The sequence below is a fragment of the Vanessa cardui genome, chromosome 3 (genome assembly GCF_905220365.1).
Source record: "Vanessa cardui chromosome 3, ilVanCard2.1, whole genome shotgun sequence".
NCBI lineage: Eukaryota > Metazoa > Arthropoda > Insecta > Lepidoptera > Nymphalidae > Vanessa > Vanessa cardui.
In genome coordinates, this window is record NC_061125.1 from 1,511,472 (window position 1) to 2,664,904 (window position 1,153,433).

The 1,153,433-nt window shown below is 33.1% G+C and overlaps 32 protein-coding genes, 1 non-coding gene and 1 pseudogene across 55 annotated transcripts; 20 read left to right on the forward strand and 14 right to left on the reverse strand.

The window, feature by feature from the left end:
• Positions 1-33,412: 33,412 nt before the first annotated feature.
• Positions 33,413-36,993, forward strand: LOC124543854 (annotated as a pseudogene).
• A 64,942-nt stretch (positions 36,994-101,935) lies between these two features.
• LOC124543855 (histone-lysine N-methyltransferase SETMAR-like) lies at positions 101,936-102,988 on the forward strand. The gene has a single exon (XM_047122175.1). The coding sequence runs from the start codon at positions 101,936-101,938 to the stop codon at positions 102,986-102,988; it is 1,053 nt and encodes a 350-aa protein (XP_046978131.1).
• A 122,917-nt stretch (positions 102,989-225,905) lies between these two features.
• LOC124543802 (epoxide hydrolase 4-like) lies at positions 225,906-231,877 on the forward strand. The gene is made up of 6 exons (XM_047122107.1): positions 225,906-226,259; positions 226,475-226,785; positions 228,281-228,404; positions 228,980-229,088; positions 230,001-230,189; positions 230,922-231,877. The coding sequence occupies exons 1-6, from the start codon at positions 226,044-226,046 to the stop codon at positions 231,035-231,037; spliced, it is 1,065 nt and encodes a 354-aa protein (XP_046978063.1). The 5' UTR covers positions 225,906-226,043; the 3' UTR covers positions 231,038-231,877.
• Positions 231,878-232,566: 689 nt separating this feature from the next.
• On the reverse strand, positions 232,567-244,416 carry LOC124543500 (adhesion G protein-coupled receptor A3). Its single transcript, XM_047121723.1, has 9 exons — positions 243,939-244,416; positions 243,666-243,731; positions 243,371-243,586; positions 241,893-242,770; positions 241,429-241,577; positions 240,236-240,415; positions 239,457-239,685; positions 238,700-238,831; positions 232,567-237,665 (listed from the first exon to the last, which is right to left on the reverse strand). The coding sequence occupies exons 1-9, from the start codon at positions 244,157-244,159 to the stop codon at positions 234,838-234,840; spliced, it is 4,899 nt and encodes a 1,632-aa protein (XP_046977679.1). The 5' UTR covers positions 244,160-244,416; the 3' UTR covers positions 232,567-234,837.
• A 340-nt stretch (positions 244,417-244,756) lies between these two features.
• LOC124543808 (kinesin-like protein KIF20B) lies at positions 244,757-253,054 on the forward strand. Its single transcript, XM_047122113.1, has 14 exons — positions 244,757-245,212; positions 245,330-245,584; positions 245,871-245,999; positions 246,242-246,358; positions 246,444-246,594; positions 246,898-247,090; positions 247,730-247,878; positions 248,456-248,585; positions 248,906-249,050; positions 249,280-249,372; positions 249,505-249,540; positions 249,780-249,864; positions 250,134-252,150; positions 252,760-253,054. The coding sequence occupies exons 1-14, from the start codon at positions 244,859-244,861 to the stop codon at positions 252,899-252,901; spliced, it is 3,996 nt and encodes a 1,331-aa protein (XP_046978069.1). The 5' UTR covers positions 244,757-244,858; the 3' UTR covers positions 252,902-253,054.
• Positions 253,055-254,417: 1,363 nt separating this feature from the next.
• On the forward strand, positions 254,418-266,113 carry LOC124543707 (pre-mRNA-splicing factor Slu7). The gene is made up of 11 exons (XM_047121980.1): positions 254,418-254,756; positions 255,095-255,246; positions 256,070-256,162; positions 256,586-256,775; positions 257,342-257,424; positions 261,950-262,095; positions 263,128-263,457; positions 264,581-264,686; positions 264,975-265,068; positions 265,219-265,400; positions 265,904-266,113. The coding sequence occupies exons 1-11, from the start codon at positions 254,588-254,590 to the stop codon at positions 266,075-266,077; spliced, it is 1,719 nt and encodes a 572-aa protein (XP_046977936.1). The 5' UTR covers positions 254,418-254,587; the 3' UTR covers positions 266,078-266,113.
• A 544-nt stretch (positions 266,114-266,657) lies between these two features.
• LOC124543668 (sorting nexin-12) lies at positions 266,658-271,421 on the forward strand. Its single transcript, XM_047121929.1, has 4 exons — positions 266,658-266,938; positions 267,109-267,204; positions 267,483-267,585; positions 270,153-271,421. Exons 1-4 carry the CDS (start codon positions 266,768-266,770, stop codon positions 270,278-270,280), a joined length of 498 nt encoding a protein of 165 aa, XP_046977885.1. The 5' UTR covers positions 266,658-266,767; the 3' UTR covers positions 270,281-271,421.
• Positions 271,422-272,256: 835 nt separating this feature from the next.
• On the reverse strand, positions 272,257-286,038 carry LOC124543585 (cAMP and cAMP-inhibited cGMP 3',5'-cyclic phosphodiesterase 10A-like). Its single transcript, XM_047121829.1, has 15 exons — positions 285,693-286,038; positions 284,856-284,954; positions 284,076-284,278; positions 283,636-283,809; positions 283,299-283,447; positions 278,226-278,395; positions 277,257-277,390; positions 276,698-276,816; positions 276,011-276,248; positions 275,453-275,608; positions 275,185-275,286; positions 273,810-273,887; positions 273,444-273,542; positions 272,838-273,007; positions 272,257-272,482 (listed from the first exon to the last, which is right to left on the reverse strand). The coding sequence occupies exons 1-15, from the start codon at positions 286,018-286,020 to the stop codon at positions 272,368-272,370; spliced, it is 2,334 nt and encodes a 777-aa protein (XP_046977785.1). The 5' UTR covers positions 286,021-286,038; the 3' UTR covers positions 272,257-272,367.
• Positions 286,039-287,492: 1,454 nt separating this feature from the next.
• On the reverse strand, positions 287,493-290,029 carry LOC124543519 (ashwin-like). 2 transcript variants are annotated; one of them, XR_006967480.1, is made up of 4 exons: positions 289,838-290,029; positions 289,423-289,761; positions 288,967-289,090; positions 287,493-288,009 (listed from the first exon to the last, which is right to left on the reverse strand). XR_006967480.1 is itself a non-coding variant. In XM_047121743.1 (3 exons), the coding sequence occupies exons 1-3, from the start codon at positions 289,928-289,930 to the stop codon at positions 289,028-289,030; spliced, it is 495 nt and encodes a 164-aa protein (XP_046977699.1). In that variant the 5' UTR covers positions 289,931-290,029; the 3' UTR covers positions 288,349-289,027. The 2 variants fall into 2 exon arrangements, 1 of the variants encoding a protein (XP_046977699.1); XM_047121743.1 differs by lacking the exon at positions 287,493-288,009 and having other exon boundaries at positions 288,349-289,090.
• A 217-nt stretch (positions 290,030-290,246) lies between these two features.
• On the forward strand, positions 290,247-347,145 carry LOC124543517 (blood vessel epicardial substance-like). Of its 2 annotated transcripts, XR_006967479.1 has the most exons (7): positions 290,247-291,096; positions 320,788-320,945; positions 339,279-339,381; positions 339,923-340,063; positions 341,602-341,737; positions 343,548-345,363; positions 345,826-347,145. XR_006967479.1 is itself a non-coding variant. In XM_047121741.1 (6 exons), exons 1-6 carry the CDS (start codon positions 290,611-290,613, stop codon positions 345,888-345,890), a joined length of 1,089 nt encoding a protein of 362 aa, XP_046977697.1. In that variant the 5' UTR covers positions 290,247-290,610; the 3' UTR covers positions 345,891-347,145. The 2 variants fall into 2 exon arrangements, 1 of the variants encoding a protein (XP_046977697.1); XM_047121741.1 differs by lacking the exon at positions 343,548-345,363.
• A 1,087-nt stretch (positions 347,146-348,232) lies between these two features.
• Positions 348,233-349,584, reverse strand: LOC124543518 (dnaJ homolog subfamily C member 25 homolog). The gene has a single exon (XM_047121742.1). The coding sequence runs from the start codon at positions 349,443-349,445 to the stop codon at positions 348,426-348,428; it is 1,020 nt and encodes a 339-aa protein (XP_046977698.1). The 5' UTR covers positions 349,446-349,584; the 3' UTR covers positions 348,233-348,425.
• Positions 349,585-349,950: 366 nt separating this feature from the next.
• Positions 349,951-353,610, forward strand: LOC124543856 (DALR anticodon-binding domain-containing protein 3). The gene is made up of 5 exons (XM_047122176.1): positions 349,951-350,702; positions 351,146-351,330; positions 351,533-351,666; positions 352,429-352,599; positions 353,437-353,610. Exons 1-5 carry the CDS (start codon positions 350,059-350,061, stop codon positions 353,608-353,610), a joined length of 1,308 nt encoding a protein of 435 aa, XP_046978132.1. The 5' UTR covers positions 349,951-350,058.
• A 347-nt stretch (positions 353,611-353,957) lies between these two features.
• On the forward strand, positions 353,958-643,163 carry LOC124543943 (max dimerization protein 4-like). Of its 2 annotated transcripts, none has more exons than XM_047122275.1 (7): positions 353,958-354,163; positions 354,294-354,387; positions 354,498-354,527; positions 593,692-593,806; positions 622,253-622,487; positions 639,456-639,616; positions 640,134-643,163. In XM_047122275.1, the coding sequence occupies exons 1-6, from the start codon at positions 354,109-354,111 to the stop codon at positions 639,614-639,616; spliced, it is 690 nt and encodes a 229-aa protein (XP_046978231.1). In that variant the 5' UTR covers positions 353,958-354,108; the 3' UTR covers positions 640,134-643,163. The 2 variants fall into 2 exon arrangements, with proteins under 2 accessions (XP_046978231.1, XP_046978230.1); XM_047122274.1 differs by having other exon boundaries at positions 353,964-354,163; positions 354,279-354,387.
• A 140-nt stretch (positions 643,164-643,303) lies between these two features.
• LOC124543771 lies at positions 643,304-650,000 on the reverse strand. The gene is made up of 7 exons (XM_047122071.1): positions 649,710-650,000; positions 649,515-649,633; positions 649,356-649,436; positions 648,707-648,815; positions 647,979-648,067; positions 647,297-647,444; positions 643,304-646,229 (listed from the first exon to the last, which is right to left on the reverse strand). The coding sequence occupies exons 1-7, from the start codon at positions 649,735-649,737 to the stop codon at positions 646,075-646,077; spliced, it is 729 nt and encodes a 242-aa protein (XP_046978027.1). The 5' UTR covers positions 649,738-650,000; the 3' UTR covers positions 643,304-646,074.
• Positions 650,001-651,590: 1,590 nt separating this feature from the next.
• LOC124543600 lies at positions 651,591-665,554 on the reverse strand. Its single transcript, XM_047121849.1, has 12 exons — positions 665,150-665,554; positions 664,641-664,714; positions 662,630-664,567; positions 661,665-661,747; positions 661,533-661,590; positions 660,375-660,567; positions 659,427-659,603; positions 658,068-658,185; positions 656,416-656,628; positions 654,874-654,969; positions 652,660-652,874; positions 651,591-652,105 (listed from the first exon to the last, which is right to left on the reverse strand). Exons 1-12 carry the CDS (start codon positions 665,524-665,526, stop codon positions 651,904-651,906), a joined length of 3,744 nt encoding a protein of 1,247 aa, XP_046977805.1. The 5' UTR covers positions 665,527-665,554; the 3' UTR covers positions 651,591-651,903.
• A 3,528-nt stretch (positions 665,555-669,082) lies between these two features.
• Positions 669,083-673,438, reverse strand: LOC124543584 (PWWP domain-containing protein 2A-like). Its single transcript, XM_047121828.1, has 3 exons — positions 673,277-673,438; positions 671,859-673,188; positions 669,083-669,536 (listed from the first exon to the last, which is right to left on the reverse strand). The coding sequence occupies exons 1-3, from the start codon at positions 673,426-673,428 to the stop codon at positions 669,378-669,380; spliced, it is 1,641 nt and encodes a 546-aa protein (XP_046977784.1). The 5' UTR covers positions 673,429-673,438; the 3' UTR covers positions 669,083-669,377.
• A 600-nt stretch (positions 673,439-674,038) lies between these two features.
• On the forward strand, positions 674,039-685,581 carry LOC124543797 (sideroflexin-2). Its single transcript, XM_047122102.1, has 9 exons — positions 674,039-674,197; positions 675,378-675,538; positions 676,190-676,360; positions 680,133-680,334; positions 681,313-681,391; positions 682,470-682,557; positions 683,418-683,543; positions 683,991-684,038; positions 684,298-685,581. Exons 2-9 carry the CDS (start codon positions 675,381-675,383, stop codon positions 684,407-684,409), a joined length of 984 nt encoding a protein of 327 aa, XP_046978058.1. The 5' UTR covers positions 674,039-674,197; positions 675,378-675,380; the 3' UTR covers positions 684,410-685,581.
• Positions 685,582-689,080: 3,499 nt separating this feature from the next.
• Positions 689,081-788,250, reverse strand: LOC124543116. 5 transcript variants are annotated; one of them, XM_047121186.1, is made up of 6 exons: positions 787,814-788,250; positions 693,819-696,276; positions 692,870-693,489; positions 692,232-692,544; positions 690,973-691,309; positions 689,081-690,119 (listed from the first exon to the last, which is right to left on the reverse strand). In XM_047121186.1, exons 1-6 carry the CDS (start codon positions 787,946-787,948, stop codon positions 689,711-689,713), a joined length of 4,272 nt encoding a protein of 1,423 aa, XP_046977142.1. In that variant the 5' UTR covers positions 787,949-788,250; the 3' UTR covers positions 689,081-689,710. The 5 variants fall into 5 exon arrangements, with proteins under 5 accessions (XP_046977142.1, XP_046977133.1, XP_046977151.1 ...); XM_047121177.1 differs by having other exon boundaries at positions 692,870-693,492; positions 787,814-788,248; XM_047121195.1 differs by lacking the exon at positions 787,814-788,250 and adding an exon at positions 778,896-779,236 and having other exon boundaries at positions 692,870-693,492.
• A 4,570-nt stretch (positions 788,251-792,820) lies between these two features.
• Positions 792,821-794,418, forward strand: LOC124543495 (protein FMC1 homolog). 2 transcript variants are annotated; one of them, XM_047121712.1, is made up of 3 exons: positions 792,857-792,996; positions 793,070-793,133; positions 793,763-794,418. In XM_047121712.1, exon 3 carries the CDS (start codon positions 793,771-793,773, stop codon positions 794,092-794,094), a length of 324 nt encoding a protein of 107 aa, XP_046977668.1. In that variant the 5' UTR covers positions 792,857-792,996; positions 793,070-793,133; positions 793,763-793,770; the 3' UTR covers positions 794,095-794,418. The 2 variants fall into 2 exon arrangements, with proteins under 2 accessions (XP_046977667.1, XP_046977668.1); XM_047121711.1 differs by having other exon boundaries at positions 792,821-792,996; positions 793,070-794,046.
• Positions 794,419-794,467: 49 nt separating this feature from the next.
• Positions 794,468-805,592, reverse strand: LOC124543494 (short/branched chain specific acyl-CoA dehydrogenase, mitochondrial). The gene is made up of 9 exons (XM_047121710.1): positions 805,345-805,592; positions 805,131-805,254; positions 800,298-800,398; positions 799,504-799,710; positions 798,591-798,761; positions 797,039-797,202; positions 796,144-796,288; positions 795,485-795,620; positions 794,468-794,800 (listed from the first exon to the last, which is right to left on the reverse strand). The coding sequence occupies exons 1-9, from the start codon at positions 805,372-805,374 to the stop codon at positions 794,622-794,624; spliced, it is 1,257 nt and encodes a 418-aa protein (XP_046977666.1). The 5' UTR covers positions 805,375-805,592; the 3' UTR covers positions 794,468-794,621.
• A 5,892-nt stretch (positions 805,593-811,484) lies between these two features.
• Positions 811,485-832,708, forward strand: LOC124543499 (Hermansky-Pudlak syndrome 1 protein homolog). Its single transcript, XM_047121722.1, has 12 exons — positions 811,485-811,688; positions 812,033-812,179; positions 814,249-814,361; positions 814,440-814,661; positions 814,733-814,863; positions 815,456-815,591; positions 816,708-816,831; positions 817,238-817,513; positions 818,375-818,533; positions 820,059-820,258; positions 821,048-821,343; positions 832,645-832,708. Exons 1-11 carry the CDS (start codon positions 811,593-811,595, stop codon positions 821,223-821,225), a joined length of 1,782 nt encoding a protein of 593 aa, XP_046977678.1. The 5' UTR covers positions 811,485-811,592; the 3' UTR covers positions 821,226-821,343; positions 832,645-832,708.
• LOC124543498 (BRCA1-A complex subunit Abraxas 1-like) lies at positions 823,963-826,234 on the reverse strand. Its single transcript, XM_047121721.1, has 3 exons — positions 825,978-826,234; positions 824,904-825,899; positions 823,963-824,375 (listed from the first exon to the last, which is right to left on the reverse strand). Exons 1-3 carry the CDS (start codon positions 826,059-826,061, stop codon positions 824,259-824,261), a joined length of 1,197 nt encoding a protein of 398 aa, XP_046977677.1. The 5' UTR covers positions 826,062-826,234; the 3' UTR covers positions 823,963-824,258.
• On the forward strand, positions 826,728-883,914 carry LOC124543496 (cytosolic purine 5'-nucleotidase). 7 transcript variants are annotated; one of them, XM_047121714.1, is made up of 14 exons: positions 826,728-826,918; positions 827,170-827,391; positions 854,221-854,294; positions 861,034-861,151; positions 863,245-863,340; positions 864,028-864,174; positions 865,634-865,910; positions 871,316-871,490; positions 875,318-875,540; positions 879,695-879,842; positions 880,213-880,367; positions 881,668-881,779; positions 882,644-882,752; positions 883,758-883,914. In XM_047121714.1, the coding sequence occupies exons 2-13, from the start codon at positions 827,195-827,197 to the stop codon at positions 882,743-882,745; spliced, it is 1,824 nt and encodes a 607-aa protein (XP_046977670.1). In that variant the 5' UTR covers positions 826,728-826,918; positions 827,170-827,194; the 3' UTR covers positions 882,746-882,752; positions 883,758-883,914. The 7 variants fall into 7 exon arrangements, with proteins under 7 accessions (XP_046977670.1, XP_046977669.1, XP_046977674.1 ...); XM_047121718.1 differs by lacking the exons at positions 826,728-826,918; positions 827,170-827,391 and adding exons at positions 841,154-841,289; positions 842,200-842,459; XM_047121717.1 differs by lacking the exons at positions 826,728-826,918; positions 827,170-827,391 and adding exons at positions 841,177-841,289; positions 842,158-842,459.
• A 1,742-nt stretch (positions 883,915-885,656) lies between these two features.
• Positions 885,657-894,333, reverse strand: LOC124543581 (protein FRA10AC1 homolog). 2 transcript variants are annotated; one of them, XM_047121825.1, is made up of 5 exons: positions 894,106-894,333; positions 891,100-891,384; positions 889,869-890,028; positions 887,224-887,454; positions 885,657-886,002 (listed from the first exon to the last, which is right to left on the reverse strand). In XM_047121825.1, exons 2-5 carry the CDS (start codon positions 891,370-891,372, stop codon positions 885,932-885,934), a joined length of 735 nt encoding a protein of 244 aa, XP_046977781.1. In that variant the 5' UTR covers positions 891,373-891,384; positions 894,106-894,333; the 3' UTR covers positions 885,657-885,931. The 2 variants fall into 2 exon arrangements, with proteins under 2 accessions (XP_046977781.1, XP_046977780.1); XM_047121824.1 differs by lacking the exons at positions 885,657-886,002; positions 887,224-887,454; positions 889,869-890,028; positions 891,100-891,384 and adding an exon at positions 891,437-894,029 and having other exon boundaries at positions 894,106-894,328.
• A 1,325-nt stretch (positions 894,334-895,658) lies between these two features.
• On the forward strand, positions 895,659-899,473 carry LOC124543598 (ribonuclease H2 subunit A). 2 transcript variants are annotated; one of them, XM_047121847.1, is made up of 5 exons: positions 895,659-895,945; positions 896,130-896,359; positions 897,517-897,660; positions 898,125-898,272; positions 899,161-899,473. In XM_047121847.1, exons 2-5 carry the CDS (start codon positions 896,135-896,137, stop codon positions 899,427-899,429), a joined length of 786 nt encoding a protein of 261 aa, XP_046977803.1. In that variant the 5' UTR covers positions 895,659-895,945; positions 896,130-896,134; the 3' UTR covers positions 899,430-899,473. The 2 variants fall into 2 exon arrangements, with proteins under 2 accessions (XP_046977803.1, XP_046977802.1); XM_047121846.1 differs by having other exon boundaries at positions 895,661-895,941.
• Positions 899,474-901,992: 2,519 nt separating this feature from the next.
• LOC124543712 (pH-response regulator protein palI/RIM9) lies at positions 901,993-905,302 on the forward strand. The gene is made up of 3 exons (XM_047121985.1): positions 901,993-902,877; positions 903,320-903,455; positions 905,145-905,302. The coding sequence occupies exons 1-3, from the start codon at positions 902,070-902,072 to the stop codon at positions 905,167-905,169; spliced, it is 969 nt and encodes a 322-aa protein (XP_046977941.1). The 5' UTR covers positions 901,993-902,069; the 3' UTR covers positions 905,170-905,302.
• A 5,610-nt stretch (positions 905,303-910,912) lies between these two features.
• On the forward strand, positions 910,913-962,516 carry LOC124543814 (protein unc-13 homolog 4B). 7 transcript variants are annotated; one of them, XM_047122118.1, is made up of 19 exons: positions 910,913-911,117; positions 915,744-916,768; positions 941,627-941,894; positions 948,534-948,880; positions 949,446-949,493; positions 949,564-949,723; positions 951,777-951,956; positions 953,239-953,440; positions 954,177-954,609; positions 954,682-954,939; positions 955,460-955,751; positions 956,501-956,733; positions 957,476-957,566; positions 958,178-958,387; positions 958,737-958,823; positions 958,977-959,051; positions 960,215-960,521; positions 961,303-961,426; positions 962,264-962,516. In XM_047122118.1, the coding sequence occupies exons 2-19, from the start codon at positions 915,897-915,899 to the stop codon at positions 962,499-962,501; spliced, it is 4,425 nt and encodes a 1,474-aa protein (XP_046978074.1). In that variant the 5' UTR covers positions 910,913-911,117; positions 915,744-915,896; the 3' UTR covers positions 962,502-962,516. The 7 variants fall into 7 exon arrangements, with proteins under 7 accessions (XP_046978074.1, XP_046978073.1, XP_046978075.1 ...); XM_047122117.1 differs by lacking the exon at positions 910,913-911,117 and adding an exon at positions 914,616-914,704; XM_047122119.1 differs by lacking the exons at positions 910,913-911,117; positions 958,737-958,823 and adding an exon at positions 914,617-914,704.
• LOC124543815 (succinate semialdehyde dehydrogenase) lies at positions 938,374-940,697 on the forward strand. The gene has a single exon (XM_047122125.1). The coding sequence runs from the start codon at positions 938,633-938,635 to the stop codon at positions 940,154-940,156; it is 1,524 nt and encodes a 507-aa protein (XP_046978081.1). The 5' UTR covers positions 938,374-938,632; the 3' UTR covers positions 940,157-940,697.
• A 12,118-nt stretch (positions 962,517-974,634) lies between the features above and the next one.
• Positions 974,635-982,069, forward strand: LOC124543648 (palmitoleoyl-protein carboxylesterase NOTUM). The gene is made up of 3 exons (XM_047121907.1): positions 974,635-975,037; positions 980,386-980,486; positions 980,789-982,069. Exons 1-3 carry the CDS (start codon positions 974,981-974,983, stop codon positions 981,930-981,932), a joined length of 1,302 nt encoding a protein of 433 aa, XP_046977863.1. The 5' UTR covers positions 974,635-974,980; the 3' UTR covers positions 981,933-982,069.
• On the reverse strand, positions 982,065-1,005,121 carry LOC124543649 (PI-PLC X domain-containing protein 3). Its single transcript, XM_047121909.1, has 8 exons — positions 1,005,043-1,005,121; positions 997,725-997,811; positions 996,032-996,180; positions 994,008-994,252; positions 987,954-988,166; positions 985,399-985,486; positions 984,433-984,667; positions 982,065-982,790 (listed from the first exon to the last, which is right to left on the reverse strand). Exons 1-8 carry the CDS (start codon positions 1,005,104-1,005,106, stop codon positions 982,447-982,449), a joined length of 1,425 nt encoding a protein of 474 aa, XP_046977865.1. The 5' UTR covers positions 1,005,107-1,005,121; the 3' UTR covers positions 982,065-982,446.
• Positions 1,005,122-1,009,401: 4,280 nt separating this feature from the next.
• Positions 1,009,402-1,028,834, reverse strand: LOC124543949 (glutamate receptor ionotropic, kainate 2-like). Its single transcript, XM_047122286.1, has 17 exons — positions 1,028,522-1,028,834; positions 1,028,139-1,028,246; positions 1,026,787-1,026,858; positions 1,025,967-1,026,272; positions 1,024,095-1,024,186; positions 1,023,212-1,023,328; positions 1,022,225-1,022,416; positions 1,020,946-1,021,104; positions 1,020,458-1,020,649; positions 1,019,412-1,019,669; positions 1,018,867-1,019,090; positions 1,018,660-1,018,797; positions 1,018,119-1,018,317; positions 1,017,223-1,017,451; positions 1,016,644-1,016,759; positions 1,015,926-1,016,078; positions 1,009,402-1,009,796 (listed from the first exon to the last, which is right to left on the reverse strand). The coding sequence occupies exons 1-17, from the start codon at positions 1,028,613-1,028,615 to the stop codon at positions 1,009,611-1,009,613; spliced, it is 2,835 nt and encodes a 944-aa protein (XP_046978242.1). The 5' UTR covers positions 1,028,616-1,028,834; the 3' UTR covers positions 1,009,402-1,009,610.
• Positions 1,028,835-1,029,133: 299 nt separating this feature from the next.
• On the forward strand, positions 1,029,134-1,046,799 carry LOC124543861 (glutamate receptor ionotropic, kainate 2-like). Its single transcript, XM_047122184.1, has 15 exons — positions 1,029,134-1,029,296; positions 1,029,570-1,029,673; positions 1,029,925-1,030,087; positions 1,030,230-1,030,444; positions 1,031,015-1,031,164; positions 1,032,681-1,032,881; positions 1,033,560-1,033,760; positions 1,034,430-1,034,663; positions 1,035,174-1,035,397; positions 1,041,266-1,041,403; positions 1,041,470-1,041,668; positions 1,042,492-1,042,720; positions 1,043,996-1,044,111; positions 1,044,698-1,044,847; positions 1,046,540-1,046,799. Exons 1-15 carry the CDS (start codon positions 1,029,134-1,029,136, stop codon positions 1,046,735-1,046,737), a joined length of 2,685 nt encoding a protein of 894 aa, XP_046978140.1. The 3' UTR covers positions 1,046,738-1,046,799.
• Positions 1,046,800-1,067,873: 21,074 nt separating this feature from the next.
• LOC124543966 lies at positions 1,067,874-1,067,980 on the forward strand. The gene has a single exon (XR_006967509.1). It is a non-coding gene; the product is annotated as a U6 spliceosomal RNA (small nuclear RNA).
• Positions 1,067,981-1,098,787: 30,807 nt separating this feature from the next.
• Positions 1,098,788-1,123,148, reverse strand: LOC124543892 (glutamate receptor ionotropic, kainate 2). Its single transcript, XM_047122211.1, has 18 exons — positions 1,123,073-1,123,148; positions 1,121,687-1,121,842; positions 1,120,944-1,121,128; positions 1,119,796-1,119,953; positions 1,118,930-1,119,071; positions 1,114,013-1,114,180; positions 1,113,919-1,113,939; positions 1,112,892-1,113,044; positions 1,112,226-1,112,444; positions 1,111,433-1,111,683; positions 1,108,834-1,109,013; positions 1,108,158-1,108,289; positions 1,106,581-1,106,779; positions 1,105,768-1,105,999; positions 1,104,697-1,104,812; positions 1,100,281-1,100,436; positions 1,099,832-1,099,840; positions 1,098,788-1,099,761 (listed from the first exon to the last, which is right to left on the reverse strand). The coding sequence occupies exons 1-18, from the start codon at positions 1,123,146-1,123,148 to the stop codon at positions 1,099,615-1,099,617; spliced, it is 2,700 nt and encodes an 899-aa protein (XP_046978167.1). The 3' UTR covers positions 1,098,788-1,099,614.
• Positions 1,123,149-1,153,433: the final 30,285 nt, after the last annotated feature.

Sequence of the window (1,153,433 nt, forward strand, 5' to 3'; positions counted from 1 at the left end):
GCTTCTGTTTAATAAATATTTGAATTAACAATTACTTCATAAGTATTGTATTCTAAATGATTAATTGAATTTATTAATACTTTTTCATAATAATTAGTTTTTAAACACAATTATATTTTTTGTCATGTCCTAGAATTTAAACTATTATATTAACTTCAAATCTAAATTCAAGACACGAAGCATTATTAAAATTATTTTAATAGTAATAATTGTACCAATTGCATATTATTATAATAAATATAACAAAAAAGAAACATTTAAAAACAGATTAAAAAATATACATATTTTATAATATCATAAATAGTTTAAAGTTTGAAATTAATTAGTTTTTTTATGTTTATTTTATAAGCAAGGGTGTAGTGTCTTACATTTTCATTCTTGGAAGATTAGTTGTAGGTTCCTTACTGATTCGTAAAGTATACCTATCTACGTTTCATAAAAGTTAATATGTTGTAAATAAGTTGTTTATGAAATTTTGGTCGTGTAGGTAATTATTTTTACTAGTACTAGAACATAAATGTATTTTATGTTTATGATATTTAAAACATATATAAAAACAACAAACGAGGCTCTACTAAAATGACATATAGAGCCAACAATCCTTGTTGTGTTGTTAACAATAGATTAGTTTACGATGTTTTGATTACTTCAGTGCCCTTTCAAACTATACCACGAAGGTGTGATCTGTTATGACAAAACCCTTTGTCACTGTATCAGTAGATATAAACCTTAAGGCTATCGTGATAAGTACGATGTTATAAAAAATATTCGAAAAGGTAACTTTGTAAAAAGGTGTTTATCCTAATGCGTATTTTAAAATTAACAGAGCGTGTATTAAAGACGTCTTAAGATGTTTTAAGATAAAGGAAGGAAAAAAAAGATATCATTCGAATAGATAAATATCGTTTATACGACAACAGAGTCCATGGTTACTTTCGTGATATTTTAATACGATACATTATAGATTGGATTTAAAAAGAATATGATATAAATTTCAAGTGTTGTTAAAAACTCTTTTTATTTGATACCGTTCCAATTTTAAAATATTTTCATTTATTTCGAAATGACAACACCGTTTTTTTTTAAATAAATACTAGTTAAGTCCAATACCTTACTTGTGAATCTGCCTTTATGAAAAAAAAAATTAAGTAAAAAGTTAATCAAATTTGTTTGAACTATTAATATTTCAATGTTAATTGAAATAATCGCATAGCCTTTGTGTGTGAATAGATCTATAATTATTTCTGGTACTTGTCGCTTTATAATTAATATATTATCAGATGTTACTTTTTAACATACAAATGTAAAGATTCCGTAACAGTAATACAGCTATAATTATTCGTATACACGCACACTGGATAAAACAAAATTATGTAATGAATTATGGTCGCTGTCAGTTCAAAATCCAACAGTAGAATTTAAAAAATAAATAAAGGGTAATCAGTCATTGGAAGATAAAAAAAAATGTTATATTAACAAACGAATATGTTTAAAATTTTTAGAACATACGATCCCATACAGAAAGCCTTGTCGGATTATAATGACCTAACTATCTATATCAGCGGCTAATATATCAATGAATATGTACATAGTAAAGGGTATTTTATATAAAACAGCTAGCTAGCTAGCTAGCTAAGGAGGGCTATATTAAATAATAAAAATCAGATCGCCTCTACTTATTCCATTTATTTGATTCAAAACTGAGTTTTATTACTGAAATAAAAAAAATGTAGAGATTTAATTAACGACTGGACGCTTGCCAAGGGCTGTCATTCTTAGTAGGTTCTTAAGATTAGGTTGGCTCACACGGTTATTGTATTTACGTGCTATAAATCGCCAGTGTTCACCTAACCTTATCGCTTTAATTCTCAAGACGGATCTACAATGACTTAGTAAAACATTTTGTATTGTGAGACTTAGTGTAATGTAACAAAGGAATTATTATATTTCTCTAAATCAACCACTGTAACGAATGGTGTTGCCACTGTTTAAAAAAATATTTATAATCTATTGCTCAATTGAAATTCGCAAGCAATTATTTGTATCATTCGTCATTGCCCAAACATGTAGACGATATACTATTTAATGAAATATTATAATTTATTAGTTAAGTAGGTATGGTGCTCTAGAAATCTCGTAGAAATAATGTATTTGAGTTTATAATAGATAGATATATAAAGACCTATTCAAATTCATTCACTCCACTCAACACCGAACTTTATGCGCAACAAACGTTTCAAGTTAGAAAGAAAAGTTTCAAAAACAAAATATCATACAAACAATCAATCAACAGCCTATGAATGACATATAGCCAGGTTTAGGATTACTCTTCGTGTGAGCTTCTTCTTGGAGCTTATTCCGATACGCTATTCCAATCCAAACGCAGGTGGAAACACATTTGGTAAATACGACACATACATTTTGCATTACGGCGATTCCTACATTGCCGAATGCAAGATAGATTATAAACAAAGGTTAAGCAGTGATAATTTAGTGGTGTTCATCTAGATTTGAACTCGCAATGATCACTTAGTTTCATGTAATCCAGCAACAATGATAGTTACAAATAAAGTAAATTTATTTTAAAAATATTTTTTATTTTCAACTGGAAATAAAAGTTAATGGTTCGCAGACAGCGGGCAACACTCGAAAAATGGCGCGAAGCTGTTATTATGTTCAGAGTTTCCGTTTTCATCGCATCTATAAGAGATGAGATTTTATAAGATTGCTATTTACATAATGGAGATGTTGTAATACCTTATTTTGTTGAAGAAAATACTTCCTTTGAGTTATTTGATCTACCTATATCTTAACAGTATTTTTCTTTTATCTTTTTAGCTAATGCTATAAATATATTAAAGGATTAGTTTATAAATATTTTACAGCTAGTCAAAGGCTGCTGCAGGTTTCCTCGTGGTTTAATTCTTCATTGTCAATCAAGTCGTGAATTATAAATACACATTTTTTTTTATGGTATAGGTTGGCGGACGAGCATATGGGCCACCTGATGGTAAGTGGTCATCATCACCCATAGACAATGACGCTGTACGGAATATTAACTATTCCTTACATCGTCAATGTGCCACTAACCTTGGGAACTAAGATGTTATGTCCCTTGTACCTGTAGTTACACTGGCTCACTCACCCTTCAGACCGGAACACAACAATACTGAGTATTGTTATTTGGCGGTAGAATAACTGATGAGTGGGTGGTACCTACCCAAACGTGCTTGCACAAAGCCCTACCACCAAGTATGAACTAGTGCGTGATCAGGCTTGGTATCAGAATATTCGGATAAAATTAGCATGTACTAGCTACTGAGTCATCTAAACTTTCTGTTTGTGATAATAATAATTATTTATCAAAACTTTACCCACCACATAATCTAAGATACCCATAATACCTTAAATACCTACTTCTCAATCTGTTAGGAGTTATGTTATACGAAAATCCAAACAAAATATAGGTAGGTACCTATTTTATTCGCTCTTATAAATAGCTTAGAATTATTTTGACAAGAATTTATGACGCTTTCAATATTAATAACATAATTATTAAAAAAAAAAAGTTTGTTTTAGCGAAGTCATTGAGTTTGAACCGTTGGAAAGTTTATAAGAAAATAATATTAATAATTTAAGTATAATCGCCGACATTCACTGAGCAGATGACGATCAGATGGTCACGCGGCGGTGCCTCGCTTACATAAACATTAAAGTTAATACTACGGCTGTGGCTTCTTTCGCTATACTCATCACGGAATACCTTCAAACGACTTTACTTACCAAATACGGTATGACATACTTCTCACCCGGGAAGGTACCACCCAGTATTTCTGGCGACTAGCAGTATTAGCAGTATCTACATTATATATTTTATATTTTGTTTAATTGTTTGGGTCTTAGGTATTATGCTCATTTATGATTTGGGTTAGTAAGTTGAGTCTCTAAACGATTTATGGGTCAACGTAAATATTTAATCTAAATGATAACCAAACGTTATTAAACTGTACGTATCAAATGTTTGTTACTATTTATTACAAAGATACTATCAGACTTTTGGAATTAAATTTACTGGAACTATAGCTGGAAGATCCGAGATGGCAGAACGCGTGCATCTTAACCGATGTTTGCGGGTTCGAATCAAGGCAAGCACTACTGAATTTTCATGTGCTAAATTTGTGTATATAATTCATCTCGTCGGAACTAACTGCATGCATTGAAGTAGCGAGGTGGAATGTGCTCCAAAAACGTTCTCCTCACGGGAAGATGAGACCTTATCCCAGCAGAAGAAAATTTACAGGCTTATGTAATGTTAGAACTTTAGAATCTACGTCTTATATGGCAAACCTTAATAGACCATTTGTTGGATATTTCATTGCGAAATATATAAAAAAACGTAACTCACCACAACATCATAACACGCTCAGCAAATAGGATCAATATGAGTATCCCGTATCGTGTATTGTTATATTATAAAAGTATCACATTTCATACCGAATTACATTCTTTACGATCTATGGTTATGTTCTTTGATTCGCGCAGACAGTGGCATTGTGGTCAAATCCGAAGTTACGAAATATGATACACGAACGATGCTTTCAAATTCGTTTTAACTAAAATCCTTATCCTATTAATAGTAGGAATTATGGTTTTTGTTCAGTAATTAAAAGAATTCGAGCAAATGGACACCGTTTTTGTTGCTAGTAAATGCTTTTATGCATTCCTTAGAGTGTTTACCTCTTTTGGTATAACTTTTTACTATATATATTATATAATGTACCACCTGATGATAAGTGACCACTACGCTGCCCATAGACATTGGCGCGGTCAGATATATTAATAAGAAATAATAATCATAGTCCACAGCGTCAATTCGTAAACAGCTTTGGCTAAGATGTCAGATGCTTGTACTTACGACGGCTCACTCTTCAGATGAAGACATGATAATGCTTTCTGTCAAGCCTCAGTTACGAAGGTAGGTGGCGTAATGGTGTGACGTGAGTAAATTATATTATTTCATACAACGCCAATGTCTATGATCGGTGTTGATCGCTTACCATAAGATATTAAATAAAAAAAAAAGTCGAAATGTCAAAGTCAATTGACGCCTACTTTTAATTATAAACAAATTACTTTAGCTACACTCTAGATAACGTGTTACTACATTTAGAATTATGTACTCTATTATATTTCTTGGCAATATTCATTTTATTTTTAGTAAAAATGATAAACATGCATATGTTTTTTTTATAATATTTTTTTTAAAATGATTGTAAATCAAACTGGGCATATCGACACAGATGTTTTTAGATTTAAAAATTGTATCAAGTTTTTATTAAATTCAGCATCCATTAAGCCATAAAGGATGTTATATATGTAATTTGATTTACTAAAACGTCCCCTAAATAATGCTGACGTCACGCTGATGTCAATTACAATGCAACCAATACATTGTAACGTTTCTTACCATAGACAAAGCGTTATTTAGAAATGGCATTGTAATAAAATCATAAATTTATGTAATTAATATTGCTGATAATACTTCTATTTATAATAACATTTTTCACTCCTATCAAATATAAACAATTATCTTAAACTTAAAGTATACGGATCCGGTCTCATTATTGGGTGTAAAAATAAATAACAAATTTTATGAATGATTTCAATCTGAAGTGTAAAAGAAAACTGCTCCTGTTTATCTATTTTGCTACACTTATATCAATGTTTGTTACAAGCGAAAAATATATTGTATATATTTATACATAACGATTCAATTTAATTATTGTTTTGTGGGGTTTAAAATATTGTTACAGCATTTGCATTTAAAAGCAATTAGTTACATATGTATTTACACTTTATTTATTTATTTGTGTTTACTTGCGAAATTAAAACTTAATTAAAACCTTTGGGAAGAACAGGAAAGTTTTAAGTGTTCACAAAAATGGACAAAATATACCTGTATCGATGGACAGTTACAATTATATGTGTATAATTGAAATAAAGCATTGCAGTGTTAATGTACATGTACAAAAAGGAATAATTAAACAAGACCACATATTTTTCAAGTTTGGAAATCTACTGGTGGATTTTATTATTAATTTAAAAGCAATTTACTGCAGCAAGTTGTATTATGATAGTCGAAACAAATGTATTGATATTTACGATATTATTTACACAAAACTTAAAATCTATTTATTACATTACATTTTTTTTAAATATTTTTATTTTATTTATATATATATATTTTTTTGCCTTTTCGGTCATATTTAACAAATGTCGTTCTTCAACTTATTTACACAAAAACCCTTAATAAATTATATACCTCAACCTTTTATGAATCTGTCTGTGTACTAATGAAATCCGTTCAGAAGTGTCCTTTCAGACGGACGGAAAATTCACAAAAATTCCGTAAAATAATTTGTCAATAAGTAACATATTAACAATCTTGTAATATTATAAGTTGAGCCATGTTCTCAACTAGCACCGCCACCCGCCGCGCCTTGTGACACAGGCGACGCGGCGCGGACGTAACGAATTCATTCAGTGTCAGCCCCATTGTGTCACGTAATTATGCTATGTGGCATTCATGGCGAGGGGACGACATAATCACAATAGTTCATGTGATATTTAGTAATGTACTGCGCGACACGCCCCGGTTATACTTTCTATTTGTGGGAGAGAGACGGAGGTATACGAAGCGATACGATTGCGGAAGATTTTTATCTGTGCTTGTAAGATTTAAAAAATAATTTCATGTAAAACTGTCTGTGGGAAATTTATTTAATATGACGGTTTCGATTTATAAAAAAACGTTTGATGTGTACCGCTGTTAGTTAGTTCTTTAAATAATTTGATTTTAAGTATATATATGAAAAGAGTTACATACTCAGTTAGATCTAATTCTAAAAAAAATTACACTGGTGGAAAGTAATATTATTCATGCATGTTATACGATATAATTTATATTGATATCATATAATTTCCTTTATAAATGAACCCGTGCGATGTCGGGGCAGATTTGCTAGTGAAATACAAAATAATAAGTAACTGTTCTTTGTTAGTCTTGTGAATACGTAGGTATTTCCTTTCTTCATTTTACTTTGACTATTTTCAATGAAATAGGGAATTTTATTTTCCACAAATAGGTAGTATATGCATTCACAACATTTATTGTTTAGTTAAAAAAAATCTTAATGTAATTTAAGTTTTATCATTTGTGAAAGAAGGTTTCATTGGTTTTATTACTTTTTATTTCACTATATTAAAATATTTATTTATTCCAGTATTAATCTAAACATATTCATATACCATATTAATATACTATTAAGAAATAAAACTGTCATAGTAAATAATTATGTCTGTGCATGATTTTAACTTAATTTATATCTCATGGTTTATAATTGATGGTAACTCAATCAAGAATATTTTTAACGAGTTAATATGTTAAAGCGATGTAAACCGATGCCGGGTAGCGTTGGGTTGTAACGCGGTTATTCCAGTCAATTACCCCCCATTAGCGGATAATTCCGGATCTAACCGGATCGGGTTACTGGCTACTGTAATACAACTATTTGTAGTTTTGTGTGACGGAAGATGTCGACAAAAAATTTTGATGAAGAATGACAGCCGATGTTCAGTTATTGATCGTTAATTTTTTTTGTCCGTCTGTTTATAATGTTTTAAGACGATCACGTTTAGCTTGGCCTGACATATATATTAAGAAACGATGTAATTATGGATTAAGTAGGTATACATTATTTATCAATTGTTGGACGACCTCCGTGGTCGAGTGGTGTGTACGCCGGTTTTCATAAGTACGCCACTCGGAAGTCCCGGGTTCGATTTCCGGCCGAGTCGATGTAGATTATCACTAGTTTGCTATGTTGTCTTTGGTCTGGGTGTTTGTGGTACTGTCGTTATTTCATATTTTCCAAAGTACAAGTGCTTCAGCTACTTACATAGGGATCAGAGTAGTGTATGTGATGTTGTCTCATATTTATTTATCTATATGGATTTTAAAATCTTAATATACAAAAAACAATGTGGTGTGTGGTTATTCCCGCTCAGGTTTAACTATTTGATAAAGATGATAAACTTTTGGAGTAAATCTTTTTCGTAGTTTGAATTCTCATTTAGCAAGGATTATCCGTTTTTTTTTTAATTTGTATTATCATCTCTATAGTCTTTCTGTCTGTAACATCATTGATTCGATCCGTTAAGAGCGTGAATCATTTACACCCACAAAGATAAATAAAATATAATAATAAATAAATAACTATAACGGTACCCTGTATTGAATAAAACTTTACTTCGAATTTCGTTTTGCACGCAATAAGGTATAGCAGTTATTTTGTATCATATAAAAAACATACTTATATATCATAAAATAATGATATATATGTATGTTTTATAATAAGTGTAATTGAGCCAAGTCCTTATCTTGTCGGGATATTATTAATTAAATAGTTTGCACCACATTCGTGCCTGAAGTGTAGCCTTTGAGTGTCAGGAATATGTAACATTTCTGACACTCAAAGGGTATAAAAACTTTGCTCATAAATTTGACCTTTCGTTATTTTTCCTAACGCTTTGTGATAAGTTATTAATACGCGCTTACAGTGAAGTAGTTGATATTAACAGTATATAAAATAAACGCACTTTAAATGTCTATAAGAATTTACACTAATATTATAAATGCTAAGGTAACTCCGTCTGTCCGTTACTTCGTCACGACTAAGCCTTGTGTGTAACTTGATATTTAAGACTCATCTAGTATGAAGTACTCACACTCTACCTAGAATGAAGTAGGGGGGAGCAACTATATATAAATAATATATAAAAAATTTGGCTAATATTTTTTCTATATCCAATAAATTTTTAATTATCAGTTTAATCTTAGGGGTAATACATAAAGACTATCCCGTCAGACAGTACAGTAGGTCACATAATTTCTATTGAACAGTCCGAATCACGAGTAGCTCGTAAAAATATTTGAAAAGCAAACGTTTGATCTGAGTATCGTCACGTGGTCACAAGTATAATCGCGGATGTAATAATCGATCCGATCGGAGGCGTCCGTCTGTGCGCGGATAATGGTCGGGCGGCGGATAATCCGCTTATCTGGAACGCTGTACGTGCCCAGGTGCGCTGGGGGGCAAGTGGCGAGCAGCAGCGGCTGCGGTCAGCAACGCTACATCAATTATACAAATGTTATTGTCCAAGAGATATAAAATTATTTAATTATTGATAGTTTGAATCGGATAAATTAATAGTCTGGTCGTAATTATGATTGTTTTAATAACTGTTAGTATTACGATAAAATAAAATCAAAAAATCATAATCAAAATAAACTATATTCAAGTGGGCATTTCCAATCACTTTTGAATCGTCAATTAACAATTAAGTGAAGGTACCACCGGTTCGGAAAGTAGATTTTACCGAGAAGAACCGGCAAGAAACTCAGAAGTTACTCTTTTTCAACATTTTAAAAATACAAAGGCATGTTAGTTAATACAATTATTTAAATTAATATATCCTGCGTGGAAGTCAACAGGTATTAATTCCACGCTTGTTTATCATCTATAAAATCTTGCATCGAGTAATACGCCCTTTTTACCAAGGTATGTTTTATAAACGATTTGAATTTACGAAACAGCAAAGTTAAAAATGTTAAAAATAGTGACAATTGTGAAAAAGGTGTCGAGTAATCTTAGTCAATACATATAAAATTTAGTATTAGTTCAAATACAGTACTAACTAACGCAACCTAGCATATCAAGGAATTATTGTCTCGATACAAATATTAGTTGAAAAAGCGGGTAGTTAATATTGCCTGTCCGGCAAAGGCCTCAGCACCTGTACACAAATTGCTTTCGGACAGGAAGAGCTAGCACAAAACAATTATACTGAGTGATATTTCAACAGACGCTATAACGATTACATAATATATGTATGTGCAAAAAAATAATATTATGTTACCCATGTTAAAAAAAACTTATTTAATACATTCGATCTTTAAAACAAATTAAAATTTAAAGCTGGAATATTAAAATCGAATTTATGATATACGTAATATTATTTTTATTTACACCAAACCCAGCTCGTGAACGTATTCTTTTAAGAAAGTGTCAATGCAACCTTTAAAGTGGCTCTACAATGATCTTTGTGATAGCGTGATACACATTGTGGTCCGTGGTCATCAGCTTTGTGTCCAGTTAAACGCTTCGCTGATCCCGTTTAAGATGTATTCCTATATTTTTTATAACTATTCGTGGAATATATTTTGGGTTGTTGAACATCACAGATTATAAATTTATCTTTTTTGACACATAGCTATCAAGCCGTAAATGATGTTTATCTATATCTTTTAAAGGATGGAGTTTTCGATACGTCCACCTGGGAGGCGTTTTATGTAACCATAATCCTCATCTCTTAAGAGAGCTTTAAGATTCATGTCAATACCTAACTTAATTTCTTTTAAATTTTTTCTTAAAATAACTAAAGGTAAGATATTTTTAATTGAAAATATAATTCATCGAGCACTCAGTTGCATTATTTAGTCTTGGATCGTGGGATCAGTAGGCTACCTTAGGCAGTTAGGAAAATGTCCGAACAGCGGCAGAGGAATTGTTATGCGCACTGAGAGAAAAGTAAAGAAAAACAACAGATTATATTTTAATTCTCAATTCTTTTATTCAGCTTATGACTCTTATGTTTCCATTGCCCAATCGTTATTATGTTAAGGGCATTGTACAGGCAAGGAGCACTTATAGTTTATTGGAGTATATTTCATAGAAATATAACCACACTATAAATTAATAATCTAATCAGTACGTACAGCGCTAACGCGACTTCCATTATCATGTACAGGGGTGCTACACCGTCATGGGGTCATGAAAATCCCATAGACATATAGTTTTAATTCCCTCTACCAAATATAAGCTTTAAGTAAACATAAACATTATTTTAGTAACCCGATGAGCTTAGCACGAAAGCTCCCACAAGCGATTAGCTGAACCCCCTGTATAATCTTTACTACACAACTCATGGAATAAGTGACGCTAATTTATACTTTAGCACCATTGATATAAAGACTATCTATTTTACCCTTTGATTGACATTGTATGACTGACAATAACAGATTTGTATGCTATGTTGCGTGTTTAAGACTTTATTACAATGGAATAAGGCTTACTATTAGTCGATTTTATTTTAGTGACTTCATATGTAGGCTTGCTGTTTTCTTTACTAGCACTTGATACAATGTTATCTTTATTGCTTGATATTAAGGTTGAATTTGGTCTGCCATGCTTAGAATAATACGATACTATGAAATCTCCTTTATATCGACTCCATTATTTGGTGATTAATTTGTAAACTTGGTGGTGATGGGGTGAATAATTTACGGGTATGATGATTTTATGGTATTAGTGATTTGAATTTATTGGTAAAGAGATATCTTCGGATATCTGAGCCAAATGTTATGATATAAATGGTCAATGTCTGCATGTTTTAATACGTTACGAATCTCGACAAAGGTGAAAAGGTTTTTTTTTTTACAATAACGGCATTAGCAATTTTACTTACTCAGTAACTTACAAGTGAATAGCGTGAAAATCATGTCATAATGCTGGACTGGTTAGGTTCTCTGATTTTTGAACCACTCTGCTCAGATATTCTTGTGTTTGTCATCAAAGGTCTGGCCCTTAGCTTCACTCAGACCGTCTCGCTCACCAGACCACCGGAATTCTATCTGAGCACGCTGCAGTCAGAACCTACTGAAGAATGAAATAAAATTAAGTGAATTTTGTACCTTAATTAATTATTCGTATGGTATAAAATGTAAAGTTATTCAATCAAATGATGAAACGTACTGAACAGCATGGTCATAGTCAATGTAGGCAGTTTGAAACAACTTTTTATTACTTTGCAACAAACATATACATCTATAGTCAATTCACATTCAATCGTATAGTAGGCCTGGCTTCAATCCCTTTAGAAGCACGGAACCCTAAAATGTAACAAGATTTTTTAAACAAAACACCACGAGATTGCTACCGCATGTATTACCAAGTTTTTTTCATCTCCTTCCAACATGGAGGCTAAGAAAGGGACGGGAGACGAGGGTGAGCAAATCCGCCTGGTGAGTGACAGTTGACAGCTGACGCTAACCTCAGTTACTGTAGCTTAACGCCCCTTCACACTGCGATATAGAAACAATAAGAAATAATGTTGATAATATATTGCTTTTAAATTATTTTCACTGAATGGAACTTTCTTTTCTAGCTGCTGTAGGTGCCGGTGTAATTACCAGCGCCATGGGAGAGGATGGCGGTTTAAAGTTTAACCACAGGATGGACGACGAGCAATAACAACAGCGTAGAAAGTATAAACAACTCTTTAAGCTGACTATTCATAAAGGCGACTAATTAAGACATGAAGCCCTTTGTAATTACACTGGTTCACTCACACGACAAACCTGGTTTTAGTTATTCCTTCGAAGCCATAGACCTCATAAGGTTACAGAGTTAATTTTGGTAGATGGATATAGTCGGTTTAAGTCGCTGCTCTAACAGCTGATGAATCAATTTTAGTCCTACACACAAAGATACTGACTCAATGTTAAATTGAATACTTTTATTTCCAATTTACGTTATCGATAAAATTAAAGCTTGTCAAAATATAATGTATAATATGTAATAATATTATTAATGCATATGCAAATATTTGCCAGCTACATAAATTAACTATTTTTTTTTCTCTACGTTCCTTACTGTAACCTAAAATTTAATTTAATCTTCTAACACGGCAATTACTATAGATATATGAATACTTCTTTGATTTAAGTATATTTTGATTTATTATAATTATTAAGATAAATTTTTGAATTCGTATTCTAGATTTATACTATAACATATATTCTACGGGCGTGCAAAAAATATTTCCATTTTAAACAAGCATGTTATGATTTACTCTTTATTGAATGTTTTTATTTAATTATCATGTGGGATGCTGGGACTGGAGAGTAAAACTTTGCAATACTGTGGGATTACAGCTTATTGAATGCTAATGCCCCGAGCAAATGTTAGCGTCACAGGATAGATGACCGCGTATCCATTATCGCGGACGATACGATAGCCGAAATATATATTTATTGCCTTTTTTTAATATAATTAAATACAGTATAATTGACTAGAAATATTGTTGGTATTTTAGGCTTCGAGGAGTGTATACTTTTTAACTTCTTTGAATGTTATTTTTTTAATTTCAGTGTTCGTTTGATATTTCATAGGAACGACTTCGGCATCTAGGTGATGCTAATCATCCTTATGTTAATCTTTATATTGATACTTTGTAGAGCTTCAAATTGTTCTTGTCTGAAGGCCCATTGGGCCAGAGTAAATTAAAATCAGAAATTATTGACTGTGTTTTTAGTAATTAACACATACTAATGACGACCTCCTTGGTCGAGTGGTGTGTACATCGGTTTTCATGGGTACGCCACTCTGAGGTCCCGGGTTCGATTCCTGGCCGAGTCGATGTAGATTACCATTAGTTTTCTATGTTGTCTTGAGTCTGGGTGTTTGTGGTACCGTCGTTACTTCCTATTTTCCATAGCACAAGTGCTTCAGCTACTTACATTGGGATCAGAGTAATGTATGTGATGTTGTCTCGTACTCATATATTATTATATATATTATCATATATATTATATATTATTTAATTGCACTGGAATGAAAAATAACGTGATGAACACGTGTAATGGAAAACGTTCCCGAGATTAACTCCGGGCGTCAAATATCTCGGTATTGTATTTACTGTTAATGCACTTAGCTAATGCGGATAGATGTAAATAATTACACCCCCTCCGATCCCCCGGCTGGGAATTTGACTGTTAGAGGTTTTCATTAAATAAATAATTAACCATTAAAATTGTTTGAATCTGTGTAATATATATCCTATTACATTTACAAACTACTTTTCACTCGCGTTTCGAGTGTAGGTTTTAAGCATAAAAAGTAGGCTTTATCTTTCTTTGGGGTTCAAACTTACTTCATAGTATCAGTTGAACAGATACAGTCAAATTCCTAAGTATTTATAATATTAGATAGATAGATATATAAAAAAAATAGCAAAAGCCACATTAGGTCTGTGCGGTTGCAACTTCGGAAGCTAGTTTAATTTATATTTCAATAAAGGTTTTTAGTAGTATTGCCTTTGCTGAGCGGCGGGACTCTCACAGATTAGTACAAGTGGTCAAACAAGTCATTTCGAATTAGCATTAAGCGCCCAAACAAATGTCAACACGACATTTCAGTAATTTATGGGGTTTTTCCCCTGATTACACTGGCTCACTTAGGCTTCAAACCGATATTTGAATTTTGCTGCTGTGTTTATATGGACGAGTTTTCATTTTCTATCTCTTATTTAAATACGCCATTAGTATGTTTTACATATTTATACTTATTAATAATATGCTCTTTTGCAGAAAAGCTTATATTCATAAATTTTATTTCATTTAACAATATTGGAGGCAGTTTTGAAGCTATCCGAGGTCGTTTTGATAAAAATCTTCAATTGGGAAATTGTGATTTATTATTATGAATTTTGGTGTTGAGGTTATTTATTTATTAACGAAGTAGACTGCTACTAAATGGATATCAATAGCTCTTGTGGCTCAATTACCTATAAGCCAAAAATAAAAAAAAAATACTTGTAATATTAACTGTTTTAAAACGATAAATCAATCTGAGTTCCACAAACGCATACAGCTGCGTTACACTTTCCTAAGGTTTTCTATTATAGCCGTGATTTTCTAGCTGAACTGATGGGCGGTTTGGACTGTCAACGTGACAGACTGACAAGGCTATTAACGCAGTCACAATAAGGGCCATATCATAAAGTCTAGCCGCTTCGCCGACACCCGCCGCACAGCTGAAACCACGATGTTACTTCATGATTCATGTGTACGGAGAGATAATACAAGTTTTATGTGACTGTTAGAAAGGGTGCACAGATCAGAGTATGTTTAGACAATTCAATCGAAAAATATTTATGCTGAAGAGTTATTCGACCCGAATAAAATAAAATCGATAAGAAAATGTAAATATTAAGATAGTAGATTAAATGCAATGTGAAATCGTTAATAGATGACGTTTAAATTAAAGTAACAGCCTATACATTTCCCACAGCTGAGATAAGGCCTCCTCTTCCATTACGGAGAGGGTTTGGAACATATTCCACCACGTTGTTTCAATGCGGGTTGGTGGAAGGCACATGTGGCAGAATTTCAATGAAATTAGACACATGCAGGTTTCCTCACGATGTTTTTCTTCATCGCTGAGCGCGAGATGAATTATAAAGACAAATTAAGAACATGAATCAGCGGTGCTTGCCTGGGTTTGAACCCGCAATCATCGGTTACCTAAGATGCACTCGTTCTAACCACTAGGCCATCTCGACTCCATACATTACTTACCCATCCCAACGTTTTACGTTAAAAGCATTTGATGTAAATTCTAAATAACGACATTAAATTAGGTATATGATTAAAATATCTGAAAGCACTGTTTTAATTTAGTAATAAAGTAATTCAATACTTATTTTAAACGAGCTTAAATTTCGCTGGGAATATCCAGACTAAGATTATTTTATAAAAGTCAACGTTAATGGATTAACTATTTTTTGAAATTCCAACATAAATAATAATTAAAGATACGATAATATTGCTTTAACATTTTTAGACCTGAACTTAAAATAAAATAATTTGAAACAGTTCAGAGGAAGCTATTAATTTGTGTAGCCGTGTCTAAATGTTCGTAATGCGCAAAAGCCGGCCAGTGAAACAGTGTCACATAAACTAATCGCCGGTTGATATACGACGACGTGCTCTGATAGCTGCGCCCGCGCAAGCACCCTTTGTGTGTTGCGGTCACGCACTTTTATAAACGAGGTTAGGTAATATTACCTTTATGAGTTTTTTAAGTAGCTGTAGTAGTATTTTAAACATTTTTATTATGAAAATGCAATCCTTTTTGAAACCTATTGAATGAGTAAATTAGTATTCTTAGTTAGTAACACAGTACTAAAGTTAAATCTATTGTAACATGTTACCATTTAAATGTTTTTTATTAATGAGAATAAGTTTTGACATATTTTGCCATATACTTACATCATGAAGGGAATAGAAGCAAATATAACAACGACTTTTCTGTTAATTTTTGAATACTTCGAGATGAATCATGATCATATATCTGAATCATAAAAACTTGGTGATGTTTACATAGATGAAAATGCCCAAACTTCAGTAAGAGCACAAATTCCTTTGATGATTAATAATCAATACTTGCGATCCAGAACATACCTCAGACCTGAGAAGAACTGGCGGTAGAAACTCAACTCCTGCTAGTAAGTGAAGTCTTAGAATATAATCTAGTGTTAAATGTTAGTAAACATTCTAGAACAAATCTTTAACACGTGGTTTTCAATAGTGATCGTTCGCATGCCCAGGCGACGGGAGCGCGGGCGCGGGGTCGGTATTAAACACGAAATAGCTTTCGCTAAACTGCCGCGGAACAAAGGGCACTACGAATTGTATGGTGTTGGTGTTCGGTCCAAATTACAAGATGCTAGAGTTTTTAAAGATATCTTAATATTGGGTACAGACTGTCTCTCCCAATATGCCGCTTCATGTGGTGACAATTGCTAAGAAACCTGCTCAAAATGGATGAAATCTGCTCAAAAGTGTCAACAGTTCGCGCCAAAGTTCCTCTTCTTGGGTTTTAAATTCAAGAAAAACCTTCAACCATCCAGTGACATGAAATAATTACCAATTACATAATAATATGTAACACTATTATTGTATAAAGTAACACATTGTCAGTCATATCAGACTGGGTTATCCCCCATATGACATATTTGAATATTGTATATCACTATTGAAATGTATTATTTATTTAAGCATTTGTCATTTTTTGAATTTAATAGAATATCTTTAAGTAATCGACTATGTTTTACGATTGAACTGGGATAAACGTTTTGGCCCATGAAAATCGCTTAAGCTTTAAAAACCGCCATCGCTCACCCCTTAAGCCTTAATAAAGGACGGTGATAACAAAACATCGCGTAACAGCGGAAGGCCTACCATCGCAGAGTGGCCTTTGTGGGTGTTCTATCACAATGGAGTGGTACTTCGTTCCGACACCATGACGCGAGCGACTCTATGCGATGTGAAGTTTTATGAACGATATGTACTTGTTAAACTTTACGATTTTTAGCCACTCGCCGTTTGAAAGAATTTCTTTATCTCCGAGTTAAAAGTAATTTTGTTTTTGTTCCATGAGCTTTTATAGCCCAGTGGTTAGAACACGTGCATCTTAACCGATGATTGCGGGTTCAAACCCAGGCAAGAACCACTATATATATGTGCTTAATTTGTGTTTGTTACCGTCCCAGGGTCAGAACATTAAAAAGTTATTTTAAAAATCCGGATTTTGTTTGTACTTTGGTTTTGGTTTGTACTTTGTGGTAGGACTTCGTACAAGCCTATTTAGGTAGGCACCATCCACTCATATATTGTACCGCCAATCAGTTATATTTAGTATTGTCGTAGTCTAGATCGAAGGGTGAGTTAGCCAGCGTGACTATAAGCATACATCTTGGTTCTCAAGGTTACTGGCATTTTTGCAATGTAAAGAATTGTTAAATTTTCTAACAGCACCAATACGAGTGTGCAGTGGTGACCACGTACCAAAAGGTCATTGTCCTACTTACGATAATGGAGAAAGAAAGATTGGTAGTGTAATGATCATTTGCAGAATTTTGAAAAGCATTTTGATCTGCCGGTCTACTGGAACTCTTTCAATAGATATTGAGTTGTTGACTTACCGTGTTAGAGTTAAGGATTAGGCGCTGCGTATTGACCAACTGATCGTTCCATCCGATCACTTATTACTAAAACTTTGATATCAAAACAATATGAAAATTGTTATCGTGTATCAAATGCCTTCATGTAAATATTGAGGAAAATATAGTCCATACAACTTTGATGTCCGATGGTCTATTGAAATGCATTTAGCGTTATTTCACGTACGATTACATCTAAAGTTATTGTTCGATAGGTAGCGATGCTGATGCGATCTGAAAGCTATTATATTATCACGAATGATAGTAAACTTTTCGGTTGTGCTAGAACTAATGGTTGAGGAAAACAAAAAATATGATTGAATATATTAAACTCACGGAAGTCACTTAATTTCTTCTTAGTAAATTGTGTTTAACTGATTCATTAAAACTGTTCTAATGTAGCATTTAATTTAGTCGAATTTTTTATATTTATTATAATTCATTTTATAGAACTACGCGAATTATTAAAATAATATCTGATTGATTTGTTGCAACACTTTACTAACAAACAACAAAAGAACATATTTTGCAATAAACAAATCTATCGTTATCACAATATAATTTGACGTCACGGATCATCGTCATGATAAATTTTAGTTTTAACAACTTATAGAGAATACATATTTAATATCTGTTATATGACAAAATATCAATCTGCATGTATTTCTTCATAATCGCACCCTTAACCAATATATAACAGTTACTCGCGTAATAATATTATAGCAATATATGTTCGTATCTCCTGTCAGACCTTACCCTGCACCGGTTCGGTCGGATCGACCGTCGGTCGCAGCTAACTAACCGTGCTGAAGGGTTACATTCTCTGTCATCATTTCGGTTTCATTTTTGGTATTCTTGTTATGCAGTCGGGCGGTTGATAGTCTTTTGATTGTGGTTGCAGATAGGGTTACATCTATATCCAAATATTAGGGTAGCTGAAATGATCTAAAATTGACTTTGAATGTCAATTGAGCATGGCCGAGATGGTCATTTGGATCTCGGAATGATGATAATTATAAAGCAATTTTAATAATATGAAAGAATTTTAAAATTATTTTTATTTTATATTAATTAAAAATAATAACTTCCTAAATATTACTTGGTAAACATTCTAAAATAAAAAAACATGGAAATTATCTACCTTAAAAAAACCTCATTTATTTATGATACAAGAAAAATAATTGCAATGGTTAATTTAACGCCATTAAATTCTCTACTAAGTAGGTATACGCGCCTGTTTAATACTTACCAGTGGAAAGTATGCATATAGACTAAAATCCAATATCAAAATATATCAGTGTGTTATAGCGTTTAGCTCCAAAGCCGACATCATAACAACGTAGTACAAAACCAAACTAAGAAACACTATAATATTTTACAAATGATTTTTGCTAAACGTGTGTCAAACGGCTAGCGATATCTGGCGGCAGTAAAAAGTAACGCTTGACGTATGGCTCATTGTTTCAAAACAAATTTACTCACGCGGGTCGTAAAGGCCCACACAGCCGGCTGACTGGTTGTATCCTCTGACTAGAGTTGATTTTACCTTAGCGTCTCGTAATCTGTATGAATGGTAACGTTACTATGTTGCAATTTTGCGTCAAAGTGTCTTTTAAATTTACAAATATAAACGGCATATTGTATTCGGTAGCTGTCTGCCTTTTATTTCGTACGTTAGATTCGAACTCTTCATTCTTCGGAATATCGAAACACCAGAATGGTCTTTTGTTAGACGTCGCGTGAAGCTCATCGTTGACATACTTGAAAATATTCTCTCTAAATAAAGAGCATGCGTTTTTCAGTACACGTGAGTGTGTAATATAACGAACGTTAATTTATGAAACGTTGCTATGAGATTTGGAAATTGTACTTCCATTACGCCCAAAGAGGTTTCACTTCTGAAATTGTTTTTTTTTTATAAAGTGTCTTCTAACCATCGATGTGAATGTAAGAAAAGGCGTAATCTGATTGTAACTTTAGTTTCCGTATATTAGCTCTTACTGCTCGCGAGCTCTAACCGTTCTCCTCAAATGGGTGTAAAGTTTCCTCAATAGAGGAATATTAACAGGTTGTTTGTTTCTTTTAATCTAACTTTTACTGAGAAATGCGTAAGGGTTTTTTCCAGCGAGAGCCGAAAAGCGCTTTATCTATGGTACCAGACCTCATCATCATCAGCGATGCAGCCCCTCACGTTAAGTACGACTATACGAACAGTGTATAAAATAAAAAGGCTGTTTGATTGGCTGTGTTTTTATACTGAAGCTAATTCGAAATAAAAAAAACAGGGGAACGGTTGTTTTGTTTGTTAGAAAGTTTAATTGTTATATAATTAGCTTTCTAACTAAATACGCTTACGGAGTATTTAAAAACATTTATAGAAGTACTGCGTTTTCAAACGTTCCACCTGTTTGTAAGACATTTCAAAGGTAAGACGGCCCGACGTATAGATGTTTAAAAAGGCTTTCGGTATTTATCAAATTAATATTGATTAACTTAAAAAGAAAGGTATTATCATTCATACGAGCGGCTGTTTGTTTGGACTATTAAGGAAATTTAACTTAATTTCGTTATGAATTCCGTTTAAACGTAAACTAATTATCTCTTGAAATGTTAACTAAGCGCTTTGAGTCGTGTGCCCTTCTAACTGTTCGAAAATAGACAAATTACTTCTGAGAAATATAAAACAATACTTACTAGTACAAACAGTCACGTAATTTCAATATTTTTATATGGAAATAAATATTCAGGAATGACGATAATAATAGCTTGGAGGGAAAGTTCTGTCGTATTTTAAAGAAGCTATTTCAATTCATTTATAAAAATATGTATTTGATATTAATCAATTATTATAAATGTCTCGTTATTTGTTACAATTTTTTAAGTAAATGCCAATTACTCTTCAGCCAGATTTTTTATTTTTATTAACAAGTAAAACCTGCTTACTTAAAATACAACAGAAAATTTTCTCCAACCTAATATATTCAACTTTTGTTACTGTCTTATTACTAGTGATGAAACGTAAAATCCATGTGAATGTCCTATTGATGCATCTCCTAGACTTCAAATATCCACCATGCTGCCCCAATTTTTCTTCCAATCTCAGCCGACACGAGCATGTATAATTACGATCCTTTTCTTTACAGCTTAGCTAGAGTTACACAGGCTACAAACAGGGGGTTATAGCCTGTATTGATGGTAGGGCTTTGTGAAAGCCCGTCTTTTTCGGTACCACCCACTCATCAGATATCGTACCACCAAACAACAGTACTTGGTATATTTGTGTTTGAAGGGTGCGTGAGCCAGTGTAACTATAGGCATAACATTGGACATAACATTTTTTTTCCAAGGTTGGTGATAATGTATGGAATGGTTAATGTTTCTTAAAGCACCATTGTCTATGGGCGGTCGTGACCACCATCAGATGACACATATACACGTCCATCAATCGATAGCATAAAAAAAACGGAATTTCGAAGATTTATTTTGATACAAAGTTTCATATATAGCAGTTTTACCGTTTAATATTGCTAACGTCCTAACGCCCACCGACAACAATGTTGACATAATCCCAAAAAACACGTTGCATACAGATGTCCTAATTAGCCTGTGTCGGTCTTGAAATTGTATACCAATTAATATTTCCATATCAATAGACTTAGTTTTGCGTGAATATTAATATGATAAGCAGAAATTAAATATTTATATAAAATATATAAATACACCATTAAGGAATGTGCATATTATACAATTGTAACAAACAGCGTCATTTTAGTCGTTTTTTGAAATATTGTTTCGATGTTTTTGTAGGCAATTAAGGAGTTATACGTATTTCATTTTTAGTTATATTAGTATCATTGTAAGCGATATAAATTATTTTTACATTGTAACTGCGCGACAACCGTGGGACTTGAGCTCCTTTTGAATTTAATATAAGTCAGATATTCACAGCCATAAGTCAAAGCATTCAACAGCATGTTATAAAAGAAATTATATAATTAATACAATCGTATAACAATAGGTCTCCGACTGGGAACACCGCTGTGCCTTGAGCACAGATGCCCGTGTGTGGAAAGGAGTAGTGGGTTTTTCTAGTCAGAGTAGTTTAGATAGGCTTTTCCGTCATGGTTCTCCTATTAGGCGTTTCTGGTCATATTGAGGCTTCTAGAATTAGTAGGGGTGATAGTGAAGACCATCCGTTGAGACATTGTCATTACGAATACTGATGTATCGTATCGGCCAAATGGTAGGTGGATTATTTGCAAACACATCCAAACTATACTCAATTAATATACGAGAAATGTAAGTTATTCTACTAAAATATGTTATAAATGTATGTTATCGTAATTTAATAAATTCTAAATAAATTAACTTTTTTAGATGGGGCATACCGAATAAGTGCTCGTCAATATAATTATTGTAAATACCTCAGTCATTAATAGAAATATTATAAATGCGAGAGTAACTCCGCCTGTGTGGCTGTTGCTCTATCACGGCCAAACTACTGAACCGAATTTGATGGAAATTAGTATGAAGTAAGTTTAAACACCACGGAAGGACATTGGCTACTTACCATAGCTTCAAATCAAATCAATTTTATTCAAGTAAACTTCACAATGAAGCGTTTTTGAATCGGCAATAATCAAATACTACCACCGTTTGGGAAAGCAGCTTCTAGCGAGAAGAAACGGCAAGAAACTCGCATAGTTGCTCTTTTCAAATAAACACATTTACAATGCTGTTATTGACAGTAATTAGCGTCCTATGATGGAACCCGAGCCTAACTCCAGGCGTTTCTTTCTAAAAAGTACTCTTTTAATGAATAGTATGATTTATTTATTAATTTAGTCTTAATAATATTTTTAAATTTTGAAAATGGTAAATTGATTATATTTTCCGGTATCTTATTATATATGCGTATACCATTGCCCAAAAACGTTCTATTTACCGTATGCAAACGGAAACTGGGGGTTACAAGTTTATTCTTATTTCTTGTATTAATAGTATGTACATCAGCATTGATAGAATAATTTTTAATATTCTTTTGCATAAAGATTATATTATCATAAATATATTGTGAAACAGCCGTTAATACACCTATTTCTTTAAATTTTTCGCGTAATGATGTCCTGGAGCTAATATTGTAAATAGATCGGATAGCTCTTTTCTGTAGAATAAAAACAACTTCAATCTCTGCTGCATTACCCCATAACAACATTCCATATGACATAATACTGTGAAAATTACTAAAATAAACTAATCTAGCAGTACTTATGTCCGTAAGTTTTCTAATTATTTTTATTACTTAGTTTTCTTGCCATGGCATACAAATGGTTGCCCCACTGCAGTTTGGAGTCAAGGGTTATCCCTAAAAAGACCGTCGACTCAACAAACTCAAGCCTTTCATTTTTCAAAGTTATTGCAGAAGAATTTGATTTGACTTTTGGCAAGGAAAACAAAACACATTTCACACTTCTTGTGCCTAACACCTGACGGCCAACGCGAGAACTGGTTATTTATAAATGGAAACTGTTTAAGTAATAATGAACATTATGAGATTAGGTGATACCTTCCACTTACAAGCAAAACTGTTCAGGGTGATCTTATGACTGAATCCAGGGTGTTCCAAAAACAACTCATACAAGATCGTCCACTGTGGAGGAATTCCTTCGGCACCTTGCTCGTAGGATGTTAGCTGCGGATAATGTGTGAGGACATCTCCATGATAGAATATCGCTACTATGCTCGACCACGAGGTCTTGTATCGGTACTTCAACTGTCCTACTGTCCTACTGTCCCACTACTGCCCCATTTCGAGCATCGATGGCGGTGACGATGAGAAATCCAAACGGAATTTATAAACCCCGGATTAGATATCTCACCCGATTGCGACATCTACTAGGACAATTTTGATCCTAGTCTGCTGATGAAAAGCCCGAGTAAGGAGGAAATCCTCGAGGCTCTTAATCAGAGTGGCTTTTATTTAGGCCAGTCAAGAAATAACCTGCACTTAATCACACGAATATAATATTGCGTTCGCCAAAAACGAAATTAGCTTTATTCGAGAAACTCATCCGTTATTCTACCGCCAAACAACAGTACTCAGTATTGTTGTGTTCCGGTATGAAGGGTGAGTGAGCCAGTGTAACTATAGGCACAAGGGACATAACATCTTAGTTCCTAAGCTTAAGGAATGGTTAATATTTCTTACAGCGTCATTGTCTATGGGATATCATCAGGTGGTTCAAAAAAAAGAAAGCTTTAAAATATTTTATTCACACTTATACATGACTATATAAAATTTAGATTAAACACGGTTTCGGAATCTGTTCCTGATAAGATTCTGGGAAAGTTTAAAAAAGTTAACAAGCACATGTGTTCAATAATTTTATAGCAATAATACATACTTGATATCAACAATAATATTGTATAAATACGAGAAGAAATACTTAACATCAGTCTTTATATTTCCAAGGCGTTCGTTTCTATAATAAAATTCATCAAATACTTTTAGCTTTACTAATTAATAAATTAAAATCTTTTGTAAAAAAATATTGATTAAAACGGCGTGTTAGTTATTCATTCGTTGATTTTTATGCGGGATATATAATTAATTAATTAATTGTAGGCAGAAGTAATTTAATTGTCTGGAAAGAATGTATAGTACGACACAAATTAGATGTAACATCGGAAAATGCAATGGAATGAAAATAAAACCGATTACTACCGATTTACACAACCAATAGAAATAGCTCCCTATCGCGCCATTCGACGCTATTCGTCGCTATAGATTCACGCGTCAGAGAAAGCAAGTGCATGCAAATCGACGCGTCAAATTGACGAATATATTAGGTCATATGATATTACAAGTTATTACGTTTATGTAAAGATCATATTCGCATGAGAAATAAATATTGATAATTTGGGATACCGTAATTAATTCGGATGTGATCGGTTTTACGAATTTAGCCGATGCGACATCTAAGTTGTGTAGTACTATACAAAGTTTCTCGCCGCGGGTTCATAATGTACGTTCCAAGTGGGTGGGTTCCGCATACACATTGGCCGCTATATCTTCCGCGCAGATTCCAAAACCTAGAATTATAACGCGTAGTAATATCGAACCCTAAAAAAAATTACTTGCTAATATACGTTCCATGAACCGGTGGTAGCTTCACTTAATATAGTTGTCAAATGACGATACAAAAGTGCTTGTAAAAGCCCACTTGAGAAAAGTATATTATGATTTTGATTTTTCCTGTAAAGGATAAGAAATACTGTGCTAATTTTCCCCATTCAAGATGAGCATTGAGTCAGTTAGTTAGTTATTTAGTCAGTCAGTAATTATAATTTTAATGAAATAGATAAGTTTATTTTATGTGTAATCATAATACTTTTATTATTAATAAACTTATTTTACCGTTCTTAATATTTTTTATGCTATACGTATGTCTGCCTTTTACCAGGACGTTAATCAATTTATACTTATAGAAAAATAAAATAATTCTGTTTAAAATTTCAAATGCAATTCAGTACATTTATTCTTTAATTTAAATGATATTCCATATTAAGTTTATTGAATAATTTATAGCAATTGTATTCCTGCAAATGTATCATCTATCGCCTTTTACGGCGACACAAAAAAAAATCTATCGAGAATATTGTTACGGCAATTCTTTTGATGTCAGTCTGTTCGGGATATAATTATTATATTATACTGAGTGATTGCATTTGCAAGATAAGGTTGTAATAAAGTATTTCAGCTTACGGAGTTAATTGTTTTCAAAATATTTTGCTTACTTAGAGTGGGTATTTATAAGATATTTTAGGATATTAATATTAACGTTTTTTTTTAAATGATAATTTAGGGTGTTTATTCTTTTAGGATTAAGCTGAGATGACCCAGTGGTTAGAACGCGTGCATCTTAACCGATGATTGCGGGTTCAAACCCAGGCAAGCACCACTATATATATGTGCTTAATTTGTATTTATAATTCATCTCATGCTTGGCGATGAAGGAAAACATCGCGAGGAAACCTGCATGTGTCTAATTTCATCGAATTCTGCCACATGTGCATTCCACCAACCCGCATTGGAACAGCGTGGTTGAATATGAAAAACCAAACCCTCCAAACCCTCTCCTTAATGGAAGAGGAGGCCTTATCTCAGCAGTGTACAGGCTGTTACTTTATTCTTATAGGATTGGGTATATATTTTGAAATTATCGTTTATGGATGAGAATTATGGATATTTAATTTGAAATTAGTTTTTCATCTTATTTCATAGGATATTTTGATCAGGATGTTGAACTATAAGGAAGTCTATACTCTTTTCAGGAGAACACCTGACAACCAGCCCGTTACGAGCAGGGTCACGTGCGGTAGCTAGTTCTGGACAGTATTAACACCGTGCTTTTTACCAGCTTTGTAATTTTGTTTTCTGTTTTATATATTTTATATATTTATAACAATTTTATCCGACTTGAAAAAGGAAGATACATTGACTGCGGTCAAATGGGGAGCTTCGAATGAAGCAAATTTGAACCTTGTATAGTTTCGAACAATGACATTCCTTCATGGGTTTATTATATGCTTTTTTATTTAAAACCAATTGTATATGGTTCATTATAACTATAATGGGGTCGAATCTCTCTAAATTTTTTAAGATTATAAATATTTTATTTTAAAATAACTTTTAAATAGATCTCTCGCCAAAGTTAAGGTAACAGCGGAATTATATTATAGATCTCGCTCTAGGAATGATTTATCGACTTTATAGAGTTGGAAACTTACTGTTGTAAGTTTATATAACACACCCGAAGTATATTAGTGCATTTAGGACGCTCGATCATTGCAGGGATATATGAGAGTTGGTTTTTAACTTAAAACATGTTTGCCTGTTGGTTCAAGTTCACAATTAATCATTCTAATTTTTTTTTAATTAATTTATCTTTTCTTTTATTGATAATACAGAATATAGTTAAAATAGGAAAATAAAATTACCAAAATCTTATGTCTTTGTCTAATTGAAAAAAAAACCCACTAGATACTGGAAAAATATTTTACCCTTTAATAATCTTTTGACGCATAATCCAAATCATTCTTCTACAAAGAAAATGCGTGTTTTATATTTTGCCGATACGCATATTTCGCGATGATTTCTTTTGCGGTTGAACTTAATTGGCTATGACTTCGCGGAAGGTTCACGTTTCATGAAGATATTTTACAGGTACCAAGACCATGATGAGCCACGGCATATAATCTTAATATCTAGAATATATTCCACACTACCAGAAACTTTTTAAGCGTAAGGTGGCTTACGGGCTGTCCAATTCCGTGGATTGGAATTGGATATGTTTCTAACTTCAATATTCCTGGCCGCTATTGAGATTTTTTCCACATAAAACTGACTCTTTTTTACCGCCGAATCTAGGTTTGAACTTAGGATTTTAGGATAGGTCTTGAGTCTAGACCGTTATAAGTTTTACAGTTTTCAAACACTTTATTGTTCAATATATGTTAAATCTTGTAACAAAGAAGATTAAGATTAATTTATTATCAACGTTGTATAATTTATGAAGTTCCCATCTCAACAATAGAAAAGTATATTCCAACATCATAAATCATTGAATCCCGGTTATAGACCACACCCCTAAGATTTTATATCCAAACAAAGATACACCCTTCCACCCTCTATCGATCCACCCTCCCACCCCTCGGGGTGCTGAACAGAAGGCCTGACACGATCCGTTCATAACACCAGGAGACTCTTCACAGTAGCCACTTATGAAGTATATTACGAGCACGGTCGTTTCGATATTCTTAGAAAAAGTTTTCATATATACATACATAATTATATTGGCAAATAGTTTTTAACCAAATTTTTATAATGTCTGTTGCGTTAAAAATGAACTGACGGTTTTCGTTCACTTTTGTTATTAACTTTTTTTTTCATAATTCGATTTCAAGCCAGGTTCAAAACCACAGTCTTTGCATAAGATCCATTCATTCTGATCATCTGATAGTAATAAAATAAAATACTCATTTGTTTAACATTAATAATTAAAACAGAGGCGTCGAGTTATATTATACGCTTATTTTCATAGCATACCTATATAGTAATGCAAATAGAATTTTTATGTAATGTGAGTAATTTATTTAATAAAAAAATAGTTTATCATTCATACTTTTCATTCCAAGCTATAATTAATAATTATATATTTTTAATCTATATGAAGGTTTAAAATTTCTTTGTAACGGCCTTTTTGAATATATATTTAGCATATCAATTTAACATATTAAAAAAAAACAAGAACATAAATAACTTTAATCAAAATATAAACAATTTCAATCATTTACAATTAAAACAAAAACAGTTCTAACTCCGAAAATATCTGAACATAAATAAATCACCAAATCATACATATTGAAGTAAATTACTTAGTTGAGCTTACAAATCGTAATAAACACAAATAACACTTATAAGTTATGACAAAAGTCGCGCTATTTCGCGTCCAAAAAAAAAAAAAATGACGTCTTGATACGGTTTCGCGCGCTTTTGTATTTTTTTTAATTTTATTCTTTCCAGCCAGTTGTATAGTTAAAGGAATCTCCTAAGTATATATAAATTTAGTTTGTCCTTGTCCATTTAAAAAACGATCTGAGTTCAAATTCGAAAGCCAGACTTGATTGATTTAATATAATGCGTTAGTACCTACTAGCTGCAACATCGCTGCGACAAATCGATACTCAGAAATCTTCAACGAAACTTCGGTTTTAATATTCAGGTTAAGACCTCAAGTTTGAGTGAATTAATAATGATAACATTCGATTTAATGGAGAGACTTTTTAACTTTCTCAAACAATTGGCAGCATTTCGTTATTCTAATAGAAGTATAATAAATTATAAATAAATCGTAGAGTGATTTTTAAGTGAAGGAGTAGTTTTCAAAGGTTCTTTAGGAACTTGTTTAGGTTGTAGTTTTTCATCGCCAACTATTTACTTACGTTTCTTTATGAAACTTAATCTACTGTCATTATATATGATATTATATTATAGGACATAAAGAGGACTTAACTTTAGGTATAATTAGTGTAAAGGCCTATCTTTGTCGCGATTCTGGTGATTTGTTAAAGCTTGCCCGAGGATCATCTTAAGACCTCGTTATATATATATATATATATATATATATATATATCTAAAACAAGATGAAAAGGACAACTGCTTGTCTAGTTTAGTTTCATTATTTGTTTATGATTAGTGGAATCTGGATATATATACTTACTCAAAATATATTCTACCATATAGCAGCAATCCTTTGTATTATCCAGTTTAACTACAGGGACAAGGGATATAAAACCTTAGTTCCCAAGTGTAATGAAGTATTCACGATGTAAGGAATGGTTAATATTCCTTACGGTTTAATGTCATCAGACATCAGATGGTCTATTCGACTGCCCGTTTCACTAATTTATAATAAAATATATAAATTTACTTTTTTATTTTCATTAAATATTAGGGTTGGATTTGAGAAGGGTTGTTTATTAAACAGGTGAATAGGTGTAGGTATAGATAAATTATTGAAAGTCTTTTATTTAAATATGTACTCATATATACCTCTATAAACACTTTCTGCAATCATGTAAGTTTCATGACGACATTTAATTTAATTTGTTTGACTTCTTAATAATGCGTTGCACTTACAACGATGACACTTATTTACAAGTTTGGCGGGACGCAGACTCAAATGCAGTTGAAATACTATTTAATAAGGTTATCACATATATTTCATGTCATGTGATACAGATACCCTATTCCCTTGGATCCCACCTTGGAACAAGTACAAACTATTAGGTATCTTCTTAATTCGTTGTCCTTTATGAACAATGTAACGTAGCACTGTAAGATGTCAATGTATTAGTATAACTGATAAGGCGGCTGACTGACCGAGCATCGTGACAGGCTCGCTACCAACAGTACGACTTATTTCTTACAAAAAGCGTTATTCATAATTCAAAATACCTTCGAGCAATTATTGTACTTTATTAAAGATTATTTAGAGATATGAACATGTTTTGCTAATACAAAATATAAACAAATACCAGAGTAAGATAAATATATTTTATATCATGTCGGCGGGTTTGTTAGTCTCAATAAAGAATGCAAACAAGATATATATGGAATTAATACACCATTAAGTTCATATTTATATATGTGAAATACAATTAAGGACTTCATTATCAAGATTTTATCAAAGAATATTACATTTTTATACAAAGCGGTTACATGTACGCGTCACGTCATAGCGCGTCAACATGACTGCGTGTGCGCATGACAGCTGGTCGCTCGCATCGTGACGACACGAGTCAGTGTACACTTTATCGAATGCTCTGCACAACACAAAGTAGCGGTTTGAGAGTTTAGATTTCACATTTATAAACACTATGAAAGATACTGCTTACCTAGTACATATTTAGGCACATAATAGATTATGCATAGGTATATTTAAAACAAATCATAATTACATAAAATTATTACAGTTATTATATACAAGATATTTACCATGTTTTTTTATTTTTATTCGGTGGAGCTCGATATTTCGATATTATTCACGAATCAGTCTCGTTCACGTGAAAAAAAATTAAAAACATAGTAAAAATTAAAAACAATATGTAAATATTTAATAATTTTAAATAATAAAAATAACCATGTTAATTTAAGATCTTACATAAAATTATTTAATTAATAGCCTACGTTAACAAATTCCGCTGAGCCTGTCTGTTGCACTCAGTGTATCCTATTTTAGGATCCAGAACGACTAACAATAGTTACCACTTTTGGCATATTATGTAGGACTAGTAGGCTAGGCTTAAAGAAGACGGTTCCTTTGCTGGCTGAATATTGATTTTTCTATATACACCACGAGTGTATCCAGTCAAATATCTTAGAAATACGTTTGATAATTAACACAATTCATTAATCGTGTATTCTACCGGAAGAACTGACATGTGACTCTACATACTTATATATCGAATGAAAATAAACTGTCTTTAATTTTACATAAAGTTACCATCGGTGTTTGTAGATTCTAGTAAGAACGCGCTAGAACGCCAGCATTTCAAACAAGTATCTCACGCGACGGTAAGTGGTCAAATAGTATAGTTATGCCTTATTCTCATTATCAATGCACAACGATAGGATCTAGTCCGTGTGTCTCTTATTGAATTGGCTAATTGATATTTGATGGTGGATAATTTTAAGTGAGTTCGTTGTCAACACAGAGAGCCCGTATAAAGTCCTATTATCCATGAAATTGGAATCCAACATTATTTTTAAATTACGAACCACCAGGCTGCCAATTCCAAGGTTCGACCTCCTTTATGCCAATTAAAAGTTTTTCGCCAAATTTTGTGAAAAAAACTCGATATTTAAAAATCTTCAAAGCATCAATCAATCGTCCTTTATTGTGTGCCTAAGAAGCATCGGTCTGAATATTCTCCGGCCGTGTCGGATTGCTGACCGGATCGGATTATGAGAATGAGAGATAGAGAGCGCACCTGCAAATCGGACAAGGCAACATTATAACGGTCGCTATGCCTAACTATAAAATGATATATTTCATTAGGTAATTTGTAAAAAAGATATTTGTTAAAGTATTCTCGTATTGTCTTTTGATTGATATACTGTAGGGTTTTCTTGGCTGACACCGACTCCAAATGTAACAATAACTATAATTACGTTATATGTATAATCGTAAATCGACTTCTAAGTAGTCCAATATTTTTCATTTCATTTTACTTAGGAGGACCCTAAAAATATGTTGAATATCCAATTATTTTATTACTTTTTAGTGCATATTTATTTCTTTTAAAATAGTGTTTTGTTTGAGGTCGGTTTTTCTTTTTGTTAAAATTTTTATTTATCATAAATTACAAGATATAGGAAGGTACTTATATTAATATACCCTTATACGCAGTAGGTATATGTTGAATACATATTTAATCTCCATATAATTCAAGCCCCAATAAACAGAAGTTCATTGTTAGTCGAATTAATCTCAGGGAAGCTCTTAAGTAGATTTGCAAATTGATGAAGTAACGAAATCACTCTGAATAGATCTGAATTTAACACAATAGCACTCCGTAGCTTCGGTGCAGAAGTGTGAATTTTTAGATGAATTCATATGTAAATAACTACCCAGATATATCTTATAGCTGAGCAATATATAAGGTCTTAATTTAATCTTGTTTAATAACTTAAGTATTATAATTAAATCCGATTAAACTACTGACCTACAGATTCCTTTCAAGCAAACTAACGACATACGAATAAAATATAACAAACATAAAAGAAACTTAAATTTAAATCATGTACAACGCCATCTCTCGTCCGAAACATGAAATAACTTTGTAGTCTTTATTAAAACTACATCTTGATCATGGCTACTATAAAACTTATAGGTACCTACTATCGTATGTCAATAACTTCGGGAAAACTTTTTGAATTTGAAAATTTCGAATTCTTAGACGACTTATATACCGTTGAGTTTATATAATAATAATAATAATTAATAATGAAATCTTAATTTAAAATCAATTTTAAAATATTATTTATTAAAGTGCAGGCAAATTACTATTATAATTCGATTGTGTGTTGGTGTAGTTGGAAAATCTACAAAGCGTCCGAAAGTTAATTTGTCTGTGTATATATATTTTTAATACCAATAAACAAACGTCCATATTCGACGTACGCAAAAAAAAATAATCAACGAACCATAAACATTTCACAGAACTGAACTCAGCAATTATATGAACATCAATCGAAACCTAATCCATTCGACGGCAAAAAATTCTATATTTGCAGTGAAAATCTATATCGTTCCCGTAATCTGTACCAGCGACCCCCCCGGGGGTGGGGGTGAGTTACAGCGGGGTGTGGTTTGCCGTTCAATAACTTAATACTGTGGAAAGGCTTTCACGGTGAAATCTCGCGCTGTAGCGTGGCGGGGCTGTCTTGAAACTTGGGAATATTGCTTTGAGCTTATTGAAGTGACTCTACACGAAAACTCAAATGCTTACGAATCAGTTTAAATGCAGGAAATGAAGTTGGTAATGATGGTTACGGTTTTATTATTAATGTCGACTCGCCAACGTGTAACTACAAGCGAAAAGTATTCGTATAACCCGGCAGTGACGTGACCCGGCCGCGTGCACTCTCTGCCTTATCATATTGGTATCTCTACATTTCAGTTACACTTAATATTTTAAATTGTCCCCAGCCCTTTCGAGCAGCGTGACGCTATGCGGGACTCGGCCGTGGCGATGCGCGTTTTACAATAATTTCATCGGTAATTATGTTGGTAAATTATATAGTCATTGAAAAATAATTTGAAATGTTTTAACGATCACCTGGACGTTAATTAAGTAGGCGGGAATGCGAAGCGGATTAACCGATATAATTTATCGATCGGTAGCGGCACATCGGGCAAATAAAAGCTCGTAATCCACCCGGATGAATATATGGAGGCTATTAATTGCAGGCTCGCAGGTAATCTATCGAAGCGGCGCAGCGGCGGCGGCGGCGGTGGCGGCGGTGGCGCGGGCTCAGGGCGCGTCGGGCGGCGTGCGCGGGGCGTGCGGCGCGGGGCGCGCGGCGGGGGCGCGCGGTGTGCGTGACGGATCATGGCGGCGCGGGGGGGCCGCGCCCCGCCGCCCTCGTTAAACGCGCCCGCCGGATACGCGCCGCGGCGCGGTTGAAAGCTATCCGGCCCCCGGGCGGGAGGCGCGCGCGATTGGCCGCCGCGTCGAGCGCACCGTAACCGATAGCCAATCGCTCGCGGCCCCGAGCACGCCCCCCCGGCCGTTCCCGGCGCGCGCTCGGTCGCCGGCTCAAACGGCGCGCGACTCCGGCGCGCACACTCGCACCGATGCGCGGCTCCTGGGACGAGTCCACGACGGCGGCGCTGCACGCGCGCATCCTGGAGGCGCACCGCGGGCCCGCCGCGGCCGATCGCGCCGCCGAGCCCGCTGCCTGCGCCGACCCGCCCGCACCGCTCACGCTGGGCTCGCTCGAGCTGGCTGCCCCAACGCCGCTGCTGCCGCTGCCCACGCTCTCCTTCAGCGCCGCTCAGGTGGCCACCGTCTGCGAGACGCTAGAGGAGAGCGGCGACGTGGAGCGGCTGGCGCGCTTCCTGTGGTCGCTGCCGGTCGCACACCCCAACGTCGCCGAGCTGGAACGCTGCGAGGCCGTGCTTCGGGCGCGGGCCGTGGTCGCCTTCCATGCGGGACGGCATCGCGAGCTCTACTCGATCCTCGAGCGACACCGGTTCCAGCGCTCGAGCCACGCGAAGCTTCAGGCGCTGTGGCTGGAAGCGCACTACCAGGAAGCGGAGCGCCTCCGCGGTCGCCCGCTCGGGCCCGTCGACAAGTACCGGGTGCGGAAGAAGTTCCCTCTGCCGAGGACTATTTGGGACGGCGAACAGAAGACTCACTGTTTCAAGGAGCGAACGAGGTCGCTCCTCCGGGAATGGTATTTACAAGATCCTTATCCGAATCCAACGAAAAAACGTGAACTCGCAGCGGCTACGGGACTGACGCCGACGCAGGTGGGCAACTGGTTCAAGAACCGACGACAGCGGGACCGCGCGGCCGCCGCCAAGAACCGCTCCGCCGTGCTCGGCAGAGGGTTCGCGTCGTCGTCCACCTACGACGAGGACTCGGCCGACTCGGAGATCAACGTGGACGAGGAGTAGCGCGGTGGTGACCGGTGGCGACAGGTGGCCACAGACTGACAGTGTAAATATTACCGGTGCCGCCCGTCGCGCCGGCGGACGTCTCAGTGCGGTGGCGGCGCGGCGTTCCGTGGAGTATGTGGTGTGGAGGCGTAAAGTTCACTAGGTATTGTTGTCGTTGTGTGTTGAGCGAGTGCTCGAGTCGGCGCTTCGGCATCAGGTACGTGCAAGTTCAGTGAATTCAGAGATCGTCTCGATGGCGTAGAGTTCCGTTCGCAACGAACTTCATTGAGGATAAGACAGGGTTGATTTATAGATTTTATTTCGGTGGCTAGTTCTTGCCCACCCCGAGGGTCAGTAAATAGTTTATTTATTAAATAATCCACAATTTATTTATCTTAGATAATATTGATATCTTCTGAGGCATTTATCCAAATTTTTTATTCGCTACCATTTTGTATTAACGAAGAGAATTTATTTATCAAAATATGTTTTACTTGTAATATATTATTAATCTGTAGATAATTTCGTGGTATATAGTATGTATTGCTATAGAAGGCTTGTACCTGACGTATTTGACTTCGATTTAGGCGGCTACGTTCTGATCGCAATTGTACAATGTAACAAGAAATGCTGTAACAACTTGTTAGGGTTCCGCTGATAGCAGCGCGACATGCAATAGGCCTAACGGATACTTTTAGCGGATTGTGTCTAGGCTGTGAGTTTTATGCTATTGTTTATTATAGTCAAAGTCATAATTAAAAAAGTAGCTCATTTTGTAGAACAATGATATTTTATATTCCTTTTATTTCTCCATTTTATGTGGCTATTGTATCAATATATACAATTTTTGTTTATAAAAAATTCACGTTATTAAATTAACACATAAATGTGTAACTTATTCATTTATGATGATTAAACCGTTAACTAGGGGTTAGTTAACCAATTCTTATCATAATCATATAAAGTCTACGGTTTTTTTTATAAAAAACATAATGTTCAGGTTGGTTGCCTCGTTAGATTTAACCAACCAATATAACTTGAACCGTGTGCCGATAAAAATATTTACCATTATAAGACCAAGTTACACTTTACTCTCAAACCCTTTTGATGCTCCAATAGCTTTGATATTAATAAGTAACAATACTGCTATTTAAATTCACAATAAGAATGATATAGCACAATAATCATGAGGAATTTAATTTACAAAAAAAAAAAACAAATAATACGAGTCCATATAAAATACAATAGATAGGTAAATATGTACACATAAATACTAAGATTTATTTTCGCGATCATTGCCCTCAATTTTTTGATATTAACTTGCGACTTAGGCATTAAGGAAAAGAATGTCCGTTTGTATCTTGAAACAGTTAATTTAAAACTACTGTGATTGAGAAATATCGCTTTGTAGTAGGTATTTCAAAGAAAAGAAAATAATAGATTCCGTTTCCATGGTAACCAATTTTCTTAAGTAACTTTTAAAGCATTTCATTCAATTAATAACAACAAATCAGGCATTATTCCTACATAAGTTTGCACTTTGTGTTGCATACAATTTGTTCCAGTTATTAAATGTATCACTGATTACAAGACAGAACGTTTTATAGTTTTTTTTTTAACAATAAATCAATTATTAATATCATCATAGCGAGTGATAAATTTAACAAAGACGCTAATAACTATATCCATGCTACCTAGGTATTAATGACTGTTAATTATAGTTAACTATAGCGGTAGATGTTATATTTTTCTCGGATGATTTTCCTTATTGCTGTAATGTCTTAATCTGTTAAATCCAGCGTCATTTATTTATGAAAATATATTTAGTCTGTGCCCTGTAATATGTGTGTGATTAGTGTTGTAAAAAGTTAATTGACTACAGTGAATTAGTGTTTCAAAAAAAAATAGCATTGGTTTTTTGTGCGTAATAAATGTCACATGTCATTCTTAATAGCTTATAATAGCAGACGATTTAACAATATAATACGTAATCACGGGCCTCCTAAATTATTATCTATTGACAAATGTGTTTAACAAAATCAAATCAATTAAGTTTTTGATATTATGACCAGTTTTTGGTTTTATCGTAAGTTTTTTTTTCTCCTACTTACTTGCTCTATATTTGTGGTGAGAAACACAGAGGCTTATCATACTACTCTTGTTAGGATAAAAAAGATAGATGAATAGATAAATTTGAATAATGTTCTTACTTCCCGTCAATAAAGGATTAGTCGTTTAATCTTTTGAAAGAAATTATTTCACGCACAAACGATTACGACACATTTTGATTTCATAGATATTATAAAAAATGTAGAGCGAAAAATGTATCCGATAACTTGTATTATTGGTAAACTAAAATATACTTTAAGTAAATCATGGATAGTTTCAACATAACCTGAGTTAAATTTTTATATTTTATTATAGAACTGAAATAGAAAATATGGGTATAGTTCACCAATTGCGGTTAGTGTACTTACTGTCCCAGTTTTTACACGAAATAGGAATACATATTAAGATATTGAAAAACATAATTATTTTACCAAATGTTGTCATAAGCCGTTATCGTTTCTGTATTGTCTGAAATTCATACAACGACAAATTTGCTTACGTTTCACAATTACTAAATAACGATTATTAATTATTACTATTGCAAATATATTTACATCGTGCTTCGGTATTTTTTTAACATCCCGCCGTTTTGAATATTGCAGTGATCGTTGCAACCGTTTAGTTAATACTCTCTTGAAAATAATTCAACTGAAATTAATAATTTTTTTTAGGAAACTTCGTCTAATTATGGCGTTGAATTTAAATTAAACAAGCTTTTAACATTTTATAAAATTATCGTAGTTACAAATATATCTACCGAAACATATTACCTAAATAACAAAACAATAATTACTTTAAACGGGTATATTTTTAGGTAAAATTATTGCAAGAATAAAAATAAACTCTAAAGCATTCTGATTAATCGCTTCACAATTATAATACACTAAATTTATTTCTTTCACTAAATTCTTTATTCATTGGTTTATGAAAGAAACCTTAAGAATACTAGTAAAGCACAATAACAAACAAACGATAGGGCGCGAAATTGGTAACTACAAAATATATCCTGAGTCAGTGTGTACGACTATTTTCTAAGCTACGGGCATTATAAAGTACCTTTTTGGACGAGGGCCTCCTAAGTCCTGACTCCCAACATCTGGATTGTATTCCATTAATCGCTTTCCCATCACGCTATATTGAAGTTACGCTATGAAAGTTTATATATCCAACAGTAGGTATTTACAGTCCAAACATATTACTATGGTGGATGGTAAATAACTATCATTTCTATACAATACCTATGTATTTTCTGTACAGTGATCGTTATACAATATTACTTACAATAATAAAATAAAAATGTTTAATACATAAAGTTATTAGCAAAACTTTTGATATAGAAAAAGAATGATAATTTCAAATAATGACATCTTTGAAACTTTAAATAGGTATCATTTAACAGGTGGTAGGGCCTTGTGTTAGCTCGTCTAGGTACCATCGGATCATCAGTTATTTTACCGTTAAATGTAAATACTTTGTATTGTTGCGTTTCAAATGACATTCCATTTTAGATTCAACGCGTGGTAGCGAATTGATGATGTAGGAGTAACTAACAGTTAACACTACTCGGTGTGTCTCTACCTATCTGTTATATATTTTTCAATAACAAATTAGAGACCTATTACCATAGTCGTTGTGCAATTTGATTAAATATAAAACAGTCGAAAGTATCAGTAAGTATATAAGATATAGTATTTCAGAACTCACCGCGAGCGCGCTCGGTACCCGGCGATGTAGGCGCGATCATGCTCCGTGGTTACAATTACGTAAATAATTAATTATCATTGTTTTTTCTGTCCTACACGCTTGATTGTCTCATGAGTGCGTAGCATAGGTTGTGCGTGATGTACATGTGTATTTATTTATTACTTGGTAATTCACTTTGAAGTTTGTTATGCGATATCAAATACAATAATAATTAAAATACAAATTTTATATTTATGTTCATCAAAAAATCATTTTCAACGCCTGCCGAATAAAATGACGTTGGCAGGTTTAACAGAACTCATTCAATTCTTTCATTTTATTAGTCGCGTAAGTGATTTTTCAATACTTAGCTTGTTACCCTTATTAAAATCACACAAAAGAAAGATAAATCAGTTCCAGTCAGCTAAAATAGTTTTGCGAAACAATATTCAACAATATTTATTATGTTTAATCACGCCATGCCATAGGGAATTCTATAATATCACTTAAATTCTGCATAAAATATACATTAATCAGATTCGTTAAGGAAGGCAGACGAACAAATCGTTTACCTGATAGAATGTGGTCACTACAGATTAGCATGGTCATGTCATTAATACCCCACATAGCATGGGAACTATTAGGGAAGACAAAAATAATGATAATTCAGCTTTATCCAAGACATTTTTATGGTATAGGTTGTCGGACGAGCATATGGGTCACCTGATGGTAAGTGGTCACCATCACATAGACAATGACGCTGTAAGAAATATTAACTATTCCTTACATCGTCAATGTGCCACCAACCTTGGGACCTATGATGTTATGTCCCTTGTGCCTGTAGTTACACTGGCTCATATACCTACATCATTGTAACCAAGCAATGAGGCTGTTTGTGACGACGTTACCGACAGCACTCAGCGCTGTGTTCTCAAAAACTATATCTTAGTCTCCACTTGCGGCTAATTTATTACTGGTCAACTTGCAACATTACGCATATAGAATGTCTTATCTGTTATGTGAAATATGTTATATGCGGTCATATAGACATCGACACTGCTTCGTTTAAACCACTATTTACAAAGCTAACGCGCCATCCATCATTGGATCAATGATGTGACGTGTTTTGTGCTTTGAATTAAACTTTAATAGTACGGGGCAATAGTAAAGTATGTATTGCTATTAAGCGGTATTATTTGTGATAGCTGTTATGAATCAAAATAGTCTTGTATGGCCCTACTGCCAAGGACAATCCAAACTAGAATCAATAACATTAAGATTGCCTTCAATCGCTTTAATACATTTTCTTTGAACTTTGAATATATGTCTTATATATAAATTAAGATATTATCATAAAAGTCAACAACCTACAATTCGATGATGCCTACACTTTTTATGATTAAACAAAATAAAATTAATAAAACATAGTTATGTAAATAAACTACATATATGATAAGTTATTTTAAATTTCATAGAAAATGTGCGAAAACTGCGTTTCAAATCACGTAGATCTTAACCAAACGTCGCAAGTTCGACTTTTATGTGCTTTTCATGATTTTTGTTAATAATTCGTTTCATTAACTTTATTGGGAATAGAATAATTTAATCTTCTGCATATGACCGATATCTAGTTTTGAGTATAATAGCACAGCTGGAAAAATTATTAGTGTTTAAAAAAATTTAAATTGATTTGTTGGTTTTTAGAATCAACAACGGAAGCACATGACTTAATAATTGACGTGTAATAAATTAAAAACCAGAGTTAAACATGTTCACTGTATGTAATTCGACCATATTCATATTTTTTAAATCAATATTGTTCAAAAATATAATACCTATTTATAAAGGCATTTAACAGAAGTAGGAATAGTGATCGAAATGATATCAGGGAAAAATATAATAATACTGAACAATGGATTTTTTTTATTAATTTATTATTATCTGTGAATGGATCACGTCTAAACAATTGTTACCGTAAAGTTTCTTTCTTAATAAAAGATTTGCAAGCAACAGGCAGCTCATAACTCGATAACAATACGACGTACGGATTTGTAAAGCCGCAGCCAGATCTGATAAATAAAAGATACATAAAAGTGATTAATTTGACAACTGCGTGCTTACTACAGATTAATTTGAAAATAGATGCTTTTAAATTATTAATTTCAAAAAAATGTTACAGTAATTAGGGTATTCGGAGGCTAAATAATAAGTAATATAACTATGGGACCTAATGCAAGCAGCATCGCATTTAATTAATGATCTATAAAAGTATCAAAATAAATTAATCAATGAACGTTTCAATTCAAAAGATAATTCAATTAAAATAAAATTAGAGCTAATTTTAGTTTCGTCAACCACATTATATAGTATCTAGTAGTAGGTACATAGTCTGCGTAGTTAGAAATCATAACAAAATTACAATTTACCAATAATGTTTTCCAAAATTACCATAGCAAAATACTATAACTATTCTAAAATTTAGCTTAAATGTATGTTTTATAACTATTTAATTTTTGAACGTTTTGCTAACCGATTAAATAAAAACTACACGTACCGGCGAATACGCGTCTCCCATTGGTTATTACAAATAATCCCATTACGTTGAACTTTTTGTCATCCATTGTTTGTAGGTCAGATTATAAATAATTAATAAAATTAAAAGGCCAATATAAATTTTAAATAAGGCGCAAAAAGTCATCATGTCACGGTTTGTTCATATAATTGAATGGAAAGACATAATTAAGTAAAATGATATTAATTAATTATTAATTAATAAAATGTTGTGACATTAAAATTCAAAAATTTAATTGTTTTACAATAAATTATTTCATTGTCTATTCATTGTTATTTGTCAAACGTTTAAATTTAATTATGGAATTCATTATTTGTATTTGCGTCATTCTTGACGTTGTTTATTATTATAATTTTTATACATAAGAAATAATACCTTCCAGTCGATATTTTATATTAAAAAAAATTACACAGATTAAATATGTCTAAATTAACTGTTAGGTATATGAAAACTCTTTTGACATAACTATTGACGTTAGCATTGTACGTCAGCTATTTTAATTTGAAAAACTAATAGAACAGAAGAAGTATTTATATAAAATAATCTTGGCTGTATTGCTTAAATAAAATATGATTGACTTGATAAAAAACACATATTTGAGTTGATTTTTATACATTATCAATATTTTATTTTCTTAGGTACATAATGAAATAATTTAAACACTATAAATAGATGTCATTTTTGACACTTTACGTTCAAGATAATTTAATAATATTACAGAAATTCGGAATATTACCAATCCAAATAAAATATGAACAGTTTTTAAATAAACTTAGAATAATAACTAAGAATTTAAAATCAATTAAATCCAAATAAAATATTATTTAATCTAGTATAATATTACAAGCACTCAATCAATTAACGTTAGGTTTTTTTTAATTTGAAATCAATTTTCTAAAGAACTTACTAGTTTTTCTTTTTCGCAATTACTATTCCAGTGTATAAATATAATGTTAAAATGAGGTTGTTAAAGGTACCGAGAAAGTAAATATTGTATTTGTGTATATTCATTTATACTTTTATATATAGTTCGATGATTCATATAATTCGACACATGAAAATTACTTCATATGAGCACAATAAATCCTTGATAGAATTCAGTGATACTTGGTCTTCAGTTGAAGTATCAGCCGACAACGATGATATGTAATCAATTGCAATTTTAACAATTTACGAATTCAAAATGTTCTCGATTAGAAAACAATTTAATAATGCGTGTAAACACGTTACGGGCTGTGTTTATACGGTTAATGGTCGACCGGTCACAAATAGGAAACCAGGCACACTCATTAATACAATCGAATATAATTTAAAGCGATATGAAGCCAATTTCGAAAGAAACCTTTTTCTTCGTAACTTCTTTAAAAAAAACGGAATCGTGTATCCTTCGTATCGATTATTTATTGAATTTATTTTTGTAAAAACACACTGAACGGAAAAGTATCTAAAATTTGCTTTTATCAGCCATTGTGTTCGTAATGTTGCAATCTATAACCTAGGAGCCAAGGAATCATTAAGGCATAGATTTAAAGAAATTAAGATATTGACTGTTGCTTCTCAATACATATTTTGTAATGTTTTGTATGTACGGAAAAATATTAATGTTTTTATGAGAAAATGTGATTCTCATAACATTGGTACAAGGAACAAACACAATCTTGTTACTCCTGTTACTCGACTGCATAGAGTCAGTAACTCTTTTGTGGGGCAATGTATACGCTTCTACAACAGGATCCCAGAAAGCGTTCAAAATGCTTCTGTTGCCAAATTTAAAAAAATTGTTAAGGAACGCTTGTGTGCAAAAGGTTACTATACAATTAGCGAGTTTATGTTTGATAGCACACCTTGGGAATGAAACGATCGCCTCCTGGCTATTTCTAATCATATACTACTATGTACCTTATAAATTTGACAAAAAAAAATAACAGAAAAAAAAGACCCGCTGAGTTTCTTTCGCCGGTTCTTCTCAGGTCAGGGTGTTCCTTTTTCCGAACCGGTGGTAGTGTTTATTTGACAATCAATAAGTAAGTGTAATGCTTTTATATTGAATAAAGGAATTTGAGTTTGAGTTTGAGTTTGAATGTAATTAAATTTAAATAGGTATATATTTTTATCCATGTTTATTAATATTAGTATTGGATTTGAATAATTATTTTTGCGCCTTTTCGTCCGTCGGAAAATTGTACGTAATATTATAATGTTATATGTTGGTAAGCAGCAATCATGAACGTCAAATAATATAGCAAAGTGTATGAAACATTCGTATAATATAATTGGATCGAATTAGTTGCGTCGTTGACGTCTATATATGTATAGTACCTACTACATGTAATGATAACATATCAGTAAAATCAGTCTATATCAATAAGTTGTCGACATAAGCAAAATTTTCGACATATTTCAAAACAATATTCATATATCCTAACAAGCGGGTTAATTTTAAGTAAGTATACCTACCTATTTAAAAAGAGGTTTTAACTATGGAAAAAAATATTAATTTGATAAGAATCCAATCGAATTCCTTTCCGGTTTAATTATGATAATACTTTACAAAATAAAAATTATTAATGCCCAGGGGCGTCGAAACAGAATTTTTAATTTTTTGCTGGCTATACAAATAGACAATTTTATTTATATTTTATTTAGGCATTACTATTTAAAAATATATTTAAGCAGTGTAAATTAATAAAAGTTGAATATCGAATACTTACATAACATAATAAAACAAATCAAAATTATTTCGAATAAGAAAAGTGTTTTTTTTTTTATTTTATTTTAATGGCACTAGATCACAAAAATGGAGCCTAATAAAAAAAGTATTTATTGAAAATGACAATATAAGTTATAACATTGATATGTTAACAGTAAATTAAATAATTTAATTCTAAGTGAAATTATACCACTTACTGACCTTTTATGTGTGTTAAGTTTTTCTTAACACAATTAATTCGCGCCTTTACGTGAGGACATTTCACAGGATGGTTGCATTTTGTCTTTGACATGTACATGTATGAACAAAATTGCGGCAGTGCGGTAACCCTTTACTACAACTTTTTAATGACTTTGACTATAATATTATAAGGTTGATACTAAAAATTCTATTACAGCATTTCTTATTAATATTTATGAACAATTATATGGCGTTACAGAGACGATTACCTTTTAAACATCCATAGTTTTATATAAATTAGCAATTTTTTCATTTTTTATTATAATATAATTTTGTGCATATTGCTGGAACGATGTTATGTATAGACTAGGCATAGACTCGTGAGAGATTTGTAAAAATGTAAAATAAATTAACGTAAAATGTAAATATGATATCGAATACAGTACAGTCATTAAAGTAAAATTGTTAATAAAATTATATTCATAAACAAACACATTGTATTATTTTAATAAAACCTCTTTACTGTTAACCGTTCTACGTCACCTACTCGACGAAAAATCGTTTAAGAAATAAGAACAATCGTGTTCCCACAGATAATTAATGGCACAAAAAAAGGATAAAACAAATTGACTACATTATCAATTTATATCTACGACGAATAATATTAAAGTATAAATTGTTGTTTTTTTTCAATGTAATTTCATTTTAAATAAGTTTAATCATTAATAAAAAAATTATAACAATAAAATAAAAGGTACGTTATATTTAATAATCCATTACACAATTAAAATATTAATGGACGATAATGTTCACGTCCACACCCGAACACTTTTTACATTTTAAGTCTTACAAAATATACTCATATAACAGTAGGTACACACAATATAGCAATACGTTGTTTGTGTGTTTGATCGTTGTAAAATCAAACTGAAGTGGTAACAAATCTAAATACTACTATTAACGTAGCTTTTAAAAACAATAATTACTTTATATTGTTGAGAAATCATTCATTTATTTTTAGTTAAACTAATTTCATGAGAACTTATAGAAATATTTTATTTCATTTTCATATTAAATGCTATTTAACTTTTAAAGGTTCAAAGGGCATTCTTTAGAACAATTATATCCTCGAATTCGTTACATATGTATATGTTACAAATTTGCAAAGTGGAAACATCTGTTACAAAAACTAATGTTCAACCGACACAAGGACAAAACCAGACTCAAATAGTTGTAATTAGAATATTAAGAGAAAAATCCCTTTTAAAACACACACATATCCAGCTACCAGCTTCATTTGTTAGGCATATGCCAGAAATGCGGTCGGACGATGTTCCAAGTACCTCCACATATATGGCCTACTCACATTCAAGTATTCCTAAATGAATAATGAGTTCTTAGTATTTGTACATTTAAGGAGATCAGTGGATATGTCGCCGTAATTACGCGTCTAACTTACATATCGGATTATTAAGATTTGTCCGTCTTTATACTTTAAACTTTTAAGCGTGATTATCGCTTTTAAAATATTTAATGCTCGAATTTTGTATTCGGATTTTGAAATTACTTTTTTATAATTCTATGAACTCAATCGAATAAAGACCTTAGTGGGAAGTTCTTAATACTATTTAAGATCGGCTAAAAAATTAAATAGGTATAGTGTACCTATATTAAGGGAAATTTATCATTTGTGGTTAAAAGTGGACATAACACGAAGGAGGCTTATAGTGAGTATATTGAACAATAATATTAGTGTCTAAGTATAAATATGAAAATGAATGGGAACTAAGTAATCGTGACTTGTCATACATTCCTCGAGAAAAACGTAGCGAATGTGAAATCGTATTATTAATACCTTTGTCGTTAATAATTTGAATTCAGAATTATATTCTTTATTGTTTATTACTAGAAACCGAGCTGATAAAGAGACATGAATAAAAAAAGAAATTAGCTGGAAAATTATTTTCGAATAAAGAACTATGTACATAAATATGATAGGTGTAAAAGCTTTATTTTATGAAAGAAATCCTTTACAAATACGATTGAGAAAGTATATTAAGTTTGTCAAATTAGTACAATATTATTTTTATAACAAAATATTATAGTAGCGAAACCATTTGTTACTAACTTACCAATTTATTGGTTATTTGGTTTTTTTAATAATTAATTCTTTAATAACTAACAAATTTCAATGTTACACTTCAGTAAGACATTCCATAGCTGCCACATTTTTTAATAAATGACCAAAAATAATAAACTATTTAAACTTGTTGATGATGTTTAAAAAATTCGTAAATCGTTTCTTCAAACTAGTGATGACAAAACATTTATAAAAACATAAATGAATCGAGTTCAATGAATTATTCATCGAACAAATGGTCAATTGTATTATGTAAACGATTTCGTTTTAATTAATTCAAAATGTCCTACGTGTATAATTGCAAGGTACGTCTTGGCACACCAATTGATTTCAATAATTAGGGTTGTTGACACCAAAAAGTCGTCCTTTTATCTTTGTATATAGTTAATGTACATAGGTATATAGTATATTAATGTTATATATTATATCTATATAGTTAGATAGTTAGTTAGTTATGGTTATAATATATCATATAAACACAGTGTAAATGTTTACTATATTTGGTATATTCTTTCCTGTGTCGCATTTAACTCATAAATAAAAAATACTGATATTTTTGACTAACCTAACCTAACTTACTCTCTAAGTTACACCAACAGTAACGCAATCTTTAATAGTATAGGAAATCTAACATAAATAATAGTGTGTCTATTTCAAATCATGAACTTCTTACTCGTACAAATTCTAACATAACTTACTTATATCACAACTTAGTTTCCTAAGTACACAAAATGCATTGTTCTAAACATAAGTTAAACTAAGTACTTGGGTTTGAATGGACTTTCTGATGCTGTTTTTTGTTTCAACCTTATACATTTATTCACCCTTCAAGGAATTTTGACAGTGAGTGTTTGTGAGAGACTTAGGACATGATTATAACGTATAAAAACAGACAGAGTCGCAGGATGTGCGATGTTAACGCTAATTACGATGGCGTTGAACGGTTTTTATGAAAAACTGTAATCTCTTATTTGCATTTGCAAGACAGGTTTCAATTATTTAACAAAAACTAGTAATCCTTTCCGCCTTTGCTTGTGTTTTAGAATAAAAAAACAATTAGCTTAGCTGTCAAAGTGTAAAGCTTTGTTTTTGTTTGTTGGTGTAAATAAATTAAACTATGTAGATTTGAAAATATAAATCATTTGAGAAAATTTTAAAACATTCTTGACTTTATTATTATATTTATTTGATGCTGTATACAGATGTAGTGTAAATAGGTATATTATTATATTGCTTTTCGTAAATCATGATTAATTTAAAAAAATTCTAGTTGGTATATTAAATTATAAATTTTTAATTTACAAAATTACAAATATGTATCTAAAAAATATTTATTAAGCCGTATTTTATAAAATGTCTTTAAGATATATTATTTTATTTCTATAGATGAAACTTAAAGATCAGTTTCTAAGTTTTCTTAAAAAGGCTCGACTAATTAGACGTTAATCTACACTAAGTACAAATTCTTGTCATAATTTACGTCTCTTAGAAAAAAGCAGCGAGTGATCCAAGTAGTTCAATAAATCTACTCGAAGTGAGACTTATTTAAGAGTTCTTATATAACATTACTGTTTAAGAAATAATTAGTTTACTTAACATTTAAAAAAATATAAAAATAAATATATATTTAATATGATTTTTTATGGAATTCAATTCAGTATTCTTAAGATTTTGTGCTATACAGCTTCGGTTTCAATTTATTTTCGTAATTTAAACAATTTATCAGTGTCTTACTCTAGAGCGTTTAGATAAATTGTATCATTTTCACAAAGAAACAAACACACATCAATACTCAACATATTAAGGTATATATTAAATAATTAAAATCCTTGAGTATTGAAATTAAGACGACGTATGAATCTCCCATCTAATTATTATTATTTACCTGCGACGATATAAATGAGAACAAGTTTTTCAATTTACAAGAATTTTTCTGCTTAAAAGCTGTTTGCAGCTATTTTGTGAATGCTTCAAATATACTACTGCCTCACGCTACTTTCATGATCACTTTCATATCATAATACTAATGACTTTTCTCATTCTATTTGTATTATTTTTAAATTATTTAGAGTCAGCGCAGACCTATGAACCTATGAACAAGAATTTGGCGGACAGACGACGGGCTGGCTACTTGACGCTAGGCATATTGGGAATACTTTTGCTGGATTCGTATTACGCCCCTATACTCGAGGGTCGTTGTAATTTATGAATTAAAGCAATAACTCTACTACTCTCTACTCTACCAGAATATGCCGACGACGAAATTTACCTTAATAAAAAACCTAATGATATGTTTATTAAGTGTAAAAGTTATTTTCTAATTCAATTTTAGTCGATTTTAACACAATGTAATTATGAGTTTATACATTTCTTAGGTAAAGCTCTAGTCGGCATGATTTTTTTCAACATCTTCCAGACCATCGCCATATTTCATTCAATTTACATAGAACCTCAATGAATCATACGCCTAAACCTTTCTCATGAATCACCTTCTATTGGCGAAAACCGTATAAGAATCGACGGACGGGGCGGGTGGAGTATGTTGTATAATGTGATCATATGTAATAATCTAACAGTTTAAAAAAAGTTGATCAATATTAAGTTGGTAAATGCGCTGTCAAATCTGTATAGTTTTTTTTTTTGCTAAAACAAAATCTAAGGCTGGGCCTCAACAGCCAAGTTAATTGCAACTCAAACAAATTAACGGACGTATCGGTAGTTAATGAGTGTCTAGCGAGCTCGTGCTTGTTATTTTAAATGTGTTTATTTAGCCAAATTTTGTTATGACAATATAATTATATTAAACAATTATTTAGAAGAGTATAATACGTTCTTTTCGTTTTTATGGTTTAAAGCGTTTAGGTTACATATTTTTATTCTTTATACAAAATAATCCAATTTTTGTTACGCTATTATTACATAATATTAGTAAGGAGTACTATATTTATAAATAATAAATGCTACTATACATTTTCCACCTAGCCATCAGCCAGCCTAATGTATTATACTTAATACATTAGGTATTAAAGAGGAAATAAAATGTTTAAATATAGATGGCCATTTCAATCGAAATTTATTTATTTATTTTTAATATAAATACAGATACATATCTATAAACATATACATTTCGTATGTACGTGTTTATGTATGTATTAATGCTTAAAAAATTATAAAGGTGATTATTACTACTAGGTCCTATTATTTTGAGAATGTACCTACTTTGCTGTAGTTAAATTATTTTTATGGTATATCAATTTTTACATTTATAAAGTTACATTATTGTTACTCACGTAATATTTTACCTGTAGGCCTATTGAAGTAACGTATCGTGTTCCCGCCGCCGCTGTCACACTGTATGACAGCTTAATTTTTTTTTGTTTAAAACTTATTCTATTCAGCCATCTCTTTTTATTTCTCTTGGACGACGACCTCTTTAGACATATACGAGATTAAATCAGTTAGACAGTTCGAATATTTATATGTGTCAACAGCTGTCTTAAATAGGCGCCTTACATATTTCAAATGTAAATATGAGTATATTCAGTTTTAATTTTTAAAATCTGTTAGTTCAATAAAAATCTAGTAAATTATTTTATTTGGATATACTTCATATATATTAAAATAAAATATTTCTGTTAGTTCAATAAAAACCTAGTAAATTATTTTATTTGGATATACTTCATATATATTAAAATAAAATATTTTTATCATCAGTTAGATTTTTTTCGTAATTCACGCCATGCGTTATAGAAAACATAGTGAGAAAGCCTATAATTTCCTTAAGGCGTTAATCATTATAATATTTACTTAAAAATCTTTCCTTTTTATTGAAATTAAATGATAGATTAGGCTTTCCCCCTAGCAACTTCGATTATAATATACTTCTTACTTACTTTACAGCGTAAACTAAAAATAGTTCGGAAACAACAAAATTTCACTACAAATTATGTTGAGAAGACAGTATTAACTCATTTGTATATTCATAATATCAGCAGATAAACAAATTCCACTATTTATATGGGCATTATAATTTATTGAATATACTGCCTCGTCTATCATCGAGGCTAAATTATAAGCCGCCAGTTGCCGAGGTGACTTCCTGAGACTTAAATCCGGGTTACACCTACAAAAAGTAATTTGTTTTTCAGCGAGAGCTCGGAGTGAGTGTGACATTTGCCGTGATCTTTTTTATTTTACTTTATGGTAATTTTTAAGTGTATTATTTATAGCATTGACTATTTTAACAGATATCATCTTATTAAAAATAATGTTATACCTATGATATTCTGTGTATGTTTCTATTATAAATTTAAAGGATTAACGACACAAGTTAGGATTTTATTACCCGTAGAAATATATTAGTTTTTGGGATTTAAAAAAGTAAAATGGAAGAAAATAAAAATGGTGGGTGTTCCTAACTGATCACAAATATAAATAAAATACTTAAATTTAAATTATACGGTATTAAATTATTGTAATTTAAACGACTATTTACTTGATAATAATATGTATGATCCAAATTATTTCAATTAGGCTTGTAACTGCATTACTATCGTAAAATCTTGATAAAATATTTTACATTAATAAATACCTTAACTCTCGTAAATTTATGTTTAGGTTATAAAGATTTATTTGCATACGAATTATTTACGTTAAGGACTCGAGCCATATAAAAATCTAAATTAAAGATGGCTACTGTTTACATGAAGACCGCAAATCACAATTCCAATTCTGGGCGAAATATAAACCCTACCAGTGAAAACAAAAGTTTACTTATAGCTGTATGATATATATTAAACAGGTATGATAGATGTTATATGTAAAATATATGTATTGGTATTTTCTGTCGCTGCAAACATTAAGTGGATATGTCCGCGCAAAGCGCAAGAATCGTTTAATCCACAGTATTTCTCGTGTTGTTATTTCAGTTATGACAGTTGAGTGTATTTATTTTTTATTGAATCGAGTGGACACAAAACACGGGTTCCACAAAGCGCCCCTCGAAATATAATTTGAGGTAATTAGTTTCCGGACGGCCCTAGGCTTGTGATTAATAGTATTATTCGACGATCCATCATTGTGTAAGACCGACACGCGAAAATATTATCTAATATTGTAAAAGTGCTTGAACATAGACAATAATATATTTACAATTTTTTTTTTCGCTTTTTTCTTTCCTTAGAGGGAAAAGGCAAAGGTATTACACCGTACAGCCAAGTCTTTTGTAATTTTTATTCATATTCAATTAAATTGTAAGGCATAAAGCCATGTCTTCCGTTTAAAATATATTTATAAGTGTTCGTACAAACAAATGTCAATGTTTTGACACTTCGTTTTTTTTTTCTGGCGTGTATATTGACCGCAAAATATTCTGCCAATGCTTCTTGTAAAAGAGATGACACATATGAGATTAATTGGTTTCAAATATTTAAGAGTTTAAAACACTTTTCATTCTGTGATGTTAAACAGGTTGTAATATGATATGTTTTTAATATCTAATGGCGTAGCAGTGAAAGTTCCTAGCTTAATCGTATTGACACTATGTTAAATGGTATAAAACTAATTAATATATTGTGAGCATTTTTTTTCATTTATATAGTATTTGTAAAATGAATTTATTTGTGTATTATGCCTTGTATAACTTTATATATAAAAGCCTTTGAGGGTAGAATCTGTATAATACTAACAAGAAAGTATTTTTAAGGTTTGCCTTCGACAGTCTTTTGGAAATATGCTATTGTAAACAATTCATTCATTATTTTTTTCTGAATATTCTTTTAATCGCTAGCTAAGGTAAATATTTAAATTGAGAAACGATTCTCATTGTATAATTTATTACATTAATGATATATTAAATGTTTGATTAAGTGTTCATTCTTGATGAGTAATAATTATAAAACATCATATTGTTTGTCAATGTGTTTTTTTTTTCTTTTTGTCGCATTGGCGAGTGGACAAATGAGCTAGCTAATGGTAAGTGGTCACAACTCCCCATAGACTCTACCACTTTAGAAATATAAAATTTGGAATGATGTAAAATGAGATAATATGTGCCTCTAGTTATACTGTCCCAACTTTCCAGCCGGAACATCAAGATTAAGTATTTATATTTAGCCTAAAACTACGTTGCTTATAAATAAAAGAGGGGCTCTTGGCATAAACAATGGCGAAATGAACGAATGAATATTACAGAAAAAGTGCACAAGTGTTTGTTCCAAGTGCCAATTCTTAATAACCACTGAATTATAAAAACATTTAGGTTAAGCGTGTAGTGTTTTGTCCAAGTGCTTAGCGTTGTCAATCCAGGGGTGGCAGCTATAAAGTTGTTATTAGAGGCAACACTCAAGGCCCTCCGTGTAGACGCGACATTATTGTCATTTAGTCTATGTTATAAACGATTTGTTTCTCATGTAACGTAGGTGTAACGACTTCTTTTTTTACTTTAAATAATTCTATTAATACGTTTAAATAAATAAATATTGGACAACATCACATACATTACTCTGATCCCAATGTAAGTAGCTAAAGCTCTTGTGTTATGGAAAATCAGAAGTACAGAGGTACCACAAACATACAGACCCAAGACAACATAGAAAACTAATGAATTTTCTACATCGACTCGGCCGGGAATTGAACCCGGGACCTCGGAGTAGCGTACCTATGAAAACCGGTGTACACACCACTTGACCACGGAGGTCGTCAAATATAGGTATTAATACGTTGTAGATTCATTCATATTATTTCATATGTATATTATTAGATACCTATTTAATTTTATATATAACATATAAGTATATAGTATTTGCCTTCGTTATAAATCATTATGTAACGTACTGATTTTTAGTGAAATTTTCTACCCAGCTTCGCTTCTATACGTCTATATAAGTTTTATTAGATTCGTTTCTCTTCAAGTTTTGTCATAGATATAAAGTGAAAAATATTCGCTTATAACTCAAACCACAGGCAGTCCGTTTTCAATTAACCGCTATTTGTCAAAGAGTCGGAAGGCAGAGACGTTTAGCGTATTTTCACAGTTGATAGGTCGTCGTCCCGCGGGACAGGGCGGGACAGGGCGCGTCGGGTTGCGGGTTTAGCGTTACGTTGCTACCAATTTAGATAATTCGGCACACATTTTCATATAGAGTTACATGTGATTACAATGATAGCTGATATATATCACTAATAATTGACTTCTCGTCTGACTTCGACAAAAACGTTGTCAATATAAGTAGCTTGGTTCTTTGTATAGAGATGGTTGCTTTTGTTATTCGAGGAAACCTACACGTGTTAGATGTAATTCTGCTATGTAGCAGAATATGTTAGATGTGTATCTAATCTGTATGTGTATGTACACATGCAGATTAGATACGCATCTAACAACTTCCATTGGAGTGTGCTATAAGCTTCATACTTTTTTCAGAACCACAGGAACATCTAATAAAAATAGAAGCGGTATCCTCTCCCGTACCTTCGACGGGTACCATGGGATCGCTTTCGCGTACTACCGTGACAGCCTGACCAATGCATCGGCCCGATCTGTTCTGCCTGCCTCACTAACTACAACTAACAAGCTCCAAATCTAGCATGACAAAAGGTCATTGGACTTTTTTGTATTAACCTTATTTATAAATACGCTTGAGGGCATAAATCATTTTTTAAATTAAGCACTATATACAATGATAATAAATAAATTTACTAATTGAAGCAATAAGTAATGTGTAGCAAGACATTTTAAAAGATATAAATTATTATTGAAACACCTGAGTATTCCGTCAGTGTCGTTTTGTTAAAGCTAAAACCGATTACACTTGGCGAAGTTAAGCCGGAAGGTAGATAGTGTAAATACTTTAACTATCTTTAAGATAAGTTAAATTCATTCACCACAATGCTTGCTTACTTGCTAAACCAGTTTTCGTGAAACAGTTGAACGGTTTCTCGTTAGTTGTAATCTGTTGTCATATTTAAATCACGACTATAGTCTGTAGTAGTAGTTAGGAATATATGGATCAACTTATAAGAAGTAGCAAAATTGTCTTTGATACATATACAAAAAACTGAAACACATTCACAGACAAAAATATTTTTTACTATTACAGGCTTTATAATTATTTTTAAATTACTTAGCAAGAATGAACACCAAAAATAAATTATATATTTTTTTAATAAAAAATAAGACAATCAATTAAATAATAAGAATAGTTTCTTAAATTAAATATTTTCCTTAATTAGCTATTAGAAGGGTATTCTTAATTCATAATATATATACAGGTTTATTGGTAATTCGACGTAGGTATAGCCGTTAGGGGTTTCTGGGGACTAATTGCAATAATTTTAACCCCCATATGCATAGTGCAAAAATTAACCATTTTTGAGTTATCAATAACCCTGTATGTAGTAGATTATATATACTATTTTTAAGTATGTCATAGGGCTACGTTAGCATTGGGTCTATGCCGGAGTTTTCTACAAATCAGTAAAAAGTGAGTAAACATTTAATAATAATTATTCATAGACAATTAAAAATTTTACATAATATAACATACATGTAATAGGCATCATAATGGTAATCTGGCATATATTATACATATATTAATGTTATATAATCACAGTCGAAATTAGAAGGCTTTTACTAGCGTTTTGAAATCAATTAACAAGATTAAATGTGAGGCTGTCACACTGGTTCGAAATGTGGATTCATTTTTCATTTTTTTATGTTATAGCATGACGTACGAGCATATGGGCCACCTGATGGTAAGGGGTCACCATCACCCATAGACAATGACGCTGTAAGAACGCTGGATTCGGCCAATTACCAACAAGAAGTATACATAACCGGTGAGTTTTCTATACAAATATCACAATAGTGTCCGGTGTGCTAAAATAATTGTTATTAGTTATTTAAAGATCATATAGTTTTAAGCTGAAAAATCTTAATAGTTCTAGTTTGTTGGATATTGAAATATGTATATTTAAATAATAATTAAATAAATATGAGACATCATCACATACATTACTCTGATCCCAATGTAAGTAGCTAAAGCACTTGTCTTATGGAAAATTAGAAGTAACGACGGTACGACAAACACCCAGACCCAAGACAACATAGAAAACTAATAATAATCTACATTGACTCGGCCGGGAATCGAACCCGGGACCTCGGAGTGGCGTACCCATGAAAACTAGTGTACACACCACTCGCTCACGGAGGTCGTATTTACTTTATTACTAACAATACTGTTTATTTGTAGTAAAAGGTTTTTTAGCTTTATAATAAATTTTAATGTCCACAATATTTAAACACATTTTAAATTACTTCAAGTGTCACAAAGTCAAATTAATTAATTAACTTTTAATCCGAATTGTCATTAACAACTGTTGACATTTTCATAAACTGCAAATGACAACAATATTATAATTTGGTTTGGTCCTAGATGATATCTTTTTCTGATTAAAGTAGTTTTAATAATTTAAGAATTAGGCTATCGTGTCGGATTTTACAAAAGCTATCAATCTATCAATCTAATTTATAATTATCATTCGTTAAGAGACGGCCGTTTTATGTTGACCTGGATTAGTAAATATTGGTCAAGTCTGTGAAGATCAAGAATGGGTTCTGCATATATATATAGCCTGTGATTATGATGATGATGTAGATAGGATATGAGCTAGCTATTAGAATAATATCAAAGAGGATGCCATATAACGTTTAATGAAATTGATGTTTAATGATATATTTTCGCTGATATAATAAATTAAAAAAAATGTAATTAAAAATTAGAATAAAGAAAAAATATTTTTTGCTTATTCTATATGAAGACGTGTAAATAGCAAAACTGATAATTATTTACTAGATCAAAATTCCAAATGTTACCCGTACCATTTAATGCACCATAGCCCAATTTTTTTAGACATTTTCTGCCTTGCAAAACCACTAGGTAGCACCAGCTTTCGCCAGCGGTTTTGCCGAACCGATACGACTTAGGACCTTTAAGAAAAGACGTACTCATTCCTCAAAGGCCGGCAACGCACCTGCAATCCTCCTCGAACAGATCACCATGAGCGATGATAATCATTTTCCATCAGGTAAGCCTCCTGCTCGTTAGTCCCATATAACATAAAAAAAAAATCATTGAGTCAACATTAATTACTTCTCTTACTTCTAAAACATTAATGTCTTATCATTTCAAAGATAACCTTGAATATTATGGCTGTTTATGTATTCAATTCTCACTGCATTTATGAAAATTTATGGAGTTAAAAATCACAGAGTTTTTGTATTTTTTTTTCATAAAAATGTTTTACTAATTGATTCTAATTAAAACCATAATTTTTAAATGTCAGATGAATCAAAGTTTTAAGGTTACAGATATAATAACTAGCATTTACATTTATTTAAGAAAACAAGAGGATTTTATAGTATAGATACGGAACCCTAAAAATATCAATTTAAAATGAATTAAAACTAACAATTGTCCATTGTCATTACGTGATCGTCTTCGTCGTGTCATTCGTGATAAATGTGACTTGACGGGTATGTTTCGTGTTTCATTTATTTTTAATTGTTCTAAAAATCAATTGTTGATCTTTTTATATTTTTTAATTGTTTATTTACTGTAAAGTCACAACGCAGTACAGTATTTTGTTAGGACAAACTCGTAAATCGCGGTCGTGACGTGTCATCAAAAAATTGATTCTCAATAGATCACCAATCACGATTTCTTTACAAAAAAGGAAGAAAAATTGTGTCCAAGGGCGGTTACGTTGCTTGTAGCGATACGAGCGATAAATGATAATCAACCTTAAAGTAATTAAACAGTAAAGGAATATTCTGTAACTGTCCCATTGCTGGACTAAGGCCTCCTCTGCGTGTTATTGGAAACTCATGTGGCAGTTATTTAAATACGATACATGAAGGTTTCCTCTATCATATTTTCCATAATAACATGAATTGTAAAGACGAATTAAGTACATGGAACTTTAGTAGTGCTTACTTGGGATTGAACCCGCAATCTTCGACTAAGATGCATGTTTGTTAACCACTGTACTATCACAGCCTTTGTTAAAAAATTGTGCTTAAAGGGTCAATTCGTATATTGTGAGACGTACCTTTAATTGGGCATAATAAATAGATCAATTAATGTTCTTCCACAATTTTTTTTTATCCACCACAACACCACCCTCATTGAAGATGCGAGTTTCTAATCTTCTCTCCAAAAGGCAGAGGACGCCTTAGCCAATCAGGTAATTAATTCGGCGCTACTTTTTACAACTAGTCTCCTTTCAAACGTTGGTAAAATAAAACAATCCTTGTTTACAAACCAACATAATATATGAAATAATAAATAAATAATATGAGACAATATTACATACATTACTCTGATCCCAATGTAAGTAGCTAAAGCACTTGTGTTATAGAAAATCAGAAGTAACGACGGTACCACAAACACCCAGACCCAAGACAACATAGAAAACTAATGATAATCTATATCGACTCAGCCGGGAATCGAACCCAGGACCTCGGAGTGGCGTACCCATGAAAACCGGTGTACACACTACTCGACCACGGAGATCGTCAAATAAATGTAACATGCATCGGTTGATCCAGAGGACATGTTATAAGTAAACACTGTACCAGTACAAAATGATACAAAAAATATAAATGAAACCGTAAGATGTGACAACGACCCTGCATTGTGGCAAAGTGATTTAGGGCTGTTTTCTGTCGAGACAACTCAATAATCTCGATTGAGTCTGCGAGGGGACTGCCTCGGTCACAAATTGAAGTACAGGCACGAGATCATATATGTACATATAAGTTCGGAACATTCGGAATTAGGTTATTTTTTAAAATTAAATTTAAACTTGATAATGACAATATCTCAAGGTATTTGATGTTTGTACCATGTGGCGTTTGATCCAAGAAGGTCGATGGTGTTGACCCATAGAAGGAAGATTCTTTTCGTATTTTTGCTTTATCTGTAGGGTACGTTATTTCATATTGGAAAAAATTTCGAGCATTATCTATAATCAATTCGCTTCCAACTATGTTATCTTAGATTTTATGTCCTTTAAGAGCCAAAACCGCTTATGTGCAGCTATCGTTCCATAATCCCTGGGTCAAAAAACCGCATTATTATTACATATATAAGACTATATTTATATGCTAAATGTAGAAAAAGAGATAAGCCTGTACGCCAGATACGTTTCACAAATCCGTTACGTAGAAACGATCCACTTAAATATATACATATGCGTGTTTATATCATGGTGATATTACAAGTATTATTTGCGGTGTCAATATCCACAACGAGTGAGAAAATTCTGCAAATGACATATTAATGGGGATAGTAATGACTGCAATATCCTGTGCCGCGGGCTCTGGTCGGGGAGGGGGCGGAGGTGAGGTTGAACTTCATAGAGAAAAGGGGGTTGACGTATATTTAGCAGGTGCTGCATTTCAATATTCATAATTTATCTTTATAATTTATCTCGTGCTCAGCGGTGAAGGAAAACATCGTGAGGGAACCTGCATGTGACATATTTCATAGAAATTCTGCCACATGTGTATTCCACCAACCCGCATTGGAACAACGTGGGGGAATATGTTCCAAACCTTCTCCTCAAAGGGAGAGGAGGCCTTTAGCAGTGTAAATTTACAGACTGTTGTTGTTGTTGCATTTCAATATGGACTTTTCGAAAGTTTGTCGAAACCATATTAACTGTTTTTGGTTACTCGTCAAACTAATTTTCATTTCTAGGAGGCTCTCTATTTAGCAAAACGTGCGAACAGATCGTCAGCTTAGAAGGAAATGAAATCAAAACGAAACCTGTTATAGGTTTCGCCGGTGAATCACACTCTGGTAGAGTGGCTGTGGGGCACCAGAGGCATTCCCTGGCGGCGATCTCTTATTGTTTAGCGTGATAGCTGCCGAGGAAGCGAGAGGTGTTGGAAGTGGATGGTATCTTTCTACGGTTAAAGGTTAATAAAAATGAGCGGGCTCTTAAGGATTGCCTTCATAACCTTGATCCGTCGAAGAAGACCTGGGAGAAGGCGTCGGTGCTATGTATACGTTCTCTTCCGCTTTTTTATGATTTTCATTTTTATTTATTTTTTACTTGCCATCTAGTTTTTGCTACATTAAATATTTTTATTCCCATCCTTATATTCCAGTGTTTTTTTATTAAAAAGGAGCACTTTTTCCAACGAGCTTTTAGAAGAGGGCTAATTTTGTAAGTTTCGTGTTATGTGAATAATTTTATTTGGTTAGTTTATATCTGAGGTCGCGTGAGGTGAGTTTAAACTAGTAAAGTTTTATCATACCAACTACAACTACACAAATTTATTACAACTTTCTCCAATATCCAGGATATTTTATGACACAAACTTAGATTTATAATAAACTAGCGGCGCGTTCCAGCTTCGCACGAGTGGACACAAGTTTATTTACTATATATTTTTACTTTTTATTTATATTTATTTGTTGCGTTTATCAAAAAGTTTAACAATCATCTACTTCAACTTATTTACTCAAAAACCTTAATAAATTATATACTTAAACCTTCCTTATGAATCCCTCTATCTATTAATGAAAACCGCATGTAAATCCGTTCAGTAGGTTTGAGTTTATCGCAAACAAACAGACAGACAGATGCCGCTGAGGTACTTTGTTTTATAATATGTAGTGATCACATCATTAAAGACAAAATTAAAATCTAATCTAAATACATGAAGTAAAATTAAGTGAAAATGTAGTTCACACTCAACCCCGCCATCTGATGAGGCAACTGTGGAGTTTATGTTATGCACATATCTCATAGAGCTGAGATGGCCCAATGGTTAAAACGCGTGCATCTTAACTGATGATTTCGGGTGAAAACCCAGGCAAGCACCACTGTATATATGTGCTTAATTTGTGTTTATAATTCATCTCGTGCTCGGCGGTGAAGGAAAACGTCGTGAGGAAACCTGCATGTGTCTAATTTCATCGAAATTCTGCCATATATATAACAGCGGGGTGGAATATGTTTCAAACCCTCTCCTTAACGGAAGAGGAGGCTTTATCCCAGCAGTGGGAAATTTACAGGCTGTTACTTGACTTTACCTTTTTTTACATATCTCATACTATAGGATGTATAGGTCGACGATTTGTCAAATTGATTTGATTTGAAAAAAAAGTTTGTTGGTCACTATTTGTTCGTGCCATAACAACTCGCCTATATACATTTTCCGCCAGCATTCCTTTACATGGATAGAAACCCGTAATGATACAAAAAAGTATTTTTTGTAATTAAAACATAAATTGTATTTCACGCTATCCATTAGTTTGAGCAACCCTTTGGTGCAGGATCTAAAAGCGCCACCGGCTTGACGACAGTGGGTGACCCATTTTCTATGCCATACATGTAACCCCTTATTATGCAGGAATTTTGTAATTTATCAGCAATTGACATGCTATCTATCGTTGATGTAAGAAAAATATATCATTTTAATGACCAAGATAATTACTGTTGATATGTTCGGTAAATTTAGTGGTCAACATATTAAAACATTTGACCTATTTTTTAGAATATGTAGGTTTTAACCGTGCGAAATTAAGAAGGGTTGTTAATATAAAATAAAGCGTTACAAATGCTTGATTGGGACAAATAGTTATAATTAATATATATTTTAAATAAACATATATGCTTATGAAATTATGTGTTTTATTACTATGTTTTTTTAGAGATGTCTTTGAAGACGACGTTTAAATGAAAGCTTTATTTTCCGGTTACAAACGAACAGCAATTTTTCAATACTTTATCATTTTTTCGAAGTTTTTCTATGATTCCTACAGGAGTCAACGAAGTTTTTCTTTATATTTCTTACATAAATAAATGCTATACATAACGGCCATAATTTTAATTTCTTTATTATTAAAAAAATGTTACGTTTTATTAAGTCGTTTCAAGTAAGTCCACCTTTTGCAGAGGCCTTACCAGTACTTACTTAGCCTAACACCTACTATTTATATAAAAATCACCCAAGACACAGTTTTCTTAATGATATTTATTTGTATAACCAAATATAAGACTGACCATTGCTCAAGATTTGAACCAACTATCTTCGCTCGAGATCCATACATTCGATCGTGTAACACGTCGTTGTACTGATGCGTTTTTCGTAAAGAAACTTATTAACATAAACCCGTTTTAAAAGCCAACGTGTTTCGTGTATTTTTATTCACAAAACATTATTATAGATTCGTCTCAGTGACTTAAAGAATCAAGAACGGTTACATTATTCCAGTTATAAGTATAGTTTTAATAAATGCCACACTAATTATTACATATTAAGCTCACAAGCAAACACGTCGTAAAAACATTACACCAGGCTTTTTTTTTATTAAAAAACAAAGCGTTTTCAAGCGTAAATAGGCTACGTAATCTATTTCTGACATAAACCATGAATTATTTTTAAGCTATGTAACTGTAGGCGGTTTAATTCTAATAATATTGTCATCAATTGAGCTGAAATAGCCCAGTGGTTAAAACGCGTACATCTTAACCGATGATTGCGAGTTCAAGCCCAGGCAAGCACCACTATACATATGTGCTTAATTTGTGTTTATAATTCATCTTGTGCTCGGCGGTGAAGGAAAACTGCGTGAAGAAACCTGCATGGTTCTAATTTCATCGAAATTTTGCCACATGTGCATTCCACCAACCCGCATTGGAATAGCGTGGTGGAATATGTTCCATACACTCCCCTTGATGGAAGAGGAGGCCTTATCTCAGCAGTGGGAAATGTACAGGTTGTTACTTTACTTTTTTACTTTAATATTGTCATTTCATAGTTAGATAGAGGCATATCTACGAGTTACGAATTGTGCAGTTTATAGTTACATTCTTCTCGGAGGTGTTTGATGCTAAATATAAGAATCGTCAAATGATACCACAGATAAACTTTACCAACCAAATTCAATCTAATAATAACATACCGAGTAACTCTACATTTATTTTAGTTCCCTAAAATGACAATTCAAATATTACGTGTTTTTTTTTTCTAATAATTGCATATGTAGTCATATTTTGTTTGCGGGAAAGTAATCTTAATTATCACAATAAGTACGTATTAGCATCAAGGCTTTAACTATATACAAATAATAATTAAAAATAGTTACTGTACAAAACATGACCGCGTGGAATGGAGGCAAGAATGCTAGCAGCATTTACCCTTTGAATCGCAATTCCGATTCTCTGGGCAAAAAAATAACCATTCCTCCTGTCATCAGTGAAGACAATAAGGTGATTAATATATTATATATTAAGACAAGGACTGATTGTGAGTGACAAATAAATTGAGCTACAATTACTGCTATCAGTATTGTGTTTCGTTTTGGTTCCGTAAGTAATCGCAGATAAGACGAATTGGTTGAAAACGTTTTCAAACACTCCGGTACACGCTACGTAAGGAATTAACGAATAATGTGAAATACTTTCGTTTCCAAGCTAATTCTTTGATCAGTTTCCCTTCCGAAGTTGTGCACTCTGAGCTATGATTTGACCCAGGTAAATAATTCACCGATGGTTTTTAGTGGTTAGTCTTCGATGTACCTATGTCGGTCGCAGCACGATATGCTTGTTTAATATGTTGTTAGTCTTATTTAAGGACATCGTAGCTTGATGGCAATTTTTTTGTATAGCCTGTCGTGGTACACAGGTCATCAGATAAATCTAAAATACATTTTAAATTAAGAGCTGAGTTGGCCCAGTGGTTAGAACGCGTGCATCTTAACCGATGTTTGCGGGTTAAAATTAAGGCAAGCACCACTATATATATATATATATGTCCTTAATTTGTGTTTTTCGTGCTCGGTGGTGAAGGAAAACATCGTGAGGATATCTGCATGTGTCTTATTTCTTCGAAATTCTGCCACATGTGAATTCCACCAACCCGCATTGGAACAGCGTGGTGGAATATGTTCCAAACCCTCTCCTTAATGGAAGAGAGGCCTTATCTCAGCAGTGGGAAATATACAGGCTATTACTTTACTTTACTTTACTAAATTTTAAATTAGAGACATAGTTTTGGAACTAATTGCATTCTAGAAAACTTTTGAAAAATATTAAGTATTGATAAAATAACTTATTGTGACATACCCATACAAGAAAGATGTCAGGGATTTCAAAAATTGAAAGATGAAAGTTAATTTTCACTTATAATCGTATTCAGGGAATTTGTAATAACAAAAAAAACTAACCTCTTTATCACATTAGTATGCTAATTATCACTACAATTAATTTAAAGATATACGCTTGTACAATAAACATATTTGTAAAATACATGCATATTTTTTAAATTATGGCAAGATAGAGCCACAAGAAGCATTAGCAAGACGCATTCATTGTTAATGTTGCAAAAAATAAACATTGAAAGGTTATTAAATTGATTAACGACGTAAATTAAACGACTATTGGACATTTCTGACAGAGTACGCGATGAAAACGTTTATGGTAATAATATGCAAATACGGTCGTAACTCTAAAAAACCTACGTTGATTCTTCATCAGATAAGACATCGGCTGAATGTTTTGTTCACAAACAGAGCAAATATGGTAATTAAGAAAAAATCGCTGCATACTTTCGGATTTCTTTTCAAATAATTGAATGTATTAACATCGACTTGATTTTTTCCAGGATTCACATTATAATGATCAAATCCATTACAGCTTTGATAATTTGTTGTTTAAAATTAAAGCAGTTTAGTTTAGATTACATGTTATTGTTATTAATTATAGTTCATTGCAATCGAAGACTGAATTAAGATAAATAAACCATTATTAGCTCAGGTATTTTGAGCACATCTGGCGACTATATTAAAGTATAAATTATAGGATTAATAGTTCCGGTTGAATAAATAGTTATTTGTTTATGCTTTAACTTTATCTCCTACTTCTAATAAAAGCTGCGTCGATGGTCAAATCGCCATTTTTTATCGCAAATCCGTATTGAATATCATAGATACCTATTTGGGACACGTCACGTATAACTGTAGTTGTTCTTTTTCTTTATTTTTTTTGTATCGTTACTTTTTATTTTATTGTTCATTTTATTTCTTTTTTTTGTGTAAATGATAATTTATTAGTACTTATGTTATTTTTTTTATTATTATTATTACTTTTTATTTTGTACCAATTGTCATCTTGTCCCAAATAAAAGTGTTCTTTCTTTCTTTCTTTCTAGATTATTACAGGTCTTGGTACCAATGATATCGAGCTTACTTCATGACAAATGTTGTTTATTTGCCTTTTTCCGTCTTCACTTAATATCAGGGAGTCCATTTGGCATTATACAAACGTAAATTAAATATTAAAAGTAAAAATAAATGATTGACGCGTATTCATACGTGAGGGTAAAAACGTTTGTTAAAACAACTGTTATTGTCTGTTTGTAACACAGTATTAATGATAAAGTATTAAAAAAAGACGTAATAAGATTTCAAACAATTCTAGTAGGTACATACTCAAATTTTCAGTTATACGTTTAGTAACATCATTATTTTGAGGGACTTGCATTAAACTGTACACATGTATATAATTACGCAAACACACGCCACAAATTGAAAAACTGTCTTCTTGAATTTAAAATATACTTAGATTATACTACAGCTGCCAACCTAAAAAATACTCAGAAAAAAACTGACAAAGTATCGTAATGTTTCATGAGCATTATATAAATGTGAGAACAAATATGTTTTTGTGCAATTCATAAGCATGACAGTGAGTAGAAAGCTGTATTAAAGGTTGAGTTTGAGTAAAAACTCCTTAATCACATCGCTTGTTCCATTCCTTCATGATCGAATTTCAGTACGTAATTTCTCATGCAAAATGTTGCAACTATATTACGAGTACGAATTTCAACAACAACAACAGCCTGTAAATTCCCACTGCTGGGCTAAAAGCCTCCTCTCCCTTTGAGGAGAAGGTTTTGAACATATTCCACCACGCTGTTCCAATGCGGGTTGGTGAATACACATGTGGCAGGATTTCTATGAAATTTGTCACATGCAGGTTTCCTCGCGATGTTTTCCTTCACCGCTGAGCACGAGATGAATTATAAAGACCAATTAAGCACATAAATCAGCGGTGCTTGCCTGGGTTTGAACCCGCAATCATCGGTTAAGATGCACGCGTTCTAACCACTGGGCCATCTCGACTCGACTAGTACGAATTTCAAATAATATTATTTTGCTAAATATTCTTACAACAAGGTGTCACAATATAATTGAAATATAATATATGTTTGATAATCCATCAATACGCAATCACAAAATGAGCTATGCACATAATATGAGCAGCATCACGAAAAATGGACTAAACTTTCACCTCAAAAGGCTTCTTTAAAACGTTTCGTACATGGACATTCCTGGGCTGTTATTATTTATTACTATAAGGTATAATAGTCATGGAGCTACTGAAATATTTATATATTTACGTCATTTGTATCTAATTGACAGCGGATGTTTAATTTATGAAATGAAAAATTTTGTATGATCAGAAATAATAAAGTCGTGATGATATAAAACTTAATAATTGAGATACTGGTCATTTAAAAAAAAAAACTTGAAATTCCCAGATATTACCATAATGATTACCAAGTACAAAACAGCTGTCAGAAATACCATTTTTTTTGTTCTGAACGCGATGTCAAAGTATTTGTATACACAATATAATACTACAATATTGTCATTTATTAAATATTTTCCGAAGATTATCCGTAAAGTTATTCAATTGTGCATTGGAAACAAGTTCAGATGGTTCAATTTCAAAACAAACAAAAATAAAATAAATGCTGTTATTCTTGTGTTGTGATGGGGAATATCCTTTGAAAAACTTCGCGTTATTCATTGCTAGGTTGGCAGTAAAGGTGCTCCATTAGTGCTTCATATATATGTAAAGCAGTAAGCAATAGTTAGAGCCCAAAAATAATTAGCCACAAATAAAAGACAAATCAACTTTATAAAAGAGGTTCGTGTTCATTTAGAAAAGTATTAGTTTATGGTCTTTATCCATGGTTCTAAGCCGGTTATGATTATGAGTGTTGATGAAGGCCGTGCTCCTTCTGTATACAATAAAAAAAAATACAAATGACGATCGCAAATTAATAGTGACAATAATGCATCAAGTTTTGGTCTTTCTTATTAAGTGTCATAATTGATGGTAATCACCAACACAATTTGGAACCCGACTTGGAAGCTCAAGGGTACACTATTAAGGATACGATTGATGTACTAGTCGATCGTCTCAACATCGTCATAATGATAAAATAATTAAAAACGTAAAATCTACATGTGTGAATCTTTATTATTAAAGAATACTTCGTCACAAGTTCGTTGCCGGTTATACATAAACGAAAAATATGACGCACAACTGGAGAATCATATCTGTGTTTAGAAATAATAAAGTCGGAGTTGGTCAGGCTTTTACTTGACAGAGCAATGAGGTAGATTTATGTCTAATAATGTCGTAGAAGTCAGAAACATAAGCCGTCGCGTATATATATACCTGTCGCAGTGCATAATCGTGGTAGTCCCATTAACATCCTAAATCCATTATTACATTGGCTCCACACTCCACAGGGCCTTCGCTAAGTGTAATTAATACAAAAACTGTATGTACGCCATCCTCCAAAACAAATAAACACACTTTTTATGAAATTAGGTATGAAACAAACAAGTAAATCTAATACTCCAAACAGCACGATTCCGCTTAATGTGTTCGATTAGAATTAAATATAATCTATCCTACACCGATTGAAGGTAATAATTAAATTAAGTTCTGTTTTATATTAGAAATTTAAATGAAACATTATCGGCTATTTAATAAAACCTTATTTTTGGGATTATATAGCCAACACTCATATGTATCATCTCAATATTCCTGGTAAATCAAAAATAATATGTTTAATTAAAGAATGCAGGTAAAAGAGCAATTTAATTGTTTTTTTTTTTAATAATTGTACATCATACTAAGAGTTTCTGGAAACTCGATTCCTTTTTTAAAACATAAACATTTAACGTAGCAATATGTATCTCGAGTTTTTTCTAAACAATTATCGTATATAACTCGTGTGACACATGCGTTGATACCATATGACATTTATGAAAGTAATAGCTCTACACAATTTCAAGTTAATCCGATTTCAAAATCAAAATATATTTATTAAAGCAATGTAAACTCCTACATGAATGTACTTTGGAAAAGTAATTAAATGAAATTCAGTACCTACTCATCTATTCTTTCCATCAAAACATAGATATATCAATATGTTGAAACTAAATATAAAAAACGAAATAGGCACACATACCACAGTAAAAAAGAGGCCAAAAATTTGTTCCAAATATACATAATAAAATATAGCGAAGGTCAAAAGAATGTGACCGCAATCAGAAATTAGTTCACGTGTTACACGATCACTACAGACAGACCAGTGTACACATTGAGCTATAAAGTATTTTTTATAAAAAAACAAACGACCACTTTCTTCCATATTTATTTCTAAAGATACACTAACCGTAAAATCGTCACACACTTTTTTCTATGCTAAAGAAATCGCTATAAAAAATTCTACTTATACCACTAAATTATAGCGAACAATGCACCAGTAATCGGCGTCGTTTTTGTTATTTTCCTTTTTAATTGTGAAATTATTCACGGAAAAGGTCGCATCCCCACTTTATAATAACTTGTTGAATTTAATAAGCGAGTTTTTATCACTTATGACTTAATACCGGACAGGATGTACGGACGAACCGATAATTTTCTTATTATCATAAATGTCAGATGAGAATAAATGTATGCAAAACGAACGAGCTATTTATAAATATATTACATATTAGTAGATAATGATTTTTTGGGAGCTAGTTTCCTTGTTTACTTCATATAACTTAATATAATGTATGAAACATATCGGCGATATATATGGGACGGTTTAAGAAACCCTTAATTTGTAATTGCCCAATGTAGAAAGGTTGTTAAAGAAAAAAAAATAATCATCAACATTTATGTCACTAAAATTATATTCTATAATTCATCAATTCTAAAAAAACAAAATAATAATTCCCCTTATTGCACTGTGTATGGGGCAAAATGATATACCCTTTTGCGTATGATATGTCTTTTAGTCATCGATATCTTCAAAAGCCAGTTCAAGGCCAGTTGTGGGTAGGTTTGGTAAATATGCTCTTCTTCACCGTCACAACTACAATGCACCTAACAATTACTGGAATCTACTATCTCAAAATACAAATATAACAAGTACCTAATTGCCGAGCCACAAAATACAGCTCAGTATATCATTTAGTTTGTTAATATATCGTATAGTAATTATATATCTGTTTATAGATTATGCTTAAAGAGCACAGTAGTATAAACATAATCTATTCTTGAAAACTTTCGAGAAATTTTAAGTAACGTTTAATGAATCAATACATTCATATTGTATTTTTGACGACCTCCTTGGTCGAGTGGTGTGTACACCGGTTTTCATGGGTACGCCACTCTGAGGTCCCGGGTTCGATTCCTGGCCAAGTCGATGTAGATTACCATTAGTTTTCTATGTTGTCTTGGGTCTGGGTGTTTGTGGTACCGTCGTTACTTCTGATTTCCATAACACAAGTGCTTCAGCAACTTACATTGGGAATGTATGTGATGTTGTCTCATATTTATTTATTTATTTATTATTTATTTATATTTTATGATCTAAATAGAAGCAAGATAGAGCAGCGAGTCAGAGCCGGTTTGTAAGTATAATACAACGTTTTTATATAAATTCGAACTAACATAATTGAATGAAAGGGGAAACGGTATTATCGATTGACGTCACAGTTAAGAGGTTAGGGGTAATGGGTTGATCGTCGCGAGTGTCAATTTTTGTCCAATCTCTAGTATTTCCGGCGCCGGCGTTCCTTCCTGCGCGCGGAAACGAAGCGAGCGGCTCCGGGGTGAACTACTAGTGGAGTCGACTCCACGACTAGAATTGATTATTTCACGACACGAAAAGTTCAATTTACAGCAAGCCTTAGTAATATAATAAATATTTTAGTTTATAGTCTTTTGGTTCTTTAAGAGTAAAACTAAATTGGATTTTGGTCACTACTTATGTAACCGTAATCCAGACCAATACTGATATTGATATATATATATATATATATATATATATATATATGGTATAGCTTGGCGGACGAGCATATGGGCCACCTGATGGTAAAAGGTCACCATCACCCATAGACAATGACGCTGTAAAAAATAATAACTATTCCTTACATCGTCAATGTGCCACCAACCATAGGAACTAAGATTTTATGTCTCTTGTGCCTGTAGTTACACTGGCTCACTCACCCTTCAAACCGGAACACAACAATACTGAGTAGGTACTGTTATTTGGCGGTAGAATAACTGGTGAGTGGGTGTTACCTACCCAGACGGGCTTGCACAAAGCCCTACAACCGAGTAAGTAATATAATATATATTTAAAAACACCTTCAGTCGACTGCCCTATGACCTATCATATTAGGTCCATGTCTAATGTATAAATCGTGTGTTGGCTCACTCACCCTTTGGACTTGAACTTAGCAATGGATTACATTCCATAGCTAGTATTAATTTTACAGGTCTAATTAACATATGCGTGTTACTCTAATTAGAAACGATTTTTCTTATAGACCCCAGTCTCAAAAAACGGTGGCTAGCCTCGTTACTAATAAAGATTATATAAAAAGTTAATACATCTCTAGTTAGAGATGTTTTTAATGTTATTTAAAACGAAAGATTTTCTGTGTTGCCTACTGCGGCTCTTAATGTTTCATTTTAGATAGATAACTCTAAAATGTCATATTTGCAATACTTTATGAACTCTAAAAGGGGTCACCAACCTCAGTGTATTAAATGACGCATGAGGAAAAGTAAATTTTTCGCAAATACACGGAAAAGTAAAAACTCGTGTCGTATCGCAGGCGCGATGGTTATCCTGACTGAAAATAAAAAGTATTGCTTTAAATATATACCTCTTAATAAAAAGCAGCGTTTTATTTTTGTTGTTTATGATTCAATACTAATTTCCTAGCATATCATTTGGGTTGTCGTCGTAAAGAATCAGAGATCGACGGACCCTGAGCATAGAAATTCTGCATCACATAACCTTCACAGTATCATTTAGAAGCCACATTAAACACCGAATTGTAATAACAATTTAACCACAATATTTTCAAGGTGACATAATAAAACATAATGAGCGTTAGAAGCGTTAGAAGGTCACAATTCTAAATACACACGAAAAAGCAATTTATTTAATTCGTACTACTGACTACACAGATAAATAAAAAGATAGATAAACCTTTTAACAATATAACAGACGAAGACGAAAGTAATAAACTTACGGCGTGTTTATTTAATTGGGAAAATCAAAATACAACTTTACATTTTACAAGTTTTGTTTTGGAGTATTTTTGTAATAAGAATATATAATTTTATATGTATTACTAAGACTAAACACTTCGTCTCATCCCCATAATGAAAATAAAAACACTTACTACAGTGAAGTGGGGTCTCTCAAGCACCATTGAATCTTCATTTTAAATGTTTCATTTCTATTTGAAGCAAAAATTTTATACATCCTGCACAAATATCAACATCGCTCCACGTAATAGGTCTTATGTAACTTATTACCCAACGTACGATATGAATAGCTAAAATACGAATAATACTATATCATTATATTTTATAATCATTAGACTGGGTTGGGTTAGATGGTAGTTGGTACAATTTGTTTCTCTACTCTGGATCGCAAAACAAGCGAGGCAGTTCTTTGAGACGGTTGATTAACGAGGTGGTAGGTAGCTATTTTTTAAACATGTAATACATACAAACATACATTTTTCGACGATTATTTGTTTACATTTATGTTGAAGAGCATTTGATATATATTTTATCATTTTCTTAACATAAATGAGGGTGCAACTTTTTCAATTCTTATAAAGTTAAGGTGAAACAATAACGGGGGCCCCGTCCCGCTGTCCCGGGGGAGGCCTCGTCCCGCGTTTTATTGATTCGATTTGTGGGACGCTTGTATTGGATCTGAATTGATGGTTATCAACTTATTTGCACCTCATATTCTGAGATATTGCTATGCTATTTCTGTTAGAAAGTCTTGCATTGTAAAGTAGCTTTGCATTATATATTTCTTAAATATATAGTATTAAATACAATTAGTTTTCGAAAAATAAAAATGCCTTAACAAGTAGTAATATATTTTTTGTATCTGTATAATATATACAGCATAGTCATTACACTTTATTGTTTTGCACTCATAACCCGATAGGATGACAATCGGATACGACTCGATAGATTTCAGGAAGTCTACCTACGAGGTACGGGAGAGCTAACACTGTCACCTACTAAACTTCGAGCATATACTGCAAGTGTATTGAAAAAAGACCAATCGAACCTTCCAAATCGATCAATGAATCGAACCGGCATTTAAACCTAGGATATCGGTATATTAGCAACTGGACCATGGATTTAAGATTATTCATCATATATGTAGTTATATATTAGTCATATTAGTATTTTTTTAATTTTAATTACTTCCGAGTTAGCGAGTCGTAGATATTGTAAGTACCTGATATTAATGTAATTCAATCAATATCTTATATATTAGCATTTCTTTGTAAATCACTATATGTTATAATATTATATAATGGATTAAAATGTTCATGAGAAGCGAACGATAAGTGCAAATCATAGTTATTCTACGTGGTCGTTAATTGTAATCTATTTTTTTTCTAAAATTATTCATAATACTGATTATTTAATTGAATAAGAATTTACTCATAGCTTTCAAAATTATTGTTACAACAAAATATATTTATTAGGTAAAAATTTAATTATACTTCATGGATGTAAGACCTCGCGTGACACAAAAGTCTCACGTTAAAGCGAGCCGAGCGATCTTCAGAGCGAGACAGTATCCTTAGTGGTAAAAAAAGTTGACCATTATACAGAAGCAGTGCGGAACCCATCATTATGTCGTTGAGACGGCGATGATGGTGAGATGGCGGAGGCGCCCACCCAATAACAGTCTAGACTATTTTAGAATGTCAAAACCAATTATTATAATCGATGAACTCGAAACGAAATCAGTCAGTGATTATTTTCAATGCTATGTTTTTTATTTATTTTATTACAATAAAGCTATGAATATAGAAGCTTACGCCAACGGTTTCTATAGTGTAAAATTTGCAATAGGTAATTGCTGCATTAAAAAAAACTGTTTTTTTACTAATGTATTTGGTACAATTTGCGAGCGTCAATCAATTGGGGCGTGAACAAGAAAAAACATATAGTTATGACTTATAGTTACGTCTCCTTTAAGTACTGTGAGATAAAGTCATTTGTCGTGTTTGTTCGTATCTTGAATAACATTTCTAAACTAAGTGTTGGATTTTTAAGCAGTTTTTACCAATATAAATATTTCGTAAGGAATATTCTTGTTGATGATTTCTTAATTCTAATTTATTATAGATACGAGAAAGTTAATGTTGTCTATATAATACGGTATTTGGTAAAAAGAGTATTATAGACTTAACATCAAGAGAAACCTCAAATTAAAAAAGTTCTATTGTAGTGCTTAAAAATACTTACAGAAAAATATTCAATCGTTATAGACACACGTAACATTATTACAATCTAAATAAATAAAAGTAAAGTAAAGTAACAGCCTGTAGGTATTTCGTAGGTCCTTCTGCTAGGGTTGCCTTCTCTCCTTTTCGAGGAGAAGGTTTGGAGCTTACTCGAGCATATTGCTCCAATTTGGATAGTAGGTAGTTGGTGAATAAACGTGGTAGAATTTTATTTTCTACATGCAGGTTTCCTCTTTATGTTCTCCAGTACCTGGCTGGACATCAGTTGCAGTTGTTTATTTAAGTATTCATTACATTATATATTTTAAAAAATAAAAATATTATACTATTACTATACTACTATTTTTTCTTTTACATTGAAATTTCTTATTTTTCTTCTTCCACTTGCAGGAATGACCTGTAGTTATAATATTTTAATGCAATTATTCAATTCAATAAATATACATTTTTAATAATATAATTATTTTGTATATTAAGTAATTTATCCAAGGGAATTGGAATGGCGATTGAAACGGGAAAGCCCTTGGTATTCTGAGCGATGGTGGTTTGTGCTGTTAGTATTTTTACAATCGCTATTGTTTTTTAATGAATGCTCTACACGTACAAAGCCCGCGGTGCATCAGACAATTGTTACAAAAAAAATTAAAGAGCCATTTCAACTCCACAAAACATTAACAGCTAGTTCATACTCCGGTGGATATACATACGTGGAATAATTTACTTATTTATCTTTATTAATATTATAAATGTGAAAGTAACTCTGTCTGTCTATCTGTCTGTCACGACCAAACCGCTGAACTGAATTTGATGAAGTTTGCTATGAAGCAAACTTGAATTCCAAGAAAGGACCATAGGCTACATTTTTGCATGACACATGACAACCTTTTAAATGTGAGCGAAGCCGCGAGCGATTACTAGTCTAGTATAATAGCTATTTATCTGCAGACGGTAAGGTTAAATATTCGAATCTTAGCTAATACTAAGATGAACTAATTGAGATTTTCTGTTTTACAATCCTTAGTAGCAGTCTGGAGATAAGTAATTTTTTTTTTCATAAACTTTGTGGATCAATAAAGTATTTAAATAAAAATAAATAAATAAAATTATAGTACTGCAATAATCAAAAATAACCACTTATACTTGCACACACACACTAATGTAATTAATTCTGCACTCATGCCTAGATCTTGAGATTAAGCACTGTGAGCATCTGATACTCGGTCAAGGCTAGGTGAGGAAGGGCCCCGGTGCATAGAAAAAGAATCGGGCCCTCACCCCCTTTTCAATCCCTCTATAACTAATAATTACCCTTTAAAATTATAGATATCAAATAAGAAATCTTGTGCGCAGGGTTGTGATTTTCTAGCTTCAGAAGCTTAAGGTATAGTTAAGAGGGCCCCCTGACCTCCGGGGCCCTGGTGCATTGGACTATCTGGCCATACGATAGATACGCCAATGCTTCGATTGTGACAAAAGGTGTTTGAAGAATATTCTATACATTATTAAGAATGAATAAAGTCATGTAAAAATAGTTGTATAATACCAATCAGAAGAGCAACGCGAAAATAATACTTCAAAGGACCTTTGTTTATCAATTACTTGATAAAAAATGTATATTAGATTTAATTAAAGTTGTTTATTGAATTTACCTATCGGTAGTAATCAGTTTCAATAATGATGTAGTTATACTAATCATTATATAATTATACCTACGAGTGAATTATAATTTTATTTGCGTACTTAATGTCTTATTGTTGTAATCAATAGTTATATAATATGCTCATTATATTAGGTAACCAAGGTAAAATACTGAAATTAACGAATCCGTCTTCAATTTTAGTATTTTACCTTGGTTCACCAAACAATGTTCCAATCAAATGTGTATATAATATATGTATAAGTATATAAATATTAATTATTGTGTGTTGATGTGAAAATGACTTAATATATATTTTTATTATAATCTCAACTATATCTGAGTCACAAAAAAGAGGTTAGGGTCCTAACACTGACTGTTTACTTAAAATAATTTTCAGTGTTATTAATTTTTGTTTTAAACTCATGTCACAACACTATAAAGATAAGCATTATTTTTTAATTGTGCTTAAATATTTCTAAACAGGTGTCAGGATCAAGTTTACTTTAATTTTAATTATTATTTGTAAACTTATCTAGGGATATAAGTTATTAACAAACGAATTCTCTTGACATTTTCATTGACAGTTATCGTGCGCCATTTTAATAAAACTATATCTACTTACTAAGATTATTACCCTAACATAATATATAACAGTAACAACTTACAATCCTTTAATTGAAACAGCTATTACAATTGTGGCAAATGTGGTATGATTTGTTATATATAATATAATAATTTACACAAAAATATTATTCATTAACGTAGTATCGTTTAAGCACGTTTAAATCGTCATGTTATAGGACGCTCTGAAATGTAGATTCTACACAATAACTGGGAATAAATTCATCAGTCACTCTTTTCCCCTAAGTAGATCCTATAGGAATGTTAATTGAATACAGTTAAATATTGTTTATATACTAAGTGCACGCATTTTTATCATTTTTATTTCAACGTATAAAACTTCATATTGCTAATTCCTTCATGTACAAAGGTCTGTTGTGTAAGAAATTTCAATTACTTAAGACATCATTTTATTATACAATAATAAAATTGTAAGAATATTAATTCTATGTAATAAAATGTTGTTCGAAGCAGGTGGCAATTCATCGAAATCGATAAAAAAAACCTACCCACTAAAGATTTGATGCAATTTTATTCCGAGACGATTGTACCCATTTATAAATCGATAAGTGTAATGCTCCTAAGTGAATACGTAATTTGACATAAACTCTAATATATACGTCAGATAACATGCGCATAAAACGCTGTCGAATAAAAAATTATATTGAGTTACATAAAAATAAATAATATTCGAACGTACTCTGTAACATGTTACGATCGAATGGCTTTCAAAATAATTTCAGTATTTATCGGAAGTAGGTGCGCATTTATCGCGGCATCGAGAAATGACTTGAATATAACGTTCGTATCGTAATACATCGACTAGAACTACTGATATGCCGAGACACACGGCTCGGCCCAGCGGACATTACTTCTGCGCATCAGTTTTTAATTCCTTTTTAAATATACTTATTTTAAAACCATTTTTCTAAGTCTCATATAAAAATAAAGCTTACATGTTTTTAATATGTATCAGTAATTAAAGATACTTAAAAAATAAATGATGATATCAATTTTTAACCTATCATTTAGGCGGTAATTTCCATGGACATTACTTTTAATAATGATAATAATAAATCCAATGGAAAACCAATCACCATGATCCAACTAAGGATCTTACACGCGTTGGTTGCAATTGTAGGAAATATATAAATATAATTAAATAATATTAAACTCTTACATTACCTGCATCAAATAATCATATAAAACACAATAAAATTCAGAAATATTTGATTGTATTATAGAATTTGAATGAAAAAAGTGACCGTGCATTTTGAGAAGCGTTTCAATTGACTTACTGACTCTCGTTCTCAGTTCTGATCAGTCCAGAGCTCAGTAAAAAGGAGTCTATCGTTTAAAATAATCGTACGTTCTCGAGAGCGGTGTGTCGAAATGGGCATTGCTCGCGTTGTATAGCAAACTACATCGTATCATTAATCAACTTACTTTTTTCTGTGTAAATGCGATTTTTATTGTCCATTCGACTTCGAATCCATTTGTGTTAATGAGAGCCGCAAGGTGGCCTCATGCGTTAATTCAATGTCATTTCATAATAAAGTTTGTGATCGGACATCTTGTTTTTTATTCTCACAGGCGCATTGTGAAGATGAAAAAAGGCGTGCGAAATCGTCAGTTGCTCGTTGAAAGCCGACCGAGTTTTGAAACTATGTATTACATTAAGTCTTGGTTAAAACAAGGGGATTAAACAAATGCTATAAAAACATACCATTTTACATACGTAAGAGAGGTTTGCGTTGTGGCGCTAATTAATAAAATTTTTAAATATAAAATTTATTTCCACGACATTTATTTGATATAATTTGTTACTTGAACGCTATTTTAATGATCGCATATTAATTCCATATTATTGTATTTATGATATTATATTGATGATGTAGCTTTAAAATAGTAATAGCTATAGGCAAAAAATTTGAAAATTCGACAATGATTTTGTAAAAGTATCTCGTAAAGTTAAAACAACACAATTTTATAGACCCGTCGAGTTCCTAATTAAGTTTTCAAGCGTCGAACGCGGCCGGTAAGTGTGCGCCCGCGCCGGCGACGGTGACGCTGCAGTATGCACCGGCGCCGGCGCTCCGCTGGTATTCGGTGATTGCTTAGGACATTCCCACCGTACATTCTCACCATTAACACTTGTTAGCGGCAGGGAAAGTTCTAGAATGTGCTGGAACTTACTGGATTATCGTTTTACCGTTTCGGAATGTAAACGTTTTAATCAATTTCCTTCCGTTACAATCATTAATAAGGTATCCGTCCTCTACACAAAGGAAGACATTGCTGTTTTGCCAATAAACTTTTACTGTTTACATTCCTTAACTGCTATTAGAATATCTGTCAATACCATACGATCATATCGTTTGAAACGTGTAATTGCTTTATTTTATTAATTACTGTTAATACCTACAATTGTCAGACAATTTTGTATTTGCTAACACTTACACTTAACATTTGACTTTCGTTAATTTGATCATTATACAAATTGAGTATTAAAATAAAATGAATACATATTAAACATAATTAAAAATACACGTATAAGCGTATAAAACGATACAAATTCGTGATCAAAAATTCAGACAATCCAAATAAGACGTTATCCATCAATTTCTGATTAAAGAACGTGTAGCCCTGACTCGATCCGTCGGCTCGGGTCACGCTGCGAGATGCTATCTGCTACGAGTGCTGATCCCACTGTTACTGTGACGGCAAGTGGTGAAATGGTAACTCTATATTGATTAATAGACATCTCCATTGTTTATCAACTCTGTTTCTATTAATTTGACAAAATTCACTTTTATATTTTTATAGAAGAAGATGAATATTAAATTATATATGATCTTGCGACCCGGCCCGGCTTTGCACGGGTGCAATGATACTAAATAGGTATAATACAGAATGGTTTACGTATGGCATCACATTAGATACATCTAAAATGATCAGTGTTTGTTTAATATATTGTTCATGTATTATACACAAGAATATTCCTATCGAAACACTAAAAAAATCACTACAAAACTCGTTACTTAGTTTAAAGATGTAAGCATACATGGGGATATAGGGACAAAGAAAGCGACTGTTTTATACTATGTAGTGATTTCGTAAAAAACTAAAATAATGTATTGATATATCTAAAAAACTTTGTATAAATTTGAGTATGAGTCAATCTAAAGTTTGACATTAAGTGATTATCAAAGATCAAACACCAGAACATTTCTTAGCTGTCACGGCCGCTGACGCCGGTCATGACGCCGGCCGTAACGCAGGTCATGACGTCGATGACGCCAAACGTAAATACTGATCGAGAGATACATTGAATTAGATATGTAAAGATATTGATGCATCGTTTTATTTTTATCATGGAACTATTTTGATTACAAAATACATTGTTTGTTTAATTGAGAACTATACAAATGTTCATAATCATCGTCCTTAAAGTATCAATAAAGTAAATATGTACTAAATATATAAGGATTTATATATTATTTGATTATTTCTTTGAACATACTGTGTAAGAAACTGTAGTTACTGTCGGTTTGGAATGTGAATTAAACCGAAAAGAACCGGCCAGAACTTCTGCTTCGTAATATTTGTGCTAGAGTTCAAACCGGGATTCACAAAGATTGCCAATTTGGTAGGTGAACTATTATTAACATTAACAATAAATATTAACAATTTGTCTTTTATTTGAGCCTCGGGAACTACTTATGTTCCTTGAGCCTGTAATTAACCTGGTTCACTCATCCCTCAAACCCTATAAGACAGACACACTACGTCCTGCTGTTTAGCGGTAGGATAAATGCCTGTCCAGTCTGGGTTGCACAAAACCAAGTAAAGTTGTCTTAAACTTTACTTGGTTAAACGTTTTAATAAACCGTTTTATGATTCTCAATGTTAATGGTATGCAATTATTTAGAATTAGTAGTATAATCAATGTAATTAGAACAGAAAATTGCGACAATTATTAAAGTTATACCTTGCAAGTGCAGCAATAAATCAAATTGAATAATTACAAAACGAAGGCAGAATGAGCATATCGTAATGTTTCTAAAATTATTTTTCACATTTAAACATGATTTTAAAATTGATTGGAGGTTTAAATAGGTTATCAGATAGTAAGTGGTCACCATCGCCAACATACATTGTTCATATTAGAAATATTAACCGTTTCTTTAACCACTAATGCGCCGCCAACCTAAGTTATGACCGTTGTACCTGTAGTTATACCGGCTTATTCGCCTTTTAACCCCAAATACCAAAATATTTTTTATAAGCATTGCTGTTTGACGTTTGAATATGTTATATGCTCGTATTAAATATAATACAGCGGATGGTCACTTCGTACCACCAAGTAAATTCCGACCGTAACAAAGTTTATTTTCTCCACAAAAAGACATTCCAATCAAATTAACAAAGCGTATTCAATTGAAAAAGGTAAATAAGTAATTTATCTATAAAAACTTTGTTATAATATAAATGTTCAAAAACTAATTCGTTTATTAGAACATCTGTTGTAAACAATGAAATAAAAAACCATCAACGCAAACCGTAAACAAATCGCCAGCTTAAAACCTAATAAAATGTCTCGTCTAATAAATTGATTTCTGTTTAGAGTTAATTAATTTCGAAATGACCTCGCTAGTTTTTACTATATTACCATAAGAACCGACAATTTATCCATCACATCACCAATAAGGCATAAGATAAGTGGGATTATTTATGTGCAATAGTTGATGTAATCGCAGTTAATTTATAAGGTCTGCGGTCGGTTCAGCTGAAAAACCGGCATTTCCTTATACAGTAATTATAACTGTTTGGACGAAATCGGCACCGCTCGCCGAACGAGAAATTACATAAAAAAATTAAACAACTGTAATTAATAAATGGTTTTTATTTCTATACGATGTATGAATCGAGTGTTTACTTTGTAAAGGGTGATTTTTTAGTTTATATTCTGAGAAGGTGTAATTGCATGACACACTCACCCATCGGAATAAAAACAAATATATACGCAAGAAAAATGTTCTGCGCTAAATAACTAATATTTATAAAGAGCATTAAAATCGAAAGGTTTTACCGATTTGACAGCAAATACTTTTTACCTTACTAGATAGAAATAAGAGAATAAATAAATAAATAAATATGAGACAACATCACATACATTAGTCTGATCCCAATGTAAGTAGCTGTAGCACTTGTGTTATGGAAATCAGAAGTAACGACGGTACCACAAACACCCAGACCCCAAGACAACATAGAAAACTAATGGTAATCTACATCGACTCGGCCAGGAATAGAACCCGGGACTTCAGAGTGGCGTACCCATGAAAACCGGTGTACACACCACTCGACCATGGAGGTCGTCTTAAGAGAACGAGATACGACTTTATCTTTTCGAACTTCCTTTTTTAGTTAAACGATGTAAACCCTAATATTGTTTGAATCCATTTGTAAAGTAGCAATGTAAAGTGTTAAGAATGCCGATTGTTCTCCTTGGTTGAAAACTTACTTGGTGCGACGATTAAAGATAATCATACGAGCTGAAACCGTTTATGTAAGTGAATCCATATTTATTCGCTGTTGAATTAAACATACGTTTGATTGGTTTGTAATTTTCTTTTGCTTTGAATTAGATTTGTAAAAAATACTTTTGTTTGTATTCACATTTCACCCATCGATCATTTTTTTACTATTTTTATTTCCTAGTTATAGAGAGTACAGATTATAATTCCTATTTTTATTGACTTGATTTTGAATTGAATAAAGTTAATAAATAACAAAGGTATTTGAAAATACCTTAACATTCTATTTAAGATATTCAAACCAAAAATCACTTGGGGTTAATCTTCGTAGAACAGTTAATGAAATTAAAAATATAATATAGGTATATACATATACAGAAGTAAACGTTTGAAAATGAATACTCATCCTAATTTTGTTTTTTTTTTTTTTTTTTTTTTTTTTATATAAAAACTATTTTGAAATCAGGGTATTACCTATTTTTTGTTGATTTTAAATTTGAAGTATAATAATATAATAGATTAAAATTAAACGTGGTTATTTCCCATAGTTAGTGTACCGTTGTCTTATCGAGGCTACGGAGATGTAACATTTAGTTTGAAGAGGCCAAAACACGTCATAGTCTAGATAATTCCCACCAACGTTAATTGAGCGAAATAACCGTTATATTATTAGACATTACAACTATAGATTATAGTTTTTTAACGATTGATTCAATGTACAGGCAAAAAACTTCGCCAACCATCACTAAAAAGTCGTATTTCAATTCAGCTGACCGATCTAAGGCGTTCTCGATAACAAATAATAAAAACATCTTAATAAGAGACGAGAAGATGGATCGACAGAAATCGCCCGTCATCTCAGCGCCACAAAAAAGCGTATATCGGTAACACAATCTATGGATATTAAACATATAATACAAACAATGCTATGTTGATTGAAACGTCAGCGGAGGACCGATTGATTCCTGCGGGCCATTGTAATTATTAAGAGCGTAATTACGCCATGCTGCGTTTCATTTCTTTTTTTTTTTTCAAACAGATCACGATGATTCGGTCGTTTTCGGCCAGTGTTTTAATATCGATTTCCATATAAAGCCTTGTTCGATAAAAAATGATTGTTTTTTTTTATTGGACGTGTCAGATCGGACGTGAATGGATTGGACTGGATTATGTCTGTTTTGAATGTCATTTAGAATGTATAATGCTATTGGGACAATCGAATTGGTAGTTGATACGAGTATTAACGTTTGTCCGTTTGTCACGCTTTAAGCAACAACATTGATATGATGAGAATATTTCAGTTCAAAAGGGTTGTGTGTCATTGAAATAATATTAAAATAAAATAAGAAGGTAACACAAGATATTTATCTCCATCCATACAGATAATTAGAATGTTAAGACTAAACTTGTATGAATCATATATCTTTTCATGCAAGTTAGAACAAAAATAACACAAGTCAATAATCTCAATTATATATACATAGATGCATAGAACGGAGTGAATTGTGGATCTCAGAAGATCTAGTGAAAATATTGGACATTTTTCGCCCAGCAGTTTAATATTACTGTCTTACAACAACACAACTTAAACCTGGCTCTAACGTTTGGTGTAAGTATATATAGGGTTTTTAATTTTCAAACTTTATAAAAATTCGCTTATAACTAAACCGTTCGTTTTACTAAACTAAAAATAAAATATCACAATAAAGCTGACAAATAAATAAATAAGAAAAAGTACCTACCCATATGAATTATATTTTTATGAGTTTTGCACAAACCATGTAAATCTCCTACTGATGATGAAGATTAGTTCTTCAACGTGGGTTGTCAAAAAGTAAAATAAATATATTTATAACAGAAACATGTAATTATTGATTATTACAAAAACCTAAGAACCTGAGTGGTTGTTACGCATACAGCTAAATTTCATTCGACACGTATTCATTTCATTACAACGATACAAATACATACGATACAAAACCGGTACACAAGCATACATAATTATATATACTCAGTGATTCTTGTCCGGGTTTGAAACCATGCACTATGATCCATGTGCTCTACTCACTGAGCCATATGCGTTCTACAAACCTTTACATTTAAATTATTCTTAAGATTTAAAATAATACTGTAAAAAAAGATCCTTTAAAAGTTCCTATTTAAATGTTGGGCTTCTCCGTAATCGGTTAAAACTGTCTATCTGTTATAAATAAGCTAATGACTGATCAAAAAACAAACTAACGTTTCAATTTTGACTGCCACATGGTGGCGATGACTGGCAGCTTTGGGGAGGCTAAGGTACCGAACACACCTACGTGATCAGCCAAAGCGATGGACTGGAAAATATTATTTATTTATTTATATATCATTCCAATAAGAGGAGGTTGTTTTTTAATTTCTTTAAATTGTTGCTTTAAAACTCGGTAAATAATGAATAGTTTTACTATATCTTTTTATTATTCTTAGTTCATTTATAGTAGAAAATGGCAAATGCCACCGGCTCCAACTATAACAATAGTTGTGACTACGTATTACATAATCGTAAATCGACTTTTAAGTAGTCTAATATGTTTATTTCATTTTACTTAGAAGAAATCTAAAAAATATTTTGAAAACTTAATTATTTTTTTATTTTTTAGTGCATACTAATTTGTTTTGAAATAATGATATGCTTGAAGTCGGTTTTTCTTTTTGTTAAATTTTTTATTTACATAATATCATTTTAAATATTATTATGTAAAAAAGTATTATCATACCTACATACAACACCATTATACTTATATAGAATGGCATCAATAACTTATTTAAAAATATTTCTTATTTGAACATCTTTAAGAATCAAACATAAAAGTTTTACTGCTGTTTACACCACAAAAAATCTTGAGCATTTATCTCATAAACTCATTGAAGCAGTATTTTCTTTATAAATCTTTACAATAACTATATATTTTAAAAATATAAGTGTTCTTGAACTGCAAAAAATGTGATATAAAATCATTATACAGCAATAAATGAAATTGAGTTACATAGCCCAGAGACGGCCTGACCATACTGTTCATTTAGTGACTTCAATTTCGTCCAGGCCGTGCACAGTATTTGTCAATTACACATAAGATCTGAATATTATCGGGTCCTGGTATAAAGGACTTTGCCTGGTCTGCTAGATAAAAAGTTTATGTATGTCAATAAATTAGCCAGCGTTTTTAATGTTGGCAGTACCTGTAGAATGGTTTTAAAACTATAAGATATGGTCTCCTTTTATTGTAACTTTTTATAATGATAATATTTTTACTTTTATATTATTTTTTATTAATAATGAACAATATTCTTACAAGCTAATATAAAAGGCATATATTGTAACTCTCTTGAAATTAAACGTAGTTATGTTAATAAACGAATGTGGAAAGTTTTAATATGACTATTGTAGTAATTAAGTCTCTATATAAATATTAAATCTCATGTATTTTCTACTAGGCATATCATTGCTTAATAATGTACTGTGATAATTATAGATAAAAAAAAAATCATTATAGCCTAAAAGTCAATCAATTTATCCAATTAAATTAATACATAATACTCATTTAATGAGTTTAAAATTTAGCATATTAAAAAGTGACTCAGCTGCTTCACGAATGCAAGCTATGAGTATAATTTATTTCATATTATTATATTTTCAACCCTTTTTGAAAGCACTCGAGGTACAAAAGACGGTGGCCTATACCGACGGATTTTGTTTTACTGTTTGCGGTTTTCAATGGATGTTCCTTTTCAAGTGCCTTTAGTAACTTTGCAGTGATCTATAATGATGGTGTTTTGTATATAAAGTGTTATTGATGAAAGGATGTTACTTTTGTTATATTTTTTTTCGTTTGAAAAGTATCTTTACTTGGTTACAAGATATTAAGTTTTTTTTATTGTTTAATACTTTGTTTAATTTTTTTATGTTTTCTAGCGATTACACATCACTTTTTGTGCTTTGTGCTAGCCCTTGATTAGGTAGATACAAACAACTATTCTACCGTAGATGGCTATGGTAGAAGAAATATTATTTTGATAGTTTAAAGAGGGAGTAGGTCTAGGTTTTTTTTTCTTTAGTAGGAGTGTTGCTAATGTAAGGAATTGTTAATATTTCGCTCAATGTCAAAGTCTATGAGCTATGCCAAACACTTGCCAGATAACCTAATATTCAGCTGCCAATATCTGCTTATAGATTTTCTAGTTAATAAAAAAATAAAATTTATGGTTTTGAGAAAGAAATAACTACGCTATCTAAAGTTTTACTTGTTCTTTGATCAAATAAATTATTGAGCTCAATCTAGTACACATATAGAACTATGTATAAGTTTTATTAAACAACAAGCTTTCAGAGACGACTCATACACTTTCCATTTAATGTCTAAAATAAGTAATATGGCTAAAAATAAGTAGAAATATGATAGTGTACAATAGTGTGATACAATAGCTTAGTTACTTTCTGGAGTCAATCTCAAAAACATCTTGTACGGAAAATCTGAGACCATCGGAGACAGTTCACAAGGTTAAGCTCTGCCAACGTCTAAATTTCGGTCTTATTCTGGATTTTGTTGCAAAAATCAAATCTTTTAAAAAGTATTACATAGAAAAACGAGGCAGGTTAACTGACTGGGCTGAGCTTTGTATTATATTAATGTAATAATGGTTGAATCATGATTCCGAAACACTGGATTGTTATTTTGCTTCTATAAAAAAATTGCAATGACCTTAAAATCCACTAAAGATAACCTTCAAATGGCGAATCGGACGCTTTCAACCCCACCGGAGTGGATGAAACAAAGCGTTAATAACCACTGCGGACGTACGGTGTACCGTCTGTATCGCTATCCACTGTGCTTAGACGCTGGTCCGACTTGTAGCGGGTATCTAAAGCCGATTTTTTTTAATATTTTATTTCTTGGGTGCGATAATTGTATATATATACTACCTATATAGCAAATAAAAATTATAAAGTAAAGCTGAATGTAAAGTATCGTTTATTGACATTTTAAAATAATTTTCCAGTCGAATCTATAGAAACATATTGATTGCGCGGTAAGTGACACCATAGTTATATTTACTTCACTTTAAATTATCTGCTAGTATTTAATAGATATTATACTTCATAATCATATACTTTAAGTATGTGCGTTTACAGTACTAACGTCTTCAACATGCTGATTTTATCAGTTTTATTTTGATCTCAAGAAACATACTGTAACTATAATTTAATTCGGTTGCACATAATCCCAACAAAAAAAACTATAGTCAAACCTAAGGGTGTATTTGAAATTAGAGATAATAATAATTTAGCCTTTTCACGTGTCTTTAAAAGTTGCGTACAATCGAAATTATATCTCTATGTAAATAGCACATTAATATTAAACAAATTATATAGTAAGAATCAAATCAAGCTGGAATAGTTACAAATGTTTCGATAACGTTAAAAATAAAATAATATATAAGTGTTAGGAGTCGCTCGTAGCGTGGCGTACCTTTAGCAAGGCTTGAACATTGAAACATCAGTTGTGGGTGTTTCACGCGATTTTAACGCACAAAACGATCGTGTTTCGTAAGCACCTCTTCAAAAACTAGCAGGAGGGTTGAGTTGAAGGCATTTTAAGACTAATAAAAAGGGTTTATACTTATGTGTATTGAGTGCCATTATTTAAACATGCATTAACTATAAAACAAATAGCAACAGTTTTTTAGTCTACTATTTTGGAGAAAATTCTTTAAAATTAGTGCTGTGACAATTTGAAAGTATATAGTTTTACTTACTAAGCTCAACTAACATAAACGTTTATACTACTAGTTTTCACGTTGTGGTTGAATATTCTACTCATAAGGGAGAGGAGGTCTTAGCCCAGCAGTGGGGAAATTACAGGCTGTTGTTGTTGTTGCTGTTAGGGCACTAGTTGATCAATAATCGGATTTCCCATTTTTTCTGTCGTTAATCTTAACGTTATAAAATAATGTTTAAGACTCGAGAAATTTTACGTGTTTGATATGTATTAACATGAATTAATCTAGTGCTTAGTTATATGTATCTGATTTTAGCTAACATGAAATTAATTTCTATTATAATGAAATAAACATGTTTATCTTACGTCAATTAATTAGTCTTAAGTAACTATTTTAAAGCTTTTTTTTCTTTCGTGGTTTAAGTAGGCGGACGAGCATATGGGCCACCTGATGGTAAGTGGTCACCATCACCCATAGACAATGACGCTGCAAGAAATATTAACTATTCTTTACATCGACAATGTGCCACCAACCTTGGGAACTAAGATGTTATGTCCCTTGCGCCTGTAGTTACACTGGCTCACTCACCCTTCAAACCGGAACACAACAATACTGAGCACTGTTATTTGGCGGTAAAATAACTGATGAGTGGGTGGTACCTACTCAGACGGGCTTGCACAAAGCCCTACCACCAAGTGAATAAGTAAATCGCACACACACATCCTTCTTTAATATTCTGATTTTAAATATATATTTTTTAGGAATCTTTGTTTTATATATTTAAGCAAGTTCTTAGTGATTTTTAAACCGATTCAAAACAAAACACTAATGAAAGAGTATGTTAACCACTCAGTAATCTCCAACTTCAATTAACAAGGGTCCGTGAACGTCGAATAGACGTCAGTTTGACGTGCATCAAAACATGGGGACAAATTAAAATAAATGACGCGCGCATCCCCGTGTTTCCCATTGGTGCCTTAGCTTTAGCGGCCACGGAACAGCGATTACGTTAAAGGTGACATCCATTCTTGGTTAGATAAAAATTTCATCAGTGGAAAGAAAGGCTAAAGTGCTATTAGTTTTTTTTCTTTTCTCTGTCGATATATATATATATAAAGTATTAACTTTCATAAGGTAGTTATGTGATATTGTAAGCATAATATGTAGTTTTGCTGATATGTGTAGGAGTTATTTCGTGAAATGGAATGGGAAGTGTGTAGGAAACGCCTGCCATTTGATGAGACTGTTGCTCGCCATACTAGAGTTGACCGTCAGATGGTACCGAGCCATTCTCTGTAAATATTAGATCAATGTTCCTATTACCAAGACGAGATGACAATGGTACACATTGTTTGCGATCACGTTAGGTAAACCTCTTCGATTTTTTTCTCGTCATCAAAATATTAATGATTTTAGGCAACGGTTACCTTCTTCTAAATCGCGACTAACAATACCTGTTTCAAAGCAAAGATTTAGTGTAGAAATTACAAAACAAAATGAAACGATATAATACTACTACTACTAAAACTACTAGTACTAAGTGATGTCATTATTATGATCATTGGATATAGAGAATATGCGATCTTTCTTCCTCATTCTAACCTATCATGGGATATTAAATTGAACATGAACAGAAAGTATAGGCAGGATCTGAACCATACCATACCATGCGTGCTGTACAAAGAAAAACCCCTTTGTATAACCATTTTATATATTACATACCACGATTTATAGAATCCGCTATCACTTCTAAAACACATTACTCTCAGGATCACACGAGTGTTGTCAGTTTAAAAAATTAAAACGCGATTTGTGGGGCGTAAGCTTGGCGCATCTCAATCTGTCAATATAAACAACTATGTTTATATTTGGGCTCCCGATGCGCGCCCGTTTAATTAGTTTGTCCGAGGCGACAGTTTGTTAAATGTGACACAGATTGAAAATAACAGTAGTACCAATCCTCGGAGATAATCAAAATTGTGTGATTTAATAGGTAGGTATACTTATTTATTTTTATAAATTATGGAACGTGGCAGTTTACTCTGTAGGTATACGACAGTCAAAATTGTAATTATTTAGTAATGACAGCTATAGCGCGTCAAGAGTAAGTTGGCGTGTGGCAAAAACATGTACTAATTTTTTTTGTTCATTTAATATCTTATTTGTTTTATTTACCCTTATTAAGAAAAGTTACCCAAAATCTATTAAAAATGAGACAAAACAAAGGTGTAGCAGGTGCTGCCACAGGAACGCCAACTTATACTTGACAGTCTATATATGATAGTCTATCTCGACAAATAAATAATCAATGATTTAAAGTAATACAAAATAATATATTTCTGATGTACTTACATATAAAATACTAATAGTACGTACGGGTATGTCGTTCTAATTAAATTTCTTTAATCAAACCGAGCTGTAAAACACAATAAGTACTTTGTTTATAATAACTTTAGCATTAAATAATATTTTTTATATTTACCTTGTTTCATATGATCTTATTTTATTCATAGATTTTGTTAGATTATCTGTGTTTCCGGAACATTAACGCGCAAAAAGTAGCAGTTGATGTTAATACTAAGTTTATTTAAGTTTTCTTTTATATTAACCAATATTTCTTCTTAACTATATGGACTTATTAAACTAATTTATTTATATAAACATAATATGTTCATGTTTCTACGTTTATTAATATTAATACAATAATTTAACATGAGCGCATTTGTTTACTGGGTTTCTTGCGATCGTGAATTAAGTCACTTTTTATAATATTCCATACACAGACGGCGTTTGATTAGTATAAAATAATATATTTACGTTATGTTATGGCGTTACTGACAGAAATATTGAATTACTACGACGGCAGGGAATTGTTGAAACAGATTATAAAAACTTTAATATAAGTTATTCTTATTAAGTAATAATTCTTATTGTTTACCTTTTAATAACATACAGAAGTGCACCTTATTCAAAACATGTCAAACTCGTAATGTTTAATAAACAAATAACAACAGGAACCTAATAAACAATTTAAATAATTAGTTTCTTTTTTATAAAATGTAACTTTAAATTGTATTCATTGTCTAACTAGTTTTATTCTATGAATTAAAAAAAAAAAACAAGAGGAGTGACAGACAAATTGGCGGGAATTGGTTAAGCGGTTATAATATAATTGTATTAAAAATTGTATGAAGGTACTACATTTTTGTTAAAATGATCATAATTGTTCTCTTTTTTAGTTACTTACTTAAATATAATAATTAATGCAAACTCACCCCGTTTTCATTTTTCACATAGATCACCACATAATTATTATTTATTATCTTAGTATTTTATATTCAATAACCATAATACACCGCACCGCCATTTTTGCTTCTATTTATTCGTTTAGGATCAAGCGTCCCGGTTCGAATTACAAATTTATTAAAATACATTTTTTGTTTGAGTAATGTATGCGTGGGTACATGTTATGTGCCAGTATTTTTTATTTATTTATAATTTTTTTAGTGTTGATTTTTAACTTACGTAAAAACTACTTACACGTTATTGATTTAAAATTATAATATTTATTAAAAATAGTACATTACATTTTTTAATAAAATTTCTTTGTATTGTTTAAGGCAGAATGTAGTAAATACGGATTTGAAGTGAAAGTAAACGGTTCAGATAGTTATTTGTTTTTTTTTTTTATAATTACAATGATTCCATCCTTTTTTAGATTCAAATCTTGTACTAGAAAAAAAAAATGGGCCACAGATACTTTTTCGAAAAGCTTTGTGTTTCTAGTACGAGTCAATTATCTATAATATTCGGCTTTATGCTATATCTTCGTTTATATAAAACTTCCTTTTAAATTGTGTACAACTTTTTTTTATATAATACATTTAATATAAAAATAATACAATATAGGACAACACAAATTATCGTGTAGTAAGTATATGGTTGAATTTATCGGTAAGATTAAGTGGTATTCGAGAAATATACGATTAAAAAGACGATTTCTAATAATTTCTTAACAAAGTACTAATGACCTAATAATATACTTTTGGACGTATTCTTTTACTCTGTGGCGTTATTTTCAATCCAAACTGTAGTAATTGCGTGCGGCGTCGTATACTTGTGGATAATTCCTTCAATGGGATTGTACGAACGATTTGTTTGTATTGACATTAATTCGTGTACATAATGGCCGTGTCACGCGTTACGATCAATGTAACGCCCTTCCTTTGTCAATAAAACTATTAACTATTTATTGAACCGTGTCATAATTGTTCTTTGAATACTTAGTGTGAAATTGCCTATAAAATATAAATGTCAAAATCATAACCTCTTTTCGATTCGCTATAGTCGGGTAAATGACGATGTTAGTGCGTTTCAATGTAGGTTTTATTTAGACGTCCATCCTTACAGAATCAATTGCCAATCTCAAGGTTAGCTAGCACACTACGAGAGACATATTTTAGAGCACACGAATACGAATAAACACAGGTTCACTATGGGATGTATGGCAACTCTGACACGACCGAAAAGAGTTTAGATCCGATGATCTAAAGCCGCCCCTAAAAGCCGATGCTTTTAGGGGGTCTCGAGGCACGAAATTATACAATCTTTCAACTTCTTGATTACGGGCTGTAATGGATAATTTTTGAAAAGAAAACCCAATAAAATTTTATCGATCTGGGGTTTGAACCAAAAGCCATAGAATATTTGTCGTCATCGACTAACGAAGCAGTCAGCGGAGGTATCAATATAACAATATTAAAAAAAAAGTCGTTTGTAAATATCAAGCAAAATTAATTAGCTATATCTTGAATGTTTTAATTTCGACTAAATGAATGTAAAAAAATATGTAGTACTTGTACTTAGTTTTAAATATTCGACATGCAAATTTATAAACCTCACTTCTTAATACGATACAAGATAATTAGGTAGATAAAGATTGACAGATACTCTATGACACATCCGTAACATAATCTAGTCAAAACATAAAGCATTAATGACACAGATAAAAAATAATCACTTAATATCTTAATCTGTCAAATTAATATCGTTCCGAGAATTACAAGACTAAAAAAAAAAAAGAAATATATCGTATTTCACGTATCGGATGGTAACTTTTACATTATGCAAAGCGATACCTACCGTTGCGATTTGTAGTTTGTTCCTCGCGTTATATTTGCTTCATATCATTACACTTAATTGCAATTTATAGTATAAATGATTGAACTATTGCATATTTTTATAACACCAACCAGAGGACCAACAAATGGGTTTCGTTAGTTGTTACCACTGCCTATACATTGATGACGTATGTATGTGTGACGTAAGCAATGTTAATCATGTCTTATATCGCCAACTTGCGACCCATCCCGGCTACGCACGGGTGCAATGTTGATACTAAATATACTATAGAATTTGTTTATTTACGACACTTATTAGCTTGATTAGAAACTTCTAATATGACCTGTATTTCTTTACTATATTGGCCATGTATTATATACAAAATCATTCCTTTCGAATTAATGTGTCTATTGAAAAACCGCATCAAAATCCGTTGTGTAATTTTAAAGATCTAAGCATACATAGGGACAGATAGTGGTTAGTGACTTTGTTTTATACCATCTAATAATGATGCAGAAACAAGCTTGTGAACTGCCTCACTAGCTTGTAGTTACACTGGCTCACTCGCCCTAACAATGCTAAGTTTTACTCCTTGGCGGTAGAAAATAATAAAAATATGATTAGTGGATTGTACATATAAATTTGACCTATATGAGTGAAACAATGCTGAACTATTGTTATGTCTATCAATTGAATAGGCACTACATAGTGCATTGTTCTGTCTGATTTATCTCTAAATATGGTATTCAGTGACATTGGCTCACTTCACTATGGACTTAATTAAGCTGAAAAAAAAATCCTTTTTTATATTGACAATTGAGTGATACCAATTTAGTTGACCTCGCAGCACGTCATAATCAGAACTCACAGATTCATAATTAATAATAGAACGAATAAAAGGCTCTTGGCGTATATAAGCCATTGATTCGGATTCCCATATAAATCACTAGTATTCACCCGCGATTTTGCTCGCCGTTTAAGGTGTTGGTTGTGATGAGTTAAGCTATGTCCTTTCTTGGAATTCAAGTATGCTTTATACCAAATTTCATCAAATTCGGTTTAGCGGTATGGTATGGGAAAGAGCGTCACACATACAAAGTTACTTTGACATTTATAATATTAATATAGATTGATTGTTGAGTATTTAAGCGTGAAACTATGTAAACTATTAAAGTACAGTAAAGTAAAAAAAAGTATAGTAACAGCCTGTACATTTCCCACTGCTGAGAATTATCTCATCTCAGCAGTGGGAATCCTTAATGAGGGTTTGGAACATATTCCACCACGCTGTTCCAATGCGGGTTGGTGGAAAGCCCATGTGGCAGAATTTCGATGAAATTAGACACATGCAGGTTTCCTCACGATGTTTTCGTTCACCGTCAGCACGAGATGAATTTTAAACACAAATTAAGCACATGTATATATATATATATATATGTAGTAGTGCCTGGGATTGAACCCGCAATCATCGGTTAAGATGCACGCGTTCTAACCACTGGGCCATCTCAGCTCTCAAAGTACAGTACACGTATGTTTTATTAAGATCTCGAAGTACACTTTAAATCTTTTTTATCGTGTTGTATATATTTTTTTGTCTTTCGTCGTACGTATAGTATTTCCGGTACCCGGTGGTATTACGGAGTATGGGTTACATTGTCCTTCGCCTAATTAATTATTTGCAACTGGACCCTTTTTAAATGGTATTGGGTCACGAATCTATAAATAAATCTGTTTGTGTGGTACTTTCATTTATTTACGTATTATTTTAGTTAACACATTATTGAGATGCAAAGTTCACGCATGGTTATGTAGGTTTTTGATTGTTATGTATCTAGTTTAAGCAAATAATCATTTTGATTCAAAATTAGTTTAATCAATCGTAATACATACTTAATCTCTATATGTGTTACGTTAAAAGTTAATATTGTCGACAGATTAAATAGCATCTTTATCGAATATTAATTTGTATTTATCTTGGTAAGTAATAAAACCTCAAAATCAAAACCTTTTTTTATAATAAAAGCCTGCTTATTGATACGTATGTTAAAAAAAATTGCAATAGAAAAATTCTTGTATTTAGAACTAGAACATCATGACGCCATTCATACTTCCATCATACAAAGGAAACATGATATTTTTTTATTTAAAGATATTCTTCACGAGGTGCATTTAATTGGAAAAATCTCTCTAATGTGTCTATAACACAGTAACGCTCGTATCGTTATTTGATACTTATTATCGTTATTAGTGCGTTGATCTATCTAAGCAACAACAATAGATAACATGATAGATCTATCAGACTATCAATATTACGCAAGCTTAAATATACTAGCATAGTTTTACTTGAAATATTTATGAAAATCTCGGCTTCGCACAAAAAGTTTGTTTTATGCCAAATTTTAACAAATTAGGTTCAGTGGTATGGTCGTTAAAAAGCAACAGACAAATAGCTATTTTCACATTTATATTAATTTATCGTATACGATAGGTAGACTAGCCAAGTTTTGTCTCTCTTATAGGTGTTCTGACTCTATACAAATACAAACATATTAACTGTAGATCTCTAGTCTCTGCTCAGTACTAGAACCTTTACAGACTATTTACACGTTGGGATAGGCCTTTTTAGGTAGAATCATCTCTGAATAAATTCAAATATATGGTATTTTTGTGTAACATTTTTAAGACTATGTGCCTTGTTGTTAGTACAGGTACAAGGGACGTACGGGAGAGGCCGCGGACGTGCTGCGAAAGATCCCGTAGCCTCTCCGTTTTCCGTGCTGTGGCGGCCATCGCAGGAGGTTTTAGTGACTACAATCTCACATAACCTGGCCTCCCCCCCCAGGAGTTCGGGTATCTATGAAGATTTACCCTGCGTCAACAAAAAAAAAAAGGTACAAGGGACGTAACATCTTAGTTGCCAAGGTTTGTTACTGACTTAAGTAATAGGAAATGTTTCTTAAAAGACAAAGGTTTTGGTGACGGTGATTATTCACCATCAGGAGGCCCATTTCTCCGTACTTTCTTTTGCATAAATAAAACTTAAAGATATCATGTAAAGAAGAACGTCATGTCCTTTATATTTTCGTTATTTTATATATATTTATGTATAAAAACGCCGTAAATAGTTTATGTCTAAACAAATTCATGTCTGAGTTTTTCAAATCCCCTTTATAATTTTCAAGAGATTGAACATCAGAGACCATGAGACCATTAACCACATTTTAGGCATAAAAAGATAAGATTTTATTTTTCCGTCGAAACAAACTTACTTTGCGAAAACTTACTACCCAACTACAACCAAAAGGCAGTTTCTTCATTTAATAATAATCGATGCATCTGCCAGACCCACAATGCCCTAAAAAAGTGGCAGCGTGTAGGGCGCAGATAATTCGCGTTGTAATCCAATCAGGCGTTTTCGAAGCGGTTTTTAAACGTGTAAGCAATATTATAATTACAGTAACTGATATGTTAACGCTACGCGGACACAATGAGATCGAGACCAGCGGACCATCGGTTATTGCAAGGACGAGTAGCTAATGAGCTGAAAAATTAGGGTACTAAGACAGATTGGGTTACGGCGGCGCAAGTTAAAAGCGCGCTCGTTTCATCTTATGCAAACATCCTAGCAATCATTGTGGTTATGATTGCATTGTTTTTATTTATTTAGAATTAAACAAAAGTGATATGTTTTTAACTATGTCTTGCATTGGCAAGGATCGGCTGCTGCAAGTCTATTTCAAAGAGTTTTAGAACGTTTGCACTTAAAACTATGTTACATTTTATTTTCGACTCTAACTACACTCTTTAACTAATATTATAAATACGAAAATGAGTTTGTTTTTCATATTGTTAGGTTTTCCCGTCTAATTTACTCCACCGGTTATCACGAATCATTAATCATTGTGAAGCTGCGGCTAGAAACTTGTCTATTAGAAAATATTATAATTTGACATGTCAATATCTCAAATAAAAAATTAGTTTAAAAGTAAGTATGGAAAAAGCTAATTGAGAGTAACAAAGCAGTTCGGTAATAAAACGCAGTAGAATATACTTTGCTCCCGCGCGTCAATTAAACCACACCCATAAAATGTTTTACCGCGAAACGGCAAGCTCATTGTACGTAGAATCAGGGTTTTTGGTACTTTCAGTAACCTGATATGATGTTTTCTTTTTGCGATAGACAGCCGCCTGAATGAACGCAGAATTTCATTCAATATTAATTCAGGCTTTATAAGCCCACCGCCTCCTTAACGCGAGGGTCTTGAGTTATAGGGGATGCTTTGCGGACAAAATATTGTTCTATAGAAACATAAATACAGGTATCACGTAAATTATAGGATTGCACGCATATGTTACGTTTCTGATCCGAATGTGTCCTGCACGCACTTTCATTTTTATTTTAAGTTGTTTGAAGTCAATCAAATTTTTGTCTAGTTAAAGGTTCACCACTTGTTTTCCTATTCTTTTTTGAAGTTGGAAATAAATAAGTAAATAATTTATTAGTATACAAATTCTGGAAAAAAATTGGAGAGTTCATATTTGTTAACTTTGATGATGTTTTTGATATCACTCTCCAGGTCGATTAACTGCCGATTAGACTATTTGCTGGGTGAAGCCACGTCAGACGTTATACGAGCATCTGAGGCAGATGAAGATGTTGATTCGTTAAATTTTTGAAAAATTCTAACAAATAGCGGTTGGTAATACATAAGTACGAACACTGTAATCGTTATGTAATCTGTATTTTTTTATGTTTCGCTGCACCGTAGTTGCGTATAGGAGATAAAGATTCCGTTTTAACCTCAAAATGAAGTCCTCAGTATGTCAGACGTAAGGCAGGTAGGCCTGTAACCTGACACGTGTCGACGGTCGGCCGCTCCGACCACCTGGTTGCGAATTTGATCGCTGTTAATGTACCGGTTAATCGGCTAATAAGTGGCTATTTTGTACTGGAATTAACGCTCAATTTGTTACGAAATAAGATATTAAAACTTTATATTCAATATTTATTTACTAGCAATAGCCTTTGGCGTCGTTCGCTAAAACATTTTGCTTTTCAGTAACACTAAAGGAGTATAATTAATTCAAGTTGAATGTTTAAACAATTAATACTCTAACATTAATAATATATAATGTCAGTTGTTTTATACCTGTTTGATTGTTGCCAAAGTCATTAGCAATAATAAAATTACTTCTAAATATATTTTTTCTATGTAAGTGTTAACCTAAAGTTGAAATACGACATGGCAAGCGATAATCCTATGCTTAAAAAAGTAAAAAAAGACTACGATCCATAACGTCGAGACTGGAGGTTAAGGAATGAAAATAATAGCAAGATGACCTTTAACAAATTGCTCCATTAAATGGGAAAAAATGCCCGGAACAATCGAGCTCAACTATGTATGGGGAGCCGTAATAGTGTTGGTTTTGCGTGAATACTAATTCATATATCAGAATCATGCGAAGAGTTAAATCTATACCTTTATTATAGTCTGAAAGAGCGGTTGGTTCGAGGCGCATCTTCTTGTTACTGGCCCGATTTGAATAATACTTTTTGCGTTAGATAATAGACATAGTCATATCGACTGAGATATATTTAAGTACTTTTTGACTTAAAAAAAATAGCTTATATTATTATTTTTAAGAGTGGAAAAATAGAAAAATATTATGTTTGTTTTTTTTTTCAATTTTAACGCATGTGAAATTATAGTTTGGTAACGTATATGCCGATTTGATTAACAAAATCTTCATTTCACTATTCATCAATATAATATATCTCCCAGATTTGAGCACATTTGGATTTTCACCCACTAGCGTTAATTTCTAGATCGAGATATAATACTGATACAATTAATTGTTCTTCAATTTCTCAACACATCTCAGTAAAAATTGAAAATAAATAAATTCTAGTATTACTACCACTGGTATTATGGTAACCACCAGTGTTGCGTCCACTCTGACAATCGCTCATTGCATTTTGTTTCTGTGATGCTGCGTATAGGATCAGTGATCAGTCTAATTACAGGGATAAGGGATGGTAGATCTTCGATCTTATGTTATGCATTAATTAATTAATTAAATTAATGGTTTAAACAATGCTTATAAGGAGTGTACTCTCACAGTTGCAATGCCATGTTACCGATAGTGACCACTTACCGTCACGTGGAGCTGCCCTTTATTAAATATAAATAAGGACTTTAATACAGCAATTATCGAGCACGTTTTATTCTATATGCCCCTGTTAGAGTCATTTGATTACGATGAGCAGCAGAGTTCTTTTGCTCGTGCCCGCGAAGGATCCTGACAGCGCCCTTCACGTACCTATTTTATAGCCAGCACGTGACCAGGGAAAAGTTCAATGCGATTATTTAAAAAAAAACCTCATGTACGCCCGCGTAGACAATGATATTTGAATTATTTTATCTATAAATACTTGTTTATGTCGGGCGATATGTCGGTGATGTAATTAATACATATAAAAAAGGCTTCTTATAAACCGTAATAGTTAAGATCACTGATAGTCTCAATATGGTTATTTCAATTTATGTTTCTCTATAAAGCTTTAAACAATACAAACTGTTGAAAAGAAGCAATTATAGAAGAAATTCTAATAATGTGCTTACGTTGCACACGAATACCAAGCTTATTTCTTATTTAAGACTTGATTATCAGTCTATCATATTTGCTTGGAGACAGGGATTTGGATAGCCTAGGTATGTACCACCAAATCATCAGATATTATGCTCCCAAATTGATATTTGTTATTGATATATTTAATATAATTTTGTTCTGGTTTATAGGATGTGTGAGCCAGTGTAATCATATATCTTTGTACAAATAGGTATAGGAGAAGGCTATAAAGAGATATACCTATATATTTTGTTGTTGATGAGATCTTTTGTCAAAATAAATATAAATAAATAAATATGAGACAACATCACATACATTACTCTGATCCCAATGTAAGTAGCTAAAGCACTTGTGTTTTGGAAAATCAGAAGTAACGACGGTACCACAAACACCCAGACCCAAGACGACATAGATAACTAATAGTATTCTACATCGACTCGGCGTACCCATGAAAACTGGTGTACACACCACTCGAACACGGAGGTTGTCAAAAGAACTAGTTGTTAATGCTTTCAGATGATTTCATTGAATTGATCCACGTCTATAAATATTAGTGCGTTAAAAGAAAAAAATCAGCGTAATTTAAATAAATATTTCCTTAGTTACTTTGGTACGATGCTATATTTGAATTTGAAAAAAAATAGTTATTAATTTTTTTGACAGTTGAACATAGTGATTGCGACAACGTAACATTTGGATTTCATCGATTCGATTATTATCGACACTAATTGATTTGTAGTATCGATTATCGATTTCTGCCGTTGAATACAATTATTCTAGTTTAACTAAAAAAGGTTGCTTTTGTTCGTTTACTATACAATGTATTTATTAGTATTTAATGGAAAAAAATTGCAGCTATGTTAACTTTAAATTCAATTTTGCTTGTTTTTATTGCATATAACATCGTAAAAAGCATCGACTTCTTTGTCGTATCGATTATGTAGTACAGTATGTACTAAATATTAAAACATGGTTATTTTGTGCTTGACATTTAATGAAAGTTTTAAAATATCGAAATAAAAAGACATGACATCCGATAAAAGTTCAAAGTCGGTAGACTAGGAATAATAAATTAAGGTCAGTTTACTTAAACTACATTAAATTAATAATAATATTATTGTAATAGAACCTGTACATATTTATAGAGTTGTTAAATGTCTTAATATATAGTTATTAGGATTGCTTAATTTATATTTTTTAATATTATTTAATATCGATTATATAGAACGATTATTTTCGATTAATTCATTTGCAACGAATACATTCGATCACGTCACTGATGACGTAGAATGTATATTTATGACGCATCACAATTATCGCGTTAAAAAAACTAATTCATTCTCGGTATTGAAATGTTTGAAAAAAAGTCATAAATAAGAAAATTAAATAAGAAAAAGCAGCTTACTTATTTTTATTTTTAGATTAACTATTGAATTCGTAATCGTTACGTCTTAAGCCAAAAGTCTAAAACTGATTAATAGGTTGGTGGTATCGGTTAGACATATTTTATTACATATATAACAAAACATACTGTTCAGGGGAAGCAACATAGTTAAAAATATTATTTTTAATAATAATCATCAATATAGATTTCTTTTTTCAATAATAACTGACCATCTACGAATGTTACTTAAAAAATTAAAAGATATTATAGTCTAACGCATGTAGGCTGTGTGGCGTGAGCTAGTTACCAATAAATGTAACATGACGCATGAATAATTATGGCATGATCTCGTGATTCACAACATGACATCAATACTGCATTAAGTGATCCAATCATGTTTATTATTATTTGTTAATTACATTTATTCTACACTAGTTACGCGTCCCCACTTTGCACGAGTAAAATCTTTATAATTAAAACGTTTATATTGATGATTGAATACAGAGATATATTGACATTATGAAGGTTTATACCTAATACATATTCTTATCAGTATTACTTCAACTATGAATAAATAAATTGAAATCTTATCTTAAATTATAAAAATATATAGATGATATAAAAATGTTAATTTCGTATAAATTTCCATAGAGGATATAGTACCTTAATTGTATACAGTATGAATCTAATTTAAGTAAAAGTCTTATCTGAAAAAGAAAATTGAAATATAACGATATTTTTATCCATATTCGTTTTTTGTTATCGTATATAGATAGTCGGATGACCAAATGTTGGTAAGACAATGTGTCTTCATCTTAGAATCTAAGAAGTTAAGTCTCTTGTGCCTGTAGTTACACTGACTCACTCACCCTTCAAACCGGAACACAACAATACTGAGTATTGAGTCTTGCAATTAAATATCAGATTAGTGGATTTTACTTACCCAGATTTACTCGTATAAAGCTCTATCACCGAATATTTCAAAACCTTATTTGCATATTACCGTTAATATTAAAATTTATCCTAAAATTATGAATGCGAAAGTATTCATACTACTGGATCAAATTTGTTTTTTTTTATGGTATAAGTTGGCGGACGAGCATATGGGCCACCTGATGGTGAGTGGTCACCATCACCCATAGACAACGACGCTGTAAGAAATAGTAACTTTTCCTAACATTGTCAATGTGCCACCAACCTTGGGAACTAAGATGTTATGTCCCTTGTGCCTGTAGTTACACTGGCTCACTCACCCTTCAAACCGGACCACAACAATACTTAGTACCGTTATTTGATAGTAGAATAACTGATGAATGGGTACCTACCCAGACGGACTTAGACAAAGCCCTACCACCAAGTGAAATTAAATTTTGTGTAAAACAAACTCCAAGGAATTACATAAGAATATTTTTTTATGCGTAACACTTGACGACGAACCAAACCCTGAGTAAAGCCGCGAGCGACAATTAGTAGTTAATCAAATGCGTTAATGCAATGTTATAAACTATGTCCTCCATTTACGTGCGTAAATGAACATACATTGTGATCACATTCGCAATAGAGAGACAATGCCACGGACAAACTCACACGAAGTTCATAAAATTAACATTTTAATTATACAGAACTTTAGTTTTCCGGGTTTTGTAACTGTCAGGATATTTGGAACATCACTTATCTTATACATTAAAGTTATAATATAGTATCAGCTTCATCTATAAATATTTAAGCGTTGACTAGATAAATAATGCTGTCTTCTTTTATCGAATAACAAATGAATAATGACGGAAAGAGACAAATCAGTGTTTAATTAAATCGCTACACAATAACGATTGCAAATATTATTAACTGCCCAAGAGTTCAGCATCTACACAGGACGGCTTTACGTGTTTTTCGAGACACAAAACCGATTTTTAGACACGAAAGAAGACATAGAAATGAGGATATTCCGAAACATATAATAAACTTATACTGAAGTGGGCCAAAGACTTCGGATGTCAGAATTTGTGTCTTGGTAGTAGGTATAAAAATAGCAGTGTACAGAACACTTACAACTATGATTGCGGTCTCAAATCCGAACAGCATCACAGACTTTTATTTGCTATATTTATGTTTATAATTAATTCACGCTCCCAAATTAGGCCAGATGGAAAACTATGTTTTTAATAGTGAAATAAATTACAATAAACCTTTATTGTAATTTATTTCACTATTAAACCGCTCTGCAAGAGGTAACGAGGTAAGCAGTGTGACATCAAAAAGCTGTTAGTTGTGCACTATAAATTAGTTGTCTATGGCACTTTCTTTATGTTTGTTAAATTTAAATTAAATCATTATATCAAACTCAAAAGTGACGTAATAACTACGTAGTAAGGTCTAAAAGTTTCCGGCCTACCCGCTTTGGATTCATCAATGATATTAAACTAGCTTGACATTGAAAAATTACACTTTTGTGTTCTACCCACAATTTAAAATATTCTTCTATTTCATTTATTGTCAAAGTTATAACCCTTTGAAATCAGAAAGTCAGCAAAAAATTCGAAATGGATAAGATTGAGTATCGAGCCGTGATCAAATTTTTGACAAAAGAGGGGAGGACGCCGTCTGAAATCAAACAACGTTTGGATGCTGTATATGGACAATCCTCTCCTTCATATTCCACCGTAAAAGAATGGGCGAAACAATTTCGTTTAGGAAGACAATCAATTGAAGATGAACCCCGCCCAGGACGTCCGTCTGAGGCCATTACGGACGAAAACATTCAGTTTGTCGAAGAGAAAGTACTGGAGGACAGGCGGCTAAAGACAAAAGAATTAGCAGCTATGACGGGTCTTTCGAAAACAACTGCGCTCAGAATCCTCCATGAGCATTTGGGCATGAATAAGGTCAGTGCAAGATGGGTCCCAAAACTTCTTTCTGCTATTCAGAAGCAAGAACGTGTGAAGTGCTGTACTCAATTTTTATCTCTTTGTGAAGGCCGACAAAAAGAAGTTTTGGATTCAATTGTAACAGGAGACGAAACTATGGTTCTTTACTATGATCCTTTGTCTAAAAGAGAATCGATGGAGTGGTGTCGTCCAAGCTCACCACGGCCCAAGAAAGCCAAGGTGTCTCAGTCACAAAAAAAGATCATGGCCACAATATTTTGGGATTCCCAGGGAATATTACTAGCGGATTTTAAAGAGCGTAACACAACTATAACAGGCGAGTACTACGCTTCCTTACTACATCAATTGCGAGATGCTATTAAAGAAAAGCGTCGAGGAAAATTGTCTCGAGGAGTGTTGCTGCTTCATGACAATGCGCCGGTCCACACAGCGGGTGTTTCCAAGACTGCTATCAAAGAATGCGGGTTCACTGAGCTCGACCATCCACCATATAGCCCTGACTTGGCCCCAAGCGATTATTATTTATTTTCAAAACTGAAATCTGACTTGCGTGGAAAAAGGTTTAACACGGATGAAGAGGTGAAGTCCGCGGTTTTGGCACATTTTGAAGATAAAACTGCAGACTATTTTTTTAAAGGAATTGAAATGTTAGTAAAGCGATGCGAAAAGTGTATTCAAATAAAAGGGGACTATATTGAAAAATTATAAACGTTGTTTGAGATTTATCCTTCATTTTATAGTTCTGGCCGGAAACTTTTGGACCTTACTACGTACATAACAAATGATCAATGTAATAGAAACGGAATGTATTAATTAGTATGACAATCACTCAAACGGAAATTAATTTCGAGTATAAAAATTGAACACCGTAATTAAATTCTAGACAACGCACATATTAAAAACTTAGCATTATAATTCTGTGAGGAATTTCACCGACCTTTTAAAAAACGTTTAATATTTGCCATCACATGATCGACGATAGCAAAATAAACATATTATTGCGATTAATTTATTGTTGAATTAATTGCAACGCTTAATTACACCACTATTTACTACAACGATAAAAAAACACTTACAAAGAACCACTCAATTTAATGTTCTCGTCTGAAATAGATTAAAAAAAAAACTCATGTATACCAGATCGGATACTTGGACTAGATTTTCTGATGTATAACCGTAACTGGAATAAATATTTAATTTGTCACAGTATTTAATCGTTGTTACAATATCTATTTTTATACGTTTTTTTTCGTTTTTAATTACATGTACTTTGATTCACTAAGCATGACTAAGTAACTAATTTTAATTTCGAAAACATTATGTTAAAAATCAATCTTGGAATAAAATTATTTATTTGTTTCACATACTTTAATATAAATATTGATCTTAGACGCAAATATTTCCTTCAATGCTGTAGGTCATGACGCGATAGGGAATTTTTTATTAAAAAAAAAAAAATCGGGCGGAGCCAATTGTCCCCCAAAACATTAGATGATGTTCAAATAATCGTAAAACATTCGTGAGGATAAGTTCACATACCTATTACTGTGCAAAGCTAGTAATGTTACTCATAATATATAACGTTGAAATGACAAGTTTTAGGCCGGCTGGACATTCAATCGCACGAAGGACATTTAGAAAAATGTAGACTAAAAAATTTATAACAGGTTACGCTGTCAAGTAAATCCTGATATATTAATTACAGTCGAAAAACAAAACTTATTTATCTAAGTTTAAAAAGTAATGTTTTTTTTTTCAATCATATTATAAATATATAGAATTTTATAATGTTCACAGGTGATCTGGCAATTGGTCCTCCTGGTCTCCATAGAGGCTGTAAGAAGCATTAACCATTTTTTACAGCGTCAATGCATCACCAGTCTTGGGAGCGAAGATGTTATGTCCCTTGTGCCTGTAGTAACACAGGCGAAATCTGCCTTCAAACCAGAATACACCAATCAGCCACGCTGAGGAGCAATACTTAGCTATTGGTAGAACATATAAGGAGTAACTGGTACCCACTCAGACAGGCAAACACGAAACATTCAAGTATTTTGGCCATTTTTTTTTATATGAAACTCCATACCGCCTTTACTGCCCTACATCACATTCCAGTAATGCAATATTAATTTAAATGAATTAAATTAGCAAAATTATTAATTAAAAGCATCAAATAGACAAATGCGTACATATGCGTTTGCTACACTCGTATCTGTTAATTAGCTGTACGATAATCTTATTTAACTGGCAGGTGAACTGTCCAGTTAATTGTTTGGTTAATTAAACTGTTAATTGATGAGATTAGTTTCTTCAGTCTAGATTAGAACTAGATGTGATGTTTTTATATAGCACATTACAACTAATTATATAAAAGTATTCCAAGTAATTAAAATTCAGCGAATTGTTACAGGTGTTTAAGCATGTAATTATTTTCTTAAGAAGCATTTCTCCAAGTATGCTTGAGTGTGTTAACAATAATTCTAGGTACTTGTAAAATATAACATACTAGCTGTCGCTCACGGCCCTGCTTGGACTGGTAATTAGGTGTTAGGTATAAATAAGTTGAATATCCTTCGGGTTATCCTTGGGGTAACATTCGCATTTGTAATAATATATTATCATAGATTATATTTGCTTCTGCCTCAGCACATAATTAAGCAAGAAAAATTGATGTTACTTTTTTAATATACGAGTATGTTAGCTAGGCGGACTGGCGAGCCACCTGATCATCTGACGATAAGTGGTTACCATGTTTTTATATTCAATGAATCACAAATTTAGGAACTAAGAAGTTTTGTTGATCACAATGATACTAAGTGGTATTGCTTAGCGGTAGAATAACTGACGAGTGGGTGGTACCCAGAAAGGATTCGACTTAGCACGACCACCATCTAAAAAATAATAGGTTTGTTACAGCTAAACTTATATCTAAATTACTTATATTATCATAAAATATTATGAATATTTTTTAAATAAATCTGTTGTGTTTGAATTTTAATATTTTCGGTATTTTGTCATGAAAAAAGGAACAAGCACTTGAATATTCAAAACTATGCAATACGTAGTTTGACCCTATCAGATAAAAAATTAATCAAAGACTTGCAAGAAAACATCTATCCAAATAAAGCTATACACACATAACCGGTTCGAAAAAGCTAGTAATGTTGTTTGTAAATAATGTAAATAAACCCCTCATATGCATACGCTTAAAAATATAATTACTTTTACACAAGCGTAAAGATCGCAATCTACTTTATAAGCCGTTTCTGCATATCCGCGTATGTATCGACAATAACTCATGAAATTAAACTATCTTGTTTCATCTTGGAATATTAACACGCAATTCTAGAAAAAGAAAATTATGAATGATGATAATTGCTTTATTTAAATTAATTAATCCTACGATATTATATATGTTGTTGCTATATTATTGACCGTTAAATTATCGTGTCGAAAATCAATCAGGAGGATGATAATTTTTGCGACCTTATTTTGAAGATCTCAATATATACATCAAATATTTATTGCCATACAAAAGCTACATAATATGAAAAAAAAATCATGATATATAATATCATGATTTATAATATGATATGATTATATATGATAACGTACTCTCAGTCATATAACGATAAGGATAACCATACTCTAAGATCGGACAGGTAAGCGGGATCACATATTAAATTTGCAAATATTTTTTGCTTCATAGTCAGATGGACTTTTATGGAATTAGAAACATACGGTTTTAAAGCTGTGTTATTAAAATATTATGATATTAAGCACTATCTCGCTCACTATGAAACACCTTGTAATAATATATATAAACCATACACATAAATATTTCACCGAACACAATTATAAAATATAAATATATCTAGCTTGCAAATAGAAGCACCCGAAACCTTATACCTGTCGTTTTACATATATTTATACGAACTCTTTATTTTATTTTAAAATGAAGTATAGAATTATTGTAATATTTCTTGAATTTGTAATTAATCCAGCATTCTAAACGTTGACACCGGAACGTAGTAATATAATACGCTGTTCGCCATCGTTGCGTGCTGGTAGAATATTTGCTGGTATCGATTTATTACGCTTTGGTAAGGATATATAAGAAGTATATAAAAACACTACGCCATTCATATTCGACTTGCCTTTATACAAAAAGTAAGTAGATGAGACACAAATATAAATTAATTAAAGTAATATCATTTGTAATTATTGTGAATGTGTGAGAAATCATAAGTGAATTCGGTGTTTGGTGGAGATGGAAACAACCGTGAAAAAACAAAAATTTTGGAAGAAATTATATTAAATGCAACTCGAAATTAAGAGCCATGTAAAAATAATTTTACACATTATCCATAAAAACATCATCGTAGTGGTAATTAGTTATCCTTAGAGACCGTTGACCCGTTCTGCAATAAGTACCTACGAAATTAATATAAGTAATCTCTTTTCAGATAAAATGATCTTATGCGTCGTGATCAATACTATAATTAAAGGCATAGAATCTTTTGTTTACTGAACTAGAAAAATAGTTAATTATAATAACGGATTACCTTGACATGAATGTGTAAGATAATTACAGAAGCGACGATCACACGACTGCGGGCAGTCATTAATTAGTTACATCTCAATTCGGCGATCACAAAGGTTCCTGAGATCGGATTTCATTGGATCAAATTATGCAGTCTTCGCTTGTAGCGGTATTGCTTTTCTCTGTTACACGTGGTTGCAGCATCTGGCTTTGTTTTGTTTCATTCTTAATAAAGGTTAATTGGAAAGTAGGCAAGTGGGTCAATTAATATTGAAATTATTGAGGAAATATAAATAATTATTATGTTATATTATTATTGTTATTGTATTTTCGTTCCTAATAAAACGCTCAATCTGAATGAAACATAGAAATGGTTGTTTGAGGTAGAATAATGAAAAGAGCGAAAATACATTAAGAAAGATTTCTAATAAATTAGAACATGCTTCTTCGTTTCATAGTTTTCCATACCAAAATAGGAAAAATGAAGTCAGCCCAATAAATATAGAAAAATAACTATTTTGTTTTTGTGCACATGACTAATACATGAGTTTATTATTGTCTCAAAAATTTATTTTTTTAATTTTATCTTTATAAAAAATTTAACGTTTTTTGAGGGATTTATCGACAGGTACTAAACATAAAAAGTAACCTATGTCCCTGTAGATGAAGCTTGCTACATACAAAATCTCATCAAAATCGGTTCAGTGGTTTGGCTGTGACAATAACAGACAAACAGAACTGCTCTCGTATTTATAATATTAGTATTAATGTTACTTTTAGGAAAATAAGATATTTCAAGCGAATCTAACTGATTATAGCGGAACACAGCTTATGTGAATCTTTTGTGTATGTGACCACCGATGTCGTTTGACAATACCTTCTGGTACCGTCTCTGCTGGCAACAGAACACAATGGTGGTATTTAATATCTCATAAGCGGTACCTCACACAATGGTGACCACTAATTAGAGTCGGAAATAGCTCTGAGATCATTACGTGCGCATCGTTCACAGACGTTCAAAATTCATCGCGAATGTTTATCACGGGGCTATTCAATGGTAATTATGTTTTAGCTAATAGACACGGCGTTTATTTGCGAAGGCGTGCCATTACACACAAGCAATGTATCTTTTCAATGACATTGGTACACAGGAATTTTGGGTAGGATAGCAGATTGAGACATACCTATAACAACAACAACAGCCTGTAAATTCTCACTGCTGGGCTAAAGACCTCCTCTCCCTTTGAGGAGAAGGTTTGGAACATATTCCACCACACTGTTCCAATGCGGGTTGGTGGAATGCACATGTGGCAGAATTTCTATGAAATTTGTCACATGCAGGTTTCCTCACGATGTTTTCCTTCACCGCTGAGCACGAGATTAATTATAAAGACAAATTAAGCACATCAACAACAACAATCAGCGGTGCTTGCCTGGGTTTGAACCCGCAATCATCGGTTAAGATGCACGCGTTCTAACCACTGGGCCATCTCGACTCGAACGTTAGTAAAACTAGGTTTATTTTGAAGAACCTATGAAGAAAAAATGTTTCAATTTTTGAACTTTCGCTGGCATACGCGGGACACCTCGCCAAACTTTCATCACAATCATACCTACATATAATTTTGCAGAGCATAGAATACATAAACATCAATATTTATTAATTAACAAGATCAATATTAATACTGCCTCGCAGTTCAGTCGTTGAATTTTGGCGAGTAGCTTAAAGTGCTGCAAATCTCAAGGATCTGTTGTTTCCGGAGTTGTTTCAGGTCCATTTGAAAGACTGCGATTCGGGTCGAATATCAAAAAAGCCTGTAAATTGAGTTCTTAATAGGAAAAGTACGGAATGTACAATACCTGCCAAAAGGAGGAAAGTATCCAAAAAATATTGTAAGTCAATTAATTATAATAGTTACATTAAAAGTAATAAGTTTATAGTTACCAAATATAGTTGACATTCAAAATTACAAACAATCGTAATCGTGTAATCGTTATACTTACCAAATGTACATAATATATACTCATAGAAAATCAGCGTGGGCCTCGTCTTCCAAGAAGACGACTAGCTCCAGTGTGTGAAGTCTAGTAAAGATCTACTGATTTTCAGTTATAAAATAAAATATAAAACTCCAAAATGTATTCATTTAAGAAAAGACAAGTGCAGCCGTTAGCCCGTGGATGTTGTTAAATTATAAACATCCTTCATGAATGAACTACTTGAACTAAATATTGTTAACACCCATAAATATGTATTACCTTGAATGTTACATCAAATATTAATTTTAACTGTTTAGTGATGAGGTGTAACTTTCACAATAAATAAATAAATAAACAAACTATTTAAATGTGTGCCATAAACATTGTTTGGTAAAGATTTTATTGCTATATTTATGTGTTTATTCGAATATGACCACAGCGCCACACCTGACCATCTATGATTACCACTTCCTTAAAGATCTTACGAAACCCATCGCTGAGTTTAGTCACCACACCGTCGCGAATTAGTGACGCGGACGTCGCTCTAAACGTTTTTCCCAAACTCGTCATTAGTGTTGGGTCTTGGTTTAAAATATAAGAGACGTGACATAATTTTGAGGGGAATCCTATGGGGCATCATTTTCAAATCCACATAATATTTATAAACAATAACAAGAATGTCTATTCTTACGTACATGTTTCTGCCAGCTCTAGACGGTCGAATAAAAATTTCAACCTAGTGGTACATTTGAATTTGTCTTGTGAATTGACGGTTCCAACTTGCGTATTGATATGAAAAAAGCATGTATTTTAGAGTAAATTGTATACGATTGATTGTATTTAAAGTACCTACATAAAAAAATTAACGTTTTTTAAAATTAAGTTAAATAAAAATTTAAAAAAAATAGAAGGAAGTTGTAACCTTGTCCACCAAATGGAAGATACTCACACCATAACGACTACCCATGGAATATTAATCTATAAAAATCAATCCGATTAACGTTAATAAAAAATCAAATGCTATGGAAATGTAAGCTTTAGTACAAGTTACGAGGAAAATGTTTAATCGCTCAGTCTGCAGCTTAGACTGATCTTGAAAAATCATCCCAAGTTTTTACCGTAACGAGTGTATCAAATTTGATACATGTTGTCGAGCGCGGCATTCCCCCCGCATTCCGAAACACACAAATGGACCGCTCATAATTTTTATAGATGATATCCGATTCAGACGGCTCTGATTGATGTCTTGCAAACGTCCCGAGCTCTTAATACAGATGTAATGATTTGATACACGTATTGCTTTATTTCATCTCTGATATCAAAGGATCGAGGCTTTTATTTCTGTTATTCTTGTTCGACGATATTCAATGTCGAGGAATTTGCTTAGCGATAAACTTCGCTAAGATCGTCAAACAATATACATTCAATAATTTTACTTGGTGGTAGGGCTGGGTAGGTACCACCCTGTCATCAGATATTCTACCGCTAAACAACAGTACGCAGTATTGTTGGGTTCCGGTTTGAAGGGTTAATGAGCCAGTGTAACAACAGGCACAAGGGACATAGCATCTTAGTTCCCAAGGTTGGTGGCACATTGACGATGTAAGGAATAGTTAATATTTCTTACAGCGTTATTGTCTGTGGGTGACGGTGACCACTTACCATCAGGGGGCCCATAGGCTCGTCCGCCAACCTATTCCATGCGAGGAAAAAATGCCAGGCGAGGGAATTTCACCAATTTAATAATATTAATAATAAATTTATCGTCCCGTTACGGGATTATAGAAGTCAAAGAGTAAATAAAATTTATAATTAAATATATAAAAAGAAAAGTTTATAAATTAAATATATTATTCTTATTACCTATTATAATAATGTGTAGTTGTCACGCTAACACGAGGGATTAAGTAGCGGGGGAGTGTTCATAAGAGAGTGTCACAGCGTTTGCTGTCACGGCATACGACTCGATACATCAAAGGTGCATCACTAGTGCACACTATAACATAATATAAGTATCTAAGTAAGTTATAATATTAATAAGATTCGTTGCTTAAATATTTACAAATATATATATAATAGAATGCTATCAGCATTTCCACATTGAATCGCAATTTGTCTGTCACCAGTGGAGGAAATGAGGCAAGGTGTTATACTTTCTAAGTAAATGATGTGCAAGTAAAAAGCTTATCAGACAATACTCGTAAAATATTTGGAATAGAAACAAAATGAAAAAAAAAAAAAAATATTTCAACAAACATTGTAGGTCATTTTTGCAAAATTAAATGTAAACCTACCAACGGATCGGAGTGCTCGCATTATCGACTATAAGCTCAGTAGTGTTACCCTTCACCAATTAAATTCAATGGTATGTTAACTAAATACAATTAAATTATCACTCACGTGTATGTTGCATGAAAAGCAAGGAATACTTACCACGCTTTTTTGTCATTTCTATATGTCTTTTTTCGAGCAATTACGCTTTATTTAACAATGTTTTATAACATGAAATTTTAAATTTATTGAATGGAAAATTTAAACATGACCTATTTATTACCTATTTCCATGTAATCTTATTACTGAAAGGAATACAAGACTTCGGGAATTGCGGAGACCGTGCGATGTATTTTTTGTGCGACTACAAAATCAAGATCTAATATATTTAATGTGAATAGAACTTACTAGCTGTACTTGCGGTTTTATCCGCGCAAAATCCATAAATCACAAACTTTGAAAAATCCGTTTTTTAGCCGTTTACATCCTATAACGAAACTGTCAAATTTCAAGTTTCCGGATGTTACAGTTTCTGTGATTTAGTGAATTAATCAAAGACTAGTTTGGTTTAATATATACATATATAGATAAGTGTAACATTTTTAAAGCACAAATGTTATATTTCTGTCAAGAAGTCAAAGTTACAGACCCCTTAATATTTATTTTCCACGTCAGAACGAAAAGGTCAACTAAGCTTCGAAACACGAGCATGGTGCAAAGTATGCCGAACCCAATACAAGCGAAACCTAATAAGCAGCTATTTTTATAACACCAATTTAATATTACACCTTTTTGTTTAAACTTATTAAGACCCGAACGTCTTAATCTAGTAAAGCGACAACCAATTCCAATAATCTTAATTGAAATCGGTAATTTTAAACGATACCATCTTCGACTCACGTGTGTTTAAGGATAATTTAAATGTGTTTTATTTTATTTGTACTTTTCTTAATAAATATACAGTATATTAATATGAAGTAAATGCGACAGTGGTTAGAACGTGCGATGCTTGACGGATGATTGCGAGTTCAAAACCACAAAAATATAAATTATTATTTTGAATTAGTTCCAAAATTGTTGGATCATAATACAGGTTTATATTAAATGACAAATTATGTATGTAAATTTTTTTCTATCTTTTTTATATCTCTAACTGATTTTGCTGCAGAAGGTTTTACTTATTATGTATATATAAGTGTACATATACATTTTAAATTAAATTTCGTCTAAAACAAAAATAACTTTACATCATCAATTTATTAGTCTATCTAGAAACTGTTATGTGAAATAAAATTTATACCTATAAAAACTAATTAAGGATATCAAGTCCCCCAATATTGCAAAAAACTGAGGCCTACATTATTTTATTTTATTGGGTGATGTTAATGGAAAATACTTTCCCAAAGGGCTAACGGGAAAATAATGAAAGTTCCATTAAAATATTTTCATTATTACAAAAAAAACATGCGAAATCGTACACGACTAATGTAAATGAGCCCTTAACGTATCAATTGTATGTAATTACCGGTCGGAGAGACCGCCGCGGCGACACTAAGTGTTATTAATGTTTTACCGCGGTCACCACCCGCGGCAAATTAAACTTGCAGGTGTCAAAAGGTACACCGAATGCTACAAAAAAGGTCATCAGGCATAAAACGTCCGGGATCTCCGTCATAGATTAGTCTGGCAGATGCGGCATGATGCGATGAAATATGCCTTCAATACTGACCATAGCTTTTGCGTACGTATACATTTTGTATGTTGTGATATTTCTTTTGTAATTATGTGATCTTTGTTGCTTATAATAATTAATACATCCAGGGCATTATATTTTAAATTATTGCCATCATAATAAAAGTTCAAGTGGGCTGTACATCAATTCGCCTTGAACCGAAATGTTAATAACAGATAAAAAAAATGTTAGCTGAACACCCGTTTAACAAAGTTTATGAGGATGTAATTTACGAAAACGTTGCATCTACTAAGAGTTTAGTATATGGCAGAGACGCGCTAACGTTTCATATTATTATGAAAATATTAAATCAGGGGGCGGCCGACGGATGAAGATGATTTATTGGTCTTGTAACTCGAGTCAGCTCACTCGGTATAATAGCTGTCTAAAAACATAGTGAATTTTATCTATAACAAGGTTTTTCTTCGACTGCGCCGGAGTTCTTTTTCATATGATTTTTAAATCAATTAAGCGTTATGTTTTTGTTACTGAAACATATTACGTATGGCAGGGGTTATGGATAACTGTATATCAATTTAAAATACAAGCTTTATATTATTACTAAAAACTAAAGACGTTTTTTTAATTCCATCGATAAGAGCAAAATATAAAGGAACTGTAATTAAGTATATGTATATCCTACTTTTGGACAAATGGTTTGGTGATTTTTTGAATCCAGAAGGAGCAGAAATTTCTTATAATTTACCCCTTATATATGATATTTATTACTGCTGAAATAAACACAATAAATTGTTTATCCAATATGTTCAACATTGATTGATAAAATTCTAACATCAAATTAACCTACAAGCTAATTAGTAGTTACTCTTCATTGTGTTAAAATAAATATCTAGATTTACTTTGAAAAAATGGGCACAGAAAATAATTTCATTTATTTGATTTGCTTTGACTTGCAATAAGAATTTTTTAATGATAAACAATAAACTTTCGTATATTTTTATTACTCATCAATATACTTATAAACTAAATACTTCAATTTATAATTTTAAATATTATACAAGTTCTGTAATAATACCATTTTATCGAGTAATTAATTATAATTTTCATTAATTCATTATCAATTACAAGCGGAATTATAATTCATTATAATATGTAACTGTCATAGTATTGGACGGCATAAAGTTTAATTATTTTTTTTTATTATTCAAATATGTTTTATATAATTGCCAGCAATTAAAACTTATGATAGAAACATGTAAAGTTATAGCTTAAGGATATAGCAATATTAATGGAACAAAAAAATCTATTACCATAAAAAAATATTACATCTTTGATGTATTTTTTTCAATATGTAATGTTTTTTTAATCTGTAAATTAATTTAGTGTTGCTAGTAAATGAAAAGAACCGTGACCCTTAATTTTAATATTGCGTATCTGTGTAACAATTGCATGAATTATTACAGCGGTAACTTTGTTTTTTAGTAGTTTGGTTGATAGCCATTTCTCACGCTATATCCATCCTATATTATCTGTCAATTAACATACGTTGAAAAATGACATAGGTGTGGTACATGATTAAAAATATGAAGATTCTTCTAAATTATAGATTTAGTTTCAAGAAAATGACCTATTAATGTTCGTATTTACAGTAACAGCAGACTTATCGAAGTAACGAATCCTCAGGGAAAAGTTTCGCACCTAAGCAAAGTTCACAAGACAAAAATATTTGCTATTCAATTTAAGCTCACTCAAGAAAAAGATGTATATTTGCAGTCCTGTAAACCAAGAGACAGTATTCTGTAGGCTATTAATTTTATATAAGGTTACAGTCCTCATATTGGTTCGTAAAGTTGGTGATATGTGACACATTCACAAATCATTTCAATGGAAGTTTATTGTGCCGTAAGGCATACGACATGGCGTTTTTAATGAAACTTAAAAAGTGGTCTTTTTTAGTATTCCTTACTTAGAGTTGAGACTTGCTATTAGACATTGAAATAATTAGACGGTGATTGATCAATTCTTCTTTCTAGCAATTCATTCATTCTATCAATAGCAAATTTTGAGAGAATTACCAATGTAAGTATATTCATATTTATTTTACTTTCCAATAAGGCGAAAAACATGGATATACCAAATAACAGCGTGTGTAGAATATGCAAAAAGTCTAAATCATAATATAGTTAGGTTAGGTTATATTTTCACGTGACTTTGGCAAAATAATGTGTTCCCTTTTGGCACAAATAGAAGCGAAAAAGAAAGATAGATTTATGGGCGTTTATCTAAGTTGTCAAGTTGCAGCGCGCTCGGCTGTCACATGGGCCAGCCATGTCGGTCCGTCGGTGTTCTTTGACGCTGCAATGAATTTGACGTTTTGACTTATTCGACCCGCCGTCATTGATGTTTCATAAGATCCTCTCGCGGGTAACTCACATTGTTTCGTCTTAATTAAGAGCTCCCGCTCAATCGCTTGTTTACTGGCGTGCCACCCACTTGCCAGTATATATCGCCATACTATTGCTGAACATCAATAATTATATTCATGTATTTGAAAGGTACAATTATTGATGAACTGTTCAGGACTTATTAATTAATATATTATAGAATGTTAGAATTAAATTTAAAAATAGAAATAAAAACTTCTACTTTACTTTGATGAGCAACTAATCCGTAAGTTGCGTAAGTGATGGGCACATATATAATCGGTAATAATGTACTGTATTTTTAATTATATATTACATACCGCCAAATATCTATAGGATTGTTGTGTTCCGGCTTATATAGGGTGATTGAGCCAGTGTAACAACAAGCACAAGGGACATAACATATTTTTTCCAAGGTTGGTGGCACACTGGCGATAAAAGGAATGTCTAACTTTTCTTACAGCGCCAATATAACTACTAACCACTATTACCACAGGTGGCGATTTCCCAGTTTACCTACCTTTATATATTATACCTATTTAAATAAAAGTAACTTTATAATGTAAAACTTATTTACCATTAAATACGTTTAAGAATCTGCGGTATATTATATTTAGCAACGTTACATTCCAGCCATCACTATAAATTGGATCTCTTGAGATGTCGAAATAAAATAGTAATTTTAACTCCAACGTTGCGGAAAATAGCTTCTTACAATATATTTGTTGGAATATCTCCTGAAACATCCAACCAATTTCCATACGATTTCCGCAACATGGTGAAGCTTTGCGTCAACACTTTTCACATCATTACATTTGTATATTTTCTGATATATATGTATATATGATTATTTTGTCATTCTTTTAAGTGGGATTGTATAGCATTTGACCAATTAGTGTCATACAATAGTATGAGAAATATATTTATAATACTTTTTCTAATTTTTATATTTGCTTTTTACTGCTATATATTATTCTTTTTCTTTTTAACTTAATTGTATTTAAATGTTTCTTATTTAATAGCGCACAGTATGGTTTCCTATAATTGAAGAAGTATCCAATTATAAATCCCTTATAATGTTAAATTTCTGTATTTAAATTTTTTTAATATGTATGTATTTAGTCTGTATCTTCTGTTGGACACTCCGAAATTAAATTAATAAATAACAGATTAAATTATTCATAAAATGTGATTATTTTATCGCCACATTAAAAACTGAATTCTGTCGATGAGGCTTGAGACTGAGCTACAATATAATTTATTACATAAAGATGAAAACTGTTTGGATACGCTAGTCTTATCAAATTTTGATTAGTCGTCAGGTGTAAGGCATTAAAAAGGAGCCTTTGTTCTAGGGGTTCAATCTTGAATAACATTATGTATATAAATACATGAGTAATAGACAAACAGGCAGACGGACTGTATAGACGGAGTTACTTTCGAAATCAAAATATATGTATAAAATAAGGCTTCTAAGGAATGTCATGTAATGAAAGATCACGAGGTAAAATGCCAGCATCAGCAAGAGACCAGAAGATTGAAATAAGCTAGTCTTCTTAGTCTTGTGGGGTTTCCTTTGCCCAGCTGTGCGAACTTAACGCGGTAATATCCACGTCCACCAACGTCCTTGCGGACAGCCGAAAACGAAACGAATAGTTTCAATTATTTCTTTATAAGAAAAGATTTATTTTTCTATTCACGAACCTTTATGTTATTATTTTCCTCCAATTTATTATAGCTGGCAATCATAATATCCATCGGTCAATCATTCAGACAAAGCTGTGGTCAGACGATTGTCAAACACACTCTTTCTTCTCACGGACCTTTCTTTACAGTAATAAGCCTCCTACTGTTAGCACCACGATCGTATAAAATAATATTACAAGTGACATTAACTAACAGACGATTTTCACCTTTATATATAAAGATATAGATCATATTTTAAATTGCTATGAAATCAAAACGAGGATGTATAGAATAAAATAAAGCGGACTACGATACTTTTGATGGTAAAATGTAACAAACGACAATTTATTTTAAACAGATCTATGCTTTTATTCATTTATCATAAGGTCGATTTTTCTGCATCATAGGCTAAGTGTTAGTAAAGTTCTAGTTAGGGTGTCAAATCTATGAGCACTGTCATATTATTTTGGAGGCTAAATCGAAATAATGCGTCAGTGTCATGTTTTGTCTAGTGTGTATCGTCCACTGTTTTTCTTACTAATTGGGCGAGAAATCAGAAAGATGAGACAAATTGTTCGGAACAAGGAACAACAATGTCTATTGATTTCTATTGAAAGGAACCAATTACGTGGGAATGTTTAGAAGTTTACTTATATTAGACTGATTATTTATTTCAGAAATAATTAGGATATTGCTTATATTATGGTACTAAGTACGTATTGAAATGATACAATATAACACAGTGGATAAAATACATGTATTTTAGAAAAAATATGTCTGTCGGAACATCACTGTGCTTCATATTAACACTGATGAAAGCTACCTGTTTCAAATAAAATGCCGCCGTCACACGTATACAATATAAGAGTTAGTTTGGTGATACACAGCTCCACAATCTCCTGCGGAAATTAAACTTTTGCTGTGTAGCGCCTTTAAGTACTGCAACTAACACTATATATTCAGATCATTTGAAATTCAAAACGTTAGCATTAATTAAAACTATTATAAATCAAAATAAAAACTCCAATGTTTGCATAAAGCCATAATAAAAAATACATTGAACGGAAAAATGTGTTAGACCTTCACGGTTGAGCATTAAATAAATACACCTGTGTAAAAAATATATGTTAAAAAAATGAAAAGACTAATGAACAATCATGACCCATTCGAGTGTCACATTTCGCAAGAGTATTTGCACATTAGCTGGCATTATTCCCGTATCGAGTTTCATTCGTTCACATGAAACCGTTCATTCATCGAGTGAATGAAGATCACGGGCATTCAGCCGAAACAAAAGGGGTGAGCTGGGTAAATAAAATAATTAGTACGAGTGTTGAGTCGTTTAACGTTACCAGAAATAATTGATATTTCAATGGGGAAAAGATGACCCGGGTACTGATTGGCCCAAGTCAGTCGCTTAATTACAAAATCGATTTCAACGCAATCTTCACTGATAATAAAATAATTGACACAATGTTTAAAAAAATAGGAATAATGACAGTATCTTTATAATAAATCAAATTCTATAAAATGAAAATATTGTAGACAGAGTACAATTTCAGGTTTGTGAGGATTCTGAAAAAACTTCACTTTTATTAGTTATGAGCATTAGTACTTATATACAATACTAAAACGGGTTCATGGGGGGTGATTTAGCTTTATAAGCTAATAGTAGTCGCCATCAGCTCTGCTCGTTTTAGGGTGTTGGTTGTCATGTGTTGGCAGATAAAGTAACCTTTCTTGGAGTTCAAGTTTACTTCATACCGAGTTTCATCAAATTCGGCTCATCAGTTTGATCGTGAAAGACCGACCGACAGAGTTACTTTCACATTTATAATAATCATATAGATGAAATACTTAAACGGTATATCTAAATATATACAAAATTATTTAAGTTAATTTTATATGGAGTATATATTTTAGTATTGCTGGTAATTTTCATATTAAAATGTATATCGTCCCACGATGAAATGAGATTTCAGACGAGCAATTAAAGCGCACTAAATGATATCGTTTAGACCAACCGCGATATATTGTTGTGACGAATTAATTGAATTTTGAATACGCAGAGCGTTAAGCTACGACGCTATCAAATGTCGCTCAGCGTCTTTAGAACGGAAATGATCCGAACCTTTCTTTTACCTTTGACGTTGATGGATTGGTACTAATTTAGAGATCCCTCAGACTCTTCTAAAACTCACTGTCTTTTTGAGTTTAAACTTCGAACGTTAAAAGAATTAACATATTTCAGTTGAGAAACAGATTTATTGTTTACCTTACCTTGTACGCGTTTGAATTTAACAAAAAATATATATTATTGTAGCCTAAGTTACTCCTTATTATATTAGTTATCTGCCGATGAAAGTCCCATCAAAATCGACCCACATCCCAGTGATTAGCTGGAACAAACAGACAGACAGAAATAAATAGTAAAATATACACATATATAAGGGCTATTTTAATATTACAAACAGACACTCCAATTTTATTATACATATAGATTTATGTATTGTATAATACCTACTCGTACATGAATATTGTACGAAATCAAAATGTTTTTTATTTAAGCAGACACCTAAAAGCACTTTTGATTCTTTATGTAAAAAGTGTTAAATTAAATTTAAAGGACAAAAATAGGAAATCAAAATCCAAACAACCATATTGTAAGGCAGATTTTATTATATAAACTGGGTAGGTTGGTCCAGTAACTTGCACTCAAATATTAAGTACAGTTCCTGCACATTATAGTAGTGTATTGTTAAAATGATCACACAGATCCTGATCGTGGTACGATCAGGATCTGTGTGATCATTTTAATACTTTAATTTTTCTTGTATATTTTACAATGTTTATTATATTTATTCAAGCATAAAGCAATTAAATAATGTGTCGATTAAAAATAATGAGATAAACAACAAATTATGTTAGAGTTGTACAAAATTAGATAGCAACAAACTGCTAATAAATCCAGCTTATGTTTAAAAGTAAATGTGAATATCAACATTATGCAACGTATCCAATATTACGATACTTTTTTATGTGGTATGTGGTCACCACCGTCATGGTCAAGGGCACTGTTAGAAATATATATTACATACATGACATATGGGTTTACCTTCGGAACTAGGATATTACATGATGTGATGTTTCTTGTACCTTTGGAAGCTTTAATTTACTCACTCATTCAAACCGAAATAAAACAATATACTAATGATGGAAGATGGATGAGAAGGGACGAAGATCGAGCTCAGTGGAGCGTCTTGGGAAGTCCTATGTCCAGCAGTGGACTGATACAGGTTGATGGTGAATATGTGTTGAAAGTACCTCCATGTAAAACCATACAAAAACAACAACAACAACAGCCTGTAAATTCCCACTGCTGGGCTAAAGGCCTCCTCTCCCTTTGAGGAGAAGGTTTGGACATATTCCACCACGTTGTTCCAATGCGGGTTGGCGGAATACACATGTGGCAGAATTTCTATGAAATTTGTCACATGCAGGTTTCCTCACGATGTTTTCCTTCACCGCCGAGCACGAGAAGAATTATAAAGACAAATTAAGCACATGAATCAGCGGTGCTTGCCTGGGTTTGAACCTGCAATCATCGGTTAAGATGCACGCGTTCTAACCACTGGGCCATCTCGACTCTTGTAAAACCATATTAATTTCAAATCTTTCCCGAGATTGCTACAGAACCCTGACTATGTGAAGCTGTTTTGGTCTGTGTTTAAGTTAATGCGTATTAATGTGTTTCAAAGTTATGAGAGCTAGTGTGTACCTAATTCGTTATAGTAAGTAGTGATGACGACTGTCGGCCTCATTGCTAAATACGCGGGTGGCAAAGCTGTCGTGATAATACTTACGTGGGATCTCATCAACACCTCTCTCTCTCATACAGATAAACAAAATTGAAGTGTCTGTCTGTGATTTTTAAAGTTCAAGTTATAATGGTTTTTTGCAAGTTAATAATCCCATAGTTGTTAGCATAATTCTGATATAAATAAAAATAAGATAGTAAAAAATGTGTTTAAATTAAAAATTGGTTGGTATATTTCTGATGCCCTCCATAGATAATAAAACATACGAAAATAGTGGGGATGAGATATACAATATGCGTGTGTTATGATGCATATAACGTCATATTTAGACATTTCGAAGAAATTTTTAGTATAACGAATATTGTCATCGAAAAAGTATCCTAATTTTGTGTAATTGAAAATTAATGGTTTTTTTTAGGAATACTTAAATACCCCATCAGTTGCTTTGGTATCATGTTGATATACATATTTTTTTTTATTTAGGTAATTATGTTTTTATGTATATTATTTCATAATTAAAATAGTTTCCTTTCATTATCAATTATTTATTTTTTATGAACATAAATTAAATATTTATGCACTTTGTTCTGTTTTCAAAAAGGTTTTACTAACCGAGCCACAGATTATTTCAACAATATCACATAGAACAGAGATGAGCTGGTTATAGATCTTGCTTTTTCCATTATGTCCAACGCAAGTGTCAGATTATTACAAAACAACCTCAGTAATTACGAGCAAAGTGTTTCAGACAAACGTCACTACGTCGATATTTGTTTGTGTAACGATTAATAACATAGCATTATACGCTAATGGACGTCTGTCAAATTATTTAAAAAAAAAGTTTCAAATTGTCTGACGCGCTGTCTGGAATGTTGATACAGGGCGCAAAAACATCTAGGTATTTTGGAGAAGCAGTATATTATATATTTACATAATATATTCTACAAATTATGCTACAAATAAGACAGTATAGCTTAAAATTTTGTTAATTATGTAACTTACATGTTCTAAAATGTTAATAAACTTTTACCCAATAATTCCAGCATTTATAGAGAGTTACAGTAACTTATATTTTAGTCATTGAAGATACTTATTTTCATTTAACATATATGTTTTTATATATCAAATAGCATTTGGTGCTAATACCTGATAAAACCTTCGTAGTATCAAACCTCTTCGCTAACTTTGCCGTCGGCTATATCTCGGTGTTAATTTTAAATCAGCACTCATTCGGAATAAGGTTTGATTGAACATCTATTTTATGTCACATTATCTATATATTTACCTATACACACATATCAGAATTACAGATAATTACAGAATATTTTTCCAAAAAAAAAAAAAAAAACATACGAATGACGTTTAAAAAAAACTTACTGAGACTAACATCCAAATATTTTCAGCCAAAACAATTCGTGTATATAGCACAATCAGCAAACGTTTACAGATGACTGCTTCAAAAAAAAAAAATAACGAACATGATACCCGCTGGTGAAAACGAGTGCGTAATAAGATCGAGTAATGAATGAGACGAATACTGAATAATATTGTATTATAATTAAATGTTAATTAGCAAAAACATACAAACCGATCTGGCGTAATCTACAAGAGTCGATGATGAAATTTGTATTAATGTAATTGCATTACTTGGTTGCGTTAGGTTGGAATAAGAGATACCACTCGTCAAACAGTAACACATAGTATTTATGTGTTCCAGTTTGAAAGGTGAGCCAGGTGAAAAACTACACACTCAAAGGCCATCAAATCTAAGATTTTCAGGTTGGTCTCAAGGCAAGGAGTCTTTAATATTTTTACCAATGTGACCTATATGCTATGAGCGATGGCCTTGATGGTTTGACCATTTTCTATCAGATGGCCCATCCGACTTACATTACATTTTATATAAAAAATCTTTAATGTTTCCATTAAAAAGTAAAGTAAAAATCTGTAATTATTTCTTTGCTCAGCTTAAGTTCTTCGTTAAGATAAGAAGGTATGGAGTTCATTACACCAGGCTGTTCCAATACTGGTTGATAAATACATATGCTATAGATTTCATTCTAAGCTAGGCATGAATTTTAAACATTAAATAAGCACTTGAAAAACTAATAGAGCTTGCCCCGGTTTGAACCCACAATCTTCAGTTAAGATTCTTGTATTCTGACCAATTACCATTAAACTTCTACCTTTTTTGTTTTATTTGTTAGAGTCGCCGAATATGTAAGCACTGTTCGTTTACAACAAGTCGCGTATTTATTGATAGTTAAATCATTTAGGGTAGGCGTTGTCAGTTATATATTATATGTATATATTTATATATTCATGATAACAAGCGAGGCCTTAGAATTTATCGATTTCCATAATATACATAAAAATCGAAATTAAAATGGTGGTAAAGAGTAACTTCTGAATTACCGGGTGTTCTCGGTAGATTCTACTTCAATGTAATATCTTCAATTCAACAATGTAACATGACGATTCAAAAGTGATTTTATGGCCTGATTGAATTAAGAATATATTGATTTTACAATTTATTATTTTAGCAAGATTAGCAACAGTATTACAACGTTGGCAATAAACCCACACTGTAATAAATGTAAGGATCTCAATATTCTTCAAACCTACCGGTGACTAAGGTTATAGATGGCCGAGGTATATGGATTCTCATGTTATGAAATAAGAGGCAGATGAATCTCGACTAACGTTATAGTGATCAAAAGCCAATACAAAGTCAAAAGTGAATGCAAATTCCATTTCATTTAATGTGTGTAGTAATTGAAAAATAATTCATTATTAATACATCAATTGTACATAATAAAGTAGCACCACTTAAAACATATTGACAAAAAGACACGTCCTTACGCATTCTCTGATTACAACAACAACAACAACAACAACCTGTAAATTCCCACTGCTGGGCTAAAGGCCTCCTCCTCCTACGTTCGAGGAGAAGGTTAGGAATTCTCGAGAATTCTCTGATAAGTAAAGAAAAATATAATATTAAAAAAAAATCGCGTTAAAATATACAGATGCGTCTTGGAATAAAGTAAATTTCGATAAATAGTTCAATGTTTATTAATAAGTTGATAAACGATGAGCCTATTCCCGCTTCCGGACGTAATGCAGGGCACACACTAGCTGACAAAAACTAACCAGACCAGTTGTAACGGCGCGGCGCATCGCTACATCGCTGGCCGTATGGACATTTTTAGAGTTGATAATACCACAAAAAAAATACTATAATCTTGAATACTTTATATTGCCTCAGTTCAATGCTCTACAATAATTTGTATTATATTATTGTTTTTACTTACTTACTTGACTATTGTAGTTTTAAGACAATTTTTGTACGTCACTTAAAATAATACAATTATTAAGTTGAATAAGCATGTGAGAATTTGTAATGCGCAACATCAGATGATCTCTTTGTTGACCAGAATGCCATTTCCTTGAATCTTTCTTATACTATATTATAATTTAAATTTGATGGGATGGTAATTGCGCCATGAGTTTGTATATTTGGTTAGCAATAGTAAAGAAACTGAAATTATAACAGCTAATTTAAAACAACAAAGTATTTAATTTATAAAAGCATAAAATCTATATACAGAGTTGTACCAATTTTATTTTTAACAATTCAAAGACTTAGAAAACCTGATTATCACAGTACACTCCAGTTGGGGGTTGCAACACCTCTAGCGATTCCACGCCTCGGAACTGTTACAAAAATGCAATTTTTATGAAAAGGTTTTATAATTAGTTAAATAAGCAGCGAAGCAACTGCGCGGGCGCAGCTCGTATTAATTGCTATTGGATGAATTATGATCCGTAATTAGCAATTACACCTCGATCGTTCCGCACCAATAGAGGCTATTTCTCAAACTGAATTTTATCAGTATGATTACAAAAAAAAACGTAATATGTAGTAAAATTTAATTGGAACTATTAAATATAGGTTACTGTAATAGTTATCAATACACGATGCTATATTAGTAGAAGATTCTAAAACGTTAGAAGGTATATTATGAAGTAGCTTGATGTTGGGGCTCAATACAAACACTTCTTATTGGGTACCCATATGTCAGTTGTTCTACCGCTAAAGAGCACTACTTATATGTTTATATACCTACATATCTTCCTAGTTTCCAAAGATTGCAGATCATTTGCGAAATAAAGCAAACGTTTGTTACAGCGCCTATAGAAGCTATAAGCCAATATGTTTTTATGATTACAAATTAAATTAAAATAAATTCGGAATATTTTGAAATTGACAGTCTAATAAATTTTTACTTATGTTTATGGAATACTTCACTAATGTAAAACTATTACCAACTTAACAAATGTGTTTATTACTGTGTCTATGTATTACCAAAAATACGCAAAAAGTATAATTATAGCTAATTCGTACGTACAAACTAGAAATTCACCACAATACAATCAACAAAAGAAATTTATATGATACAATAATTATAAATAAAAAAAATGTCGTATGGCCTTTCATTTCACAAGTGTATTACAGAATAACTCAATATATCTCGTTACATAGTAACACAGTACAGTAATTGTGGGTTCAATGAGGACGTTATTTATTCAAATGATCAATAGTATAGAAAAAAAAAGATAAATCGGGTAACAAGAATCAATTGGCGTGACGATAATATTGTAAGGCAATATCGATGAAATCTTAGAAGTCACGCGATTTGCATGTCGGCTTATAAGAAGTAGCGGGACAGGGTGACCGTGTTTATCGACTGTTTTAATACATCCGTAGGACAGAGCAGTTGTCGCTAAAATAATGTGAATTATGTAGTACTAGTTGTGGCCTCTTTGCTCGCGTTTCAGGTTGTTGATTGTCATGTGTTAGGCAAAGAAGTAGCCTAGCTTTCTTGAAGTTTAAGTTTGTTGCATACCAAATTTCATCAAATTCGATTCAGCGGTTTGTTCATGAAATCATAAATCAAAATCAAAATATACTTTATTCAAGTGGGCTTGTTCAAGTACTTTTCTCTTTCTTTTCTTCATTTAATCGTCATATAACAATTAAATGAAGCTTCCACCGGTTCGGAAAGTAGATTCTACCGAGAAGAACCGGCAAGAACCTTTTTCAACATTTAAAACATGAAAGGGCGACAGACAGACAGAAAAAGTTATTTGTATTATATTTGTAAACTAGTATTGCAAAGACATAAGATCTATATTGTTTGTCTGTGTATTCATTGTCTGTATACATATCTCTTACATCCACACCCCGCATTGGAGCAACGTGGTAAATTTAGCGACCAATCTTCTTTGCAGGAAGAAAAAAGGGAGAGTATTACAGTCTGTCACCATAACCTGTGACATAAATGATACATTATAAATAAGTTAACATAATTTCAAATTACTGGTCACCCCAGTGATATGTAGATAATATGCACGGACGCAACACTGAATGCTAAGTAATTATACAGTTTCTTGTGAAATTCAGCTCGGACAACACCTTTAGTGGCTGTTTAGCAACTGTACTGTAAGCATGACCAGTAAATCGCCTCATGAATAATGTTAAATTAGAAAATGATAGTTCATTCGCTGCAGTAATAAACATACCATTATAAATGTTCAATATTTCATGACTTCTTTTTACAGGATATTGTTGATATTGGAAAAGAAACGCACTATGCGTTTCTTTTCCAATATCAACAATACGGCCAATAACCGACTTTTTTGATAAGGAGGTTTAAAATCAAAATAAACGTTATTCAAGTGGGCTTTAACAAGCACTTTTGAATCGTCAATTAACACTTAAGTGAAGCTACCACCGGTTCGAAAAGTAGATTATATCGAGAAGAACCGGCAAGAAACTCAGTAGTTACTCTTTTTCAACATTTAAAAAATAAAAAGTCATGTTAGTTAATACAATTATTTAAATTGATATATCCTGCGTGGAAGTCAACAGGTATTAAATTCACCACGCAGCTCCAGTGAGCAGATTTGTATAGGGCAGAATGTCCAGATTTCCTCCAAACGTACCTCAGATCTGAACTTCCGTCATATCCTTTCCACTTCATATTTGAATCATTTCACTAGGTTTTAATTACGTAGTAACTAATAATTGTCGAGTATTAACGTTTTTGTAATGAATTTAATAGCACTAAGGATCGAAAACATTCTTATGATCTATATTGTTTAAAGATTAAAGGAAAAATCTCGACTTTCCCGACATTCACCAGAGATAGAAATATCTGAACGATCCATCGAAATTTCTCGTACACAGGGCGATATGGGGCGGGATGCCGAGTCTCCTTATTGCATGGATTTTAAGTATCACAATGGTTCAAGCCATGTTGTCCGCCGTACCAGCTGCAGCTAATTCAGGAGTGCTCCTTTTATTTATGTCTTCATACGCACCGCCGATAGCCCCTAATTACGCCGCCGACGCAAAAACACTAATCGCACATCGTTTGTCGCATCTTCTTTTAAATAACACCATATTCCTTCTCCTACGCAGCAAATACCAACCTTAATCCAGTCAAATTAGATATCATTTTGCAAAACTTATGGAGACTCTTACGATACTTTTGATTAATCCACTTCTTCGAAATTGTCACCATAATGTCTTTAATCTCTTGCTTTTTATGAATCCAGAATGACCTTTTTTGAATGGAAATTGAGTAGCTTTTGAATCTAAATAAAATATGACATTATTCTACCAAAGACGGTTTATAATCGGAACTGGAAAAAAAGACCGTGAAGAGTGGCATTAAGGTTGAATTTTATGTGAATTTGTTGCTGGAGTTACGCCATCCGGGATTGGGTGTCAGAGTCGCGCATGAGAAGCGTTAATGAGCGCGGGTTCCTTCAGATTCCTGGCCAGCAATGTTAGTGTATCGGCTTTTGTCGGCGCGATACGACTTTTTGCGATGGTCAATGATAACAATGAGCGGTGTTAAGAAAAGACGCGAAATCCTTAAGAGATAATAAGAAGCGAGATAATGGGCTGTTAATTAATTAATGTGCACCGCTGAATTGTGTTTGAACGGCGGTTAAGTCGAACGCGCTTTCATGATTGCGATCTGAACACGTATTTAAGTAACATCGAAAAAATTTAACTCGTTTTCTTGATCGTGCATCTTTTGAACCTAAAAGAAAACCTCTATTGACCATGTATGTTACTATTATTATTATTAGTTAAATTTTGATTGTGAACAATCTCAATAACATGAGCAGTCTTCAGCAATAATCAATTAACCAGTGTATTGCTTGTCACGATTTGGTCAAATCACCAAATTAAATTAAATGAATTTCCTTTTAATTTGTATTTCAAGTGCAATTTCCAAAACTTATAAGGTAGAAAATATGAATTATATATGGACATGATCGACGAAACACGAATCTTCGACGCTCAGACAAGTGAGGACCACTTACCGTTCTAAGAATAAAATTGCTGTTTTTTTTCTCCATCTTAAATTGCTTAATGTACAGACAAACTTGTACAGAATTACTATAAGTATGTACAAAGATAGTTCGATGAAGGTACCTTTGCAGTCATCGACCTACATCTCGCCATATAGGCATGCAAAGAAATACAAAAGGCACATTCAGATAATAATTGTAGGCCCAATTTACCAGAAATAATTACTCATGTCCAAATCGAATGTTTATCACGTATCGAACCAAATGGAGTTATTTAATATTGGAACAGGTTCATATGGATACTTGCTTTTAATTGTAAGATATAATTCAATGGCCCGCGAAGTTGATTTTATCTGTTAAAGTTATGTATGAATATCTTACTCCCTAGCAAGCACCAATGCTTATTTGCCTTTTTTGTTATGAGATGCTCTGTCTATCTATTGAATAATTCAATTAGTTAGTTGTTTAGGTTTATTTGACATTGTTCCAAAATATATTATTTCAAGAATAAACGTAAATTGATGCTTTTTGTAGCCATTGATTATTCATAGCAAATTTTGCTTGTATATAAATCGTTGTTTAAAATAAATGTAAGGAGCTTAATTCAGCGATGATTAGGATCAACGATATGAATGCATTTAGATGAAGCATTTCACCTGTTCAATAAAATTCGGAACGGGTTTATAAGATGCGAACCAGCGATCTCCCATTGCAATTCGTCTTGCCATCCACTGGACTATCTCTGCTCTTGAATTGATGAAAAATAATTCAATACTAATGTGAAAATTGGCTGTTCAGATAACAAAATTACTTGATTATGAATTTTTCACGCAATATAACATATCGTTTCGTAAAATCGTATCTGCAATTGCGTATGATAAATTGACTCGTGATTTCGCACGCAACTTGTTTGCTGGCTATAATTCCTTCACAAAAAAAAAAAAAAAAACTGTGGGAACATGTAATACATTTTTTATCAATATTTCAGGTGACATTTAAAATTGGAATTTTCCCAAATTATCATCCTCGTTGCTTTAATACAAAAATAATATTTATTTTATTATAAGGTCTGAGAAACATAAGGAGATACGAAATAAATTTCACAGCGATACTTTATAGTTTGGATATATTTTATTATTAAAATAGGTGTCGATGTCGCTACGATAAACAATTTATTAATCACAGCGTTGCGAAACGAACACGGACTTGAGCGGTATCTCGAGATATCATAATTAAGTCGCATGGCGGCGTGTTCAAATTAAATTATGTCGAAATTAAACGTTACGGCGGCCATAAATTGGCGTGCCCAGGCGCCGCCGTTACGCACACCGATGATATATCGCGCCGCCGATAGCCGACGTCGGCCGACCGACCAAGTCAGAGACTTACTGAGCCGTCTCATTCACTGCCGAACTGATTCCAGATACGAGTGCGTATTGTATTTGGGAACAGTCACACAGAGTAAGAAGGTGTTTTCCCTTATTCCACAATGAGAGGGAGGGACAGAGGGATTACATATATTTTAGACCAAAAATCATAACCTAAAATTTACAATAAAAACAAGTCAATACACAAAAAAAAATTGGTTAAATTTACTTACACAGCGAAATGCTTACCACATGCTAAAATTTCACATCTTAATTCAATCTATACGGTAAATTAATCTATGTAGATCGACTTGAAACCGATATAGATATTATATAACTTGATATGTACATTTGATATAATTATAAACATATATAAGCATGTGTCTAATTTCATCGTAATTCTGCCACATGTGCATTCCACCAACCCGCATCGGAACAGCGTGGTGGAATATGTTCCAAGCCCTCTCCTTAACGAAAGAGGAGGCCTTATCTCAGCAGTGGGAAATTTACAGGCTGTTACTTTACTTTACTTTATAAACATATAATACAAATTCAGACCGGCCGATTCATTTGTTTTTACTTATACTGTGTATTCTGTAAAAAGCTGCGACATGCTCTTAACTTGAGCCAACCGCGAAACGAGAGAACAACTTAATCTGCACAACGCTTCCATTTAGTTGTGTGTTTGTTTTTGTTGTTACGAATCAATAACCGAGAACCGCATTCAATGCCGGATTCGAACCTGCGTCCATTGAGAAATTGAACAAGTTTTCCCGTATCTGTGAATCTTACATTTATTTATAAAACGTATGTAGACTAATTATGCTAATAATAAATTCACAATAACACAAGCTGTTATATTACAAGTGTGCTCATAATACTATTGCTGTCAAATGAAAATCTGACACATGGATTTTTCCTTAAGATGATTTCCTTCACCACTAAGCACGAGTTAATCTATACATATAATAAAATTGGAGTGTCTGTTTGTAATATTAAAATAGCCCTATTTTACTCAATGTATACATACACGACAGATATACCATTTTTTTTTTACAATTTTTGTCTGTCTGTCCGTCGGTTTGTCCCGGCTAGTCTAGAATGGCTGGACCGATTTTGACAGGACTTTCACTGGCAGATAACTGATATAATAAGGAGTAACTTAGGCGATAATAATATTTTTTTGTTAAATTCGTCTCGTTAAATTGCCAAGATCGTTGGCACAGCTTGTCACTAATAACACTAATAACACACTTGTCACTAATAACACATGAAAATTTAGCGGTGCTTACTGGACTTTGAACCCAGAATCTTTTGTTCAGATTCGAATATATACCATCGCAGCTCATAAATATTGGTATCTGTACGTTATTTATCAAAGGAATGCTCGAAGTATTTAAGGAAAATTACGGAATTCGGCGATTATTTAAATTGTAAGTCCTACTCTTCCTGAAATTTGTCGAATAATTCTCAATAAATAACGAAAACGACACTTTACAGTATATGTTTATCACATTACAAGCTTTATTCCTCGAATTTATCTGACAGGACACGTATAATATATGTATAATATTTAACAATATTTTTATATAAGCGTACGTTAAATATCCTATGCAAATATATTAGCCTAAATGTAACTAAAAGGTTCTTTGAATAAGTATGGTGTATTAATATCAAACTCGATAGTTTTGTTACTTATTTATTTGGCCACTGAAATTTTGTAATTTTTTTTATAAAAAAATATTATAATATTTTTACCAAAAACAATCGCAATCAATCGTCGAAACATAGTTAAAAAAAGTTAACGTAAAAAATTATCAAATCTTTGACCTTTGTCTTAAAGAGATTAAAAAACAAATAGACAACACCTTTCGTTTATGACAACTAACTCAGCTTCGACGTGGAATACAAAAACGCGCTTTCGAGACCATAAACGCTTAAGCCCGTTGTACACTCAATTTGCCGCGCGATTCATAGACCACGCTATAATTTTTTTTAATATATATGTCGTCGATTACGAATAAGTATTAACTCAGATGATTTTGTTGTATCTGTGAGGTGTGAACGCCGTGACATGAAGAGTCACGTGATCGGAATCGTTTGAAGGGACAACTGTCACATTTTATTAATTCCTTTCGAGAGCGACGAGTCGGAAGCTAAATATTATAAGAAGGAGAGATACAGTTCGAGCCTTCCAAACGGGACCGTTGGTTCACGCAACTGTGATAATTACTGCTAAAATTATATACTTACTTTATAATTTGTTACTGAATATAATACAGGAATTGTCATAATTGTCATACTGTATCGTTGTACTAAATTGCCTGAGACCTACGCCCTGAACCCTGTACCAGAATATCCTACTGATGACGAGCCTGCCACTGATCTACCGCAGCCGCCGTCATATATATACATTTACAGAACATAATATTTTGTGTGTTTTCGTTTATTGTCTTCAAGTCTAATAACGCACAATAACAATATACGGAAAAAATACATCAATTTATTTATTTGTTTTTAAATGTTTAAAAGAGTAACTACTGAGTTACAGTTTCTTGCCGGTTCTTCTCGATAGAATCTACTTTGCGAACCGGTGGTATCTTCACCTAATTGTAAAATGACGATTCAAGAGTGCTTGTAAAAGCCTACTTGAATAAAGTTTTGATTTGATTTGATTGATTTAATCTTGTCAATGTAGTAAAACTGATATCATTTTGAGCTTAGCATTTACTTGGAAGGAAAATAAAAACAAGAAAAACAAATGAAAACTATTTAGTTAAAGAAAAACGAAGAAAAATAAACTACATAATATCTTATGTTAATAATAATAAATCGATATTAGTGGGTTCATATTTATGTTTAACTATGTAACGCCAATTAACGTATAGCTTTTTTTTCTTAATTTATTTTATCGTCATCGACGTAAGTATTGCCTGATGTTCACTAAATAGATCGTATGTGAACCATAACTGCTAACTTCTATGATGACGTTTGGTAGCCTGAATATTCAAAAAAAAAAGAAAAGTAATAAAAAATACAGCACGCTTATATACATTGCAGGTACAGTTTACTGAATAGATCAACGCTCAGATCAATCATTATCTCTTCATCTATCTTTATCGACTTTGCTTGTTCCAGCTTTATCTATACATGTATCTCTATACATTATTGATGTAGTATAAGCTATGTTCTCATTAAATTTGTATGTTAATAAGCATAGCTTTTTAAGGAAAATATAAATATTTTTATCTTCTTTACAATACGAATAGGGTTTTGATTTCATATGCTGAATAATCAGTTGAATGAATGATCGATTGAATCTAGATACCGATGCAGTGACAGTTTTACATTGCAATGATTAAAATTTCAAGCATCTTTACTGAACTTTACCTTACTTGTTTCTAATGTATGTTGCTTAGTACAGCGCTGAAAGTAAATATCGTGATTCTAATATTTCTTGTGCCTTATTTTATATATTCATGTATGCCCACTAACACTTACCAGTGTTAATTAACTTTAAATCTTTTTAAAACAAGCAAATAAGCTTAAGCCGAGAATGGTTCGAGTCTGTTCCGTTACTATACGCGATAAGCGATTAGCTTAGTGGACTGCGTTCACTGCTGGATGCAATGAGCTCCATACTGCAGTCTCTGCAAAGAATATTAGAACAAACTAAAATACTTCCTAAAAATTTACACACGATTAAATATAAAATGTTAGGCATGATGGCACATGCCTTAGGTAATTCAGATTAAAAGCATTACAGTAAAAAAGGTGGCGGCACTATTTAAATTCAATTAACTAAACTTTTATCGGAGACAGCACAAAACATAGGAAACAAATAAATTAATGTTGACATTTGAAGTGTAAGTGCTGGCGCCGTGTGAGGTCTCCTTAGCCCTTCAGTCGGCGAACATACGACAGAGAGAAAGTAATTCAGGAAATAATCGATTAATATAAAGGTTAACTACGTGTAACGTATACGATAAACCGATAGCACGGGAATTTTTGATAACAGGCTCGCATACGGGGAGACGAGTGTCTGTCCGCAGCAGAACTGTGTAAAAAAACTAATTTAATATCGTTCGGATTTTATCTGCTATCGCTACTTTGATTTATTTTTAAGATTGTGTAGGTTTGCTAAGTACTTACTCGTTTGTAGTCGGCATTACATATATAAGACTGAATAAATATTTTGATATATATCAGAAATAAATCTCTCACTCGAATCCAAGTCGTCGAATTCGAATTCGATTTAGAAGCTTGAAAGCTTTGGATGAGAAAAGTACTGGAAAGAAGAAAGAGTAGGCAAACGTTATTTATAGGATCCTAGCTAATTCCCGAAAGTCGTTGCAAATTTTATTCAATTAATATTTTTTGTATTAAAAATATTTGATACTACACATGCGACACATGATTTGGTAACATTAATCAAATTTTTAGAGTTATAACTAAGTATTGGGTACAAATACATATAAATTAAGCTACATTTTATTTGACTTTGCATAAAAATAAATTTTGGATGGATTACATAATCCATCCAAAATTTACAGTACAGACTGATCTATTCATTGGAGTAATAAACTAAGAAATAAATTAGAAGAAAATGAATAAAATAAACTTCAAAATATAATATTCATTTGTCTCACGCACACTAAGACATGCTTAATGGGAAGTACGAGCGTCACACACTCACACTAATGCACGCCTGTAATAAGTAACCGAGGAGGGGCGCGCCTTGGTGAATAGACCTATACATATATCACAGAGGGCCGGCCTCCATTCCCGTGACACACAAGGTGTAGAGGACCTTTAAAGGCGCCGCAATGTAATTAAGTGTTTCCACAATACTAGAGCGGGGATCTCGCCAGATGATCGGGTCGAGAAAACGTTAATACTTAACTGGCTACGTGCACGCTCGGCCCGCGACACACGAATGGAAAGACTCGTGTGGCACATCCCAGACTAAACGAATTACACTGCTTAATAACCCTAACATAATTAACAGCAATTACAGCACAAAGCGCAAGTGAGTATTCGTTTTTAACATAATTATTGCTAAGTAGCATTGCGGCATATGAATTGATTCATTAACAATATGTAAGTCATTCCACTGTCAGTCACTCATTCAAAGTACAACGAGAAGGAATTATTAGGTAAGGTCAGACACAAGACCTATGGCTTTATGTGCTGAGATATGGAACTTTAACATCATCAATTTGAGAAACGCACTGAGAGAAAACTCCGATTCAAATATTAGGATTTCCAGACTATATACACAAAAGCACGCACTCTATAACCTGTCCAAGATAGCTTGATATTTTTGACAAACGGGCTAGTGATGGGAAACGGACTGAATTTTTGCAGATTTTTACAATTTTTAAAATCATTAAATTAACAAAATAATATGTTCATTCATCAGGTCATTGCAAAGTTATGTCGATCAAAAAAAAACTGTCAAAAAGATAAAGCTAAACTGGTTCATGGGCAATAACACTAACGCACTTATACATGCGCACGCACATACAAAACAATTATTTAAATTAAATTAAGAAAAAAGTATTCTATATTTAAACAATAATAAAGAACGTGGTGTGAGTTCGTACCGTGTGTAACGAACGCAAAGGCAGTAAAACGTTCAGTTTACGGGACTGCCATCAGATATTCACTTTGTTAGGCGCATGTTGCGGCTTACAACGTGTCAAAGAGTTACCGCGATAGCGAACCTGCCCCATGATTCATTAGTTTACTTATAAAGTAAAGAATATAAACGACATTATACTTCGTTAAGTTTATCTCTCAGTACGGGGACAACACAACGGGATCGCATATTCATTACAAACCAAACAATTACTTACATTTATAATAAAACAATTACTAATTGTTGTTATTATTTGACGACCTCCGTGGTCGAGTGGTGTGTACACCGGCTTTCATGGGTACGCCACTCCGAGGTCCTGGGTTCTATTCCCGGCCGAGTCAATGTAGATTATCATTAGTTTTCTATGTTGTATGGGTTTGGGTGTTTGTGGTACCGTCGTTGCTTCTGATTTTCCATAACACAAGTGCTTTAGCTACTTACATTGGGATCAGAGCAATGTATGTGATTTTGTCTCATATATAGTTTCAAGCAAACAAATTAAACAAAAGGGATAAATGTAACAATTTAGTTAAACTAAGATTGACGTCGTTTTTCTACACAGGGTTATGTATGTTAGACCCCTAGGGGAATACTTGATGAATAGATCTTCAGAAAATTTTATCTTGTTATAAACGTAGACACTTTTAAAAGTTATTTTCCGACTGCTAGATGAAAGCTTGCTGTCCTCTTAAGGAAATATAAAGCATATAACACTACGCTGCGAAAATTCCTACATTGTAGCGTGATGTGGTCTGCATAGGTGGACACATTTACCAGACTTTCTTCCATACATACTCCTCATCATTTTTCTTATCCTAGAAGAACTATAGATTTTGCTTGCACCTTCTTCGATTTGGGAAACTTTCTAACCCTCGTCTCCCTTTTACAACCTAAAACTCTTTCCCCGAAAAAGCCACTAATGAATAATACAACCATAAAGTGGTCGATTTTAACCTAATACTATAAACAATGAACATAATAAAACCTGACAGCCATTAAATCAATACCCGGTAACAAATTATTTGTAGCGTTTTTAAGCTAAATCTTGAATCTTCACTCCACCATGCTAATTTACCGATGGTAGTCCTACCACCTCCACCTACCTTTTATTGGTTAAAGGTGAGTGAACAAGTGAAAGCAAACACAAGAAACATTCTCGTAGAATCTATGATTCGTTAGTACATATTTAGCAACATATTGACTATATGAGAAAATATTAATGTTTTATAATAAATAACCAACTGCTTGCATGATTAGTGTATTTTCTGAAATTAATTTCAACACCATTCCCTAACATTAACACTGCACCACTAAATACTTTTTTCACCGTTATTGTTCGGATTAGATCCCGCGCTGACATTAAATTCCACCTCTAGCCACGGAGCCATTTCGATTACACGTATGAATATTCATGTATAAAAAACGCATACAGAGAAGTGTATGGTTACTAATCATGAGAACTAATGTAAATATAATGATTATCAAACAAGAAAGCACTACAGCGGTATATAATGTTGATACGACGGGCATATATTCAATTGAGTCGCTTACTCGTATCTCATTACCGATCGATGACTTTGTGGGACTTGACTTTGTGCACAATAATTAGCTACAATTATCGTTGATGCATTATATTCTATAAATTCATAGACAAAGTCGTCTTTTCTCACTGCAGGAACCTCGATGTATCATAGACAAGGATTATGTTGTAATATTTAGTTATTATTATTATAGTTTAGGTTTCTTAAGAAATAAACGAATTGGTAATCGACAGGAGCGATATAAAAGCACATTATATTGCATATTTATATTTACTTGCCGCGTTTTCAATAATTGATTTATTGTGATTAGTGATATCATAAATTAATTAAAAAAAAACGATTTCACTTGTAAAACACGATCGGAAAGATCATCATTTTGAGTAGAACGAACGTCAACCGTTTAACTCTTCAAATGTCCTTTCTATTTTTGTAGTTTATTAAATAACAGCAATATTTAAACCTAAAACTATTTCAATGATTTTTTGTTTAAGTAGAATAATTATTAAAATAAATGATAAATGTTTTCTTTATTATTTATTTAAATGTAGAAGCTTAAAAAGTAATAAGTGTTAAGGGTCACTGAGTATTATAGATTTAGGCTACTGAAATAGGTCATGTGAAACAGAAATTAAATATTTAATGCAAAGTGCAAGTGTTAAATTATTACTGAGCATAAAGAATGTATTGTATATAAATTTAAATTCTTATGCGGTTAGCAATTAACTCCGCAGTGCGCACAAACCACCGTACGGTCGTACGTCAGGCAGTTTTTTTGACTTGGAACTAGGGTTACCAGAACTTAAAATAAAATAAATCAATCTAATATTTACTTAGAAATAACGAATTCATTAATTAATATTAAAGAAAACTTAGTTTTGATAAATTGACATTTGTATATAAAAATGTTAGGTTAATATAGGCAATATTATTTTATAAATTGAATGCTATAAAATCGATATATCGAACTTAATTGGAGATAAAAAAGATTACTTCGAATTTCGTTATCAGTTATCAGTAAACTCTACACCCCGATCCCAAGCCGTTAATAAGCACCATCGCCTGTAAACTGTTATAAAATTAAGCTTGAGTGACATACTACACATTTTGGAAAGATTTGTAAATCATACAGACCTGTTCGCTCACGAAAGTTTTTTTTTTATATGTGTGAAGTGTTGCTGTTGGTCATACTGGCCTTTAGAGAGTCACCGGACGTTCGGGCGAGAAGTAATGTCCTCAGCGTTGAGGTTGGGCGCGGGGCTCGAATTTAAAGTTCGTCCTGAGGGTGTCTCCTATGAGATCGTACCTCGGCTCAGAACGAAGCAGTGTTATAATATTATAGGCATGCATTAGTATTTACTTTATGAGTGGCGTTCATCATGTCTATCTGTTATTTCTGACTGTTGTCTGATGCCCGCTGTTTTTTTTTTTTATTTATTAGAGCGAAAAAAAACAGTTACCTTCAGTAATATTTCAAATAATCCAATTTAATAAAATGTAACATGATAAAAGCACAACTTGAATTTAAAACGATCAGCACTGTCCTAAAATTTATGATGAACACAAACTAATTATTAAATTGAAAATTCTTTTTAGAATAGTTAAATTTAAAACATACGCCATATATGATTTAATTATTAAATTCTCGTTATGGTCACCCTACACGCGGTTCCGTTAAATAATGTGTGTAGGAGAGAACACTAATTGGCACGCTAAGATACTCCACAAAAACAGAGCGTTATAGCGGAAACCGACTGTGTCTATGTAAAACGGCGATACTCAAGACACATTCGATCACGATCTTGTAGCCTTCGATCTAAGAGAGAGAGAAAGATCTTCGAATAAGCTCCAAACCTTCTCCTCATTTGTAGAGCCTTAATCCTGTGGAATCATAACTTTAATTTATGAGAAATAAATCTTATTTTACAACCTACAAAACGTAGTCTTGTCTAGATTTAACTCGGTGTGCTTGGACGCACTCGGCGTCCTGGGCTCCGGGGAGAACCACGCCCCCCCCAACTCCATCACTTGGGGGAAGCGCGTAAACCGATTTTCCAGCGATAAATAAAAAAAAAATCAAAGTCCTGTCTAGATATGACAACGTCTTCTGATATCTCACGCGTCAAAGTTTTAATAATGATTGATTCTGCATTGTTCCTTTGTTGACCAAGTAATCAAGATAAATAACTGTAGTGATAATTATTATGACAAGTTATTATTTCACTTCAAAACTTGAAAAAAATATTTTAAAGTTTTTGTTTTTTTTTAAACCTATACATATTTCGTCCATACATGTATAAGTCCAAATTTTTGGTCTTCTCCGTAAAGCCCATAAGCACAGATCTGTAACGTTTACAGGCTGTTGTTCCAACTAAGAATAGAACCTTATCACTTCTTTCTTACTAGATAACCCCTAACCTACTAAGTTCCTTATAAAAATTTACAGCGAGAAGAAAGATTAACAAATGGGTATCTGATGGCAATCACTATGAAAATTAACCATTTCTAACCACAATAACCATTACTAACTATCCTCGTGTTTCTTCAACACCTTAAAATCACTTTTCTCACGTAGATGGGAGAAACCAACCCATCCGACTTGCACTACTCGTATTTATTTTTTTATGGTATAGTTTGGCGGACGAGCATATGGGCCACCTGATGGTAAGTGGTCACCATCGCCCATAGACAATGACGCTGTAAGAAATATTAACTATTCCTTACATTGTCAATGTGCCACCTACCTTGGGAACTAAGATGTTATGTCCCTTGTGCCTGTAGTTACACTGGCTCACTCACCCTTCAGACCGGAACACAACAATACTGAGTACTGTTATTTGGCGGTAGAATAACTGATGAGTGGGTGGTACCTACCCAGACGGGCTAGCACGAAGCCCTACCACCAAGTATAATTTCAATATATTCATGAATTGTTTGCTTTATAAAGTTTTATGGTGTCTGATCAAGCGATGAATCTAATAGCATGTAGCCAAGCGTGCACCGGCACGCTTCTAGAATGTTCCCGCGAGACACAAATTAATAATACGAGTTTACACAAAGTATTGTTAAGAATTATTATACAACGGTCCTCATAAATATGTATCTTGAATCTAAATACACTGTTTATTGATATTAAATTGTTAATAAAGTTGAGGTTTTGTTGGCTCATTTAGCCGTTTATTAAAAAAAAAAAAATATATCGTACATTGTATTGGTATTTTGGATTATATTATTATTACCGTATATTTTCCATTATTTCTTTATATTTTGCGTCCTTCCGGTTAAAAAAGTAACTGTAGTTCAAAATCAAAGTTAAATATACCTATAATACCATGAATGTATAATTCAAGTAAATGCAATAATAATGTTACAAGATAAATTAATTTTAATGAAATAATAATTAATAATTATACGTTTGATTACAAATGATAAAAAATAATTAATTGAATAAACATTATAACCGTACAATTGTAGTAATTTCTCTAAGGTATAATTGATAATTATTCTGCTCATTAGCAGTTATCGAATTACCTACGAGTATTATTGTTTTTTACAACTGGCATGCGGGCTGGCAAATGAGCCATCAGATAACATGTAGCAACCACCGGCATAGACACTGGCTGAGTGAGAAATATTAATTACTTTGTATTATATCTTAGGTACTAAGAGGAGTCTGTACTTTCATTGCCCCCCCCCCCACCTTTAAACACTGTTTGGGAGTAAAAAATACTTTAACAACAAAACAACAACAACAGCCTGTAAATTCCCACTGCTGGGCTAAAGGCCTCCTCTCCCTTTAAGGAGAAGGTTTGGAATATAATATTCCACCACGCTGTTCCAATGCGGGTTGGTGGAATACACATGTGGCAGAATTTCTATGAAATTTGTCACATGCAGGTTTCCTCACGATGTTTTCCTTCAACGCTGAGCACGAGATGAATTATAAAGACAAATTAAGCACATGAATCAGCGGTGCTCGCCTGGGTTTGAACCCGTAATCATCGGTTAAGATGCACGCGTTCTAACCACTGGGCCATCTCTGCTCAAAAATACCTTATGATTGATTATATAAATTTCGAAGACAGAAATTCACTAGTTTCAGTGGAATCACCCCCGAGTAATTTCTCTAAGGTATAATTAATTAATTATTCTGCTCATTACAGGATTATTATTAAAAAAGTTTATTATTCGACTGCATTGGTATGCTGGTCAGCCGTAAGACATCATCATCAGCAATGATAATTATCATAATTTTTATAGATATTTTGCAACAATTTCTACATATTATCATTTTTAAACTATAGAATTGAAACAAGGTAGTATAATACGTTGTGACGTAAAAACTTCAAAAGGTTATTCGTAATATTATGTTCGTCATAACATTGTAACTGTAAAAATTATGAATTCAGATTAAAATATATTTAAAAAAATCTTTTGCTGATCGAAGTTTCTTCACGACGCCCATCAAATTTATTTTTCACTTAAGAGCCCCTTGAATCAATTTAGTATGACTTTCTACAAATCGCCCGTAAACCTACTTGCCTCGTTTTGTCTCGATGTTTACATGTAAAGAAAACATGACGTCACTTCACCTCGTCATGTCCACCCCAATTTCGATAGGATTCAATTTATTTGAGCCGACCCGCTTCAATTTACGTCAGAATCACAGCGGGGCGCCGCTGATAAAGATCTCGGACTTCGGACAAGCGGAGTGATATATTTTGTGTGAGGTTAAAGTTTGGGCATTATTGTACAGCTTCGACTGTAGTGGTATGTTTCTACTGAGATAGTTGCTAACCTTTCGTTGAACTGAAATTGTGAATATATAATAATACGTATAGAACAAATCAATCCTGGTACTGCAGGACAACATCAAAATCAATATTAGACAACATCACATACATTACTCTGATCCCAATGTAAGTAGCTAAAGGACTTGTGTTATGGAAAATCAGTAGTAACGACGGTACCACAAACACCCAAACCCAAGACAACATAGAAAACTAATTAACTTTTTCTACATCGACACGGCCAGGAATGGAACCCGGGATCTCGGAGTGGCGTACCCATGATAATCAGTGTACACACTACTCGACCACGTAGATACTAGTAGATACGTAGATAATACTTCACACTGACACGGGTCCTGCAAGATGTCTGCTACGTAAATCACGGTCAATTACAACTTCAACGCGCCGCTAATCCTGAGAATTTTCCGCGGAAGGAAACCTCAAGATTTTTACGGCCTTTTTGCTTTTATTACACTGACTTACTCACCCTTCAAACTGTAATACAACATTATAGTGCTAATGTGTTGTGGTAATGTACCCTGCGTGTGGCTGACACACAAATATAATCCACTCAAATCAAATTTCAAAATAGAAGTCACAGGATCGGGCCGTGATTAGCTATAAAATCTGAATCTTGCTAACGACTCAGTGTTGAGCAATCTTCCATATAAACATAAGCATATGTTAAATTCAATTGATTAAACTTGAATAATCATACTGGATTTTCAAATTTAATCATTCTTACTCAATATATTATTCATAGTTACTCAAATCTGATATGAAAGAAGCAACAAGGATGAGTGATCTCGGTACGTCCAAGCGGTCGCCGCGTCAAAAGAGTGCCGAGGGCTGTCATCCTCAGCGGAGAGAAACATAATTCTCTTGCAGAGAGCTTAAAGAGGGACCAAGTACGTATCGTTATACAAATACGGACTTATGTTGGAAAAGTAGGATAAAAATAAATAAATTAATAAGGTAGTATTTGTGCAGTAAAAGTAAAGTAACAGCCTGTAAATACTCACCAGCATACCAGAGATGGTTTGGAACATATTCCACCACGCTGTTCCAATTCGGGTTTGTGGAATGCACATGTGGAAGAATTTCAATGAAATTAGACACATGCAAGTTTGTACACGATGTTTTCCTTCACTGGACCATCTCAGCTCTATAGCTATATCTTGTACGGTACCAGCATCAAACAGTAACGGCCTGTGAATTTTTCACTTCTGACCTCCTTTATCTTTGAGAAGAGAAAAAAAGAGAAGGTTCTGAGTATATTCCACCACGCTGCACCAATGCCAGTTGGATACACATGTAACAGAATTACGTTAAAATATGGCATATGCAGGTCTTCTCAAGACGCACTTTAACTAACCACTGAGCCCTCTCGACTCTTAGTAGCAGTATACTTGTTCATTTATTAATATAAAAAAATAACAAGCAACATTAATATCATAATTCAGGTATTTTCGGTATTTATTAGTACGCTCAAATCGATGGATTCATTTGATTACGACGTACAAAGTAAGTGTAACTCATTGTAGCGTTAGACATTCATACTTATTTGATAGCAATATAACTTGCGTTTATAACATTGTAAATATCTTATTCTTCTTTGTCTTAATATTTCATTCGTAATTCAATTCATAAGTATTATCAAATTTACAAATAATCTTAAAATAATCCTTATTTCATATTTTCTTATAAATGTTATTTATCATAAATAAATTAATTTAAGTACGAATGTCTATCGTAACACGTAATAAGGAAAGCGAACCGTCTGTCAGCAACCGGATAACTGAGATTTCGGCAACACCTCTTTGAATATTCAATTTTATCTACAACAGACAAACTACGCATACAATTTTCATGCCCATAAAGACCTATCTGCTATCCCTTTTTCTCTCGTTGTCATGTAATTCACTCAAACGAGATGGAACAACATTTTCCTAAAGAAATCCCGGTGAGCGAAAGGATCAAGAAGGGTCGAGTGGACGTTTCTTTTGAAAAGTTAATGTGCTATTTAGTCTTGATATTTGCTACTTTGAGGATTTTCACGCTTTTAATATTTAATTTACTCAAAACTGGTAATCTGTGTAAACAGATGTAGTAATGAGTTTTATAACAATAATAACCGCTCGGCTGCACGCGGGTAAAATAAGGATCTTTATAAACCCTTATACTGTATGACATACATAAGTGTAAAAATGTAACCATCAAACATATGTAAATGGTTCAGGAAGGCATAAAAGTCAAACATACAAATATATATTTTTTTATTTATTAAGATTATTTTTATTAATACCTTTACTTTAAAAATTAAATGTTTATAAAAGTACCAAAACCTAGGAAGGAATAAAATTTAGGAATAAGATTTGAACATTAAACATATACTATATTTCTTATAACCTACATCCTTTTGTTTTAGATTTATTTCTTCTCGCTAGAATCTTCATTACATTTGTACAGAAAGTAATTGTTTTTAGTGAAATAAAGTGTACATTATTGACATCTCTCTCGTAGGGTTCAAAAAGCGTTTGCAATGTAAGCACAAAAAGATATATTAATATACGACATCACAGTTCAAAAACGATTTTTGAGAAATGTCTTAATATGTAAAATATTTGTTGAAGAGAAGCCTGTTTCAAAACTTTCAAATCAAATCAATTTTATTCAAGTAAACTTCACAAAGAAGCGTTTTTGAATCGTCAACAATTAAATACTACCACCGTTTCGGAAAGCAGCTTCTAGCGAGAAGAAACGGCAAGAAACTCGCATAGTTGCTCTTTTTAAATAAACAGATTGGAATGCTTTTGTAAATGTGCAATTTACAGTAATTAGTGTCCTATGATGGAACCCGAGCCTAACTCCAGGAGTTTCTTTCTAAAAAGTACACTTCTTAAGGAAATGCTGTCCAACCGAAAGGAAAGACAACAGACACACAAAAACTCTTTATGGAGGATTTATAGATCCCAAAATGTTTATGGACCAGTAGTGTTTATGGACTTATAGTTATATAGTTAAAACAACAGTTTTTTGACGTAAATTTTATGAATAATAAAACTATAGCTTCTTAATTCTATTCTCTTATCGGACATATTAATATCTCTAATAACACAAGTAATATAGTAATTCAAAGCTTTTTCTACAATATTACCATTTAGCGGTATATACTATTTTTCGGTAGGCTTATGATGTCGGAACAGATATCTGTCAGGGTAAAAAATAATTAAAAGTAACGTATACATTTCTTATACTTACAGTTACAATTTCCAAAATCTCTTTATTTTTTTTTTTGTGAAAGGAGTTATTATGCTAAATTTCAAGTCTTAATATTACATTGTTTTCGTTTCTGATTATAAAAACAATATTAATCATGATTACTCCTTTAAAAACCCACTCGTACAGACACATTTCTGGTCCGTATTAATTTATAGTAGGAATGTCAACAGCGAGGGTCCTGAAGGGCCATTGTCTTAGCACTCGTCGTAATGGAGATCTCTTCCTTTGTTGCGCTTTTGACGCATAAGTGTTATGTAAATACTTACTTAATGTTTCAACTCTTATCCGATGTGTATAATCAACTAGTGTCCTGTATTAATGTTTTATGTTTGTTCCAGGAATAACTGGATATTCCAGGAATAAATCATGTTTCTGTTGTCGGTACAATGACAATTGCTCAAGAGGTAAAATGTAAGCTTTGATTGCTAACGTTTGTATCATTGATCAACTAAGCTAGATTCAACGGGATATATAATATTAATTACATATCCGCAACCGAAAGTACAAATACCTGCATTGGTCCTAAATCCTATCATTTTAAATAAAAATAAATAAAGCATATTTAAACACATATAAATATATGTATATCTTTCAATCTGAATAGTCTTGCTGTTAGAGTTGTCAATGAAAAGACCTGGAACTCGGAATCTTACAACGGCAAAAGCTGGTAAATTTGTTACTTCATGTTGCCATAACTGCTGAATGACTTTGAGTAAATGGTTCCAAATAATTCTGATAGAATATGATATAAATTCTTATTTCATTAGAAATCATTAAATTAAATTTAAAGTGTAATGAAGAGATAAGCCATTATTTTCGAATAACTACTCAACATTTTCAGCACAAAGGATTTGAATTTCGTATGAAATGTCCAATAAAATCGATACAAACGTCTATTAACCTACTAATATCGCTACATATTGTGTTTACAGTCTACTAAAGGTCAATCAGTTGAACGTCACTTCCGGCAAATACGAAACACTAATCCGTGACGGAGTGCTAAAAGAATCGCGCCCTCTGTTCAAACAGAGGGTGAAAAAATTCCTACCAATGAAACGAAACACAAGTACTAAAAACGACGTACATCTGACCTCTCTTTTCTTTTCCGTAGATTAGAGCTGCACAGGATAGTGATAATATTTTGGCGTTGCACTTGTTAGGTAACGTGGTACGGGGGAGGGCGAAGGGTCGTAGAATTAACCATGAACACAAGCGATTAATCGATTTCTCGACAATTGTTGCGGCGAAATCGTTTGCAGTGATTTTAACGGTCCACCAGATTTCAACAATATGTTCTAGTAAAGTAGCATCGCGTCGCTTGATGAATATATCCTACGCAGCCATTCGTTCCATCCTGACCTAGTAGCGATGTGTACTGGCTTTATGACACACTAGTTTTTGCCCGCGACTTCGCTCGTGTTTTATGGGGTTGTTTGTCATGTGTAAGGCAAAAAAGGCCTATGTTCTTCATTGACATTCAAGTTTGCTCCATAGCAAATTTCGTCAAATTCAGTTAATTGGTTTGGCAGTAAAAGTGCAATAGACAGATAGAGTTACTTTCACATCTATAATATTAGTATGAATTTAGGTTATATTATGGCAAATTTCAAACCAGAAAACAACAATACTAAGTATTATTGATCGGAAGCAAAGTATATGATGAGAGGAAGCTTTTTCCTGGTGGTAGGGTCTTGTGCAAGCCCGTCTAGGCAGATAGCATCCACTCATCAGATGTTCCATTTCCAAACAGCAGTACTCGGTATTTTATATTTATTTATAACATCTGAGTTCCGAAAAATGGTGGCGCATGAGTAATGTAAGAAGTGGTTAATGTTTCTTAGTCAGTGTCTATGGGTGGCTGTGACCGCTTGCAATCGGGTGGCCCACTCGCACTTACGCCTAGCAAAGTCATAAAACACCACGTGATTTTACAAAGTTAAATCTTACTTACGTCTTTGGTAAGTTGTTTGATTTTTTACGGATTTTTCTTTTTATGTATTATTATTCATATTCATTATTAAACTTATCATATTGATTCTTATTTTTCCTACGAAGTAAGAAGTATCTAGTTTTACATAATAGATTTATAATGATATTATGCGTGATGCAATTTCGCCATCAATATCAATATTTCTATTAGAAGGAAATCACTACACTCTGGCTTGGTACATATTAAACGCCTATCACTCAACCACAATTAACTATACATAGAATTAATAATAAAAACAACAACAACAACAGCCTGTAATTTCCCACTGCTGGGCTAAAGGCCTCCTCTCCCTTTGAGGAGAAGGTTTGGAACATATTCCACTACGCTGTTCCAATGCTCCAATGCGGGTTGGTGGAATACACATATGGCAGAATTTCTATGAAATTTGTCACATGCAGGTTTCCTCACAATGTTTTCCTTTACCGCTGAGCACGAGATAAATTATAAATACAAATAAAGCACATGAATCAGCGGTGCTTGCCTGGGTTCGAACCCGCAATCATCGGTTAAGATGCACGCGTTCTAACCACTGGGCCATCTCGACTCTTCAAAAATAAAAACAACCTGTATATAATCCAACGAACTTAACGTTATCATTACCTTCAATTTATAATTACAGATGGCAAATTCTCACTTGAAAAAAAAAATAGTCAAAACTCCATTCCTTTATAATTGATGATCAATTTTTTTTGCGTCTGTTCTCGATTGTAAATGGAAAAATAGTCACTGAGCTTGCATCCCTTTACACACTTAATTGTAGAAGCTTAAAAAACTCCACCGCGGTCGTGACATTCCCTACATTTCCCATAGATGACATACTGTTGAAATGTGTCACTTTTTGCCGGACGTAATAATATAATACAATCGAACTATTACTTTTTTATCGTTAAGGTAAATACAAATGTCTTTAAGTGGTAACCACTCACCATCAAGTGGAAGATTAACCCGTTCACCTGTCTGATTTAACTGAATCAAATTATATTATTATTAACAAACTTTCTTTTATAAAAAGACAAAAAACTAAATAATAATATTTTGTACAAAAGGGCAGACTTATGGATAATCATCCATCTCTTCCAGACAACGCAAGCTGAGAGAATTTGAAAACATAACCTGGACGTTGGTAGAGGAGCATTTAGATATATAAATTATTTCGAATGGTATATAATTTCTGGAGGAGCATACCATAACATTATTTAATAAGATTTAATTAATAAAAATCGTTGACAGACAATTAAAGCATAAGGTTATAATAATGAAATGTTCCTTTAAATACGAAGGAAAGCTATCATACAGTGCACAGTACAGGGATGAGAAAGACTATATACCAGTGACGAAGAACGTAAAGTAAAGAAGTTTAAACAAAACATGGTCATATTTTTGAAGTCAAAGTATGAATCGGGAAACAATATTTGCAAGTCGTTTAAGCATATTGCCTTGATTATCCAGAATAGGTAAGAGAAGAGAATTTGATAAGACAATTCTGGTAATTATTGAAAGTACTGATTGAGAATGAAAGTGCTCAGTGCAGTGAATTTCTTTTTACTGACTTATTTTATTTGCACGGGCCAAGATAATGTATAATCTAAATAAACACAAAAATATTCAATGGTAAATCTGAGCGTGTCACAAATTTTATAACTACGATGACATCAGTTATACTTAAGAATCATTTAGGGCGACCTTCGTGGTCGAGTGGTGTGTACACTGGTTTTCATGGGTACGCCACTCCGAGGTCCCGGGTTCGATTCACGGCGGAGTCGATGTAGTCATTTGTGTCAATGTCTTGGGTTTGGGTGTTTGTGGATCCTTCGTTACTTCTGATTTTCCATAACACAAGTGCTTTAGCTACTTACATTTGGATCAGAGTTATGTATGTGATGTTGTCTCATATTTATTTATTTATTATCATAAAAGGATTTTAAAAATAAATTATAGCTGTCTCTCTCTATCTCAAAATTAGTAACCATTAGATAATACCCCCTTTGTCTCGATTAACTACCCTTAAAGAGTTGTTATAGTTTATAAAGTCGTAATTATATGAATACAAATTAAGACAGCATATCCAGTTTATCTTTAGCAGAAACTTGGAGCACGCTTGGCCGGACGATATATCGTAAATCTGTGGTTACGGCATTGAGGTAATCCATTACCGTTGTTTTCTAATAATGAAACGAACTTTAACAACAATCTGAAATAAAATACAAAATATTAACAAACGAACTTTATCAACAAAAATTCGAAATGCCTGTAGTTAAACATCTCATTTTACTTTATAGGATAATAATTGTGAATGAAAATAATGTGTTTCTGTTTTTAATAAATAAATGCTGTGTAAAAATGGTAGGTAGTCTGTTTTTTTATAAAAAAGAAACAGGATCCTTATCGAATCAATGACTCTTGCTTTGGTGAATTGCTTTAATAATTTGTTTTATATTCAACAATTCATAGTTTGTCTAAATGTTTTTGTCTGTATGTCTACGTTATTGTTAAACGCACCGTACGTTACCAACGACCGTACTCAGACTTAATTAAAATATCTTACCTAGTGAATAACTTTCTTTACTTATTCAACGATACAATAATTGCCATATTAGTCATGACTAACTTATAAGGCTGCGATCATAAGTGAAGGGCACAAACGTGACTGTCTTTCAGTAATATGTTAGAAACATAACCTCTAAATTGCAAATTTACTTGATTATTTTTTAACCAGAAATACATTTAAAACATAAGACTTCATGTTAAACGTACACAAATACTATGTACGTATGACTATTTATCCTTAATCAGTTGTTCAAGCTAAAAACTATATGTATTACGTCATAAGTCTTCCTATGCCGGCAGATGCAGATCACAAAGTCACTTATCAATGACTATAGTGCCTAGTTTAGTACTGATTTGTATACATTTTATTTTTTATTTACTTACGTGACACACGTCTAAATAATTACAAAGACATTTAATCATAAGACGTAGTCGAACAGTTAAAGAGATTAGACAGATATCTATCAATCTTGATTCTTGATTTTATTACGCCTGGCATGTATGATATTTGAATTAAAATACATTATTATAGTTATAACAAAGTTTGGTTACAACGCGGAAGGCATATTTTTTATATTTTAAAAAATAAATATATTCTTTCAATCTATAGTAATTACAAAACATTTTAAGATCAATATCACCATACCTACTAAACGAAACATTATAACTATAGGTATATAACTAGAGTATATTATAAGGAAAGTATTTTCAATTCAATATTTATGCCATAGAAATATATTCATCTCAATTTATCGTTCATGACATCTATAGATGTCTCGGGTTATTCACTATGGATTTAACGAAGTCTCTATCGCCTAGACATCGAATTGGTAGTGGTGTCATTCAAGCCTTTCAGTCGGAGCTGAGACCACAGCGCCACCTGGGAAGCTATTCAAAACACCGATTCGAGATTTCGCGAAACGGCTACACTATAATGAGTGCCGTGGTTTATGTTACGAACGATTTCCCTTTATTACAAAGTGAGATATACATACATATAAAATTTTATATAAGAACTGTCTTCCGATAATTTCTATAATCTACTACTAACATAAGATTGTGAGAGGAAAGTTTTGACTTGCATTAATTAATTAATAAATATGTTTAAGTTTCACCCGCACCACCTCGATGTCCGAAAATTCACAACAGCGCGATTTCTAAGACATTTTCTGCCTCGCACAACCACTTTGTGGAACCAGCTTTCGCCGGCGGTTCCTTCAAGAAAAGAGCGTACTCCTTCCTCAAAGGCCGGCAACGCACCTGCTAGCCCCCTACAGATGTCCATGGGCGGTGGTAGTCACTTTCCATCAGATGTGCCTCCTGCTCCTTTGCCACCTATCACATAAAAAATAATAATAATAGAAATGTTGGACAACATCACATACATTACTCTGATCCAAATGTAAGTAGCTAAAGCACTTGTGTTATGGAAAATCAGAAGTAATGACGGTACCACAAATACCCACCCAAGACCACATAGATAACTAATGCAGTTTTTCTACATCGACTCTGCCGGGATCGAACCGAGGACCTCGGGGTGACGAACCCATGAAAACCGGTATACACACTACTCGACCACGGAAGACACATAGCTGAGAATAGGCACCGTTTGTTTTTAAAATCATCTCACAATATAAACATATTAGATCTGATGTGTTGATGCATAGCTAAACAAGGTTAATACATATATACTTGTGATTATATTACACTAAGGCTATTTCTTAAGGTGGCACAGCATGGACATTTCGCTTACTTTTCTTAGCACATGCACAATAAGCCACATAAGCCCGCTGCCGCCTGTCATTGGCGACGGACAGTAAGCGATATTAACTGTCATTCACAAGAATCGCAGGCTTGATTAATCGAGGCAAGACGTGTCGAGACGAGCGCAGGTGAGCATTCGTTGCGAGGTAATTGCGCTTTATACACTATTGTGTGTCATTAAAAGCTCGCTGTTTTAATTATTGGTGACCTCGTCATTATCGCCTGTGTGTGTGCACCAATGATAACGTCAATGTTACTTTATTAGAGCTTACATTGTATCTCATTCGTTAATTATTGAAAAACGACTTACGGTGATACTTAATTTGAAGCGTTTATCATATAAATGATAACCAAGAAACAGTTATTACTTTAAATAGTTTATTAAATTAGAGACATGAATTCGATTTTAAATTTAAATTTATTGTTAATAGATATTAAGTCATCTGAATATATGGCTATTGTTACTTGGATTCCTTTTTTGTATTTTCTTTTGGTTTTTCATGGTTTTCTTAATACTATAAAAAGTAGTTTATCTCGCTTTTCTCAATTCTGCAGTGGCGGATAAAAAATATTAAACGTATACATTGAGCCGAGATGGCCCAGTGGTTAGAACACGTGCATCTTAACCGATGATTTCGGGTTCAAACCCAGGCAAGCACCACTATATATATGTGCTTAATTTGTGTTTATAATTCATCTCGTGCTCGGTGGTGAAGCAAAACATCGTGAGGAAATCTGCATGTGACTAATTTCACATCTGCCACATGTGCATTCCACCAACCCGCATTGGAACAGCGTGGTGGAATATGTTCCAAACCCTCTCCTTAATGGGAGAGGAGGCCATTAGCCCAGCAGTGGGAAATTTACAGGCTGTTACTTTACTTTACTTTTAAACATTGTTTAAATATTAACGTGGATGTTATTAAAGAACATTATAAAGTGATTATTGATGTTATTTAAAACACAATAAGATCGTTATTTGTTATTTTTTTAAAGTTATTTTCAGACAGATGTTTAATAGTACCACCCATAGACAATGGACTTTACAACTTTGTAAGAAACATTAACTAGCTAATATACATCGCTAATGCATCGCCAAACTGAGATGTCTCTTATATATAGTATAGTTACACTGGATCCCTCATCCTTAAAGCCATATCGGAAAGAAACAAAGTAGTGCTACGTGGCGGTCAAATAAGTGATGTGTATATATAAAATCAGCTGTCTTATACAAACATCTACGAAAAACTTAACTTTGAATGTTGAAGAATGTTACAAATTAGATCGAAATGTTAAACTACCACGTAATGTAGTTTTTTATAAAGATGATTTGGCACGACTTATAAGTATACAATGCTGATCTACTAAGAAACCCTTCAACCATTATTGAAGAACTAACTCATCATTATTTAGTATGAAAAGTTCTTCAATAGCATATACTGATAAACCGAAGATAAAAGTATATTTTTTCTCTTTTACTTATAAAATCAAGCTTTATTTATAACTATTATTTGTACGCGTCTTCGCTCCTGTTTTATGGTTGGTTATATGATAGGCAAAAAAGTAGCCTATATTCTTTCTTGCAGTTCAAGTTTGCTGATACCAAATTTTATCAAATTCGGTCCAGCTGTTTGGTCGTGAAAGAGCGATAGGCAGACAAGCAGACAAAGTTACTTTCACATTTATAATATTAATATACATTAATGATCCACACGTAGTCTAAGAAACATAACTGTAATAATGATCACTACATTGAAGACAATTAATTTTACAACACGTCCAATTTAACTTGGCCTGGCCTATCTGACTTTAAATAAAACAAATAAAAATAAAATAAATATGAGACAACATCACATACATTACTCTGATCCCAATGTAAGTAGCTAAAGCACTTGTTTTATGGAAAATCAGAAGTAACGACGGTACCACAAACACCCAGACCCAAGACAACATAGAAAACTAATGGTAATCTACATCGACTCGGCCGGGAATCGAACCCTCGGAGTGGCGTACCCATGAAAACCGGTGTACACACCACTCGACCATGGAGGTCGTCAAAATATTGGAACAAGATAATAAATATATAATCTGACATATTATTGTCTTAAGTTGCCGCTTAAAACTGAAGAATTATAATTTTGGGCTTATCTAAAAGAGTTAGTGTAAAGAAGCAGAACTTGCTTGGAAAAACTAAGATCTAAATGGAGGTAATTGTGGTATCGCTCCATAAACTTTACTAAAAGTCGTGGATAATGTGCTTACAAGTGCTCATATTTGTAATAAAGGGCGCGTCATTTGTTAAATGAAAAAATAAAGAAATATTTTTACATTTCAAAATATACTTGACCTTTCATTTACTTCTTCTATTTAAAATAGTGAACGTACTTTGCGTCAACCTGTATTTTGAAGTTATTTTACTCGTCTTTAATCCAAATTATTTATTGCTAGTTATGTGTTTGAAGCCATTTATTTCCATCATATTGATACAATTATATATATTGCAGATATCGATGCCTCATAGCTCATTGGATAAGAGGATCAGATCCTAACTGATGGTCGCGGTTTGCAATCTACGCTAATACCTGTACTTCTACATAATTGGTTAACAATTCATATCGTGTCTAGTAACTTTGTATTGTATTTAAATTCTATCACACTAGTATCCAACTTATAGTGGTGAAATCAAGCTTCTCCTTAAGAGGCCTTGGCTCGCGCTCGCCTCCTTAAGACCCCATATAGAAGTTTTAACTCAAAGTATATGTACCTACCTATAAAGCTACAACCGAAATCTGTATTAAATAATCTCAATGTATCTAAAATATACCAATTTGCTTACAAGGAATAATTTAATTAATAGCCCGTCTCATAGCCAGTACTTTCAGATTAAATACTAATTAATTAATTTTCGCGCCTTTAAATGACACCTAGCTGTCATTTTTTTTTTTTAAACACAAATGTCAAAGGCGTCATCAGTTGGTTTTTAGGACGCATTTATGTAATTATTGACTTTAAGGATGTCATTTATGTATTAACTAACATGTAGAAAATACATTATTTTGCAGAAAGTTTAGTTTTTACATCCAATACCTATAAAAGACGGGTTATTTATGTGTCGTGAGCGATTGTAATAATGCTATTGTATTATCGGATTATTTGTTTAGGGCATAATAGCTATAATCTATCAACCTTAATTACGCCTAATACATACTAACAAGAATATTTCGAATTAGTTTGATAATAGTATTGTATGTGTTTTATTTGTTTCAGTAATATCAGCGTGATGCAACAAATTACTAGGTACTATTAGTATGATAAATAAAAAGTGTAAAAATCTAAAACTACTACAAGTATGAATTATCAATCATCAAGTATATACACGTCGCTTAATTACTTGTTCAGGATGCAAAACAGAATTCCTTTATATTATTTTAGTTAAAAAAAAAGTCAAGATGACTTCAAAACGATAAGCTAATAAATTCTTCATGCGTATCGAAAACGAATAAAATTTGATGTAATATATGAACTTCGTCATGCAAAGAATTATAAATGATATTTAATCAATTATAAAAAATAATTTTCTGCTTTTATATTTACCATTCACTATTTTTAATATTCCTTAAAGAATAGAATGTTGTTATAACGTGTTAAGGCGTGAATAATTTATAGATTTCTTGTAAGCACATTCGTTATCAAGACATAAATGCAAATTCGATGAAAAAAAAACTTCAATGTTTTACAAAGAAGCATACGTTCTAATAATGTCGCAATTTAACGCCGAATACGTTATATTTAACGGTTATAGAATATAAAGTACCTACTCGATTTCGATTTTATATTATTATCTGTGGAAAATAAAAACGATATAAAATTTGTTTCTTTTGTCAATGTTTGACTTACAAAAAACAAACTATCAATTCGTATCTTTTTTTTTAAATTATATTTCATTGGTGAATTTTATAATGTAATATTATAATGCGTTCAGTATAATATATTTTTTAATAACTTTTTCACTTTCATAGACCACTTCAGACAGAACTCTTATTCCAAAGGCGAGTATTGATAATTTTATTCTTTTTTTTAATTTAATTTACTACATCCACAGGCTCGCAGATGCCCGTGCCTTTTTTTACATTTTATATTAAACATTTTGGCGTTTTATATTTTATACTAAACATCAGCAGATTTAATAATATAGATAATTTTATTCATAAACTAATTAGAACTAATCATATGTGTTAATGAATAATAATGCATTTCAAAACGGTAATTCTACAAAGCTTATCGGCGATAAAATTACTTGGATACAGATTAATGTTCCGGTACAATACAGGCATCGCATATAAGGATCACAGAACAAGAATATCAGCTATACAGCTAATCATTATAATTAGGTACATTGTTTTTGTTGTTAAGTTTACTCTTATAATTAATATCTCCTTGCAATCAGGGCCGCCGTAAGCGGGGGTGCGACGCGTGCACCGCACGCGGGCGGCACGTCCAGGGGGCGGCAAATTGAGCAATACATCACGTACCTAATTCAAGTCATTATTATAAATCCCACAAATCCTTAAGTAAAATAAATTATTCAAAGCATCGAAAAATATCGCACTCAGTAAAGTTAAAAGTCCGTCGTCTGTTATCCTATGAAAAACAATACTGTCGAAGTTAGGAGAATCCCCTTTAGCTTCCTTATCAATCGGTAGATTAGGTATCCGTTACTTGTAGTAGGGCGTTGTCGTAGGGCGGCTTGAAGGGTATCGCGCCGTAAGTTATATTGGTGGTCGCTCGAAATAGCAGAGCTACGGGCACCGTTAAACCGGGCGCGGAGGGCATACGTTCGCTGTCGCAGGCGCAACGTGCTCAACGCAAACTTAGAGGTACACCTGTGGGATGCACATCGTCAGTTGAAAAAAGAGTTAGAAAAGGCTTTAAGTAAACAGAGAGCAAAGGGGCGCCCTATCGTGGTTTGCGAGGGTAGCTCCGAACATACGGCGCTCCTGTTACGGAATAACTACCGCCAGATCTCCTGCGACTGATCGGGGAGCTATTTCCGGGGAAAAGGGCGGGTCATTTAACCATCGATGCCCTAAAACACCCTGAAGACCCGGACAATGGAGGCGGTGATCCAAGGGAACGTAGTCCTAACGGTATCACCGGACGTGGCGAACGACTTCAATAGTCTTCCTTTCTTTTTTTCTTAATTTAATTTACGGCATCCACGGGCTCATAGGCCCTAGGCCCATGCCTTTTTTATATTTTACATTTATACACTTTGGCGTTTTATACTTTATATTTTTACTTAACATCAGCAGATATTCGCTAGACTTCAAGCTCGCCGTCTTCCTTTCGAGACCATAGGACCATTTCGATATCACGAGTTGCCTTCCTATCTCAGAAGGCCGTTGGGGCATACCTCCAGGATCAGGTGATCCTTTGATAGGGGGCGATGGACGACTTGTCCGGCGTTTGAAGTTGGTTTGACTGGCTCCTGCGGGCACCGACCTCGCCCGGGATGGGTGTGTTGTGTCACGGTGACGGAACGAACCTTTCAGATGGCGGCCCTAAAGTCGAAGTGTCGCTCACGGTGGATCGAATCGAGATGCTGGTCTTGATGGTTTCTCTAACTAAAACGAAGGGCCTCCTAATCCACGGTCCTTGCTGAGGTCTCCTCGAGGAGCGTCTACCGCCCTCCAAGAGACAGCAATTAAGGCGCAGACACATATGAAGGATCAGGGCCTCATCCTAGATGGAGCTTCGTGCAACATTTTGTCCAACTCAGCTTAAAGCTCATCAATGCCAACGTAGGAGGACCTCCTAAACCAAACACCTTGCCTGCGTGCGCTAATCCAATCCAGCCCATTTCCGGTCACTGCTGGATATCCAGTCTTATCCAATTGCACGCCACAGAGATCGTTCGCTCGTTCGATCGCTCCTCGCATCCAGCTCCTACCAGCCGTCTTGCGTAAGTCGTCACTCCACCGTGCCCGAGGACGTCCTACACTACGTTTGCCGAGACGCGGTCTCCACTCTAGAACACGTTTTCCCCAACGGTTATCGGTTCTGCGACAAATATGGCCCGCCCACTGCCACTTCATCTTATTAATCCGGTGGGCTATGTCGATGACTTTGGTTCTCTGGCGGGTCGCCTCATTTCTTCTGATGCGATCCCGCAGAGAAACGCCGAGCATAGCCCTTGCCATAGCACGCTGAGCGACTTTAAACTGGTGGACCGGCCTTGCCGTGAGTTTCCACGTTTCGGCTCCGTATGTCATGACGGGTAGGACGCACTGGTTGAAGACTTTCGTCTTAAGGCACTGTGGGATCGACGATGTAAAGATTCGACATAATTTTCCAAACGCTGCCCAACCCAGCTGAATTCTTTTATTCACCTCGTCCTCAAGGTTGTTTCTACCTAATCGCAAAGTCTGCCCATGGTAGATATATTTTTGAACAACTTCGAGGACGGTACCGTGTATCGCAATCGGTTCCGGTAGAACATGTTCATTGAACATGACCTTGGTTTTATCCAAGTTCATCCGTAGGCCGATACGCATAGAAGAATCAGCAAGCGTCTGCAAATCTTAAGTGAGAGATGTATTCGCCATTGATGTTGATGCCATGTCCTTTCCAGTTCAGCGTCTTGAACATATCCTCCATTGAATTAGTAAACAATTTGGGGGAAATAACGTCCCCTCGTCTCACACCTTGATGCAATGGTATGGGATTTGTTTGCTGATTCTGTACTTGGACGGAAAATACACCTATTTGGTTGGACTCCCTTAATGCTCGTAACAAGGTTCTTATCTTACGGGACCGTGGAAACAGTGCTGCTGACCCGCTTCGCCGAAGAAGACCAGTAGAAGAGGTCTTCGCTATGGATGTCTTCTCCTCCCGCCATAAGTGTCCCGGGGTTAAGGGTTTCTGTACCCTGAGAACTCCCTAGGAAGTGGAACTCCGCAGAGGTGAGCCTACCGTTAGGACGTCACGGTAGTATGCACAAAAGATTTCGTAACATCCTCCAAAAAGACAGAGTGGGTCGCTAACGTTGGTTTTTTAGCAGGTATACACCCCGCCCCCCACCTCATGTGGAGGAATAGTGTTATGCGTTTTTGCAGCGAAAAAAAGGGCGGCATAATAGGTATTGCACGCGGGCGACAAAACAGCTAGCGGCGGGCCTGCTTGCAATTTAATAATTTTCACTAAACCTGATAAAGCGGAGCCGGTCAGATCACTCTGAAGAAAACTGATGTCCAATTAACGCAAAAAAATCACAGCCAAACATTCAATCGGCGGTAGTCAGCAAAGAGGTTATGCTCGCAATGCGCCCGCGCCGTCTACAGAGCCATCTTTTTCACATTTAATTGCACTGTATCATCGCATACTGAAATACCATTAAATTTTTTACGATACACTCGTGTAATGACATAATCGGGACCTCGGTTTCTCGTACCGCTTTTTGTATTGTCGATACCAATGCAGCTTTATTTGTATCTATCTTTTGACCGTGACTGCACTCATGCTTGCACATACAATATACTACGCTTTTAATTCAGCTGAAAAATACCCTGCATTTAAATGTAAGCCGTTTATTACATGTATCTAGCACATGGATTTTGACATATGATGATATATATCAAAAAACCAGACGCATATTTTTTTTTAATATTTTTTGAATAAAGGTATATATATTCTTGAGTCTTAGACTTTTATATAGATTTAAATGAACCTATAAATTAATATTAAAAAAAAAGAAAGCTATATGCTTAGTTATAAAAAAGTTTAATAAAAATAAAATTATTTATGATTTTTCGTTAAATATTCAACGAACAAACCTAAAGGTTTAATCATATTAGTACAATATGAAAGTATTGTGGTTCACAGCGTCGCCGACATTACTTTGAAAATCGTGAGACGAATTCGACATCCCAGAGATTAAAGGTACGCGTTCGTTTCTCTCGTAAACATACCCTTTAAGGGAAATCGACGACGGATTCAAAGACATATATTTGACGTTTGTATGTTATTTTATGAATCTTAGAAACGTTTTGCTTTTGCTAAAAAAAAAAATACACGTCTTCGGTTTAAAAATAGAATGTGTACTTAAATTAGTTATTATAAAAACTATTTATATTATCAATTTTTTTTTATTTAGGGTTTACATATTAAAATATCTGTCAATTAAATGTATTAATATGTAGTTATTATTAATAAATAAACAGTTATGTATGTATTTGATATAACTTTACAACGGTATATTCAAGCACACCATATATTACGCCTGAAAAAAAATCATCATAAGAACCCGTGAATAAACTCAGCCATGTTCCGCCGCCATCTTACTCTTGTATCGTAATTACGCAAAATGGCGGCCGCGATTGGTTAGCGGGTAAAAAGTTAAGAAGTGCTAATCGCTCCAGATTCGTCGTTAACGAAGTGCTGTTCAGTATAATTACTCACTCACTCTCGCATAACTACATGCTATTAACAATAATAAGAGAGATATCGTGGGATAATGGCGTCAACTTAATGACTGTATATCATATAACACGCGATACTCGACTTTCAAAAAAGAAATATCACTTCAGCCCTTTGAAATTGTAATATTTTTAGAAATATATAATTATAATATTGAATAATATGTGTATTTATTTTGAGTTTTTTCAGTAGATATATATGTACGTATCTTTTCTAGGAATTGTATGGTACTCGCGCACTAACACCATTAGTACGGTAACTTTGGAAACTAAGGAAACCTACTTAAAATGGAACACCACAGCACAAAAATTGCAGTTTCACATTAGAATAACTGATGACCTAGCACCTACGATGACATTGACGGTTTTTAAAATAATTTCAATTTTATTTTTAAAATAGATTAAAAGGGACCTAGCAACACCCAATTTATAAATAAGTATATTTTTAAAATAAATAATGTTATTTTATTCCCAATTATCCCCTTGTAAATAAATTAAACATTAATTGTATCTGTGTAATTACAACGATTCCAACCTCATTCTTACAGCTGGCCAGTTGAAACAGCAATGCAATAATTGCTTGCGTGAGCCAGAAATTATATCACCAAATTACCTAGTAATTATCACAGAAAATGAGAACGACATTTTACCGAATACGAGGCGTGCTAAACGTTCCTGTAAGTGGACATCGCACGTCTGAGGCTCGTAAATTATTTCACATGTGCCTACAGCCCACTATAGTCTATATTACATACTTGTCATATGTTTGTTTGCTGTCTGTGGTATATATCGAAATCTATTTCGTCTAGTCTGGCAACACTTCAAAATGGTCAGAAATCAAAACTGTTACCTCTATGTTTTAATCGATTTATTCAATTACTATATGACTTGTAATTTATTCGCTTGTATTATATAATTTGAGCTCTTCATTAAATGTAAACATATACTTATTACTTAATCCATAAATTAATGATAATGCTTAAGTTTTGATGGGTTTGACATGCCAGATGGATAAAAAACCCTTAACAATAAAGTAGAAAAAAAAAAAAATTAATGAGAGAATAGTGAATTATTATCTCAATAATAATTACTTAGAGTTTTGTGCAAGTCCACCTGAATACTACCACCCGCTGGGATACGGCCTCCTCTTCCATTACGGAAAGGGTTTGAAACATATTCCACCAGGCTTTTCCAATACGGGTTTGTGGAACGAACATGTAACAGAATTTCGATGAAATTAGACACATGCAGGTTTCCTCCTCACGGTGTTTTCCTTCGCATCCGAGCTCGAAATGAATTATAATATTATATGAATTATAAACAAAAATTTTCAGGTTAAGATGCTCGAGTTTTAACCACTGGGCCATCTCATTAGATGTTCTGAAATAACAAACAGCAAATATTTAGTATTGTTTTGTTAATCTACCAGTTAAACTCCCCTTAAAATCGGTCTAGCCGCTCCAAAGATTAGCCAGAACAAACAGACAGATAGACAAAAATTGTAAAAAATGATAATTTGGTATGTGTACCGTATATACATATCTATGAATTTAATAAAATACGGATATTTTATATTACAAACAGACACGACAATTTTATTATACGTATAGATAAAATCTCAGGAGTGCACAATAGCTGAGTTATAAACAAATCGCAAATATAAGAAATACGTAAATCTTTATACCAAATTCTAATGGAATAGGCCATAAGTGATATTTCTTTTAAAAACTACCTTTTCGAATCATGATTCATACCGTATTTACTATCGTAATATTTCCACAAAATGCCATAAAATTTCCACACTAACATTTGCTAATGAAGATATTTATGTTATCTCGTCTTCAATAAATAAACGTCTCGCCTGCGGTATTCACACCCACCGGCCGTGTAACCTCTGCAATCGATACAACACACCGTATCAAACATTTATACCCACTTGAGGGAACGTTTAGCATTTAACAAAGATTAAACAAAATGAAATAGTATTAACCACAGATTAAAAATAGTACCATGACCTACTCAGACAGAAATAAAAATATTCTCTTCTTGAAATATTTCATCCCATAACTTATGTCTTAACAATCGACGGCTTGATGATAATGTATATTATTAAATGGTATAAAACAAAGCTTACCGCTGTCTATGTATAGTAATGCGGGTTTTTCAATAGATAGAGTGATTCGAGAGGAAAGTTTTTTTATATAATACATGGACAGTATAGTAAAGAAACACTGATAATTTTAGAAGTTTCCAATGTGATGTCGAAAATAAACAAATTATGTCGTATCAGTATAGCTCCGTGCGGAGTCGGGGCGGGTCGCTAATGAAATGATAAATATGAAATGATAGCGGTACCTGGCTACGTAATGATAATAGTTTACCCAATCGGAGAATACTGTAACTATAGGTTTTATATTTATGAACAACTCAACAAATCCCCAATTTATTAACTCCTTAGGGGATGAGTTTTGGAAAACATTTGGACGATAGACCTTTATTCATAAACGCTATCCAAACGTAGCGAATTTTCTATAAAAAACATTCGTCCCCAATTTCATCCTCTGGGGGTAATAAATTTTAAAAAAATATGAGCTATCTTTTATCAATAAACAAAAGCCTAAACATCGTTTTCCACATTCAAAATTTCCACTTTCTATCAGAAATAACCAATTTCCATACATAGTTCCGTCTCCAATTTTGGCTCTATATTTCAAGAAACAAGAAATACCTATACCATATTTCACCCTGTTAATTTAATAGGGCATTTATATAATCGTTTGGCAAAGTATTACTCATATTATTTCTCAATAATATACATAGAAATAAAAATTAAGGAAGTTGTCAGTGTACAAATCATAATCGCGTGGAATGGTGGCAAGAATGCGAGCAGCATTTCACAGTTGAACCGTAATTTCGAGTCGATAGCAAATAATAAACTAGGTCTCCTGTCACCAGTGAAGTATTATTAAAAGTTAGGTTTTTTTAGGGAAATGTCATTTTTAGTTCCCAATAATAGCGGCGGATTGGAAATCTAAAGATTGGTTTGTATTTCTTGCGGTGCCAATATCAATGATCAATACTTACCGTCAGGTGGCCTATTTGCTAAACTTAAGTATTAGCAAAAGTGAGACAATTTATGCATTTATTGCAATTGAGTAAATGAGTATGGTAAAAAAATTAATGTTGTTGGTATCGTAAGAAATTTAACAAAGTCTTATCATTGTAGAAAATGCACTCTTGCTCTATGACATAGATTACGCCGTAGTCTTCGAAAACAGACACTAACGTTGAACGCGATTGACACCACCCGGCAATGTAGCTAGCAATGTAGTTAGCAAATAATTATGCATCATATTGTATTATTTTCATTATTCTGATACTTTCGTATTTTTTTTTTTTTCATCTGGATGATACACATAAAAATACATTCGTAAGACATTCATACGATTCATATCGTCCGTTCCTCCGTGGTCTCGTAACGCATACAAAAAAACGGGCACAAAATACCACAGGTGCCTTAGATCACGACCAACAGCTATCCATTACATCGGCTATAATATATTACATGTTTTATAAAGAGATCGCATAATTCAGGGTTGTGTATCATCAGATTGGGCGGGACGATTTTAATGGCGCAGTAATTATCGGACTCGAGAGCTGTACGCGATAACTGTTTCAAACTTTGACTTGAATAACATTAATTTTATTGTAATGACGCTGTTTTGTTGTGTTATTTATTATCTGTCATAACACTTTCTAATTGCCTGCGTTAGGTTAGGTTAGCTTGACCAGGACTAGTTACTTTTCTCTTAGAAAGAATAATTGAAGATCGTATTCAAATTACTAATTAAATAATATATATATATATATATATATATGATTAAAATATGACAACACTGCTTTACTAATAAGCATGGAAGTTGGCACATAAATATATTAATTCGCGGGAAAAGGTATCATGCTACAAATCGGCACTAAAAACCGCTCATGATTTTTTTTTTATCTTTTGAAAATTTCAACATCAACACCAAAGCAGAAATATGATACTTGGTACTACTATGAAACTTTGTATTACCCGTACGAAAATTGAATGGTCAGCTATAAATAAAAATTAATAACTCAATGGTGCTTGCTTTGATCGTAATCCATGGTCACCCGCAAAAAACAATTTTTTACGTTTATCACTGTAAGCTCCCTCACCATTATTGCATTATTTAGCATAGTGGTATATACTTTAGTACATTACAGGTAGCTTTCTATACATACTGATTAATCCACCTGGGAACCTATCATCAAACACAAGCAGTCTTCCTTAATCGCAAATCTTTTAACAAGTTATCTATATATATAAAAATGAATTGCTGTTCGTTAGTCTCGCTAAAACTCGAGAACGGCTGGACCGATTTGGCTAATTTTGGTCTCGAATTATTTGTGGAAGTCCAGGGAAGGTTTAGAAGGTGAGTAAGTATCATAAAAATGCTAAGAATATAATAAAAACAACAACTTTGTTTTTCCTTAGAAATAGTTTTATTAGAGAATTATCATTGATTTTCTATAATTATCGATGTTAGACAATAAAACATTGATGTTTTAAAGTTGATTTTGCATTATTAAAACCATCGTTACATCTATTTTTCGAATCTATATATATAAAAATAAGTAGCATTTTTCGATGTCACTTAATAACTCAAGAAGGGGCCCACCTATCCAAACCAAATTTTCAGGGTTTGTTCGGTCTATTTAGTAGATGGTTTATGTGAAGTTTGCAAAGAATCGATCGAGTGGTTTTTCATTTATCACATTTTTAATGGAGACTTTTTAGACGGGGAATTGTGCTGTCAAATTATAAGTAAGTATTAAATAAAAATGAGTACAATTATCCCCCAGTTTCAATAGGTAATACGTCTTCTTTCAGTTTATTATTTCAAAAAAAAAAAAAAACATTCAAAAGTACAGCGGTTGCATTTATTTTCATATCTAAATACACAGAAAAAAGTTAATGCAATGAATTTTTATTCGTATCGAATGATGGTTCGACCACAAAAACAAAATTATATCTCGAGATGTGGTAAACTATATCATCAGTACATCGTTGACATTTATGCCAAAATAGAAAGTGAACGTCTTAATTTTAATCGTTTCAACCAAGCAAAATTAAGATCCGAAGAATAAATTCATTTGCAAGATGCGATAGCGAATGATGCTAATGTAAATGAGATCGGATGACTGACTATATTGCCATCTTCATTTTTTGGTTGCCCACGGCATATGAACGAATATGCACAAGACGCAATTTCTAATGTACGAAAAATGGTCGACCGGATCTGTTCATTACATTTACATGTAATCCGCAGTGGGATGATATTAAAAACAATTTATTTGACGAACAGTCGACAACTGATGTCATGGACATTACAGCACGTGTTTTTCGGCAAAAATTGAAAGAAATTATGGATTTAATTGTAAGATTATGTATATTTGGAGAGGTGATTCCATATGTACTCCATTCATTGGCAAAAAAGGGGATTGCCGTATGCACAAGTATTAATTTGGCGGGTACATAAAATAACTCCGGATCAAATCGATAACGTTATGCGGTGAGCTACATATGAGTTCGTTATATCTATTTCTCGAATTTAATAATTTCTTCCAGTCGCAAAAAAACACCGAGGTTATCAATTAACATCGATGTTTAGAGCTCCATAAACATCAAGATCAGTGTCGATATTGATGTCATTATCAACGCCATAATCATGTTTTTGTAACATGGGTAATCCCCATTATGTCAAACATTTGATGTTGCCCCCGTTATTCAGAAATCAAATTGAAAGAATATTTATATCTTTGTAACTACATATTAATTCACAGGAGGTACAAGAAAAACCTTAATTTTAACTAACTTCAGATATTTACTGTCTATCACATCATTGTTATCATTTATTTTATTTTTATTCATATATCGCCAAAAATAGCGCAATGGCCAAGATCCTACAGGTATGCAAATTTATTGTTTGGGACGAATGCACAATGGCCCTGGCCTTTTGCGATGACAATAAATAAATCGCAAGGCCAGTCGTTGGAAGTTTGAGGAATCAACTTGGAGTTTTCCTGTTTCGTGCATGGACACAAAAAAAAATCACACATTGATTAACAGAGTGTATCTTTACTGATTGTTTGTCAAATTTAAAACTTTTAAATAGCCAGTATTTTAGACTTAAAACTTATGGTATAGCCAATTTTCACTGAATAGTTTTGCAAACTTTATGTTATAAGGACTTAATCATAGCGACATGGCAATTTATCACGCAACCTCATGATTCCTGTGTCATTGAAAATATAGAAAAAATTATTGACAGTGTCGTTTTTAATGTAAGTATCAGTTATTTCACCGGTTTCCCTGCGTGCAATGGTTTCTATGCACATCACATTTGGACTAATTTAAGCATTTCGATTATGGCAGTACAAGGTTTGCCGGGTCAGCTAGTTAGATATAAAATCTTGCTAACAGTGTCTCTAAATATTAAGGCGAAAGTTATTATCAAAAACAGCTTTTAGTTAAGCGGTAAACTCTTAAAAATATACAGATCATTTTGATTTATATATATTAAAATAAATTATAAGTACTTAATAATCCAACAAAATCATTCGCTGTGTAAAAATACCTAAATGTATTTAAATGTAAGTTACGATTTACCTTATATACTAGTATGTCACTTAAAATATTATTTCAAAAATATTTATCAATGGTACCCTATGAATGACAATTTTACTGGTTTAATGCAAAAACGTAGGTACTAGCCCTACGTTTTTGCATTGCGAATAAATTTTAATATATCGTTTACGTTCTAAATTTAATGTGTCCTTTTCCTAAATGTATTAATATATTATTGGCTCGTATTAAAAGTTTAAAGAGTTTTAAGTCATGGCGCATGCACCTCACGTAATAGTTTTTCAGTCGTTACAAGGCAGAGACGATTATAATTCTGGGAGTACAATAAATATTCGCAGAATGTGTCCCATTCAGTTTGGACTTTTAAATTAATAAAAACTCGCAAGTAGGCAAATGTGATACCAAAATATGTGTATAATGTTTTATTGTATCATACAATAACTATATTACGACCTATTTCAGGCGCTTGCTACTCATATAATAAATACGGAATAATTGTAATATTATTCATAACGTCTGATACATGCGTGTACATTATTTGTTTTTGGTTTCTATTAAATAAATAAAATAAAAAATATTACTTTGTAAAGATAAATTATAATAATAGTTTTATCTCAGTATAAAAGTTCAGTGTCATACAGATTTCAAAACTTAATTATTTATAATTTTTATGTTATTTATATATTATAAATTTTGTGTTAAACAAATAATTTCATAAATTGTTAAATTTAATGACATCATATTATTTTAGAAGTATAGATATATATATAAAGATAATCCTCTATTTCTTACGCATTTCCAGCAATAACAAAAAAACATTATTTTAATAAAATAACACAATAATAAAACAAAAACATTTAATTTTCAACTAAATATATACATTCTAAAACTAAAAAACATCAACGACAGACATCGTACCGACTCTTTCTCATTCGAACTTAATTTATGGAATCGGTTAGATACAAATCGATATTTATACCGAAAAATTAAACGATTTACAGCCCGGAGCTCATGTTACGTCTATATTAACACCTTAGCAGCTTAAATTACAGGTTGATATTCAAATGTATAGCATTTCTCGGTTAATTGCCGTCGGCTGCGATACAACATTATTACGTAAAGACGGTGTTTAAACTGTCGATATTAATCATGTTATCCCGTTTAAACAATACCAGTCAAAGTGAGATGGATATATAGATGAGGTTTCATGTAGTTTTTGACATTCTTTTTTAAAACAAATATTATTAACTTAATAATTGAGTCAGGCAATTAAATATTATGGCGAATTCACTAGTGCTAGTTTGTGCCGTTTCATACTCCGCAATTTATAGCTTTTTTCTGTTAATTTATACAAACATTCTATATTAATATTATGAATGAAAAAATAACTGTCTGTCTGTCGATCTTTCACGACCAAACAGTTGAACCGAATTTGATGAAATTTTGTATGAAACAAACTTGAACTCCAAACGACATAAGTAGCCTATGCCTTTTTGACACTTTACAACCAATACCCTAATACGGGAAAGAAACCGGGGGCGACTGCTAGTCATAATATAAATTAAAGTTCTTTATTTAAGTAGAATATGGTAAAACGTACATTACGTGTAAAAAAATACTTACAAGGCACGTGACAATGTGAAAAACGTAAAGTACGACAAACACATTCTATTGTTAAAAAAGTAGAAGTAAATTAGCGATTAAGTGTTTAATGATCAGTTCTGCTCACGACTACGACATTGTTAAGGTTTTAACCAAACATGGGACCTAATTACAGCCTCGTGTGTAATTACCGGCTATTAGTAAAAACTAATGCGTTCTTGTGCAAAATTATCGAACTTATTTACTTTTTATCGATTTGTTCATTTAAAAAAAGATGTCTCTAATAAGCATTTTTGGTTAATTTAAAAAAATGCATTTACTTTTACCTAAGCATTAAATCTTTTTTAATTAACATATGATTGTAAGTATACTTACGGTTAGAAAAATAGAATAATGTTTGTCTATTTATTTTATGGATTATAGCTGAATATTAATTAAGAGTAGATATATTACCAATAATAAAAACCACTTCAGCCAGTTAGGGCGAGTGCATAGCGCACCTAAATTTTACCCCACAGGAATAGGACAAAGAATTCGCAAGAGAGATAAATAATATTAAAAATTAACTTTCCACATCTAACGTTCTAAGGTTTAACATCTATCTGCCAGTTAAACATATTCTTTTTCTGCATTTTTTATCAAAGTTGCATAATTTGTCTGAACCAAATCTGATCACATTAGCCCTGCTCGATAGACATGAGGCGAAGATTTTATATACTCTTGTTTCCTCGCCCTTTAATCCAGTAGAAGGGCAATCCAAGCATTAAGCCCAGAGCATACAGCTTTATGTAGTTTTCAAGACAAGAGACTGAAATCATTGCAAACTTCTACTACTACTAAGACTTTCTTAGTATAAGATCTTCTTTTTTATGGAATAGGTTGGCGGACGAGCCTATGGGCTACCTGATGGTAAGTAACGCTGTACGAAATATTAACTATTCCTTACATCGTCAATGCGCCACCAACCTTGGGTACTAAGATGCTATGTCCCTTGAGCCTGTAGTTACAATGGCTCACTCACCCTTCAAACGGGAACACAACAATACTGCGTACTGTTGTTTAACGGTAGAATATCTGATCAGTGGGTGCCTACCCAGGCAGGCTTGCACAAAGCCCTACCACCAAGTTCAAGTCCCGGGAGATCTAAATAAGAATTAGTCTTGAATAACTTCACCCTTAATGTTATTGTAATTAGCAATCGTTAATGAAATTGTAATACACTTATGTATTCGTTTATTATTAGTTAACTTGTAAACCGAATATGTAATACTCTAAAAAAACACTTAACTTATCTATATTGTGCAATTAAAGTTTTAATTGCTAATGCGATCACAATTAAGTTATTTTAAATAGATATAATAGATGTTTACGAAGCGAAATAATGTATACAATTAAACAGGCTATGGCATATTTTAATATAAAAATAATAGATCATTATTGCATGTTACCTTTTTAAACCACTTGTTAGTTATAAAAACAGTACTATTTGAGACTGTCTAAAGTGGAGGAATTATTTTCCCATTATACTTTCACTTACCTACTTAATGTTTTGTGTAAATATCGTAGTTTTTTTTCCGCTCTATATATATTTTACGCATCAATACAAGGCATTGACGTTTGGTGGAATTAATGACGCGTAAATAAAACCTTCGTACGTTGGAACTTCTTTAAAACAACGAATGTAAAAATAAATAATATTTCAGAACACTTTTGTACTTACCAAATGACACTTAAAAACCAATTTGAGTTTTTTTTTAATAATAATAGTAAACAAAACCGAGGGATATATTGAAAAAAGAACTAACGATAACAGTCTGTTAATGCCCCACTGCTGGGCTTAGATATCTTCTCCATTTGAGAAGAAGGTTTAAAGTTTACTCTACCACGCAGATCCAGTGCGAGTTGGTATGTTTCAGATACACATCTGACACATAGATACAGGTTTCTTTACACTGTTTTCCATCACCACCGAGCATGAGATGAAATACAAACACAAAGTAAGCACATGAAAAGACAGCGATACTTGCCCGGGTTTGAACCATTAGTTAGGTTAACATATTCTAATTATTTGACGATTTTGGCTCTCAACCATAGAATATATATCTTTATTAGAAAAGCAACATATATAAAAATATCTAAAATAACTAAGGATTCAAATTAACTGTTGTTTCACTGACTAAATTCAGATATAGGTGCTATCAAAAGAGCTAATGAAACATTTGTTGAATTTTTCTTTTTTTATTTACAGAACTAATAAACAACTGTTAACAATAAATTTCGAATGGAATGCAATGTTACGTGTCTACAATGACAATTAAAAAACAGACAAACATTACCAAACATTTTAAGGTAACATTTTATTACATTAAATTCCAACAAAGCTGACTAAACACGAAACCTGTAGATATAACATTGTAATGCCAGAACAGCGCTCGGCGTGTTAACGCACTGCCTTACAAGGCTAATGTTAGTGGTTAAAAAACGTTTTTCAGCGACACTTGTCAGTGACGTTAGTAATGTTTTTCTTTTAAAAAAATACATTTGTGAAGTAAATTATTCAATGTTTAAATATTTTGAAGCTTTTAAGAAACTTTCTATTGAAAAAAAAAACCTTTTGAATTTATTTTTAGCGCTGTCTGAAAGAAAAAACGACGCAAACACTCACTTACGAGTTTTATTCAACAGACATGAATTGCCAGGGCTGGTTTTGAAACGTTAGGTCATCAGATACCATAAAGCAATAAAAAGCCTTTCTAAGAAACTTGGTGACCCACGAGCTGGCGCCCACTTAGCTCAAAGACTGAGACTTGGCGATGCATAGAGGTGCCAGAAACCTGGATACAATGCCTCAGAAAAATTGTTTTCAATAATTAGAAATCATGACTATATAGGATTTTTTATTTAGTTTTTATTTGCTTATATATTTTTTAAATATTAAAATAAAAAAAAAAATAAAAAAAATGTAGCATGAATATAACACTGCATTTTGATAAAAAATAATTTTAGTGTATAGACTGAAAGAGAGCAATGTTCCGTCATGCAAGATCGTCGCTCAATTAAACCAATGTAAATAAATTTGATTGATTGTAAATAGTTTTTATATTGCTAGTCTAGTTCAGGTAGTAAAAATATTTGAAAGTTGTTTGCGTATTATTTTGAAATTATTAATTTTGTCTAAATTTAAAAATAAATAAAACATTTCAGATAAACTTTGTTAAGGCTTCTAAATAGGTTCCTAAGTAAAGTTTGCAGTGAAGTTTTGCATTATTCAACATAAGCACAAATAATCTAACTTAATATTTAACAAAGAAAATAAACGTTTGTATTTTTTGCAATTACGACTCGTTTATGTACGCCAAACCGACCCAGGATATGCGACAGACAATCACTCATAATGTCGCAGTTCTTTCTGTCAAGTTTCAAAATAAGAGACGCATCACCGCAAACATCACAATATCGTAATCCTTAATAACACAATAAGATAAATCGTTTACACGTATTAAAAATAGCAGAAAATTGATGCATTACAGGTTTTTATCGATATACGATTATATTTCTTCAAATCAATTTCAGGTAAACTTCACAATGATATAATTTAATTACGCTGATGTACAATTAATACCGGTCGTGGCCCAGCCTGAGTTATTTTGTTGAAAACTTTTATAGAGTTTGATCCGAAATGTGTTATTGAATACTTTTTCGATTACACTCAAAATTGAGTCTCATAATGAATTGGGATAATTAGTAGTAAAATTTAAATTTGGAAGGTTTCCTTGTAAATAGTAGTGTCCGTTCTTGGATTTCAAGTTTGCTTCATACCAAATTTCATCAAATTCTGTTTAGCGTTCTGGTCGTAAAAGAGCGACACACAGACCGACAAACAGGATTTCTTTCACATTAATATTAAATATAGATTAATAATGATGATTGAAGTTAATGTCATTTTGCAGTTATTGTTTTCAAATGACAAACTATTCATACGTTTTGACTAAAGCGATCTGTTATAGATGTTAAGTTTTACTGTATTTTCTACATTATCCATTACAGCTACATTTAATTCTATGAACCCAGTATCTATAGAAGATTATACTGATATATCATTATTAAAATCCCTACAAATAACGATATTATTTTCATAAAAGTATATAAATAAAAATTATATTAAAGGCATCCTACATCAGACGTTTAAACAAGTTACCATCCGATAATTATGGTCGGTACTTATACATTGATCTGATATAATCGAGTTCCACAGATAACAATTGAATAATGCGATCAATGGAAAGATGTAATGTCTTTTCGGGCTTTATCTTCTTTGTACTGTCTATTAATTATCCTTCAGCAATAGCGGATTTTCTGAGGAAGGCATATGAAAATTTATAATTGTTAATTAGTGGTAGCTGACTTAATGAAATACATGTCGTAATGTGTGTATTGAAATCAATATGGTTTCGTTATCTGTCTTATTTATATTATCTGTCTATCGTAATGTGTCTATCTGTGACAAATTTCATAGAAATTCTGCCACATGTGTATTCCCCAACCAAAGTTAGATTATTTGTGGAATATGTTCCAAAACCTTCTCCTCAAAGGGAGAGGAGGCCTTTAGCCCAGCAGTGGGGATTTACAGGCTGTTCTTGTTGTTGTTATCCGTCTTAAAAATATTGTAAACAAAACGACCAAACTAGTAGTAAACTTATGCTTTGCAAGAATTACACTAATATTTATTTATAAAAAAAAAACACTAAATAACTAGAATTCTATTCCGTCCGTCCGTTCCTTCGTTAGTAAGATCGGTTCATTAGTTACTGATAAATATAATAATCAATTGAATTTTTAAAATAATACTTGGATTTGAACAGCTAATTGCATGAATTATGAAATGTAAACTTTTTATAATTCATACAATTAACTATTTATAAGGCAAATTGTTATTCCTAATTTACACAATTTAATTTGAATACATTTAACATTCAGAAAAAATACTAAATGACAAAATAATTATAAGACCATAGTTTTTTTTAAGTTATACAATTTGCAATATTTTTTTCGTTTTTGAATAATTAATAGTTTCATAATATATGAGTACGCCTTAGGAGGATATAACCACAGGGATGCGTGCAATTAAAAATAATGGGTTGATAAGAATAGTGTTGTAACTAATGGCGGTGTTGGTCGACACGTGTGGATGTTACTTTAAGTTTAATTAGGCAGTAAACAAGATGCAATCAGTCAACATACAGTTGACTATGTTGCCATATAAAAAAATAAAAAGCGTCTTATTACTCTTTAATAAATATGACTGTATAATAATTTAAATTTAAATATTTGTACGTTCCAAATTTTACCTCCAAATAACAGTACTCAGTATTGTTGTGTTCCGGTTTGAAGGGTGAGTGAGCCAGTGCAACTACAAGCACAAGGGACATAACATCTTAGTACCCAAGGTTGGTAGCACATTGACGATGTAAGGAATAGTTAATATTTCTTACAGCGTCATTGTCTATGGGTGATGGTGACCACTTACCATCAGGTGGCCCATATGCTCGTCTGCCAACCTATACCATAAAAAAGAAAAAAAAAACCACGTGGAAAATTTATATCAGTGCCTATTGAGAATAAACAAAATTAAAGAAAACAAACCATATAATGTTGTTTTTGCTATCAATTACTATTTTTTTTTCGACTCCAAAACAATATGACGTGGAGGGCAGACTGTGTAGTTCATGGGCTGTCATGCAATTTATCTTATAACCTTATTAGGAAAAATCATCTTTGCCTAGCCTAGCACATTATCGGCTTGATAAATGTAAAACTTTTTATTCGTTTATGGTGTATTCTGTAGATAATGATATTTTTTTCCACACTTTATCGAAACAAATGTGTTAGCCTGTATTGCTAATTAAATAATTAGACGTAATTAATTAAAAAAGAGTAACTACAGAGTTTCTTGTCGGTTCTTCTCGGTAGAATTTACTTTCAGAACCGGTGGTAGCTTAACTTAGAATAGTTGTTAAATGACGATTCAGAAATGTATAAGCCTACTTGAAAAGTAAAATTCAAAAGTATATTATGTTTATATATGATTTTGATTATTATTATTTTTTATAATACAAGGTGACGAGCAAAGGGACCAACGAATGTTAATGGTCACCACTGACAATGATACTATAAAAATATATCCCATTCGTAACATTGTCAATATACCACCAAAGTGGGAACTGTTATGTTATAACGTTGTGCCTATTCTTACACTGACTCACTCACCCTTTAAACCAGAACAAATAATAATGAAATATGTTTTAATATTTATAAAAAAATACTTTTTTAAATAATATATGAAATTTGCTTTCGAAAAGGAAATAAATGAGAAATGTTTATGGTATTTTTTAAACTGCCCGTTTTTATGAACGCATCTTTACAACTAATTGGCGTGTAAAGAAAATGCCGGTCAATCGTCACTGGAAGGCAATTTGTTACTGTCCCTGGTCAGCGATTAGCTCTTACAATTTATTAATGGCACTTAACACATCCTCATCAAGCTCATTTTATGCAACATTTTTTATCTCGGAAGATTTACTATTTATTTAATTTATGGTATATTTTGTTGAGCTTAGTTTTTTACTTGTTTTTATTTTTTAAGTCTAGAAACTCTTATAATAAAAAACTAGTAATTTCGCTGCCACTTTACTCATAATTTATTATACATATATTAATCTATAAAAATATATTATTTTGCAAGTAAAGTCCAAAATTATCTTAAATACTTACTAGATATAGTTAGTTTATTTAGCCATTACCCTTAAAATAATTTATTTTTATCTATTAAGAATAAAAATATCGTATTTTTTAAATATTTCTTATGTAATAAACTAGAAACATAATAGTGGAACCCTCAACGCACTCCATCGTTTATAATGTTACATATTTGATAATTTTAATAGTGAATGAGTACCCATTTTTTTTTTAATAATAAAAATCTTTTATTAATCCAAGGCATAGGTTAAACGTAATTCGCGTTATCTTTGACAAATTTGCAATAGATATGTTAATATTTTAATTTTAAAAGTCTATATTTATGTTTATTATTTTATCTAAACAACATAAAAAACGACGACTCAGAAATATTAATCAAATAATCGATCATTTAATGTTACTATAATTAAGATCCCAGTATAGAAACGCCGTCAAAAAATGTGTCTAAACTTACAACGTACCTACTCAGGTTAATTTCACTTGAAATCTTTAATTAGTAATTAATGACTTCAAACAAAGTAAAACATTTATTCAAATTAGGTTGAATTTATTGTCTAATCAAAACATGAATCAAATTATAGTTAATAGAATCAGTGCAGCCATTAGTGCAGAGTTATACCTACTCGTATGTATTTATTTAGCACACACACTAATTACAGTCGGTAAAATAATATTTACAACATAAAAAATAAAGCTACATTATAATACTACACAATGTATCACTCCACACATCAGAGAACATTTTTTTGATTGATTGAGCAGGAAACTCAGCTGATGGAAAGAGACTACCACCGCCACCACCATAGACATCTGCAGCACCAGGGGGTTAGCAGGTGCGTTACCGTTCTTGAGGAAGGAGTACGCTCTTTTCTTGAAGGTTCCCATGTCGTATCGGTTCGAAAAAACCGCCGGCGATAGCTGATTCCACAAAGTGGTTGTGCGAGGCAGAAAATGTCTTAGAAATCGCGCTGTTGTTGATTTCGGACATCGAGGTGGTGCGGGTGAAACTTTGAATTTCAATGAGACGTCCGAAGCTGAAAATCAGCAGCCGGGATAGATCCGAACAATTCCTCGAAACATTTCCCGTGAAAAATTCGATAGAATATGCAGAGTCATCCAATATCTCTACGCAAAGGATCAAGCAGGTCGGAAAGGCTTGATCGTCGATAACTCGAGCCGCTCTACGTTGGATGCAGTCAAATGGAAGGAGCTGGTACCGGGGAGCACCAGCCCAGAGGTGAGAGCAGTACTCCATGTTAGGCCGGATTTGCGCCTTGTATAGTTTTAGGCGATGGGCCGACGTGAAATACTATCTGGATGTTCTCATCATGATGAGATACGACAAATGGTGGTATTTTCGAAGTTAACGCGCAAACTTACTTCTTTTTAGACTAGATTTAGCCGGCCACAGTTCAAGACTTCGTTTGACGAAGACTCGATTTTCACTCATTATTACAACATTACAAAATATCAGGTCAAAACTCTAGCAGTATTTTCTGCTAAATATAGATAATTTTTAACTCAGCGGAAAACTTTGAATGTGGTATGTGAATGTGGTATCTCAAAGCGTATTTAAAGAGATCATTGGTATTTACTAACCAGTCCCGATTAAATAAATACTTTTCATTAGAATTAACTGTATTGTATTTTTTTATATATATACCCGGAAAGGGCTCCTATACTAATTGTTATGAAAACAAATTATAGAAGCATTGCAACGCGTGCCGTGAATTAACTATTATTCCAAAGAACCAAATGGATTTTTAACTTAAGAAGTACCTTTTAAACAAACCGTAATCATTGAGAATCGACCAGTAAAATACTTAAACAAAAAAAATGAAACAACGCCGCGACTTTTTGCAATACTGTGAAGTTTCAACTAATTTTCTCATCAGAACTCCTTATAAAATATATAATTATACTTCCTTTTAAATCTAAAGACAATAAAAACTTATTGCCTTATTTTTAATAAAAAAACATCTGTAAACTACGTCATTTAACACTGTAATTGTTTAAATACTTTATTTCCATTTCACTTTTATTCATTTTTTTATATATCGCCATGTCCTGTCAATAAAATATAGAACATAAATACACCGTCTCAAAAGTTTTTTCTTTAATTTCTTTCTACACAGACTATTGAGCGTGCCTTTTTGAGTCCGTTATATGTAACGGGCTCGTTATATTCTTATTAATAATCTATAAATAGTATACAATTGAAATAAATTTATGCAAAATAATATTATTTAATAATTGTCGTAGTGACTAATAAAATAATGTTACCATAAAAAAGTCGCCTAGATTTGACACGCAGAAATTTTGTCAGTTCCTCAAACATCGCGATACTTCTAGTTTAAGGCTATTTCGAAGTTCAAAGTTTTAAAGCGTTGCTTGAAGCAGTTTCGACCTTCCGTTTAAAGAGAGTTATCTCAACTAGGTTTGTATAACATTTATTTGATGGAATTTTCGAATTTGTTTATTTGTTTTGTTATTAAAAATACATATTATATATGTAACATGATGTTAAAAAAAAAGTTGATCCCGCTGAAATTTTTTCGCCAGTTCTTCTCAGGTCTGTGTTAAATTCCGAACCGGTAGTAGATTTTTGACTATCAATAAAAAAGTGTAAGCACTTCTATTTTGTATAAAGATTTTGCCTTTGATTTTGACTTTGAATTCTGTTAATATCTAAATTTTATTTATTTTATTAATTATTAGTAGCAAAAATCTTGCATAAGGGTACCACAAATCTATACTTCCAACCTATGGCATTCCATATGTCTTGTTCTTGCTTTAATCGTTTAGTTATTTTGACAATGCAGCCAAATTCCTGCTTTCTTGATAATTACCTCAGTTTTCAATTTAAGCAACGTTACAGAATCTCATTATTCACGACCCAAATATCGTCGACTATCACGTAAATGAATCCTTTGTGAGCCAGACGTTATTATGGACGTTTAAATAACAATTAGATCGCATCTACGCCCGAGGATAACAATTATATCTCAAAGCGTCTCTGTGTCGACTCCTTCCTGAAAACGTCGCTAACTCGATTTTTGAACTGTAAAGCTTCTGCGGTTAATCGTAATATCTATGTTCTTGTTTCAAATTAATTACCTTTTATAATAAACTTGAAGTTAATCAGATGAGTAATAACGACTACGACTAACACAGATTGTTATATAATTTTTTTTATAAAAAACAGTTTCACCATTGAAAGAAAAATACACAAGATTTGCTTCTGAAAACTAGATATTTAAAATATTAATCTTATACAGACTAATAACAGAGAAGACGTAATCAATAATAATAACACACAACTTATAGATACACACTTCCAACTTGGAGACTGCGGGCCTTTACGGATAATTTTTCGACAGAGAACCCAAGAAGGTTCTATGGCCCGGACCAATTACTTGAACACAAAACCTCGGGATCTGTGGTCTTATTTAAAGACCTATAAGGCAGTTAAATACAATAACATTATAACCAATAATAATCACACAAAGTTTAAAGAATATCAAATAGTCATTTAATACCAATGTGTATGTTTTTCAATGAAAAGCATTTCGATCGAAGAACTGCCACTGAACACCTCATACAAGACTCAACAAGATTGTAACTGTACCTATGGTAGGAGCTTAAGTCTATGTTATATGTGACATTCTCCGTTTCATTCTAATGGAGTAATATCTTCTACTATAGATGTTACCTCACATTATTATTTATGATATCAGTTGTACTTTAAAAACACATAATTTGGTATAGAAAAACACCCGGGGAAACACCAACACAGATTTCTGTCTTAGGCGATGTCAATAATATTTTTTTAAATAATAAAGACAGCATCGGAAATATCAATTATATATGCGCATAATACCCCCAAAATACCCGAATAAATTAATTCTCAATACGATTAAAGCAGTTCGTCCCGCAATAAGCTTCGTCATTATATGCCCTGATGTGATAAACCTAACAATAGGGGACGTAACAAGATGAGTCGGGCACATCGTAGCCCGGGGCTCATGACTCTGTTACAAGTCTGCTTTGACATACTTTGTGTGTCAGACGGAGAAAAATCAATAGGACTGGATGTTTCTGCGTTGAAACCGCAATCTTATATAAAGCTATATGTGTGTGACAAGGTCATATTTGTAGGGAAAGTATTTTTTAATCAGATAACACACAAAGGACACAGGACAATTTTAAAAGTATCATATCATATTTTCCTTAACAATTTCACTTATTACCTTTTGCTGATTTTGAACAATGTCAGTCTAATTGATACCGTGTCATTCAATAAATGTATTTTAGAAATTAAGCAACATATTTTAGCAATTTGTGATAATTGATTAAATGAAAATAATTGATAAAAAAAAATAAACAGTGTCACACGTTGTAATATGAGAATTCTAATGATACCTACCATTCACTCTAATCGTTAAAAAATTATGATAGAGTAAAAAAAAGTCACATACATACAAACGTGCACTCATAAAAAAATAAACTTTTTTAAAACTTACCTAAAATAAGAAAATAATATATAAAAGTCACAAATATGATACGAAAAAGAGTAGAAAAACGATTATATTATTTAAAAATATAATAAGGTTTCAACATTCGTCGACAGATTAAAAAAAAAAATATTTTAAAATATCTTCGTAATCAATAGCCATAAAGACTATCGTTTTTCTTTTGTCGTATATATGCATATGTCAAAGCATCCAAAATTTTATTTATTTTTTTATTGTACATACTGGCAACATCAGTATGACGTAGAAAACATGTCAGCCGAAAAGTGATATTTGGATGGAATTTCGAAAGGAGGTATTACGAACGTGAACGACTAGACTGATATTTCGAATATCATCATATCTGATAACGAGTTGATGCCTAATTCCTCGTTATATATACCTAATATATAAACAACATACATGTTATCGCTATTTTTGGGGTGGGCAACATTATAAAAAAAAAGAAAACCCTGGCGGGAATTTGAACTCGCTCTCGGAAGAATACGCTGGAACCGGGAACATTGTGATAACTTTAATTTTCATTACTGTATCTCTTTATATCTTCTTTGCTTAATTTGAATAAAGAAGAACGTTATTAATTAATATCAAGAGTTATCTTTCAACAATTAATTAACAAAATAACTTTAGCTTACATACATGAGTAAAAAGATACTTTATTCAAATAATATCATTCAAATGTCGACAAAATAAGAATCGTATACTTTTTCACAGAATTCTGATCTATGCTGGCAATTTCACTTGTGAAATATACAATTTTTCGAACGCTAAAATCAGTTTCATTTTAGTATTCAGCCAAAATGCTCATGTAACACCTTTAACAAGGTACTCGAGCGTTTAACAATGCATCGCGGCCAAAGCTTAAGCGGCCATTAGTTTTAAAACGGGTCAAAATTGTTACATAATCTAACTACTGCAAGTTATATGAGCATATATAAAATATGCAACGAAAATGCGTCATTTCATATCTTCATTTTTAAAATATTATTTATGGAAACACTTGTTTCGAAACAAAAATCGAATCGCTAAACTCATTGATAAAACATTTACAGCAGACATCTTTAAAAATAATATACTATGTTTGGCTATCATAATGTTAAGTAGATTTGTATTTTCATGCGTAAACCGAAATTAAACTAATAAATATATTTACATCCTTATTATATTGGTATGAGCAATCTTTTATTTTTCGGTGTATTATATTTTTTTAATAAATTGTCAAATTTAAGACGTTACTGACAAAATTTTTGCATATTCAATAAAAAATTATCAAAATAAAAGAAACAATAACAATACAGCGCGGGCAGCGCGCAGCGGCGCGGGAGATTTCGTTAGGCGCGAGTTTCGTCAAAAATACGACTAATTTTAATTGCTATGTTGATAGAGTCTTCATTATCACATTATTCCGCTCCCCGGAACTGCCTCCCCGGCTGACATTGCTCATTCCATTTTTGATACTCTGATTTTTACTACAACCGTTCGCGTAGAATAAACTCTGTCGAGGGAACGGTTTCATTATTATCGTACGATATAAATACTTAATAGAATTACACTAGAAGTCAAACCAAATTAACATAAATACTTATGTTATTACTAGTGTATATTAATTTTTTATAAATAGTCAGTTAAACGGGTATACGTTTTTTGTATTTTAAATTTTAGATTTCCTTTTTTTTTCATTACATTACTTATGTTTAAATTTTATTGTTGGCAACACTTATATAAGATGAATATTGTCATTTCTATAATTGAAGGTATTATTGATCGTGATGTTCTAATTCTCTATTGAAAATTCCGATATAACAAATAATTGTATATACATTTGAAATAGAAAAAAAACAGGTTCATTGACACGAAACGAGGATAGTAGAGTAACTAGAATTTAATGTTAATTTTGGTTTGGTAAGGTTATGGTTCGTTTAGTAGTTAGATTAAATTCTCTAGTTTTTTCATACATCAGTATTCCGACTTGTAGAATTTCTTTCACGGTTTGAACTCTTCACGGTTTTTATTTTATCTGTAGCTATTCGAGCGTGTAGTTCGAATTAAAACGTAAGAGAAAAAGGTGTTACCATTAAGAAAAAACACGACATATATGGATTAACGATATTTGAAAGCAAAAAAAAAGTACAACCGCATTCTGTCAAACTTTATTATGGAATACCAACACTTTCTATTGTAGCAAGAATTGCCTCCAATTTATAAATTAATTTCATTCGTTATGTCAGTATGTCTTGCAATTGAATTTTAACCAGTTCCTCCCCTTAGCTGAACCCTTCAACTGAAAATTGTTACCATACTTTTTCTTGGTTAGTAGTCATATTTTGACGACAGTATATCCGAAATATTCCTGTTAACAACAATTACTATGATAATTTTGAAGTCAATCGGGTCAATCTTACATGACCGAAATGTGCTTTTCAATATTTACAGTTTATTACTCCGCGCTACTTCAATGTGATTTAGTGAATACAGACGTGTTACAAATGAAGGTTTCTTCTTTACGTCAACCTTTAATGCCGAGCACGAGATAAATTAAAAAAAAATTGGTATTCACAATCAATAAATAAGCTTCTCTTGTTATTCGGTCTGTGGTAGAGTTTTTGTGCAAGCCTGGAGGTGAGGTAAGTGCATCTTGAATCAAATCCATGATAGGATGAATTGGATTCATTCATCATAAGTGAATCAAATCAAATCAAAATAAACTTTATTCAAGTAGGCTTTAACAAGCACTTTTGAATCGTCATTTTACAATTAAGTGAAGCTACCACCGGTTCGGAAAGTAGATTCTACCAAGAAGAACCGGCAAGAAACTCAGTAGTTACTCTTTTTTAACATTTGAAAAATACAGTCATGTTAATTAAATACAATTATTTAAATTAATATATCCTGCTTGGAAGTCAACAGATATTAACTCCACACTTTTTTATCATCTATAAAATCTTGTATCGAATAAAATGCTGTTTCTATTTCTTGTATATTTTACAAACGATTTGAATTTACTAAACGGCAAAGTTAAAAATGTCTGCGGAAGGATTTTTAATTGGAGTTTGGAATTTAGCCTGATAAATCAGAGGTACTTGCGTGTTAGTGTAGTTTGTCTTGTTAGCTATTCTGATTGAAAACCCAGGTCGAGTCGATAAAACGTTACTCTCTGTATCTACCCGAAATCTGGAATAGATATGTATACACGCCGCTGCCTCGGATAGCATATAAAGCTGATGGTTATTCGCTTCGGATTATGAGAGTGTATCGATGTTTTTACACACACTTGTGAACTATAACCCTTGAAAGTAGCTCTATGGCCGAAATAGATCAGGACATCATCACCAACCAATGTTAAAAGATTTACATGAGCACGTATTTGAACCTCCAAACATAGGTTGACGAATGAACTTCAAAATAAAAGTCGCGAGTTTTCATGACCGCATGACCATGACCATCTTTGTTAAATACTTTTTTAAATAGAAACCATTATTGTTTGTACCACTAAAATAATGATGTTTAAAATCTTTTTTATTTAAACACGACTGTAATATCTTGTTAGTATTTTTAAATAGTATGCTGTAAAAGCACTTTTATATTTTATCCGTATATTTATACCAAATATATATAAATCTCCCGGAGACGAGAATCAAACGGATTGAAGATTGCTTTGGGGATCATCAAACAATATGTCGTCGGGATTGTTTCTGATTCGATTTAAGAAATAATCTACGTCTCGGATGCAGAGAAATAGACGACAATCGCTCGTTTTACTTTAAAACATATTCGATACTTGAAATAAATTAAAAAATATACATTATCAGTCATCTGGTTAGAAAATTGAATGTTTTAATGCTTTCATTTAATATATTATGTTGTCATTTAAATATAAATTAAGTAATAATAAAAATATCTATTAGTTTTGACTTTAGGTGTTGCCTGTTGTTATTTTTATTTTAGTACTTATGTGTTATTCTTTACTTGTGGAACGTATTCGTGTAGCTATGTATATTTGCTATTAAAAATCCGTATTATTAATTAATTTAATTTTCGTTAAATCAAGATTTTTTTGTAGTCAACACGGAGTTTTATAGTAATAAGACCATAAGTAGTTACAATAATAATATTGGTACTATTATCACAGACATATCTCATAATTAAATTCATAAATATGATTGAATGTAAGCTTAGAGATAATAATTGGTGCATGTTTAACACAGTGTGTCCCTCGGCTAGCCAAGAAGGCTGTATCTTGAGCTTTTATACAAATATAAATTACCAACTATAATAAACTTAACCTAGTTAAGTTTACATTTATTAAAGCAAAAATATAGTCTAATTCAGGCGTAAACATGTTATATTTAATTAATACACCAGTAGAGATGAATATTTATTTTTTTGTTTTATTTTTATAAAATATTATTGTCTTGAAGTAAAAATGAAATTAACAAAAATGCCCGTTGCGTCGTTCCTTCCATGCCCGACTCTCTTTTTAATCATCCGTTTGCTCGGGAAAACATGTTGTATTATTTTTTACAGCCATACGAATGGCGTTCTAAAATCAATTATAGTACGACACAACTAATATGTAGCATCGGCAAAATTCGTAAAACCGATCTCATCCGAATTGAGTACGCTATCCCAAATTATCAATATTTATTTCTCATGTGAATATGATCTTTACACAAACGTTATTAACTTGTAATATCACATGATATAATATATTCGTCAATTTGACACACCTATAGCGACGAATAGCGTCGAATGGCGCGATAGGGAGCTATTTCTATTGGTCGTGTAAATTGGCAGTGATCGGTATTATTTTCATTTCATTGCATTTTCCGATGCTACATCTAATTTTTGTGGAACTATACACTTTTATGAAATCGGATACACTATCAAAATATGAGTTTATTAAATATATTTTATAATATAAATGTATTAACATAAGGATGTATTTCTAACATATTTAAAAAAAATATTTTGTTGTTGAAAATGTAAATTATGAATGCTCATTGCAACCCACTTTGGTAATCCCAGCTCCTGCTCCGTTAATAATTCACTACAGCGCGCATCGTGCACATTACATTATCAGCCCGTCCAGGGCACACGGTCTAATTGTGTTGGGGTTGGATATCCAGTTTCTCTGGGGGTTGTTTCTTGAATATTATTCTATTAGCTCATATCTCAATATTAATATCCTTCAACTATATTTCAAATTGCATTTCATTTAATTCTCGAAAGTCGGAGAGATTATAACATTTATTTTGTTATTATTATTTTTTATATTTTTCAAGTACCGTTGTCATCTGTTATATTCCTATTTCGTTATTATTTTTGAAAAATATACACTGATATAAAGATAAATTATACTGAGATTAATGTCAAAAGGTCGACTTCTGGGAAACATCTTGGAGGCTGAATAGTAGACCTATTTGAAACACGATGGCAGATGGGATGCTATATATCTTTTTTTTTTAATTTCTTTTATTATTATTTTTTGTTTTAGTCGTATTTTATTTTATTGTTAAAAGTCAAAGTCCATATATCTAATATGGACTTTGACCTTTAACAATAAAATCTACCTTTAAGTGTGTTTATATGTTACTGTTTATAATAATAAGCCTCAATTTTGTTTCTTGTTGTTATATGCGACTTAAAATATAATAATGTAAAATTTTAACTAATCCTTTTAACACATACGAATATAATATACATACGTGATAGAAAATAATTTAAAAAAAAATAGCAAAATTATCAAAACAATACCACAATACCTACATACAAAGTATTGAAATTTAAAAATAATGAAAATTCAATATAAATATGAAGATTTCGAAGAAATTTAGTCAAATTCAAAAATCTAAATCAAAATAAACTTTATTCAAGTGGGCTTTTACAAGTACTTTTGAATCGTCATTTAACAATTAAGTGAAGCTACCACTGGTTCGGAAAGTAGATTCTACCCAGAAGAACCGGCAAGAAACTCAGTAGTTACTCTTGAAGTAAAGAGAAACATCAAATAATTCATAATATTTAGGTAATACAGTTTAAAATATTTTAATTTTTTAGTTTTTGTTACAATCGTCCATTATCTTCCGTATTTAAGCCCAGATTCATAATTCCCATGTCAATGTCATATTATTTTTCTACTTTTATTTATAAAAATGTCACCAAAAAGTGTCCATAACTTTTATATAATTCTGTGACTGAATATAACTCAATAACTATAAGTTATGCAGCCTTTCATGATTATTTACAAAATTTATACTTATTTAAAATGATTTATAGGCTTACATTACGTTTTACAAAATAAATACATTTCATCGTAATATATTACATATTAAAAGTAAAAACGAGAAATTACTTTTGAGTCCTTATATATATTCAAAAAATATTTATTAAAAACTTCAAAAATGATTGTAAGAACGTTCTTAAATAAATAATTTCGATTTTCATTCGTACAAAATACAACAAACATAGCTGACGGAATTAACTAGTTTAACTCCACTACGATGTTACATCGAATTTAATTTTTTCTCAACCTTGTAATAACGTTTTTTACTTTCATTGAAAGCTGCATCTTATACGCAAATATGCAATTGTATGTTTTAACGGCTCAATTAACTTTCGCATTGCCATCAATCAGTTTAATCGGGTGTAAATCATATGTTACCATATTCGTCGTCTTCATTAATGCCAACGTTTTAATGCAAATTATTATAAGAAGCAATAAAAAGGTGCAAAATGTCCAGTTTTGAGTTAAGAATGCAATTTAATTTTCTCCTATTTACATAACGTTCTGTGACCACATGCGTTGCGATTTATGAAGCATAGTATGGCAACACAGATGCTATCTTAACGGAATTTACAAACTAGTTTCGTATTATTAATAAAATATCTATTTAAAATCGAATAAAAAATAGCGTAACGCAATAAAAACTTAAGTAACATTAACTAGATTATAATGATACTAATTATGATTTTTATTTTATTAAAAGTTTTTAGTTATCTGTTTAACAACGTTTCTTGTTATCCAAAACGACAGAACATTTCTTTTATGGGAGAAACTTTTATGATGTGTGTAAAAATGTGTACAAAATAACATGTTTTTTAAGTAACTACAGGTGACGGCACGTTAATCATATTTGGTTAAAAAATAACTTTGCTATTAATTATCTTCAGAAGCGTTGCAGTTTACTACTTTTTAAATGTCAAAATCTATCATCAGCTTGTAAAAGATATCTATTCCTGACGACCAGTGACTCTGAATTTAATTTTAATATCTACAAAGTTGTCCATATAATTTCACTTAAACTATGAAATGTTTACTAGATTTTCTTCTTCATACTACGGGTTAAAATTGTTAACAGTGTTTCCTAAAAATTGCAATTAAATGGCATTAGTTTTTAATGTCATAATTAAATATTAACTAACATTTTTAAACTGTATTGGAAACAAGCTGAAGGCATTCGCAAATACAAGAAGTATAATCAAACGTCGCTTTTTAGACCGTCATAATTTGACGTTTAAAAAAATATATTTGAAGTCAACTAAAAGCCGTTAAAGCAAGAACTGAATTGAATTTATTTGAAGCATATTATTATATAAGTTTTAAAAAAAATTTGCAAGAACCATCAACATGTATTTCAACGATCTTAAATTATAACAGTCTTTTATTTTATACATTATTTATTAAAACTAATTTGATAAAAATAATGCCTACCATTTCATTGTCGAAATATTAAAAAAAAAAAACAATCACATTGCCTACTTGCAAAATTCACTTAATATTTTCTCACACAATTTATTCCTAAGCTTTAAATAACCGTCACATGATTCTTACAAGTATGAAGCAACAAACCAACGCGTTACAATTAAGCACACTTAATGAATATAAATCAAAAGAGCGCTCAAAACCAAGCGTCACTCGTCAACAAGTCAAAATTACAAGTCAAATACTTCCCACCGAAACAGTAAGTAACTATTTTATAATTCACCACAGTCCTTGACTAATCAAGGGGCCTTAAATGCCCTCAAAGACAAAGGGCCCCCATTAAACTGTATTTTGCAAACAACCCTCCGATACTCGGGTCAAGTAAACGCTTTGCTCTCGAGTTAACATTTATTTTGTTTCAGTTTTATAATTACTGCGCAGATTTCACGTGGGAAATTAATGTGGCATTCATAATTTGTAATGCCTAAGATTATAATTGACTGTGAATTTTTGAAGTACATTTAATTATCATGCTTGTTGATTAAAAAAATATTTCAATGTTTTTTCAAATAGTTTACGATGCATTCATTGCGATCAAGTATCTGATACCATTCTTATACATACATATGCATTTACGAAATGTACCGCATTGGAGTAACTAAGTATGTGCTTACTTAATATAAGAGGATGTCTTTGAAATTCTTCATAATAATAAACTTTGCTATATTCCCACTGCTTTTAACGGAGTTATGAACAAAGTTAGTTTTAAATAATAAATTACAAACATTTGTGAGGAATATTCACAAATTTAACGGCTTTAATTTTGAAATACTCAATAACAGGAGAAACATTGTGTTTGTGTGTAAAAAAATTACATATTTTCTAGACAAGAGCCCTGTTTGGAAATCTCGTATTTGTCCGAGTAAAATCTGAGGTATTTTACAGAAAATCCTAGATTTATCTTGACGAATATTTCTGAACCCAAACTGCTCTCCTCGGCGGCATCAGCATGAGGAAAATTTCAAGTTTTGCCTTCCGGTCTTTCTCGCTTTTATACTCAGCATTACAGGTCTTTGTCTACAAATTTTAAAATCAAACTCAGTCCAAATCAGAATGGTTGCAGAGGCAATAGGAAACTGGATAATTGGGTTAAGTATCCAGATTCCGATATTATGAATGAACAATAACGATTAAAAGTTGATATGTATTTCGAATTTTGGAAAGCTACTAATGAATCTGACAATGACGATTTAAAGATGCTAATAATAGCCTATTTGAATAAAGTATATTATATTGATTTCCATTTATATCGACCCGCAGGCATACAGGATGCACATTTGCTTACACAGTAAAGGCTAGCACAAAATTTAATCAGAATAAAAACCGATGTTCTAATAGTGATGTTTCTAGTTAGTTTAATAAAAAGTTAGAAAGTGATTACTAGAGAAGTACATTCATTTAAATAAAACCGAATTATTTCGGCTTTTCGTAGTTATGTTTTGAGTTGGCTATTGTACATTTTGACTTACATATATTTGAATATGAGCTCCTTTTCAACCGACTTCAAAAAGGAGGAGGTTATCAATTCGTCTGTATTTTTGTTTATAAAAATATGAACGTAAATCAAAATAAAATATACTATATTCAAGTAGCACTATGATTAGTTACAACCAGGTCGGAATATAGATTGTATCCACGAAAACGGACAAGATACTCAACAGTACCTCATATTCAACAATCATTAAATTATTACTAATCCCGCATGGAAGTCAGCGAATACCTCACTTTTGTGATCTACATAAAGCTTTATCGAGTTATACGACTTCTACAGTTTTTTAATAATGTTATTGAAATTTATGAAATAAAAAAAGAATTTAATTATTTTGATGTTCAATAGTATATTTTATAACGTATTAATAGTAGCCTTTATCTATCTTATAACTATGAGCTATTATATATTGTCTAAAGATTTCCTTCTGAATTGTGAATACATAAACGAAACATCCAAAACATTCGAATGATCGATTTTCAAAATTTGCAACACGACAAATCAAATACAATTTTTTCCCTCGCATGATTTTAAAGTCAACAGCGTAAAGGGATTCAGCCAAGCCCCGTCAAGTCTCCATAGTTTAAAGAGTTCATTACTGCGCCCCGCGTGAGGAACTGGTCTTATCGAGGGGTTGTGCGTACAGTGACAGTATCATGCAGTTATTTTTTTTTTATTTTACATAATGTTTTTGTGTGCATGTTTTACTTTTTTAAAACGACTTTTAAATTGTCAAATATTAATTTTTACAATTATTTTTCAATGTAATGTAGATGTGATTTTATTTACGTATTTTTATTTTAATTAGGTTATTTCATCAATGTTTTTGGATATAAAAAAATGTATTATAAACTTTATTATATTAGCGGATTTTTGTTTAATAAAATTAGAATGTCAATATTGAATGTTTATATTTAGTATATTTAAGTAATATTTCATACGATTTAGAAGAAAGAAAGAAAGCAACCATTAAGATAATACTTATCTTCCTAATCGTTTTGTTATTTAAAAAATGAATAATAGCAGCATCCCATTTTAAGGAAATACTAATGTTTCTATTTGCCCCTCCAATTAAATTTGTAGCTTGAGCTAGGAGTGGCGACATTTATATTATTTCTTAATGTTCCGATGCATTGGCTTAAATACGACTGCTTAATCTTGGTAATAATAAAAAAAAAAATTCTGGGCATTTAATTATTCACCAACGTTATTAATTCATTCCACTGTGTATGTTATTTAATACATAATATAAATAGACACCTCACTTTTTTTAAACATAGAATCAACCGGTTCGATGTTTATTTGTTATTTTCAATTTGGTGTTTTGCGCATGAAACCACCCAGTTTCGTTTGATGCGATGTTTTATGCGCCATCGGTCGCCGATCGCAGTCACCTCGTATTTGCTCAATCACGGCTCAGGGGCTAACAACTGAGCAACTTTTACTATTGCACGATGAATACAAACGATATGCTTTGGTATTTTTTGCTCGATTAAGCACGAACTTTACATTGATATTTTGATTTTCGTAATCATATATCTCCGTCGGGGAGGAGAGGAATATGTAACTCGTTTTGCTTTTTACGATTTGTCGAAGATTTGTTATGAGGATTTACTTAACTTGGTTCCCTCCATACGATGTCAGTTAACTGAAATAAATACATAAACAAAGGTGTGTAGTTTTTTTTATGGAATAGTTTGGCGGATGAGCATATGGGCCACCATGGGTGATGGTGACCACTTACCATAAGTGGTCACAATCGCCCATAGACAATGACGCTGTAATAAATATTAACCATTCCTTACATCGTCAATGTGCCACCAACCTTGGGAACTAAGATGTTATGTCCCTTGTGCCTGTAGTTACACTGGCTCACTCACCCTTCAAACCTATACACGACAATACTGAGTACTGTTATTTGGCGGTAGAATATCTGATGAGTGGGTAGTACCTACCCAGACGGGCTTGCACAAAGCCCTACCACTAAGCACTTATAATTTAACAATTCAAGAAATTGTCTCTTCGTAGAAACTATACACATTGTTCACTCCCCGCCCTCCTTTCTACCCTCCTACGTCACCATCATCAGTCTACAAGTGAACCATAAATTATTATCTCATTAGAGGTTGCTTAACTCACGTCAAACAACCATCTAGTTAATCCTCTGCCGATTGAACCCAAATATTAACTTAATTTTATTAAATGACAAAAATGATCATCAATTGTTTTTTATTTTTTCTCTGACCTCCACATAAATATATAAATTTGTATAAGTGAAATAAATAAAGTGATGCAGCAAACGGATTATCAATAAACTAAAGAAAATTACATTGCATAAGTGTTCCATTATACCTACTCTTTCTTTCTTTTTGAGAAGGCTTGGAGCTCATTTTACCATATCCGTAAATAGGTGAACACGTGACACAGTTTCTACCAACACATACAAATTTCCTCATGATTTTTTCCTTTACCAACAACCACGATTTATGTAATAAACACGAACAAATACGGGATATCTTAATACTAATTCTGCGGATTTGATGACAGAACTCGTTAAAGATTCATGTATTTTTGCCACTGAGCCATCCCACACAATAAAAAATGAGCACGAAATGCAAACCAAAAAAATTAAATTTGTTGATAAAAGCCCCGTTCACATGGTACAATGTAAGTGGATCAATATTAGATTGCTCAAAAAATTATTAAACTAAATTTTTATTTCACAGCTAATTTTTTGAAAACATTCTTGTTGCTTGAATTTGTTTAGGCATATTAATAAATAAAGTCGACTTGTATAAACCCGCTCTATAAGTAATAATAAAAAAAACTATAACTAACTTAAAAATATTCACAAAGTAAGAGTAACATTTAAAATCAGACATACTATATATAATACATTAAAGTAACTAAAATCCAATTAATAGTTCAACTATTGTATTACCACTAGCTTCACTATACGGCTCAAAGAAAATCTACAGCAGCCATTACCGATTAGAAAAAAAAGAACAAAATTTAAATGCATTTCCCGCCAGTTCGTGTTGCTATTCAAAATAGGAACGTATTAACCGTGAAAAGAACTGTCTCAAATTACTTCGCATGGCCTCTCCTTTTCTATCTCATTGTAAATTCAATTTCCATCCCGCTCTGATGCTATACAAACTCAGATAAACAAATACAAAGGGCCTAATTGAGTAACTAGTAAAACGAACATCTCCGTCCCGTCCCTTCGCATATTGAGACAACATAATCTATGCTGCTTCGAAACGTATTGTCATTGCAATATGTGCCTTAACACGTTCGAATAGAGGTTTAATTCAATAGAAGGGGAGTTATTATAAATTTGACGTTAACACAATTTTGGAGTCGCGCTCTCAAGTGGTTAGGGAGTTCAAGTCCGGGTAGGGAACTTAATTTGTCAACAATTTCAGATATTTGAATACGTTTCGCTGTTCAATGAGCTTCTGTCAGCTTAAATTGTTTTTTCTTTCTTTTAAATAATTTGACTTCCCGTCTTGTTAAAATATTTACAGCATTCCGATACGCGAGCTGATTGGATGCTTTTGACAATAAACTCGATTTGGGATAAACTTACTGATATTTATTAAATTACAAACAATTCAATACATTAACGATGAAATATCAGTGCATCATTAATATCCACACAGACACTGTTTATATTTTTAAGAAAACATGTGATTTAGGTTTTTAAGCATTTATATTACATAACTTTATTTCATATCAATACTTAGTATAAAACAAAGTTGCTTACTGCTCTCTGTCCCTATGTATGCTTAGATATTCAAAATTACGCAACGGATTTTGATGCGGGTTTTTTAATAGATAGATTAATTCAAAGATAAGTTTTATATGTATAAAATATGTATAATATAGTAGAAACAAAACACTGATAATTTTAAAGGCTTCTGAAGCGATGTCGTAAGTAAATATTTTTTTTGCGCTTATATTACAATATATTTAGTATCAGCATTGCGCCCTTGTGGGGCGGGTCGCTAGTAATATATAAATATGTAAGACAAATGTATAACACATCACATACATATCTATTCCTATATTTAGAATGAAGCCAAAGTTTTAACGTCGTGAAACGTCAAATATTTACCGTCTTAGTTCTCTATGACACCTAATTCAAAATTTTACTTTACTTAACCTATAAAATAAGTATTTTTCTAAAAATGTTATGCTTCAATAATTTGAAACCGTATTCGAAATATGTATGGCGAGTACTCTGAGGAACTATTTTCTCTAATTTCTCCCCCTTTCCTTCACAGATCCACGGGTGCTGGCTCGCGATGTCATCGCCTAACTGTGACATCTATCCCAACGCGCACAAAGAAATTTGGCAACTCTTTTCTTTGTCGCACCGCCAGGAAATGGAACTCTTTACCAGCACACGTGTTCCCCTCCTCTTATAACCTGGGCGCTAACGAGGCGTAAAGAGGCATCTAGCAGACCGGCATGGCGAGGGTGACTACAACAACAACAACAACAGCCTGTAAATTCCCACTGCTGGGCTAAAGGCCTCCTCTCCCTTTGAGGAGAAGGTTTTGAACATATACCACCACGCTGTTCCAATGCGGGTTGGTGGAATACACATGTGGCAGAATTTCTATGAAATTTGTCACATGCAGGTTTCCTCACGATGTTTTCCTTCACCGCTGAGCACGAGATGAATTATAAAGACAAATTAAGCACATGATTTAGCGGTGCTTGCCTGGGTTTGAACCCGCAATCATCGGTTAAAATGCACGCGTTCTAACCACTGGGCCATCTCGACTCTTGAGGGTGACTAGTGCAGCTCATTCTTGATGTTCGTACTAGTCGTCTTCGCGTTTGGATTCCATTTCCACTTACCATCACGTAGAGTGGAGTCATATGCCTAACTGGACATTATAAAATATATATATGTATATGTAATCGATTCAGAATATATACGATCGATTATTGGAGCTGGCAGATGCAAGTTTTCAATACGTTAAAAAGCATGTAACATGTTCAGTTAAATAAAACGATGTAAAACTAATACTAACAGATTTATAATGGAAACTAGGTATTTTAATGTGGATGTTATCTTTTTATTGTTATGAAATAACATTAATTCATACGATAGTATATGTCGTGTTTTTTTACAGCAATATTTTTTTTATTCTGTGTTCAAACTGCGCGCTCGAATAGATACAGATATAAATAAAAATTTTAACAAAAAGAAAAACCGACTTCAAACAAAACACAATTTTAAAACAAATGAATATGCACTAAAAAGTAATAAAAATAATTGCGTATTCAACCTATTTTTTAGAATCCTCCTAATTAAAATGAAATGAAAAATATTAGACTAGTTAAGAGTCGATTTACGATTATATAACGTAGCTATTATTTTTCTTTTTGTTTTTTTTTCCTCCTCCTTTTTGAAATCGATTGAAAATAAAAACCAGCAAACCAAAATGTGCTTAAATAAAACTTTTTTTAAATCAAAATAAATAATTTATTTATTACGGATTTCTTGCTATTTTTTCTGTTAGAATCTATTTTTTGCACTTTAGGTACATTTAATTCAACACTATTATATGACGATTCAAAAGTGCTTTAAGAACCTATTTGAATGAAAAATATTTTCATATTGATTTTTGAAGAACTTCTAATATATCCGTAGTAAATGAATGAAGTAAATGTTATTTATTATAATAAATATAATGCTATAATAAATTATGGTATTTATATTGAATTGATTGAAGTTTTATAATTAAAAAAAAATCCAGCGTACTAGATGTACCAAAAAGTTTTTATAGCAAAAGTAACAAAAAAATGTCGTTTCTTCCCACCATCTACATATTACCAGTAATATCTACACGCCTATTTATAGAGCCATTAGTGATCCGATGGGCGGTTGCAGATTGCCGGTATCCTGTCCCGGAATGAGGATGCTCAGCTATTGGCGGACGAGGAGCACTGTCGCGTCAATCTTTATTACTGGATTATATCTACCAAGGCAACTGACAATATAATAGAAACGCTCATACTTGTAATGATTATTTCATTTTTTTTTTATAACCAGCCTATCATAACTGGTTATAGAAATATATAAAAACTATTTTGTTTTCCAATTCCATCGTGATTAAAAACTATTTATATAATAGGTCTGTGTAGGATTTTTTTAATTACAATTTTCAGTTTTAGTATAAAATTTACTTCATCAATAAATACGATTATAACAAGACAGTTGTGTTCATACCTACTTGTATTTAAATCTCTAAGTACCGATAAATTTCTCACTTACTTTCTTATACTTAAACTATTTTTTTTTCTTTGGTAAGGTTGGCGGACGACCATATGGGCCACCTGATGGTAAGTGGTCATCATCACCCATAGACATAGACCAACCTTGGGAACTAAGATGTTATGTCCCTTGTGCCTGTAGTTACACTGGCTCACTCTCCCTTCAAACCGGAACACAACAATACTGAGTACTATTGTTTGGCGATAGAATAACTGAGGAGTGGGTGGTACCTACCCAGACGGGCTTGCACAAAGCCCTACCACCAAGTATAACTGATAATTGTGTTGTAGCTAATAAGGGTTTTATCAAAACACCGCTAATATAAATGTGTACGAATAATATTTATTTATTTGTTGAAAACGAAAATCAACCGGTTCGAACAGTCCCGTGAATCGGTCCGCTACCGGGGACTTCAAGTTTATTATCGAGTCAGATAATCTCCATATCTTTGCTCGTTCTGATTTTCTTTTTGTAGATCATGAGCTGATAAGTACTGAGTCATGAGAAATACTTGGAAATAATTAATTATATATATTATTAAATGGTATTAGAGCATAACTTACTTAGTAAGAGAGGCAATAATAGCCTCTGTCTAAAGGAACATAATTTGGCAAAATCATGACACGTTTTGCCATAAAAAAAATGCTAGAAATAAGTTAGGTATCAGTAATTTTCCTTCTTAATAAGAGTTCTATAAGAATTTTTATGTGTTTGTTTAAGAATATAATTAAAAATATTCCAAAGTTATTAAAAACATGAAATAAAATTTAGCAGCGTTTATAGGAACGTTTCACACACATCTCGAACAATTTGTACTTGACTCATGAATGTTACTAGATTTTGTTTAGTCAGAGAACTCATCAGATTGATGAGTCAGAGACAACAAGGTAAAATAAAATATAGGAGAAGTGGATTCCTGTTTTGTTATAATTAATCATTATTATTCCAATCCAACCTAAACATATATTTTCTCTATTATTGTTTTTTTCTAATCTACAAATATACAAACTTATTTATGGTACGACCAATCAATCTTCAATCTAAACGAAACAGGTCGTAAATCCATTGAGCGATTGTGCCGGTTCAACAAGGCTCGCCTTCCGCAGACAATTAGCCGCCGACGTTTGATCAATATTTGCCCAACACCTGAGTGGGGATACGACTGAACAAGTATACTGATTGAAAACTGTATATAAACCAGCACTACTATGTTATATAACTACAAACACTCATTGTAATTATTTTTTTATGATTTCAATATAAACGGTGATGGCAAGCTTTCAGATTTACAAACCCCGAAGTTCTGAGTTACTATTTTATTGGATTTTTTAAATTCAAAACTTTATCAAAGTTAAGAAATTGGCATTTATTTAACTCCTCTGGACAACCATTAGTCGGAAGCCTGAATTATTTTCGTTCGTGACGAATTATGCATTTTGTATATCCATCGAATCATTAGAATTGTGGATAAAGATATCATATATGTGGGATATAGATCGATTTAATGCATAACACGGTTTTTTTTAATTCATATTAACTTTATTATTTTTTTCATCAATCTTAGTGACAGACAGAATACAGAAACTGACCGACGTTTCTGACATTTCAAGTGGCCAGTCATTATCAAATACATAATATACTTAAAAAATATAAAAACTATTTCCACTTATATGTATTGCTTACTTGTTTGTTATGATATACCGTATACACAGTCATCGACGAAGACGGCGACAATATAAAGCTACACCAGCCATAGAATATAACCTAAATAAATACATGACCGCTAATGATAGATCAAAGTGTTAGGATAGTATATTTACTAACACTGTGATCTGAATATAATCTTGAGAAAATTCTTTTTCAGCATCAATGTAATTATAGTTTAACGTGAAACCAAATCGATAAAAGATTTAAATTAATCCCGTAATATTAATCTACCATCATACAAACTGTTATCGTTAACGAACATGATACGCGACCACGAAACTCACCGATCATCTCCGTCAGGGCCTGTCAGGGCTCAATACGCGCATAATAGGCCCAAATGCGCCTCGAATAAATAAAACCATTCTTCAATAAAAAGAAATAATCGTCGCGCGTCGGTAGCCATCGGCTTATTGTTGTCCCATCACTGTTGACTTCTCAAAATACTAACGACCGGCCTGTTTAGAAAACAATTTAAGAAGCTTCCGTTCGACTGTTTATTTTATATTTATTTACGCCTTCGCCGGTGCCACTAAGCGGATCGTTACCTAATTGTTACGCGGGTACGGAATGGATGAGAAACGGTCGGGTTTTTTTCGTTAATTAAATAAACATTAATATGTTGGGGAGCAATTATTGTGGCTTGTTATTTGGACTGCCTACTGACGTGTGAACGGAACGGATCAAACTAAGAGTCATGTGTTCGATACAAAGGGATCTGTACAAACTTTAAACAGATACGTATGGATATAGCTCGCTCTTTACGATTCAGATTATACACCAACATAGTATTGATTTATAAAGATTTATTTGTATTAACGTTTTTATGGATATGTAAATAGTAACATTTTTGTACAATTTATGTTTTGTATTTTGATACAAATTAAATTTATAATAAACAAGTAGTCAGTCGTGGCTACGGTTTTGGTTGTCATGTGTTAGGCAAAAAGTAGCCTTTCCTTTCTTCTTCAAGTTTGCTTCATACCAAATCTCATCAAATTTGGTTCAGCGGTTTAATCGTGAAAGAGTGACAGACAGATAGAGCTACTTTCACATTTATAATATCAATATAGATTTTGATAGTATTTTATTCTTTATATTTTTTTGTTATAAACAGCACGGATGTCACATTTCCTTACGGAAAAGGTATCATCACAATACAAAAAGCAACAGTCACATATCCACTATAAATCATTAGTAACGCTTATGAAATATACAAGCGAGCCTTATCTATACATATAATATAATTCGAGCGTCCGTCTGTAATATTAAAATAATCGATATTTACTAAGTGCATATGTATGTTAATTTTTCAATTGTTTCGATTTTCTCTCTGTCTGTCTGTTTGTTTGTTCCGACTATCTATCTATCTCTGGAACGGCTGTACCGATTTTGATGGCACTTTCACTCATTGATAGCTGATTTAATAGAAGTAACTTAGGTTACAACAATTTAACTATTTTGTTAAATTCAAACCCGCATGAAGTCGCAGGATCAGCTAGTTTTGTAATACAAATATACAAGGTACGTTTAAACGTGTACACAATATCTTAAGACTGACTTAGCCACCTTTAAGGTAAAATATAATTATTAATTCTATTAACGTATAAAACTAAAGGTAATTTATTCGTAAAAAAATATAGTTACATATTAATAATAATTCAATAAAAGTATTCTTAACATTAACTACTGTGTAGTACCTATAAGGGCATGTTACAACATAGTTGCGTCGCTTATATCCCAATATCATAAAAACTAATATTGACTTATTAACAAACTTTTATTTTAGTTCACGTGGTCGAAGCTTACAAGTTAATTTTATACCAGTTCCATAAACCGGTGGCTATCGAATTTTATCGTACGATGAAGGTGGTCTCATGATGTGGCCTCGAAACCCCTTATCTACAACAACCGCCTGTCAATTTCCCACTGGGCTAAGGCCTCCTCCCCCTTTGAGGCGAAGGCTTGGAACATATTCCAACGCGCTGTTCCAACACGGGTTGGTGGAATACACGTATGGCAGAATTTCTATAAAATAAGACTATAAAGTAAGGTTTGAATATTTTTGAATGTTTTCTGGGATCCTGTTTTATCGATACATTTCCCCAAAAATAGTTACTAGCCCAGTGTAATTGGGTACTTGAAGTAACAAGTTTATTCTCGTTCCTAGTATTAACAGAACAGAAAAATCACGTTTTCAGGAACATACATAACATTATCAAAAACAAATTGAGAAGCGACCTTCATAATTTTAGTTTCATTAAATTTACATATTAACGAATTTTGGACCCAGCTTATAAATTGCACGAATAGCCCTATTCTGCAATACAAAAATGGTATTAATGTCAGCTGCTTTACCCCAGAGTAGGATGCCATAAGACATTCTATTCTCTTAGTAATGTCCTGAATATTAATAATAATTGTTATACAATAAATAAGCTACTTATTATATTGTTGAGATAAAAAGAAAGTCAAATAAATGACGGAACAATTTTTAAAAGCAATGAGATTGTGTAAAACTTCAATCATGAAGTGTTGACAATTTATACCGATAAGCCATTTTGGTACGTGCGTCCTATAAATTTTATAATTATAATGGACAATATCGCATATAATATTCTAGAATTTTTATTACAGGATACGTCTGCTGTGTTAAAATTTGATAAATGCACGGTAAGGCATCTACTTTCAACAAATTCAAACATTGTTGCATAGAACTATTGGTTTAATTTGCTCAAAACTGCGACCAACCAATTTTATAATCTATACTAATATTATAAATACCTTGTTTATTATACTATACTAGCGCTCCACCCCGGCTTCGCATGGGTGTAATGCTCATACTAAATATGCTACAAATTGACAACGTTCACAGCTTTACAATCATTAGACAATGCATAGTTTGTAATGTTCTAAAATTATCAATGTTTCTTTCCTATATTGTCCATGTATTATATATTAAAAGCTTTCTCTCGAATCACTCTATCTATTAAAAAATCGCATCAAAATCTGTTGCGTCATTTTGAAAATCTAAGCATACATATGGACACCAGCGGTAAGTGACTTTATTTTATACTATGTAATGATGATGATAATTATGATGTATGTATATTGCGTACTATTAATGTAAAACAAAAATAGAAATTATATGTTTATTATCATGAAATGTGATACAAAAAAACCAAAACTCCAAAAGATACTAAAAATTCTAAAAATACTGAATATAAACACGATTCCTATTTAACACACACTATATGAAATTAACTGTAAATGTGTTTTATTATAAACACAAATACACATGAATCTTATGAAGTAAGACTTGAGTCCTTTTGGTAATTTAAAATTCTCTCCCAGGGCGTCATTTCCCCGCCACCCGTTGTACGCATTCGATCTCCCCCAACGTAATGGTGCGCGTAACTTATCACAGTATCAAAAAGCAACAAATCGCCGAATCCTTTGATCACGGCACCTCGCTAATTTGACAATTATACCGCGTCTGACGGGGACCGACGCGCGATAAATGGACCTTAGCGAATTTCCCAACGATCGAAATTTAATATTCATATTTTTTATCAAATATTTAATTATTGTGCCCATGACCTTAAACGCGTTTGAATTTAACAAAAAAAAATATTATTGTAGCCTAAGTTACTCCTTATTATATCAGTTATCTGTCAGTGAAAGTCCCGTCAAAATCGGTCCAGCCGTTCCAGAGATTAGAAGAAACGAACAAACAGACAGAAAAAAATTGTAAAAAATATCATTTTGGTAATTTGTAAAAAAGGGCTATTTTAATATTACAAACACAGACTGAAATTTTATTACGAGTATATGTATATATGTATATAAATTTTTACCAAAGCTTTATAAATAATTATGATTATATATCACAGAACTAACTAAAAATCCTGCCTGCGTTATGTAGACTATCTCAGGTCAGATCATCAGTAGATTTGGCACAAATATATTTTTTCATTGCAAACGAAATATTTTTCAATTTAACAGTGGCTGAATTTTAGGAAAATTACTCTTTTGATTAATCTCTATTCGCTAACGATATTCACTTTTCGCTAAGCTCGATCGAGAACCCCGTTTAGCGACGAGGTTACACAAAGGCGCCTGATGACGGGCCACGTGCGTCGACGCTATACTTAGCAAGTTATTCAACCCCGCGGGATGGGGTAGTATCAATGTACTGCTTCCGAATTATCATAGATTAATGTAATTGGATAAATTAATAAACTAGATTAAAACGAAATGTGATACCAATACAAATAATATACAATTGTAGTTGAAACTTTTTTATAGAATGTTGTCTTAAATTTTCGCGATTATTACACATATAAATAAAACTAGTTATAAATATATGGTAAATTTTACCCGTGACCACGAACGCTGTAAAGTGCTCGAAACGTCGGGATGTCCAAAATAATTAATATACGCGATTCAAATCCGTTATAACTAGTTTTTTTATAGAATCATTAATTTTTGCAATTATAATATTGTCCTTCTGGCCAAAATTTAACCAATGCACACCTCTTTCATACCACCAATAGGAAATTGTGAACAGAATACTGGCATCCGATTCGAACGAACTACGAACTCTAAAACTACATTAGACTACTAAGACAAGTGTATTCAAAACAAAAGAACAAGTTGCTAATAATTGATATATATTTTAGGATTACTTTTTTTAGAGAAATCTTTAATCATTAAAAAACAACTATTACTTATAAAGCTGCATGTTACAGTTATATCGTCGCCGTATGAGCGCGCATAAAACAGACCCAGAACCCTACCGACGGAATTTCAATGTCTGGATGCTCAAAACTTGTGAACAGAAAGCAGCCCATTCACTTTCCCTTCGCGCGGCCCTCGAAACGCGATAACCCTCAAATCAATGGGCAAAGAAGCGAGAAACCTTCCTACTAATTTCACCTCGAAATTTGCAGATCATCTTTCGCAGAAATACCGTCATAGAAATCGGTCGCCTTTGAGACTATACAATACTACGTTTCCTTGCTCCGTTTCCTTTGCACAATAGAGCCATTATTTTAGCCTTTTTCTTTGGTATTTTATTGAGCAATCACCGCTGGTATTATATGCTCATTTGGGGACGCATTCAGAGCGGCGGGCGGTGACACTTGGTGTATCCGGCGTGTTTTATCAATTAGCTCGCGGGGCTCGTTTGCCGCTGCGCCTCGCGAGAACTATGCTTTTAACTTGGAAACTTATGCGACGAATATTTAAGAATTAAACTCACAGTTTTCAAATATATTTTTAAAACTTGGTTCTCACCTTATTTTCAACTACATATATAAGATAATTGATACATTAAATATGAATTCCAATACCTGTTAATTCAACTTGAAAAAGTCTCTAAATGTTGTAGAATTATTCTGATTACTATATTGCTCCAAAGAAAATCCCTCGTCTCTCCCTGCACAACGCCATCTAGTGATTCACGAATTAACTAACAATAATTAAAATGTACATTATTTTATTATGAGTAAAAGTCACTTTATAGGTTTTTTATATAAAATATAGCTACTCAGTTTCAGTCAAAGCGAAATTAACTCAACGGGAGTTAGCAGAAGGTGACAAACGAACACTTTGATCAGTCGCGAGGTGTTTTGCGATCTAAAAGGGATTTTTCCTTTGTCAGTGCTCAATCGCGCGATGATTGACGTGCGATTCGCGGCGCGGATTATGTTACAAGTTTAAAATTACTCCCATAAGTCAACATTCACGCGAAAACATACCTAATCACAATGTCATAAGACACACATATCTGTATAACAAATATTTACAAATGAACTTTCAGATTTGTATCTGTATGAAGTTGCAATGGGTTTTAATCGATCGATTTACTTCTACCGTGCGATTTTAAGCCTTATTATCAAAAGAATAGAATTCATAAGATTCGATTGTAGTGTATTTTTATGTTTGCACGAGTGTAATAAGTCCTTGCGTCTTTGGAAAATGAGTTTCCTCGCGTACAGGGGAGTAATTGTCGCGAGTCGGCGTTTCTGATCTCGACCGCGGCGCCTTTTGATTGGTTTCCCGACGACTTCTGTTTTTGTTACCGTAATAGCACTACCGTAGTTTTTTCAGTTCAAATACAAACCACGACGTAATCGCAATAGTGATGAGACGTAATAACCTATAGTTATCAATCTTCGTGCACACGTTTTTAATGTAATCCTATAATTGTAATCGTTTATATAATGTTCTTTAACGTTGAATAATATTATGATAAACTATAACCGTATTATAATGGGTGCCTTGACTGTAATATTAGCTCGGTAAGCGGTGGTACCACCTGGTGGTAAATGGCCACCACCGTTAATAAAAAATTGATGCTGTTAGAAAGTTTAAACATTCCCACCAACCTTGAGAACTAAGTTATTATGCCCTTTGAATCTGGCTCAAACTAGAACAACAATACAAACAGTGCTTATGGTAGCATAATGTTTAGTGGGTGGTACCTATCCATACAATCTTGTACAAAGCCCTACCACCGAATAAAATCTCTTAGGTAGGTACTTAATATTACGTTGTAAACATAATAACAGTGACATAGCTGCTGTCCATGAAACTAAACTTAGTATCGAAATGTAGCTATTCCATTCCGTATTAGCTAGACAGCCATTGTCATCTAAGATGAATTCTATTTTTAAAATTTTATGAAAAAAATTTTATAAAAATGTAGACATTTTTCCCGCATGGAACCCTATGGAAATTACTGATATTATTACCTAGTATAAAACAAAGTCACCGTTGCCTGTCCCTATGTACGATTAGATCTTTAAAATTACTAAACGGATTTTGATACGATTTTTTAAATAGATAGAATGATTCGAAAGGAAGGTTTTTGTATATAATATATTGACAATATGGTAAAGAAACACTGATAATTTTAGAAGTTTATAAAAATTGTCGTAAATAAACAAATTCTGTAGTATATATTGGTATCACTTATTGCACTCATGCGAAGTCGGGGCGGGTCGCTAGTGTTATATAATTTTTTAAAAGATATCGAAGCGAAATTGAAGACAGACATGTGGAGATGACGATGTCTGAGTGTTTGTACTCGAGATGTTTTTAAACAACTACTCATATCGCGTTCCTATATTATTGGTAAGGGTTGCCAGATTAAAATAAAGTATTAAAATGAATGAATTATAAATTGTTTTTTTTTTTTTAAATATTAAACATTTTTTACTATAGCTATAAATATTGTTTCTTTTGATTTAATATTTTTACCCTTCTCATATATTTCACCATAAGTATACATTTTCTTGTATTTACTTTTCGCTACATTACAAAATAAAAGTAATAAATTTTTTTTTATTGCTGATCGAATCCTCTCTTCTTAAGAGAGTATTGGAGTATATTCTGCATCTCTTAGCTAATTCAATGCTGTTGGTAGTTAAGAATGTGGTAAGTTCCCGTACATTTTCCTTTAAATGTTTCCCTTCCCATCGATAGCAGGATTAAAGTCTCGGCCTAATCATGCCTGGGCCGGGCCTGATTTGAACCCATGATCTTCTGTTAAGGTATATAAATTCTAACCACTGAGCACTATAAAATTAATATATGTTCTAATAATTCAATATGTCAAAAGATTTTTACTGAAGTAGTGATATTATTATATATGAAATCCCCAGTGAACAAATTATAAATGTACAGAACTGTGTTAATCGTCACAATATCTTCCAATCTGAGTTTCATTGGATCAATTTCATACAGATTGGTCGGTCAAAAAACCAACTCGCTTCAAATATATTGCGTTGCTCCGTAACGGCCACTTTTAAACATTTTCGGACCGATGACGCCAAAAAATAGATAAACCGTCGATAAAGTATTTCAGTAACCGACCATAACTTACCACTTTTGTACAAAAAAAGAGAAGCTACGTGAAATTCTTTTATAGACAGCCCTATTACGGAAACATGTCAACGTGTCTTTAAAACTGAGTAAATATGAACCAGCTCGAGTTACGGGATCGATTTTAAAACAATATTCGTTTCCCGGCGGAGGCGCCTTCGAACAAACAGACCTCGCAAACAAAACTACTCACCATTGAAGAAAACAAAACAAAAATATGAACAAAAACCGTTCGTAAACGATGATAGTTTTGACCCTTCGTTTCACTATTTAGACACGACATCTGTGACTTTATTATGACTTGAAACATATTATTTGGTTATTTATATAATATAATATAATTGAGTGAGTATAATACGTTGAGTGAGTCAGTATTTTCATCCAACAAATGCCTCATTATTTGATCTAGTAACAATAGTTCCGTGAGCAAGTGACCCACGTTGCAGGCTCCTTATGTAAGGAATTTAAATTTGACATATGTTTAAATTCCTTGAGACTATAATGACTATTTACCATCAGGTAACAAATCAGTCAGTCTACCGATGGATTTCTTAAAAAAACTTACAAATTAAAATATCACCAAGGTCTACGAGCCGAGGTTAACTTACTCCGTAACCCGATTTAGAAAATAAGCACTAAATGTGCCACAGCTGGACAAATTCTGCAAAGATTAAACATCCTTACATAATCATCTCAACAAAAAGATACAAAACTTAGTCACTGCATGTGGCATTTCACGAGTGAGGCAAGTATCCTGGCACTGTTCTTCACTGTAGACGATATCAATATTAAACTTAACATAGAATAATTAAAAAATGTAAACGATTGTGATTAAAAGCCACAATCACTTTGGTAAACATCAAGTCAAAAACAAAAGAAGATCCTCTTTTCCATAATCTTATACCAACTATACACCGAATTACAACAACAGCCTGTAAATTCTCACTGCTGGGCTAAAGGACTCCTCTCCCTTTGAGGAGTAAGTTTGGAACATATTCCACCACGCTGTTCCAATGCGGGTTGATGGAATACACATGTAGCAGAATTTCTATGAAATTTGACACATGCAGGTTTCCTCACGATGTTTTCCTTCACCGTTGAGCACGAGATGAATTATAAAGACAAATTAAGCTCATGAATCAGCGGTGCTTGCCTGGGTTTGAACCCGCAATCATCGGTTAAGATGCACGCGTTCTAACCACTGGACCATCTCGACTCAATCTACACATAATTACCACCTAATTAACTAAATATACATCTTCGTTCATTATAAAACAATATCGTTCGTGTTTGCCGTCTATTACTTCCATGTCCATATAAGTGTGAGCGGTTCTTAATAGCTGAGTTATTAATAACCAATTTATATACAAGAATAATACATAAGGAATATAATATAGCGGAAATGTGATGATATTCCGTTTCTCAAAGATTAGTTCAACTAGACGTGCTGTGTATCTTTTTATTTACTTTCTTGATGGATGAAGAATTTGTGGTACAGAAAATTGATGACAATTACTCTTAGCTCATAGACAGTGATAAACCGGGAATTATAACTTCTATCAGTAATTCATAATCTGTCATCTTCGAAACAATAGTGCTCGGTGAAGCCAGTTCAAGTAAAACAAGAATTGAAGTGTTAGTTACCGTTTCAGTCAATCACAAAATATTTTTTATGCCAAAATAAAATGTCCCAAAATATGTGCATATTTTGTATCGCTAGCATTTTCTCTTTGCTTCATCATATTTAGTTAGTTTTGTGACTCCTTATCCAATTGTACTATATTTCATGAATCATTAGAACCAATATACCAAAAATTCACATTTATTGCAAACCAAACACATTTTTTCGTAGATAATCCACTCAAACCTGAATTTAATTCTTTAATCAAACCACTTGCCTCAACCCTATTACTTAATGTCGTATCTGGGTAAGCTGCACGGAGTGTTTCGTTACATAACCAGCTTACCTAACGTCAATATAATTAATTTTACCAATAGATTCTCCAAAAAAGTTTGGGTCAGGCACTGGCGTTCCTAATTCAAGCATGCTCCTGAAAATCCTAAGTTAAATATTTGGCTTACGATTTGTATGGTTTGAAACAGATTGCGTTTGATTTTGTCTAGTACTATTGCTAGACAAAATGTTATGTTAATGTTACCACTGGGTTATGCCCTAGCAAGTGTTGATGACTTTACTCATCAGCAACTATTTTCTTACTGAAGACCATCACAAAGAGCTCGCCGAAAAACTGTCTCACTCAAACTTTGCATGTGCCGAGGAACTATAGATTACTTGTTTTTTTATGTGTTTATGATACGTTAAACTTTAATATTAAATGTGACATTTATAAACAAATAATATATGTATGCATAAAAAACTTAAGTTACACAAGTAAGCCATATCTGTTTATTACTATGAATTTTAACGATTGTATGCATTCGTTAACCACACGGTTATTACAGATGTAACGCGTTTTATATCAACGCGTTACGTTCCTCACTAAGTTATGAACTCAATACATTATTCAAGTAAGGTTTTACAGGCACTTTTGAATTCCTGTCTAACTCTTAAATTTTTGTTAACAGAACGTATAATGAATTCTATCGAAAAAAAAACGGAAAGAAACATTTTCTTCCACATTAACTATGTGTTAATTAAATACAATTAAATTACTATAACATTCATGTATGCATTTTTCTACATGATGCCTATCTGTTTCTTACATTTCTTAAAAAAAAATACATCAAGAAGACAGTTGCAAACACGTGCGACAGTAAATTAACACGCCCATAAAAAATTGAATGAAGATTACATAAATAATGTTATTAGTGTAATTAAATCGCTTAATGTGACTTAATGGTACATTGGAGGCAATTACATTTATAATCCTGAATTTTCGATTACTGTCTGAAAATAAAACATGGTTACAGAAAAAAAAACTCGACCGTAATGCTAAAGACATACACTAAAACCACAGACAACACCTTTCCGCAGATTATATTCGAAAAAGTATATAGACTTAAAACGGCTGATTTTATTTTTATCTATATTTTTACCACATTACATATATCGAAATTTCAAATGAAATCAACAATATGACCAAGTAATGTTCGAATTTTGCTAATTCTGTGGTTGAAAATCTGTATATGTCATGGTTCAGATGGCTAACTATCATGAATGTGACTATATAAATGATTTTGCGAGGTTTAGAAAATGGCTATTGTGGATTTTCGTCATGTACATGTGACACTTGAAATTATGTCTGAGATTCAGCAGCCACAATTAATTCAAATCCAAAAAAGCCAAATGATCAAGCAAGATGGAAAGGGCTTCATGCGGTCAAATAGAAGAAGCTGGTACTCAGAAGCTCTCATCCAGAGATAAGGGCAGTACTCTATGTGAGTGTGTGTATTCTACAAGTTAATTGCATATGTAGAAAAAACAAAATAGGTGATAGTGTTGCACCTAGTGGGATACCAGATCTGAGGAATTCTAAGCATACACCGTCGACTTACATGCCGAAATAGCTATTAGGCAGGATCACTAGACCGTAATATTACATAACATTTTTTTTAAGTAATTTTTTTACAAGACAGACTTTATCTATACATATAATAAAATTGAATTATCTCTTTACAATAATAACTGCTTTATAACAATAGAAAAAAACATGATTGACGGCAAGAATCAAAAACAAGATTATACAGAACGAAAACTATGAGAGACACAAATCAAAATAATAATAACAAAGTGATTAACTTTAACGTCATCTTGTTGTTTATAATTTATTACAATACTTTTTTACAGAAAATTCCTTTGTAATTTTAAATTTTAATTCATTATATTAAATAATTAATACAATTTAATTATGAACTCGACATAATATTTTAAACAACAACTTGTCTCGTGAACAAGATATTCGTAGATAATGTCGAAATATCTAGCACCACCGAACAAAAAAAAATAACATGGTAAATATCCCGAAATTAATAACTTTAAGAACTTGACATAGACCACAAATTAAAGTGGCATGGTCCTCCTTTTTTAAATCCTGTCAAAATATGTTGTACAACTCTAAACAAAAGAACAATAAATATTTATACTTAAATTTATGAATTAAGACCTTTAATGATGTGAATGATCTACTATTTCAATGCAGCGTCGTCAATATTGACAGAATATTTTGCGCTCAACAAGCGTAAATATACATTAGAAAAAGAAAAACAAAACGAAAACGATAACAATAAAATTAACAGCTACTAATTTACGAAAGTAACAATATTATTATGATTAAACTGTATTTCTAATTTATTTCAAAAAAATTGTTATTGTCACTACGGAATTGATAACATTCTAGACCATTGTCAATCAGTAAAAAAGGACCCCTACAGACATAGCCTCGTTGTTGTATAATAAACATACCATATTTATATATTAATTTTATTCAAGCCGGTTAATTTATACATGTCACCAATTAATTTAAACATAAACAACGTAACAACGCATCGAGACAAATAAATATTGCCATATATGTACGTTTTTGAGATAAGGCCCTTGTGTCCCGCTGAAACGAACTAATATATTTCATTTTAATGTACACGGGCAAAGCCCCAACGTATAGTGCTTATAAAACCATAAAACATTTTTTATTTTGCATAACTATTACGCAATTTTTATCCAACACAATAATTGCCACATAACAAAATTATATATGTAGATGTGTACGTGTATATTAATTTATTTTTGTTAACGCATTTATTTGTTATTGTAATACACACGAATTGGATTAAATTGGACTTTTCACTGGCAGGTGCGAGGCGCGCAGTCATTAACCCCCCCGTCAAATATGTAATTATACGATATGACTTCATTCCATCACTTCCTTTTAATTAAATACAGATTAACTTTTTTTGCGAATGCAAACTTGACGACGTCATGATGACTCTATCCGAGGGGAGAGCAGAAATTTTTAACCGTTATAAATATATTTACAACAAATTACTTAAACGAAAATCAACGTTAACTTTATCCTGAATAAAGTAAGCTTTCAAGAAGATTAAATTATTTGCAAAGCAAGCACGGCTCTTTAGAGTCTAGTGAAGAGATACAGCAAGAAAATCAGTAGTTTCCTCGTCTACTTCCATGAGATTGGTTGATTAAATTAATATATAACTACATACATACATATATACATTTTAATCCCAGTAATAGTGGGACGATAGCTGCACAAAGAAAAAATACTTTTTGGTTATGGTCTCGTTATGAATAGCTCGAGACGTAGGTATATGTATGTATATAGAATTTAATATAGAAGATTCCTGATTGTAAATTAATAAAATTTAATAAATTATTAACTTTAGAGAGCGAATAAAAACTATTTGACGTTAAGAATTTCATTTAAAAAAAATTTCATCAGTCTACAATTAAATTAAATTAAAATAAAACATGCCAAACTATAGGTTTTGAAATACCTTAAAACTCTTTTGTAGAAACGTGAAGTTTCACGAGCGTCCAACTAGTATCGTTGAAGATTCACGCGCCCTAACCACTGGGCTACTATGAACAAACACTTATTATTCACTAAAACATTTACAATTAGTAGTCTTGTACTAATAAATAAACTATTTACATACAACATACTAAGCTGACGTAATACCTACAGCAGTGCAGTTTGCATAAGTAATACAATTATAAAACTCCGATTAATGAGAACTACACGCTCCATATATTTCTCCTTAACAGGGCAGACATTTGCCCAACAGCGAGACACTTGTCGACTTTAGCTTAATTACTATAATTCTAATGAAATTTTATAAATTAACTCATGCTGGGTCTTAATGGTTTATATTCAAAGAATTTTTCCTTTTTTAAAAAGAATTTCATATTCTATAACAGGAATACTGATGAGCTACTGGGCCGGCTTATAGCAAGCACTCACCTCTGCCCAGAAAAATTGGACCTGTAAGAAATATAAAGCATTATCCATACCATAACTGATTTCAGTCAAGTCAATCAAAGAATCTATAGTGTAGTGACCCTTGTACCCTTGACCCTTTATCAACATTCTAGCGACCCGCCTCGGATTCGCACGGGGTCAGTTTATTACTAAAAAATGATATGATGTAATCGTATATATCATTTATACCTTGAAAGAAGAAGTAATGTTCTATCAGTGAAAAATTGGTTTTATAGTTGCAGAAATTAACCTACATACAAACTAATAATATAGATAGGCTAATTCGTCGTGTACAGTACTCACTCGGGCTTTCACAATCCTACTAAAGTTAGTTTCATGTAATCCGTTAAAATAAACGTATATGTATATAATTTTTGTGCGTCTATCTGTTCTAATCTAATCTCTGGAACGAATACACCGATTTTGACGGAATTTCACTGGCAGAGAGTTGAAGTTATAAGGAATAACTTAAGCTACTTTAGTAAAAAGTCATACTGTAATTTCAAAATACTGTCCAGTATTGTATGCAGCCCTCATTCACACTACCACTCCACCCTCACGTTGGGTGTCTATTACCAACGACTTATTCATCACAACAACAACAACAGCCTGTAAATTCCCACTGCTGGGCTAAAGACCTCCTCTCCCTTATTAAGGAGAAGGTATGGAACATATTCCAACACGCTGTTCCAATGCGGGTTGGTGGAATACACATGTGGCAGAATTTCTATGAAATTTGTCACATGCTGGTTTCCTCACGATGTTTTCCTTCACCGCTGAGCACGAGATGAATTATAAAGACAAATTAAGCACATGAATCAGCGGTGCTTGCCTGAGTTTGAACCCGCAATCATCGGTTAAGATGCACGCGTTGTACCCACTGGGCCATCTCGACTCGATGATTGATTCATTACAAACGCTGCCTAATACAGAATTAATAAGTTATAGTAAAATCTGCGAAAATAATAATATACATACGTAATGATCAATAAATCAAATGTTTTTCCAACAAGCCTTAATATTGTATGTATCTATAACGACTAGTACATAAATCCTACTCTATTATTTAAAAAAAATTGGCGCCGGTGCATGGGAACTTTGTATTATGAAAACATTTAAATGGATACCGTAACGCTATACTTTAGAAGTTTTTGCAGGGTTTTTGTGGCATAGAGGAAGTGTCTCTGTGTTAGTTTAGGCTCAACTTGTAATAGAGAAAAATATTTAGTCATCTACTCCCAAATATCATAGACCGGGGCGAATGTTTTTGTTGTTAATAGAGAAAGTTAACTGTACATCAAATATCTCATACTAACTTTATACTTATAGTACCTAAAACATAAATTTTTCAATAATTTGTTAGGAGTAGGTATTTAATTATGGTGTAACATATATTTTTAAGTAACTTTTTACCTTAAATTTTAGCCCGATGTGTGATTATTGTTAGTATTCATTCATTTCTTTTTTTTTTTAATCTTTCCTATACCTACAATACAATACAAAATCGTGTTTGGAACTATAATTTCTTATGAAGAAGCTTGTAGACTTTTTATCTGAAAATGTGTTATGTATCTTTACACGTTTATTAAAATCGTATCTATTTAAGGAGCTGCATTGATTTTCTTGATAGGTAAGTGTAAATCGGCATTATGTTACAGATAAAAGCGGATGCGCTGGCGCCGCCACCAGTTGGCACTTGTCAGAACATGGCGCGCTGAAATATAGCGCGTAAGCTTTGAAATGAAGCGATTAGAAAATTAATTTAAAAATATTTTTAACCAGGATTAACTGAAATTATTTGTAAAAATGGCTACCTATAAACCATATTATAATAAATCCTTTTTTTTACAAATTGATCGCAAACCAATTGCTTATAAACTTATAGCAATTATAAATAATGATCAATAATTTTTCTTGATCAATATTGTAAGCTCGGGCCTAGAAGAGAAACAAGGACAGCACTAACCAGGCTCCTCATTCAAAATGGCGTTTTACATAATTGACAATATTAAATAAAGCAAAGCAACAAATCTTTACTTAAGTTTTGATTAATTTATTCCCTTCAAGATGGCGTTAATGACGCTAGCAACACCAAATAAAGCATCATTTCTAAAGGGCGTAAGTTTTGATTAATCTCTGTACCTGTTGTTACTACCTCTGTGAGATTTTCTTTTCTTTAAACACAACCGCTAACACATTTCACTTGTGACACACATCAACTGAAACTTAATCAGCGAGGTCGGGAGGTGATCGCATGTCTGAAGTCACTGTCATTTGAAATGAACTAAACGCGTTGTCGACACGTCACTAATGTAAATATAAACATTCCGGAATGTGGTTACCAAATATTGAGTTATAAGTACTATAAATAAATTGAGTATAGTTTTTATTTTGTTAGATCAACAAATCATTTCTGTGAATAGAGTTTGACTCTATGCGGAACCTTCCATCATTTAACCTTCTTGACAGCTGGTCGTGGTCGAGTAGTGTGTAGGTGTCGGTTTTTATGGGTACGCCACTCTGAGGTCCCGAGTTCGATTCCCGCCCGAGTCTATGTAGATTATTCATTAGTGTTGTGATACCGTCGTTAATTCTAATTTTCCATAATACAAATACTTTAGCTACTTACATTGGGATCAGAGTAATGTATCTGATGTTGTCCAATATTTGTTTATTTAAATGTCTTTATACTAATTTTAATACAATATAGTGGTCGAAATTTTACCATAATAATTAAGGATAAGAAAAAATTTGTATTTTACTCATATTACCAAAAATCAAAATGTTTTAATCTATTTTTACAGCTACGGAATTAAAAATAGGTTGGCAAACATACATCGCATTATCATTATTAATATTGTAGTCAATTTCACATAAGTTTCTGTATTTCTTGATAGAGTTTTACGTCGAGTTTCAATTTTATTTATACAAAATAACTCCACCAATAAAACTGTGTGTTTGGTTGATAGTTATAAAACTTTAGTCACAAATGATGTGTTTTATAAATCGCGTAATTAGAAAATGCCCTGAAATGCGATTCATGCTGTTTATGAAAGAAAATCAGTCTCGGGTGTAAAACGGCCATTTTGATTTCAAGAACGAACGAATTCAGCGCTAGATTTAGCAGTATTTTTCACTGTAGAAATATGTTTATGTGTAGACATACATTATAATTATAATGTATATTTATTAATACGTAAGGAACTAAAATTGTAATTATAATTACCTCGTTATGTTTCTTCTCCTTATATACTTTATTAGTCAACTCAACGTTTTTCAGTCTAATTATTCAATAATTAAAATTAATATTGGTTAATGCTATGATAATAAATACTACAATAATTACATGTGTTATATATTTACATTTATATGTTTATTGTTTTATGAATTGTATTGATATAACTATAAAAGTATAATTTTAGTCTGATATATATTTAAATAATTATAATATACACAAAAACAAATATATCTTTGTTTTTGTTTTTATTATATTTTATTGAATGTCAAATATCAAGTGCTTTCTTATACCAAACTAAACCATGCTATAGCTATATAGATAGTAATGTCATTTTATGTAAATACTTTTACTGTTCATAAAAAATGGTCCATACTAACAAAGAAGAAAAATAGCATAACTGTTGCATAATTTTGGTACTTACAATAATTTACGAACATTTTAATATTTTAACATATCATAAAGAAATAGGAACAAATTCATGCTTAGATTCGATAAATTATAAGTTTGACCTAAATAGGAATTCAACAAATCTCGTAGCATTAAAACAAATTGCGATAATAATGGATAACGAACACAGAAATATAAAATGAGCCTAATTCAGCGCTGTAACACTAACATTGTAATTTCACACAAAGCGTTCGCTTAACAGTAACGATTTGACGAATTAATTATATTTGCTTGCGCAAATCTAAACCCGTCAATGCTAATGAACGGTCCAAATTACCGGTGGAGTAATTCTAGCAAACAGGCCCCAAAACTGGTCATCTGGTGAACCCTTCGATGTTTGCGCGGGTCGCTGCGGCCCCGACGTTGAATTATTCATATACTGCGACAGCTAATTGTAATGAAATTTATGCCCCCCTCCCCGTGCCTCCGCTATTTGAGGCAGGCTTACATGTGTTTTAGGTCTCCAGATTTTCATGTAAATTGTGAATATGTTGTATAAACATGTTTTTTTTTTAATTTTATGGTAAAAAAATAGACGCTTAGATATATTATATATATTTAATATCTGTTTCTCTGTAAGTTTTGAAAAGATACCTAGCACTTTTTTTATATACCTACCTATATTTAAATGTAAAAAAAAACGTTATATAGGACGGCTGGGTAACTATTGGCTAAGTAACGCGATAATCGTATTAAAATTAGATCAATGGAGTTTATTTAAAAAAGAAACATTTAAAATTTTTTTCTATTACCTAAGCTCTGTGAGGTTAACACAGAACACATTACCTACTTACTAGTCACTACGAATCTGTATACAGCTGTTAAAGAGGAGGTTAAAGAGAAACAAAGGAGAATAAAAAGATCATTTTTTGTATAATCTAATACATATTTGAATAAACGAAATATGTTAAGCTTATTTCTTTTACAAAAATTAAATCGATTTAAACGACGTAAATATAAACTACTTACTAAAATCGTAAATAATCGTGAGCGTATCTACATTTTGATATTATATTATTTTAAATCGACAAACAAATGAAATGTACTGTATTCAAAAAAAGTTTACGAAAGGGTTTTTTTGTATCTTCAATAATTCAACTCTTGGTATTGGACGGCAGCCTACAGCGAGGAGAAACGCTCTACTTACCAACTATTTAAAATAATGAAATTTACAACGTGAAGATGTTATTATTCATAATTAATTATTAATCATTCCTTGGGCCCGAGCCTTAATCCAGTCTTTACCCACAAGTATTATAAAATTACAAGTACGTATAGTACGAGTATAATAAGATTTATTGATTAATTTTGTACTTAATCTACTTATAGGATTCGCATTAAAAACAAAACCTGTATTAAAAAAAAAAGATGCTTGCTTAAAATCTTCTATTTAAGGAGCTGCATAGTTTTTCTTGATAGGTAAGTGTTTTACAAATATCATCCTTTTTATATAAAATGTGTCATTTATATAAAGTGTATTATTATCTAATAAATCTATACAAGTAGAAGGTATATCCATCGTATTTACTGATTCAGCTTTTATCGAAACTGTATGTAACCCAAATCGAAAATAAAGTTAGACAACGAACGAGTCTTATTATTTTATTAGTTCACGCGCGATTTAATCACGATTGTTGGTTTTGGTAAGTTAATAAGCGGGAACGGGTTGAAGCCCCCGCGAAAATTTGACGCGGGCCTAAGAGGCACACTGCATACAAAGGGTTAACTGTCATGACTATTGTTAATGTCTACTCGAATTAAAAGGCCTACGGCATTCCCTGACATAATATGGTATTTTGATGGACTGATAAAATATATTCAGAAATTATGTAATCTTTTAATATTGTTAAAAATTTCATTCTTCTTCATATTACCTATTATGTTATTTTGTATTTTATTTAATGATTAATTACATTATACAATAATTGGACAAATACATTGTCTGTTTTATTTTTAGACATTCTTTTTACTCTACATTATGTGATATAAAGGCTTTTGTCTCGTTATAATACCACCCAACTCAAAAGTAAGATTAAAATATTTAGGAAAGCGTATAACCTTTACCGGAAATTACTTAGTCTAAGCCAAATATTAGACGACAAAAAAAAAATCCTTATCGTAGACATTTTGAATACTCAAAAGCCATCTCGGGGAGATCGTAACAAAAGATACAGTTCAATAGGGGTGTCGTCAGTCCTTTTTTAATACAAACCAACAATTTATCCATGCATTAAGATTATTTCTTTCTGGGGTATTTTGAGCTCTACGCTGGTAGGATAAGGGTTTGAATTTTTTTCTCAGTTATCAATGTGATTTTGTTGCAAGTAATTTAAGGGAGAGTGGGGCGTTATCGACCGTTGTATGTCCATCTATTTACTAATGACTTCCGGCGTCAGGTGCGCCGTGTCCTTTCTACGTTTTTTGTTAATTTGTTTAAGGTTGATGAAAAATGTTCGCAATTGTTACGTTATTTTAAATACCACTCTTGACGAATGCTTTTATATATACATATGACGTTATATAGTGAATTATTAATAAAAATATTTTTATTATAATACGATATATGAAATAAGTGCTATCATTTATGACAGCGTTATTTTTTTTATAAATTATTAATAAATTTACGTATCCAATGTCTAATATTTTATTCGTATAAAACATTTATTGCATACCTTAAACACACCTATATTTTAGATTAGGTATATAAAATTTAAAAGAAGACAGGAAGAGTAACGATAAAAAAAAAGTGTCAACAAAAATTCAGTACCGTATTTTATCTGTAGGTACATAACACAGGATCTATGTCACAGCACATAAAACATACATATATCATCTAACACTAACAACAATTGAGTCCAATCGTATCAATTACAGATACCATCACAACAAATATGTGCCCTAATCCTTGAAATAAAGAGTTTATTTTTCCCTGTACCGTGATGGAAGAACTAGGGGTATCGTTTACAAAAGTCGTTCAAACTGCAGAGGGATTTTCAACGTTGGTACACGATATTAGAGTGTATTTTAGATTGTATTATTTTGAGAAGAAATGTGGTGTCAGTTACAGGATTGGCTGGTAGCGACCCCGCCCCGGTATTACCTACATACACCCACGTGAATAAAGCTATTGTCGTTAATAAATATTATACAAAATCTAACCAATATTTATATTATGTAGGACCGTACCGATTGAGATGATTTTCTTAAATATTAAATAATTCAGTAGTGAAGAACAAACATTAGATTACAGCACATGTAATCAAATAAATAATACCTAGGTGTGCTTTATTGTGCGCTGTAAACAGTTATTGACAAACAAATATATACAATCCACATTAATTTTACTTCCATAGTTTGAAACGACTTTGCCGTCAATCGTAATGACACTATTTCACAAACACCGCACAATATTTAGATCTCGATCAGTGTTATAACCCGGGCGATCTAGACATTCGATGTCACATAAATTTACAAGCTGAAAATGCTTTCACTTCTTCAAAACTTAATTAAAATTAATATTCAGAAGTTACGAATCATTCTGGTACAACAACAACGAACAACAACAACCTGTATATTTCCCACTGCAGCTGGATTAAGGCCTTCTTTCCCTTTTGAGAAGAAGGTTTGGAACATATTCCACCACGCTGTTCCAATGCGGAATCATTCCGGTACATCAAATAAAAAAATCCAGATACAGATCTATTTATAATAAAACACTATTACAAAAAATTCCGTTAACAGTTTCGTTGACGTTCAAAACGCCATATTTTCGCAAATCCATTGATAAATCAAGCTATCGATCAATGATATTGCATCAATTTGCCGTCAAATGTTTTTTATTTGCCTTTTTTCTGTTCGGGTATGAATGTATGTTTTTTTTTAATTTTTATCCTATTAGCATTCAATAAAGAACACAACTATTATTTTTTAAATATGCACAAGTCTTTATATCGGTACTGTGAGTTCCAATTATCGTATCCAGTTTTTTTATTTGAATTTAATTTAAATAATATAAATACACAAAAAGATTTTTATTACTATTGTAATATAATAAAACGAAACTAAAATAAATCGCTTGTTATATTACTCTAAAATAAATATTATCAGAACGCGAGTCTTTTAAAAAAATATAGAGTCACGTTAATAGTAAAATATTATACAATAGTCCATCTCTTAACAAACAATTTTTCCCGAGTACCCCAATTAAATATTCAATGCGTCATCTCGACGCAATCAAACGGTCCAGTTGTAAAAACACACAGCATCCGTTTGCTTTGACAGCGTCCCCTGAATGTAGACTAAAAAGAATACAGATAATAAAAGACGTACGTGACCACAGACAATGGAATATTGTCCAAGCAGTAACGTCATACTACTGACCATTTAGAACATCTGACATCATTATAAATAAAAAAAGAGATGAATACATCGAGTTTAATATAGATATCTCTTTTTATTTATTGCGTATCTTTACTACGTATAGTTTAAGCTTAATTATAAAACTGACCATTCAATAATTTTAAGATTAAAATTCAAAACAGGTAATTTGGTGTCAGTTGTATTCCTTTAAAAGTGAATGCCTAGTTCATCACGTGTCATTATCTGTATAATTAAATTATATTATAATATAATTAGCATTGATTATGACGAGTAAGGCGAGGTCTAAATTATGTGTAATTATTATAAGGAATAATAGTACGAGTAGTACTACTACTACAAAGTACTTAAATACCTATACCTAGTATTGCTAGTTGAGATTGACAATGTCAGATCTCGGGTTTGGTCTCATTTCAGCTCCAGGATTCTTGATTTTAATTACTTATTAAACTGATACGATTTAACAGATAATTTTAGAGTGCGGGCTATTATACTGGCAGGTTAGAGAGGGCTACGGCTGTATAAGAAAAATAATAATAATTTAAAAAAAATTAACAATTTTCAATAAACTCGAATTCTAATTAAACTAATAATATTAAAATTTTCATCTAAAACAGATTTCATCATTTTGGCGCCCAAATAGATGTGCGACTTGCAGTACAATGAAATAAATTCAAACAAAACCTGACTAAATCATTCCGAAATTCCTAAAAAAAAATTGAATAAATTCAATTTCGATATGTATATATCGAGAATCTCTAACTTTTTACTGAAGAAAGTAACACAATAGATGTATCTTACAGTATACACATAGTGCTTATTGGGCTACAGATACAATAATTTGTAGTTGAAATTGGAAACTAATGTACGTTGAGTTACTCTATATACATTTTAGAAGCAAACTATTATCGTATATTGTAAATTTTTTTGCAAAGCAAAAATGCCATTTCGCACTTAACATTACTTTATATACTTTATATTAAAAGTTTTAGTTAGCAACGTAGCGCCGGTACCTTGTAATTGCGAGAATAGTTTTGTTCTTTATAATAGATTAAACATTACCACTTTTTTCCTTCAAATAACCTTTATATACTCTTCTTTAACTTTAAGAAGTTATAGTAACAGCCAGTCAAATATGTTGGAGAGGTTCAAGATTTTTAAGTCTATAATGTTCAAAGCCTATGGGCTGTGTATTGTATTGTATATGTATTCGTTATAAAATATCATATTTAGAACGTGGATTTATAAATTTTTTCAATGATAAGGGAAACCTCCAAGATATATTTTCTATCACAAAACTTTTGTTCGCAGTCTATAATTTCCAGTAAATCTATATCTTGGTACCAAAAAACTTCACGGATTGAAAATATTTTTTACTGTCCATTTTTAACAGAATATAACTTAGTTTTAATATTTATTGTTGTATCTAAAAGTATATGCCTACGCACTACTAAACTATCGTGCCGACACCAAAAAGGAACAAAAAAATAAAAATAATTCAGTAGAAAAGAAACTTATTCTTAATTTAAATTTTAAATTTTAAAAATACCTAATAATTAAAAACATTTTTAATTCGTAAATAAATACTCAATAATTATTAAAGTTATAAATTTCGATATATTTACCATGTTTTTTATTTTTGTTCGGTGGAGCTCGATATTTCGACATTATCAACGAATGTCTTGTTCACGAGACAGTCTCGAAATTTATAACTTTAATAATAAAAATAGCCATGTTAATTTAAAATCTTATACTTAATAATTATATTATTTCTTCTTATCAAAGCTTTAACAACAAATATTCGGGATCTTTATAGTAAACAATTACAACACCATCCATTAAATTTCACAAAGGTTACAACAAATAATTAGTGCACAAGCAACATAAAAATGAGCACATAAGTTTAGCGCACCGGGACACTTGGGTGCCTACTCGACTCGGTATAATTGTCTGCAGTTTTGAGCTTAACGAAGCCACTCTTGAGACGGGCACCTGCCTGTCATCGTACATCTGCTTCGTATTGTCACAAGATGTTTACTTATTACGAATTTTGACGAAAATCTCTTTTATTATGAATAATTTAATATATTTAGATATTGCTAATATTACAATAGCGAACGTTATACGTTATAATTTTTCTTACTTAATTTATGTAGTCTATAACTCTGCTATAAAGAATTTACATGTATGTATATATTTACTCATTTAATATAATAAATATTGTTGGAATAAACAAGCAACATCAGCGTCACACACAAATTCCCTTAAAAAAAAAAAGGCGGCAGATTCGTAGAGAGATCATTGAGAATTGCAATTATAATTATTACGGTGTAATGTGATTATTGATGGTTATTTGTGTTGTAAATTAAAGGTAATTGTTTTAGAGGTTAACCTACTTCCTACTTCTGGTTCTAAAAATATTATATTGAAATAACGCCAGATGTCTGACAAATAGAAGTTACCTCATGAATGTAATTTGACGTCCAAAAATATTACCTGAAGCTAACTAATAATTTATATATGTATATATTTAATTATCTACGAGTCTATTTCTACATTTGTTGTGATTTAGTAAACATATTTTGAATTTATAAAAAATCTTTTAAACGAAGTATCTACCTTAAACGGTTATATGACTAATTAAAAAATATAATCTTTAATCTTTGAGTGTTTCTCAATCATTGCTAAAACTCAAAAGGATAATTAACAATCGTATTTAATTAGATATATTCTGATACAATATTCGTAATGATAAAAATGGAGCGAATTAATTGCCGGACGATGTGAAGTTGGTTCGTACTCACTTCATTACTGACTCGCAAATTGACTTCGTTACGTTTCCGAACGGACGAGCGTAACTACCGAAATGTGCTCATATTTTCCGGCTGTTTTTTTATGTTCAGTAGTTATAAGACAAAAAAACTAAAACGCATAATTTACTTTGCTCACTACATACTATGTTGTCTGTCGTTTTGGAACTGTCAAAAATATTTAAATAACATTATTTCATCGTATTTATTCTTTTCCTATTTCAAGTTAGAAATAGAATGGTGCTTGAATCAAAGAAATGGTCTTGAAAAAAAGGCAAAATAAGTAATGTGGACTATGCCTGATGATCATGAATAGTATCAATCATATAAATTAAATACTAACACAAGTAATTAATATAAGCAAAATTACTTAATTTACAACAGTTTTTAACATTCAATTCGTTTAATTTTTTTACTTCACTGTAAAAAGAACTTGGAATAAATAAAGCCTTGTTATTATTATTTTTATGGAGAGAGCTATAATTCTAAAACATTTTTTTCATTGTTAGCTTTTAATGTAACTTAATAATGTGACTCAATAACAATCACATGCAATGCACCCTAAAATTGAACAAAATGGCGTCGTATCAACCGCCATAATTGTTATAGACAACATTTTTTTTGCATTGCCAAAGGCACAAAGTTCAAAATCCAACAAAAAGCTTTTTGTAATTTATTACAATTTCATTTTCACATAAATAGCGTCGTCACAAAAGAAGTACATAGAGGCTGGGTGTAAAATAACATTTTAAATGAATCTTTTCGTAGGGGCGCGATAATAGGTATTGCGAGCTCTCGCTACGCGTGACGCACCCTCTCGGTTGAAATCAAAATTTTGGTTTTGACATCGGAGGAAATTGGACACTCTTTATAGATATTGTAAGTAAAGAAGAATCAGTCAAAATAAGGTATTAAAATAACGTTAATATATTTTTTTTTATTGAGTTATTTATTAAATAACTATGAATGACCGAATGATTTAAAAATCCCAATTGTTCAGTTTTATTAAATGTCTTCTACTACTGACTACTATTTAAAAGAGAGTTTGGACTATATTGCATTACGCTACTCCATAGCTCTGTGTAGGATAAAAACATGTGACCAAATTTCTTTCTTTTCTTTTTTCTTTAATACTCTAAGTCTCGGCTAAGATGAAATCTACGCATGCAACAATATTACTTTATATCTTGATATAATATTTAAAGACAAAATGAAAAATAAAACTCAAGGCAACAAAATCGGAAACTATACCTATAGTATGAAGAAACTTTTATTTGAAAATGTTCCATATAAAATACCTTTTAAGTTAAATAAGCTATAAACCGTCATGCAAAATGAAAGTTAATAAAGTGCGCTCATAAAAGTCCTCTTCGCTCCATAGTACAGCACCCGACGAGGGTACGAGCACAAACGAAGTTACACAGTCAAGTAGGTAACGAGTGGCCTCTATTGTGCCCTACGTGTAATGCAGTCGTAACGTAACGTGGTTACCGGTCGCCGGGGCGCATGCTAATGCCACGTCCGAAAAAAAAGTAAAAAGTCAACTGTCCAGAGCGCTCCGTCAGTAAACTGAGTTGGTGGATTTTCTCTTTTTTGAATATGCTCAGATTCATGTGGCGGAATTTTTACGGTGTAAAATTTATGTGCTACTTCTTTTTTATCGTTTTATTTAAAACAACGAAATATAAAAGTAGTGTAAATTTAAACATAATTTGGCAAAATATTCATAAGCACATTTTACCTACATGTATATTTTATTCAACTAGAAAAAAAAACACAACACTATATTGGTTTGATGCAATTGTATCGTGTTAACAGATAATATACAACAAAGTCGATTTTAGAATTAACAAATAGAGATCAAATAAAATTTGTACCGTGCGACCGGGCAAGTTTCGCGTTACAAAATAGACGGCAACGCGACACCGCATACCTGGTGCATTATATCGAATAATTTGATAAATATCTCCATTACGGTTTGAAATTCAAAGCTTTTATGAGATTAACGAACGCTTTCAAATATGATTTTGTGAGACGCGTCAAAGGCGTTGAATTCAGATGTGGGTTTGCGGTGTTGCAACCCACGTTTATTTAATTTAAGATTTTGAGATATGACTCTTTTAGTTATTGGTTATTCGTGTTCTTTAGGCATAGCGGCCTAAGAAAATTATGAAGTAACTCCTTTTTTTATGGAAATTAAACGCGACTGAAATATATTCGTTAAACGAAAATTAATGCATTCGAACGAATGAAACACAGTCATAATGGTAGCTTAAAAAGAATCATCTTTCAATCAGCTAGGAGCGAGTCCCCGCACGTGATTATTAATCATCTCACGAAAGCCGATGGGGCGTGGACTGTCGTGTCCGTGTCGCCCCGTCGCGCCATTTACATGACAATCGCATCCCCCGGGCTTATGTACTCCTGGTAGATATCGCTAGCTTTACATTGCATATGCGACATTTTGAATATTTTGGCCATGATTTTCAATTATTAAGATCGGTTCGATTGTAACTTACTACTTATTCTTACATATTCATTAAATTAAAAATACTAAAAATAAATGATCATGAATGTTCCCATTACAACTTTTTGTTTTTTTTTTTATTATTGGATAGAAAGGTAATAGGAGTTACTGCCGCCCATAATGATATTGACGCCGTATAAAATTTAAGTCATTCCTTACATCTCCAATGCGCCACAAACTTGGGATCCAAGTTAATGGGACCTGTAGTGCCTACACTGGTTCACTCATCTTTCAAACTCTATAAATTGGAACACATCAATACAAAGTGTTGCTGTTTCACGATAGAATATATACCTAGTACGTGGGTGGTACCTAATCAACCCCAGGACTTCAACAAACAACCACTAAGTAAAATAAAGAATTACTTTTTGGATCAACACTATTCAAATAAAAATGAAAAAAAAGAATGATTTATTCGGGTTTTAAAAAAATACGCAGCTATTTAATATACAATTCAAATATTTGTTACATAATGTAATACTTTGTCAATATAATCACATCTACTTATATATACATAATGTATACTTAATGCTTACTTCACAACGGACGTGAGTTATAAAAAAAAATACAATGTAAAAATATTTACTAATCTGTATATTACTTAAGTTGATTCTTTTTTCAATTAAAAAAAAAGTATGCCGCACTACTTTGATTATAGATTAATGTATCAAGAATACTATACCTTTAGGTCGTTTTTATATGATTTTTATTCAAATTTCATTGTAAGATACAAGATCTACATCAGTAAGTTGAAAACCGATTACATTCTACCTTTTATCTACGAGGGAGCGTGAATAGAAGTGTCTAGTGATGCTGAGGCACGTTCCAACTCTCTGAAAACACTTGGTACAAGTAAGATTCGATAAAGATCTGTATCGCAGCGTATTTATAGGTATATCGTATTGTATATTATAATATATCGCCGGCTGCTTCGGTCGCAATTTAGGGAATGGGTTGTCATGTGTTAGGCATACACTAGCCTAGGTTATCCTTCCTTGGAGATCAAGTTTACTTCACACCAAATTTCATCAATTTGGTTTTTTTCTTGAAAAAGCGAAAGATAGATAGACAGATAGAGCTACTTTAACATTTATAATATAGATTATTATGTTCATCGTTACTTTTTGTTGTCATCGAACGTTGATTATTTAGCAACATTCATTTTATTTTCGTCTAAAATCTGAATATTAACTGATTTCTTATAAATTATTCTACCGACAAGAACCGGTATGGCATTTATTTGTGCTTAATTGCAATACATATGTTTATCACAATTTCATTTCTGTATTTTGATAAAAAAATCTACTATCCCGAAAATACAATTAAAAGCTATAGCTAAAGATATTTATGTAATACATCGAGCTAGTAGGATACAAATAATTTCAAAACAATTCGATGTTAATCGATCAGCCATCTTACCTACATGGCAGTTACTAAAATACTACAGTTTAAAAAATCTCTTCGGTCATATAAGACAAATGTTTCACTTTATTATAGTGTGCATATTTTATAGCTAACGTTGCTTGGAATTCAATAAATCGAAATCTGTGTTTATTTATAATTTTCTTTCCTTTTAGATCTATAAATACAATTTCCGAAAAAGTTACCTATTGGGCAGAATCAGAAACATAAATTCTATACGTTGCTTAAAATAAAAAATAAAGTTACAGACTTAACAATAATACTGAATACTTAACAATAGTACTGAATTAGACTTAAACTCAATTGGACTTAACAATAATACTGAATACTAATATTTAATAATCTATCAAATTTAAAAACAATAATAATCTTTAAATAAATAATTTTTAAATGTTCGTAACATTTAAAAATTATTAATTTAACGAGTTAGTTCACAATAAGTAACGCCATCTAGAATCTGCAACAGTAATCAACAATAAAATATGTATATGCATTGTGAATTCCATTGGATACAAAGCACTTCGTCATTCACAAGGCAATTTTTCAACAGTGGTATATTCTTATTGCTTTTACATTACCGTAGGCGTTTGACCGAACAACTGAGCAGATTTAAACTTTAGTGACTGGACACTCGTTAGCCCATCGTTAGCCACCGTGACTTGCCCTTTCAACGTTTGTCATTATGGTCTTACGCCTTGAGTGCCCTGTCTCGCAACCTTAATTTGTTTTCATATTATCCTTGAGAGTAGACATATTTTATTAAGATAAAACATTTATTTTTAATATTGTGAATTCTATTGTTATAATGTCGGTGGTCGGGTTGCAGTATGCAGCACATTATACTTGGTGTATTAGTAATGATATATGATAATATTAATTAGAAATTAAATATATCTGAACACATCCCAGCATATCTAAAATATTGACATTGACAGTTCAACTTCCACTGTTCAAACTTCATAATCTTACCGACATCCGTTTTATTCGAATCGACTCTGATAATTACTGATAAGAATGGGTCGTAAACTATAGATCGCGTACACTGAAAGGCTAAAGACTGTTTTCATTTAAAACGAAATATATTAAATGGGTGTTAAAAGAAAGAAAGTGTTAGATGTCGTGTCTGGGTGGGAATCTGTGGAGTTAATATTAAAATGTGTTTTTGTGGGTTTGTGGCAAATGATACAACTCTCAGTTCGAAGGTTATGGAAAGGGCACAGGAGGAAAGCATCCAAGAACTCGCCACCTGTCGAACTAACCGTAGATTCTTCTATTGGTATACACTGCTACATTAAAATTATGGTAAATAAATATATTGTTTCGTCTCGAGATGCTATTATTTTTTCTCGTACACGAGTTTTAAAATAAAAACTATATTATTTTATAAGTCTCTTGATATGTAGGTAGCTTAAAAAATATTACGCGTAATTTACATCATATTCTGAGAGGATTATTTTAATAAATAAAAATCTAATAGCTAGTAATGTAAATAAATAATAATTTTATACTTATTTTAGGGTGTAAAATATCATTATGTTGAAACTGGACCAAAAAATGGTCAAATAGTGCTTATTCTTGGTGATGCACCTGACACTGGAGATCTGTGGGTTCCAAGCTGGTCATCAGTAGTCAGGCGTTTAGCTGAACTTGGTCATCATGTCATAACCCTAGACCTTAGGGGTAATGGAGCGAGTGAACCAGGGGATAGGATTGACTTGTCTCCACCAAGGGCTGTTGAAGAGCTGAAATGTTTATTGACAGCCCTCGGTGTGTCTGAAAGTGATCCTGCTGTGGTCATCGGCTTTGGAATTGGAGGTATGCTCACTTGGTAAGTTTATTATGACACTATTAATTGTCTGTGCATTTTTGCTTACTTGAAACAGTAAATTTAGCATTTATCATTATACTTTTTCTGATAATGAAATATTTTTTTCTCTTATTAATGGCTTTTAGTCATCAAGTTACTAAGAAACTTTATGTATCATGTAAAACTGAGTCATCTGAAATTTTAAGAAGTTATAACTACATGTGAAAAACACTAATTAATTTATTTAATTGATATTACTAAATCAATAGTTCATTGACCCTGGCCTTATATCATATCTATCAATAATTGATATTAAAAAATATAGTAGTCTTATCACTTAGTAATTCAAAGTTCTCAGACCACATACTGATCATGTGATAAACATTATGTATGTCACATAGATATAATTAAAATATTTTATCTACAGTGTAAGATACATTACAATATATCCATAAAAAAATACACGATAAATATAACACACACTAGGGAATTATTTGTGTGCGAAATTTCGGACCTACACTTCCTCAATTGTTTTCTCTGATCCAACCTATGGTGCTCTGTATTTTTTTTTTCTTAAATTAATAGAAACAAGGTATGACTAGGTCTGCCACACACTCTCGCGACATGCATGTATTCGTTCATAACATTTTTCTAACGATTTATGTTACACTTGCGTTAAATTATCCCAAACGGAACTAGTTATCGTGAGGATAAAAATAAATGCTCCAACTCACCTTCCGACTTACACATAAGAACTGGCATTGTACGTAGAATATCTGTATAAAATCGTATGTCAAAAATATGCTTTGCGGAGAGGCAGATTCTTGGTCAGCAAGATTGAGCAATCGTGTTGGTGATGCTCCGCAGACGATCGACGTGAAGGACCGTGACCTCCTCGAAACTGTCGTGAACCAGAAGGAATCGGTAGTCAGGAATTGGGAAGGGCTAGATTGGCAAAGACGACGAAGGCGTCGTCTCGGCCCTCCCAACAAAAATAGGCACCCACCGTAATGTTGCGGACTCGTAAAATCAAGTCCCATTTCAAACGGCTCCAAGTTGGATGTATCGTGGTACCGTTTGCACTAGCGAGAAGAACGAGGGCAGGTGACGTAACCTTCGCCTCCTGACGAGAATTCAAGTGGCCTGTACCACATGCCGAGCATAATATGGAAGGAACAAAAGATCCGTTATGTAAATACCATTGAGTTCAGAAAAATGGGATCGATATGACCCACAAAAAAACAGAAATCAATACTCCATACCGATACTATGTCGTAGAAAATTTTATAATCTTTAAAAAGTAGAACGACACAAATTCGTGTATTTTTTATTTGTACTGTCTACTCTACTATTCTGTATTAAAGTTTTTACAAAACATCGACTAACTATTACATAAAGTTTAAAAACAGGAAAAAAATCAAACCTCATTTTCTCATGAATATGTGTAAGCGAAGAAATTGTTAATGCTACTGTCTTCGTCGTAATCAGATAAACATAGTAAAATGTTTGTTTGAAGGTATCTGGTTCATTGCGAAGGATCCTTGGTGAGCAAATTCGCGGTGATCGCAGCACCGCACCCGAATCTCTACTGGCAACACCCACCTGCGGCGTTTTGCCATCGGTCTTTACATTTCATTCAGGTAAATATAAGTTATATTACAAGATCCCTCTTCGCACAACTACATAAAAAAGTTTGTCATAATATACATCTACACGGATCGGCATAATTTTTCCAACTGTAAATTTTTAGCCAATAAACACAAAATCTTAATGAATCACACACCTAAACCTTCCTCATACTTCATAGTCTATTAGTGAAAACCGTATAAATATCGTTATACTTTTCGACTTTATTTTATATGTTTTGCTAGGATTATAGATAATAAATCTATAAATACTAAAAACTTATAAATGGAATACCTTGCCTAATAAAATACTTCATACTCAAATGGAAATCATTGTCCAAAATTTGGTCATTTACAGGATTCTTATTTTTCTAGTAATTTATTATGTATCTCATGTGTCTGTAAATTGTACTTAATTTGATGCACCTATACGAGCCTACATACAGCCTAGGTAGTAAAGTTCCGGAGATAATGACTTTGGATCTAAAACAATTGGATGAGATATCCGGGATTTGAATTCTTTCAAATTTCTCCGAAATAGTCCTTAATTAAAATAAAAATCCATTAGTCAAATCATATTGATATTTCAGTGGCCATATTTCCCGGAAAAGTGGCTAGCTGAAGGCGCCATGCAGGAAGGCAGCCAGTGGGCCAGCTCTCGTGCAAGGGACTGGAGCGGCGCCCTAAACTACGTCAGAAGTATGTGATGTATTAATATTTTAAACGATCATTGCATCTTGCAGCCAGCATTTATAGTTTCATGTTTGTTATTAAGCCAGAACGATCCACGTCTTTTAGTACAATTTTTATCACTTGTTTCTTTATATCGGTCCATTGACTGCTGAATGTTCCCTAGGCTTCATTTATTTATCGAAAATAGTGACCAAGGTTAACATCTGATTTCGATCTATTGCGCCCTCGTCGTTACTGCAATCTACACCGAGCCTGGCGATGAACCTGACCTACCAGGTTCCATTACGTAATCAGATATCATCGATTAATTCTTATCTATATGCAAATCATTGTGATACTTCAAAATTACATCGAAGATTTTTTTAAATACATTTGAAATATATATTTTTTTATATTTATGGTATAGGTTGGCGGACGAGCACATGGGCCACCTGATGGTAAGTGGTCACCATCACCCATAGATAATGACGCTGTAAGAAATATTAACTATTCCTTACATCGTCAATGTGCCACCAACCTTGGGAACTAAGATGTTATGTTCCTTGTGCCTGTAGTTACACTGGCTCACTCACCCTTCATACCGGAACACAACAATACTGAGTACTGTTATTTGGCGATAGAATAACTGACGGTACTTACCCAGACCGGCTTGCACAAAGCCCTACCACCAAGTTTCCAAAGTTTTTTAAGTTTTGATCGTACTGTACGTAAATGTGTACCGTGCCGCTCGATTCTCACGTCATCTGCGCTGTATTAAGCACATCAAGCGCCATGCGCAAGCATCGTTCGGGCGATCACCCCTTCTCCCAATTATTTGATTTTGTGGGAAGAGGAGAAACTGATGCAACAAGCGCCCGGGCGCAAGCAGCGACCACCCCTTCTCTGAGACTGATAGTTCCCCTGTGCGTGCGTGCGCAGGCGCAGCGTGGTACCGCATCGCGGGCGAGCACAAGGTGTCTGCGCGTGCGCTGCTGGCGGGCGCTCGTGACAGCGCCGCTCAGCTGGTGGCCAGCGCGCAGTTCTGCGCGCACCCCGCACTGCGCCTGCTGGCCGACCCCAGCCCGCGCGACAAGGACCTGCCCGCTCTCATCCTCGACTTCCTCGTGGGTGAGTCCGGCCGACATGTTTGTCCGACTGATCCGACTGACAAAAGACGATCGCTAGCGGCAGCTCAACTAAATATGTCGAAAACATAACTTTTATGATGGTCACGAGTTTAAACAACGATATTCTTCCAGATTAAAAAAAACAAAACAAACAAACATAAACATGAGACAACATCACATACATTACTCTGATCCCAATGAAAGTAGCTAAAGCACTTGTGTTATGGAAATCAGAAGTAACGACGGTACCACAAACACCCAGATCCAAGACAACATAGAAAACTAATGGTAATCTACATCGACTCGGCCGGGAATCGAACCCGGGACCTCAGAGCGGCGTACCCACGAAAACCGGTGTACACACCACTCGACCATGGAGGTCGTCAAGATTCATTTATTAGCACTATTTTCACATTCATTTTATCCACTATTTCATATTTTACAATACATCCCGTATTTTATATCTAAATTTAGCATCTCATTCTCATTATTTCCAAATCAATGATATAAATATCACCAAACATTGCCGTCGCATTCGATTTCTTGACATTCTCTTTCTTACCGGCCAGTATCAGACAATCGGCCAGTATTCATCGTGAACAATTAAAATATCACATTACAACATATTCTAAAAATAGTCAATCGACATATTATTAACTAAATTATTCTAATAAATTATAGTTATACAATTTATAACAAAAATAACTCTAACATAACTATATCTTATCTTCAGGTAAACAGAAACCGACGGAGGAGGTTTCGAAGGGGTTGATGGGCAGGGTTCTAGGGGCGGTGGCCGACCGGGGACGCGAACTCACTGCCCGCTTGGCGTTGCCGGCGAATGCGTGACGTGTACATTTGGTCTCCAAGAATTTTGGAGTTATTTAGAGAGCAAAAATGTGTTTAAAATTTTAATGGCATCTACTTTTGTAATAGCTAAGTTTAAAACTTTTATATATTTATAAGTATATGGCAATTTTTTTTAAGATTTAGAATAATATTGTAAATAAAAAATATAAATTTTATTTTATTAAAGTTCAAATTGATTACCGTTTATCAGTAATATTAATACATACATACATACCTAAAGAACTCAGTACTCGTCAACATATTTAATCAATTTCCCTGCAATTATTAGTTTGCGATCACATGACATGTCTTAACGACTGATAAAAGGTCACAGGGGATGCGAAATGCATTGATAAAAATATTGTTTAAAACGAGATAAATAACTGTTCAAGTAAATATTGTTCAGGGGAATCATTTTATATTATTTAAGTGAATATTTCATGTCTTTATTATAAATTCTGTAGCTTGGTGCTAAAAGAATAAAATACATTTTTTAGTTGCCATTTTACAACTGTTAAAAAAAATTAAATACAATATTATATATGTATATTAACTAACAAATGTACATAATTTATATTCTGTGCAAAATTAAAGGTGATCGTTATATGTAACACCAGGCCACAGAATTACAATATTATAAAAGTTCCTACTTGCCCTAAGTATGATGTGGTCACTTGTTTTTTTTTTTTTTAAATATGAAGTTATGTGCCAGATATATTACTGTAGATAATGTAACCATAATTTAAAAAAAAGATTATGTATGGATTGTGCTTAAAATGTAATGCTCTTGCATTACAAACATTATTTAGTTCCTAACAATTTGTTGAAAATTCAAGACTATAAATAATTTTCTTAATTTTAATCAAATATTAGTCGATCGGAGAGTTTATTTATCTTTTAAAATAATTTATAAAATGTGAATAAATATTGCAACCATTTGGCTATATTATTATTTATATTAAAATGTTATTACTAATCTTTTTAAATTAGTCAATATATATTGGCAACACTTAATTATTTTGTTTATGTAATTGTTTAAAAAATGTTATTGTTCAAAATGCATTTTTGTCTATTTAGCGGTACATATCAGAATCAAAGACTTGTTTAGTGTTAAGGCCAAAGATATTTCTATATTATTAAAAAAAATAAAACCACATGAGAAAGTGCAAATGCCCTTTTATTATGCAATATGCCCACAAAAAGCTAACCGTTTATAAATTTTCACTATTCATATATTCACAGTATATGTTAAAAACCACATCTACAATAAATTGTGCGCTCGATGCACTACAGTAACAATCGCATTGCGACAGACACACCATAAATAAGGGAGGGATATCAAAGGTCAAAGGACATTAAATCCATTCAGATAAGTGTGCATCATCTTTTGAGAACATGTTCTTTAAGTGTTTCATTAAATACTATTTAATTTTGATTTGAATAAATCATAAAATATGATATTAATCATTGATTTTCTTAAAAGGAGTGTGATAAATATAGAAGCAACAGCAATTATTGCCCTCAAAGATGAATTTATATAAACATTTATGGTTATTAAACATGCATCCCTGTTTGTGGACCTTCTCCATAAGAATTTCTTAAACCTATTATTATGTTTGATCAAATCTTACAACTGGATTTTAACCAACGTAGTTTGTCACCAGAACAAGTCAATCTAAAAAACAATCTTTTCTTTTAAGTATTTAAGAAAGTGATTTTTTAATTTTTTTTTTCTGTTATCAAATTACTCAGTAAGAAGAAAATTTAATTGATACATATTTACATCTGTCGCAATGAGACTGTTCCTTAAAAGAATTTTATATCACATTAGCTCTTATTTTAACATTTTCTAGTATAAAACAATATACAAAGAATGATGCTATTAAGTACATAAAGTGGGTATGATAGACATCGACATTTTTTTCTTTCATTGTGATTCTCTCAAGTAAAAAAATCATCTGTCAAGTTATATGGACCTTTGTATAGCCAACTTCTGTATTTTCTTCATACTAAATTCTTAAATAGTCTAAACACTTAAGTAGAAACGTTAGTGTTTAAGATTAATGCAACTACTTCTGCTAGACGCATCTCAAAATAATTTCATAGACAAAAATTCCTTCTGTGTCTATATCTTTCTTTTGTATGGATACAAGATACTAGTTGAGACACAATATTTTTAACCTTCCAAACCAGTGAAAATATGTATAGCATAACATTGCAAGTGTAAAAAGTCGTAAGTACAAATTAATTACCGATATAAAGCTTTCACATATGACCTTTTTCACTGAAAGCAAATCAATTGGCAATAATCCTACTACTAAGTTCAACACATTACCTTTTAGACTGACAAGTGTGAGAGAGATGAGACATACACACAATGAAGGAGAAAAACACAGATGTCATGTTTTATGGTGACTCTTAATAATAAAAATATTGTCTTTGACATAACATTTTATATACTGCAACAATATTTTACACACTGTACACTATGAAGAGTAAACTTTGATGTCACCGCAAACAAATCTATAGTCATCATGTATAAAAGACTTTTAAACAGTATCGATTATAAATATATACAAACATCAATGAGGCACACGTCGCACTACTTTCGATTCCATCGAAAAAAAATATTCAAATAGAACAAATTTTCACACAAAGTCATCGGAGTTATGAAAAAAAATGTTTAAAGTCAATCAAGCAGAATTAAAATGATGAACTGCTACCGAAAATAACATGTAGCTACAAAAGCGAGCCAAATAATTGGACTAGACCTTAGGCGGGCTGCGAATTCACTCGAATCCAATATAAACACTCAAAATGTCGAGTTTAAAAAACATTAATACAACATTCCGTTAAATATTTTGGCACATCACATCGTCTTCATCAAACTTTCATACCAACTACCGTTTATCAAGCCTACCACTGAATAACCCACAAAAATTTTACTTTTCATTATAAATTTTTGTCAAAATTTTCATTAACTAAATATTACTTAAACATTATAGTTTTATTAAAAATGTAAATATAAAAAACATTACGCATATTTACAATAGAAAATGTAAGAGATCAATATATACTATAATATTGCTTAGTTTACTCCTTTACTTATCAAAATAAGGTTATCTAAATAGCTTTTCTTCAATTTTCTAGTAATTTGGAATCATTTGTTACTTTTATAGTCAATTGTTGCAGAGTCTATCGGTTACTTGGAGCCCATCATCGCTAGCCATTGTTTCGAGTTAAAATTTGCAATTTTCACAATAATAATAAATGCCGTTGGCAATGCAGTGCCAAAGTCTTATTTCTCAAATAATCCAAATGTTTAGTTGAAGACATATTTTGTAATATGTGTTCTAGTGTAAAGTACTACACGAGTCTGCTGCTTCATTGATTAAGATCCACAGTAATGTTTTTTTATCTTTTTGTATCATAATTTAAGTTACTTAATGTTTTTTTTTTCTTTTCGATTATTCAGAGGAAGCTATGTCAAAATCATGAGTCAGCTCCATTTACAAATTAACAAAATAAATAATTTTACGGATAAATTACAACTTACAACTAGAATTATACAACCTAAAATTAATGGCACAAAATTTCGCCTTGATATTGTTTCATTAAAGTACAAAATGGCAGTATTCGAAAGGAGACTATTTATATACCTTCTTATATAATTACTATAGATTATAATATATTTGAATGAATATATTATAATCTCGAGTTACAGGCCGTTACAAACGATAATCGTATCTAAAAGAAGAATATATACACGAATGTTCAAGAAATTTCAAACGGTGAATGTTTCAGACCGTGGTTTCGCCCTTCCCTTCGACGTCGGAGACCGCTTCGCTGACACAGCTGTCACTGTCCGGCTTCAGCGTGACGTCACTGTTGACGGTGACGTCAGCTTCGAGCTCTTTGCGCGGCGTGCGGTCCTTGTCGCGACTCGTGATCTGAGTGTAGAGCTCGTCCAGTTCGCTCGAGAACGATATCGGACTACTGTCGCGATTCACTTCGGGACAACTCAACGCAGGCGTCGGCACATACTTCCCCAGTTTAGCATTGTTCTTTATTGTTTTACGCCATCCCGGATCGTAATTAACGTACTGGCTCTCTAAAGTCGAAACGTCCTCATTGCTGAAGCTGATTTCGTTTGGGCACATGGACGATGGCGACGGAGCGTACAACCCGTGGCTCCGTATACTAACTTCGGACATTTGGTAGTTTGGGCAGTAGATGTCGCTTTCGTTTTCGAAACCCTGTTCGCTTGCATTCGTGCTGCAAGTTTCGAAATCGTACGTCGTCTTTGCCATAAAGAACGTATCTTTGTCGTCGTCCATTTTCTCTTTCGAACCTTCCATGTCCATATCGGGGTTTTCGAGTAAGTGATCGATTTCTGTCAAACCGGCTTCTAAATTATGCGGCGTGCTTGACCGGTTGACTTCGTCGCTGTTCATGGTACACTCTTCCGATATATCCTGTAAAGATTTATCTATCTGATCTTTATTTTCGTAGACTTTGCTGGGCTGTAAGTAGTCAATGTATTGACCGAAGCTCTCCGTGTCAGTTATCTCGTTCGTGGAACATAACGCACTGTGGGTGTCTTGAAAAGACGTCATTTCCGAATGTGTGTTTAACGTTTGATCGGAACATGTGTGGGGCATCGCTATTTCGGACGCTGAGCTGTATTCTAGGCTACACTGTTGCGATATCGTCCTCATTTCAGGATGCTCGCTGGCGTGACTCTGCAAACACTCTTCTGAAACACTATTCCTTTGTCCATTTAAAGTTTTCTGTACATTGGCTTTAACAATTTGATGTTGGGGAACTTGAGTTTCTGGGACATTCGTGTAAATGTTTATTATCTGCCCTCTGCCATGTTTGGGATCCTCGTTTTTGTTCCAAGACTTCCGATCAGTCGAGTAGCTCTTGAAATTGTCCTTCGAGTCGTCTTCTAGAAGATTTGGATTCACAGTATTACGGAGTTCCTTGATTCCGTTGTTCGATCTTTCGACGTGTTGATTTGTGTTGTTGACTTTATTGCCAGCGTTGATGAAATTAGCCAAACCGTTATACGCTTCCTTACTGGGTAGTGGCAGAGAGATGTGAGAATCGTCGTCACAGTCTCGTCTCAGGGGTAATTCTAGGCAATTTCTCTTCATATTCTGTCTCTGTTTCTTAAAGAATTTCTTCGCGACGTTCATTTGATTTGGATTGTAAAACACTTCCGGCCCTATCGTTCCCGATTCCGGGTATGTCATCATGGAGTTATTCGATCTGTACTGCTGTCTGTGTAACACGACCAGATTTATGTTGGGGGTTTTTCCGTTAGTGTTTTTAAGATCTTTGGATAACGTTTGGCCGTTTAATTCAGCTCCGGCTTTAAAAGTTCCGCTGTTATTTGTTTTTGTGTTAGTTCGATTCGAACTGCGACTTCCTGACCGCGATCTGTTATCGTTCGGTATGTGCTGTGGCGAAGTTGTGGACGTTTGATTACCGGGTAGATTCTGTTGATTCGAATCGAAGACGCTTCTGTTCCTACAGCATTGCTTACTGGATTGCAAGTAGCAGTGCATCAGCGACCACTGCGCTCGCACATCACTTCTAGCGATCCCATAGAAGAATAATATAAATGTGCCCAGGACAGTCGAACAGACCGCATAAATTATGCTGCAAATATCTTCTTGGTAAGGAAGGTAGGCTGGCAATGGTCTGTATACAGCTATCGCCCCACAAGTCCAGACGGACATATATAAACACAGGACAATGACCTGAGCCCTCAGCTGAATGATCGGCGTGTGTTCAATATCGTCTATTTCTGAATCGACTACTGATTTCATACTCCGTCTCTCAGCACCATCGTTAGCTTGGTTCGGCTCCCACATTTCCAAATCCACATTCTCAGTCGCTTGGGTACCTTCCGATAACTGTACGTTCATATTTCTTATCGTACACCGAATCAAAAGAAATAGAATTAGGAGAAATATTAACAATATACCGCCCGGTATAAATAAAGCGCTCAAAGCTGGCGCCGTACTTAGGAAACACTGGGAATAACCGGCATAGTCTTTCAAATTAACAGCCCCAGAAATTCCACACACAATCAGAGCTATACCCCACCCAACCAAATATAGCCCCAAAATTGGTTTCTGTATCGGCACATCCGGGGGAATATCATCCTCGGGCGTCCTGACTGGATTGTGCGTCTTTGTCACCCACTTGTACATGTTGCTAGCCGACACACACATCCAGAGCAGACACGAGAGGGACAGGTAATGTATCAGGAGTCCCAATATTTGACACAACTTGACGTCCTCAGTCTGGTATATGCCCAGGGTGTACATGAAGCAGAGGAGGCCTATCGCTATCCAGGTGTTGATGAGGGCGTGCTTCGTCTTCCTGGCCATTTGTATGGTCGGGTAGCATATGATGTATGTGAGTGTGGCGCAACTGACACATCCGATGAGGATGAGGCTTCCGACGTAGACCGCCGGATGGGATACCTTGAACCGCGCCCCATCAGTTCGCGCCCCGTATATACCTGTTTCGACGTTTTGCAGGAGCCCTACGTAGGCCAGCCTCGTGCAAGTTATGATTATCATTTCGGAAACCACGTGGGACACTTTGCAATCTGAAATAAATTTTAGACACATGTAGATTATAAAAAATGTACCAAAATTATAAATGTATATTGACGACCTCCGTGGTCGAGTGGTGTGTACATCGGTTTCCATGGGTACGCCACTCTGGAGTCCCGGGTTCGATTCCCGGCCGAGTCGACGTAGATTACCATTAGTTTTCTATGTTGCCTTGGGTCTGGGTGTTTGTGGTACCGTCGTACTTCTGATTTCCACAACACAAGTGCTTCAGCTACTTACATTGGGATCAGAGTAATGTATGTGATGTTGTCTCATATTTATAAATAAACTAGCTTTTGCCCGCGACTTCGTTCGCGTGGACTTCAGGTTCGTCCCGTCTAGTCTAGTAATCGCTTAAAATCGCTTCGTAAATAAGTCATTATTTCTCGTACAAAGTAAAGGATAAAAAATGGTTATTCTGGGTTATTCCTAAGAGATAAACATATAACATCACGGACTTTTTTGTAGACCTTTTTAAGTTGTACAATACTGTAGTACATTGTTTTGATCTATATGGTAGGATTCAGTCAGCGTTTGCAATGTAAGCGCAAAAAATGTGTTTCTTACAACCTCACATTTTGTAACCTTTAGAAACCTCAAAAATTGTAGCCTATGTGTTATTCTGATGTATAAGCTATATTGTGGTAAAGTTTCATTCAAATCCATTCAGTAGTTTTTACGTGAAAGAGTAACAAACATCCATACATACAAACTTTCGCCTTTATAATAGTATATAAAATAAAATAAATAAAAATAGCCTTTATTTCTACTACTTACAACTTATACTTTTATAGTTTATATTGCTAGATCTAAATTCTATTTCTAAGTAAACAAGTGTATTATAAGGAAAAAAAATATATATATATTTTAAATTTAACAAGTAGTAGTCGCCTCTCTGGCTTAGGCCTCTCCTAAACCTTTCCACTCTTCACGTTCCCCTTTTTATAATAGTAGTAGGATAAAATAACAGACTGTATAAGTGAACTCCCCCCACCCGCTAATCACGCGTACCGTTGCTGTGTGGTACCTGAGGTGTTGTCGGTCCAGCGGTGGGCAGTGGGGTCCCACGTGGCGGCGCGCCCGTCCACGCCGCCCACCGTGCGCGCGCGCAGCGTGGCGATCACGGGCTCCAACAGTTCGCCCTGCAGGGACACGTTCGCTGCGGGACACAAGCTTACTTTAGTCACCCGTGGACGACACCAGTAAAGTAAAGTAAAGTAACAGCCTGTAAATTTCCCACTTCATAAGGCCTCCTCTTCCATTAAGGAGAGGGTTTTGTAACATATTCCACCACGCTGTTCCAATGCGGGTTTGTGGAATGCACATGTGGCTGAATTTCGATGAAATTATACACATGCAGGTTTCCTCACGATGTTTCCCTTCACCGCCGAGCACGAGATGAATTATAAACACAAATTAAGCACATATATATAGCGGTGCTCGCCTGGGTTCGAACCCGCGATCATCGGTTAAGATGCACGCGTTCTAACCACTGGGCCATCTCGGCTCTTGGACGACACCAGTACCCGCTCTTTTTAGAAAGAAACGCCTGGAGTTAGGCTCGGGTTCCATCATAGGACGCTAATTACTGTCAATAACAGCATTGTAAATGTGTTTATTTGAAAAGAGCAACTATGCGAGTTTCTTGCCGTTTCTTCTCGCTAGAAGCTGCTTTCCGAAACGGTGGTAGTATTTGATTATTGACGATTCAAAAACGCTTCATTGTGAAGTTTACTTGAATAAAATTGATTTGATTTGATTTGATTTGAAATACAGCTACTGACTCAGTTGGAACCCGATGACGGGTGACGTGATCTCCATATTCATGTCCTCTCGCTTGGTGCTCCTGCCGTAGTAGTCCTTCGAGCGGTGCCCGGGCGAGTGGCCGTCTTCCACTTCGGGGAGAAGCGGGAACATTGACCCGTCCTCGTACATCGATATCACGAGGTCGTGAACTTTGGTCTGCAGAAGGGTCCCGCTGTCCGTCGTGCTGTAGAGGAGAGATTGGGGTATCTGAAATCGATAAACGCAAAAATATTATTTTGTATGATTAAGAATGTTATTATTCGGTCGTCAGTAGTATCAAAATCAAAATAAACCTTAATAAATTTAAATAAAACTAGTTATTACGGATTTTAATCGCGTATATTAATTATTTTGGACATCCCGACGTTTCGAGCACTTTACAGCGTTCATGGTCACGGGTCTACCCGTAGGCTTTAACAAGCACTTTTGAATCGTCATTTCACAATTAAGTGAAGCTACCACCGGTTCGGAAAGTAAATTCAACCGAGAAGAACCGGCAAGAAATTCAGTAGTCACTCTTTTTTAAAATTAAAAAAAAAACAAAGTCATATTTATTAAAAACAATTATTTAAATTAATATATCCTGAAGTCAACAGGTATTAACTCAACGCTTTTTAATCATCTATAAAATCTTGTATCGAATATGCTTTTTCTACCAATGTATTTTTTTCAAACGATTTGAATCTACTAAACGACAAAGTTAAAAGCATCAAAGGGTAGAGTTGGGTTTGGGGGGGGGGGGGCGTCGTGTGGTCACCTGCACGCTGGCGTGTATGAGCGCGTCGGAGGCGCGGGCGAGCGCGCTGCGGTGCGCCACGGTGCGGTTGGTCGTGGAGCAGTGCAGGCGCGGCGCGGCGCCCCGCGCGGCGCTGTACCACACGCACGTCACGCCGCTGAAGCCCTCGCCCACCGGGAAGCGCTCCACCGCCAAGTTCGCCTGGAACGTCACACAAGGGTCAACGGTCTTAGCTAGAATAGGCTATTTGACTGGTTTTTAAAATCCATTTTATATTATTATTAGAGGTTAAGGAACCCAGTAAAAGTTGATTTATTTTATTTCCACTACATATTTGCCGAAAAATATCATATTCAAAATTCCATATTTAAATAACGCGCGAAAACGGTACCTGGACAATATGGCGCTGCAACGGGGTCGGTGACGTCACTTTGCTGTATTTTATTCTGTGGTACATATAATAGAAAAGCAAGGTTTACAAGAAAGTGACTTCATCATAAGCCCGGCCAATCAGGAGCGTTTTGTGTCACGTGACAAACGTTTGAAAAAATGCAGTTTTATTTATTGATTTTTGAATAAATTAAGTATTATTTTTAAGTTTCGTTAGTAAATAACCATTTTTAAACTCATAATATACACTGATTACAATAATTCACAATTTATTTTTCTCATTGTCAAATAGCCTTTTTAATACAGATTAATGCAATTGAGCCGATATGGCCCAGTGGTTAGAGCACGCGTTCTATATATTATATATTAAACGATGATCACGGGTTGAAACCAAGGCAAGCACCACTGAATATTCATGTCCTTAATTTGTTTTAATAATTCATCTAGTGCTCGGCGTTTAAGGAAACCATCGTGAGAAAACATGCATGTATCTAATTTCAAAGAAATTTTGCCACATCTGTATTTCACCAACCTGCATTACAACAGTGTGGTGGAATATGTTCTGAACCTTCTCCTCAAAGGGGGAGGAGGCTTAACCCAGCAGTGAGAAATTTACAGGCTGATTTTGTTATTGTTGAAGTAGAACTAATGGGTGCTCACCCAGTGCTGGGCAAAAAATTACTTCTAGATATAAGATTTTACTGTTTCATCTGTCATAATGCTTGTATAGTATATGGTAGTTTAACCAAAAGGACTGACAACAAGTGACCATAAGAGTTAAAATAATACATCATTTTTACACTCATATAATGATATTTACAAACCTTATGTCCCTGTACATTGCTGGTATAAGCTGATATCTCCTCTGCGGCTCTAACCATATCTGTACATGAGCCGTACAGTGTCTCTGCCTGTGACATGACTGACGTGGAAATATTCATAACTGAGCTTATCACATCCAACAGTGTAGAGCCTGAAATTAACAAAGTAAACTTACTAATAATACATTTTTTATACAATAATTGTCCTACTAATATTATAAATGCGAAAGTTTGTAAGAATGGATGTATGTATGTTTGTTCCTCTTTCACAACAAATACTCCTGAATAGATTTGGATGAAATTTAACAGTAATATAGGTTATACATCAAAATAACACATAGGCTACAACTCATAATGATTTTATGTAATTTAGTCATAATATAACGATACATATCAAGTAACCTTGTGAAACCAAGGCGGATAAAAGCGCTAGTCATAAATACAAAAACATTATTATAAATACATACCTAAGTCCCTCTCCTCTGATATATACTGCATATAGTTTCTGATTGCTTGTGCGATAAACATAACATCATCTGGATCTACAATCTCTGCCAAGGGGTAAGTCTTCTCTTGGATCAACATCGCTAATCGCTCTGTTGCATTCAGTGCGGAATATTGCACAAGGCTGACATTCAATAACGCAAATTGCTGTAGCAATTTCGTTATATTACTAATGTATGAACATTCCGAGGTGTTAGCTGGACCCCAGCTTGAATTTTCATTGCAAGTTCTATAAGCAACACCATCACCATTACGGCAAGGAATAATTGCCGTATGATTCAACAGTAACTGCGGCCAGGAGTACAATCCTTTATTGTTTATAGTATAATTGGTCAGGCAATACTGAGTTTGATTCGATAAAACAAGAACTTGCACTGTATAATTGTGTCGAATGTGGTTTTGGTCACTGTACATACAAGTCCAGTTACCGGTATGATGGTTTGTAATGTTTGGAAAGTATACTGTTGTTTCTGCTAAGCCTTCCTCTTGCATATCGGTACTTGTTACATTTACATCACATATTTCCAACATAGGATGTATCCATTTCAGCTCATACTTTGCTATTACAGATGCAAATGGGGCATTACAGGTTAAAACTAGGGTATCGCCTTCAAAAACCACTTGGTCATGATTCGGCTTCACTATCAGAGTATTAGACGGCAGCACACTTCCGCATACAGACAGATCGAGGAAAATTTTTAGTTTCCTGACTGTTTTATTGACCATGTTATCAGGAAATGCACATTTTGGGTTACCAACTAGTTTTACGCTGGTATTTCTGGACCAGTCTCCTACCCAAAGAAGTTCACAGTCACATATTAAAGGATTGTCGGTTATGTCTCTGAAAAAATAATTAAAAATATGTAAATATGATTGATCATTATAATACAAGTTGTGGAATATAAAGATATAAAAATTACAGTAGAAAGTAATACAAAAACAATTACTTTATCAATTAAAAGATAGTCAAAGATATTGAATTCTTTCTATAATTTAATAAGACATACCAAATGGTTCGATTATACTTCAATTTAGTTAATTCGAAGCAGTTTCTATTGTAAAAAGTAAAATAAATTGTATTAGGTGTACTGACATAACGAAAAGTAAATTATCTTTGTATGTATATTACTCCTTTAATTAATGTTTTTAATTTGGTGCAGAATTTTTTTTATTATCTTCTACTAAAGTTATGATTATTTTATACAATTAATAATATTAATACTACTACATAAAACCATTGTAATTTATCTTTAGTTAAGCACAACAGTAAATAGTATATTGTTAAATATAAACAAATGTATTATATTACTAGGTTTCAATTTATAGTATGACCCACATAGTTACAGGCACATTGATTCAAAATCTTCGTTCCCTGTTGTATATTTTATGTATTGTCAATGTATCTTTAAATTCAGTAGTAAAATAACATGAAAATACTTACATTTGTTTCAATCCAACAAGATAATCAAATGTTCCCATACTCAGAACAGATATATGGTTTTGTGATAAAATTAGTCTCTCTAGATTTACGAGTCCTTTGAAAATTTCCTTGTAAACATTACTGATCTGATTATACGAGAGATCTAGTCTTTGTAGTGATGTCATATTATAGAATGCATCAGATTCTATCAATGATATTTGGTTTCTACTAAGGTCTCTGTAAAAAATGTATACAGTTTTACATTCGTCAATATTCAAATACATAAAATTTATTACATGTTATTTGAGATACTTACAGCTTTTGTAAATTGGGCAGATGAAGATCTCTTGATAACGTTGAAATTGCATTTCCTGATAGATTCCTAAAAAAAATATGTTTGTGTTTACATTATAGAAATGATATATCATCACTTCCAAATTTGTTTACTATTTATTTTATATATAAATGTATTAATTGGAACGTAGTCTGTTTTTTGTTTACACTTAGTGATAGGTGCCACCTGTTCTTCAGAATGTTTGTTGATTTAGAACCATACCATTGATTTTAATTAAAACAAATGATGACTTACAAGCTTACAACAACGGTCGAGAGTTTGCTTAGATCGATTTCTTTGAGTTCAGTGATTTGTGCAGGGCTCCCGCCACATTTTAACTTCAATAGTTCTCCAGGTTGCGGCTCCGAAGTGACACCATCACTCGATCTGTTTCCTTTACAAGAACAGAGTGACGGACAGAAGCCTAGCGACCCCTCCACGAACAGGAATAGTACGACTATCGAGAAAAGCTTCATTTTGCCCCTTTTCAAATAAAATCGATGGCACAAAGCCAAATCCGAAAAATAATCACATCTTAATAAATTCCTCACTACGTCAATGTTACAATTAAATAATCACAAACACTGGTCACTATATTAATTAGTTATAATAAAAATAACTGTGTAAGGTTCATCTCGGTTTTGGCACTGGTTTAATTATTAGTAAATAGAAAAATAAACAATAATACGATGAAATACAAGCACTGATCCCGACATCATTAGAAATGACTGATTGGTGAATGGTGAATGGTGATTGAATGATTGAACTGAATATCAATCTTTAAAATACAGAGAATGAATGAAAGAATATGACGTTAACTCATAGAGAATAAACTAAAATTTAAGAAAGCTGTAAGAACCTAGCTGGCAGAATTATTGTCGAATAGTAATATTTTATTCTCTATTCATATTATACAAATGTAATATTAGGAGAAGCATAATTCAAGCTATATCATCGGATGATTTTGTTGTTTAAAATTTAAGCAATATTTTACCTACGTATAGAACTAGCTTGATAATCTGTGGATATGTATCAAAAAGCTGGAAGCTAATGCAATTTTTTTCTGGCAGATAAAAAAAAGTATCAAAAATTTAAAAATTAAAAGGGTTGAACCGTTGGTATTCGCTGAATGTTTGTTGTTATAAATGTTTTCATAGAGTAATATTTATTATATCATGTTCGATTCAAGGTGTTCTGAAAATGAAGTATCGAGGAGAGACATACCTTCTTTTATTGAACCTCGTCCTCCTTTGATATCGAACCCATTTATGAGACCTAGACCACAGAAGGGAACGAATTTATTAGAACTATTCGAAGAGGATTCAGATTGTGAAGAGCCAGAGTTAGTGCAAGTGTATCTTAGATTGAAACCGTGCAATACAGCCAGTAATCTCTACGAAGTTCGATCTGATCGCTGTTTGATAACATCTTTGGATACCACAACAGCAGGACATGGAAGAAGAACGCAGCACAATGTTTCGAAAATGTATACGTTTTCGCACATTTTTGGAGCGGATTCGAGTCAAAAAGTAAGTTTGAATTCAAATTACTGATAACAACCAATTTACATATTGCGTTTAAACATTACAACATTAATATAATTGCCTTTTTTTTAGAATATTTACTAAAAATAATTATATTTCTAGGAGATTTTCGAGCATGTCGTGAAAGAAAATCTGCAGAAGCTACCTGAAGGTAACAGCTTTACTCTCCTCACATATGGAGCATCTGGTTCAGGAAAGACATTTACACTTATGGGCACAGTTGCATCTCCGGGCCTGGTGCCGAGATCATTAGAATATGTGTTTAAAATTGTTGATGCAGCACAAAGACCACTGTTCAAGCCTTCTGAATCTGGTGCTGATAAACTGAGTCATGCTGAGCAGGAATATGAATTGCAGGTTTTTTAATTTTTCATTGCTACTATTATAATTTTGTAACCTGTGCAAACTTGTATATTTAAAATGCAATATATACCTAGGCTCAAGATACAAACAAATATATAACTGTTATTTATTTCATTATTATTGAAGTACTGTAACAAATCATAATGAAAACTATTGTCATAAAAAAAGTATTTAAAAATATTTTATAAAAGAATTTATATTTCCTGTTAAATGCAAAAATAAATTATTTTTCTGTCACAAAGTGCGATGATTATACACAAATGAAATGATTAACTTTCAGTGGGTAAAGAGACTAAGGCAAGTATCTGCTCCTTCAAGAGACAAATATCGGCGAATGAGTGCTCAGCTATTTGGTGACCTCACCTATAGTAATCTGGACCTCTCTAATAGAAACAGGCACTATTTATGGGTGAGTAAAAACAAATGATAATATCTAATTTAATTTCTATAACACAAATGCAAATAATGTGTCAGAACTAGTACAAAGTCAATATATCTTATATTGTAATAAAAATACACAAGAACAGTCTTAAAAAGGGACCTAATCCCAACAGCATGATTCACAATTAAATTGAAATATATGATAAGCTACATATATAGTGTGAGATGAGTTTACTATAACATTGTCTTATAATGACAATCCTTTTGCAGGTCTCATTTATAGAGATTTATAATGAAGGAATCTATGATTTATTGGCCCCCGGTGACAGAAGAAATGCTGCTAAGTTAGCTATCAGAGAAGACTCAAGTGGCAATGTATATGTTAAGGTAATTTTATTTAAGCACATAATATCAACAACAGTTATCCTCATTTATAAATTTAATGAATATGACTGAATGTAACAATCTTCAGGGAGCAACACAAACATTTGTGAGGTCGGGTGAAGAGGCTTACGACATAATGGTAGCTGGCAAACACAACTTGCAAGTAGCTGCTACGGGAATACACGCGCAATCTTCACGGTCACATTGCATATTCACCATCACTATGCTCACCGAAACGCGTAAGATTGATCTAATATTTTAAAAAGATGTTTGTATTCAAATCAAATAAAATCAAAATAAACTTTATTCAAGTAGGCTTTTATAAGCACTTTTGAATCGTCATTTTACAATTAAGTGAAGCTACTACCGGTTTGGAAAGTAGATTCTACCGAGAAGAACCGGCAAGAAACTCACTAGTTACTCTTTTTTAACATTTAAAAAATACAACATCATGTTAATTAAATACAATTATTTCAATTAATGTATCCTGCTTATTGTATAAGTTAAAGCATGTGTGTGTGTGACGATGTGTGCGTGCGCAGCGGAGGGCGTGGGCGGCGCGTGCGTGCGTCTGTGCGACCTGGCGGGCTGCGAGCGCGCGGCGCGCACGCGCAACACGGGCGCGCGCATGCACGAGTCGCGCGCGATCAACTCGTCGCTTCACGTGCTGGAGCGCTGCCTGCGAACGCTGCGACGCAAGCGCGGCACCGCCCGCGCCGCGCTCGTGCCCTACCGGTGAGTCTGAGACAACATCACATACATTACTCTGATCCCAATGTAAGTAGCTAGAGCACTTGTGTTATGGAAAATTATAAGTAACGACGGTACCACTAACACCCAGACCCAAGGCAACATAGAAAACTAATGATAATCTACATTGACTCGGCCGGGAATCGAACCCAGGACCTCAGAGTGGCAATGATATGTGCATATGAAAAGAAAATAGTAGCTATCAGATCTTTTAATACAGTACTTGGTATATTTTCACTTTTTTGATACTGTATATTACCTATCTACTTTTCTGTCTAGCAATCACAATAGACTTGGAGTATAACCAGGTGCTCAATTTTTTTTATTCTCATTTTCTTTTTCAATTGTTATCATAACAAATACAATATGGTTTGTTATTTTTCTCTATTTGTTTGCCACTAACCGGGTTTTCAAAACATACCACTCATCATATACTATATTTTAAAGATAACTAGAATTACGTTTTTAATTATAGGTTCTTTCATTATATTCAGTTACTCATGTCTTTCCCCATACTAGAATTTTTTTCTTTCTTCGTGTACTCTACACCATGATATTCATATTTAGTATTTTGTCATCGACCTGTTCTCTTACATACTCATCTATATATAAATTAACAAACAGGGAGTCGAAGCTGACGCGGCTGCTGGGCGCCGGGCTGTCGGGCGCCCGTGGGGAGGCGGTCAGCATGGTGGTCACGCTCAACCCGTCACGCGAGTACGCGCATGAGACTCGCCACGTGTTGCAACTTGCCGCCGTCGCCCGAGACATACGTGAGCATACATACAACATCGTACAACATTCATTTTGTTAATAGTTTTATTGACTTATGTGACTGGTGTGAGAGTCGAGATGGCCCAGTGGTTAGAACGCGTGCATCTTAACCGATGATTTCGGGTTCAAACCCAGGCAAGCACCGCTGATTCATGTGCTTAATTTGTCTTTATAACTCATCTCGTGCTCAGCGGTGAAGGAAAACATCGTGAGGAAAACTGCATGTGACAAATTTCTTAGAAATTCTGCCACATGTGCATTCCATCAACCCGCATTGGAACAGCGTGGTGGAATATGTTCCAAACCTTCTCCTCAAAGGGAGAGGAGGCCTTTAGCCCAGCAGTGGGAATTTACAGGCTGTTGTTGATGTGACTGGTATGTAGGTTGAGAATGTGTGTTATGTTATAGTTGCTGTCAGTCTATAAAATTCTAAAAGTTAATGATAATGTGAGCAAGAATTTAAAGCCTTTGTTTATTTACCAAATTGTTTTTACATGGTTGTATGATGGTATGGTGCAAAAACTGTAAAAATTATAAAGGTTTGCTCTAGCTGTAACTTTTTTCTTTCATTAACAGAAATCAACAACACCTTATCCGACTATCCGAGCACCTTGGAGAGCAGCACACAGGACAGCAGTTTCAACTACAACTCGGAAGTAATAAAACTACGGACTGAAAATGAACGCCTGCACTTTGAATTAGTCCAGTAAGTGAGACAAATCTAACATACAAATAATATAAAAAATAATAATCTTTGTGACCAAAATCTAAAGAAAATGTATTTTGATTATTTTTCCATAATTATTTGATAAACAGTTGAAAATTTAACCAACGGTGACCACGTCACATGATTGCCTAGTACAGCTTTTTCATCAATTATTGTCACCCCAAACAGTGTTACTTTGCATGGCTGTATTCTGATTTGGGGCCAAGGTGACCACTTACCATAACATTAACAATTTCTTCTCTCCTTTATTAAAATTGTAATTAGAAATACTAAAATCTGAAAATGTTTCCTTTGTCCAGGGCTCAAGCTCGTAACAAAGAGCTCTCTGCACACATGGAGCAACGTCAGGCTTCAGCTGCAGACACCATGCGTGAGCTCGTAGAGGAAGCCAAGGAGATCTCCAGGCAATACTATGAGGAGCAAATGCAGGCATTGCGGGCCGAGGTTATATACACCACATTAATAAAAATTACTGTTTGGGTTGTGTAGTGTAGAATAGTCAGCATTTTATGGTATACAAAAAAGTATATTAACGTTAATTGAATACATACACATTCTCAATATTTTCTATACATTATATAATGTACTATTTATTATATTTCTGTATGCTACATTCAAAATTACTGTTTAATTTTTTTTTAATTTCGTTTGTAAAAATCTATGAATTTTACAGATGGACGAAATGGCCGAAGAATATGAGAATAAACTAAGTTCGATTAAACATACTTCCAGCAGTGAAACTCCATCTAAAATATTGCAAAACAAGGTATGTAACAAAAAAAATCCATTTTATTTTACGCGCATATTACTTTCATTGCATATTATTTTACCAAAGTACCTTTACCAAATTAAGTTATGTGGTAGATATTTAATTATATTATGTGATGTTTTTTTTCAGATAACACAGTTGATGACCGAAATTGCAATATTAGAGGTAACTATAGTTTGCTTACCATAAGCGTAAAAAGTATATTAATGCTCCATAAATATGTAGTGCGATCTATTCAGGCTTGTCACAGATTATTGACAAAGACTCGATGCACTGAAAATAAACATTGAACCTTACAATAAATAAATGAGCATTTTTAATTTTTTTAAATGTTATAATTTGACAATTGACTTTCATCCTAGCCTTTTCTGCTACAAGAGCTATGAAAATGTTTGTCTTTTCAGGAGAATTTAACCGCTGAACGCTTGGCTCGTGCAAGGGCAGAAGAGGAAGTCCAACATCTGCGTGCATGTATCGATGAAAGAGATGGTTAGTCCAATTATATCCCACTCTTATGTCTCAACAAATGCCAATTTAATTAATTATTCCTCACAAACAATAATGTTGCCATTGTTATACAAATCTATATTCAACATTTGAAAGATGTTAAAAATTTTGCAAATTTCCAACACCAATTATACAATGTATTACGAAAGTAATCTGTACATGTTCTACTAGGATATTCCCCTAATAGATGCACCTTTTATGTACATGGTTGTTTTATCAAATATATATTGTTAATATTTTTGTTTTTTTAGAAAAAGCTGACAGTCAAAATCCGTCTAATGAAGATGTTATGTCAGTGACCGATAGCGATAACAGTGATGACGATGAAGATCCGTGTAACGAAAGTCTCGAGCCGACATTTAGGAAGGAGGACATAAATCGTTCTAGAATGTTAAGACAAAGTTTTGTTAATCACACGAGTTTCAATAGCGAACATTCTGAAGATGTCAGCGCTTTAGATAAAACCGGAGATACTCTGAAGGAAGAAGATGAAGGCAATGAAAGCCACGATAATGATTGTACATATGAGACTAGCAAAGATATAAGTGTGAATAGAGCAGATAGTGGATGCCTTAACGACCCTATGAGTGTGAGCAGTGATATGTTACCTGATAGCAAAGATTTGCAAGAGGTTAAAAAGTCATCTAGAAGTACATATTTTGTTGAAGATAAAGTAAATGAAATAAAAGATATTCCTTCAACAGCCAGTACTTTCAGCAGAGCTACTTTTTCTATGAGCAGTGCAGATAATAGTGTTTCTGAGTGCAGTAAGGATTCCGATGATCAAGATGACGTAAAAAAATCGCTAGGGCCAGATAAACTTGCAAAACCTGATGATAAGTTGTTAGAAACAGTACCTGATGATACTCTTGAACTTAATAAAAAATCGGGTATTTTTGTAAATAAAATAATAAGTTGTAATAAGAAATTAAGTGATGGTAACAACTCTTTAGCTCAATTCGAAAGCCTGGAGCTAGCTGCAAATGCATTTAATTCTGACATGGAACAAAATGTAGATGATAATTATTATTCTGACTTTAAAGTTGGAAACGAAAAAAGAAATTACTTTGACGAAGAATCTACAAATTTATCACCGAAAACACCAGCTACTGTAGTGAAATCAAAAGAAAAGAAAATATATTTCAATAATATTGACATCATTCGATCAAATAAAAAACATATCGACATTGAGGGTAAAAATCAAACTGACGATTACCGGTCACCGCCAATTGTAAAAGACGAAGTGACTAATGATTTTGAACCAACTATGATAAAGAAATTACTAGGAGAAAGTATTGCTAGACAAGCTGAAAGTATAAGTTCTGTGCATAAATTAAAACTAACGAAAAAATATGACTCTATTGACATGTTTGAAGGTCTCGATTCACCACAAGTGTTTAATGAAGTAAAGAACACAGATAATGTTAATGTTAACAATGTTACAAGCTCCATAGAGAATCATGCAATGGAAGACAAAGCTCCTCTCGTGGCACAAACTCAAATTAAAGTTGAGAGAAAATCGGAAACTGAAATAAAAGAAGAACCAGCAATGTCTGAACCATCACTTGTAGATGAAATTATTGAGACATTGCCAGAAAAACTAAAGGTGCAAGAAGTTTCTACAGATATTGCTACTGTAGATGACAAATCCATATCCAAAGAAGTTAATCTTCTAACGAATCAAGAAAAAGGACTTGAAGACGCAGTAAATGATGAATCTCAATTACAAATAAACAGCACAAAAGTTGATAACACAATTGAAGAATTTGAGAATATTTACAAAGATGTGTCAGCACCACGTGAAACGGAATTTGATTTACTTATATCTCGGGATGGTCAGGACACTACTGCGGATACTACTGCAGATACTAACACAAATAATGATGAAACCTCTGAAACAGATGAACTTAAATATAATTTACGACATAAATCGAAAATCGAAAAACCCAAGAATGAGAAAAGGGGTAAAAATAAAAATACCGACGAAGAGGTAATCATGGAAAGCCTTTCAAAGTGTGAGAGTAAACCAAAGCCGACGAAAAGGAATTTAAGATTACGCAGACGTAAGAATGCTTCCGAAGAAGAAGCTGATTTGCAGAAAGAAAATAAATTAAAGGATATTGTTAATCTCCAGACTGAATTTTCCGATGTTACAATGGACATTCCCGCTGCAATAAAACAAAGTAAAGATATACCTTCGCCAGAGAGAATGGCAGATGACGAAAACCAACCACCAATGTTTGGTATACAGAGCTGTCCGTCTAAAAGGTAATGAGATCTAATATATCTCTTATTAATTTAAATAAACACATTTAAAATAATGCACATTATTACAATAATAATAAAAATTCTTGGGTCTGGGTGTCTGTGGTACCGTCGTTACTTCTGATTTTCCATAACAGAACTGCTTTAGCTACTCACATTGGGTTAAGAGTAATGTGTGTGGTGTTGCCCAATTACGAAATAATCTGAGCCTTTAAAAAAAATTGGTTGCCTGTAAAGTCGGTATACGGGCGAAAGTTTTACGTGACAACGACTTTGAGTGGTAAAATAATTTTAATGTGAATATTCATTCGTATAGTAGGAAGAAGGATGAAATAGTAGTGACAATTTAAAACATTTATTTATACAAAGAATTATATTTAAAACATTAATTTATACAAAGTCTCTATAATTTATACAAAGTTTTATGTCTGTCTCTCTCGCTCTTAGGCGGGCTAACCATGCCCGAGTGGAAGGGACGCGTGCCTCTCGCTCGCTCTCATTGTGAGCGCATAACGTGAGCGGAGCGTGACGCAGTTTCTTGAAGTGTTACCCGGCAAACCAATTTATAAGACGTTGTCACGTCAATAATCTTATGATTTTTTTTTATGCCAGCATTACCAGAAGTCGTAGAAAGCTGTTCACTCCGCGGGCGGAACCCCTCGAAGAGAGCTTGAGTCAGACAGGAGACAGCAATGAACGAGTATACGTCCCGCGACCCTCTTACCACCGTCCCAGAGCTCGCCGCAAGCTATAAATGAAATGACTTGATGCTTATGATATTATTAAAAAATAAAAGTTTTTCGTTTAGTGCTCAATGATTTCACATGTTTCCAATAGTTAATTCCATAGCTAATAAATCAAGTTGCATTGAGGTAGGATAATGAATCATTCATTGTAATTAATTTAATTAATAAAATTATACCAGTTAATTGTTTTTTTTTTTTCATTTTATGCAATGCTACTCCAATAATTTCTAGAAACTGCTATGCACAATAATTTCTAGAAACTCAAAACTTTTGCCGCCATCGCCATAATATTGGGTAAAATTGATATTTTTCATTAAGTTACAGCATATTTTGTTAACAAAATACATAGAAACACATTGTACCTGCATCGAAACATATTGGACCAGTTATTTAATAAAAATCTAATAATTAATGTGAATATTTGTAATACTTATGAACGAATTACTTGGCAAAATATTATCGTATATATAAAAAAATCAATATAATTTTGAATGGTCTGCCTAGCGATGTAAGTATAGTACAACACAACTTGGATATAGCATCGGGAAAATTCGTAAAACCGATCACATCCGAATTAAGTATAATAGTATGACACAAATTAGATGTAGCATCGGAAAATGCAATGAAAGAAAAATAAAACCGATTACCGCTGATTTATACGAGCAATAGAAATAAATCCCTATAGGGACGCTAAAATCTATAGCGACGAATAGCGTCGAATGGCGCGATAGTGAGCTATTTCTATTATGTTCTTGTATAAATCGATTTTATTGAATTTACAAAATGCTACATCTAAGTTGTGTCGTACTGTGACAGGCACGATCCTTAAACTTATGGCAATAAACGGAAAGTAACAGGCTCGCTTATTACGCTATCGTCGTCTCCACAATCTTAGAACAAGCTTTATGCGTTATGGAGGATTATTGTTTATATATATTTTAAGAAAATATAAAATTATTAGTATCTGAATCTAAGATAAAAAAAAGGATACCATTGATTTTAACTTTTATGCTGTTCGTAAAAAAATCTGGTAATTATAAATATTAAAAATGTAAAACAAAACATAATTTTGTCGTACGAACAAATTTGCTACTAATATTTCTTCATAAATTCTACTTTTCCTTGCGTATTTACTGCAGATAGAGGATATTGCCCATAATTGCCACGCCACTTGTGACGCTGCTGCCCGTCATTGGCTTGTGGTGTTTAGCTACGCCTATTTTTTGATGTTTATACCGCCATCAGTCAGTCGCCAGAGCCTCTTTTGCTCGTCGGCAGGATGCACTAAGGCAGGTGAGGTTGGCTTGGGCCACTAAGGTGTATTTTGCGCCCCCTTACATCCTGACGATTTACCCAAGTCAGCAGCCAGGAGCTGGATGCGAGTAGCCGGAGAAAGATAACAGTGTCGTTCATTTGGTGGACAGACACGGGCTAATAATGATGAATGAATGAATGATGAATGATCTACATTTCCCGTAATCACAAAGATAGCACTTGGCAACACTATGATTTACTTTGTCAATATCCGATTCTTGTCAAATTGTCAATGTCAAAACACACTATTGTGTTTTGTTGGATTATTGTATTTTTAAAGGAAATAATGTAAAAATAAATTATTAAAAAAAAACTAAAATAACTGTTCCAAGTTTAGTAAGTAAGTTTCAAATAATCTTTACTTAAAAAATAATATAAAAATGACTACCAATGCGCGAGTGGCTGTGTCACAAATACTTCGCAATAAGGATGAAACTGCTGATGAAGAAGATGAACCTAAAAAGAAGTCCCGTGAGGACTGGAGGAAGGCTAAAGAGTTAGAAGAGGCCCGTAAAGCTGGTACAGCACCGGCTGCTGTTGATGAAACGGGTATGCATTGAATTTTAGTGTGTGTGTTTGTTTTTGGGTTGAAATAATGACGTAAATCAAATAGTACAATACAAAGCATAAGATGAAAGCCTATTTTCTTATTTAAATAACAATTGTTGATTATCAAGTACAATTCACCTTTCTACAAATGTTCAAAATATGCTTAATAATTCTAAATTTTAACTGTCTAAATTCAACCAATGTGTGCATAATTTTATTGTAATTTATACTATTCAAAGAGGCTTTTAAGTAATATCAAGAAGTTAAGAAAATATATGTATAAAAATCTATATTTATGTATAATCAGATAATGATGTTTATGTTTATTTATATTATAGGAAAAGATATAAATCCTCACATACCTCAATATATATCTTCGGCCCCATGGTACTATGGTACATCTGGGCCCACACTAAAACACCAACGGCCACAAGAAGACAGAGAGGGGCAGTTCACCAGACTTGACACATATTACAATAAAGGTGTTACAGTGAGTACATTATTTCCATATTATAACAAATGTAATGTAAAATTTTAGTATAAAATGATGAGCATAATTCCCTAATGTAAAGTTTCACTGTGTCTGAAACAAATGGATAAAAAACCTAACATCTAAATTGATTAAATATATTTATATATTCAAATACACTTTAAGCATCAAAAGTGCAATGGTTTATCAGTTGCCTACCACTGTAAAAGTGGCAGGTCTACGTGGTGGTAGGGCTTTGTGCAAGCATGTCTGGGTAGGTACCACCCCCTCATCAGTTATTCTACCACCAAATAACAGTACGCGGTATTGTTGTGTTCCAGTTTGAAAGGTGAGTGAGCCAGTGTAACTACAGGCACAAGGGACATAACATCTTAGTTCCCAAAGTTGATGGCACATTGATGATGTAAGGAATAGTTAATATTTCTTACAACGTCATTGTCTATGGGTGACAGTGACCACTTACCATCAGGTGGCACATATTATCGTCCGCCAACCTATACCATAAAAAAAAAAGTCAATCCTGACCTCTTGGGCTATTGTCGTACCCACTCCTAACACAAGTGATAAGAATAAAATGAGGGGTAAATAGGAATATTAGTAATTTCTTAATTCATTTGGGGTACCATTAGTATACTTAAAAAAACAAGAAGTGTTTTATTGTTATATATTATTATTATATTTAATGATTGTTATAGAAAAATTGCGATCTTAATTTCAAACCTTTTGTATATCTTGTCTGCTCTATGCTTAAATTTCTTTGGTGACTAATTAAAGGTATTTTTCTAGTTTTTTTATTTATGCTAAAAATGTTTGATGTTTTCAGGGGAATGTATCTATAAAGTTTAGAAAAGGAGCCTGTGAGAATTGTGGGGCAATGACACACAAGAAGAAAGATTGCTTGGAGAGACCCAGAAAAGTATGACTCTTAGTTATAGTTAATTCATTAAAACAAATATAAAAGCATTTATTTAGTTTGTACCGAGATGGCCCAGTGGTTAGAACATGTGCATCTTAACCGATGATTTTCGGTTCAAATTTATCTCATGCTTCGCGGTGAAGGAAAACATCGTAAGAAAACCTGCGTGTGTCTAATTTCATTGAAATTCTGCCACATGTGCATTCCACCAACCCGCATTGTAACAGTGTGGTGGAATATGTTCCAAGCCCTCTCCTTAATGGGAGAGGAGGCCATTAGCTCAGCAGTGGGAAATTTACAGGCTGTTACTTTACTTTACTTTTTTCTTATAAACAATTTTTAATGTTACATAAGCTTCAGTAAGTTTATTTGCTAATTAGATAATAGATATGTTAATATTTTTTACAATTAAATTAATTGCAGATTGGAGCCAAATTCACAAATGCGGGAATAGCTCCCGATGAGTTCAATCAGCCAAATCTAAACCTTAGCTACGATGGCAAGCGTGATCGTTGGAATGGCTACAACCCAGAACAGCACAAGGCTATCATTGAGGAGTACCAGAAAGTGGAAGAGGCTAAGAGGGAATTACGAGCTCAAAAACTAGAACAGGGTATGTTAATCAAAATGGTTTCATTATAATTAGACATATTTAAGAGACTCTTTCTAAGATAGACAATAAAACAATAATGTATTCTTAAATGCTTTTGTATTTATATGTAAATAAAAAGTATTTTCTTTAATTTGAATTCCACATATGAACTGTCATCGAACGCATCATGACAACTAAATTTTGTTAGCTATAAAAATAACAATAGCGAAGAATTGTTAGAAAAGTAAAGAATTTTGTAATTTAGTACAAGACATTGTTAATACTAACATTAAATGTCGTTTCTCTTACAGAGAAACTCAATTTTGTTTTATTAACTGTGTCATCCTAGTAAAAAGAATAAAATCTTATTTATTATGGAAGTAAATGTATAGAAAACAGACAAATGGTTAGTCTTTGGCAGTAACAATTTTATGAACTTAAGTAGAACTTAAATCACCATCTTCGCCATCACCATCACTATCTATTTGTAAAATAATAAAAATTTAGATCAAACGCTTTGAAAACATATCCGTGGAGAATAATTTGTAAAAAATCCACTGTCTCACTACCTGCTGTAATGTTTTTAGACCCAACTGCAACAGAAGAAGACGACAGAGAAGGGGAGGATGAAGACAAATATGTGGACGAAGTGGACATGCCGGGTACCAAAGTGAGTTCAAGTTTGTTTTTATATTTCATAGGCAGGTGGACAGGCAGACTTGCCTGACCTGACTTACTGGCACATGATCACCTCCGCCCATAGACATTGGCGTTGCAAAAATGATACCCAATTCAAACATCGCCATCTTGCCTTGGGAGAGATATGCTTGTACTTATTTACTTATACTCCAAACCAGAAAACAAATACTTAGTATTGTTATTACTTGATAAATGGGTATGGTACCGCACAAGCTAAGACGAAGCCCTACCAACAAGTATATAAAAATATGCATAACATTTACATTTTATCCCATAAAAACTCAAGAACTTTGCAACTACCTTTAACTACCTTTCAAAAATCAAAATCAAAATCAAAATAAACTTTATTCAAGTAGGCTTTTATAAGCACTTTTGAATCGTCATTTTACAATTAAGTGAAGCTACCACCGGTTCGGAAAGTAGATTCTACCGAGAAGAACCGGCAAGAAACTCAGTAGTTACTCTTTTTTAACATTTAAAAAATACAACGTCATGTTAATTAAATACAATTATTTCAATTAATGTATCCTGCTTGGAAGTCAACAGGTATTAACTCCACGCTTTTTTATCATCTACAAAATCTTGTATCGAATAGTATGCTTTTTCTACCAATGTATTTTTAACAAACGATTTGAATTTACTAAACGGCAAAGTTAAAAATTTCTGCGGAATTTTATTATAGAAACGGATACCTTGCCCCAAGAAGGATCCATTGACTTTGCGGAGTCGGAAACTTGGCGTTATAAGTTTATCCTTACTTCTAGTGCATATACAATGATTATCACTGATTTTATCAAAGTGATCAATGTTACTGTGAATATACATGATATTGTTGTAAATATATTGCGACGCAACAGTAAGTATTCCTACTCTGTTAAAAACATCCCGAAGAGAGTCTCTAGCTCCAAGATTATAAATAAACCGAATTGCTCTCTTTTGTAAAATAAAGACAGATTCAATATCTGCAGCGTTACCCCAAAGTAATATGCCATATGACATAATACTGTGAAAATAACCAAAATAAACTAAACGAGCGGTATCAATATCAGTTAGTTGTCTAACTTTTCTAACCGCGTATGTTGCGGAGCTGAGTCTTCCTGTTAGGGATGATAAATGAGAGGTCCACTGAAGTCTGGAATCTAATTCTATTCCTAAAAACACCGTAGTATCAGCTACTTCAAGACGGTCACCATTTAAAGATATATTATAATTTTGCTTGCTAACATTAGGTAGGGTAAAAACTACACATTTTGTTTTTTGAGCATTCAAAACTAAATTATTTACTGTAAACCAATTGTGTATCTGTGATAATGCACCGTTCACATCGTCATAGTCATTTTTTTTCCTGTCAACCTTAAAAATCAGCGAAGTATCGTCAGCAAACAACACTATATCACAAATACCCTTAACATAGAAAGGAAGATCATTTATATATACTAGGAATAGAAAGGGACCCAAAATTGAACCTTGTGGAACTCCCATTTTTAACGTAGATCCAGAAGACTTTATTCCATTAATGAAAACTTGCTGGATTCTTTGACTTAAATATGAAGCGATGAGATCAAGAGCTTTACCTTTAACACCGTAATATTTGAGCTTATAAAGAAGCGTTTCGTGTTCTACACAGTCGAATGCTTTAGATAAATCACAGAATACTCCAATAGCGTTCTGTGATTTCTCCCAAGCATCGTAAATATGTTTGAGAAGCGCAATTCCCGCATCAGTTGTCGAGCGACCTCTTCTAAAACCGAATTGCTCACCATGAAAAATAGCATTTGTACCGAAATGGACGAGAAGTTGATTTAAAATAATTTTTTCGAAAATTTTACTTAAAGATGGGAGTATTGAAATAGGCCTGTAATTACCGGGATCGCTTCTGTTTCCAGTTTTAAAAAGTGGTAAAACTTTACTACATTTTAACAAGTTAGGAAATGAACCCGTGTCCAAACTCTTGTTAAAAATTACTGCTATATACGGAGCAATATCGTATATGATGTTATTAAAAAATTTTACCGAAATGCCCCATATGTCGTTAGTTTTTTTAATATTTATAGTTTTAAATACTTTTATGACATCTATTGCAGAAACCGTTTCAAATGAAAAATCAATAACGCATTTAGAAACACTATTATTTAATAACCTAGCTGCATTTGATGTAGATGATTTTAAATGAAATGTTATTTTATGGGGTACTTTATCAAAAAATGATTCAAATAAATTAGCAACCTCTAATTCAGAACTCGTGTATCTACTACCTGTGTTCAATTCTATTGGTATCATTTCCTTTTTGTGTTTTCCACTAACACTACTAATAACATCCCATGTGGCTTTAATTCTATTATCAGAATTTAGGATTTTTTTCTTTAAATATAAGGACTTAGCAGAAATGCATACTGTTTTAAAAATTTTTGAATATTTAATGACGTATTCTAAAAAGGCTACGCTTCGATTCCACCGCCTCATATCATATAAGTCGTATAATTTATTTCTACTTTTATAAATACCAACAGTAGCCCAGTCACTAAACTTTAATTTTGTGTTACTATAACATGATTTCATTTTAAATATATTGTTAAATTCTTTTAGTATTACTTCAAAAAATGAATTATAAAGCTCATTTGGATCCTGTGTCGTAAGATCTAGATTAGACAATTTATACGCCACAATATCTTTAAAACAATGTAATTTGTTAGCCGTTATTGGCCTGTATGTTATTTTTTTTAAATGATTTATTTCTTTGTGTTTTAATGAAAACTTCTGACCACAATGGTCAGAAGTTAAATTATTTATAATTGATACTTCATATATTTCACAGTCACAGAACACATTATCAATACACGTAGAAGTGCCGTCGGTTATTCGCGTCGGTTCATTAACTCTATGAGTTAAATTAAATGACATAAACAAGGCAACCAACCGAACACTTAACGTAGTTTCTTTAAGTAAGTCGACGTTAAAGTCCCCACATACAATTATATATTTATTAGTTTTACATAGCTTTTTAAGAATGTCCTCCATAGTGGTTTCAAACAAATAATAATCTCCCGATGGGGGCCGGTACACGCAGACTATAATGTACTGTGGAAATTCCACGCAGGATAGTTCGATAGTACGTTCGATAGAGAGGGCCACAATATCTTTTCGAGATTTACAAACGATATCATTCCGTACTAATATTAATGAGCCACCACGAATAGCACTCCCTCTTACGAACGAACTTGACAGTTTAAAGTTTGAAATATTAAATATGTCAAATTTTTTAACCCAATGTTCTGTGAAACAAAATACATGTATTTTATAATACTCCGAAAATAATTCTATTTCATGATCTTTGCCACCTATGCCCTGTATATTTTGATGTATAATATTTAAGTAAGAGGGCGCAGATGTTGTCGTTTTATTTAGTTTAAACTATTAATTTGAGTATTTTTAATTTTGTCGGTGTTAATATAAATTAAATTATTATTTTTATTATACATATGATCCTTGGTAACATTACTTGTAAAATAATTTTTGATATTGTAGGCAATTAGGTTACCAATTTGTCTTTTCGATTTCATTGGTAGGTACATAGTATCCTCTGTCCACTTAAATCTATGAATAAATTTATTAATGTCAAATAACATTAAATCATTACTGCAATGTCGAGTCAAATTATATAGACATAGGTTTAAGTCATAAATATGTAAATTCTGTGCATCTGTCAAGGTATGTGAATATGGAAATAAACTAATTATAAATTTGCATTTCTTTTGATTTTGGATTTCAATTAATAATTTAATATCCTTAATTAAACTCTTTTTGTTTAGAGACAAACTGTCACCATGCATTAATACTACTACATTATTAGAACCCAGATGCATAGAATTTATTTTATTTATTTGGTATTGATAGGTTGCCCCGGGTGAGCATGTGTTAAATACATTTTTTATTTCACTTTTAATTATTGAGCCAAAGCCCTGTCCTAACTTATCCGATACTACAATAACATCTTTATTTAATTCTAACCCCAGTTTATTATGGTTATGGATCCCTGGTGCACATTGACTCAATTTGATAGGTGATACTTTGGTATTATTACTATTAGGAGGAACCAACTCATTTTCCTGAGTATGCATACAGTTAATTATATATTAAATATTAAATTATGATATTAAATATTTTATATTAAATATAAAATATATTATATATTAAATTATAGGTATAATTGCAACCTAAGGATAGATAATTTTTATGTAAAATATACACATGTAATTTTGTTGATGGTTCTTTAATAAATAAATAAAAAACTTCGTTTTGGAATATTTTGTTAAAGCTTGTAGAGATTGGTATAAAATTTTATGGATTATCTTGTTATATAATATTATTGTTACTTGTGAATAATATATAAGAAGTAGCTCTCAAAGTTTGTGTTAGTTCATCTAATTTCTTATTATTACAGGACTTATGAGTAAATATATATTTTGTCCTGATGTTCAATAACATTTTGCTTCCAGGTGGATTCCAAACAACGTATCACGGTCCGAAACTTGCGTATCAGAGAGGACACCGCCAAGTACCTCCGCAACTTGGACCTCAACTCCGCGTACTACGACCCTAAGACGCGTTCCATGAGGGACAATCCAATACCTGAGGCCTCTGAGTAAGATATTTTACAGCATCGGCGAAAGTCTGTGCCTACGTGACACGTGCGCTACAGACTTCGGGCACTAAGATATCCTCGTGTTTCAGGGCCGTATTTAGGGGAGGGCAACCGGGGCAATTGCCCTGGGGCCTCCACATTAGTAGGGGCCACAGTTTTCAGCAAGTTGACAAATACCGAGATATAGTCAAAATATAATAATGTTATTATTTAATATTTTAAAAGTTACCGATACAAATACGAAACAATTCATAGCTTACTGATTGAAATAAAAAAGTAATTAATTCATGATAATATACGTATTAGGTTGTTCACGCTTCTGTTTGTCTAGGGCCCCCACTGATTTGTGGCCCGGGGGCCTCCAGACCTTTAAATCCGGCTCGGCGTGTTTATGATTATGAGATACGTACAGCCATGTACTGACACTCACACAGATACACCATCATTAATACATGTTTGTATATGTAGCGCCACACATGGACAGAAAAAAACACACACATACCAACCTGTGCGTTGGTGTACTTATCTGTCAGAGACGCAATGACAGACACACCAAAATAAAGAGACATACGATCTATAGCACCACCAGCTGTAAATTTCCCGACCATGAGCTCCATTGCGACAATGCTTAGCAGGGCCGGATTTAGGGGAGGGCAACCGGGACAACTGCCCTGGGGCCTCTACATGAGAGGGGGCCTCCACATGAGAGGGGGCCACAGTTTTCAGCAAATTAACAAATACTGAGATATAGTCAAATTATAATAATGTTACTATTTAATATTTAAAAAGTTACCGATACAAATACGAAACAATTCATAGCTTACTGATTGAAATAAAAAAAAAACTAATTAATTCATAATAATATATTTATTAGGGTGTTCACGCTTCTGTTTGTCTAGGGCCCTCACTGCTTTGTGGCCCCGGGGCCTCCACACCTTTAAATCCGACTCTGATGCTTAGACTATTTCCCTTCAAAGAATCTCTCAGCCACAGCCCTGCACGGTCTCCTATAATCGTGTTCCGTTACCGCAGCTTCGAGTACGGCGGCGAGAACCTGTCGCGCTTCTCGGGCGACACGCGCTCGCACGCGGCCGCTCAGCTGTTCGCCTGGGAGGCGCACGCGAAGGGGCTCGACGTGCACCTGCTCGCCGAGCCCACGAAGCTGCAGCTGCTTCAGAAGCAATACGAGGACAGGCGCGACGAGTTCAAGGCGCGCGTCAAGCAGTCCGTGCTGGACAAGTACGGTGGCGAGGAGCACCTGCGCGCGCCGCCGCGCGAGCTGCTGATGGCGCAGAGCGAGCTCTTTGTGCGCTACAACCGCGACGGCAGCCGCGCCGCCACAGCCGAGAAGCAGCTCGCCAAGTAACCTCACCCCCCCCTTGTCGCTTATTCATTAGTAGCCATAACCAAATAATGGACATGCATATATATAACATTAGTCCTAAATAACTAACCTAACCTAACCTCACCCCCCCTTGTCGCTTTAGACATAGATCATATTCATTAGTAGCCGTCAAATAATGGACATTCATACATATAACATTAGTCCTAAATAACTAACCTAACCTAACCTAACCTAACCTCACCCCCCCTTGTCGCTTTAGAGATAGATCATATTCATTAGTAGCCATAACCGAATAATGGACATTCATACATATAACATTAGTCCTAAATAACTAACCTAATCTAACCTAACCTCACCCCCCCTTGTCGCTTTAGAGACCGGTCATATTCATCAGTAGCCACCAAATAATGGACATTCATACATATAACATTAGTCCTAAATAACGTGCGCTACAACCGCGACGGCAGCCGCGCCGCCACAGCCGAGAAGCAGCTCGCCAAGTAACCGCACCCCCCCTCGGGGGTTGTCCATTAATCACGTGATCTCTTTTTAGCATTTATTAACCCCCCCTCCCCCATTGGTGATACGTAGTGAGGTTTAAGACCACCCCCCCTCCCCCTTCTCAACATCACGTGTATTTTTAGTACCTACAACGAATCTTAAAATTTTCTGAATATTATCTTAATTTAAATACAGGTATAAACTATAATCTTATTTTATTCTGAAATTAAGGACCATATTTGTTTAAGAATCGCGCATTAGACGAAAAAATAAATACACGAGATATCTTACTACACCCCCCCTCCCCTTGTTTTATTTTCGTGATTTATATCAAACCCCTCCCCCCCCTTTCAAGCCTCACGTGATTAATGGACGGGGTTGTTGCTTTAGAGACCAGACATATTTATCAGTAGCCACCAAATAATGGACATGCATACATATGTCATTAATCCAGCATACATATAACATTAGTCCTAAATAACCTTACAATCTGAGCTTATTTAATCTATGAGTACAATAATAATATTGGTGATGATAAATAATATATTTAAAAAAAAACAGCTTGTTATATCCCTTTAAAATTGTTAGAGGCATACTTACAAAAACATGTAAATTAAATATTCTTTGACCACATTCCAGGAGTAAATATGAGGAGGATGTTATGATCAACAACCACACATCGGTGTGGGGTTCATTCTGGAAGGATGGCCAGTGGGGATACAAGTGCTGCCACTCCTTTATAAAGGTTTGATATATGAAAAACCTCCATATCAGATTGTTTCAATTACACAAAGACTTTATTATAATCATTCCTTATATACCTGTATTTAGACTGGTTCACTCACCCTTCAAATGACGCTGTAATAAGGAATATATTACTTATATTACCAGTGTCTAAAGGCAATAGTAACTACCTATCATTGATCTATTAATTTATTAAGTGTATCGGATATACAATTACACATACAAATAGTCATCTTTGCTATTAAGGAAAGTCACTGATACAATATATGGATGGTTAATATAATTTCAGATGTCATACTGTGTTGGGGAGGCTGGAAAATCAATGGTCATGGAAGTACCTGATACCAGCAAGGAAATAATTCAAAATGTTGAAAAGGAAGAAGGTAAGATTAATCCTTATCAAATTTTTAATAAATTATTACTTCCTTGAACTGATTTAAGTAATTTTTTTTTAAATAAAATTCCATTTGATTGTATGCATATAAAAATATATTGGAGATTTTGTAAACATTAAAATAAAATAATGAATTTAGTTCCAGAAAAATCTGAAAAGTCATCGTCCTCCGAGCACAGTTCCGATAGCGGTTCTGAATCAGAAAAAGATAAAAGATCAAAGACAGAAAAAACTAGCAAGAAAAAGAAAAATAAGAAGAAGTCAAAGAAGAAGAAAAAGAAGGAACAAAAGAAAGACAAGCAGGAAGATAAATTGAAAAAGGTATGAATACAGCGACATACAGGCATTTTTATGTTATTATTATTATTTAAAAATAACCTTTAGCATTGTATATTATTTGGAAACTATATGTATGTGCAAAGATATAAAATTATTATAAGACATATAATATATTGATAGGCAGCCTAACTCTCGATATCTAAACAACCCAAATTTACACACAATCTCAGTGAGAAGCCATAAAATTACAAACAAATATTTAAATATGATTTTACACAAATTGGTGTATATATGTATTAGTATCGATTTTTTAGGGACCATAAGAAATATAATTTACAACATAATCTGTCTTTTGTGAAAAAAAAAATAATTGAACCATTGTGATAAAATTTTATATATCATAATAAGCCTCTAATAAGATAGATGTTATTCTTCTGGGCTTAAATTAATTTGCCAAATTGTAACTTGAAAGTGGACATCTTGCGAGTATGTTATTAATACTTGCAGTGAAATAAATAATTCTAAAAGCAATGTTTATCTTTCAGGCCCTAGAGATGGAGGAGAGAAAACAGAAACATGCCGAGTATCTACTGTCTGTGGATGAAAGGAAACGTCCATACAACAGCATGATGGAAGTCAAGGAGCCCACGGAGGAGGAAATGGAGGCCTATATGATGAAGAGACGACGAGAAGAAGATCCTATGAGTCAGTTTATGTGAAATAATTTGATGCAATAAATATTATGTGTGAATCTGCCTTTGTTTCTTATTTTAATCCCATAAAAAAAAAATTATCTTTACTTCATATTTTTAACGAATTAATAAATGGATATTATGCGATGTACATATTATTATTAATTTTCTCTTTTAAGTGAATTAAAAGTACAATAACAGTTGTCGCTATAACAGTGCATCAACATTCTTAAAAACCAGTATCGTCATGATGTGACTCACAATTTAGCAGATAACGTCATTAAAAAATACCATACATTGCTTGTGTAGTCATATCTTTGTTCGTCACTAAATACCGACCAAGAAAAACGCCTACTTTATTTAGCTTTATTTGAAAAAGTAAGATCCTACTAAAATAGTAGTTTTCTTTGAATATTACCATTACACAACACTATTGCTCAATTATACAAAATAGAATAGTTTGAAATTTTTGTGTAAGAAAATGTATACTTTATTAAACTGTTATTTTTTTATTATAACTTTTTCATTAATAACAGCAAATCACAAGGGTGGGTTTGAATATCATTTTAGAACATTAGTAGATTTTTATGTTACCGAACGTGACATGGCCATATTTTTAGCTAAACGTCAAATTATGTTGCATTCATGTCAAATTCATTTGCTTTTTGATTAGTGAACCGTCTTTAGTACTTTGTGATTGTTTGTTTAAAAAGCGCTATGATGGCTGAGGATACGACAGCCGATGCAACTAGGCGTTTAAATGTTAAGAAACAGACTCTAGACGATGCATACGCTGCACCAGCCAACTTCTTAGAAATCGACGTGGTAAATCCAGTTACAATGGGAGTTGGGAAAAAACGCTATACTGATTACGAAGTTCGCATGAGGGTAAGTAGCTGCAGGATGCAGGCAATACCTTAAAACGGTAATTGGATTAAACACGGTCAATGTCGATGTTCTCGAGTCAATATTTGTGGGCGTATAAACGTTACGACTATGTGCTTGCGATAGCCGATTACCGATAATTGCTCTAATATAATTCTGTTTCCTGTATCCAGACCAACCTCCCAGTGTTCAAAGTGAAAGAGTCGAGTGTGAGACGACGATACAGTGACTTTGAATGGTTAAGAACAGAACTAGAAAGAGATAGTAAAGTGAGTATTGATAATAAGAATTGTTGTTATCAAATGAACAAAAACATTTATGTATGATTCATATATTATCTAAGCAATTCATTTATTGAGTTTTTAGTTAAATACTAAAGTTCGAATGTCATTCAGAGTCTGTTTATATCTCTTATTTTAAAACATTGCCTTTATTCTTTGTTTAAGTTGAAATATATAAAAGAGCAGTATTCTTATTGGATTAAATTCTGAGAAATGTTTTACAATGTTGAGATTTTAACACAATGAAATATTTTTTATTCTTATAGATTGTAGTCCCTCCTTTACCTGGTAAAGCATTAAAAAGACAGCTACCGTTCCGAGGAGATGATGGCATTTTCGAAGAAGAATTCATTGAAGACCGCAGAAAAGGTAACTGCTTTGTTATGCTGTATTTTGTCTTATTACACCTAATATAAGGTATTTAAATTGTTATAAACTGGTGATATTTAAAAACCAATAACTTAAGATAGTGAAGTGTCATCTGCTTTAATTCTGTTATGTAATTTCTTTCAAGTTACATACTCCATGAAAATAATTAATAAAGGTATATAACAAACAGGATTATTTTAAACATCTTATTTGTAATTTATTTCTAGAATAAAGATTATGATTATTATGCAAGTAACTCGTCTACCTTGTATAAAGTTGCACATTAATAATCTAATTATCAGGTTTAATGCTAGTTAGAATATGAATATGAAGCAAAGCCACATTAAATTGTAGAAATACCAATAAAATAATAGCAGAATGGTATTAATATTAACAGAGTGATAATAATATTAATAATTTATATCAAGAATAAAGTAAAACTACGAAATTGAGTATATATTATAAATAAAAACCACAAGATTTTCAAAGTTATATTCTGTGTGCGACATATTTACTTACCCTCACTCTGAAAGTATGAAAAATTCAACTTCAAGACAGGGAAGAGTAACTGTGTATGAACTTTATCACTACAAGTCATTATAGTCAGATATGATCAATTACAAACACAAATTATACTTCAATTAAGTCATTCTAATGACAACATGTAAATTTGGATTTTACTCATCATTTTATTGTAAATTAATTCCAGTCGATGAATATGTTAGATACGACCTCGAAATATTGTGAGCAATTTTGCATGCATTAGATATAGCTACATCTTAGTATATCAGTGAAATCATAGTAACAACCTCATTGCATGTTAGATATTATTTTATATAAGGTTTTAAGTCACTATACAATTTAATAATGACATTGTTACTAAAACTGGCTTCCCAAGCAATGACATTGTCACCCCCTTTATGGTCAATAATAAATACACTTACAAACCAATTTTAATACATTTGTAATAAATTTTGCATCAGATCTTACTTTCATCAGGTTATTATTTACAATGCCATGTCATAATTTTATCTAGTCATCATCCTCCTGCCCTTATCCCAATTTTATTTGGGGTCGGCTCAGCATGTCTTCTCCTTCCATACTTCTCTGTCAGACGTCATCTCACAAGTAACATTCTTTTTAACCATATCGTCTTTCACACAGTCCATCCATCGTTTGGCCGTCCTCTACCTCTATATCCATCCACATCCATGCTCAAGGCCTTCCTCACATCTAGTATCCTTCCTCATCTAGTATAAAACTATAAATGTATTTGAAAAGTGTCACACAGTATGATTATATGCAATATCATTATCAGAGATATTGTCTATGAGTCATTCCCGATAATTAGTCACTTGTAGTTGAGCTTTGTGAAAGTGAGGGTAGGTAACAGTAATTAGCAACCAGGTATTACTCGGTATTGCTGTATATCAGTTGTACCTTGTATCCTTGGGAACTGAGACCTTTGTATATCTTAGCTGTCAAGTATGGTGGTATGTTTCTTAATGTTTCAATTGCCTATTTCAGAATGCCTATTTGTCTGATCTACCACCATATATATGAAATATTTTATGATATTTATGAAGAATATAATTTATGTACATTTTTTTTATGAAAGCTAAAATTTACTCATTGCTAGAAACACAGTTGTATGCTCATAAAATGATTTAGGTAATGGTACTACTAAATAAGTATATAGTATTATACTTTTTAGTATATTTCATAAAGAGATTATTATTGTTTGGACGTTTACACTATTCATTATCACAAGGTCACGATACTGGCCACAAAATCATACGCCAATGACGAGGGCTATTGATCTTTACATTAAAGTTTTATATAACATGAGCTTATGACACGATTTTTTTATTTGAGGACGGTTTTAAGATATTATAAAGTTAAACAATGAAATGCAAATTAAATAAGTAGCATTAAACTCATTTTTATTACACTCTCAAGGTCATAGGTTACCCATTCTGCTTCTATAATTTATCATAAATATTGGGATTTTTGTCGAAAAAACCTCAGTAATAGTCCGGAATATTGAAGTTGGGAAAGTGGGCACTCACGTGCCTCGGAAGTATGGAAAACAGTTAGTCCGACACCTAAACTCTGTAATGTCTGTGTGTGCAGTGTTTGTTACCAGTTTATTAGTATGAGGGAATAGAGATGCACTTGTGTTTGTTCTGCGTAGTTAGCTTGGGGACTTATATATGCCGTGTGAATTTGTTACACGGCATATACATATTAGTCTAGCAGCATATACATGCATATCATGTAATTTACTTTTATACATAACGGTCTCATTCTTTCTACCTTCGATACAATGCACACTGCATCCGTTAGGGTCGGACTCGTTAGGGTCAGCAAAATCAAATTAAATTCTAGTTAAGTTTAATCGGAAATAAAAATATGTTATTAGTATAACATACCTAAGGGTTTTGTGCCTACGAGGGACTCTCTAATGTGTTTTGATTATATTTATTTTTATCATATTAGATCAAAATCATTCGAAGCGGACCTTTAATATACACTTGTGTACTACAAATTTGCATATATTTTTTCAGGTCTCGAGGTATTTATCAACAAGATAGCCGGCCATCCATTAGCGCAGAACGAAAGATGTCTGCACATGTTCTTACAGGAGCCTACCATCGACAAGAACTACGTACCCGGAAAGATACGGAACACATAACCGCCCCCCCACTTCGAACTTTAAGACGACTCTCCCTCGCCATTATCAAAACAACTGAACGTTGACGTTTAAGGAACTGTTTTGTATTGTCTGGTGACAATAGTGCTTCGAAAGTAATATAATTATTGTGTAGGCCGAAAAAAGGCCATATATGTACTCTTTCAATCATACGGTTTAGTATCATTGATCATTTATACCGAAAAAAAAAATCAAATGTTAAAAAAAAAAGTTTGTTACTCGGCGAGTATCCGAATTTGAAGAGGATCGTTTTAAAGTTCTACTTGTTAAATAAATTGCAGTAACTAATGGAGAAGCGATGAAAAAAAAAGTAATATTTTTTAATAAAATCACAAATCGCAATACATTCAAGTACATACTTCATTCCACTGATAGACAATTTATAAAATGGACAAAAATATTATCAAATAAAAAAACGTAGAGGCATTGTGTAAATTGTGTTAAACAAAGACGGTAAGAAAGTTATTGTTTTAAATTAAGCAATATTATAAAAAAAAAACTGTTATAATTGTTTATTCGTAAATTATAATCATAATAAATTTTTGCCATTTTGCGGTTTTGTTGCGAATACTTTTTGAAGTAAAAGTTAAACTTGTTTATGGCGTCATTTCGCGGTAACGCGTTAATATATTTATGCTTTATAAATCTCATTGTTTTAATCATTGTAAGTTTTGAAATTAAACGTATTTATTGTGTATTATTATTACTCAATGGATAGATTAAGGTGCTTCACATTAGCGTTCAAATATGGTGACATTATGCTTGTATAATTTATCAAATATTTTAGTTTTCTCCAATAGAATCCGTAGACTTTTATTTAAAAGTTTTTTTTTTTAACTTAAGTTATTTTTTTACTTTGTTTATGATTTATTTTATACTCTATATCGAGGATAATGTTGCCATCAATAAGACAATGTAATGTGTAGCGACGCAGACGAGTTCGAGAAATCTATAATGAAATATATAGATGTAAATTAGTTTTAGTTTTATTTTGTATAAAGCCGGAATGAAGTTATTATCGTGATGCGCAGAGTTTATTAAACGGTAAACTGATGACTTGGGCCGATGTTACAATATCACTATGCAAGTAATAAATATTCCTAATTAAAAATAATTGAAAATCTAACGTCTTTTCATTTCGAAAATTCTCAACCAAATGTGGTGCTATTTATTAAATACTTTTTATATGTTTACCAAATGTGTAAACAGGGGTTTTTATCGAAATAGGATTTTTGTACGGTGTTTAAAATAGCACTTCAAAATTATATATATCCTCATTAAAAAGTCACAAAAAATTATTTTGGCAACCACCTTTGCTTGCCCGAAAATGAAATTAAAATTTAATTAATCCTTTTTATTCCCGCAAAATACGCTGTCAGTCATTTTGGTGACGTCACACCTGCATAAATAACAGTCCATATTCATAAATACGGCCGGCATTCTGCTTTTACAAATCCGGTCTGCATTTTAATATGTAAATACGTACAAGTAAAATTAACTCTGATTTTATAAAAAAAATATGTTAAAGTAAATCTTTGAAGTAAAAGTTGATAGATATAGTGTAGCTGCTAATAACTTAACTCTGCACTGACCGTATATTCATACCGGCGGCGGCTCGATTTTAGGTCACGTGACATGTAGATTAAAAATTACGACTTTAATTTAGTATAATAAAGTAATAAAATGTTTTATGACTCAAAATCAGAATTTTTAAGTATATTTCTATATAATCTTTAAGTTTTATCAACTTTCATAATTTATTTTTCACAACCGAATGTACCCTATTGTATAAAACTAGCGTCACATCCCGGCTTCGCCCGCTTAAAACTGTCAGTGTTTCCTTACTATGATAACTGATGTGCATGTATCATATAAACCTTCCTCTTGAATCAATCCATCTATTAAAACAAACTTTATCAAAATACATTGTGTAATTTTAAAGAATGTAATGAATAATTATATTAAAATCACTATTAGAAATTTACGGGTGTCTTAAATGAAAAAGGATGGTAAATAATTGTTCAATAATATAATGGATAGTAATTCAGTTTTATTAGTTCAGTACATTTTTATTCCGGAACCTTCAGGTAGGGTCGGCTTCTCGTCCCGGGGATGGATTCATCCTGTCTCCATAACTTTTGACCGCGTATTTCTATTTCTTCGTGCCAGGCTTCCTGAGTTTTTCTGAGACAAAATAAAAGTATATTTAATGATATTTATTAAACATTTTCGATTACATCTATCTTAATTTTTAAATATATTTCTCGTCTGTACTTATTTTGTTTCATATTAGTGAAATGGTATAATTTCTGTTTCAAGTACCATAATGTCCCAAAAGAGCGAAAAATAATTCTAATTAAGTATATCGTTTGCTAGTTGCCGCCCCTGGCTTCTCTTGTGTTTTAGGATTTTGTCATCAAATGTCAGACGTAATAAAAGCCAAGCCAAGTTACTTTGGATTCAAACTTGCTTCATACTAAATTTTATCGAATTCGTCAGAATTTCCTCTCTAGGTGGTGTAGACTAGTTTTATTATTACCTGCAGTTATCTGTGAGTGGGCTCGTGTTAGGGAATATATTCTGCAGCAACAACAGGCACGGCACCACAACGACCGACAGGAACTGTATCTGTTCCGCAGGCTGGTTGACACTGCGGCGCCTGTCCATCATACTGAGGGGCGTGTAGCCCATCTCACGCTCTTGGTCGCCCTGGAGGCAAGCAAGTGCAGTAAGGTTACACGAAACATGAAACTTATTGGTGATTTATTAATTTTTTTTTATAAATATGAGACAACATCACAAACATTACTCTGATCTCAATGTAAGTAGCTAAAGCACTTGTGTTATGGAAAATCAGAAGTAACGACGCTACCACAGATACTCAGACCCAAGACAACATAGAAAACTAAAGATAATCTACATTGACTCGGGGCGGGAATCGAACCCGGGACCTCGGAGTGGCGTACCCATGAAAACCGGTTTACTCACCACTTGACCACGGAGGTCATCGATTTATTAATTAAATACCAATTTTTTTGTCTATGAACTTTCCATTTTTTTTAATAAAGGTATTTGGTAATTTCCTACAGGCGATAAAAGCTGTTTTTAGTATAAAATTAAACAGAATTTAATCTTTACAATGTACCTGATTATAAAACTCTTCGTAAACTGCCTCCGCTATTGCTTTTGCCACGCCGAAGGGCTTACAACACCCCGATAAATCGCTAGTCGTCATTAAAATACCCTAAAATTTAACAAACTCGTCTGTGTACAGGTTTATAAAATAAGGAATAATACATCTAAACAGGCGAAATTAAAAAATTGGAAACAAATGTTTCTTTCGTTTATTATTATTTAAATTTGCCAGATATAGACTGGCAAGAATATCACATAGGATGTCGTAATTTATATACTTATTTACACATACTTAAATTGGAAAAGTTGTCATAAGTTTCGAATTTTAAAATCATATTATTTACAATTCTTTAAAGTAAATCTGTAGGTTATTTACCTTTAACAATTTTCGGTGCGAATTATCAGCCCAGTCGAATGAACGTTCGGCTAACAACGGAGTGAGCTGCGCCCGTACCTAAAAAACGTCGCCTGTTATTATAAATTTTAGAACGTGATGTAGTCATTTTTTACTTGATAAATGCTCCAAATATGATATATCTTCAGAAGTACTAATACTATGATGACAGGTTCTTTATTGGATTAATTATATCATTACATAGTATAAAACAAAGTCGCTTACCGCTGTCTGTCCCTATGTATTATTATTTTTTTTTTATGAGTTAGTTTGGCGGACGAGCCTATGGGCCACATGGTGTGTTAAGTGGTTACCATCAACCATAGATGATAACGCTGTAAGAAACATTAACTATTCCTTACATCGTCAATGCGCCACCAACCTTGAGGACTAAGATGCTATGTTCCTTGTGCCTGTAGTTACACTGACTCACTCACCCCTCAAACCGGAACACAACAATACTGCGTAGTGTGTACTATTGTTTAGCGGTAGATTATCTGATGAGTGGGTGGTACCTCCCCAGGCGGGCTGGCACAAAGCCCTACCACCAAGTAAATCTGCTTCTGTCATTAATGTATGCTTAGATCTTTAAAATTACGCAACGGATTGTAATGCGGTGTTTTTTAATGGATAGATTGATTTAAGAGAAACGTTTATATGTACAATACATACACAAAATGGTAGAGAAACATTGTCAGTTTGAGACGTGCAAAGCCGGAGCGTGTCGCTAGTTATAAATATAATAAAATTATTTTTTTAATATACCTAAATATAAATATGAGACAACATCACATACATTTCTCTGATACCAATGTATGTAGCTAAAGCACCTATGTTATGGAAAATCAGAAGTAACGGCGGTACCACAAACACCCAGACCCAAGACAACATAGAAAACTAATGATAATCTACATTGACTCGGCCGGGAATCGAACCTGGGACCTCGGAGTGGCGTACCCATGAAGACCGGTGTACAAACCACCCGACCACGGAGGCCATTTTAGAACATTAGGTATCCTTATGAACGTCATCGTAAAATTTCAACAAGAGAAACAAACAGCAAATCTAAAATTAATTATAATGCATGAAGTATACGTTCATTTATATCAAGCGATCGATTCAAAATGCTACGGCATTTATAACATTTTTCACAGTGCCGATGTCTATGGGCGGTAATGTCCACACGGTATTACCCGGTGGCACATGGGCCATTCATTCAACCTATAATTAACAAATCTTTTAGTTAATAATCAAGGAATTAAGTATACTTAAGTGTGATATACTTCAAAATAAAAAATTGAACTGTAAATTTAATTATATCTAGGGCTAATAATTTCCTTAAAAATGGTTGAAATACTTGAAAATAGACGGCTAGGTCGGTGCATAGGATATCATATTTCATCTCTTGCATGATCCGGTCTCGGTCGGCTATCGACAACATACTTAGCAAGTTTTTGTCCTGAAAAATGTTTTTCCTTGACATAGTGTAAGAATTCGATTATAAGGGTATATATGAAATAATGAAAAGAAAATACACCAATCAGGTACATTTGGATTAAAGCAATGATATACGTCAAGAATATAATCTCTATGTTGTAGTTAATATAAGGGCTAATGATTATTACCTCAACGATTTTCTTAGCCAGGAAATAGTGGTGGTATTCCAACATTGAAGATTTGTACATTTGAGCTAACGGATGCTTACACAACGATAGGAAATTGTTGTTGTATCCAGGGTGGTCGAGATCGTGGCAGAGACCTGCCAGCATTAGCGCTGCTGTCTAAAATTAAGTTATTTTTTTAATTATTTACCTTGATTAAAAAGTTAGGTAATATTATAAAGCGCAAATCCTGAAATCCTGGAAAAACCCCAAACCCACAAAGAACCTTACAAATATTGTAAAACCTTTAGTTTCTTCCGATTATAATGAATATCCTTATCCATCAGATTATAAGAGTGAGAGAGATTGCACTTGTGCTATCACAACCACTTTAGTACCAACTTATCTTCTGCCCATTTAATCTCATCAAGGTCATTATTACTATCGCCATAGATATTAATGGAAGTGTCGTATTTGGCGAACCCTTGCTTGATCTCTGGTCATTTTCAACCATACAGAGAAGAGGTTAACATTAACAGTTTATTTATAAGAGATGTTCCTTTTTAATATCGTTACTCTCACCTCAACAAAATCAAAGTATCCAGGATTATTGATCAATATCAAATACATGGTATGTGTGAAACAGAACGCGTGCTCCGCGTTGTGGTAAGGATTGTTTCGATAACATCGCAATATTGTCAAGGAAAAATCGGCCAAGTTCTGCCTCTCAAATTGTCTGTCCGCGAATGTCTCGACGTACATGTAGCAGATCAGTCCCGGCATATCTTCCTTGCTACCTTCGCTAATATGGTAGTTATAGCTGTAAATTAATTTGAAATTTACGGAAGACGGTTTTAGAAGAAATTTGACAAAATAAACATTATCGTAACACATTTTCAAACTATTTCCAGTGATTTGGTGGTAGGGTTTTGTTCAAGCCCATCTAGGTAGGTTTCACCGTCAGGTGAGACAAAATTGACTGTAGAATATATGATGACTACATGAGAACATCATATATTCTACCGCCAATTTTGTGATCCGATTTGAAGGATAAGTGCCACTCTAAAAGAAAATCTTAGTTCTCAAGGTTCGTGGCGCATCGACGATGTAAGGAAAGGTGTAAGGAAAGACGATGTAACGCTATTTCTTCACAACGCTTATATTTAATAGGGGTTGGTGTCTATTAAAACAACCGTCTACTTATTTAATAAAAAACACTATTTCGACAAAGTAAATTAAAAATTGTTCCGTATTGACTTAAGATAGCACCTTTTGAAATTATGGGGCGGTAACACCATGCCGTTTGTTTCCATGATCTCATCTATGTCGTGGCGACACGGTGCTAGATGCAATTTCATCAAATCACGGAATACTTTATTCAAGTTTTCCTGAAAATGACAATTTTTAAAGACTAAATAAACTAAAGGTAGGAGATATTTTCAATTGTGTTCAAAGATTTAAAAGAACGACGGATACACAATATTCATAATCAACAAAACTGTGACAGATTACCTCAGCCTTCTGCCATCATGTGGAATGTTATCTAAAGCTTTAAACTAATTATTACAAGCTGGCGCCCGTGCCTTCACTCGCCTTTTAGGGGGTTTTGATATGTGTTAGGCAATAAAATTAACCTATATCCTTCCTTCGAGTACAAGTCTGCTTCATACTATATTTCATGAAAATCGGTTCATTTTTTTGGTAGTGAAAGAACGACAGACCGACAGATAGAGGTACTTTCATATTTATAAGATTATTATAGATTAAGTAACTTAAACACAATAACAAAGATTATAAAAATGGATGAAAGTATGTGCAATATAATTACGTGAAATATTTTGTACTGCTGCATGTTGTAGAAGTGCACTATGAGCGAGCAATAGTTGATGAACACTTGAAATATAACTTCGTCTTCCGAGTCGAATGGCATTGCGTTTGTTTTGTTTGTAAGTTGGACAATTCCTATAAAATTTGAATGAAGATTCAATTTGGCATTAAAAATTGGTAACTGTAAATATACATTGGTACTTTTTTACCAATTTCATATTATTCGATATAAGATTTTGTAGATGATAAAAAAGCGTGGAATTAATACCTGTTGACTTTCAGACAGGATATATTAATTTAAATAATTGTATTAACTAACATGACTGTATTTTTTTTAATGTTGAAAAAGAGTAACTATTGAATTTCTTGCCGATTCTTCTCGGTAGAATCTACTTTCCCAACTGGTGGTAGCTCCACTTAATTTTTAAATTACTTGAAAGAGTGCTTGTAAAAGCCCACTTGAATAAAGTTTATTTTAATTTTGATGTATATATTTTTTTGTTTTTTTATTCTAAAAAAAGGGCTTTTTCGTCTAAGCAAACATGGCACCCTAGTTGAGAATTCTTAGGAGGATACAAAAATAGAATATATTAAACTTAAAATTATACAAAAGTGCTTGTAAAAGCCCACTTGAATAAAGTTTATTTTAATTTTGATGTATATATTTTTTTGTTTTTTTATTCTAAAAAAATGGGCTTTTTCACATTAATCACAGGTATGACTTAATTTGGAAAATATTTTTGCGAGATTTGACTTTGGATCTGCCAGAATGAAATTTCATTGTCCAACAGACTTTATGTCTAAACAACAAACAGATTCGTTCTGAGCACATTCCATCAATACGTGCAAAAGATCATCAGGTACATTACAAGTTGAGCAGTTCGGAGAAGTATATCTGCATGGATGAAACTGGAATTTATAAGGGCATTTTTTCCAAATATTTTAAATTTGTAATAGAAAACAAACTAACCTATAACACCATTTTTGTCAACGATTGGTGAAACCAAACACGATCTGACAACAACGCCAGTGGTTGGATCGATTTCTTTCGAAAACCTCGGATCTTTGTATGCATCTCTAACGTTTAATGATTCACCGGTCTTGGCAACTAGTCCTGCTGGAGTCTGTTCTTGACTGAGACTTGATTTGAAACATCAAAAATTAAATGAAAAACGCAGCTTTAAGCGCGTTTTCTACTTTTACTAAACAAAATTCTAATTCCATTATTGTTAAACGGTTAAAGAATTCTTTGTTAAACTAAGGATATATCTCCACTTCGAATTTAGATTCGGTAGAGGCAGTACTGGTGGCGCCCCAATCCACCACCAGTGGCGCCACCAGTGCGAACGTTAAGAGTAGCTCCGTCAATTTTTGTTGTGATAAATAGTTTTAACCACCAAATGCAAGTGAGGATTAATAATCTAGCAAGACAAATGCATAGTACCTGCGAGTGAAATGAAGAACTAACTCATTCGAGACGTAAAAGTGCAAAAAAAAAAAAAAAAAAAAGTGTGAAACAATCGTGATCTAAATTGTGTTTATTTTCATGAAATTGATACCGCCCGTGAAGACAAAAGACTTAGACGTTGATGAAAGTAGCCAAAGTGAATAAATAAGCAATTTCCAAGACAAGAAAACCATGAAGACAAGTTTTTGTATTCTTACATAACATGTAAATTTGCAAATCATCACTCATTCTGCGGTACTATTTACTAAAAGCAGGAAAAGCGCCATCTATTGGTGAATAACGACTTCACAACAAGGTCCAAGTCGCAAGCGCATTCGGGACCTCGAGGTCATCGTGTTTCCACTACTACACGACAGGTGGAGCTATATTAAAATTGTGCATTAAACATTAAAACTTTTTATCAACCATCGAATATATACAATGGAAAATATTACAAAAATATTACAAAGCATTCAAAAAGACTTACAACAGCAGAAAACTGACATGAAGAATATGCAGGAAACTATCACAACATCAATAAATGAAAACATCAATTTACAGTTCCAAAAATTAGATAAAAGATTTGAGAATCTAGAAAAAAAAGTTGAAGAACAAGAGAAGTACATAGATATAATAGACAACAAACTAAGGAAGAAAAATTTAATATTTTTTGGTCTCGAAGAAAAAGAAAAATCATATCAAGAGTTGGAAGACGCTATTTTAGATGTTACAAACAACCTTTTAACAACTTCTTGTAAAAGATGGGAAATCGAAAGCGTAACACGCATAGGAAAGAAAGGACATAACCCCCGGCCAGTCATAGTTACGTTTAGCACGCTCGGGAAAAAAATTCAAGTTCTGAAGAGTAAAAAATATCTAAAAGAGCTCAACTGTGGATACTATATCAAGGAAGACTTTCCACCAAAATTAGTACAAAAAAGGAAAGAACTGCAAGAAATAGTCAACATAGAGAGAAAAAAAGGAATCAATGCTGTACTGCGCTTCGATAGAATCATTTATCCGAAACAGAAAGAGAATAAAGACCGCTCCAACTCGAATAACAAGAGAAACCAATCACAATCACCTGAGTACATAGCTGTTGGGTCTAAAAACGAAGACGAAATTTTAAACAAAACCCCCAAACACCCTCCTAAGAAAAATAAACATGACATAAGAAGCTTTGTAAATCGCAACAACAACAACAACAAGGAATAGCAATCAAAAAGGTCCCCTCTGATTCTCCCAAGCCGGTTGGTCACCGTGGGAGAAAATGACCGCAACCCTCCAGATATAACTAAGCAATTAAAAATCAACTCATATGAAAAACGCTGTCAAGATATTTATATTTGCTCATACAACGTGAGATCTCTCAGAGATGAGTCGCGTATGATTGAACTAGAGTCTGCTCTTAAAAAAGTAAAATGGGACGTAATTGGTATATCAGAAATAAGAAAGGAAGGATATGGAATTGAAGAGAGAGACTGGTGTATCTTTTACTATTTTGGTCAGACAAAAGGGCATAGAGGAGTTGGATTTTTAGTAAAAAAAGCACATAAAAGAAATATACAGAAATTCAGTGGATTTTCGGACAGAGTAGCTTTGCTCAATATTAGCATTCATAAAACAGAACTATCAGTAATACAAGTATACGCCCCTACTGAAAGTTCGTCTGAAGAAAACCTAGAACTTTTCTATTCTGATGTAAAAAAAGCAATGGAAAATTCAGGACAGAACATAATCATTATAGGCGACTTCAACGCCAAAATAGGTATCCCTAAAGTACCTATAGAACCTATAATCGGACCCTATGGCCTAGGTACCGGCAACGAACGAGGAGAAAGACTAACTGAATTCTGTTTAGAAGAGGAAATGGTCATACTGAACACTTTATACAAGAAAAAACTTAGCCAAAGATGGACATGGATGTCACCTAATAATACAACTAAAAACGAGATCGACTATCTGTTAACAAACTCAAGAGATTATTTTATTAATTTCGAGGTGCTAAGAAAAATTTCATTTCCTTCAGACCACAGATTAATAAGAGGTACATTAAGGATAAAAAACTACAAAAAATGTCGCAAAAAGTTCTCACAACATAACTCTTTGCTGAGAACAGAAAAAGAACAACTAAGATTTTTGGATACCTTGAAAAAAGCCCTTGAAGGCAAATCCTACAAAAATATGTCTACTCAGTGTTTGTATGACTACTTAGAAATAAGCATCATAGAGAGCCTGAAACAAGCAAGATCTAATGAGAAATTAAAAAAGTGCTTTAATTTATCAAAGGAAACTAGAGATTTAATTAAGAAAAGGCATACATTACAACTAAAAAATAATAAAAGCAAAGAAGAAAAAATTGAGCTAAAAAGTCTGTACAAAACTATCACTAAGGTTATTTATAAAGAATACGAAAATTACAAGCTAGATATCTATGAAAGTTGGTTACATAGAACAGGTAGTATAAAATCGGCGAATAAGTCACTACGTCAGTGTAAAATGTGGATACCAAAGATTAATACCTCGGAAGGCAGTTCGGAGAACAGAAATGACTTAGTTTTGTTGGCCACAAATTTTTACAGAGAACTCTATAGAAAGAGACCCTCTAAAGATGTATCAATAAACAGAATTTCTAAAGAACTGAATGTTGAAGCCGAAGTGAAAGACTTCTCCTTAACGGAAATTGTATGGGGTATCAGAAACCTAAATAATCGAAAAAGCCCAGGCCCGGATTCTATTATTAATGAAGCACTGAAAATAGGCGAAAAAATTATTTCCGCCTTAATTACCATACTATTCAACAGAATCCTGAAAGAACGGAAAGTGCCAGAGCAATGGACGGTATCTGAAATCATACTTATTTACAAGAAAGGAGATCCATCAGAAGTCTCCAATTACAGACCGATTAGTCTCATGGCTAGTTTGTATAAATTGTTCTCCCAATGTCTGCTGAAAAGAATTGGAACAAATATAGATGCGAAACAACCCATAGAGCAAGCCGGTTTTAGGACTAAATACTCTACAATAGACCACATTCACGTTCTCAGCCAAGTGATAGAAAAATTTAAAGAATTTAATTCCCCACTCTACATAGCCTTCGTGGACTACCGAAAAGCCTTTGACTCTATCTCACATGCGTCCATCAAAGAAGCTCTAGAATACCACGAAGTAGAGACAACGTACATAGACATCATTAGCAACATATACGAGAACTGCAAAAGTAAAGTCAGACTGGAGAGAACCGGACCAACTTTCAAAATAGAACGCGGCGTCCGCCAGGGAGATCCTTTGTCACCGAAAATTTTCATAGCTGTTTTAGAACTCATTCTTAAAGATTCAAGTTGGAGCAACAAAGGTATAAAAATAGACGACAAATACTTGAGCCATCTGCGATTTGCGGACGATATTGCATTACTAGCTAGCACCGCTGAAGAACTAAATGACATGCTAACAACCCTACATTTACAAAGCATTAAAGTCGGACTGGAAATAAATTTTGACAAAACAAAAATAATGACTAACAATACCTTAACACCTATTAAAATTAACGGCAAAAATGTAGATTATGTCAATGACTACATATACCTGGGCAAGCAACTGTCCTTTAGAGAGACAGACAAGGAAGAGGTGGAGAGAAGGATTGCATCAGCATGGAAACGTTACTGGTCCTTGAAACACATTCTGAAATCTAAGTTGTCCACCAAACTCAAAAAGAAAGTACTAGATTCTTGTGTACTACCCTGCCTCACATATGGCTGCCAAACATGGTGTCTAACAGAAAAAACGGCTAGCAAAATTTCAGTCTGTCAAAGAGCGATGGAAAGAAGTATACTGAACCTTAAGCTTTCGGATAAGGTAAAGAACACTGAAATTCGCAAACGAACACAGGTCTCAGACGCAATAACCCATGTTAGAAAGCTGAAATGGAAATGGGCGGGCCACCTGTCTCGTTATGAGGATGGCAGATGGACAAAGAGAATAACCAAGTGGAGAGGTCCCAGTACGGGCAAGCGACGTGTGGGCCGCCCGCTCAAGCGCTGGGCGGATGACATACGAGCTGTCGCTGGAGAGAGCTGGATGAAGGTAGCTCAAGAAAGAGAAAAATGGTCTAGTCTGGAGGAGGCCTTTACCCGCACGGGAGTTCCCTTTAAATGAGTGTAATTTAGTGTAATTTTATTATAAGTTAACTTAATATATAAATAAACATGAAACATTTTATTAACTTAAAATTGTGTAGTGCATGTTGGAATAAACTAAATAAATTTAATAGAATAATAATATAAACAATTAAATGTATTTTTTTAAATTAATCATTTTATAATTTACAACTGTGTAATGCATGTTTGAATATTTGAATATTATATTACACTAATTGATACAATAATAGTGCTATAATCAATTGAATTATATTATATTGTTAAATGAAATGTATTATTAACTAAGGGAATGAAATAAAAGGCTTATTATTATATATTATTATTATTAGAGGCAGTACACTGCTGCTACACTGAACACAGTGCACACAACCAACAAAAAATAAAATCTTTAATTTTGCATAACAAACTGTATACAAATTAAAATAAGTTGCATACTAACTTGACTTTAATTTTCTTTTTTGGTATCGAAGATTTTTCTGAACTCCATCCATCATCCCACATATCGGCTAAAAGATGTTCGCCAACATTCTCTTTATCTATTATGAAGAAACTGCTCCGCATAGCACCGATAAAAGATTTCACTACTGCCTAATGTACAATACATGTACATAATTTTAGTATTCATTATTCGTGTATAAATTCATAACATTATGAAACAAGCACATTGTTTAGGTAAGTATGATGATCCAGACAGTTTAAGGTGTTTATGCGATTCTTTGTTTCTTTTCACTATTTATCATATCATATTAATCTAAGTAAAACATATTATCACGTACCAGCATATCAGTAAGCATAGTGTCAATAGAAGCTAGGTCGCAGAAGTAGTTCTGCAGGAGCGACCGTAATTCCTGGTTGAGATGAGCTGTACGCTGTAAGGTGATGCGGGCTTGAGCCTGGTGGACCGCGGCACCCGCCCAGCAAGCTACACTTACCACCGTGTACACTATATTCTGTAGACAATGGGGCCTGAATTATTATTCTTACATAATAGAAAAGGATATGTCTTTCAAACTCATGATGTGAGTATATTTTTTTAAAGCTCGTAATATTATGACGTTAACAGGCCATGTTCTTTAGTTCACGTACATTTTGATAATTTATTTTCTATCTTTTTCCTATATAGAAATATAATTTATACAAACACAACAGTAGTAGGTAGGGCTTATAATGGATCTTTGCAGACACCCATTTAAACAGTTTACGATAAATTACGTACTTGATCATAAGGCTCAGCGTGTGACCGATACAGCTCAAGTACAGCGTAGCAGTCTCCATCCGGTTTTATCACGGGCATGCAGAGGGCTACCTTCGCGTCCACCCACTTCAGACCTTCAGCGAATCGTCTGTCGCGTTGCACATCGTCAATGAGCAAATACTCTTTCGTAGCTGCTACGTGTGCTGCCGCTATTTTACCCTCTCCTAAATATACAAATAGAAACAGATTGAACAATTTTAAGATTTCGCAGCACGCCAAAGAAATTTACTTTCAAACTAAGTTATATAAAACCGAGAATTCATAAAAATAATTACGACTTTGCATATAGTAATTTAAAGTAAGAGATGATTGCCCTCTTTAAGAATAACACTGCCGGTAGTTGATCAAACTTATTTTGGGAATCAATGACAGGGATAGATAAATCAGTGTTTAAATATAATTCCACTTGTCTTTTTGGCACAAATAAAAGACACAAAGGAAAAAAAAATAATTCCACTTCGTGGTAGGGCCTTGTGTTCTGTCTTCTGAGAGGTACCACGCACACATCCCATATTATACCGTCAGAAAGCAATACTCTGATTTGTTATGTTCCGGTTTTAAGGGTTACATTAGCTACAAAAATGACATCTTAGTTTCCAAAGTGTGTCGCGCATTGGTGTTTTAAGGAATGGTTAATATTTTTTACAGCGGCCATATCTATGAGTGTTGGTGATAAACATAACAACAGACTTATTTAATAATCTATTACATATGGTTTTAAGCAACTGAAGTAGGTTTTACCAATAGGTATGTTGATTTCGTAACGTTCAGGATTCTTGGTGGTTGGAGACATGAGCACTATTTCATTATTTACTTTGTTTACTATGTACACAAATACACCTGAAAATTCAATTAGAATATAGTATACCTACCTATATTTACAATACTTATAGTAAGTACTTGAAAGGTGAAACTCAAAAATTTGTCCAAATTGAACAATTTAATGAAAATCAACCTATTTGATATATTTGAAGCAAACATTTCAAATATAATTTTATTTTTAATTTCTTTGGTTTTAGAAGGTAGGATTAGTACTTAAGTAAAGTACAATCCACTGTCATAATTTGCCATTAACTAGCAGTGGTATTGTTGTCAGAGTCGGATTTAAAGGTCTGGAGGCCCTGGGGCCTCAAAACAGTGGAGGCCTTAGACCAACAGGAGCGTGGAGATCCTAATAATTATATCATGGATTAATGGATTAGCTTAAGCTTTTATTAATTTGAATCAGTAAGTATTTATTGACTGGTATCGGTAACTTTTAAAATATTAAGTAAGATTATTATAATTTGACTATATCTCGGTATTTGTTAACTCACTGAAAACTATTGTGGCCCCCACTCATGTGGAGGCCCCAGGGCAGTTGCCCCGGTTGCCCTTCCTTAAATCCGGCCCTGATTGTTGTGATCTGGTTTAAATGGTAACACAGTGTAGTGTAATTACAGGCACAAGTGACATCATATCTTATTCAGAAAATTTGAATCGCATTGTAATGCTTGGTTAATATTAATTACTTTTAGTGCACTAGACAGTGGTTGGAGCCAAAATATAACCATATCATAAATAACACTACAACCTTACCAGAACTGTTCGTTACCGCCTTAAGCACATTAGCAGTTTCATAAAATAATGAATCAAGGTCGATTGTGTCTTCCAAAAATATATTAAACCTATTAATGTCTAAATAGGTCCCTTCCTTAGTCTCGTCTTCTTTCATGCCCTTTCTTTCTATCTGGGCATAAGGAGCTATGACGCGCCTTGTTACTTTATCGAGCTTGTCTGATGGGACTAGAAAGTGAGACTGCACTTTCGAAAGATTGGGCAATTTCTTGCCGGAGTCATCCGTCTGATGGATCGTGTCAAGTCGACTTTTGACTGACTTAGCGCTTCGAGGCACTGGGTCAGTCATTTTTTGATTCTTATTAAACCAGTTACTGATTAAATCAACGGTTTTACGATTGTAAAACAATATTTGTAATATTGTGTAAGTCAATTTGACGACGTTTTGTGTCAAATTAGTTTTCCTTTTATAAAATTACGGCCAACGCGAATACTTTTTTTTGTGATACTTGTGTTTACGTTTACTTTAGGCGTACTTCAAAAATTGTTTCATTTCCTATATAGTGTATTATTTATGTTCATTTCGTTACAATTCTAATTTCAATGTGTAGTAAGATATGTGTTGGCATACACATACGAATTAGGGTTTAAATTTTAAAAAAGATAAAGCCACAAAAATATATTTTTTATTATAAAATTTATTACCAGTTCACATATGTATAAAGTTTGTAAGTAATAATGAGAGTTCTGTAAAGACATGATATATACTGTCTTTTAAAATGACACATAAATTATGGATTAATAAAAGTTAAAATAAAATTGCGTAAGTAAATTTATGAAGATTATTTTTGCAACTATATATTTAATTTAGATAAATCGTTGGTCTCCCATTTGGGTGTTCTTTTGTCACTAATAATAATCTGGGCTTTTGTGCGTTTGAGACACCGGGCACTGTACTTGGTCCTTCGAGCCGGATACGAAACATGACACCATCTTCATAATTTTACTTAACAAGTTTAAAGCTTGTAAAACCAAATTAAGCTTTATTTTTTAGACACACAGCATCTCATGAGTAAAATAATAAAGAAAAAGGTAATTTAGTACAGATTATAACATAAAACACTTAATGGACACATTATTATAATATAAATAATTTTTCATTACTACAGATGAGTAATATTCGTGCATAAAGTATTATTTCTTTATCTTGAATGTTCCAACACAGAATACATACTGATTATTCTTTCATTGCTTCATTTTTCTAATATAAAATAAATGGAACTTAGGTCTGTATAAAGTTATAAATTAGAATTCTATATTTGTATACAACATTTACACAAACAGTAAAGATATAATACAATGCTGAACTGTTTTTTATTTTTGTCTTCTAAATAAAATGTAAAATAATGTATAATTTGACTTTGTAAGTACGAGATAAGGATTTACCGTCTACTTCTAAACCCTGAAATGCATTAAACTACTTTTTCTAACATTTATTCTTACAATAGTAAAAAAATATACACGAAACAATGATATTCTAATAAACAGATATGTTATACCCATACTAAACAACAGAAAAAAGTGTGCCGCGCCGTGGACCGTTTATTTTTACATTTTGTTAAAAGTAAAAAGGATAGCTTGATAAAAACAATAAGTAAAAGGAATAACTAGATGTTTTAATTACGCAAAACGTATTACTACGTAAAACAACTAAAGGCAAACGTCCCAATTAGGACGTTTTCTAGTCTTCACTTTTTGCGCGTTAATAACATATCTGTTTACTACAACATCATTGACACAAAATAAAAAGTATTTCAGTACTAAGGCAATATACATACTTCTTTAAAGTTTATTTATTTAAATCTAACCCTAAACTATAAACATTGAGATTTTAAAACTGCATTAAATTTGAGACTGAATTAGTAATCTACAATTGCTTCGAAAGTATTATGGATAGGCAAATTAAACAACAAGCTTATTATTAAAAATAGCAAGATTTTTATCTATTGTCAAAGTTTAATTATGATTGTATATAAAATTCTGTAAAAGATATTCTATAGATACATAGCTATTGAGCACTTAGAAGCTCAGTGGCAGACATATAGAAATGCTTTTGAATTTTGAGCTCAACTAGGGTGCTGGGTCCCGAAGAATGATCTACAATGATTAGGAGATCATTGTGATGATCTTATATATTTATTACTGTTTTATTTCCAAAATGAATAAATATATTTATTTTCATCACAATTAATACATTTTGTTCCGTCTTATTACATACTTTCATTTCTATGTACATCATTCCTCTCCTTTTTGGATAATCAGAAAAGAATTACAGCATCTGAAAAGCAATTAGCATTAGGTCCATGAGTCACCTTTGATATGTTCAAAATGAAAACATTATAATGATATAGATAGAAAAACTATTATTGTCTATTCCAATGGAAGTAGAAAAAAACCCTTAGATGTAATCAGCTTATTTAGCTTTTTTTCATCTTATGGCTGGAATAGAGTATAGTTTAACAGTTGTTCAACCTGGTATGCAACACAGACACAACTTAAAAATCTTTAACTCTTTAAAAACATAATTTTAGTTATATGGGCCCATTAATTTATAACGTAAGACGATTTAGGGAGGAGGGGTGTCGACCATGTCTTATATCTGGTTACAACGGGCTGGGAAGGAGTTTCGACAGTTCTTAAGTAAGATAAAAAAAAACGTAAAATTAAAATTATTTGAAAAAGCGCGGGAAACCGGGCGATTGCCTAGTTACGCTCGGATCCGACGTTTAGAACCTAAAAAATTACAAATAACCATTTCAAAAAAATTATTACTTTGAAAATCAAACATTATACAAGCCAAACATGTATTCATGTCTTCCTTTAGATTCTTATGTAATAAATATTAAACAGTAGGAGGGGATCGGCATATTCTTTTTTTTTTTTAAAACAGGCCCCCTATAGGGGATTAAATACTAGCGAAAATAGTCTTACGTAATAAATGAATGGCCCCTCAGCTGTTACTTATATATTTTTTTAAAAAAATATATGGAGACCACAGATCACATAATGAATATGTTCACTTTGATTTTTAAGTGTATTCTAGCTTACATAATACTTGATTTTGTAAAAAAGGTACAATAGATTTGACCTATATGTGACTTAAAAAAGGATAATGTATATTTTTGTCCTAAAATCATTTTTGAAATTAACATTGATTTCAATATAAAACTCACATGGTAGAATTGTGTTAGTTATGAAAAACATCAGGTTAATTTGCTATATAGATAATGTTTACCTTAAATGTAAAGGTTAGAATTATGTAACATGATTTCTATTCATTATATACTCTTGAGCAATTACGGCCATGTTATTGGTTTTCTTTCCTTTTTAATTGGTGGACTGTCTGTGGGAGAGTTTACCTAAAAGAGTATTAAAATAATTTAAGTTTTATTCATAACACTATAAATCAAATAGAGATTATCTACAGAATTGTTTTAATTGATATTCTGAACTTTCTCATAAGCTTAGTGGTTAGTTTATAAACTGCAAATCTTGTGGTCTGTTTGCAGAAGCTCAGATCTCGTTAGTAGCCCAAAATTGGAACATTGAGTTTGTACTAATGTGCCTTAAAGCCTGTAAATCTAATTCAGCTAAGGACTTTCTAGTTGTATTGGATTGTATTGTTCTAGATAAAAAGAATAGTGTGCATTTGTTTTGTGGAGTTAAGTATGTTCTCTTCAGAAAGACTTACAGCATCAATGGACATTTTCCTCTTATTGCTATGGCTCTTATTAAAAGAGGTATTACTGCCGTCTAGCTTAATCCTTTTCATCTGGCCAGAGAGCATATCAGAAGAAGGCTTTAATCTTTCAGGGTTTGAATATGTTTTCTTTCTGTTATTTATGTGATTATTATTGACTACATCCAAGTTCTTGGCCGATTCAGCGTTCGACATACGCACTTCGTTTAAAATTTTACCTCGACCCGAATCACGATATTTCCTTTGGCCGTACGGGACACAAAATTGATGAAATAGATCTAAAAGCTCATCTCTTGCCTTTATTTGTAAATTATTTACTCGTAAATGCCTCTAAAAATAAATATATAAAGTTAAATACATAAAAAAAACACAAGTTTGTCGGTGTATTTATAGAACCCTTTTTTACCTCTTGAATGACTTGTATTAACTGCTCATTTGATAATAATTCTGGATGTAACAACATATCAAAAGGTACAGCCATTTTTATACATAATTTCATACATATTTTAAGATTAATATAATACGCAAAATACTCGATCTACAACAAAACAATGCGCGCCAGAAAGAAAACCTGTAAATGTCAACATGAAGTTAACACTTAACATAATGTGACAGTTAAGAAATGCAGCTTTTTAGTATTCTTTGTTATATTGAATTGTCGCTAATCAAAGTCACTTTTCATTAAATTTCACCTAATATTAAATAAGGATATTTTTTGGCACATATGTAATTGTTTCGTAAAAATAATTTAGTATGAATCAATATAATCGTAAGCATATTTTACAATATGGTAACATGTAATCGCTGTCATTTGTTATGTCAAGCGCTATTGCTGACTGTCATTCCGCAAGCTTCGATTGTTTGCTTCACTGTTTTTCTAATATTTATTTTGGACTCTTGACTGCATTTGTTGTCCCGCGTTTTGTTTAATAATTTTCGTCGTATGAAAGTTATGATTTTCCTGAAATAGTATCTTTGTGTTATTGCAGTTCTATTCATTTATTTAAATTAATAAAAAAAAAAACAGTTCGCAAATAGTGTAAATACCTTCATGTTACTAAATATTTTTTTAAGAACAGCTGTGCTTAATTGAGCTAAAAAATAGCGCGCCAATGCCAAACGTCGCCGGGAAAACGTCGATGCTTCAAGTGGATCGGAAGAGTTTTATTTGGTGGGACTATGTTGTTTCTCAGTGCCTTAGCCATCGGAATGATTACTGGCTTGCAAAATGTCACCACGGAGGTGCCGACAGCCGAAAGTGACGTAGGGACGACGGCGGTAACGGACGGCATGGGGTTGCTTGCGACGACGAAATCGCCAGCGGGGAACGACTTCGTAAACGTGACTATTCAAGAGCGCACATCGATGTGGGACTTGTACCTTAACCACTGCCCCAAGTGGCGTCCGATAAATCATATATTTTTTCAAGCAGCCAATGTGTTCTTCCTGCTATCCTTCCTGGCCCCACATACTCCCACCGGGCTGATATGGCTGAGAGTGGCTCTGGTACTGGGCTGTGCCTTTTCAGGCCTCTGGGCTTGGAGTATAGAGTGCTACTTAGATGCTGTGGTGTGGAACAGTGCATTTATAATTATTAACTTTGTGTACTTTGCTGTGCAATTTTATTTGATGAGGCCGATTAAGTTTCATAAGGATATCGAAGAGGTAAGTGTTCTTGTAAACAATTTAATATTTTATTTTAAAGAAAATACCTTTACATTCCATAAACCTGTTATGTATTCTCCCGCATGCAATTTGCATAAACATAACTCATAAATAATTATCATATTATTTACAATGATTAAGTTATTTTGTTCATAATATATTATTATATATACAATATTTGGTTTGGAGTGTGTGTGTCATTCAAACTTATCTAGATGTGTAACTAGTGCAAATTTATTGCTCTTCTGCTAATAACATTAAAATGTTGATTCAATTTATCTTATCAGATGCTGTTATATACATGTACTTGTGACATATCAATTCCTAAAATTATAACTGTTTATAAAAGCTATCATTAGGAATGAACAAAGTTATTACTTGGGCACACAGTTTAAATCTTATTCATTTAGATGATTATATAGGATAATTTGTATAACACACAGTACAGGATTGTAGAGAATATTTCTTTATTCTTCAGAAATCACTCAATACTTTTATTTTTCTTGTAAATTACTTACTAAATTCTATTAAAAATTTAAGATAAAAAGTTAAAATTAATAAAAATGTATATCAAACAGCACTATCTAAATTGTGAAAATAGTTTACTATTAAATATATGAAACTAGATCATTTTATTGATAGACTTTTCAGAGATCATTTCTAGATACAGTTAAAATGTTTCTTTCAACTTTACATGCATTCTTGACTGCCTGATTTATACCCGGTAATTTACGTAATTGCGTCACTTTTTAATTATAATTTCTGCTGTCAGTTTAGAGAAATAGAGTGTCCAAAAATGTCTAACTTGCCAAACTAGTGTTCGAATTTTGAAAATAGATTTTTTTTTTATATTGAACTAGGTTTGCACGAGGCTTAGCATGCGTAAGTGATCTCGTGACGCCACCCAAGAGACAGAGTGGATACCGATACTTTTTGAGTAGATAATTCGGTGTATTAGGGTGTGCTCTTCGCCCAGGGCTCCAGTGAGTCCGGATAGGCCCCACAATATTATGCGGGGGAAGCGCGTCAAGTGTTATTCCAGCGATTTGGAAAGGGTTACACGAGTTGGATATATATACTCTGAAAAACATCGCCATATTTCAGCCAATTTACACATATAATGAAAATATGAATTAATTATATATTAGAAAGGTTTAGTTCCTCATAAATCACTCACCATTGGTGATACCGTGTGAGAATCCTTTCGGTAGTTTAAGAGTTTGTAGACAGAAGTTTCGACTTTGTGATGGATATACTTTAAAATTTCGTCTTTAAATTTCCGTATGACCTCTTTCGTACAAGTACCGAAAAAGACGTAAAAGACCGAACCAGAGAGTACGGCCATTCTTTTAACGTAAATTATAATACTTTACCTAAGGAATTCAATAATGTATAACCATGTAAACAATGCAAAACTTGTTGTAACAAAACTGTATATGGGTCGCGATAAGTAAATCCAAGTCCACGCAAGTTCCAACTTGACTTTCAGCTTTTGACGTACTTGTTACTGGCACTAACCTGACTTTTAGTTGGCAAAGAAATCCGGAGCATATTTTCGGTATTCTACAATAAAAACCGTAAACTCTGTTATAAATTGATAATTTATATAAAATTTCTAACCATTTTTATATTTACCAAATTATTTTCTTACCTAATTCTGTCTTTGCTACAGATTTGTCAATCTTCAAACTTACGCAACCCAACCAAATTACCACAAAAGTAATATTAATTGTTAAATTTGTAAACGGTCAAAGTGACAAAAAATAGTCTCTTGTCTTTCGAGCAAGATCGATAACCTGATTTGAAATATTATGTATGACCAATTCAAAAATCGGTGTTGAAAAATGAGCCCGTACCTGAAAGATTGGTTTGGCAAGAAGTGGCATATAAAAAAGGCACCTTTTCGTGGTATTGATGTCATAATTAGAAGATTTTATGAGGTGAGATCGAAAGGACGAGCAGTGTTATAAGTGCCGTGTGGGATTTGTAAGAGAGAGAGAGTATGTGAGACAGAGATTGAGATGAATTGTAGAAAAACACTGCGTCAACGTCAGATATGGGCCAAGTATATGATATATCTGCCACGTATATCTGCCCCATTTGGTTCTATTAATCGTGACCTTTAATCTTTTCATATCTCAAAGATTAGCATCTAACAATATCAGAACTTGGCACGTTGTAATTTAAACTTGAATTAAAATTTAAACCATTAAGTTCTTGGCAAATTGCCAACATATCTATTTATAGGCCAACCACTTTCGTTTCATATATAGTTTTGATGTTTTATTATATAATGCAAACGAAAACTACAGTTTGTGAATGTCTTTACCTTTTCGAGAATATTCTACATGAAAATGATAATATTTTAGTATTTTTTTATAAAAGTCGTCAATCGTTGTCGTGATAAGACAGCCATATGGTGGACAATAAGTTGGCCCGTATACTTTGTGTCTTGTAAAGGTTTTATTGACAGAGCAATCACTATTAACTTTGAAGTGCTTTTGGTGTTGAGATGGTCGTAACTGTCAGAGTAGTGCAATTTATTTGGCCCACTTACCAAACGTATAGACATTAGCGGTGATGTATATGCTGTATATTTACTTGTATTCTATCATCGTATGTTGTATGTTAGGATTTTGCTGGCGCAATTTCTATCGAACCTGACTCAGCAACTAGCATCACACGCGGCTCGTGTTAATAAATTTAAGAGTCAGTCCATCACAAAATGCATATCAAACTCAACGCTAAAGCATTTCATACAATTTAATTTAACATTAATTTAGGATATCATAATTGAAAACTAAAATTATTAATGATAGTACGTATTTCGAAACTCAGTGTTGTCAGTTCTATTATTATAGTAATAATCATTACATAACAAACCTTCGACACTAAACTATCACCCTACTTTATATCATCAATATGTAAGTTTTGTGAATGTATTATCAATTTGATAATTATTGTTCCTGATGTCAATCTAAAATGTCATTGTAAATCTTTTTTTTTTCATCTTTTACAAAACAAGTGCCTTTTAGAAGTAGGTCAGAAAAACTTAGATCGACGTCATAATATTTGGCAAGTCAACAAACGTTTTGCTCAACAATGAATCATATTGGTTTCGAAAGCCAATAGATATGGAAGGGATATACGGCGCGCAATAGAGGCCTTTCAGTGCACGTTGGGTCCATGCAATGGAATATGTACAGTTAAATAAATAAATAAGCAACAATGATTCAAATATGGCGTGGCGTATAAACAACACACAAATTCTCTCATTTCGTGAAACTAAACAAAAGTTAGTAGGATAATATAAAAATTACATAATTATGTTATAAATTTATTTGGAGAAGGTTAGCTTCTCCACCTGATATAATCTAAGTTCTACATACTACATTTATGTATACTACATTTAATATAACCCTAAAATCTGAGGTTCGAAAGTGTTTAACCATCATACTAAGTAGATTATATTTTTCTAGTTTCACAGAACATAAATTTCGACTTGCATCCGCTTAAATCTTCTACCTTGTAACTTTAGCCGTCGCATTTAAGTTATTGCCTGAGCTGAGACAAATATTGTTGTCGTACGTAACTAATTTGTTTCTTCCTAATGCGCTCTCGCTACGTTACTAATTGATTTTGTAATTTGTTTAATTCAGAATCAATCAGGGCAATTGAAATAATTTTAAAATATCTCTTTGTTGCAATTATGCATATAATTACGGTACTTAATTAGATGCAAAAACAAATCGTATTGCGTTTAAAATAAATCTATCGAAAACAAAAGAAGACGAATTTGACGTCAAAACTGACCGTGACCTATTGAAATATCTAGTACGTTCACATATTCGAATCGAATCTCAGCAAAATACCACCCCCTGACCGTAAACTCGTTTACTGCAGGAAATAAACTATATCTTAGTAAGGAAATGGCAAATCCGCCGGCGAAAGGTTCTAAACTTCATTGTGTAACGTTCAAGTACAGACAACATGAGCAAGATCGATCATGCTGGCGTCTCAGAAGGATTTAAATTCTAATCTTGCAACGCCTTGTTACGGTTTCATCCATGAATTTTGTCATTAGTAGAATTAATTTATTATTTCATTGGTGTTTTCCAATCGTGTCGAATGTAATTTAATTTAAAAATGTCTTTAAAGGTTTTGTTTTGCACACACAGGGCAATGATTATTCACTATATAGGACACAAAGTAAAATATAATGATGTGTATCATAGTCTTAGATTTTGTAAGTCTTTTACTGTATGGTAGAAAAATATTTATATTAATATAATACGAATAAAATATCAAAAATCTACTTAAGTGTTAAGGCTTTGTGAACTTGAATGATGAATAAAACGGAAATTATTTGTATTGATATTAGACAGAGCCTGTGTTTAAAGGCATAAGGAACGTAATGTTTAATTAATAGTGCCGAAAGTTGGGGGCGGTACATGGTTAACTTATATTTGTTGGAAGATCGATATCTATGAGTGAAAACCAATTACCATAGTGTGACCCTTTACGCTTGCTTTTTTACATTCATTCGTTTGAAGTAACAGCGCCATTCCAATATAGACTAATTTTAGATTTAAATTCATAGTCATTTTATGTGGAGCGATAACTTCGTCATCGATTTTTGTGGTAAATCGAATAATTATTTAGCAAAGTGAGCCGAAATGGCCCAGTGGTAAGAATGCGTTCATCTTAATCGATGACTGCAGGTTCAAACCCAGGTAAGAACTACAGTATTTTCATGTGCTTAATTTGTGTTTATAATTAATCTCAAGTTCGGAGGAAAACATCTTGAGAGAACTTGTAGATGTCTAATTTAAAAGAAGTTCTGGTACGTGTGATTCTACCAAGCCCGCATCAGAGCGGCGTGGTGGTATGTTTAATAAATATACTCCAAATCATCTCCTCAAAGGGAGAGGAGGTATTAGCCCGGCAGTAAGAAATTGACAGGCTGTTTTTGTTGTCGTGAAGTTATATTTCCTATTAGATATTTAAATGAAACACTCCTATACTTAACTTTTTAAGAAAAAATCAGGTTAAATAAAAAACTAGTTTTTTATATTGCATAGTCCCAATAAAAGTACGGTTAAGTGGATATCTTCGTTGCACCGAAAACATAAATTTGGTTAAATTATACAAATGTTTCAACAGATCATTCTGATAATATATTTACCTATATTATTTATATTTTTATTGAAATGCGATAAAATCGTTCATGTTTCATTGATCGTATCTATAATTGCATACGGTATTAATAAATTATAGATATTATAAATATCGTTAATATTCAAATAACAAATCTTTATGACTACTAATTGTAGAAAAATCTAAGTGATAATGACGTTCGAAGTGTTTTGTTGAAAATGTGTTTTCTACCCCCATAAAATTTTCTATCCCCTAACAGCAATACCTAGTATCGTTGTGTTCTGAGTTAAAAGAGTGGGAGAAGCCAGCGTATCTACATGCACAAATGTCATAATATCTTAATTCCAAGGTTGACCGCGCATTGGCGATGTAAGGAATGGTGAATATGGTTACAGCGTCAATTGCTATTGAATTATCAGATACACAGGTCATATCTATAATATATCTAAATTCTCAGACCTGAGTTGGCATTTCCACACTCTAAAAGACAACATCTTGTTAGTTATAGCAAAGCCGCTTAATAGGTTTTTGATTAAAATAATTATAAATTTATGATTAAATAGGCCGTTGATAAATAAAATTACGCTAATCAATGTCACGATAACAAGCTGATACTATTCTGTTCTGTTTAAATGAACGGCCGTTCGACACACTGTGTGTTTTCGGATAATTATGACACGTTGAACGTGTGAACTTTCCCATGGAATCGAATGTAATATTAGTTTTACGACGTTAATGTTCGGTAGATGTTAGTTAAAAATGGTGTCACTTGAATATGTCCTCCAGACCGATTTCGGCCAAGGCGACCATGTTGAAGTCAAATTAGCCATCTGCGATGTATTATACTGTAAAGTTCGTGCGTTAACATAAATGGGTACCTCTTGTAAATGCCGTTGTGATGGGAAATCCAAAACGACTGAAAATAATTCAAGCGTAGTATCACGTAAGCTCCAACGTACATTTCAGTTGTTACTGAGACGTTCTACATAGAAAAATCAGTACAATTTTTTTAGTAGCCCAAACTGGTATCTAAATCCACAACCTCTAGGCCTGCAGCTTTAGATCACGCAACAGCAGGCAACGAGGCAGGTACTTTTTTAAATATCAATTAGTGCTGCCCGGCATGGTACCATCTGTTGACTTATTACATAATACTTTCAGTCTTGTCAGTAAGCGTCAAAAAGCAAGTTAAGGCTTACTCGCCTTAATGCCAATGTTAAAGGGAGCAAAGTCAAGTAAAAGCATTTATTTTTGTTGTTTTGACTTTTTTGACAGAGTGGTTTATCGTTTCTGATCGTGCTAATGGTCTAAGTAATGGTTACCTTCGCGGTATATTCAAAATATCATGATAAATTTTTTGTACTAAAAATATCCAAGTTTGTTGTTTGGTTGGCATTCTTCTATAACAAAGGAGGAGCTGCCTTCAACTACCTTACTTAACTTTCGTAAAGTATTTCAAAGAAGTGCTATAAGTGTTATATACAATAGAATCTATACCATCGATCCTATGAATCACTTATTTAGTAGAATCATGGGTATGTAACTCAAATTTTTTTTTATATAAGAACCCTGATTAATGGACTTGATAAAATATTGTTAATAAATTAACTTACCAATAAACTGAATTTAGATATACCAGTAGATTTAATTTTACGTATCCAAGGCTTCGCGTGTCCTTTTTATGTTCGCTGATGTACGCATTAGTGAGGAGTGTGGGAAAAGAGATTACCTTCGCTACTTGAGAAAAGCTCCGCTGAGACATGAGCGGAGCAAAATCGGCCGGATGCTTTACACCGACATAATTCCGCAGCCTCTACAAACCATACCAAAGACGGACCCGGTTTATTTGTCCAGGGTACATTTAGGATAGCTAAAACTGCGTAAAAAAATTTGATTGAATCTTATTAGATAATAACCGGTACAAATCCGGCAATGTACCACGGAATGTTCTTGTCAACACGTGAAGTTTTATTACATATGCATTTAACCGAATCTGAGCAGCGTTGGAAGAAGTGGGGCGTCTACGAGTTACAATGAACATTTTTATATTTTAATTTTATTTTATAATTCTTTGTCTCAAAAAAATAGAAAATGCTTTATCAGTATAGAATAAGAGAATGTTTGGTTTGAGTTTTTATCCGCTTTGTCCTCGAGGCACTTTTAAAATCCCATTTATAAAAATATTCGTGGTACCCTCTTCTTCAGAGTCAAAAGAAATGTAAAATAAAATAAAATATATTTGTTTAAAGCTTGAAAAGATAAAGGAATATAAAGTAAAGGACAATTTACAAACTAATGAATTTTATATCATACTATTCGAACTAAATATTTATCCATAATCCCCTAACCTGATATTGTCAATAATATTTAATTTTCCCCCTAAAAGTTACCTAGTTTAAGTGGGTCCCAAAAAAACGTAAAACTTTGCGTATTCGTAAAACCAATTACTGTTTTTGCAAGTGCCACTTGACGGATTTTACATTTCGAGAAATTATAGCCGGCAGTTTTAAAATATAAGTTTTATATTTGCACATAAAACCACCGCGTAGCTATTATTTTCTCATATTTGTAGTATATCGTCCATTTCAAGTGTTTATGTTTTGTTTTGGACATAAATTCCCGTATTAAAGTTTCCGGTCGGCTCATCACTCTTGTCTCGTAGTACGTTACTCATAGTGAATGATATTTTCTAAACGTAGTATATTCTACGTCACTTAGTAACGTATTTATCGGTGGTATCCCTTCGACCTTTTAGTTCGAACGGTTTCTCTAAATTTCTCTGAGTTTCTTTAGCTTTGGTATTTTTCTTTCTTAGCCTTTGATCCATTTTATGATACAACTTGGATTTTGAATATTTCTGTATGCAAATATTTGGTGTTTGTTATTTTCTTTAAGACGAAATCTTAGTGGTACAGTTGATCTTTATTTCAGCAGGATTATACTTTTTTGCATTAGTAAAGCTATCTTGTTTGTATGTCGTATATTATTTTCAAGATACGCATCCCTCTAACTGCTCGACATGAAAGACTGTAATTTATGTCTATGAAATTATTACGTACGCTGTGCCGTAATTTCTCGTCTCTGGTACTTTTTTTCTCGAATTTCATACGCTCTGAACATTACTAGTTGCCTTATATTCGCAGAAATTTATTTGACAAATAAACTTATTGAAAAAAAAACTGAGCGTAACGAGGAAATTGCAAATGTACTTTTAATATTCTCCTATTGTTATTTATCATTTATTGTAATATATTCTCGCTTATTAGTGTTAAATAATGAATATACTGAAGTAGTACTTAAGTGGATAGTTACCTTATTTTAACGAACTAAAACGTACGTTTTATTGCCTTAAAATATTATTTTATAGGCTTTCTAATTATACCTATAGTTCCAGTATTAGTAACTTCAACAAACGAAGCATCATTTCAGAACTCTATTGAAGTATCTTATATGCGAAAAGAAAGAGGGACAACTTGTTTGCTTCTATTTCTCATTGCAAATAAGTAGTAGTGTTCAGGCAAAGATCTCTGTTGGTCTTATAAGGAGTCTTTTTACATTTGATTTCAGTCTGGGTTAGTGGGGCAGGGTGAACGCCCCCACTGACGTCAGTAGGGGCGTGCGTGCGATGTAATTTTGCATTTTTATTAATGGATTTATTAATTGATACCAACATGGTTTTATTTTGTATCTTAATAAGCATAAATAATAGATTTATAGCAATTTATTTATTTCGTAAATTGTTTATTATCGTATCCACTTTTTGTTAAAGTTACAGCTCTTGAAGAATTGTTTAGCTTGTTTTTAACCAAACGTATTAAAATCTCGCTCTGCAAAATTCAAACTAAATATTCTCTGATTTATGCTGGAAACAAAGTTTCAAGCGGTGTCCAGTGCGGCTTCAGACTTAACTTTTGAGCTTATTTCAAGGATATTTGAGCCTGTATTGTTATTGTACCTGATTCTGTCATCAGTGTTGCCTAGGAAGTTTGACCTGATAAAGTTAAAGAAGAAGGTTACGTTCCCTTTACTTAGTTACAAACTATGATGTAACATTTATCGTTTATTGAAAAGTATTGATCTTAAGCTTCGTTTAAATCAGGTGACCACAAACATCATCATAGCTGGCTAGCAAATAATTAAGAATTAAAAATAAGAAAAAGATTATATTTATCGAATAGAACTTTCTAGAAATATCAAATTCGTAATAAAGTCTGCACGCAATGGTTGTTTGTGGCAGGTATTGATCTATGCAAGGTGTTGCACCCCAAACGCGATGCCCCAATATTGCAAGCGGTCTGATCCAGTTAACCTCTGTTATTTAGCTGCGATTGATTTTCTCTGCTTTCATAGCCTTTTTTACTCTGTAGTCAGTAATAGATGAATATATTAAGCGTTACTGTAATAACATTTGCTAATAATACATATACTATAAACTGTTTTTATGTGCACTATAATGTGTTATTAGTGTTTTGGTCGCTATTTTATAGATAAGGTATCAAATAATTTTATTCGGTATCATATAAAACCAGTGAACTTTTATATATGTTTTTGAGGAAAATTTTGAAGGTGACTGCATAAAGAGGAAGGCAATAACAGCTTTTACGAGACAGATAAGAAGGCTTGACTGGACCAAGTGTGACTTCAAGAGGACTTTAAATCCAGATCTTAAAGATGGTCGAATCGAAATTTAAAGATACGTTTTATTAGACGGGCACATTATTTTGGTACGTTAAAGTAATCTGGTGATTATTGCGTCTAAAGATAAGAGTGACATTGCTTTGAATAAAACTATACGTAATTACATAACGATGTACGTATTTTAATATAATTAAATCATATCGATAGTTCGTCGAGTCGGCGGCCTGTTTCATCTGAAAGAGTGTCACACACGACCCCGTGTTACTATCTGAGTTGAAATATCACTTTTAAATATTCTCCCTTTACATTTTTAATACATCTATACTAATATTATAATATATGAAAGCAAATCTGTCTGTGCGTCTTTACTGCCAAACCACTTAACTGGATTTGATGAAATTCAATACATATTAAGCTTAAGTTTCAAAGAAAGACATATGCTGCTTTTTATGCCTTACGTGACCGAAGTTGCGGGCGATATCTAGTTATACAAATATTATTTAAAACAATTCATGACCTTAACATATTTACGTCATCGTTACCGAAATCATCTTCTTATTAAAGGAAAACAAAAGCCGTATAATTTCAAATGTATTAATAAACCTCCTCAGGTTTCTCCTCCAAGGACGTCCTTATAAGAGGATCCACCCACTCTGCAGAAATTTTATCGCTGAGAGACAATGCTTTGTTTATGTGTTCCGTCGTAAAGTGTAAGTTAGCTAGTGTAGTTAAAGTCGAAATGAACATAACCGTTTAGATCTCACGGCTGGTAGAACACTGGCAATGAATGGAATGGTGAATTCTCCTCAATTTGCTCCGTTCCCTGGACAGAGATTAATGCAAGTCTATCAAGACTGTTTTGTTACTCATCTACTTTTTATCAAGTGGAGTTCTTGTTATTATTTTCATCACTACATAGTATAAAACAAAGTCGCTCTCTCTGCCCCTATATCTCTGTATGCTTAAATCTTTAAAACCACGCAAAGGATTTTATGCGGTTTTTTAATAGATTGAGTGATTCGAGAAGAATGTTTTTATATATAATACATAGACAATTTAGAAAAGAAACACTGATAATTTTAGTAGTTTCTGCTGTGATGTCATATCATTGCAACCGTGCGTAGTCGGGGCTGGTCGCTAGTGTTCAATAAAAAGTAATATAGTCTCCATGCTTACGGCGTGTTAGGTTTTAGAAATAAAGACGTAATAAGTCAAGATATAGCTTGCTTCGTTTTTTCTTCTTGATTGACATTGACCTCGCGACAGCTGAATCCTTCTATACCGGAAATCGAAACAATTGTACAACATCACATATTGTTATATTTCCTAATAATAATTAATTACTTCTTAAGTCCTTGGATCTAAGAACTAGCGCGCAATGGTAACTTTTGTCACGGTGACTGTTTCGTCACTCTTGTCGAGTCCATGAATATGTATGGAGATGCGCGCACATTACGACGTGCCATTTATGTCTGCATCTGTACATATTCACGGATTTGACAAGAGTGACGAAACAGTCACCGTGACAAAAGTTACCAGTGCGCGCTAGTTCTAATACAAATTGATACAGATATATTTTAAAGTCGTAATTTCTCGCCGTTGATACCAGTGCCTTGATGTAAATTCAATCAATAATAAACGTCAAGAACTTCTAGTTCATATCTACTGATTTAGTTCCAGTTACTAACTCAAATTTGTAATTTGTGTATTGCATTATTCAGTTAATTTTGTAATGCTTTGTGTTTTTATTTTTTCATAGTAAAGTTTTGTTTTAATTGGTCGCCCTTTGAAGGAGGTACTGTAATAATAATTTTATGAAGACTATAATGTAGTCAAGGGTAAAGCTCTATGCAGAACATATATAGATTCTAGGACACCGTTATAAAAAAAGTCAGTCGGTTGTGTTCAATCAATTATTATAAGCTTGCGGTTTGGTTATTGTGTTTGTTTTCTGTGTGCTTGTGTGTGCAAATCGTTGCTTTGCATGGCAATATAATGAACACGTAGGCGTACTTTAGAATTATATCATCTGGTAGGTAAGAACATTAATTTAACGCTTGTCACTCTGTCACGTCAATATTCTAAATTCAAAGCGACACTAGTTATGTGTACTCTATTAACCATAACAATTAAACGCGTTATCATTGGTCGAGCTTGATGTAACGATTATATTCACTATGGATTTGTAAAAAAAAAATGACGTTTTGGACTGACGATACTGCTATAACATAACTATAATAAGTAACTAAGTGTTCAAGTGTTGTATTATAAATAAGGATATAGTAAAGTAAAGTAACAGCCTGTAAATTACCCACTGCTAGGCTAAGGCCTCCTCTTTCATTAAGGAGAGGGTTTGGAACATATTCCACTACGCTGTTCCAATGCGGGTTGGTGGAATGCACGTGTGGCAGAATTTCGATGAAATTAGATACATACAGGTTTTCTCACGATGGTTTCCTTCACCGCCGAGCACGAGATGAATTATAAACAAAAATTAAGCACATATATATAGTGGTGCTTGCCTTGGGTTTGAACCCGAAATCATCGATCAAGATGCACGCGTTCTAACAGCTGGCCCTTCTCAGCTAAAATAAGGATATTATATTAGTTATACTTTCTTAGCAGTGCACAATATAGGTATGTGTTTAGAAAAACCCATGGAACAAGTAAATGTACGGTTTGTTTATATTGTTTCCTACTTCCATTGGAGTAGGCTATATGTAAAATGATCAACGAAAACTTTCTCTGAAAGGCTGTGTATTTTCAGGTATAATATTAATGTACACATTGGTTTAGTAGTTTCAGATGGGCAAACAAAAAGTTTAGTTCTCATTTATTCATGTAGAAAGATATAGATTTAAATCATATTACACTTGAAGCTATTTTCCATTTTTAATCGGAACACGGTTTTTTCTATATAATATTTATCTTTTGTAAAACGCTAACCCCTTTATTTAATAAGGCCTAATATTTTAGTTCTATAGACTTCAAGCATCGGAAGTATTGACTGGTGTCATGTTGTATATTGCATCAACCAATGGCAGTATTTTCTCGAACCTTTATTAATTATAGAAATACAAAATAATCGTTCAAAGATCAAAGCGAGCGTCTGTGCCTTGAAATGATAATATAGGAATTTCTGATCTCATCCAACTGGACGTTCAGAGAATTTGAATATCCAATAAACGAAACTACGCTGAAGCTGTATCCGTTATTCTTAATAAAAACTTGCATATTTTAATTGTGTAGTTTGTAATTTTTAATTATGCTATTTATTTTTATTGAATACATTATTAATAATTACAGGCAATTATTTTAATTGTAAAAACTTTTTCGTTCTTTCCTAACCTTTTCAATTAATCGTTTTTTTTTTATAATCTGTAATAATGTTGGAACTTTTTTGAGAAATATTATTTGGATTTGTTTGTATGAACATGCGGTTTGTATTCTGCGTTTAGTTGAAGCTTGACACTTAGACAACTGAAGAACTTAAAAGCATCCTTAAAGCCATAGACTACATTAATGCAGTCTGATTACTATAAAAAGGAAAATGATATAATGAATCACCGAGTGTAGCAAGCGCGACTGCTACATGGTATGTAAAACTGCGGCCACACCTGCGACCAAGATATACAACAAAGAGGCTTGAGCCTTTTTCACCTCAGTCATTACTTTGAAGTATTGAAATTATGACAAGCAAAAACGTAAATTGTAAACAAACTATTTATAGCCTTACCTATTATGAGTTGATGACTCCGTGTGATTTCTTTTTTGACGGTAATGATAGGACGAGACCATCGCTACTTAATATAAAACAGTGTGTACTTTTATGAGAGCATAATATGGTTGGTTGTATTATAAATTATTTTACATATAAAATATTACATAACAAAGTAAATTGGATTTTTATTTATAAATGTCGTTAAAAACATCGGATGTTTTTCTAAGAGATTTTAATCTACGACTAATGGAAATTAAGTAGAGCAAAGAGCATTAAGATCCCATTATAACACTGAGTGTTTGTATATTACATAAATCTTTCGTTTGTGTGTAATCGTAATCATTTCCCCTAAGTGGATGGAGCGTTTTTGATGAATTTTACTGTGTGGTGTCACAGGTGTCATTACGATTGAAAAGTCAATAAAACTCTTACCCATACGAAGTCGGTACGAGTAACTAGTTTTATAGTAATTTCTGGGTAGTTTTCTTATTTAAATATAAAAATGTTGTTAACATACCTATATGATTTAACACATTTAATTGCAATAAACTTCTGCTAAATAAAAGCTTGTTTAAATATAAATTTTAAGTTCTATACAAATGGAATGTTTACAAATTCGAATTTTCACCTAGAACGGGACTTAAATGGACCCATTGCCGTATTCCGGATGAATTGTGAGCGAAAACCAACACAAAGGGTCCCCCAATTAATATGAAATAGTGCCGTGGTCGACCGCGCTAATTGGTCAGCAGAACTCGATTATCTCTAGTATTCAAATGTTTTAACTGGAAATCAAAAGTGATAGGAAGAAAAAGTGCCTTGGCTCTCATAATACGTATAAAAGGTTATTGTACCATGGACGGATGGAATTGTTATAATTGAATTTGCTTGGGAAGAACAGGTCTCGAGATAGCGTGATATGTAACATACAATGTATGGTTTTCTTTTAAACAATGGCTTATTTGGCATAAAAATATTTTACTCATCATTTATTCAACCGCTAAATAGCACTCGGTATTGATGTGTTCCGGTTTGAAGGCTGAGCCAGTGCATTTACAGGCACAAGGGGTATAATTTCATAGTTCCCAGGGTTAGTGGTGCATTGTAATCAGTTTTCTTACATGCCAGTGTTTATGATGCAGGTACTACCTACAAAAATATACCTCTTTTCAGTTCACAAATAACTAAATAAAAAAACCATTTGAAACACAATGAGTACATTTGTATTATACCCTTTTACTGCTTTTCAATGATTCGCATCTTGCAACACAATCTCATGATTGTTTTCGTAATTGCTGATGAACGGTTATTGGCACTTATGAATTAAAATGTCCCATTTTAAAGTCAAAGCTCTGTGTGATAGTACGTGATCGCAAGAAACAAAGCGGTTTCCGATCAATTGACAACGGCATTACGGCTTTCCCATTCGATTGATTGTTATTTTGTAACAATTATGTTAACGATTTTTATTTTTTGATGTTATGAGAATTATTGATTAAGAATAGAACTTTTGAAATTGAATCTTTACTAAACCTTTTCTAAATTAGCAGTAGAGCTGTTCTGTAGACCAAACTCGAAAGTCATCATTGAAAGCGATCCTGAAATGTCAGTAATTAATATGATAAACGCATCTAATTACCATATTTTGGGCTCTCAGGGTAAAATACGAAGTGAGTTCGAACAGAGTATCTCTCCAGTTTTCATGTATCATGTTCTAGATCAAAATAGGCGAATAATTATACATAAGGTTATCCGAACATAATAAAAGTGCAGTTAAGGTATGAAGATGTCTTACAGCTACAAAAATGCCTTGAAACATGCCGTCTGTTGTTATTTATACGTTAGAATGTCTTATTTGAATAATGCAATAAAGATTATCTATTTGTCCTCGTGTCTGGAGTGTCTGAAACAGTCGAGACTTCGAGAGTACCTTGTTATATAATAAATGTTTACATAAGCACTGTCAAGATAAAGGTGTCTTGGGACCAATTTACGTGTGTTTATGTCAATCAGTGAAGCAGGAGGAAGTCAGATGGATTTTAGGAGTCTTTGTCTAATTGACCTTATTACAAAATCAAAATATACTTTATTCAAGTATGCTTTTACAAGCACTTTTGAATCATAATTTAACAACTATATTAAGCAAAGCTACCATCGGTTCAAAAAGTAGGTTCTACCGAGAAGAACCGGCACGAAACTCAGTAGTTACTCGTTTACAATTAATATAAATTTGAATTGCTAAATGTTGCCTTTTCATACATACTATACTAGTGTTCGTATTTCTCGTTTAGTATGTGCCGATGTTTCTTTGCTTTTTTCGAATTATGCCCATATGGAACCTAACCTAATTTAACCTAAAATGGTGACGTAAAGTTTAAAAGTAGATTTGGATTATAGCGTACGTTAGAACCGTTTGTTGTCTGACTCGATTACTTAAATCTAGTTTCGCAAAAGAACATCGTAGTTATGTATCACCGTCAACTGTTAACGTATGCGGTTGACAGGCGTTTGCAAAGGGTCAGGCACTCCAACCACATCGGACTACGAAAGCTAAAAAACAATATTTCGGCAGCAGAACGAAATCGGTAACTCACTCAAGTGTTTTTACAATAATTTAGTGGTAAAAAAGTTATTGGTCTTCTGTTTAAATAAAAATGAAAGGTTATCCATTCCTTTTTCTTGTTTAAAATATTTTTTTGGTCATTATTGGTACACCAACTCAAGCAGGTAGCCTTTTTTTGTTATTAACGATTCTCAACATTTTGACTGAAAAAAGTTTAACAAAAGAATTCGTGTTGTTACCTGAATATCAAAAGCGATTCCTTAGAATAGTTAACAAATAAATAATAAAGTCAAAATGGAGTGAGTCGTAGAAAACTTTCAGATTTATTGAAAATCTTGATGAAAGTCAGTTGGAATAAATAAAAGGTAATTTAATATTCTTCAATAAAGTGTGTTATTATTGAATACAAGTTATATTCAGACAATAAAATAGGTAAGGTTTTCATTTACTTTTATATAGTCTTGAAGACAATTGACAACTTAAAAATATTTAAAATTTTAGACATGAGTGATTTTGTTTCCTGTCACCCAGAAGACTCCACGTGAAGAGTCCACGTACCACGTACGTATTATATGTTCGAAATCGAAATCTCACTCTGTCGGAAATATATATTGTATTTTGTATTCGATTTAGTTGCTTTAATATAAATATTCTACCCATTTCATTTGTCTTTTGATTCATAATCTCATTATAGATCTTCGTTAATATGCATTAACAACATACCTTTTACATTTTCATCCTGATTAAGTTGTAGCGGAGTAGTGTATGATGTTGTAGATGAGGTTTGATTAAAACAAAGTTTCTTCCACTACTAATTTATTTCTCGTAGAAATAATAAACACGAAGATAGGCAGGCACAGCACAGAATAGAAATGAGAAGAAAGAAATATGAAGGTAAGTTTAGATGAAAGAAGGAAGTATGACTTAATACAAAGACTTAAGGTGCAAAATCGTGTAGCAAAATTTAAGCGATAAGCGACGTGCGTTCAGTACGAGATCTAGGATTCGACTGCTTGACGGAAGGCGGCCGAACCGATGCGCATACGTTTCTTTGTTCAAAGTAACGGTAATTTATTTAGAAAAGACATTTCTATTACACGATCGCGCGGCGACTGCCTTCCGACATTACATAAATTATTATATTATATTTTAATTATTTATATGATTTTTAAAGTGTAGATATTTATACTGTGTATAACATGTATATATAATATGTATTTATTATGTAATTTATATAAGTATATAAGTATTATAGTATACATATATAGTATAGTTATATGTACATATGTTATAGTAATATTTGTATTTATGTTACCTTTATTATTTAATGTATGAAAAATATATAAGATATTATATGATTATATGTATAATATTTTATTTATATAAGTTATATAGGTTGTAGGGATCTGGTAAGTGTCGCGTTCGCCACACCACTCCCCTCCAGAGACCGTCCTACGGGCGATAATAATCAGGTATGTGTACTGTTCTGCCCGATCGTGTCCTTTTGTTATTATTTTCCTTATCTTTAATTTTATCATCGTGATTTTTTATTTCAGGTGGAGTAGCAGGAGGAAGAGGTATATCCCTTGGATCGTCGTCGTCGGTAAGCATGTATGCAGGCTTCAGTCTTTCTATTGTTACAGAGGTAGGTTTTCCTCGGACAAGTATTTTGAAGACTTTTTCGTTCCTCGCCAGTACTTCATGTGGGCCAGTATAAGCCAGTTGGAGTGCTCCTCTGTTAGCATCTTCTCTGAGGTACACATGACTAGTCGTTGCAAGATCTTTGAATATGAAGATAGATTTCTTACAGTGCCTGGAAGCTGGTTGCGGTTGAAGGTTCTTCGCAATAATCCGAAGTCGTGCCATAAAATCGGTTATGTCATCAGACTTATTCGTGGATGGTTGAAAAAGTTCTCCAGGTAATCTAAGCGTCTCGCCATATACCATTTCTGCCGAAGATGCTTGAATATCTTCTTTAATTGCATTTCGGATTCCAAGCAACACCAATGGAAGTGATTCTGTCCAATGTGAGTTTTCATGACAAACAATGGCGGCTTTTAATTGGCGGTGAAATCTCTCAACCATGCCATTACATGCAGGGTGATAAGCAGTAGTTTTCTTGTGTTCAAAACCAACCATTTCAGAGAGGTGCTTGAAAAGGGCAGATTCAAATTGTCGTCCTCTGTCAGTGATTATAGCGGTAGGGCATCCAAAGCGTGCTATCCAGCCGGATATCAAGGCCTTAGCTACTGTCTCTGCTGTTATGTCCATAATAGGAATAGCTTCTGGCCATCTCGTGAATCTATCTACGGCTGTAAGACAGTATTTGTAGCCGTTTGAGATTGGCAGTGGTCCTATTAGATCGATATGGACGGTGGTAAATCTGGCACGTGGAAGTTGAAAATTCCCAGGACTGGTTGAAACGTTCCGAGTAGTCTTCGCTCGCTGACAGGCTTGACATTTCTTTGTCCATTCACGGCAATCTTTCCGTACGCCGGGCCATACGAAACGCTGAGCTACAAGTTTAGCAGTGGCATTGGCGCCAGGATGGCTGAGTGAATGTAAGCTTTGGAATACTCTGTAGCGAAACGGTGATGTGACAAAGGGTCTTAGAGTCTGATTTTTGTCATCGCAGTACAGCTGTATTTGCGTTCCAGGAATGATTGTCTTACGTAGATTGAGAGACGATTCTCCTTCTATCAGTCGTTTCAGCTCAAGATCGTCAGCTTGTGACTGTGCTAGCTCTGTCAAGTCTATTGGCTTTGTCAGTTCTTCAATCCTCGATAATGTATCTGCCACGACATTGTCCTTTCCAGATATATGCCGTATATCAGTAGTAAATTGTCCGATATAGTCGAGGTGGCGAAATTGTCGTGGTGAGCATTTATCCTTTCTTGTTGTAAAGGCGTAACATAAAGGTCTGTGATCCGTGAAAACGGTAAAATGCCTTGCTTCTAGCATGTATCGGAAGTAACGGATTCCCTCGTATATCGCAAGTAGCTCCCTGTCGTACGGAGAGTATTTACTTTGCGAAGGACTTAGTTTCCGTGAAAAGAAACCGAGAGGTTGCCAAGCATCATTTTTGTATTGGTGTATAGCAGCTCCTATTGCTTTGTCTGAAGCATCAGTTACGAGCGCGATCTTTGCATTCAAGTCTGGATGAGCTAAGAGTGTTGCGCTGCATAGACTGTTTTTGCATTCTTCGAATGCCTTAAAAACTTCACCCGTGATGTCTACTGGATGTGAGCCTTTGACCTTATCAGTGAGAAGAGAGTGTAGAGGTGCTTGAATTTCCGCGGCACCTGGGATGAATTTGCGGTAAAAATTCAGCATGCCTAAGAATCTTCTTAATTCTCTCACAGTCTTAGGCACAGGAAATTCTTTAATTGCCTCGACTTTGGATTCCAATGGTTTGATGCCATTTGATGAAACGGTATATCCCAAGAAAGACACTTCAGAAACTCCAAAGACGCATTTAGACGCATTTATTACCATCCCATACTCCCGAAGCTTATGAAACAGACTTCGTAAGTGATGTTGATGTGTTTCTTCATCAGGGGAAAATATGAGGAAATCGTCTAGGTATGCGTAGACAAAGTCTAAGCCTCTGGTCATTTCGTCAACAAAACGCTGGAAGGTCTGGCCGGCGTTTCTGAGTCCAAAGGTCATATATGGGAACTCATAAAGACCAAACGGTGTTGTGATGGCCGTCTTTGCAATGTCCTCAGAAAATACTGGAATCTGGTTAAATGCTTTCACGAGGTCGATTTTGGAGAAAACACGACAACCCGATATGTTATGCGTGAAATCGTGAATATTCCGAATCGGATAGCGGTCAGGAATTGTTCTTGCATTAAGCATCCGATAATCACCGCATGGACGCCATCCACTTTCCTTCTTCGGGGCTAGATGCAAAGGTGATGCCCATGGACTCTCTGATGGTCGAGCTGTTCCATTTTTAATCATAGCTGCGAACTCTTCCTTGGCTATGAGCAATTTATCTGGAGCCAAGCGACGTGGCGAGCAAGATACTGGAGGTCCAGGTGTAGTCCTGATATGATGGACCGTGTTATGGTTAACAACCTTCTCGTTTCCTGCAGGACGTGTGATCTCCGGAAATTGACGTAGCAGTATATGGTAGTTTGAATCACCGAGCAATGTCTTCACTGAAGAAATCGTGCTGGATGATGATACTGATTCTGCTGAAGTCGTCAGGGTTGTGGTGCTATCGATGAGACGCTGGTTACGGCAGTCGACTATAAGACCATAATATGACAAGAAGTCGACGCCAATTATAGCCTTAGTGACATCTGCCACTATAAATCGCCATGTGTAGTCTCGACGCAGGCCAAGATTCAGCTCGAGGTGAGCAAAACCATATGTTGAAATAGAAGTCCCATTCGCGGCATAGAGTTGGTAATTGGTCGGAGATCTTCTTTCACGTAGTGCTGTGCGAGGGAAGACGCAGAGATCGCTACCTGTATCAACGAGAAACTGCATCTTCGATTTTCGATCCGTTACGAAAAGGCGACCAGATACGTTATGGCTATCGGATGTCGCCATTACCGATTGCCTTGGTAGTTTTCCGACTTAAAATCGCATGGCTTCACACATTTATTGGCATTCTTTCCGTGTTTATTGTGATACCAACATAATGGAAATTTTCTGTAGTTGGACTGTGATCTCATTTGTACTGTCGGGCTACGTCGTCTTCTTGATCTCGATCTTGGTCTGTGACTGCGAGCAGACAGAGCTTTTACTTGCTTTGTGAGCTCATCTATTTGTTTCGCCATTGAATCAATGGTTGACTGGGGAGCAGATGTTGAAGCGACTTGAGGTGTGCACGGTACCAATTCATGTAAGCTGTCGGCTAAGTCAGCCAAAGCTTGAAGGTCATAAGTTTTCTGAGCCACAATAATTGGTTGAAGAGCAGTAGGCAGACGACTTATCCAAATAGTTTTAATAAAATCGTCTGGAACTGATGGACCTGCTAATCTTTGCAGGTGTCGGAGAAACTGAGATGGTCTCCGATCTCCTAACTCTTCGTGAACAAGTAATTGTTTTACCTCTTTCTCGCGCGAGGCTGACAGACGCTTGATTAATTCAGTTTTAAGTCGTTCGTACTTCCCTGTCTTTGGTGGTGAAATAATTATATCCTTCACTTCTGCTGCGTAACGGTGTTCTAATGTCGAAGTAACGTAATAAAATTTTGTATCGTCGTCAGTGATTCTCGACAACACAAAATTGCCTTCCAGTTGTGAAAACCAAACTGCAGGTTCTTCTGCCCAGAACGGTGGTGGTCGCACTCCGACTCGAAATATGTCGGTCGTGTCGTGAGGTGTAAATGGTCGTCGTGACTCGGCATTTAAGTTCGAGTTACCTTCATTTTGTGGTTCCATTTTATTCCACCAAATAATCTAGTGTTCCTTACTTGAGTTGGTTAATTAATCCTCTTCGTTTTCAGCTTCTTTGTTTTCAGCGGGGTCACCAATGTAGCGGAGTAGTGTATGATGTTGTAGATGAGGTTTGATTAAAACAAAGTTTCTTCCACTACTAATTTATTTCTCGTAGAAATAATAAACACGAAGATAGGCAGGCACAGCACAGAATAGAAATGAGAAGAAAGAAATATGAAGGTAAGTTTAGATGAAAGAAGGAAGTATGACTTAATACAAAGACTTAAGGTGCAAAATCGTGTAGCAAAATTTAAGCGATAAGCGACGTGCGTTCAGTACGAGATCTAGGATTCGACTGCTTGACGGAAGGCGGCCGAACCGATGCGCATACGTTTCTTTGTTCAAAGTAACGGTAATTTATTTAGAAAAGACATTTCTATTACACGATCGCGCGGCGACTGCCTTCCGACATTACATAAATTATTATATTATATTTTAATTATTTATATGATTTTTAAAGTGTAGATATTTATACTGTGTATAACATGTATATATAATATGTATTTATTATGTAATTTATATAAGTATATAAGTATTATAGTATACATATATAGTATAGTTATATGTACATATGTTATAGTAATATTTGTATTTATGTTACCTTTATTATTTAATGTATGAAAAATATATAAGATATTATATGATTATATGTATAATATTTTATTTATATAAGTTATATAGGTTGTAGGGATCTGGTAAGTGTCGCGTTCGCCACACCATTCAGTCAGTCACATTTATGTATATATTTATGTTTATAAGTTGTGAAATAATTACATTTCGACAATATTTTAAATACGGAAGTTTAATTTTCATATTCAACCGCACTTCAATCTTGATGGATATTTTTGTCGCGGTGAATTTTTTTCTCATCGAGTCTCAAATCACGTTTTTTTTTAAAGCAGTGGAACGGCGATTGGGTCACCTAATGGTAAGTAATCAATACTGCTAATAGACATTACCGCCGGAAAGTTAAACTATTCCTGACATGCCAATGCGCCGCCAATCCTGGGAACTAAGATGTTATATCGCTTGTGCCTGTAGTTACACTGGCAAACACATCCTTCAAACGAATCCAAAGTGTTCAGTTTTTCAGTGTAGCGTTAGAATAACAAAATAGTGTGTGGTACGTATGAAGACGAGCTTGCACACCTAGCGTCAAGTAAAATAAATCATTAATGCGTGGAATCTGTCATCTTACAAAAAAGCTACCACTCAATAACCGACAAGAATCTTACATACTTTTTTCACCTTTGTCATTGAATAGGTATTTAAAAAAATACTGGTAATCGATATGAACAAAAATGTTTCAAGTATGTACACTGTGTCTGACAATCCGCTTTCAGCTTTATTATAAATTTATGCACTTGTTTTCTTGAAATATGATCTCTCGACATTATCCCCACGACATACGGATAGGTACAAAGATTACTTCAATATTTATTACTGAATATTTCACAGATAACATAAGAAATTTAATATTAAATAGTTGTACAAAAAGCCTATATTTTGTTGCAATTTTATTGTACTAGTCGTCGTCCACGAATTCGCTTGCCGTTTTTTGTTTGTGTTAGTCGTCAGCTGTTGGTATAAAAAAGTGACTTATGTCTTTCCTTGGAGTTAAGGCTTGCTTCATTCTAGTTTTATAAAACTGGGTTCAATGGTGTAACCAATATAAAGCATTAGCATTATATATATAAACACACTTCATTAAAATTCACAATTCACTAAAAATATTAATTTAACAATAAAACAGTTTTAAATTAGTAAAATAGCCATTTCTGGACACGTGTTTTTCTTAAATTCGTGGTTTCGCGCCGACATATATAATATTTATTAAAAACAGAACGAAAATATATGCCTTAACTCAAACTTATTTGAAATTTAAATACGAAGTATAAATGTATCAGTATCATCAATAGTAATACAAAGATAAGAAACGCGAGGAAACCTGCATGTGTCGGGAGAAATTCTGCCAAGAACACAGATGATGGCAGAGCACCTTTGGATAGTCAAATCCAACTCTTATAGAAAGATATAAAAAAATCAACAAGACAAAATCAGCATACATACAAATTATAATGCAAAACAATGACTATTATTATCCCTCAAACACAACAGATACGAAATACATATATAATATATACGTATGATATAAGATTATTCTTTGACGAAATTTAATTGAACTATTCTATAAATATATTTAAAATTATTCCAATTATTCTGACTTTCTTCTAGGTTACGCAATTATGTACGTAGTTTTGAATCGGACAAAGGTATTATATAAATGTGTTTATCATCTCAGAACATATATCATACATAAGCCAGATGAAACAAGACTTATGTAATAGCTTTGATAAAATATAACTGAGGCTTAAGTGTCCAGCTGCCTGTACTCTTGTCTTTGTTATTTATCAATATTTTTCATTGTCTTTTGTGGAGCAGTAATCTTAATAGTATACAATATTTTGGCTACGTTCAAAAATAGGAGGTTTTTCTCAATTCAAATTCATTCGTTAAAATATTTTTTAGGACTTCTCTGATTTAATGATTCTTACCCATCCTTTGGTCAAGATCGTTAAGGACATTATGAAATACTTAAATTTATGACACACGACGCATAAGTTATCTTTCGTTTAGAAGATATCTTCAATCAAGAATTAATTTATGATAATGTCCGTAGTAAACGAGGTGAATGACATCGAACCCGTTGTAATATAATACGATTATTTTTAAAATATATTAAACATAAAACCTAGATGTTTTTGTGGATCCGAGCAAAACAGAGCCATTCCGAGAATGAATATTTGCGGATACCTTCAGTAGCGCACAATGCTCCCAGCACGTTCCGGCGAAACTAGAGCACGGTAAAAGGTATCGTATAGTTTTAAACATAAATATTGGAATTGTCCGCTCCAATTCTGAATTTGTACGTTTGTTACGTACAGCGACGAGGAGACGAACAATATGGGTGCTCTTAAAAAAAGTGATCCATTGTTTAAAGTTTGAAATTACAGTTGACGCCATTACTTTTAATGCTTACCCAATCTGCGATGGGAGTTTTGTTTCTGATTGCTTTCGAATTGATTATTTCGTTTTAAAAGAGGTGTTTAATTGAGGAATGAATTCAAAGCCAGTGTCATTCGGTATGAAGTAAGTATTTTAACGATACCACACATCCAAATATGTTTAAACGTATAAAAGTTATGATGGATTAAAAAACTCACGTACATACATGAGTCCTGTAACCTTAACCCATTTTTGGACAGTCGTATAAAAATCCCATTGTTTTATTAATAACTGTCTGCATCTGATCCTGACCGCAATTCAGTGAGATCGGAACTTTTAACTATTTTAATTTGAGGCAATTAGGCATGGTTAATAAATAGTAATGAGGTAGCAATTGTGAAGAAAAATTGTGTTATGTTTATGTAATCCTCGTAATATTAACATGTAATAAATTTGGCGTAGATAAAGAAATGAAAACATAAGTCGAATCTAATTATTACAGCGTATTTATAATTTACAAATATGATAAAGATAATAAAGCAATCTTGCTATTGATATTAATAATTGATTTACAAGATTAAATTAAAATGGAGTGAAGGCTTTTTTAAAATTATTCTGGTCGGACTTTGGGTTAGTAATAAAAAATTAAAGGGAGTATAACAACAATGAAATTGTTCACTAACTATTATATTAATTGGGTATATTTATAAAGGATCTCTTCGATGAAAGTTCGCTGAATGATTCGGTATGTATGTGTACATGTACGTGAATAAAGCAATCAGGTGCTGGTTATACGGTATCGATGTCTTTGAATGTGTAATCATTACCGATTGACTTACTAATGAGATTCATGGATGATTCCAAGTCAATGTCTTTAGATTTATACCAGTGTCGTCTATTTGCATAAGTTTATTGAGCTTGATAAACGTTTGTTTAAGTCGGTAACTTGTCAAGTCCATAAGTTACTTAGTATTGTTATTGAATTATATGTATATCGACTTAAATAATTATAAAATAATTATATTTATCTAATATATCATTAGCTAATAAATACTGTACTAAATTAATAATCTCCTGGAAGCTTTCCATAAGATGATCGCCGACTTCGAAATGTGTATATTTTTGATTTCTCAACTACAACTATAGCCTGTAAATTTCCCACTGCTGCGCTAAGACGTCCTCTCCCTTTGAGGAGAAGGTTTAGAACATATTCCATTTGATTTCTCAATTTTTACATTTTCTTACTTTTAGCTAAAACTTTCTCAATATATTATTTTTCTTCAATAACTTACTATTTAAAAGAAAATTTTTATATTATATTTTTACCCGTGCCAATTTTAAAAGCTGAGCTGAGATTGCCCACTGGTTAGAACGCGTGCATCTTAACCGATGATTGCGGGTTCAAACCCAGGCAAGCACCACTATATATATGTGCTTAATTTGTGTTTATAATTCAATTCTCGTGCTCGACGGTGAAGGAAAACATCGTGAGGAAACCTGCATGTGTCTAATTTCATCGAAATTCTGCCACATGTGCATTCCACCAACCCGCATTGGAACAGCGTGGTGGAATATGTTCCAAACCCTCTCCGGGCTGTTACTTTACTTTTACTTACTTTACAATTTTAAAATACCAGTACATATTAGCTAATAAAACGTTTGATACAGAACTAAATAAGAAAAAATTCGTATATTTATTTTGAATTCACTCACCGATTTGTCATATTCGTTAACGTCAATAAATCTCGTTTTATTAAAAGGTATACTCTGTTATAACAATTGGACCATTTCGTTCAGAGCTTATAAAATAACCGTCTTCATAATAAATAATAATTTCTTTTGAAATGCTTAAAGAAATAGTAACGATATACGGATGTTTACCTCTAACTACAACGGCTTAGGTCTTACTTCAAAGCTCCCTTATTGCCTTTAAAGTTTCTGTACGGTTTATTAAAAAAGTTCGTAATGGACGGTCAGCATCCTGCTCGATGGGTAATGAATGACACGTTCAAGATACACCATTACAGATTGTCTGGATGAAATGTTCATTTAAGTTAACATTCACCTGTTATAAAAAACAAACAGATCTCGATCAAATCAATGATAAGTTATCTAGTTCTAAAATTAACATATCATGTGAGGGGTCTCAATGGGGAGGAATCCGCTACTGGATATTAGTTGCAAGTAAACATAAGTACGTAATTGTCCGTTAAGCGATTTGTTTCTTTCATTATCGCCTCGTAAGAAATTTTGCTTATGTTTTATGGTCGATACGTCTAAGTTTCGTTACGGTCACGAATGCGCTATTTGTCCTCAACCTTGGCATATTTACTGCCCAATTCATTGTGTTATGTTTGCTTTTTTTCGTATAGGTAGTCGGACTGGTTAACGGATAACTCAATGAAAAGGGTCGCTATTGCCCATAGGTTTTAAGTACCAACTTTAGGAATTATTTGTCATTCCTCATATCACAAATGCACTAACAATCTTGGGAACTAAGATTTTGTATCTCCTTTGCCTGTAGTTACCCTGGCTCACTCTCCAATCTGGAGCACAACAATACTAAATAAAACGCTTTGATATAAATGATAAGTATACAGGTATACAGACGAAGTTGCCCAAAATAGTTTACTCAAATGTTAAAAAAAAATTGACTACTATTTACGAATATTTGATTGATTTAAATCATGACGAACTGTATTTATCCGAGATGACTTAATGCTTTCCAAAAATTTGGGGAACAAATCAGGACAAGTTCCACAGAATTTTCATGTATTATTTATTATATGTTATTTGTTTTATAAACCGTCTTTCTTTAAGCGTCGTAAAAAATATTTCGACCAAATCTGAAAATGAAAGATAGAAATCTGCCGCATCTGTACTTAACAACTTGTTAATTCTTCTGAAATCTATAGAAAGACTTAGCCCAGCCGTGGGAAATTTACAGTGTGTATCTTTAATTGATTGAATTCATTTTGCCGCATTGCCTCACCAAATAGCAATTGATCAATGATTGAATAACAGATCTTACAAATCTGCCAAAGTTTTGGACTGTATCCAGAACGTTCTGCATCTATATCATACCTTCATTGTGGCTTTGACCTACAATGTTTGTGTAAACAATTGATGGTAATAAAAATATCTTTACTAGAAAAATATGCTAGTGTACCTCGGGAATTCAACGATCGCCTCCTGGCAATTAAATATAAAAATGTCAATATGAAAATTGTAAACAATTGCTGAAAAATGCCAAAAAGTTGAATTTCATTCGTCTGTTCTTCTCGGGTCTTATGGTAGATTTATCTATACTAATATTATAAATGTGAAAGTAACTCTGTCTGTCTATCACAACTTTCACAACCAAACAGATGACGTGAATTTTATGATATTTGGTATGAAGTAAACTTCAACTCCTAGAAAGGACATAGGCTACTATTTTGCCTAACACATAACAAACAACGCGCGTTTTAGGTGTAGGTAAGACTACTAGTTTAACATACAAATAAGTTAAGTGTCGATAAGAGTTATTTGAATATTTCACGGTTAATGTTTTTAGTTTTTACAATTTAATCTAATTTTTGACATATAACGAAGTAAGGTAATGAGTCTTTTAGACGTATAATTGTATTTATGTTATGCTATCCTGAGCGTACCGCACGTCCGACGTGTTTGTCATGCGTTTGTTTAAATGTCTTGTGATTCTAAGCGTTCCATTTTCAAATTGCTAAGTGTAAATCGTTTTTTGGACAGATAAACAACAACAACAGCAACAGCCTGTAAATTCCAACTGCTGGGCTAAAGGCCTGCTCTCACTTTTTGAGGAGAATGTTTGGAACATATTCCACCACGCTGTTACAATGCGGGTTGGTGGAATACATATGTGGCAGAATTTCTATGAAATTTGTCACATGCAGGTTTCCTCACGATGTTTTCCTTCACCGCTGAGCACGAGATGAATTATAAAGACAAATTAAGCACATGAATCAGTGGTGCTTGCCTGGGTTTGAACCCGCAATCATCGGTTAAGATGCACGCGTTCTAACCACTGGGCTAACTCGACTTAGTATATCACAGACAGATAAAAAATGTAGTTAATATTGTTGTGTAGTTATTATCGTTTTCATTACGATTTATAGTGCATAACATATAAATGGAACTTTAATTATCGATTATTTTCTAATATTATGAAAAATCCAAAAATTGGCCATTGTTATAAATATTAGTTGGTTTTATCATGTACATGATATTATAAATGCAAGTAACTATGCTTGTCTTGTCTATATAATCACATTGTTAGTTCGTGTCTAACTTATCTAAGCAGTTGATAATAAAATCGTCGCTTGATGACCAATATCCTAATCTAAACATGTTTTTAAAAGATAAAATATCTATACACATATCGTTTTTTTTTTTTCATTTTCTTTTACTGCCATTTGTTATATAACCAAATAGAAAAGAAAAAGTTTTTACTAACATCAAGTATTAATAACATCGCAAAACATCCTATGAGCCAATACAAATTCTGTTCTGCGTCCAAATGCGCGGATGATATCTCGCACCCAAATCCAATACTATCAATAAACTAAACAATAACACAAATAAAAGTCGAAATAAAAAGGAGCTTGCGATACTTTAGTATAGTTAAGTCAATCCTGAACTAAATATACCTTTAAAAGAATAAAATTCAAAAAACTAACTTATCAAGCATTCAGCTACAAAACTCTTCCTTCCAAGGCATAACCCAAAACTACATCACTACATGAAAACAATGTCCTCCGACCGCGTCTCTCTGTCTGGTTGTTTGCGATAATATCCAAAACTACTGAACGGATTTTCATGTGATGTGATTCACTAATAGCGAGAGTGATTCGTGAGGAAGGTTGAGGTGTATAATTTATTAAGGTTTTTGTGTAAATAAGTTGAAATAGGATGGTAATTGTTACACTTTTTGGAAAAAAGTGTAACAATTTGAACTTTTCGGAAATGCAGTCTAATCCCTTATATAATAAAATAATGTATGGGGAGAATATTACTTTTATACATACATATCTACAGATCTACGTTAAATAAATATTATGTCCATCCGTGTGGAGCCGGGATGGGCCGCTAGTAATATATATTTGTAGCTAATTTTTGTTTTTCGTCTACAGGTGTACATAGCATTGTTCAAACCACTGCGGGTGTCGAGACGTCAGTTCAGGCGCGTTTTGATGTGTATGCGCAACGTGAGGCATCTGAAGTGCCACGAGCTGTACGCACACGAGAAGGTCACGAAGGTGGACAGCCTCTCTCTAGTGCTGTCTGGAAAGTGAGTAAATTTTACTATTTTGGGTGTAGCTGTTAAACAGTGTTTTGTCTTCTTCTTTCAAATTACAAATCATCATGACAAAGAGAGAAAATTGTGTTCAACTAAATATCCGTTAAACAAATGTTTAAGCCCGTTAATCATCAGCTTTAAAATTGTCTAAATAATAATTATGATTACTTTTATGAAACAATTCAAACAACCATATTTAATATTTGCTTGACAGATTTTTATCTGTCAAGCAAATATAAAGCGATTACGCTTATATAAAAAATATACGTGATATTTGAATATGAAATATTCGATTATATGCTTGCTATTTTCGGACTAGTATTGACCCAAAACCCTCTTGTATTGTTTTCTACTGGACATGCAACTTGATAACATACTATTTCTATATGCAATTATATCTGTACTGAGATATAACTAAATGGTATAGAATACTAAATGTAGTACTATTAACTCACCTACAGAGCTACTTGATATGTTTGTGGAAAGTAGGTCAGACATAATAATGAAATTCTGGTGTACAAAGTTTTATTGTATCATTTTATTTAATCAATTTACTAATTAGGTGTCAATATCAATTATCAATTAATTACCTTTCATTAATATCATACATGTGTCATTAAAGACCTAAGTAAATATACCTATTATTTTATAATAAGGAATAGTAATTAATTTGATAACAAAATTAATATATACAAAATGAGTATAAGCAAAGTGAAAAACTGTCGTGTCTGTGAGCGTGTGTTATTGGTTTCCTTTTTTCTGATTTTGTAAATCTTACCTGCATTACCATCTGTCAAACTCACCGGACACTGAATGGACTGTTAGACAGCAGATCCCATAGAGATGTTGGGAGATCATGTAATGCGTTCAGTGGCGTGATCGGTGCAAGTAGCCATTCTACGATACATATTATGAAGCCATTGTATATGGCTATACCATAATCACGCTCAAGATTATGGTTCAAGTATTAAACGAAACCGGTTTTAAAATAATTCAGAATAATCCATAAAGCGAAGAAATGTTTCATTATGGCCGCAAACAATAGATATGATGTGTTTTTTACATCACTTTATTCCCCCAAGGCCGACGAAAAAACAGTCGACTTGATAGTGTGTGGTTATCTTTTCCTATAGACACTGGCACTTCTTATAAAAGTAAAAATATTTTCACACATATTATATTAAATTAGAATCGAAAATATTACATCTTTTGTGCCTGTAAAGAGCCAATAGCTCACCCTTGAGTCGAGATAGCTCAGTGGTTACAACACTTCAAAGTCCATCCTAAAATTTCAGGTTTGAACGTAGGTTAACCACTTAGTATCATGTGCTTTAATTTGTAATTAATTTCAAGCTTGGCGAATATTATGAGGAGACCTGCTCCTGACGAATTTCCACTTCCAACTTAAGATGCAAATAGTAAATAAGCTCCAAACATTCACAACATAAAAGGAATCCTTAGGTCATCCGTGAGGCATTTAAAAATTGTTACTCTGATCACCAATCAAAGTGGAAAACAGCAAAAAACAGTGTGAATATGAGGTAAACAAGTAATAAGGGACTGGTTCCCACCTAGACAGTTTCAGCATTATTAAATCAGACACAATAGACTGAGGACCCTCTTAAGTTCCCAACACAATGGAAAGGTTCATGGAGTACCACTTCGACTATTTTACTTTCCTATTGTTTAGTGTAAAGTCCTCTTGTTAATAGTATATTTACGGATATTACTACTCGAGTTTCCATCCTCGACGCTTATAGTAAGAGGTCCACTTCTCATTAGGGTTTTTAGGTTCTTGTTCTATGTAAGTAGTAAAATTTATTGGGCTTCGAAAACTGACGAGAAATTTCTGTTAGTTATCCGGAGTCTAGAAGATATCAGTGCTAACTTGTGTGCCTCGGCACATACGTCATGTTGGTAGTCCTACGATCCGATCGTTCATTGTTCCGTTCGATGAGAGAATGGCAGCTGGAGCCAAACTCGCTCAAGAAGACATCGTCATCATCATTCATCAGCGGAAAGGAAGAAACGCTAAAGCTAAGCTAGAGCGTATTTCCAAGGCTAATAAAACATATGTATACATAGTTAATCTACCATAAAAGACAGTGTTACATTGAAAACATTTTAACACTAAAAAAATGGTGTCGAAACATGCAATCATTAATCCAATAAATTCGTAATTAAATTAAAACCGAATTAATTAGTCCATAAAACGCGTATAATTATATGATAGAGACATTATATTTAAATATAATAAAAAGTATTTGTATACTAGAATGTCGGTGTCGTTTTAATATTCATAGGTAACATTATTATTAGTAGCTGTTCCGGTTTCACTTAAGTTTATTATCGAAGAGTGCTCGACATTTTTCCCCTGTATTGTAACAGGAATCAATAACTATATTATGAAATTACTTATCCTTTGTTCTTGCAGTTTACATTTCGCCGAACCTCAAAATAAATGGAAGGAACACAAGTGAACGATGATTATGAGATTTTTCATGATATAGGTAGGCAGATGTGCAAATAGACCACCCATAAGTGGTCATTACACTGTTCATAGAAATTGTTATTACCAAGTAAATCCATTCTTTAAGGTTATAAAACTGAAGATCTCAAGACAGGGCCAATAAAAGTTATTCCGACAAGCCAGAATTCGGGAGTTGACAAAGTTTAATAACCCGTGTTTCGAAAATTACGTGAAGCCGTGCATTTTGTATAATTATTTTTATCTAAGATTGTCCTTCTATTTGATTATGAGGGAATATAAACTTGGCTGAAAGCGCCGTCGTGATGGACAGTAAGAGTTCATCATAAACAACATTTAATGATGACTCTGGAAACACTTTCCAAAATTAAAACACGTAGGATTTTTTATAAATCAATTTGCACGATAAGTAACAAACAAAGAAACATTTTAAAAATATGTAACTTAGCATTGTTACTCATACAGTTTACTTATACAATGATAAATCATTCGAATTCTTATCGTTTCCAATTAACTGAGCTGAGACGCACGCAGTTTGCGTCTGATTCACGTTTCTAAGAACAACATCTGGGAGTGAGTGTCGATCACTTGCAAATAAACCCTTTCGCATGCGAGCTTAACTCGGATCGCTCCATACTTTATCAAATACCATCGTCTCAAAATATCTCGGGACGTGTGAGGAGTTACTGTGTTATTTTGTTTAATGTTAAATTTAGGGACTAAATAATAAATTACGTCTTTGTCGAAACGGATAAATAACAAAACAAACAAAAAATATATTGTATTCAAATTAGCACTTATAAACCAGACAAGGTAAAGTCAAATACTAAAGCAAAATATTTGTTTTATTTAGAAGAAATACACTTACTTATAGATTGTTTAAAAATATGACTCGTGGGGAAAGACATACCTGAATTGAAAAGTACCGATGAGTTTACTCCTTGATTACCTTTTTGCCAAAATTGATGATCGTTCTATTCCCAAAAGACGTTATCATATGACAACAGGTTTACAGGATGACAGGCTTAACCAAATTTTTTGATCAAGAGGAATAGAAAATGGCATATTTTCAACAAATTTATAAAAAGGCTTAACTTTTTCTGCTATCTAAACGTTTGCATCCATTATCGGGGCGTAAAATCGATCCCACAAAAGAATAAAATATTAAGTCGAAGAGTGATTTTATTTGGTCGCGCTAATTGCAGGAAACTTTTTATGTGATTAAGTTTTTTTGCGCTTTGCCTTTGTTGAGAAAAATTTTAATTTTAAAAAGAGACTACAAACTAGAGCAGTTACGCATGACGCGAGCAAAATCAAACGGAGTCGCTAGCTAAATACAAACGTCTCAATTAAACTTTTGACATAAATTGCCTGCAATAATTAAATTAGGTTGAAATGATCGGACGCGCTAGAGCAGGGAATAAGTTCGCACTGGCTCGGTAAAGATTGCTATGATGTCATTGACCTAACATGGCGAATGTGTGCATAATTTAATTTGTTTGAAGATTAGATGATGTTTGCTGTTCCTGTTTAACTATCAGGGAGATGACGTTATATGTTACAGACATTTTACATTGGTTATCTTACATGCTACAAGCTAATACCTCTATCTTTGCCTTGTTTTATATATAGCATATAAGAATATATTAGCAACTAACAGTCGTCCCGGCTTCGCTTGCGTGTTAGGGTGTTGGTTGTTATGTGTCAGGCAAAAAATATGGCCTATGTTCTTTCTTGGAGTTCGAGTTTTGCTTCACATTATTCACATTTATAATATCAATTTTGATTATTCGTATAAACAAACGCACCATTTTTCTATGTGTAAATAATACTAAGCCTGAAATTTTCACGTAATGCCAACAACTGTACCAAGTTTCCCAATCGGACGAACGATGCGTGAATACGAATGTAAACAAAACAAGTATTTTTTTTTTTGTGTTTGAAATTCTATTGCGATGTTCAAATGACAATTGCAATGAATATAAAATATGTTACGCTTCTTTTATGATGTCCTATAGAACTTATATAGTTGGGCGTGATTGAGGATTGTTCTAATTGGTTTATAAATGCCTTGAAAATTAGAACTAATTTTAGGTTTAAAAAAATTAAGAGTCGACATAGCTTAATTTCTAGAATAGTTAAATATTAACACTCAAGCACTTTTGAGTTTTTATAAGTACCAATCATGTATCAATCATGAGATAAATTATGAAATATAAAGGATATTTCATAATTTATCTCATGATTGATTGTAACTGCCTCATACTCGTAAGTACCAAACCGCTTTGGAACATCGTGGTGAAATGAATTCCAAGCTAGTTAAAAATATAAAACCAATAACAAATTAAGTCAGTCAATTGGCTGTAAGATATGTATAAAACAAAGCAAGAATAATAAAAACATTAATATTAAATGGAGACAGTTTGTCGAACGGGAAATCGTCGTTAGCAAAACGAATACAACGGTTATCCTTTTTATTTGTACAACTGTTAACAGAACGCATCTGTAACTCATAAACGTCTGAAGTCTGAACGAACAGAAAAACTTTTATATCATCGATACGATGCGGGAAGATCAGGAACTGCGCTCGTTCGCTCGTTAAAACGGTGCATTTCACTTATAAGGGATACTTCCCATGATTAATGTTGCTTGCAGTCTTTTTGCCTGTCAAGTTGTCGTGTTATACCAATTAACGGTACATCGATCTTGTTTAAAGTTTAAGATCCACCAGCGGAACCGCTATCTGATGATTGACAGATTTATTGCTCATTTTCACTCGGAGGTTTTTCAGTTTCGCGTGTTTATTTGTCTTCAATTAAATTACTAAAATCATTAAGTCGCATTTTAAGTATAGGCAGTCTTGTAACGGGATTTTTTCATCGGTTCTCACCAACGTATTGAGCTGTTTGGGACACATGTGCAACTTCAATGACAATGCAATAATTAATACAATGATACCTGATGGGACTAAAGAAACTTCTCAACATATCTCCGTTGTAATGGAGTTTGCTGATTTGTCTTGACAAGTGCTGTAGACTATGATGTCTAGGGTTTCGCGATGAAGGGGTCGCAGTTCGCATTTGCACAAACATAAGTTCTAATTTTCAATTCTTCAACGAAAAAGCATACAAAAGACTTAACTTTCGTTGACTAATTATTAAATATAAATAATAAAAAAACATTTTTTCTACTTAAACTTATTTATTTATCTAAAACTAAAATTAAAATATATTCGATATATATGAACAACATATGATTACCTTAAAAAAATACGTTCTTCATTTCGTAATAATTACTTTATAAACACTCCCGCTAAGTGAAAAAGACGCTGCGCAAGTTTTTGTGAATGAAATCCAGTTGAAAGCAAAAGTAACGCGCCTTCTGTGTAACTCGTAGGCTGCATTACGTAAGGACCGGCTTGTTACAGGGACCTTGTGTTGCGATTGACTTGTTTTTATAACCAGACTATAACATTATGTGGGCATCATGTATGTGATTTTTTGTGTATACATACATAACTTATATTGACGTCTTGCTTCGATCATCTGTTGGTTAGCATATAAGGTACAAGACCTGGAGTTCTAGGTTGGAACTCCGTGTGGCATCAGAAAAGGAGGTTATTTGTGTTTTCTGTACAATTTTAGTATCCGCCAAAGGGTTTAAATTTAGTCAGGCACTTCTATATTTTGGAAAGCACTTAGATCATGCTTCTGTTTCTTTTCGCAGACTTCTTCTTGATTCTTCTTGATTCAGATCTTGTTGATTTCCAACTCTTTATATCGATTGTCGACTTTTTGTATTACAACAGTGAGGGAATATTAATTGCACATGTGTTTGTACCTTTATGATATGACTCGTGTACTTGTCTAGTACAAGTAAAGGACGGTCGCCGTGACTGAAATCAGTTATAAGAACATCCCATTGACGTTAATAGAACCATAACAATAATATACAGTCAGATACAGAGGAGCGTCTGTTTGTAATATTAAAATAAACGCTTCATACTAAATGCATTTAAAGATACACAATACCTATCCCAAAATAACATCTTTTACAATTTTTGTCTTTCTCTCTGTTTCTTTCAACTAATTTGTGCAACGGCTGGACCAATTTGACGGGACTTTCAAAACAGAAAGCTGGTGTGATAAGGAGACACATAGGCTACAACAAGACCTTTTTTGCTAAATTCAAATGAGCACAAAATCGCGGGCATAGCTAGTTACAGATATAACTAATGTAATATTAAACAGCAGTGCCTAGTATTGTTGTGTTCCGGTTTGAAGGGTGAGTAAGCCAAAGTAATTACAGGCATATAATAAGAGAAATTCCTAGTCTCAAGGTTAATGGCGTATTGACGCTGTAAGGAATGTTTATGGCAGTGGCCTTTTACCATAAGGTACCATATGCCAGTCCACCTACTTATTGTAAATAAATTAAAAAGAATATTATATACAATAACATATAAAAGTTTACGTTAAATGTAATAAGGTCATGGTCACTTCTTGGACAGACAACTCTCTCAACTTATAAATGAACGCAACTCTGACCAGTTCATTTTTTTCTTTATTATTTTTTAATTTTGACGACCTCCGTGGTCGAGTGGTGTGTACACCGGTTTTCATGGATACCATACTCCGAGGGCCCGGGTTCGATTCCCGGCCGAGTCGATGTAGATTATCCTTAGTTTACTATGTTGTCTTGGGTCTGGGTGTTTGTGGTGCCATCGTTACTTCTGATTTTCCATGATACAAGTGCTTTAGCTGCTTACATTGGGATCAGAGTAATGTATGTGATGTTGTCTCATATTTATTTATTATTTTTGAACCTAAGCTAATGGTATTAACTTTGGTTTTATAATATACTAATTTCTTTTTATTCGTTCTGGGTTGGTATATGACACCACTCCATCTGATGATAAGCGGAAGTGGAGTCCAAACGCGAAGACAACCAAAACAGTCAGTAAGAATGTGCTGCACTAGTCGCCCTCGCCATGCGGGCAGATGCCTCTTCACACCTCGTTTGAAGGCACCCAGGTTATAAGAGGAGGGTAACGAGTGTGCTGGTATAGAATATACATATAATACTAACGCTTTCAGTTACGTACCTTTAGGCTATGATAAAAGTCAAGATATATTTTGTGTGAATCATGAATGAGGTCCATAAGATTAAGCAAATAATTTATGGCTAATTACAAACTCTAGACATTATGAGTCTGAGATATCAGCAGAGCTAATTAACGCTAATTAAAAAAGTCGATCGTTATTTGTAGCCGATATCAGTAATTTTTTGTGTCACCGACAAGTGCATCACTGATTTCCTCTCATTAACATCCATGCTGTAGACTGATTTTGCATAATTAATTCCTAGACGTATCCAAAGAGCGGTTGTAAGTGGAATTTGAAATTAATTATGCCCCCCATTCTCAGATCGATGGAAATAGACGAACCATTAAAACGGTGAAGTTGCTTTTCGAATGGTAAACACATACGAAAGATAATATTGACAGACTTGTATTCGAAATTTAAAATTATATATTATATCAGACATGAAAACGTGTTTTTAATGATTATGTCAAGAGCAAGCAGTGAAGTCGAAAACAAAAAAAAATGGTTTTTTTTTTTATAAGTTTCGTCCAATGCCTTGATCATATTTTTGTCTTAAATGTTCTCTGTATTTAAGCGTGGGTGGTCGCTTTTCTTAAGCAATTATTTTCTTAAATTTTGATTTGTTTATTTATTTAAAAGAAGGTTAAATATTGTCATTTAATTGAATGTAACTTTATGAAATCAGAACAATTGATATCAAGCTCGCTCGTTTCTGACGTAATTGAAATTATATTTTAATGATATTTTTTACTTGATTAGAGATTGCTTATTTAATACATTTGAAGTTGATTTCTAAATTTTTCATGAAATATTATTATCTTTATTTTATTTTAAAATGTGTAAACACTGTAGTTATTCGTCAGAAGATACAACATAATACGCGTGCAAATTCCTTTTTAAGTACATTATTTTGAATGTTAAGGCGTTTTTTGATACAGCGCTTGTTTCTCTAATATTTTTTATCAATGGCAAGGTAAACTTAATTAATTAATTTACATGTCAGGTTTGATTTCTTGACATTGACGATTTACTAGTTTTTGTTTTACCTTTGCTGATGCAGTGGTATTGAATTTTTTTGGCTTTGATTTAAATAAATTATGACGTTTATAAACATCAGCCGATATAAATAGTGCCTTTAAAACAATGGTCGTGATGAAATAGCTAAATATGCATATCTATAAACGAGAGGCCGTTAAAGCACTCGTCTTAAGAGATGTCTTTGTAGCAGCGCAGAAGTGACATTTGATGTCTTAATGAAGAATGTTCTCATATTACTCGAAATGGAAGCTGTGTTTTTGATCACTTTAAAAATTAGGTCAGATCTCGAATTTGCATAAGTCATTTTGTTTGTTTTTTGACAGTTGCTTTTTAAAGGGTACGTATTTGTTTTCCTTTTTCTCGTTGTATTTTAATTTCGTTATTACTCGTTAAATTTGTTACGATAGATTATTTAACTTTGTAGATTTCAATAATATTCAAATTCGCCAACAACATTATCATCAGCCAATTGTATTCGACTGTTCAATAAAAAATAAAATTAAAAATTTCAGAAACCCCACTTTAACCCCCATAACTTTTAAACCGATTTTCATCAAACATGTCTAAGAACACTCGCCCGTAAAACACCTATACCTAATACAAAAAAAGTAAATTTAAATCGGTTCATTCGTTCGGGAGCTATGATGCCACAGACAGACAAGCAGACAGACATACACGTCAAACTTATAACACCCCTCTTTTTGCGACCGGGGTTAAAAAAAGGCTTGTCTCATCATGATACTTTTTGGTAGACCAAAGAGTGTCATGACGAGACTCGATTGGATTCCATATTCAAACGGCGAAACCCGGTGTCTTCCAAATCTACCCGGGTTGGTCGGGATGGCTGAAGGACGTAGCAACGTTGGCGCTGCGTTTCCTGTTTCACTCTACGAGTCGTTTCCTCTAACAGCTATGGGAGCTCGCTGTCAGTCCCATTTCAGTCTATTACCTAAAACCACAAAATGTACTTTCATCGTCAAAAACCACTTTTAATAAATCATAGTCAAATATTCTTCTGAATTGTAAATAAAACCGGGGGTAGCCTCACATAATATAGTTGTTAAATGACGATACAAAAGTTCTTGTAAAGCCTACTTGAATAAAGTATATTTTGATATAATAATAACATACGTCAAATAAATAGAGATCAGATGAGTTTTGCAAGATATAGCTTTAGTTAATGATTTTATAAGAATTTAGGAATATAAAAAGTTGCGAAGTTAATCGAATTAGAAACATTTGGATTAATTGGATGAAAAAGTCTGATACTCATTATATTTTAAGGCGAATCATTGGTCTTGAATGGCTTTGTTTATGATCTGAGACTAAAATTGAACGCACCAACGACTGGCTTAAGTCGTTTACTGACGGTAATTAAAATTATTCATTTGTATAAAATCTATGTAAGTTTTTAAATTGTTTCTCGCTTTCAAATGTCTTTTGATGATACGTAATAGTTTATTAATGTACATGTATTCTTTTTTTTATTGATTTGTGTAATTTTTATGTGGTGTATTTTTGTATGATTTGTAAAATTTAATACAATTTGTATAAACGGATTCCTAGGTATCTTTAATAATAATAGTGTATAAACAAAATATATTGTAGAAATATTCAACAGTAATAATTATTCCTTACTTTTTAATAATACGATTTATTAATAATTGAATACGATTAAAAGTATATTGTTCTAGTATTTATTATTATTAATCTATTTCGATTTCGGATTTAAATAGCTTCTTACTATGTGAATACAAAGTCAGGGATACAAGTATGTCGGTACAGGGAATCCTTGTGAGCTATTCAGGCATACAAAATTATTCTCTAAACCCATTGGTTTGTAACGTGATTAAATAAACTTTAATTTATCAGTTCGCTGTTACTGATACGATTTAATTCAATATGCAGTCATATTCAATACCGCGTACATTCTATCACCTTGGATATTGACACTCGTTTTTGGTGCAATTCGACCGCACCTTTTCCTTTCAGCCTCCGTAATGAACTCAGCGAAGCTTTTGATCTTTTTTATTAGACCTGCGAACGAGTCTATTGCTTGTGGAGTGCTTTTATAAGGAAATACACTTGTTCGAAATGCTTAGGAATTTCTGTTTTTCGAATTCTAATATGTATGATGTGTATTAATGTAAGTAAGTAATGGACAATTTAGGTCCTTCTTCAATTTGGTTAGTTAGTTAGTGGCCATTTTCAAGGAAATCTAGCCAACGGTACGAGGGGGTCTTAGAGTATACAAGTATGTTTTTTCTATTCCCTCACGTATTTTAATTGGATTCAAATCCTCAACAACCGGTGTCACTACAAATATACCAACGGATTTATGTGCTTTCCGAAGCATAGGGGCGTTAATATGGACTTTTAACTGTCAAACTTTGAATTTATTATTAAAAAAATTCACAGGAAAAATCATAAGTTTATTTAGGCTTAAGCTAGGTTTTCAAATGTAAGTGGTAGACCAATGAGGTGGTCAAAATTTTACATAAAACACAAAATCAAAACAGATCACAATTAAGATCAGTTTATCGCCTCTCTTTTACTTGTTCCGATAAACTAATTTAAGTTACAAGTTTAATCTTAATGTAGATAAAATGTAACAAGACACTCTATGAAACAGATTCATTCCAATTTTAGCTAAAACGAACCGGTCTCCCCTAATCTTCGATCTTAAAGACAAACGTTCTGTAAGTAATTGCTCATTTGTAGGCGTCTTTATGAGGATTCCGTTCGGAATAACTTTGCAATGAATATCTGATTGTTTCATGTCTGAGTCGCCTATGACATTTAGTTATTAGCGCTGATTGTGATCTAATGATATACCCGACATAGTAATCTGAAATTATGTCTAATGACCTGAAATAATGACGGACATGTGATTTTGATACAGACTAACAAGGTTTTTGTTAGTAGATACGACGACACGGTCTTAGTCCGATTTATTTGTTTATATATGTCGAAGCGTCAAAACGTTTAATTAGGATTTATTTAGTCTTTATCGTAAATACTTGCGACGTGAGTATGATGTAGAACATATGACAGCGAAAAAAGGCATATTTAAAAGGATATCGAAAGAAATATATAACGAACGTGAACGACTAGTCTTATATTTCGAATACCATCATGTCTGATAACGAGCTGATGCCTAACTCCTCGTTATATATATGTCGGATCGACAGCGACATCAGTACGATCGTCAGACATCATAGGGGCGTATTACTAGGGTGATCGAGCAAAGAGGAAACCGCGAATACAGAAACACGTTTAGTCTACGTTTAAAGTACTTAATACACTTAGTAGGAATTCAGTGTCACACTGTATCACACTAGGCAACGAAGCGAGTGACAGTTCCTAGGATGGAGGTACTGATCTTCACGAGAGCAGAATCGTAAGTGAGTCGTCTCTGAGCGCCTCCACCGGGTAGGCTCCGTCGTAGCACGAAATTAGTCGCGTCGTGACGTCACGATAGTGCTGCCGCCACGCGGGATTCGTGCCGCGCTTCGTTACGCTATGGAATTCATGACCGTCTCCGACATATACATATTTACCTCTTAATACGAATAATGTGACGTAACGTAAGTATTCTCACCTAACAAACATTTGACCTGAAATGTCTTTGGCCTCACCTTTATGATAATTACCATGTTATCTTATGACTCGGTATTACCTACTGTTAATATAATCATAGTTTAAATTATACTCGTTCATGATGACACTGTAAATAGAAGTGTATTATATTTAAGAAGTTATCGCCCGCGGCTTCGCTTGCGTTTTAGATGTTGGTTGTCATATGTTAGGCCAAATAGTAGCCTATGTCCTTTTTTGCAGTTCAAGTTTGCTGCATACTAAATTTCATCAAATTCGGTTCGTTGGTTTAGTCGTGAAAGAGCGACAGACAGACAGACAAATACACAGAGTTACTTTCACATTTATAATATTAGTACTAATAAGGTATTATTAGTATTAAATGAATGCGAAATTTGGAATAAATTGTCGTTATAGGACGAAAAGCAGACATGATGAAGATGAAGTATTTATTAGGAAATTTAATAAAGAAATAAACGTAACAAAGTAGGTTCTCCACATTTTGAATTTTCAACCAGTAAGCTTGATAATAATATTAATTAATGAATTGAAAGGGATAATTATATATACACAATAGAAATATTATTATGAAATAGAGTTTATTATTTATGAAGGAAAATTTGAAAAGACTTGGCACAGTCGATAATTATACAAAAAAAATTATTACATATGTGTCACAATTAAATTTTAAAAATATTTTTGGAACGCATGCTATTCCTGTTTTAATAGGAAGACATTGACAACACTGCCTTTCGTGGCAAAAATTGGTTCACCTTCCACCTATGGTAAAAGAAGTAATAGTTCACCGACCAGAGAAGGATGTAAAAAGTTCCAAAATCCTATGACTGTCTTTTGGCACGTTCTGAATCACAGATTCACGTCGTGTCGTGACGTCATCAATCAGACTTCAGACTGCAGTGCATTCTGTAAAAGCGTTATAGATATTTACTTACTTATGAAGGCGCGCCCCTCTACTTTATGTTATGATCGGCGTGCATTAGTGGGTGGTGGGTGAGTAACACTCATGCTTACGGTAGACGGCTGAAGAGTGAAAAGAACAAAAAAAAAATAGAAATTAAGTTTATATTTCTTAGGTCTATCTAATTTAAAAATATATTCTAAGTAGATCGGCGTGCCTTCGTGAGCTAATATATCTAAAATATATATCTAGAATATATCTAAAACGGTTACACTTTTCTGTTTAAGGCGGGCAGTAGGATAAAAAGATAAAACACGTTCGGTAAGTTTGGAAGTCATATGTCTCATACATAAACAAATGTGTCATATGTATCCTAAAATAAGCTGTTCTACAATAATGATTCGTTAAATATAGCAAACCATGGATAAAAGTTTTAATTATTATAATTAATGTTCGTATTAGTTTCGCGATCTACGGTAATTGTCGACTAAGTTATTACAGAATAGCTCAACTGGATTATTAAATGTGTTTTCATTGCAAAAGTGACGTGTGCGTCGATCACTTAACTCGCAGCGACTGGTCATTCACGCTGAAGTCGATTAGGATACAAATTGTAGCCTAGTTGTTTTTTTTCTAAATATTAAATAAGCGAAAGAGTCGTGCGGTTTCATCGCAGTTATATAAGTATCGTCTGTTCCATGTGATTTAACAGATGGTTGACGTTGATTGTAACTTAATATTATGATCATCTTCCTGCCCTAATCTCAATTATTTCTTAGTGATGGCGCCGCTTATCTGCTTTTATAATTTTCATTCTGACGTCATCTTTCACACAATCCATCCTTCGTTTCTGTGGTCCTTTATATCCCAACATGTCCATGCTCAAATGAACTTAAAATTATATAAGCAATGTATGCAAAAATCACGATAATCAGTTGATTAGTTAAAACTGGAACCCTAAACTAACTCACTATCAATAATTTCAACTTTATGTAGTTATATTATGTTAATTCCTTAATTAAGAATACTACGTTAATACTTTATATTATCCCTGAGATAAAAGTAATTGCAAGGAAACAATGACGAACCTTCTGTTTTTTACGACGGTTAAATATAAAAACGAAACAATGAGGTCATTGTTTAAATAAAATTTGCAAGGAACAAGATTGAATTATGAATATTGTATGAAAATTAAGGTAATAAGTATAATATCGGATCATGAGCTTTTTTTTCTGGTGTAAACCTATAGGAACAATATTTAAGCATATCATTCTCTAGCGGTGAAACCAGATTCTGAATTATATTTTCAACTCTACTCAAGCTCAATAGGTGCTAATGGGTTTTTCTGTCCAGAAATTTTCAATAGCAACCTGTCAGGAAGTTGACAGAGTCACTGATGTGCTTTGGAAAATGCGTACATTTCGATCGGTCTCGGTTTCTGTCCCTCGGATGAGATGAGAATATCCGCACGTGGCGAGCCATTGAACTTGTCGTCCGTTATCAAACCTCGGTCACGAGGACATTATAATTAATAACAGAAAAATAAGATTAAAGATTAACATGACATTTTAAGCACGCATTACCTGACTAAATCAAGTTACAAATAAATATTTCAGGTCTTAACTAAAAGAAAATACTACAGTAAATTGCTCGGTTACCTTTTCGTAACACGACATTTAATTTATTTTATAACGATAAATATACACTTAATCACTCAAGCTTTAATTTAAATATTTTGATTACCTTCGAAGGTAAAGTAAAATCGTTGTAAGTAAATTGAAAGGTACATGCTAAATAGAATAATTTTAATAAAAGTAAAAACAAGTCGGTACAAAAATAAGGGAACAGTATCGCCTCCAATTTTAATGAAACCTTAGAAATAAAACGCGTAACAAATACGTGAGAAGCCTCTTAATCAGCTTTGATAGGTCTAGACAGAACAGATATCAGGTTAAAGATATAACCAATTGAAAAATATAAAATACAAGAAAACTACAAAGATATTCTGATTGTTGGATAAGTGACACAGACAACCAATCGGCCTAACTTCGTAAAATTGTTTTCTACCTATTTAGTATTCTCTCTTTCTGATATTATTGATTTTACATTTCAGAGAAGAAACGGCAATATTTAACTAATTCCAATGTTGATATATAAGACGAGTCGTAAATTAAATTTACTCTCAATAGAAAAGGTTAAATGCTGCTAACCCAATTTATCTGAAATTTACCTATTGTAATGTTATTATACATGTTTATTAATTGCGTTCTTTTAATATCTAACTAACTATGTGAAGAGCTGTATCTTTAATTTTATGGTTTAAGTTGCAATGCGTGACCTAAGTCGGGATCATGCCCTATGTGCCCTATGCTCATAGCAATGTCAAGGGTAGAGGTGACCTCTCCACATCAGGTGGTCAATTTGCTTGCCGTAGTCTTGTTAATAAAATATAATCATACTAGTTGTCGCCTGCGGCTTGGCTCGCATTTTAGAAGTTGATTATCATATGTTAGGTAAAAAAAAGTAGTCTATGTCCCTCCTTAGAGTTCAGGTTTGCGTCACACCAAATTTCACGAAATTCGGTTCATTGGTTTGATCGTGAAAGAGCGTCAGACAGACAGACACACAAGGCTTCTTTCACATTTATAATATTAGTAGATTTTGACAGACGTTTCACGGTTTTTAAATTATTATTTAAGACTCATATAAAGAATTTGTAATCATCCTGATACAAGATTGAGTGGAATGTAAAGTTTCTTCTTCTTCTTTATTCTTCCCAAATGAGATACAATAAATAGGTGACTAACCTATATACATAAATCTGCATAAATTTGTTATGAAACGTTTTATGTAATGCACAAATTACCTCTTTTCCAGCAGCTTGTCGCCTGGGCCAAGGTCTGTTGTTACACGCTACGCTAGGATTTGACAGGTTGCCAGGTTTTTTTTCCGCGAGATTTAGCCGACCAACGGTTCTCATTTATCTTTAAAAATATTACGTATAATTAATGTTTATGTGTTTTATCCGCAAGTGTTATTTCACTAGATGAGGTTGAAATCAGTGTAGTGGGACGTTATTCGACAAACGATCTGTAAACGTATTTTGTTTACACTGATGTTTTCTGGATACTTTACGATAATGAATCGAAACGAAATACATCTTTAGCTAATAATTCTGACTCAATATCGTATTCCCACTATCATAAAGTTAAACTGATGTTTTGATTTGGTACTTTTGCATTGCCTATCAGCATTTTCTGAATTGAATAATTTACAAATCTAATTTCATAGTAGAATTTACTAAAAAAATGTCTTTTTATGTACTGCGTGTTTTGGAATTAAATTTTATTTCGGGTCATGAGACATTCGATCAAACTTGGCAATTGTATCTGTTTCCAATAATTAAGTATTCGTTTACTTCGAAACTTTCGCCGGAATTGATTGATTCACTTACAGATTCTGTTTTTACGTAAGTCACGTCATTATTTCGTTACGCTTCGAATAATGTACAAACGTTTTCGAATCCAAGTGGCTCACTTTCTTTTAAAAGCTTTCAAGATGTAAACGTTTTAGGTTACGAGCCTTGGGAATCCATTAGGGCGTAACCTTCACGATCGCAGCTTACAATAGATGAGTAAAGGTTATGATAATACGATACGGGAGTTAATGATGCATCTAAACCCTGATATTTGACACGACTAAAACCTTATACACGTGACCGCTGTAAATGGAAAAATACAGTTGCTCGACTTTGGTATCTTTAGTCCAAAGTACGTTACTAGTCTTAGTAACAGTTTACTGATATGTATATTGAACAACTTAAATAAATCTACAATCTAATATATAATAAAGTCCTAGTTGTCGCTCGCGGCTTCGCTTGCGTTTTAGAGGTTTTGTTGTAATATGTTAGGCAAAAAAGAGGCAAAAAAACTTTCTACCAAATTTCGTCAAATTCGGTTCAGCGGTTGGGTCGTGAAATAGCGACAGACACATAGACAGACAGAGTTACTTAACATTTATAATATTAATATTGATTATTCGTATAAACAAACACACCGTTTTTCTATGAAAAAGCGATAGAAAGACATACAATCAGAATTATAATATTAGTATATATCGAAATGAAAGTAGTCACAATTTTAAAGATAGGTATTTCAGTTGTTTTAACAAAAGCCGTTGCCTTCTAAGATAATAAAATGTAAATTGTTCCTATCAAGAATATATCGCAAAATGTTCATGAGGTTGTGATTTAATCATTCGTCTGATACAAGTATAAAACCATAGTATGACCGCTGCAGCAAAATGTATTCAAAGCGACATATTGACCTCGCTATATATTCACTAGACCAAATAGAAAGCAAGTTTTTCAAAATTCCATATAAATAATCGCGTACCATTTAAAAGGTTATGTTAGGAATTATTATTTTTTGTTCTTGTTTCCGCGACCTTTCGTTTTGTCCCGTGCTTGTTCTAATTAACCCGGTCTTACCGCGTATATTAAACTTTACATTAGTTTGTTCTCGTTTTGTTTGCTCCATTGTTGGTTCACCCTTTCGCCTACATCGTGAAAGGGATTTAATGTTTTGTCCAAGAAGTCTTCCCCGTAGCATGTGTGAACTACAAACTTAATGGACTCTCTACGTTTCTCTTAATAGCACTATTAAGTCGTCCGAAAAATGTTGTACACAATAAATAGCTGCTTGGACATATATTAAAACTACAATAAAAATGTAGGATTAAAGTAAAAATAGAAAAAACTTATCATATCTCTTATGCGAGATTTTAAATTGACATGGTTATTTTATTATTACAGTTCTTAATTACGGAATATTTACAATGTTTTTTATTTTTGAGCGGTGGAGCTCGATATTTCGACATTATCAACGAGTGTCTTGTTCACGTGAACAAAAATAAAAAAAACATGGTAAATATCCCGTAATTAATAACTGTAATAGTATCTCTTATGGTCTATTTTTCATTACATAGTTTTCAGGCATTAAGTCCGTCTTTTGTCCCATATGTATATTTATATATACATGGTGTTCAATAAAACAAAAAAAATAGTTTTGATAAATTGTTTATTTCATTCGTGTTACAGATTAAATTCACTTCAGTGATCATTTCTTAGTAGTGAAGCATCTTATCTACGTTTCATTTCTTTATTATTATATTTCCAGGCTTGTAGTGTCGCAGAATCAGCGCGCTCTTCACATCGTGTTTCCACACCACTTTCTGGACTCGCCGGAGTGGTTTGGTGTCTCAACGGATGAGTACTTCCAGGTATTTGTTACTAACTCATATTTGATGTCTGTTTTTTTAATACGACGCTTATAATAAGAACATAGTATTCTGCTTATCAATGATGTTCCAGTAAACAGATATGTCATTAACGCGCAAAAAGTGAAGACTAGAAAACGTCCTAATTGGGACGTTTGCCTTTAGTTTTTTTACGTAGTAATACGTTATAATACATCATAATTACGCAGTTATACGTTTTGCGTAATTTAAACATCTAGTTATCCCTTATATTTATTGTTTTTATCAAGGTATCCTTTTTACTTGTAACGAAATGTAAAATAAACGGTCCCCGGCGCGGCACACTTTTTTCTGTTGTTTAGTATGGGTATAACATATCTGTTTATTAGAATATCATTGTTGCTTATCCTATAAAATAAAAATAAAAAAACAGCCAAAAATATTCAGAATTTATTTACATTTCTCTAAATGTAATCTGTAATCGTCAAGTGTAATTACTAGTGAAAAATGGGATTGGGCGAATACTGGTCTGTTTAACGATGGACAAAATATGTAATATTTTCAGGTATCAATAATGGCAATGGAAGAATCACGTGTCCTCGTGTGGCATCGCGACAAACTGAAGCTTTCTATCATGTCAGACGCCTTCCTGCAGGCGGTCTTCGATCACATACTCGGTCGAGACGTCGTTCATAAACTGATGCAGGTTAGTTATTTTATGAAGAATAATAATATTTTACACCTATTTGAATAATTTAGTATGCGCAATGTAAAAAAAAAAGACTTTTAATAGATTAGATATATAAAATATTTTTATTAACAGTACTTTTAAAATATTTCGTATGGCTTGTGAGGTTTGTAATTTTGGTGATTGAAGGTTGAGGGTGGGAGTGCTTGGTGCCATCGTAATAGAGATAACATTAAAACTGTATGTTCCCCTTTTCAACCCTATGACACCATAGTTCACGTGTTACTTGGATACTATTTTGACCTATTTCAAGACAACGAATGACTTTACAAAATTTTGGACTCGACTAGTATGTTTATTTTGACTATCAAGAACGGTTTGATTTGAAATTTTTGGGACTAGCTACTGTAGTTAATGGCTAACTTTCTTCTCGTCATATTTTGTCGATGATTTTAGATTATTTGCTATCATGTTAATCTGCAGTAAAATCAGCTACATTTCACTTCCTAGACTTCTTATTGCCAAAAAAGGAAAAGGAAGTTGCATGTTTGGATACAATTGTGCACATAATCAATTATCATCGAAGAATTGAATAATTATTTCTTATCGAAGAGTTTTCACGACGATTCGATTCAGCACGATTTGATGAATTAGTACTTTCGTTTTTCTCATTTGTTACTTACATTGATCGTATCCAATAAAGCAATTATTTATTTGTGTCGCGGCCCACATACGAAACGCCTTGAAACGCTCTTTGCATATTGTTCATATCGTGTAACTAGTCACGAGCTTAAATATTATGGTATTGTCAAATATTTATTGGCACACTCGTAAATTAGTCAAAATTTCCAAAAACGCGATTGTTAATTGCTATTGATGATCACGCTATTATAAATATATTAAGATTTATTTAAGAACGTTAGGCCTCTTTTAAATCATTTTAGGAAGTAACTTGTGGTTACATATATGTATATAAGTATAAACAACACCATATGCAGTCTGACCATCGCCAACCATTTCATCTGATATTTCTAGCATGTTCCATATGCATACGGTATATATCTGTAGTTATTCTGGAACATTCTTCTAATCAGAGCGCAGTAATAGGAAGTATTGATGTTTGATGCTAGCATAATTGATGAGTGGACGGTATTCACACAGTCGAGTTTGCAAAGCCGTAGATCTATTTTGTCTAGTTCGTCGTTACCTTTACATTGGCTATCGTGAGAAGTACTAATAATTCTTTAGAAATTTTCAAAGAATACGTCATGTTCGCGTAAGCAGCACAATATTTATTTATTTATTTTAGGAAAAGTATAGTATAGTACATACAATAAATAACAAAATAATTCTAACATTTGTCAGCAAAGTTGTTGTTGCTGTTGCATTAAAACATGGAGTGAACTAAAATTAAGTAATAGAAGTAACAAATTAAATAAGGTTATCAAACATGAAATCAAAGATTAACAAAAAAAACTAAAGAAACAATACAATAAGCTCTAAATAATATTAATGATAAATATACGTAATTCTTCTGGAATATACTAAAATTACAGGTGAGCGAAACAATGTCAGTGAGCAATGGCCACCTTCCGAATAGCTATGAAGAGGGGGAAGACAAGCCAATGCTTGTGGTGAAGAAGGCTGGTGACGGTCCTGGGATCACAGCGCTGTTGAATCGACAGTTGCAAGGTAAAACTGTTTTTATTTGAAATTCGAATGTAATTTGCGTAATGCATGTGTAATTTTCATTGGTATAAATATTGGGAGACTTTTTTGTTATCTATGGCACAGATTATCTAGATCATAGACATATCCTGTGGAAGTAAAAAAAAAAAAACTCCTAACATAACTTCTATCGAAAGAATTTTTGTAATTAAGAATGACATGTGTAAACTTTAGCGAATATATTTGAAACAGGAAAAATTGAATCGTTAATCGAACGCCAGTGTCGCGTATAGTTTTTTGAGGAGTGTGTTTGGCTAAATAAAGTAGAAACGGATTGCATTATATGTTCACGTTAGGTAATAAACGGCTTATGTCCGATGGGTTGTACGTCACTGCAGGTAATATAAACCGGGTATTGTATAATAAAAGCAAGACTCGCATGAATACGCTTACTGTATTAGATGTTAGTCTGTTTTTGATGACTATAGCTAATGAAACCATCGTATGAAGGTATTTTGATAGAATTTTGTACATAGTAAAACATATGTTTGTGTAGCAGTGTGGTTTTAGATATGTTAATAATGTATTGTTAATTTATTTTGTTTAAATAGGCAAACATAAGATTGATATTTGATACTATATTTAATATTTTGTACCGCGCTAGTTAAAATTAATTTAGTATGTTTTATAAATGATATTATAATGTTAGTTATTTTATATACATTGAATCCGTTTATATCCATAACGTTATTATTATTTTTAATAACGTTATCTGCATTCCCAATAACGTTATTTTCATATACTTGTCGTCAAATGAATATATGATTCGCTTAAATGAAAATTGGAATGTGCATGATTTTTCTATAGCCTCGCTTTAATTTTTTTAACAATTGGGTCAATAAATTTAGTAGTCGGTACTTATAGAACGTATGAAAATGGCAAAGGAGAAAAAACTTTGGCTTGATTTTTTCTTAATGTTACCTTATATAAATAGATTAGATTTACAATCTAAAATGCCCTAACCGACGTGGCTCCTTTAATTGCATTTTTTTTAATCGTCTCCAACGGACAAGATAAGCCGTAACATATGTTTTGCATACATTCTGAATTATGTCTCATAATACTTAGATTAGAATAGAAATATCAGAGTTTTTTTATAAAGACATAATTTGACGTAAAATGTCGTTGAGAAAATAGTAACGACATATATTTCTTATTTTCTTACTGGTTAAGTTGAGGAGGTTCTTAAGGACGTAGCATCGTGTGATAGTTCGGTATAGACTCTAGCCAGACGTAGATTAGAATAACATGCATCCCCATAGTGCCATAGATGTATGTTCGGTAATCAAGATGTATTACAGCTCGTTGCTTTTGTAGGAAATATTTCAAGCATGTGATCTGCATCCGATAAACATATTTCAACGCATAGTATAGAAATTCATACCACTTTTTTTTAATACAATCTGGGGACTGATTTGAAAATAAAGTTCATCCTTGATTTAGTTTTATTAGCCATTTATTTTATTGATATATGATTAACATAGCAAGCTAACGTAATTAATATAGTATTTTTTAAAATTAATAAACTGAATCGATAACATGTCAATTAAAAATTTAGTTTAAAGAATTTAAAACCTTCGTTTAAAAACAATCAAGTCAGTCTTTCTATTATGATATACGTGTGTGATATACGTCAATATCGATATTATAATTTATAGATTATTTTATAAATTATTAGTTTTTTTTTCAATAGTTCATATTTAAACGTCATCGATTCAATACATCAATGCGTTGTTTAATCTATGCTTGTTGTCGTAACGTGTCGCTACTACAGGCGAGCACGCGCCGTTGCTGCGGCCGACGCCCTCCCACGCCTGCTGAACGACGGGATTTACCTTCATTATCCCTCCATCCCTACCTTACATCACACTTGCTAAATAATTTTCATATTTAAATATAGTCCTGCTTTATTCAGAAGGCTATTTTACACACACACACGCGCGCCTTATTCCACAAATAATAAACTCTACTAATTTGACAGGACTAAAAAATAATGCTATCTCTTTCTAGCGAATGGGGTAAAATGTATAGCAGGTCTCTTGGTCTTGGTAAATTAGAGAGAACAATAAATCCAATGTGACATCTGTCAAACTGAATATTTGTGATTCGTGACCGCGAGTGTGTTTGACAGTTAGCCTGACTTATTGATAAACGTTAGTTCATTGATAATTATGACAGCAATTCATGACTTACTGCAACAGTATTTTTTTATGTAATTTTATTTGAATTAGACTTAATAGTAGATAGTAGCAATCTATTTTAAATAGATAACGTTTATTAATAAGATTTTTTTTTTTTTTTACTAGTTATTGCAATTGCACAATTGAAATTTAAAATAAGAAGTTGAATTTAAAAAAGCAACAACTTTTAGGCTTGTAGCAATTGCACTAACATTTTTTGACAGTCGTTAATTTAGTAGAAATACGAATTAATTACTAAAATTAAAAAAAAAAAAACTTTTACGTAGTATTTTAAAACCAAAAAATCACGAATTTTTTAATGTGGTAATGACGATTGTCAATTTAATCATTCATTCCGTCCTTTGGCTCATCATTATGATCACGAAGTAAAAAGTGTAAATAGTTTTTCGTGCTTAATTTTAGGAATCTCCATTATATTTTTTTTAGATTTATTAATAAATAGTATTGTAATGCTCAATTTTACATCGTGATCTGCTTTATCTTCCTGTAGTTTGTATATTTTTATAATAACTCACAAGTACCTTTTATGTATCAGTGTGTCATATTAATATTAATTTTTCTATTAAGGTCGCTAACATAACTGTTTAAAAATAAAACTTAAATTTCGAATGTGTTCTGCGACTTTTTATACTCTGTTTAAATAAAGAATTAACAAGTACAATTTCCTTCTATATTATAATATTACCGATGAGTATTATTTTTACTACACTATAATCATATAGACAGCTTTTACACGAATTTACTACGGATTTCAGACAAAAATATAACTTTTGCAATTCAATATAAATTTAGCATAAAAGACAAAAGCAAAAGGATATTTTCCTGGAATCCAGCGCCGCATGTATTTATGATATCGGTCTAGTTCTATGTGTTTAGGTATTAACTGTGTGACTATATAATTACATATGTACATTTTTGAAGGGTCGAGATAAACATGCTTTGCCTAGTCATTGTTAATAGATGCTATTGTCAATTGATGTTGTGGTTTTCCCTGCACCTAGCGCAAGTCACTCGCATAATTTTAATCGAAACGACACAGCTTCACATTCACAGATAAACGAAAAAATTCAACTTGCTTTTTGGTTTGTAGAACAGATTATAAATAGTCGATAAATTTAATAAAAAAATATAATGTTACTAGTTCAAATATGTTTTAAAATATAATTTTGCAGTTTTTGTAATGACTGAAAAAGTTTCGTATATCTTGACCTGACACCACGATGCTTTAATTATCTTGTTACCTTCACTTGAAATATTAAATTAGGGTTATATAAGGTTATAATATTTATGAAGCTTTATAACAAGAATAATATTTTAATTGATATCCTTATAGTCCTTATCCTAAGTTCCAAAATCCCATAGCATGTTTGGAAGACCAAGAATTATCAGGTAATTTATAATTTCTTGATATTATTTTTTTTTTTTCAAAATTGCGCTTTTTTGTTGATTATTATTTAAAATTTACGTAATATAGAATAATTTCTAAGTGCACAATTAAATAGAAACAAGTATATTTCATTGACTATAAAAATTGGTTAAACTAAAGTTTGATTAAATTTTTATGCTTTTAATTGCTCCTGTTATGGATGTATGATTTTTTATTAATAATTAGTCTTGTTTTGAACCAAAAGCAAGTTGAAATAATCAAGACGTCTGTAAACTCTAAGAAATTTAATTTACTGGTAGGACATTTTTTACTAACAATATTCTTTATTTTCTGTTTTAAGCTTTTTTATTTATAGACAGATATTTAATTTATCCCTTTGCGCCTTCCTTTCCATTCCTTTTAACTGGGTAATGATTTCAGTTTATTACAAATTATTAAAATATGTTTTTTTTTTTCGTTTCCAGCCACAGATCCAAACGCCTGGCGTCTCGGGAGAATCGACGAAACTGACCACGAGACGCCCGTTTGAGGGCAAGCATTGCATCTAGCGGTGCGTCCGAGAAAACGCGACCGCTAGTGCATTCTATGCCATATTACAAGGGCCTACGGTCCAATCGAACTGATGCTTCGAGAATGTTGCCATATGTGGAAGATGAATGACGTGCAAACATGAACAGTGTCATACGATTAAGAAGATCGTAAGGTTCAAAATGTCTGCTTTTTTCGAAGGGCTTAAGGGTGTCCATTGAAAAATTAAGCTGAGCAATCTGCTAAGGTTATTTATCACAATCACTAACTAGTGGTAAGACTTATTGCAATACTAAGTCTGTCGTTTACAATGCGGGGAGTATTTTAAGCGACAGATTAATAAAAGATCTTAAATTAATAGGCTTACACTATAAATTAAATTTCCCGCTTAACTCTTATAATGGACACTCAGTTTTTGCTCGAAAAGAGCATGACTTTGTCTTACGAGTTTTAATTTTTCACGAAAGTCGACTATTTTGCTAAAAAGTACTGTTAACTAACAACTGACATTTTAACAAGCAATAATGATATAAACTCTAATTTTACTGAAATAAAAATATCAAATATTTAGCGCCAAAAGTACTGTCAGTCTGCTGTCAATAAAGTGCAGAACCAAATAAAAAAATAATTATTAAAAATATATTGAGAATATTTACTAGACCCGTTAGTGTAACAGTGTACGTACTACATAATAAAGATATTTTTTTGCGATATTAGTATAGTAGCAATACGGACGGTCACAAATAAACCAGAATTATTTTGTGTATAATATTTATGTAGATAGAAACTAACTAATCGATGATGAGAGTTTCTACCTTTGTATTTTGTAAGTGCAGTCTCTGTTTCCGTCTTTTAAAACTTAAAACTTCATATATTAAACCTCATTTCCTGAATCTCTTTACTAAATATGATTATTTTTTTCATCTGTAGCTTACGGAATGAAATATTAATAGTGTCTGCACTTATAAAAACAAATATCGTTAACGAACTAAATCGCAGTGTGTCTTGTTATGTGCTTATAAATGGTGTATCTGAACTATTGTAAATACAAGTAAAAGGGAACTATGTGTACAAAGTAAATTGAGTCTAGCTTAAATTGTAAGGAATTTAATCCAATTAATAAAAAAAACAAGTATTTATCAAAATTGCCAGTCTAAAATAATAGGAGTAAATTACTTACCATGAATAAAATAATTTCCATTTGAACGCACAAAAAGAGAATTGCTGATTTACACATGATCACAATGTATGAATATGAAAAAAAAAAAAACTAAAATACCATATATAGTAAGAAACTTAAAATTCCTAAATTAGGATAGTAATATTTCTACACAATAGATTCAAGAGAATGCAAATGAATATTTTTATTTTTGGTTCTACATTAGTACATTGAAAAATTGTTTTCAAGTTTGAAATTTTTTATTATGTTTATTTTGTACTGTTTCATTGAATAGACAACTTTTATTTTTTAATGTTGTATTTTAAATTAAAAGAAGGACAAATCTATGACTTATGATTATAACTGACTGTAATAATTAAATTTGACACACATTCCATTTATTAATAATTTACTGATTGGTGTGAATTGTAAATATAAACAGAAATGCCTGAAAGATTAGATTCGAAATAATTCACTCATTTATTATATGTAAACTCAAAGGAGTTATGATCAATAAAGTCAATCATACCTTATTTTTATATATATTTTTAAAACTATGTTTTTTCCGAATCGAAAGAAGTGTGATTTCATGTAAAATTATAAATGCACTGCCATTGCGAAATATACATTAAAATTTAATTTGTGAAAAGTTAAATAATAAGTACATAAGTGATCGTATAATAACACGAAAATAAGGATCTCGATGTAACTTTAATATGTTTACTTATCTGTAATAAATATTTGTTATGTCACATATACATACATCCCCATCGAGGGTAAGAATGTTTTAAATATATATAATGAAAATTCACTTCCAACTTTCAAATATTAGAAGTACATTTTTTTTTAATTTAAATCTAGATATTATTTGTTTTTGCTGTTTGTGAATATCTTGCTATTTATATGGAATTGAAGCTTGTGAAGTGACTTCTTATTTTACTGGTTGCTTCTGAACGAACAAATGTTATTACAGATTTGTTACTTGCCTTGGAGAATGTATAAACACCCGGAGTGTTTGCGTTGATTGCTACACAAAGCAAAGCATGGATGAATCATGCTGAGCTTTCGTGAGCTTTAGAATGCCTTACCGAATTGCCATTTGTGATGTTTGTAAATTTTGAATGTGTGATTATATCATTGTAGTACATGTTGAAATGAATAGAGATAAAAAATAAAATAATGAATTGTGTAAAAAGTTGGTTTTATTTATGTGCATTATTTAATTGGACCGTAACAAACAGATTTGGGAAACAGTATAAATAAATTATTCAACAATCCAATGCACATTCACTCTCATTTTATATAAATAATCCACAATTTCTTATCAACTACCTTCTTGAATATTGTTAAGATAAATTTAATAATAACAATCAAATATCATGAGTCGTCGAAGGTCATCCTACCTACTCCGTGTTGTTTAATATACCTCCTGTATTGCTTATATTTGTTGTTCTCTGCTAATGATTTTTTCGTTTCTTCGTCTTTCTTTTCTTTCCATACTGTAAAATTGTCCTTTATCCACAATTCTTCGTCTAAGTACTCTTGTTTCTCTTCATCCTCCAAGGCATTGAACTGGTGGAGACCCAGTTTCATATATTTTCTGATTATATACAACTTCTCCTCAGTTCCATATGGTTGCTTAAGAATAGTGAATTTCCAGAACCATCTTAAATACCAGTAAATATAATATGATATTGTGTATGGTAATATTACTATTTGTATCCAAAGTATGTCCACAATTTCGGGTTTAGCGTATGCCCCTTTTATGTCCATATTCTCTTCTATAACTCGTCTTATTATTCTGTCCTGTTCTTCTTTTAATTCTGCCTTAGATTTCTTTGGGCCTTTGTGTTTTACCTGTAATTCTTTTGCTTCAGCCTTAGCAATATCTAATGCACGGTTTCTGTACTTGGGAATTGTCATAAAGTATTTTATGGCTGTATCATACTTTGACCAAGCACTGTAATATTGTATTATGGATATAATGGTTATTGTTACAGCCAGAACGATCCTCACGTCTACTTTGGGTGCCAATCGGCGTCTGTAATATCTGTAATAATGAGCGTAGTATGACTGAGGATTATCCAACATGTAGTCATAATCTGTTCTTTCTTCGTCATCTCGAAGGATTTCGTAAGCGGTTGCTATTTGTTTGAATTTTTCTTCTGCCTCTTTCTTTTCTTTCTCACCTCTATGCAAGTCTGGGTGAAATCTTTTCGCTAATTGTCTGTAAGCTCTGCCAATCTCGTTCTTAGTGGCTTCCCTGGTGACACCCAATACTTCATAGCAGTTTTCTTTACCGCAATATATACCTTCAAGTAGGTGATCGGCTGAGAATGCCAACGTTATGTGACATACTAATATAATAAATATAACACCTTTATAAGAATATATCATTTTTAATTTATATCATATTCTATTTTATTAAATGCAATAAATATGACTAGTAAAATAAATAATTTAATAAAAAATAATTCATTAACCTCAATACTACACTACCAGACCAATCCGTCAGTCACTACTTGACAAAGCGAATGTCAACGTCATATCGACGTCAGCTAATTTATTTGATCATATAGCCGTACCGAAATAATGATGAAATACTGTTGACGAAAACTAAAGAATTGGAGTTTTTGTAACAGAACTTACATTGTTAACAATTTAACATTATTGAAATTAATTTGTGTTTTATTTTTTTAAAATAAAACACAAATTAATTTCAATAATGTTAGAAATTAATTTGATTAATTGAAAAAAATGGTATTGTATACATTATATAAAGTTGACTCATAGTAATTTAATATTTTATGAAAAAAAAATGGTTTTTCAATTATATTTTATTAAACACAATGTAAGTGTTCGACTGATATCCCTCGCAGGTTGTAATATGTGAAGATGTCATCATATGTCATTGATTCTGTCATAGTCACCATAGTGTCATATCATATTCAACATGTGAGTTTGAAATTGATATAAAAATAAAAACATCATATTTATAACCAATATTAAGATGTTACAAGACGATATACAAACTATTATATCTAATTTGTACAAGTATTTATTGGGAGAAGAAAAGTATATACACGGACTATTGGTGAAAAAACATTCTGGAAACTTGCAAAAACTGGGCGATTTTAGTTTCCCAAACAATGTGAAATCGTGGCAAGAATTTTTGAACTCAGTTCAATTACAAAACAGCTCGAACGAAGTTTCTTTGTTGAAATATATTAACAAAGATCTTACAAACCTAGTTGAAACGTCACAAAATTGGGACATACCGGTAGTGAAAGCTACAGAGCTAAACGAACGAATACATTTGTTTATCGACCGATTCAAAGCGATTCAGGTCTGTTTTCATAACGCATCGATCAACAATGAATTTATATTACAAAGATTACACGCAAATACAAAATTTGTAAACTTAGATCCCAGTTGCAAAAACACGAATTGTATAACATATTTACGAATAAAAATTTTAACTGATGTTATTAGAAATTTATATTTACTTGATATACGTCCTGAAAGTACTGATATAATAGTAACATTGAAATCTAAGTCTTATGTTAATTATAATAAATCAATTTTCTGCGGTACAGTTTTGAATGCAAAAACTGGAACTAAGGAGAATACTATTACTGCTGAGGAATACATAAGGTATGTATTTTTAACAGTAGAAAAAGGCATTACCTTAAAATACCTGTTTAAAAATAAATTAATAGTTATGGCCTCATCCCACTTCTGAATATGAAATATGACATTTTATTAATAATGCTTTCATTGGGAAATAGTATAATAAGTTTATTTTTTTTTCTTTCATAAATATCTGTCACATGAGATTACAAGATCATAATTTAAATAATATTTCAAAAATTCCCTCCTTTCCTCCCTTCTTTTCTCACCACACGTCACCTCACTACACCCCACTTTTTGCTGACCCCTTTTGGTCACCATTACAGAACATAATTATTGTTTGATTACATAATTTGAATTTTACTTTTTATTCAAATTGAGCATACTATTTACTTCTTATTTGCAATAAGAATTTTAAAGTTATTTAAATATAAAATGTATACTTAACATATTACTTTGTTTTTCAGGATAAGGCAAGATGAGTTGACTTTAATTGCAAAACATAAGTATGGAGTGCGAGTCTCCACTGAAGAAAAATGGAAAGAATTTATAGCTAGTCTAGGAGAATCAGCTGTTGCATTTGAATTACTACAAACAAAATGTACCAGCCCTGTTAAAATACAGTTTGATGCTTCAGGTGGATCTAGCAAAGGTAATTAATAGAAAACACTATAAGAAAACTAAAATATATTTTTTGTTTCCTTGAATAAACTAAATTAAAACTTTTCTTCTATTAAAACATTGTCAAATAAATGCATACATATGCATGTGAAGTGTAACAAAAATAATGTACAATAAAAACATATATTTTTTTAATATTATTCTAGTAAGATAAAATACTGTTTGTTTTACAGGTGCTGCATTCATTTTGTACAACTGTGCAAGATTGGAAACTATCATTAAGACTTTTAATGAAAAAGTAAATGAAGGAACTTACCCACAATTACCTCCATTTGAGAATGCAAACTTATCCTTGCTGTGTGATGAGGTAAAAATTAACACTACAAGCTATTATTTCTTTTGGGCATGTTATTCTATTTAAAGTATGAAAGACTTAATAATATTATTAAAATATATTTATATATTTTATAAAATTTGTATTTTATATTTAAAAATGTAATATATGAGTAAAAAAAAAAATAAAAAAAAATAAAAATAAAGTCTGCCGTAATAACTTCATCTAATTGAAGAGAATATTATTCTAGATGTGCTATTGCTAGGTTTATTTTGATTAGTTTGTGGAGCTCAATTTAAAGTAAAATATTTTTGTTAAAAACCATATCTATTTATTTAATATGCTTGTGTTCTGTGTTTGTGGAGCAAATGATGTAAACAATAATTTATCCAAATAGATAGCCTATTTGAATACTTTTAATTTTACGACTTTTGAAGTATCTTTACAAAATTGTAATTTTATGTTATCTTTAGTTAGGAATGTAGATTATACCAAGAAGATCCTATAAGAATTAACAAACATATTTAAAAAGTTGTGAATATATTTTAGTAGCTTGTGTAACTCACTTTTTTATGAAATATTTAAAAAACAAGTCAGCATAAAAGTTTATTTTGTGTTTATATTATTGTTTTAAATATTTCTGGCTGAAAAAGAGTTACTACAAAGATCCTTAGCAATTCTATTCAGTAAAATCTTTCAAACTAGTGATAAAATGTGAAACAAAGAGCTCACTAGATGAGGCTACTGAAATAAATTATGTTTTGATATATGAATAAAATTGCAATATACTTACAGGATGAATGGAACCTTATTTTTAATTATGTAATGGGTCTGCCATCACTGTTAAAAAGCAGTGTTGAAATTACTGAAGAAAAATGTGAATTTCGACCACATTTGATATGCAATTTTCTAAGCAGTATGGTGAAAATACTAAGTCAGTACTACAGGAGAGTCAGGATATTAACTGTAAGTACCTATTTCATTCTAATATTAATCTTGATATGACTTCTTAATTTGTTTAGTAGAAATTATTATGAATATAATAGAATAAAATAAATGGAAATTGAATACATATGCAATATCACAAAATATAATAATTAATCTGGTGTGATGAAGGCAATAAACCCAAAACTACAAAAATGTCTAAGAAACACATGAAAGATATTTTATTTTGATGTATGTTCACTAAATAAATTTAAGAATTAATTTTATTTAAAAAAAAAACTAATCTGTCTTCTTTTTTAGTGATTATAGCTGAAACAGTTGATTTAAAATAAACCAGAATTTTGGAATGATTAAAAACAAATTGATATAAGTAAAAGAAATGAAGTCATACTTTAACAAAACATGTTATAATTTTTACTCATCTCTGGGATGTTTGCAGGCTGTTACTGTAATATATTTGTAGTATAATAGCATAGCTTGTGTTAAAAAAACCCCAATTTATATAATAACCATTATAAATAAGCCATTGTATTTGTACAACATTGAATAGCCTAAGATCTAGTCTTAGGTAAATGTCTAAGTATAGTTTTCATTACCAATGTTGATACAAATATCTTTATTTTACAATCTAATCTTCTGAAACTTTGAAAATGCACTAATATAAAAATAGCTTCTCACTTCCCACAATATCCTATTAGATGTGCTAATTTATAATTAGAAAATACCAATAAGAAACAGATGCTTTGGGTACATTACACAATGCCCATTACCCAAATTATAAATACTCATAAATATGAATTTTGTTGGAAGATGGTTGTCTTCATACTTAAATTAAGATAATATTTTGTTTTGTTCAAGGAACCGCGAAAGCATCTGCTGCCAGTCATGTTTGCACGTATTCACTTAATAATTACATTAAATAATACATTAAAAATTTGTCTAAGAATATTAAATATTAAAAGCGTTTCACAAATGTATAGGACATTCATTTTATTTCCCCAATCCTTTGTAAATTTCAATAAATTTACGTAATAACTATTAGTTTTCTAATCTTGAGTGTGACCTAAAGATAAATTGTATGATATGATGAACATAACAATACGTAAGTTTTGAAATTTGTTGGAAAGGTTTCATTTAGTTATTGCGATGCAATTTATACCTAAAATATTCTCAGTTTTCGTATAAAATGTACAAAATAAGTGAATCATGTTGAATATTGCGAACCCTACTTGAAGCGTGTAAAAAAAAAATGTTTTGTTTGGAAACACAAAGTTCACGTGATTGACCCAGGTATTTTATTGTGGACAATGCTCGCGCGCGATTGGCCGACCGAGCGCTGCACGAGCGCAGCCGACAAATTACGAAGCGCTGTACACGGTCGCGCGTCCCGACTCGCCTAGTGTGTTTTTGACATCGGTAAACGCAGTCGTGAACTTCGGAGCGAATAAAGATACTTTTATTTATAGTTTTTAATCGAATAAAGTCGTGTGACGTTTGTGAACACCTGTGTCAAACCGGGATTTTATAAATATGAGTATTGCTGACCTGATCCAAGCTGCTGAATACATCGAAAGGCGAGACAGAGGTGAATTGGATTTTCTTTGTTTGAATTGTCAATCGAGTGCACTACTCGCACACGTCAACATGGCTCCCGTCTATTTTTGCCTCGCCATAATCAGCTGATTTTGACGGAATTGCAGTTTTCTTTGTTGCAGAGTCGGAACACGGGTACGCGTCGAGTTTGCCGGCGTACGAGGAGACTCGTGCTGGTGGAAGGCGGCCGAAGACGAAAAAATCGCAGGGCAGCAGGTGAGTGTCGCCCGCGAACTGGAAGTGTAGTGAATTGAGTGAATCGTGGTGTAAAGTGTTAATTGTGAAGTGTCGGTGGCCGGTTACAAATTGTTTGTTTTCTGTTCCAGGACCACTCATAACGAGTTGGAAAAGAACAGGTGAGTCGTTTGTTTGTTTTTATAGCTTAGTATATAGTGTTAGTAATGTATTTGGTACAAGCCGGTCTGTATCGTGGCGCGGTTGACCTTGGCGAATGCTAGCCGTGAAGGGAAAGAGTTTACAGTGCAGACTGTAATCACACTAGCCTCTAACGTAGATGACGCCTAGTTGTAACCTATTTGGCAGCCCAGAGTTGGGTTACGTCACTTACGACATGTTATCTGTTATCACCGAGAAACCATACATAAACCGTAGAATGTAAACAAATATTACGAAGGTTTTTGTGTTATAAAATGTGTCGATAATCCTATTTAGATTATTCTAGACTGCTAGGCGGCGAGGGAATTAACGATGAGGAAAAATTCTCAGTAACTTTTTCTTATCATTCATAATATATTTATATATTTCTTCCCTGTAAATTTTCATATAAATTTGGAAATCCCGGTTTTCAGTCAAAATAAATTTAATTTACTTTCAATAAAATTGTTATTTCTTTAATTAATTTAAAAATTTAATTATAATAGTACTATGTTTATAAAAAATATATAAATGTTAGATAAATAAAAGTATATTTGTTTTTTTTTTCTTTAAATAAAATGCGCTATGATAGTAAATAAATCTACGATTTAATTGTAGTTAAAATAATGATTCATTAATAGTGTTGTTTTGTCTACATTTAATGGATGATTGAAAGCTGTCGTTACAGATAAACAATACTTATTTATGCAGATAATCATATGATATTTACGTGAATAGAATTACATAATAAAATTCTTGTGTATTATATAATTATTCGATTTAAGTCGATGTTAGAAATTGAAGTTATTTTATTAATTATTATCTTACCTCAATGTGTTTCATTACTTGATATAATTTACTTTTATGCTAAATCTAATTGGAACCTATTAGCCCAGTATTTGAACAATAAACAAGACAAGTTATCATATAAATGATTATTATTATTATTAGGTACATAACTACTAGTAATCAGATATAATACAAAGGGACGGTCCGAATATATGATATGGTAATTTACGTAAACTAATAATTTGTTAATTACGTGTCCCGATTAGCGTCAGGTAACCATCAAAATCGTTAAGGCGTAACTGAAACTGTAGTATACATACAAAATTTGTTTTTTATTTTTATTTTTTTATAATTATCTGTTTCGATAAAATGTCAGTCTTCTCATGTTTTGTTCAATTCATTTTTGTATCTGTATTTTTTTTGTTACGAAAGTGGAATGACTAATAATTACCATTTCTAGTATATTATTATGTATTTTATGTCTGTGACATATATTTTATTAGTACATGTATGGAAAAAATATTATTTTTTACTTAAAATAATATGTATATCTAATAGTTTTAAAAGCATTATTACCTTATTATCTAATGTTTTTCATGTGACCCGTTCACATGAAAAACATTAGATAATACATATATATACAAAATACAAACAGCCAACCATACAGATACAAAAATATAATAGTCAAATTTAGTATATTACAAATTCCAATTTATCAATCGTAACCGCGCCATATTTAACATAATATGTATATAATAAATAGGTCCCAGTATAAGCAGTGTAATTTAATGATTAAACATTAAATATATCACACAGTCATAATTATTTTATTCTGAGTGGTTGAAGTGTTTTTTTTAAGAGGAATAATTGTGTGTTTAAAACGTAGGATGTTTGGACGCGGCATAATTGTAAGCAAATATTAAACTATGTAAAGAAGAAATGGTTACATAGTATTAAATGTGTAAGAACGATAGATAAGTCTATTTGAGACAGCAATCCTTGCTGACTACTATTCTTTTGATTAAATAATTGTTAATAAAATAATACGTGGCTTACAAAGCTTGTCCGATTTACTTTTATAATTTATACTTAAGATAATTAACATGTCTCATTTCACGATATAAATCGACTTTTATAAGAAAGTTTATTGGAATTGAATTATAGATATCCGAAATTATAATATGTTGAGAATTTCTAAATTGTTTTGTAATAGTTTTATTCATCGTTGCTATTACAAATTATTATATTGAGTAGGTGTACAGTGAATGAATATTTCAACTCTGTTCGTAAAAGTACGTTAATTAATATCAAAAACAAAATCATCTATATTTCTTTACGTAATGGAAGTTATGTAACTATTTATAATCTATATTTTATCCGTACAATAAACCGGAAATGGATCGTTATTTCTTTTTTTTAAGATTGATTAGTATCGAACTGGCTACAAGCGATAGGTCAAAAAACAAATTAAAAAAATTGATTTTACAAAAAAAGCGTACCCTAGTTTCGGCATTCGTAAATTAAAATTTTTTTATATATAATTTAGTTTAAATGTTTTCTTTAGTTTAATCTTAAATACAAACTAAACTAATCAAACTAACTTAGTAACTGAAATCGTTGTTGTTATTAGTCGTAGGTATTATAAACCGTTAACTCCTAGATTAATTATATAATACGCAACCCGTTTCACCCTTTGAGGGTCGCAAAGGTCAGATCAAAATCGGTCAAGTGTCAAAAATGTACAATTTAGGTAAATGTCCCAAAAATGTTATATTTATTTAACACTCTGAAATATTCTTGTAATTATAAGAACGAAAAGGACTGCTTAGATTAGCAATTATATAGTATCTTGATGTCTTCCAGCCTGTTTGTATAAGACTTTAATGTTTGATCAATAGATTAGAGGTGACATTAGGCTCTATGATGATTTCTTGACCTCAACCAATGTTAGATTTAAAAAGTTTTTGTGCACACTATGAAAGACTTCCACGTAAGAATTCTAAATTTAAAAATAACTAATAAACTGAGTGCTCATATTTGCTTATTTTCCATAAACGTGTTTACCCGTTTGTCATGTTTAAAAATATGTCAACAAGCTTGGGCACATGGTAACACGGGTCAGATTGGGTTTGCCATATTAAGGCAAAAAGTTTACTCATATGTTTTTAAACATAACTAACAATATGGAAACTTACCTTAGAATTAATATAAATTTTAGTAAAACTATTTTATTTTTCGTAAGAATGAAAACGAGTGTCATATTCGCTGTAGTTGACGATAACCAATTCTGATTATAATCCACTTGATTCAAACAAACTTGGAGTAGTGGTTAGTGGTTTACGTTCAAGTTTTAGTGTACCTAAAATTCCAAAAGTCAGCTCAATGTCAGTCAGTCAAGTTATATAAATAATAATGTTCAAATACTGGCAACAAAAAAATAAGACTATAATTATATACTTATGGTATCCCTTTTGTGTCGTCTGTTCATATTTTCTTGGTTCAACGTATGATGGATTTAAATTGCTTTACATTTAAGGCGAGGCTACACATTAATAGTTACCAATAAACGAATAGGCTTTATAGAGAATGTCACTTCAACCTTAACAAGGTCAAGAGTAACCTCCGCTTGACTTGCCTGACTCATTTTTATTATCTGTTGACGAATACATGTCTAAAATAACAGATTGTTTCGTGTAGAGGTGACATTTTATTAGCAATAGGAATAGTACTGTGTACAGACGCGTAGGTCTGGACTGGATTATATTCAAAGTAATATATAAATATAGTAAAAACATATTCGATATTTTTATTTTTTTAAGCAACAATTCACACGCCATATTGAAATACGGTAACGGGAAATTTAAGAGACAAAACTCGAATAAATTTGATACTGTATTACAAATAAATTAAAGGAATAAATATCTTTTTAAATGCCAGTTTTTTTAATGTCTGTATGTTCGAGAGTTTTTTGTAGAACTTTCTGGAGATTTACAAAACAATCGTAGAAATATTTAGTGTGTCTTTTGTCACATATATACGTGTGTTGACACAATAAGCTAATATATACTAATCTTATGTGAAAGTAACTATGTATGTCTGTTACTCTTTCGCTACCAAATCACTGAACCGAATTTGATGAAATTTAGTATGAAGAAAATTTGAAATCCAAGCAAGGACATAGACTACTTTTTTATGGTATAGGTTGGACGAGCATATGGGCCACCTGATGGTAAGTGGTCATCATCACCCATAGACAATGACGCTGTAAGAAATATTAACTATTCCTTACATCGGCAATGTGCCATCAACCTTGGGAACTAAGATGTTATATCCCTTGTGCCTGTAGTTACACTGGCTCACTCACCCTTCAAACCGGAACACAACAATACTGATTATTGTTATTTGGCGGTAGAATAACTGGTGAGTGGATAGTACCTACCCAGACGGGCTTGCACAAAGCCCTACCACCGAGCATTGTTTTGCCTAAGACAACTAAACCCCTAAAACGCGAACGAAGCCGCGAGCGACAGCTAGTCTTAATAAAACATGCAACATAACCTTTCTTGAAGCTATAAACTATTATAATATGAAAGTTTCATATCAACTAGATTAGTAGTAAGTGTTACCATTGTATAACCTGTTTTGTATCAATACTAAACCCACATTTTAATACCTATAATCATTATTCGTATAGATCATTTTATCTTTGTTTATATTTACGGTTTATTGAAACCCTTTGAGTCATGAATCTTAATCGATAATTGCAGGGCTTTATTCCGTAAGCACCACTAAAGTTTGATGTGCTTAATTTGTTTTTATTCATCTCGAGCTTTGGGAATTTGGCAGGAAAACAATGGAAGGATAAAACACGCTGAGGCCCTCTTTTACATCAAATATTATGTTATTTAATATTGCATGAAAAAAAAACAAAGTAATCAACAATCAAATCTTATTTTTAAGGTTCCGTAACCAAAGACCCCGTTGTCCGTTCGTCTTTCCGTTTGTCACCAGTACCTTGAAATTTTCACAGTCAAATTTAAATTTAATATTCTGATAACGATACAATAAAAACAAAATAACATACAAATTTAAGGGGGTCCCCAATACAACAGGTATGATATTTTTTTTATTATGCAGTTTTTTAGATATTGGTACGGAACCCTTCATGTTCGAGTCCAACTCGCACTTGACCGTTTTATTATTATAATATTGTAATGATTAAAAACGTAAAGAAATATTCATTATTAGTGAGATATACTGTTACATCCAATATGTTCAGTTCTGAAGGCATATGAATTCACAATGCCACGCCGACGTAATGATACTAAGTTATGTAATACACGCGACGGGGCAATTATTTATCGCAGCATAAAGAGATTATGTGACATTCTAATTTAGCTGTCTAACAATGATGTTGTATATTTTCGCTCGTAATAAATAAATTCTGACAACAATTATTGAATAAAAAATGAATTTAAAACATTAATGAATGTTTATATCTCTGTTCAAATGTGGATTTTATTTCCTAATGGAATTATTTGGTAACACACGACCATTCTGAAATGTTCAATTCTAAAACATTATAAGTCGCAATGTTGTCATTATAAGTATCGTCATTTAAGGATTATAACTTGCCATATGTTACCTTGAATTATCTAATCTTTTTAGTATTATTTCCAACAAAATAATCAGAGAATGAGTTCAAATGTTCATGCATTTAAAGCTTTATCAGTAAAGAGAAACATCCAAAACGAGACGAAACGAGATCCGAGCCTGGTCCGAACATGGTAGTTTTGCTAAATACATTTTGAACCAAATAATTGTCTCAAACGATCTCAAATTAAAACTCCATTAAAAACCAATAATAATTAAAACTATCTATTCAGCATGGCCCATGTTCAATTACCATTTGTAATTTAGAGACGAATGAAAATATAACTGTTATATATTTTATTACGAACATAAAAAATAAATTCACAAATGCTATTTTTATTAGTAAGTTAAAATCTATAGAACAGTAATGTCTTTCAACATGACATGCTGTACATGACAGCTTGTAAATTTCCCACTGATGGGCTAAAGCGTCCTCTTCCCTTTTTGAGGATAAGGTTAGTATCAGTCCCTCAATAATAACTCTTAAACTGACTATATAATTATGAGTTAGATCAGGCACATGTGTCAAATATGACAAAATCCACTTTTCAAGTTGTTCAGGAAGAGTCGGTAGGAAAGGCAGTAGTCACATTTGAAATTAAAAACACAGTATACAAATATATAACTACTAAATTAGTATCAACGAATAGGTTTATTCTTAGCCGTATAATATAAAAAAATTCATGTAATCATTACTCGTACAATTTTTATCTTTGTTTATATTTACGGTTTATAGAAATCTTGTGACTCGTGAATCTTAATCGATTGCCGGGTTCAATTCCGGGTAAGCACTAAAGTTTGATGTACTTAATTTGTAAATATGGTTTGGTGTAATAGTAAATTAATATCATAAAGATGGTGAGAAGATGTAAGTTCCTGTTTTGCTGGCTAATAGGTTTAAATTAATATGTAGTTACATAGTATTATTTAATTGGGGGCTTGAAGTAAAGTCTAAGAATCGAATTATTCATTAAATCTTCTCTATACTCAAACAGTTGAAATCAAAGTATCCTTTATTAACTCTACTAGCGTTTTCACTCAGGGCTTTACAACCAAATTCGAATCGTCATTTCAACTTTTAATTTGTCAATGGATTTGAAGATGTCCTTTTATTACATTTCGTAGTAAGACATTATAATATTCATCATTCATCATCATTAATCAGCAGCCCATGTTAGTCCAATGCTGGACATGACCTCTACAAATGCACGCCACTGTTGTCTTTCTTCGGCTACTCGCATCTAGTACCTGCCAGCCGTCTTGCGTAATTCATCCACTCCATATTATTTTATTATATACTCCTATAATAAATTACATAATTAAATATGAAATAAATTTAGTATAGGTATCTTAACAGAAGTCAATGACACTTATATCGTAAACATTAAAAAAATATGTTTATTATTCAAATTTATAACTACATTAAGTAGCGGTCACATTCCCGCTTGCAAAAACAATTTTTAGTATATTGAATATTTCTTGTTATAACTTTAAAAGACTCTTAATTATTACATAATGCCGAAATTTATTCAATTTCGTTTCTTAACTTTGATTGACAGATAATTGAACTAAGTTATCTATACTGTAATATTATAAATGTGAAAGTAACTAAAGTATACAACGAACCTATTTGGATGAAAATTGATGTGAGGCAAACTTGAAGTCCAGGGAAGGACAAAGGGTGACTGGTATGAAATAAAACAAAGTAACAAGTAATTATTTTATTAAAAAGTAGATAGTTAAGGAATGTTTGTTCTATAGGGATACTTCAAACGTAACTCGATATTGTAACATACATTGGAGATGAAACGATCGGGTCTAGCCTGTTTTAATTGTGGAAAACATACGAGCTTAGTTGCTTTTGCCGGTTCAGCTCAAGTCTGAGGTATTTCCTTCCGAACCGGTGGTTTAGACTTTGAACATGAGTTTGTAAGTTAAAATTGGGTCGGTTCGATAAGTTATTGGGTCTTTCCGTCAAGAAATTGCCAGTAGACCCAGAGTTTGGCTGTGTTAACATCCTAGGAATTCAATAGAAGCCGTTGGTTTGAATTCAATTCATCCAGTGTTATCTGTTCGCTGATTGAATTCTTCCATGAGGTTATGTAAACCAACATACTTTCTTACGATATCAATGCATCACTAGCCATGGAATTAGGATGTCACGTCCCCAGTGCCTATAGTGAGCCTAGTCCAATCACAAGTGGGCACAACTTAGATGGGTTGTAGTTAGTCTGGTCCATTTACGTTTCAAACAAAAATGTGTAGGGACAACCTAGCTGGGCTTGCACGAAGTAACCGCCAATAATGTCTCCTGCGCAGTTGGCCAGTCACCGTTGATAATGAAATTAACTGTAATAGATATTTTCTTATTGTCCGTCCGTGTGTATTTCACGCCGGCTAAATATATATTCACAATATAACTTTCGTTCCTCTTACATTGTAAAGTTCGCTTCTCTTGCAGTTGTGTTCATACAAAGTAGCGGAGTTTCTCAGTATGCAGACAATTAGCCACCCTAAGGTTTAGTCTTAGAGGCTATTTTTCCGTAATCCAAACGAGACTGCTTGTCGGAAACATGACATCAACTCTTTCGTGACACACTTTAGTTACAATGCATTTTGATGATAATTTTTATGAATGGTTTCATAATACATATACCTATTATGTTTATTGTTTAAGTAAACATTTTTAGGTAATTACAAGCGACCTGCCCCGACTTCGCACGGGTACTTGAATACATATCAGTTACCAAAGTTGACCAAATTGCATAAAATAATTATAAATTGTAGTCTATTTCTTATTCTATATAACCTATGTTACTGTAAAACTTCATCCAAATACTTTCGATAGCTTTTTCGTAAAATTGTAACAAACATACATACATCTATCCTTACAAACTTTCGCATTTATATCATAGTAGGATACAGTGGTTTTGTATATAACATTCCTTTATCTACAGGAGATAGGCAGTAACACACTTCTTGTCGTCACGGTAACTCTAAACTATAAGTATAGTTTTATGGGTTGTTAATAAGATGCCATAATACTAAAATTCTACCGAATTAACCTTTGCCTATAAAGATTAAAAAAAAAATTATCTGGTCGGTCTTGAAATTGAGCTCAGCTCATTACTTATGTTGGTTCCAATTTTGGGGGTGATTATCGTATATAATTCGACATAGGGCTTATTATAATCGAAGTAAAGTATTGCTGCATCTATAGAATAGTTAATAAGCTGTGTGTAAGTCATGTTTTTTCTTCCACGATGAAGCCAGAATGATTATAGTAACCTGTATAGAAGAAACAGTCTGTAAATTTCCCACTGCTGGACTAAGGCCTCCTCTCCCATTAAGAATGGGAGAGGGTTAATAGATGAAATTCCACCACGCTGTTCCAATGCGGTTTGGTGTAATGGATTTGTGGCAAAATTTCTATGAAATTAGACTCATGCAGGTTGCATAAACACACATTGAGCACATATACAGTGGTGCTTGCCTGGGTTTGAACTCGAAATCATCGGTTCAGATACACGCGTTCTAACCACTGGACCATCTCAGCTCTTGAATGAAGAATGATTATATGTCAAACAAATAGTTATCATGGGAGTAGCCTAAACGATGTCAAAATCGATTCATTCCCGGCCAACACCCTGTATATAATAAAAAGATAATCAATTAAACTAATTGAGATCGACGTTTAAAGTCGTTTGGTTCATATTTTAATCGCAAATAAATAAAGTCGTTTAACTACGTGATGCGAGCCGCGTAGACATTTCGAGTTAGGTATATTGCGCTACTGGAAACGGTGAGTCATTACCAATGCTATTATATTATTCTTTAAAAGGATCCATTTAAAAATACACTCGATACGTATGCAGTGCTGCTATCGTCAGGCGTAAATTCAATATTTTATATATTAAACTAGCGACACGAAATGTACTACAAAAGATGTTATGACATCACATAAGAAACTTCTAAAATTATCGATGTGTCTTTACTATATTGTCCATGTATTGTATACGAAAACCTTCCTTTCGAATCAATATGTGTATTAAAAAAAACTGCATCGAAATCTGTTGCGTAATTTTATAGATCTCTAAGCAAATATAGGGAGAGACAGCGGTAAGCGACTTTGTTTTATTATACTATGTAATGATAAGTCAAAACTTAGTTTTCAATCGTAGTATATTTTTATTTTCTGATGAAATCGAATAACGGTATTATTCAATTCGAAACATATTAATGGTTCTTCCATAAAGCTTTAGAAATATTATTACATTTTGTTATTCGCAGACTTCTTTATATAACCACACATTTGAGATAGAGGTTAATAAACCCCAATAACTGTTAGTAGTCTCGATCGAGGTTTTGTGGCCCTTTTGGCTGAGACTATTGGCGGTATATTTGCTAGCTTATATCTCTAGGTACTGTACTGTACTGTACTTCAAATTTTTGTGTTCTTGGTCCTCAGTGAGCACGTGGAACCACGTTATGATGCTGAGCTCTGATCCTTAAATTGCCCGCAATTTTATACTGGCAGCTTAATATCATTCTTTATTGCTATTGATATTCAATAAAATCTCTTTTTAAAACCAAATATAATTCTATAAAATATTTTTCCTTTGAGAAGTTTCTCATAATATTCATAAGATGCATAAAAATAAATTCAGTGTATTCTACTGAACCATATTATTGCATAATATCAAACAGACTTGAACGTATAACTTTTTCCAATCCAATATGATCCAAAATATATTTGGACATGACTAACATTGTTCATCTTCTGAAATTCCTAAATGAATTTAAATGTGATCGCAATAACAAGTATTGTTCGAGTCTGTAAATACTGTCTTAATAATAGTTCAACTTACAAATACAAAAACGATTTATGTGCTTTATGTTTTTACACAAAATGAAATTGTAATAAAATATTTATAAGATACAAATTTCTATGCTTTTGCAACATTGTAGTCCGACCTTGGCCTTTGTCGCCGGAATCCTATTGAAACTTCACAATTAGTAGGTTCTCAAGAGACGACAGATCTCTCTTATTAGCAGCATCACTGAAAGTAACTGGACCCTTGTGCCAAAAGTTTCTAGAGGTTTTCAATGGCTTAAGCAATTACGGAGATGAATTTAGGACATTTTCAACTTTATCCGTTGAAATATGAAAATATCGCTAACTATATTTATTTCACATTTTAAATGATGTAGAATATATCGATAACTTTTGTATTTTAAAATACATTAAGTCCAAAATCATAGATATTTCTACCTTTCCCTTTGTTAATTAATAAACTTATATAATCTCGTCAGGCCCGAATACAATATGGAAATTAAACATAGAGTACTTATATACGTCAATGTACTGTTCAATGGACAAGAAAGCCGTCGGTACTTAAATCGTCTCCTCCGGTATAATTACGAGCACGTGACAGCCATCAAGATAGCGATCTATTGGCCTCAGATCTGCCCCTCGCCAGCACACGGCGCTAGATAAGGTTTATTGATATTCAGCCTTGGAGACAATTTTGAATTTGAATTTCGAGTTACGAATTTCTTAGCGGAGTTTCTTAGTGATTTTCTCTTGCAAATATTTGCATTGGATTTTTGTATTTGCACTTTTTAAAATAAATCTTAGTCAGAATTTTTTAAATAATTTTTAGAGTTATTTTTTATATGTTAAAAAATTAACAGATTCACCAAGAATAGCATCTAGATTCACTTTACGAAATGAGTATGCACTGGTATTTGTGTGTTTTAATAAAGATTTTTAAATGAATTGTTTTAAATATATTTATGCTGTTAGTATAGTATTAGAAAGTGAATTAATATTTACTGTTAATTATATAGTCCAAATACGTAACGAATCATTCTTATAAATAAAAAAGGTTTCCATTCTTTGATTTGCTATACTGAAAGTCAACATTTTACATTAATTAATACAAAATCTTATGTTTTATAGTTTAATATTTGGCAGATCTCCTGCCGTATTATTTATTATACAACCTGCTCGCGCTAACTCGTTGCAGGTGAATTTGGCAACCGTCCAAAATAGATGATATAAGTATTAAATTGGCGCACACTATTTCAGAATTTACATGAATACAATACTGGCTCCTTTAATACAAACAGATCTGGCATCGTATACATATTTACTGGAATTGCAGCATCGTTGCAACCGGCGTACACTTTGTTGTAATGTAATTTGAATCGAGAGCGAAATATATAATATATTTAGTCCTAGACTTTAAGAAACGCAAAAGTATTTAGGTTTCATACTGAGCATTAAAGAAACTAATGAAAAAATTCCAGAGACACAGACGATGTTGAAAAATGTAATAAAGTCAATTATCCATTCAAAGACATTGTTTCATTAATTCTGTTAACCGAAGATGCTTTGTAGATGTTTCGGAGACACAACTCGAGAGTAAAGCAAGAAATACTAATTTTAAAGTATCAATAAACGTATCAAGAGCGTTTATTTAATGAATTAAATAAATTGTCTCGAGAGTGAGCGTACCGTCGACCGTAAGCGAGCGCTTCGCAAATTTAACTACTCACTACTCATTGGACAGTGGCCTCTGCGCTGCGTGTAACCTACATAGTAATGATGAATAATAAAGTGGTACAATTCACTGAACAACACTGTAACATTACCGTGTCATTACGACGCTTTGTCTAACCATCGCTTCACTTCACATCCTACAATTAGCTAAATGATAAAAATGCTAACAAGATCGCTTTATCCGCTAAAAGTGTGTAGGTTATAGTTTTAGAATCCATTGCCCTTAATGTGTAGCTATCTCCACTTGTTTACATAGATAAAACCACTTAAGATTGCTTAATATCCTTCCGTTTCTTTTATGTATTTGTCCTGTTTCATTTACATATTTCCCTTCATAGTTATTTACGTTGAGAAAATCTAGTATTTTAGATTTGTTTCTTTAAAATGTTAGCAAAGAAACGACTTACAATATAAGGATGTCAATATAGAATCGAGTCGAAGCCGGCACTCGAAATGGAAGACATAAGCTCTCGACAAAAGAGAGTCGAAGCGCCCACGTGCAGCGCATCCTACGCTAAACGATCAACTTTGTATGAGTCTATTACCCTCCGAGAATCCCTTAACAAACGAACAGAAATGTTGAAATAACTTGTTTTCACCACTCGTAGTCGAGCCGCGACTGGTTCCGACTGATGTTATTACTCGATACGCCGACTGTCCTTACAAGGTAAATTCTAGATACAGGTTTTTAATGGATTGAGAGATTTAGCGTTGCGGTAAAAATAGCCGCGAGATGGAGAAATTTAAATAATATGTGCAAATAACGTTTCCGATGATCGTGATAGCTGATTATTACTTAGATGATTTTGTAATGAAATATCAAAAGATATTCCGCGAAGTCTGGATGTTTTATCTAAGTTTAATTGTGAGGCAACGCAAGTAGTCCCGTATAATTTAATATGAGCGCTTCAAAGTTTTTTGTTTGATTGTACCCTCGGCTCCAACTTTCACCGTTGACGACGGAGCGCGTTGATGTTTCGTCAAGTTAAGATTTTTTGCCATCCGAACGTCGCCTTTTACAAGTTAAAAAAGAACTCTTACGGAGGCCGTGTTCTAACTTATTACAACTTGGTGAACTCTTGTATCATATTTTTGTCATCTCAAGTTTTTCTCTTTGTACTTTTTGTACTTTGAATTTTTCTAAATAAGCTTTGTTAGCTAGCTAAATGGAGCGAAAGTAGAATGCAAAGACAACGCTTATTATAATATTTAAGTGAGTAATTGAAAATATTTAATACGATGTAACGACCTCATGAATATTTATACGAATAATTTTATATTTTGAATAAACAATTTCTTAAATATTGTGCTAAAATAATTTGGTTGTTATGATAAAAGCATTTTAATTAATAAGCCCGTCTTTATTGTGTGTAGAATAAAAATTTAATATCAATTAGGGCAGCCTTAAAAATGAATAAAATATTTATGACAACCTATTTTGGCATTCGCTATACGCGTGTTTTTATTGTTAATAAGGTTCTGTGAAACTGTCTCGCCAGAGGATTACGGTCTCCATATTTGTCATGCCAAGCTCCACGCACGTTCACCACTTTCGAGGCACGGTCTACTTAGAAAAGTACATCATACATTACGCCCGTTATATTTGAGTACACATCATCTAAGTCCATTTGTGTTTGTCGGTTGTGCCGGTTTCTCACGGTTGTACGTTTTCTTTTTTTAATTTTATCACTATCCTCGGCTACGTATAATTTATTAACGTTTCTTTAAGAACGAATTTACTAACTACATTAAGTATTCTACAATTAACATTTTAATTTTTCGTCTACGTTTTCAAAATTATTACAGCTACAGAGACACGTTTCATATTTTATTCGGCGAATGGGAAAGAGTCGTTCGCGTGGTTTACCACTGATTGCGTACGGCTTATTGTTGACTCAAACTTTATTGTTGTGAAAACTGACTCGGCAGACAGCTGTCTGCTTACTGCGAAGAAAATTCTACGGCCAGTTTCTCCGACCTCGTTTGCGGTCGTGCTAGGCGATCGAATTGTCACAGCCGTACCATTATTCCGCTGCGAACCACCACGTGTCTATGACTAATTGACGCATCGATTTCAACGGCGGCGACGCCAATTTACAATTACACGTAATACTTTACTACGCTGCGGTAATATCGATTCGAGATTCGTTCGGTTTCGCGTGGAGTGCACCCGACACGAGTTGCTGTTTACGAAACATCGATGCGATCTCTAGAAACGGCACTGGTTCACCTTGACTTTTGGCGCGCAAATCGAACGCCATGATTGCTCGTATCGCTCACATCGACGGTCGGCAATAGTCGAAAACGCAAGTGAACGGACTGCATCGAGTGGCGGCCTTGCCGTCGTTTTTTTCTCATTACAATATTCGGCAACCTGATGACGTAATTCGGTGAAGTGATCGTGTAAATTGTTTTCTATAGTTGCCAACGGAAATATTTGCCAATTTTTCTATCGCGTCGAACTTTCTCTGTGTTTTTTAACGAACGAAATTTTAACGTTTAAAATATATCGGGAAAATTGATAATGTTTGTTTATTCGTTGATGATGACCAGACGGCTGCATAATATTAATGATGCTTTTATCATAATAGCTTATTTGTTTACTTTTATCTGACTGGACGCTGTTTATACTTCAGTTTAATGCGCGTAAAATACTGGCTTACTTTTTTTAAAAATAAAAAAGTATAAAGTAATAAAGTATGAAGACAGCGAGCACTAGCATTAATAGTTTTATTATCGACTAACGTGTAGCGGATGCACTATTTACATTACATTATAAGTCCCAACGAAAAAAAAAAAAACGAGTCCAAGTAAAAAATACGAGTAACCATTTAAAAATAAATATCTCAGCAATGTTTTTGTTGTGTACGGACGATGAAACATATCCACACGGTACTTTCTAAAAATAGCATGAAAATATTATGAGTAATACCTTGAGGCCAGAGCGCTACCTGATCCTATTCATGCGCATTTTTATAACAAAGCCTTTGCCCGTCTGCTTGTCCAATATTACTAGTTCCAGTGTCTGGTACATTGTTTGAAACTTGTTTATCATAAGCTTATAAATTCCGCAGCGGTGCGGAGGAGTACAAAAGGCACAGGGGGAGACATGCCCGTCTTGATTACTGCCATTGTCTTCGAAATCCGCGTTCCTTCGCTAGTGCTTTTGTCCCGTCTTCCTCTGTTAATTGGAGGAACCTAAAAATCGCCCTGAGAGGATTGTTGTTTTCGAATTAGGATGTATTCCATTTTTAACTCTTTTTTCACCGTCTGCATCGTAGCTATTCGGAATATCGAATGTCTTATATTTTATGTATCTGAATCATTTCGTTTATTCTTATTAACATTAATGCCTTAAAAATCTTCCAGCCTGCGTGTTCATCTTGTAAATATCCCAACAGCGTGTAAATATCCCATTGCTGCGCTAACGCCCTTTGATAAGAAGGTTTGGAGCTAACTCCACCACGCTGCTCGAATGCTGTGGATAACTTAACGAATTTATAATTTTTTTGTCAATAGCGTCGAAGGAAATAATGAAAAGCTGACGCTTTGTGCCATAACGGAAGCCATAATGACTGTTTTTATTGATCACAACATCATTCGTCAAAACCTTGGCCGTTTTAGGGCTATTACCACGTCCAGTAAATGACCCCTTATTGGTTTTTAGAACGTAAGAAAACGATTCCGTGAAAATATTAGTGATTTTGTTTGAAATAAAAAGAAAAGCAAAATTTCCAAATTACCAATACAATGGGCTATATTTCACAATGTCTTTCAAACTCAAACTCAAACTCAAACTCAAACTCAATTTATTAAATATAATATTATATAAACGATAAGGCATTAGTATTTTATATAAAGTATACATTTGTATCGGTAGACACGCTGGGAGACCGTTCCTATATGATCTTGTTTGGTTTTCCGAGATAGCTCGGTGTTATATCATCATTTCGCCAGACCGCAAATGCACTGTCATACACTGTTGTACTATCATATCCGTTTAAAACCTAAAACGTTCTCTATAACCAGAACTATCGAATTACATACATCTTTGAAAACAATAATTTTATACAGTTTTAACCTTATAATATCTTGAGGTAGACGTAATGTTAAGAAACTTAAAACACTTTTTGTTTATTACGGAACTGTTATACGAAATGTATTATTAATAACGTAACAATTATGTATGTAATTGTAAGTTATTTTCGTTATATGTTCTTATATCTCCGTACATGAGACTGTCTACCGTAAGATTCATCTAGTGATTTTCGGGGGAAATCTCGTACCGTAAGTAGTTCCCCATTAAGGGCTTGGAAGCGGGAGGTTCCGGAAGATCCGGGGCCAACCCTACCGGGGCTGATGATTGAGTGTTCGGTGGGCCGCGCTGCATTCATTATATAAGGCTCACTGAGCATTATTCGGTCGGCAGTATACGTTATATCTATGCTTACGCGTGCGTGAATATTTACGTTCTAAAACAATTTTATCTAAGTTATTTATGTTTGAGAAATTATTTTTCAGTGACGTCACTACTCCGCGTCGCGAATGTTGTATCAATATTTACGTCTTGAGATTAACATTTAATTTAGACGGGTTTTGGTTTGGAATGTTAAATTCTTTATATTTTATTTTGTATCCTTCCATATCTTTTACGTTGAATTATTACGTGACTAAATAAGGTGTGCCATCGAAATGTACACAAAGCCATCGAATAAAACAACACATTCTATTTCACAATTATACGTGGAAATGATAAAAATTAAAGTAAATGCAGATCTCGCACGAAAACGCTGAAATATCTTTTATTGTGTCAATTAGTTTGGACATTAGGCTAAATCCTGAATTTAAATGTAGTCATTAGGTCTACACTCGCGTCGTTAAGCTTTGAATAGAAAGGTTTTCGTAATAATTACATTTTAAGCAGAAACCTGTATTAAAGTTATCGCCGTATTAAATGTTTATGAGGCTTTTGAAGCTAGATTATAACGTTCGTGTCTACACGTTTAAACGTGTATTGACTTTAATATGAGATTAATTTGTATTACTTAGTTATAACAAACAATTTGTTTTGTACTTGTATTGTTACATTTGGAAAGACTCCGAAAATACAAGTCGTTTTGCCAATGTATTAATTTTGTTTTTATACTTCGGACATTTATGAAACAATTTGGAAAAATCATGGTTTGTTTGAGTATGCTTTATGTTTTGAATCCATTTTTTTTTCTTTTTTTGAAAAACTTTTCTATGTTAAAATATTATACTAAAAATATAAATGACATTGAGGAATAAGGTGTTACGTTCGTGAGATGTAATTTTCTATTCGTAAAGTAAAGCCTCCCATTGCCACGGCTGTTACTATTATTAGGAGAAGACAAGAAATTTATTGCATCACCGACCATGACCGTGCTTTCCTCGAATTTGAACCTTGATAATCGGTCAACGTTTCCTATCCACTGTGCCATTAAATTAACGAGACTTATACTGTCAATAAAAAATAATATACATTATATATTTTGTACCAGTTATTATAATAGATGGTCCGCTCTTAATACGAATGTACAAAATTCTGACGCAAAATTAAATCACGCACAATTGAGAATTAATTTATTGCACCCATTAATGTAAAACCAAATAATATAATGACGGTAGTTCAAAAAGTATTGTTATTTATTGCAGCCTTTTACGGTTTCGGTTGAGGATTCAAATAATTATGCTGTCTTTTCGTCTGACAAATGTTTTCAATTTTATTTAGGCGCGTTGTGCGATTTTTGTCAGGGGAAAACGTTATGGGTTCGCGCTACGAATAGTACATTTGTTTTGAGTATGACGTATTGTTCAATTTTAAGATTGAGATACTATGTTGTTTGACATTTAATTTCAAAACAAAAGTTGGCTTTTCGTTGTTTTTAAATTTCACACCTACGGCTGTTTTTGTTGCGAACATCTTATCAGAATGTAACGTCTAAATGATCATCTAAAGTAAAACTTCTTCAACGTATATACAAATGTTATAAAGAGGTAAAACTAGTTTGTATGTTGGGGGTAATCCCCGGAATTAATTATCCAATTTAGAAACGTTATCATTGGTAGAAAGCTACATCGTTTATAGGTTATATTTATTTCATATCATTTTCAGTGTTATTAGTACGCGAAAGCCGGGATGGGCTAATAACATATAAACAAAGAACACGTAGCAGAGTCGCGGTAATCAATCAATCGCTGCCGAGGCTAAATTACCAACTGATGAACATTCTGAATCAGTTATCGTATCGTATGGCTACGTGCTGGAGGAAATCAGAGCGCTGTGTCGATAGGGTACAAGCGATCTTATGACTTCAGATCAGGAAACACGTAACATTATGAAGATTTAGTAGGCAGATAAACATCAATTTTGGAATGATTGAACATTGAATTGAAATCAATATAGTACTTTTCTAGTAGTAGAATACAATTTAATGTTATATAACACTTTACCAATTGATAGTTGAAAATTACGTTGATAAGTAATTAAGAAATAAGTCAGACTAGTTGTTTAATTTCGATCAAAGAGAGATGTAGTTATTATCTGTTCGATAGTTTGATCTCAGTTTAGAGATCACGTAAGCACAGTAGATTATGAAATTTATGTTTCGTCTCGCTTAGATGCTTGCCTAGTGTTGCTCATGTAAATAAGCAATCTGTACTAAATGGGAAGGTTATAAAAGGATGAAACCGGGTCCGAGTGGTCGAATTATGAGCGGGCATGTACTTAAAAATGAGACTCGAACTACTTAAACGGTTACGCACGCGATGTTACTTGCTTAGCTTAGGGCGCCGCTTCTTCGGATTATGTAACCCCGCTAAGTAGGGATGTATGTCACACGGATTCCCAGCTAACGAATAATCAATGGCTTAAAAGATTTCTGATAACAATTGTAATTTGTTGCTTTTCCTTTTTTATTAAATTTGTGGATTTGTTAAAAGACTATGTTGTATTTTGATATAATTGAATTGTAAATAAACTTCAATTAATGTAATTATTTTTTATCGTTTCGTAGGAAAACATTTCGCGTGATACAAAAGGGACTGGCTATTTGCTTGTGATATGTAAATAAAACTAGTTATCGTAGCTTGCCTTCTCATATTTAATTTTTATTCATTAATGTTCAAAGATATAAAATAAATATGACGACATTCGGTCGAGTAGTATGTTCAACGGTTTTTATGGGTACGCTAATACGAGGCCCTAGGTTCGAATCTCGGCGGAGTCGATGTAGAATAAGTTGACTAATTTTCTATGTACTCTTTGGGTGTAGGTGTTTGTGGTACTGTCGTTACTTCTGATTTAATTCCATAACACAAATGCTTTAGTTAGCTAGCTTTGGGATCAGAGTAATATATGTGATGTTCAATATATGTATGTTATATTTAATATGAAGTTAATCAATTTCTTATATTAAAAACTTTTGTCCCTTTAAAAACAAATTCGTCCAAGTGACATAAGCTACTGTTTAAATGGTAGGTTTACTCCTGGCATATATACATGGAATTTCCAAAAGGTTGCCAATTAATACTTGGATCAAGTAAACCGGGTGCCGTATATTACGACAGACAGTGTCCGGTACTATAATGAATTAAATAATAAATTCAAGGATAACGATACCCCCGGGAAAAATATATTTCCATCATGACGAAGTGCCGAAATGATATATGAATCGTCATACGGTCGTAGACCCCTTTCACGGGGCGTCTGTCCCGATGTTCCACATCAAATTTTCAAGGAATACAAATTGCGTTATTGTTAACGAAATATTACTATGTTATCACGATGTTAACTCAAAATAAAATAAATAAATTAATATTGGATAACATCACATACATTACTCTGATCTCAATATAAGTAGCTAAAGCACTTGTGTTGTGGAAAATCAGAAGTAACGACGGTACCACTAACACCCAGATCCAAGACAACATAGAAAATTAATGAACTTATTCTACATCGACTAGGGAATCGAACCTGGGACCTCGGAGTGACGTAACCATCTAAACCGGTGTACACACTGGTCGTCAATAAAATACAACGAATGCTTTAATTTCAGTAAGTACATCATTTCAAACATAAGCGTTTTCAAACAATGAAGGTATCCAATCAAAATAATCATTGTTCTAAATTATAAATAAAAAATTGAAAAGCAAAGACATTTCATGGGTTCTTCATAGAAATTATAAAGCGATTACTTGCACGATTCGCAAACGGTATTTGGGCACATAATGTATTTGGACAAAATACATTGCGGCTAAGTTAATGACGTTTTGTTTCACAATACCGCAATGGATATTAGCCTTAACGAAATGTCTAAAAAGCGCGCTGGGGTCACATCGAGCACGGAGATCTTTCATAATACCAGTCTTACAAAATATTTTATAAAAATCTTTATCTAAGAATTACATATTTGGAGGTTATTCAATGACAATTGAGCCGAGATGGCTCAGTAGTTAGAACGCGTACTTTCTAACCTATGATTGCGGATTCAAACCCAGGCAAGCACTACTGAATTTTCATGTGCTTAATAAGTGTTATAATTCATCTTATGTTTGGCGGTGAAGGAAAACATCGTGTCTAATATCAAAGAAATTCTTTCACATGTGAATCCACTAGCCTGCATCGGATCAGCGTAGTGGAATATGCTCTAAAAAACCTTCTCTTCGAAAGGAGAGGAGGCTTTATTCCATCAGTGGGAAATTTACAGGCTATTGTTGTTGTTTTTGATGTTAAAGACAAATTATTTGTTAAAACCGGTTTTAGATATTCTGAGGCTTTATTGGGTATATTATCTTGTACAGCGTTCTATTTACAAATAAACAACAAAGTTATCGTTTTTTCATTTAATGTGTGATCATATGTACCTACAATAAATAACAGGATAATACCCTGTTTAGCTTCACATTAAGTTAATTGTACAGTTATTCTAGGACTCGTTATAAAAAGTTATACAAAAACCGGTTCGGAAAATAGACTACACGAAAAAGTAAAGTAATATCCATTAAATGCCTTGGGTAGATATCTTGTATTCTTAAGACGAAAATACGGAAATAATTACACGATGTCGCACCTTTGAGAGTTGTACACATATAATATGTATGTTTAAATATTTCTTCCAAGTCTTTCATGCTTCTTTACAACGGTTTTGTACGAGATAAATTTATGTGTTCAATTTTAGTAAATGAAACTGATTGGTTTGGCATTTATTAAGTCAAATGATATCTCGTGTTTAACAAAAAATGTAAGACAAATTTAAGAACAGATATAAAAAAAGGCTCATCAAAATATTCAGTACATTATTAGTTTAATGTGCAAACATATCGTTTAATAAACGCTCGGTTAAAATGTTTTATTTTTCAAATGTGGTATTGTTGGTTTAATTTATATACATATTATATACAAAGTAACCTAACAAATTTAATTATTATTATTTAATAAATAACTTTTCAAATAAATTATATGACTGGCAACAAAAATAGTTTTTTACTTTTGCTGTAAGTTGATTATCAAATTGTTAGGTGTTTTATAATAAGACTTTCTCAAGATGTGTAAAATAAATAAAATGAATTTGGTTCGAAAGGATAGCACTTGGCCCCAACATCACCAACGTCCAATGTTCGAGGAGAGTGACTCAACGTTTACAAGTATGATTAAATACCGAGCGCTCATGGATGGTTTCCGACGGTAACAAATGTGTTTTGTTGCTTCGTCGTTTTCACTTGTTTTTACTTGTGTATAAACGTTAGCTGGTACAGGTTCGAAGGTGAACTTTGAACACGCGAATTATAAATGTTTCAGTTATTTATCATTTTGGTTAATTTTTTACGCCAAACTTGGCTGCATTAATTTTTTGACGCCAACAATTTTGATTCTTTTGTTTTCTTCTATACATTTATTTGAATTTTGCTTTCCGGTTAAGAAATATATTTCAGTAGAAAACTTCAAGAAAAAGATTTATTATTTGTATAAAATTTATAGTAAAATTCCAAGCGAAATATATTGCTTGATATACTTATATTGTTATATACACTTTAGCGTTTGATCTAACATTTTAATCGCAATGGATGGGCGGGATATCGTAAAATCAAGCAGAACCGTTTCTCTTTTATAGTCGAATACGTCAGTGTTTCAGTAACGGATACTCAATTTGAACCGACTTGTGGATTCAAAACACTTACGTGTTAGATTACGTTCCTTTATGCGATAGTTAGATGTGTAAGGGTAAGCGGTATTATTTATTGCTTCATAAAATGTTTAAAGCACCTGCGGTTATTTACGTAGGCGCTAACATTCAACTTCACACGTAAAAATAACTTTATGCCCGTAGGCGGTTCGGTCGTTCTTCGCTTTTTGTAATCGACGAACCGGATTTATTTACCTATTACAATATCGCTACCGATACGAAATCGCCTTGAGCCTCGACGCTTTTTTGATGAAGGTAAAATTTGCGATTGAAAAATAGCGATGAAAACGAAAACATCACTTCTAAAACCGTACGTTGAGCGAGGGAATGTAGACGCGTATTCCATTTTTAATACCCCATGTGAAGACATGTTCCTAAATCCCCTTCCCAATAAGCGAAAGCGACGTAATAAGCCTCTGATATTTCCATCTCCCGACACCCTAAATGCAACTCTGAGAACAAATAAAAAGCGTTGTGAAAAAAGCGAGACGCTCTCCAACGTTGCTAGCTGCAAAATAGTCGTTCGTTTTCAAAGGCACGTCGTCGAGTGTGCACGGAACTTTGCTGAATTTATAATTGTTACTCGCAGCCGACGGCTTTCGTCTTGCCTCGACTTGTGTAATTAGACTTCTTATACATACCTCGGGTAATCTATATTGTTTCGACTCGTGGCGTCGCATGAACGGAACTCAAAGTCGGTGCGTGCAAGTTTCGAGTCGTATTTCGCTGACAATTTTATTTTTCGCCCCCGAGCTACGCGTGATTTTATTTCTGAATATGAGCTGTATTATGTCGTGAATGTTCAGGATCTAGGTATATTTTGTTTGGGCGTAAAGCGTCTGTTTGATGTAATTATAACTTATATGCTCTGATGTATGGCGTTGTATGAAATAGCTTCAATTTGCGAGGCCAAAGTATGTTATTTCATAATTATAGTCATTAATTTGCAAGCTTAATTACAACCCGAGGAAACAAGAGGTTACTTGAAAGATGTTAGCTGACGTACGATTAGACGGGAATAAATCTTAGATACGTATAATTTACTCTCATGTTTTGAACTTTATCAACAGCGCGCTACTATGCTTGTGGAATTTCCAAATCAGCTTACTGGTATATCTTTATATATAAAAGAAAGTGGCGTTAGTTACACTACTCATAACTCTAGAACGGATAAACCGATTTGGCTGAAAATTGGTGGAGAGGTTAGAACCAGTAGAAAGTTATAAGATACATTTGTATCCCGATCGACTGAATAGATAGTGTGACTTGAGAGGATGGTTTTTGTATATAATACATAGATAATATAGTAAAAAAACACTGATAATTTTAGAAGTTTCTAATGTGATAACGTAAATGAACAAATTCTTTAGTATATTTAGTATCAGTATTGCAGACGTGCGAAGCTAGCGCAGTTTTTTATGAAATATACATATATTTATATTCACAAAATGAATATATTTTTTAATCGCGATATATTTGAGAAGCAAAAGGTTCAATGTTGTCAGCATTATTAACATTTTAAGCGCTATCCACAATACAAGCGCTTGTCGCTTCTTTAAAGTTTATATCTCTGCAGCGGGTACGATTTAAATCAAGATGCGGGTTGAAATCGTAGTACTAGAATATTGTACCACTATTTCCAAGTCCCGTGCCAATTGGTGACAGCGTATCATTCTTTAAATAATTGGACGACGTTTGAGCTTTGCCCACAATGTTTCTTGCCAATTTTGTATGTACAATGTATAAGTTGGAAAATAAATAATTTACGTTACACGCTATTACTATCAAATGTATTTGAAATCCTCCGAGTATTTATCGAGAATTGGAACGAATGTGAATGATTCACACGAATATTTTCTTAGCTTTATATTATTCGTAGTCTACAGTCTTTGAGAGATGACGTTTATTACGAAGTGATAAAATATGAGAATATACAAAAGAATGGAAAATACTAGTATGTTTTTTTTTATTAAATAGTTCGATAGGTCTATTCGTGTTGCTGTGAAAGTCAGTTTTTAAACTTATTTGTTAAAGATTTCGCAAATAGTAAAAGCAAATGGACAATAATATCCGGTAAATGCGTTTATAGATAGATTGGTTTTGCAATCTTTACTACAATGAAAACGTGATTATTTTCAACAATTTTTTTTGTCTAAAAATATCAAATTTCGTACTGTTTGGGCTATAGTTCACCGATATTCTATAAGACTTCTTTTCGAATCACACTTGTGATATTATGGAAACTGGGGATTCGATGATATGATATTTTGATACTTGTTTCTCATAAATTATAACAACCAATATGGCATTTCACCGTGTCACGTTTTACAAGCATATTGAGCGGTGCTGTAGTATTTATTCTTAGAATAACACTACGTTGAAATCTTTCTATCGATATCTTCTTCAATACGTTTATTGCTCCCATTTTTTTGTCGAACTAACATTGATCGTATAGCAAAAAATGCTTGATAAATCGTTTAGCCGTCAAATCTTAAAAAAGTATATCTTTAGATAGAACATTTGTCGTCCCTTACAGTTTCTGAACGTATCATTTTCGTAGTGACAGCCATTGCTCTCAAATAATAAACTGCAATTATGTCGACCCACTTAATCATCGCCAATGTTCTTGTTGCCAATATTACAAAATTAGCTTGATAATATTGTAATAATTAAATAATAATGCTACATTATGCCCTAATAATATATTTGGTTTAATATAACGTAAATTTACCATAGCGTTTTTTTGTCCTATCATCGTGATTTCAATTATTTTTCCGGTCATATTTGAGTTCAGTTCGTAAAATATCGTGCAGACGAAATCAAATGAACTTTTTCGATAGTCGGACCAGATTTTCAATCGCAAGTGTCGATCGAAGTGAGAATTATGTTCAAAACATCTCTTTAAGAATGTAAGGCTATTCGTGTCGGTCTGAACGCCTGGAAGTCGCCTGGCAACTGAGCACGGTTGAAAACAATCCACCTCAGTAATTATTGCTTGCCGCCAAATAACATTATAATGGGCGACGTGCACATTATTTGTCCATTACGCCAGAAACGCGACAATACCCACATAACTTCATATATTTATCTGAAAAACTTACATATGAGTTTGTGTCTTATGATTATAGGGACAAGGCATAGTTGGGCTTGGTGTTAAATAAGTCGATAAAATGTAGATTATGCTTTATATATGACAAATTGTCACCTGTACAATCCAGGCCTCACGGTAATATGAAGATAATTTCCACTAAATCACTTTAAGCAACTTATGACTTCCAGAAATGTTTTGGTTATGTATTGAGATCAATGTTCGTGTTTTGAATTCGAAAGCGTTCATTGTTAATAGTATTCGAAAAGGGCGTTCCTGTGATGTCGATAACTGTCATACGAGCTAAGAGACATACAATATGGGTTTGGAAATTCCATATTGAATTTTGTCATTGTGTTACCAATAACCATTCCGAGGAAGATACAGTTGTTTGTGCTGTTCAGCTTTGTGTTATATAATTAATATAATGTTGTATCCACGAATGTTGTGATCTTTATTGATTACAAGTTTCAATTGATAGCTCTATGCTCTCTTGTTTCTGATGTAAATGGTATTATTAACTTTGAACCAGGACATATGATAAAACACGAGTTAAATTTAAATGTAATACCAAGTTTCGTTCTAATTATACAATCCAAAATTACCACGTCTGTCCGTTTGTTGCCTTTTCATTACAAAATGCTGAACCGAATTCAATGAGAATTATTTTATGAATCAATCTTGAACTTTTAGGAAGAGTTTTTATGCCCAATGCTTAACGACCAACGCTATACACAAGTTAAGTATCGGACGATAATTAGTGTTTTATAAATGATGGGTAAAATGATACAAATCAAAAATATTTTATATTGTTTTCTACATATAAAAGCCTTAAAGCTTTTACGAACAATGCTTATGTTCAGAAGACGAATAAAAACGATAATGAGTCAGAAAAACGGTGGACAGATTTTTACTCGAAAATCGCCAATTTTCTTCGTCTTTAGTACGTTCACGCTCAATAACGCGAACGACTCTAATTCAGACTAAACGACAAAGATATTTTACACTGGTGATTACTATAACGTCACGCGATCTAATTAAATATATATCTCAATTTATATTAATTTATGATGATATCAACGTTTCTTTGTAGTCGTCTGTTAACGTGAATTGTTATGTTTTTATCATTATTTATTAATGTCATGGAATTCTTTTAAATTTTTCCTTTTTATGATCTTTTGTTTGTTTCTTCAGGTGGATTTTGATGCGATGCTTTTAATACAAAAATTATAGAAGATTTTTGCATTTAATACGTGTACAATATAGTAAGGAAACACTGATAATTTAGACTTTCCCTACTATATTTAGTATAAGCATTGCAACACGTAAATATTCCACTGTTAGGAAAATGAGTATCTTAAGAGGCTCGGAGCTTATTCAGCCGCTGCAGAAATTTATTTAGGTAATTAAAGAGGTTTACGCGATCAATTATTAGTAATGCATGATTGGAATCCACAATATTCCATATCGATTATCGAAATGTAATAAACAAACAATTTACAAATAAAAATACACTTTTCCAGATGTACCAACAAATATAACTTGTTATAAAAAATAGAAAAAAAGTTACGACGAAATTGAAAGCAATCTTTAAAAGATATTTTAAAAGATTTTAATGTCCTGCATTTTTTATTAAGTTTTTTTTAATACATGAAATAGCGATAACGTTAGATGGGCGGATATAGATGAAGTAGATATAATGTATAATGTAGGCAGTTTGTTTGTCCAGGACTGCGGTTACAGTTCGTTCTAACGGTACGCAGCGGTACCGTCCTGTTGCGTGGTTACCACTCGACTAGGCAGGTCTAACCAAACGCAATTTGTAGGCTTCAATTCTTTTTAAGGCCTTAGTTTTGGGGATTTATATGTTTTTCATAGGAGTTCTATTGCTTTACTATTTGATATAGAAAGAGGATGAATATTATTGTACGTTATCCGTTATTATAAAACAAAGAGTATGGCTTATTATGAATGTGTAAAATATCAAATTAAGAGGATACTTGGCCTTTTAATTTTACGTATTCGGATTTAGAGGTCTAGGTTTGTTTAATAGACTTAAATTTTAATCACCCAGTTTTATTTTGCTAATGTATGTTCATATCGAGTAGAAAACTGTCATTACCATAAACAGTTTTAAGCGTAAACGCAAATGATATAGACGCAAGTTTACTCGAAAGTCAAGCTGAGCGCTTCTAGAAAGTTTCGCACCACGTGACTCTAGGCTCCTAATTACCCTATTCAAACAATCGCCTCGAAAGCGGTTAAAAAATTAACTCTGTCGACACGAAAGTCAATTTTGCCGAATTTGCATAAAGCCGAGTCGAGCTTTGACGTTTCGATTTTCGCTTAATTAACGCTCGTTGGGGTCGGATCCGTAGAAAGAGTTAGATTCGACGTCCCTCCTAACGATTTCGTCGCGACAACTTCATTTTGAATTTCACTCCGACTTTATTCGCTGGCAATAAATTGATGTCTACTTTGATAGTCCAATGATTTCAACCTCCATCAAATCCATTTTCTTCGCTTCGGGAAATGTTCGTAAATTATCTCCGCGAATTGAAACGTCTTTATTTAAACGTTTGTGTGTAAACATTTCCGTGACGAAGTTTTCGTAGGAGCGCCGGCGATGTGAGTCGGCCGTGGGACGTGCCCCGACATACGTGACTGTGAGATGACCGGGAGACTTGTCGACTATTTGAATAATAAGCCGCTCCGAGAGATTAAACTTTGGCGTATGACATCCCGGCTTCGGTTCGTATAATTCAATAGTGGCAACTGATTTCCAAGTCGCTATCCGGAACCCCGGCACCGCCCGAGCTTGCGTCGTGATTGGATGCGCTGATTTACGTTGCAAGGAAACGCGACCGCCGGCTATTTACTCCGTAACAGACGGCGTCTTTGTTGCTTCGTGCATACGAATGCGAGTATTGAAGGCGGAAATAATTACCCTATCTCCTTTATCGTGCTCATATTTAGCACGCATTCAGCTTATACAAAGGCACGTTCGCTTAGTTGTGCGTTTAAAAGGCCATTAAAATGTCACAGGCTTGATGTGGGTAAACTGAACGAGCGACGTCCCCCCGGGAGGCTCGGCACGGCTAATTAATTATTTATAGTTCTTATAAATGAAGCGTTCACGACCGTAACATCGGTTCAGATTTGCGGTTAGTAGCGAAGATTCATAAACGCTATAAATTATGCATTTATAAGACATTTTGGATTGCACGACAAACACACACGAGAATACAAATATCCTTATTAATTCCGGGCTTACGAGTCCGATTTGGGGATAGGGAGGAAATGTCCTCCGTCGATTGATAGACCGATCTAGTGCTCTCTCTATTCACCGGTCACTTAGAATGCGCCTCGTCTCTTCCCCCGTATCGACATGTCCGAATCGGAGCGGATGAGGGTCGTCGCAGAGGTCCGGCCTGTAATAAATACCCGCCCGGCCCACTCCACCGTTTCACTTTTCTCAATTTCGTTGACCCCATTAACGGAGACGCGATCCGTTTGGCTCCCGGCTGGCAACCCTCTCTCATGCGTACACTGTCACATTCATTGTCAATTAAACGCTCGGCGCTGCCACGGAACAGATCACGGACGGCTGAACTTTTGCGTTCCAATTGGAAATATCTGTAAGAGATTCGTTCACGCTCCGTTGATTCCAGAGGACGCTCACAAAAGTCGAGATGGCAGTGTGTGTGACGCTCGGAGACGAGACGCTGAAAACACTCGAGCGCTCCTCGAGGGCGGATAGGCAACAAGCGTTGCGTCGGCCGCGAGCCTCTTGAAACGCAATCCGATGCAGAAGACTGAATTACGGTGTCAACGTCTAGACGAGACGAGAGCGACACGCTGTTATCGATTATGCAGTTAGGAGAAATTATGTAAGCGGGGAACCTCACCCCGAGTTGTCCCGAGGGACTGTCGGCACAAAGCGTGGCTCGCTTCTTAATTACTTGTGACGCTATGGATATCTTTCCTTGACTGTTGCAAAGGGTGACAGTTGGAGGTCGCCGGGCTGTCGAGCAATTCTGCTCCTTGCGCGCAAATGGCCACAAATTGCGCGGCAGCGAGAAGCGAAATGTTTCGAGTGATGCGAGCTATGAAAACGTTATGACGTGCGGCCGCGGTGTTTGTGCGGGTTTGAGTTCAATTCGCGACAGGCCTTCGTTTAATTACACTCAGGACTGAATAATTTAAGGAGATTTATTTTCGATTGTCATCAGCGGTCAAAAACATGCTCGAGCACGGAAAGGGTCGGACGCAAATATACAAACGCCGTATATCGGGATTGTCCATAGCATTCGAACTTTTACAATTCAATTGGAACGTTTGGTGTAGTTCGTATTTGTGGGTTGTTGTTCACTCAATAATAATTTATAAAGTTCGGATGTCCTGCGGTCGGGTGCCGCCGGACATGAAATTCATTTAGCTGAATACGAATTACAGGGAATGAATTTATATGGAAGCAATCAAACTAAGGGGTTGCGATGCTCGCTGTGGAGTTTAATTCAATTAGGTTGCCTTGAATAATGGGACTCGTCAATGGCTCATCTCCTTTTTTGACGCGACTATCAAAACATTTGCATTCGTTTCAGACATTCATAAAGTTCCATGGAAAACAGGAGCGACACCCTATCTGTCATTTTGCTGCTTTCCGAATTAATTGTTTTGGGGTTAAATGTCGACGATGTTTCTCGAAATATAAAGTAGTTCGACGGACTTATTGTTTAAAAGGAAAATGATCAGTCTAAACTTAATATTCATTTGGGTTCTTTTGTTAGTAAATTAATCAAAAAGGCTTCCTTGAAATTTTGATGGCCTTTATTTATATGTAACTGGAATTATAAATACTGTAAAAGCTCGCATAAATCTTTCCACCTCGGAAATGTGTCAAATCGTCCTAAATCACTGGTCAAAACAATCGCCGCCATCGACGTTGGCCATTTGAAATAAAATAACACTCCTCTAAAACGAATATATTCCAAAACTGTCAGTAGATAAAATTGATAAATAGTGACACATTCTACATTTCATTTGGAAATCTAACAGTGTAGTCAGTATTACTATTCTGTAAGACTCGAAACTCACCGCAATATAATTGACAATACTAATTATAAAAATATGAAGGAAATTTCAACATTTCATGAGTGAAATACGAAGAAAAGTTTTATAGAATAGTACTGTTGATTTATGTAACGTTTTGATATAATAACGTTGGATAATATTTCGCAGGGTATCTTTTATTGTTCTACCAAATGAACTGATAATCGGTCAATGACACGAGATTTCGTTGCGCATTGATAAGCACTGATAAAACTGTAGGTTACTTTAATGTTAATAATATCACGTATATCAGCAATAAAACATATTTTGAATGTTTTATGGTCATTTTGAGAAATACAGCTGCGTGTATATTAATTTTCATCGTATAAATGCCATATCAGCATTACATAGTATAAAACAAAGTCGTTATGTATGTTAAGATCTTTAAAATTACGCAACGGATTTTGATGCGGTTTTTTTTTAACAGATAGATTGATTCACCAGGAAGGTTTATATGTATAATACATACACAATATGGTAGAGAAACCCTGATAATTTTAGAAGTTTCTAATGATTTGTCGTAAATAAACAAATTCTGTAGTATATTTGGTATCAGCAATGCGTGCCTCACCCGTGCGTAGCCTGGTCGGATCGCTTGTATATATAGTTAGTAAGTTGATCTTCGAATTACATTCATAAGAGATGTAATTACATTTATTATAATGTAATAGGTAAGCAGATGGTCATTTTTGCATTATTAGCAATAACACTGCAGCGATGCTCATATTCGTGTCATTTGGCAACTTCCTGGCATTGGCAATACGCTGCAATTATCACAGCTAGTAGCATGTTATCGAGCCTGTAATAGCACTGGCTTTCTCAAAGTATTATTGCTTCGGTAAAGTGTTCAATCAATACAACTATTTTGGTAGTCGTTTATATTTTTGTTTTCTGATTTTCTTTTATTATCTATCCCCTTCCATGTGCCTATGTGTTGTTATGTATCATTATCATTGTTGTAATATATGTTTTCATATAGGTACAAATGATACGTCTAAACAAAATTCAGTCGTTCCTTGATGCCGCTTTACACAGCGCTGGAATCGCTTTGTAGTTATATCTTCTTTGCTATTATATTTAGGAGGATTTTTATTTTTATTTAGCAATATAAATAAGTCGATCTTTTATGGAAGAAATTTATTAATATTTTATTAAGAAAATAAATTTAATGTACATATTAGGTTATAAAAATCACAGAAGCTCATATGCAATGACAAATTTTTAAATCGTAAAAGATTAAATTACGTAAAATAATTATGTTTTTAATGATAAGAAGAACTTCTAGTTGCAGGAATCGACACAAAAAAACAATTTAAAAATAAAAAACATGTGTTATTCAATTTTTATTTTTTACCTAAATTTCTACATTTTGTACAGTCATAGATATGGATCCCGAGGCTTAGTTGTTTCTCTCTATCTCCTCAAGATTAGGATCGGATACTTTTTTTTTATTAATATTTTCGGTCACGAGTTCATGAGACGAACGTAACGTAAATATCCACATCGCAGGTTGTCATTATCACGTAGTGAACACGTAACACGTAAACAATCCCAGCGCATGACGGAAAGATATCACCAAATGTCCACGAACAGTGACTGTACCACACGGTTCTGTTATTTAATATCATTATCAAGGGAATTTAGATCTTATAACAAATGTATTAGTGATCAATTTTATATGAATTGGATATAACGAAAAAGTAAGTAAATTAAAGTCGTGTTTAATTACTCAGTTTTAAATGACGTATAATTTAATTAAGTCATACAAGCTTTCTACAAATATGAACTCTGGGTAAGTGGAAGCAATAATTACAGACTAGTTTTTGCCCGCGACTCCATTCGATGAGGGCGGGTCGGTATTGAGTACTTTGTCTACCCTTTTCTATACTGAAAACGTATGTATATGCAAAATTTTATAAGGATCTATTAAATAGCTTAGACAAACAAACTGATCTATGCATTTATAACATTAGTAAGGTTAAATAATTTCAAAAGCGAAGAAGCACTTCCATATAAATAAACACGCTGTTTCAACTGTCCGCAACTCAAAATAGGAGCAAAGGCCACTAAATTGAATGGATTTCGTTGGACAATTGAAGTTTGTAATCAAGAACCACTAGTAAGAGGTTGGATGCGATCACGCGATTCTGTCCCCTGCGTGCATGCAATAAGATCAACAATAGAATGCATTTTGTTCATTAATTATTCCACTTTATTGTACGTGTACACGTGCCGGCCTTCGTGGTCGTCGTGCTGTCTAATGGCGATCGCGGTGCGCGTGCGCATTGCGTAACGAAGCTCTAAATAGTACATATTACGTCTATGCAGTTTTTTTTTATAAATAAGAAATATTTGGAATGCAGTCTGGCGATGTGAGTTGTATATTTAAAATAGTTATTTATATCTAATTTTGTGCCTCATTAAAGTGTTTTGTAAAAATAGTTGGTAACATTGCGATATATTGGAAAATTGGTATGGTGATACACAGTGATACATGCGACTTAAATTCATGTAATACTTTATTAATATGGCCATGTAGTCTCAATGGTTAGTGCTTAATTATAAAACTAAAATGGCGATCTCTAATATGATTTTTTCAAAAAAATCTATGTTCTTAACAACTCACATTGAAGCCTGGTGTGTAATCTCCAACCCTCGTGAGGTTTTGTTCTCATGTTTATGTTATAAGGTCTCGTTACACATGACATAGGTAGATTCTCTGAATAATTTTTTACACCAGGTTTTCTCTAATTGTATCCGTCAGTCTATATACCTGTTTTATTATCTTTTTTTTATTCTCTTATTTTGTATTTATTATCATTTTTTTTAATCTCTTATATTGGATTTTTTTTAAAATATTTTTTCCATTTTAACAATTGTCGTTCTATTTCAACTTTTTTACACAAGAACCTTAATAAATTATATGCCTAAACCTTCATTATGAATCCCTCTTTCATTTAGTGAAAACCGCATGAATATTCGTTCAGTAGTTTTGGAGTTTTGTAGCTTCGAACATACAGACAAATAGACGCTGCCGAGGGACTTTTTTATAATATGTAGTAATAAACTATCTTGACCGTGTAAATAACTTAGTAAATAACGCTTCTAATTGCAATTGATTTCATTTGGTTATTATTTATATTAAGAATCGTTTTATACACTTGTGTTTTAAATCCTTAAAACGACTACATTCCGCACTTTTTTATGCATTCATATAAATATGCCCGCATTATCAGCGAACACGTGCGAATCAATCTCTTGACACACTGGCAGAAAAAAAACGTGCTATTAAATTTATATAAGATATAAATAAAACTAGGGTAAATTTATAGCATTTTTTTTTCTATCAGTGTATCAAATATTGTACTTGTAGTCGCCCATGGCTTCGCTTCTAGTTTTAGGTTGTTGATTCTCATGTGTCAGACAAAAAGTAGCCTATGTCTTTTCTTGGAGTTTAAGTTTGTTTCATAGCAAATTTCATCAAATTCGGTTCAGCGGCTTGGTCGTGAAAGAGCGACAGACATAAAGCGTTACTTTTACATTTATTATAATATTAATATAGATTAATTATTAAACAAATTGCAATTTCACAGTTATATTAATATTAATTTAAATAATTGTATTAACTAACATCAACTAACATGACTGTTTTTTTTTAAATTTTGTTGCAGCAGTGCCAATATTTATGAGCGATGATCACCTACCATCAGGTAGACCATTTGCCTACTTACTATCTACTTACATATCTCTAATAAAAAAAGTTGTTATTTTTATCTCTTGTGATTTTCGGCATAAATACGTGAGTAACCCTTTAGGGGCCATTACGTAAGGCCATAATACCTTACCTACCTGCCTACTTTAATCGTGGATTATGAAATATAATGATACGCGTGACTAACAATATATAGTACCATCGCTGTTGTAGGCGTTACCTTGTACACGTGGTTCAGTGACCTTTTTTATACCCTGAGCCTGATTTAGTGCTAATAATAATAAATTTAAACGACGTATAACGCAAATTAACCATTGATTTATTAAATTTAATAATTTTGTTATACTTAGTCTTTGTTCGAGAAAAAATGACATCTTTAAATTATTTTACTGCTTAAGAGTCATAAATTAATTATCAACAAAACTCGTGTAGATACAAAATATATGCTATAGTGATTGGCAAATATATGTTCTTCTGTTTAACGATAAATATTCCTGCGTTTTATTGCTACATGTCAAACATATAAACAAATTACATAATTCACATACAACCTCATATATTTCTCTTATCGAGTATTACATGTTTATTTTGTTTCATTACATAAGTAGATAGATGAATATATGAGCCAGCTGATGGCAAGTGGTCACCACCCTTACATTCCCAATGAAATTTAGTAGGAAGCAAACTTGAACTCCGAGAAAGGACATTTTTGCTTGACACATGACAACCAACATTCTAAAACGCGAGCAAAGCTGTGGGCGACTTCTAGTTAATTATAAACACAATGTGGTAGGGCTTTGTGCAAGCCCGTCTGAGTAGTTACCACCCACTCATCAGTTATTCTACCGCCAAATAACAGTACTCAGTATTGTTGTGTTCCGGTTTGAAGGGTGAATAGTTAATATTTCTTACAGCGTCATTGTATATGGGTGATGGTGACCACTTACCATCAGGTGGCCCATATCCCATATGCTCGTCCGCCAACATATAATATAAATAAAAGGCCACGTAAAACTTGTCACTCCTCAACCGAATATAAACCTATGACTCACGTTGTCAAGGAGTAAGGGTCTCTGCTTGAATGTTACGTATATAACGACAGTTAATACACAATGATAACTGGGAAGGATGTTACATTCGATCTTCGGATTGGATAAATAATTCGTAAAAAAGAATCTCATATGATTCAAGTTACAAGTGTAATCCGATTACGTTAAATTAAATTCGCTTACATGGTAGCCCTGGGTCTGAAGTCAACCCTCATAAATCAAATGGCTTTTGCTTTCTATTTCGAAATTTGAATTTCGAATACGAATATTGTTAACTTTTTTTTACATAAGCCCTAAATGTATTTATGGATTAAATCAAAATATTTAAACACCTAGAGTATGTAATTAGTTAAGAAGTACAAGCTAAAAGGTCTCATGAATCTAGACATTTTTAACTTTGCCGTTACGTAAATTGAAATCGTTTGTATTAAATACATTTGGTAAGAAAGGCATATTATTCGATACAAGATTTTGTAGATGATAAAAAAGCGTGGAATTAATTACCTGTTCACTTCCAGAAATTACAAAACAAAACCATCACATACATATATAATTGTATTTAACTAATATGATTGTATTTTTTAAAAGTTGAAAAAGAGTAACTAACGGTTTAAAGTCTATTTGAATAAAGTTTATTTTGATTTTGATTTTTTTGATACTCATAGGTAAAGTTAAATGAAAGCTTGTACAAAGCTGAGAGGCAGAGGCACCTCTGTAAGCTTAGAAGCTGAAACATCTTGATGGTATGTACAGTCACGTTCTTATCTCAAAAAAATCGTTATCACAACTCGTATGAGTGTTTTCATCTTTCTATTTGTCCTTTTCGACATTTAAAATCAAGTCTTGTTTTGATTCGAATAGATAAATAACTTTTTTCATCTTTTTATTTATAAAATTTCTGTGTGAATATCGCTAGTTAAAAGTCAGGAACTGCTGAATGGCTTGGTCAATGCTGACGAGCCTTTTTTGATTGTGTACAAACGTGTTACTGGATGGATTACATTGACGTGGTGTTCCTATCGGTAGCCAGGATATATTTAGAAAATTTATACCTTACATGTATAAAAAATAATGAAATAAGTATATATAATATATATGTATCTTAGTCAATTTGTTTTATTAGTTGATATATTCATATGTGAATACTCAACTATTTTTATTCATTGTCCAAGACAGGCTATTAAATCTATACTAATATTAGAAATGTGTAAGTGAATCTGTCTGTCTGTCTGACGCTCTTTAACTACCAAATCGCTGAACCGAATTTGATGAAAATCGGTATGAAGCTTGAACTCCAAGAAAAGACGTATGCAACTTTTTGCCTAACACATGACAACCAACACCCCTTAAAAGCGATCGAAGCCACGTTCAACAACTAGTACTTTATACTTTATTAGATCGTAGATTAACTTAAGTAGTTCAAGTTCTATAAAATAGAAAAACATCGGTTCGTAAACAAATAATCTCTTAACTGTATATAATAGAATAATAGAGTTTAAACTTTAAATAAAAATACTTACAATCAAATATAAATTTGGATATTTACTCGCGTCTTGTAATAAGTAGTAACGCTTTAAATTCGCAAATACACGTCAAAATCGATACATGTATACGTTTAAGATATTAGCACAGAACAAATACAACTCCATACCTAGAAATACCTACTTGAAATCGAGTTCAATAACCTATTTACGAGTCGAGTCCCGCTCACTAATTGGAATGTTTGTGTGGGCCCGAAATTAATGGATTTATAACGGAATATATCTCTAAATTAATGATATATGATGTCTCCTCATTGTCCGACTGCTAAAACATAGGGAGACATTTTTAGTTTGCTAATACCATACGTGGTCGAGCCGAGATGACCCAGTGGTGAACGCGTGCGTCTTATCTGATGGTTGCGGGTTCAAACACACGGAATTTGCATGTGCTTAATTTGTAATAGATTTACAAACCTGCATGTGTCTAATTTTATAGAAATTCTGTCGCATATGTGGAATACATAATCAGAATCAGAATCAACCTGGAACAGCGTGGTAGTATATTTTCCAAACCTTCTCCTCAAAAGGAGAAGAGACCTTAGCCCATCAGTGGGAAATTAACGGGCTTTCGTTGTTGTATATGTGGTCGAAATTCGCACGTTACAAAAGAAAAATTTTATTCAATTAATTCCCTTTTCTAAAAACATTCAAGTTCCGGAGCTTATATATTATTTATTGCAAAGAAATTCTCCGAAGAACTAAAGTTAGGACATTTTAATATGTCAAACGTCGATGTCAATTATTATTATGAATAGTAATATTTATATCACTACGATCTGCGGTGCGATTCTGTAAGAATTCACTTTGTATATCATACGTGAAGATGACAAACGACTTGTATATCATTAACATTACATACTATAAAATGAAATCACTTACCGCTGTTTTGATACGGTTTCTTTAATATACATATATGGTGAATCCAGAAGAAGGTTTTTGTATATAATACACGTACAATATAGTAAAGAAACAGTGATAATTTTAGATGTTTCTAATGTAATGGCGTAAATAAACAAATTTATAAGTATATTTAGTATCAGTATCAGTACCCGTGCGAAGACGGGGCGTGTTGCTAGTAGGCTATAAACTTTATAATGATTAAACTCAATATCAATAAATTCTGACTTCACGCTATGCGATGAGATTCGAGTTTCTTGTTACGGAATAACCCCACTGTATTTAAATCCATGAATCGACCTTATATATCATTCCGACGTAGCGACACACATCCAACTCTTATTCACGCACACATGTAAATATACAAATTATTTACTCTCAAGTAAACATCGAGTATGTTTATTTGTTCAAATATAAAGTTATTATGTGATATTTTGTTTAACATTGGAGATATATTAAATATTTCAATGTAACATTCAACACATTTCTATATACATTTTCGGATTTTAGAAGGTGTTTTGTTTTTAATACTTTAACGATGTTGAGATTGAGCCTATCTGATAAAAAATTGACACACTATCAAAAACTTGAATCGCAATAGCCTTGTGGATATAAAACGTAAATCTTATCCGATTATTTTGAATTCAAATGTAAGTAAGCCCAGATAAATGTGCTTAATTATATTTATAATTCTTCACATGCTCAGCAGTGAAGAAAAACATCGTGAGGAAACCTGCATATGGTAGATGATAATCCGCCACGTATATCACCATCGTGGTAAAAGCTTCAATCCTTAAAATGGAAGGGTTTTGCCCAGCAGTGGGAAATGTTTTAGCTCTTTAATAAACTGTAATAGTACGTGCATAGTAAGTAAGGTTTCCATTTATTATTCCTATATACTGTATATAAACACGTGACGTGCGCCCCTAAAATGCAAACTACGAAACTTACTAGATATATTTGGATCGCTTCAGGGATCAGAAGTGGATGCCTTGCCTCATCGAACCGCCATTACCGTCCTATTACGCGGCTGGAGGAAAACTGTCCCTACATGACGTTTTAGTTTGGTCCGAGTGTTAAGAGGAAATACGTTTCTAGTTTACTTTGAAAAGAGCGTATGTTAGTCTAAATAGCTTAGTTTTTAAATAGTCATTTCTCGTGACATACATCCTTTATCTCTTGATATTTTTAGTCTTCAGAAAATCAATCTACTTTCTGGCTTATACGAGTCTAAGTAGCAATAATTAATATTTTTGAATTCCTGTTTGAAGGGACAAAACATCTTGAGTTCCCAAGGTCTCGGGTCGTTGTATTTTCGATGAAAAAAAACATCGATATTTAATTCAATAAATATTAATAATAGAGACAAATCCTTTGAATCTGTATACCTAAAAATTTTTGTCTTAATAATCCGTCTAATATAGGTGCTTACGCAATATAAACTTAGATTGGAAATTGGAATATATATCTTTTTTTTTAAACTGTCAATAGTCAATATGCGGTTAAATACCAAAAGAAATAATTCAACAGAACAGCGGTCAATGTAATTGAGTTTTGCAAAAGTCAGGGGTTCGAACCCCGCTGTTATTAAATGTTTGTACATAAAGCCATATAGGTGTTTGTTTGGCTAGTCGCGTTATGTATATGCATTCGACCCTCAGGGTATCTCGAAACCAGGTAAGTGTGAAACGTTATTAATTATAATGATGTATTTGCTAATATAATTGATGTTACCGTCTGTTAATATACTGCCTGTGGTGAAAGTCCGATCTTGTTAAGGTTTCGAAGTTAAATTATGATGTTATTCGATTGTGGTGTAGTATCATATATAACAGGTTCTTTTTTAATATAATGTTAAGACTTTATACGTAAAACGAAAAAATATATACAATTAGAATATCCATACAAATACCAACAGACCTCAAAATGTCAAAATTGAATCCTTAATTTGATCTGGAAAACTCCCAAATGGAAAATATTGTAATTTTAGTTTAATTAATATCTTATATTTATTGTTCTATTCACCTTGTTGTTACTTTATGTAGCCACGCCTGGGTGGGTATCACCTACTTACATTATTGTATCATAAAACATTAATCTTGTACTATACAATTCCTATGCTCCAGTTGAATTGACTAATGAAAATTATACGTCATCATCCTCCTGCCCCTATCTGAATTTTACTTGGGGTCGGCACAGCATGTCTTCTTCCATACTTCTCTGTCGGACGTCATCTCACAAGTAACATTATTTCTAACCAAATCGTCCCCTACCTCTATAACCATCTACATCCATGCTCAAAACCTTCCTCACATGAGAACCATGTTCCTCATACCTCGGCATAATATGCCCGTACTATGACAGCCGGTTTCACATAGTTTCTCGGTTACCGGTGCCAGTTTCAAACATGATTTTCAAAAATTAAAATTATACTTATGTGTATATTATATTAAATACGTACAATGTTTATAGTTTGCATGGACAGTAAAAACAGTGGTCTATGGGCAAAGTTGAAGAGTTACTATAAATATGTTCCCTCGTGTTCATTTACTTAAGGTAGAATAAATAAATGTAATATATCAAAGTTCGTCCTCTATCACACACACCACACCCATATAAAGAATCGAGCGATTTCTATTCATGACGCATGCACGCACCGACCGACACATTGCGTTTTATACTTTCTAACAGACTTAGTAGTTGGTGCCGAGACGACACTTGGATCGACTCCTTGATGTACATCGCTTATACGGACTTACTGCTTCTGATATATATGTTATCGATCAAGTGGTTAAATGGACATTATATATAATGCCCGGGAGTTTTGAAAAATAACCAATGTAAATACACGGGCTTTATTTATAATGCCTTGGGTAAAGTAATAAAAATACGTGTTTCAGTAATTCTGTTTTTATTAGTTCCGTAATCAAACCATACTCCAAAACGCGCTGCATATTATCGTATAAGTTTTATGCATATCGGTTTAGTAGTTTTTTGAGTTAGTAATTACAAAACCACTTCTGATTTCTTAGCATTTTTTAATATGTGTTAATAGATTAGCTGTTAGGTTCTGTAGAACTTGCTTCGTGTAATAGTGTAGACTTAACCTGTAAATGTCCTCAACCTTTAAGGCTTCGCTGCTGTTAAAAACAATTAGTTCATTACGCTTACGAATACTTATAACGTTTGTAAAGAATATAATGTAAACTTTACATTGACTTTATTCTACTAGTATTGAGTTTAATCTGTATAATATATATATAAAAAACGACATCTATACTTTTTCACCAATCACTATGAAAATTGCCACAGATACGTATTTTTTAAGTGTTTGTTTTTGTTTTTTATGGTATAGGCTGGCGGACGAGCAAGATAGGCCACCTGATGGTAAGTGATCACCATCACCCATAGACAAAGACGCTGTAAGAAATATTAACTATTCCTTACATCGTTAATGTGCCACCAACCTTGGGAACTAAGACGTTATGTCCCTTGTGCCTGTAGTTACACTGGCTAACTCACCCTTCAAACCGGAACACAACAGTACTGAGTAGGTACTGTTATTTGGCGGTAGAATACCTGATGAGTGGGTGGTACCTAGAGACTGAGAGTGGTTTATAGAGACTGAGATATATGTACTTAGTTTAATAGATGCTTAACAATTAGTATACACTTGAGCCCGGCGTATATTTTAGCGGACGTTTTTGACGTATAAACTTTAAACAGGCTGCAACATCTACATCTCATGCCTGACTGTAGATAGCAATTGATTAATAGCAATGGAGTCTCACCAATTGGTGAAATATCTCAGAACTTAGAATTGATTCTAATTTAAACACGTTTTATATTATTCGTGTATGTAAGCACATTTCACTTTTTCTCTTAAAACCTACTTTTTATTGTCGTTTAGCGCTATTTGTTTATTGCGTTTATAAATTAAAAAATAAAATTAGGGGATGGTTATATGAAGCATAAAATTTGGAGCCTTAAAAGATAAACTGTATTTTTGTGTTCCTAGACCACCGAGTTCGCTTCAGATCAGAAATGCGTCATGTGTTAAGCTCGAAAGTTCATACGTTTGTGTGAGTTACGCAAACATTGACACTGTCGGACACAGCTCGTCTTGTATACCCTGAACGTAGTACTATAGGTTATACCTAGCTTTACCTCTTTAGACGTCGTGTTGACTTAGGCTTGCGTCCATTCTTGTCCACGTTGTGTAGTATTTTTTGTCACTTCCACTGACCTTCTTTGCAAGTTTTTAAGAGTCATATTATTTGAACATTGATGTTAATATTTATAGACTGTCAAATATTTTATAGCTTATATATTCAAGAACATAATCTTATAAAAATCCAAAAATATTTACGAAACTTTCCTTGAAAATTAATAACCTTACAATAAGGCGTTTCCAGTGAAATATACCTAAGCGTCTATGCCCTGATATTAAGAATGAAATTTAACCTATCGACCTATTTTATTACTCGACGCAGATAGCACGGTTAAAAGTCGTTTCTAAGCATAATATATAATGTCATTCGATATCTCTAGACATTATAATCATATTACTAATTAAGATCTATCGTAACTAAATACGAGTGTATCTGCGTTAGAAACATCTCTTAATACATTTCTACTGGCACTTGAAAATAGACAAATATATACACAATAGTTACACAATAGTACTTTTACCAACAAATACGTTCCACTGTTATGCAGAGACTTACTCGTCGTTGAAGATGGAGTTTACTCCACTACAAGGCCCACTATCAAGATATTCGTAGACAGCAGTAATATTTAAAATTAGTGTTCCCGTTTAAATGGTGAGTGAGCAAGTGTAACATCTTAGCTTCCAAGATTGGCGCATCGGTCATGCAAGAAATGTTTAATGTTTCTCACGGCGCTAATGTTGGTAGGTAGATGACCACTTATATAGATCTCCTATTTCCTCGTCAATCTGCTTTTATTATAATGAAAAATCAACCGCCGAGTGTAAGATGACAATTATTATACGCACGAAGTCACACCAAATCTTAAATTAAGAGCGACGTTGTTTTATTCACTCGATCAAGTCGTTTCATTCATAAATCATTCCTAACAATACGTTTTCCTGTTCCCTCAATCCCCGGGCATATTTACATCCCAAATTTATTTCGTCGGTAGTGTTTCGTAACGCAGGTAGTGATTGTTTACATACTCAAGCTGCCCACTTCTCTTCTCACTGCCGTGAAATTACGTTGTTGACGCTAAACATGTCAGGTGCTATGTCCCTTGTGACTTGGTTAATATAACTAACGGTTTTACCAAATACAGCTTCTTCTAACAAACCGTACCCTGACGTCCGCAAAATAATGCGTATTCCTTCTAATATACAAATTTAGTAGGCTTATGCTTAGGAGGCAGAGGCGAGATGGCCCAGTGGTTAGAACGTGTGCATCTTAACCGATGACTGTGGTTTCAAATTCAAGCAAGCATCAGTGAATATTCATGTGCTTAATTTGTGTTTATAATTCATCTCATGTTTTGCGATGAAGGAAAACATAGCGAGGAAACCTGCTTTGGAACAGCACGGTGGAATATGTACCAGACCTTCTTCTAAGAGGGACGGGAGGCCTGTAACCAATGCTGGGCATTGGGAAATTTACAGGCTGTTGTTGTTGGGTAGGAGGTAAAGAGAGTTGTCTGAATATTTTTCAAATAAGCACACAAAGTCAAAAACTAAGCCAGGTTCCACTACATGAAGTTTTTATTGTATTGTGTATTGACATGTGATATTAATCATCGTTACACATGTATGAAGATAAAAAGATGTTATCACACATTTGATGTAAGACTTATTCGAGTACGGTGAAAGTATTTCAAGGTCGAATTTGATAGTGAATTCACTTGTGACTTAATGTTTCTGATGCAAAAAGTTGAGACACGTGTAATATTTTACGGTTAGTTTTTCACGTGTAACATTCCCCTCGCTTTCTTGCAATGTGTGACATTGATTTTATGAAAAGGGACGGAAATATGTAACAGGAAGTTGAGCGCGCGCTCTTTGATTTGACCAATTAGCGCGCTGCAAAAATTGCCCTTCACAGAGTACCAAACCTATTTTCCAAAAGGATATTAATGTTAGTATTGATAAGGTGTGATGTTATAATCAATGCACCTAGTGTAAGGCTCGCATGTTCTTCGTTACATAGTATAAAACAAAATTGGTACCCGTTGTCTGTCCCTATGTATGCTTAAATCTTTAAAATTACGCAACGGGTTTTGATGCGGTTTTATTTAATAGATAGAGTGATTCGAGGGGAAGGTTTTTGTATAGAATATATAAACAATATAGTAAAGAAACGCCGACAATTTTAGAAGTTTCTAAGATTATGTTGTAAATAAATAAATTCTATAGTATATGTAGTATCAGAATTGCACCCGTGCGAAACCGGAGCGGATGGCTAGTATACTATATTAAGTAACTATCACATCAAAGTTTATTAAATGCGTCACTACCGACGCCGGCGCAGTCATCGTACGGCTTTAAGTAAACATAATAAGCAAATATTATCCCGATGTATTTGGATAACTAATAGATTAATCCTTTGTCTTTTCAATTATGGTTAGCTGTTAAATAATTATTGTATAATTATCGCTTAACCTTCGTGGGTACATTGACCGCGTTTCATCGTAAAATTTGGTTACGTTTGCTGACGTAAATTATAATTAATCGCTCGATTGATTGAATATTGATGAATGTGCGACAAAATATTGATAATGTGATAACAACCTTATTGCTAATATGAAGACTGAGGCAAATATTAAAGGGCAAGGTTATCTAGGTCGAACTTTTTCTGCCACTCCTTAATATGAAAGATTACATATAAGACTAGCCAAGTCTTCAATATAATTTTCTGGACTTCTGTTCTTTCATAACCGAATATCGTTGATGGATAGTTTGTAGTTACAATAAATGTAAATAAATTTATTGACATGAAAAGTTAACATAGTCACAAAACATCCAGTGGTCCCGCACTAAGCAAGCCTGACTTGCGGGTACCAGCTACCGGTTACAATTTCAAGTTATTAACAGGAGTTCGAACTATATTATACGATCCCATATCCAATTATATAATAATACAGCATATATATAAGAAAGAGAAAAATATGTAATACCCAGAGAAACAAAAATACGTGGTTATAACTTGCCATAAGTCTGTATGCAATGAGTATAATGTCTCCTGATAAAAATTTCATCTTCACAATTTTTCTTATTTACAAATAATGATTCGCTTATGTTGTGATATACGAAATATTCTAAGATATTTTAGTCAGGGCCTACAAATGACCATTTAGTTTTACTAGTAGGTGTTAGTATATTGTGAAGTTCGCATTAAGTATGCAAATGGTGAGGCACGCGAGCGGCGTTTGGTAATGGCAACGGCAATAGTGCGGTCACGGTGTCAATGACCGTTCTATCAGGATTACCGAAAGTGACTAGATACACATACATCCTAATACGAGAAGATACGGCTCTTCTGTTCTATAAGTCGATGCAGTTAGCCTTGTTTATCTATAAATAAAAAGCCACGGATTCCGATGTAACAATATGTTCCACGATAGAATTTTAACCCAGTTGGAATTTAATCAAATCAAAATACAATATATTCAAGTAGGATTTTACAAGCAATTTTGAAATATTAAGTGAAGCTACCACTTGTTCGGAATGTAGATTATACCGAGAAGAACCGGCAAGAAACTCAGTACTCTTTTCTTTTGGTATAAGGTGGCAGTAGTCACAGTCCAGGGATTGTGTCTGTGAGTGTGACTCGGAAAGCACGTTGAGTTGTTGATTCCGCGCTGGATATATAACCCGTCGTTTTGGAACGTAAGATTATGTAAGAGTTAAAAAGTCGCGAGACACCTGTATTTGTGAACTATAATTTCTCCCGTTTAATTATTTTAGCCATTATTATAGGAAATATATTTGTGAAAAAAAAAACATTATGCAAATAGTAATCCAATTAATTTAAGTAGGTATACGATTTTGGCAACGTTTATTAAACTTAGTTATATATATAGAAGTATATAAATAGTTATATGAAACAAATAAGTTATTAATAGCGAGGCTACTACATCCTGGAAACCGTCCAAGTGAAAAGGAAACCACGTCTGATAGCCAAAAGTCCTCACAAATGTTTTCCAGTGTCAACATCTATACTACTATCACAAGCTATATCTAGTCACATTTATAGTATGTTAGTGATTTGTAGTTGTCGTGCACTAGCGGTGCCCACGACTGTGTGCGTGTTTGAATATAGAATATTAGTTATTATTGTGTTCTAAGTTACTCCTTATTACATCAGCTATCTACCAGTGAAAGTCCCGTCAAAATCGGTCTAGCCGTTCCAGAGTTTAGTTGGAAGATATTTAGTGCAAGTACAATATATACTCACTATATGTTATTAAAATATTACAAACAATCCAATTTTATTATATGTTATAGATGAAAAATCATGATGCTCAATCACTGAGGTCCAATGACACTTACTAACTCCGCTGACACGTGTAGGTACTGTTGAAAATATTAACCAATCGTAATACGCCTCATACATGACAACTAATATATGCCAATTGGCCTGTTAGTTACACTGGCTCACTCACCACTATTGTTATCTGCCCATGCGATGTCTAATGTGAACTTGGTTACTATCCAGACTCAATCCAGCATACCCGTAAGTCGTTTTTGGATTTCTTACGTGTGAGATACGAGTCGAGTTACAGAATAACACTGGCCGTTCAAGTGTGTTTCGTATATAGTCTAATAATGTCATAAGTATGCAAGTGATACAAATTGCGATACTGGCATTAAAAATGCAAATGGCATATCACGCGAGCGGTACGGTATCAGCCGGGGTCAATGACCGTTCAAGTAATCATTATTATTTTCATTGAAATTCATTTTTATCATCATCTTGAACTATGATTGCGGGTTCGAATCCGAGCTGTCTGAATTTGTTTCTAATCTGTGTTAATTTATGACATCAAACGTTCATGTGTAAGATAAAATATAGAGTAATCATCAATTGTTACCACCGACCCGCATTGGAGGGATGTGGTGGTTACTCCTCTCATCAATTCCGAATGAATGAATTGTCATAGACGGTTGTGGAAACGCAAATAGCAGCGTTTGAAATGTTCGTTCAAATCGCGAGGTCAACGACCGCTCAACGGTGATAACGTAATTGTTTACTTTGAACCTTTCCGAGATATGTTGTTGAACCGATGGGTCGGATTCGGGATCTAGGATTTGTATTTTCACATGTTGAACAAATATCACTAATGGAATTTTATATTCGTATGTTTATGTTGTCTTATATGTTTTAATAGTATTGAGAAATTATTTTTTTGTATACCTATGTAGTACGTAACTAAAATTTTACAAAAACAATTATATGGGAGAATTCGTAGATGTTTTTTGAAGGAAAAGAATCCAATACATAGATCCAAGTTTATAAAGAAATCTAGACATGATTAAAAATAAAACGAAATATATTTCACTTTTTAATTAGAAAAATGTGTATCGTACTCAAACTATTGGTACAAATATCTACAACTATGTAAAGGTGAAAATTGTCTGAAATTATTGACTACCAGGAACAACCATATCTAAGAGAGACAAGAAAGATACTAATGAATGATTTTGTTAGCACAAACTCGTTTACCTTATTCAATCAATATAAAATACTAAATGATATATTTAGAGAAGTATGTAAAAGTAAAATTTTAATGTTTATTTTTAGGCTGCGTACAGTCAGTCGTTGACTGTGTAGTATAGTATAGTAATATATTTATTAAACTAATAAAAAAAAATCAAGCAACGTTTACAGTAAATTAACTTTATAAATATGTGTAAGAGCAAAATCGCGCATGTAAATAATTACGTTCCAATTTTGAAATACTAACTCTTGTAATTTTAATGTATGAATTATTTAAAATTTGTAATAGCCATTAATTTTCCTTAAAAGTACTCCAATTATATTTTACATTTGAAGAGGCCTTCTCTAATATTCAACATAAACTTTCCATGAAATCGTCTGCGATAATATTTTTAATTTCATCTCGATTATTTATAGACTTTTTCTATTTTTGTAGTCGATATAAAACAACGGTCACACTAGCGTATAATACGGGATAGTATACATTAGTTACCACGATAACAAAAGAGGGGAAATGTTAATATTATAATAATAAAACAGGAAATAATCAGTATACATACAGTACTCGTGAAGTACGCTTTTTGTATCTATTATATAACATTCTTAATTTAAATATTTATGTTTGTGTTTTTTATCTGTCATGTGATTTTATCTTTATTTATGTCAAGTAAGTAGATCGATGAAACTGCCACTGCCACCGTAAGTGGTCATCACCGGCCATAGATATTAGTACTGTAATATGTATCATTTTATCCAGTATTTACACTGGCTCATTTATTCTTTATACCGAAACACAACTATCCATTGTTGTTGTTTGGGGATAGAATATATAATCAGTCGGTGGTAGCTTGCACAACGATCTACTACCAAATTATTCAATTATCCTTCCCTATTCCACAATTCACATTATAATTGTCTTTATGTCCTAAAATATGTACGTTTTTTGTCTAGAAAGAATTATTAACGATTCAAATATAAAAAGGTAAAGTAACAAGCGTGTAATTGTGCCGCTGTAGGACTCAAGCCTCTCCTTTTAGATGAAACAGTTTAGTCTATTCTACCACGCAACTCCAAACCGAGTTGGGACATTTAGATATACATAATCCGTAGATAACATACATAGTAAGCTTTCCTTACTATGTATGTCACCGCCGAGCACTCAATGAATTGTACTCGTATATTACAACAACAACAACAGCCTGTAAATTCCCACTGCTGAGCTAAAGGCCTCCTCTTCTTTTGAGGAGAAGGTTTGAAACATATTCCACCACGCTGTTCCAATGCGGGTTGCTGGAATACACATGTGGCAGAATTTCTATGAAATTTGTCACATGCAGATTTCCTCACGTTGTTTTCCTTCACTGCTGAGCACGAGATGAATTATAAAGACACATTAAGCACATGAATCAGCGGTGCTTGCCTGGATTTGAACCCGAAATCATCGGTTAAGATGCACGCGTTCTAACCACTGGGCAATCTCGACGTACTCGTATATTGTATTGAATATTTTATTCTAGTAACCTGCGTGCGGGGAAGAGATGTTTGCTTAGTTAAGACTAATGTAGAAGATCAATTGTAAATTTGTATGATACTAACTCCTCGATCGATAGTCGTGTAATTTGACCCACGGATAGCTAGAATAACATACAGAGGTTACGATTAACTCCGATATAGTCCACGCAATATCGAGTGACTAATTAATCAGCTGCTATGTATATAATGAATACCTAGATACTGACCTAGGGTTACATGATACATAGTGAGTTATAAACAAAAACACAACACGTACTTACATTTAGTATGATACATAGTTGCCAATAATACTATCGTCATTGAAACGTTACGTATAATTAAATATGCAACGAGACTGTGAAGTGCAACTTTGTCAATGTGAATGCAATCTGAGATATTGTGTAACGAATGTTCCACTGCTGGGCAAACACGTTTACTTTTAAGGGCTAGGTTTGGGCTTGTATATTGGCGTAGTATTTGGTCCAGCTTATAGAAGCTGAAATAGTCTCCACTAACCAATGCGATTAACCTTGGGAACTAAGATGTTGTGTTCATTGCCTGTCTTAATTACTATTCAAACCGGAAGACAAAAATACTAAGTATTGCTATTTGGCGGTACATCTATAATGAGTAAGTGGTACACTCTACCATCAAGTTAAATCACTGTGGGATTGACGTACCTGTGTAGATCAAAAGTCTGATTATTAAATTAAAATAAAATGTTACTTAAATGAAAGGAGAGATTTCCTGTCATGAATCTACGATCTTTGGTCAAATTCCCCGTGTCCTGTTGACCGAATCATTTTGTTTCGGTTTACGAGTATTACGATTTAGTTTTTGAAAACAAATGCAAATAGTATTAAAACGGTGACATTAGTTTTCATTCATATTAAAGCTTCTTCTACTTCATGTGCTTCATTGCTGCTTCTGAAATGTTTTCACCGATGTGACTAGCTTCCTCCACACCACTCTGCCCTCCGCTAGACTCAGGGCAGTCTGAATATGTGTTATTCAAGCACGATATTAATACATACATTGTATATTATTAATTAACGTACGACTCGCCGAATGAGTCCGGTGTTTCTTGCCAGGTTTTCTCAGCAATAATCTAATAAAAGCCGAGCTTCACAGATATTTAACATTATTAAATAACATTTCTGAAACGATTGTGTGACGAAATTAATTAAAAGAGGATATTATGATTTTGATATGAGGCGAGGTGACTCGGTCTAACCACTGGGCCACTTTGCCTCTCGTGCATCTTAACCGATGATTGCGGGTTCAAACGCAGGCAAGCACCGATGAAGTTCATGTGCTTAATTTGTATTTATAATTCTCTCGTTCACAGTAGGTTTGGAATATGTTCCAAACCTTCTCCTTAGAGGGAAAGGAGGTCTATAACCCAGCAGTGGGAAATTTACAGGCTGCTATTATTTAATTTTAATATTTTAAATAATAATACCGTCAAATCATTCATGGGTGATATGTTACGCTACACTCGTTTCGTAACTACGATGCGCAAACCATTTCCCGCCACGCCTTGCCTAATCGGAGTGGTGTAATCAATCGCTTCATTACTTGTATAATACTATTATACAAACAGGTAACGCCCGTCGGTTTGTCTATTTGTTTATCATGCATCGTATTCGACCCGACTTTGCCTCGACAGCCAGGTCAGAGGGAATTTTAACCAAGGATTATTGTTTAATCCATAAAACAATGTTGTTTTGAGGTGCATTTGTATTTAAAATTCAATGGTGAATGAAGGTTCGCGTAACGATACAGGGCCCTGAACTTGAGGGCCTCGCATTGCATTCCCTCAATGTCCGTATATCGTTAGAGTCGCTCGTCGATCACATCAAAAGAAGAAGAGATCGGCAACGTTTGGATGAGAAAGGAGACGCCTTTTTCATCCTTTAACTACATCCGAGCCTGATGAAATATATGAGTCCTGAATGCAAGTCTACCCCGAGGACTCTATGAGATTAAGAACAGATATGGTAGGCAGGCATCGTTCCTACACATTTTTCTCGGATATTCTACCTGATGAGCCTTACATTCTAAAATAGGAAATCTTTGGTTATAATGGATATTTACATGCTGTTATTTTTTTATATTACCACAGTTTTTTGGTCAATATAAGAAATCTGTTATCATGTGCCATCCAATATCAGTGGGATGAAAACCAAACGAATAAGACGAATGAGGGGGATAGAATGACAAAACTTAAGAATGTGAAAAGTCATGTAGTTCTTGACGTATATTTTCGTTTTTTGACTACATTTGATGAACCAAATTATACATGAGAATGTATAAAATAAGCATGAAGGGACGTCCCTCCTTCCTTGCAACTACTGAATTATAATTTTTAAATTTCGAATCAGTAATATTAGTTCTACTTGAAGCTACCACGTGTTCGGAATGTAAATTATCTTGAAACACAAATACAATATAACAATTAATAACTACCGTCATGAATATTGAACAGATACCGTTTAATTTATAAAACTGTATGAATATTTATGTATGGAAAAAAAAGTTGTGGAAGATTCACAAGATATTTAAAACAATGCAACATACATTCAAGATGAAATATTGTATTTATTGTGAATAGAATAATTAATCATATTTACAGTTGAGTTACAAAGTTTTGTTTGAATTAGTTGATAAAAATGCACCGGTACAATATAACCTTTTACATTGTGTGAACGAACCTTTGAATGTATGTTTGTCATATGTTAGGTCATAAATGTTTTATGGTGTATATTACAACTCATGTTGAAAATAAATAAAAGTACAAGCTGTTACCCGCAGCTTCGTTCGCGTTTTAAAAGTTGATTGTCAAGTGTTAGGCAAAAAAGTAGTATGTCCTTCCTTGGAGTATAAGCTTGCTTTATTACAAATTTCATCGAATTCGGTTCATTGCTTTGATAGTGAACGAGCCACAGACAGACGGACAGACAGATTTCATTTCACATTTATAATATCAGTATAGAAGTATAGAATGTAATGTTCAAGATAAGACTACAGTCTACAATTTAAATTATTATTACATCTATATCATGAGAGTGATGAAAAATACTAACTACTGACTTTCTTACCGGTTTTTTCGTTGTAGAATCGACATTGTAAACTGCCGTGCAATTCTGCAATAACCACATTAGGATTTGAAACAGTTTTCATTTCTTAACTCATATCGAAACTACCTTGAATGGAAAAATATTTGGTATTCCGTAACGATATGTCAAATCATGTGAAGCGAGATGCTATTGCGACTACCTTGTTGGATATAGCAATAAAAACAAATAGTAATAATTAAGATTTATTGTCATAGCAACACTAATTACTTAATATATTTTTTATAATATTATCTGCGGCCATCACCTCTTCCTCCTTGCCCTTGACCGTGTTAACTACAGGTGTGTTACAGAAGTGTTTCTCATAATAATAAACAGAGTTATTACACAGAAGATAGCTGTCTTATTGAATTCCCAAAATAACCTCAACATACCTTCTGGTTTTTTTTTATGGTATAGGTTGGCGGACGAGCATATGAGCCACCTGATGGTAAGTGGTCACCATCACCCATAGAAAATGACGCTGTAAGAAAGATTAACTATTCCTTACATCGTCAATGCGCCACCAACCTTGGGAACTAAGATGTTATGTCCCTTGTGTCTGTAGTTACACTGGCTCACTCACCCTTCAGGCCGGAACACGACAATACTAAAGTACAAAATTACTGTTATTTGGCGGTAGAATAACTGATAAGTGGGTGGTACCTACCCAGGCGGGCTTGCACAGAGCCCTACCACCAAGTATAGGTATACATTAAATACTCACGTACGAACAGAGCTTGAATACGGTATTCTTTGCTTAAAATTTATAAAAAACTCTACATATGTAAGTATGTGTATAGGAGGTTTGCGTAATGCTAAAATCAGATAGCAAGTGCTAAAATTAAATTTCATTAGAACATGAAATAGGCGATATCATTCTTGGAATTGTAACTTATTTACATTTCCTAGAATCGTATATTTATATCGAAATGTTAATACATTTATATGATTGTGATATACTTGAAACGTGCGTCGTGCATAATGTTATACTTTCATAAAAACGTCTTATCCAACCATGCAAAAAGGAATTCGTATCTATATATAGACTACCATTGCGTTTCTGACGGACAACGCCCAGTTTAAACGATTCACAGTAATTATAACCTGAAATCGTAAATAATTTCCTTTAGGGGGTAAATTTATACGCTTATTTCGATAAACGTATCATTCTTCATTGTAATTGATATGTATTTTGAAGTTTTTAAAAACTTCACCTTGAAGGAGTAAAATGAGTTTTTAAATTCGTATATGAAAATGTATCTGTATTAAAAGATAATCAAGTAGATTTATTTATTAGCTTATTTAATGATTGGACAGGATAACATTATACGGGAAGCTATCACACGTTTGAAACGTATCTACGTTTCGAGACGAGAAATCTTAAACATTTATACTAATTCTTAATAATCTTTCAATAATGAATCTGAAGGTATTTGACGATTATTTTTAAGCTTTTTAAGAGAGAGCAGAGGGATAAAAATTGACGATTATTTTTAAGCTTTTTAAAAGAGAGCAAAGGGATAAAGAAATTTTGTATGTTTTATTATTTTTTTGTATAATTATTAGATGGTAGACTGACTGTCTACCCGTGACCACGAACGCTGTAAAGTGCTCGAAACGTCGGGATGTCCAGAATAATTAATATACGCGATTAAAATCCGTAATAACTAGTTTTATTTAAATGTGTAATAATCGCGAAAATTTAAGACAACATTAAGTTTGTATGTGTTTTACGTAACTTTTTATTAATTATATGGACGGTGTCGAGTGAATAAGTTACTTTGTTTTATTGCGTGAATGCTCACGTCGCTATTGTGATAAAAAGTAACTTTTTATACTCGTGTGAAACGTCTAAGGTAGTGTTAGTCTCGGAGCCAATTATAGCGCGTAACATATAACGCGTTTTGTGTTTATTTGTTAAATAGAATATCACACACACACGAGCGTTAATTATTATTAAATGGCGTGTCACCCATACATACGTATTTATTACCACTAAAAAAAAATTAACAAGATTTTCTATTTTAGAGGGCCTTAGGTCTATGATATTAGTGTCTTCGTCATCTACTTGGTCAATCTTTACTGGTAGGTTCGAATCCTGTTGTATCATAATTTGGTCATAGATTATTTAGTAACACACGTCTGTATGGTGTTAGTATAAACCTACATATATATATTACTTCTTCAATTATTAAAATAAAATCAATTAATAAACATTATTGGTTCCAGGTACTTATGCTTCATTTGAAATAAAACACACTAGAGAAATAAAGTGAGTATTTTTGTAAGGAGATTATATTTATAAATGTTAAAGATAATTCATTAAAAGTGAATAGAAAATGTATAATGTATTAAGGCTTTGAACACACATGCGCGGTGAAGCGAGGTAATTACAACAAAGAGACTTGGTAGATGCAAAGGTGTGGCCGTCGTTTTACAATTGATTTCGCGCCGAGGACGCTTTCGCTTGGTCGGATATTCGATCATTAATTTTGATACTTTTAAACAAAGTTATTTTGATGTTAAGTGACTTTGAAGTTAATAGGTATATTGAAAATTAATAAATTCTTGTAAGTTTTTTATAAAAAAAATGTAGTCTGTATTTTTGCTACAGTTATTTATAATAAATTAAATATTAAAGAAACGTGTAACCTCTTTGAAAATAAAGAAGGCAGACTTAGTCATACATATACATAGCATGTTTTTTTTTTGATTAATATATCCAGCCCAAGATTAATATTTGAAAGCACATCGCGTTCATTTTGAAAATAACACTGACGTCATAAAAATATTCTAAATACAAAAACAGGTGTAAAGTCGTTAAATTCTAGCCTCTAGCAAACATCGCATCAATCCACTCACCAGAATCTCGGGACGCACGTAAACAAAACCCGCACATTTTTAACGTGCTATTTGATTAGAGGTCGTCCCGTTATAATGCTGTTACCACTGTAACCCTCCCGGGATATCATTATCTGATTGGATTGAGGCCTTTTTGTCACGCTTTGTCTCTTGATTCGTGTTTGTACACATTTGTTAGTGTTTTTTTTTACATGTTTTCAATTTTAATAAAAGCACCCGTCCCGATAATGCGGTTATCATTTATCTTCGAAGTTTTTACCGGAAAAAGTTTCGTTTTTTTTACGATATATTTAGACTTAAAAATTGTTTTATGAGTAAACGTATATATACTAATACTATAAATGCGAAAGTAATCTTTTTGTTCCCGCTTTAAGCTTAAAGCGCTGAATTGTTTTAGATGAAATTTCGTTTCGAGATATTTAAAGTAGGACATTTTTTTATTCGGAGGGGATATTGGGGGTGATGATTTTCGTGCTAAAGGGAAATTGTTACAAATTTCACGCGGGCAAAGCCGTAGATTCAGCTTGTATGAAATAAAAAATTCTTGTGATGTTATTCATATTTCGTTGAAGTGAAATATACTTTGAAAATAGACTAGGATTGAGGGAGTAAGCTTGCCTTACAAATAAAGTTGCCAGCGACGAGCAGACGATACTGCAAAAATGTATTACTCTCGTTTTGTTTATATAACGCCTTATTTAGAATGTTATTTGATTAGAATCGCTGTCCCGCAATAATGCTGTTTCCACCGCTGCCCCTCGGGACGCCACTATCTGATTGAATTGAGGCATTTTTGTTTCGTTATCGTGAATTTGTTTGCTCCAATTTCTTTTTGTTGTTTAATATTATGTTTATGACGAGATCGTAGGTTCAATTTCCAGATCGGGTTTGAACGTATTGTTGAGTTTTCTGACAGTTAATTCAGAAGCATATAGATTTGGATTTTAGTAATATTATATGCTCATGCCTCAGAACGTTCTGTGTTTAAACACACTCCATTGATGGCAGAAACCAAGTCCATTAGATTATGAAATAGAAATAAAGAGAGTTCCATCATACAGTCATGCTTCATATAAGATTACCTGTGCCCTTATTACCTTATACCTTACCATGATCTTCGTTATCCCAATAATTGATGATACAAGCCGAGATGGCCCAGTGGTTAGAAATCGTGCATCTTAACCGATGGCGCCGATCCAAACCCTGAATCACTGAATTTTCATACCTTCATTTGTTTTTTAAATTTCGACTGTCATATGTGTATCCACAAACCCGCAGCAGCAGCAGCATGGTAGAATGGAGCAGGGTGGTAGAATAAGCTCCAAACTTCCTCAAAAGGGAGAAGATTTTAGCCCAGGAGTGGTACATCTAGTGTCTGTGACAGATGACAATATAGCTAGCAATGTTTCGATTGTAAGCTTCGTTATTGGTTCCAGAATTATCTGCCATCGATGTCAACTTTATTATAGGGCATGTGAAAGTTACGATCGATGCGATGCAAAATTGGATATAAATGCTTCGTCGAATAGAATAAAATTAATTTAATATAAACATGAATATCATCCATACAAATTATTCATAGACACTTTGTTTTTTTTTTCTCGCTGGAAAAACGCATTACGCGCTTCCCCCACTTGATGGAAAGTGGGGGGGTGTGTGGGACTCCCCGGAGCCCTGGACGCCGAGTGCGCCCAAGTACGCCGGGTTTACCCACTAAAAAACCAGCGGTACCCTCTGCGTCTTTCGATGGACGCCACGGGATCGCTTACGCATGCTACCGTGACGCCCTGACGGTCGGCCCACCTATGCGGGCCTCTTACACCTAGGGGTGATTTCCGGGGTACTGGGACCCCCCTAGTCCCTGCGGCGCCTATTGAGGCGGTGGGAGAAGGTGCGCGTAGCGCCTTTTCCTCCTCCCCGGTCGTCTTCTGCGGAGCGAGTCAGCGGCGGCACTCTCTTCCCACTCCCGCTCCGCGGCTTCCTTCTGCGACATGACACTTTCGCAGAAGGAGCGCATCTCCGACCAGCACATCTCGCTACCGAGCATGGCGTTGATGATGCTCGGCAGCGAGAGGTCTCCGCCCATAGTCGCCGCAAGGGTGTGCCTCTGGGGCCCCCACGCAGCACACTCGTACAGGGTGTGGTACGCCGTATCCACTGGCGCACCACACTCGTGGCAGGAGGGTGTCTCCTCCCGCCGCGCTATCCCGTGCAGGTACTTACCGAAGCATCCGTGTCCAGTAAGTACCTGCGTCATTCTGTACGACAGTGTGCCGTGCTTCCTCTCGACCCAGCGACTCAAGTGGGGACGGATCGCCTCCACTGTCGCTAGGCCCGCCGTGGGTGACCCCAGATCTTCCTGCCATCGGACGATCAGGGCTTGCTGGGCTAGAGCCCTGATCCGACCGATCTCCGCCGACCCTGGACGTTCGCCGCGGTCCCTCGCCTCGACCCGGAACCGGTACACTTCCGCGAGCACCTCAGCCTGGAGCTCCCAGGGCGGATCGCCCGCGAGAAGTGTCGCCGCAGTCATATTCATAGACACCTAGCCAGTACTGCTCGAAATATTTGATGATTTTATGAGCTTTTAAAGGTCTTGAGCGTGGATGTGGATGGATGTAGAGGAAGGGACGACAAAAGAAACGATGGATAGATTGTGTTAAAGACGATATCGCTGGAAATAATGTTACTTGTGAGATGACGTCAGACAGAGAAAGGAAGAAGACATGCTGCGCCGACCCCTAATCAAATTGGGATAAGGGCAGGATGATAAATTTTACACAATACCAAATACAGGAACATTTTCACTAACTGGTATCACTTACCACGTATAATGTTTGAAAGCGAATGATTACAGTTAATTATAATATAATATTTTCGGTAAAATTTCATAACTGTTTTTTGGTACAGTTTTTTTAATATATTTTTTGACAAGGTCACATATACATTCACGATGTTTCAATAATAATACCTGTTGACTTCCAGGCAGGATATATTAATTTAAAAAATTGTATTAACTAACATGACTGTACTTTTTTTTAAATGTTGAAAAAGAGTAACTACTGTGTTTCTTGCCGGTTCTTCTCGGTAGAATCTACTTTCCGAACCGGTGGTAGCTTCACTTAATTGTTAAATGACGATTCAAAAGTGCTTGAAAAAGCCCACTTGAGTAAAGTATATTTTGATTTTTGATTGATTGAATAATCGATAAAATACCTATCCGAGTTTGACCCTTTGAATGTTTAAATATAATCTCTCATCTGAACCCTGTCTCGGAATCGTCATAACCGAATCTTAGCAATAATTGAGAGCGATACGTTCCCATTCGGAACCACAATGCTTAACATATACGCTAAGCGGTTTAACGCCGTCGCTCTGATTGGCATCGGCTGTGAAATCAAAATCTTATTAAACTTCACCATTGTTGCGTTCGGTTACTTTATCTGCTTCGTCCATTGACTCGTGCGAGCTGCTCGTGACAGATATTGCTTATTGCCCAGTCCCCGGGAAAAGGTTTAATAAAAGCTAAAATACTTTTCTTAACCCATAACATTATTTATTGTTAGCGGTTTCTGTGATGTTTTGTTGCGAGTTACACACGCGGGAAATTGTGCCTTGTTATATTATACGATATTTGTATTTATATTAGCCGGTGAAAATGACTTTGAACTGAACGGAGGGAGATTTATATTCATATTGATCTTTTTTATGGCATAGATTGTCGGACGAGCATATGGGCCACCTGATGGCAAGTGGTCACCATCACCCATAGACAATGACGCTGTAAGAAATATTAACTATTCCTTACATCGTCAATGCGCCACCAACCTTGGGAACTAAGATGTTATGTCCCTTGTGCCTGTAGTTACACTGGCTCACTCATCCTTCAACCCGAACACAACAATACTGGGTACTGTTATTTGGCGGTAGAATAACTGATGAGTGGGTGGTACCTACCTAGTAAATGTTATTTATCATTCACAACTTGATATTACTGCTACGGTTGTTTTATTCGCCCTTCTATATAACTAGTTGCTAGGATATTGTGCAGACCATTGATTCTGACTGAGTGCTCCGCATTCGTACAGAATCTAAAAATGTAATTGGATAAAGTGTTATAAGAGCTAAGTAAGTTAGCCGCGCATTGCTTGCTTACGGGTGAAATAAGAGCTCTATTTAAATTTGTTCTATAATTAAAATGTTCTGAAAAACTAATCTAATTTGAGCCATCCTCACACACAAATTCGCTAAAACACACACTTACAAAAGAACTGTACAAATATATAGGTATATTCGAATAAATAATGCATTTATATGTTAGGCGTCTCCAAAATTTGTTACCGTAAGCTATGTCTGCCAATCAATATCAACACGTTAATTCGAATTAAAAACTTAATCTGTTACAGTACGAATGCAACGTAGTATGTTATTAATAGAACCATTGCGCAAAGGTTTGTTGACATTTTGATAACAATAAGGGTAATGCCACGCTGTTCCACAGCGCTCGCTAAATTAACCGTCGCTCGTGTGAAGTGACCTTTATCTCTTGTTCTATTATTGTACCAGTTGCTTAATATAAGACAAGAGGATTATCATAAACGGTATGTTTGCCCGAGAGGCTCTCGTCCAATAATGTGTGTGGTCCCATATAATTCTATTGTTTGTTTTTAAGCTTGACACACAAAGGTTGGGTAGGGACGGACGTTTTTCGTTATTTCATTTCATATATCTTATATATAAGTGTAACATATAGTGGTCGGTTTATTTTGTTTATGAATACAAGAAGCAACAAACTTTACCGAATGAATAAATTGATACGTAAAAATGCAGACTTACGTAAAGATAGAGGTGTCATCGTTTTATTATTTTTAATTTTATCGTTTTTGTCCTTATAAATTTTTATTTTCATATGTTTTTTGCTTCATTCATTCAACCAATTTCATCAAATTTGATTCTTGCTTTGTTCATGAGAGAGCCACAGACAGATTTACTTTCGTTTATAATATTAGTATCGATTAAAAATGACTATAAAATAATTTCAGTATTCACTACAATGAAAAGTTATAATAAATTATTATACAAATTCATACTTCTGATCTCGGGTGAATACAAACAATTGTATAAATGACATTTTCTTAGAAAACTGTACCAAGTTATTGTGTTTGAGTAAACACAGAGTTGTATATAACGTAGCTATTTCTTATCTAATATTTACATGATAATAGTTTATGTTACAATAATTATTATTAATAAATTTACGGTACGATGAGGTTGAGATGGACCAGCGATTAAAATACTTTATTTTTTGTCATTGGTCGTGGGTTCAAACCTTATACCTGAATTTGTACCCGCAATTACTAAATTTTCTTATGCATAATTAACAGTGAAGAGAATATCTAAAGGCAGAAAATCTACATCTGATCGATTTATTTGAAACCTAAAATTCATCAAAATTAAAATTTATAATAAATCAGAGTAAAGTTATTCAAGACTGCAAATTAAATTACCTATATATGAGTTATACATAGCTATTTAGTATATTAACTAGTTTCCTTCTACGATTTCGCTCGTGTTTGGATTTGTGAGCGGAATATAGTGCAGGCTTTACACAGGTGTAAAGTCTGGTACCCCATGCTCTGTACATTATGGACAAAATATCAAGAATATCGGTCAAGTTAAGGCGTGAAAGCGTAACAAATATACATATGTATGTTACATTCGCATGCAAAACATTAGATATGATATAAGTATAGGTTATTTATAATATACATCCAATTATGCGAAAAAATACATTGTATTTTTGTTTCATACAAGTTTGTTATAAACGAGATAATTGGATGTTACGCGAGTGTAACGCTATTCTGCGCTGCGGTTTCTGTTCAATGCAACCATCTTGGTAATGGTTCATGTTATTTTTATGAGAAAAACCGCATTCGATACACGTTTTAAAACCATAGCAATTATAACGTTAACTTTGATATATCCGAGGAAGCCACTCACAATAGACGCACTTCTTTTCATTTTGGAAGCTAAGGCCACTGCTTTTCAGCTTGTAAGTATCCCATTGCTGGAGGTTTTGTAGCTTATTCCACAATGCAGTGATAATTTGGGTTGATGGATACACATGTGGCTGAATTTTCAGGATCAGACAGATTTCCTCGCGATGTTTTTCTTCACTGTCGAGCACGAGATTTATTTATATATATTATAACGCTAATTATTTGCTCGAATACTCAGCTGTGCTTGCCTGGGTTTGAACCATGACCATCTCGGCACACTGAATAAGTGTTGTGTGTTGTTGTGTTGTATGTGTGTGTGCTGTGTTCATATAAATAAGACACTAGCAGGTTTCCTTCAACGAGCCCAAGATAATTTATAAATATTACAAATTAAGCATGTAAAAATTTTGTCGTGCTTCAGAATTGAACCTACAACCATTGGTTATCATTTACGTTTTCTAACCACAGATCCATCTTAGCTGTAATCGTACAGATATGCAGCTTAATTGCGTAATAATAATAGCAGCGACCATTAAGTAAAGTTATCTCGCATAAGTTCGTAAGGTTTCGTTCGTGGTAATAGCATTCGCATTTGCTCGCTCTATCTAAACGCAGACTTTATTTGCTAACAAAACATCCAGCGCCGGTTTTCGACCAAGAGCTTTACTGATTTCATTCCTACAAACAGATATAGATAATGGCGATGTAAATGCTTTTGAAACCGAATGAGAGTTAAGAAATCATTTCGTTGTAATTGCGAGTAACTCATATCGAGATCCACGATGGCGTAGTAGATAGAACACGTGGAACGTTACCGAAGTTTGCGAGTTCAAGGCTAAGCGTGTGCAGTGTGAATGATGCAAGAAATTTCTAACTATATTTTTCTTTTTTTCGTCGCAACTATTGTTATCCTCATTGACAGCTTTGCAACTGAAATGGTATAACCAAAACTCTAGTAAATTTAATGTTGTAAATTTTGTGATATCGTACTTATGACATAAAAATATAATTATTTTTAAAATTATATTATTTAAAGATATTTTGAAGGAGGTTTTTTTTTTGATTTTTTCATTTTTCACAAATTAATTTTGTTGATGATTTTTTACGCACTTTAACAATTATTAGTATTTTTCTTCATCCAAGCAAATGTCTCCAGGTTTGGGCATACGATTTATACTTCAATAGAATATTAAATGAGCAATTCTTAAAATAAATATTTGTTTCGCGTAACTCGGATACAGCTCAGTGCTTTGACATATTTTTTAATATTTTTTTACTTTAAGTTTATCTTTAGCGTACTTAGGATGATGCATATATTGTAACGCTGTTAATTGACGTAAGGTGTACTTCCCTTCTCGTGTGGGCCGATGCAACATATGCATCGTGAGTGAGCCGCGTTTAAAAGTGAGCTAGTGTAACGAACTATTATCCTTCTCCTATTCTGCAAATAACATCGTATATCCTTTGGCTTGCGTTCTTCAAGTGTGTGAAGACCAAGGGAGCGCCCCCAAGAATAAAGTGTCTTGGAAACTTCCCTTTTTATTCACCATAAGTCCACTTACCCCTCGCGCGTGTATAATATATGTAAGTGTTTTGATTATTTCATGACAAATTATTAGGTACGCGTGAATCTCGATGCTCAGGTATTCACGATTGCGCTAGATGTTAGTCAAGTAAACAATCTTTTGTATGTAAATTAAATTATAGCGCGTGTAACTCAGACACGTGGCAGAAGCGAACGTTTAAACATCAGAAACGTTTCCTTCAAACGTTATGTACCAAATCGTTGCTCTACCTGGTGGTAGGGCTTTGTGCAAGCCCTTCTGGGTAGATACCATACACTCATCAGTTATTCTACGGCCAAACAACAGTACTTGGTATTGTTGTATTCCGGTTTGAAGGGTGAGTGAGCCAGTGTAACTATAGTCACAAGGGACGTAACATCTTAGTTCCCAAGGTTGGTGGCGCATTGGCAATGAAAGGAATAGGTAATGTGTCTTACAGTCTATGGTGGTAAGCACTTTCTATCAGGTGGTCCATATGCTAGTCCGCCAACCAATGGTATAAAAAAATGCAATCGAATTAAATGCCAAAAAATCGACAGATTTAAATATAAACAAAATAAATGATTACAAAAGTTAACATTTTACAATTTTGAAGCATAGGATTAAAATCGTTAACTAATAATGATAAACAGTTTGTGTAAGATTGTTCGAGGCGTTCTTCGTCTAGGCTTAACAACTTTGCACTAAGATGGCTTTTCATTTAAAACGAAAGCCATTAAACGAAAACTTCATAATGCAGAGATATTTCGTTACTTCTTGACTTTTACTTCTGAATTCAATTGTTTTAAACATATATATTATATATTTACAGTTACTGTACTGTTACTGTTTACGGAGAAAAGTATTACTAATGGTTTTGGTTTCCTGGTGGATTTTTTAGTTTATACGACTGTACATCTCTTACTTTGTGGTAGGGCTTTGTGTAAATACCGACAGTTATCAGATATTCTACTGCAAATCAACAGTACTTAGTATTTAGGTTTGAAGAGTCAGCGTGAGTACAACTACAGGCATAAGGGACAACATGGTAGTTCAAATGATGTAAGAAATTGTTCACATCCTAAAGCGCTATGCTTATGGGTATTGCTCATCACTTACCCTTTGGCAATCCTCCTATATTTTGTGACATTTACGATCCGTTCCCTTATTGCTTCCAGTTGAATACATGAAATTTTGGTAATTATAATTAATGTAAATAAACGTCAAACATTGCAAAGCCTCGAAATTCATTGTAAATTTGTAATTCAATTGAACACGTGGCGAAACATAAAGTGTTTCATTCAATTTACCGCTCGTCACAGCAAGGTGACCCATTTTCCGAATTATTATATAATGAATGTCGACAGTCGCATCACTCATGTCGAGTCGGATTTCGATATCAATTGTTCGTGTCGTATTCTAACGTCAATACACGCTTGTACAACTTCCAGAACACTGTAAACATTTCAGATTTTATTGTACTAGTGTGTGACATTATTTACACGCACACAAACACGTGTTAATTTCACTTAAACGTTCGAATTACAATCGAAAACTGCCTGTCACAATAATCAGGTCATTTTTATGGCACGTGTCGGGACTTGTTCGCCCAGCGAAGCCTGCTCAGCTGTTCTCGGGCGTCGACCGCTTGTGACGTCACTACCACCACGCCCTTCTCCCTCCCGTACCTACCCGGCCCCTTAAAGGACAATTATTTGCAGGATACCATTCATCAAACCCGAAACCTGGCTGTATTTCGAAATAGGGTGTTTTTTGCCAGAATCCTGTCGTTAGTTATATTATGTAGTCGCTTTAAATTGTTGCTATTTTAACTTCCGTCCGCTGGCCCTATCCAGATTTTATCTCATAAATTATATTTTTATTTTTGAGTGATTCTCTCAGATAGGTAATATGTTTAGTGAATATTTATAGGGCTGATGGTCTATTTGGGCGAAGAGTTGAATTGTTTTTTTTTTTATTACTAATTTAATGATTAAAGTAGGAACTACTCATATGTGTTAATTTTTATGTTACAGGAAATTAATACTTATAATAATTTATATTGGAAAGTAACAATGTCTATGTGTTTTCACGACTTTTATACGAAATCACTGAACCGATTATGATTAACTTTGTTAATGAAATAGCTTTTACTGTGGGAAAGGAAACGTTATGTTTTATGTTTTTTTTTTTTTTCAAATAAAATTCTAAGTATACGGTTAAACTTATTCAATGCGAATAAAGTCGCAGGTAAATGCTAGAAATATGAATAATAAATTATTATTTTTTTTGTATTACACTTAAGAAAACGAATATGTCAGAAATCGTTTAGTTTGGAATTATTTTGAAATCAAAATGCATTCTAATTGTTGAGTTTCTTATTTACATCCTAGACAGATTTTGATTAAAACATAAATTGTTCAGAAGAACGACAATAACGCCGGCCGTTAACAACTTTATCACTATGGGTATAATCCTAAAACAATAGTAAACTCCATCTTGCAATATAACCCGTAAACATAGGAATAAGAAAACTTAACTTATATGAACATATTCTGAGTCTGAATATATTTTCATCAAGAATCGATATAATTCTGTGGATTTAATTGTACGTTTGCTTATAGGAAATTAATGGTGACGAATACGAGTCAAATTATCAAAACGCTTTCGTAGTCTTGTTTGACAAGTAATATTACTTACCGAGCTAGCTGTAATCATTGATATTTCTCGTTAATTATACTAGTAATTTATACTTTTTCTTTTTATGTATTTCTTCGTTGAGACTCATTTAAGACCATTCTAGAAACGCGTATTAAAATGTTAATAATTGTAATCGCAATATTTCTTAGCAAAAAAAGTTCTCACGGGTACGGCGCGCCGGCGCAGCGAAGTGTCGGGCCGATGGCGTTCGGTTCGTAAATCGCGGCGTGCCGTTCTCGTGGTCGCTGCGTAACCTTGCGTATGATGATAAACACGTGACGTCACCGTTATTTTTAGCCATGTTTGTGTCGAGCGGTGCGCGTGCGCAGGGGTCAACACCCGCTCCTATCTCAACTGAAAGCCGCGGTTAGTGCGTTTGTACAGCGCCACGCATTATGCCAACTAGACAGAGTTTTAGATAACTTTACTTTTTCTTTACTATTTGCTCTTTTAATAGTTATTTTGTGTAAGCTTATCGAATATTTATGTCGTTTTATATTATGTTTTATTTACGAACATAATTTTGCGATAAAACATTTGTAATAATGGAAACAATGCAGAATTGCCGGGACGCGTTTCGAGTGACGACTTTAAATATATTTGATGCGGGACCTGTCCCGGGTAACAGATGTCAGCCTTCAGCGTGTTCAATGAAAATGCCGATAGTAGCTCATAAGGATGACTGAGCATGTTCCGAATCGGCATTCGGTTGTCGGGAACGCTTTGTTCGTTGTTATCTGAGCGCACAGCGATGCCAGTAAAACGCCAGTGAAAGGGCGATACGCGCTTACAAAGGATGTAGTTAATGCGATCCCACCGCGTCCCGGCGACGTCCCGTTTTACGGGTGGCGTCGCTGGAACGCTATTCGCCGGGACAGAAGGTTCTCGAGTAAGGCACAAAGGCGATTTCGAAACTAGCCGAACGTAATGTAAATGGTTGGTCTGAGTTTCGCGAACGCGGTTTACGTAAAGCGTTACGTAATGAGGTTATTGAACCCGACCGATTACTTTAATATATAAGTACTTTTTAAAACGTTATAATGCTGTTGTTACTGTGATAACCTAGAAGTTGGGAATCGTTCATCCCAATCGATGAGTTCGAGTTCAAACCCGGCCTTCGATCACTGATTTTACATGTGTTTAATATGTTTTTAATTAATTTTCTACTTTATAATGAAATAAAACTCGACAGACAATAGCCAGTCAACATACTTACGATAATTCTAAATGTTTTTTAAGCATCAGTTATGAACCTTATATACAGACACATATAGATAAAACAATATAATACGACAAAGAAAAGAAGTAGAAATTTTTATTGTGAGATAAATAATCATCACAGAAAAATGTGAATAAGTCTTTTATGTCAAAAATAAATACATAATTGTATTACTAGGAATGTTTTATCAGTCGATACTTGAATGCAATGATAAAGTAATCTACAGTAATACCAGCATTGTGATCATTGACATCACCAATCCCCACATATATGTACATTAAGCGACTATTTCTAGTCGCTTCATACTATACACCACGTTATACATAGTGCATAAATTAAAACTATGTCAAAATCAAAATTAAATAAAAAACTTTATTCAAGTGGGCTTTTACAAGCACTTTTGAATCGTCAATTAAAAATTAAGTGAAGCTACCACCGGTTCGGAAAGTAGATTCTACCGAGAAGAAGCGGCAAGAAACTCAGTAGTTACTCTTTTTCAACATTTAAAAAATACAAAGTCATGTTAGTTTATACAATTATTTAAATTAATATATCCTGCCTGGAAGTCAACAGGTTATAATTCCACGCTTTTTTATCATCTACAAAATCTTGTATCGAATAATAAGCCTTTTTTACCATTTGTCGTTTGTATGTTCCAATTAATCTAAAAAAAACAAAAGGTTAACATTTACTTACTAGAAAAGAAATGTTTGAGTATAATGATAATTTCTCTTTAAAAGTTCAAAACGAAAATTTCCTAATCACTATACGTCTATTTACTTGTGCGAATGCGGAGTCAGGCGGTTCGCTAGTTAAATATAAAAATAAAAAACCTGTCTCATATGGGCGACAAGATTCGCGGGGTCGTTGACACGATGGCGCCTTATGGAGGGAACATATACCTATGCTTTGACAGCTAACGGTACCTAGGCTTTATTAGGATTAGAGAAACGGTCTGTTAAAAACCTATTCGCTATTCTAGCATACTCATAATCTGTGCTATTAATTTTAATAAACTAATGAATTAGATATTTATTTATGTAAACAAATTAATCTTTAAAAAAACATTCGACAATCACGTGTGACAAACACAAAAAACATCTATTATAAAAGAAAGTTTTAAAAAGGATGCTATATATACCTATATATAATAATGTCTTTTTAACATTTCATTAATATGTATATAACTCAAGATAATAGTTTTTTTATACAAAATAAATATGTTTATATATTATAAATGTTTTTAACAGTTAAAATATTTATTTATTAAATATGAAATAATAAATTCGTAGTCTAAATAATAATCCCCATGACACAAAGTCCCGTTTCACTAGACGTAACGATGCAGTGTCTGCACACGATCGTACCGTCTGTCTATACGCATAGCCTATTTTTGATTTGACTTTCACTGTGTCACAGAGGTGAAACGATATGCGCTAAATATAAAAAAAGTTTATGAGAATCATCTAGATTGCTTGTACGGACCGCATCAACGTTTTAACGAAAATAACAGCCGACCTTCGCGCAGTTAATTTAGGACTTACGCAGACTTGCGACCACGACTACCTCACTATTACACACAAACACACACACATATATATCCCTTGTTTATATTTCCTCGAGATGTCTTTTTAAATTGGTTTTATATACATTTTTTTAGAAGAATTTCTTCGAATTAGAACCCGCTCATCATTATAATCCTCTTGCCCTTATCCTAATTTTATTTAGGGTCGGCGAAGCATGTCTCCTCCTTCTATACTTCTCCGTCGGACGTCATCTCACAAGTAAAATTCTTCCCTACCATATCTTCTTTCACACAAACCATCCATCGTCATCCATCTCTACCTCTATATCCATCCACATACATGCTCAAGACCTTCCTTACAACATGGTCCTCATTTCTCCTCATAACATGTCCATACCATGACAGCCGGTTTCCATACAGCTTCTCGAATCGAATTAGAACCCGTTATCTTTTGTAAACCTACACAGTTTACCTACCAAGCCCCTTCGTTTCTTTTCATCAAGATTCTCAGTAACGAGATAAACTACAAATAATTTTTTTTAAAGAAAATTAGTTTATTTTGTTCCGACTGCAACGCTTATGAATATACATGTATATAAATGATACATTGTACGAGATATAATTATCTCGAGATAATAAACAAACTAAGTATAGTATATTTGTTATACTATGATATATAAGCTGAAAGCAAAATTAATACAAAGTTGCCCAAATTACATAGTAAATAATATAGTTAAAATTTTCTATGTAAAAAGATATATTATATCACTTTCTCAGACCTAGTCTACCTTTAGTTATAACCTAAGCTGTTAAGTGCTTTTTAGATTAGTAAGTCCAACATGTGTGACTCCATAGTTGGTTACTCAGGGCTAGGTGGTGAGTTAGGGTTTTGTCCATCCGTCTATTTACCTATATCATAAAACAGCATTGTCAACATCGCAACTCGCATTGTAATTGGTATGATATGAACAGGATTCAAAACTGTCATCGTAATAAAGCTTTGCTCATATATTAACTGGCTACTGAGCCATCGTTTTATAATGAATTTTACGTACATATATTTTAATTAGATATGGGTTTATAAGTGTCACGAATGCTTGTAATCGCCCTAATTATTTTCGTGTTAGCGCGCCCGTCAGTCTCGAGTTATGAGATATAGGCCTCACATCCGCTCGTAAATATCACGAGTCCCGAAATCGCACGAATACTTCATCTAAAAATCCCGGACTCGGAATTCGAATCTTAAAAACGTGTTAAAAATATAATCGTTCAAATATCCATAGTATTTTCGTCCTTCATACTCAATGAGAGGGCGTACTTTCGCTTGACGTAATCAACGAATATTTCGGAATTCCAGCGCGAAATCGCAACATCGGAATTTTAACGTGAAACACGTGAAAATATTTTTATAATAACAAAAAAAAAACAAAATAATTAATACGAAAGTACAGCGTTATTTTAATTTTTTATGAGCCCGGGATTATTTGCTTTCATAAAATGTGATAGGTTTTTTAAACGATAGGTATAATTTGTGGAGCGTAACCCGAGGCATCGTCTGAGTGGATTATCTTAGCGCGCTTTTCATAGCGATTCTGTGAGTGGTCGAGGTGCGAAAAATAAACAAACTCATTTATAATTTATGTCATTAAATGAGGAAGACAAGTTGGATGAAAAATATTATATATTTTTAGGGTCCTCTAATATAACTAATATTATATATACATTTATATAACTGTCAGAACTACAGAGTTTCTAGCCGGTTCACCTATGTAGAATTTACTTTCCAAACAGGTGGTAACTTGGTAATTAATCTCGAAAAATGAAGATTCGGTAGTAGGTACAGTGAGTAATGAAAGCTATCTGTTATTATACTTTAATAATAATTATTTATTTAATTGTATTTACGTTAATATTCATATTGGTATTATATGTAAGGATTGTGTAGGTCACGCTGCCGATTACGTCAGGGTAAGTCGTCGTGTCAAGGGTGACCTGGTCACACATTAGGTCTAGTTAATTTTACAACCTTATCAATGTTCCGAGTCTACTTAGGCCAGTTGATAGAACGCGATCATCTTAAAAGAACACGGGTTCAAATATGGAAAGCATTACTAGCTCAACCTCCGGGGTCGAGCAGTGTGTACATGGGTTTTCATGGGTACGCTTCTCCGAGGTCCCGGGTTCTATCCCCGGTCGAGTCGATCCAGAAAAAGTTCATTAGTTTTCTATGTTGTCTTGGGTCTGGGTGTTTGTGGTACCGTCGTTAATTCTGATTTTCTGATAGCACAAGTACTTTAGCTACTACTGGGATCAGACTAATATATGTGATGTTGTCCAATATTTATTTATTTATTATTTATTACCTATTGGTGCTTGCTTTCATCAGATTTGAAGTTTAATTAGACGCACTTTTTAATGTAAGTAATTAAACATGATGTTAAGACATTGATTAAGAAGTGAGCGCCTTAAAGTATCCCAATATCAATACAATTCCATTTAGATAAAGACGTCGAAGTGGAGCGCCGGTTTCAATAAAGAACCTATTTCAATGGATAGGTTTAGCGCTTTCATCCCATCCTACAATGCCTAACACAGTATTACAAAGATTCAATATTCCTTCGACAAACCCTTACTCATTCCGGCCGTTCAAAAATCCTCAATTTTCCTATTGACGTAACTCTGCCTCATATTTTATTGTAAAATGAACTCAATTTGAAGGTGATAAAGTTTGCAGTAACAACGAATGTTACTTGTTACGTTACGTGCTTTCGGCAGATTTTAATACAGTTAAACGTAAGTCGTCGACTGCCTTTGAAGGGTATTTTGCGAGAACAAACGTTCGTTAATTACAACACTAGCTTATAATTTTATTAAAAACAGGTTAAGTATACAGATTTTTTATGGCAATAATATTTTTTAAGAATCTTATATAGTTTTATAAAATATTTGCTCCTAAATTATTAATAGCAATAGCTTCATATGAAAGAAGGAACCCTTTATGAAACAAAACTAATAATTAAGAAACAATAAAAATGTAAAAGAAATATAAAATAGGTAAAGTTGTATATATATGAAATTTTATAATTAAAGACTCGCTCCCAAAAGAGTTGAGTTATAATTATAGTGTTATATTTATGACAAATGATATGTGTTTATATTATATAAATTAACAATTTCCTAAATACCTTTAATATAAATTAAATAATAGGTATTTAAGAAATTAGAAATACCTTTAACTTTAATTATATGAAATTCGAATTTCACGATGCTATATACCGATAAATATTTAGATGGTAGATTACATCAATGAAAAGTCGATTCTATTGCGATTATATCCGATACATATCTGTTTAATTGTTTATACTTATTACTTACACTTTCGTGAGTCTAACCTGACGAGTGGATAGCGACGAGAAGACAATACCAAACGTCCCACGCTCTTTAAAAGCAATTAAGTTTCTTTTTTTATTCTAGTACATTTAATTTTCAACAATGCCTTTTTTTCTACATTTATTTCGATAAAAGTGCTATGTTAAGCGATTGGCACTGTTCATGTACATTCGAGCTGTAAGAAATATTCATCATTCCTTTCTCCACCAATGCCCTAACAACATTGAAAACGTGGGGGATATGATGTCAGCCCTTTTGTACCCGTAATTGCACTGAATGATTTTTATTAACTTTTAATAACGAGTATTCAATACAATTGACAAGTTATTATAAATGTGAAACCGGGATGTGGTGACCATAGCATCGTTAATTTGAACTATTCCATAAATTGGCAATGGATCGTCGATTTTGGCAACTGAAATATTATGTATTTAAACTGGCTCACTCATTCTTTAAACCGGACCAAAATACTAAGTGTAGTCGTTTGGCATATATGATGCTCTGCTTACTCAAAGCTCCTACAACAATTAATGAATGTTATTAATATTGGGTTATATATCTATATATACCTACCTGGTCAGGGATATATAGGATATATGGCGACTAAGTAAAACCATTTTGGTAAATACTATGAAATTGATTGTCGGCTCGCAATCCGCAACTAATGACCGCCTAACGACTTAAGTTCCGGACAGACGTTTGTGCCGAATAATTGATAGTACTATGTTTTTATAAATGGAATAGTGTTTTATTTCTTTCATCCATTTTATATATTTAATGGCGACCCGCCCCGGATTTGCACGGATGCAATGATCTGACATTACAGTAGAAATTTCGAAAATTATCAAAGTTTTTAATAATAATTTGTCCATGTTAGAATATATACAGAAACCTTTCTCTCGAATCATTCTATCTATTAAAAAAACTGCATCAGAATTTGTTGCGCAATTTTAAAGATCTAAGCAAACATAGGGACAGACTGCGGTAATAGTTTGATGACAATTGAGATTGTGAGGATGACAATTGTCATTCTTATATCGACTATCCAAAATTTCCAGTTTAAAGTTTTCTTCTTAAGAAGAGACTCCTTCATCCAGGATTGGGATATACATGGTGTGTTCCTTTATTATACTGATAATATCCATAAGCAGTGGCGGATTTACCAATAGGCAAGTAGGCTGGAGCCTAGGGCGGCAGATTTAGAGGGGCGGCAAATTTAGCCCAAATTTGTTATCATCTTACAGAAAAAAATTTCATATCATATCACCTAGTTTATAATCATACTAATAACGGGAAAAAGCCGATGTAATGAGGACGACAGAACACAAATCATAAAGTTGCAATGTCAGAATAAATGTAATTAATGTGATTGTGAACTAAACTAACGTATCGAATTTCAAGAGTCTTTAGGGGCGACAAAAATTGAATAGCCTACTAGTCTACTAGCGGAAAATTTGTAAATCCTCCACTGTCCATAAGTAAAAGACAGTGTAATTGTAAATTGTAATTGTAAATCTATTGTGGTGAGCAACCTAACTTACATTCAATCAAATCAATTTTATTCAAGTTAACTTAACAATGACGGGTTTTGGTAATCGATATTTAAATGTACCGCTTCGGAAAGCCTTCAGTTAGAAGAAACGGCGAGTCGCATAGTTGCTCTTTTCATATAACTGTTTACATTGCTGATTTTTTACAATAATTAGTGTCCAGCATTGGAACCCGAGCATGAATATAGGCGTTTATTTCTATTAAGTATTATTTTTAATGAATAATAAGATTTATTTATTAATTTAGTCTATTTATAAAGTTATAATTTAATCTTAGTTAATGTTCCTTGTGTATCTAATTACAATGGCTTACCATGTTCGCCTGGCATACCGTGCAACACAAAGAGTGATTGTTTGACGTTGGAATAACTGACGATAAGCCTGGCAGACGAGCGTGCTGCGAGGGAAATCTGAGCTATTATGTCCATTGTGCCGGCAAATGAAAACACTCACTCTTATATTTGTAGCAACACTAATGATCCTCGATCTTTAGCCAATATTCTAATCGCTGACGTCTTCATTTGAGGTTACCTATTACAGCTGATGATTTTAAATGCGCGATTCTTTTTCCATATAGGAAGTCTGGAATAACAAGTAATATTGTTAACAGTTATTGGTTCTTAGCCTTATTTCGGTCCTGTAGAATTAATTAGATAATTTCTTCCAATTCCAGATTTTGAATTGAATTGAATACAGAAACGGGTAGACTCTCAGTCTCAGTCTACCCGTGACCACGAACACTGCAAAGTGCTCGAAACGTCGGGATGTTTAAAAATAATTAATATACGCGATTCATCCGTTATAATTAGTTTTATTTAAAGGTTTGGAGCATATTCCACCACGCTACTCGATGCGGTTTGGATACACATGTGGCAGAATATTCGAACAGAATGGCATGTGTGGCAGAATTTTTAGACACATCCAGGATGCACACTATATTTTCCTTCACAACTGAGCACGAAATGAATTGTAAACACAAATAAAGCATATGAATATTCAGTGGTTCTGGCTTTGTTTTGAACCCACACTCAGCGGTTAAGATGCAAGCCTTCTAAAAATTGGACCATTTCGGCTCACTGAATGAGTATTGCTGTGAAACGAGTTTTTAGGTATATTCAGCAATTATTGAAGGCCTTAGAAATGTATGTAACATTCTTGTGTAATAACAAAGTTCGTCAAATATTTGATCGCGATGTTATTTTTCTATCTCGACTGGTACAAATGCTGTAGGTGCGGTAGTCTGAATATGCCACAAATAGCGACTAATGAGAGGCTAACGACTCGAGTTTCAGACGCAATAAGTTACCAGTATATATCCAATTGCGGGGCAAACCCCACCTCTTTTATATAATAGAAGGTTTACAGGTTGCACATATAGCAGAACATCACCTGAAACATCAAATTAAGCTAACTTATGTAATGGTACTTGACTTGAGTGTGTTTGTTAATCAAGCAAAAACAACTTAGATTTGTATAACATTTTATATTTATAGTGACTACTAGTGATTACTAGTATTTGGTGGTAGGGCTTTGTGCAAGCCCGTCTGGGTAGGTACCACCCACTCATCAGTTATTCTACCGCCAAACAACAGTACTCAGTATTGTTGTGTTTCGGTTTGAAGGGTGAGTGAGCCAGTGTAACTACAGGCACAAGGGACATAGCATCTTAGTTCCCAAGGTTGTTGGCGCATTGACGATTTAAGTAACAGTTAATATTTCTCACAGCGTCATTGTCTATGGGTAATGATGACCACTTATCATCAGGCGGCCCATATGCTCTTCCGTCAACCTATACCATAAGACTGCTGAACCAAGCCGTATGCGAATGTACGCGGCTTGGTTCTTGGCTTGGTTAGATGTCGATCACTGAGCGTGAGAGAAAAGCCTTCCTTCTTTGAAGTTTAAGCTTGCCTCATGCCAAATTTCATCAAATTTGGTTTAGTGATTTGACAGCTAAAGAGCAACAGTCAGACAGATACTATCGTAATATTAGGCACGAGTGAAATCGCGAGTGAGAACTAGTTAAGTTTAAATTTACTATCAAAAGTGTCATGCAATGTGCAATTCAGGACACGTTTCAGAAGCGTTTCGTGGTCGGTTAAACGAGAAAACGTTTTGTGAAAACTGAAGCATATGTACGTTGCAATCAATCTTGATACTTTACTTTCGCGCCCAGAAAATCCGTCAAAAACAATCTTGAAACAATTGTATTTTTATTTAAGTTTAATAATCATAGTTACATATCACTAACGCCGCACTATTTCACGTGGGGTACGAGTGTTTCGTTTTAACCGCGAATCGTAAATTCGTTTCACAGGCTTGCCAAAAATAACATTATCTCGTTAATTGATGCTGTACAAGCTTATGTAAGTATTGTTACTAAGATAAATTTCGGTTGGTTTTACACTTCAGTTTTGCCGTTTCCTGAAAATTGAGATTATTATATGTAACTACTGCCTACCTACATAACATCTCAGTATCCTGAATTGAAATTGTCGTATACATGATATAAGAAATGGTTTATATTTCCAAAAGCGATTGTCTATGGGCAGTAGTGACTATTATCAAGTGACCCATGGTGACACAAATGCCGGTCAATACTACAAATATAACAGCGTATCTAACCTTGTAGCTAAATATATGGTCTTAGTATCCAAGTCCTGGGTTCAAAACAATAAAAAGTTATTACCATATCATATGCATAAATTACAAAAAATAATACCTAACATATATAAACTAATATGTGAGTTAAAACGAAAAACACAAAATCATATTAATAATATTAACAGAAAACAAATATTTATCATTATTTCAAAGGTAATTTGAATAACAAAACACTCGATGAAATATCCAAAGCTCAGTAAACACGTACCTTATGTAATGGCAGTGTTTACGCGCACTGTTACACCAACGTCCGGTGTAACAGTGCCAAGATTAAGAGCTTTTTAATTTGGTCTCATAAATTGAAACCGGTCAATTTATCACACTTTCAGCACTGAAAATGCTTCATTATTTATATCTGTAACGTTATAGTTGAACGCTGTAGGTAGCGACTCTTTTGTTTTATTTCCGAGTATTTGTAGTCTTTTTACAAATATGTATATTATGTATATGTACATATGAGCTTATGAGTAATTACATTGGTTTTTTGTATCGAGATAAAAATATTGTTATGAGTATTTAATTTAGATAAAAAATAATGCAATTATAATTTTAATGCGATTTTATAAATTGTATTTGTTATTTGTAAAATAACGAGTTTGAATTTATTTTAATTATTAAGTAGAGGAAGTTGTATCTAAGAGCGAGTTATGGAGAGAACAATCCTTGGCGTATCTCTGATGGATCAAATCTGGATCAAGGTGATCCGACAAAGAAAGAAGGTCAGTGGAATAACCAGCTGAAATGGCAGTTGAGGCAAGAAGTCTCTAGAGTGGAGACCGCGAATTGGCAAGCGTTGTTTAGGGTGCCTCATGATACGGTGGAGTAATGATGTACGGCTTTTAAGGTGGCCTGTTGGAACATGGATGAGGAGGGAAAATTGGGCTCAATAGCGCGCTTTAAACAATGTCTTTGCCTGTGCCTACAGTCATCAGCCGTTACATTCCTCTGTTCATAATCATATAATGATGACGATGAACAATTCCACTCGCACTTATAGTGTTCTAATTCCGAGTATCAATTCAAATATTACTATAGGATACCTCAAAATGCTCACTGTTTAGATGTACCTAGTAGTTATATAATATAATGTACAGTGTGCAAGTCATATGTCCGTCAAACTCCTTGAAGTCCGTTAATTATGAGCTGTTCCCCCGCCTGCCATGCCGTCTGACGTCATTTTATTACTAAGTGGTCAATAGCAGTGACGTAGCATCGACGTTTAGTCAGGGGTGCTAGACGAAGTGCATTCGACAACTGTCACAGCGATATCGAACTTCTCTTTCGTCTAAATTATTCAATGCAATAATGTCCCTGATCACGTGATATGTCGAACACATACAACATTTCCATAAGTTTTGGTCTTTCGAGAAACGAAAGTGACGATGATTTCTTGTCAAGCTTATCAAATCATATTACTATCAGATTATAAGTTGAGTTAGTGAACCTTTAAACTACTTACAGAATTTTTCAAAATACTAGAAAAAAAAGTCTTCTTGGTGGTAGAGCTTCGTGCAAGCGGGTCTGGGAAGGCACAACTCACTCATCAGATATATACCGCCAAACGGCAGTACTCAGTATTGTATAATTACAGGTACATGGGATATAATATCTTACTTTGCAAGCGATACCATCGCATTGGTGATGTATGGAATGGTTAATATTTACAGCGTCATTGTCTATGGGCGAAGGTGACCACTTTCAGTCAGGTGGCCAATTTACTTGTCCGCCAAACTATAGCATAAAAGAAACTTCAATTTATTAGTTTATTAGTATATTTTAGTTATTATTCAAAAAGTAATTCAAACAATAACAATAAAAAGAAGTGAAGGTTAAAAAACAAATTTACAATTTTTAATTTCTTATATTTATGTGGCAATTAGATTCATTGAGGTTTTATATGTAAACAGTAATGCGAACAGAGTTATACAGAAAAAACTGGTTGAAATTAAAAAGTGAAATGACTCATTTGGAAAGCATTTTGAAATTGGAATCAATAAAGACAACCCTATTCTTAGTAGATAACGTTGTCCAACTATTTGGTATTCTCAAACAATTAGAACTATAATTGCTTGGCAAATACTTAGTTTTCGACTTGACTATGTGTCTTTTGTTTGATTTCGAGCTCGCGTCTTGTACTGTTTGGTTAGTCAAAATACAGTAATTGTACTAAGCGATTAACTTGTTCAAATAGAAAGTTAACTCGAGTTCATGGAATCGCATGGTTTTCGCTTAAGTACCATGAACAGTTTGGCTCAATGATTCCTTGCAAAATCTCAATACGAGGCTTTATTTTTTTAGGGTAATACAGAGTCTTAAAATTAATGTTCTATTTTTTTTAATACCTTAAAAACTATGGATCAGATTTGGATATTACAAAATGTTTTTTTTTTTAGTAGTTCTGTGTCATGGAATACATTTTCGTATCTATAATAATTCTAGTAAAGTTGTGCGTAAATCATTCGACCCAGTTTCTCATTAAAACTATTAACCCATTTGCGTTAATGACCAGATAATAATCACAAGACTAAGGGAAACTGAATAAAAACGAACCAACACAAAGGCCCCGCTTAAGTAAATTGTAACAAAGGAATAATGCAAGTCCAAATAACTGATCGGAATAAAATGCAGAAGTTTACCCTTCAAGATACTAATAAATTCTCTCGGAACACACCGAACGCTTTGACCCGACCGACGTGGACAATAGTTCACAGCAGACTTTCTCTGAAGTGGTATAAACAGTAAGTATAAAGCAAAGTGAACAGTGAACGTTGAACGGGAAGTAAATACAGGGTGTGTGAGAACAAAGAGCGGGTCGTGATTGTTATCGATCGGCGTCCTGCGCCCTGCGCCGCCCGCACAAAGGGCACGGACGACATACTGGCACTTCCACGTGCTAATGAGCCGTACTTGGCAATTAATTCCAAGTATTGACGACTTGATAGCTGGTCAGTTCCAAAACGAAGAACGTCCCAACGATTAGCAGGATCAGTAAATTCGTCATCAATTCCGAGGTTGTGTTCTAATTTCACTCAAAATTCTTCTAGAACTTTCTAGAACTAAAAGCAGAATACAGCTATAAAACGTCTTATCTACTGTTATGATATCATCAAATTCTGATAGTTACGGATCTCAAATTGTCTTAAATGTTTTTTTTATTTTTACGATAAATTAGTGTTTCCTTCACTTTATAGCTTTATGTATAAATAAGTCCAAACAAAGTGTGTTTGGAGTCGGAATCTTATCTTAATACGATTTCGACTGTTGTTGATAATGTATCTTACTGGACTATTATTAGCCCTTATCGATTGCATTTTTCAATGCCAAGGTCTTCAGGTAATGGTTTCAACTGATTACTAGTTGCTAATATTTGGAATCTTCTGTTGTACAAAAAAAATCTGTGTATTGCTTTTTTTGTATTTGTCGTCAAAAGTCCAAGATGAAAATGTCTTTATAGGTTTTTTGTGTCGTTAACAGTGATTGGTTATGATAATTACTCCTGACGATTGATTGGTTGGTTGATAAAATTTGTAGTTATGGTAAATTTGATTGGATTAATATAAGGTTTTAATCGCTCATTTATATAGATAGAAGATACCGGACTTTAGAGTTAACACGGAGTCTGAGGGAAAAACAAATTATAATTAAGCCTAATCTATTCTAAAAAGTCCTAAAGTACAAGCAATTTATTTTAAAATTCGTATATTTCAACGTGCTTTCAAAATCTGTCACAGACACACAAATCTATTACGCGCAAAATAAATGTAATAATTATTTAATTAATCACAAAAAACATCAAAAAAAATCAACGAATTAATAAAGCGAAGGTTTTTATGGAAATTAATTACACGAATATAATTTAAAATTCGAACGGCATTTCTCGTTTAGCGAGCGCGTATACCCGCAGCGCTCGAGCGCTGTGTTTACAGTGCAATTCGCGCCCGCTCCAACCAACCCGTCAACTCTCAAACCCACTCACGATAACTACCCGGTCGGATCGACCAGCCTTTACGTTCATTATCCACCCCAAACACAGAGCTAAGACAAGATATATAATTGTTTTTTTTTTTTTTTTATATTCATATATGTATTACTGTTATTTTACATTGTTTTGGGTAAGTTGTGTTGATATGCTTACGGATATCAAATTCAATATTCATACAAATTTTACAAATGCGAAAGTGACTCTGTCTAGTGCGTGACAGACGTCTCGCTTTCACGCCAAATCTACTGGAACGATTTAAATGAAATTTGGTAAACAAATAGTCTAGACCTTGATCAAGGACATAGGCTTACTTTTTTTGAAAACAAAGAGGAACTTTGTATACTAATCAAGAACGTAATACTTTAAGTTAATTTAAATATATTTAAATTCTACGCAAGCAAAGCCGCGATTAACAGCTAGTATATTAATAAACGAGAATAGGTCTTATTGTAATGCTTATTAAAAAAAATATGTTAACTAAGCATATAATTGTTATCAGAAAACGCAGCGTGTTTCGAAGAAGGTTTTAGTATCTAAAATTTTTTAAACTTATATATAATTAGCTACGTTACGATACACCCGCTTAAAAATTTTGACGATTGACACGCCGACAGGCGTAAATTTTATGTTCTATTAAAATATATTTCGTGTAAAATTGTATTTTTAAATATATAGTCTGTGATCAGCACAGTAAAATCTTACTGGTTTTTATCTATAGCACATAGAACAGATACATATGATAATCTACCTCCCACATTATGAAACCACCTTTGAAAATGGATTAATAGATTAAATACCAATAGAAAATATTTATACTAATTAAAAAGGCTATTTTGCAAGCTGAGATGTTACCTATATTCCTTGTGTCTGTAGTGACACTGGCTCACTTACCAAATATTTCTGTGCAGCGGTTTAATATATGTTTTCACCTACACAGATAACACAAAGTCTACCACTAAGTTAATGTCATTCTACACGTAATAAACACATCAGTCTCAACGATCCTAGCACAGATATGAACCCACGATCGTGTACTGTGAGTTTATTTGCCTATTTTGAATTTTCTTTTTCCGTCCCATCTTTTTAGTGAAGGATAACTAATTTTATATTATAAAAATAAAAAAATTTGCCAAGTTAAGCTCTTGATTACGCGTTTGTAGATTCTACTGGCACAAAGGTATTAGCGACGATCTACTTATTTGAAATTCTAATTTTTTGTACTTACGATGTTACTAAAGTATTTTAAAATCTAATTACTCTCGAGATTATTACGGAGCGATTATATCCTGAGCCCGTAAGTGCTTTAGTGGTGTTTAATTTTATAGTGTAATCTAGTTGGGTGATGGATTTGGGTATCAAGCGATTCGATAGCGCTGTTTAGCGCTGTATTTGATGGAAGTTCCTAGCGTGCAACGTGTTTTTTTTTCCATAATGCACTCTTAAAGAACCCCCGTCGCGCATTAAATATTAAACGGCCATTGGGCGCCATTTGCGTTCTGAATATGTCCCTGTTTACGAAATCCTTGTTTTAATACTTATAAAACCCTTAGAACAGTGACTATTTTAAAATAGTTATCGGAATCGTTCATGATTTTTGTTCACTTTTGATTGTATGTAGTACGATTATAATATGAGATAATTGATTGTTTTAATGTCGTATATGTGTGCCATTTCTGTTTAACTTTGTTCTAAGTAATAGGCAATTATTGACCCGATTCGGGAGCACGCGAGCGTAGGATCGACACGTGCGGTTTTAATTGCTAACTCCAAGATAAAATAGCTTTACAGTGTAATTTTGTACTGAAAATTATTGTAATTATATTATATACTATGTATTTAATAGTTATGTATAATGTACTAATTTTGAATACAAATGTATACAATTTTAGTTAGTGTTAACTAATATAATATAATGTTTGTTAAGAACTTTAGGTATACTGTCTTACTTCTATAGATAGATCCGATTCCCCACACTATCCGATACATCACTATTTTAAGAAACAAATAGCGCACATCGTCTCTGAAATAGCCACATCCCATTGCTATACATTGTTAGACCACGTGACGGCATTACCATCTGTAGTCCGTTTTGTGTCATAGAATATTTTATATATGTTAGAAATGTCATAAAGACTTTTTTTGGAATTATTTCTTACGTACTTGATGGTCAGCAGATGGTCTGATGCAGGTCTTTGAGGTCGGCATCTTGGGCATGATTTATCAGGCATGATTTATTCTACCGCCAAGCAGTAATAACTATTTAGCATTGTTGTGTTTTGTATGAAGAGTGAGTGACTGTGTAACTACAGGCACTACATACATAATACCTCAGTTCCCAAGGTTGTCGGTGCTTTGGCTATTTATGGAACAAAAATTTATTTTTCATTTTATTTTTAATATATAGAGTGATTCAAGAGGAAGGTTTTTGTATATAATACATGGACATTATAGTAAAGAAACAGTGATAATTTTAGAAGTTTGTAATGTGATGTTCTAAATAAACAAATTAAATAGTATATTTTGGTATCAGTTATTGCACTCGTAAAGCCGGGGTGGATCGCAAGTTTACTTATATAATGAAATAAATGACACGTTCCACTTTTATAATCATTATGTTCTGTGGCAATTGCCTCCACGTAACTTATAAAATATTTCGCTTTGTTTCAGGTAAGGACCCGCACGGGCACGTAGGGCGAATCACGATTCCATCCCTTTGTGTTCGTAATCTTTCCATGCACTGAGTTAAAAGGTCGGTGACGTTATTTACATTGCCGTATAACACGGTATTTTATCTCGTCATATTTTTTGCAGACGTTTCAAAATGTTTCGTTCATGTTTTATCTAACATTTCATACTCTTTAAATGCGTCGGATTATCTACACTAATATTGTAAAGAGGTAGAGTTTGTTTGTTGGGGTTTATCTTTGCAAATAATGAAAGAGGGAGTAAGCTACATTATTCTTTAGTGTTATGGGGGTAGAAATTTAATTTTGCACTAAATCTATTTCTTTATTATTAAATTATTTCACAATCATCGGATCGCTAGTAATAGTATAGCTTTGAATATATATTAATATTCTTATATTAAAATTTAAGTGACAAAAATCACATATTAAAGTGAATTGCGAACGTCTACAGTTGTTTATGAAAAAATAAAATAACGAAACGCAAGTACATTATAATCGTTTTACCGACAAACATTAAACCTAGCTATACTACAATTGAATTAATGACTTTTCCATAAAATTCAACAAATATGCAATCCATGCTTGTGTATCTCATGCGTAAGATCTCTTATTGACCAATAACCTTTAAGTTTATTATTAACTTAAAAAAAGGTTTTTATTTTATCATTTCCATTATTAGTTCAAAAAATATCCTTATTATTTATAAATAATAATCCTCCAAGCATCCTTAAGGTATACTTAAAATAAATCTGTTATTATAAAATTTATATTGAACATTTTTCACAACAAAATACGCCCACGGCCTCTCGGCACAGCTTAGCAATAAAAAATAATTCCTTCTCGACGAATCTATTGTTCATTGAAAAATAAAAATATATAACTTTACAGCGTTTAGTAAGTATATTATTATATCTTGATGCGGATTTGATAATTTATTACTCGTAATAATGTATATTATTCCGTTTGATTGAAATTTCACGTAAAATTTTCACCATCACTTAAGAACTGTCTTTGTATTTTGTCGCGTTTATTTCTAAAATATTTGAATTACAATTTTTTAAGAGAAAAGAACGAATTCGCAATCCGCTTTGGCTTAACGAAGATTATTCGGAATCGTTTTCTGGTTTTTATTTAGATCTGAAGTATTTCTTTTGGAAATCATAGAAGATTTGCTTTTACGTTTACGGTATTGGTAAGCAGATGACCAAATGGTACCTGATGGTAAGTGATCATAGGGACGGTAAAAAATACTAACCATTCCGGAAACTTCAAACCGGAACACAAAAATACTAAGTATCGGTGGTACTTACCCAGACAGACTTGTACTAAACACTACCACCATTTTCTTAGGCAGAAAACTTATGATGGTTCATGATTATGTTGATAGATACGATTCTTAGGTTGGTTGGTGGCTCGTCTGGCTGGGTAACCACGCCCTCGTTAATTATTCTGCTCAACGGAGTATTTTTTGTAAGTGTAAGTTTTCCGATATCCGGGCCACGTTAAGTGACGCGTGAAAGCACAAGGAATAGAACGCTTTAGAGGCTCGTAGCCGCCTCCCGAAAAAATAAGGAAAAACGAATTTATAGCGACCAACTGAGATAATAATTTTTTTCAAAGCTATTCGCCATGGGGGCACCAATTTGTCAGTATTATACTACGAATAAAAGAGGCATATGGGCGACTAAATTACATTTATCCCATTTCCTTTAAGGAACTTACGAAAACCTTGACTGAAACAACTATTTTTCTAATATGTTGAAGTAAAGTAAACTAACGCCTAGCCGGCTAAAAAGCCTTGTAAATTTCCCACTGCTGGGCTAAGGCCTCCTCTCCCATTGAGAAGAGCGTTTGGAACATATTCCTCCACGCTGTTCCAATGCGGGTTGGTGGATTGCACATGTGGCTGAATTTCGATCAAATTAGACACACGCAGGCTTCCTCACGATTTTCCTTCACCCCCGAGCATGAGATGAATTATAAGTACAAATTAAGTACATATATATATAGTGGTGCTTGCCTGGGTTTGAACCCGAAATAATCGGTTAAGACGCACACGTTCTAACCATTGGGCCATCTCAGCTCAATATTTTGAGCAACTCATAAATGTTTAAACAGTATTTCGTATCGTAGTAATGTCCGATGATCTCATTAGAATTATATATGACAATACATTCGATTGCTTTCTATTATTTTTTGTTGAAAAAGAGTAACTACTGAGTTTCTTGCCGTTTCTTCTCGGTAGAACTTACCGAACCGGAGGTGGCTTCACTTAAAATAGATGTTAATTTACGATTCAAAAGTGCTTGTAAAAGCCTACTTCAATAAACTATATTTTGATTAAGTGTTAATTAATTACTGTCATTTGATTCGTCATAGTAGGCATGTACATCAGATTTGGAACTACTTACTTGACTCCTGGAAGTCTTATTTACTTTGTAATCAAATATTTATTGAGTGAATTACTCGATTCTTGAAGTCTCTTCGAGTCTAAACAACAATTTACTTCAATTACATTCTAATTTTTTATTAAACCTACGTGACCAAAACAATTTACCTGGACATTAGCATACACAACGCCTTTTCAGTTCTCTGCCCTTACAATAAGGTTCAAAGTGGTCTGTCTCGTTCTTTACTATTCGTATAAAATCCACCCGAAAGTTTGTTATTTGAGCAAACAAATGCATCGATATTCGTATATTTGGACAGTATATTAACTCCGGCCGTATATTAGTTTAATCGCTCCGTTATTAAAAAGCTGAGCCGGTAGCGATTAAACGTTTATCGTTGCAGAACGTTCTCGGGTGCAATAAAATGTTCGGACCATTAATATGGTGTTCCGTACACTGTGATTTACGACGTGGAACCCTGATGTAGATACCAGATTTAAGAGATTTCGAGCGTTTGGATCGTTTGTTTGAATGGGAGAATTGTGAACTGATGTTAGATGACGTTTAACGCCGGAACCATTTTTATATTCATGAGCTATATTTATGGAATAATTTCTATAATAGGAAATGATAAATTTTCAAAATTTAACACATGTTTTATTGTCGATTTTTTTTTCAATTCGATGCGTTGTGAAATTTGTTTTGGATGTATTTATTTAATACTTTTAATGATTAGACGATGTTAACAGTTAATATTGCTGTGTTTGGCCTTATGAGGTATCGCTCACTAGTCATTCAAACCCATACTTCATAGCCAAAGTGACTTGCTCTAAGATCCCGTTATTAATGGTTAATAATAATAAACCGCATATAAGTCTGTGTAATTAAGAATTGACATTTATTGAAAAAAAAATATGAATATTTTTACGGTCGAAACACTGACACATTCTATTGTAAAAAGTAAACGAAAGACCTAAGTTTATTCCCGTGGGACTTCATAGCGCTGTACATACATCCCTGTCAAGCTAAAGTCCCCTGCTTCGAAATTCATCCGATTACGTGAGTTGAAATACAATTCGAAAACTTCAACGAACGGACCGATGTTATTAATCAACAATTAGTTATACACAAAATACTTAATTGAACAAAGTTAAGTATCAACTTGATCGTTGCGTTGTTATACTTGAACGGATTTGGGGAACGTGTTAGCTAACTTGAACATAAGAACAATAACCGTCCGGGATTCTATAACTTAGCTACCGTTTCGTGGCCTATTCTTGAAACAGAAATCATTTAATTAATAAAAAGTTTGAATTTGATTATTAAAACTTTTTGCAAATTAAAAAATAAATCAAACCCAAGATGGGTTCGTAACGTTCTTAGCCTTTTTTAACATAAAAAGTCTTACATTGAATCTGGTTAGTAATAATACAAAGATAATAATTGCTTTTTTATTACTTTAACCTTTATGTATGTATGGACTTTAAACACTTTTTCATACCAAGTCATTTTACGTAAGTACATATTTGCGAAATGCATGCGTACTACTGGCACCGCTACACGTGGCTCTATTCATATATTTTCTAGAAATTCGTGCGAAGAAATATCGTGTTGTTTACTCTCAATGTTTGTATTTGAAATATACACTTTATTGCACATCCTGTAGTTTATTTACAATATATTTTCAACCATTCAATCATCTTCAATCATCGTGAGAGTAGAGCTGAAATGTCGCTGTTTACTCACGCTGCATTTCCGCACGTCGTCCGCCATTTTAGATTAAATTGAAAACAAAATGGTGGACAGTGTTTGTTACTTATTTTTCGTGTAAGAATAGAAAATTTATTTCGCGCGAGGAAGGAAGTAATTAATTGGCTTCTTATGTGTCTTGTTTTCTTAATACAATGCCTCTGTACAAAATTTATCAATAAAAGTATAATGTCGCTGCAACTTAAACTACATTGACATTCTTTTTTTTTCTTTTTAATTTAAGACTGGCTGACACGTCGTACATTATCCTGCCTTAGCTATGAATATTCAATTCAGCTCAAATAAAAAAAAATCCTTATAATTATTGCAAATATGTCATAAACGCTTTTCCAATTTCCTACAAATTATCTCTTAATTTTTCTCTTTGCAAACAGTTTTATAAAACGAACAAGATTTTTTTTTTGTTTTTATTTTGAATCGGCAAAGTCGTTCTCGAGTTTATAGCGTGACCATGGAAGTAGAGAAATTTAGGTTTATATTGATTTTACACAGATCCTTGCAAATTTTATGGAAATAACACATCACAAAAGCCAAAAAATGTGCCTCTATGTAATAGCGTATCCTTTTAAAATGTGTAATTATATTAATTAGAACGTTCAATAGTAAATAATAATTAATTAATTTCGTAATCAAAGGTAATTTCATCGTGCGTAGGTGAGATATTATATCGAATCGAATCCGTAGTAGTCGTTTGGACATTCATGAAATATTCTGTAATGAGGTTTTGGACGAATTAAATTAGTTCAATTAAGTTTGCTCTTGTGTCTGTAATCGAACATATTTTGGTTATTCAAAGGGTTTTATACTAATTAGTATTCGAATCCGTATGAAATAATAATTCGAATATTCATTCGGGTATATTAATCGAGTTTTCATTCGATTATTGCTTTATTGTTAATGTAAATCAGTTATGTTCGATGAATATAATTGCCCTTTTTTGTGAATCAATCAGTTTGCTTTCTTGTGCTATCAATTTGGTGTTATTTATTAAGTACTGGAAAACTCAAAGCTATAAATCATATAGTAATCATTAAGCTTTATAAAATATTTTTATAGAAAATCATATAATTATCTAAAGCAGATAACTGTTGTTAGTGTCAAAACGTTGTATGTTCGTATTTGATTTAAAAAATATATTACAAAAATTGATGATTTTTGGACGTTACGAATCCGGCATGTTTGACTTTTAGGTATTCCAACCGGCGAATTTTATTTGATGTTTCCAGTCCGTACTGGTTCACATAATGTTGTCTTAAATTTTCGCGATTATTACACATGATTTTTGATGATGATATGATTTTCTTTTCTTATAATAGAAAAATCAACATAAAAAAATCGTTTCAAATAACGTTACACTGTTACACATACGTTATTTTTATTTTAGTTTCCTTAAGTTCTAGCTTTTTCTTTTAAAAACAAATCATGAATCGAGTATCAGTAATCGTGTTAATAAAAACAAAAAAGAAATACATATCCTTCAAAGAACAGCCGTATAAATCACGTGACTGCATCAACTAACACATCCTGTCCACAGCAATCGGTTGTCGTCGAACCGTCTGTCATGACGAGGCGTTCGCCAATTACTCAAACACCTGGCCTGGTGCGCTCCGACAACGATGTTATTATACCCTTCAATAAATCACGGCTGTTTCGGAAAATATGTTGAAAAACGTATACCGCGACACATACGATACTTCAGAATATAATGAAATTTTCTTGTAAGTAAATTAAATTGTCGTATCTAAATCGTAATATTATAAATGAGAGCCGAGGTGGCCCAGTGGTTATTTTGATTATGTTGGAAGCTGCTTTCTGAAACGGTGTTTGAGTTGAAATATTGATGATTCAAAAGATTAATTATAAAGTTCCATGATTGTTTTGGTTTTGATTATTAATAATATTAATAAGCACATAAAACCTTAATAAATAATAAATAAATAAATATGAGACAACATCACATACATTACTCTGATCCCAATGTAAGTAGCTAAAGCACTTGTGTTATGGAAAATCAGAAGTAACGACGGTACCACAAACACCCAGACCCAAGACAACATAGAAAACTAATGGTAATCTACATCGACTCGGCCGGGAATCGAACCCGGGACCTCAGAGTGGCGTACCCATGAAAACCGGTGTACACACCACTCGACCACGGAGGTCGTCTTAGTGATTGGATTTGAACTAATAAGCAGTCGTTTCGTAAATACATGTTTGATTCCCTCGACCGTTTTGGTTTTCGGAATACATGTGTTTTATTGACGTCACGAGCTATGACGTCAGAAGTTAAGTTTCACACGCATGGTATAGAGAAAGAATGTTTAAAATCTGTGAAACATTAATAAGGTTTTTTTATTTATTTAACCAGTGGAAATATCTGTTGAAGATATAAATATTAACCGTTTTTTTACATTTCTACCAACCTCGGGAACATAAAAATACACTTGACAATACAGAAATAAACCAAAAGGTATTGAATGCAAGTGTCTCCATGATAGTTGATGATATAAATTAAACATCCACGTAATAACAAATAAATAGTTTACACACAATTATGTTTCATATCTTGATAAAACATGTGTTGCAATACACTAAATATTTTTGTTTGGCGATAGAATGTGAGATATGATACCTACCTAAGCCAACAATTTGCACACTACCCTTTCACCAAGTAGGTAAATAATTATCTCTTTATTTAATTAGGTACCACATCGTATCTATAATTACGATTATTGTTTAAAAAAATATTTGTAGGGTATATAATTTATTATTATATTTTAGTTCACACCAATAAGGTAACGATCTATGTTTCAGATATTACCTTATTTATTTAAGTTGTCTTTCTCAAGATCTCATAGTATTAACTCATAAGAAACGCTATGTACTGCTAATTATCGGTAGAACATTTGATAAATTACCTCCTTAGACACAGCCTTAAAACCAAATCAACCGAATATCCTGTATTCGTCAATCTGATATCTCACACAATGATTCTAACATTAACTTTTATGCTAGATTTGTAACCAAGTCTATAGCTTAATCAACATTAATATATTTCGGGTCATAGTGTCCTCTCATTAGGGACGCCCTTATCCCTTCAAGGGATAATAACACTTTGAAGTTTAACCAACTAACTGAACGTAATGAGCCAGCGAAGGAGAAAATGTTTTTGTATATTATAATTAAGGTGTTTTATTCTCGTATTTATAGATTTTATTTATCGGACGAATTTCAGTCGAATCTTATGGAAATTATTGTTTCAAATCTTTTCTGACTGATCTTTGATTACTAGCGATCCGCCCGGCTCCGCACATGTTACGCAAAGCTGTTACTAAATACATATAATGCAGAATTATTTTATGTACTGTGTCTTCAGCTTTTTCATTCAATTTAGAGCCATATTGATCTATATGTAATGTACAATGTTTTTGAGGTACTTAATTGGATAAGGATTAATGTATAGCTTTTTTAGGAGATCGCTGTTTTTGCGATGATGCGGCCTCCTGGGCATATTGAATGTGATTTATGTGTTTAGTGGTGTACAATAATATTCATGAAAAATACTTTCCTCGTTATGGTGGTCCTGAGTACAGCCTCGTCTAATTATGTACCATATGATTTGATACCGATCAATTAATTTATTTATTTGCTGATAGAGACACATTAGGATAATTCATACATAATTTTTGCAGATGTATTAATATTTGACTCGTTTATATTTTATGTTTCAATACTGAGAATCGTTTTGGTGCTGTGGTTGATGACGTCAATCTTAAGCGATGAATCTGACTTAAAAAAACGGCCGACTGCTGAATTTGCATGTACTGCGGTGTGTTAGACGGTTAAGGAAAACATCACGGGGAAACCTGCCTGTGATGGATGAAAATCTGCCACGTGTATCCATCAACCAGAATAGGAGTAACTTGATTGAATAAGTATACGAAATTGCTCTTAAAAAGAGAAAAGGTCTTATCAACAGTGAGATTAAAACTACTTTACTTTATGATAAAGTATCACTTAGTTTATTTATTGTTGTGGCAAATATTAATACCTTGTAGTAGGTAATAATAATAATAATAATATAATAATATCACACTGTACTGGGACCGATCTATAATCACTGACAGGGCTGTTGTCTCCAACAAGCCTGATATAGTGGTGATAGATCGGTCAGAGCGCCGCACGATAATTGTTGACATCACCATTCCTCATGACGAGAATCTCGTGAAGGCTGAGAAAGATAAACAAATAAAATATCTTGACTTAGCTCACGAGGTTGTCGACATGTGGGATGTGGATACAGCAGTTATTGTGCCGATAGTTGTTTCAGCGAATGGCCTAATGGCCAAGAGCCTCGACCAACACCTTAAGAGGCTCTCGTTAGGTAGCTGGGTCAAGGGCCTGATGCAGAAGGCAATACTCCTCGGCACGGCTCGTATTGTGAGGAAGTTCCTCTCTCTGGGGCCCTGACCACCGGTGGCTTGGACCCTGTTCCCGCCACTGGTTGGCCTCTATATTTTATATGTTTGTATTTTATATTTAAAAATGTAATATTATATGAGAGAAAATAAATAAAAATAATAATATATTCTTTATTGTACACCAAGATAAGTATAAGTACAGGAAATAAATATAACAAAATAAAGCATGGCACAAAAGGCGGCCTTATCGCTGAAGAGCGATAGGTACTGTATTAATTTTTATTGTTTAAATAAAACTAGTTATAACGGATTTTAATCGCGTATATTAATTATTTTGGACATCCCGACGTTTCGAGCACTTTACAGCGTTCGTGGTCACGGGTAGACATCTGGGCCAATCAAATCAAATCATATCGAAATCACTAGCACATTTGAATCGTCATTTAACAATTTAATTCGGAAATAAGATTCTACTGAGATGCTTTTCATATCATTACAAAGTATAAAACAAAGTCGCTTACCGCTGTCTGTCCCTATGTATACTTAGATCTTATATTATTCAAAGAATTTGTTGTGTTTTTTTTTTAATAAATAGAGTGATTCGAGTATTATATGATTTGTATATATATAACAGGGACAATAAACACTGATAATTTTAGAGGTTTCTAATGTGATGTCTTAAATAGACCAATACTGTAGTATATTTAGCATCAGCATTGAACCCGCTAGTAGAATATACTATGATCTCATTATTGGGACCAAATTATCGTTGAAGTTTCAGAACTCTACATCAAAAGATATGTGTTGTTATCAAACGTCAGATGTATAAGACAAATCGATTATCTCACTTCATTAATATCTTATGTTTGGTCCTGTCAAACTTTTCGACATAATTTGACCTAAGCAAACCTTTACCCTGTGTTAACCTCTTGAGTTGGGATGAATTATCGTTTTGAGTGACGGCCTCAAGATGTTGTAATTAATTAACATTGCCATTTCTGTGCTCGTATGTAAAATTGATTATTATTTTATATTAATAATGTTACACGTCTTTGTGTATTATTGTAATAAGCACAAATGAGCTGGGACCTGGAATTTTTGACTCTTAGCTTGTTTTATTTGTGACCATTTAATTTAAGAGACACTTACTGCTTTTAATAGATAATAATAATGGATAACATCTTAATGCCCAGGTAACTATTGCGTTGACGGTCTGGGTATATATTTTATAATATGTGCCAATATAGATAAGCAATTAAGTCTGGTAACCACTTACAACTTTGCGGCCTATTTGTCTGTTTGTGCTTATTTAAAAATGATATATATAAATATAATCTTAACTATACAAACCAATCAAGTATCGTAGTAAGTAAGTATGTACATTTTATATGATAGATCAAAAAAATTGATACAATTTAATAACGATTAAAAGCGTAAATTTAAAAAAACAAGTTAAAAATTGTTATCTAACATGTATTTGATGTTGCATAACACATATTCCCCGGGTATGTAGTGTAATTTGCGAGGGTAGCGAGCGCTGCGTTGAATATTACAGCGCGATTCAATTTGTGGCGGCGCGCTGACTGATCACTTCAGCGTGAGAGCCGACAATGTTACGTTGCATATCCGCGTAAATTACTATTAGTATGTTGAGTCGATACCGCCGTAATAATACGCCACGCTCAAGACGTAAGTATTACTTTGTTTGCAGTTAAGTGCGTGGCTCGTGTTTTATTTCTTCGAGATTCGATTGTCTGACTGTTCTCTTATATGGTAGCATAAATATAAAAAAAATGTAAAGTAACAGCCTGTAAATTTCCTACGGCAGGGTTAAGGCCTGCTCTTCCATTAAGGAGAGGGTTTGGAACATATTCCACTACGCTGTTCGAATGCGGATTGGTGGAGTGCACATGTGGCAGAATTTCGATGAAATTAGACACATGCAGGTTTCCTCGCGATGTTTTCCTTCACCGCCGAGCACGAGATGACTTATAAACTAAAATTAAGCACATATATATAGTGGTGCTTGCCTGGGTTTAAACCCGCAATCATCAGTTAAGATGCACGCGTTCTCACCACTGGGCCATCTTAGCTCCGGTTGCATATTAACCAATAAATATTATTGGACGTAGTTAGACAATTGTTAGTGTATCAGTCCCGTGCCGTGAAAAACTATTTTTGTATATCTATTATATTTGGTGAATTAACTCAGTTGCAATTTTTTAACACATGGCTAGGAATAGATCTGACAAATTTCAAATCAAATTTCTTTATTCGATATATGAATCATTGTTTTCTAGTAAAAGATAACAAAAATTGATTGGCTAGGTAATAATAACAAAGCAGATTTTTTTAAAGGGTGTATGCTCATTGTGTATATATTAAACTCAACTCAAATTCACTTATTCTTAGAAGCATTACACTTACTTATGGGTGGTCAAGTTAAACAGTACCACCGGTACGGAACCAGTAACACCCTGACCTGAGAAGAAACGGCGAAAGAAACTCAGCGGGACAATATAACGCCTTTCCAACTCACCTTGTTGTCATTTCATAATCGATAATTTTATATACTTCGATATGATTTACTGAATCTATTATAATGTTATTGACTTATAATATATGAATATTGGCATATGTTTTATATGTTAATAACGTGTTCGAAGTCCATTAGCGCAGTCGGTGATTCTGTTTAATACTATGTTGTGACTTTGAAACATTTAAATATTAATATTGTGCATAAAAATATACTCGAATGATATTTAAAATATTAATAAAATAACGAAATTGTTTTTTTAATTTTAATTTCTTATAATACCTATCGGTACGCTTTGGTGGTAAAACATTTCTTTATCACTGTAAGAAATATTAACTATTCTTTACATCGTCAATGTGCCACCAACCTTGGTAACTAAGATGTTATGTCCCTTATGCCTGTAGTTACACTAGCTCACTCACCCTTCAAACCAGAACACAACAATACTGAGTGCTGTTATTTGGCGGAAGAATACCTGATGAGTAAAAGTAAAAACGGCCCCAACACATGCCGTGATGGCGAAAGATAATGCAAACGAAAGGACTTACTTAATATTCATAGATAACACTAGGTGTCGCTTGCAGCTTCGCTTGTGTTATAGGGGTAGTTCGTCAGTTCCTAGAAAAAGTTGCCTATATATTGTCTTGGAGTACAATATTTCTTATTAAAAATTTCATCAAAATGCTTCAGGATTCTCGGCAAACGTAGTGTAAGACGTCCTCAGGCACAGTGGAGTGACGATTTCCGCAAGGCGGCAGGCAGGAGCTGGATGCGTGTAGCCGGGGAAAGACCACAGTGGCGTGCACTTGAAGAGGCCTATGTCCAGTAGTGGACGGGTACGGGCTGATGATGATGATGATGGTGATGATGGTTCAGTATTTGACACTGGTTACTTTCGCATTTATAATAAAGTATAGATAAAACTTATTTTATACTTCTCTGCATTTATTATTAATAACTTTTATATAGAGTTCTGCGTATTTGGCGTTTATTTCTATACCATGAATATTATTATGAACGTTTCAAATATAATCTTGTTTCGTGTAACGAATATCTAATAATTGTATATAAACAGATGATTCTTGTTTTATACATAAATAAGATATGTATAATTATGTGGCTTATTTCAATGAGTTATTTTGAATGAGGCTTAATTACGCAATCTCTAGTAATGACATCAATTATAACAGTTGATAATGCTTAATAAGACTTACAGCCAATTATTGAAATAGTCTCAAATTATAAGATATTACCGTCTAGATTATAATGACTAGATATTACATATAGACTTATTTATTACTAATTTTTGCCCGCGGCTTAACTCGCCTTTTAGGGGATTGGGTGAAGCAAAAAAGTTGGGAGTTGGAGCAAACTTGGAGATCAAGTTTGCTTCACACCAAATTTCATCAAAATCGGTTCAGTGGTTTGGCGTTTCGAGACAGACAGACAGACAGAGTAACTTTCACATGTATAATATTAAATTATTAGATTTTGATTATATTTTTTAAAGTATTTTTTTTTAATCAAAAAGCAATTTATAATATTAATCTACAGGTTATATCTCATTTTCAAATCAAATCAAATCAAAATATACTTTATTTTAGTAGGCTTTTACAAGCACATTTGAATCGTCATTATACAATTAAGTAAAGGTACAACCGGTTCCGAAAGTGGATTCTACCGAGAAGAACCCGCAAGAAACTCAGTAGTTACTCTTTTTTAACATTGTAAAAGAAACACTTGTTTTTTACGAGGGATAGATAATACATAAGAAAATTACATAAAGCTGTTGCATAAGCGTAGTGGTAGTGTAGTTTGAGGATTTTGTTGTGAAGGTCGTGAACTGAATTCAATCGATTCCGCGCCTGGAATGCTGAAAGTGGGGCAAGGTTGGACCTTACGTTAATGTTGGTTATAGTTTTATTAATTTTGTATGAAAAATTAAATTATTTTACTCAACAAAGCACCTACTTGAACTTTGCAAGGACCAAGTTATGGATAAATTTATACTTGGATATTATACCAGGGTAAATTCATGCTAAGCGATAAATAGCATGATGGCTTAGTGGTTAGAACCCGCTCATCTTAACCGATGATTGTGGGCTCAAACCCAAGCAAGCACCACTGAATATTCATGTGCTTAATTTGTATTTATAATTCATCACGTGCCCGGCGGTGAAGGAAAACAACGATAGGAAACCTGCGTGTGTATAATTTCATATAAATTCTGCCACATGTGTATTCCACCAACCTGCATTGGAACGTGGTGGAATATGTTCCAAGCCTTCTCCTCAAAGGGATAGGAGACCCAGCAGTGGGAAATTGAAAGGCTGTTGTTGTTGTTAGCAATATCTCTCGTATTGTACCAATAAATATATAATGTACGGCGCAATTTTTTTTTGTCAAAAATTCATTTCCATCAAATTTTTATGAGCAGAAAATTGTATTTATTTCAATGAAGTCTTAATACAGCCTATTAATATTGTCTGAATATTAAATTTAACTAAACCGACAATTGTTTAATTTTCCCATTTAAAAAAGTGATTTATGTTGGAAATATATTACCGTAAATAATTTACAGGGAATTTTCGCACTATAATTTTGACATACAACGTTTTCCCTTATCGGTTATATTTATAGCGTTACATTGACATTAGAAGCTCCCTGAAAAATATAAAACATTGTTAATAATCTGTTGTTCTGATACTAGATATTATTCTAAGATGAGCTGAAAGGGCCCAGTGGTTAGAACGCGTGCATCTTAACCGATGACTTCGGGTTCAAACCCAGTATGCACCACTATATATATGCCCGTGCTTAATTTGTCTTTATAATTCATCTCGTGCTCGGCTGTGAAGGAAAACATCGGAAATTTACAGGCTGTACTTTATGAAAAGTCACGAACGTAGTTTTTTGGTGAATTTGGAATAAAATCTCAAAGAAAAATTAACCTTATTCTATGATACTAGAGTTCAATGTCCGATTCAACTTTAAATATTTGTCTAGTTCCGTTGAGAAATTCTCAATAGCAAAGTTTAAGTATGGTCTGTTTATCGCATCGAAAAGCCTCTGGTTATGCGCTCGGACTCTATCCGGTCGTGTCGATTTGCAATCCCAGCGGATTACTATGGGAATATTGAATGCAACTGTGTTTACGCATTTACGCATACTTAAGAACAGACCGACGAACGCATACTTACGAACGTGACTGAAATCAATCAGAAGGATATCACTATCACGATAGCTTTTAATTTATGATAATTTGAATTAAAATAGTTTTGTTAAGTTGTAGGTATTCCTTTCTATATTTTCTAATTACTATTGGTAATTCAATATCACGTTCCTCGCTATTAATATATGTATATTTTCACTAGCTTTGCTCGCGTTTTAATTTAACAATAATTGTCGTAGCCTAAGTTACTCCTTATTTCGTCAGCTTCCTGCCAGTGAGTGTCCCGTCAAAATCGGTCCAGCAGTCGGTGTATTTAATGTTTACACACGGTACACGATACATACATATGCATTTAGTAAAAAACTGATATTTTAATATTACAAACAGACAATCCAATTTTGTTATATGTAGAGATAAATTAATATTAAAATAACATCTATACTGTTGGCCATTCAGGTCTTTGTCAGGAGTCATTCAAGACATTGCATTAATTGTCATCAAAATTAAACGTGTTAAAATTTAACTCTGTAATAATAGTAAGTACTTAAAAGATTAAATCTAAGCAAACATTTCTAGTTAAATAAAAGCTTGTAAAAATAACCGAGTTCGTCTCGTCGTCTAAATAACATCGATTTTTACATAATATTATAAGTCCCCATTGAATTCTGTGCTGATAGCGCGTTGCACTCAACGCCCTCTTTATAAAAACCTTATCGCACAGCCAGACAGCTAAATTGGTTCCGATAAAAAGTTTCTCGTGATTTTTTTACAAACGTAAAATAGTATTGTCAGCCCTTCCTACGTCATATACATGGTTAATGGAATATGGGTCAAGTGATGCTGCGATCTGTTTAAACACGTGTAGTAGTTGCGTTGACTTTTTTTTATAAAATTTCCTCATAGAAATTGATGCCTCAATACTGAGTGTTGGAACAATATGTGCTAAGTGGCTGATACTAGACGGTTTTGCACCGAGCCTAAGTAATCTTCACGTGACCAGTTAATAATGGTCCGTGATGACCTAATGTTTGTCAAAAAATCCTTTATCAATAAGGTCAGAGTTTAAAATTCCTTCGGATCAAACCAATTGGTCAGGTTAGGCTGCTTTTTAATAGTCATGTTACAGTATTGAATTAATGTAAAGCTATATGTTATTTTACATCTTATCTAAGCTTATCTATAAAACGTTCTTCGAAAGACTATGGATCGTGTTAGTAGATGTTAGTAGTGCTTAGTATTCGTTTAAAGGTTTTTGCAGTTAGATCAACAAAAAAAACGTCTCCTTATTTATAGTACAGATTTAGATACAATACAAAATAGTGTTTTCCACACACTCCGATGCCACGTTCCAAAGATTCGTGGTCTGAAATGTTAATATTTCAAAGTTCAAAGCCCAATTCCAATAACATTAATTATAAACCTTCTTTCCAGCAGTTGAAGACATTAAGAATTATTTATGCCGACCTTTTCCAGATTTCTCTTTAATATTCTCTTAATGGAAAAGGATAGGGAGAGGTAATTAAATATTTCTTAAATATTAAAATTGGGACGCGAATGCTGTACTTTTTGGGATATCGTTTTTTTTATTGAAGCAAAAATCAATTTACTCTCCGTTGAGCTGAATTATGAAATTTACTTTTTCACAAAATATTTAACCTTTTATAAAATTACCATCATTACTATGCATCATCTGTTCGAAATAAAATATTAAAAACAGGTAAGATTTTACGACCGCTTTTGAAGTAATTTTACCATTTTAAAATGTATGGAATATATCAAGTATCCGTTTCATTCGCGGATAAATTAGAGGTTCACCTGTGATGTTTATAAAATTATTGGATATAAAAAACTATTATGATATAATCACTATCCAAGCATCATGAGTTAATTCAAATATCTTGTAACATTTCTGTAAGATAGCTTCCAAATTAAAAAAAAACACGTGGTCGAACGAACCATCATGCTTAGACTTACAGTTTTTAATTTCATTTAAATGAGATATTCTACACATTGTCATGTACACTGGTAATCGATGCATTAAACCTTCTTTCTCTACCACCTCATTTGCGGATTGTAGGTATTTATAAAAATAATGTCTATCATTCAATCATATTTGTAATGATTATTAGAAAGATTCAGATAAGTTTCAGCATTTTGCCACTTACTTCATTATTGTACATGAGTTCATCGTGGGCTCACATTTGCAAATTCTTTTAGAGTCAAACGTTAATACAAATATTTAAAACATATTTCATGTTTACAAAGTAACAGATACAAACGGCATTCGATTCCTCAGGTCGCGCCAAGTAAAGTTAGATCTTAAAAAAGATTTATACCCATCGTGAGACCATCCAAACCATTTTCATAATTCAGGAAAGTGATTTCGGTGAAATATTCTCTTAGTTTATTGTAGACATATTGTAAGTGGAATTATGTGAAGCGTGAACCGGTGAAGGCCAGACGGTTCTTTCATTACGGATACTAGAAATAGGCAAATTCGTTTTGTAATTTCTGCTAATGGTCTACATATATTTTATTAGTAAAAAAATCGGGCAGTAAAATTTGTACTCTCACTTTGTGGATGGCGCCGAAGATATGCCATTATGCTGACTTAAGATTTATACTTAGATCACGCCACATTCCCATACGACTGAGTATCGTAATTGCTGCGTTTTCAAATATTTTGATTGTATATGAAACTTCCTATTTATTTATTTATTCTTATTTAGAATTTCTTAGTTACTTTAATAAGCGATCTTTTTACTGCACTGTAATAAATTACGTGATTAATATGTATCATCTTATATAACAATTCAGGGATAGAAAAAAATCCTAGAGCTAAATTTTTAGCCCGAAATACCCAAAGATATAACGTCGGCTACGTGTTCTGCTTAAACTCCACATAAGCCTCAATATTCATGTGTAAGTCCGGTGGAAACGACGGCGCTATTTTTCAAGGAACCTCGTGTACCCAAGAGATGTAGACCAAACTTTTAAGAAATAGAAAGTAGTTGCTAAATAAAACTTGTTTACGGTTAAAGAATTTTCCGATTGTGAACACAAAACAAAGAGCTAGTATATTCGTTCGGTAAACCCCCGAGGTTTGACTAACGTTTAAAAGTTAGGCAGTTTCCAACGGAGGAAGTCTGTTCGGGATACAGGGGATTTTCAAATTTAGAACATATTTTGACATCTTTATAGCAAGAGGTTTAACGAAGTCGAAACTTCTCGAACCTAAATGTTAACGATCTTCATTAGCTTAGTAAATTGTTGTACCTTATCAAGATATTTTTATCGGATAAACTACAGGTTAGTTAGGATCTACCTTCAATCAGCTAAGTAAACCTGCCTGTAATGCATCTAATATTATAAATGCAAAAGTAAATCTGTCTGACCTAACTTGATTAACCTGATCACGACTTAACCACTGAACCGATCCTAATTAAATTTAACGTCTAGCTAACCTGGGACCTAAAATATAAAACGGTTTCTGGACTGGTGGACTAGTCTGTAGCAACTGGTGGTATCGGCCTAACTGTAATAGAAATCAAAACTTTTGGTCAGCAGATCATTAAAATAAATGTAATGTAACGGATTTCAACAATCAATACGATATTTTTCGATTCTTACATTAAGTCTATATGTACTTGAAATACCACTTATTGATTAATCAAGATATCTTAGAAAGGATAGGATAGGAAGGATATATATATAACATCTATAATCTTGAATCTGGTCAGTAGTTTCCTTATATATTATCTCATTTTATTGGTTATAGAACTCGTACACCAAAATCAGCGTCAGTTCGCAAGTAGACATTATTTCAAGACATTAAGTTTTAGCACTGACCAAGTTCGTGATAATGATATAAGCATTAGTATAAGACAAATTTATGATAGTTTGACGACCTCCGTCGACCAGTCGAGTGGTGTGTACACCGGTTTTCATGGGTACGCCACTCCGAGGTCCCGAGTTCGATTAGTTTTCTATGTTGTCTTGGGTCTGGGTGTTTGTGGTACCGTCGTTACTTCTGATTTTCCATAACACAAATGATTTATCTACTTACATTGGTATGCAATAATGTATGTGATGTTGTCTAAAAACTGTAAAACTGTATAGTAAGGAAACAAGTGGATCAGTTGCTTCAGTCGTTCCAGTCGTAGAATAACTGTGAATTAAATAATGCCTCATATAACTTTTATCTTATTTCCAGTGATCCTGTTGCGACTGCAAAATTCTATGTTGGTTGCATTTCCTCTATTTGAAGATGTCATGTATTAATTTAAAGCGTCAATAGCTTAACGGTATACGCGCTGCATAGCAATGTTCAGAGGTCCGCTTCTGCCCTCTATTGTAGTCCCCACTTTCAATACAAGCTTTTCGCTTATTTGGAGGGGAAAATATGGATAGATTAGTTTTTTTATAAATTATAGATTCAGTACTGCATAATATTGTATATCAATTTTAGTAAACGTGTGCGTATCCAAAGTCGTGGTCGTTTCTTTGCGTTTATAAATGTCTAGTAGTCGCCCGCGGTTTCCTTCGCGTTTTAGGGTCTTGGTTGGCATGTGTCAGGCAAAAAAAGTAGCCTAGCCTAGTAGTAGGAAGGATTCCTTGGAGTTCAAGTTTGCTTCGTACTAAATTTCATCAAATTTAGTTCTGCTGTTTGGTCGTAAAAGAGCGATAGATACACGGATAGAGTAACTCTTACATTTATAATATTAATAATGATAAATAGATTTGTATGTACGATGGAGAGTCATATATTGATTTGATTTTGATTTCGTTTCGAACATTTCTGTTTTTGTCTATTTGGCGGATTCGATGTTATGACAGTCAGTCAAGTTCGATTGTGATTATCTTTATCAAACGCGTTCGCGCGGAGGTCAACGACTTATTATTAGAACACTTATGTTTGCTGAATGCATTTATGTGTGCTATATTCTTAAATCAACTCTTTTCTTATGTGTTTAAAATTGACGTCGTTAATCTCTATCGATGATAATTTTCATTTTTTAAGATGAATCTTACTGTTTAATAACTTATCGAGTTACTTTGTTTTTAATGTTTATAGTGAGAAATATGATTTTTAATACACTTGGTAGAATTTTATGGTAGGCATCAGATATTCTACTACTATCGTGTGTGTATGTGTGTGTATGTGTGAGCCTGTGTGTTTGGATATCTTCTCTACCATTTTAGCACATTATACTGATAATGAATATGCAATATTTATCAACGCTAATGTCTATGGGCGTTGATGAGCACTTACCATCACGTCGCCCATTTGACCGTCCGTACTCTATATAAAATAACTCACAATTTAAAGTATATACACAGACATTTGTATATTAATACATATGTGTGTATATACGTCATACAATATTGTCGCGACACATTCTCGAGCCATAAATAGTGTAGTCATAAATAAAAATGAAGAAATGGTAACAGTCGGGTCGTATTTTAATCAAATACGAATTCGAATGGGAATACAAAGTGCGAATGCCTTTAAGGCAAATAGGCACGTTCTACGATAAAACTAGCACTCAGACCAGACAAGCGGAGCTACCGTCAGGGTCACTATGAAATTGGAAAATACAGGATAATAACTTTGTTTTAAAACAGTAGTAAACAAGAACACACTATATATGATCAAATTTTAAAGTCAATTGTTTTCTTAAGAAGTAGTACTTTATTATATTAATGTTGTGTATGATATTAATATTACGGAGAGAACGATGAACGTATAAATGGGAATGTGTCCTGCAAAAACGAAACGAATGGTTCATCATAAGCTAGAGCTTATTCTTATAGAAATATCTTATAGATTTGAATCAACTGGTGCCATGTTGACTAGGTTTAACTAAATCCGCCTTACACCTGCCTAAAAATCACGTAAATTTTCTTTAACATAATTTTGTAAAGGAATTTAGGATATATTTTTTACATTTTATTTTTTATACATTATATTTTTCTAACCTTATTTTCGTCTTTTTGAAATATCTTTCAAATACAAGGAAGTTTCTTATTCAAAGTTTGTTTTTGTCCTCTCGATCGTAATCATGATAAAAAATAATGTACCTGCTAAATCATAATGATGCTTAATATTTTACTTTGACAAAAAACTTAAATTATGTTTGTTGATAAGTATTACATTAGATTGCGTTTGTAAAAGACATCCTGTAAATTGATTACTAGTTTGAGGCCTAGATGATCTGTTACACTTGTGTTTAAGTCGCAAAATACATTTCATACAATTCAAATATACATATGTATGTTCACGACGTATTCTTATCTACATTTGACTTAGCTTGCCGCATTTGTGTAAAATATTTAATTGAACTGTAGCGTTGTTGAAGTAATGTAATAAAAATTAAAAAATATAATAAATGTAAATGTTCAAGTAATTTCTAGGTTAGAGAAGACATTTTTGTTTTGAAACATCATTATCATAGTATAAAACAAAGTCGCTTACCGCTGTCTGCCCCTATGTATGACCTTTAAAATTACGCAACGGATTTTGTTGCGATTTTTTTTAATAGATAGATATATTCAAGAGGAACATTTTTGTATTGTCTATGTTGTAATACATAGACAATATAGTAAAGAAACACTGATAGTATTAGATGTTTCTAATGTGATATCGTAAATAAAAAAAATATAATATATTTAGTATCAGTATTGCACCCGTGAAGCCGGGACTGATCGCTAGTAATAGACAAAGGTACCTTTAATTGTAATATATGTATCATATAAAATTATGCGTGTCTCACTTTATTTTTCCTTGGTGTGTGAAATTAACACATTTAAGGGAAGGATTTAAGCATTAAAATATGGTTCTTTTTATGTGTAAAATAAATAATTAAAGATCTTTATTTTATTTTCAGGTAAGACAACCTTAATACGCCGCAGAGTATGTGAGCTACGATCATTACACCGCACTAATTTACACACACATTTTCCCACTTATACACATAAAAGCTTTACACACACAAATAAATAAACATAGTGTAATCAATTGTTGCTTTTGACTTAACCCTTTTTGATTTTGATCAGCTCGTTCCTCAATCTTCTCTGTGTGGGTTAACACAAATCTTCTTTACCTTAGTAAGGGTATAAGTCGATTTAAATAATAATAATAATTAATCAAACTAAAATAAAATCCCTGCGTTACTTGTATCGATAGTTACCGACCGGTTGTCTGACCGTAGTTGAACCCCAACTATAGGTAACAAATCCAGTTGTGAGCATCTAATTTTGTTCGAATTAACGTGCTTCAAGTAAATTAGTAGCTGATACTATTGTTCGCCGGCCGTTGACCCCGGACGCGGGTCACAATACAGATTTTCGTTATATAATGTTTATGTAATACAGACGAATTAAAAAAAAATCTACTCTGTCATTATTCTGTCTTTTTTTTTTGCGTCACATACAACTTTTGTATAGAAAATTTAAGCTTACATTAAACAAAATATTTATTTACAGGTATAACATCACTTGTAGCTTCATGCGCGATCGCATAAGTTGCATAATTAAATCATAGTATGTTTTTCTCATGTTTATATACATATATAAACAAAATATATTTCATTCAAGCAGATTTGTAAAAGCACTTTTGTGGCGTCGTTCTAAAGATACGTATTAAAAGTGAAGTTACCACAGGTTCTACTGAGTAGCACCGACAAGAAACTAAGAAGTTACTCTTTGCTAACATTGATGGTCTACACTCTACATGAACACGCGATGGTCAAGTTCGATTATGATTATGGCTTGTGGTAGTCTCGGACATGAGCCGTGATGGCCCAGAGGTTAGATCTTAATCGATCATTCTGACTTCAAATACAAACAACGTATATTTATCGAGTACTTCATTTTTGTTTATAATTCATCTCGTGCTATGTGCTGAAGATAAATATTGTTAAGATATTTGTTGTACATAAAAGTATTGCTTGCCTATTGAGTTCTAAGCCCTCTGCTCAAAAAGGGAGGGTTCTTATCCTAGTAGTGGGACAATCAGAAGCTATTAAGATGCCTATATTTAATCACGGTATTATTTTTATATTCCTTGAAACCTTTATTCAAAATGGAAGTGTTTACACTTTCTTATTGACTGTCGAAAATCTACCACCGGTTCGGAATATAATCAGACCAGCGGACTCCTTTTTTTTTCTTTTTTTATAAAAGTAAAAGTAAAGTAACAGCCTTTCCCACTGCTGAGATAAGGCCTCCTCTTCCATTAAGGAGAGAGATTGGAACATATTCCACCACGCTGTTCCAATGTGGGTTGGTGGAATGCACATGTGACAGAATTTCGATGAAATTAGACACATGCAGGTTTCCTCACGATGTTTTCCTTCACCGCCGAGCACGAGATGAATTATAAACACAATTAAGCACATATATAGTGGTGCTTGCCTGGGTTTGAACCCGCAATCATCGGTTAAGATGCACGCCTTCTAACCACTGGGCCATCTCTGCTCTTTTTTTATAATGACCATTTACAATACACAATAATAAATATATTTTGTAATTTGAAACAGCCTGGAGGCGATCATATCATTCCCAAGGTGTGCAGTCAAATTTATCCAGCCTTATAATAATAGCCAGATAACAAGTGAATCGCCCCGGCTTCGCATGGATGCAATGCTGATACTAAATTTACTGCATAACTTATTACTTTACGACATCACATTACAAACTTCTAAAATTATCAGTGTTTCTTTACTATATTGTTCATGTATTATATACAAAAACTTTCCTTTCGAATCTTATAAAAAAAAAAACATCAAAATCCGTTACATAATTTTAAAGATCTAAGCATACATAGGGACAGACATCGGTTAGCAACTTTTTTTTATACTATGTAAAGATCAAGAAAAATACATCCAAACATACAAAACTTTCAAATATATCATACGAGTAGTATGTATATAATATACTAAGAATATTAACTCGATATCTTTCTGGACTTTTGTATGTTGAAATTATTTACGTGAGTTATAATTATGCCTTCAGATATTGTTGTTGATGCGTTGTTCTGCGTGTAATCGGACAATCTGAACACCATTAGCGCGATTCAGCCGTTATTTAGTTATTGTTAGGAAATTAATATGAAAGCAATTGAGATCGCTATCAGCGGACATTAATGTTGTATCACATATTAGATTACATCTAGAACTGTAAAAAATATATAAATAACTCACTGCCGAGCCCTGGCCTTATCCCTTGAGGAGGCGGAGCATGTTCTACCACGAGCAGGTATGATAAATATAATAACCATAAATTAATAAAAACTAATGTAAAGTAACGGCCTTTAAATTTCCCACTGCTGTGCTAATATCCTTCTCTTCCATTAAGGAGAGGGCTTAGATCATATTCCACCACGCTGTTTCAATGCGGTTTGGTGGAATGCACATGTGGCAGTATTTCAATGGAATTAGACATGATGACATATATATATATATATATATATATATATATATATATGTATATATATGTATAGTGGCGCTTGCCTGGGTTTGAAACCGAAATCATCGGTTAAGATGGGCTAACCACTGGGCCTTCTCGGCTTTATCATAAAATAAATAATATATTAATATGATAAATTAATAATTAATAAATAAGTGAATATTAATTTGAGCGGGTTTGAATCCACAATCTACGGTTGGGATTCAGGAATATTATGTAAATACATACGTTCATTCATTTATGTTATTATTGATATTATATTATATATTACTTTGTGCAAAGATTATTCATCATTATCAATAATCTTTGCACACAGTAATAAAATAAATCATTAATTACAATAAATTATTAGTATTCATAAAATATCATAGTTATATATAACATTGATTTCAAGTAAAATTAAGATGAATGTACATATGTATTAAGTCATAAACATCTTCGCAGTGATATATCGTAGAAAGAGATAAAATTTAAATATAAAAATATGTAAAAGGTGCTTGCCCGGGTGAACCCGTGACCTTCGGCGGCACGTGGATTATCACTCCGGCAATTCAGAACTTTTTAATTTCATCGAGATGGCCCAGTGGTTAGAACGCGTGCATCTTAACCGATGATTGCGGTATCAAACCCAGGCAAGCACCTCTGATTCATGTGCTTAATGTGTCTTTATAATTTATCTCGTGCTCAGCGGTGAAGGAAAACATCGTGAGGAAACCTGCATGTGACAAATTTCATAGAAATTCTGCCACATGTGTATTCCACCAACTAACCAGTTGTAGTTGTAATTTCATCGTATCAAATTATTCACGTACTAAAATTTTATCTGTTCAATTCTGGTCTGGAATTATTTACCAAACAAGTAAGTACCTAATGAAATTCTGCCAAATGATTCCACTAATACACAAGTAGGTGGAGCGAGCTTTATTATATAACACATTTTACCTAACGGGAGAGGTCATTACCCGCCGCTAGGATGTTTATCAATGAATGAATCAGAAAGTTATAAATATATTAGTACAGTTCATGTAAGTAAAACAAAGGTCATTATAGTCAACACGAATTAGGTAATCATAAATTTCTTTTTAATCTATATTAATATTATAAATGTGAAAGTAACTCTGTCTGTCTGTGCATCGATATTTCACGACCAAACTGTTTAATCAAATTTGATGAACTTGAACTCTTAAGACTTTTCTTAAGAGTTCAAGCAAAAAAGTAGCCTATGTCTTTACATAGGCTACTTTTTTGTCTAACACATGACAACCAACACCCTAAAACTTTTCAAAAAATATTCCCCCGATTTTAAGTTAAAACTAAAAGCACTTTAAAACTACAATATTAATAAAACAGCTTTAAATATATGCGCTATTAACGGATCAAAAACGTTGTTTACAAAAGAAAGGTGATCGTCGGTAAAGTAAGATACAGTGGCTCCTTTAAAATATGGCTCTTGCAGATTGTTACGCGGGCTTCTTAATAAGTCGACTTGACTAATGGTCGTTTTTAAGAAATTTAAGCACATCAGCTCGCTTCTGAGAACGATTGCGATACGTTCTTCGAATTCGCGATGGAACTAACGCTCGGAATAAGAGTTGTGTTAAATTAACGGAGAACTGTCTCTGGATATAAAGTATTAGGTGGCTGATTTAAATGCTGATACCCAAAATACAGACGATAAATTAAAAAGAATATTTAAACGGAATAAAACATTAAAGAGGTTTTATATTGATGATACACACAGCCCGTTCACAGTAGATCGTTAAGAAGAATTTATTTAACATATATTTATAAATATGTCACCCTGTTAGAATGTACATAAATTGGTTTAATAGTCATTTCTTTGAATACAGCTTTTACGTTTACAAAGCGTGAAGAAAACATCGTAAGTAATACACATGTGCCGAATTTCATTGAAATTCTAACACAGGTGTATTCCACCAAACCGTGTTGGAACAGCGTGGTGGAATATGTTGCGAACCTTCTCCTCAACGGGAGGTTGCCTTAGGCAAATGGTAAATTTACAGGCTGTTGTTGTACTTCGTTAAAAAAATTAAATGTCTTGGATTTTTAACTTTGAAAGAAACTTTTTTCTTCGAAATGAAATCTGTGTTTAAGGAAATATATTGTAGATACTCGTATTTCGTTTCTAATTAGATGGCGAAACATATCAACACGCGAAAGTCTATCTGGTAGCAAATGGCGTAACATTGCGTCGAGTTGAGAACTTTCAAGATGAGTTTTGAGTCGTAAATGTTATGGAAGCGAGGATTTATGATTAGGGTGGGGGGAGGGGGGAGGGGCTCTTACGTAACGCTTCCTTATTCATCTCTCGTTTACTTGTGTTTACTTTTCTGTCTCTGTTCATATACAACTGTGTGATTTCGGAAGTCATGAATAAGTAAGTGTATCCTTTGTTTTATTTAGAATTTAGCTGTGGTAAAAAAAGATTTTATTGTAACGAGTTAAGGAATAAAGATTCCGCTTGCTTAACCAAAGAGATCAGTACGAGCACTGCTTTTATATTAATAGGCTACTTTTGGAATACATTATATAAGCTTTTTACCAATTAAGGTAACTCTTTCAGAATTAGTAAAGACGGGTTTTCATATTTTAAACCAGACAATATTTACGTTTGTTATCCATTCGACATATTTTAGAACTCATCATTAACATTCACTGCTTTTGAGAAACCATAGTCAAATCAAATCAAAATAAACTTTATTCAACTAGACTTTTACAAGCACTTTTGAATCCTCATTTAACAATTAACTGAAGCTACTAAGGTTAAGTAGATTCTACCGAGAAGACCAGGCAAGAAACAGTAATACATGAGTAATATAGTTGTAATAGTATACAGCATTGGTCTTAATAGCTATATAAATATACAGATAACTCTAGCGACTATTTTATGCAAGGAAGTTTTTTTTGTTCATATAGAACCGTATATCCGTACGGCTTTATCTCCAACAGTTAATGATATAATTAATTTACTTATAGTAAAAAAAAACATAGAAATCTGAGATTGTATTATGGACTGGTTAGATCCTCGTGTATTCATTCGACCAAATCGGTTAAGCGAATGAAATGAAACCCGATACCCATTCATCGTGAAGATGAAACACTCATTAAGAAACTCCGACACGTGGCTCGTCAAGAGACAATAATATAATTATTGCCGTCACCTAGCTTTACGAGAGCGTGCGTCAACCGACACTGTACGAACACGCTATATCGACTATCTCCAGCTATAATAGCGTTTTTACTGTGCTGTTACCGGTCACAATATCCTTTCGTAACGCGAAATGACAAATCAAGATCTCATAACAATCCCAACCAATATAAAATGTTTACGACCCAATGAAATTCTCATTATTCGAGCCGTAAATAACTATTGAATCAGATACAGTAAAAGTACTGATCAGTTTGTATTTAATGAAAATGTCGATTTAGAATTTATTGCAAAGTAAGGTTTGTAAATATAGAGAATATCAATGAGAGAATTACAATTTCGTAATTATCTAAACAGAATGAAAAAATGAGCAAGTTTCTAAAATGAGCTAAATTGATACATTATTGAAAATAATTGACCTGTTTTTTCGACTCATTAAAATTAAATAAAAATGAATTTTATTTGCTCAAATTGACATAACCTAATCCAAAATTGCAATATTATTTGCACTTTGACAATTTCAGTAAGTATGGGGATGGTGACCAGTATCGTTCTATTTCAATATTTTATACCCAAAATTTTGTTAAGAACATTTTCTAGAATACTTTTGAACTCTTAATTTAAGGCACAACAAACTGCTTGTAAGCAGACTTTGGAGTTACATTGTTACGCCTTCACACTTATCCTGGCTACAGACGATAAGCAACTTTAATTAGTAGCTCAACCTATTCCTTGTTTGCCTTAAAACTTTTAATTACAATGATAAGATCTTATTTTGGGTTAATTTCATTACTGAACGTAAAGGAAGTAATAAACAGTTTGATATGAACTACTTATACGCGCATAACTTGAATATATGACGAGGTGGACTAAGGGAAAACGATCTCTCTGTATAGAAAATAATATTCCGTTTTCATCCATATAGTATTTTCTATTTCGCTCGCTACGAAAGTGGTTAAAGAAATCTCGTTTGATATTGTTCTCAATGTCAATTCTAATATCTCGGATCGAGTCAATCCCAGTACTTGAATTTAGGTAGGACTTGTATTGTGCCGTCAAAGAAAATTGTAATCACAAAGAACGTACGTCGAAACGGTTACCGTTTTATCTAAATGTCAGCTGAAGCAATCTTACGTTGTTTATGCTTTTGAAAGTTGACATTTAAGAAAAATAGACGTTTTTTAAATTTAAATCGACTGTTGAAATAGTACTTCTATTTCCCTACCAGGACTTCAACGACTCGGGAGAAGTTAACAATAAATGTTTTATGAAATCTTTGATAGCTCCATAACATGTTTTCGTTTTATTGTTAGCTGTAGAAAATTAGATCGATTTCCTTTGTCCTTCAAGAAAACGAGATAGTCTTCGTTTCAATTACGAAGAAGTCAATAAAATATATCCATAATAAATGTTAGATTCGTAGTCGAGTTTATTATTAAAGTTCTCAATGAAAATAATATAGAAAATAAATTCGCTACAAGTTAAAGGGATGATAAAATAATTGGAACTATCAAGAGCATCTTGAAGCGTCCCTTCGACGTTAACAAGATTAGAAAGAGATACAAGAGTGTAATGGCAGATGTTATCGCGTATCGTTCGCAAAGTGATGACTGAGGTGGAGCTCGAAAACCGCCCCTCACCAAAGAGTTTACATTCGACTCGATACCATCCTCTTATCTCAAATGAAACTGAATATTCACTTGTCTTTAGATATATAAATGTGATCGAGTCGCTCTCGAGCGAAAAACAAATTCGTTAATCAATTCGTACCGGGCTATTAACGGCTCAAATTCAAAAAGGGAAATACTCCCAAATAATTGTCTAAAATTCTTTCGGATTGCTCGTCGGGTACTCATAATTTTATTAACATTCTCTTAGCTTTCGTCGGATTAAAATGATGAATTAAAGTGGCTTTATAGGGCGAATATAAATTACATCGAAAATTCGAATTAAGGTTATTTAAAAGAAACAGAGTAACGGAGAAATAATAAAAGTCGGTAACAATAAATAACAAAAATATCAAATGAAGCGTGAAAGTTGGATGAGATAAAATTTTAGCACCGATTTGAGGTGACCCCAAATGCTATACCATTTATAGACAATAAAGTAGAAATATCTATATTAATAACTGCGGGTTAGGATCGAATTATGATTACGTTAAGCAATATTTTTTTATGAGATTCTAGTTTCCGGGGAAGATATCGATCAAATTAAAACAGCCTTGCCTTGATGGCGACTACTTGATGTATCTACGCGTGTTTTACGGCCGTTTTGGAGAGACCGTTTTTACGATGTGTCAGCGCGAGGGTCGCGTCGTGTCTGCGTTTCTCATTCAAACCTGGTGCCACGTTTGCTGACTGAGCTATAGATTTTACTGTTTCGACTATACCGTGTTCGGAGCGGAGATGTCTTTGTCAGCGACAGATGTAGGGAAATTGTTACCTTTATATTTCGCACCGATATATTTTTGTTTGCTTTCGATTTTTCGTTACAATGCTTTTGTTTGCAGTGTTCTATGAGATTTTTTTATTGGAATACATTTATTGGTATAGGGTTGAAATGTTAAAATTTACTCGAATCTTTTCATTTTAAAACGAAGTATTCCCTTCGTTTTTGTCTTTGCTTTTGTTTTTTTTTTTGTATCTTTGATATTTTGCCAGCCTTGTTATTTCTAAAATGGGTAATTTAAATGAGCAAAAAAGAAAATACTTTTCAAAATAATTAGGTATTATACTATGAACGTTACGACTTAAGATCAATCACGTTCTCGAAGGATTTTCGAACTCATAAATCAATAATATTTCAAGCTGAAATGTGAACTATGCTGTACATTGAAGGTCGAAACACAAAAGTTTAATTTTTTGACCAAAAAAAATTTTATAACACTTCTCAAAACCGTTAGGAGTAATAATTCTAACTATATACTTATACCTATTACCTATTGTGATGTATGACTACACAATTACCTGTAGATATATAAGGATAATATATATGATATGTTATACATCCTGCACTGCATCAAATATATTGATGTTCATATACAAACCACAGGGGAAATCTGAAACGACCTTTAAGCTAGCAATGAATATTAATAAGGATACCGTTAAAGTCGGACAAAGTAGATAAAAAAAAATTTACTGTCGGATTTAGTTCATCAAAAGAAATCAAGTAATTAAAATGAAATGTCATAATATATCTATGTACTGGAAATTTATATCTATATTCTATACTAATATTATAGAGGAAAAGTTTGTTTGTTCATAATAAATAGGCACAAAAACTACTGGACCAATTTAAAAAAATCATCCACCATTCGAAAGCTACATTATCCACGTGTAACATAGGCTATATTTATTGCTAGAAAAGATAAGGAATCCTTACTAAAACATAAGTAACGTAAGCCAAAGTGGTTAAAAAAAGTATGTCCACCAGTGCGAAGCTGGGACGGGCCGCTAGTATTCTATAAGAATGCTGAGAAGATGAAGAATTTGTTGGTCCCAATGTTTGGTAATTTCAAAATTTGTCACAAGGGTTTGTAAGAAAAAAAATTCCATTAGATAGTCAATGTATTGGGAAATATCTCCATATTCTATATTAATATTGAAAAATTGAAAAGTTAGACGGCTTCAATGTGCTAGGTTAAAGTTCTGCCAGTCAGATTTGAACGAAAAAATCGTTTTGCGCTAGATAGCCAATTTATTGAGAAAGGTTAGATGTATGATGTATATGAAGCGTGGGCGACACTTGTTGTAAATGTTGATTTTTTACTATAACATTATTTTACTACACTCATAATATGATCGAAAAAAATTTCTACTTAGTTTTTTTTTATGTCAATGAAAAGGTGCTATCTATCGCATATGAATACCACGTCAATTGAAATGTATAAGAGTCTAGTAACAGCCTGTAAATTTCCCACTGCTGGGATAAGACCTCCTCTTCCATTAAGGAGAGGGTATGGAACATATTCCACCATGCTGTTCCAATGCGGGTTGGTGGAATGCACATGTGGCAGAATTTTTAGGTTTCCTCACGATGTTTTCCTTCACCGCCGAACACGAGATAAATTATAATCACAAATAAAGCACTTATGTATATAGTAGCGCTTGCCTGGATTTGAACCCGCAATCATCGGTTAAAATGCACGCGTTCTAACCACTGGGCCATCTCAGCTCAATACATATAATCAATACATAAGAGTCTAAACTTGAAGAATTACTACTTATGTTTGGCCGATACAAAGTTGTTGTATAACCTTCGTTCGAGAATGATTATGATTTTTGTTAAATTCCAAACGCTCCGATAAAATCAATGAAAAACAAACATGCAACACGAATAACTAATAAATACAAAATCTCAGTCACAACTAAAACTATTTAAACATCACAAACAAAATGAATTCTCTTATAACACGAACATAGCGCATCGAATCACGCTAGATTTAGCCGTACTATTTTAGATTAGCTATTTCTGAGCCAACGGCGACCTTGACATTGACGGCCGACGTCACGGTCCGTCGAGCGACTCCCGCGCACCTCCCACTCGCACAGTGTAAATGCAGCCAGAGTATCGATCGATATTCATTATTATTTTTTTTACTAGCATTAGTTTCATCAATACATGTTATAAAAGTCACCGACGTGTCTGTCTGTTAGCTATAAACTACAAAATTATTGAACTATTGTATTCAGTTTTTTTGTAAATAAGTTAAAATAGAACGACAATTGTTAAACATGTCGGAAAAAAAATAACAAAAAATATTTAAAAAAACTTACGTCCCGTGCGAAGCCAGGTCGGGCCGCTAGTTCGTGATAAAGTATAGGGTTCTTTTGAGCTTTAAGTGAGTCCTGCGTCAAAAATTCACGTAAAAAATGTATTTTGGTATGCGCTGTTAGTTTCCTTAAAGTAACTTTAGTTTAAAACGTGTCGTTTTAAGTAGCACTTAGACTGTATATGAGGTTATCGGTTATCGGTAAGAAGCTTTTCAGTCTTATCTAGTGATATATTCTTTTTTTATTTTATAAAGTGGTCATACTAATTGTGCCTATTGTGTTATTTTTCCACGAACTATGCCAATGGTAAGTGGTCACCGTCGCCCATGAGCGTCCGCAATGCTCAGGGCAAAGCCAAGGCCATTAGCCTTTCCTAAATTCTCTCACGATTCTCCTAAAAAATGATTGTAACGCTGGGGGAATCCAGGAGGGGATATCATTCAATAATAATAATAGTTCATGTTAAGACGCATTGGGCTATCAATTATAAATATGAATATGTATATATACATATGTATAACGTATTTCAGCAGGGCGACTTACTTTCTATTATTATAACATAGTATAACCCTATATATAGATCTTATATATTAATGAACGGATTTTCATGGGATTTTTCTCAATAGTTAGATTGATTCAAGAGAAAGTTTTATACTGATAATTTTAAAGGTGTCTAAGTTGATGTTGTAAATAAACACTTTTTTTGCGCTTACATTGCAAACGCTGTTGACGCTACGAGATAGATAAAAATAATGTACTACAGTATTGTATATATTAATAACGTCTTCAATAAAATTTTAACAAAAAGAAAAACCGACTTCAAACAAAACACTATTTTAAAACAAATGAATATGCACGAAAAAGTAATAAAAATAATTGCGTATTCAACATATTTTTTAGAGTCTTCCTAAGTTAAATGAAATGAAAAATATTAGAGTACTTAAAAGTCGATTAACGATTATATCATGTAGTTATAGTTATTGGTATATTTGGAGCCGGTGTCAGCCACGGTGCCCTTGCCCCAACAATCAAAAGAAAGAAGCGATACGAGCCCCTTGATTGATCCAGTATATTATTGTATAAAAGGTAATTTGTAAAAAACATATTTGTCAAAGTATTCTCGTATTGTTTTTTGATAGATATACTGTAGGGTTTTATTGGCTGACACCGACTCCAAATATAACAATAATTATAACTACATGATATAATCGTTAATCGACTTTTAAGTAGTCTAATATTTTTCATTTCATTTAACTTAGGAAGACTCTAAAAAATATGTTGAATACGCAATTATTTTTATTACTTTTTCGTGCATATTCATTTGTTTTAAAATAGTGTTTTGTTTGAAGTCGGTTTTTCTTTTTGTTAAAATTTTATTTATTTTTTGATTTTAAGTGAAGCTGATGTTGACTAACTAATTTTTTTTAATATGGATAGATTAAACGTTCCGTTTATATGAGTCAGAAACTACTTCGAAGACAATTTCAAAGGAAACTTGCAAATAAAGCAAAAATAGACTTTCGAAAATGCGGATTTAATACGTCACGCGGCGTAAACTACAAGGATCCCTCGAAATAGCTGTAATCGAACTCAGCAAAAAAACTTTGAAAAAGACCAACTATATTTCGTACATCATATGACATCACATCACATACACAAAATTTGATTAAAGATAGTAAGAAATTTTGCTCCATATCGCACCCTAACTGCGAGCCGTATAGGAGTTCCATCACTACATAGTATAAAACAAAGTCGCTTTCTCTGTCCCTATATCTTTAAATCTACGCAACGGATTTTGATGCGGTTTTTTTTAAAAGATAGTGTGATTCAAGGGGAAGGTTTGTGTATATAAAACATGAACAATATAGTAAAGAAACACTGATAATTTTAGAAGTTTGCGATGTGATGTCGTAAATAAACAAATTCTGTAGTATATTTAGTATCAGTATTGCACCCGTGCGAAGCCGGTGTGGGTAGCTAGTTGATTATAATATTCGACTATGATAATTACATAAACATAACCACATTACGGAAGGTGACTCAAATATCCAAATAACCTATAAATAAAAGATTCGACCGAGTATCGCTAACGTGCTCCTCAGAATTGTTCCGTTCCCTTCCGTTCTGTTACTTTGTCATGGATCCTGTGCTCAGAACCTTACCAAACTTTCACCAAATTACCCTTGAAGTATATATTTTATAATAAAAAAAGAATTATCAAAATTGGTTAACGTGATTTTCAGTTATTCACCTATTTGTCGCGCATATACATAATGCAAATTTAAGACTTATGTCGTTTTCACATGGATACCATCATAGGAAAAAAAAATAAAAAAAATGGGACCCCACGGGAAGCACTACCTTTCAAACAAAAAAAAATTATCAAAATCGGTCCACCCAGTGAAAAGTTATGAGGTAACAAACATAAAAAAAAAAAAAAAAAAGAAAAAAAAAAATACAGACGAATTGATAACCTCCTCCTTTTGGAAGTCGGTTGAAAATGCTGCGATAGTATGTGTCTGTAGGGATAACCCATAAAAACATTTTTTGATGTTTTACTTTTAACGATATTAAGCAATACAGCATTAATCCTTATCTAATTACTGTAACATTAAAGTATATTAAATACATGTAATTTAATGAATATTTTTGAAGGAATTACAGATTTTAAACGCAGGGACATAGTTTGTATTGTCTGATGACAAAAATGCTGTGAACGTTGTAAGACATTCTGTAGTTTATTTATGATCAGTATTGTACCCGTGCGAAGCTGGGGCTGGTTGCTAGTAATAAATATATTAAATATAAAATACGCGCGACGACAATGCTTTTCTGTTTGATGTCCCTTCAACCTTATTACGCTATTTTAGTGCGCGTATCCTTTAAATGTTAAAATTATTAGTCAATATCGAATATCAATCTGACATTTCACGACCGTAGTTAAATATTGGACTTAAAAGCTTTATTGATTCTATGCGACAGTTGTAAGTATTTTAAAAATGTTCCCTCCGACGCTGTGATTTTTTTTTTATTGGTAATTTTTCATTCGCCGTTTGTATACTCTGTGGTTTGGCCAAGGTCGCGGTATGACCCACTGGGCCGTAGTCGTGTTCCCTCAGTTCTCAGTTGAATAGATTAATTGCGTTGCCTTTTTTGTATCGTTATTCGACTTTTTTTTAATACTCTGTTACAATTTAGACGTGTAATTTAGATAAATTTTTTTCGTTATAAAATTAACTTTTTGGCAAAGGTTTTTTTTTTGGAAATAATTTCAAAATTCTCTGCTGATTTACATCTGGGTCTCATTAGAACCCGTTCATTCGTAAGAGCGTATTATACGTATAATATTAGTAGGACATTGTTCTTTCATATTCATTTGATAGTATTACCATAGTACATTCATTTAAATAGATATAAAATACTTATTACGTTTTTAAAAATGAATAGGTTGCCTTTTGTTTCATTATCCAAAGTGCCTCGTTGGTTTTGTAGATAGATTGCTGGCGCAGATTCCGAAGACTTGGATGTATACCCTGAGTAGAGACATTTTACTAGCAAATCTGATAATAAGTAGCCCTTCCACCTTTTTGCTAACAGTAACAGTCTGTGTAATTCCTACTGTTGGGCTAAAGCCTTCCATTGAGGAAAAGGATTGAAGCTTATTCCACCACGCTACTCCAATGTGGTGGAATTAACACGTGACAGAATTTATTTGAAATTAGTCATATGTAGGTTTGTTAACGATGTTTTCCTTCACCACCGAGCTCGAAATGAATAATAAACACAAATGAAGGACGGTGGAGTGACGATATACGCAAGGCGGCAGACAGGAGCTGGATGCGAGTAGCCGGAGAAAGACCACAGTGGCGTGCACTGGGAGAGGCCTATGTCCAGCAGTGGACAAAAATAGGCTGATGACGAAGGACATTAATGCAGCATATCTTAGCTGGGTTTGAACCTGTAATCATCGGTTAATATGCACGCGTTCTAACCATTGGATCATCTCGGCACCTATCGCTAAGCTTAGGCATAATATGTCCTGCGCAGTTGACTATATACTATCTTGACAATTAAAACCTCTGTGAAAATTCCCAATGAATCTCCCTTGAAGGGACTTTTATTAATTAGTAAATCATTATATTATACGCGGTGCTAAATTCTAGCAAATTTTAAAAATGTCCACAGTATTAATTTAGTTAAAATAAATCACAATCAATAATTTTTGGCGCTTGTGACGATTCAGTCACATGCAATTCAATTTTTAATATATGTTTTAATATAACATATAATAATTTATATCAGATAAAGATAAAGACACGCTTCATTCGTTAAATATAATGTAATCCCTGAGACACACGAGTCTTCTAATAATACCATAATACGTTGTTACTTCAAGATTAATTGAGATTATCCTTATAAAACCTTAGTAACCCGATACAATGTTACTATTTACTTGAAGATTATTGTATATAAATAATAGCCTAAAGCTATCATCTGTACGGCTGAGCGAACACTCGTAAGGCTGTCATCATGGCAGCTGATGCAGCTGACTCTTCACCATTATAACCATTCACGAAGGAAGCCGGGTCTCCTCTTGAGCAGAGTATTATAAAATATAGATTGCGTTTTAAAAACAGAGAAGTCACACTGAGTTTTCACTGCAAAATAAGATTAAAAGTAAAAACTTTAAGGCTCATTTTCTAAAAGAATCGTATCGGTGCTTAGCTGTTCTGATTGTGATTATATTTCATCTCGTGCCAGATACAAGACTGTCATATGTGTATCCTAATATTCTTTGCCCAGACATGGGAAACCTATTTGGCATTGTTGCTTTTGAAACTAGTGAATATTTTTATTTCGATGGCACTTCAGATTTTTCGATACCATGATTTTTTAAGGGTGTTCCCCATTATTCCCATCCCCTACTATTGAAATCCCCCCAAGCATCGACTCGTAAATTGCACTTAATTGATACGTGACAATTATATTTAGAATTCGTCACTATTAATAGTTCACATCGCTGAGCGCAAATTAAATTATAGCAAAAATTGCATTTTTTGTCATGAAATAGAAGTAATGTAGAATGCATTACTCAAATTTCTTATTCTTCAAATCGTGTACACTTCTCTGACACTTCTCTGGGTAGATAAGGATATACGAGACGTTGGTGTTAAACGAGTAATTTTGAGTATTGATTACTTAAATATTTAATAAAAGGCAGAGGGCCGGTTTCACCTGTCGTAGTGTGATAGCTTTTGGGGCAAGAGGGTTCTAGAGTGGAGACCGCGATGTTCGGAAGGTGGCCGGTAGAAAGTGGATGAGAAGGGCCAAAGACCAGGCTCAGGGCCTTGTGTCCAGCAGAGGACTGCTAGAGATTTATTATGATGTAGATCTTAAATATTAATTTTATAACAATAAATATATTACTCACCAATCACTCACACTTACGTCATAAAATTGTACACACTACCGTAACTAACACATTTTACTAATGGCTATTTTACTGTTCACCTATTTTACCACTAACCATAAATACTTTACAATGCTGTGTTTTGGTTTAAAGGAAATTCAGTCAGTCTGATAGAACAACGGTACTTTTAATATAAATAAATATTTACCATTTGTGATTAATCTACTATCAAACTGTTTATTTTCTCAAAATAATATATCCATCTGGGATAATCCGATACTATATTCAGGTGCTAGACTAACAGCACAACATTATTTGCAAACTCTCAATTGCTATTTAGAAAAGGAATACATTGAAATCGAACTAATACCCCCACTTTAAAACCCACCAATCATGAATAACAAATTCCTTTTACTTATTTATTTCGTTTTTAATGAGAAGCAGGCAATAGCACTAAAGGAAAGAGTGCCAGTCGTAAGCATGCTCCAACTAAATAATAAATTGTGGTCGATTCAAATCGCGCAACTAACAAGGAACAAGCCGTACTCGTTTCAGGTATTGTGGTGAAAATATTTATACAACTTCTTACTACGTGTTTCCTTCGCCTTCCGGAATATAAGCCCAGTGACGCAGTAGAGGCGCTAGCGATCGCGGACATATTGTTTTGTTTGACATTTGCAACTATAATGAGGACTCTAAAGAACACGTGTTTAATAATTTCATAAATGCTGCGCTATTTTAGTCTAGTCGGATAAATTATTGGTTCTGCATAAATTGATATCTTACGGCGTTTCTAATGAGATAACTGTCTACTATTGCTTTTTGAAACTCCTTGAGTATTATTTATGGTAGTCCTTGAGTATCAAAAAGCAATAGTCGTTAGTATATAGTAAAACAAGGAACAAACATAAACTAGTAACCTCTGCTACAGTAAGTCATTAGATTATAAGGCAATATATTTATTAAACAAAATATTCAAATTTCATATAGAAATGCTTATACGTTGAAATACGTTTGAGTTCGCTCACAGCTGACTTTTCCGCTATCGCTTCAACACAATGTCGTTGCCTACGAAACGAACGTTTAATGTTATGCAAAGCGTGGAATAAATACCAAGCGAACATTTCATTGCTCTTTAACTGGGCTCGCTTAACTCGCTCGCTGAATGCGCTTTAAGCGGAAATGCAAGTTTGCTTAATTTTTTAGCTTTCGTGCACATATTTTCGTGTGATACCGGAGTGGCGCGTTACAACAAATATTTCGAGGTATTTCACTATTATGAACTTCGTTGAAAGTATACAGTTTTACTGTTTATTTAATTACCTGACTACGGTAAATGAATTAGGTAATACTTTTAACATTTTTGTCGTGAATTTGAATGGAATTTAATTACATAACGTGCAAACTAAGTTGGTCAGTCCTGTTCCTCGAAAATTTCGTACATGTTTTTGTGGACGCGATTGGGCAAATAGGACACGTGATGGTTAGTGTTCACCATCGAAATTTATTATTCCAGATATAACGAAGATATTGTGACGCGTATATTACATACTTGTTTCTCAATGTGCGTGTAAAACATTGATCTTTACTAACTTTATTTGGTTCCCTATAATATTTACATTTATAGTACGACACAACTTAGATGTCGCATCGGCAAAATTTGTAAAACCGATCAAATCCCAATTAAGTACGCTATCTCAAATTATCAATGTTTATTTCTCATACGAATATGGTCTTTGTACAAATGTAATAACTTGTAATATCATATGACCTAATATATTCGTCAATTTGACGCGTCGATTTACATGCGCTTGCTTTCTCTGACTCGTGAATCTATAGCGACGAATAGCGTCGAATGGCGCGATAGGGAGCTATTTCTATTGGTTGTGTAAATCGACAATAATCGGTTTTATTTTCATTCCATTGCATTTTCCGATGCTACATCTAATTTGTGTCGTACTATAACTTTATTAAATTAACCAACCATCGCCCATGAATTCGCTTGAAATTTAGAAGTGCTTCTCAGTTGTTATGCATAAAAAAAGTGATCCTTATTTCCTTGGAGTTCAAGCTTAGTTCACAGGAATTTTCTGTATATTCAGTTCATTGGTTTGGTACGAAAAAGCAACAGCAATAACTTTCGCATTTATTCGTTTAGATTTTTATTCATTCTATAAATTATTTTTTATTAAATAAAGAATAAATTGTTATTATACGTAATATAAATTTATTCAGTAATAGACAGTAATTATGTTTCATAACCCGGCGTCCTGTGACGATTGTATTTTTTATTTTACAATTCGTTTGTCATTATTTTCGATAACACATACAATATCTTACTGATTATCAAACATATATCAATAATTCTCTTAACAAAATGAAAAACATATTAATTATCACGTCGAGACACAAATCTTTATCAACGCTTCTAATTAATCAAAAAGTTAATAATTACACTTTTGAACAATAACTGGACTAATTGTCAGATAATTTACCGAACTGCAATTACTTTATGTAAATGGGTTTCTAGCTTAGCGTGTAACAAACGTTTATACATGCATTTCACATCGCGAGTGAACTTATCGTTCTAATTACGAACTATTGTTTACTAGATAAGTTATTATTGTCATTGTAACAATGGCTACATAGTATGCTTGTAGGTTTAATATTTCGTTCGATTATATTGCGTTTGTGTGTTCTTTTTTATATGTTCTGTATAGTCTATGTTATTTCGATGTGCCACCAGGTTTTTATTAGGCAGCAATTTAAGTCAGAGATATGGCATTCATATGACATAAATGATTTAAAGTAAGTAAAAAAGTAAAGTAACGGCCTCCGTAAATTTCTTACTGCTGGGATAAAGCCTCCTTTTCCATTAAGGAGAGGGTTTGGAACATATTCCACCACGCTGTTCCAATGCGGGTTGATGGAATGCACATGTGGCAGAATTTCGATGAAATTAGACACATGCAGGTTTCCTCACGATGTTTTCCTTCACCGCCGAGCACGAGCAAATTGGATTTTAGAAGTTGGCAACACTTATGACTGGAACTGATCTCTCTTCGATCATGACGGACAGCCATCTTTTTGTATTATGAGAGCAGAGGAATAAAGGCTGTTTTTGTTTTTATGTATCCAATAATTACATACTAAATATATGTTGTTTTTGTTTCAGGTATGTTTACTAGATCCAGTTTAACGTAACTATACATTACAATTTATATTTAGTAAATTTACTAACAACACTTAAATTTAAGACATAATATCATATCTTTAATATTAGTAAGATTAGTGGTAAGTGTCCATACATAAAATTAAAAAATAATGCTTTAGGCTTTAAGTGTTATATGCACTTTTTATCTACGATTTTCGTTATTAGTTCAAAGTAACGTTATAAAAAAATCTCATCCTGTAAGAATACAAAAAATACCTTAACAATAAAAAAAACCGGACTATGTCGTCGAAAACGATATAATATTTGAAAAAGAACACAAACGGACATACACACAATTCTATGAAAATATCCGAATTCCGAGTTAAGTTTTAGACCAATGTGACCCTTAATTCGTAAGCAATAAGGATTACCACAATGGTCAGTTATTGGTATGTTCTAGTTCACGTGCTAAAGACAATCGTGGGTAATGCATTTGCATAATTGTCGTTTTCCTCGTCGTTTCGACGCATTTTTATACAATCTACTTTATTTTTACGATACGAGCTGTAATCTGTGATTAGTGATAATACCGAGTATAGCGTAATTGCTCGGAAAATCTACTAAATACACATAGATATCACCATAAAATTGTAAATGCTGTTAGATTGTAATCTATCTCCCGAGATTGTCGACTATCTATAGATTGTAAACGGTGACTCATTACTTGTTTATGATGTCTGCCTTAATTAAAGCATTTAATATGACATTTAATTGGATATATTGTAATTAGGAAAAACAATGCGCTTAATTGTAATGTAATAATTACAATTTAGCGAAATAGATTATACTCTCGTTAGATGCTATGTACAATTTAACGGTAATTACTTATGCATTATTGAATATGCTTTTACAAGTGCTTTTAAATCGCCGACTACATAATAGTATCCAAATATATCTGGTATTCGCAATTAGCTTTGTTTCTTGTTCATAATAACAACAATTTATTCATAAACTCATAATATAAGAATTAAGATTACTTAGTATATTTTGCTGTAAAATTTAATTGTACGTTTGTAAATGCCGTTCGGAAAAAATAAAATAAAAAATAGCCATAACGGCAGCTCGAAAGCGCTTTAACTATCGCCCCGTATTTCGACATATGCACATAGGTACACAGCTATTGTATCGTGTGGGTTGTAGCGCTGGATACAATTACGTCGCTTAATTTATTCCTGCATTAATTTGTATAAAAATGTTGCCCATATTGATAGGCAAATAACGTACGGAACACCCGAGCCCTTTGTTTACCCGTTAACGTAGACACGAGACAGTTCTGAAAGTATTTTCATCGTGTGTTCTTTTTTTTAAATAATAATTTATCACCATTGACGAAACTACTGGAATTGCTTTTCCTTATCTTTAGTTAAACAATGCTGTCTTTCTCTTTCGAATGTAAAATCAGTTATGACAGAAAGAGGTAAATGATAAAACTAAACATCTACTTGTAAGTTGTGCTGTGTGTATTACAAGGGTTTGCAACTATATAATTCAAAATGACTTGGTATTCCGAACTTATTAATCATATTATTCTTAATTTTTTTTTTGGAATGCAAATTCTTTAGAATCGTTTTGTTTTGAAACTCGATGGAACGAAAATGCGTTAATGTGAAATTGTAGCGTTATTAATTGCACATTTTGTTTTGTATTTACCATCAATGAAATGAATTTCCACCACAAGTATAAGTATACCAAACCACAGAGTAGCCTTATGAGATAACCTCCAATAATTGTTGTCACGAAGGAAGATAAATAATTGTGGGAGCTCTATTGGTTGTCAATTACATGAAATATGTGTGTGTGTGTGTGATTATGTAAAAAGCCCTTTATAATCTGCAGCAAGTTTTATGTCTTTTTCTAGAACGAATATCCAAAGCTGAGCTAGCCGGTTCCTACCACATTTGGCTAGGCAGCACGAGCAGTTAAGAAGAGCATTGATGCGCATTGTAAAGCACTCCCTTAAACTTACAACCGGGTCGTAATCCCCGGGAACTGCTCAGAGTTGTCCTGTAAAACACGATGGATCCGATCCACTTGAACGCTGATGACTAATAAGTTTCGCCTCTAATTAATAAAAATAAGCCTGTACTTGTCGCAAGACATTCCAGTCTTGTGTCTACTCGGCTCATGAATATATCATACAGCGACATTAGCAGCTGTGACTTGGCACGAAACCATAGTTCTGACGTGAAATAAAAATTTGAATAATTGAAACGTGTGCGGAAAACCTTTTTTTAAAAGGCTTCTAATTGGATAAGTGTTACCTATGATTAAATATAAATATTAAAAAAAAATAATTCGTAGTTAATAAAAAAAATCTAAATATCGAGCTCTACCAAATAAAAATAAAAAATGTGGTAAATACCTCGTTTTTAATAACTGTTAATTTAAAATCTTTTATTAAAATAAATATAGATTTTTTTTTTAATTTTCAATATTAAGCATAAACTGTACACATTGAATTGAATGAAATTTGGTTGTGAGACTAGCAAACAAAAAGACCATCTGACTGTAGGTGATTATGTATTGGTACTCACAACTTCTTACTCTACCTTCTGTCTCATGGTAGATGTCCATTTATCATCAATTGGCTCATTTGTTAGTCTTCCTATTTATTTCAAAAGTACACACGTACTACATAACTTATAACGATTACATTATATACATATGTATTTATGAGAAGAGTTTCTTTTCGTTATATTTCCAATATCAAACGAATATTTTCCTTATAACATTTTTCTCTAAATGGAACCAAATTAACAGACTGTTAAATCAATGTAACGTGGAAAAAATTGAAAATATCGCATTATTTCAGTTGAGTGGACAGAAATAATTGAGTGCGCGATGTAGGGGGAAATAAGGGGGGGCTACATGCGTGGGCACAAGAGCGAGCGGCTTGGATACATCTAGTCTACTACTACTTAATTAATTGGCAGGAATTCTTGAGACTTCACCGTGAAAGGTACATTTATGTTTCACAGAAAATAACCAGTGGGATCTTGCAATTTTCTTATTTCAAGTTACTCGGAAATTATATCTCGCTTTTAGCCTTTTTGTTTGTCGGCATAAATATTATAGCGGATGGAAATATACACTCGTACAATTTCATAGACTTATTTATTTTGTTATATGCCTTATTGCAAAAAATGTTTACAATTATAGTAAAAATATGTTTTAATTGGATTTTTTTAAACTAGAAATATATTGATTGTTTTAAATAGTGACGATCTAAAGTCGAATTAAATTGTTGAGACGTGAATCTTAATTATTTGACTGTGGGTTCAAAACCATTTGATTTACCAATTTTGTGTTTTTCATTGTCAAGTCGCTTTATAGGAAAATATCGCGAATAAAACTGCTTTTGGCAAATATCTAACAATTAATCCGTTTTGGAAAAATACTTTCAGACCTTCTCAAAAGAAGTGGCTTTAGGCCACCAATGAATATATATTCTGATGTTATTCTTGATCTGAATTTCACATCTTAAACGAGTCCAAGGTTCATGGTATATTGACGACGTACAATGTTTAACATTACGGCGGTGACCAGTCACCATCTGTTGGTATAGCCTTCCGTCCCCGCCCGTATTAATGTCCGGAGCCTTACAATTGTTGTCACATGGAAAAAAACATAATTAAATAGTATGGGTAACACACGATTCACGCTTGACTGGTCTTCATTTCCCGCTGTTAGAGGTAATGTAGGTATCTGAGCACATGTACACAATGACCACGAGGCCCGCCCCCCAATTACGGCCGGACCAATTTATTGCGGTCTTTTCTATTTCAACGTCTGCGATGCGCCTAAGAAGTTGAATTTATAGACCTCGGTATGTATTACATTGTACAGATCGCTGGGAAATAGTATACGTTAGGTACTTTGTTGCCTTTTATGTAACGCTGAGCTTGTAGCGTTTGTTCTAAGAAATGTTTTATATATAATACATTTAGTTATGTTCGAGAGCGATGTTTGAATGGTTTTTAGAGATTTATAGAGCGGATTTGATTTATTAAATATAGGAAGAGCTATGTGAGGTATATTTTCTTTATTATTTTTAACTTTTTTCTATCTATCTATACACATTAAAAATTGGAGGATTACTAAATGTACACATGTATGTATTCACGGTACGTATACCAAAATAACATATATTACATATTTTGTCTGACTCTCTGTTTGTTCTGGCTAATCTCTAAAACGGCTGAATCGATTTTGCCGGGACTGTCTCTGGCAGATAGCTTATGTAATAAGGAGTAATTAGGCTACATAATCATTTAAATGTTGCCAAAGAGTACTAAGTTTATTTCAGGTACTTCTGGGTAGAAGCTACTTTCAAAGCAGCTTTATATTTTATTTCAATAATGTAACATGAGCCTCCTTAAAAAAAGACTATTTGAAAATATTTTATTGATAAGCGTATACATTTTTTTTGTTGACGAAGACAGGGCTCATATAAAAATATATGTTTTTGTAACTTTAAAGGTAGCAAATTTTAACAAAGTTACAATTACTTTTTGTTTTGAAATTTATATGTTATACTTAAGAAAATGAATAAAGAGGGCTACAAAATGCATATCTTACTACCAACCAGTAAAGCGTTTACGGGCAGTTACTGAAACCTAATGTATACTTACCGCTCGCTCCTTTACGTTATAAAACCTGCTTGGTTTATGACCGGCGACATGACTCTTTGTACCATTAGGATCGTTATTTTTTTTAAATCAATAATTAAAAACGTTGTCGGCAAAAATATTTCTTTTTTGTTGTAATATGTATGCGCCCCGTAACCCATTAAGAATCAAATCAAATCAAAATCAAATCTATTTTCAACCGACTTCAAAAAGGAGGAGGTTATCAATTCGTCTGTATTTTTTTTATTCAAGTAAATTTCACAATGAAGCGTTTTTGAATCGTCAACAATTAAATACTACCACCGTTTCGAAAAGCAGCTTCTAGCGAGAAGAAACGGCAAGAAACTCGCATAGTTGCTCTTTTTAAATAAACAGATTTACAATTCTGTTGTAAATGTGCAATTTACAGTAATTAGTGTCCTATGATGGAACCCGAGCCTAACTCCAGGCGTTTCTTTCTAAAAAGTACCCTTTTAATGAATAATATGATTTATTTATTAATTTAGTCTTAACTTAAAATTAATTATACTTAAATCGCAAATGCGATTACATTATTTAGAAATAAGATGTTTTTTTTCCCTTGTCTGTAGTTACACTGACTCACTAATCTTTCGAACCGAAACCCTACACTAAGTAGGTAGGTACACAGAGATCATGTTGAGGACGGTGAATATAGAGAATAGAAAAATGGCTACATGATAATGTTCCATTAGTCGGAAATTCGTACATCCGGTTCCGTCATCGTAACAGAAAAAAGTACGCACGAACTTGCAAGTTGTTATACGGAAAATTTCATCAATATCGGTCTAGTAGTTATCGTGATATATTGTCACAAATAATTCACACTTTTATAATAATACAAAAAACAAATGAATGTAGTCGTTTGTGTAAATTGTATCGAATGATTTATGAGTCAAATAAACATGTAATTAAATATACAAATTCTATTCACGTCAAGAGTTTCCTACCACCTCTGGATTGGTACCACACACACACACACACACATCATAAAGTCTATCACCGTGCTGCAATGTGTAGTATATTTGTCCCTGATGGAAGATACGGATCCAGTGCGACTACAGGCACATGGGACATAAAATTAATATATATCTTATGGTTAATATTTCTAAGAGCACCAATGTCAGTGGGCGGTGGTGACTAATTACTACCACGAGGTGGCTCATAAGCCATTTCGTCATCAGTCACTCAATCATTCTTTTTTAATTATAATTTTCAGACAATAACTTCCTTATAATGTTTATAGAGATACAGGACCCAAGAAACGATGGATGGATTGTGTGAAATACGATTTGGTTAGAAATAATGTTACTTGTAAGATGACGTCTGACACAGAAGTGTGGAAGGAGAAGACATGCTGTGCTGACAAATAATATTGGGTTAAGAGCAGGAGGATGATGATGAATGTTTACGTATTAATTCGTTGAATGAATATTGATTCTCATTCGATTTTGATCGTAAAGGTCCTGTAGTGTTCAATGGAAATTGCCAGCTGATGTACATCTATTGATCGATAATATTTATCAGCGCTTGTCGACAAGAAAGTAAATAATTTTATTTACACAACGATAATATGAGAAGTAACGTCATCGTTACATAATCACATGTATTGTTGGGTTTCATGACGAATAGGAAATCATGAAAGTCATTTAGTACATAATATGCATCGATCACAGAAAAATAATACAACGCGGCTATTTATATTTTATTCTAATATAAATTTAAAAAAAATACGTAGGTATATATTTTGAAATGCATTTTTTTCAATTTACTTTTTAAATGCGATAAGAAAATAAATCAACGTCAAGATTAAAAAGTATTTAATCGTGTAACATATGATATATTAACTCACGGAGGCGCGCCCCTCCACGTTTAATTGTGAGTATGTGTGCCGCTCTTACTTACAAGATGTCTTCGTGTGCGTGATGATTAACGTACGTGTAAAGACAGGCAAACATGAACTATATAATCTATACTTATATTATAAATGTTAAAATAACTCTGTCTGTCTGTGTGTTGCTCTTTCACGGCCAAACTGTTGGAGAGAATTTGATGAAATTTGGTATGGAGCTTATACTTCGAGAAAGGACATTGCATTTTTTGACTGACACATGACAACCAATATCCTAAAACGCGAGAGAAGCCGCGGACGGCTACTAGTACTTAATATTATAAATACAAAAGTCTGTCTGTGACTTTTTTAAACCGCTGTAATGATTTTGAATTTTGCGCAAATAAAGCCGCGGTATTGGCTAGTGAGATTATATTTGTCAAGGCGGCTTGGTTCTCGTTCTGCCCAATACATCATTAGGGCTTTGAAATAAAAACAATTCACAATTTTATTCCGAGATTAGTGAAAGTCGTTAGAGGTCGAAAGGTGATCGAACAAACTAACTGATACGGGAATCTCCGATAAGATAAGGACACGTGGAAATTTTACCTTATATAATATTGATATCACTCTTTTGTAAATCATAATATTGTTTTTTTTTTATATAATATGAAATTGAAATTGTGCCCCTCATCGAACACAGCTTGGATACTAACTACTTAACATTCTACATTTACTGTGTAAAGTTCCTTAGTTTGCGCATACTTCTTACAGTATCAGTGGTCATGTAAAATCAGCGGCAATGATCTCTTAACGGATATCCAAATGACTGGCGACTATTGCATCTGTTTTTATCGGATTTGCAACGCTACAAGCAGTGGAATATTTACAGATGATCTAACACAAGGACTTGTAATTGCTAACAGTTGCCTCTTAACGTAAAAACGTAAACGCTAATTCCTCCTTCGCGTTAGTTATCTGTCTCATTGTAGTAACTCTCTCGTCTGATTGATGTTCCAAATTTAAATCTTATTTCATATTATCTACAACCGTTCGCGTTCCTAATTTAAGTTTTTTTTTAATAGTCATTAGATCGATCCTTACTAATAGCCATGAGTGTTCTTAATTCAAATATATATATATATATATATATATATATATATATATATATATATATATATACGTCACTCGTTCTTCTTTAATAGAAAAGAACGTTGGAAGAATATGTTTAAATATACAGAGCAAAATACTGCATAACAACGACAAAGAGACTTATAACATTTTTCCCCAATTAGAAGGTCTCATAACTCGGAAAATGTAAATCGTATCGAAACGGCTGGCAACACCGAGCTGATCGTCAAGTACCAAGGTCGTTGCGTCATCGCGGCCTATTACAAGCCCGCAATCATCGAATAACGAGAATATTGCATCGAGATCAATTGTTTTCTTTCTCGAAACTAGAGTCAAGGTTGCATGCAGCTGTTGGATCTCGCGTGTCTTATAAAAACTGTGGTTGTACTAACTTTACGGTTTATATTAGGAGTGATTTTGATCGCTTGTAACCTGTTGGTGATGAAATAAACGTATCTTTTAGTATTTTGAATTTAATATACATAATAGTAAATTGCAACAGTTTGTTTGTTAATATATTTATGATACAGTACAATTGCAAGACAATTTGATTGAAAATTTTGCCATTTAAATCGACAATCTTGCAGAAGATGATTCCCGTTATAACCCGAGCCCTACAGCTTCATTAAACTCAAACTCAAACTCAAATTCCTTTATTCAATATAGAAGCATTACACTTACTTATTGATTGTCAAATAAACACTACCACCTCTGTCGCTGATACAGGAATTGTGACGTACCTATTGTTACAAACTCATAACCTCTGTTACCCGATTATACAGCGGTAGGAATAGGAAAACTTGAACAGTATATGAGATGATATTTAATAAATTATGTTATAAAATTTAAACCGAAATGATCGAGAATATTTCTGTGCCAATGGATATTCAAATATGGAAACTATGAGTTAACACCTCGGGAATGCAGTTTTAGGCTATTTCTTTCAAATAACAAACATGATAATAATTTATTTAGTTCTAAACGAAGTTCTTAGGTTCTATTAAAGGAAATCTATACCAATATAGCCCTTCAGTAGTGCTTGCCTTGGTTGGAATCCGCGATCTTCGGATAAGTTTTGCGATTCGCCATTGAGTTATTAGGATAATAGTAATAGGTATTATGGGTATATTAATGCTATCGCCAAGTACACGTGGGTTGGCAAGATTAGTCATGATTCGTTACATCACAGTAACTAACCGAGTACGCATTGGTAGTACCTTCTGTGGTCTCACGATGACTTGGCAGTGAGAAATGTTTTTTTCAAACGTTACACGTGGTTACGAATTTATTAGTTCTGCTCGCTTCAGAACTTGTAATGTCATCAAAATTTCCTTAATTATTAAGGAAATAATCTATAGGTATAAAATCGTTTGTTCTGTCTGATTATCAACGCACAACGAAAACTAGCGAATGAGGGAATCTGAAATTTTAAACATGTTTACCTTATACCGTAATCACTTGTTAAAAAAGGATCTTTGAAGTTAAAAATATGATTTCATTTTACTCGTGCAATGCTGTGACGGGTAGCTAGACCAGCTAATAATATATATAATTATTGATACGTACATTATCAGTACGTATAAATGACTTGTATATAATTTTGATAACATTAACGAGTGTAAATCGAACAAAATTGAAAGTAAGTAGGGTTAATAAACGTCAAAGCAAATACTTTATTTATTTAAGTAGTTCAGTAGTGATACTTTATCTAAGTCGACTTCATACAAGCGTTATTCTATAGCAAAATATTAAAAAGGCAAAATATATGTATATATAAGAAGTAATCTACGGATCTAATGATCCAATTCTAATGTTTTTTTCACTAGTCTAAAGCTACATTATACGTGAATGCTATGGAGTACAAATTATATTAATATCATAACAATCAGGCGTACATAATTTTATAAGAAGAATATTCTATATATTTATCATATATCCTGACTTAAGCTTAAACTGAGGTGCGTAGTGTTGAGTGTTTATCTCGTGTTCGATGATCAAATCAATTCAAAATATACTTTATTCAAGTAGGCTTTTATAAGCACTTTTGAATCGTAACTTAACAACTATAGTAAGTGAACCTACCACAGATTCGGAATGTAGATACTATCGAGACAAACCGGCAAGAATCAGTAGTTACTCCTTCTTAAGAACGTACTCCTTCCTTAAAGGCAGGAAATGCACCTGCAAACCCCCCGTAGTTGCAGATGTCCATGGGCGGTGGTGATCGCTTTCCATCAGGAGAGCCTGTTTCGTTTGCCCCCAATAACATAAAAAAAAGTTACAGTTATATGGAGGATCATCTATAAGACAAATTCTGACACGTGTGTAACTACCAATTAGCGATGGAGAAGCGGCTACAACCTCCAAATATTCCCAAAGAGAACCATCTGTTAACGTACTTGTTTTCATTTATTTTTTCGACTGTAACAAAAAGTATCAAACAAGTTAGCTGAAATTAGACGCAAAAAATTTAAACCTGATTACAAACCAGCGTCAAGGTCGTCTGACGTCACGCTGCAGAGCCACGTCAAATATAAACTGCAGTGTGATCATAAAAAATGTAATTAACAGGTCATCACTTTTTTTTACGATTCAGACACGACTCGAGAGGTAGGTCGGATTACGTCATGTTTTTTATTATATCGATTCAGTGACGTAGATGAAATCGATGACGGAAGCTAATGGCTAGAGGTCACTTTTAGACTTTTGATGTGACGTTCTTTGCCCATAAATTCCAATTTCAAATATACATTTTTTGCATATTTTTTAAATATACATTAATAGTGTAACAATATTAAACATCTTCATTTAAGATAAACATATATTCCTTGTGCATTTACCCTTGCTCACTCGCCGGAACACAAGAACTAAATATTACATTTTGATAATGGATGTAGCCTATCCACACGGGTATGAACAAAGCCCTTCTATCTATTAAGTTTTATAAACACAATTACTGAACCGAATTTGATGATATTTACTAGCAATCTAAAACTCCCGGAAAGAAGAACATATGAAATGAAATTAAATGAAATATGAGACAACATCACATACATTACTCTGATCCCAATGTAAGTAGCTAAAGCTTGTGTTATGGAAAATCAGAAGTTACGACGATACCACAAATACCCAGACCCAAGACAACATAAAAAAACTAATGGTAATCTACATCGACTAGGCCGGGAATCAAACCCGGGACCTCGGAGTGGCGTACCCATGAAACCGGTGTACACCCCACTCGACCAAGAAAGTCGTCAATTAAGCTACGATATGCCCAATACAAGATAACCAATACTTAAAACGCGAGAAAATACACGGGCGACACCTAGTATCGGAGACGTACATGTACATTTATATGTACTAAAATTTGAAGATGTTCATTTATGTTCTGACGCAATACTGCTAGCAAAGTAAACATCGTTGCATCATGCTTTTCGCATGGTAATTGTTTTGTAAACTCGACAGAATACTATTAAAATAAACGATTATAAAAACTATAAACACAAAGATAGCTCTTTCATATATAAATTAACATTTTCATGTAAAATATTTCCAAACGAGGCCATTTAAGTCGCACTCTCATGTAGTTAAGGTACTGTACATACCCTAACTCTGAAAGGTCTGACTTCACAAACTCTACACCTTAATCAAAATATGTCTCTTATTTCCAGGGAGATCAGCTAACTATGCAAGTCATATTATAATGCACAAATATTAGTAAGCACCGGAGTGCTCTATTTCCTCTCTCTCATAATCCAACGGCGCTACGTGTTGTCCAAGTCACGACGTACAAACATCAATTCTTCAGAAAAACTGAAAATTTTTCAACATTTTAACGGCTCGTCTTGGGGTTTGAACCTATGACCTTAGGATCCGCAGCCCTAGACCAGCGTTCTGGGTTAGTAACAACTAGAACCTCTGGATTCGTTACCCTATTTAGGCGCTGGACCAGAGTTGTGGCTTGGTTATAGGACGCTGCTAATTGCATACATCATATCACCCTCATGCGGTACAACCGATGGCTATGATAATTGGTATACATATATACACAGGCAGAATTATATAGCTAATGTTATATATCATATAATGTTTGATTTGGTTCGTATTCTAGACGTTCATACATCGTTCGTTCGAAACTTTGTAGTTGTAGTCGGCTGAAGTTGTCACCCTGTCAATAGTCGTCGTCTGCAGTACTGACACGTTAGAAAAGGCATTAGTTACATGTATATTAAAAGAATTAACGTGCATTGAAGACGGGAATCTTTACTGAGTTTATTGGTTCGTATCCGTATGTTTAAATTAATAATCACTACATCGTATAAAACAAAGTCGCTTTCTTTGTCCCTGTGTTCTTTTGTATGCTTCAATCTTTAAAACTACACGACGAATTTTAATTTGGCTTTTTTTAATAGATAGAGTGATTCAAGAGGAAGGTTTTTGTATATAATACATGAAGGAACACTGATAATTTTAGAAGTTTCTAATGTTATGTGGTAAATAAACAAATTCTGTTGAACATTTAGTATCAGCTTTGTGCTCGACTACATCACATACATTACTCTGATCCTAAAGCAAGTAGCTAAAGCACTTGTGTTAGAAAATGTACTGTCGTCCCTTAGAAAATCAGAAGTAACGACAGTACCACAAACACCTAGACCCAAGACAATATAGAAAACTAATGAACATTTTCTACTCGGCCGGGAATCGAAATCGGGACCTCGGAGTGGCGTACCCATAAAAACCGATACACACACACGACCACGGAGATCGTCGCCACCAATCACGTAGTCACCTGTGAATTATGTATTTTTCCATACATTTTATAATATCGTTTAGTCATAGCTTCAACGTACGGGAGAATTTCATAATAACCTCAAAGTGAAATCAAGGTCGTGTGACGTCACGCTGCAGGTACGGGCGGCGACATTGCATAGCAACTGCAGCTTGACAGCGACTGTTTAGTCGGACTGTATAATTGGTTAGTAATTATCGTTTGTATAACAATCCTTTATTAAACTTGGAGATGGCTCGCGTTATTTTCCGTTTATTTGTAGGTACTGTAAATCATCATTCATAATATATATATTTAATGTCGTTAAAATCTTGCACGGGTTCAATGCTGATACTAAATATACTACAGATTTTTCCTTATTTCTTTACTATATTGTTCATGTATTATATACAAAAAACCTTCCTCTCGAATCACTCTATATATTTTAAAAAAAACGCATCAAATTCCGTTGCGTAATTTTAAAGATCTAAGCATACATAGGGTCAAACAGCGGTAAGCGACTTTGTTTTATACTATGTAATAATAATGATGATGTTAATTTATTTTGTTTTTTTTTTCGAAGAGGTTTCTAGAAGACCGTCAGAGTACCGCAATACCTGAGTATTGTAGTTACCACTTGAATTGAGATGATGCGTCACTTATGACCCAATGAAATAAATAGTTAATATTTCTTATACTCCGATGTCCATGGTATATGAACATTTATCATCAGGTGGATTTGCCCGATCAGTGAAATCATAAACAAAAAACCGGATCACAGAGAACAACAACAACAACAACAGCCTGTAAATTCCCACTGCTGGTCTAAAGGCCTCCTATCCCTTTGAGGAGAAGGTTTTGGAACATATTCCACCACGCTGTTCCAATGCGGTTTGGTGGAAGAGAACATTTTACTATTTTAATTGTTGTGAATTTCGAATACATTCATACAAAATAGCTCTACCATTTTTGACTTTGTAAATAATGACTTATTTACGAATAATAGATAAGACAATCTATAATTCCAATTATGAAAAGATAATGTAAGTAACCAGTAAAATCTGAAATAAATAAATTAATATACAGATAAACAGATATAGATGAGTAATGCTGAAACGGTTCAGTGGTTTGAAAGCGTGCAACTAAATATGATATGAATGATAGCGGGTTCTAACCCGGGCTTAATTTTGGGTTATAACTCATCTTGTTATCGGCTGTGTACGAATGAGGATCGGTATAATTTCAGTGAAATAAGCCACGTGTTTTTTTGGTTTTGCAGTAATGTTAATGAGTAGAGTCCAAACCTTCTCAAAAGTGAAATATATATCCCTTTATCTTTCACCACTCAACTAAAATTGATGAAATTTGCACAAATTAAGCTTAAACCCCAGGAAAGGGATAGGTATTTTTTATTCCTATGCAAAAAAGTAACTACTGAGTTTCTTGGCGGTTCTTCTCGGTAGAATTTACTGCGAACCGGTGGCAGTTTCATTTAATTGTTAAATGACGATTCAAAAGTGCTTGTAAAAGCCTACTTGAATTAAGTTTATTTTGGTTTTGCCTAACACCTTAAACGCGAGCGTAGCCCCGGGCGGCAATTAGTATAGTAATATGTTACAACATGGTCGAATCAGTGCACTTGACTACAAACTTGTATAATATGTTTACACTATCACTTGTCAACGTTACTCATAGTTTGTATTTAGCATCGTACGAGACGTTTCCGTTCTATAAAAGATAATAAATTGTATAAATAACTGGATGTGCTTTGCGGTTTTGCTTGTATTTTTAGATCGATGTATAATACGTGATTGTTTTATACAATATGTACAGCCTGTGAATTTCCCACTGCTGGGCTATAGCCTCATCTCTCTTTGAGGAGAAGTTTAGGAGCATATTCCACGAATGCGGGTTGATGGATTCACATATGCCACAATTTTTTTTTAATTTTTTTTTCTTTGGTATAGGTTGGCGGACGAGCATTTGGGTCACCTGATAGTAAGTGGCCACCATCACCCATAGACAATGACGCTTTAGAAATATTAACTATTCCTTACATCGTCAATGTTCCACCAATCTTGGGAACTAAGATGTAATGTCCCTTGTGCCTGTAGTTACACTAGCTAACTCACCATTCAAACCGGAACTAAACAATACTGATTTTTGGTGACTGTTATTTGGCGGTAGAATAACTGATGAGTGGGTGGTACCTACCCAGACGGGCTTGCACAAAGACCTACCACCAAGAGAGTTTTCCTACACCACTGAGCACGGGATTTTATACGATTATAAACAAATTAAGCACATTAAAATTCGTCAGTGCCCTCCTTGGTTTGAACCCGCAATCATCGGTTTTGATGTATCTTCTTGCTCAGTTATTTGGTAGTTAGTTGCTGCCCGTCTGGTTAATTACCACTATATACTTGGCAAAATTGTAATTTTCAGTTTTAGTATATAATATTGGCGTATACAAACGTACAAGCTCGGTAACAAACATTGGCATAAATAAAGTATTATCTACTTGTATATTTAACATGAAATTGTTTACAGCTAGAACGTCGTATAAGCGTTTCTTTGACGTGGATCAAGTCTATATACACGTCTCGGAACGTTATGTTTGAACGGAGCGCGATGTGTTTCAGCTCTAAGCCAGCTTAATAACAAATACGGGATCACAGAACGGCAATTCAAGCTATAGTACGAATATCTAGGAGTGACCGGTTACTAATTAACATCGGTGCCCATATTATTTTTTAAAATATAAAAAAAAAAAAACGATTGTTACAGTATTGGCATATGATATGTATTTACATATATTATGTTTATATCTCCCATGTACACTCCAACCTTTTTATTCATTTGTTTCATTCCTCTACCTTAAGGTTGCTTGGAAGAGATCGCTGTTTTAACGTAATTAAACAATGTGTTTACTAGTGTGTCCATTATGATCTCTTACTTGGTAATAAGCAAGATAATATTATCCTCTATAAAAATTGGTTGGCCAACCTGACTGGCTCACCGCGCGCTCTCATTGGTCAAATCAAATAGCGCGCGCTTCGTCGTCGGGTCGTGTTGTTACACAATTTCGTCCCTTTTTACGTCATTTCTACATAGTGCGAAAGAGCGAGAAAAAAGATGTTACACATCGAAAAATAATAATAGTGTTTGTGTCAGTTACTAATCATGTTTCAAAATAATTTGATAGTAAAAAAACATTTGTCTAGATTATTATCCGACTTCATAAAAAGGAGGTTCTCAGTTTGATTGTTTGTATATATGTATACGAGTATATGTAGATATATTTGTCCGCGATTATCTCGCGTTTGGCTAAAGCTATTTGAATGAGAGTTTCAGAAAAGTATTTGCTACATTTAGGGGAAGGTTTTAGTGCTTTAACCGACAAAAAAAGGATGTTCGTGTTTGACCTGTAAGTATGTATATTTGTTCACGTTTATACATAAACGGCAATAAACTAATAAGTATTGAAGGCGAGTGCTTTAGTTTAGTTCAAATTAATGTTGCATTTATATTTCATAACATTAAGAGCGTTTATTTTTAATCCTTTCGTATCAAAAGACTTGTCTGCGGTTTCGTTGATATGAGCATGTCTAAAAAAAATTGTATCAGCGTCCTCAAATAATAAAAAGTCGGGCGGATTTTCAGTTTTTCCTTTGTGACTTTTACAGCGCGGAGCTCAAAGTAAACTAGTTTAAAAAATGCAGTCGACATACGCGATACGTACGGCTTGTGTTTATATATTTCGACTATTTATATTGCACTATATGTTTATGATATGTTTGACAAAGGATTGTAATTTTTTTTATTTAAGTGAATCCTCTTTAGATTCGTTGTGATTTAAAATAATATAAAAATGTACTTCTATTGTCTTTGATTTACATACTATACACAGTAATTCACTTTTTTTATAATATTTATTATATTTAAAATAAATAAACGCATCCATCATAATACATAGTAAATGAGTAATGACTGGTTTATAATTCTATAATAATTATTCATTTATAAAAATATTTCTAATAAAAACAAATAAATTTAACTGAGTGTTTGTAGTTATTAAAGGCTGTCTCTGAACTGATATTTAGATATAGAACACATTCCAAATTTAAATAAAAATTAAAGTTATATAGATAATGTAGAAAATTAAAAATATAACAGATTAAAAAACATACGTATGTTGTGTTTATTTGTGTGCCTAAATATTTGTGTGTATATGTTCTTTAAAATGTCAAGTTTATAAAATATTTTGTTGTCTATAATGGTAAACTCTTCTTTTAATCAATATCAAGAGGAATTATTTCAATATCAAAAAAATGTAAAGAGATTTTATCATTGTTGAATGTTAATTATATATGTTAAATAAATGACATAATAACCGGTTTAATATATTTATTATACATTAAGGTCAGCTGTCATACGTGTTTCTTTATCACGAAATGATAAATATTAATTTCGTGTAAAGCTGACCGTCCTCTGCATACAGCATTATAATAAATTAAAATTTTAACAAAAATAAACACTTCAAATAAAACACAATTTTAAAACAAAATAATAAGCACTAAAAATAATAATTACGTGTTCAAAATATGTGTAAAATGAAATGAAAATTTTAGACCAGGTATTTCAAAGTCGATTTATGATTATGAAATGTAGTGACAGTTATTGTTATATTTGAAGCCGGTGAGATTATATTGATTATGAAGTATAAAAAATACAGACCAATTGATAACTTCCTCCTTTTTGAAGTCGGTTGAAGATATTATTAATTATATTATATAAATACAAATACAATATATTGGTATTTATATAAACATGTTACGTAAAAAATTGATTTTAAGATGATACGTAGAAAAATATACATATTTATTATTTACATAAAAGTTGTAGGCAACTTGTGACGTAATGTTTTTGAGGTTGGAAATGATTTTAAAGTTACTAGCTTAAACATGACTTAAAAAGTACAGTGTCAATAATTATGGGCATTAGCTGAGCTCAGCATCCGTTGTACTACCGGATACTGTTCGCTAGTACACATATATATAAATATATATACTTATAGAACGTATGTTTTAAATTACTATATGTAATACACGTGTAAACTATTGAATCAGATCACTTACTTACAGCTTACTTACGGTTGCTTTAATAAAGTAAGCTAAGAAATATTTTTTGGAATTTACAACTTCAAATGAGGGTGATATGATATTTACGCGCAGCTAGTTGATATAAAACGGTATGATATAGCAAGGTATAGCTATGATAGCTACGTGTAGTGGACGTGCGGCCTATCACGTCACTCCAACAGATGTTTCTAGTTGTGGCCTCGACATTGATTTTTAAAAGTGTCGCTACCATGTATTAATTCAACTCGACTGTTATTCACTTTAAAATTCATGTTATTATAACTTTCAGTAAACACTTACAATGTTGAAAATGTTATCCGCTGGCCTCTTTGGTCTAGTGGTTAGATATAAGGTGATGTATGGTGACGGTCGTGGGTTCAAATCTAGGTCCGAAGTAAAATGTTAGAGCAACGTTGTGAAATTAGTTCCAATCTTGTCTTTAAAAATATAAAGTGCCAGTAAAAGTATATGATATATTTATATCAAGATTGCTTAGTGTCGATTATTTTATTACTTATGTGCGATATATGTAACTCCAAGTTGGTTGGATCATGGGTTTCAATTTATTGGACTATAATATAATATATTTAACTATAAAATGAAACAACAATGAAGCTCGCAAAAAAATCTTTCAATAGATGAAAGGAAATATTTTTTGCGCTATAAAAGTTTCACTCAAACGTTACATATAAAACGTTGCTCTACATTTCGACCTTGAAACTTCGTAGAAATTTCTCTCCAGTAAATATTTGCTTCACAAATTCACCATCGACTTATGTTTCCATAGTTATGGTCGGTGTATTTTCATTATGAAATGAAGGTCGTGAGTTACGTCTTCTGATGAATTTCTTTGTCATTTCATACTACATACTAAAAACGAAGTTTTTTTAATAATCATACTTATTGCATTTGAAATAAGACTTATATCCGTTTATCATTGCACGGCGAAATTAAACTAGAAGCACTTGGTTAAATTAAGATGGGATTAAAAGTTTAGAGATAAAGGAGTTAATTCGACTAATAGTTAAAGAAAAATAAAGTTAAATTTACATTGGGATCAGTGTAATGTATGTGATGTTGTCCAGTATTTATTAGCTATTTATTTAATTTTAATATATTTTATTTTGCTCCGTACAGCTAACTACTACATAATTGTAATCTTTTTTTTCTGTACCAGTGTGTTATGTTAGTAACGTTTTTTTTTTTTTTTAAATCAATTTCTAAAGCTATCTTGAGAGTTTTGTCGCCGGACGTCTGAAGGCGAAGGTTCCAGTGCGATATTCAAGTTTTTGTGTCGGTAGAGCCTCGAACACATGTCGCATTTCGAGATTGCACTGCGGAATTGGATAGTGTTCCCAAACGTGAAGAAGTGTTTACAATTTTCTATCTCAAAGGAGAAATGTATTCATTTTTATGTCGTATGTTATATGTGTATTATTGAAATTGTCATTTTCAAAAAATATTTGGTGTAGTGTTTGTGAGTCGAGATGGTTAGAACGCGTGCATCTTAACCGATGATTGCGGATTCAAACCCAGGCAAGCACCGCTGAGTCATGAGCTTAATTTGTCTTTATAATTTATCTCGTGCTCAGCGGTGAAGGAAAACATCGTGAGGAAACCTGCATGTGACAAAATTTCATAGAAATTCTGCCACATGTGTATTCCACCAACCCGCATTGGAACAGCGTGGTGGAATATGTTCCAAACCTTCTCCTCAAAGAGATAGGAGGCCTTTAGCCCAGCATTGGGAATTTACAGGCTGTTGTTGTTGTTGTTGTTGTTTTTGTAGTGTTTGTATTTATGCAGTAGATATAATATCTCACGTATCACACTGGAGGGGGTAGCTAGACTGTCAGAATCGTGTTGCAAATTAGGTAGGAGACGGACGTGCGCCTACGGTCCAGGTGTGGCAGTAGTGAGCCAGTGTCTATAATAGTTATCATTGAGGGACCGGAGGGTCCTACATTTGGTAATATACGCTTGGTCACTCTACATGGTAGAAACTTAGATCTCGTAGATTATATTTTAGTACATTTAGGTCTTTTAAATCACGCGACAGATGTTAATGCGGTTCATTAATAAACAGATTATTTGAAGGAGAAAGATATAATAAATGTGAAAGTAACTCTGTCTGTCTGTCTGTCTGTCGTTCTTTACAACCAAATCAATGAACTGACTGATGAAATTTGGTGTGAAGCAAATTTTAACCCCAAGAAAGGACATAGGCTACTTTTTAACGTATGATAACTATTTAAATAAAACTAGTTTACAGTACTGTAAAGTACTCGAAACGTCGGGATGACAAAAATAATTAATATACGCGATTCAAATCCGTTATAACTAGTTTTATTTAAATGTGTAATAATTGCGAAAATTTAAGACAAAAGATTATATGATAACTAATCTCTAAAACAAAAGCAAAAGCCCCGGTGACAACTAGTTTATAAAAAAATTGCATATGTCCAAGTTTCGTACAACAGTCGGGCGTGTACTTTTAATTAATATTTATATTACTAGTAACTGTCACTATGGTTACATAATCTGTTTCATAGTTTTGAACCTTTGTCGTACTCTATATTAAATATGAAAAAAAAAAATGTTTATTTTTACCGAGATATTTTTTTCATCATTACAATGCAAAGGCTGTACAGGCAAGTGCTTTATATTGTACAAATCATATAAGGTTTGCGGTTTATGAAACGACTGCACGTCGTAATTCGTAACAGTGACGCAATAAACGTACTACGTGCAGTCTGAGCTAGGTATTTACGACGATTACCTGACCTTGTGGGACTTTATAGAAATAACTCGACTCTCTCAGATCTTTTGACGCCGCTGTGAGATTAACAATAATAATGCATACTTTGCTTTGATTAAATGCTTAGATTAGCCTTGATTGCCTCATTGGTCTAGTGCCTAGATATAGTGGTCGCAGATCAAGATCTGATGGTGGTGATAGGTCTTGAGTTGAAAGTCCATGTCAGATAAAATTTAGAAGTTGGAACTGCGTGTACTCCTGTGATCTGGAAGCACGTAAGCATGTTAAGTCGAATTTGCCGTCAGTTATGAGAGTAATAGGTTGCACTCTCTCTGCACCTGTGTTTGTAGAGTTACTTGTACATTATAATATATTAAAAATGTTATTTACACCTTCCGAACCGATACGACATGGGAACCTTCAAGAAAAGAGCGTACTCCTTTCTCAAAGGCCGGCAACGCACCTGCAAGCCCCCTGGTGCAGATGTCCATGGGCGGTGGTAGTCACTTTCTATCAGGTGAGCCTCCTGCTCGGTTGCCACCTATGTCATAAAAAAACCTATAAAGATGTATCACCTCAGATGTAGAGAGAGATATAGCAGAACTATTTTTATTATGCTGGAGATGTGGTAATGCTGATAAAATATTCCACCTCGGTCTAGCAGTTAGATTATGAGGCTGCAGATCTCGGTGTGCAAATCATATATTCCAATCCGATCTTCAGTCGCCCTATTGGTGATTGGGTTAGGAGTCTTTAGAAAAATCGCTTCTTACTTTTCCATACTTCTCTGTCAGACGTCATCTCACAAGTAACAGTCTTTATAACCATATCGTCTTTCACACATTTATCCATTATAGAAGCTTGTGACTTGCTTATTGATGGTCAAACTAAACAGTACCACCGGTTCGGAAAAAGAAACTCACTACGAGGCATAAAGTATCAGATATAAAATTAGTATAAAAGCAATAATCTATTTAATTATATATTTACTGTTCGAAATAATGTAAGCATATAACATCAAATAAATCACACATCGAAATTAAATGACTTCACTGTATATACGGATAAATATAGTCGAAAATAAATTAGTTTCCACATATTTATTTTTTTCCTGTTAAAATATCAGCAGCGCTTTATAAATAATAGCTGGAATCGCTCGTCGTACGTAACTCGCGATACAAACGCAATAAAGACGATACGTGCAGTCTGAACTTGATATTTACTACAATTACCTGACTCTGGGGTCTGTTCTTGGTGTTTCTAAACACGAAATCTACACAGATAATAAAACTATAAACAGAGTGTCTGTTTGTATAATTCTTGATTCAAAAGAACATAATTGAAGGGCAATAATTACACAACTACATAGTTTAAAGTCGCTTCCATGTCTGTCTGTGTGTATGCCTAAATCCTTAAAACTACGCAACGGATTTTGATAATGTGTACGAGTATTTCAATAGATAGATTGATTCATGTATATTATCAGAAAAATACATTAATTTTTTTAAGGTTTCTAATGTGATGTAAATGAATACATTTTGTAAAACTTACATTCAAAACGCTGGCTGAATCCTACGAGGTATTTCAGGATAATGTGGTACAGTACACTATTAAAAATCTACACTTAAAAGTTCGCGATTGTATACGTCTATTTAAAGGGATAATTACATTGTGCGTTTAATATAGATCAATACGGTCTGTTTGGTAATTGAAATAGATATTTTCATACATATAACAGACTTGAAACGCAAAGACATAGTACTTTGTAATTCTAATGACAAAAAGCTATGAACTTTATATATAATAGTATAAATCTGTATTATATTTAGTGGCAGTATAAGTGCGAATCCGAGGCGGGTCGCTAGTATTATTTATAATTAGTTATGTAAACTATCAAATTAATGTGTATTGTTTTACATGTGGAATTATGTTGATAGTATTTTGTTTGTAATTAGCGTGTAAGAATAATTGCTGAGTTTTTGCTGGTTATATAAATATATGTACTAGTTGATTTTTGTTCAGGTTAAATAATAATTTACCACAATTACTGAAATATAGTAGCTGTTGAGTTATATATAGTTACTTCTCGATGTAATCTACATAATGACGTCTCGGAAATGCTTGTTAGGGTCTATGAATAAGGCATGTTTTGATGATTTGATAATATGCATATTTCTAGAACGATGAGTTGTATGGAGGTAGACTGCCTAATGGGCCACATAATGGCCTCCGCCGCTCAAAGACATTACAACATTAGACACACCGCAAACTACGCAAACTACCTTACACCATTAATATGCTGTCAACCATAGGATCTGAGATGTAGCCCTTGTGTTATTACTGGCTCACTCGTGCTTAATCGGTTTGTCAATCAAGTTTATTTTCTAAAAGACGTACTACGTTAGTTAATAATCATGTCTTTATGCTGTTTAATGCATTGAACACAATTTAAAAATACAGAGAGTGTTAAGTTCAGTACTTTCGTTTATCATTGACATGGTGTACAACTTGGTTATATGTGTGAGTGATATAAGTATGTATGTATGTATCTATGTGAGTCGTGTCGTATAGAGGTCAGTTTGACAAAAAGCAAAAACGACATACGATCTTATTTACTGAGGTTGGTTGGTTGGTCGGTTTACCACGTAAGGGATGGTTAATCTTTCTTCCAACACAAATGTCTATGGCTGGTCTTTCCACTTACCATCTTGCATCATTGTTACCGTTCGATTTTTAATTTAAAACACTTTTGTGTTGTAATTTTGTTTTACGGGAATATTCTTGTAGGAAACACAAGCTATCTTAACTTCGGTTTTCAATTCGAGAAACATTTTTAATTACCAAAAAAAAAATCTTTACTTGTAATTTTTGAATAATTGCGCATTTCCATATACTGTATAATTAGTCTTCTTGTAAAAGGTTGCCGGGAGATTTTAACCATAAGGTGGCCTGTTGCACCTCATGCAACTAATATTTATATTTTATTATTTAAATTTCTTTTATGGTATAGGTTGGCGGACGAGCATATAAGCCAACTGATGGTAAGTGGTCACCATTACCCATAGACAATGACGCTGTAAGAAATATTAACTATTCCTTATATGTGCCACCAACCTTGGGAACTAAGATGCTGTGTCCCTTGTGCCTGTAGTTACACTGGCTCACTCACCCGTCAAACCGGAATACAATAATACTGAGTACTGTTATTTGGCGGTAGAATAACTGATAACTGGGTGGTATCTACCCAGACGGGCTTGCACAAAGCCCTAGCACCAAGTAATTTAATAATATTAATATAGTATTGTATAATATAATACTTACTATCAAGAATAATATATAACTTAATAAATGATCCAAAACATTAAAATTGAAAGGTTTCTACGTTATTCGTATGTGCAAAACTACTGAACCAAATAAAAAACTGTCAATTACTTTGATAAGGATGAATAACATAGCATGTTATAAATAAATCATACAATCGAGCCTTTCAAATCATATTTTTATACGAGCTTCATTATAACAAATGATTCCTTACGATTAGTAGTCAAAAAGCCTGTAATAATTTATCACAACCGAATCATCTACGTAGGAATCATGAAAGGTTTTAATAAATATGGAAATGATTCTTTAATATAATTTCTTTCTATAAGCATAACGCCGTAAACGTGACGTAAGCTAATAAAAGTCACCGGACCCCATAACTCATTCGACTCTCGCACTTAAGCTCACGTTGAACAAAGCGGTGTTCCGTAATTTATATTGCCTTCATAATTCCCGTACCGAATTTATTACCGGCAAATTAATTTAGCGAGGCACTGTAATCCGTACACATCTGCGATACCCCGAAGTGTTCCCTTTATATCGACGTTATTATTAAAAATAATTCGGTAACTTGGAGATGCGTCGTTACCGTGCCCGAATGGACCGCTACGGAAATCATTTTAATATTACGCGTTTCAAATTGTCAGCCTTTATTGTAAATTTTGATTGTCTAATAATAACTTTTGATGACGTATAGATTTCTTTGTTTAAGATTTTGTAGGCCTGTAAACGTAATATTATATTAAGGAGCGGAGATAGCCCAGTGGCTAAAACGCGTGCGTCTTAACCGATGATTGTAGGTTTTAACCCAGACAAGCGTCGCTGAATTTTTAAGTGATGAATTCGTGTTCATAATTCATCTCATGCTCGACGGCGAAGGTAACGAAGGCAAATCTTGAAGAAATCTGCATGTGTCTAATTTCTATGATATTCCGAATTGTCTCCTAAAAGGGAGATAAGGCTAAGCCTAGCAGTGGGTAACTTACATAATGCTAATGTATGTATGTAATGTAAACGTAATATTTGTTGTACAAATCCTTTAAAATAAATTCATTACATTCTTTAAGTATTCAATTCAATACAAGCGATGGTTATTTTATTAAATATATATTACGAATTTGATCTAAGTGAAACTTTCATATATTGAAAAAATAAAAACCTCGCGCTGTCCTCCGACAATAACATACTTAAACTTAGTCGATAAAAAACCTACAAAACTGAAAGGCAAATGTCATGTACAAACAGTCGACTCGTCCCTATGTCGCTGTAAGTATTCATTACATTAGACAAATGAAGTCATAAAACGACTTATGCTATGAAAGAAACAATTGTACAACTTTTGCCTACATGCCATTCATCTGCCCGTCACGTATCCGTAACGCCAAGGACACGCTGTGCGTTTTTTTGTCCGCACCGGCACGCTTTGAACGTTTTTTTCTCTGCTATAATGTTTTTGCTATATAAATATAAATGATACATACATGACGCATTAAACGCAATTGTGCTAAAATAACATTTTAAAAATCGAACGTTTTCAGATACAATGTACGCTTTGACCGTTTTTTTTCTGCTATAATGTTTTTGCTTTATAAAAATAAATGATACAATGTCATACAGGACGCTTTAAGCGCAATTGTGCTAAAATTATATTTTAAAAATCGAACGATTTCAGTTACAATGTGAACGCTTTGACCGTTTTTTTTTTCTGCTATATAAATATAAATGATACAATTTCAATCATGACGTTTTGTGCTAATATAAAATTTTAAAAATCGAACGATTTCGATTACAGTGTGAAAGCTTTGACCGTTTTTTTTCTCTGCTATAACGTTTAAATAAAACTAATTATAACGGATGAATCGCGTATATTAATTATTTTTAAACATCCCGACGTTTCGAGCGTTCGATTTTCAAAATTATATTTTGAAAATCGAACGATTTCAATTACCACGTGAATAGCTGCGTTTTTGTACCGCAACGATAAGGAAAACCGCACCGTGTAGTCGTATCGCGCTGGTCACCGCCTAAATTCGTCATTTCCATGATATCGCCTCGCAGATTGATTTATTTCGAAATAGCTTTGTTTACGTACGCTGCGACATCGCTAACTTGTTTTTCTTCGAGCTGCCGATATAGAGTTGTCATAAAATCGTGTAATATAGTTTTTATCGCGATTTTATATTGCGTGACAAATGTATAGTATTTGAATGTTTTAATCAACGTACTTAATCATATTATCGATGGGAATCAAAGATAAAAATAACAGCCTGTATGTATCTCAGCGCTGGTAAGCTCCGTCACGGTAGCATGCGTAGGCGATCCCGTGGCGTCCATCGAAAGACGGAGAGGGTACCGCTGGTTTTTTAGGGGGTACCCGGCGTACTTGTGCGCACTCGGCGTCCAGGGCTCCGGGGAGTAACCCCCGCCACTTTCCATCACGTGGGGGAAGCGCGTAATGCGTTGTTAAGTTATCATTCAAGGCTTCAACAGACAGTTAGTGAATACACGGCAGGATTACATAGGACACATATTTCCCCACACAATCGAACAAGAGATGATTTACAACCTCAAGATATAAATTTTCTTTTTAAGTTACGAGTGATCCACCCCGGCGTCACACGGATGCAACACTGACTCTAAATATAAAACAGAATTTGTTTATTTACGACATCACATTAGAAACTTCTAAAATTATCAGTGTTTCTTTACTATACTGTCCATGTATCATTTACAGAAACCTTCTCGAATCAGTGTCTCTATTAAAAACCCATCAAAACCCGTTGCGTATTTTTAAATATCGAAGCTTACATAGGGACAGACAGCGGTAAGTGACTTTGTTTCATACTATGTAATGATTATTTTAACGTACGTAGTTTTCAGGCACCGTAGCATACAATGACGTATACCGTCGACCCAGGAGACGAGATCAACAATCGTCTTAATAAAAGCGTAGTTCGAAAACACTTTTGCAGGTGCAAATGGCATTGCCTCTTATTATGAAATTCTTTTGAAGTTTATTGTGGTACAGTCAGCGTTGAGCTGGTCTTATTACGATCTCTGCGAATGCATTTGCTTTGTATTTTATCACAAGACACAATAAATAAATGATATTTCACTTTACTTATATAAATTGTTGTTTCTATATACTTTACATAAGACATTTAAGTAATTAATGTATTATTTAACTAAAGATGTTAAGCTAGATTTAAATTCAGTTTATTTTAATTATTACTTGGTGGTAGGGCTTTGTGTAAGCCCGTCTGGGTAGGTACCACCCAGTACCCACTCATCAGTTATTCTACCGCCACATAATGGTACTCAGTATTGTTGTATTCCGGTTTGAAGGATGAGTGAGTCAGGACGATGTAAGGAATAGTTAATATTTTTTACAGCGTCATTGTCTATGGGTGGTGGTGACCACTTACCATCAGGTGGCCTATATACTCGTCCGCCAACCTACACCATAAAAAAAAAACTTACAAGAATATTTAATTCGTTCATTTGCCAATTATTATATGTGAAGCTACTATGTATGTATTAATATTTTCGTATCTAATTCTGATTATATCTCTTAATAGTAGCGGCAGCTTCACTTAATATAGTTGTTAAATGACGATTCAAAAGTGTTTGTAAAAGCCTACTTGAATAATGTATACTTTGATTTAGATTTCGAACGATTTCTTAGACAATGAGCATGTAGACAATTTCTTATTAAACTGGCAACATTAAGTATTTTAAATTTCGAAATGAAATTAATCGCAGTTCGAATGAAACCGACCCCAGACTCGGAATATGTTCGCTGGCCGCCCTTTTTGTCCCGCCATTATCCTCGTCTAATCCATTTACGTTACGCTAAAATAACTCGTTGTTACGGCATTCTTATTTTTACGTCAAATTGTTATTCCATTTCCTTGAGTACTGCGAAATCGCGTCGTTTGTGATTGATCATTCACTCAGACCGGCTAAGTGATCGTTCGTTCGTTCTTTCATCCGGACTCTTAGGTTCGTCGTTCACGAGCTTTTTATTGATACATAACCCTGTTTTCTTTTCAGTAATTCTAAATTTTAGATTATCTTAAAATGACGATTGCTTTGTGTAATGGTTTCAACAATATAGTCCTGAGTATGTAATATATCTTGTACATTCACTTAAAATATCAACTTTAAAAAGTCAATATAATCTTTTAGAATTTAATCAATATTTTTTAGCTGAAATATTTCCTTTCACGCCCCATTACCGCGCAAACCCTCACGACAAGACATTGTTTATTGATATAACAGAACTAAGCGTGGGCTGGAAATGACATATACGAATATAAAACTTATATCTGTACATTACGCATTGGGCACTTGGTACTCCTTGGTGGTTGTCTTGTATAGGACAGCCCTAGCAGTCGCCCGCGGCTTCTCTTGAACTTTTGTTTGTTGTTGGTTGTCATGTGTTAGGTAAAAAAATATTTGTTAGCTTATTAATAATAACTATTGACTTCCAAGTAGTATATATTAATTTAAATAATTGTATTTAATTAACATATTTTTTAAATGTTAAAAAAGAGTAACTACTGAGTTTCGTCTCGGTAGAATCTTCTTTCCGAACCGGTGATAGCTTCACTTAATTGTAAAATGACGATTCAAAAGTTTATTTTGATTTAATTAGATTTGATTAATGTCTTTCCTTGAAGTTCGAGATTGCTTCCAAACAAAATTTCACCAAATTCGGTTCATTGGTTTTGTGAAAAAGCGACAGACAGACAGAGTTACTATTACATTTATAATATTAAGTATAGAAGTTTAGATTGACTGTGAGATTTTTTTTTTGTTTTATTCCAATACGATTAAAGTAAACATTCGTTTATCATTTCCGCGGCCGGCGTTGTTCTGCGTCGCCGATGCGAGGGGGCCGGCGGCGTAAATGTCCCCAAATCTTACCCGGATAACGCGAAGATGTTGACTCAAGCATTATTTGAGCAAACGTGTCGCGTTTTATCTGAGGTAGCGAGTTTTATCCCGCCCGTAGTTTGTGTGCTCTCGAAGCGATTGTGTGCTTACTATGTTTAGAGTATGATACTTTTATATTATATAATTGTTAGTATGTCATTTTAAGTTAATATATCACGTCCTTAGACGCTTTTTCATGTTCCTCCAACCCGCATTGGAATAGCGTGGTGTCAATATGTTTCGAACTTTCTCCTCAAAGGGAGAGGAGGCCGTAGCTCAACAGTGTTGTTGTTTTTATTGTTGTTGTAGATGGTTTAAATAATCAATCTGCAATATTAGTTATATGTCTAGTGTTTTCATTTGATTATTTATAATTTAAAACAAAATGTTATTTCAAATATGAATACTACAAGTTTTAAGTTTTTATTTCTATCGACAGTCGCTATCTATACTTATATAATAAATGTGAAATAATTTTGTCTGTCTGTGGCTCTGTAACTGCCAAACCAATAAATCGAATTTGACGAAATCTGCTCTGAAGCAAACTTGAACTCCAGGGAAGGACTTAGGAAACTTTTAACCTAACCTAACATATGACAATTAACGCACTAAAACGCGAGCGACCACTAGTAACTGTATAAATATATTTGATTTAATAATCACTCTAAAGACAGAGAGAGAAAGATATACTTGTCTCGAATCCATTTAGCATTTTTAAACATACATCTCAGTATTACCCGAAATAAAATGTAGCACGTATCAGTCCCAGCGCTCCTGCCGGGTGCAAACATTAAATTGCAAATAATCCTCGGAAACTTCCCCCAGCACACCCACACTTACTCTAACTTATCCCAACTTACCCAACTCGTACAGACAGCACGCAGACGCTTAAATCACGTAAACTTCTCCGTATAGATTAAGCTATCTTTCCAATCCTCTTGCGGTCCTATAGACCCCTTCCTGTTTATAAACGAGTCATTTTTTCACTTTAAATTAATTGCCTTTCGTGGCGGAGTTCATCTTTACGCCTTAGTATTACATTTATAACATAATTAATAGTAACAATGATGGTACATTACAAATAGGTATACGTACTAAGAATGTGTCACGTTGTGTATTTGGTCACCACTGCCTAAAGACATTGGCATAAGAAATATTAACAACTCCTTAGATTCCCAATAGCTCCCAACTTTGGGTACTAAGATGTTACGTACAAATTCACTATCCCTTCAAACCGGGACACAACGATACTATACATTATGTCTGGCGGAATATCTGATGAGTGTATGGTACACAAACGGACGGTGTACGTGCGAAGATACCACCAAGCGTTCTTGATTATATTCCATAATAATATTCATAGTTTTCCTTCTGCTGATTACATGGTAAATAATTTATTGTAAATAAATGTTATTTTACTTACGTGTGAGCCGAGATGTTTCAATAGTTCGAACACGTTAATCGGTTTGAAATCGATGATTCCAAGTTCAAACCCAGGTTCACCAATGAAATTATATGTACTGACTTGTTTTACTAATAAACCTGGTGTTCAACGGTGAAGGAAAACATCGTGAGGAAGTCAGCACTAGAAAAGCATAGCGACATAAGATCTAAACATTTTTTTTTTGTTAGATGAAAGACTGTGCGTTATATAATACTATTTTAGTAATATATTTCAACTGATCATTATAAACATACCGGACATGTATTTCACATTAGTTTAATGGTCGTTAATAGTGTAGTGGCGCCATCTATAATGAACTTATGACAAGGATATATATTTGAACTAAAACATAATAAAAGCTTTTTTTCTGCTATGAAACTGACCATTAATTAATGTAGTATTTAATTCATCCTAATGAACTAAATTAAATATTTCATGTGTGAATTATAATGTTCGAAATTTAAAACTTCGAGTTTAGTTACAAAAAAATCTTTTAGTTCTGTGTCTTTAATTACGAATAATTTAATATTCATTTAATCATAGCAGATAGCTAAACGTTTAATACGGTGTAAAGGATTGCAGATATTCGAAATTTAAAATTTAAAAAGTTATAAAACGATTCCCGTTTCATTTTATTTTTATTCTGAAACTATAAACAATCGTAATTTATCCTTAAAGAAGTATTTCGTTCGGATACGCGAAACATTCGTGGCAGGCGAAAAGCAATTAAATAATGTAGCCGTAGCTTTGCACTATCCGTTCTGGAATAAACGAAATTATACTCTATTTTTAAGTTTTAAGATACAATTTTGAGTGTACCCTTATATATTAATAATTTTGAGAAATAGTTATTTTATAGCGTTCTCACCTATACTTGTATAAGTATAATAATCATACTTGGCAGCTTAAAAATATTCCCAAAAATTATAAGCCTTTGAAATGTCCTATCGTCGTTTTAATTTTAAAAGCTAACATTAAAAAAAAAAGAAAAAAACAGAATCTTTTAAACCAACCAGGCAGTTTGAGATTTTTCCTTATATTATAAATAATACTATATTTAGCAATCGGAATTGAAATCACCGCAAACAAATCAGTACAGGTGAAACCATTTGAAAGAAAAAAAGGTTTCATATCATTAAATAAAATATATATATATTTTAATAACAATAAGTACCTGCCCTGCCTTCGCACGGATTGAATAATGATCTACATAGAACTTTCATGGTAACAGTCTGTAAATTTCCCACTGCTGGGATAAGGCCTCCTCTTCTTCACTGGCATGCAGATGTAATAAGTAGTAACTTACGCTACAGCAATAACTTTTTTGTCTTAAATTTTCGCGATTATTACACATTTAAATAAAACTAGTTTTAACGGATTTGAATCGCGTATATTATTTTTTATTTTATTTATTTTTACCCGTGACCACGAACGCTGTAAAGTACTCGAAACGTCGGATGTAAAAAAATAATTAATATACGCGATTCAAATCCGTTATAACTAGTTTTATTTAAATAACTTTTTTGTTAAATTTAAAAACGCATACATAGTCGTGGGCACAGCTCGTATCTATTATAAGACAAAGCATCGATCTACAGTTTGTATGTAACTGAAAATAAATAAAACATGCCTATTGATTTTTTTGGCTTTCAAATGAGGTTTGAACAAAGACAAAAGGAATATTGAATGCGTGCAAAATTGATATCAATATTTACACGCTTTCCTTAGTAAATGGCGGTGTTATTATGTTTCCTAGCGTGCTGGGGCCATTGTTGTCATGTCCGTCATTGAAATGCAGCGGTGCAAAGTGAATATTTAATATCTTAGAACAAAAAGTCGAATCGAAAGACCACGTTTTCGATTGTACGATAAATATATTTGTGCGAATGTGTTGTGTTTGGTGAATTGGCTTGAATTAAAATTCGAACACACTATAGAGTGCCTGAATTTTTTGACACAGTATTTATTTTTATTTCTATATTAAAAATTTTAATACTTTAAATTCTATAAAAGCTTATAAATTACTACAATATTGTATGTATGATAAAAAAGCTTATGTTAACCTAACAAAACTATTATTATTTAGGCTTTTATCGGTAGAATCTACAATACCAATGCTAACTTTACGTGCTACTGCATTTTGTAACACAATGATTTGAAGATAGTTGTTTATTTACTAAAGATTAAGGGTGGAGGCTTAGTAGAGAATATTTGGAATCTGATGTCGGGACAATGAGAATACGTCTTGCTTTAATCAATGCTTTAATTAGACTCTCTCACAGTATGTATTCTTATGAATTATTATAATAACATAGGCATGTAAGTTGAGAGGTGCACACATGCACACTACACCTCCCATGGCAATTGGAAAAAAAAATTTCGACAGTAAAATTTTTTTTTTTTACAATTTTGTTCTTTTGCAATTAATTTTTTTTTACATATTTCTTTAATCATTCGAAAATAATATCTAAGTCAAGAAATAGTTAATACAAGAAAAACTTAATCGACACTTTTTCAAAATTTGTTAAATATTACAATATGCGTATTACACTTTAAAAACATTTTTTAATTAACAATAATTTAAATAATAAAACAAATTTAATCTTTGAATGAGCTAAGCAAAATTAAAACGATTGATCAATACAATTGATTTTTCTTTTTTTTTTTAACCTAGACGTAATTAAAGTAATCGATATAAGTATTTCATAATTGAATATTTAATTATATGTTTAGAGCTTAGCAAAATTAATACAGAAGTATATATTAAATTAATTAATATATAGGGCTAAGCGATATTCTTAGATTTTTATATCTAGGCAAGATACTAATACAAACAATATTAACGTTATTTTATAACTAGGTGCACCTAAACTAATTATAAGAAAAAAAAAGGTCACTATACAATAACTTTTGTCTTATTCCTTCCATAACCCCAAGCTTTTTTTTTTGTCTCAATCCTGTTTAAAATTTGTGTATCATTGATTAGTTTTTGTTACAATAATAACATTTATTAATTGTCAAATCCTTTCATTTTAATCTTTTTTTTTTTTTATTCTTGGCCAAGTTCATATCCATAGTTTATACCATTTACTTAAGTAAATAAGTAAGTCACAATTAGTGAAAGTCACTTAAATATAACTTTTTGCATAGTACATATGCATACATTCATTCCTTTAATAACATAATTTTTCACATTATTAGGCACCTACTTTGGGCTACCTTTTATATATTTATTTTATTCAGGATATCTTTATACATTTTATATTTCTTTTGTGCCTTTAAAATGCCTCAATACTTTCATGTCACGGACTCGCGTACAACATGCCTAAGATATTTGGCAGACACAATTTTATATATTTATGTAATATATTTTTCCATATCTCACTACATATTTGATTTTACACAATACTTTGTAATTATTATCAGAATAATAAGCATTTTCCCAATTTTCGGGTAATCAGTCCGATCATAGCTGAAAAAGTTAATATTCTGATAAAATTTGTCATCCGTCATAAATATTCATCAACATTAGGGTTTATATTCATTTTGTCTTTCCGAGTAGGTAACAAACTTAATCTCAAAATAGCTATGGCATAACATAAAATTTGTTTAAGTTATTCTTAAAAACACTAGCAACAAGGGATTTTTTTTTTTGTTCATATAAAATAAAATATTGATACACCATTATTATTTAAAAAAAAAAAATCTATAAATTAACACCTAATAACTTTTATAGTTCAATTTAGTTTTTAAAATTACTAATAGCTAGGTACTTGGATACCGAGATGACACATAATACGTAACACGCGTACAAGCTTGTGAATTCCATTCCCATAAAAGAAATGCTTAGGTGACAGTAATTGGAATCTGGCTGATGTCATATTTAAAAGATACAATTTATAAATACTTTTGAGTTACGGCAATAACTACATAAAATTAATTGATGCAAACAAAATGTTTAAAGTATTAGAAATTACCTAATTATAATATTTTTTTCAAATTGCACATATACTCACTAGGTATACATTATTTTAGTAAGACAGGAAACACTCGTTCTTCATTTCATTTTCTTTTTTGTTAATGTCCTCGTCTTCTTAAGGTTTTTCTTTTCTCTCTTTCTATTTCTTCTTACTTCTTTGCTTTCTTTTTCACTACGAAGTAAATTATGTCATTTCGGCTCCAAATAACTTTACTTCCTTCTTCTTATTTATTTTGATATTCATCTTGCTCTAATTTTAATATTTCACAAAATATTTTAAATGTGGTTCTTGTATCTTCGACATGATTTTTTTAAATAATTTTATTATTAAATTTCACTTGCCTCTTCTTGTCTTTATTATTTAATCGTCCGTCTTGTCAGTGAAAATAGTTCGATTTTCGAGTATTTCATTTTTTTTCTTTATATTTTCTTCTTTTAACAAATTTTATATAACGGCGGCGGTGCGCATGCTAGAGAGCAAGCGCACCGCGCTGGCAGGGTCGCCATCTGATGTCGGGACAATGAGAATACGTCTTGCTTTAATCAATGCTTTAATTAGACTCTCTCACAGTATGTATTCTTATGAATTATTATAATAACATAGGCATGTAAGTTGAGAGGTGCACACATGCACACTACAGGAATTTATACCATAGTCCAAAAACAATGTTAAACGGAAAACCTCCAATACTTTGCAAAAGGTTTGGAGTTTTTTCTCCAATGTGTTTCATGAATAATATGATAACAGCGCGGCAGACAAATACGTACTGATATCCTCTCAATGTTTTCTTTATATCTAAGAAAGAAATTAATTATCAACGAATTTAAGCACTTGAAATTATTAATGATTGTCTGGAATTTATAACCGTGGAACCCATTAAAATGTGGTTTATCCACTAAGTAATTTCTTAAATTGAACACAAGTTGAAGTTTATTGGACAGACAACGAGAATGATGGCATTTTTAAACATTTCTTGTTCTGTGCGAAACAAATTGTCAGGTGTACGTTTACGTACTTATAATATATGACCTAGCTTATAAATCCTTGTTATTCGTGGTCTATTTTATTAAATCTACATTAAGAACTATTAATAAAACAATCTTCTCTATCTTCTATAAAACGAAGACCCGATCATGGCCGAATACTATCGATATCAGGAATCCAGAATCCCGCAAGACCAGACATTACAAGTTTAACGAAAAAATACATATTCCAAGTCCAAGAATATAATACCAACTTTTTTCGTTAAATTCCAATAAAAATGTAACATCGATGTTGCCTGACAAAAAGATACATGCAGCCACTCTAAAATAACGTATATCTAATAATAATGAGATTAAATAAAGACACCGACTATACGTCTGCGCAGATCTTTAATTAATGTGTAATGTTAAATAAAAAAATTCACTCATTATAGAACACATGAATACATCATACATCAATACTTCTTTACAATTTAGTATTGTTATCTCGGTTTGAGGTATAACATCTTACTTACAAGTTTCCGAGCGCTTTGATATTGTAAGAAAAGGTCAAAATTTCATACGATGTCAGTCCAATCCATCCAATCCATGGCTGCATATTTAGAGCACTTACTCTATTAAATTAAAAAAAAAAAAACATGCAAAATCAGCGTTGGGTTCTTGGAACCCAACTTGGAAGCTGAATGGTAACCTTTAAGACACGGTTATCATTGTGCTGTTTTGTATTTATAGTATTGTAGTTAGTGAGTAGTTATAAGTTGGTTAATATGTTTTTATTTTATTTTTTTGTTTTAATTTTTTTATACTTCTCATTCTTTTATTATGTGTGTTTATTATGTACTGTGTCCTAATAAACATTTATTTCTTTCTTTCTTAAAATAAAAAATGATTTAGAAACAACGAACGTCTTGGCTTACAATTATAACTACAAAAATTTTTTTGAACGATTCAATTAGTATTAAAACGGGAGACATAAGACGGTAGCGTACAGTTATCTGTGGTGTTTATGTAAATAATTTGGACAGATGTCGTTTCAAGCCTTGCCAGTCGTCTTACTGCCTTATCGGCTAAAATCGTACAGGCCTCGTGTTACACCGTCATCCTTACTTAATGATTACTAATGAAAGTTTAATGTGCAACATTATTTTATATGAATGTATATTGTGTGACTGTGGTCACTTGTTAAAAATGTTATGGTTTATAAATATTGAAGAATATAATTCAAATTTATACTGCTTTTCATTACAATATTTATTTAATATATTATATTTATTATATTTCAGTGCTCGCCTACATCAAAGTTGTGACGTTTCAAAAAAGACATTTTTCCATAAAAAAAATAATGGAATAAAAATATATTTGAAACGGAAAATTGTCCATAAATAATTGCTCGGCGAATTGAACCTTTTTGAAGTTTAATCATATATTTATGTATGTAACTCCGTATAACATATAAATAACATAGCTAAGCAACTGTTTTTATTATCCTCCTTACGTTAAACATCACAAACACCGTACCCTGTACCAATAAATACGAGACGGTATAAATATTTATAGCAATTCGAATCTTAAATCATCGGAATAAGGGCTGTATCTGTGTGAAAGCTTGATACAATTGCATGTATTCCGTAACATCAAAGACGTATAGTGAAACGTCACGTCAGCGTGACTCGTAGCCTCCTGTAGCACGGTGGGGTACATTAATGTCAATATTTGTTTTCATCAAGCTCTTGCCATTATTGAAAGCTTAACTTGATGTGTGTAGATTGATTTTTTACGTAACGCTAAAACTTTTTTTTTTCATTTATGTAGTATGGGGCTTATATGCGCTGACGAAGAAGTTTACATAACGTGATTAATTAAACGATGATAGATAATTTTTATCATTACATGTCTAGTTGTTATACAGATCCATACTGCTTAAAAGGTATGAGATAAAAATTGAGTACCTATATAAAAACGTTATATGTTCTTTTTTCAAATGTCTTTAGTTTTATAGTGTTTTGAATATCTGTTATTTGATTTTGAATAGGTATATATGTTTCTTTAAATATGTATTGATCAATTTTGGAGCTGTTTTTATACTACGGTTACTTTACTTTGGTGACCACAATGGTACAATAAATAATAAAGAAAATGATGTAACTTTTATATAATTTATCATCTATCATACTGTTAATGTAGAAGATACCAATGTTTTTTTGTTAGTGGTACATTTTCTTTTTAATATCGCTTAAGATAAATAAACAGCATGCATTATATTATACGGTACTTACTAAATTTAAATACGTATCCATTAGCTGGAAGTAATCCTTTCTGACTTACGTTAGATATTTTTTATGCAGGGGAGAGTGGGGTGGGATGTAGTCAACGTTCCTCTGTATCAATCAATCAACCGTTCAGTCGTTTTCTGAGATCGCTTTCAGACAGTTAACTTAAATGTTTTTCGTATAAAGCGTTCATTCCTCATCTAAAACGGTACCTCCTTTAATATACAAGGAAATCGAGTTGAAAGTACAGGCAGGAATGACGTTGTTTGTTTACGTTACCGACTTAAAATAAAAGGAGGTAACGTTCCCTGTATGTGTATTTTTCAAAGACTGCTCGAAATATTTTAATTAATCTTTGTAATAATTATGAATCGTCCTGTACATCGCCAATATGCCACGAACATTAGTAGCTCAGATGTGCCTTTAGTCCTGCAGTTACACTGGCTCACTCAATACAAACCGCAAGAGAACAATGCATGAACAAGTATTGTTCTTTGAGTGTAGAATATCTGATTCGCATATGGTATATTATATACTCAGGCGAGCTTGGTGGAAACCCTTTTAAAAAGTATAATTAGTATATCTAATAATTTTATTAACCCTTTTTGGCAACAGCAAACCTCTTATATATATGCTTATGTAAACATTAGTGCCTTAAGTTTATTTATTGTTATTTTCGAGTAACGTTTTGAATAATAAACATAATTTATAGGCTGTAGAGATATAAAACAGAAGTAATTGACATCCAGAGTCCACCGTACATCATGTCATTAAAAAACCTACAGCAAAGACGCAGACAAACAAACAAAAAGATGAAGGCTTACTTAAGCCTTCATCGAAATATATTAGTTAACATTAAGACATTTTAACTACTATTTTGTATTAATATACTGTTGTTACATACACATAACACATTACATATTTCTTAATTATATAAAAACATTAAAAAAAAAGTTCAATCATACAATTATAATCTCATTATTATTGAAGTATTTTTTTTCAAGGCGAGCGCCTGTTTTAAGAAGTCGAACTTGGATCAATGTAATGCTTAATCTTTATAATAGAAAGTTACATTCTATTTTGACCGTGGTGTTACTCTCGATCCCAATTGGCCCTGTGGTTAGAACGCCTACTTACATTTTGATCGATGATTGCGGGTTCAAACCCAGGCAGACCCCGCTGAATGTTCATGTGCTTTATTTGTGTTTATAAATTCATCTCGTGCTCGGCGGTGAAGGAAAACATCGTGCGAAAACTTGCATGTACCTAATTTTAACGAAATTCCGCTACATGTGTATTCCACTAATCCGCATTGGAATAGTCTGGTAGAATAAGTTCCAAACGTTCTCCTCAAAGTAAAAGGAGACCCAGCAGTGGGAAATTTACAGGTTCTTGTTGTCGTTATTACTCTCGAACGCACAAAAAAGGTTCAATCAAAAATCGTTGGTAATTCTGCAACTCGACACGGCCGTTGAGGGCTCAGTACTGTTCAAGGGAATGCACTGCCAATTAAACTCAACTCAAAAACTTTTCACTGACTAGAACTGATATTTGAAGCCTTATACGTCACACTAAAATAATCCACTCTACAGAACGAATACGAGTATATAGAAATACATACCCACAGTAAATTACCCTTGCGCTCATTGGTCCAATCAATTTTTCGTCTTACATGCCGGATTCGCAGTCTAGCGGATACGAAAAAAAATATTGGACAATATCTCAAATTACTGATCCCAATGTAAGTAGCTAAAGCACTTGTGTTTTGGAAAAACAGAAGCAACGACGGTACCACAAACACACAGACCCAAGACAACACAGAAAACTATTGAACTTTTTCTACATTAACTCGGGACCTCGGAGTGGCGTACCCTTGAAAACCGGTGTACATTACTCGACCACGGAGGTCGTCAAGGATGGAAGAGACAGTTTATTTAAGGTTAATAACTCTAACACACTAGAGGTAAAAGAGGTAAAATAAATGAAAGAGCACACACAGCACAGATTTTCACAGAGACAGTCGAGTAATAATTGTTGATGCATCAGCGGAGTAATGTACAGTTTATATTTCTTACAGTGCTAATATTCAAGGGCAGTGGTGATCAGTTACCGTAATGTGGCACATTGGCGCGTTCGCCTATATATCTATATTAATATTGTAAATGTGATAGGAACTTAATCTGTCTGTGCTGAACTGAATTCGTTAATATGTGGTCTGAAGCAAACTTGAACTCCAAGATACATAGTGCGAGTTTTGCTTCCTAGAAGTTCGATTCGTGTAATGGTCGTAAGACGGCATTTACCTGTCGGTGTGACACGCGCCTCGTGTCACCGCTCAGTCGCGCCTCAGACGAACTGTTAGTTTTATTGCACAATTCGCGCTCCTCGGCACATGCTTGTCATACAGATTGCATATCGTACGGGATCGATAAACTTTTGCACGTGTGTACTACAACTGGGTCGGGTGCTCGGCTAGGCGATCTGACCCGCTTAAATACCGCAAATCGCTTTCGTACTGTATTATACTTGACTAATATATATCTTTATTTCAATACGAATAAATAAAATATATATGTGAGAAAATGAGCTAATATGTTTTGAGTATATATATGTATGTAATATAATATGGTTGTATTTTAAGTAAGTTCAACAGTGTCAACAGACATGACATATACATGACCACGAATAACCTGTGACCAGACTGACTCAGGAGATAGGAAAAGGGTAAAGGGTTTTAGCCTATAACAATAGTTTTCAAGTTTCCTTATATGTAACTTGTTGGTAGGGCACCTCCTTTTGTTTTAAGTCGGTTAACATAAACAAACAACGGCATTCTTGACTGTACTTTCAACTCGATTTCCTTGTACCAAGGTGCTTAAAATATTAGTTATATTTTAAGTACCTTGGTACAAAGAAACCCAAAGTTGGTGGTGTATTGGGTGATATGAGGAATTATTAATATTTCTTAAAGTATACCTACTTTATGACCGCCGATTATGACCAGTGCTAAATAACTTACAATCAGGTGGCCGATTACTGGTCTGCCAAAAACTCTATAGCTTCCGTCAAGGTCAAACATGATGTGATTATTAAATACGATAAGTGAAATCTCATTTCTTTTCTCTTTTTGTTACAGGTATGTCCCCTATGTGATCTGTGAGACGAAGATGGATTCACACTTTAAACAGCCATACTTTATTCGAGTTTAAAAAGTTAGTAGATTTATAAATATGATAAATAACATACAATACACAGCGACACGTCCCAGCTTCGTACGGATACAATACCGATACTGAATATAGTACAGAACGTCATTAGGTATATACAAAGTACATGGCTGTTTCATTAGACAATAAAATCTCTATTTTAAATCTCTGATATCTTCGAAAATATCCATTTAAATCTAGACAAAAGGTAACAGACTTACTTTCGCGCATATAATATGAGTAAAGACAATTTTAACAACCTAACTTAAATAGTCCTTAATATATAATAAAAAGTAAATAAAACGACTATAATTCAGTAAAATATTTGCAGAATGAAATAAATGTTGAAAAAAATCAAGCGACGGACAGACAGCTAATTTCCTTCACTGCTCCTTTTGTTTCCCTTAAAACTTGGCACTGAATATTCGAACTTTAGGGCTAAAAGGTTTGCCTCGGTCCTGCCAAGTTAGTGACCTGAATTAAAGTTACATAAGCTGGAAATTCGTTATGCGATAAAACAGAATAGCGTTGTATCTCAGCGTCCATCTTAATGAGAGATCTCTTATAATTTATTGCTAGTCTTATTTATATATGTGTGTGTGTGTGTGTGTGTTGTTACAATAGTATCTATGTGTGAATCAGATATTGATTTTTAAGATATATTTTAAGAACTTTTGTAACTTTGATTATTTTTTCTCTTCTTGGTAACCACCGCTTTCAACGCGTCTTCACCAATGTTTTTCATGCAATGCATGTCAGGGCATGTGTATTGTGAAATTATAGTTTCGCAATTAAAACATGCCACTGTATTGCAAACAATTTTATTCGTTTCAATTACCAAAATCGATAAATAAACCATTAATGTTATCCCCGAACAAACACAAAATAATAACAGATTTATATACAAATGGATATTAAAAGTACAGATGAAAACAGTAATTAAAACGCTTAAACTCACATAGAACATATTCAGCGTATATTTAAATTGGGAAATGTTGTTTTTATTGAAACTTTAAGATAAAATAGTGTAAGCATAGTTAGAATATCCGAACACAACGGAATCGTAATTGGTTAAAAAACAATCGGCCCTCGATTGTTTTTTAACAATCTTGTTATCGTTTACATTTCATACGAATGATTTTGAAATTGAATGTTATATTTATGTAAACAATATCTCGTCTGTATTTTTATTATTTTTATTATGAAAGTCGGCGCACTAGCAAAAGGACTAATTGTATATAGTGCTGTAAGAAATAATAACTATTCCTTGCATCATGGCTCATGAAATACTTGAAATATAATGTATTTTAATATTATGAATAAATTTTTAGTACATTTTGATTTTGTTTATGACAGGAATCAATTATTTCTTTATAATTGATTTATTAATTGAAAATTTCTCTAATAATTACAAAATGAAATCAAAGAAAATTAAAATCCTTCTATATTTAAACCTTACACTTACTTATTGATAAAACATTAAAGAGTAGGCTTTTTGTTATTTCTGTTTTCCTCATTGAAGTTCTCGTGTAATTAAAATAAGTCTAAGATAGCAGAGATAATCTTTTGTGAGATCAAAGCTGAGACGTTGAATAACGTATTAGGGGATTAGCGATTCGCTCACATACTCGATAGAAACGTCTTGATACGAGCTAATCTGGCTCGTTTCGACAACTGGTGGGTATCGTGTGTTGTGACGTCATAAATCCTAGACGAAGACAGAAAACGAGCTCCCAGTGTAATGCATTCGCTGATTTAATATTTCATTTTGACTTTTTTTGTTTAACAATTTATTTGATTTCAATTTAGACGATTGTTTTCTACACATTTTGTGTAGGAATCAAAGATCGATTTCATTTGAATATCTTTTTTCAATTTTAATCATCATATCATCTTTATATCTTATCAGACTTGTGTCTTAATGAATGTGACGGTAACCGATCGTATATGGAAGGCGAAGGAAGAGGTGTATTTCTTGGTGGTAGGGCTTTGTGCAAGCCCGTCTGGGTAGGTACAACCCACTCACCAGTTATTCTACCGCCAAATAACAGTACTCAGTATTGTTGTGTTCCGGTTTGAAGGGTGAGTGTGCCAGTGTAACTACAGGCACAAGGGACATAAAATCTTAATTCCAATTAAAAAAAAGTATGTGATTATAAAAACGCAAAGTTCTATTTTTACGCCGTAATTAAAAATAGTTTTTAATTGCATACAAATAAATAATGTCACTAAAATGTTACTGTTGTACTTATTAATTACAAAAAACATTTAAAATATAAAACCCCTTTTAAAATAATCATTGTTATGTAATATAAGGCGAGGATTTGTCTTTTTCGAGTAACTTGACACTTAATTGATATGTAAGAAGAACTTTGTCATTTAATTTTCTATTTATACTGTACGCTTCATAAAAATGAACTCTCATATTTTTTTCATGACGCGACAAAAGAAACATAACTTCTATTTTTTTTTTAACTTAATGTAAAGACATCATAAATCTGATAGACACCGAGCAGCCTCCACGAAGACCGGACCGTATCTTTCATATATCTCGTCCGAACCATTTGACAATTCTTAGCTTCCATCGCCTCTCAGTAACCGTATAGCGTTCTCTCATCCTTTAGATCGCGCCTCAATAGAACATTTATCATCGTATGTGATTACTATGTATTCCTTGTAAGCCAAATTTTATTTAAATATGTTATATATTATATATCACCGTTAAATTGCATTATTTATCTGTCAGTCTGTCTGACTCTTTTTTCTGGCTTATCTTTTGAACGGCTAGACCGATTTTGACGAGACTTTTACTGGCGGATATCTAATGTAATAAGAAATAACTTAGGTTACTATTTTTTTCAGAATTACATTCAAAATTATAACAAAGTAACGCTGCAATATCCTCGCGTATGCCAAGACTCCGCTATCACGTTGTGTGCTTACCAACGACTAAATATCACAAAAACTGTCTAAAACCGAATTAAAAAATTATAGTTAGGTAAATCTGCGAATTGATTTTTTTTTTCAAATCTGCACGAAGTTACGGCATAGTTATAAAATAAGTCGGATATTATCTGTGAATAAACTACATATCAAATTGACAGACCACTGCACTTGCCATCGATCTGAATTCGTTTCGTACGAAACAACGGACGTTAACCCAATGGCTACGTAATGCAGGATTTCGATTTTATTATTCAGTTCATTCACTATTACGGCGTATATATTATCTTACATACTAACAGTAGAATACTGAATTACATAATATTTAACAAAATCAATATCAGAATATACTTTATTCAAAAGCACATGTGAATGGTTATTTAACAAACTTTATTAAGTGAAGTTACCACTATTTCGAAATGCAGATTCCATTGAGAATAACCGGTAAGAAACTCAGTAGTTACACTTTTTCGTCGAATGGATATCAGTTCCTAAATCCGCGAAAATAAATCTAACCTTAACAACAGCAGCTTAAAAATAAAAATCCTGGCTTAAAAGTACGGCCTGCACAAAAAAATGTATAATAATTATTTTTTTTTCGCTTAATATTATAGAACTATAATTTAAAGACAAAAGCCGTGTGACAGAATAATACTTTATAAACAAAATAACTGTTTTCAGTTTGTATTTATTCCAACGAGCCAAATCGTCCAGTGATTCAATATTTCTGAATACGTTTCAATATCTTAATAGAAATATCTGTACATTTTATTTTGACCTCTGTTAATTTTTTTTTTAGACCTTGTGACTGTCAATTAAGTAATGTTGCTAATTGTTAATACATAATGTCTCACCTTGTCTATCTGTGTATTAATTAATTATAATTATAAAAACAACACATTTTTAATGTTTTCTCTGAAGTGACTATTCCACCACGCTGCTCCAATTGGGGTGGTAGAAATGAGGCAGCTTTGCAATCGACTACAGGTTTATTTGCGATGCCTTCATCGTTAGTAGGTACTAGATTAATTATGATTCGGTTTTCATTATTTTCCATTAATTTTCCCTCGTAGTTAATATAGTTTAACAAGCTGGTTGGCTGCGATCTGGTCTATATGATAGAACTTATATAAATTTAGAGTAAAGTATAAATCTATACTCTGGTGAAGGTACGCCCCTCCACACTAAATTTTGTTATTGATGTGTATTCGTGTGTGTGAGTGACGCTCGTGATTATAACACGTCTGATAGATTATTGAAAACGGCCGTTAGTGTGCGTGCGACGACTAAGAGTACAGACAGCAAAACATTACAAAATAAATTATATTTTACAATGGTTTAATTTTTAACAATGGTTTAATTCACTTGAATTTAAGTGAATATATATTTATACAAGTATATACACAGATTATTATATGAGCGTTGAATCTGTCGACTCACGAAATGTTATTGACCCACAATGAGATAAACCTTCGCATTTGACGAGGAAGGTCATACACTTGCAACATTCAGTACTGATGCTGCATTTTAATTTAATATTTGCAATCGGCTTAACATTCTTGCACTTTGTTAAATTCGTTGATGCAAATTATTATGACGTCATCTAGCCATCAATTTGTTTTGGAAAGCGTATATGTGAATAATTTGATGAATGTTCAATTTATACAAATAATTGCACAATTGTATTTTTATTTTGTTTTATTAAGTGTGTTATGACTTATGACGATTATGGCTTGTGTATCTTTGCGACAGCTACAAAAATTATTTATGAATATTTCATACATGGTTGGTTGATAGGCAAAAATAAACTGATTCCAATTATGATCTGATCTAAATATGTAATAAAAAATATGTACAAAATTGGTCTCCGATGTCTGTCTGTCCCTGTAAATTGTATAACGTATTTTGATGCGGTTTTCTTTAAATAGATAGAGATTCAAGAGTTTTGAATGAATGAATGAATACATACATAATATAATAGAGAAACACTGGAACTTTTGAGGTTTCTAATGTGATGTTGTAAATAAACACTTTCTTTATGCGCTTACATTGTAAACGTTGGCTGAACCCTACGAGATAGATCAAAATGATGTACTACAGTATAGGCTATTTGACAATGCGAAAAATAAATTGTGAATTATTGTAATCAGTGTATATTATGAGTTTAAAAATGGTTATTTACTAACGAAACTTGAAAATAACACTTATTTTATTCAAAAATCAATAAATAAAAATGCATTTTTGCAAACGCTTGTCACGTGACACAAAACGCTCCTGATTGGCCGGGCTTATGATGAAGTCACTTTCTTGTAAACCTTGCTTTTCTGCTATATGTACCACAGATTGAAATACAGCAAAGTGACGTCACCGACCCCATTGCAGCGCCATATTGTCCAAGTAGCGTTTTCGCGCTTTATTTAAATATGGAATTTTTAATATGATATTTTTCGGCAAATACATATGTACTACAAATAAAAAAAACTTCTTTTACTGGGTTCCTTAACCTCTACTAAATAATATAATATAAATTTTGAAAACCAGTCAAATAGCCTATTGTACATCTTAAAAATCTGTACACGAAATGCTATCTATCTCTTAGGGATAACTCACAATAACCATTTTAATCAAAACAACATTAATTCTTAACCTACATAGTGCGTACTTTAAATACATTGTGCTTTTAATATATATACATATGGCCCATTACATAATTTAATATAAATAAATAGTTTCGATTATATTGCAGATTTAAATTGCATATAATGCAGTTTGTATTGTATAATGAAAAAAGTATATTTAATAACAGCTTTACATTCGTGCGAAGCCGGGACGAGCCGCTATTAATAATATAAACTGAAAATCTAAAGTCAGTAATAATCTTTTACCATATAACTGATGTTTAGTACGCGCTTAAACGGAAGTTAATATTTCGTAACAGAGCTAAACAAATGCAAATCATTCGCAAGTCACTCGAGAAAAAATACACTCAGGGTTGCCAACATTTAATTATTAATATACTAGTTTCCGACCGCTACTTTCCCCGTGAGCGTGGGTGGCACCCCTGGGCTGGATTTGGATAACCTTTATATCCTTTAACCCTTGATAGCGCGAATGAAAAACTTTACGACCGGTTAAGGAGTTGAGAAAGAAAAGTTTTTTATTTAAATTGAAACTAGTTAAGCACATATGATACATACTTTCAATTTCCCAGGAATGATCATCTCCGTCCCGTGTAATGATAGAGTAATTTCCGTAATTATTCCTCTCCACCCAACCCTGCACTCCAGTGTATGCCGTCAGCATGACTGTCAAAATGTGCCGATAGGAAATAATAAGGAGGTTCGACCTCTCAGACATCATTCTGCATCGTCAGAGTTCCCACGAACAGACAAATTACGGAGGTAACGCTGTACAAATACGAAAACAAATGGTATTATTTACCTTTATTGTAATATTTTTTAGCTTAAATGGTCCACATGAATGTCTGTCTATCTCAGAAGATCTTGGTTTCCAATCAAGCATCACAGAGTTTTATCAATAATTTTATTTATAGCTCATATCGTAGTATTCGTAGAAAATCGCGTGCGGCCTTTTCAATTATAAAAAACTTTAAAAAAAGATTTTTTTTTATTATTTAATATAAGACTGATTTAATATAAGAAAATACTATATTTGACTTAATTATATACTTCGAATGGATAAAATTTGGTTGGATGGTTTTTTTTTTTTGTTGTGAAAGAAAACGATTTCAACTACAATTGTTGATTTCGAATTAAACAGAATAAAGTTCTTCTTATAAGTTAAAAGATAGATAAAAGATGTCCACAATTGGGAACATTGACTATCTAATCCTAATGTTTTAGTTATAAAATGTTGTATATATTGTTATTGCTTTATAACAATTCATACAATTTATATAAATTAATTTACCCCAATTTAATATAAAGTTCAAAGTTGAATTCGGTTGGTAAGTCAGTACGATCAATTATATGAGTGTTTCTGAAGGCGTGAGTCGGACAAGTTGGCAATGTTTTACGAAGTCATCGTGAATTAATAGCCTGAACCGTTTTGGAACAAACAACCCTAAAAGTTTCACCCTTATCGTTAATCTTGAACATTCATCTATAGTTATAACGCCAAGACGATACTGTACGATTGATATTTTGATAACATCTGACATCTTTATTCTGTATTCTGAAGCTTATTCTATCAACTTTATAATATTTTTTTTAAATGTTCGTGGCAAAGGTCATATGTAATTTAAGGTTGAATGTTAGGTTAATTAAAAATTAATTACAAGCAACAAGCTAAATTTAATAAAAACATATTCAGCGTAATGAATAGAAATTTGGAAGAAAACTGATTATTATTTTACCAAGACTCGGCATATTTGTTACTCGTGTCATTGTCATTATAAGCAGGCCAGTTTAGTGCTCATAAGTCATAAGTACCAAATGTCTAAACGGTCCTTACTGTATATCTAATCTAGAGCTTACAACAACAACAACAACAACAGCCTGTAAATTCCCACTGCTGGGCTAAAGGCCTCCTCTCCCTTTGAGGAGAAGGTTTTGGAACATATTCCACCACGCTGTTCCAATGCGGGTTGGTGGAATACACATGTGGCAGAATTTCTATGAAATTTGTCACATGCAGGTTTCCTCACGATGTTTTCCTTTACCGCTGAGCATGAGATGAATTATAAAGACAAATTAAGCACATGAATCTGCGGTGCTTGCCTGGGTTTGAACCCGCAATCATCGGTTAAGATGCACGCGTTCTAACCACTGGTCCATCTCGACTCACTAGACTAGAGCTTAAATCCAGGCGTTTTGTCTAAAAAGTATACTTTTAATTAATATTAAATTATTTTTGTCATAAACCAACTAATACTTGATGTGCCCAATAGGAATTCAACATTTTTATGATATTTATGTTGATATGTTATTTATATAATCACTCTTAATGTCTTTTTTCTAAATAAGTGTCGAAACCATTGTTTGTGCTGTCTTTGATGATTTTTTTTTCGTCCAATTATTTTTGGGATTCGATATAATGCGGAATATTAAAAATGTCTAAGAAATATTCTTTCTTCTCAAAGTTTCCACTGAAGGGCACAGATGTCGCCGTCTTAATTAGGCTCGTTTTATCTTTAATATTAACTTCATTAATTATAATTATGCTATATCCTAGCGTATATACCTCGGCTGTCTAACTATATATAGTATAACCTATATAGATATAGCTAGTGTTTGACACTAACCGGTTGATACCATTATTGTAATCTGTAGTAAATAAGTTTCGATAAATTCATGTAAATATGTAAAGTAAGACATATTTCAAATTTGTATACTCATTTATTAAAATAGTTTTCCATTGGGAGTTCATAAAAACATACAAAGGAAACAGCTTTAATATATAAATTTAAAGATGTCAATATGGGTGAGGCTTTTTGTTACACAAACGATTACTTACTAAATAATGTTTCTTAGAAAGGCTGCAAGGATTCAAATCAATTAAAAACTAGTACGAGTACAATAATTCGAAAATGTCCGCCAAATTCCAAAATAAATTGCGTTATTTACAAAGTATTAAGACGTTAAATACACCGGACCTATACATCTAGTATAGTACACCGTTGGACCTTTACAGCTCCGCCCGGGAATTGTTCGGATGTGGAAATTCCGCAAATTGTGTGAAGAAACGTATCGTGCTCGTGTCAGGGCTGTCGACTGTTGCATTATATATTTTTTTAAACGTCAGTTCGATACTTATGAGGGCTTAGGAGATATTGTATTATTCCAATGCATTTTTAAAAATATATCGTTTAATATTTTTATTACCGAAATAACGTGATACTTACTGTATTCAATTTGTATCTTGACTTTGTAAAACATGCTATGTGATGGACGTTAGTATAATTTTTTTAAAAATGATTTTGTAATATTCTACGAATAAAAGTCTCTTCCGGAATTACTACTATTAGTTGACATTTGATTTTTTTAAAATAAAACAGACACTGGAAACATGCATTAACTCATTTTACATTTTTTTTTTGTCATTGTAGGCAAACGAGCAGGAGGCTCACCTGATGGAAAGAGAATACCATCTAACATGGACATTTAAATCGGTGGGCTAACAATGCGATCTGATACTTAAAAAAAAAAGATGTATTAAATAACAAATTAAAATGAAATAAAGCGCTACACATTTAAACCCCATCTGACATTGCGCTCAGCTTAAACGAATCGTGAATGTTGGCACGATACAGCGAACACACAATTCGGAAATTCGAGGATGCATTGCGTGACCAAATCTCCACTGTAAGTCAGCTCCATAAATCTCTGACGTCAGAACTTGGCTCACGCGCAACTGAAAACTTGAACGAAATAAGTAGTTTTAGATTTAACAATGCATCGTGATTATTTGCTTTCGAAACTCACAGTGATATATGTTTTGAATTTTTTTTGTATATGCAATGAAATGTCTTGTGATTTAACTGATACTATGAAGCCTGGTTAGTTTTTAGATAGAAATGAGTTCGTGGTAAGTGTCATACGATTTTTTTTTTCTTAGAGATAGATTTAGTCTGTTTAAATAAATAAATAATTGTATTAGTCTGACATAAAACGTAGTGTAGGACGTCCTCAGGCACGGTGGAATGACGATATACGTAAGGCGGCAGGCAGGAGCCGGATGCGAGTAGCCGGAGAAAGACCACAGTGGCGTGCACTTGGAGAGGCCTATGTCCAGCAGTGGACAAAAACGAACTGATGATGATGATGATGTACTAATCTAAACAACGTACATTTTTTTTATTTGTAATAAAAAAATGTACGTTGTTTAGTGTTTTTTCCGGTTTTTAAAACCGAATTAATATTTTTAATCCATAGAATGATATAAATTTATGATAAAATCTTTTTGAAATTAAAAAGAAGTTTTTGAATTTAAAAACTCTTTTGATTATGAAACGAATTATTAAAAAGTATACGTGATATAGAAAAGAAAAGCATTGTGTTCGAAGACCTAATCTTAAAGGTCGATCAATCTTTTACGTCAGAGGGCTCAAGCTTTAAGCTCTGTCCAAAGTTTAACGAAATAATTTGACATCAATTCATTATGTAGACCTTTAGCATGAATCTAATTATTAATAGTTTATATGTATTTAAAATATAACATACTTGACCCTAATCAAAAGTGTAACTGTATAAGGTTGTTTAGATAGATTGTTGTAATAATTGATTGAAACGTATCAAATATTGCATTACAAACATCAGATGTGCGTATGTCCTTGTCTTGTAAAATGCCTTCTCGTCTTTTAAGAAATATTACGATACTCGAATGTGGGTTGATGTAAACATTTTGGCAAAGTTTCACACAATTAGCGGCTTCTCAAAAAAAATTTTTTTCTAAAAGAAAAAATGACAATTTTGATCAAAAAATATTAAATATATTTATGCATTTATAACGGTTTAACTTTATGCCTGTCACACTGAGAGCATTCGCCTGTATTGGAACAGCTCAAATCCGAGTTATGTCATACACATCATTACAGTGTGTATCTTTACATGATATAATGGGTCTGACAGTGTAACAATAACCAACTCGACTGCTCGCGAATATTGAAAATTGAAGCTTAGATTGTGACATTACATACGAGGGTTATCGATCTAGGAAGACTAGTTATTTTACAGCACATTAAAAATATATTAAAATAATGTAATGAAAATGAATTGTGGCAACCCTGTTCTTAGTCGAATTCCGGCCTCGAGTACTCTGATCACAAGGCTTGCATAGTTCAGATTAGCGCAAACTATTCTAACGCCTCCACGAATGCAATAAGTACGATAATCGCATGCAAAATGGTCGATGTTGAATCACAATGCTTCCAATCGCCATGGGCCTGCTTCGTTACTCCAGCTTTGAAGGGTAGGAAGTGGTGAACTAGTACGGTGTACAACATAAGTTGAATAGAGAACTATTATGTTATTAAAATTTAACACATTACACGTGTCAAAATAAATATCTAAATATTAATGAAGTCAGTAATTATCATAATAAAAAAATATTTATGTGTAATTTTTTTTCAGGTTATATGTATGTGAACGATTTAATAAGCCATCATGATAGTCAATAGTCACCATCGCTAATATAAGTTGCGGCTATAATAAATATTAAACATTCCTTATATGATCAATGCGCCACTACATCGGAGCTAAGATGCTATGTCCTTGTTCCTGTAGTAACATTGCTTCAATTCGGAACACTATACTATGTATTCCTGTTTGGCGGCAGAAAATCTGTTGAATGAAAGGCACCTAAGCATTGCTTATATAACAGTAAGTAAATAACATCAGGCGTTAATATTTCAATGCTGGGAGTAATATTATTTATTCTACTCTTGAGAAGGTTTGAACGACCACCACGCTACTCCAATGTGGGTCAGTGGGTACTCATGTGGTAAAATCTCATCCGCCACAAACAAGCCTCTTTATTATGTATATCTTCGCTCTTGATGCAAGATAAATTACAAACATGAAAACTTACAAACAAACCGTTAAATTTTTCTTTTCTCACCACTACATTTAAACAATAACATTGTAATGATATTATGAATAAACTTGTGTATATCATTAATGAAACAATTTCATAAACGCACATCTTAAAAAACGTAGCATTTTTTTTAATAAATCAATTTCTGTCAAAGGATTCTCGAATGACGTCTTACATCCGGATCTCAAACGAAACCCACAAATATTTTTTTCAAATAGATTTTTTTTTCAAACCTTAAAAAATTTACAACAAAATCAACGTATAATCTTCGGATCAAATTCGAATCGACTGCAGTAATGTTTAATTATTAGTGTAACAGCACAAAAATAACTATAAATAACGTTATTTCTATACGAATGCATTCGGTAGCAACTGTTGAAATCCGGGCCGATTGTCCTCCTGACTTTTATGGTGCAATTCATATTAATGCTCGGTCGAAACTGGCTTTATCTGCTACCCTTGGAACGCTGTGTTTGAATAACGCTGATAGAATTTGTTTAATATATAGTATTGTTTCGTTTACGATTTATGTACGTAAGTTATTTTATAACGTTTAAATATAGAACGCCATTGTTATACGTGCGAACGATACTTTTTTTATATGAAAAAATATTATGTGATTTGAACTGAGAATGTTTTTAATAATAGTATTATTTACAACTAGCGTTGGTTGCTTGTTATTGGTTGATTGTTAGTGGAAAAAAACAGTTATTAGATATGTATATATCCTTTCCTTAGTTTAACTTAAGACAAAATTTCATCAAAATCGTTTCAGCCATGAAATCGTAACATCAGATAGAGTTACTTTCGTTTGTAATATTTGAATAGATATATTTATTGATAGTACTCTTTAAAATGTTAAAAGAGTATAATTTCAAGGTCAACTTTGCATGCAAAATTTCTATTACGTTTTATAACTAATACGACATTTATTTCCCTCCACACGTAACGATCATAATATATACCTAACATTGTATTTATATATATTCACACACAATACTATAACACTTATTTATTTTGAAAGAAATACAAGTTCACGTTGATTATACTAAATTTGTTTGCGCTTATTTATAATCAGGGATTCCGAGTGTGGTTGTACAACATTACATCCGTTCATATTAAATACAAATACTATTCAACACACATATTATTTATATCAATTAATTAATTGCTTTATTTAAAATTGAACCATGAAAAACTGTACTGAACGAATCCTTAATTAATGTACAAAATAACAATATTCAAAATACACAACATACATTAAAAGCCTGTAAATGTCCCACTACTAGGTTAAGGCCTGGGCGTCCTTTTGGGTGCTTCAATGCGGGTTGGTGAATACCCATGGCGTATTTATCAATTTCTAAACCTATAATTATAAGTAGAAGTAGTTTTCAAGTATACAAAAATATAGTAGTAGGTAGTTTTTTTAATTGCTTACAGATGCGGAGGGGGGGACATTGTTTTATACTGTGTTGTGTTAAATAAATAATAAATATTCTAAGATAAATTAAATTGAAAACTACTTCTACTTATAATTATAGGTTTAGAAATTGATAAATACGCCATGGGTATTCACAAACCCGCATTGAACAACGCTCAAATTCTTTCTGTATAAATCCGGGAATAATAGCTAGTATAATAATAAATAAGCCTTATAATTATGTATAAGGCTTAAATTTATCCGCGGTCACAGGAGATCACAATACACTACAATAGTGTCGATAACATTAATTAAAATTAATTAAAACATACAAAATATATTATATATCACATTAAAAGCTCCCTGGTTAACACCAGTAATCAGAAACACCATGGCAAAACGCGATAAAGCGAAGAGTCGATATAAAAAGTATCCATCTGAGGAAAATTTTGTAGAATATAAAAGATTGCGTAACATCTGCAACAGAATGTGTAGGGACGCAAAACGTCGCTACATTCACTCAACAATTAAAAATCTCTGTCAATCCCAAGTTTGGAGTTTTTTAAGGTCAATGGGTGTGGGCAAAACTCCTGTAGCCTGCCACAGTTCCGTTGACCTTAAAGCGCTAAATTCTTTCTTCACTAGCCCTCCCACTACTGTAGATCCTATAACGAAATCAGAGACTCTTTCTTATTTATCTTCTCTTGAACCACCAAACTGTCCCTCTTTCTTTTTCCAGTTGGTTTCTGAAGATGTTATCAAGAGGTGTGTCCGTTCTATTTCAACCAAAGCCATTGGTAGCGATAGCCTCAGCCTTAATATGATTCTACCAGTGTTGGATGACATTGCACCAGTGATCACTCACATTATAAATTATTCACTTTCATGCAATGTCTTCCCAACACTCTGGAAAAGGGCTATCGTTATACCTCTTCCCAAAACCAGCAATCCTACCTCTATGTCCCAATATCGTCCTATATCTATCCTCCCTATCCTCTCTAAGGTCATTGAGTCCATTGTACACGAACAACTTTATTCCTTTCTTACAACTTACAACCTGTTATGTCCTTTCCAATCCGGTTTTCGTCCATCCCACAGCACTGTTGGTGCCTTGCTGAAGATAACGGAGGATGTGCGGTGGGCTATGGATAACACCAAGCTCACTGCAATTGCTCTATTGGATTTTAGCAGCGCCTTCAACTCCGTTGATTTTGACATACTTCTTGGTACTCTTCGAGCAGTCAACGTCTCTCCTCTTGTTATTAACTGGTTTCATTCATACCTTTTCGGACGCCAGCAATGTGTAAAAACCGACGATTCCTCGTCAGATTGGTTAGAGCTCACGGCTGGTGTCCCTCAAGGCGGCGTACTTTCACCATTACTGTTTTCTATTTTTATTAATAACATTTCCCGATTTATTACTTCTCCCTTCCATCTGTATGCAGATGATCTACAGCTTTATCGACATTTTAGTTTGGCTGAGCTACCCAGGGCTGTTGATTTATTGAATATGGACCTGTCTGCTATTCAGTCGTGGGCTAGATCTTTTGGCCTTCTTGTGAATCCCAAAAAATCACAAGCCATAATTGTTGGCAGTAGCAGGCTTAGAAGCAAGCTAGACTGGGGGCTAGTCCCCAAACTACTTTATGACGGGATTCCTATTTCTTACTGCGATTCAGTTAGGAACTTGGGTCTTGTTATTGACTGCAATATGTCCTGGGTGGCCCAAGTCAATGATGTTAGCAAGCGGATACACTACACTTACCACTCTCTTAAACGTCTCCAATACTTTCTCCCTTTCAGTACAAAAATTATGCTAGCGCAATCTCTTCTTCTACCAATCCTCGACTACGCTGATGTCTGCTTTTTGGATGTGACTGAGGAGCTACTTAATAAATTAGAGCGTCTTCAAAACCTGGCTATTCGGTTCATTTACGGCTTACGTAAATATGACCATATATCTGCATTTCGTACTCAACTTAAATGGCTCCCTATCCGCCTTCGCCGTGATATGCACATCCTTTCAGTCCTCTTTAATATTCTTAATGATCCAAATTCTCCTGCTTACCTTCGCTCCCGTTTCAATCTTCTTCCTCCTCCAACACGTTCTAGACGTTCCTGTATTACTTCAGAGTTAGAAGTGCCTAGATGTAATACAAAGTTTCTGCTTAACTCCTTCACGGTACGTGCAGCAAATCTCTGGAACAGTCTCCCAAAATCCATCCAAAAGAGTCCAAATATCAACCTCTTTAAAAAAAGAGTAAAAGAGCACTTTCTCTCACAACTTTCATAAATTTGACAAATTTACCATTATCTTTTTTTTTATTTATTTATTTATTTATTTTTGTACGGTAGATATATTTATAATATTTGTGTATCTAGATGTAGTATAAGTATAATAATTTAATATATATGTATTTATTCTATTATATATATTTATGTAAGCGTAATATATATTATATTAATATTGTTTCTTTTATATAATGTTACTAAGAGTATCTAATGTTGCACTATTTATACCTGCTATATAACACTATCTCTTACAGCTGTGGGTTGGCTGGAAGAAATTTCTTTTAGAAATAAGCCCGCCATTGTAAACAAAAATTTCATGTTTAAAACTTCTGTGTAAAATTTCTCAGTGCAATAAAGAGTATTATATAAAATAATTGTTATATAATATAAATAAATCATTATAAAGGCGATAGTAAGTTTGTACGGATGCTTGTTAGTTTGGATTGTTGTTAAACCAAAAACTACTAAATGTATTTTAATGAAACTTTACAATAATATAGCTTATACATCAGAATAAGACATAGGCTAAAATTTCTATAGATATTGTGTGAATAATATATACCATCAACCCATAAAACGTAATCGAAGCCGCGGGCGAAAAGTAACTTAGAAATTCTTGATTAATATTAATTTATTTTATACCTTACACCATTGCATATAAAGTATATTTTGATATTTATGTCGACTGAATAAATGTAAATATAACTTACTATATACAAACAAGTATTCTATTATCATATATGTAGAGATATATAAAATATATATTATTATTTGTAAAAATGTTGTGCCGTAATGAAAGTCCTCGTCCGGCGATTGTACATCAGACATTTATGGCGCAATTTATATTAACGGCAGGACAAAGTGAGCCTTTATCTGTGAGCTTCTGCGAGAGCCGCCCCGCTTTATGGAGGTTTACGGTTAAAGATTTCGGAGTAGTACATCTTGTAACCCTTCTTTAAAATTTGTATATATTCGTTGTTTCTAAAACGTCCTATGTATTCCAACATTGATAACAGATTCGATCGTTTTTGTGGGTGTAGTTGTGTCTTTATTGTTCTATCTTTATCAATGGTCGACTGTCGCTTTACGATATTGAATGAATGAGGCAATTAGTAGCGTATTATCGAATCTATTTGTAATGTCTTAACTCAGAGTTATAGACGTATTGACAAATTAATGGTCTCTCCAAATGACCCACTTGTCTCGAGTCTCGATATTTTGTATAATGTTATAAATACTACACAAATATATTTTTTTAACATTTTCTTTGCTTATGAACGTATTTCCTACGGTCAAATTTACATAAGCGCAAGATGCTTTAATCTATTGTCGTAAAAATATTATATTCGTGGTACCGCACCCTTCAATCCCATCCCGGGGGGTCGGGATCCCGGCCCGGGATTGACCCAGCCATTGTACTGACCTATCATTGTCGCACGTATCATTACGCAACGCACAAAAACTAGTGTGAAATAGCGAACAAAGTCAGCGGCAGTCCCCCTGCGACATTTTTAGACGCATTAGAGCGTCGACTATAAAACTTTATTTACGGCCGGGGTATGAATGCGCGCCCTTTTTATTATGTTAATTCGGTGTACTGCGGTGCGCTGAGGGCCTAATTTACGAGCCTGCGGTGACAGACGGCCGCCGGGCGAGTGTGAAACTTCGCTAGATGAATTTATCGGAAGCGGTTTTACTGCATTAGACCAGTTTTACATAGTTTTCGAACTAACCGAAACCGGTTCGATGCAGTTACTCTAATGCTCTCGATATAAATATCTTGGCATCGATAGGACTGTTTCATAAAATGTATTCAACGATTTCCTAGTCAGTTTTTATGAAATGTATTACTTTCAAAATCGGTCCAAAATTTTATATACATAGATTTTTATGGAAAAAAAAAACATTTGATATTAAACTCGTTCCAACTTCTTTCGGAGAAACATACTCGAATTTAATTGTTAATAGATTCAGATACTTATAAAATCTAATTAAGCGATCAGAGCGCCATCTACGTGGTATCAGTCTGAATCATCCGGAGACCTATTCTCAGACACACTAACAATACATCACAAAGTTTCAGGAATCATATATAATACATAAATATAAAAAATATACCCACGTGGGAGTTACATATAGGTTCATATATGTATAAAGATTTGCTTTGAAAATATAATTTTATTTATGAAATAGCTGACATAAAGAAAAACCAATCGTGGAAAAACTACGCGCTTACGTGACACAACATAAACTATCTTACGTTTTCCTCAACGGAATCGTGAGCTTACAAGATTCAGCCGATCAAATCAATTCGGTGAAGTGTTCTCAGGACGATATCCCGGGATTATCGTGGTATTATCCCGACGACGCACATCACTAATTGTGAAACGTTCCGATCGTATCCGGTATGACATCGATATTGCAATACCAATTCATATTTTTATTTTTATATCCGTTGTGTATATTGTTTCGATCGGATAGTTGCACTAAGTCGTAATGTCTTTCGTCATTATGAGAGGAAGGCAAGGATTTTGTTTAAATTTATGTTTGTTATATTTGATATTCGATAGTATGTAATGTTGAACAGTACTTCGTTTGACCTGTGTAGACTTAGCTCAGCTTTGCTCCCAGCGGGCTTGTCGGTAGGCTACGTAGGTGAATTACACACAAACTAAAATGTATTGCTTTATATATATAAATGTATATATAGAGTAGACTTTAGATATTAAATTCAACACTGTTTGTATGTATGTATATATTAATGCTGAGCTAAGGCAGCTCTCGCGTCAGGGAGGCTTGGAGCTTACTTTATCACGCCGGTTCACTGTGGGTCACACATGATACTGAATTATATTGAAATCAGCCACATACGTAAACGTTAAATTCTGAAAAAACTACACTGTCATGGTTTAAGATGTACCTTCTAAACTAGCCATTTTTGATATTAATTATTTTTATTATTTGTCTTGAATTAAATCGAACTAAAATGAAATTACAGTTGCCAATATAATTACGTATAACTGCGTCGTTAGGCCAGCAGCTTATAGCGCAGAGAATGTATCAAAAACGGGTTAGTCCAAAAATAATTCTGTTATGTATGACTGAATCTACTTACTACTAACTCTACATGGGCAGGAAATAGAGGCTGAACCGTTGGTGTGTTCACAGACGACAGCCTACCAATATCTGCTGCGTTTATGTCAAATCTCCGTTGAAATGGCTCATCAAGATATAGTAAGTTGTCTGCTATAACCAATTAATTAAAATCGTTTAAATAATTCAATTTTCACGCGAAACGAACGTTTCTGTTATCGAATTTAAAGTTAGAATCGAAGCCGATGCATTTTTACCGCAAATATTCGCAGCGCGCGCCCCCGACGAATCAGTTGCGAAAACGTGGAATTTAATAAAATCCACCATCGCCACAGAAATACGAATTTTCAACGGTTATTATGTGACGGATATGCGACGATTGATATCGTGAATTTACGACCCGAAACGGGGTAGGGGGAGGAAATTGTTTTTATATAACTAAGTCGATTACGCTAAGTTCCTTTACGTTATTTCGAACGCATTTTTTATTACCTAACACTAAGTAAATAATAAATAAATAAATATGAGACAACATCACATACATTACTCTGATCCCAACGTAAGTAGCTAAAACACTTGTATTATGGAAAATCAGAATTAACGACGGTACCACAAGTACCCAGACCCAAGACAACATAGAAAAGGCCGGGAATCGAACTCGGAACCTCGGAGTGAGAACCGATGTACACACCAAGATTTTGACGTTCCCTCTACGAGAAATTGCCTCAGCCCAGGCCTTGAAGAATGAATTTGTACTTTTAAGTACTTTTAATGTCATGTTTCACGATTATATTTTATAAAAAGATAGCAACGGTTCGGAATGTAAATTCATTTTTAATTTATCTAGTAAATTCAGTTGTTACCCTTATTTATATACAATCAAATTTATATTAGTGTGTTTGTGAAAATTAACCCATACTTTCTCATCGTCAAATTATTCGTATTATTTGAAATAAACCTTATCTTATATTTATTACAATTGAGTAGCCAGTCTGGCAAATGGGCCATCAGTTACCGTTGCTTTAAACGCCAATCCAACAATAACGCCGGGAACTAAGATGTTTTGTTACACTGAGTCACTCACCATTCAAACCTGAACAGATTATTTTTTAGTATTGCAGTTTAGCAGTATTATATTTTGTTTGCGCCTAACCATACTACCTAGAAGCACTTGTCATATACTTATAGATATATGATACGTAATAGAAGCGATCACGAGTCGGTTTTTCGATTAAGTAATAATACTATTAATATACAACATACGCCCGTATTAGGGCGTTCGCTTAAAAAACAAAATTCAAATGGGGGTTCTAATAAAATAATTCGGAATTCGATTAACTCGTGAAATAGACATATGGTACTATTTTAATTATTCATAAAAAACAATTACTAATACTTAATTTCACTTTAATAAGAGGGTAACGGTTAATGTTACCTTTAATTATTACCTTATTATCTTTAGGTATGGTGTTTAAACCCGCGCTCAAATTATATACTACCCCTGCTAATACCGAGAACACGACATCATACAAGCTTAGGATCAGCTACAGCAACAGTTATGTTGGCTACTGGCTAATGGCATCACCATTGGCGCAGTAGCCTTCATCATTATAGTTATAACTAGCGACCCGCCCCGTCTTCGCACGGGCGCAACACTGATACTAAATATACTACAGAATTTGTTTATTTACGAAAACACATTAGTAACTTTTAAAATTATCAGTGTTTCTTTAATATATTGTCCATGTATTATACACAAAAATCTTCCTCTCGAATCTTCAAATCTTAAAAGGAAAGGAAATCTTCCTCTAGATAGAGTGATCTATTAAAAAAGACCGCATCATAATCCGTTGGGTAATTTTAATGATATAAGCATGCATAGGGATAGATAACAGTAAGTGACTTTGGTTTGTACGTTATTAATTGGGAAGTTTATTGTTGCTGCTATCGCTGCTGTGTTCAAAGGAGAAAAGGAAGCCAGAAAGATTAGTATTAGTAGCCGTAACGCGTTACGTAACAAAGCGACACTCCCATAAGAAGTTATCACTTCAAAATACAAATCGGTTCATAAAAAACGGATCTGATCTTCTATTCTGGAGTCGGCTAAAAAGAGGAAACTTTGATAATAACATTGAATCGATTGACATTTGTTTAACAAATACACAAATTAATTTAGTGAAGGAAATTCAAATATATAATTTTATTATTGGCTTCATTAATAAAACTAACGATACATGCAGCGCTGCGGGCTCGCTGCGAGCGGACGCTCGGGCGGGTGCTTAAGCGGGGCGATAAATAAATAAATCATTGCCATCGAATACGAGTGCGGATCGCGAATATTTCGAAGTGGACTTATGTGTAATATAAAATTCCGATGGAACATTTTTCGCTCGAAATACGAAACCGGTCTGTAATTCAGAACGAACTGCATTAATGGGTTATTGAGTACTGCGAAAATTCATCAAGCAATTAAACATTTCATTTCAAAAAATTTTTATTCAAAGGAAGATTTAAAAAGCGACGAATATTAATATATTCCGAATTACTATGTACGGGAGTTATGTCTATAGTAAAACGGGTCGCTTCGAAACTTTTACGTGTTGGCTAACATATTTTTTCTGAAACTTAAATAAGTTGCAAGTTATCAAAACTTTTGATACTTAACTCGTGGACCTTACTTGGAAACTTTAACCTAATAACGTCATTCGTTCATTAAAACGAATAAAATTATGACTTTATTTTTAAGTATGAAAATACCTTTTTTGTAAGCCAGTTACTGCTTATGTATGACATGTAACAAGTTGAATTAAATTAAATATATTTATAAAAATAAGTAGACTTTACTAAAAGCAGGATTTGAACCAAACATTCGAAAAGCTTTTTTTATGGAATACGTTAGTGGACAAGCATATGGGCTACCTGGTGGTAAGTGGTCACCATCACCCATAGACAATGATGCTATAAGAAATATTAACTATTCCTTACACCGTCAATGCGCCACCAACCTTGGGAACTATATGTCCCTTGTGCCGGTTTTTGACACTGGCTCACTCGCCCTTCAAACCGGAACACAACAATACTGCGTACTGAAGTTTAAAGCGTTTTATATAATTATAATCATTGTTGTGCTTAATAATTTTTGCAATATTCAATGGTCATAAGACATTACCATTATTGTTCATAGATCGCACACTTACATCAGTATGGTGTTGGGATTTACCTTTAATTGAACTAGCGACCGGTCCCATCTTAGCATGGGTGTAAGCTGATACTAAATGTACTACAGAATTTTTCTTCTTTCTTGACCAAATTTCCATGTATTATATACAAAACCAATCCTCTCGAATTACTCTATCTATTAAAAAAAACCGCATTAAAATCTGTTGCGTAATTTGAAAGATCTAAGCATATATAGGGATACACAGCGGTAAGCGACTTTGTTTTATACTATGTAATAATAATGATAAACTGAACTACTGCTATAATACTCTGTCAAGCTTGTGATGAACCCACATTGGAATAGCGTTTCGGAATAAGCTCTAAAGTTTGCCTTTGTTAAGCATTGGGTCCGTTACTTAAAAGAATAAAATGAATTAACTTCAACACCCAACCGTTTCCACTATAAAATAGCATAAAGGTGTACAAACGTAACACATTATGTATGCAAAACGTGCGTCACACCACTCGGCTCCTAATTTCGTACAAACGAAAACACAGGTAATGTTCCGTAGATTCTTTACCAAAATTTAAATCTGTAAAAGTACCCAGACACCGCGTCGGTCCTGATCTTAAATTCCCCGGCACTCATCGTAACGTCTTCAAAGCATCTTAAAATACCTTTAAATCTTCAATGGTGTAAACAACCCTAAAATCATATTTCGACGCAAAATTACGACCTAAGGCGAAGGTATTAATAATAATGTATACTTTTTAATACATACAGCTTGAAGTTTTGAATGAACGAGTAAACCGAAGAACTCCTTGGTCGAGTGGCGTGTACCGGTTTTCGTGGCTATGCCACTCCAAGGTCCCGGGTTCGATTCCCGGTCGATATAAAAATAATACATTAGTTTTCTATGTTGTCTTGGGTTTGGATGTCGGAGTAATGTATGTAAAATTAATTTAATTTTAATCGCAAGAATTGCTTAGATATAAATATTTATGTAATAATTTAAGTAATAACACAAAAATGAATAAATTATAACTATAAAGCCGCAACTTTACGATGAAACACTGCCCATATAAAGCATGATGAAATAGATTCCAATCATTACTCTCAAAAGGTCTCAGGCACAATGTAACATGGTCTTTGCCATTCAGTCATAAATAAAAAAAAGTTCAGAGCGTATAACAAATAAAAAATATTTTTTATTTATAGTTAATGCAGTGAAAAACATATTTCCAGCATTGAATACAATTAACACATCGATATGAAGATAAAATTCAATTCAAACTGAATGAATTTATCGATGGCTGAACTTGATATTGTTTGCACAAAATATTCAACCGCGCTACAGATTCCATTCGTTCAGGGTATCCCGGATTCTTCCTGGAACCCCATAATCTATTATGTTTAAATTTGAAAATCTTTAAGAGTGATATTTTATACTAATAAATATTATAAGAATTAAAAAGCAATTGTAAACTTTCGGATTTTATATATTTTTTAGTATTTTGAATAGCTATTTCAAAAGAAAGTATTTTTAAAGTATAATACATGAAAAATCATGACCTTAATTTCTCTAATGAAAGAAAGCTATTAATTCGTCAACGTTTAATTATATTTGTTATATCCGTACTTCGTAATTAACGGACCGATTAAAAAAAATCTTGTCATATTTGGGATATTTTACATTTGCTCCCATTTAAATTCGAAGAAGAAATTCGAAGTCTGTTATTTAGTATAGCAATAATTTAGAGGGTAGTTCTTACTACCATAGACACTGAAACAATAAAAGATGAATATTACTATTTACAAATTCAGTCAAACGCTGCTATTTATTTTTTATTTCCGTCCGATCGTTGAAAAACCTTTCAACGATCGTACGTCCGACATTTTATAACAATTATTTCAATGTTAAATGTATCCGAAACATAATATGTATCTGAGAAAGAAAGCATATGGGGAAAATAATAATGTATGATAGTCAAAAATGGAATTGAAGTTGTCCTGGCTTAACAGTCGTTACCATGGCAACCCTAAGTATATCCTCAAACGCACTCAAAGCGAAACTAACCCATGTACAATCAGGGTACAGGATAAAAGTGCATTTCGAGTGGTTAGTCGGTCCGCGCAGCCCTCGGTTCACAAATACGGGTTGTTAGGCGTTGTTTTTGAGATTTTTTTTTTATTTATAGTTCGACTCGTGTCCCTTCACACTCCGCTGATTGTGTCGCTGTGCGATTTGTTCGAATGAAAAAATCACTTTTCACAAATCGAAATTATTTACTATTAAATGAAATTGAATCTAATTTAAGTAGGCACCTCGAGAGCTGAGATGACCCAGTGGTATGAATACGTGCATCTTAACTGATGATTGCGAGTTCAAACCCTAGCAAACACCACTGAATATTCATATGCTTAATTTGTGTTTATAATTCATCTCGTGCTCGGCGGTGAAGGAAAACACCGTGAGGAACATGTGTATTCCACCAATCCGCATTGTAATAGCGTGGTGGACTATGTTCCGAACCTTCTCTTCAAAGGGAGAGGAGGCCTTAGCCCAGCAGTGGGAAATTTACAGACTGTTGTTGTTGTTAAGTAGGCTTTTACAAGCACTTCTGGATCGTAATTTTAGAAGTTAAATTGAATGAAGTACCTTAGGTACCACCGTTTCGTAATGTAGAATCTACCGAGAGGAACAGACAGGAAAAATTTAGTTCCCCAAGATTGTTGGCGACTGACGATGTAAGCGATGGCTAACTTGAACTTACAGTTCCAATATGACCTTACTGACTTACCATCAATTGGATCGTTTGCCAATCTTATAAAATTTTTTTTTTAGGATTTTTTGTTACTTGAGTTTCAGTATTATCTTATTTCAAAGTTTATTTATTCGTAAACAATTCAGGACTATCTCACGCCTTGGTCTGCTGATGGTTTTGCCTGTTAATTATAATTGGTTAATATTGTACATACCTGATGACTTTAAAACCATTTTCAATTAATTATTATTAAATGCTATAGATTTATTCACTCAGAAAGGCAGGCCACTCCACTCTAAAATATTATCAGCATGTATTTCTATGGCTATGTGTGTACTTTGACGATGTCTTAGTGTGTGTAAGACGACCACAATATAATATAATTATGTATAAATCTTATTTTATTTAAAATAAAATTAATGAATAGATCTATAACGTCGTAGCTAAAAAGATGTACAATAACCGTCGTATATTACGGACCGTATCTATTCAGACCCGTGTCTGTTAAGCTTTTTTATCGTTGTTCAATTATTATTAATTACGAAAGGGTGATCATTTTTAAAAGGGAAAAAAGTACTTCATATTCCTTCATTTTCTTATTACCTCAAAAAACACTTGAACAAACTCGATAATGGTATCGATCTTAGGAACTTAGCCTATCGATATCAAACTTTACTAATTACGATTGCTCGCTCGCTCATTCGTATGGGGTTCGAGGGGGACGCAGGGTGCACGGGTCGATGCTATCTCCTTAACGGCCCATTACCCCGCGACTCGACGCGATTATCCGAGTTACGGGTAAATGGCGTGAACATGTATACATCGCCGGTTCGGTACTAATGTGCGGGTGTGAGTTGTTCGCGGCGTGTAATGTACGCACGACACGCGAAAATGCGCGAATGTGCGGTTGTAAATTAATAAAGGTGTGTGTTCGTTCGCATTTTCAGCACCATTTCTGGGTTTATTTTTAGCTCGCGTTGCTATTTTAAATTGTTTCGATGTAGCTTTTAGAGCGCGGCTTCGTCTGTTAATTTATATTTAATGAAATAAAAACTGTAATTGACATTGTATATGGCAACATATACGTCATGTTTTTGATATTTATTGTCGATAGAAAACAGTTTGATAAGTCATAAAATTAAAAAAACGTCATGATCATTAGCTGTTAAACATGAAAAGCCTCCTTGGAGTTTAAGCTTGCTCCGTACCAAATTTCATCAAATTCGGTTTAGTGTTACTGCAATGGAATAATAACAAATGGACATACAGAGCGACTCGCATTTATCATATAAGTATCATCTATATATCTATCTATGGATCTTAATTATGAATACTTACGGAGATACGACGTTTTAAAAGATATAAGCTGTTATTTATCATACAGTGTAACGTTATTATATATTTTTTCTATGGGACAAATGCCTGGCGACTTTATATCACACTTGCAACAAATTTATATCCCAAGACAAGATCTAAGCGTATCTCAAACAAAATAATCCCGCCAACACCGGATACACGAACGTGACCAAAAACAATAATTAATATAAAGCAACTCCATTCATTTATTGTATTATGACAAATGTTCGACTCTATACATTTCGAGCAGACTAAAAAGCCATTGACTTTTAATCTCGAGACACTTCTATTTCGATCAACGTTGATCTTATGTCAATAAAATAGAGCTGAAATTCCTCTGACAATTTGCAACGTGACATAAATTTATCAAAGTACGGGATAAAAAGGTGTAATCTGTTACGAAGAATTATTATAACATTCATAGATATTAGTTTTGTTAAGAGCTGGTTCACAAATGTGTCTACGATGTGAGATGTGCTAATTGACAACTTAGTTACAGTCTATTTTATTTCGAACTAGCCGTGCCTGCGACTTCGTACGCACTGTATAGTATTAGAGTGTTCCGGACAGTATTTGGAGATTGCAGTGTAACTTTATTATTATTTCATACATAATTCGAAAATATTATATGTAATTCTAAGTTATTCCTTATTACATCACCTATATTGCCAGTGAAAATCCTGTCAAAATCGGTCCAGCCGTTTTACAGAGAGATAAAAAATATAAACGGCGTCATTTTGGTATTTGGTAAAAAGCTATTATTTAAATAAAAAAAGACATTTATTTTTGACTACATGTATAGATAGGTATGTAGACTAGAAAATGTACCAAACAGTAAAAGATCATCACTGCCCGTAAGCATAACCATCCCTTATATCGTTAATAAGCCACCAACCTTGGGAACTTTTTAAGATAATATAGTTAATTATAATCTAATTTATGTATAAGTTCATTGGCGAGTCTTCCTCTATATTTATATATATTATGGTTATTATTCATCTCATTTGAGAACTATCGTTTAAGCTTTCACATTTATAAGTAATATTTTAAATAGTTTCTAGGAAGGCAACTTACATAATAATGTATGTTTTGCAATGTATATCTAATTTCATATCATAATGTTTATTCAAAGAAAATAAACTCAGTAGCGTGATCGGATTTTGTTATTCCAAGAAGGCGCTGCATCGCAAGTGTTGAATAACACTCGAATTCGATACGGAACCCGGAAAAATAACGCAGCGGAACTCCAGACGAGCTTTGTTTTAAGTTCCACGAGCTTCGGTTTTATATACTTTTAATTTGTACATAACAAATTGGACGAGTAATTAAACCAAGAATGTATACTGTGTATATTAATATTATAAATGTGAAAGTATAGTACGACACATATTAGATGTAGCATCGGAAATTGCAATGGAATGAAAATAAAACCGATTACTGCCGATTTACACAACCAATAGAAATATCTCCCTATCGCGCCATTCGACGCTATTCGTCGCTATAGATTCTCGCGTCAGAGAAAGCAAGTGCATGTATATCGACGTGTCAAATTGACGAATATATTAGGTTATATGATATTACAAGTTATTACGTTTGTGCAAAGATCATATTCGCATGAGAAATAAATATTGATAATTTGGAATAGCATGCTCAATTCGGATGTGATCGGTTTTACGAATTTTGCCGATGCTACATCTGAGTTGTGTCGTACTTACTATAGCTCTATCTGTCTGTCGCTCTTTCACGACCAAACCAATTAAATGAATTTGATGAAATTTGGTATGAAGCAAATCTTGAACTTGAAGAAAGGACATAAGTGCACATGCCACTTGACAAAACTTGACCTTAAAACGCAAGCGATGCCGCAAGCGATAACTAGTAATTAAATATTTAAAAATGAATTAAATTGCGTTTGTAGCACGTTTTTCTTTAAAAAATAGGAAACTAATAGTAAATGTTAGCCCATAAATTAATCACTGCGAAGTAAGCCTATCTGCCTGTTAAGTAAGGGTGCGATAGATGCAAAAAACATGGACGCCGTGCGTTGTGGGATGCCTCGCCTATTATGGTCAAGTCTTACCGCCTGGCCACGGGAAATTCGCGAACGCGAATATTCGCGCGGTGCGAACGGCGAACCCGTCGTTCGAATTAAACAAACGTATAGCAATGTACATGCTTTGCCGTTCGCACCGCGCGAATTTCGCGTCGGCAAATTTCCCGTGGCCAGGCGGTTAGATCATCGTTAAGTCACAATAGACAGTCTTGTACAACTTTTAGGGGAATTTACCTATCTGGCCACTTGGTCAGAACACATCTTGCACCTGGACAACGCTGCTGAGCTAAAACATTTATGGACATGTCTTGAAGATAGTCTGCTGTACCGTATGTCAAAGTGACAAAGTCTCATTCGACAAATGCAGGTTTAATGTAATCGAAAATTAACTTTCTCTTTGAGTTAGCTTTTAGAAAATGAGGAAAAAATACCTAACAAAGGTAGCTGAGTAAACGAACATGCTATTAAAATAGCACGCGAAAGAAACTCACTAAATAGAAACTTAATTTAGGCATTCCACCTCCGCTACCAAAAACCGCACATTGTCCGTGAAGCCAGCCTGCCTATAAACCTAACTCTCTTACTCGGATTATGAGCACTCGCTATTTCAATTTAATGCCAGTGTAGGGCGGCAGTGCAAGCGATGATTATGAAAGTAAAAACTAAAATAACACCCTGTGAAATTCCGAACAATCGGCCTCCTTTCCCTTTCAGAAGGTTTGGGCTTATTCATCGCGGTTCTCCAATCGTGTTGGTAATTTCATTGTAATTAGACATTATCAAGATTTTCTTCTTTACCGCCAATTAGGCAATTCGAAATTTGATGACGCTTGCCTGAGTTTAAACCAGCAATGATTAGTAGAGATGGTCGTTCTAACCACTGGCCCATCTCAGCTCTGATTTTTGATCTTTTTTTTTATGGTATAGGTTGGCGGACGAGCATATGGGCCACCTGATGGTAAGTGGTCACCATCGCCCATAGACATTAACGCTGTAAGAATTATTAACTATTCCTTACATCGTCAATGTGCCACCAACCTTGGGAACTAAGATGTTATGTCCCTTGTACCTGTAGTTACACTGGCTCATTCACCCTTCAGACCGGAACACAACAATACTGAGTACTGTTGTTTGGCGGTAGAATAACTGATGAGTGGGAGGTACCTACCCAGACGGGCTTGCACAAAGCCCTACCACCAAGTAAATCTGATCGTAACTTGTCAAATTATCCCAGGAAACTACTAATGATTCAAACGCTTCTTTTCATATACTTATATTATACTAGTTATCGTGTTTTAAATGTTGGTCAGGTTTTAGCTATGAAAAAGGAATATAAATAAAAGGTAATCTACGTGATTTAAAGTTACGTGTAATATGTAATAGTATATAGCTTCCATTATTATCAAACTAAATTAAAAAATAGCCACACTATCCCCATAAACCGTTGGAACTTATATAAACTACCCGCTTCATGAGAGTTTATGAGCACCCGGTATTTGAAATTAAGCGCAGTGCGCGGTTCGAGTGTCAGCGTGTTCAAATTAAATACTCGCTCGACCACTTGGCCTACATCAGCGATTATTTCTTTTACTATATATATACACTTGTTTTACTTTTACCCTTTTATTTTGTTTTAAATTATTCACCCATTTTACGGGAGACTTGCTAGGGGAAAATTAAGACAATAATCTTGAAGACGATTCACTACGTTTGACGTTATTTAAATTTAAACACCCCGATTCACAATTACAATAAATTAGATGTAAATTAAATACTTTCGAACGTTATTTTTATTGAATTACAAACTTTTTTATGATTCGTTGCCATTCCTTCTTTTATTATATTTGTTTTCAACCTCTTGAAATTAAAGAGAAGTAAGAAATTATTTATTAATTCTTTAACACAAGCATTCTTTTCCATTTCATAACTTATAACAGAACATTCAGATATATTAGTAATTGTAACTTCTAAGAGTTCTAAGTCGTCTTAACACTAATACCATACTGCAGTTCTAATCGGATAACGGAAAGCATTTTAAATGCGAATCATATCGCGATCAAAGGAACCACGCCAATTGATGTTCGTCGTACATTTTTGCGGCTTCAACGTTCGAAATTAAACCGACGGTGTATTGGTATCGGTGGATAAAGCAAGGGCTTCGCGGATGCGACGCCCAGTGATTTACACGTTCTCGCGAATCAAGCCTGCGGTTTCTGGGCCGAGTCAACGATACCTACGTGGTATACGCTTGTCTATTAAAATATGAACCAAGTCAAACACAATTCCATATACTTTATTTTAAAAGCAAAATGTTTCTAAGTAATAAGTGCTGTGCTGACTGGATAAGCCAAAAAGGTGGACACCAGTCAGCAAATTGTCATGCGTTCAATTCAAATTTTCAAATTGTATTCACTTGAAAAGATCGCCAAAATAGTTCTACAGTTTTATACCTATCGCTCATTTGTATTTATAGCATTGTTGATCAGTATTGTCTACCATAAAAAACCTCATATATTACGACCTCCGTGGTCGAGTGGTGTGTACACCGGTTTTCATGGGTACGCCACTCCGAGGTCCCGGGTTGATTCTCGGCCAAGTCGATGTAGATTACCATTAGTTTTCTATGTTGTCTTGGGTCTGGGTGTTTATGGTAGCGTCGTTACTTCTGTTTTTCCATAACACAAGATGCTTAAGCTACTGACATTAAGATCAGAGTAATGTATGTGATGTTGTCTTATATTTATTTATTTATTATTCATTATATTTACCAGCCTCGCCTTCGCACAGTTGCAATACTATTCAAATTTAAATTATTATATAGAATTTATTTATTTACGACTTCACAATAGAAACATCTATAATTATAAGTGTATTTTTATATTGTCCATGTTATTATATGCACTATATCTATTTAAAAAAAAATCGCATCAAATCCGTTGCGTAATTTTATAGCTCTTAGAAAAAAGCAATTGTTTTATACTATGTAATATTAATGATATATTAATTATTATGTTTTTTTTTTTCAGGTAACATATAAAATGGCAATTTATTTTGATCAAATTCATACGTTAGTTGGTAAGTATATAACTTAATACTATGTGCTGAATTAGTTTCATAATTTCGATTCCATTCAGTGCTCACAATGGTAAGGAGCGATTCTATCTTCAATAACAGCTTAATGATATATTGGTCAGATTCATTATTGAAGATACAAGTATTGTTCACGGTCTTCATATGTTCGTAACAGACACAATTCCCTAATGACTTGTAACAGCTAATTATCAATACAATAAGACAAGACAAACTACATTGATCATAAGTTCGTAGGGTGTAGAAAATATATAACCAAATGAAATAATCGTTTCTTTACGAATTCATTTATTTTTTGTGCTATTGATTGGAGCGAGGGGAATGTAGGCTAACTGATGGTAAATGGTCACCTCTGCCCGTTTACATTGGCGCTGTTATAAATATTAACCATTCCTTACAATGGGAAGTAATGGTATGTATGTATCACTCACCCTTCAAATCGGAACATAACAATACCAAGTACTGTTGTTTTGCAGTAGAATATCTGATGAGTGTGTGGTACCTACCCAGACGGGCTTGCACAAAACCCTACCACCAAGTAAAATGTAGATAGTTTTAAAGGGAGCCCATACAATCGCGTTACATTAAACTGGGTGATCACAGTCAATGAAACTTAGCGTGTTAATAATGCAATCGGCTTGCGTCGAAGCCCGTGCGTTTACGCGATTAAATTCGCCCGATGCGTTCTAGGTGTTTTAGTTAAATAAAAAAAAAAAAAAAATAAACTCGAAATTTAAAAAGAAAAAAATTATAGAACGAGTTTTTTGTGGTAATTATTCATACTACAATATTGTTATTGGCCAGTCACCAGTGGATAGAAATATTAATATTTTTTTTTTTATAAAATGCGTTTTAGTGCCCAAGGAAGGCTAGTTACAGCACGGAATTTATATACAAGTATTCTCTGTATTCCCTGAGGTAATCTGTTCTTTTTACAGCTGAGTATTTTATCCAACTGGTCTAGTCTAGGAGGCTGTAGCCCAGAGGCTAGATCAACGAGGTATACAATATGTATGATAGGTATAACGTTATAACAAAATTGTTTAAAAAGGTTATTCGAAAAAGTTTCGTTTCATACTGAAATTGTTTCGTCGGACTTTAAACATTATTAAACATTTTTACAAATGTTTTTTACATAGTTTGTTTTAATTAAAATTCTTTATCGCATTGCGTGCATTGTGTGCACATGCAATTTATTTTATCATCATTAATGATATAAAAAATCAATTTTAAAATAATACAAAGTTTGATAAGCGTTGCGAACATAATACTTGATATAAATAATAATATTTTTAAATAGATTAACAGAAACACGTTGATAGTCCTTCGATTGAGAATTAAATTAAATTTTTTTTTAAGAATTGTTAATAATAAAAATTAAAAGCCTATTTATTAAACTATTTATCATACTGGCAACACACGGGTACTTTACGTATCTATGTGTTCCAATGTGAAATCGTTTAGAAAATATTATAGTACGACACAACTCAAATGTAGCATCGTCAAATTTCGTAAAACACATCATGTCCGAATTATGTGACTTCAAAATCATCAGCTTCATTTATGTCGTATGCGAAAATGATCTTCACGCAAACGTAATAAGGTATAATGTTATATAACCAAAAACATTCGCCAGATGTGTTTTTTTAATTTGTCGATGCTTAATTTAAATTGTATCGTACTGTATGCAGCGCCATCTAGAGAGATACCGCAAAATGTATTATATAAAAACAATTTCCATGTGTGCCACGTTACATGTCCATCAGATAAATTGTGTTTGAATATAATAATGAACTAACATACGAATCAATACCTTAACTAATTTTATGAATGCGAAAGAATAAAGAAATACCTAACCAGGTGTTAGGTACTCTTTGTCCTTTCCCCTTCCCTCACACTAGGGTAAAACCGCAAGCGGAATTATGTATAAATACAATTAATCCGTCCGTTCGAGTGAGACTCATCTGAGCATCCGAATTCGTAAACGTAAATTAATAGTACGTCTAAGACTATTTAATAGATACGTCTAGTTCTAGAACCGTTGCTCGTATACAATTAATTCCCGCCGTTTAACTGGGTTAAGCCATCTGTAATGTCTTCATGGCAACGTCAAATTGTTTATACCGTCATAATACGAAATGTATACGGAACGGGGTCCTCATTAAACACGATATTAGTGTACGCGTTAAAACACGCGCCGTAAGAGCGGACGACCACTAATGAAACTCGGCGAGACTGCTTCAGATTGATTGCGTTAACGCTGCTTTTTTCAACCGACTTCCAAAAGGAGGAGGTTATCAATTCGTCTGTATTTTTTTTTTTCTTTTTTTTTTATGTTTGTTACCTCATAACTTTTTACTGGGTGGACCGATTTTGATAATTTTTTTTTGTTTGAAAGGTAGTGCTTCCCGTGGGGTCCCATTTTTTTTTTTATTTTTTTCCGATGATGGTATCCATATGAAAACGACATAAGTCTTAAATTTGCATTATGTATATGCGCGACAAATAGGTGAATAACTGAAAATCACGTTAACCAATTTTGATAATTCTTTTTTTATTATAAAATATATACTTCAAGGGTAATTTGGTGAAAGTTTGGTAAGGTTCTGAGCACAGGATCCATGACAAAGTAACGGAACGGAAGGGAACGGAACAATTCTGAGGAGCACGTTAGCGATACTCGGTCGAATCTTTTATTTATAGGTTATTTGGATATTTGAGTCACCTTCCGTAATGTGGTTATGTTTATGTAATTATCATAGTCGAATATTATAATCAACTAGCTACCCACCCCGGCTTCGCACGGGTGCATTACTGATACTAAATATACTACAGAATTTGTTTATTTACGACATCACATCGCAAACTTCTAAAATTATCAGTGTTTCTTTACTATATTGTTCATGTATTATATACACAAACGTTTCCCTTGAATCACACTATCTTTTAAAAAAAACCGCATCAAAATCCGTTGCGTAGATTTAAAGATATAGGGACAGAGAAAGCGACTTTGTTTTATACTATGTAGTGATGGAACTCCTATACGGCTCGCAGTTAGGGTGCGATATGGGGCAGAATTTCTTACTATCTTTAATCAAATTTTGTGTATGTGATGTGATGTCATATGATGTACGAAATATAGTGGGTCTTTTTCAAAGTTTTTTTGCTGAGTTCGATTACAGCTCTTTCGAGGGATCCTTGTAGTTTACGCCGCGTGACGTATTAAATCCGCATTTTCGAAAGTCTATTTTTGCTTTATTCGCAAGTTTCCTTTGAAATTGTCCTCGAAGTAGTTTCTGACTCATATAAACGGAACGCTTTATCTATCCATATTAAAAAAAATTAGTTAGTCAACATCAGCTTCACTTAAAATCAAAAAATAAATAAAAATTTTAACAAAAAGAAAAACCGACTTCAAACAAAACACTATTTTAAAACAAATGAATATGCACGAAAAAGTAATAAAAATAATTGCGTATTCAACATATTTTTTAGAGTCTTCCTAAGTTAAATGAAATGAAAAATATTAGACTACTTAAAAGTCGATTAACGATTATATCATGTAGTTAAAGTCGGTGTCAGCCAATAAAACCCTACAGTATATCTATCAAAAAACAATACGAGAATACTTTAACAAATATGTTTTTTACAAATTACCTTTTACACAATAATATACTGGATCAATCAAGGGGCTCGTATCGCTTCTTTCTTTTGATTGTTGGGGCAAGGGCACCGTGGCTGACACCGGCTCCAAATATACCAATAATTATAACTACATGATATTATGGTTAATCGACTTTTAAGTAGTCTAATATTTTTCATTTCATTTAACTTAGGAAGACTCTAAAAATATGTTGAATACGCAATTATTTTTATTACTTTTTCGTGCATATTCATATTTGTTTTAAAATAGTGTTTTGTTTGAAGTCGGTTTTTCTTTTTGTTAAAATTTTTATTTATTAAATGTAATGCTTCCTAGGGTGCTTCATAGAGGTTTCCTTCTGACAGATGTACTGATTTGTGTCAGAGTTTTATGTCAGATGAACTTCCCAAGACGTTTTCTGTAAAGAATAAATAAACAGTCGAGCAAATACTAAGAACAATCATAGTTACTATTATAATTGACGACCTCCGTGGAGTAGTGTTTACACCGGTTTTCATGGATACGCCACGCCACTACCAAGTCCCAGGCTTGATTCCTGACTGAGTCGATGTTGAAAAAGTTCATTAGTTCTCTATTGCCTAGGGTCTGGGTGTTTGTGATATATCGTTACTTTTGATTTTCCATAACACTAGTTCTTTAGCTAATTATTTTAGGACCAGAAAAATGTGTGTGAAATTATCCAATTTTTTTTTCTAATTAATTATTGATTATAATTAGAGTCGAAATTTAAATATGGCGTAATTGAAACCTAAATTTAAAGAAACGTAGCGTCTACTCTCTAAGTGTGAACTGTCCTTTACGTTAATAAAAGTTGGAACTCTCATTCATAGAATATCATTGCGAGTTCATTAACGACGGCTTATTGCTCCGTAAAACATGACTGACAGATATCGTCGGTAACATAGCGTTATTTCTTAAAGCTGAAATGAATGATATATAATTTATTACACGACTTAGCTGTGAGGCAAAATTATCTTACATAGTAATCAAGTTCTTAATTTAAGTACTCAACAGGACGGGAGTATTAGTTATATGCATTTCAAAACCTCGCTATCATTACTATAGTGGTTGGTAGTTTACTGGTGGTAGCTTTAATTAAAACGAAAAGCCCACTTGAATAAAGTTTATTTTGATTTTGATTTATAAACCAGTATATTGCTTACGTTAAAGGAAAATATTAAATATGATATATCAGATTTTGGATCTTTAAATAATACTTTATAAAAAGAATTGTACATTATCACTTTATTTTAAAATAATCGCCATCGTTTTGCTAGCGTTTTTGGGGGTCAGGTACTGGGTATAAAAATGTGACCTATGTTCTAGCTTATTGAAAATCAAATTTCATTATTATACATTGGGTTTGACTGTGAAAGCCTAACAGACAAACAGATCTCTGCATGTAAGATATTATTTAGTATTTTGTATTTGGCATGCATCAAAATAATTCCCATGATTCCCTTATTTTAAAACGTGTAATAGAAATGCCGCAATGTATTTACAGTAAATCAGATCGTTCAAAGATATAAAACGCCGCGTTTGAACGCTCCCATTGTGGTAGTTATCTAACATTAATAAAAGCTATAGCTTTCATTCACATAATATCGTTGCGGGTTCATTAGTGATGGCTTATTGCTGTGTAAAAACATGACTGGCAGATGTCGTTAGTGATGTGACAAGACTGACAGATGATAGTGACGTACTCTAATGAAATAACTCATTTATGTCAAGACACAAAGCAACTCTGGTTAACATAATGAATGAGTACCATTGTTTCGTGAACGATATTACACAAGACCATCGTATTTAAAACTTCATTGTAATTATTTCATACTATTAGTGGCACGCGGCTTCGCTCGCGAAAAAAGTATTCTGTGTACGTGTAGCAGCTCCAATCTTTAATTTCAGTTCAGTCTAAGAAGATGTATGCAAACTTTCATCCCCTATTTTATTCCCTTAGGGGTGGAATTTATCAAAATCCTTTTTTATCGGATGCCTACGAAATTACATCTAAATGTATGCCAAATTATAGCCCGATCCATCCAGTGGTTTGGCCTGTGCGTTGATAGATCACAATGTCAGTCAGTTTTAAGTTATTTATATTTCTCATAAAACACAAGAGTATTATATAAATACAACTGCTATGTATTCGACACACACACATACAAACAACCCCCTGTACATAACGGTATGTATATATGTATGTTACGACATCGTTATGAACTATGCACCATTTTGCTCGCTCTCAGCACACGACTCACTCATTAAATGTTTTACACCACAATCGCAGCCTAAGCGTAATTATACCCCTTTTGATTAGGGTTCCGCGGCGTGTGCTGAAAACGGATCGACATTACAATGACCTTGAGTTTACAAATAATACTAAAGTAAGCATTATTTAATCGATTAGATGTTTTGGATGTACAAATTAGTGTCACAATATATTAAAGAAAAATAAAAATAATGTCATTTATTTAAAAATATATATCAAAGTAAAGTATAAATGCCAACATATAAATGTCCCACGCTGGACTTGAGCTTGATCTCCCTTTGAGTAGCTTAACCGATGCTGCTCCAATTAGAAATTAAAAAATTAGACCTATAAAGGCTTACTCACGATTTTCACCGCCGGACATAAAATTAATTATAATAACGATTTAAACTCACGAAAAAAATGGCCTGGGTTTGAGCCCACTTCCATCGGTTAAGATGAAGTCGTTCTAACCACCAAACCATCAATCTACACAAATATAAATTGATCTTTGAAAGTTAATAAATGAGCTTTTATAAATCGTAAATTTACTTGAATCAAATATATTTTTATAACCTAAGGAACCAACTTAAGTTTCAATGGAACCACGATTGGCAAGTGTAATTTATTTCTAAATAGCTCAGACCTTTTCTATTTCTCTTCCCCTGCGAGCGCATAATAATCTCTCAAACAAAATTACGCAATTAGAACGCATTTCAAGTAACTCTAAACCCAATTATAATTGAAACAAAATGTAAGAAGTCTTTCGTTTTTTTTATGTAAATATAAATGATCGAAGATGAACAAAAGCGCATAGGTCAAATAGCTATGAACGTAAATAGGTATCCTACTATGGTAAAAGCTTATACTTTTTTAGTATAGCTAAAAATGTGACGTCACGAGGTGCCAATATACGTGTGTCATTGACATTAATGCTAATACTCATATAATTTATACGATATAATGTAGAATTTAATTTTTAGATTGATAGAAATTTATAGATAAGTATAATGTAGAATTTCGTCTTGTAATTAAATATATATTTCTTGATATTTTACTAATATACATATATGTATGTATAAGGCACGTCACAAAATCTAATATTCTTTGGTGTACAATAAAGAATACTTACTTACTTACTTACTTACTTACTAAATCAAAATATCCTACAACGCCATTGTCTATGGCCAATGGTGACCACTGCTGGTCCATTTGCTCGTCCACCAAGATATATCATAAAAAAATAGTTCTTGTCCGGATTTTAATCTGCTATATGAAACTTTGATAGAAATCTTCGTGTTACGCTTACGATCATAAACAACATGTATACAGTATCAGCTCAAATTATTATACGAATATAATTATCAACCAGTATCGCTAGAAGTAATATGACGACGATGTCATAATAGTATATGTATGTCTCATAAACAGTACGTTATATTTACATAGTATGTATTAAGCATACTCTGAGGATTCAATGGTATTTCTTTGTATAGAATTAAACGGCTCAGATAAAGATTTGTGATTTTGCGTTAATAGCGATTTACTAAATAGTTGTTATTTTAATATTATAAATAGACACTCCATTTTTTATTATATGTATAGATTAGCCACAACGAACACTAACTCCGTCGCAGTAAAAGTCTTTTCATTTCTTTTTATTCAATATATGTAGATGCGTGTCTATGACTTAGATACTGGAATCCAAACTCAAATAATCCGAACTCAGTTAAACAAAAAATTGCTTTAAAACTAGTTTAATCTTGATATTATTGCAATATAATTATAAATTGTTTCGTTGTCGTTAGATCACAGAACATTCGATTTTACACATTACTTTTTCATTTTGAATGTTGTAAAAAAAGGTTTTATATATGGTAAAATAATGTTAATTAAAATTAAATTAAATTAGATTTATATATAATATTAATAAAAATAAAAATCGTAGGAGTGATCAATGCGTAACACTTGCTTATTGACTGTCTAATCTATCTACTTAGGTTACTAACGCATCAGCCCTAAGAATAATGGATGAGTTAAATTCAGAGGAATGTTTTCAATTTAGGGAGATCGTGTCATTCCCGCGAACTCTTTTGAAACTACCCTAACGATTTAAGCCGATCAACCACAACACTTACAGTCACTTGGTGGTAGGACTAGGACTAACTCATCAGATATTCTACCGCCTAACAACAGTACTTAGTATTATTTTATTCCGGTTTGAAAGGTAAATGAGCCAGTATAACTATAGGCACAAGGGACATAAAATTTTAGTTCACAAGGTTGGTGGCATATTGGCGATATAAGGAATAGTTAATATTTCTAACATCGCCAATGTCTATGTATGTACCATGGCAGGTGGCCCATACGCTCGGTCGCAAAATTATAGCCTATAAAAAAGTCTTCTATAGCATCTTACCATCAAGTATATTAGTTTATATGTGTGAATAAGTACATGTAATATAGATAGATAATAAAATCTTGACATACATCTCTGGGGTTATAATTACGGTCGATAAAATTATAGATAACCGTGTATGTGGAACATCTATGTACACAAGCGAGTTGGCGCTCGAGTGTTTAGCGAACATTGTACAAGTGCTTCTGTTTCTTGACATCATAATATATATGTATACCTATTTATAAAGTTATATACCTATTTATTATTCAGTTTATCGTAATTCCCCAATTACATATAGTAGTCAATAGCTTATAAGAAAAAAATCAAAAGAACATTATTTTAGAAATTGTTTATTAAAAAAAGTATAAAGAATAGAGGCTGTACTCTATCTTGAATTAAAGAGTTTATTCCATAACGCTTCTATAATATAGGTCTTATTCTTCTCTTCTCTTTCGTATGTTGCATTACTGAAGGTCGTGTTTGTCCTGAAATGCTTTTACCGATGTGTCGATTAACTTCCTCCACACCAAGAGTGGTGAGAAATATGTGTGGTGATAATGATCCACGGACAGAGGTCCGTGGCTATCCTCAGGGTAGTCGGAATATTAAGTCCTGTTATATTTTGAATTTGGTCGGAACTGGGTAAACACCCAGTCTGTTTGGTTGTCTCCAGGCAATATGACCAAAATATCTTAGATACTCTGGTATATCTTCAGTTGTTCGAGATATATATATATATATCTATACTTGTTGGTTCTTTTTGCTGTCCGCGGTATACGCAACATTATTCTATAACACAGGTTAATGGATAAATATGTCATATAATTTGAACCACATTAAGTTGATTTCCTCGTAATTATTCTAATATCGAGCACTATATTAATTTTAAATGGACTACTGAATTTAAACTCATAATCTTCAACACATATAATAAGTAAAAATAGCCTGATAATTATAAATATGGATTAATATGTGTTTAAAAACGTAGATATGTTTGTAAAACTACCAAATAGAAAAGCCGAGATGGCCCAGTGGTTAGAACGCGAGCATCTCAACCGATGATTTCGGGGTTAAACCCAGGCAAGCACCACTATATATGTATATATGTGCTTAATTTGTGTTTATAATTCATCTCGTGCTCGGCGGTGAAGGAAAACATCGCGAGGAAACCTGCATGTGTCTAATTTCATCAAAAGTCTGCCACATGTGCATTCCACCAACCCGCATTGGAACAGCGTGCTGGAATATGTTCTAAACCCTCTCCTTAATGGGAGAGGAGGCCTTAGCCCAGCAGTGGGTAATTTACAGGCTGTTACTTTACTTTACCAAATAGAGAATTAAAATATTTTAATAATATCAAGTAGATTTAATTTTAGTGAAAAATTTCAAAAGATTAAGTACGTCAGATCATCTCTAACTAGCTAGTCTCTGAGAGCTCGACGCTCATTGTAAAATTTCCCGTCGCGTTGAAAAGGTCGCATCAAGGGAGGGCGACCTCGTTGAGTTGCGTGCACATCGGTGTCATTTAAAACACTACTCTTATTAACATATAAAATGAAACTGGCATTAACTGGTTATGTAATATTAAACAATGGAGAACACTTACTAAAGCCAACGTAACCGCTTTTTTTTATGAAAGAATACAGTTTTATTTGAATATTTTATTTTACTATTTGGAAATATTTTTTTAAATTTTTGTTTTAAAATAATAGTTCTTAATGCGTGTAATTATTAATGTTTTTTTATATAAGTACCGACAAAACACAAATGATTAAAAATTAAGTATTTTTATTATTCTCTGACTTATTTACTTGGTCATGTAATGTGTCTGTTTATCTCGAACGAACGTCCGAATCAAATCAAAATATACATTGTTCAATTAGGCTTTTACAAGCATTTTTGAATCGTCATTTAACAACAGTATTTAATGAAGCTACCACTGATTCGGAAAGAACTTTTAACTGAAAAGAACCGGCAAGGTACTTAGTCGTTACTCTTTTATAACATTTAAAAATACAGTCGTATTAATTAAATACAATTACATATGTATGCAATACAATAAATATAATGTGATAATTTATTAACACTAAAAGAAGCTTTTTTTATAGAACATCTATTATCTTAAAAACGTTTGAACATGCAAGGAACCGCAAGAAACCGCAAGCAAGAGTTAAGTATTATGCAAGCCCATTTCCATTATACACACGTTCCGACAAGACGCTGCATCCTCATCCCCCTCCCATTTAAATTCATCGGTACATTTCGCCAGCTTTGTTTAAGCGCAGCGTCACAATTTTAATCACTTACTTCGTCGCGCCGTAGTCCCCGAATGAACCCGTAGCGCGGACGTCTTTAGGGTAAAATTTTAAACCGACACCTTGTATATTTTTCGTGGTTCCAATTTTTTTCGCATAAAGTTGATGATTTCGTGGGTTTTTAATTACAACTAGATTTGCCTTTTTTTATACGACTAGGTTTATTTTGGTATATTTACATGGTTACGTATATGTTGATTATGTAAATAAATAACTTCATTGGTCTAATGGCTTGATATAAGATAAGAGATCCTGAGGTTCTAGGATCAAACCTGACGGTTCTAGGTCTGGTCGATAAAATTTATTGGATTTTTTCGCCAAAAAACTCCCAGTTTCATCATTGTCAACGATAAACCGCAAAAAGAAATGATTGACTACAGTTTGTTTCAAATATATAAATGTATATATATGTGTCTGCTACACACATACTATTGAAAAAAAAATGGAAAATTTTGCTTAGTTTCTTTCGACTGTTTTTCTAAGTAATGATCATTAATAATGAATGCTTTGTCGAAATAAAAATTTGAAATATATTGAAGTTTCGCTTCGAACGAAAACCGTTGAAATTTACAAAATTCAAAAGAAAATTAAAAATTAGTTTCCGAGTTAAGTAATCAATTCAATGCTGAATTTCAGTCACGTGGCGTTCCTTTTATATGAGTTATTTTATTTTAGTTCTTAACCGGCACTCATTACTTGGCCCGGCCTTAGAATTATGATGGCGTCTGTAATTACTGGACCCGCAAATTACAGGGAGAACTGACTTTTATTGCTTTTCATTTAGCCTTGTAGCGCTTTCGTAGCCAGACACGTTTTATTAATTATTATCTTTTTGTTAGTTTATAAAATGTTACTAATATTATTATACAAGTTTATCATTGTTCTGTTTTATACATACACACATATTATATAGTATACGATCATAAAATATGTTTACTTAATGTCAACGAATCATGACAAATACAGATAACTAACTGATTAATAAATGATATTTATAGGAAAGACCTGAGATGGCCCAGTGGTTAAAAGGCGTGCATCTTGACCGATGATTTCGGGTTCAAACCAAGGCAAACACCACTATATATGTGTGCTTAATTTGTGTTTATAATTCATCTCGTGCTCGACGGTGAAGGAAAACATAGTGAGGAAACCTGCATGTGTCTAATTTTATCGAAATTCTGCCACATGTGTATTCCACCAACCCGCATTGGAACAGCGTGGTGGAATATGTTTCAAACCTTCTCCTTAATGGAAGAGGAGGCCTTATCTCAGCAGTGGAAAATGTACAGGCTGTTACCTTAGGACACTAATAGTTCGTGATATAAAAACGTTCTGTATGTAAAGAGGTTTTATATAACTTTTTACTTTGTGTGTATCTAATATTAAAATTGAATGATATACGAAGTCTATTCTTTATGTGTATATGTGCTGATATTTTACACGCAAAAATGTGCTTTGTAAATACATGTTAAGGGTCAAAATAGAATTGCAGAGACAATTAATAACGACTATGTTTAAAAAGTAAATCAATATATTAATATTCCGAATAAAAAGCGACAAAAAATATAATTCGGCAAAATAAACACGTTTTATCACCATAAAATTATATTTTATGGCAATGTATAAATATATTTTTTATACCCGCAAAAACGCCGTTAGTTAATTTGGTGTCGTCATATTGGTAATAACAACAGCTGATATGTACTACCCGCTCTGATTCAATGTAAACAGCTATACATATTTCGTGTTTTTTTTTTAAATAATGAATTACTATCGATATCATTAGTGTGTACTGTACAAAAACTATTATTAAAACTCCAGAAATATTGTTATACAAAGTGCTAGAATATATTGAAATGACAGTTTGACGTGACGTCAGAGCGGCTTGTTGTAGGTCGAGTTATATACAAATGAAATAACACGACGACGATTTAAATTTTAATATTATAAGACAATAATGTGCTTTTATGATTCGAAATCAGTATATTTCTACATATATTTTAATTTTTATCAAATTCAGATACTATATGTAACTAGCTACGCCCGCAACCTTGTACGCGTTTGAACTTAACAAGAAAAATAAAATTGTAGCCTATGGTATCAGTTATCTGCCAGTGAAAGTCCCTTCAAAATCGGTCCAGCCGTTCCAGAGATTAGCCGGAACAAACAGACAGACAAAAATTGTAAATAAAGTTATTTTGGTATATGTACCGTGTTTACATATGCATTGAGCAAAAAGGGCTATTTTAATATTACAAACAGACACTCCAATTTTATTATATATATAGATTACAATTTAAAGAGTCAATAATACAAAGTAATGCTGCTTAGTGGTTGATTATATGATGAGTGGGTTGTACCAACCCAGGCGAGTTTGCACAAACCCCCACCTAAATTGACTATAGTGTTTTTGTATCCAATAAATATTAAAAACTCCAACACTAATGCAGTTTTATGTAACAATTTCGTGATAAAGAGTTTATAATTAACGGTCAATAAAATGAAACGAGTGGTGGACGGTGGTCACGTTCACACGACGGTGGCTGATTAGCGCCAAAAAAAGGGGAAATGCACGTAACTTTATTCACTATAATGTATTTATTAGGTGCTATCACGCGAACATTAGGGTTTGTCCTCAGTGACAGCGTTATTCGAAAAAGTATAAGTGTGTGGACTCCATAAGCTTTTATGTAAAACATGAAATCGTTTCATCATTTGGATATTATGTAAAATAGATAATAATGTTCTCAATTACGTAGTGAAACACTTTTTATGGTATGAGGTATGTCATGATATTATATCTTAACACTAATTGAATGATTAATTATAATCTGTTAAAGTCTAAAGTCTTGACTTAATTGCTTTTCGTTTCAAGTGTATATATGTTGAAAGCACACAGTAAATTAATTATAAATGAAACAAATTCGTATGATAAATTAATATCGAAATCTATACTGGTATGTTTAATTTTATATAATTATTCCTTATTAATAATCTTTAATCAAATTATTACTCATATTTTCAATTTACTATCATTTAGGACTTCACTTTTTTTAAATACATATATGGTAATGTATGGTAATATGATTATATAGTAATAAAAATAAATTAAATTATTTCATATCCGCTGGCAACGTCACCACGCCCTATAATTCATCCGTTTCAAGCGATTTTATATGTATCGCCCAACCATTGCATAATTTAATTTACCCTGATTTATGTCTTTTTTCGACTACCATTACATTAATTTCGTACGATATACATCCTTAAAACAAATGAATACAGTCTATATTTGAATGTAGCGTTTGATATATTGAATGGCTCTCATTGTTTGTGAATTAAATGTTCTCGTTGATTGTTCTTACAGCGGTGTGAATTACTGTCAGGTCATTCACCTGTTTGTGTTGTAATGTTTCAACACGATGCTTGCCTTACACGTAGTTTTATTAGTTAATTTAAAAGGGGTCATTAAACTTAGAATGCAGGAAAAAATAAGGGGCAAAACCCCTGTACGGGTTATACATATATTTTAAAGTAACGAAGGTTTTACGTTTTTTTTTTTTAACTTTTTTTGTTGTTACTATATAATCAATAAGGATAAATATACATATATAACAAAATGAACACGAACAAGGGCTTTTTGGTGTATACTTAATTAAAAAAAATTTTGTATTAACTAACTTAAATGATCTTAAAGAGTTACCTTTTATATTTTTACTTTTTTTGTTTTCTTTGCGAGGAAAAAGGAATATAGATAGAATATAATTCCGATCTATTTTCTTATAGTATGCCAATCAGTTTTTCAAAACTTGGATTTTTATTTTGCAGGAAAATATTTTTTTCGACTCAATAAATAAACATTCAATCATGTTTTTTGGGTTTGATGTTTTCAAATACAAATATATGTTTAAATCTATATCAATTGGCTAATTACATTCGATTCGACCTAAAGTCATTTCTATCATATTCCTATATCTATCTTTGGTCACGTGACATGTCAAATACTCGCGTCCTTTCTATACATTTGTATGTCTATAGATTTGTTTCTGCAAACAAAATCTTCTATCCATATGCGTGTGTGTAAGCCCGAAAGCCACATCGCGAGTATGTTAATATCGTTCGAGATAAGTACAAGAAAAATTCACGAAGAATTACGAAATGTAAACAAATTATGTATTTCAGGAATCAGCATAAAAGTACAAGTATCTTATTAATTCCAGTACGACGTTCAAGAAAAAGTCGAGGAATTCTTAATTAACCAACCAATTTGGTCCGCAGACAGTTCGCTACAGAAAACAAAAAAAAAATGTTAAAAAGAAATTGAGAATTCTAAAAATGATTAGCGCATTTCAGATTTATCTCTCAAGGCCGTCGGAGCAATTTGTTAAAACAAATTTAGTTCCTCGTCCGAGTTATCTTAATTAATGTTCAGCGTCCAAGGGATTTCCGGTCATCTGTCAGACCATTGCGTAACGATTATTAAAAAAAAAAACGTTAAATGCAATTATTTTTGACATCTCTCTTACATTCGTTTATCTGACATACGTTTGCGTTAAAATGAAAAATGTTTTCTGCATATTCGTATTAAGATCTTGGCACGATACTCGCGTCTAATTCGCAAAGGGTCATTTTTAACTGCCAAAAATTTCAAGGTCAGTACAGGAATGCATTCAAAAAAGTATCTTGATCGTTTATTCCAATCCAAAGTGTAAAAATAAAATTTAAATTTGTGTGCATGTGTGTGCTTGTGTCACTGAATAATCAAAATGTTCTGAAAGGTAAAGCTAAATTTTTATCAGTCAAAACCTTTATTATAGAATTGATTCATTATGTATATAATATGTATGTATGGTAGAAATGTTTTGATACGTGCAAAGAAATACTTCAATTTCAAAAGCATTTTATTTTTAAAATTTTATACAATACATTCATTTTTACTATTAGGTCAAAGGTTTTGTAATATAATTTCACACAGAATGGTTTTTGTCAATTGTTTTATATTTTACGATTGAAAGTATTTTAACTTTTTCTGGTTATCTTTTGTACAAGCCCTTGACACATAAAAATAGACCAAATATGAAAATGAAACATGAAATCTACTTATTAAAACCCTTTCAATATAGATAGGTATCTATCTATCTATAAAGTATTTGTGTGACTAGATGTGGATCTAAATTTAATTCGGTGTAACAGTCGTCTCAATGTTTTTCTTTACATCTCTGTAGGGATTTCCCTTTAAATCTAAGATAGTAAGGATGTTCGTATCTCACCCGCGTGTATTGTTACCCGATCGTATACCGAGATTGCAATAAATTATATTCAAATATAAATTGAACGCTCGGATTTGTTCTCTTTGATTTTGAACATGAACAAAATCAACACTATTTCCAATAAGACTTCGTAAACTTGAAAATAGAATGCCTCCTTGGTCTAATGACATCTTCAAACTTAGTATATTCCGAGGTTCTGGATTCGAACTTCGCACTAGGCTTTATAAAAGCTGCCGAGTTGTTCGTCAGTGATATACCATGCAACAACAATAATAGTAACAGCCTAGTAGTATATCTAAGGCCTCCTCTCCCTTTGAGGAGAAGGTTAAGAGCTCATTCCACTACGCAGTTCCAATGTTATTTGGTGGAAATTAGACAGGTGCAGGTTTTCTCGTGACGTTCTCCTTCACCGAGCACGTGATGAATTATAAATACAAATTATGCACATGAAAATCTAGTGATGTTTACTTGGGTATGAACCCGTAATCATTGGCTACGATACACGCGTTCTATTTTCAGTAGCAGACCGATATTTATCCGAAGCGGTGTTATCACTTCGGAAACAAAACAGAACAGCTTCGGAAACCTGTTGACGCTGCACCTGAATGCTTTCCCATCGAATTTGACGTTTCATTTTATGGAACAAAATTAATAAAGATTGTAATCATCGTACAATAAAAACGATCGTTGAATAAATTAAGAATATCTTATGAAAGAGATATGGAACGCTTACCATTACCCAGTGAAACAATAACGTTGAAAATTTATGACAATACGGGGTATTAGGTAATCGGGTAAGTTATTGTTTTGATTATCGATTAATGTTCACTCTTTCAACCCTCGACCCGACACGCTTGATCAGATTTAGAAATTAAATCGACCTTCAGATAACACACGTGTCTGTAACACGTGGTTGCTTCTATGCTCCCTTTAATATTTAACCAATGTCTATTAATTTGTATATTATGTTCGACTTTTAAAATTCAAATATCGAACTTTTTTTTTATTTTACCTGTCGTTTCGACAGAGTATCTATCACCTGTCGTGGACACGATTTGACTGAGAACGCGTTCTCTGTCAAAACCCGAGCAAAATTATTAAAGAGTTAAAATATTATAAAATGTTCGCAATTAACAATCTATATATTATCAGATATATAAAGTTTGCACGTACATAATGTATATTATTGAAACAAAGTTCTTTTATGTAGCTTACAATAGAGTGAACTAAGAGAAACGTAATAAAACTTTGTGCCACATATGACTTCTATATGAGGGAAAGAGAGGTCGCATGAAAACGAAGGTTATATGCGTTTTTATATAAAACTATTAAAATTCACACAGGATTTAAAATAACATTGTTGTTTTCTGTCATTTGCTTATTTTCAAACGCTGTTAATTTAGGGGTTGCACTACACAGACATATATCTTATTTCATAAAGGAATTATATTTATATTATACTTATACATATATTTAAAGTAAATATCGCCCGTTTAACCGATCAGTTTCAATTGGTATATATACTATTCAATGCAACGGTCAGTAAGTACTACTTACACAGCATATGCATTGTAAACCTTTGAACGTGTTATCTAAAGTTATTTACGACCCCATAGAGAACGAATCCGTCATTTAAATAAGACACGAAATTGGATGGCATATGGGCGCATTAGTGATTCAACAATCGTATCACTTACCCTAATATATTTTTTATATGTTTAAACTAGCGACCCGCCTCGGCTTCGCACGGGTACAATACTGATACTAAATATACTACACAATTTGTTGATTTACAACATCACATCACAATCTCCTAAAATGATCAGTGTTTCTTTGCTATATTATCCATGTATTATATACAAAAACCTTTCTCTCGAATCACTCTATCTATTAAAAAAAAACGCATAAAATGGGTTGCGTAGTTTTAAAGATTTAAGCATACAAAGTGACATAAGGATAGAGAAAGCGACTTTGTTTTATACTATATAATGATATCCTAGCCCTACGACATTCCTGGCGGTCCGGACCGGGCGCCCTGTAGCCCGTGGTCGTGCCCTATTTTCATAGCTTTGATCATTCTACGAATACGCTATTTCGGACGGCTCACCCTTGTGCGATTTCACGCTGTCAGTCTACCGTATTATGGACCAATTAGTACGTTTTTTTTTCATTGATTTAACTTTGTAAAGTACCTTGAATTATAGATTAAAATAATATAATAATAATATTAATGAGAGACTATGAATAGTTTTTTATTTAATAAATACTTTTTTAAAATTGTCAAGTTCATTTTTGTTTTTGAGGCATATGACAATTTTATACAAAATGAACAGAGTATGTTAGAACCTAGCAAGCGTGAACAAAAAATATAAATAAAAACATATTTTTTAATTGAAGGCTCTCTTTTTTAATTCTGTCACTTTCTTGTAAGAGCTGATAGTAGGCTGTAGCCCCGACATAATCGGTTAGAACACTGCAAGCATTAACAAAAACTATTAGTAAGAACCATTTTATAATGAATTGCAGCCTACTTGTCGATTCGTCGTTTTCATCGTAAGATATCGTAAAATGTAGGGTAGGCTTCAGGCCCGACATGATCGGAAGCAGTTTAGTCACACTACCAATGACTTTACGCTTTTTGAAAAAACAAGAAAAGTTGCCAGCACTAAAATCCTTACTAAACTGGGACCACAGATGTTCCAATTACAAATAACAATTAAAAACTTTTTTAGAATTAAATATAACCTACGTTTTATTATTAAGGAGTTCCAGACTACCGTAGATCAATTTAATCTATTCGAAAATATAATCGTGGTCCAGATCGCCTCTTTTGTGTCGGTAATACCATATTTATGGTCTCCAAAGGTCACCATTCACAGGATTACGGTCTTTACTGCATTTTAAGCGGATAGCCGCTTAAGGTTATATATGGGAGGGAATGTTTGTAATGTAGTGTGGATATTTTAATTTTATGGTAATGTGAACGCTTAACTTCAGTTAACTGCCATTGGAAGGCAACTTGTTATCTATATTTTAATGTTATAAATGTGAAAGTAACTCTTTCTGACTGTCTGTTGCTCTTTCACGACCAAACCGCTGAACCGAATTTGATGAAATTTGAACTCCAAACTTGAACTCCGAGAAAGGACATAGGCTACTTTTTTGCCTGCCACGTGACAACCAACAACCTAAAACGAGATCGCGCGGAGCAAGAGCCGCGGGTGACTACTACTATTAATATTAAACATATAATTATTGTGAGTGTTTATCTATGAATATTCGGCGTAAAGATATACCTACATGTCGCGGTGGAAAGGACTTTTGTTACGGCAATACCTTGACTTACATTAGTACTCCGGTCTTTACCGAACCGATTTTCATGCGGTTTTCACTAATACAGAGAGGGATCCATACGGAAGGCTTAGGTATATAATTTATTGAGGCTTTTGTGTAATTAAGTTGAAATAGAACGACACATGTCAAACACGTCAGAAAAAAGCAACAAAAATGTATAAAGTTGAGCCGCTGGTTTCCTAATAATATTCACTTACATCGCTCAGCACGAGATGAATTGAATCCACAATACAAGCACATATAAACTGAATCGTGCTTACGCTGACTTCAACGCAACCTTCCATTAAGTACACGTGCCCTGAACACCGTCTGAGTCTGCGTGCTTCTCGGATTTGGTTTGAGTCCGAGTAATCTTACAATAGATTTTAGTTGTCAACCTAGAGGCTATAGTAGGTCTACTCCTATTGAGAAGAAATATCTGACCTTACTTTCAAATCAAAATCAAATGAAAATATACATTATTCAAGTAGGCTTTTGCAAGCACTTTTGCAAACACTTTGAATCCTCATTTAACAACTATATTAAGTCAAGCTATACTATATTGAGCTAAGCTAATCTAATCTAATCTGCTATTTGGTGATGGGTCCTACATAATCATCACATATTGTACCGAAGAGCAATAATATTTCTTAAATATATACAAAAAAAAACTATTATGTCATAATCGCTTTATAAATAGTACAGACTGTTACAACGAGTACGCAAGTATTGTTCCCATCAAAAGCCTTTAAAAAGCAATCCCGACTCCGAGAAACCAATTTAGATGCTAATATAAGAACACTGCCGGCGAGTGGTCGTTACGCAGTTCGCTGACTGTACGTGACTTCGATTCCCGGCCGAAACACTTGTTATGTTTCGAGTGTTCTCGAACGCTGGATGTTTGTTGCAGAAGTTTGCTATTGAACTGTGTTCTATACACAATACTTGCTATCATTTATATCTGTATTGCATTGAAAGATATATTAACATATGGTATATTGTATTGCTTAAACCAAAATATAATTTATATGAGAGATAAATGATTCATTCAGAATTAATTTTTAATAATATACAATAATTATTTACCTAAGAGTTATTGACATTGAAAGCAGATCATTAAAATTATTAAATTGTTGTTATGTTACTTGTTTACCTTTTATTTTAACATAATGTACACACACTATTATCTCTATTAAGTAAAAATATTTTTATTTAAATGTTGTATATGTACTTTACAATGGTTTTAAGTCGATGCAAACCATTTGAGAACCTACCTCAATAGATTTAATAGATAGTTTCAATCATTCAGATAGCTAAAAATATTGTGCCAACGAAATAATAGTACCTACTTATTAATAAGCGACTATTAATAAGAGTGTATTTGACACACATACATACATAAACAATGTTTGAATGTGTGAGTGAATTTGTGAATATAGTCAATTGCTACGATATTATTTTTCGATCTTCGTATCCGCCAGTGAACTTAATACCCGGTTCATGTAATTCCGAGATGTTTATCTCCCTCGTATACAATACTAGTCTAGGTGCTCGTGTGTTCAGATGCTGCACTAGCATTTGTTTCAATAAAACGGCGTAAAACACGCCACAGCTGGTCGCGCGAGACATTATTCTACACGCTTTGATCAGACTCCACAGTGTAGACTCAATCGAGTTTTATAACTTGGAAATTTATTTTGTACTCCTGATAAGTATAAAATATGGAAAGTGTTCCATAGGCTTTCAGGAGCTGTGATGTATTTATATATACGATCTGTACGTCTCCGACTTCATTCGTTAAATACGAATTTTATTTTCTCTCTGAACGCAGTGCCACCTGCTCTTTCCAGCCTCTCCAGATACTCAAATACACACAACAAATGAAATGATCGTAATCGGTCCAAGTGTTTTGAAGTTAACTTAAACACGTACATAACCTTTACTACATATATTTATACAATTTTAAATTAAAATTTTTATAAGTACAGGTGATAGGAAAAGTTTATTATGTAGGTCATATTACAAATAAATCTTTATATGATAAAGTTATATTATTAATTCTAATTATTGCAGTTCACACATGCTTAATTATATTTATATAGCATTAATTCTAAATAATAATAATTAAAAGTATTTTTTAAATATTAAAATAAAAAAACGATTCGGAGAGCAGATTCTAACGCAAGGTATTTTAGAGAGATTTGCTTCTTTTAAGAAAGTATTTTTAATTTAAAAAATATTCATTGGGACAGTTAAGATAGATTTCCGATGATAACTCTGTTATTATTTTTTCTTGTTTCAAATCTTGTCAAAATTTTTGATATTTGTGTTTTTTTGAACGATTTGTAACATTGCTTATTATGTTAGTCTTCCCTGGTCGCTGGTCTGCGGGAAACCGGCTTGATCGATCACGAGGTCTTAGTCTTGTTCCCTTGCCCGCATCGATTAGCTTATCCAGGTTTTTCGTTTTATCCACGGACAATGTCACCCAAGTATAGGAGTAAAAGAGTAACTACTGTGTTTACTTACTTACTGAGTGGAAGTTTCACTTAATATAGTTCGTTATATGACGATACATAATTGCTTATAAAAACCTACATCAATACAGTATAATTTAATATTGATAATCAGAATTATTTAGTTACTAAGTAAACTATCATAATTTGCTCCAAGTATTTTATATACTAGTTTCACTTCATGCTTAAATATATACAGAGATCATCTGTTCTACAGCGACAAGGTCTTAAAAATCCAATAATAGAAAACACTTTGCGAAATTGCATCAAAAATACCTAACAATTCCAATACCTACAACCGTTGTCTTATTATGATTGACATGTGTTCAGGGGGCCTCGGTATCAAGTGTAGACCGTTTTCGCATCTATGTTCATTTGAATAAGAGTGATGTTCGAATGACAGAACTCTTCAAAAGGCTCAAATATAGGATTCAACAAAATTACGTGCAAATATCAAACGTAATAGGAAATGGCATTTATAAACCATTACAATACACATGATTTTTTTCTCGGTACTTTTATTTTTATCGAAATCGACTTTTTTATCGTGCTTCATCGTTAAGTACATCCCTATTTATATTATATGTATTCAATATTATATTCGTGCTTTATGTAGAAGGAATCACATTTTAATTTGGTGGATTGTTACTCGGGCAACAACAACTCGGGTTTAACATTCCAAGTGATTATATGTTTAAAATTTGTTTTTATGATATTTAAATGCTATACACTATATGATAAATGCGTTAACAATGACTATTGTCTGTGGGTGTTTAGTTAAACTTAAGTCTAGCCTATTTCAATCGTAGCAGGAATTATTATAAACAAACCTACCATTTGCTAAAAACTCAGCTATATTATGCAATACTAACGGTTTATAAATGATATATATTTACTTTATTAAATAACACTCATATTATACTATTAATAATTATTTGTAATATAACATTTAACTACTTATATCCACTTTAATTTTACGAAGATTCCGATAAAAATTTCGTCCATATTCAAAGTGCCATTTTTTCGTATATATACTTAGCGAATATCGTAGATTAATCGAGCTCTCAATGAATAATATCGCGTCAGTTAGCCGTCAAATGTTGTTCATTTGGCTTTTGTTCTCTTATGCTTGGAAAAAAGTAATAGTGTGTCTTCCTCTTTCATATGATAAATTAGTAATGATAGAAAGAAAGAGTCGCTATATCAACTCTACGCAATTTCAATAAATATGGGTTAATATTTTAAATTTAACAAAATCTTTAACAACTCACTATTTTGTAAATGAATTGTTTTATTACCTCTTAAGTCAAATAAAATGTCATTGTACTGAACATGTGAATCAAAATCAAATTTAAGTAGGCTTTTGAATCGTTATTAAATAGCTATATTAAGTGAAGCTAACAAGGTGAGAAAAGTAGACTCTACCGAAAAGAACCGGCAAGAAACTTAGTAGTTACTCTTGCTAAATTAATTAAATGTTGAAAACATTTAAAAATACAGTCACGTTAGTTAATTACAATTACATATGTATGTAATATATCCTGCCATCAAGAAGTAGCGTGGAATTAACGCTTTTTGTCATATGTTTTATCTAAAAAATTATATTTGAAATGAAAAAATTTTTACAATGGACTGTATGAGAGATTTTTTCCAAACTACAGTGATATTTTACATAGATGCCTTATGTTTCGACACAGTAAAATTACAAGAAATAACATAATCAAGTGTCTAGTCTAGCAGGAACTGAGCTACCCTGTGTGTACAGAGAATTTTCTAACGGCTAGATTGAATTTGAACTCAGCACGGCGATATAAAGGCTCGCACACATTTGAGACAAACTTTGAACTATATATATGTACATAATAGTCGCAAAACATATATGCAACATTGTTTAAAGACATAATTACATGAGTGAGAATTTTCAAAGTCACATTGACGATGTAAGAAATCATTACGTAGTATAAAACAAATTCGCTTACCGCTGTCTGTCCCTAAGTATGCTTAGATCTTTAAATAAACGCAGCAGATTTTGATGCGGTTTTTTAAATAAAGTGATTCGAGAGGAATATAGTATAGAAACACTGATAATTTAAACATTCTCTACTATATTTATTATTACCATTGCACCCGTGCGAAGCCAGGTCGGGTCGTTATTACTTAATAATTCTTACGGTGCCAATTTCACATGAACATATGTGTATATAGTAAGCATCAGGTGGTCCAATAGGACCCAACCAGTATCATAAAAAAGATTACTTGAATTGATTTCATACTTCAGAATGTTACATTACTATAAAGGGACGAGTATCTTTTGATATAGTTATATATTTCATAATTTAACATGAAACAGTGAATATTGGGGAGTATTTCACACTTTGTTTTAGGATAAAAGTTCTGTCTTCAAATAAAGAGGTTTTATATTGGAATCAAATGCAGTAAAACGTTCAAAAAATATTCGACTACAATAGTAAAATTCACGAGTCAAGAGAATCATTCGTTCCAGTGGTAGTCTTGTGTTCCGAATTCACAGACTCGCCGTGGGCGGTCTTGTGTGCACCGTGTCTAGACCCTTACATGGAGTTTTCTAACAATCTAGATTGAATTTAAACTTGAACGTGGCGAAAGGTAAGTCACCGGAGTTACCTCAACTCGAGCAAAGCCTTTTCAGCTGGAAACTTGAAAGTCGAGTTGGCTATTCTCTCTAAATACATATATTCTATGTATTGTTTACTGCATTTCGTCTGTCACTTCGCTGAAATGTTGAGTGAAATTTCGAGTGAAATTAGCAGCGTTGCCTGCGACAATTAACAATGAAACGAATCTTCTCAATCATACATATTTATGTAAGGGACAGATAATAAGTTGAACTTATTCTAAAAATCGCAGTTATACACTATATTTCAAATTTATTTGAATTTAACTGCTTTCGTACAATAAAGACATATGTCTCTTTTTTTTTTGTACAGATCATGTATTCATATGTGTGAAGCTTGACCATATGACGATAACTATGAAATAAATATATATAGTCACAATTGATAACACACATCTCAAAGATAAAAAACAATGAATAGTTTATTTTTCTATCGTAGCAGTAATAAAGTATCTCCAGTTGAGAATCATCTCTCCTACGTATCTATCGAATCAACGCGTCTAATATTTTAATAGCAATGCATTACATTCGAATTTCGACCAATAGGCGACTAGTATTTTTAAACATCTCGAAAACTAAATATGTAAATACTTTAATAAATCGGTTCCCATTCGAAAAGAAATCATATTAAGACATAAGACGAGCCACATTTCGATCTCGAAACTTCAGGCAGTAAATTCAACGTTCGCGCCATAAAATCTGCATTTCGAGCCGACACTGAAAAGAGTTCTAAAGTAAATCGCGCCATCTTGAGACATCAGACGAATAAAAGAAAAAAAAACGCCTTAGCTATAAGCCAAGTGTCTTTACGGGCTTTCATATTACGTTGAGTGTTTTTAATTATAAACTTTTAAAACTATTTCTTTTATTGGGGAGGATTTTCTTTTAAAAATTTCGGAATATATTTATGTCCTGACTTAAATGTCTATCCCGGATGGGATTTAAATTTGAATTTTAAATACCTAAATACAATCTATATTGTTTCCTCACAAATTTGGCACATGATAACTCAGAATCCGATTAGGATTGATCTAATCTCCAATTACCACATATCACCTTTTAGAATAAATCAAACGTCATTAAATAATTGAAATTATCTCGTAAGGTGAGGTAAAAAATCACTTCATATTATAAAACAAAGTCCTCCGCCCGCGTCTGTCCGTCTGTATGTTCGCGAAGAACTCCAAAATTGCTAAACGGATTTTCATGGGGTTTTCACTAATAGACAGAGGGATTCATAGAGAAGGTTTAGTTGTATAATATATGATAGTTTTTGTGTTTATAAGTTAATATAAAGACAATTGTTAAACATGTCGGAAAAAAGCAACAAAAAATATAAATAAAAGGTAAAAATATAAAGAAAACTTTATATCCATCGTGCGAAGCCGGGATAGACCGCTAGTTATATATAAAATACGACTGGTGTAAATCATTAATGGTCTTGAAAATTTTTCATTTAATTTTCAGCACGTCGAGAGGCGCTCGAGTTCTCAGCGTATTTACCGCATAATTAAGTCTTCCCTACTAAGTGTTTGCGATTCTTTTTTGGAGTAAATGGAAATCGATTCATACTCACGGCGTTGTATGCTCCCTAATCATTTGTCAAGCGCCCGATTTTATACAGCTATTCCGATATAACGCGACGCGCTGTGGAACACGTTCGTAACGCTAGAAAGTCATATGCGACATTCGATGTCATAGTTTTATAACACTTAAGGTATACACACACGTTTCATACTAGCGTATCACCGTAACACGCTTTTCAACATTTTAGAAGCGATGTCTTTCAAGTCTTCCATTGTCTGCATTTATCATACCTTAATAAATAAGTTTTTGTATAATACCGTAATAATTGTTTAATTACATTACTAGTGGCGTACGCTGCTTCTCTTGCGTTTTAAGGATTGGTTGTTAGATATTATTAACACAATATCTTTATAAATTATTTTGACGTGTTATTTTGATATATTTGTATAAACCATATTTTTGTAAAGTTTTGGTAATCCACTCCATCCAAGGAACAAGGAAGGTCTGGCGACATTGTTTTATGCGTAAATCAAACTGAATATCAAAACCTTCTCTCATCGTAAATAGTTTAATTGAAAATTATAATGTTATAAAAAAAACATCATGAATATATTTGTGACGTACCTATATCACATAACTATGAAACTTTTAGGTTTCGGTTTTTAAAAATATCCAGTATCATCGATAACCACCAAATATTTTAACAAATTTCAACATCACAAATATTCTCAGTAAGGTAAATGATAACATCCACTTACAGACTTTGCAAGGACAAACTACCCTTGGTGACGTCAAAGCGTCGTTAATCAACGATCTAAGTTTGGGTTCCATTGTAATAACGATATTTGACAGAATAATTGGCGAGTGAGTAGATCAAGACACAAGCCTCACAAAGACCTACCAATGAGTGCCAATAACTAGCATAATACTCCTTTTGTGTTGAGTTTTTCGGATATCGGAACTCATTTCCTCAAAACCACAGATAATATGATGAACTGATGAATGATTCAGTATATTTATTTTTAAATAAATCACAATATAGATAATAGCATAGAATCGACGATATTTGTCTTAGGAATTATTGAGAAAATTGAAGATTTAATCAATATTGATATATGATTATTATCTTAACTATGTTATCTTACTGCTTAACCTATTAAGATAGTATGTTTACGTAAACATTAATTAATAAAAATAAGGCCTTCAAAGGCATATATAAATAATATCGTAAATGCGCTGCCTGCCCAGTAGAAAGTAGGAGCGAAGAGGCATGTTTGCTTTGCCGGCATATGAGTCAAATCTTATTCCGACAGCGACCCTCAAAATCTTCCATCAAATACTAAATAATAATGACCTGATACTAATCTGATAAATAAATGATCGCACAATTTTGTAAGAGAAGCTGATTTTTCTACTCTGTAACAAGTAATTTTTTCAGTCAACACTTTTTTTTTTCACAATTTTCCGCTTCGTACCGAACAACTAAAGTCCGACGTCGCTGAGGTCAAAACGACACGCCTTAGTTAATTTAACTTTATAGGAAATTGGTTTCAGTGCCAACGAGTCACACAAATTGAAATATTAGGGTTATAGAGGAGGAATGGTGGGGGGGGGTGTAAAAAACGGAAACCGTGGCCGGCAGACGTCTATCTCGCTATTATTAACTTTAATTAACAGAAGTGACGTTGAAATTACTTTCTGTATTTTTTTTTTTTGCTTTCTTTAATTATAAAACTTGGTTGGAGCTGAAATTAATTCTTCCCTAGAACTGTCTGTTAATGTACTCTTTTATTTCATGTAATTATTTCATATTTATTATATTTATCTTTAAAATCTAGACATTGTATTTTATATGAAAGTTGATGTTTATTTATTATACTTTTGTAATTAATAAACTTTCATACAATTTCCCACAGCAATTTGTATTGTGTTCAGGTTTGGAGTATGAACACCATTGTAACTGCAGACACAAGGGACATATATTAGTTCCCGAAGTTGATGGCGCATTGACGATTTTAAAAACGTTTACTATTTCTAACAGCGCCAATATTTAAAGACAGCGATCATCAGCTGGTACATTTGACCTTCCTATAAAAGATAATATGTCGTCGCTAGATATCGATGCAGCAAGTCAAATTTTTAACTATTCAACCGATCATTATTATATTTTTTTATAAATATACATGATATGAAGTCTTACCGCTTGCATGAGTCTAATAACATCTTTCAGCGTGACGAAATCTTAGTAAACAAAACAAGCGTCTAATCTCAAAGACTAAAGAACCAAAATCGCGTGAGAATTTTTCGTATTAAAATTTAGATTTGTAACAAATGACGTAACTGAACGTGTTCTATTATTAAAAATGCAAAGTATTTTATTTTAATATCATAATAAATGTATATAATGAAAACGATAAACACTAATATAGCGATATAATAACGCCTTCGCGCCGCAGAATCAATTCGTCGTTTAGATGAGTGCACTCTGTTTATTTTACTGCGTAAACGTAAACATTTAGACGAACGACACTTCGCGCTGAACGTTTATAATAAATGAATTTGCTTACGCGTGTTTGAGGTTTGATATCAGCAGATTGGTGTACGAGTTTCTATTTGTCTTTACATACGTATTTATATGAAAATTAACAAGCTATTAATGTCCCATTGCAGGGCTAAAGACTCCTTTTTGAGGAGCTTTGGAGAGTATTCCTTCACGGTGCTTTTTCGTTGGTAGATTTTAAACCAGTTTATTATCACTGATTACGAAATGAATTAAAATAACATATTAATTACATGAATTTCATGTTGGCCCATGTTTGAACTCGTAGTCATTACCACTGGACCATTGTTGGTATCGTATATGAAAACCAAGAGATATAGTTAGATAAATTTGAGATGCGTATCACAAAGATTACTTTTTTAAGACTAGCATAAGTCATCCGTCATTAACCCTTTTTATGTAAAGATTTGTTATGGCTTACTAGAGCAGTATTATTTTTTTATCCCAAATATGGCTTAGTGGAGCACTATTTTTATATTCTAAAGCATAATTATTAAGATTTCGAAAGTCTCTGACAGTCAAAGAGCAGTGAGCTTCTTGTACCAACCAGCCGCGTTTAATAAAAAAAAAATCGTGTAAAAAAATTTCACAGTTCAATTAGAACAAAATTTTAACAGTTACGTAAACTGTGAATAAAAATAATTTTAGAGTGTAATTAAAAAATTTAAACCTGTATCTACTTAAGTCGAACGGTTTCAGCTCCTGAGAGCCCCTTAGCCGTTCACTCGAAGCACCAAGGGCTTATCACAAACGGTGGAAACTTCACTCGATTCGTTTAATGTTGAAATTAAATCGGTCCAATTTCGGCTGCGAATTTAACTTTGCATGTTAACAAAGTTTTATAATTAATGAAGTTAAATGCCGTTTTGTGTCACTATTAATCTATTACGTCAAAAGAACGGGGAGGTTCATATTGTTTGTTAATCTAGTGTAATACATATATGTCTTGTGTAAATATTAATGTCGCTTTAAAACGTATTACCATTGTTTAGATATGTTTTGTAATATAAATGGGTGGGTAAGTTCATAGGCTGATAAGAAGAAGATCGCCTATTGCATAGTAATAAATATTAACCATGCCTTATATGACCAATGCGCCAATGACCTTGGCCAATGAACTTACATGCCGTAAACATATCAACTAACCACAACTATACTTCAAATTAAATCTTAACAATACCATATATCAATAAAATTGAAATCACTTTGTAAATATACAGAACCCTAAAACAAAATTATATTATCTATTAGAAGCCCCTTTATGACGCGGCGTCTCTCTGATGAAATGACAAAAAATGAGAAAATTTTGCAATTTGGTATTTTAATAACTTTACTTTGATTTGATGTTTAAAAACATTGGATTTTAAAAGTATTAGTCTTAATTAACATGATTCATTACTTTAAATTACAACTAAAATTACGTTTTCCTAATGATTTTATTTAGCTCCTCGACATCTTAGACACTGCTACGGTTACCGTAGCACATCGTAGCAGCGCTACATCTGTATCAACTTTTTATTTGATCAAACTTAAAAACGTATAACACAACGCAACTTTTAATTTATTTTTAATTCAGAAATCGTCATTTGTGAAATTAATAAAAATATATTTTTTATGTAATAATAAAAATTATATGAATGTTTTGTCTCCTTTATGTGTCAAGCTGTGACTTATGTGACTACTACTGACAAATCAATCGTATAGGAGATGCGAGGTATACACGAATATACACACTCATAATTTATTTATTAATCGCAAATAAGAAACGAAATTTATTAATCGCAAATAAGAAAGAACACAGACATTTTTGATCAATTTAAAAAATTAAAACAAGCAATTTTATGAAAATCGAACATTAGTACAGAAATTGGAAAAATATTAGTTACCAGTAACATGCAACTCAAGCCTTGATTGTTTTGATTTCAAATGTTAAATTTTAAGAGACATTAAAATATTTGAACTCCTTTACATTGATTAAAAATTGACTAATTTTGTACATAATGAAAGAAAAATTATTCAGTGCTATGTTAAAAATTAAGTTGTTGTAAAAATGTGTTACTAAAATACCTACACCTCTTCATTTAATGTGTCGATTCTGTAATTGCCATTCGAATAGTGCAATAAGCCCAAAAATCTGTTCCATTTGAAATTGGCCATTACATGAGACCTCGGGGCGCCGATTTACAAATTTATCGTAGGTATAAATACGAGACAGCTTACGAAACACGTACATATCTATGCGTGGTCAACTCAATCTGTATGCAAAACGACCCACGGGAGATATCATACCCCCTCCACAAGCCACCACAAACCCCCTTAGGCCGCAACGCACGTAGGTAAAGCGACTGAGCCATCAGTCATAAGTGTGCGGGCCTGTGACCACAGCGGATAATTCTCTTCGGCTAAATGTGCGGTTATACCATTTTGATATATTTGTTTTTGATGGAATATATATTCTGTTAACCATATTTATTTATAATTAATATTTGTTTCAATTATATTATATAAAGCAAACAAACTGAGTCAGTATAACTACAAGACCTTACCATCAAGTAGTCCGTTCCTCTGCCATTTTTTATATTATTAATGCTTATTAATATGAAACATTTTATATATAAATAATATAAGCTGATATTGTCCCAGTGATTATGGGACGAGAGTTGCATTAAAAGATTTTCAAATAAATTTAATGAATTGTAGCAATTTTACAAATAATTAATTTTAGAGAGCGAATACTGGCCGGATAGAAAGCTGGCTGTATAAAAAAAACCAATATAAGCGTGCAAAATGAAATTACACCAAATCCTTTCATAGGTTTTGAAAATTCTAAGAGTCTGTAGAATAATCGCGAAAATATAAATATATAAAATAAAGCGCAGACAAACTACTAGTATTAAATTAAACACATATACTATTTTCAAAATATTTGATACACAAATTGTAGCACAAAATAAACAGACATAGTAAATATGATTACATTTAATTTAACTTAGTTTGTTACTTCCATTTCGCACATCTTTTGTGTATTTGTATTTTATTTCCCGTTTCACCTAAAGCACGGAATGCCCACTGAATTTTACATTCAAATTTAACTGTTCACTAACGTGAGATATTCGTTAAATATGCAGTTCATTTGCATTTATTTTAATAGTTTAAACATAAAAATAAACTAAAATGTAAATGATAAATCGTTAGCTACATTAGAACGGGATAAATTCAAAACGTTTTAATTTAAAAACTCACACTACTTTTCAAAAAACCTTAGGGCTAAGGTCTCCTCTCCTTTTGAGGAGAAGGTATGCTTTGGACGAGGCTGGTATTGGGAAAGGCTGTAGTTGTTGTTATTGTTATTGTAATGAAATCAATCACGGACAGAATAAAAGTCGACTTTGTAGGATAAACATTCAAAGATGTAAACGCTGACAGTAAGACCAAACCTACATAATAATCGTATAAATAGGAGCAAAATTATAAATTCATTTTTATTGAAATATTTCTAAGGCCTGGCAGGCGTTCTTATTTTTCATACATTTAATTATGTATTTTAAGATACATACAACTCCGGAGTCTCTTAAATTTATATATATTATATGTATTTCTTATATCACAATTGAGCCATCAACCTTGAAAAATAAGCTGTTATGTCTTTTGTGCATGTACATTTTCTTACTATGAAAGCATTGAATACGTACGAGATCAAGCATTTTTTATATAAAATTTGGATTACAATAAAGAATAATCTTTAAGGGATGTCGAAACGTTGAGAAAATAAAAAGTATATACTTTTTGACAACCCTATCTTGCACAGGAAACCGACTTCTCACTTCATCACATTTAATTCAATTTCATCCATCTAAAGTTTGTCAACGAGACATCGTTCTCTCTGCGACGAGACCTTATACAATATTTTGACAACCATATGTATCGTTTGTACAATCAAATACAAATATAAATTATCAAACGAATAAATAAAACACTTTCTTATTGATTGTAAGCATTCTCCAACCGTCTTGGAAATAAACACCTCGGATATGAATCAACGAAAGAAACAAGTACCGTAAGAAACCGATACGACATTGGAACCTTCAAGAAAAGAGCGTACTCCTTCCTTAAAGGCAACGCAGATGTCCATGGGCGGTGGTAGTCATTTTCTATCAGGTGAGCCTGTGCTCGTTTGCCACCTGTCACATAAAAAAAAAGTATGTTTTTGAAGTCAGAAATTTGTGTTTACAATGATCAATTATATTGACGTTTTAAAAAGGCCTGAAAGTTCATCTATAGAGTATAATATATTTTTATCGAAAGAATTAGTATTATATAAAATTTCGTATAACCTGAGACTCTTCTCTTAACTGTCTTTGACAGAACATTTGCCAGTATCCACTTATCAAACCCAAACCATATATTTACATATATTTCACAATGTTTGCTTGTCGGATTGGAAGCCATATTTACTTATGTAGTCACTCATATGATGAGGTTCTAATAAGACAAATACTTTATCTATCTTTGATCTTCTTAACAGATAAAAATATCTTAATCTTATTTAGATAAAAATATTTTCCCCCTTAATGAACGTAAAGCTTGTGGACTGTAAAAGGTCGTGGAAATCCCTCGCTCATTTTTTTAAAGCTTTATAATTTTGTAATTAATCATATTACTCATTAACTTCGAGACTTTTTAAGAGTTCTTAAGTATTGTATACATCTATACAAATATTATAAAGGCGAAAATGGTTCTGCCCGTCTGTCTGTAGTTCTTTCAAACTGACTGACTGACTTCCAGGCAGGATATATTACATGCATATATAATTGTATTTAAATAACATGTCTTTGTTCTTTAAATGTTGAAAAAGAGTAACTGCTGAATTTCTCGGTTCTTCTCGGTAGAATCTACAATCCGAACCGGTGGTATATTCACTTAATATTCACATTAAAGTGCTTGTAACTCAAATAAAGTATTTTAATTTTGATACACTTAACCATTTTTCATTAATTTTATAATGAAGCAAGCTTAAATTATAGGAAGTTTTTTCCGTTTTTTTTTGTTTAAATTTTTTCTTATCACTAATACGACTAATCGCGAGCGACACCACGTGTGACGACGAATATTATAATATATATTCTATAAACACACATATTAATTGTTAGAATTTATAAAAACCAATTTATTTTCTTACCTTTTAATATCTCGAATAATTAAACCCTATTTCATCTTGGAATATTAATAAGACTTGCTTATCTACAAGTGAGAACGAAGCCGAGATACAATACTATAATACGTATGTTTTCCAAAGTCGCAACAGTTATAATATTAGCAATTTTCTGCATGCACGGGGGATACTGCCTCGCAGCCGGTGTATCAATTTGTATGCTAATCGTACCTCAGCTCTCAGCCACGGGCCAGAACAGCCTCGCAAACGTACGTCAAAACTTAACGGAATCAACTCGAAATCAACAAACTTAATTGATATATGTATAATATATGTATGTCGACATTAAATGTAACCGTTAGATTATAATCTATTTCGCGAGATTGTAAACTATTAAAAATTTATAAGCTGTAATATACTGATTTAAATATACCGTATTATTTTTCAGTTGATTATAATCAATGTGAATTTCAGTTAAATTATAAACACAAATAAAGCGCATGAATATTTAGTAAATTTCAATATATTTTTTTTAAATATAAGACATTACTCTGACCACATTGTAAGTACTAAAGCACTTGTGCTATGAAAAATCAGAAGTAACGACGGTACCACCAACTCCTAGACCCAAGACAACATAGAAAACTAATGATAATCTAAAATAACTCGGCCGGGAATAGAACCCGGGACTTCAGAGTGGCGTACCCATGAAAACGGGTATACACACCACTCGACCACGGAGGTCGACAAAAGTTAGTGGTTCCTGCCTGGGTTTGAACCCGTAATCAGCGGTTAAAATTCACGATATTACACATATATTTAATTATATTGTTCACGAGAAATTCATATATTCTAATAATTTAATCGCAAAGCGATGTGTCATCTTCGAATTTATCTCATCTCACCTAAACTTAACATAAAGGCACAGTAATACCTTCGGCATCTCTGCTATTCCATTGAAAATAAAAACCTTTTTGTTAATTTACTTTTCTCTTTTTTATTTTATAGCTATCGATGTAGCACATTTTTTATACCCTTACGAACATAATTACAGCTTTAATTCGTAACAAACGCACCCATCAAATCGTAAATCCCATTTGTAGTATCCGTGTCGTAGTCGTTACGTTGTAAGTGGTCGTTATCGTGATCGCCAACTTTTGTAAGAATCTTATTTACGACTCACACACACTATAACACGGCTGTGATAATAACAGATAAAAAACTTGCGTTAAATTTAATGACCTCTTTGTTGAGGATATAAAGCCTACCATTCACGTCCCTTACTACTTAGCATATTTACATCGTACTTACAATTTTAATATATGGTGTAACTTTTAACGTATGCTGGTAGAATTTATTAATTAATAAGAACATATTTTCGTAGTAATATTAATAACTAGCATACCTACATAAAAGCAAAATTTACTCAGAGATTTGGACTTTGTACAAACTTTACTAGGTTTGTGTCACTTATTATATCAAACAATATGTGAACAAATTATACTAAATACTGTACAAAGTATTTGTTCCGATTTGGGTGAGTGAGCCACTTTGACTACATATGTATGTATATAATTGACATAACATCTTATTTGCCAAGTTTGATAGAGCATTCGCGGTATTATTGATGGTTAATATTTATTTGGAAGCAGATGAGATAATAATCTGTGGTACTCTACACTAACAGATTATTTGCCAGTCTGCCTACCTCAAAAAAAGTACAAAAATTGTGTTAAATATAACTATTATGTTAAATACAGTATATTTATGATTTTGACACGCTTTCATATGTCACGTAGCGCCGCATATCGCAATTAGCAATTTCATTCATTTCATTCACGGAGCGCTACCGCCCACACAATGTGCTATTTCGAGTTTCGCACTGTGATTGTATAGTTTTGGTACAATTGATCGCATTTGCGCATTTCAGCTGACAACGGAATTAATATTAATAATATAGGTGGTTATCAGGCAAACTTTCCTATATGCTTATTAAGGAATAAGTAGCATAAATATAACTGTCTGGGGACGCGGCAGTGCCCCAGCCAAGTCTCGAGCAAAACGGGCACGGCCGTACCATCTTTTCTCGAAGCGATTCGCGGCTGTTTCCCCCCCCCCCCCCCTATATCTTTGACGTGGACAAAGCTAGGGATATAGGTTTTCGGTGAATATATGATTTAAATTTATTATAATATTTAAAGAGGTAAAATTTTATTATAATATCTATGGAACTAATTAAAGAAGGTTTTAGTACTTTACCAACTCGAAAAAATAATTCTTAGTTTGACCTATAAGTATGTATGTATGGTTATAACGTTATTAATATTAGACAGAGATTATCAATATATGTGAATTATTACTTTTCAGTGCATATTTATTTGTTTTAAAACAGAGTTTGGCTTGAAGTCGGTTTTCCATTTAGTTAATTTTTTTTATTTATTATACTAAGTTCAATATCACGTCATAAAACGCTTAAGACAAAAACGTTGAAAATATTTCCAGAAGTCTACGTTAAAGTAAGTAACCAGGAAAGGCACTTTAGCTGGTAGCGCGTAATTACACCGATTGTCCATATAATGCCAGTGAAACGCCCAATCCTGCTTGATGACTTTTTTACGAGTTTTGCAGTGATCGTAATTTACGAGGCCGTAAACTCTGCGGTTCTGATAACAATGTACTCTGCTATTTCGTCTATCGTTGGCCCAAACCCTGCCGTCGAATTTACCTGACATATAGTATTAAATGCCGGGATAAAACTTATCTTATATGAAATATTCAACGTACACGTTTACGTGAAAGCATAAAATCTGCTTCAAATAACCCAAATTACGCTGATGGAAAAATATTAACACTTATTCGTCACAAATTTTAAATTCCAAAATTAAAAATAAATTCAACAAATTATTACAAGTTTATGTCGTAAGTGGATGAGAGCAGTGACCTAAATATTATGTCTCCTAACTTTGTGCAACACTGTTTCGCTTAAACATTAGACCCGAGAAGAAATATTCAATTCTGGCGGATTATCTATTACGGCATCCTTGCTAATGAATACGTCATAATTGCCGTTCAAACCTGTATTTTTTTCCAATAACAATCATATTTGCAGCTGTGAGCAAAATGTTTTTTTTTAAAGCTATATTATATATTTATAATTTACAACGTGTGTGCTTCCGTTACTTAAGCAATGGTTACATTTTGGATTAAAATGAAACGAATACTAACTAAAACAATAATAACTAAACACAGCTAAATAAAAAAAATTAAGATTTTAAATTAAAATGGTTATATTTATTATTGAAGTTATTAATTTCGGGATATTTACCATATTTTTATTTTTGTTCGATGGAGCTCGATATTTCGACATTATCTACAAATGTCTTCTTCACGAGACTCGTATCCCGTAATTAATAACTTTTATATGGTACATTTTGCCAAAATTCGTGACATTGGTAATATCTCGATTTGAACGATTAATCCTTTGGCTTTTACGAATGTTAGTTTAACAGCAGACCATTCTAAGGGTACATAAATACAGTCCATTGTATAAAATTGTTTATCACTCAAGTGAACTATTTGTTAAGAAATCGTAAATCACCCAAGTTTAGTGTTCAATAAATGTCAAAAGGTAACTTATCGGAGATGGTGATAAGGCACGAAATATATTAGACCTTTTTATGAAACTTTTGTACGTAGATTCTAAAAGAAGGTTTTATATCTCTATTTCTTAAAATTGTATAAGTACGAGTCTGCGTACCTATTGCGCCAAAATTGATTAAATTATTTCAGAATATGCCTTTGGGCTATGTAATAAGTGATCTACGAATGGCAAAGGCGTTAGAAAAGCCATTGATAATAATCATTTCATAAATGTGAATGGCTTGAACAAACACCTAACATTTTTAATAAAGTTAAAATAAAATTTTCCAGACTTATAATGGCAATACCTAAAATCTAAAATTCACATTAAATTCCCTAGTTTTTAGCAGAACCGTTTCGCTCGTGGGCAAAGAAGTGATAAATAGTCGAGACGGCTTTCTCTCTCAGCCTTGGAGAAAAGGAATCGCTTTATTTTTGTCTAAACGGGATTTGCGAAGGCTATTGATCAAGTTTTAACAGGATCTTTCAGGTTCGAATAATTTACAGTAGTTTTTTGAAATGTAAAAATACTAAATTGTTCTTTATACGATTCATGTTAAATTTTATCGCAATGGGTTGCTTTTGTTGAATGGTCCATTGATAACAAAATAATCCTAAGTAATAAATAAAAAAGTAATCCTAAGTCCTGATTTTGTGACGCTTCTTGGAAACGATTCCATTCATCTTTACCTTAGTAGAAACTTGATACTTGCATTTCATTGATTCTCGTACTTGTCTGAATTATGCCAAGTCAACTTTATCTTCAATTTCCTTTAAAATTAAGCATCATTGGATATGACCGATTTAATTAGAATTTCGTTTTATAATGATGATAAAAATTATGGAAATTATGGATAATTTAGGAGCTGAGATGGTTAGAACGCGTGCATTTTAACCAATGGTTCCGAGTTCAAAGCCAAGCAAGCACCACTTAACATTAATGTGCTTAATTTGTGTTTAAAATTCATCTCGTGCTCGGCGATGAAGAAAAACATCGTCAGGAAACCTGCATGTGTCTAAATTTATCGAAATTCTGCCACATGTGCATTCCTTCAACCAGCATTGGAACAGCGTGGTGGAATATGTTCCAAACCCTCTCCTTAATGGGAGAGGAGGCTTTAGCCCAGCAGTGGGAAATTTACAGGCTGTTACCGTAAGGATAATTTGATTGTGTGATTTGTGATTACTGGTACTCATCAACGTCAAATTCCCTTACACCATCCCCATCTCCTCAATTACATCATCTCTAACTTCACAAACTCTTGTCTGACAACCATATGCTGTAACGAGCGATTCGTTTAATAATTCCACGAAAGATAATTTCAACGATCACAATATATAACACAGTTCCGAACAGAATGTAAACTGCATTGAAACAGCTACACTGTTACCATCTTTCACGGAAACTTTAAGCGGTAACACTTGTTTTGAATATTAAGCCGTACATTAGAGAACACATCTCGGCAAGACGTTTATTGTGCTCGAGTTACGCCGTGTAAAATACCTAAAGTTTTCCTATCTCAGTATTCAGTTTAAAATTTGTGTGAGAACGAAAGTTGGAGAAATTTTGTTACCGATGTAATGTAATTTTGTAGGGAGGCTTAAAGGCTTAAGGCGGTGTGTTGAGTGTTTAAGTAATTGTACTATCTACATTATTTACACATGTATTATTCGTTAAATAGACATTTGCTTTAATTAATTCTTTAAAACTCTTATTATTTTCATCTATTTCTACATCCTCATCATCATTCCCATTCCTATAAATCAACTTTTGGAATACCTCTCTTGGAATAGTTTGCAGAGTCTTGTAGAAACGAAATCCATTCAGCATGCCGTAATCACGATATCATCAGACTAATATTTTCATTTACAGAATTGAATTGAATATTTCTCATGATGGAATATTTGAATAGTGTAAGATTTGGTTACTATATATTTATTGCCATATAGGTATGTAGTGTCGATACAATTTTGAATTAGCATTACAGGAGAACCTTGACATATGTTTCCACCAACTACTTCCCGAGTACGACTTATCTGCCAGTGGATAAAGGCGTTCAGTGCTTTGTATGTGTCTAGAATATTACAGAATATCTAGACGCTCGCCTCTTAACTTATAGCTTTATCTCTCCGCGGAACTTTTAAACATTTCTCCAGTTTCTCTTGCAGCTCAATTGCGATGTAACATATTACTATCGCGAATACTTCAAACATACCTTAGGTTTTGTTAGGATATATTTTCTTTTATTTTTATGGTGGCTGTTATTGGTTCCAATTTGGCACAGGTCATTTCACCATTAGAATATTATTTTAAAAATAAAAATGAAACGTCAATGTCAACGGAAATGACAACGTCAATGTGACATTTGAAATATCAATAAACTAATGTTCAACTCAAGTGTATATTTAAAGAATTATTTTTAATTATTGATTATTATTTTCAACTAGCTAACAAACCCAGCTTCACGCATGTATAGTAAGGCTATATATAGGAATTAAGATTGGAGAAAAAAACCTAAAAATAAATCACGTGATTTCCGGCTTGGAAATTCTCGACTTTTCATGTGTTACACAAAAAACCTTCCTCTTGAATCGTTCTGTGTATTGTTGAAAACCACATTAAAATCTGCCGTCTAATTAAAGAGATGAATAAGTGTCAGCGGAAATTGACTTTGTTTATATTATGGAGATATTACTCAGTTGACCAAGAGACCTATATTAATTCGTTTCTAAAAAAAAATGTACTGTATTGAATCGTGTTTAAATTCTGTTTTCTATAAAAAAATATTCCAAGATTTACCTTTATTTTACATTATAAAGTTGTTCAGCACACAAGAAAAGCTTGTTTAAGACTTGATAAAAGCAAATAGCGAAATAAAACTTCATTCGGCCCCGTTTCAACGTTCAGTAAATTTCAATTTTATATCAGCATTAGCGCCAACTCGGGAAGGAATAGAATTTTTTTAATACTCGGATAGGCTGGAAGTTGTGTCATTATTTTGGTCCTTTGTGTTTATTAGGGCGGAGGCCGGGACTCTGCTGGATTTTCCCGGAACTCACTGAAATTCTTAAATGTAAAGATTTTTTTTTTTATTTTCGGTTCAGTATCGTCATTCGTTAGCGTAATAAAATACGTGATTCGAATTGTTGGGAAGCTTTCGCGATCTTCTTATCGCTCGATTAAAATATTGCTATTATTCGCACCAATAAATTCAAAGACATTGAATAAATTTATGTCGCACTAAAGGATAGAAGTACTTTTGATCTAAACAAATAAATATCAGCAGTGTTCATAAAACATATTGATGTTTTTTTTATTTTATTTTAAATATGTAGGAATAGCGGCTAATTTTCATGACGAATAATCTTCATAAGTAGATTTCATGACAATTTTTATTTTCATTAAAATGAAAATGATGTCATGAAATTTTATTAAAACCTTGACATGGTATACATATATTGGCTATCCTGAAAATCCTGTAGGAGTTAAGTTTATCTTGATGTGTTGTACAAGGCTGTTGTAGGCACTTTTGAATGGTCATTTTACGAGGTTAATTTTAATATAAAGCTGTTTTAAATGTAGATTGTACGTAGAACCGGCAAGAAATTCAGAATTTTTGTTTCATTATTCTAAAATATTGTTTGCAAATTGCTTATTCAATTCTATCAATTCTATAATTCTATATAAAAAGCATTTCTTGAGAAATTATTACAATACGAGTACATTGTTTAGGACGTAGAAATTTTATATTGAACTACTAGTCTAGTTTCACTTGGTGACACTCACCAGTTATTCTAACGCCAAATAACGCCGGAACACAACAATACTAAGTACAGTATTGTTGTGTTCCGGTTTGAAGGGTGAGTGAGTCAGTGTAACTACAGGCACAAGGAACATAACATCTTAGTTCCCAAGGTTAGTGGCGCATTGACGATGTAAGGAATAGATAATATTTCTTACAGCGTCATTGTCTATGGGTGATGGTGACCACTTACCATCAGGTGGCCCACATGTTTTAGGGTTTAAGTTGTCATATGTTAGGCAAAAAATTAGCCTATGTCCTTTCTAGAAGTTCAATTTTACTTCATATCAAATTTCATAAAATTCAGTTCAGCGGTTTGCTCGTGAAAGAGCAAAGAGTGTTAATAAAGATTTAACACAAAGCATATTGAATAAAACACTATGATTGACTCTTTAAATTCGCTTGTAAGATGAGAAATGTCACTTGAATAAAGATTATTTTGTAATTGAATGTGCCTAAATTGATAATACGAGTACAAATTGTGTAACTGATATTCGTCGTATAGTCTAACATCGCGGCATTACGAAATGAATTTATTCGTATATCGTAACTCTAGGTGACGGCGACGTATCAAATTTTCACTCCATTACACGGCGGTTATGAAATGTAATTTATTTTCTTGTTTTAGAGACGTCATTTCGTGTTATATTACAAGTTATTTGACACCGAGTCACTTCTAAATTGTACAAACAAAAAGATTGTTGAGAATAAATATGTTAGCAATGTTTTGTCACAGTGCCACTGTTTCATTTGTAAATTTAAGTTGTTACTACTTTTATCCGTCTGTAAATGTAGACGAAATCCGTGGTGGAGAAGTGTGTACACCGGTTTTCATGGCTACGTGACTCCGAGGTTCGATACCCGGCCGAGCCAATGTAGAAAAATTCATAAATTTTTTATGCTGTCTCGGGTCTGGGTGTTTGTGGTGCCGTCGTTACTTCTGATTTTCCATAACACAAGTGTTTCAGCAACATTGGGATCAGAGTAATGTATGTGATGTTGTCCAATATTTATTATATTATTATATTTTACTTCATCGAGAAAATTTAATTTCATTTAATTAAAAATGAAATACGATATGTCGTTTAAAGATATTATTTGCCTTTTCTACAAATTGTAAACACCATGCAACTTTGTCTACTCAATACGCGTTGAATGGAAAAGCGAGCTTTGAAGTTAATGATATATTTAGGCATACAACAACAGCCTGCAATTCCCACTGCTGGGCTAAAGGCCTGGTCTCCCTTTAAGGAGAAGGTTTGGAACATATTCCACAACGCTGTTCCAATGCGGGTTGGTGGAATACACATGTGGCAGAATTTCTATGAAATTGGTCACATGCAGGTTTTCTTACGATGTTTTCCTTCACCGCTGAGCACGAGATGAATTATAAAGACAAACTAAGCACATGAATCGGCGGTGCTTGCCTGGGTTTGAACTGGGCCATCTCTGCTCTTTGATATTTAGGCATTGTCACACAAAATCCTCGCTAGAACAGAACAGAACCAAACTGCACCCCAACCCCAGACGGCCGTATATAATCAACGAGACTCGTTTCGTTCAAGCAATTAGCGTAAATTCGTTTATTAATTCAATATTTCAAAGCACCTTTATAAAAATACGAAATACGGTGATACTTCATTTTGTTTATTTACTTTTTATTACGGGAGAGGATGATTTTTTTTGTCTCACTGTACGCCGTCTGCCGGCTCACCTAGCTTGTACTGGATTCTTTTTAATTTTTCCCTCGGATTATTATTTCCCTTTTGAGTCCCGGCGGAATAACACCGCAATAAACTAACGATCTGCATGAAATATATACATTTCTAAAGTAGCATTTGCTGTGTATCTATTCTGTGAGAATATTTTTTTTTTTTTTTTATAATTGACGACCTCCGTGGTCGAGTGGTGTGTACACCGGTTTTCATGGGTACGCCACTCCGAGGTCCCGGTTTCGATTCCCGGCAGAGTCAATGTAGATATCATTAGTTTTCTATGTTGTCTTGGGTCTGGGTGTTTGTGGTATCGTCGTTACTTCTGATTTCCATAACACAAGTCATTTAGCTACTTACATTGGGATCAAAGTAATGTATGTGATGTTGTCTCATATTAAAAAAAAAATGAGGTAGGCGGACGAACGAATGGGCTAGATGATGGTGAGTGGTCACCACCGCCCATAGATATTGACGTTGAAAGAAATATGTATCTTGTATTGAACTAAGATATTATATCTCTAGTTACACTGACTCACTTATCCTTCGAACCAGAAGCCCAATAATACTGAGTGAATATTACTGGGCTTCAGCAGCAAGACTCTGTTTGACGATAGGATATTTGATGAGTTTGCGATGCCCAGACATGTAGAGTACCAAGTTATATATGATAACAATATAACAATCCTTTGCCGTAATTGTTTTGAAATATTTTTCGCCGTTTGACAGCTATTTTTATTTATTAATTCATCTGAGATTAAGAAATAAAGATAGTTCGCGTGATGTTGTAAAGACAATTTAAGATTAGTGTATTTGAAAAAGTGCTATTTAAATTGACACTGTTAGTTAAATTTCTATATGTTTTGTGTATCGGTCTGTACAGATAAGTACTGAGTCTTGACTTAATTTTTAAGTTACTTACTAAAATTTTAAAATATCTTTTTATATTTATTTCCATTGTTTCAAGTTTTCGAATATCTGGTAGCCGGTCCGCTATACTTCTGAAATTTCTAAGCTAAGAAATGTAGTGTAAATTACTCCTCAGTGAAGTGCCATGTAAGCCGTCTAACTGAAGTAATATTGCTCACTAACAAAGCTTATTACACCACTACCAGTGTTTCTCGAAACGATATCAGAAGTGAGTCGAAAGCGTAGTATACAAGTCACGTAAATCTAAAGTACGCAAGTCAATAAACACTACGGTATTTTCATATGATTATAATTTAATTCGTAGGGTGAGAATTTTGTGAGAAAACTTTCATTAAATGAGATTATACAAACAACAACCCTCCAGTGGCGTTAACGGCATGGAATTAAATGTATTTATGCATTTAATGTACTTTTTACTACATGTATAAAAACTGCATTTAGAAGGACATTAACTAATGGTAAATGTATAAAGAAAAAAAAGCATATACGGGTATTTGAATAAGTTTCAGAAGCATTTTATATATCAGTTTTAGTTTTATGTGAAAGATAGGAGGGATGCAATAATTTCACGATAAATGCTAGTAACGTTGATCATTCTTAAAATAATCTGAAGTTTTATTACACATATATATTTCGATTTGTACATATGTATTTAGTCTTTCATACATAACAAAACTTTATATAGACTTCAAGACTTCATCACTCCAAAGATAAAATAATATTTTTTCATAGAAAAATAAATTGATTGAGAGATTTCGTGGTAGGGGCTCGCCGGCGCGGCGTCGGAGCGCGTTTCGTTTGAGCTGTTACAACAACGCCGACAGAAACATAATACCGTTTAGTGGCTAAATTATACCTCCGTATGCACCATTCCAGTTAATGTAACTTATATTAATTCCACAGCGAACCCCGCTTCAACAGAATTTGTATATCCATATAAGTATTAAAGGCGAGATGTGATTGGAACACGGGGAATCTTAAAGCACACACTAATGAGTTTTCATTTGCTTAATTTGTGTTTATATTCTCGTGGTGTTATGAAAGAAAACATCGTGAGGAAATCGGTATATGCCGGATGATATTATGCGACATCTGAAGAACCAAACCCTCTCCGTAATAGAAAGACAGACATTAGCTCAGCTGTGGGATGATTACAGGAAGTTACTTTATAGTATTCCTTAAGAAAGCGGTTTGTCTATAAAATTTTCTCGTCGAAATTCCGGACCAACCTTAATTTGCTATCAGCATAGTCCAAAAACAGAGGCTTTTCTCACTAAATAATCATATAAAGTAGTAATTTAACTTTAAGTTATTATATTTATAATATGTATTATACTTTATTTAATGTGGCTTTTAGAGAGCATTTTTGAATAGATAGATATCTTAAAAAAATTAATGTTAATAAAATTTAAATAAGTATAATTACTCGACCAAATAAATGAAATATATATTTTAATTAATACATTTTAATTGATGTTTCGCATGAATTGCTTTCCTACTTGAAACCTTATTTATTGCAAACATACTTTATATAATATACATATTTTGTGCATATTTTTATATTATGTTAGTTTATTGGTTGATCACAAACAACATTTCAATTATCTTTATGACAAATTCTTCATTCAAATAATAGAAATATATATTCGCGTTCACAAAGACAGCACATATATTTTAATCGTCGTTATTTGTACCTGAAGCTATTGTCTTTTAAATGATGATATAAAGTATAATTATCCTCACAATTAGGATATAATTATAATAAAGTCTGGTGTTATCTCGTATAAATAAGATCCAGGGTAAAATTTCGGTGAAATAGCTTCTAACCATGTTTGTTGTATAGAAACTTTTAATCACTGACTTATATAAAAATTTATATTGTTACAGAAGAGCTCACCTCAGGACTTGCTTGGAGAAACTCAAGGACATGGTACCCCTCGGCCCCGAAGCCTCAAGACACACAACATTAGGATTATTAACAAAAGCAAAAAGGTTTATAAAGGTAAGTATTTAATGGGACGTGTTAAATATTACAATTATTCAAACTTCTTTATGAGATAACATCACTTATCATCACACGAAGAAAACTCATTATGTATATAGTATAACAAGTTCTTTTCTTAATCAAATCAAGGATTAGGTATTTTTTTTTATATTAGAAAGTTAACAAAGACTATTTGGGAGTTCCCTTCAAGAATAAATAAGATATTAATAGTAGCGAAGTATACAAATTATCTTTACTATTTATTTAATGAGAACAATCACGTAATATACGTGTATGTATGTTGCCCACGGCTTCGTTGTTTAAGGGCTGATTGTCATGTGTTATGCATTAAAAGTAGCCTTCCTTAAAACTAAAACTTGGTTTATTGCAAATTTCTTTAAATTCGGTTCAGTAATTTGCTCGGTTAGGCAGCTCAGACAAACAGATAGACAATGTTACTTTCTCATTTATTATATAGAACTATAAAACCTATTAAGGCTAAAGCCTAATAACCTAAGGGGTTACGCGGCTAACCATTGCGCTATTTAATAAACTGTTATACAAGCGGTTAAATACAAAAAGTGTAATAAATCTTGTATATTATTTAATATAGAATTGGGCCAACTTTGGGCCAACGATCAAGAGCCAACCACCAATGCACCGCCAACATTAATCTAAGATGTTGTATCCCCTGTGCCTGTAATTACATTAGGTCACTCACCCTTCAAACCGGAACAAAGCAATACTAGGTATTTATCTTCAGCGGATATTTGATTCTACTCAGCCGGTGGTACGGCCTTTATAGAAGGAATTGTATATAGTCCTACCATTGACTACATTTATTAAACTCATTAAAGTGTAGTTTCAATTAAAGGCTTTATATATAGGCCCTCTTCCTCATTATAATTGCCTCGGTACAGCTTAAAGGACCGCAAAACCTGAGGTTTTGAGTTCAAACCCCGTTTCAATGATATATCCAGACAGAGAATACTCGAAACACACTGATGACTATAATGGACTGCGATGTATCCCGCTCTGTATGATGATGATATGATGGTATTCATCTAGTCTCCCTTGAAAACAACTACCGCCACAGAAATTTATCAGAAATATATCATTAGTTAACAAAATATGGTTTTTAATATGAAAAATCTGATGTACTACTGAGTTTATTGCCGGTTCTTCTCCAGTAGAATTGAATTCCGGTAGAATCTGGTTTCCGAATCGGTGGTAGCTTCACTTAATACAGTCTGTTAAATGACGACGCAAATATGCTTGTAAAAACGTACTTGAATAAAGTATAATTTAATTATAGATAACTAGTAACCGCCCCGGCTTCGCACGGGTGCAATATTGATACTAAATATAATACATTTTTTTTTTCATTTACGACATCACATTAGAAACTTCTTAAGTTATCAGCGTTATATAAAAACCTAAGTATAAATTGGCACAGAGCAGTAAGCGACTTTGTTTTATACTATGTAATGATTCATTGTTTTAGTATTATAATTGAAGATTTATATTCTCGAGTTGTAGTGTATAGCGTATACGGTTACTTATTATACTTATCGAAGTTAAATAAATAAATAAATAAATATGAGACAACATCACATACATTACTCTGATCCCAAAGTAAGTAGCTAAAGCACTTGTGTCATGGAAAATCAGAAGTAACGAAGGTAGGACTCGGCCGGGAATCGAACCCGGGACCTCGGAATGACGTACCCTCGATAACCGGTGTACACACCACTCGACCACGGAGGTCGTCAGTAAGTTACATTCTCGTCGTTAAGCTGACAGTCTTTTCCTGTCGGATTGGGATCGGATTATCAGAGTGAGGGCATAGAAAGAGCACCTGTGTAAACGTACTCCTGTAAACTGTACACAGGTGACTAGGCTTCATCGCGCAGCCTGGCTAAAATTAAATTAAATTTCGTATATAATTTTCTTTACAATATCCTTTGTGAAATGCTTTGGTTTAATGAATAGAAACAGATTAACATATTTCTGAACTAGTAGTCGCCCGTGGCTTCGCTTGCGTTAGGTTGTTTGTCATATGTTAGGCAAAAATGCCTTGCCTATGCCTTTCTTGGATTTCAAGTTTGCTTTATATCTAATTTCATGAAATTCGGTTCAGCGATGAGCGATTTCGTCGTGAAAGAGCGTCAAACAGACAGTTAGTTAATATTAATAAAGATGATTCTTGTAATTGTTATGTACATTTTCTGAAGTTTATGTACAAACAATATAGTTTTTTTGATACAAACAACCCAAATTCATCAGAAGACAATAAAGTGTGCCTACAAAGAAACGTTCGTTAAAGAGACAATACCGCGAATTCGTCAACCGTAGTCACGTAATAGTTTTGAGAAACCTTCGGCAAACAAAGCTCGCCAAAGGGTTCCTGCGTTTCCGCCCGGCGCCGTTTCCGGCCCACTTTCCTCACTCCCATCGCTCATTCCACCCCCGCTTCCCCCGGCAGGATACAAGGGTATACCGACTTCACTTTCTACCTAAGGGCGATGAGAAATAACGTTATTAAAATTTAATTTTGCTGTTTGCAATCAACTGTACTTTAATTACAAATATTATATAAACATACAGACATATAACTCAAGTTTGTCAATAGTTAAAATTTTTAACGGATTCTATTTCGAAGCGTAACTTCTTTTATACTCCTACTAATATTATAAACGCGAAAGTGTGTGAGGATGGATGTATGTATGTATTTGTTACTCTCTCATGAAAAAACTACTGAACGGATTTGGATGAAATTTTACAGTAATGTAGGTTATACATCAGAATAGCACATAGGCATTTGATCATAATATAACGATACATATCAAGTACCCATGAGAAGCCGGGGCGGTTTGCTAGTATTATCATATATTAAAACGTCTTCCGAAATTCAACTTTCTAGAAAATGTTCTATGTACATTGGTTAGGTCGTATTTAAAGGCTTTCAGTTTTTCTCATTAATTAATAGATAGATAATAATAACTGAATTGAAAAATTCATAATTATTGTATTAATGTTCTATAAGCTTTTCTGTAAATCGTTTTTTGACGCTTGAGTGAACTTAAATTATTAAGAGAGTGGGGTTTGAGCTTTAGGCTTTATTAAATATATATAAAACGTATAGGACAATCACCAAATGTATGAAAGTGATTTGCTACATATTATGTAACATATAATTACATTTACAGGAAAGATTAATTAAAATAGAATCCTATTTTAATGCATCTTTCTTAAATAACCTTACATAACCGCACTATTTGATCATTACATATATATAGTAAACTATACATACAATGAAACCATTGTATGTATAGTATACTTTGCATATAATCATTATGATATTTAAAATACATAAGCATTAAAATAGCGTATATTTTAGACATAATTGCAATGCGAAAGTAAATTAATATTCAAATATTAAATTCCATATTTTCGTTGCAAATATAAACACTCGTATATCTAAATTATTTCAAAATCACTCACAATAAATATTTATCCAAATATGTATGTGGTTATATAATATGATTCCTTTTGAAGTCAGTTTTGCGTATCGTTACGGTATTCAATTAAATGTAAAAGTTACAAGAGGAATTAAACGTGCGGCTCCATAACTGTGTTTTTCTATGATTAAAATTAGCATTATCAATTATTATCTCATTCCATTCTATAAATAAAACTAACCTTTATTCGATGAAAGGTTTATACGTTTTTATGTTTCTTATTGATTGTTGATTTGATCAAATCAATAAGAAACATAAAAAAATAATTTAACATAATAATTTATACACACTATAGAGTTTTTTCGCCAGTTCTTCCCAAGTCAAATGGTAGCTCTACTTAGCCTTTTTAATATGTAATAGCTACCCGCCTTCGCACGGTTGCAATGCTGATACTAATTATAAATAAATAATTTGTTTACAATATCACATTATTATTATTCATTCATACTTCATTCCAAGTCCATTTATTTTATAAAGGAAACCTTCCTCTCGAATCACTCTATCTATTAAAAAAACCGCATCAAAATACGTTGCGTAATTTTAAAGATCTAAGCATACATAGGGACAGACAGCGGTGAGCAACTTTGTTTTATACTATGTAAAGAGGTAAAGAGATAATGCTTCTACGTTGAGTTTTGTGTAAGCAAAATGTGCAAATTATTTGTCACGACGGTTACGTAACAGTTTAGTTAGAGGACTAACACATTCAGAATATAGAGTACGAAATATCGAGACCCGTAATATTCATAAAGTCTACCAAATGTACAACAAAATAAACCGTCGGAGCGAGTCCGTGGGATGAATGATGACCGGACACAGGATACGGCGGCATTCGTCACTGTTTTGTGAGCTGAGCGAACCGGCATCACGGCTGTATGCCCAGCCACACTAGAAACCCTTCAACGTATTATAACTCTTATCCCGTACGTTCTAAGGCGAGTTCCCCATGCAAATTTCGTTCTTTAGGCATCTCAAAGGTTGGTGTATTCTTGTATTTACCTTTGTAGGTATGTGCTTTATGTTGAGCGTCAAGGCTGTATTTGTATGCAAGAAGTAAGGGCCAAATGAAAAAGGTTTCGCGTAGAGTTTTCGAAGCTGCCTCGTGTCGTGTGAATTATGTATCAGACTGTCTATTCTGTAAGAAAAAAAATTAAACTGAAATATATATAAACAAGTGACTTAATACTTGGAGGCTTTGTATGTTTGTGTGTGATGTCAGAAAATACCAGTTGTTTTTGTTTTATGGTTTATCGTTTACTGAGTAAGATTGAAGCTTATATGTATATCTTAACGATACAAAAAGTCATATGTACCTACTTGAAAGAGTTATATTTTGATTTTTATTTCTGAAACTATTATATATGATCATTGATTATTTTAAAACGATTAAAATTATTGGTTTTTGGTTTTTATATAAAGGTGTCTGAAGATGCATTATTTTCATACTGGAGATATGCACTACGTACATCGCGTATGCTTGTTATTGTATACGTATGTATATTAGTCCATATGTATCAAAATTACTCGCGTTTCACAATAATTTTAAACGTTGCGTTCTAACATAAACCAATAATAATGTATCCAAAATGAATCGTTGTAAATTGTAAAAATATTTCAAACGTTAAACTATTTGTTCATACCACTGTGGATTATATAATATGAATCAAGTTTTTATAAATGTATGCATTCTTGCGTAGATACCACCCACCAGAATATTCTACCCCCAAACAGTAATACTTTGTAACAATACAAAGTTTTTGTTTCGGTTTGAAATTTGAGTGAGCCAGTGTAATATCAGGCACAACGGACGTTGCATATTAGTTACCAAGGCTGGTGTCGCATTAGCGCTATAAGGATACCTTAATCTTTCTTCAGTATTTATGAACCGTGGTGACCACTTACCATCAGGTCATTTGCTTTTCCGCCTACCTTTATCATAAAATAAATATAAATTAAAAAAATGTTAATGATCAAATAAATAAGTCAAAGATAATACAAGTTAGAAAGAGACAGTGCTCTGACTTAACTGAACCACAGACCTGACTATCCTTTGCTAAGTTAGAGCGAGTTTACCTTAGCCCTCGATACCTTTAATTATTTCAACGAGCTTCAGTTAGGGTGTGCGCAGACATTGTTCAGAGTAAATATTAAACACAATTATTTATACAGTTAGCTATCTGTGTCAGTACAACCCACTAACAATAAATCAAAGAAGTCTCAGATTAATATAAAATAATTAGCACTTGGTTCCTATACTGAATTTTATCAAAATCGGTTCAGTAAGTTAGAGTCCGTAACAGACAATTCTTTTAATGTTGTTCACCAAATGTAAGTAGTTAAAGTTGTTATAATAAATACTTATTTTATATTAATCAGTTATTTTTCAATATCAAAAACCACTTGAAATAAATAAAAACCATAAACAAGCAAAAAACTTAATTGTTACTCTTTTCAGCAACGTACAGTTACAATGTAATTACGTCTTAGCAAAAAAAAAACACATACACACACACACACACACACATATCTACGAGTATACTAATATTATTACTGTGAAAATAACTCTGTTTGTCTGTCTGACAGTTGCAACCAAACAGCTGAACTGAATTTGATAAAATTTGGTATGAATTAAACTTTAACTCCAAGAAAGAACATGGGCTACTTTTATTACCTAACGCATTAAAACCAACACTCTAAATCTGGAGCGAAGACGTGGTCGACTACTAGAATATATAGATATACAATGATATTCTAACAAACAGATATGTTATATCCATACTAAACAACAGAAAAAAGTGTGCCGCGCCGGGGACCGCTTATTTTACATTTCGTTACAAGTAAAAAGGATAGCTTGATAAAAACAATAAGTAAAAGGGATAACTAGATGTTTTAATTACGCGAAACGTATCACTACGTAATTATGATGTATTATAACGTATTACTATGTAAAACGACTAAAGGCAAATGTCCCAATTAGGACGTTTTCTAGTCTTCACTTTTTGCGCGTTAATAACATATCTGTTTACTAAAACATCATTGTAGATATATATATATATATATATATATATATATATATATATATATATATATATATATATATATATATATATATATATATATATATATAAGTGAAGTCTTACGTCTGTAATCGCCCTTGTAAGACATGACTGTACATTTCCTCAATGGTCATTCGTGGCTACGTCATGCCGGTGGGTCGTGGGTTCTATGCTCGAACACGGCACCGTAATTACTGGTGTGTGTTACACCCTAATGGTCGTTATGATTTACCGTTCCGTGTGCGCCTCGGTCGTGTTCTGTTATTATTTCGATATGCGTTTTTATATAACGTCCTAATGGTTCGTAAGGATGTGTTATGTTATAATTCTTATCTGTGTTAATTAAATTGTTTTCAAACGACACATTATTTTTTATGTGTCTATTTACCCCCTGTATTAGTAGAGACTAATAATATGAACTTTGTTATTATAATATGCAATTGTTAAATTTAAAATAAGAATTTGTCATCTCAGGTCCAAAGAGTTTATTTCCGAAACGGCGTTTAAACGGTTTTTGAGAATCAATAAGCAAGATTAACGCTATTAAATTGTAATAAGATTTTTTGCTTTGCTTGGTGTTAACGCTTTGTGCAAGCCACCCAATCATCAGATACTCACTGCCAAACACCAATACTCTTATTAGCATAGGTGTGCTCCGGTTAGAAGGCTGAGTGAGCCAGTAAGTTGTAATTACATGCACAAGGGACACAATATCTTAGTTCCCAAGGTTGGTCACCACCATTGGCGATATAAGGAATGTTTAATATTTCTTAAAGCTATATCATACACAAAACGATACAAATTCAAAACGGTATTGTTTCATACAACGTTGAAGTACAATTCCTTAAGTTAGTATAAAACGATATATGTATAACTAAATCGGTTTATTTTACTGCTAAATTATGTTAAATGTATTCTGTTAATTCTAAATCGGAATGCAATTTAACGTTGAAATACAGCCTGCATTCCTACAATCATACTTTACAGTAATGAGTTGGGCAGTAATTAATTTTAATTGTAAATTTTGATTCGTGTAAATTTAGATCAGTCTTTTGTTATTCGATAAAATAAACACGTTTATTAATTATGTTAGCTGTAATTCGTTTATATTATATCATATAATGATGGATGTTAATTAAATTTAAGTAATTGAAAACAATTTAAACGACCTCCGTGGTCGAGTAGGGCATACAGCAATATACAAAGAAGAAAAATGTCATTAGTTTTCTATGTTGTCTTGGGTCTGGGTGTTCGTGGTGCCGTCGTTACTTCTGATTTCCATAACACAAGTGCTTTAGCTACTTACTTTCGGGCCAGAGTAGGGTATGTGATGTTGTCCAATATTTATTTATTATTATTCGTAAAATGAACGCATCACAAAAACAAAACAGTATTTACTAAAAGTTTCTGAAGTAAATAGTTTTAAATACGTATTTCGGAACTTGCTTTTCATTTTCCTTTTCTATGTTTCGAGAGTTCTCAGAGTTTCACCATCGTGGTCACAAAATAAAAGAAGGTATAATTTCAGTTGAACTTGAATTTAATATACTAGCTTCGAGTACTAACCTTCCGTTGCCATAATATATCTCTGCAAGTACTTTTATGCAATGATGAAAATGCAAATGAGAAATCATTTTGATGTTATGTAACATCAAAATGATTTCTCTGCTCGTACAACAGGTAAATATCAAAATGTTTGCTGATTCGAATTACAAAACACCCTACGCTTTAAATGAAAACGCTTAAAATGTATATATTATTAATAAGGATTAAATTAATGACATAGTTTGTTTTGTATTCTGAAATAGACACATTGTATTGTGACCTTTTCTTTTTAAATATCTACAATTCTTCCATATATATATAGAGTCGTCTTGTATGTTATTTCGCAGCGCTTGCTAAGAAACCGCCCGGGGCTACTACATTGACATAACAAGATATGATACATTATATCCCGAAGAATATGTAATATATAAACATACTATATAATTTTAGTCCGTCTTTACTAAAAAATAATGAAAATATATTCATTTTATAATATGTAGATATGATTAGCGATCCGCCCCGACTTCGCACGGGTGCAATACTGATACCAAATATACTACAGAATTTATTTATTTACTACGTCACATTCGCTTCTAAAATTATTAATGTTTCTTTAATTTATTTTCCAATTCCTCTGGAATAACTCTATCTTTAAAAAAAACCGCATCAAAACCTGTTGCGTTATTTTAAAGATCTAAGCATACGTAGGGCACGGCAGCGGTAAGCGACTTTGTTTTATACTATGTAATGATTAAACTATTGAGTTATATACCGATTATTCGCGGTACAATCTGCATTCAGAACCGAGGATCAGTTTAAGTTTGATTTTATCTTGTCCAATGTAAAAACTATTTCGATATCGTAAGAACCGATTTGAATAAATTCTATTTTTTATTTTGATTTTGAAAATGTAGTTTCCATATCAATCGAAGTTTTTGCATATATCCGTATAAATCAAACAAGATTTAATTATAAATAAAGTATTTATGCAAAGAGTTTAGCATAGAGAAAAAAACTTAATTGAAGAGGACCAATCGCGTGGTCACAGTCGCGTGCCTACCAGCTAACATCTCCATAGATTAAACTTGATGAATGGCCTACACCATCATGCAATAAAACGCGTCCGTATAATTACTTTTAAACCAGCTAATATGTGTATTACTATCTGATGATACATCGTGATTTCATATTCCACTTAATAGGCTATTTGACTGGTTTTTAAAATCCATTTTATATTATTTAGTAGAGGTCAAGGAACTCAGTAAAAGTTGATTTTTTCATTTCTGCAAACATTCCATATTTAAATATGAGAAAACGCTACTTGGACAATATGGCGCTGCAATGGAATCGGTGACGTCACTTGCCTGTATTTTAATCTGTTACGACAGAGTAGAAAAGCAAGATTAATTAACAAGTGATTTAATCATAAGCACGGCTAATCATCGTTTTGTGTCACGTGAAAAACGTTGAAAAGAGCATTTTTTATTTATGGATTTTTGAATAAATTATTTTCAACTTTCATTGATAAATAACCTTTTTTTAAACTCATGATATATACTGATACCAAAAATTGACACTTAATTTTTCGTATTGTCAAATAGCCTATTGAAAGTTTCTTTCACGTTTATGAAGACATTATATATTTTCTATTATTATTTCTATGTCGGAATTTAAAGGAACCGTCACGCAAAATGTTTCATGTTTGCGTGTTAAAGAAAATATAATCAGTTAATTTTTAATTTAATGGAATTTTATTTCGTTCCGTTTCCTGCTTGATTTGTGATATCAAACTGTTGTTTTTATGATATAGGTAAGTGGACTGACCGGTAACTGGTCAATATTGCCCATAGACCAATAGATCACCAACCTTGGAAACTAAAATATCATGTCTCTAGTGACTGTTGTTACACTGGCTCACTCACCTTTGAAATCGGAACAACACAACTAAGTATCTTTACTTGATTGGCGGCAGAGTATTTAATGAGTGGGTGGTAACATACCCAAATATAACTACCACTAATTAATTTTCGTCTTTGTATATAATAAATGTGAAAGTAACTCTATCTGTCTGTCTGTAGCTCTTTCACGACCAAACCGCTGAACCGAATATGATGTAATTTGTTATGAAGTCGAAATGGTCCAGTGGTTAGAACGCGTGCATCTTAACCGATGATTGCGAGTTCGAACCCAGGCAAGCACCGGTGAAGGAAAACATCGTGAGGAAACCTGCATGTGACAAATTTCATAGAAGTTCTGCCATATGTGTATTGTACCAATCCGCATTGGAACAGCGTGGTGAAATGTTCCAATCCTTCACCTCAAAGGGAGAGGAAGCCTTTAGCCCAGCAGTGGGAATTCACAGGCTGTGGTTGTTGTTGTTGTTGTTGGTATGAATCAAACTTGAACCCAAAGGAATTGCATAGGCTACTTTTTTGCCAAACACACCAACACCCTAAAAATGCAAGCAAAGTCGCTGGCAACTACTAGATATTCATGAAAAAATCAGTAAGCTTTATTTTATGCGGAGCGAAGAAAACTGCACATGAATTAATGGAATATACTAACACGTTTGCAAGTACGCTATAATGGATTGTGAATTCATATTCGGCTGAAATATACACGAATTAAACAGTTATTATCATATCAGATAACGGCAACTATGTACGTCGTGTAGAACTGCCCATTATAAATGCAAATGAGGGTATGTCCGTCTATTATAATGCTAAAATAGTTGAATAATATCAGAATTAGCTACACTTCCCGTAACACCAATAAATACACATATAACAAAGCTACATTTATAACCTCTTTTTGAATATATGGCCCAGTAGTTATAAGGCGTGCATCTTAACCCATGATTGCGGAAAGCAGGCAAGCACCAATGAATATTCATATGCTTTATTTGTTTTTATAAATTCATCTCGTTCTCGTCGGTGAAGGAAAACAAAGTAAGGAAGCCTACATGTGTCTAATTTCAACGAAATTCTGCCACATGTGTATTTCATCAAACCGCATTGGAACAGCGTGATGGAATATGTTCTAAATCTTCTCCTCAAAGGGAGAGGATACCTTAACCCAGCAGTGGGAAATTTACAGGCTGTTGTTGTTGTTGATTTTGAAGTCATTTAATAATGGAACATCTCAGATTCAATCAACTTAATTTACACGGTTTTTTTTATTGATCAAAAACGACCCCTAAATTCTCGCATAGTATGTTAGTATATTTAATTTTTCGATCAACACTACCTCCCCTCGACCGGGGCGCTGCATCAGGGATCGGAAATTGTAAATCTTGCTTCTGTTGGAATTTATTACCCATTACAGCTAAAGGGCTGACATTTATAATTATTTTTGTTAGCCGAATAACCGCGAAGAAAATTAATAATACAACAAGTTACCAAGAAGTTAACATTTGTGTATTTAACTTAGTATATATTACATGCTTATGGTGAGACTTCTTCCAAGAAAGAGATGTATAAAGTACATAAGTTCGATACAATGTTAGGGGAAATTCAATCTGTATATAATATTTATTGTTCAAACGAGTTGATAACGCTACAGCAAATATACTCATTAGATAAATCCCTCTCAAGTAGAACTTATTTTTGATATGAATTCGTTATATAGTTTCACTATTTTTGGAGCAAATTAACCATTTTATATTGAAAAACTACTTTTTACCAGGGCGTGGGGGGGTTGAGGTTACTTCATTTCCGTTTTCATCAAATTCAGTTTCGTTATATGTACATATATATGTGATAAGGTAACATACAGGCAGAGTTGGTCTCGCATAAATAATATTAGTATAAGATGTCTGTATTATATAACGCAGTATCCGCTAAAATCTTGATCAAAATCAAATCAAATCAATTTTATTCAAGTAAACTTCACCATGAAGCGTTTTTGAATCTTATTTTGTACGAGTTACACAGTTCAAAGTAACTTTGTCAATTGTAATAGGAAAGCGAATTATTTATAGAATACCATGAACAAATCGTATAAACCAGCGTTCATTAGACTAATGAGAGCTCATCCGGGCAGCCGGTTCAGATGTCCGGTCGGGTTTTCAGCTGAAATTCAATACGTCACGGCGGCTGGTATATCCACGTCTAATTGATCGCGACATTTCCAGTCGGGGCGAGCGATGCGTTCTGGCGCATTCGTATCAACGGTAACATACTTCGTTATATAAGCAATTCCGACTTGCCACAGATATGTACTATCTCTGTACTTAAACACAACGAAATGGCAATACTTTAACTACCTGATAGAAATTCTGGTTGGTTCAAAAAAATGTTTTTTTTTTTTTAATATTTTAAGTTCAATTTGTTCTCCTGACTGATCTTACTTTATAATTATTCGAATTTACATAAAAAACTAAGATTTATTTGAATGCGACATTTTTTTAAGATATTTTGATTCTTGTATACGGTTTAAGTTACTCGGTAAATTAACTAGGATGATTAAAAGTTTTATTGACATTTTTTTTTTTATTTCCAATTATACGTTTAATTTTTAAAGTATCGATTTATTAGCTATTGAATCATTTCGTTCGTTCTAAATTTAAATTTTCCTAACATTCACGTGTTCGAATTCGGATTTTTTTACCATCCCTATTCCCCGTAACCCCATAGACTAATCTACCCATACGTCTCTGTAGCCGAACGTACCGCCAAAGTCGCCGCTAATTAATAACGCTGGACCGGATCGTAGAAAAATGTAGAAAATCCGAGGCCAACCGAGTGCCAATGAGAAATCGTTACTTTTTCCTTCAAATTAGTAAGGGATGATATTTATTGCGGGCGGAGGTCGGGTAACTATACACGAGAGGATCTGAAGGTTAATTATGCCAGTGATTAATAAGAGGGCCTGGCACTGACTACAGAGGTGAAAGCTACAATTAATGGATGTTAAGAACCAGTGGACTTCACTGTGATTACGAACGGTTACTGCAAAAAATCTCGATGTCCTGAAATATATAAAAATTAAAAATCTGTCTGTTATTTTCTATTTTCATTGTCTGTTAGATTGCTATCCGGGTTGATCTTCATATCAAATAGAAAATTATTATTTAATTGTTAACTCGTATGAGACAACATCACATACATTACTCTGATCCCAATGTGAGTAACTAAAGCACTTGCGTTATGGAAAATCAGAAGTAACGAAGGTATCACAAACACCCAGACCCAAGACAACATAGAAAACTAATGATAATTTATATCGACTCGGCCGGGAATCGAACTTCGGACCTCGGAGTGGCGTGAATGTGAAAGTAGCTCTGTTTGTCTGTCGTTCTTTTACTACCAAACCAATGAACCGAATTTGACGACATTTATTATGCAGTAGACTTTAATTTCAAAGAAGGACATATGTAGGCTACTTTTTTTCTAACACGTGACAATCAACCCTATAAAATGTGAACGAAGCTGCGTGCAACGACTAGTAATACATATGAATACTGAATAGTAATCCGAAATACCTTTAAAAAAACCTATTTATTTACCTATACATTACCAAGAAAAGCCCATAGTATATCTATCAAAAAACAATACGATATACTTTAAGATATGTATTTTTTACAAAATACCTTTTATAGGATTATATACTGGGGCTCAATCAAGGGGCTCGTATAACTTCTTTCTTTTTACACCGACTCCAGATATAGCAATAATTATAACTACATTATATAATCGTAAATCGACTTTTAAGTAGTTTAATATATTTCATTTCATTTTACTTAGAAGGACTCTAAAAATATGTGGAATACGCAATTATTTTTATTACTTTTTAGTGCATATTCATTTGTTTTAAAATAGTGGTTTGTTTGAAGTCGGTTTTTCTTTTTGTTAGAATTTTCATTTATTTTAACTTTTCTTATTCCGTGTATACAAATTCAACTCGGAACTATATCGCGGTACATGTATGCATATGTAGTTTTGAGAAACATTATCGAAATATACTTTATAAATATGCTCTAACGACCACAGTGTTTAATGCACCGACGAATTTTTTAAAATGTTTTATGGAAGACATAAATCCATAGTAATTATCATCAAAGTGCGTAAGCGTTTCTATGGGGTGCGAACGACCAGGCAATTGATATGTCTATTGATGAAAGGCATTGATTGGATCGTATAGAAAACCATCGATGCTATCACCATGGAATAGAGAAAATTGGAATCATAGGCGGAGATATTATTAGAAAACCTCTATTCAATGCAATATAGATATTTCATTTTAAAACAAAAGAATTCACATTTTATTCTAATATTCGAAGTGGATTAATGACTTTAAAGTTATTTTGAATCAATTTTTTATAATAATAATTTGAGATCTTTTAAATATATATGTATAATATATGAGTCAAAAAAAAAACCCGCTGACTTTCTTCTTTCGCCGGTTCTTCTCAGGTCATGGTATTTTCTTTTCCGAACCGGTGGTACTGTTTCAATTGACCATCAATAAGAAAGTGTAATGCTTCTTTATTGAATAAAGTAGTTTGAGTTTGTGTTTGAATATTTTCGTCGATAATTAAATGCAGAATTAATATCCCAGTTGTTATAGTCAAATAATGTTTTTGTATTAATAGAAAAATAACACTTAGGTATACTACATCTATAGCAAATAATAAATTTCGATGCTGAATATTTCCAATGTTCAATTTTCGAGGAGAGGACTGATTATCCTAGACACAGGTTATTTATTTAGCCTAGCTAGGATAACCAGTACTTGATCTGTGTTTCGTTAGATGACTATGTCATACACTGAGACTTATTATCATAGATCTACCGTGTAATTGTTTATAAAGATGTATTTGTTTTTGTAATATAAATATTATTATATGAAGTGACGCGATGTAAATAATCGACACCTATAATTATCACTAACATTAATTATGGATTTTCTAACTTTGAACGTTAGAAAAATAAAGTGGATATATTAAAATTATAAATTTCGGTATATTTATCATGTTTTTATTTTTTTTCGGTTGAGCTCGATATTTATCAGTCTCGTGAACAAGACATTCGTAGATAATGTCGAAATAATGTAATAATAAAAATAACCATGTTAATTTAAAATCTTATAAAGTGCATATATGTTTTGGAATAGTGTTATATTATAAATAAAATTATAAAATATATTATTATCTGATTTTATTCGACAGGAATATGCTTTGGACCAGTTTTCAACGATAACGTACCAATATTTTTTAAATCTTAAATATAATTTCCTCATAGAATGAGATTATCAATACAGCTAGGCACCCACGCGTATTATCAAAAATCATATTAAAATATACATTCACATATAACGTTTCTAGAATATTCTCATTTATAAGCGAATGAAAGCAATAAATAAGTAATAAATTCAAAAATCGAACGGAGATAAGGCGAGGCTGATGTTTCGCATGAGATTTTGCGTACGAAATTGCTCCACGTGTAAAAATTACTGTAATCAGCGCCTATTCAAAATCAATCGATTGTGTCTTGCGTCCCTCTCAGACCGCATGCGTACGAACGAGACAAAAATACAATTGATTCCATGAATAACAATACATAATCACCACAGCTTAGTATTTTTATTTCTATTTGTAATTTTTTGTCACGAATTTCGTTTTTTTTTTTTTTATTGAGGACTAAATGTGCCCATGACTACACGCGCGTTTGAACTTAACAAAGAAGTTATTAAAATTTAAATAACTGTTTTATCCTAATTTATTCATATCTCACATTACCAGTGAAAGTGCCGTCAATATTTGTACAGTCGTTCCAGATATTAGACGGAACAAAATGACAAACATACAGACAGACAAAAAGCGGTTATTTTAAAATTACAAACAGACACTCCAATTTACATGCGACGCTTTACGGGTCGCTAGTAATGTATAAGTCTACTGATTTTTAGTATATTTTCAGAACACGAGCCACTTAATGGAAGCGTTGCACCGGAAAATATGTTGGTAATCCAAAGAAATGTCACGAATTTTGACAAATTCCACCATCCCTTCCACTCGAAGTCACGTCCGTATAAATAAACATCACAGAATTATATTTTCAAATGCACTTGGTTTTCCATCGGCCGCAATAATCCTATTACCGATAGTGACAACTTCTACGATCGTACAGGGAATATATCAATACATAAATTTACTTCAATACACTTCCATTGTAAAACACGTCTTAAGTCTTGACACATAAGATTCAATGTGGAACTAGAGATGCGTTTGTGGTTCAATCCAGTTGTATATGGTGATTCTATTCTTGGGGTCTTGTATGAATTATTAAAAGACAGCCCCAAAGGCCTATTTCGAGATGCGAACTAGAGTTACGCGTTTTCTGTATAAATAACAGCAGAGTGTCAACTCGTTGCGATAATTGGTGTTTGTTCACAATAGAGTTAGATTAACATAAGAATGTTCCATCTAAAATTCTTTAGACAAGGGCTTATAATGCTTTGACCTAGATCTTTAAATTAACAGTTTCAAGGATGATAAATATTCAATAAATAACTCTCATGAGGTCTATAAACGTTTGATATCTCAGAAAGTGTTAACATAACAATTATTTTCCTAAGTAAGTAACACTGTCACAATACAGTACATAATTTGGAAATTTATAAATATTGAATTGAATAATACTGATATTGGTAATATATTTTCTTTAACTAATTTTTTGGGCGCAAAACGAAAAATAGTACCACACCTTTGTAATTTACTTTTAGAGATTTATGCGAATAGAAATGAAAATATACTTGATGCTTTGATAAACGCTTTTGAATCGTGATTTAACATTTTACATTAGATATCCGGAAGAATCGAAAGAACTAAAAAATTTTGAAATAAGTTTTGATATTAATATTAAATTGAATTAACTTTCCTTACATTAAATTAAAGACATTTGCAACACTTATATAATATTTGAAATAGTTTCGAAGTCTGCCACATGTATGTATATCTGTGTCTTGTTATTTTGTTATTGTTATATGAGAATCAAAAGTCACTTTAAATTGATAAGTCGATTAAGAACAAATGTTGTTAACTTATGACGTTGAAAACAATATTGATTAGTCTTTAACGTTACTAATATAAATCAGTTAGTTTTAACGTAATGGCTCCAGAGTTCGTAGATTACGCGAACTTCTCCCGTCCTTGATAAAATGTCTGATTATGTATACAGATTTGTCAACGAATGTTTCGTCGATATTGCCTTTGTCTGCGTTCCGTGTACGAGCCATTAGTTACAATTTATCACAAACATCTGATGAGTCTTATATCGTACGGTCATTACTCACAGTGCTCGATTCTTCCAATAAATCGCTGAGACGGTAGAATCTTTTAACTTAATTACTATTTGCTTAATTAAGAATCGAAGATGAATTCTCAAAGTTTTTCCAACGACATTTCACGTTACTTTATCTCTTCAAACTCAACCAATTTTAAAAAGCTTAGCCGTTAATTGGTGAATGTAGAATTAAAGTATTTTTGACTAGATCTTTGACGTCAAAATTATTTGGAGTACTCTAAATGTAATAAGATATTATCGTAAAATATCGATTATCAATCAATCGTAAAATATCGATTTTAATCGATAGTAACCAGAATAGGTCCGTAGAATGTTTACGATGTGCGTCCGATAGCCTTCCGTGAGAATTTATGACGATTCGCGAAGTAGATAATAAATTTTGGACCCGCTCGTTAGATGAGGCGTGAATCGGTTTAGTGTCGTTCCTTAGAATAACCGCCAACAGTTACGAAACTATAAAGATTTATCTGTTACTATCGACGTTTGTTTAATATTCATGTCAGCAATAATACTCTAATTAATTAACAGTAAGATACGAAACGTTATCATTAATTTTATTGTTGTAATGGGTTTGATAGGAAATTAATAGGAAAAGTTTTCAACATAAGTTTTAAGTACGATATGGGAAAAATCACTTGTAACAACGCCTCATGCATCTCTATCGAAACGTTAAAAGGTTTTTATTATTAAAGAAATGTCTGTAATGGTGAGATCTTCATGGATAGCTAAATCCTTCTAGTTCACAAATAAAGTAGCCTTAGAATATTAAAAATAATATTTAAATCGGCTAAATAATTTTAGAGTTTATCCATTATAAACATACATATATATATTATTAATAATTACTTAATATTAAATGTACAAGTAGCAGAAATGATTAATATTATTTCGTGAATCCTGGGATTTTAAATTAGTCTGAAATATTTTGTCATCCATAAAAAGTTGCTATATTGAATGAATAGTCTAGTCTACCCACTCATTTATGTTATAATCCATAAAATGGATATTGGGAAGTCGAAAGTATATAATATTATCTCTCGTATAAAACACTACAAAATTTGCACAAAGTGCACAGTGTCGCGTCAATTTCAATCGTCGACAGCTCTGAGACGTTGATTCCTATTGGCAATCCATTCCGTTTTCCAGCTGCATTGTGTCGCTCGAATTGTGCATGCAAATAGCCCCAGAATGTTTTGAAGAGATGGGATGTCGTAAATGATTTTCGTTAGCTGAATAAACAGAAAATTCTATCGAATGAAGTTTGCGCGAGTCGACTCGACTGATGGTTTTCGATTTGTTTCTAGTTTTAAAACAACAGTTTCTATTCTGTTATTTATTTAAAAATCTATTGGAATCAATAGTTGTTATTTTAGGGCATAGGTAGGTCGTGCATTGTGTAATTGGTAACCACCATCAACATTGGGAACTGCAACGTAATGTCCCTTGAGCCTGGATTCAAACTACAAATTGACATTACAATGTATTGCTGCTTAGCGGTAGAATATCTGATGAGTGAATGGCATCTAAGCTTCAAATTACATGCAGCTTGAACTTATGTAAGCTAAACCTATCTTTACAGACCATAACTCAATTTCTGATTATTATAAAGTGGATCAAATCTTACAACAAAACGATTAAAGCAACGTTTATTAATTCCTGATAAATATAAAGTAGGCTAAATTACAACTGTATTTTAAACAAATCGATTAAGCCGGTGTTTATTTAAGCACTTGGAACTGCTGACAACAAAAATCTAGTAACGTAAATTTTATTTACTTCAAAGCATATTTTTTATTTGACTTATTTGTATTTTATCTTTTACTGTAGGTAAGTTTAATTAATTCACCCATATCAGATTTTTAAAGCAATATTATGTCTTTGTATTAAATTATTTTCGTCTTATAACAATTTCTTATCTGTGGATTGTCTCGCGAAGTTTGAATTACGAATAATAGAATTTCAAGCAGCTATAAAACAAACAAGTTTGAATTACCCATCGAAATGTTGTTTAAGATTCGTTAGTAAGTTTTTAACGCGGTAACTTTTTTATTACAAACAAACTAGAAAATGTCGCTGGGGGTTGGAACGCTTAAGATTTATCTCTTCACTAGTTTACGGGCGCGGCTTCGCTCGCGACTGAGATATCGGTCGTCGGGGATTCGGTATATAAAGTATTAGGCTAGTGATCAAAATGATGCCCATAATTCGCATTACTTCTCGCATTATATAAATCTGATTTACTTATGAATAAAATATGCTGTATGTGCTTCTTTCGAATGGCAAATTAAACATGAAAGAAAGAGAGAAACTAGTAATTAAACAAACATTAGCTCAATTTCCAAAAGGTCATTTTTCAAAGCCATTACGTTATATGATGTGATGTTTGTCCACGCGGAATATATTTTTGTTTTCACGAATAGCTCGGAGTAAGTGTTAATCATAGAGATACATATGTAATAGAAATGCTATATATGAAATTAGTAGTCCATGTATTCTGTGTACTTGAAGGCGTATATTTCAAGAAAATATACGTCAAAATTACAAAGTGAAGTAACGTAACAGAACCGCTGCACCGAATCGTTTTTAAATGTAAATCATTGAATATATGTCACGCCAAATTCACACATGGCACTTTCATCATACTCCCAGTTCTGAGGGTCCGAACCAAAGTTATCGCCCATAAAAACGTAACGACGTCCGCAGCCCGCGCTACTGCTGGATGTTTTGGAAAATTGCAACATTTGTTTGTGTTTTTGAGTAATTTATCCGTTATGTGTAGTGCATTCATTTGTATTTATATCTAAACGAAAATTGGAACACATTTTGTAGATTAAGTTTTAAAATTGAAATATATTGGTGGTTATATTTGAAGTATTTGTTTATGTCTTCACTTCTTTCTTCACCAAATCAATATGCAAAGCATTTCAAATTGTAAACATCTATGTTTCCCACAACTGGGCAAAGCTCTTTGGGATACATTTCAGCTGATTTGTAATAGTACATGTTGTATTCTACAGACACACAATGGAAACAAGGATATAACCATTATGCCATCAGCAAGACTACGTAACGAGTCAATTACGAGTCGTTCGGTAATTTCGTGTCTTACATAACTTGAAATGTCATTTATGAAGTTCTATCAATTTCAGTTTAGTTAACAGTAGAATGGAAAATTCTAGAACGTGTCAGACTATTATTAAGTTATGCTCATGTCTCTTCTCGCGCGGAAATCCATTTACGCGGCCCACTGATGCCGATATTTCAAATATTTCGTGCCAAAGATTTTTTTTTGGTAGAATTATTTTTATGACGATGGCATTTATCTGGTTTGACCCGAATAGTCCGTATTAGTGGTAGGGGTTTTGACCCAGAGTATGTTCCACATTCTGGTCAGGTTTTCTGCCACCAAAAAATACGTACTGTACTTTGAAGCAGAAATGTGCTAGAGACATTTACAAAGTGTTCGATATATTGAAGGTGTATTTCCAAGCATAAGTGATTTCTTATGTTAAAGGACAATGCATGCCCATGGCGGTAGCGACAATCTAACAATCGATCCATTTTGCTCGTCTGCCCTGTACTCCAGGATATTTTTATAGATATGCACCAAGCCAATCGCCCGTATACACATCACCTCCACGACACCATATCGATGTGAAAACCTTAAAAATTTATCGCCTTACTGTTTTTGCAGTTATTATGTGAGTTGATCTCCTTCAATTATATATACAATAGAAGGCTAACTCACTGAATACTGGTGCAATCCGAATAAAAGCGATTTTCTAATAACAATATCTGGCGCACACGATATACATATCTAAAGCTATCTAAATTAAAAAGGTATTAATTATAATCGTGCCTATTTCAAGTGGGGTCGTACAAAAATATCGGCCGTTTTTATTTTTATAATAACTTTATATTGATGATTTTTATATTGTTTTTAATTTCATATTTGTTTTTGTTCAAAAACATTGTCCCTCGTCCACTGAATAACTGCAGGCACAAGGGACATAACAACTTAGTTCCCAAGGTTGATGGCACATTGACGATGTAAGGAATAGTTAATATTTCTTACAGCGTCATTGTCTATGGGTGATGGTGACCACTTACCATCAGGTGGCCCATCTGCTCGTCCACCAACCTATACCACAAAAAAGAAAAGATTAGAAAAGTTTTCATGGAAAAAAATGTGTAACATAAATTTAATAAACCTATAATTCCGCATATACCGTAATCTACCGCATATTCCGTATATACAATACCATCTATTATTAACTCATTCAAATGTATTTAATAAGTAACTATTTATCCTACAAAATCATCCGATTGAAAAACATTGAAACAAACGAAACGCCGTTCCTTCAACTTCAACTTCTACTTCAACGAGAGACCAGAAGACATTTCTGATGCAAATTAAAAACTTCATAACCAATTAAAACACGATCGTGAAACGGGCTGTTTAAAATTCATCACCAATTTCCATATGATTGTAACTTGTTTGATTTCAATAACAAAGTTGTTTGTTCGAAGTATCTTGATGTGAAGCACCTATAGGTACGCTTGGGGGGGGGCTTCAATGCAATATTTTTAAACTTTTTTTAATTATTATTATTAATTGTCCGAATATGTCCCTCATAACTATTCTAATAAATGAGGAGAGGCTTTTATTGTAATGTCTAATTGTAACAAAACTACCTAAACCTATACATGAAACTTATACCAGAAGATGTAAAGGATATTAGTGCTATAGCTAATCAAAGGTCTTTTGTACCCCGTATAATGACAAAATACAGTTGAAATGAGTTTGATGACAATTCCAATTTCGACAGATTTTGGACAAAAAAAGTAGTCTAAGTCCTTGGAGTACGAGCTTGCTTCATCCTAAATTTCAGCAAATTCGTACCAGTATTTTAATAGCAACAGAGACACATACATATAAAATTACTATCGCATTTATAACATTAGAATACATAGAAAATATATATATCATAACGCTACAACCCAGAGGGGCGGGGCAGTAATGTTTCGCGCGAGTGTAACCGCGCTCTGCCGTTAGGTCCGTACACACCACAAATTTACAAAGTTAAGTTATGTACTGTACAAATAGCTATTACATGCTCGCTTAGAATTTAATAAAGAATTCATAAAAATAGTTTATTGCAATCTACGAACTATAATTAACTAAGTACAACGCTTTATAATTATCTATGAGAATAATGAAATATCTTATTCACAATTTTTATTCAATATATATTGTACAAAAATTGTAAAAAGGTGACGGGCCCGCAGATATATCGGATGTGACGTCACATGGGGTAATCTTAATGGCCGAATCAATTCCTTTTAACGCATTAATCATATCCTATATTCAGTGATTCCTCTGATATTATTATGATATATACGTGAATATATGTGACCATTAGATGATAAATGTAGCACATTATTTTTTCATGACTGCCTCGAAATAATTTTCGAAGTAGGACAAAATAGAGACAGTGGATAGGCTGTGGCGGTGAGCCGTGGCAGATTTATGAGAGGATATTTCATCTGCGGACCCCCGGCGATATCGTGATGTGACCACCCCATCCCCCCGGCCCCCCACCCTCTAGGGCGATTGCACACGAGATACTTTTTGCATTGATGCGTTATCGATTCGTCATTCCTGTTCGTTGATTCGTTGACCTTTGAATTGGAGATGATTTGTCTTCAATAAAATACTTCAAAGGTTTATATATAGAGCTGGTAAAGTCTAGTTGCTAGGTATAGTTTTCTGTCGCTCTTTGTTTGATAAGCGCTTGAATGTAAGTGTAATATAATTAACAATATATATAAGACTGAAATTAATTGCTAAAAAAAAGTAATTTGAAGTTATTGTTAGGCGTTTTGTAACAGTTTGTTTTACAATACAGTTAAGCAACTCAATAAAAACAATTGAAACGACGTAATTGGCAAATATATAATCTAATATTATTTTAACACTAATCAAAAAAGCAAAAGCTTAAAAGAAGTAAACATATGCAGAACTCTTTACCCATGAAGGTCAAGATTAAGTAATTGCCGTGCATTTGTTATCTTAGTGTACTTGGGATAATTAACATCGGAGTAAAGATTGTAAGAAAAATGGAAATAGGATCATAGTTACCTTTGTATTTAAGTTTTACGCAGATGGAGCCTTCCTGAGTTAATAGATCTATAAAGAAATTTATGTCGCATTTGAAATTGATTAAACAGGCGTCGATTTTCGACTTATACCTAAAAGTATATTAACGCCATTTTTCGTGATGTTCGGCCAAATAGTGTGTCTCAACCAAATTGCCCTATATATAACATATTCTATCAAATCGTGTAGCGCATTAACAATATATCAAGCGCTTCGATCTGCTGAAAGATTGAGGAAACTGCCGACTGCCCTACCTGCTTCTATCATTTTTATTGAGAAAAACATGTTGACTGTGTTTTGGTTGAATTAATGGGATATAAACATCTAAGCACGTGTCGTGTCTGGTTTTTGTCATTTGGCATTTATTTATAAAAGAAAGGCAGGCGTTCAAATGGGTCATCTGATTTTAAAATCGTTAATCTAGATATACTTCTTAGATATAAGGCCACAATCCCAAAGTCCTCGGTTCAGGCTTCAGGTCGGGCCGATCAAAAGTTCTGGAGTTTATTCATCGAAAGAATTTCCGTGACAGACGGGAGTTTGGGAGTTGGTAGTATGTACAGTCACTTGTCCCAAAAGTACATGAAGCCGTTGTACTTGTGTCTGAGATTTGGTCGGTTTTGATGTCCCAGCAGATATTGAAAGTACACACAGTTGTGCATCACAGTCCTGCCCAGTTGGCTCTCTTCCTTTAAATAGGTTGCTTTGGCTGATGTTAGGACGAAATCGAGCATGTGGAAACTTTAACAAAAATTTTATTAATTGATCCTCGTACTCAATGCCTTGGTAGCGTACATGAAGGTGTTCCTCCTGCCTTTCAAACTCGAACACAACAATAATAAGTTTTGTAGTTCGATCGTAGAATTACTAATGAGCTTTTGGTATGAAGACGAAATTCCGCAAAGCAGTACAAAGGGTACTTGTTTACCTTTATAATTTAGTGACTTTTGGTATCTAGTCGGAATTCCAAAAATCAGTACCTAGAGTACCTGTTTACCTTTATAATTGAGTTATTCGCTGTAATTTTTCGTATTCATTTAGCAATATTTTTTACACCTGATGTGAAGTGGTCTCCACTGGTAGAAATAATACCTAGGGGTAGGTAGGGCCTTCGCCAATACGCCACCACCTTGGAAACAAAGATCTCACTCACCTATCAAACCGGAGCACAATAATACCAAGATCGCTGCTTGGTGGCAGAATAACTGATATGGTACCTACCTAAACGGCCTTACACAACGCCCTACCAAAATATTCTATATAATCTCTAAAAATATGTCTTTTTCAAAGTTATGTCATAAGAATCTACTTTTTATATTTTTATAATCTACGCTTTAAGTTCTATGATAAGCAATATCATAGAACTTAAAGCGATCATTAAATTTTGATGAATACTATTTTATTTTACAGTAACAAAGCCTTAATAATATTATAACCTTGGAAATAAATGTTTGTATCAAACAGCCTTTCACGGCTACACCTAATTTTACCAGATTTTCTCCTTTTGATTAACAAATCCGACCTAATCCTCGCCGAACAACACATACCGACCGATTTAACCGGCTAAACGCGAATGAGTTTCGGGATTACCGAATCGTACTAGCCGGCTAAACTTGGATGCTTTTTACCAGCAAACATTTATAATTGTATTTCACGCCCTTATCCCGAAGTCATCGGCCGTCGGTCGCTTGGAAAAAAAATGTATTTAATCTCCTCGTATGATGGGTGCCATCGACGCTTTCATTTTTTGCTTTTTTGCATATAAATACAACGTCTGCCGTCGAATTTTTATCGCGGAATATTAAATAAAAACTCGATACGCGTTGTCTGTGCATAAAAACATGTTCTGGATATGAAAACAAGTGGAAAAAAATATTTCGAGCTTATCTATAAAGTCATAACTACGTACTTTGCAGTGAAAGAGAAAAAAATGTTTTGAAATAAAAGTTAGACGAATAAAATACTTAAATATATAAATAAATATTGGACAACATCACATTCATTACTACGATCCCAATGTAAGTAGCTAAAGCACTTCTGTTATGAAAAATCAGAAGTAGCGACGGTACCAACATCGAAAACCAAGGCAACATAAAAAACTAATGTACTTTTTCTACGTCGACTCGGCCGAGAATCAAACCCGCACACTACTCGACCACGGAGGTCGTCGAAATTTAACTGTATAGAATAAAATTTGGGCAAGATTTAAAATTTTTAGTCATCTAATCTCTGTATAAGCCTGTCTGCGTATACGAAGCATAGAGGTGTTGGGGTATCTGCGGGCGGATGTTACTCAGACAGGCAAATATTAAACTAAGCTTAAAGCTAGCAATGATTTATAACAAAACGCGATCCCGGTAGCTGTGTCTTGTTTTATTTGATTTATATCCCACCTCACTTCGCCTTTTACCGTGCCTGCATAATAAAAGCGAAACAATACAGTTAAGCCATTAAAAAAAGAAATTAAACTTATTATCTCACTGACGCCTTACAGTGTTCCGAATATTATTTGTATATAATATAATATATGACGTTTTATGACGTTTTCGAGAGTCGAGGTGGCCCAGTGGTTAGTCGCGTGCATCTTCACCGATGATTGCGGGTTCAAGCCCAGGCAAGCACCAATGATTCATGTTCTTAATTTGTCTTTATAATTCATCTCGTGTTCAGCGGTGAAGGAAAACATCGTGAGGAAACCTGCATGTGAAAAATTTCATAGAAATTCTGCCACATGTGTATTCCACCAACCCGCATTGGAACAGCGTGGTGGAATATGTTCCAAACCTTCTCCTCAAAGGGAGAGGAGGCCTTTAGCCCAGCAGTGGGAATTAACAAGCGGTTATTGTTCTTGTTGTTGTTGTTGTTGACGTTTTCACGTTGTTATCGACTTCGTTTTCCACGTTACCTTCGTAACTATTTTAAGTGATGGATGTTTTACAATGATAAAGCTTATTATATAAGATGACGACCTCCGTGGTGGAGTAGTGTGTACACCGGTTTTCATATGTACGTTACTCCGAGGTCCCGGGTTCGATTCCCGGCCGAGTCGATGTAGAAAATATTCATTAATTTTCTATGTTGTCTTGGGTCTGGGTGTTTGTGGTACCGTCGTTACTTCTGATTTTCACACACAAGTGCTTTAGCTACTTACATTAGGATCAGAGTAATGAATGTTGTTGTCACAACCAACAGTAATAGCACCCTATCGCGCCATTCGACGCTATTCGTCGCTATAGATTATCTCGTCAGAAAAAGCAAGTGCATGTAAATCGACGTGTCAAATTGACGAATATATTAGGTCACATAATATTACAAGTTATTATATTTGTGCAAAGATCATATTCGCATGAGAAATAAATGTTGATAATTTGGGATAGCGTACTCAATTCGGATGTGATCGGTTTTACGAATTTGGTCGATGCTACATCTAAGTTGTGTCGTACTATACGTCTGCAATTTAATATTCAGTCGATAAATTATTTATGGACGTGGAAAGTAAATAACCGCAATCAATGATCCGGAAAACTAACCGAGTATTTTAGTCAGGTAATATATTGATAAATACTAATTAATTAATTGCTCATAAATGAACACGAAATATTAACGCCAAAAGTCTTACGCAAAGACAAGAAATTACACGCTGCTTGAAGCCGGCGTGTTATTCTAGATTAAAATTGTATTCCGCTCGATTAATTATTTTTTAAGGTAATTTGTTTTTGCAATGAAATTTTGAATTTCGAATTAAAATTCAAAATGATGTTTAAAATTGACCCTATAGATCAGAGTACACGTGAACCGAAAATTGCGGGTTCGAAATTACCGATGATGCATTAATCCATTTCTTATTCGGTTTGGGAAAATGTCATCTAAAAACATTAGGAATCATATGAAATAATCAACAACAACACCCTGTAAATTTCCCACTGTTGGACTAAGGCCACATCTTCTTTTGAAGAGTAGGTTTGGAACATATTTCACCACGCTGTTCCAATACTGGTTGGTGAAAGACACATTTCAGAATTTCTATCATCATCAACAAACAGAATTTCTATCATGTTAGACACATACAGATTTCCTTACGATGTATTCCTTCACCGCCAAGCACGAGATGAGTTATAAACACAAATTAAGCACAAGTGGTGCTTGCCTGGGTTTGAATCCGCAATTATCGGTTACGATGGACGCATTCACCACTGGGCTATCTCGGCTCTTATAGTACTATATACGTATTCTAATAATACTATGTGTACCATCAATTATGATCTTCTTTTAAATAAGTGGGACGCTTTTACCCACCAGTGGTATTATATTTCAAGGCTGTTTACTAGAAGGGTAAACCTCATCTTTATCAGTGAAGTTACAAGCTTCGAGTTAAACGCACTTCACAAGGTGATAAATAAACGAAACTCTTGTTATATTCCTTATTAATAATCGTTAGTTATTCGCCTTATTAATTAATACGAACATAAAATGTGTTCGTTCCACTTTCACGCCTCGACCACCCAACCAATAATGAACGAAACGCAACGAATTTATGCAAGTAAAGCCGGGTACTCATCAGCGAGCTGTGTACGCTTGAAATAGTTTTCTCTTACAGAATGAGATAAGAGGTTGACTACATGGAAATCAGTGTAAACCTGTGTTAATATATCCACAAGGCACAGATAATAAATCCCAAAATAAGTTGACATGGTTGGCAGCATTGAATAAATGAGTTTATAAATAGGTTTTATGTCTCAAAATTGCGCATCGTACAATTCTTAGCTCACTATCTCATTTGACATTCTATTATAAATTAAATAACATGTAAACATCTTCTAAAACAATATGTTACTAAAGCCAAGGTTACGGTAATGCATGTGGTTCTCTTGTTGCAGAGCCTTGAAGAACGGGAAAAAAGGCATTCAAGTCACAAAGAACAGTTAGCAAGGGAACAGCGCTACCTGCGGCGGCGACTGGCACAGCTGAGGGCGAGTCGAGACGTGACGCGTTCCCTCTCCGAGAGCTCGATGATGCACGCGCACGCGACGAGAGCGGACTCCCTCTCCTCGTTAGAGTCCTCCTCCGGCGTCTCCACGGCCGAGCGGTCGCCCTCATCCGTCTCCGAGAGTGGTGAGTAACGTACATGACTTATACTCGAAAACTGACATAAATACGATTTTTCTACATGCCATATTTGCGTGCCAAATGTGTGCCCGTTAGTCCTTCAACATCAGCCTGTAATTTCCCACTGATGTGTTAAGACCTCCTCCTCCTCCTCCTAGGAGAAGGTTCGGAACATATAGTCCCTATGCCCTTCATACTATCGTGTTTATATTATATATAAAAACAAATAAGTCCCATGACAATTAACGGCGATTGTCTGTTTTTGGTCTTGCAATCATTGATCAAGATTGATTTCCTACCCCTTTCCTAGCCATCAGCCGTTTCGGCTGTGGTATATTCCAATACTGTAAAATAGCGACTATCAGAAAATAAGTCAATCGAGATATAACATATCCTGTATTCATTATCTCGATGCGCATCTGAAGGAAGCAATTGCCGTATTCATGAGCTATGAATGACGTGTAATTAGGCATTCCGAAGAGCATACACGACGCGGCTCCTAATGGGATTATTGAAAGCGAAGACTCGTTCGCTAATTGACAAACAAAGTCGTAATCACAATAAATATTTAATTTTAATCGCAGCTGATAGGGAGATGATGAGCATCAAATTTGCTTATTGCTTGCATTTTCAAATTACTATCGTTACAACAACAATATAAAATGTTAAAGAGGAGTCAGTGAATATCAAGTATCAAAATGACTTCCAGTAATCCTTAAATGCTACCACCAACTCGTATTGAAGCAATGTGAGACAGGTCCAGTAAAGTCAGTTATTTTTTAAGGTGATCTATACGACGAACATCCTACAGACGATCAATTTGTGGTGGATTTCATTTTCGTTCAAAATCAATAAAATAGTCGACAATTTTCCTTTAATTTCGAGCCGACTTGCAAATTGTCATGATGGGAAAATCCCAAGTTCCACCCTGACTCCTTGAACTATTGTCGTCCCTATTTCCAGCTGAAACTTCAACTTGGCACACATAGCACTTAAAAGGGAACATATGAAACTGGCTTATAACTATAAACATTCAGTTGTAACTGTATTTATTGTATACTTGTGTCCGTTTGATGAAAGGAACTTCGAATTCGATCCAGGTTCAAACACTCTGACAATTTAATACGTCGAGACATTATTTTAGCTGCCAGTGACAAGCTAAGACATCAAAACAATGTCCACACGCAAATGCTACATGGGCTGATGGCAATAATGTAATTCCCGTATCAACGAGGCGGGCCAGCGCCATTGTCCGTATTGTTTAGGCCCTGGCATCCAGGGATAATGGATAGGCTGCAATTGTTCAAGTCCTTTGCGTTGGACACTTCTGTAAGCAAATTGGATAATAGTTTCAGGAACTGGAATTGTAAGTGGCCTATCAGCGGATCGTACGAAATTACCGCATTGCGTTTTCAATAGGTTTTTTTTTTCGCCATTATTACGCAGCTTGCACATAATGGAGTGAAAAACAATATGGTATATATTCTATTCTGATAGTAGTCTGTTTGTCAGAGGGAAATAAAGTTTTTGTTTTTTTTTTTATAACGTGTAGTCATATGAAACAGCATAGCAATTGAGGCAAAAACTTCTTGTCCTTTGCCTGTTTTTATTATAAGAAAATAGTTGTATTAATAATTAAATTGATCCTTGTTTTAAATAAATATTCATTTAAATTTGATTGACAGTCATTAGTTAATAAATTGCTGTCAAATGTCTTGACAAATAAATGGGTTGAAACAATGAACGCAACGTAACAAAACTCTTTATAACAAATGTGCCGAAAATTTCTCAGGTTTTATCTACCTCCCTCTTATAAATAATTTCAGAAACAAATGTAGCATTTTCTTCTCGCGAACATATTTCCTCCGTTCCCTCGAGAGGTCCTTCCAGACACACGTCAACAACAAGTATTATTTGACGTTACTTTCTGCAGCGGTGATTAAAGATGTTTTTCCAGTTCAGTGAATGCTATTAACAACATGTAAACTATAAACACCTATTTTAAACGAAACCAGAAAACCACCGCAAAATAAAAATATGCAAATCCAAAGCAGTGTAGAATATTAGCAGCTTAACAAAAATACCCATAGTAAGATGTGTATCAGAACCTGTATTGTGAGGAGATTCGACCTACCAGTAAAGCATTCCCAGGGTGAGTTAGCGTTAGACAAGCAGCCATAAAGCCCTGTTCGTTTGTGAAGGCTGTTATATATCCTGCTAAAAAATTGATACGACCATACTTTATCGTTTTTGCTACGATATATCCCTGGATACGAACCCTTAATCTGACGGGCGTTGAGCAGAAGCCATTGTTACAGGGCTCGCAGCCGCCCTGACCCTACAGCCTATATTGTTACCATTTATTTATGCATTAACTTTCGCAATTTAACTGTCAGACGCACGGACAGCCGAAAACTTTAACATTTCTTTTATATCGTTGTTACATGGCTCTGTAAATACTTGTTTGGTTCACTTCTATTAAGGAATAAATCCGCTTTCTTCATAGTTATATTGTTTGGGAGTTTTTGAACTGTTCTACTTTACCTTGATTATTCTTTGCATCCGTGATTATATATTAGAGTTTTATTATAAGGATTTTAACAATTTATCACAAAATATATATATAAAATTAAACAACGTGAGTACATTGGGAACACATAGTTATGTTGATTGATAATTGATGAAATTTATTAGTAAAAGATTTATATAACCAAATAAAAAAAAATCTAATTGATTTTTAGTCCATCTGGTCGGATTAAAAAGCTACGTAATATTCAAACGGACGTATGAAGGCCAACATTTACATATAGATATTTTTCTTTAGGCATACAAGACTCATAGAGAAACCTTTTTTGCGTCTCTAACGGTTCAACTTATCCATAAAAACAGAGGTTGTATTTCAGAGATCGTTTTTCTTTTTTTTTTCAATTTACTTCGCTGCACTATTTCGTAGATATATTAAAAACTGGTAACACTCAAATCAACTTCTTAATGATATAATAAAAACAGCACCAATGTCTATACCTAAATATTTTTCTAAAACAATGACGTATTAATATGTTTATAAATATAACGCCAATTGTTTTTTATTTCATCTGTATCTTTTTGTAAATGTCATTTCAAAATGACATGACGGTTATATGCTGCTCCGACACATGTGCAACCATTTTTCCATACCCAAAAACGTTTTAACGCTACAGATAAAAATATCCTTGCCGTAATTCGACGCAAAGTCGCTTACAATAAAATTACAAGCAGAACGGAACGTAATTCAATTCCGTCGATCAACAAATAGATTATAGCCTAACTGCATTTCGGAATATTACCAAATTACGTGGTACAAACTATTAACCGCATTACCGTCGCAAATGAAGCGCGGTAAACGCTTTAAAAACGTCATCAATCAAACGTTGCGTTGAATTATCGGTAGTATGGCGCTCGAGATAAGGATTAAATCAATATCGTGTAGCTCCACGCGATTTATAACAATGTTTTAAGGCTCCGACACACATATGCTATTTTTTGTTTATTCATATTATATTATAAGGCGGTCCAATTTGTTTGTATATTAATTTTAAAAAATATCACTCGTAGAAAGCTTCATTATTTCTGAAGATATAGGGTATAAATTACATTAATATCATAACATTTTCTTTATTTATAAGTCGCACTCGAAACCGGGACAGGATGCTCGTCATTATAGACATGACTCTAGCGACTCACCTCGGAGGAAGTAAGGAAAAAGTACAAAGTTTTTATATACTTAAGAATTGAAATCAAATGAATCCATTATAAGGAAAATCAAGTCTATCCCAGCTTAAAAAATGCTACAAAATATGAATAGAGGCTTGTATGATTGAAAAAAATACAGAACCAATATACGTATAACTTATGAAATAAATAAAAAAAAAACAGCACATTTCGGTGAGGGTACAACCTTACACATATACAACCGTATATTATGTTATTGTACAAATAGCTTTACTTTGAACTTACTCCTGCTTTCAAATTGTTGACGTCACAAGCTAGATTTTTTTTCCTATGACATAAAATAAATATAAGACTAATAAAGCTAATTTCAAACGTCTATACGTGTATACAAACTTCGAACTTTATCGATTATTTTACTTATACAATTTAAAGAAATTAAAAATTCCTTATTTAATAACATAACTTGGGTGTGTCCTCAGCTTTACAGAGGTTTAATTGAAGGTTAGACTAGGCTCCAACCCTTTTAATCGCATGAACGCTTGACACGCTACTGCGTAAAGTCACTACAGTAGGATGCATCGACGAAGGTGCCATGCATATTATATCGTATACGAAAAGACAGATTACGACTATATTCGATGATTTCAATTAATCTTGACAAGCTATTTTGATTTTTATATTCCGTAAATATCATAATGATTCAATTCAATTTTGCATATCTCTACATTTTATATTCGAGTAACCATGAACGCAAAAGGTGCAATACTGATACTAAATATACTACAGAATTTGTTTATTTACGACATCACATTACAAACTTCTAAAATTATCAGTCTTTCTTTACTATATTGTTCATGTATTATATACAAAAACGTTTCTCTCGAATCACTCCATCTATTGAAATGAGTCGCATCAAAATCAGTTGCGTAATTTTAAAGATCTAATCATACATTGGGACAGACTACGCGTACTTACTGTAAGCGACTTTATTTTTTTCAATGTAATAATGATACGAAAAGACATTACGATTACGAATATATTCGATAATTTCAATTAGCTTGATAAGCCATTTTGATTTTTATATTCTATAAATATCATAATGATTCAATTCAATTTTGCATGTCATTACTATTTACATTTTGTAATCGATTACATGAGGTGAAACTTTATGTAGTTGTTACTTGCATGTGTGCAGGTTCCTGCCATACGCACACTAACGTAAAACGTACACGCGAATCGTATTGGATAATTGTTTAAAATTTAAGAGCCATTGCCACGCTAACCTGATCGTGATAAAAAATGTTTTGTAGTAGAAACGGTTTTAATCGTTTAAGGAACACAATTTCAAGGTCGAATTTGAAGGCAACGCTCTCGATTCGATTTGATTCTGGATATCGTTAATCAAAATTACTATTTTAGACTCAAGTGTACTACAGTTTTGTTCACATTAAAAAGGTCTTAAGAAAAGTCCGTGTAGTATATATCTATCTCTTAGGGATAACTCACAATAGAAATTTATCCTTTCCTTCTTTTTATTTATTTCGAAGCGATAATAAGCAAAACAACATTAATAATTGTTTAATTAAGTACCTTAAATACATTGTGCTTTATTATAGATCAATATGGCCTTTTACAGTATGTCATTTAAATGAATATTTTCAAAGATATTAAAGATTTATAAAGCAGGGACAAAGCGGTACATATTTTCTAATAGCAAAATACTGAGAACGTTGCAAGGCATTCTGTAGTATATTTAGTATGAGTATACCCGTGCGAAGCCGGGGCGTGTCGCTAGCTTGTTTGTTATAAAAATCAATAACATGTTCGGTGAAACCACGACGTTAGCTGGTGATTTACGACGGCCGCGTTTTCGCACCTCAAGTTTATTAATAATCCCGACTACCGGGTTACGATAGAGGAGACTAGTATTTGCATATATTTATTAACTAGCTACCCAACCCAGCTTCGTGCGAGTGCAATGCTGACAATAAATATACTACAGACTGTCTCACGCATATATATTATATAATATACGAGTGACCCACCCCGGCTTCGCACGGATGCAATACTCATACTAAATATACTACAGAATTTATATATTTACGACATCACATTACAAACTTCTAAAATTATCAGTGTTTTTTACTATATTGTTCATGTATTATATACAAAAACCTTCCTCTTGAATCACACTATCTATTAAAAAAGCCGCATCAAAATCTGTTGCGTAGTTTTAAAGATTTAAGCGTACAAAGGGACATAGGGAAAGAAAAAGCGACTTTGTTTTATACTATGTAAAGACTATGTACTTCACAGTTCTTCAGTTGTTATCAGTCCATATATTATACTAGACGTGCGCGCGACCTTGTGCGCGTTTGAATTTACAAAAAAATACAAAAAAGATATTATATATGATATCTGCCAGTGAAACTCTCGCCAAAATCGGTACAGCCTTTCCAGAGATTAGCCGAAAGAAACAGACAGACAAACCGACAAAAATAGTAGAAAATGTAATTTTGGTATATGTGTCGTGTATTGAGTAAAAAAGGGCTATTTTAATATTACAAACAGACACTCAAATTTTATTATATGTATCACGAGAATCACTATCAAATAAATAAAACCGCATCAAAACCCGTTGCGTAATTTAAAAAATCTAAGCATACATAGGGACAATTTTACTACTTTAAAATTATTAAATACCTAACAAGATTTGTGAAGCACTATTTTTATATGATTAATGTAAACTTTTATTATAAAAATAATCCTAAATTCAAAACGATTTCACGTCAGAAACGTATCATTATACGTTGCATAAAAAGAATATTTTATACTAAAGGACTCGAGGTCTTACAATATATCCTTAAATTAAATTTTCCATTACACGGAAAATATTACAGAAGGATTGTCCCGTTTGTAATAAACGTATGAATTTATTGCATACGAGCTTGTGGTCGCTACTTTGTGTACGCTGACTGTTTGGGTATAATGTTTTCCCTTTTCCTCCTGAGAGTAAATATGAAATCATTTCCCGAGATTAAACTATCCTATGTACTATGTACAGTCAGAGAACCTTCGTCATTTTTCAAATTCATTCCTTTATCGAGTCTTAAACTCTTAGTACCTTTTGAAACTAAACATCAAACATTGCGACGTAATATGTCATTCTCGATCGGCAAAGCAGATTATTATCGTTTATACTGAGCACACGAAAATAGATCTTAAGGTGACGAACCTTTTCTTACTCCGACTACATCGCCCAGCTAAACCATCATACGATTGTAATATTTATTTTTATCATGAATGTCTCCCTATGGACTGTTACATAACTATATTTTTATTCAAACAAGGTTCTATTTGATTCCTTATCCTGTATCGAATATAAGTACACAAAACTATTTCTGTCTCACCCAAGCAACCCTTAATGGAGCTAATCTAAACAGCAACATATGCTGTAATCCATTTAACAATTGGGGGTGATATTATTCTAAATCAAAGCGACCTATTTCTTCGACCGAAATAATTCGAGCACGAATTAACAGCGAACTGAAATTCAGTGTTCACGAAAAGCATAAAGATTACATTGTTTATAGATTACGGCGAGTTGCGGTGATAAGCCTTCCGTGTTCCGCTGTTATCAGGAGGTCGGGTGCGGTGGGGGGAGGGGGTGGACCGCTAATTACTGCAACTATCCAACTTTAATTAACGAGCCACGCGGCATCAGACTATTGTATTATACAGCCGTAATGATGTTTTTGATTGACTAAGTTTTATTAACTTTTAAAATTAGATGCGTAATTTGTCTTACAAATTGTCGTTAAAGAAAATACAAGTTATTGGAAAACATGGAATATGAGACAACTTTGGCGTAGTAACTATTTCTATCTAATGTTAGATTAATTATATGTAAAATGTTAAAAGTCTTATGTAAAAATGAACATAAATTTGTCCTCTAGTTTTGGCGTTAACTTTTGGGTATGTGATATCGTCTATAAGCCTACATCAATATGGAAGATGTAACGATTTACGGGCACTGCTTTTAAATATTTGTTGCAATGGAATGGAAAACTGCAATCGCTCGTGCAAAACTCAATGACAAAATTGAACTTGAACTTTTGAGTTTTAATGACATCCATCTAAGATGAATTGAGCACATATTTCTTTGATCAGATTATCATTTAAATAGCGAAGATAAAAGATCTATTTAAAGACTTACATGTCATAAATTAGGTCTTAAGTATTTAAAACGGTGAGCAAGCAGTCTGCCACTTTGCATAATAACCATTTTTAGGCGCAAAATTCTGCTGACAACAGCGTTAGACGATGCATCATCCCCTTCAAAGTTATAATAGAAAAATTTAAATATGTACATTAAAATTTAAGAGCGCGCAGTATCATAAAATAACCGACTTCCCTTTTATCCCAAATATACTTTTACATTCCGTTGACCAAGTACGTAGTTTTACATTGATAACAATATTCGCAGGAGTGTTTATAGTTTTATAATAATCTGTGCATTATTGCCTCAAACAAAAGCCAACGAAAGCTAAACTAATAAATATTATATGATCTTTGATTTTTAACCTAAGCGCTCCAAGCAATCAATTCAAAAATACAATATAAACAGGTGCAAAAAAACTATACGAGAATCATTCGAAACGTGGAAAATTACTTGTTAAAAAAGATTTTTTTTTTCTCGGTACCGTCGAGTTTGAAGCAGTTATTTTATTTTCATCTAACTCAACTCTTTTCGATTTTCAGTTCAGTTCAACAAGTCTCACAATTTGTAATGTTATAAGGATTTTCACGCCGAAAGACAGGGTAATAATAGAAAAAAGCTAAAAGGAAATTGGCAAACGTATTCTGACGTTTTTTTCCTATTTTCACTATCGTTCGTTACCTCGTAACGGTTACCAATAGAGAATCTAATTTGCCTCCCAATTTCAACGGAATTGAATTTCTTCACGCGTCAAATGTCTTATAAGATTTGAATTTTAGCGAAATTACCTTCTGCTTTTTTCGATTTCCTATCAATGACAGTAATAACAATTACCTGATCTAACTTTTTCTATCAGGTGACAAATTCATTTTGCGTAGAGTCGCTTCTCAAATTATATCCGAGGGAACAATGGCACCTGACACATTTCCTAAGGTCACTTAGCTAAAGCTTCTTAAAAGAAGTTATTAAAATTTCCAAGTTTCAGTGAATTGAGCCAACGTTCTGTCATTTAATATTTCGAAGTAGGTCTCATATAAAATTTTGTGAAATTACCTTTTAATAATTATTATAAAGAACATTATTTCAACAATTTAACAAAGGAAATAACACAGAAAATAAACATTACCAATAAACAGACTCGCTTAGTACAATCGTCCGCCTAGGATTAATCGTCTTAATTATAGCCCAATTATGTAATTCATTATGGACTACAATTATTCCAGCGTCTACATTGAGAATAAATGAGCCATTACATTAAAAATGAATCGTAACGCTTTCTTGTCTATTGAACCGTAATAAAAGCCAAAGAGGTCTTTCGACGGCAGCCTGTTTACAATCAATAACGCTTCACTCAGACAGGCTATTGTTTTGCCAGACTAATAAATCTTAGGATCTGGCATTTGCCAAAAGTGTGCCAGGGGCCAGGCGGTGGTGGCCTCGCATAAATCCACAAGATGTAACAAAAAATGCTTACAATTCAGGATAGCGTTAGAATTGATGGAGACTCTATATAAGAAAAAAATATCTTAGTTGAAAACCTACTGGCACACAAGAGCTAATAATGAGATATCAAATAGGTTTTTTTCGAAGCACTTTCGGTGTAACAATAAATTAACATGAATTTGAAGAAGTAATCGAGATAAAACTAAATACAAATAAGACGTCACACTAAATACAAGCTATCAACATAAATTATTGGCCATACTAATAGCAGATAATAATTTCTCTCACACTCAGATAATTTGTATGAGGAAAACAAATAAATAAGGGAGTTTTATGTGGAGATTAAGTGTAAGAAGGTGATACACAACAAGGGCCCAAAGATGTCAGTGTGAGTGAGATTTATTAGGCAATCGTGTGTAAATACGAGTGAAACTATCAATTCAGCTGATAGTGTAAAAGTAAAAATCGTTAATGTTGAATTATATTTAACATTTAGTCAATTATCAATAAGAACAGCATGTAAATTTCCCACTGCTGGGCCAAGGCCTCGTCACTCATTGAGGAGAAGGTTCGGGACTAATTCCACCACGCTGTTCCAATGCGGGTTGATGGAATACACGTGGCAGAATTTCTATGAAATTTGAGACACGTAGGTTTCCTCACGATGTTTTCCTTCGCCGCAGAGAACGAGATGAATTATAAACACCAATTAAGCATATGAATATTCAGTGGTGCTTAGCTAAGTTTAAACCCGCAAACATGGGTTAAGATGCACTCGTTCTAACCACTGGGCCATCTCGCGTCAGTCATCGTTCAACGATAAATAATCATTATCAAACGTAAATATTAGTGAAATCAATCCGAGACCTAAATGCTTGGAAGTTCTAAATTATCAGGTCGAGATTTATTAGACCTTTTCCAAGTCAGGTGGCGTCGCGTCCCGCTACCGCCGTGTAAAAGTGGACCATAAATAATTCACAGCCAATCGTAAATATTTTACATCTCGTCTGGAAGCTAGACGCCGGTTGTTGAGGCGATTCGATCGCTGATGAAATTAATTTGAATAGAAAAATAATTGAATTCGTTATCAGAAAGCAAGCTGAATCAATAATAGACAGTTCCGATGCGATTATTAATGAAATGCAAGCAACGGAAGGTCTTTGAAGAATTGTTAATCAATAACAATATACGAATGTATTTTCATAGAATATTCATCGCGGCTTTGTTCCATATTACCTATAAATATCTCATCTGAATCTTACAGGTAAGTTATTTCGTAATATCAATCAATTTTCCGTAAAAATGAAGATGAAAAGAAATAATGGAACAGAAATCATTTTATCATCTTTCTAGAATTGTAGTTCTTATTATTGAAATTTCTTACTCATAATTAAAATATTCAGGTACTATTCTATATTCATTGATTTGATTTAACAATTCTTTGAAGACATCTTCGACCTTCGTTTATAACTTTATCAAAGCAATATTGCTATTCGGGTAGCTATGGAAGTAGGGTACGCGTTTTTTTTAAATGAATTCATGATACATTCAATCATTACTTAATTATTATTAATGATTGGTGTCGAGCCGAAACGCTTGTCATTATAGATGCAATTTCGAAAAAAAACAAATACATTAAAAGTTTTACCAATAATATATGATCATACAAGATTGTCATATTGAGTAAAGAAATACAAATATATTTATAATGTATCTCTTGCTCGATGGTGCAATGTAAGATGCATGTATCGATAAAAAAGTACCACATGTACATATACCTGTTGATAGAGATATGACAGTTGTGTGATCAAGTGTTGGATTAGGATCCAACCCCTCAAGATATGCGGCCTTAGCCCAACAGTGGACAATCACGCTCTTACTTTGTTGACTGTTTCGTCTTCTTAATTCTGGAGTAGTATTAAACTATATGGTTGTTATTACAACAGGAGCAGTTTATTAATGACGCTATCAAATTTCACTTCGCCTACTTCGAAAACCCAAGGTCTTGCCGATTCTATCAATTCTAAATGAGTTACATTTGCGTCGGTGATTAGAGTCGCTTTAATTGTTAATGAAATATTAATTGTTTATGATTTATGAATAGACTGTTTAAAGGCCGTTTTGCCACTCTCAAGATAATCAATCGTATTTATGGTAAACAAATAATGTTACTCTAAAGATAGTGGACAAATAGAAATTAAAGTCAATTTAGTTAATACACAATCTATACATAAAGTAACTCTGTCTGTCTGTCTGTAAAAGAGTAACTACTGAGTTTCTTGCCGGTTCTTCTCGGTAGAATCTACTTTCCGAACCGGTGGTAGCTTCACTTAATTGTATAATGACGATTCAAAAGTGCTTGTAGAAGCCCACTTGAATAAAGTTTATTTTGATTTTGTCTTTTGCTCTTTTATGACCAAACCGCGGACCCGAATTTGATGAAACTTAGTATGAAGCGAACTTGAACTCGGACAAAGGACATAGGCTACATTTTTGCCTGACACGTGACAACCAACGCCCTAAAACGAGCGAAGCTGCAGGCGACTACTAGTAATAAATAACTGATACAGCTTGGTAAATTGAAAATGGAATTACTCCATAATGTAACAAGCGAACACATTAATAAAAAAGGGGAAGGAATTACGCACAATACAATTTTCCCGACATTAGTCTGTATTACATAATAATACCGACGTATTTGATTAAGGCTCTCAGACGAAATGTCAAGTAAATAATATATCAATGTGTAATACATAATGAAAAATACAAATACATATATCGTAGTTATTAATTTTCCAGCGTCGATTGACTTCAGAGAAACTTGTCAATGCAATAACTGTTTGTGCTCTCAGGATTAGAAATGGTATCGTGTATATTAATATACGTCTCATATTGCGAGTGTATTAACGTCTAGCTTACGTCAGCTCATTTATTTATATTTCATAAGTTATATAATGTCATTGATTCATATCGTCTATGTAACATTCAAAATATCTATACCTATTATCTAATGCGAAAGTAAATCTGTATATCTGTTTATTACTTACCCACGGATAAACCACTAAACCTAATTATGTATGAAGCAATATAGCGGTAGCACCTGATATTTTACGCCACATTCATGACGATCAATGTCCAAAAGGCGAGCGAAGTCGCGAACGACAGTTAGTTGTACATGACATAGCTGAGGAATAAAGTGCTGATGAAATTTCGTCTAATTAAATAATAATAAGGTATCTTCAAGCTAGTTCAATTGCGATACAATGTTATATATTACACTTACAATAATCTCAAAAATCTTTAGACTTCAATTGTTTTCGACAAATACTCGTCCCTATTGAAAAGTATGAATTTTAATGAAAATTTCAAGAGACAAAAGATTTTTCCCGTTATATTCCACGCTATAGAGCAGAACAATGGTAACTAAAAATAGCGCGATAAAATCTCGATACCTCCCGTAAATACAGTAAAATCGTGTAACTGGTGATGAGAGAATTATAACAATCAATAAACATAAATATGTTTATTACGGAACAAAACACGGATCCGATACCAAAACCCGAACGCATCGAGAGCGTGCATCTCAATTCCAATATCTGGCTCGGTTCAGTCAGTTCGTTCGAGATCAATTCGAATCGCATGTCGGTGTATTTGTACCAACGAACTCCGCTGTCAAAGACACAACATAATTCCGTACACTCCAACACATGGAAACTACCCTCAGACTAATTATTACACAAACTGCAGCAACGGAACGCAATGGCGACGTTCGCGCCAATTTCCTGCAATACATGTTAAATGGCCGCCAATCGAACCCTCTTCCTCCCAACCCCATCCGCTAGGGCTGCAATTCAATTGTCCGCACATTTCATACCTATGAAATGCGATTATAATTTAATCTGACATGCAGTGGTATTGCAACACTAAGTTATTGGATTTTGATGATTATTTTTTAATTGCAATTATTAAAAAGCTTAGAAATTGAATTCTTTCGAAGTAGTAATAGTAAAAGCTCTTTCAAAATCGAAATTTAAAGCATTATGCACATTAAAAATCTTTTAGCGTTTCGAAATAGTTTAATGTTTTACAAATAATATTTTTATTCGATATATTTAATATTAAAATAAATGAGTATTTATTGCTAACTTCTATCTTCTATCTTGTGTTTATGTTCTGTGACAACCCTAAACAGCCGGATCTAAGTTGGTTCTAAAAATTGATGGCAAAAGTGATTGAAGTGTAATGACGCAAACGCGAATAACTATGTTATTTTATTAGAAAGATTAGGTCGAAATTTCATACTGTGAAAGTCAGTGGAAGTTTTAAAGTAAGGGCAGCATTATGGAGATAGTGACCTAACTCGGCGAAAGACTTCTAAGTAGTTTCCCAAACAATATCCAGTAAACTAAATATGAAATTTTGTTATCAAGCTTACATGACGTGGGATTCAGAAAAAAAAACAAGTATTTTTTTAAACTTTTGATATGTGATATTACCATATTTTTCTAGATGCATCAATAGTATTTTTGAAAAAAGAATATCAAAAATTATAAATAAAATAAAATCTCTATTTATTACTGCTTTGAGCGCACACTACCCAATAAAGTATTCCTTTTCAAAGCATTTCGCTTTAAAAACTTTACCAGTTTACAGTTTTTCAAATATTTCACCAGAAATTTATTTCCACTAGAAATTGAATATAAGAGCAGCGCGGCACGCCTCCGCTTCTAGTATATTAAGGTATTATGTTTCGAGAAACGATATTTGCTGATGGAAAAATACAAAACGGAAACCACACAGTTGTATGTGTGGCCAAGCTGACTTTCGCAATAATAAGTATGACTTTATTTTTAATATGTGTCTTTTGTATTGGGAATCCTATTATTGAGGAATATTCAACTAACAAACAAATACCTTTTATTTTTATACCATCTTGCGATCCTTTCAGAATACAATACTAAAAATAAATCCATATAATACTTTATTCGGATAACGAAAATTTACTTGCAAGTTACATACAATAATAATAAAGGTAAATTATGCTTATTTGAACAAATTGATTAAATCCTAGTCATACTACAGTAAAATAAAGTAACGTAAAAAATAAATATGTTTATTGATATATTAGTCAACATATCATAATATGTTATAGCAATTACCTTGTCATAGTATGTCGCAAAGTCGAATGAAATTGACATAAATGGGCACATTCCTATTGAAATTTACTCGCTGAAAGTCAAAACTACGTAACATGTACCGGTTCGAAGTTTCTAGATCAACGACAAAGTTTCGCAGGCCGTGGGAAGGCAGACACGCATTATTCGGTCGTTGTAAATGGCATACGCTGTAAGTTAGGCCCAAACAACTCACTCAACTTTTTCCCAACGAACCCAATCGAGAGGAACTACTTCTCGATTGCCTGTAACCCTAGCGCTCCCTCGCAAACAACGGGTACTTTCGGGGATCTGAATTAACGTATGGCGATCGTTTTCATTATTTTTCATGTTTATTCAAATCGGAAAAGTTTTACCGAATTGCCTTGTAAATGAAACTTCGGTACTTTTTCTCTTCTTGATTATGAACTGGTTAACTTTGGTGATTGAAGCGAGACATTATGTCAATATATTTTAATGAACATCCCAAAATTATCCAACTTTTTCTCAAATTATTCCGTCCGCTTTCTTCTTATACTTCGTAAATAAAATAATGGATATTAATTTTCCATCACAACTTACCTAAGGTACAGAAGATATATCTAAGTTCGCGTACAGTAATTTAAATCTTAAGGCGTAAACGTAGAGGCTATTATGGAATAAAAATGCACAACATACGTGCTCACTGTATGACAAGTGTGCGATACGATTTAAGCTAGTTCAAATAAAAAAAGAGATATCATCCGCCGTGCCTCGGAGATTAAACGGGATATTGGATGTGATCGCAGCAGATACTAATTTATTTCATAGTCATCATTTCGTAAAATGCCTACAAAGCAGTCAATTTAATTTAACTTTTCGTGAGAATGATCGCAACTCGAGACCAACTCAATAAAGTAGCGACCGTGAGCAGGGAACAAAGAGATCGTGTTTACGAAGATGGAATTCAATTAAGACAATACCAAAAATTTAATCAAATGTTGTCGTCGAAAGCAATTCCTAATCATAAAATACTTAAACGTAAACCGTAAACACTGTATTCAACGGTGCCGTCGGAATTAAAGTTGAGATTACAGATGCAGTTACCGAAATAGCTTTGCCCGAATATAATATTACGTTGGACAATTTTCACCGTCGACTGGCGCGCAAGTCATGCAGTCACGTTGCATTTGGGGATAAAATTTATGCATTTTGGACAAGACGTGGTGTCGCCGGTTTCACGGACCACGGGTTAAATGGGTCAACACAATTTCGTAGTTTGACTATCGGAAGAGGTCAAACAGATCCCACTTGAACTGCGGTGCATTGACTTTATGTGCTTCAAATTATGGACGATTGTTCAAATAGAGCTTCGATTTAATGGAGCTTGTAGTAAGTTATAACATACTTAAAACCGGTGAAAACAAAATTGAATTATAGAATATATTTTTGCATTTAATATTCATTTTATTGAATAAAATGTTATTCTATTGTAGTTGATAATAAATTGAAATTTTAAACATAAAATCATGAGAGCATATAATGAAATATATCTGAATATTGTTCAGCGGATTGGATAACGATAATTGTTTCTTTGTTAACGTTCAGTAATAACATTCTATTAAAATGAACTACAAATAGGAGACAAAGAAAATTGTTATAATGAAATTGCTTCTAAGCAATTAATTAATTTTCGAAGACGACTTTTAAAGTATGTCATCCAACATTGATTAATTATGTAACTTTGGAGATGCATAAATTATAACAGTTTATGAAGCAAAGCCCGCTGCGAATAGATTTACATATATCAGATTCGCTAAGCCAGTATTTTGATCTCAGCAGAATCGAATCATCTCAGAGATTACTCACACAGACATGCTTATACTCCCTAGGGATTAAGTTATCGATTCTATCATGTCGAGAAGTATGTGGGCGGTACCTTAACGTTGTAGCATGGATTTATGTAGATAATCTAGACGCAGACCCAACATTTACGTAAGATCGATCCGACCAAGACTTAATTTATTGCTCTATGAATTTGTAATTCATGGTGACAATGCCTTGGGAATCTTTCGTTAGATTCAACTGTCGATCTATGGGACTGCTATCGACCGCTTCTGAATTTAACTTGACTTGGGATATATGTACATACACAAATACATACAAACTGACCCCTAAGATCTGCATATTTCCTAAATACATATATTAAAATAAATCGAATTCAATAAGTTACTACTACAGTATGGCTATTCTGAATTAAGAAATTCGAATCTCACCGCAGAACACGAAAGTGAAATGTAAGAATGTGATTATATTACAAACAGACACTCCAAACTAGATGTAGGTATATAGGCTCTAAATCCTACACCTAAAACTTAAACTTTCTTTCGAGAAAATCGTGCGAACAAACATCTGTTCATATATTGATATACTGTGAATTCTGTTACATTTTTGTTTTATAATTTCCAGATGAAGTTGACGTGATTGGCTACACGTCGAACCAGAGTGATAGTGAGTCGCTAGTGTCGGGGCACAGCGGCGACAGCGGGGTCGGCGTGGCGCGCGGGCGACGCTCGCGACGTAGCAAGCCTGCGCGCGCGCACCGCGTCACGCGATATACCAGGGTGTAGGTAAGCTGGTTATTGATTGAATTCATTTATAAATCTTAACATGAGATATGCAATGTTGAACATAAATGAGAATTATATTTCTAGCTTTGGTACCTTTCATATTTGCATTAATGTATAATATATTTTTTTATTATATTTTAATAAATCGACGGGTCCCAAGAATAAAATCTTATGGAAAAATAAGACAAAATCGACTTTATTGTTAATTATTAACCTGTATAACATTAACTACAAGGTAGTGTGTTTTTCTTTTAAATTAAGTGTTTACTTTTTGAGATAACCAGGAGAACAATACCGTATATGAAATACCGTATATAAAAAACTTAGTTTTACAAAACTTTAAGCCATCACACTGTAAAGTAGGAATTTCGCAGATACGATTTTGTTCTTGGGACCCGTCGAAATATTAGTTTGCCTCTTTCGAATTATATTATAGAAAACACTAGACTTTTTTTGTTCAATGAGAAATCTGTCGAGGCATTGAGGTAGAGTATACAGTGGTTTGTCGTCGTTGCAGGTGAGCGCGCGCGGCGCGAGCGCGGTGCGGTGTGCGCGTCTCCGCCACCAAGCGACTGTCTTCGTGTTAACAAAACAATCGTAGGACATTTTGTTGGTACATGTACTGAGGCGAATGTTGTTCGTGACTGAGTGGGGACCCCGTCCCGGGAGTGACTCGCCGGAGATTGTCTGCGCCCGCGCCGCACACACACACTACTCGACACACACACCTCCGCGATCCATTACCGAGTACAAAATTGCCAAAAAAAAAATGTATAAACAAGTTAATTTTTCTCTCTCTTCTGCTCTTTGGTGTTTAAACTTGGACTCTTGCAATCACCCGCTTCACTTCATCACAAACGGGGCTCGACCCCGGACATGAAAAATATTTATCACATTTTTATTTCATTATTTCTTAATATATTTATAAATTACATGTTTATTCTTTGGAAAGTGCGTTTTAATTCCTTAGGTACTTATTGTTATTGATATCCGGAAATGATGTCGCGAGAGCGAATGTTTTTTTAGATATCAATTTTATATTTTGTATATAATTTTATTTTTTTCTTGTATAATTTAATCAAATAGATTTTAGATCTGTGCGTGTTGGACGATCTAACCGCTGCGAAATTATTTGGTTTGTCATCTTACATGACAGTCCACCAAAAATATTTAAGTTCTAACGAAACATATTAACGAGAAGGTACTAATAGCGCGGCTATGGGATTTTAATGTAATTTCGCATAGACCGCTCGTTCTCCGTACCTCATTTGCAAGTCGTGGCGCTGTCTCTGACGTCGCGACCGCCATTTGCAAATGACGTTACATTCGATTTTTCAAAATGGCGGACAGCGTTTCGTCAGAGAAAGACACGTTTGCAAAATCGCTAACATTGTTAAGTATTAATATAGAATGTTTATGATCTCACTTCATTGTCACAGGCCTGTGCGAGTAATGTGTTTCTATATATTATTTTTCATTATATATTAAATCGCGGCCAGTTAAATTAGATATTATTTATGCATTATAGATAACGAATATGACCAAATTTATCATTTGACACAATTGCTCGCATGGTTTTTAATTTATGTGGACACACACATACCAAAAATAATATTATATTGAATGAAAAGCTGGACAATACACTGTGTTGATAAAATGAAACCTTTGCTAGGAGACATCTATATTAAACGATATATTTTTGTTATGACTATTGTATCTTATAATATTAAATTGTTAATTCATTTTACTATGTATGGCTGGTTTGATTGTATTGTTTAAAGGTATTTTTCAACGACAATATGTTCAATGGACCTTCGCTCGATTCAAATCTCAATCGCTTCCTTGGTCCTGCAGAATGTTAGATTTTTTTTGAATTCATAAATTTATTGTAAATTGTTTTAGGTATGGATGTTATAATAAGTATAGTTATAAACGTATAATTATTGAAATGACAGTCTGATCTCTTAACATAATGCGTTATCGGTTAGCGGCTGAGCCGCGTGTGTCCGTCGGGTGCCACTCACTCTAAAAAACCTGTAATGTCACGGTTGAAATTCCCGCCAAAATATAATAATTATTCTGTCAATGTCTCAAAAAGTTTTTGTTGTTTTTGAAAATCAAAAATTAATTAAAGTTATATTATTTAATTGAATCAACGAGTATGTCTAGTCGATAATAAAATACATTAAAAATTTCAACTCAAATGAATTTTACGGTTACGTTTTGGCGCGTATTTCAAACGTAATATTATCTGTGCCCGATGCTTGCATCAGCTTTACGAAAGCTGCGGCCTTCAGAATTAGCTCTTTAGACGGTTGCGATTCCTTGCGGAGAGTTTTATTGCAATGTTACAAAGAATATTTTAAGTATATGGCCAGTAACAATGGCGGTCACACAACGTCTAAAGGGTTCAATGATCGATAGCCTCAGCTGCGTCTGTCATATCCTGCCTCAAATATGTCGAAAGAAGAAAAAAATATTTATCTTTTGGAAATTAATATATCACAAATTTTATTTATTTATAAGGCAGTGCTCTGTCGATTTAATTTATACCGTACCAGTGTTTCGCTTCAACTCGCACGCCTGACCGTCCACGGACGACCTTCGCGATATCTCATTCACGTTTCATTTGCAACCGAGTGTAAATGGCTAGAAGCGGCGACGGGACGCTCTAAGAGTACAAATTCTGTATAAGCCCCTACTTGAGTGTTAATTCTAAACGTTAATTTTAATCACGAAACAGGGAGAAGGTATCGTCAGAGTACGAATAGTGTATAAGCGCGCGGGCGACGGTCGTAGCCTACGGTGCAGCTCTGCCTTTGATGTTGTCTCTTCCTTAACTGAATCGGTATCCTATTGCTACAGTGACTTTGATTTGCGATATCTTCCGACTGTACCCTTCTTCTCGTAGACGTATCGAGCGCGTAGAGCGCCTTATATACAGGTGTATCACTGTAACGATAGGGTATTAGAAGCGGTGCGTGCTCTGTACGCGCGCATCTCATTAGATAAGAAAAGTGTTATTAGAAACAAATTGCAATAATAGTCGCCCTCCGGCGCCGCTCCGCAGCACAACCCAACTTAGTCGCTGTAAATTAAAATTAGTCCGGCGTTGTAAAAATATCACCGATTTGTAAATATTTGGAGCCAAAATTTTTATACAAATTATTAAATAGATATATTCTTGGACCAAGTTGATGGCGGAGCGGCGGCGCGGGCCGGCGACTGCGTGGGCGAAGCCACGGAGCGCCCGGGACGTCGGCGGAGCGCCATTATTCGGTTTGACGTTTCCATTGTCACGGGCGTCGGACTCGCATACATTGCGTTCGCCCGACGCGAGCGCTTCGAACGAAACCTCCGAGTATTCGTTATCCAAGATGGCGGCACGCAGTCATTCGTTGTCTGATCGTAGAGGCAAACATTAGGTACTATTGTGACTACTGCTGATGTGACTTGGCAGCATTATTCTATGTAATTGACGAAAGCACATATAATTTACTATATGTAAAAAGTTATAGAATTAATTTAATAAAATTATAAATAAATATTATTGTCTATTCATTTTCCCATCCCAAAAGAAAGTTATATCAGAACACTTAAATTCAGTAGTATTAGACGAAAATTAAAAGCGTAGATATCGCTTTGTAGCAGCGTAACCAAATAAAGGATTTAAAAAAAACAACAATATCTCCAGTTAATATTTTATTTCCATACACAATCAAATATCAATATTATTAAAACATCGACCAGCGATGGAACAAGACACGATTTTAACGATGTATAATTGGAACAAACAACAGAAAAAATTACAAAATGGTGGAGGTTTTAAAACTACATAATTTGAGACTTTAAATTTTACAAAGAAGAATATGAACTTTACAATACTTCATTTGTTTATTATTAATATCGCATGTTAATTAACAAATTCGATTATACTTATCAAAAACTCATTAAACAGATATTTCAAAATCAATAAAAATCCACGGTCCATTTTTTTAATTTAGTGTCAACTACAATATATTTGTGCTTTCATTTTTAATCTACGAAATTCCTACAACGATTTTCTTAACGCTAATGAGTATTTAAATCAACTTAACATTCATAAAGATAAAACAACACAACATTCTCAGCGTCTCAGCGCATTTAAGCTCGCGTGATCACCCTATAGGTTGTCTGTGGTCTTTGACTATAGGTTAGTTAAAAAAAAGCGCGTGCAACCCAGTACACGTGAAGAGTAAAACCTTTTTTTACGAAAAAGACTTACAGTCGTTGACCTTAAAAAATTACTCGTCGAAGAAGTTTAACTTCAAATATTTCCAATTTAACAACTTAGTAAAACCTTTATAAATTAAAGTTACTAAATATTTAAAAATAAAAAAAGATTAAATTTGTAATAACTTTGGAATATTGAGGTACGTAAAAATAAAATTTATAAAATTAAAAATAAATGGCGACACCTATTATTATTTATATAATGTAAGATTTAATATTATACATATTTAATGGTCTCTTTATGTAATATATAAGTAAGTTTTAAAACTACCTTATACATATTTAATTTACAAAACGGAATAATCTTTTAGCCTTATCACTATTAGCACGAATATTGAACGTTTTTAAAGAATATACATAATGTACGAAGTAAAATATTTATTCAACCTATTTCAATAAAAGGAAAATAGTAAGAACTACTATATAGTATATCTTACATAAAAATATATATCGGATTTTTATTCAACAAATTAGTAAAGAAATAATATTGAAATCTTTAAACATTTAACTAAATGTATTATAAATAATAATCACATAGGAAAACCCAGGTGTAATCACTAATGCTTCTGACAAGGCGGCCCCTTGACAATTTAAGACCCAAAAATTATGAACCGTCTTAAAAAAAAAAATATACTATAACAAAGAAAAAAAACACTTTTATATACTTAAATATTATATGCTTTGCTAGTTTTTATTAAAAACAATTTAAAAAATATTCTAAAAGAAAACCAATAAAAATATTTGTGAAATAATTGACTAAACGTAATTGATATATTATAAAAAAATTAAATCAATCAATAAGATATTAAATTGTAAAAAATATCGATACCAGTATCGCATCACTAGTAAATATATTTTTTGCTATAAAAATCTGGCAACACTAAGTCGAAATTACTCGAATATCGATAACTACGCATTGACTACATTAGGAATTAATACTAGGATGAGCATTTAGGAATGTGTTGTAACATTAAATACACTACCCCATTGGCTTCCAATCCGTTATATATTTAAAACATACAATATTGAAACACATTTTCAGTAATACATAATAATATACACATAATAATTATGACAATACTAATATTCATTAAAAATACTTATGCTTTTTTTATAGTTTTATACAATTCTTAAAAAGATTATCAATTCCTTCTATTTAAAAGATCGTGATTCAGCCATTTCACTATTATAATACTGTTATGTTTGAATTTTGTGGGAAACACTTTCTTAAAAAAAAAAAACATTATAAATATTATGAGCATTGGTATTCGATTTTTGATTTTTTTTAATTAAATAAGTGTGTATCTGTTTGTACTGCAATATTAACGTCAAACTTTTGTTAAATTTTCACACCATCGTTTTCTAAACTAAAAAAAAAAAAACATGTCAAAGGTAATATTGAACACATGGCGTACATAATTAATATAATTTTATTTATTTTTTTTGTTATCTATGTAACACATTCCACCTTCTTTCTCTCTATAAGTAAAGATCTCAATGACGCAGCACACTAAAATGCCAAAAAGTTGCCATAACAAATAACATAGATTGTCTACTTTCCTACAAGCTTTCTTTAATTTAATATCACGTATTTTTATTTTATTTTATTTTTTGTTTTAATAAATTAATTTAATATATTTATGTTAATACTTAATTATCATTTAATTCTCTCTCGATATTTAATGGAATTACATATAATTAATGCGCCTAAAATTTTTCAGAAATAATACTTAATAATATTAAACATTATAATTTTATATTTAACAAAAGATAAAAATAAATGTTTATACGTTAGTATAATAAAAAATATACTAAAATACCAACGTAACTTCATTATAAAATAAGGGCACCATTAAAAGCAAGCATCTACAAAATTCATTAAACCGCCAATAGAACGAAGGTTCAATACACGAACTTCACAATATTCTTTATAATAATATACGCAATGTAATTTATTGCGAGCGAGAATAGTGCATAGAGGATAATATTTTCTTGCACAAATGTATCGAGCATAAATACCAACTCGCAGTTTTTACCCAACAATCCTTAACCAAGGACATCGCACCGCAAGGATTTACAAGACTCTTGCATTGCTGTTGTATTCCAACATAACTTGCTCATGTATTGCAGCAAGGTGAAGTATGTTGCATGGCTAGAATGATCCTGTTATTATAACGTGACTTGCCTTACTTGTCGCAGTCTTGGACCAGTTTAACGCTGTCCTCGTCACGTCGGTTGGCGTGGGGCCGTCGCAGGGGCCTCGGGTGTTGCAATATGGAAAACTTGTCCGTCTGTTGCGCATTTGGTTTTTTACTGAGTGCGGTACGGAGATGACTTTCGCCTGAAATATAAGTTGAAATTTTGTCGGTTATTTTGAGAATTGTTTTTATCATCAAACTTATTGAAAATATGAGGAAAATGTATCTAATTTCAACGAAATAGCACAACATGGGCATACAACAATCCACTTTGGAAATGCGTGGGAGAAGTTTGGAAACCTCTCAAAGGGAGAGAAAGCCCAACAACAATAGGAAATTTACAGGCTGCACATGTTGTTGTTGGCTGATGAATTTGAATTTAAATAAGATAATACAGATTCTTTGCGATTTGAATATATGAAAGGGATATATATATAAGACGCAGTCGATTGAACTAGCCTCAAAATTTACACAATCATCATAAAAACAAGATAGAATGATAATCACCATTAAATAACCAAATATCGGAAGCAAAATAAAAACCTTCACTGGAGGACACGCTTTACTGGCTGTTACGGAAATTATTCACTGAATGGAATATGAAAAAATATCAAGAGGCTGAATGTCAAACAGCCTTTGTCTTTTTTCTCGGCCTCGGACATAAAAATAAAAACCGGTAGCGTTTATGTTTAGTGACATCTTGAAAAGAGACGGAAGTGTGCAACGGGAAATCGCGCGCTTTTTTGAATTAACCAATGAGAGCGCGGTGCCGGTTGTTATTCAAATACCGACACAATATTCCGAGATAATTTGATGTTATCGTTACCACAGATGTTACAGCATATGCGACTGCTTAAGACTATATTTTTTTTTTTTTATAAAAATATTTTTTTAATTATTTATGTAATTATTTCATTTAAGTTATTATAATTTTTATATGTCTAAAAATAAATTGAATAATTTATGTATGCAATATATACATTTATATATTAAAATGTATTATTAAAACATTGATATATAAATTATTTGGATTAAATAATTTTTTTTTATATACAACCAACTGTGAAAAATCTTATTCATGATTACAGATACACCTTTTCCTTGAGCGTGTTGGTGAAGCAAAGTAATAAGATTTTTTAACCGAAAATACCCTAAACGCGCATATTTTAACTCAAAAAAAATTATCATGGAAATGACTTCAGCTACCCACCCGGTAATGACAAAGGACGGCCACACAGGGTCAGGTCATGTGACCTCGGGGAAACCGATCTGGAAGACCGAGGTCGACTAGGTGTGTTATTGTTCTTCGATTCTTCACTCCTGGTGCCGCGGCGAGGGGAACGTGATGGTAACAACTCCTAAATAAACATATTTTAATACACAATTAATAAGAGTAAGATTTCTTTATGTGTTAACTTTACTAATATTATATAAAGGAATTAAAATAATAATATACCTAAAATAATTATTTACATTCGTGAAAAGTTGCTATATAGCACTTACTACAGATTTAGTTTACATTATTTCTTTTGTTAAACTAATTTCTTTCTTTTTAAAACAACTGTGCAGTGTGTACATATTATATATAAAATATAAACCTATTCTCATTGATTTCTTGTCTACTTTTGTACATAGAAAATTACTCAATTATTCCTACAAATAAAAAAGAATAAAAAAACTAGAAAAAATCTTAACCATCAATTGCTAAGTTTTGTCTATGTATGCAAAATTATAACTAATTTTTTTTCTTAAATATAAAATAATACACACAATATACATAATAACATACAACAATCTACACACATACTAACAACAGTCACCCAACACCGAGACATGCAAAGCTACAAACGAGACAAATGCAAACATCACCGGATGACACATAAGTTAGTAACCTTTTCCTGGGAATTGACCGAGTAAGCACTATACGAGACGGGTGTGTCAGCGAAGTCGAACGCACTGGAGGCGCGGTACGACAGTGAGTCTTCATCCAAGCAGCGGGAACAAGTTAATTTGTTAATACATTTTATACAGTTTCATCGTGATGAAAGTTAGCGACATTAAAAACAAAAGCAAGGAAGTCTTTTAAATACAGCCTACTATTAATGCTCTACATACCTTTAGTTTTATTTCAAAATGTTAATCACAATTAATTTTTTACAACTATAAATTTCTTAATTTGACACGAAAATACCATCAAATTAATCATTTAAAGAAAAAACTACAATGTTATTAAATGTTTCATTAATTCTGTGATCTGTTACTAAAAGAGCCAAGGCATGTTTTGAGTACACTGTACATATATATAATAATTATTAATTATACCAAAACAGCATAATCTCAACATTACTAATAGCAATGATATCAGAACCATGTTTACTGTTTCTGAACAGTTAATATATGTTGGTAACAATGGTAACAGATTAACAAAAGTAAGGGTTTTTGGATCTTGTAGCATCAGAGCACAATTATACTTCAGTAAATTTAAGTTAATTTAAAACATTATTTGAATAACTCTGAACTAGTATTAAAGTCATTAAAAGGATAATAATTACGATTAGTCTGACTTTGTTAACACTGGCATAAAAAATTTAAAAGAAGCAATAAAATGAGGCAAGGATACCGTGTGGCCAGCAACTTGTTGGTGGTGGTGATCTTATTAAGTGTTCGTGGACCTCCTTAAGAGTCATGGGATCATCCTCGACGAAGTCTAAAGCTGCACTACCAAACTCCTGAAATTATCACAGAAAGAATTTCAATATTTGATAAAATTTACCATGAATAAATAAAAATAGAACTGTTATCACAAAAGAAAAATACAAAGTTATATTTTTTTTTTGTGATAACATCAACAAACTTCATATATTTTTTACGAAGCTTCGTAACAAATAGTTACAATTTAAATTCATGTCTTATCAGTAAAAATTAACTATATATATATATATATATATATATATAATAACTTACATATTAATAATATCATCCTTTAATTAAGACAGGGAAGCACACTATTTTATTTCACCAATAGGAATATTTTTCTCTCATACTATAATACTAACTAGTTTGTTTTCATTGTAATTTGTACTCTAATTTAATTTTTCATCATATAAATAATGAATTTATTCTTTTCTCTGTATGAAAATGAGAAGAATGAGCAATAAAAAGTGACATAACAAGTAAAACATACATTATATAAAGGTCATATGCATGTTTAGTACAGTTGGGGCTCAAGTCACAAAGTTTACAATGAATTTTAAATAAATATATCTTACCTGTGACATTAGAATTGTATCATCCGACTCACATTCCTCCGCATGACTTTCGATTAAACTCTCTCTGCTTGCCATAACTTGCTGTAATTGTTACATAAACAATTATAACTTATTAAAAGCAGGTAATTTTATATATGAATGTATAGTTTATAGATATACCTGGAGATATGGATTGTCTTGTCTAGAAAGCCTTAATGCTTCCATATCTTGAGCGATGTTTCTTGTACGTCCAGGAGTTAAGAGAACAGCTGGCGATCCACTTATATTTGGTGTTAGAACTAAAACAAACAATACGATACAAAAAGGGCAGTGTCTTTGTAAATATATTTCTTTATAATTCATGTCATTACATACCTGATAGTGAATCGTTGCTAGCCTGCATTTTAAATATATAAAGTGAAATCAAAAAATGGGAAATACATAAATTTCCGTACACGATAAGCTTTTTTTAAAAATTATAATTATGTATAACACTAAGACACAGTTAAAACATAAATTATTAACTCTTATTATAATAGATAAAAGCGTCGCCTTGTTGCTGTTATTTTAAATGTATATTATTGTAAGTAAACTAGCATTTGGCAAATAATGTGCGAAAACGATTGATAATTTCGTGTAATAATTTGACACTAGCTTTTTTAAAGGGATTTTTCATAGTGAGGCAAAGGTATTAATTGTAACAGATTAAAAAGGCGACTAAAATTGTACCACAGAGAAGTAAGAATACAGAAAGTATAACGTAAACACGAAAAGCCTACTCAAAATTCTTAACATTACCTAAATATTTGACGAATAAGGGCTCGTTTTCATAAATGTTTAGTTATTAATATAATAAAAAGGAACAATGGATCATCAACAATAACGTTTATTGCTGAAAAGATGTTTATTTTATATTATAATCAATACATGATGTATTATTGTATCCTAAAACTGAGTCGAGATGGTCTAGTGGACGGAAATATAAATTGAAAATTATAGGTTCAAACCCAGAGAAGGGATGGGAATTATTTTAAGGAATGCTTATTTTATTTATAACCCGACTGTCGTGTATGTAGTACAAATAAATATAAATAGTTAACCTGCATGCGATGGAAACGATTGTGTCACATACTCATATGCATCCACCATCCTGTATTGATACATGGTATGCAAGCAGCGTGGAATAAGATCCAAAGCATCCCTACTCGTGGTCCAACTTTAGGAAATTTACAATTTATTACTTTACTTTATTAGAATTGAAACTACTTTTAAAGCCACATAAGAAAGAAACCATATTATTTTCTAAGCCTTGTGTGAAACGTCTTACACGATGCTATTTAACTAATGGAACGTATGAGTTATGCTTATTAAAATAGTAATATAGACATACTTAGAGGTATATTAAAATAACATACTAATCATTCTTAGCGAACTTGGTATGTGCGATTGGAATTGTAAAATACCGTTGAAATTAGAGTAAAGCGTTGTTATTGCTACTAATATAATATTATAACAAAGCTTTATATTACGCGCTTTATATATATCTGAGGTAAATGAAATAAAATAAAACGGTAACTTGTACATTTTAATTAAAGCAGCACTGTTAGCAAAAAAAAGTAATACTAGCTTTTAACTGCAATTCCGTTGTCGAGTGACCTAACTTTGTAAGTGTCATTAAAAAGTTTCTATTTTTTTATTGTCCAGATTTATTATTGAGGTAGATAGGCACGCATTATTAGGTTATTTTTATCATACTAGTTTTATAGTTGAAATAAATCTACGATCAGATGTATACTATTTTTTAATATAAATAATTGGTGTTGTGATTTTGTGAAAGACCGTCTAGGTAGGCACTACCTGCTCGTCGGGTATTCTATCGCCTAACATAGTATTGATATCTTCCGCTTTGGAGGACGGGTGCCACTACAAACATAACAGACGGTGTGTTTGTCAAATTAGCCCTTTTCATGAGACTTTTGAGTCAAATCTTCACTAGTTAATGAAACAAATATACTGCACAAAGCCTGACACACATATCAAAAATACAAAGCTTTGAAAATATTGAGGATGTAACTTTTTGTCTTCATAACGATGTAATGCGATGCATTGCACAATCCAAACAAATACTTTTATGAGCTCTGATATATAAGCCAATATGATATAATGATCATTTAATATTTCTTGACGGCGTAACACTTGTGTTTACGGGCAAATTTAAATAATATAACGGTTTCGATTAAGAAATAAAACAACAAATTAGTATATAGTATATGTATTTATGTTTGAAAGGCACTACCTTATTTAAGAAGGCCCCTCTCTGCTGAATGTGTATGAATGCGATAACAATCTCATAAATAACCCCTTTAATGTCAACTACATCAACAAATTTATCAAAGCAAATATTTCTATATACATTAATAATAATGCAATTCTTTATGTCAGGAATATTTTTATAACAATCGCAAATAGTGCTTAGTGTAATGTCACCCATTTTGAATTATTAAACATGAAAAATACATTTAAATTACGAATGAGGTTAATTTCGTTCATCTAGAATAATATAATTCGTTTACAATTCGTTGTCGGTGAGAACGTATTGGACCGCACTGCCGTAGTCCAGGATTCGATTCTTTATTTCCTTCAGCTTGGCAATGTAGTGTTTGTGTATCTTAGTGTTAGTCCTCGTGTAACGAAGGGCCGTTATCATTTTATCCACAGTGTAATGCAGCCAGAGGATGTTTGTGTATGGTTCAAAGTTCTTCCAATCGTTACTGTAACAAAACACTACGATTAATATCAAGGCATTTTCAACCAGGTGACAATTTATTGACATCAACTCCTATCAAGATTTAATGGAAGTATAAAAAAAGAAACACTATATATTAACGCTTCCTGAAAAATAGCTAGCTTATTTCCAAGGAAGTACTACTAATAATAATTTATGGTATTACTAGTTGTACCCGCAGCTTCACACGCGGTTGGTTGGTCATGTGTTAGGCAAAAAGAAGCCAATGTCCTTGCATGAAGTTCTAGTTTACTTCATAACAAATCTCATCTCGGTTCATTGGTTTGATAGTTAAAGAGCAACAGGCAGACAGACAGGCAGAGTTGAGAGAGAGAGTTATGTCATTTATAATACGAATATAGATTGTAATGATTTAAGTTCAAGGTCATATGTTCTCAATATGTAACACTATGTTCATATGATATGTGACGTGTGTACGTACGTCAAAAGTGCTTGTAAAAGCCTACTTGAATAAAGTATACTTTGAATTTTGATTTTTTTTTTTTTTGAAATAGTGGTGTGCAGTCCCGCGACACAAACCCGAGCTTCTCCCTCATGAGGCGGTAGACCTCAAACTGGTAGTCGCCCACGGCGTCGAAGAGCCCGTCGTCGGCGGCCAGGTCGTTGTAGAGCTCGGCGCGCCCGCCGGCCGGCAGCCGCAGCGCCGCGCGCGACAGCGAGTAGTCGATGACGGCCGCCGCCACGCCGCGCCGCGCCACGCGGTACGCGCGCCCGCGCACCACGAACGTCGCGAACTGAAAACCACGCACCCGCCATGTCACTCAGTAGATTGGTTATCATATATTTCATAACTCTTATATAAAAGAGTCGAGATGGCCCAGTGGTTAAGATGCACGCGTTCTAACCGCTGGCCGCAGCACCGCTGATTCATGTGCTTAATTTGTCTTTATAATTCATCTCGTGCTCAGCGGTGAAGGAAAACATCGTAAGGAAACCTGCATGTGACAAATTTCATAGAAATTCTACCACATGTGTATTCCACCAGCCCGCATTGGAACAGCGTGGTGGAATATGTTCCAAAAACCTTCTCCTCAAAGGTTGAGGAGGCCTTTAGCCCAGCAGTGGGAATTTACAGGCTGTTGTTGTTGTTGTATTTCAAAATAGGCTATTTGACTGGTTTTTAAAATCAATTTTATATTATTAAGTAGAGGTTAAGGAACCCAGTAAAAGTTGATTTTTTTATTTCTAGTACATATTTGCCGAAAAATATCATATCAAAAATTCCATATTTAAATAACGCGTGAAAACGCTACTTGGACAATATGGCGCTGCAATGGGGTCGGTGACGTCGCTTTGCTGTATTTTAATCTGTGGTACATATAGTAGAAAAGCAAAGTTTACAAGAAAGTGACTTCATCATAAGCCCGGCCAATCAGGAGCGTTTTGTGTCACGACAAACGTTGGAAAAAAATGCATTTTTATTTATTGATTTCTGAATAAATTGAGTATTATTTTCAAGTTTCGTTCGTAAATAACCATTTTTAAACTCATAACATACACTGATTACAATAATTCACAATTTATTTTTGCATTTTCAAATAGCCTATTACATATTAATGCACTGTGTATCGGAACGGAAGCTTTACATTTGTTCATTGCAAATGAAAAATTCGAAAGTGTAGAAAGCCAACTACCATACCTCTGTTACTCCCAGATGTGTAAAGTCTTGAAACTGATGTATGTATAATTAAAACATGGTTTCATTTACATTATATAACTATATAACTTTAATAGGTATTTCAGAACTCCTTGTATAACAACGAGGAGTAATCGACACTCCTCATTGTTTGACAAGAATTTATATTGTAAATTTTATTGACTTATTTTGAATTTTGAAGACACAAATGAAGGCTAAGGTAAGTAAAAGTCTTATTATTATGCTAAGAAGCCCTGATGAATTACCAATTTATTAGCTTTTAGTCAGTAACTACAACTCGTACGAATTAACTGTGCACCTCGCTCTGTGACGTCATTAGAATGATATCGCTTGCAAAAAATGAGAATTATATAAAAAATATACAAATTATAATTTTTTTTTATGTTCATAAAGTGTCGTTTTTATGATAAGGCGTCATAATACTAGGTCATTTTAGTCACGAAGTTTTCTAATTAAATATATATATATGTACCGATATGATATTACAGCTTAACAATAAAAAAAAAAACGGCAAGTGGACGCTAGATTTTTCATTGCGGTGACATTTTTCATAGTCTTGGATCATTTTTGTATTTATTAACAATGATGCTATCGCGAGTCGAGATGGCCCAGTGGTTAGAACGCGTGCATCTTAACCGATGATTGCGGGTTCAAACCCAGGCAAGCACCGCTGATTCATGTGCTTAATTTGTCTTTATAATTCATCTCGTGCTCAGCGGTGAAGGAAAACATCGTGAGGAAACCTGCATGTGACAAATTTCATAGAAATTCTGCCACATGTGTATTCCACCAACCCGCATTGGAACAGCGTGGTGGATTATGTTCCAAACCTTCTCCTCAAAGGGAGAGGAGGCCTTTAGCCCAGCAGTGGGAATTTACAGGCTGTCGTTGTTTCGTTGTTGATGCTATCGCTACTGAGCTCTAAAGGCGAATGCGGGGCGCCGCGGGAGAGGGGTCGCATTCCAGAGAAGTGCACAGTTGATTCATACGAGTTGTACGTATGTGATGAGTAATCAACTATGAATAAGACGAACAAAATTAAATTTACGTAATAATTAAAATGATGCATTAATTACCTTCTGATCAGTAGGTGATATGAGCACGTTACCCCAGTGCAAATCGCGATGTTCGAATTGATATGCCTCCTCGGCAACAGCTAGACCAAATGCGACCTAAAACATAATATTAATATAGATTATTGGCTAATATACTTTTTGTTAGATTATCACAAATTAATTTTCCTATATCACAGATAATAATAAACAAACAATTAATGAAACTTTTCCTAATGATGAATAATATAACTTTTTTAGTTGAAATAAATCATTTTTTAAACTTTATACAAGTAAGCTTTTACAAGCACTTTTGAATCGTCATTTTACATAAGTGAAGCTACCACCGGTTCGGAAAGTAGATTCTACCGAGAAGAACCGGCAAGAAAATCAGTAGTTACTATTTTTCAATTTTTAAAAAAATACAAAGTCAAGTTTGTTAAATACAATTATTTAAATTAATATATACTGCTTGGAAGTCAACAGGTATTAACTCCACGCTTTTTTATCATCTATGGAATCTTGTATCATTATAAAACAGAACTATAATAATACATTAAGAAAATCATGCAACACTGTCAATTAATTATAATAAAAAAAAAAGAAAACTCGCAACAAAAAAGCAGGCGCGACAACCGCAGAGGATAAGTGAAAATCTAGTCAAGGATACGAAACTTGACACTAGATAATCACTCATCATCCGAAGAAGTCCTCACTAAAAACATCAGACATCAGTTCATGCAGACAAAAATGCTGAAAAAAAAAAAGAAACAACATACAAAAACGAACACAAGACTAATAAAAAAAAATTAAACAATACAATTATATTAATATTAATAAGTTTAAACTAAGATTTTTGACATATCCATAAATTTGGTATTATACAATACAATCAAGGCATAACAATATACAAACTTCAGATTTACATATAGTATGTGACTGGCTTATTATGCGGTTATATTTTATGCACATATCTTGATTGATATATCATTAGATATGATAGAACACTATTGTAGTTCCAAAATTCTGATATTATAATATTTCAACAACATTCAAAATACAATATAGATAATCCAAGATCTCGAGTAATGAAAAAAATGATTTAAAATTATTTAATTTCCTCTTGTGATTGAAATAGATTATTGATTTCTTTCTTATACATAAACTTTTATGTATTATAAACTATTTAGTTACTAAAAATGGCTTTTATGTTTGTATGTTAATTTAAATCTTAATCATATTTTGAATATCATATTATAACTTAACTTGTCTATTTACAACAAATGTTATTAACATTGAAAACATTAAAGGAGTTAAAAAAGTTTCAATAAACCAAAATATAAACAGTTTTATAAAACTATGATTAGTAAATGATCTTCAAGCATATTTTTATATATTACAACATACAATTCACTGAATCTCTTTTGATTGCTATCATTTAGAAACATATTGGTGTTAGACATTATTAGACTAATGAGTTTGTTTAATTCAATAAAACAAAAAATATAATATAAAAAAAACAGTTAAAGCTAAGACAGGCACACTAAAAGAATAATTATTGCTAACCTGTTTAAATAGTGCATACGCTTGTTCAGCGTTGTTGAATTGATAGCTCTCCAAGTCTTGACCAGCGTTGGCCAACTCTAGTACAATATATTGCTGGTCAACTGGCAAGATGGCTGGGTTGTCGTTCTCCGACCCCTTGCACTCGTCATACAGATCCCAAAGGTCGAGAAGACGGGATGGATAGCTACCGTAAACACAACGAACGGCTAAAACCTGGAAAATTGATAAATTAACCATAAATTATTAATATATGAGTCGAGATGGCCCAGTGGTTAGACCGCGTGTATCTTAACCGATGATTGCGGGTTCAAGCCCAGGCAAGCACCGCTGATTCATGTGCTTATAATTCATCTTGTGCTCAGCGGTGAAGGAAAACATCGTGAGGAAACCTGCATGTGACAAATTTCATAGAAATTCTGGCACATGTGTATTCCACCAATCCGCGATGGAACAGCGTGGTGAACATGTTCCAAACCTTCTCCTCAAAAGGGAGAGGAGGCCTTTAGCCCAGCAGTGGGAATTTACAGGCTGTTGTTGTTGTATTAATATATGTTAACCTATCTGCCTAATGTAGTTTAAATTGCATCGTCATAGTATCAGATTATTATAAAAATGAGCATGAGATAGATAATTACAGAATCCAATTATCAATTCATGCAATTGCTGATCTAAGACAATTTTACTGTGACTTAGCTCTATTCTGACAAGATCATTTATTCTCTTTAATTCTGTTGCTTAAAAACAATCATACTTAATAGAAATAGTTAGAATCAATTCTTCATTCAGTCATAATATTTTTTTTAATTAACTTTTTAGTATAAAATTCAATTCTTTATTATTGAATAAATTGCAGAATTACTTTATTTTGTTTTGAGACATTGAAATTATTTTCCTTATCGGTAAAGTATCTTATCTTCAACAGATAGACAACTACGCGACTATGACTTACTTTTAATAATGAGTGGGTAAGTATTGTATAGTGGTGGGCGGGCTTGTGATGAAATGCTGTGTTGTTGTTCAAATTACTGATGAAAGTACATGCAGTGTCTATACATACTGTACTATGTTTTATGATACAATCAATGTAATTTGTAAGTACTGAGTAATTGATAAAAAATAATAAAATAGTAACCAAATTTGGAGAGTTCTAATCGTTTTGATCTGTCCCAAACAATTAAAACAGACGATATTATGACCGCATTAAATGTTTAATGAATAAAAATTTTACCTTGAGTATGTAGAAATATAACTGTCATAAATTAAATTTGCAAATTTGTATAGATAAGGTGTTGTGATCTGTCTGCCCTATATTTCTTATCATGTAATAACTTTAATATGCCGACAATCAGTAGATAGCAATGTCAATGAATGATTCATTAAAATGCATGTTAATTGTATGTGTACTGGTTTTGTTTGTTGTATATTATTTACGTTTTTTCACCACAAAACATTTAAATAACAATTTTATCTTGTCATAACAGGTAAAGATAGCAGTCCTTATAAATTAGATACTAACATAATAAAGATGACAAATATTAATTTGATCAAGATTTATTGATACAATTATTAGTAAAATTATATTTGTTGATAATTAAGTTATATCATTCTGTTAGTATGTTATGGATTGATGAAACAAATAGATATAAGCTGACCTCATTAAAAACATCTGTAGCATTCTCTACAGAATGTAAATCCAAAGTTTCGATACTCTTCCCCTCATTAAAATGTTTTTCAATTTCTGCTATAGGAGCGCGCAGTCCGCTCAATTCCCTAGAAATATAAGAGATATTATTAGATTACTATAATATTGCTGAAATCTTTCAATGTTGCTATGTTTTTATGATAATTTGGACGCTCTCCAATTTGTTTTGGTTACAAAGATACAATTTTAAACCATCAAAGTAAGGAACAAAACTGTTGCCAAAGTACACTAACGAAATATTATTAGATACAAATAAGACTTCCTATCTTTAAACTCCACACTTATTAAGAGACGGCAATATTTTACAAAATCATAATTACATTTTTAATTATCTAACAAGAGAATTAGCAGATATGTTTAAACTAGGGTCTCAATCTGATAAATTTTCTACAGAATAATTGAAAAAGATCAGTTGGTAATATCAATAGGAAGATACTTAACTACGAGATATATATTACAATACTTGTAATTGAAATTGGGACAACTGCCAGAGACAGACAAGTGATCAGGTTGAATGACCATATCATGGAATTCTTTGTTCTTTTAAGAGTATTGAGAGATTGCCATCTGTTTGTAATGCAATAAAGATAAACATTTTTTTATACTAGAGATAACAAGATTTGCAGCAACATTTATCTTAAACAAATGCTGTTGTAAAGAATTATTAAAATGAACTCAAAATATTTCAATATATTTTTATTATTTAGTTAGTGAGGTATCATAAATTGCAATATATATACATATGTCAGGGTTTATATATATAAACCAAGGATATGTTTATATTTATTCCTACTATAAATTGAATTGGGTGTAGGAATTATAACAGAAAGAGAGAGAGCAGAATTTACTTCTCACTTCTAGTATTCAAGTAATATTTACATTCCCTACATCTCAATTGATATTGGAAACTGACCAATTCGACTTATAATCTTATCCCCAATAAATTTAATCCTTGTGTTAAAATAATTCCAGAAAACTATTTCAATATCATAATAACAAATTAAACAATATTGTTTGTTAATTATTTCTAAACTGAAAAACACATAAAGCGAAATAAACATTTGTGTAACATCATAACAAAAACCTTTAAGGTAAACTGTTTTGTTTTGTTGTGATGTATATATTTTGTTTTGAATATTGAAAAACAACTTATTTTCTCTTTATAAAATATTCAGCTTTTAAATTTTACTATTATATAGTGTGGGGTGATTTCATAACATATAAAATAAATATGTAAATAGTTATTTCATAAATTTCTTAATGAGTCATATGTAAGTCAATATTAGTATCTAAAGCAAATATTACTCACATAGCAATCACAATCTCAGATATAATTTCGTGGTAGTCCTTTTGATTTTCTCCATTGACCTTGATGTTGCCAGCTATAGGAACAATTTTTAGAACACGAGCTCTGCCATCTCCTGCTCGCCACAGGAATACCTCCCCATATACACCCTCGCCGATCTTGCGGCAATTCTTCAGGACTCTGTGAATAAACAAAATACTACATTATGTTTTGTTAATTTAATTAGTTTTTTATTACATAAATATTATGTATCAACATAATAGAAAAATAGTATATGAAGTTATTTAATTATACATATTATTTTTATTATGATCCCCTATATACAAATGTATGCAATGCACTCATACATGTAACACCTTATTATATATTATGGAAATTGATGAACAGTAATTATAATGTTAACACTACATTTACATAAAATAATGAAAAAACAGACACAAGTAATAGAATTACATGCCTTTTTCAATTCATTCCTTTTTCATTTCATTCATTTTGAAGTCATTATAATAGTATTTCGTTATTCAAACACAACAATTAAACTTGGGTGAAAACAATACGCAAAACAACAGATTTTTTATTTACATTAAAACAATTATTTATGGTTAAAATTGAAAGACTAATTAGGCACTGAGGGTATTAGCAATTCTATTACAAAAGCTAATTAATTAATCAATCCTAATGACACATTAAGCAATATTTGAATAATTCTTTGATATTTTTTTTATATTGATGAGATACTGTGTTTATTGTAAGACAAACAAATTAGACAAAGTGTACAAAAACATTTTGTAATAATTAAAAAGAAAAATAACATGTGTTCTCACTAAATCCACCATCTTGCTTTTGACTTGACCTAGTAAACTGTGTAACATAAACGTTTCTCACAATAACATAGTGCTACATACATGCACAGTTAATATGATAATTAAACAAACAAAGGAGAGTACTCACGTATCTGGATAGCATTCATCAAACAGTATAACGTCTGTTTGATTGCAGCGTCGCAAGACGTAATCGCGCGCGGTCGCAAAACGATTCGACGTATCATGAAATTTTTCTAATACCGTGACCTCGTGTTCCGAGTCGGCAATCGAGAGTTTTGATAACTCAACAATCGTATCATCACAGTCTTCGGTCAAAAATCCTGAAATAACAAACAACATGGATGCATTCGATTCTCCGTAATGACATACTAGGAAGTGAATGACGAACTTTCCCTATGAGTAATCGCGTTACGTAGAATCGGTGAAACCACGCAAGCGAACAATAACATGTCTTAAAAATTTAATTTAATGTAATATCTAACCTGTGTATTGCAGAGAAAGATGCATGCACTCTGCTTTCGACACTTTAGATGAACAAAGGCGCAGAACCAAGCTATTATCCCGTTAGGGATAACAAATGGCAGTCAAAATGTCCGAGTCAAGTATTAGCACTTTATGAAAATGTCCTACTATTGATTCTCAATAGTAGCTATTAAAATCACTGCTTAAAGTTAATTTACAGAGATAACTTGTTAATAACAAAAAATAAAAATGAATTACAATGGCAGCGACACTACTATAGCGTCTGCTTCCGTGAATGAATTTAGCACAGACGACAAAAACCAGATGCTACAACTTATATTTCAATTTCGTGTCAGTGTTGCCCGTATATCTAAAAAAATCCTACTAAATACTTCTATGAATATAATTTGTAATTTACATTTTATTAATCGGAGTTAGCTAAATACAATATAAACGCAGTTGACATAGATCTTAATAATTAATATACTTAATCCCATAGTACTTTGTGTTACACATATGTGACCATAAATATATGCTATCAATGTTCATTATAATTTATTTAAAATAAATAAACATTATGACCGTTAGCTTTTGAAAAAATATTTCTTCGGTTTATGAAAGAACAGTCAGAAGTAATAATATTTAGAGGTATACTTCTTTTTTTTCTTACTATTTCGTAAAATTATTATTATTGCTTAAAAGAGTCAAACATGTTTTTTCGATTACCATAAAATAACTCATAGAGAAATATCTAAGTGTACACTAATGTCGACTTTAAAAGATTATTATATTACGCTAATAGATTCAAATTGAAGTTGATTACCTTGCGATTCTTCAAAAACGGAGGTGGAGCATAGGCTAGCCCTGGAAGTGTCGGAATCCTAAAAGAAAATATTTTATTTATACAAACAAAAACAAAATACCTACTAAAAACAAAAAATACGGACTTTCTTACCCTTACAATCCTAATAGTAGATCTGCTAGGTTTAGACACAAATGTGCTTCTGCGACTATTAATTGATTCATTGTGTAGTGAACCTGTAATTTAATATTGAATTCATTGTAAAAAAGGGACAAGTGCGAGTTTAACTCGCGTGAAGAGGGTTCCGTACGATGTTATTTGTGGGCTTATTTTTTTCATTAAATATTCATCTAAAAACCGATTCAACAAAACTTAACATTGGAGTTAAAAATATGTTCTCCCACACATTCCACCTGCAAATGTAAGTTGGTACGCACAATATTGAGTGATTTACCATGTTTTTTTAATATCATGGACTTCTTATAGGTTTTCCTATAATCTATAAGGAGAAAACTATTTTTTGTATTTTTTTCAAAATTTTAGGTTCAGTAGTTTCGGAGATAAGGGGGGGGGAATGGTCAATTTTCGTCTATTTTCTTGAATAACTTGGAAACTATTTATTTTAAAATTACAACAAAAATACATTTAAGATCTTCTCAACAAGACCTTTCATTTGATATGCCACACGATGCAGTTTTAAGATTTTTTTTTTTTAATTTTCCCCTTCCCCCCAAAAATGACCCCCCATATACAGATTTCATCTGCTCACGTCACACCTCTGTATTTGGGTTACAGGAATTGATATGTGTACCAAATTTCAACTTAATCGGTCTAATAGATTCGGAGATGGAGGACTGTAAGCGACGGACGGACAGACACACGAGTGATCCTATAAGGGTTCCGTTTTTGTATTCAGACGTACGGAACCCTAAAAAATCAATAAATCATAGAAAAATATTAATTAAACATGAGACAAAAATGAGAACCTGACATTACACTGAAACTTTGACTGATGATGTCAAATCATAGTAATTTTTTTTTAAATTAATAAGATTTAAACCTTTTTTCTACAGCAATTAACTTTTATAAAATATAATGGAATCTGCATACAATTATACCTTTTAGATCCTGCATTTCCATGGTACTGATCACACTTTGACGATATTTCCTGCCTTTAATATTCAAAGGTTCATCATCCAATATTGAGTGATCAAAATGATCAGCAATTGTGGTCATTCTTCTGTATATACTTAAGGATCTTTCCCATCGTTTTCCCGGCTGTAAGACTATTCCTTGTTTCACATCACTCATGGTAACATTACTTAATGTTAAGTCTCTTGATGTTGATTCTGTTCTATTCTTAGGACATATTTCTTCAGTCTTCAAAGAGGATTTTCTTACATCCATACTACCTCTATTTAACCTCGAACTTCTTCTTGTCATAATATTTTTATTGATTAAACCAGAATCTATATTTACGTTTGTTTTGAGAGATACCCTTCTTTTAATAGTTGGTGAATTTGAGCTTTTCCTTGTTTTAAAAGATGGCCTATTGATGCTGCCATTCCTTATTGATATACAATTATTTCTTGATGAAGAAATGAATTCAGTTTCAGTATCCTTTTTAGTAACATCAATTTCTTCCTTTGTAGTTAAATTATTACAAGAGATATTCTGAAATTCTGCATTAGTACCTACTGGCCCATTTTCCACGAGAGTTACATCATTTTCTTGAACACATTCAATAATATTTTTACTAAGTACAGTCTTATCTATATCACCACTGCTACCACTTGTCGTAGAGTTATCTAAACTGAATATGAATGAATCATTTGTTACTTCATTACGTCTTCTTGTTGTTACAAAGCTCATAAAAACTTCCTCTTCAGGCTTATTACTATCTGAGCTATTGTCACTATGTAAGCCTTGCTCATCCATTTCTTTACTCGAACTGTCTTCCTGTAAAATGCTTTTTTGTCTATATGTATCATTGTCACTCTCTGATTTTGTTTCGTCTAGACTGGCATATTCATCACTATAAGGATCATCAGACAGACTAGGATTTGTTTCATTTAAACTGTGATCAGAAAAAGCTGGCATTTTATCATAGTATTTCTTTAAAATGGAATCATTCAGTCTTTCTATTATAACTATGGCTTGTTTATTGTATATTTCTTCATCATCAAAGTCTTCGCTATTACATGTATCATAAAGAGATCCATTTTCTTCACTTTCCAAATTGGAGTTAGAAGGACTAATTTGTTCAGTGCTTGCATTATTTTCAATTAATTCTCTAACACTACCTATTTTTATTTCAGTTTCATTTAAACTTGAGTTAGAAACATTGCCTACTTCAAGAGGTGCATTTATAATTGTTATATCTTTTTCTAATTGATTAAATTTACTACAAATTGATTTTAGTCTCATACTATTAGGAATTTCACTGTTTGAAAATCCTAAAAATGGTTCTACTTCCGTTGTTTCAAGTAAATAATTTGGTTCAGCTAAAGTATTATGAGTAGCTTTAGTTAGTTGAGGAGATTGCATTAAACAAGATTCATTATTATCATTCACAGTCTTTTGTTTGTTTTCATTAAAGCTATATTGTTTAATTTCTTCAACATTTTCAAATTCAGGTACTATTTCATCTTTTACAAGAATAACACTACTATCTTCTTTATTATTTTGAAGATTTTCTTCTGTTATATTTATACTATTAGGACTATCATTTAGATTTATAGATATAGGTGAAAAATTATAAATGGATTTGCCTCTGTATTTCTCAAGAAATGGAGTACTACATAAAGGAGAATTCTGTTTGTTTTCAACTAGACAAGAATGTCTTGATTTTGTAGATAGACCTCTAGGGCTTGTGGATATATTTTCTTTGGAGTCCTTAAATAGAGATAGATTATTAACTATTTCTGCTATAGATTCATCACACTGTGGGCTTTTTGCATACTCTTTTTCTATCAACAACTTATGACTTAGAACATCTGAAGTATTTTGTGTTGTGTTATATTTTATGCTTTGAGTGGAGTTTTCTTTTTCAGAGTCTAAAAAATACATAGATTTATTAGTTAAGTATTTAAATACTTACAGATTTATTTTAATTGTAAGATATAATACCTGTACTGTCACCGCTAGAGTAATTAATTTTTTGCTTTTTTAATGATTTGTGTTTGCAATATGTTCTTCCTTTCCTTGAAATATAATTTAGTTTAGTAAATTATTGTTAATATTACCTTTGACATACTTATTGAGATGAACAAACATTTAAGAAGTTTAATGCTGTATTTTTTTCAACTGTACTCGTTTATATTATGTGACAAGGAGCTATGAAGCTTACTGGATGATAATACTAACATCCACCTGTCTAGACGGTATTAAAAACATAAACTAATGTTTAGTTATTTTTCCAAATATTTTCTCTATAACTAAGATAAGGATTTTAGTCCATAGTTTCTAAACTTTAAAAACAAAAAATATTTTAAAGGATGTATTGTAATTAAGACTTGTATTTGACTATTCGTCCCATCTTGTACAAATTAAAATAAAATTTATTTTAATTTAAAAAAAAATTCCTAGATTTATGTTATTTCCCATCGTAAGATATAAATTGAACTGCAAGTACTCACGGTATAGTCCCACTGGAAATATTTTGAATTGTTTCCACTTTCGGTCCCTCAATGGTTGAGTTCAGAAGTTGATCAAATAAATCTGGCGCTTTATTGACACGAAAAGATTTATCCGGAGTTAGAAACGCAGATGTTGAACTTGATTCTCTTATAACAGGTTCTTGTTCTTTAAGTCTTTTCACGTATTTCCTTTTACGAACTCTATTTGATGCTGCATTTTGTACGGAAGGGCCTATGGATAGATCCCGTTTGGTTTGTTTAATATTATTGATGTAAAAAGCATCAAATACAGAACTCTTAGAGTCCATTGCAAGTATAACATCTCGAGGATCTAAACAGCCTCCGGTTTCTTTTTTTGACCTATACGTTCTCCTCATTTTGTAATTAAAATAAATAACAAACTATCGTACAACACCAATTCCACTTTTAAAAACAAACGTTAAGGCAAACTGTCGCCTGCTCTGTCATTCGTTGTTAAACAGATAAAATAAGTACATTCTTGAATTAATAGATAATTATTAAAAATGCAATCGTATAAAAGTAATTTCATTCTTTAAAAAAAAAATTTAATACTATTAATTTAGAATTAATAGTTATTTAGTTCAATCAAATATCGAATTTACCGATGCAATGGAGGAGGACGGAGGTCATGTAACTTGTAAGCATGGTTCATGAGGTCTCGTTACTGCTATAGTAAGGGCATGGAAGTAATATATACTACTTATACTTTTTTATACGTATAATATATATTACTTCCATGAGTAAGGGTGACTATTATAATGTTTTCGCTTTATGTTTTTTTATCAGGTTGTGGTTATGTCGTTGATCGGTTTAGGTAGCGTATATTTCGCACTGTTAACAAAAGTCTTTCCGATATGTCGCGTTAGAAGTAGGTCTATATAATTATATGTATAACATGAAAATGATATTAGCTTTTTTTAAGGATTTAAACGTATTGATCATATCATAAAATTTAATTTAAAAAAAAGACAGGCACGAACTCAATTGCTTTGTTATATACAGGACTAAATTAATACTTAGTTTGAAGGCAATATATTATTCCTTTTAATTACTATCGTACAATTCTAGTAATGTATTACGCGATTTTCGTAATCTGTAACTTTTTGGTATTTTTGAAAGCGCCTTAGTAACATTTACTTACAAATTTCGAATTTCGGAAAATAAAGCCTGAATTATGAACTTCATTCTATCGTATTCTGCACAAGTGATTTTAACAGGCTTAGCTTAGGTAGCGATTGATTGTCACGATAGCATGCGTAAGCGATCCCGTGGGCCGTGGCGCCCGCCTAAAGAAGGAGAGGGTACCGCTGGTATTTTAGTGGACCTGGGCGCACTCGGCGTCCAGGAAATTCACTTTCCATCACGTGGAAGAAGCTCGTAAGGCGTTTCTATGCGTTTTCCAGCGAGAAAGAAAAGGTAGCGATTGATAGCTCGTTGGCTGATTCCTAAATCTATATTAACATTATGTATGTGAGGGTAACTTTGGTTTGTTACCTCGTTGAGCTTGAGCTGGTATACCGATTTAGATGAAATTGGGTGTCCCGAGAAAGGACATATGCATAATTTTTCAATTCACCCCTCGAAGGGTAAAATGGAGATTGGAGACGGTTTGTATGATATATTAGGTAAGGTTTATAAATTTTTCGCGGGGAAAGCAGCAAGTTCAGCTAGTATTGTGTGCATTATAGAATGTCACAATTGAAAATAAGAATTGTATTTCTAAATTATCATCCAACATTATTCTTCTCATTTTAATATAGATCTAGGTTTTGTCATCATAAACTTTTAATTTTAAAGTAAATTGAATACCATTCGGGACAATCTCAATGTAGACAAGAAAATCATAAGGCAACAAAAAAGGAATTGCGAGGTTCATTACTAGTAGGAAAAGCAATGAGCACTTTACCGTATAGAAAGAAATAAAAATACATTTCCTGTACAACTTACTTCTATTTTTAAAATACAATTCCTGTAGTGAAATACACGGCAGAATGTACCAGTTTATGTTAATTTTACAATAATATATTTACTATAGTTATTTTTTTAATTACGACAAAGATAATCAATCTTTGGCATAACTGTTTATAAGCACTAAATATTTTCATCAATTATATGCGAAAAAATATTGGACCACTTAAGTGTCATCTAATAAAAATTTATTACAAAATGACCACACCAAGACAATAATAATAATTTATTTTGCAAAGAAAATGCTGTAATGTGGCTTACGGCTTCTATCTCTCTCAGATTGCAATTAATCATTTGCTTGAAAGAGACAACAGCTTAAATATATGAACTTTATTTTATAAATTACAAGAGAAAGTTACATAGTTATGTTATATACATTACAGGAATAGACATTAAAAGTATGGTATGCTTTTGAATAATTATTAATTTTACATATATGAAATCTTGTCCCTTTAAATTCGAAGTTTCATTACCTTGTAACCATTAGTATTTCATAATAATTTCGAAATTTGAAAATGATCCAGGGGGAATGCATCCTTGATAATATCCGCACACTAAGTACATTCAGATATACAATACTTTTGTCTGATATAAGATGAAATAGAGTAATTAAGTAAATTATTCGTAACACATTTTTAAAGTTTGTCATACATACTTTTTTGTACATCTAATTCAAAATAAAATTTTAAAAAGGGAATTTACTAAACACATTTTAACAAAATAAATGATTTACTAGTGTTTTTTTAAACCATTTAAAAATCTTAAAAATAAATAACAAATATATTAAAACTAACCATTTGGTTTTGAAAAAAGAATTAATACAAACCATTTCTTTTTTCTGATATTTCTTCAATTCAAAACCCATGACAAAGGAATGGCAATAACACATTTTATTTAATCTAAAAATTAATATACAAAAATAACATTATCTGTGATAGGTACATAGATATTATAATGAAAAACAGATAAAATAAATATCAATGTAAAATAACAAACTAAACATGTTTAAAATATCAAAAGTAATATATGTTTTGTAATAACTCTGGAAAAAAATTAAGGTTTTAATTAATTGAATTCAAATAAAGCTACAATGCATAACTGTTAGTACAAAAGTCCATATGTACAAATTAGATAGTATTTTAAACTTAATATAGCACATGGACTGACAAATGGCCCACTAGATCGTCTGTGATCACCAATGACCACAGACATAGACAATTGGAGAAATATTAATCATCCCATATCTCATCAAAGCTTCACCAACCTTCGGAACTAATATTTGATGTCCCTTGTGTGTGCGGTTACACTGACTGATTCATCCTGCAAACGGGTAACAATATTACTCACAACCTATGGTCACCCTCTTTGGTAGCAGATGTGACCTTACCAAACTTGAATTTGTGATACTACCTTGTCAGTCTACAGTCTTAGTTACCATATACAAAGATAGTGGAAGAAAAAAATATATTTGTAAAACATTTAACTGTCTATTTATACATATAACCTTTTACACTAACAGCCACAAATGGTAATTCTGTTGTTGATACTTAATACCTAAATTAATTTCACGGACAGGAAAGACTTAATATCCCCTTTTACCCCACAGATGAGGAAGAGACAACAATACAGTTAGTCCTGTCAAATCATTTTACGAGTTATCACTTAAACAACACCAATATAACTTGTATATGCAATAAACAGTAAAATTAAAATAAATCAGCAGTTCTTATTATTCTTACAATATTAATTATTAAGTCTTAAAAGGCAGTTTTTTATTTCAAATGAAGCTATTGCACATCAAAACAATTTTATAACAATATTTTATTTTGCAAAATACCTAGCTGCCCATACAGTACACACTAGACACACTTTGCAAATGTATGAGAAACTTACACATGATTTTGTACATAAATAAAAAAATTAAGCGCCAATCAAATTAAAATGAACAATAGTGACGATTTATTGTAACTAAATTAACACCAATACAAATATTTCTCTCTCTATCATGCGACAGTATAATAGAGAGATTATTATGGTATGTCAAAGTAGGTTAAAGATTGTGTGCACTAGAATCAGTACCAATATTTTTGAATGACGTCAAATTCGTACCACTAATTTTAAATTGTTACACTTAATGCCAACAGTTAACATTTAACTTACAACTAATGGTCAATGAGTTTGTGCAGACAGAAATATCACATTATTTTTTTATAAATTCGGCAGTATACCTTAATCACAATTATGAGAACACATCGATGGGTCTCGGTGAAACGGTTGCAAGGTTAGCCTGAGTCGGACTTGCTAGTGGATCAACGTGAGATTCAAGTTGCCTCGCTTCAATAGTTGCTTGCTTTACAGCCTCTTTATATGGACCCCTCTTCTTTTTGTTGAATCTTATCTGAAATCATCAATGTATTGGTTAATTAAAATGAGTTACAATATACCTCAGATTAGATCTAGATAAGTAATCACTGATTTTCAGTGATAACATTTTATTGAAATAGCTTTAATTTGATAATTAACATTTTTATTAGGTATCTTAGTAGTATTATTATACAAACAGAGTGAAAGTTTTTAAATTGAAATTAACTTCCACTATGGAAGCCAAAATAATGTGTGCGGATTTTAATTTCGCATATAAAAAAAACTCGTAGGAATGTTTCTGGTAAATTAATTTTCTCTAAAAATCTTTAAAAGTGAATTGAGATATTTCCAAATATTAGATAATCAAATCCATATACATTTTTACATAAAAGCATTTTTAAATCTCTTTAGAACAATAATTCTTCTCAGAAAAACTATGACAAAGTATATTCATTTGGAGTTGGCCATACTCTAAATAAGATACATTTATTCCAATGTAGTCAGTCTCCAATCAGCATAGATAGATCAATGCCAAATCTAAAATATGGTATTCATATTAATCCAGATAAAAAATGGATTTGGTACAAAAATACTAGGTTTTTACTTGTACTTTTTTTCTATTGGGAAATATTTAAAGCCAACAATAGGGTATTCTACGGTGTTTAAAATAGTACTTCAAAATGTTGCATATCCTCATAAAAAGCCACAAAAAATATATTTTGGCAAAATAAACACCTTTTCTTGTCAGAAAATGAAATTAAAATTTAAACCTTTTTATTCCCGGAAAAAACGATGTCAGTCATTTTGGTTACGTCACACCTGTATAAATAACAGTTCATATTCATAAATACCACCGGTATTCTGCTTTTACAAATCTGGTTTGAATTTTAGTAAATCCTTGAAGTTAAGGTTGATAGATATACCGTTAGTTAGTTAGTAGTTAGTTACCGATAGTGTAGCTGTTAATAACTTAACACCGAACTGACCGTATTTGCCGCATTTACGTCACACTATGGCGGCTCTTGACATGTAGATTAAACATTACGACTAATAATATCTACGACTATTACGTATAATAAAGTAATAATGTGCTTTTATGGCTCAAAATCAGAATTTTTAAGCATATTTCTATATAGTCTTTAAGTTTTTTAACTTTCATAATTTATATTTCACCACCGAAAGTACCCTATTGAGGAAACAAGTGATTTTTTTTATTTATTTTGAATGCTGCTGCATTTAGAGAGTAAACTGAGAGATAGAGAGAGTACTAAAATGTATGAGCTCTGTTCTAAATAATGATTTGTATTAAGAAAAAAAATACATAATTGGTTCTTAATAATTTTTAAATAACACAATGTTTTCTTTTTTTCTTTTATCTTTTGTTTTTATATTACTTTATAATAATTATATACTTATAACAATCAGTTGATTGATTATGTATTGATAAAATCTATTTCAAACATCCTTTGCAATAGAATATATTTATAAAATTTAGTTTTTTTGCATTCACTTATTTTAACTTCTCTTATTTCTTTTCTCTTAACTCATGGTTCTTTTGTCCTTACACAAGTGAAGTAGTCAGCTATATTTATTATATTAAGCTGTGCATAAGCATGTGCACAGACATAGTTGTATTACCTATTCCATTTAATGTGAACAATTCAATAAGATCAGAATATATGTATTCTTTCCAAGGCATGAGTAATAAATTTCATAAAAATTTTAATAAATTTTCATTTAGTAAAATTTTCTTAATAGAAAATATTTAAATCTTTCATGAGTTATACTCTTACGATAAAGTACTAAGTTAAATGGAATAGTTCCATATGGATGATATATTTAGAAATCATATGGGTTAAAATACTGTATGAACATACACATACTAATAATAATATCTGCCATAAGATTGTTTTAAGTCACATCTGTTTTGTATTGTATATATATGACTCATAAACATTACACTGTTAATGATAATATGTTTTGTAATTACTCCTTTTGTTTCTCATATTTTGAAATCCAAAATAGTATACTTAACTTTATTAATATATCTTTTTTCATAAAGAATAGTATGCCAATACTTATTTTAAGGAATTTCTTGTATTCCTTTCTACCCCTTAAATTAAGTCAAAAGCTTGTGCTAGGTGTGGAGATGACAATTTCACAATTCCATTAATTATTTCTTTGCATATATCATTGGAATATTATTTATATTCTGAAGTTATATTATAGAATATCATTAATAATAGTATAATATTATAAACACAATAATATGACTCAATTTGCATTATATAATTCAATTTATGTACTTTAAATGGTTTTAAGGACAATAACAATAGCTATAAAATTAAATGATTACCTTATAATCTTCTAGGAACGGACTTAGGCTATCACATGGCATCAGGGATGATGTTGTTGAAGCATACCAAGCTACATGAGCTCGAGCTGTTGGGGTGACACTCAGTACCCTCCCTGGCCACCATGGAAACCCAACAACTTTACCCCAGACAATATCCCCAGGAGATACTCGTAATAACTGTCCACCAACACCCTCTGTGCTGTTGGCGGGAAAGTCTGGCACTGTTTCACTTTCCCCATCATCTGACACATCATCATCTCTACGTTCATAAGAATTACTGCTTAATCTACGCAAGCTAATGGACAACTTCTGATTCAGACAATCCTTAATGTTACTGAAGTAGTCCATAGAGTCGTCATCACATTTGCTCGAGTTCTCATCACGTTTTTTCTGTACTTTATTTTTCTTTTTGTGTTTAACTTTATGCTTGTGTTTCTTTTCTAATGGATCTAAAGGTGGACTATTCGAAACATTGTTGCGTGGTGATAATGCCCCAATGTGTTTCGGAGATTGTTCTATCCATAGATCGACTGCTTTTACAGAATCACTATTTTTCTTAGCTTGCTTTTTAGCTTTTTTAAGTGCTTTTTTTACAGCCTTTGAGTCAGGTTTAGACGGCTTAGACATATCACAGGAAACACCAGAATCTTCGTTAAAATCACCACCTAACGGAGGTATTTTTACCACAGTTCCCTCACCTTCACCAAAACTAATTTTAAGTGTTCTGGCATTCGAAAATAAGTTACTAAATGAATTATCACTATCTTTACCATCTTCTTTATCACACATATCACTATTGTCAGAAACACTAACGAAAGCCAACTCCCTAGTTGTTTGGTCACTTTCATCACTAGATTTCACATTTTTTACATGTCTAATTTTCTCACCAGGTTTTGAGTTATTTTTTGTTTTTATAGCACTCGTTATTTCACTTGGTTGTAACCTAGATAGTTTGGGTATTAGCATGCTACCCATCAGATATTTTTTTTCTAATTTCGATGACTCAGAACCATCCTTGGGCGAATCGTCATCCGAATCTAATTTCCGCTTCTTGGACACGTCTACATTTTCACTATTTTCATTGCAAATCCCTTGGCAATTTGAACACAATACCTTCCTAGGTCTTAAGCGCACTGTCATCTTTTGTCGAGGCTGAGATTTCGACTTCGCGTTTGGTTTTTTAGATTTTTGCCCATCTTCAGTTCCGTACTGAGGCTCTTGATAAGTAAATCTTTGACTAACGGAATGTAGTTTGTCGTCTTTGTTCTCAACATTTTCGACTTGCTTTGTGAAAGCTGGGTGAAGACTATACACACCGAATGGTAAATTACTGGAAATAAAACAATAATATAGCAATAAACGGAATCATGAAAAATCAATCGATAACAACATTTTCATTCCAATACAACTATACAAACCTCTTATTAGAGTCAAGTAGTACACCTTGAAATTTTTTATCTTCACTACTATACGACACAACAATTAAATCTTCAAGCGCTTCTTCCACATTCACTAGAATCTGAGAATTCTTTTGAATCGTCATATCGGCTGTTGCAGCAACAGCCGCCATATTCTTTACTATTTCATAGACTAAATATTATAAACGTAAAAATATACACATTTTTCAACATTATCTTTGTCTTTGATTTCATTTAAGTAATACTTATCAATAAACATATGTAAATTGATTTCTTTATTGTTTTTCTCTTTCTTTCAACGAAATAGAAGTTAACTAGTCACAATCAACTTCTAGTTATTTTATTAGTAAATTAAAATAAAAATGTAGCAAAAAATAGCAAGACAAACAAGGATAAGGCCTACTATTCCATTAAGAAGAGGGTTTGGAACATATTTTCACCACGCTGTTCCAATGCGGGTTGGTGGAATGCACATGTGGCAGACTAACTAGACCATAAATGAAACGAGCTACTCATTAAGCCACACCGTTCAACCAGTGGCTTGAAAGACAGCAGCCAATACATGTTTCGCTTTTGATAGTTAGCTAGATTAGTAGCTAGAATGTTATTTAAAGGGTATTTTGACTGCGGCACGGCATATTTATCATAGCAGAACCTACATATTACTCTTTCAGTACAGACTGCTTGTACAGTATACTCTGCGTCTGTGTATGGTAGGTGCTAAATGGTTGTCAGTTGTCAGTTTTTGAGTGATACCATATATCACTCATAATCACATTCACTTGTCGTTGTCAGTTGTCACTTGCCGGTGTATGTGTAATGTGAATGTGTGTGTGTATGATATTATTATATTGTTGATTTATAATAAAGAAATTATATTTGGGATTAATTCTATTTAAGGTTTTGGTGTAGTAAATAACTGTAAGTATAAAGATTTTACTTATCCTTATTTTAATTTATATTTTTAAGTTATGTACATTCAAGTTACTTACATAATCTATTGCGGACAAATAATTCTCGTCTGCATGAAAAAGCTCAAGATTCAAGGACATCATAGAAAAAAAACTTGCTCATAACTCGACTCAAAAAAGCAAAAAAGACTTTTTTATTTTGAATTAATTTAATTACTGAAAATTAATTATCCCCACATATTATATCATATTTCTTTCGTTTAGAATAATTTATTATTGTTAAATATACGTACAATATTAAAAATGTTGTACTTTAATAATGAAACAATTTCTTTAATAATTCTACGAAAATTTTTACTCAATTAGCATGTATTATGTACAGCTAGGAAAGCTTTCATTTCAAACTATGAAAATATACCCTGTAATATAAGAAAAAATAATGTATTCAATGTAGAAATGACTTACTCGTTATGTATCATTACTCTTTTCATTATCACTGATGGTTGTAGGGCTTTGTGCAAACCCGTCTGGGTAACTTCCACCCATTTATCGTATATTCTACCACCAAACAGGAATATTTGGTACAGCTGTTTTGTATTTTTAAAGGCGTCATGAGCCAGAGAAATTACATGCAGGATGGTGGCACATTGCTGTGTTGTAAGGAATGGTTAATATTTCTCACAGCGGCAATGTCTGGGTGGTGGTGACCATTTACTATCAGATGGCCCATTTTCCCCAAAAAAAAAAGAAAACTAATTATTATTAATTTATACTTCATATGTGATCAGTATATTTATTACATAATGCCTCAGTGAAAGTATTATATAATCTGTCATATAAAGAAAGTCATAGTTATGGAATAATTTCATGTTTGAAAATATACAACTGTTTAAATAAATAGGTAATAAGATAAAAAATATTGCTTAATATGTACTCACTGCTGTTAAACTAATAGATTTTTTTTTGTGTAAAATAGAAAAGCAATCTAATAGATATATATTTTTAGTAAATATGAAAAAGCTTCTTATTGACTAAATCTGTTTACCATTAGAAAAAATACTACAATTTGTTTGTAGGGGAACAATTTGACACTCATTTAAATATAATTAAGAAAAAAAAACTAGTCTAAAATCAATAAATAAATTGTTTTTGAAACATAAACAATATCTCTTTTTTAATTTTATTTTCAGACCATGACCACCGAAAAAAGGATAGATATCACTCAGCCACTATGGGATCAAAGTACATTTACAGGCAGATTCAGGCATTTTGCCTTCATTTCAAATCCCCTACTATCATTGGTACCTGAAAAAGAACTTCATCAGGCCAAAGAACTGTATTTCAAATACAAGTAAGTATTTAATACCTAACTTAATCTATTATTTTCATGTAGATAATGTTATCATTATTTGTACTATTTAATATGTTAGAAAGAGTAGTAAATATGTGATAAATAAATTAATACTTGGAATTTATAGTGTCTTGTTATTTTAGATTCATAAGATATAGAGAACTATATAAACAACATAGCATCAACCACTAATCCTGTTGTACCTAAAGACTGTTCATATTGAAAAACAAGATATAATAAAAATGAAAACAATTCATAAATAATATGTATCAAGATAACAAGAAAACAAATCTTAGAACAACATATTCTATACAATGTACTAATATGTATAGCTCGTCTATATTACACTCTAAAAACAATTCTTGGTTAAAATTTGTTTATTTTATACTGAAACACTATTGTACTTAACTACTTATATTTTACCATCACTTATTTTTTTTTTAGAACAAAGTTCTCATAGTCGAATTGTCTGTATTCAAAATGCATTATCTTGTGAATCCATAGATTACTTGACCAATTCTATGTTAATATATTTAATCTTCTGCAAATTTAATTGAAATATCATGTGCAGGCTTCCTGCATGACAAAAAATAGAAGAAAGATGTTGTTCAGCTTTACAAATGTGTGTGTAATAAAATTGTGAATTTTTAGGCAGGGCCAAGAGCCAGCTGGTACAACTATGTCCCAGGTGGTCAGAGCCAAACAGCTATACGAGTCAGCCTTCCACCCGGACAGTGGTGAACTGCAGAATGTGTTTGGTAGGATGTCCTTTCAAATGCCCGGTGGTTGTCTCGTGACGGGTGCTATGCTGCAGTGGTATAGGTAAGAAAATTATTATTTATACTAATCTAATTAAAGGTTCTTGTTAAAGTGGATGTCAAATTCAAATTACTCAAGTTACTGCAAATTGTGCTTATTTTATCATATATGCCGTATGTTTAAAATACAAGAAAACATCGGTCTGAAATGACTTTAAAAAAGTAGTATTCGTCTATAGAAACGTCATCATGTTATCTCATATCTGAATATTTGACAGTATCCCATAAGTCTATATATATGTAGTCTGTGCTGGTCATATTTACAGTAGAAAAAAAAATATTGTAAGAGACACACTAGATAATACGATTATAATACACTCTGGATCTAGAAAGACATTTCCGAGTCATTTGTTATTGTATAAAATGTTAGTGATTTATACTCATACTATACAAGAATAATCGTAGTTTTCAACGTGTTTGTCTACCACTTAAAATAAAGTGCCTCTGCAGTTATTTGTTCTAAACGTAGCTTGCGGCACTTATGTAAATATCTCTAATAATAATTTCGACACACCCATTTTGTTACGTTGATTTGAACGTGTTTTGTTTCGCGATCATTGTTGTCAAGGTCAAGATTGGACGGCGGAGATTTTGAATAGCATTTTTTTTTTTTTTTTTTTTAACAACGTTCTCTGTTAATGTTACGATCGTTTGTGTGGAAAAATTAAAATTCGAATTAAGCTACGATCGCCTCCACTCGGTATCAAATAGACCTAGGCTAGCGGTTTTAATTAATGTACTTTATTTATAATACAAAACTACTACTCTAAACTACATCGTTTTAATTCTTCTTTCAATGTTTCGATAACAGTTTCGTCAACATCTAATCCTCCATTTTTTCGTAAATCCGTAATGAATATCAGAGAGTACTCAATTCAAGCTGACGACCAATGATATCGCAGCAATTCGCTATTAAATGTTGTTTATTTAGATAGTTTATAGATTGAAAGGAGACCGTGAACGTAGGACGAATTGAATAAGTAATGACAGATATAAAAAAGAAGTTAAATGTCCTAATGTACTGAGCCTAAAAAAAGAAAAATTCCTAAAAAAATATTATGTGTAGTAATACTATCTATGCGAAAGTAACCGCTGAACCGATGTTTCATGTAAAGATAGTATGAGTGGAGTAAAATGGGATGACGGTTTGTTTGCTATAGGCATTTATAACTTTCGCGCCAGCAAAGCCGCAGGTTCTTATAGTACCTTTCTATTAACAGAAATGCTATAAGAAGTTGTGTCGATATTTCATCATATAATTTTCATTATCATCATTATCATTACATAGTACATATAAAACAAAGTTCTTCACCGCTGTCTGATTACTCAACGGATTTTGATGCGGTTTTTTTAATAGATAGAGTGATTCGAGAGAAAAGTTTTGTATATAGTACATACTAAAGAAACTGATCATTTTAAAAGTTTCTAATGTGATGTTGTAAATAAATAAATTCTATAGTATATTTAGTACCAGTATTGCACCTGTGCGAATCCAGGGCGGGTCGCTAGTTGTAAATATTTCAATGGAATTTGAATCAATCCATACATTCTCTTTTACATTAATAAATTTAATTTTGTTATCCATTATTACTAGTATATTTTATTTTATTATATTTTATTTTATGTATAATACTCATCTAAGCCAGGTTAAACATATATCGTCACGGTAGCATGCGTAAGCGATCCCGTAGCGTCCGCCGAAAAACGGAGAGGGTACCGCTGGTATTTTAGTGGGTAAACTTGGCATACTTGGGCGCACTCGGCGTCCAGGGTTCCGGAGAGTCCCACACCCCCCCCACTTTCCATCAGTTTTTTCAGCGAAAAAAAAAAGTTTAACATATATTCATTGTACGGAACATGCTTCACAATAGTTCAACTCGCACTTGTCTGGTTTTTTATGTATTTCGAATACGAACTCTGCGGTTTATTATAATTGATATATTCTTGTATTTTATAATTAGTGTTTTATATTTTTTTTAAACCAGGAAGGCAGTACAAGACTGCCGAGTCGGAAAGTCGGTGTGTTAGTTTTTGTTAGATGCTTAAATATATGTAATTATTATGCAAATATAATCAAGTAGATACTATAGATAACAGATAGGGCTATTTGTATAATGTATCTACAGATTGATATCGAAATAAACCGAAACAAAAAAACATAAATCAGTATTATGGTCCTACGCAGTGGTGTAATACTCCATAATACTGATTTATCGACTGTAAAATTCATCAATTCGCAACAAATATTGATAGCAACACTTGCTCTGCTATAACCGTAACAGCACCAAGGAATGTGTCGCCATTAAGAAGCAGAAATTTTAAGTTGAAATTCAATCGAATGTTATTAATTAAAGTTTATAGGTAACTAGCGATCAGACCCGGCGTCGTACGAGGACGATGCTGATACTAAATGTAGTTGAGAATGTCTAAATGATAGTGTTTCTTTACTATGTGGGCCACGTATTGTATACAAGAACTTTTCTCTTTAAAGACTCTATCTAATAATAAAGACTCTATCTATTAATAAAAACTGCATCAAAATCCGTTGCGTAATTTCAAAGATCATTTCAGATACATACATAGACTTTATTTTATACTGTGTAATGATAATGATGAACTATATAGTACTTAAGCGAAATTAGATCTTGATTGGATCAATTAATGTTAATGCGTATATACACATACTCTGTCAGTCGTTCAATGTACAATATGTATGTATAGATAAATAAACTTAAAACCTTAGATTCAGAGCCGTTTGTAACCTATTGGAGGCCTTAGGCATATTAGAATAATGGCGCCCTTTGACTTTGATAGAACAATATTTTGTTAGAATATACAAATAAACTTTCATTGTTCTTCAATTTGCGAATAAATAATTGTTCGTTGAAATAACTATTTGCTGATTTGTTATACTGCATATGTTTTTATTTAATCAAATCAAAATACTCATTACTGTACACCAATAAACACAGACATAAGTCACATTCAAAAAGGATGCCCAAGGGGCGTCCTTATCGCTAAAACAGCGACCTCTTCCATCATCATCATCATCATCATCAGCCTGTACCCGTCCACTGCTGGACATAAGCCTCTCCAAGTGCACGCCACTGTGGTCTTTCTCCGGCTACTCGCATCCAGACACCCTTAAAGTTAACAGACCTCTTCCAGGCAACCTTAAAGATGGAAAGAAAGAGATATTTCTTCGACAAAGAACCCTCAGGTTACCTGTCTGGTAACCACCCACTCATCAAATATTCTATATTGTGTATTGTTGTGTTCTGATATCGGTAAGAATGATAAGTGAACCACTGTAACTTCAAGCATAAGGGATATAACTTAGTTCCCAAGGTTGGTCGTCCATTGGAAATGTAGAATGATTAAAAAATCTTACCGCGCCAATGTAGATGATGGTGGCCACTTACCATCAAGTGATCCATTTGTTGGCAGACGAGCATATGGGCCACGTGATGGTAAGTGGTCACCATAACCCATAGACAATGACGCTGTAAGAAATATTAACTATTCCTTACATCGTCAATGTGCCACCAACCTTGGGAACTAAGATGTTATGTCCCTTGTGCCTGTAGTTACACTGGCTCACTCACCCTTCAAACCGGAACACAACAATACTAAGTACTGTTATTTGGCGGTAGAATAACTGATGAGTGGGTGGTACCTACCCAGACGGGCTTGCACAAAGCCCTACCACCAAGATAAGATCTGCAGCTGCCAGCATTATAAACTAGTTACTAAGTTGATGGTTTGTTTGTTTGCAGAACAGCAACTGCGGTTGTGTTCTGGCAATGGGTGAATCAATCCTTCAACGCTCTGGTCAACTACACGAACCGCAACGCGAACTCGCCGCTGACCACGACCCAGATGGGCGTCGCGTACGTGTCGGCGACGTCAGCCGCCATGGCGACTGCGTTGACGTTCAAATTCGTCATACAGAAACGCGCGACTAATCCCATTTTAGCTGTGAGTGTAATCTTTTAACATACTTATACTATATATGGCGACCTCCGTGGTCGAGTGGTGTGTACACCGGTTTTCATGGGTCAACCACTCTGAGGTCCTGGGTTCGATTCCCAGTCGAGTCAATTTAGATTATCATTTGTTTTCTATGCCGTCTTGGGTCTGGGTGTTTGTGGTACCGTCGTTACTTCTGATTTTCCATAATACAAGTGCTTTAGCTACTTACTTAAATTTGGATCAGAGTAATGTATGTGATGTTGTCTCATATATTTATATATATATTTTAACATACTTGTAAACACAGACCTATACTAACATAACAAAAGCCTGTAAATTCCTCATTGTTGAGCTAAGGCCTCCTGTCCCTTTAAGGAGAAGTTTTGAAACATATTCCACCACGCTCTTACAATGCGGGTTGTGTGACACTCATGTTGCAGAATTTCTATGAAATGCATTTCTATGCTTGCAAATTTCCTCACGATGTTTTGCTTCACCTCCGAGCACAAGATGAATTATAAACACAAATTAAGTATATGAATATTCAGTGGTGCTTGCCTTTATTTGAACCCGAAATCATCGGTTATCATGCACGCGTACTAACCACTGCAGATTTTTTTGTTTGTGTTTTATTTTGTTAATGTGTGTTTTAATTGATTCTCCAAAGACTAAGTGTATTGTCGGTAAATTGTAGAAAAATAAGATAAAAAGTATAAAAGTTAGCTTGATATAGTTTGATGATTGCTTCTTAATTTATTCTTAATGTTTTGGTGTCAACCTTAAAATAAGGGGACTGACAACTCCTGTCAATATGGCATGCTGCCATGTCATTATCTAAAATGACTCGCTTTCTGAAAAGCTTCCAACTATTTATACGGAGACAAGAGTGTTTGTTGTAATTGTAGTTTCTGTTTTTTTTTTATAATCTGTGCATTTAGAAATTTTCCACTCCCATATAACTTATGGCTTATAAAATGTTTTCAGAGATTCGTTCCGTTCTTTGCAGTGGCGGCCGCTAACTGGGTCAACATTCCATTAATGAGGCAGAATGAAATCCTTCTAGGTTAGTAGAAAATTCTATTAAAAAAAGACACTTTAAAACAGTGGCTGTATGTCACGAAGCCTTAGTCTTTTACAAAAAGAGAAAACCTATCAAAGCAATACAGATTTTCAGAATTAAATGGTGGTAGTTTTAGCCCGGCTTATTTTTCTAAAATTAAATATAACAGATATTTATTTAATAATTATACCATTTTAAAACTACGTAAAGAAAAACATTTTTATGCGGTAACTCATTAATCATACACTTTTTATGAAAGACTGTCAAGTATTTTCGAATGAGTAGTAGATTTTTTAAGGGTGCATGTAATGTAAATCTTTTATACTAACACTTGAAAATAGGCACGGCGTTTTCATTAAAATATACAAAATATTTACAGAATGTAACATGTCAACTAGTTTAAGGATGTTTTATAGTATAAAATATTTAGAAAAAAAATGCAAATAATAAATAAAGTTTTTTTTTTTAATTAACATGGTTATTTTTATTATTAAAGTTATAAATTTCGGGATATTTAAACGAGACTCGTTAACAAGACATTCGTAGACAATGCTCGAAATATCGAGCTCCACCGAACAAAAATAAAAAAACATGGTAGATATCCCGAAATTTATAACTTTAATATTAAATAAGGTTAGTTTAAAGAAACTTAGGTAATTTATGGAATTTATTTTAGAATTCTGAAAATTAATAAGCAGGAGTATATTCATTTATTGTATAGATGTATTCATTTAAGACGGCGACCGTTAAATTATTTAATTTTCAATAAAATACACTCGAGAAATATAATCAATTTTGTATGTTTTTGCCGACTGTACTCTTAGTCGCCTCACGCACACTAAGTCATCGTCTAAGCATGAGCGACTTATAGTAATATGCACGTCAATAATTTAAAGTATGATTATCAATTAAGTTTAGCCTTGGTAGTATATTTTCTAATATTGGATTAAATTTTTACAAAAAAAAAACTTACTCCCTATATAATCATAGAATGTCTAATTTAATTGGAATAAATTCGTTTCTATTTGAATTTGGAACGTGTTATCAGTAACCAGTTTTTAATATTTATATACTGTTTCAGGTCTAGATGTGACGGATGAAAATGGAAAAATTATAGGAAAATCACAGCTTGCTCCCGTTAAAGGGATATCCCAAGTCGTAACATCCAGGTATACATATTAATATATTATTTCATACTAGCTGTGCCCGCGACTTCGTACGCGTTTGAATTTAAAAACAATGTTATTTTAGGCTTATTTACTCCTTATTATATCAGTTATCTGCCAGTGGAAGTCCCGTCTAATTCGGTCCAGCCGTTCCAGAGATTAGCCGGAACAAACAGAAATTGTAAATAATGTTATTTTGGTATATGTACCGTGTATGCACTGAGTAAAAAAGGGCTATTTTAGAAAGAAAGAAAAGTTTTTATTAGGACTCAGTACATAATAAGAGAATAAGAAGTATAAAAATTTGAAACAAAAGGAAGAAAAACAACAAAAATAAAAACATATTAACTAACTATAACTGCTCGCTAATTTAATATACAAAAAAAAAAACAAACAGCAATACAAAACAACATAATGATACTTAACGTGTCCTAAAAATTACCATTCAGCATGCAAGTTGGGTTCCAAGAACCCAACGCTGATTTTCAATGGTACCCTGTGTGGTTGTGATGGGCTGTGACAATATATGATAATGTATTATAAAAATAAAAAAAAAATCTACAATGTTTAATAAAATACATACATCTTTATGAAATAATTATTATTAGCTAATAGAACAAAATTGCCATTATCTATATAATAATTTTAATATTACAAACAGACACTCCAATTTTATTATATGTGTAGATGATTAACAGCGTCGATCTATATGTTACTTCCATTGCTTCCATGTAAAAGTTATTACTGGGCAGCAAAAGTCATTTCTAACTTGATACATCCTTTCTTATATTTTTTTAATTTTATTTATTTCTATTGTTTATTATTTTAAAGTATGTAACTTTATATATGTTTTATATTTTCAGGATAATAATGTGTGCTCCTGGTATGTTGCTGCTGCCTGTGATCATGGAGAGGCTGGAACCCAAGGCCTGGATGAAGAGGATCAGGTGGGCTCACATCGGTATCCAGACGGGCATTGTTGGTTTGTTGTAAGTATAATTTTTATGTACATATTATCTTTAATGACGACCTCCATGGTCGAGTGGTGTGTACACCGGTTTTCATGGGTACGCCACTCTGAGGTCCCGGGTTCGATTCCCGGCCGAGTCGATGTAGATTACCATTAGTTTTCTATGTTGTCTTGGGTCTGGGTGTTTGTGGTACCGTCGTTACTTCTGATTTCCATAACACAAGTGCTTCAGCTACATACATTGGGATCAGAGTAATGTATGTGATGTTGTCTCATATTTATTATTATTTATTATTATTATAATGTAGCTATATTTTATTCTATTATTAACAATTTAAAATACAGTATATTGAACAATTTGTTTGGCAATTCTGTTCAAATCAGGGATTTTTTTTACAAATTATTTTTTTATAAGAAAGTGCTAAATTTGAATACCTATTTATATTTTACTTTAAACTTTTTTCAGCTTAACCTTCATGGTGCCAACTGCGTGTGCAATATTCCCACAGAAATGGTAAGTTATATTTATCGTAATTTATATCTCAACTTTTCGCTTATTTATAAATTTAGGCAGACTTTCCAACGAGTCAACTCATATTGTGAGAAAAAACTAACTCGTCCTTAACCATGGGAACTACGATTTCTTACTCACTGTTTTAAACCGTGACATAACTATTTGTGCAATGTTTAATGCTTGCGAACCCTACCCAGTTGTGTACGGTTAGCAAAAAAATTATGTGTAGATTTTTTAAAGTATTTTTTTTATTTTTTAGTAAACTCTCCGTGGATACAATGAAGCGTTACGAAAAGGAAAGATACGAGGAAATCTTAAAGAACACGGACGGAAAGCCGCCTCAGTACGTTTATTTCAATAAGGGTCTGTAAATAGTTATTTAAGTAGTAATCTGTAGATTAGTCGAAAATCAGTAGGATTAAGCTAGTTGCGTACACGCGGTAATCGTTTCGAATTGTCAATTATTATTTAGTTATTACTACTTATTATTGTATGAATTGAGGATAGACACTTCTTATTCTGGATGACAGCGCTATTCTGTAAGAACTCACTTCGCATCTCACCGAGCGATAAGTTTGATGAGGATCCTTAAGGCATTAGACGACCTCCGTGGTCGAGTGGTGTGTTCACCGGTTTTCATGGGTACACTACTCTGAAGTCCCGGGTTCGATTCCCGGCCGAGTCGATGTAGATTACCATTAGTTTTCTATGTTGTCTATGGTCTGGGTGTTTGTGGTACCGTCGTTACTTCTGATTTCCATAACACAAGTGCTTCAGCTACTTACATTGGGATCAGAGTAATGTATGTGATGTTGTCTCATATTCGTATATATCTACGAGCCTAATATATCCAAGAAATATAAAAATAGTTCAAATAATGCTAAGATTTAGTACTAAAGTTCGCTGCAGCAAAAATTTTAACGATGTCGTCTTGTCAAACTGTTAAAACATACAGCGCTAGATCGCTTATGGAGAGTATTTTTCTCGCGATCAAAACGACTTAAGCGCCTTCAGTTTCAAGGCGCTTACGCTTTTCTTTGATATGAGTTTTAAAGTATGTATAAGTTCTTACAGAATGTGCACTGTACTATACGTGTATATGTTTTTTATTGTTTATGTTACATTAACACTAAAAGTAATAACAAGTTTAGTGAATGAATTGTTTGTATTGAGAACTAACAATACTTTTATAAATGAATCAATAGACTATAGATACAGATTATAAAAAATATCTATCAAAGGCGTAGCAAAGGTTTTTAGTTGGGGGATGTCGTTAATTTGTTGCCTTAGTACTTAAGCCATTTTTGCATCGAGTTTATTTTTTCGAGATGGCCCAGTGGTTAGAACGCGTGCATCTTAACCGATGATTGCGGGTTCAAACCCAGGTAAGCACCGCTGATTCATGTGCTTAATTTGTCTTTATAATTCATCTCGTGCTCAACGGTGAAGGAAAACATCGTGAGGAAACCTGCATGTGACAAATTTCATAGAAATTCTGCCACATGTGTATTCCACCAACCCGCTTTGGAACAGCGCGGTGGAATATGTTCCAAACCTCCTCAACGGGAGAGGAGGCCTTTAGCCCAGCAGTGGGAATTTACATGTTGTTGTTATTTTGAAGCCCACGCCCACCTATGCTGTCACGCCCCTCCTACTTTGCTACACCAATGATATATTGTATAACCCAAGGGTTGTTCACTACTGATACTAGACGGTGCTTCAATTACAGTTACAAAGCAATAGCATTTATGTTGTGAGCATTTAAACGATTCTCGATTATCAAAATCGAATGTTAATAATCGATTTTAATACAATATATAATCTATATTAGCAAGCATATATATGAATATAATTCCAATTATCAATTGAAAATATTAATAAAATTTATTGAGATCTGAATTTTAAATGTTTTATCCTGAAAATGGCTGGTTTAAGATTATTGTGCTTAAAATTAAATAATATTAGTTGTAATTGACAAAATCAAATCGAATCTTCTACATCACTATAACTTTTAAAGTGGCAAATATATTCCTTATGATATCTATGATATATTCAGCAAATAAAAAAAATAATCACGATTTAATATGATTTATAATTAATTGTTGGCAATAAATTGGCTTGCAACAAAGTGTGCGCAGATTGATTCTAATTATTTGAGAGTTTGGATATAATCTGTTTACAAATTATTACCTTTATTATTTCTTATTTGATTAGATTAAAAAAATATTACGCACACAATATTATTCCATGTTACTGTCAATATATAATGAAAGCAATTATTATTGTATTATAAAAATATATTTGTGAAATCCAAAATTTATGCACTTTTTAATTTAACAGTATTATATATAATTTAAAATTTATAGAAATGATTGAATATGTACTCATTAATGTAAGTGCCATTCGCATTAAATTATTGATTTTTTTTATGGGTATTATATATAATCTCTTTTTTATTTTTCTGTTTTCGAATAGCATATATGTATTTAATTATTTTTTAATACGTTATATCTAAAAGTATACATATATCATAAATTAAAAATTCAATTTATGTAAAATATAGACCGTTTAACCAACACACTTAGAGCATATGTGTAATAAATTATTAATAATGAGTCAGCTCCGTTGTCCTAGCGCATACCTATGTTTCGACTACCAAAAATATGCTAGGGTTGTCACAAAATCAATATATACTTTATTCAAACAGCCAATAGTATTAAGTGAAGCTACCACTACCATTCGGAAAGTAGATTCTACTCACAAGAACAGGCAAGAAACTCAGTAGTTTATATTTTTCAACATTTAAAATACAGTCATGCTAGTTCATTACAATTTTATAGGCATGTAATATATCCAGCTTGGAAGTTAACAAGTAATAACAACACAAAAGAACTACTATCATTTATATGTGATATGAATTATAAACAAAGCAATACAATAATAATAGTATACTGTATAGTATCATGAACGTTAAACGCGGACATCTGCTTTCGCGGACGTGACACGCCTTACACAATAGTACGATGCCCCCCCCCCCCTCCGATTTGTCTAGACGCCTAGTTCACTAGTATTAATTTATTACACATATGCTGTGTTCAACGGCCATTACTCGTTGTGCCCTCTGATATAGATTTTTCTTATTAATTCTTACGTATTATTGCTTTTTATTACAACGATGTGACTTTTTTTAATAAGTCTTAAAATCTTTTACTAATTTATTTTTTTTGAATTCGTATTATTTGTGATATTAAAACTTAACCGTCAGATTTTTTCTTTTCAGACAGACAGATCTTTTATTTTTATTTATATATATAACAGATAATAAACTATGACATGTTATAAAAACAAAAAAATGCGTGTGTTTGTGTGTGGTTCATATGATTTTTTTTGTGTAATTTTTATTATATTAATCACTTAGCATATGTCAGTTGTAATTTCGTACTTACATTTCTTTTGTTATTTACTGTTATTACATTCCATAATATTCTAATTGTTATTATAAAATATGGATGTATTAATTGAATATATTTTTTGCATTGGTTTTTTTTGACGCGTATTTAGGTATTTTTTATAACATTAAATACTTCTTAAAATTACACATCAGCCTGGCAATACCACTCTTGGCCTTAGGGTAATTCCACTTATAAAATAACTTTCACTCAATTAATATGATTTGAATAATAAATAACATAATGAATTATTAGCTTTACATATAAGAGATCTTGCTCCAATTATATGCTTTGTAGTACGAAACGCGAGGCCCCTGAGCAATGTGGGGCCTATAATTTGCTTCATTGTTTTTAAGTTAATGATCGCTAACTCCACTAATTTTAGGATTGTTTGCTTAATTTTTTTTTATTGCGAATATTTTTAAGCTATATTTGTTTGTGTTGAACTTTTTTTTTGATAAGTTTGACATACTTTTTTGTGATAATAAAAAGCCATTAAAATTAAAACCTACTTACGTTTTTTTGTGTACGAGGTTAAGTTTGATTTTTGTATTCGTTTTTTCTAGAAACATCGGCTTTTTAGGATTTATTGATAGTTGTTTTTGTATATGAATATATTAGTTGATACAAATAAAAGTGTAGTTATTATTTCTGTTGAAATAATTCGGATGTTAATTCTTCTGTATTGTTAATGCTTTAAAAAAGACAATAAAGTGTAGTTCCATAAATGTGTGTTTTACTTATATTGCTTGTTCCATTTTTTACCTATGCAACAGCTGGTGGTGAGTTTTGAAAATAGAAATCCCTCAGCATAAATTCTATAACAATGAAAAATAAAACAAAGATCTGTTTTAAGTTCCGTTGTAGTGGAAAAGTTATTTTGTAATTGAATATTTTTGAAAAACATACCTCATGCTAAATATTTTATTAACGTAGTTTCTTCACGAGCGAAATGATAAAATAATTATTTTAAAAAAACAAGTTTTTACTTAAGTGAATAAGTATCATCAACAAAACAAACGATAATCATATAATTATTATTATAATGTCAACAAAACCAAGGGTGAGTAAAATTTAGTTTACTTGGTTGCGTGGATATTTTCTTTCAGTTTCAATCTATTCACTCGTATTAATAAGTGAATATGAACAAAAAATAGGATAATATATCAATAGGGATAGTAAAATGAGATCTTGTGTTCCTACACAATTTGGTACCGTGATCGAAATTTGGGATGATATATAAACTGACGAACTTAGACGGCAGTGTCATTGCAAATAAATAAATGACACGTACAGATTAAATTAAAAAAAGGATGATTGTAATGTCTGAATTTGCTATTAGGGTCTGATAAAACTGAGAAATATTGAATTATTTACAAGGTCATGTAATTAAATTTTGTCAAACATGAGTTGTTCAAAGATCAATGACTATCTTCCGAGGCTATTTTAAACAGGAGTGATAAAATGCATTTAATAGCGGTTGTCATGTAAAATCTCAAGTATCAATCAAAAATGATGGAAATTTAATCACTAATTCAGCTCAGTTAGCCTAGAATCCCTACTGTCTTTTGAGTAATGGAATAAAACAATAAATAATCAGTAATTTGTTTATTTGTATTCGATGAATGGTATACTTATAAAAAGAAAATTAAACATTTGAACTGTAGCGCTGCTTACAGAGCTAAATATAACTAGAATATAAATTACATGTGTTAATTTACAGCATTGTTAGTGTATAATACATAAGGCACCTATACATGAGTATAAAGTTTTCAGTTCTGAATCCATTGGCACCAGTTAAATAAGGTTTTTTACACTGGCAAGAATTTTGTTACTTTTTTTTTTAAATAATGAATTCATTTCAAAAATATTATTAAAATTGATAATGCCAAATAATATAAATCTTATTTAAAATAATATTAAGTTGTCTCGAAATGACGATGGTGCCTAACTTAATTATAATCTTAAAAATTAGACACGTATATTTTGCGCATGTGTTTTAAATAAAAAATATTTTTATGTTTAGAAAAAAAAAACAATAAACTTTAAATTATATGGATATTCGATTACAATAACTAATCAATATATTTGTATTTTTAACACACACGCGTCAACAACAAATCATTCGAGTGAACCTTAAACAAAACTCCGTACACTATTTTATTTATATATATGACAGGTAACGCTATACAAAAGAGAGTACCTTCTCTATATAGAGTATGATCAATAAACATTGGCTTTTTCGAGGAGTACTGACGCGTCGCACATGGCCTTGGCTGTGGAGCGCACTAAGAACATAAGATGGAGCTGTTCGAACACGTTCAACTGCACTCTTGTTCGCACCAAGCCGTGTAACACCGTCGCCCTTTCCAAATCCAGCCATCTTTGGAGGGATAGCTCCCGTTCTTCAACGGGAACACCCTGTACCACGTCCAGAGGCCCCCAGAGCATGAATTCGAGGACCGACTTTGCGTGATTCAAGGATACCGCTCTTTCTTCTTGTATGACTTCTTTTAAAAGTGGAGTCAGTTTCTCTCCGGGTAGGAGAGTTTCGATCGCTTTCAAAGCGCATTTGCAGAGCGAGCTCAGGTCTTCGTCGGTGGATTTACTGCAGTTCATGTCGTCGGTCAATCTGTCGCAACAACGACGTGTTAATAATTGTTTTTAAAAATAATAGCGTGAAGAAGACAATTCGCTTAGCAATCGCAAAATCGCAAGTTCAAACTTTGGGTCATTGCGGTACTTGCTCAAGTTTAACGCTAAATTGGATGGATAATTTAATATTCCATTAGGAAAGTAAAAGTTTTTTTTTTTTTAATTATAAGATTTATGTCATAGGTCGAGAGATTTTCATTTTTCTTTAAATGAAATAATTAAAATTTGGTTACATTTTGCATTTATTTTGCATTGGTATCTTAGAAATGTCTATGGGCAGAAGTGACTTCTTTTCATAAGATGAATCCTTTGGCCGTTTTCATTTTTATTATTAACTAATAGTGCTCATATTTAACAAAGACTATTTACATTAATAAAATTATTTACATAACAATAGTACTGATAATTTTATGAATAATTTATTAATAATTAAGACTCCGTTCAATAGTTCCATCCAGTCAAAGTACCAGGTATATTGGGGAACCCCCATACAATTTATCTCTTTACAATATACAACAACAACAACAGCCTGTAAATTCCCACTGCTGGGCTAAAGGCCTCCTCTCCCTTTGAGGAGAAGATTTTGGATCATATTATTCACCACGCTGTTCCAATGCGGGTTGGTGGAATACACATGTGGCAGAATTTCTATGAAAACATGCAGGTTTCCTCACGATGTTTTCCTTCACCGCTGAGCACGAGATGAATTATAAAGACAAATTAAGCACATGAATCAGCGGTGCTTGCCTTGGTTTGAACCCGCAATCATCGGTAAAGATGCATGCGTTCTGCGGCCATCTCGTATTTACAATATAAATAAATATAATTACCCCTGCAGTATGCACAATCTGCCGTATGAGTTGGTCTTGGGCGCCGACAGTGAGCTCAACCTGTCGTCAGGCGAGGGCAGGTTGGCGCCGCCATGGCTCCCGGTTTGCGTTTCCTTCAGCACGATGAAGGACGTGAGAGACTCGGGGATCTCTTCCACCCCCCTCGCCTGGAGACACTTGAGCCCGTTGATGAGTTGCAGCATTATGAATATGGACTCGTGGATCTGGTCAGTTTGGACGAGCTGGTGGTCTTTAGTGCTGCCCTCTGCGGCGTGCAGGTGTTCGCCGTAGGAGCTTATGGTGTCGACCTGTGCGTTTGCTAGCACGACGATCGTGGCTGAAATGTAATATTTGGATTTAATATTATTACGTCTACATATTTGTCTTCTTTTATTTTGATGCGAATTATGAATCATTAACGCAGTTTTAATACGAAAATATTGTCTTAAATTATTTACGATTAAATTAAAATTATAGGTCCTTTACTGAGTTTCCTATTAGGAAAGCAAAAGTGCTATATGTGCGTACATAAGAAAATATATTTTATCTGATTAATTGTCGATAGAACTTGAATGTGCGGGATTTTCAAATCATATTTTTAAACTGTTTATTTTGTTGAAAAAAAAAAATGGAATATTATAAGTTAATGCAATTGACAGAATCGGGAACGCATCGTAACCAATGATTATTTCAAATCGTCACAAAAAACAACGCAATTAAATCGTAACCGGAGTGATCTGCTAATTTACAACGGTTATGATTGTAATTCGATCCAACTTCGAGCCGCATCTGGATTATTGTTTTCGTAAAATGGCACGATTACTTGTCGATTCGATTGCGATACTGATATTTTGTAATTAGAATTGGTCCCCAGTTTCCTGTGACATATTTCAGAAGCAAAAACTTCAAAGGGAAGATTTTCCCGCGCGATAAGGGACTCGATCAAATAGACATTCTCTTAGTTACCTAATAACCTATTATGATTGTATACTATTTTAACTAATTTATAAAATATTGAGTTTATTTTAACGATGTGTAGATGCTTAAGAATCAAAATTCCAACCAACCGATGTAGATTTTTCTTTTATCAAAATATATATACGTTAAAGTCAATGGAATTCTATCAATACATTACTACCCTATTCCAATCAAAAACGGAATTAAAAAAAAAAACAAACTTAAATTTATATATTTTATGAGATTTACTTAGCTCGTTTACATTAATTAATTAATTAATATATTATAATTCATGAAATTACCTTGCACCAAATCATCCCCATCTTCCCCAAACTGTTGCAACGGTACCAAGTCACAGAATTCCGTGATGGCGTTCAGACACAACGTCGAGGGCTGTACCGACTGACAGACCATTTGAGAAGCCATCTGCTCCTTGTACAGCATCAGAGTCACGTTAACTGGTCCTTGGTTGGAGTTCCAGCAGGCAGGGTAAAAGAATCTCTTGCCCGCTTTTGTAAAGTTCTTGTTTTGCTGGATCGTGAAATCATTCCACCGTAAATTGGTACAAGCTTTCAGGCCTCGGAGCGATGACTGCATGGTCGCACTCTGTTGTACCTGAAATTAAAGAAACTATGTAAATTTAACAAATTTGGATGATAATTTAAGAAGATTTAAGCGAAACAAATTATGTTTAAAGATTTTGAAATTAACGTTGAACCAAATATTCTTCAGTTTTGTACACCGAAGCATTTTGTAACTAAACTATTAAATAAATAATTACGTTAGTTCTAATAATTTAGAAACGCTCTCTCGTCAAAATCGAATTTAAAAGCGTTAAAGTATAACAACGCTATACAAATGTAAATTTAATAAAGTTAGGTCGGTCAAATTAATCTAGAGTTAAGTTAAGTAAGCCTGAGGGCACGTTCGACTAAATTACCTGTTCTAAAACTTGCGCCAGCGCTTCATGATTGGCGATAACGACCGCGCCGTAATTATCCTCAAGAGTCTTGTGAACGACGCTCCTTCCCTTCCTAACCCGCAATTTGTTCGTCGTGTTCTTTGGAGTCATTTCACTTTGATAATCGTCATTCGTCGGACTGTCCATGTTGTCGTTTGAACTGTAGAAACTGTACGGCGAATAAATCTCGGATTCAGTTTCGCTGCCGCAGTACGGTAGAGACGAACGGAAACCGTTGGAGTATTTGGGGAATTCAGTCGTGTCTTCGATCTTTCGTTCAGCGCGTTCAACTTCTCTCGTTTTAATCGCAGAGTCGCACTCCGGCGAACTGGAGCGCGCGTGGTGAACGTATTCATAGTCGCTGTCGCTGTTTTTGGCCGAATCACAATTTTCCTCGTCATATTTAGCCGTGTTGTACACGTCGTCGTAGTTGTGTATCACTGTGTCGTTTGTTGCTTGAACGAGTTCCTGCGGTTCGTCTGATTCATCCTTATCGTCGTCCAAAGGTGACCGGCGCTTTACAAGCTCCAAGTGCGATTCTCGTTCTCTCATACTCGCTGTACGTTCGGGTTTCCTTGGCGCCAATGCTGATCTGATCTCTCCTGAAAACAATTTAACATAATCTAAAATTTATTTATTTTCTTAAGAATTAAATGAATCTTATGGAAGTGTATTACAGCGTTTTAATTATAAAGTGAATGAGGAAAATGATTAATAATATATTTAAAAAAACATTTTAGATATTTATTACCAAAATTACAATTTGCATTGAAAATTTTACATAGTATGTATTAATATAAAAAAATTGTATTAAATATGCAACTGACAAAAAGTTTGTGTTATACTTTTGTATATGTATAAGTATAGTTTTGGAGCGTCTGTTAGTGATCGTGCAACTATTTCAAAAAGAGGTTTAAATATATCTTACCTAAATTAGCATAAATGTTATCATCCTGTTTCGGAGTGGATGCCCAGGCTTGTTGTTTTTGTTTCTTTTGCAAAGCTATAGATTTTGGGGGCGGCGGTCTCGCAGGTTTTGGTACATTGGACACGGTTTTATAATCCTCACTGGATATCCTGGGTGGAGGAGGTGGTTTATTCACAACCCTCGGTGGTGTATCATCAGTCGCAGAACTACTACCGCTGTATATTGACGAGACGTCGTCATGACTCAGTCGGCGTAAGCTTTCCGAAATTTCACAATTCGATTTCACAACCTCAACAGTCGACCCGTTGATGTCCAAAGGATGTATTATGACGAGTCGCGGTTTTGGTTTTGGGGTCAAATCATAAATCTCCTCGGTTTTCGGCGATAATTTCGTTACTGTTGCAACGCTTAGTTCTTTCTTGTCCAAGTCTTTTGACGAACCGATGCGAAGTAATTTCTTAATTGAGAATTTATATTTGCCCTTACGTTTTTCGTCTATAAGCAAGTTATCGTGAGATAGGGAAATGTTTCTTCTCGGCGCTGGCTCTGGTGTATGCTCTGTCTTTTTCGTCTCATCATCCGAACCTCTTAATTTTGGCAACGAAGACATCACAGCCCTTTCTCGTTTTTCCATTTCTCTCACAACGGGAGAGTCCGATTTCATAAACACGTTTGGATTTCTTTGGTACAGGCTACTAGAGTATTCCTCGGTAGGTGATAAGGGGGGTGTAGGAGCTTTACGTTTGCACAAGCTACTCAAAGACGTGTCGCTATCTTGTTTTGTAAGCACTGGCTTAGCGTAATACACAGAGTCTGACTTTTCACTGATAGTCTCGCAATTTTGATCGCTCACATATTTAATAATATTTTCTTCCTCATCATTTTTTGTTTGAACGTGCATAACAACTTGTTGCGTTGAGGTAACACTTTTTTTGCTTTGTTTAATGACTGGTTTGACAGGTAGCTTAGGTTTTTCTGGTGGGACCGGTTTACCTGGCATTATGTCAGTTATCATGCCGTGTAGGAATGATGGGCGCGGGTCCATAGTCGGCATAGGACTGTTAGGTAAAGCGGGTGCCTCACTCGCGTCATCTGGATCTGCTCTGCCATCCGGTTCGCCTGCTAATTCGCGACTGGCTTCCGCGGAGAACACGGCTTCCGTTTGTTTAGGTATGATAGACGGCATGTCAATGATCGGACTTTGGAATGTTGAATATCCACTACTAGCTTGTCCGTCCACTTTTCGTAGCTGATCCATCGGTGACATTTTTATATTTTTATCTTCATTATAAACTTTAATTTTGACAGTTTCTTCTATTTTATGTGATTCGGAGAAATGGCCACTATCGTCATTGTCAGAGTCTGTGCGTCCACTAAAACTTTCATCATCGGAAGTTAATGAGTTATTTGCGGTTGAGTTAAGTGTGCCAACAGCAGAGTCGACACTACTATTCTCAATATTAATTTTACAAAATTTGAATTCCGATCGGCTAAGATTTACTTTTGGTCTTTCTTGTTTCTTATCTAATGGCGACTTTCTAACAATACTGTTCTTTTTTGTTTCGGTCATTTCCTTTTTTTCGCAGTCATCTTGCATGCTTTGTTTAATTTTACCTTCAACAATAGATGGTTTGCTGCACTCTGTTTGAATCAAGTTAAGGTCATGTCCACCTATTCTATTTTGGTGCAGTGTTTCAGATATTTCTTCAAGTAACGATTTTTCTGTACATAATATACCCTCAGACGACTTTGTGCCTTCAGTTGTAATTATAGTCTCAGATTCCTTCATGTAACTTGAAAGAATAATATTAGTTTTGTATCCATTTGAAGATTCTTCAGCTTGATCAGCTAAATTTAAAACGGCTGGTTTGCGAGTGTGCGTTTTAACGTTAGGGCTCTTATTTTCTTGACCGAATGGTGTAACCGAAACCATTAACGTTTTTTTCTTGCCATCAGAATCAGTTTGAACTTTGCCCAATAACAATGATGTGTAAGTCTTCGCAACGGAATCTCCAAGTAAATTCGCTTTTACTGTGTTAAAATCAGTGTTAGATTTTGTTATTCTGTGAAGCTCTCTCTCTTCTTCTGTATCTGGGAACGTGTCATCTTCGTCGTTATCTTCTGAAACTTCGAATTCTTCTCCGTCGGACCAATCATCGCCTCCATATCCAATAACACTGCTCACCTCTTCCGGGAAACGGACATTTCGTTTACCCTTTTTCTTTGGATGTATCTTGAGAATACTGGGTGGAGTTTTCTTGAAGAAAGTGCTTCTATTTTGGAATGGAGTCGCTAAATATTTACTGCTCTCTGTAGATCGATCCTGCTTTGAGTGTTCTTCGCGTGACTTAAAACAGTTTGAGCAGAAATCTTTTTTCCACGCGTTCTGAACGAAGTTGTGGCATACCGGTGACATTTTGCTCTTCGTATAGCGTCTGTTGATTACATAACTGGCATTCTGTAAAAGAAAAAACAGAAATTATAAAAACTATTTATAAACTTTATTTTTTTTTATTTGTTGTCTATTTTAATTAAATTAAGTTATTATTATATTTAAGAATATATTTATGTATGTATTAGAAAGACTAAAATATTTTTTTCGACTTGCGTGCGTTTCAATCAAATCTTACATAAATTGTTGCTGTGTTAATGAAACTTAGATTTTTTTTGGTGCAATTATTAACTAACAGCTATTGTTTTAAATTGAATCCGTTACAAACACGCAAGTCGCATCATCTAAGGCGAATAGCTGCAAGCATTCGAAGAAATTGATCGAGCTAACGGCATTTTGATGTAAATATTATAATCACTTTTGGTTAGTTAGCGGGATTTATTGATAATGTTTGTTGTAATTATTCTTATCACGGATGCCGAGATGGATCAGTGGTAGAAAGCGTGCGTCTAAACTTGAACAGCGAGTTCAAATCTAGGCAAAAAACACAGATTTTTCATGTACGTTATTTGGGTTAATAATTCATCTCGAGCTCGATGTTTAAAGACAACAATCACTAGGATATCTGCATGTGTATGTTTAATAAAATTCTGGTACATGTTTATACACCCACCAATTAATATTAGAGCAGAGGGAAAGAGGCGAGATAGCCCAGTGGTTAGAACGTGTACATCTTAACCGATGATTGCGGGTTCCAAACCAGGCAAGCACCACTGAATATTCATGTAAATAATTTGTGTTTATAATTCATCTCGTGCTTGGCGATGATGGAAAACATCGTGATGAAACCTGCAGGTGTCTAATTTCGTAGAAATTCTGCCACGTGTGTTTTCTACCAACCCGCATTTGAGGCCTAAGCCCAGCAGTGAGAAATTTGTGGACTTTTGTTGTTGTTGAATAAGCTCCAAAAAGCCCAAAAATAGGATATTTGGAGCATGTTATCCTTATCACTAATAAAAATGATAACATGATTGTGTTTATATTTTCCACTGAGCTAAAGAAACCAAAGTCAATACACCGTTCCCGGGGTCATTTACTTATACAATACAAAACCAAACCTGTTCAATTTGCCAATAAATATTTAAATTAAGTTTTAAAATAGATATGTTAAGAGTTAGTAGCTTAAATATGTGTTTCAAAGATAAATACAAAGTAGTATTTGAGTTCAATGTCTTTTCTAAGTGGTCAAAGTTTTTATTTTAAATGTAGATTGAACAGTCGGGGTAAAAAGCTCAGTATGAGCGATAATCTGCTTTACCGATCGAGAATGACATATCGCGTTGCAATTATTTGATGTTTAGATTCAAAAGGTACCAAGATTTTAAAGATCAATAAAGGAATATATTTGACAACTGACGAAGGTTTGATTAGTCTGACTGTACATTTTCTACTCCAGAATAACAATACATAAATAAAATTGTTTGTTATTAAACGCCATTATAAAATTAACCTGTCTATGCTCATATTATAAATAGAAACATTCTGTACGTCTGTAACGCTTTCACAAATAAACAATTGAATTGAATTTGATAAATTTTGATATGAAGCAAACTTGAACCCCCAAAGTAGAACATTTTATACATAACACCATCCCTAAAACGAGAGCAAAGCCGACATATTAATATATATAATATTAGAAAAATAGAGGACAATTTGGTGACGGAGTAAAAATAAGTATAATAAGTCGTAATAATATAAGTAAGTGCACAAAAATATTTTATTTGAATGATACTTTCTGAACGCACCCGTAAACGTCAAACATGGCCGCCCTTCGAACTGTCCTGTCATTTAATTTTGTCATTAAACGGATTTAATATCGAAATATCTCATCTATACAAATGTTGCCGACATGATATATTGTTGACAAAATATATTATTTCTGATCTATAATTGTGGATAGGTTCGATCGGGTCTATCGTACAACTGCGCGGAATTATTAATATAGATTATAAAACAAAATAAAATCGAACTAACAATAAATTTACATTTATTTTACGTGTATGAATAATTATGTACATAATCAAGCCGCGTACATACATATGTCCTCAACGCGTATCCACTTTCTCTGTTAGGCCACTGGTTTACTAATAAAATATTCAAACTGACGTTGTATGAGATAAGAGAAATTCATCTTGTTATTGCTAATGAGCAACACACTCTGTAATTTTTTATCTATAATTTATTTAAAAAAAAGGTATGTCATTGACACTTTTTTTTGTATTTTCAGATTAAATATCTTTTATTTACAAAATACATAAAGAAGCTTAAAGTTCATTTGTCATTTTGTAAATTTATATATATATATATATATATATATATATATATATATATATATATATATATATATATATATATATATATATATATATATATATATATATATGTTGTTTCTTTGATTGTTGTTATTTTTTGCTAGGGTTTTACGAGTGCCTTTATTATATTTTAATATTTGTGCCTTATTTCTAATGATATAATAAATGACTGTAATTCTAATTAAAATAATAACATGAATTATAATTATCCAAATTTTCTTTTACCACTGAGAATGAAATATACATACAAAATTTTTTTTTTTTTTTACACAAATATACTTTGACCATTCAAAATACAATCATGTCCAATATTTATATTTAAATATTTTTATCTGGCAACAAGTTACAAGTTTCTCAGCCTCGCTAACCTTATGTGTTATAAGAAAGCGTTAAACAAACTTAAAAACGTAAACAAATATTTGACGGTTACTTTCTTATAAAATTGTTGACATGTTAGTTTAAGAGATACTTAATGTTCTGAACTTATCGATTACACTGGAAATACTATGTTGTTTATAATTTAAAGATATATTTTTTTTATTCGGAAGACTACGGTTTAATGAACAACTCAATTTTTTAATGTCATTATTATTATTCATAATAAAGTTAATAGACTACACATTATATTTGTGACATTGACAAATAATCTAAATATAGTACGACACAAATTAGATGTAGCATCGGAAAATGCAATGGAATGAAAATAAAACCGGTTACTGCCGATTTACACGACCAATAGAAATAGCTCCCTATCGCGCCATTGGACGCTATTCGTCGCTATAGATTCACGCGTCAGAAAAAGCAAGTGTATGTAATTCGACGCGCCAAATTGACGAATATATTAGGTCATATGATATTACAAGTTATTACGTTTTTGCAAAAATAATATTCGCATGAGAAATATAATTATATTGATAATTTGGTATAGCGTACTCAATTCGGATGTGATCGGTTTTACGAATTTTACCGATGCGACATCTAAGTTGTGTCGTACTATACCTAAAATTCAATCTTTAGGCTCTAAATTAAAAAAAAAATTACTGATACTCATAATAAATTCAATTTTAGATTTATTATATTCGATATTAATTTTTTATCTTATTTTCCTCGTTAAATTTATCTACACAGTATCGGTTAGAGCAATAGTTCTCATATTGCGTTTTTTATTAACACCGACGGAGGTCATTACATTGCAAATAACAGACAATTACGAAAGATGAGAACAAACATTACCGTCATATAACCACAGAATATAAAAATAAAGTAAGCTGTGCATGACCCACTGTTCAGTTTAAATGTAGAATCTTTTTTTTTCTTTAACACCAATAGGTTTTCGAGTTTAATTATAAAAAAAAAAACAACAAATATAATTGAATGGCGCCGATTTCATAGCATGAGAGTTTTATACATATTATTAGTGTGGGGCACATAAGGTAATGGTCCACTGGTGGTAAGTGGGCACCCTCAATATGCCTTAAACCTTAGTATACATTTTAGGCGATTATACCGATTCTAACTGGGAACACTGAAATATAGTGGTGCTGTAAACTTACCTAATTAGGTATAATAATTATAGTTACCTATCAGCCTATGTAATATAGGAAACAATTGTATAAAAAAACGGTAATTGCAACCAGTAATTAGACGTAGATTCCGTTGAGCACTAATTAACTTATTTATTGACAGGATTCGGCTTTATCTCGGAACACTTAACCAACTTATGCAGATTGCAGCCAGTCAGATTTAAACTGAAAATATATTCACAATATCCAACCGATCGCCAACTTGAATATCAAGCACTGTTCGCCAAACGTTGGACGTACTTGGTCAAACGGTCTTTATTATTATATCCTTATATATACACAGGTGCTAAAGCTCTAGGCAATTGTATAGGTATTTGGGTCGTCACACCTGGGAACCGGTACGGTGAAATTGAGGCGTCACGAACCAACACAGAACACATGGCGATGTTGAGACCTACATTTATGAATAGATTTAAGTAGATCACGAATTGTTTGAATACAATGTCAATAAAAATTTACTGCGTTTTTATTTTGATTGGGTAATATTTGTTGGTTATGTTGGCGATAGTTGGATCAGCTGTTGCCTTGGTAATTAATACAATTGCGTTTAGACGAAATTATGTCATTGTTATATATCGAACCATGGTGGTTTTCAAATTAATACAAAATACACTATTTGCATAAACTGAACCAAATTGCCAATACGATACATTTTATTATTTTAAAGATTTTTTAATAGCGCCAAGAGTTAGCGCATTAGGCTGTATAGTTGAGCTGTTTGGAATATTTCCAACCCAAAATTTTAAGTGAAACAATGATAAAACATTGTCAGGTGAAACTATACATACGTAAACATGTAAATTTAGAATATATTTAGGTGTAAATAGGTATATCGGTATGAAGGCTTTTTATCATAATTATTTAAGTTAATACATATATTACAGTTGTTGCTGTTAATTTAAAATCTAAGGTATATAAATATATATAATCAGTAACTATACAACAACACCATATAACGTAATACTATAACCAACCAATGAACTATGAAGACATTTTATAATTTTATGGAGAAATTATATAATAATTTCTCGAGTTCAATGGAGGTCAATAAGTCAAATCATATAAGGACTACGAGTTTTCTCCATTGATATTGATGAATGAGGCGAGTTTTGTATCTTTTAACATCTCTTATTCCATTGAGAGCCAAATTTAAATTTCGAAATTATATAAACAAATTGTGACATAACGGAAGTTGAACGTGTACCCTCGGTTTTCTCGTCGAAAGCGTATTGACAATTGAGGTAAGCGTCCGCGCCATACAGCCAAATGTAGGCGTAGTGAAATTTTCACTTGTAACATTTTTAAGACCTATACATTATATATTAAAAATATATTTAATAATAATAATAAAATAATATGAAATACTGGTAAGTTAAAGCGCCAAGCGTCCTGGGTACAATGTCAGCGTGCTTATGTATAGTTATGATTAGTTACAAGTTAATTTTTGATTTTGATATACATTACTTAATTGCATATTTATATAATCGTGTCGTATACAAAGTACAATAACTTCGTTCAAAATCTGATTACTAAAACGGATTGTAAATGATTTACAAAGTATTATTTTGAAAAGATACGATAATTGTACTTAAAATAAACTAATAATTTATTTTAGTAATCTAGTTCATATATATATCTACAGTGTTTATATATAACACGTGGAAATTTTGTAGACTTCGGCCTCGCGGTTTTATTTGTACTATGATTAATAAGTACAGCATAATTCGTTACTTTAAGTTCTGAATAATTGATAGACAATTCTGTTGCTACTTACTTTGTTTTTGACTTGGGTTAATGTAACAAAACTCCATCTTACACATACTTAGATACAACAAAATTCTACTAAGTTCTAACGATTACGATGCGTTTCCGATTCTATTATGATCTAATCGCATCTAGAATTACTTAATTCTATTACTTATAAACATAAGAATTAACAACATTAAATGCTTAAATATATATACAAATATGAACTAAAACTAGTTACTGTATAAATCTTGACCGCGTGGAATCGCAATTCCGATCCTCTGGGCAAAAAACGAACCAGCCCTCCTGTCACCAGTGGAGGCAATGAGGCGAGGTGTTTTACTTATAATTTCTTTATAATGGTTACGGGTGGGCCCAGTGGTTAACCGCGAACATCCTAACCGATCATTGCGGACTTAAACCCAGGCAAGCACTGCTGAATTTTCATGTGCTTAATTTATGTTTATAATTCATCTTGTGCTAGGCGGAGAAGGAAAACATCGTGCATGTGTGTAATTTCAACGAAATTCTGCCACATGTAAATTCCACCGACATGCACTGGAGTCTGGAGCAGCGCGGTATATGGTCCTAACCTTCTCCTAAAAAGGGGAGGCTTTAGACCAGTAGTGAGAAAATTACAGACTATATTTATGTTATGTTATTGATAATGGAATCTATTCAGATTCCAATTAATTGAATCGGTTACCGAATTGTGTAGTTCCAATCGAAAAAGAGCTAAAGGGTAACGATTAGATCTCGATTCGATTGCGATAGAATTACATTTTAATAGCAAAAACGGCCTCAGGACATCTCACTGACAAGACCGAGGAATCATAAACAACACAAACTGAAAAGTCAGTAGCGCTCCTCCGGTTTAGAACCTGCATACAGTAAGATTCACGTGTAGCGTGGGCCATCTCGGCTCAAGTATTTATTAATGAGAGAAATTTAAAATATATTAACAGACATGAAAGTACCAGCACGTATGAAAGCGGTCTTGAATATATAACGTTAATAATTCCAAGAAAGAAAACGAGTTACTTTACGATCGTATATGTGAAAATATCGCATAAGTTCACCACATAAGGCGCGGTCGATTCATTTTTGTCCCTATGATGTTGCACCTAAGACTTTCCCTGAACTAACTTGTTTTTAGAAACATTCCTTCTAAGACCGGCTGTTTATTTGAAGCACTGGATAGTTCTATGTATCTGGTTGATATTTTCTGCCTATGAAAAACAAATTAAGCAAATACTAGTGAAAGGATGAGATTCAAAAGTGTATGTAATATTTTTATTTTCTTACTTAATTGTTTTCGTAGTCTTTTCGTATTGAGACATGGTTCTATATATAATGTCAGACGTGAGATACAACTTCTATTATTTTTCGTTGTGAGACTTTCGCGTAATAAGAAAGGGACCACCCACAGCTTTATAATGTTCTACTACTTCTTTATGACGTAATTAATATTTCAAACTAACTGCGGGACTTCGTGCGACGTTGAATGAAACTGAATTTTTTTATTTTATTCTAAAACAAAAGTAGTCTAAGTTACTCCATATTACATCAGTTATCTACTAGTGACTATCAAAATCGGTCCAGTCGTTCCAGAGATTAGCTAGAAAAAACAGACAAAAATTGTGAAAATTGTCATTTTGGTATATATACCGTGTACATTAGGCATTTAGTAAAAAGCCGCTGGTTTAATTTACGAACAGACACTACAATTTTATTATATGTATCGATAAACAGCACCATTCTGTGAGAAAAACATTATGCACTAAATATTTTAAGATAACGTCATTATAAGTTTATAAGATAAACATTTTATTGAACGTTGTATATAATGGTATTTAGGTTATAATATAGTTTTATACATTTTTTGAATCATATAAAAACAAACGATTAATTATTAAGGTTTATTTTAAAATATTTTTAATAATTTAAAAATCCCTGTAGAAATTTTAAGACAGATAAAAATTAGTGTTTCTAAAATTATATATAAACTAAAAATATATATTTATCATTGCAATGTGATATGTGTGAACTTATGTTAATAAGGCTATTAATAATTATAGATAGACATATTTGAACATATAAAACAAATGTATCGCGTCATTTTTGTTTTTATTTTTAAACTTCTAGCCCATGGCAAAAAGATTATTTCTACACACACAAATATACGCCATTATTATTAAAGTGAAGGATGCATACGGCATTCGCTTTAATTATGTAATGAGTATTATTATTAAGATATCCGAGGTAATGGTTGTATCTCATCAGATAGCTCTTAAAAATATCCATTAAATTTAATGTTTCCTTCGTAGGTCGTTAACTTTTTTTTCATGTGAAAGGGCGAAATTCATTTCTCATAATAAATGATATTCACTAAAGAATCCGCTTTCATTCTCACGAGCTATGAAATTATAAAGATAATTGTATGATTCTTAATGCGTTAAATTCTGTTGTATTTTAATGTTCAAGGTTTGTTTTGTTAGACAATGCAAGTAACTGTGAGGTAAGAATAATGTAATCAGTGTGATGATAAAGATTTCATACGTCAAAGACAGATTACGAACTAACTACTGTTTCACCCGCGGTACTCGTTACTTCTTCGCCCAGTAGGTCGTAGCGTGACGGTATATTACGATACTATATTATTTCTCAATTAATGAACTATCGTAATATATGGTAAATACCTACCCAGGCTTCACACGATTGCAATGCAGATACATACAAAATATACAGAATTTGTTCATTCACGATATCACATTATAAACTTCTAAAATTGTCAGCGTTTCTTTACCTAATTGTTCATGTATTATATATAAAAACCTTCCTCTCGAATCACTCTATCTATTAAAAAATCCGCATCAAAGTACGTTGCGTAATTTTAAAGATCTAAGCATAGATATAAGTAGAATAGGCACCACCCAATCATCAGATATTCTACCGCTAAACAACAGTACGCAGTATTGTTGTGTTCCGGTTTGAAAGGCTCGGGAGCCAGTGTAACTACAGGCACAATTATCATAATATTAAAAATCACAGTATTAATTAGATAAGGATCATCCCATAGCCCCATTCCAGTTATCTTGAGAGATCGGATTCCGAAGAGTACCCAAACGATAATATGTGTATAAACATACTCAGCCGTAAAAGAAAATTACTTTCATAATTCGATTTCTCGTAAAATATTGAGAGTCACGAAACATCCTTTTAAGGGGACGCAGACGGTTCAATGGAATACCTGTGCCAAATTTCATGACCAAATTCGGTTTCCGCTGTTCGGTAGATCATCGGGTAACTTTTGGATATTTTGGTAAAATTACCAATTATTTTAGTAAATCACATTATTACATATAAAAGTTGTATTGGTACATACAGTTTTGCAAGTGTATAGTATCATTATATCTTCTTCCAAGTAGAGAAGGAGTAAGAGCAGACAAAGAACTTTCGTCATTTAATCAACGAGGCAGTATTGGAAAACATCTTGAATACTAGATATCAGTCTCGGCTTTATAAGGTTACAAAAAGGGCTTATACACTACAATTCAATTGAAGAAAAGGCATAAAAAGTTTCTTGTTTGTTTTTTCGGCTTGATAAGATCAAATTCTCGACTTTATGGACCTTGCTATCGAATTATACTGTTTGTTGATGAAAAACACATTAAAATTGGTCGCGTAGTTTTAAAGATCTAAGTGTAAAAACGGCTGAAAGCGACTTTGTTCTGTACGATGCAAAGATGGTATCACTATGAATTCTTGAATAAAAATGCGTTTTAATGAAGACGAAGTTATTGTCGGAACTTTGAAAGTAAAATTAAAATGGATAATGATGGTTGAGTGAAACAGTGTTAATGTTATAAAAACTTTTTATTAAAGTTCGTGACGTCAGTAAATGTCACGGTAGATTCCAGTAACTGAATTAATTCACATATGCTGTTTATTTTTATGTAAGTAAAAATCATCATCATTATATCGCATGAAATAAACTCGCTTACCGCTGACTATCCCTATGTATGTATCTTAAAAATTATACAACGGATTCTGATGCCGTTTTTTTAAATAAAAAGAATGATTCAAGAGGAAGATATATGTATATAATACTTGGACAATATAGTAGAGGAACACTGATTATTTTTAGAGGTTTTGATTGATCTTATTGGTAATGACGATTAGAGTTGCACCGTGCGGGCGGGTCGCTAGTAATTTTTTAAGTTGTCTTTAATTGATGGCATTAGTACAGCGGTCGGCAACCTTTTGGTAGGCAAGGGCCACAAGGTGGCAAAATAAAGAATAAGCGGGCCGCAGTCATGATATTAACCTTAGAAGCCTATACTTACGCAAAATTAGTGTTAATGAGTCATATTCCATAGATAAAAGAAAAATGCTATTGGAACTTGTTAAAAGATACATAGTTTAATTCGTACACATAATACTTACATTATGTTTATCTGTTTGAGCTTAGAAAAATAAAGAAATGAAAACTACAAACGACCTAAATAGGAAAATGACTGCCGCTTGCCGACCGCTGCATTAGTAGGTTTTTAAATCGCGATATAGTTGCCTACGATTTGTTACGATAAGTAAATCTTGTTCAAAGTAAAATTTTAATTACCTAGACATATAGTTCGTTTGACACGTCATCTAACATCTGCCTTAAAGCTCATTCATAAATTATCACGTATCTACTATTTAAATTAAAACTCTTAACACTTTTAACATCACTTAAAAATACTAACACAATTTTGGTTGCAGTTAATTTATGATTCATACACTTACACATTCTGTAATTTAACGAGTCTACAATTAAAACAATAATGTGCCCTGAATTTCGCGCGAATTATCGTACTTATTCTGTATGCCAAGTGACTTATCGTCACAAGAACAGTTATACTGCATTAAAATCGTATTTAAGTCGGCTTACTCGCATGTTTGCGGTGTATTCTAGCTCTATATAACTAAATTGATGGCCTCAGGCACGGTGGAGTGACGATTTAAGCAAGGAGTTGGATACGAGTAGCCGGAGAAAGACCACAGTGGCGTGCACTTGGAGAGGCCTATGTCCAGCAATGGACAAAAACGGGCTGATGATGATGATGGTGTTGATGGCTTGGATGGAAACTATAGTAGGTAAACAAGTATTTTCAATACAAACAGTAAGGGTGTCAGTGCTTCTTTGAGACCTATATTGACTGTGATCTTTAAAACTACGCAACGGATTGTATAGATAACGGAATAGATAGAGTATATCAGAATGAAGATTTATATACATAATATAGTATTTTCGAAGCAATCTTAAGTATTACAGCATTAATCCTTATACTTAGTATCATAAATACATTGTGCATTTAATATAGATGAATGACCCTGACTGAAAAAAGCTGTGCGAAGCCGGGGCATGTTACTTATTAAAATCTTATATAATACATATGTATTATAGTTTTACTATCATTCGCAAATGCATTTTCAATCTCTGTTAAACCTATTACGGTAATTACGCACTAGCCTTGCTAACAAAATAAATTGTTTTATTACAGTACTATTATAATATCGTAGAATTTACAGCTTGTTAACATACCTCTGATCACGGGCCAGATATATGTAATGGGTAGAATAGTTATAAAATATAATTAGTAAGAAGATTGGCATATATGTGACCATAGCCGGGTAACAATGACGCTGTTAAAAATATTAACTATTCGCCTAAATAAGCCATCTTCCTTGGGAACGAAGATATTATGACCCTTGCATACACATACCCTTGTAATTCAGATACGAAGTATGGCTGCTTGGCGGTAGAATATCTGATGAGTGGCTAGTACCAACCCAGATGGACTTGAAGAAATACCTACCAAGAACATCAGTAGGCAAATATATTATGGCAGAATTTCATCCAAAAAAATATCTAGAACTTTCTAAACCTCGGTTAAGATCTACGTGTCCCATCGTCTAGACGAATACACTGAATACTAATATTTAAGAAATACATTCTAGTATTATTATTTTTTCTATTCAATATAAATATACGCGTACGCAATACTCATTTCTCATTAAAATGCCTTTCACATAAATCCTTTATGTACATACATACGGTTATGTAAAGAGAAAGGCGATAAGAGCCATTGAATTTAAAACGTATACAAGGATTTCCAAAAATCTAAAATAAACATGGCGTTATATAAGGTGGAGCTGGTTTTTTTTTTTATTGAATTCACGAAGGTGTAAATTTATCGTAATAATATTAGCTCTACGCGAACTTTTTAAGAACTTTCGCGACACATTCTCTTCTCGAATTCTCTGTAATTCTTACTTACTCATAACACTCAGTACCTTGGTAACTTAAACAATTATGTTAGTGTAAAATAACTTGAATACACTCATTCAAGTGATTACATTTTAGACTTAATACTTATTGCTACAACTGGACAAAGTTGGATACACCGCTAGGAGTTATAATGTTCTAAAAAGAGTAAATATATGTGATAGTGATACAAATCCTGTCATTGGCGCTGTAAGTAATTCTAACCATTCCTTACATCGTCAATGCGTTACCAAGTTAGAGAACAAAGTGGTTGACTAGTAGTATTATTTAAAATACATTTATTGTTATTATTGTTTTCTTCTTTTATCTAAAAATTAAAAAAAATGTGGTTCTGTGGTTTGAAACCTTTTTGCAAAACACGCTCGAACTCTATTATTATTTCCACAAAAATAGTTACAAAAATTCAAGAGCAAATGTGGATACTGTACTATATTAGTAGACTGTATCGTCACCGAAACTTAAATTGGGCACAAATTTTCTCCGCAAACATATGCGTGGGATTGTTTTATAATAGAGATATACTATGTTTGTGTGCATCTTAAACACATACGCAGACCATTAAAAGTCATTTAATAACTTATACTCTGACAGGTGAAGTTAAATAAAAACTCGTAAAAGAGGAAGTGTGTCTGTATTTCTTGTTTTCCCTAACATGGCTGTGTGTGCACGAATCAAGAGTTCCGATGATCTGAACAAAGTTACGATACCCGATAAGATGCTGAAGGATTTTGGGCCAAAGTCCGGTAGACTACCCACCTTTCAAATATTCTACCGCGAGACAGCAATACGTGGTACTTTTATATTTCGATTTAAAGGTGGTGGGTGAGCCAGTTTAACTACAGGATATCTTAGCTCCCAAGGTTTTGTCCATGGGCGGTGGTGACCATCGAGCCAGCTGATTATTTGTCCGCCTACCTATTTCATATAAAAAGTATATCCTTAAACTGAATGATGATAATGATGATGATGAATGGTTTTTACGCAACTGACAGTTTGATATATCGATCGTGTGATTGGTGTTGTTTGGCATTAAAACAATCTTTGTAAACATCATTATTTATTTACATTCTATCAGATCTATGTCAGTGCTCATATCTTACGTTAGCATCGAATATTATCATTGAATTTTTAATTATTTTTTTACACATCACCATCCAAATAGTCTTTTCAGCGAGCACTGTGAAAGCTTTCGCATGCTACCATGATGCCCTGATAGCCAGCGCTAGGGTTTCCTAGAACAGTTTTTATTTATTTTATGGAGTCAAAAGCCTCCTTTTTATTTCTTATGATACTAAATTACTTGTAAAGAGCAATAGAAAAAAGAATTTGGTGTACTTTCGAGGTGCAGTCGAGATTCGACAAATTTACCTAATTATCTTATTATAAATATTAAGTTAACATATAAAATATGTATAAAGATGTTCGATGTATATATTTTTTGAGATTGAGAGAGACTCCAACAGATTGCCTGATTACCATAAACTTTGATTACCTGTGTCTATGGGCGAAGGTGATCATTTATTATCAGGCGTTCCATTAGTACGTTTAGGCTAAAATAAATAAAAATATTTTTATGAACATACCTCTTTTTAGTTTTTATACGTACAACATTGTGCAAAAGCCATGAACCTCTGACATTAAAGATGATATCATTTCACCTGCTCGAAAATGGCGATTTGGTATTTTATTTTATTCAAAAAACCGGTGTAAGACCGCACCGTGACTCATTAAACGCTAAATTTAGTTGTTTAGATTTAGCATTAGTAATTATTATTTTTGTTTTCGATGGTATGGTATGTCATTATAAAAATACTTTTATATTTTTTGTTTTTAAAACCCATCATTACATTTACGTATTTCAGATATATTAATAAAAATTTAATATGTTTTTCTTCAAAAATATTTTTACAATTGTTATAGAAGTAAACAATGCTTTATGAAATATTACGTAAAACGAATATTATTATTTGTTCGTTTTTTATTTTATATTTTTAAACAAAACTTTATAGTTAAACGTAATAATAACAAATCATAAGATCTTATTTCGAGATTTTATTGCGTTAGGTCTATTTAAGGATTTGTGGTTAATCACTTGTTAAATGCCTCGCCCTCAATCGTTTATTGGAGATTTAATCTATGAATCAGATATGACTCAGGCATTATGTAATATTTTAAATGTCACCTGTCACTTGTTGTGTTAAATAGTTTTAGTATAATCTGTAGGCGCCGTATCCGGCGATTATTAAAGTATGTTAACAATTGCTCAATCGCTTATATTAAAAAAAAAAAAACAGAAATATCCATTACTTACTATCTTTCTTTTATATTCTTATTCTTATCCATTACTACTTTAAATATTAAAAGAACTTATTAACTTTAATAATATAACGATGTATTTTAAAATATAAACTTTAGTTTTATACCATTGGTTAAAAAATATAAAAGGTTTTTTTTTGACAAATGACGTTTACGAGCTTTTGCTATTTAAGGCGGGAATTTATCTTATGCATAATATAAACATTGGGATTTGATTCCACAGTTTCCATAAAACACTCTTTATTAGTTCTTTAACATACGGTGAGTAAGCTACCCATTCCCATAAATTTGTTTATTTTTAATCTGTGTCTTAAATACTGTTCTTTTTTATGACTTTTTTTAACAGTTAGAAGCAGTAAAAATTGATTTGAATTAATTTTTTTTGTGTCAGAATAACCAAAATTCAAATAAAGAATTAAATAGTCATTTTTTTTAAATATAAGCTTGTGCTCTATGCATTTAATCTTAATTACATAAGCATTCATTATTAATAATAAGTAACATTCAATTATTTATTTATACTTTTACATATAAATTCAAAAAGCAGATGTTGCATATTACTTTTAATTAAGTTTTTTAACTATGAAATTAAAATGTAGTAATTACTAATTAACGATCTTTATAATCATTGACATATATATACTTAGTTTCACCAAACATAAAGATCATAAATACAAGTAATTAACCAAACAGAAAATGAAGTTTGTTAGTGAATTTTAGCCATTAAATCATTCATTAACCATTAAGTCCTTTTAATCGATTTCGGACGCGGCTGGCCGTTTAAAGAGAAATTAATTAAGCGCAGGATATCACTTTAACAACTAAAGCATATATAATTGTAATTTAAAAATACAAATAATTTAAATAAAGCACTCTCCATGTATTTCATTATAATGATTTGTAAAAATGAAAAAATAAAAAAAATATTTTTTGGCAGAACGAGGATAGTAAGATACTATCCTCGGGCTTCGAATTGTATTAATGAAAAAAAAAAAGATGGTATACACGCTAACTGAACGATGTGTAATATATTTTTAAAATTCAAATAGTACTTGTATGTTATTGATTGCTAGTAGGTAACATAGGGTTTGAATACAATGGATGTGGTATTGAACATTTGGCTCGCCTACGCAATTGTGTTCCTTTGTTTACAAGTCAAACTAACTTAACGAATAAAAAATACGTCAAATTCGAAACGTTGAATGAATGAAATTGAATGGATTTGTTTATTCAGTTCATTGGTAAATGTAAAAACATTATAAATACGAAACTCATAAACGTATGTAAATTACGGGGTTTAAGATAGCTAAAGTACTTATTTTGTTAATTCTAAATAGTATTTAAGAAATGTTAAGGCACTAATTCATAATATTTTTTTTTAAATTATCCTATTAATATTATAAATGCGTAAGTTTGTGAGGATGAATTTATGTATGTTTGTTACTCTCTCACGAAAACACTACTGAACTGATTTGGATGAAATTTCACAATAATATAGGTTATACATGAGAATTACACAGGCTAAAGTTTATTATGATTTTATGTTATTTGGTCATAATATAACGATACATATCAAGTATCCGTGCGAAGCCGGGGCGGGTCGCTATTTCACGAAAATTCATGCACAAGTAAGAACTCTTATTTGTGTTGCAAAATCTCTTATTAAACTTTAACTAGCAGTGTGTGTAGTTTTAATCGTGCAGTTTATATTAAACCTGTTTCACTTAATCAATAGCGCTGAAATTTTAGGCACTCTTGATTGCCGCCGCTGACAGACATCAATTAAATATACATGTTTTGTCTACAGATAAAAAAATATTATTTTAATTTTTTCTCTTGATGACCGTGATGAGATTTTATCAGTGGTTTTTCATATTGATAATTAAGAGTATTATATTCTCATTAAAATCAGTCATATTATAGTTTTTTGAATATGGAATTTAGTAACGAATATAAAGGTTCTTTGAAAGGGTTTTAGAAGTAATTAGAAACGTTTTAAATTACGTTTGCGAAATGTTACATGACATAAGTACATTTCTACTACGTTCATTGCATAATAAATATTAAAAAAAAACACGTTATGAACCGGACATGACTCACCCACCTTAGATATACACATATTTTAAATTGAATGTGATATAAATATAACTTTAGTATATTTTATAAAAAAATAAAATATATTAGAATATTATACATAATGTTGGCAGTAACTTTTAAAAAACTTTCACATATATTGAAAAATAACCTTTTGTAAACAATATTCAATCATATAATTTAAGTAAATACTTTTTAATATAAACATGTTATTATCATGATCATTATAAATAAAATTTTAACAAAAAGAAAAACCGACTTCAAACAAAACACTATTTTAAAACAAATGAATATGCACGAAAAAGTAATAAAAATAATTGCGTATTCAACATATTTTTTAGAGTCTTCCTAAGTTAAATGAAATGAAAAATATTAGACTACTTAAAAGTCGATTAACGATTATATCATGTAGTTATAGTTATTGGTATATTTGGAGCCGGTGTCAGCCACGGTGCCCTTGCCCCAACAATCAAAAGAAAGAAGCGATACGAGCCCCTTGATTGATCCAGTATATTATTGTGTAAAAGGTAATTTGTAAAAAACATATTTGTCAAAGTATTCTCGTATTGTTTTTTGATAGATATACTGTAGGGTTTTATTGGCTGACACCGACTCCAAATATAACAATAATTATAACTACATGATATAATCGTTAATCGACTTTTAAGTAGTCTAATATTTTTCATTTCATTTAACTTAGGAAGACTCTAAAAAATATGTTGAATACGCAATTATTTTTATTACTTTTTCGTGCATATTCATTTGTTTTAAAATAGTGTTTTGTTTGAAGTCGGTTTTTCTTTTTGTTAAAATTTTATTTATTTTTTGATTTTAAGTGAAGCTGATGTTGACTAACTAATTTTTTTTAATATGGATAGATTAAGCGTTCCGTTTATATGAGTCAGAAACTACTTCGAGGACAATTTCAAAGGAAACTTGCGAATAAAGCAAAAATAGACTTTCGAAGATGCGGATTTAATACGTCACGCGGCGTAAACTACAAGGATCCCTCGAAAGAGCTGTAATCGAACTCAGCAAAAAAACTTTAAAAAAGACCAACTAGATTTCGTACATATGACATCACATCACATACACAAAATTTGATTAAAGATAGTAAGAAATTCTGCCCCATATCGCACCCTAACTGCGAGCCGTATAGGAGTTCCATCACTACATAGTATAAAACAAAGTCGCTTTCTCTGTCCCTATATCTTTAAATCTACGCAACGGATTTTGATGCGGTTTTTTTTAAAAGATAGTGTGATTCAAGGGGAAGGTTTGTGTATATAATACATGAACAATATAGTAAAGAAACACTGATAATTTTAGAAGTTTGCGATGTGATGTCGTATATAAACAAATTCTGTAGTATATTTAGTATCAGCATTGCACCCGTGCGAAGCCGGGGTGGGTAGCTAGTTGATTATATTATTCGACTATGATAATTACATAAACATAACCCCATTACGGAAGGTGACTCAAATATCCAAATAAGCTATAAATAAAAGATTCGACCGAGTATCGCTAACGTGCTCCTCAGAATTGTTCCGTTCCCTTCCGTTCCGTTACTTTGTCATGGATCCTGTGCTCAGAACCTTACCAAACTTTCACCAAATTACCCTTGAAGTATATATTTTATAATAAAAAAAGAATTATCAAAATTGGTTAACGTGATTTTGAGTTATTCACCGATTTGTCGCGCATATACATAATGCAAATTTAAGACTTATGTCGTTTTCACATGGATACCATCATCGGAAAAAAAAATAAAAAAAATGGGACCCCACGGGAAGCACTACCTTTCAAACAAAAAAAAAATTATCAAAATCGGTCCACCCAGTGAAAAGTTATGAGGTAACAAACATAAAAAAAAAAAAAAAAAAAAAAACAGACGAATTGATAACCTCCTCCTTTTGGAAGTCGGTTGAAAAAATATATAGAGAATTTGCTCTCCGTTTATAGGCAGTTGTTTTTTTATGTTGACCTCTAATTCGCTGCAGACAGGCAAGTTATTCTGTATTCTAAATGTCAAATTAAATTAAAAAAAAAAAAAATTGGAATTCAAACAAAACATCTGTCACATAATACGACTACAGATAAAATATTCGGCAAATTCATGTTTTTTTAATAATTATTTCAGTTAGGAATTTTTAATGTATATATTTCTACATAAATGGTAGTTTAATTAATCTAGTTTTTGTTATTTTGAATGGCCATGCAATGTTCACCTTTTAACGCGCGATGTACGATCGGCTTACAAATTAGATAAATTATATTAAATTTTGAATGTCAGCTCGCTGTGCACACAAATTGCGCGCTAATTTATATGTTCCATTTTCCCGCGCACCGCGGTACGTGTCACTCGAGATGACAGATGGATAAATACACAGATTATATCTAAAATATTAATCTAATACTAATTATTATGTTTATAGATCTGTGTACACTAAAGGACCAGTGGATAAAATATTTCTAGCCTAAGATTGATGATGTGATAAAATGGACCCGGATTAGCGCGTTTGAGTGGCTTATTTGTATTTAAACTTTAAAGTTTCTTGTGTTTATCCGCGGTTTCACTCGCGTTTCAGGAGTTGTTAGTCAGGTTTTAGGCTTTAAAAAGTAAATCAAAAGTTTACTTCATACCACAAATCATCAAAAATTAGTGGTTTGGCCGTGAAAGCCACAGACACAAAAATATTTACTTTTTTATTTATAATATTAGTAAAGATAACAAATCATTCATCTCGTTGACAGCGTTGAAAGAAAATATCTTGAAGAAAGATGCATGTATTGGATACAAGTCCCCCACGTGTATATCTATCTAATCAGCTGTGGCGAAGCTAAGCTCTATCTCTTCGTTGGAGCGGAAATGAGGCCTTTGCCTAACAGTGTATTAACGGGATACTTCTAAGTAGTTTTATCAATACTAGTGTGTCCGCATTCAATTATAAATATTATTAAAAATTTAAAGAAAATGTATATTGCATTGCATTCGAACTTTATTTTTTTTTTATCCTGAGATCTGTCAAAATCTGTCATAGAAAAACAGACTATAAAAATGTAATGAGACATGTTGTCTTTGCGTATTTGTACATAGATAAAATTATTTTATTTAACTTTCGCTTGAATTATATTCGGTACGATAACGTAAACATATTTAAATGATTACTAAGAATATTTGAAATATTAGAGTGTTCGGTGATTTTATGGTTCAAACTATCAGCGATTTAGTGTTATAAAAATAAAACTTTAAATATTCAGATCAAGGTCTGAGACAGGTCTTTAATTTATTGATGTTGGTCCACTTAAAAATTAGATATAAATTATAATTATATATATTTTTAGCTAAATAAAATTCGTAATCAATGTCAGTAGGTAAATTGTATTTTTTTTTAACGACACCATAATTTATAACATGCAGTCTATACTAATGTTCTAAATGCGAAAGTTTTTTGTTTGGTTGTCTGTTACGCTTTCACGACTGAACGAATGAAGCAATCTTGAACCTTGAGGAAGGATAGGCTACTTTTTAATATCTTAAAACTTATAGGCAAGCGAAGTCGCGGGCTGATACTAATATAATGTTATTTTGAATCATGGTGCCAAGATTGTGGTAACATAATATTAGTGGTATTAGTAATGCAGTTGAGGGTATGTCGTTTTGGCTCAAATAAGTTTATAATTTTTAAGTGGTTTGCATAGTTAAAAAAAAAATTTTGTGCCAGGATTAGACATTCTTTTTTGCAGAAAGAAGGTCACATATAAATATTTTTGGAAGCTTTGACAATTTCTACTTTTATAGACATAACATGGCCGCGCTCGCGCTGCCGTTAGAAAAGGCACACTTAAAAATAACTTTTTGATGATGTTAATAATTTTGGACTAATTTAACGATGTAGCGGCTAAATTATAAATATTATTTATTATTTTTTGTAACTTTGTCAACTGACAAATGTTACCAAATGAACTGGAATATATATTGTTTTTATTTTACATAAATTAGAATCATTTTAACAATTACTATTCACAAATTTTAAATTTCTCTAAAATTAAAAAATTAAAGATGTTATCGTTACATTAGAACAAGTTATTTATATAAACTTGTGGTTTTGTACCTGTGCTCTTCTGGAGATATTTTAAGTTAAAAAGTTCAAATATTGTCTATGACTGTCTGTATCGAAATACTGTAAATATGCAAAATTGTGTCGTTTGCTTTCCTGCGTGATTGAAAGACAAACTAACATGTCATGTCATTTTGGTCAACAGCGTTGTAATTTTGTAAGTACAAACATATATTCTCCACGAAGCTTTACAGTAAAAGGTTTTAGAATAGAATTTAACCAAAGAATGCGTTATTTAACCAAGTCATGCATTTAGTGACATCACGGTGTAAAAACTTGAGGTAAACAAGGTCGGCGCACTTTTTATTATCCATTATCTGTTTAGGTAGAACTCGGAACGATATTTAATATTTATGTTTCGTTGATTTTATCGTGTCATTTACGTGATTACGTGCCCATTAAAAATATTGTGATGTAGTTGTGATAGCAAGGGTTTCAAGCTACAATAAAAAATAGGAGGCAAAACTTGGTTGATGAGCCTTTTTTAAAATTAACGCTCTATAGAAATTCATAATTAAAAAATCAATAAACTGCCCTCACTAATAAATATCAGACATCCTTCAAATATTTGAGTTTTACAAGAGGTAATCTTCTATAGCTCTAGAGGAGCCTAAGTATCAAATGTGCTACTGAAATTTTGTAAGCTGTAGCCTTAATATGGATACCTTAAAATTGAAATTGATATTTGGCTGGTCCTGCGTTTGCATCGGTTACTCAGATTATCCTTTTGGACTGTTAGTGATAGATTAGTGCAAAAGTTTGCGTACGTTGTGCAATGTCCTACGCAGTTTGTTATTTCCGATATCATCAAATCAGCTGTGATCAGACATTCTGAAGAATGTTTGTTGTTTCTACGAATGTTTTTTTCTTTTGAATGTTTATAAATTGTAGTGTAGTTAGTTAGTGTAGGATATAACTGTCTGTAATATATATTTTTCTTCTTAAATTGAATTTTATAATTTGAATCGATGAAGTGATGGATCTGCTTAAGACATTATATAAATAATATATAGTTAGGCTTCTAAACATAATTCCAACATAACAGTTTTTAATTTAATAATTTTGGCGAGCTGGTAATTGGAATACGTGGTGGTAAGTGGGCACCGCTGCCCATAAACCAACGAAAACTGAAATAATTATTTTTTTCATCGTCAATGCCAAACTGACCCTTCAAACCGGAACATAACAATACTGAGTTTTGTTGGTGGGCGGAATAATAACTGACAAGTTTTGTTTGGAAGCTGACCTTTCGAAAGTTCTACGCTATGTTTAGCAAATGAACCATTATTATTAGTTCCTGTTTCACTTAACGAGTCAGTTTCGACGCTTAAACGTGTCACTAATAAAATTATATCAATTATTTTTTAGGTGGCAACACATATACATCATCAATATATTTCTGAACAGAAGAATAACTGGTTTCGATGTAAAGCAATCGTCGACTATGATATAAAATCTAGCCAGATCGCGTTACAAAGAGTCGTGAGACGATAACGGCAACTAAAAACTGGTTGCTACGACCTATTTGGTTACGATTCACATGCGCCCGCGCAGCGACCCGTCGATCTGACGCTTGTGTGATTTTTAGCTCGTTTCAATATTTATTGACCATAATAATGCCACTCTACAATCTACATAATTAAAATGAGAATTGCCATAATAATAAACTGGTATATATTTTTTTATAATTGGTAACATAAAATCGTTATATTTTATACATCAAAACGGAAACTAAAATATTCAATGTAAAATTAGACGAACAAAAAATCCTTGCATTTTTGCTTGATATAAGATATGTAACCTGAGCAAGGAGATTGTTTAAATTATTGATTTAAAAAATAAAGAAAATAAAAGTTAAATTTAATGGCTGATGTGGATTTCGATATTTTATAAAATAGAAAGCTGGTGATAAAATAAGGGTCATAACTTATTTAAATTATAATCAAAACATACCTAAATATTTAAATTTATAACATAACTTACATCATCATATCCAAAACAGTTCTTTAAAAACATAATTAATCACTCATAGTTTTTATATTACAATCGTCTCAAAACAATAAACTGGCTGAAAAAATTTCGACCAAAGAGTTTTATTAAAAAAAAACACAGTAGGTACGCACGTGAAGAATTGTCCTCGATACTGATAAATATATTACCGTTCGATCGTTGATTTCTAAGCATGAATCACTGTTACTTCACAATATGTTTCTTTGAAAATGACACGTTGTTCTGTACTAAGCAATTATGATTGAAGCGCGATTAGATTGATATGTTGCCGTTATTACACAGTCCATCTGCAGTTCGATTTTCATTTTTATGTTTTTTTTTTTTAAATTAACGTATAAATCCTTACTTAGACTAAGGACTCATGACGATGGGCCTATTCGCTAAATTGTAAAAATAGAGATGTATATATATTATATTCATTGGTATGTATAGAATGTGTAAATAATTTTTTTTTTCAGTGCTATTATTTAGTTATGCACGCCATAGTATTTTAGACGAAAATATACACAACAATGATTCCTCGATTAGAGAAGCGTAATATTATGTATATTAACTAAAAAAAAAACATTTGTTTAATTTTACGAATTAAACAATAATTCTGAGTTTGGAATTAATCAAAATAATGAACTATGACTCACATTGAATTTCTAATTAACGTGGGATATATTTTTTATTTTTAATGTAATATTGTGAATTCGATCCGTCACAATAAAATAATATGAATTTAATAAATATATATATATTGTTAAAAAATCGTATCCAAGCGTTTTAATTTTAATATTTTTTTTCATGTAGTTAGGTAGGTACTAATTAATGTAATATTTTAGTTTAAGAGATTTTTTGCGATGGTGTAAAACGAAACAATATCATTATACACCTACATTAGAAAAGTATTATTACATTTATAAATAAAATTGGCATTGGTATTGATAATGATGACTCAAAATCAGAAACATGTATTCCGATATTAATTAGATTAGATTTAATCATTACAAACAAATATTACTAATAATATTATTTTATCAAATATGTACGTTGATAGTGATATGCTGAATTTTTATCAGTCATGCAGAAATAAATAAATAAATTAAGAAATAAATACTAATTTATTTAATTTTAATAAGCTTACTGTTTTCAAAAGCACTCATACATTATGATATATATGATATACTTAGTTCTTGAGTTAAGATGAATCAAATTATGAATAAATAAATTAAATCATTTTAAAACACACACACTTACACACACATATAATGTCCATATATATACTCTATTAAAACCATAACAGGAAAAAAGGTATTTAAAAATAATTTGACAGCAAATTAACGCGATTTCATTGGTACAGAGCTTGATTAATCTATGATATTCACTATGGATTTGCGAAAAAATGGCGCCTTAAACGTCGACGAAACAGTTATCATAGTTATAGAAATATAATTAAAGTAGAAATAAGTGATTAAGTGCAATAGTTTGTATTGTAAATAGAGATATATTAATAATAAACTCTTAGTAATGAACAATATAGCTTAGTTATTAGCAAATCCGATGAAATACGTTAATTTAAGGTTTGATTTATTTTTAGGCTATATTTTTTTTAAAGTAACGAATTGCCAACCCTGTCTTCCTCATTAGTATTTCCCAATCACATAGTTCCTAGAATTGGCAGCCCTATTCACCCACCCAAAGTGCGGCATCTATTTATAAATACCTACATTTGGACTATTATTAGTTAAAAGCTATTGACCCCATCCTACAACCGAACTACTAAATCAACAGTATTGAGTTTTACGTGGCGTTATGTGTATTTAGTATTTACGTTTCGTTTTAACGACAGTGAAGTCTATAAATGTCGGAAGTCCGTTAGAGTTTATAATATACGTATAGTACGACAAAACTTAGTAAGGGCTAGCTTAATAGAAATAGCTCCCTATCACGCCATTTGACGTTATTCGTTGCTATAGTTCTCGTGTCAGTTCAACCCGAGAAAGCAAGTGCATGTAAAGCGACTTGTAAATTTAGTAGTATATTAGGTCATAAGATATTATAAGTTATGACGTTTGTGTAAATATCATATTCTCATAATAAATAAATGTTGACTATTTGGGATAGCGTACTTAATTCGGGTGTGATCGGTTTTACGAGTTTTGCCGATGCTACAAAAAACTAAAATTCCTTACTATTTTAATCTATCCAAATAATAATTAACTATAAGATTTGTTTATACTTGTCTCTGTGCCATAAAAATAAAATATGTCTGTATGTGTTCCAAAAACAAAAAACACACAACATTTGAAATTAACATGGTTATTTTTGTTGCTAGAATTTAAAACGGGATATTTACAATATTTTTTATTTTTGTTTGGTGAAGCTCGATATTATCGACATTATCTATGAATGTCCATTTCACGAATAAAAAACATGTAATTATATATGGCTTAAAGAATATCATGTGGCCTATTTGCAGGTATTATAGTATCTAAGACGCATTGTTTACGTAAATCTAGCTTTGAAATAATACGAATTCCATCATGACCGGTTGCTTCATAATCGACGCAGAGTCTGTAATATCCTGGAATAGATGGACATTTTTTCATAAAAAAAAAGTATAAATTACGTAAGCGAAGCGGGTGGTCTACAGCCAGTGTAACCATTCTTGGTTGATATTTATGGTTCTCGAAGACGGATAACATCGACAATGTCTGCCTAACTAGACAGTTAATTGGATGACTTTAACGGAAGCACGTTCGGTATTTAGTTACGGCTATTATGAATAGCACCTGATCTTAACTATAGGAATGACCATGCTCGTAAACTTTTTACCCTATTACGAAGGGATTAGAAGAGTTATGTTTTTATAATGTACGCATGTTTATTTGTTCCAAAAGATCATTTAAAATAACTAATTTAACACATACGAAATCAATTCAAAATTCATAATTTAACTAACTAAAAAATATCGTTTAGGGGCTTGTTGGTCTCTATTTGGGTATGTGACGTCACACTAAATTCAATATGGCGGCGTTTAGACTGTCATCTACATATTTATAGTGTCTGTGACACTTTTATTTAATATGAAATGTATTTAAGTGAAGATAATTCGAATAATTGGTAGATAGATGTTCGGACATAATATGTACCTTTCGAATATTTTCTTGACTCGTATTTTTGAATTCTTGATTAAATATATTTTACAAGGCTTGAGTTCCAAAACTTATTATATACATATATATCTACACTTTTTACAGCACACCACTTAACATCACGTAGCCCATTTGTCCGTCTGCATGCAATTTCCAGTATTTTTTTTTTATTACGATTGCAAGTTGCAACCTAATGGTACGAACTTGAACTTTGTTTTAAATAATAAATCAACTCAAGCGTGTCCGAGCACGTAGAAAACAATGATGTTGTCCCGTCCATAGGGCCTTGTTAAATCAGACAATGGGGACTCCGGACAATGCATGGGAATATATAAATTATATATGTATACAGTATGTCCAAAAAGACTAAAAATGGAAAGTAAATTTGGCGAAAAAAAATTCTTAAATTTTTTCAATAACATATTATGATACCCGCGGCGTTGTTCGTGATTTAAAAGTTGTTCGTTAGGGATTGGTTCAAAGTTTCTTTTAACTAAATTTCATCAAAAAAGAGTCAGTGATAGACAAAGATAGACATATACATAGATAATGGATACTTTATGTCTAAATTAGATAAGGATGCCATCTCTCCACGCTGCGACCATTCATCTTTCACGGCTCTTTGATGAATTTCTTCCATATGTTACAGTTCCCAGCAAGATAAAAATATATTGAGGGTTCATTTATCGCTGTTCGAGTGTTAAGTTCACACATTTTTCTTTCATAGTTTTTATTACTGTTTAAGCGTTTTTCGTTTATTTGTTGTAATTGTTTACGATAGCGATGTAGAAGTGTTGCTTATTGTTAATAGTTATTTATGTCTGTTAAATCATCAACATCCGTTTAAGTTTGCGAAATTATTATTTGTAGTTTATATGTAATCTGTTATCTTGGAAATTAATGCTTCTTTTTTTATCCTTTTTGTATTTTTTTTAAATGTTGTCACCAGAAAATTTAGGTAAATATCTTAAATATATGTTTCTATCGTACGATTTTTTGCGGGGCTTAATTAATTAAGCTAAAACGTAGGTACCTCATACCGTAAAAAAAAACATGAAAAAAACTTACTTAGTCACTAAGTGACGTAATTCTAGATTTTATAATCAGCATGTTATGTAAAAGAAAATCCAATTAAGAACTGGCTGAAATTAAACTTTTTTTACATCTGTCTTTTATATCGATGGCTGTATATTCCTTCGTCATTGTCATTTCTAGACGAAAAATATTGTTATGTTTGTTTTAAATTTAAAAATAGAACTCGCTATCACGATAAATAAACAGTTTAATTGATCGAAACGGACCAACGGTTCGTTGTTATCAAACAGTGTCTGTAGATGTCGTAATATGTATGTTAATTCTGTTACATTACAAAGCCGTTTATGCGGAACAAATTAAGTAAAAGCCAATAAAATTAAAAAGTCAAGGTATTAACAGTTGATGATATTTTCTTTACAGCGATCGATTTTGATTGATGTTTGATTTTAAAAATAAAGTGATTCGTGCGTCGTTAAAGTTACCGAGATACAAAAGTTTTGGCGTTGGAAAGCGATGGACTCGTTATGATGTAACGTGATAAATTAAATGAAATCTAATTCAAAATTTTTAACTTAGATTAGTTGTGATTACATAAATGTTAATAAATTATTTGTATAATAGATACATTTGTACAGTAAAGCACCGATTACTTAGTTCGAAGTTTAAAAAAAAACGGCGCGAAAATTACAATTCCGTTACAGATTATATAAATGGAGTAATTCATTAAACTATCTTAATTTAAATTGACCTTTTTAGTCACAATGTTTTGGGTGTAAAAAGGATTAATTAAAAATAGACGACGAACATAAAAAAAGTACTAAATACTATAATATACTAGCAACCCGTTCCGGCTTCGCACAGTTGCAATGCTGATACAAAATATACTGCAGAATGACTTACTATGTCTACAGTTTTTCAGTAATTCTCTAACATATTGTGTATGTATTATACATTTAAACATTCCTCTTAAATCAATCTATCTATTACAAAAACCGCTTCAAAATCCATTGTAATTTTAAAGATCTAAGCATACATGAATAAACAACTTTGTTTTATACTATGTAATGATGAAATACGATTTGATAAAAATCTATAATTTTAACTTTCGGCCAAGACAGAGGGGTATGTTTAAAATAAATCCTAAATCAGCCTTCACAACGTCCACAGTTTGAGATGGATGGATATATAGGGTTGTTATTTAGACACATTTCTTTAGGAATATCATTTTTATTTAATATATAATGTAATTGATGCAAATTAACTTGAACAATCAGATGAATCGTTTACTACGTGACTCACGAACATATTTCTTATGGAGATGATTGCATTACGATTACATTATTCATTTATTCAAGATCTATTGGACTCTCGTTATTACAAATGCGTAATAAAATTTATGTGATATGTTTCAGTAGATATCAGAACTTTTTCTGTCTCTAATGAAAGTATTGTATCTGTGGCGGTCGTTTAAAATTCGAATGTTTGTAAATTTTTTTTATAGAATGTAATTTAATTATATTTTTAATGTCGTCATGGCTCAAAGACGAGAAAAAGTGTACCTTAACCGACGATTACGGGTTCCAATTTCGACCATGTATTTTCGTACGCTTAATTTTTTTAGATATACTAAGACCCTTTTCCAATGGAAGTAGAAATAAAGAAAAACAAATCTAAGAATAATGCGATTTGTAAGCTAGATCAATTATATCGTGTATTACTAAGACTTTTTGATTAATATAATATCTTTATTTATAATACTATATCATTATAATTAACTATTTATATACTACTGCCAAATTTCCGATGGCAATTTTGTCGAGGTTCAAAATGCCATTTTTTCGCATAATCATCATGAATATCATGGAGTAATCAAGCTCTCGGCCAATGAATGACATCGCCATAAATCATGATATCGTCAAATCGCTGTCAAATGTTGTTTATTTTGCTTTTGTTCTTATGTGGTTGGAATAGACTAGGTTCCAATCCTGTTCGGCGGAAGTAAGCATCGTTGGGATGCATATGTCATATTAAATTTTACCACGAGTGAATCAATTAACACATATTGAAGCAGCATGGTGAAATAATCTTCAAACCCTCTCTTAAAAGAGGTGAGCAGTTCAGTAAAGGTCATTTATTTGTACTACATAATTCTATGAAATATATTTTCAAACTTCGAAAAAGCAAAAATTGACTGTAGCACGTCAAGATTATGCCAAAATAAAATCAGATAATATTTTTTTATCTGTAATATATAGGAGCAAACAGATCAAGATACCGTGCTAGAATGTCTTAAGATAATGATATACGTAAGATATTGTGAACAAGAATGATTTACGTGTTACTCATATGACAATTGTCAATAAAATTTCTATATTCGTTTTTGTTCACTCAATTCAAGCAATACGTACATTAACGTAAAAGTTTATTAAAAAAAACTGCGTTCATAAATAACAAAAGTTACGGCTTCACATATAAAAATAATTACATTAATTTCAATTAAAATACCTCTGTCTATAAATCAGAGATTGATATCTTTATTTAAATATTAATTTTAAGTTTTGTGTATAATTTTTTAGCTTTGAAATTTGTATAGGGGCATTGTTCTGCGTTTTGGCGTTATGTTTTTCAATTACAAATTACGATTTTAATATTCACCTTATTGCTGTTCGCATTCCTGACACATCCTTATAATAATAAGAAGCTCCGAATGAATATTTAAAAACTTTCAGTCCAGTGAAAGTACCCTCGGCGTTTCTTCGAGTTACGCACACAAAACACAACACTGCACACATACACACGGGTTCACCAGAACAGTTCGTTTCGGCCTGTGACGTCACTGGTTACAATTTCTCATTAATCGGTTAATTGTCGAGTACAATGGTGATCACGAGACCGACGGTTTTGTCACTGACGCGCGAGCACGTACGTCCGACTCGTTACGGTGCGCGTACGCAAGTGAGCGGCGCTGCGGCGCCGGAGCAGCTGAGACAAAATAATACCAGTCACGAGCAATAGTTCCTTTCAGGAGTCATTTGTCTCTTAATAAATAAATAACAGCTCTTTAACATCTAAATTCAGCAAGTCTATTTTATTTATTAATGTAAAGATAGTTATTATCTTGGGAATTTCTCGATAAATAATATAAGTGGAACCGGAACACTTATTAATGATAATAATGTCAAGACTAAGGATTAAATTAGTAGTAAAATATGCGTCAACAAGTTGTTACCGCTTCCTGTGTGGAGAATTAAGATGATAATTTTTGTATTTTTTTTATTTCGTTTACACTAAAATAGGGAATCCTTAAGTTGTAATATATAGCAACATTCGATGCGCGGGCGCAATGCGGCGTTGCGCCCGTCGGAATGCAATCTCCCTTGCTCTGTCGAACACGCATATGTTTTCTCCGCTTCCATCTCGCTCCCCCACACTTATGAATGGCTGCGGTTATGTTATGGAGTTGTTCTCAATACTCACGGATTTATTTGTCTGTTTTTGCTCGGTCAAAGGTTCACCATTTACTTGAGGATATTGCTTCGAGGGATCGATGAATTGTTTTAAAAGTGTACCACTAAATGTATTGTTTTAATAATTTTATAGCCATTAAACTATTAATTTTGGTCCGGAAATATTATTTTTTTACCTAAAATTATCTACTAATATTCATTTTAAGGTCAACATAATACTAAACATTTTGAATCCTTACTATAAAAGATAAATATGTGTTATGTATTATAAACTTTAATTAGAATTTAGCTTTTTTTTCTATTTATTTATATTATTACAGAAATACAACAAAACATCTTGGTCATATCATTGATCCATTTATTTTACTAAGAAAATCTTTACTATTAACAAGGAGATGCTGCGTTCTACTTTTTCTATTTTGAAACTGGAATTGACTATAGTGTAAATTTAAATTAGCGCGATTTTTTTGTGCTGTACAATGAGCACAAAGAATATCAAAAAACAAATCCTATTGAAGAAGTCATTATTTGAAAAGAGCTTCAATTATTTTTATCGTAATGGAAGGAATTTGTATAATATTTATTTCTGGGAAATAGACTAGCTGAATTTGCGGCTTTGCCCTCGTGACATTTATAAAATACAGGCCCCAGCCGGGTTTTAATTAATTTACCTTATAGGTGTAGAATGTCAACAACCTATGAAGAACTGACCTGAAAAAATTCAATTTTGTAGTTGTTATAGATTCTAAGATTTCATGATTAATCAGTAAGTAGTAAGTACTTCGCTTATATAAACATATGTATAGTTGTATGATTCTTATAATTGTGGAACTTTTAAATCAAGGTGTATTAGGTAATCATCATATGTATGGCTATTAGCCCATAGTCTATTACTATAAAATGGCGTCAGATCATTAGGTCCTTTCCCAAAATAACGACTAATTCCAGAGGGGTCAATCAGTCGTAGACCTTCATAACAAGATCCCTTTTTACATCACTAAAGAACTCTACAAAACAAATCGTGGAAAAAGAAAATTGTTCAAAGGAAGAGCAGCGGTGTTCCTGTCCATGATATAGCGAGTTACTTATCCACAAAGTTAAAGTTATTTAATGCAATCAGTGCCTTGAATTAATTTGATTATACAATTCGAATGTACATCAAGTATCTTTCCTGTTTTCTATAATTCAATATGCTTCAGTAATTATATGCAAAAGAATTACACTAATCCTATGTTAAATCAAATCAAAATATAATTTAATCAAGTATGATTTTACAACTTTTGAATCGTCATTTAACACCTATATTAAGTGTCGCTACCATCGGTTCGGAAAGTAGATTCTACCGAAAACAACCGCCATGAAAGTCAGTAGTTCCTATTTTTCAACATATAAAAATACAGTCATAATCACAATGTTAGTTAAATATATATTATTAATAATATTATAAATGTAAAAGTAACCTTGTTTATCTGTCTGTCGCTTTTTCACGACCAAACCGCTGAATCGAATTTGATAAAATTTGGTATGAAGCAATTTTGATCTACAAGAAAAGGTATAGGCTACTTTTTTTGCCTGACACATGACAACCAATACCCTAATATGCGAGCGGAGCCGCGTGCGACTACTAGTATACACTTATGTTTGTATGTGTCTATGTATGTATGTAATTAATCTCGCCTGGAAGTCAAACAGTAACACATAACGTATTAATGACAACAAACGTTAGAACATCGCTTCAGGCGGATATTTTTATCTCCAATAGTAATTACCGTCGTATTGGGCCGTTCGTTGAATGAGATAGCATCTTAAACAGAAGTCACGTTTTTCTTACCGTTACATTGCTACACGAGGGGTTTGCACAAGAGACGCTGTTTTAATCTTATATCTTTACTGTTTTGTTTGAACGTCACTTTATAACGAAATAGCTGAAAGAAATTATTAAGTAACAATCTGTTGACAGTTATATCATTTGAAATATTGATAACTGAATATCATGGCAATATCGAATTTGTTCCACTTAGTTTGAATTTTTTGTGAGTATCAAAAAGAGTCCGAATGTAAAAAGGTTTTAATGTAATACGGAAATACATATTAGGTACTTTGATGTTTTTGTTTTTCAACTTTTTGCCGGCCTTTTTTCGGGTCACCAATAAGCATAACTTCAGAGTTATAACAAGAACATGTGTTCCCATGGTTAGCGATGTTTATACATTACATTGAACATGCGAAGGTCACCGCTTACCATATACCATAGGCAGATTCGATTGTATTTTTTTAAAGTATAGAAATCTTTATTATAATATTTTTTAGATAAGGTAAGGTAATTTCTCAAAAGCGATCTTAAGAGATAATAGGCTATTTGACTGGTTTTTTTAATCCATTTTATATTATTTAGTAGAGGCTAAGGAAGCCAGTAAAAGTTTGCCGTATATATTTGCCGAAAAAGATCATATAAAAAATTCCATATTTATATAGCGCGAAAACGCTACTTGGACAATATGGCGCTGCAATGGGGTCGGTGACGTCACTTGCCTGCATTTTAATCTGATACATATAGTAGGCAAGGTCAACAAGCAAGCGACTTCGTCATAAGCCCGGCCAATGAGAAGCGTCTTATGTCACGTGACAAACGTTTAAAAAAATGCATTTTTATTGATAGTTTTTTTTTAATAAATGAAGTATTATTTTCGAAATTCGTTAATAAATAACCATTTTTAAGCTCATAATATATACTGATTATGTTTAAATGGCAACATATTTAAACGTTGTTCGTATTTGTAATTCCGACGAGTTATATATTCCGTTTAAGACGTCATCGATGTTAATTTCACATGTTGAAGACAACTGGAGGGGGTTGCGAGGCATTGCTCAACAGATGTGTACGAACAATGCTCTGACGGTCTCTTAAGGGATATGGACTTAGAAATCGTTTTATGTATACGAAAAACAATTAGTTCGACTAACAAATACACTATTATTCATTTTACGACCTCCCTGGTCGAGTAGTGTGTACCGGTTTTCATGGGTACGCCACTCCGAGTTCCCGGGTTCGATTCCCGGCCGAGTCGATGTAAAAAATGTTCATTAATTTTCTACCTTGTCTTGGGTCTGGGTGTTTGTCGTACCTTCGTTACTTCTGATTTTCCATAACATGTTTAAGCTACTTTTTTATGGTATAGGTTGGCGGACGAGCATATGGGCCACTTGATGGAAAGTGGTTAGTCACCCATAGACTGCGTACTGTTGTTTGGCGGTAGAATATCTGATGAATGGGTTGTACCTATCCAGGCGGGCTTGCACAAAGCGCTACCACCAACTACTTACATTGGAATCAGAGTGATGTATGTGATTTTGTGCAATATTTATTTATTTACTATAAATGCTGTGAGACGATGATTTATATTTCGATTTCACTAACGGTTTTTTATCGAGAATCAGACGACGTGTTTTTAACGCGTCCGCATGATGACAGATAAAGTTCCCGATACATGTCGACATGTCGAGCATTCCTCGACGAAATAACCTGAGCAGCGGAAATGTTAATAATAACGATGATTATAAACGTCTAGACTATTACGAACGAAAAAAAAAAGCAGATTTCTTTATGAATTCATTTAAGTAACGTTATAAATAAGTAGGTTCAACAATCGTGTTACAGTTTATAATGATTCAGTCGAATTCAATTTAATTTGAATCTATTTAGACTACGGTAAGTACATTAAAAAAAAACTGTCGAAATTGTATATAATATAACACCTGCTTAATAAATTATTTTATACTTTTTAAATTTCAGTATAAAGGAATCCTTTAAATAGATTTGTTAATTTAATTCATTTAAAAAGTATGTAGGTACATATTTGCTTTACACTAAATTCTTTTAAAATTTTTCTCATCCGGTTCGAGAGAACGCACCCGTTTAATTGGCTCATTGAAAGACATTCATTTACGATAAGACAGTTGCTAATAAAAGTAATTTTAATTAGTATATTAATTGTATAAAAGCTTTCATTGATGTTGAATAATTTCTCATTAATTTTTGTAATAAATGAAATTAATAGACACGTGTTAAACATAACTATTAAAAAGTAGGATTTTATTTGAGATATTTGGTCAACATGATCCTCCTGCCCTTATCCCAATTTTATTTGGGGTCGGTCTTCTCCTTCCATACTTCTCTGTCAGATGTCATCTCACAAGTAACATTTTTTCTAACAATATCCTCTTTCACACAATCCATCCATCGTTTCCTTGGTCGTCCTCTACCTCTATATCCGTCCACATCCATGCTCAAGGCTTTTCTTACATTGAGATATTTGATATATATGTGTAAATAAAATTTAGTAAAAATGTAAATGAAAAGTGTTCTGTTTCATATTCAGTAGGTGCTAAGATTTTGTTCAGAGTGTAATAGTTTTAGTAACTTAGAATACATTGTAAGAGATAACGTTAATAAAAGCTGTAATTGAACTATAATATATAGTAAGTTAATATACTAAAAGTTACAGAATAAAAAAATAAGTTTATCTGAAACGCGTTTAAATTCAGAGCCAGTGGTGCAAAGTTCCATTAAGGATCTGAAAAATGTGTCACATAGACTGCAATAGTAAAATATTTAACAATATATGAAGTTATGTTTAAAAAAGCGACTCGTTTCAAGTCATAACAGGCAACGGGCTTCGGACACGATTCGCCAAACATGCTCACTCACCACGGGCGTGTCGGGTTTCACTGAATATTTGTACAGCTTTCAACGAAACAGAATATAATCTGACACCGCCGCGCCGGTCGTAACGGAGCGTAGCCGATTTGTTTACATTGAATAAATCTGCGAATGGTAATGAATACTGTTATATAAATAAATATTAAACATCACATACATTACTCTGATCCCAATGTAAGTAGCTAAATCACTTGTGTTATGGAAAATCAGAAGTAATGACGGTACCACAAATGCCCAGACCCAAGACAACATAAAAACTAATGAAATTTTTCTACATTGACTTGGCCAGGAATCGAACCCGGGACGAGTGTAAATGGAGTACACACTACACGACCACGGATATTTATATTTACTTAGCACAGGCAAGTCTGGGACCGGAATACCATCGTATCATATATTGTACTGGAAAGTAACAATAATTAGTATTGTTGTATTTCGGTTGGGTGAGCCAGTGTAATAACAGGCACCAGGGACATAACATCATTAGTTTTCAAGGTTAAGAAATTATTAGATGGTCCATTTGCCAGGTCGCCTACCTATATGATCTGAAAAAAGCTTAGATATTGACAGAACGTTGTTTGACAGATCTTGCTTTCTTTTGAATATTTTGAAAGTTATGCCTTAAACATTGCAAAGCCGAACAGAGTCAAAATGAATGAGCCCATTATATAGAAAGTAACCTTTTACAAGTACCTTTTGAGTCACCGGTTCGGAATGTAGATTCTGCCGAAAAAGAACTCGCTAGAAACTTACCAGTCAGACTTTTACAGAATGGTACGGTTTATATACTGTTACATGGGGTAGGTTCAGATTGTGGTACTAAGGTAGCCGATATTTTTTCATTTAAATATGTATGTATTATCTTACAATAAAAGTATATCATTAAAGTTTTGGTTTTCATTTTGTTTTATTTGGTACAGTGATTTTGGGGGTATAGCTAATCTACAATTCCTGAGTATTTTGATGCGTGCGAAACCTATACTAAAGGATGTCATTTACAGATGAGTGTGTAATGACGGAGCAACGAAGTGTTATATTATATATAGTAAACTCAAGTCATCAGAATAGCGAGTCTGATCGTAAGTTGTAGACGATGATTGACTTACTTTGGATCCATTCTCATTATTATTTTGAATGACGATAAACTTAAAATATTAACCGGGGAAAATGATTGCGCGATTTAAAGAACTATTAACGCCATCTTTTAACAACAAAATAAACTAATTCTTTTATTAATATAAATATGAGCAGGGAACTAACAAATTTCCAAAAATAAATTGTCAGTCTGTAAATATAAGATGTAAAATCAAGACACTAAGCTTCTGCTTATAACATTTTACATAAAAACATCAATTATTTTTGATTGCATATTTAGCTATAAAGTTTCGCAGACGAGGCGCGCCATTAAAGTTATATCAATTAACATGGTACGCAGGGTTACAAAGTAATTTGTCTCACTGCGGGTTCCCTTCGGTTCCTATAAATTAAACAATTGACGGACGTCAACGACCTTTCCATTGCTAGTACTCAGAATTGCGTCTGCAGTGTTATTTGATGGAGATTAAACTTATTGACTATGAATTTACTTGCATGATTGCTTTTGATATTATCTCCATAGGTAAGGGTCAGTGACCTCGTTTAAAGATATAAAATATCGATTACAGTTTTCGTAGACGTATAAAAAGCCTGTCTGTTTTATTAGATTTGGCGTGACGTCACCACAAGAAATTCAATCATCTGATATGTCAAAACCAGTTAGCAGTAAGCTTTCGTGAGCTGGTTTAACAACAAAAAATGATGTTCGAAAAAAAAAATAGACGACTTAAAACATAGACTTTTTTAAACGTGGAAAGTTTTGTGTTTGTTTTATAAAACTCTGCTTAAGTCACTATATTAAACTAGTAGTCGTCTGAGGGTTCGTTCGCGTTTTAGGATAATGGTTGTGATGTGTCAGGCAATAAGTAGCCTATGTCGTTTTTGGAATTCAAGTTTGCTTCATACCAAATTTCATCAAATTCGGTTCAGCGGTTTGGTCGTGAAAGAGCGACAGACAGACAAACAGCCACAGCTGTTTCATATTTATAATATTAATATAGATTAAGGAGCACTATTTTTTTATTATAAGATATTACTTAATAATTAAGAGCTGAGATCTCCCAGAGGTTAGAACGCGTGCATCTTAACCGATGCGGGTTCAAACCCAGGCAAGCACCGCTATATATATGTGCTTAATTTGTGTTTATAATTCATCTCGTGCTCGGCGGTGAAGGAATATCGTGAGGAAACCTGCATGTGTCTAATTTCATCGAAATTCTGCCACATGTGCATTGATGCATTCCACCAACTGTATTAGAACAGCGTGGTGAAATATGTTCCAAACCCTCTCCTTAATGGAAGCGGAGGCCTTATCTGAGCAGTGGGAAATTTACAGGCTGTTACTTTACTTTACTTTACTTAATTAATTGTATGTGTAATATCAATTCGTAAAAAGACAATTTAAAACAGACGCTTTACTTTATAATAATTTTGATCGCTGGTAACAGTTAGCGTCGCCATTTCGTAATGTACAATTAAGTGCTAAGGCAAATTACTGGCTAAGTTACGAAAGGTTTATGTTCGAAGTGGTTTATCTTTGAAAAGGTCAAATTCTATTAATGAACCTTAAAGGAGCTTTAGTTTGTTCAGTACGGATTTTGCGCGTTAAATAATACAAATTAGATATGTGCTCTTAAAACAATAACTAGGAAATGTAGCACATAAAATATTACAGAAATTTTGCGTAATAATAATAAAGACTCTCAATCCAACTTAAATAGTTTACTTGTTTATAAAGTTATGTCCTCGAGTACAATAAAAAACTTCCCCAAACGCCCTGACTGACTGATTAATCATCGCCGAAGGTAAACTATTAATGTTGGCCTTGAGATTTGGTGAGTAGGCACTCACTAAGAAAATAATATTGGAAATTCTGTCCCTAAGGGAGTGAAATAGGGATTGAAAGTTTGTATGAAAGTCCGTAATTTTTTAAAATAGAAACATTATATTTTAATGTTGGGATACTTATTACAAATAACTAGATAATTTACCCAAAGGGTCGAAATACCCACCAATATGGCAAAATATATTCAACTTATTCTACCGCGAAACAACAGTACGCAGTCTTGTTGTGTTTCGGTTTGAAGGGTGAGTGAGCCACTGTAACTACAGGCACAAGGGACATAGCATCTTAGTTCCCAAGGTTGGTGGCGCATTGACGATGTAAGGAATAGTTAATATTTCTTACAGCGTCATTGTCTATGGGTGATGGTGATCACTTACCATCAGGTGACCCATATCCTCGTCCGCCAACCTATTCCATAAAAAAAACTATACTTACATAATAATAAAAAAATATATATATGCGTCTCTGATACTAAGAGTCTTGCTTGTAATGAAGTAATTAATCTTTTTAAGCAAATTTACTTCTCATTGAAGTAAATTAATTCTATTTTTAAACATATCAGAAAAACTAGTGGTATAAGATAATCAAATGTGTTCCTTTCTTGTAAGAATGCGAGAGATCGAACATCAATTTTTTTCAAAGCAATTTTGAGAATTAATACCATTACATTAACGCACTGTATTGGTTAACTAGGTTAAATGCTAACCGTTAAACCACTGTTAGCTGCGGTTCTAATGTAGCTTTTATCATAACCGCCCCGTAAATCTAGTTCTTGATGTTCCGATTTTTGTTTGTGTATAGTCTTTTTGTCAGGTTGTGTGTATTAATTTATTAGAATTGTACGGAGGATGTACCGTTGAAAAGCTTATTATGTTTGATCTAAATGAGACGTTCAATTTGATTTATCTTTTGTAGTACATTAAGTTAATTAACTATTAGTTTTTTTTTGTCGTAAATATATGTTATTGTTTCGAGATTATATGTTTGGTTTAATTTTTTTTATGATTGTAGCGTTACACTTTCTGGTATGGAATTGTGATTATCAAAAACGAAAGTAGGATAATTGTAATTGAATGAATAAATAATAAATCATAAGCTTTTATAATATTAATTAATGAGGTAACTTTTTCATGACACATAAACATAAAATACAATTTAAAAGGATTGGAAAGTATATAACATACTAAATACAGTCCAAATTAGGAAAATTATAAGTTTTATCGTTTTCATGCTATCATATTAAGCAGATTCAAATTAAATGCACAGAGATATATTATATGTCAGCGGAGAGTAGGTACATAATAAGTAAACGATACTTAACAAAATGTTGCCAGTACAAAAAACTACTACTACACAAATCACTCAAACGAAAAACTTAACACGAAACGTTTTTAGCAAAAAAATGCGAAAGAAGGCTATTCTGTTGTCTCTTTTGCACGAACCGTGAACGCAAGGTTGTCAAATAATAAAGGAAGTTATATCGCGTCTATTATGATTGCATAATATTGACCGCGACGAATGCTGGGAAAAAATAAATTCAACTATTCACGGCACTTTGTTGCGACACTTCATAATATTAATTGGTTTTGCATCCTGAATATAGGTTCAATAATTGTAATAGAACTGATATGGCCAGACCAGACCAGACCAGACCAACAGAAGGTCAGGAGAAGTGTGTCTCTTAGAAAGTAGATGAATAGTCATTATGATGGTGTAACTATTCTTATAAATAATAGAGTTCATAAAATGTATTATTTAAAATGATCTAGCATAGAATGCCCCATTTAAAACCATAACAAGGGAAATTTTCTAGGTCACACACACATTTTTACCTGACCGATTTGTGAGTTAGAAAATGAACGAGCCATTTTTTTTAATCTCTGTAAATCTTGTTAGCAGAAGGAATTCCTATAAACCCCTTTTATGTATTCTCACCAAATCCCAAGGAAAATTTAGAGCAACTATGTATGTATACATACATTTCAGGTGAGCCATAATGAATAAGAAGAAATTAAAGTAATTGTACAATCAAAAAAGCTTTCCTTTCGTTTATAGTTTACTAGCTAACTGAATATCACACACAGTTCACTGGTTCAGTAAGGAACAAAAAAGATCTATATTTTATGTCTTGAAAAATTGATTTTTTCTTTGCTGTAATATATACGTATTATATAATATATAGCCTTCTTGAATCGCTCCGTTTATTGACGGATATCGCGTTAAAATCTGTTGGTTAATTAAAAAGATCTAAGCGTTTAGATGGTTTTAAACTTTGTAGAGTTGAAATACGTTGTGAAATATATACATATAGCAAAAATTTAAAAGCGAGTATTACAAGTATACTGGTTCAAAGATGACTTATATTCTATATATAAATAAAACAGTGGTCTATCTTTTATTATGCGGAAATCATTCGAAGAGTTTTATTTAATCTTGGCACGGGATACACCCTGAGTCAAGAGAACACTTACTCTGAATGATGAAAGGGATTCTCAGGAAATTATCCAGTAATGAAATACTTTACTACTTACTAGGTTTATATATTCATGATTCACGATATAAACTATTAAAAGTCATATAGGTAGGCATCGTCTACCCTTTAGGAAAAAATTTGGGCTTATCCCATCAGGCTATTCCAATGCAGATTAATGGATATACATGTGGTAGGTTATAATTGGAGTTAGATACATGCATGCGTTAATTAAGCACATGCACATTCTTTCTTGCCTAGATTTGATTTTATTGCAGATACTGGACCATCTTGGCTTAAATATGTATGTATATATAATTTCAAATCAAATCAAATCAAATCAATTTTATTCAAGTAAACTTCACAATGAAGCGTTTTTGAATCGTCAATAATCAAATACTACCACCGTTTCGGAAAGCAGCTTCTAGCGAGAAGAAACGGCAAGAAACTCGCATAGTTGCTCTTTTCAAATAAACACATTTACAATGCTGTTATTGACAGTAATTAGCGTCCTATCATGGAACCCGAGCCTAACTCCAGGCGTTTCTTTCTAAAAAGTACTCTTTTAATGAATAGTATGATATATTTATTAATTTAGTCTTAATAATATTTTTAAATTTTGAAAATGGTAAATTGATTATATTTTCCGGTATCTTATTATATATGCGTATACCATTGCCCAAAAACGTTCTATTTACCGTATGCAAAGGGAAACTGGGGGTTACAAGTTTATTCTTATTTCTTGTATTAATAGTATGTACATCAGCATTGATAGAATAATTTTTAATATTCTTTTGTATAAAGATTATATTATCATAAATATATTGTGAAACAGCCGTTAATACACCTATTTCTTTAAATTTTTCGCGTAATGATGTCCTGGAGCTAATATTGTAAATAGATCGGATAGCTCTTTTCTGTAGAATAAAAACAACTTCAATCTCTGCTGCATTACCCCATAACAACATTCCATATGACATAATACTGTGAAAATTACTAAAATAAACTAGTCTAGCAGTACTTATGTCCGTAAGTTTTCTAATTATTTTTATTGCATAAATGGCACTACTTAGTTTTCTTGCCAGGGCATACAAATGGGTGCCCCACTGCAGTTTGGAGTCAAGGGTTATCCCTAAAAAGACCGTCGACTCAACAAACTCAAGCCTTTCATTTTTCAAAGTTATTGTAGAAGGATTTGATTTGACATTTGGCAAGGAAAACAAAACACATTTAGTCTTTTTAGCATTTAGTACTAAATTATTTATGTCAAACCAACCAAGAACCCGCGACAGAGCACTGCTTACAACGTCATAGTTGTTTATTTATTTTTTACCAATTAGTATATCTACGTAGCTATCATGCTTGTCTAATTATGTTTACGATCTTATTTTGTTTACAATAAATCTCCATAGATATTAGTGAACTATATTAGGAATATTATGAAATAGGAATGCTTTAAAATATATGTATTTTCAGTTGTATGTTTTGATATTATATTTTTACGGAGCAAATACAAAAAATGCTTTAAAAAGTTTGCTTACCCACATATAAAAGTTATTAATCTCTGATATTAATGTGTTCGAGATGGGATCAGCTTTGAACTATACTGAACCCGATTCAGAATGAATCATTTAAATTGATTCATAAATAAAAAAATTTAATTTGAACGCAGATAAAAATTATACGTAAAGTATGTTTTCATTTACGAGACGAAATTATACGATTGAAACAAATTTAAATTCATTGATGCTGTGTCATATACCAAATAAAGCATATTTGATCTGCGAACTTTAATTACGACTTACGATTATTATATCCAGTGTGCCTCATGCTTTTTTTTAAGATTTTAAATTTGTAGTCCCATTGTTTATTTTAATAAGATGGTCATACAGCATGAAAAAGCATTTTCAAGCATGACGCTAACAAATTTAGCAAATTATTATCGAAAACTCGTTAGATTTAGCGAAATCGGTCGCGAGTTCAATCACCGGACGTTATATATTTAGTATTTAGCTCTTGTAGAATCTGAGTAACGGGAAACACGAATACTATTACGCAGTGGGCCCGCATGTGAATAATTTGGAAATAATTCGTTGTAAATATATCAATTTCGTTAGTTGTGCTAGATACCTATTCAGAATTGAACGGAACTTTGTTTTATATAGGAGTAATTGAGTTATATATTTTTTTATAGGTTATAAATCAATCATTATTTAGTTAGTACTGTAACAATACTTTTGGAGAGAAATTGAGAACACGAAAATTTAGTGTCGCTTGCCTGAGTTTGATAAACTTTCAGTCAAGAATCACGTCTTACAACGACTCGGCTATCTAGGTCTTAATTATAACAAAAAACCAATTTAATGCTTTACAACTACTGTTAAATAATGCTTCATAAGTAATATAATACATACATACAATAACGCTGTCAATACCAAAAGGTCTCAAAACCTAACTCGAACAATTCGAATTATTCAACTTATCAATATAATTGATTTTAATATTATTGAATTGCTATCTCTCCTGATATCCTTACGACCATTCCATTGTCCCTTAAATGGAAGGGCTGGTTTGGGCAGGATCGTGATAGCGATTCGATAATACGCCGTCGTGATCGAGCAATAAAACAATTATATTAACATTGAAACTTCATACTAATACTTGTTCGTGAATAATTTGAGATAAATTTGCATGTTACTAAGAACTAGACTTTGAAATGTGAATCGTTATTTACTATTACATTTTTACAATATATTGTATCAGAGTGATGATATTATGTCTTTAAATTTCTTGTTGATTTGTCAACATTTACGGAATTTTAATAAGTTTACTGTTGATTAAATTTAAAAGTATTTTAAATAATAAAAGTTAAGATAATACTTTACTTTTGGTATGATCTCTTTTGCGTTTAAGGAGAAATTCCACCACGTAAGGTTACTGTTACGAATTTATCGTTTTTTTTTGTCAATAACGCTATCATTATATTATTGTACATTGATTATAATTTCGACAACGTACTTTCGAAATACGTGACTATTAAAAGTGTTCACACAAACTACAGCTTTCAATCAAGCAATTAATTATGCAAACAATTATATTTAAATTAATCTTTTGTCCAGCGGAATGCTGTTATCGACCACTGGCCTCTCTCAAGTGAATGAGTAAAACCGAAGCACTACTTGGAACGATTCCAAATACAAAATGATTCGTTGAATGACATAGAAATAGCAGGAACTCGTGAACTATGAAAATAGTATAAATTTGGACAAAAGAACTTGTTATAAATGAATACTACATATAATGCATACTTTTTAAATCAATTCGAAGGTGAAACTATTGCATTAAATCGATATGATATAAAGCTTTTTTGCTAAAAGAAATAAATAAGAGCGAGTCTGATTCGCACACGAAGGGTTCCGTACCATTTACCTGTAAGAATAGCAAAATAATCATGTCTGAACCTCTCTTAAGTATTAATTTTATTTCAATTATATAAAGAATTAAATTATTTATTTTGAAAGTGAATCATATAAATCAGTATTCTGTGAATATTTTAAACGCCTACCGTTTCCGTTATCTAGATCGAGCAAATCTAAGAATATTTTTTTTATTATATTGTTTAGTATTTGTTGTTTTAGAGGCAATAAAAATACATTATCTGTAAAAATTACAAACATCTAATTAACACAGTATATAAGATGGGCCTGGTGACAGACGAACAGACAGAAGTCTAAGTAATACCAATGGGGTCCCAATTTACCCTATGTGTATGAGACGAGTTATATAGATTTACATAATCATTGTATTTAACCAAATATATTTACTGAGATATGACTTAAGTATGTTTATATAAGATATAGAAACTTTCACCCATTTAGATACGGGTTATTTACAATAATTAAATGTAAATACAAATTAAAAATAGTTGCAGTACAATATTTGTTTATTTTATCTTTAGAAAATCAATATCAACGTCCGTTTGACGACATACCTATATATATAGTGTTTATGTGACATATTTGATATTATAAGCATTGTCAGAGTCAGATTGAACGTTGAAGACAAGAGACTGTAGCAGAAGGCGCATTATTTATATTAATAATGTTTTGGAACCCAATTATTAAATTACTCGTAAATAGAGACTTAGATACTTTCAAAGAAAGAAAAAAAAACACTTTATAAACCTTGTGCTTGTAATTCTGATGACACATTCACCCTTTAATAAAATACTTGTGCAAATGTACGCCTTATTAACATAAAATTTTAATACTTTGATTATCAATTAATTAATAGAAACATAATTTTTTTTAAGCGAATTATTTCCAGATATACTCTCGGTAACGTAGCTTTGTATGTTAGATATACATACATAATATACAAATAGACCCATGCACAAATAACAGCAATGAAATAAGACATATAAAATATTACTTTAATAATAATTAAATAATAAGATCATTACTATATAATTAGTAATTATATTTTGTGTGCGCAAATTGTAGTTAGTTTTATTTTAATTTTATTTGATTCGTCGCCGTGGTTGGTAGGTCGATATGAGTAATAAGGATGCAGTGTACTATACAATCACAGATAGATCAAGGTCAAATGGAAAAGTGGGGGCCGTGCTAGCAAAAAGCCTATTCTAAGCCTCTCAATATCTCTACATCTAAAGGATATTACAACACTAATGACTTTTTAGTTGACTGCACACCTTGGGAATGAGATGATCGCCTCCAGGCTGTTTCAAATAACAAAAATATGTTTATTATTGTATATTGTAAATTGACAATATAAAAAAAAATAGATCCCGCTGAGTTTCTATCGCCGGTTCTTCTCAGGTCTGAGGTATTATATTCCGAACCGGTGGTAGATTTTCCACCATCAATAAGAAAGTGTAAACACTTCCATTTTGAATAAAGGTTTTTGACTGGGCATGTAATGCGGAGGAATGAGGGACATATTGTGAGGAAGGCCTTGAGCATGGATGTGGATGGTTAAAATGTAGAGGATGGCCAAGGAAACGATGGATGGATTGTGTGAAAGATGACATGGTTAGAAAGAATGTTACTTGTGAGATGACGTCTGATAGAGAGGTGTGGAAGGAGAAGACATGCTGCGCCGACCCCAAATATTAAATTAATATATTCAGTATATCCCAATAATAAAATTGGGATAAGGGCAGGAGGATGATGATGCTGACTTTGACTTCTCGATTGATTTAGAAGTCGTCCGATAGAGTGGAAACGTAAACTAAGTTATTTATCCAATAAACTTTTTAAACAGCCTATCTTACGCAGATTATTTTTTCAAATCAGATTAGTTCAGGTGTTAGAGCGTTACTTAATCTTGTACGCTTTAAATGTTAATTATAATACTCTAGATAATTAATCGTTTGTTTGTTTTTTGTTATAGGTAATTGTAATTACTGTTTGTTTTTCGCATACATCTGTAAAATGTTATACCAGGTGGTACGGTAAATAACAGCACAATTGTCCTTAGATTATTTATTTATATATTTATATAGAGTTTGACGCTGAAAAATCACTTCATTCTTTTTAGTATGACTTTATAACTTGGTGTGAGTGACATCTACGCTTTAAATTAAACGTCATGGTGCTTTACTTGTGCGCGCGCGCGTGTTTGTGTGTGTGTGTGTGTGCGACTAACAGTTGGCTACAATTTTTCGAAACGTTCTCATACTGGATAGTCTATCTAGACCAGAGTAGGATTTAAAGGTCTGGAGGCCTTTTATTTCAATCAGTAAGCTATGATTTATTTACTCGTATCCGTAACTTGTCGGAATCTCTGTTGTGGGCACCTCTCATGTGGAGGCCCCAGGGCAATTGCCCTGCTTGCCCGCCCTTAAATCCAGATCTAGACAAATAAATAATTATATAACTATTTAAAAAAATATATTTCGTTCCGTAATAATATATTTAACTTAAATTGCCTGTGTAATAATTTAAACATTAAATCCGGATCTACTTATATATAAAAACAAAATTATTTAGGTCATCATCAGAATCATAAGACACGAAATATTTATATACTCTCGTCGTATCGTATGGTTTTTAGTCCAGAGTAACAGCACAATGAGGAGGATCATTAAACAATGCGGTTAGGAGAAAGTGCAGCAAAAACAACTTACATCAACGTCTGACGTGGTTAATGAGTCGATGTGACGCGAGCTACTTTATGTCATAACCTAGATATATGTATGTGCCTATATGCGTTTTATTTTGTACAAGCTCCGACTATGGATACGTACTACGCTTGATATATACCAATGGATAATTTAAAAAAACCAGATTTAATAAAACTATTAAAGATTTATTTGTTTTTAAATGTGCGAATAATACATCCCCTCCTCTCTCTCTCACACAAACACACACACAAAGAGAGAGAGAGAAAGATACTTGGTATTAACGCAAGTACATATAACGATTCATAATTAGAAATTATTTAAGCGTGTACATTATGTATTAATTTAATTGAACACGCCTTGTGTATAATATCATTTTAAGAGATAGGCTAGAGACTCAATACCGTTTATTAATTTTCGAACATGATACAAAAATTTAAAAAGTTACTGTTTAAAAAGTTTGTACTTAAAAAAAAAAACCTTTTCAACGGTTATAAATGGTATCTAGTCATATAGTCCCCATTTCGTTAAGAGTGAATAAACTATGAATTCTATCAAACAGCGTAGTAAAGTAAGCTCCAAGCCGTCTCATCAAAGAGAAGACTAAATAAAATATGCTATGAGTTATGAATATACAATATATTGAATCTATAGCTATTTAAAAAGTTACACGGAATTATCGAATACTAATCATAATAAACTTTCTCCGTAGTCGACATTTTTTGATAAATATTTATTAATCAACAAACATATCAACTTCGATTCCTAATTAATTGCTCATGAATTAATCAACCTTTAACTATGTTCCTTTAAATGAACTTATAGATGTAAGAATATATAGAAGTGACATCATGGTATGGTATCTTTGATGTGGAAAGACTTTCAAAATCAAAAAACTAAATTAAGAATGCATTCTTTATTCAAAAGGGTTCGTTCGAATTCGATTATGTCATTTTTATAATAATTATCAAATATTTAAATTTCGAATTTAATATTTTTTACGATCAAGATTGTATAATTAAATTTAACGGTTGAAATCTGTATTGTATTGACCATAAGGGCGCACGGGGTTAGAGAATAGGGGCCTCATTCTAACAGGGCACTCGAAAGACCGACGTATTCGCTTGTAATATTTTTATCTTCTGAACCAAATGATTTCTAGAATTCGATGTTTATGACATATAACTGATTTAAAAGATACTGATATGCTATGGAGATAGATTATTAGCCTTTTTATTTATATTATCAGGAGTCAAAGAACGGCATTCACCATATTTAAAACTATACAGAAATCATGTTCATGCTAATGACATTTATAAAGGTGTAGGATTATAATTGTATACAAAATACAATTTATTTTAATATAATATAGGTACTCTGTCCCAAGCTTAAGAAATAATAATCAATTTCAATAAAATTATTTAAATTACGTATTGAAAGTATTTACCGTAGAGTCAGCTTTCGTAACCCACAAGTAGTACATCAAAATTCTATAATTCCTGTTCGAGTTTGAACCCACAATATTCAGTTAAAACGCAGGTGTTCGAACCACTGGGTCATCGCTGTTATATAAATTGAATATATAATTTTAGTTCTTTGGATTATAATATAACATATGTTGTATTTTTCTATATATGCATTTACATATTGAGTGACAATCGTGGGCGCGAATACTTAAATATTTTAATTCAAATTTCAATTTAGTGGTATTATAAAAAAGATATATGAATATCAAAATAAATTTAAATTAATTACACATTCTAAAAATCCTTTACATTTTTATGGCAACATTTAAGGTAAAACTTAATTTAAATAAAGAATCAATTATATGACGTAATGTCGGTCTTCTTTTTATGTTTAAATTTGTATTATATAACTAAACATCGAACCAGTAAATTTCTGAATAGTTATTTCATTTATATAATCATAGAAATCACATCAAAACCTGCTTTATCGATGATAGTTTTTTTTACAAATATAATTAATTGTCTGGTTTATGTAATAGCTGATAAATTACATACAGATCATCAGTGAATTGCGTAAATAAATTATACTTGCTAATTTGTGTCTGTTCGGTCGACCGGCGTGCGTGTTTAATACGAAATAGAAACGATTACATCTTTTATTGTTTTTTAAGATTTCATTTGTATGAAAAGTCGGCAGTCCTATTCTGTGAAATCATTTTGTGAAAACTTCAAAATCGAATGAGGCTGATTCGTAATTTTGACGTCGTGTAATAATCTATTAATATTAAATTAAATATATGGAAAAGCTATTATTATCACTTTCCAATATTTCACGATCGTGTTCTGAGGTGAGATTCGTTTTTTTTTCTTAGGACTTAATCGAATCATTAAAAGTAGTAGAATTGTCTATGTCTATATCTATTTTATTTGACAGCACGTCAGATGGCCGGGTAGGAGTATTGACTCTTTGGATAACTCTATAATAATAATAATCATCATGTGTATATTTATATAAAAGACATAAATTAATACTAACTATATAGTGAAAATAAGTTTTTTTGTATCTTAGCATGAGATACACATAGAGAGATTTTTAATTATTTTTTTAACATTTACTTGACATCTGCGTGATTTTACTTACAATTGTTTTTCGTGGACTTCTGTACTATCAATAAATCTTACTGTTAATTAGTTTAAACTAGTTGTCACTTGCGGTTTCGTTGTATTTTTAGTAGTCGGTTAGGTATAAAAACTAGCTTATGTTCTTATTAAAGTTATTCATTTCGGGATATTTACCATGTCTTTTATTTTTGTTCGTCTCGTGAACAAGACATTCGTAGATAATGTCGAAATATCGAGCTCCACCAAACAAAATAAAAATAACCATGTTAATTTAAAATCTTATATAGCTTATGTTCTTTCTCTGGTTCAAGCGCAGAATTATCATCAATTGCGTTTCAGTTATTTGGCCGTGAAAGAACAACAGGCCGACAGCCAGAGATACTTTCGCATTTATAAAATTAGTATAGATATATCAATTACAAACATATACCTCATTTTACATATAGATCTCATTTTTCAAACCTTATAATAAAAGTTTTAGTGCCCATGGATGCTTACCTGTAACAAAATAAAAATTGATTATTTAATTGAACATAAATTAAATTAGTGATATTTCTTTTTAGTAGCTGTTAGTGTTCAAAAAGGTTCGTTATGTAGTTAAAGAGTTTACGTTAAGAATATAAAGCAACGGCCAGACTTTGACATGAATTTCAATGCGGTATTGAAACATCAATCGTGTAATAAAACATGTGTGGAATATACTTTATATTATGTTGTTCAACTTTTTGATAATATTTTAATGTCATTAGTAGTTTATTCTTATGTTAATATTAATTGAAAATATAAGTTTTAATAAATATATGAATAAGTAAAGTAATAGCCTGTCAATTTCCCACTGCTGGGCTAAAGCCTTCCCTCCCATTAAGGAGACGGTTTGGAACATATTCCACTACGCTGTTCAAATAAGAGTTGGTGGAATGCACATGTGGCATAATTTCGATGAAATTAGACACATTCAGGTTTCCTCGCGATGTTTTCCTTCACCACCGAGCACGAGATGAATTATAAACACAATTAAGCACATATATGTAGTGGTACTTGCCTGGGTTTGAACCCGAAGTCATCGGTTAAGATGCACGAGTTCTTACCACTGGGCCATCTGAGCTCTTAATATATGAATATCAAGTGTCAAATATTTATTGCTTATTAGGTATAAAATTAAACCTTTTTCATATGTTACAATATAAAACTAACAGCAATCAACAAGTGATGCAATATTTAATTAAGATGGATCACTGATGTATCTTTGGATGATATGATTAATCGTAGTTCTTAGATCATCAGGTGCATTTAGTTACTTTAAATTTATATATAGTATGTACTGCCGAGATAACTCAAAGATTGATTTGAAGCCGGGCAGTATGGAATATTCATGTACTCATTTGTTTTCATAATTTCCCGTAAAAAACGTCGTAAGTAACTCTGAAGATGTTCTTTAAATATATGTTTATAAAACTTATCCAGATCAGAGTGACAAGGTAAAATAAGTTCAATCTTTTCTGAAGGAACCTGGGTCTTTGTACCAGTAGAGAAACGCTAAAAGGTTATTACATTTTTTTATAATGGTCGAGCTTGATAAATCTATGTTAGATTAATCAACCTCTCGAGCAATCTATATAAATATAAAATAATATCTTCTATAAATTAGGGATCATGACTGCAAAAACAAATTCAACATTAGGACAACAAAATCACAAATGTAATTTTTCATTATAAGCGCTTCAAATCATAGACTCTTGGGCATCATGTACTTCAAATTATTGCATTTTGGTGGGCGGGATATTATTCATTCAACTTCAAATTGTCGAAAGGGACCAATTAATATTTTATTCAATGTATTGTGTAATTTCAATTGAATTGGAAATATATTTAACGAATCAAATAAAAGTCGATTGTATGACGGCAGTGAAGTGATGTTCCGGCCAAAATGGTACCACTGCGTGGCCAAAATGTACATTACGAGATGAAGGACAAAGTTATATATCATGAACGTGGTCGTGACAGGTCAGAGGTGTCTATTCCAAAGTTTTTCCATCGGTTCCTTCGTGAAATCGTAACTGAATAGTTATTACTTGTATCCACGAGGTGTACGCCCATCAGCCGCATATAATAATAGTGTTTACTGACTTTGTAAAATAATATTATACAAGGGACCCGGAACTCTTGTTGAATAAGCATTCAAGCTGCTTTGAGAACAGGGGCTTGGTACAAGTTGAAGAAAAATTTAATTTTACTACGTCGAATATTACAAGTAATAATTTGATTTGTAAATAACATGTTCTGACGTTTGTACATGAAACAGATGCTGTGGGTTCATAGGGTTTGGGTGGGTTCATTCAAATCATTTGTAAAATATATTGTTAAGAAGACATATTATTCAATAAAATATTATACAGACGATAAAAAACCTGGAATTGAAACTGCTGGTTTTGTTTTATTAAAAACAAAAAAAAAATGTTACAAATTAACAGGCAACATTTTAGGCCATAAATTACAATTTAAATATCTTAAAAGTATAAAAAATTTAACAGGTTGTACTGTTTATATATCTGTGGGTACACACAAGGGCAACGGTTTTATACATAAGTTTGAAATTAATATGTGGCACTAAAACGCTCATCGCTATTTCTCTTAAATTATAACTTTAAATAATTTAATAAACATTAGGTCTTACGAAACTATGTCTTCTTATATTTTATGGTCTATTGATGCAAGATCACTGCCGGTTTGACAGGTATGCGGTCATTTACCCGTGGATGCTGTTTCACTCTGAATCGTTTGTTCTTTTAGCTCATTTTATTATCACAACATGCCTTTGTAAAGTTTTATCAGCTTCAATGGTGGAGTGGTCGTTTTATAAGACTATATATCAAGGTCTGAATCTTAGGTCGAGCAAGGAAAAATTCTTAAAGTTCTGTAATTTTTTAGTAGCTAAACAATGCTGGTTGTGTTATACTCTTGGTCATCAGCAAGCACGTAAATCTCTCGGTACTGCACCTGATCATACTCAATACTCCTGAGTAATTACTTATGTATGAAAGGATCTCATGGCTTTTTTACAAACATAAGAAGAAAGAAAGTAAAGAACTGTTCAATGGGACACGAGACAAAATAAAAAGAATAATAAGTATAAGAAAAAAATTAAAAAGAAATACAACAAACACAAAAAACATATAAACATAACGAGTACATTATTACGAAACAAATGTTTTTGCGTATATAACGTTTTTTTTGAATATAACGTGAATATATTCGGATATATCGTAGGAGATAAGACATATATATATTTTATGAAATTAAGCATTTAAATTAAAATTACACAGGTTAGCAAAAACAGTATAACTGAAACGTAAATAATAGAATTATTGACTTTATAAAATACAATCACAACCACCAATCCGGAACATAGGCTTTACCGCAAAGAACCGGTCAGAAACTGTTATTTACAATATACACAATACATTTATTTTCAAGTATTTGAATTAAACCTATAACATATAACTAGGATAAAAAGCAATTGGAACGCTTTTTTATCACCTATATAAAATAGTTAATATACCTATTTACATATCCGTTTCATTTGATGGAAGTATCGTTTGTAAGTAGTCACTGTTTTATTATCTTATTAATATAGGTTGAGTAGTATGGGGTCCGGATGGCGTTGGGCGTGGGAGCGCTCTACACGTGGAAGACGTCACGGACCGACGGACACCGCTCCTTGTTTTTGTACGGAATTACGGTGTATTCGTCTGTTCTTTAGCTCACGACAATTACTTGGCTGTGTTTTTATGGGTGACTTAGTGGGATTCGGTTTTGGAGGTGCACGTTTTCGATCACCTTCGATTTATTTATTTCAAAATGACTCAGAGTACTACCAAAAGAGTAAAGTATTGGACACTGAAATTTCGAATTTAGAATTGTTTTGTGACGTAAGCATCCGCTAAGAAGGTTTATTGTTTTTGTTTTTTTGAGTGGATAATGGTGGAAATGGATGGATATTTATTTCTCATGTGAATATGATCTTTGCACAAACGTAATAACTTGTAATATCATATGACCTAATATATTCGTCAATTTGACGCGTGAATCTATAGCGACGAATAGCGTCGAATGGCGCGATAGGGACCTATTTCTATTGGTTGTGTAAATCGGCAGTAATCGGTTTTATTTTCATTCCATTGCATTCTCCGATGCTACATCTAATTTGTGTCGTACTATATGTATATGTATGTATGATGTTGATGTGTATGTATGAAGTTTCTTCAGTACAATAAAATCAAACTTATAACTTTGAATCTTCAATCAAGTTACGTGTAAGCTATTTAAAGTACAAGATCTAAGTAATCTTAGTTGTGTAAATCATCAGGTTCTAATAATAAGCAGCGCAAGTAAACCGAACGCACTTCCCGTCCGAGACACATTCAATTAACAGTATAGTTAGTGGGAAACTGTACATCCGCCTTTGAACTTAAAGATCAAACAAGACAATACATATAAATGCGCCGCAACTTCACACGTTATAATATTATAATGATATGAATTTGAATTTTGATATTCAAATATTAATTTAATCAATTCTAAAATGTAAGAATAGTGAGGGAACTAAAAAAACATCTTTAAGTTGCCAACTTGTTTTGTTGTCAATTTTTTTGTAAGTATAGGCGAACGATTAAAGGTCCCTGATGGTAAATGGTCACAAGCACCCAGAATCATCGGCGCTGTTAAAAATATCAACCAAACCTTGCATCACCAATGCACTCGAACCTAACCTTAAACCTTGAGGGCTAAGGTGTTATTTCCATTGTACCTGTAGCGCCAATGACTAGGTATTGCTATTTGGTCATAGAATACCCGATAAATAGTACTTACCCGGACGAGCTTGCCGAAAGCCGTATCACAAAGTAAGAAAGGATATTAAAGCTTATAGTTATATTTACTTGGTTGTAGGGCTTTGTGCAAGCCCGTCTGGGTAGGTGCCACCCACTCATCAGTTATTCTACCGCCAAATAACAGTACTCAGTATTGTTGTGTTCCGGTTTGAAGGGTGAGTGAGCCAGTGTAACTACAGGCACAAGAGACGTAACATCTTAGTTCCCAAGGTTGGTGGCACATTGACGATGTAAGGAATAGTTAATATTTCTTACAGCGTCATTGTGTATGGGTGATGGTGACCACTTACCATCAGGTGGCCCATACGCTCGTCCGCCAATCTATACCATAAAAAAAATAGTTTCAGCGCCATTTTACTCTTGGGAATAAAGCATTATTTCAATATAATGTATGTATTCACCAGATAGTTGTGACTGTACCGACTAAGCTAGATTTTTTTTTAGAAGTAGTATAATATATAATATATGTAATGTATATTCCCTGCTAGTAGACGCCCGCAGCTTCGTTTGCGTTGAACGGTGTTGGTTGTGATTTGTTTGGCAAAAAAAGAAGCCTATGTCCTTTTTTGGAGTTCGAACTTACTTCACACCAAAATTCCATCAAATTCCGCTAAGCGGTATGCTCGTGAAAGAGCGACAGATAGTTAGACAAAGTTTCACATTTATTATATTAATATAGATTTAATATCATCTGTTGCGTAATAGCTAAATTAATAGAAGATTTAAGGCGACCTTGTACCTAGTTTCAAAGGCATCACTCCACAGCTGAACCTCAAGTTAATGCTTTTTGTCCAGCGATCCAATGATCTCGTACAAGGGACATGATTACCGGCGCAGGTCACACGGTCGGCCGCACACCAGCAATGTCAGGGGCTTGGTGATTGTCCTCGACTATCAAACAAAACTAGGGTTCAGTAAAGATGAAGAAATATTATAGGATATATAAGTAGTAACTAACATGACTGTTTAAATGTAGAATCTACTTTCCGAATCAGTGGTATCTTCAATTAAAAAGTTATTTATTGAGAGTTTTCGATAAGCGAGGAGACTTACTTTGTCCACCATTTTTGCCTCAAACATTTTGTTTTATTGTAATGTATTAAAATAAAGAGCGGACGAAAGAAAAAACAAAAGTTCTATTTTTGTAGAAAATACTTACTATAATAAGCAAAACAAAAATAAAAAGACAAATTTTTTACTCTATTCTCTAAGGCTATTAATTGAGTCCATTAACCGTAAATTTAAAGAGTGACAACTCTGTCTAAATATCCTTTAATGATATGTTGTCTAAATGGAGATACGAATCAAGCACGACATAAAATCTACTTTTAAACCTTAAACGTTTTTTTATTAACATTCTTGAGTACAACTTCTCGGCGGCGCTGAATCGACCAGCTAATCAGGCGTATCCGGTAGCATTCCAACAAAAACTTAAATCTAGGTATTTAATAAAAAAAACAGTTTTTTAATCTATCTAAGTTATTCATTGCTTATATAAAATAGCGTAGTTTTTTCCATAGAAATATTTTTCGTGTCATTGAAGCATATTGTTGTGTGCTATCATGCGAAAAAAAATTTGGATAATAATGATATTTTTTTAATGTTCTTGTAATCATAGATTTCTTTGACTGTGTATTTTTAATGGAGAGATATAAAACAATCAGTACTGATAAATAACTCTGTTTGGTTGCCTGCCTCGCTTTCAGCCAAAACTACTGGATCGATTTAAATGAAGTTTGCTACACAACTAGTCTAAAGACTGAAAAAGGACATAGGTCATTTTTTTGGAAACAAAGGGGGTAAGATCTTTTTGTAAACAAATCATCAACGAAATATTTTAAGTTAATCTGTAAATATATTCATATTATCCGCGAGCTAGACCTGAAATGGCCCAGTGGTTAGAACGCGTGCATCTTAACCGATGATTTCGGGTTCAAAGCAAGGTAAACCCCACTATATGTATGTACTTAATTTGTGTTTATAATTCATTTCACGCTCGGCAGTGAAGTAAAACATCGTGAGGAAACCTGCATATGTCTAGTTTCATTGAAATTCTGCTACGCTGCAGTGTGCTGTAATATGTTCCAAATCCTCTCTTTAATGGAAGAGGAGGCCTTAGCCTAACATTGGGAAATTTACGGGCTGTTACTTTACTTTACTTACTTTATATAAGATTTTAAATTAACATGATTATCTTTGTTATTACAGTTATTAATTTCGGGATATTTACCATGTTTTTGATTTTTCGACATTATCTACGAATGTCTTGTTCACGAGAACACCGAATAAAAATAAAAAAAAATACATGTTAAATATCCCTTATTTACTTATTTTTCTACGCGAGCAAAGCCACTTGTAATAGCTAGTCAATGATAAATTTCACGACTGTAGTGTTTTACTATGTGTATACAAATTTACACACCGTATCGGTTTCATTCAACAATAATAAAGTTAATTAGTAGCTTCCTTGCCTTTGTTACTCGCCATCTGTTTTCTTTCAAATCATTCACGGCCATTGAGCCATCGTTAGAACTATTTTTAAGAACACTTAATTCGAAGTAAGACGAAGCACCATAAACAGAAGTTTAATATTTTTAGACGTATATGTTTCTGAGAATGTTGTCCTTAAAATTATTTAGCGCGAAATCTTCATAACGAAATGTATTGATGCTTTTAAGTATTACAAAAAGTAATAGAAAAATTATTGATACTGATATTATAAATGCGAAAATAACTCAGTATATAATAATGTCAGTATGTTCCTTCTATCACAGCCAAACTGCTGAACCGAATTTATTTATTTAACACCTTAAAATCCTAAGATTTTCGAGCTTCATATTTTTATTTACATTAAATGAATATAAGAATTAATTTACAAGGTATATAGTGATTAAAAATAATGTATAACACAGTGCTAAGCTTGCACAAAGCCCTACCACCAAGTAGGTATATCGCATAAAATACCTACGTATATCTAAGGTTTGTAATTGTATATATGTATTCCTACTTCCATTGGAATATGCTACATGTACTATACTGGAAAACTCTTACAATACTTAATCATTAATCTTTACACAGTATAAAACTAAGTCCATATATGCTTTGATGTTTAAAATTACGCAACAGATTTTGTTGCGGTTTTTTTAATAGAGTGATTCGAGAGGAATGTTTTTGTATACAATACATTGATATACAATACGACATAATTTTAGAAGTTTCTAGAGTGATGTCGTAAATAAACAAATTCTGTAGAATATTTAGTATCAGCATTGCACCCGTGAGAAGTCGGGGCGGGTAATGAATAAAGAGTTAACCAAGGCATATAAATTTAAAAGTTCAAATAAACTTTGGGGTTAATTTTATAACGTAAACATCCGCTAAAAAAATATTTTTGGAAGTTATAATTTTAATGTAGCATATATAAATTTTACCCGGACGACGCTGTGACGGGCGTCTAATTAGGTTATATATAGAATAGAGTAAGTTTGTATTTTTTAATTTTTTTGTTTATTAAAAAATATATTATAAGCTTTTATTTAACGTCACCTGTTGATAAATGTGGTTAAATCGAGTTTAAATTCCAATCTCTATACAAAGCTCGCTCTAATACTGGCTATAAATAAGTTTTACTTTTTAGTCTGTACCGAGCACAGACAAGACTCAGTAACACCAAAATTAAATCAGACTGATTTATTGCTATTCTTAAACATCAATCACTTTGTAGTACGCCTTATTTATACTTTATGTGTAGATATTCAAAGAAATATGTTTAATGAATTTTGATATCTAAATCAAATATAATATGAACTGTTTTCCCTTGAAATTACTGTTAGAGTTATGGAGTTTTATCTTCAAAACTAATCTTTTTAATGAAGGTTGTCAGACTTCCCCTAATTGGAAGTACAGGCCCATGTGTATCAAGGGAAATATTACCGGCAATGGTTTTTAATGTACACTTAATGCAATTGTATTTACAAAGAATATATATACACACATATAAGAGTATAACGTATTTGTTAATGTTATAAAACCAAAGGCACACGATAAACATAACTATCGTCTATGAAGATTAAATTTGAAGCTTACAATCAACATGTATACACCTGCCTTACTAAGACAAGTACAGTACGACACAACTTAGATGTAGCATCGGCAGATTAATGCCGATTTACACAATCACTAGAAATCGCTCCCTATTGGACACTATTCGCCGCTATAGATTCTCGCGTCAATTTAACCTGAGAAAGCAAGTGACGAATATATTAGGTCATATGACATTAGAAGTTATTACGTTTGAGTAAAGATCATATTCATATAACAAATAAATATTGATAATTTGGTATAGCGTAATTAAATCGGATGTGATCGGTTTAACGAATTTTGCCGATGCTACATCTAAGTTGTGTCGTACTATTATACTGTAACATGCTTAAATCAAAATACTCATAATGGCGCCACATTAATTATCTGTGCCTACAGCTTAAGTAATCGAGTGGGCGATATAAGCATAAGTAACAAATTTAAATTATAATTACGCGGTTATTCGATATGAACATGATGTTTCGAAATCGATTTAAAATCGATAAAATATAACATTTATTTATATTTTTTACAATTTCAAGGCAACGCTGTCTATAAAAATTACGTAAGCGTGAATGTTTTTTTTTTTTAATTTAATATGTTAATGATTTTAAAGCCATATATATTTTTTATAAAATATTATTTCAACCCGTTCAATAACTTTTACATAACTTGGTGGTAGGGCTTTTTGCAAGCCCGCCTGGGTAGTTCATCAGATATTCTACCGCTAGACAACAGTACGCAGTATCGTTGTGTTCCGGTTTGAAGAGTGAGTGAGCCAGTGTAACTACAGACACAAGGGATATAGCATCTTAGTTTCCAAGGTTGGTGGCGCATTGACGATGTAAGGAATAGTTAATATTTCTTACAGCGTCATTGTCTGTTGGTGATGGTGACCACTTACAATTAGTTGGCCCATATGCTCGTCCGCCAACCTATTCCATAAAAAAACATTCCTATTTAATACTTTTGTAAGTCTATGTAATTTAACTTGTCCCTGGATAGTTTAGTAGTTTTAAATATCATTAATTAATTCTTATTTCACTCGTACACAATCGGAACGAATAACTACTTTGATTAAAAATTTAAGAATTCTTTTTTTTTTTATTCAAAAGTTTACAACATTTAAATAATAAATAGGGTTTTAATCATTATATATAATATTGACATGTTTAAATGAATATAATTATAGAATAACATACTGTAACCATTAGCAGTGTGTTTCTCAGAACTCTCAGCCTTCGCCGTTCACTATTTAAATTAGATCCTGATGCATTAGTATGCGAAATTGTATTTTTATGTATTACATCATAAACATGAAAAACATTGATTAATTAAAAAGGTTTTATAGCATATTATGTATGGTGTATCTAGGTTTAATCTTGTTTTTTACGCTTCCTCGAAGAAATTGTTGCATTTTTATTTGATTATTTATCAAAGCAAACTTCGAGTAATGTAATTAAAAAAAAATAACTACAGGCACAAAGTACATAACATCTTAGTTCCCAAGGTTGGTGGCACATTGACGATGTTAGGAATAGTTAATATTTCTTACAGCGTCATTGTCTATGGGTGATGGTGACCGCTTACCATCAGGTGGCTCATATGCTCGGCAACCTAGTCCATAAAAAAAAGTCGATTCACATGCACTTGCTTCCTCGGGTTGAACTGACGCGAGAATCTATAGCGACGAATAACGTCGAATGTCGCGATAGGGTGCTATTTCCATTGGGCGTGCAAATCGACAGGTTTTATTTTCATTTCATTGCAATTTCCGATGCTACATCTAATTTGTATCGTACTATATCCGAAATCACCACAAGACCAATTTACACCACAAAAGAGCAGAGAAAAAAGATTGGATCGTAGTTCTGCCGTGGTATATCTACTAGTATAATGTCGTTGTCTACCGAAACTCAAATATGAGTTATGAGCAAAAAATGCGGTAAAAATGTAAAATGTATGAAACTTATCGATAATAAGACCAAACAATTAAAATAAGAAAAATATGTGATGAATGATATTTTTTTTCTTATTAATATGTGATAAAAACTTCCAAGTTGGAAATGGGTCAGATGTCAGTTAACGGCATTTTAGTTATACCACGGCAGAACGGAAGGTCTTCACTCCAGTAAGGCCCAGTGCACTCCAGTTGGGCGACATGTAAAGTCCTCAAAAAATGGTGTATCCATACGGGAACTATAGTTATTTTTTATAAAAAAAAAAAGAAAAGTAAAGTAACAGCCTGTAAATTTCTCACTGCTGGAATAAGGCCTCCTCTTCCATTAAGGAGAGAGCTTGGAACATATTCTACCACGCTGTTCCAATGTGGGTTGGTGGAATGCACAAGTGGCAGAATTTCGATGAAATTAGACACATGCAGGTTTCCTCACGATATTTTCCTACACCGCCGAGCATGAGATGAATTATAAACACACATAAAGCACATATATATAGTGGTGCTTGCCTGGGTTTGAACCCGCAATCATCGGTTTATATGCACGCGTTCTAACCACTGGGCCATCTCAGCTTTATATATATGTAATGGCCATTTTTTTATACCTAATTAAATTAAAAAATAAAACAATTTGCCTATTAACTTAAGCAAGAACACATACAGATACTGAAGATACAAAGAGAATACACATACAAAAAAGTAATTAATTTAAAAAAGTCTTCTATACCAAATGGTTGATTAAAGGTCATATATATTCGTGGGTGCAATAACGCAAACACAACTCTTTGTCTAAGTAATCGACGCGTATTGTTGGTTTTTGTGAATCGCCTTCGTTATTCAGGCCACGGACTTCAGTTTTTTTATTCTGATGCACGTAGGTAGAGTACCATCAGTCGCTTGTATTTTATCATCTAAGCTAGATGCATTTGTTTTTTTTAATTAACATATGACGTAATATTTACGTGTGAATATTACTTATTTATTTATTTAATTAGGACAACCAACAGTAGATACAATATAACAACTTGAATCAAGGAAAATGTTCTACTAATTACAGGTAGTCTCGGCATGCACTTATAAAATTACAATACACATATTTTATAACATATTTTTAAGTGAAAACTTATACATGCAGTATTCGACTTCGTACTAATAAATATTTACATATATAATTTATATCGTCAGTAACAATCTTAGCGAATACTTACTTTATAAAATAAATCTCCGTTCCAAATTCCAGCTTTCCAGGCTCGATAGTCTATGCATTGATAGTCAGTCAGGAGAAACTTACGAGTACAGTGGAAAACAATGGTATCTTATTAATTTTTTTTCATGGCAATGCCGCATTTTAAGTAAGCCCTAATATACCTATTTAGTCTTCGAATGTACTATGAGTAAGGACGGCAATAGCCCAAGGAGTAAATGAGCCTGAGGCTTTTTACATCGCGGCTATAAACCATTGCGCTATTGACGCAATTAGTCAAGTGATTATGAAATTAAATTATCTAAGTTTTTTTTTACTTGTATGGCAAGATTTCGTTACATTATGTTCAAATGTATCAAGGGCGAAATATTAGCTACTCGCATAGTTTCACTGCTCTGCTCCATGGTTCGTAACGTGATGTAATGTAGTTCATGACCTTTCTCAATAAATGGGCTATCTGACGCAAATCGTTTTTTTATTGGATTGTTAGATCACGGAACCAAAACAAAAAACCTTTCCGGTTTATTTAAAGTAGGATAGTAGAGCCGAAAGTTTACAAATTGTAACACAAAAACAAATTCTTAAATTCTTAGGGTTAGTAGTTATGTAAGTACAATCAATCAAAATATGTAATTTTTTTTAAATAAAGATCACTATGTATTTTGTCACATAAATGTATGGGCATGTAAAATATATTATAATAAATAACTATATAAATATTTAATTATAATAATATTGTTGGAATAAACATCTAAGTCGAACGACATATGCATCACGTCACATAAAATCTTTTCAAAAAAAAGGGCGGGGGTATTGTGGTAGATACATTTTTACCGCTATTATCATTTAATACGGTGTAGGGTCATCATCGTTGGTTATTTGTGTTGCAGATTTAATGTTTTTCTTTTACGATAGATTGTTTTTGTAAATTAAAGTTCTTTGTTTTTAGAGGTTAAACTATTTGCTTTTTTTTCTTTTTGTGATTCCTACTTCTGGTCCTAAAAATATATACTAATAGTAATTGACATCAGCGTTTACATAAGGAACCAAACACACTAGCAACATTGCCTCATTTTTTTTAAAATAATATTTTTTATTAGAATCCAATCCACTTATATTTCGCAAGAATATCGACACTATCTGAATGACGTAAGTTTTAATATAAATGGTGCTTTCACACGCATTTCACAATTACTTGTATGAATGATAAAGTCCAATGGTTGATAAGATAGAACCGAGAATCACACAAGATGATACAATTGCAAATGCTTTGTGATAAACAAGTTTATTTCGGTGCCAGTGATATATATGCTAGAAATTGGGTCTTTAATTATTAAACGTAATTGTTGTCATGGGGTAATCTTTTATCCACATTAGGAGTCTTTGTACAGAGGTTTATCTGAATATCATTGTTAGGAACAGTTTTGTAGAATTTATAAAGAAAATGATTGTAGTTTTGTGCCATAAATATTGTGCTTAAAAAAATTGAACGAAGTATTTTAAAATATGAATTCTAAATAAAATAAATATATGTAATGGAGCTTCTTTTAAATAGAAATAAAAATAATTTTCATTAAGCTCGCAGGACCATATTATTAATATTATAAAGACAAGATGTGACTCTCACTATTATAGTCATGAAATTTCCTTTTATACAAAATTAAAAAAAAAAAACATTGAAATTGATGGCTCAATTTTTACTCAAGAACTACATTTGGATACACGAATTTTACAAATTCATTTATGTGACGGTCTTCCCATATCGTATGGTACCAGTACCAGGATTATCAGGTTATATTCGTGTTTAAGGCTGTACTGTATTCGGTGTCATATTACGGCATATTCGGATTATGGATACTGTTGGGGATTATCCGTGGTCGAAATTCGATACAAAGCGTTTTTTTTTAATCTTTCGAATAAAATACTATGAATAATGAAAATGAAAGAACACTTTGGGCGTTAACTAATCACTACATATTATAAAACAAAGTCGTCCCGCCGCGTCTTTCTGTCTGTATGTTCCAAAATTTTAATTATATATTAATGAATAAATGATGATAAGCTCCAAAATTATTTCATGCTGTTTTTGGTAACATGTTCTACAGTGAATAATGCAGTATTCTATCCTTACTATTATCCTCACGAAGAAATCTCTGAAAGGAAATTTATTTTTTGGAAATTCGTATTCTAATAATTGTGTAATCTGTACTTTGCGTAATATCCAGTGTTTAATCGTTTTTTATAAAACAAAAGAGAAAAATAGATTTTAATTGATACTTTTTTTTAAATAAATTTTTGAATTTGCATTTTTGACAAATTATGAAAAAATCTAAAAAACGTGATAACTCAAAAATTGTTTACTTTTGCGCTATACATATTGGGGTTAAAATTATTGCAAATAGTCACTCCTATCACCTCCTAACGGATATACGTCGAGTTACCAATAACCCTGTATAAATAAAAAGTCAAAATATTAAAAAAAACCGGGCCAGGCTGCTAGTTAAATATAAAATATGATTTTATAAACAGTAATGTTAGACAACGTTTCAGAAACATTTTTTTTATCTTTAACATTACAGTACGAACATACCCAGTATTTTCATCTATCTACATCTGATAACTGATAACGACGACCGATTCCCATGATGGACAATTGTATAGAAGAAATTGTTTCTCTCGCAAGACCTATTTTCATTGTAATTTTACTGGTATTTATAAATTTACTTATTATTCTGTAATAGCTGTTATATAATAACTGATAACATCATTGAATAGCTTACAAATTAGCTTTTTCTAAGCATATAATGTAATGTAATCATGAATTAACAACAGCATCAGTCGACTAGGTTGCAATTAGAAAAATGACCGGTGCGCTGTTTATTGCAATATAACGTCAAATGACCTAATTTTTTTCGCAGATCACGTGAATACAATGTTATTATTTAATATTATAATATTATTATTAATTTTAAAAACAAGTGAAAACGGGTGTGAAAATCGTGTCAAGATATTATGACGTTGAAATAACAAATATTTAATTTTAAGAACATTGGCCGAAATGGCCCATTGGTTAGAACGATTACATCTTAACCGATGATCGCGGTTTCGAACTCACCACTGCATATTCACGTGCTTAATTTGTTTTTATAATTCATCTCGTGCTCGGTGGTGAAGGAAATCACCGCGAGGAAACCTGCATGTGTCTAGTTTCATAAAAAATCTGCCACATTTGTATTCCATCAAACCGCATTGGAACAGCATGGTGGAATATGTTCCAAATCTTCCGGCAAAGGGAGAGGAGACCTTAGCCCAGCAGCGGTAAACTTACAGGCCGTTGTTGTTGTTGTAAAACATTGGTGGTATATTTCGTATTGTATTATTCAAAATAAGAATTATCATAACTGATTCTTCTTTCAAGAAACCTTAGTATATTTTAGTATTATTACTTCAAGTCAATTTTCGACCCGATTCGTAACTCAAGCGTGCTATTTAGCGACTAATTATGTCTTTGAAGTATCGCCCTGTATCGACTGGTGCTCACTGGCCGACTGGCTGCCTCGTGCTCTATTTTGCTTATTAATAGGTTCTGAACACGCGGTGTCCTTATTCAGGCATTTTTGATTGAATAATTTTAAACTAAAAATATGTAAAAAGTGATAGTTTAGCTACAACGACCACTGTATAGCACTGCAAAAAATATATCCCACGCACGCACTTTTAACTTTTCGACACTATGTCCGTATTCTTTGCTAATTATGACTATACTACGTTGTATTCTGCTTTTTAACTTTAATCTTTTAAGACAGTTATGACAGACTGGCTGAGGAGGTCTCGAAGTTCTTGGATATGTTCGCATCAAAACTATCGCCAAGACTATCTTTGTCAGCAGTAGAATAGGTTATGAATATTTTTATGACTACTATCTAAGTGTTAGTGTTTTTTTCATTTAAATTCAATATTAAGGAATAAGCAAAGAATAAAACGTAGTCTATATCCTTTCTTGGGTTCACGCTTACCCCATATCAAATTTAATCAAAATCGGTTCAGCAGATTGACTGTGAAAGCGTAACGGACAGGAAAACAATGTTACTTCCGCATTTATAATAAAGTATGGATGGCATCTCCAAAACAAAGTCCGCAATGGCGTGTTAATTAGGAGGAAAAATAAAAAATAAATATCTTTTTATCAGATGTTGTTAACAAAACTAGTTCATGTTTTGCAATAGGTTGCTAATTTACGAACATATGGCGAAAACTACTTACATATAAAAACTGTTAGCAGCAGATTTAAGTGTATTAACACGCAAATATGAAACAAAAAATAGGTAAGTATGTGAAAAATATGTTATGTACCTACATATTATAGTGTGTAGGTATTATCACATTTACTGTTGAACAGCATATAGCTATGTTCCAAATTTAAAAGCGAGTGAACCAGTGTAATTACATACTCATGGGCTACTAGTAATAAGTTAAGTAGTACGTGTAGTCCACCAGGTTGGTTGCGCATAAGAGATATAAGAAACGATAATTATTTCTTAGACCAATGTCTATCGCTGACTGTTCGATTTTTAAATCGTCGTTACATTTTCAAATGTCAAATATGTACATCATAAACGCATACCGTCATCATGAAATGTCATATAGGTACAATTAGAGGACAGTAACCTACAATGATCATCAGTAACGTACTGACTTAGTTTTAGAGAACAATAACAATAATTTCGAAGTTCGGATTTAAAATAATATTGCATAATATCACAAACATTACTCTGTTCCCAATGTAAGTAGCTAAAGCACTTGTGTTATGGAAAATCAAAAGTAACGATGGTACCACGAACACCCAGACTCAGATAACATAGAAAACTAATGAACTATTTCTTCATCTACTCGGCTGCGAATCGAATAAGGGACCTCGGAGCGGTGTACTCATGAAAACCGGTGTACACACTACTCGACCACGGAGGTTGTCAAATATATTTTTATACGTTATACAATCCCAAAATTTTTAATGAACATACTAATGTTTATACAATACAAAATATTCACACACTCATAATCATAATTTATATTCAATATATTTTTATTGTTGATATAACGCATACATAGACAATAAATAATTACACATCACTGTAACGCACACTTACAAGGAACACACACAAAGATCCTCAGTAAGGTACTATTATACAGAGGAGTCATTGTATTAAGTGTACCAGTGATGTGCAATAGTGCATGTTTTATCCAACTGAAGACTCTGTTGCTGTCGTAACATGACCCTGGGCTGGATTAGTTTACCTACTCATAATCATGCATCGAGGATATTTTGTAATTCACCAAATTAGCTTTAAGTTTTATGAATGAAGTGTATTTTTAATTAACGTATTTTAAAGAGCTGGTTAGAACGCGTGCATCTTAAACGATGATCGCGAGTTCAAACCCAGGCAAGCGCCGCTGATTCATGTTCTTAATTTGTCTTTATAATCCATCTCGTGCTCGACGGTTAAGGAAAACATCGTGAGGAAACCTGCATGTGACAAATTTCATAGAAATTCTGCCACATGTGTATTCCACCAATCCGCATTGGAACAGCGTGGTAGAGTATGTTCCAAACCTTCTCCTCAAAGGGAGAGGAGGCCTTTAGCCCTGCAGTGGGAATTTACAGGCTGTTGTTGTTGTAATCAAAAACACAACGGAACATGTTTACAAAATTAATATATAGTCGGGGAAAGAGATTAATTCTTAAATAGTGCTTTTAGGAAATGAGATTTACTGACTTCACTTTTAACCTCATATCCCAAAAGCACCATCTTGGCGATTAAGACTTTCTTCTTTTGGAACTATTTAAAATATTAATAATCTTTCTTATCTTCCATTGGTAGTAATTACAGGAACAACATATCTTATACAAGCTGTTATGTGAACGAAAAATAATTACTATTATTAAAACTGATCAAGAATCTGACGTGATTGAATTTCCCATAATTTCAAGCGATGGATATCTAAAAATTACACGATCGACTTTCTAATTAAATAATTTCCTGTGATATCGTATCAATCAATTACGTCCAGTTTATTCAATGTAGCTAACCAAGTATATAATGTGTAATGTTCACACTTTTATAATTTAAATATGTGTATAAAATAACTTTAGTCAAACCGTACATTACATACATATATTATTGTATTTAACTAAATTGATTGTATTTTGTAAATATTGAAAAAGAGTAACTACTTAGTTTCTTGCCGGTTCTTCTCGGTGGAATCTACTTTCCGAACCGGTGGTAGCTTCACTTAATTGTTAAATGACGATTCAAAAGTGCTTATAAAAGCCCACTTGAATAAAGTTTATTTTGGTTTCGTATTAAAATTACATTCATATTATGATAAATCACAAATTAATCTAAAGAGTTTTGAGAAAAACTTTGATCAAAGATAGGATTTACTTTAGAGGAAGACCATTTACATTTATTCCAGTGGCGGTTTAACCAATAGGCTAAGTAGGCTGGAGCCTAGGGCGGCAGATTTAGAGGGGCGGCAAATTTAGCCCAAATTTGTTATTACCTTACAGAAATTAAAAAAAAGAACTTATATGTACACACATTACGTCCGTAATCCGTATACTCGTCACTACATAGCGGGTTGGAAAAATAACCTAGTAACTAACAGAAATATCACCTACTTTATAATCGTACTAACAACGGGAAAAAACTGATGTAATGAGGACGATAGAACACAAATCATAAATGTTGCAAAAAAAAAAGTAGGGGCGGCAATAATTGAATAGCCTCCTAGCGGCAGATTTGTAAATCCGCCACTGATTTATTCAAATATTTGGTAAGGCTTTTTGTAAGCCAATTTGGGTAGGTCCCACGAACCCATCAGATATTTTACCACTTATCAGTATTGGCAACCTATATCATAAAAAAACATTACGATATCGTTTCGCTTCGAGGTAGGCAATAAAGTTTTATTGGCCTGACCCTAGGTTGACCCTACAATCTTAGAATCTGCGACCTGATAAGCTACTACTACTACTAATATTATAAATGCATCAGCAACTCTGCCTTTTTGTCTGTTTCACGACTAAGCTGACCTGAATTTGATATAACGGTGAATGGTATGAATCTTTGACCCCAAGGATATGGTTACTTTTCTATACCTAACTCCAGAAAAATCCTAGAGGGACTAGTGCTTCAAAACTCGCTGTCTTGAACGAGAGATCTTCACATTTTAGCCACCTACATTTTTTGTTTTTATTTTCTGTCACCATGACCTTCACCCATAGAATCTGACAAAAGAACGAGAACGTACCGGTTACATTGTCAATGCACGACCAACCATGGAATCTAAGATGTTTTGTATTGTAATTATACCGTCCCATAGAAATCGGAACACAGCAATACAAATTATGTTTGACGGTTATTAGTGTGTGGACCCAAATACGGTACCAGTAAAAGTCACCGGTCGCCTTTCTTTATAGACATACTAGCTATGCCCGCGACATCGTGAGCGTTTGAATTAGAGATAAAAATTATTGTTCGCATATTATTGACAATATTTGGACATTGCAACGTGATGTTATTATTATTATTTTTTTGTATAATTCTAGAATAAAAATGCCTGAGTTACTTCTTACTACATTCGCTATCTGCTAGTGAAACTCCCTTCAAAATCGGACCAGCCGTTCTAGAGATTAACCAGAGCAAACTGACAGCCAAAAAAAATTGAAAAAAGAATGTTATTTCGGTATATGTACCATGTATACATTGCATGCATTTAGTAAAATGCTGTTATTTCAATATAACAAACAGACACTCCGATTTTATTATATGTATAAATAATAAAAATCAATCTACACAGTGCTTGTCATTGAAATATATAATAATAAATCAGTAGAATTTGTTTTTGTAATGCCTAATTGTACCTAACAATAACTTATACCTACTAGAAAAAGCAGTAAGTTTGGAAAGTCTCAGTAGGTATTTATGGCTATGATATAAGAAGTGTTTTAGTTGTTTTTAAACATTTATCTACTAAGACTCACAACTACTTGGCCGAAAACCATCATGCAACTATCAACAAGAACTCTAAAAAAAACTGTAATGTAAAGATTTTCAAATCTATAGAATCTAAACAAAAACATTCAATAATTTGTTTTAATGAGATACATGCCGTTATAAATGTTCTATATAAAATAATAATCAGAGAGTTTTACAAATTTCAGTCTACTTATCTACTTGTGTTGTGTTGTGTATTATGTATCTTACGAGACTGTCTTTTATCTAAAAACTGAAGTGCGTCATTTCTCAAAATCCGAGAAAAAAGGGCTAAAGAAGGAGACCCCTCCTACTAAAATCAGACTTAGAGCTAATAATTTCAATCGTGTTTAAAACTTTTAGAATTACACTTTTGAAATTAGTTTCTTATTTAACTACAGGTAAATATATATGACTTATAAAGGTTATATGTTTTATAACATGAAAAGTTGTACATATTAGAATTTTAACTTATTTGAAATGTGTGCGAATATTCTGAAGGATAACCAGTAGGTTAAGAGCGAATGATATATATATTAGACCATTAAGGAAAAACATAACAAAGTTATTACAAGTATGAAATGTAAATATATATATAAATCTGTGAATCATAATGCAATAGTACATACGGATGAAACATTGAATTAAAACATACATATTAATTATTACATTACAAAAGAACGTACGGTCTATACACATTCACTGTTCTGTTTATAGAAAGTATAAGAAATATAATTAAACTAAATATTTCTCTTTAACATTTCAAACATTACCTGTTTTGTATTATTTTCAATTGTCTTTAATAATCATCCAAAATACATCCAAATATGTGTAACACAGCACAATAGCAACTGTCACTGTTTTTTTATTTCAACTCGTAACGAGTGATGAATTGAAAATTTCTTAATGCGGTTTTGGAACCGTAAAAAATGTTTTAAACTTTTTAAAAATGGCCGCTGAGCAAAACGTCGCGCTCCGATGGCGCGCGAAGAAATACTGAGTCCGAGGTAAACCTAAGGCTTGCAGAAAACAGCCTGCCGTGTTCCATAGGAAATGCATGTGGATAGTGTTATTATTTTTATAGACAATAAAAGGTCGATAACCCGAGATGCGTTTTGCAATTTGCGTCTTGAAATACCAAGGTTCCTCTTTGCTGGAGAGCCGTGACAAATCGTCAAATTAGCATGATCATGGTATTGAAACGGACAAATTAATTACATTGTATTAAATCTTGTATCATTGGTGGTTTAATAGTAAAAAATATCGAGTAGGTAAAAAGTATAACCCAATATTATAAACAGCTGAAAAACTCAGTTGAAGGTTAGGTTACTATTCAGTAAAATAACAATGTACTAAATCATTTGCATTCAAAACAGCAATTTATTTACATAATATAAATATTAAATAGTATATAATATAAGAGAAAAGTGTTCCATATTTTTTTATGTTGGAAATAAATAGCTATATTAACTATATTTATGTTTTAATTCACAGAATAATAATCTTGCTAATTGAGATTAAATCAGAATACAAAAACCATGCCACGTCGATACCGGATTAGTCGTTTTACCAAATCGCAAATACAACATTTACAATCAAGTATCTATTCTAGGTAAAGTAAGAGTAGGTTTCACAAGACCTAGGAAATTAATCCTTATTTTAGATCACTTTCTAATTCAATCACATTTACTTCCTAAAGGTTCTAGTTATATCGCACCTAGCTCGCTGCATCCATAATGTTACCAGATGTAAAAAAAAACATCCGGTACCATGTATGTAAAATATATATATCTATCCCAAACACAGAAGTAAAGATACAATAATTAAACAATTTTGACACTGGTTTGACATATCGTTAATAATTAATCTACGCAATTAATTATGGATATGACATAAAATGGCGTTATGATTTTCAGAGAAATGCTTTTTCGAAATTTGAATGTAAAATTAAAATAAATATAATTAGTTAACCGGAATTATTATAAACAAAGATATATTATGAAGAACTGATTGCATTGTATAATATTACAGACCTGATATATAAATATAATATAACAAATGAAACTAAATTTTGTTTTTCTCTAAATTGTCAATCATGTCTAAAGTTGTGAAGCCAACAAATATCCTGAGAGATCAACTATTTGTAATCTCAGGCTGTTGTTCGGACTTCATTTTTTTTCTTTTCATTATATAGTATGCAGGATTGTGTTTTTCTCTCTTTGATTATCTGGTATATATGTATCTCTGTAACTGGTTGTATTTGTAATAAAGTTATCTATCTATCTTTACATTTATTAGTATTGAGTAAACATACGACATTCTAGGTCACCCGTTAACTTGATTACATTGACAACTGTTAATAAGAATTCCTTTCATTTTTCCATTCAAGCTATTCGCTACAAAATATAATATTAATGTATAGCAACGAGGTTGTATAGGAAACAAATCAAGGTCTGCGAGAGACCGGGTGCAGTGACGGGCGACCTGGGCGTGACGTTGCAAAGAGCAAAGCATATTCAACCTCTTTTAGAGTTCCTTAATCGAGAAACACATTTATTCTGATTTTTATGTTAATTTGCACAAACTTTTTCCCTTTATTTCAGTACATAAACTACCAAGTAAGACTGATGGTAAATGTGAATAGACCTTAGACTATAAAAAAAATAATAGTCTCTTACATCGCCAACACACACCAACCTTGAGAATTAAGATGTTATACCTCTTTTGTTTGTAGTTACACTGACTTGCTTAACCTCTAAACCAGAAGACAACAATACTAAATAATGCTACTTGACGGTGTAATGTATTATGATGAGTGGATGTTACCTACGCAAAAGGGTTTGCACAAAATCTGGCCAACAAAAATCTCTAAATCGTCATTTATTTAAAAATAAATAAAAGTACTCATTACTATCACGAGTTTACACAAGTAATCTTTGACTTTCAGATTGCGTCCTGGATTCGAAGTATAAATGTATTCAACATTTTTTCCACAAATTATTTTCATTTGATTCACAGGAATGTCACATGTCATTGACTATATGACGTCATTCAATATAACTGTTATTTTAGTCACTGAATTTTTTATCTGGTTCAATCTAGTTTTTTTGTTAGCTATATTGATACTGTATGACACTTGATATCAAGGGTTATTTGTATACTTAAAGTTTGAAAATACATACAACAACTACAGCCTGTAAATTTCCCACAGCTGGGATAATGCCTTCTCTCCCTTTTAAGGAGAAGGTTCGGAACATATTCCACCCCGTTCCAATGCGGGTTGGTGGAATACACATGTGGCAGGATTTCTTTGAAATTTCGTTACACTAGATGAATTATAAACACAAATTAAGCACACGAATATTCAGAGGTTGTCTGGGTTTGAACCTGCTGTCAACGGTTAAGATGCACGCGTTCTGGCCACTGTACCATCTCGGCTCGAGAATACATGGCGTTAAGGAAATGTACGTATGTGTATACATACGTCACTACAAGACAAGCACAGTTAGGAATTTCGTGATCTCCACCAAGTTCCAATGGATTGCGTAACAATAACGGATGCGCGTACGACCTCATTTTTGCGGTTTTAACATCGATTCGAATTTCAAATTGCAGTGATTTGAATTTGCATTTTATCAATAGAGCACATAAGTACTTTTTTTTTAATATTTTTTGCGTATAGATTTTATTGATTCAAAGGAGGTCATACTTCAATTCCAACATCGCAAAAAAAACGTATTGCATTAGTAATAAGTTTATTACTAAAGGTCGTACAACGACGACGACGATTTGCTCATACTAAAAGTGAACCTATGTAGGTTCACTTTTAGTATGAGCAAATCTTCAGTGAATTTTCTTCAACTTTTATGTTGCTTAATAAATATAAAACTTTTTAATTCAATTTAAAACACATTAATGTATTTAAATATGCAATCGAATCTTAGGTCAGAGAAGTAACCAATAACTGAAATTATATTTTTAGAACGTTGACTTTTGTAAACGTATCAACTTTGAAATAGGTCATATATTGTGGCCACGCTCGTTTAGGGAATGAACTTCAAGTTATGACGTTTAAAATATCCTGACTTCATCAAATTCGGTACACTGTTTTGGCTAAAAGATAGACAGAGTAACTTTGCCATTCTACTGTTGTTATAGATTAATATTTATTAAAGATATATCTAATTTTACAATATGATGTAAAACAGTTCTATAGAAGTTTAACTTTTGCTAAATATTCACAACACACACAACAACAGCCTGTTAATTATGGGAAATTCAATCACGTAAGATTCTTGATCAGTTTTAATAATAGTAATTAATTATATTTCGTTCACATAACAGCTCGTATAAGATATGTTGTTCCTGTTATGACTACCAATTGAAGATGGGATTATTAATATTTTAAAATAGTGCAAAATAAAAAAGGCTTAATCACCAAAATGGTGCTTTTGGGATATGAGGTTAAATGTGAAGTCAGTAAATCTCATTTCCTAAAAGTACTTTTTTGGAATTAATCTCTTTCCCCGACTATATATTAATTTTGTAAACATGTTCCGTTGCTTTTTTGATTACAACAACAACAGCCTGTAAATTCCCACTGCTGGGCTAAAGGCCTCCTCTCCCTTTGAGGAGAAGGTTTGGAACATATTCCACCACGATGTTCCAATGCGGGTTGGTGGAATACACATGTAGCAGAATTTCTATGAAATTTGTCACATGCAGGTTTCATCACGATGTTTTCCTTCACCGCTGAGCACGAGATGAATTATAAAGACAAATTAAGCACACGAATCAGCGGTGCTTGCCTGGGTTTGAACCCGCAATCATCGCTTAAGATGCACGCGTTCTAACCACTGGTCCATCTCGACTCTTATAAATAAATATTCATCTCGAGCTAATTATTTATTGTTGGTGGCCAAATTTTAATAACCATATACACATATAAAATATATAACTTTTATATAGACATCTGAGGAACCGAAAAGTCCTGAGTTCAAGAATCAAACCAAACCCCGGTTCCGGTAATTAAAGTTTATTCGATATTTTGGCCAATAAATTCTCAAATGCAAAATTATGGCAGTCGGTAATGTTTTCGCTTCCATACTTTGCAGAAGATATAAACCTGTTGCTCCCGTCACTTAACTTTTTCCAGTCCTGTCATTTGGAGTCCTGACGGCTTACGATATATAGTGAATTGTATTAGCGGCTACACATATGCACTATTTTATATCCTGAATTAGCAAAACTAGCGTCAAAAATAACCATCGCACTGTTAGAAAGATATCATCACTACCAAATGGGAATTTGATGAAATAAAAGTAAAGGCGATTATTTAAATATTTATTTTATGTGTAAGTAATGACAGAGTACAATATATATACATACTTAGACGTCAGACGAGAAAACATAGTTGACAAGTATTCAATACATAAAAAAGTTTAATATTTAATTTTTGTATGCGTCCTCCATACTCCTAACATAATTTAATTAAAAAGAAAAAGCATATTTTCCTAATTGATTTTTTTAGAACATTGATAAAAATAATAAAATTAGTATTTTTATTTTATAGACAATATTTCAAAGACAAAGTAAAATATAACGATGAACAAGACAAATATGTCTAGTTAAAGTAGCAGGTATGCGCTATATTTTTATATCCAAATAACTTTTGTTGATTTCGTAACGCTGTTTATAGAAAGAGATGGGCTTATCAAACGATCACACGAGAAAACAGGACGGGAGATTGATTCGATAAATTAATTAATTTCTACTTTTGACGCTTTCACACGATATTCTGATAGAATAATTACTTCAATTAAATGCTTTTATTATGTTTTGTACAGCAAGATTGTTATTTAAGTTCATGATTACTAGGAAATAAGGACGTATTTAAATATTGTGAAGTATATTTTTGTTTTTATTTTTAATTAGGTTCGAAAAAAATAGATTAGATGTTATCAATGGACTGATTCTATTAAAGAAAGCTTTTAGCCATTTCACTTTACAAATTTAACAAAAATGTTGTCTGAATCATAATTTTCAACATTTTGTTTTAAATTTCATGGCTTGTATAATATAACAAATTAACAAGCGTTGAAAACGTATTTTTTGTCTCCGTGGTTAAATCAGCACTACAATTTCGTCACAGACCTGCTCAGTTTTTATCATTGAAATAAAATTTATTATAATTTTATTATACATTTTACTTTTTATTAATATTATAACTAACTTTTCAGACTTTATAGTGAAGCTAATTAATATCGTTATCTTGTTAGATTATTAGTATACTTTAAAAAAATACGTTAGTTTGAGACCTCTTTATATATCTTTATAGGTAATCTTTATATTGGTGTGTATTTCAGCCGTTATATGTATATACTCATTTTGAATTAGAAGCCCAAAAATAAAGTTTAATTTTCCTAACTTGAAAAGTCATGGACTTGCATATAACCTTATAACGACTGTTATACCCCCTTAGGGCTAGAATTTTCAAAACAAAGGCACTAAGGAAGGACCGTAACGGGTGTCTCAATAAAACGATCCTCAACTCAACAAACATGACCCTAACTTTAATAGTTTACGCTTGTCGATATTAATCTGACAGTCAAGACATATTATAATGTTGTCTTAAATTTTCGCGATTACACATTAAAATAAAACTAGTTATAACGGATTTGAATCGCGTATATTAATTATTTTTTGACATCCCGACGTTTCGAGCACTTTACAGCGTTCGTGGTCACGGGTAGACAAATTAATTTATAAGTATAAAGATATTATTTAAGACATATTATTTTATAAGTATAAAGATTTCGGAAGGGTCTGACTGACTGATAACACAACCGACATTGTCTGCTCATCATTTGCGAGTACATAGCTCGAAATGTTAGTCGTATTCTTTTTTTATATACATTTAAAACATGGCGCTTCAATTCAATGGTTAATTCTGTTAAACTTGAACGGTTCAATAAAACAAAAACACTTAAAAAAAATATATGTTTTTTTTTGTTTGACGTAAGCTCAATCCTTGCATTCCAAACTGAACGGATCAGTCACTTAAAACAATGCAGTGAAAGTATTCTCTCTTTATTAAATGTACTCGTCTTAATTTTACTTTGCACGTGTATTAATTCATATTAGTCAATATTACAAATGCGAAAGTCACTGGCTGTTTGTTGTGACGTCTTAATCTACACTGAGTAAGTAATAACTACTTAATTTAATAGGCTATTTGACAATGCGAAAAATACAGATTTTTTTGTTTCCATACTATAATATTATCCATGTATTATATAAAAAAGCCTTCCTCTGGAGTCACTATATCTATTTTAAAAAAACGCATTAAAAACCGTTGCGTAGCCGTTGCGTTAAAACTAAGCATACATAGACAGCGGTAAGTGACTTTGTTTTATACTATGTAATGATAACGATTGATTTGTAAATAATCTTCTTTATTATCAATTAAATATATAATATAATTCGTCAATATATTAAAAAATAATGTATACAACTGATTTACTAATTTTGACGTAACCGATTCGAGTTTCTTAGACTTCGATGCGGAGAGCAATAAATATAAACAAGCCTTGATTTCCCTTTTACATGTATTCCATGACATTTGTTAATAACTCTGCTATATTATACATTCCAAATAGTTGTAGACTATAAATATGTTTATTATTATTGTAGAACACTAATCATATCCACTTTATTTTCCTTTTAAAATTCTGACAATATCGCCAACATTAAAAACGCCATTTCATCGCAATTGCTCAAAATTTCAACCAATGGTATTACGTCAAATTAATGTCAAAGTTGTTTTTATTATTCCCATTGGTTGGAATAGACTATAAATAAGCGTCGAGAGGATTAATAATGAGAATTGCTTATTTACTGCAACAGTTCAAGAAAGAAAGGAAGAAAAATTCTTAAAATATGAGGGAAATTTATTAACACTTAGTTGCCTGTTGTCGATATACTAATCATAGTTGCAGAATCGGCAAAGATCTTTCCCTAGCATTGCTTCTGGATGTCAAATATATAAAAAAATAGTCATCATAGACATTCAAATTTAGACATAGACATTTTTATTATTTTGTTTATTAAAGACTTTATTGACCATCACAAAGTAAAACGAACAATAGGCGGACTTGATGCCTGAAGACATTTTCTTCTAGTCAACAGAAAACCATGAAGGCGTTAATTAATAATTAATGACTTTACTACTTCTTTCAAACAGTATATTCCAAATTTCAGCTTTATTGTATGAATGAGCTATAAACCATTGCCGTAAAAAGAAAAAGGAACTCACTTTCGATTTCTATAATAAAAATATGCCGTGTTGTAAAAAAAAACATGTTCGTAATTTAAACATTATTGTGCATCGGATTTTAAATTCCGAACACAGTTAATATAATTTATAATATACTTCACAACTTTTATTTTCATTTACCATCACAACTTCAAAGCACGTTTTATTAAATTATGGTTAGACCCCCGAGAGGGAAAGTGTTATTAAAGAGACAATGCCGAATTCTGTTTAGTCACCTACCTTTTGAAAAGAGAAACGTACCTACGTATTAGCTATCTACTTGATACGAACATTATAGAATTGAACCTATGATACAGTGGTATAAGATATAAGCTGAAGAGGAAGCGAGCACGGATTGATATGTTACGTCTAAGTAACAAAACGGATGTAATTTTTTTTTTTTTTCATGTTATAGGTTGGCGGACGAGCATATGGGCCACCTGATAGTAAGTGGTCACCGTCACCCATAGACAATGACGCTCTAAGAAATATAAACTATTCCTTACGTCGTCAATGTGCCACCAACCTTGGGAACTAAGATGTTACGTCCCTTGTGCCTGTAGTTACACTGGCTCAATCACCCTTCAAACCGGAATACAACAATACTGAGTACTGTTATTTAATTTTGATAGATGTAATAATTACCACGGTGATCAATCTTAAGGCAGATTTGACAACTACACAGGACAAATTATAGGGTACTCTCTATCCCCTCAATCTCATAATACGATAGGAAGGCATAACCGACGGGAAATAAGTCCAGGATCAACGTTTTTACGGCTGAACTAAGGTAAGGTAAGTAAGGTAAAAACAACGTTTTTACGGCTCAACGTAAAATCGCCAATACTCAAAACTAACGTATATAAATAATACCCAATAACATTACATGGGTTTGACTTGGGGTTTGAATCCAGGACAGCAGGATCTAACCATTAAAACAATGGTACAGGTAATTTTAAAATAAAGTAAGCTGGTAGATATTTCATAATGAAACCTCAGTGAAGAAGAAAATTAAATTACCTTTGTAAACACGCTTCGATTTTGTTACTTAAAACGCTTTCAAATCCATTGCGTAAGATGTCACCTCAGTCACGATACTTCAACTAAAGAACCCAATTACTCATCTTTCATAATGTACAATTTTAATGTACTGGCTAAAAATAAAATGTTCAGAGAGGAAAAAACCTATTGCACTTCACAATGTTTGCGATAACTGTTTACATTCGTAGGCTAAGCGCATTTTGTATATTTAGCATATTCTATGTTAATAAACAAATATGACCTTAATAATGCATCGACTTATGTTTAGTTCAGTCTCATGTAAAGAAGCTTATTCAAAAAATACCTTTACAAAATAGCTCTGTTTTGACTTCAAAAACAAAGCATTTAGAAAAAGGTCACTAAAATGCAAATATCATCATTAATAACGTTTTATTAAAACATTCTTGTTGCCCGCAAAACAATGCGTTCAGATTCGATTTCAATTCAAATTTTATGGACCAAAAAAATATATAAACACTATATATACTATATATCAAACAAAACCAAAAATAAAGGATATCTTCAAACGAACTTCTCTTTCGATTCTATAATTATGGTTTCGGTCTGACCACAAAAACAAAGAGCATTTAGAAAAGGTCGCACTAAATGTCAGTTTCAAAACATTTGTCACGCGCTAGCGCAAACGTATTAACAACTACCAAGTAGCGCCATCTGTTATCGCGATGTCACACTACGTTGTACTTTTCAAGTGTTTTTAAAGTAAAGTTGTTTTTTTAATAAATAGCTTAATAATTACATTAAAATCTAAATTCTTCTTGATTTATGATTTTTCACTATAAACATTATATTGCAAAAGATACATTTTTAATTAACACAATATTTTTTCATTAATTTGAGACGAATATAAAACATACGCTGCATAAGTAATCTTTCATTTCAAATCAAATGTTCTAGATTTCGCGAAAATTTGATTTACTTAGCTTACTTAATCTGGGCAAGTGGACCTTTTACATCAAGAATATTTAACATAACTACAATTCCCAGAACGCGTTGAAAGACGCGCGCAGATGAAATAGGTAAAAAGATTTCCTTTTACAAATAAAATGTCACAGAAACGGTCGTGTGCAGTTACGCAACGGGGCCGACGCGGTCTGTTTGTCTGTATACATGAATACCGAATGATACACCGCTGTTCTAGGTTATTACCGCTTGCTTGTGCTACTTTATTTATATATCATATTTAGTTACTTGACTATATACTACAAACACAATCGTTATTTTATTAATTATGATTAACTTTGCTTTGTTAGAAACTAAGGCAGAAAGTAAAAATTGATATTTAAACAATATTTATTGAATTTAAATAGTACTAAGACGGACAAATCTGATATTGAAAGTGTTCTATTAATATTAAGGTTCATTAATCATAACAAACCTTGGCTGATATAAAAGTCAAAAAACTGAAGTGAAGAAACATCGGAGGTCCAGGAATTGACTACCATCGGCGAGGCGACACCGACATTCGGCGCTTTGTTTTTTGCACTGAGCCTTACTAAGATTGCATATTATCTAACCAGACTAACAAGACGATACAAGTCATAAAAATACGAATTGTCTCTATTTCGGAACTTTATCTTTTGAAAAAACATTCCCCAAATTTTACCAGATGGGGCAAGTTTGACATTGGATACTCCCCTCCAACATTTGAGAATACTTTAAAAATAACTCACAAAACAAATATACTGTGAAGGGTAGGATCGGGGAAATGAAAACCTATAAGTCTATGTTTAGTATTTAGTATTAACATCGACAATTAATTAATCTATTTAGGAAAACCGTGTTGTTTTAAGCATTATTTTGCGAGAAGTCTCGCCGTTCATTTTTCCCAATTTTCCTCAGAATATTTCGAACAGAAATAAGTTACGAGAATGTTGACGTTTAACGATTTTTAATGATAATTTCGTCATTGAGTCGGGAACGCGTGATACGAATCGAGTTATGGTTAAATCCATAGGCCCATGATAGGCATTACGAGGCCGACGTGAGGCAATTGAATTCACACGCAACATTTCTTGCACTATGGCGAATCATTGTACCCCAGTTGATTGTTATGATAAAGAAACCAATACATCTTATCCTTATTTACAAATATCGTATTAAACTTATGCTGTTTGCATGTGTGAGTCAAATTTTGACCACCGATTTAGATCACATTAAGTTTGAGATAATGTAAATACCTACTTTTTTAATTCCCAAGCATGCTAGTCGGTCTATTGGGGATGGTTAATTTTTCTTTCAGCACTGATAACTCTCGTGAAAGCCTACTTGTTTACATTATTGTATATGTTTGTAATGGTGTGTCACAGTACCCCGTATTAATGATTTATAAGGATGATTTTATATATATATATATATATATATATATATATATATATATATATATATATATAATGAATTAGCCGTTGACGTACTTAATATCAATAAACAAAAAATATATGTTAAGAAAAAATATTTTGGATACCAATAGACAGTTATGATTAATTACCAAGTGAATTTTGCCAGTAGTCGTGCATATTAAAAAACAAAGTTTAATATAACAGAAACATCTGAAGAAAGTCATCAAACGATCAAAGAAACTAATGTTTATAAACGAATGATTCAACTTACGACATCAATGACATACGAAACAGTTAATACCGGATGTTACTAAATATTTATCAAATATGTAACTTAATTAAAATATCTGATTCACTTGCAATTGCGCTCGTGTTAAAATAACTTGTAAGCTATTTCTCAATCCATTTCCAGAAACCTCTTCTTAATAGTGCTACATGTCGCTTAAAACCTTTTGAAATATAATCTAAACTAGTAGTCGCCTACTTCGCACGCGCTTCAGAGTGTTTTTGTCATGTGTGGCAAAAAGTAGCCCGTGTCATTTCTCGGAGTTCAAGTTTGCTTCATACCAAAGTTCATCAAATTCGGTACAACAAACAACTCCGCTCCACCAACAACCAACCTTTGGAATTTCAAGTCCCTAGTGCGTGTAGTTACAATTAATATACAGACAGCAATACACACAGCCTGTAAATTTCCGGCTGATGGTCTAAGTCCCCCTCTCCATTTGAGAAGAAGGTTTGGAACATATTCCATCACGCTGTTACAATGCAGTTTGTTGGAATACACATGTGGCAGAATTTCTATGAAATTAGACATATGCAGGATACACGATGTTTTCCTTCACCGCCGAGCACGAGATGAATTATAAACACAAATTAAGCACATGAATTATTAGTCATGCTTGCCTGAGTTTGAACCTGCAATCATCGGTTAAGATCACCACTGGGCCATCTCGGTTCTCGTCGTATTGCTATAATCTTTAAAGTTGTTTTTTTTTATAATCACGATTACAAACTTGACAAAAACAACTATATTTTTTGTTGTGATTTCAGATTAGTTAAGTAGTTTAGCGTGAAATTGTTTGCTTTACGGTTACTTGTTGATAACTGGCCACTCGTATGTTTAATATTATGTAACACATTGATTTCGACTTTCGTATTATGTCACATAGAACTCTCTTTTCCGAGAGCTTCATGTTTATTTAATAATATAATAAATTAATGTATATTTTTATTAATGATGTTTATTTATAAATAGAATTTAAAATTATCGTTTGAATACATTATGTGTATTTAAATTAATTTTATTTATGTTTTAATGACATAACATATTTGTTATAACTGAAAACTTATTTTGTATTTATTTTTAATTAAAAGATACATAGTAGATTTAGGTAACAGCATTTTGATCTTTATAAAAAATTAATAACATCCTATTTGCATATCAAGTATTTATTTATTTCTAAAGTTTCTGCTTTATTACATAGAAACCGGTTTTTTCAAATTGCAAATGCATTCGCGCTTCTATAAACATTATAATTAGAATAAACGCGACTTTTACATTTATTAGCTACATATAGACAAAGAAAATAATATAACGAAAACAATTATAACAAAATTAAAAAAAAAAAAAGAAAAAAGGTGTTACGTATTATTTTTATCAATAACAAAGACATTATGGTTTTGTTTAATCTGTGCATTAAAGCAGTTACGTTGAAAGTGAAAGTCACTTACCTCGAAATCGCCACGGTCTCGCACCACCATTACTTTTTTGAAGAAAATCTGGGGCATATTGTCACCTCTGACCTCACTTCGATAGATCAACTTAAAATTAAAAATCCGCTGTGCAGTATTTCTAAATCACTTCACATTTTTTATGACTCAATTGAAAAACATTTTTAGGCAGAAGTGCAACAATGTCATGGACACTATTTTTTTTTTAATATGACAGTTTTTTTGGCGCGCAATTTAATTTATTAACTGAAAATATGTTCACAGATAATAACACTCGTTACACAGATTGTTTAAATTTTCAATGAAATTTAGATTTATTAAGAGCGAAATTGTTTGAAACAAACTTCGCGTTTTTTATTAAAATAGATACAGAACTTTGCCTTCTAACACTGAGTAGTCAACTAAGCCACCAAACAAGTATATAATGTTTATAAGTATGAAACATTGACTTGCTCGAGAACTGGCTGTTGCAATAAGCGAATTCCTTCTACTTGATTGACCATTATTGTTATAGCAATAAGGTTCAAAACTGCATGTCTATTGCAAAACTAACATTGATTACCATTTTAAGTACGTACAGTGCAATACACCTAAACGATACAAGATCCAATCTTGATTAAATTAGTTTGTACCATAAATGCATTTTTCTATTAAAAAAAATCTAAAAATACAAACTCTTTTAACAAAATAATAAATAAAATGTAATATTCATTCATTTTTATCATGGCTTTGTTTTTATTTCTGGCATCAGTCCCAACTTCTATAGGCAATGTCCACAAGACTGGTCCCACTTAGGTGTGGCAGAAATGACTTAAAGTTAAGTATTTGTTTTCCAACACGGGCATACAATTTCGTAAAAATAGTCTTACATTGTTACTTGAATGGTAGGTATTTCATTATTGCCAAGGTATTATAATGTGCTGTTTGTACCTCTTTGGTTTAAATGCCACCTAGATAGACTACCTATTTAAGGGAAGACGGACCAGAAATCGTGCACTGCCTGGAGGCCTCTAATTGGCTTATATTAGTCCAGCTCTTGGGCGCAACAGTCTTATGACTATTTTTTTATATAAAATTTATATCTATGTGTAAATATTTTATAGAAAGTCGAAATTCCAAGTGTCCATACCATTATCTTTTACAAATCACATCTCCGTTTAAGAAACCTATTGACATTCTAGTAAGTATAGTAACTACGTAGTTCATTAATTTTCTATGTTGTCTTGGGTCTGGGTGTTTGTAGTAATGTCGTTACTTCTGATTTTCCATAACACAAGTACTTTAGCTACTTACATTGGGATCAGAGTAGTGTATGTGATGTTGTCCAATATTTATTATACTGTCCATTATTTTATCTTACTATTTGCAGTATCAATATACTGCAAATAGTAAGGTATGTATAGGTCTGCAATGTATTCGATCAAAACATCCTTTCCCTCATTCATATTTCAGATCAATAAATGGTATTAACCCGTATCTCTTTCTAGCTCAGTGCTATCTAGAAAGAGATACGGTCATATAAGTGAACAGAAACGATAGCATTTGTTTTTGTTTTCGTACCTACTTCTATAAAAATGATTTTATCTTATAAAACTTTCCAATGAAGCTATATTGTGTCAAATCAATCATTTTCAAACAATATTACGTGAACAAGAACACGCACCGCGCCGCACTCGGCATATATATTTCTTGTGTTCAGATTACGCATGTTCAATGATAATTAAGTGCCGTCGGAAACATAATTTTTGTTACCCACAGCTAGTTTAAGTAATCACCTAAACTAACTTTGGTACGTACTAAATAAGTATATTAATTGACATAATAAATAACTACATCAATCTTGCGTAAACATTACTATTATTTACAAAGGAAAACTAGAATTTATTTAACAAAACTAAATCGATATTTAAACTTTTAAAACCTGGAGAGCCGAATTATTTCATTGGTTTGATTCAATGTTCAAACACGTGAATCTTCACCAATCCTTACAGCTTCAAACCCAGCATCACTGAATTTTCACATGATTAATTTGTTTATAAATCATCTTGTGTTCGGCGGTAAAGGAAACTATCGTAAGGAAATATGTATTATATGTATTCATCGTAATTCATGGCAAACGTAGTGTAGGACGTCCTCAGGCACGGGATGCGAGTAGCCGGAGAAAGACCACAGTGGCGTGCACTGGGAGAGGCCTATGTCCAGCAGTGGATAAAAACGGGCTGATGATGTGATGTGATGTGATGTATTCATCAAGTCGCATTATATATAATGCCGTGACTGAATAAGCTCAAAGTAAAAAGGAGAAGAAAACGTAGACCGCTGGACAGCAAAAAATCCAGGAAAAATCGTTCCGCATGTGTTAATCGAGCTATTTATTATGCTGATTTATTAACATATACAAAACTAAGTCAATTTCGTCGATTATTCTCAGCTAAGGATATTTTCTTTTCCGAATCGGTAGTATATTTTAACTTGACAATGAATAAGTAAGTGTAATGTTTCCATAGTAAGAAGTTAAATTGCTGCAGCGCATTAGATAGCGCTACATTACATACCATTTACCCATCACAAATACCACAAACGGAATATAGTGTATTATATACCATGACAAATTGAATATAATATAGTTGCACACACGGAAGAATAACGTTTGCCAACTATTACTGGCATCTTATGAAGTTAGACGTGCAGTGGCGGATTTGCCAATAGGCTATATAAGCAGGCTTGAGCCTAGGGCGGCAGATTTAGAGGGGCGGCAAATTTGGCCGAAACTTGTTATTATCTTACAGATAGAATTATAATTATATGTAAAATAATATCGTTACTGGCAGAAATATCACCTTGTTCATAATCATACTAATAACTGGAAAAAGTCGATGTAATGAGGACGATAGAACACAAATCAAAAAGTTGCAATTTCAGAATAAATGAAAACAACGTGATCGTGAACTAAATTAACGTATTGAATTTCAAAAGTTAGTAGGGGCGGCAAAAATTGAATAGCCTACTAGCGGCAAATTTGTTAATCCGCCACTGTAGACGTGTAAGGTATGCATCTCCCATTGCTAAATTACTATAGATTTTATCTCCATATCATTTAAGATTTAGTTAAAATGGCGACAGAACTACTGGGAGTACTATGAACTTGAAGAGGTCAAGAAAAACAAGTCAGTTCCCATGGCTAACAAGACATCTCCATTACGTAAGTTATGGCTTATGGTAATGTTTATATAACATAAGGTGGTTTGGTTATATAACTTAAGGCTATGTTATATGGCTGCAGATTGTCTGGCCCTAAATTTAAATCTTGAAACTAATTAATATAGAGACATATAATTGGCTTTTCAGTGACATACTTGAGGCCAAAATTAGTTCCAGACGATATCATCATTGATAGCATGCGAAAGTGAACCTGGGGCATCCGCTGAAAAAACGGAAAGGAATCTGCTGATATAAAATTCCGCAGACATTTTTAACTTAGCCGTATCGTAAATTGAAATCGTTTATAAAAAATACATTTTATAGATAAAAAAAGGCGTGGAGTTAATACAATTTCAACATATATTATTTTAAATAATTGTGATTAACTAACTTGACTTATTATTTTTTCAATTTTGAAAAAGAGTAACAACTGAGTTTCTTGCCAGTTCTTCTCGGTAGAATCTACTTTCCGAAACGGTGGTAAAATTAATTGTAAAATGACGATTCAAAAGTGCTTGTAAAATCCTACTTGAATAAAGTCTATTTTGATTTGATTTGATTTGATTTAGTGGATATTGCGATGTACTAGGACGCAATCCTGGGCATCGGAAAGTTCCACATGCGCATAATACGTTTTTCGAGCGAGGAAAAATAAGACAAAATAGGACATACCTAATCAATGTGGCCATATAAACATTGGCGAACAGTACCTCTAAAATACTACTTACTAAAATATTCGCTAGCAATTATACCTTTTATAGGAGAATGCTTTGCAGTTAGTTTTGCTATCATAAGCAGTAAATTCTTGTCCTTGAAGAGTTAGAAACATTTACAGTGTGGAGTTTCATACACTGTATTATAACATAAATGTTAAAGGTACTGTTGTCGTGACGTTTGTAATTTTTCACTTACACTAGACACACACACACAAATACACACATTCGAACGTTTGATGAAATGGAATTTTACCACTACCTAGTTTGCATGCATGCACTTATGCATGACCGGAAAGATCTTGTCTTTTATTGTTGTATCGGGCATTTATAAATATATAATAGTATGTATACTAGCTGTTACACGCGTCTTTGCTCTTGTGGAAGTTTCGTTTCTGGACATTGAAGAGTGACCTCTTCGAATAGAATGTTCAGAAACGCTTTTAAATACGTAGTCCAAAAATAAAATTTCCTGCTTTTATCTTCAAAAATGAGGGATTTCCATACAAACTTTTAACTCATATTTCAACCTCTTAGGGTAGAATTTCCAACATTAATTACTTAGTGTCTAATCAATAAAACAATCCTATTCGCCATAACAGTTTACGCTCAGCGATAATGTATCAGTCAGTCAGGATTTGTTATTTTATATATAGGTATAGATATGTACCTAAAATGAATCATCCCTAGGTATTAAATATTCGTAGACTTAACAAACGCATTTTTATGTACACGGTCATGATATAACCTATTAATATAGTCATTAAAGATAAAGGAGATTAATATAACTACCAATCTGAATAGACCAATCGAAGTTGCCTATTAAGCAAATCCCACTAAGAATGTAAAAGCCTTAACTGGATGTATAATATCACACTGGCAGTAGCGTTATTATCACACTGGCAAACGGTTTAAAACGCTTGCAAAATACTTTCCCTGCACTTTAGCCACAACAACAGTCTGTAAATTTCCCACAGCTGGGCAAAGGCCTCTTCTCCCTTTTTGGGGAGAAGGTTTGGAACATATTCCACCACTCTGTACCAATGCGGTTTGGTGGATTACACATATGGCAGAATTTCTATGAAATTAGACACATGAAGGTATCTTCACGGTGTTTTCCTTCACCACCGAGCATTAGATGCAATATATATAAGCATATGAATATTCAGTAGGGTTGCCTGGGTTTGAAGCTGCTATCATCGGTTAAGATGCACGCGCTCTAACCACTGGGACATCTCGGCTCAATACCACAATGCCGTTAATAAATTCGACTAATGATGACCATAGTTGTACCCATCTGATTTGCAGAGATTTAAGACACGTAATATGTTCTATGTAGCTAGTGAGTAAGCACGTTATTTATTGAATTAAAGTACTCCATTCCATACAAATACATTTCTATCGTCGTAAGTATGCAAATACGTTAAATAAGGAAGTGTTTTGTTACGCATCGACGCGCTGAAAATGTGTATGTGAACCAAATTCGGACGAATCGTTAGTAATGGGTGAAAGCGACGCCCCGCTAGAATACAAAAATTATAATTAAATACGAGTTTTAAATTTACAATGGTGATATTTATGTAAATAAAATCATTTCAGATGAAAGTTGATAAGAAGTTCGGACTAAATAATTTTGCTAATTTATATCAAACTAACGACCCGAGCCGGCTTCACACGGATGCAATTCTGATACTAAATATATTACATAATTTGTTTAGGTACGACATCACATTACTAATTTCTAAAATTGTCAGTGTTTCTTTATTATATTGTCCATGTATTGTATATAAAAACCTTCCTCTCAAATCACTGTTTCACTATTAAAAAAAAGCGCATCAAAATCCGTTGCGTAGTTTTAAAGATATAAGCATACAAATGGACATAGGGACAGAGAAAGCGATTTTGTTTTATACTATGTAGTGATGATGAATAAGAGTCAAATGCCCGTTGCATTGTTCGCGTGGATCTTAAATCAATGTAACGGATACCAATTCGGGCAACATTGCTTAGCTAACATCATACTCTTATGGGGAAAGCCCTGTCTGGTGATGGTCTGATTCCATCACATGTGTGCTCCGATGTGCCCGTGTGATTTTCTTTATGTGATAGGTGGCAAACGAGGTCGCTCACCTGATGGAAAGTGACTACCACCGCCCATGGACAATTGCAGCACCAGGGGGCCAGTAGGTGCGTTGCCGTCCTTGGAGGAAGGAGTACGCTCTTTTCTTGAAGGTTCCCTTGTCGTATCGGTTCGGAAAAACCTCCGGCTAAAGGTGGTTCCAGAAAGTGGTTGTGCGAAGCAGAAAATGTCTTAAGAAATGGCGCTGTTGTAGATTTTCGGATATAAAGGTGGAAATAGTGGAAATGATGGAATAAGATCTAACATTGTCCAAGAGCAAGAACTTAATCAGCGATAATTTGTAATTTTTAAGTTACTATAAATAATCAAAAATGGAATGTAATTAATCAATCGGTTTTACTAACTAGGTAGGTACTCAATATAGCTTGATGATTTTATTTTATTAATCCAGCTTCTGAGTTGAAACGATTACATATTTTATGAAGTACATAATTACTACTATATATCCAAATGGAAGTTTGAGTAACTAATGCTGTTATGGCGATTTCGTTGGCAGTTGCCGAAGACCAGGAAAGACTTTTGCTTTCATGTCAGTTTAAAAGAAAAACTAAATACTTTTTTTATCATAAAAGTTTAAACATAGTCCGAAGATTATATGTTGCCAGTGTGGACATGTCAGTGATTCAAAAACGTCCATTCTGCACCTGAAATCTGTTTGGCCATGTCGGATTACCGTCAACGCTGATCAGTATAGTTAGGGAATATAGCATCTACATCGATAAGCTTAAAGTTTATTTTTCATTAACAATTGGGCGCGTGAGTAAAATCAATATTGATATCGATAAAGATATCGTTATATAAACAGTACTTTGTAATTCATAACTTTTGAAGCCGATTAGTTTATTAAATAACTATTTTTTTATAAAATCCTATCACTAATGAACGATGTAATTTCCGCGATTAGAAATTTAGTCAAAGAATCCATTACATCCAAACTTGTGCCCTACATGGGTTGAACAACCACCATAATAATTATTTTAATATTGAAACCAAATGTAATGTACACAGATCTGTAATAATATTATTATTATTGGACTTATATTGTACATAGATATATATATTATCTGTGTATTTATGTATCTGTCCCCTCGAGTGACATTCATCGCGGAAAGCGCGGGAATATAAAATATATGATTTGGGCGCGGGAGAAGACGGTGTGTGCACGGCGAGTGGATAATTAAATATAATATATATTTATATGTAGCTTGTAAGTGATCTTACAATCATATATGTGAACATTACACCAAATATTAACAAACATTGCATGTTGACAATCGAAAATGTATTATATTTTTTTAATCTGATATTTGCTGTAGGTAATCGCTTATTCATTCTAATGTGTCGTCCTTAATAAATGATGATATCATATCATTACAGTGTAAATCGTACTAAACAGCACCATATCCAATAATAGACTACAAAGAAGAGGAACTCAGGACTGTGAGCACAAACAGGATAATTCAAGGTCAAATTGCGCAGTTAAAGTCGAACTCAGAAACTATATTCAACTGAGTTTACTCTTATTAGAGTCGAGATGGCCCAGTGGTTAGAACGCGTGCATCTTAACCGATGATTGCGGGTTCAAGGCAAGCACCACTGTTTCATGTGTTTAATTTGTCTTTATATTTCATCTCGTGCTCAGCGGTGAAGGAAAACATCGTGAGGAAACCTGCATGTGACAAATTTCATAGAAATTCTGCCACATGTGTATTCCACCAACCCGCATTGGAACAGCGTGGTGGAATATGTTCCAAACCTTCTCCTCGAAGGGAGAGGAGGCCTTTAGCCCAGCAGTGGGAATTTACAGGCTGCTGTTGTCGTTGTTGTTACTCTTATTAGTCGTTTGAAATGTTTCACATGTAGAATGTAATCTGTTACATATGTTTGTGTATACATTTATGACGTATCAGATTGACTGTTGACTTCCAGGCAGGATACATTACATACATATATAATTGCATTTAACTAATATGATTGTATTTTTTAAATGTTGAAAAAGAGTAACTGGGTTTTTTGTCGGTTCTTCTCAGTAGAATCTACTTTCCGAACCGGTGGTAGCTTCGCTTAATTGTTAAATGATGATTCAAAAGTGCTTGTAAAAGCCCACTTGAATAAAGTTTATTTTGGTTTTAGATTTTTGACTGTGGTCGTGTGATCACGTCGGATGCAACTCTGTAGATACGTTAGTATTGGGCAGAAATGGTTTGACCCTAAAACTAAGATCCATAACCCAGTGGATAGTCCAGACGTATCTTAACCAAATAATGGACCTCGAAATCCAGATAATCAATTAGAACCAAAGATATTCAGAATTTTGTTTATTTAATTGACATCGTGAACAGCTATGAAGGAAACTGCATGTATTGGATGAAATTATCCAACACATGTATTTACAGACACTCATTAAAGCAGGATATATCGTTTAAATTTCGAACGTGTTCTAATGTAATGCAATAAAAAAAAATTGGAATGTGTCAAAGGCCGTCAAATACGGAGGAATCAAATATGCAATCTGTGTTTTTTGTATTGAATAGAACGTTATGTCTACAACTGGTTTTATTAGTTTAAAAAAAGAAAGATTTTCATTACGCAATGTGTTGTCGAATCGTTTGACTTATAGAAAAAGTAAGTAGTTAGTAGCTTAAGACTTGTTTTTATTTATTTACGATCGCAATTAATCACGCACAGTATTTTCTAATAAAGACAAAAACAAGCGCTGAATTTTCCAATAAAAAAATTGCTGTTTATGATTATTATTTAATTGGGATATTTTTGTTTACGTAAGAAATGTTGTTGATCTATCTTACTATCTCATTTTTTTTTATTACATAATCAACGTATAATAATAATGTATAAAGACTTACATTTAAATCATATCCGCTGCTAAGCCATTTGTGTTTACTCAGGATATTCCAAACATGTTTCCTTCTCCACCTCGCCAAGAGTCCATCATTGCTCTTCCGACGTTTCGAATGCCGGTTAACAACATATCGTTCCATAGTTAACACAAATTAACCGAACAAATACAACACTACGAAACAAAAGACGATACGTGCGTTTCACAGACGTGCTAAAACTAAATGCATTAAGAAAAACAAATCATGAACACCGTGGCACACTAAAATGTTATATAAAAAAAAAACTCGGCACATGAATTAATTATGTCTATCTGAATAATTTACTATTACGATAACGTTTACGACTATGCTTTTGATTTTATTACCGATTTTAGAAAGTTTTGTCTATGATATAGAAAAAGTTCCAAATTTGAATTTCGCGCGTTCGAATCCCAGGAGGCGACGTCCTGTGACGGAAAGTGCACGAACAATAACATTGGTCGGTTAGTTTGGCTTTGAGCCTTATTCGTGTTACGGTATGTTGGAACGAATACAGGCGTGATATGAATGCAGTGTATATAGTTTTTGATTGTCGCACCATATAAATCGGACAATAGACACTCAATATGCGTCGCATCGGTCCGCCTTCCATGTTAGTAGGTAATTTTCCTAACCTAAATACTTGATCAAGGACGTATTTTGTGTGAGAATAGATAATATGTACATGTTGGGCCGTGACTCCAAATTATCTGACCTAAAAAAAAAAACTTTCTTTATGTTATGGGTTAAAATTGTTTTTTAATGCAATTCATGTGTCAAACATTACCTGCGTATTTGTTTATATACAACAGCAGAAACGATAATTTTAAACAGTTATCGGTAATAGAAATGCCCTTAACGGACACTATATAAGCTTGTTATACACGATTCAATTCGGCTATTAACGGAAAATAAAATTAGTCACCTCTATTTTCATAGTCAGTTAAAGAGTTTAGTTTGGATGTAAAGACAATGAATGATTCATGGTATATGAAGTGTAATTTCTAAAGAAATCAGCTTCATACAAATATACCACCACGATGCTTTTCAATCGATTAAAAAAGCATATCAACTTAGCTTAACTGTATAGATGAGAGGTGAAAAGGTACCAGATGATTACAATTTTATCTAGTGCATTGTTCCCGACACACAAAAGCTGAAATAAGTTTGTTTGTTTTAAGTGTACATTTTAAAATTTTAAACACCGTACAAGCGTTTTTCTCTTTTATCTATCCTAACCGCTTGCCTTATAACCACAGGAAACTTCTTTCTACCATTCCGGTGGCAAGAACGCGATTACCTAAGATTTACAATTTTTTTTAATTATGAATTTAAAATTTGTATATGGTTAAGAACTTAATGTTAATAATTATAACAGTATATAATGATTACTTTTACAGAGTTCACTGGCAAAGACCTTACTCATACACAGCCTACTGGATCAAAATGCAATGAGATTTACACAAAGACAATTTTACTATTCTTTATTTTTCCTAACTTCAAACTCTTGCCGCATGGATTTGGCAAAGAATTCACATTCACGTCACACCTCTGAACCTCTTTTTTATAACAGGTGTATACCTACGAAGATATTTTTATGTACATTCATCAATCAAACACTCGAATGACATAACGAGTAGAAAGTTAACGTAATCATAAAGAAAAAAACTCGAAATCCAACACAGAAAATGAGCGTAATATTTCAGAATTTTATATACGACATTGACTATATCATTACATAGTATAAAACAAAGTCGCTTACCTCTGTCTGTTTGCTTAGATATTTAAAATTATTTTCCTATGGTTTATTTTAATAGATAGAGTGATTCAAGGAAAAGGTATGTTTATGTAATACATGCAAAGTCGGATTTAAAGGTCTGGATGCCCTGGGGCCACAAAGCAGTGGAGGCCCTAGGCCAACAGGAGCGTGGAGATCCTAATAATTATATCATGGATTAATGGATTAGCTTAAGCTTTTATTAATTTGAATCAGTAAGTATTTCTTGACTGGTATCGGTAACTTTTAAAATATTAAGTAGTAAGATTATTATACTTTGACTATATCTCGGTATTTGTTAACTCACTGAAAGCTTTTGTGGCCCCCACAGAGCAGTTGCCCCGGTTGCCCTTCCCTAAATCCGGCCCTGAATACATGTATAAGATTGTAAAGAAAAAAAAAAATCTGTAGTATAGTCAGTGTCAGTATTGCACTCGTGTGATGACGGGGCTGGTCGCTAGTTAAATATAAATATACACGTATTAAATTAACGTAAGTCGGTTGTCACTATTTCACGTTCGAGATACGAAGTGGGTTCTTACAGAATCGCCCAGCTGTACTGAGTCGAAGAATCAATCCAATAGCAAAAACTTTTCCACGGTAGCAGACCCCAAAATAAATTAGATTAAGCCAAGAAGATGATGTACAGTCAGAGTAAGAAAACCTTCGTCAGTTTTTAAATTCATTCCTTTATCACCTTGAACACTTAGTACCTTTTGAACCTAAACATCAAATCTTTGCGACGCAATATTTCACTCTCGATCGGTAAAGCAGATTATCGTTCACACTGAGCACACGAAAATAGATCTTAAGGTGACGACCCTTTTCTTACCCCGACTGTACTATAAGGAAATATTCATAAAAATGAAATTAAATACTTTTTGTTTTTTTTTTTAATAAATCTTTTACTTGTCCTTGATTTCACGCATCGTGTTCACTCTCGTATATAAAATATTTCTAGTGAAACTTGTTTATTTTTCTCACAACTGGCCAATTAGCCCAATTGCTTATACTGCCGCACCATGTTACGCTCTTACTTTATCAAGGTTAGATAAAACTTTGATAACTTGATTGATTATTATAATAATTGACATATATTATATTACAAGTAGAACGCTGTATGTAGGCACAACGAATTGACGTTAGTAAATATGGGACACAAAATATAAAAAGCTCTGAATGAGTTTTTGAGTATTCTATCTTTTGTGTAATAAATATTTGGAAAATAGCCCTTATTTTGTATAGACATCCTCTATATTTGTCTCTTAAAATAAAACACTAGAAGCTATTGTAGGAAATTAAGCAGTTCTAGTTACATAAGTACCTAAGATGAAACAAAACCTTTTTGTTATCACGATTAATTTCCTGAATAAGATAAAAACAACACAACAAGAAATGTTCAAATAAATGTTCAACGCAAAGACAATTATTGCATATTCAAATTAGACGAAAAGCATCACAATAATTTCATTTTAACATGTAACATGAATGAATATGAATTTATCATTAAGAATTTGGGTAAAGTGTAAATAATAGTTCTTAAAATCATAATGTCTATAAATGTGAAACATATTACACAATAGTAAAGACGATACGAGCTATCGCTCTCGGCTTCGTTTAGCGTTGGCGAAAGATTAACAGGTAGAGCATTGAGCATCTTCGCAGAGTGGCCAGCTTATCGGTTTTTTATAGGATGCACTTTGGAGAGTGCTTGAAGGCTCTTTTCGAACTGATAAAGCCATCTGCATTACTTTATCGGACTACTAGGCGGAGAAAAAAGTTCCATCCATTCATTGTTGACATACTCAAAAGTCAAAATAAACGATTTGTCAGCTCGTTTTTGACGACTCTTACAGTCGCTAAGATTTGGAACGACCTGCCTGAATTTTTTCTGATAAGTTGAACTCCGGAGCCTTTAAGAGTAGAGTGAACAGGTTTCTTTTAGATGGGCGTGTACCACCTTCGTCTTCATCTACACTTTCCATCAGGTGAGATGGAAGACAAACGCCTATACCACATAAATATGTAGAAAAAATAGAGAGACTGACTGACAGATTTACTTTTACTTAATTCGCATGTTATTGATTTGTTGTTGTTTGATTGCTTTATTATTAATAGTTAATTAAATGACGTTAAAAGTAAATTCAAGTAACAGCTCGTAAATGTTACAGTGACCTATTAAAGGCTCTCTTTCTTTTTTGGAGAAGATTTAGAGCTAATTACACGCGCTTTTCTAATTCGGGTTAGACGATTTTTAAATTAATTATGACGGTTATTTTCAAATTCAAGACACCACAAACCACCACCAACTACTCTGTTGCCGGCGTAGCCTTCGTCAAAATCGTTTGACTGATACTACGTGTCCCTTGCAACCCAAACGTTATTTGTCATTGTCTATATCCTGTGCAAGGTAGTACAATTTAGTAAACAGTCATCAAATATGGGCTTATTCGAGATAGATCACGAACAGCAAGCATTACGTTCCGTAGATGGATTTTTAACTTGCATATTGACATAGCATTAAACATACTAAAAGAAAACTTTAAGCTTCGGTGTGTGTAAGAGTGTGTGTGTTTCTCTAAGAGTATCTACAACACGATATCTTGCTGATCATATTATATTTAAAATCTTAAGGACTTAATAATTATTCAAGAAATCAAACGAAAGTGATCACAGAGTTTTTTTGTTTGTTTTTTTCTCAACATCTAACAATAAACTTTTTTCCTTTTTTCTACACTGTAAGTTTTTGCCGGTTAATTTCCAGCGAAAAAACTTAAGATAACAATTTTGCATATGATAGAATTTCCTAAAGTGATTTATTTAAAAAAAAGTCAATATATTTTTACTAGAAAAGGAATCTTTCCTGTACTTTAGCATTACGTTTAAGATATTGAGCTAATTTTTACTGTTTGTTTGCAATAAAGAAACATTTAATAAACATCTATTTAAAATAAAACACTAAAAGTTTATTAAAATAAACAAAAGGGCGGCAATTGAAATAACTATCCCGATTCTCTCTTTTTTTTCCGTTTCGTGTATTCAATGAAAGAGTGTTGCCACTTGCCAGTATCAAGTTCTTGTGTTCGTCTTTGTGATACAAAAGCAAAACATATTAAAAATACTATCATTAATGATTATAATACGCTTTAATCATTAATAAAAAATAGCTTTAATAAATAATTGTGGTCTATTAAGTTCACCACTTACACTACTATGTTTAAAACCATAATCTGGTGTACTCAGTATTAAACATGTCAGAACCGAAATTTGACAGTGATGGTTTTCAAATTGTTAAAATTAAAAAAGGTCTAAAAAACAAGCCAACAAAAGTACCTTTTAAGAATATACATTTCGAAAAACAAGAAAATAAAATAGATATCGATAAATCATATAGGTAAATTCGTTTTATAAATTACGGCAATAAATTTGAGGTTATACTTATGTTTTTAATTCATATTTATTTTTAGTCGTATTCAAACCTGCGTAGAAGATCTAGAGGTCTCGGAATATTGGCAAAACGTGAATAAAGCTGTGAGTAACACTTTAAAACATAGAAAAGTTGTAGAAATAGTATGCTTTGGTCTCGGGCATATAGGAGAATGTAACATATCGCGATATCAGTTAGCATTATTGCTGTGCATAAAGAACACTTTAAAACCGGAAAAGATATTCGTACACGATCCGATATTTTACTCAGATGAATGTGACATTCTCAAAAAATTTGATTTAAATGTTATCGAAGAGAACACAGAAGGAAGTTACATAATAAACAAGCATGGGGTTACCTTAGTTTACTTACCACATTGCCCAAAACAACTGACCAATAACTTTCTTTGGAGCAATTGGACAGAGAATTTAGAGAATTGCATTCTTCTTTGTAACAGTTTTACATCTTTAATAGAAAATCATATAAATCGAGTTGTTAAAGAGACTGTTCCTTTCATTTATAAAATATATCCATTTGTTCATGAAGTATCGTTAGAAAACAGTTTCACTTATAAGGACATATTTAATGATGCATCATTACATCACTTTCCTAGTGATAAGCTTAAATTAGTGCCCAAAGATTTTTGGGACAAACAAGAAAAACCAAAATACGAGAATACTGAAGAATTTATTACTTCATTAATGATAGAAAAGTTGACAATCTGAATTTGAAGGTCTGGCCATGGCATCGATATCAACAAAGCCCGCTCTTGTTACATTGAGACAAGTGCTGTCCGAATTACGTAAGCAAGGTTCTACAAAGAAACTAGCTGAAAACCAAATGGCTAGATACATTTTGAATCAGTATAGAAAGCATCAGACCACTGATCAGCAGCTCTGCAAAGCCGCAGATGAGATGCACTACAAGGCTAAAACATACTTTGAATACCTACACTTTACGAGGAAATATAAGGAAATAAATTCTGAGTTTAAAGGAAAGGGAGAGAGGAGTGTTGAAGAAACAGCTAGAATGGTTGGTTTTAAACTACCTCATGATCCCAAGTAAAAGAATTTGATCAGTTTGGATAATTTTTATTAGCTTTTATATATACAAAATAAATGTCATTGAACAACATTCAACTTGTAATCAATATATCTTATTACAAAAATATAACAGCTTATAAATTATATTCTGTATATAGTTTGTCAACATTTTTTTGTTTGTAGATCATAATTAGTTTATGTAAATTGTAGATAATATTATATTTGTACAATAGAAATATATAAATGTTTTATTTTCTATACAAAATACATTCTAAATTATAATTTTTTTTTAATAATGGTGTAAAGTACTTTTAAATCTTGATAAAAATGCAGTCTGACTTTTTTTTAACGAAAAAAAACAATAATGAATATTCTATATATAATATACACATAATAAAAAACAATAAATGAATATAATATTCATTTAAAAATAAATGGAAATAGTTTGTACAGGTAAATAAGAACTGTTTCCTTTAAAAGTTATACATTAGTTAACTCTTTGAGGAACTTTAAATGCTTTAAATCAGTGTCGCCAGATCTTAATTTTTATTACTGTGTGTATTCCTTTTCAATGTATTTTGCTATGGTCTGCAACTGCATGTTACTGGTTCCTTCATAGATAGTTCCTATTTTAGCATCTCGGAAGAATTTCTCTTGTGGGAAGTCACGGGTGAAACCAACACCACCCATGAAGTCAATACATTTTGAGGTCAAAGTTTGAGCGATTTCTGAAAAATATAAACAAAATCAAAATATACTTTATTCAAGGCTTTTACAAGCACTTTTGAATCGTCATTTAACAACTATTTTAAGTGAAGCTACCACCGGTACGGAATATAGTGCAAAATACAGTTGTATTAGTTAATTAAAATTATATATGTATGTAATTTTTCCTTCCTGGATGTCTACAAGTATTAATTCCACGCTTTTTTATCGTGCGCATAATCTTGTACTGAATAATCTGCCTTCTTTACTAATGTATATATAAACCAAATCTTATTTAGCATACAAAATGTTTTCATCCAATTGCAACGATTTTTTTTTAGCCTTTTTTTGAATTATAATTAGTCAAACAACAACAACAGCCTGTAAAATTCCCACTGCTGGGCTAAAGGCCTCCTCTCCGTTTGAGGAGAAGGTTTGGAACATATTCCACCACGCTGTTCCAATGCGGGTTAGTGGAATACACATGTGGCAGAATTTCTATGAAATTTGTAACATGCAGGTTTCCTCACGATGTTTTCCTTCACCTCAGAGCACGAGATGAATTATAAAGACAAATTAAGCACATGAAACAGTGGTGCTTGCCTGGGTTTGAACCCGCAATCATCGGTTAAGATGCACGCGTTCGAACCACTTGGCCATCTCGACTCAATTAGTCAAAAGTAAGAATAAAGTAATGTATGCTGTACCTGACGCGAAATATTTAGCCATAGCGGCTTCCTTGACGAACTCCTGTCCGTTCTCCTTGAGTCGCGCTGCGTTGTAGGCGAGCAGACGGGCCGCCTCTAATTGTGTCTGGAGGTGAGCTATTTGATAGCTGATACCCTGAAATAGCAGACCACGGAAATTATTTTTTTGATTGTGTTTTTTTTCAAAGCTAAATATGGGTAAAAGTAATTATGTTATACGTAAATTATGTAATAAGTTGTGCTGGCCGATATGAGCCTCTCCTACAATTTTCATACGAATCTGGCAACTGAGCAGGATATACATATTATTATATATTATACATAATAAATAAATTATAAATATTGGACAACTCTGATCTGATTGGATATCTCTGATCCCAATGTAAGTAGGTAAAGCACTTATGTAATAGAAAATCAGAAGTATCGATGGTACCACAAACACCACACCCAAAACAACATAGAAAACTAACGAACTTTTCTACATCGGCTCGGCCGGGAATCGAACCCGGGACGTCCTGAGTGGCGTACCCATAAAAACCGACGCACACACTACTCGACCACGGAGATTGTCCAATATCAAATTATACGTATGATATATGACATATATTACCAGTTGTCTAGTAACAAATGAGCCAGAATTTCTGCCAGATGTTTCGTACCTGATAAGAATAAATCTTGTTGCCAAACTGCTTCCTCTCCAGCGTGTAAGGGATGGTGGCGTCCATGCATCCCTGACAGAGGCCGATCATTTGCGCGGCGATACCGATGCGACCCTCGTTTAAGAAACCGGCTGCATATTTGTATCTAAAATAAATACATTTATATATTAGTGATTGACAGATTGAATGATTCATTGAAGCAGAGATGGCCCAGTGGTTAGAACACGTGCATCTTCTTAACCTATGATTGCGGGTTCAACCCCAGGCAAGCATCACTAAATTTTCAAGTGCTTATAATTCATCTAGATTTCGACGATGAAGGAAAACATCATGAGGAAATGTGCATTTGTCTAATTTCAAAGAAATTCTGTCACATGTGAATCCACCACAATCAGCATTGGAGCAGCGTGGTGGAATGTGGTCCAAATCTTCTCCTCAAAAGGGAGAGGATGCCTTAGCCCAACAGTGGGAAATTGACAGGCTGTTGTTGTTGTTTAGTGATTTTTTCCATTGGTTGATCATTGTGAGCACGTGACTTTACCAGAACAATTCTTTTTCTTTTATGTTATAGGTTGGCGGACGAGCATATAGGCCACCTGATGGTAAGTGGTCACCATCACCCAAAGACAATGACGCTGTAAGAAATATTAACTATTCCTTACATCGTCAATGTGCCACCAACCTTGGGAACTAAGATGTTATGTCCCTTGTGCCTGTAGTTACACTGGCTCACTCACCCTTCAAACCGGAACACAACAATACTGAGTACTGTTATTTGGCGGTAGAATAACTGATGAGTGGATGTTACCTACCCATACAGGCTAGCACAAAGCCCTACCACCAAGTAACCACCAATGATAGGTCAGATCAGAGGAATTAAGATAATCCAACAAACCCTTTTCCATATTCTCCAAGAATATTCTCTTCCGGTACTCGAACGTTGTCGAAGTGCACCATACAAGTGCCCGACGCGCGAATCCCGAGTTTGTTTTCCGGTTTGGCAACACTAAGGCCGGGGGTGTCCCGTTCTACGATGAAGCAAGTGATACCTCGGTAACCCTGAAAAAATAATGTTCTAGAATTTAAAACTGTATATTCATTTTCTTTAGAGGGAAGGGTCATAAATAATGTTTAATCCTCACCAATTGTGTAAAAATGTTCTGTTATCTATACTTCTATTCTAATATTGTAAATGTGAATGTAACTCTGTCTGTCTGTATGTCTGTCTGTTCTTTTTTCACTACCAAACAAGCGAACCGAATTTGATGAAATTAAAAGGAAAAAAAGCTTTTTTGCCTAACCTATGACAACCAAACTTTAAAACGCGAGCGAAGCCCGGGCATCAACTAGTATATCCATAAAGAAGAGACCAAATATTTTTATATAAAATTGTTCATAACATTGTTGATTCTAAGAGTCTCTTTAATAATATACTTTTTAAATGTCCTCGCCTTAACTCGAGAAACCAAACTTTATTTTTTGTACCCCTTTGTAAGTGTGACTATTCAAAGAATATGTTCTTGTTACGTGCATGTAAAAGTTATAACAAACATTGTACAGAATTAGATATATTTAACTCAAAAATTAGCGAATTTAAATTTAGTTTACGTCATATAGTTAAATTATAGTAGTTTCACTTGCATTCTGTGCTTTCTGTTTTTGTTTTTATTTTTAATATAATATGTCATTTATTTGTATTAATTTTAAGTGGAAACTTGATTGTTTTTTTTTTTCTTATATTTGTTTTTACTATTAAGTGTAATTATAATTGTTTGTTTTCCAAAAAATAAATAAATATATAAATAAATAAAGCTAAGTAAGATGTTATTTGGTAATAAAATGATATATATGATAAACATACAATATTATTCTATTTCTTATCAGACACATTTCATATACGTCATTTATTTTACGTCTTAAACGATAGATTTAGAGAGAAAATGTTTCCCAATGGTAAACGTAATAACATTCCATAATATATTATTTACATTACGTTATTGAGCGATTAATACATTGCATCATCATTTTGATAAAGATGGGTCAGTACCGCTCAACTGATAGCTGAGAAATATTACACTATAATTTAAATGAGGATCAAAATTTTATTCAAATTTTGCCAATAACTACTAACGTGTCCCAAAATATTTCAACGCCAATCTTCTTTAGGAAATTTTAGAATTTATCTTGCTACAATATTACAATTTTGCTTCATTTCAGATCCGAAAATTTGGAACATACATATTTATAATCAATACGTACTGAATGTATATATTAAATATCGTGAATGTGTTAATGAGTTAAGGAGTTTTTATGCCTTTGGTTTATTAGTGATATCAAAAGCAATGTAAACTTTTATAAGCGATGATAAAAATATGACTGATAGAAAAAGTGAGATTATGACCATTTCTGTTTATTTTCTTGCTTCCTATTTCCTGGTAAATTCATACCTTTGAAGGATCAGCATTAGCCATAACAAGGAATACTCCAGCGACATCGGAGTTCGATATCCACATCTTGGAGCCGTTGATGACATAGTCTTTTCCGTCTTTCTTTGCCACGGTTTTCAAGGAGAACGCATCAGAACCAGACGTGGGCTCAGTTAAACAGAAACTACCAGCCTGAAATATATAAGTAATGAATAAAAGGGTACATTAGTATAATATGTTTTCATAATTTATAATGATTAGCAAATGTGTAAGGTATATTGTTATGTATTAATAGTGTTAGCCAAATTTTTGTGCCAGAAATTGTACGACGATAACTGCACATGTCAAGTCTCGTTTTGAGGAGCTTCAGCCGTAGTGTGCAGAAAATAAAAGATCAATCTAACAAAGTATTTTTTTGTCAAAATCAGAAAAAGGGACTGGCTGGGTAAAAAACGATGCTATGACGGTATAGGAGCTATTTATGTATAATGTATATCTATTGGAAAAAAATATGTATATCTAAATTCATAAAAAAAATGTTTGAATAAATGCGACGATATACGGGCGCTCCACATTAGTAGTCATCTATTACATCGCCAATGCTTTTCAGACCCTGGGAACCTAGATGTTATGTCCCTTGTGAAAGGATACCTTAATCTTTTTTATGAAGTAATAATTAAATATTGCATAGATAATTGATTGTTGACTGTAGTTAAAACATATTATGTAACTAACATATCTTAGATTAGAAATTGTTTACTTATAAATTTCATATTGTTTTAGTACAATGTTCAAGATAACAAACATATATACAAAATACATACTCAAATTTTTATTCTGGTTGAGTGATATTATTAAAGTGTGATTTTTTATTTATGTCCAAAACAACGTATTCAAATTAGGCGTTATATAATATATATAAAAAGTAACTTACGTATTCTGTGCACAATTTAGTCAAATACTTTTTTTTCTGTTCCTCGGTTCCCAACTTCATAAACAGGGAGTTGACCAGTGTATTGTGAATATCCACGTACGCTGCAACTGCTGGGTCGACCCTGGACAGTTCCTCCACCACCAACATCATGGTAAGGAATCCACAACCTGAACCGCTGTATTCCACGGGGGTTTCGATGCCCATTAACTGTTAAAAAACGTTTCAAATATACTAAAAGTCATACATAAATTGAACGTATTTCTAATGTTTTTTGTAAGCTATTGAAAATGTAAATTGTAATTTTCATTAATTAAATTTTAAATCAATTCAAAGTGACAATTTTTGTCCAATCGTTTTCATGAAATTGTTTCCGATGATTTTTGATAAACATACTAACTACTTATTTCAAAATTAATAATATACATCAACATATAATTAGACTAGAAGTTTAAAAATAACCTCTTAAAAATTTTAAGTTATTACACATATAATTGTTTATATACTTATTTGCAAGATATTCCAAATAATATAATTTATACAAAACACGCTTGACCTTATACGCGAGAGTCAATTCGATAGAAGGGTTATAAAGATTATGAGCTTTTGTATTGCAAAAATGTACTGGAATTCTTGGTAAAAACTGCTTGCACATTTACTGGTTTCTTTCCGTTTTCGTATTAGGCTCTTACTAAATTTGGGTACTATGTACCAAAGGACAAAAGGTCAACTTTTTTTACATTTCTAGTCCCATAATAAAAATTAATACTTAATTACAGCTTGTAATTAAAACTTACACCATTATCGAATAACATCTGCCGGATGCTCTCGTCGATTTTGTGTTCGTCTTCCATTTTCTTAACAAGTGGAGCTATCTGTTCTGTCGCCAATTTTCTAACTGTGGGACAAAAACGAAGATTAATAATAATAATAAATAAATAAATATGAGACAACATCACATACATTACTCTGATCCCAATGTAAGTAGCTAAAGCACTTGTGTTATGGAAATCAGAAGTAACGACGGTACCACCAACACCCAGACCCAAGACAACATAGAAAGCTAATAGTAATCTAGATCGACTCGGCCGGGAATCGAACCCGGGACCTCAGAGTGCCGTACCCATGAAAACCGGAGTACACGCCACTCGACTATGGAGGTCGTCAAAGGTCAAAGGTCGATTGTAGAAAACGAAAATTAAAAGACTTTATTTTTATGTATGAGTTCCAAAAATCTAATAAATACATCAAGGTGTGGCTGTGGCATATTTAAGTCATTCGACATGCGTTATTCATGTTTTAGCCGAAACGCGTTGTGAGTATCTTAAACAGACCACGTACCGAAATGCACGATACAACACGAGAAAAATAATTCCTTACATTGTGTCTAGTGACCATATACATATTACAATCAATTGAATAGATTAGAGATGCAATATATTTTACATATATTCAATGAGCAGATTTATTGACACAAATACCAAATATATTTACAAGATTTAGAAAACAATATTGTAATAGAACACGGCCGATTTTTTTAGAAATTGCAAATGTTAATATGTATTCCGGAGCAGTATTACCCAAATTTGTACATATAGAAGAAGAGTTTTATAACTGCAATTAATTGTAAGCGAGTGAGGACCAAGTTACGTAACTACTTTATCGTAATAAATTAGAGGAATTGTATATCTACTTTTTTGTATAATCATGATATGTTTACAAACTATATAACTCATACATATGAGTGTGTACCTATTAAAAAAATATGATTTATAAAACTTTCTTTATGTACTAGTGAAAGTCCCGTCAAAATCAGTCAAGCCGTTCTAAAGAATAGTCCGAACAAACATAGATACAGACAAAGTTATTAAAAAAGTTACTTTGATATAATTTCGAAATTTTACATGACCATAAGACCTGCTGCTATATTTTTAAAGCTGGCAAATAAGAAAGATCAGTACCAATATTGGTCTTTTAATATGAAGAGATTGTTTTCAATAACATTCAGTGTAGCACCATATTATTGCCGTTATTAGAACCTTGACCCCTCAAATCATATAGGTCTCAATCATATGTATATTTTACTTCCTTTAGAAACCAACGTATAAGACAAATGGTCACGATATTCTAGTACCAGTTGCGTGTTTGTATTTGATTGTTAACTTTAATTTTAGCTACAATTTGTCATTAATATGCGTTACGTAGCGCTTAGATCTAATCCTCTCCTTCTAACCCACTAGCCGAGAACGAGACAGTAATATTTTATAGTCCTGTCAAACTTGTGTCTACAGACATTTTGTATAAAATTATCAGCATCATTATCAAATATTATCAAGTATTACATTAAATACCTACTTTGAAGTATACATGCGATTCTTATAAGATACCTTATCATTTTATAATCATTTATAAACAACTCGTATTTTTGTTCTCTATTTATCGTTGTTATCAACGAATTTATTAAGATAACAAATGTCAAAAGTAACTTATTTAACTATAGAGATCAAGTTACTATACAGATAGTCCAATACAATAAAGATTGTTATGTTGACATACGTAGCTATATAATTAAATATACCAGTACGTGTGTGTGTGGTAAGTTTTATATTATCAGTAACTAGGAAGGTAAAAAACATCCCGTTATAATCATAATTATATATTAGAATATGATTAGATATGTCTAGGAAGTTAATTAAATTAGTAGTGTATGGGATCAAATTAATGTTTTTGATTCGAATGTTTTTAAATTATGCAATAATAAATAATACTATAAATAGTAGAATGTGATATAAAATAATCCATCATCGATTTCCAATGGATTAGAGATAGTCTAGGACTTAAAAGAAATAATGGCAATGTGTTGCCACTATGACGACCTCAATGGTCGAGTGGTGTGTACACCGGTTTTCATGGGTACGCCACTCTGAGGTCCCGGGTTCGATTCCTGGCCGAGTCGATGTGGATTATCATTAGTTTTCTATGTTGTCTTGGGTCTGGGTGTCTGTGGTACCGTCGTTACTTCTGATTTCCATAACACAAGCTACTTACATGGGGATCAGAGTAATGTATGTGATGTTGTCTCATATTTATATTTATTATAATTATTTATACTATTTATTTCATAACTCCTGCGGAAACACTTGACTCCTGGAGTAATCTTACAGTAAGCTTAATTAAAATTATAACACATCATTGCCCTCTCCGGCGACAAAAGGGCTGGTGCGTTTTTTACCCATGGGATCTAAATTGAGATTGAGCGGGTAAATGCTGCTTAACCGATGAGTTCGGGTTCAAATCCAGACAAGCGTGGTGCTTATATATATATATGTGCTTAATTTGTGTTTATAATTCATCTCGTTCTCGGCGGTAAAGGAAAACATCGTGAGGAAACCTGCATGTGTCTAATTTCATTGAATTTCAGCCACACGTGCATTCTACCAACCCGCATTGGAACAGCGTGGTGGAATATGTTCCAAACCCTCTCCTCAATGGGAGATGAGGCCTTAGCTCAGCAGTGGGAAATTTACAGGCTGTTACTTTACTTTACTTTTTTTTTATTCTTGCCACCATTACAGACGACGGTCAAGATGTATACTGTGACAATTTTTAATTCATATTAATTTGTAAATACATAAGGACTTATTATTATGTCAATAATTTGTATGTAAATAAATTTAATTAATTGTATCTTATTTGTTCCAATTTATATTTTCGTACGATAAGGGTAACATGTTTCTGATAATATTTCAAGTTTCTACATAATAATTTCTCTTTTCTTGATTATAAAAAATATGGGGTAATTTTCATTATTATGTTTTACTTTTTGTGGAAAGTTGAAATAAAAAAGTCGCGTAATCAGTCATATTAAAAGTATCGATATTCTAGTATGAAGTCGTTATAACACACATTTATTTAAATAATAATTATTGTCATTAGAAACTTAATTATATACTAATAAAAGACATTAATGAGACAAAGGAATATTGAGATGATTTGTTTGATAATTATGATCAATATTTTTGTTTGATAATTATTTTCCTCTAAGGCTTATTCTCTTTTTTAAGGAAGATTTGCAGCGTATTCAACGACGCTGGGTTGGTGGTAGACCATCATCCGACAAATTGAGAATACTTTCCTCCACCGCCGATTATAAAATAATTCGTAAACTTGCATGTTATCAAGACTTACATGTTCTAATCTAACCACTGAGCTATTTCGGCTTTCTGTTATTAGGTACAAACAAACCGTGAAGTCTGAGCCATGAGCATTTTTAGATACTATAGCGTTTATTTTTAACTATTATTATGTACAAAATTAATTAATTTCTTACTATAGTAATTTATATTAATATTACAAATGTGAAAGTAACTATAAGTCTGTCTGTCTGTCAGCAAACCGCTGAATCGAATTTGATGAAATTTCGTACGAAGCAAACTTGATCTCCTAGGACATAGGCTACTTTTTTGCCTGATACATGACAACCAACACCCTGAAACGCGTGCGAAGTCGCGGGCCACTACTAGTAAGCCATACTTCGAATATTATCGGTCAAGGTCAATAGTGACGAAGCGAAAACATAAATGATAACGCGTACTCCAAATAATTCTCGTATCGCAATAAAGTATTATTATAAAACTTATGTAAGATACCTATTATTCATGTACTACTATTGACATTTGGTTTTGCAGAACATACATTTTGAGGGTCCAAAAAGTTCGTTGACATTAGAAGGTCATATATGCGAATGTGTGTGTCTACGCGTTCGTAGTCATACATTTTTGACTGCTGCTATTTAGAGAATAAATAAAAACCAACAAGCTGAATTTCTATACATAGCATAACATCGAGTGTTTTTTTTTTAATTAATATGAATACACTATGAGACAAAGATGTCAAATATGAGGCTGACAGTGGAGTATGGACTAATCAAAACCTCCATAATCGTACATTTCCAATGCTGATTTTCATTCAATCAATATTCTAAATAATTTATTTTTTTGCTTAATTATTCTTTAGTTTTTTATCTGTGTAATTTATACAAATGAAATTTAAATTAGAATGTTTAAAAAGAGGTTATACTCTTTGAACGTAACAATGTTTTTTTTCTATTATGGACACGTATGGAATAAAAAATGTGATTTTTGTCTTTGTTTTTTAAATCACTCAACGTACATTTTAACTAGATTTTAATGTTACATAAGACTTATTTGAACGTTGTAATTACATTTATTACAAAATAGCGATAACAGCTTCTAATATTTGTCTTTAAATTTGTTTGTTGTATTCAATACGTCACCGTTTGTATAATGAGACTAAAATCGGAAATTATCCTCGCTATTTATTCAATTCGATATCAAATTTCTATGTCAACAATATTTTATTATAATAGAAATCTAAAAATTTTAAACACGAAGAATAAGCCGGAATAGAACATGTTATTTTTTATAGTTTAAAATAAAAGTTTGTAATTTATGACTAAGGTTGTTATACCTACATTGTATTAATAATAAAAAAATAAATAATAATCAGCAACTCGTTCATTCGATCCGCATACTCGTGTCGTATCAAATTTCAATAATGATCACCTATCAATCTATAAATGACGGAAAATATAATAAATTCATTGTTACTTGTGTCCTTCATGGCTAATTCATCTTCAGTCAACATTGATAGTGGTCGCGGAGGCGCCTCTGAGCTGAAATTCCTTTGCGGCTTCGCCACAGCTGCGACCGGCGTGCGCCATTGCTCCAGGATCTGCAACACCAGGACATTCCAAATTCAAATACATATTTTTTATACACTTATAATAGCACGAACATTTTTAATCGGTCTAATAAAACACACCTTACTGCCAACGCGACGCAAAGGGAACATTGTTATGTTCTTTTTTTATTTATTTTTGCGATATGTGCGTGCGTGCTCAGCGCGAACCGAGCCGGAATACAAACTGGTTGATTTCATATTGCTTGTCAGTTATCTCACTCATACAAAGATAACAAGTTCTACCTAATTGTTTTTGTTCACAGTTTATTGAATGGAATAAATTTAATACTCTTTTTTTTAACGACACAAATGACACTAAGTTCGGTGTAAATGGTATCGTGTAAGCTTTATTCTGACTGTTTTAAGAGTGATATTTCTTCGGCAAATGTTAGTTTGCAAATATAAATTTACGTCACACATAGTTGAAATTGGTCCAGAACATCCTTTATTTTCTAATGTTAGGTATTTAATTCTAAAAGATAAGAAGTAATCAAATATGAATTTAATATGTACATTTTTGTAACGTTATTATGCTATTTTAAAGAAAAAACCATAATTATTTCTTAAGTTAGTTTATTCAGTAGACAGCATTCATCTTGGTTATATTTAGCGAGATTAAATTTATGAATGGTAAACATAATACAATTATTTTAAAAATTACACACAGCAAAGCGGGTAACAGCTCCTCATTTAATAAACCCCTAAATGATACGAGTAGTATCGTAATACCTACTCACTTGAGGACAAATCGGCAGTCTCAGACCAAATATATATAATAAGATGACTGGACAACCCATACAAATACAAAGTCTTGTACAAGAATATAATATAGATCAGAGTCATCTAGTAGTTTTGTTGTATATTACAGTTGTAATATATAAGTTATGAACCTAGGCACAGATGCCTTTTTTTTTTCGCTGGAAAAATGCATTACGCGCTTCCCCCACGTGATGGGAAGTAGGGGGGTGTGTGGGACTCCCGTTAGCCCTGAACGCCAAGTGCGCCCAAGCACACCGGGTTTACCCACTAAAAAACCAGCGGTACCCTCTCCGTCTTTCGGCGGACGCCACGGGATCGCTTACGCATGCTACCGTGAAGCCCTGACGGTCAGCCCGCCTATACGGGCCTCCAACACCTTAGGCACAGATGCCTAAATTCTGCTTACAAACGCACTTTTGGATATAATCAGCCAGATTTTACGAACAACTACCCCCGGATGCAAGCAGTGTTCTGGCGACCTCAATAGATTTTAATTTGAGACCTTGCGTTAAACACATTTTATTGCATAGGATTGTTGACCGCTAATTTTACAGTATTTATTATTTTATAAAGAATTTGTAAGTTGTAATAATAAATACTTAATGAGATAAGTTTAGGTATCATTATTATTGAATGGTAGGTATGCGATTGATAAATTCGTGTTTTTCCACTCAGTGACATTGAACGGTTGTATTAGTAGTAGTAGAAGTAGCAGGAAGTAGTAGTTACCTGATGTTCTCCTAACCGATTTGGTAACGTTGAATATTCTCAAAAGGGACTACTTGACTATAAGTATGACATATTATATCGTATGATATATTATATATGCGCAAACACAGATGCATTATTTATTCCATCACTGTTATTATCCGTTGGGACAGCAAATTCGATAGTATTGATAAGAGTTCGCCGCGAAACCAATCGCTTCGAGATTTCTGGCTGATATGAGAATTTGTGGACAAAAACAATTAATAACTTAATAAATTTAGGCATAGCCTTATAGCCATTATACAAATATATTAACTAAAATGTTACCTTTTTTATGCTATAGGTGGCCATCAAGCTGTTGGCTTACCTGATGGAAAGCAAATACCGCCGCCTATTAACATCTGCAACCCTGGTGTTTTTTTTAGGTTCCCACGTCGTATTGGTTCGGAAAATCCGCCGGCGAAATCTTGTTCCACAAGAGTGATTTGAGAGGGAAGGACTGGATAATCCGCCCTGCTCTCCGTTAAATATAGTCAAATGGAAGAAGCTGGTGCTAGAGAGGTCCCGCCAATAGGTAAGAGCAGTAATCCATATTAGACCGAATTTGCATTTTGTCCAGTTTTGGGTGATGGGCTGATGATAATTGGTGACTTGCCTTGCTGAGCACACCAAGATTTTAAAATGGCATTTTGTCTTTACCTTCCAAATAACCGCGGAATTGAGTGTGGCACCAATGGGAATGTTCTTATATCAAATCGTAAATACGACAAACTACAACTTAAGAATTTTTAACAGTTAACGTGAAATTTTGTCTCTCTTTGGGGTTAAATTGAACTAAGTTACCTGGACACAAGTTAATTTAAGTCCAGTTACATAATTCCTGGGAAGAAAGCTTTGAAAGAAGCGTTTTGAGGCCTTAGTCATGTCCAAACAAGCGACTAGACCGTTATGGAAAAAGGTCCAAATCACGGTTAGACCACCGATGCGTACTAACAATACAGAATAAACAGCTCCATACCCTGAAGCATGACGTCGGTGACAGATTGGAAACAAATTTGTCCGTCCTCATACGGCATTTGACCGCAACCATCAGGTATGAAGCGTTACACCACTACTCCTAAAACAACCGCTGTTACCTCTGCTTAGAACTTATGATAAAATGGAGTAGAACTACACCAAATCCATGAAATTAAAACGAGCCTGGTTCTGTAATCATATATGAATCATGTACTATGTACTCATAATTACATTTAATGGTTGGCACACAACTAATGGCAACATCGTTAAAGTAGTAAATATGTCAGATTTGACAATTCAGTATTGACATTAACTCATCAGTATACAGTACCCTTAGTACGAGTTTGACAGTTAACTTCATGTAATTTACTTTCGGTTTTCTTTTCATACAAATCCTATCAGCGCCCCAAGCGTAAACGCAGAGGAACTAAAATCGGCAGTACGAGTTTTTATTACTAACGTTATCGACTTCGAAGTCGAAATAACGCGCGGTTTTCGACATTTTGGTAGTACGAGTAACACTTTTGACAGATTTACGCATGTAAATTGACGTTTTCATTACTTTCTTATCGAGTTTGAACTCACTGAATTTATTTCGGTGAGCGTCAGTGAAACCTATTTTTGAAAATTAAATACTAAACATGTGAGGCAATATAATGCTTGAAAACTAGCTACAACTATAAAGGTAGTCTTTTAGATCATTAAAAAGCAACGAAACTGAATTCTGCGGTGAAATTTATCTTTAATTAGCCGTATTTTAAACTAACATATTTTCTTGAGAATTGCCTTAGAAAATGTTAATATTTTTTTGCGTTAACATGTGAAGAAGAAATGAGTAATAAATATTAACTTATTTTCAATATATTTACAAATATGATACAAACGCAAGGTGAGTCTAAATATAACATATATTTTTAAATGGCATGCTAATGTATTATTTAATTACATCGAAAATAAATGATAATAATGTAAAAGAATGTAATTCAATTATCATAATATCATAAAATCGCTTAAACAAAATAGTAAAACAAGTTATAATTGAAATATGTATATTGTTTAAATGAGTATTTTCAAAAACATCAAAAATACTTAACTTATTTTTGTTATTATTCCTAACAATATTGGTAGCAGTTGAGAATGCTTTGAAGGTATGATGGGGATTGTGCAAAGTATAATTAACTGTCATTCTTTAGTGTAATCATTATTATTAAAAATATATATATTTTTCAGGCTATGAGTGAATCAATCATTTATTTGGAGCAGCTATACTATTATGAATGATGATTTGGTGCAGACAATATCCAAGAAACAAGTGACCATGCATTGAACAGTTTTCTACATCTCTATATAATTTCCTTTTCATTTAATTCAAACAATAAATATACTGAAAAGTGGATTTGTCTCTTTATTGAATATCTATTATTTTCTACGATATTGTAAAATGAAATTGAATTGAGAATGATTTAAAAAATATGCATTATTATATTAGAAACATATATAGGTACATTATTATACTATTATGTATGTATATTATATGTTTATATTAAATTATATATACATTATTATTATACTCAATAAATGCTTATAACTATTGTTTTGAATTCCCATAAATAATCAACGTCAAAAACACTCACAGCTTAATAAAATAGAATGTTGTTATTTATACTTTCTCAATTATGGGGTAAATGTAAATAAAAAGCTTTATATATGTAGTATATATATAATTATATTTTAGGAAAAATAAAAACACAAATTATGATAGTAATTATAAGGTATTTGTTTTCTATGTATTAAACTTTATTTTCACAATGATTCTTGGAGTTAAGAGTGATAGATGTAGCATCACACTGGAAATTCAATAACTATTGTTTTGATTTCTCTCATAAATAATCAACTTCAAAAACACTCATTGCTTAATAAAATAGAATGTTGTTACTTATACTTTTTCAATTTTGGGGTATATTAAAATAGTCAATTAAAACTATGAACTCTTTGTGGTTTAATGTAAATAAAAACCCTTTTATATGTTATATACATAATTATATTTTAGGAAAAATAAAACAAATTAAGAGAAAGTAATTGTTAGGTATTTGTTTTCAATATATTAAACTTTATTTTCACAATGATTCTTGGAGTTAAGAGTGATAGATGTAGCATCACACTGGAAAATGCAGCGCAGATGTATTTGTATTATCTAGGCTTGTATTTCTTCTTTGGAACTGTAATCACAAACAATATTTTTTATTAATACATTCACAAACATAAAAGATAGTCATGATCATGGAATTATTTAAATCTCAGTGAACCCTAATTGAAATATAATTAATAAGGTTCATAATACATAATGGCAATTAGACATGCATATTATTGTAGTATATTGAAATAGTTTGTATTTAATTAGGATAATATCGAAATAATAAAATAATTTAAGCATAACTTTGAATTGAGATGAAAGTCACTTCATTTTAAATTAAACTTTATAAACAGGAAATAAAAACAATAATTTAAATATAGAATAAAAGTGTTCGCAAATTAATTTTACTTATTAATAGATGCTCTTAATATGTATAAGTATATCAACGTAAAATTGTAAGGAGAATTCAATTAACAATATTTGTAGGTTAGTTATAGTTTAACACAAATTCATCTATATTAATAACAATATTCACTGTTTATATATTTTTTAAACGTTTAGAATCTTTATTATAAACTTACGGTCCTTACAATTATTACGTATCGTTTTATTTACTTAATGTAATAATATTTATGTTTACGTACCTCTTGATGAATTTTATAATATAATTAATCTTTCAAACAATGTTTCAGTGTAATTTCTTCTCTTTTCACTGCTATTATAACACTTAAAAATTAAAGCATTCACCGTTCTATTTCTTATAGTAATGTAAACATTGTAAAATACTATAATATAACCTTAAAATTTTTAAAGACAATACTTTGCGAGAAATGTCAAATACAATAAAAATGATAAAATATTTTCTTTCACTCTTATTAGCGCGTGTAAGTGAGACGGAAATATGAATTGTGTGGTAGTCTTTTTCGAGTAGCTCGATGGCTATCATGGTTTTAACGCAAACGAGTAATGTCAAACTTATACTATCGAATTCAAATACTTCGTAAACGTTTTCGAATAGACGATACGTTATTAACGCAAGAAGTATTGAAACCAGGGTTGCCAGATTGGGCGATTTATCGCCATTTGGGCTACCTCGCCGACGAAACGGCGATATAAAAATATGAAAAATCGCTTGTCGCCCAAATGGGCTACATGAGATTTTATTTTGACGATTTTGGGCTACTTCGCCCAAATGGGCTACATGAGATTTTATTTTGACGATTTTGGGCTACTTCGCCTAAATGGGCTACATGAGATTTTATTTTGACGATTTTACCAAATATTTTGAGTGGCAAAATTTATAACTATTGTCAAACAGATGATCAGTCGATAAGGAAGCAAGTTACGTTTGTTACGCAAAAAACAATAAAACAGAAATTAGATATTCACGATTTCACACAAAGTTTTTTGAACAATTATTATTAACAAAATAAAAAGTTCGTTCCAAATTTTAACAAAATCCGATCGAATTCACGTCGATTTTGGGCTACTCTGCATTATCGTCTGAGGCAGCGATTTTGGGCTCCTCCCCACCCTGGGTTCTGGCGACTACCAAACGTAGACGTCTGGCAACCCTGATTGAAACTCGTACTAGGGGTACTGTATACACTGGCAGTCTGGCAGTTGTTTGCCTTTGTGTGTTATGTACTTGTGTTGGTAAAATTAAATTAATAAATATTTTAAGAACTAAAAATCTTTTTAACTAACAGCAATGAAGGCCGTTTTGATTTTTGATACTGTAAACGACTTACTCTTTTCAAAATGGGATGATGATTTTATACTTCGAATGAAATCTTTTAATGGTCAGGTAAGTTAATTAATAGTATTTTCCATTCAATCAAAGCATTAATATTACAACAGGTTTATATTCAAGTTTATAATCAACTACTCAGTAAATTTCTTATAACTTAACACAAACTTTACGTTTAACGTGCACTTTGTTGCAGTATTAATATGTATGTACTAAGACTTAAATACGTTTCCAATACCAGTTTGAAAAGGTCATATCTAAATGTTCTATACATTTCCGCCAAAACACCGTAAATAGTAAAATTGATATTTAATATAATGATAGAAATTGAATGTTTTACACATTATCATTAGGTAACTTAATTATTTTTAAATGGGAAATTGTTTCAATTTTTGTTTTAGGAAAAAGATGTAAACATCTCCGATAGTCATCATGTATCACAATTGCTCTCTCCGATTATTACATCTCAGCGTGTGATGGCAGCTCAATTCAGTAACACATATACTTCTATGCAATGTAAGGATAACACCACAATTGTTTTTGATGAGGTATGTACCAATCAGGTTAAGTAATCTACTTTCAATATAAAAACTTTTTGGATAAGTATATTGTAGAATATTTTATAAAATTTCCTTAACATTCAGCCTCTCATCATTTATTTATAATTTAATATTGGTATTAGAGCTGTGATAGCCCAGTGGTTAGAACGCATGCCTCTTAACCGGTGATGGCGGGTTCAAACCCAGGCAAGCACCACTATATATATGTGCTTAATTTGAGTTTATAATTCATCCCCTGCTCAGTGTCGAAGGAAAACATTGTAAGGAAACCTGCATGAGTCTTAATTTCATCGAAATTCTGCCACATGTGCATGCCACCAACCCACATTGGAACAGTGTGGTAGAATATGTTCCAAACCCTCTCCTTAATGGAAGATGAGGCCTCATCTCAGCAGTGGGAAATGTACAGGCTATTACTTTACTTAACTTTTAGAGGGTAACTCATTTTATTACAAATACCTTAAAGGCATGTCATAATGTGTTGAGATCAAAATAATCTCTGATATTTATTATAAATAAATAATATATTTTTTAATATTTATTGCATCCATTTTTTTGTGTTAATTAAGTTGTTGTTGTTATTTTGGAAGTAAAACTAAAGTGGAGTTAAAGTTAATGTCAAAAAACTTTGACAAGTAAGGCATTTTCCTCAATATAAGATTATATAAAACATAAAAAGGTGTGGGCTTAGAAGTGGGATATATAAAAATTGAATTGTACCTTGTTTTCATATCTAATTAAAATGGTTACTAATAAAGTTTCTTACTGGTCTTTTAATATAAGATACTTTCTGATATATTTTTAATTCATCATAGTAACTTCAGAATAAAAAAATAATATCCTACTTGTAAAGATAGTATTTTTGTACTTTGATTATATTTTGTTAACTGTTGTTAGAATACAGTGGAGCTCTTAAGACATGACATGTTTTGTACATCTTTAATTCTGCTTCCACCAGACCTGCCTACTATATTCCATATAGTATACATTTTTAGTACACTGTAGAATGGGGAGCTTTTTCTTCAGAAGACCCGACTTACGCTCTCATCTTGTTCGATCAAAGCGACAGCGACTACAAGCTGTGATTGATATAAATGGCGGATATGTTCCCTTTTAATTCAATAATTAAGATTTGTTTAAATAATTAAATTTTACCATAATTACCATTTATTTTTACTATTTTATTTACAACCTACTAGCTTCATTTCTACCGTTTTACTAGCATTCCCGACAGAGTTTATGTTTTTGCAGGATAAAAAGTATCCCATATGTTATTGTAATGTATTACAGTACATATTCTATCTGTATGACAAACTTTATCCAAATCCGTTCACTATGTTTTACGTGAAAGACTACCATGCGTTTATAATATAAGTAAGAAGTAACATTACTACTGCACTCTCTTTTATAAGAGATAAGACAATGTCCTAATCTCCGATGTTACACGAGCCTTCACGAAGAACAATGAGGTTTTTTCAATCTTACTGTTTACTAGATGCGACTTCTAATTACATTGCGATACAATATGTCATTATCGATCGGTAAAGCAGATTATCGCTCCGAGAACACGAAAATAGATCTTAAGATGACGAACCTTTTCTTAACCCAACTGTAACTATAGACCTCAGGAATTTTATAACTATCACCCACTGAAAAATCTAATAGATTAACATTCTGGAGACTTACATACAAACAAATATATTATATTACTTCTTCATAATATGAATTAATATTATGATTCATATTATAGATTACAATTAAGACAATCAACAATTATGAGTCGAGATGGAGATGATTGTGGGTTCAAACCCAGGCAAGCACCGCTGATTCATGTGTTTAATTCGTGTTAAGCATCGTGAGGAAACCTGCATGTGACAAATTTCTTACAAATTCTGCCACATGTGTATTCCACCAACCTGCATTGGAACAGCGTGGTGGAATATGTTCCAAACCTTCTCCTCAAAGGAAGAGGAGGCCTTTAGCTCAGCAGTGGTAATTTACAGGCTGTTGTTGTCAATTATCATGTCACATTTTTATTAATAATTAATAAATTCCAGTGGTTAGACCATGTATTCATGATCATCAGCGAAGATGACGTTGATGATTCTCACCAAGAACTTCTCGATTGCAAAACCCTCGTGCAGCACATCTGCGGACAGAACATCAACCTGTAAGTCCTATTACAGAACACATTTCTTTTATTACTTTTTCAAAGACATTATCAAATTTATATTTAATAACTTCACAGTCTACATTCCTCTATATACCAGGATTGGTTATCGGTACTTCTAGAAAGCCGTGGGAAGGGTGACTCGATTCCTGGGGCAAGTGGTGTGATCGGTGAGTCTGGAGCGACAGGAGCGGCTCTTAATGCTTTGAAATCTGTTTCGAAAGATATCAAATGTTCCCCGAATCAGCATTATCATCTGATGTTGTTTGTGGGCGATAAGATGTTAGCACTGTACTCAAGGTAGACTTCTTTCATTATCCTTATCATATAATATCTATATATGTAGTTACAAATAACATATAATATTTTAGCCGTGGTTGTGAAGATCTCATGCCACCAGATGTGATACTCCTGAGTATACAGTGCATAGCAGCCCAGGAATATTGGCAGGAATTAAGGGATGTTAGTGATGGTGATCTTTGTGAAAATGTTCATATACCATGTAAGTATAAAATTGGCCATAATTTGCTAATTAGGATGTGGTCTTCATTTAGTTTTGTAATTGCCTTCTTTCAGATGACATTAACACTAACTGTAAAAACTCTAGGCGTAAAATTGTAAAAGTGCCTCCCTTTTCAGTTTAAATTTCCAAAAAGTCTTTAGGGGAGGGCAACCGGGGCAACTGCCTTGGGGCCTCCACATTAGTGGGGGCCACAGTTTTTAGCAAGTTAACAAATACCGAGATATAGCCAAATTATAATAATGTTATTATTTAATATTTTAAGTTACCGATACAAGTAAATAAATCATAGCTTACTGATTGAAATAAAAAAGTAATTAATTCATGATAATATAATTTAAGGTTAAAAATAAAGGTTGTTCACGCTTCTATTTGTCTAGGGCCCCCACTGCTTTGTGGCCCGGGGGCCTCCAGACCTTCAAATCTGACTCTGGATACCTACGTTATGAAAAAAACCAATTTGTTTAATTTCTACTTTCTAGGTTAAGTAGTTTTGACTGTGCGTTAGTAATCACTCAGAAAAACATTTCTATATTTAATGTATGTACTTTTAATAAAAGACTTTTTGTTCAAGGGTTGTCAGAGGAGAACAGTGCAATAGTGAATCTCTGCGCTGGTTCGACCGGATCTCCTTGTGCCCCGCACTCTCTACATCTCGCTGAAATTGCACCCAGGATTGTATTTGCTGTTCTTGTTGATATGGAGTTGAGGTACTTAATAAGTCACTAAATTTAGCCACAGTGACTCGTGAATTCATAAACAAAAATATACTATATATGAGTGAAATAGTGTAACAATAACAACTAAATTCGGATGTTTGCTTCCACGCAGGATATATTAATCTAAATAATTGTATTAACTAACATGACTTTGTATTTTTTAAATGTTTAAAAAGAGTAACTTCTGAGTTTCTTGCCGGTTCTTCTCGGTGGAATCTACTTTCCGAACCGGTGCTAGCTTCACTTAATTGTTAATTGACAATTAAAAAATGCTTGTAAAAGCCCACTTGAATAAAGTTTATTTTGATTTTGATTTTTTTTTGACGTGCAAAGGATAGTTAATATGTTTTTACCATTAGGTGGTCCATTTACCAGTGTACCAGTACACAGTTGACAAATAAAAATCCATTACATACTTGCGAAAATGTATACGTCCGTAAATAATTGTTTTGGGGTGCTAAATATATGTCATTTTGAGTGGATTTAATTGTCGAAGATAATGATAAATGCAGGGGTACGTCTTTGAAACCTTTATAAGTGATCCTCTTCCTTTCGAAACAATAAGCAATAATTCACAATTTATTTTTCGCATTGTCAAATAGAATGCGAAAAGTAAATTGTGAATTATTGTAATCAGTGTGTATTATAAGTTTAAAAATGGTTATTTACTAACGTACAACTAAAAGTTGAAAATTATACTTCATTTATTCAAAAATCCATCAATAAAAATGCGTTTTTCAAACGTTTGTCACGTGACACAAAACGCTCCTGATTGGCTGGGCTTATGATGAAGTCACTTTCTTGTTAACCTTGCTTTTCTACTATATGTACCACAGATTAAAATACAAGAAAGTGACGTCACCGACCCCATTGCAGCGCCATATTGGCTAAGTAGCGTTTTCGCGCGCTATTTAAATATGGAATTTTGTAATATGATATTTTTCGGCAAGTATGTACTAGAAATAAAAAAAAATCTACTTTTACTGGGTCCCTTAACTTCTACTAAATAATATAAAAAGGATTTTAAAAACCAGTCAAGTAGCCTATTGTCTTCTCCAAGTAGGTGGTGTTGTCAATCCCGCTGATGAAGTAAATAATTATTTTCAGAGACATCGGTATTTCAGTCCACATGTCGAGTCAAATTTTATCAAACTTGCGAAGACTGTTATTGCAGAGAAATTTGGAAGTATTACCAAGTACGCTTGATTCATTGGAAGTTGCATTAAAAAAGGTAAATACAATTCAATGCATATCTATTCGCTACAATAAAATCGTAATGTAATATTGAACCAGACTAGTCAATATTGCCCAAGCATTTATACAAATGAATCATAAGATCCTACGGGAATTCTTTATGGTAGGGTGCAAGCCCTTCGGAGTAGGTACTACCAATTCATCATATATTCTACCGCCAAACAACAGTACTCATTATTGTTGTATTCCAGTTTGAAGGGTGAGTGACCCAGTGTAACTACAGTCACAAGGGATAACATCTTCGTTCCTAACTACTAAAATACTAAAATGCTGATTTTGAATTATGATTTAGACAAATCACCATTTTAACACTTAAAAAATCGGTATACACAAATTTTATTGTTTATTCAACGAATATTCATTTTAGCAAATATCATTTACAGACAACGGATGCTTTGCGTAAAAATAAAGCCAATGCCACACTGTGCGCTCGAGTTTCGAGCCGAATGCTGGAACTGCGCAAGTCTTGCACCACCACGACGCCGCTGACGCCGGAGACGACCGCCATCGCCATGCATACGGCCCTAGAAGCGGTATTGGAACAACTCAAACCGGACATACCGAGTCTGAAGCTGGAACCCTCATTGAAAGAACTGAAGAACCTTCTTTCTCCGTACATCGAATTCCTGCGCGCCAAAGCGATGCGTTACTTCAGCCCGGTATCGTATCCTTTATATAAATATGATTAATTTACTTAATTTGTATTGACTTGTGTCCAATGATATTCTAATAAACAGATGTGTTATATCCATACGAAACAACAGAAAAATGTATGCCGCGCCGGGGACCGTTTATTTTACATTTCGTTACAAGTAAAAAGGATAGCTTGATAAAAACAATAAGTAAAAGGGATAACTAGATGTTTTAATTACGCAAAACGTATTGCTACGTAATTATGATGTATTATAACGTATTACGTAAAACGACTAAAGGCAAACGTCCCAATTACGACGTTTTCTAGTCTTCACTTTTTGCGCGTTAATAACATATCTATTTACTAAAGCATCATTATGTCGTTCTAAAATGTATTTTACTAATGTTATAATACACCTAAAATGTCAATCACATATATTATCTGGCATTTGAGACTAACGCGGGTACTAAATGCAAATCTTCTTAAATCTGTATTTCCAGAGAATACAATAAAAAACTGAAATATCTATTATAATTCTTGGTGGTAGGGCTTTGTGCAAGCCCGTCTGGGTAGGTACCACCCACTCATCAGTTATTCTACCGCCAAATAACAATACTCGGTATTGTTGTGTTCCGGTCTGAAGGGTGAGTGAGCCAGTGTAACTACAGGCACAAGGGACATAACATCTTAGTTCCCAAGGTTGGTTCATTGACGATTTAAGGAATACTTAATATTTCCTACAGCGTCAATGTCTATGGGCGATGGTGACCACTTACCATCAGGTGGCCCATATGCTCGCCCGCCAACCTGTACCATAAAGAAAAAAAAAATCTTTCTAGTTTTCTCTTATAATGGAATAGCTTTAATCTATACAATCAATATGCAGCATGCAGTGAGTGGGGAGACGGTCCCGGGCGGTTCTCTGACGCACAAGTACGTGGAGGAGTTCCCCGGCCTCGTGCACTTCGTGTACGCGGACCGACTCGCCGCTCGCTGCCTCGCGCCAGACATGGCCGACTGCGTCGACATGCTCACCCCACACACGGTGAGACAACACATGCCAATCACCCCCCACACGGTGAGACAACACATGCCAATCACCCCCCACACGGTGAGCCAACACATGCCAATCACCCCCCACACGGTGAGACAACACATGCCAATCACCCCCCACACGGTGAGCCAACACATGCCAATCACCCCCCACACGGTGAGACAACACATGCCAATCACCCCCCACACGGTGAGACAACACATGCCAATCACCCCCCACACGGTGAGCCAACACATGCCAATCACCCCCCACACGGTGAGACAACACATGCCAATCACCCCCCACACGGTGAGCCAACACATGCCAATCACCCCCCCCCCCCACACGGTGAGACAACACATGCCAATCACCCCCCACACGGTGAGACAACACATGCCAATCACCCCCCACACGGTGAGCCAACACATGCCAATCACCCCCCCCACACGGTGAGACAACACATGCCAATCACCCCCCACACGGTGAGACAACACATGCCAATCACCCCCCACACGGAGAGACAACACATGCCAATACAACTTGCGAGATGCTGATAGCGGGATCAAACTGAGGGAACTTTGTTAAACGCATTGTCCGAGCACGTCAATAAGTGACAGATAATCGACAAACAACACGGTTAACAAGTTAGTTAGTTAGTTACAATAAGTTAACAAAAAAATATTCCAACGGAGAGTTACAGACGTCAATCCGTCAGGTCGTAATAAAATTGCTACATTGTAATGTTTTTTCAATGTATTTTAGTACGATGACGAAATTACGAAAAATGCACTAATAAATTTAGATAATGCAAGAAAGCGAAAGCTTTCAAATACATAATAGTTCGACAGCAATAGGCTATTTGACTGGTCTTTAAAATCCATTTTATATTATTTAGTATAGGTTAAGGAACCCAGTAAAAGTTCATTTTTTTATTTCTAGTACATGTTTGCCGAAAAATATCATATTAAAAATTCCATATTTAAATAACGCGCGAAAACGCTACTTGGACAATATGGCGCTGTAATGGGGTCGGTGAGGTCACTTTGCTGTATTTTAATCTGTGGTACATATAGTAGAAAAGCAAGGGTTACAAGAAAGTGACTTCATCATAAGCCCGGCCAATCAGGAGCGTTCCGTGTCACGTGACAAACGTTTGAAAAAAATGCATTTTTATTTATTGATTTTTGAAAAAATTAAGTATTATTTTCAAGTTTCGTTACTAAATAACCATTTTTAAACTCATAATACACACTGATTACAATAATTCATAATTTATTTTTCGTGTTGTCAAATAGCCTATTGTAGTAGTATCGATAAGGTCGTCAACGTTTACGCACTATAATATCGATAGCCTATCGATAATGTCGACAACATTGACCGTAACTTCGTCACCGGGCGGCAGGTGCGCGCCAGATATTGCAAGAATTAGAAACCATTCATTCATTGTAAGCGTTGAAATATCGATAATATCGATAACATTGACCGTAACTATCGATAATATCGACAACATTGACCGTACTTCGCCACCGGGCGCCAGGTGCGCGCCATGGTGTCGCACGGTACGCGCGCGCTGCGCGAGGGCTACGGCGCGGCGGTGTGGCGCTGCGGCGCGCTGCACGTGTGCGCCGTGCGCTGGTTCGAGCGGCGCGGCGCCGCGCTGCGCCCCGCCGCGCCGCCGCACCCCGCCGCCGTGCGCGCGCTGCCGCCGCCCGCCGACATCCGCGGAACCTTCTACAGGTACCCATCCGACATCCGACATCTCTTCATACCATATCATATTTGTAGTGTTATTTGTATTTAGTGTTGTGTTTTGTTTGACGTAACCAAATCATAAATTTTTCAAATCGTTTTTAATTGAAGGCGCAACACTATAGTTTGTTCGCGTTAAGAATACCCTTTACTCCGCCCCCTGACCAATCAAATCTTTTTTAACAGCAGGGTGAAGGTGTATGCATATTTGTGTTAAAATTCCAACAAATTATATTTGTTTTAAAGACTAAGTGTAATGAATTTAAAAAATACACATTAAAATAAAAAATCGAATCGGGGTGTTTAATCAACAAAATTCTTAACACTAGGTATATACAATCGTTTGCGAATCTTGCCATCGCGATGTAGAAATTTACATATTTTGACATAACGTCATGTAGTAGTTATAGGTTACATTAATTATTACGTGTACAGCTTGAATAAATTAAATATAAATATATAAATAAACAAAATTTGAATTATAAAAAAAAATATCAGTTAATAATTAATTAAATGTGAACTTGACTTTGTAATTTGAAAAGATTTGATTGGTCAAAGGGGGCGGAGTCAGGCCGGTAAACAATGACAACTCACTGCATTCTTAACGCGAACAGACTATAGCATAGTATCAAACAAAAAGTCGTGTTCCTTAGAGTAAAAACTTTCTATCCAATAATATGTGCCACCTCATTAAAACTATATAGAAAAACTAGTATTTTTCTGAATTACTAACTTTGTGCGATTTAAATACTCGTGTACATAAAAAATAATTTCCAGGCAATTGGCAGAATTAGCGTTCCCGAATGACAGCCAGGGGGTGAGCGTTAAGGAGCTGATATGCATCCACCTGGGTCTGCTGCCGGCCTCCACTGCCGTGCAGCAAGCGCGCCGACTGGCGCACTCCGTCTACGAGATGACCGGGGAAAACATGACATTTGCTTCTGATTTGCTATAAATTTTTAATAATGGCAACATTTTCTCCCAGAAGCCCGAATTAAAAAAAGAAGTGTTGACGAATACAATTTTTCTTTGTAGTCGTATGTGATAATTTACTAAACAGTATATATTATAATTTAAGGATAGTAAAATAGTTGAGACGTTATTTGTCCGTATTTCCAACTTTACAAATACATGAAAAAGAAAGTTTTTTGTTCTATTTTTAAGTATCGAGTTATGAATATAATTTAATCTAGTATTTTATTATAACAAATATGTGCGATCTTATGTCGTAATCAATAAAACTAGCCAGTACTTTCATTGGATGATCTATCGTATCGTTAAAACCGAAATAAATATCGTTTTGAGTTTTACGGTTTACATAAAGCCTCTTTCTATATAATGACTATAATCAAAGAGATTTCAGGTCTTTTTTTTAAATTAATTATCGTTATGCTCAGAGGCGAAGAAAAATAATTGACAATTGAGAACCTACTTGTATCGAAATATATTCTGCCACATTTGTATACATCAACCCGCTCTAAAGTAACATAATAAAATAAGCTCATTCTTAATAGCTGAGATGGTTTGTTCCCAGCTCTAAGCTTCAATATTTACTTAAAAAAAAACTTATTACAAAAATATAACTTTTGCAGTACCTAATTTTAATTCTAGTCAGTAAATATGGTATAGAAAAATTGCATTCCATCAGAAAATGTTTTTATAATCTGTATCTAATTATAAACATAATTTAATACTATTTTTAAATATAGTACCATTCCATAAGTTAATGAATTAAATAGTGTATAAATAAATGTTGTTTTATTTAATATTTCATTATATTTTACAGTGGCTGGATGTTATTAAACATAATTCCAACTGAAGAAAATTGTCGATGACTTATTGGACTCCAAAATACACTGTGTATTTTGGAGTCCTCAACCGCTTCAAAACCTTTGTTTAAAGTTTTCTATCTGAATACTTATCTAATCCAAATAGCTGGATGATTTTTTTTTGTTTGAAGTTATGACAAAAATAAAGCATTTCAATAAAACAATTACAATTACATGATGATATTTATTACAAAAATACTCTTCTAAGAGACATATTTTAAACAATTAACTAATAACCACAAATCGGAGTAATTTTTATTTAAACTAGCTTATTGTTATTTACATCACGACCCTTCACAATCAGCATATTTTATACACATTACAATAAAAATTAAGTAGTTTTCAATGTCGTAGATTAGTTTATGTAAAGAAAATAGTATAGTACGACACAACTTAGATGTAGCATCGGAAAATTCAATAAAACCGATTGCTGCCAATTTACACAACCAATAGAAATAGCTCCCTATCGCGCCTTTCGACGCTATTCGTCGCTGTAGATTCTCGCCGCAGTTCAACCCGTGAAAGCAAGTGAATGTAAAATCGACGTGTCAAATTGACGAATATATTAGGTCATATGATATTACAAGTTACTACATTTCTATAAAGATCATATTCACTAACTTTATCACTATGGAATTAGAGAATGTGCGCTTGACCTTCTGACTTCTTATCTTAACAATAGAATTCAGAGGGTTGACGTTAAAGGAAATAGGTCTCCTGGGGTCTCAGTTGGTATGGGGGTTCCTCAAGGATCAATTCTTGGACTTTTTCTGTTTCTCACATATATAAATGACTTGCCCTCTCTTGTTGGGAACAAACATGATATAGTATTGTTTGCTGATGATACCTCCTTAGTTTTTAAAATTAATAGAAAACAGGTACAGTACGACGACGTAAACAATGCTATAGCTGATATAGTACATTGGTTTAGCGTAAACAATCTTAGGCTTAATAATAATAAAACAAAAATTGTGAAATTTAGTACACCAAATGTACATAATGTAAAAGCCGATGTACTCATTAACGGGGAATCTATGGATCCAATTGATTCTGCTGAGTTTCTTGGCCTTACTGTTGATGCCAAGTTGCAATGGGGCCCCCATATTAGCGGATTGGCGAGTAGACTGAGTTCTGCGGCATTCGCGGTCAAAAAGATTAGATTATGTACCGATGTTGATACGGCTCGCTTAGTATATTTCAGTTACTTTCACAGTATAATGTCATACGGTATTATGCTGTGGGGCAACGCAGCCGCTATCCATACTATATTTGTGCTACAGAAGAGGGCTATTCGCGCAATCTATAACTTAGGAGCTAAAGAATCGTTAAGGAATAAATTTAGAGAAATCAAGATATTGACTGTTGCTTCTCAATATATATTCTGCAATGTTATGTATGTACGAAAATATATTAATGATTTCATGAGAAAATGTGATACTCATAGCATTGGTACAAGGAACAAACACAAACTTGTTACTCCTGTTACTCGACTAGATAAGAGTCAGTAACTCCTTTGTGGGGCAATGTATACGGTTTTACAACAGGATCCCAGAAAGCGTTCAAAATGCCTCTGTTGCTAAATTTAAGAAAATTATTAAGGAACGCTTGTGTGCAAAAGGTTACTATACAATTAATGAGTTTATGATCGATAGCACACCTTGGGAATGAAACGATCGCCTCCTGGCTATTTCATCTCCGGTTCTTCTCAGGTCAGGGTATTTTCTTTTCCGAACCGGTGGTAGTGTTTCAATTGACCATCAATAAGAAAGTGTAATGCTTCCATATTGAATAAAGTTATTTGAATTTGAATTGAATTTAACGAAATAATATTGTCAATTTGGGATAGAATACTTAATTCGGCCATGATCGGTTTTACCAATTTTACCGATTCTATATCTAAGTTGTGTCATACTATAAGTATATATCTTGGATTCTGAAATATTAGATGACATTTAGTGATTAAGCACATAGTAAATAGAAAACATATATTAAATACTTAATAAAATGTTTACACATTTTAAAACAATTAACTGTACAGCAACTCTTAGAAATATTTAAAAACATGTTGATTTAAGATAATGTTAGTGATTGGTCAATAACAAAAACTGATATTAAAAACATTTATGGTAACTTTATAATTACTCAAAGTTAAGGCACTCCTAATACTCGGGCGAGCTACCACCGACACTGAGATTGTCACTGATAAGGATGGGTTTTTGATTATGTTTGTCTTCAACGTCAAAACTTATTAAATCTTCATCATAGTTTTTGGTTTTCTGGAAACAACAAAATGAATGTACATACATTTATGAAGTTGTCTTAAATTTTCGCGATTATTACACATTTAAATAAAACTACTTATATTTTCATTTACATGTGTAAATAATATTTCTTTTAGTACACATGTAAATAATATTTCTTTTGTTCTTCAAATAGACAAATGCCACCTTAGTCTACCCGTGACCACAAACGCTGTAAAGTGCTCGAAACATCAGGATGTTAAAAATAGTTAATACATATATAGTTTTATTTAAATTTATGAAGTTTATTCTTTTAAAAAGCTTAGATAACTATTTTTAAATTAAATTGTAATTTTAAATTACGACAAAAGAATACAATAGATAAAAATATACCTCTTTTAATGCATGTAAATAAATATATTTTTTACAAAAAGGCTGTACTTAAAGGCTGTACTGACAGAAGTTGTTGGTATTTAATAAAGAAATACATTTAAGTGGGGCTTACACAATTATTACTATAATTGTGCAAGCCCAATATTAATGTATATGTATAGTAATACTTACATTCTCTTTTGGAGTACTTGCACTAGTAGAAGCCGACTCTGTACTTTTCCTGAGCACAGCTGCATAATTTAATGTTTGCGATTTCGTTGAACTTGAAGGTGTTAACTCGGGGCTACTGCCTATACTCTTAATTTCAGCTTGTTGATCGGAATTCATACTATCTGATGAAATCGTACTTTTCCTATTTAAAATAACATTTGGAATGCTGAGAATGTCAACAGTTGCTGGTGTCTTTAAAGCCTCAATACAAGCTTGGGCCATCTCAACATCTCTGTTCACAAATTTTTCATCCAGTATTTTATTGTATGCACCTTCTAGGTCGACTACTTGTTTATCAGCTAAAATATCACTCATTTGTTTTATTTCCGCCTCAAGCTCTCTGATGGTGCATTCGTTTTTAGCAGCAATTTTGGCTTCTTTAATAAGTCTCACATCAATCGCCTCTTGAATTAACAATATTGCATTACTACTCTGAACATTACTATCTTTGACAATTTTATGGAATATGCAATGTGGCGACACTTTACTAGGTTTTTTATATCCTGCCAGTTTTTCACCTAAATTTGCCGTAACATCTTCAACATGTTCATACATGTCGAAACAGTTAATTTTACCGAATCGATATATAAGTGTATGTGTTGAATTAATTGATGATGTTTTAATTGATAAATTGCAAGAAACAAATGTTTTTCGTCCGTGATACTTTTCAAAGTATTTCTGCAATCCTTTCGATATTAACTTATCCCGGAAAGTAGGTTTGATGCTACTATTTTTTCTGTATTTGTACCATCCCACAACTTCGGTCGCTACATTGGACAGTAGTTCAGAGAGCACATCTTCTTTTATTGTTCCGGTTGGTAAATAAAATAAAGATACCGAAGGTAAAGGTAGAACAGTTCTTATCACTATTTGAGTGTCCAGTCTGGCATTATCGTTTTGAGAGTCAGATATATGGTTAGTAATTTGAGAAGTCACATCACCTATGAGGAAGCCCTCCTGCAAGAATTTATAACGCTGATTAAATAATTGTTATAAACAGAAAATAGTTAATTCATTTTAAATTAATGAACTTACCTGACTATTCACGGAATTCATACATTCGTATAGTAAAAACGAGAGAGCGGTGCCATTAAGCGACACCTTTTCCGTGTAAGCCATCTGATATTAAAATATGCTCATTTATTTTTAATTAACAAAATTTTAACATAATTCTATGAGTATTGTAATTCTGAATTTTGGAGTCGCCAGTTTATACTTATTAGTTATTACTTAATGACATTAGCGAAAACAGATACCTATCTAAAATTATTATAAAATGAAAGGAACGAACAGATTGCCGTATGTAAATATACACAGATTAACAAATTTTAGCGGTTTCATTGAAATTGTTTTGAAACCTATTGGTGTGGTAATTACATTCTATATGAAAACGAATTTTTAACGTTTATTTATACATTCTGACAGACACAAAAAAAAAAGAAATTAAGAACAATTAGTCGAATTTAATAAGTATTAGTAGAATAGAATGGAAATAATTGTATAATTTTAAAGAATTTTTAATATATTTCTGTCCTTTGGAATAAAAATAATGTTCATTAACAGAAAAGAATCTTGAAGGCAATTTTATTTGCTAACTAATTTATTTTCATGATTACTCTGAAAATAATATAACTTAAAATCGAAAATACCTAATTTATATATTTTTGGTGAGCCAACAACCACACACAAGTGTAATTTAATTGCCCACCCTTAAGTGTATTATTATGATACTATCGTATATATCGTCTATGATTGTCTATGCTATGCGACGTCCGATCCTGAAAATTTCAGTATTTTGGTAGTATCATGGTTGTTTCGTCATGCGAATTTAACAATAGAATTTGATTGAATATAACAGTTAAATAATAAATATAATATATACAATTATACAAGTGGGATTGTAGTATTAGTGGCGGCAAACCGCTTTTTTTTATTTATTGAGATGTAATTACAATTTATTGGATATAAATATTACAGTAAGTGCTATTTTAATATTATATTATCGTTTATTATTCTTATAAATTTTAAATGAAAATAAGTATTTATTGAGAATATATCCAGATTTCAGACATAATATATCTCTGAATATTTATCGAGAAATTAATATTGTTATTCTTATAGTATTTATATTATTAAATAGAAATGACGTTTGTAACAGTGTACACATTCTAAGATAAGGCGAAGTTATTATAATTTATCATTTTAATATGATTTTAATTTGTTACAGCTCACGGTTATCACAATAAAGTTGTATGTTGTGGAGTATAGGTCTCAATGTGAGGAGGTTTAAAAATCAAGATTTTTTTACATTTATTATCAAAAGAAACAAGTTTTATATTCGTAACAAAACATCTATTTTGCTCAATATGGATAGTTGTAAAAATAAGGAATGCTTAACTAATCAAGATAAATTATTATCAAAGAAATATTACCGACGAGCTGAACATAGGTAAGAAATTTGCATATTTACTAATGTAATCACATCGTCAAACATTGCCAGTTCATCTTTACATAATAATCATATCTTTCTCTTATAAAAAGTGTGTTTCGAGAATTTCTATAACCAATATTATATATACTTCCTTAGATGTACTCATTCTTGATTTAGGGCTTATTAATCTTTATAGATGTTATAAATAACTTATAGATTAGTTTAAAGAATTATATGGTTTTATTACTTATAATAAAAAGCTAATATTAAAATCAAACAGTCCATTTATTAAAAAAAGTCATTTTAAAAGGTAGATAAAATAATAAGACACCTTTTTAAATCCAATTTACTTGTGTACCATGTAATTTCCAGAATTAATTTTTTTTTCTGAAATCAAAATTAATCGCCGAACACAACAAGAAAAGTTTTCATGAACTATTTTGATGTTTGCTCTTTGACTAAAATAATATAGCTCTTTGAAAAAAATATGAAATTAAAAAAAATTTAATACTATTATTTAAAATTATATACATTTATATGTTTTAGAAAAACATATCATATTTAAATTATGTTTGTGTATGGGAGGATTTGTAAGTCTGGAATTAACAGTGAGACTTTATCATTTAATTAAATATGTTCGAAGATCATGTAAAGTATTTGTTATGACTTTATAAATGCACTTTACAGCTATATTTTATTTACAATACTAAATACAGGTTACTGACTTTTGGTTAGTATATATAAATATTGTCTAAAACACTTGATGTTTAGATGATTGCTATCTCCTTTTGTGTAAAAATGAGGGCTGATTTTTACTGAATCTGCCATATAGGCCAAGGTTGAGCATTTCTGATACCTGACGTTTTACAAATATAGGGGCAAAAACATTGCACGTAATGAAAGACATCATTTTTCACATGTCATAGAGAATAGATTAATTAATGGATAGATATATTTTTTTTTGTAAAATGACAAATGTTGCATACGCATTATCATAAGTACCATACAATATCCAATTTACCGGAGATTAATGATTTTATTTAGCGTGAAAATATTCACAGTCATTATTTTTATATATTGTATATTATAGTTCCATGGTATTTTGGTAAACGAAATATGTAAATCTTGGAATAGTAAATCCACTTTCACACTATCGGAATTATAATGGCCTGTCACACTGAACATTTCATAGATCTCTGCATTGCAGTACTATTTACAAGCGATACTATACGTCGCTGTTAAATAGTTCTTAAACGTATGTCGAAACAGAGATTTGACTATAGGAACAGAAATGTAATATCTCAAAACAAGCTACGTCTCGTTTTGTATGTTAATTCGTAATTTAAATTATAATACGTATTGTAATTTTAACTGACCGCCGATAATGATTATTAAAAACATTTACATCAGATTCGAACTGTGACCCGTCAAAATGTTATCGTTTAGGATAAATAACAATTTACTTGTTTGGTGAATTGTTCCACAGTAACCGTTGAACGTTAACGGCGTTCGGTCGATTTCGTATTGAGCATCGTTATTTCGTATATTGTTATTAAAATGCCGGATGCATTTGAAATAGCATATCCCCTGTCGCCGTCGCTGAGCCCGCAAGATATACGCGCGCGCTCCAATTCGTCGACGAAACGTAAACCGGTGACGTTCCTCGCCGGCGATGTAGCCGTTGAAATACCTGATAAATCAGTTGTTGGTATCGACAAGCCCTTGATGAGAAGTGACCGGACTGAAGCGGAGTTGGACACGTTCGCTGAATCTCTCACAACAATACAGAGTACGTGGTTCGATAAAAGGGAACTACAGCATAGGTGTGTATTATATCTCAGTCGGTACCATTGGAACTCTTTGGCAGGGCTTAGTTTTTTTTTTTTTAATGTCAAAATGTTTATTTTAAATATATTTTGCAAGAAAAGTTAACTGCCAGATATCTTCACGTATGGAAACTGCTTTATAACCCCCAAAGCGACTCTCCCCTCTCTTTCTGTTATACAGATAGTGTTATAAAAAACTGTTTATTTTATTTAGACAAAATTATTAATAACAATTTTCTTTTTGCTAATTTGTTTCATTGCGTCTGTTATTTTATTAATATGAAGGGACACATAAAAGCGTACATACAGAGCGACATAGTTTTTCTTGTCTTTCCTGAAGTGTACTAAAGTGGAGCGTAAAATATTCCACCAACGTCACGTTGAAATATCATTTAGTGTTTTCGAATGAAGATATCCGATAATATACTATATATATTTTTTATTATTAATAATAGAAAATAAAGTTAAAGTTCTCATACAGCAATATTAATATATACCCTATTTCCGATGTCAACAATCACGAATAGCCCAACGGTTATAATAAATGAACACTATTATCGTAGTAGGATATTATTATAATAATATAAGATTATTATTATTTCCTAATACTGAATACAAATAGCATTACCAAACGTCTGTGATGAACGGGTATCGAGCCATTAGCTTATGTGACTGAGCCATTGTTAAACTAGCCATGAAAATAGATAAGCTAATCCATGGTAAGTGGCTGTGAGGCTATACTCGGTCAATATGCATGAGTATTGAAGCAGGCGATAGGCAAAGATTAAACACGCTGTTTAAAATTATGCATATTTTTTGGTATTATTATGACGATGATTATTGATGATGTTTACAAGAACGTTTATGATGATAATTATGATGACCCTAACGATTATGACGATTATGACGATACATTCCTGACCGACTGAAGAGAGATCAGCGAATGGAATAAGATAGTGTAATGTGCATATGTGTGTGTAATGAGCCGAGATGGCCCAGTGGTTAGAACGCGATGATCGCGGGTTCAAATCAAGGCAAGCTTCACTGAATATTGAAGGCAAACGTCGTAAGAAAACCTGCATGTGTCTGATTTCATAGAAATTCTGCCACGTGTGTATTCCACCAACTCGCATTGGAACAGCGTGGTGGAATATGTTCCAAACCGTCTCCTCAAAGGAACGTTAGAAGTTTATATGATGTTATTGTTGTTGTTGTTGTTGTTGTTGTTTTTGTGTATGTAATGCGCCTTTTATTGCATTACTCTAATAATCTGAGGAATAGTAATCCAACACGACCCGAGTGAGTTGAGTCGATTTTACGTGCTTACTGAGGCATGGGAATGTAAACACTGTCAACTCTGACAATCTGAACATCTAAAATTTTAAGGGCATATGGAAATTTCTTGTCTGATAAATTCAATAACATTTTACGGGCCCATCATGTGTTGTTTTAAATTCAATAGACAGTGGCATAGCAAGTCGAATTGAGTTTGGGATAAAATTTCGTTGAGAAAACATTGAGTCTCTGTTTGAAATTTATTCTAAATTATTTAATAAAAAAAATACAGTTTCTTAAACGTTGGTTGGTTCAAGCAAACACCTCATAACAAGTAACGTTTTTTTACAATTTGTCTCTAAAAGTTGTTCCACCTTTAATGTGTTAGGAATGTATCATCACAGAGCTCTTAATGCACCAAACTTCTACCCTATGACAGTTACTCAACGGACTCCAGATATACAATCCTATGTCAAAAGTTAAAGTCAAAAACCTTTATTCAAATTAGAAGTGTACAGTACACTTTCTCATTGATAGTCAAAAATTTACCACCGGTTCGGAACTTAACACCTCAGACTTGAGAAAAACCGGCGAAAGAAACACAGCGGGATCTATTTTTATTTGTCTTCTATTTTTTTTTAATGTCATGTTACAATATACAATAACAAAATATTAATTAAGCCATTAAATAAACAAAGAGGGTCAAAAGCTTTTTGGTAACAAAATTAAAATTCAGTTGGCCAGTTTTAAATAAATAACAATCCATCTTATATTTGCAATAACAACGACAATGATTCTTTAAATATTTTTGTGTTTATTGTGATTGTATACGACATATACTATTATTATCATAATTTTATTTATATTTTAAAACGTAGATATGGCTATACAGCAATACATAGCATAACAACATGCTGAGATATTGACGTAGTTGGTGCTGTAGATAATAATCCAACATTGTTGATACAGGTTTAATCGCAATTATCATTTTTGTATTGAATATTACAATTATAATAACACGTACGTTTTTAAAACATTAATGATCTCCTTTTGTTTTTTTTTAGCACCTTTTATGTCATATAGGCAGATGAATTGATAAATGGGCTACCTGATAGTAAAAGGTCACCACTGACTTTGGCACTGTAAGGAATATTAACCCTTCCTTATATGCCAATGTCTCACTAATCATTGGAAACTAAGATATTACGTCCTGTATTTAGTAAGATATGTGCCTGTAGATATACTGGCTATAAATAAAGACAAGATGTTAGTCATTTTCTATGCCTCTCTCTCAATCTAGGTCTATCAATTTTGTTACTATGCAATTGTTAATTCGAAGATCCAGGGCTAATGGTATTATGTACACCATTATAGATTTAAACAATTACATCTTAGCGATTTTTATCCCTTGGCATAATTTTATCAGATTTACCTCTTTATAATAAAACACAGTATGTTTTATAATAAAAAGTATTCGAAGTGAATAAAGAGGGAAATAAATATTGATCTACTATTGATAACACAATAGGTCGAGTGCTCGTGCATTTAACGATATACGACTTAACTGTACGACTGTTAATATAAAATCATGATTGACAGTTTTACTCTATGGTAGGTTAATATCACCATGATAGATAAACAAAAGTTTGTGATAAGTCAGGGTACCCCTTGGGTAGAATTATTGATAATTTGAATTGACGTTACGTTTAATTTTTTAATAATTTGATAATACAGTCGTAGTGATGCTAATTTATCCCCTTCGCCCATAGATACTAAATCTGCAAATTTAAACAATTCTTCATGAAATAATGAGGTTCTTACACGATGCCCTGCGAATCATTACTGATCGTCATCCAATCGTCCAATTCCTATATTTGATTTTTAGGGGTTATGACTGGGGATGAAAATCCTATGTCTACGTTAAAACTTAAAATTAAACTATCATTATGTCACAGTTGCGGAGATAGTTTGGATCCCAAGGCTTTTTAGACACATAAAAAAAACTGAATCATAAATCAACTGTTTCATCCACAAATATAATTGAATCGTAAAATAATAATATCTTAAATGGCTTGCGTCAAAAAGAAAAATTAAATGTAAGTTTGAATACAGATTAAACTTAGATGCCTTTATGGACTTTAAAATATTCAAAATCTACTTACTTAATCTCTTAACACGTTCACTGCCACCTAAATTTTTCCTATGCTCATAGCGATGCCGCCATACATAATGCCGCGAACACGCTAAGCGTGTCCCCGGCATCGCTAGATAAATTGTATGGACAAGCGTAGCGTGTCCACTGGCACAGGAACAAAAAAATGATAATTTTTTTGTTAAAACGGTCTTTGTTAGTTAATATTTCTTGTATTATGCAATAATTAAGGTGTTTAGAATGTTGTCAGTGTTTTATCCTGGAATTATGACAAAAAACCGCTTTTATGGTAAGTAAACATCATAATGTAATCAGTGGCTGTAAAACTTTTTAATAAATTCCCACATGTCATATTTATATTGGTGTCGAATTTGATATATACTTTTTATCGCGTTATGATTTAGTTCGTATTTCAATAAAAAAATTGTTCATGATATATACTGTTACCTGTTATCTACTGTTGTATCCCTGCAAAGGACGCGGGTCAGTTTGAAAGTAGCAAGGTATAATTAAATAAAATAAAATAGAACTTTCAATACAAATTAAAACAGAGTTTAAATTTCGCTTCATAAAGTGTCCATAAAAATCCACCTTCTTTTTTTGTTTTCTCAAATACATACTTATTAATTTCTAAAATCAATTTTTATATCACTTGTTTCGTTCACTTTCTTATTAGTTGCTAGAAAAGTTCAAAGGTCATAGGATATCGATTCGGTGCACATGTCTTGATATAATAATAAAGAACAATTAAATAAGTAATAATTAATAAACAAATAATTAAAAAATAATCAATAGCTTCTTGTAAGCTAAACTCGTTTTATTGTTTCATTACTTCAATTCTTGTAACACGAATTTGAAGTTGACATGAGTTTACATTTTTAAGGTAAATCAGCCTTATTTAGTGTTTAATTTTATATATTTGGTGTATGTATGTGGTAGTTAATGATTAATCGAACTAACATATAGGTACTTGTAATACATAATCAGTATCAACATAACACAAAGTAAGACAATTTAGTATAAACTTTGTCATTAAATAGGAATGGCAGAATTACGGCTTATATAGTTTTCAACCGACTTCCAAAAGGAGGAGGTTATCAATTCGATTCAATAACTATAACTACATTATATAATCGTAAATCGACTTTTAAGTAGTCTAATATTTTTCATTTCATTTAACTTAGGAAGACTCTAAAAAATATGTTGAATACGCAATTATTTTTATTACTTTTTCGTGCATATTAATTTGTTTTAAAATAGTGTTTTGTTTGAAGTCGGTTTTTCTTTTTGTTAAAATTTTTATTTATACTACAAAGGTGTATACATTTTTATAATAATAGATATTTGTACAAAAAAAAATGTAACAAAGTTCCGCAAATTTGAGAAAACAATAACAAAATTAGTTCAATTTTCAACAAATTGGTAATAAGCCATAAATAAAATGTGGTTTGTTGAAAAAACAGTTTGACAATCTATGATTATCCTTAATAAGTGAACAAGCCTGGCGTGTCGCCGGCATTACGAAAGACATTTTTTTGTAAAATAAAAAAAAAATATTATTTTTAACGGGCCACTTAAAAACTCAGTAGCTTATCGCTTGAAGATTGCACACAATTAGTTTGAATGAATAATTTAGCCTAGTTTTTAAGATATCACTGAAATTCTTAGAACACGCCTAGCGTGTTCGCGGCGTGGCTATAGAAATTCGCATGAACACGCTAGGCGTGTCGCTGGCACTGAACGTGTTAAAGCCTTATGAGCTTTTTAGCGGCTTTATTTTCAGGTATTAGGTAAGAGTTTGTTCGTAATTTTCTTTATATAACTTGTTATACTTTTACGTAACTAAACACGGTTTGACGATATCTGTAATAATATTAAATATTTATCACCAGAATGTCAGTGTTTTTATATACAACGGACGGTTTCAACTCAAATATCAAATTGTGATGGATTTTTGCATACGAAATCAAAACAATCGGTGTATGTATAAAAAATTCTTTACATTAATGAATTATAATCCAAATATTGTAATCATATCACTATCTAATATTTCTTAAGCCGAAGTAAAGTCAGTAACTGGGTTAAACATCTGGAGTAAAGGGTGGGAGTTCAAGTACTTTGTTTGACCTTTTGACTGTTAGCCATCGCAACTTAAGCTTTGTGCATTATCTTGATTAAATAGGCCTTATTCTAGTACTTTATTCTCGTAGTTTGCTTCCGTTTAAGAATTTAGCTTTAATGCCAAACTGCCTTGTTTGGTTCTTGGTTTACGTTTTCGGGATTAAATAGACGTGTGCCGTTTTCTTATGCACTTTATAGAATCCTTCCATGTATGTATTCATGTTCGATCTCTTTAAAATCTGATTGCTAATTTTCAAACCAATATTTTCCAATATTTAATCAGTTATCTAGATAAGTTTTGGGACAGCGCGGTGTAATTAAGCTCCATATATCTTCGAGGAAAAAGGAGGCCCTAAAAGAATTTTTCAGGTTGCTTTACTTTATGGGCCAGGTTAAAGGCAAGGGACAATTATGGAATAAGTTTAGTAGGACCCATCAGCTCTTGCTTGCAAGTCAGGGTATGTGTCTTTAGTAGATATTGTTTTCAAGAATTCTTGAAGTCTTAATGACGGTCCAGTCTTCAGGGCTCTTCTTGTGAGTTATTGAGGATGAAAATTCGCGTTATTATGTTAAATATACTACGTTGGGTTTCAAAAAATATGACTGACTAAAGTTTAACTTAGAATGTGCCAATTGTAGGGCGATATTACTGAGTAACAATAGTTATACGTATTATGAAATATAGACATTTTTAAATCATTTAATAAACAATTGAATACTTAGAATTTCAACATTTGCAACAATGAATATAAAAAATGGCGGTTGTTATCAATTCATCTATGAATCCAAATTTTAATTGCCAATTAAGGTTTATATGTGTAACTCGTCACGCGATTTTTTAAGAATTGAACCATTCTCGGAAGTATTTGATTCCACGATATAAATATATATATCACGTAGCCCAAAAGATTCGTTGGCGACCTTGTTGCTTAAATCTGCAAATGAAATCAAAATGGCATATATACCATACGCTGGAGCTAGTCAATATATGTCATTGGGTTTTCTGTAAATATATTCTTAATATGCTATTAAGATTAGGTAGTTAACAGTGTTGCATTCCCTTTCTAAAGATAGCAGACCGTCATTGGTTCTTCACCTGATCTCCATTTGAAGAGTATCAACAACAACAACAGCCTGTAAATTTCCCACTGCTGGGCTAGGGCCTCCTCTCCCTTTGAGAATGTTTGGCACATATTCCACAACGCTGTTCAATGCGAGTTGGTGGAATACACATGTGGCAGATTTTTTATGAAATTAGACACATGTAGGTTTCCTTCAACACAGAGCACGAGATGAATTATAAACACAAATTAAGCACATGATATTAATCGTATCATCGTTTCATTATATAGTTATAACTTTATAAAGGGTGGCGTCGTTGGCTAGTCTACCTTTCGAAACGTAGTCGTAATCACCTAAATCAGACAAAAGGACTATTAAACTAGGTGTTGAAAATTATATACGTTTGGTAATGTTCAAGTCGTAATCTAATTTTTATTATTGTTTCTTTTAAATACTGACATATATATCTGCACGTAATACATGTTCCTGTCGGTATATGATTTCCTTTCGTGGTATTTTTGTCATTTGGATTTTGGATTAGTTTCTGAGAACTAATCCTAATGACAACTTATCTCTAGTTATTTTATCGAGTCGTATCATTAAGATACAATTTGATATAGATATGGATAATACTCTTGCTTAAATTGCTTCATTAATAAATATATGAATGTTTTGTCAAACAGTTTCTTTCAAAGTGGTTCGTTAAATAAATTACACACTAACGATTGGTTCCAGTCAATTGCACTGTGTTTAAAGTAGATATTTTAATAACCTACTGATTTTATATACTTTTATCGAGTTTACCGATGATAGTTTGGAGTAATAATAATAATCAAAAATACATTCAAAGAAACGTAGCTACACTATTTAGAAATTAACTTTACTAAAATTTTAAATGCTTAAGTGACTCTGTCTGCCATATCTTCACGCTTTAGCCGTTTATCCTATTTAGATGAAATTTTATTTTGGAGATAGTTTCAGTTCCGGGAAAGGACATTTTTTTAATGCAATGATTTGTGTACTATAGTTTAAGTCTGATAAACTTTTCGTGTTAAAGTGTTAAAGTGGTAGTGCCACGCTGTATACCTTCGGGTTACAGCCGAATGGGCCGGCACGCCCGGGGAAGTACCACTCTTTCACTTAAAATCGGCGTAAAGTGGTAGTTATGCTACCGCGTTTCGTCCGGTAAGTGAGAGTTCCGGAGGCCCAATCCCCCTCCCCCCCAAAACTTGATGGTTGTGCAGAATTTGGTTAAATTACCCCAGGAGGGTACCATCAGCGACAGCGGTGGAGAATCCCTCTCTGGGCATCCATGCTCAGGACATACACCACCTGAGCAGGGATGCCCAGGCTGCCCTCCGAATTCTGGGGGGGGGCAATTTTGCGCTCGCCACTGTTCGGGGCAAGCGGAGTAGGCATCATAAGGCAACCCCTACCACCCTCGCTGTGGACTTCTGCAACATAAGGGGACTCAACTCCAACCTCAACGCCGTTCACTACCATCTGGAAACGGCGAAGCCGGCCTTGCTCTTTCTAACCGAGACCCAGATATCTTCTCCTGCCGATACGACTTTTCTCTCGTACCCTGGGTACAAATTGGAACATTCCTTTATACCACGAGCTGGGGTATGCGTTTACGTCAGAGATGATATCTGTTCTCGACGCCTCGGCAGCCTTGAAGGACAGGACCTATCGATTATCTGGCTGCGTGTAGACTGCGATGACCATCCGCGAATCTATGCGTGCCTTTATAGGTCCCATAGCGGTAATGCCGAAACCGACCGACTGGTTGAGCACGTCCAAATGGCTACAGATTCCGTGCTTCAGCAGATTCCATCCGCAGAGATCATTATTCTGGGTGACTTTAATGCTCACCACGCAGAATGGCTCGGCTCACGCACCACCGATCATGCGGGTAGATCTGTTCTGGACTTCGCTCTAGCATATGATCTGACACAACTGGTCAACTCGCCAACGCGAATACCGGATGTGGAGGATCATACACCTTCCCTGTTGGACCTTCTGCTGACTTCACATCCGGGTGGCTATCAGGTTATCGTCGATCCCCCTCTGGGCTCGTCTGACCACTGTCTCGTCCGGAGTACAGTGCCGGTTGTGCGGTACTCACGGCCTCGCTTTGTTGGGTGCCGCCGAGTATAGCACTACAAGTCAGCAGATTGGGATGGGATGCGGTCTTTTTTTGCATCTTACCCATGGGGGCAGATTTGTTTCTCGCCGGATGATCCGAACGCTGCTGCTGACTCTGTTGCCGATGTGGTGCTTCAGGGTATGGAACTATTCATTCCTTACTCTGCAGTACCCATCGGTGGCAAGTCCCAGCCTTGGTTTGGTCGCTTCTGCAAAACGGCATCACGCCGAAAGTGGGAACGCTATCAAACCTGGGCTAATGCATCTGCGTCTCGTGATGTAAATACCAGCGCATTTAAAAAGGAATACAACTCTGCCTCTAGGTCCCTCAAAAACGTGATTGCTAGGGCGAAGACGGAGTACATTGGCAGAATTGGCGAGAGACTGGTGCGTCTCCCTTCAGGAACACGAGCGTTCTGGTCTCTCGCTAAGGCTGTCTTAGGGAATTTCTGTCAGCCATCTTTTCCATCTCTGCACAGAGACGGTGAGTCATTGGCCCATACCGCGAAAGAGAAAGCTGATCTTTTAGGCTCTCTCTTCGCGTCGAACTCGACTCTGGATGACCAAGGAAAATCTCCACCAACAATTCCGCGGTGTGATACCACGATGCCGGAGGTTAAATTCCGGCAAAGTGCAGTTCGTAAAGCACTTCTTTCCTTGGACATTCATAAGTCGAGCGGACCCGATGGTATCCCTCCAATCGTGCTACGGACATGTGCTCCCGAGTTGGCACCGGTCTTAACGCGTCTTTTCCGGCAATCCTACACATTAGGCGTCGTCCCGAATTCCTGGAAGACAGCTTTGGTGCATCCGATCCCTAAAAAAGGCAACCGCTCAGACCCGTCCAATTATAGGCCTATAGCCATCACCTCCTTGCTCTCCAAGATAATGGAGTCCCTTATAAACTGCCAGCTCCTGCGGTATCTAGAGGAGAACCAGCTGATTAGCGACCGCCAGTACGGTTTCCGTCGGGGTCGGTCAGCCGGTGATCTTCTAGTTTACCTTACTTACAGGTGGGCTGAAGCAGTTGAGAGCAAGGGTGAGGCATTAGCAGCCAGCTTGGACATAGCGAAGGCCTTCGATCGTGTATGGCACAAAGCGCTTCTTTCGAAGCTTCCTTCCTATGGGCTTCCCGGGAAATTATGCAATTGGATTACCAGCTTTTTGGCAGATCGGAGCATCAAGGTCGTTGTCGACGGTGCATGCTCTGACTTAAAATTCGTCAATGCTGGTGTTCCACAAGGCTGCGTTCTATCACCCACTCTGTTTCTTCTGCATATCAATGATTTGTTGCAAATCGGGAACATTCATTGCTATGCAGACGACAGTACCGTTGACACCTTATACACCGGCCGCGCTAATATTTCTCGGGAAAACGTCGAAGAGAACCGGAACAAACTTGTGTCTGAAATCGAGTCTTCATTAAACGAAGTCTCGAATTGGGGCCGGCTAAATCTAGTCCATTTCAACCCCAAAAAGACGCAAGTTTGCGCGTTAACCGCTAAAAAAACACCATTTGTCGTATCTCCACGATTTGAGAACATTCCGATAGCCGCTACAGGTAGTATCGGAATACTTGGCGTTGATATTTCGAGCCTCGTTCAGTTCCGCGGTCAATTGGAAGGCAAAGCCAAATTGGCTTCAAAAAAGCTGGGCGTGCTCAGCAAGGCGAGACAGTATTTCACGTCGGCCCATCGCCTTAAACTTTACAAGGCGCAAATTCGGCCTCACATGGAGTACTGCTCTCACCTCTGGGCGGGTGCTCCCCAGTACCAGCTCCTTCCATTTGACCGCATCCAACGTAGAGCGGCTCGAGTTATCGACGATCAAGCTCTTTCCGATCTCCTTGATCCCTTGGCTTTGCGTAGAGATGTCGGATCACTCTGCATCTTCTACCGAATGTTTCACGGGGAATGTTCCGAGGAATTGTTCGGATTAATCCCGGCTGCTGAATTTCACCTTCGGACATCTCGCCAAAATTCTAAGTTTCACCCGCACCACCTTGATGTCCGAAAATCCACAACAGCGCGATTTCTCAGACATTTTCTGCCTCGCACAACCACTTTGTGGAACCAGCTTTCGCCGGCGGTTTTTCCGAACCGATACGACATGGGAACCTTTAAGAAAAGAGCGTACTCCTTTTTGAAAGGCCGGCAACGCACCTGCAAGCCCCCTGGTGTTGCAGGTGTCCATGGGCGGTGGTAGTCACTTTCCATCAGGTGAGCCTCCTGCTCGTTTGCTACCTATGCCATAAAAAAAAAAAAAAAAAAAGTGTTTAAAGCCTAAGATTCGACTATGATATAAGCCTAAGTATTTTGACATCTAATTGGTTGATTACTTGTATCGTATAAAACTTAACTCCCTTAATCGGAAACATTCTACTTCATTACTTAATTAATATATTCGAACAGTCAGTTTCAGAATTAGAATGAGAATTTTTTTCTTAGCCATTTTTTGATACATTAAAGCTTTGGCTGATGAAATTCTTCCTTCTTAAGGTCATAGGTCCATATGGCTGGCCTTTACCGCCTTTCTATAATTATTTAAAAATACATAACAATAATTTAAATTAAAAAATACTATTGCAAACTCGTGAAGCGTGTATTCTTATTCTGTTAGCATTAAGTCAAGTAGACATTCACTAAATTTTAACCTTGCCTTTTTTGCGCGTATTTTCGGTGTTCGTATATCATGAGCGCTTATAATTGTTAACTCTTTTTGCTTATTATTGAAAAATGTTAATCGTAAAACGAATTTTGCAACTGTGTTGGGTGAACCAGTATGAATGTTCTATTATTTGTTTTACTATATGATTAGATAAATAACTATGTTTTCGAAAATGGACTGTGTGCTCGGCGACTTGGTGGGGACCTTCAAGGTAAACTCAAATAATCTGACAAATAACTGTCTGGTCAAATAAATTATCATACGGAACTGCAAATCTAACAATAAAGAACATTTCGCCATCATTTAAACTGTATTTTTTTATCTTGTAATAAGAATAATATAGGTTGTACTTAATTTAAAATTAAGCAATGTTTTTTTTATTTTATTGCTCAATAAATAAAGGAATTTGAACAGGAACACGTTTTCAGTGATTATATTAAGTTTTAATTGGTACGTGTTATTATTTATCAATTGTTTGAGGCTGCCTTGTGAATCAGCTGTTACATCGCGCGGTCGCGGGGTAATCGTTGTTGTGGGGGCTTTGGTTGACGCTGGCGTGAACGCCGAACGCCGTCAGTATACGCGAACACGCTTGCCGCGTCACATCGTCTGTTTCGTATTCCAATTGATAATCACATTCCTTATCGCGATCTTGAACGTTAAGTGTATGTATGCCGTGTGTTTAGTGATTACGTTTCAGTGATAGAAAGATTTCCAAGTGTTTAATTAGTTTGTTGTACGAATCTGTTTTACCGTATGTACGAATGTTGCGAATTGTAAAGGCATTTGTGTGTACATAATCAAATTTAACACATCGATTTGATATTTGCCATTTCAAAAGTTGATACGTAATTTTTTCAAGGTCATTTTTGTTTTTTTTTGTGAAAGATTTTAACAAGTTCCACCTGTATCTGATTCTTGCTTTGTTTACAAGTTTTTCATACTAATTATTTCCTTTTTTTTATTTGTATAAAAATGTCTCGTTTCGTATAATGTGGAGTAATAAAACTTTGACACTTATGAGTCACTCGTAGACGTTGCATTGTTTGTTCTTGAAAACTCGTGTGAAAACAAAGGAAACTAATTAATCTTGTCCATATTTAAAACTTTGTTGACTTAATGGAGAGATGACTATTCCATTCTATTAGGGAATTACCATACATCAAACATATATGTTACGAACTTCCCTCTTATTACGAGACATATTTAAAAATCAAGGATATCGACGATTTTCCGAGTAATTACTTGGAAGTGAGTAATACCGTCTGGCGAATTTATATTGATTACTGCGTCTCCTGGCAGATTCCCCCAGTCGTCCTGCATTCCCTCCCTAAGTTCGTTATCCATATCGCTATCTATAGATATATCATCTCTTCATACCTTGTAGTTTTTTCGAATAACGTTAACATTGTCATTAACCTCATTTTTATTGGCACTTGTTGAAATTTAACGAAAATGTACTTACACGCTATACCCGCATGACATACGGATGCCTTTGTCACAGTAAATCTTTTAAACTTTAATGTAATCAAGGATATCAACTCAAACGCTTCCTGTGTGTTACAATCGAAATAGGTAATGATAGTTGATCGTGCAATCTAATTTGGAATGTACCGTATATGAAGTGCATGCTGGAAAACGGATAAATAAATCGGAATTCCTAAATATATAAACGCTTCGGACGAAATTGGTTCGGTAATAAAAACAGTGAGTGCAGTGAGGATGAGGTACCAGGGAATTATGCCGAATGGAACGTCGGATTTGTTTCCCAACTCTGCGATCACGAACGGCTCGTCGTATGGCAAAGGGGATAGATACACGGCGGCTCCTAATGAGTGAGTTAGATGTCTATTTTTGTTCTTGGAATATTTGTTTGTCTTAAGTCACGATATTTTCGGCGGTAAGTGGACATAGCCAAAACACAATGCGGTGTAAATCAAATGTTTTAGCGGTACACGTATAGTATTTATCGATATAGCTTTGATTGAATGGCATTATTTTCATGTTTTGTTGTTGTTGTAGCCGTAAAATTTGGCTTATATTAGGTGAGGTACTTGAATTACAATGGAATTTAACCGTTATTTAAAAAAAAGGGGGACCAAAGAAAGTTTGTTTCGTCCAAAAAGTTTTCATTTTGAAACGACATATGAAAATGTTGCATCTAAATTCGACATTGAAATGAGATTGATCATGCCTAAAGAATCAAGTAAATGTTTCAATTCTCTTTCAAATTATTTCTACAAAATATCAAAATCGATTTACGCGCTCGTGTATAAATAAGATACAGTCACATTAGCTTGTGATTTTTTATCGAAGTTTTGACGTTCCAGACGAAAGTATTTTAAGATGACTGGAAAGCGAAGATCGGCTGAATACATGTTGCTATTCCAATATGATTTGCATCAAGATTGTGATCTTACATTCGTACAGGAAACGAGTATTTGGACATACGTCAGGGCTGTCATCTTGCTAAACATTATTAATCGGGACATTACACCTACTAGCGCCAATGTTTATATCCGTACACCTGACTTGCCTTGCACTTCCAATGACAGAGCAATGTTATGTTCCAATTCAGAAATATTTATCATGTCAAGACCAAAATATATGTTTTTCCTTTAACGCGTTGTTATTGAAGTTAATGTAAATATTGTACGATTTTGGGTCAACGTTATTTTCAGTTATTCTAAACGATTCTTCTCGACATAATTGTCGATATGCTTTATTTATCATCGGAAATGATAAAGATTGTTATAAATATTATATGAGTCACTTGTCTTAACCCTTTCTCTGTGTCGAGTATCACATGATTCATGCTTATTGTTTAGCTATTGTGTCGGTTATTCGGACATTAAACCATAATACTTGTAATATTAAAATAACCTCTTTTTACTTAATGCATAAGTTTATATTCGTATACCAAAACAACATTATTTTTAATTGTTGTCTGTTTGGTTGTTCCGGCTAATCTCTGGAACGGTTTGACCGATTTTGACAAGACTTTCATTGGCATATAGCTTAGGGCATAAGGATTAATTTAGGCTACTTTTATTTTAGAATTGTACATAAAAATCAGTTTCATTCAAATGCGTACGAAGTCTCGAGCACAGCAAGTTATCAGTGTAGATAATTCTTGAATAATAAGAAAGTAAAAGTAGTTTGGATTAAGGAATAAAACGTTGCAAGCGATGATCAGGGCGGGATATCTTAGGAGTGAAGAAGGGTAAAGATTTTTCGGCCTATAAAGAAGTATCAGAATTTATTCTCAAACTTTTGGGTTTCGACTTACGCACGCCGTTAACACACTTCACTAATGAACACAATGCATGTAATGCAACATAAAGGGAATATTGGCGAAAACATGTAGGGGGTATTAAAACAATACACAAATATTAATATAAATATACATAATTATATTTGTGATCGCCTTATGTTAATTTAGTCGTCGTGCAAGAAGCGAAAAGCTCGACAGTAATAAAACAACAATCCACATAAATACATTGGCATCAAAACAGACGTGATTTTTGTATTTGTTGATTTCACGCGGGATGTGATTACAAAGTGTATTTGTAAACATAATTAATTTATGTTTAATCCGATGTGTTTAATAGAGTAACTACTGAGTTAATTTTTGACTATTTTTAGTAGAATTTTCACTCCGAAACGATGTTTGATTTTAAATCTATTTATCTTTAATAGGTAGTTCTTTATGTAGGTCCGTCTGGATGGGTACCACCCAATACTGAGTATGGTTGTGTGTTATGGTGGAACATTGGCGCTATGAGTAATGATTACTATTTACAGAACCAACGTATATATCGTGTAGGGCAGTGGTGACCACTTAACATTAGATCGCTCATTCCTTAGTTCTAACCTACCTGTCATAAAAAGTGTTTATTTGCAAGTTAAAAAATATTTGAACCTATCGATTTCAAAACCAAAATTTATATTCGGCCTTTTAACTTTGAGACTGTAATTTATAAAACATTAAAACGACTTCAAAATTAGATACAATTAGTGAAGATAATATAAAACTATATATCTATCAAACTACTATACGGATTTTGATGAAACTTACACTGTTCCCTTAGTTGAACCTAATTTAGATTAAAAATGATCATCTCAATACAACTTTTAGTTTTCGAGAAATCCGTGGACAAACATACACTTACGAAATTAAACATACGTGCTTGGAAGCCTAAATCAATCATTGTACTCAAATACTAATAACACTTAAATTCTAATAATGTTACATACATACATACATGTCGAACTGATAACCTCCTTTTTTAGAAGTCGGATAAAAGTATATATTCCAATTAAACAATATCCGGTTTATAATATATATCTATTTGAACCTGAAGTTAATATTAAAGAGAAACTTTGTGCTTATAGATGTTGTTATTGGAGTCGTACGCCTACTGCGTTGTATTCAGGTCAGAACGGAATTTATTTACATATTTCGCTGTTCGGTACATTTTGTATTGTATCGGTAATGTATGGCGACTCTTAACTCTTTAACTTCTAATTGATGCCTAACTAACTTGCTTTAAAATGTGTTTATAATTTGTATTAGTATTTTATTACTTCTAGGAGGATAGATAAAAAATAATTGTACTTTATTGACATAATCTGTAAACAAAATGGCGGAGAAGAGTATTTATTAAATTTCCTGCTGATTCTTATCGGTAGAATATTTTCGAACTGGTGGTAGCTTTATATACCAATACATATTCATAGACAATAAAAAAATATATTGTTTTTATTTTTTTCCTAATTGTGGTGTAACCGTTTATACAATGGCGTATTTGCTATAATTCAATATTACTTGTAAAATTATGTAATAATATGAATATTACGTAATAAATGATAATTTTATATTTTTATTCAAATCGTTAAATTATGTTTAATTATTTATTATTTCAAGATTAGTCGTTGTTCATGTGTGCGAAATTCGATGTTTGAAAATCGTTGTTTGTGTGGTGGTGTGATATGCAACGTTTTCGCGTTGCGTGATCATTCTCGTTAACCGAGTCAGTAGTGATAGGAACGATCGTGATAACGGAGTTCCGACGCGGCGCGGACGTGGCAATTGCTCACTCGGGCACTGGCTCTCAATCTGTGGAACATTTGTATTTTTACTCTTATTCATGAAAAATGAAATGAAAAAATGTTTATTAACAAAAAAACAACATTATACAATGAAATGTCCGGTGGTACTTACACTAGGTATTCCTGTGTCGTGGGTACCTATTGATAGTTTCACAGTACATGTTTATTGTTGTCGCTGGATTTAGAATATAAATTATATGATTGTTTAACATACATTGCATAATTTAAGTAGGATTAACTTACAGATGGTCTTATGTTAATTAATAGGTACTATACTAAGTGCAAGAAAAGTTTTTCGGTGGTATCATAGGTCAATGAGGAGAGAGAAATTGGACGGTAGTTTTGCGTTTTTTTTAAATACGGGATATTTGCCATATTAACTACAGGCACAGGGGACATAGCATCTTAGTTCCCAAGTTTGGTTGTACATTGACGATGAAATAGTTAATATTTCTTATAGCGTCATTGTCTATGGTTGATGGTGACTACTTACCATCAGGTGGCCCATATGCTCGTCCGCCAGCCTATACCATAAAGAGTTGTTTTTTATTTTTAGTTGATGGATAATGTTGTAATATCGAGCTCCTGTATTTCATAATACTTATAATAAAAATAACCATGTTAATTTAAAGACGTATTTTTACCGTGAGAAAATCATGAACTATTTGAGTTTCCACTTTAGTAACTTAATAATTAATTTTAATCGTAGTCAACCATCTTTAACCGACTAAATTAAGGAGGATGCTATCGATTCCTATTATTTTTTTAAATGTTTATGTTACCTCAGAACTCTGTTATTTGTGAAGCGATTTGGAAAATACCTTTTATATTTTGGATGTTATACTTCCCGTTCTGCCGATATTGAATTGCGAAGGTATTATTACTGTTATAAGTTATATGATTGGCCTCTTTGTGGTCGATTGCATTTTCAAATATTATGACGCGTTCCGTTTCAAGTATCAAATCAAATAAAATCAATTCAAATCAATTTTATTCAAGTAAACTACACAATAAAGCGTTTTTGAATCGTCAATAATTAAATACTTTAATAATAATTAAATACTACCATCGTTTCGGAAAGCAGCTTCTAGTGAGAAGAAACGGCAATAAACTCGCATAGTTGCTCTTTTCAAATAAACAGATTTACAATGCTGTTATTTACAGTAATTAGTCTATGATGGTACTATGACGGTCCCGAGCCTAACTCCAGGTTTTTTTTCTAAAAAGTATTATTTTAATGAATAATATGATTTATTTAATAATTTAGTCTTAATAATCATTTTAAATTTTGAAAATGGTAAATTGATTATATTTTCCGGTATCTTATTAGTATAGTGTTCCCAACTATAAAAAGATTGAGAACCACTGTATTAAAATTTAATTACTCATTAGATGTAACTGATTTCGAAATTGCGTAATGTTGTTCAATATTGAATAAAGGCGTCGTTTTTATTTATAATGAATGATATAAAGCGGCTAATTTAAGTTGAACACAGTATTCTTAGTAGTATTATTAACTGACTTCAAAGAATGGAGGTTCTCAATTCGGTTGTATTTTTTATGTTACCTCAACAACAACAACAGCCTGTAAATTCCCACTGCTGGGCTATAGGCCTCCTCTCCCTTTGAGGAGATGGTTTTGGAACATATTCCACCACGCTGTTCTAATGCGGGTTGATGGAATACACATGTGGCAGAAGTTCTATGAAATTTGTCACATGCAGGTTTCGTCACGATGTTTTCTTTTACCGCTGAGTACGAGATGAATTATAAAGACAAATTAAGAACCTAAGTCAGCGGTGCTCGCCTGGGTTTGAACCCGCAATCATCGGTTAAGATGCACGCGTTCTAACCAATGGGCCATCTCGACTCTTATGTTACCTCAGAACTCTGTAATTTATGAAGCAATTTAGGAAATTTTGTTTTTTAGTTTGCGAAGGTATAAGTCTCCTTTGGTTCAACTTACGTCGGTTTAAATTTTATACAAAGTAATAACTAACATCACGTAAATGTTCCACCGCTGGGTGACCTTTTAAGGAAAAGGTTTGGAATTTATTCATCCACGCTGCAATGTAATCCAAGTTGGAAGATACTCATATGGTAAAGTTTTCTTCGATACATAGACAGTTTCCTCACGATGTACTAGCACCAAATTCTCATGAAGTATTAACTTAATAACGGTTCCTAACTGGATTCGAACCTGTGACATTCATTGTTCTACCAGTAGACAATACACACGTTTAAATATAACAAACGAATGAAGTTTTCTCGTATGATATTTATTTTTCCTGTTTGCGGATTTTCTTAGGGTTCTTCAAGAATCACTCGTTCTCAGTATAAAATGTGAAGTAGGCACTACTATTACGAAAGAGACAATAGAGTTATATTTTCAGTACTATTTTTAAAAATGTTGACTTTTTATTAATTTATTATTACTTTTGATGTCTCGTGGATCCAGAAGGTAGTTGATAATATTGCAGACTCTTAGCTCCTGAGTTCAATTTTTGGGACTGTTGATTAAATGCTCAGGAATAACCCAGAATCAGGGAATAGACAATTGAAGCCATTGAATGTCGTGTGGCCTCTTCTCCCTTTTGAGGAGGTTTGGAGCATATTCCACCTCGCTGCTCCAATGCGTTTTGTATAAATGTGGCCGAATTTCGTTGAAATTAGGCGCGTGTAGGTTTCCTCAAGATGTTTTCTTTACCATAATAATTCACTAGATGAATTATAAATACAAATTAATCACCCGAAAAGTCAATTGTGTTTGTCTGGTGGTTTGAACCCGCAATCATCGGTTAAGATGTACGCGTATTATTCGAAAATAAAAGTAACAATCAAAGATTGATTTGAAGCATCCGTCTGCAATTGGTTCAGTTGTTTTTTTACTATGTCGGATGCCGTGTAATGCTCAGACTAGTCTCCAGTAATGTAGTATTGCAATACGTCATATCAGGTTGGGCACTCTAAAGATTGGTTCAATATGAACTGGTTATAATATGCGAATGCTCCAGGCGAGGGATTACGCTAATGCGTTCTTCGTATTTTGAGAGTCTTAAGAACAATTGTTGTGGCCGAAATCGGTCAGTTGTGTCCATCATTGTAATTTTTGTATTTCAAAACAGAAACTGTTCTATACTATTATTATAAATGTGAAAGTAACTATGTCTGTCTCTCAGTAAAGCAAACTTGAATACAAGAAAGGACATAGGCTACTTTTTTGCCCAACACGAGATAACCAACACTGTAAAACGCGAGCAAATTCGCCGGTGTCTACTAGTATTTAATATGTTATTTTTTGAGTTTTCCTTTATAACGTAGGTTAATACGACCAAGCTACGTAATGGTAAGTGGTCGTTATCGCCCATAGACATTATTGGTGTAATAAGTATTAAATATTCCTTAGATGCACCAACAACATTGAGAGCTAAGATGTCAGGTCTCTTGTAATAGTTTCACTGGCTCACTCATCCTTCAAACTGCAACACAACAATCCTAATTATTTCTGTTTGGCGGTATATATACCTTATGACTTATCGACTCGTTTAAATTGATAAACAGAAAAAAAAAATTGATAAACAGGTACCATGGCAATTATTGCCGATTTTGGCTTACCGATAAGCTGTTTTATAACAGATTGACTGTTACATGATCGAATATCGATATAATCGATAAAATACCAATTGGAATGATATCAGATAAATTTCGATCTTTAGAATTTGACATTGTTTTTTTTCTTATCTTGTACTCTTTATAGAATTCAGAAATTCTTCCTGTATAATACAATCATTAATAATTATTACTACAGAGTCATCATATAGAGCCTACTATAAGAGACATAAGTGATGTAATACTCTAATGTGAGAAATGTTTAATATTTCTTACAGCGCCATTGTCTAGGCCGTAGTGACTTTATAAAATCTGGTAGACCTAGAAAAATACTATTGAGCTAGGATAATTAAATCTATATTAATATTATAAATGTGAAAGTAACTCTGTCTGTCTGGCGCTTTTTCACGATTAAACCGCTGAACCGAATTTGATGAAATGTGGTATGAAACAAACTTGAACTCCAAGAAAGAACACAGGCTAGTTTTTTCCTGACACATGACAAGCAACACCCTAAAACGAGCGAAGCCGCGGGCAAGAACTATTAGTAGATACATATATAATTTATATATAAACCTGAAACAATGCTGATACTATTTCGTATTCAAGTATGTTCTTTCCCATGGGCGACCGCAAAGTGTAACCATATATATCTGAAGTGTAACGCTTCGGTAACTACGTCCCTAGTGTAACACACAATCTTGCATCGTTATGAGAGTAAATATCGAACGTAATCTTAAGAAATCAATTTGTAAAACTGTTAAATGTACATTATTTCAGCACCTCCCGCCTCATATTCTATGGGCTATCCTAACCTAGACAGTCGTTTGCCTGGAAGCGATAAGGTCGCCAAAGTTGTACGCCTCTTCTATTTAGGCTGGATCCATGTTGTATTTTTTTAGTAATATTATAATGTATGTAAAATTGACGAATGAGTAGCCCACCATCTTTTCGGGCTATTTACGATTTTGGTCATCGGCTGTCAGGTTTACAAAAGTACCCTATGTCCTTCTTTGTGATTGATTCATACTAAGCTGCATCAAATTCGATTCAGTAATTTGACCGTCAAACCCTAACAGGTGGACAGACATACAAATCTTCGCATTTATATAAGCATAGATATGTATCTAAAATTGTTTCCGCCCGCTGCGTCTGTCGCGTGTGAAAGAGACGGCAGATTTAAGATATTCTATGTCCTTTTCTGTACCCCTGACAACGTGTGTGCTAAATTTGATGATCCGTCGAGTCATTTAGACGTGAAAGCGTAACAAATAAACACACTCACTTTCGCATTTATTACGTCAGCTATGATCCAAGTGTCAATTGTTTTGATTGGTGTTTTCCTGTGTTAAGGATTGAGTAATCAGTAGGTACAAAGGTTACCTATGTAATCCTGCCATAGTTCGCCTGTCTAGAATTTTGAATAAAGCAATTATAAACGGGCTGTTTTGCGTTTAGAGTTAAGATGGCCCAGTAATTAGAACGCGTGCATCTTAACCGATGATTGCGGGTTCAAACCCAGGCAAGCACCGCTGATTCATGTGCTTAATTTGTCTTTATAATTCATCTCGTGCACAGTGGTGAAGGAAAACATCATGAGGAAACCTGCATGTGACAAATTTCATAGAAATTCTACCACATGTATATTCCGCCAACCCGTATTGGAATGCAGCGTGGTGGAATATGTTCCAGAACCTTCTCCTCAAAGGGAGAGGAGGCCATTAGCCAAGCAGTGGGAATTTACAGGCTGTTGTTGATTTTGTTGTTGTTTAGTGTTTTAAAGATATAAATACATATTGGACAACATAACATACATTACGCTAATTTAATTATAAGTGAAAACCTCGTTCGAGGATTGGTGAGTTGGTTTTGTGGAGATCGAAAGTTGCTGTTGCTAGTTCGTATTTGCTTCTCGTGTTTATACAATGTGTCTATCGTAATATTTGATACTAGTTGTTGCTCACGCCTTCACTTGTATTTGAGGCAATGGTGACCTTTCTTTAGCTTAGTGGTTTGGCCGTAAAATAACAACATACATATAAAATTTTATATTAGTACATATGCAGGATCCGACAAATTGTTTTAAATGAATTGCTTGAAGTGTTTTTTGGTAAGCTTCTGATGGTAAGGTCACAACCAACCATAGAAATTTGTCATAATCAAAATAAACTTTATTCAAGTAGGCTTTTACAACCACTTTTGAATCGTCATTTTACAATTAAGTGAAGCTACCACCGGTTCGGAAAGTAGATTCCACCGAGAAGAAGTGGCAAGAAACTCAGTAGTTACTCTTTTTCAACATTTAAAAAATACAATTATTTAGAGTAATATAGGATATATTGGAAGTCAACAGGTATTAACTCCACCCTTTATTATCATCTATATAAATGTCACGGTGCGATATTATACGTATTCCTTACATCACACTAATGTGTCACCTTGGGAGTTAAGATGTAATGTCCCTTGTGCCTGTAGCTACACTGGCTCATTCAGCCTTCAAACCGGACTACAACAATACTAAGTATTGTTTGAGACCCGCTGAGCTTTCGCCGGTTCTTCTCAGGTCTGGGCTTTTTCCGAGACAGTGGTAGTGTTTATTTGACTATCAATAATTAAATGTGATGGGCGCTCTACACTGAGGAATACACGAGAAGCATGAATGTGGAACCGATTCGCGGGTTCTCGCATGGTTCTCGTCTTGTTCTCCGATTTGTCGGTTTTTTGGCGCTCGACAAAGGAGCCGAGAACGCTGTAATGAGAACCTTGTGAGTGTGTACCCAGAACAACTTCTCGCGCGAGATTCTCGTCGAGATTCTCGCGAAAAGTTCTCGTGTGAGTGTAGAGCGCCTAAAATGCTTCCATATTGAATAAATAAATTTGAGTTTAGCGGTAGAATACCTGATGATTGAGTGGTATCTATCCAGATGAGTTAACACACAGCGTTATCATCGAATATAATATTCCATTTTTAAAATTTTAAACTTGGTCTAATATAAAGTAAATACATTATGCTGTACATTCGACTCAATAATAACAAAAATACTTCGAAACTTCTACACAAATATTTAGATACGTAGAGTTCATTTGTTTGTTAAGAAAGAGATAGCGAATATAATACATAGGTGTAAAAGGGAAAACACTTGTGTTTATATGTTTTTCTCGAAACGTTTGTACATGAAAGCGTGACAGTTATTTGGATCGCGCGTAATATTAAGTGTACGTGTTTTGTATTTCATCTGGACAAAGACCGATTGTGACGTTGTGAGAACAGCAGTGTTATTCTGTAAGAATTAAAAACCATTTAAACCATGTATTTTGCTACACACATACATTGCATAGATTATACAGAAGAAAATAATTAAATTTAAAGAATACAGTGTAAGTAGAAAGGGGTTCATCTCAGCATAAGCTGTGCTAATGCACAGCACTGATTTTCAGATGGCCCCTGCCTATTGGGTAAACATACATAAACATACAAAAATTAACTTCGTTCCTCACTCGTGCATTATTGACAATCGACTTATAGGTGATACGGCATTCTGATGCGTGTAGCATATTAATTATATGATTGACTAGCTGTGCCCACGATTTCTTGCGCGTTTGAATTGAACAAATAAGTTATGTATCAGTTCGCAGATTTTTATTATAACTTAGTCTAAGTTACTCCTTATTACATCAGTTTTCTGCCAGTGAAAGTCACGTCAAAATCGATTCAGCCATTCTAGAGATTAGCCGGAACAAACAGACAGTAAAAATTGTGAATAACTTTAAATTGGTATATAATATACATACGTATGGTTGTTATAATATTACAAACATACACTCCAGTTTTATTATATCTATAGAAGATATAGTCAATGTCACAATTTGTCACATTCTATTTTGGTGAGTTTCTCGTTGGTGATTTGCGATGACTTTCGAGTCTCTCTAACAGAATACCTGTACAGCACAGGTGTACACTTTTCACACTTCAAAAATCAACATGCTCCACTTTTAAATTATATTGATTGGTCGTAGGTTTTTAAATATGTTGAAAAATGTTTAGTTAATTTTGTACACGCATGATTCTTTAGAGACTGTAATTATATAAAACCTTTTTTTTTAAACTCCATACTTAAAATAAAAGTCTGTAAATTTTCCACTTCTATATCAAACTCTTGAGATGAAATTGATGACTCTTATGGATATAGAGGTAGAGGACGAACAAGGAAACGATGGATGGATTGTGTGAAAGATGATATAGTTAGAAAGAATGTTACTTGTGAGATGACGTCTGACAGAGCAATATGGAAGGAGAAGACATGCTGCGCCGACCCCAAATAAAATTGGAATAAGGACAGGAGGATGATGATGATGTCAAACTCTTCTGTCCTCTTAAAAGATTTTAGAATATTACACCCGGTAGATTTTTTTCTGAAACGGGGCGCCAATTCTGATAATGAATGATCTTACAACGGTTACCAACCATACCCTATTCTAATTCGAGTTGACGGAACCGCAATTAGATCATGCGTTTATAAAATTGCATAACAATTACAAGCACGTTAAAGCGCTTTTTGTGTAGGTTTGTAATCGCAATAATTGGTTTAAATTCGACCGTTTAGGCCAACAATTTATCCCGACCGGTAAATAGACGTTTGTATATAAATCAGGTTTATTTATTTCATGCAGTATGTAATAAAATTATCCTGAGCTGGTGACGTCCAACAGTCATCTGATCGAAGTGCGCACGATACATTTTGTTTATTATAATTATTATACGAGGTGACCTGCGTAGTCATTTTATTCTATATGTAGGTTCTGTTATATGTCGCTGATCTTATAACTCTGGAATTTGTTATTTCGATATTAATCATTATTTTATTTTTGTTTCAGAATTTTCGTGAACAGATCACTACATTTAGAAAATGTTAAGTTTTATGGATTCGATATGGATTACACATTGGCGGGTGAGTGTTGAATATTGTTTAATTATAAAATATTTTTATAAAAAAAATCTTTTAAACTGACTTCAAAATAATATGTTCTTCAAGTTAATGCACAATTTATATTAGAAATGAAAGGCATTACCTTGGGGCAAGACTGAATCTAACGCTTAAAAGTAATGGATTAATTAATATAAAAGTTATATCCGGACATAAATAAATACATGTATTTGTACAAACCTACAAACAAATCTAACAACGCTCGCTCTTTTGAATACGAATCAAAATCAAAAATATACTTTATACAAATACACTCTTATAACTCTTGAATCAAAGCTACCATCTACCATGCTGTTACCACCGAGATGAACTGTCAATATTTATTATAAATATGGGTTAATTATAATTATCTTAAAAGTACTTATTATTTTTCATCAATGATGTACAAGTAGTATAAAAAACCACACTGCTGGGCTATGACATCCTCCACGTATTCACGGGTCAAAATATACATGTATACATAGGTGTATATATATTTTTTCTTAGTTTGTCTTACTTTCTATCTTAAATTTAATTACATTTTATAATACCTACCCGACGTCATACTGGTACAGTCATCATTACATACTATAAAACAAAGTCGTTTATGGATGTCCCTATCTACGCTTAGATCCTTAAAATAACGCACCGTATTTTAATTAGGTTTTTTTTAAATAGATAGAGTGATTCAAGGGTTTTTACACAGAATACTTGGACAATATAGTAAAGAAACACTGATAATTTTAGAATTTTCTAATGTGATGTCGTAAATAAATATGTTTTCTGTGCTTACATATACTTTTTCTGCGCTTACATTGTAAGCTATGTATTGCCTTATGATATTTTGTAGTATATTTAGTATCAGCATTGCATTCGTGCGAGGCCGAGTCGGGTCACTAGTAAGATAATAGAAAAAACTTTTGGAATGAAGAATATAAAAGAAAGTCGATCTTCATCTGACTTGGAAAATTAGAATTATCGTACTTTCTCTGTTAAAATATATACATTAACTATACATAAAAAAAAATATCTTGAATCACTCTTTTAGACGAAAGACTCATTAAAAACCGTAGCGTAGTTTAAGAGATCTTAGAGACTTTGTTTTATTCTACGCAGAGATTGAACTGTATTATAGTAAACTTCGTCACCATTGACCGTATAAATAATTAATGCTATGCACTTGTAACATATCGCTAAATGGAGCTGCAATACATATACATACTACACATACATACTTCAATACATTTCAATCGATCGATCGATGCCGGGGTTACTACGCAAGTAATGAGAAACGAAAATAATGCAACAAATTTGCTTTAATTTATCTTGTGTTTATGAAACGTTGAATTGATCAATTATGTGTGTAATTAATCTATATAAATGTGATAGTAACTCTGTCTGTCTGACGCGCTTTCACGACCAAACTCATAAACCGAATTTGATAAAATTTAGTGTGAACCATACTTAAACTTGAAGGAAGGACATAGGCTACGTTTTTTACCTAACACATGAAAAACTAACCCCTCTATAACGCGAACGAAGCCGCTTGCGATAACTAGTTATGTATACGTATAACAACAACAACAGCCCACTGCTGGACTAAAGGTTCCCTTGGAGGAGAAGGTTTGGAACATATTCTACCAAGCTGTTCCAATGTGGGTTGGTGAAATACACATGTGGCTGAATTTCTATGAAATTTGTCACAGGCAGGTTTCCTTTCCTTCACCGCTGAGCACGAGATGAATTATAAAGACAAATTAAGCACATGAAACAGCGGTGCTTGCCTGGGTTTGAAACCGCAATCATCGGTTAAGATGCACGCATTCTAACCACTGGGCCATCTCGACTCATATATATGCATACTTATTGCTTACAAATTAACTACACGTGTATAACCAATAAAGTCGTTAGGTAAATGAATCTAGAAATACAACTTTTGAGGTAAAAACTTTATTATTTTATTGTCATCTCGTATATACCTAATAGGGCAGACAATAGTTTGGTATAGTTCTGTTTACTTCCGAAGGTGTACTTTCACGATAAATTATCGGAGTGCATTAACAAATAACATAATCCAATTTGCATTTTTTGCTGACCCTATTCTTATATTAGTCATCTTACGCACACTAAGTCATCTTGTATGCACGAGCGTCACTCATACCAATGCACGTCAATAATTTATCGTGGAACGTGGATGTTCTTTACAAGAATGAAAACCCACTCCAGTTTTGGCTCATTTCCATTTGGTATATTTTGCCGGGTTGTGTATGTAACTTTACGACGTTATCCCAAGATAATATCCCTAATATTATCCTGGGATAACGACGTAAAGTTTTAGTAATTTATATAAATAATATCAATTAGAATAACATGTGTTACATCTTTTGTTTTTTTTACGGTCAAATCATGTAACAGAATTTTATGTAGTTCAGTATGAAGCAAGTTTGAGTTCAAAGGACGCACCTGAGCTACTATTTTTATATCAAACAACTGACGATCAAACCCTAATTAGCGCGCGAAACCGCGGGCGATAATTAGTTACTTATTTATTGAACGAGTATCCAACCGAGTGTAATTGTTTGGACAGGTGTCCAAAATATTATAATGAGCAGTTGAATTGTATAGACGTGAAATCGTTACAAACAAACTTACTTTCACAATTAATATATTAATTACGACATAACATAACCGGCTAAACAGTTTTGACAGTCACTGCGTCAAGAATCCGGAAATAAATAAGAGTACAGTTTTTTTTTATACAATAGTAAAGGATCCAAATTGCCAATAACATAAAACTGTACCGTTTTATATTAGTTTATACAAGTATCCGAAATTCGTCCATTGTTTTTTTTTTATTCGGACGAAGGTCGATCAATTCTCTTTTCAAATAAGTTTCATTCTATTTTTAAATAAAATATTATACGACTTTCAACTTTAACGTTTGTTATAAACTCTGTAAACACCACACAATCACAATTATTTCACTATTATTCGCCCGCAGATTCGCTCTCGTTTTAGGGAGTTGGTTGTGACAATTTGTGATCCCCGTATTCCCCTTAAACTTAAGGGGAAGATATATAAGATATCAGAGTGTTGGGCTACAAAAAGGATGACTGAAAGACAGTTGCATGTTGCGGAGATGAGAATGCTGAGAGGAATGTGTGGTGTTACGCGAATGGATTGAGTAAGGAATGAGTACGTAAGAGGAAGTTTGAAAGTGAAACCGATAGCCGAGAAGTTATGTGGAAGGCGGCTATCATGGTATAGGCATGTAATGCGGAGGAACGAGGAACATATTGTGAGGAAGGCGTTGAGCATGGATGTGGATGGATATAGAGGTAGAGGACGACCAAGGAAACGATGGATGGATTGTGTGAAAGACGATATGGTTAGAAAGAATGTTACTTGTGAGATGACGTTAGACAGAGAAGTATGGAAGGAGAAGACATCCTGCGCCGACCCCAAATAAAATTGGATAAGGGCAGGAGGATGAAATGGTAATGTCATGTGTTAGGAAAAAAAGTAGCCTATGTTCTTTCTTGGGGTTTGTGTTTGCTTCATACCAAATATCATGAAATTCGGTTCAGCGGTTTGGTCGTGAAAGAGTAATAGCTGGGCAGACAGACAGAGTTACTTTCAGATAATTTATCCAGAACTAATGTAATACCACTTGGTGGTAGGGCTTTGTGCAAGCCCGTCTGGGTAGATACCACCCACTCATCATTTATTCTACCGCCAAATAACAGTACTCAGTATTGCCAGTGTAACTACAGGCACAAGGGACATGACATCTTAGTTCCCAAGGTTGGTGGCACATTGGCGATGTAAGGAATTGTAATATTTCTTACAGCGTCATTGTCTATGGGTGATGGTGACCACTTACAATTAGGTGGCCCATATGCTCGTCTGCTAAACTATATCATAAAAAAGACATATAAATATAGTTTATGATATTGCAGTCACTGATACGGATAATGTAGTAGTAGTATTATATGTTTGTTGTCAAAATTGTGTTTTTTTTTTATGTATTCGTCTGGTAAAATTCCGATCAAGTTTATCGTGAGTCATAAACGTGTTTGAAGTCGCGTGATTGATGCGGGATGGAAAATATTGTGTAGACGATCGAGTGGACTTGTAAATATACAACAAACAATGTCTGAAGGCTGCAATCGCGAGAACATATTAAATGAAAAATTACGTAATATTAAAACGAATCGCTTAAGAAAAATCGCTGGTTAATGTTTTCTATTGGTAATACTATATATTAATGAGCAAATAAATAATCAACCGATACGACACGGGAACCTTCAAGAAAAGAGCGTACTCCTTTCTTAAAGGCCGGCAACGTAGCTGCAAGCCCCCTGGTGTTGCAGATGTCCATGGGCGGTGGTAGTCACTTTCCATCAGGTGAGCCTTCTGCTCGTTTGCCACTTATCTCATAAAAAAAAGACAATATTAAGAATAAGAATAAGAAAATGTTTTTTCAGGACAAACATACATTGCAAATATAATTATTAAAAAAATAAAAACACAAAAAATAAAATCATAGGAAATATTTAACATTAACTAACTAACTAATGACTATAAGAAGACAACAAAAAAAAAATTAAAAGGAAATAAAAAAATATATATATGTTAAACAAATAAACAAACAAAGTCTTAACTTATGATGTTTGAAATCGCGTTGTGTCCCGAAAAGGTGAACAATTAGGCAACATTACATTATTCTGATTCGAATGTAAGTAGCTAAGGCGCTTGTGTTATGGGAAATCAGAAGTCACGACGCTACCATAAACACCCAGACCGAAGACAACATAGAAAACTAATGAACTTTTTCTACATCGATTCGGTGGGGAATCGAACCCGGAAGCTCTGAATGGCGTACCCATGGAAACTGGTGTACATACTAAACGACCATGGACGTCAAAATAAAAAAAACATCTTTATTCTTTACGATTTTATGGAAGAAGTAGGTAATACTGATACAATTATATGTTATTATCACTAGAGATATTCAATCTTAAGTATGCTATGTATACCGTGGTAAAGAATAAACATCCTTTTTAATTACTAACCCCTATACTCGCCGGTCATCAATATTCTAAGATACTTCTAGACGATACACAAAACTTCAATTTATTTAATTCTTGTGTTTAACCTATAAAAAAAATTCTAAATTTAAAAAAATGATTAAACAATTACTTTTTCTAAACTTTTAAAGTAGCTACCTACACACAGCGAACTAAATGCCGGAAGGCGAGTTTCAACTTCAGGGTCACGCCACTTACAGAGGAGCTAATAATTGATTTATACCTCGTTTAAACTGGAAATGAAAACTTTTATGGTGTAATTTCATTCGTATGCTATAAATGAAAATGTCGTAGAAACTAAACCCGTGGGGAAAACGTGTGGCGAACCAATTGTAGGGCATCCTCAGGCACGGTGGAGTGACGATTGACGCATGACGGCTGGCAAGAGCTGGATGCGAGTAGCCGGAGAAAGATAACAGTGGCGTGAATTTGGAGGCCTATGCCCAGCATTGAACTAATATGGGTTGCTTATGATGATGAAATGTAAAAGTAATACGAAATTATCCACTGAACCAATTTTGATTGGTATTAAGCAAGTGACTACTTTTGTATGAATATCCGCTGACGTCTCCTAAAATGCGAATGCGATGCGAAGAACCGCGGGCAACGACTAGCGTTCTATATACTACTGTTGCGCAATATATTTCAATTTACACAGTTATTAAAAATACTTCACCTTATAATCTGCTTTCCCCTTTTTCTAGTTAAAAAGGTCAACGTCCGCAATTCTGCTAGTTCCACGATTATTGTATAATAAATAGCACATTTATGACTGACAGTTCATTTAAACGGAGGTCTATTCCTAAAATATATTTTGTAAGCTAACAAGGTACATTGACCTGCTTTTGTTTCAGTTATGTGTATGGTTCAAAGTTTCCTAAGGGTGTACTTCAATATTAAAAGTAATTATGGATTTGATTTGAGCAACATCCTCACTAAATATAATTATTTATATATATATTATATTATCTCGGTAGAAACTTATTCCGAACCGGTGGTAAATTCACTTAGTATAGTTGTTAAATGACAATTCAAAAGTGCTTGTAATAGCCTACTTGAATAAAGTATATTTTGATGTTGATTTTGAACAAAGTTAAGAATACAACGACTTTTAAATAAAACTAATAAAAATATACTTGAATGATGAAATAAATTGAAGGTCGGATTGTTCTTTTATCTATAACATTAGAAACGGCAAACTTTTATGTTGCCAGTACGTGTTGTTATAAATGGTTTATTTAATGAGCATAAATGGTCATTAAGAATTAAGTGTTAACCGCCTCAAAAGCATGAAAATTTAATGTCCCTTTTGTAAAAATCTATATATAAATAATTTTTTTCTTCTTGGAGTCTCTGGCGACTTTATTATCTTTTGTACAAAGAAAGCTTTGTCACCTCTTGACTACATAGGATTATGTTATCGCGGTTCCCGACCGCAGCAACTTTATGTAACACGAGATCAAGGTCATAGAATATAAATAACCCCATATGAATTGTTCTACGTCGGGATGAATCTATTACATGCGACCTTTTTGGAAAAAATACTCCTTGAATATCGAACCTCATTTTGAAGTCAGTTTAAAAATTCAACTGTGATATTTTGTCTAATGTTATATTCGATTGTTTATTTGCAGAATATAAATCGCCTCAATATGAAAACTTAGGTTTTAATTTAACCAAAGAAAGGTTGGTTCACAAAGGGTACCCACAAGAAATATTAGAATTCGAATATGATCCTTCCTTCCCTGTCAGGTGAGTAATGTTGCTATATTAAAATATTTTATTTATAAAAATAGTATTATATTTTCTTCATTTATTTATGGTTTATACCTAGCATTTGTTTGTGCTTAAAATAAATATTATATTAGATTTACATTCGTCTCCTTCCTGACGCTAGTCTAGTCTCGAATGTGTGCTTGGTAGATTAATTTCCAGCCACAATTAAAGCGCTTTAATGCTTGATTTCCTTATTCGTATCATACGATTGTCGCGCGGGTCGTGATGTGGCTTTATTTCGCTGTGTCATAAGAGTACGGGTTTATTATTTTCAATTTTTATCTTAAAATGATATCAATTAAAGAATAACAATTGTACATACAATTATTCGTCATACTTATTTTTTTAGATAGAAGTATATTTTGTGAAAGTTTTATTGCAATTAATTTTGTATATAATTTACGTATTGACATAATGTAGCGCGAAGTCGTTAATCTTTTTAAATATACATATAATTCACCTTGAATTAATTTATCTAGCGTGGCAACAACATGTACTCTTGTACAAGGTTGCCTATGACATTAAAATATAACACAACATTCTGTTTGCAAATATAATTATAAATATATTTTCGTTTGAAAGCTTTATGCAAAGAATGCTGGTTAGAAGTTATTTTATATTTTTCTTAAATTGTAATTATGTATGATTTATAATTTACTTTGGATTGGTATATGTTATTTACTGGTCACCCACAAAGGAAATTATATGATAAAAATATAATTTGTATCCCTATAACATTGACGAGTAGTGTATGTAGCTTTCTCCCACCGAAGAAAGTTTTATTTATTTATTTATAATGTCAAACTGTATACAGATCATTACAGGACTTTGTCCCAATTCGATATTACAGCACGTAAAACAAAAATATTTTAAATATATATCTATGTCATAAATGTTTAGAGTTATATCAGTCCGGAGAATTCGGAACAAACATACAAATTATGTCTATTTATAATATTAGTTTAGATTTTTGTACACTAAAATTATACTACTTTTAAGTATTTTCTTGATATTAACTTTTTTGTTTATTGACTTCCTGTATTACTTCTGTTGGTGGAAAAATAAAATATCTAAATTGATATGTTTTTAATATTAATAAAACTTATATACATTTAATAAGACTGTCGAGTTTTTTTGGTTATAGCTTGGAAGTCCCTGAGAATGTTCACGTTGGGCATAAAATTATCATATTCAGTTTTCGTAATCGAAGTAGGAAAGTATACCGACGTATATAGCCTTTTTAAATGGAGGAGGTGGTTGGAGGGAAAAATTTAAACAAAACTTTGATTTACATATTTTATGTCATTTGCTAATAACTCAGCTATATTGTGCACTACTAAGAGTTTATGATTAATATATCTTTATTTACACGACATACCTATTACACTTAAATACTTATTTCCACTTTTTCGGGTATCAATATTTTATTTTTTTTATTTTATTTGTTTATTTATTGAATATTATTATACATGCTTTGTTTATACAGACAACGATGTAACAAAAACCCCATTGGATATATCCGTACATCGGGATTCGTTGTCAACACTCATACTATAATAATAAAATAACTGTAAATGAATCAAGCTCTCGACCAATGATAACGCGTCAATTTGCTGTGAAATGTTGTTTGTTTGGCTTTTTTCCTGTTCTATAACAGGAATAGAGTGTAGTTAGTTAACTAAATCATGTTATATGGCAAATTAAGCGAAATAAATAATGTACTATAACAGCGACCAGCCCCGGCTTAGCATATCGCAATGATATGACAAAACATTGGAACCTTCTAAAAATATCTTCTGTGTTTGTTTATTACACTACATTATATGTAAAATCTAAAAAAAACACATCAAAATCCGTTGCGTAGTTTTAAAGATTTAAGCATACATAGGAATATAGGGACATAGAAAGCGACTTTGTAGTGATATGAATAAATAATAATCTCTTATAGGCTTATAAGTCACTATTCTATTAATATATGCATATAGTGATTACTAATCTAATATTTTATATTTAAATATGTCTGTCATGTCGTGTTGCTATGATTATTAATTTTGTTTTTTTTTTTTCAGAGGCCTATGGTTCGATACACTGTATGGTAATTTATTGAAAGTAGATGCATATGGTAACATTCTAGTCTGCGTGCACGGATTTGAATTTTTAAAGCAGTAAGTATTTTTAATCTGTGTCAATTAAATTATACTTTACAGATTTAGATCATGTGGAAGTAAACTATTTCTTTACGGTTCATGGTTCTCAGATATTACACAAACTTTTACTAGTGTCTTTATTTGCATAATAATTTTTAAAATTCATATTTTCGACATATTACATTTATGATAATTCATAATTGGGGACTACAAGGTGGTGTAGCTCTCTGGTCTCTGGTTAGCTTTTACGCCACAAAGACCTGGGTTCAAACCCCGGGTCGGGCAAATAGCAACTTATAACGATTACCTTCGAATAATACTAAGTATCTGATGATAAATGCCGTATCAGAAGTTTTTTTTTGCACAAATCTCTGCAAAACCAATTGGCTAGTCTATCTAGACCAAATATGAATGAATATAATATAATGCCATTATTAATTTGGAAATACATATTATCAAAAATATGTTATATATAGATATTAAATAATGATTTTATGTTTTAAATATCAAAATAAAAATAAAGTATGTTTATTGTTATTGTATGAAAAAAAAAATCGCGCTAAATTCATTCGCCGGGCCCTGTCAGATCCGAGGTGTTTGTTTCCGAACCGATGGTAGATTCTTGACTTCTATATCGAATAAAGATTTTTGACTTATGATCTTTAATTTTTTGCACTTTGTGTTAAAAACGTTTTATTTTTTCAGCTCACAAGTATACGAATTATATCCAAATAAATTCTTAACGCTCGACGAATCAAGAGTGTATGTTTTGAACACGTTATTTAATTTGCCGGAGACGTATCTGATAGCCTGCCTCATAGATTTCTTCACAAACAGCCCGCAGTACACCAGGTGAGTGAGATTATTTTTATTATTAAATCGAGTCGAGTTAAGTCGAGTCGAGTTAAATATTTCAAATTATGAACTAATTCAATTTATAGCATTTTATCATCTCATGTTGAAAATTCTAAAATAACTATTGAGCAAATACAATTGTTGTGGAAATTCGAATGGAGGCTTATAATAATTTTTAAAAGTAAATTAAGGTTACCAGTATATATATGTAGGTATTGTATCGTAAATATATAGTAAAAAAGTAACTGACTGTGAATGTCTTACTGCTGAGTTAACCCTTATCCGGGCACTGGGAAGTATTTTCCTTCCTTCTGAAAATGTTTTTGGAATGGCAACTTTTTAGGTTGTATTTTTTTAGACAAAAATAATCTTAGATACATTCAATCATTTTCAGTTTCAATAATTTATATATGATTTTATATACACTGATATCCAACATGACCTAACAATATATTAATGAGCCATGAAAAACAGATATTTAGTTCTGCCCGATTAAGCCTTTTTTTTAGAGGCAAAAGTTTTAGAACTTATTTCATCACGATGCCCAAATGCAATCCGCATTTGGAGTTGTGTATTTTCGACATATGGTATAAGTTTCCTTACGATATTTTATTCACTGCCGAATATGAGATGTACTGGGTTAGAACCCATAAATCATCTGTTATGAGACGCCTGTGCTAACAACTGGCCAAGCCGACTCATTGAATGTCTCATTATTATTAATTAAAGGAATTATATATAATAATAGTACGCACACGGTATCGTTTATTTTTAGCATAGTGCTAAAAATATACGATTGTTTTGATATTTATCATGAATTCTTTATCTATTTGATATTATTTTATGTGATTTTCCAAGTACATATACCTCTACAGCCTTTAACAGGCTCTACATACGAGTACAGGTCATTCGAAGGAAAATTCGTAAAGAGGAAATTTTACGTTGCACGCACATTCAAATTATATCAGTTCTTATAACAATAGGCTATTTGACTGGTTTTTAAAATCCATTTTATATTATTTAGTAGAGGTTTTAACCCAGTAAAAGTTGATGTTTTTATTACTAGTACATATTTGAGGTACATAACCCTTGCGCTACTAAAACGCTACTTTGACAATATGGCACTGCAACGGGGGCGGTGACGTCACTTGCCTGTATTTAAATCTGTGTTACATATAGTATATAGGCAATCAAGGTTAACAGGCAAGTGACTTCTTAATAAGCCCGGCCAATCAGGAGCGTTTTGAGTCACGTGAATTAATATTTTCTACTTTCGTTAATAACTAACCATTTTTAAATTTTATTTTTCGCATTATCAAATAGCCTATTATATATACAGAACTGTCTGTCTGTGGAGATTTAATACGTCAAATTAAAGTATTTTAATATTAATATGACTAAGATAATTTGTATTGGTTCCAATGTGTATTGGTATGTAAATCGTGTAAAATTTCAGAGAGAAGACGGGTGTAAGATGCGGCGACCTAGCGATGTCATTCAAATCGATATTCCAAGACGTGAGGAACGCGGTCGACTACGTTCACATACACGGCGACCTGAAGAAGAAGACGACGGAGAACCTCGACCTGTACCTGAAGAAGGACGACAGGCTGCCGATGTTCCTGTCGAGGATACGGGAGAGCGGCGCGAAGCTTTTCATCCTGACGAACAGCGACTACAATTTCACGGACAAGATCATGAACTATCTCTTCGATTTCCCATACGGCGCTAAGGTTAGTTCCATACTAGTTTCATGATATTATTTTGATGTGACAACGTCTTATAAATTGGTTTGCCGGGTGACACTTCAAGAAACCGCGTTACGCTCCGCTCACGTTATGCGCTCACAATGAGAGCGAGCGAGAGGCACGCGTCCCTCCCACTCGGGCATGGTTAGCCCGCCTAAGAGCGAGAGAGACAGACAAAATTCAGTGCGAGATTCTTTGTATAAATTAATGTTTTAAATATAATTCTTTGTATAAATACATGTTTTAAATTGTTACTATTATTTCATCCTTCTTCCTACTATACGAATGAATATTCACATTAACAATTATTTTACCACTCAAAGTCGTTGTCACGTAAAACTTTCGCCCGTATACCGACTTTACAGGCAACAGGTAATTTTTTTATTTTATTTATTTATGTCTCAGACATAGTCCATATTTTAATTTTAGTATTACATGGAAACCTTATAACTAATGTAAGTAAAAACAAATAATAATAATGAAAAACAAACAAAACAAAATAGAAACAAACACAAAAAACAAAAATCGCCATTCTTAGACAATGTGTAGCCGTATCCAGTGGCGCAGTATTTCCAAATCCCAGCGGTCAGCCAGTGCACACAGAATGCCGTTCGAGCTAGATCGTAACCTCTGAAGCGCAGATGCACTCCCCTTGCGAATAATAGCATAAAAGCTATCAAAGAGCCGACATGGCCCAGTGGTTAGAACACGTGCATCTTAACCGATGATTGCGGGTTCAAACCCAGGCAGGCACCGCTGATTCATGTGCTTAATTTGTCTTTATAATTCATCTCGTGCTCAGCGGTGAAGGAAAACATCGTGAGGAAACCTGCATGTGACAAATTTTATAAAAAATTCTGCCACGTGTGTATTCCACCAACCCGCATTGGAACAGCGTGGTGGAATATGTTCCAAAACCTTCTCCTCAAATGGAGATGAGGCCTTAGCCCAGCAGTGGAACTTATGCAGGCTGTTGTTGTTGTTTTTTGTTATAAAATTTTAAATTCTGGTATTCTGGGTTCAAATTAAAGTGTTTAGTTTTTCTAGAAGTTGTAATGTCGTTTTGTGTTGCAATCTTATCAGTATTATTTTTATTTTTTACATGAAATAGGTAAACGTACTGGTCTATGGGATACCTGATGGTGTGTAATCATAACTGACCATAGAGACCAATCTTGAGGACTAAGATGTTATGTCCCTTGTGCCTGTTACACTGGCTAACTTACCCTTTAAACCGGAACACTACGTTTTTTAATTATTATTTATCGTGAAAGTGCTACAAGATTTTTTCAGCATATTTGTGTGATTAAAGTTATTCATTTCGGGATATTTACCATGTTTTATTATTTTTATTCGGTGGAGCTCGATATTTCGACATTATGTGCGAATGTCTTGTTCACGAGACATATCGTAATAAAAATAACCATGTTAATTTAAAATCTTGTATATTTGTGTGAGTAATACAACTAAATATTAAACTTAGTATGGTCTAAAATTTCAAAAAAAAAATATTCAATAATTATTTAGAGTTTTTCAAATATGGTCAATTAGTATGCTTTAACGGGTCGGACAATTCATATAGGTACGTATTAAGAGTATATGATATAACGGTATGTATCGAGGACATATTATTATTCAAAGTAGACGAAGAGAAATCTTAACGAACACATTTACGTAATAATTACTGTGCTCCAAATGGTCAATTTATGTGTTTATATGATGTTTCTACGTTGGCAACATTGCTGTTTAAACCTTGGATCTGTTGCGGAATGATTACCATTATGCTGCGATGTAACGTAGTATTATAGTACGACACAAATTAGATGTAGCATCGGAAAATGCAATGGAATGAAAATAAAACCGATTACTGCCGATTTACACAACAAATATAAATAGCTCCCTATCGCGCCATTCGACGCTATTCTATTCGTTGCTATAGATTCTCGTGTCAGAGAAAGCAAGTACATGTAAATCGACGTGTCAAATTAATGAATATATTAGGTCATATGATATTTCAAGTTATTACGTTTGTGCAAAGATCATATTCGCATGCAAAATAAATATTGGTAATTTGGGATAGCGTGCTCAATTCGGATGTGATCGGTTTTACGAATTTTGCCGATGCGACATCTGAGTTGTGTCGTACTATAGTTTGTAAACAAAAACCTCTCGAGTTTGTTTACCGACCACTGGGTTTCGTTAATTTGACTCGTTTATATTTAACTAGGGACCCGCCCCGGTTTCGCACGGATGCAATACTGATACTAAATGTACTACAGAATTTGTTTACTTACGACATCACATTAGCAAGTTCTAAAATCATCAGTGTTTCTTTACTATATTATCCATGTATTATACACAAAAAGCTTCCTCTCGAAAAACTCTCTCTATTAAAAAAAACGTATCCAAATCCGTTGAGTAATTTTAAAGATCTAAGCATACACAGAATGCGGTGAGGAACTTTGTTTTATAATATTTAATGATGACCAATTACCCGATGTCGTTCGGGAAAATAATGACAATGCCATATATATATTCCTTTTTTTACATGTGCCCCACGTTTTTTTTTACTACTGGTAGATTTCATGTACCAGTAGTAGTATTAACTATCAAAAACTCTGGATAGATAATGGCAGTACTTAAAATCGTATTCCTCTTTAAAGAGAGATATGTAGGAGGTTTTCAACGTATACACATATTAATACATATATACATACTTTGGATATTTATTATGTAATATGATTATGTCCTGACGGCTGTTACTGATTCTTATCGGTCCGACCTTTGATTTTAACTCAATCCCATCAGATCAAGGGAATTATATATGACGACTAAACCAGCGAGGCAGTCTTTGAAGTAGGTTATCATCTTGGTCGATCAATTCAATTATAAATATCGTGGGAGTTTTTCCCTCAGTTCAAATCACCGCGTGTAAAATCGTAACAGTGGTGTGGGAGGCTCGCAGCCGTTACGTCATTTGGTGATGTGGATTAAATTCCGATATGTGATATCTATTTCTAAACCCACGGCTACGTCGTTTCATATAAATAGATTTAAACATATATATTTATATTTTATGGTATAAGTTGACAGACGAGCATATGGGTCAATTGATAGTAAGTGGTACACCACCGCCCATAGACAAGGGCGCTGTTTTTTTATGATATAAGTTGGCGGACGAGCATATGGGCCACCTGATGGTAAGTGGTCACCATCACCCATAGACAATGACGCTTTAAGAAGTATTTACTATTCCTTACATCGTCAATGTGCGACCAACCTTGGGAACTAAGATGTTATGTCCTTTGTGCCTGTAGTTACTCTGGCTCACTCGCCTTTCAAGCCGGAACACAACAATACCGAGCTAACTATTATTTGGCGGTAGAATAATTGATGAGTGGGTGGTACCTATCCAGAAAGGCTTGCACAAAGCCCTACCACTAGTAGCGCTGTAAGAAATATTAACCACTTCTTGAATTACCAATGCACCACCAACCTTGGGAACTAAGAAGCTATGTCCCTTGTGCCTGTATTACGGCTCACTTACCCTTCAATACAATACTGATGACTGGGTGGTACTTAAACGGGCTTGCACAAAGCCCTCCCACTAAGTAAAATCTATATATACATATATAGTAACGGCCTGTATATTTTTAACTGCAAACCTCGACTTCCATTTTTGAGGAGAAGGATAATCCTAGCATACTATTGGTTTATGCTTTCCTTCACCGCCGAACTTGGGACAAATGATAAAAACAATTTAAGTACATGGAAATTAATTGGAGCTTGCCTAGATTTGAATCCGCGATCATCTTCTCACTACTGGGTCATCACACGAAATATCTTCTCACAAAATCAAAATAAACTTTATTCAAGTGGGCTTTTACAAGCACTTTTGAATCGTCATTTTACAATTAAGTGAAGCTACCACCGGTTCGGAAAGTAGATTCTACCAAGAAGAACCGGCAAGAAACTCAGTAGTTACTCTTTTTCAACATTTAAAAAAATACAGTCATGTTAGTTAATACAATTATTTAAATTAATATATCCTGCCTGGTAAAACGATTTACATTTGAATAAGAACAAATATAACAACATATCCGAACGGTTTTTTGCGCTAAAGGCGAAACACGTTCGTCGAATGGCACCGTTGAATGGCGTCCTTGAAATCAAAGATCTGTGCCAATAATGTTTACATCTCGCCTACATTACATCATAATCGCACGAGTATTCGTATTTCACGTGTAAATGCTATTTATGGTTCAATGTTGTTATGTTTTAAGCGTAGATTTGTCAATTTTATGAAAAAATATTAACATTTTTTATAATAAGTTAGATTTTGTGTCGGGCATTTTTAAGACTTAATAACGACAGACCTGTCTTAAACCAGACTTCGAAATCCGGGCACTGAATTTCTGGGCTTTCGGACAGAATAACTTTGGTAGTAGGGCTTTATGCAAGTCTGTCTGGGTAGGTACAATCCACTCATCATATACCCTACCGCTAGTTGTATAACAGTGGATTCCGTCACATGTAGGTTGGTATAGCCGGTAATGAATTGCTTGGCAAGAGAAGCGTGTAATGATGGCATTGACGTAGTTTTACATCCTTATTGTTCAGATTACACATACATAATTAAAAAATCTTGCCGCGTGTTGTGGAAGGAATAGTTTGACGAAAAATCCAATGAGAAAGGTATTTGGTATAAAACGATCCAGCCTCAACCCCCTAAATCATCTTGGATTGATAACAGTCGGTTTGATAGATCGGATTTACTCGTAATTATCATGATGCGTCTTCGTTCCGGACATATTACTTGAATAAGTTCGCATTTTTAATGAGAAAAGTAAATTTAAATAAAAAAAGTTGTACGTCTTGCAACGTGTTAGAAGATGTCTTCCATATTATAATGGAATGTGACCGGAACGAAGACTAAAGACAAAATATGTCATTTGTATCTCAATTAAAATCATGCATGGGATACTTAAATACCATTTTAGCGGAACCCAATAAAATAAAAGCTTCTTAATTAATAAAATTAGTTAGGTCAGCCTTAATAATAGAAAGGACAATGTAATATCATAAGTAGTATTAACTAACTTAACTTTAATTACTCTAATGTTAATTTTACAGACTGGCATATTCGTTTTAGCGAATAAACTAGAAAGAAAAAAAATAAATATATCCTACCGCTATTCTTATGCCAAACTAGTGATGTTGTATTCCGGTTTCAAAATGTAGCGGCCATTGTCTATGGGAAGTAGTAAAAGCCTAAAACACGAATGATAAAGTGTAAAATAAGTTTTTAAAGACAACTTTTAAGTTACATAGGGTTATAGATCAACCCGTGTTTCACCATCCAGATTCTTAAGAATCAATATATTTTTTAGCCCGGCGAGCCCCACAGAAACTGGAAGACATACTTCGATTGGATAGTAGTTGACGCGAAGAAGCCACTGTTCTTCGGCGAGGGCACGACGCTGCGCCAAGTGGACACACGCACGGGTGCTTTGAAAATGGGCCACCATGTCGGGCCCCTGCACGAAGGTCTTGTATATTCTGGAGGTAAGATTCCAAAAATATTATTTGAAGTAATAGGGGAAGGCATCGTTGAATTTGCTCGATTGGACGTTACCGATAAATAGGAGGCTTTTCTGTGCTCTGTAATTGTGCAGATGTATCACAGGTTTTGATTAAGTCAAAACCATATTGAAATATATATTTGCTTTATTTATAATTCAAACATTCTCGTTTTTTTTTCATAACAATAGAAATATTTACTATAATAGATTCAGTAAAACATTTAAAGGAACTCATTAACTTAGTTTTAGTTGTAAGTAAAGTTAAAAAAAAGTAAAGTAACAGCCTGGTAATTTCCCACTGCTGCGCTCAGGCCTCCTCTCCCATTAAGGAGAAGGCTTGGAACATATTCCACCACGCTTGCGGGCTGGTGGAATGCATATGTGGCAGATTTTTCATGAAATTAGTCACATGCAGTTTTCCTCACGATGTTTTCCTTCAGCGCCGAGTACGAGATGAATTATAAAAACAAATTAAATACATATATATATATAGTGTGCCTGGGTTTGAACCCGAAATCATCGGTTAAGATACACGCGTTCTAACCACTGGATCACCTACCATCCATTGTAAGTGCCAATAAAATATTACGAAATTCATCAAGAACGCAAATGACAGTTAATTATTTTATCGTGACAACCCAAGATTGACCCCCCTTTCTCTTTCCACGTCTGAAATGTGATGACACTTCCTTGACGAATGCATTCCGTTTTCGTTCAATAATAATATATAGTACGACACAACTTAGATGTAGCATCGGTAAATTTCGTAAAACCGATCACATCCGAATTGAGTACGCTATCCCAAATTATCAATATTTATTTCTCATGCGAATATGATTTTTGCACAAACGGAATAACTTGTAATTTCATATGACCTAATATATTTGTCAATTTGACACGTCGATTTACATGCACTTGCTTTCTCTGACACGAGAATCTATAGCGACGAATAGCGTCGTATGGCGCGATAGGGAGCTATTTATATTTGTTGTGTAAATCGGCAGTAATCGGTTTTATTTTCATTTCATTGCATTTTCCGATGCTACATCTAATTTGTGTCGCCCTATACCTATATAGTTGTGTTGACATATATGCCAATGAAAGTGTCACTCGGGATGTTGTCTAATACCTTATCATTGCCTATTAAGAACAGCTCGTGAGACGCACACGACGAGATAACACTCGATACGTGGAATTATTTTATTTATCATCAGACCATTCTTATTCATCGCTTATCTTTACAGCCTCGGCATTACGGAAACTTCCGTTTCGGCAAATACGATAAAAATACCAGAGTAATTATTTATAGGAATCTATTATTATTGAGCCGAGAAGGCCCAGTAGTTAGAACGCGTGCTTCTTAACCGATGATTGCGGGTTTAAACCCAAGCGCCACTGAATAAACATGTGCTTAATTTGTGTTTATAATTCATCTCGAGCTCGGCGGTGAAGGAAAACATCGTGAGGAAACTTGCATGTCTTTAATTTTGTAGCAATTTTGCCACATTTGTATTCCATTGCGCATTGAAATGTGTGGTGGAATACGGTCCAAACCTTCTCCTCAAAGGGAGACGAGGCCTTAACCCAGCTGTGGGAAATTTACAGGCTGTTGTTGTTGTTGATTAATATCGTATTTTTCAATGTGTCAGTGTGTACCATCAAATCATTGGTAATACGTTATGCCCAATTGCAGAAGGAGTAGATAAACAAATCTCCTTAGATTTTACGTATTACGTGCAATTTGCTAGTGGCTGAGGTATTATACACTACAAATAGGTCTTAATTAACATATTTATTAGATAAGGGCGCTACCCTTGGCAAGTTTATCAACAAAGAAAATGCCACTCAGAAATAATCTTCCTTTCTACCAGTGTTTTTTATGTTTATTTTTTTAACATTACTTGCAATGCCTCAAGTTGATCAACGAATTAATAATATTGTATTTATTTATTATGTTTATATCTGCTTCGTACCAGTGCCGTGAATAGTCTTTTCTGTGCCCTGTGCGAGCTTCTATATCTGCGCCCTATTTAAGCAGACCCTTTGCCTATTTTACCGTCTCACTCAATAAAACTTAAAGCAGTTTCACTACTGCAAATGCGTTGCCCGTTAACGATAAACACTAAACACAAATAAGCTCGTGCGCTGCCAAAAAAATGAGCGCGATGTATGTTTTTAATGATACTAGCATGTAAGTACGTTGGAATCGAGTACTAGTTGGCTCAGTGGAATCTTAACAAGAGCAAAACGAAAAAACAATAGTCCTGCCCAGCCTATCTATTCTCGCGCCTCCGAGAGTCTACGCCCTGTGCCTGGGCACCGGTGGCACCTTCCTATTTACGCCACTGCTTCTTACAACGCTAAATCTTTCTACATATATCTGTTTCATTCCTCCACCTTAAGGTTGCCTGGAAGAGATCGTTGTGTTTAGCGATAAGGCCGCCTCTTGGGCATCTTTCTTAATCGTGTCTAAATGATGTACTCATTGCTGTACAATAAAGAGTATTTTGATTTGATTTGAATTACTAATATTCCTATTTACTTTACCCCTCCTTTAAAGATTATCACTTTAAGAGTGGGGATGATAATAGCCCAAGGGATCAGAATCCTGCGATTTTTAAGATCAAGGCAGCCCGTTAACCAATGGGCTATTGACACTTGAGAATTGTAGCTTTGAATCCATAGATAATATTGGCATAGATACAATGGTATTCAACTTATACATACTTTAATTTTACTTTCAAAGTTCCGATAGCAAATTCGCTGATATTCAATACGCATTTATTCCAGAACTGTCATGTCATGTATTGATATGACAGTTCTCAAGGTTAACATTCTGTGTTTATTTTTATATGCTGCAATAGAATCTTCTATACGATTTTACGTAATAGTTTGATTAAATTATACTTCTTTAACGTAAGCTCAAAACTTTAATCAAACTATTGTTTGTATATTTTTTGGTATATTGAGTAATAACGGTGTAAGTTGAAACACAATTTTTTAATTTTGAACCCTGTTATAAAGGACTGTAAGGTTAGAATGCGATATCGAACTTTTAAATATCTGTACAGAATAAATTCCAAAATTTAAAAAAGAATCCACGCGTATATCATCGTTCATCTGTATTAATATTATAAATGTGAAAGTAACACTGTCTGTCTGTGGCTCTTTCACGACCAAACAACTGAACCGAATTTCATGAAATTTGTTATGAAGCAACAAAATCAAAAATCAAAATAAAATTTATTCAAGTGGACTTTTACAAGCACTTTTGAATCGTCAATTAACAATTAAGTGAAGCTACCACCGGTTCGGAATGTAGATTCTACCGAGAAGAACCGGCAAGAAACTCAGTAAAACATTTATACCTTGAACGCCAAGAAAGGACATAGTTTATTTTTTTGGAGTCAGAGTCGAGATGGCCCAGTGGTTAGAACGCGTGCATCTTAACCGATGATTGCGGGTTCAAACCTAGGCAAGCACCGCTGTTTCATGTGCTTAATTTGTCTTTATAATTCATCTCGTGCTCTGTGGTGAAGGAAAACATCGCGAGGAAACCTGCATGTGACAAATTTCGTAGAAATTCTGCTACATGTGTATTCCACCAACCCGCATTTGAAACAGCGTGGTGTAATATGTTCCAAAAAACCTTCTCCTCAAAGGGAGAGGAGGCCTTTAACCCAGCAGTGGAAATTTACAGGCTGATGTTGTTGATGTTTGCCCAACACGTGACAAGCAACATCCTAAAATGCCAGCAAAGCGACTACCAGTATTAAATATCATTAGTTATTTTTTATCTTCTGTTTCAAGGTTCGTGTGACGTTTTCACCGAGCTGATAGGCGCGAAGGGTAAGGACGTTCTCTACATCGGGGACCACATCTTCGGCGATATCCTCAAGTCGAAGAAGATCGGCGGCTGGCGGACGTTCCTCATCGTGCCCGAACTGGTACAGGAGTTGCACGTTTGGACCGACAAGTGTCAGCTGTTCGCTCAGCTGCAAAACCTGGATATACAGCTCGGGGATATGTACAAGTGAGTATATATATATTTATTTTTCTTTGTTTAATTTGATAGGTGAATGAATAATGACGTCATCGTATGTGATCAATAAATGTTGGATGTATAAAAAATGTCAATTTTTTATTTCTATAAGAAAAATCTTTTTGGAGTCGGATTTTTTTCTTTTGTTAAAATTTTTGTTTATTAACATAATAAAGTATAATTGTTACCATTATAATATAATATTCTGTCTATCCGAAACAATCGGAAAGTCCGTAACAATATCGTATCAGTAACATTTCGGACACAAGTAAAATATTATTCATATGTCCGTACCCAAATGCAGACCCGAAATTACATCTGACATCTCTGGTCTGAAACATATTATGCTCGTTGATACTTACCCTTCAAATTAGAATACAATGTACAAAGGATATTACCTAAACAGCTGGACTTGCGACTCTTAGAAAAGTGATACTTTGATTTCAATACAAAACTATGAATATACAAGTTGTTATAATGAATAACGTGTCTGTTTGTAATATTAAAATATATAATAAACAATATACATGGTACATATAACCAAATAATATTTTTTACAATTTTTGTCTGCCTGTCTGTTTGCTCCGGCTAATGTCCGGAACTGCCGCGGGATCGATTTTGACTGGACTTTCACTGACTGATCAAAAGGCTTCCAAAGGATATTTTTATTTTAGAATTATATATAAAATTACAGTTTAATTCAAACGCGCACGAAGAGCTATACTCGCAGTACAGCTAGTATGCTATATAATATAGCTTGTGGCAGGTCTTTGTACGAGCCTGTTAGGTTAAGTAGAACCAAGAATTTTTTTTCGTGACGCTAATGTACCTTCTTGCAAAATTCAGTAATTTTGGAAATGCGCTTGCACAGTGAGAGTGAGAAAGCCTTCGTCAGTTTTCAAATTAATTCCTTTATCAAGTCGTAAACTCTTAGTGCCTTTTGAATCTAAACATCAAATCGTTGCGTCGCAATATGTCATTCTCAAACGGTAAAGCAGATTGTCGCTCATACTGAGCACACGAATATAGATCTTAAGGTGACGAACTTTTTCTTACCCCAACTGTAGTCAGAGTAAGAAAACCTTCGTCAGTTTCCAAATTAATTCCTTTATCAAGTTGAAACTCTTAGTGCCTTTTGAATCGAAACATTAAATCGTTGCGTCGCAATATGTCATTCTCGATCGGTAAAGCAGATTATCGCTCATACTGAGCACACGAATTTAGATCTTAAGGTGACGAACCTTTTCTTACCCCGACTGTTGTCAGAGTAAGAAAACCTTCGTCAGTTTCCAAATTAATTCCTTTATCAAGTTGAAACTCTTAGTGCCTTTTGAATCTAAACATCAAATCGTTGCGACACAATATGTCATTCTTAATCAGTAAAGAAGATTATCGCTTATACTGAGCGCACGAAAATAGATCTTAATTGACGAACCTTTTCTTCCTCCGACTGTACATACAGTCAGACGGTCGAAACAAATGTGTTTCTAAGTCCTGCTATCCTTTCTTATCGCCCACGCGGCTCCGAATTCGAATCGCATTACATCAATTTCATTCCATGAATAGAATACCGCTGACGTAAAATGTAATTTATATTTCGCGAGTTGACAAGTGAGCGGACGAAATTAAATTGCGCTCGTGTATTAAATGGAACCTTGGATGTTGATAGCGGCCAGTGTGGTTATTATTCAAATTCAATATCAAAATAATCTTTATTCAAGTGGGCACTTTTGAATCGTCAATTAACAATTAAGTGAAGCTACCACCGGTTCGGAAAGTAGATTCTACCGAGAAGAACCGGCAAGAAACTCAGTAGTTACTCTTTTTCAACATTTAAAAAATACAAAGTCATGTTAGTTAATACAATTATTAAAATTAACATATCCTGCGTGGAAGTCAACAGGTATTAATTCTACGCTTTTTTATCATCTACAAAATCTTGTATTGTAATCTTAACGGGAAATTTGATTGTAAAAGTTGAAAAGTAAAGTAAAGTCACAGCCTGTAAATTTCTCACTGCTGGGATAAGGCCTCCTCTCCCATTAAGGAGATGGTTTGTAACATATTCCACCACGCTGTTCCAATGCGGGTTGCTGGAATGCACATGTGACAGAATTTCGAAGAAATTAGACACATGCAGCTTTAATCACGATTTTTACCTTGACCACTGTGTGGTGTTCCTGTTTGAAGGGTAAGTGAGCCAGTGTAACTACAGGCACAAGGTGTCCCTTGTGCCTGTAGTTATATTGGCTCATAGCATCTTAGTTCCCAAGGTTGGTGGCACATTGACGATGTAAGATATAGTTAATATTTCTTATAGCTTCATTGTCTAGGGGTGATGGTGACCACTTACCATCAGGTGGCCTAAATGCTCGTCCGCCAACCTATACCATAAAGAAAATAAAAATAAATATATACATATGTATGTCCCCTATGCACTCAAGCATGACCAATGACCTTATCACTTAGATTAGTGACAATAGTAAAAGGATTATAAAATTTATTTAAGGAAACATTACTACAGTTTACAAACCATAACAGTTATTGCTTTTTCTTCAATTAACGAATCAAGAACGCTCGTAAAATTCATATTTTATGATACTGACGACGAGAGAATATTTTATTTACAAATTTAACGACTTCGTTCTCATAGAAATTATAGTCCACAGAAAGGTCAAACTATTCCTCTCAAAATATATGTCATATATTGTCAATCCATCATTATATATATTATGTATATAATGATGGATATTAACATAATTAAATAAAATAATATTTATGAAATTGTTTGGTGCCGTATGATTCCTTACATCTCCAATGCGCCACAAATATTGGAACTTAAGTTATTTCGTGCTGTAGGTTACACTGGCTCACTCACCCTTCTAACCGGTACATAACAATAAAGGAAGCAATAGAAAATAAAGCAGCAACACTTCTGCTGCTTAATTTACAATTTATTAATTTACATAAAAATCGCTCAAATCATAGCAGAAAAAAGTCGGTTATAGAACTCACTATTTAAAACATGTTGATAAAGCTACAAAACGATGAGAAATCTAAATTGTCAGAATCAGTCGAAAATGACCTGAAAACGATCGTTTATAAATATCCAGTAGTCTAGATTTACCCACTGGCTTTATTTACACCACAAATTACCCTTCATGACTCACCCTTCAAACTCAACCTAACACATTACTGTGTGGTGATCAAATAACTGATGAATTATGTGTAGATAGGATACGTAAAAAAGTAAATCTTTCGGGATTGAATGTAATGATTCCGGGATTTTCGAGATTTATATAAAATTGTGCGTAAAACGAAACGCACTTAATTTCATTTGATGTTTTGACGGCCATCTTGTTTACACAGCTGACTTTATTTACTTCATTTATATTTGCTAACGACCCGTACCGGATTATGTGTAAAAATATACGTTTTATTTGGAAATAGATTATATACGTTATTAACATAAGTTACAACCACAATTTGTACCATTAAATCTGTATTAGGATTTGAAACCCGACTTCGATGCTGACTGGTATATTTATATGGAACACGATTGCAGTCATTGTTGTTTAAATATATTTGTTTTCCGTTTTTAATTGTCAAATTATCGTATCTTGAATAAAATTTCTCTTGTTTTAATTCTAAGATCTTAACAATAAAGTTCATTATATTGTATTTATAATATTATTCACTAGTAGTCTAGGAAAAAAAGTAGTTTATGTCCTTTCATGTAGTTCAAGTTTGCTTCATACTAAATTTCAGACAGACAGAGAAAGATACTTAATATTTATAATATTAAGACAGATTAATTATATAAGTGACTGGCCATGCCCAGTTGTACGCGTTTGAATTTAATAAAAAAAAATATTGTTTCCTTAGTTATTCCCTATTATACAAGTTATCTGCCAGTGAAAGTCCCGTCAAAATCGAGCTGTTCTAAATATTAGCCGAAACAAACAGACAGACACGACAGATCTACAAAAATTGTAAAAAATGTTATTTTGGTATATGTACCGTGTATAAATGTATAAACATATGCATTGAGTTAAAAAAGGGCTGTTTTAGTATTACAAACAGACACTCCAGTTTCATTATATGTATAGATAATTGTATTAACCCTTCGTTCGCTCTGTCCGCAGAGATCTGGACTCGAGCACGAAGGAGAAACCCGACATATCGAAGCTCCGGAACGCGATACGCGACGTGACGCACAAGATGGACCTCGCCTACGGAATGCTCGGGTCGCTGTTCCGTTCTGGATCGCGGCAGACATTCTTCTCCTCGCAGGTAATGTTGCCAGACTAACTGCCTCGTTGGTCTCCAAGTCCCAAGTACACAACAACAGCCTGTAGATTCCCCATTGCTGGACTAAGGCATCTTCTCCCTTTGACGAGAAAGTTTGGAACATATTCCACTACGCTGTTCCAATGCGAGTTGGTGAAATACAAATGTGGCAGATTTTTTATGAAATTGACACTTGCAGGTTTTCTCACGATGTTTTCCTTCACCGACGAGCAAGAATAGAATTAAGCACATGAAAATTCAGTGGTGCTTGTCTAGGTTTGAACCCGTAGGCAGCAGTTAAGACGCACGCGTTCTAACCACTGGGTCCACTCGGCTCCGAGTCTGTTCTGACTTGAGCATCCAACGGTTGCAGGTTGTGAGGTACGCGGACCTTTACGCGGCGTCGTTCCTCAACCTGATGTACTACCCATTCTGCTACATGTTCCGAGCGCCCGCCATGCTCATGCCGCACGAGTCGACCGTCGCGCACGAGCAACGCTTCACCGTCGACACGCCCACCATCGACCGGTCAGTACCACCCCCCCCCCCCTCCGAGTCTAAGGATCCTATGTCTATTACAGTTTATTTATTTAAGGTTCGTCAAGTTACAAATCAAATGGGTTGATACGTTACAATTATAATAAAGCTACGTAAATATTAACAATTTGTAACTTTGTGTAGACAAACACCACATGCATATACATTTAAGTGAGAAAGAAGCTAAAGAGTAATAAAGTTAAAAAAAGAGAGAACCGTAGTAAGGATAAATTACACATAAAACAGAAAAAGTTACAGTTAGTGTTTAGTCTATACACTGGCTTTATAGCAACTGACTGTCTCGTTGGTCTATTGGCTCGATATGAGGTCACAGATCCCGAGGGTCAGGGTCCAAACCCCCAGGTCGGGCTGATAAAATTTATTGGGTTTTTCCGTCGAAAGATTTTTTCGATTTTATTATTTCATGTTACTTATAGTCATATTTAAACTGTAGTATAAATTATACATATAGATTATTATATATTGAATGTAGTGTATATATGTTTACTATGTATATATTTAATTTCGTATAAGTATGTTTTTCTCTTATATATGTACACCTGAAACGTTTAATTACTGATAACTATGTCCTACGTAACATGGTTGCCTGACAGAGATCGCTGATTAGCGATAAATCCGCCAATTGTACATTTAGATCAAGTTTTGCAATTACTGTATAATTTATTTATATAAAAAAAAAAATTCTAAGAAACAGCTCTTAGTCTGGAAGTTGGATGTTGTGTGTTGATTTAGATCAAGTTTTGCAATTAATGTATAATTTATTTATAAAAAAAAAAAAAAAATATTCTAAGAAACAACCCGTAGTCTGGAAGTTGGAAATGTGTGTTGGTCCTGTGATTGAACTCCTTCCGATTGAGTTGGATTCATCGCATCATAAAGAGTCCACTGCACACTCTCGCCGAAGTCAGTCAGGTTGACAGCATATAAGTAATGTTGTCTTAAATTTTTCGCGGTTATTACACATTTAAATAAAACTAATTATAACGGATGAATCGCGTATATTAATTATTTTTAAACATCCCGACGTTTCGAGCACTTTGCAGTGTTCGTGGTCACGGGTAGACATAGTCTATAATAGTCAAATAGACTTCGTGGTCACGGGTAGACATAGTTTACCCGTGACCACGAACACTGCAAAGTGCTCGAAACGTCGGGATGTTTAAAAATAATTAATATACGCGATTCATCCGTTATAATTAGTTTTATTTAAAAGCATATAAGTATGAGCTATTGGATGTAGTGTGTATGTGTATGAGTGCGTCGGTCACAGGTCGCGACACTCGAGCACGCAGCGCGCCTTCACGGAGCGCGCACTGAGCGCGGCGTGCGTGGCAGAGATGTCGTCCGATGACACCGTCGCCGTGCCCGACGCCGACCTTAAGGTAACGCGGAGTCAGCGCCTTCCCACTGCTGGGCTAAAGGCCTCCTCTCCCTTTGAGGAGAAGGTTTGGAACATATTCCACCATGCTGTTCCAATGCGGGTGGAATACACATGTGGTAGAATTTCTATGATATTTGTCACATGCAGGTTTGATCGCGATGTTTTTCTTCACCGCTGAGCACGAGATGAATTATAAAGACAAATTAAGCACATGAAACAGCGGTGGGTGCCTGGGTTTGAACCCGCAATCATCGTCAAGATGCACGCGTTCTAACCACTGGGCCATCTCTACTCTCTTTATTTATTAATTCAACATATTATCGAGTACATAGTACCTTTCTTCTAAAACAATGAATATTAATTAATATTGCGTCATCGGCTGCAATAGACACATTACAAGCGAACTAGTTTAGAGGAGTTCTCTTGTCCTAGTTTTACGTAAAAATCAGAGACGTAATGGGTATATATGGCTGGTTTCGTCATGGATACGATTATATGGATAATATTGTATTGGTTTCGGAGGCGTTTACGGAAGTATTTCGGCTAGTTTCGATTACGGGTACGGAGCTCCACGACATCCCTGGTATAAAAAATAAAGAAAGAAAGAATTTTTATTTGTAAGCATCGTTTTGATACATCAGTGACATAAACAATACAACAAAAAAAAAAAAAAAACAAAATTTTAAAATAACAATACAATTAAATAATATCTAAGAAAGATTTTAAAAAGAGGCATAAATAAATAAAAACAAAATGCTGCCTACATAGCAGTACGATGCCACAAAAAGGGAAATCACTCAGCATTTGCTGTCGGCCTAGGAATTTCACACACGGTATAAATGAGTAATGTCCAAGCGGTCCGCAGGGCGAGCGCTCCGTGCCGCACGTGCGGCCCGAGACGCCTCAGCGCCTCACGCACACGCACGACGAGGACTGTTCCGATGACGATGACCTCAAACACAAGTAGAGCGCAGGTACCAACAGCCCCCCCCCCCCCCACAGACTTTCCAAATGTACTTTAGCGCAGGTACGCCTTTGCCCCCCCCCCCCCACAGACTTTCCAAATGAACTTTAGCGCAGGTACGCCCCCCCCCCCCCCACAGTCTTTCCAAATGTACGCACTTTATATAATAATAATAAGATAATATAAGAGACAACATCACATACATTACTCTGATCACAATGTAAGTAGCTGAAGCACTTGTGTTATGGAGATCAGAAGTAACGACGGTACCACAAACACCCAGACCCAAGACAACATAGAAAACTAATGGTAATCTACATCGACTCGGCCGGGAATCGAACCCGGGACCTCAGAGTAGCGTACCCATGAAAACCGGTGTACACACCACTCGACCATGGAGGTCGTCATGAACGTACGTAACGTATATGAACACGTACTCAAATTATCGACTAATCATCTAGACACGCGGTAGCGTGCTAAGCCAAGTTCAAGTAATGGAACTGCCGAGAAGTATATGTTACAAGAATTGCTTATTTTCGTGACATTAATTACGATGTATAAATATTAAAAATACATAATTCAATTCACATTCATATATCAATATTTGTTCTTTGTCTCTCGTATGAAAAAAAGCATACAATATTCAGACCTAAGTAAATAAATTTGATATAGAGGTATTAGCGTACAAAAAATAAGTTTGCTCTCCTTTTTTACAAAAATTCATAAATAAATGTCTCACATGTTTATTACTTGTAAGACTTCGTGCAAACTTGTCTGGGTAAACACCGCTAAACAAGCAATAAATTTGTTGTGATCTGGTTTAAAATGTGAGTGAACCAGGGTAACTACAGGCACAAGGGACTAACATCTCAGTTCCCAAGGTTATTTGTACATTGGCTATGTTAAGGATTGTTAATATTTCCACTTACCATAATGCCATCATTTGCCAGCCCACAAATTTTATTTAAAAAAATGTATTTTATTATAAGATAGTAATATATTTTTCTCTTTTCAGGTTTCATCAGACTGTATATCTGTATATTATAACACGATCTGTATGTATGGTCAATTAATTGTTCTTATAATGTTACGAAGATGGTTCTAACAAATTATGTATTTGAAATGTAGAAATTAATTCGATCGCTGGTTTTAATAAAGCTATTATTGTTGAAGTTGAATTTATTATTGATACATTTCTTTTTTGTTTTTGTAGCTTTTATACAAGTATAGCTCGAATCATGTCTATAGATATTTGCAGCCACAGATTAAAAATATAATTACATATAGTAAGACATAAATAAGATGTAGCATTGGAAAATGCAATGGAATGAAAATAAAACCGATTACTGCCGATTTACACAACCAATAGAAATAGCTCCCTATCGCGCCATTCGACGCTATTCGTCGCTATAGATTCACGCGTCAGAGAAAGCAAGTGCATGTAAATCGACGCGTCAAATTGATGAATATATTAGGTCATATGATATTTCAAGTTATTACGCTTGTGCAAAGATCATATTCGCATGAGAAATAAATATTGATAATTTGGGATGGCGTACTCAATTCGGATGTGATCGGTTTTACGAATTTTGCCGATGCGACATCTAAGTTGTGTCGTACTATACATTATCTGTGAATAACGTGAATACGTCAGATATGGCGCCATTTCGCACAACGAGCAGACTTGACATCGGCTGAAATGTACTGTTATTAACTTAATTTATTATGTACGGTTATAAACTAATTTTTATGTATGCCAATGCGTATTTCTCTGCGATTTAAACGCTTCCTAGACAACCATGATGAATAATGTAGAACAATATTTGTATAATATTCATTTATCGCACTCAACGCTAATTGCTTTAGACATGAATCGATCTTTAAGTCGTGTATTAGAAAAGATCTTAGCTGAAGACTCATTCTAAAAGTAGAGTTTAATTAAAACAAAAATCATTATTGCATAAATATCACACTAATTATATTTTTGTATTAAGTTTTTGAACACGGTTTATTTTGTTTTCTATCCAAAGTGTTACTATAGTTTAAAATATTTTAAATACCACAGCAAACCTTAATGTTGCCATAGCTCAAATTTTAATAAGCAAAAATATTTAAATTCTTAAATCAAATAATTTACATTTTCTTTCTTTAAAATTTGACAGTTAAAATAGAAAGGAATACAGAAAATACGAGATTCAAAACAATACCTCTAGTCTAGTATATGTATATGTAGTATAGTATAGAGTAAAAATGAATTTGAATATAATAATTACAAAAAAGCAATTGTTTTTATATGATGGTTAAAATAATTGAAAAATATTATTATATAAAGCAAGTTAGAACATCTATTTGAGGCTGATCAAAAACGTGATATAGTTGTGATTGTAAGGCTGCGTTTCCATTAAAGATAAATTGGAAACTTTTGTGTTGTCAACGCGCGTTGGTGATAAATTTATCTAAAAAATCTAAGATATCAACAAATATTGTTGTGATAGTGAATAATTTTCTGAAAACATGCAAAAAGTTGCTAACACGGAAATTGTCAACAGTTTCAGTGGATCTTGCGTAGATTAATATTGCTTTGTTTTTATATCCATATTTATAATTAACGTAAACAATCATTATTTTTGTTATAAATTGAAATGTTTATAATTTAAATAAGTCGATTTAGTCGACGTTCATTTCAATCCAGAGAAGTAAAATCATTTAAAAGTAATTAGAAAATGTTTTAATTATATCAATTATAATTAGTTCAAAAAAGAATTAGGTAGTTTTATATGTATTGAAATTATTTAGTTATATTATATATATAGGAATATTAAGTCCGTTTCATGAAACGAACTACCAAAGAAAATTGCTCCTGCGCGCTCATTGGTCAATTCATGTGACCTTCATGCGCGAAACCAAATTGACCAATGGGGTGCGAGTATTTTGTTCGCTAAGAGTTCGACTCGTAAAACGGACTGTAGGTACAGAGTACTGTATACGAATCAAATGTATGTATGTTTTTGTATTGTTTAAATCATTGGAAATGTATTTGATAATGTAGACATTTTTTTATGATTTTTTACGCAATCACATAAAGGAATGTAGCCATGAAATAAAATAAAAATTTAACAAAAAAATCTTTTTAATCTTAATCCATAAGTAGTATGTTATATTTATTCAACATTTAGGTCCAGCGGTGTCTCACAGCAGCAGATCAGTCAAGTAATCTTCAAATTCTTCCTCCCTCGTTTTTTCCTCAACTTCTTGAATACCTGAAATTCGATACACAGAACATGATGTATTTTTTTTTTTAATAAAAGCCAAAGGCACGATTTAGAACCGTGGAAACACTACGAAGATTTATAAATGTAACGCTCGACCCTCTTCTTGTAACATTAAGTATTTTATAGGTTAGGAAGCGGCGTGCCTGAGATATAATCTCAATTTATTTCTGTGGCAGGAGGATAAAAAATATTAAATTTACAATAAAAAAATTGTATAGATTAATAAATATGTCAAAAATATAAATAAATAATATAGTTATATAAAGTCTTCCCGTCACATCTGTACGTGATAAACCCAAAAAACAACCCAACGTACATTTATACGACTTTTACAATTAAACCTAACCTAAGCTGTTTAATAAAATAGATTGTAAAAGTAAAAAAGTAAAGTAACAGCCTGTACATTTCCCACTGCTGAGATAAGGCCTCCTCTTCCATTTAGGAGAGGGTTTGGAACATATTCCACCACGCTGTTCCAATGCGGGTTGGTGGAATGCACATGTGTTAGAATTTCGATTAAATTAGACACATGCAGGTTTCCTCACGATGTTTTCCTTCACCGCCGAGCACGAGATGAGAGAGATTATAAACACAAATTAAGCTCATATACATAGTGGTGCTTGCCTGGGTTTGAACCCGCAATCATCGGTTAAGATGCATGCGTTCTAACCACTCGGCCATCTCAGCTCTTAGATTGTGTAAATTGGCTAAAATTGAAGGTTGAAAAGTGTTGTAGTTGTCGGAATGCCGACCAATAAAGACGTTTTATGTAAACAAAAAAATGCCGACCAATAAAGACGTTTTATGTAAACCCTCGTCCTACTAGCTAGTTTAACATAAAAATATTAATTCGCTTTTATTTGAGATGATAGTTTTGTGTTCTACAAGTTTCCATATGGGATACACATTTAACAACTATAATGTACTATAGTAATATTGTCATGACGGTGAAAGAGAGTCAGTCGGATAAAAAGCACATAAGTCGATATCCAGTAGCGACATCTTACGACGAGGTAGAATACAAATAACCTGAATACAAAAATTTGTTCTAATATTGATAGGGATTGGTCGTTCAGTGTCGAAGTATAAAACTGCCAATAGTTACTTTTCTATCTCTTTCTGTCATCACTAATTTGACATTTGAAAGAAGGTGAAAGAAACACATTTTAGTAAGGAGATTGTTTATGAATTTCCTACTGCCTTTGTTACCTTTTTTCCATAACGACTCTTCAATATCATCAATCTTCTCTGCCGCCTGTGCGGAAGTAGATGGTTCCTCTACCACGGATTCCGACGGTACTGTTTCATCTTCTTCATTTCCACTGTCATCTTCGCACTTATCCGTTCGCTTTCTCTTTTTCTTTTGGCTCTTTTTAATTCTTTTTATTTCTCGTTTCTTAGATTTGTAATTTAATTTATTTGAACATTCTGGACAGAGACCTACAACACAAAATTATAGCAATCAATTGCGGGTTTAATTATTATTCATAATTCATCTTGTAGTCTGCGGTGAAGGAAAATCTCGTGAGGAAACCTGCATGTCATATGTGTATCCTTTTAAACCGCAGTGGAATTATCTATATATATAATTATGCGATATTTACAGACATGTCCTAACTTTTAAAATTTAACTCAGGTTAAAACAAGTCTAACATTACTTTTCTTTGTTAATAAGACTCACGGGGGCAGACATTTTAAGTCCCTGGGGTTACAAATTTACATGCATAGAATGAATAGATTATTTGAATAGAGCCAAGCCTGTTAGTGAATAGAACACGACAATCTTAACTGTAGGTCGCATAGTTTAAGCCCGGAATTTTAAATTTGCTTAATTCGTTTTAATAGTTCAACTAGTGTAGAGCAAGAAATCATGTTTGTAACGGATAGACAGCTACATTTACTCTTAGACCATTTAGAGGGATGTTGATTTTAGTCGACCTATGCTTCTATTTGTATTTTTTATTTGTTGAAAACTTAAAATGTTTATGTGTCCTTTAAATATTTTTATAATTATTTATTATATGATAAAGATTTATTTTTCGATTAAAGAAATGTTTATAACTTATTTTAGTGTAAATGTACGAGTTCAATGGCAACGAATCTCCCGCATCACTGAAAACTGTACGTTTTAATTAGTCGTTTGGTGAAATAAATAAGCTATACGCTTATCCAACTTGTTCTTGTCAAAATTTGAAGAGCACGTTAAATAACTAATAATATAACAATATGGTTCTAATCTATATCTCTGAACACACCGTACAAGTCAATTAGTGTTGCCCAAATTCAGTCTTGGTCTTGCGGTCTTGGTCTTGTTCTTGCGTTTTTGCAAGACCAAGACCAAGAACAAGACCGCATATTTTTTGCAAGACCAAGACCAAGACTGACCGTGCAAGACTTGAGCAAGAACAAGACATAGCCTGCAAGACTCTTACGTCTTGCAGCTAGGACTTAGCGCTATTTCACGGAGTAGTTAGGTGTAACAGTTCGGTGTATAGGTACGCTTAGGAATTCTATGAGACGCAAAAAACTGTATTAAAAAATATGAAAAATTGGACCTATGCGCATTACGACTAATACAATAAACATACCTACATAGCGAATAAAAAAATATCCATTAAAATCAAACTGAGTGCATGCACTCAGTTTGATTTTAATGGATATTTTTCAATCATTCATCATTCAATCATAGTTATGTTTTAATCATCGGCACTTTGATAATGCGGCATCAAAGGTTTTGTACTTATTTCTCAAAGAAATTTGACGTTTTTCGGAAGTACATGGTTATGATACACGCGCCGGCGGCTTCTTTTGAAATTATATACAACAATCGTTGCCGCCGCGCCGAAATCACAACATTTGACACTATTTTATAGCCGCCGAGATGAATTATAAAGACAAAATAAGCACATGAATCAGCGGTGCTTGCCTGGGTTTGAACCGGCAATAATCGGTTAAGATGCACGCGTTCTAACCACTGGGCCTATCTCGACTTATAATGATCACGCAAGTATTATTATGATTACGATAAAATGGTTAGGGAAGGTAGAAGATGTCATAATAATTTATTCTAGTAAGTATATATTATAATATTGATTATATTGTTTTAAAATTATTACTTAGGTACTATTATTGTACATTCTGTCATTATATTTCTTAAGTTTTTAAACGACGTATAGGTCAGTTGATTTTTCAAATTTCTTATCAAATCTTCAGTAATTTATTAATCTGCTTGATCTTTACTATGGCTATGTTAATTCATGCTCACAGTGTTCCAATTCTAATACGTTTTTCTAAGATTTAAAATAAACTTTAATAAATAGTAATACATAGACTAATAGATAATTGCAAGACTTGCAAGACTCTTGCTGCAAGACCAAGACCAAGACCAAGACTGGGAGTGCGAGACCAAGACCAAGACCAAGACCAGGTGTATTGGCGCAAGACTAAGACCAAGACTGGCTAAGTCCCGTCTTGTTCATGCATTTGGGCAACACTAAAGTCAATATAGGATCTACGTGCTAAATACTGGCTTATATTTTTACTAGCAGCTTTGCTCGAGTAGAAAATATAATAATTTATTTAAAAATTAACTTAAAATATTACATTGATATAAGACCTCTTTCTTTACAATATATATATATATTTTTTTTTCAATTAAAAAAATAGCCATGTCTTTTCTCAGGCTTTAGACTATTTGTGTACCACATTTATTTGAAACCGGTCCAGTATTTTTGGTGGGAAATCGAGATAGGGTTACTTTCGCATTTATAATATTAGTCTGTCATAGTCGATGACTCTAAAAACGAATGATAATTATAATTACTATTTTATTTTAATTATAAAAGATTACTTACGCAATTTTACAAGAGCATTCTTCTTCTCATTGTCTTCTAAATATGCGAAATTAACTTCCCAAGATTTTAGATCTCGATCGTTGTGACACGTTTTTTCGCCACACTGAAATTGTCCTTTTCCCAACACCACCTCTCTCTCAACGCGCCATCTTAGCGCTACCTTTATAGATTAAATATTTATTACATACTTTTAAAGCCTATACATATACTTTAATAGATAATTAAATGATAAAATGTAAAATATTTTAATAATAAATTTAATTTATAATACGTTTTAATAACTTCATCAAATTTGATAATTTTATTCATTTGAACCGAAATCGGTACAAATGAATAGAATACAGTCTATTAAGGATTAATATTGCATGGCAAATATATCGAACTAATTTTTTTTTTTTAAATATATTTTGTCATCGTTTCATCATATTCGCAGCCTGGCGCCTGCTTCAGATACGTAATTACATTCGTCGTATATACATTTACTGTAAGTATTGTTAACGCCCTAGAAGTAGATAATAATAGCTAAAAACATTGCTACTATTATTACTTAAATTTGAATATGTAAAAAACTATAAACAAAATAAACGGACCAACGCGAAGCGATTTGTGTTATACTGCCTACTTATTTAGAAGATTACGATCCAAAATTTCGTGGAACTTACAATGTATATCAAAACATGCATGAGCTTGTACATTTATAGATAACCGTCCGATAAATTAATCTTAAATACTCAAGATTGAAATGTAAAAATAGACAGATTCATAGAAAATTTATTATATTTTTCCATATGATTTACTTATTAAAACAAAAACATTTGTAACCAAGAAAACTTAAAATAGACCGAAATAAATCAACCGATTTAAAAAAATCTGTATCATTCATGCATTTGGGAAACAAGGAGTGGCGAGCAGATGTTCGCTACCGTGCACCGGCGCGGGAGAATGCCATGCCGCGCTATATTTAGCCTACGAAAAGGCACTATGGCTATTGTTTGCTCCCCGATACATAACACAAAGGAAGGTCTCTGGGGCAAAAAAAGGCAATTGAGTTCCACAGGGGATCGTCCCCATCTCATCCTTAATACTTAGGGGAGAGTAATGCACATAAATTATCATCAATGTTGCCTTTAAAACCGTTAGCTTATACAAATACAACTGATACAATATTTCACTGCAACGGTTTAACAGTTACGGCTAAAACTTGTATGCGCCAATTAAATATACAACTTACTTTGTTCTCTTTGTATCTGCTCAGATCGCATATACAGTATTCTTTAAAAAGCTTATCGTAATATTTTTTTGCCAGTTGCTTTTCCCACGTATCCGCAACCTCGTCGTCCTCCCAGAGAAACTTGTGATTTTCCCTTATAACGTCAAGGTCAGTTCTATCTCTCGAGGTGTCCCGTTTCAGTAACGCAGAGGAACCCTTGGCATTCAAACAATAAACATTAACTAGATACTTATGTAACTCAAACGGATTAAGATTACGTAACCTTGCCGACATCGCTAGCGTAACCTAGAACAAAGGGAAAATGACCTATTTAATTTAGATAATAAATAAAACATGATTTGCAACAAACAACTCTTTAATAAAATCGACAATTATTACATTTCCTATAAAACAGTTCATAATCCATAAAACTGATCTTAGTCTAATTGTCATGATGAGTTATAACAAGGTGCATTTTAGATAAATATTTAATAATTGCTGTTAGGCGTCAATAAATAATGATACATTTGTGCACAAGTTAATATCTACTCTGAATATTATTGTCAGTCTTGTAGATTTTTGTGTATTTTATTTGGCTCAATCTAAATCCTTAACTCTATGAACTATTCATGCATCTAAAACTCTAATTATTAAATACAATAAATATATTAAAATGTAATTATTGCCTTAATCTAAATATAAAAAAAAATGTCAATAATTATTTTATATGCTATTGACAATCAGTAAAAAATAGTAGAGTGGCACAATTGAAAAATTAAATAGCTTTGGTTCATTAGCCAATTATATCTTTGGAATTAATTAAAAGTTACAAAGTCGACTATTCCGTACAGAAAACAAATATATTTAAATATATCTGACTTAGTCATCTCTTATAGAAAGATAAACACCTTACTTCGTTAAATATATCTTCACTGTTTAACATTTGTGATGTTTGTTCCAATAATTTTTCAATTAAGCTAAAAATACAATATACTTATCTATTATAATTCTAATTGTTCACAATGGCTTAACTAAATTATGAAACTGAGACCAAAATAACAGGAATTTTATTTCAATAATGCCTCATTAGAATCATATACAAAAATGAATATGAAATACTATAAATACAAATTTGGTATATTTCTTATATTTTTCCCATGAACTTTATAATATCTAAAGAATATTTGGTTTGATATTTATTACTTAAATAAATTAGAATAGGCACATTAGACAATATTGCTTTGGTTACAACACAGTTTAATAAAAATCACTTCAAATACTTATCTAAAATTTGGCAAAGATACACTTTACATATGGTATAAAATACCGTTATAGTAAAGGGTTACAAAAATATATATTTGTTTAAAGCTCTTAGAATGAAGCAGGAACAATTATTAATAGTTTTGTGACAAATTCAGAGTATGTAAAAGGCCTCAAATTTAAAGTATTAGTTCATTTTATCTTATACAAACACTATGTATGTAGTTATCATAAAATTATTGGACATGACCTATATCCACATTTTAAAATATCACTTTGTCATATCTAAAAAGGCAACTTTGGATCAAGATATGTGACACTGTATTAAAGCACCTAAGAAGGCATATATTTTATATCCTATAGAATCCCGAACATGCATTTATAATTGCATATATAAAACCTTATTCAAAAGCAACTACAACAGCACACCAAGAGCGGAGACACTCACAATAACACACCTATATGACTAAGTTATGAACTAGAATGTGAATTTTTTCAATTTGGTATAAAACAATGCATAATTTTATTTAACAATCATATGACTAAAATTTTTGGCAAATAGAGAATTGGAAAAAAGTATTTGTGCAAAACGTTTCACAAACATTCCTCAACAACTCGAGATAAAGTAATAACACTTTCTATATTAGCAATGTTTGTGACGCTTTACACAGCTCAGACTATGCCTGGTTTTATCCATGTGTCTTCTCGTGTTTCTTCATATTATCAGATCGAGTGAAGGCTTTGTCACAAACACCACAATAATATGACTTTTGCTTGGTGTGCACAGTCATGTGACGGGACAGTTCACTCTTAGTTACAAATTTTTTCTCACAAACAGTGCAAGCGTGTTTACGAACATTCAGATGGAACTTCATATGTATTGACAACGAACTCGACTGCGAGAATGCTTTGTGGCAGAGTTCACAAACAAAGGGACGTTCTCCAGTGTGTTTCCTCAAGTGATTCATAAATCCTGTTTTGGTATAATCATTCTGACAGAGATGACAAAAACTGGATTTCGAATCTAACATACCAGGGAAATGGCTGTTTATATGTTTTCTTAATTCCCAGTAGCTTGGAAATTTCTCCGCACAAACATGACAAGGATATTTCTTTTCTTCGGTGGGTTTAGCACTACACTGATGTGAAGACAACTGCTGCTCACTGGGAAACATTTGGTTACACTGGCTACATATATGACTAGCCTCTGAATCGGTTGATAGAGTTACCTCCAGATAATTTTCTATTGACATTACATTGCCATTTGAGCTATCAGCATCGTCGTTATTAATTTGAGGCACTTGATCGTTATCATTATCTGTTATGTCTTTGGTATCCATTTTAACTACGAAATTTCTATAATCTAATATTTCTTTACCTGAATTATTATTGTCTGGCTCTACGAGTCGTAAAACGGGCGATACGCTTTGGTCGCGGTCCGATGTCGTCTTTTCGTTATCTGAATGCTCTGGTTTAGAGGATACGTTGTTGTCTGATTCCCAGCCATTTTCTACTATTTCTACATCTGAATCTGAATCTTCAGCACTCGAAACGGAATTATTCACTAAATGGAATCCGATATCATCGAAACGCAACACATTTGGTGGAAGTTTAACCCCAACAATAGCCTGAATCGCCTGCCATGAAAGCTCCTGGGGGTTGTTCTGCATATTAAATCGCACTACTCTAACCTACAAACGAGCGTTTAAGTATTACAAGAGGAACATATTAAGCTAAAAAATCTATTAAATAAATAACAACATTTACCTGTTACGTGCACGATTTTGAAAATAAATAAGCAGATGACACTTATATTCTACATCTAAAAATATTATGCTATCACTGCACTTCTGTATATGGATGCGTCTTTGTCATTGAGTTTGAAATGGAATTGAAAACTCAACTAGTAATGAAGCGATGTCAGCGCTTTAGTTAAGCGCAAAAAGCAACCAATTATTGTGTGCGTTGCTTCACACATGAATGAATTGTACGATGTTCTCACTGTTCATACTTCATCTGTTTTACTTTATCAGTTAATATAATTGTATGGTATGGGTTTATTAAATTATTTACTTAAGGGTATACAAGTAAACTATTAAGCGAATCTTGGATTAACTGATAAACATCTATTAGGATTTGTATGTAACAGAAAAGACAAATAAACATTGAGCATTAACTCATAATAAGCTTAAGCTACTTATTTACAATAATTAAACTAATAACAAATTAAGTCAAATTACTTGTTATTAGCTAATTGTTCTTATCCATAAATTGTTATTTTTTGTAATTCTAATCTTATCACGTTAGTAGTTTTTTTTTATATAAAAAAATGTTATCGTTCGATCAACTTTTCCAGTTAGAAAATAATTTTGGTATTCACAAAGGTGCTGTAATAAGTTTTAGCAGACATAAAAAATATAACCGAAAGCGAGAAAGTATTGATATGTTTGTTGATTGCGAACTTAATATGTTTTGTTAAGTGAAACTTCGATATTGATATATTAAAAACGTGTTTCGTTTCAGGAACATTACGCTACACGAGAGAGAAGAAAGGTGACATTTCGCTATATAGAGAGAAAGAGCACTAAAGGTTTAAAAAGTTTAACTTCTATCACGTGTATGTGCTAAACGCTCTTTTTATATATAACTTTAGTGTCACTTGTAATCAAGTTTTGATATGTGTTAATTTTGTTTTAAATAACAGTGGCTGTTACGAGGACTGTTCTTTCTACGTTACAAGGAAATAAACAATGACTAAGAGTCGAAAGCTTTGTCTTAAAATGCAAGCAGAATGTATATTTCATATAAAAACTTTTGTTTATAACTAGAAATAAAAGTTTAATGTCTTTTCTTCAAATTTTCTTGAAGTTTAAATTAGACTTCTAATTACTATATTTAGGTAAGAAATTCTTAATACTATTTGTAATAGGCAATTCCTTTAAATTACAAATAAAACCTTTAAAATTAAAAACAAATATAAAAGCAACATAAACAAATAAGTATTAACCAGTTTCTATAGGCATACAATACTACTAATTTTTAAAGCTAAAAAGTAAAGTGAAGTTATGTAATCAGCCTGTAAATTTCATACTGCTGGGTTCAGGCCTCCTCCTCCATTAAGAAGAGGGTTTGAAACATATAAAGCTAAAGACCAATTATAATAGAAAATCTTCATAATAATAGTTACCTATGATAATAGTTACTATAATATACATATAGTAATTTTAATACCTATGTATTACTGTATCTATATTATATATCTACTACTGTAAATTATTTACTATTGTTCAGAATGCATGAACGCATTTTAGTGACTGTCAAATTTGAGTTAATGTCAAAAATGCTCTTATTCATATAATTTTGGAGGGATATTTGTTTTTTTCTGTTTGTAAGATAGAACTGTAGACCAGATATATTTTGACAAAGAAGTTATGGGAATTTTCTAATCTGTTATGACAATGGCATCTTTTGAAGCTTTGCACGATTATATTAAATCAAAAAACAATTATACGAAGTTTGTAAATAGTTCCGAAGTCCCACAGGTTTGCAAATCTGAGCCATGCATGCTCGGTGTCGATGAAGCCGGTCGTGGCCCTGTATTAGGTAGGTAAGGTAAAAATATGTTTATAATATATAATTATGAATTCACTGTACGAGATTATATTACGTACAGTACTACGAAAGAATATAAAAAAGGCATATTGTAATTACAAAATATTCGTATAAATGAATAAATTACAAAAATGAAGTTTGTTCAAAGTTAAATAGAATGTTTCTTTAATTACTTACAGGGCCAATGGTGTATGGAATAGCATATTGCCCTATAAGTCAAAAAGAAGTTTTACGAACGTTAGGATGTGCAGATTCAAAAGCGCTAACAGAAGAGAAGCGAGATGAGATCCTTCTAAAAATGCTTTCAGAAGAAGAAGCATTGAACAATGTTGGGTGGATTGCGGAAGTTATATCTCCAAATTACATTTCAAATTCTATGTACAGACGAGCTAAACATTCACTTAATGAGGTAATAATTATTTTTATATTTTTATATACTATATTTATAAGAATGTATACTTCTTATACATTCTTATAAATATAGTAGTTGTTTCTGTATGTATACAGTGTATATAAGACAACATCACATGTGTGTTCTAATCTTGTAGCTTAGTAGTCAATTCAGGCAAAATGATCTAAATAATCAATTTTGTCATACTGTACGATTGATAAATGAATATTCATTGTTGTTATTTATGAAAGTAGCTGAGGCACATGGCTTTGTTTTAGGTATTAAAAGTCTGTATTTCTCCTTGAATTTCATGCTTGCTTAAAATCATATCAAACTTGGTTTACTGGTTGTGTAACAGCGTTACTTTCACATTTATAATATTAGAATAGATTGTTGAGATACAATCTAAATTAAATATTATTTATTTTGACGGCAAATATAACATTAATAATTGAGAATACAAGTAAAACAATGCATATAGATTAATCAGTGTATTTATTAAAAAAATAATAAGCATAATATACTGTGCGATTACTCATTTTAAACTTTACTGCTTGCCATGCGAAGTTGTGTCTGTTCTTTCTCTGTGAAGGCATTTTCTAATTCAAAAAAAGCTTTCAAATTTGATGGATAAATCACATGACAGTGATTCAACTGAATAAAAACCCTTATTTTTTATATAATTTAAATAATATATTGTGTGTATTCCACATTAATTGTTATATTTAATTGTATGCCTTTATTGCAATTAAAATAAAAAAATGTATTAAGTGGTTTCCTGCACCTGCATTTTATACATACATAATAAAATAAATAAGTTAGCCATTAATCATGGTTTAATTACATTCACATTGTACAATAAGTAAAATTACTTGTATTTAAAATTGCTTCTTTTTTATTTTCCACAGCCTAAGCAATGTTTTTTTTCTTTTTAATTTGATTGCTCCCAAAAGTAATAATAAGGGTATATAGTGAAAAGTTAATGCTTTGCTCTGCTTTAATTGGTACAAATGATATATCTGTTTTTTAAGGACATCTGGTCTGAGTGTGGTCCTAGTAAGAACATCCTTCACAGTCCACTCTTAGACACTACCGACATTTTAACTGTGTAATTTCATGTTATACTCTGTTTCTTAGGTCTCTAATGAACATACTTTTGTCTTAACACATTTCAGGTTTCAATGAATTCTGCAATAAGCTTGATTAAAAAAGCCATAGAGTTTGGAGCTAATATTACTGAGGTTTATGTTGATACAGTCGGCCCACCCGAGAAATATCAGGCTAAGCTGAGTGAAATTTTCCCTGATATTAAAATTACTGTAAGTATATTTAACACTAATTTTGTAACAGTAAGTCCTTCTGCAGGCCATATACCTAATGTGGCCTTTCTATATTGGAGTTTATTCCACAATGTGGGTTTGTGGACATAAATGAAGCAGATACATTAATGTTTCTTAACAATGTTTGAAAATTATTTAATTACTTATTCAAAACATTGCATAGAACTATTGATTCTTTTGGTTGTTAAAACATGATAAAAATAGTTTGATGAATGTGTATAGAAATTATAAATAAAAATTAAGCACATTAAATTTCAGTAGTTTTTGCCTGGATTTTAATATCAATATTTTCTCAGTGTTACATTTTTACAGTGTATCTGCACTCTTAACCCAATTTATTAATCATTTTATTTTTTTTTACAATATGCAATTTATGTTCGATATTAATTTTACTTGCTAGAATGAAAATTTGTAATTAATAATAATATTTATTTTAATTGAAGGTGGCGAAAAAAGCTGATTCCATTTATCCAATTGTATCAGCGGCAAGTATAGTGGCAAAGGTTACGAGAGACCATGCTCTGAAAGTCTGGGAATTCCACGAGGGCTTGGAAATGAACCATAAAGAATTTGGCAGCGGTTATCCTGGAGGTACTTGCATTTTATTGAGAAAATTTAAAAATAGGACCTCTATTTATATAATAATAATAATAATGAATTTATTTCAGACTTACATAGAAATTGTTAGAAACATTTATACCTTAAGAACTATTGTTAGTATGTAAAATAAACATTAGAAGATATAAAATTAATTAATTAAAACTAAATTAAACTATCAGTCAGGTGTAGTTTGAACCACCAAACCATTAGTGGCAACTCCCGCCGGTCAACAAAAATACTCAGCATTCCGCCAAAGGAACCTCGTAGGCGAGCTAACTGGAGTTTTCTCATAATAGCATAGAAGTCATAAGTATGCGCCCCCGCAAATATGTTAGAGGCACTCCCACTATATAGACAAAACAGACTAAACAATTATTATTGGCACCTGTTTATGTTATGCTGTTTTAAAATGATCTTCATTGCTATTAAGGAAACGTTGAAGCTTATTTATTTATTTATTTATTTATTTATTACATATGGCACACAAGACAGGTTATAACTGATAAATATCTAGAAAATAAATTACAAATTTCGAAGATTAGTTACACCCTAATATTTGTGTACACATCAAGCAAGAATACATTACTTCACAGTTAACAAAGGCTGAAGCTATTACAAGTAAAAATTAAAAAAAAAAAAAATCACACGAATATTAAATTTTTTGAGAAATTAGGCAATAAGTTTAAAAAATAGCAGAATTTTTTTTTATAAATGATATAATATTATTTATAAATATTCCATCATGTAGTGTATAAGAATTGTATCCGACGAGCACTGGAAATTATTATTTCCTTGTGTGGATATAAATTTCTAATACATGTTTCATATCTACTGAAATTATTACTTAAAACATTCACATATAAAATTCCCTTTTTTCAGATCCATTAACAAAGAAGTTTATACGAGATCAAATAGACAGAGTGTTCGGATATCCTCTCCTGGTGAGGTTCAGTTGGTCCACAGCAGAGCTGATGCTGCAAGAGAAAGCCGCTAAATGTACATTTGAAGAAATTGATGATTCAACAACAAAGAAACCAGCGGGAACAAAATCAATCAGTACATTTTTTTCACCTAAAAATGAAAAGAAAAGAAAACGACATAAATTTTTCGAAGAAAGATATCTGACTATCAATAATGTTTTTGAGTAGTTTTATTGTTTGTAACAAATAACGAATAAAATAATTGTGATATCGATTTTCTTTTACTATTTAATGTACAATGCCAACAAATACTGCAATTATCATCAACTATAATATAAAATATAAATGTAATGTCGGCCGCGTTTATTAAAATCTTATAATGTGGGTATATGTAATAGTATACTTGCTGCACCGTCGACAAATGACGCTAAGAATTTACTAAAATTGTATACATAAACGGAAGGTATGATTTTTAAATGTAATAATTAATATATTAGTTGTTTAGCATTGTAAGAAATAATGTAATTTTGCGTCTTTCCTGTACGGGGGTGACATAGTCAAATTTGTGACTAAACTCCCAGGTTAAATAAAAAGATTAAAAAAAAAAAAAAATGTAATGTATTGCATATTGAAATAATATATGATATAGGTATGAGATATACGCATTTCGACACCTACGCTTTAGGTCGTAACATGACTTTTGGCAAAAATGAGATTTTGGTACTGTAATGTATTAAAATATAAATACTACACATGCGTGAAAACCATATTTTCTTTAAATACCGAGATTTTAACCCTCTAATAGTCATATCATATTCAAACTACCGCGCATATAGTCGTGTTTTCAGTTGCGACGATTTACGTTGATCCATTAGAACGCGCGAAAAATTGCTACATATGTCCGACGCAAAACGCTGCATCACAAGTTGCGACTTTATGCATGGTCGACGTTTGCGGATTATACGCCGTTGGTATAACTTACGATTATATTAATGATTTAGTATTAAAGTAAAGGCTTAGTGACAACACGAATAAAGTCGTAAGACTGCTTGTACCAGAAAAACAAACTGTATTTGGTGGCTGAGCAATGCAAAGATGAAAGTTAATCGCTCTCCTCAAACATCGTAAATTTTGTCATATGACTTAATGCGTTGGAGGTATTGATTTAATGTGATACGCTAATAACTCAGCTATATTGTGCACTACTAAGTTTATGATTAATATACCGTTATTAATACTATTACACTTAACTACTTATATCCACTTTAATTTGACAACCAAAAGTTCCAATTTTTCCTTCCTCCAAAAGTTCGTAGACATTCAAATCGCAATTTTTCACAAATCCATAGTAAATACCATAGATCAATCAATCAAGTTCTCGACCAATTACATCGCGTCAATTTGCTGTCAATTGTTGTCAATTTGATTTTCTCGTTTTATGGTCGGATAGATCATATTTTTTTGGGATCACGTAATATTGTTCTTGCGTCTGATTCCGCGTGTGATTACATCCCACTGCACTGTAAGGATCTTATCTTCGTTAGCTTTTTATTTAAGTACAGCAGTGCTTTGTCAAACTCTAGTCATCATCATCCTCCTGACCTTATCCCAATATTAGGGATATATCATGATATATCATCAAAGGATAAAATTGTCTATGTCTATCTCATTGTCTTTGACTGAAGCCTCTGTTTAGCTACTTAAGGTTTTATGAACTGAATAGTGAAAATATGTTATATTAGTTAATAATGATTGTGGATACATCACTGTGCAATACATTCGTTAAAATTACATATTCGTCACGAATGAAGCATGCTTTAACTCCCGATGTCGATTAGCTCACAAGTGAAAATGCATTGAGCAGTAGAAATCAGCTTTAAATGCAATATATGCTGCTGTTGTTTCCGTTACTGTATAAATGTATTTACATTTTTTATCTTGGTAAACTTCCAAATAGGATTTTTTGTTGCTCAATGACATGTTATTTATGTTCTGTTTTATGTTTTACAAACTAAATATAATCACACTTCTATAGTAACAACCAATAACTGTGCCACCTCTGATCATTGGTATTCTATCCTCTTTAAGTTTGCTTGCACGCGTCTCTAGTGCAAGTCGGTGGATAAAAATGGAGGCAGAAATTCATTAGATACTATGTAGTACACAAATAAGCTGAGTTATTTAGCGTAATATATCCTTACGACATTTTAATTAGCAGCCGAGCATGACAATTGTACGCATTTAGCCTAAATGTTTCAACCCAAAGAGAAAAAATAAAAGTTTTATTGAGATTTCAAAGAGAAAATCATTTTTATAGCGACAGAAACCCTGTTTAACATATGTCCATTGTACAAATATTTGTTATAATGAAATGCTCAATATTTTGAGTGGTTGTGTGGTTTTAATGTCGCGATTTGAGTTGAAGATCCTCGTATATATTACAATAGCCTCATTTAAATATACTGTATAATAATAAATTGCATTTTAAATAATCATTTCAGTCTCACAGAGGAATGATTTCAAGTCATGAATTGTGTAAGGCCACCATAATGTTTCACTACATAACTTTCTCGAGCAAATTGCGATCTATTAAAGATTACTTTGCGACGAAAGGCTGTATGTCATATGTATATCCAAGAAGGTTAGTTGCATCATTAGCATGCACGGGACGCCTCTCCGCCTACTTACCATGAGCAATGCGGAACACTGGGGTCACTTGGAGAATTTAATTGTGTTCCATTATCATATTTAGGCTCTTTTACGGTAACTCAAAAGTGAAAACTGAATGGGATTCGACGTCGGTCGTCATTCGTCAGCCACAATCGATGAAGATAACTTCCTCGGGACGGTGGCTCAGGAAAAACGAAAATGGCACTTTGTCGATACTGTTTCGCGTTTTTGTCTTTGTTCGCGTGTGTTTCGGCCATCGTCGGTCCGGCAGCGAATAGTTCTAAAGTTGTAATTGTAACGAAAGCAGACACTTACCTCGATGCCTATTCCAAATCTCGTGTGGACGCCGAAAAAGCGAAAGAGGGTGTGGTGATCGTGACGGCTAAGGATGGAGAGAAAAAGATATCAAACCGTGATGATAGCTACAATTCCGGATATGATTACTCACCTCCGTACTCCAGCAGCGACAGCTTTAGTTCATCCGGATCTCCGAGCTATTCTGGACCTTCAAGCTATTCTGGTTCTTCGAACACCTATTTACCTCCGTCTAGTTATGGACCACCGGTGAAATTTGAATCTGATGTTACATACACGTCCCCGCCCAATACGTATGGACCGCCTTCTTCAAATTATGGACCTCCAGCTCATAGTTACGGGCCTCCCGCTCAGAGTTATGGACCTCCTTCGCACTCTTATGGGCCACCGGCTCCAGTTTACGGGCCTCCAATTCACAAACCTGCACCCCCTCCCCCTGTATATGGTCCTCCTCTTAAGCCGTCCTATGGTGTCCCTTACACAGCCCCAGGACTAAGTTTCTTTGACAAACTATCATTGAAATTGGATATTTTGACGATTGCGAAGTTGATGCTGAAATTCCTTATATTTAAAAAAATTGTCACAATGATTGCTGTGGTGTGCATGTTGCTCGTCATCCCCAAGTTGATATCTTTCAAAAAAGATAAAGACGGACCTGAAGAGGACGAACGCAAATTTGGTGCTCGTAATGGTAAGTTAAGTGCATTATTTTCGTCAAGGCAATCGAATTTAATCTTTATGTTTATACTTCACATTTGTAATGAGCCGTTTTCGCAAATCAATGTGTCATTTATTTTGTTATTTTTATATAAGCTCGTAAGTCTAGCAGTATTTATATTATAAGGATCTAAATAAAAGTTATTGAGTATTCTTAAGACGACATTTTCGGGAAGATTCTTCAATTAGGAATATTGCAATTTTGTCTCACTGATAGTAAGACTAGATCACAATGGGCGAAGCGCCTTGAACTCAGGGTAGCCGAGATTTTTGTATCCCAAGAACCCTTCATAAACTTGCTTGACACACATTATAATATATTTGAGACTTGCTGTAACGGCCCTTAAATCACATTATAATATATCATAATATTGGATTTGCTTTTATTGACTATTAACCGATGAATTTTGTTTTAGTGGTGGAACTAAATTCAGCGCAACAGTTGTTAGAGAGAGCTATGAACGTGTACGGGCGGCAGCAGGCTGATTGTGGCCTCACGTGTCGCGTGCGCAGCGTCATTGACGACATATACGGTTTTCAACCTTATTTCAGGTGAGTTAAAATCTATTTTTGTTTTTCTATCAGTGTTATGGTTATGAACATTAAACAACATTCGATGTGATAATGTCTGATGCATATGCTTTTGTTTGGCTAATCTCGTATTTTACTTTTTGCAACAGGACGTAATGTTGACTCAGGCTTGCATCTTTATTAAACTGCTTGCTAGGCTTTGTTCAGCCTTCCTTCCTTTCAATCTTGCTTCGTACCAATTTTTATCAAATTCGATTTAGTTGGTTTTCGGTTAAAGTGCAATTATAGAGAGAGTTGCTTTCGTATATATAATATAAGTGTAGACCAGCTGTTTTCCACTGTTCATTGTTCACTTAATTTTTCAATAGTTATTTTTTTTCTATATTATTTATTACGAGAGGTCCTACACTTAGGACCCAAGTTATTTGTATGTTAAATTCCATATCACATTAAACAAACCGAGTTTCTTTCGCGTTTATCACTTTAATAAGATTAAACAGTCCACTAAACATGCAATCTTGTTTACAATTATTTTACTGCATGTAAAAATGAAATATGCATGTCAATGTTATGATAACTAATAATTTTAGGAAAAATTAAGTAATTAAATATATTGTTATAAGATTTATAACAGTTTCGTTAAAATTTTAATTAATGTTATTTATTTGCTAAATTAGAAAACCTAAGTACAATATCCTGTTATTAATTCCAATAGACTTAAATATATATTACAATGAACGTTTTGGAACAAACGTTTTAAAGCCGAAAGAAAAATCGCAAACGTATCGCTAATAATAAAAAGATACAGTTAAAGTCTCAGTGAAATTTAAAGATTAAATCCCACTTTCTAAATGTAGAAACCGTAATGATGATTAAATTAATCTCTGGGTACTCTGCTGTGTTTACTGTACACTAAATACCGAAATTCGATCGCTGATATATCATAACTCTTTGCACGCGATGAAAGTCAAAAAATCAAGGTCAATTTTCAGCGCTACAACCGTTTTACGCAAAGTTTTATTTGAAGTAAACGCGTTCCTTTCTGTACTAACTTTCATCAAATCTTGTAGATAATTTTTTATACAGGTATAGGAACAGCCTGTACATTTCCCACTGCTTGGCTATGCTTTCCTCTCCCTTCGAGGTTTGAAGTTTATGTCTGTGGATACTTGTGGCAGAATTTAGTTGAAATATAACACTTTATAGACAGAGAAAATCATGTTTTCCTGCACCACTGGAGATGTAATAAATTATAAACACAAATTTACAACAACAAACAACAACAACAACAGCCTGTAAGTTTCCACTGCTGGGCTAAAGGCCTCCTCTCCCTTTGAGGAGAAGGTTTGGAACATATTCCACCACGCTGTTCCAATGCGTGTTGGTGGAATACACATGTGGCAGAATTTCTATGAAATTTGTCACATGCAGGTTTCCTCACGATGTTTTCCATATGAGATTTCCAAGACATATTAATCACATGAATCAGCGGTGCTTGCCTGGGTTTGAACCCGCAATCATCGGTTAAGATGCGCGCGTTCTTACCACTGGGCCATTTCGACTCACAAAAAAAACACAAATTTATCATACGAAAATTCAGAGGTGTTTGCGTGGGTTTCAACCCGCAATCATTGGTTAAGATGCACGCGTTTTATCTATCAGGTTATCAAGATGATAGTTTTAGATTAATTAATTTGCAATTGTTTTCAGAGTCAACGGTAGCGCAGAGTCGTAATCGATCGCAAGGAGAAAGGCGTAACTCGTGCCATTACAGCATTTAGATGTAAACGTGAAGTCACTACTATTTATTGAATTATTTATTATATTAGTGTAAATAAGTTAACGTATTAAAATATATGTAACATATGGTTTTGTTATTTGATTCTTCATGATAAAAGAAAGGAGCTGCTATATATAGTAGGTAAATCTATATTGGTTAAAATTAGTATAAAATTTAAAACTGTGTTTCTAAGTGCGTTGACGCCACTGCAAGTATTTAAGTCAATTATTAATATAAAGCTAAACTTTTGTGTATTTGAAGTACAAATTATTTAGATACAACAAATTTACTGATTTCACCAACGCCAACTTGCCAATGATGAGATACTCACAATCTATCATTCTTTGCACATTTTGTTCAATTGAGCATATACCCTTATCATTCTATGTAATTTCTAGATTTCCAACAATTGGTCCTGATGTGGAGACTGTGGAGAAAGTCACCACTAGCTATTATTAAAAGATTATATCATTATTTTGTGTTCAATACCAAAACATTGTGTGATGAGACACAGGTTTAAATACTGTCTACAAATAAATTACAATATTAATTATTTATGTATCATATTGAGTAATATGAATTGTGAAACAAATTTTAGTATTTGATATTTCGTATAGTTTAAAAAAAATACGAAGGTCAACTTATAATGGGCATTAAATTTGCATTATGTATCAATCAGTCAAATTAAAAAGTAAGGACCTTTAATTTAAGACATAGTTGTTTAAAAATATATACTCTATATTTTGTTAAAGTAGGATAGTGTGTATTTGTGATCTGTTTACTATAAAATTTCAAGCTTCGGTTCTTAGAAGGACATCAGTGAATAGTAACGACAATGGCAAAGCGTATGAAACAGCAAATTAGTTTGTTGTTGTCAGGAATATATCAATTAGTAAAAAAAGTATTAAAATTGTCTATGTCTAATTCTCTGTGATTGGTACATTTACACAAGGTATATTTGACTTTTGACAGCACACTACAACTTAAAGAAGTTTTAAGTCTGTTTGTAAAGTAAGCTTAAAGTAGATTTTATAAAAAGTATGCTGATTTATTAAATTACGATCTGTAATCATCAAATTTTCTGGAGAAAATGAAGTTTTCAGTGGTATATATCCAGTGAAAAAAATATGAAAATAATGAAACCAAGATAAAGAAATATGTATTTCATAAAACTTAATGGTACAACATACACTTAAATCCTGTATCAAATGTCAAATTAATGACGTCACAAATTTGAAAATCGATGTTTCTCGAAAACATCCGACCAAACAACATTTATATACACGATACCGTTAAATAATACACAAATAAAATGATTTATACAACGGTTTTCACTCGCTACTTATGTTTCGGTGAAATTTAACTTTCCCTCCATCAAGTTCGGGATCGTCGCCCAAAGGTCCGCGCTACAATGCTACACACAGTACCGTAACGCACGCCCAGCGCATACTAATAACAACATCAATGCTTAAACGGTTTTCAATTAGAAAATGAAGCGATAAATACATTCTTAATGTCGTGACTCAGTTGTATTATGAAGCTAGATACTGCTATATATCCTTCATAATCTTTTTAGGTTTTTAATAGACAATTAGACGCCTCTTTCCCAGTGGTCACTTTGGGCATGTGTCCGGAGCCCCTTGATCGACAAGGCCCCAGATCAAATAAAAACATCTGCATATTTTCAAAACAAAGATTCTGATGTTTCTGATGGTAATAAATATGTAACTAGGTATTACAACGAAGCATTATTTATTCGAAAATTGAAGAATAATGAAAGTTACTTTGTCTTACAAAAATAGCGTTACGTCAAAGTCATAGGGGCCCCATTATCTTAATATGCCCAGGGCCTACAATAGGTTAAATACGACCCTGTAGACAATATATTTATTTTACATATTGCCTTTTGTTGCCAACTCAACAAGCTTTAGTTCTCGCTATCCGCAGTCATTTTTTTTTATTAATTTTTCCCACAAGTCCATCCAACAAACTGTACAAATGTTGCTGTTGTTTGTTCTGATGAAGGATTAATTTTACCGTCAATGATTTTTTCATCAACTGCGTTGAGTTAGGAAGCTTCCATCTGAAAGAATTGTCTTGCACTTGGACCTCTTATTGCATCGATTCGCTCATAATATCTGATTATGAGATGGTGGTAGGTGGTGATTGACTAACCCGTTGAAAATGACCGGCGTGACCAAAATCGATTAGGAGGTCGACGTCGTTATAACATATATTTATTAGCTATTTAGCATATTGCAATATATATTTTAAACTTATTTAAATAACGGAGGAGGTTTTCATTCTAATCTATTTTCCTTGTATATTATTGAGGTTTTCAATTCATTGGAATATATTTATGGGGTATTATATATCTTTTAATCAAATTTTCGATATTGTATCGTTCCAACTGTCTAGAATCATCAATAGCGCCACATACACTGAATACCACTGAAATACCGGAATACCGGCGATGAAGAAATACATTGCAAAGAAAACTGCATTTGTCTGTCAAAAATTGGTCACATGGAATAATCCAGTGCAGTGCGTCATTTAACTGACTTTACTCTCCATTTATAAATGTAAGACAAAGTATTTATTGAGGACTGAACCGCCCGAGATTTCGATCGCATTCAAAGAGTTGATCATCATTTGATTTCTCTGTTGTTTTTTCATAAGAAAGTTCTTCGGATTTGATTAGGAGTTTGGTCGTGACAAAGAGACATTTCACATTTATTACATCTGTATACATATATCTTAATTCCATTGTCATTGAATAGTTATATTACATTTGACGGTATTCGACTATAGTCTATTTTAAAACTAAACTTCTTGGAATACATGTAGGTAAATTTCGAAGTGTGAGAATTATCCTCATTGCAATTGAGGACCCTCTAAATATACCTATGTATGTTCATCCATCGGGTAATTTAAGCCAATTTAAGCAATTGAAGCGGGAGCCGGTACTACAGGGCACTAACCATTAAGAACAATACTCTGATATTTTAAGATTTCTTACGTTTTTCTTATATAACACTAGCGACCCGCCCCGGCTACGCACGAGTGCAATGCTCATACTTAATATACTACAGCATTTGTTTATTTACTACATCACATTAGAGACTTTTTAAATTATCATTATTTCTTTACGATATTGTCTATATATACAAAAACATTCCTCTCGAATCAGTCTATCTTTTAAAGAAACATCAAAGTCCGTTGCGCAATTCCAAAGATCCAAGCATACAAAGGGACTGACAGCGGTAAGCGTCTTTGTTTTTTAGTAGGTATGTAATAGTTACAGATACAATTGAAAAATAAAGTTATGTAAGAAGAATCACTAAGAATATTCGATAGAAGTATTCATTTATATATTTTCTATACTTGGAAAAGAGTAACTACTAAATTTCTTGCCGGTTCTTTTTAGTAGAAACTACTTTCTGATCCGATGACAGTTCTACAATAAATTCTATACTGTAACTCTCAAAAGTGCTTTTTCCGAGCTATTTGAATAAAGAATATTTAGATTTTTATTATTCGCAGATATTTTAAGCCATTTAAGCGCTTTTATTCTGTAATTTAGTTCATTAATAACATTTTAGTAGTGGGGCTCTAGACATTTAGATTAGTTACCGTGGAAATAAAGCAACAGTGTGATTGTTTCGTAAAGAAAAAAACATAACAAAGGAAGGCTAGCCGCTTTCTCATCCGTAATCAGAGTACGAATTAAATGTAAAATTTTCGTATTTCGAACGTTATTGTTTCATTTTTATGTACGGGAAGTGACGCATCACTTTTTTTTATTTTTATTAAAATTTGGCACATAACTGAAAGATGGAATCTAGGCCATTCATGTGAAAAAATATAGTTTTTTCTGTTTGTTTTAAATATGTTCTAAAGTAATTTAGGTGAAATTATGAATATACAGTTTGCTATATATATCTATACTAATGATAAAGGGAGGTAAAGTTTGTTTATTTGTATTCTTAATGAAAGGAGGTCTAATGACGGGAACTAATGGTCTAATTAAGGTAATGAATTAATGACCTAAAAAGTTAATTTATTTCATTACACCCAATAACGCTCAGGATATTTTTATTCGTATAATATTACTTTCTTTATATCGCATACATGCATTAAGCTGAATGTAGTTTAATAATAGACATAAAGGAACCAAAGTTGGTGTCATGTTGGCAACATAAGGAATGGATAATATTTCTCAAAGCACCAATATCTATTGGCGTCCAGTTGGCACATTTGTTATTTCAGCTATTTTTCTAAATAGAATGAAAAAAAGAAAGCATTTTTATTTTTATACTGACACATTTTGTGTCGAGTTCCTGGTTACGCACGCTATAAGTACATACATGTAGGACAGACGACAATGAACTTGGCGGAAACTATTGTCACGCCCGCACCCGCACAGTGTGCCTCGCACAAACAAAATAGATAATGAACTAATTGCTGCCAAGCTTCGGAAGTGGATCACTAAAACCGGAATAGTACGGGAATGAAAAAATATACTTTACGTTTAACATGTTATAGTTATCATTGAATCCTTAGTCTTGTATAGCTGCTATTAATACTGAATATTCAATTAAATTATTGGTTTAATGGCTTTTACTTGTGCCGACAGGGCACAGATTATTTCGCCAATGTCACATAGGATGGAGAAGACACGAAAGTTGATTGACGGTTGAGGAAACAAACTCAATTAAATTTAGAAGACTAGCATAGTAGTAAGACTGTATATTGATTAATACAAAAGATTTCTTCGACATACCCTAATATGGCCTTTTATGGCGTATTGTCAAATACGATTATGAGACAATGAGATTTGGATATAGACAAAGAAATAGGTTTTACTAATATGATATTCTTAACAAGTATAGAAAATATAGATTTTCGTACAGAAATATTTCGGTATTGCACAAGGACGTTTTATAATTGATAGTCTACAGTTGTTCAACGAAAACAAAATGATTTCGGAAATAAGTAATTCATGCTCAGTTGTACTCGAGGTCAACATACCCAAGACGTGATACAGACATGCTTTCGTAGTTGTAATGTGCGATTACGTTGTGCAATTGCATAAATTCGACTATTGTGCATCGAGGGAACGTAGATTAAACTATTCATTTAACTGAATCGTTGGAGAGTATTCATATTGAACTGAAAACAATTATTTACTATTCTTGGCTATCATAAAAAATATATTTATTTATGAGTCTCCAAAATAAGATACACTAAATACACAAACAAAACAGTATAAGAGTTACACAAATTATGTGCTTCTTCAATTATAGGAGAACACAGCATGCAAGCAAAAAATATTTTAAACAACCTTAAAATAAAAGTGAGAAATAATACATAGCAATAAAAACAAATACAAATTAGAAAGTTAATAGTAAGAAAAAGCTTATTAATGAAAATTATATGATTTATATTAAGGGCATGTATATTGACAATTTGTAAATGAGAGTGAACATTGATTCTGCAATAATATTCTATAATCTAATACCAATAATTTTGATTAATGGTTATAAAACGATAAAACTCCCATGATAGGACAATAAAATTATGTAACTGTGATGATTCTGCGTGTAAACAGATTGACCGGTGCTCTATTTAGTCCATTGTAGTAATAGTTGGGCTGGGTGTATGAGTCAAGTGCAGGAGCGCTCGCCTGGAACGTTGGATGGCTCACTGTGGAATCTGCACGTGCCCTCGCTACACGTGTGGCCTGACGCACCTTTTACGCAAGGGCTGGGTGTCAAGTGTGGACACGTCCTTACTTTTAGCTCGTTATATGGGCTAGTGAACCTGTCTTACAGTTCATCGTGATGCGTTTTGTGTTTGGATTTATCATTGCCTGTGGATTTGTAACTACTTTCAAATTAGACGTAAGTATAATATTTATTTTCGTATACTAATATATTTGAGTATTTACTAAAACTTTTGTTGTCTGTCCTTGAAAATATGTTCTTAAATATAAGCTATTTTTCATTATACAACAAATTGAAAGCTACCGGATTTGAAAGTAGATCGTACAGAGAAAAATCGGCACGAAATCCCTTCTTTTTAATTATGTAAGTTTATCGTCGATTATTGAGTGTAAAACTTCCATAATAAACTTTTGGAGTAGCAAGAAGGATAAATTAGCAGCGCGAACACTTCGGCTAATTTATATTTAGCTGGTCGCGCCCCATATCAATTTGTTCAAGTTTTTTTAATGAAGTACACATTACGGACGAATGAAACTATACATAGAGCAATGTAAAAGCAAAACGATGTACAATTATAGCAATGGCTTTTTAATTTACACACCTATCCTTTGTATAGGATTTTTTATGATTTTTGTTGTATGTTGTATGTAGCGTCAGCATGTATTGTTCCAAGGAGTTCGTTGTATTATTTACCAAATTTGCTTGGAACTTTTTTGTCTAGAACTTTTATTCTAAAGTATGCTATCGTATGCATAAAATAATCATATAATGGTCTTTAGTAGCGTTATAAAATATAACACTTATATTTATGTAGGTACTTATTGTCGACAAGCTGTGCCTGCGACATTGCAACAAAAAAAAAAAATTGTACCTTAAGTCCCTATTATATCAGTTATTTGCCAGTGAAAGTCCCGTCAAAATCGGTCCAATCGTTCTAGAGGTTAGCCAGAACAAACAGACAGACAGACAGACCGACAAAAAATGTTAATTTGGTATATATACCGTGTATTTGTAGTCAAAAAAGGGTTACTTTAATATTACAAACAGACACTATTCAATATTATTATATGTATAGATTTAATTTATTTTTTTAATTTCATACTGTAATATATTGTTTTATTCCAAATCGTAGTTAATTTAAAACGTTACGTTGAACGATGATAATAATGATACAGTAATCATTTTCCTATACTCACCATCATTATTGCATATTTTAATCTAAATATTCCAAGAAGTATGTAGGTATCTAAGGTTATATAGTTAAGTATTGTTACTTCCTTTAAAATAATAACTGCCACATATAGCAACTATAACATATACGACTCTCACCTGGGTTCAAATCCAAGTTAGGGCTGGTAAAGAAACATAGTCGTCACAGATCAGTCAACACGAAAAACTGTGGGTCTTTCCGGTATCTTTCTTGGATCTTAGAGAGTGCCCTTACTCGTGTAATAGCGTACACGTGCGTGATATTATATATATTACGTATATTAACATGCATTAACGGTAATAAGGTTTAACGGTCTATGTAAAATACTAGAAGTCGCCTGTGGCTGCGTTCGCGGTTTAGCGTGTTGGTTGTTATGTGTGAGGCAAAAACATAGGCTAGTCCTTTCTTGGAGTTCAAGTTTGCTTATCGTGAAAGATCGTGAAAGATCGTGAAAGAGCGACACATACACAGACAGAGTTACTTTCACATTTATAATATTAATGATATAAATTAAAGGAAAACTCTTGTTTGTTTCCGGCTCGGACTAAAGAATTTCTCAGCTTTTCTTTGCTATAATATACATGTATTATAAACATGGAAACCATTGTCGAATCAATCTGTTTATTGATGAAAACCGCTTAAATAATCGTTGTGTAGATTTAAAGATCTAAGCGTAAAGATTGCGGGGAGCGACTGTGTCTTATATTACGTAAAGATTTAATTAATAACTGCAAAATAAACTAAAACTTATGTTAATTTTTATCGATATAATATTAATATAACAGTATTGATATTTAGAACACATAATCTCCTCCTGGCTATTTCATTTCATATTAAATTGTTTATATAATATATGAGACAAATAAAACCCGCTGAGTTTCTGTCGCCGATTCTTCTCAGGGTATTTTCTTTTCCTAACCGGTGGTATTGTTTCAATTGACCATCAATAAGAAAGTGTAATACTTCCATACTGAATAAAGTTATTTGGGTTTGAATTTGGTCTAAAATGAAATCAATATCCTGCTGATAAGTAGTTTAAGATGGTCCATTATAAAACTTAATCAAGAATATTTCAAAAACAACAACAACAGCTTGTAAATTCCCACTGCTGGGCTAAAGGCCTCCTCTCCGTTTGAGGAGAAGGTTTGGAACATATTCCACCACGCTGTTCCAATGCGGGTTGGTGGAAAGAATATTTCATTTCCCTTGAATTGTTTACCATTTTCTACAACATACATATATATACCCTATTTCCTAAGTCATGTAAATTGTCTATTAGTGTGAGAAAAAGAATAATAGCTTAAATTACTATTCCGAAACTCGTATAGACCTACATACTCAGTCATGCGATTCCTATGTTATGTAACACTCAGTATAGATCTCTCTGATTATGGTACCACTTGCCATCGTGGTATGATACTATAACTATGTATATGTTATTATATATATTTTTTAAATTACGTATACTATAAAAATAGTTTAGTGTTTCAAATCGATATTAATATGGTATTCTACAAAGATGCATAAGTTACATAAAATAAAAAATGTCAAAATTTTTGTTTCATCTTAAGTTCTAAATATTAAATGGGCAAAGGTATTTTTTTGTAATGCCTTTCTGAAATACTGTTAAATAATAATATATAAATCTTATATCAGGAGATGCAGCGTGATTCGGAGATTTTAGCAAATGTGCCTGATAAGTAGAGGCACTTCGCAGAATCTCCTGCTTTAAATTTAGTTAATTGGCGTGATAAGCAAATCAATAACACTGGCAATTGAAAATAATGCTGGGCCCCAATTTTACTAACAAATCGTCAATTAATAGTCATCGAATCTATATATGATCGTTGCGATATAATCAAGAATGGTATAAATAAGTATTGTACGACACAACTTAGATGTAGCATCGGCAGATGCAATAAAACCGATTACTGCCGATTCGGTGCTATTCGTCGCTATAGATTCTCGCATCAGTTCAACCCGAAAAAGCAAGTGCATGTAAATCGACTTGTCAAATTGACGAATATATTAAGTCATATAATATTACAAGTTATTACGTTTGTGTGAAGATCAATATGATCTTCACACAAACGTAATAACACATAAGAAGTAAATATTTATAATTTGGGATAACGTACTTAATTCGGATGTGATCGGTTTTACGAATATTGCCGATGCTACATCTAACTTGTGTCGTACTATAAGATTAAGTTCAGTTTATTTTAGTGAGGAATACTCGGAATTTTGTCGGAATATAACCGGGAACATACCGTTCATTCGAATGGTCTCCCTGACCATCTTTTGCACAGCACAGAACTAGCACAGATAATATATTTGAAGATTAAAACATTAACGCTGTCGATCGTTTCCAATCTGTTCGTTTTTTGTTAAAAATGTATTTCGCAACATACCTACCTATAACTTATCTGATCTCATGAAGCGTTTATCAATCTTATCTATCACACAAGGTTTGTAGTATGTTTTATTTAGAGTAGTCCTCAGTTTGAAGTGTATTTTAGTCAGTGTTAATAAGTGTTTTTCTAGAACTAACAATGTAAGTACTTCTACATTACTTACTGATTTAACTTAACCTTGAAACGAGTGGTTAGTTTAAGTGCAAGTTAACACGTGATAATCGAGTTTATTATTCTAAGTTATTCCGTTTAACGGAATTTGTAAATAACTGTCCCATGATAGCTGATATAACTCTTTGTGTTGGTAATTCCCGCGGTACGCTTTCTTGTATTGTGCCTACATTTAATTTGTATTAAGATACTTTCTTTTGTATTACATTATAAAATATAATAACAACAACAACAGCATGTAATTTTTGCACTGTTGGGTTAAGGCCTCCTCTTCTTATGAGGAGAAGGTTCGGAACATATTCCACTACCATTCCACATTTTCTATGAAATTTCATGTGTCTACACATGCACTATTCCTCACGATATTTTCCGTGACCGCCAAGCACGAGATGAATTATAAACACAAATTAAGCACATGAATAATCAGTGTTGCTTGCCTGGAACCCGAAATTATCGGTTAAGATGCACGCGTTCAAACCACTGGGCTATCTCGGCTTATAATACCAAATAATGTTTATATATTATTTATTAATTGGTAAAAGTAATAGACAAATCGTCAGATAAAATCTTAATTCATTATAGCTGAATGTAATTACATTTACTGAAAAGAGCCGGTGAAAGATCCAAGCGGTATATATTAGTATGAATACGATATTTCTTTAGTTTGTTTGTAATTCTTTGATACATGAAGTAAACGTATGTATGTAATGTTGTTAATACATACGGACGCGTATTAAGTGTTTTCGGAAGGACGCTTATTGGTCCTCGTAGAAATCGCGGCTATGCTTCCTGTGACAGACTAATAATTGACGGCAAATTGGTTAAATTAAAACTGTGTTTAATACTCGACTTAAATAATTATTATCTACGGTTGTAATTTAGAATCAAATTTATTATTGAACAAGATTTTTTTTTCAAATGATAGTAAATGAAAATAGCATTTAAATATTGAAAATAATAATAATTAGATTCATGAAACTAATGTTTGTTTTTTTCTTTTAATTTCAGTAACCGACAGACTTACCAGAATTATTACTCACGAGGAGGATGACAGATGCGCTCTAAATTAAGAACAATATAAAACTTAGGTCATAAGCTAAAAAGATAAATCAAAACTTTAAGACAGATTCAATTTTAAGACAGAGAATAGAAGATAAAGCAATGCCAGAATTAGGTCCAATAATGCGAGCGCTGGAACTGCAGCGGCTCGTTGAAAACAAAGTGACCGAATGGCGCGAGAGGTCAGCCCGGGTCGCGGGCACGAGCGTGGCGGACTCTTATCAGCAGCCACTTCACTTCAAACGTCATACAAACAGACGCAAAAACAGCGCTGAAATAAACAGAATTATCGCAAAGTACTCGAAGTCGACTAAGAGGGCCGATGAGCATCGATTCACTCCACAGAAGTGTCCCGAAGAACCGCCAGTGCGTCCCGTCAGACTGAGAAGGTTACGTAACAATATAAAGGCTTCGAGAAGCGAAGACAATCTCGCCAACATCGGTGTCATGGAAACTACAGATACGACAGAAAACGCGGAACAACCACGATACAGCCTGTCAAAGTATAACAACAAAAGCTGTGAAGATATAACTGCATTCGTAGACTTCAGCCACACGATGAAGAGCAAAAATTTCGACGAGAATAGCATTCTGAATGCAAAACCAATTCCGAGCACGAGGCACACGCTACACGTTATTGGCGAAGATATTTCCGACATTTCCGAGTTCAGTGACAGTGGTGTTGACTTTAGATTTAAAAATAAATTCGCTACATCGACTCCCTTATCGAATAGGAAGACGTGTCCCCCCGGTGATTCAGTGTCAGTGATCGATTTCGAAAGGTGCGTGAAAAACCAAGGTGATTTAAAAAAAGGTACTTCGGAACCTGACATTCTTAGGAAGAAGTCAGTCGAATCGGGAAGTACACTCGACTTTCGGAAGAAGTGGAAGTTAATCAAACCACCGTTTAGGAAAGGAACGTTTGACTGTTTATTACGTTGGCGTGGAAAGAAACCGCCGCCTAATCAAAGTAGGTAAGTAAGTCGTGATTTAATTATGTTATCTAAAATAAGCGCTTAGTCTTAAGAGTTAAATCATCTTCTGAAATTAGTAATATTTTCTAATCTTAGGCAAAAGTTATAAAAATATAAACTAGTATGGAAATATAATTATACATGTCATAATGTTTTTGTTCTAATTCTATGCGTTCACACATCATTCAAACGATTTAGCTGAAACTTTGTACTGTAGAGTTGTCGGTGACATTTGTTTGAAAACTTTTCGTATAACATTCATATAAAATATTTGGAATATGACGTTTGTTGTTGGTCTGATTCTTTTTAAATAATAGAAAGATTTCGATACTTGAATGACACTTGGTGTATTCTGTGCTACCCTATTTGGGTAATCACCCACTACGCTTTTCTAAATGATTTATACGATTATGATGAAATTTGTTTGAGTTGTTTTGCGTAGGTCAGTGAAAACCAATCTTGGTCACCAATGATACAAAATTTAAAAAAAAATTGTCCTTCAAAAAAGGATTTAATGATCTCTATCAGCTGCTAAGTAGCCAGTTATTTATAAATTTGAAATTGCATCTTTTGTTTACGGATACTGCGATTAAAGTTGTCGGCAACACATGTTCAGTTTAAATACCGATTGGAAATATTTTTAATTATTTTACAAATCGATCATTATTCAGTCAAAGTCCATTAACACGAAATAATATTAAAATTAACACTAGCAAGTATTTCGTTATTGCTTCCTTTTGTACAAATAACTTCTTTTGAAATAAATTATAATATTTCTTACATATTAATTAGATTAGTTTACATAAATGTACAAACTTGTTTAAAATTAGAATTTTATACTTTTATATTCAAACATGTTATACGTGTCGTCATTAATATTAAATACTACGCTATACTGATCGTTGTAAAAAATAAGAAAGTTCATTTCCTTTTAACTTGTGATAAAATGGCTAATAATTATGGAGAAAAACGTGTTCTGCGTATTTAGATAACCTAGCGGTTTGATCTAACGTCTAAGGTCTGAGATAATGCTTAGGTGACATAGAATATCTCTTTACTAAATGCTTATTAAAGTATCTTTGGTATTCTGTTTTTTTAACCGACTTAAAATAAAGAGTGTTCTCAATTCGACCGTATATATATGCTTTTTTTATGTTCGTTCGCTGATTACTTCGCCATTTATAAACCAATTTTGATGATGTTTTTTTAGTTAGAAAGAAGATACTCCTGGAATGGTACCATGATGAGGATATTAGGGTCTGATGATGGGATGCTGGAGAAATCGAGGGGAACCCTCAAATTATATGGGCACATGTACCGCGTTTTACATATTTTCTGAAGTTATATTGGCATTTTTTAAAGTGGCGTCAGAATATTGGTTATCTAACATAGGATTATTTTTTATTCACAATATTATACTTAGATTATTTTTCTGTCTTATGATTTTTTAAGAACTGTTGATTTTCTTCATCAATCAATTGTACCTTAATCAGGGTTGTACCTACCTTTCGCTGGATTTCTTGTTACAATTAAACAATGCAAGCGACATTAACAGTAATAAAAAATGATGGGTGTCATGACATCGTCTTGATAATAAGCAACATGATCATTGTATGTTACTCTCGGAAAATGAGATAGTACCATCTTACAATTAACTCTGTAAGTTCAGACCTCATAATGTATATAACATTGTAATTCAGAAATTAGGCACTTCATATAAATTTACCGTATCAAATTTTCATTTTTTTTTTCATAGGAAAGATTTAAAACACGAAGAAAAATGTTCTACTTTAAAAAAAAATAAATTTTTTTTATACTTATTACTTCCTTATTTCTATGCAGAAATGTCAATATTTTTTTAAGTCAGTAACTTGAATACTTTACGAAAAAATAAGATTAAACTGAACAGTTTAAAAACATAACACATTAAAAAAAGATAATTTTATAATAATCTAATAAAGTGTACTTAATAATTATTTGATTTACATTTCCTAATTTTGTAAGTATTACTGATATTATTAAACCTATAATTAGAATAATTATAAAGAGAAGTGATAATATCCGCAGATAATTAAATGTTTACCAGTTAATAAATTATTATTTGAAACTCACGTTTAAAAGTAAATTAATAAATATAATATATTTGTAAAAAAACGCTAAAGTTAATATTTATTTAGTATTTTTTATTATTTAATGGCGGATGTATAAATTTTAGAATCTTTGCTTATTTATATGTCTAAATAGTCTGTCGAAAAAAGAAATAATTACAAAGAAATAGAGGCCAATCGTTGGTCACTATTAATAGCTTACACCATTTTGCTTGTGTGTAGGTAACACACAAGCAAAATAGTGTAAGTTGGGCTAGTATAGATATTATAAATAACTAGTAATCGCCCTATAATAGTTTAATGTCATAAAGTACTATGTCATAATTCTTGTCATAGCTTAGCATACTAATAATTAAAATATTTGAAATATATAATCAACAGAGTAGCATATCACCATGAGTACGCTTTCAAGATTTTATGATGTGATCGACTATTGATCATAGTCTGCTGATATGACTTAAAAAGTGAAGTACTTGACTAGTGTGTGATTATATAAACCGTATATTATAAATAGGAAACTTAAAAAAAACATATTTAGCGATTTATGATTTAACTAGTAATCTCCTGTGGCTTCGTGCGTGTTGTAGGGTATTGATTGTCATGTGTCAGACAAAAAAGTACTCTATGGCCTTTCTTGGAGTTCAAGTTTGCTTTATACCAAACTACATCAAATTCTGTTTAGCGGTTTGGTCGTGAAAGAGTGACATACAGACAGACATACAGAGTTACTTTTACATTTATAATATTATTTAATAATAATATCGATTGTGTTTACAAATTAAAGAATATACGTTATTTCCATGTATAAGATATTTGAAAAAAAATATTTTTTTTTTTCGGTTCTTCTTGGTAGAATCTACATTAAGAGCCGAGTAGCATTTAAATCTTCTTTAAAAATGACTATATATTTAAACGTGCGTAGCTACTGTTGATGAAAATATATTTATGATATTCAGATATTTAATTATGTTAAAACATACCGTATCATGTTATTATAATTACACGTGTTTCAGTTTAAATTATTTTTACTTGATATATGTATATTATGTATAATTATATACAGTGTCCTGATATTTTAGAACGGATAATCAAAATGATAATATTTTACTTTCTGACTATACTCTGATAGTGTGAAGTTAAACGAAAAATAGTTAAAACTCTTGAATATTCCCAAGTAAGTTTGCCTGCAGATAATACCATGCAGAATAATTTAAAAAATCAATTATATTTCAGAATAGATTATCAGAAAGTAATAACTGCTGAGTTTCTTGCCGGTTCTTCTCAGTAGAATCTCCATTGTGAATCGGTGCTAGTTTTTAGTTCAATATTAAATGCCTGCTTCGAAAGTACAAGAGTCTACTTGTCTAAAGCCGTTAAGGTAACCTAGCCTTCTAAATTTTAACAAATTAAAAAATCGCTAATTTAGTAAATAATGTTTTCAACGAACGTTGATATTTAATAAGCAATAATTAACAAACCGGCAACGTTATGCAATCGTTGCTACATTGAAACATATCGTTTAAGTATTTATAGCGTAATGAAATATTATGTGTAATTCATTAGACCATTGAGCATTCGTTTGTACACTTTTAAATGTGTGTGTGTGTGTTTCATGATGTAATGTAATTTACGCACACACTGTTACAAATACTACATAGAACGCTACTGAAACGTCAAAATAATAAATATCTCCATAACGCCATCGGCAACTTTGGTTGGTTTTTTTTTTTAAATGAAATGAAATGTACTCATGTAGGTTCTAAAAATCTAATCAAAGGCAATAGAAATTTGCTATTTTTTAACCTTATTACATATATTTAAAATAATGTTAATTTCTATTAAAAAATTAAAACTATTACAGAGGCCTGATATATAATAGATGGCGTTGCAATGTCTTGAGTTTTGATATATGTTATTACTAGCGACCTAATAGTATTATTATTTTATATTATTTATTTTAGCGCCGTTATTTTATGGCCGAATTACATAAAAACATTATAGATTATAGAGAGCCGAGATGGCCCAGTGGTTAGAACCCAACATAACCGATGATTTCGGGTTCAAACCCAGGCAAGCACCTCTATATATACGTGCTTAATCTCCGTTTATAATTTATCTCGTGCTCGGCGGTGAAGGAAAACTTTTATCCATAACAGTTTTTTCGTGAGAGAGTAACAAACATACATACATCCTCACAAACCTTACGCATTTATAACATTAGTGGGATAAATAATCGTTACTAATGCAACATGTACAAATTATTAACTAAATGATTCTGTTGTTTATAATAAACTTCATATATTTTTTTTAGAAAACGATATATTGAAAAATAGTTTACCTTAAAATCGCTTTCTGAACTAGCGTTCGGGTTGTTTTGTGAGGTGACATTCGAAGACGGCTATCATTTACATACCTGTGTGTGTGTATGAAAAAAAAACCGCTTAGTTTCTTTCGCCGGTTCTTCTCAGGTCAGGGTATTTTCTTTTCCGAACCGGTGGTACTGTTTCAATTGACCATCAATAAGAAAGTGTATAAGTGTATATATAAAATACTTCTATATTGAGTAAAGCAATTTGAAAAGAGTTGAGTTGTCAAATTAATATGTTCGTTGCTCCTTTATTAGGCGATAAACAAATGAATAGTTGGTGAGCTAATTAAAAAAGAATTTAACCCACGAGTACTAGTAGGTAGTAGGTTTAATTGTGTTTTGAAAGAGCACGATACGCTTTGTCGCACTTACTGGTACATAGATGCCAAGTGACGTTACCCCCATATCGATGTTATACGATAGAATGAAATATTAAACAAAGAACAAAATATAAAAAGAAAATTATAGATTTATGGAAGAAAATATAGACTAATGTTACACAGATAAATTAAATAAAAGTATTGCCTATATTATATACACCTACTAAAATGTCAATTTTAATTAAATGTTATAAATACTTTTTCGTCCCGATGTCCCCCTGAGCGATCTGGGTCATGGCCACTACGCAGGAGATGAGAAATGGCAAATTAAATTGTAAATGTGTGCTTAAACACAGGTGTATTAATAGTTTGTTGGGACTCAATTTAACACTGCGAAAGAGGAATCAGCAGTGATGGCTTTAGATTCCTTTCGAGGTACGGAACTGTCTGATGATGATTGCATGTAAATGCTATGCTAATGTAAATATCAGCACAGAAAATTCTTTGTCTTCATTTTAAATATATAGGTATTTTAAATTAGAAAAAATAAATTAATTTATCTGTACATATTATAAAATTGAATTATCTGTTTGTAATATTAAAATAACCGCTTTATACTAAGTGCATATGTAGGTACAGGTACAGGTACAGGGCACATATATACCAAAATATTATTTTATACAATTTTTGTCTCTCTGTTTGTTTCGGCTAATCTCTGGAACGTCTAGACCGATTTTAGACTTTCACTAGCGGAAAGTACATATAATAAGGAATAACTTAAGCTACAACAATATTCTTTTTGTTAAATTCAAACGCTGACAAATTCGAGGGCATAGCTATTTACATAATCCGTCTTGGAGGAAATGGTATTTATCGTCATTTTATCACCTGCGGGCATCGAGTCTTATATGCTACTATATTTAACGACATTTCATTTCCAAGGTACAAGCAATTACTAATGTTAATAACTATCGAGATAAAATCGTCTGAAGTCGCATGTTCTGATTACAAGCGATGTCTTAGATTTGCGTTTTTTTTTTTAATTTAAATAGTACAAGGCCGAAGGAAAGGTATGATACGTATATTTATTAACATAGTTTGAAAAACAATACTTTAGAATAAAAAAGATAATAGTATTTTAATACTATATCTTGTTTGTTGAGTGGTCTATGACAATGGCTACAGGGGCAGGATGCCGGTTCTGACTTAATATATTTAATTAAATGAAAATGGTTGTAATTTTTTCTCTCTTACTTTTAATACAATATTCTTTTACGAGGCTAACATAAATATTTAAATTATTATATGTAGAGGTTTTTACAAAAAAATTTTCAATTGTTTTTTAATGCACACGAGAGTATTGGTAATGGTTATGCCATTGTCATTTACCTAATTATTTTCAAACATTGGATATAGGTATTTTTAGAAACAGAAGTAGGAAGTAGGTTAACCTCTAAAACAATTATCTTTAATTTAAAATAACAATAATCTACCACAAAAAACATTTAGTCTACAACACAAATAATTATCAATAATCACATTACACCGTAATAATTATAATTGCAATTCTCAATGTGTCAACTACGAATCTCCCGCCTTTTTTTTTTTAATGGGAAGTTGTGTGACTTGACGCAGATGTTGCTTGTTTATTCCAACAGTATAGAATATTTTATTTAATAAATAATTCAAGTTCCTTTGACTCGGGTGTCCTACAGTGTACTTCTCGCTTCTTTATCTATGTGATTTTTTACAATTATAATAAGTATAAGAAACCCGAGGTCATTATCATCATCGTGGTCTGCATCATGTCATTACCGATGTCTATAGCTATTGTCGTAACTAATAGGAAAATCTACTATATTATTAAAAAGGACTATTTACGTAATTCCCCATTTAAGGATTTCCGTTAACGTCTATGTTATGAGTTATATATAAACAATACATTTTTAGCTTTTTATTGAAGCATAATTTGTTTGTATAAAAATAAATAAAATTGTATAAAAGTAAAAAAGAAAAAATTTGCATTTAAAAATCTCAATCGCTTTGCTCCTTTTCTTATAGGATCTTATTCCAATCTGTTCTAAAGCGGAACGTCTGATATACATATAGTAGATTTTCATACAACATATACGTGTTTCTCAGTGGTGTTCTTTCACTACGATATAGCAAGACTTACCTCATGCTTTATCATAGTTAAGAACGTGAAAATTCAATGACGCGTCGGTTCTCAACACAAAATAATTAACTGAATTCTACTGCATGCTTTCTGTAATGTACGTTGTACTATATAGTTCCGTTTACATTAAATAAAAGTAATAATAATGTAACTATATGTTAAATTATTATTGTACGATCATTGATACTGGCTGGAAATCCAAGTGCCTTCAGGCCAAGACGTAGTCTAGTCGCTGGAGGCTATGATATGACCAGTACTGGCAATTAATAAAATAGTTTATATTTTATTGACGTTTGGATAGAATGTGTCAATGTTTAAAAGTGGAATGGTATTACTATAGATAGTTTTAAAGAGGTGGTGTCGAATCTGAGTCGAGATGACTCAGTGGTTAGAACGTGCCCATCTTAACCGATGATTGCGGGTTCAAACCCAGGCAAGCACCGCTGATTCATGTGCTTAATTTGTCTTTATAATTCATCTCGTGCTCAGCGGTGAAGGAAAACATCGTTAGGACACCTGCATGTGACAAATTTCATAGAAATTCTGCCACATGTGCATTCCACCGACTCGCATTGGAACAGAGTGGTGGAATATGTCCCAAACCTTCTCCTCAAACGGAGAGGAGGCCTTTAGCCCAGCAGTGGGAATTTACAGGCTTTTGTTGTTGTTGTCGAATCTACTAGAATAGAGAACGTTATATTGTAATTATTGTGTCACTGCTCGATTACCAAAACATCTACCCGCATAATGTCTAATACATGAATTACATCAATTCGGTTCATCCGACATACCTACTCTTATGTATAATAGGATTAATTTAGCTTCTCTTAAAACTAAACCGAACGTGAGATTCGGATTTGTGTGGAGTACTTAGCTATTTTATTATCTGTGGTCATATACAAAATTACATTACTTTTTTAGTACTAGTAATCGCCCACGGTTTCGCTAGCGTTTTACGGCGTTTGGTTGTAATGTGTCAGGCAAAAAAGTACCTTAAGAGTTCAAGTTTGCTTTATAGCAAATATCGTCAACAACAACAACAACAGCCTGTAAATACCCACTGCTGGGCTAAAGGCATCCTCTCCCTTTGAGGAGAAGGTTTGTAACATATTCCACCACGCTGTTCCAATTCGGGTTGGTGGAATGCACATGTGGCAGAATTTCTATGAAATTTGTCGCATGCAGGTTTCCTCACGATATTTTCCTTCACCGCTGAGAACTCGATGAATTATAAAGACAAATTAAGCACATGAAACAGTGGTGTTTGCCTGGGTTTGAACCCGCAATCATCGGTTAAGATGCACGCGTTCTAACTACTATGCCATCTCGATTCAAATTTCGTCAAATTCGGTTCATTGGTTTGGTAGTGAAAAAGCGACAAATAGACAGACAGTGTTACTTTCACATTTATAATATTAGTTGTTACTATAAGTAGTTTCTTATATGAAAAAACTTCTGTACTCATTTCGTTTATTAAAATGTTGTTGAAGGATTTAAAAAAATATTTCCGTGCAATTCGAAATGTTCGGTGCCACAGACAAAAAAATTTGAATCATCATTTGAATTTCGAACACACGATACTGGCAATCGTGAATTAGCACGCTAAAAAAGTCCTGTAATAGAAGTACTTGTACTTAGTGACTATGTTTTTCTTGAAGTTCACTAACTGTACCTGTCCATCAGAAGTAACAGTATCTTAGATAACTATAAATTACGCAAGATGTTAGTTTCTTGCCCTGACTGAATAAAATGCTAATTATAGTGATAGAGTAGGTACAGACAGGAAAGATCAGTATAGTAAATTTCTGCAATTAATATGTAAGTAGTAAATAGGTTGCATATAATTTTAAAATTAGCATATTTTGATAACGCCCTCAGTGCCTTATTCAATGAAAAAGATTTTCTTCTATAAATATGGCGCTTTGTTTAAATTGGCTTTTGCATGTATGTACCTACTTCTGAATTGTTATTTTACAAAACTATATTAATAGTAAAAACTACCATCGATTCTAAGACTAGATTCTATAGAGAAGAACCGCTAGAATACTCAATAGTTCGTATTCAGATCTATTTCATTATAGAACTCCTAAAATCTGGCTGTGCGCATGGATAATAAAATATGGAAATTTTAAATATAACTTTTGGCTATGTTTTATCAGTGTGTTAATAAATCGTTATATTTACATATGCGTCTCGGTGATCTGTTATACAGGCATTCTTTAGCTTGAAAATGTTTCTATGGAAAAACATTCATGCATTTCCTAGCATTTGTAAGAAACTTCTTCGCCGACTTACGTTGCACAATTGGTTTTCTAGACAAACTAATTCATTTTCAAGCGATAATATGATAGCGTGTCCATCTTGAGTTGAATACTCAACATGGACAATTCTAATATTGTTATAAGATTTTTGGTAATCAGATAGGTTGCTGTAGAAAGAAATCTCGGGGATTCCAGTCAAGTCAAGTTTATAAACTTTATGTGGAATATACCGTGAGCTGATTGTGAAGTCACTCTTGTCTTGGTGCAACTCTGACGTAACGCTGGGAAAAATTCAAAAACACGTTACGTTCTATACTAGACTGCGTTTATCATTTGAGATAAGGGTATTAGCACTCGAGTTTCTTCTTGGAAAATCTATATTCTTCAAACATCGATAAATATCCTAATTATCGATGTTTTCAAACAGTATATTTCTTTTATTAACTCTTCTTGATTGCTTTTAGCAAGCTTGACTTCTGGATTTCAGTTACCCGGGCGATACCTTGTAATTTTGACTGTTTCATCTATTCCCAAGGTCGAAAAGGCTCTACTTGACCCATTGGTTATCATATTATTGGTGAGTCTATCTTATCTGGGTGGTATCTTATCGCATTTTGACATATTCAGTATTTGTCTTCGTCTTACGTTTTCGTTCATCAGGCATTGATGCCTCCAATAAGGCAATTGAGGTGATAGATGACTATTGGATCTCCATAGAGGCCGGCCTTATGTTGTTTAAGTCTAGATAATTATATTTAATATATATCTAAAGTTCGGTCGATGACTATATCTCTACCGAAATTGTATATCTACAGACATGCTGTCCGTGCCTTTGGTGTTTATTTTGCTATCTTTTATTTGTCCTATCTTTACTTTTTGGTGAATGCAATTTTTTATTGCCTGTCAGTAACTCATTTGAGGTTTAGTTGATATTATTTTATAAGCATAAGCAATATCATCAATATCTGGCTACAACTGTGACATTAAAAAAATGTGTATATATGTGCAGAGATAATAACAAAATCTGGGCTGAGCAGATAGTGTTGAATACGAAAACCGAAGCATCACGCAAGCAGTTATTTAAAAATGCATGTTTATTTGTTAGTCTCGTAAACGATCTGATACTGCTCATCAGACAGTGAATAATCTTTGCAATTGCGAGCACGCTGTTGTTTTCATTAGTACAACTGTTTTAAAATAGATGGCGCGAGGCATCTCAATACAAGAGTGTTACAGAAACGGCTAGTTTAAATTAAAAATTAATTATAATTGGTAGTGTAGTGGCCTGTAGTGGTGTATCACACCGTACATAAATTTATTCTTACTTTTTCTTAATAATTTTGTGAATATGCCGATGGTGTTTCGAAAACTATAAATAAATAAAATAATTGACGCAACTATAGATTTGTCATTTCTTTTTTATTTTTATTTATAAAGTAGACGGACCGGCAAAGGCCACCTAGTGCTAAGTGGTCACCACCATCCCATATTTCGCTAATACGCCACCAACCTTGGGAAATGAGATGTTACGTCCCTTATCCCTGTACTCATCCTTCAAACAGGAACACAATAATACCAAGTATTAAGTTGTTTGGCGGCAGAATATCTGATGATTGAGTGGTACCTACCCAGGATTTAAGTGACGGTGTGATTATTTGCAAGGTAAAATGAATACAATACATTTCTATCTAGATTCTTAAATACATTTTAATGACTTATATATTTTATTATTGCATTTAACTGACAATATTTTACTAAATGTTTTTTTTTAATGTTGAAAATGTAACTACTAAATTTTATGTCGGTTCTTCTCGGTAGAATATACTTTCCGAAGCGGTGATAGCTTTATTTAATGAAGTTGTTATGTTAATGACGATTCAAAAGCACTTGTAGGAGTCTACTTGAATAAAGTATATTTTGATTTGATTTGATTTACAACAACATTGATGACTTGTTACGACAGCCATTCCAACAACACCAGAGAGAGATCTGATGCAAAATCCGCTCTACTTTTCTTTGTAAAACACTTTCTACATTTATTTCTTTATTAGATTGTGATCCGAACCCAGTGTCCCTGGTAACTGAGGGAAATTTTTATTTTTTTTTCAATCGTGCGAGTGGTCGTTTTTGGAGGCCTCAAGGTATCTTCCGTCGTCCTAAATCTGGTCTTGGCATTATAGTAAATTTCAAGATTTCTCAGTCTATGTACAGTGATCATTAAACATAGCTTTATTTCCTTGTATATGTTTTCAGATAAATAACAGTTCTTTATTTTTAGGCTACTCTTCTCACTCTACTCTTCAATTGAATATTCAGACATTGTATAAATAGTATCTCAAAATATTTGTTCTCTTATGTCATTCCAAAATTTTAAATACTATAAATTTACGACTAGGAATATCTGTTTCATTAATTTGTCAAAAGATAAGCTTTTTAGACAAAACAATAAATAAATTGAACCGGTGAATTTGTAGAATTTAATACCAAGGTGATAAAAATGAATTGTGACACAAAAACGTTGATTATGCGTCTTTGAATACTTGCAAATAGCTGCTGACAACGATTATTTATTAGCATAACAATACGAGACAGTCATGACCATCTTGCAATTTACAATGCACACATGTTGCCCACGCGCATGACTACACCTTGCAATATACAACATTCGCGAAGGAATCATTTTCAACCGGTCACAGTTTCAAATGCAGCGTTTGAAACCCACAAGAGTCTAAGCGAACCTCATTATTATATTGAAATATAAAACTATTCTTAACTCGTTACTCTTCGTATATATCGCTATCTAGACAAAATGGTAACTAGTAGAAAATAACTACATCATATTTCATCGTAGTGGTAAAAAATATGGATAAAACCAAAAAATTGATTTACGTGTTTTTGCCATTTACCTCAGGTATATTATTCGCTGCAAAATTATTTATAATAAAACATTATTACAGTTAACCTTTCCGCTTAAATTTTACTTCAGAAGTTACAGTATCGTCGACATTCAAAACGCCATTATCGCAAATCCATAGTAACAACTCCAATCAAACTCTTGACCAATGATATCGCTGCAATTTGCTGCCAAATGTTCTATATTTAGCTTTTTCCTGTTAAGAATTGAATATAGTATTAGTGTATAGCAATGACATAAGTATTTGATGCCTATAATATAATATAAATCATTTAGAGAGGCGGAATAATATTTATATAATATTTTTTTTCCAATACCACTGATATTTCAAAATCTCCGTAAAAATTGTAGTTACTTAAATAAACAGACCCAGAGGTTAGAACAAGTGCATCTTAACCGATGATAGCGAGTTCAAATTCAGGCAAGAACCACTATATATATGTGCTTAATTTGTGTTTATAATTCATCTCGTGCTCGGCGGTGAAGGAAAACATCGTGAGGAAAGCTGCATGTGTCTAATTTCATCGAAATTCTGCCACGTGCATTCCACCAACGCAGCGTGGTGGAATATGTTCCAAACCCTCTCCTTAATGGAAGAGGAGGCCTCATCCCAGCAGTGGGAAATTTATAGGCTGTTATTTTTTTTACTTTTTTACTTTTAAATATCCCACAATTGGGCTAACGAAGGTGTGGGGTGTTGAATCTAATACGCTGTTCCAATGCGTTTCCTCACAATATTTAACTTTACCGAGCAGAAGATGAATCACCAATTAAGATGAACTTGTTACGCGCACCACTCGGCTTAAAAAAATTTAGTATTAAGTCGCTATTCCAAAACTGCACACTTTTGTTTTTTTAATGTCCAGGGCAAAAGTAATTACAAACTGACCATCGCACCACACATTGATGTCAAGAATTATGGTATTATTTTTATAACTACGGTCATCATCAAAGCGATGAAATATCATCATAATCAGTCTAGCATTGCGTGATGCTCGAACGAACAATATAATTTATACTTTAAGATAAAATAAATTGAGCGATACATACAAAAAATCCTATCTTGTATGGGATTTTTTGTAAGATCTTATATATTAATAGCGTAAGCCGAATTATGTCCCACTGATTAATTATAGGACGGTAGCTACACAAAAAATCGGTTATGGTTTCATTTTGAAGAGCTTCAACCGTAGATGTGCAAAAAATTAAAATTGATTCTTGATTTTAATTTATTAGTATATTGTTAAATATAAGAAATAATTTATTTTAGACAGCGGAATAAAGTTACTGGCTGCTTTTTTATTTTTATTTTTTTTTATATGGTATAGGTTGACGGACGAGCATATGGGCCACCTGAATGTAAGTGGTCATCATCGCCCATAGACAATGACGCTGTAAGAAATATTAACTATTCCTTAAATCGTCAATGCGCCACTAACCTTGGGAACTAAGATATTATGTCCCTTGTGCCTGCAGTTACACTGGCTTACTCACCCTTCAAACCGGAACACAACAATACTGAGTACCGTTATTTCGCGGTAGAATAACTGATGAGTGGGTGGTACCTACCCAGACGGGCATGCACAAAGCCCTACCACCAAGTAAACTGCATACAGAACTGTACTGCGTAAGAAAAAAAATGATAAAAGTAAACAAAATTAATGTAAATTGTTATCGGCAAACTCCAATTGAACTAATATATGAAATTTCATTTAAATAACGTTTCATAATTTTGGCGCCAAATGTGTCTTACAGTTAACGATGAAATCAAAAGAAAATCTTTGGAATAAACGGGAAGTTTTGCGGTAACGCTCTAGTATTGTATAATGTATATATTAAATCTAAGACTGTACAATAATTGTACTGTGTGAAAAATATTCATTATATTGTCGTTAACGTGGCATTCTCTGCATGTTTCATTATTATTTACATTTTTATAATTATAAAATATGTTAGATATTTAATTAGCTATTTCAAAACGGTAGTTTTACATTATTTTTTTTTTCATTTATGTTATGTTCATATTAAGCAATTCAGAAACTAAATAATTTATAATAGTAACTAAAATTTGAAATATAAAGTATATTTTATTTCATAAATAAAACTATTTTATGTTATTTAGTAGTATATTAATAAACATTGTAAAAATATACTGAAATCAAAATTTAAAACCAAAATTTTATATATCGACTAATAAAACGAGGCTATTCTTATGTACAATTCTGAAAAATAAAACATTTATTTAGTCGATTCAAATCAATTTAATTAAAAAAAAAATGGACACGACTCTGCTTAAAACGTATTTTGTGCACGAAATTAAAAAAGTCAAGCACTTTTTATATTATCACTTAATTTAATACTAAATAACATTTAATTCTTTTATTTAATGTACATTCGATATTTAAAAAGCTGTAAAACAATAAATGCGAAAGCAAAACAGTAAGAACTTTTTTTTTAAATGACAATTATATTTAATTGCGTAAAGGCAATATTCCCGTAGATTGTACTGTTAAAACAATGGTTGGTTTTCCTACTGAGTACTGACAGCCTTGGGTCTCTAAAAACTGGAGTAGGTAATAAACCTCAACAAACAAAGCTCTGAGTCGGCGGTGTCGTTAGCCACAAGCCAGTCATTGGCACTCCGCGTTCGCGATACGTGAAGCCTGAAAATTTGCACGGAGTATGTTAATTTTATTACGAACGTACCAAAAACGGGGCAGATAAAAAATACTTTTAGTTCTATTTTATTATTATCCTAAATAAGTGAACTGTTGTGAGTGAATTTTAAAAATGGAACAAAAAATCCGTGATGATCCATGGGGATTTGTGTACAAAAAGTTACAAGAAAAGGAAATAATTAGTCAACGCAAGTAAGAATACCGTTATCATTTATAATTAAACGTACGTCATTTTAATTTAAATATCGAACGATAATTGGTTGTAATATTATTGTTCCTTTATCTCGTGTGGCGCAATTCGTCATTTTTATTGGTCATATATGGCCTTAGCAATGATAAAGTTCCATAAATATTTAGTATCAATTCCGGTTTAAATACTTTCTTTAATGTATGAATAATTTACTAAGTAAAAAACTTACTAAAATCATCATGTTTTTTTACTTGTTTAAAACGTGTTCATCGAACCTTACGTGGCCAGTGCCCACACTTCAGAAACATTAGTCTTTTTTCATACTTAATTGTAACGTTTTAATTTTACCAGACATAATTCGAACAAATAAAAGGCATACATTGGCAAATATAAATTAGTCAGTGTTTTTAGAAGGTATCTGATTTTTTAAATTTAAAGTAAATTTTTTTTAATTCACTGAGTGGGCTGAATAAATTGAACACTGAGCATTTTTTGTGACAAATTTCAGTATTAAAAAAGAGTTTAGTTTTAAAAAGTGACAACACCTATGTTTACATTCTGATTAACAGATAATTGCAATCTTGTTTGTACTGCGTGTCGGAAACGGATTAACTTGTCTTGTGATGTATTGTTCATATTTTATTTTTAACTCTTGCCAGTCTTGTTATGTCCCACTGGTTCTAGTCTTATTTATGTCTTAATTTATAGGTATTTTTAAAGGGAATACGGCATTGACACTACTCATATAGCCTACTGTCAACATAAAGATATTTTAACGAAATAAAGTTACTGGCTGCTTACAGAACTGTACTGCGTAAGAAAAAAAAATGAAAAAAGTTAACAAAATTAACGTAAATTCTTATCGACAAACTCAAATTCTAGTTTCTAGTCTAGTAAGTAAGTTCTAGTCTAATTTATATCTAAATTTATGGGTATTATTTAAGGGCATCCAGCATAGACCCTAATTATACAGCTTACTGTCAATATATAGATATTTTCATATAAAAAAATCCATTAAGGTAATCCCATAGAAAATTAACACTTATCATAAATAAAATATACTTTATTCAAGTAGGCTTTTACGAGCACTTTTGAATCATCATTCAAAAACTATTTCAAATTAAGCTACCACCGTTTGAAAAGTAGATTCTAACGAGAAGAACCGGCAAGAGACTCGGTAATTACTCTTTTTCAACATTTAAAAATACAGTCATGTTAGTTAATTACAATTATTTGTTTTGCCTGGAAGTCAACAAATAATTAGTTAAATGTCTATAAGCATTATTATGATATCATTATTAGTATCATAAAATAAAAATAAATGATGTTATTAAGAATAAAATCAAGGTTATAACAAGTTAGTAATACTAATATAAAAGGAATCTAGTCCTTTTTTGTTTTCGCTACCCACACTAACAATAGGATTTTAGTTATCAAATTATAACCCGTATCAAGCACCTACGTGTAGTGTCAATGACACTCCTTATGCTTTCTGAACTTTTTCATGTGTCGGCGTATATATCTGACGGTCTAAATAGATCTTATAAAGATAAGCACTCGTTAGCATTGGGCTTTGTCCATTTATGCCTTTGACAATTTCAATTGATAAAAGCGTTCCTATTTGTTGTTTTCATTCATTCATTCTAGATTCAAATAATTTGTTAATTTTTGTGTTCACAATGTTAAAATTAAAGTTTACACTCTTATGGTACAATTTATTTGACCAATGATTGGGAAACATTCGGACATTCAACACATCAAATATTAATGCAGAAAACGTGAATAAGAGTCTGCAATGTTTCATCCCGTGACAATTTTTTTCAGTCTGTCGCTAATATTCAGTGAGTCTCCAAACTAAATTTGTATTCATCGTTTTGTAGTCAGATTTATACAACTTACTATTATACCTAAAAACCATCTACTTGTATTTACAATTATCGGCAAGGGAATTAGGAGAAACAAAAGCATGTCACAATCAGTACTGGTTCGCTCCTCATTATTACCCATCCGCAATTTCCTCCTTGTCTTTTAATTGGTAGAGGTATAATTGTTAGTCTAGGCTGATCTGGTTATAACGGTACCTTATAGTCATCAATTATTAAGATACAATTGTTAGACAAGAGTGTTCTCATTTAAATCATTCATCTTCAAATATAATTCTATGGCTGTATATTTTTAGACACGTTGCCAGAATAAAAAACGAGTAAAAAAGTAATGCGTATCAAACATGGCGTTCATTTCGATCTGTAACATCAAGGTCAACTTAGCTTGTGTTGTAACGTTTCCTATTAGTTAACTTCGTTTCATTTCAGGGTCAAGTTGTTTTTGATGATACATGTAAAATATGCATTCTTAAATCGAAAAATGAAAAAGTATTTTTTTTAGCTAAAATAATAATAATAAATATGTAGATCTACATATAAGTTTCGTAAAAGTTTAATTTATTTTATCGTTAAAATATTTAAAAAAAACTTATAATATATAACATTTATACAGATATATTTTTATATTTATACAGGTACTTCTAACATAAGGCCTCGAAATTTTTACACAGATGGACTGTTATCCATTAGGCCAGTCCAAAATGTAATTTTTAGCTATACAAATACGAATAAAATATCAATAGATACTTGTGTAATTCTTGGAATAAGAAAAATGTGTCACGCTAAAAACGCCGTCTTACTATAAGTATAGAGTTATTGTTTTGATAAAAAAGTAAAACTAATTACTCTGTATAACATTTTTTTATTACAGAGTCATCCAGTATTACTCATACAGAGCCTTGGCATACTCTTCAAAATCCAATGCTAAGAAATTATAAAGTAATCTAAGACAATGAGATTTATACATAGACAATTTTATTACTTTTTTTACTAATTTAGTATGACAATATTTTCTTTAGTTTCCACGATATTTAATAAATCATCAATAAAAAAAAACTATTTTAAACTACACTGTTTAATGTTTGACATATTTCAATAGCGGTAAATTATGATAGACCTTTATGATTACACAAGAATATACTTGAAAAGATCTCTTTACACTATAATTACAGATTTTTAGATATGCACACTCATTAGTCTAACTGCTAACATATTACCATCTACTGATGACATTATTATATATTGTAATACTTCTGCGGGTTTTCGACCCATTTAATGTATCCAATGTTTATAAAAAAAACATGGAAATACACCGAATAAGTAGTGTATTGTACAATACTTATTCCGTGTCCCTGCGTTGAAGTCGACAATTGCCTTAAATGGCCTCACTTTGGTCGATTTCTTTGCTCCATTCAGCCAACTTGATAAGTACATTAAAAAAAGCTATTGTTGAGAATGAATGAATATTGAGTTGAGGCAGTGTATTCACAATATGTTACATCTCACAGCACCATTGCTGCTTAATATTCGAAATTCAATGATTACAAGTGTGTGTTATCTTTCTCCTACAAGCCATTTGTCAAATATTATACCGCAAAACAGGCTAACTATGTTTATGTAACTATGTTTAAGCTACCCTTATGCGTAGCACGAAGGACATGAAATATTAGTAATTTAGTGTAAGCAATGGTCGATATATTCCGTGGCGGTGATGCCCACTTGACACCACCAAGTGGCCTTTAGTTTTATATTCCCTTAATATATTATTAGGTATTTTCAATGATGTTCTAGTAAACAGATATGTCATTAACGCGCAAAAAGTGAAGACTAGAAAACGTCCTAATTGGGACGTTTGCCTTTAGTCGTTTTACGTAGTAATACGTTATAATACATAATAATTACGTAGTAATACGTTTTGCGTAATTAAAACATCTAGTTATCTCTTTTACTTATTGTTTTTATTAAGCTATCCTTTTTATTTGTAACGAAATGTAAAATAAACGGTCCCCGGCGCGGCACACTTTTTTCTGTTGTTTAGTATAGGCATAACATATCTGTTTATCATATTTGAATATCATTGGGTATGTTGCATACATATTTAGTTACCACTTTAATATTTGTTTCTTAAAGTGGAATTGAAATATCTATCTCAATTCATTTGTTAATTAGCGTAGTGTTGTTTGTGTATTGAGACTAAAGTAATTTATTTAATTATAAGTAATAATAATTATAATCTGAACAAAAGATACGATAACAATCAAAATAATGCTTGGCGCGGCCTTGCCTGTTAAGTTGTCCTCATACCTTGCATTTAGTATCAGAAAAACGTAACAAAATAACTAATTACGTATTTTTTTTTATAATTTTTCACATAATTATTTATCACACTTCCATTAATTTGAAGCAGAAATACAAACATTTTAGGTACAAAATTAGCAGCAAATTTCGTTAGGAATAACGTTGAAAATGTATAAACTACATTGGTAATTAGGTAACCCTACTTCTAATTATATTTCTTATACATTTTATGTATCACTAAATAAATTATTAAAAAAATAATTAATAATCTCTGTACTTTATGCGAGTCAAAGTTTATCTTTATTTAGTTATGACAAAAGAATTTTAAAACAATGTAGTAATCAAAAACAATATGTCTCGGCCCAATGGAAAAAAAAGTAATAGCAAAGAAAATTATCTAGTCTGCCTGATGACAGATTGACGGTTTTAATTAATCGGGTAGATATACAAACGTGCAGTTCCTGCATATTTGTCTTGTGATAAGTTAAAAAGTTATTTCATTAGTCACGTATGTACGTAATTAGTCCTAATTTAGAAAAATATACCATGTAAATTTCATAATAAACTATATTTGCATACTGATTATGTGTTGTTAATAGTCCGTGCGTTAATGTAGATCATTTTGTTGCCGCATGGCGCACCGGCACTGAGCATTGGACGGTGACTGCGACTTCCTCGCTTTGGATTACGTCAGTTTTATTTTATACGCCTACTCGAATCAAACAAAACAAATAAGACGCGTGTTTATAATGATAAAGTTAAGAAGAAATCTCTCATATCATATGCAGAGACAATTAAATAGCACTAATTGTTTTTGGATTAGTCACATGCTTGTTATTTAGAAAGTAAATAGTTTCAAAGAGTCTGTGCTGTTGAACGGAGTGTTTTAAAGTTATTCCCTTTGCGTGATTATTCAATCTTATAACCTCAAGTTAACTGTATGCGTTTACGTCATTTTCTTTTGAGATTATTATGACTCGTTCGTTTTGGTGATTCAGATAGAGCGGAATATTGTTATGGTTGTATAAAGTTTCTATAAGGTCAGTCGTGCTTTAGTTTAGTGAATGAAACAGTATTTATTAAAAAGTTTAGTGTTAAATAAGCAAGATGGATGAAGAATCGATGTGGAAAGGTTTCTACGAAAAATTGCAACAACAAAAATCGGTAGAAGAAAAAGTGCATGATAGTCAGTACGTACCTACTTTTATTTTTATTCATAAAGTGTCTAATGAGGTCGAAAACCTTTATTCAAAACTCGCTATTGACTTTGATGGATGATATTTCTTTTATTCCGCACCACGCAGAACTATTTTCAATGTTTTCGTATCAGTATAATTATTTAATTTTTGGATTTTTATTATAAGTATTTGAAAAGAAAACTCTACCTAACTATAAAATAAATATTGATGCCCTTTTATAATTTAACAAAATAATGTTCATTAAGAAACAGCATTTCGTAGTTGCCTATCAGCGCTTAGTCTGTGCTATTGTTGAAGCTTGCTATGTGAAATAGTTCGTGAAAATTGTCATTGTGACTGTGATCATAATTATGTGAGTTTTCAATGAAAACTCTTCTTAAATTAAAATACCTAAAAATTAAAATAAGTGATAATTCAGATTGAACGTAATAATCTTTATAATTAATAGATCCGTATTTCTTCAAAGCGTAGCAATATACTAAAGATACGTACATAAAAGATAAACATATTTCTGTAAGTAGGTAATAGGGTATTTTCGTTAGTGAAAAATAAATGATTAAATTGGATAAAAATTACAAAAAGAAATATACACAGATATTTTGATTCATAAAAGCGCATTATTAATATTATATTATTATTTTTTTTGGGCTGTATATCATGTGACCAATAACGTCCATTATTAGTTGTCACGTTCATTAATTCACAAAAAAAACAGCGCATATTTATAGCTGTTAACGTTGAATCCGTACCGGTCGTACAATACACTGTTGACTATTGTGTTTAACAATCTGACGTCATTAAAATTAAATTTATAGCAAGAAAGCGTGTTTATTTTGCCGAAATATATTTTTGTGGCTTTCATCAGAAAAATCAACAGTTTGAAGTACTAACTGACTTAATTTTTAATTACGTTTCCACCACGCTATAAAATGCACGAAAAAAATTATATTACATGAGGCTTACTACCACTACCTTAGTTATATTTATTAATAGTTATACTATGAAAATGTAATAGTCAATACTTATTTTTAGACGAAGAATTAATATATAATAATTATTACTTTTAAATTAAAAAATGAATATAAATAAATATATATTTAATTCATATCTTTATATTTTCCTACATCTACAGCCAAATAATGTCTGCGTTTTATTACGTTGACTTGTCACGTTACTTTATAAAGCTTATCGAAACGTTGTTGGCGTTATCTGTGCTCCATATGTTATACTGAACGTATCGTTAAATTTGTTCTGTGTTATTATTTGTCAAAATTCTCCGGCTGTCAAATTGTAATAAAATCTTTATTGAGAATTTAGATTCTACTAATATCTACAGTAGTTCATGAGATGTAATTTTGAGTTGTGAGTCTTATCAAGTGACATTATTGATCGTGTTAAATAAACACTATATTGATAAGGACTAAGGAGACATTTTGCGGTGTTCTAGAGTTTATTGAATACAATTTAAAATGATTTCTTCTTGTGTTATTAGTGTATTGAATAAGCCGAGTTTATTTTTGAACGGAAGTCGTCACTTACATTTATTAAATAAAAATGCTTACATTAATGGACAATGGGTGAGTGCCGGCAGCAAGGCAGTATTTCCTGTAATTAATCCGGCGGATGACAAAGTTATTACCGAGGTTCCTGATATGGAAGCTGCTGACGCCAAAGCAGCCGTTGATGCTGCATCAAGCGCTTTTAATACTTGGAAAGATACAACCGCAAAAGAAAGATCTTATATATTAAGAAAATGGTTTGATATATGCGCTAAGAATACAGATCACCTTGCACAAATTATAACTGCTGAATCAGGAAAGCCATTAGCTGAGTCTAAAGGTGAAATTGCTTATGGTAATTCATTTTTAGAATGGTTCGCAGATACCGCCCGTCACATTAATGGAGAAGTAATTCCAAGTCCTTGGCCTAATAAGACAATAATGTTGACAAGGCAGCCACTAGGAGTAGTGTCTGTTATAACACCATGGAACTTTCCATTTGCGATGATCACTCGAAAGGTGGGTGCCTTAATGGCAGCAGGATGTACATGTGTTATTAAACCTGCTGAGGATACTCCCTTGACAGCTCTAGCTGCGGCTAAATTAGCCGAGGAAGCTGGAGTACCCAAAGGTGTTATCAATGTTGTTACATCAAGCAGAAAAAATGCTCCTGCTGTTGGAAAAGTTCTGTGCGAGGATCCTAACGTGGGATGTATATCTTTCACTGGTTCGACGCATGTTGGTAAAATTTTATATGGAATGGCATCTAAAGGAATCAAGAGAGTGAGCCTTGAGCTAGGTGGCAATGCCCCATTTATCGTTTTCCCAAGTGCTGACATTGAACATGCAGCAGACCATGCTATGCTCGCTAAATTTAGAAATAATGGACAAGCATGTGTCGGTGCCAATCGATTTTTAATACACAAAGATGTTTTTGATCGCTTCGTTCAGGCCTTTAAGAAAAGAATTGCCAAAGGTTGTATTATGGGTCCTGGTAATAAAGAAGGTGTGACTTGTGGACCGTTAATTAACACAAAACAAGCTAAAAAGGTAACAGGATTAGTTGATGATGCACTATCAAAAGGTGCTAAGGCCCTTATCGGAGGTAAACCTGCCGTTGAAATAGGAAGTAAGTTTTATGAGTCCACTATCCTCACTGATGTTAAACCAGAGATGAAAATATATGCAGAAGAAATATTTGGGCCGGTGGCAGTGTGCCATAAGTTTGAATCAGAGCAAGAGGTGGTCAAAATTGCCAATAGCACCAGAAGCGGTCTTGGGTCATATGTGTTCACAAAAGATCTCGGTCAAGCGTTCAGAATGTCTCGTCAGTTAGATTTCGGTATGGTCGCCATCAATGATGGAATATTGTCCGCCGCTGAGCCAGCTTTTGGAGGTATTAAGGAGTCGGGAATCGGCAGAGAGGGCAGCAAACATGGTGTTGAGGAGTACACGGATATAAAATACACTCTATTTTCAGCTTTGGACAAATAGAAGATGTCTTATCATCACTAAAGAAATTACATCACACTTTTTGCCTTTGAATTAGTTGCCCCAAAAAACTACTATTTTTTGCATAATTAGTTCCTACAGCCATCATTTTTTTAAGAATAAACGAATTTTTATTTATATTTAAAATTAAGTTCTATTATTATATAATGACAAAATTAAATTTATAAAATTTTAATTACATAAATATAAGACAATATCATTCCAGTCTTCCAGGAAATGTGATTTTAGAATAGTTTTATTAAGATCTGTTTTATAAGTATCATAGTACATAATGTGAAATAAATATATACTAGTCGTTATATAACTTGCATTTAAAGGGTTGAATCCCATATATTACAGTCATACCAAAAATATATCAGCTGTGTATCTAAAATGATTTGATATATATATTTGTTAATATTTAAGTCTCTCTGATATATAAAATGTCATAAGTAACATTATTTGTTCTGTAAAAATCAACTTTATGTACATCAAATGTATACAAATCCAATAAAATATATATGCGAAATTGTTTTTGATTATTAATCTCGTGTTTAAAGCAGTATCGATAAGATGTGTGCTTAGCTATTAAACATATCCACTTAATATAAAGACTTACGATTTATGATTCAACTGTTTGATCAAAGTTAATATTCACTAGCATAAGTCATGCATAGATTGAAATATTATAATGCAGTATTTAGTATTCTTATTGCATATTTTTTTAAATATAGCTATATATTAAAATATAATATCCAAACTAAATGAATTATTGCTTTGTTTGTTTACATTAATTTTTAAATTTTTCAACAAAGGTAGTAGTTGAAATTATTTAAATAAAGAATTTATCATATAATTTGTAAAGTTAATTCAGAGATTACACATGCTTTTTTTAGGAAGTTTTTTTTTTTCGATTTTGACGACGAAGTAAAGAACTCAGAAGGCGCTGTCATAAATACCTCCACGCATAGGTGTCTGTTGTATAGCAGACTGTAAATATAGATAATTAAATAGTTTTTTTTTTTAAACCAAGGCATGAGTCATTATAAATAATGATCACTTTTCGCCACTAACGGAAATAACTCTGTAGAAATCATTCTTTACTGGGCGACTTCAGTTTCAGATATTCCTCGTCGAATTAATAATTGTTCTGACATTAAATTAATACATAATATAAAATATTGTTGAGGTGCGATATAATAATTATGTACTCACATTGTATGTTAATGTCGTTCTAAATTTCGTTATAAAATCGTTTTTATTTTATTTATTTATACTAGAAGGAACAAACAATTTACAGCAAATTTTTGTCTTCATAAAGATAATAAATACTTACACAACCTAATAATTTATATTTTTTTTATTTTTTTTTTGGTATAAGTGATGTAAGTGAACCAAAAAAATTAAAAAAAAAGATATATTTTCGGTCTTAATATGTCAGAGTTCTTCAATAAAATTTTCCTTTGTTTTCAGAATACAAGAAGTGGACGATAGTTTCTTCGAAAAATTTGGTTCGATCCTGAAACAAGCGACGCAAAAAGCAGCACTCGAAGAATCAACACCTTTAGCTCCATTGAAAGAAGTGGAGGAGCAAGACGGAGAGAAAGTCGTCACTGAAGTGTCTGAAAGCCGAAGTGTGACGCGTGACTCCGACAGTGGCAATGAAACTTTACTCGACACGGACTCGGAGCCTGAAGACCCGGAGAAAGTAGACTTTTACGTTGAAGCTGTCGGCTGGAATGTAAGTACGATTACATTTATTAGGTACTAGTAGTCGCCCGCAGCTTCGCACGCATTTCAAGGCGTTGGTTGTCAGGTGTCAACCAAGAAAAGCCTATCTATGTGCTTTCTTAGAGTTCAAGTTTGCTTCTTATGAAATTTCATCAAATTCTGTGCAGCGGTTTATTCGTGAAAGAGCCACAGACAGACAGAGTTACTTTCACATGTATAATATTAATATAGATCTTATATGTAATGTAGACTTGAAAGTTCTCACTGACTAACGTTCGACCTTGGCCTTATTCCTTGAGTTGTAGTTATAAAAAAAAACTTTATTAATATATTATATATACATAGACAAGAAAATTAATGTAAAGGGTTATCAAGGGCGATTATTACACTTTTTCGTCTGAAAGTGGATTAAGTCGGATTTAACTAAACTTCCGGTGAATTGCTCACCGGAAGTTTACATTTAGGACTGTTAGTTTTTAACTAGTGCTAGCTAATAGAAAAACTAATTTAATTTTCTTGTTTGAAAATGTTTTTAGATAAAGAGCAGAGAAAAATTTACTGATCTGGTTTTCCTTTGCCTATTAATAGATATAAATATTTATGTATGTTAAGCTGAAGCAAATAATTAAATTAATTCGTACTTTCAAGGTGGATATCTAAACATAGTTCAAATAACTCGGCGTGTTTGAAACAGTGTTTCTTTAATAGAGTATCAAGAGCGTGTTGCGATCTTATTTTGTTTATTTCTCGCTGAGCGGATGTCGGTCAATATTTTTCATCGTTTTACTTTCATCTGAACTAGACATTGGATTATAATTAGGAGTTATGTCGTGGTTCAAATTATAAGGCATCTCGCCATAAGTATGTTACGTGGAATATTGGCATGTATCCAGACATATTATCATTATATTGAACTTAACTATGTACTTTTGAAATCGTTTTAGTATTTATTTATGACGCACTGTGGTTTTACACGTTTGGATTGGGTACTAGTAATCGCTCGCGGCATTGCTCGCATTTTAAGGTGATGGTTGTCATGTGTTAGCCAAAAATATTTTCTAGGGCCACTCATCAGTTATTCTACCGCCAAATAACAGTAATCAGTATTGCTGTGTTCCGGTTTGAAGGGTGAGTGAGCCAGTGTAACTACAGGCACAAGGGACATAACATCTTAGTTCCCAAGGTTGGTGGCACATTGAAGATGTAAGGAATAGTTAATATTTCTTAAAGCGTCATAGTCTATGAGTAATGGCGTCCACTTACCATCAGGTGGCCCATATGCTCGTCCGCCAAGCTATACCATAAAAAAACCTATGTCTTTACTTAGAGTTCAAGTTTGCTTCATACCAAATATCATCAAATTCGGTTCAGCATTTTGCTCGTGAAAGAGCGACATACAGAGTTATTTTCATATTTATAATATAATATAGATTATTTTTCGTTGAATTGGTTTTACAAATTAGAATCATTTATAAACAAAATATAGCATAGTATTACTTGCTCAGCAAATAAATAAAGAATAAATTAATAAATATTTAAATGCGTACATATCCTATAAAGGATTATAAAGCATTTTTTAGTAGGGTTTATAAAGCATTTTTTAGTAACTCTAAAATTACTAAGTACCAAAATTTTGTATGCAGCGTTGTGTAGATTGTATACATATGCGCGAAGACGCCCATTGCCCATTTAAAAATATACCCGTGGCCATGATAGGTGTTCCATATACTGACAGTGTGAGCACAGACGCACAATGCCCCATTCGTGGCATACTGCCAATTCTTTCATCCATGGTTTATTTTGTCAACTTTAACGCCAAGGTTACTTTCAATGAACCGCCTTTGAAGAATGCATTTGTATATATTCATTGATAAAATGTTTTTTAAAATAAAACACTTTAGATAGAAATAGTTTGCTTAAAATTCTACGCTTTTGTAGTTATTGCGTAGAATTGAAAGTCAAACTCGACGATTTAACTGTCTTATGTCATAAAGTACTATGTCACAATTCTCGTCATACGTTAGCATACTAAAAGCCGAGATGACCCAGTGGTTAGAACGAGTGCATCTTAACCTATGATTGCGGGTTCAAACCCAGGCAAGCACCGCTGAATATATTCATGTGCTTAATTTGTATTTAAAATTCATCTCGTGCTCGTGCGGTGAAGGAAAACATCGTGAGGAAACCTGCATGTGTCTAATTTTGTAGAAATTCTGCCTCATGTGCATTCCACCGACCCGCATTGGAACCGCTTGGTGGAATATGTTCCAATACTTCCCTACCCTCAAAGCGAGAGGAGGCCTTAGCCCAGCAGTGGGAAATTTACAGGCTGTTGTTGTTAATAGAAGACACAATCAACAGAGTAGCATATCACCATAACGTGTGTTAGTATTATTTATGACATGTTTAATATTTTGCACACCGATAAATCGGTAGAATATGAGAATTTATATTAATGAACACCTGTATTGTGTACCATATTCTTGCAAATAAAATAAATGAATGAACGTACAGCGTACGTTATGGTGATTCAAAATTTTATAACGTAATTGACTATTGATCATAGTCTGCTGATAAGCCTTAAATAGTAAAGTACTTGATTGGTGTCTGATTATATAAACTTATATCACAAAATGGAAAACTAAATAAACACATTTTTTAAAGAACATTTTTAGCTATTTATTTACTATTTTCTTTCTTGGAGTTCCAGTTTGCTTTATACCAAATTTCATCAAACCCGGATTTGAACCCGAAATAATCGGCTATGTTCACGTATTCTAATCACTGGTCCATCTCGGTATCATATACATAATATTGTGTAACAATAAGATAAACATAGTTTACGTTTCGTTTTGATTAAATTATTAAAAGTGAAACATGCATTGTGTTCTATTCTTGTCTAGGATGTAATATTTGCATCTGTTGAGATAAGCGTTCAGTGTGTTGTGAATATGATATTATACATTCAATTTGATCTGGAAATGTCTAGATAATAAGCAGTCTGGATTTTATCATCTTAAATTCTCTGAAGATGCTGTACAATTTCAAAAGCCACATCTTGTAATAGTTTTGTATCATTTTGTAATACACACAACACACAACTATTAATTCGAAATCTACCCTATTTGCTAATGGACTTTCTTTAAATATTTTGTTTTGCTCTTTTTGGTAGGGGTTAAAAGTCTCGAAACATACTTATTATACTATCGTAAAATTGATTTTGATCTCATTTATACCATTGATCGCTCACTCCACTAATATTAAGAACTAGCTGAGATAGCAACTATTACCGTTTCAAATTAATAAATATTAACCTATGAGTTAAAAAACCTCCTTTCCGGGGACTCAAACTATCTCAATACGAAACTTCATGTAAATGGATTCAGCGGTTTAAGCGTTAAGACAGCTATTAGTATAGATTCTCTGAAATGTTTTAAGTTCAAAAAGTATTTAACGTTTTGCGAGGTGATTCTTCGCTCTATCGTTATTCGCTCTGCAAATCTTAGCGATGAGGTATTTGCTTTAAATATTTTTTGAATGACTGCTTTAAAATAAAATTTCTAAATAGTTAGATTTCATTTTTCTAAGTAGATTACAAAACTTGATATATTTGCCGGTCAGACGTCAAGAAAATTTAATAACACAGTTTTAAAAATAAAATCATAATTGATAAAAAGAGGTTTTATGTACAATTAGTGTATATACGTGTGAATTTCTGAAAAGCTTTGTTCTTTATAATCAAAGTTTTCTAAAAATTTCGTTGCCATGGAAACCGAAAATCTGTTAATAACCACTCTGGTTAACATAACACAGTAATTTCCGTTGGTAAATGTAAACTGCACGGTTTATATAACAAATAAATCGTTCGACGGGAGATTTCAGCTCTTTGAAACAACGAAACTTTGGTTCCATGTTAATTATACATTTCATATACTCGTTAATTATATGTTTAATTAGTTTATACAAATATGATTTTTAACGTTAAATTGAGTAAACATTTTGATTTTCAAGTTAAGTAAAATTTGAATCTAAACGGATAACTTATTGATCAATCAAGAATCAAAATCAAAATTTTTGGGACTAATGTCTCAAAAACTAATCTCAATCAATTACGTTTTTTATGTCAGTGTATTAATTTAGAACGGGAATTTAGCCTGTATATGTATATTATTTACTTAAAACCTTTTTTGAGGTATAACAATGTAACGTGTACCTTTTTATCAAAACATAACATTACATTAAAATATTAACAACAATAAACTATAGTTCCCTTCAGTTCTTAGAAAGTATAGACTTATTAAGTATGAATATTTTTATTTTCTATTAACCAGACCAGTCTAGTAAATATTGTCTTATTTCCTCGTGGGGAAAACCTATGTTACTGTCAGTAGAGTAAATGAATTGCTAAATGCTTCCATTATACCCACTTATATGGAGGAAACACGTTCGGAAGAACGTGAGTTTTTAAACATCCAGAGATATAACGAGGCAAAGGAATTATTTTACACTTCCAATTGAACCATTTTTTTATTTTTATCAAAATTGAAAATCATAAAATGAAGAGTTATTTTCCAAGTATTTTACTATTTTAAAAGTCTTTTAAATGTATACTTGGTCACGGATGAAAAATTTGAAACCACAACCGTTCTTGTTAACTTTTAATATGCTCTGTAAATATAAAAACAGTTTTATGATTGAAAATTTCAAGTGCGCTCGTAATTTTTATTGCCAGAATCATAATAAACCTTTGCCTAATGTACTGCTTTATAGATTTTGTAATGGATCAAAAGCATAAATCTAATCCTCCATTAGCAAAGTGATAATGTTGCGAAGTAATAAGACGTTTATACAGCCGGATGTTGCTAGCTGCTCAATAGACAGACGATTAAGATAACCAAACCTTTTATATTCTTCTAATAATTACAAGTATGTAATAAAAAATCACAAGCGTTATATATGGGATCAAAAATCAAATTAAAAATGAAATCGATGACAAAGTTCAATGACATTCGGAAATAATTTGAGTATTATATTGAGATGATATAAAAATAAAATGTCTACAATTTTTGTTATTTAGTTAAGTTCACATTCGTCTCCGATGGTAGCGCTTTGCGAAAATAGAATCTGGCGGCAGATCGGCTCGATTCCTGAGTCCCGGCCGGACTTGAGTGTAGCTAAGGCGATCGGACTCATCTCGGACGTTTTAGTAGATTTAAAATATCAGTGAAACCGTAACATGTGTTAGCGTTATGTTATGTTAGAGTGAGTGGATAGTAAGTGAACATGAATGGAATGGGTACGTTGCGGACTAAGTTCAGAGGCGTGAAAAAGGAACTGCTTGACCGTCAAACGAGCATGCTTATACAATCAATGACAGTACGTTTAAAACATTCGTTTGTTTAAAATTAAAATTGGAAAATTGCTGCGTTCGAATTTTGAATTCTGTATCTTTTTTTTTATTTTAAATTCATACAATGTAAGATTTTAGAGTGATTTTGGATTAATGAAAAATATTTTTCGTTTTTGTTACTTTAAAGAAATAAAAGTCAATTGACAAATGGTATTAGTCACAATTTTTTTGTCTTTGAGAGTTTGAAAGACATGCAAATGACTTCAGAGTTAAAAATAAAAACAGTTTGAATTTTAGGTAGGTGTTCACTATATATCAATTGAGTCGAAATTTATGTATTTTGATTTTTTCTTCGTAAAAATCTAGACGAAACTATCTCAATCAGGTAGAAATATTTGCTAGTCGAACAGAGAATTTTCGTCCTAATAATTCTTTCACAAAATTTACTTTGGCCTTAGACTTTAAACCAGAAAAAAATAACACATTTCAACCTTCACATTACTTCTGCATATTCAATTAAAAATAAAAATAAAAACAGCTTGTAATAAACTGTTGATGCGGTAAATCGAAAACACGACTGAGCTTTTTCAATCAAGATCAATATATTTCCCACGACGGCGCAGTAACCCCACCGTTATGTAAATACAGGATAAACAATGTAGTGGTATCAGCCGACGTGACATTTGAACTTGGTCGGTTTACTTTGATTCGCGTGTGTCTTGGTAACGAGCAATGACATACAACGCTCGCATTCAGTGCGTTCAACGAATATAGTGCGAAACGGGACTTTGTAAAAGGATAAATTGACCACAGTTCCTTATTAGTTCATGAAATTACGATATTACTACGACTCATCCGTATGTTTACTGTAAAACTGATATATGTTATGTTATTTAAACGAAATTCTGGTCCTCAATATATGTAAATGCTTTGATTTTTAAAAAACGAACATTACATCAAACAAAAACAATAAAATCTGAGGAAAGTGGTTTATTTTTGATATTTAAGACTTGGGTATTGTTTTTCATTCTATGAAATGAAATGATTTTTTTTTATGTAACTTTTTTTTTTGAAGAAAATAGTTCGTATAGCGGTTCTACGAATAGAGCGCTGTCGAAAATCGATGCATTGTTTTATTTAAAAAATTGGGTCAGGCGGTTTTATTTCTAACGAATCTGTTTGATAGCTTCGATGCATATTTCGTTCCTTAAAATGAAAGCAAAGATAAATCGCTGAAATAGAGCACATTCTTTAAAAAAGTCAAAATATTGTCACTTTAGTATTGCTTTTTATTTTCAGGTTGATGAATTATATTTGGAGGTCCTGTATGAGATTTTACACAATGTCGGCGGATGTGACATAGGCTGTGAAGTGGGTCAGCAAGCAATGCTGACCTATGTACAAGAAGCATTCAAAATATCAAACGATAAACACACAGAACTCCTGACACAAGCTGAAGCAAAAGAACCGCCGGAATTAATGTTAAACGTGGAAGTGATAGAAGGGAAAGATCTCGTTTCGAAGGATCCAAGTGGTCTTAGTGATCCCTTCGTTACGATATATCTCATGTCCAACACTTCTCACAGATATAATACCTCTGTCAAATCGGGCACCCTTAGTCCAGTTTGGGAGGAACATTTTTCATTGTAAGTATCTTATAGGGCTTAAGTATAATTTCAACGATACCTTGTTAGTTTGTTGTATATAATTATTCTATTCATTCCTGAAGTTGCCTCTCCATGTTAAACTATTGGGTGTGCATTAATAATTATCACTGAATTTGTATTTTTTTGCCGTTTTATTCTTAGTGCCTTCGCGTGTGAATACATCTATATTCGTATGCTTATTCAAGTAAAGTGAAGTAACAGCCTGTAAATTTCGCACTGCTGAGATAAGGCCTCCTCTTCCATTTAGGAGAGGGTTTGGAACATATTCCATCACGCTGTTCCAATACGAGTTGGTGGAATGCACATGTGGCAGAATTTCGATGAAATTAGACACAATGCAGGTTTCCTCACGATGTTTTCCTTCACCGCTGAGCACGAGATGGATTATAAACACAAATTAAGCACATGAATGAGCGGTGCTTGCCTGGGTTTGAACCCGCAATCATCGGTTAAGATGCACGCGTTCTAACCACTGGGTCATCTCTGCTTCATGCTTATTCAAATCCAAATGAAATCAAATGTTAAATAATTTGGTTTGTTTCAGACCTATTCCAGGTAACCTTCAGGAAGATTCACTATGCTTGGAAGTTTGGTAAGTGTTCTGATAGCTTCTTTTACTTTACAATTTTCTATTGAATTTGTAGACTCATGGATTGTTTTAGGGATTTCGACCCTGCTGAAACAGTTAAGGAAAAAATGACCAAGATATTTGAAGTGAAAGGCGTCAAAGGTCTTCGGAAACTTATGAAAGAGATAGCTATCACAGCATCTACTGGAAAACATGACAACGAATTGATTGGGACGGCCAATATACCTCTCAAAGTAAGTTGTGTTATGTGTTTATTATATAAAGTAAAGTGATAGCCTGTTAATTTCCCGCTGCTCTGCTAATGGCCTCCTCTCCCATTAAGGAGAGGGTTTGGAACATATACCACCACGCTGTTCCAATGCGGGTTGGTGGAATGCACATGTGGCAGAATTTCAATGAAATTAGACACATGCAGGTTACCTCACGATGTTTTCCTTCAGAGCCGAGCACGAGATGAATTATAAACACAAATTAAGCACATATATATAGTGGTGCTTGCCTGGGTTCGAACCCGAAATCATCGGTTCAGATGCACTAACCACTGGGCCATCTCGGCTCATTATATAAAGTAATATTAACGAATTAGCATAGATTGTCTATCCCCTCCCTCCCTTAATTTACCGTTACATTGGTTCCATTGTTATATCTTAAAACTTTGCAATTATACTATATGTCAAATCTCTTTATAACCTTATCTAAGTAAGAATATTTTCCACAAACATTACAGTCCCCTTCATGCTTTTCATGGATTTCAAAATGTCTTTATAAAATTATATTTCTATATAGAAATTGTACCAGTACCAAGTATTATTTGTATACGTCTTATGGATAAAACGACCTCTTCTTTCATCCTGGTAACTACTACAAGTGCTGTCTCTGTCTTACATATTGGTCTCTCCAGGGTTGACGTCATAAGGATAGTGTTTGAAACTGATACACACACTATTGCAAAAGTAACGTAATATCGCAAATTAATATCGGTGACGGGCGTAAAAAAAATTAATAAGATTTTGCGTACAAGTCACTCACACACTCAATCAAGGGTTTTTCCCTGTTTGAAAACTAATATTATTCTGTAAAACAAAAATGTCCTCGAACTTAATTAAACACGCTGGGAATTACTTTTGAATTGAATACATAAGCTTTGAATTGGGAAAACCTACTTCGTAATCAAGATTGCAAAATCATATTTATATAGTACAGTCAGAGTAAGAAAACCTTCGTCAGTTTTCAAATACATGCCTTTATCAAGTCTTAGTATCTTTTGAATCTAAACATCAAATCATTGCGACGGAATATGTCATTCTCGATCGGTAAAGCAGATTATCGCTCATACTGAGCACGCGAAATTAGATCTTAAGGTGACGAACCTTTTCTTACCTCGACTGTACATAATCCCTTATTACTTTGTATTTTATAAAGCTTGATTAGATTAAATGAAACGATGTTTCTTTTCATAATATAAGAAATTACATTGCTATAATATTATTATAATTTGTTTTGACTTAGATCACGCGCTGTTGCTATTTCAAAAGGCTTTCAAACAACTGTTTGAATATATCGCCATACTCGAAGTTGTAGCTAACCAAACGACGATTAAAATATACGGATATAATGAACATAAGCGATATATACAGGATATTTAATATGACTGGCTATGTTTGGTATACTAATTTAACTTGTTGCTAAAATTGATTAATTAAGTGCTTTATTTTGTATTTCGTGTGTTTTGGATGAAAAAGTCATGGAAATTAAATTCGGTGCTAAACACATTGGAAATTAAATTCGATTTTTAAACCAAACGTAATATTAGGATTAGTAGTTCATTGTGTATATTTTTGGAAGGCGGACTGGTAAATGGGAATACTAATGACATTGGCGCTGGAAGAAATATTATCAATCCATACTTCGCCAAAGCGCCACCAACTTTTGGCTTTGATGTTTTGTCTCTTATGCCTGGAGGTCTGGCTCATTCATTTACTTTTCAAACTGAAATATAACAATGCCAATACAATATTGTGGTATGGCATTAAAATATGATGACCGATACCTAACCAGACAGGTTTGCACAAAGCCAAAAGACTTATAATAATAATATATATTAAATAACATTTATTAATCCTGGATTGGATTACGGCTTTTCATGTCGGCTTGTATAGGATTATTAGTGTTAAGGGACCAGAGACATAAATAATAAGTCCTGTATAATTGACGACTTATTTTCTGGTCACCGTATTGGAGTGATGAGTTTGGACTTTTCGTAATTTCTTGATGTGTTCGTTTCAGTCGATTCCCGCAGGAGGAATGGTAATGTGGCTAAATTTAAGTAAAAAGAGCAAGCTGCGTCGTCAAGGCGTGTTGAAGGCTCGCTTTAACTTCTCATCAGAGAAGAATTCGCAGGTGGCTGCACAAGAGCACAGGCATCTACTGAGAATACTCCTATTACACGAGCTTGATAGCTCCAAGGTTTGTTTATTCAGTTTAATAGATTGGTACACGAAAATAAACTTACAAGATTGAATGTTTATATTGGTTCTGAATCGGAAGGTAATAAAATTAAAGCTATAACATGAGAACTATATCAATACTTGTTTATGTTCGGCGAAGTCATGGTGTGTGGATCGCACGAAAGAGATTTTATACTTCTCAACTGACACATGGCTGGTTTGATTTATTTCGATGAAGCTACAACAACAGTCTGTGAATTTCCCACTGCCGGGCTAAGGCCTCCTCTTCCTTTGTGGAGAAGGTTTGAAACATAATCCACGCCGTCCTAATAAGGATTGGTGGAATACAGATGTATTCTCCTGCATGTGCCTAATTTCATAGAAATTCTGCCAAAAATTAGGCACATGTAGGTTTCCTCACGATGTTTTCCTTCATCGTCGAGCACGAGATGGATTATAAACACAAATTAAGCACATGCATATTCATGCAATCATCGGTTAAGATGCACGCGTTCTAACCACTGGGCCATTTGGCGGCATCTTCAGCAAATTAAGAGGGTTTTGCAAGGCGTAACGTAACGGTGGGCTGGTAGGTCGCCCCGTACTGGTGGTGCGGCAACTTCAGCGCGGCGGCGGAGGGCGTGCTGGAATACAGATGTATTCTCCTAATTTCATAGAAATTCTGCCAGAATTTCTATGAAATTAGGCACATGCGGTTTCCTCACGATGTTTTCCTTCATCGTCGAGCACGAGATGGATTATAAACATACATTAAACACATGCATATTCATGCAATCAACGGTTAAGATGCACGCGTTCTAACCACTGGGCCATTTCGCGTCATCTTCAGCAAATTAAGAGGGTTTTGCAAGGCGTAACGTAACGGTGGGCTGGTAGGTCGCCCCGTACTGGTGCGTTCTAACCACTGGGCCATTTCGAGGCATCTTCAGCAAATTAAGAGGGTTTTGCAAGGCGTAACGTAACGGTGGGCTGGTAGGTCGCCCCGTACTGGTGGTGCGGCAACTTCAGCGCGGCGGCGGAGGGCGTGCTGAAATACAGATGTATTCTCCTAATTTCATAGAAATTCTGCCAGAATTTCTATGAAATTAGGCACATGCGGTTTCCTCACGATGTTTTCCTCCATCGTCGAGCACGACATGGATTATAAATACAAATTAAGCACATGCATATTCATGCGATCATCGGTTAAGATGCACGCGTTCTAACCACTGGGCCATTTCGCGGCATCTTCAGCAAATTAAGGGGGTTTTGCAAGGCGTAACGTAACGGTGGGCTGGTAGGTCGCCCCGTACTGGTGGTGCGGCAACTTCAGCGCGGCGGCGGAGGGCGTGCTGACGCAGCACGCCGCGCAGAGCGGCCTCACGCCGCTCGACAACCAGTTGGCGCAGTGGGCCGTTTTCTGCGCCGTCACCACCGACCACCCGCTGAGCTTCGCCCTCTTCAACTGCCTGCTCGACAAGCTAGCCAAGCCCTTGCAATCTGGTTCGTGTTTTGTTTTATCAGTTGAATCTCGCACATATAAAATTTATATAATAATAATAATTTATTTATTCTCTCCCACATATTACAGTTTAAACGTATCTTAATAATAAGTACAATAATGTGTGGGAGACAGGAGCCCAAACTAGGTTGCCCTGTGCTAAGGGTATATATAGCTTTGTGTGTGTTTGTACCACTCCAGAACATCTGTTTATTAGTTTATTTTGATTGAAAGTACTTTCAATGTGTTGTCTTAAAGATTAATATATACTACCTATGCTCGCGAGTTTGTGCGCGTTCGACTTTTTGTAAATAACTCCTTATTACATCAGCTTTCTGCCAGTGAAAGTCACATCAAAATCGGTTAAGCCGTCCCAGAGATTAGCCATAACAAAAAGAAAGACAAATTAAAAAAAAAATGTTATACATATACATAAAATGTATATACAAAAAAATGTATTTTGTTAAACGCGGTTACAAACAGACATAAAAATAAAACTAGCTATAACAGATTTGAATCGCGTATATTAATTACTTTTAAACAGCGTTCGTGGTCACGGGTAGACGGGTAAAGTGCTCGAAACGTCGGAATGTTATTAATAATTAACAACGCGATTCAAATCCGTTATCGCGAAAATTTAAGACAACATTAAACAAACAGACACTTCAATTTTATTACATGTATAGGTTTAAGAGTGCACTAAGATTCGTGTTAATATTTGTATCGTCGCGTTTTCAGGTCTAGTGAACGAAGAGGATGTAAAGCTCTTCTGGGATGGAGCAAAGAAGTTGCTTCCGACATGTTTCAGCCATATCAGAAAATTGAGGAAGAAGACTGCGGGCGATAAGACCGTCATGAAAACACTTAGAGAAGTATTGAAGATATTATACAAGCTGTCGTCGTTAGACTTGCCGGAGTCCATTGATTTGTTTCCCGTGAACTTATACGGTTGGTTAAGAGATAAAGACGATGGCAGCAAGCTGACGATTCAGGAAGTGTTGAACCAGGCTGCCATACAAGGGGCATCTGACTGGTTCGTCCACATTCTGGACAACAACGAATGCAAAGACAAGACTGAAGAGTCGCGGCTCCAGCACCTGATCAGAGTCATACAGCTGGTCAGATCTGATCTCCAAAGGGCCGTCGAATACTTCGACAGAGTTTTCGTTGAGTAAGTATCTTCCAGCAAAAAGTTCGCCCAAATTTTCCGACAAATAACTAATTTATTTTTGTTTTATTATAGAGTCATGAGCTTTCCCTATTCGAAAACTCTGTATGGTGTTTATGAAGATAAGATAGCTTCGTTGGTGGAACCGGAAGTGATACAAGTCTGCAAGAGTCTTAAGAGATTACGGTACAGTGAAGGGTCAACGAACAGTGTCCATTTAGCCGGCGGTTTGAATGGAGAAACTGGTCTAGGAACACCGGATGTTGGTTCCGAACCGTTGGCGATGGGAACCACATTGTTCGAACTGTATCTTGCGTTGCAGAGATTTTTGACGTAAGTGTTAATATTTTCATGACATATCATTACATAGTATAAAACAAAGTCACTTACCTATGTATGCTTAGAGCTTTAAAACTACGCAACGGATTTTGATACGGCTTTTCTTATTATATAAAGTCGTTCGTGAGGAAGGTTTCTGTATATAATCTATTGAGAATATAGTAAAGAAATAAGAAAAAAACTGTAGTACACTTAGTATCAGAATTGCACCCATGTGAAGTCGAGGTGGGCGATAGTTTATATACAATTTAATTCGATCTTTGAAATTATATCAAGTAATTCATACAAATGTCGGTTGAATGCATTAGAAGACCAAATATCAAATCAACCTATTTGAAATGATTCACATATATTAGCAGAAGTAATACACGAACTTCAAAATTTGCCTTACATAGATCATGTGACAGATGATATTTTGTCAAATTTATCTATTTAAAAAAAATAATGATGAGAACTATTCATGGGAAAGAATAATAGAAAAGGTAACTGTGAATGTATTTTTTATCCGTTGCAGGTTGGGTCAAGGTTTAAACGAAACGGACTGGAATTCCTACAGCATTTCCAAATTCCACGGCTGGTTTTTCGGAGGAGTTGCCCAATGGCTGGATATAGCCGCGTACAAGGCTCTCACGCGTATCGAAAAGGCCGTTGAACTGGATAACTTGGTGCCTGTCGATTCGAACGTAAAGTATAGCAGCTCTGGAGTGGACACCTTAGCGATATTCTACCAGATCAAGATATTCTGGCAGCAGTTATCTTGGCCGGACGTCGAGGGATGTTACACTTTTGTCGCTAAAATTATCGATGTAAGTATGTTATGGTTATTCTACTTGGTGGTAACGCTTTGCAAGTCCGTCTGTGTTTGGTACCATACACTGATCAGATATTCTCCTACCAAACAGCAATGCTTAGTATATTTTTACTTGGTGGTAGGGCTTTGTGCAAGCCCGCCTGGGTAGGTAACATCCATTAATCAGTTATTCTACCGCTAAACAACAGTACGCAGTATTGTTGTGTTCCGGTTTAAGGGGTGAGTGAGCCAGTCTAACTACAGGCACAAGGGACATAGCATCTTAGTTCCCAAGGTTGGTGGCGCATTGATGATGTAAGAAATAGTTAATATTTCTTACAGCGTCATTGTCTATGGGTGATGGTGACCACTTACCATCAGGTGGCCCATATGCTCGTCAACTTATTCCATAAAAAAAAAAAATTCATTCCAGTTTGTAGAGGGAGTGAGTTAGTGTAACTTAAGGCACAAGGGACATAACATCTTGGTTCCCAAGATCAATGATCATTTACTTATCTATCAGGTAGTCAATTTGCTTATTATTCAATTTGTACAATAAACAGAGCTAAAAGTATATAACAAAAAATCGAACGAAATAATTCCTAAGATTAAAAATAACATAAATATCCGCATAGACATAATCTGCTGAATATAAGTCCCCTGGTATCACCAGAGCTGATAAATGGTTTTGCTCGAGACGTTTCGTCTCATAGCGCATAGCACGTACATACATAAGTAAGTGAGTGTGAGAGTGCGCGTGCGCAGGACATCTGCCGCTGCTGCGTTTTCTACGCGGACCGCATGGCGGCGCGCGTGGGCGGCGCGGGCGCGGTGCTGTCTCCGTTCGAGTCGCGCTTCGAGGTGACGACGGAGTGGTGCGTGGCCATCAACAATATCGACTACGTGCGCCAGAGCCTGCCGCCCTTCGTGCAAGAACTCGACATGGACGCCATCATACGCCGCATGTGCGAGGCGCGCTCGCCCCTCGAGGCGCAGAGGTATCTTACTTGTCAGGGATATGCTGGACTTATTCGAAGTTTCTGATTACGCTTAACATAAAACAGCCTCAAGAAATCTATATATAAACGCGACATAAGAGTCGCCGAGGCCGTGCTCTCTCTGATCAAACGCGGACCTATATATTTTTATTTATATATTATTTATTATAGTTTATATATTATTTGTTATACATTAGTACATATTATTTAATAATAAAAAAAAAACAGTGTGGGCCACGTCTCCCAAGAAGACGACAAAAATGATTTCCAGCGAAGATCTGCTGATGTTTAGTATAAATATAAAACGCCAAAATGTAATTGAGTATAAAATGTAAAAAAAGGCACGGGCATCTGCGAGCCTGTGGATGTTGTATTTTAAATAAATAAAAAAAAAAAAAACATAAAACTGCTAAACCTTTTGACCTCAACATTCTTAACAATAGAATTCAGAAGAGTGACCTTAAAGCAATTAGATCGATCGCAATTTTTATGGGGTTCCCCAAGGATCAATTCTCGGATCTTTTCTATTCCTCATATACATAAATGTCTTTACGTTTTGTAATGAACAAAGGACATATGTATTGTTTGCTGATGATATCTCATTTCATATACACATAGCAGAATTGCATCTGATCGAACTGTCCAAGCACGAGATAAGTTATAAAAAAGTAAAAATTGTAAAAGTCTACATTTGGAGCCACCAGCTACCTCGACTCAACTTATATGTTAAAATGTTTTCCAGGTGCAAGGAGACATTGGAGAACGTCATCGCAAACGCTATCGATACGGTTAAAAACAAAATCGTAGATTTACTGGAGATTATGATAAAAAAGGTATTTTTTTTTTACATTATTTGTCATACATTGAAGGATTAACATTTCTATCTTATTGAACATTTCATACTCTGAAAGGGATTAAAGAATAAAGAACGTAATTTGACAGAAATATTAATTATTCGAAATGAAAATTCAATACTTAGTTTTGTTATGTCACCGTAAGATTACAAAATTCGTTAGATTACAATCTGACGCGTCTGAGATTTTGTAAAGAATATCTTGCACTTGACGCCTTCATCATATCAAATAACGCTGTTTAAAGTTCAATTAATGTCCTTGAAAGTGTAAATAATTAGCAATAGCTTATTTTTAAGTGTCTTATACTCGACCATAAATATTATTCTGGTAAATTTCAATACTTTAATAATATGCGTCGGGTTTATGGAATGTTGTTTATATTCATATTATAAATGAGAAAGTAACTCTATCGCTCTTTCACGACCAAATAGCTGAACCGAATTTGATGAAATTTGTTGTGAAGCAAACTTGAATTCCAAGAAAGAATATAGGTTACTTTTTTGCCTGACACACGACTCTAAAAGCGAGCGAAACCGCCTACTAGTGTATATAGATTCTTAAATACAATTTGTTATATCATGACTTTCCAGATGATGCCCTCCATTACGCGCTTCCTGATAGAAGGCGCGGAGTTACTGCACCAGGACTGTTCCAGCATGGACAGAGTGATGAGATACCTGGAAGCCAACTTGGATACCCTGTATCAGCATTTGAACAATGAAAACTTCTCTAGAACCCTGGATATAGTCTGGGAACAGCTAGGAGAAGTTTTGTATGAACTAATACAAGCTAATCTTGAGGTATGTATGACTTCTTTGTATGAGATTTTGTGTTAACTTTTACCATAATAATCTTGGTATATAAATATTATTTAATTATTTATTAACTTATTGTTTATAATAATCTTGGTCCAGGAAGGAATCAATAATTATTATCATGCATGTGGTGACCATAGAGTCAATTTATTTTCTTTTTTATTTAATTACTCAAATAATTAAGATTTAATTAAGAAATGGTTTAAGTGAATAAGATTAATTATTTTATCTTTTATAGTTTTTTTTGTAGTTTCTTTACTGGACCTCAAATATGTTATATTAACTGTATTTTAATCATCGTTTGAACTAACTCATATTAATCTTTAATTTGTAGAAAGAAAAAATCGCTACCCGTATCCGCTTTTTTAGGCGTAGATATTTTGGCAAAAACAAAGTATCTCCGAACATATTATTCTTTCGGGTAAATAACTATGCATATATGTCGCACGCAGTTTGCATACAATTACTAGTAGAGTCAGCACAACATATTTGTTGAAATATTTTATTTTGTGATTGATATTATATGTTATTTTTATTTATTTTCGCTGGTATTATAGAAGTGTTTGTTTAATAGCACCGAAGGGCAAAGATAACTCGCTATATCGACCCGAGGCGTATGACAAAATCGGCCGCCGCCATCTTGGATGCGGTAAACCACAGATTATATAAAGCACTGTGTATGTTACTGTTTGTGCCCTACAGCCTGTTCGACATAGCATGGACCCTGACTCGAACTATTTCGGGATTCGACCGATTCAATCATTTCAATAAATAACATTATTATAATTTTACATAGCATTAGTCTTTTAACCTTTCAAATTATGTGTTAGGGCCATTTTCGTTATCATATTGTCTTTTTAGCTCCGGATCTACCTACCAATTTATAGAAATCATTATTTCGAAAATTTAAAAACAAAAATATATTAGGACAAAACTTTTGGGACATTATTTATTTTTCAAATATGTTTTAAATGGTTTTGGTGTAAACCCGGGGCAGATATAATATGGCACCTTAGATCCGGGGCCATTCTGTCCAAATATTACTAATACTTCGACCAAATATGAAATTGAAATATGTTTTTTTCTTTCTAAAAATATATTTACATAGTTTTGAGATGAACAGGGAAAATGCTATTAGTATCCAAATAGTGCAGGATGTTATGACGTGAGCTTCCAAGTGTATATGATTGTATGTTATGTATGTATGCCGATATAGTGCGCTTTTTTATTTGTTTATATTATGTACACGAGAAAAGTATTTCTGAAAGCATATTTGCTTTATGATGACATTTTTTTTATGACATTCTTATATAATATTGAATTTGTTTATATTATTCCTGTTATTTGATATTGCCTATTGATTGAAAGATTATCAGAATTAAATGCATTTTTTTCCAAACGGTCTGCCAATTATAGATATATTTTTTTTGACTAGACTTTCCAGTTTTGACTTGTTTTAAGTTCAGACTTTTAAGTTGAAGAGCTTTAAATGAATGTTAGACCATAAATAAGAGATTGGCTTGAAATTTGCATGGAAATATTATGTTCCATAGATATATTGTCAATTGAAATATCTAGATATAATATCGCGTACATGTGCATGAACAGTGGCATATCCAGTTATAGAAATATTTAAACATCATTGTTGCAACTTTTATATGGTATCAGAATAACTGTATTGATGATATATATTTGTGTAACTGGTATTCACGGTGACGGTATCATCTTTTTGTGGGTATGGGTATGTTATATTCGTGTAATACCTCAAAAAAAGACAAAAATATCTGATATCGAAATGGGTTGTTTTTGCAGAAACGTCGTCCGCCATCGTTCTTTTCCAATCTTCACGAGTGCCTCAAAATAATGATTCGTTCGTTCAGACAAGACAATAAAGATATTTATACGTCAGAGACGCTGAAACGTGTGGAGTATTTGTTGAAAATCCACGGCATGGAGACGAGGGAGTTGATCCATCAGTATCACTTGGAGAGGTGGCAGGAACAGCAAACCGTCACCGAACCCAAGATGGGTCTGCTGACAGTACGAGCGCAGTTCATTGAGGATACTTTGAAGATTGAAATTATGAACGCTAGGAACTTAATGCCCACTGATTCAAATGGTAAGTTACTTTGTGCTACTGACCAAATTTCACAATTCACATTTATTTTCTATTCCCCCAACTTATAAGTTTACATTCCCACTGCTGATTCCTCCTTTGAGGAGAAGGTTTGGAACATATTCCACAACGCTGTTCCAATGCGGGTGGGTGGAAAGTTGAAGTTTAAGTTTACATAATTGGGGAAAAATCAGCTGCAGTATACAAAATATTTATGCTTCAAAGCATGGGATTGGGATCTTCTTAACTACAGGCTTTTATTGATTCTTGGCAAAATTAGTCAAATATTTATTTATTATTCTTGACCAAGGCGTTCTGATCTAGCCAATCTTTGGAATATACCGCATTGTGTTACTAGGCAAACGAGGTCGGAACGGATAGTCAGGTAGGGTAGTAGGCCTATTTAAGAGAAGTATTATTTCCATGTCATAAATAAAGCATATGCTATCCACGAAACCCTTAATTAATAATGAATAGCTTTGGATTTGGTGGTATGTATTTGATAAGTCTCTTTGAGAAGGTACCACCGACTCATCTAATATTCCACCGCCAAGCAGCAAAATTGACTGTTGATGCGTTTTGGTTTCAATGATAAGTGAGCCAGTGTAACTATAGGCATAATCAGCTTAGTTCCCAAGATTGGTGGTGTATTGGCAATGGCGAGCTTAAAATTTTATACGGCGCCAATATCTATGGGCAAGGGTCAGATGGTACCTTTGTTTCTTGCCAGCCTGTTATAAAAAAAATTATAACTTAGGTATTTAATCACGTTTATTGTTTTTAGGTCTGTGTGATTCCTATGTGCGCGTGGCTCTCCTACCCGAGGATACATTTGCAAATGTCGAAAAGCCGAAAACTCAAACGCACAGCAAGAATCTCTTCCCTCTATATGATGAAATGTTCCTTATGTAAGTATTATCTAATTTTACTAGGTAAAGCTAATATAATACATACACTATGACTATGTTTTTTTTTTTTGAATAATACAAATGACTTATTTAAGAAATTAAAGAAAGAAACAAATGATTTTTTAGAATACAGAACAATTATAAAAAATAAAAATAATCTTAATCTCCAAAAACAACAAAAGTGATGTATAGAATATTTATGAAAATGCAACCTTTATCTATTAATTCACTTGACTTAGTATTAACAAAACAGCACCAAAACACGCAATAAAATTTTCATCCATTCTGGGAAAAAGAAAAAAGCTTTTCAAAAAGACAATGACAAAGTCAAGGTAGGTAATACTTTACAAATCCATCAATACCATCATGGCTTACTGAATCTCAGGAAGCGTTCAATAAAATTTATGAAAGCATACGAATGCAACTCGTGACCTTAATATATAATCAATTTACCATTTTCAAAATGTAAAAATATTATTAAGACTAAATTAATAAATAAATCATACTATTCATTAAAAGAGTACTTTTTAGAGAGAAACGCCTGGATTTAGGCTCGGGTTCCATCATGGGACACTGATTACTGTCAATAATAGCATTGTAAATGTGTTTATTTGAAAAGAGCAACTATGCGAGTTTCATCTCGCTAGAAGCTGCTTTCCGAAACGGTGGTATTTGATTATTGACGATTCAAAAACGCTTCATTGTGAAGTTTACTTGAATAAAATTGATTTGATTTGATTTTTGACGATTCAAAAACGCTTCATTGTGAAGTGTACTTTAATAAAATTGATTTGATTTGATTTGATTTGAATAAAGTGACCTAACCCCCCCCCACAGTCAGCTGTCGGGCGAGCAGAGGCGCACAGCGGACGCTCTGCTACACCTCGTGGTCAAGGATAAAGACATGTTCAGCGTCAGTAACACATTCGTGGGAGAGGCCTACCTGCACTTCAGCGAAGTACCCGACACACCTGCGCCGATATCCAGCCTGCCGCAGCTACACTTGCCGCTGTCGCGCCCCAGTAACATCGGTACACACTATGATACTTGTAATTTTATTATTTATGAACCTTAGTTGTCGATTGGCGAGAGTGTGGAACCAACTTTACGTGCTGGTGAAACGGAGAGTAATAATTTAATTTTTAAATAGCCTGGCTAGTATTCTACCCGATGTTAAATGATCACCATTGGCATAGATTGGTGATGTATAAAATATTACCCATCAACGACAGCCTGTAAATTCCCACTGCTGGGCTAAAGGCCTCTCCCTTTGAGGAGAAGGTTTTGGAACATATTCCACCACGCTGTTCCAATGCGGGTTGGTGGAATACACATGTGGCAGAATTTCTATGAAATTTGTCACATGCAGGTTTCGTCACGATGTTTTCCTTCACCGCTGAGCACGAGATGAATTATAAAGACACATTAAGCACATGAAACAGCGGTGCTTGCCTGGGTTTGAACCCGCAATCATCGGTTAAGATGCACGCGTTACCACTGGGCCATCTCGACTCGATGCATCGGTGGTTCAGTGGTAGAATGCTCGCCACTTTTACGATAATTATGATTTCATTATGAACCTCAGTGGTCGATTGGCGAGAGTGTGGAACCAACTTTACGTGCTGGTAAAACGGAGAGTAATAACTTTTATCTTAAATAGTCTGGCTAATATTCTACCCGATGCTAAATTATCACCATTGGCATAGACATCGGTGATGTTTTTTTTGTAGTATAGGTTGGCGGACGAGCATATGTGCCATCTGATGGTAAGTGGTCACCATCATCCATAGACAATGACTTTGTAAGACATATTAACTATTCTTACATCGTCAATGTGCCATTAACCTCGGGAATTAAGATGTCATGTCCCATGTGCCTGTAGTTACCCTTCAACCCGGAACACAACAATACTGAGTACTGTTATTTGGCGGTAGAATAACTGATGAGTGGGTGGTACCTACCCAGACGGGCTTGCACAAAGTCCAACCACCAAATAAATGATGATTAAAATATAAACTACGGTGATGTATAAGATATTAACTATGGATAACATCGTCAATGAACCAAATCTTAGGAACTAAGATTTCCCATTACATTGGCTCACTCGCCCTTCATATTGAAACAACGATACTGAGCACTGCTACTTGCTGGTAGAATATCTGATAATACAGTACCTATCCAGGCGGGCTTACATAAGGCACCAACGAGAAATCAAATATTGAAAAATTGTGTTAATTATTAATCTTGTTCACGGTGACGTAGAAAACGCTTCTGTATAAGCATGTATCCGTTGTATCGAAACTAATTCCAAAATCGGATGTCGTCGGAACATCATTTAAACTAATAACTTTTACTTGGTGGTAGGGCTTTACCCGTCTGGGTATGGTACCCATTCATCAGTTATCCTACCGCTAAATAACAGTACGCAGTATTATTGTGTTCCGGTTTGTAGGGTGAGTGAGCCAGTGTAACTACAGGCACAAGGGACATAGCATCGTAGTTCCCAAGGTTGGTGGCGCATTGACGATGTAAGGAATAGTTAATATTTCTTACAGCGTCATTGTCTATGGTGACGTCCGCCAACATATACAACAAAAAAAATGTAATGAAACTTTCGTTCTATTTCTCTTTAACTTTACAATAACCCATCTGTGAGAAAGAGATGAAGCGAATGTTAAACCGATTTCGATATCACATCCGTTTCATCTCTTTCTCACATATCGTACAATATTGAGTTAAACAGAGATAGAGCGATATCTCAAATTGAATTTCAACACCGATATTTAATCCCAATATCTATTACACAACCGATGTCACACAATTCGCATATTTATATAATTCAGTTTGGCCGAATATTAAAGAGTAATATTAAGATTTCTATTGGCTAAGGCCTCTTCTCCCATTAAGGAGAGGGTATGGACCATATTCCAACACGCTGTTCCAATGCGGGTTGGTGGAATGCACATGCGGCAGAATCTCAATGAAATTAGACACATACAGGTTTCCTTAAGATGTTTTCCTTCACCGCCGAGCACGAGATAAATTATAAACACAAATTAAGCACATATATATAGTGATGCTTGCCTGGGTTTGAACCCGCAATCATCGGTTAAGATGCGCGCGTTCCAACCACTGGGCCATCTCAGCCCTTGAATAAATTAAATTGATTTGATTTGTTAAACGTTAAATGTTTTTGGTACGTCAGCACGTTTCTTTTCATTTGGATTACACGGTCTCTGCTACAATTCACAAATGTATTTAAAATATCCGCTACAATAGAAAAACGTGACTATATAATTGTTCGGATTCTTTTCAAATAATTAAATACCGTTATTAAATGTTTTAAATGTCGAACAGGTCATTCAACCCGGTGACGATTTACAGTAATTACTAATCTGTTTCGACTATTTTGTTGTAATGAAAGTTACATTTCAGTCTGTTTTTGTTTCATTTGTAACAATTGTTATCGCAAAAAAATTACAGGAATTCAAATTGAAAAAATCCTATTCATTCTTTTTTTTTTAGAAAAATGGACTGCAGAAGATTTTTATAAAAATCGCAACAATGAATGCACATTGGATGTCTGCTTTTTTATTTTATGTAATCTATGCTTAATACACAGATTATATAAAATTGTGTTATATTTTGTTATAACATTATAATGCCACATTTACACTAAATTTTAGCTATTTTTTGTAAATAGATTATATCTTAGTTGTAAGATAAAACACAACGACGTCTACAGCCTGTAAATTTCGCACTGTTGGGTTAAGGACCCTTCCCTTTGAGGTTAGGAGCATATTCCACCACGCTGGTCCAATGCGGTTTTGTGCATTCATATGTGGCACAATTTCGTTTAAATTATACATATGTAGGTTTCCTCACGATGTCCTTTACAGCCAAGGAAGAGATGAATACCTTTTTTTCTATATTTGTGTACACAGTTTTAATTCAATTCCAGATGGCGATGCAATGAAAGCCTTGGAATCAAGACAAGGTGACAAACAAGCACGTGACTTCCTCAAGAAACAGAGACAGAAAATGCCAAGTAAACAATTCTTCTCGCTTGGTTGAAACTCCAAACGACATGTATTTGCTAATTTTGAATCAGGCGACTGAAATATTGTACAAAATGAAACTTAAATATATACATTTTATAATATACTCGTAAATAATAAGGCGTCACTGTATTTGTGTCATTTGAATTCACTATTAGCAATAAGATACGTCTTATGAGAAAATTATTAATTCTTTTATATATAAAAATATTATGTATAACAAAAGTTCGATAAGATTTTTTTCGAGGACTATTTTTTAAATGTGGCAATAATGTCGATTTGACGTTTAATAACTGGCAATAAAAATAGACTGATAGGTGGCTTCTAGGTGTAGTTATTCTTATGAATATAATAGATAATTTCTTTTTTTTTTTAATTTATGAATCTCTATTAAAGAGCGAAAATCTTTAAAAATAAGATCTCAAAAGATAATTATTTATAAAGGAGATTATAACAGTTATAAATGCGTCGTAATGATTTCGATTTCGTTAATTTTTTTATTTATTAAATAAAATAAATACTGATACATTAATATGCAAATGAGCTATTTCTGTCCATCTAGTATTAATTACGCCAATAGTTAAGTTTTATAGATATAGTAAAGTGTGAATGTTAGTGCTTTTGGAGATATAGTACGACACAACTTAGATGTAGCATCGGCAAAATTTGCAAAACCGATCACATCCGAATTGAGTACGCTATCCAAAATTAACAATATTTATTTCTTATGTGAATGTGATCTTTACACAAACGTAATAACTTGTAATATCATATGACCTAATATATTCGTCAATTTGACACGTCGATTTACATGCACTTGTTTTCTGGGTTATAAAATGCGTCGAATGGCGCGATATTGAGCTATTTCTTTTGGTGGTATAAATCGGCAGTGATCAGTTTTATTGAATTTGCCGATGCTGCATCTAAGTTGTGTCGTATCATAATTGTTTTGAATATATAGTATCATTGTTCGGTAGTTGCTGTATTCTGTGATAAATATATGTGCCTTATATGTAACATATAACACTTGCGCACAACATGTGTTTCGAAATTGTCCAATTCCTTTGTTTTATCGGAATTTTATGTAAATATTTACATTTATGTCTTTGTTCAAAATTAGCTCGTTTCGCCAGACTTTAGTCAATACTGAATAATTTAATTTCTTTTTTTATTTATTCGTGTCAATAAAGCCGTTTTAAATGCAAATATGTGTTTCATTCCTTATGTCCTTAATTAGAGACGTTTGTGGTGTTTCGAATAATAATTAATGTGTTTTATGAATAAAAAGTGGCAATGTTTAATTGCGCGTTGAAAAATACAGTAATTATCACACTGAGCTGTCTAAGATATGTCTTAATGCTATGTTTATTATCGTAAGGACATCTGACATATTAACATATGCAGTAATGTTAAATATGCACATCTTATTTTATAGTCAAGATAATACCATAGACAATTACTACTTTTAATAACTTAAAATTTATTCTATGGTTCCATATTGCATCAGTATCATTACATAGTATAAAACAAAGTCGCTTACCGCTGTCTGTCCCTATGTATGCTTAGGTCTTTAAAACTAAGCAACGGATTTTGATGCGGTTTTTTAGATAAAGTGATTCGAGAGGAAGGTCTTTGTATGTAATACATGGACAAGATAGTAAAAACACTGATAATATTAAAAGTTTTTAATGTGATGTCGTAAATAAACGAATTCTGTAGTATACTTAGTATCACTATTGCACCTCCGAAGGGGCGGGTCGTTAGTTAAATATAAAAACAATTACATACCATTCTTAGCGAATTTTTACTTTACAGAAAAGTTCTACGTTTCAATTTTTAATTTACAGGCCTGCCGCTTGGCTATTAGGTAAAACATTTCTATAAATATGATGGTGAGTTTTGAAAGATTCGTTTTAGTATATTTCATTGGATAAAATAGATATTATGGCGTGTGTTTAAAATGCAAGGGGCGTAAGACTTCACATATAAATAAAGATATCACCTCATAAGTAAATACGCAGGTAGCTACTTCATACTTACAAAGTTTTATAGTCATATTGAATTAATTTATCGAATTTATTTAACAACATAATCGACTTGCTGAAATGTTTTACTTGTTGGAAGGGCTTTGTGCAACCCCGTCTGGGTAGGTACCACCCACTCATCAGTTATTCTACCGCCAAATAACAATACCCAGTATTATTGTGTTCCAGTTTGAAGGGTGAGTGAGCCAGTGTAACTACAGGCACAAGGGGACATAACATCTTAGTTCCCAAGGTTGGTGGCATATTGACGATGTAAGGAATAGTTAATATTTCTTACAGCGTCATTGTCTATGGGTGATGGTGACCGCTTACCATCAGGTGGCCCATATGCTCGCCTGCCAACCTATACCATAAAAAAAAAGAATACTCTATTTCTTCACTTAAAAAATATACAAGGGGCCTATTAGTTACCTATATGCAATATTTGTAAAACATTCTATAATATATTTCGTATCAGTATTGCACCCGTGGGAAACTGGGGCGCGTCGCTAGTTATAAACAAAAGGATCAACGAATGCGCTGTCAGAGCTCAAATAAAGATGAAATCCACACTAAGATGCTGCAATGGCTTGTGTTGCCGACTCACGTTAAGACGACGCGTGAAGAATGTAGTGCGTAGATTCGTTGCAAGGATGTAACGCAACGCACAAAGAGGTGTCTATCTAATAGGATGTAATAGGGTACAAATTTCAAATAAATTGGAAAGTTATAGATTTCTGAATCCAAATCGAAATAGACTTTCTTTATGTAGGCTTTTTATAAGCACTTTTGAATCGTCAACAAATATTTAGCGAAGCTACCATCGGTTCGGAACACAGATTCTAGCTTCTTAGAAATAAAAAAAAATGCATTTAACTAACATATCCTGCCTGAGCTAATATTTGTTGCAGATCCAACAAATATTCAAAAGTCAACAATTATATTTAATATTAGCTCCACGCTTTTTCATTTGGTATATAATTCGCTTCTAAGCTAAAACAAGATATAAACAAAGGAAATATTTAACTTAATTTTTAGATAATTTGATTTTTCAACGAGTAGATAATAGAGAGATAAAAAAGAGAAGAGCTGAGATGGCCCAGTGCTTAAAACGCGTGCATCTTTCATTGCATTCAAACCCATGCAAGCGCCACTATATATGTATATGTGCTTAATTTGTATTTATAACTCATCTCGTGCTCGGCGGTGAAGAAAGTCATCTTGAGGAAACCTGCATGTGTCTAATTTCATAGAAATTCTGCCACATGTGCATTCTACCAACCCGCATTGGAACAGCGTTGTGGAATATGTTCCAAACAAAAGGTTTAGATAATAGAGATATCTATTACGAGTTCAATAGATATTTGAATTAACGCCTGAATAAGCACGTGCGGTAAAACGGGCCAATAGATCACTTGGTTCGACGCTGATTATTACATTTGTTATTATTATTATTTTATCCTATGTATGAGAGGGGTCGGAAAATATTTTTCCATTGGAAGGCGGGATGGACAGCTCTTTAGGATGTATGTATGTTTGTTACTATTTCATGAAAAAATACTAAACGTATTTGGGTGAAATTTTACAGTAATATAGGTTATACGTCAGAATAACACATAGGCTGTTTGATAATGATTTTATGTAATTCCTTTATAGTATAGCCGGGGCGGGGCGCTAGTTACATAAACATCTTTTGCAGTTGAGTGTTAAGTTTGTAATTCATTTTTTAGTTTTCATGGTTTAGTGAATGATGTAGGTTTTTTGTTTAGGTAATGACGTGATTATGAGCCATATACATACATAAATTATTTCCAAGTTTATTTTAATTCAAATATTAACAAAATTCTACGATAACGTATTCATTATAAGGCCTCAAAGTAATGGTAATCAAATAAAGTTCGCATACTTAAAGGGAGCCAAAGCAGCTTAGGAAATGTTTGATGTTGTGCGTTATTTCCTTTGAAGTTTTAATTGTATATTAAAACGGACTATTTTAACATACATTTACATACTATACGCAGTAGTTAATTGCCTACAAATTACTGTATAATTTAAACATGAGCTAATTATATAAATAGCTACATATACATGTTGGAAATACAGTCTTTTTTCTTTAAGACGAAGGTTTTTAATTATTTTTCGTAGCGCGACTCCACTTGAAAATCAATTTTACCCGACGCAATACCCCCTACTAATGTTAATAGATATTTTTTAAATGCCTATGTTAAGACGTGTACGCAAAATCGTAATCGTAATCAGTATAAATCTATCATCGGTTTCAATATGAATATGAGAATGAAACTCGTAGTGTAAGTATATGTAAATGTTTATACACAGTTGTTACATATATTATGATGACAAGAACGTTTTTTAATAATAAACCAAATGCCTATAATTAAAAATATTTAATTATGAACCTGATTTTATTTACGTTTTATGGAAATAAAAAAGTTTTAATAAGCTTTACAATAATTTTGATATTGCCATTTTTTAAAATGGATTAAAGATAATGTGAGCACTTGTTTCAAATGTAGTGTAGTTAGCTAGTCTTCTTCAATCATAATATAGTTACATGTAATAACCATAAATATTGAGTTTTTCATATAATATTTTTTTTTCTCGAAGACAAATGATTTTGAACGTTTTTCATAGAACACTGTTGTACTAATGTAAATAGGTATTTTTTTAATGTTATGACGTGCTCACAAAATCGTAATCGTAATCATTTATTATTATGGGATTAATTACAAATGACATTTTTAAATATTACAATCTCGACCTCTGTACTGGTAAGTAATTCCTCAAGCGAGGAGGTCACGATAGTCTGGTTATATAAAACAGATTGAGATTTATATATTTCTTTAATCTATTTCAAATGAAAACTTAGAGTTATGCTTTAATCTTCTATACAAAAGCAAAATACTCTCTGATTAATCACGAAATCTCAGAAATTGTAACACCTATAGACTTGAAATTTAGCAAGTAGGTTCCTTATAAGGTGTATGAATTTTACAAAAATACATCTCTTAGGGTGTACACTGGGAGTTGAAAGTGAGTGTTTTATAAAGTGCTTCTAGTTATATCTCTGATTTATAATACATTTATCTTTTTTTAAGCTTAACCCTGATCGCAGCATATTTTTATTTGAAACTAGTAGTTACCTGCGGCTTCGTTAGCGTTTTAGGACCTTTATTGGAGTTCAAGTTTCCTTAACAGCAAATTTCATCAAACACGGTTCAGCGGTTTGGTCGTGAAAGAGCGACAAACAGACAGTTATTTTCACATTTATAATATGAATATAGATTTCATTCAAAAGTATCAACGTTAAATGTAAACTCGTTGTAAGAAATGACTTAGTAAATAATACCGAAACTCCGAGTCGACATCGTTTATAGCAAATTAATTAAACGACGCCACTGACGCAGCGTTAGCCGACGGTCTCTCAAAGGTACGGTGTTATTACTTCATGCATATAAAGCGATAATAACTGCTACCGACTTTGAACCTATGTATGATTATATGTGTCCATTGTACAATATACGTTATTTCTTTCTATTAGTCTAATTATAATATTTTAGATGTCAATCCGTCTTGTATACCTGGAAGGGAAATAGAACCTTTTCCCTGACACTCTTCTATAATTTACTTTAAATTAAGTATTGTATAATACGGTATATTGTTTATTAAAGAAATATTATCTTTAGTAACTTCACTCTATGCGTAATTTTTTTTTAAATAGTAAATTCAATTTACCTTACATTTTGATGTTTTACATCTGTCGCGCATTTCTAACGATATTTTTTTATGTCATAATGTAGAGATTAGGATTTTCTTCTGCATTTAAATACCTAGAATTGCGTAAGTACTAATATTTTTCTTTCAATATATTTTGAAATTATAATTTTTTCTTTCGCGCCTTTGAATTTTTTTGTTTTGATTAACGTTATAACATTTTCTAATATTCAATATAAATTATATTTTTTTAAAAACCATTTTTGTTGTTAAAATGTTATATACTTATATTATTTTGAGAAAGTCCAATAGTTTTGAGTATTTGTCAACTTATTAGAAGGTATAATTAAAAAAAAAAACTAGATATCAGAGCTATGCAATGACAACTGGTTCTATACTATTAGCTGCATAATAATTAATGTATTTGCATACGATCTGTATACGAAGAAACATTCTTGTCTTAAAACGCAACAGCTACTAGTACTTTATCAAGTTGTATAAGTGCGTCCGTTATCAATATATTATACTATTTTTTTTTAAATAAAGTAAAAAGGTTTATTTTCAAGTTGATAGACATATTTTGGTTTAAATATATGCTTTAACTAATATCTGTATGCAACTAACTTTTTTTTTAATTTCGATTATACTGGCTTCACATGTGTATTCCACCAACCCGCATTGGAACAGCGTGGTGGAATATGTTCCAAAAACCTTCTCCTCAAAGGGAGAGGAGGCCTTTAGCCCAGCAGTGGGAATTTACAGGCTGTTGTTGTTGTTGTTGTTGTATACAGACTTCTCTTTTATAGATCTGGTTACATTTATACAGCCAGCATAATTTGTGATATTCAAAATACAATAAATAATATTAGATATTACGTAAAAGTCAGTTATATACTCGTAGTTAATCATACGATTTTTTTAACCCGAGTTAAGTGAAGTCGCGTTAGTTAATAAGCTCACGAATCAAACGACCTACATCATCCCACTGTCATATGTCATGTCACTTGAAATTTAAACTCGAATTAATTAAAATGTCACGGAACAAAGGGCAATTAGACGTGCCGGGCGGTGGTGGAAACGCGGTATCAAATGAAACATCTTAGCGAACATCGGCGGCGCCTTTCATGTGCCTCCCTTCGCTTTGATCGCGCCGCGCCGACAATCCGCCTCACTACTTATCGGTTCAGATTTATTGTGATTCGGAGACTGAGCGTGAATCGCACTACTACGTTACTCGAACTCGCTCATTCGCTCATTCGTATTTCGTTTGCTTATACACGCGGCGTGGCCACTGTCACCGGCAAAAGTGTTCTGGCGCTAATTAGCGGCAGGCCGGCGAGCCCGCACGTGGCATCTGCTCCACTTTCGATACCGGTTGTACTCGTACAAGTGGAAATCGGACGGAATTAATGGAAAATCGATTTGAATATAAATTAATGTACATGTTTCATAGTCGAATGCAAATCGAGAAAGATATTTTGTTGAAAAACTAGCTCAAAATATATAAAAATAATCATTATCATTACATAAGTAAAAAACAAAGTCACTTGCTATTCCTGTGTTAACTTAGATCTTTAAAATTACGCAACGGATTTTGATGCGGTTTTTTGATAAATAGAGAGATTCCAGAGGAAGGTTTTAGTATATAATACATGATAAATATATTAAAGAAACAAGAAACATTCTGTAGTATATTTTGTATCAGCATTGTAACCGTGAGAAACCGGGTTGCTAATATAATACAGAATTGCGCAGTTCAATATTGTTGTCGTTGTATCGAACAGTATAATAAATAAATAACATTACAAATTAAAATGCATGAATAATGTTATTACGCGTCGAATAATAATGTAGAGAATAAAATAACAATTTATTGCATTGCAGCGTAAATCAATTAATGCAATTGTATATTGAATATATATCGATGTGAGCGATGTACGTCTAACCATGATGGAGAACGGCGATTATTTTTTTTACTGTACCGCGGCCCGGTCGCCGATGACCCAGTAGCTTCTGTAAAAACTACACAATTATTCTCTGCTTCTATGTAAGGTGACTTTTGATTTAAACATTAACAGTCGTAAGTACAATTAAATCAAAGTTGCTATAACTTTGAAATGAATTGAAAAAATAACTTGTTTAGACTTTATTATATTTTAAAGGATTATCAAAATATATTTTCGTTGATGTTTTTATTACACTGATAACAAACTCGTGCTTTATTATAAAAAAAAGCTTCTCAAAAGGCGGTATCGTAACTCATTCTAAAGTTTCCTGTTTACTACCTCTAATAAATTAATAAGACCCTATTAAAGGAGCTTACAAAAACTTTTATTAAGCTTATTGTTATGGAAAATGAACTGTATAATAGTCTTATATATTGAAGCTCTTTTATACGAACGTTCCGACCGATTCATAATGGGCCTGAATAATATGCCATAAAGATTTTGAATGATGTAAACGTTTTATTCTTCCGCTCTGCAGTATGAGCAGCAGCGCGCACTTCTTTTCGATGTCCTGATTTATTATACGGACTGCTAGATGCTGTATCAGCAGTCGATAAAATAAGTTTAATGAGACTCAGTCGTATATCAGAGTCGGCATCATAAAGGTGGGTACCAACTGTCAAAGGGCTCATTGTGGCGGCTTTGCTTTATGATGGCATTTTTACATGCAGGTACAGGCTTTGAGCGCTTGCCGAGCCGCCTGCCAATTATATTCTACTTAGCCCTGTGTCCACATTCCTCCATCTGATCTAAGGATAAGTCTCACTCTCCTTAAACACCTCTGTCGCTATCAAATATACTTTTTTTCCCACGAACATGATACTAGAGATACGTCGCTGTGGAACGAGAATGTAAATTATTGACCATTTTGTTAATAGATATTTAGATAGGACATTTAATGATTACAGAATACGTCGTTAAGAGGATCGGCGCAGCTTCGCTTTGAGCCGGGAGATAAAAATAACATAATTTAATCAATCAATCACCAATTTAAAAGCCAAACAAAAAGGTAGCGGCCGAGATAAATACAAGAATTTGTAGTCTTAACTGCGCAGTAAATAAGATCAAATAAATTCTCCAAGTATTAAACAATTCTGGAAGTTTTGGCGCGCACCTGTTCACGAGAATGCTCGTGAGAGAGAGTTATAAAATCGAATATGGTGCAAAATATGTTCGAAAGAAACACGTGTGTACATAGCGCAGCTAATCTTGTGCGAAAAGGCGCGAACGCGGACCGCGGCCGCCGAGGGCTCCCGGTACGGGCAGAGCGGGCGGCGCGTTGACAGGTGCGGTCGTGGGGGGTGCGCACTGGGGTTGCGAGGGGAGGGGCGAGCCGGCGCGGCGCCCGCGCAGCTCGCGTGGCCCACTCGCCTGAGTCACGCGCGCTTGGTAATGCTTGCATAATAATAATGACGGATGCCGATCGCGCGGCGGCCCCTTTGATCTGCGGCGCGTTTGATCTCGCCGCCGGAGCCGGTCCCGCTGCCCCTGTCTCACAAACGAGCCGCCCGCCTCTTACCTTTATTCGGTCCGACGCCGCGCGACGAGGCCCTTCGCCCTCGCTCTAAATAGAGGCTTTATTTTGTAAACAGGGAGCGTTAGCGCTACCGTGAGCGCGCGGCTCCGCGGCGGTGCTCGGCTGCCTGCCAGTGGTGCTCGAGCGGCGGCCAGTATGGGGTGTGCTCGCCGCGGTCGCCTGCCGCGCTGCTGTCCGCCAACTGCCAGCCGTCAGTGATGAGTGCCAGCCGCGGCCCGCACTGCCGCTCCTACTGGCTCACATGGACCTTCTGTGTACGCATTCATATTTATTTATACGACGGCTCGGTTATCGTTTCACTGTTTCGGAACGTTTTTCACGATTTCGCGCGACGTGTGTTTTGTTTTGATAAATCGAGTTTGTGTTTGTTTTGGTGAAATTTTTATGTATTATTGTTTCGATTTTTATTAAGTATTCGATCGTTAAATAACAAATGAAGCATGATCAATCAAATCAAATATTACAATTACATATATGTTGAATACCTACCAATTATTTTTTTGATCAGAATTAGAAAATTAAACATCTTTATCAAACATTGAGAAAAATTAATTAAAAATAAAATAACCCGTTCAGATATTACGAAAAACAAATTAATACTTACAACGTTTCTGTAAATTTAACAGATTATTTATTTTTTATTGTTCTCAACTTATATTTACAAAAAGGTTTGTTTTTATTAACTTTTTAAAAATCTTATTTTTATTCGATTAAAGAGTTTGTATTTTCTATACAAAGTATAATAATAAAATATTTCTATTATTGAGAAACTTGGAAGGCAAGAAATGCAAATTTTACATTCTAATTTAAAAGTTACGTGTAAGTTGTATCCAGTACAACAAAAGCGTATCGCTATTACTGAAAGTTTTCAACTTTCATTTTCAAATAATTCTTATTATAAGACTTGAAAAATATTAATAGTTATTTATTAATTAGTATTTAAATCGAATTATAATGATTTTATACATTTTTCCCATTTTATATATTCAGGTTCGATGACAGGAAAACTGTTTTTCATTTGCAAAACACGTTTTGATAATTATCATAAATTAGAACGTGTACGTTAATTTGTTATTTGTTTTCATCACAACAAAGATATTCTATCCGCGGAATCGCTAAATAGCTAATATTTAGCAATTTCGGGGAACAAAAAATAGGTGTGTATTAAATCATATATTCAATATTACATATATTCTAGGTTTCGATTATTAGTGATGTTTTTGTCGATAATATTTATTTCTGGGTTACTTATATGAGAATTGAGTATCGTTTCTCGTATTAATCATATCGTACTAATTCATTATACTTTCATAATTTTTTTACATTAGTTCCGAGATAAATCCATAAATCATTTATATTAAAAGTATTGTAGTCGATTTTGAAAGAATATTGCTTCTTGATGAAATTTCATAATAATTATCTATTAAACTCGTTTTTTTCATTAACAATCACTGTGACTATTTGTTACAAATATATTTCTTTTTTAATGTTTATGTAAATAAGATGAAAACTCTTGACCAAAAAAGTAGGGTATATCAAGAATACGTTTTTAAGATTTAAATATATATTACTTTTACATATATACTTAAGTGCCGGTAATTATGACTCGCTATAGCATAGATAAGGGTTTCATATCTATCCCAAAGTTTTGAGTTATCTGTGCTATAAATGACATTGTGTTTAATCTGTGTTTACAATCATGTGTTGGCGGTAAAGGAAAACATGGCGAGGAAATCTGCGTGTTTTGGTTGTTATTCTGCCACGTGTGTATCCACCAATCCGATCTTTGTCATACCTTCTCTGTGAGATCAATATCTTTGCCCATTCACGGGAAGTTACTATTAGATCAATATTATGAATGTAGAGTAGGTAGAATAAGAATGTGCTTACATTGTTTTTATTTAATATTATTTTTTATTTTATTGCTAGAAGTCTACATACTATTTATACTCTTTTTCAAATATAAAAGGAATATAATAATTAACATCGAATTGACGCAATAACGGTCTATATATATAGTATAGGTATATACATATACTTATGAATACCATATTCATTATGGATTTCTAAAAAAATTGTGTTCTTTATTTTTACGAAGCTGTAGTCTACATTTTAGAAGTAAAATTTAAAGACATTATAAGTAGTTAGTTTGTTAAGAGCCGAGATGGCCCAATGGTTAGAGAGCGTATTTACGACGATTGTGGGTTCAAATCCAGGCAAGCACCACTAAATTTTCGTGTGCTTAATATGTATTCTATAATTCATCTCGAGCTAGGTAGTGAAAGACATATATACAGTGTTGTATCCAAATAAAGATATATTATTCAAGAATTCCTTATTACATCAAAATTAGTAATGCACAATACAGCTGAGCTACATTTGATGATTTGCTAATATATTATATTAGCTATAGATATATTTAGTTATATTTGCTAATATACTATATTAGCAAATCGCGAGGCTTACAAGAATCTAAGATTCATTCATATTCCTTCTTCGATTAGAATAAACTATACGTTGGGTGACTTGTTTAACTAGTTTGCTAAATTACAATAATAATTAAACATTAATTAATTTTCTATACATACATTGTAAGTAACAACTTCTACTTCTAGTGGTATTCCTGTGTTATATGAAACATTCATTTATGTGTATTGCTTAGACCGATAGATTTAAGTTTCCTAAGAAGCCCTCATTTTGTTTCAGTTCGGTAATATTTATAAGCTACATTGTTAGTTCGACTCGACTTCGTACGGATAAAATTCTACAAAGTAAAAATATTACAATTTACAAATCCTTTCTCACCAAAATTTAAACGCGAAATGGCACAGTGCTTAGAACGCGTGCATCTTAACCGCTGATTGCGAATATTCATGTGCTTAATTTGTCTTTATAATTCATCTCGTGTTCGGTGGTGAAGGAAAACATCATGAGTAAACCTGCATGTGTCACATTTCATAGAAATTCTGCCACATGTGAACACTAACTCGCATTGGAACAGCGTGGAAGAATATGTTCCGAATCTTCTCCTCAAAGGGAGAGGAGGCCTTAGACCATCAGTGGGAAATTTACAGGCCTTTATTGTTATTGTATTTAACAAATCCAAAAAAGCATCCTATGTTCTGAATTTCACTTCTTTAGACTCAGTTTTATGCCCAAACTCAGAGCTTAATTCTCCGCGATGTTCAATAAAGTAAGAATATTTACTTAACGTCACAATGTGCATACCACAATGGTATGTATATTTACAATAGTCTTGATTACGTTGATAACAACATTGTATGAACGCCAAGTTTCCGTAACCGCTTACTCAATACTTCCTCATTCGTCTGTATAATAAAATTTCTCATACCTGCATTTTTAATTTTGTCGTATTATTAATTCAACTATCGCTAAAAATAAATTAACAAATAACATATATTGATCAACAAAGCTATACAAATGACAAAAAAGCGCGGAGCTAATACTTGTTTACTTTCAGTAAGAATACATTATATAAATTTAATTGTATTTACATCATTTTGTATTTAAAAAGAGTAACTACCGAGCCTGTCGCCGGTTCTGTAGAATCATACAAATACATTTTGAATATACTATACAGTCCTGTAAATTGTAAGCCTTTTTGATTGAATTTCTTCATTTCACAATGAGGCACTGTGGGAAAGGATTGTTATCTATAAAGAGAAAATTTAGAATATAAGGGGCTCACTGTACTTTAAATTTAGGTCAATGCTGTAATCATAATCCTATATTCAATTAATTCGTTTAAAGATTTATTTTACACCAGCACTTTATTTTATTATTATATATGTTTATATTATCAATATTTATTTCTCATGCAAATATGATCTTTGCACAAACGTAATAACTTGTAATATCATATGACCTAATATATTCGTCAATTTGACACGTCGGTTCACATGCACTTGCTTTCTCTGACGCGTGAATCTATAGCGACGAATAGCGTCGAATGGCGCGATAGGGAGCTACTTCTATTGGTTGTGTAAATCGGCAGTAATCGGTTTTATTTTCATTCCATTGCATTTTCCGACGCTACATCTAATTTGTGTCGCACTATACGTCTGTTGGAAGAGATAAAAGTGTCACTTTGAATATTCATATTCATTTTCATCTTTCAGAGGAAGTCGTGTCCGTTTTTTAATAATCGGAAACTTTTAATGTTTTACTGTAAAACATTCTGAAAGTATTTTAGTATCTCTCAGATTATAAAACAAAGATTTGATGGAGCGCTCGGAACATTATGAGGGAAGTAATGTTGCGTTTTTGTTATATGTGTAGTACGACACAACTTAGATGTAGCATCGGCAAAATTTGTAAAACCGATCACATCCGAATTGAGTACGCTATCCCAAATTAACAATATTTATTTCTCATGTGAATATGATATATACACAAACGTAATAACTGGTAATATCATATGACCTAATATATTCGTCAATTTCACACGTCGTTTTACATTCACTTGTTTCGAATCTATAGCGACGAAAAGCGTCGAATGGCGCGATTGGGCGCTATTTCTATTGGTTGTGTAAATCGGCAGTAATCGGTTTTGTTTTCATTTCATTGCATTTTCCGATGCTGCATCTAATGTGTGTCGTACTATAACGTCAAAAGTATTGTCAGTTGAAATATTGGCTTATGAGGTAACAGTAAATGTTAAGCCAAGTCCTCCTTTTTGAGGAGAAGTTTTGTAGCTTATTCCACCACAATGTTCTAATGCGGTTTGGTTTTCATTGAAATTAGACACATGCAGGTTTCTTTATCATGTTTTATTTCAGCACGGAGCAAGAGATGAATTACAAACACAAATTAAACGCAGTGGTACTTGTCTAGTGTAATTTCAGTAGTTCGGGATGGCCAAAATAATATTATCGTTTTACAATGATGCTTCAATCTCTCTATCTTTTGTTAGAATCCTCCGCTATCATCAAATTGTTTATAATGACAACTCAATAATATTTAAAATGAGAAATTGCGTTACATGCCAGTATTAAATGCTATGCCATATAAAATAATATTAATTACTTAATTATTATTGGTCAATTAATTACAATAATAATTGTATATAATAAAGTAAATTAAATAGCTCCTGCGATATTAATAATATGCAATAATAATGTGATATAAATTATGATATCGAATCAAATGTCATAAAACGGTATTGAAGGCTTAGGTTACTCTCGTAACATTAGGTATGAAGCAATTGTCGGTTAAGATGCACGTATTATAACTACTTAGCTATCTTACCTTTTCGGTGGTTTATTAATAAATTATTAATGACTACACTACCGGTAATTTGAATTCGGTTTTATTGTTGATATGGTTTGCGTATGGTTTTGCGCAAGACCATATTAATAGATAATCATTTGTATTGTTGTGTTCGGTCTTCAAGGCTGAGTGAGCCAGTGTAACAAGGGACAAAACATCCTAGTTCCTAAGTTTGGTGGTGGTCGTATTGTGAAAAATGGTGGTCACCACCATTTGCAAGTCGTTTTCAAAATCTGAGAAGTGTATATTATATTGATAGTTTTCTTTGAATGTTATTTGTGTTGTTGAATTATTTTTGAATTTTATTTTCCAGGTGATTATCACTGTGGCCTGTGAGAGTGCAACTCCGGACAGCTTGAAGCTTGTATGGTTGTCGAACACATCGCTTACCTGCAATGACGGTTCGCGAGCTGGGTAAGATTTCATACGATCGTTCAGTTCATTCTCTCATTCAATGCTTGTTTTCCATTCCTTAAAACCAAATACAACACTTATACATACGGAATACATACACAATAAAACAAAAATAGTTAATTATAGTATTTACTTTAATGAAATAAATATTAACACATATTGTGGTACCGTTATTAAACATAAAATATTAGCATTTGAGCTTTACGTTTGTTAAAAAAACTATGGCAATTTTATAGGGTAATTAGTTTATTTCAATTGTCATCTTGATTATTTATAACATCATTTCGTTTCTTACATTCCAGGTATTATATACGACGTGGAAACAATAATCACCATTGGGTGGTGTACTTAGAGGGTGGCGGCTACTGCTGGGATGCGGCGTCGTGTGGTGCGCGGTGGCGGCGCAGGCCGGGCCTCATGTCGTCCTCGCGATGGCCGCGAGCCCGCCGAGCCCCGGCCTTGCTGTCTTCAGACCCGCAAGCGAATCCCCTCTGGCACGCGTCTAACCACGTCTTGCTGCCATACTGTTCGAGTGACATGTGGACGGGAACACGTACCCTTCGACGCTCCAATAGTAGTTTCGCTTTCGCAGGCAGACTGATCGTACGGTCTGTATTTGATGAACTTCTTCAGCTAGGGCTGGCTGGCCGGCTCTTGCTGGTCGGTTCTAGTGCAGGTGGAACAGGTGTCATGTTTCACGCGGATGGTGCACGAAGAAGTCTTCGAGCTCATGGTATTCGCGTCGCAGCTATTGCTGATTCCGGCTGGTTTCTGGATCGACCACAAAAGGCACGAAGAGCCTCATCTGCTGATAACATAGCCCGGCTGGGACATTCGTTGTGGCTTGGTTCACCTCCGACGTCATGTGTTCGAGAATATCGTGATAAGCCGTGGCTGTGTTATTTTGGATACCGGCTGTATCCCCACATCCGAACGCCACTATTCGTTTTTCAATACCTTTTTGATTCTGCCCAACTCACCGCAGAGGGAGTCCGAGCTCCGCGGACCAGAGCGCAGTGGGATGCCGTTCACGAAACAGGTTCGGCGATTCGCGCAAGTCTTAAAAACGTACGTTCGACTTTTGCACCCGCGTGCATCGCGCACGGAGCACTCGCGCGACCCGAGTGGTTGGCGATTAATGTGTCAGGTGTGTCACTGCCGAGGGCAATCTCGTGCTGGGAGAGGCGGTTTAGCAACGGCAGTCGGAAGGAGCGTGCACGATGCGCGCCGAGAAGACTTGTGGAGCGATGCTCTTGGCCGCAGTGCAACGGCTCCTGCCCTCGACTGCGCGATCCTCGGACCGGCGAGGAAGTGGCGCTGGCAGCGCTGCTGCAGAGCTTCGGGCTCGACGTGCGCGGCGCGGCGGCTGCGATGGGCCTGGACGCCCGCGCCTTGTCCCGCATGAGCCGCGCGGAGCTGTTGCCGCTCTTGGCTCCGCACACGTGATATAAGATATGACTGTAACGTGCCCCGCGCACGGCTAATCTACCTCGTTTTGTTACAAGTACAATTATTATTAATATTTACATACTATTTATTGTAACGTATAATAAATTAATATAAGCAAAAGAAATTAAACAATATGTACCCTCTTTTATTTATCAAATTTGTTCGTTATACAATAATATACTTTATTTGGCATTTGTAAACTACATTGTATCTTAACAAGTAATTATGGACTAGTTCACACTTAAAAATACATATATAAATATACCTAGATACATCTCACTGTGGTCAACCAGGTTTAATGAACTCCTGTACAGGATGTGCCCGATCAGTACCGGGAATCGTTGTGATAAATAAATTGGGTAAGTAGTCTGAGTCAACGAGGAGTTTTGGAGCGGTTTCGGTGGTACTCGGTAAGTGGAAGTCCAGACGGAAGGCGCCCATAGGCTTTCACTGGTATGCGATACGACTTGTTAACGATGATCCCGCCGTTTCGGAGGCGAACGCCACTTTGTCATAATCGATTCGAACGTTCGACGCTGAGAGCTATTGAAACATCGATTACATCGTTGGCAAGGAAGAAATCGGACGAGATTATGTTTGCGTTGTGTCGCCATCGACTAATCAGGCGTGAAGTTACGTTACGATTGACGGCATCCGCGTTCTCTCGAAGCGAGCCTCTGAGGAAGAGAATGTCTAGGACTGTAGGTGTCGTTTGAGCCATCGCAGAAAACAGCGGAGAGCGGGCAGAGGGCAGAGGAGAGATGTCGATCATCCGATCTAAGTAGTGGAACAAATCCGAAGGGCTATTCGTGTTCGCCCAAAGATGAGGTAAAATTGGCCACAACCACCGGTGACCTGAAACAAAAATAAAATTTTCCTATTAAATTTGTTAAATCTTTTAAATTAGATTTTCGATAAAGTAACGTTCAAAATAAATGACCCATTAATACATATTAATAGGTTACTAATTAATCTGTAGTCTAACCAATCGAAGGAGTAAATTATTAAACCTCAGATTGACGTATTCCGCACGATTTTCTCGAATAGCTCTGATATTTTGCGTTAATTGGCTTTTCGTTCTCTCATGGTTGGAATAGACTAAACACTATTATTTGGATTGACTAACTGGAAAAATTACTAACCCAATAGATATAAAACTTATACTAGAACAAGCAGCGCGTTTAGTAGGTTTTATTGTATGATATTGTAGCAATACTTCAAAGTTTAACTTGCTTTACATACAGACATATCCTATCAATGAAAATTCTATTCTTAATTTTAGCATAATTGCTATTTCATCTTGTAAAAGTTTTACAGTATAATTTAACACGTCAAATAAATTAGAAAAAGAAGATTAATTTTAGAAGCACTGATTTAACTCGTATTTTACTTTACGCTATTTTCTCAGCGATGTACCTTATTTTCAGAATAGCACTCAGTAATTCTTATACAGCCGGTTGGAGATCACATTAATTCTGCTAAACGAGTACATTAGATATCAGACACACTGGTCGGACTGTATGAAACGCAGGCCGTCTGCATTTAAGAACTCTGAGGTCATTTCAGATGGGACTGTTCGATGAAAATTTACTCAAGCATTTTCTTTAATGACAAAATCCAAACGCTATTATCGAGTAGAAACTGTTAGTTTTTTTTAACTGTAATTTCTTGACACTACGGAGAGCTAAGATGGTCGGTTGGTATTTGATTTATATATTTATAATTACGAGTATATAAGTGACACTTAACTGATAAAAAAAATGAAGTGTTTATTGCTTAAATATGACCCAGAAAACGACCTCTAACTCATGATTTTTTTTTATGATGATGAAAGGTAGACGAGCAAATGTGCCACCTGATAGTAAGTGGTCTCCACTGCCCAAATATTAAAAATGCTGCAAATATTAAACATTCCGTACACCACCAATGCACCACCAACATGGAAACTAAGATGTTATGTCCCTTGTGTAGTTCCACTGGCACACTCACTCTTCAAACCGGAACACATCAATACCGAGTATTGTTACTTGCTAATAGATTTTTTGATGAGTTGGTGGTACTTATCCAGACGGGCCTGCACAAAGCCCTACCAAGTAAATTAGCTAATTGTTAAAGCATCGATTTGTTTCTTGTAATTTATAAGAATTTAGTAAGATATATATTTTTTTCTTTTTTGGTATACGTTGACGGACGAGTATATGGGCCACCTGATGGTAAGTGGTCACTATCACCCATAGACAATGACGCTGTAAGAAATATTAACTATTCCTTAAATCGTCAATGCGCCACTAACCTAGTTTCCAAACTAAGATATTATGTCCCTTGTGCCTGTAGTTACACTGGCTCACTCACCCTTCAAACCGGAATACAACAACACTGAGTACTATTGTTTGGCGGTAGAATAACTGATGAGTGGGTGGTACCTACCCTGACGGGCTTGCACAAAGCCCTTCCACCAAGACACACCAAGATATTTATTAATACCAATATTACTAACCGTTGACTATATTATTGTCGACATAGCTAAATAGAAGTCGTTTATCTGCGTCCACCAGAGTTTGCAGGGTCGGTCCCCTCGTGCCGGGCCCGGTAGCGAATTGTGAGGCTGAAGCTATGTGTGGTCCTAATTCAAGCTGAACGAGTCTTAGTAAGCCGAGATGTACCTCCTGGATAGGAGCGCCGTTTTGGTGATAGAAACCCAACGGGAAATGGTGGGCGTCGAGAAATACTACCTGAAAAAAGATATATCATATACGGTTAGCATTTGACTGAATTTTTGCAAAGAGATAATTTCTGGTTCATCCATAAATTTTGTAGGACAAATATTTTTTTCAAATAATTTAGATGACTATTTTGAGATTAAGCAAAAATAATCTGCGTTAGATGAGGAGGAATATTGTGAGGAAGGCCTTGAGCATGGATGTGGATGGACATAGAGGTAGAGGACGACCAAGGAAACGATGGATGGATTGTGTGAAAGACGATATGGTTAGAAATAATGTTACTTGTGAGATAACGTCTGACAGAGAAGTATCGAAAGAGAAGACATGCTGCGCAGACTCCAAATAAAATTGGGATAAGGGCAGGAGGATGATGAATCACAGTTAGTAATACATTTTGAGAAGCATCAAAATGGACCATGGATCCTGGACTTTACATAATACTGATGATTCTGAATTCAAACTGGGGGCAAGCTACACACGCTAGCTTTATAATTTATCTCGTACTCGGCGGTAAAGGTGGTCGATGTGAATCTGCCACGTTTATGGAATAAAACGCACTAGAGCAGCGTGGTGGAGTAATCACTGGACCACAGGACATTTACAAGTTTCATTATTACCAAGAGATATTTTTGACACATAATTATTTATTTGACATTTTGTGTATAGAAATCAGGATAGCTATATTCTAATTTTATTAATCAAGTATATATCAGTTTCGAATTTCTTAAAACTTAATTTACCTCTTTGGTGCTGTCGAGGAAAGCTCGGATTTCTCTCAAAAGTGGTAAGAGAGGCCGCACACGAATCAAATTATGGTTCAACCAATATCTGGAAAAGAAAATATGTATATGAATATTGACATTTATTTCATTTACGGGACTGTGATCCTTAGATTCAACGATCGAGTTGACAAAACCATTAAGCCTTATATAATAATTTAAATTTAGAATTCAACTGTTATTTTATACGTTACATGTTATATATATGGAACATAATTTATTATCCGTTTAATCGTAAATTAAAATTTTTGAATTTCGAAACAAAAACTCTTATTGCTCCTTTTTTAAAAAAAATATTTTAGATGCATTCAAACCGTAAGTAAAGTAAACGAGCGTTGAAAATTAAAATTACGTATAGCGGACACAACTTAGATGTAGCATCAGCAAATTCAATAAAACTGATTACTGCCGATTTGTACAGCTATTAGAAATAGCTCCCTATCGCGGCTAGCGATGCTATTCGTCGCCACAGATTGTCGGGTCAGTTCAAACCGAGAAAGCAAGTGCTTGTAAAGCGACGTGTCCAATTGACGAATATATTAGGTCATATGATATTACAAGTTATTACGTTCGTGTAAAGATCATATTCACATAAGAAATAAATATTGGTAATTTGGAATTAAGTACTTAATTGGGATGTGATCGTTTTTACGAATATTGCCGATGCTACATCTAAGTTGTGTCGTACTATGCTGTTACTACATTGGCTAATCGAGGAAGCGAAACGCGACCGTTGATCACTGCATCACGTAATCACTTGCTCGTTTATTATTTGCTGTAACAGTGAATTCTGTTAGATGCTTATTAGCGATTCCATTTTTAAAATGATTTTCGCTGTTTTAATATAAAGATGTAGTAAATTCTAATTAATTGAAAATCTATAATAATAATTATTATTATAGATATACGCGACAATGAAATTACTAAGAAGGGTCTTCTAAGGTTATAAAATAGTAGTAAGAACAAAAATTACGTATATCGAGATTAATAACGTTGTACACTACTTAAGAGTTTTAATTAATATGTATTTAATTATAATATAACATTATTCGACTTAACTAATTAGAACTACTTTAATTTTATATATTTATATGGGTGTTTTTTTTTCAAAATATATTTTTTTACAAAACCATAATAAATATCATAAAGCAAGCTCTCGTGCAATGTTATCGCGTCATTGCACTGTCAAATGTTGTTTCTTTAGTTTTTGTTCTTATGTTGGAATTTACGAGTAAGAAAACCTTCGTCAGTTTTCAAAATAATTCTTTTATCAAGTCTCAAACTCTTAGTACCTTTTGAATCTAAACATTAAATCTTTGCGACGCAATATGCCATTCTCGATCGGTAAAGCAGATTATCGCTCATACTGAGCACGCGAAAATAGATCTTAAGGTGGCGAAACTTTTCTTACCCCGACTGTACTGTGTCTCTTGTTAGATAATCTTCCTTTTTCAATTCATAATAATTTTCGAGATACCACATTTCACATTACATAAGTTTTATTTCCTGCCTTTTATAATTAACCACTAAAAATGTACGATAAAGATTTATTTATTTATACTTTATTGCACAACAAATGTATTGCACGAATATGCTCTACCAGTAAATAGCAAAACGAATATGAACTGTAGATACAACAATGATATTCTAATAAACAGATATGTTATAGCCATACTAAGCAACAGAAAAAAGTGTGCCCCGCCGGGGACCGTTTATTTTACATTTTGTTACAAGTAAATAGGATAGCTTGATAAAAACAATAAGTAAAAGGGATAACTAGATGTTTTAATTACGCAAAACGTATTACTACGTAATAATGATGTATTATAACGTATTACTACGTAAAACGACTAAAGGCAAACGTCTCAATTAGGACGTTTTCTAGTCTTCACGTTTTGCGCGTTAATAACATATCTGTTTACTAGAACATCATTGAGATACAATATACAAATATAACTAGATATATTATAAATACTAGAAGACGTGTAAAATGAGAGCTGAGATGGCCCACCGGTTAGAATGCGTGCATCTTAACCGATGATTGTGGGCAAACCCAGGCAAGCACCACTGAATATTAATGTCCTTAATTTGTGTTTATAATTCATCTCGTGCTCGGCGGTCAAGGAAAACATCGTGATGTGTCTAGTTTCATAGAAATTCTGCTACATGTGTATTCCAGCAACCTGCATTGGAACAGCGTGGTGGAATATGTTCCAAACCTACTATTTAGCAGCAGTGGGTAATTTACAGGTTGTTGTTTTTGTTTTTTGTTGTTTTAAATGATACTAGTAATGTTTAAATAATTGTACATATAATATGGACGATTATAAAATAATAATGAGATAACTAGCTAGTACAGTGTCCAGAATTGATAAGATTTTTATATAGCCCTAAAAATAACACTAAAAGAAGATTCGGGCTATCTCTGAAGTTTTACCGCTATACAAAGTTACACAGACTCGGAAAGATAGGGATTTTTTATTGTTACGATGAATATAAAAACTGGATAAGTATACCTGTCTTCTTCCCGTGGATAGAAGTCATAATAGGCAATCCTGAAGTCGAAGTATCTGATGCCGTGGACCAGTTGGGCCCAGATGGACCGGTCCTGGCAGAGGACGAAGCTGTCCCTGGTAATGGTGCTTATCTCCGTGTCAAATCGCCACGCTCCAGCGTTATGCGTGCCTGGTATCACCAGCTCGCCTATCCGTAATTTGCCGATTCTATCTCTGTTGATAATAATTGATATTATTAATAATATTGGACAACACCACATACATTACTCTGATCCCAATGTAAGTAGCGGTACCAAACGCCCAGATCGGCTCGGCCGGGAATCGAACCCGGGACCTCGTAGCATGCATACCAATGAAAACCGATGTACACACTGCTCGACCACGGAGGTCGTCATATTAATTAAATATAATTTATTTAATGATCTGCATTGTTATATTTAATAAAAAATAGTTATAATCTAGAAAACACGCAATTAAAATTCTAAAGGTTTGTGTTATATGAAATTTGTACTGATGATGTAGTCGTTGTTGTTTTAAATTAAATATTTAACTCAATCAAATCAAAATAAACTTTATTCAAGTAGGCTTTTACAAGCACTTTTAAATCGTCATTTTACAATTAAGTAAAGCTACCACCGGTTCGGAAGTAGATTCTACCGAGAAGAACCGGCAAGAAACTCAGTAGTTACTCTTTTTCAACATTTAAAAAATACAAAGTCATGTTAGTCAATACAATTATTTAAATTAATATATCCTGCTTGGAAATCAACAGGTATTAACTTCACGCTTTTTTATCATCTATAAAGTCTTGTATCGAATAATATTATTTTTTTACCAATGTATTTTTACAAACGATTTGAATTTACAAAACGGCAAAGTTAAAAATGTCTGCGGAATTTTAATAAGAGAAAATAAAGAGAAGGGATATCATAATTACTTAGGAGACATTGTTATGTATTAATAAAATTGTTACAAATCACAAGAGTTTTTGTTTTTGGTTTATTGTCTTGACTACGAGTATGTTTTAAGAGTTTCCACCATCTTTATTAATTATAAATGTGAAAGTAACTCTGGCTGTCTGTCGCTCTTTCACGGCCAAACCGCTGAACCGAATTTGATGAAATTTGGTACGAAGCAAACTTGAACTCAAAGAAGGGACATAGGCTACTTTTTTGCCTAGCACATGATGACGAATACTCTTAAACGCGAGCGCAGCCGCGGGCGAATACTAGTATACTATAATTTGCGAGATGTGATAAAGTCCATCTTAATCCAAGGTGTATGGAGGAGACTCTTCTTTATTGATCATAGAGGCGTCAAACTCAAACTCAAACTCAAATAACTTTATTCAATATAGAAGCATTACACTTCCTTATTGATGGTCAATTGAAACACTACCACCGGTTCGGAAAAGAAAATACCCTGACCTGAGAAGAACCGGCGAAAGAAACTCACGTCCCTGGATGTAAGAACACAGGTTGCAGTATCAAGTAAATTCGCACTTGTACGAAAGACGGCGTTGTAATTTTCCTTTAAATGATCATGCAAAACATGTAATATACAATCCGGCACAAACATAATACCTAGAAGTAAACCTAGAAGTCATATAAAAATTTATTGTATACTTAGTTGCCAGCTATACAAAGCTGTAATGTTTTACGCTTTTAGCTAAAATAGCTGGTGTATGGATTGAGTGGTGATAGAAAAATTCTTGACGATTTTTGGATTGACGAATATACTTTTCACATTAGCGCTGCGCTAATTGAGAAGAAAGTAAGAATACAAAAGATGCTATGCTAATATGCGATGCTAGCATCTTACGTACTAGAAAGTATTATTAAAATAAACAAAACGCTACTATGTGCTACATGATACCATCTTCATCATATACAAGACAGCTAAACATATAAAAGATTAATTTTGAAATTCAAATTACGTAATTAATCAAATCAACGGCGATGAAGGAAAACATCGTGAGCAAACCTATTTTGTCTAATTTCAAAGAAATTCTGCCACAAGTGATCCACATACCCGCATCGGACCAGTATGGTGGAATATGCTCCTAAACTTCTCCTCAAAGGGAAAAGAGGTCTTAGCCCAGAAGTGTCAATTTTACAGACTGATATTTTACAATGTACCTACAAAGAATAGTAAAGTTACCTCTGTTTTCAAGTTAAAAAAATAAATATTTATTTGCGGAGGATTATAAACATTGGATACGCAATTATCAACAATATTGTTGTTAAATGATTTTTGGTTGATAAAATGCTAATACATGTATAATAAGTAAGATAAGTAGCTAATGAATTCCTGGGTAGTTCTAGGTAGAGTTTGGAATTTCGAACCAGTAACAGCTTAAATAGCTAGTACCATTGTGGTCACCACAACTATGCTCGTATGTATTGGCGCATTATGAATATAGTTGAGTCATTGTATAGCAAATAAAAAAAGTCACTACTAGCAAAGAACTTATACTAAACAGGTGAGAGTAATGACTAGGTACTCTTTAATTCCTAATTGTTACATTATAGACATACGTTTTCATCTTGCTTATTGTTTATTTAAAAAAGACAACTATTTATTTTATAATACTGCTAAAACGTGCTCTTGATATTTTAAGATCTGTTACTGTATTCAAATTATAAAAATGCTATTTTTATTAGTGTTTTCTTAGTACCAGTTATTATTTTACAAAAAGCGATGTTTTTTTGTTTGCGTATTATATGAATAGGTAATACTCGGATGCAATTATTGATTTTCATCTTACAAAACAAAAGGCAATGAAAAACTGCATCAGATACAATATAATATTGTAAATGTCATTTACACTATAATTCAACTATTTGTAAACAAACGATTGGTTGAATACAGCTTGGCTTTACAGTAATTGGATTGCTGGAATAGAATTTCTTTATTATTACACAATCGTATTATACAGTCTAGTTAGTGAATTGGATACAATAAACTCGTGAGGAAATACGTAGGCAGGAAAGTAACAAGACACTTTGTAAACTTATCTGCTGATTAAAGAGTGAATGTTATACTATCTTTGTCTTGACCACTAAAGAAATGTTACTCATCTCTCTTGATAAGTACTAAATAAGATAATGGATGGCTTAATGCTAAATCACGGACTGCAAACGATATTTTATTGAGTTTCCTTTACACGATTTTATTGCTCGAAATTGATAATTTTATGACTTTGATTTTTATTGTTGATATGTTTCACAATTTATTTGTTGCAATTTAAATGCATAATAGGCTACTTGACTGTTTTTTAAAATCCATTTTATATTATTTAGTAGAAGTTAAGGAACCCAGTAAAAGCTATTTTTTTCATTTCTAGTACATATTTGCCGAAAAATATCATATTAAAAATTCCATATTTAAATAGCGCGCGTAAACGCTACTTGGACAATATGGCGCTGCAATTGGGTTGGTGACGTCACTTTCTTGTATTTTAGTATGTGGTACATATAGTAGAAAAGTTAGGTTTACAAGAAAGTGACTTCATCATAATCCCGGCCAATCGGGAGCGTTTTGTGTCACCTGACAAACGTTTGAAAAAATGCATTTTTATTAATAGATTTTTGAATAAATCAAGTATTATTTTTAACTTTCGTTAGTAAATAACCATTTTTAAACTCATAATACATACTCATTACAATAATTCACAATTTATTTTTCGCATTGTCAAATAGCCTATTGATTATCAATTATAAATGTATGATAATACTGTTATTCTGTTCGAAATTTAGAATCGATGATTATCAATCCGTTTGCAAATGATAAAAGGAAATATTTGTTATTTTTTTTAATATTAATTTCTAAAAGTTCTATACACGTGTCAATAGATGGCGTTAGTAGTCAGTTAAATCGCGCTATAATGTAGTTTAATAGAGTTGCATAGAACTAAGATTATATTATGTGTCGTTAGTCCTGAGGTTATTACTCTCGAGGCCGAAAGGGTTCAACCTTCAAGGCGAGTTTTAGACTCATCTAGTACTCGCCCAACGCCCCGTGATGCTGTAAAGGCCAGTAGGGCCAGCAGCACAACATCACACAGACATTAGATTTAGATAGACATTTAGATTAGATTTAGAGATGATTTATTTCCCATTAAGAACAAAGTTCACTTACATATGAAACTTAAACTAGTAAATATAATAATATACATATATATATATATATATATGTATATATATATATATATATATATATATATATACATATATATATATATATATATATATATATATATATATATATATATATATATATATATATATATATATATATGTAGTTAATGTTAAAGTTTTACAGTATGTTTTTAATTTAGCCTTAAATTTCAAAACAGATTTTTCGTTAAATATTTCTTTCGGTAGATTATTGTACATTAACGCTCCCTCAAATTGTATAGTTTTGTTACCATAATGTTTAGTTCTAGACTTAGGTATTTGTAATTTATGTATATATCGTGTATAGTATTTATGTGATTTAGTCTTAAAAGTTGTTTGTGTGTGTATAGATCCTGAGAGAATTTTTCTTATAAGTATGCATGTTTTGTATTTGTATAATTGTACTATAGATATTGTATAAGTTTTCTTGTAAAGTTAACATAAAAAAGTAATCTTTTAAAATTCTGAAGAAATGACCTTTTGAAATAATTGATAATTTGTGACCCAGTTCGAAGTGACATTCGTGGAAGATTATTAAATAATAAATCAATTATGTAAACAATTTATGTATATATAACCTAGGAAACTATAAAAGAGAAAATTTCACAGAACAAATTTATCGTAATCGAACAATTAAAACTGCGAATTGTGTTGCAAACACTAATACATATTGTAATTGCTCACCTAAATTACAGGCTTACCTGCGTCGAAACAGTGTTGAAACGTAATTTAGATTCGCTTTATGCATGGGTCACACATGCTGAGTTATAACGCATACTGTAGCTTAACATTTTAGACACTAGATAACTACAAGAACGAGAGATATAACATAGCGGTACGGGGCTTATTAGACCCCGTAAAGTTAAAGAAACTAAAACTCGATGTAATGTATGATGGTATTTTATATCTTTAATGCGGTACGTGGTTAAAGATACCACCATAGCATTCGGTTTTCAATAGGCATCATTTAAATATATTCATCACTGTTACGGCCTCTGGACGAGAGAGAAATCTATGTTTTTCTTAGCCACTTCTCAAGGGTAACACATACAAGGCGTATTAGACCTTACTCCGCATTGAACGTGTTAATACCTAAAATTAGTGGTGGCGATGAAAGGGCTGACTAATGTTTCTTACAATGATAATTAATATGAAAAGTGGTGACCACATACCATATTCACTGGCATTATTTATTATATACCTTATAATACTCGATGCATCAGGACTTACAATTTTATAAACAGACGTGACAATATACACTACCAAAATTTCTTTATTTTTAAGAAATCATTATTATAACGCTGTAAGTGAGTAACATTTATAACCCTGCCGTTTACATTCAATTCGTTTGTAAAAAAATTATTGGTAAAAAAAGCATATTATTCGATACAAGATTTTATAGGTGATAAAAAAGCGTAGAGTTAATACCTGTTGACTTTCAAGCAGTCTATATTCATTTAAATAATTGTATTAACTAACATGACTTTGTATTTTTTAAATGTTCAAAATTCGCCGGTTCTTCTAGATAGAATCTACTTTCCGAACCGGTGGTAGCTTCATTTAATTGGTAAATGACGATTTAAAAGTGCTTGTAAAAGCCTACTTGAATAAAGTTTATTTTGATTTTGATTGATTGTTTCTATTACACTTTTATTTTTAATTTTTTATTTTAGAGGTTTTTTATTATTTATTTCGTTTATATTAAGCTTTAAGCTTAAGTTTTTGTTATTTTTTTAAAGTATATTACTTTTTATTTAATTCAACTGTGCTGTAAATGTAGTGGTGTATCACACTGCACTGGTCCGTGTACTTTTGATTGCATTGTTTTTGTGAATCTGCCAATTGTGTTTCAAATAAACAAATAATCTATACTCACGAATTATCTTCCATCCATGTCGGCTGTATTTTTAGGCAGTTGTATGCCACGATGTGACTGTCGCCAGCTCCGACCCACGGCCAAAGGCAATGAGGGCCTTTGAAGCCGGTGCCAGTGTTCCAACCGGCTGGCAAGTTGCCCTCGCCCAGGGACACATTCGTCACAACGAAGCCCTCTACAGTGTCAATGGAAAATACGGCTATTGCGTTGCTCCATGATAACGGCCTGTTGTCAAACAGGCCTATCTGAAAATATATTAAAAATAATTTAAGTAAAATTCGTATATTTGTGGGTTGGCTTTTGTACTGTATATGATTTCATATCATATCTAAAGTATAATCGCATTAAATTAATCGATGTTTAGAATTGTTGATTGTTTTATTAACATAATATTTATAACGTATATATTCTTCACGAATATAAAACCTCTGTGAGTAGGTGGGTGTACTCTACCACCAAATAATATTACTTAGTTTTATTGTGTTCCGATTTCTATGATGAGTGAGTCGGTAGGTATATTTACAGGCATAATAGTGGTCGCCCGCGGCATCGCTTGCGTTTTAGGCTGTTGGTTGTCACGTGTCAGACAAAAAAGTAACCCATGTCCTTTGTTGGAAGTCAAATTTCCTGCATACGAAATTTCATCAAAATCGGTTCAGCGGTTTGGTCGTGAAAGAGCGTTAGACAGACAGACACAGTTACATTCACATTTATAATATTATTAATATAGATTATCAAGGAGATAATGTCTTAGTTCCTAAGGTTGTTGACGCTAGTTGATGGCTATGTTTTGTCTCCTACAGTGACATGGTCTACGGGCGGTGATGACCAAATACATGTGGCTTATTTGTAAGTCCTGAGAGCCGAGATGGCCCAGCGGTTAGAACGCGTGCATCTTAACCGATGATTGCGGGGTCAAACCCAGGCAAGCACCGCTGATTCATGTGCTTAATTTGTATTTACAATTCATCTCGTGCTCAGCGGTGAAGGAAAACATCGTGAGGAAACCTGCATGTGACAAATTTCATAGAAATTCTGCCGCATGTGTATTCCACCAACCCGCATTGGAACAGCGTGGTGGAATATGTTCCAAAACCTCCTCAAAGGGAGAGGAGGCCTTTAGCCCAGCAGTGGGAATCTACAGGCTGTTGTTGTTGTTGTTATTTGTAAGTCCAAACAACTATGTATACATATAATAAAGTTGGAGTGTCTGTTTGTAATAATAAAATAGCCGCTTTTTACTAAATGTGTATGTGTGTATACACGGTACATATACTAATATTAATCTTCTTTTTTAATATTTACTTTTGCACCAATAAATTATTATATTATTATTATACCAAGTTTACCAATTAAAACATTATTTATTACGATTCATCAATTTTCCATTACCCTTGAGAGTACGTTTCGTGTCCGCTTGTTTTCAAGTACGCTCGGTAACATGTACGTCGTTGCGAAACCGATACTCGTACTCTTTTATTCAATCGTCCCGTCGCCTGACGATCGCCATTACGAGCCGTTGTGTGTAAAATCATTACGAACGGAAACTCACGCACGTAATACGTAACGATGCGCTTTGTGGATCAATACAGTGAATCACATCGAGTATTTAACACATCCGAACTTTGATTGATTTATTTACAAACGATATTTACACTACAGACGGGAAGTGGGGCTTAATGTTGATTTTTCACGAATTTATCGTATAAATGATTTTTTTTTTAAATTATTTATCGATATTGGACAACGTCTAATACATTAGTCTGATTCCGAAGTAGGTTAAAGCACTTGTGTTGTGGAAAATCCGATGTAACGACGGTACCACACCCAGACCTTACAACATAGAAATTAATGAAATTTTTCTACTAATGGACCGGGATACGAATCCAGGAACTCGGGGTGATATACTCGTGTAAACCGGCGTACACACTATTCGACCACAGAGGTTTTAATGACCATTCGAATTTAAGAAAACATCAGCCAGCCTAGATCGAGTCGGTAATATATATATCTTTATAACGTACCTGCATCGGTACATTTGAACAGGTGCTGAAATCCCAGTTGAGTTCAATGGCATCCAATAGGTTTCCGCCCCCCGGTGTACGAACACTGGGCGAGTGTATCGTCACCCACACCCTTCCACACGCGGACTTCTCGAACACTTGTTGGTTCGCTGAAAATAATGGCAGTACATTTGAGACTTAGTACATTAAATTTAATATAATTCATTTTAGATAGCGAGTTATGGTTGTTGAAGTTCGTGTTTTGAATTATTTTAATGTTGTAATATCTACATGTAACTAGTGAACCGCCCCGGCTTCGCACGGGTGCAATACTGATACCAAATACTCTACAGAATTTGTTTATTTACGACACCATATGAGAAACTTCTAAAATAATCAGTGTACCTTTTTATATTGACCATGCATTATATACAAAAACCTCAATCTCGAATCACTCTATCTATTCAAAAAAACCGCATCAAAATCCCTTGCGTAATTTTTAAGATATAAGCATGCATAGGGACAGTTTAAATAAGTATGCATAGGGATAAACAGCGGCAGCGACTTTGTTTTATGATACATATAAAATGTCTTATGTATGTTTCATTATTAAATAGTTATATAAGACAGTAGGTACTAAAACTTAAATAGCATATATGTTTGACTTTAATATGTCTATGGATATAGTTTGTTTTTATGTGTGTTTTTTGTGTTTCAGTGTGCTTTGAGCGATAATACAATGATTATTATTATAGTGCAATGTGCTTTGAATATACTATATACAACCTCCACCTCATCTTATAATATGACATACAAAATATCCCTGTAAATACCAACACCGAATGTACTGCTAACATAAAAAAAAGGTAATACAGGGTTATTGGTAACTCGACGTATATCCGTTAGGAGGTGATAGGGATGACTATTTGCAATAATTTTAACCCCTATATGCATAATCCAAAAGTGAACCATTTTTGAGATATCACATTTTTTAGCTTTTTTCAAAATTTGTCAAAAATGCAACTTCAAAAATTTATTTAAAGAAAAGTATCAATTAAAATCTATTTTTTTCTTTTGTTTTATAAAAACGATTAAACACTGGATATTTGTCAATATTAAAACAATAATTATCAGAGCACAGCACAGACAGCATGTTCTATAATGAATAATGCAGAATTCTATCCTTACTATTATCCTCACGAAGAAGTTTCTGAAAGGAAAATTATTTTTTGGAAATTCGTGTTCTAAAAAAATATTGAATTAATATCGTATTCCGTCTCCCATTTTTAAATTTGGGATGATAATGATTGTTTAAATATTCACAAACGTCTAGTGTTTATTCGTTTTTATAAATCAGAAGAAAAAAAAAACAGAATTTTATTGATATTTTTTTCCAAATAAATTTTTGACGTTGCATTTTTGACAAATTTTGAAAAAACCTAAAAAACGTGATAACTCAAAAATGGTTCACTTTTGGATTATGCATATAGGGGTTAAAATTATTGCAAACAGGATGTACGTCGAACTACTAATAACCATGTATATATATCTTCCTACGGATATTACTGGCAATTATTTACATTTACAAAAGTTTCCGATTTTACATAGTTGACCAAAACCAAATAAAATGAAAATAATTTACAATAAATTGTGCATCTAAAGTGGATAATAATGTTATTATTTACGACTGTACTTGCGAGCCCCGGCTACGTACATACACGTATCAAATCTCGCATGATTCGGCTTATTTTTATATTCGTGTCCAACGAGGGCGTCCGTAGCGGGTATGGCATGTATGATACTGAAAATGATAAGAAAATAACACAACATAAAGACAACAGACAACATTTTATACTTTTACACATAACATGACAAAGGACCTGTGACTATACAGCTCAACTAACTCCACAGATGTAACAAAAATCTTAAATTAATTATTAATAGATTTATAATTTTGTAACAACGGATAAATCAACATGTAAATATTTTTTAAGAAACATAACATTAAAAAACGAACAATAAATTTATTTTTCAAAGTAACGGTTTTCACTAGGATGAATTCGACATTACTTTTGACCACTAATTGGTAATTCACACTGACGTAAGTTTATAATGTCTAATACAAATGTACAAGGGGTTCAAAAAAAACATTATTTAACACTTTGGGGAGGTATACTGATCACACTCACAGTATATAAGCGATTCCTATGACGTTTATAAGCGTTTGCTGTCGAAGAAAGTGATAATAATATAAAACGTTTTAAAAGCTAGTTTAAAAGTCAGTAACTATTGAATTTCTTGACGGTACTTCCCGTAGAATCGACTTTAAATTTCTTTGTTATACAAATAAATATATATATATTGTGCTGATTATTTTCCAGTTTGAAGTCCTATTATGAAATTATGAAAAAATAAAGTCTAAACTCATTATAAAATTTATTGTGTTGACAAAGATTAAAATAACTGTAGTATATAAATAAAAATTTTGAGAGTCAAATTAGTTTCTCACAGAATAGTGGGCTCCGCATTTATGAAAATTGCTTGCTTCTACCAAGCGGGTTTGCGTCACATATTACACTAAACATTGCTTAATAAGTTCTGAGGCAAAATTTGTTTGTTAAATATAAAAGCGAGCATTTCCTTATTGATTGTCAAACGTGGTTTGAAAAGTAACACCGCAGAGCTGAGAAGAACAGACGAAACTCAATAGAATCTTAGACTTGCTAGATCTGAGTAACTAGCCTTTCACCCGGTACAGTCGGGATAAGAAAAGATTCGTCACCTTAAGATCTATTTTCGCGTGCTCAGTATGAGCGATAATCTGCTTTACCGATCGAGAATGACATATTGCGTCGCGATGATTTGATGTTTGGATCAAAAAGGTACTAAGAGGTTAAGACTTGATAAAGGATTTAATTTGAAAACGGACGAAGGTTTTATTACTATGACTGTACATGCTGCTTATAGTCAATAGATACTATAATTCCACGAAAGACTTCTAACAAAAATAACTCTAATTATTTTCACAAACCCGCATTGGAATTTGGTGGAATATGTTCCGGACCCTCTCCTTAACGGGAGTGTAAGCCCAGCAGTGGGAAATTTACAGGCTGATGTTGTTGTTATTTTCAATTAATGTGTTTATAATTTATACGAAAGAATTTCAATGAAGTAAGCTGAAATTAAGAAAAAAGTATTTTGTTTTGTTTTTTTTTTTTTTTTTTTTTTCTATCACAATTCTATGTTCGAAATAAAAACATTGAACTGTTATCGAATCGTTTTGGCGCGATGGTTAGTTTAGACGCGCCTATTCGGAAACATCGTGCTTGTCCTCGCCATACTGTCATTGTGGTCAAAATTACATAACATTAATGACATAACGTCGTAACGGTAGTATGCGCGTGCGACTCCTTTGCGGGCCAGCCGTTGCGTAACACACTTAGGTACTCATCGCGATAATTATGTTAACTATTCGACCTAAATAAAAATGCATTTCTTTTTTTAAAACGGTTTCTAATCTTTTTTTTTTTTTAAATAAATGTACTGAAACTCAGTTAAAACATAATAGATTCATTCGATTATTGATAGTTTTAAATCGTATTGTATAATTCAAATAATTATATATTCTAGAATGTTCTAGAATGAAGTTTCATATTACGTTACACTTAAGACAGTACTGAGAAACCTTTGAATGTGTGCGTTTGTGCTTACAAACGTATTAATAAATTTAAAAAAACCATTGCTGTCAAATTATTTTATGTGTGTGTTATTATGTTAATATAAGAATAATTATTGATGATCTTCTTTATGATTACAGCCAAGGAATATTTTCTCAAGGGTGATAAGTTAAACGAATAATATTTAAATTTAATTTTTTTAATATTATCTTTAAAAATAGAATAATTGCCTGTGTCCAAATCATATTGTTTCTGGTTAGATTAGAATAAACTGAAGGAGACTGTAGTAATTATTAGTATATACTATAAATAGTAAACAAATAAGACTAAGACCTCATTAGTAATATTTGTATATATAGGTGTGTTATCTTGATATTTGTGCTGTTGGTAAGGGCTCAGTCAGATATGTGAACGGCAAATACATATTATGTAGATGCCTCACTACCGAATTTTCGATTGATAATATTTAATACTAGGTGTCACCGCCGGCTTCGTTCGTGTTTTAGTAATAATACTAAATTTTAATAAATTCGGTTCAGTTTATATAGATAAAACTTCTCAGTAATGCAAAAACCAATAGCAGTATTTCGTAAAAACTCACTTCATATAGAACTTAAGTTCGTTTAAGTTGATACGCAGTTTTGGTACTTGTATCCGAATGTAATAAGGATTATAGTCGTGTCGCTTATCAGTGTCAGTTTCGAAATTGTTCTGCGTATACTCACGAGATCGTTTTGAATAACTTTAGTGGCTGTTCTTAGAAAAAGTACTCGATGTTTTGGATCAGATGTTTTCTTGAATATAATAACTTTTTTTGTAGAATAACTGAGCAATTGTTATTTATATTTAACCAACTTCATAAAAAAGACTGCACCGTCATTTGAATTCAACGAATTATACATAACTAACGACTCGCCCCGGCTTTGCATGTGTGCAATGCTGATACTAAATGTACTATAGATTTTTTGTTGTTTCTTTTACTATATAGTACATGTATTATGTACAAAAACTTTTCTCTCGAATCACTCTATCTATTAAAAACCACATCAAAATCCGTTGAGTAATTTTAAAGATCTAAGCATACGTAGAAAAGGCAGCGGTAAGCGACTTTGTTTTATACTATGTAATTATTATACATATATAGTTATTATGTATCTCTGGTTTTCTAGAGTTTAGTCAAATTTAAATTTGAAATTGGAATTTATTTTTTGTTAAATGTTTCATATTATTTTTAGCTTATCAATTACGTTTTTTGATATCATCGAGATTTTATCTTGTATTCTTTATCTGTTGTCGTTCGAATTTTAAATTTTTTATTGTATTATTGACTAGCTAGACAACCAGAGTATGCTTTGACTCAGAATGAAGTGTCTTTTTCATGCAATATTATATATGAAATTTAAATTGTTGTTAATTTAGTTCTTAAGTGACCGTGAAAATGTAATGACCATGACCATGGTAGCATGCGAAAGCGATTCCGTGGCGCCCACCCAAAAAACGGAGAGGGTACCGCTGGTGTTTTGGTGGGTATGGTACACCGTACCAGGCCATAGGGGAGTCCCACCCCCCCACTTATATCACGTGCAGAAAGCGCGTAACTCATTTTTCCAGTGAGTAATACAAAAAAATGGTCAAGTTTTAAGTATAATTTTACTTCTAGTTCGATCTTTATTAAATAAATGCCTTCTAGAATATACATATAATATATCCTTGTACTAGAAAGAAATAAGTTTACATTCATTTCTATGGCTTTGTTTTACTTTGCCCTGGATGTTTGATTTTATCGTCACATATTACTATTATAATCATTATTATTGAAACATCATATTTATAAACTAGTAGGTCAACCGCGAAAGTTTCAGTTTATTTAAAAGTATTGGATAACTCCAAGTTGTTATTTTTTTTTATACAGCCTTCGTATCGCTCTCTAACCGTCCAGTATTATTTTTCGCTTATTAATATCATATCTGTGTTAAATCGTAATACTTTAGTAAATAACAATCAAGAATTATCTTCATTTTTCTACACATCTTGGCTAGAGCTCTACAAATTGAGATTATAAACGATTTTTTGTGTAGTTACCATCCCATAATCGCTGGGACAAGTATCATAGTGTGGTCATCATTGGTCGAATTTTGACAAATCAAAATCAGATTGGTTTAAATTTAATAAAAAATTAAGATACAATAATTAAAAAGATTGAAAAATGTAAGCTCAACCGAACTATACCTTGTCATTATCACAATAAAAAAAAAAACAAATGTCAAAAATCGTCCTTGATTTTTGACGTTCACATGATGTGAAACACGTGTGTTGTTATTATGAATACATATGTTAACTATTAACGTTTCATATATACATATAATAAAATTGGAGTGTCTGTTTGTAATATTAAAATAGCCCTTTTTTATTCAATGCGTATGTATGTCACGGTACATATACCAAAATAACCTTTCTTACAATTTTTCAATCTGTCTGTCTGTCTATTTGTTCCGGCTAATCTCTGGAACGGTTGGACCGATTTTGACGGGACTATCACTGGCAGATAACTGATATAATAGGGAGTAACTTATGCTACAATAATATACATTTTTTTGTTAAATTCAAACGCGTACAAGGTCGCGTACAGACAGAGTAAGAAAACCTTCTTCAGTTTTGAAATTAAATCCTTTATCAAGTCTTAAACTCTTATTACCTTTTGAGTCTAAACATCAAATTATTTCGACGCAACATGTCATTCTCGATCGGTAAAGCAGATTATCAGTCATACTGAGCACACGAAAATTGATCTTAAGGTGACGAACCTCTTCTTACCCCGACTGTACATGTTGTCCATTCGAGACACAAGGCAACAGAAGACACAAAAACATTTGTCATCGAATCAACGCATTATCATTGGTCGGAAGCTTAAATGAAATCTTTGATGTTCTGTGATAATCTCATAACTTACTATAATGCGTAGATTTAAAAAAGTAAAAGAATAATTAAAAAAATGTTAATGTCATATTACTGGTTAAAGATCACTTTTCTTTTGAGGAGCCTGTTCTACCACTTTTACTTGGTGGTAGGGCTTTGTGCAAGCCCGTCTGGGTAGGTACCACCCACTCATCAGTTATTCTACCGCCAAATAACGGTACTCAGTATCGTTGTGTTCCGGTTTGAAGGGTGAGTGAGCCAGTGTAACTACAGGCACAAGGGACATAACATCTTAGTTCCCAAGGTTGGTGGCACATTGACGATGTAAGAAATAGTTAATATTTCTTACAGCGTCATTGTTTATGGGTGATGGTGACCACTTACCATCAGGTGGCCTATATGCTCGTCCGCAACTACTATTCCATAAAAAAAACCACGTAGCTTGGATGCTGTTTGGATACTCACGACGTTATACGAGTAAATACGAATGAAGTAAACAAAAAAACAATGGTGCTTACTAGAATATGAACCCGCTCTTCAATTAAGCTTCACGAGTTCTTACCACTGAGTTATTTCGGTTGTACATTTAAAAGAACATTAGCGTATCTAGGTTTCCTAGCTAGAGGGGAAAAACAGTTGCTAAGAGCGTAATTAATTAGTCTACCACAACCTAATTAGCAGTTTTCAACGCGCCAGGAATGTATTGTTTTCGTGGGATTTTAACGTAATCGAAAGCAAAAGTGACATATCTTCAAAAACATGTTTCTTCATAGTCGTGGAAAATTTAATAAAACTACAATTTTGTTATCATTAAATTTTCAATTCAATTCAATACAAATATATTTCTTAATTATAAGTACATATATGTAACAAATAATAATATCATCAAAAAAAAAAACACACACACATACATTATTGAACAGACAGTTTTTATAAGCAATACTTTAAAAAGTCTTGATAGATAGAAAACCTACCCGGGTAGCAAATTTTCGCAAATATGAATTGCAATGAAATAATTAAGGTCAGTCAGGTATATTGGGGTTAACAGTGACGTCAGAAAAAGATTTTTAATTTATTTAAATTATTATCAAGTTAATCGTATTGCCAAATACATTTGAATATAGATGTTGTGAAAATGTATATATATATATTTTGTATTCCATAAGTAAAGTTAAGTAACAGCCTGTAAATTTCCCACTGCTGGGCTAATGCCCTCCTCTCCCATTAAGGAGAGAGGGTTTGGAATTCCATCACGCTGTTCCAATGCGGGTTGGTGGAATACACATGTGGCAGAATTCCAATGAAATTAGACTTATGCAGGTTTCCTCACGATGTTTTCCTTCACCGCCGAGCAAGAGATGATTTATAAACACAAATTAAGCACATATATATGTATATAGTGGTGCTTGCCCGGGTTTGAACCCGAAATCATCGGTTAAGATGCACGTGTTCTAACCACTGGGTCATCTCGGCAAATCTTGTATTCCATAGGACATATAAATTAAAACTTGATGAAACGTTTAAATTATTCTAATTTCAAAAGATTGTTATTTTTTCTTCTGTATACGTTTAAGAGATATAGAAACTCTTAAATACTACTTGTCAAATTTTAAATACTGCTTGGCTTTAGATGCGTTTTGGGGACAAATGTCGAGTGTTAAGCATAAAAAACCTAAATATTTCCTTGGAGTTTAAGCTAATTTTTAAGCCAAGTTTCATCAAAATCGGTTAAGTTTTCTTGGCCGTAGAACAGCAACAGATATAAAGATAATAATATATAATGAGAATGAATGATGAGCTTGACAATGCAAGGAAAATCAAAACCTTTAAATCTTGTAGCCCAGCTGTATGGAATTATATAGGTTATAATATATAATAAATATATAACATAGTTATGAAGTAAGTAAACTGTCGATAAGAATTGTTTGAAAAAATGAAAAAAATAATGAAATATCTCATAATGATGTTTTATAATATTAGAGCAATTAATGCTGCGTAAATAACTATGATATACATATGTATGTTATATATGTACGAATATATAAACAATCAATTGTAAATATTTGTTACGGCATATCGTATAAATAAATAGTTCTAAAAAAAAGTGATGCATTTTTTCCCTATATTCAATTCACGAGTTCATAACTGCGCACAATAAAATAAGGTAAGGAAAAATGAAATATCTGCATTTTCTCCGAAGGATGTAAACGATTATGCCACACGTGTTAAAGGAAATTCGTCTTTAAATAAAAATATATTGAATTGAAAACAAAATAAAACATAATTTTGATAGATTCGAAATAAACACTTACGACTTTCTAAAATTTAGTGTAATAATAACCCGAGCAAATATTCATGAACGGTTTTTATATTACCAGTAATCGATGTAACTTCAAAAATATTTTTTAATCAAATAAAAAAAATACGGGGTAAACTTACGTGCAATAGAAGCACCTAGCGCCGTAGCGGCGAGGAAGGCGACTGCGTACCACGAGACGGCCATCACTGATGGTGGCTCCCGCGCCACTGAATTGTGACTTGATTTGGCATTCCTTCGCCACAAACACAATTGATTGTTGCGCAGGATACTGTGTAATCATCGAGCAAACAACTAACTGAACGTCGTACATTACTTGTTAACACTTCCAATCGACTGTGGAAACGAAACTAAGTTTTCAATGTACGTTGCGAAAATGTTTATATCCGCTAAAATGATTTAGGGGTTATACGCAATGATTGTGCGGCTTCCGATTGTTCCCACATTTCCGATTTGATCTGATGTAGACGCACGCGACCTGGACTATAGCGTACCACGTGTAAGGATATTATTTGTGTTAAAATGTATCTTTACCAAGTATATTAAGAAGAATCGAAATTGTTATAATTTTAAAGTATCATTATTATTTTTCAAAATTAGGCGGACGGGTAAAAGGGCCATATTTTGATGGTCACCAATGCTCTTATGAGAAATAAGCGCTGATGAGTAAGAGATGTTTACTATTTCCAAAACTGCCAATACATGACCAACAATACTAAGCATTGCTGCTTATTTGTAGAATTTAATATGATTATGCTACATACCTAGATTGCTTGTTTGAAGTTCTACCACCGAGACTATTCTCTATTATTTAAATCGCTAAGAAGAGAATGGCATAGTCCAAGTTGTCATGGCTTTTTTATATAAGTAAGTAACAAATTGATGTGTTTACCTGATAGTTATCTCTGGAAAACTTGCCTCCAAAAAGATAATATATTAAAAAACATGACCTATCATAGTGACAAGCGTTTTGACAATATAAACGACTAGAAATTACTCTTAGAATTAAACCTCTCAGCTCATCGTAGTGAATCCCAAAGAAAATTTAAAGTAAATAATTTCTCAAATTAGAAATAAATTCCTTTAAAATCTTATATTGACAGAAATTTTTGTCATATATTTAGTTTATTGTATTGTTCTCATAGAATATCTCGTTATAAATTATTTGAGATTAATTTTAAATTGCATTAATCACTAATAATTTTTGGAAGTTTATAAAATATTACAGAAAATTAACCACAGATTTGTATAGAGAACTCAGGCAGACTAAACATTAACTCTTGAACTAGTTTATTTACTAATAATTTTACTTAATGATTAAGTGACGTATGTTACAATCAATTAATCTGATTTTGTATAATTATGTAAATACTGATAAGGTGAATGTCGACGGCAATTGTAAACTAATAATAATTCTGAATAAGATGATAAGAATTTAATATTCACATCCGTTTATTATTTAAACACAAAATTATATTTATATGGCAACATTTTTAAAATGGCGAATAAGGTATACGATCGAAATGAAACAACAATAAAAAAGTATATGTTTATTATTTTGTCGTAATGAGATAAACAGTAATACATTTATTTATTAAATATGTTAGTTTTTTAGTATTAATTAGACAACGAGTACTTGATTTTAATTTTGTATAATGGCAACTTAATTACAGAATTATTTCAGTTCTGAGATTTGTAAAAACTATAATAAATACGTATTTTAAGTATTAACGTTTACACCTCAAGTCTGCGAATACACCAATATAGGTTATGTTAGGTTTATTTCGTTATTTGATAAAAAAAAAGAAAATAAAAAAAAAACAACTAGTTATTTCTGTAGCAGTGACGTTAATATATAAGTACCAATAAATATATAGCACATGTGTAACAAATTAGAAAAAAAAAATTCAACACAAATGCCGCGACCGATTCTCATTGGCAGCTATTCTCAAGGAAGACGTAGAAGAAGAAGGAAGAAGGATTCAATATTACGAGACATATTATCGGTAACTAGCATTTACGTAAACACCATGGAATGACAAATCTGATACGACCAGAAGTAATCAAAGGTAGGACCATCTGTATTACGTGTTGTCCGAGGCACGGGACCGGAAATCCCCGCCATTTTCCTCCTATTGAGGGAGCTATTGAGATTGTCTCTACAAAAAAAATTGATAACCTTACGGTTATAGCTAGACCAATGAGGTTTCAAGTAAATAAAGCACTACCAACATAAATTTCAATAATAATAAATAGCAAATAAAGCGTTCATTAACTTTACCAGTATATTAAGTTTTTAATTCTAACAAATGGTTAAATTTACCACACAAGGTACTTTAGAAATTGTTAATTAGGTTTGCAAGACTAATTACATTAAACGAGCAGTTAGCAGCCGCTTCGTTTGGCGTAAATTAAATTTTAGTGAGTTTGAAAGTATGGCCACGATATCTACAGCGAATTTTCTTTGAACGGTCAGGTTAGGTAGCTGTTCAGAGCGTGATTGAGTAAAAGTAGGAAGTGAGATAAAAGAGCGGTGAAGGAAAACATCGTGAGGAAACCTGCATGTGACAAATTTCCTAGAAATTCTGCCACATGTGTATTCCACTAACCCGCATTGGAACAGCGTGGTGGAATATGTTCCAAACCCTCTCCTCAAAGGTAGAGGAGGCCTTTAGCCTAGCAGTGGGAATTTACAGGCTGTTGTTGTTGAGATAAAAGAGCCGAAATGGCCTTGTGGTTAGAAAATGTACAATGTACATTATAATCGATGACTGTGATTCAAACCCAGGCAAGCACCATTGAATTTTCATGTGCTTCATTTGTGTTTATAATTTATCTTTCGGCAGTTAAGTAAAATTAAGGAAACCTGAATGCGTCTAGTTTCGACGGAATTATGCCATATGTGAATCCACCAACCATTTTTGGAGCGGCGTGGTGGAATATGGTCCTAATATTCTCCTCAAAGGGGGAGGAGGCTTTGGCCTAGCAGTGGAAAATTTACAGACTGTATATCTTATGTGTACATGTTGAGATAAATTTATATAGGGAAGTATGGAAGTAGACATGCTGTGCCGATCATAAGTAAATTGGGATAAGGGCAGGAGTATGAACTATACAGGACATGAAGTGCAATAAGAGTGTGTGATATGAGAACTCTTTTACTCTTATAATTCGATAAAATTATCCGACGTGATCCAAGAGAGTTCAGACACAGAACAGTGTTTTACGAAGCACGGCACTGACATTGAACTCTTAGCCACGAGAACTGCTTTACGGTAATAATGTTTTATCAGTCAGTATTCATTGTATTTAAAGCTTATTTGTAAATATAACGGAAAAAATTGCTTATGTATTTATATTATTATCAACCAGTAAGAAAAATGTGAGTGCTTTTCCACTTCTACCTTTAATGTTAGTAGACTACAATGACTTACATATGACATACAATGACTACAATTACTTAATTGATTTAAATGTACACGATCATAATAAAAAGATTATTGCGAAAAATCGTTCCTTTAATAAGATTATTATTTACGTCGTTAAGATTATGATTCTGTTTTATCTAATCTTTGTAACGCCATATTTTAAAAAGATAAAAGATCGGCACAAATATATTGATTTAAATATTCTGTATTAAGATGGATGATATACAAAAGCAAAATTATATCGTTTAAATAGAACCAGTATTGATTGACCTCAATTTAACTTATGGTGCCTTGTATGTGTTTTACCTGTATAGGATGAGTTTTGGCACTTTTGCCATTAAATCGGGACGTTGCACTTAAGTAAAGGGAATCCAATATATAAATGAACGGGATACCTGTTCGATTACGTTACGTCCTACTTGGGGAAAATATAACGAGGTGGGTGGCGTCGTGGATTGTATATTAAAACGTTGGCCGTCCAGTAGCAAAATTCAAAGATGATGGAAATAACAAAAGCAGATAATAGAGTCTGGTTTAGATTGGCGCCGGATCATGATGAGTGGCACACACGAGGTCAGCAGACCAGCATTCTGATTGTAAATGCTGATTATGAAGTTAATGTTATTCACACTCAGAACCTTTGCCTAATTTACGATGTACGAGGTTTTGTACCTACGAGACGTAAAGAAGACGCTTGTAAAAGAGAAAAATAAATATGTTTTATCACACAGAATTAAAAAGTCTTTGTATTATCTATGTAATATACCATAATCCCACTAGTCCTTCTTGGTGGAAGAGCTTTGTGCAAGTCTGGGTAGGTACCACCTACTCATCAGTTATGCTACCGCCAAATAATAGTACTCAATATTGTTGTGTTCCGGTTTGAAGGGTGAGTGAGTCAGTGTAACTACAGGCGCAAGGGACATTGCATCTTAGTTCCCAAGGTTAGTGGTGCATTGCATGTTAGTGCATGTTATACATATACGTGTAATTTTATGTATGCTAAAGTAACTCTTTCTGCCGGTCTGTTTTTATCTTTTTCATGAACAAACCATCAAATAATTTTGGGTATTAAGCAAGCTCGATATCCAAGAAGGATATAGAATACGTTTTATGACTAGCACCACTACCAAAACATAAAAGCGGGTAAACCGGCGGTCGCCAAGTTTGTTTCACAAATAAATATTAAACAATATTAAGCAAAACTATAAAGTTACTCCTTTAAAATTTATAGCAGCTAATAATCTTCTTAAGTTAAACTTTCATTGTTCTTCTTTTTCAAACGCGAGAAAATTTTCCATCGCATTTAATCGTTTGGTGTCCTTTTCGCTGATATCGGGAGACGCTAATGAAGGAGCTCGGCTCGGATTACGCAAAACAGGTTTTTGCATTTGGAAGAAGTTCAATGAGGACTTCAGTTCTTTGATAAATACTTCCTTATGAGATACCTATAAAAATACAATTGCTATTTAACAAATCCATACTAATATTATAAATTCAAAAGTAACTCTGTCTGTCTGAGAGTCGAGGTGGTCCAGTGGTTAGAACTCGTGCATCTTAACCGATGATTGCGGGTTCAAACCCAGGCGAGCACCGCTGTTTCATGTGGTTAATTTGTCTTTATAATTCATCTCGTGCTCAGCGGTGACGGAAAACATCGTGAGGAAACCTGCATGTGACAAATTTCATAGAAATTCTGCCACATGTGTATTCTATCAACCCGCATTGGAACAGCGTGGTGGAATATATCCCAAACCTTCTTCTCAAAGGGAGAGGAGGCCTTTAGCCCAGCAGTGGGAATTTTCAGGCTGTTGTTGTTGTTTTTGTTGTCTGTCTGTCTCGCCTTTACGCCAAAACTACTGGACCGATTCAAATGAAATATGGTACACAAATAGTCTAGAGTCTGAGAATGGACATAGGCTACTTTTCAATTGAAAATAAATATAATCATATTGTACGCGAGCCAAGCTGCAGGTAACAGCTAGTATTTTATAAGGAAACACTGACATTCTTTTTAGTCCAGTCAATAAAGTCTAAAATCCCTAACAAATTCGTAACACGGTGAAATTTTGTGGGTTTATTTAGGAAGGTAAAATAACTTACCGTGTGATTTTGCAGCGTCGTGGGATGAACGGAAAGGGTTGAAAAGGGGTGAAAAGCGTTTTTTGTTAAAACCATAGTTAAAAAAATTAGTAACACGCTGCAAATTTGCAATTATCATATTTATAGCATTTTGTAACATCTATTAAATTTGCAGCGTTTTGCAACATACGGAACATTGTTAATTTTTGAAAAACATTAATATTTGTAAATGACAGAGTATAAAAATTAGTAACACGCTGCAAATTTGCAATTATCATATTTGTAGCATTTTCTAACATCTATTAAATTTGCAGCGTTTTGCAACATACGGAACATTGTTTATTTTTGAAAAACACTGATATTTGTTAATAACGGGGGTAAAGAGTCAATGAAGGATTGCAATTTAGCACATTTTGAAATATTTCATAAAAGTATGGAATAATAAATAAAAAATGTTAATAAATACTTTTCATGCACGTTAAGAAAATTGATTCAAATAATTTGTTAAATTGAATTGAAGTTTGACATGTGAAATTAATATTATTGAAAATTATTAATCCCATCAAAAACATAAATGTAAAATGAGAGCCAAGTTCATTATTATGAAATATACTTTGATTTTTGGCCTCAATGACAAAAGAGGTGACATCTAAATGGGTGCTAAGTTCCATTATCCTTCCTGAAATTCATTTAATACTACATAAAATAACATTTCTCCTTATAACTTAGAATAATACATTGTAGACTAAGGTCTGAAGACTAGTTCTTATATGTTTATGAATACGAATTATAATTTAAGTTCATACTCAAAAATTATAACTCACAACATCTAAGAATAATTGAGAACAGCTCCGTATTGCTTAATATTAACATTAAGAGCCCGATAACGGGATAGAGCTATCCCGGTACTCCGGCGTTGTGTCGCCCGCTATGTACTGAAATGCTTATTATTATTATTTTTATAAGTATAATGATTTGACATAATTGATATTTGCTAATAGTGGAAACAATAAATCTATACAAAATCCCAGTTAGTAACGTAATAAGAGCTAAAACGGAATTATTTACATTTAAAAGAAATAAGGGTGGTATTAAACTTGTTATATTATATTTACGTTAAGACATAAGTTTTAATTAAAGGTTCTTACATCATTTTTTTTACAGTCATTACAGTAACAGGCACTCTATACAAGTGTTCCTAATAGAATCAATAAAATGAAAAATTATAACTAAATGATTATAATTTACCAGTTTCAGATTTCATCCTTTATATTTGTCTAATTATCTACCTGTATGCCAAATTTGGACTTTCTTAGTCTTTTGGAAGTGGGAAATAGTGTTGATCTATAGGTCAGTCTGTGATAAAAATGACCATTTTTGTACATGACTATCTAAATAACCGTTTGAGATGTGCTTATGAAATTTTGAGCACATATGTATCACGCAAGTCTTAATATATTTGCCAAATTTGACACGTTTATGTCAAACAGTTTCTGAGTTATGAAGGGGTCAAAAGTGGCTCCAAATGGTTCGTGTAAAATTACACACGGTGCTACTCGCCAGTTCTGTTACCAGAACTAGGCTGACACGCTACCGCGTGTAACAATAACAAGTCTTTTCTGTGACCTTCTTACTATCCATCTGTTCCGAAAGTGAGAACGACACTTATTCATTTCACTATTACAAATGCTTACTGGTGCAAGCGTCCCACCCCTACTTTTACCAGCTTCCCAAATTCCTTCGTATCTCAAGGGCTTCTATGTTGAATTGTGAAAGAAAAATCTAGCAGTCATCGTCAGATGCAAGCAAAATGTCGATAGAAGAAGTGTGTTTCATTTGTGACAATTTTTTATCTATATATATCTTTCACGACGCCGTTGACGTAGTGAAAAAGAAAAGACGAAAATGAAGGTCAATGTCAATTCACTTTACGTGAGTTGTCAAATCTCATCGAAGATAATCCAAGCGATCTTACCATAAAGTCGAAATTAATGGATAAGTATAAAGATAACATCGTCATTCACTCTAAACCTGGATGTGCAACACTCATTTCGATTCGGGATCATGAAGGTTTATTGGATTCATGGTATCTCAATAAGCTTCCTGATAAAGCAAAAGAACGCGATCAAATTGTTGAAACAGCAGCAGCGATAATTTTGGAGGACATTGAGACCAAAGTATACGATACAGATTACACTGACTCCAAATATAGCCATAATTATAACTACATTATATAATCGTAAATCGACTTTTAAGTAGTCTAATATTTTTCATTTCATTTTACTTATGAGGTCTGTAAAAGAAAGGTTAAATATGCAATTATTTTTATTGCCGTTTAGTGCATTTTTATTTGTTTTAAAATAGTGTTTTGTTTGAAGTCGGTTTTTCTTTTTGTTATTTTTTTTTTTTTTGATTTTAAGTGAAGCTGATTTAGAGAAACTATTTTTTATTAATATGGATAGATTATTTATTAACATATAAATAAAAGAATCGGCCGAGGATCGCTAACGTGCTGTGAACAGAATAAAATTAAATTGAGACGCCCAGGGAAGCACTACCTTTCAAACAAAAAAAATAATATCAAAATCGGTCCACCCAGTGAAAAGTTGTGAGGTAACAAAACATAAAAAAAACCACAGACGAATTGATAACCTCCTCCTTTTTGAAGTCGGTTGAAAATAACATTTCTCTTTATAAATTACAATAATCTATTGTAGACTAAGTTCGTATATGAGAACTAGCCAAGTTCTCATATACGAATTATATTATAGCTTTCGCAAGTGCTAACCTTGTTACAAATATAAGCGCTCAAGTATGTACTACTCTTATATTCATAAGCACAAAAAAAACAATGGTACTTGTCCAGACAAGACAGCAATATCCAGACAATACGCAATATTTGGTTAAGATTCATGTTTTCTAATGACTGGATCATAGCAGCTCTTAATGTACGTTAATATTAACTAAGCAATACGGAGCTGTTCTCAATTATTCTTAGATGTTGTGAGTTATAATTTTTGAGTATGAACTTAAATTATAATTCGTATTCATAAACATATAAGAACTAGTCTTCAGACCTTAGTCTACAATGTATTATTCTAAGTTATAAGGAGAAATGTTATTTTATGTAGTATTAAATGAATTTCAGGAAGGATATTGGAACTTAGCACCCATTTAGATGTCACCTCTTTTGTCATTGAGACCAAAAATCAAAGTATATTTCATAATAATGAACTTGGCTCTCATTTTACATTTATGTTTTTGATGGGATTAATAATTTTCAATAATATTAATTTCACATGTCAAACTTCAATTCAATTTAACAAATTATTTGAATCAATTTTCTTAACGTGCATGAAAAGTATTTATTAACATTTTTTATTTATTATTCCATACTTTTATGAAATATTTCAAAATGTGCTAAATTGCGATCCTTCATTGACTCTTTACCCCCGTTATTAACAAATATCAGTGTTTTTCAAAAATAAACAATGTTCCGTATGTTGCAAAACGCTGCAAATTTAATAGATGTTAGAAAATGCTACAAATAATAGGTTGGGGAAAAAGTTTCTTCGTATTTTATATGAAAATTCAAAAAGTTTTTTTTTATAGTTTATTTACATTTGACTAAAGTATGTAGGTGCCATTTTGTTCCATAACTCTTTGCCATCTTGTTGGTAGTGACATGATCCCCTTGCTGTAAAAATTTTGGGGCTTCTGATCGAAAAACTACGACAAGTGGTTTTGGCAGTCATCTCGTGATGTTAACCTGACACTGCCTAAGGAATTCTGCAGAGACCGAAACAGATGAAAATCTGAAGGTGCAAGGTCAGGACTATACGGCGGATGCATTAATACCTCCCAGCCAAACTCTCGTAATTTTTGTTGAGTGGCTAAAGATGTGTGAGGTCTAGCGTTGTCATGGTGAAAAACCACACCCCTTCTGTTGATCAATTCTGGCCGCTTTCTCTCAATTTCTTTCTTCAATCTCATCAATTGTTCGCAATACAGTTCTGAATCGATGGTCCTGCCGGGCGGTAACAGCTCATAATGAATGATGCCCTTCCAATCCCACCATACACACAGCATTACCTTGTTGCGAGTTAATCTGGGTTTTGCCACAGTCTGTGAAGCTTGACCGGCCTTTGACCACGATCTTTTTCGCACGTTCTTGTCGTATGTGATCCCCTTTTCATCATCAATTATCAGCTTCTTCAAAAATGGTTCGGTTTCATTACGTCGTAATAAAGAATCACAAATGAGTACACGGTTCATTAGGTTCCTTTCAGTGAGTTCATGAGGCACCCATATATCGAGCTTTTTTGTGTACCCAGCTTTATTTAAATGAGTCAAAACCGTTTTGTGGTCAATTGCCAGTTCTTCAGCTACATCGTAACTACTAATATGCCGATCTTGCTCCACTTTTTCAAAAATGGCATCAATTTTGTCCGTAACAGGGCGACCAGAGCGAGATGCATCTTTGATATCAAAATTTCCTGCTTGAAAACGCTTAAGCCAAACTTGCGCTACTCTCACAGATACTGCATTAGGTCCATAAACATCACAAATTTTTTTCACGGCTTGAGTTGCATTTTTACCTTTTTTATAGTAAATTTTTAAAATGTATCGAATTTCTTGTTTAGATTCACTCATTTTAACAACAACAAAAACAAATGAAAATCACACAAATTCCTAATTTGAATTTGGAAGTGCCTTCTTTAAAATTAAAACTTTTTAATGATACCAAAACTAGCCAGATACAAATGGTATAGCCAAAGAGATTTTATTACAAGTTCATACATACTATATGCGAAAAGACTTTTTCCCCAACCTAATATGATAATTGCAAATTTGCAGCGTGTTACTAATTTTTTTTACTCTGTCATTTACAAATATTAAAGTTTTTCAAAAATTAACAATGTTCCGTATGTTGCAAAACGCTGCAAATTTAATAGATGTTACAAAATGCTATAAATATGATAATTGCAAATTTGCAGCGTGTTACTAATTTTTTTACCCTGTCATTTACAAATATTAATGTTTTTCAAAAATAAACAATGTTCCGTATGTTGCAAAACGCTGCAAATTTAATAGATGTTACAAAATGCTATAAATATGATAATTGCAAATTTGCAGCGTGTTACTAATTTTTTTAACTATGGTTTTAACAAAAAACGCTTTTCACCCCTTTTCAATCCTTTCCGTTCATCCCACGACGCTGCAAAATCACACGGTAAGTTATTTTACCTTCCTAAATAAACCCACAAAATTTCACTGTGTTACGAATTTGTTAGGGATTTTAGGCTTTATTGACTGGACTATTTGTTATAATTAATAAAACGTCGTTCTAAATAGTGTTTGGTCATAAAAAATACTAAGATTTGTAATATAAGGTATTGATTTCAAAAGTACATAACTTTATTCAAAATTACATCAATCTTGTATAAAATTCGAATGTGAATGATGGATTTTCTAATTATCCCGGTATCACTTACCTGTTCACGAACAACTATGTTCCTCACTTCGTTCATAAACTCCGCGGCGGTAATGAACAAGCTGAACACGAGACCAACTATTAGTACAATGAACGCGCCCATTAAGTTTTGCATTTCTAAGTCACCTTCTGCGTCGTTTTCATCTTTCTCGTCCTGATGGAATTAAACTTTGTTTACGACACGATATCAACAACTAAATACATGTAAATGATCTTTAAATATATTCTTCTATATAAGAATATTGGATCATATGTTTCCAATAGGTAGGCTAGATAATCAATAATTTAAAAATAAAGGAAAACCGTGGTTTTCTTCAAATATAAGAATACTTTAAATGTCCCTGAGGAAGGAGGAGGAGAAGATCTACTGAGGAAAGCTTTATTCCCTTCTCAAGGGAAAAAACATTATAATGTTCCACAGCTGACTAATCCAGTACTATCAGGGCTTATTTTCTTTAAATTTTTGTCTAAATTAAATATATATTATTATTGATGGAGTCATGAGATCCTTGCTAGTCTATCTCTCACTTAAAATATGTTGGAAAAATGATCGTAAAAATTCACCTACGTCATTTGCGCATTATTGGAATAATTAATAGAATAGTAAAGTTCTATTTTAATGATTGATTATTCTAACTATGCAAATGTAGTAATTGTTTTATGGGCAGAATTTTATTATCATACAAATATGTTTAGTGTTATAACTTATAACAACTCACTTCACATTGCTTTGCGTCATTCTTTTCTTCCCACCATTTCTTCTTTACTTCATCCAGTACTGTCAGTTCTTTTAATTCCAGAATTGCTCTATTTATATGAGTTCTGAATGGAGAGTCTGCAATGCAATGTATTTTACTATAGTATTGCTTTGGATATAATAAAAATCAATTGTAGTATTTATGATTGATGGGCGTAGGTATATACAAGTGTGCCTACAGGCACAATTAACGTTGCGTCTTAGCATTGGAAGGAGTGGTTAATATTTTTACAAAGCGAATCTATCCTACTACGTAATACGCCTAAACACACAACAATTTAATTTTTAAGGAGGCATCTTTAAGGTGACTTAAATTACAAATTTTGATACTAATAGACTAAAACTAAAAACATGTTCCAAAACCTTCTCCTCAAAAGCGATCCTTTGCCAAGCAGTGGGAAATTTACAGGCTGTTGTTGTTGTTGGACTAAAACTTTATTAGGTTAATTAATTAATTAATTAATTTTATATGATTACCAAACGGGATAAACTTTTTATGTTTTTGTAAGATGAAAAATTAATAATTTAAAATTATACGTACTAGCGGGCATAGCTATACCATAATCTTTAGAGTCTAGTTCTTCGCCTACTTTTTTAAGTTCACAGTTTCTTTTCAATTTGTATTCAATCGAAGTGGATTCCATGAAAAATGCGTATTTATTTTTTCCATTTATGACTCTCTTTTCACCTTCATCGTTGCTATTAACCAAGACTACAGGATTGGCCACCATATTATCGTACATCTGTCTGTACATTTTATCTTTAGATAACTGAAAATAAATCAAATATGTATGTTATTGTAGAAGCAAAACTGAGTGACGTGGTCAAGGAAGTGACGTCATATTTCAGATGTAGTAAAAGCAAGGGGCATCCATCTTGGTTTGTCATGATGTAATAAATTAGTGATAGTAAGTTTTATTCTTGATGAATGGGATAATATTTTTTTGATAATAACTGAAACTTGGTTTGGTCAGTCGATATTTATTTCAAATGTTTTTTGAATGGATTGAATGGATTTCAAATGTTTATTTATTGATTATAATAAATATAATGTCTGTATGTATATAGCTAGCTATCTATTTCTTCAGACGGGTAAAATGAGGTTGTATAAACAACAATAAGCTTGAAGAACAAACATAAAAAGATAAATTATTGTTTTTTCCGGTTACGAAAGTTTAGATTCTCGGTACTTCTCTGCTATAATATGCATATATGATATGTATAAACGTTCCTCTTGGATTACTCTGTTTTTTGGTTAAAACCGTATTAAATCCAAATATAAATAAATATATTTTATTGAGAGTTAAAAGGTATTGTTTGAGTCTGTTGCTGATTCCACAAATGAGATATTTACTTTTAAAACTGTAATAAATTTTTGACAGTCAATAAGCAAGTGTAACTTAATATTGTATACCCAAAAAACACATTGGTTTTTACCTTAAAGAAGTCCATGGTCGACCCTGTCCTTATAGCTCCATACAAGACCTTTGTTTGTTTCGCAAGATCTTCAACGTTGTTGATTGGTTCATTTTCCAGGGCTGAAGTCATCGACGCTGACAGCTGAGCTATGTATGTCTGACAAACGATCACCGCGAAAAACCACCACATGGCACAAACCCAGCGAGAGCCGATTGCCCTGAAATGCATTTCATTATTAAACAAAACAAAAAAAAAGATATTGCTCAACAGGACACATACCACAAAACTGTCTGACATAGAAAACTCAGGAAGTAGAGGAAGCAAAGTTTTACGTGAGCAAAAAAGAAATAAAGCGGTCGAACAATGGTATTTATGTTCGTCTCTTTCTGTCACCAGCAGTTTGACATTTGAAAGAAGAAGATAATTAATGCTGATGCGTTATCGTACCCAAACTTCTTAACATTTTTTTTATGATACTCATATCTTTAAGCATAAGCATAACAAGCATATTAGTCTTTAGATGACTGAGTACTAGTAACTAAATAAAAAGGTACTCTACTTCGGCAAAATATCACATCCTTGCGTCATAATCGACCCCATTGTCAACCACGTGCAGTTCTTAAAGTTCCAAATATTTTCCAATTCTTCTGGATCTTTATCACACGGTTGCGGATTTTCCCAATCAGCTGGCGATATTCTGAAAAATTGTTAATCGTTGATTTATTATCTGTTATCGATAATTATAGCAATATTGTTTTTTAATCACCTCGAGCAAACAAAGAGAACGATTGATACGACGCAATAAGCGGTTGCCGTGTACATCCATACATCGAAAGTATATGGTTTCAAGAAAGAAAACATCCCTGGTGCTACTTTCTTCTCTTTGGTGTAGAGAATACTTATTCCCAGAGTCATAAAGGGAACCGAAAAGTCTACGACCTTTTTCCTCTTTTCTGTTATAGTCAAATCACATACAGCTAGATCTGCCTTCTGAAATTGATAAATAAAATGCGTATAAATAGTGCATGCAAGATAGAAATTCTTGAAGTTCGTATTTTTATCGCAACTTGTCGGAAACTGAAGGTGATACGGTATTTTAACGTCAGAAACATTGACATTTCACAATCCAGAACACTCCTAGTATTCTGTAAAAAAAATCTCGAAACTCACCGCAGAACATGAGTGTCAAATATCGAAATAAGACATGCAATATTGACTATGACTACGAGTGAGATACGAGTAGATTCTTATGGAATCGTAAAATTGCGACGACTTTTAGAAAACTGTTACTGAAAATGAAGGCGTACTCACTTTATCTAACAGATCACCTATTAGACCGTCCCACTTTTTGGTCTTTTGATCAAAACTACCGTAATCCTTATATTCTTTGTCGAGAAACGTGTATGTGTAATTGAAATTATATTTGCGTAATGTTGTGAATATTTTTTCAACCAAATCGACTACAAATCCTTCGTATTTTTCATCAGCTGGTTCCTCGACACAGGTTTTATTACCTTCTTCGCATTTAATTTTGTCATAGAAATAAGGTTTTGCTTTCCTAGATATTATCTAAAAACATATTAAAATAATGATTACATTTAATGACTCATATTTCAATAATCGTAATATATCAATGATATCTACCATAAACAATATCATATGGTTAAGATTTTCAAACGATATGGTGTTATCTAGACACTTGCGAAAGATTATAAAACTAATGAATTCATTAACCCATTTAGTTTCCATTTTTTTTGCCTTATAGCAACTAATTATCGTCGAAGTTCCCATCTATTAGCTACGCCCGGCCATTATTTACAAATACTATTTAATTCGATTTAGTCGAGAATCTTACCTTTTTCTATAATAAATGATTATATATATTACTGTAAAAGCTCGAATTACGGTAAATCTTAAGATTTAAGTGTAAGTCTTAGATTTTACCGTCATGAGTTGGTAAATGTAAGTATTTCTAAAAATGCGACTTTTTTTCGGGCTTTTGCCATTCGATTTTAGTATGTTAGGTTATTAGAATCGCAAATCCTTTTGAACATTTACCATTAAGAGTTGGTAAATCTTAGGTTTTACTGGATAATCTTAGGATTTACAGTAGTCCGAGCCTCTACAGTAACATATACATTTTAAATGATATCATGATATCATAATACATGTTCTACCGTCAAACAACATTGCATTGTGTTGTTAGGTTTCGAAGAGTCGGTGAGCCAGTATAGCTAGAGACATAAGGGACATAAATTCTAACTTTCCAAGGTTTCTGATTTAAGAATCAGATTTAAGAAAGGCCACCGAGACCACCGCCTACCTATACAATAAAAAATATATAATTCGCGACTTACTATGAAATGTTTACTATTTTTCTGTGATCCTATAGATTTTGATACAGATTTAATAACCGGCCCATTGGTTGAATCCCACTGGCCGATCGTGTCTAATTCTGATTCGTGAATTTCATTAATATATAACGTGTAATTAACACGTTCGCCTTTTTCATTAAATTCTACCTGACCCGTAACTCCAGTAGTCTTTGTCTGAAAGAAGAAATATACTCTATTAATATTTTTTTATTATCTTTTAATTATATTCAAAATTTCTAGGATGTATTTGGCTTTATAATTCATCTCATGCTTGGTCGTGAAGAAAAAAATCGTGAGGAAACCTGCATATGTATACTTTCATAGAAATTTTGCCACTTGTGTATTCTACCAACTCGCATTGGAACAGCTTGGTGGAATATATTTCAAACCTTCTCCTCAAAGGGAGGCATTAACCCATCAGTGGCAAATTCAGGCTATTGTTGTATTTCGCTTTATAGTTATTTACTTACTTTAAGTATTTTGTCCTGCAGTAAAGCTCCGTACGGCCAAGGCTCTGAATCGGATTCGCACAAAAAATTATAAGGATTCTTTATGTCGTTATCTGCTTTAAGCTCTTTTAAAGCTTTGAGGACATGGTTTGCTACGTCGTTCATAATAAGTGTTTCCACCTGAAATAAATTCAAAGCTATGGTTTGTTTTTTTATTAAATTACTTTATATAAATTAGTAATGTTCCCTACGATGTTATATTGTTTATACTTTGCACTTAAAATTTAAGAAATGACACGAATACGTATTGTTGTTATTTTATCTATATTATAAACGTGAAAATAATCCTTTCTGTCTTACTTTTTGCTGGTCTTTTACGGCAAAAGCACTGAATCAATTTTCATGAGATTCGGTAAGAAGCAAGTTTGACATCCAAGTACTTTTTGCCGAAACTCGGACTACCAACCTTATCAAAACGCGATCAGAGCGCAGCCAACAAATAGTTATCGGTATTTAGTGTCAAATAAGACTTGATACAAGCTATTCCCATACCAAATTCAAATTTTATTTAAATCCGACCAGCTTTTTACATGGTATTAATTACTACCCAAATTGGTGGTAGGGCTTTGTGCAAGCCCGTCTGAGTAGTTACCACCCACTCATCAGTTATTCTACCGCCAAACAACAGTACTCAGTATTGTTGTGTTCCGGTCTGAAGGGTGAGTGAGCCAGTGTAACGACAGGCACAAGGGACATAACATCTTAGTTCCTAAGGTTGGTGGCACATTGACGATGTAAGGAATAGTTAATAATTCTTACAGCGTCAATGTCTATGGGCGAAGGTGACCACTTACCATCAGGTGGCCCATATGCTCGTCCGCCAACCTATACCAAAAAAAATGTACATCTTTCACATTTACAACATTAGTAGGATAATGTTAGACTCTCAATGCACAGAAACTGTAATCAGTTTATGATAGCCTGATGTGCGGTACGTTTCGGGAATATTTCGCGAAGTTCCCATTTAAAGGATAAGCTATTCTTCTTAAGCTTGAAGTAAATCTATTCGGTCACTTTAAACTATCTTTATTCATAACCCATTGACATATCGAATTTGGTCATTTGTAGGATTCGACAAACGTATGGCGTCGAAAACGCATTGTACACTATATTTTCTTTTAAATTTCTGGTGTCAAAGATATGGCGTATTGTGCAGTTATATTGTTATCATGTTTGTTCTATGTTTGTTTCTTAATCATCGATTACTTATTAAGATTGAAATGAATGCAAAACAGTATACCTTAAAAAGTGTTACTGGCGGAGATAGGGAAGTCGGTGTTTCGCTGGTCCATCGTCCCACCCTGGAGACCAGGAAATGTTTCGAGTCTTGTAATTTGTCGTACTCCGCTATGCTGAGCCAGGTAATGTTTGAGCGGAAATAAGTTAATTTATCGGCAACTTTTGACGTATCCATGCTGATTAAAATATAATGCTGCAATAACACTTGAGCTTAATGAACAGAAGTATTGATATTTTAAATGTATTAACTCTGATGAGTTCTATTTGTATGTGTAAAACAACAAATCCTTTTGAGGGTCCTTATATATGTAATACATATGAAGAAGTTGTTTCCCTGGCAGATTTTTGTCACAGCAATTGTGACGGCCATTTTCAAGGATATGGTAGGATAATTAATTAGTGTAACTGCAGGCACAAGGGACATAAACCTGGACATAAACCACCAATCTTAGTTCCCAAGGTTGGTGGCACATTGACGATGTAAGGAATAGTTAATATTTCTTACAGCGTCATTGTCTATGGATGATGGTGACCACTTACCATCAGGTGGCCTATATGCTCGTCCGCCAACTTATACCTTAAAAAAAGACAAAATTGAGATGTCTGGAAATATATCACAAGCAGAATTAAAGGATTATATTTGATGGAGTTGTGAAATTAACTAGTACGTAGAACTGCTGGTAATGCTTGACGAATCTAAATGACTTGTAAAAATTACCAACGGTAAAATATTTTCATTTACCTGTATTTATGCACGATTAGTATAATGGTGCCATACCGGTAGCTATAGGTCATTTTATTTATATATCATAAGTTATAAAAGTTTCATCTAATTGAAATAGTATTCACCAAAATATTTTCTATATAAATTACATAAATCGTGGCTTTGTTCGTATATTTTCTCTTTTCAGAATCATGTCAACTATGAATTAAAGATATCTCGTATCTCGAGTCAACATACGTCCCGTATACACGTATGGAAATTTACCTGATATTCATTACACATGTTAACAGTGCGGGCTTCTTCTAAATATTTAAGGATGCGATCCTCGTGACAATCCAAAATGATACGACTTTCTTTAAATGCACTAAGATCTTTAAATACCTGTAAAATAAAGTATCTTTATTAAATACTTTAGTTATAATTGATGTTGCTGTTATAGGAAATATAAATAATTTCTAATGTTACTCCACTTGGACCCTGCTAAATAAAACGCTATCCCCCAAATTAAAATCCCTTACATAAATAAATAGCAATTACATAAATCTATTTCATTGCTTTTAAACTCAATAATGGAAATGTTTTGGATGGTTTAAAATTGATTTATCTAAGTAGATTAACGAGTGTTTCTATAAATGTAATATGTGGTTCATAGTCCTAAAATTCACAAAGTTTCTGAAAATCAGGGAAAGTTATTTTATTGGCAATCGTTAACTTATTGTGATATTGATGATACCATGTCCTAAAGTTATTATCCTTCACTTTGATCTCCTAAAGTGGTCCATAAAATTCACATGCATTTTTTATGGAAATGTTGAACAGGATATTTGAATATGATGGAAAGGCATAAAAAAATAAATGAGAATGTAAGAAGTTTGAATATAGACACATAACACCTGTGTCTATATGAACATCTATGTATTGTTTCTGTAATATAAGACAGCTATCGATGAGCGAAAAAAAAAAAATATGAATGATTTGAATTAGGAACACAATTCCCTTTTATTCTATTTTTAAATATCTTCCGGTAAGCAAATGTTGTGAAAAGGTCATATAAACCAATGACGTAGAGAATAATTGAATTTACATAGACTTCTCATTGGGTTTATTCCTATTATACGCTTGTCATTTTACATTTAGGGTTACTTACTTTGACATTATCCTCTGTAGGTTCCAATTTCCTGACTGTAACAGGAAAATGGTCTGTAAACTCAGCCAGAATTTTTTGAATTCGCATCAGACCTACAAACATGGAGTCGCATTAATATGATACTATTTAAAGAACAATCTAATATATTAGTAGCGTGAGCCGATTTTATGATAATTATGTGATAATTATGGGACAATATCTGCTCATAGAAAATCGGTTACGGTCTCATCTTGAAGAGCTCTAAGCCATAGTGTAGAAAAATAAAGGGGGTTCTCGATTGCAATTTAACTAAATTATTGCGATTTAACATTAGTGAGTTAAAAGATACTGGTCAGTTAGAGAGCGATAATACAGCTGTATAAGGAAAATAAGAGGAAAACGTAAACAAAATTAAGGAAAATTGCGATCAACAAACTTAAATTCTTTTGAATGACACGAACTTTCGCGGGAGATTCAATAGTATGTACGAGTACGGATTTCATTAAAAATGACAACATCACAAAGTGAAAAAACTGGAAACGACTTCAGCCATCGTCTATGAATATATTTTCTTCCCAATACACAATCCTTACTCTATATATAGTATTTAAAACATATTCAATTAAATTTTCGTCTCTTACAATTGCATGTTTTAAAAAGCAATAATCAATTAGCAATCTTATCTAACCTTTTGTATGAATTATAAACACAAATTAAGTACATGAAAATTCTGTAGTTCTTGCCTGGGTTTTACAATCATCGGTCAAGATGTACGCGTTCTGACTGGGCCATCTAGGCTATAGTTTAAGGTCATCAAGTTATTATTTCTAAATTGTTCCAGATTGAAGGGATACTACACATAGACAGTTATAGCAAGAGTACAGGTAGATATAAAAAATCGCTTTCTGAATTTGGTAAATTCGAGACATTTTTATCGTCTCTTTCGTCGTCTATGTCAATGAAACACTGATTAAATATTATTAACGTCATCTCAGTCACTGAATATTTGTCTTAAATTTTAATTGTTTGAACAAAATAAACAAGACTTCGCTTTAAATAAGGTTTTAGTTTATAAAATATCCAGAAGGTATATTGTAGTTTTAGATGTTTTTAGTCAGTTTTAGTTTACTACCAGGGAGTGCTTCGAGCTTGGAAACTTTAACTTCGTATTTATAGCTTTTGTTAAGCGAGGTAAGTTATAAATAATAAACAAAAATGATGACCACATTGGATTTTAGCTTTGATGGCTAGTGGCTATCTATATTTTAGAATTGAGAAGAACGGCTATCGTGTTAACCGAGGAATAAAACATTTGATATGGAAAACCCAATAACTTGAATGAAATGTTTAGGCTCAAACATGGATTCGATCCCGAAACAGGCCAATATAATTTATCAATAACAGACCATACAGTACAGTAACAGCTTATCACACTATACAAATAATAGTATTTCGTATATATCGACCATAGCCATTTTTGAAAATGTACTATGTAATTAGCACTATTCAAATACATATAAATTCCTATTTCTATTATATTATCGAAAGCACTAAATCTCGTTTATATGTTAAAATTAAAATAAAATCAAATCGCTTAACAAACAGAAACTGTGTTTGCCTATTTATATGTATCTAGTTACAATATAAATAACTTTTTAACTACTAGCGTCTAGCTAATGCCGGTATGCACATATACACATAGTTTAATAAATAAATTACACATGAATATTTACATGTACATATATCTATTTTCTAAACTCTAAGTTAATATATTTTTATGAACACACGATTTACGAGTTTGTGTACTGTTTTAGATTCAAGATAGGGAAACAAAACAAATTCCAAAGTGTTAAATACAGTATACGGTCAAAGTTTCCTGCCTAAAACCCTTACCGAAGTCATCTTCGTAAAGAACAGCGAAGTTTTCCCATTTGTAGTACTTTAGCAGCGATGCATATGCTTGCAAAATTTCTTCAGCTCTTGGGTAAAAGTTAATGGAAATCTTTTTGTATGTGATCTCTTCGGTATCTTCTACGGGCTCTTCCTCTTCATCTATCCCTAAATCAGTATCCAAAGGCTTCCACGTCGCTTGGATGTGTGGTATTTTTGCGAAGGCACATTGATCTCGAACTGTTCCATCTGATATAGGATTTTGAGGACCAAAAACGGCTATTGGACGCATTGTTTTGTTAGAACATACTGTAATCACAAATAAGACAATCAGTACTTGGATGATTTAAGTTTTACATATGTTTTAGTACAACTAGTTTTTTTAATTAATTTGATAAATTTTATTTTCTAATTATTTATACAAATTAAAGTTAAAGCGGTTCTCTTGTGTTGTCATGGGTTGATTTGTATTCATAACTTTCGAATAAGGCCTTTTACCCAGAACCTTAAGTGTTGGTTTTCAACCGACTTCAAAAAGGAGGAGGTTATCAATTCGTCTGTAATTTTTTTATGTTTGTTACCTCATAACTTTGGTAATTGTAACTAAATTATATAATCGTAAATCGACTTTTAAGTGGTCTAATATTTTACATTTCATCTTGCTTAGGAACACTCTAAAAATATTTTGAATACGTAATTACTTTTCAATTTCAATTTCAATTTGTATTGAAATATTGTTTTGTTTGAAGTCGGTTTTTCTTGTTGTTAAAATATTTATTTATATTTATTAAATTTGACGTATGGAAAAGGTAGTATCACTTACAGTTTTTCCAAACAGAGTAACTGTCTGTCCTATCGGGTTCTAGAATAACAGGTTCTAGTCGCCAATCCAGAGCTGGAATTTAAACGCACACACATACAATACATCATCTCATTACTTAGTTTAAAATTACATAGTATAAAACTAAGTCGTTCATAGCTGTCTGTTTCTATGTGAATTGGAACGGATTTAGATGCATTTTTTTTAAAATATATAGAGTGACTCGAGAGGAAATTTTTTTGTATATAATACATGGACAATATAGTAATGAAACACTGATAATTTTAGAAGTTCCTAATTTGATGTTGTAAATTCACATTCTGTAGTACATTTAGTATCAGTATTGCAGCAGTGCGGAGCCAGGGCGGTTCGATAGTAATACATAACAATGTCCGTAGTCATGTTAGTTATAAATAAATTGTCAATGTTTCCAAGATAAAAGTAAGCCTTTGTCATTCTCAGGCTCATTAATTATCTCTACACAAGCGACACATCGACCCTTGCTCCGTTGAGTTGCTGGTAGAAAAAAGAAAGTACTAATAAACACAATATTGCGTTGTTCGTGAAGGTATGTGAAAAGTTTGTGCACATCTTCAAATTTTTTTCATATATAATCTATATTAATATTATAAATGTGAAAGTAACTCTGTGTGTCTGTCTGTTTGTCGCTCTTTTACGACTAAACAGCTGTAACGAATTTGATGAAATTAAGTATGAACTAAACTTGAAGTCCTAGAAAGGACATAGTCTTTTTTTGCCTAACACGTGACAGCAAACATCCAAAAAGGCGAGTGAAGCCACAGGCGACTACTAGTAAGTAAATATATATGAGTATCGAGCAATATCGTTTCTACTTCATACTGCAATACTTTTTAACGATACGTACGTTTTAAAGTTATATTTACTCGTATTTATTAAAATGTTTGCAATAATACAAAATATTTATATTTATATAAACGGTAATTGCATATAATAGTATAGAATAGAATAGAATAAGGTTTATTCGGGAACACACACATTTACAAATTAAAGAAATAAAAAAAAAAATAGTAACAAATTTTAACAGGAAAAACAAATGTAACATGCAATTATTAAATAAAAATAGACCAACAACAATGAAGAGAAAAGGAAAAAAAAAACATGACTATAAAAAACTAATAATAAAAAAAAATAACCAAAATTAATGCTTATCTATCTTTAATGGTGCAATGTCCCGAAAAGGAATATCCCTCAGTTATTGTTGGAGTTTTGCTCCAAAACTGGTTTTCAGTGGCATCCATAATTGTATAGAATAAGTGTATATGTTAATACTTAAATTAACGATCCAGTTTAAAGTGTACAAGTGTTGTTGTTACCTTTCCTGCCTTGACTGTTAGATTCTAGTCCCATTCCTAATTTTGCATCACGCATGCTCTCTTTGAAGGCAAGTCTCTGCGTAATGGAATCTTTTTCGAAAATGCCAGCTGAAAGCAAAACATTGAGATTTAGTAGGAATTTATGCAAGCCTGTTTGGATAGCTATCATCCACTAAACATTTATCAATGACCATAGTATCCTATGGTCTGGTTTAATGGTTTTGTAAGTGAGAGGAACTGTCCTACAAGGCACATAATAAACATATTTATTGCGATATCAATATTTATGGGTAGAGGTGACTACAGATTGCCCATTATATCTGTATTGATCGACTAAAATACTTTATACTTTATTCAAAAACATAGTTTTAAATTCTACTCACCGATTTGAAAGAAAATCGTGTGTGTTTCCTTATCAATAACTTGCGAAAATGTCGTTCGCGATAGAAAACAAAAGATAAATATTAGACAAAACATTTTGTCTACAACAATTTGTATTACAGTATTCACATAAAACTTTTATCGAGCCGCATCCTTTAAACGTTTATTAGTTTGAGGCAAGCGATCGTTACTAAAATCCACACATCACATAAAATCTTAATTATAAACAAAAAATTTAAACTTTGTGATGTTTTAAGAGATTGTACTTCCGAATATTATTCCAGAGGTAATAATTTTACAGAAATGCGAGCTAAAAACGTGAATCAACGGATAATAATGACGACTTCGTCGCATGCTACGTCGCCTTCAGCTGATGTGACCTAAAATTGTTTTCCAAAAATACATCAGACGGTCCGAAGGCGGCTTCCATGCCGCTTGCCTGTCTAACTAACATAAACATTTCTGATTGTATTTACTATCAAAATCAGCATGGCGACTTTGAAATTGTCTTTATTATTAATTGTATCTTATTCGCTGGGAACACATGGGGCTCATAATATACTGTTTCCAATTGGTAAGTCAGAAGAAAATAATTAAAGGAAGGATAAGTAAACATGCTGAATTTTGTTGTATTTTTAGGGGGATTGTTTAATTCGAAAACTTTGCCGAATTCGGAGATAGCATTCGAGAATATAGTCAATATGGGCACTACAAAAGTTTACCACGGGAGAGCCATTCACTCGCAGGTTGTTGACAGTTATTCAACTGCTCTTGAAAGTAAGTAATATACATTTAATGATAAAGTATTGTAATTTAAGACAAGATGGAGAATAATTGGAAAACTTGAATTAGGTGAAGATTATTAGTTCAATCCTAGACAAGCACCATTTTGAACGAAACGTGATAAAAGTATGTTCGAGAAACACATTGTATCCATACTGTAACATCGAGCGGAATGTTCTTGAAAACTTGCACAGCTATGGAAACTTTACAGGCTTTACTTACATTACACATTTAACATTCGTTTGTAGACATATTTTTTCTCCTCAGTGTGTCCACTGACATCGGATAATAAAGGCTTTGTGGCGCTAGTTGATGCGCGACCGACGAATGGAATTTGTGATATTACCTGCTTGATATGCAACAGACTTAATGTGAGTAGCAGTTTCAGTGTATTCTTAATTATGCACTATTTGATGATTATTATACTATTACAGCTATTAAAAACGGGATATTTTTACAACTGTAATAATAAAAATATTCTAATTTTAAATCTTATAAAGATAATCATACTTTTGTGATCGGTTTGTTATAAAAATCGAATCCAAATTATCTATTAATAACATAAATAAATATGAGTTGGCAAAAATTTAAAATACCTTAATTGTTTTTTTTTTTCTTTAAGATATCTCACTTGATACTAGGCTGGGAACCACCGGCTACCTTAGAACAGGATATATTTACGTTTTCTTACCACCCTCCACCGGAATTGATATCTAAAGCCTACGCAACACTGATCAAAAAACTTCAATGGGACAAGTTCACGATCCTTTATGAGGACGATGGCAGTAAGTTTATTTTAGTTTCTCTCATAAAAGATGGGAATGTAAGTATATGTTTTGAAAGGACCAAGAAGAGCCACTTGAATACACGTGATACTTGAGGAATTAAAGTAATGACAAATAATAAAGTAAGTTTTATTGGTTTTAGGCTTCATTCGTCTTCAAGAGGTGATCAATTCCTGGCCATATAATCAAGATCAGATATTGTTTAGAAAGCTGGACCCACTCGGAGATAATCGGGAAACTTTTAAATACATATTTAAGGTTGTACACATGAGCTATCATGTTCTCGACTGTGATGTGAAAAACATTCACAAATATATGGAAGAAATAGTCAAAGTTGAAAATTCAACACAATACCAGGTTTGCTATGAATTAGCTCATATGTTGTTGCTGTTTTTTTTAGCAAATACTTTACTATAGTAAAAAAATATATATATTTTCGGTAACACGCCAAAAAATTTTAGTTAGTAATGTTTTTTTCTACTTATAAATCCTAAAGATTAAGGTTAGTGATGAGTCCTCTTGAATTTTTTCAGTCCCGAAGGTAAGAATTACCAGCTAACAGCACAATCTTAAGAGCAATTTCTATTTCCTTAATCTCATATTCCAATGGGAAATGACTGAATAGATTTCAAATTTATGCAATCAACCAGCTTTCAAAATACGAAATCTGTTGGGCTATTCTGTAACAAGATACTCGAATCCCACCGCAGATATTGAAGATTAGTATATATTTTAGTCAGCTGTCAATATTTCACGAGCAAGATACGATTTTATTTCTTACAGAATAATCTTAAGAAAAAATCCTAGTAACGTTTTGTTAGCCTTATCAGGAGTTTGAATTCAAGACTTCTAGACAAGCTGTATTTTTAACTAGCTAATGGATTAACAGCTGTTGCCATAAAAAGTAAAAGTTTTACAAATTTTTAGAGTTTCATATTGACCGCCCTTGATGCTTATACTGTGGACCTCAAAGCGATTCCTGAACTAATGGCCAACGTGTCTACGATGCACTTGACGAAGCTGAATGACGAAGGTTGGAAGGATTTAGATATGAATGTTGAAGACAATTCGGTTCGGGTATGTTAAAACTTCAGTACTTAAATTATTTACAAATAGGTCAAAATTTTGTCTGAAGATTGCGCGTCATTCTAGATAAGTATCATTAAACTTTCGTGTGTAATTTATATAGAAGACTAGCGGCCCGTCCCAGCTTCCCACGGGTGGGCATAAGATTTTTTACATCTTGGGTTACATTACTTAAGTTTTAGTGAGGATTCCTTATCTTTTCTAGCAATTAATATAGCCTATGTTACTCGTGAATAATGTAGCTTTCGAAAGGTGAAAGATTTTGTAAATTGGTCCAGTAGTAACAAACAAAAAAAGTTTTCTTCGTAATAATATTAGTATAGATTGGTCATCAAAGTAGTAACTCATTTTCTACTAGGGCATGATGGAAACATTGTTAGGAAACCAGAAAAAAAAATTCTTCCAAAATGCTAGGCTCATTATTTTATTGCACTAAATTGACATAAATAAAGTATGTATCTTCCTTACAAGCCATAAATTCACGTCTATGAAAAAGAGAAAGGCATCGTTGAAAGATATAGTCATGTTACAGATAAAATATGTAACACTTTTGCTAGATATTCCATAGAAAGGGTTTCAAGGTCAAGGGGATGCGTCCCTTTGTACTCGCGACATCATATAGGCCGTAATAGGTGGGGTTGTCAACGCGTAATAAAATATTTTTCTTTAACGTACGATTTATGCTTATGGTGTGTTAGTATGCGGTGCTCGTTCGCTGAAATGATATATTTCACTAAAAATATGATAAGACGTAATTTGCTGGAAAATTACTCTGGTTTATTTTATTGCGAAATAATTCTATCCTTCATTATTACATTTAGTTTTTTCATCTTATTCGTTTGAGATTTTGGCCGTATGTTTGCAATTTTAGCGGTGTGAGCGAAGAGGGAAATTAAAAAAACAAAACCAACCATTCCAAATTCGAACTCTGTGTCCAAAATGTAATTACTATTTTTTAAATCACACACTTAAACTTTCCCAATAAAGCTGTTCCTGGTAATACGACTGAACTAAAAGCGTGGAAAATTATTGTTTAATTTTAAAATGGAAATACTCGTAGAACGTTTTAAAACATAATTATGCTATAATGACTGCATAAGTACAATCATTTGGACGCACTAGTTAGGAGTTTACTAGATTGGATTTTTGATCAAGGCTTTAACTATAAAACTTAAAATTAATTGTTTATAAAATAATTAAGTGCAATACTTTAAGTATTTTTTCATGATTCCACGTAACTTTTGTGTATTATTATTTTATATTCTTTATATAAAATTTATCAAAAATTATTTTAAATTCCTACGGTTGCTTGAAGAGATTGCTGTTTTAGGGATAAGGCAAAAATATATATTTTCTAAATTTTCATTGTAAAACACTTAACTGTATATTAATATTTTGTCATATTGTGTTTTTGTTCATAATTTATTTTCATTATGCAACTGTTTTATTCTTAATAATAATTATTATTTATTGTGTTGTTTATCTTAAATATATAATAACATTTCAGTTAGAAACTGCATTAGCGGTCGATGCGTTATACCATTTGGAGAGAGCCATCAGGAGCTTGGGAATAGATACCATTGATGATTCGATAAGATCGCAATTAGTAATAGATGATCCTCCGTCGATGTGTTTCCGAGACAGCAAAATGGAATATGAAGCCGTAGCTTGGCCTCTGGGAACAAAGTTGAGGGAAGCTTTAATGACGGTAATTATTATGGTTTATTTTCTATCTCTTTCTTTGTGTATTTTAATAAATTTGTAAAAACTATTTTCTGTTTCTTTCTTTTTTATTGATCGAGTATTTATATCGTTATTAATGTAATCGTTTAAGTTAGTGAACTAGACAGTTTATTTTGGACTATCTGTACCCGCGACTTTGCACGTTTTAATTTAATTTACTTCTTATTACATCGGTCTTACATTACAGAGATTAGCCGAAACAAACAGATCGATAAAACTTGTAAAAATGCTATTTTGGTATACGAGTATGTACCGTGAATATACATATCTATGCATTTAGTAAAAAATGGTTATTTTAATACACTTTAATTTTATTATAGATAAAAAAATATATATTATTATATTATGTGTAAATATAATTATATAGTTAGGCAATTGCATTGTGTGCATATTTGAAGCATAGGAATAATATACCTGTTACATAAATAAACCAAAAATATTATTATTCCGACAACATTTCCCAAATGGTGTTTTATTGATCGCATTTTCAAATCAGATTAAAACGCTTGAATCTTTTAATTTTGTAATTTATTAACCAATAATTATTATTAATAATAATCGTACGAGTACCCTTATACCCATAACCAATAACCTTAGAACTCGTATTACCAATGTTGATATTAATTTGTTATATCATAAACAGACAAGTTCTTCAGGCTTCACTGGAAACATTTCATTTGATAAGTACGGGAAGAGAAAGGACTTCGTACTGTACTACTCGAAGTTGAGCACCGACAGTCGGTTCAACTATGTTGGCTATTGGGACTCCAGAACGGACATGTTAGTTGCTCAAAATGACGTCACTGAACGGTCCTCCGCTCGCTCTTCGAAGTCTGTCATACGGGTAACAATTGATACAGTTTTTTATAAATTCTTTCATAGATTATTGCATATAAGTTAAGGCCGGCAATGCACCTGCAAGCACCCCGGTGTTGCAAATGTCCATGGGCGGTGGTGACCCATTTCCATCAGGTGAGCCTCCTGCTCGTTTGTCCATAAAAAACATAATGGGCATAAGCAGTTAAAGTTACTTGTTGAAATTAGCATTTTGTACATTTTATTATTGATTGGAAATATAAATACGTGGTAAGTATACATTTGAATTATATTTCCTTCTTTTCAACTCATTTTAAAGCGGAGATAGCCCAGCGGTTAGAGCGCGTACATATTAACCGATAATTGCGGGTTCAAATTCAAGCAAGCACCACTGAGTTTTCATGTGCGTAATTTGTGTTTATAATTCAAATCGTACTCGGCGGTGAAGGGAAACATCGTAAGGAAACCTGCATGTGGCTAATTTCAACGAAATTCTACCTCATGTGTTTTCAACTATCTGTTTGGATTAGCATGGTGGAATATGCTTCTAACCTTCTCCTCAAAGGGAGAGCCTTAGCCCAGCAATGGGAAATTTACAGGCTGTTAGTACACTATGCTATCGTTCTCCTCTCTTTACAAAAAGTATGTAAGAATAGTTGCATATTTTCCATGAATTAATAGAAAAATCAAAATTCAGATCGTATCAAGAAACGAAAGGCCCTACTTCGAAATGGACGAAACTAATTCAACTGCGACGCCACGTGGTTACGTTGTCGAACTAATGAAGAAAATATTTGACCACATACAGACTAAATCGAAAAATCGAGAAGAGTTTCTGTATGAATTTTATAGAGTGAAAGGTGATAGTTATGGTAATCCTATCGCCGGGACCAGGAAATGGGATGGGGTGATTGGAGAACTCTTGGAACATGTACGTTACAACTTAATACGTCACTTTTTTTTTTTAAAATATACACGTTGATATTCCACATTCTAATTTTGAAATCATTTAAACAATCAGTAAATAAACGATGATGACCTCCGTGGTCGAGTGTGTACACTGGTTTTCATGGTTCACTCCGAGATTCCGGGTTCGATTCCCAGCCGAGTCGATGTAGAAAAAGTAATAAAAGTTAGTTTACTGTTGTCATGGGTCTCGGTGTTTGTGGTACCGTCATTACTTCTAATTTACCACTATACAAGTGCTTTAGCTACATACATTGGGATCAGAGTAATTGTCTAACATTTATTTTATTTAATATAATCGTTAAGAAATCAACTATTTCATATTCAAAATGAGCAATCTTACTACACATACATACAAGACAAACAGACAGACAGCATGTCTAGTCATCAAAAATCTCTAAAGATGTTTTGATTCAACCCGTAAATACAGCTTTCAAGTTTACCATTTAGTTTATCTAATGTGATTTGTTTACAGAATGCTGAATTAGCAATATGCGATCTAACGATCACATCTGAACGTAACGCCGTTGTGGACTTTTCGACGCCCTTCATGTCATTGGGCATCAGTTTACTGACCAAAGAATCTGAACCATTTGAAACAAATATGTTCTCGTTTATAAAACCATTGTCTTTAGACGTGTGGTTGTACTTGGCGACTACATACATTATTGTTTCTTTTGTATTGTTAATTTGTGCTCGGTAAGTATTTTGGTTATGAGTCTCTTGAATTTCGTTGAAGATATAAATTTAATGTATCCGTATCCTTGCATTTTATGTATATTAGGTATGATTGTTTTAGGTTCATTGACCTTGAGTTGAATTCGTGACGTTCAGTTCAAACTGGTCCAAGTCTATAATTCTTTTTTTATGGTATTAGCTGGTGGACCAGCATAAGGACCACCTACAGTTAAGTGGTCACCATCACCCATAGACAATGACGCTGTAAGAAATAATAACCATTCCTTAGGAACTAAGATGTTATGTCCCTTATGCCTTTAGTTACACTGGTTTACTCACCCACACACAACAATACTAAGTACTGTTGTTTGGTTTGAATAACTGATTACTGGATGGTACCTACCCAGACGGGCTTGCACAAAACCCTACCACCAAGTAAAGAGTTCTTAAGTTTTTTTGTCAATAAATTCTTCCTTCGGGGAGTCTCGTATCGGTACTCGTACGAGGTGGACGTTTATTGTTTTGAATGCATTCTTTCTTGTTTACAAGTCATTAGCTAATTACTGTGAAACCCGTTCGGCGTGCGGGCCGACCGGTGCCGCTTATCTATCGAACAGATAACTATTGAATGATTGTATTTGTATTCATTCTGCGTATTTTTTAATTTATTATTATACATGGATGAAAATGATGCTTCGATTGATGAGAACAATGTGAATAATGAGTTGAGGACTCCAAGCCCAACTATCTATTTAAGTGAGATGTTACGGAAAGAAAGAAAAGAGAATTGTGAGATAGAGACAGAATATATACCCATGGAAGATGATGCAGAACAGTGGTCAGCGCGAGTTAATAAAAGAGAAAGAGATGATAAAGACGAAGACGAAGGTTGGCAGACAGTTATGAAAGAAAAAAAAATTAAAACTCAAGACACAGACATGGAAATGTACATTTCATGTAAAGAAAAGTTTCCCAAACAATTTGCCCTTGCAAAATTATTAAAGGAGTTGAAAATTACTGATATAACTAAAATAAAATACTTAAGCCCCTACAAAATTAGAGTTGAATTTGATAACTGTAGCTGGATTGACTCCGAGAGAGTTCGTCTCTGTTTTAAGGGTTCGTATTTGCCTACTCATGTCTTCGTGGACAGTCTCCGCATTAATGTTGACTCTTACACATTCCCTGTGTCTCAGTGCTCCAAGTGCTGGAAATTAGGACATACACTATCTAGATGCCCATCAGATAAGATTATTTGCCCTAAATGTGGTAGTAATCATGCAAATTGCGAGACAAAGACGTTTGTTTGTGTTAACTGTCAAGGTCCACACATGGCACTCAATAAAGGATGCCCTGTTTTTTTGAATGAAAAAAAGATTCGCGAGATCATGTCTCAATTTAATTGTACATACAGGAAAGCTCGTACAATGTTACCAGAGTCTCCGACCCCAAAATTTAACATCCAAACTGTGAATACTAACGTTGATCAAACACACATTCATACAAATCGCACATACGCAAATGTTGTTTCACATTTGTTTCCTACTCATGTGGATTCAGAAGAGGAATCTTCGGCACAACTTTCAAGTGAACAGACTAAAATGCCAAGAATAAAACGTAAATCCGAAAATGTACCTAGAAAACATAAAGCGCCTAAAAACGAAACTACAAACCTATTTACAAGCCATAACCAGTCTGATTCTAAAATTGAATCTGAAGAATATCAGAAACATCATACAAATCTCGAAAAACCATTAGATAGAGATATCAATTTCTCAGAACTATTAAGTAGACTAAAAGAAATTTTATTTCTTAAAAGCGGATCTTTTCAACAAAAAGTAAAGAAATCAATTAAGTGTTGTGTTGAGTGGTTGATTTTAATTGTTGTTGAAAATATTTCTGATTGGTCTATCCTAAAGTTAATTTTAGACTATTTAAACACATAAATTCACAAAACTAAACATAATTCAGTGGAACGCACAAAGTCTTAGACCTAAATTGACAAGTTTTGAAAATTTACTGTGGCAGGAAAAGATCCATATTGCTGCCGTATGTGAGACTTGGTTAGAGCCAAATGGTTACTTAAATATCAAAAATTACAATATACACCGATGCGATCGTGCTGACTCGTATGGAGGGATAGCCATAATTGTACATAAATCCATCAAATCTCAGGTATGCAAAGTACGTCAAACTAATTCATTAATCCAGATCATCCATGTTAGGCTTTTGAATTGCGGAGACTTTGATAATGTAATTTCTGTTTATTGCCCATCTTCAGCCCGAACCAGCACTCATGATTGGGACGCCATTTTCTCGATAGCTAATTCTAAAACAATTATAATTGGAGACTTTAATGGGCATCACACTAACTGGTCACAAAAAATTGACCAAAGAGGCCTTCAAATATTCGATGCGCTTTCGGATAACCAGCTTGTGACCTTAAATGACCGCACACCAACTAGGGTAAAATTAGTTAACGGTACTCTTCAAGAGTACTCCCCTGATATATCGATGGTTACCTCTGATATTGCGCTAAAATTTACTTATACAGTTCTCAATGAAACTTTGGGCAGTGACCACAGGGTTATTAAAATATCAACCAATGTCAGTAATTCATATCCATGGATATATAAAAGAAATTTTAAACTAGCGGATTGGAATTTATACACGCAAATACTTGAAGACTTGTTTAATAATTTTTCTTGGATTAATGATCCCCAAAAAGACTACGACACCTTCGTAGATTATATAAATATAGCTGCAGAAATATCTATTCCTCTAATAAGATTTAACGAAAGCCCTACTACGAACTTCACCCCCAAGCCGTACTGGAATTAGCATTTGTCTAAAGCAGTGTCTGAGAGACGTTTGGCTTTGTCACAACTCCGTCGTAATCCAATCCCACGTAATTTGGATATATTGAAGGAAAAAATTTACTCTGCACAAAACCTGATGCGTAACTCTCAAAGTAAATCTTTTCAAAATTTTTGTTCGTCTGTACATCACAAAACTACATCAACAGAGTTATGGCTTAAAATGAAGTGGATAAAGGGCTATAAAACTCCTAAACAACAAATTAATGGAAATCTAGTAAACAAACTTTTGCGTAGCTTAACTCCCGATTATGTCTCACCTATGTGCCCTGTGTTACGTTCTCATAATAATAAAATAGGTTCCAAAATTTGTATAACTGAGCTAGAAAGCTGTATTCCATCTAAAAATACAGCACCTGGTGATGATGGAATTACATACCTAATGATAAAACACCTTCCAAAAAATAGTAAACATGTATTGACAACACTTTACAATTTATTTTATGAGAAAGGCTTTCTCCCTAGCCAGTGGAAAAATATCATCGTTGTCCCTATTTCGAAAGCAGGTAGAGATTCAGAATCTATTTCGTCACTACGCCCAATTGCTTTAATGTCTTGCTTATGTAAAATTTTCCATAGTATTCTTAATAAGCGATTGGAATGGTTCTGCGAAAAGAATAATATTTTTTCGATAAATACTACAGGATTTAGAAAATCATATCAGTGTGCGGATAATCTTTCTTACTTCATAACTAAAACTTCAGCTGGATTTTCGGAAAATAAACCAACCATCGCGTGTTTTGTTGACATCCATAACGCATACAATAATGTCAATATATCTTCACTCATTTCGATTCTGGATAGTTTGGGGGTAGGATCAAAATTTTGCAGTTATCTGTGGAATTTTTTAAACCATAGAATTCTTAAAATTCTTAATAACGGAAACACTATGGCAAGAAGTACCAGCCTAGGATTGGCTCAAGGAGATCCATTAGCGCCCTTATTGTTTAATATCGCGACCCATAAAATCTGCAAACGTACCAGCCCAGTTTCTATATTGCAATATGCGGACGATTTTCTTTTATTTACTTCATGTGATGATTTGACAGAAAGCTCTGAGAAACTGCAGTCGTCATTGCACACGATGGCTGTCCACTTATTAGATATAGGGTTAGAGATTTCGTCTACTAAAACTAAAGTTTGCATATTTAAAAGGGGGCATAAAAAACATACAGTGAAAATATTATTGAATGACAAAATAATTGAAGAGGTTAACGCTTTTAAGTATTTAGGAGTGTGGCTTGACAATTCATTGAGATGGTCAAAACATATTAATTACTTAAGAGGCAAAATTTTGAATTTATTAAATATTATTAAAATTCTAAGAGGACCGGGCTGGGGTATACATCCTATTCATTTAAGGCGGTTGTATTTTGGGTTGATTCGGAGCAGAATAGATTATGCCAGTTTCTTATATGATAATAGTTGTAACACAAATTTGAAAAAAATCGATGCGTTACAGAATCAAAGTCTCAGATTTATTGGTGGCTTTGTTAAAACTACACCGATCTATATTATGGAAAATGAGCTTTGCGTACCACCTTTGTCGATCAGAAGGTATTATTTGGGAGTTAAATTTTGGTTAAAATGTAAATCTATGGCTAACAATGAAATTATCAAGTTGTTAAATATATTCCAAAATATGTGTACCAATTCTTATTGGCGAAATAAAAAACTACCATTGCTCATTAAGATTCACAATGATTACAATGCTCTCAAAATTCACCAAAGTAATAAACTAGATATGTTTAGTCTAGACACGTGGGTTAGCAGTGTGGATTTATCCTCTCACATTAAATGTTCTTTAGCATCAATTGACAAAAGTAAAAGTAAATATAGTAATGCAGCTTTAAAACTATTATCGGAACGGGAAATTTCAGAAATATATTCATCATTTTATAAAGTGTTTACAGATGGCTCAAAAGATAGCTCTGATGTTGGTGTTGCTTTTTATGACCCTCAAACTAATACTAATTGTCAACTTAGAGTAGATTCTAAGATATCTGTGATGCGTGCAGAGTTATTAGGAATTTTGGAGGCTTTATCATATATCAGTACAATAGATTGTGATAAATTTGTAATTTTTTCCGATTCTAAAAGTGCTCTTCAACATGTGGCTCGGTCTACCTCGACCTTTCGAGGAGCTCCGATAGCCTATGCAATTTTAAAATCTATTCTAAGTTTCTCTCGTCAAAATAGAAAAGTGATGTTGCAGTGGATTCCTGCTCATATTGGTCTAGAGGATAATGAAAAAGTAGATTTTTTAGCAAAAAATGCAGCACGAAATGGTGTTTACTACCAATGCGTACCATATTATACGGAATTATTATATCTAGCCAAAGAAAAATATTACAAATTTTGGAGAGAATATTTTGATGAGCGATCGCTGACTAAAGGGATCTGGTACAGAACTATGCAACCCGGACTACGGAAAAGTCTTTGGTTTGATGGAGCCAATATGAGCAGGTCTTCAATTGTCACAGCTCTTCGACTTCGTTCCGGCCACATTCCATTAAATAACTTTGGTTTTCTTATGGGTAAAACACCTTCACCTAACTGTAGTGTATGTAACAGCATAGAAGACACGTACCACGTAATAATGGAGTGTGCTCGGAATGAGACTGATAGAATTTCTTTTTTACGTTTAATCAATTATTGCGGGGAGGTGGGGGCATGTAATAGTGTCCTCGCTGACCCTACATCAGAACCAGCGCAAGTTTTGTACAAATTAGTGGATGGTGTTTTTAAGAATCGATGTAATTAATCAATTTTTTAAGTTTAATGTTTTGTAAGCACTATGAGGGTGGCATTTTCTTACAGAAAAAACCCTCTTTAAAATAAATGAAAAAAAAAAAAAAAAAATTCTTCCTTCATGTATTGTAAGCACATATTTGTATGTTGTGTCTCATATATCTTAGTTGTTTAGTTCTGAGATTTGTAACTAAGCGTCAGTCATGATCTCTTCACAAATATTTCCAAGTTTTAATAAACGAAATACTTTATTTTATTTTAGCATGAGCCAAGGGGATTGGGTGAATCCACATCCATGTAACCAGAACCCTGAAAATTTACAAAATATCTGGAGTCTTTATAACTGTATGTGGCTAACAATGGGTTCCATTATGACTCAGGGATGTGATATACTTCCAAGGTAAGTTACAGCTTCGAATAAAAATATGCCAATATAGATACATTTTTATATATTTGTTGGCAACAGAGCTGCAGGCTCCCGTTGGGTAGCAGGGATGTGGTGGTTCTTCGCATTGATCGTGACCGCTTCCTACACGGCGAATATGTCCACTTTCCTCAGTGCAAAACGACGCAGCAATGAAATAACGGATGTGAACGATCTCACGGGCAAAAACAGTATCTCATATGGAACACTATATAACGCATCTACTTACAAGTTCTTTGAGGTAAGAGTGAGTCTACAATCTTTTAAAAAGTGGAATATCAGCATGTAACTGTCAATCTCCTAAGGTCTCCTCGCCTTAGTAGAAAAGGCTCGGTGACTTTTCCAAGTTTCCTATTCTGCTGTACTCAATGACTACTCTTTTGATAAATTTCTCAGCCGATGAGGAAGAGATCGATAGATAATTAATAACTCGATAATTCTCAATCTTCGGAAAAGTATCATGTTTTCTAACCATCTCAGCGCTTCTGAACGAATGTCTTTTTAAAATGGTTTTTGATCATTATATAAACGGGCCTTTTTATATTTAGATATTGTTAGCGAAAAAAGAACAAAGGACTCTAGGTTTTGTCATATCAAAGCCGTCATGAGTTCGGAGCTGGGCTCGTACCCTAAGGGTACAGACAGATAAAAAAGATTTCGTAAAAAGTTACCGTGACATATCCACTTAAAAGTTGGAATTTCGAAGCGATGTACAGTCAATAAACAATTTGCTATTATATTAGACGTAGTTTCAGGCGAATTCGTGTATGAAATTACCACGCTTCGCCTTCTTGAAATTAATTCACAACAAAACCTTTATCGTGATAACAGTACTTAAAAAACTACTTAATTTTCTTTTATCTTAATGGAATTAAGAAGTTGGAGTTTCGTTAAGAATATTTTATACCGTTTTAAGGATAATGATGGTACTTAAAAAAAACATTAACATTCTTTAATAGGTCGAATTAAGGGTTGTACTTCAGCGCTGCTTTTTGTACATATAATTGAATATCAATAACGAAATATTTAATATTTTATCTGTATTGTCCGATTTTCCTTTTCAGACAACAAACGATACTCTATACAAAAAACTGTGGAGCGTAATGAAATCCACAAAACCGACTGTTTTTACTCGTAGCAATGACGAGGGTCGGGATCGCGTGCAAAGAAGTAAAGGAAAATACGCCTTTTTCATGGAATCCACTTCCATTGAATATTATATGCAGAAATATTGTGATCTCAAAATGATTGGGAAGTTGGATTCGAAAGACTACGGTATCGCGATGCCAAAGAGTTAGTATTATGGATATACGTTTTGACATTTATTATAGGTAATCGTTCTTAATCGGCTCGGATTGCGATCGATGTTTTCTGAAATAAAACTGGTATATGTGGGAGATGTCTTTCCTTCATTAATAGTTACGTTGTTACAAGAAGTATAATTGTCATCGTTTATACTCGTAAATCAAAATTAAAATAAACTTTATTCTCACTTGAATCTCACTAGATTTTACAAGCACTTTTGAATCGTCATTAAGTGAAGCTACCACCGGTTCGGAAAGTAGATTCTGCCGAGAAGAACCGGCAAGAAATTTAGTAGTTACTCTTTTTCAACATTTAAAAAATACAATCATATTAGTTAAATACAATTATATATGTATATAATGTATCCTGCCTGGAAGTCAACTGGTTTAATAATTAATTCAAAGCTCTTTTATCATCTACAAAATCTTGTATCGAATAATATGCCTTTTTTACTAATGTATTTTTTTTAAACGATTTGAATTTACGAAACGGTAAAGTTAAAAATGTATAAGAAAATATTGCATTAATAATATTAAAAGCCGTTGTAAGAGATGGTTTTTGTAAAGTCTTTAATAACTCATTAAGAGTTAGAATATATCCCTTCAATAATTAAGTACTAGTATTTGCCCACGACTTCGCATTTTAGGGTGTTGGTTGTCACGTGTTATGCAAAAAACGTAGCCTATGTCCTTGGAGTTCAAGTCTGCTCCACACACAATTTTGTTAAATTCAGTTCATGGGTTAGTGGAAGTGCGACAGACTGACAGACCGACAGAGTTACTTTCGCATTTATAATTTTAGTATAGATTAAATAACTTAAATAACTCTTGTGTTGGAAAATGTAACAAATTTCAGACATTTGTATGAAATGTGATTTATAGCAAAATTTTACAATGTAGCCTAATGCCTTTTACCTGAGGCTAAGCTTTTGAGTGTAACTACGGGCACAAGAAACATCACATCTCAGTTGGTGGCGCGTTGGTGATGCAAGGAGTCTTTAATATTTCTGAGGGTGCCATGTCTAAGGGCAGTGTGGACCACTCAGCATGCAATGCAAAAGAAACGCTTCAGTCTTATTTAATGAAATTGTGAATAATTGGGGATACGCGCGAAAGACTATTGCTTGTGTTATTGCCTTTAATATAATTTTCAAGCGAAGAACAACGATTATGCTAAAACATCGATAGAATCTTAAACAAATTTTAAAATTCATAGCCAAAGTTTACCCTTGCATACGTATGAAAATATTATAATAATTCGCAGATTCACCTTACAAAAGTCTAATCGATAGCGCAATTTTGGCACTCCAAGAGTCAGGAGAACTTTCGGAATTGAAAAAGAAATGGTGGGAGCAAGAAAATAACTCCAAAACTTGCAAGGTATGGATATTAGCATAGAGTAAATCGAACCGAAAATGATAAGGTCTTAAGTTGGAACTTATCCCATAGACTTTATTCCATTCTACATCCTTTATTCCGAGAGTTAAACTAAGTTAATTTACTTCCTGTATTGGAATTTCATACAATATGCAGATTCCTTACAATATTTTCCATATATGAAAACTACTTGAGAGTCGAGATGGCCCAGTGGATAGAACGCGTGCATCTTAACCGATGCCTGCGGGTTCAAGCCCAGGCAAGAACCGCTGATTCATGTGCTTAATTTGTGTTTATAATTCATCTCGTACTCAGCGCATATCAGTGCATGTGACAAATTTCATAGAAATTCTGCCACATGTGTATTCCACCATCCCGCATTGGAACAGCGTGGTGGAATATGTTCCAAACCTTCTCCTCAAAGGGAGAGGAGGCCTTTAGCCCAGCAGTGGGAATTTACAGGCTGTTGTTGTTGTTGTTGTATGAAAACTACTTATAATAAATATAATATATACAAAAAAAAAATAGTTTTCCGAAATCCTTGTTTATCTGAAGTGCTTGATAATGATACCGTTTAATGTCATTACAGACAACTGAAAATGAAAAAGACGATGACTCTCTGCAAATGAAAAACACCAGCGGAATATTTTTGGTTCTCGGTGTGGGCGGTATTATTGGATTTTTTGTTGCCATTATAGACTTCCTTCTCCACGCCAAGAAGATTTGTGTTAAAGAAAAGGTGAGACTTAACGTAAAATTTAAAAGGAAGTATCAAGTCTATTACTGTCAAGAAAAGTCAATAGTTATGCGTAAAACCCTTTGGCGCGAATTTTATATTATAGGTCCAAATCGAGTTTGCCATGGCATATGTAATCTTTATTACTTCGCAGTCAGTTTTTTTTGCCACCTGATGGTAAGTGGTCACCATCACCCATAGACAATGACGCTGTAAGAAATATTAACTATTCCTTACATCGTCAATGCGCCACCAACCTTGAGAACTGATATACTATGTCCCTTGTGCCTGTAGTTACAATGGCTCACTTACCCTTCAAACCGGAACACAACAATACTGCGTACTGTTGTTTAGCGGTAGAATATCTGATTGGTGGATTAGTGGATGGTCCTACCCAGGCGGGCTTGCGGTACGGAGATCCGATACGACTGCTTTTACCGAACCGGATGGCAAATCTGCGGCTTCAAATTAGTCATTTTGTAGAGGACATTACGAAAAGTATATATTTGTTTTGGGCAATGTATACGATTTTTGAATAGAATCGCATAAAATCTTCAAGCTAGCTATTGCTTAAATGTGTTAAGGGACTTTTCTATATAAATCGTTGTTTTGAAATATTACTAAGTTTATAAGATAAAATCTTGGGAATACGAAGATTTTTATATTGTATTCCCGCAGACTTTTATATTGAAAATTGTAAAAGATTTTATGTACAAAATATAACATAGTATATTTTGCTGGTTTCCTGAGACCTGAGTTGTAGACCCTGTATCGATAAAAAATATATATAAGTTGGTATTAAAATCAATATTATTACCTAGTTTAAATTGAAAAGCCTATAAAGTATATCATTTTATATTTGCATTGAAGATTATAACGAAACCGTGAGAGAGATTATACTTTTAATGTGTTAATTGTTGGCGTTAGTTACATAAAGTCCACTGATCCAAGGTCCGTTCAATCCCAAATGAAAATTGTTAGGCTTTCCTGTCGTGTTGATAATGGCCACCGAGACCAAAATCGGGTCAGGCCAACATTCAGATAAAATTTTATATTCATGTGTTCAAAATGAAATCCTTCAACTTTGGGGAGACTAAGGGTTAGGCCCTTGGCGACCTTCGTGGTCGAGTGATATGTACACCGGTTTTCATGGGTACACCACTCCGAGGGTTCGATTCCCGGCCGAGTCGATGTAGATTTTCGTTAAAATTTCTATGTTGTCTTGGGTCTTGGTGTTTGTGGTACCATCGTTACTTCTGATTTTCCATAACACAAGTGCTTTTGCTACTTACATTGGGATCAGAGTAATGTATGTGATGTTGTCTCATATTTATATATATAATATCATGAAAGGTATCAATGACTAAATAATTTATCTTACAAAAATAATATCTTTAACCCTAAGTTCTAGACTACATTAAGGCAAAAAAAATTGTGTTACAAAATCACTAAATTTACTTGATTAATATTTGTTTACTGATTGGCATTTGCTTCATCTCCATCATTTTATTCATCAACTTCTGATGAAACGTGGTGAAGAGTTCTATGGACTCCAGCCAAGTAAATACAATGTTGTACTTTTATTTTTGTACATGTAACACAACTTTTATTACCATTACTATTAATGTAAATATAAAGTACTATTGGAGCAATATATTATAATGATAATAAGTGTTTTGTTAAAACATTTTACAGGTGACGTTCAAAGAAGCGCTCGCGAGCGAATGGCGCGCGTCCTTAAATCCGAGAGCTTTACACAAACCTGCCGCCCCCCCGCGCTCAGCCGCCCCCTCGACCGCATCGCCTTCCCCGCAGCGAGAGCGTTCGCAATCCCGTGCCGTCTCAGTGCTTCGAGCTGCATCGTCATTTATCAACTTTGACGAGATTTATTAAAAATATTAAACGTATATTATTTTAAATATAACATAATTATCTTGATTGTCCTTGAAATATTTATATGTATTATATTTATTTATAAGTCTTTACAAGTGACAAATAATTTTTAACAATACCTCAAAAGTTGCACTCAATTTCGGACCTTGAAAAATGTGTATTCTCATTGAAATCAATTAAAACACTACTAAATTATTTTGAATATAAAGTGTCAACGAGCCATATCTTATAAATATGTCGGCGAACCTTCCCGCGCTAAATGATCGGCGTGAATATTAAGAGTGACAGCCGCGCTTACAATATAATATCATAATTTGCGTGACATCTGATTTTAAAATAAAACAGCATAAAAGAAAACAAACTTGATAATTCTTTGGCAAATTTAATTATTTTGTCCGAGAACAGTCCCGTTCGCAGATCATTCGCGTAGGTGGCTCAAACGTCCAGGTGTCCAGGTACATGAAATACCCAGGTATTTCATGTACCTGGATGGTCGCTGGACCTTTGAAGAGCACTTCAAGCTCCTGGCCCCCCGGATCGAGGAGGCAGTGGGTGCGATGCACAGACTGCTGCCTAATCTCGGGGGACCGAGCAGCCTTTATGCTGGTGTCGTGCGATCGATGGCCCTCTACGGTGCACCCATTTGTTCACACCGACTGACATGCGCTTCCGCTGCAAGACTAAGATCCTGAGTCTGCAGTGAAGAGTGTCCACCCGCATCGCAGGATATCCTTCAAACCGGCGACATTTCTGATGTGCTTCCCGCCGCTGGACATCCTGGCGGAGAGCCTGAGAGAGATTCGCGCCTTTTGTCAAAGTGGCGGAAGTGCGTCCTATCATGCCAGTGCCTTCGGAGCGCTCATTCGGCAGGAGCATCGAAGGGCTTTCACGACGTGGTGCGTCCTTGTCCTAAGAGTTCGGTACTCCTGCCGGCCTTCGAGTCTTCGAGAGTCGGCGATGATACGCAGGGAATCGGCATGGGAGGCTGTAGTCTCCTTCTGTTAGACCGTCACGGTCCATAAGGAGATTGCGGAACGGGCTCGGGAGAAGACTGATCTCGCTCGGTGGAGAGGACCTACGATTCGTCCTCCCAGCCTCCCAGTAGATAGGGCATTCCCTCCAGCGTTGGATGTGTGAGACGGTGGTCTCACGCATCTGTTTCATACGGCCGAGAGGAGGACGGCAGAGGAGGACGGCACCAAGGGTGCGAGGAGGGGCGAAGAATGGTCTCGACCATTATTTGCCCTCCTGAGTCGTGCTCCGCCAACCACGAGCAGAGCAACGCACGGGAGGGACAGAGGACGTGCTGCGAAAGCGATCCCACAGCCTCTCCGTTACCGTGCTGATGGCGGCATTGCAGGGTTTTTAGTGAGTACAATCTCACATAACCCGATATCCCCCCCAGGAGTCGGGTATCTATGAAGATTTTCCCTGCGTTAAAAAAAAGTTAGTATAGCCAACTCTCAAAGGCTTCTATCGATTGGAAGCTCATGGGTAGATCAAAAATAGGAAATTCAAAAATTAATGATAAATATTATACAACATCACATACATTACTCTGATGAGGCACCCAGACCCAAGACAACATAGAAAACTGACGAACTTTTTCTACATCGACTTGGCCCGTAAATCGAACCTGGGACCTCATAGCGGCGTACCCATGAAAACCGGTGTACACACTACTCGACCACGGAGGTCGTCAATTCATCAATTATCAAGTCGAATTAATAGTAAAAAAGTGATCAGAGATAAAAATTTATCTTTTTATGACAGTATCTTGATAATAGTGTATCTTGTAACACTAAAAGAAAACCATTGAAATTATGAATAAAATAGCTCTGTAAGAAGAGAAAATATTTTAGAAAGTTAGAAAACTCGCTCTAGGATGTGAATTGCCTGAAGGTAGACATGTTTAATCCGGGCTTGAATTTAAGAACTTAGTTTGTAATGTTGAGTGACTTACGATAAAACGCTAGTATGTTGTATGTGTCATATACATATATATGTAATAATTATTATGATCAAAGTTGCATATAACTTTATGACAATTCGAAATCGTATTCTGTAATTATTTTTAATTAATAAATTAAATAACAAAAATAATTTCATTAATTGTAATAATATTTCAGTGCATTTGTGACAATTATTAAATAAATACGCTATTAAGATAATTTTTTATTTGGTATTTATTCAATATATCTATATTTATTTTTTGTATTATATATGTGGATGTGTTCCTTTATACTTGTGGGGAAGATTTCGAGCACGTGCAAGTTTTCCTTAAACGTCGAGCACGACATGAATTATAAACACATGTAAATTCAGTAGCGCTTGTTCCGGTTCAAACCTGTAATTATTGGTAAAGATTCATGTGCACTAAGCCATATCTGTTCATAGTTTGTTTGTACTCCAAGTACCAAAGTTATTTCAGTGGAACTATTTTCACATACAAATGGTGTACACAATACATATGATAAATAATTACGAGCAATTGTAATTTATTATTAAAAAGTATACATATTCACACCTGATCACAGTTATAGATATTAAATGTAATTAAATAATTGCCTTGTCTATTGCTGACGAAATATTGCGTCCCATACAAATAGATTTACACCTAACACCACAAGTGTGAAGAAAAATTGATGTTCCAAAAATAAAACAGCTGATTCAAAGAACGAATGTTTATTTAAATCGTTGATTGTATTAATTCATAGCAGTGGTTCCTTTTCTTACGTTTTAATTTTATTCAAATACAAAAAGCCGATATAGGCTCAATGGTTAGAACAAATGCATCTTAACCGATGATTACGGGTTCAAACCCAGGCAAGCACCATTGAGTTTTCATGAGCTTAATTTATCTGTAATTCATCTCGTGCTCAGCGGTGAAGGAAAACATCATGAGGACTGTATGTGTCTAATTTCATAGAAATTCTGCCACAGTGGATTCGACCAACCCGCATTGGTGCAGCGTGTATTCGCTCCAATCCTTCTCCTCAAAAGGAGAGGAGGCTTTAGTCTTAGTGGGAAATTTACAAGCTGTTGCTGAATAAATAAAATTTTAACAAAAAGAAAAACCGACTTCAAACAAAACAGTATTTTAAAACAAATTAAAATGCACTAAAAAGTAATAAAAATAATTGCATATTTAAGATATTTTTGAGAGTCCTCCTAGGTAAAATGAAATGAAAAATATTAGACTACTTAAAAGTCGATTTACGATTATATAACGTAGTTATAGTTATTGTTATATTTGGAGCCGGTGTCAGCCACAGGCACACGCTTCAACAATCAAAAGAAAGAAGCGATACGAGCCTCTTGATTGACCCAGTATAATATCGTATAAAAGGTAATTTGTAAGAAACATTTCTTAAAGTATTCTCGTATTGTTTTTTGATAGGTATAATATAGGGTTGGCTGACACCGACTCCAAGTATAGCAATAATTACAACTACATTATATAATCGTAAATCGACTTTTAAGTAGTCTAATATTTTTCATTTCATTTTACCTAGGAGGACTCTCAAAAATATCTTAAATATGCAATTATTTTTATTACTTTTTAGTGCATTTTAATTTGTTTTAAAATACTGTTTTGTTTGAAGTCGGTTTTTCTTTTTGTTAAAATTTTATTTATTTTTTGATTTTAAGTGAGGCTGACGTATACTAACATTTTTTTCTTAATATGAATATATTAAGCGTGCCGTTTATATGAATCAGAAACTACTTCAGGAACAATTTCAAAAGAAACTTTCGAATAAAGCAAAAATAGACTTTCGAAAATGCGGCTTGAATACGTCATGCGGCATAAACTACAAGGTACCACCCTTCAATGAGCTGTAATCGACCTCAGTAAAATAACTTTGCAAAGAGCTATTCGTATGCTATGTCGTACATCATATGACATCACATCATATACACAAAATTTAATGAAAGACAGAAAGAAATTCTGCCCCAAATCGCACCCTAACTGTAAGCCGTTTAGGAGTTCCGTCAATACATAGTATAAAACAAAGTCGCTTTCTCTGTCCCTATATCTTTAAAACTACGCAACGGATTTTGATGCGTTTTTTTTTTAATAGAAAGTGTAATTCAAGGGGAAGGTTTGTGTATATAATAAATGAACAATATAGTAAAGAAACACTGACAATTTTAGAAGTTTGCAATGTGATGTCGTAAATAAACAAATTCTTTAGTACATTTAGTATCAGTATTGCACCCGTGAGAAGTCGGGGCGGGTCGCTAGTTGATTATAATATTCGTTTATGACAATTACATGAACATAACCACGTTCCGGAAGGTGATTCAAATATCCAAGTAACCCATAAATAAAAGATTCGACCGAGTATTGCTAACGTGCTCCTCAGAATTGTTCCGTTCCCTCCCGTTCCCTTAATTTGTCATGGATCCTGTGCTCAGAACCTTACCAAACTTTCACCAAACTACCCTTAAAGTATATCCTTTATAATAAAAAAAGAATCATCGAAATTGGTTAACGTGATTTTGAGTTATTCACCTATTTGTCGCGCATATACATAATGCAAATTTAAGACTTATGTCGTTTTCATACGGATACCTTCATCGGAAAAAAATTAAAAAAAAATGGGACCCCACGGGAAGCACTACCTTTCAAACAAAAAAAAAATATCAAAATCGGTCCACCCAGTAAAAAGTTATGAGGTAACAAACATAAAAAAAAAAAAAAAATACAGACGAATTGATAACCTCCTCCTTTTTGAAGTCGGTTGAAAAAAATACCATTTTCATATACTTTAACGATTATAATTAAATAATGATATTCGTATACAGCATGATCGTAATATTTGATATTGTCAATAAAAGATCAGGCTTCAAGATATGGTAAGCGTTCTGTTTTCCATTTTTCTTTAAAAGATTTGATGCTTCATTTAGCTCTCAAGCATAAACAAAGCCAGAGTTGGCGCTCCACTTCGCAATGCTATTAAATTGCTATTAGATTACTCCATTATTTCAACGTTGAAGTTCGTTCGTCCTCCTTCATAGTGCTGCCTATATTTATGCCCATCATTTGAGAAATTAATGCTTGATATTGTGATAGTTTGTGATGTTTCAAAATCAAACTAAAAAAAAAACTTTATTCAAGTAGGCTTTTACACGTACTGTGAAGCTACGAAGAGAGATTGTGTACATATTGTGACTGTGAAGTTAAGAATTAGATTCTACCGAAAAGAACCGGCAAGAAACTCAATAGTTACTCATTTTCAAAATTTAAAAAATACAGTCATTACTTAAATACAATTATATGCATATGTTTGTAATGAACTCTGCCTGAAAGTCAATAGGAATTTTATTATAAAAACAGCTTAATCAAAATATACTTTATTCAAGTAGGCATTTACAATCACATTTGAATCGTTATCTAACAACTATTTTAAGTGAACTGCTACCGGTTCGGAATGTAGACAGTAGGTAGTAAAGGTCTACCAAGAAGACCGGCAAGAAATGCAGTAGTTACTCTTTTTCAACATTTAAATTTACAAAGTCATGTTAGTTAATCTCTGGAACGGCTAAACCGATTTTGACGGGACCTCTACTGGCAAATAACTGATATAATAAGGAGTAACTTAGGCTAAAATAATATATTTTCTTTTATTAAATTCAAACGCGTACAAGATCCCGGGCACAGCTAGTATATCTTAATATCAGGATCGTATTTGAGACTCTGTGGTAATATGTTACTACCTCTCACCTTAGTAGTCAGCAATATTAAGGTTATAAGCCCTCCAAAACTGGGAACCATCTGACTGGCGTCTCCCATCACGAGCGCTGATTGGCCAAATCAGTAGCCCGCGCATCCCAAGCTTCCTGCGTTTTTGAGTGGAGGTGAATGTGTCTTATGACATTTTCTATTCCTGATAATATGTATACATTCATATTGATCGGTCGAGTAGTTAAGACGTAAAAGCGTAAATTAAGAGAGGTACGTTGGACACTCGGTTGGAATGAATTTGCTTTCCTTTTATGTTATGTACTAGTACTCGCCCGCGGCTTAGCTCGCGTTTCAGGGCGTTGGTTGTAATGTGTCAGGCAAATAAGTCGCCTATGTCCTGTCTTGGAGTTCAAGTTTATTTCATCAAATTCGGTTCAGCGGTTTGGTAGTGAAGGAGCGACAGACAGACAGACGGAGTTACTTTCACAATTAAAACATTAATATAGATTAAAAAAAAAAACAGACCAGACAAAAACAACAGAGACAACCTGGCAAATGATTTTTTTTTAAATGTTTAATAACAAAAAAATCTTATGCTTGTGCTACAAAATATTGTTTCTTGTTAAGTTTCATGATTTTATGTCAAATGGAAGTCCCTTATAGGTTTTGAATCTCTTTGTTAACGTACGGGAAATGTGACATAAACGGCCTTAATATCTTTTGTTTGCCTCGACCTAGAAGTTTGATATTTTCACAGCCTTAAAGGGTCTACAAAGCTCATTATTTGATAGTAATTCCAACTTTATAAAAGGATCTTGTAAGGCCAATAAATAGACGGATAACAAAGTGACCTTGCAGGGTCCCTTTATCCTTTAGGGAAATTTAACCCCAAAAAATCGCGATCTCATTTATGATATTACATTATGAAACGAAATATTAAAAATATTTTTAAAGTATTTTTTATGTAATTTAATTCATAAAATAATTACGACATCAAAGTTTAGCAACTTGCGTGTAGTGTATACATCTTGTATCGAATTAATTTTTGACACATGTTTACCTACCCTCACATCTGAGCAGCTGGTGACAATAGCGCCAAGCACTTTCCTCTACAGATTTAAACCACCAGGAACTTCAAAGTTGTTACTTTTTCATTACTTACTTCAATACAAAGAAAAACGCTGACTCAAATATACTGTAGTCCTCAACAAATGGATCTCGAAAGTAAAACGACTTTGCACTGGATGGAGTCTCACCCAATCCGTTACGTTTCTATTTTGAATTCTCTTCGCACTCCACGAGTACTCTGTAATCAGTCTTGCAGCGTCACTGGATGGCTTTTACCTGAAATTACATTCCTGACTTTATTCAGTGACGCGATATTTCATGTAGGACAACATTTTATTTATAATAACTTATTCGAAATAACGTATTCCAAATTTGTATTTAGAACAAATAATAATTGTATAACCGTATCAACGAATATAAAAAATATTTAATTATGTCAATTACACTTTTTAATTTTCGAATATTTGTAGGTTATATTCAAAATCGTGACATAATAAAATTATAATACATTTTCTATTTTACAGAGTTATAGAGTTTAGATTTTAAATAAAATTATTAAGATGAAAGTATAGGAGGCACAAAATTATTGAGACAAAATGTAATTTAAAAAAAATATGAAAGATATGCAAACCTTAGAAGCGGAGATGGCCAAGTGGTGAGCACTATTTCCATGTATTGAAAGCATCATGTATTAAGCATTGGCTTATGACAACCCGTTCAAAACAACATGTTTACCTTACTTTTATTTTTCATTGGAAATCTACTTTCGAAAAGAAAATTCAATTCCTACAACTTCACTTATTTATTACCGACTCCTCCCCGCCACCAATCAGGTACGTTTTCTGATTCCCCTACTACAACAACAACAACCATTACAACAACAACAAAATTGAGTCCTCGTAACAAAAAAATAAAATGTTTACCCCATGTAACATTTCATTGTACTATGATTGTAACAATTATAATTTACATCTACTAAATCTACATGTTATCATGTATGTAATTTTAGATTAACACAATGTTTATTCGTTGTTATAAATAAGAATAGGCTATAAGTGGTAGATTTACATATTTTTAAATATATAGAAATACGTCGTTTAACAATACAATGCCGTGCACGCTTATTACCAAATTTAGCGGTACGCTATCACCGCTGTGGTATAAGCGACTATTATAATATTTAGTATGCACAGTGTGTTCCAAAAGGATTACGGGAGGACGAGGGGGTATATCCTGGAATGATGTGATGCCAGCTTGTACGGTCTAAGATGAAATATAGGTATATTATGTTTAGTTCATAAGAAATGCTATTAAGATGAGTTAAAAAAAGTGGTTGTCGTTTAATACCTAGCTGATTTGTGCATAATTATCAATAATTAAGTATTAACCGGTGCTTCGGTCTATACGATTGTTATGTTAGGTATAAAAGAGTAATCTTTGTTTGAGATATAAAGTTGATATGACGTTTGAACATTGGGATAGGTCCTAAGCTTCAAACTTTACATCAAATTTGTTTCAGTGGTGTATTCCTTATATATTAATAGACAGATGAATAGAAGTATAAAGTCACTTTTTCATTTATAATAATACTAGCGGCTCATCTCAGCTTCGTACGGGTGCTATGCTGATACTTAATATACTTTAGCTACTTTAGCTTTCATAGCTTATTGTTATAAGACGATACAAAGTTACAAACACTTCCTGCAATTTAAAGGGGTAATATTTTCGAAAAGATTTATTTAAATTACATACTATAAAATTCCATATTGATCTATATTAATTTCACAATGTATTCAAGGTACTTAATTAGATAAGGATTGATGCAGTATTGTTTAAAATAACTTCGCAAATAAGCTTTTATTCCTCGAAAATGGTTTGAAGAAATGTTGCATACACGTTTTAAGGGTATATCTTCGATATTACAAATAAATGTATTTCACATTATATGTGACTGACTTTTAAAAATTATTACCAATGTTTAATTGGTGATAGCTGTCTTTTGTTTTCAATTATTAGATACTTCGCTTTCATTTCTTCCATATTCCATGGCTAAATAAAATGTCTGCCTGTTGTCTTTATAAAATTATATCATTAGTGTAATGTTATTCGATTATCTGGCTACAAGGTTTGGTCTGGTCTGGCTTTTATTAAGCATCATTATGATTATACATATAGCTCAACATATGGCCTTATAATAATTCCAGCTGGTGATCTATTTGACTCTTTTGATGACATTTTTGTCGACGGCGTGACATCATCTTTGCAAATCGCTTAAAACTTTAAAAGTATTAATTCATAAATTGAGCTCGTATATTGTCATCTACGCTTGGATCTCGCATAGCATCTGCTGAGGATTATGGCTCATAAATAATTTAAAAAAAAGCAGATATGCGCTACTGATATTCATATTTGAGGTTACATAAGATGCTTTCATTGCCGCTTATGTTGGAACATGAATAGGAACATTAAAAGTATTATTTTGACATCCATCAAGAAATACACTTTCAGATTTCCGTACCTTATAGAGCAAGCAAGGCAGTCTTTCTTGCTCCTTACTCCTCACTCGTGCCTCATCGCCTTCGACATATAAGAGTGAGAGAATAAAATTATTATCTATCCCACTCCTTCAGATTCCTCAGGATTTATAAAAATGTTATCAAACCTTTCTGTTTTCTAGGCATATGCACGATTCGTCACCGTAGCATGCGTAATCGATCCCGTGGCGCCCGCCGAAAGACGGAGAGGGTACCGCTGGTTTTTTAGTGGGTAAACCCGGTGGACCTGGGCGCACTCGGTGTCCAGGAAACCTTTCCACCACGTGGGGGAATCGCGTAAAGCGTTTTTCCAGCGAAAAAAGGCATATGCACTATTACTTCAGTTCTATATGATTTCAAGATCTTATGCCGAAATAAAAACATTGAAATAAAATGTTTTCTTTTGTACTTTTAAATAAATCACTATATTTTACGAAGTTTTTTTTCTTAATGCAGTCATGCCTACATGAGCTTACTCTTAAGAATACCCTTGTTTTAAATGTAAAAACTACGTTATACGTGTTATTTTTTTAAAGCGATTTTATTTCCGAATAATAACGCAAAATTCACAACGAGTTTCAGCGCCGAATGTCGTATTATTTGTCTGCTTGAAATGGTTCCCACGGTTGAATCATTTGAATGTTGAATATTCCGTGATAATAGTTGACGAATCGCTTTTGAAATCTAAAATAATGAACCGTGTCTATAAAATTTGTGGAACTGGTTCTGTATGTATAGTATTTGAAAATACTATCATTATAATTATTAGAGAGCTGAGGTGGCCCAGTGGTTAGAATACATCTTGCATCGTGCATCTTATCCGATGGTTGCGGGTTCAAACCCAGGCATTTCGAGCTCGGCGGTGAAGGAAACCATCGTGAGGAAACCTGCAGGTGTCTAATTTCATCGAAATTCTGCCACATGTGCATTCCACCAACCCGCATTGGAACAGCGTTGTGGAATATGTCCCAAACCCTCTCCTTAATTGAAGATGGCCTTATCGAGGAAATTTACAGATTACATTACATTTACATATAATTATTTGAAGAAAACATATGAATGTTCCACAGTCGAGCATTGATTATTCTTCTCTTTATTTTGTTTGATATTTATTTATTTCTAGCGACCCAGCCTGGTTTCGCACGGTTTCAATGCCGATACTAAATATACTGTTTCTCTACTATATTGTGCATGTATTATATATAAACCTTTCCCTTGAATCAATCTATATATTAAAAAAAAAAACGCTTCAAAATTCTGTGTAATTTTAGAGATCTAGCATATATAGAGTCAGACAGCGTTAAGCGACTTTGTTTTATACTATGTAATGATAATGATTCTAGTATTTTTAAGGGTCTTTCATATGAATCCTATATAGCAAGCAGCATTGTCACACGCTATGTTAAATAAACAATAGTTCAAAAATTAAGAATAAATCAGTTTGGTATAATTAAAACAATCCCCACTAATTGCGATGAGGCTCCAGGAGAAAGTGAAAAGTACGAATTGATCTCCATTAACTACCTCAATTCTTTGGACTAACAAGAGGATAATAATAAAAATGGTTGCCGAAATGGCCCATAATTTTTTTTACGATCTCAAAGCAATTTCTTCCTCCGCACGAGTCGTGTAATTAAGAACCAATTTTATACACAATGCGATATAACGACGCCTACAGTAGGAAAATAAATATATATTTAACTAGCTCAACCTGCGGCTTTACCCGATTGATTTATTACCGATTACTTGGTGGTAGGGCTTTGTGCCCGTCTGGGTAGGTACCACCCACTCATCAGTTATTCTAGCGCCAAATAACAGTACTCAGTATTGTTGTGTTCCGGTTTGAAGGGTGAGTGAGCCAGTGTAACTACAGGCACAAGGACATAACATCTTAGTTCCCAAGGTTGGTGACAGTGACAATGTAAGGAAAAATTAATATTTCTTACAGCTTCATTGTCTATGGGTGATGATACCCACTTACCATCAGGTGGCCCATATGCTCGTCCGCCAATCTATACCACAAAAAAGCACATCAACCGTCAACCCATAATTTACTTTTAGGAGCAAATTAAAAAAAAATACACCAAAGTTTATTAAATCGGTTCGACCGTTTAATCGTGAGGTAACAGACATACCTACATATTTATAATATTAGTATATATATCGCCATATGGGCTATGATATATTCTCGAGTTTACTGATGGCAACATTCAGCACAAAAGATCGGAATTTTAATAAAACATAAATGAATATTTGAGGTTCAATGTATCCTAATAGTGATATGGTCAAAGAAATCGACGTTAAGCGAAAATGAGTCTTAGTACATAGTAATAAAGTTCGTTTTAGTTTGAAAATTATTTAGTTGACATGAAAGTTTCACAGACCGCGAGCAGGTGAGCTGAATTCGCCAGAGCCACGGTCATGTGAGCATTTGGCAGAAATCCAGGCCAACTATCTGGCACAAAGTGCTTTCAATATTAGCATACCTAATTTTTTTTTATACAATGACATTTTGTAACAAATGTTGCCAGGAATTATGGATGGTAAATGTTGCCCGAAAATATTATAATCGCCACTAATTAAAAAAAAATCTCCCTCGTCGTGATTGTCCGTATCTTTGTTTGTTTGGATGCGTTAAACTCGAAAAGTAAAGGATCGATTCGGGAACAACGTTTGGCTGTATTATTTGTTCGTTGAAGATGTCAACTGGGACCATTAAAATAGATCTCTTAAATCAATAGAGTTTTCTATCCGTGAAAAGCCGGGAAAATAGTTAGCAATTTACATAATTGATTATGAAATTTTATTTAGTGCTAAGGTTTTTGTTAATTCTTCTCGATACAATCTACTCCGATATGTAATACCATTTTGTAATACGAGTAAAACCGTATGTAATTTCCATACATTTTCATTCAAACATTATATCTCATTCCACTCATGTTAATTAACATTTTAATTACGTCTCTCTAGAAAGGTTCTTTAAAAATAATGTGTGTCATAAAAAAAGGATGCTCATAGTATTTTGCAGCGTAGAATACGCGGGCGTGATAAATTTGAAGTATAACTTAACAAATTTAAAAATAAAACGGTTTTATTATGAATTTAATTATAATAACTAGTGTTGTGTTGTTGGTCGTAATTTCTAAGTCAACTGAACTCAACTCAAATTACTTTATTCAATATAAAAGTATTACACTTTCGTATTGATGGTCAATTGAAACAGTACCACCGGTTCGGAAGTAAACATTATCGTAAATATAAATTTAAATTTCTACATTATTTCGTCCTCGTTTTTATTTATAATCTGTTTTGGGTCAATATGGATATGTACTGCCGTAGATTCTACCCCAAAATAATCTTTGTATATAAAATACATGTATTGCTCATTTTAAATTGAACTGTAAAGTTATTTATCAGTAATAAAGTTCTTTAACCTGAAATTTAAGGAAATTTAAGAGAAATAATTCCGTCATGATTTAAGTTTACATGAAATAAAGAAGATTTCAGTAAGTAAAATTTTTATTCAAACGAATTATTCATTTATTTAGCTAGTATGCAAACTCGCCTATCTTTTGGCAAAAAATAAATTAAAGTATCATAATTGTTTTTTTTAAATAGGTTATCTTAATAATATTAAAACTATATAGACTTTATTAACTATATAGACAAAACTTTACGTCAAACTGTTACAAAAATATTGGTGACGTCAGACGTCTGTGATGTGTCTAAGTATTATGAGATGTGTATAGGTAAGTATTTGATAACTGTTGAAAGAATTTAGAGTTTTTATTGAGAGAATTGGAGATAGTGACGATAAACTAAAGGCATTTGTAAAAAATATAATAACGTAATGTTATGAGCGCTTCGTAATTAATTTTGTTTTAATTAATTCCAATCTAATTCTCGTCCTGGTGAGTCGCCAGAATTGTGACAAATGATTTGGTATTTTCTGTCCCTATCTCCAGGCCTATTCATTATTTTTGTTATCTAAGACGTTTTTCTAAACAAATGGGATATAAATATATACTAGAAGTCGCTCAAACTTCTTTCTTAATTTTTGTATTGATGATCAAACTATTTATTTAGAAATTAATTCGAACAGATCGCATAACCATACACAATGGCTAAAGTGATCTCCCAATTATTGAATGTGAAATCGTGACGAATCGTACATTTAATGATTTTCACAAAACCAATGCATTTATCAAGCGGTCATCCTTACTATCATGTCTACAATACGTCAAATAATAATAGGTTCAGTCTTTACCCATCCAATGCTGAGCTCCAAAAATATATCACTGTGATGGTGTCATAAATTTCCAAGACTCATTGGCGTTCCCTACGTCTTCATAATGTAATCTAAACCACACATTTCCTTCATATAAATGAGAGTATTTTCAGGTAATTTCGGCAAGTGGCAAATGCCCCACCTGATGTTATTTTGGTCACCACTATCCATTGGCACCGCAAGAAAATTTAATCATTTCGTACATCCTCAATGTACCGCAAACTGTCAAGAATATTTAAGTTTCTATTAAGATAATCTTGATAGACCTTTGTGTCTTTACCGGGACACAACAATAGAAAGTATTACTGCTTGGTAGTAGAATATATGCTAAGTGGATGGAATCTAAAAATCGGGTCTTGTAAAACCCAAAGACCAAGTAACTCATTAAACATTAATTAAATTGGTATTTTTAGAACAGTCATAGCAATATTTAAACAATTATAGTCTCTTTTCTATTACTTATAATCCTCGAATGGTCGTCTTTTATTGAGGTTTTTACTAAAACTTGGAAAGACAAAAAAATACAAGCAAAATGTATTCCCAGTTTCGGCTCCGCAGCATTTTTGTGGTCGTTATCCCGCAGAGAAAAAAACGTTGAAAGCTTCAAGCTTCCCGAGAGCCACACCACAAGGAAACATACTTTGGCCTCAGAGTAAAATATATCAAAATAAAACGCCTGTTTTATTTGCAAGCTTAATATTATTGCATTGTTTTTTAAATCGAGATGGCATAGTAGATCTTAGTGGAAAACTTCGTTTTCACTAATAGAGAGGGATTCATTATATTATGTTTATTATATACAGGGTAATTGGTAATTCGACGTATATCCGCTAGGAGGTGATAGGTGTGACTATTTGCAAACATTTAAACCCCCATATGCATAATCCAAAAGTGAACCATATTTTTTTCAAAATTTATCAAAAATGCAACTTCAAAAATTTATTTAGAAAAAATTATCAATAAAATACTATTATTTCCTTCTGATTAATAAAAACGAATAAACACTAGATATTTGTGAATATTTAAACAATCATTATCAGCCCAAATTTAAAAATGGGAGACGGAAAAAGAATTTATTTCAATATTTTTTAAATTTTATTTCCTCAAAAATGCTTTAAAAACTAAAAAAATCATTGTAGAACTTGTTCTACAGATTATTTTAACTTTCTTAACTTTCCAAAAATGTATAGAAAACTAGGAATTTATTTCAAAGTAGCCGAAATAAAATGACCGGAAAGGACGCTGGTATTTCTTTCGCGTATCGAACATTAACGAATTTGTACTCTTTAAAATTCTCACAAAATTAATTAAAAATAATACCCAATGTATTTAACCGATAATAAAAATTTAATTTGCAATAATATAAATTGAGAACAATAATTAAGATAAAAACGACCCCATCTTTTAAGTTGGTTAAAATTTTATCAAAATCCGTTCAGGTGTTTCGGAGCTTATCGCTAACATACATCGTGACACGAAATTATTATATTTATAGATAAGTTTTTCCCTAAAATAAGTTTAAATAAGAACAACAAATGTTAAACATGTCGGAAATAAGGGTCAAAGAAATAAAATGAAATTAATAGGTATAAATATTTACGAAAACTCATGCCAGCCGTGCGAAGCCAGGACAGGCTAGTGTGCTCTATGTTTGAGTTTATAATTTTTGTAAATGGTGAAAGAACATCGTGAAGACGAAAGGTGTTGGACAAAATTATGATACTTGAATTTTTACCAACGTGTTGAGTAAGTAGCCTTGTAGAATAAGATCAAACCCTCCTTAATAGGGTCAAGAGCCTTATCTTACAGTGAGAGATTAGGGTTGTTTTTTGTGTAGTAATCCTAAATTTTAAAAATAGATTATTACACAATTTCCTAAAATCATAAGAATAAAAACTACCAAAAAGAGTTAGACAGAGTGGTTTTTATTATTATTAATGTTATACTATTGTTGCTAGCGTTATCCGGCCTGGCTTCGCACGGCTGCAATACTGATACTAAATATATTTATTTACAAAATCACATTAGAAACATATAAAATTATCAGTTTTTCTTTACTATATTGTACATATATTATACACTTGGTAGTAGGGCTTTGTGCAAGACCGTCTGGGTAGGTACCTCCCACACATCAGTTATTCTACCACCAAATAACAGTACTCAATATTGTTGTGTTCCGGTTTGAAGGGTGAGTGAGCCAGTGTAACTACAGGCGCAAGGAATAACATAACATCTTAGTTCCCAAGGTTGGTGGCGCATTGACGATGTAAGGAATAGTTAATATTTCTTACAGTTTCATTGTCTATGGGTGATGATGACCACGTACCATCAGGAGGCCCATATACTCGTCCGCCAATCTATACCATAAAAAATACTATGTATTAAAAAAAGTCGCATCAAAATCTGTTGCGTAATTTTAAAGATATAAGCATACATAGAGACAGACAGCGGTAAGCGACTTGATTTTATACTATGTAATGATTATTAAAAGAACAAAATGTTGTGTCACGAGTTTAATGAAATTTTGTCACGAGGTATGTTTTTACATATATGGTTATATACATATATCTCATACAATATAGCGATATGATAAGCTATTATCCGCTCGTTCACACCTATTTTGTCTGCACCCTCTTTTACCCCCTCTTTTACCTCACATTCAATCCTCATTTATGTATTCTCAAATTGTGTTCAGTTCACGAAATTTGTGGCGAGATGGCCCAGTAGTTAGAACGCGTGCATTTTAAACGATGATTGCAGGTTCAAACCAATGAATATTCATGTGCTTAATTTGTGTTCATCTCGTTCTCGGCGGTGAATTTGTCTAATTTCTACCACATATGTATTCCACTAACCCGTAGTGGAACAGCGTGGTGTAATATGTTCGAAAATCTTCTCTTTTAAGGGAGAGGTGGTGTTAGCCCAGCAGTGGAAAATTCACAAGCTGTTATTGTTTTTCTTTGGCACATATATGTAAAGCTATAGCCAGTTGTAACAAGTTAACGTTCTTAGTAATAGGACTTTGTGCAAGCTTCTAGGCCTCAAAACAGGTCAAAGAACAGTACCTAGATTTTTGTTTTCAGGTACAGGATGAGTGGCCAAGGGTACCGCGTCGTGTAGACGCATTTAGACGATGGTTAGTTTCTATAGCCACTGTTAATGAGGTCCTGGGGTCGAATTCAGGGTAGAGCAAATTCATGTTAATAAGTTTTTCTCTTAAAAAATACGCATTACCCTTGATGCAGGTGATGCAGACTTATTTGTTTGTCCTTCTACTCATATTAAAATAAAATATATACACAAATCTAAGTAGTCTTAAAGCCTTACCACAAAGTAAAAAGGTTGTATTCAATTAGTGTTTGGTATATTTTTATATGAATGTAATTATCTTATTAAGTTTAAAATACATTTTTAAACGAATCTTTGAATATTCAAAGTTTACTTTCGAAATAAGAGTAAGACTGGTGTGATTTTTGTGTGTGTGTGTGTGTGTGTCTGTTAACTATACACGTTTTCTGTGATATCAAACATTATTGATTCACTGAGGTCAATATGTACTACCCAATGAAAATAGAGAAAGAAACTTCGTAAACGAGGACGATGAAATTGGAGCACTTAATATGTATGTATATGTATACTTCCACTGATAAAATGCGTTTATAAATTTTTCAATGAGAATTTTATAAAGAATACATTTCATAAATGAAAGTTAATATTGAAACTCTTTTATTATCTATCCATGTGTCACTAGAATACCTTTTGTCGCATCAAAAATAAAGGACAGACGGTATCTGGAGTTCATGAATAATGTACAGAAAGGGCGAACATAAGTAATGTACAGTCAGAGTAAGAAAACCTTCGTCAGTTTTCAAATTGATTCCTTTATCAAGTCTTAAGGTCTTAGTACCTTTTGAATCTAAACATCAAATAATCGCGACGTAATACGTCATTCTAAATCGGTAAAGCAGATTATCGTACACGCGAAAATAGATCTTAAGGTGACGAACCTTTTCTTACCCCGACTGTACATCTTGTATCTCTGTTCGTTGTTTCGTATCAAATGTTATTCACTTTCTTGTATGAAAAGGAAATATTAAAGTCTTTTGAGATTGCTGCGATCGTTCCTCACGTTGGATTAACGAGTCAACTTACATCGTTTGACTCAAAGCGTACAAGCGCTTTATAGCGATTTCGATAGACGAAATTATTGATACATTATGTTAATATCATAAATGCAAAAGTAAGTCTATCTGTTTGTCTGTTTTTACCAACTGAATTTGTTGATAGAGGCGAAATGGTCCAGTGGTTAGAACGCGTGTATGGCAACCGTTGATTGCGAGTTCAAACACAGGCAAGCACCACTGAATTTTAATGTGCTTAATTTCTGTTTATAATTCATCATGTTCTCAGCGGTGAAGGAATACATCGCGAGGAAATCTGCTGTGTCAAATGTGTCAAATTTCCTAGAAATTCTGCTGTATGTGTATTCCACCAACCCGCATATTCCACATATGTTCCAAACCTTCTCCTTGGTATGAAGATTTCTCAATGAAGGATAAAAACATTTATGCTTAACAGCTGACAATCAATCCAAAATATGAGTGAAGCTACGGGGGACAACTATTTTTATGTCATGTAGGGGGCAAAGGGACAGGAGGCTCACCTGATCAAAAGTGACGTCCACCGTCCATACTTTACATTGTATATAAACTTATAATTAATAAATGAAAAAATGCATAAAGAAACTTGATTTGTTTTTGGATTGAAATAAATATCAATAGAAGTCCAATTTATTATGACGGCTAACGATCGATGCGACAAAAACGTTGTTATTTTGTTTAATTATTCCATTGTTAGTGTCTGTTATTTTGTAACAAGCTTGGTTTTCAATAAAGAGATTAATTTTCGAGTTTCGATTTGATTGGATTTTGTGTTCACATGGAAGGCTCAGCTTCAACGAATGGATTTAACTAAAAAAGTATAAATAATATTGAAATTAAATATATAAATAGTTTGCTTATTAGCACAACGCGTACATTTGAGCTCATTACTGAATCCTCATTCCGTATTCATTGGTATATTTTCATAATTCGGGCAATTCACTCGATGGGCTTTGTTTAAGCCCGTCTGGGTAAGTACCAATTTTCCATACTTTCTTCATCGCTGTAGCTAAATCCGAGCGCTGTATCTCGACTAGCTGAAGTCATCATCAATTCAGCGAATCGGGCGTTGACCTTAACGCTGATCTACAAAATTATGCAGACTTTTTCAGAGCTAGTGGACGTCTCATTTGCCAATGACACCGTGGTCTGCATCTCTGCGAACTGGTGTCGGTAAGTCTTCAATGGGTTCAGATTCGTATAATCAGTCCGTTAATAAATCTTAAGGTTGTGAGAATTAATGAGAATAAGATGGAACTTTAGGCAGGCGGCCATTTTTCGTCCACAGCTTTCGCGTCTCATCCACCAGTTCAAGATAAAGGCGTCTACAATTCTCTGAAGTGCAACTGCCGAATCCCTCAGTTCTTTAACAAATCCTTCTTTTAGATGGCAATGATTTTCATGTCGTCAGAGTCGAGATGGCCCAGTGGTTAGAACGCGTGCATCTTAACCGATGATTGCGGGTCCAAACCCAGGCAAGCACCGCTGATTCATGTGCTTAATTTGTCTTTATAATTCATCTCGTGCTCAGCGGTGAAGGAAAACATCGTGAGGAAACCTGCATGTGAAAATATTCATAGAAATTCTGCCACATGTGTATTCCACCAACCCGCATTGGAACAGCGTGGTGGAATATGTTCCAAACCTTCTTCTCAAAGGGAGAGGAGGCCTTTAGCCCAGCAGTGGGAATTTACAGGCTGTTGTTGTTGTTGTTGTTGATTTTCATGGCATTTCTGTGTTCCAGTTTAAAGGAGATAATTACAACCAGTAGAATTATACCCACCAGAATTCTACGATGGTGTTAAGCGTTCTGGTATTGTAGATAAACTGTATACAAGCAGGATTTATATCCAAAATGTAAATTAACAAGATTTAATTAAATGTAAAGCACCGAATATAAATTCTACTAAGAATGTAAAACTACTCGTTCGGAAAATAAATTCTAAACTAGCAAGTAACTAAGTACGTACTCTAATTTAACTAATCAAATTGAACAATTTTAAGAACTAACGATTCGCCCCGGTTTCGCACGGGTGTTATTATTTAATATTATGTTAATAAATATAATTCATAGTTTTTTGCCACCATTCCAACCGATGACAAATGGTCACCACCAATATTAAACACTCCTTGAATAGCCAATAAGCCATCAAAACTTGGGAACTAGCCTTACACTGTCTCACTCACCTTTCAAACCGAAACACAACAATACAAAGTATTGCTGTTAGGCGGTAAAAGTAGTTGTCCATTTCTACCCCTAAACATGATTGGTGAATAACCTTTCCTTACTTGTAGAAAGGCTTACCACTAAAAGTAACAAAAAAAAGAAAAAAATCATCTTGTTTTCGATGGTGCAGAAAATATGTCGTGAGGATACCTGTATATGTGTGATGGAATAATGCCACGTGTTTTAAGGAGACCTGATAAAATGAGCTCCAAGTCTTTTCCTCAAAAGGAGGACATTCGGCAATAGGCATGTACAGGGTTACTTTACAAATATAAAAACGGTACCATAAATCTCAATTAGATAATACACATCAGAATGAAACTGACTGAATAAAATATATGCAAAGAAATGAATGCGTTTTAAAATATATGAAACCAAGAACTTTAGGATTATTGTTAAAGTATTAAATACTTTTTTCATAACCCGCTTTTAAGCGTGACTCGTTCGTTCTGCGACTATACAGTGGACGGAAGAAATCTTTATTGAAAAAGTTGAAGTTTGTTCAATATAGAACTGTTGTGACCGTACGGCTTACGACTTCTAGAATGTTCTTAACAGCCTCGTTAAAGAAACTTTATTCTCTCGATCCAAGTTAGGAACTAGCAATTGAATTGGTTTTAATTAGTTTCAGTGAAATCACGCTTAGTGGGAGAATTAGATAATAGAGTATTTAAATGTATTGTGCAATAAAATATTAAATAATTATATACTGTGAGTTTGCTAATAAGATTTATGGTATTTAAAGGTACACGATAGCTGGTTATCGTAGTTTAGTTATTCAGGAGACCAGACAACTAAGGTGTTTGTGAGTGGACAAGTTTCCATTTAAATTCCCCCACTATTGTAATGCTCAATGCATTTGTTGAGATCAGTCGAGGCGATCGGAAAGAGTGGACTAAAAGCTATACGTGCTTTCCAAGGCCGGATTTCAATAATACTTTTTGTTCTAGATAGTCCATCTTTTAAAAAGTGTTATCGCTTTATAGACTACAATAGGGTTGAATGAAGAATTCATAAAACCCTGTTGCCAATTTAAAAAAAGTGTAACAATATTTGTGTGCTAAAGGTTACATATATTACATTATCTACCATTAGTGAGATCATGGTTGATAACATACCTTCTGATTGAAACGATCGCCTCCTGGCTATTACTTATTTGAAATACTCTTCGTACTTGCTTCGGCAGTACATATACTGAAATTGGAACGATACAGAAGACATTAGCATGGCCCGTGCGCAAGGATGACACGCAAAATCGTAAAGCGTTTCACATTTTTGATACGACATGGGTATCTTCAAGAAAAGAGCGTACTCCTCCCTTAAAGGCCGGCAACGCACCTGCTTGCCCCCTGGTGGTGAAGATGTCCATTGGCGGTGCTAGTCACTTTCCATCAGGTGAGCCTCCTGCTCTTTTGCTGTTGAAAATATGTAAGTGTATGGCTTCTATATTTAATAAAGCATTTTGATTCGATCGCAAAAAACATCGGTAAAAAAACTTTTAAGTTAAACGGTTTTATCTTATATGCACTGAAAACCTGAAAATAAATAAAATGTTACTTACCTATCAACCTACGTAGGTCCCGGCCATTACTCTCTCTGATGGTAGTGGTCGTCATAACATGAACCATGTCAGCGGCGGAATGGCTGTTCATGAAAGAACACTAACACCAGGGTTTGCTTGGTAGGTAAACTAAGCCACACCGTAACCATTAGATATTTTGAACTTCTAGTACAGAAATATTTTAGTACTAGGCAGAATAGCTTTTAGAAATATTAGACGAAAATAAAAACGTAGGGAACACATAGCCTAAAGTTGTATTATTTCAATAAAAGTAACAGTTACAATGGTTACATTTCCATTGCATTTAATACTTGGTAAATGGTTACCACAATATCACTTGTGGATGCTGTGAAATAATAGCAGTTCTAGTCTCGTAACTGTTACCGCGCATTCGGCGCAATGATAATAATGCTTTTAATATTTTTTTCATTATTGCTATCGTGCTCACTGGACTTTTTAAACTTACAACATATATTTTGCAAGATAAACTTGGTCGAAATATCAAACACGATCTTCAATTTTTTCACAAAAATGAAACTAATTTTGTTAAAGTTACAAAGATGTCATACTTAAAAGTAATATATTTAAGATTTACTTTTTTTTCAAATTAGTTTGTTAAATTTTCCAGTACAGTATTTTTTATTCTATCTTTCCATCTTTGTTTTAATTTCAATAAATTTAGTTTTAATTACAATGTTCTTAAATATGATATAATTTAGTCATTAAAATTTGACTTTATATTTTTATAGATTAGTTTGATTTATATTCAGATAGACGTATCATTTTGAATGATAACTATATCATTTGTTTTAAGTTCTTAGTGATAACTTGTTGGTTGTTTTTCAATAAATAGATAGATATGTTTTGAAGTTGAACAGGTAAAACTGTAATTTTTTTTTAAATTCATTAGGTGATTAATAATATTTCCCTTTACACTTTAATCCTATCACTTATGTCAGAAGTGGGGACGACAATAGCCTCAAGGCATGCAAATTATTAAACTGACTTCTAATAATGTTCTGAGATAAACACTTGTAATCAATATTCGAAAATTAATTTTCACTCTTAAATTATCAGATAAAGAAACCTTAAAATACAAACGAATGGAAAGACTAGCTTCTTGACTTCTTGACTAGGTTCTTTGTGAATATCCAGTTTAAAAAACACAGGAAACATAACACCTCAGTACACATTAGTTGGTGGGGTATTGGCGATATTAGGAATGGTTGGATTTTCTCACGGCACTATTGTAACTAGTGATAACCGACAATCAGTCAATAGCCAACTTTTGGACGTCCACTTTAAAAAAAGACTTACATCCCACGCGTGCAAATCAGCCTTATCACCTATCATAATACCAATTATTTTTATAAATATACTATACACGTGATAAGTCAAACGCTTTTATTTAAATCCAATGTAGAGCTTTGGTTTCTGTTGCCATCTAGTAAGGAATCTCAGCTCCAATATAACCTTAAATATTATAATATATATAAGTTGGATAAAATTTAAATAGCAACCGCTGGCGCCTAACCAAGTACTGCGCAATAAATCATCACCTTTTTAAATTTTTCGTAACATTTCTATGATAAATAACGGATATAATCTATATGTATGCGAATTTGATAAATATCGTATTGTTTCAGAATATCGGTAGGGATGTATTGAGGATTACGTTGGTAATAAATATATTTAAGTGCTCTTTGTATTTATGAAACGTATTTGTACACATGTTTTAAAAGAAAATCAAAGTGAATTTTATATACGATTCCGGCAAAGAAAAACTATTTAGTTTTTAGATTCGAGTAAGTGGAGGGCGAGCAGAAAACAAATTTGTTTTGCTGAAGTGGTTTTCATCCACACTGCATCCTAAGATAAATATAAACCATTACACTATCGATAAGCCGCTATTTACCCTTTTTATGGCATAGTTGGTAGACGATTTACTTGGTGGTAGGGCTTTGTCCTTGGTGGTAGGGCTTTGTGCAAGCCCGTCTGGTTTCGTTTTGGTTAAGGTACCACCCATTCATTAGTTATTCTACCGCCAAATAACAGTGCTCAGTATTGTTGTGTTCCGGTTTGAGGTTTGAGTGAGCCAGTGTAACTACAGGCATAAGGGATATAACATATTAGTTCCCAAGGTTGGAGGCACATTGACGCTGTAAGGATTTGTAATATTTCTTAGAGCGTCATTGTCTATGGGTGATAGTGACCACTTACCATCAGGTGGCCCATATGCTCGTCCCAAACCTATACCATAAAAAAGAGCAGATCATCCGATGTGTCCATCAACGATGGCCATTTTTATTTCTGCTATCAACATTTTTTGTACTTTTTAACATTAACAGCCTATAAATGGGATAAGGCATCCTCTCCCTTTGTGGAGAAGTTTTGGAACATATTTCGAGGCGCTGCTCCAAAGTGGGTTGGTGGAATACACATGTTGCAGAATTTCGATGAAATTAGACATTTGCAGTTTTTCTCGAGATGTTTTCTTTCACCGCCGAGCACTGGATGAATTATAAACACAAATTGAGCACATGAATATTCAGTGGTGCTTGCCTAGGTTTGAACATTTTAGCTCGTCAGGCTGTTATCAAACTGTTTCATAATTTACTGGGACATAGTAACACAAAGCATAGCTATTGTGCATACACACACACACACACACATAGAGATGGTACAAATACATCTCGCATGAAATGTTATTGTTAGTTTATGTTTTCAAATCCACTACATATTTCTTGCTTCATATAAATTGATGGAAGTCAATTTCCCCCGTCTGAAACGTTTCCGCGTGAGCGTGGCGACTCATTTCCGTATTCTAAAGATTTTCCTTTTATATGTAAATTTTTATAAGCTCACCAAACTAGTGTTTAATATTAGAGCTGTCTAATATAAACAATGTCATAAGTGTTAACACTTGTGGTTTTTTTAGAAAATAAAACACTTAACACACTCTCAATTTCATATACTAGTGCAGTGTAATGTTATACAGGTATTTTTTAAATGTCCTATCTCATTTAATAAAATAGTCGGAAGTCAGTTGACAAACTAGTGAGGTTAAATTACTGTTAATATTATAAATAATACATTATACAAATAATAAAGTATAGGTAAGTAAATCAAGATATAATATATTTGAGAGTTGTTATTATATGCCACAACTGGTGCCTATGTTCCACTTGTTAACATGAGGCATTGGGTCTTACAAAATGCCTTATCAATAATAGGCTATTTGACAATGCGAAAAATAAATTGTGAAATATTGTAATCAGTGTATATTATGAGTTTAAAAATGGTTATTTACTAACGAAACTTAAAAATAATACTTAATTTATTCAAAAATCAATAAATAAAAATACAAATTGTCAAACGTTTGTAACGTGACACAAAACGCTCCTGATTGGCCGGTCTTATGATGAAGTCACTTTCTTGTAAACCCTGCTTTTCTACTATATGTACCACAGATTAAAATACAGCAAAGTGACGTCACCGACCCCATTGCAGCGCCATATTGTCCAAGTAGCGTTTTTGCGCGCTATTTAAATATGGAATTTTTAATATGATATTTTTCGGCAAATATGTAGTAGAAATAAAAAAATCTATTTTTACTGGGTTCCTTAACATCTCCTAAATAATATAAAATGAATTTTAAAAACCAGTCAAATAGCCTATTAGGTCTTTAATAATGTTTACTGGCTATATAGATTTTTGTTGTTTTTCGTTTGACACAGTTCCTAGAATGATCTCGAATAATAAAATATACGATAATAAAATCTCTTGACATCGTTACATTTGCTTGCCTTTCAACATTAACCTATCATTTTAGACGATAAATCGTTTGTATATAAGAAGAGATACAAAAAATGTTATGAATTCGTAATACGTCGATAACAGTAGTAAAAGTTTTTTGTAAACATTTTTGCGTCTACCTCTATCTATTCAAGCGAAGAGATATATGTTAATCGTGTCTCTATTTCGAAGTGCGCTGTTTACTAAAAGTACGTTTCACAAAAGTTTTCTCTTTGGAATTAATTCGTAATGTTTTAAAAACAGTTCAAACACATATCAATTTGTGTTGATAATGAAAATAAGCGTATATTTTTAGTACGGAAAACTTAACTTATACTACATATATACTACTTATTTTAATTATTTAGTAATTTCAGGAGCTGAGATTGTCCAGCGTGCATCTTAACCGATGATTGCGGGTTCAAGCCCAGGCAAGCACCACTATATACGTGCCTAATTTGTGTTTATAATTCATCTCGTGCTCGGCGGTGAAGGAAAACATCGTGAGGAAACCTGCATGTGTCTAATTTCATTGAAATTCTGCCACATATGCATTCCACCAACCCGCATTGGAACAGCATGATGGAATATGTTCCAAACCATCTCTTTAATGGGAGAGAAGGCCTTAGCCTAGCAGTGAGAAATTTACAGGCTAATACTTTTTTTACTTATTTTTAGTAATTCCAGTAAACGTAGTGTTATTTAACTTCTCGTTTAGTTCTAAGCAATCTGTAGTCAGTTCTACGGTAATATAACTAAGAATAGGAACTGTTATTATAAACAACACACTACGTACCAGATATGCACATAAATAAAATAAAATAAAATTTGTAAAATCCAAAAGTGCATAAATCAAATCTCTTATTGCCAAATACTAAAATTCAATGAAAAACCTATGATATCGTTTGATTTCTTGATAATAATAATTCTTGTCACGATGAGCTAAGGTGGCCTTGTCGTTAGAGCGCGCACATCTTAACTGATGATTGCGGGTTCAAACCCAGGAAAGCTCCACTGAATTTTCATATGTTTAATTTGCGTATATAATAATTCATGTCCAGCGAATGAAGGAAAACATCGTAAGGATTATTGAAATTAGACACACACTGATTATGTTTCTAATTTCAACGAAATTCTGCCACATGTGAACCTACCAAACCACATTGGAGCAGTGAGGTGGAATACGCTCCTAACCTTCTCCTCTAAGCGAGAGAAGGCTTAAGCCCAGCAGTGGGAAATTTACAGGCTGTTACTGTACCGTACTACTGTAAACGATAGTCAGTAAGAAAGCAATTCGAAATAGATGGCAATTATTCAAAAATTAAATTAATTAATGAAATACTAATCAATTAGTGATTCTTGTCGCAAGTTTTTATGTTTCACACTTGAATGACATTTCCGTCGGTAATAACGCGTAACAGTTGCGCGTTACAATATTTATTTCCTTAACGCGCTGAAATAAGTTAAAAAGGGTTTTAAGATATCAATCAAGTTCATCAATCACCCTAAAGGTTTCTTTTTATCCTCCGACGCATAAATTTAACGCTTAATATAAATGTTAATGGCCTCCAAGAATTATTACGGATATATATTTTGCCTTTCAAATTTTCTTTTGTAATATACAATCTTTAAGTTTTTAAATGACCATTTTGTACAGCGTAATCGCTAAGGAGGTTTAATAACAGACTGTTATATTAATTCTTAGTTTTTTTGTCTTTGGGAGACTCTTAAGTATTATATGAAAGGATCTTTCGTCGGTATAGATTCTCGTATCAGTTAAACCCGAAAAAGCAAGTGCATGTAAATCGGCGAATTAAATTAATTTATTAACATAAGAATTAATAACATATTTTCTCATATCCGAGAAACAATTTTAAGAGCCGGTGCCGCTGCGGAAAAAGTTGAAGCAAAAAAAAAGAACTAAATATTCGTGTATTCAAATTACTTTTTTGTTCCATTTGCTATCGAAATGCTTGGTTCTTGGAGTAGTGGTACAAAAATTTCATCAAAAGTATAACACCTCGCTACATTGCCTCCACTGGTGATAGGAGGGCTGGTTCGTTTTTTGCCCAGAGGATCGGAATTGCGATTCAACGGGGAAATGCTGCTAGCATTCTTGCCACCATTCCACGCGGTCAAGATTTATACAGTAACTAGTTTTAGTTCATATTTGTATATATTTAAGCATTCAATGTTATTTACGAATATATTAGTTCATATGATTATTACAAGTTACGTTTGTATAAAGACCATATACACATAAGAAATAAATATTGATAATTTGGGATAGCGTACTTAATTCGGATGTGATCGGTTTTACGAATTTTGTCGATGCTACATCTAAGTTGTGTACTATACACGTCTCAATAAAGGTGATATCAGAACGTACACTCATGAATATGCATTTCGAATGCATGTATGCAACATAATTGGATCGGTTTACTAATGAGTTCATTTGTCACTTTTGTTTTGTTAAATTTGAGTGAACGAGAAAAATGAATGAAAAAATAAATATTACGTCTTAATGAAACATTATAAACACCCGCGAGTTGTATTCATATTAATAAATGGTCTTCTTGTTTGTATTTACACTCGCCTATATTTATTCCATCAATGCGATTAAATGAATGAATGTATTAGTGAATGAATGTGAATGGAAACTCGTGCATTATACGAGAATATAAAAGAAATCCATTCCATTAGTGATTGTTTTAATATTTCTGCAATATTAAGGGTAAATGTTTATTAAGGTTTATTCGTAATATTCAGCCATTATTTTAAAACTGAAAAAAACTTTCCTTGGTGGTAAGGCTTTGTGCAAGCCCGTCTGGGTAGGTACCACCCACTCATCAGTTATTCTACCGCCAAATAACAGTACTCAGTATTGTTGTGTTCCGGTTTGAAGGGTGAGTGAGCCAGTGTAACTACAGGCACAAGGGACATAACATCATAGTTCCCAAGGCACATTGACAATGTAAGGAATAGTTAATATTTCTTACAGCGTCATTGTCTATGGGTGATGGTGACCACTTATCATCAGGTGTCCCATATGCTCGTCCGCCAACCTATACCATTAAAAAAAGAAAAAAACAACTAATCTTGGTAAGATAAATTAATTGCGCTTTTAACGTAGGACACTGAACATTTTATTAACCCATACATACAATAAAATTGGAGTGTCTGTTTGTAATATTAAAATAACCGCTTTTTACTAAATGCATATATATGTATACACTGTATATAATTATACCAAAATAACATATTTTCAACCGACTTCAAAAAGGAGGAGGTTATCAATTCGTCTGTATTTTTTTTTTTATGTTTGTTACCTCATAACTTTTTACTGGGTGGACCGATTTTGATATTTTTTTTTTGTTTGAAAGGTAGTGCTTCCCGTGGGGTCCCATTTTTTTTTAATTTTTTTCCGACGATGGTATCCGTATTAAAACGACATAAGTCTTAAATTTGCATTATGTATATGCGCGACAAATAGGTGAATAACTGAAAATCACGTTAACCAATTTTGATAATTCTTTTTTTATTATAAAATATATACTTCAAGGGTAATTTGGTGAAAGTTTGGTAAGGTTCTGAGCACAGGATCCATGACAAAGTAGCGGAACGGAAGGGAGCGGAACAATTCTGAGGAGCACGTTAGCGATATTCTGTCAAATCTTTTATTTATAGGTTATTTGGATATTTGAGTCACCTTCCGTAATGTGGTTATGTTTATGTAATTATCATTGTTGAATATTATAATCAACTAGCTACCCACCCCGGCTTCGCACGGGTGCAATACTGATACTAAATATACTACAGAATTTGTTTATTTACGACATCACATCGCAAACTTCTAAAATTATCAGTGTTTCTTTTTTACTATATTGTTCATGTATTATATACACAAACATTCCTCTTGAATCACACTATCTTTCAAAAAAAAATCGCATCAAAATCCTTTGCATAGATTTAAAGATATAGGGACAGAGAAAGCGACTTTGTTTTATATTATGTAGTGATGGAACTCCTATACGGCTCACAGTTAGGGTGCGATATGGGGCAGAATTTCTTACTATCTTTAATCAATTTTTGTGTATGTGATGTGATGTCATATGATGTACGAAATATAGTTGGTCTTTTTCAAAGTTTTTTTGCTGAGGTCGATTACAGCTCTTTCGAGGGATCCTTGTGGTTTACGCCGCATGACGTATTAAATCCGCATTTTCGAAAATCTATTTTTGCTTTATTCGCAAGTTTCCTTTGAAATTGTCCTCGAAGTAGTTTCTGACTCATATAAACGAAACGCTTAATCTATCCATATTAAAAATAAAAAACCGGCCAAGTGCGAGTCGGACTCGCGCACCGAGGGTTCCGTACAAACCTGCAAGGTTTACAAAGTTCGTTCATTACGACAATCGAGTCATAACTATGGTATTTTTATTGCAAAATGAAATTCATAACATTACAATGGGGAAAGATGAAGGAGCATAAATTTAAGACAAAGATCTCTTTATCGTATAAGTAATCCATTATTTTATATTAACACATATCTTTTTTTTTCACGGGTTAAAGGCAATTAGATCTAAGTATTTGATAAGACTTTCAACTTGATAGCTCTACGCGTTTATGAGGAAAAAAGTAATAAGTTTATATTTATTAAAAAATATATATTTTGTAATGTAACTAAAAATTTAAGGTTTTCGGAATTTTTCCTTTATGTGTGCTATAAAACGTTGCTTCATGCCAAATTTCAAGATTCTAGATCGACTGGAAGTACCCTTTAGGTTTTGATTCCCTTGCGAGTACTTGCGAGTTTCAAAATATGTAGCTTAAATTGCTGTTTCTTTTGATTGCGTTGACATAGAAGTTTGATTTTGTTACAGCTTAAAGGTATTATAGACCTGAGTATTTGGTATGAATTTCAATTTAATACCGCTACGCGTTTATGAGGAAATGGGTAGTAAGTTTAAAATTATTAAAAAAATATATATTATGTGATGTAACTAAAAATTTATGGTTTTCGTAATTTTTCCTTTATCTATGCTATAAGACGTTGCTTCGTAGCAAATTTCAAGATTCTGAGTTCACGGGAAGCAACCTGTAGGTTTTGATTCCCTTGCAAGTGTCGAAAATTTGCGGCATAAACGGCTGTATCTTTTGATTGCGTTGGCTTAGAAGTTTGATTTTTTCACAGCTTCAAGGAACAGTAGACCTGAGTAATTGATATAAATTTCAGCTTCATACCTCCATGCGTTCCTGAGAAAAAGGGTCTTGACAGACGGACGGACGGACGGACAGACGGACAACAAAGTGATCCTATAAGGGTTCCGTTTTTTCCTTTTGAGGTACGGAACCCTAAAAATTAGTTAGTCGACATCAGTTTCACTTAAAATCAAAAAATAAATAAAATTCTTTTGATTGTTGGGGCAAGGGCACCGTAGCTGACACCGACTCCAAATATAACAATAATTATAACTACATTATATAATCGTAAATCGAGTTTTAAGTAGTCTAATATTTTTCATTTCATTTTACCTAGGAGGACTCTAAAAAATATGTAAAATATGCAATTATTTTTATTATTTTTAGTGCATTTTTATTTGTTTTAAAAAAGTGTTATGTTTGAAGTCGGTTTTTCTTTTTGTTAAAATTTTATTTATATAATAGGCTATTTGACAATGCGAAAAATAAATTGTGTATTATTGTAATCAGTGTATATTATGAGTTTAAAAATGGTTATTTACAAACGAAAATTGAAAATAATACTTTATTTATTCAGAAATCCATAAATAGAAATGCATTTTTTCAAACGTTTGTCACGTGACACAAAACGCTCTCGATTGGCCGGGCTTATGATGAAGTCACTTTCTTGTAAACTTTGCTTTTCTACTACATGTACCACAGATTAAAATACAGCAAAGTGACGTCACCGACCCCATTGTAGCGCCATATTGACCAAGTAACGTTTTCGCGCATTATTTAAATATGGAATTTTTAATATGATATTTTTCGATAAATATGTACTAGAAATAAAAAACACAACTTTTACTGGGTTCCTTAACTTCTACTAAATAATATTAAATGGATTTTAAAAACCAGTCAAATAGCCTATTGTCGTGTGTCTGGAACGACTGGACCGATTTTGACATGACTTTCACTGTAGAAAGCTCGCGTAATGAGTAGTAACTTAGGATACTATAAGAACTTTTTTATTAAATGCAAGCACGAACGAAGGCGGGTACACAGGGTAGTCTATATTTATAAAAGAGAAAGACCACTCACGGATTGATCACGAAATCTCAGAAACTGTATCACCTAAAACTTGAAATTTGGCATATAGGTGCCTTAAAGGGTGCAGACATCCACTGAGAATTTTACCTAACCCAGGCAAGAACCAGTATATAATATATATGTGCTTAATTTGTGTTTATAACTCATCTCGTGCTCAGCGGTGAAGCAAAACATCGTGAGGAAACCTGCATGTGTCTAATTACATCGAAATTCTGCCACATATGCATTCCATCAACCCGCATTGGAACAGCTCTCCTTAATGGAAGAGGAGGCCTTATCCCAGCATTGGGAAATTTACAGGCTGTTACTTTACTACTACCTCTAGAAGGTAACACAGGGGATGGAAGCTCGTGTAAGATAAAAATATTTTTTTTTAAATCTAATTAAGTTTTAGCCAAGTTGAGTTGATTAACGAAGACTATTAAGTAAAATACGTTACGAAGTTTTCTTAATATATTCTCTTAGTTACGATATGTTTTCGAAAGGATTAAATTCGAGGATTAAATTGGTTTTATTTGCTTGCAATTAACTCGAATCATCGTTGAGACACCGTGATGGAAACTGGCTAAGTAAGTTTTGATTGATCGTCTAACTTTATACATTTCCTTACAGCACCTTGCTGTTTCATGATAACCGTGTTTTATCTCTGCTTTACTTTAGTTGATGTTATTGATGATGTTGATGTTATTTTAGAAAGCAAAATTATAATACGTATATCTTTAAACGGTGGCCCGCTTGATGTAGCCGATACTACCGTGTTCTTGGGTATAGAATTGGATTCCAGACTTCAGTGGAATCCTTATTTGTCGTCCCTAACAGGGAGACTCAGCTCCGCAGCATACGCGGTTATGTCATATGGCATATTACTTTGGGGTAACGCTGCAGACATTGAATCTGTCATTATTTTACAAAAGAGAGCAATTCGGTTTATTTATAATCTTGGAGCTAGAGACTCTCTTCGGGATGTTTTTAACAGAGTAGGAATACTCACTGTTGCGTCGCAATATATTTACAACAATATCATGTATATTTACAGTAACATTGATAACTTTGATAAAATCAGTGATAATCATTGTATATGCACTAGAAGTAAGGATAAGCTTATAACGCCAAGTTTCCGACTCCGCAAAGTCAATAAATCTTTCTTGGGGCAAGGTATCCATTTCTATAATAAAATTCCACAGATATTTTTAACTTTGCCGTCTCGTAAATTCAAATCGTTTATAAAAAATACATTGGTGAATAAGGCGTATTATTCGATACAAGATTTTGTAGATGATAAAAAAGCGTGGAATTAATACCTGTTGACTTCCAGTCAGGATATATTAATTTAATAATTGTATTAACTTAAAAATTAACTAACATGACTGTATTTTTTTAAATGTTGAAAAAGAGTAACTACTGAGTTTCTTGCCGGTTCTTCTCGGTAGAATCTACTTTCCGAACCGGTGGTAGCTTCACTTAATTGTAAAATGACGATTCAAAAGTGCTTGTAAAAGCCTACTTGAATAAAGTATACTTTTGATTTTGGTTGAAAACTAGCTGGGCCCGCGACATTCTACGCGTTTGAATTAAACAAAAAAAAACATATTGTAGCCTAAGTTATTCCTTATTATATAAGTTATCTGTCAGTGAAAGTCCTGTCAAAATCGGTCCAGCTATTCCAGAGATTAGCCGTAACAAACAAACAGACAGACAAAAATTGTAAAAAATGTTATTTTGGTTTATGTACCGTGGATGCATTGAGTAAAAAGGGCTATTTTAATGTTACAAACAGACACTCCAATTCTATTATATGTATAGATGAAATGTTATCTATATATATATATATATATATATATATATATATACAGTCACAAGTCCTGACTGACTGATTCCTCATCGATGACGGTAAACTATTAAAGGTACTTTGAAATTTGGTGAGAAGGATCGTTGTATTGAGTGGACATAGGTGTTGAAAGTTTGTATGGAAGTCCGTAATTTTTTAAGTAAAAACATGAAATAAAATATGCACTGATGGAGTATACAAAACGATCTTAAATTATTGTAATATTATGAGTTAATCTCCTAAAATGATAATCTTCTAGTATAAGTGAAAAACTTGAATGCGTGGATGACAAAATCGATAAGCGTTAAATAAACGCTCTAAAATAAATATAATACACATAAGGATATTAATTTTGTATGCACAGCATAAACTTAAAAATATTCTTGTATTGTATGCGCACTACAAGTTTTTTTTTTAATTGTATGTACAACCCAACTCACTCAGCACTCACTCGCTCACAGATCGTGAACGCGTGTATACGTCCTCGTGTTGCGTGTACATTATTACCAACTAATTATAATAATAAATTGTGTTTTATTAATACGAGAAGACACAAAACATTATAATACTTCTATAATTTTAATTGAAATAATATACTATACTAAATATATAGTATACATAATAATATATAGTACTAAACCTTAGTACCTAGTTAGTTAGACGACCTCCATGGTCGAGTGGTGTGTACACCGGTTTTCATGGGTACGCCACTCGGAGGTCTTGGGTTCGATTCCCGGCCAAGTCGATGGAGATTACCAATAGTTTTCTATGTTGACTTGGGTCTGGGTGTTTGTGGTACCGTCGTTACTTCTGATTTCCATAACACAAGTGCTTCAGCTACTTACATTGGGATCAGAGTAATGTATGTGATGTTGTCTCATATTTATTTATTTATTATTATTTAAAAGAAAAAAAAATGAGTACTCCTTTGATTTTTAAATACCTTTTTTTTTAATTGAAGTAACAATTAATAGTATGATCATTGACTCGGTTATGGACACCGTATTGTAGGGCTCCCGTCACTTCCTCTCGTGTCGTGGTGTGGCGAGCTGGTACTGCCTGGCACGAGAAATACAAAAGACGGTTGATTTTGAACGCGCAGTGGAAAAAAAATGAGTTCTGGGATGGGAGATAAAAGTGTATAATTAATATACAATAAGCTGATAATTAATTTATGTATCGATTGGTAAATTAATATAGTTACATAAATTAATGTGATGTGTAAGGTTTTCTTTAATAATTGCGGGCAATGTAAGGGAGTTTTACTAATAAAATGTTTTTATCGACTGGTCACACTGGTGGCCGCTTGGTGGCGCACGGTATTCGGCTTTTTGAAAAGTCTGTTTAAAGTCTAAAGTTATATTTCGAAATAAATATAGTGATTGTCCACTGAATATTGCAGTTTAACTACAAACTACGCCGACACCTACTGGTAAAGCGTTTTTACATATTATGTGAGTAGTTTTATTACAATTTAATATAATAAATCACAGGAGATAGATATATCTATATTGAATAACTGTTTTCCTATCTTAGTTCAGATTCCGATCATCACTTTCATCTATGTTTCAATGAGGAAAATAAACTTATATACAAATGATAAGCTTAAAGTATAAAAAAAAACTGTATTCATTTGGGCTATTGCTAGTATTCTTATAAAATACTAGTGAAAAACTAACCGATTGTTTAGCAATTTATAAATTGTTTCGATTTTTCTACATAAAGGTGAAAATTTTCTACATGAAAATGAGATGCTTTAGATTATTCCACTACGCGGTGTCCAGTTGGTAGTGGATCACGATCACGATATACTCCTTCAGGAGATTAATTATATACATACAAAAACCTAGACAGTTGTAGAGATATTTTGAATTTACTCAATTATTTCAAAATTTTTTAATGATAACATGCAACATGTTTATATTTTTATAAAGCCCCTTTATTTGACTATATTCCAGAATAAAAAATAAACCTTATTATTTTGCGTAAACAATTTTATACTTAAATAAAGAAAAAAAACGTAAAATAATAGTAAAACTAACAACTAATGTTTGTTTCAAGAAAATGTAAAAATATATAAAAGTTATTGTTTTTAAAAGTTATATCAAAAATCAGTAGTCTGTAAAACCACCCAGGACATTTATAACGGTCCTGCAACAATTTTTCATACTTTGAGTTAAGAAGATTCACACTTCATTGATACCTTTGAGGCATCTCGGCCAGTAAAGCAGGAGCACAGCGAAACCTACCTCAAAAGTAAAAATCAATTGTTAAAATAGTCAGTTTAATTAAATTAAATATATCAGGTAGCATCGTTTAACATTTTTTCATATAGGTATTGATTAAATTAATTAGAAAAGTTGTAGAATCGGTTCGATAACGAATAAAGTCCAATTTTCTCTGGTTATTTCGCTTACAAATTTCCAAGCTCGTGGCTCTGTGACTCCAATTATACTAGACTAATTAGATAGTTTACATTTAACAGCTGCGATGTTTGGATATCATGACATATGACTATTAAAATTATAATGACATATTATGACTACATGACACTTTGAATGAGTGAATGTGTACTTTATTGTATACCACATACAAAAATAAAGAAAGCTTAGGATTAAACACAGAAGAAAACAAAAATAACTAAAATGCACGTTCCACATGACAGAAATATACATGACTACGTCATCGGAGAAGATTAAAAATATTTTGATTATTAGTTGATGTCATATAGATAGGTAAACTAACAAATGGACCACTTGTAAGTCACCATTGTCAAATTGAAATTAGAAAAACATATATAAATGTATTTAACTAACACGATTGCATTTTTAAATGTTGAAAAAGAGTAACTACTGAGTATCTTGCCGAATCTTGTCGGTAGAATCTACTTTCCGAATCGGTGGTAGCTTCACTTAATATATTTGTTAAATGACGATTCAAAAGTGCTTGTAAAAACCTACTCGAATAAAGTTTATTTTGATCCCAGGCGACCACACACGGTACAAAGCAATCAAGTAATTTTTCAGCTCTACAAAGCTTGATTTTTGTAATTGATGTGATAGGTCTGTGCGTATTTGTAGTCATAAACTTAATGGCATAAACGTCGAGCAGGAAGTACTTGTTTATTAAGAAACATTTTATACGCAACTAATTTAAATTTCGAAAGTGATTCCATCAAAATAAAAGTTGTTTCATAAGAAAGTTACCAGAACCAATAAAACGGGAACTGCCAAACTTTTCGAATTCAATCCCCAAGGTGTTTATGGTGAGTTTTATCGTTGCCATTCTAATAAATAATATTAACTGGTTCTATAAATAAAGGTTTCAAACTTTAACTTCCATAATTAAATTGAGTTTTTAATATATCAGTTACTCTTTTGGTTAGGTTAGTGTTAGAATTTTATGCTGACCTGTTCTTTTTATGCTATATCTTGGCGGATGTGCATATGAGCTACCTGATGGTAAGTGGTCACCACCGCCCATAGACAATAGTGCTGTACTAAATATTCACCATTCCTTACATCGTCAATGGGAACTAATATGTTATATGTTCCTTGTGCCTGTAATTACACTGGCTCACAATACTAAGTATTGTTGCTTGATAGAATATCTCATGAATGGGTGGTACCTACCCAGACGGGCTTACACAAAGTCCTACAACCAAACCTAATATCCACTAACCAGCATTCACCGTATACAAAATAGTAAATAACGCTTACCTACACAGCAGTCCTCCTTTTTTGACAACTGTCATCGAAATAAAATTTGAGCTGAATAGTGTTAAATCATTGCACAAGTTTTTAAAACAAAATATTGCCGAAGGAAATCAATCATTCGGCTTAATTGGAAGATCAGATTTTAAATGTTCAAATTATTATAACAGACCTAAAATATAATTAATTTTTAATATGAATAGATTTGTAGAAAGTTTTATTTATCACACGTGCAATATACGTTATTTTAATGAATTTAATTAAAACGATAACTCATACTAAATATTTGAAAATCGTTGACCTCGCTTAACTCGTATAAAGTCCTATTAATTTTGGCTAAATGTCGCTGGTGTTAACAAATATAACAATCTCGTTGGACTAACGAGTAGAACTTTACATTTCTACTGTAATTAATTATAATATATTAGATTTTATATTGCAATGTACAGGGAATTCCTTGCACTTAAATATATATAAATAATAAATATTGGACAACATCACATACATTATTCTGATGCCAATGTAAGCAGCTAAAGTACTTCTGTAATAGATAATCATAAGTAACGACGGTACCACAAACACCCAGATCCAAGACAATATAGAAAACAAATGAACTTTTTCTCCATCGACTGCTCTAATCGAACCCGGGTTCTCGGAATGGCGTACCCATGGAAACCGATGTGCACACTACTCGACCATAGAGGTCGTCAAAAAGTTAAAAAAAAACACATTACAGTATAGCTTCTGTGCTAATGCGTCATGCGTTGTGAACTGGAACCCTCGTAATGGTCGGTATTGATACAAAATGGGACGCGCTCAAGGCCCTATCATGTGTGGTCATATGTGAATGTGGTCGTAAATGCGCTGCAAGAATTCGCTGTGTCAGTAATTTAAGAACACACAACAGATGTTCTAAATAGTCAGATCTTAGTCGCTGTAGCCTAATACAGTTACTATATATATATAGCATCTTTGTTTGAATCGTTCAAAAAAATTCGGATTATTGAATTTAGAATAACATAGTTAATTATAGTTTACAACATGCTACTTGAAATGAAAGATATAAAATAAAACAATTTGCAGAATTTATATCTCTTAGATTGTATAAAGGATATTAAAGAGCAACAAATCTTATTCCATATATCTTTGAGATTTTATCCGTGTTATGGATGAGGAAGTAATATGAGAAGCGGTGATCTAACAATGTTACGTTCGCCTTTGAAAGTCTTCGATACAATCTTCATGTATCTAAGTCAAAGGGAAATCAAGTGGATAGCCCTCAGATAAATCTTTTCACTACGTTCTTTCATTTCGTTAAACGAATACTGAATTTATGTGAAACAAATTTAAAAATGTAAAAGCTAATAAATAACTGTTATAATTTTATTTTAAAATTTTTAATAAAATTGTTACCATTGTTATACAAAACTTGAAGGAAACATTTTGAAGACTTATTTTCTAATGAAATGAAGTAAGCAATTTTTAAGTTTTCACTATATACACGCACATATTCAGACAAATAAAATAATAAAGAAATATTAAAATGCTTTATGCTGCTTATAGCATATTATATTAAAAGATGTCTAACATGCCGAGGTAAAATAATGTGTGAAAGAAAACAATGAAGAAACCTGTGAAGGTTCATCACTATCACAGATATAATACACTTGGAACAGAAGACGAGGATGAAATTCCAACAATAATGAGAAATCGAGGCTAGTATAAAGTACACAGTGACAGAGAGCCTCCAAGGAGAGAGGAAATTTCAGATATTTATTTCATTTTATTACATCATTTTACAAGAATCCAATTTATTTCTAATTATTTTTTTATAATATAATTAGGGGGATGACCAAATGGGCCCTCTGATGGTATGCTGGCACCAATGCTCAAAGGAAATAGTGCCATAAGAAATAATAACCATTTCTTTCAGAGATGCCCAACCAACCATGTAAGTTCTTATATGTTATGCCCTTGCGCTTTTCACGGGGTCATCCTTCAAACCAAAGAACAACAATAATACAAAAACTAAGTATTGCTGGTTTATAGTAGAATGTCTCGTAAGTGAGCCTTGCCTAACCAGACAGGTTTGCCCAAAGGCATACCACCAAGTAAATCAACATGAGTAATACAAAAAAAGGATGATAGCATAACAAACGGTATGATTAAAATCAACAATTATTTTTACTTCATATCAAAATAGATGCTTGAGGTCGAAAACAGCAATAATAACTTACCTCAATTCTTATAATTTTTTGCTATTCTGTACGACATAAAAATATGACACGAAAATACAAAGATCAGAAATAAATGAATACTGATATATCTATAAAACAAAAGGCGATCATTTCGCTTACGAGAGATTTATTCCAGACAACCTTTAGGTTTTGAAGATCAAGAAAAGATTCGCGTTGTGTCAGAGTGTTGTAAATTCAATGGAGCGTTGCTCAGCCGTCTTAGATTTGCCATCGGCAAGATCTTTGACAATTTGAATCATTTGTAAGATCTTTTGATATGCGGAAAGTCACAAACATGAAATCTATATACGCTATACTGCTTAGACCTAAGAAATAGACTTCAAAAATAAAAACAGCCATCAAATATATTCTCGAGGTTATCTTGGTCAAATTGTACAATATATCAAAATTTCGCCTTAAAAATAAATAAGGAAGTCACAAAAAATAGTCTTATAGAATAATCATACGTATAGCAGTAATATAAAAAATTGTAGTTCCTTTCGTCATTTGAAACATTTTGGAAGTTGTAAGACGTAAAATTGGTCATATTTCATCCACAAAATGAGAAAATTTAAACAACAAAATAGTGCCTAGTAATAATAAGTTAATAGTTTCAGATTGTACATTAATATTAAATAATGTATCAAAAAAAAAAGACAATATATTTCTCGTGCTACATGAACCCAAAGTGAAAACGACTGCGAAAATTGGAAAAAAAATGGCGTCAGTTTGTTTCTTTAAAGTTACAATAACCTCTATTCAAGTAAGCACTTCCTAGCATTTTTGAAGCATCATTTTACATCAAGTTTTTATAAGTCCACATGTGTCACATTTGTCTTATTATTGTTAGCCACAATATAAATAATCTATATTTCTAAACTAACATCATAAATTTGAAAGTAAATCTGTCTATCTGTCTTTCACGACCAAACCGCTGAACTGAATTTGATGAAATTTGGTATGAATCTAACTTGAACTAAAAAAGACAGGCTACTTCTTTGCTTGACAACAAACAACCTTAAACAAGAGCGAAGCCGCGGGCGGCCACTAGTAATAAGTTATTGATATCATTAATATCTCAGTTCTACACTAGTTGAAGTTGCTATTAGATTTGTTTCAAAATCGAATCGAACCGAGTGAGAAATATACGTAAAAATATTTTGTAGGAAGGAAGGTGATTAATTTTAATGAACACAGTCAGCACATCCTTCTTCAACAAGAAAAATATAATTCAAAATGTTATTTGATATTTCAAAGCGTTATTATTCTCGTTTTTCTGGTAATCATATTCATTTATTGATATTATAATACACTAGAAACAATGAGTCGAGATGGCCCAGTGGTTAAAACGCGTGCATCTTAACCAATGATTGCGGGTTCAAACCCAGGTAAGCACCACTGAATATTCGTGTGCTTAATTTGTGTTTATAATTCACGTCATTCTCTTCGGTGAAGAAAAACATCGTGCGGAAACCCGCACGTGTCAAATTTCGTAGAAATTCTGCCACATGTATATTCCACCAACCTGCATTGGAGCAGTGTGCTGGAATGTGTTCCAAACATTCTCCTCAAAAGGAAGAGGAGGCCTTAGCCCAACAGTGGGAAATTTACAGGCTGTTGTTGTTGTGAAACTATAAAGAATTACATATACATACATATATTATAGTATTAACATGTTGTGTGGTAAAATGTTGTTATTACTAACAAAAGCGCCACATTTTTTGCAAACAAAAAAAACAAAACGTCATCAAAAAAATACACTGTATAATATTTAAAAACGTGCAAAGTCTGTCTTGTCGCTAGCAACAATCTTTTTCAGGGATAATTTGTGACACAAACTTAATTAGAATAATTAAAAGCAGAATGATATTACATTAAAAACGATATCACAAAACGAGAATAAAAAGATAAATTTACGTATAATAAAATTGGAGTGTCCATTTGTAATATTAACCGCTTTTACTAAATGATTATACATGCATGTATACACGATACATATATCAAAATAATGTATGTGTATTTGTTCCGGCTAAGCTCTTGAACGGCTGGACTGATTTTGACGGGAATTTCACTGGCAAATAGCTGATGTTATGCGTAACTTAGGCTACAACAATAACTTTTTGGTAAATTCAAATGAAGTCGTGGCCACAGCTAGTTATAAATATAAATGTGAAAATTGGGCAAGTATTTAGAGGACAAACTTTTGAGGGAACCTGCATATGACGGTGCATTGGAGTAGTAAGCTTTAGCCCCAGTAGTGGGACATATGCAAACTCTTTCGCGGAAGGATAGTGATGATGAAAACAATCCATAAAATAGTGTAGACCAAATAACCACATGGCAATATTTTGTGTAATTTTTTGTATCGATTAAGATTATCGAATATTATGGCAAAGACATTCTATTTTTGATTGTAATTGACTCGCTATAGAACTGAGTAAGTATACTCAATACGCCATATAAGTTTGTTTTCCTCATTGGAACATAGATAAAAGTGGTGTATAGAATCCGAACTAAGATAGGAAGAAAGTTATTCAATATAGATACGTCTGTATCCTGTGATTTATTATATTTATTTCTATTAAATTAAGATCCTTATGTGTGTTAAATTTATTTAAGAGCTTTTATTTTAAGCTTGCCAATTTTGTCATTCTTACAACAACAATAGCCTGTAAATTTCCCACTGCTGGGCTAAGGCCTCCTTTCCCTTTGAGGAGAAGGTTTGCAACATGTTCCACCACGCTGTTCCAATGCGGGTTTGTGGAATACACATGTGGCAGAATTTCTATGAAATTAGACACATGCAGGTTTCCTCACGATGTTTTCCTTCACTGCCAAGCAGTTCATCTCGATGAATGATAAACACAAATCATTTTTTTGTCATTCTTATTTATCCCTAATTTTAAGTTTATCACTTATGCTAGAAATAGGGACGATAGTAGCCCAAGGGATCATCATCGATCCTGTGACTTATTACTTCACTAAGCAGCCACTAAAGCATTGCGCTATTAATGCTTCAAAATGTAGTTATTATATTAAAACTACAGGTAGTACTTGCATATGATACACAAACAAGAAATTTGTTTGAAACCACCTACGGTGGATGCTTTAGACTCGTTCATTAACAAACAATTAAACTCGCTCCAACTGTTCATTGTATCGAATTTAGAGTTTGTTTAATAGATATAGCCGACAGCCCAGTAGTTAGAATACGTGCATCTTAACCGATGATTGCGGGTTCAAACAAAGCAAGCACCACTGAATATTCATGTGCTTTATTTGCGAAGCGTCGGTGAAGGAAGACATCGTGAGTAATTCTGCATGTATCTAATCTGCCACATGTGTATTCCACCAACTCCCTTGGAACAGCGTAGTGGAATATGTTCAAATCTTCTCCTCAAAGGTAGAGGCTTAGCCCAGCAATGGGAAATTTAGAGGCTGTTGTGCTTGTGGTTATAAGATATAGAAATATTATAAAAACGTTACGTACTCTCTCCTTCACTCAGTGTGATAGCAGATAGAGTGGACTTGTTTTGTTGCAGCTTGAGTGAACTCACAATAATGGCTGCTTGGAATATATCATATATAGCTTATTTTGTTTTATATTATAACATAGATAGATATTTTAAATATTTTTGTTTAACGTGCTGTAATATCGAATTGGGACACCGTCCTATAATTATATGTATGCAGTTTGGCACTATAAATTAGTAAATCATTAATTTATTTTGAATTAAACGGTACAAACTCACTATTTTGACTATAGGGTTGAGGGATATCGGTGACACGGTATCGTTTGTGCTGAAGTAATGGTCCGAAAAGATTTATGTTTCGGTCTGACACCGGCTGGGAGATTAACTTTTGTTCTCACGACCTTTTAGTGAACGGAAAACTGTACGTATATCTTTACACGCTTAAATTTCTTATTTTTAATCTTTTTCAACTATTTCAATGTTTCTTTCTGAGTTTATTAAATTAAACTTATCATAAGAAAAAATAGGGTCGTTGAAATTTCAATTAAATTGATTATAGTAATTGATTTTGTATATTATCACAACATTGTATAAAAAAAAAGTCGCTTTCTCAGTCCCTACATCTACATGTATGCTTAATCTTTAAAACTACGCAACGGATTTCGATGCGTTTTTTTTTAATAGATAGAGTGAATCGAGAGGAAGGTTTTTGTTTATGGACATGGACAGTATAGTAAAGAAAAATTGACAATTTTAGAAGTTTGTAATGTGATGTCGTGAATAAACTAATTATGTTGTATATTTATCAGTATTACAGCTGTGCGAAACTGGGCCGGGTCGCTAATAATAAGAACTTTGATTATAAAACGTGATCTTTTGAGTCTCCTAATAAAACATTTTTTTTATTTTTATGGTATAGTTTGGTGGACGAGCATATGGGCCACCTTATGGTAAGTGGTCACCATCACCCATAGACAATGACGCCGTAAGAAATATCAACTATTACTTACATCGTCAATGTGCCACCAACCTTGGGAACTAAGATGCAATGTCCCTTGTGCCTGTAGTTACACTGGCTCACACCTTTCAAACCGGAACACAACAATACTGAGTACTGTTATTTGGCGGTAGAATAACTGATGAGTGGGTGATACCTACCCAGACGGGCTTGCACAAAGCCCTACCACCAAAGATTATGGATGATTATGGAAGTATTTTAGTTAAATACGACACAGAAAGTGATTTTATAGTTATATTTGCGTTTTAAATTCTCGATATATCCTAATTAGGTTAGAGCAAAAGCTTCAATCGATATGAAAAACCAAACTATCTGGAACCTTCAGCGTCTTTTATTTTATTCAATTTTTAACGAGATGCGAGTTCAAGTTTCGTTGGTATCAAATAAATCTACCTGCAACAATAGAACGTAGGAACTTCATCTCTTAATACTCATTAGAATAATTAACTATTTATCTACGCAGTCATTTATTTGTGACTAATCTGATATTGTATCTAAGGCTTATGTAAATCGTGCAGAGTTTATCTATTATTTATTTTGTTTTAGAAAGTTGTTTTAAAATTTTATCTTGTTTCATTATATATAATGCTACTTATTTTTTCAAATAAAATTATTTATATATACAGACTTAAAAAGAACCGGTATATTTACGGTTTATGTTTATTTATTTTTTTATAATTACAAAGACATTTGAGCATACATACTTATATATACCAAGTACTACATATTAATTTATTTTAAAGATATTATTTCACTGTAATATATTTATTTATTAAAATTATCTCTGCTATGTACAGCTCTACCTCTTTGTATCTCTATTTCTTTCACTGCCTTATTGTTGGCTGGTATAGCGATTAGGCCACCCCTTGTGCATCTCTCAATGTGACATATATGTGTTTATTGGAGTACAATAAAGAGCATTTCCATTTGATTGAATTAAAAATAGCCAAGAAGTATACTGTTTAAGATATAAAGATAAGAGTATAAAAAACTAACGTAATTCGTATAGGAGTACAATAACATTCTTCGTAACAGCCATTTTGTTCATAGTCATTTCGTTACCAATTCATAAATGACAAAAATACCACCGATTCGCAAGTCACATTATAACAAAAAGTCACAGAGGTGTGAATCGGTTGTTTTTAAAATTCTGAATAACGAGGCTGCAATGCGGCGCGAGTTTAACCCAGTCGTGATTTGCATTTAAAGTGCCCGCCTTTATAGCATTTTGCTAGCACTGTGAATAACATTACAGTTTCGACGTAGTGTAAACGAAAAGCTAAACATTGTTTAAAGCTAGCGACTGATCTGTACGTATTGTTTAAACAGAACACGTTGTAATGTGCTCGCATAACAACGTTCGTGTAATCAGTTTATTGAGCGAGCACCGCCGATCATGGCTTACACGATTACATGTCAGTACAGGTTGACGCATCTGGCAGCATGTATACGTATCACTCAGATTTACTATCTAATATATTTTATGAATTGTTTCTAATGGATTGGAGCAGGGATAAGTACTGTAGTGGGATCGGGGAGTACCTTCTTCCCCGCCTCAATAAACATCGCAGGTACTGGGAGGATTCTCAGGACCCCGAGACTCCCCGACCGTCAGTGCGTCACTGTAGCATGCAGAAGCGATAACGTGACGCTCTCCGAAGATATGGAGACAGTACTGGCAGTTTATTGGTGAGTATTACAGTCTACCGGCTAGTACTCGGCGTCCAAAGCACCGGCGAGTCTCACACTTGCACGTTGAGGAAACGTGTAACTCCTTTTCCAGCGAGATAACAAAGGGCTAAGCACCGTGCTTACAACAAGGTTCCTCACATATTGCGATAGTGTAGTTCATCTCTAGCTTAACACTCATCTTGTTCACTTATGTATGAGATATGTCACTTTATGTAATCAGTGTACGTATTGTTCCATTCAGGTCGTTATCCTTCTTCATATAATTAAGAGGAAAATGCAAAAAATTTTTGATGATTTGGATTCTCTTCTATATTATATAGGTGTACTAAGAAGTACAATTCTTTCCGAAATATATTAGTTGTATTATTTCTGGTAATATAACTTCTAAAAACCTGTGGTTTTACCTATAGCACTAAAACCCTCATTCCAATTACAATTACCAGGAGTCGATCTTCTTCGAACTCAAAATATATCCAAATAAGTTATATAACAAAATTTTATCTAAATCAGTTCTGTGGTTTCAAGATATAGAAGTAACAGCTAGTCTTCGCATTTATAATATAAGTGTTACATATATGTGACCATATTCAAGAGTCTTACTCGCAAAACTAAAATGATTCATTTTCTTCCACAGTCGTCTAAACTCTAGAATTTTAAGGTCATATAGAGTAAGAATTTTGTTCAGCCATAATGGACTTCATAGCTAAATGTAGGAAGAACTTGATTCGGACGTTGCTGTTAATAATTAAGATTTGTAAGAATCTGAACTACTAGTGTTTTTTCTAAAATCAAATGTTTTATTTAGATGTAATCCAAATTGTAAGAGTGAAATTGTACAGAGATATAACGATGACTTTCTTTCGAAGATGAACTTCACAAAGGGATACGTAATTGTGAATTTTATTTAAAAATTGATATTTGACTGATCATGCGAAAATTTTGACATCAAAAACTGCCGGAATTAGATTTTATTTTGGCGTCGAGATGCGAAATAATCTTGACTCGAAAAGAATTGTGATCGAGTTTGCGACGGAAAAATGTCAAAGCTGTGAATTTATTATTTATGATATTATGATCACACTTTTTCATTTTAGGTTTGAAGTTTAAAAGTTTTGGTCTCTTGCTTTATATTTATGTACTCAGTTCTTAAACGGTTGAGTGTGATCGCGTCTTAAAAAAACTAGCTATTTTGGAGAAACTAACTCAAATGTAACTCAAGTGTAAGGGATTTGTGACAATGACTGTCATAATATTAAAATATATTCACCGACAAATAACTACTCTTGTATTGTACTTATTTGACCAAATTGGTGGCGCGTTGGTGATAATATGAATGAATTATATTACTTACAGTACCAATCTCAATACACAGTGACACTCTTACATCAGATGGCAGCAATCGCAAATTTGCCAGTTTTGAGAAAAGATAAACAGTTTCTACGTGAATCTGGGATTTTTGTCTGATCTGAAGCTTTGTTGAAATCGATAAAACGGCCCGTCTACAGCTCCATCGCTGTATTGTGCGGGATAAATCAATTCCCGGACAATATTTATTGACAGACTTTATTTTATGTCACAGATTCTGTTCTTCCTTATTTTTATATTACGGAAATATTTTTCACAGTTTTGCGATTCTGTTGGAGACTTACCGAGCTATAACTCATGGTATCATCTCAGATGAAACAAAATATAGGTGCAGCGATCGGAACATTATAGTGAAGCATGAAAAGTGAATACAAATTCCTGATAGTGCGAAAAGCTCTTTTTATTAATCTGTACTAATATTATAATTGCTCTAGTAACTGTCGGTTACCTCTTCAAGTTGAACTCCTGAACAGATTTGGATTAAATTTGTTATGTAGATAGTTGGAGTCCCAGGGAAGCACATAAGCTACTTTTGAATTCACTTCTCGAGAAGGTTTGTGGGTTATAGGTAATGTTTATAAATTAAATTTAACAAAATGAAAGTAAATGCACTTTTGATTTTGCTTGCTGTTGCTTTGCTATGAAGTTCAGCGGTTTCCATCTTTTTTAGTTTTATTTTCTGATAATATATTTTGAGACATTATTAAGTCGTTATGATGTGGGAATTTATATAGTGATTGGTTACCAATGTAATAAATAATAAATAGCCGAGCCAGAATAGCCCAGTGTAATGAAAACATCAATCTTAAAAGATGAGGATTTAAATCAGGAAAAGTGTTAATAATAATCATCAGAATAGATATAGATATAAAAGAATAGAATAGATGGTGTTTCCAACCTTTTCAACTAGTATATTATGTCTCTTGTGCCCAGTAGCGGCGCAAGATTGAATCTAATGTGGGTAAGATACAGCTTGCGAGGCCCTTTTCCAGTACCTAGTTGATCTCATGGAGGCCCTTTGCACCGCGACGCCGTGACTGTTTGATACCAGTCGCGGCGCAAAAGCGAATCTTAATGTGGGTAAGAGTTTGCGAAGCCCTCGCTTTTTTCCACCTTGCACGAAGCCATAACTTATTGAGGAAAATTTATATTGTTATGGAGTTTATAAAATCCATTGATATATTAGACTAATAAAAATGTAAAGAAAAAGACAATTTGCTCGAACAATGTCGGATTGCTTTTAGGAGATGGATTAAAAACGGGGCCCGGCAAATTCCTTATCGCTATTTCCGGGAATAATTATCCCGAGGCAAAAAATAGGAAAAGATTTAATGTTTTTTTTTTGTAATACTTAATGGATTTGTAAAATTCCACGAAGAAATAAATAGAAAAACGAATTTTCATTGTGAAAATTCAAGTTAAATTCCTCCGAAAGGTAATGATGAATGCAATGATTTGAAATTGGAAAACATTTGGCAACTCGTTAATTGTAAGTGACCTTAAGTAACCTTGGAAACTAAGATGTTGTGTCCCTTGTGGCAATACTTACACTACTGTCATACTACATGCTGTCTGGCATGATTGACCCTGATTATATCTTTCATTTACCATATACATGGTAGTAGTGTGAGCCGAGATGGCCCAGTGGTTAGAACGAGTGCATCTTAATCGATGATTTCGGGTTCAAACCCAGGCACATATATACATATAGTGGTGCACTATATGTATATATGTGCTTAATTTGTGTTTATAATTCATCTCGTGCTCGGCGGTGAAGGAAAACATCGTGAGGAAACCTGCATGTGTCTAATTTCATCGAAGTTCTGCCACATGTGCATTCCACTAACCCGCAATGGAACAGCGTGGAATATATTCCAAACCCTGTCCTTAATGGGAGAGGAGGCCTTAGCCCAGCAGTGGATAATTTACAGGCTGTTACTTTGGTAGTAGTGCTTTGCGTATGACCGTCTAGGTAGGTATTACTTACTTTTCAAATTTTTTTCAGCCATACACAGTGGTAGTGTGTATTGTTTTGAAACGTGAGCGACCCAGTGTAACTAGAAGTACAAGAGAAATATGGCACGTCAGCTACCAAGGTACATTGGTGATGTAAAGAATAGTGTTGCCATATCTATGACCATTGGCTACCTACCATCGGGTGGTTATTTATGTCCATAACTCTGCCATTTCAAAAAATACAAAAATAACTATTTATTGATTACTAGACTAAGTTGATAACAGGCGGATAATTTGTTTTAATAATTTATATATAATAGCATTACTTATTTAAAAAAAATGTATGTGTATGCAGAGAGAAATAATGTAAGAGTGCTCGGACATGATAAGCATTCTTCATACTTGAAATGTGCAATTCGTATTAATATAAAATGGCGTGTTGCTGATACAAAGCGTGGGGAAGCATAACACAAACAAAGTTAAGCGTTACAAGCCCGTCCGGTTAAAAACAACGCTCATTCCATTTTGTACAGTCGCCCTCGCTTTGAGCATCCCAACTGCGGTCATATTACTGATCACTTGCTTTGAACTCGGACGTTATGTTATGAGAAAAGTATGCGTTTTCATGCGGACCACATTACTGCGGCTATGTTGTGGTTCACACGCGGTTCTGTAGATTACTCCGGCGTTTTGTTGACAGATAAATAAAATACATACAATTTGTACGAATTGTTTTCATTTTTGCGTTTTTTTTTGTGTGTAATTTTGACATATTTTACTTATATTGTTTGTGTTTATGAGTTTATGTTATATATTTTTCAGATGTATGTTTGACTGTCGAAGTAAAATTGTACCGTTAGATGTCGCGACATTGTAAACTGTAATTCGATGTATTATTTTTCAACAGTATTAATGAAAATAAATTCTTATTTACAACCTATCTCGGTTTTACACTATCAATATTTCATACTTTTTTATTACAATTACAAGTGTAATTTCAGTAGTTCGCGATGGCCAATATAATATTAATGTTTTACAATGATGCTCCAATCTCTCTATCTTTTGTTACAATGCCACGCTATCGTCCAATTGTTTTCTAATGACAGCTCAACCATATCTAAAATAAGAAATAGTGTTACATGCCAGTATTAAATGCTTTTCCATATAAAATAATATTAATCAGTTTTACAAATTATTGATCACTTAATTACAATAATAATTGTATATAATAAAGTAAATTCAATAGCCCCTGCTATATTCATAATATGCAATAGTATTGTGATATAAATTATGATATAGAATCAAATGCTATAACACCGTATCGAAGGCTAAGGTTACTCTCGTAATAAATTATTTGTCAACAGTAATAATGAAAAGAAATTATTTTCTAAGAGACCGGTTGTAAACGATTAAAATTTCATACTTTTATTACAATTACAAGTTAAATTATTGTTTCCAATTTTTTTATATCAAAGACCGAATTATTTTTTTTTGATGCAATGTTATATCAGATTTAATGATTTATCAGAAATGAATTCATTCATTATAAAAAATTAAATACTAGATCCTACTGAGAATTTAAAAAATTAAAAACAAAACAAAAGCTGTTTGTATCGGGGTTTGAATCTTAGACAACGTGATCTGAAACCGGTCAATAAATAGACTAACTTATATTCTACATAATATGTAAGGTAGGGTAGGGTAGAAAAATAAAAATTAGTAAAACGATTTGTAATTTTCATAATCACCTTTATATGTAAACTTACAAAATATTTTAAAGAGGGGGTAATTAGATTTGGCACACTTTGAGCTGATTTCATCATTGCTTTAGTTTCCCATATAAATAACCTTGGTAACATTTAGTACAAGATTGCTAATTTCTGGTCAATTTGAATTAGTTGATTATCTTACTAATTTAATATGTTATTTTAACTCTACACATTTATACCTATATCTATATTGAGTGTGATAAGGGACTTTCAAACTATATTTACGAGATGTCCCTATTAGGGCACGTTGCGCTAGACGAAAACAAGAACCAGGGAAATATTACGAAAATCAATTCAAAAACTTAGTGATTTAGTCTAAAAGTCCCTTGATATAAATGTATTAAAATAATAATTACAATACGACCGGTTGTCTGATCTTAGTGTAGTTAAAAAAAGCGTCAATTTAATTTTAATGTCAGTAATCGTTAAGGAAGTGAAACTTTTTTGAAAAGCATTTTCTCATCTCATATAATACTGAATGCTTCAAATGGTTGGTATATGAGAGTTAGGCTCTAAAGGATAGACTTCGACCGTCACAAAACTATTGGTATAGCTTGTGTAAAATCATTAAAGTCTTGGTCGGTTATTAGTTGAAATTCGATATTTCATAATCGAATAATAATAAATCAATAAACAAATGAGGTACATTAATTCAAAAGATGGCTTAGCTGTATAAAACCTTGTTGTTATTATATAAAAAAAGTCTAAATAATTATATAAACTGCGTTCTAATTGGGAGTCCCATAAAACTTCTTGTTTATTTGTCTTTAAAATGTTTCACATACAAAAGTAATACTTCGATTATTTGCAACAGGAGAAGTTTCACTTCCATCGATAAAAATCATAAAAACATTTATTAACTATATACATGAAATAAAATTACTAACAACATTGCAATAAATATTATATCCTTATAATAAAATAACCTTATAATGGCAATATTTAGCGCTTAAATAACAAAAAATAACAATTGTTTTTTAACGCGAACGGAAACGTAATTTTGGTTATAATACGGTCATAAAATTTACGGCTCTATTTCATTAACAATAACATATAAAAACAATTAATTTAAATTTTATAATAATAAAAACTTTAATTAACAATATTTAGAAATGAAATTAAGATGGATGGAAATTAACTCAAAAACAAACATCGAAATCACCTGCAGTGCGATTCTGTAAGAAAATCCTATCTCAATCGTGAATTTTTTTTTTAATTTCATAATTATTATATGCCCCTCACACTGTTCTTAAAAAACGGGGTCTTCTAGTTTAGGGGTACAGGGCATCTTTAATGTATGCGATTTGATGTATTAACATTAAATATATTTGATTTTTTTTTATTAAAGTTAATGGCGCATATAACTTCCGGTTATTTCAAGTTGGTTATCAACAGTGATTTTCGAGGTACTGCTTACAGAATAGGTATTAAATAAATTGACCAACGTAATGAGAAACTGTTCTTTTTTGAATTCGATTATAAAATATAAAATGTTGACAGTTAATGAATCCTCAAAACACACGCTGGTTCTACGGACACGACATATTTACAATTCGATAAATAGTTACATATCAAATTCGCTACTTATAAAATTTAGTCAGAAACATGAATATCACTACTGGTATAGATATTTACAAAACACTCGATTGGCACATTTATCCAATATGGCGAATTAAAATTAAATTCTAAAATTTAGACACGTAATTTTTCACAACAATATTATTGTATCTTAAACCGTTACACGATATGGTTTATTTACACGCTAGACTCATGTAGGACAATGAAATCGACTAAATGTAGACAACTACTGAAATATTTGGCAATTTCTGTATCAGTTATCAAGAGAGTCATTAGCAATCGCTACCCGAAAATGACAAACTCGCGTTGCTGTCGAAAGTCTTCATATTTACCTGACTCAACTAAAATATTATTGACTCATTGAATTACAAATACTTCAGTGAAAACGCACCTTAAATCGTTTCTATAAAATTAATTACACTTTAAAACAGCAATATTTACCATGAAGTTTGAATTTCGAAACAATATCGAATCGACGTTTCATTGGTCATCAACAGATTTCACATAAGTATAACGAAGAGGCGGGCTATAGAAACCCTTGGGGAAGGTAAGGGAACATGAATGAGTTAGACACTCAGATCTAGTAGAGTCTTTGCCTACACGTCGCTCGGAGGCGAGGAGGCTGTGTCCGGGCGCTAGTGTAGCTGACTCTTTGTACTGAACCCGTAGTGCAAGTACGGGGAGTCTGCCCCCTCGCGCGGCCCCCCCGCACCCCCGCTCCCTCCACTTGGACACTTCAACGCTGAACGCAACTCGGATGCCATTTCCGAACAAAGCGAGGCCTGAACAAACAAATTAATTGTAAAATATGAAACAGCACTCAGGGACGAAGAAAGCTTGGGGTATATTTACCTCTTCCTTCTGGGTTCCGTCGGCGTTGAAACAGACAATGTTTTTTACTAAAAATATCATTCGTATTGAATTTATCAACTAGCTCATACACACACAGCTCAAATATTAGATAAGCATTTATGTTTTGAAGTCTCGGGATAATTAGTCTTGGACTACAATACTGCCACGGAATATTGAAAAAAATTAGTACCTAATCATAGTTCTAAATTTAAAAATACCAATTTCGTTGAATACTTTTTCTAGCGGTGTTGCAATTTTCTTTCTATATTACTATCTAGCGTCTAAGAAAAACAATGAGTAAAAATTTTTTACCAACGTTTAGAAATAAACCTAGAACAAAGTATACAGGGTGAGTTTTTTTTTTGAATAATTTGAATAATCATTGAATTTTTTTGGTATTGAATTGTTTGTTATGATAATGTTATGGTAAGTGTGAAGTGTTTTCATACCCGTTCGTCAACAGCAACTTTCCTCGACTTCCAAACGAATTCGCAGACGGCGATCACGCAGGCGACGCCCATTCCACCCATCAATACTACAAAAACGCCACCCACATTCGCCAAACCCAATTCATTCGCCGTTGATGAAGACTTCGATGTTTCATCCTGGTTCAAAAAAGGTTATTCAAATTAATCTACACAGTATTGCTATAGAACAATTAATATATACAACATATAAATGTGCTTGATATAGGCTGTTCCGAGAAGGATTTACAAATCTGCCGCTAGTATAGTAGGCTATTCAATTTCTGCCGTCCCTACAGTTTTTTTGCAACATTTATGATTTGTGTTCTATCGTCCTCATTACATCGGTTTTTTCCCGTTATTAGTATGATTATAAACTAGGTGATATTTCTGTCAGTTACTAGATTATTTTTTCAATTGATTATATGGAGTATACGGATTACGGACGTAATGCGTATACATATAATTATACGTTTTTTTTTTTATTTCTGTAAGATAATAATAAATTTGGGCTAAATTTGCCGCTCCTTTAAATCTGCCGCCCTAGGCTCCAGCCTACTTAGCCTATTGGTAAATCCGCTACTGGTTCCAAACGTATCATGTAGTGTTTCATTCTGGTTCAAAAGCTATTATCGGAACTATTACTAATTATAATATATTTTACCAAAGTTTTTTTGACGCGCTTAACTTGTCACCTTAGTAATAACGAGCGTGTAATTATACTGATGTAAGTAACTAACATGTTATTTTTAAATATTGAAAAATACGAACTTTTAAGTTTCTTGCCGGTTCTTCTCAGTAGAATCTACTTTCAGAACCGGTGGTAGCATCACTTGATGTAATTGTTAAATGACGATTCAAAAGTACTTGTAAAAGAATACTTGAATAATGCATAATTTGATTTGATTTGTTTTGACTATTTAAAATATTATACGAGTTTAAACTAAAATTACATTCTACAAATCCGATTAAAGTGTTAACATAAGTTAGATAATTGTATTTACTATTGTGATTTAATTGTAATTAATTTATTATCGTCACTCTGTATTAACACGTTTAGCGTGACAGAGCCGTGTACATTATTGAAATGAAATTCGTATGCCATTCTGTGGATTGTTGTGCGGAGCATTTTGTGCCTGGAACGTATTATTTTAAAATTCAATCTGCAATTCAAATTTTAGTTTATTCGGAGTGGCAATTGATTTAATGTTGTTTTTAAAACGAGACCTAAGGTCGTATGTACAGTCAGAGTAAGATAACTTCCGTCAGTTTTAAAATTCATTTCTTTATCAAGTCTTAAACTCTTAGTACCTTTCGAATCTAAATATCAAATCATTACGACGTAATATGTCATTCATTGGTAAAGCTGTTTATCGCACAAACTGAGCACACAAAAATAGATCTTTTTTTTACCTCGACTGTACCTTAGCCATTTTCGTGTATTTTTATTATAGATTATTTTTAGACTGACCTTAAATATAAACAAATATATAACAGTTAAATGTATTGACCACGTGGAGTGGTAGCAAGAATACTAGCTAGATACATATTTAGTGTTAATTATTTAATTTTAACTGTCTTACGCAGAAATCTTGAATTCTTTCAGGATTCAATTGCAAAATGTCCTGTTCGAGATAAGTTTAAAACAATTATCATATCGATATGTTCCATATCATCAAACCACACGCTTATGTATAGGCGAGGTAAAAGTTTCGTCACCTTAAGATCTATTTTCGCGTGCTCAGTATGAGCGATAATCTGTTTTCAACCGACTTCCAAAAGGAGGAGGTTATCAATTCGTCTGTATTTTTTTTTTTTTTTTTTTTTATGTTTGTTACCTCATAACTTTTCACTGGGTGGACCGATTTTGATAATTTTTTTTTTTGTTTGAAAGGTAGTGCTTCCCGTGGGGTCCCATTTTTTTATTTTTTTTTCCGAGGATGGTATCCATGTGAAAACGACATAAGTCTTAAATTTGCATTATGTATATGCGCGACAAATAGGTGAATAACTGAAAATCACGTTAACCAATTTTGATAATTCTTTTTTTATTATAAAATATATACTTCAAGGGTAATTTGGTGAAAGTTTGGTAAGGTTCTGAGCACAGGATCCATGACAAAGTAACGGAACGGAAGGGAACGGAACAATTCTGAGGAGCACGTTAGCGATACTCGGTCGAATCTTTTATTTATAGGTTATTTGGATATTTGAGTCACCTTCCGTAATGTGGTTATGTTTATGTAATTATCATAGTCGAATATTATAATCAACTAGCTACCCACCCCGGCTTCGCACGGGTGCTATACTGATACTAAATATACTACAGAATTTGTTTATATACGACATCACATCGCAAACTTCTAAAATTATCAGTGTTTCTTTACTATATTGTTCATGTATTATATACACAAACCTTCCCCTTGAATCACACTGTCTTTTAAAAAAAACCGCATCAAAATCCGTTGCGTAGATTTAAAGATATAGGGACAGAGAAAGCGACTTTGTTTTATACTATGTAGTGATGGAACTCCTATACGGCTCGCAGTTAGGGTGCGATATGGGGCAGAATTTCTTACTATCTTTAATCAAATTTTGTGTATATGATGTGATGTCATATGATGTACGAAATATAGTTGGTCTTTTTCAAAGTTTTTTTGCTGAGTTCGATTACAGCTCTTTCGAGGGATCCTTGTAGTTTACGCCGCGTGACGTATTAAATCCGCATTTTCGAAAGTCTATTTTTGCTTTATTCGCAAGTTTCCTTTGAAATTGTCCTCGAAGTAGTTTCTGACTCATATAAACGGAACGCTTAATCTATCCATATCCAATAAAACCCTACAGTATATCTATCAAAAAAACAATACGAGAATACTTTAACAAATATGTTTTTTACAAATTACCTTTTACACAATAATATACTGGATCAATCAAGGGGCTCGTATCGCTTCTTTCTTTTGATTGTTGGGGCAAGGGCACCGTGGCTGACACCGGCTCCAAATATACCAATAACTATAACTACATGATATAATCGTTAATCGACTTTTAAGTAGTCTAATATTTTTCATTTCATTTAACTTAGGAAGACTCTAAAAAATATGTTGAATACGCAATTATTTTTATTACTTTTTCGTGCATATTCATTTGTTTTAAAATAGTGTTTTGTTTGAAGTCGGTTTTTCTTTTTGTTAAAATTTTATACCGATTGAAAATGACATTATATTAAATATTAAGAGTTTAAGACTTGTTGAAGGAATGAATTTGAAAACTGACGAAGGTTTTCTTACTCTGACTGTACCTATACCAAAACTTTTAGAGGCAAGTTGGGCGTCTTGACTAAACAAGCTCTTGAAGTTTCATTTTAAGCACAAAAAAAATGGGAATAATTTATACTATTAGGTATATAAATGTACAATAATAACAAACATACAACATACATTCGTGTAACTCAAATTTGCACGTTACACTAAGGTAAGTAAGTTGGTGCAAGTTTTCGTAACTCGTATTTTTTATTTTGGAACGTGCCCATAACGCCGTAGAAGCGAACGCGTTCATAGCATTGACGCTGTACCCCGCTCCCCTCATCCACCGGATATTGAAGCAGGCATTACTTCTATTCCGCTTTTTATCTATGGTGACGTTTTGCCGTATTTGTATAACGCTGCTTTTATACTAAACTGATTGAATGTGATTTTCATATGTAGGTAATTATTATTTCAATGTTTAAAATTGTATTTATATTGTACAAGAATATACTTTTATCTTACTAATACAGAAATAAAAAAATAAACAAGTATTTTAGACACTGATTAAAAGAACTATCTGAATTAAACAATGTAATCGTAGGTATATTTACTGTAAAATAAATTTCTCTGCTCTCAACATGATACGTAAAAAATTCGAAGAAATCATTAATTATTTAATTCTGACACTTGTTTCATGAGTTTAAATCGATATAATTTAAGAAATATTTTCTCTTTTCTTCTTCTCTGTTTACATATACATTTATATAGTCAAAACCTTTTAAAGAGATTCATTTCTACCGACTTCGACTAAATTTTTAAACGAGGAATTCCTTTAAATGTCTCAATATTTTATACGTAAATTTTATTAGATGTTAATGTAATGCTTTATCTCTTCTTAATACTCCAAGGTTATGAATTGACTAACTAAATCTTAATAAAGAGAATAAATTTTAATAATAGGTAAAAAGCATCATTAGAAAACTTTCTTATAGAAGGATACTGCCCAGTATATCTTCAAGATTGAAGAGTATGTAGGGAAAGCTTCAATCATTGAGATCAAATAGCAATTTTGTCTTTGTTCTTTTATATTGTCTTAAACTAAATATATAGTAATATATTTACAATGAACAATGAAAATGGAAAAAGATCTACGTACTCTGCAGGATCCGCCGCCGCGTTTTTCTTTCCACCATTTCGTTTTTAATATGTGTAATTTTCCTTCCTCTTGCAGTTTCAAAACAGCTCCGCTTATGGCAGTACGGTATGGTGAGTCTACAAACGTTCATACGTTAGAAATCCCTGACCGGAATAATGTGAATATGCGATAAAAAAATTCCTAGCATTACATTTGACTTTATGTTTTATCCGTCTAAATGTGACTATAACATGATTTTATGGGAGTACAAAAAACATAAATAACATAATAACTTCTTGTTTCTGAAACGCTGATTGGCTAATTCGTTTTTTATCTAAATGGTTATTGGTCGGTGGCTGACGATGACGTAATCAGCGACCAATAAGCGTTCAGATGAGAGCCGAATACATGGAATTAATAAGCTCGTTGGATATGACAATGAAATGTTTTTTTTTTCGTATTATTCGCGTTCTACTGTCACTCATCCGATTAAATTAAAAGTTTATACAATTGTTGTTGAAATTTGCGTGAAGGGTTTATGTTGTAATACGATTATCGCACAATAGGAGCGTGATTCGTAACAAAATGGAAAAATATTTAAATATTTTCAAATTTAGAATATTCGAAAACTTTAAATTTTATATTGGGACTGTTATTTAATGAATTCACTTAAATGTATTCATAATATTATAATATTTACGACGTGATACTAAAATGAGAATTTATAGAAAAAAGGGACTTTATACAGATCCGTGTACATACAACCACCTCAAATGTTATTTATTATTTCAGGGTATATCATTAAATCTTGATCTATTTTCGGATTCAATAAGATAGTAAGCCAGTGTAATTATATGCCCAGGGGACATCATTTCTTAGGAACTGATCGAGCAAGCATAATTTAAGTCTTAAGTGAGTAATTTCAGACATAGTATCATTATACTTTTACTTTATCACAAACTTAACGTTTTCGAATGATATTGGAAGTTGGGCCAAATGTTTGACTCATGTGCCTAAGAAAGTATAATTGGCGCCACATTAACGGTTATACAAGAACAACTTGACTATCTTCTAAAAATAAATCAGACTCACTTGGCGGCATAGCGATTCCATATCCTTTGGAATCCAACATTCCTCCCACTTGCGTGAGGTCGCAGTTCCGTTCAACAACGTATTCAATTGTCGTGGACTCCATGAGGTATGCGTAAGCTCCTTTGCCCCTCATCACCCTCTCTTCCCCTTCCTTGTTGCTACTCGTGAATACAGACGGCCGTGCTGATTCCATGAAGGACCACATACGTTGATAGGTCGAGAAATTAGAATCCTGAATGTCAATAATGTTTTATATATAAAACGGTGACGAATTTGTTAAAATTTTCGGTACATAAGAAATGGAATAGGTTTCGTGTACATACGGCTATTGCACTTGGGTTGAAAATAAATGCTATCAATATTTCAACCCAAAAAACTGTCAAGTTACCTATTGACCATAAAACAACAAAAGAAAATACCAATGTTGCAGTGAGATACGAACTCTTAGCAGATTTGTCGGTACCTGTTTTTAACAGAGTACATAGTATCTTTGGTACCATTAGCAGCAATGCCAATTTATCTTATCCGAACAACGTCGAAAGCATAGTAGCAAAAGTAAAAGATTATATCGGCTATCTTGTTTGAACTCGTTGTGAAGATATTGTGGTATTTCAAGGTTTTTTGAAGAGTTAAGACATTAGTAAGAGTTTTTGGAATTGTTCGGAAGTAAACTAGTAAGGTCATTGATAACATTGACTTAATTGCGGTGGTTATTATTTTATATAATATTAACAAAAAAGCCATGTACACGAAACCTTAACACATGTTGAGAAATGAAAACTATACAGTTAGTTATTTAATTTTAAAAGTTACCCTAAAGAAAGCCGCTGTCGATCCCCCCTTTAAAGCGCCATATTTAATTTTTGTCTGTTTGGCCAAATCTTCAGCACTTTCAATCGGCGAGTCCATTCGTTCCACAGTCAGGAATGCTGCTAAGTTAGCAGTGTACGAGGATATCATGATCAACGTGAAAAACCACCACATTCCTGCCACCATCCGAGTTGACACCGCTCTGTATCATATATCGTTGATTAAATTCATATTATGTTGATGTCAAAGCCTCCACGATTATTTAATAATAAAAGATTTCATGTTGACGTATAATATTCTCAGCTGTATTTCGAATATGTCGTTATGTATTTGTGTACTCAAGCAAAAACAAAAGCTTCATCTTTTGGGATACGCGAACAATTATTTCGAAAACCAGTCACCCTACGTCACTGCGTATTGTGTCTGATTAGAAGTACGACATGTCGCGTTAAGTGCTACTTCTTATGTCACATGAAATCTCCTGCTATACATTCATTATTTTGTCTCATTTAAAACGCCGTTTCAACACGACGTATCGTATGACACCCTAAGAAGACATTTAATTTAATTCGCTTACATTCCAAACATTTATACCGTTTCACAAAGATGTTTCACATCTGTTGAATAACGTTCAACGTTCTTAAAATAAATAAGATTTAATTAATCAGACTAAAACATATGATACAAGAGAACCATTTCACATTACGCTAAACATGTTTGTGCATGATGTTAATGTAAAATCGTTCTCAGTTTAAGACTACGCAAATTTAAAACTTGATGCAGCAAGCTATGGATACTATGAAAGCACAAAACTTTTACGTGCATTGTCAAAATCATTTTCTTACGTCAAATTAGCAACTAAACCACAAACTTTTTAGCTAACTATAATGGAACCCATTTCAGATTCCAAACACGCTTCTATTTAGATTGGTCGCTCCCGGCGACTACCGAAGCTTAAAATTCACAAAGGGCTGTGGTCGTTTTGAAACTAATTAGCAAAAGGAAGTCAAAGTGATTCTCGCAATTGATAGCAATGATTTAATATATTATATGATATATCGTTTACAAACTAAGCGTTTTCAATATATCTAGTCCTTTGAGAATTTATGATTTATCTAATTTTTCGCAATTTTGATGATCGAGCTCATAATCGTCGTTATTTTGACTTACTTCGGTGCGATATCCGAACCTTGCTGCATCAAGGATCCGATAGTGAACCACAGCGAGTTCAACAGTGTGAACTGATTCTCCAGCACCGGCGGCTCGTCTAGACAGTTCCGGGGGCTGTCCCACTCGTACGGGCTGAACCTGTGCCCAAATATGCCCATTTAATTTTTCTCTGTCATAACTAATCACCCATTTATGGCTGAATTTCAAATTCAATTGGCGTAAACTTCAAATCTATGCAAGGTTCTTGCATACATCTAAAGTTACTGATGTGTTTGAAATAACATACGATGGCAACAGATTCGAGACTGTCAGTCTACCCACTCGTGTACAATGAATGACTTCGCTGAGGTCACTAGCATCCCGATACATTTTGTATAACACTTGAAGGCACATGTTACAAGCTATCTTACTTGGGTAGAAAGTCACAGCTTTGTTGCATTAAGGATCCGATTGCAAACCACAAGCAGTTTGATAGAGAGAAGATATTTTCCAATTTTTCACCGTCCGGTGTATGCGTTTGATGCCATTCATATGGTGTAAACCTGATATATATTGTGATTGTTTATATTATACTCAAATATTGCTATTGGATAATTGATACTTTAATATTTATAAATGTTATTTAAAAGCTAGAGTGATCTCTGAAATTGGTCTTTTTCATCCTCTGAAATTGTTTTTAGGTAATATATATACTAATTATAATGTTAATTCGTTTAAGCGATAAATAATGTACTAATTACGCAGTAGGTGTATCGTAACCTGAGACCACTTGATACTTTGGTGATTTCTTAAAATATTATTTTTCTTTTTTTTAATAGATTTACAGTTGATCGAGATTTCTAAATCGTGAGTTAGTCTATATTTTATTATTTGAACATCAATAAAACATTTTCTCATCTAAATAAAGAGCTTGATAATATATCTCATACACAATGTATTACGTAATGTATACAATGTATTATGAATTATATTGCATCAATGAATATGTCCTATTTGATAAATTAAAAGAGAACATTGTTTATTTTAAAGTATTAGCTTTACTACTTTAGTGCTGATAAAACCACAGAAATAAAAAAAGTTACTTACCTGGCCAATATAAACAGCAGTACTGATACGCCCAGGTATGCGGTGGCCATGTAGATCCATACATCTAGAGATAGGGGGGATAAAAAGGAGAAGAGGTTCGGCGGCTGCTTAATGGGTTTACGGTAAAGTACCGAAATCCCAAGATTCATGAAAGGCATTGTGAAATCCACGACCTGCTCCCTGTATACACAGAATTAAATTTTTGATGTCAGATGAACAAATATTTCTATTAACAATGTTGTATTCGTTTTATTAATACATATTATAATATCTACTGGTGGGATTTTTATGCTTTCTTAAAGTAATCAATATGCCAAAAGATCTCTTAAAAATACTTTTAATCTATAGTAATATTTTAAATGTGAAAGTAATCATGTCTGTATATTCGTCTGTCACTCTTTCTGACCAAACCAACGTACTGAATTCGATGAAAATTGGTGTGAAGCAAACTTGGAGTCCAAGGAAGAACATAGCCTGTTTTTTTTGTCTAACACGTGACTACCAACCCCTTATAAGCTATAAGTGGAAAAAACAAATCAACAGAGATACCTTTTCAGTTCAGTCTACTTTCTTCATTTACGTTAAAATTTATGATAACGATTTCAAAACAATTTTTCTCTTCATCAATCATGACAAAAGTCAACTAGGCTTTAATTACAAATAATACATGTTTACTCAAAGCTCACTCATTATGTCAGGTCACGTGACGACATTATTTGGTCGCCATTTTATTAATTACATGCTCATCATCCAAACGTCACTTGACGTTCAACTTAAAAGCTTACTAGAGCTGTCTATATAAACAATGTCGTAATGTAGAAATGTATTAGGTCTTACAAAATGTCTTATGTAAATTGTCAATGCTTTTGGGTCTTTAGAAATATTCATTGGCAGTATGGATGTTTTTGTCTGACATTCTTTACTTGTATTCTGGAATGATCTCGAATAAGTTAGTACAAGATTATAATCCTTTAAAATAGTTACGTTGTTTGCATTTCCAACATTAACTTATCACTTAGGTAGCGTTATTTATTAGGATGCTGAGGAATTGAGCCCCGTAGTAAATTATATTGTAAAGAAAACGAAATATTTGTGTCTTCTTTGTCACACGTATTATGGATTAATATTTCGTGTGTAGCGAAAACATTTACGCGCCATAAAACGAAAAAATAAAAAAAATATGTATTTCGCGCACTATTTTATGTACATGTTTTATAGATGATTTGTATTTTATTTAACAACTACAGAACCGCCTCGGCTTCGCTCAGTAGCAATGCTGATACAAAATATTCTACAGAATTTATTTGTTTAAAATATCACATTATAAACTTATAAAATTATAAGTGTTTATCTACTATATTGTTCATGTATTTTTGATTTTAATCGCGTATATGCGATTAAAATCCGTTTAAGTTTGTTTTATTTCGATAAGGAAATTAAGTTGAATTTGTTTAGCACTTCTGAATAGTCTGAATAATCAATCAAATATAATCCTACCAGTTTCGGAAAGTAAATTCCACGGATAATTTAAAATTAAGAGAAATAGTTATACGTTTTATTAAATCAAAATTCCTAGTCTATTAAATACAACTAGTTGTATCCTTCGCCTTCGCTCATGTTTCAGGGGTTGGTACTTTTTGTCCTACCTATGAGCTAAGAACTTGCATAGTTCTCCCTCATCCCAATTTTACTTGGGGTCGGCGTAACATATTCCTCTTCCATACTTCTCTGTCAGACGTCATCTCACAAGTAACATTCTCTCTAACCATATCGTCTTTCACACAAACTATCCATCATTTCTTTGGTCATCCCCTACTTCTATATCCATCCACATCCTCAAGACCTTCCTCACAACATGGTCTTCATACTTCTGCCATAATATAATATGGCCATACTATAACAGCCGGTTTCCTCATATCTCTCGTTTACCTGGACTCAAGTTTGCACCATACCAAATTTCAACAGACAGACATAATTACTTTCGCGTCATAATATATGTGTAAATTAATATAGCTTAAATTAAATCTTTAGTACGGAAATCAATGAATACCAGAAACGACGACTCCACGACGTTTTACGATATATTTATTGTTTTGTGTAAAAAGCCTTAATAGGCAAGGATAGCAGTATATTTTAGCTAAGTAATATGTATAATTTGACTTTGATTATTACGTAAATATGTTTTAATTTCCTGATACCGTGAAGAAACTAGATTTGAGCCTCGTGAAAGTGTAGGCGGTGATCTCGGGGGAAATTGCGCCGAGTATCTAACGATAATCTCTAATTAATCTTCGTTAATATGTTTCAAGTTTAATAATAACAGATAAATTTATATTAAAACATTATTATTATTGATGAAGTTCTAAATATTAATAAAGCAAACCTAAGATTTAAAAAAAAAACCTTGTTGAAATAATTATTAATTATATAAGATATTTTGCTGATATTGCTAAAGATTAAATCAAATATTTTATATGCAAAAATTGTAGGAATTTTATTTTTGCTACAAAAAAAAAATATATAAAACCTAAGGCTGTAAATATTTGGATGTTTGTCAAAATATGGGTTTGAATTTAAAAAAAAAAAAAAAACAGCTTGCCTGTCATAAGTGATAGTGAGGTCCGCAATCGCCACGTCCGCTCTTTGCTCCAAGAGTTCCCGTATCATGCCGTCCCACTCTTTCGTCTCCCGGTTATAGGACCCGTATCGACCGTCAGGCGCAAGTTTGAACGTATAATTGAAGCCGAGAATTTTTGATATTTCATGTATGAGATCTATGGCGTAGCCTTCGAATTGCGCGTTTCCTGTTAATTTCTCGCTAGCCTCCTTACGCATGCAGTACGGCGCGCTCTACGGGATGGAGGATGAATATCATTATAAATAATAAAATTTTCGATTAAATTAATAATTTCTAGTTAAATTCACTGCTTGGACAAATATCAATGTTAAGAAAATGAGGTATGTTATTAAAAGTAATTACGTACATGAAAAATACAATTAATTAATTATTTCATTAAAATAAAACAAAATCAAAATACATTTTTTTTTTTCGAGCTGTACAAGCACTTTTTGTATTGTAACTATTTTTAATTAGAATTAAAGCCCTTTTATATAAGTCGAATATGCTGAAAAACTTAGTAAATAGATATTAAATTTCCAAGCAAATTAAAAAAAAATTGGATGCCGCGCGATCAAAGTCACGAACAATACCTTGTTCGAATTAAACGTTTTCTATGCGAAAGGAAAATATTTTCTTTGCAATAAGGGTACGCATATTACACGTATATTAATCCCTGTTCACTTTCACGAGAAAATATATATACGACGGTCTTATTAATTTCATTTCTATGACTCGCTTGGGTGCTGTTCTTTAGAATTTCGAAGCAACTTACCAAAATTGTTGTTACGATCAGCGTTTTGTTCTGAAGTATTTCAACTATTTGTTTTTGGTTATCTCCATACGATCTCGTATAATTAACACCCTCTGAGGAATTCCAAGTTCCCGCTTTCTGGAGACCCTCTCTCGTAAGTTCGATGATATCGAGAGTGAAGTCACTCCTGAATCCTTGATGATCAAACTTTATAACTCCCGTTAAGCCCTTCATTTCGACCTGTTCATTTAAGCTGAATTAATTGATATTTAGACGTGTTTGGTGAAATGTTTTCTGTTAATTTACTAAAGTTTTGGTATTCGATTTTTGAATTGTAGAATGTAACAAACAGTGCCGTTAAAAGTTGTTTTATCACTCGGAGAAAACTTTTTAGTATTTGTAATGTACCTTCCATAAAAGATGAAGTTCCAAGTTTTAATTATTTTGCTGTGTAAATAATTTCGTTTTATTGTCGAAACACATTTATTTATTATCATCTATATTTTACACTATTGAAGTAATTTATTGTTTTTTATTAATTAATTTATTCGTTCGATTGGAAGTTTAATTCTAAATTTAAATGCATTCGTTTATTTCCTTGCACAAATTTATACGAGAACGGAATTTTCGGATACAGTAAATTACTTCTTGTTTGACATGAAACAAAGGATGAAATATCTTACTTACAATTTTCATGTAGTTAATGAGGCTGTACCCGTGAGGCCATGTGTCTTCGGCTTCGCATGACAGCGGCCTTACATCGATTTGTTGGGAAGTGTCAAGGTCGTGTAACGCTTTCGCAAATAAGTGTACCGCGTCATACATCAACGCGGTCTCTGTCTGCAGAGGTTTTTAACCTTTATAACTGAGATACTATACTACAAATAATATTGCTTTATAGAATACCGAGCCGAGGTCATTGAACTCGAATTTGATTCATAATTATCAAGCGACCTATATTTTATTAATAGGTTGCTTTAAAATATAATTGATATTTGGTATCAATATCTTGTTACGTAATAAAGTGGAAACATATAATTATTGTAATTACCGAGTTAATTAAAACAACATTTAATTTATAACACATCTGCCGACCACGTTCGATCGGAAATTATTCACGCGCTATAAATTTTAATGTCAAATACGGTCACGTAAAACCGAAAACACGTAAAATTTTACGGTATAGGAGTGCTTATTGTATGCTGCGGTTTATTATTTTATTTTATATATAATAGTACATTAGAGCTTAGGCTTAGTTTGGGAAAATTATGTTTTATAACTAGCAAACCGCCCCGGCTTCAAACGGGACCAAATATACTATAGAATTTCTCTTGTTTCTTTAGTATATTGTTCATGCATTATATACAAAAACTCAAAAATATAACACCTCGCCTCATTGCCTCCACTGGTGACAGGAGGGCTGGTTCGTTTTTTGCCCAGAGGATCGAAATTGCGATTCAACGGGGAAATGCTGCTAGCATTCTTGCCACCATTCCACGCGGTCAAGATTTATACAGCAACTAGTTTTAGTTCATATTTAAGCATTTAATGATATTTATTACTGTGACAAAAAAAATCTCAACGAACCACTCTATCTATTAAGAAAACCGCATCAAAATCCGTTGCGTAATTTTAAAGATCTAAGCATACATAGCGACTGTGTTTTATACTAATGATTTAACAATTTGTGTCTGTTGTGTTATAAACCACATACCTTTATAAAAGTCATATTTTCCTGAAACAAAGAACACAGTGTAGCAGCTAATGCATGAACGTAGAACCCAAAGGACGTATAGGATTTTAATTACCTTCACCGATGTGTGTCCTAGTTGCAGCTTCCGTCCTTTTCTCGCTTCATCGTACACCCAGTCCCGGACAACTCTCTGAACTTCAGCTCGTTCAGGATCAAGAAGCCTCAAAGCGGTTATATTTGTTCCGCCGTATTTAAATTCTTCCAAGTCGACGCTATGAAGGTCCTATATAATGAAATCCTGTTTTATTTATGAATAAACCAGCTGTTACCTGCGGCTTTTCTCGCGAATAATATGAATATGTTTACGAATTGACTTAAAATATTACGTCCATGATTGGTATATAAAGAGTTTCCTCTTTGTTTCCAAAAAAGTAGCCTATGTTCTTTCTCAGGTTCTAATAAATATGAGACAACGTCACATACATTACTCTGATCCCAATGTAAGTAGCAAAAACACTTGTGTTAGGGAAATCAGAAGTAACGACGGCTCCATAAACATCCAGACCCAAGACAACATAGAAAACTAATGATAATAATCTACATCGACTCGGCCGGGTATCGAACCCGGGTTCTAGGAGTGAGGGACTCATGAAAACCGGTGTACACACCACTCAACCACAGTGGTCGTCATGTTTTAGACTATTTGCGTACCAAATTTGATTTAAATCGGTTCAATAGATTTAGCGTAAAAGCAAGACAGACAGACAGAGTTACTTTTGCATTTATAATGTTAACATTCTCAGTCCCAGAACCAAACATTCTTCATTCTAGTAAACTCATAAAAGAATATTAAAATCGTCGTTACAGTGTAAACTTAAATGTAAAGCCACAACCGGTGCCGAAAGTAGTTTCTGCCGAGTAGAACGGCGTCTTTTTCTACTATTTAAAAACAGAGTATGAGGGTGAAGAGCATATAAGAAAATATAATCAAGCATCTTCACATGATTTTTTGTTATAATGTTTAATGCCTACTAATATTGGATAATTGCAATAATTGTTATATTTCAAATTTTAATACCTATAAATGTGAAGTCATAACCATCACCAGTGATTTTTTTGTATGTATTTGCATTTGACATTTACACATGTGTCGTATTAAACTATATTTAGTATGTCAATGCTGCTTAATAGTATTATGATACCAAATTAAATATGTGTAAAAAATGTCAGTATCTAAGTGAACTTGTATGCTTCTTAAAATGTAAAAAAAATATTGAGTAGTGATGCTTGGCTGTCGTTTCATGACCCACAAACTGGCAGCATTTTACGCACAAGATATACATAGTATATATGTGTGTGTACACTCATACATTCTTCCTCTTTCGAATCCGTTTAACTATGCCACGGGGTTGGATTGCACTACTGACTTTTAAATTGATTTTTATTGTAAAAATATATAGAACATTCTGTTGGTGTGAAAGTGCCATGTAGTGTGTGATGGTCATCGAACATAACAGAAGTTTAATTGTTTTAACACTACTATTGTTCTACATCAGGTATTTGAAATTGCCAAGAAGTACTATATGTATGTAACGACCTATCCCGGCATCGCACAGGAAAGTACTGATAATAAATACAAAATGTTACGATTTCGCATTAGAAACTTCTAAAACTGTCGGTCTTTCTTTACTATATTGTCCATGTATTATATACAGTGGCACAAGGGCCTCGGAGTTCAGGGGGCCCTCTAAACTAAACCTTAAGCTTCTGAAACTAGAAAATCACGAGCCCTCGTATAAGATTTCTTACTTGGTATCTAGAATTTTAAAGGGTCAAAGGTTTTGAGGGTCCGATTCTTTTTCTAAGCACCGGGATTGTTCCTCACCTAGCTACGCTGCTGATTGTATACGAAATTATATTACTTGGTGGTAGGGCTTTGTGCAAGCCCGTCTGGGTAGGTACCACCCACTCATCAGTTATTCTACCGCCAAACAACAGTACTCAGTATTGTTGTGTTCCGGTCTGAAGGGTGAGTGAGCCAGTGTAACTACAGGCACAAGGGACATAACATCTTAGTTCCCAAGGTTGGTGGCACATTGACGATGTAAGGAATAGTTAATAATTCTTACAGCGTTAATGTCTATGGGCGATGGTGACCACTTACCATCAGGTGGCCCATATGCTCGTCCGCCAACCTATACCATAAAAAAAAAAAAAAAAAAAAAAACAAAAAAAAAGAAAGAAAAACTTCCTCTCGAATCACTCCATGTATTAAAAAAAGCAGTTGGTCGGCAAGCGACTTTGTTTTATACTGTGTAAAGATTGATATTATTTATTCCCTTGCAGCTGTACAAGCTTTGAATGTATGAGTAGATGCGATATATTATTTCGATTGCGCTCGTAACAAATATAGCGACAAGTATAGGTATCCAAAAATATGCTGATCACGTACCTAATTCTCTCGGTAGCGCAATCGGCTACATTGTTGGAATCTGACACGTCCGACCGATTCCTAAATTTGGGTAATATCTATCTAAGGTAATATCTGAGGTACAATCTATACTTGTATTATAAATGTGAAAGTAACTGTCGCTCTTTCAAAACTACCACTCCAAAACACTGCCTCCGTCACTACCAAACCAATGAACCGAATTCGATGAAATTTGTTATGAAGCAAACTTGAACTCCATGGAAGTATAGGCACCTTTTTTACCTAACACGTGACAACAAACCCCTAAAATGCGAGTGAAGCCGCGGGACACAATTAGTCATTTATAAATACGATGGGAAATCCTAAAGTGCTGCATTTAACCTTACTCGAGTACCTCTTCCTATAAAAACATTAGTAACCCGACGTAAGAAAGTTGCGTTAACTGTGTGCCTCATATTTTTTTCCTCTAATTTCAGAATTGGGAGAATAAAAGTTATTATATCTGTGAAATCACATATATGTGTATGCCACCGCAAGATTACAAACATCGTTAGATTACAATCTATCTTTCGACAGATTACAATATAGACAAAATAATGCGTTAAATTGCAATCATATTTCACGGTTCAATATTTCGACAGTTTACAATCTGTCGAAATAGATTGTAATGTAACGATGTTTGAATCTTACGGTAACATATACCAATTGTTTTAAGCAGTTGGCTAATTATTATTGAGAGGGTCTGCCGCAGCTCATTCTGCCATGAGGACTTTTCCATTTATCCTCCCACTATAAGTTCTTTGTAATCTACCGATATAATTTGTGGGAATAGTTTGATATTTCAAGTATCAATGTTTTTAAATTTAATTTTACATTAACGAACCGGATGTCGGGATTACATATAGTTGATCGCAGTATGTATACTCTGTGGATGGTCCAATGAGCTAACATATAGTAATTAGTCACCACCAATTGATAATTAACGCTGAAAGAAATATTAATTGTTCCCTACATTGCCGAGGCATCACTAACCTTAGGAGCAAAGATGTTATGTCCCTTGTGCTTGTATTCCAGCTTACTCATCCTTCAAATCAGAACACAACAATACTGAAGCCACAAGGGCTTGCACAAAGCCCTATTAAGTAGTAAGTATATTACACTTAGATACTTCTCAACGTAGCTATTTGCATCAGCAACGAACGTAGCCAAAACAGCGGTTAAATAATTTAAGCTCTTCATTCGGGGCAATTTAAATTGGGTTTGTAAATACGCATTATAATTTGAACGAGAGCATTCGGGCAAAGAGTAAATTGCCGTCATATATTTTTCATGTTTCAACGGAAGCCTTTAATAACTATGATTAGTAGCAATAAATTCTTTTAAATCTTACTATACTGGTGATAAATAGCGAGTATTTGGATAATTAACTCGTTTCAAAAGGCTAAAATCTTTTGTGGAACGAAAACTTACATTTTCGGGGATATTACGTTAGGAATTTATTGCAGTAGCACAAATCCAACGAATGGCACTTTTATTCTATTCATGTAATAAAAATTTAAAAGGGTCATGCCAGGACATACGTTATACTTTAAAGATTTCTCGCGTGGAAGAGAGTGGAGGGAAACGAGAAAGAGGAAAATATAGTCAAAGCGCATATGTGGACCTTACATATTTTAACGACTAACTCGACGCAGTGTATGCTGAGTTGAACTTTTCAAGTGTGCCATCACCATGGTAATTTTCAAATCTGAATTTAAAATTCTTTATTCAAATATTTTAAAGTAAAAACTACTATCTAGTCTGAAGCTACAAGTATATCGAAAAATGCATCTGCGAAGGAGTCTTGGGATTTTTATGAAAACCAAATATATAAACTTATATGTATTCCAAGTGAACTTAAGAAATCCCAGGAGACAAACAGCGAAACAAGTATATTATTCCATAAATATATGTATCTTAAATAAAGAACTTCTGTTTTTGACTAGTTTTGCAAAATGTTACAAATATATTCATCATTATTAAACTATTAATATTGATTGCAAAAAAGGTTGAGAAATTGCAACAACCATCAAAAACAATCACGTAATTATAATAATAATGAGTTTTCAGGTTTTGATCTATTTTCATGGTAAATTAAAGTGTATAGTAAGTGAGGGACCTTTTGAAAATACTGGCTGGTTCGTTATCAGCTTAGATTCAAATCCTGTACAAATCATTAACTATTCTTCAAAATTTTTTATGATATCTGTTAGCGGATATGCAAATTGGCCACTAAATGGTATCTAGTCACCATTACTCGCTGACAATGTTGCTGTGTAAAATATTAATCATTCCTTGCATCGCCAAGGCTCTAAACTTGGGAAATAAGATGTTATGTCCCTTGTGCCTGTAGTTAGTAGACAGTATGGCTTACTTACCCTTCAAACCGGAACACAATATTACTGTCTACTCCTTTTATACGTAGGATATTTGATGAGTGCGTGTACCCTGAATGGCACAAATCCATATCACTAAGTAGTAAAGCTTTGTTGAGAATTTCTTTCTTCAAACCTGCTTAATTTATGGGTGATACAAAGTGAGGTTTTACTTCAAGTGACTTACCAAAGACGTCACGAGGTAGCTGTGGTAATCCGACATCATACCAATCTGTTGCGCTTGCTGCAAAACATCCCTAATCCTCTCTGTGGCGCAGTCGAGCACTATATGAGACTCGGCTGAGTTCTTTATCTGTTTTAAAAGCGGCCTGCAAATATCATTTCATATAAAAACGAGATTCTCTGTAATACTTTTCTATACTTAAAATCAATATCAAACTATGTTTTCTTCTAAACAAGCATCATTTTATCGTCATGTACTGAATTAAATGTAAAACTACCACTTTTTCAGAAAGTATATTCTACTGAAGACGACCGACAAGAAACTCAGTAGTCTCTCTCTTTAAGCATTAAGTTTGAATATTATTTGATGATAACATTTTATTTTTCTATTTGAAAAAAAAAACAGTTTTGATGTAATAATTCGCAAGGCGGCAGGCAGAAGCTGGATACGACTAGCCGGAGAAAGATCACAGTGGCGTGAACTTAGAGAGGCCTATGTCCAGCAGTGGACAAAAACGGGCTGATGATGATGATGAAAAATTCGAAAAAAGTTTCAAAGGAAAAGGTTATCCACTTGGTTATACTCATGTAACAAATTTATATTCAATACTTATCCATTACCCTAGGAAGTTTTCCTTACGTGTGATTTATACTTACCATCCAAACTAGCTTTAAATCCTACTAATCATAATAAATAAATCAATCAAAATTATCGATTCAGTTTGAATTTGAAATTAGAATTAAGCTACAACGGAAATGTTTATTAAGCGATAAATATAAGAAGGTCATTAAATACCCAGACGCCCTATAAAATGGGTAGGTAAACTTTATTGGTCGTATTTTATAAGATCTAAGTGATGAGAATTTAACCTGTAATCGTGCGAATCTGGCAGCTGTCTGACAGCTACGGGCAGTTCCGAGGGACCGTGGGCTTTCAATAATTCCTGCAAACGAACTAACCCATCGCTGTTCTCGTACACGATCGTAAACGATTTCCACCCCCAAGCCCGCACCAGGTCTACGTAAGCCTGTAATAAAATATTTGCATTAGATTTTTTGTGTTAAAGCGATCCTTTGTTACGATATAGGTGTATTGAATAAATTGTAACACGAATACAGGTTTGTGATTTACTTCTATGTTAAATCCTTTTTTCTATTTCCGTTGCCTATGAATGCCACAGCGTTTAACGGTTTTTGTATTTTTTTTAATGATTTCGAGTTAAAGCGTCTCGAATGGTCCAAAATTTCCAACAATTCAAAGAATAGCAATTTCAAATTAAAAATATTTTAATTAAAATAATAGATATTGAAAACTAAATTAATCACCAAATCATCGTTAGACATCATTAGAAAGTCGTAAATTAGAGTTTAGTTTTGTATGAAGAAATCAGTTAATCCTTGTTCGTGATTAATTGATCGATCTTGACAACTACGCAATAGAAGTATGTATAGTCGGGGTAAGAAAAGGTTCGTCACTTTAAGATCTATTTTCGTGTGCTCAGTATGACAGATAATCCGCATTACTGATCCAACATGACATATTGCGTCGCAATGATTTGATGTTTAGATTCAAAAGGTACTAACATTTAAAGACATCATAAAGGAATGAATTTGAAAACCTTCGTTTTCTTACTGTAGATATATGTACATTCGTTGTAATAATTTGTTTCTACAATAACATGCTCATATACATATATAAAACTAAACCTAACTGTGAAATTTCAAAAGTAATTATGGGTTTTTAAAATTTTACTTCTTCAATTGTAGATATGGTACTAAAATCAGCTTTATTATTCAATACCTTCTCGTCAATGGACATAATAATTTTCTCCTATTATATAAAAGGTAGTAAGAATAACTTGTAGCGTCTGCATCAGCTTGAAGCTTGTTATACTAGTCAACTATAACACTGATGTGTTAGCAAAGGCGAGCATAGACCATTATAGAATCATGCGTATACGGGATACATTATCTATGAAATATATCCCAGTAAATAGATTTGACTTCAATCCACTTACCCGACTGAGTGCCGCCGGATGGGGATAGAGGTTGACGAGACAGGATTCCCGTCGTGTACGGTAATCCCACCTGGTTTCCAAGTGTGGCAGTTCCATTGTATCGCAAATCGATTGCACGTGAGCCGCTGCAGGGGCCGATTGTGGGCCAAAGATGGCTGCCACGCCACTTCGAAGTAGATGGCATACTGTATAAAGAGATTTAAAATAAATAATGATTTGTCATATAGTAATCATGTTATCATATGGTAGGGGTTTTGAGTTCAAACCCAAGCAAGTACTACTTATTTTTTATTTGAATAAATAAAAATAAATAAATATTTGACAACATGACATACATTACTCTGATCCCAAAGACCGATACCACAAACACCCAGACCCAACACAACATAGAAAACTAATGAACTTTTTCTGCATCGATTCGGCCGGAAATTGAACCCGGCACCTCGGAGTGGCGTACCCGTGAAAACCGTTATACACACTACTCGACCACAGAGGTCGTCATGTTTTGCATTTATTTTCATAATTCATTTCATGTTAGGCTCGGGTTGAAAAAAAAAATCTTAAGATATCTTGCATGGGTCGGTTTGCCAAGTGTAATCATCTTCCTACATTTAAGCAGTATGGTTTAATCAAGAGATGTGACCCTTATATTATAACCTTTTAATAAAGAAAATACGGTTTGGTCTATATTAGGCAAATGTTCATAACAAAATTGAATTGAATCTCGACCGCCTGAAACTAACCTCGTTTCGATGCATGGAAGCTGTCTTGGGGCGATATAGTTTCAACTTGTGCCAGTAACTTGGCCCGGGGCAGTATTGCGCGGTCTGCGTTAACCCGCTCCACGGCGTAACGGAATGCGACCTCCTGTTTATCATCTTCAGGGTGGAAAAGACCCCCTGTTTTACAAAGAAAATTTTAACTTCAGTACACAATAGTATTCCAATTACGTTCCTTTAGATGAAAGTTTAGTACCAGCAATGAAAGGATTCAATTTGAATGATGTCAAAGTAATTTAATTTCCTTTATAAAATTGAATTCTTAATTTGTATTAGTTGTTCTTTGTTCTTTATTTGAATTTGGAGTTTTTTTTTTACAATTATAATGTTTAAATTTGTATTTTTAAATAACGAATTGTTTCTTTCAATTTTTCACTTTTTCAAATAGGTTGTATATGAACTCATCCTATAATATTTGTTAATTGAAAACCTACTTTATGAGATGGTTGTTTAGGCTTATTTTTGTGGAGCACTATAGTTACCATACATGACTAAATGTGTTTCAAAATTCGAATTCGTGCGTTCCAAAATGGAACGATTTTCTAAGCCAACATTTACATTTATTAAATATCTATCCCGATTTTGTTCTGGTTGATACAAATTCTTTCTTTGCAAATCAAAATCTTTGAAATTTTAACTCACTAGTCTCCTTAATTTGGGTTATATGTTAGTGAAGTCCGTTAGCACAAAATTTTATGAGCAATAATAGATTACAAAAACATATGTCATGAAATGCAACTCGTCCGAGAATTATTAGGCTAAGATGCCCCAAATGTCTCGTAAAAGAGTCACTCTTTCAACGAACGTCGCTTTTACTGCATTTCGTACACATTTTACGCGGCTTCCTTTGATGTATTATAATTGGTGTAGTTTGAATACGGTAGACCTATTCTGTAAGTACATACTCGAAACTCACCGTAGAACACGATCGTGAAGTGATAGAATATGTGACAAAAAATTGATAATATGATAAATATTTGACAACATCGCGAACAACATCTCAATGTGAGTAGCTAAAGCACTTGAATTATGGAAAATTAGAAAAAATCAATGGTACCAAAAACGCCCAAATCCACGACAATATACAAAACTAACGAACTTTTTCAACATCGACTCGGCCGGGAATTGAACCCGAGAATTCGGAGTGGCGTATCCATAAAAACTGTACACATTACTCGACCGTCGGACGTCGTCAAAAGTAATATGGCAGATAAGGATAGAGGCATCACATTGCGTATTTACTGTAAGTCGCTTCTCATTATTTCACGAGTGAGATACGAGCAATCTCTCACAAAGTAGATCTGATGGTAAGAATAATAATTTCAAAGATATTCCTCTTTTCTTTCTTACCTATTCGTATCGTATCTGGCAAAGCGGAGAGATGACCAAACAATAAAACGAGGAAAACGGCATTTGTTCCTCTCATCCTGTAACAACGAAAATTATTACATTAAACTTTGAAATGGTATTCTTCGCCCAGCGGACGGTATCCAATAAGGTAGCCGTTTTAAATGAAATATATTGTTCGTAAAAACAAAAAAAATATATAAAAAACAAATTTTCGAGATCTAAATACATTATGAATATTTTATGTCCATGAGCGAACGCTTTGTCTATACCGTCAGAAATGTTCTATCCCTAAGAGCCTTATTGTATAAAAATAATAATAGAATAGTTTCGAATCAATACATATTATAAAACATAGTCGATCCCCATTGTCCTTCTGTTCCTATATACTCTTGGATCTTTAGAACTACGCAACGGATTTGAAAGCGGATTTTTATTAGATAGGATGATTTAAAAAAAAAGTTTATTTGTATAATACATGTATAATATAGTAGAGAATGAAATTTTAGAGGTTTCTAATGTGATGCCGTAAATAAACATATTTTTTGCGCTTATATTACAATCACTGGCTGAATCTTAGGACATGACATTAGGAAAATAATGTATTACAATATTATAAACCTAAAAAAGATCTTAAAAAAGTCCACGATGGTATATGTCAATCTTTTAGGGACATACTGTGGTATAACATTATATATTATTATCATATATATACACCCATTTATTTTTAAATTTTTTTTTTATCGAAGCGATTTTAAGCAAAACAGCATTAATCTTTGCCTTAAATACATTGTGAAAATGTAAAACAATATGGTCCTTGGCAGCGTGTAATTTAAATAATATTTTAGAAGATATTACACATTTAAAACGCAGGGACAGCGGTTTGTAATATCTAATGACCGAAAAAATGGAACAAGGTAAGACAATATGTTGTTTATTTAGGATCACTGGTATTTTATATGTTTCAAATAGAATAAAATCACGATTCTTTAAATGTTTGTAAACTATTTGTCGGATACGATGCTCTAGAACATTTTCGCATAAAATTTATGCCAATTGTCATGTCGTTCGATTGACCGTTATAGGAATGAATGTGTTACAGCTTTCAGCTAACAGCTTTTCCGTTAGATACCATAAGTTGAGCAACCACAAAGAGGAAAAAATATAAATCTATAAAAACGTATATATGCGCCAGCTTCCATTTTGAGCGACCAAACTCGGTGTCAAAGTTTATTAATATCAAAGATCAGAACCTCATTCTTTAGTTATAACATCACATAAATGACAATTATCGAAGGACCTATCAATTAGTTGCCATGTTTAGAGGGAAATACGAAATCTAAAGTCGAAATTTTCAAAAAAAACCTGTTCTAAATTTATCATCGCATAAATTAAAAAAAAAGAAAACTGTTTTAAATTTAGAATCATCGCATAGATACTTTTTTATTTCCTAAATTTTTCGATTGTAATTCTCTCAGTGTCTATATCTATATATCTATAACCGAAATCACTTCTCAAAGGTAATAATGTCATCGTTCTTCATGTCAAAAATTGACCTCTCATAAAACAAACAAATCGTTATGTCAAAACATTTACATTTCTTCATAAAGAGTGATGCGTGTTCAGATGTCAACACGACTAAGATATTCCCGACAGACGCAAACACGCAAATACCGTATTCGGTAAGTAAATACGTGTCTGATATAACACGTTCCGACATTTATAATACCTTTGAAAATGATATTTCTCATTTATGCATATGATTTTATATTCTAGAGACGTTTTAAAACATTTAGTTGATTCATTTTATAAATCATATACACCTGAGGGTAAGTGTGAAACACAACCTGATAGAAATTGGCACTTGAAGTAATATTAAAACCTTACATCACCAATGCGCTACCAACATTGGTAATGAAATGTTATGTTCTTGTGCCTTTCGTTACATTGGTTTAGACACCCTCAAAACCGGATGTTAAAAAAAATATGCCATAATCCATATCCAAACTACATTGGAGGAAAGTCATATTCCAAAACTTCTCCTTAGGTCAAAAAATAGGAAAATTCGGTGGAAAATTTGGATATACTACTTTGGATATACTAATTATTTTATTTATTATAAGATGGATGATCTCAACCTTTGTTTGAACTTTTCTAGACTGACCTTGTTGACAACTCTTTGGCTTTTTTTTCTTGTCTTTTTATCTATGATACTGATTATTTCAAGATTTTGCGAGTTAGCTAATCGAAAAAAAGGAAAATAAAAGCAAATTTTATTCGTTATAATTTTATATCATATCAAGATAAGACATTACATATCTGAAGTTATAGTTTTGTAGGAATATTAATATAAAAAAACCAGTTATTATTAACTTCTTTAAGATATGTACATTTTACAAATTGATCTATAGTGGTATTAGTGGTATAAACAACGAGCAACTTTGAGTCGCAATTTTTGAAGATTGTTTTGAGAACCTCAAAAACAAATGTATTTAGAGAGAAATGATCAAAGCAGATTCAAGACTGACCAATATAGCTAAATATTGTTTTCGTTAAATCATTAATATTTCCTCTAGTTACATGTATACAAGTATTTCTGAAAAGCGTTGATCTTAAATGGAAACTGTGCTTGACTTTTTTGTCTTTCCACTTATAGTAAATTGGGCATTGATCACAGATATGACTATATTAAGAAATATTATAAAGATATTAGCCATACCTTATATCACCACTCTTGTGAACGAAAATGTTATTTATAATGAACAGGTATGTTTGTGCAAGCACAAGTAATCATTCTATATTCTTTGGTAAAGCAACCATCCAGCACAACAGAAGAAAGAAAATCACATCACTATCAACTAAAACATCGAAGTAATACACAATTATCGACGTAAAAATCCAATAAATTTTAATCCCAATCTGAATATTGATATCACGATCTATGGTCTCCTAAGACATAAATGTACATACTAGCATTGGATCATAGAACGAAATTTTAAGAGTAGTGATTTCTGCCAGCCTTAGAAATTCACAGACTTAAAAATAATTGATGATTCCTTAATGCTATAACTATTTGATACCAATTACTTTTTTATGATCAGAAAACGTAAATACACCGCTAAAATTAAAGTAAATTAAATCACAATAATATATACATTACGCCATAAATATTATATGTAAGTATATAAAGTAAGTTCTGAAAAATACATCATTATCGCATTGCATATTCCCAGCAATACCATCTGATCTTCGATATTCTTTGTTGACGAAGCAGTTTACATCATTGATCCATTTTATTATCTATAGACCATTAGAAGAAAAAGTTTTGGGTACAATCAAATAAAAATAATACATTTGTTGATTTGTTTACACAACAATAAAAATCATAAAGCTAAAAAAATATTATGTATAGAGAATCCACTACCTATAAAGGTATTATCAACAATGAATACATATACCTACATATATACATAAGTTTTATAATATTAAACCTGATGGTTAGTGTTCACCAGCGTCCATAGGCATTGGTACTGTAAAAAATATATAACCTATATATATAAAATATATAAAATATATTTTGTCAAGTATTGAAAATTAGATTATATCTATATATCTGATCTTGTTTTCAACAAGTATTACTACCAAGTAAAAGTTATTATTATGAATCTCTTCTTGAAGCAGAATTATATAAGAGTCATGCCTCGACGCTTCTTCTGATGAGAAAGGTACATATTTCGTGATTCCCCCGCTTTATATTAATGGATAATAATATCTCCAAAGTCTTTTGTGCCTTTGTTGTATTGCAAGTTTTATTTTCTTTATGTCATTCGCTCAGATTTTTTGTTTTTGGAAAGGCAAATGTGCTTGGTGGTAGTCGCCATCGCCCATAGACGCTCTGTAATGAATATTTAACCTTTTCTTTAATCTCTACTTTAGCTAGACATGGATTTATAATATTTTATAATCTGAGATTTGAACTTAGGTGTATTTTTAACCGACTTCAAAAAAAGGAGGAGGTTCTCAATTCGTCGGGGCCTTTTTTTTTTTTTTTTTTTTTTTATGTATGTTACCGAATTACTCGAAGATGGCTGGGCCGATTTTGACAATTCTTTTTTTGTTTGAAAGGGCATGTTTTACAGGTGGTCCCATTGTCAGGAGATCAGGATCTGATGATGGGATCCTGGAGAAATCGAGGGAACTCCTCAAAATTTATAGGCACACCTATAGTGATTTTGGTTTTATTCAAAGTGCCTTGGTCATATGCTCACGAAAAGTGACATTTGATAAAGTGGAACTGATGATGAAGACCACAACTGGTAATTAGAACCTATTAGTACCTAAGTAATTATTTTACGGGTTTAGTTATATTTCTTTAAGATAGTCGCCAAGCAATTGATTTTATATATATTTTATAATATATTTCTTAGATATCCAATGTGTCATTCACCTTACGAACTAATGTTAGACATCTCTTGAGACATCCCTTGTGCCTATATGATATATATTATATATATATGTGCCTAGTTATACTGGCTTAGTTACCCTTCAAATCAGAACACAACAGTATTAGTTTTTAATATCTAATGAATTGGTACTTTTATAGACGTTCATAAAACCGAAAATATAAATTATTCTCATTACAAAAAATTAAAACATTTTTTAATGATCAATCAAACAGCGGCTTTTCAAGAGATGAAAAATAAATATGTACGTTATCTGCGATACAAAGACGTCTTCCAAACGTATCGTTTAAGGAAACGTTGAACTCCAATGATTAAAATACACAGCGTATTGAAATAAAAGAGATCAATCATACCGGAGCGAGACTGACTTTGATCTTTTATTTATTGCCATCACTGAGGTTTTTAAAAACATAAAGGCAATTTATATTTGAACTTCTGTATACGTTCATGAATTTGTTTGTATGTGTAATTTATATGAAATGTAAACTATGGAAACTGTAATGCGGAGAAATGAGGAGCATATTGTGAGGAAAGCCTTGGGCATGGATGTGGATGGATATACAGGTAGAGGATGACTAAGGTAATGATGGACGGATTTTGTAAAAGACGATATGATTAGAAATAATGTTACTTGTGGGTTGACGTCTGACAGAGAAGTATGGACCCTAAATAAAATCGGGATAAGGATAAGAGGATGATGATGATGATGTATACGATGGAAATGTTGTTTGTTTAACACAGAATACTACAAAATCTCAAGTCACGGTTCAAATCGAAAGACAAATAAAAGAATAAGAGGAGTAGAGCTTAGATATTGGTTTGTGTGCCTCGGAACGTGTAAAAATTGGTCTGAGCTCTTTCCGATCTTATCCTTTATCCGTTCCATGATATAGGAAATATCATGAGATACATATCACCTCTATTTGGTTACACTTGAGTACATTGATATATCTTCCATAACTACTGTTCCCGCTACCTTAGCCGGAAACAGTATCTATAAGTTCATTATGTATTTACTCCTGTAACCTATCAGGTCAATATTCCATATAATATCAAACCTTTATTTGTAAATAGTGTATTGTCTTATCTGTTCTTAGTAATTGTTTATAATTTATATTTAATAGATAATAAGTAAAATAGACTATTTAATATGAAGGTGGAAATAACTGATTTATCTTTTAAGGATCCAATTTTAGAAACAGAATCAATTCAATTAAGACTATTAAATTTGTATTTTATTGATACTACGATAAATAGGACATCGTATTGTATTCCATAATGTGTACTCCACTGACTGTTCTGATTTGCTTTTAGTATAGGGCAAAATAACTCCAGTTTGATAGCCACCGAGTAAAATGTATTACGGTACGTGTTGTTCAAAATATTATTAATATTATATAGAATTTAATGAAACATATTCTTTTTCAAGAACTATTCAATACGTACCTGGTTTTAATAGTGATTCAATGACTTCAGAAATTAGTGCAAAACATATCAGCTATCATCTTCTAAAAAATCCTTTAATTGTATTAAGTACACGTTAACATTCACTAACACGAATCACAGAAGAAATCTTCGTTGTTGTAAGCATGGCAGCAATTGGGTAACGTTAGATATAATAATATATTGAACACTGATTTTGTTGCTTGGAAATAATTTGTTGATAATATGTTCGAATGGTTATCGATTAATATCTGAATCGAGTCGGGATTTAGGGTAGGTGTAGGCGATACGACCGGCCGCCGGCGAGTTTGGCGTCGTCAGGCCGCTTCGTCGGGGCAAAGCGCAAGGAGCTTACTGAGCATGCGCGGAACCCTACCCGATCACCGTCCACGAAAACTGAATTTCGAGTTTATTTAATTATATTTTATTTAACATTTTTCGATATGAGACATTCGAATGAAATCAAATGCAATTTAATTACAAATTGAATGTAAAAATTTCATTAATGAATTTTGTTTTTATTTACAGATTTGTTTATAATATTTGATTAATTTCACGGTTTTTTAATCGAGGTGATAAATGGATTTTATGTGAGTGTTGTTCGACCGTCTTACGCACACCGCATCATGGATGCCGTCGTTAATTGTCCTTTCATTATTCATGGGGGCGATTATATTATTCCCTTTGAAATACAGAACTGAGATGTTGGATGTAACAAAGCCAACGAAGAGTAAAAAATGATTTGGAAATATCTAGAAATTTGTAACGATATTTAAATTATTTCTAAGCTGCATAACCTGGTAAACTATTCCATAATAACAAACCCTCAAATCACTACATAATAAATATATCTTATATATTAATAGCGTAACCCGATTGTTCCAGTGTTTGTGTGTGTGTGAGTGTCAAAATTATATAAAAATATAATAAAAAAAATCGTTTATATTCTCACTTCGAAGCTCCTTAGATGTACAGAAAATGAAAGAGGTTTCTTGATGGTATTTTACTAAATTGTTATGAATTAACAAAGAATTTCTTTTGAAAAAGTTACTGGCCGATTAGAAAGCGCATTATAAAAAAAAGTAAACAAAATTAAAGTAAATTGTTTTCGACAAACTCCCCTAACTGGAGTAATGTATACTAATTGATATTAAAAAATTGAATTTTAAAGAGGTTTCATTATTTTGGCGCCTAATGTAGATGTATAACTTGCAGTATAAGGTGTAATACATGTACAGGTGTAAAGATAATTTAAAAGACAATTATGTAATGTTGTCTTTAATTTTCGCTATTACACATTGAAATAAAACTAGCTATAACGGATTTGAATCGCGTATATTAATTATTTTTAACATCCCGACGTTTACCCGTGACCACGAACGCTGTAATGTGCTCGAAACGTCGGGATGTTAAAAATAATTAATACACGCGATTCAAATCCGTTATAGCTAGTTTTATTTCGACAATTATGTACTTTTTCGTAACGTGAAAAAATTAAATGCACCAAAAAAAAATTTCTAAATTTAAAAAGTTCCATATTCAAAGCGGGTGTAACGAAGCGTAAGTATTTAAATAACAATAATAATATTACCTATCACCTATAGCGTAACGTGTAGCGTCTTATAGCAGTGTTCAGTACTTTAGTAGTTTTTTTTTTTTTTTAAGTTAGAGGTTACAACGAAAACCTCTTTTCAATCATTTGTATAAATAATAGACAAATATTATGATTGTGTCAATATCAAATTATTTAAGGAGAATTTAGTTCGAGGATGTAAAATTGTTGTGCACTGGAATACGATTTCAGATGATTCGAAACAGTAGGTAACATTTTGACAACATATTGTAGATTCAATCTAGGCAAAAAACAGCTGATTTTAGTATTTATATTATAAATGTCGGTGATTAAGAATTACTTCGCCCTTAAACTTTCATGTGCCACAAACATTGCCACATGAGAATAGGGTAAAGGAATAAGCTCTAACCCTTGTCAAAAATAAGGCTTCACTTTAACAAGGGCATAATCACAAGTTAATATAATGGAGTCAAATTGTAATTAACATAAAGATCTTTATGAAAAATACATCTTCTATACGTTTAAGCTAACTCCCCATTCTGAATAGGAGTATACGTTATATTCCAAGGGCCAGTGATCGGCAGACTTACGTTATAGTAGCAAGTCCCATATTACTGCCAGGTATAAAGTAAGTCTGCCGATCACTGGCATTCAGTCTATTAGGATAGACGGATTGCCATGACATGATTTGTGTATATTTCTTGTGTCCCTAAATTGTTATTGAACCAAACATATGACAGTGCGATCGGAAAGTAAATAATATTCTTATCAAATCAGGGAAAAGATGGGCCATGTCTCGTTATTATATAAAATTACAAACGTTCAGATAGAATATTAAAATAAAATACTATGTGTGTATCTATGTGTGTAAGATACACACATAAACATAATTTACAAAGAAATAAAAACTGGAGACGTTGAAAATTTTTAAAATTCTTTAAAAACACTACAAACTAAATTGGCTGAGGTCCAACATGGAAATGAAGACTTGTTCTGATTTGTTTTGGAACTATTTCGAGTTCAGTAAACAATAGATACGAGTTGTTATACAGACCAGTACCGAGTACAGGATTCGTGAAATTATAATACGACTAGCTGTTGCCAGTGACTTCGCTTGCGTTTTGAGAGTAGGTCGTCAATTTTCATCTATTTCGGTTCTATGTTTTGGCCGTGAAAGAGCCACAAGCAAACAGACAGACAGAGATACAATTGCATTTAAAATATTAGTATAGATGGTCTCGGTGAAGGAAGGTTTTGTTGCGGAATGCTTTGAAAACGAGTGACGAGATTTGCAGCATTATTGTCATTTAACAAATATATGTATATTAGACTTTACAGTAAGAAGCACAAAAAGGTAAGAAATTGCAATATAAAAATAATTTTGCAAATTCTAGATAGATTAATGTAACTCATTTTATTATTTATTGATGGGTATGTAAAACCACGTCGTTAATATACAACAATGTGGATTCCCTTTTTCTGTCTGATCCTATACATGATCCGATCTTTAAAACTACGCTATGTATTTTTGATAGATAGTGTGATTCAAGTGTGGTTTTATTTTTGTATAATACATGCATAGTATAGTAGAGAAAGATCTATTGTGTTTGTTTCGAAGTCTTAACTTAACATTTTTTGCACTTACGTTGCAAAAGTTTGATGAACCCTAAGAGATATTATTACTATTATTATGTAAACCTCATAAAGGTCAACAAAAAATGTCATGATTTTATATGTCTATCTCTTTCAGATAACCCATAATAATTCTTTTCACTTTTATGAGAAATAAAAAATACATGTGAATTTAATACAATATAGCCTTAAAATTACTGAATAAGTTGTGAACTGTGTACATAATTGAGATGTAGTATAATTAGTATCGGCATTGCGTCCGTGCGAAGCAGGGCTGGTTGCTAGATCTGTTTGTTAGTCTTTCCCCTTTATAATAGGTTCTTATTCCCCAGTATTTTATTTTCTATCACCTCAACCTCTTTTCACTTCTCTTCATACAGTTCGCACTTCCGTGATAATATTTTTTACTTTTTCTTTTTTATTCGAATTCCCCGCTATACATTTTTATACTCGTACTACACATTCTTCTAACATTTTATCAACAAGCTTATTATTGTTGTGTTCTGACTTCAAAGATGAGTAAGCCACTGCATCTAGTCATCTAGCACAACGGTTGGTTCCAAATGTTGGTAGCACATTGTCAATGTAGGGAATAGCTTTTCTGATATCGCCAATATCTTTGGGTGGTGATGACCACTATCAGAGATTTGCTCGTATACATTACGCTTTATTAAATATAAATTTTGCCGTGAGGAAACCTGCATGTGCATTCCTCCAACCCGCATTTGAACAGCGTGGTGGAATATGTTCCCAAACCCTCACCTTAATAAGGGAAGAGGTCTTAGCCCAGTAGTGGAAAATTTACGGGCTATTACTTTACTTTTACTTTAAAATAGTCAATCCTCATAGCGTTGTGATCCGATTTGGGAACGAGTAAAGCAAAAGCCTTCTATTTTACCATTACTGGAATAATACCCATGCCTATTTTTAAGGATAATCTATGGACGAAGACAGTGAGACTTATGGATGGTGGTTATCATACACTATCAGATAGCACAGACTCCTGTATGCTTAAAATACGCAGTTATACGTCTGATGTGTGTTTTTCACTAACGACTAACGAGCTGGTTCATGTATCCTGAGAATTAAAATCGCAGTTTAAAGACAAAATACTTCTAGCATTCTAGCTACCATTCCACACGGTCTTTATTTATACTTTGAATGTTGTGTTCGTAATAGCTACTGTTTTTAAAATTTAATCTGTTTTTAGTTTTTTTTAATGGAATTGAAATAAATCTCATGTTCTTCTGTAACAAATTAAACACTTCATAACTACAATGAAATAGAATCTTAATGAGTTTAACAAATTTTACAAGAAAGTAATTAGCGTTTGTTTTTGAGGAAGTTTTTTTAATTATTTACAATTAGAATCAATATTTTAATAGATTCACTAAATTGAGATGATTCCCTATATTGCTTGAGTGAGTTAACAAAATTCACTTCTCACTAGAGATTGAAAGATACATCCCCGTGTTGGCTGTAGACGTAGTGGCGACAGGTGATAAATGAATTCAATTTATTTGCTTTAAGAAAGTCAGTGAGAAGATGTATTTGAAATTGTATTAAAACCGCTTTTAGAATACGAATTAATACAGTAAAAGATTAATTTGATATATTAAATATGTCAAATTTCGCGTGTACCTATATTGAAAACTCAAACTAAACATCCTTAACCCTCCGTAAACCACGTGGATAAAAGTTGCATCCAGCACTATGTGGGGTTTCCTGTACCCCAATATAATTATATATTTTTATAGGGAATAACTTTTTAAAGTTTATTTTGTATGTATTGTTTCTGGACTATTAAGAGACAAAAATGAAAATGAAAATTGTTACATATATAAACATTTTTAATATCTTTAAGCATTTTAACAAAAATAGTACTTTTTTTACGAACTAAGAGGAGACCATCTTCTTTGGCTTAGTCTTATAAAAAAAAACTTAAGTAATAACTTCTTATTGCCCTTTATTTCAGGGCCTGATAAGACCAGAAACAAAAATAAAATAAAAATATCTAAATATAATTACTCTTCCTGAGATTCCAGTTGGTTCAAATCTGCACATTTTTTCTCTATGCATATAGGTACTTTGCATCGCTCACCGTACTTAGTCCTTCGATCTTTTTTCCTATCGCATTTTGAACATTTTGTTACACGTCTTGACATTTTTTTTGGTGGTTCTACACTTGTTTCAGCGAGTAACACATGTATGCTTTCCTCCTTTGGAATTCGTAGATTATCTTTGCAGTTCCTCAGGTGCTCTTCAATCAAAGCCATTCCCAAATCACGAAGAAACTTCCGCTTATTGTTATTTTTCCCTGCTTCAATTCCATCATTAATAAAAAAACAAAATAATAAATATTTATGTATAAAAAGGTATATTTTGCATGTCATACTGCTTACCTTTTAGACGACGTCCTGAACTACGTGGGGTTTGTGACACCCTACCACACTTTGAGGGCGACTGTCCGCTACTCCTGCGACGCTATTACTAAATCACTATTACTATGCGGTCTGGCAATGTTGCAACTCCAGCTACACGAGGTTACGTGGAATTCGAGCGGTCGTTTAAAAAGATACGATGATTTTCGTTTCGCTGGGGTTTATTAAACCCCACGTGGTGCACGGAAGGTTAATTCTACATAGAAGAAATACACTTATTTATTGATAGTCAAATGAAACACTGCCACTGGTTCGTAAAAGAAAATACCTTGACCTGAGAAGAACTGGCGAAAGAAACTCAGCAGGTCTTAAAAAAAACAGGAGGCGATTCCCAAAGTGTGTTATCAATAATAAACTCATTAAAAAAATCCTGACAGATTTCAACATCGGAAGCCAAACTCAAGGGAACCAGCACACACCGGACATATTGTGCACAAATGTGTATGCAAACACAGAGGTACAGCAAATCTGAATCGTTCAGAAAAGTTCAGTTAAAGTACCAATGGCTTTATGAACCTTTTAAATAACTTCTAGACTCCGTGTTGTTACTGAGACCCTTAATTCTATAAATTTTTGGAACCAACCTGGAATTTGAACCCAAAACCTGCATCATTATATAACTAGATTAACGAAACAGTCAAACCATATAACGCCTTCAAAATCACCTTGAAAATAAATTTATACAATATACAAAAATAAACATACATATTTGTGTGTAACCATTCGTAACTTCGATGTTTTAAAGCGTTAAGACGTAGCACGTCTTAAAAGTATTCCTTTACAAAATTTCAATGGTAAGAATGGCAGTGGAGTAGTTGAACTCAATCCTGAGCTGGCCAATCTCCAATAGATAAAATTCGGTCTCGCCGCGACACACGTACTTGATATACGGGACCATCAATTTTTCGGGCACTCTGAAGCGATCAGTTTCCATATGCAGTTGTTATTTGTAGAATGGAATATGAAAAGCAGAAAACAATAGGTTTCACTTCAGCTAATTTTATAAAGGAATCGTTTGTTTAACTTCATGTTGTGTTGTAAATTGTTTGAAATAGTGAAACAATATGTATGTTCTGTTTCTTAAATATATCAAATGTTATTCTTTTTACAGATGGTTAGGCAGCCTGGCAAAAAGGCTACCTGATAATAAGTGACTAAAACTCAGTCATTAGCTAATTATAATGATAATTGCATTGCCTTCCTTTTCAACTGGATTCCAACTATACGAAGTTTTGCAGTTTAGCACTAAACTATTTGATGAGTGTGGTGCTACTTACGTAGACTGACCAGTACAATGCCCTATCACTAAGTACACACTATATTTAAGTAACAGTGAAATATATCTCTGCTGGACAAAGATCTCCTTTCGTTATAAGGAGAGAGTTTAAAAGTATAGTCTGAAGTGGGTTAGAGGATATATATATGAATGCAGGCAGCAGGATGTAGGTTTCCTTACGATGTTTTCCATTATCGCCGAGCATCAGATGAATTATAAGTGGAAATTAACTTAGTTGCGCTTGCTCAGGCGTTGCCCAATCGTGTCATGGTAGCATGCGTAAGCGATCCCGTGGCGCCCGCCGAAAGACGGAGAGGGTACCGCTGGTTTTTTAGTGGGTAAACCCGGTGGACCTGGGCGCACTAGGTGTTCAGGAAATCGGAGAGTCCCACACACCCCCCCACTTTCCATCACGTGGGGGAAGCGCGTAAAGCGTTTTTACAGCGTAAAAAAAAATGCGTTGTCCAATCACTGATTCAACTCACTCGTTAAGAGCACAACTATGACAGCCGTCGATTTTTTATAATAAAACTTAACAAAATAACTTTAACATCAAGTATCAGCCCGTTAATGTGCTATTACTAGGCTAAAACTTCTTCTCTTTTTTGAGGGGAAGTGGAGCCTACTCCACCATGTTTTTTCTAATGTCGATGGCACGTGGAAAATTCTCCTTTACCATAAATCTACTGCCATTCTCAAGGTGTTTTCTTTTACAGCCGAACATGTAATAAATTATAATTAAGGGGAATAAAATTCAATAATGCTTGTCAATTTTTAAATTAATAATATTAGGTCTTCTAGCCACTAAGCAATTATGGATATCAATATTAATAATATTTGTTTAAAGATTTAGTGAAAGAAACAAAATTCAAATGAAATATAACGAAATCTTTTGGTCAGCTTTGTTTTCATTGTAACTTTAATATTTATTATTTTAATTGATATGTTTTTTGTCTTTAATTATAAGCATTCTATATTAAAATAAAGAAACACTATACAAGTCTTGTTTTGGAGAGATTTAACGAGCTAGCGAGACGTTTCAAAGGGATTCTTTTTATATTATTTCGGTTATTATATGTGGATGTTGTTCGTATATTTTGTGACAAAGATAAAGTTATTAATACATTATTGTGCTTGAATATATTTATTTATAATTAAAATAAACACCTCAAGTCCAAAACATGTTTAATGAATCATATAACCTTATAATAAAAGAAGTCTACTGCAATTTACTGTAATGAGAAGGTGATGAGGAAAAATTACAAGAGTATTCAATCTTGCTTGGTTTTTAAATGACCTAAATAGTAACGCTTCTGTACATCTAATTATATTTACAACTGTTATATTTCACGGTTCCATCCACATAAAAAATATTGTAGTATTAAGTTATATAGCTTTCAAACTTCTGCAATAAAAGGGCTATCTAAATAATAAATTCAGCCAGATTGATGGTTCAATATGAACATACATTTTTTAATCTTTTTCAATATACTGTGGTTTCACGTTCCTTCTCGCTCTGTAGGAACGAGGTAATTACAACAGACTAAAATCTTCCACAATAAATGGGCTATCTATACCAAGAATGTAAGACGAATAATAGAAATCGTTTTCGGAAAAAGAGCGAGGCTGCGAAGACTTAAATATTGGAGATACGAATTTCACCAAGACACCATAAGCGGATTGTGCAGGAGACTAAGATAAGAATCTCACGGCCCCCTCGATCTATGGTAAGGTTTGAAACAAACAAACCTGTCGCCCTCTTTCTTTACGCTGCGCTTCTATTCTGTATCTGTATATCTTCTATAATTGTGATCTATCAACAAATATAAATAAAGTATACATTTATAAGTTAAGATAACAACAAACACAACGACAGCCTGTAAATTTCCCACTGCTGGGCTAAGGCCTCCTCTTTCTTTAAGGAGAAGGCTTGGAATAAATTTCACCAGGTCGTGCTAATGCGGGTAGGTGGAAACATATGTGAAAGAATTTCTTTTTTTTTTTTATTATTCTTTATTGCACAAATAAAACTTGTACAAAGGGCGGACTTAACGCTAGAACAGCATTTTCTGCCAGAAACTTCGTTGAAATTAGACAGATGCAGGTTTCCTTACGATGTTTTCCTTCACGCCGAGCACGACTAGAATTAATAAAAAGAAATTAAGCACATGAACATTCAGAGGTGCATGGGTTTGAATCCGCAATCATCAGTGAAGTTACACGCGTTCTAACCACTAGCCCATCTGGGCTCGATTAAGTTAAGATAAGGATAAAAATAAAACCCCTTTTTCACTGCAGTTTTAAGTTAGTTGCAGTTTTTCTCTCTAGTGTAGACTCAGCTTTAGTGACGTCAGTATATTTTGCGAAGGATCTCTGAAGTCTCTCAGCTTCGTTTAATAATTCTAACAAGCTCGGCTACCATTAGATCGTTCAATATTTAATCTGAGACCGCTTCGTTTCGAAATGCTAAATTTCCGTTTTATTTCTCTACCCGAATCAAAGTTAATTATGGTAATGCTACAAATTATAAATGTCTAATACTAGCTTTATTCTCGAAGGTATTTTAATACCACTTTGTTTGCACCGGTAAAATTCCAACGCCTCTATGTTGATTGTACTAAGACGTCTGCCCATAGGTACTGACGAGAGTATTTTTATAAGTAATCCGGCTTCGTACGGATCGAATCGATCGAAGTCTATATGAAACATTTTTATTTCTGAATTATGTTGGCGGAATAGCAAATAGGCCACCTGATGGTAAGTGGTCACCAGACAATGAAGGTGTAAGAAATATTAACTATTCCTTACATTGTCAATGCGCCACCAACCTTGGGAACTAAGATGCTATGTCCCTTGTGGCCGTTTCACTGGCTTACTCACCCTTTAAACCAACCCTTTAACACAACAATACTGAGTACTGTTATTTGGCGGTAGAATAACAATAAAAAAGTATAAGTCATAGGTGACTGACTGACTGACTGAAATTTAGAATGCAGTTAGATGATATGACGTAGGTTTCCACTAAAAAATAAATTTGTTAAATTACACCCCTAAGGAGGTATAATAGGCGATGTAAGTTTGTATAAATCTTCTCACATTTTCGACTGATTGAACTAAAATTGAAGATCAAAGCGAGTATGGTCCTTTATTTTACCCCCCAAAATATATCTATATTTACATAACATACCCCAAGAAATGACTCCCTAAGCTGCTTTTTTGCCTAAAACATGACAACCCACACTGTAAAGCGAAGCCGCGGGCGACTAATAGTAATAAGTAAATGTCATAACAAAAAAAGACAGATTTTCCTTACTAGCCGGATATTAAAATAAATACTTTTTAATTACTTCCCATTATAATTCTTATATGTTTATATGTAAAAAGTTTAAAGTTTATATTGTAACAGAACTCCGTAACAATATGATCGATAGTATTCGTCTCTGGTGTAATGTGAGCCCTATAGTTAAGCCGGCCATTCCGTGGTTCCAAGATGCGGGCATTAGGCCACCCTTCTAGTAATTAATGAGGGCTTGACCGCCACCAACTTCTTTGTTCACGAGGGTTAGTGTATTATTACGTTCCCTGATTCCTACTTTTGTATGTCTTCCTGGTAATTTCTTTTTTCTTTCGTTATTTTCTGTACTCAATGCTTAGGAAATAGTTAATATTATTTAGGTAGCGTAATAAAATTTAACGTATCACAATAAAATAAATATTACTGAGTACTGTGTGAAACCTTAAAAAGGTACTAATTTAGGTCAAGACCATTCCAATGATAATGAATTTACCAAAAAAAAAAAACAGACATTTTGTCGTATCAATACACAATAGATAAAATATTCTTTATTATTTTAATAATATTGAGTACTAATGATCATCCCCGGCTTGGTATGAATGCAACTTATTAATAACGAAAATATAAGATATATCCTTTAGTGATTATAAAGCTATAGAAAAGATACTTGAATGAGAGAGTGCACTTAATATAACAGATTTGTCTTTTTTTATCTTTTTATTTCAAATGCAAATACACTTTAAGTTTTGACGAAATATTAAAAATTTTGATACTAGACTGCATAACCAACGTTATAGACAAAACCTAATAGTACTAAAGCCTAGTAGTATATTTATCCCATCAAAAACATAAATGTAAAATGAGAGCCAAGTTCAGTATTATGAAATATACCTTGGTTGTTTAGTTCAACGACAAAAGAAGTGAGATCTAAATGGGTGCCAAGTTTCATTATCTTTCCTGAAATTTATTTAATACTACATAAAATAACATTTCTCCTTATAACTTAGAATAATGTATTGTAGACTAAGGTCTGACTTGGCTGTACCTTCTCTATTTTTCAAACAGATCAGCATGCTTGCTCGATACTCTTGAAACGCTTAAATCATCTCAGTTACGAAATACATATATATATCTAAATAACCGTTTGAGATGTGTTTATGAAATTTGGAGTACATATGTATCTCGCAAGTCTTAATATATTTGCCAAACACGTTTCTGCAAACAGTTTTTGAGTTATAAAGGGGTCAAAAGTGGCTCCAAATGGTTCGTGAAAAATTACTCACGGTGCTACTCGCAATTTTTGTTACCTGAACTTAGCTGACACGCTACCGCGTGTCTAGATACAGTAGGGTTTCCTCGGTAGGTACCACCGGCTCATCGTATATTTTTCTTCCAAATAACTTATATATTTATTTAAAAGACCGCTTGCCTAGAATAAGCGTGTTTATTAAGCGTATTCAAAAAAAGGAGTGTTCTCAATTCGACCCGTATATATTTATATATATTTTTTATGTTTGTTCGCCGATTACTTCGCCATTTGTGAACCGATTTTGATGATTTTTTTTTTAGTTAGAAAGAAGATACTCCTGGAATGGTATGAATCCCTCAAATTTTATAGGCACATGTACCTTGTTTTACATATTTTCTGAAGTCATATTGGCATTTGCTTCTGGCAATTATAATGTTATACTGCTGAGCTGATGATTGAAGTCCTCAATTACTAGGAGTTAGAAAATAGTTCTTTCAACATTAATATATGGATTTATACTTCTCTCCGTAGCTTTTATGAAGAGAAGTGCAGGTTCACTAAACATTTCTTTTGTTATGTTATTGTTTGGTATATCATGCTCCAGAAGTGATCCCATATAAGTTTTATCAAAATAGGTTCAGCGCTTTTTGACAAAGTCAACAAATAACCATTTGTTACATAAGGACTTTTAATTTCTATTTTGAAAAAATAGGACTAAAAAGAGTAAAATAAAATATTTTTATTACTTTTTAGTGATCACTTTGAAGTCGGTGTTATTTTTTAGAAAACATATTTTATAAATAAACCGACTTGTTGAGCATAATCTTGTTAATTTTAACGCCGTACATTCTTTCCACAAACTAACTATTTAATTGAACAAGAAATACATGTTGATGCACAATAATACAGTGCTCACACCATACGTATTAATAAAATCCATTCTCGCATACTTATACTACTGTTAGAATATCATTAACGTTTCGTTAATTGAGGATAAAATTAATTTATGTATTGTATTTGTTGATTTTAATTTTATACAGATCATTTATTTGATCTGAGAAAAGAATGAGTAGAATCTGCATTCCAAACAATTTGCAAATCAGATTCCGAGCTTCTAAGAGCCTACTTGAATAGAAACGAGGATGTTGATGCACTTTTCCAGATATTGTAATAAAATGGTCTGAAAAACCGACAAGTACCAACACTATTTCTTGTCCATTTTATGCATTACCAGCAGTTACCTGCGGCTTTGCTTGCGTGTTAGGGTGTTGGTTGTTATGTGTTAGGCAAAAAAGTAGCCTATGTTCTTTCTTGGAGTTTAAGTTTGCTTGCACACCAAATTTCATCAAATTCGGTTCAGCGGTTTGGTCGTAAAAGACAGACAGTAAGACAGAGCTACTTTCACATTTATAAAATCACAATATAGATTATTATTGTTAAAAAAATATGGTGTGCCTTCAAAATCACCCTTCAAATTGACGAGTCAATGATTAGAAGACAAGCTCCAAAACTTCTCCTTAAAAGATGAGAATCAGCATTAACCCTGTCTTGGGAAAATATCAGGCTGTTTATATTACTTTCCTCGGTTGTAAACTAAGTTATAGCGCTATATCACATACACTAGGATACTTCCGCGTGGATTACCCAACCCTAACGACCCATCAGTAGTAACGGCGTACAGGACACAGCATTAGGTAGGGCAGGTAGAAACTGCCGCTATCATACCCAAAGAAGAATATGAGTGAAGAAACTACACAACACTATAAGATACTACTATTTTAAAATAAAGTCAAAATCTTTATTCAATAAAGAAACGTTATCAAGTTATCAACGTTATCAGTATCAACTGTCAAAATCGAAATCAAAATATGTTTCAGTCAAGTAGACTTTTACAAGTACTTTTGAATCGTCATTAAACATATTAATTGATGCCACCATGGGTTCGGAAAGTACATTCTACCGAGAAGAACTAGCAACTCAGTAGTTACTCTTTTTTGACATTAAAAAATATTGGTAGTAGCGAACACTATATCACAAATACCTTGAACTTAGAAAGGAAAATAATTTATGTATGTTACCATGAAATTGCAAATACTGTTAGATTATAATCCCAAACGGTTCACAGTCTTTCGATAGTTAACAATCTCACGAAATAGATTTTAATCTAACTATGTTTGTTACGTTGACATATATACTAGAAATAGAAAGTCTGTCAAAAATCTACCAAAACATTTGATTGTATGATTGATTATGATTAAATAGGTGGATAGTTTCCATCGGCCTTTCACATGAAGTAATACTTAATGGTATATATATGGCACGATTTCTTGCTTATTTATATTTTCGAAAATAAATTGAATAAGTAAAATCAAAATGCCGACAAAAGGAATTTATTGCTCCGTCATTGAGATCAACATTTACGTCGGATGAGAGTGAATAAATTGCCGGTCGGCGAAGCCAGATTACAATGAATAAAAAATATAATATTTCACGAAATATTACATTCAAAAACAATTTTTATATTTCAACTAGCGCCCTTTGCCGGCTCCGCGCGGGTGGACATAATCTTTTTTACCCTTTCATTATATTTTTTTGTTGCTTTTTTCGACATGTTTTATTTCAACTTATTTACCTAAACCTTCCTTATATATCCCTCTATCTATTAGTGAAAACCTCATGAAAATCCGTTCAGTAATTTTGGAGTCTATCGCGAACATACAGACAGGCAAATGAGACTGGGGGATTTTGTTTTATAATATGTATATGTATATATATTTTTGTATTGATAATATAAAAAAATTATATTGATTTAAATTAATGAAATTTAAAATTTTATTTTTTATCACTATCAATAGCTATATGATAACGCCAGTCTCCAGCAATCACTAACCAAAACCTTAAGGTGGATTTTGAGTATCAATGTAAGTAAAACTTTTGAAAAGATAATACACTTAGATTTTAACCTTCAACTTACCGCAAGAGTGCACCGGAATTTTAAAGTTCAACGGGAATAATCCAATCACACCGCGAATCCAATATGCAACGGGTCATTTTAATAATTCATTGTAACTACACGTTTTAATATTCATACTCCTTTGTTGCTGAAAAAACTGAAGAAGTTAATTTTATCATTGCTGGGCAAATGTCTATGAGAAAGTTCGAAACGTGTTCCACCACGCTACTCCAGAGTGGTATCCGACACGTATGTATGTATGATTTCCTTCACAATCAATATTTTATAATATGGCAAGACAGGCAAATATGCAAAGTGCAGCAAAGCGATAACTCGCCATCGGCTAGAACAGCTTTTTATGGTATAGGTTTTCAGACGAGCAGATGGGCCACCTGATGGTAAGTGCTCACCATCACCCATTGACAATGACGCTGTAAGAAATATTAACTATTCCTTACATCGTCAATGTGCCACCAACCTTGGGCACTAAGATGTTATGTCCCCTGTAGTTACACTGTATGTAGTTACACTGACTAACTCACCCTTTAAACCGAAACACAACAATACTGAGTACTGTTATTTGGCGGTAGAATAACTGATGAGTGGGTGGTAGCTACCCAGACGGGCTTGTAAAAAGCCCTACCACCAAGTAGTCATTAGTCATAGTAAGTCATTGGTGCTGTTAAATATTAAACAACTCCTACATCGCCAGAGTGTCATCAACCTTGGGAACTCAGATGTTACGTCCCTTATGAATGTCACACCATGGTGTTGAGTATCGATGTTGCGTGGACAGACAAACTCGAATGTTTATTGTTTAAGCGTCTCTTAAACTGAAATAGTAATACAATTTTTATATTTTCTCTATACTTAATATTATAAAGAGGAAAATTTTGTTTGTTTGTTTCTAATGAACAGGCTCAAAAACTAATGGACCGATTTAAAAAATTCTTTCACCATTCGAAAGCTACATTATTCACGAGTAACATGAGCTAAATTTCATTTCGGAAAAAATAAGGTTCCGTTGGGTTAGGTTTTTTCGGACAGAAGGTGTAAAATATCAACTAGAATCATCTTACTTCTATTTATTTTTATTTTTTATCATAATGGGTTATTTTGATTTTTTTAGATACGGGACGGACGAAGTCACGGGCTGAAGCTAGTCTTTTTATAAGAAAAAACCATATGAACGATACTAAGATAAGATATTTGTTACACATAGAAAAAAAACAATAAAAGGCCCTTCGCTGGCATTTCTAAGGTGTTGTAATTCGTATGATATAATTTGAAGAATAATATGAAATTCGCGAGCTCCGTGAAATAACTCACATGAAATGGCTTTCTAGGGAATGGTTGCAGAGACATGAGCACTGAATATTATAATGCTTTACAGCAGCGAAATAAGATTTTATTCACGGCTCAAGTATGTGCTGTGGAAAATAATAAATTTCATTTCGTTATTTTCTTACTTTTACCCATAAAGTTCAAATTACAACGTTATTGGCATTAAAAATCATTATCATTACATAGTACTGCTGTCCCTATGAATGCTTTGATCTTTAAAATTACTCAACGGATTTTGATGCGGGTTTTTTAATAGATAGAGAGATTTAAGAGAAGAGATTATTAGCTAATTTATTAATCAACACAATACAACACTATACACACTTATAACTTAATATAATTTGTAATGACTAAGGCAACAAAGACACGTCTACACTGTCCAATGCACTATTCCCAAGTAACCGATTCAGCTAGCGTATCCCTGTAGTTGCTTCCTACGAACTTCACGTTGCACAGTGCTGCCATCCGTTGAGATGAAATTTGACCGGAAATCAGGCGGCGATAACATCCGGCCCTCCTGCTCACGCGTTCGTCCTCGACCGCGTATAGATGTGTTATATTGCTTGTAACAGAAATAGAACATAGTTAGAACAATCAGTTATTCAATTAGTCTCATACACATAAATTGTTACATCCCTATACTATATTTTATATAGTGTTTATATTTTCACATAACAACACACATGGATGGAACGGTTGAAGACCCCTGGTATATAAGCAATCATACTAAGTATCGATTAGCTTGTTCATCATGGTTTGGAATAGAGATGCCTGAGGCCACTCTAAACGTATATCACCATGTTACCCTTGCAACAGTGTTCATCACAGATATCTGCTGCAAGCTGGGGTCCCAACCGCACCGTCACCATCCTGTTTGATTCACAGTAAATACATAAGACACAAACACAACAATAATCTTATTTTTAAAAAGCTTTTTTATAGTAATTAATACTCACTTATAAGATACTTACAATACTTATGTTTTACCTCCGATAACGTCCGGTTAGTTAGTCATATTTTGCAGATTTATCCATGGTTTCATATTTTCCACACATGTTACTCCGTTATACGGTTTTGTACTTCTTTCCGCTCCTCTCATGTCGGTAATTTTGTATCGATCATGTCCCAGTATTTCCGTGATTTGAAATGGACCTCTGTATTGTGCCATCAACTTCGTGCTTTGACCATCATTTGAACAACTAGCCGTTCTAATAACGACAAGATCACCAATCTGATACTTAGGTGCTTCTTTTCGTTTTAAATCGAATGCATGTTTTTGTTTCTCTGCATTCATTTTTATATTAGCATCAACTTTGCCTCTCAGTTGTGTGACGTCTATTAACTGTTCTTCATCATTATCAACAACAATGTCGCCATCCATTCGCAAGCGGTACCCGAAAAATATTTCGCTCGGTATCGCTGCTGTGGTCTTATTGATCGTACTGTTAATACCTTGTTGTATACTTGTTATATGTTGATCCCATTTGTTATAATCAGTATTTGCACCCATAGTACGTAAAGCCTCCAATATCGTTTGGTTGTAGCGTTCAACCTGGCCGTTTGAACGTGGCACAGCTGTAGCTACAATATGGCGTCTAATACCTCGTTCTTCGCAATATTTTGTAAACAATTTTGAAGTAAAAGCGGTACCTGCATCACATACTACTCTTTTCGGATTACCAAATATTTTAAAAATTTTATCCAATTCATTGACAACTAATTTACTCTTGGTATTTTTAACAGCAGATATAAAAACAAACTTCGTAAAAGAATCTACAATTACTAATAAATAGGACTTATTTTGAGTAGTTTTTACAAACGGCCCCAAGTGATCAAGATGTAGGGTGTGAAAAGGCCTGGCATACTTTGGAATTGGATATAACTGACCAGGTTTCTTACCATGAATGTTTTTGTAGTAAATACAGTAAAGACAATTTTTTATGTATTTTGTAACAACCTTTTTCAAATGCGGAAACCAGTATAGAGACCTAATTCTTTCAACTGTTTTATCAACAGAAAAATGACCAATATTATCATGATTTAATTTAATAATTTGCCATATACACTGTTTTGGTACCAACCATCTCCTACCGTATTCAGTTCGTCTATATACTTTATTCCCTAATAACTCGTAATTGTTAAATATTTCTTTATTTGACTCGGCCTCTCCTGATTGCAAAATATCGCGAATGCTACTTATATCTGGGTCTTGAAGCTGTACCGATAATAACCAATCACTTTCTGTAATTATTGTACATACACTACTTGTATTTTGTTCGTTATCATTTTTGACGGGATTTCTACTAAGTGCATCTACGTGCTGCATTTGTGAACCAGCTTTGTGATTAATTTCAAAAGAAAACTCTTGTGTAAATAGGACCCATCGACTAATTCGTGGAATAATGTCTTTCTTTGTTAACGCATATTTAACAGCATTGCAATCGGTTGTAATTTTAAACGTTATTCCTAGTAAATAATGTCTGAATTTTTGCAGTCCAACAACAATGGCTAATAACTCTAATTCAAATGAATGATATGATTTCTCTTCGTTTGTAGTTTGACGACTATAAAAATGTACGGGCCGCTCCCCATTATCAGTTAATTGCATTAAAATACATCCTATTCCATTACGACTGGCATCAGTATATAAATTTGTAGGTAAATTTGGGTTAAATATATTAAGCACCGCATTATTAATAAGATATTTTTTTAAATCTGAAACAGCTTGATCCTGTTTCGTGTCCCACATCCAAACTGTATCTTTTTTTAATAAATTAGTAAGTGGTTTGCTTATTAACGCACAATTTCTAATAAATTTTCTAAAATAATTAATTAATCCTAAAAATTGTCTTAATTCATGAATATTTTTGGGAATAGGATAATTCTGAATAGCATAAAGTTTCTTTGAACTAGGGCGAATGTTATTTTCGGAAATGTCATATCCAAGAAAAGTAATATTATTTTGAAAAAAAGAACATTTATTTAAATTAAGTGTTAGACCGTGAGAACTTAGTATACTTAAAATCTTTTCCAAACAAGTGATATTTTCTTCTAGACTGTTAGTCGCAATTAATAAATCGTCCATGTAACAAATAACGCGATCAAAACGTAATTTACCTAAAACAGTATTCATTAGTCTCTGAAATACTGCTGGCCCATTACAAAGCCCAAATGGCATTCTAACAAATTCATAGTGTCCATCAGGTGTAATAAATGCTGTTTTGTGTATATCTTTTTCTTTAATGGTAATATGATAGTATCCGCTTTTCAAATCTAACGAAGTATAATATTTACAGTCGCGTAATCGATCTATGAGTTCTTCTATCATTGGCATAGGATACTTTTCTTTTACTGTGATTTTATTTAACTGGCGATAGTCTATACATAAACGTTTTTCCCCTGACGGTTTGTCAACTAATAATGCTGGGCTCGCATATGGAGAATTGCTATTTCGAATAATACCGTTTTTTAATAAATCTTCAATTATTTCTCGCGTAATTACTTTTTCTCGATTAGCCATTCGATAGGGACGTTGATAAATAGGTTTTGTAGTAGTAAGTTCTATTTCTAATTCTATACATGATGCTTTACCTAATGTCGATAAATCTTCCGAAAAACAACTAGAATATTTTTTAAATAAATCATTTAGAATATTTTTGTATGTGGAATTACAATGGTCTAACGTATCTTGAGTAATTTTTAAAATATGCAATGATTTAGTATATTCAAACTTCAGAGTATAACCAACGCGAATGTACATAATATTTTCATTTTCTGTGAAATTTCGGCCAATCAAGACATCACAATCCGTAATCGATTCTACAATGTACATAGTAATCTTCAATTGAACTTCATCGATTTTAACTAACGTGTCCAGAGCTTCCGTTACTGTAAACGTAACTGCTTTTGTAAATCCAACTAAATTAATTGGGCTATTGAGTTGATAACTTTTTAATCCAAACTTATTAATTATATTTGAAGTAATCAGAGAACAATCGCTACCCATATCTATAAAAGATTTGCAACTTTTACCGTTAATAAAAATAGTTTTATAAAATTTATTTTTTTCGGCGGGTATATTCAACAATTTAACCTCTGTTTCGTTTTCAGTCTTAGTTTTAGATTTGCTTTTACAAGCTTTTTCCAAATGACCAATTTTGTTACAATGTGAACATTTTACATTATCTTGAATAGAGCAGAAATTACGTTTATGCCCCGTCTGACCGCAACGGTAACAAGTTATTAAATTATACGACGTATTATTCGAATTTTTACTTGTAGAAGGATCGATATTTATTTCAGTTTTTCTATCGTAAGGCAATTTTTGGTTTTGAAAAGAAGTTGTATTTTTATATAAGGTCTGCTTAAAATTCGAATTTACTTGAACTTTACTATGAAGAAAAGAAGCCAGATCGTCACAATTTTTAAAACTACCTGCTTCTGCCGCCATAGATAAATTACTGTCGCCTATTGTACCCACGATTATGGAAATTATATCATTTTCAGTAAACTCTAAATGCAATTTATCAATTCTACTCTTTTGTTGAAAATAAAATTCGTATAATGATTGACCCTCAGTCGGTTTGGTTTCCAAAAGTTTTTTAAGCAAAAGATAAGCATTACGTTTTATTTGAAAGGTATCTCTTAGTTTATTACGCCAATCTTTCCATTTCCAATCGGTCCAACTAGTTTCGTTTTTTTGTAAGGAATCGTACCAAGTTTTTGCAGTATTACGTAATTTTTGGAGGGCTTGATACTTAATCATTTGATCTGACCAGCCAAAACTACCCGCGTTTGCTTCTATAACATTTATCCACATATTCACATCATCTAACAAGGGATCAAACTCAGGTATAACAGACGATAATAAAACATTTTGACTCACAGTAGGCGAACGGTGCCGGTGCCTCTTACTTCTGTGGTGATAATTACTTTCATCACTTGATGATGATGATATCGTACTAGAAGTTGAAGAGTGCCTCCGTGATCGTTTCGTATTCTTTTGCCGTTTACGAGGCATCCTGGGCGTCGTTACTTTCACCACTTCTGATATTAGCTAATTTATTAATCAACACAATACAACACTATACACACTTATAACTTAATATAATTTGTAATGACTAAGGCAACAAAGACACGTCTACACTGTCCAATGCACTATTCCCAAGTAACCGATTCAGCTAGCGTATCCCTGTAGTTGCTTCCTACGAACTTCACGTTGCACAGTGCTGCCATCCGTTGAGATGAAATTTGACCGGAAATCAGGCGGCGATAACAAGATTTAAGTTTATTACACATGGGTAATATAGTAAAGCACTAATTTTAGAAGTTTCTAATGCGATGTCGTAAATAAAAAATTACAACCCATTTAGTATCAGCATTGCACGAGGACGAAGCCGGGGAAGGCTTTGATAAAGGAAAAGGTTTTAAAGGAACGGTGATAACTAATATATAACTTCGAAGTCAGTGAGTCGCGAATGTTCATATCTGTAATAAGATTCGGCAAATGTGTTTTTCTTCGTTTAACACTCTAAGAATTGTTGGAAGAATATAAACAACGCCTAACCTCTTTAATAATTCTTATTGTCCATCTCTTAACTTTTTCTATGCGCTTGTCAATTCGATATGTCACTTGCACTTTTTTCAATAAACCGTTTTAATTGTTGTACTCTAAATCGTATTATTTCTACAAGAATTAATGACGAATTCCTGATGTTTAAATAATGTTACATATAATTGAGGTAGCTATGCAAATTGGTTAAAAAGAGTAACTGCTAAGTTTCTTACTGGTTCTCTTAGCTGGAATTTACATGACACAAGTGGTAGCTTTGTATTGAATTCAATACTTTTTCGTAACGATTCAAAAGTGCTTTTTAAGTGTGTTTACATGACAAATATTTAGATTTTTATTTAAATTTCAAATAGTTTGTTTTTTTAATGTCACTAGACTGACTAGCAATTTAAAAAGTAGTAAGTGAATTATGGTGGGTTAAAAGCATGTAGCTGTATGTGCTTCCGGGAACTTAATATATATTGTAAAAAAAACGCACTACCTGTTTGCCCTTGTTTATTGAAAGTAAGGAATTTTAATTACATTTTACCAAAAAAAAAAAATAATAGAAAAAGTTTTACTTAGTTTTTTTTATGGTATAGGTTGGCGGACGAGCACATGGGCCACCTGATTGTAAGTGGTCACCATCACCCATAGACAATGACGCTGTAAGAAATATTAACTGTTCCTTACATCGTCAATGCGCCACCAACCTTGGGAACTAAGATGTTATGTCCCTTGTGCCTGTAGTTACACTAGCTCACGACTCGCGACTCAAGTATATTAACTACAAAAGGTAATAAAAAATAAAACATCACTTAAGACATTTGGAAACACAATGTTAATTATGAAGACTTAAACAGCAGATAATTCCTTTTTTATCACTATCTTATTTATTAAACAATTTATTTATCAGTAAGTACATTTTTCCAAAAGGAAGGAAAAGGCTTTCCCTTCAAATAAGATCCTTCATGATATTCGAATGCAGGTCGGTGAATGTGGTACTTTAGTTCCGTTTAATTATTTGTTTTCACTTTACTAATTAAACTTGATTATAAAAGAAAATATTTCGCTATTAATTAACTTCTTAAAAGCATTTTTATGTTTTCGTCAGAAAGATTTTATAGGATCATCCAACTCGAGATAATTATTATAGCGAGCAGAAAATATAAGATTACTACTGACGAGGAAGCAACATTCCCTATTTTCAGCGCCGAGTCAAAATAACAAGCGTTGGAAATCTCGCTTATAAAATATTACGGTGTTGATATTACTAGATATTACGAATTAAAAGTTTTAACATCTTTTCTTTTTTTGTCTTTTTTATTATATTTGACTATACACTTATTTGGCATCAGAGGCGGATTTACCAATAGGCTAAGTAGGCTGAAGCCTAGAGCGGGAGATTTAAAGGAGCGGCAAATTTCGCCAAAATTTTTGTTATCTTAAAAAAAATACTTATTATTTATATGTATACACATTACGTCCGTAATCCGTACACTCGTCACTACATAGCGGATTGGAAAACTGATCTAGTAACTGACTGAAATATCACATACCTACTTTATAATCATACTAATAACGGGAAAAAACCGATGTAATGAGAACGATAGAACACAAATCACAAATGTTAGAAAAAAAAGTAGGAGCGGCAAAAATTGAACAGCTTACTACCGGCAGATTTGTAAACCCGCCACTGTTTGGCATTTTGTCTGGGTTTTCGGCCCCCATGTTATACAGCTGTTTGTATTGGTATCCTAGAATTAATTTGTCTATCTATGGTATCGACATTAGTACAAGCCTGCCCCAAAAACCGTCGATATATAGTTCAGTGACACATGATAATATAATTTATCAAATAATCTCGTTAAAAAAACAACTTTACATGAATTGAATCTTCAGTCTGCTGATTTTGTTCTTATTTGGATGACGTCATTTTGAACTACTGTACAAGATATTTGTTTATAAAACACATTAATAACAATGACTATTGTTTGGTTTATTTATTGTGGAAAGTGTGATGATGTTAGTTATTTATTTGGTTCACAAAATCTGTGGGTAATGGTTACACCGAGTATGTTGAATGGTTAATGCAAGCACAACAAACATAGCGTGTTACTTTGTATGGTTCACGTACAATTACTTACAGTACCTGAATATGGCAATGGTGATGACTAACCCACACAAGTATATGCTATTAAGTAACCAAATTATAAAAATATATTTTGAATAAACGCTTAATTTCGCGGAAGAACCGCTAGTTATAAAGAAAAACAAAGAATATTTTTTGCAATTATAATATTTTACAAGAAAAGAGCCGAGATGGCCCAGTGGTTAGAACGCGTGCATCCTAACCGATGATTGCGGGTTCAAGCCCAGGCAAGCACCACCATATATATATGTGCTTAATTTGTGTTTATAATTCATCTCGTGCTCGGCGGTAAAGGAAATCATCTTGAGGAAACCTGCATGTGTCTAATTTCACTTAAATTCTGCCACATGAGCACCAAACCGCTTTGGAATAGCGTGGTCCAAACCCTCTCCTTAATGGAAGAGGAGGCCTTATCCCAGCAGTAGGAAATCTACAGGCTGTTGCTTTACTTTTTTTTACAAGATTAATATAATTAAAACATGCCAGTAGTTTTGAATATCATACAGAAAAAAAAACATCTTCCAATTCTATTTCATCAATAATAAAGATTTGTTTGTCATATCAATCAATATATATCCTCACAAACATGCCATCGAAAACATTTTTAAATAGAAACAATTTTCTATTAAAGTAAAAAATTGGAAATTGCTTTATAAAATAGGGACGAACTTCGTATTATTGCAATCAGACGTAACAAATTGCTAAAATAAAACCCATTTCGTTCACAGATATTTTAATATATGTTCAAAACTTGGCCTTTGTACTATTAAGATTATTAATTTCAATACAAAGTGCTTTATTCATGAATACAGGAAATACCAAATAAATAAATATAGATATTAGAAAACATCACATATATTACTCTAATCTCAATGTAGTAGTAACTAAAGCACTTGTGCTAAAACACCCAGACCAAAGACAACATAGAAAACTAATGAACTTTTTCTACATAGACTCGGCCGGTAATCGAACCCGGGAGTAGCGTACCCATG

Excerpts from the sequence above, each read along its gene's own strand:
- LOC124543581 (XM_047121824.1), bottom strand. The coding sequence starts at position 894,008 with ATGCAGAACAACCCCCAGGAGCTTTCATGGCAGGCGATTCAGGCTATT.
- LOC124543802 (XM_047122107.1), top strand. The coding sequence starts at position 226,044 with ATGGGTGTTAAAAGAAAGAAAGTGTTAGATGTCGTGTCTGGGTGGGAA. Across the intron at positions 226,260-226,474 it reads ACTGCTACATTAAAATTATG|GGTGTAAAATATCATTATGT; the intron begins GTAAATAAATAT and ends TACTTATTTTAG. Across the intron at positions 226,786-228,280 it reads ATTGGAGGTATGCTCACTTG|GTATCTGGTTCATTGCGAAG; the intron begins GTAAGTTTATTA and ends GTTTGTTTGAAG.
- LOC124543495 (XM_047121711.1), top strand. The coding sequence starts at position 792,854 with ATGTCAGAACCGAAATTTGACAGTGATGGTTTTCAAATTGTTAAAATT. Across the intron at positions 792,997-793,069 it reads GATATCGATAAATCATATAG|TCGTATTCAAACCTGCGTAG; the intron begins GTAAATTCGTTT and ends ATTTATTTTTAG.
- LOC124543116 (XM_047121177.1), bottom strand. The coding sequence starts at position 787,948 with ATGGAACGATATGTTGTTAACCGGCATTCGAAACGTCGGAAGAGCAAT. Across the intron at positions 696,277-787,813 it reads GCAGCGGATATGATTTAAAT|AATGCCAGTTATGTAATCAA; the intron begins GTAAGTCTTTAT and ends TTTCTTTTACAG. Across the intron at positions 690,120-690,972 it reads AGATTGTGCATACTGCAGGG|ATTGACCGACGACATGAACT; the intron begins GTAATTATATTT and ends TTGTTGCGACAG.
- LOC124543808 (XM_047122113.1), top strand. The coding sequence starts at position 244,859 with ATGTTCGATTCAAGGTGTTCTGAAAATGAAGTATCGAGGAGAGACATA. Across the intron at positions 249,541-249,779 it reads CCGAAATTGCAATATTAGAG|GAGAATTTAACCGCTGAACG; the intron begins GTAACTATAGTT and ends TTGTCTTTTCAG. Across the intron at positions 249,865-250,133 it reads ATGTATCGATGAAAGAGATG|AAAAAGCTGACAGTCAAAAT; the intron begins GTTAGTCCAATT and ends TTGTTTTTTTAG.
- LOC124543494 (XM_047121710.1), bottom strand. The coding sequence starts at position 805,374 with ATGTTCCCTTTGCGTCGCGTTGGCAGTAAG. Across the intron at positions 805,255-805,344 it reads TGCGTCGCGTTGGCAGTAAG|ATCCTGGAGCAATGGCGCAC; the intron begins GTGTGTTTTATT and ends CTGGTGTTGCAG. Across the intron at positions 794,801-795,484 it reads GGCTAAATATTTCGCGTCAG|AAATCGCTCAAACTTTGACC; the intron begins GTACAGCATACA and ends TATATTTTTCAG.
- LOC124543856 (XM_047122176.1), top strand. The coding sequence starts at position 350,059 with ATGTTACAAGACGATATACAAACTATTATATCTAATTTGTACAAGTAT. Across the intron at positions 350,703-351,145 it reads ACTGCTGAGGAATACATAAG|GATAAGGCAAGATGAGTTGA; the intron begins GTATGTATTTTT and ends TTTGTTTTTCAG. Across the intron at positions 352,600-353,436 it reads GGAGAGTCAGGATATTAACT|GAACCGCGAAAGCATCTGCT; the intron begins GTAAGTACCTAT and ends GTTTTGTTCAAG.
- LOC124543500 (XM_047121723.1), bottom strand. The coding sequence starts at position 244,159 with ATGAAGCTTTTCTCGATAGTCGTACTATTCCTGTTCGTGGAGGGGTCG. Across the intron at positions 241,578-241,892 it reads ATCAGAGGAGAGGGACTTAG|GCTCTACACTGTTGGATGTG; the intron begins GTATGTATTTAT and ends TGTTAATTTCAG. Across the intron at positions 238,832-239,456 it reads CGTCATCGGGTTCCAACTGA|CGAACGTGTCCCTGCAGGGC; the intron begins GTCAGTAGCTGT and ends TGTGTCCCGCAG.
- LOC124543518 (XM_047121742.1), bottom strand. The coding sequence starts at position 349,445 with ATGATATATTCTTATAAAGGTGTTATATTTATTATATTAGTATGTCAC.
- LOC124543598 (XM_047121846.1), top strand. The coding sequence starts at position 895,791 with ATGACAATGGCATCTTTTGAAGCTTTGCACGATTATATTAAATCAAAA. Across the intron at positions 896,360-897,516 it reads CTAAACATTCACTTAATGAG|GTTTCAATGAATTCTGCAAT; the intron begins GTAATAATTATT and ends AACACATTTCAG. Across the intron at positions 897,661-898,124 it reads TCCCTGATATTAAAATTACT|GTGGCGAAAAAAGCTGATTC; the intron begins GTAAGTATATTT and ends TTTTAATTGAAG.
- LOC124543496 (XM_047121713.1), top strand. The coding sequence starts at position 828,931 with ATGCCGGATGCATTTGAAATAGCATATCCCCTGTCGCCGTCGCTGAGC. Across the intron at positions 863,341-864,027 it reads GGATTTGAATTTTTAAAGCA|CTCACAAGTATACGAATTAT; the intron begins GTAAGTATTTTT and ends TTATTTTTTCAG. Across the intron at positions 871,491-875,317 it reads AGGTCTTGTATATTCTGGAG|GTTCGTGTGACGTTTTCACC; the intron begins GTAAGATTCCAA and ends TTCTGTTTCAAG.
- LOC124543707 (XM_047121980.1), top strand. The coding sequence starts at position 254,588 with ATGACTACCAATGCGCGAGTGGCTGTGTCACAAATACTTCGCAATAAG. Across the intron at positions 256,163-256,585 it reads GCTTGGAGAGACCCAGAAAA|ATTGGAGCCAAATTCACAAA; the intron begins GTATGACTCTTA and ends AATTAATTGCAG. Across the intron at positions 256,776-257,341 it reads AGCTCAAAAACTAGAACAGG|ACCCAACTGCAACAGAAGAA; the intron begins GTATGTTAATCA and ends TAATGTTTTTAG.
- LOC124543584 (XM_047121828.1), bottom strand. The coding sequence starts at position 673,428 with ATGGCGGCTGTTGCTGCAACAGCCGATATGACGATTCAAAAGAATTCT. Across the intron at positions 673,189-673,276 it reads CTACTTGACTCTAATAAGAG|TAATTTACCATTCGGTGTGT; the intron begins GTTTGTATAGTT and ends TTTTATTTCCAG. Across the intron at positions 669,537-671,858 it reads CGTTCCTAGAAGATTATAAG|ATAAGATTCAACAAAAAGAA; the intron begins GTAATCATTTAA and ends TGATGATTTCAG.
- LOC124543771 (XM_047122071.1), bottom strand. The coding sequence starts at position 649,737 with ATGCAGGCTAGCAACGATTCACTATCAG. Across the intron at positions 649,437-649,514 it reads AAGACAATCCATATCTCCAG|CAAGTTATGGCAAGCAGAGA; the intron begins GTATATCTATAA and ends TAACAATTACAG. Across the intron at positions 648,816-649,355 it reads ATACAATTCTAATGTCACAG|GAGTTTGGTAGTGCAGCTTT; the intron begins GTAAGATATATT and ends TGATAATTTCAG.
- LOC124543892 (XM_047122211.1), bottom strand. The coding sequence starts at position 1,123,148 with ATGAGAGGAACAAATGCCGTTTTCCTCGTTTTATTGTTTGGTCATCTC. Across the intron at positions 1,113,940-1,114,012 it reads TAGGACACACATCGGTGAAG|GAAAATATGACTTTTATAAA; the intron begins GTAATTAAAATC and ends TCTTTGTTTCAG. Across the intron at positions 1,104,813-1,105,767 it reads TGGAATCGCTATGCCGCCAA|ACTCACCATACCGTACTGCC; the intron begins GTGAGTCTGATT and ends GAACGTTTGTAG.
- LOC124543855 (XM_047122175.1), top strand. The coding sequence starts at position 101,936 with ATGGATAAGATTGAGTATCGAGCCGTGATCAAATTTTTGACAAAAGAG.
- LOC124543585 (XM_047121829.1), bottom strand. The coding sequence starts at position 286,020 with ATGACTGACCCAGTGCCTCGAAGCGCTAAGTCAGTCAAAAGTCGACTT. Across the intron at positions 284,279-284,855 it reads CGAAATCAACATACCTATTG|GAGAGGGTAAAATAGCGGCA; the intron begins GTAAAACCTACT and ends TTGTATATTTAG. Across the intron at positions 275,609-276,010 it reads GATACTTTGATTTTGTTGAG|ACAGCAGCGCTAATGCTGGC; the intron begins GTGAGAGTAACG and ends ACTTAATTTTAG.
- LOC124543797 (XM_047122102.1), top strand. The coding sequence starts at position 675,381 with ATGACCACCGAAAAAAGGATAGATATCACTCAGCCACTATGGGATCAA. Across the intron at positions 681,392-682,469 it reads GCAGAATGAAATCCTTCTAG|GTCTAGATGTGACGGATGAA; the intron begins GTTAGTAGAAAA and ends ATACTGTTTCAG. Across the intron at positions 683,544-683,990 it reads ACGGGCATTGTTGGTTTGTT|CTTAACCTTCATGGTGCCAA; the intron begins GTAAGTATAATT and ends AACTTTTTTCAG.
- LOC124543949 (XM_047122286.1), bottom strand. The coding sequence starts at position 1,028,615 with ATGTTTTGTCTAATATTTATCTTTTGTTTTCTATCGCGAACGACATTT. Across the intron at positions 1,023,329-1,024,094 it reads CTACAGAGGATAATGTCAAA|GTATTTAAAGATCTTAGTGC; the intron begins GTAAGTAACCCT and ends TTTATTTTACAG. Across the intron at positions 1,017,452-1,018,118 it reads CGACCATGGACTTCTTTAAG|TTATCTAAAGATAAAATGTA; the intron begins GTAAAAACCAAT and ends ATTTATTTTCAG.
- LOC124543498 (XM_047121721.1), bottom strand. The coding sequence starts at position 826,061 with ATGGCTTACACGGAAAAGGTGTCGCTTAATGGCACCGCTCTCTCGTTT. Across the intron at positions 825,900-825,977 it reads TGAATTCCGTGAATAGTCAG|GAGGGCTTCCTCATAGGTGA; the intron begins GTAAGTTCATTA and ends AAATTCTTGCAG. Across the intron at positions 824,376-824,903 it reads CAAGTACTCCAAAAGAGAAT|AAAACCAAAAACTATGATGA; the intron begins GTAAGTATTACT and ends TGTTGTTTCCAG.
- LOC124543649 (XM_047121909.1), bottom strand. The coding sequence starts at position 1,005,106 with ATGGCCGTCTCGTGGTACGCAGTCGCCTTCCTCGCCGCTACGGCGCTA. Across the intron at positions 994,253-996,031 it reads GTTCAAATGTACCGATGCAG|ATAGGCCTGTTTGACAACAG; the intron begins GTACGTTATAAA and ends ATATATTTTCAG. Across the intron at positions 984,668-985,398 it reads TCCTCGACAGCACCAAAGAG|GTAGTATTTCTCGACGCCCA; the intron begins GTAAATTAAGTT and ends ATCTTTTTTCAG.
- LOC124543712 (XM_047121985.1), top strand. The coding sequence starts at position 902,070 with ATGGCACTTTGTCGATACTGTTTCGCGTTTTTGTCTTTGTTCGCGTGT. Across the intron at positions 902,878-903,319 it reads CAAATTTGGTGCTCGTAATG|TGGTGGAACTAAATTCAGCG; the intron begins GTAAGTTAAGTG and ends ATTTTGTTTTAG. Across the intron at positions 903,456-905,144 it reads GGTTTTCAACCTTATTTCAG|AGTCAACGGTAGCGCAGAGT; the intron begins GTGAGTTAAAAT and ends AATTGTTTTCAG.
- LOC124543668 (XM_047121929.1), top strand. The coding sequence starts at position 266,768 with ATGATGGCTGAGGATACGACAGCCGATGCAACTAGGCGTTTAAATGTT. Across the intron at positions 267,205-267,482 it reads AACTAGAAAGAGATAGTAAA|ATTGTAGTCCCTCCTTTACC; the intron begins GTGAGTATTGAT and ends TTATTCTTATAG. Across the intron at positions 267,586-270,152 it reads CATTGAAGACCGCAGAAAAG|GTCTCGAGGTATTTATCAAC; the intron begins GTAACTGCTTTG and ends ATATTTTTTCAG.
- LOC124543600 (XM_047121849.1), bottom strand. The coding sequence starts at position 665,526 with ATGAGGAGAACGTATAGGTCAAAAAAAGAAACCGGAGGCTGTTTAGAT. Across the intron at positions 664,568-664,640 it reads CTCTAGCGGTGACAGTACAG|ACTCTGAAAAAGAAAACTCC; the intron begins GTATTATATCTT and ends TGTATTTTTTAG. Across the intron at positions 661,591-661,664 it reads CTACTATTAGGATTGTAAGG|GATTCCGACACTTCCAGGGC; the intron begins GTAAGAAAGTCC and ends ATTTTCTTTTAG.
- LOC124543861 (XM_047122184.1), top strand. The coding sequence starts at position 1,029,134 with ATGCTGAATTTTGTTGTATTTTTAGGGGGATTGTTTAATTCGAAAACT. Across the intron at positions 1,031,165-1,032,680 it reads TTGAAGACAATTCGGTTCGG|TTAGAAACTGCATTAGCGGT; the intron begins GTATGTTAAAAC and ends ATAACATTTCAG. Across the intron at positions 1,044,112-1,044,697 it reads ATAACTCCAAAACTTGCAAG|ACAACTGAAAATGAAAAAGA; the intron begins GTATGGATATTA and ends ATGTCATTACAG.
- LOC124543519 (XM_047121743.1), bottom strand. The coding sequence starts at position 289,930 with ATGAAATTATGTATAAAAATGGCTGTACCTTTTGATATGTTGTTACAT. Across the intron at positions 289,762-289,837 it reads TAATACAAGTCATTCAAGAG|AGGCATTTACGAGTAAATAA; the intron begins GTAAAAAAGGGT and ends ATTTATTTTTAG. Across the intron at positions 289,091-289,422 it reads GGAAAATGTCCATTGATGCT|GTAAACTCTCCCACAGACAG; the intron begins GTAAGTCTTTCT and ends ATACTCTTTTAG.
- LOC124543517 (XM_047121741.1), top strand. The coding sequence starts at position 290,611 with ATGTTGTTTCTCAGTGCCTTAGCCATCGGAATGATTACTGGCTTGCAA. Across the intron at positions 291,097-320,787 it reads TTCATAAGGATATCGAAGAG|GTGTACATAGCATTGTTCAA; the intron begins GTAAGTGTTCTT and ends TTTCGTCTACAG. Across the intron at positions 341,738-345,825 it reads GTTGAATCGACAGTTGCAAG|CCACAGATCCAAACGCCTGG; the intron begins GTAAAACTGTTT and ends TTTCGTTTCCAG.
- LOC124543943 (XM_047122274.1), top strand. The coding sequence starts at position 354,109 with ATGAGTATTGCTGACCTGATCCAAGCTGCTGAATACATCGAAAGGCGA. Across the intron at positions 354,388-354,497 it reads AAAAAATCGCAGGGCAGCAG|GACCACTCATAACGAGTTGG; the intron begins GTGAGTGTCGCC and ends TTTCTGTTCCAG. Across the intron at positions 593,807-622,252 it reads AAGCAAAAAGGTTTATAAAG|AGCCTTGAAGAACGGGAAAA; the intron begins GTAAGTATTTAA and ends CTCTTGTTGCAG.
- LOC124543499 (XM_047121722.1), top strand. The coding sequence starts at position 811,593 with ATGAAGGCCGTTTTGATTTTTGATACTGTAAACGACTTACTCTTTTCA. Across the intron at positions 814,864-815,455 it reads TGAAAATGTTCATATACCAT|GGTTGTCAGAGGAGAACAGT; the intron begins GTAAGTATAAAA and ends TTTTTGTTCAAG. Across the intron at positions 820,259-821,047 it reads ATCCGCGGAACCTTCTACAG|GCAATTGGCAGAATTAGCGT; the intron begins GTACCCATCCGA and ends AATAATTTCCAG.
- LOC124543648 (XM_047121907.1), top strand. The coding sequence starts at position 974,981 with ATGAGTGCCAGCCGCGGCCCGCACTGCCGCTCCTACTGGCTCACATGG. Across the intron at positions 975,038-980,385 it reads GGCTCACATGGACCTTCTGT|GTGATTATCACTGTGGCCTG; the intron begins GTACGCATTCAT and ends TTTATTTTCCAG. Across the intron at positions 980,487-980,788 it reads AATGACGGTTCGCGAGCTGG|GTATTATATACGACGTGGAA; the intron begins GTAAGATTTCAT and ends CTTACATTCCAG.
- LOC124543815 (XM_047122125.1), top strand. The coding sequence starts at position 938,633 with ATGATTTCTTCTTGTGTTATTAGTGTATTGAATAAGCCGAGTTTATTT.
- LOC124543814 (XM_047122118.1), top strand. The coding sequence starts at position 915,897 with ATGCCAGAATTAGGTCCAATAATGCGAGCGCTGGAACTGCAGCGGCTC. Across the intron at positions 949,724-951,776 it reads CGGCCAATATACCTCTCAAA|TCGATTCCCGCAGGAGGAAT; the intron begins GTAAGTTGTGTT and ends TGTTCGTTTCAG. Across the intron at positions 958,388-958,736 it reads TAATACAAGCTAATCTTGAG|AAAGAAAAAATCGCTACCCG; the intron begins GTATGTATGACT and ends TTTAATTTGTAG.